At 46.8% G+C, this 1,153,433-nt stretch overlaps 2 protein-coding genes across 8 annotated transcripts; both read right to left on the bottom strand.

The window, feature by feature from the left end:
- Positions 1-37,223: 37,223 nt before the first annotated feature.
- NFIC (nuclear factor I C) lies at positions 37,224-866,533 on the bottom strand. Of its 7 annotated transcripts, none has more exons than XM_069649459.1 (12): positions 866,374-866,533; positions 443,170-443,701; positions 192,168-192,239; positions 184,312-184,386; positions 182,301-182,393; positions 179,207-179,330; positions 175,805-175,929; positions 128,378-128,503; positions 126,489-126,673; positions 105,517-105,717; positions 93,612-93,697; positions 37,224-55,687 (listed from the first exon to the last, which is right to left on the bottom strand). In XM_069649459.1, the coding sequence occupies exons 1-12, from the start codon at positions 866,374-866,376 to the stop codon at positions 55,630-55,632; spliced, it is 1,680 nt and encodes a 559-aa protein (XP_069505560.1). In that variant the 5' UTR covers positions 866,377-866,533; the 3' UTR covers positions 37,224-55,629. The 7 variants fall into 7 exon arrangements, with proteins under 7 accessions (XP_069505560.1, XP_069505559.1, XP_069505561.1 ...); XM_069649458.1 differs by lacking the exon at positions 866,374-866,533 and adding an exon at positions 660,915-661,271; XM_069649460.1 differs by lacking the exon at positions 866,374-866,533 and adding an exon at positions 660,915-661,264 and having other exon boundaries at positions 105,561-105,717.
- Positions 866,534-1,070,427: 203,894 nt separating this feature from the next.
- Positions 1,070,428-1,072,689, bottom strand: LOC138492668 (E3 SUMO-protein ligase KIAA1586-like). The gene has a single exon (XM_069620024.1). The coding sequence runs from the start codon at positions 1,072,687-1,072,689 to the stop codon at positions 1,070,428-1,070,430; it is 2,262 nt and encodes a 753-aa protein (XP_069476125.1).
- Positions 1,072,690-1,153,433: the final 80,744 nt, after the last annotated feature.

Here is a 1,153,433-nt window from a genome sequence, read left to right on the forward strand (position 1 = left end):
ATGTCCTCCTGCACCTCCTCGGCGTTCGGGAAACGCCAGCTCCCGATCTTAAATGGAGCAGATATTCGGGAGAGAGATGTTTGCTCCACATCAATTCCATCCTTGAACTCTCCTGGACAAAACAGTTTGGTGATACTACAGGCCTTCCTGTCGCCCTCCAAAGACGAGACCTATCCCATTCTGGCCTTGGTGGACTGCGGAGCTATGGGAATTTTCATTGATCAAGACTGGGTTGTTAGTCATCATATTCCGTACGAGACACGAAACGCCATGCAGCCGGTGGAAGCAATTGACGGAAGACCCCTCTCTTCAGGACCCATAAGCCTGCAGACTAAAGAGATCCAACTTTCCATAAACCATCATCAAGAGCGGATTACATTCCACATCATTAAGTCAGCCCATCACCCCATGGTTTTGGGTATGCCCTGGTTACAAAAGCACAATCTGTATATCAATTGGACAGCAGGATCATTATTCGTGGGCTCAGAGTTCTGTATGTCCCACTGTCTATCCCTGGATCCCTCCTCGGCAACTCCTAAAGAACCACCAAGAGACCAAGAAACACCACTCATGGTTTCCAATATCATACAAGTTCCAGAGGCCTATCAGGGATATGCTGATGTATTTTCTACTGCCATAGTCCAGGTCTTACCCCCTCACAGGCCTGAAGACTGTGCCATAGATACGGATCCCTCAGCTGTAATTCCTTTCTGCAGAATGTTCATACTTTCCGAACCCGAGAAACAGGCCCTTCGGGAATACCTAGCCACTAATCTTGAAAACGGCACCATAAGACCCTCGAAATCTCCAGCGGGTGCTTCATTGTTCTTCGTTCCCAAGAAGGATACCAAGGAACTCAGACCTTGCCTTGACTATAGAAGCTTAAATCAATGCACCCTCAAGGATCGGTATCCTCTGCCCTTGATCTCGGATATCCTGGAAGCTGAGAGAGGAACCGTAATATTCACCAAATTGGATCTCAGGGGTGCCTACCATTTGATCCGTATCCGGAAAGGAGACGAGTGGAAGACCGCCTTTAGAACACCCTTTGGCCACTACGAGTACCTGGTCATGCCCTTTGGACAAGCCAATGCCCCAGCAGTATTCCAATGTTTTATGGATAGAGTGTTCTCTGATATGTTGTTTCTCTTCGTTATTGTCTATCTGGACGCCATATTGATTTTTTCCAAGGATCCTCTGAAGCATGAAGGACATGTTAAGGCAGTTCTACAAAGACTCCGGGAACATCACCTCTTAGCCAAGCCTGAAAAATGTTTGTTTCACGTTACCTCTGTGCACTATCTGGAATTTATCCTTAGTCCAGCGGGGATTGGCATGGACCCTTCAAAAGTAAGGCCATTCTCGCCTGGCCTACTCCCATGTCCGTGAAACAAATCCAATCCTTCCTAGGACTAGCCAATTTCTACCTGAAGTTCATAGCCACCTTTTCCGAGATTGTACAACCCATAGTGGCTCTGCTAAAGGAGGACACCCCATTTGTCTGGTCAAGATTACAAGAAACAGCATTCCAGCGTTTAAAGACTGAGTTCACACAAGCTCCCATTTTGGCTCAACCTGATACAAGTCGACCCTTTTTAGTGGAAATCGATGCCTCTAATTACGCTATAGGAGCAGTGTTGAAGCAGAAGATGGAGTACGATTTGGAACACCCCGTTGCTTATCTGTCAAGAACCTTAACTCCTAGTGAAACGCACTACTCCGTCCTGGAAAAGGAACTCTTAGCCATTCGCCAAGCCTTCACTGAATGGCGACACCTACTTCTGGGAGCCAGACATCCTGTCCAAGTCCGTACTGATCATCGAAACCTTCAGATTCTACAGTCACTGGAGTGCAGGAACAGTCGTCAGGCACGTTGGGCCTACTTTTTTGCCCAGTATCAGTTCCACATTACCCATGTCCCTGGATCACAGAACCTGATCGCTGATGCCTTGTCTTGCTGTCCTGACTACGTGACCACTGAAGATAAGGCATTTCCTAAAATGTTCTCTCCCACGATCTTCGTAGCCCAAGCAGCTGATCCCCTGGAAGAAGTCCGATCGCAAACTCAATCCTCGGAATTATGGAAGGACATTTCAACACGAAATCTCTGGAAATTAAGAGCCAATAAAGACTACTTATTCAAGGACAATGCACTACTCATTCCTACACGGAAGTTACAGCAAAAAATAATAAACCTTTTGTCATGACACACTCCATTCCGGGCATCGAGGCATCACCAACACCCTCCGTCTTATACAGAGACAGTTCTGGTGGCCTAAAATGAAGTCTGACTTGCAGCAATACATCCAGGCTTGTATAACCTGTGCCCAAAATAAACATAACAAGAGACCGGCGGGTCTTCTTCTGCAGCCCACTCTACCCTCTAATCCATGGGAAATCATCGCTACAGACTTCATAGTGGAGTTACCACCTTCCCGAGGATATACTACCATCATGGTCACCATAGATGTGTTTACCCATATGGCCCATTTTACGCCACTTCAATGTGGTAGGAAACTACCCTCCTCTTCAGAGCTAGCTGGAATATTTCTGGAACACATATTCCGACTACATGGGCGTCCTTCTAAGATCATATCTGACCGGGGTCCCCAATACATTTTACAATTCTAGAAACACCTCTGTCGGGTACTAGGAATCCAACATGCCCTCTCTTCAGGATATCACCCTCAAACCAACAGAGCCACAGAACGTGCAAATCAGACCCTGGAACAATATCTCTGATGTTTTGCCACCAAGGTCCAGGATGACTGGTCTCTCCTGATACCCGTTGCGGAATTCGCTTACAACAACTCCGAACACTCAGCGCTACAGAACAGCACCTTTTATTGTAGCCAGGGGTTCCATCCATCGGTCTTACCCTCGGTTCTTCCTTACCCTACACCAGTACCTACTGTTGACTCCTGGATCGAAACTCTTATTAACATTCACCGGGAGGCTAAAGAACACTTAAAGAAAGCCAGATTACAGACCAAGAGGTATGCGGATTCCAAGAGAAGACCAGGTCCTTCCTATACGGTCGGTGACCGAGTGTGGTTGTCATCAAAACTACTTCCCCGACACCTACGACCAAACAAGCTGGTTCCCCGCTAGTATGGTCCATTTGCAATCAAGGAGATTATCAATCCTGTCTCATACCGAATCAAGCTACCTGACTCCTGGAAAATAATTCATCCAGTTTTTCACACATCCCTATTGAAACCCTACATCCAATCCTCTCGAAAATCCAGTAGACCACCTCCTCTACTGGTTGACAACAAACTGGAATATGAGGTGTCCCCGATTTGTGACTCCAGGTATAAGCGGGGCCATCTTCAATACCTAGTGGAGTGGAAAGGATATCCTCCTAGCGAAAGGACCTGGGAACCTATTTCGAATATCAAGGCTCCTCGGTTGCTCAGAAGATTTCACCTAATACACCCGGGAAAACCTGGAGGGAAAGGCCATCGGAGGAGGCATGCTGTCATGAACTTCAGATCACGCCTCTTTTGGACCTCCTAGTCCTTGTCTCAACGGGGCTTACGCTCCGTACTACTTCCAACATGGCCGTCCAGAGCTGAAGCCCTTGCTCGCTCCATGCGCTGAACGCGGCGTGATCTAGACCACGCCTTCCGCGGCTCCACGTGTCTCAATGCTATTGCAGAGTAGCCCAGACGTGTGTTCGTAGCTCACGGTATTGTTTACTTTGTCCCAGTGCTATTACCCACTCTTGTCCCTTTCCCCCTTCCTGGTTCCGAGCATTTCTAAGCCTTTCCAGTCTCCTGGATTCCTGGACTCCGCGATCCCGGAACTAAACGCAACCTGGAACCAGACGAGACTCAAGCAGCGCTGTTCAAGACCAGGAGCGTTCGCAAGAAAGCAGCGATCGGAGACACCGGCAAACACCAGACCCAGGTGAGAAGGGGGGAACTCCTTGACATTATTCCCATAGAGCTGGAGGAAGTGATAATGAGAGAGGAAAGGGTGAATATTCATGCGACAGGTGACGAAGGAAGACCATGGAGAACAGTAATAGCTCTTGACGAAGGGTATAGACTAATAGACTTGACAGACGAAGAGTTGTTCAGAGATGACAATCCAGATGATGAATTAGTATTTTTATAAGTCTCACATATTGGTTGAAAGTGGATAATAAAATACCACAGAGAATGGCATTGGTAAGAAAGAAACAATCATTTGTCCAGACAGACCTAGAAAACGTGGAAAGCATTTTATGGACCAACAGTTCATATGACGTGGGCCTATTGAGTGGACCAGGAGCAGTTAAAATAAAGCTTAAGCAAGGAGCAATTGTACACGAGCAAAACAGTACTCCATGTACAGAGAGGCAGATTAAGGTATATTTGAAACCATTTTGGCTTTGATACAGCAGGGAATATTGGTATCATCAGATTCCACATGTAACACGGCTGTGTACCCAGTAAAGAAATCAAACATTCTTGCATGCTATTTTTTATATATATACTTTCGATCCTATTAAGCTCTAGTGAGACTAAATGTTGATATTGTTACCTTTTTTGAAAATCCTAAACCGCCCCCATTATTCGCAGGATCATCATTGCAATACTATTACAATTTTTGTTATAAAAAAGTGTGGTTACTATAAAAGGTAGCATGAACTATACATTGATAAAGGAGAATGGGAATCTTCCATTTTGTAAAATCCACCTTGTTAGCAAGAAGACCGCTTAATGTGCAAAGCAAAAAACGGTGCGTGAATTCTTTTGCAATATTTCTTGTAACTACATTTTGTACTACATTTTGTCTTTATTTCCGTATTCTTATCTCATTTCGTCAAATGTTTTATAAGCTAGATGGAGTGTCCAATAATGAGACATCTGTTTTTATTCTTAACAAAAGCATGAGTGACATTTTCCCTGATATTTCCAAATAAATTAACCAGCTTAAGAGGGATGCTGCAGAAAATTATCAGGATATAAATTCAGACCCTGGTAAGTCAGCCCGTTTAAAGAAAATAACTTTTGGTACCAGCACACGAGGAAGGTGGGGAGAGGAACGTCAGATGAGAGCTGCTATGTATGTTCTCTCATCCCTTATGCCATAAGCACAGCGAGTACATTTATAATAAGAGAAATACCTACACAGGATGCAAAGTGCCTCAGCCATTTAGCAGCATGCATGACAATTTGAAGGGAAGTGGGCAACCCTACGATGGATGTCAAAAACAATGTTCCCATATGAAGATGCTAACGTAAAAACACAGAAGAAGATAAAAGACCCGAACTCGAAGAGTGAAATGATCCAGTAGACATTGAATGGCCCAAATAGAGGACAGGTGAAAATTGTTGAACAAAAGATACTAGACTATGCAGACACATGGAAAACACCAGGATTGCCATGATGCTGGGAGAGACCTCAGCTATTGGAATATGGACAAGTAGCCACCAGTACAGGGCAGGAAGAAAGAATGATGGGATGCAGTGTACACTTACTGATGACAGCACCAGTGAAGATGGTGCAAGTGTGAATGACAAATGTCTTAAGGAATAGGCCAAGTATTCAAAGTTATTAACATGGGTCGAAGATGAGGCAGAACCGGTATCCATATTACCCCTGAAGAATGAGATACTGTGCTTCAGAAACTGTGGTCAGACCAAGGTTGGAGAAAATAAAGGATGTAGGCACGTAATCTATGTGCCAGGAATGAAAGGAGGAACTGCCATGCTGATGTACCACTATTGGGCATGTGGATCCAAGGATTAAATGAAGTAGCCTCTAAATTGGTGAGGAATATGTTCAATGGTGCTAATACATGTTCCTGCATTGGTGGTGCGTCACAGTGACCTCCACATAGAAAACTTCCCAAAAAGTAGATGCACATCAAATGAAGAAGAGGTTGCTTAACCTCACCCAACAGAAGAGAGAAAATTACGTTTTGGCAAAATCAATAGAAGCTTATCATGAATTTACAGATGAGCATAAATTGTTCAGTAGGACGACAGTGATATTTACAGCCATATTCATGCCAGGAATTCAAGCTGCAGTAAACACCAAGTGGTAACAAATCATAAAGTGGGAACTGCTACAAACAATGAACACACCAATAAAAGGATTTAATGTGTTTGAAGAAGAAATGAGGGCTATCGGACTCATGGCCCTCCAAAACAGGTAGGTTTTGGATTTAGTTACAGCAATGCAAGGAGGCATTTTCGAAAAAGCTCGGGCCTTCTTGCTGTACATACTCACCTGCCCATGCTGGAGAAAATGGAACATTGACAGAAGCTATAACTCTGTTAGCGACCCTACATACGAAAATGGTGGAAGATGTAGATGAACCCGAAGATGATGATTGTTTTTTCTACCTGTTCTCATGTGTTCCAACCAGGATGGTGAATTCATTCAAGATACTGATAGCAATACTAGTATTAGCACTGCTGGGATTCTGTCTCCTGAGAACAATCATGTGACAATGTAAGAAGACAGTGAATAAAGTTGTTGGAATGAAGATCATGATCAATGTGAATGCTGTGGCTGACGAACACACACAAACCACGAACACCACCGTGAAAACCTGAAAGGAAGCCGTATAGCACCCCCAGGAACAAAGTTGTATTATCCCAAAGACCATTGTAACTACGTGGGATGTTGGGTGTTCTGTTCGCCGACTGGGGAGTGCTGTCATATGACCTGGAGTGTGGATGAACCCATAAAGAATGTAGATGACCTGAGGGGTATGGATTCTGAAGAAACCATAGTGTGAAGAAAAGGTAAAGGAAATTGAGGTGGTCGAGGACTCGACCAGAGGGGGGAATGTAGAGAACAAAGCACTGTGCTTGACACCTGGTATCATCCCAATACCACATTGAAGGTATGAGAGACATTATGCACTTAGACAACTGTATCGAATGTACCCTCAAACTTATGCAGTAGATATGAGCCTGCAGGCACCACTGGAGATAGAAGAAATATAAGTAAAGTGTGGCAGATGTGAAGTGATGCCACTAAAGAGAGAAGATACATGGACGCACTGAACTCGATGTATGGATATCTAAAGAATGAAGATGTGATTAAAGTGACAAAGTAAACATATATGAGACTACAAAGAAAACCATATACACTAAGAAGGTAAGTGACAAGAGATGTAAGAAATGTATATATGCAGAAACACAAGGTAGATGAGAAATATAGAAGTTTGCTAAAGTAGCACATAGAACACAAGTAAAGCAGCTATGCTAAGAAAATGGACGGTTGCATTGTATATTAGTAAGCAAGAAGCCTTGAGAAGGGAAATGAAGGCTGTTAGGCTGACAGGCACTGGAATACAAATTTGTGCAAGAACAAAGAGTATTTGCTTGCCACAAAAGCAAGCATACTGCAGCATGTGCAACTACATCATGGCTTGAAAAGAGTCAAAGAAGATAAGCTATGTACGCAGGACATAGTTCTCTTAGATTAAGTAAAGGAGCAAACATTTGTGAGCGCCAAGTATTGTTCAACTAAAGATGCAGAAAGCATATGCAGAATGGAGCAACCAAGGCTGCAGAGGCCAAGGAGAGTAATAGCACCCAATATAATTGAATCAAATAGCACTAAGTAGAAGTGCAAAATTGTCAAAATCATGGTCTCCTAACACGTGGTTCAGGACTGGAAAACAAGGCCTATTCATAAGGCTACAGACATAGATAGCAAGTACCTTCACTCCCTTTAAAGTTCTGAGGAAGAGATCGGTCAGTAATGTCAACTACAAAGAAGAAGCCTTGGCTTAGGGCCTAACTGATGAGAGATTGTAGGCTAATTAGCTAAGAAAGGCAGTTGTCTGACGTTGTTCCCTTGCATCTGGGTTTTGTTGCTCATGTGCTGCTAATGAGACATATATTCAAGGTTGGTAAGACAGTGCCAACTATTCATGAGGGTCTATATAATTGTGGACCATTCATTGTTGCACGGGCATTTCTGATCCTGGTATTACATTATCTGTATTTTACTTAGAGGTGGTTCAAGGAGTGCCTACCAGATAAGAGATATCCAATGATGATACTAACACTTAAACAAACTATATGTATACGTTTCCTTTAATCAATCCCTCCACCCAGCAGGTTTTTACTGTTAGCCACCTAGGATGACGCCATGTCTGACATATGTCGAGGTATAAAAACATTTGTGTAACTGAAATACATTGAGAGTTTGTGAGCTACAATCTGTTTGTCTATCAGGTTTTCCTACTTTATTGAACAGATAATAAAGTAGTATTTTGCCATATTCTTTGAGTCTGTCCGGTAAATTGGGTATGAGAACATGTATTGTTGTAATCCCATTCAGATCCTGGAATGCTCCAAGTGCTATTGCACATTAGCTTGAAGACCGAATCAAGTATCTGAGTTTTATGAATTACTGCTCCCGATGAAGGAATTGTTTACCTAAAACGCATGGAGCTCTTTTAGTGTATTTTGATTTTCGATTTTTGGACCCATTCATTTGTTATTGGCTAATAAAATAATTGATTGGTAAAGAAACTCAATTGACACAAGTACACATTGATTGTATGCGAAAAGAAGATCTATATGACACTATCATTATTACCTAATACTCATGACTCTCATGAACATTTGACTGACCTTCTTGCCAGTATATGAGGTAGGCTTGGGACGTGAGTGCCCATTTTAAGACACATTACTTTTGGTCAAATATAGCCAGGTTAGCATTGAAAAGGTGCCACTGTTTTGCATGTGACTTGTGATATTTGGATCCCTTCTAAAAGAATCCTAAAACACTTGCGTGAAGCAACTGAGTATAACTGCTATGCATCACTTGAGTACTACGGGTAGGGATAGATTGCCCAGGTTATTGCACAGCTGCAGTATTTTCTGGTGAAACCTGCTGGTACGCCTCTTGCTTGAGGTTACACTGAGGGTTGAACCACAGATTGTTTGGCTTTATCCCTTCCCACAGCATGAGATTGTGTAGATATGATACTCAAGCTGGTCCCTGGCTTCCCTTGGAACACTGTTTTTTGGAAGTGTGTGAAAGTGGCTGGATTTGGTTGCTGTTTTTTTCGGTGTAAAGGATTTCTACATTTTTGTTGTGGGTTAATAGCACACAGAATGGGCTCATCCGGTCATGATGGTGCTGACTGTGGTATTGTAGAGAAGGAGCCAAGTATCCCCACCTCCACCACTTTGCCCATATTGCCTATATATTGGGAACCAGAGTTTGAGACACGTGCGGTACCAGTGAAAATACTGATACCAAGGAGAATGCTGGGGTCAAGGTTCCCATTGAGAAAGCCATACTTGCATACAAGACAGTATGTTGGCCATTTGAATGAAATCCCGGAAGAAGCAGGACCAATGAATGGCAGAGAAGAATGGTGACATCATGCAGAGCTGAACTGATTTACATAGAAGAGATGCAGAGACAAGAGAATGCAGATATTCTATAAGGCATCATGAAAGTGTCAAAGATAAGTGACACCTTGAGATCAAGATAAAGCAACTTATGCTGCAGAAACAACGAAGATATCAAGTTATTTTACAGGTGTACAGATGCAAAGAATCGCAAGCAGATGAAGTATTCTTGAGGCTAGCTTTATAGTGAATAGATTGTGGCATGCGCCAATATATATATATATATATAAGTGAGTAAAGAATGGATGGTTCCACTACGTATTATAGCAGACCAGAGAAAGAAGGTCTTGTTTCCATTGTGTCGCAGTTAAAAAAGCAATTGAATTACAGAGGCAGATCTCAGAAAGGCGCGACTGGATGAGCCAAGAAGCCAAGGTATTATCAGGCTGGGCTGAGCAGACGCTGGATACAAATCATGTGAAAGAACGAAACTATTGTTCAGAAGACATGGACAAAAACAAGGAAGACATCAGAGGGCTATTAAAAAATAGTATTTTAAATACACTAGGGCTCGATTTTTGTGGTCTTCAGTCATGTGGAAGGATGAAGTTGGATGAACACGACGGTCGCACCTAGGCATGAGGGCAGAGCGTGCCTTCACTCCCCTGAATTCTCCAGAGTAAAAGAACACTCCCATGGACAAGATCAAAGCCTTAATTGACAGCAGACCATTGACGTGATCATAGATAAATATGCTAATTGGTGGGAAGCTATGGTTACGATTAGCTCACCAGCACCTGGAAGAATGCTTTTTCATAAAATGCATTTAGAGCTCTTACGCTGAGACGTCCGTTGATGTCCGTTGTACTCCCTGTTTTAGATAATTGATATTAAAACAGTTATACTTTTGCCAACTACCATTCATTTCAATTATTGATGTTTGAGTAACTTCTGCATCCCCATCCATCTCAAGGGTATTGCTACCTCATCTTAAAGGGCTGGAAGCCTCCAGTTCACTTGGTAGCTGAGAGGATGGTTTAAAATCCATCAACCTAGTAGGCTCTGGGATCCCGGAAATATCGCATGAACTCTGCCATTCGGCTGAAACACGTGAAGCTCCCTGTAGATCGTGGATATTAGTGTAAAGCAAGTCTTGCCAGCAAGGTCAGACGGGTCCCTTGTTTTCAGGCAGAAACCCCTCCCGGCATCTACAGGAAGCTGAACAGACAGAAAGTTGAAATGGTTGTTAAAGAGGCGGACAATCCTGAGAGTCGGAAGTTAAAAAAACGAAAGGTGAGTAAAAACTGAGTGAGATGGCAAAAGTGTCAATGGGCAGTGAGTAAAAAAAGTGACAAGGGAAACATGAGTAACAGAGGGAGGTTGGGATAAAGTAATTTGAGAATGATGAACGTTGAATATTAAGTAATTGACTTGAGGGGAGGCCAAGCAATTAAGAGGTATCGCGAGGAGAGGCCACGATAAAAGATAGGCCCAGGTTTCCTGCATTTTAAAGAACGTAATAGAAGAAGTCACACCTAGAGCTCTATAGACGGGTGACGTAGACTATGAAATCGGTTAAAGACAAGTTTAAAAAGGGCAACTTACATCCCAATCGGGGTAATTTTTAGGGGTAGGATGAGTCTTGAAGAGAAGACTGAGATATATGTGACCGGTCGAGTATGTCTGTTTGTCTGTTCGTTTTATGTGTCTGCATATGATGAAAAAAACCATAGAGGAATTGATAAATGTGAAAAGAAAACATGAGATTTGATAATTATTTATTTAGTGGAAATTGAATAGATGGTGTTTAGTGAAAAAGTAGACTAAAGTAATAAACGTGATATAGAGGGTTTGGAGCCTGAGACGATTGGTGCACGCTCATATTGTGTTGTTTTTCTGAAACGTATTTTTTGAAAATGGCAAAGTGTAAAGGTGAGTATTGAAAGTCAAGTGTGATGAGTCAGAATGGAGGATATTACTCCACTTATGCACCTTTGCAAACAGTTGCCGAAACACGCACCCAAGCTTAGACAGTATAGTGCAGAATGGGTTAAAGGGACGGCCGACAAAACTTTCATGCCATGGCAACAAGAGGGATCTTTATCGAAGGCAGTTTTGCAGCATATGACAACTTATTTGCATGCTGCATATATGCGAAAAAAATTAGACAAGCAATTAGTGAGCTCAGACCTCTGGAAAATGTACCAGGAGCAAAGAGAAGAGCCGCCTCCTGAGGATTGGATATTGAATATATGCAAAGACAGGGAGAGGAGCCTTCTGCTTCACCCGCCATGTCTGAAGCAAATGGAGATAGTAAGAAAGATAATGGGTTATACCCATTAAGATAGCTTAAAGCAGCAACAGTGTATAGTAATCTGGCATATGAGTCGCCTGCCCAAAGCAGCAACGAGGGTCCAGAGAAAATACCTGAGAGAGATGCAATCTCTAAGGTCCTGAGGGACAAGGAGAGACGCAATAAGGAGAGAAGTGAACGACCAAGTACATCTTTAGATATAGGACGAGAAATTAAGAGATGGAATGGAGAAAAAGATGAGACTGATGAGTTAGAGCTCATACAGAACGAATGGATGGGTGGTTAGGTTTTGCGCAAACTCGATGGTAAGAGCATCGAGGATGTAAGGCAAAAGGAAGATCGTGACAAACAAGATAAAAAGGACAAAGAAAGAGAGAGGTGATTGAAAGAAGACGGAGCGAAAAGGTAGGATAGACAAAGACGGGAACAGTTGTATCAAGAGGAGTAATTAAGAAAGCAGGAAAGAGCAGAGGAACAGAGAAAGTATGACAATAGACAGAGGGCAATCGAAGAACAAGAAAGAATAGAAACAAAGAGAAAGAGGAGGAACAGAAATTAAGGGATAAAAGAATACAAAGACGAAAAGACGAGGAGATACGAAGGGCAATTGAAAGGAGAGATATGAAACGAACAGAGGAAACATGAGTAAGAGAAGAAGCAAGGAAACAAATCGTTTGATGACGAACTAGAAAGAACGAGGAGACGGAGAGCACGCGATCTAGAATGGGTGGAAGAGGAATTAATAGATCCTAATCAAGTAGTGGCATGGGAAGACATAGAAGAGTTCTTCCCAGCACATGAGCCAATAGCAGGTCAGTCTAGAGCAAATCTAGAGGATGAGTTTGACTTGAGAAGTATTGGGGATGCTATCGATAAAGTCTATCATGATATGGGGACTGAGAAAGTGCTGCAAGGGAAGGGTAAAGATTATTGATTCGTGAGTACACAGTTGTATGATAAAGAGGGAGCCTCATGTAGTTTTGAGCCAAAGGAGCTGTCTTTAGAGACTGACTCTGAATAGAGATGAAGAAGAGAGAAGTCACACATGTTGGGGACAGGTTATGTCAGATGAGGACAGGGAAACCTTCCGTGGGGAGGAGGAAGGCAATGTATGTGGCCCTGAAGGGTGTTTTTCAATGGATAAGGAAGTAAGATGGTCGGATCTAGACCTACCCAAATCTCAGGCGTCAGAATCATTGACGCGGCTAGACCCACCTAAAGGGCAATCCCATGGTGAGAGGGGGGACTCGCCACCTTATGTGAGCAGGTTAAGGTCGCTGCCTGGAAGAAAGCAGAGCTGAACCATTGTCCTTGCTAAGAACAGACAGACGATGGTAGATGAATGTGAGTTTGGGGTTTCACAGTTTCCCTTGTTAGAGAAAGGAGGAACCAGGCCACAGTATATACCTTGGCCACAAAGGGATAAGGATAATTTAAGGTGTAAACTCCCAAGTTTAACTTCTGGCGCTGGGAAATGGGTACATGAATTAGAGAAAATGACAGGAGGAAACACATTAGCTATAGGGGACATTAAGGGTCTCCTGATTGCTATCCTTGGGGAAAGGGCTGATGACGTATGGTCAAGAGCAGGGTATTCTAGTGTTACCATGGTAAACACTGCTCATGATGGAGCACTGTTCAATAATTGTACGGTGGCAGTCTGGAAAACGCTTCGAGTCCTGTATCCGGACACGTCCGACATGGGAGCTATAATGGCAAAAAAGATGCAGGATGGGGAGGATCCTCTTGTTTACATTCAGAATTTCCAAGAGCAGTGGGCTTTGGAGACACGTGAGGCTTGGGGGAAATCTATACCTGTATTTTATCATATATTATGTCAAGGGGTGCCAGAAGCAGTACAAAAGCAGCTCAAGAAATTGGTGTGCATTGAAGCGAAGCTGTGGTCAGAAATACAGTTGACCATTGTGCATTATTGCAGGCTTTTGCAAGAGAAGAATCGAAAGAAAGACGATGCTAGGCAAAGTGAAGAGGCAAAGTTAGTGCAGAAGAAACTGTCAAAGTACGCCATCGAAGGGGTGACGTTGACTAGTGGAGATGGATTGGGTTCACAGCAAGTAGCGAACATGCCACAGGTAAATAACCAAAGGCAGTTCCATCAAAATACTAGTGGATTTGCACCACAAGGAAGGGGAGGCTTTCGAGGTAGAGGCTTCCAAAATAATCAAGGAAACTTCCTGAATAATCAAAGTGTGTTTCAAAACATGCAGAACGATAGCCAATGCATGCAGGAGGGGCAAATTAGGAGACTTCCACCTCCTATATGTTGGACTTGTGGTATGTCAGGGCACTTTGCTTGTACGTGTAGAAGTCAAGGATTTGTGCAGAATGGGCAGTTCTCAAGAGGGGGGGACAGTAAACCCACCTGCATATTCGCAGCAGAATCAGACAGTGCAGCAGACACAAGCGCTGAGAATGCAACAACATTTTCAAACACAGCAGGCAACAATGAAGTTGCCACATGGGCAGTCACAGCAGTCACCCATGCAGATACAGCAGAACACAAGCACAGGTCAGTTAATGACTCCTAGAATAGGGGGTGTCACTGGTGAAGGAGGAAATCCTTTCACAGGTACGGGGATGAGAATGTGTCCACAATAGGACATCTCACTGGGAGACTTGATGTGTTTGATACTATGTGACGCCCAATCATCAAGAGGAACCAAGGGTTGACGTCAATATAGGAGGCAAATCTTTTTCGTTTTTAGTAGACACGAGTGCAACACGCTCATGTATACGAGAGGGAACATTTTCGATGTCTGGAAATGCCATGAATACTGAAGGGTTTACAGGAACTACAAGTAGAGTTCTTTTTACTGAATAATTGCCAGTCTCTATAGGAGAGTGTGACATGTTATATTCAAGGCAGACACCTGTCAATATATTAGGTTGAGATTTAATGACCAAGTTGAACATGACAATTTTGTTCACTGATAAAGGTATAGTGTGTTCAACACCAAGAATGCATTATTTAAACGTGAGTGAATTTATTATTGCATTTTCAGGACAAATAGCTATGCAAGGAGTGCCGTTAGAACCAGACGTTTTTCACTATGGGGTACGCATTCTATTGACATGGCTGCCAGATTTAGTGGGCAGGACTATTAGAATACCTGATGAATTTTTATTCAGGCCAAAGATACCTATGGATGAAGAGGAAGATCAAATCTTTCCTTTAGAATTACAAGCAGCCATAGTGCGAGGAGACATGGCTTTGCTTGATGGGAATGATTATCAAGGCAGACGACGATGCAAATCGATTGCCATTGGGGAAGGTTACCGATTAACTGACATCACTGATGAGGATATATTTGGAGACCATCCATCAGATGACGAAGTAGTATTTGAAATGAGCATTACTTATTGGGTAAGAGCAATTAAACGCAAGGTTCCTCAGAAAATGTTGTTAGTACAGAAACGCCCCAGTATTTCGATGAAGACATGGCGAAAGTGCCAGTTTCATTATGGACAACCAGCGCCTATGATGTAGACCTATTGAAGGGAGCTGGAGAAGTGAATATTAAATTGAAACCAGGAGCAATTTTACCTCAAGCACAACAGTATCCAATGTCTCGAGAGGCAGATGAAGGTATTTTTAAGGTGATATCTGCTATGATGGAACAGGGCATTCTAGTGACGTCAGAGTCACCGTGTAATACCGCAATTTATCCATTTAAAAAAGGGAAAGGGGGGTCATGGCTTTTAATTTAGGATTTACACCCGATTAACCAGATTGTAGAGGCCGAGTTCCCTGTAGTTCCTAATCCTGTGACAATCATATGTAATATCCCTGTTGAGGCACTATATTTTACTGTGATTGACTTGAAGAATGCGTTTTTTCTCAATCCCATTGCATAAAGTTTGTCAAGATCTGATGTCATTTACATTCATACAGACTCGTCTGAAAAGTACTTGTTTATCCCAGGGGTACTGTGAGTCTCCATCGATTTTCAATAGAGTCCTACTGATGGACTTAAGCAATATTGATTTGAAAAGTGGTGTGTTGCAATACGTGGATGACATATTTGTTTGTAGCACCTCAGAGGAAGAATGCAGATGTGATTCAGTTCAGCTGATGATTATTCTTGCAAAGGATATAAAGTAGAGAAGGAGAAATGACAGTATTGTAAAAAGGAAGTACTATACATAGCTCAGTTAATTTTGCATAAAGGTAAGAAAGTTACTCCTGAGAGGGCTGAGGCTATTTTGAAAACAGTAAAGCCACTCACGATAAAGCACATGCAGAGATTTTTGGGACTATGTAACTATATAAGAGCATGGGTCTTTGATTACAGTTCATACATAAGGCCCTTGCCGCAAGCTCTGAAGAAAGCACTGGCAACCTAGGAGAGAATTGTTTGGACTGAGGAAATGGAGGAAGGGTTTGATGAGTTGAAAAAGGCAATTTGCACATTCTTTTTGTTCTCACACAAGAAGGGCACTGTTACGACAGCTGTACTTATGCAGAGAACCACGTTGGGGTACAAGCCCCTTGCATATTATAGTGGGATTTTAGACCCAGTGATGAGGGGTCACTTTCCGTGCGAACAGTTTTAGGCTGCCGCCGTGTTCGCCATTGAGAAGGCTGCTAGCCTAGTAATGGGGTGTTCCGTAACATTATTTGCCTACGAGGTAGTCATATCAAATACGGTGATTAAAATAGTCTCATGTAAAATTGTGACCCTGCCATGTTTGTAGCCGAACCACTGGCAGAGGACAACCATGCGCATGATTGCTTGAATTATGAGGAATTCTATGATGAACTGCCGAGGGTGAATGAAAATGCGTTGGCAGCTAGGGTGATTCTTTTTATTGATGGTTCTTCTAGAATCAATCAAAATGATGGACAAAGATATACAGATGGCGCTGTGGTGAAGCACATGGCAAATGGCAAGTTTGAAGCATTGACAAGTGCACGACTGCCATCTCACTTTTCGGCACAGGCTGCAGAATTGGTGGCGCTGATTATTGCGGTCGAGAGACACGCAGACTAGGAAGTAACAGTGTACAGCGACTCCGCCTATGTGATGTTAACAGTGCATGCAGGGCTAGCACATTGGAAAAGGGGGGGCTACCTCTGAGCGGACAGAACTCCAGTGAAACACGCAGCCTTATTGGACAGACTTATTAGAGCACTGCAACTTGCAGTAGCAATCGCAGTAGTTAAATGTGCAGCGCACACTAAGAGAGCAGATTTTATTTCATGCGGAAACCAAAAAGCAGATGAGGAAGCAAAGCGCGTTGCATGTACAGAAATGATCATGTCATTTGATACGCCTGAAGTTTATGAAAGCATGGCCGTGATGATGAGTGTATATGAATGTTATAATAATTTGTCTAGGACTCAGTTGGCAGAAATTCAAGGGGAAGTGCCTCAAGATGAGAAAGTCTTGTGGGCTCAGAGAGGGTGTTCTTTAAACCCCTCTGAAGCATTGTGGCGACAAGACAGCACTGGTAAACCAGTGATGCCTGTAGCCTTATAAAGGGTGGTCCTGGAACAGATATACTACCCTGAGCATGTCACTAGAGAGAGCATCACTGCAACTATTGCGGAGGATTGGTTCATTCTGAATATAGTAGAGCATGTTGCATTTTATGTTGTAAATTGTATCGTATGTCAAAAGTTTACTGCTGGGCACACATTGCGCACAATTAGAGGAGTTATCCCAAGACCAAATGGACCCTTCCAACATTTGCATATTGATTATGTCAACATGCTGCAAGTATGTAAAGGATACACATATATGATTGTAGTGGTATGTCCTGTTTCAAGGTGGATTGAAGCTGGACCATGTACACACCCAGACTCCACTTGTGTAGCAACATTTTTAGTACGAGAAGTGTTTCCTAATGGGGAATATGTGATGTATTGAGATCAGATAATGGCCCTCATTTTGTGAATTAAGTCTTTGAGCAAATAAACTTGTTACTTAGCATAATGCACAAGTTTTCATCGGCGTATCACCCGCAAGCGAATGGAGTCTGTGAGAGACTCAATGGCTTGCTTAAAGAGAGAATAGCCAAATTAAGACTTACCCTGAAGAAAGGATGGTTGCATTGTCTACCACTGGCATTGTACACGTTGATAAATCAACTAGGTTCAGACCACCATCTTACGCCCCACGAGATAGTGACAGGGAGGCGAATGAGGACACCTCTCACACCTTTGTCTAGAAGTAGAGTGATGCCCAGACAACAGCAGAATTGTTAGGAAAGGAGCTACGTGATTATCTTACATGCATGACTTCAAGTATCGCTGTCATTTCTGATCAGCTCAAGCGGAAGGGCTGAGGGGCAGCTCAAAACACAGAAGGAGAAGCTACAACAACTGGAGTTGAAAATGTAGGCCTTCCCAAACCTTTCCCCGGTGTTGCCGTCCTAATCGCAACTTCACTAGGAGGTCGCACGAGCCTCGTTTTAATGGCCCCTTCATAGTGGAAGACGTGACACTGTCTGCAGTCAAAGTACAAGGCAGACGTGCTTGGATTTTTCTTGGAGACGTGAAAATCTACTCTGGATAACTCTCTTCAGCCCCACCCCCATTGGAAGCAAGCATCGGGGAAGAACCACAGCATGTGCAGACTAGGTCTATGACGAGGAAGAAGGACACAGAAGCTGTTGAATAAAAATAACAAGTACATTAGACTGTGGCCTATTTCAGGACACTCTTTCCAGCCACTTAAAAAGAAGTTAAGGAAAGATATTTGTTCTTAGAGCCACAGGAGTTTGTTGATGTTGGACTGAGACATGTTTAAGTCATGATCACAAAGGAGAGCATGGCAGATTTGGAGTTCCTTTTCGATGACTGGAAAAGGGAACAGTTCCCTGATTCCTTTCTCACTGAATTTCTTTTTGGAGGTGCCCATGGTGGTACCTAATGATAACGTTTCACGGATCGTTCTTGCAATTTTCCGGTTAATTTTGCATGCATATCCTGCAGACTTGTGGGGAGAACTACTAGCGTTCATCTGTTCCTGCAAGATCCTAAGAATGGTCCAATCATGAGGAGATTGCATGCAGCTATCAATGAGAAAATCCTCCAGCTACTGAGTACAGCGAGCAAAATGTAAATGCCCCTTTCAGCGGATAATGCACATAGACTGGTCAGTTTAGTTTTCTATTATTTGATTGAGGAATGTCCGCATCTTGTTGGCAGACAAACTGATTTCTGAACGTTCCTGAGGGATCCAAGGAATAAGGCTGCACTTAATGAAATATTAAGATACATCATCGCGCAGGTGAATCTGTACTCTGAGAGAACACTGAGAACTGAATGAGACTTTCAAGAGAGGAGATCCAAAAGTCTACTGGTTAAGAAACTTTGTTTCATGCTGAAGAAGAATCTTCATGTCTTCTGGTAAAAGGCCAGTTTGTGGCATTCACTGGGAACTTCTGTTCATCATCATATAGCCAGCTGAAGCTGATCGAGGGAACATTTGGAGCTGACTCAGCAGCTTCCAGAAAAAGTGCATGATGTTGCCCCATTAAAGTTTATTTTTTCTTCCTTTAAAAAAAAAAGAGTAAAAATGGGCAGCATCAGTAGTAACATTATCACGGCAGATCATGAGAGACGTCCACGATGTGCAAGAAGCTCTTGTTATAAATGGTTTTATTTGTGTATAATTTACACTTGTATTTTGTTCATAGTGATATTGCTCTCACTCACAGTATGCACTGCTTACTACGTAGATCCAAATGGAACAAGGATTCCTGTGTATCCTCCTGTACAGAAAGAGGGTACAGAAGTGGCATCTACTAAGCAACCAAGAGCCTTTGTAATCATTCCTATCCCAGTAGATGGAGTACAATTGCCTGGGTCTATGACAAATATAACCAGACATCTTTCTTTAGAAAAAAGTGTTGTGGGGACTGTTCTTGAACACCAGAGACAGGCTAGAAAGTAGAGACAAAGGAGAGATTGTTTAGGAGTGAACCTACACAGGTAGTACATGTAAAGACACCCAGTCCACTGACGAATGTTCTATGATTGGTCCAATAAGAAAGAGTTATGCTGACATGTTTCGTGAGATAATTATAGAGGCTCATAAGAAAAGAACAAGACCTAAGAGAAACGCTAGAGAGGATGATCATGAGCTGAATGGTTACCTGGATAGTACAGCACACTTAGAAAATAACATATGGTATCAGCATATGAAAGAAGTGGGAAGAAGGACCTCAAACGAGGAATGCTTTGTATGTGCACTACTACCTTATAGCATGGGGAAGTCTAAGATCTTCATAGCTATTGAAATAGACGTCCAGACAGCACATTGCATATCACAACTAGCATTCTGTCATACAAGAGGCCAATTCATGGGTTGAACAGCCTATCTCAAATGAGCAAATGAATGGACAGATCCAGATGAAGACGACTATGTCCAGGATACAAAAACAAGGCTAAGAGATCATACTAAGAATCACGTAATCAGATACGAAAAACCTGGATTGAAAGGAGCTGGAATCAGATGGGAGGTAAACAAAAGAGTTGTGAGTCCAGGAAAATCTGCAGAAGACATTCGTAAATGGAAGAACAGAGGCCAAATGCAGATCTGGGGATCAGTGTTATCACCAGATGGTTGGGAAGAATGTGTAGTGATCTGCAGAGACTAGGTAATAATCGGTCACTACCAGCCAACTATTGAGAATTTACAAATGCTGTGTAAACCTTTATGGTCGAAACTTGCTAAGTTAATGTCTTTGGTTGAAGACAGAAGAGGACCCTTGTAGATAGTGCCTTTGGAGTGTGCAAACCTGTGCTTCAGAAGCAATGGCACAAGAAAAGTTGGAGAGAATCAGAACTGTAGTCAGATTTTTTAGCCAGAAGGAATGAGCATTGGGACAGCAGTGATCATGCATCATTATTGTGCTTGTGGATCTAGAGCGTATATGAAGCTACCCACAGTCTGGGGAGGAGTATGCTCACTAGTGAATGTTCATGTACCAGCGTTTGTGATACCTAAAAGGGATTTGAACCTTGAGAGTTTCCCGAAAGAAGATGCTCACATGAGGAAGAAGAGATCTGTGGAGCTGATTAATCGAATGAAGGGCGAGAACTACTTCTCAGCTAAATCAATAGAAGCTTTTGACTCCATTCCTTACGAGCACAGACTGTTCAGCCAGACTTCGTCAGTATTCACATTGATCTTCATGCCGAGAATCCAGGTTGGACCAAATACCAAATGGCTGCAGATTACCAGATGGGAATTGCTGCAAACAATTAACGCTACCGTAAAGGAATTCAATGCTATCAGAGAAGAGATGAGAGTCATACGACTGATGACTCTTCAGAATAGATACGTCCTGGACATGATCACAGCTATGGATGGAGGTGTTTGTGCAAAAATCAGAGAATCATGTTGTACGTTCATACCTTCTCATGATGACGAGAATGGGACCTTAGAGACAGAGGCCATAGAGATTCTAACAAAGCTACACGTCCAGATGATAAACAAAGTAGAAGACATTGCTGATGACAGCTGGTTTGGATCACTCTTTTCTTGGGTTCCATAATGGATGGCAGATATGTTCAAGTTCCTTGGAGCCCTGATTGTGTTGGTGTTGCTCGGATTTTGTGTGATCAAGATAATAATCACACAATGCAAGAAGACAGCAAAGAAAGTCATAGGGATGAAAATAATGATTGATGTTGGATCAGGATGGAAGGCCAGAGATTAGACAGAAGACGAAATAAGACTTTGTGAAGGCCAGCATCCATGCACCTGAGGGAATGAAGTTCCTGTATCCGAAGAACTATAAGAAATATGCGGGAAAGTGGATCTATTGCAGTCCAAGTGGACAGTGCATGCTCATGACTTGGAACAAGGATGAGCATGTGAAATCAGCTGGATGTCTGAAAGGAGTCATAAAGATATGGATCCCAAAGAAGCATTTCTTCAGACAAGGACGTCTAGATATGAAGGATGAAGGGAGAGTGGTCGATGAATCGCAGAGAGGGGGGAGTGTAGAGAAGTAGCCAAGTACCCCCACCTCAACCACTTTGCCCATACTGCCTATATGTTGAGAACCAGAGTGTGAGACATGTGCAGTACCAGTGAAAATACTGATACAGAGGCGAATCCTGGAGGCAAGGTTCCCATTGAGAAAGCCATACTTGCATAGGAGACAGTATGATGGCCATTTGAATGAAATCCCAGAAGAAGCAGGACCAATGAATGGCAGAGAGGAATGGTGACGTCACGCAGAGCCGAGCTGACGTACATAGAAGAGATGCAGAGACAAGAGGATGCAGATATTCTATAAGGCATCAAGAAAGTGTCAAAGATAAGTCTCATCTTGGGATCAAGATGAAGAAGCTTATGCTGCAGAAACGATGAAGATATCAAGTTATTTTACATGTGTACAGATGCAAAGAAATGCAAGCAAATTAAGTATTCATAGATTGTGGCATGTGCTATATATATATATATATATATATATATATATATATATATATATATATATATATATATATATATATATTTAGAGAGAGAGAAGTGAGTAAAGAATGGATGGTTCCACTACGTATTATAGCAGAGCTGGACCAGAGAAAGAAGGCCTCATTTCCAGTGTGTTGCAGTTAGAAAAAAGCAATTTAATTACAGAGGCAGATATGAGAAAGGTGAGACTGGATGAGCCAAGTAGCCAAGGTCTTATCAGGCTGGAGTGACTAGACGTTGGATACAAATCGTGTGACAGAACAAAACTCTTGTTCAGAAGACATGGCCAAAAACAAGGAAGACGTCAGAGGTCTATTAAAAATAGTATTTTAAATACACTAGGGCTCGATTCTGTGGTCTTCAGTCACGTGGAAGGATGAAGTTGGTCGAACATGATGGTCACACCTATGCATGAGGGCAGAGCGTGCCTTCACTCCCCTGAATTCTCCAGAGCAAAGGAACACTCCCAAGGACAAGTTCAAAGCCTTAATTGACAGCAGACCGCTGAGGTGATGATAGATGAATATGCTAATTGGTGGGAAGCTATGGTTAAGACTAGCTCACCAGCACCTGGAAGGCCAGCCTGTGTGCTCCTAACATAGGTGGAAAAGTTCTGACAGAGGTTAGAGTGCCAACCAATGGCAGGGGGCCGCGTGATTCAGGGTCCTATAGTTTGTGTAGCCAATGGGAGGTCATGTATTTAGTGACATTCATAGTGACCTGTTAAAGGGGAGGGTTTAGTTGCCCCACCTGATGTTAATAAACCTATCACTTTTCTTCACTCTTATAGACAAGTATGGATCGTATACTTAGAGGTTCCTTTCGATTATTGATGTTTGAGTAACTTCTGCAACCCCATCCATCTGAAGGGTATTGCTACCTCATATTAAAGGGCTGGAAGCCTCCAGTACCATTTGTGTTGTTCTAGATGCCAGGCCATTTTATGTACTTTCTGATCAGTGACAGAAAGGCTGTTTCTCAAAGAGACTGTGCACAGGTGAGGTGTGTGTTTCCTGTGCTGTGATTCTCCTCCTCAGTGTGACAGCTTTCTAGCAGCAGTGCGCATTCCTGCCTAAACTATGATGGTCATAATCTTTATCTTGTCCATCATCCGTGTCATCATCAGCATCATTGTCTGACTTGTCAGTGGACCGAGGCGGTTGAGAGAGAGACCTGGAATTTTCAAATTTCCTGTTATTCATTAAATCATGTGTTATTTTTCCCTAAGCTTCAGTAGATAAGATCTGCCCCCCTCTCCACTTCCTTCCCTGAGATAATGGATGGAACTGAAAGTGCAGTGGCAGATGTTCGTCGTCGTGGTGCAATACCAGTGCATGTACTCCAGAGCGACTTGTGACAGTGGTAAGGAATGTGAATTGGATGATACCTTCAATTGACCAAGTGCAATTCTGTCATCCCCAGTGCACACAGTCAATGCTGCTGCAGATGTGAAAAGATGAAAAGCAGCATGTCCTGTCCTGCCTTTGGCTCATTTGGGTGCTCCAGACATGTTGATCAAATGTGGCGTTTACTCACTGAATGGTATTACCAGCCTCCTGGAATCCCTGCTACTTTCTCCCTCAGAAATCATGCAAGTATGATTTTCGTACAAGCTGCTCTCAGGGTTTCTCTGCTCAGACTCTCAAGTGTCACATGATGGTACGTGTCTCGTTCACATTCTCTCCCTTCAAAAGACGGGCACTGACTGCTGAATCTCTTGCCTGCCTGAAACTCTGCTGTTTTCTCCCTAAAGAAAGACTAGTGTGAGTCTTGCACAAGGAGCCCACAGGGATTCTGGGTTTCTCCTGGTCCTCTTCCTAAGGGTCTCGTTTACTCAATTTAAGAGACTGGTACTGATTGGTATATCTCTTACCTCCATGAATCTCTGCTACTTCCCCCTCAGAAATCATGCAAGTAGGAATCTCACACATGGTGCCCTCTAGAATTCTCTGCTGCTCCTGTTTCTCCCCTCAAGTGACACCCAATGGCAGATGTCTCATTTGCTTACTTTAAGAGACAAACCTTAAGATGCTAGTGTATATCCCGTCGCTCAGATTTTAAGCTACATTCTGGCTCAATAATCTTATGATTGTGAGTCTTTCACAAGCTGACCCAAGGGTTTCCCTCCTATTCCTCCTCCCAAGTGTCACATGATGTAAAGAATTTAGTTCACTCACTTAAAAGACATGAACACTGAGTGAAGTATCTCCTGCCTTCCTGAATCTTGCTTTTTCCCTCCCAAATCACGCATGTGTCTAGCACAAGCTTCCTCTGGTAGTCACGGCTCTTCCTTGCAAGTGATCTCAAATGGCCCATGTCTTGGTTTCTCACTTAAAGCAAAAGAGAAACTGGCTGATGAATGCCAGGCCTCACTGAATGTCAGATACTTTCTCCCTCAAAACTTACATAATCCTGAGTGATGCACCAGATGCCCTCAGAGATTACCTACTCCTCCTAAACCAAGCCTGAAGCACAAGCTGGACATCATTTTTTTTCTTGAGGCATATGTGTCATTTTATTTATTTCTTTTTTTATTGAACATTTGTATGGCGCCTATACAGCAAAAAGTGTTTCCAGGTGCCACAAGACAAAAAAGGTGGAGGGGGGTGAAAGAGGAGAAAACAACAATAACGGCCCCACTAGGCCTTACAACATTCGGATCGTGCAAGTGCAGTAACAAGAAGAGCCGGGGAAGGGCAGATCAGGGCTAAGATCTATATGTGCCCCTCAAAATTGAAATTCATTTGCATTTGTGTCTCCCATGGTCATCCAAGCTGCTCTAACTCTCAGGGATTCCCTCTCCTCAGACTCCCCTGATGACACTTGTGTTGTTCACCCACTTGAAATCACTGAATGTGTCACACAGAGAATACAAAACCTACTCTAAATCTAACTGTATAGAGCTCATTTTGCTCTTGAATGTAATTTGGCGGGAGGAGCGGTTACGTGTAGAAATGCACATAGGTGGCTGCCCGTCATCACATTTTGGTAATTTGCACATAAGAGCGCAAATATGCAGGGCAAAGGGTGGTGTACACGCATTTACGCTGCCTTTTGACCTGCATATTTGCAATCCGCCGTGCAGAGAAAATGCTGCCTAGCATGCTCGATTGGCTGGCAACATTTACAATTACAATTAAATGCTGCCTTCCATGCTGGTAGGCAGCTTTAAATTGTAATTGTAAATGCTGACCGCCATGCTCGCATTCTAGGCAGAGTGTACAATGGATCTCTACGGAGTCTGACTGCTTTATGCTGGTGGATAAAGCCGGCGGGCTCCATAGGGATGCCCAGCATTTGAGTCAGCATGAAAATGCATGCCGGCACAAATGTTGGGCATTTGTATGGCAGAGAGGACGGAGGCGACAGAACTGCAAGTTGCGCAAGTTGCATTTCACCCCTCTTATCCACTATACAAACATACAAATTGACCAAAACATGGCGTGGCATGAATGAAAGTTGGAAAAGCCTTAAAAAACGGCTTTTATAACTTTCCATCACCTTACGCCACGGAGCAAAATGAGTTTATAAGAGTCCCCAGTCACTAAGCATCTCCCACAACCTTTATTACTTCTCAAATACTCCACTCCAGCTTTCTAACTCTACCCTACATTTCCTAAACTTGCCTCTCTGACAGCTGCCGGAGACTGAAAATGAGCCCCAACCATATGCGCCCATTTATAGGCTATATGGTCAAACTAGGTTGCACTCCCAAAAATGTTTATCCGAAATTCAACTTGGTCGGAACCCTCAAAACTCAGGTGGTTTTGAGGTTTGACTAAATACGTTTGTCCAGGCCTAGTTCCTATGGTGTGGTTGTCCTCACTTTCCTCCAGCATGTTCTTCTCCGTAAAACCAAGTTCCCAGTTTTCATTTCACTTTTACTGATGATTAGTCCTGTCCCCTTCAGCTTTGATTGTTTACTTACTTCTGGAGTAAGATCCCTTACTCGATGCTTCTATCCCCAACCCTTGATACTGGTGTGTTGTCATCTTCAGTATTTGGTTCCCTGCAGGGGTTGCTCGGCTAGTCACAGAGTCTTGGGAACCCGAATTCCTTGTTGGTTCCTCCCATGTGATCCTTCCTTTTCCCTCACAGCTTCCTAATAAAGCCAGTGCTTTGGAGATGGAGGGCATACTGTCATGGGGAGGAGTCAGGCCCAGCATGACATTTCGGGGCAACATGATGAGTTTTGCTTGTGTGAACTTTGGGGCCAGCTTGACACTTGTGCTGCCTGGAACCATCATGTCGCCCCGAGGCATCGGTGGCAAGTTACCATTAGGCAAAAATAGAAGAATTGGTGCCTGTTCCATTCTGTGTGCTGAGCGTTGTTCTCATTCTATGATGACTGGGAAGATGAGTGATTGGTTGCATTGCCTGTTGCTGTATGGCAGCAATGTTGAGCTTCCCCCATCCTATCATGTCTGCTCTGGATATATCAGTGGGAGTGAGGGGATGGAGGAGCATTGCAACTCTCCCGTCCCTTGGTAGGATGCTGTGTTTATGCCGAAGGACACCTGAACTCTTCTCCTCGAATTTCAGTTTGACCTCAGTTCTTACCATATGTTTTGTTTGCTGGACACTTATTGCTGTAGATATCTTAGCCTTATCTGTGTGCCAAATAAAATCTTTCTTGTTGGATGCAGGAAGAAGGAAAAACTGGCACGTCAGAATATTGATAAGTTAGAAAGAAGATGTGTTGTGTAGTCATTAGGTATCCAGGTTCCAATTAGGACAAGCAAGTTTAGGTTGTCTGAAATCACAGCGTGAATGTTCGCTGTAGTTTTGTCATTATGGAAAGATTGTTGTTCAACCCTGCCATAGATTTTCACACCGATTTGTTCCTTTAAAGGTTGTCTGGGCCAGTTGCTTTTGCTGGTCTGTGGGTGTGCTGTGCCGTCTCTATGCATGGTTCTTTACTGCATGGTATATTGGCCTATAGCACCCGGCACAGTTCTATACTGCACAGTATATTGGACTATATAGCACTCAACACGGTTCTTTACTACATGTTAATATCTTGGCCTATAGCACCCAGCATGGCTATTTACTGCACAGCATGCTTTTTATTAATCTACCATCAAGCATTTCTTCCCTTGCATAGAGTACGGGTCAGGCATGTGGTTAGCTCTCCTGAGCAAGGGTCAATGCCATGAAAACACTCCTACCAGCAAATATCTCTCTGCCATTGCTTAGGGCACCAGGCAGTCAGAGATATTTTCACCCTCGGGCTGTGTGCCACCCTCCTACCCCAATAAACATACATTGGGCACACAGGATTAGGGAATTTGTCATGCTGTGATATTGTTACCCACTAACCATGGGTAGTCTTCATAGGTCAAACCCGGGGGGGAGGGTGTTGAGAATCCTCCATATTCTGTCTCCAGCTAGATCTTAGAATGCCCAGTGGGCACCCATGGTCCCCAGAGCCCCGAAAGAGGGGTTTCCAATGTGACAGTGGGTGCATGGTGATTTAACTGTGGGTGCAGATTGCTCTTGGTTGTGGTTTGTGTGGCTCTGAACTGCAGTGTTTTCAGTCATTGGTGGTAATGCTTGTTATCTGTAGATCATTTTCTCTCGACAGTGGTGCCCTCTCACTGTGCTTATAGCATCACGGGTTGTTCGCTGTTGAGACTTTGGTTGTTCGAAGGAGACTGGGTGATGGCTACTAGCAGGATGGTCACTGAGCAAGTGAAGGATAAGACGTACACAATGAGATTTGCTTTCAAGTGATTTATTAGGGGAATTACAAATGTGAGGGTGAAATAATATGCTGATGAAAATCGGTTGGGAATGCGAGTGAATATCTCCTTGTAATAGAGAGGGGGAAACATGATTGCCCCAACTGAAGATATGCCAACTGAATCAAGGTGGCCAAATAGGGCAGAAAAGAAAACCGGGGTAGAAAAGTATGCACGGAGATGCAAAGGTTCTTCCATGGCTACCCAAGAGAAGTCTCTTGTATTTTGGGGATCCCGCACCCTGCTTCTCACCTGGACACCACCCGGCATGAGTGTTCATTTGGCTTGGAGGACCCGCACACTTCTTCTCATGGGATGCCACCCGGACAGGAGTCCTTGGGGGTCGCACACACCACATTTTGTTGGGATGCCACCCGGCCCCATTATCACTTAGGTTCCTGGGTGTATTCTCAGGGGATGAGGTAGTCGAGAAAGGATGGGTGGAAAGGGGAGTAGATGCCCAAATTCTCTGCCTTCCAGCCTTCTTCACCCCTATGATTTGATTTGATTCACTTATACCATGTGGATCAGGCAGAATTAACTGCACCTGGCTGCAGATCTCATTAGAGCATCGACCATTACTGCAAGAAGAGGCAAGTTACTTCTTAAGTGCCCCTAGACTTTGTTAAACAAATGGGTTTTCAATGCTTTCTGAAATATGTGCCCCATCTCCCCTCTTTGTGTCTGGGGCCTCTGTTTACTGCTCCTTATTTCCTCCAAACCTTTCGGGACCCTCCTTTCTTACTCCCACTCTTTAATGTTCCTTTTGTCCCATCTTCATCCCTCTGGGGCCCAGCTTGTTCACCCCTTGTGTGCCACCTTCCTGACCTTCCTCCACTTCTTTCATTTCCTCCGTCTTTAACTTCTGTGTTTCCTCCCGAGCTTGCCGGAGCTTGACCTTCCAAGCTTGTGGCTTCTTGGAGTGTATCAGGTATTCTTCTAGCCAGAGAGCTTCTGCAGGTTACACCTCCACCCCTGTAGAATGCCTCAAACACTACTAGTTCCTGATGTTTAGTCACTATAGTGGGATACTGACTACTGACCTCTTGACTCCCTCTCGGCCTTCCTTTTGATCGCCTCTTCGACCTCCTGCCCCCTTAGTGGGTTCTAGTAGGACCACATAAGGCCCTTCCCAACCTCTTCAGATCTCATCTCCTCCTCAACCACTGCAATGCTCATGCTATCAGCCTTTGGTAACTTCTCTTCAACCTCCTCAGTTTGTTTCTTCCGCTCAACCTCCTTAGTTTCCCTCTAGAAACTTATGGTAACTTCGCTCTCTTCAACCTCCTTTGCTCGAATTAACTAGCTCAACAGCTCCCGAGGTTTTTCTTCCATCTGCCTTCCCTCTGGTATTACCTCTCACTCCTCCACTTTTGGTTTTAATTCCCCCTTCTTGTATTATTTATCTTTCTGCTGCTCATAATTTACCTTTCTCACTCCTTACTTTTAATCCCACTCCTCCCTTCCTTCCTTCCACTCAGATCTTACCTACCCCCTCCACTCTTTCTGCCTTACTGGTCTCTCCCCCATTCCCCTGCTCCACCCCTGTCTGCTCCACTCAGCTCTCCAGGCACTGCCTTTCTCCTGCACCAGACTCTATCCTCCAGCTTCAAACGATCATTCCTTCTTCTCCTCCAACCACTTACTGACTGGAGCTGCCTCTTTTAAAGCCAGTCCAGAGTTGACTCGTATTGCAACATGCTGCACCTGGGAAGGTAGGAGTGGTCTGGCTGATGACTGGTTAATTCTACTTCCTTACTATGTCTGACTAGGGGTGGGATTTACTGTAACAGAGTCTACATCAGGTAGAGCAGCCATTTGGAATCCCAGCAGCTGCTCCTGCCTCTGCCTGCCTGCAACTCTCATCCCTGGGTCAGTGAAGTAAGACTTCTTTTAATTTGATAGTTTCTGTGTACTCTGGATTCTGAAATCTTATTTGGGGTGGTCTGGATCTGGGGCTGGGCAAGTACAGGTACAAATATTGTTTTAAGAAGGGGCAGTGTTGTACTTTCTCCCCTCCTATGATCAAGGGCTGTGGGTTCTCCTGCATTATCTTGCTGGGCGGTGTAAGGAAGGCCTGGTATCAAACAGTAAAACAAGCACAAATGATCACAGCCCAAGAGTGTTTATTGAACTTCAATTGGGTTTGAAAAACGCCTATCTAAACCTAAATCTAAAGATTGAAACAAGCTACGACCATCAAATAATAACACAGTCTTAGTTGAGTCTGTCAAAAATAGAAGGGCCTATACTAATAAAGCTATTGCCAATCATTACTTCTAAATACAAATAGTGTGGGACACATTGATATGTAAAAGAAAAGTGTTCAAGAAATAACATGTCAGGATATTCAAGCCGTTGGCTTCCCTCCCCCACCGTTTCAGCATGGGACAAGGCGGCACACTCCAGCTTAGCACACTCTCGGGCTTCTGCAGCACGAGGAAGCAGTTCAAAACTTCAACATCAGGGACCTCTGTGTCAAAGTCTCTTTGCCATTCAAAGCCTCTTATTTCAGAGGGCCTGATGCAACACGACAAACATTAAAGTTCCTTTCTTTCTAGGATTTCACATATACAACTTCTCGGGTGATTTACTGTTCAATCCGGGCCGCGCTCTGCTGTGCTCAGACCCACTTTAACACAAAATCTTCAATTGGTCTCCCCCCGATGGTCTCGGACCAAATATACAACTTCTCTGGTGATTTACACTTCACCCCGGGTCCCCCTCCGCAAGGCTCAGACCCACTTTAACACAAAACATTCAATTGTTCTCCCTCTGCCAGGCTCAGACCAAATTTCTTTATTTCATCAAAAGACTTTATCTACTTTACTACAAACTTTCTTTACTGTATCAAAATCAAAAGACTTTCGATTGTGTGCAGGATTTTGATTGACCCATCACAGGACCATTTTGATTCACAATTCTCTACAACCCTTTCACTTTTCAGCTGGATACCTTACAAAGACCTTCGATTGAGCACCCATGTGGTGCCGGACCACTCTGTCAAACGTATTGTATATTGTTTTTTTTTTAAAGTTCAGTCACTCATCAGCAATTCAACTTTACTCTTCTTGTCATATGTGTTTTAACAATTTTTGTTCCAGCGCTCGCCATACAATGTTGCTGTTTGTAACCTTGGCTTCAACACAGACCAGTCTTGTATCGGTCTCCCCAAGTCACCGGCTGTATTGATTTCACCAACGCTGCTTTGTTCTTGGAGCCAAGGATGGTTCCACGGCGGCTGGTAATTCTCCCCGCCTTGTTTTTGACACAGGAGAGTTCTGGGTATCTGTAACACACAATGCAGGATTCTTCAGCCTGGTTTCCAAGTCTTACGCTTTCTATTCTCGAGGGTTCAGGAAATTAATGGTTCCTTGTCGAAAAGGTCCCTTTTTGTGATCCCCTTCTGTTTTGCTGTTTTTCCTCATTCTGCTGCCATCTCAAAACTGTTGTTTCCTCGTGTGCTTTACCTCACACAAAGTGTGCTCTTGTGCTCTGCATTTTATTTGTATGTGGAAGTGTAATGGAAGTCAGATGTGAGTGATTGTCGATAATTGCCTGATCTCGCCTGGCCATAGTCATGGGACATGGCAGGTGTACGGCTCAGGTGTTAGTCTGTTTTCTCTCATAGCGGGCTGTCCGTGAGAAAGTGTTGTAAAAAAAAGGGGGGTAGGGTTTCTAAATATACTATCTGGTAGGATGGGGTAAAGGTGTTACACGGAAGGGGATACCACGTCTCACAGTACGCCGTCCCACTCCCACCCCCAATAGACCCCTCACCCAGGTGATCCAGCCGCACTGGTCCACCCCCAGGAAATGGAACCAAAAGCGAAGGCCGTGTCCTGGCTACCTGGTTGACAGATCCCTGGGGACTAGTGGGTGAGACACCACCTTGTTTCTCACAGGGGTTTCAAATCATGTATGTTGGCCCGCTCCCTTCCCCCATTCGTGTAACAATGATTATAGTTTCCTGATCCAGCCTGTATTTTCCTTTAGCAAACCCAAGGGAGTATGGGAGAGGTAGACCACCTTTCCCACTCTATGGCAATATCCTGGATGGACTGTTTTGGGGACGTATTTCCTGGGGTTTTATGGCCTTTCTCAGGTAGAGTGGTGGCTATTAGGTGAGCCATGCGACTGGCTCCTCCATTACAGAAAATCCCAGTAAGGGGGAGGGGAGAGTGGTCCATGCCATATAGACCATTGGACCTCTCCACACGTCCTTCGATAGTGGTACATTATCTACATGGGGCGGTTATCAGTAGCAGGCTGGTCTTGATGCTCTCTCAAAAGGCAGGTAGTATTCTTCTCGTTTGCATAGTAACTGTTTAACTTTCACTTCCTGGGGAAGTCATTGGATGTGCCAGATTAATGGTGGGTTGCTGTGAACGTTTTGTGATGCCTTTGCTATTTGACGATGTGTGATAACAGGTGAGTTATTCCATCAGAAGTAAATTTAGTGAAGTACCTGTGTCTTGTTGTACAGCCTCATTGCATAGAACAGTTTTAAATATCAGGCAATGGTAGATGCTGAAGGCAATGAGCATCGGGTGAATGCCACTATCATGAGATTACAGTCCAACTGAAGTAACGGTTAATGGGATGGTGAAGTCTACATTATAATGTGGATGTCCCCACTTAGTATGGTGAAAAATGCTGATGGGGCGTGGAGTACCTTAAAGGTTTAGTAACATGTTACTAAGTTATCAGAGTGGAATAATATATTGGTTACTGCCTTCACTGGTGCCAGTTGTAGCGGCCTGAAATGGGCATCTCACTGTTGTGATGAACCAGGAATGAGACACGGATACAGAGGACTCATAGTGATTGCTATATATATATATTGAAATAATAAAAAGGGTTGAAAAATGCCTGACTGTCCCTGCGCTTTGAGGTATTAACCTACCTCAACTAAAACTAAGGCTCTGTCCAGTGTCAAGATTTCCAAAATGAAATGTCAGGTGTCCGAAATCCTATCCGAGCCCTCACACTATAAAAGTAACTATAAGGTGCTAAGGGTATTGTCTCTGGCCAGTAAGTGCATAAATGTTCAAGTTCAAAAGAAATGGAAAACTCCAACAAAAGGTTCCAAATTAACACGGTTCACAGATACAGGAGATTTTCTTCCACAGCACACTTCCTGGGAAGGACTCCCTTTCCCAGGAGGTTTCCTTCCGCAACAACAGAATCAGTTCACATCATTTTGAATCTTTAGAAATTATGTAACTCAAAGTCGATTCCCAGAACTGCAGGACTCCTGATATACTCCCCTGTCAGGCTCCTTTCGTTCTCAATGTTTACTCCACGGTCTCAACGGTATGAGTCTTTCTTGGAGATTTCTTTATGTTGTTCATTTTCTCTTTAATAATGTTACCTTTACCTGGTATACTCTCCCGCTAGGGCTTTTCCTTGTTTATTTCACTGTCGCAATTGGGAACATGCCTTTGCCTGGTATACTTCCCTGCTTGGTCTTGTATGTATTTCCCCAAGTTTTTCACTTGCACTCTCTTTCAAATGCTTGACTTTGCCTGGTATACCCTCCTGCCAGAACTTACATGCAGCTTTCTTTCTTCTCGCCCATAAAGTAATAAATTGCCCAATATCGGTTTGACATCTCTTGTTTAACATAGTTTGTTTTGCTTTCTGTACTCTCAATTACTTTGTTTACTATTCTTACATACGAGACCAGTGACCGGTCAGTTTCAAAGCCCCTTTAAACTCTTTACAGGCTTCACTTGGCATCTCTTGGTTATCGGCATGGAGCGGCATTCACCCTAATGCAACCCGGTAACTGGTAACCTGTTCTCCTTCCCCAGGCTTACCAGATGCTTTAGTGGTCTATTACGGTTCTCCGTTCTCCTTCCTTTCGGGTTGCCGGCCCAGCATGCGGTCTGTCAGTTGCTGTTCCTTCACTGTGCCTTGCTCACTGGTACACGGCTCCCGCTGCCACTCGCTTTCTGGCAGCAGGCCGCTAGTCATTCACTTTCCCCTCATGCCGGCAGTATTTTCGCTGGCACCGCTCTCCCGGCATGCTAGGCTGCAGTATGCTGACCAGCTTCTCTCCAGCTTGCGGCCTCACCTGTCTCTGGCACTTTTCCTTGTCCTTGTTCTCATTCTCCTTTTCGTTCACTTCTGTCAGCTGTGGTAAATTGGAGCTTCCCGGCAAGGTGGAGCGCCTTCCAGAGACTAGACCATTGCGTTGGCTTCTTGGTCTTAGTCATCTTAATTGCTCCGGTCCTCTTCCTCGTCCCAGGACCCCAGCATATATGATATTGAAAAACAGTTCTGGGCATGTCACTTTGACAGTTATTATCAGTAATGTTTATAGGTGACTGATGGGAGCTAGCACAATAAGCCATAAAGGCATGACACATTGAGGGGATATCCCTACAAGGAAAAGGGGGCATGTGTTTTCATCCAACAATGCCATGCTGTCCCCCTGAGGGTCGCATTCCCTTACCAGATGGGTGGGTATCTCTGATGAATTGTGGATTTGTTTGTTTAGGGTTTAGCTCACAAAGGGTTTTGTATTTTGTGCAGCTGGAATGGAGAAAAAGAAATTATAGTTTGGGCATATATAGAAGCAGCACTCTAGGCTAACAAACAAGTCCATTTTCCAATTCCATTTGTAGATGCCCTGACATCACATGACAAGGAACTTAACTGTGGGCCTCAGTATGAGTCCGGCGTTAGCCATGCCGGTAAAAACGGCAGGGCTGCCGCTAGAGTCATTTTCTTTCCCGGTGCCCGGCAATGGGGACTTACCGGGGCATTACAGCCCCGGCGGTCCTGGTAATTCCCTATTGCCGGGCGCCGTAAAAAATGACTCCCCATTCGAGTCCCATAGGGAGGATGGGAATGGGGTGCTACCGTCAAGGTCTGCAAACAGGTGCCATTCTGCACGCCAGGTCAGACCTGGCGGGCTGAAAGGCACCTGCTCGCAGAACTCTGTGTATGCCGGTCCAGCAACAACAGTGACGTTAGCTTACCGGCACCATTGTTACCGGACCGGCATACTTATAATGTGGCCCGTGTCTTAGAACAGTTGAAACTGGCATAATAATTTCCTGGGGGTAAAAGATCCGTTCACATAAGCCTTGCACCACTCTGCTTTACTCTAAGAAATGAGGCAAATACAACAACAGCAAAAGGTAAGTAACAGATACTCAATTGTCTGAGCCTTGTTGAGACTAGAGACATCAGCAGCGCGTGCTACACAGAAGAACTCTACTCTTGCGTTACTGGATATGAGGAGGGCCTTTATGAAATTTTAAAAAACATCTTCATATTCATGGTACTTATGCAGCACAAAGAAAGTATGTTACAACAAAAACACCAGTTTTTAAAATTAAAATGTTTTCCTTCTCTCAATTAACTCAGCCGACAATCAGACTACCGGCCTCATTACAACCCCGGCAGTAGCCACGCTGGTAAGTTGTCACTTTTTCTAGCGCCTGGCTTCACAAAATAACTGGGGCATTATAGCCCCGGCGGTCCGTGAAGTCAAGCGCCGGAAAATGTTGCTCCCCGTTCCCATCTGAGTCCTCTAGGACTCATGCGAATGGGGAGGACGGAAGCACCGATGCTTCTGTCAAAATCTGCGGGCGGTGCCGTCCCGCCCACCAGATCTGACCTTGCGGGCGGGACGGCAGCCGCCCACAGAACTCGCAGTGTGCCGGTCCATTAACAACGGTGCCCGTCCATTTACCGGCACCGTTGTTACCGGACCAGCACATTCGTAATGAGGCCCTTACATGTTTACTCCCTGAAAAACCCTGTTTCTCATAACTTCCAAAAGTAGGGAGTAAAATACCCTGACCTAAAATGGTGTGCCCTGATTCAAAGTGAAACTGGCACAGTAATTTTCTGGATGTAATGTAAAACTGTCATGACACTTTTCTGGAGGCAATTTGAAACTGGCACCGTTAATTTTCTGAGAGCAATGACACGCCTCTGCCCTGTCAATGCATCAATGGCAGAACCCCAGTTCTCCCGCACGTAGAGTTACGTGCCATTGGCATGCAAGTAGTAGATGAGGTTGTTCATGTTTTTGAGGAAGGATGATTTGTGGTGTGGACAAGGATACGGATAATGAACTTAAAGAAGGAAGTAATGTACAGATTTCAAAAAGGAGTTTTGCTCAAGCAGCATCGGGAGGCAGACATCTCACCAGGTGTTTTTTGAAGAGCATGCATTATTTCAGTTTCATAGATGGATGCTGGGTGGTCGGGTTGTCAAAGAATTTTGAGAGACAGGATGAGCTTGTTGGTGGGCTCCTGCAGTTTACAGTGGGATATTGGCTGTGCTAAGAAGGTTTGTGATCGGTTTGTATTTGCAGATGCGCAATGTTTTGCCTCTGTTATTTCTTTGCTCTTTCAGTTTCAGTAAACCGGACAGATAATTCTTGCTTTTGCATGCTTGTCCAATAGGCACAGTAGATCTATAATGTATGAGTTGGTGGCCATTTACTAAGTGGAGTAGGTGACTACTTACTACATCACAGAGCAGTCGTGCTGAGTTTTTATTGAATTGTGCGTTGTGGAATAATGGTGATCCTGGAGTTAATGGTTCAATGGTCAGGGTGGGCAGGGTTGCTATAGAGGTGATGGCTCACTGGTCAGGGTGGTCAGGATGACTCTGGGGGTGATGGCTCACTGGTCAGGGTAACTCTGCAGGTGAAGGCTCATTGGTCAGGGTGACTCCGGAGGTGATGGCTTATTGGCCAGTCCAGAATAGGGTCTAATAGGATCCTTGTTTTAATGTGAACATTCTTTGGAAAAACATTGTAAATGAATCTATTGAGACACATGGTAGTTTTCAGAGCAGAGTAAGCATCAGCAAAATATAAATCTGCAATCGAGCATCTGTATGCCACGGGGTGCAGCCCTCACTCCCAGAAGACTTGACTGACTTACCTTCTTCACACTCCTTTCGTAAAACCCTTTAAAAAACGATTTTCTTCAAATTAGTTTTGGTACTGACCTGATCAAAACTAATGCTAAGCCTCTATGCTCTTAAATTGTATTGCGTGTTCCCTACGTCTCCGCCCCTTTTCATAACCGATTGACATTGTTCTATATAAAATGCTCTGTTGTCATATAGCCGGAAATCACTATAAATATTGCATGAACAAATTAACATGCCCATTCACAAGGTCTACACGGCTATAAGGGGTTTCTGTAATAACTTTAGTAACGTTATTACAGATTTTTAAGAGGACTGAAAAACAAAATCCCATATGCAAAATGCCTTTTCTAGATCTTTGAATTCGGACTACGCCAATGGCAAAGACAAGCAAATGATGCATCCGCAGCATGTAGCATTAAAAACTCCCGCCTCCCTCCAATACCAAAGAGACTCAGATACATAAGATGGACACAGACACTGCGGCTGAGTTGTAGCATAGCTTGTTTATTTTTTATACATTTTTTTTCATCATTTTTTTTTTTTTTTTTTTTGCATAGGGAAAAAACCCATATTCACTTGCAGTTAAATTGTATGTAGGTAGAGGACTATTGTAATGTCGGCATACATGGTAATAATCAAATATGGTGAAAAACGCACCAGGGGGCATCAAACCCATTGGCCAAATAGGACGGACCAAGCCCCCTATCGGGCGGCTAGCGGCAAGAGGAACAGCGCCAATTAAAACACCCGAAGAGCGGTTATATGACGGATCCCAGCTCTATGCTCCCCCACCGGGTTGATTAATATTGCAAAGTTTGAAGGGGAAGTTATAAATGCACCATTATTGCGGTGCTGGGAGGTTAATGCTGTGGCTTTCGGTCTGGGCTATCTGAAATAGCAGTGTGTGGGCCTTGGGTTCATACGACCTGGTGCGTTCGTGGGTATGTGTGCAGCAAGCAAGCAAGAAACAGAATAATAGTATAATTATTGTAATATTTGTAAAATATAATGGGAAATAAAAAAAATGAAATCCTCAGGAAAACAAAATACAAATGAAAATGTGTTCTCTCTGCTTCCACGTGATCTCTGAGACCGAGCGTCCTTCTCGCTCCCCCACCCCTCCTCCAAGTCTTCAGTAAAATTGAGAGATTCAGAATTTAGAAAAAAACGCAAGCCATGATGATCATCAAAGGAAAAGGAAACGCCTGTGGGTACAAGTGACGGATGGAAGTACAGGATGAGAGATGGGAGGGCTCCTCTGTCCAGGCCATGTTGTCAGGTCCTACTCTCCGTGGAGAGTGCTGGGGTGGAGGGGTGCCACCTGGCTCTCAGTTTCCTGCACTGAAGCAGAAACAGGGTGAGGGATATGGGCTGCAAATCAGGGGCTGGACCCAGAAATGAGTCCACAGGTCATGTTCTGTAGTGTACACCTGGGGCTTGTACCCTGAATTGCGTGATGCCGCGTCCACAGCTGGGGTGAGTGGAGGGAGGTTAAGGGCTGGTGGTAGGTGGTCTAGTAAGGGAACAGGTCTAGGTTTCTTGTCCTGCCCCCATCCATGTCCTTGGAAGGATCACGCTTGACCCAGAGCATTGCTTTGTTTGTGATCCTGAAAATGGAAAACCGAACAGGACAGCAGAACCAGCGATGGGGCGCACTGTGGTCAGGGGATTCCTATCTGCTGGAGTATCCATTTTAGTCTTTGGGCCCTTGCTCATTACATTTCTTCACAGGGGCCTATGGTTGGATCAGGGAAAGAAGATACCAAACAATACTTATTGGTCCTTTTACGCTCAATAGTGCATGAGCACAGTATCATAGTGCATTTTCTTAGAAACAGCAGCATCTGTTGCTTGGCAACATCGTTATACTGAAGGGAAGGTCAGGCTTTCACAGTACAGAGAGAAACTGCTTTCTGAGCATTAACAGCAAACAATAACCCTATTTCTGTCTACATTTAATTGGTGGTTGAATCATTAAAGATCATGGATGTTCTTATTGCGGAATTGCATGAATTCTGGACGGACGGAACAAATCATCCAGCCCTTTCTCGGGGGCAAGTGGTACAACTGGAACCACATACTTGGGGTGGGGATTGCTGCCAAGAAGAGCGGCTCCTCTTTCACCCCTCCAGAAATTGATAATGGCAACAATTGGCAAGATTGTCAGCTGCAAACATGATTAAAAGTGAGCTAAGGAGTTTTTTGCCACAACCCCAATTGAATAGGGGAAACAAGTTGTTTGGAGGCTTTAGGGGGGAGAGTTCTGTATGGTTGCCAACAATTTGGAGTTGAGGCGTTGCTTTCAGCAATTCCTGTTGTAGTGCTGTTTCTATTCTAGTACATGGTTAATTGGATTCCGTAAGGTGTCTATGGGCCCATCTCAATTCCAATGTTTCTTTCAAACACTAGCTTATACAACCGCCTCTGGGGGTGCAATGTCTATAGGTAGAACAGTGGAAGACAGCTCCCGAATGGGAGAAGATGAGAATGGGATAGGCCATTTGTCCTCATCCTGGAAGGATCTGTGGTGTCTGGCCTGGTTCACGTAAAAGGAAACATGAGCCACCAAGGCCCAAAGTGGAAGAGAGATGGATAGGCACGCTCAGTGACTAAGGAATTACAGACAGCATATAGGAAGGCAGACTCTTTTAGGCTGTTCTGCAACAAGATAGACCAGTCACTCGAAGGTCTTAACTGCTAAGTCTCCATTACTTACAGAGCAGCTTTAAACGATCTAAGGATTGTCACCTTATAGGACATAATGTCCTGGGCCTTTTAGCATTCTGGGCATAGTATTCGAGTCCAAGAAAGAAACATGAAATGCAGGAACTTGCATAATCTATTTTACGGCCCAATGTACATTTGTGAACCAAGGTTCATCAGTTGGCTAACATTCAATTTGGGCAAAGTCGCTCTATATGTTATGTTATGTTAAAGGTTCTTGTACCGTGCACTTTCACCACTTGCGCGGTCTATTGGTGCTCTGGCGGATCTGCAATGGGAGGGGGTTAGGAATTTGTTAGTGGGGTTGAGCGGGAGAAGAGTAAGATAGCTTTGATATGCTGTTGGCAGCTTCAGTTCAGAGAAAGCGGTCACTGAGCAATGGTGCATTTTTGCTATCAACAAATATTCTTCAGTGGACCAAAGTTTCTTTAAGGAGCAGCATGCATCTATCAACCACGATCCATCTGTGGCCCAAAGCTAACCTAGCAAACAACTTTAGTCTAAGAACCAACGCAAGTCCCTGAACCAACTACCAAAGAGTCTGTGGACCAATCTTCTTCTATGGAAAATCTTCTGGTGGACCACCGTTTACTTATGGATTAATGCCATTTGCATAGAAATTATGATCAGTAGACCATTGCTCTTCTATAATCCACCCTTCCTCTATGGACAAGCATTTCCCTATGGATCTGGGTTTAGGGGAGACCAACCTTTGTTGGTGGACGATGCAGCTCTAAAAACAGGAACGTCCACCATAACCTAATGCATGGACAAGCATTCACTTGTAAACATCTTATATGGATCAAAGGTATTTGAAAAACACCTGTAGACCAATGTGTGAAATCTGACCTAACATAGAGACATCAAATCTAAATGAAATGATTGTCTGGGCAATGCAAGAACAGGTGACAAAGGAATTCCAGCTGTCTTGACAACAGTGCAATGGAAGAGGTATATCCCCCCCCACCCACGACCTTGACAGTGGTAGGAAAAAGAAGAGCCCATGCATTGGCAGAATGAACTTTAGTTGTTAAGAAAGCAACACAGATGTGGTAGGTGAAAGGATGAACGGTCCAAAGAAAACAAACCCATCACCAAAGTGAAAAATTCAGATGAGGTGGAAAATGGAAAAGCCAGCAGCAAACGATTAGAGGCACTCCTTGTCAAGGTTTATCTATATATATTTTTGGTATTTAATCATGAAGACGCCTGCTGGCTTTTTTTTTCTTTCAATATTGTTGCAATGAATAAAAAATACAGCCTTGGGCTGGTGCATGCTGCCTGCTGAATGCGCCCCAGTGGGAACCAGTCGACTCAATGAAGCAGTTGGTAGGGAATGTGAGGGGGAGGTTCCCCACCGACATTGTAATTTCTTCCTTGAAAGATATCCCCCATACCGCCTCACTGTGCCCCTCATGCAATGTTCTCTTATTCGCTTATTCACACTGGTAGGAGCTGGAGATGGGCAAGATTGGTAGCCAAGTCAGTTCTCACCAGAGCAAATCTCAGCTGAGAGTGATGAGAGCTGCATTGGGGAAGCTTTTCAGATGGCGACTCATAGCTAATTTGAAGTTGGCCGAGGCGAAGGAGGGGGCGTCTATAAACTCCTAGACTGGTGTGCCAGGCCTACAAAGCAATTGCCATTTGTATTCACCCAGAATATAGATGTCCGCGTGTTTTCTTAGTGCAATGTTGGGTGCTCTGCTATGTTGAAGCATAGCCGTGCCAAAGGGATTGTCTAGCCTTGGGGAACTTGACATGCAAGAACTCTCTTCCCCTCCGTCCCCCAAGACGGGTAACATTCCCTCGCGTGAGAGCAGAAGGATATCTCCCCGGTGATTTGTACATCTTGGTGATGTGATGCAACAATGCCTGGACTGGCCAAGAAATTCCATAAATGAAGGAGCGACCCTTATCAATGCCACCTTTCTACAGTAAACACACTGCCATTAGATAGGCCCCTATAGCACCAGGTACATTTATACCATGTGTACATATATACACTTATATACATCTGTATGTATAAATACATCTATATATATACTTGTACATATCATGAGAATGCCTAGAAGTTGCCGAGTAGCATGAAGACATTGTAGTGCATGAAGTTTTCGGTGACGCCAGTTTAGCCCAGGAGACATAGTGGTTTGATAAATTTCTATGGGACATTAATGGAAGGTGAGCCGACATCGATGAGAGTTGTACTGGGCCAGAGCCAAATCATGCCTTTGGGTAGAAATTAAGATGATGGCTCGGATCTAAGCCGCGGTTAGTCGTTATGTGGTCCTCCAGATGTTTTGCCATACAACTCTCATTATCCACAGCCACCATAGCCAAGGAAAAAGGGGTAGCTGAATGAACTGCAACTCAATAGAGCGGCTGGGCTGGCTACAGCCTGGGTGGATCTCTTCACCGATTGCCCATTTCCACGTCTGCCAAGGCTAAACAAGCAAGTGCAACCGAGGACGAGAGTTGCAGAGAGCATGTGTTTATGTTACAATTTCATTGCTGTTTGCGCAAGAACAGGATACCACCAATTCACAATCATTACAAGAGTGCTGGGGTGCTTTTCTCTCTATTTCTCCCTTTCCCTGGATCCATATTATCTTTTCTTTTTTTTAATTCAGAGTCGGACACAGCGCTTTTGGGAGGATTATTTTAGCGGCCACCATCATACACCACGAGACCAGAAATGGTCTCGGAGAAAGAGTCTTCAGTGAGACATTGATCAGAGTTTCTATTGCCTGGGAGTATGTCAATGTATCTGGTGGGAGTTATGTTACAAACATTTGTTGAAATAATTTATCGGCGATCATTTTATTGTCATCGATACAGCATGAGCAGAGTTGAAAATGAATGTACCCCAGTGAATAACATGTACATACATAGTCTCGCTGCCAAAGTGTGGTTGTGTTTTTGGAACATAAAACCTCAATGTAGCATAATGAGCAACATCTCAAAACCTGGAAGAGATAAAACACAAATATCTGGTGGTGTATTGAAATAATGGGGTCGTGTGAATTGCATGGAATTTGCATATTTCTTTCTGGTTGGCTGGGGCAATGAGTACATTGGAAATGTGACGTGCCAACCTCCTGGCCCAGAGCTCAACAGAGGCCTAACTAAAGTTACTGATGTTCTTTCCATTTTATGGTGCAGCATGTCAATGACATCATCAAAGTGCGCCCCATGGTACCGCGCTGGAGACATTGTTAGACACAGGAACGAAGCTGAATGTGGGGGAGTGCAAATGTTTACAGGGCCTGAGGTGGCGGGCTACATCCTTTCAAAGGTGGACAGGACAATAATAGGAGCAGACTTTAACTCTATTGAAAGCAAGCATACATAACCAGGTGGTGCCTGACACGTCAATAGCAATACCAAGCCAAGGACAACAAAGTATCCCTTGTTATCTATCGATAACAATATGCTTTCAATGTCAGTAGGGCCTGACTCAATATCTCCTTGTTGAGATAATTTGGTGGGGGCAGTCTCACTCATGTGTTGACCTTAAAGACTTCCTCTCCACTGGTATTCCATTCCTCATTACCAAGTGCCACCATTCTTCAGGTAAGTGCATCGTTCCAGGAACAGAAACACTGAAAATACTGAAAGCTAGGTACTTCTGGAAAGGGGAGGCTGCAGCGCTCATTAAACATCTCAAATAATTCACACATGGTTGCAAGTGGGATCAGATCCTTTCCAGTCAAAACTAGACCACGACTTGTCAGCAGGCAGAATTGGTGGCGCCCAAACAGTTATGACTCGAGAAAAGACGATGTCGCCGGGAGCACACAGAGGAGGCTAAGGAAAGAATATGAAATACACCTAAGCAGTGAAGGAGACAAGGCAAGAAGATTGGTGGCAACTGTGGATTTTCATGCCTTCACCACAGTTTCCCCGCAACATAGTCAGAAATTCCTGCAAGCAGTCGGAACTTGACAAACTAATCGTGGATCCTTTACTAACACAGCAAGTGTTTTTAAAGTTATGTGTTGTGCATTTATAAAGTGCTAAACCCCACAGGACCAAGCTGGTCATTTGTGAGTTGGGGGATGCTTCCACAGCCCCGTGGAACTTGCGTATCTGCATCCATTTCATCAGTGTTCCACCTACAGGAAATTGTATAGGATCACATGGCTCATGGACCTGATCTTTGCCTTGAAGCCTACAGACTAGAGAACGTATCTTGGGTAGAAACTCTACATTGTGAGAGGGTGCCTGAGGGACCCTGGAGACAGGTCTCTAGGTTTCCTGTCTTGGGAGGATAGTTCAGGGGCAATGTGCTCGCCTTGGAAGCAAGACGACAGAGAGCAACACAGGTTTGATCCCTGGGTCCGCGCTTAGAAACCTCTGGGTATTAAGCACGTTATAAATAACCTATCATATCATATCAAGGCATAAACCCCTCAAGTCACATCTGACCCCAGTACTCCATCATCACACTGACCCAACAGGGAGCCTTGCAGTCCAGCAATGAAAGTGTCAACTCAATGGCTGCTTAGTAACGAAGCTAAGTGAACAGGGATGCAAATGTTCTGTTTTTTTCCCACGAGAGACCAGGCCAGGGACAACCAGTCATCCTAGTGGAAGAGACCACCCCAATGCTCTGTGAGCCAATTGTGTGGGGTCACGCATACTCAGGCAGACCATGTCATGCTTTGATAGCCACGATGAACCAGTGTTCACCCTTAAATGGTAAATGGCAAATATCAATTAACTGTATCAGGGGAAAAATCTATTTCATGGCAATTGCTGTCTATCAAAATGGCTACATGTTTCCCTAAACAGATGCCGAGCTTATTGGAGACTAACGATGTGGGGTTTGCACTGTCTCCAATGAAGGATTCCTTGAACATCCACCTCAAGCCCTTGCTTACTTAAACAAATATATAAAGGGTTGCTATGGCAACATGCTTTCTGTTAGGAGCGATTTTGGGGGGCTTATATCCTCTAAGGATGAATGTCTCACACATGCAGGGTACCAAAAGAGGGAATGGGGGGTGGGGCAGGGGGACTTTCGCTGAGCCATTGCTAGCGGTTTGCACCTTTACATCATTCTTGACACATTATTTAAAATATTTTTAAAACACATTTTCTAGATTTGTTAATTTGCTTAAAATCATCTAGCTACCAGCATTGCATTGCTCCGGCAGAACAAAAACTGTACATTGCATAAAAAATGTTTTTACAGGGAAGGAAGGAAGAGGGAGGCAATGAGAAAGCTCTCCTCAAAATCCATGCGTCCTCCCCTTGCATTTACTGCTCACACTCCTCCCCATCTTGACTAGCATCATAGAAAAATGGGTCATTAACAAGAAAAAGGGGAAAACAATTCATCAGGAACAATGTATGCGTTTAACGCTTTCTCAGTATCCCTACAAAACATCACACATTAGATTAAAAAAAAAATACATTGTTGACACCCAATTGCCTTCATTTCATGAGGTGCATTCGAGCTTCCCTGTATGTCACTTTACTCTGGTGCCAGAGTATGTACTCATGTGCCACCTATGCCTAAGGAGAGACTGCATCCTCGGTTGGGGGTATGCATTTACTTTCCTTTGGGCCCTGCACATACATTTAAATGCCTCTAGGAGATATCCTCTACAGTAGAAGGGGACCATCGCAATCCCTGTCTAGCACATGGATACAAGTCATATCCTTGACAGAGTAACACCTTAAGTCATCATTCTCTTTCATTGGTTGCCAATACTTTTGAAGTATACAAAAATGCAAAAAAGATACAAAAAATAGGATTACAATCCATGAAATATTTGCACAACTGACTGGAACAACTGAACAACCAGTTGCTTCAATAACGTGCTGTACTGAAGGAGTTTGATGGATACAATAAGGGACATATGCGAACTTTAATTTATATGTGTGTGGCTAATGGTGAAATTGTTCAATGATGGGTTCAGATTTGAATGATCAGGAGTCTCCCAAACGAGAAAGAAAAGTGTGTATCGAAGCGTGAGACCACCCCACTGCATCTCCTCACCCAGATGAAAGGGTAGAGCTGGAGAACCGATTTGTGAGGAGTTGGTTTGCACCACACCAAGATACAGGCTCCTTTCTACCATGGGAATTGTCTCCCTTTTGTTATTCGACCTTAAAGAAGTACAGTGTAGAAAAGGATTCCATGCACCCTTTTCCTGCACTACCGCCTTTTACAAAATAAACTTTTTCTTGCCCACTCCTAGCACAGTGTGCTACACGTTTCTATGCAAGATTAACACATCTGCCTAGGGAGGAAGGGAATGGCGATTTTGCCAGAAAGCAGAAAAGGGGCTTTCCTCTGTTGCTCATTTGATCGTTTGTGAAAAAATCATTTGCGGAATTTCAGCAAGAAAAATTGAATTCTACCATATGAATAAGTTCTTCTTGAATCTTGATTTACTGGCCAAGTATTCTTAGGGTGTGTAAAACACTTTAAGCAGAGAACCCATGTTTTGCACCTATTCCTACTTGGCAATGTCTCTGCTTCTCCTTGATGGCCTTCCAAAGCTGATCAGATGGAAGCCCATTTCTTCTTTACAGCACTTGCCCACGGCCGGTCTGAGTGAAATGATTTCCCATTTGCTAACATTCAAGCTGGGAGGGGGGGGGGCAAGGTGCAAAAAAAAAGACTTGGTAAAGCACCAGCATAAACATCAAGAGGAAACATCAGTTCACTTTTACAATTTAAACTTACTCAAAATAGTGGGACTTAGGGACAATCTGAGGATAAGCCAGCCTATAAAAGTGCTGAGGTGGCGCTTGCTTAGACCTTGAAGCTATTCATGGGTTACACTCACTCATTTCAGTGCTTAATGCTCTCAATCTTTCTATGCCTCAAAGTTTCAGCAGGCCAGTGGGCAGTTAAAGGCTGGCCCACAATATGGTTATAGTCCTTGCATTGTGGTCCTTAAACAGTTAACTTTGCATGCATGTTCTAATGCAATACCATAGCATCTTCAGGCGTCATAGCAGAAAGTCCTTAGTTCCTCTCTTGACCTTTGTTCCTCAGTGATGCAAAAGCCAGGTGTTTGATCACCTAGGCATCCCCACAAGCTGAGAAAAACCATGCTCCACTTGGGTCAGCTGATGGAAAGTCTGATATGACAACCCAGCAGGTGCAGTGCACAGACCGGCAATGATCCACCTTCCGATTAGGGACAACACTTTTGCATATATAGCAGCACTTTACCTGCAGCGCAGTGGAAGGCAGGTACAGCACTAGCAAGAAGTGCTATACTGAACGCAAATGCAGGATTTTCTAGCTCCGATATCAATGACAAAGAGTAAACCCGAATTCCCTGTGGACACCACACCACACCACCTCATTTGCAAGGGTGAAGTGCACGAGGATAGAGGTCAAGGGAACCCCGGCTGCTCGGCTTAAGTTTTCAGAAAAGTCTACATTGCAGGTACCATGAAGCAGAAGCTGCCCACGTCAATCAGAAGACACGCCAACTGTGCAAGAATGGGCAACCCCTCGTTATCGTTTTACCAAGTAAACTTCCTACAGACCTATGCAGCAGCGAAGCATTCATCCACTCAGGGGATGCGCGGGCTTGACATGCATTCATCCGAGTGCAGCAGCTCCGATGCAATGGCGAGGGGTGGGTTGCATTTCTCTAGTGTTATCACCAAACCCCAGGTGTAACGGAGGAGGAAGCCAGGTGCAAGCATGAAGCTCATACCCCAAGACCCAGAATTGTGAAATTCTCAGAGCAGTTCTGTGACCTTCGAAGACCACAGGTACCTGAATCCGAAACTATCTGAGAATGACATCACCAGCTCGTCCTCTTCCTGGTTTTAGTAGTGAGGAGAAAAGCCAACAATCATGAGCTTTCCAGTGGTGTTGGCGATGAGCAAAGAGGAGAACGGTGGGCCTGGCACAGTAAGCAGTACACAGTGTTCCTTTGCAGTTTAACACTGGGACATTATATGGTGCAAGAAGGTTTCCATGAATGGTACACATGTCATTGTTGGAAAGGGCAATTACACTGATAATATGCTGAGCAAACCGCCTCGAAGTGACTTCGTCATTTTAGAGAGAAAAGCGTTTCGATGAATGATCCGGGCCGCTTCATGCCATTGGGTGTGGACCTCACAGTCCCTTCAGTGCCACCATTTCCACAGAGACATGAAACTATTGCCAGCAGTGTGAAACCCCCAAAGGAATTAACCATCATCTACAGTCCCATAAACAGCATCACGCAGAGCCATATTCCTTCTGGATTATGTTTTGAAATGCAATCTTACAACCTTTTATGCTAGGTGAATGTCAAACGATCCAAGTGGAGTACATAGACTGCACGTGCCCCGTTTTAATGAAGACATGCCTGTTCAAATACAGCATACGTCAGAGGGCACATTTTCAAAATGGCCACCAACAGGTATCAGAGTAGCAGCTGCCTGAATCCAATATGCGGAATTCTGCTCAGAAGAACTAATGACCCGAGTTCATGGTGCTTGGTTGATGGAGGTGCCATGCTTTCCTGGGGAAGGGGGCGGACATAGTGACTAATCACTGAACTGAAGAAAGCTCAGCTTGTTTCACCTGTATACGTCTGCACAAATGGCGCAGTTTCCCCTTTCAGACGAGAATCCGCACATGCAGTTATTTCTGTGCAGTGGTTAACTTAATATTTACCGTCAGAAGGCAAGGCACATGATGTGGTATCAAATTTCGTGCAAATTCAGATTTTTTTTTTTAGGTTTTTCATTTTATATTTTTTTCTATTTTCTATTTAACGGGAAGGGCTGCTGGATTTGGGGCCGGATATTTAAGAAATTAAAGGAAGAGGGGAACTATTTACATAGCCTGCCATGAATGGGTTTCATTGATTGCTTCAAGTGAGAAAAATACTGGCTCTCCCATTAAGTACTATGCAAGCCTTGCGGCTATTTGCCAATTTGGCATCTGCCTAGTTGCCCGCCCCCCCACCCCCCTTTCATCCCCCTTCAACTTAGTAACTCTAGAGGGTTTCCTCTAGCAAAGACTGGGAACCTGTAGTTTGAAAGTAAAGGGAGGCCCTCTTAGTTTGGTAGGGGTTGCAGATTAAATTAGGAGTGTGTGACACACCTTCTTCCACAGGCATTACTCTGTGGCAGGGGTCTGCACCTTTAGGCTTGCCAGATGTTTGGATTAAAACTCCCATCAGCCCTAGTCAGCAGTCTTAATGGTCGTGGATCAATGGAGTTGAAGTCCAAAACATCCGAGGGCTGCAGGGGAAAAGCAGAACAATGGCCCCCAGCGGACCCAACATGCATCTGAGATACTGCACTTGTGGGATGCGCTTGATAGGTTCACGGACAATCATGGACGGGCCAATCACAAACTGAGCCTGAGAACAAAGAAGTCCTGAACAAAGAGACAAGGGAAATCCTTCTGCACCACTCACAGAGTGGTGCTAGAACTGTATAGTATATGAGATAGCCATTGCTGCGGGTGGTTGACTAATACAGCAGCTATAGCTGCTAAGTGCTATGGGATGTAAGTGCTGCCCCGCTCATGCTGGTTAGCCAAACTACGATTCGTAGATACTGCAACAAGCCATGTGGAGTTATGGTTGCGTCCTACAGATAAGTGCTGTAAACAAGTGCTTTTGGACAGTTCCAGTGAGGTGCGAAGGGTGCTGATATGCCCTTACCGGGGTGGGTCTGTATATGGTAATAATGCCACGTTTTTACATATCTCTTCGTGTTGGATTCCTCTCGCTTCTGTTATAACAGTGTTATTATAAAACAAGTTAAAGGTACTCAAAATATCAACCTTGCACTTTCTGGAATTTGAACCTTTAAAGGTACATTTCCAAGAGACAGTATAAGCAAGTACGTAACTCAAGGTATCTTGAGCTATCTTATGCTACAAACTCTACACTGACCATTGACGGGTTAAGGATGTTTCAGAAATTAATGGAGTTGCCATCACTTTACTGCTGCTCAAGTAAGGTGGCACTGTCGTGCGTGGTGTGGAGTTGAATCCCACTGGATTCTTGTCAATGTACTATAATGCTTTAGGAAAATTAAGTTAGACTTATAAGATTAGGGAAGGAATGACTCAGATCAACTTGATTTAGAGGGTATCCAGTGATTACAACGAATCGCAAAATAACTAATCATATCACAATGAAACGAAAATATCGAATTCCAAAATAACGAATTTGGAAAAAAACGAAGAAAGGGGTTGGGAGTGGGCATAGTGGTTTTGGGGGTGGGGGAAAGTATAAGGAAAACAAAAAGAACTGGCTTGGGGGAGAGGGGCACCAAAAACAACGAAAAGGAATTCATTTTGGAATTCGTTATTTTGGTATTAGTTGTAATGGGATTGGTTATTATGGATTTGATAAAATCACAATGGGAAATGTATCGTGGAATGCACAAGAGGCGACATCTGTACAGTGAACGGTTTACCCTGTAAAGTGAACCAGACAAATGAATGCGGCATCAGAGCTGCATCGGGACCAGAAGGCAAGCCAGGTACCAGGTGCGCTTCTTGCATTGATTGGGGCAGCATGTCCTAGCAGCTCATATCCCAGAAAAACCATGGTCATTCAGTGCCTCCTACATAAAAAACACCAAGACGATCAATGAATATAAAAGCAGGGTGGAGACATGCCGCGTTCTAAGAAGAGACAGAGTGCTCCCTTGTGCTTACTTGGCACCCACAAACATTCTAGCCACCCTGCTTTTGTTTTCCAAGTCTCTAGGGCGTGAATAAACTGTTCTCCAATGACACGGAAAGACGTAAGTCTTTACCTGTTCTATACTAGCCACGCCCTGAGTAGGAACTGCGCTTGCTGGAGCAATACCCGTTCAAGCATGCACATGCTGTGTGGGATGTGGTGCCCGGATGCTGGAGACTGAGGATCAACGGGTAGTCTTTTAGTGTTCTCGTTTTGAGGAACCACGGGTTTGGGGGCAACAGGCTTGTGCTTCAGAGGAAGCTTGTCCTAGTAAACACTTTGTGTTGAACCGAGCTACTCTTTGAAGGATCAATGATCTTTCCTTCACTGGTGGAAGACCTAAACAGTGACCCGTGTTATTGATCACTTAGACATAACTAAAGCAATCTAAGAAGAAACAAACCATCAAACGTGGACGTAGTCTTCTCTAGCTATCCATTGATCTTTTCTAGCTATGCAGTGATGGTCTTAAATTGCAAAGCACTTGTTCATAACATAAGTGAAAGTGGGATCAGGAAATGGGTGAATTGGACATTTGAGGTGGGAATTTCTTTTAGCCATTTGCTCAAACACATCGCTTTACTTGTTTCCAATACCGGGCCCTGGGCACCTCTACCAAGGGCAAGGTGTTTCATATTGTATTGTGTTTAACTGTTGCGTCTACCCATGCAGGTATTTGCCCAGTGTGGGGTCGCCAGTATTAGTGGTGTGTTGAGGCAAGGGCAGAGGGTCAGCCATATTAAAGCACCCTTTTCTTTAAACCCAATGGAGTAATTCCTAAGAGCATGCTTGCTGACGGGGAAACTCCAGTTATTAAGTTTGATAACGTGTCTATCAAGATGGAAGTAGTTAACAGAGGGACCCCTTCACTATACAGTGTCTGTGGTGTCTCAGGCCTTGCTCGTTTACCGTCTGACATATATTTGAGTGGGCTGCATTTGTGCCTTGCAATTGGAGATTAATTCACCAACCCGTGCCATACGCCACAGCTCCAGTGTAGCATGCAATGTTCCCGGTTACACTCACTACATTGGAAACACATCTCCTAATGTCTTCAAGGACACATGGGCAACATCATTCCTGCTTTGCTTGGAGCCTAGCAGCAAACCAGGGAAGTACAATGCAACTAAGCTCCGCAACTACGCGTACTGGAAAGCATCTCTGTAGGAACGGTGTGTGGGATCATTCAGGAAGGTGGTACTCACTGTCCTCTGGTTGGGTCCACAGCTCATCAATGTGAAGGCTAAGAACTCTAGGCGCTATCCGGTTTCAATTCCAAGATGTCAACGCTTTCAGTTCTCGATTGGAGGGTTGCTACCTTCTCCCTCGACATCCTGAAGAGCCATTCACACTCGTAGGTCTGGCACTGTGGCCCGGGAAGAGTGGAGGCTTCGTCTGATGCCCCTGTCCTGGCCGCTCTGATAGAAGTGGGGAGCAGTCTGGTTGTATGGCTATAAATCCACGGCTGTTCGAACAAAAACTGAAACTGCAGTTCCAGATCCCAAAGATACCCGAAAATAGTTAGTAAAAAAGAGGCACAAGTTCAAAAGTTGAGTTTCGCTGAGTATGCCCACAGAACAATGCTACTCCCAATGCTCATGTTCACTGCTTCTTAGCTTATTTATGCCAGCCTTGCCATCTCTGGAAGTACCCAGGTGCGGCCTGGTTAACGTTTGCCGCCGGAGACAAATCTAAGGCTCTTTGATTCAGCCCATACACTTCCCCGAGGAAAAACATGACTGGCCAGCAGGTTACATCCCACTTAGTCCTTAGAGGGCACCAGATGGACAGCACCCAAATCATGCTGGGTGCTCGCTGCCGATTGGCTCTGCATAAAGGTGCACCAATGATAGTTTGCAGTGGCCTGTGGCACCCACTGGCATTCCCGACCTTGCCAGGCCAAAAACTTGTGACAAGTCACCACCATCCTTCCTTGCACCACCAGCTGCCAACCCAGTCATGTGACTTTGCAAACTGGTTCCACTTCTCCTTTTACCATTTACAGAGAAGGCACGCCGTTCTGCCAGGGCACTCCGTGTCAGTGATTTGACAACAGGACCTACTGTGCAGCTGCGCCACCAAGCTCAGTGGGTGCCACTATTGCATGCAGCCATGTAAGGTAATGTGACCATCATGCCTGTACTCTGCCCCAACACACTGGCTCACCACTAAACTTTGGCTCGCTTGGGCAAGGTTATTGCCCGCTTGTGTGCACCAAGGGGGCGACCTGCGTAGAAGGCTTTGCGGGCAAGGCAGAAACACATCATTGGCCCCGCATCTGACCAATACTGCTGGATGAGCAGCAATGCCAGTGGAATCTCCACTATAACCTGCAGCCCCTGCATCTATTTAACAGAAGCACTACTGCATGCAATGTGCGAGGGCACACATTTCCCCAGTGCACGGTGGCTGCGCTTCGCTTTCCCTCCCACCGTGCCAGCAAACAGTGCTGATTAGCTTAGCAATCCCTTGAATATAAAGGTTTTTTTTTTTTTTAAAAAAAAAACATTAGTTACGTCTCTCTCCCTCCCACCCCCCTTTCCCCAAAAAAGTGCATCTCCAACTAAACAATGTGCAACGCAACGCAAGATCCAACTCGCTCATCATGAGGCACTCAAAGGGGGAGGGGAACAGCCTGGTGCTGCCACCTACCCTCAAACAGCTACCACCCCACGAACCCCCCTTACCCCCACCCCCCCATCCAGTACAAGGCACACGCCCAAAGTGACAGGCATTGACTGGTAAATAATAGAACCAGTGTACCAAGTGCCCTCACAGTTTACAGGACAGAACTTTACAACCAAGCCACCCCCAGCAGAGTCCAGTCTCACGTCAATGTTAAGGCATGGAATATACAAATTCGCTAAATAATTTTTAGAAAGCGTCTGGATTTTCAGGACTAACGCATGGGCAGAATAAGAAGTTCAATGTGCAGGATCTTCAACACTTTCTGTCTTGCCAAATCTGCAGCCTCCTCGAGTGTGTGCCATAACTGTGGCTGGTCCCAATCCAGAGGCATCCATCAGTCTATCCATGGACATGCAGCCTACAGCTCTCCCTCTACTCACGATGGCGGCGTCGCTTTTGCCACCTTAATTCTAGCAAAGCCTGTTAGATGTTGCTTCAGTCAGGCGGAAGATCAGGTACAAGAATGGAAGGCACTGCTCTAATTAGGTGCCCTGAGGGATGAGGCCTTGTGTTTACCTGCCAATGCCCTGGGTGTCAGGGGGTGGGAACCACTTGCAGATTGACAGCCCTGCAGGTCAGGTGGGTGGAGCTGCTCATGGGCTCTGTTCCACCACTGTGTCGCCTGCCCGAGGGACCACCCTCCTTGACTCAATGAAATGTGATTTCCAACAGCCATGATGACAACCGGTAACACCATAATGGGCAGACACCGCCGTGGTTGGTGGAAGAGATGGGTGAAGAGTTGAACTTCAAAGGTTTTCAGCTAGTACATTTTGCTTGCCCTGGAAGGAAAGTGGCATGTTGTTCCTTAGACGGGACCTACTGGTGGAATAGTGCCCCAGCTGGAACCCCCTCACACCATACAGGCAGATCAGTTTTATTAGAGGGAACCAAAAATACCCAGTTGATTACTCTAAAACTGCCCATTTTCACCAATCTCTTCAGTCTGGTATGGTTCAGGGATGAGGACATCATCCTGCCAGGTGACCGGCTTCAGCATGGCTTTCCAACCCGACCATCTAATGCATTGCATATTTGAAACCCACCCACTGGGCATGAGAGCCAGAATAAGCTTCCCTCGTAACAAATAGCCTCATCATGCCAAGAGTTCTGGTGTGGCTTGTCGGTTTCCTGCAGCACTGCATCCAAGGCCAGCAGGGAGTCTCCGCACACGGTACGTCTAGAGCCGGGGTCTGCAGCCTGTGGCTCTCCGCGTGTTTTGGACTACACCTCCCATCAGTCTTAGCAAGCAAAGTCAAATATTAGGGACGGTGGGATTTGTAGTCCATTATATGTGGAGAGCCGCAGTTTGCAGACCCCTGGTCTAGAGGCTTGAGAATTGCCACTCTGGTATTTGGCTGACTCTCATAGGATGGTGATGCCCTGCTATTTCCACTATCCTCAGTTTTCTAACCCCATTTTTTGACTTGGAACATTGACGAGGGCATTGGAGGCCAAGCTTCATCCCTCAGATGCAGAGGAAACACGCTGATAGTCTTGCCTCTATGGGGCCACATTTCATCCCACTCAGCACAGGATTTAGTAGAATTATGCATTTACAACACTTTTTGCCAAGAGCAAAAGGCCTGTTCCATACATTATGCTGTCTTCCACTCTCATTAGAACAGGTTTCCAGCCTTCTACAGCCCAATGCAATGCATCAGAAGTGTATTGTTTAGTCATGTTAGGGGGAGAGCTATCCCCATCGCAAGGCACCGGATGCGACACACAGAGTGCCAGGTTTGGAAGGTCAAGCACCACTACACAGCTCTTTCCATCACATATGTTGGTGCTTTTGCTGTACAGAGATAGGGTCTTCTAGTTTAAGACGCGATACTGGGCCACAACATAACTGCTAATTAGTTTGCAGCCTCCTGTTTCCGGACCACATTTATCACATTGCTGTGGGGCCAATCTTGACCAATTACCAATCTGCCCCATTGCCCCATATGCCCACATTCTTACAGTGGAACCTCTGGCATGTCATAGGATGGACCTCAAAGACCTAACTCTCCACCCATACAGCATAGTATGGCTTTGATTGTTAGAAATACAACAACAGAAAACACCTTGGAAGGTCAAATGCATCGCACGTCTTCAGAGGCTGCAGGTGTTGGTAGTGCATCGAGGAAAGCCAGGGGTGCACCCGAAAAGCACAAAGGTTACAACCCATGCCCACACCTCCAAGGAGCCTTTCCCCTGACCGCCTTACAAGTCACACCTGCAGATCAAGGGGCCCAGTGCGTCGAAGATGAGTAGATAATCAATCCATCAGAAATCAATGATGCCGGGAAGATTGAGGGGTTGAGAGATTTGTTCTTTCTACTGGTTAGCGGTGAAAAAGAATAAGGAATCTTTCCAGGCTTCCCATGTACCACCCTAGCAGTATCCTTATGGGGCTTCAACCACTGCAGGAAGCTGGAAGGGAATGCAGCAATGCACCGGAGCACAGGGTGCGGGGGTCAAGCCTTCAATCCCTTGGCAGAGATGGAGGTGTGGCGCGGGCAGGGGTGATCATCCTTGGCGAATCATGCAGAGCTGCAAATGATTTCTCTTTCAAATGTTTATCATAAAAAAAGGTTCCTGTTGATTCCTGCAAGAATCCTCTTCCGTATCTCCGCTCCCACGGCCACGCCTCCCTTCTCCTCGCAGGTTGGTTTGCGTTGTGGTTTTGCGTTTGTCCCATAAATGTACCCTCTCCGTTCATCATCTGAAGCCGCCCTCCCGCCTTTGGCTGGTGGTTGCTGCTTGCTCATCGTTGTCGTTGTGTTTAGTTTTTCCGCTTAGCTTTTCTTCCTCTCAGGCTGCCCAGAAGACAGGAGCAGGGAAACTCTCCGAGCTAACCCAGGTACCAGGACTAGGGGAAACAGAGACACAAGAAGAAAACATTGCTGTTAGCAGGGAAGACTTTGATGGAAAGAAGCAGCATAAAACCAGCCGGTTGTGTTGGGCCTTCCAGCACTGCTGGCTGTCCCTACCAACCCACTCACCCTTGGGTGTGAGCAAGCCATTAATATGGAAATGTAGACGGTAACTTTCAACAATAGGAATACATTCCACCAAGGAGTGTTGTGTGACATTGAGAGATGAGTGAGACGCTTGAGTAGTTTATGATGTCACTTGGAGCGCCATGGGGAAATTAACCCATTGTTGATAGGGGCCATGTACACTTTTATGTTCTGTGCGGCCTCTTCTTTTCATGAACTGTGAGGTACACCCCTTCTTAGTTGAGAGCCAGAACATTATGTAGATATGAATGAATTGGATTGCTCTCAACTCTTTTTTTAATTTTTTTTAGAATTGTAACATTGTAACTCAGCTTGTATTGACCAAAAACATATTCAATTGTCCATAAGACAATAAATCTCTTATTAGAAAAGAAAATGATTTAACTAAATATACAAAGATATTTAATTTTGAGGTAGGTGTAAACTTCTCAAATATATAGACAATTTTATATATAAAAAAATAAAAGGTAAAAGCCCCAAATATCTACATGCAGCACTGTTCGAATCCCATTCATCCCATCAAGCAAGCTAATGTTTTCAATGTCATCAAAAAATACCAAGAAACTAATGGACACAATCAAAATATTTTATATGTAGGATATCTTTTCATCTAATCCAGACGTTTTTATACTTCCTATATTAAAAGCACCAATACTGTGTATACACCATTAAAAAAAAAGATATTTCAACTTCCTCCATTTTTTTTTTATCTGTTTAATGTGCAGGCAGGTTTTTCTCAGGATTGCATCGATAAACAGCTGTTAACTGTGTGTCAATTTGGGTTTGTTAATCAATTATTCCATTTCCCATGTTTTGAATTACACCTTTCCTACAAAATTCCAGACAGGAACAAATTTAGCAGCTCTTCAAAATGGTCTTTTTCTAAGCAATCATATCAGTCACTGTAGTTCAAAGATTAAATATTGATTAATGACATGAATTGCATTAATATGTGGTACCATAAAAAATTTCAATGCCGTCTATGTTTAAACGTTCTAATACCGTAAAAAAGAAAAGGATCTGTGTACTTCCCGGTTGAACGCATTGTTACAAATATTCTGGAAGTTGAGATTTGTTTTATCAGAGATTAGCTCTCTTTAGTTGACATATCAATTCAATATGAATTTTTCCTTAATAGATTTTAAAACAAGACATATCACATGTCTAAATGTATGCATTGATTTCATGTGAAAGTGTACTTACACTCAGAGATGAATTGTTGTAAAACTCAATCGCGCCTCTCTCAACAGTACATTTTGGCGGCCAGTCTAGTGTATTTATTCTTGTGCTCATAGAATTGCCTTTAGTTTTTGTTTTTTTATCCTATCATTTTTGTGAACCCTGTAAAACAACATAGCATGATTTTGAGTTCCCCTCAATCATGCCTGTCTTCCTGTCTATGTATTTGCCTGTGTTTTTCAGTCTATTTGTCTCCTGACACTTTGTTCCAATGTCCATCTTAGGACACGTTTATGCGCCCGTTGGGTTGCCGGTCCCCTCTTCAGCCAGATGTTTTTCAGAAGGCCAGTAGCAGTCTGTCACTCTTGCCATCTCTGCTTGCCCCTGCACAGCGCTCCCTTTCACCTGTTCTCCTCCAGGTCTTCACTCTGGGAGCCTGTGTCATGCATGCCTCTTTGTATGGGTTTTTGAGACCCACACCGCCACAATATGACCGGTGATAGGTCAGTGGGGCTGACCAGAGGGGCAGGGACAGAAGGGATCTACCAGCTGTTCCCCAGAATCAGAGCTGGTAGCTTTATAGTGCTTTTGTGATCTGTCTGGGCTCGACAAGGCACATCAAGGCCCTGATGCTGAGGAAGGCAGGTGAGACATATTGACATGCTTGCCACAGGGCCAGTCCTGCTGCTCCAGCTGCCCCTTGTGTGTGCTCGTCTGCAATCGCTCCCTGCATAAAGACTCTTCTCCTGTGTTTAAGGAGGCATATTCACCGTTTGCAACTGCCTTTTTATACAAGTGCCTGCTTTTCTGTTGGCCTGTGCCGCAGGTGTAAACAACATTTTCAAAGCAACATTCCACACCATGTGGTGGCCACTAGGTGGCGCAGAGTCCAGAAAGTGCTGGGTCTTCCTTCCACTGGGAGTAGGAGGTTCTGGTGCTGCAGAGCGCCATCATGAGTGAGTTCCCTGCATGCTGCACAGCCCTGAAAGTATAGGTGTCCTTATGCAGGGTCTAAGCGGTGCTGGAAATGTGGGGCAAATGTTGCTGATTCACCCAGACCCTCCTGCACACCACTTCCCCTGACTTCTTTCCATCCCTCTATTGCCCCAAACACTGTAGTTGCTTGGGGAAGTGGATTGTAATGAAGGTTTCCAGTTTTTACTGATTTTTAAACATAAATACCAACGGAAATCAATCTGCTTTCTGTCTGTATTCATTTATAAAAATGAGAAAAACAGAAAAACAGGTCTTTGTCCAGTTTTCTATTATGTCAATCATACATCGTAGGCAAAATAGCATTAAAGTTCTTTAAATTGCTGACAGCACATATTTTTAAGGCAGCAGCAGTCACAGGAGCAACCGTTTGTTGTTATGGAAAGAAATGGAGCAAGAATTTCTTTTCAATATGGCTGCATGTGTGCTTTAATAAATGCATTTTTTATTAGAATAAATGCAGAAAAATACTGGTTGCGGTTTATCTTTTTATATGGCAAAAAATAAATGTGGAAAAATACAGAAAAAAAGCCCCAAAAACAAATATTTATAAATAAAGACGGAAATGGCAGAAAAATAAATACCATAAAACCGGAAGCCTTAATTGTAATATAGATCTGGTCATCTTTCTTTTGTAATTGGGGTTTGTATACAGTAATGCATGGATTCATTTTGTGCTGGCGAGTTGCGTTAGGAGAATTATGGGAAAGGCGACCCTGGGCTTGGACAGTCAATTCTATTTTGGAATGAACCTATTCTTTCACAATTAAATGTGTTCCTTGCGGTGCAACCCTGGCTCAGTATTGGCTAGTGAGGTTGCCAGGGGGCGCTAACAGCCATGGTCGGACTGGGGTATAAATAAAAATGTGCACGGGCACCAATGAAAAAGTGGGCCACAGAGGCAAATGGCAATTTGTTCCTTTTGTTACAGCCTGTTTGACTAATACCCAAGGGGGAGGTTGTTTGGGTAAAATGTGCTCCAAAATGTGCATTTTAAAGAATACTTGTTCGGTAACACCGGTCAAAACGACCAAACTACACAGTGAAGTAACTCATGCAATAGGCCCGCTTTGACCAAAAATTGGACCATTTTAACCCAAAAACCTGCCCACACTAGCATGTTGGGTATGCACTTGGACATTGCCCTATTGCCTTGGAGGCCAGTCCGGCCCTGCTAACGGTGAAGTTGCCATTGGGTGCCCACCAGCAGGTAATCACCCGGCAGGTGTGCGCGCATGTCTGGGCGCTCATGACCTACAGCCTATGTTTACCCAGGACGGCTCTTAGGGGTCAGGCTGGCCACACTGCTTGCACTGCTGCATACATTTTGATGTGTTGTTTGGGGTGTTGATGTTAGAGTTTGTTTTGGCTAAAGGCAATCAGGCGTGCTAACAAATACTTTAATTTCACTATTTCTGAAATGTAATGTTTGATTGTTGCATTGTGAGTTAAGCTGCCTTTCATGTATGCAAGGAGCCCGCCCCAGGGCCTGACCCTGCAAGTTCCCTCTCCTTTCTGCGCGTTGCCTCCCAGGCAGAGCCTGCAACAAGTGTTCCTTAAAAATAATCTTCGGCCAGAAAGCATGTTCTGTGTGCTGCGTGCGCGGATTTCTGTGCCTTGCCTCCAAGGGTCGTATGATGTGGGTAAAGAACTCTGCTGTGCTCTGTGTAAATAATCCTCCCCAGTGCAAGGCGCATGCGCCACCGTCTGTAACGACTCTCTTTGTGGAGAGGACCCGCTCCTGCACATGCGTAGCGTAAAGAAGCACCCCCTGGCTATAAGGAGTATGCTCCCTGTTGTACTGCTCAATTGGGCCCTTCACATGCATACTGAACAGCAAACACAGGAGCCATGTTCACTGATGACCTTCCCTTTATTCCTCCTTCTCCTTACTGACTTCCCTCTTCCCTTGCCCCTCCCTTTCCTCCCGCTTCCCGCTCCCTCCCATAGTCTTGAGCTCCCCTCTTAAAGGGGCTGTGTCCTTTTCCACTCGTAACACCTCCCCCTTGCTTAACATGAGACTTCTCGGGTTACATTTGTTCGATGAGTCGTTGGGGTCTCTTTGTGATTCGATGGGGCCTGTTTGGTTGCTCGTGGGTCTCCACTGCACTCTCTCGTTGCGGTGTTTCATGATTCTCCACCCTCTCTTTTTCTTCCATCTCGATCGCCTCCCCTTTCGTTGGTTCATGATCTTCAAAGTATAACTCGTGGAGGAAGGAGTTATTTGGCGTCGTTTTGCCAGGGTTCCTTGCCATAGTTGTCACTTGTTCTTTGTCCCTTGTCACTGCCCTATTCGTCTCTCCTTTGGCTTTGCTTGTCTCTCCGGCATCTTGCTCGGGCACGTGGTCCTTCTTGTGGGTTACTCCGAATTACCTATAGTGAATGCTGATGAGTGCATGCAGTAGTGCTGTCCGGTGGCTGAGACGGCTGTGCCCTATGGCGGGACTCAGTATCATGCGGATGGCATCAGACGGCCTCCTTGGGTTGGGTCGTGACTGACCTTTTGGCTGTATTGTCTGTGCGGTCCTCCATTGGCTGGCATGGTCCTGGGGTTTGTCTAGGGGTTGTTCTTCCACCCCTGTCTGGTACAGTTGCCTTGTACCAACGTTTCCTGTGGCTTCCGCATTCCCCCCCCCGTACGATATCTCGAAGGGTACACGGTGGTTGAGAGACTCATAGTTCTCTCGCAGGACGGGTGAGGTTCGTGTGCCAAGTGCTGGTCTGTCCTCTTTTGGGTGGATCAACCCAGGGTGGAGGGGGTGTGCATGCCCTTGATGTCTAGATGGGCTGGTGTTCACGGTCTCTGTGTTCTTCCTGATGTCTGACCGTGTCATCGGTAAATTCGGGTATCTTTCCTGGGCTGGTGGTGTGGGTTGGTATGCAGCACTTGTGGGTGCTTGTGTTCTGCATTTTGCTGGAAGGTGACCTTCATGGCCACAGCGCCAGCATGTTCGTCCCAAGGCTGAATATGGTTGTCTGTGTGTGTGTTTCCAGCCCCGCCTGTGGCATTGCTCTTTGCTTGGGGTTTGTTGCCGGTGTCTTCTGAGTTTTTGCTGTCTCCAGGGTCGAGTGGGCTTGGACTGTTGCGGTTGCCTTTCCGTGAGGGCCGCGATGGCGTTGCGTTCAACTTGCCTCTCAATGGCGGCTGCCTGTGCGTCAACTCTCTCATATGTTTTTGCCAGATTTAGTATTTTCGCTAGGGGTAGGGGCTTTTTGAGAAGATGTTTTCTGAGCGTTGATGAGGTGCACCCTTCTATGATCCTCAGTCTTATAGCGTCTTCGTCATTGAAGTTGGCAAAATCGCAGTTTGCTATCTTCTGCTGGAGACGTACGACGAACTCCCCAATGGATTTGTATGCATGTTGTCTGTGGTGGTTGAATGCAAAGCATTTGTAGTCTTTGTTGGAGACTACTATGAGCTTGTCGTTGACTGCATCGAGGAGGCGTTGGTACGTGGTTTTGTCTGTAGCTGGAATTGTCTTTATTATGTCCTTTACCTCTTTTCCTACCAGGTTCCTAAATATGCTGAGTTTGTTTGGCAGGTCTTTGTTCCCAATTGCACCTAGAAAGTCTTCAAACTCTTCGACCCACTCTTCCCATCTTGTTCCTTGGTCGTGGTGTGGCTGCACGGCAAATGGGTCGGGTCTTTTCATGGCGGCAGCATGTGATGTGGGGTTGGCATTGGTAATGTGGGTTGTCCCTGTATTCGCCGCTGCCTGTGCTGGGTCCGTCATGATAGTACCTTGGCAGTAAGGTGGGGCGTGGCTACTCTGTTGGTGCTAGTAGTGGTGTTCAAATGGTTATCTTGTGGGCCCTTTCTGTGTCCCCTTGTTTGGTGTCCTCTCGTGGGGTTTCGGTGGCGGGCGTGGCTTTGTTGGGGTGGCACCTCACCTTTGGGTGGTTTGGTGGTGGGGCACCGTTACTCTGATGGCGTTCAGGTGGTTGTGTGTGTGCTCAAATGGGTTGAGCACTTACTGTTCCCCCCAAATTGGTGGGTTTTTTCTGGGCGGTCACGTGACGGGGGTGGCTTGTGTGCTCGCTTCTCGAGGCACTGTGGTCAAATGGCGTGAGGCGGTGGGTTTCGTTTCTTCGGAGTCGGAGCACCGTTTCTTCCGTGTGCGTGTGGCGCTGGTGTGTGGTCACTTATCCCACGCACTACTGTGTGTCCTTTCTTTATAGGTGATTTCCACCTGCTGGTTGCTTAGAATAGGGCCAACCGCGAGTCGCTTCTTTGCCTTTATTACTTTTGTTTGTTTATTTATTTATTTTTAATGTCACTTTAAGGAGATGCAGAATTAATACCACTGGGCCCTACTTGTGGCCTTTATTTCCACTGCTTCGTTTTCTTCTCTGAGTGTCACTTTTCTCAATGTCACTTTGTGGTAGACACAGGGTTAATGCTACTGGGCCCTACGTTTTGGTCGTTATTTTCACTGCTTTGTTTTCCAATGTCACTTTGTGGGAGACACGGGTTAGTGCTTGTTGCAGCCACAAACTTCGTGATTATTCTTTTTTTGAATGTCACTGCGCGGGAGACGCATGGTTTGGTACCTGCAGCAGCCGCGTATTCCTCGCAGCATCTCGCTCTCGTCCTTGGGGCTGCTCCTGGTGGGCGGCTCCGCTTCCTGCTGGGGTCCGCTTCTGCGTCAGCCTCCACCCGGCGTTGTATTCGCTCTGGGCTCTGTTGGGCTGCTGGGCTCTGTTGGGAAGCGCTTGTCGGCACCTCCTCTTGCCGGTCCTCGGCTAGGGTCTTCACTGTTGCTGGGGTGGGCTCCCACGACGTCCACCTCCTCTTCCGTGTGCGTTCCTCCTCCTCTTCTGCGCGGGTTGTCGGGCTTCCCCTGTTGGTCGCTCGTGGCTCGCTGGGCTCTTCCGTGCTCCGGCATGGACTGATGGGCGCTTCACTGCTGGATGCCCCGCCAAGTTCCTTGTCGCTGGGCTAACGGGCCCTCCTCTGGAGCTCCTCACTTGTCCTCTCCTGTTGCGGGCGCACGGGCCCTCCGTCGCCTCCGCTGCTGAGCACATGGGCCCCTCTTCACTGCGGGCACACAGGCCCCTCTTCACATCGGGTGCATGGGCCCCTCTTCACTGCAGGCGCACGGGCCCCTCTTCACTGCGGGCACACGGACCCCGGGATGCTGCTGGGCGCACAGGCCCTCCGCCTCCTCTGCTGCTGGGTGCACAGGCCCTGCTTTACTTTGGGCACATGGGCCCTGCAAAACTGCTGGGCACTCGGTCCCACCTTCACTGTGGGCACACAGGCCCTCGATCACTGCGGGCACACGGGCCCCCGGATGCTGCTGGGCACACGGGCCCTCCAAACTGCTGGGTATGCGGTCCACCGTTACTGCTGCTGCCTGTCACACGTTCTTCTGCCGGGTCGGGTCCGCCGCACACTCCTTTCTGCTGGGCACCTTCATCATGGCACTGCTGGGGCTCGTTTCCCTTCGTCGCCAGTTGTTGTACTGCTCACTTGGGCCCTTCACATGCATACTGAACAGCAAACACAGGAGCCATGTTCACTGATGACCTTCCCTTTATTCCTCCTCTCCTTACTGACTTCCCTCTTCCCCTGCCCCTCCCTTTCCTCCCGCTTCCCGCTCCCTCCCATAGTCTTGAGCTCCCCTCTTAAAGAGGCTGTGTCCTTTTCCACTCGTAACACTCCCGACGGCTCGTTGTTTATTTTTTTTCGACTTAATGTTCGCTGTGTTTTTTTATCCCATGCCGGCCTACATTCCCAAACGCAAAACCCAGAGAATGACGTCACAAATACCCCACACCCTTCTCCAAGACCCTGCCCACCCGACGCAACCACTTGACCTAAAAAAAAGGGGGCAGAGACTGCATGACATGCGGAACACGAAATATAAGACTAAAGTGTAAAGCGCAGTGTTTGTGATGGCAGCAAGAGGTGTTTGTTTCAAAGCAGTCTTTTTCTTTGAAGTGAGTCGAGTGTGTGTGTGTGTGCGCGTGCCACTCTCTCCACGTTAGCGCAGGAGAGCCCCGCCTTCTGATCTGCAGCAGATCCTTCGTTTCTGGCCACACCTCAATGTGATTGTCCGTAATCCCGGAGACTCCACGCTCTTGCCTGGAGACCAGGAGAAGAGCGTAAAAACCCAGAGTCTCTGGGATAAACCCGTAGACTAGGCAGGTATGGTCCATCCCTCTTCCCCCATTAGCTCCAACATTATTTTGAATGTTCCCTGGCCCGGCTCGCCCTAAAGTAATGCAGCGAAAAATGGGCTAAAACCATTGTTTCACCAAATGCAGTAAACAGGCTGCGATGAGGTGTGCAGGTTCAGTCGAGGTATATAACAGATCGACAGAAGATGTTTTTATTTTGAACACAGATCACAATCTCTGTTTAAAACGCACATCTTCTGCCGAATCGAGTAAGCACGTTAATTACGCATGTAAAAACACATTCACAAAAGTGCAGCAAATACATAATAACACATTCCATTCACACATTCTGAAGTCAGCTAATCATAGACAATAGATATGACATTTTAAAAAACATTGTTAAAAAAATGTCACAAAGGAATAAGAGGGATGATTTCTAATGTAAAAGGCCATTTTTAAGAAGGCATTTAAAGATAAAGATCGACACTGAAGAACTGCATTGCATCATTGGACCTCTTGAAACCAACTTGACCCAATGCCTGCCTGCTCTTCACCTTATTCGATCTGATCACAGCTCCAGAACCGCATACCATCATGATCCATTTGAGCTGTCTCAACTGTGTCGATGCCCTGAGTCTTTTGGAAAAACTGACTTGAAATGTTAGTGCTGATTCAACTCACTGAAAAATGCCTAGAAGCAGCCATGCTTGACACTGTTGAGCCCCAAGAACAAGCATTAGCACCTGGGCGGGGGGAGCCAGCCAATTGGATGGCTAGGAACGCAGACTTCAACTTGCAGTACAAGGCCACGTTCCAAGCCGCCTGACGGCAGTCTCCCCTGCAACCATCTTCCCCCCACCCACCGCCCCTTGATTTTTTTTCTCTCCCCCCAATCCTCCTCCTTCCCCTCGCCTCCCGCTGGCTGCCATGGAAAGGGAAGAGGGGCTCCATACGGAGCCCCGCCTTCCATTTCCGTGGTGAGCATCTTGGAAAAGGATTTCCCTTCTTACAATGGGACACTGTGCGCGTCCTGTTGTAGGAAGGAAAAAGCTTTTTTTTAAGCACCCTGGGTTACCGCTTTCGCTTTGCTCGGGCCGATAACTTGAGCTTCCGGGCCATTATCCCCCATTCTAGACCCTGGAACAGGGGATGAACGTGCCACATTAACCATATCAGATGTGGTTATGTCCGCCTTGGCCTACCTTAAAGGTCCCTAGTAACTATTAAGACCCAACTTTCGGCTGCTTTAAGGACGCCTTCAGTAAATTTGACTTTGCTGCTGAAATGACTACCTGTCACCAGAACCAGAGTGCTCGCTTTTCTTTGCAAAGTCAGCATATTCTGTGTCTTCTCTTACAAGGGTGGGTTACGGTGTTTTTGATTGGTGTGTTTGTGTTTTTAACTTAAAGTATGTCATTTATATAGAACTTTGATTGAACATTATTTAATTTTGGTACCACAGTACTGTTGTTGTTCGGACGTCCCCTACTGAAGACGATAGCCTACCATCGGCCCATGTTTCCTTAAAGTGGCGAAGCCTGTGTGCCTGTTTCAACTTTATGATTGGGGGCAGTGTTGGCGGAGTAAGAGACGTACCCACTACTCATCCCGGTTTTTCTGCGTGGCATTTACCTCTGTTACCTCTGCAGGTTTTGCTCCTCTGAGTATCTCATTTAGTGTGCCCACTTAATACTCTATGGCTTGTTTCAATGAGAACGATATTGAACAGCCACACCTTTGAGCAAAGAAGCAAATCAGAGGTCAATAGAGTAGGTATCACCCAGAGACCGAGATATCCTCTTCGATATTTACCCGTTCCTTATGTCTGTAATGAACCACTATCTGCATAAAAAAAAGGAAGGAGTACAAAAGAAAATAAAGTGCCTCAATTAAATTGATACGTTACTGAATTATATAAGTGGTTTATAATGTAGGTGGAACACATGCACGTTTTAAGAAGGAAATAATACGGGGGTCGTTTTGTAAGAGAAAGAGTGCAAATCTAAGGTGTAAAAACACAGAGTAAAGTGTTTACGCCTTATTTTCACAACCATGGGGATATACAATGCATTTGTTGGAGCAGGGCCATGAAACAGATTTAGTATTTTGTTTCGTCAGACCATGCCTTTTTTCCATCTTCAAATGCCCCCTGGTGTTATGCCTGCATGAGATTTTCATGCAGGTGTAAAACAAATGCATTGCTATGGTATTCCCCTATAGTGAGCAGCTGCAAAAAGCAGGCAGAACCCATACGAATCCATTGTCAATGCCGTCTGCAAGGCATTGGAAGTGAGGTAAAAGAGTTGACACAATTTTGCCTGTTCTTATTTACTTTACTTTATATTTGTAATGCACTCCAGGTACCCGCAGACTTGAGGGTGCACATTTAGTTAACATAACATTTTTTTTTATTAAATAACTCTACAGACATTACAGGTTGGTTGATACACGTGCAGACACCCTGGTTCATGGATTATTTGCGCCGAAAAAAAAAACAGGATTTGTGCGCCATTCTGCCTGCAAATCCCTGTTTAACAAATGGGGAATTGCGGGCAGAATGGCGCACAAATCGGTTTTTTTTGGCACAAATAATCCATGAATCAGGTCTCTGCGCTGCTCAGATGCCTAGCATCTACATTAACTATTCCATATTTTTGCATTTCGTTTTTTTTAATTTTGAAAATGGCCTGCATACGTTCCAACACCCTGTTACGTGCTAATGCTAGTGTACGCTACTGCATTTTGCACGGTTTACAAAATGATCCCCAAATGTCTGTTGTTTTTTTCTCTGTCTCTCTTTTTGTTTTTATGCTTTCCTAGAATTGTAATTATGCACTAAAATAAATTGGCCTCAAAAAGATGGACACATTGTAGGAAGCATTTACATGTGAATTAATAGCAATGAAAGTAGTCAAAAAACGTATTGTATGCACGTATTATATTTGTGGCAATTTTATAAGGAGTGGAGTGCAGAGGTAAGCTACTTTTACACTCCATGGGATTTTCAATGCATTTGAAGAATGAGTAGGGGCACCAAACAGTTAGCTTCTTCACCAAGCCTCCCCCCTCCTTCTAATGTCTTGTGGTTTTACACTTTCATGAGATTTTCGTGCAGGTGTAAAACAAATGGCTTCCTATGCACTCCACCTGCATTTAGCACTGGCTACAAGCATGTGGATGCCATAGGAATCCATTGTAAATACTTTCTGTAACGCCTAATTTGCAGGCAGCACTTACATTCTTTTTACAAAACGGAGAGAGAAAAATGAAAAAGTAGGGCCGATTTCTCCTACTTTCATTTTGCATTCAGTTTTGTAAAAGTTGAAAATTGCACGTAGGAGACCCAGCAGCATGCAAGTGCTATTGTTGGTGGTCCCATGCATACATTTGGCGCGCAAAGCCTGGACGTATGTTATGTGCGCAAAATCCTCCCTTACATGCAATGAGTATACAGAGCTGGCAGCGTGTAGCCAAGATGGATCTCGGCGTAGCCAACATCCTCACAAGTACCATACCTGCAGTGCCTCACTACCGAGATATCACGGTAGGGGCACCCGTACCGAAACGCCGCCATGGCACGCCGTGTGGATGCTTCCAATTGCCCACGTGGCACTGCCACTAACCTCCCTGCACCCACATACCATATGCATACCAACTAAACCATGCATACACGGCAATGGAATAATATTCATCTATCTAAAGAAAATATAAAGGGCGCCAGCTGTGATTCTCAGTCACTCAGACACTAGGATAACCCTTCCATCAACCAGAATGCTACACCTCTCTCTCTCTCTCTCTCTCTCTCTCTCTCTCTCTCTCTCTCTCTCTCTCTCTCTCTCTCTCTCTCTCTATATATATATATATACACACACACACACACACACTCACGCGCGCGCGCACACACCCACAAGGAATTGGGGAAAGGTGCATTTGAAAGCAAAGATACCTTTGGATGTAAGCTGCGCTATACCAGGTTCTGTTAACCTAACATAACATAACAAGGCCCTTATAAAAATGCTTTGATTACACGTCGGGCATTGGTTGGGGCAATTCTCGTTATATAAACGTGTCTGTTGCCTTCAGGAAGCATGTCTCCTCGACAGAAATGAAGACCAATGAAAGACTAGAGTACAGTAAACCAGATCAGAATGGGGTTATCTAGCGCTTAAGCCACTGGTGATTGGCGATGGGAGAGGGAATGGTAAACAACCATTTCCTGATGATGCAAGTGTGGCTAAGGTGGTGCCATGCTCCCAGGTGATTGTGCATGATCGTGCATCTGTGGTAAAGCTGATCATCTCGAAACTTCTCGTAGGCCCACCTGGCACCAGGGAAACACGTCACTGCAAGTCGCCATGCCACCTTCTCACACATCGCTAAGGTGGGAAAGCTCCAAAGCGGCAGGCTTGCCACCGAGTGGCATGCCAGCGCGCCAGCTGCCACTGTCTGAGATCAGGTGCCCCTGCACACTGAAGCAGGCCCATTTTTCCCAAGCCCCTCTGCCCCGGTTCCCATCGTGCTGCGCTGTGTCTGCGAGCCATGTACCCACGAGGCGAGGGGCCCATTAGCATAACATCTTTCAGACACAAACACAGGAGCATTGTGTACACAAACAAAGAGAGGTGCCCCAAGCCGGTGACCCCCCCTCGGCATTATTCTGAGAACCAACCGCATAAAGGAGCAGTGCCCGCCCCCTCCTGGCCTCCCCAGCACCAAGTGTTTTCTATCTATGCCTTGTACAGTGCCCACCTTTGTTTACTCCAGGGGAGGGGGCGGGGTTTCCTCCACCGGCCCTGCGTGCTGATTAGGGTATTAACACTAGGATTTGCATAACAATTTGCATTCAGCACTAGGAATGTAGTCTGGGCATAAGGGCCCGCCGCACCCTCTCATCTTCATGTATGATGGCCAACAGCGCACAAAGGCTGGATACCCCACATTGCCAAGTCCTGAAAACCAAGTCTCGCCCATGGAGGGGGCACAGCACACTTAAGACCAACTATCCAGCTGTCCATGTACATGTTTACTTTGATGCAGGGCTTAATACAAAACTGTGTTGCCCTCCTCCCCTCCCCCCTCGCTCTCGTTTCTAAAGGTACCTGTCAGAGGCACAGGGAAATTAAGTGTTTGTCCAAGATCATACGATTCTGGTAAATTGTGGGAGCTGGGATTAATGCCCTATTTCCTCAACAAGCAACAAAACTTAAAATCCAGGTTACACTTTGCTTAACCACCTCTGGGGGTCGGTCTCTCTCTCTCTCTCTCTCTCTCTCTCTCTCTCTCTCTCTCTCTCTCTCTCTCTCTCTCTCTCTCTCTCTCTCTCTCTCTCTCTCTCTCTCTCTCTCTCTCTCTCTCTCTCTCTCTCTCTCTCTCTCTCTCTCTCTCTCTCTCTCTCTCTCTCTCTCTCTCTCTCTCTCTCTCTCTCTCTCTCTCTCTCTCTCTCTCTCTCTCTCTCTCTCTCTCTCTCTCTCTCTCTCTCTCTCTCTCTCTCTCTCTCTCTCTCTCTCTCTCTCTCTCCCTCTCTCTCTCTCTCTCCTTCTCTCCCCTTCTCTCTCTCTCTCTCTCTCTCTCTCTCCTTCTCTCCCCTTCTCTCCCCCCCCCCCCCTCTTGGAATGTCTGCCTGTCTATCAATCGAGTAAAATACATAATCTGTAATTGTGTTGAGAATCTACATGCTCATAACCCAGGAAATGACAGCATTTTCAAACTTGCTTATGAAATAAAAGAACCTGGAGGGATTTCTACAGTTTTAGTATTCTCTCTCTATTGCATTAGACCGTATTCTGACACTGGCCTTACTGCGTCCAATCCCATGACAACGCTATTGGGGATATATGTTCACAGAAGTGATCACCTCTAAAAGGCATTTCGGGCTGGGGTGGATCATGGGACGCCGGATTCGCCGTTCCTGGGCCTCCCCTTGCATGCAGAATAACCCTGAATGCTGGAAATCGGTAGCCCAGTCCTGACTCCATTTTACGTTGCGGGAACAGCATGAAAACTGTGTGTGCGCTCCCATGAATACATACCTGGGCACAGGGGTGCACCTAGACCAAAATGTCAGGTGCCGAGGGTGATTTATACCGCACAACGTTGTCAGTTTCATGGCCTCCAGGTGCTCTAGCAGATTTGAAAAGAGAGGAGGGTTGGTAGGGCTTATTCGCAGTGGTATTCAAACTGTGGGGTGCAAGTTTTTTTTTTTTAAAGAGGAAAAGAAAAGCCAGCGCGGGATGGGACATGCATGTTTTTACATATCCCATCCTATCATGGCCCCCGCCACACATGCCCAGTGTGACGGGGCCAGGCTTAGGGTCAGTGGGAGTGGCTGACCCAGGAAATAGTCAAACTGGGAGCGTGCTCTCTCTCCCGTTCAAGAGAGCACGCTTCCAGGGTGTTTGAATCCAATCACAGGAACAAAATGGGTCTGGGGTTATATGAGGTAAGCATGGGGGCCCTGGGGTTGTTTGTGGAAAGGGTGGGGGGTCTTTTGGGTTGTTTTTGGAGTGGGTGGGGGGCCTGAGGTTATTTTTGCAGAGGGTGCCCTTGGGTTGTTTTTGTACAGGTGTGGGTCATAAGATTATTTTTGGAGTGTGTATGGGATCCCTGGAGTTGTTTTTGGCTCTTCAGGGTGGGGAGCCCTGGGACTATACAAGGTGTGGGGTAGATAAGAGCAGTGTAGGGGGAGCCCTGGGCAGTGGTGGCTCATCCATAATGGACAAGGGGCAGTGACCCAGCACACCCCTTCATCCATTATGTAGCGGTCGAGGAGCCAGCCCAGTGAAACACTGAGCACTCCCTTAGCTGATTTTTCCAGCTATGGAAGCACTCCGGGGCTGGCTGAGCTGTCAAAGGGAAACCTTGTTTCCCTTTGACAGTTCAGTTCCCCAGCTGCACATGCTCAATGAGCCATGCAAGGCTGGGGGTGTTTTGCTTTGCCAGCCTTGCATAGCTCATTGGAAATGTTGGCTGGGGATCTGCATGTCTGTATGTGCTAGGGGGGCCTACTGTGCATCTTCACACATACAGACAGACAGTGCAGGTTGGAGCAGGGCATTTCAGCACCCACGCTCAAGCCTCTGCACGCATGTGCAGGAATCAGGAAGCTCTTGCTTCCCAATTCCTGTACACGATGCAAGGGCTGGAGTGCAGGGGAGGAAACCTCAGGGCGGGGTCGGAAGATGAGTTTATGTTAATTTATTTTTTATTTAAACATGTGCATGGATGCATGTATGCTTGCGCTACGAGTGAGTGTATGATGATGGGTGATTGTGTGAATGATAGAGTGCTTGCTGTGTGAATGTGTGTGTCTTTCTGTTGGTGCGTGGAGCTGATTTTGGTGAGTGGGCGGTGTGGGGGGGGTTTAAAACAAAAGGCATTTAAAAAATACCTTTGTTGCGCAATCCCATACCCACCTGCCAATATCAGCTCTCCTTCTGTGGTGCTGTGGAGCCCAGGGGACAGCGGTGGCATTTTCTTACTGAACATCTAATATAGAAGTCCAGTAAAAAAATACCATGCCTTCCCCCTGGCCCACCATAGCCTTGCATACACACAATCACGTTAATTGTGTGAGTGTGTTAGGCGCTGTGGGGGCCCATGGGACAGGAATGGTATCTTTTTACTGGATATCTATAAGAGATGTCCAGTAAAAAAAAAAAAAACATACCTGCCCTCTGTGCCCGCAGCACCAACTGTTTGCCTTTTTCCCAATTTTGTCTTTAAAGTATCCTCTAAAATGCAACCTTTTAACCCATTATTTTGAAAAATGTCCTAGGGGGAGAGGCCCCCGAAACCCCCTTGATTGGTTCAGGCTTCAGTCTCCTTTGCTACGCTTGGTCGCTATGGCATATCTCGGGGAAATATTTATGCCCCTCCACTTAAAAAATGCACTAGACACCACTGGCTCTGGCACTGTGCTGCAAGCGGGTGGGTGTGGTGGGAGCAGGACGGGGGGAGTCATGGGCTAGTGGTGGGAGCCGGGTGGGGAGAGTTCAGGGACTTTGGTGAGGACTGGGTTAGGAGTGGGATGAGGGAGCCCAGAGACTCTGATGGGAGCAAGTGGGTGAGCCCAGGGACTATATTGGGAATAGAGTGCAGTGATGGTGCGCAATCGTTCATATTAATTTCTACGTACTGTCCATTAAGCATTTGGAGGGGTGGCCTGCCCACATTTTGCCCAGGGGGGCCATTACAATTACTGGCTTAGTGGGATTGAGAGGGGAAAAGCACGAGAGAGCTTTGATGTGCTTTGGGAAGCTTCAGTTCCGAAAAACCGGTCACTGTGTGTTGGTGCGTTTTTAGTTGGCAGACGTTATGTGGTGTTTTGTGCATTTGTGTCTGGGGTGGTTTGTGTGCGATTGGTTTAGTTTCCCATTGGGTGTCGTGGAGTGTATGTAGTTTGCAGTGGCTTTTTTGTTTTTTCTCTGTGGCATGAGGTATGAGTGTGATTTGTTCAGTCTTTGAGGATGAGGATGCATAGTGTCAGAGTTTTAGTAGGGTTAGTGGGGAGTCATCCAAGTAATTTTGTGCAGGGTTATGTTGATCCGGCAAGTTAATATTATTATGTGATGATTTGCAGTAGAATGCTTGATTCCTTTGGGTGGACCAGTTTCAGTTCATCAGGTTTCCATTGTTTTTGGTGTTTCTATTGTGATGTGCTGGCAGTTTTCCTTAGATGATGTTTCCTATTTAGCTTGGGGAGTTAAAGAGTCAAGTGAATGCTTAATGAACTAATCACAGAAAAATGACCTAGCTTGATGACATGTAAGTTCCTGCATGGTTTCACTATCCCCCAAAACGGTGGCAAAGCCTCCCTCACTGGTGTCTGCGACACCACTCCGACCCCACTTAAGACTGAGCACACCGCCAAAATACCTCTCAACTTGCTGAGCCACTGAGGCAGGTGAAATCAGAGGTTTTTATTTTTTAGCAGGTGAAAGTCTATTAAACTCTACGAAGCAGCATGGTGCTTGGAGTGGGTGTGAAATGCTTGTAGAATGCCGGAAAAATTGAGAGGTTTTTACATGCAGCAGCCAATCTCATAAAAGGACTGAGGCAGCAGGAGTTCACCCAAACCCTGAGGGAACTATACAGGCTGCCTTAGATTATATGGGCCCACAGACCTCGTGCCCCAGCAAGAAGCAATGCTCTGGGGCACAAGGCACTGGGACAGCAAGCGTTGAAGCCACAGAGGTGGCACTTGGCACAGTGTGGCATGTGCCAGCGTCCCTGAAACACGGAACATTGTGCTTTTTAAAGTGCAAATCACAGGGCCTCCGTGATTGTGTAATTAGTAATTAGTTGAGTTACTTATTTTAGTGCCTGCCAGGCACTCACTGAAGAAGGATTTGCAGGTACTGTCCCTGCAGAGCTTCATGGCCTGCAGGTAATGTTCCCAGCAGCTTCTCTGATTATTTTAAGCAGCCCACTTGGCATGTCGTTGATTGCGTACTGCCAAGAGGGAAGAGTGAAACAGAAAGGAATAGCTCTTAAGTTGCAACTCACTGAGCTGCACTTGTCCTCCCGTCCCTCCACACTCTCCTCACCTGAACTTCCTGAGTTGTCTGTATCTAGTAGATTCCGCCGACTTAGGTAGTCTCTTCCCTTTTTTGGTAGCACTTGCCTGTCTCGGAGTGAAGCCACAGTGACTGCTGACTGGACAGCCGCCCTGGGATTCCTCTTCCGGGAGCAGGCCGGAAAATAAGGGAAAAACCCACACGGGGGAAAAAACCCTTAGCAGGGAGATCGTAGGCAGGCGAATGTCCAAGGCAGAACTTGCCGGTATGAAGAAGTGCCGAAATCCGCAGGAAGGATGACGAGGAACACACTCCGGTAGCTGAGGAGATAACTGCAGTCGAGTAGAGGAATCCCTACGAGGTAGGGAACCGGCAGCCGTGGCGGAAATGGGACTGCCTAACCACCAGGCCCCGAGAACACAGCCCAGAGAGAAAGAAGAAGAGATAGAGGGAAAAACTGGAGGACCGCTAACGGAGAGGGTAGCGGTAAAGGAGAAAAACAGGACCCGCCGCCGAAGCAGCAACCGAGAGGGGCAAGAGAGAACACCGGAACCGCCGTAAGATCGGCGAGAGAAAAAAGGAAGAGGGAAGAACCACTGCCAGAGGAGAAGGCAGAGAGACAGAAGAAAGGTAGGTAAAGCGATTCGCTAGGAGAGCAAAAAAACAAGCCGGCACCAAGATCCGCAGCAGAGCCGAAGCGGGCAGCGGATAACAGGAGGTACAAAAACAGAGCAAAAGAACCAGGGGAGCTGGAGCGAGAACCAGCGAGGTTGAAACGCAGCGACTGCCGGGAGGAAGGAGAATTTAACTCCCGGCAGCCCTGCGCCCGGCCAATGGGCCTAAACCAGAAACAAAGAAGGGACTGCAATCCCTATCTGCCGGTTCGCAGTCTCCAACGTGGAAGGAGCCGCCAACCGCGGTGGCGATTGCGGATGACATCTCCTCCCGCATTTTCAACCAAAAAAAGACCCCACAAAATAGGTCAAATTGGAAAAGGTCCAATATTTTCGACCAAGTAGACCTCGACGAAATGCAGAAGTATGGTTTTCAAATTCTTTAAGAATTTTAAACAGTTAATTAGATGAGGATTTGGCTTTGTTAATACAGGAGTTATTATTTTTTGCCTTGGCTTCAATGATAATCTCTTTGTAGGCATGGGCAGCATTCCTGTATTTGCTAAGGGTGACAGGATGTTTGCGCCAGTCGTGTTCCAAGGCTCTCTTCACTTTTCTTGACTCAGTGATAGTATCACCAAACGAAGATTTCTTTAAAGTTTCTGTGTTCGTTTGTTTGGTTTTCTCTGGGGCCAAAGTTTTGATGGTGATCTAAATAGCTTTGGAGAGGTGGCATGCCATTTCAGAAGGATTATCAAATGTTGATACTGTGCCTAGCCTAGAGGCAAGAGCAGAAAAAAGTCAGATGGCAAGATGTTTTTCAAATTTCTACATTTTGTCTCCGTCTGTGGGTTGCTCTTTATTTTAAGTGGTGCCTTAGGTGACCCTGATTTAAGGGTACTCAGATGATGATCAGACCAAGGGCATGTCTGAGTATGAGTGTAAATGCGTGGTACATTTTGGGTTAAAATCCAGTCAAGGGTATGGTCATCTTCATGGGTTTGCTTTTTAACCACTTGGGAGAATCCAGTGGCCTCAAGGAACGATAGTAAGGATAGCGCCTTAGTCGTTGGAATCCCTGGGCCATAGGTTGAAATCACTGAGTATAATTATTGGAGAGTTTGCTTTATGAAGTTGCTCAGTAGTGCTAGGAATTGTTCTTCGAACAGAGGTAAGGTCTGTGGAGGTCTGTTCAGGAGGAATATAGTTAGGGAAACATTATGGTTGAATTTCATTTTAAGGATCAAGTATTCACATCCCTCTAAGTAAGTGATGTTTTCCACAGAGGACAGCGGTAGGAGTGGAGGGAGCGGGACTCACAGACATTTGGTGCTCTGAACAAAAGCGTGAGGCTTGTGGGTGACTTACATGACTCACCCATGTCGTAAATTACATTTTTAAGTTGGGTACCTGGTACACATTCAAACTGCTGGTTTAATAACAATGTTTATGTGCAGTCGGGTGGCACCCTTTTGCGACAGTATTTTGGTCAAATAATTCTCTGTTAATGTTGGAAATCTGCTTTCCGCCATTTATAGTGAGCTTGTACAGGCAAGGCAGGTCACAGTGCTTTGGCCAGTTCACAAGGCATCATAAGGCTGTCAGTGGTGGGGGAAGGGGTACAGGCAAGGCAGGTCACAGTGCTATGTAGAGCTCCCATGGTATCAGGATGGCAATGTTGGGGAGGGAGTACCGGCAAGGCAGGTCACAGTGATACAGGTAGTTCACATGGCATCATCAGGCTGGCAGTGGTGGGGGAGGAGGGGCTACAGGCAAGGAAGGTCACAGTTCTATGGACAGTTCACAGGGCATCATCAGGCTGGCAGTGGTGGGGGAGGGGGTACAGGCAAGGAAGGTCACAGTGCTATGGACAGTTCACAGGGCATCATCAGGCTGGCAGTTGTGGTCGAGGGGGTACAGGCAAGGCAGGTCACAGTGCTTTGGGCAGTTCACAGGGCATCATCGGGCTGGCAATGGTGGGGGAGGGGGTACAGGCAAAGCAGGTCACAGTGCTATGTACAGCACCCATGGTATCAGGCTGGCAATGGTGGTGGAGTGTGTACAGGCAAGGCAGATCACAGTGCTTTGGGCAGTTCACAAGGCATCATAAGACTGGAAGTGGTGGGGGTACAGGCAAGGCAGGGCACAGTGCTTTGGGCAGTTCACAGGGCATCATCAGGCCGGCAGTGGTGGGGGAGGGGGTACATGCAATGCAGGTCACAGTGATATGCACAGCTCCCATGGTATCAGGATGGCAATGGTGGGGAGGGGGTACAGGCAAGGCAGGTCACAGTGCTTTGGGCAGTTCACATGGCATCGTCAGACTGGCAGTGGTGGTGGAGGAGGGGGTACAGGCAAGGCAGGTCACAGTGCTATGGACAGTTCACAGGGCATCATCAGGCTGGCAGTTGTGGTCGAGGGGGTAGAGGCAAGGCAGGTCACAGTGCTTTGGGCAGTTCACAGGGCATCATCAGGCTGGCAGTGGTGGGGCAAGGGGTACAGAAAAGGCAGGTCACAGTGCTTTGGGCATTTCGCAGGGCATCATCAGGCTGGCAGTGGTGGGAAAGGGGCTACAGGCAAGGCCGGTCACAGTGCTATGTACAGCTCCCATGGTATCAGGCTGGCAATGGTGGGGGAGGGGGGTACAGGCAAGGCAGGTCACAGTGCTTTGGGCAGTTCACAAGGCATCATAAGGCTGGCAGTGGTGGGGGTACAGGCAAGGCAGGTCACAATGCTTTGGACAGTTCACAGGGCATAATCAGGCTGGCAGTGGTGGGAGACGGGCTACAGGCAAGGCAGGTCACAGTGCTATATACAGCTCCCATGGTATCAGGCTGGCAATGGTGGGTGAGGGGGTACAGGCAAGGCAGGTCACAGTGCTTTGGGCAGTTCACAAGGCATCATAAGGCTGGCAGTGGTGGGGGTACAGGCAAGGCAGGTCACAGTGCTTTGGACAGTTCACAGGGCATCATCAGGCTGGCAGTGGTGGGAGAGGGGCTACAGGCAAGGCAGGTCACAGTGCTATATACAGCTCCCATGGTATCAGGCTGGCAATGGTGGTTGAGGGGGTACAGGCAAGGCAGGTCACAGTGCTTTGGGCAGTTCCGAGGGCATCATCAGGCTGGCAGTGGTGGGGCAGGGGCACGGAAAAGGCAGGTCACAGTGCTTTGGGCAGTTCCCATGGCATCATCAGGTTGGCAGTGGTGGGGGAGGGGGTACCGTCAAGGCAGGTCATAGTGCTTTGGGCAGTTCAAAGGGCATCATCAGGCTGGCAGTGGTGGGGAGGGGGTACAGGGAAGGCACGTCACAGGGCTTTGTACAGCTCCCATGGTATCAGGCTAGCAGTGGTGGGGGAGGGAGGACTGGCAAGGCAGGTCACAGTGCTATGTACAGCTTCTATGGTATCAGGTTGGCAGTGACGGTGGTGGGGATACAGGTACGGCAGGTCACAGGGCTTTGTACAGCTCCCATGGTATCAGGCTGGCAGTGGTGGGGGAGGGGGTACAGGCAAGGCAGGTCACAGTGCTATGTACAGCTCGCGTGGTATCAGACTGGCAATGGTGGGGTAGGGGGTACAGGCAAGGCAGGTCACAGTGCTTTGGGCAGTTCCCATGGCATCATCAGGTTGGTAGTGGTGGGGGAGGGGGTACCGTCAAGGCAGGTCATAGTGCTTTGGGCAGTTCAAAGGGCATCATCAGGCTGGCAGTGGTGGGGACGGGGTACAGGGAAGGCACGTCACAGGGCTTTGTACAGCTCCCATGGTATCAGGCTAGCAGTGGTGGGGGAGGGAGGACTGGCAAAGCAGGTCACAGTGCTATGTACAGCTTCTATGGTATCAGGTTGGCAGTGGCGGTGGTGGGGATACAGGTATGGCAGGTCACAGGGCTTTGTACAGCTCCCATGGTATCAGGCTGGCAGTGGTGGGGGAGGGGGTACAGGCAAGGCAGGCCCCAGTGCTGATGTACAGTCAACATGGTATTAACCTGGCAGTGGTGTGGGAGCGGTACAGGCAGGGCAGGTCACAGTGCTACAGACAGCTCACATGACCGCCGATGGGAAGGCAAGCAGGTGATCTAACTTCATTAAGGGCGCACAGACAAACAGTTGCTGGGCAGCAGGAACAACGTGTTCCTTCTAACAAGGGACGTTCACCTGGCGTGACACCGAATACCTCTGTGACCAGGAAGAAAGCAGCGAACGGCCGATGGATACACATAAATCCATGGGCCATTTCACTGCCTCCCTTCCGTTCCATCCACTGTCTCGAAGTCTCACGTCCCTCTCTCTTTCTTCCTCTCCACCTTTCATTTTCCTACTCTATCTCGTCTTCTTGCACCCATCACTCTCCATGCATCCGGATGCCTGCACCCAATGACCTTTCGCACAGGATGTCTCTCTATTACCATACTGCCTTGCTGGAACAGTGTGGGCCTCGTCCAGTATGTCTCCAGTGACACCAATCTGCCTTTGCTACACTAGGAATGTTTGCAGTGTGAACCAAGCTTCCAGAAGACAAGAGTGCCCTACAGGAGCAGAGTCAAAGGAGGGGGGCCGGCGAGGGGGAGGGGCTTCTGTTTTATAGCCATAATCTTCCATTGCTCCTGGGATGACCTCGCCCCTTTTGCTCTGCTGCTCTCACCCTCATTTTCATTTCCTACCCTTGCTCATCTCATGAAACTCTCGCAACCCCTTTGGTCTATCTCTCTGCCATCGTCTTTATATTTGCGTGGTCACTGCTAGCCACTGGCAGCCCACGATTCTTGTGTAGGACCGTTTTTTTGCCCAGAGTGGGCCAGTATCATGAATTACTACACAAACCTTTACCAGTGTTGCTCAGCAAATATGCTTTCACAGTCACTATTTGCAACATATTTGACCAAAAGGTCCCCCTGTAACTTGCGAGTGCGGGTAGCTTTTTCGTTGGTGCCCAGGCCGATATCATGTCCTAGTCCGACCTTGCTAGCCACGGGTTAGTGGCAGTTCATGGGTGCTGCCCACCTACCCAGGGCTTCCACTACCAGTGGGTACAAAGCAGGGGAGGATGTGCGGAAAGGGAGGCCAGAGGTGGAAGCAGGCGAGGTTAGGCACTGCACAACCCGCAGACGGGACTGGCAGGCTTTGCCGAGGCTGGAGAGGATGGAGGTCTATGCAAGACTAGAGGGGAGGCTGAGCTAAGCAGATACAACCCAAATGTGCTGGAGGAGAGGAGTAAAGAAGGGGGGGGGGAATGGGAGACACCTATCACAGCTTTTGGTCAAATGTGGGGCCCTACAAGATGTCTCAAGCATGGTTTCCCATCCCCCAGTATGGCAACAATTACTGTATTTTTTCACAGACACACACGCACTTTATTTTAGGCAGCCACTTCAATCAGTGATCAATAAAGTCTTGCAGAGAACTTGCTAGTTGCAGCTTCTGTTGAGTGTTAAAGTTTGGTAATTAATACTGTGATGGACAAATATGAATTTCAAAAACGCAGTTGGCTTTCCAGTCAGTCTGTGTTTTCTTCAAAGTAAATTGAATCCCAAAGTGATCAATTTTCTTAACTTTGGAAGACTGGCTAGCCCATGCTGTTTCATTGCTAAATGTACACATGTTCACATTGTTTGCAGCGCAGGCCATTTCATTTCCACAGGCTTGGAAAAGCTCCTGCTTGTAGCCTATAAGAGCCCAGTTAGCTAGGTGCTAACAGCTACCAGGAGCTACGTTTGTCTCCCCAGGTCACTGATGCCAAACACACACACCTATGTGAATTTAACTCTACATTTTGGGACAATCTATAAATAAACCTAAGGACTTGTACGACATTTAAAGCTTAAGGGGTCATAAATAATGGATAGAATGATATTTTTGTATCTTATGTGGAAATTGGATTTGCTAAATGCTTTCACTACAGCCACTCAGAGAAACAGGAGCAGTGAACAGCATACAGCATACCGTTTGTTCTCATACAGACCCATTGCAGGGATTGGTGACACCTCCCCCAAAGGTGTCATTCTGGCACCCACTTCCCTTGCATTAATGCCTAGTTTGATATAATTAGGACTCACATGTCCGCCCTCGTCCCCAATGGCCCCTCACCCCCCATAGCCCACTAATGCTGCACCCTAGGCTGCTGGCTAGAAGCTATTTATTGTTAGGGCGAGCCAATTGTATAAACCAAAAACAGGGACCATTATGCAAAGTCAATACAATAGACATTGAAGAGGGATATTAAAGGCTTGTGCATGAAGTACGTCAGAATAGCTAAGCCCACAACATAATGAGTAGGTCGGATTTTTCTTTCCATGTCAGTAAGATGTGGTGCATCTTTAGCATGTTTTAGATAGTAATAATGTTATTACGCCTATTGCAGGAGTATTTTCAGTAATGTAAACCATGCCTGGGAGATTCAGGCTCTTTGTTGGCATGCTTGACTACACCAATAATGACCAACTCTATTGGGACACTGGGGTTTTGGGTGTACAACAATCACTCCTAGGACTTGTCATTTTATTCACCTCCTATCACCTCCTATCCCATCGTCGTCCTCCACATCATTTTTCCATGCTGGATTTTACCTCTTATTTCACTGCATTTCTTTTTGCCATCTGGCCCCTAGATAGATGATGGCTCCGGGCACATTGTTGTTGGGGATATTTTCAACTACACGGACACCGATGCGGAAATGACCGCATTCGGTTGCCACGACAACCCGTATTCCGATCCTCCTTACCTGATACGCATGTGCAAAGGAAGTTACACTAATCCTACGCACGCGCTCGCCATCATCACCAGTGAACAGCTCTTCCTGGAGGGACGCGGACGCTTCTCTCTACATTCAATTGCGAATGGCGGTTCGCGTTAGAACATAAAGCTGCTAATCCTTAGGTAAGCTGCCTCTCGCCACTTGATTAGTGTCTGAAAACAAGCTTCCACATCACTACAGGTTCATTGAGATATATGTCTGCAACTACAATCAATATATCTTTTAGTATACCATTGCTTGTTTTCTACAGCCAGCAAGACCTGAACTCAATACTCTGTAATGGCCATTTTTGGATCTGTAAACGCGTAGAGGATTCTGCTTTATTTCACCTGCACCTCAACCTATGATGAATAGTACTCACAGGATTCAGTAGGTATGTAATTTCTAGCGCACCAAATATACCGGGTGAATCCGTTAAGGAATGAGTAGGCTTATGATTTTTTTCCACTTTTATTTCTTTTGCACCCAGCGCAACAAACTCCCCTTGGGGTTTCCACTTTGGGAGATTGATTATTTAACATCCTAATATGAAATTGGCATTGTTTTGCCTTCAAATACAAGCATCACAACTAAGGGGCACCTAGAATCTCTACTCTTGCCCCGGGATTACCAACAGGTCAGTCATTGTTTAATTCCAGCTCTTGAACCAGATCTATTTTCGGTCTGGTTAATTAATTGTTTTAAGTACCCCCTTTACTGCATATTTTTTTTTTAGTTTCATCTCTGTTTCTTCTTTTTGTTTCCCCCCCTCCTCTATTTTGCTTTGTTTTTCTCCAGAGAAACAAACCCAGAGGCCCAGATGAAGGCTTTTCACCAAGGAGCCGAAACGCTTGTGGTTCGAGCATAAGAACCTGCTAAAACTATCCACTTAACATCTTAGGGGGCGTCTCCCCCTGGCGTAGACCAGTGGTTTGGTACTCTGTGGAAATTTTTAACCCACTCAAAAGCTGGTTACTTCAATTACCCCCAGCTTCATAATTAACCTAGACTTTTTAAACTAGCCTGCAATATTTGTTTGGCTTTTGTTCTTCCCTGAAGACAAGGTTGACAATTAGATTCCAACTTGGATCAACATAAGGATACTTGCATGTATGATTACTGTGGAAACTATGTAGGTTACTACACTGAAATGTGTGAACACTGTTGTTTTGTCTCAGGGTTTTTGTTCTTGTGTTTTCATATAACTGTGAATATGATGTAATATTTCACAAACAGTACTAACACACCTTTTGATTTATACGATATGATGTGGATTAGTATTGTGCCAAGACATATTGATATTGTGTCTGTCATGTCACGTGGGAGACCGGAGTCTGCCGCTCCCTTTTCCTCCTGGCGAGTCTACCCGCGCGTTCGCGTCTGGGGACTCTCGCCAGAGGAGGAGCGTTGGGTGTTGGGCCCGGCGGCCTACGGCGCATGCGCGGGAGACCTCTGTCGCGGTTCCGCGCATGCGCCGTGGACTGGGCTCGCCTCCTTGGAAGGGCTTGCCTTCCAGGCCTCGTTGTGGGTTCGCCGGTGCCCGGAGACGAAGCGGCTTGCGTTCCAAGCCTCTCGGGCGCCGGCGACCGATAAAAGAGGCCACGAATCGATGCAAGCCGCGTCTCAACGCGGTTTGCTTCGCTTCGCTTTGTTTGTTCCTGTGCTCCTGTACTTACCTGGGTCCAGTCCTGGGCCAGCCTTCCACCTTCCTGAGACCTGCCCTGAGCCTGCCTGTTTACCCTTATCTGGGTCCTGCCCTGGGCCTGCCTGTTTACCCTTACCTGGGTCCTGCCCTGGGCCTGTCTGTTTACCCTTACTTGGGTCCTGCCCTGGCCTGTCTGCTTACCCTACCAGGGTCCTGCCCTGAGCCTGCCTGTTTACCCCTACCTGGGCCCTGTCCTGGGCCAGCCAACTACTTACCTAGGACCTGCCCTGGGCCTGCCAGCTACCCTTACCTGGGTCCTGTCTTGGGCCTGCCTGCTCACTCCTGCCATAATCCCGTCCAGAACATGCCAATCACTTACCTGGGCCCTGCCAAGCAACTCTTCCAGGTCAACTCTGGGTCCGCCTACTCGGCACCTTTTAGGGCCTGACTGCTAGTTATATCTGGTCTCCTTCATTCCTGTCTGCCTGCTCCTGTCGGACCACCAGCATCTGCCAAGATCTTTTCTTTCTGCGTTATTGACCTGTCTTGCCGCGTCGGACATTTTGACTACTACTGCAGTTCTTGAGCCTCCGGAGCATTGTCATCGGACTTCATCTTGCCAGCAATCTTCACCTAAACTTTGGCCTCACCAGTCTGTGCTTGCACAGTCCCACTGTCAGTTATCAGAAGAGTGCCTTCGTGACATTGGGAGTCGGTCCATCCTCCACCCATTTCTAATCGTGGGTGGTGGAGAGGCTGGTTCTTCGTGCCACTTGTTCATCTTTTCACGAGCTCCAGACTGGCGACCTCTGCGAGATCGACCTCCAAGACATCAGGTACGCGGCCCTCTCGGGCTTCCCAACTTGACAGATTGAGACGCCTGCCTTCTGACCTGGAGATGGATGATACGCAAGACATGCAGAATGAGTTACTAGCTCTCAGGGCCGAGATGACCGCCCTGCGCCAGGAGAATCAGACGTTATGCCAGATGATAACCCAAGGAGCGCCTAGTACCTCTCAGGTGGAGGGATCTTTGGCTCACACTACACCTATCAAGTTTGATGGAGACCCGAGACGGGTGGCTGAATTTTGTAATCACTGTCGGATACATTTCCTTTTCAGATCTACTTACTTCAACAATGATAGGGCCAAGATCGGGTATAACCTGGGAAATCTAACTGGAAATGCGTTAGCCTGGGCAACTCCGTTTGTAGTTACAAACAGTCCCATTTTGAACGATTTTGCTGCTTTTGAAAAGGCATTCCTTGAGGTGTTCCAGACACCTAATTTGGCCTCCGCTGCACAGAATCAACTGATGGATTACAAGCAGGGAAGCGCTGACATTATAGCTTACATCAGCCGCTTCCGACTTTTGGCTACCGACTCCCAATGGCCAGAAATTACGCAGAAGACTCTGTTCCGCCGAGGCCTCAGAGAGGAGTACAAGGACGAGTTACTCCATATCCCCGAACCAGAGAGCCTCCAACAGTTGATTGATCAGGTGCTCCGTATTGACCAGAGATTAGCCGAACGAAAGGCTGAGAGACGTCGGCTTGAAAGAAACAGTCCCAGGACGTCCAGTTTACCCGCAGGTTCGTTCGGTCCTACTGAATCTGGATCAGAGCCAATGCAACTGGGAGCCATAAGAGGTCCATTGTCTGAGGAAGAGAAGAAACGGAGGAGGTCTTTACGTTTAAGTCTTTACTGTGGAGCAGCCGGGCATTATCTCGGTACGTGCCCATTGCGCCCGCAGAAGAAGAAGTCGGGAAACTAGGAGACCTGTCGTGTACTGGAAGGGCAACGACAGGTCTCAATCCATCTTCAGACCCTTCAGTTGTTTGTTCGATTCGTCTTCCCATGCAACCAGCAGTGTTGCAGACCTTGAAGATCCAGATTAAGTTGCCTGACAAGAATTTGGAAGTATTAGGCCTGTTGGACAGTGGGGCTTCCGGCAACTACATCGACGAGACATTCGCCTCCAATCACAAGATACCATTAATTTCCAGACACATTCCTTTAACCGTGGAGCTCATTGATGGAACTCCCTTGTCTTCCGGGCCCGTTTGTCAGTTCACAGTAGGTCTAGTCCTCCAGATTGCGGACCATAGTGAAGAACTCGCCTTGGACGTAATAAAGTCCCCATCCTACAAAGTGGTCTTGGGGTTACCTTGGCTGCAATATCATAACCCGGTGATAGACTGGAGAACTCAGACTTTAACCTTTTCATCCACTGTTTGCGCTCAGAAATGCAAACTACCAGCTCCTACCCTGGCCGTTTCAACCTCCCTGGAAACATACGGCAGAGGGGTCAGTCTATGTTCCACGTCTCTGATTCCACAGGAATACATCGACTACGAACAGGTATTCTCTGAGCCTGGCGATATACCTCTTCCTCCACATCGTTCCTTTGACTGTTCCATCGAATTGCTGCCAGACTGTGTCATCCCTCATGGGAAATTGTATGCCCTAACACGAGACGAAAAGCAGGTGCTTCTGGAGTACTTGTCGGAGAGTCTACAAAAAGGATACATAGTGCCGCCTAAATCGCCCGCAGGATTCCCCATGTTTTTTGTAAAGAAGAAGGAAGGCACTTTGAGACCCTGTATTGATTATCGGCAACTGAACGATATGACAGCAAAAGATTGTTATCCATTACCTCTGATCCGCAGCATCCTTGAATCCTTGCATACTGCTCGGGTCTTTTCCAAACTAGACTTACGCGGAGCTTACCACCTGGTACGTATCAAGAGCGGGGACGAGTGGAAGACAGCCTTCAAGACACCATTCGGGCATTTTGAGTATCGAGTCATGCCTTTTGGCCTATGCAATGCCCCTGCTGTTTTCAACGATTTATGGACAACATCTTCGGCGATCTACTTGGCTTATCCGTCTGGGTGTATTTGGATGACATCCTGGTTTTTTCCAAATCATTTGACGAGCACGTAGAACATGTTCGTGAGGTCCTCCGTCGGTTGTCCATTAATAATCTATTCGCCAAGGTGGAGAAATGCAGCTTTCACCAATCCAGCATTGAGTTTTTGGGGTTTGTGATTAATCAGGAAGGAATTGGGATGGATCCCAAGAAAGTGCAAGCCATACAAGAATGGAAACCTCCTTATGATATCAAGTCCCTTCAACGCTTTCTGGGATTCGCTAATTTCTACAGGCGCGTCATCCCTCAATTTTCTCAGATCTCTGCGCCCCTCACCAGGCTAACCAGCTGCAAAATCGCTTTCTCGTGGGATTCCAAGGCTTCTCGGGCTTTCGACATCCTGAAGTCAACCTTTATGGCAGCCCCGATTCTGCGCCATCCACAGGAGGAGCTACCCTACATTGTGGAGGCTGACGCTTCCAGCTTCGCAGTCGGTGCTGTCCTCCTACAGAAAGACCCGACTACGTTGATTGAACATCCAGTGGCCTATTTTTCTCGCAAACTGAATCCCAGCGAAAGAAATTATGCGGTGATCGAAAAGGAACTGTTGGCTATTAAGACCGCATTTGAGGAATGGAGACATTTTCTTCTCGGAGCTCGCTTTTCCGTGGAAGTACGGACAGATCATCGCAATCTGCAATACCTTCGCTCCTTGCAATGTCGAACTCCTCGTCAGGCCAGGTGGGCCTTCTTCTTTTCTCCATTTGAATTTCATGTTACTTACATCCCGGGAACCTCCAATTTGAAAGCAGATGCACTTTCTAGATCCCTAGGGAATGTGGAAGAGGCGTCCTGCCCAGCTCAGCCACTGATTTCCCCTCAACATTTCTTGCTGACTTTGTCTCCTCACCTTGAATCCATCGTGGACGCCACTCGAACTGATCCCGAAAGAGCGACTCTTCTCAGTCGTCGATTTGTGTCTGAACAAGATGGGCTTTTGTTTTTTCGAAAAAGGCTGTATATTCCTAAGGGAGCTATTCGGAATGGCATTTTGCATGGATTCCACGATTCGCCTATAGGAGGACATCGTGGGATAAGAGCCACACGGGAGTTGATATCCCGACAGTTTTGGTGGCCTGGTTGGGCTACCGAAGTCCAGAAGTATATCGAAGCTTGTCCAATTTGTGCCCAGTGCAAAATACCTAGAAAACGTCAGTTGGGATTGCTGGTACCTACTGAAATAGCACCTTACCCATGGCATACCATCGCCACCGACTTCATTGTGGATCTACCTCCTTCAGATGGGTTTACTTGCATAATGGTGGTAGTGGACAGTTTCACTAAGCTAGCCCATTTCATCCCATTTCAGAAGATCCCTACAGCAACCCAGATGGCTTCAGCGTTCCTGCATGAAATCTACCGGTTACATAGTCTACCTGAGAAGATCATTTCAGATCGAGGGACCCAGTTCCTCTCTTTATTCTGGAGCAAGGTGTGTGGTCATCTGGGAATTCATAGGGCTCTAAGCTCGGGCTATCACCCACAGACCAATGGGCTCACCGAAAGGACCAATCAAACTTTGGAAGAGTACCTCCGCTGTTTTGCTAATGCTACTCAGTCCAACTGGAAAGCTGGTTTAGATCTTGCAGAAGTGTCTTACAGCAATACAATTCACGCTTCCATTGGAGTCAGTCCATTCTTCTGCTCTACTGGTCTACATCCTCGATTGATGCCTTTTCATCCGGTTCCTTCCAGTACAGTCCCATCTGCTGATGGCTATGTCACTCACATTCAGAAACAACAGGAACTAGCACGCAAGATCCTGAGAGAAACCAAAGATCGGATGAAGATACAGGCAGACAGGAAGAGGAGTGTAGAACCAGATTTTCAGGAGGGAGACAGGGTGTGGCTATCCTCTAAGAACCTGCCGCTTCACAACCTGCCCGTCAAACTGGCTCCCCGATTTTTTGGGCCCTTCGTTATTACCAAGCGGCTGTCCTCTGTAGCCTTCCGTCTCCGATTACCCCCTTCTTGGCATATACACCCCGTTTTCCATGTGTCCTTGTTGAAACCCTACGTGGTCGATACCTACGACCGCACCTGTCCTCGCCCGGCCTCTGTCCTGGTGCAAGGCGTTCCAGAGTTCGAGGTTCATGAGATTTGTGATGCCCGTTATCGCAGGGGGGTACTCCACTATTTAGTTTATTGGAAAGGGTACCCGGCCTGTGATCGTACCTGGGAACCGCACCGGCACGTGCATGCCCCCCGTCTGGTACGTGAATTCTATAGACGGTTTCCTTGGAAACCTGGGGCCCCGGGTCTTCCTGGGAGGGGGCATAGTGTCATGTCACGTGGGAGACCGGAGTCTGCCGCTCCCTTTTCCTCCTGGCGAGTCTACCCGCACGTTCGCGTCTGGGGACTCGCCAGGGGAGGAGCGTTGGGTGTTGGGCCCGGCGGCCTACGGCGCATGCGCGGGAGACCTCTGTCGCGGTTCCGCGCATGCGCCGTGGACTGGGCTCGCCTCCTTGGAAGGGCTTGCCTTCCAGGCCTCGTTGTGGGTTCGCCGGTGCCCGGAGACGAAGCGGCTTGCGTTCCAAGCCTCTCGGGCACCGGCGACCCATAAAAGAGGCCACGTATCGATGCAAGCCGCGTCTCAACGCGGTTTGCTTCGCTTCGCTTTGTTTGTTCCTGTGCTCCTGTACTTACCTGGGTCCAGTCCTGGGCCAGCCTTCCACCTTCCTGAGACCTGCCCTGAGCCTGCCTGTTTACCCTTATCTGGGTCCTGCCCTGGGCCTGCCTGTTTACCCTTATCTGGGTCCTGCCCTGGGCCTGCCTGTTTACCCTTACCTGGGTCCTGCCCTGGGCCTGTCTGTTTACCCTTACTTGGGTCCCGCCCTGGCCTGTCTGCTTACCCTACCAGGGTCCTGCCCTGAGCCTGCCTGTTTACCCCTACCTGGGCCCTGTCCTGGGCCAGCCAACTACTTACCTAGGACCTGCCCTGGGACTGCCAGCTACCCTTACCTGGGCCCTGTCTTGGGCCTGCCTGCTCACTCCTGCCATAATCCCGTCCAGAACCTGCCAATCACTTACCTGGGTCCTGCCAAGCAACTCTTCTAGGTCAACTCTGGGTCTGCCTACTCGGCACCTTTTAGGGCCTGACTGCTAGTTATATCTGGTCTCCCTCATTCCTGTCTGCCTGCTCCTGTCGGACCACCAGCATCTGCCAAGATCTTTTCTTTCTGCGGTATTGACCTGTCTTGCCGCGTCGGACATTTTGACTACTACTGCAGTTCTTGAGCCTCCGGAGCATTGTCATCGGACTTCATCTTGCCAGCAATCTTCACCTAAACTTTGGCCTCACCAGTCTGTGCTTGCACAGTCCCACTGTCACAGTTATCAGAAGAGTGCCTTCGTGACATTGGGAGTCGGTCCATCCTCCACCCATTTCTAATCGTGGGTGGTGGAGAGGCTGGTTCTTCGTACCACTTGTTCATCTTTTCACCAGCTCCAGACTGGCGACCTCTGCGAGATCGACCTCCAAGACATCAGGTACGCGGCCCTCTCGGGCTTCCCAACTTGACAGTGTCCATTTGTTGAAACATGAATACAATTGGTGTAAATCCAGCCAGAGGACTGCACCTGCTAAATAAAAGCAGTTTTATTCTGAGCATAAATAAGTGGTGTTTCAAGATGTGTGTATGGAATTTAGTTCCAGAGTAAATTAACCCTATTATTGGATACTTAGCTTACTCGTGAAGCACTATACTTCTTAAATGATAACTGATACAGTACAGTAATGACTCTAACTAGGAAGGGAGCATACAATATTTGGCATGTGGTTGGAGCCCCCCATTTCGTTTTCTATCTGGCCTTCAGCAGCAGAAGAAATACTGACCTTTGCACTGCCTCTACTTCACATCCGGCTTTCCCTGAATCCTGGGCGGCACATACCCTTTATCAAGGAAGTGGCCGGAAACGATCAAGCTTCTCTTAAAACTGAGCCCTTTGACTGTTTTAAAGAAGCTTGCCGGACCCCAGTGACAAGTTATGAAAAGTATAACATCAAAATCGGGATGTTTTATGGTGGAAATTACCCTGCAATCACGATCAGAGGAGCAGAGCCCTAGCCTGCAATCCCGATCAGAGAAGCAGGAGCAGCACCCTACCCTTCAATCCTGATCAGAAAAGCAGAAGCAGTGCCCTAGCCTGCAATCCTGATCAGAGAAGCAGGAGCAGAGCCCTAGCATACAATCCCAATCAGAGAAGCAGGATCAGATCCCTAGTCGGCAATCCCGATCAGAGAATCAGGAGCAGCGCCCTAGCCTGCAATCCCGATCAGAGACACAGGAGCAGAGCCCTATCCTGCAATCCTGATTAGAGAAGCAGGAGCAGAGCCCTAGCCTGCAATCCCGATCAGAGAAGCAAGAGCAGAGCCCTATCCTGCAATCCCGATCAGAGAAGCAGGAGCAGAGCCCTAGCCTGCAATCCCGATCAGAGAAGCAGGAGCAGCGCCCTAACCTGCAATCCCGATCAGAGAAGCAGGAGCAGAGTCCTAGCCCCCGATCAGAGAAGCAGGGAGAGTAGTCACAGATCTTCTGAGCTTGCACCATTCAACTGAATAATACAGATCTTCTAACACTGCACCATTGCCATAGATACCCTAATATTACACGTTGTTGATCATTACTGCATATCCCGGTCCAGCATCAAATTGGTAAATACCTTTCTTAATCTTCTGCCTCTATGTCTTAAACCTCACCAGTCACCAATACTTATTCTGATGTTTCACCCTATCGATCATTGGTACACATTTTATTCTCTTGTCATGTCATATTGCTCATTACCACAAAAGCTTTAATCTTAATGTGTACCAATAATTAATATGCTTCTTGATTGTGGACCATATTGACTATTGTCCCCTGGAGTGGACGTAAGAATCCTGAGTGCCAGTCATATGGAAGTCTTTCAAGGCACTATTCGCCTGTGTGGCTTTGGCTCAGGAAGGCTCTATGAATTCCACATGCTGCCCTGTTTGCCTAATACTCTGCCTTCTCCCCACTGCCTCTCCCCACGGATCTGACTCATCTTCAGCCTCGCTTGCAGCTTCTTCTCTTCACCCACATTGCAGACGTCCTCCTCTTGCTCGCGGTGAGATCACTGGTACGGTGCCCCATGTCTAAAGTAAAAACAGACAGTGGGCACTAGGCCGCTTGGTGGCCATTGCCTAGCAGCCATCCCTGAATAGTTTTTGCCAATTTTGTCAAAGCAGTCATACGCTATGGCCCTCCTTATCTGTCACCACTTTTTGCTGAGAATACTGCGCAAAGTTTTGCCCTTTCTGACGGAATCTCTGCGACCTCGGGCGGTGGCCTCTATTGTCTATAGTCTTGGGAGGATAGCTCAGCTGCAACGTGCTCGCCTTGGAAGCAAGAAGACACAGAGTGACAAAGGTTCGATCCCCGGGACCGCGCTTAGAAACCTCTGGGTATTAAGCGTGTTATAAATAACCGACCATATCATATCATACCAGTCGGATCGACTATTGTAATTCTCTTTAACTGGCGCAGCCCCATGGCTTGATCCATCGGCTGCAACTGCTGCAAAATGTGGCAACTAGGGTGCCTACTGCCTCCCCATTTGGAGCACATATAGGTCCAGCGTTCTGCACCTTGCATTGACTCCCTGTGGCACAGAGGGTAAGTTCAAGGCCCTGTGCTCTTTCTAGACAGGGTCCGGAATTCCCGCAAGACACCTTTTAACCTTACATGCCAGGCCGGGCTCTCCGTTCATGTGAGGCCAATTTAGTGGCAATCCCTAAATCCCGCAAACCTTCTCCTACGCAGCGAGTAGACTGTGGAACGGGCTCCCCACATGTCTCAGACGCTTGGATAATCATCTATAATTTAGAAGGGCGCTGAAGACCCTTTTGTTTTAGGGTCATGGTTAGGGCCAGTAGGTCTTCTTTTCCTTGCTCCACGATGCCTTCAGGCGATAATGCGCGTCATAAGATCGCATAACATAACACTTCATTCAGTCCCATAAGTCAGGCTTCCAGGCACATAATTACCCATATTTTCTGCAGGAAAGGGAATTCTGATCATGTACCATACTGATTCATAAGCATTGAGATAGCATAGAGGGTTAAGCCATTTGCTGTACAGATCTGTGTGCAATGACACAGCGTGTTGCCCTTGTATGGTCGATACAGTGCACGCTTTAAGGGATGGGTACTAGTAAGAACCCGTATTCACAATGCTATAGAAATATAATCATGTGATAGCAAGCACATTTCCTATATTTCTCTAATGGTATCTTTGCATTCTCCTCGCAGCCCCTTCTCTTGTAAAATGATATTCCTAAATACAGCCCTGTTTCAGGAGAGGAAACATTATCACCAGGAACAAACAGGGCAGCCGTTGGGCCACAATGGAGCAGCAGCTGTCACAGCCATTTTATCCTCCCTGCCAAACCTGGAGAATGTCCGAATGAGTATATATGGTTTATGGTTACAAACCCTTCAATGTTAGTGCGAGTATTGTGAACAATTAAATGAGCATTAAGCTCAGTGTGCATTATGTACTTGGTGAATTAAACAGACAGCATATGTTTCATAGACATTTATCAAATATAAATATATGGGGTCATTCTTATGTTCCCCAAAATGTTCTTTGATGTTATAAGCAGGCAATCATTGGTGCTATTTGTCCCAGTCACCATTCTCTTAGGGTGTACTCGACTGCCGATCTTGGAGCGATAACCTTCTATCAGAAAATCATTTATATCATTACTTATGTTTTGATAATGTGCTTTGTTCAGTAAGGCAAGTGTAATGTTCTTATTATGACTACAATTTACACTGGACGCTATCAATAGAAACGAACACTAACATTTTTAAAAGGGCAACTATACAATGTTAGTATAATTAACTCTTTTTTTTATAGATTCTTTCGTTGTGAATACAAGCCATTTTGCCTCTCAAAATGTTCTTCCCTCTTAGAAAGGATTGTGCCCACATTTCACTGATTGGCTTCTGGTGTGAGCACAATTAGAGTACGCACAAACACCAATAATTAACAGAACATCGAAAATAATAACCACACTTGTAAACCATGCACCTGCTCACCTGGTCTCTTACAGGATCTGTCAAACCCCCTCCCTCACAGAGACTATGTGCACCCCCTCTCGACTCACCCTGCAGGACAATGCACCCTCAGTGTGATGGCGCCATTTCTGCAGGCCACAAGTGTTGTATGTCTCCATATACCAGGCTTGGGGATGCCGGTGTCTCTGCTACTCTCATTTTACTTTTAACCATAAAAAAACACAGCAACCATCTCCCCTCAAGACAAGTATGCTTTTTCTATGGTCATGCTCCTGTTAGTAACAGCTGGTGAAGCTCTAGAAAACCTGCCCCTGACACAGTGGCTATTGTACACAGAGAGAGATAGAGACAGCGTGAGACAGAGATGACAGAGCGAGACAGAGCGTGATTGAGAGGGACAGAGAGACAGAAATTTGCTCTCATTACTGGTGTGCTGGTCCAGTACAAATTCAGGAACAAAATGCTGGTAGTACTGGCTCTGACATTTTTACCAGCCGGCATGCTCCAAGTTTGCCGGTAAGGGCAGTGAACTACTGGCAGGCCTGACATGCCGGGAGTGCAGACCACTACCAGCACATAATTGATGCAATCACTGGCACAAGTACTACCAGTGCAATCCCATTCCATGGAGTCATATGGGTCTTCATGGAATGGGGATTTACCGCCATTGCCAGCACCCATAACATTCCGGTGACACCGGGATATCGGGGGACAGCAACTGTAAGGTGGGTTTACAGGTAACTCACCGGTAGTACAGGCGGGTTACTGGTAAGCCACGACCCTCAAAGTGCCATTTTGTCAGCACATGGCGCCTTCTCAAGGTGTTGACTAATTGTAGGCACAGTAGGCTTGTGGAAGCAATCTGTTGGATGTGCGTGCTATGTCTGTGGCAGAAATAGTGAAGCATAATGAACACAGGCTCCAGAAATAGTTTAGCCCACCCCTTATTGCATCTGTCTATGCATATCTGAATGTCGAGCTCTAAGACATATTGACTTCCAACCTGTGGCTGATAGATGCTCCCGGGATCCCTTGGTCCAAGGCCCACGAAGGAACGGTTTGCAGGAGGTGTACTGGGGGCAGAATAGGCTGTAGAGAAACGAGGGAGAGAACAGGGTATTAAATACACGAGGAGACAGTACTTGAGGTGTTTTAAATCGCATATCATACATTACAAACACAAACTTTTCGGGAGCAAACCATTGTTGGGGGATTGACAGTCAAAGATGTGCAGGGAGATGACATAGTATGTACAATATCACACACTGCTTCGGAGGGGAACACCTGGCTAAAAGACCATGGTCTTACCCCATGGCAATACCCCAGTTCAGACTCTTACGCTGCCAAAACCCTACCTAACTCCATTTGGCAGTGCTACAGAGAGCATGTCCTACACAAGCAATCAACTCAAGAACATCATTTCTGGGTCAGGAAAGGTGTGGGAAGGAGGGGAGCATAATTGATATGCCGCGTGGGGGACGTGTGACATGTGATTTTAAAGTGTGGGTGTATATATTGAGGGTGGCACACACTTCGTTTTGGCTGTGGCAGAGTGCCTTCGCTAAGTGGCAAGGGGAGGGATGCCAGGATCAGATTGGAGCATAGATTGAGTGAAGAACCATATGCTTAACAGAAATAGGATGTATCTTCAATCAACGCCAATGTCTAAGGCCATGGTCGATTGATGAAGAAGTCTACGGGAAGTGGCGGGTGGGGTAGGGTGTTGATTTTTGGCATCTGACCGGCAGGGTAGGAGTCAGGAAGTTAGTGAAAACAATGGAGGGACCGGGAGATAAGGACTGGGGAGAGAGCTCCCCCCTGGATTAGACGGACATCGCGCCATAAACAGAGCTCAGGATGCGAACATTAAGAGATCTACAGAATTTAAGCAAGTTTTTCTCAAGCCAAATATCCGATGAGATGGAAATCCAGAGAGTCATGCCAAGATCATGGAGGGTTCTGACTCTGAATCACTTGCACCTGGTCAGGCGGTATGGAATAGGTTCAGTTGGCCAATCTCAACACTAAGCGGACAAGTTGTGTTACAAGTCGTTGGCGAGATAGCTCACAGTAGGGCCATGGGGAGTCTTGTGGGCCAGGCACAGAGTCTTGAGCAGCGCTCTTGCCCGCATTGGAAGGCAGTGCCGAGCCCTTGGTCCCGGTGCTATGGGTCAACAATGACGCATGCAGCATTATTGTGTACTTTTAGAGGTTTGTTTGTCGGCAGCCCAGTGTATATGCGGTTACAACAGTCCAGGCGAGAAGGGGTCGATTTAGTAACAGAGTCACCGGAGGCAGAGGGGCTGGTTCTTGAGGAGGTGTGTATGTTGTGAAACCCATTCTTGGTGACTTAATTCATTGGGAAAATGAAAGGGGAATCGTCATCATACATCACACCCAAGATGCCACCTTTGCGCGGTAGGGTGGCAGGTGATGGGCCCACTCGGCCTACCAGAAGGGCCCAGTTGTCTGTCCATTGAGACAGTAGTTCAGTGCATCCAGTGCTGGCCAACAGAGCATGCTCCTCAGCACCCTCCTCCAGCGTCAGATGCATCCAGTGCTGGCCAACAGGGCATACTCCTCAGCACCCTCCTCTAGCGTCAGATGCATCCAGTGCTGGCCAACAGAGCATGCTCCTCAGCACCCTCCTCTAGCGTCAGATGCATCCAGTGCTGGCCAACAGAGCATGCTCCTCAGCACCCTCCTCCAGCGTCAGATGCATCCAGTGCTGGCCAACAGAGCATGCTCCTCAGCACCCTCCTCTAGCGTCAGATGCATCCAGTGCTGGCCAACAGAGCATGCTCCTCAGCACCCTCCTCCAGCGTCAGATGCATCCAGTGCTGGCCAACAGGACATGCTCCTCAGCACCCTCCTCCAGCGTCAGATGCATCCAGTGCTGGCCAACAGAGCCTGCCCCTCAGCACCCAACAGAGCATGCTCCTCAGCACCCTCGTCTAGCCTCAGGTGATAGCCAGTGCTGGCCAACAGAGCATGCTCCTCAGCACCCAAAAGAGCATGCTCCTATGCACCCTCCTCTAGCGTCAGATGCATCCAGTGCTGGCCAACAGCGGATGCTCCTCGGGAACCCTCCTCCAGTGTCAGATGCATCCAGTGCTGGCCAACAGAGCATGCTCCACGGGAACCCTCGTCCAGCATCAGATGCATCCAGCGCTGGCCAACAGAGCATGCTCCTCAGCACCCTCCTCCAGCGTCAGATGCATCCAGTGCTGGCCAACAGAGCATGCTCAGCACCCTCCTCCAGCGTCAGATGCATCCAGTGCTGGCCAACAGAGCATGCTCCACGGGAACCCTCGTCCAGCATCAGATGCATCCAGCGCTGGCCAACAGAGCATGCTCCTCAGCACCCTCCTCCAGCGTCAGATGCATCCAGTGCTGGCCAACAGAGCATGCTCAGCACCCTCCTCCAGCGTCAGATGCATCCAGTGCTGGCCAACAGAGCATGCTCCACGGGAACCCTCGTCCAGCATCAGATACATCCAGCGCTGGCCAACAGAGCATGCTCCTCAGCACCCTCCTCCAGCGTCAGATGCATCCAGTGCTGGCCAACAGAGCATGCTCAGCACCCTCCTCCAGCGTCAGATGCATCCAGTGCTGGCCAACAGAGCCTGCCCCTCAGCACCCAACAGAGCATGCTCCTCAGCACCCTCCTCTAGCGTCAGATGCATCCAGTGCTGGCCAACAGAGCATGCTCCTAAGCACCCTCCTCTAGCGTCAGATGCATCCAGTGCTGGCCATCAGAGCATGCTCCTCAGCACCCTCCTCTAGCGTTAGGTGATAGCCAGTGCTGGCCAACAGAGGATGCTCCTCAGCACCCTCCTCCAGCGTCAGGTAACAGCCACTGCTGGCCAACAGAGCATGCTCCTCAGCACCCTCCTCTAGCGTCAGATGCATCCAGTGCTGGCCAACAGAGCATGCTCCTCGGCACCCTCATCTAGCCTCAGGTGATAGCCAGTGCTGGCCAACAGAGCATGCTCCTCAGCACCCAAAAGAGCATGCTCCTAAGCAGCCTCCTCTAGCGTCAGATGCATCCAGTGCTGGCCAACAGAGCATGCTCCTCAGCACCCTCCTCTTATGTCAGATGCATCCAGTGCTGGCCAACAGAGCATGCTCCTCAGCACCCTCCTCTTGTGTCAGATGCATCCAGTGCTGGCCAACAGAGCATGCTCCTCAGCACCCTCCTCTTGTGTCAGATGCATCCATTGCTGGCCAACACATCATGCTCCTCAGCACCCTCCTCTAGCGTCAGGTGACAGCCACTGGCCATCAGAGCATGCTCCTCAGCACCCAACAGAGCATGCTCCTTAGCACCCTCCTCTAGCCTCAGGTGATCGTCAGTGCTGGTGGCTCCAATCATTCTGGCAAGGGCGGCCATGTAAATATTGAAAAACATTTGTGCTGTGGTGACTGCATTATGTGTGTATGTATATTACCTAGGCACGGAAATTACATGCATTAATATGCAGTGTGCGTGTATATAGGGTGCGTGTGCATATGTGACAGGGGTCTATATGTACTTTTGCATTTTTTTTGTTCATGTGACATTACTTTATATTTGAAAAGTGTATCTATGTGACATGAGTGTTTGACTGGCCTATGTAGCACAGATATACAGCTTCAGTGCACATACATGTGGAATCTGTGTATTTGAGGCATGGGTTTATATGTGCTGGGATTTACATGTGGCGTATGTGTATGTGTGCATGGATGTATCTAAGGCAAGAGTTGGTGAATACGTGGCATGGCTGTGTGCGTGTCGGGGTGCATTTAGGAGGTTTGCGGCTGGTGTATACATGAAGTACATATTTGTGTAAATGAATGTGCTTGAGGGCAGCACAAATGGGGTGTGCTTGGAGAGTGTCATGCTGAGAAAGCATGGGTTTTTGTGCAGTGTGCATATATCCTTGTTAAGTCACGTGTTCGTTCGTCAGTTTGCTAAATGCATGTACTTGAATTGTTTATGGTTTGTTAGCTATGTTTTTATGCTTTAATACTCAGAGAAATCACCAACGAAGTAGTTTCAGAGGAGCTCATGTTCCAATGAGACGCAATGTAAATGGAAGTCGTAAAAGCCTTGAGTAAGGTTTTAACGCCTTCCATTCATGCCACGTCTCATTTTCAGTCATTTGTATGACAGGAGGGGCAGAAGCATGTTGGGCAGGGTTTAATTGTAATTGTGAGCGATGCTTGCAATGGGAGCGTGGTATGCAGCGTTCACAATTGAAAGTAAATGCTGTCTGTGATGCAAGCATGCCAGGTAGCATTTACTCACTTTGCATGGCAGAGTGCAAAATGCATGGCAAAAAGCGACCTATACATGTGTACTCCGCCTTTTGCCATGCACTTTTGCACTTGGCTGTTAAAAGTATGCACATTTGGGGGCGGAGAGCAACCTATGTGTATGTCAACACGTAATGGCTCTCTGCAAATTACAAATTACTCATTTGTATAAAATGAGCTCCTGAGTGTGTAGGCTAGTCCATACAGCAGCATATTGTGCCCCTGCCACTCTCCCCGGGGAAATGAGACCGTAATCTGCTGGAGGACAAATATTAAACAAGGGGGAGATAAGCGGATGGCAAAGCAGGAAATACAAATAATGAGCAAGCATGGGGGCGTGGTTGAATGTGCGGATGTCATTCCTGATAGGTGGGGAGAGGATGGAGGATGAAAAAGGAGTCTATGTTGTAATGTATGGTGATAGTTGGATAGCGTTTCCCAGGCAGATTTGGGGTACTGTGATTTGTTGTAGTGTCGGATGCATGAGATGTTTAAGGATGCGCTTGTGGAATCGAGAAGTTTGGTGGCTTTGTCTTCCTGGCCATATCTAGACTTTGTACCATAGGTCAAATTCCAGAATGCTAATAAGAATAGTGACTCCGGTTCAAGGATGTCGTTTGTACTTATGGGAGGTACCAAGGAGTTATTAATCACACCTTTGGTGGCAATTTTCCTTTACTATTTAAAGGACATTGTGCACGCATCTGCTTTGCCTTAAAATCGTGGAGGAAACGTGAAGCTTCTGAAATAACAGGAATATTTTCCACCAAAATATATATATATATATACATTGTATTGCTTTTTATTTATAATTTATTTGTGCTTAACAACACGCCAGTTTACAACAAATCTTTTTAAAGAGCAGGGGGAAGGGGGACAGGAGCGAGTATTACAGGTAGTGCATTCAAACCATTAAGAAACATACAATAAACACTCAAATCTTATTCGACAAGATAATGTAATTGAACAACAAAGTACTGCTTAATAGGCAAACATAGGGCCTAGGGTGACAGCAAGGATGCAGTTGCTACTAGCATCAGGTGGAGAGGCAGCCCTCTTAAGATACACAGACTAGATATTAAGGCTCTTTTAAATCTTCGTTTTTAAAAACATTTTTATTTTACATTTGTAAAGCCCATGGGCCTCAGTGGGCACAGAGAAGACAAACAAGGGGTCAGGCATCAGCAGGGTCAGTGATCAGGATGGTGAGAGGGGAGGTACCGAGTGCAACCTGGGTTAAGGTTTAACAGGTAGGTTTTAACTTGCTTCTTGCATGGTGCAAGATTGCTAGCCAGGCGTATAAGCCCGGGAAGTGAGTTCCATTGTAGAGGGGCCTGGATGTGAAATGATGTCACCCCCCCACCAAAGCATGCCATCTTGTATCTAGGCTGTACGAGGGGTGGTAGGCAGAGGAACGGAGTGGTCTCCCTGATGTGTGGGTCTTCACTCGATCAATTAGATATGTTGGACATTGGTACTGCATCTAAATGACAGCGTCAGGAGCTTGTGGGTGATCCTATGTTGTACTGGCAGCCAGTGTAATGTCCGCCTGGCGTCGGATACATTAGCGCATTTAGACATACCATGGATCGCCCGAACTGCGCTGTTCTGTGCAACCTGTAACGCTTGTATGTTTGAGCGTGTCGTTCTAGCTAGAAGGCTATTGCAATAGTCAAGTCTGGAGTTTTTTAATGTGGAGGCTGAAAATGCGCAATTCTTGACAGTGAGGAATGGGCGAATGTAGTTTAGTAGCATAGAGATGAGGCCACAAGAGGATTGGATGTAGGAGACATGAAGTCTCATAGTTCACTGTCAAGGACAACCCCTAGTGTCTTGACTTTCTTGGACACCTTAATGATTTTATCCGCAACACAAAGGTTGGCGTAGGCCGGGCCAGTTTATTAAGGCGAGTTCCGGAGTTCTGGATGCTACGATCAGGAGCTCAGTTTCGTTAAAGTTAAAGGCGAGTGAGTTGCTTGCCATCCATGCCTGGACTGCATCGTAGATTTGTTTATGGAAGCTAGATCCTGCTCATATTTCCTGCTCAGCTCAAGGACGACCTGAGTGTCATCAGCATAATTTGTTTACTGTACACCCAGGGCATCCAGTTAGTCAAGCAGGGGCCTGATGTATATGTTGAACAGGGTGGGCGACAGGCAAGAGCCCTGGGGCATGCCACATGTTTGAAGAACAGGGCCGGAACTTTCTTCACAGACTGCTACCCGGGCAGTCCGAGAGCCGAGAAATGATGATATCCAATGGGATACCTTATTGGAGCAGTGTACGATCTCCCCGAGCCTTGTCACCAGTAGATAATTGCCCACCAGGTCGAAGGCTGGGGAGAGATCCAAAAGCTTCAGCAAAGCGGGATGACCTCTGTCCGCTCTGCCAGCCGAGGTGGAATTAAGATCTAGCATCGCGGTTTCCATCCCGTGCTGAGCTCTAAAACCTGATTGGTGGGAGCCTAGAATGTGGTGGTCTTCGATGTGTTTCTGTATGCTAATTTGTCCATGATTTTAAGGACAAATAGAACGTTTGTAATAGGTTGATAGTTGCCGATAAGGCAAGGGTCTGCATTGGCCTTTTTTAGTAGTGGTGTAATCCAACCCTTTTTGAGAGAGGATGGGACCACACCTTCATCGAAGGAAAGATTCTGAGTTTAGTCATCCAGGGGGCCAGTAGTTCCAATGAGTCCTTAAAGACATCTGCCGGACATAAATCGCAGAGGCATGAGGTGGGTTTCAGATTGGGAAGGACGTTGGAGACTTTTGGAGTGGGAAAAATTAAAGGTGGGAATATTGTTAGGTGCGGGGGACGGGTCTCGAGAGACGTTTGTATGAGTATTACATCCCTGTGATGATGTCTGGATGTTGCTAATGGTCTGACTGTGGACTGCGATCTGGCTAATAATTCATTGTGGATTTCCTGGCACCAGGCAGAGTCCTTTATTAGGTCACAATTGGTGGGGAGGGGGTGATCTGAAGGTCTGTCAGGATCTTAAATCGTTTGCTGGTATTAGAGCAAGCATTATTAATCCTGTTGTTAAAATAGGTAGATTTAGAGGTAATGATGGCAGTTTTAAATTTCTTCAGTGCTTGTTCATATTGGGCTGATGTGTTTGGGTAGGTGTTTTTGCGCCAGGCTCTTTCTCGTGCCCTCTTTGTCTGTCAGATGGCAATGATATCGTCAGTGAACAACATATTTTTATGTGTCTTTTTGTGTGTCTCAGGTTTGATTATTCTGCTTTTTTATTGGTGCTAAAACTGAGATTACCTGTTTTATGGATGTGGTAAGATGTTCCACTAAGTGAGAGGACTTGGAGAAATTGGTAAGGGGCTTGAGGCTGGATGATAAGAGAGCAGTGAATTTAACAGGGTTAACATTTTTTATGCTGCGTGAGAGTTTCTTGATTCTGGGTAGTGCATTCATTTTTGCTGGTGGTGCACAGAGATGGACAGTGGTGTGGATCAGAAAATGATCAGAACACACACAAGGCGAGACCTTGAGGCATGACACGAATGGGTTGTAGTTGGGTTCTAATCGGAGGTATTTGGGCAGGTCATTCTAGAGTTTAGGAGTGGTGGCTGCAACATTTCTGCCCCACTGCCCTAACCTGTTGAATTTGGTTTGTGTCAGAAATTGTCACCTGAGGATACTCATTGGAGCATACAGGGTCAGGAAATCTGCACGATATTTAGGACCCTTATTTTGCATGCTGTGGAGTGGCAAAATATGTTCCGTCCGATTTTAAACTCATAGCCAATGCAAGGCTTCTAGCGCTACAGATATGCAATCCCGCGTAGTAATGCCCCGATCTGCACGGTTCTGAATCAGCGTCACTGGGTGGCTTTGCAGTACTGCAGGTTTAAAAGGGTCATGGCTCTTGACAAATCTACCTTTTGGGCAATTCCCAATAATTGCATAATCAGATGCAGAACATTGAGTTTGAAGTGTGCTTTCTTGCAAATCTCATCAATTTGGGGACTGAAGGGCATGTCAGTGTGTAAGGTGAATTCATCGTTTTTAATAGTTTTGGCAGGGTAGTAGTAAGCTCTGATCAAGGGAGTGTGCTTGGGGTAGGGATGACAAAAGTCAAGATTACTGATTTTGCGGACTTAAGACGGAAACTGTTCTCGGTTAGCCATGCACGCATTGAGCGAAGGCAGCTGGTAATGTCTTCATGGTGCCTGTCGTTTCAATCAAGGTCGAATCTGGTATGAGCTTCATCCACATAGAGTTGGAATCTAGGGGAGCACTGGTGAAGGAGGGATGCCAAACAGCCAGTGGGAAAGCATAGACCCCTGTGGCACCCCTAGGCTGTTTAGATCGAGGTCATCTATTTTGGCATGAGCGGAGCGTTTCTTGAGAAACGCAGTCTGCCAGTCAAGAGATGCTCTTTTATGTCCATGATGCAGTATAGAGATTAAAGTAGAATGGCCTACTGTGTCACAGGCCACAGAGATCGGGTAGGATGAGGACTACAGAGCTTAGAGAATCTCTTCACTCATAAAGCTGAAGGTAGTTTGTGTACTCCTGCATGATCCTACAGGGTCTAATCCTGGATGGACTGTTGTGGAGAAGGCTACATTCTGTTTGTTAGCAGTGTGATGATTGTTGCCATGAATGGTACATTTGAGATTGGGCAGTAGCAAGTGGGGCCGCTGGTACCTCGAGATTTGTTTAGGAGGTGGTGATGGTCACTTCTTTGAGGATGTGGGTATTTGGCTCATCTTAAATGAAGCTTTGTAGATATTGGCTATTGAGGTGGCCAAAGCACTGGGGTTACTCTTAATAAGGATCGCAGTGCAAGGTAGACATTGCTCTCCTGATGCCTTCATGCCTTCCCCAATGTTAGGGATTCTGGTGAGTGAGGAGTATTTGTCAAAAGGCATGGAGGGTGTGATCACAGGAGTCATGCTAGGGGCGCAGGGGAGGATTGTCTTTACCCTATCAATGTTTGCTTGGCTATTGTGAATTTTTTCTATGAAAGGCTTGTGCCAATTTCTGGGTGTGTCTTAATGTGCGATGGGTTGATCAGTTGTTTATTTGTTTCTTCTGATGGGCTGCTCAGTGCTGTGTATACTCTAGTCTGAAAGTATTACTTCTTATTTTCAATATTAACTCAGTGCCCCTTTGCATGGATCTTAAAAGCAAGACTGTCTTGCGCCAAGCGAGGCTGTCTCCAACTATTTTCTTTGTTTCTCATTATGCGTTCTGGGTCATTAGCTCATCTTCAAAACCCTTTATTTCTTTTTTGTGAATGTTGAATATTCTTCAGTATATATAATTATATATAATTGGTTATTTATAACGCGCTTAATACCCAAGAGGTTTCCAAGCGTGACCCGGTTTCGAACCTGTGTTGCTCTACATAGCCTTGCTTCCAAGACAGAGCGTTGCCACTGAGCTATCCTAACCGTGCACTACCTGTCTATGACCGGGCCAGGATGTGATGAGTTCTACGTAGTTCCTTGTTCATGGCCTCGAACAGGCAACTATGACTGGTGGCTTTTGGGTTAAAAGTACAATAAAACATCTTCTTTGAGAACATTTTTGGATGGCCCAAAGGCATCTGGAGGAACTCATGAAAGACTGCCCTCGTTGCTAAAACGTGAGTGGGTGCCGGTGTGTGAGCACATGTATGTTGTGCCTATGTGTGAGCATGAGTAGTATTTGAGCATACGTGGTGTGTCTGTGTGTAAAGATATGAGTGCCGTATGATTGAATATGTGTGAGGTTGTTAGTGGAGTGTCTGCGGGCACTTGAGTGGCGTGTTAGAGGATTTGCATGTGGGACATGCAAGGAAGGGTGACCATTACTGCTGGCACCAACATCGATGGGGCCACAGCAAAGGATACCACCACGAATATTTCTGCCCCACGTCTCATCTCACCACTGCAAGTGCTTCCACTGATGAGGACGACGGATGGACTCGTCAATGCAGGTATCACTGCTTGAACCATCATTACTGGAACCACAACCGCAAACACCACCACTGCTGTTACTGCTACTTTAAGGATCACTACTACTGACATCACCTGTGCTGGTATTGTGAGTGTTAGCAGAACCACAGTGGCCCCTAGACTGACGGCTAGTCTAGCAAAATGACCTGTCTACACAAATGAGACACTGCAGAAATCCACAAAACAAATGCCCGTAAAATAATACATCTTTGTTTTCATATGATTGTTACCATTACAGAGGCCCTGGAGCCCAATTTATGAGTAGACATGTGAACAACTAGGCTGTGCTCAGAAATGCATAGGGAAATATGTTATGTGCTTATCTGCAGTGGGGAATATGACGTGCTGATCAGAAAAGGGAAACATGACATGCTAATATGCAGTGGGGATTATGACATGACCTGCTTTGCAGACAAAGCCACGGTAACAAACAACATGCATACCAATGCACAAATTAAATGTCATTCCATTGCATGCCTACCAAACACACACATCCCACATTCTAGTTTGTTCTACAATGGCTACTGTCCAGTGAAATAGTCCCTGGTGGGCGTCTCCCACTGTTAGATATCTTCTCATAAAGGCAGTTGTCCTTCTTTCCTCTATTGCAAATATCCACAAGATGTCACATTTTTGCCAACTGTACCATACCTAAACATAGCACATACTCAACCAGGACCGACTAACCTGTTCATATTAGATATCTTTTGTATCAGAAATTGTCCCATTCCAGGACCGACTAACCTGTTCATATTAGATATCTTTTGTATCAGACATTGTCTCATTCCAGCTATCACCTCAGATATCAAACCCTGTTAAATATCTCTTCAGATATTGCACCTTGTCAGATACCACCACAAGTATCAACTGAGACAATGATCGCTCTAGTTCATATATTTCCTTGTTTCAGATTTTGCCCCAGATATGTACATAGACATGTCTCAATGTCCAGGTACCAACCCAAGTGTGCCCGCTCCTATCCGGTGTAACCCTGCATCAAATACAGACTTGAGTCAGAAGACAGACCTTATGTTTCTTGTGTACGCTTTTGGCACAGATAGCTGCACGTGCTAGATGACACTCCATTTCACATGTCAGAGTGTGTCAAATGTTGCCCCAGATATTGCTTTGTGTCAGATATTGAGCTAAGATAACAATACTTGTTAGATGCACTTTTTCATTAAATATTACTTTTTGTCAGTCATCATCTTTTGAAATATAACATTTTGCATTAGATATACCCTCCTGCATCAGACATATAGGCCAAAGTCATGCAAGATGTCATCCTTTCTCACTTATCATCATCACATGGCAGATATCAACCCAGATATCATTAGGTCAGGTATTACGTTTCATTTTAGTTCACATCACATATTTCCCTAGATATTGCTGGATCATATGCCACACCACACACATACCACCCCTAGATTCACCCAAAGACAGATATGGATTCTGATTTTGCGCTACTTCCAATATTGCACCAGATATTTTCCCCATATATCCCACCCAGAGATCACCCGATTCAGATATTAGCAAAGATATTTCTACGTGCTAGATATTTCCCCAAATATTGCCCCATATATGCCAGATATATCTCCTGGTAGCACCCTCTGTCAGGTATGGTACCCATCCATGCCAGGCACCCACCATGACATGATACTGTGTTTGTATCGGGCTTTCGCTCTGCTTACTGGGTGAAGTGGGAGAGGACGTCCCTCCATCTGATGCTGTGGTGGTTGACTTGGAGTCAGGAGGCATTGCCAGTCGGGTCATGCCTGGGGGTGCCGGTGCCAGCATTTGTGAAGAAATGTAGTGGCTGGGGACTTTGACTTGGCCACTTCCATTCAGCTGAGGGAACAGAACAGACAAAGACCAGGCTCAGCACAGCAGATAAAGCAATAACCTTTACACATCTTATCGCTGGCAGCAACTCAAGCACGTAGTGTGCCAGGTTGGGGCAATCCTAACCCGCCTGTGCAGTCAACCAAACCGCAATTGCAGACACTGAGCAAGAGTGGGCCCATGAGCTCACGCGATGCATACCACCCACCCTTTTAAGCAGTGCTTTAGTTCAGCAGGGTCCACTTGGCCCATTGACACCTATTTGATCTTTTCAACCACAATCTATCAGCTTTTTGGGGGGCGGGAGAAATTATTTTTTTTCTATGCATAGAAGCAGGCAATTCTTAAGGTCTATTTCTAGCAAAGGCGTTCACTCTGCTCCTGCGGCAGCCGATTTTCACAGAACCTACCAGAAAGTCCCCGAAAAGCATATTAATTCAGCTGAAAGCAAGCTTCTTTCTTTGCTATGTCACCAATTGTTTAAGAAGCCATTACCTCTGCAATTAGTGGTTTATTAGTACTCACCCAATCCCAGCACAACCAGGGCTATGCCACAAACCAGGTATGTGTCCTTCCCAGATCCGACTATGAACATCCTAGACCCCTACTTTCTGAGCCAAGTTCCTTACTTGCCATATTTGGACAAAACGTGAAATCCGAAAATCAGTCGACCACCAGAGTTTTCATACACATATAGATTATCTTATTACACACACACAAACGTACCCACACCCGAGTACTAAATATAGATATACCAGAGATACCAAAACATTAATCAAGAGCTACAGGTGCCTAGGCATTTTACCTTTTTACTCCAAATGCAGATGGATAAGACCAACTGAGGATCCTGCATGCAAAACAAGGTTCCCTGGGCATTAAACACCCAGGGTTCTGCCTGAAAGTGGGGGAGCAATCTGGCGCACTGTAATGGGCTCTCTGAGGGACATATGACTTTCTGTCTTCCTTATTCAGTCTCCCCTGGATGTCCAGATCAGGTGTCTGCTGCCAAGGACCAAAAGCAGCAAAGAGCCACTCCCTGATTGGGCCTATTAGGGCTGGAAAGGGCCTAGGATCAGAACCCCTGCTCAAGCGGGCACTTCACCAAGCTCACCCTTTACCTGACTTCTGCTTCCATGCATAGGGATCCTTCCACCCATTGCATATTTTTTCACCGCAGAGCTTCGGTTACCTCACAGGATCAAGAAACATAGCTGTTTTGGCCATGTTAACTGTCTTTTGGTTACCTATAGCCCCAATTGAACCCAATTCAGAACGTTCACCCTCTTCTACTTAGCCACCCCTTTCATTTCCACTCAACCACCTACTCTCACTCTCTCTCTCTCCCTCTCTCTCTCAGGCTGCACCCTTTCTTCATTGTCTTCACTTGTTTATTTCTTCTACCCTTCATCATACACCTTTGCTCTCGTTCCATTCATTTTTCGACTCACTCTTCTCCTTCCCTTCTCTTATAGCCTTCAGCCTCAGCATGTTTTAACTTCTGCATCACTATCCAGCCTCCCAGTTGTCCTCCTTGCCACGTGCACTCGCACCCTTCAAATAAGACAGTCCTGTGCTCCCAGGATCTCCAACCTTATCGATCCCCCTCGCCTTTCCCACAGCATCCTTCTACGTTCTCCCACAATTGGTCTCTGGAATGCACAATTCCTCTGGAACAAGTCTCCCTATATTACTGACCACTTCCACTCTCATCTCCCACTACTTTGACTTCTTCCTATCAGAGAAACTTGAATCTCCCCTCATGACAAATATCCTCACTGACTCTGATACCTTCTCCCATTCTCCCAATGTGGGGTTCCTCATCAAGAAGATCCTCAACACTGCATCTTAACCCTGTCTGACATCAACTCTTAATTCACACTCCTCCTCTGAGTTCTTCAGGACTCCTGTGCCCCTGATCATTCCATTGTTCACTTTAACATCTCTGTCCCTCCACTCCTCATCTACACTTGTCAATGACTAAGAGGAATGCCAGACAGAACTTTCTTGCCCCTCACCATGACAATGTGAGAACTTCTCCTGTCTCTTTCCCCTATTCATGCCACTTCCATTGACTGTGTTTTCACAGACTTTCACAATGCAGTTATGACTCAATTTGACCAACACTATCCTGCTTGCACATTCACACCTTCCCGTCCTTTGCCTTGAATCACCTCTGAAATTTAGACTCTTAAAACAAACATGCGTCATGACCTACAACACTAGTGAAAATTACAGACACCTACCCTACTCCTAGCCTACAGAAATTACCTTGCTACCCGAACCTTTGCACTGGACTCATTCAAATCCTCCTACTTCACAAACCAAATCATCCCCGCAAACTTTAATCTAGACTGCAATGTTTAGTCACAGCTCCCAAGCCCATATCCATCAAATCCTCAATTTCTGCTAAATTCTTTGCTCACTACTTTTCCTCTAACATCTCTAAAATTTGGAACACTCACATAGCCCTCCTCTTTCTCCCTGTTTTACCCCCTATTGAAGAAAAACCTTGCTGATCAAATGTCCCAGCAAACTATAGCCCTGTTTCTCTCCTTCCCCATTATTTAAGTCTTTGAGCATGTGGTGTTCGTCCGGAACACCAAGTACCTTGAGGATAATGGTCTTGAAGATCCACTTCAATCTGGCTCCTGCAGTAAACACTCCAACAAGACTATACTCATGCATGCCTCAAACTTTCTCTCTAATGCTCACTACTCCAAACTCTCTCTTTTATACTCATCCTTTTTTACCTTAATGCCACTTTTGACAGTGTTGACCACTCCTCTCTCCTTCTAACTCTCCAGGACCTTGGATTTCGCAAATCTGTTGTTGTCTGGATTAGCTCCTATCTGGAAGGTTGATCCTTTAAAATCTCTTGGCACTTCAAAAACTCTGACCCCACCACTGAAATCATCAGCGTCGCACAAGGATCAAACCTGGGACCTCTGCTATTCACTCTCTATACCTCTGGCCTAGGGAATGTATCTTATGCTTTGGCTTTCACTATCACCATTTTGCTGATGACACTTAAATATTGTTCTCATTTCTCTCCTTCACCCCAGCCATCTTGGAGTGGATTATGAACTGCCTCACTACAATTCATCACTGGATGGCTCACCGCTGCCTCATACTGAACTCTTCAAAAATTGAACTAATCTTATTCATGGCTTCAAATGCATTCTTACCCTTCTCTCGTGTACCTCCTTCCCACCTGAACTTCTTGCTCCCTATCAAAGGCTCACAATCTTGGGGTCCTCTGATATCGACGTACAACTGCAATAATTCATCACTACCACTGCCTCTGCTGCTTGTATTACACCACGCAACATTGAGAAAATGTACCCTTTTCTTACTAAACAAGAATCTCCACTCTTATGCTCAGAAAACTGGACTACCGCTCAAGCCTACTCCTTGGCCTTCATATCTGCTCTTTCCTCCTTCTAGACAAAGTCCTCAACTTTCCTACCGGCTTTCTTTACAACCTACCCAGATTCCCCCCCCTTCTACCTACTAACAACATGCTGGTTGACTCTCCATGCACAACCACTCTCTTTTTAAGTTGCAACTCCTAGGCTCCGAAGTAATCAATGGTTTTACTCCTTAGTACCTGTCTGATTGTATCTCTGTTTACTCACCATCTCGTTCCCTCCGATACTCCACTCCACTCAACCTCACTGTCCCATACACTTCCTGTGCCTCCTCTCGCTTCTGCTCTTTCTCCCTGCTCAACCCACTTCCTACAACAATCCACTGCCTACAACAATCAAAGCCAGCCATACTGAGGAGCTCTTCAAAGCTCAGCTTAACCTTCACTTACTTGCTATAGAGAGACCTCCCTCTGCCCTCTCACCCATCCTCCCTACCTGACCCCACTCCCGCCTCCAGCCACACTTAACAATGTAATTTTGTATTATTTAAATAGTGTTCCTCCTTAGTTTAAAGCACTTGCCCCCTTAGGTTAATGTTAGCTTTGTAAGTCACCTGTTTTCTTATATATATTTAATGTTATGTTTGTTTTGTCCCTAGTATATGACCGACTTTTTTACACCCTCATAAACGTTTTCTCATCTTTGCACTATCATGCAGGCACCATTCATGGAAATTCCTCTACAATTTGTAAATGTGTTATTATAAGTCATTTGTGTTCAGATTTGTCATCCCTGTTCTTCAAATAAATACAAATAAAAAAAACAAGAAAGATGAATAACTGCTCTTATTCCTAGACAACATAGCAAGGATTGTCTCTAGACACCAGGGTGAGTACCCTCAATATCACAATACCCCTGACCATGCCCTCTGCTCACTCTTGATCTGAGGATCAGGTTTTCTGGTGTAGAGGGTACCGGCTTGTTGAAGGAATACACACACACAGTACCTCTGATGATGCCACTAAGTTGATCAAGCACAAAGGGTTTGATAATGCACCTGTCACAATAAACTGTAATACCAGTCCATCTACCTGGTAGTAGGACTGCCCCTCCACTGCATAAACATTAGAGAGGTGTAGAGGTTGAGAGATGGGGCCTTTGATTCAGACATCTTAGCCGTAAAGGCCCAACGCATCCACCTAGAACCTTCCTTTGACAGGTCTATTTGGGAGAGGGAGGTTTGATACAAATCAGAGATCTTCCATGATGTAGTGTGAGCCGCCCCAATATATTTCCTATATATATTTTTATTTTATTTTATCGTTTAAAGCACAGACCTAGCTCGAGAGCAGCAGAGCGCTGTATAGTGTTAGTAGGCAGCATTTGGGCTGGCATCTTTAGACAGTATAGCACGCCTTGGGAGTTGAGGTCTTTGCATCGGTATGTGCATCCATTGGAATTAGTCTTATGTCAGGTTTTGCTGAAAAAGCCATGTTTTCATGGCCTGGAGAGGAAGCCAATGTAGTTCGCATAAGTCAGGGGTGATTTGGTCAAATATCCATGCACCCATAATAAGACGTCTGCAGCGTGGTGGACGGCTTTTAGGGGAGCCAAGTGAGCAGCATGGGCCCCATAAGGAGGGTATTTCCTCCATCGATGTGGAAGACCACAAAGGCCTGCACTACGGTCCGGAAGTCCTGAAGCGTGTTGAATGGTTTGATTTTACGAAGAGTCGAGATTCATAGGCAGGCTTTTGGGCCCTCTTGGATATGTGTTTCTGGAATGACAGCCTGCTGTCGATTGTAAAGCCTAAGGATTTCCCTGAGTCTGAGAGTTGTGGATCAAATTCCTCTATGTGCATATCATTGAGCAATTGTTAGATGAGTTGTTAGAGCCATTGTTAGAGCGAGTGGACCGATGAGGACAGTCTTGGATGGGTTTAGTTTGAGTTAGGCAGTTCACATGCAGGACTGGATGATGGCTAGGTTTTCGCACAGACGAGTGATGTCCTGTGTGCTATTTACTCTCATGTGCAACAGCGTATCGCCCGCTTATTGGTGGATGGCTCTATTGGGTTCTTTCAGGAGAGTGCCCAGAGGAGAGGCTCCATTTTAAAATTTACAATGATTCGTGAAAGGATGAAACTTGGGGGAGTTGGTTAGAATGTAGGGAGTTCATCTGGATGGCCTGCTGTCTGCCTAAGAGGTAGGACTTAGACCAATTCATGGCAGTGCCAAAGAACTGCATCTTTTCAGTAAGGGGGGGTGCAGTGGCTGACGGTGTCAAATGCAGCTGAAAGGTCAAGAAGGAAGAGGAGGCATGAGTTGCCCTTATCACCTAGCAACAAGCGTCCATCCCTGGTTAGGTGATCGTAGCCATGCATGTATCTTTTCCCAGGAATCCCAATCATTTTTCATAACCCACTTTCCATCATAGAAGCAAAGAAAAGAAATCTCAAATCAGATTGGAGTAAATGTAATGGGAGCGAAAAATTGACTCTTGGATCTGTCACATACATCATAAAATGCTTACGCACACCTTTGTGAAGCTTTCATAGGATACTGCACATCACCACATGATGCGGCAATCACGCTTTAAAAGAACGTGCTTGTAATATCCCAAGACATTCCAAGAACAGTGCTTCATTGCCCACAAATAATTGTACTTTCACTGCAAGCCTGTGCATGCAGGTAAGGCACGGGATTGTAGTTAAAACAAAGTCACAATTGTTGGCAGATCTTCAAGTCTGCAAATTAGCACCATCCATACCAAATTCACCGTAGGCTGTGGAAACAGCCCATCACAAAGGTGATTATGTTTAAAACTTGCCTATACCCATGGTTTGCTTCAGTGCCCAATAGCAACAGCTGAGGAGGGTCATTGTAACTTATATTGCTTTGTGCAAACAGTAGAAAACAGATTATGAAGAATGGAACAGGGAGTCCAGCCTAGGATAGTATTAAGCAAGGGAAGAATTGGGCTGAAACAAGGTCTAGTGGCAATCTGGCAAAAATTGCCTAGCCGGAGTGCTGTTCCGTGAAGGCCCTAGGTCAAAACTCTCCAAGTCGAGAAAGCTCTCTCCCCTGACACGAGGCTTGTGGCATGCAGCAATATAAAAGGAATGGTGGTTGCATGGTCCATAGACCAGGTATTGTTCTACCATTAATAAACGTAATCCCAGATGGTTGCCTTCTAATGCTGAATCTCTGTCTGTTGAATTATACAGTGGATTGTTCCCTGTGTTGTGAGTATCTCTCAAATGATACAATTACCAACATGGAGGTTCATAATTTCATGAGAGGTTAGGGGCCTGTGCTAATCCAGCACTTAGAATTATCATTATAATTGGTTATTTATAACGCGCTTCATGCCCAGAGGTTTCTAAGCTTGGACCCAGGGATAGAACCTGTGTTGCTCCGCTTCGTCTTGCTTCCAAGGCGAGCATGTTGCCAATGAGCTATCCTCCCAAGACTCGGGACTAGTAGTCCTTGTTCAAACCAGGGACCTGATTTTTAGCTTAAGAGCCAACTATCATTAGTTAGCTAAGAAAAATAAAGAAGCATCTGATCAATTATGATCAATTATGAAAAGACCTTAAACAGGCAGTCAGTGACCACGATCATTCAGCTAGTTCAGATAGTTACTCATGGGAACACCAAAGCGCCCTTGCGGTTGCCTATGTTTCTTCCAGAAAATGTCTGGTATTTACATTTTAAAAAGGTCTATAGCAATAATTTGTCAATGACTAATATTGTCCCTAAGGACTTGCCTATTGCTCAGGCTTCCCTCCACCACCTGGTGTTCTGATCGGAAGAAGTTGAACTGGCTCTGAGTTTGGAATCTACAGGCAAGGCTCTGGTACTGGACATACTATCGATTGACCTATTTAAATCAGAACCTTCAGTTAGGATTCCGGTACTCATGGCAATGTATCATTCCACTGCCTCTGCCATCTTGGAGAAATGCTGAAATTATACATACAAGGGCAATCAAAATGACCGAGCCAATTATCGTCCCATATCACTTCTTGGCTGCCTTGGGAAAACATGGCAAAGTTTTGGAAACCAGGCTTAGTCAGGGGGCTTTCGATAACAGTATTTTATCCCACGCCGAGGTGGGATTTCAAAAAGGGATGGGAACCATTGAGCAAACTTTTAGATTGGCTGTGGTCATGCAAAGCTATCTGATGCAAAAGCACGCTTCCCTTTATCTACTGTTTGTGGACCTTCGTGCAACATTTGACAGCGTTAATCGCAATTTATTGTGGCCCTCCCTAGTCAACCAGGGAATCCCCAGGGATCTATTTTATGCTATTAGGTCCTTCTATACTGTTAACGTGGAATCAGTAAGATGGGGACCAGTAGGTCAACTAACCACCCCTTTGTCGGTGTGCATCAAGGCTGTGCCATGGCCCCCCTATTATTTTCCCTTTTCGTAAATGCTATTGCGGTTACCCTGTTCAACTCTTCTGTATACGCTCCAGTGTGAAATTGAGAAAAGCTTAGTATCCTCCTCTTTGCCGATGATGAGGTTCTGCTCTCCACCTCGCCTTTCGGTCTTCAGAAAGCATTTAAAATACTACTTGAACTCTGTAGAATAAAATAATTAATAATAAACGAAACCAAAACTAAGATTATGGTTTGAAACTGGAAAGTGCATCCAGTCGTTAATATTAATCTAAATGGTGTTCAAATAGGTTCAAATAGAGCAGGTGCCACATATTGACTACCTGGGTGGGTGTAAGGGATGCTGGAGTAATCAGCTAGTTAAATCTGACCTAACCTTGAAGCGAAGCTCGGAAGTCACACTGAACTTCACCAACAAATGTTAGGGCAAAGCTATCAAACCTGCTCTTGCAGTATATTAAGCCCAGGCTATACAAGCTGGTCTTTATGGGGATGAACTCAAGGTCTATCAGCTTGGTCATAAGTGAACATATACTTCTCTAGAAGCTTTTGCCATTGCGCCAGGGAACTCTTAACATAGTCCTTAAACTTGAGTGAGGCTTGTTGGGCATTTACTACACTATTAGGATCAAACCCGTACTCCTGTGGCTCAGACTTTGGGCAAAGGCCGCATTATCTGTCTACAGGGGTGCCATAATTTACATTCTATGGGGCAATCATTGTAAAACAGGGCCCTGGTTCATTCATATAAAAACATCTTAAAAGAGATATGGACGGGCCATTTATGAGACAGACGCAAGGCCACTAATGCCTCAAGCATCAACGCTATGAAGAAAGCATACTGGGATTGGCCAATAGTAGACTTACTCGACTGAGCAGACCGGAAAACTTTATCTACCAAATCTATGAGATCCAAGCTATTTTGGGCTTTGAAAGATATCTTCCCTGGATTGTTGTACCTACTGAGAGCACCCTGTATTTATAGTTCAGTTTTGGTTATACTGCCCACTTTGAGTGTCCTGTGCCAATGGAACTCATCTCCATCCCATCTTTGCCCAATGTGCAAATCTTCACCTGAAGATGTGTTTCATCTTTTTTCTGGTGCACTTTTTTGCACGATATTCGCCGCTCTTGGTTAATTCCTCTGTTTAAATCTTTTAATGTTGGGACCCTAATTGAAGCAATTGATTTGTGCAAAGATGCCCACAGAGTGCCCTGCGTTTTTGTAAGGGCATGGAATAGCAGCAGAAATTGCTGTAGAACCTTCTCCTGAATATTATCACTTGTGCACTTTAATGACTTTGCTCTAACTCGCTGTATTACTCTGCTTTTTTATGATTGGCTGAGGTTTTGATGTTTTTTAAATATGTATTTGTTGTACTGTTTTATGGATTCTATGGATTTTTTCCGAAATAACATACAATGATGAATATAAAAGTGACATTCAAGATGCATTGAACAGTCATCCTTTGTTCACTAGGACAGCCCAAACCCAAAGGGTAAAGTGGTCCATATGAGTATAAATGGATCACAGTCTGTAGGGATTTTACTATTTGGGGATTGCTACAGGTGAAATGAGTACCGCCCTGGTGTGCATTACATGCTCAGAAGGAGTGCATGCTTGAATTACTATCACAGACATATTTGTGACATGGCTGCTCATTCTTATGGACCCAAAAGAGACTTTGGTTTTAGCCAGATTCCAAAATGCATGGCACCCCCCATTATTCAACACCTAGCTCCACGCCCATCCCCACTCACATCACTCTGAGAATCCCCTACCCCGTCCCATGTAGGGGGAGATCGGGGGAGTTCCCACAGTAAATGTTGTCAATGGTAACGGGGGATTTTATTGCGGCAGAATTCTTTGAATGGCTGCATTTTTTAATTTGATTATGGACGCAAATATATATGTGTATGTGTGTGTGTGTGTGTGTGGGTGGTGGGGGGTTAATCGTCATAATAAATATAGGGTGAGGTCACGGACTGCGGTGATCTCCCCCTGCATATATATGAGGCCAAATGTAAAAGAAATAAGAAAATAAATTCGATGAGATGACATAGAACCATTGTCAATTTCCTGCATTGTTATCAAGGACTACCACATGGGGAGTGAAATATATTCCAGTGACCTCATCCCTCAGCTGAAGGTTGCAGAAGCAGCTGGGTTCAGGCCCGGCAGGTGTAAAAGAAATACAAGACGTTTTGCAGACCAGAGCAGAATAAGAGAGCATGTAGTTGGCTTAAACCACACTGCTCAATTTAAAGGAAACCAAGGTGTGAACTGACATCCGAAGACGCTAACTCGTGTTCCCCTTCGTCTCAATTACCTTCCTCTTCCTCTTTCAGAAGTTAAGACAATGTGAATATTGAGGATACCACACCGCAAAGAAACAAGTTGTAAAGTCGTAACAACGTGCAATTTCTACTTACAGTGCAAGTCTTAATTGGAAGACTTAGAAACTCCGAAAGAGTTCCGCAATTGGTCATGAATATGATAAGTGAAACAAGCGCATATTTGAATTATTACCTATAAAAAGTAAAGTCATCAACTGAGGCCAGTGCCAATGTTAAGGTTATTGCCAACTGTCCAAAGGAGCTATCTAGCCGACCTCCAATCAAACCTTATCGAACATCAGACCGCTACTTCCCAGGACTCACCTTAGCTATAGTATTAAAGTACGCTACCTAATATTTACAGTGGGTGTTGACAAGAAGCAATGACTTGTTTACCTTTATCCCCCGTAAACTGATTTCTGCCACTAATTCCCCTTCATTTGTTGGCCTGTTATGTTCGTGGTAGTTTCTGCATGTCCAGATAGTTTTGTGTTGTAGAGTATCTGTTTTTTGGATGGGGTTTTCAACGTGTTGTGCATAAGGCTAACATGTGGGTTTCCTTCATCTGGTAAGACTGGTGGATGTATGTGCGTTTCCACGCACGTTTTCCACGTGTTTTCTGCATACCTTGATTGTGAGAGGTCCGTCATGGTATGGCATCAGGGTTTTCCACTTCTATTTTGGAATGTTTTTGTGTCTGTTCCCCGCCAAATGTGTTTGTGCGTTTTTCCCCTTTTTTAGCATGTGGTTGTGTGGAAAAGGATTGTGAAAGTGGGTGCAAGTTGAGGTATTGGTTGGTGTCAGTGTGTGAACGGTGTGTGAGTGAGACTAATAAAGGGAGAGTATGGGGCGAATGAGATTCATTGGGAAAGGGGCTGAGCGTGAAAAGAGAGTGAGTGTGGGAGAATTTATTGTAGAGCTGCAGTGTGGAGGGGAGAGTCGCGGTGCAGAGAGGGAGGAGAGTAATAGGGTGGAGAGTTAAGGGAGTAGTCGTGAAGAAAGGGAAGTAGAAGTGCAGAGCGGAAGAGAGTAAGAGTACAAAGGAGAGCATCGGAGGGATAGAGTTGCAGAGAGAGCGAGGGAGAGAAGGGAGGTGAGTAGAAGGTAGGGGCGGTAGAATATCTGGGCGAAGAGTACAAGAGTGTGCAAGGAAAAGACGAAGTAAGCTCTGAGTGATTTGTAAGACACCTCTTCTTGTAACAATGTAACACTTTATTGTGGGGCCTAGGTTAGGATTCAAATAGATTGTTCCAGGAGTGAGAGAGGGCGTTTGCCATTAGGAGGATAGCTCAGCGGCAACTTGCTCGCCTTGGAAGCAAGACAACACAGAGCAACACAGGTTCGATCCCCGGGTCAGCGGTTAGAAACCTCTGGGTATTAAGCGCGTTATAAATAATCTATCATATCATGGATCTATATGAACATTTTGGGCAGCATTTATTTTTTATTTTACCCCATTTCACCAAATATATGCGATGGGTGATCGCCCGCCCCCCCTCCGGAGCCTGGCCACATACCTCTCCATCTTCTTTTAAATGAACTTAACCCGCCCACCCGTAATGGGATGAGGTATTTTGGCATGATCCCGGTCATCATAACGAGATATCTAGAAGTAGGGGTTACTAATCTCTAGTCACCATCTTGGGGTTTAGTGTTTAGTGGGTTTAGGAGAGAACTGGACGGAGGGACGAGAGGGGGAAGGACGTCCCTTAGCAAGCACTTCTGAACTATTTCAAGAAAAACGCTTCAAAAAGACTTGATGGGTTTGTGAGGTCATCTGTGACAACAGGTGGATACTACGTTGGACTCGTGATCAAGTGGAAGGCTCCGGCCGAGTGTTAGCATACGTAGGGCTGATTATTCTTGGGTTTCTAAAAATGTTTTAGTGATATAAGCAGGAATAGGAGAACAGCAGGGGGTCTTGACAAAGTAATTGATCAACTGTTTGGAATGTTGGTTACAAAAGGATAGCATAGGGGGGAGATCAGCTGAAAGCAACTCAGATACCAGGTGGCACACTAAAAACTTCTGATCAGGAGGAGGCAAAGAGAGGCCCTGACAGCAGTCCCTCTTAGACAGTGTTTCTTCTGCCACCTAAGAAACAGTAAATGAAACCCTGCAAGAAGATAGTAGAAACGGTTCACTCTTCAGTGGCAAAAAAAAAGAAAATCAGCATTTTGAAATCGAACTCGTTTTTCGTTATTTTGGGTTATTTGGGTTTGTTAAAATTTATAGATTCATTAAAATCACATAGATCCTTTGGTGCCTTGGTCCATTAGCAGCGTGGGAAAAGGCAAGGTGCACCCAGACAACAGGGGACCATTAGATGCCCAAAGATCGCGAAGAACAGAAGATGCGCCCCAGAAGATCTGCCCAGGTGGGGCAGAATTTCTCTTCTTCTGCGTGGCGTTCTGCTTGCCATTTTATGGGGCTATTTCGTATTGCAGAACTATTCCTTGTTTCTGAAAAAGACCCCCAAGGGTGAATCTTAAGAAACAGAATAGTGCAAATATGGTTGCTGAGATCAGAAACTGATCAACAGGGGAAAGAGATCCTAGCCACACTAAGCCAGGTCCCAGGACAGCGGATTGGCCCTTTTGAGGTAGTGTCTGAATTCTTAGAGGTGAGACTGCTGTGGATGGAAGGTCCCCCTTTGATAGAACTAGACGGTTAGCTATGCCACTGTTTCTGTTAAACAGGGCGTTTAGTGTGGCTCTGGGGGCCATCGGTCTTGGACAGGAGGGTTTCGCACTATTTTCGCATTGGGGCTGCAACATTGGCAGCAAGCATTGGACTGTGGGATGACAAGGTCAAGAGGATTGGCCGTTGAAAGTCTAACGCTTTTGAGAGGTACATTTTATTTATTTATTTATTTGTTTTCTCATTTGTAGGAGCATGCATAGCCCATGGGCATCTCAGCGCTGGGCACAGACACAATACATTCAGTACCTCAGTTCACGTAGTCTTAATTGGTTGAACAAGTGCGTCTTGAGATTTGTTCAGAAGAGACGATGCAATGGATCACACCAGCGTTAGTGTGAAGGTTGAGGAACACCTCCTTTCGTTGTGTGACTGCCTGCCTCGGGAGGCGTGGGATGTGTCTAACTTTTCCTTGTAATTAATTTGAGAGGATGGAACATTGTGTTGTGTGAATCCCGGGGTATTTCTTTATGAAGACGGCACTGTATGGGATACCGGGTCAGCGTCAATGAAGAGGCGTTGAGGAGTTGACATTTTTGGATTGTGACAGAGGATTGCGATTGCAGCAACTGTTGGGTGCAGCGATTAAAGCTCCTAAGAAGGGAAATCTTCCAGGGGCAAATTTGGTCACTGTGCATTTGGGGGAAACGATTTGACATCTTTGCGACGGCAGCACCTGTGCGAACATTTGATTGGACAGTTGGCATAGGTGATGAGCTTATTTCCAAGATCGATTGTGCCTTGGTTGCACATGATCACAAGAAGGTATTTGGGAAAAGGAATTGAAGCAAGGCCATTTAACTTTCCCACATGGAAGTTGACCAATGAAATATCCCAGTTGATATTGAGTCAAAGGTGTTTACTGAGGGTACCTTGTGGACTGATCCAGGGCCGGCATATGTATTTTGTATTTATTGTGCATTTGTAAGACGCTTATACATCAAGTACATTTTGTTTCAAAGCGCTCACATGGCAACGGGGAGGGAACATGGGAATGAAAGGCAAATATGACAATGAAAGAGGGAGGCAGTCCTACTAGGCCTTGTGAGGTGCATTTGCTTAGGGCTGGAATGGGTGTATTCAATGATATGATGAGGGGTGCAATATCATGGTGGGGGTGGAAGTGCCCCCGACCAGTATTTTGGCATACACTGGCATTGTGTTAAACACACTGGGAAAACGTGCAGGCTGCATTCGGTATTTTGAGTAGGATCTTTTTCCTCCTAATTGTAGGCCAAAGCTGAACAAAACGCAGGTACGTTGTGATGGGGCATTCTCTAAGGTTTGCAGGTTTGGGGAAATAGGTCCGGGCAATGGTTGGTTCACGAGGAGCCATCTTATTTTCCACAGGTGCGTGGAGGGATGCACAGCGACGTGTGCACACCGCCCTAGGCCCATTGTGAACATTTTTCCCAAGGGTCCAGGGCTTGTGGAAAGATTAATTATTAGGTGTGCAGCGCTGTGAAGATTAGAACATTGTGTAAGTAGTTCATTGTAAGCGCTCATGCTTTATTGTTGTAATAAATGTGGCCGAACACCCACAAGGAAGAAGGCAGAGTTGCAATTACCCCCCTTTGGCCTGTACGCGCGATTTCATCGCACCCAGAAAATATCGCTCAGCAGAGCCGTGCTTTTTTACTATCCAGCACTTCCCCCACATATTCTAGGTCTGGAGTTTGTTTATATGAGGTTAGAGGTCCGGAGGTGATCTAGAGGGCTATTTTGTAACCCTTTTCAGTAGCCATGTTGTCTAGAGTGATGTCATCACATGCAACCTCCCTTAGGGCTGGACTCCAGAAGCACAGTCCTCTCTTTTGTGTTAACCTAGTCCTGAGTTTTTTCCCTTTGGAACTCTCCCCAATGGACACACCTGCAAATGATATGAGGGGAGCAGCATTTCTCTAAAATCAAAGGTAACGCGCACTTACTGCCACTGATTTCTAACCCCCATGCATTGTTCTCTGCACAACCTTCCACAACGTACTTGCACAGCAACCTGAACACTGCATACGTCTCTCTGAAGAAACAATGGGAGCGCACCCCTGAGTGGTTCACAGTGAGGCCTTGCAGGCCCACCCTCAAAGTCCCGCATAACCGGCCTGGTACACCCTTCGGACATATGTCACTAGCCACAGTGGACCGCTGACCCATGAACCCCGCTCTCCAGCACCCAAGGGTAATAGTATTGCAGGTGGGCGCCTCACGTCCAGTGAGGCCCACCATCACCGTGTGGCTTTGGACTACCATTGACACGGGCGCCCTAGGCGTGGGGAGTGAATGCTTTGTTGCATGATTACCATGCATGTGCACACTGATGCCAACCGTAATCAGCATTACCCTCTGGAGACCTGCTGTGCAGACTTAGATGAAAGTATCCTGAAAGGACTGGGGTTCCTTTAGCTTGCGAATGCCCCATTTACAGGGGTGGAGTTACAGTCCTGCATAGGATTATTCTCATGGGAAAGGCCAGCATTTCTCCTCCAGCCTCAGCAGCTCCGAAGTATGTCCTGGCCTCTGACACAGCCCTACAAGGAGGTAACCCAGATGAAGGTGCCTCGCTGAGCCATAGGAGCTGAACCAAGAGAACCAGAGGTGAGGGAAAAGACCAGCTCTCGGAGCATATAACACTGTCGATTCAGAGGGACTCTACTGGACATACAGCCGTGCCTGGGTACCCACTTAGAGAACCTACTTTCTTTGTAGGAGGGGGCCACCTTACAGGAATGCCCCATGGGGGTATTCAGGGGATACGAGTGTGGTACAGAGGTATGCCAGCAGATGTACTGTTGGTAGGGATGGCAGGATATTGGTTGTCTACTGCTAAGACAATGGGAGCTGCAGCGTTACCGCTAGGAACTGTGTCAGGTGTAGATCTAATCAAGGTTCATGGGGTTCAAAAGGAATACAGCAGAAATGGCAACAGCAGCCAAATTGTCAGCTGCATCGGTGACAAGGACAGGGGAACTGCTAGCGGAAGAAAGGCCCATCGAGAAGCGGGCTGTACGGGTGTATCTGCTGCGCTTGGTGGCAAAAGGGATAACAAGGATGGGATGACACCAACAAGACAGGGGGTGGCTTGTTGGGTTGACACATATCTACAGAGATGAAAGAAAACACATGGAGAGGGAAAGCTGTTGATTTCTTTGCCTTGTGAGAATGTAACTGGTAAGTCCCAAAAGGAGGCCAATGATGAGGACCAGAAGGCCGAAAGGCACCCCTAGAAAGAACAATAGTGATATGGACTTTGGATTTCTTTGCATTTATCTGTGTAACATAGAGTAGGAATTGTCTCTAAAATTAACTGCATATCAATTTTCTATTCTGTATAATGAGGGGATTTTAGCACCAAAGTTAGAGCCATGTGGGCAAGAGACCGTTCTTGGCCTTCGTGAAGGCTATGACAGTTGGAATATAAATCATACTGGAAAGTTGACATACAAAAAAAAATCACCAGCTTCACAGAAAAATTAAATATATCTCCTTCACTTCCAAGTTACTCTGATCTGTATGTGACTGTGGTTGTTGGTCACCAATACGCATCGGGTAAAGTCCCGTCCCCTCACCATTTGCAGTGAGATGTTGATTACAGCTTCACATGCTGTCAGTACGCCTGACATCACTCTTTTTAAGATTTTATTTAGTTTTTTTTGTGCGCAAATACCCTTGGGCCTCTTGGCGCTACACAGAGAAAGAAACCAGATGATCCAGAAGTTAGTGAAAATTACTATAGCCACTATCCTGGCCTAGTCAATTGCAAGATGTTTAGACATTTACGAAATCTGAGATGAACCTTCATCCTTTCACGGTTCGAGGTAAAGCACTCCAGAGGCGGGGAGCTCTCAGATGGCACAGAGGTATAGGGATGGTGGCTAACTTCATTCAGCGGTCATACTTCACATCAGCCGATGATCGCGGACATGCACAATTTGACTCTTCCTAAGTAAAACGCATACAATTCCAGATACACATACAGTCAACACCCGGGTGCCCTCAACATATGGAACAACGCAAAGCATATGATAAAAGATGAGAAATTGATTGCCACTCAAGAATAGCCGAATTAAAGATGTATTAAATCCTACGATTGGAACTGTGAGGGCTGTTCGTCAAAGTTGGTGAATACTGTGAAGTACAGCGCTAGAATAATATCATTATTAAAATCTGTTCAATGAATGCACTGATGGGAATTGTATCCTGTACTGTAAATGATGCACTCAAAGATTGAGGAGTAAGGAGTCACATGAAGGTTATTATAATTGCAGTATTAAGGAATGTTTTTCTTTTCCTGTTTGTTTAATGAGTTCTTACTTTTGAACACAAAAACGTTGATGGACATATGTATTTATATATTTATGCTTTTTCATTCTTCTCTCTTTTTTTAATATGTTCATTAAGTGCACAAATATATAATTGAAAACTAAAAAAATGCTCAATAAAAAATATATGGTGCAATCAACAGCTGTATGTTTATTGTTTACTTTTTAGGAGCTTATACAATAAGAAAATACTGTTTCTTAGCACCCACAGGGCAAGGCAGGGAGCAGGGAAGGGAAATACATGAATACATTAAAACACAATAAAATAAAAGCAGTGATGGAAAGAGGAGAAAAGGATGCACCTACTAAGCCTTGTGAATATTCAGAACGTGCAAGTGCAGCAAGGAAGATGGCAGGGGTCAGTGCTGTGGTGTCAGAGCTCATGGGTGAGCCACAGATGAAGTGCTTGGAATGTTGAGTGCTACACAGCCTGGAGTCGCAAGGGGTGTAAGTGCGAGCCACCAGGGCAGAGGGTGTAAGCGTAAGTGCCGATATACAGGAAATGGGCCGATTGGGTAAGGGAGGTCAGGGCCCTGAGGATGCATAAGGGCTCAGGATGCCCAATCGTAGCAACTGTGGGATTAGCAGGGGAAAGAAGAAGGGAAGGAGGAGGTAAATAGGAGAGTCCTAAGAAGCTTGCAGAATGTAAGAAGATCCTGCTCAAGGCAAAGAGGGTAGGAGAGTCTGTTCCATAGGAGGGGGCCAGCTGAGCAAAGTGAACGTCCACCTGCTCTCTCTTTAGCAAAACGCTTTACTCACAGAGAGTTAGAGCCAGAGGAGCGTAGTGGTCTAGAGGGGGGGTATTTAGTAAGATAAAGTTGAAGATAGTGTGGTCCCCGGGCACAGACCGTTTGTGGATGATGCAGAGGGATTTGAATTTAATTCAAGCAGCAAACGGGAGCCATTGAAGACTTTTTAGTGCAGGAGAGTTCCAGTCTTTGGGATTAAGGCCAAGGATAAGTCTTGCTGCTCTATTCTGGGTTAGCTTGAGGGGTCACAGAGTGCAAGATGGTAGATTTAGGAGGAGGTTATTGCAATAGTCAAGCCTAGAGAGAACCAAGGCTTGGGTCACATTGAGCCTTCTGTGGGAAAGTGGGAAAAGGGAGAATTCCTTTCAGAAGGAACAGCTGAAAGTGTGATTTCTTGGCAATGTCCTGAGTGTGATGGAGAAAGGAGAGGGAGGAGTCAAAGATGACACCGAAGTTTCTGGCTTCAGAAGAGGGTGCAGGGGGATAGCCCAAAAAAGGAAGGCCAGAGTGAAGGGAAGAAGGAGGGTGCAGGGCTACTGTTCGGAAGGATCTCAGTTTTACATGTGTTGAGGCAGAGATCATTGGCGGTGCACCAGGACTGGATGACAGATAGGCAGTCTGGGAGGATGGAGGGTGCAAGAGGGTGGGCAGAGAGTTTGAAAAAGAGCTGAGTGTCAGCTGCGTTACTCTGGAAATTGGAAGAGAAGGAGATGAGGCGTGTAAGCAAAGAAAGGTAGATGTTAAAGAGCCAGGGGGAGAGGATAGAACCCCGGGGGACACCACAGGTGGAGAGGGAAATAGGAGAGGAGAAGGTGCCCAGGATGACTTGGGAAAAGCAGTCAGTAAGGAAGGATGTCAGCGAGTCCAGTGCCCATTCCGAGATAACAAGGGTATTGTGGAGCCTTTGCACAAGGATGGAATGGTTGACTGTGTCAAAGGCAGAGAAGAGATTGAGAAGGTTAAGGACAGCAGAGGAGTTGGAGTCCAGAGATGCAAGCAGTTCTTCACGGGTGTTCAGAAGAGCTGTTTCTATGCCTCCGGACGCTCGGAATCCAGATTGATGATATGATATGATGTCATGGAGACCAACAAGTTCAGTGTGTGAGTTGAGTTGGGGCAAAACCAACTTCTCCAGCAGTTTCCCCAGGAAGGGGGTTATGGCAGTAGTTGGCAGGGCAGGTAGGATTCGTTTTTTTTTTAGGAGTGGGAATACAAGGGAGGAGGGAAAGGATCCAGTGAGGAATGAGTGATTTCAGAAATCAGTGAGAGCAGGGGTAGTAGAGCCAATGTTATCCTTGATGGTCCTGGATGAGAAGGGGGAAACCTGCTGAGAGGTGGCCTTCATGGAGCAGACAATTCTGGCAACTTTTGCAGGTGTGACAGTGGGGGAAGGAGAAGAAGGAGGAGGATGTAGAAGGGGGGGGCACACCCCACATGCGGATCGATAATGGATACATGCTGCAAAACGCTGCTTCTCAGAAAATATCACCGAACAAGCATGAGGATTAGCACCAATAGACTATTAGGAATGCTTTGATAAGGAACATTAACATCCTCCTGATTCATTTTAGCTACAAAATAAGTACTGGATGATTATAGAAAATACAGACTAGGTTGCCACGGCAAATGGAATTGCCAAAGAGGTGACCATATGATGAGAAACACACCATCACATTCTGCAGTGTGTAGAAGACTGGAGAAGGGTCCAAGAGTGACAAAGCTTAAGATGCATTTTTTTAATGAAATCCTTTGGCTTGACGTTAGTCAATCTGTTGGAGAAAGCTTTAGGTGGCAGAGATCAGAGTGGCAAAGCTTAAGCTTAGTTTTTGAATGGGATCTTTTGGCTTAATGTTAGTCAATCTGTTGGTGAAAGCTTTGGGTGGGAGGTCTTTAAAGGGTAACCAGAATATGGATTGACCCGTACGATCATGATATGTACAAACTGCACATTTTTATGCTTCTTTGAAATGAGTCAGACATTTGGCTGGAAGTCTTGCCGCCTGCAGAGTGGTGGGGGGCCCACAGATCATTGGCTTTAAGGTAGGTGATGATCTGTTTGATGGCCATCTGTGTGAGGGCTTTTGAGTAGTGGGCGAGAATGGACCCTGGGTGAAAGCTGGATGCGTTAAACTCATCAGTCAAGGGCTTCTTCGGGATAGGCGGTGCAGTGCATAGTGCTCTGGTGAAAAGGTGCCAAATGAAATACCCTTTTCAGTGTTTCCTTCACCCTTGAAAGGCGCAGGTGGACAGGTTGGTTCAGTCTGTGATATCCCCTGTGTTTGAAGCCCCAGCACCAGCGTGTCAAACAAAGCCTGAAACAAGGTAGAGCCCTTTTAATGCCTCATCATTCTGTGCCTCTTTCACATTTCCCTTTCCTCTCTAGGCTCTGCAAAGAAAGGAGTGTTACAGGGAAATGCGTCTGCCACAGGTGCCTGAGAAGCATAGAGCAGCCCTCCTGTAAGACTGCAGCCAATGTCCTAGGTAACTGGCCCAATGGGCCCCTGCTGCTCTAGAGCTCCTAGGTTTCCACCCAGTCCTGTTTTTTTCCCTTTGGATTCTGGGACTTCTCATTTTTCTTTCCCATCTGAAAGTTAGGAAAACTACAATTCCCAGAACTCAAGTAAAAACAGAACTGGATGGCCTCATGCATGGCCACAGAAAACTTGAGAGCTCTGCTGCTATACTGTCTGCCTACCCCACTCTTGCTGCTGGCTGCGGCAGGTGGGAGATTAAAGCTGAGAGGTAAAGCACTTCTCATAGAGCAAGTGAGCTGGGTCCATACTGACCCATAGCTGAACAAAGCATTCATAAAGCAGTTAGCATTGAAACACCAAGACCAGTCTGGCACCAGTGCTGGGCTGTGCCTGGTGGAGGGATAGGGACTCAAAGGGAGACACTCACCGGTCCAGGCTGCTGATTGGATGGATCACAGGCCAACGAGACAAGGTCCTTCAGAGGGTCCTGGGGGTTGAGATGAGGGGGGTAGCGGATCGCTGTGTGCTGAAAGTACGTGGAAGCTGCCTGTGGGAGGATGGATGTGGTGGGGAAGTGCAGAGCTGATGAAGGATGTGGACTCCGTGAAAGACCTGTGAACACAATGATCACTATTACGACAAAATGTATGCATCTACTAAGGCATTCAGACGTCACTCTAAACGTGTCTTTGAACAATAAATAAGCTGAACACCAGCCAATGACAGTGGGGCACCTGTGACATCATTGGATGACATAACAATGGAAAGTCCATCACTCACGCTGCACCTCCCAGCTGCATGTTCACTTTAACCCCCAAACTCCACAATTCTAGAATGAGAGCTAGCGACGATCCGTAGGCCCTGATCACCGAGATCTACTATATAGGGCCAACCAATCAGGTTGCTCGGATCTCTGACTGACTCCGACGATCCAAGCCTCCGTTCTGAGCAGCCTGAAGGAACTGGAGTGAGTTGCTTGTGCCTCATGGCCCGATTCTGAGTTTGCGATTAAAGTCATTTAGAAAGCTGACATTCTCCCCTCCAGTTTCCTGCACCAACATTCTGAGGGTGGGAGGAAAGATTGGAGGAGAAGTGTTGTGCTTTTCAGCAGCAAACGCTGCTAAAAACCTTAATTGTGGGGGCAGCGTGTGCACCAGCATCACTGCCAGCATTTCGTAGAAGACTGCCACTTTTCTATTTTATGAAAGTGTCCTTAAACTTTCAGCAGACTAGAAAAGTGGTGCTGCAGTCTGAAAATATCTTAATTAACAAGGGAAATCGTGTGCAGTAGATGTTAACGGCATATTTAACTCCTTTTTTTCTGACATGCAAAAGCAGGGCTCTACCAGGACAATCCCCCCCACAGTCCCTGTCTTGCATTCCTGGTGGTTACCAGGGCTGTTGTCAGGGCGTAAAGGGCGCAATTGTTTCTTTGTTTGGGACAGTGATGCATAGGACCACAACAAAGTGAAGGCATGTGTAGCTAATGTTTTACATGCTGTCAATTTTTGCACACCACAATCAGGCATATGCCCATATGGCTAATCTGCATGGTGGGTCCCAACCACAAAGAACATAGAAATTTCCATATCGGTACACAGTTAACGGGTACTTCTGACCTACATCCATCTACACCAAAGGTTTCTGCATCTGCCTTCCGGCTATCTGACTAACACACCCTGCCTGTCTTTTTTATAAGACCATGTGCAGTGAGGCCAACATTAATGGCAGAAAGGTGCTATATGAGGTCACTTTACGGTACATAGGCCATAGAGTGATTACATTGTGGGACACTTACACTCCACTATCCTACAATATGGAGACCCGCACTGCCTGCTAGGATTTAGGGCCCCATGTGAGTGAGGAGGAAACTGACCTGCTTCTATTCTTCTCATAGGTAAAAGCACCACCGATCACATTGATTGTGCTTAGAAAGGGTGCGCTTTGGGATCCAGGAAACATTCACAAGAGCAAACGCTGGGAATTCCTCCGGGTAGAACACCATTCCATTATTACTCAAAGAGGCCACAAATATGGACATCCGTATGGATTTCATGCCCCTCTCCACATGGGAAGATGCCCGCTACTAAATGCAATTCAGCCTTGTTGGGCCTCGCGAGTGAGGTGTAGCTGTTTGACCTAGGCACAGAAAACTCAGGATCCACACCCGAGCCCCCCTCCCAACATGTCAGGAAGTTCTGATCTCTACCGAACTGCTGGTGTGGATCTAGGCAGGGGACACAGGGGCAAAGGCACCAGGGACACTATGCCAAGGCCACTCCATCCCTATGCGCCACGTCCCGCGGGGGGTCTCACCACTGTGCACTGCTATGACAGGCCGGTGGTGCTGGGTGAAGCTGGAGAGTCGAGGAGAGGAGTCCTGGGGGGACGGGCTGTGAAAAGGGGACTTGTCCATTTCAGTCTTCTTCACAGGGGAGATCCCTAAAATGGGGGCACAAAAAGAGAATATTGTCAGTGTATTCCTCTCCCGCCACACAAATCGTCAATCCTGCCACAGCCCGAAGCAAAAGAAAACAACGCTCAGTGCTGTACAAACGAGAGCATAAATGGCATTTGAAGTCAGATATCGCGAGATAACACAGTGCACACACGTTGCAAGATACAAAGGACTTCTGTGAACACGGCATGAACACACCGAACACACCGAGAGGGCAGGAGAGCATCTCTCTTGCTTAGTTAACATATATATAGAAAAAGTGCCACAGAAACAGCTACCCGCCTACACACGTGCTAGGCGTGTTTAGTTGCAGAGAGTGCTACCTATCATGTCAATTAATTAATAGCGACAGAACCAATAGAGATATACATCTTTTAATTTATGATTACAAAACAGTCAATAAGATTAATGTTAAAAGGAAAAGACAAAAATGCATTTTGTTTGTACAGAACATCACATAAAAAACATATAGTGAAAGTCAATGTTTTCAACCAAAAACAATTTCTTTGAACTTAACACAATCATCGTGTAATGGTGGTGTTGTGGGGTTGATAAGGATGTGAGGTAAACATCTTATTATTTCATGAAACCTCAAGTTAAAATAAACTTGTCCTGACTCTGTCGACACCGAGAAGTGTGTTTCTGGGTCTTAGCAATGTTTGTTGAATAGAAAAAACACTCTGTAGCCAGTTTGAAATTGCTATAAGATGTGTGCTAGACCCGTCTTCACGACTTTGTATGGAAATGCCCGAGATTAGATGTCAAAGGTAGTTCAATGGTTGACGCCCTTCACATATGGCGATCTTTCAGTTACTTGGTTGACCTGTGTGGCCTCAGATGAGGTATAAATGTGGACGAAATTCAATTGTCCAGGCTGTAGATCTTCACAATTATTGAAACTTTCAAAGAAAGCAGAATGTGCTATCATTCGTTTCAGCAAGCCGCGGGTATATTGACACGTGCCTTGTCCGATGGTAGCGAGAAATGCTGCTCGCCCAATCTTAGTGAAAGGTTGATAACTTTCAAACTCCGACGCTTACATTAGTCCTCCGCCACACAGCCCCCTAAAAAAGAGGACTTCAGAGCTCTAATTGCTTTGTTTTCATTGCTTAGTTACCAGCCTGGCTTAGTGATCACTGCAGGGAATTATAAGGAAGGTGGGAACTTTGAGGGAGTGCTCCCTGGGGGATTTTTTGGGGGGTGGTGGTAGATTGCAGTAGGTGCTTCATCATCTATAGTAAAGGAAGCCACATTCAAAGACTCATCTGTTTTATTTACAGAGTAATTATGTGCATGACAAATACATTAAAACTGGGATAAAGAAAATCAAGAAAGAAAGGCCAAACGGAAGAGTTGTTTAAATTTGTGCGGGCCTCAGTGCCTGCATCCCGGACAAAGGTAGGAGTGAGATCTAGACTGCTGGCTCCATACTCGATTAAATGCACATACAAAACAGCGAGGAACCCTCCACTGTGGGCACCACACCAATATGTGGTTCAAAATACGAACCACTACTGTACAAATATTTTTCAAATACAACTTTCATTTTCATTCAATGATTATTCACTCCAATAAATTTGTTATTCTTCTGCAAAATATAGAAGAATATGTACATGAAGCTCGATGGGTTTCGGACAGAAAGTCCTTTTTGAAGAGCACATATCTGTAATACATATAAGAAATCAAATCAGTCAAACGAAATACAGGATAAAAACATACCAATAAATAACAAACACTACATAATACCAGGAAATCAAAAAAGAATAACACAACAGACTTAGCATTAATTCTAAACTGCAGATTATGATACTGCTTGACAATGTAAAAAAAAAACTCCCTGCATAGGTAGTCCACCAAGATAATGGCAATGAGATTACCAGCCCAAAACAACAAAGGAAATAGGGAAAAATAAAAAGGTAAAGGGTAAAAACATAAAACACAAACATGTGAAGAATCACAGACAAAACGGCCAAAAGTCAGACACTTTCTACTCATGTATTACCAATAGTGCTTAATGGTCTCTAAATTGTCAATAGAACACTCACCTACCAATGCACAGATATTTACGCCACAGAAATACTGCATCCTCGTTATAAAAATATATATATAAACCAACATAAGGAAAACAATTCTGCATGGATACATTAAAGCCGACTATGCAAAACATAATACAACCACCCACACAAAAAGAAAATACAAAATATTACTTCCAGCTTACCAAACAAAAGAAGGGCAAATTGGGTACAAACCAACTGCAACCACGAAGTGTACAAATGACCACTTGCAGGTCAAAACTACTGCCAAAAAAAAGAAATAAGAAGAAAATAACAGCCTTAAACCGACATATATTATACTTCAATTTCATCACAAATGCATACAACAAATACTACCCTGGCTCTAATAAAACTGCCTAAACATAACAGCATTGAAAAACAACATTGCCAACCTATAGATCACAGACATAGGGGCTGATTCATGGAATTATTTGCACTGAAAAACGGGGATTTGTGCGCCATTCTACCAGCAAATCCCTGTTTAGGAAATGGGGATTTGCGGGCAGAATGGCGATCAAATCCCTGTTTTTGGCGCAAATAATTCCATGAATCAGCCCCATAGTTGCGGAATGTATTAAGATCTCTGATGTACAAAGACCCACCCACAAAGGTAGTCAAATATATAGACAGTGTAAAAACTAGTAAAAACTAGAAGAATAAATGCTAAGAAAAGGCTACGACTAATAACACAAAAAAGAGACATCATCGAACCACTGACAGTTCGATCCCACTTCTAGTACACTGTTGTAAACTAAGACACTATCAACAAGAAACTCGAATTGAAATCTACCAGCATCAATTAAAACAATAATCAAAATACCTTTATACAAAATAATCCATATGAAAAATACAAAAATCGTATGGATAACGGATGTAAAGAAAAACGACCACTGGCATCGCCTCACTTGCACCACAAAAAGGTGTTGAGAATTTGGCCCATAGCTATCAATAAAGCACCATTTTCGAGGATCCAACAACTCGTAGAAATGGGAGGATTCATTTTGCAAGCATGCAGATTTGACCCTGGACTACATTGTACAAATGAGAAATGTAGACATTGCAAGTAAGGTTGTGTGTTCTGTGTTGTAAATTGGCCTTGCCACCCAGGCAATTTGAGAATCCAATAAAAAAAGGAACATTTGGTTACATGAACATTTCCAAACAAGCCAAAAACATGGTTCATGGTCTGCATGGGATGAGACTATTTGATTGTTTAGGGAAGTTTTTGTAGCGTGTGCCAATATTTTGGAGCTTGTGCCAATATTTGTCTTAGACATTGCTATAGTTAACACTTTATCTAAATTACACCTAGATTTGATCTAAGTTACTTGCACGCGTTTTTTTACCTGAAACTAGCTTGCTCTTTGCTGTATGCTATGCGTGTAGTTTTTATAAACTACATTTCCCTGGTCGCCTAGCGGCTATTTAGCCTCCCTAGAGGCGCATCAGCATCAGCAAACGCATCTTTCAAAGAAATGATAGTCCTTTTAGATATCAAGCAAGCATGGGTTAGGCCCCTTTTGAAGAAGCCCTCGCAAACGCATCTTTCAAAGAAATGACAGTCCTTTTAGATATCAAGCAAGCATGGGTTAGGCCCCTTTTGAAGAAGCCCTCACTGGATTCATCTATAGCAGTCAATTATCGACCAATCACAAACTCCCCTTTCTTTCTGAAGATTCTGGACAAAATTGTGCATGAGCAGATACAGACATTTCTGGTTACTCCTAGCATTCACGGCGATAACCAGTCAGGATTTCGGAGTGCGCATAGCACTGAGTCCACTTTGCAGGACCTTAAGACCAACATCCTGCAAACTACAGAGGTCTTCCATGAGGATGATATGTCAGAAGGTGTTTTGAATTGTGGAGTGCCACAAAGCTCGTGTTTGTCCCCCACCCTTTTTAATATTTTCATGCTCACCCTGTTCGACCAATTGGATGGCGAAGGCACTTGTTATACAAATTACTCTGATGATACTCAGTGTCTTTTTTCATTCACACGTGACTACCTTAAGGACACTGAGGTCATTAACGCAATGTATAATCAAATACAACCCTGGATGCTGCATAATGGTCTAGCCTTAAACAACTCTAAAACAGAGATTACTATTCTGGGCACTGCCACTAAGTTGCCCCATTTGTGCATAGCCTATTCCTTTGTCTGAATTGCTGACAGTCTTCTGTAAACTCTCAAGAAAGTGAAAACCTTGTGAGTTACTTTTGATCAAGAACTCTGAATGAGGGCTCACATCAGCAGCCTGGTGGCAAATTCCTCGTACTACATCAGACTCATGGCACAGATTAGACCCTTTCTTGATGCATCCAGCTGCACCACGTTAGCCAGGGCAATTATCGGAAGCCGCTTGGACTACTGTGCCAGTGTTCTACTGAGAGCAGGGAAAATCAGAAATAAACCGCCTGCAAGTTGTTCAGAACAATGCAGTGAGGGTCGTAGCAGGTCTACGAAAAACTGATCATATGTAGACAGCACGAAGATCGCTGCACTGGCTGCCTATAGAAAAGAGAGTTATGTTTCGCATTCTGTGCATCGCACACTCTTGCTTGTATGGTAAGAGCCCATCGCCTCTGGCAGCACAACTCAAATGGCTGCCGGACAGACGCAGCCTGACATCCAACAACACTGGCTTGCTCGAGATATCAAAGACAAAACTGTCTTAAGTAAAAGAGGGCTGTTTTCCATCCTCGAACCCCCACCTATGGAATGCCCTTCCACCCGACTTGAGGCTATGTTCTAGTCTCTCCAATTTCAAAAATAATCAGAAAACTTTCCTATTTGAATGACTATAAATTCCTGGATAACCCTTTCTCCTGCTTTTGTTACTTCTTGTTGTGTTATTGTTTTGTCTTGTCTTAGCGCTCCTATGCCGCAGGGCTTTTTGTCTTCAGCTCTATAGAAATGTAATAAATAAAATATTATAAATCAGACATTTCTGAATGATGCCAGAGCGGATATTGGTCAAGGCATGACAGCTGGTATCAAACTTAAAGTCATTCGCCTATAACAAGTCTGCGAATCCTGTCCCCACTGGTGAGAGCAAAGTAGATGGACTCTCTGCAGTTTTGGGTCACTAGTTACATGCTGACTAGGAAATTATTTATCGTGAATGTTGGACCTGCCTTATGGGCCGCTTCTAATAATATCTCAGTATTTTTGTCTCTTCCAACACCATGCACGCAAAAGCTTAGATCTAATCTAGTGAACATTTAAAACAGCATGTGTATGAAAGTATCAGCATGTATGTCTCAATATCATTGGCCAATTATTTTTTAGCGGCACAATCAAAAAGGATGAACCATATCATTTTTGTTTACTGTTTCTTTTCCCATAGATTGGAGGCTTCCACGAATAGTATTTTCTGCTAGAGGAAGAGCTCTGCAGCGCATGTAAATCTGAAATATTATCTGTATGATATATAATTACAAAAAAGTAAAAATATGCACGATTTTTTATTTATTTCTTTTTTTTCATTGTTGTTTTTGATAAAAACATCTTCACAACACTTACTAATATGCACGATTTAAAAAATGCTCCTGTTCACGCTGGTGGCACTTCATCCTTGCAAACCAATCAAGTACCCAATATATAAATATATATTTTTGTTATTTGCATTTGGTTTACAATTACAAACCTTAAGCTATTTACATATATTTTATTTTTGTATTTTTTTATTTTTGATTTAATTGTATGACAATTTTTACAAAAAAAAAGAAAATGAATAGTTTGCAGAAAGCCTATCTGCAAACTTCCTTTAAAACAGTTCCTTCTTTTATCTTTAGCTTATTCTTATTCTTTATTCTTTGACTCTAAGTCCCGGCATATAGGGCAGAGAGTAGAGTTGGCCTTCAGAGGGTTTGTATTCCTTTCTTTCCACAGTCGTCTTCACAAAGCTCGTTTCATCTACTAAAGGTTCAGAGATTTAAGAAACAGAGTTACTCCTATCACACAGCGGGTGTTATTCCTGTTGGTCAACAGTGTCCACAGGTTTTCTTCATCAAGAGTTGAATAGTATTTCAGTGGGTCCATAAGAAACCGAACCCTTTCAGTTTCTAGGCTGGAACATTCCATTATCAAATGTTTTGTGCTTTCAATATTGTCCTTTGAATGACAGAAGCGGCAGGTGTTTAATGGCGCTTGTTTGCGGATTGCCAGGATCTCGTTGGTTTTTAGCTGATTTAGTTTGAATCATAGGAACAAACGACTAAGGCTCTTATCTGGAAACCTGTGCAAGTAACCACGCGTGGCGTTGAGCTTCATTGGTGCAGTTGGTAAGTTAGCTGTAAGAGAATACGTGTAGGCCACTTCTTGTGTGTGGATCCAGTCTGCTTCAAACAGTTTTTTCGACACTCTATTTGGATTTTGAATAAGTGTCTCAACAGACAGATCCAGTTCTTCCAAGATCTTCAAATTAGATTGTTCCCATTTTACAAGCTTACAATTATCACCCTCAGAAAGTTCTTTACGTATGAGATCCAACACACGCGCTTCTGGGTTGTTGATTACCTTACGGTATAACATCAAAGTTGCTCTCAATTTTGTTGCCAACAATGACGATATACAGAGTTCCCTTCTTATTAGTGCAATTGGTGTAGATGGGGCTAGGCAAAGGACCCTTTGCCAAAAGAAAACCTTAAAATTTCTCCCATATGGTTTTCGGAGCCGGAGGCATTGCGTCCATGCCATATATTAAGGCAGGGACAACCTTAGATTAAAAAAATCTCAGAATAGGAATAATCGAGAAGCGGCCATGCTTCTTGTCCCCAGCCTTTGCTTGTGCTGTGAGGTTTTTTAGCTTTACCCAGAGTGTTTCTTGCATGGTCTTTTCGTCCCTGTCGTTACTGATTGTAATTCCGAGATATTTGAAGGCCTCGACTATTTCTAGTTTCTTGCCGTCGCAATGCCAGATGAGTTTATGCTTCTTCTTTACGGGCCTGTCCAAGATGAGCACTTTAGTCTTTTCGTTGTTTAAGCAAAGGTTATTTTCAGACATATAAGATACCATGTTGTCCAGCTGGCGTTGGAGGCCTATGGGTGTTAGGTCCATTAGGATGATGTCGTCCGCGTACAATAGGCGATCTATCTTCTCACCACCCATCGATGGCGGAAAATGCCTGACCATATGGATTGAATCTCCATAGTCTGCAATGTAGGAGTTTTACAAGGATGGAGCCAAAGGGCAGCCCTGCTTGACTCCTCGAGCTGTTCCAATTTCATCCGACAGACGGCCATCTGCACTCAGGCGAACTCGAATCGAGGTCCCACGATGCAAAGCCTTTATAGGGCTTAAGATTGAATCAGGACAACCTTTTGATTCCAGTTTCATCCAGAGACGCTGCCTGTCGACCTGGTCAATGGCTTGGACCAGGTCGATAAAGACAACGTAGATTGGAAGGCCACCTTGCAGAACTTTAGCCTTCAGGGCACTCATGTGCAGGATGTTAGTGATTGTTCCAGAATTTCTAATTAAACCATTCTGAAATGGATCCATTGCGTTGGGGGAGCGAGACCAGTTTTGGAAAGCATCTAGGGCGAAGGACGCAAAAACTTTTCCCATTACGTCTAGGAGGGCAATAGGTCTGTACTGATTTGGATCATCAGTTGCACCTCTTTTGAAGATTGGTACGATATTTGCTTTTTGCCATGTCAGTGGTATTGCTCTGGTTTTATTGCAGTTTGCAAAAAGCTCACTCATGATGTTGGCCCACCGCTCAGGATGTTTTTTCAATTCCAAATTGCTGATACCGTCAGGACCAGGTGCCCTCGAGTTGTTTAATTTCTTGAGTTTATTTAAGATGGAGTCTTTATCATCGGGGATGATCCATGGTGTTTCCGCTTTCTGACAGTCCCTCTTGGAAGTTTCGATTGTGCTCACATCCGAAGTGGGTGCAAATAATTTTGAGAAGTGTTCGATCCAACGGGCCTCTCCCACATTATTCTGGATATTATCATTGGTGTTATTTTCTGTTCCCTTGATCAAATTCCCAAATTCCTTGGGTTTACTTCCACAGATGGCAGACAGCATTTGCTGAGAGTCGTTCAGGTATAATTGATGGCGGTAGTTTAGCAGCCAACTTCTGTATTGACGCACTGATTTTAGCCAGTTTTCCTTATTCCCTAGAGAAGGTACCTTTTGTAACAATCTTTTGGGTCTTCTATGCTCCTTCCTTTTCTCTACTAAGTCTTTGCTGTACGAGTGAGAATGATCTTTCTTCAAGGTCGATGTTTTTGCTGGAGCCATAAGAAACCTGGTTAGCAAGGGAGTATAGTCCAAGTCGATCTCTTTTCTTTTTGGATCTGTCGTGGTTTGACTTCGAAAACGTGTATATTGGGCTTCCAATTCCAGCAATCCTTTTTCGGATATCTTGACTCGTTTGCCTTTTTCCGTTGTTTCCAATGGTAAGGGGCACAAACTTGTTTGTGGTCTGGACGCCCAACCTTCTATCACTAAGAGGTTGTGATCGCTAAAGGTTGTTGGTCTAATCATGAAGGAGCGGATCTCTGGCAAGATGTCTCTCGAGACGAATATATGGTCTATCGTCCCTGTTTGTTCACCTCTTTGCCATGACGGGATCGACAGGTTTGCTTTTATGCGCTGCCAATGAAGGTTGTTCATATCCCTGTCAGACATTATTTTATCGAGGAATTTTCCTCTCTCCCGTGCTGGAGATTTTTGGGTTAGTACATTAGAACGATTTCCGATTCCTTCACAGATGGCGTTGAAGTCACCATTTATGATTGTACTGTGGTCAATCCTTTTCTTCTGGGCTTCCTCCCAAATATTCTGGAATTCGTTAATGAATTCTTTGTTCGTTGTTGTCGAAGGGTTCCAATACACATTTACTAAGAGGACCGTGCTCTCCTTTTGATCTAAAAGGGAAGATTTTCTTTTGAGTACCGAAGCCTGAATCCAGTACGGGGTTGTTAGTATTTCGGAGATTTCCAGGCCCGACCATGCTTTGATAGCTGTAATAAGGCCCGCTGAAGGTCGTCCTGTTACTCCTTTCCTGGCACTCGTGAATATAATTTCATAGCCATCTAGCTGGGGTTTGGTGGTTAGCCAGGTCTCCTGTAGGCACAGTACATCGAAAGTTCCCAAGTTAACATCAGTTTCCTTGGTTAGGTGAGCAAAGCCTCTGTTGTTCCAGCAACCGAATTTTAATGGCTTTGGCGATGAAGTTTGCTTCTCCTTTACTTTTTCCTGGCCCGTGTGTAGGTAGGCTTCCTTATCCGTCGCTCGTGGCTAGTGTTTTTTTCTAGAATTGGCATCTGTTTTATGCCAGGTCCATGATTCAGCTTGATTTGACCTTGATGTTCCATAGCGATTTTGGGCTTGATCGTTACGAGAGGGTTGCTGGAACCTTTTACCTCGGGAAAAGATTTGTTCCCGACAAAATTCCAGTTGAAGGTTTGTCTCAGATCTTTTACTTTCTTTCTGGTTAAGGGTACCAGTTCCTGATTTATTTGTGCTTTGAGTGATCTGTACTGGACGGGCGTGATGCATTTTGCTAATGTAGCGGGTACGCTCATGTTTGGTCGTCTGCTGAGTGTCCTTTTGATATCTTGTTACTCTTTCACTTCTTTTTGCTGAGACCCCTTGTTCGTGAGAGCGTTTGGTTTCTGATATTTCGAAACCCATGTACAGAAGATTTTTGGATTCTCTCAATAGATGGCGTTTGATAGTTTCCGAGGTAAGATGTATATAGGAGTAATCAGTTCTCCCTGAAGTACTCGGTTCCACCATCCAAAAATCTTTATTTTCAATATGCTGCAGGCTTGGAATTCGAGTTAGGATTTTGATGATGTTAGTTCTGTTCATAATCAAATCTTCCTGCTTTAAGTTAATGTTTTTCAGCCTTAGCATGTGAGTGCTCACGATTTGTTTAGATTCGTTTTTCCGATCTTGATCTTGTTCTAGTGCACTCTCTTCTTTTTTCTTCGTGTTCACCTCAGAGATGTATTGAAGATATGAATCAGAGGTCTTTTTTCCCTTTTCGTTGTTGAACTTTATAGGCTTTTTCCCGTCTTCTTTGTCGCCCCAGCCTCGAGCATGGACAGGTGTGGACAGGTATTTATTTCTCTTCCATATATTTGTGCTACCTCTACGTCCCCGCTCAGATCTTTTTTCTTCACGGGCGTTTGCCCTTGATTTTGTGGTGTTCATAAGCTCCCCTTTTTGGGATCTTTGAATTTTCTCTGGGGACTTTGATGGTGATTCAGAGAGTTCATAAACTTGCACCTTATGCGGTGGTTCATTTTTAGGAGAGTCAGTGATAACTTTGTTCACCTTTTTCTTTGGTGGTTTCTTTGGGTTATTTTTTCGAACCCTGTCTCATCCACTGTCAAGATGCTCTAATCTGACTGCTCCTCTACAACAAAAACAGGCGCGTTTTCCTTTGTGTATTGGGGTCGTTTTTCTGTCTCACCATTCTTACGGGCGATAACTTTCTTCTCTGGTTTAGCAGAGGGGCCTACTTTCCTGACGGCAGTCTTTAGCTGCTTTGGTCGGAGCTGGGAGACCAGTGAAACCTGTGGCATATTGTTGTCCTTCTTCAGTTTTCTATTAACGATGGATTTTTGCTGAGTAAATATGCCATATGTAAAAATCTTCGGGTTTATGTCTAGGCCTTTATTTGGTCTTTTCACGTTTTCCCCAGTCTTTGTGTAGGAAAAGGGGTTTGGTATTTCTTGATCCACCAGTTCCATATGCACTTGTTGAGTTGCCTCTTGGCAGATAGACAGAAAGGTAAGACTACACTCTCCCTCCTCTAAGATGGCAATAATGGCGTCTAGTGGCTCAACCCCTTGTTTGTGTATAGAGGTGTCAGGAACTCTATCCTGATGAGTAAGTGGTCTCACTGTCTCGTCCTTTGTCACAGACAGAACTGTCTGTTGGGCGTTGATATATTGCGATCGTCGCTTTGGAAGTTCATCAGCAGGTGAGTGGGAATCAGGAAGATGGTGACATGGGCAGGTTTCAACTTGCCTTTTCCAACACATTCTTCTGCCTGCTTCAGAGTCTTGGGACCCCGTAATGTAGCCTTCCAAGTATTGCAGATTTAATTGCATTGTGGCCAGCATGGACACCTGAACATGCAGCGTGTCGTTTATATTCTCATACATCTTTGTGAATGGCGCCATGGCAATCCTGACTGTGGACATTATTGTTGTTAAGTCCACTTTTTGCTGAACAAAATTTAGCGGAGAAGACTGTTGGGTTTTGCTAAGTCTCCGCATGGGAATTGGAACATAGGGCAATGGGGTTGATTTTGCCGCTTTAATCTCGTTTTCTTTCAAAGAGTTGATCTGGCCGCATTCCATTATCTGCGCCAGGGATCTTATCGAAGCCATTTGATTCTCATCTGCCTGTGACCCAGCACTCTTCCCACTTCTTAATTCCACATTTCGTAACTCTGGGGTAAGACAGCATTTTGTGAGTGAAGTTTCGTGCAGGCTTCTACTGGGCTTTTGCTTCGAGCCTTCCTCTTCGGTACTCTCTGTTTCTGTTGTTGGTTCAACAGAGGATGAATCCTGGTTGCTTATTTCAATGGTTCTCCTTGGTGATTCGGTATTTTCAGCCATGTCCGTGTGTTTATTTGAATAGTGCCATCTAAGTGGCGGAGCGACCACTGCCTGTGTCATAGGTAAGATGGTATTCGGAGATTCTGAAGTTATGAAGTCTTCTTCTACAGGGCAGTCCAAATTTAATGGATTTACCTCTGCTTCGTCCAAACTCTCTAGGATTTCTCAGTCTGACAACTCTTGCTGAGGATTTAAACGTAGCTCCATCTTTTTCCTGAAGAAGTCGTTCAGAGCTGCCGCTGTACAAACTTTAGTAGGTCCAAATTTTGGCCCCATTTTTTTGTTTAGGGGAGCCTCGGGTCTTGGTCATTCTACTTCTCACCTTGTTGTGATTGTATCATTGAGGTTTGGTGTTCATCATTGAGGGTAAAGTGTTTTGGCCCTCGTTTTGCACTCCCAATTTTTCTTTTTTTCTTTTTGATAAAGTTTTCATTTGAATGCATGCAACTGTAGGTTTTTCGGGGCTCTTAGTGGAAATACCCAGTTCAGTGGCGAGTACAATTTCCTCAATGCATCCGTCCGTGACAGGATCGAAAACAGCAGGATTTCGGTGCAGAATTTCACAATTCAATATTCCTCCGTTCTTTTCATTAAAGGGAGTTTGTGTTGGTCGCGGCTCATCTGTCAGACTCTCCGGATTTTCCAGTGGAAACACATTGTGTATTTGAGCAGCACAGAGGGTTTTCATTACAGCCCCTGTTGGGCCAATCGTTATGTCCTGTTCGTTACCGTCGTTGTTTGTATGCTGTAATGGCTCGCCATCAGTAGCAGTAGCCATCTGGGAGCACGTTTCTGTGTGGTTTTCGATCTGGCCGATATCTCCCTTTAGGCTGCTGATGTTCGTGGTGCGCACAACCAGAGAGCCACAATCTGTCTGCTTCAATGTGGCCTGGGGACCCTCCCCTGCGAGAGGACCACACGCAGGTCGAGAGGGTGGCACAACCGTCTCAAGGAGAAACAGTCGCCGGGGACTCGACTTGCAGATGGCTACTCCGCATCCCCAAAGGCGGTGTCAGAACTTGCTCCGTTCCCGTCTCGATGGAGAAGTCACGGCAGCTGGGGGTATTCGCCGACAGCCTCGCGTTCTTAGGTTTGGAGTCCATGGCGAGCTCGGATTGATCCATTGAAATGGTGCGTTTCGGCACCCGTTTTGGTGTCCGTAGCTTTTCACCACGCTGCCGGGGGTTCCCTCTTCCCGGGAGAGATTCTTTCAATGGCCGGAGCACCCAGCGATTTGCTTCTGCCTCGACACCGGCGGGCAGGCAGGTAAGGCGGGAAGAGAGGGACGGGGAAAGTGGGATCAAAAGGGGGGAATAACGGGAAGGAAAGTTACGGGAGGGGGGATTTTGACAAAGCGGTAAAGGACGGGGGGAAGGCTGGAGAGGGTAGGGTATCAGAGGCAGGAGGACACTTTAAAGCGCCATCAACTGCCGAAAAAGAAGGGGAAAAAAATGCCGTACCTGCAACCGCTCCCGATGGTGGCAGCGGCAACTCTTCTCTTGATGTTGATGTTGATATTTCGTTCGAAATTTCCAGTGCGGAGGCAGTCCTGTTAGTCTCGTCTATGCGAGGCTGTAAGTCCATGCTGGTAGTTTTACCCTTGGGGGCCGTGGTCAGGCCACGGTCTGCCACAATCTGCGACCTCACTCTGCTGCTCACTCCGCGGGTGGGAGGCCCTTTTATGAATCAGGTGTGCTGAGAAAAGTAGAGAACACTGCAGAAAGACTCCGGTCTGCCACAGTCTGCGACCTCACTCTGCTGCTCACTCCGCATTTATTCTTAGTTGGCTGGCAGGGGAAACAAATCGCCTCTCATTTAGAAATAAGGACTCCATTAGTCTGAAGGTTCCATGTAGTATTGCAGGCCCAATTGGTTCCCACAATAGGAAAATTGTTTCATGATTTTCTAATACAAGGATGAATGTCTCTCTCACTTCTTCACAAACCGGATCATTTGTTGTTTCCGCTTTATGTTTTCCTCTGTAGTTGCTTCCGTCTTACATGGGGACTGCTATATTTCAATAAAATAAAATGAATGATACAAAAATACAAAAATATCCAGTGTTACCATATTTTAAAATACATTTTACAATTTAACTTCGAAGCAAGAAGCATTTTTTGTTTAGCTTATTTAGATTGATCCAATACTTTCTATAGTATTCTTATTTGTTACTTATCCTTTACCATTACAAATGCTTCTTGCAAAAAGTTTAAAAGAGCAAGTGTTAAGGGGATACTCTTCCCCTCTAGCAGCACAGACCACCATTCCTCAATGGTTCTTGTGGTAAATTGTGAACAGTATTTGTCCAGTATTTGTCCAGCCACCTGCTTGTTACTTGTGTCAGGCCTGTACCCAATATAAGGACATCAATAATTCTGTTGTATACTTGCAGCCTCTGTTGGGGTGCCTACACGCCTGACCAGGTGTATGCCAACCATAGGACCCACTGCTTAAGTTGTATTGACCAACCGCATAAGCTGTAATGATAACCATGCTTGTACCTATCTGTAATATGCCATTTACTGATACCATGCCTGTAACTAAGCTCATGCAAGTAACAGCGCCTCAATGCCCCTGGGCTGCTTGCGCGCTATACAAATTTAAATAAATAAAAAATAATAAAAAAAAAAAAAATGCAGCGTGAAACAGCATTAAAATAGACGAGTCCTGCTGAACATCCATTGACCTGTTCAAACCCTGTCACTCAACACGATGGAGGTGTACCCAAAGAATAAACAGACTGCCAAAGCCTAGGAAGCAGGCAAGAAACCAAATGCATACCAGCAAAGGGCTATATTATGAAGCAGGGCGATAGGGAGCGGACATTTTATTGTGCTTGCAAACTACTTGTGCCATGAAGCAGGCTTGGAGCCCTATGGAAGGGGAGAGACAAGGAAGCGAAAGGTCTTAAATTAAACTGATGCCAGTCAAGTGACCGAGTGGCAGGAAACATGTTAGAAAGGACAAATATATAGTGATTAAATCAACGTGTGGTGCTCTGAGAGTCGTTTCCCTTCTGTTTTCCCTGGTTGTTGCTTGTGCCGGGGTGTTGGGTTTTATGCGTTGCCTTGGGTGCCCTCTCATCTAGCTCAGCCCGTTTAATAGTTTCCAGGGACAGCCCCATGTTGATTGTAAAGGGAGGAGGTTTGTAGTGGCCTGATCTGTCTCATTACTTGACTGCATAATGTATAATTGGTTATTTATAACGCGCGGACCCGGGATTCGAACCTGAGTTGCTCTGCAGCACGTTGCCACTGACCTATACTACCCATGAATGTGTGTGTGTGTTCTATAGTCACACTGAAGGACTTTTAGGATACTATATGCCATATTGTACCAGAAGTGATTGTTGGGCAACTGGACTTGGTGCTAAAGACGCTGGCTCCGAAATCCACCCGAACTCCGGTGCAAAGTACATTGATACTAACACCCACTGCAAAAATCCACCGGCACTGAACCTTTCACAAAATCCACCCGAACTCCGGTGCAAAGTACATTGATACTAACACCCACTGCAAAAATCCACGGGCACTGAACCTTTCACATGCATCTTCCCACATGGCACCTCCTGCACCTTCCATACACAAACGAGTGTGTGCATGACCGAACACCGCAACGCTGAGACCATGTGAGAATACGTTGTGAGTAGATGCTGTGAACGCACAAACACCTAGGCAATGCTATACTGCTGGTACCCTTCTGGCATTGTGGCGTATGACTGCAGAACAATAAAACTGGCACCTTTCTGCATTGGTGGCCCGTCGCTAAGCACAAGGATTTCCCACCCCGGCATAACACTGGAACAAGACAACAACTAACAAGTAGAATGACACAAGCCCTTGGCCACAAACGACCAAGGCTGAAGGGTCTTCACCCACTGCCAAGCAAAACAAGAACCCTGGCAGCACGAAGTGGATGGCACAAGGGTTCTCCTCCATTGGCGACCAAGAACACTGACGCATACGTGGGTCAAACAGCACGAGGCCCCCAAAGCATTGTGGGCGCTTTGTTGCTAAGCCTCGTGAACTAGATTGTCAAGCCCTGAAAACAATAAAGTTCAGCTGTAGAAAAAAATGGTTACCAGCATCCATAAGCATAAGTTATGACAATGAAATGCACCAATTTTAAATTCACTTGTTGGAGGAAATGTATTTCGAGACATTCAAATATCTACTTTAGTTTAGAAAGTCCATCTGCAAGAAAAGGATAAGTTAGAAACACACAGCATCAATATTGCGCCATCAGCTTCCCTTTTGGGGGACTGGCATGGGTGGGTGATTGGCACCGATGGGTCTGCCCTATATGTACTTAAGTAGCTTCAGTAAAGGAGGAGCCCCAGATCACTCGGACTCTGCCGCCATCGTTACACACCGGTATGTGCGTAACAATTTAAACTAAATAAATAAAAAAGGAGGAAGGAGCAAAGAGCTGGCGTGTGTTTTTCCATGTGGAGGGCGGGTGGCCGTGGGGGCAGGGATGAGACAGACGTGGGTTTTTATTTTCAGAACACAATAAATTCCAGGGTAGAGTGAAAGCAGCCGCTTGCTAGAAGTCCAGCTCAAAGCACACATTGTTCTGAGGCAAAGGATGAGATGGGGCGGGGGGGGGGGGGGGGGTGGAGGAGTGTAGGAGGCGAGAGGCGAAAGGGAGAACTGGAGAGGATGTCTGGAGAGTTAGAGAGAGACAGAGCGCGAGGGGGGGCGCTAGAAAGAGAGAGAATGGGGAGTATTGGGAACGTAAATATATTGGAGACATGTAAAGGGTTGGCGAGAGTCAAAGAAGGCAAGCATCCCCCCACCCTCCCCCCGCGCCCCGCTGTCTTTCCTCGCGCAGCCTCGATATCTGCATAGCTCGAGGCCACGCCTGGCTTCACACCTTTTGTTAGGATCCTGAGGAGTTTCTTTTTGTTTTGAAGTGGCGGTGCGGGGGGCTGCAATGAACACGCAGTGCAGGTAAGCAGGTGCTTTCCATTCGAAACGCCCAATACCGTTGTTAATTGCAGGCTACGTTTTCACTTTTTCACGAATGTTGTGCCAAGGTGAAACGTAAAGGCAATGATCCCCTTCGTTTTACTTTGTACGTTTCCACTACATGCTGGAAAAGTTACACATTGCACGGAACATCTCTTATGTGCATACGTGCAAACGGAAGCACTCGCCTATGTGCAATGTACTCGTCACATGTTAATGACCCTCACAGAGGGCGTGGCATAGAAGCAGGAGAGAAGCAGGGAGAAAGTGATCGAGGGGGGGGGGGGGGCAAGTGGGAGGCCGAGGGAAACACAACGAGTGGCTGAGGAAGAAGCAAAAGATACGCCGAAGGGGAAAGAGAGGGAGGAACACACGGGGTTCAGGGGCTTGGTCGGGGTAGGAGAAATAGAGACCATTTTGGGTGGAGAAGGAGGCGCAGGGGAAGCGACCGCAAGAGAGGGGCGGAAGGGCAGGGGCATTCCGAAAAGTGTAAGGCCAAAAGAGAGGGGCGGTGAAGCATGGGGGGTGACAGAAAAATCAGAAAGACGGGTGGGCGGAAGTGGTTGCTGGAGAAAGGCAGTCCTGGCGAGAAGCAGTGAGCGGTGGGCTAGTCAAGGAGAGCGGGAGAATGAGAGGTGTGTGGCCAGCAGGCACGAGGGAGCCGTGGGCCTGGCACAGAAGGCACCGATAGAAAGCGTAGGCAAAGTGGAGGGGGGCAGAGATGTGCCAAGCCACACTTCCAAGGCCATGCGAGGTGAGCTCAGGGCCTGGCTCGCTGCCCGGGGATTAAACCGCTGCAGGCCGGCCTGCCTGCTCTGCCTCACTGAGATAACAGGAGCGGTGCCTGGGTACAGTACACATGATTTCCGCAGGACACCAGTGTATGCAAACGCACACAGACACACGCAAACACACATCTATAATGCGCCGCTCTCAGATACACTAATCTTCACTCATATTTAATATCACGACTAGAACACAAAGAGCTTGGCCTTGAGTTACACCTCAGTGGTCCTGCACAACGATCAACCGATTGCTGTAGTTGTTTAGCCATAAGCCTTAACAATGTACATAAAAAACAAAAACAATGGCAACAGCAGCACTATATAAAAGCACAGTCAGTGGGGTGACTTGTACCGCCCCAACATTCTCTCCTGTGTCCTAAATCCACCCATTGACAAAGTCAAACTCTTAAACGCGTGTGAATACACTAAGCATCATACAAACAGGAGAAGAGAATACAACTTTCTATCTAGCAGTCCCCACAACATTTAACATCCACCTGTTAAAGCAGCTCGCATTCCCAATATAGCCCAATATAGGAAAAACATGTGATGGGCGGAAGATTTAGAACGATTCCTAACCATTGGCATAGCTCTGGGTAACTTTGTTAGCTAGCCTGTGTCATTACAGAAGGCACAGGCCATGTGTAAATCAGCAATGGAACTACCATCCATGGGAGCGGCCCACTTGGAACTGCCAGGCCAGGTCCCCTCTGTATGGAAACACAAGCAACCCCAGGTATTTTTCGGCCTTGTTGGGCCTCATCGGCTATGCTAGTTATCCCCTCCCGTACTTAGGTAGACAAACTATAATCCACAAATGTCCTGGGTGGATGGAAGGTGCATAACATAGGCCCTTAATGTCCTTGCCTCCAGATAAAAGGACCCAGTGCCAAGATCACAGGGGTGGGGGAATTCATTACACGAGGCTCATGGTAGGTCTTCCTACAGACCCCTGATCCTCTCATGCCACAATGTCGGGCTACTCCTGCTAATCCTTAGCTTGCTGAAGGAAGGGTAAAGTGGATCACTGTTTCACATGGTCGCATGTCAAAGGTATAGGCACACTCCGCCAGACCTGCACTCCTCTGGCATGCCCCGACAATGCGTTCAGCTGTAGAGTATAATGGACAGGATTAGCATGTGCGCTATTGGCTGCTCCAATCCCCAAACATGTTTATTGGAAAACATGGGGAAAGCATGTTGTTTCCCTCCAGGGCCCGATACTCTTTGCCTAATCCCAGAGCTCTTTTCACTCCAGTGTAGTCTAGTTCGTAGACCCTTTACTTGTTTCAACCACGAGTTCTTCCACCACTGCTACCCCGAAAATCACAGTCTTTTGTGCCTGATACACAGTAGGCTCAGTTGGCCCAAACCCTTAGCTAGAGAAGTACCAATTAACCCTATCTTCTCCGTTATAGCGTTATTAAGGGATCGCATGCGAAGCAACAGCAGTAACTTCAGGAACATATTCACACAATTCCCAGCTGTCAGAGGTTGGACTAGCCAAGAGTTTGCACCCATAGAGAACACCCGCAACAGCTGTGCCCTCAATGATATTCCTCCACTCTCGTGGGTGAGCCTCTCAGCTTTAGAAGCGAGGTGCTATAAACAATATGTGGGTACCCGGAGCCTGACGAGGAAAACCTCACCCCCACATAGTCAAACTCTGATATCACTTGGACATGTGCCTTCCCAGGATTCTCTCATGGGTTAAAGGCCTGTTAGTGCCCCAGGACATCACTTTGGTCTTACTAGTGTGAATCACCAACCTCTTAGCTCCAGGGTCAGCCCCAATGTCCCCAGGGAGTCTCCTAAAACCATTCTGGATATCCCTAGTGCTCATCTTTGGGAAAACGGCGCTAACGGCGGTCAGTTGCTCATCAAAATTATTGTTGGAGAGTTTAAGGAGTGTTGGTGTTGGGTAACTCCGAGGTTTATCAGGAACTTCTCGGTCACTGTGCCTTTGCGTACAAACCTCACCCTACCATGCATCCCTTTGTGTGTAGTCTGGCTTAGAGCTATCTCTCACGGCTCCACACAGAGCCCACTCCAGATATCCCACAAATAGCCCTGCCCACAGCGTCGCACGCATACTTCATATCAACGCAGGCCAGAAATAGATGCCCGCCCTTCAGTTGCACGTACTTCAGGGCTAGTAATGATAACCCCAGGCACTGCTCTGACACCAGGGCGGCCTTGTTGCACCTGTACGATGTTGTTTTCAGGCGCTTTAAGACACCTGTCAACCTCTGTATGAATTTTCTGCATAATTGTTTGCAGGCTGTGTTAATAAGGACAATAATAGCTTGGGGTTTCCTTACAACTTTTCTTAAATATCGAGACCAACTTGGAGGTCTTCCCCAGCCCGAGGAGTGCATTAAATTACATGCAAGGTTGTGAGCCCCAGACTCTCGCAAAGCTTGATATCAGGCCCCAGGCACACTAGCCACACTGCAGCATTATCATTCCTCTGACTAGTAATAATATATATATGTATATATATATTATTACTAGTCAGAGGAATATATATATATATGATACATTACTCACGGTAATCGTATTTCTGATGCTTGTATCTGCTTAGATTTACATGCTGTGCATAGGCCGACATCTAGTTGAAGCTGCGGAGTATTACAGTTTGTTTTTCGAAACTCGAAAATGGGCGTCGACACAGGGAGTGCCAGTAATACTATCCCTAGTGTGACGTCCACTGTACCCAAGATCCCTCACGCGTCTAGGACCCTCGAATTGTATTTTTTCTGACATGAGGTAGCATGAGGAGTAGTGTGAGTACAGATAATCCAAGCAGATAGACAGAAAGGTAAGACTACAAGCAAACATGCGCCTTCTCTCGGAGGGGAGGAAGGGTGGGTCGCATGTGAATCTAAGCAGATACAAGCATCAGAAATACGATTACGGTGAGTAATGTATCCCTTCTGAGGCTTGTGGAATCTGCTTAGATCACATGCTGTGCATAGATTAGCGAGCAGTACCAGAAGCAGGAGGTGGGATGTGAGAAGGGTCATGAGCAAATAAATGTCTTAGAACCGCTTGTCCCACTTGTGTATCTGCCTTGGAATGGGTGTCAATGCAGTCATGCTGAGTAAAAGTGTGAACAGAGCTCCAAGTAGCTGCTTTGCAAATGGTGCAAAGGGGTACATTTGCAATGAAAGCCAGAGTGGCCCCAATGCCTCTAGTAGAGTAGACCCTTGGCGTAAAAGGCAGAGTCTTTTCAGAGAGTGAGTAACACAGCTGGATACAGTTAATAATCCACTTCGAGATGGCACCTTTAGAGACGCGATCCCCCTCTCTGCCTGTAGCTACGGAGACAAACAGTTGATCTGTTTTCCTTAGCGGTCTGGTTTTATTTACATAGTAGAGGACCGCCCTATGTACATCTAGGGTGTGTAGTTTCACTTCAGCCGAGCTTTGCGGGTTCTGGAAGAAAGCCGGAAGCTCGATGGACTGGTTTACATGGAATTTTGATATAAATTTAGGCGAGAACCTAGGGTGTGTGCGTAAAACCAGTTTGTCTTTATGGATAGTAAAGAAGGGATCCTGCACTGACAGAGCCTGAATTTCACTGACCCTTCTTATAGAAGTAATAGCTACTAAGAAGGCCGTTTTATAAATCAGGTGTTTGAGACTGCTTTTATGCATGGGTTTGAAAGGGGGGCCCATGAGCTTGGCTAGCACCACATTAAGGTCCCACCCTGGTGGTGGGTTTGAAATAGGAGGGTGAAGTCACTTTACTCCTTCCATGAAGGCTTTAACTACTGGTACTTTCCACCACGAAACCTTGTTATGGGAAGTGGTGTAAGCCGAGAGGGCTGCCAGGTGTACTTTTAGTGAGTTAAAAGCCAATCCTGCATCTAGCAGGTGGAGCATGTATGTAACAATAGTGGAAGGAGTGCAAACAACTGGGTTGATTTGTCTACTCTGGCACCAGATTACAAACCTTTTCCACTTGTCAAAGTAACAGTGCCTTGTGTTTGATTTCCTAGATTCCTTTAGGATGTCCATACACCTCTGTGGTAAATTGAGGAGTCCAAACTCTATGACCTCAGGAGCCATGCTGCCAGGTTCATTGAGTTGGGTTGCTGGTGCACTGTTTGACCTTGGTGCTGGGACAGTAGGTTGTACCAGGCTGGAAGTTTGATGGGCTTGCACACCGCCATCCTGCGTAGGTGTGGGAACCACGGTTGTCTTGCCCACATGGGAGCAACTAGGACGAGCGTCATCGACTCCCTGTTCATCTTGTTCACCATTTTCCTGATGAGAGGAGTTGGTGGAAAAGCGTACGCAAACATCCCTGACCAGTTCATCCACAGGGCGATCCCCTGGGAGTCTGGTTGGGGGAACCTGGATGCAAATCCTGGGCATTGTCTATTTTCGCTTGTGGCGAATAAGTCTATAGTGGGGAAACACCACTGAGAGAAGAGATCTTCTACGACCTCTCTGTGAAGAACCCATTCGTGTTCCTCTGGGAGGGAGTCTCTGCTCAGAGCATCCGCTAGGGAATTGAGCTCCCCTGGAACATGTTGTGATGATAGGAAGATGTTCCGTCTGAGTGCCCATATCCAGATTTTCTGGGCAAGTCTGGACAGATTTGGCGAGCGAGTCCCTCCTTGCTTGTTCAGGTAGAACATGGCTGTAGTGCTGTCCATCCGGATTTGCACTGGCAGGTTTAGTAGGTGGGGCTCGAACGCCTGAAGCGCTCTGAATACTGCCAGAAGCTCTAGCAGGTTGATGTGGTTCTTGGCCACTGAGTGAGACCAGAGACCCTGAGCTGTGTGGTGGAGATGGTGAGCTCCCCACCCCGTCAGACATGCATCTGTAGTGACTACTGCCTGTACTTCGGGATCGTAAAAGGGTTTCCCCTGTGCAAGTTTTTCTCTTGTCCACCAGTGAAGGCTTTGTACCAGTGTTGGCGAAACGACCACTAGATCGGCCCACTGACCACTTGCCTGAGACTACTGTTTCGCCAACCATTCCTGCATGGGACGCATGCGCAGGCGCGCGGGGGACCAGGTAAATGCATGACGCCATCAAGCCCAGTAAACGCATTGCTTTGCGTACCGTTATTTGTTGACCGGACTGATAATGCGGAATTTGCAGTAGTATATTCCGAATTCTTTCTTCTGGAGGAAAGGTCATCCCCTCCTGGGTATCCAGGATTGCTCCTAGGAATTGTTTTGAGGTGCTTGGCACCAGGCTTGACTTCTTCTCGTTGATTGAGAAGCCTAACTCGTGGAGGAGGTCGATAGTCCTTTGAATGTTTGTCCTGCAAATTCCTGGGGTTTCCCCCGTTATGAGCCAGTCGTCCAGATAAGGGTACACTGGGATTGCCTCCCTGCGTAGGTGTGCAGCCGCCACCGCCAGAACCTTGGTGAATACCCTTGGTGCTGAAGCTATCCCGAAGGGCAGTACCTTGAATTGGTAGTGGCGACTGTCCACCTTGAAGCGCAAGTACTTTCTGTGCGCTGGGAACATGGAAATATGAAAATAAGCATCTTTCATATCCAAGGTTGCCATGTAATCCCCCTTTTTTAGGAGGGGGATTACCTCTTGTAGCGTGGTCATACGAAATTTTTGGGGCTTGACATACTTGTTGGCAGGCCGTAAGTCCAATACTGGGCGCATTGTCAAGTCTTTCTTTGGCACAAGGAAGTAAGTTGAATAAATACCCTTGTTTACCTGGTGTCCCGGGACGAGTTCTATCGCGTCCTTTTGTAGAAGAATGGCGATCTCCTCGAGGAGAATCTTCTGATGTTCTAAGGAGTGTACTCTTTGTCGTGGAGGATGGTTCCGGGGACGCTGCAGTAGCTCTATACAATATCCCGTGGATACTGTTGACAGCACCCATCTGTCTGATGTGATCCCTTCCCAAGCCTGGGTGAAGTTTGAAATGCGTCCCCCTACTGGAGTTGCGTGAGAAGGGACCCTGAACTGAGCGTCACTGCTTTGGTGGAGGCGTACCGCCTCCCTTGCTGGGGCTGCCTCTGCCTTTACCACGACCTCTCCTATTACCTATGCCGTAACCCTGGGTAGCCTGTTGGTTGTTGTTCCACTGTGTACTCTGCCCCTGGGAATAGTTAGATCCTCTCTGGGAATTTTGGCGGCGTGGGCGACGAAAATTACTATTCCCTCTCTGGTTAGGGGGTTTATTGGTTAACTGGCCAAGGGATTTGAGAGTCTGGTATTCGTCCTTGGCATTTTTTAGTGCGTCTTCGAACGCCTTACCAAACAACAGATTGGCTTCCACCGGTTTGTCTAACAATGATGCCTGAGTTTCTGCCTTAAAACCAGACTGCCGTAACCACGCATGTCTCTTGATAACAGTACCTTCTGCTATCAATCTGCCTGCGTTGTCCGCGGCGTCGAAGGTTGCTTTCAAAATGCAACCAGACACGGCTCTACCCTCTGCGGAAATCCGAGCTAATTGGCTTTTTAACGGTTCAGGAGCAGAGGCTATGAGAGCCGCGACTTCTTCCCACTGATGGCAGTTGTAGCTGGCCAACAGGGTGGTGGAGTTAGCAATCCTTGCTTGATAGGCGGACGTTGAGGCTACCTTCCTGCCGAAACCGTATAGTTTTTTGCTCTCCTTGTCGGGAGGAGCTTCTGACGAAGACAAGGGTGTCCCAGCCCTCTTACAAGTAATGGTGACAACTAGGGAGTCTGGCTTCAGATGACCTCTTACATAGAGAGGGTCAGACTGTGCTGCCCTGAAAAGTTTTTCAACCCTGGGATTGACTGCTCTGGTGAGGTTTGGGTTCACCAGGGACGTATCTATTCTACGCTGAATGGATTTAAGGATAGGGATGGTCTGGGCAACAGGCCTCCTTTCTCCCACTAACTCTTCTGCGAAGTCCCTTTCCTCCTGTACACCGTAGGTGTCAATGTGGAAATGTTCTGCTGCGCGAGCGACAACCTCATTTAGGAGGGGTTGGTTATCGACCGGGGAGTCGGTAACCGGGGCTTCGTTCTCTACCGGGGAATCTACTCTGTATGTTTCCGGGTCATCCTCTTCTTCCTCCTGGTCCTCATCATCCCCATAGTAGCCCGTCCCGGTTTGCTCTTCTATCAACCCAAATTCTTGGTCTTCACAAAAGGAAGCCTCTCCTTGATACCGTGAGTATGGTCTTGCATAAGGTTGTACCTCGAAGGGTTCGGACCTCATTGGAGTTTCAAACCGGGCCTTCTTACTCGGGGGGATAGGATCAGTAGAGACTGAGGGTGTGGGCCCTTGTGGATCATACGAGAGGAAATGTTCTGGATTTTTATCATAAAAATCAGACATGACCCTATCTATGTCTTCACTGGACCATTTTTTGGAACTGGGAATGACTCTTTCAGCAAGTCTATGGGATTTATCTTGAGTAGCTTTGCTGGTTGTAGACCTATCAGCAGACCTGGGCTTGTCTGTCTGTTTAGGGGGGGTGGAGAGTTTCACAGGTGTGGAAGAATGTACAGGTAGTTTCTTCTGCTGTTTTCCCCCCTCCCCGTGCATAGAAAAATGTTTTCCCTGTCCCTTAGTGGCTCCGGAGTTTTTCGACGCCAGGCGTTGAGGATCGGGAAAGGTGTCCCTGTCCTTCGAGCGTGGGGCCTCGCTGGGTTAAATTGCAGGCTCCGACTCCTGGAGCGCGGCCTGGGGGTGGAAGTCGTCTTCGTCTTCGGACGATCGAACTTCTGTCAGCCTAGGGAGCGAGGCACTCTGGGCAAGAGTGGATGATTGCCTGGAGTCATGCGGCGATCTTGATCGAGAGCGCCCAGAGGACACCGAATCGGACCGTTCTGTCTGTGCCTCTTTCCGAGAACTCGACGTCGTTGAGTCTCGGTTGGACTTAGTGTGTTTAGTGTGTGTAGTATGTGAAGCGCTTGTGTCGCTGGGGGTCTTCCCCATAGCCGCCCTGCCGGACGACCTTCCGAGGCGGGGATCTGCGCTCGGCTGTCTTTCGACGCCGTAATGCCCTCGCCGTCCGAAAGTACGGCGTCGCTGCCATCGCTGAAGGCGCCCTCCGCTGCCATGGCCACCTGCCTGGCATGGTGGGCCCAACGCTTCGTCGAACGGTCCTTAAGTGTCTTAGGTTTAAACCTACTACACGCTCTGCAGTTCGCTTCGGGGTGGTCCCTCGGCAAGCAGAGATTGCACGTGGCGTGCCTGTCGACCCAAGGGTATTTGCGATTGCACTTGGGGCAGAATTGAAAAGGGGTACCCTCCATACGCACCTTGAGGCAGCGGGCTGTTAAGTGCAGGAAATGTATAAGGTGTACCTATATACCAAGAGTGTAGAGTATGTACCACCCCCCACTCTCCCTACTTGCAGGGCCGAGGCCAGCGGCCTACCAGGCCCGGGCCGAGGCCAGCGGCCTTCCGAGGCCCAAATCCGTCGTGCAGCAGGGCAGGCGACGGTCGATTTCTTCTCCAGCCGGCGTCGAGTGTCGAAGTTCGACGTTGGGGTGGGAAAGGATGTCAATAGATTATTATTTTAAATTCTATCAAAAGTATGGCTAAGGCCAGGGGACTCCGCAAAATGCTTCCGACCAGTATGGCGGAAAAAAACAATCTGAGGATCCTAGACGCGTGAGGGATCTTGGGTACAGTGGACGTCACACTAGGGATAGTATTACTGGCACGCCCTGTGTCGACGCCCATTTTCGAGTTTCGAAAAACAAACTGTAATACTCCGCAGCTTCCACTAGATGTCGGCCTATGCACAGCATGTGATCTAAGCAGATTCCACAAGCCTTAGAAATATATATATATATGTATATATATATATTACATGGACGCGGTAGCGTCCATGTAGTTATGGTTAAGTTGGTGTTTCCATAGGAAGAGCATTTTTTGGGTTGCTTATAGCTTCGCTCCCTCTGGACGAATTCTCACCAAACTTTGCAAAAAAAGTATATGGCCCACTCTGAATTGTTTTGCAAAGTTTGGAGAGGTTTGGTCCAGGGGGGGCAAAGTTATAGGGGGCTCCCAAAACCTTTGTTTTTTCCCATAGACATAATGGGAAAAATCTTTTCGCACGCCTACAGCCCAAACCGATGGACGGATTTACACCAAATTTGCGGCAGGAGTGGGGGCTTGGTCCCGAAAGCGTGCTTTTGCAAATTTGGTGTAAATTCGTCCAGTAGTTTTTTAAAAAATGACCAAAATGTAAGGCAAAAAAATGTGTGATATCTCCGTTCGCTCTGCGGACGGACTTCCCAGTACGTTCCGCGGACAGTGCCCTGATTGGCCGAGCAGCTTGTGTGATGTCCACGGACATGCGACGTGTTCGCTGATTGGACGGCGTGGTGAGTGAAGCGCGTCAGATTTTCTGTGGCGGCCGCCATCTTGCATTCGCGGACGACCGCGGACAGCGCGGTGAAACTTGGATTAAAAATTGTATTTAGTGGAGTGTGTTGGTGTGTAAGAGTGTTTGGGGAGGGTGGGGGAGTATGAGATAGGTTCAATGTTCGTTTTTTTTTATGTGCTAGACACATTTGTTGTGTTTGATTTTTCTGCGGACAACACGGCTGTTCTGAAATGTTCGTAAATAAACAGAATAGATTCGGTGTCAAGTTGAAAGAGTTCTAAGAAGACTCGTGGGGTCCTGGAATGTTCACAGGGGGTGTCCTGAAGACGTTGTCTGTATTGTTCGTTGTCAAGCTGAAAGTGTTCTAAGAACACTTGCGGTGTCCTGAAATGTTCGTACATAAAGAAAATGAGGGTGTTCTAAGGACGTTCTCCGTATTGTGTGCCTGCTTAGCTGTATCCAATGAGGGAATGGCACAGAGAATGAAGTGGAAATGGTAGAAGGGCTGTCTAAGAGTTATGCGGTCCGCGAACAGGGCGTGCTACATCCGGGCTTTTCCAGCAAATCCAGCATGGAAAGAAGACTGTAGGGATCAGCCAATCAGATGTTGAGGATGTAAATTTGTGTTCAAAGAGACCGTGTGTAGTGAAGATGGCAGAAGTGGAGAAAGTCAGGGTGTTGCTGCTTGGAGATATGTTTGTGCATGGTTTACAACAGTATGCTCAATGCAGGCATGTTGCAAAGAATTTTGATGTTAAAGGAGTGGAGGTGGTGTGGAGCACTGTGCCTGATTGCAATGTACAGGGAATTGTACAAGTTTGTGAAGATATGGGCAGGATCAACAGTCCCCATGTGGTAGTTTTGCACTATGGTGCTTTCCATTTGGGCTATGTCAGTGCCCCTACTTTGTTGGCAGATTTGGAACACTTGGTTCAATCAGTAATGAACATCCTTCCAAATGCCAAAGTAATTTTTTCTGGATTAGTACCTAGGGCAACATGGGACAATAGTTCCGTTTTTTTTTCCTCAGCAAAACAATGTTAGGTGTGTAATCAACCGAGGCAAGTGTGCCTTCATGCTTAGAGCTGGTAGGTTTGTTCTTCTGTAATAATGAGAATATTGATTCCAGTAATGCTGTTTATTTTAAAGAAGATGGCATTTCCTTATCTTTTATGGGAAATGCCATTCTGTTTTGGAATGTAAGGGTTGCTTTGGAGAAGGTTATGTGAAGATTTTAGGAGTAAAGTAAGAAAAATAAAAACAAAATACAAAATAGCAGGTGTCTGTCAAGCATCTGCAAAACCCCCCCAAAAAAACGGCTCTTTTCAGAGCCAACCTCAAAGGGGAAATGGGGCACACTATTTAAATTTACATTCACCACGCTCAGATTTTCGATATGTCTGCGGACATGGCGGTATTCCGCGGACATCGAAATCACTAGCTAGGGGCTCAGTATGTTCTATGTTACATGTATATAAAGTCAGGCATATTATGGTTAATTTGTGCTACTAAAACATAAAATTCAGTAAAAAAACGTTGTTAAAGGGACGTTATGGTTAAGTTGCGCTACTAAAAACCTATCAAATTCAGTAAAAAAACTTTGTTAAAGGGACGTTATGCTTCAAAGTAAAACCGAAAACCCCCTGAAATTCGGCAGTTATGGTAAGATAAGCAACCATAACTCGCGCCACCGTGCACTGCTAACACTAACACCCAGGGTATCAAAGATGACATCACAAATGTCATTGATGACATCACTGATGACATCACATGTGCATTTACTTTTCATGAAAACTCTGTAGGAGGGATTCTTATAATGTTGACCAAAAAGTGTCAAGGATCATTTGAATAAATATCATGAGCTAATTAGTGCATTAAGCAATGCATTGATATAAATAGCATTCTATTATGAAGTTTTATCCAGTATACTAAGCAACTCATGCAGAAACTTAGGCAGTGTGTGCAGTATACATGATGAAGGTGCAATATTCATAATCTTGCCATGTAGAATAATGAAATGATAACTGCTTTCTCATTAGAGTTTTGCATACTGTGAAACATGTAATAAGTAGCTAATAAAACCCACTTAATACATAATTACATTATTACAGACAAAACACAAAGAGACAACAACACATACAAATATGAGTATATACAGGGACAGAGAAGTAAGCAGTGACAGTCAGGAGGTGATGTGGGTAGGGCAGCACACACTGCAGATCTTCCTCTGCACACACCCAGAGCGCTGTATTGAATGTAGCTAAATTTTGAGTATAACCACTATATTGAATTTACTGAATGTTTGTGTATAGCCACAGCATTGAATTAGCTGCATTTTTTAGAATAGCCACTGTATTGAATTTTACTGATGTTTTGAATGTAGCCACTGTTCTGAATTTAGCTGAATATTTGAGTATTGCCAGTGTACTGAATTTAGATGAGTTTCTGAGTGTAGCCACTGTATTGAATTAGCTGAATTCTTTAGTATAGCCAATGTATGGAATTAAGCAGAATTGTGTAGTATAGCCACTGTGTTGAATTTAGCTGAATTTCGATGATACTGTCCACTACACTTCTAAAATCTCTTCAATATCCTGAATATTCACCTTCAAACACAGAACAAAACACACTCATACTTCTACCACAACAAACAACTAAAACCACCACAAACTGCACACAGTACACAATATCCAAGAAGAAAAGAAACTAAATCAATTACACACAAATCACCCCATACTCACTCATACATCAAACACCACATAACGCCTACCAACTAAAAACAGACCAGCACAAAGTGACCATTTTTTCCAAACTGAAGCTACCAACAGCACATCAAAGCACTCTTGTGCTTTTCCCTCTCAATCCCACTAAGCCCTCCTAATCTTCCTTCCTTTTCAGATCTGCCAGCGCACCTGGAGACCTTGAAAATGGCAGCAGTGTGCAGTATAAATCACAATAACATTGCATAACTAGTTATCACAGTTGAAGCTTTTGGTAGTTCCATTTTTGAGACCTAGAAGAAGGACCACCTAATGCTCTACTTTGCCCATACAGCACACAGGGTTACATCCACCACAGGGTGATACAGGGCATTGTAATGCTTCTCCCACCTTGCCCTTGGGATGTAAGTAGCCAGTTGAGGGACACAATTCTTCTTCCCTTATATCACCATGGTACAGAAGGCGTAGGCATCTTTCAGACCTTATGGGTTCTTCTCAGACTTGGCATTGGGCCTTCACTTACTTCTCTTGAACTAGGTTTAATACTTCTGATGTTGGACACTCTACGGCCTTTCTGCCACCACTACCCAACCCACAGAGGCGCTTCATATCCCGCCAGCGGCTCATGGTCACTCTCCAAGCACTGTATCTCCTCCATGTCAAGTACCAGGTGCCAGTGCCCTGCTGAAAGAAAAAGAAAATCTATCAAACTACTTTCTGAGATGCCCCCAAACATTAAAATCATGGGGTATCAACATTAATAGGGCCATTCATACTTAAGCCCTATGTTATTCCGAGGCCCCTCATCCTAGCTTCTTTGGGTGAACATGACTTCTGGAAATCGTTGGGATTGCCCTTTCCGAATCATCCACCAACAGACTGGGTTATCGGATTCTCACCCCATTCCTCTATGAAAGGCACCCTTTAAAGCTCAACACCAAAACATGGACCTTTGTGGATGATGATATCTGCAACACCACAAACTCTTGCCATGTCTTCCAGCTTGCCAAAGAATTCAGCAGTGTTCCAGCTCAACATGGTTAAGGTCCTACTGGAGGTCTGTCCACCGATTCACCATTACGGCTACCCATAATATTCCCTACACCAGATGCTTTCTTTCCATCGCACCTTATGACCCTTGGGGTTTCACCTTCCCATCTCTTTAGGGTCAGTCCACCATCCAAGTAGGGTCTCTCGCCTGGACCTCTTCACATAATCTGGCATTGTCCCACGTGGAAGGTAATGTTGCAGATGTTTTTGATGGTATTTGGGTACTTTCACTGATAAATGCATCTAACTTTTGTTATCGGGCAGCTTTCTCTCTCCAAGGTACAGCAGCCCCCACAGTCATATGGTTACTTGGTAATGTAAAATTTCACTATATCCTTACATCCCTCGCAGGCTCAACATGGACTGGATGAGAATTTATCAATTGGTATGTGACATCTGTGAGTGGTCAGAAATACGAGACGGACAAGTGGATAAAGTTTTCTCACAAGTAACCATTTTATTAAATAATAAGGGTGTGATAAACATCTTGCTTTCCCTAACCTCACATGGATTTCCGTACCTATCAAGCTAACACTAAAAGAAAACACTCTAATTTCAAAAGATACATACAACAAAATAATCCATGTATCATATGGCCATACAAACCCAACAAAATAACAGTTATATTCAAACATAAACCTTGTAACCAGGGTCTTCATGGACCCTTCCCCAGGATTAATTCAGGATTTTCCAAACCAATGTTCCAATCAAGAAAGTTATTTCCAATCACCATGTTCTGTTCCAAATACAACACAAAGTTATTTTCACTCTATAATTCTTTCACTTGGCATTTGGATTGCCTTATTGCTATACAAGCTTTATCACTCTTCAAAAATGACTGTCCAAAGATTCCACAAGCTCTTGCTTAATAAACCAAAGAGACTTTGTCCTTACACTTCTAGTCAGTATTCAATATAACTTCTATTTTTCGAAGAACAACCACTTTCATGTGTCTTCTTCATAAACAATGTTTTGTCAGGATGGTCTTACCACAGTTCATCATAATACTTTAGTGGAATTGCCACTTTCTTTCCACCACATCCTTCCACCACAATGCAGTACCTGTCTTCTTTTTGGTCCACTAACCTGCCAGGACTAACCACTAATAGTCCCTTTCCTGGTATACTCCCTGGATAAAACTCCTACCACTACTACAAGTACTCTGTGGTGAGGCTTGCTTCAAACTTTAGACAAGTCATTGACTTTCAACAACATTGGGGTTAACAATTTCTTCCATAAGGTTACAATACACAATACACATTGATACTGTTTGTTCCACTGATTTGTTTGCCACATGTAATGCACAGCGCAGGTTATGTTCCTCTCCCCCTTGAAGATTTATACAAGGAAGGTTTCTCTCCTGCCACCTTTGGGTTTCTTCTCCAACATCAGTTAGCTGCTGGTAATGTCTCTTGTTAAGGATTCCCCCTTTAGGAAAGCTGTATCCCCTTTTATTTAGAATTAGCTTTCTTTGCCTTAGCCAATACTGGATATTATATTCCCATTCAAGTAATCTCCCTCTTTGTAGACTACGGGTGAAACGGTATCCTCTCTTATTTATAATTGCCTTTGTTTGGCTTAGGCAATGCTGGTTGTTATTTTCTCTTTCAGGTAATCTCTCTTTTTGTAGATTGAACTCATCTTCTTCAAATATTGCTCCCTCTTTAATTTGGTAATGTTAATTACAATATTTCTCCACTCGCTTTCTCTCAATATGAGTGTTATGCCAAGAATTCTTTAATTCATTAGTTTGGTATTCAAAAGGGGTGCTGGTAGACATCGGCCTATTGCGGAGCACCCCAGGGTTACGTAATGAAGGCCAACTCACCGGTCTTTCCTTGCACTTCCGTTTGACCCGCCGATGCTTTACCTTCTTCTCTCGTCGGGTCCTGGGCATCTGACAACTCCGGTCACACTCCTGTGGCCCGCGCCTTCGGAAAAGGGAGCCTGTCTTGCTCCTCATATACTCTGTTGAACTCCAACCAATGGACTAGGATGCCGGATCAGGCAAGCTTCTTTTTCCTATGGGACAGCCAATAACGGCATCGCGTCCTGCTGTGCATCCTCTGCACTTCAGAGTCCCAACTTCTACGACTCTCTCAGCACTGCGTCCCGCTGCAAACACAGCAGTGGCTCGTGCGTATTCTTCTTCCTGCTTCTGTTCCCACTGCTTCTGTCTAATGGCCTGACCCTGAAGGGGCATTACATATTTAAAGGTCCAGCACAGGTGTGATTCATTAGAACCACTAGACTGTGCATTGCAGTCCCGCTCAGGTGCGAGTCATTAGAACCACTAGACTGTGCATTGCAGTTCTGCACCTCTGATCCCCTCTTCCTCATCCCAGTACCTAGAGCATTATGGGATAACGTTATATAATTCACTGTTTTAAATGATATATTTAATGTACCTTTAGGGATGGCTTTCAAAGGAATTAATGGTTGGTTCTTAGTTTTATAATTCCAACCTAAGGTGCAAATACAACTATCAAAAGTAGTGGTATTGATTCTCTGATCCTAATGTATATCATTCCCAGGTTGGCCATTAGGGTTTTCACCATTGACAATTTGAGTAACTCTGCAAAGGGAGGCCTTACTATGGCCACAAGCCATTAGGTATTCCAGTATTGGGGAAACATCACTCTCCGAAGAAGATGAATCCTGCGCCTCTCCTAAGTGAGTCATCCTATTCCCTTGGTGGCCTTCTCCTCCCAGGTGATCCACCCGGATAATACCACCCCCAGGTTAGGCTAAGGTAGCGGCTGCCTTCCCCTGGCCACTTGGGAGGAGACTTTAGGCAGGGATTCTGTGAGGACTCTGCAGGATTCATCCCACATCTCTTGTAACAAAACCAGTAAGCCATCTTATTAATTATATCATCCTCAGCCTCCCCTCTTCCCACCATTTGGCATGGAACATTCAGAAAAAAAAAGATCTCCTTCCAATAAAAGTTGCACTTATGCGTCTCAGGAGCCTACCCTCTGCCTCCTTCTATGTATGAAGAAACAAGAGTACCCTGTGAGCAGCAGTGAAGAAGTTGGCATGTTTGGGATATTTAAAATCAGCTCAGGTGGGCTCAAGTTCAGTAATAGTTAATCATAGAGTTTAGCATTTACAACCACATTACAAGTATTCCAATGGGGGCCTGATGATGGAGGAGGTAAGGGGTTGGGCAGTCTAGTAAGGATATGACTTTGCAGGTCAAAGGCTGATCAGCAGGTAAAGGGAACGAGGGTGCTGGTGTAGCGGGCCAATGGACAGTGTGCATGTTCGCTATGGGCAGAGTTTTAGCAGACATCGCTAGCGGGAAAGGTGGTCTGGTGTGGGTGCACTAGGACGGCAAAGGTTGTCTGTTGTGGGTGCACCAGGATGGGTCGTTGCTGTTCCAGTTCAGAAGGCTGCTTCAGAAATAATTGGGGTTGTCGGGACAGGGGAAGAGTGAATACTTCACACATTCCTTTAGGACTGGGGTGGCCACTACAGTGGCAGATTCTGGGATGGGGACGAGCAGGTAAAAAGTACTGGGGATGGAGGTTAGATGCATTAAGGGACTAGGCCAGACCTCATTTAGCCCAACTAAGGGGGAAGCGATGTGACATTGCAATGGATGAGGCGTGTGCTTTGATGGTTGTGTTCAATTGCGTTTTTTTTAATCCATTTCATGCAGACCATAGCTAATTGCCGGGCTGTCTGAAGCATCAGCCATTCCTTCGTGAAGAGGGTGCAAGGTCTGGGGCATAGGAAAGGCATGGAGGGCTTGACGTTATTTTGGATCGGCATGTGAAGGATGCATGTTGGAGGTAACAGTTTAGTGCATCTGGGGTGGAATCGCCTGTGAGAGGGCCTGTTGACGGAGCTTGCATGGGTGCTGAGGATCTGCCCTGGGGCGATTGCTGCATGGTCACATTGGATTACCAGACGTTTCTCAGGCAGGAAGTTTCAGGGAAGGCCGTTAACTCCCTTGGTGACGAAACTAACCAATGGCTCAATTGGCACCCAGCAGCGGGGGTATGAGGGTGGTGGCTCATTGTTTGACAGGGGACACAAAATGTTTCACCGTGATGGACTGCATGCGTACAACAAAGGGACTGAGATGTTTATTGATGGGACTGGAGTCGTTCATGAAGAAGACATTCCCAGGAGCAAGGTGTCAGGGTACTTGTCACGTGCGGCAATGGCGCACACTGGCGGTGTTAGGGGAGACAGACACAACGACACTGGCCTGATTGTAAACTGCAATTGAGTTTTGACATTCTTGTTTGCCCCTAGTGGTGGTCTTGAGGATTGGGGCCATTCAGTGAAGTTGCCAGGCAGGCGCTGGTGGGAGGCCCCTGAATCAGTAAGGGCTGCAGGGGCAGGGGAGTAGGATCAAGACCAGGTTGGTTCAGGGGGTGCTTTGGCATTTCCTGGGATCGCTCCAGGGGCATCACAGGGTATCCATTGGTGAGAGGGGAACCCCCCCACACCTAGCTGATTGTACTTAGGGTTGAAACAATGGGATTTTCAGTTATTTTTAACTGTGTTCTTTGCATAGCACCATCAATTTTGTTAACTAGGAAAACCAACATGATGCATTGTCAATATATTTTTATTTTGTTGCATGCTGTAATGAATGCAGCCAAGTAATTGCCAAAGAAATTGTGTTGCTCCCTTCTAGTGCACACTGCCCCTCGTAGAATAACATCAGCCCCCTGTGTGTTTCCAGCATGTGTTGATGAGTGCAAAACATCTTAATTTATCCCACTGGCTGAAGTGGACACACATGGTGGTCTCGCTAGGGGGCCCTTTCATTGCATTGGACAGGATACATGAACCTTTCGCTCTGTTTCCCCTACAGCATACAGGTATGTGCATAGTATAGTGTATTTGCGGTGCACTAGGAATAACAGAACCTTTGAAGGAACAGCCATTGTGATCGCTATTATGCCACTGCAAAGCCCCAGCTCCAGTTAGACATTACATACACATGTAAAATGCATAGTGTGTAGTGTGAGAATGGAAATGAAGTTTTTAAAAAAATATAAAGTAAGCAAACAAAATTGTACAAGCACATCTAAATGATAGAGTGCCACGTCTCGATTTTAATCTATATACTGTAAACCAGGCAATTTACTAGTTGATAAAAGGGACTCCTCTGCCTAGATAGTTTGATGTCACACTGCTGAGAGCCGTCTTAATATTTGTGTGCCTGTTCGTTATTCCTTGAATGGTCATCATTGAATTCTCTGGAGGCTACGCTAAGGACACTTCATATATATGTCCATTCAGGTAGGGATGGCCACAAATTCACTGGCCTTGAATGCCGAAAAAACGGAACTTCTGATTATGGCATCCGGCAGTAAACTGAAGACAGTCAGTTCCGACTACGATGCTGTTACCATCTTTGACATCACAATTAAAGTCGCAAAGTCAGTGAAAACCTTGGGCATTACATTGGATGCTGAACTTTCCATGAAGCCACATGTCACCCAATTTAAGCCTCACGTAGTTAAACCTCCAAACTCTCGAACCCCATTCGTCCCAACATTTTGTTACAGAACAGGGCACTGCTGGCAACAGTACTCATCAATTCGCGCCTTGATTACGGCAAGAGCCTCCGGGCAGGGACAGCAGCAGGTAACCTGCATACGCTGCAGGTTACACAATTAATGCTGTCAGGGCCATTTTTGGCCTCTCTCGCAGGGATCATGTCTCCACGACCAGACAGGACCTTCATTGGCTTCCAGTGAGATAACGTGTTACTCACAAGATGCTTACCATTACCTAAAAGTGCCGTCATTCAGAAGCCCCCACAGTATCTGTCTGATTATCTGCACAAAGAGCGACTCGTACCTTACGATCTAATGACCCCACAAAGCTCACTCAACCCAGATTTAAACTCTCAGGTGGTCGTGGAATCAGATTTGATGTCCAGGCCCCCCTGGCCTGGAATAAACTTACAACCCATCTGAGGCTGGCTAAATCCATCACCGAGTTTAAGAAGGGAGTCAAGACACACTTGTTCAATCTTGACCCTGACTATCCGAGCGCACTAACTATCTCTGGGGCGCCAAAAGTAACCCCTGCTCGATTATGACTTATCCCGCCCATGGACTGCTGGTTACATTGTGTTGCATGTCTTGCCTTGGTCTTTGTGTGCGCTTTGAGGCCTATGGGTGATTTAGCGCGCCGGAACATTTTAGTCAAATCAAATTGCTAATGATGGGCCAGATGCCAATTGTAGAGCCTACAGCGAGAGAAGCTAGTGTTTCATTTTCAGGAAAAAAGTATCCCTTATCCAAATACACTTTTCAAAACTATCAGTGACCCAGTTATACCCTTGCACCCCAATGGTGTTAAGTATCGAAATACCCCCTCTCATGAGAAGATCGGTGAAGGAAATGGGAGATTTTACTTGCGACAAGCCCTAATGATGATAAAATGTGCCTGTGATTATTAACCATCTTTGAGAGATGTCTGTCGCCAGCTGTCCCGAAGAATCTAATTTGACCAACGAATAACACCTATCAAAGCGCAATAACTCCACTGCCCACTTTCCCGCCCTTGCACACCTGTCTCCAAGACCAGAGTAGCACTAGTTATTTTCTTACAATTCATCCGCTGCATGTGAATGAGAAGCCCGAACATAATGATAGAATCGATGCAACCTACAGTCAATCGATATAAAAGGGAGCCTGAAAAGGGGAGGGGTTCTACTTCAGATCTGAAACCCTCTATATGATGCTCAAAGATCCTGGATCAGATCGGCTTTTACCAGGTAGGCGCCTTCTCCTTTCCCTGCTCAGGACCAGGCTTTCTCCAGCAGTCTAGGGAACCTGGGCTACTCTGCTTTCCCCTTTGAGCATAAGCATGTTGGGAAGGAGGACATGAGCATTTTTCCTGCTCCGTGTCAGGCTTACTCCAGTGAGACATCACGAGCCCTTCTCCGTACTGGGCTTTCAAAGGCAGGTATGGCATATGGGCTTCTTGAATGGCCAGCACCAGGCTTTCAAGGTAGGGTATTGTTGCATCAGATTCTTTGCTGCCCAGTATAGCCCTTCACAGACAGGTATGTGCACGCGGCTTCTTCACCGACCAGTACCAGGGTCTCAAAGGTAGGTGGGACACATGCATGTTCGCTGCCATGGGCACATGGGCTACTTTGTTGCCAGGGCTGGGCTTTCTTCGGCAGGTAATGGGCACATGAGCATACTTGATGCCCAGTATCAGGGTTTTGCAGGCAGGTATTGGCACATGGGCTATTTGCTGCCCAGTAGGGGTATTAAGTAGAAAATGGCATGTAGGCTTCTTTGCTGGGCTTTTATCAGCAGGTATGTCAAATGGGCTTCTTTGTAGTAGTACAAGTACGTAATTTATATAGTGCCTTTATCACAGTAGTATGGCCTTAACGTGCTTGTGGTGGGAACGCCCTAGGGGGGTACGAAGTCCAAAGTATGGGAAAAATGTCAGAAGGTTTAGAATGTGTGTGTGCATTTGGGCAAGATAGGGAGTTAGGTGGGCTGGCCGAGCTCCAGTAAGCAACGCAGGGGATCAGGCATGTGGAAGGGTGCTGAGGTGGTCAGGAGAGTGCAGGAGTGCAAGAGACTCGTTATGTGTCCAGCTAGACTGAATTTTTGTCATAGGTCATTGCTGCATTCTGATGGCAGAGGTGTTGTGCTTTGTGTTTTTAGTCTTATGTATGAGGCCAAAACATTGTGTCCAGCTAGACCTGAATTTTTGTCCTAGGCCATCACTGCATTCTGATGCATGCAGCTGGGTAGCCATGCTTGCGGCAGATGTTCACTGATGTGGTGCGTGAATACGTACCTTGCCTTGAGGCTCAATTGAGCTCTGTCTTTGATGTAGCTGTGTGATTAGATCTTCTGTAATATAAATAGGCTACCCTCATAGATCCTCTAAGAGCAATGGACAGGCTACCATCATACATTTTCTAAGTGCAACAACAGGGCTAAATGCAATGGAAAGGCTATCATAATACATCTTCTAAATGCAATAGACAGGCTACCTAGTAAATTTTCTAAGTGTGATTTCAAGGCTACCCGCATCTATCTCCTATGTGCAATTCATTGCCTTTCCTCTTCAATTTCTAAGCGCAATAGACAGGCTAACATCATGAATATTCTAGGTGCAAAGCCAAGGCTAAGTGCAATAGACAGGTTTTCCTAATACATCTTCTAAGTGCAATAGACATCCTACCCTCAGAAATCTTTAAGTGCAATATCAGGGCTACCCGTATGTATATTCTATGTGCAATATATTGGGTAAGTCCTAAATCTTCTGACTGCAAGAGACAGGCTACAATAATTTATCTTCTAAGTGTAGTAGACAAGCTATTCCTATAAAATGTCTAGTGTAATAGAAAGGCTATCCAAAAAAGTGCAATACAGTGCCCACCCTCCAATTCCATCTAAGTGCAACACATTGCCCACCTCCAACATCCCTCTTAGTGCAACACATTTCCCACCTCCAACATCCCTCTTAGTGCAACACATTGCCCACCCCAAATTCCATCTTGTTGCACAATAAGGGTGTTAACCACTAGGTTCTAGCACATGGGCTTCTTTGCCACCTAGTACCATGCTTTCACTGGCAGGTATATGCACCTGAGCTTCTTCGCCAAGTATCGGAACATGGGTTCTTCGCAGCCCAGTAAGAGTATAAATTGCAAGGTATTGGCATGTGGGCTTTTTTTACTGTCCAGTGCTGGACTTTCACTGCCAGGTATCGGCACAGTGGCTTCTTTATTGGCAAGTACTCTTAAGGGGTACATGAACTTTTCTTTCATTGCCCGGTTTCAGGTTTTGTCCAGCGGGTCAGAAGACATGGGCTTATTCACTGCCAAGTACCAGGCTTTCACCAGCAGGTATGGCACATAGGCGTTTCTGCTGCCCAGGACTAGTCTGTTAACAGCAGGTATGGCCTTCTTCGCTGCCCAGAAGCAGGCTTTCACCTGATGGTATTGTCACATGGTCTTCTTCGCTGCCCACTACCACAACGTTATCAGCAGGTATGGGCTTCTTCCTTGCCCAGTACAAGACTTTCACCAGCTGGCATTGTCAAATGGTCTTCTTCGCTGGCCAGTAGCAGGATTACACCCGCTGGTATGGGCACGTGGTCTTCTTTGCTGCCTAGTACCACACCGTTATCAGCAGGTATGGCTTCTTTGCTGCCCAGTAGCAGGCTTTCACCTGCTGATATGGGCACATAGGCTTTTCTGCTGCCCAGGACCAGTCTATGAACAGCAGGTATGGCTTCCTCGCTGCCCAGTACCACGCCGTTATCCGCAGGTAGGGCCTTCTTCGCTGCCCATTAGCAGGCTTTCACCGCTGGTATGGGCACATGGTCTTCTATGTTGCCCAGTACCACAAGGTTCTCAGCAGGTATGGCTTCTTTGCTGCCCAGTACCACACCGTTATCAGCAGGTATGGCTTCTTCACTGCCCAATAGCAGGCAGTTATGAGCAGGTATGGGCTTCTTCGCTGCCCAATAGTAGGCTTTCACCTGCAGGTATGGGCATACAGGCTTTTCTGCTGCCGAGGATCAGTCTATTAACAGCAAGTATGGCCTTCTTTGCTGCCCAGTACCATGCCGTTATCAGCAGGTGTGGCCTTCTTCACTGCCCAGTAGCAGGCTTTCACACGCTGGTATGGGCACATGGTCTTCTAGGCTGCCCAGTACCACACCGTTATCAGCAGGTATGGCTTCTTCGCTGCCCAGTAGCAGGCCGTTATCATTTTTTTTTTTTTTTTGTTTACCGTCTGCCAGACTGAGCAGGCCGTTATCAGCAGGTATGGCCTTCTTCGCTGCTCAGTAACAGGCTTTCACCCATTGGTATGGGCACATGGTTTTCTTCGCTGCCCAGTATCACAATGTTATCAGCAGGTATGGCTTCTTCGCTGCCCAGTAGCAGGCTTTCACCCGCTGGTATGGGCACATGGTCTTCTAGGCTGCCCAGTATCACACCGTTATCAGCAGGTATGGCTTCTTCGCTGCCCAGTAGCAGGCTTTCACCTTCTGTTATGGGCACATGGTCTTCTAGGCTGCCCAGTATCACACCGTTAGCAGGTATGGCTTCTTCGCTGCCCAGTATCACACTGTTAGCAGGTATGGCTTCTTCGCTGCCCAGTAGCAGGCTTTCATCCGCTGGTATGGGTACATGGTATTCTAGGCTGCCCAGTATCACACCGTTATCAGTAGGTATGGCTTCTTCGCTGCCCAGTATCACATCGTTAGCAGGTATGGCTTCTTCGCTGCCCAGTATCACACCGTTAGCAGGAATGGCTTCTTCGCTGCCCAGTAGCAGGCTTTCACCTGCTGGTATGGGCACATGGTCTTCTAGGCTGCCCAGTATCACACCGTTATCAGCAGGTATGGCTTCTTCGCTGCCCAGTAGTAGGCTTTCACCTTCTGTTATGGGCACATGGTCTTCTTCACTGCTCAGTACCAGGCTGTTATGAGCAGGTATGGACACAATACATTCTTTTTCTTAGTACCTAAATTCTGAGGCCCAAATTACATTCCTATTAGAAGACTGCTAAATCCAAGCTCACGCGCCCTTCAGGGCGAGCCCCTCAGCACCCCCACGTCCCAACTCTTGGAAGGGAGAATTAACTCCTCTGTTTAGACTGGAAGCCTGATTGGGAGGGGGGTTGGCGGTGTTTAAGGGGCGAGCCTAATTTGCAAGACAAAAAGGGGGGGGGGGACTAAAGGGATCTAATGGAGAAAAGAGATTAGAGAGAAATGGGGGGAAATACCCTGCGCACCCCCGCCCCTTCTCGCCCTCTCCTCACTCCTGGATGCCATGAGAGTGCCAGAAAGGGGGACCCACAACTTTAATTAGCTCAAAGAGCCGGCGCCCCTCCCCGTGCCTTTCTGGCCTTAATGAACAGCTAATTGGGGCTGTCTAGACAGGAAGACAAAAAGGGAGGAAAAAGTAAAAAAGAGAGATTTTCTACAAGGCCGTCTGGCAGCTGCAGAGCAGTGCGGAGGGGTGTACGCTTCCCAGCATCGGCGAGCAACCACGCCACCAGGGGCGAGGAAGGGAAGGGGTTAATGGGGCAAGATAGACAAAGAGTTCAGACCACTGGGCGAAAAGAAGTTAATGAGCAAAAAATAGACGCAAACACTGGGCCCTAATGGGGGAGGGAGGGATTAATGGACTGTGAGCTGCAAGTCAAACACTGGACCAGACCTTAGGGGTTGACGGGGCGAGAGATAGAAGGGGACAAGGGGTCAATAAAGAAGTTCAAGGGAGGGAGAGGGTCTGGCAAGTGACCCCTCCCGCCACCAATACGAGACACATGATTTACGGCACGCGACACAGACTCAAAAGTGTAATTGTGGAGGGTCATTGCGAGCTCTCCATTACCCTGCACATTGTTGAAATGTTTACAAAATTAAATGTCAAAAATTGAAAACTAATCTGTACAGAGTGCTCGCGGGGTCGACATCAGATCATTCTTTGAGGACAAAGTGGAAAACGTCAGGACATAGGTCAGAGCATTGCGATAAGTCAAAGCCTATGCGGTCCCACACAGGCGACACCATCCTTCCACACCTCCTTCACACCAAACTACGGGTGAAAGTGGGCTCAGCAGGGAGGCAGAGGCAGTGCCAGCCAAACAGGAGAAAACAACACAGGCACCTTCTTTTTGGCACCCTCCCACCCCAGGAAAGGCCATCTGCGTAAAAGTCCCTATACTTTAAACGGGACTTTTTATTTCTGGGCGCCGGCGCCCTCTGGGAAACCCTGAAGTCTGTGCCCCTGAACACATCCAATTATAAAGGTAACCTTAAAAATACCAAACTGCATAAGCATAACAGGTACATCATAAACGCCTATAAACACTTGTGTACGAGTGCGATACAAATAAAGTATCATATCATAAACATATTTGCAGTGGTTCTTCCTTGTGACAGGCGGTCCAGGTGGAGCCGCTAACTTCGCCCCCATGGGCGTTGTACAGCGGTGAGGTCCCCCCTACACTGTCACGGACCTTCCCGTCATAGCCTATGTTGGAGGGTGATCCCAGGAGGCACCCTTCTCTTGTCCGACACCTTCTGCCTCCTGGCCCCATCCCCCTTATCCGTCCACCTCCCCATCGGACCCTCCTGCCAGGCCAAAAGACATCTCAGTGAGAGTCAGAGCGTGCCCTCGCCACTGCGCCTAACCCACCTCGGGGTCCTCTGGGGAAAATCACTGACCACATGGTCCACCCCCACCTGACTGCCAACCCCCTGCCGCCTCCTAACTAAAAAGGAGAGTGGGATGGAAACTTGAACTGGAGCACAGCAGAGATTCCCAGCCGGCAGAGAAGGAGGTCAGCAGGTCCTTGTGGCGTCGGCCGGGTCACGGTGGAGGAGTGGAAGAGCTGCTGCTCTTCCCCCACTCCCCTGTCCCTTTTTAATGGCGCCTTTAGCACCGTTGCTGAGGCCCCTGTGGTTCCCCCATTGTTGTCACCACACCCTCAGCCAGTTCCCAGCGGCTGCTTACTGCAGCCGCCCATTTCCCCAGTCTTCCTGGCGCCTCCCACCCCTCCCCCCCTGTGGCCCCTCAATGGAGGCTAGGGGACCCGCCTCCATTTGATCAAGCGGGCCTGCAAATTTAAAACCTCATCCATGTTGGCTACTTGTGCCCAGTGGGCTACTAGGATAAGTGCATGGAAACACTGACATAGGCACTCACTACTTTGCACAACTCACCGTTCTTAGCAGAAATAGTCCCTGTTCCACTTGAGAAGGCCTTGGTCGTCCATGTTGTCAAAAAACCTAATGCTGATCAAAATGTCCTGGATAATTTCTGCCTGGTCGCTAACAAGCAGAAATCACGGAAATGGTGGCCACGGACAAAATACAAGAATGCAATGAAACTTGCACAATCCTCCACGATGGGGGTTCAGACCAGCCCGGGGTACAGAACACACAGTACTCAACATTAAAGAAAAGATCCTAAAACCTCCCCATGGCATCTGCCCAGTAGCCGTGATTCTACTAGACCTCTCGGCTGCTTATGATACTGTGGCGCACCAGGCATGAAAATAGCTGGAATAGGGATGGTAGACGCTACTCCCGCCTGGCCGACATCATTCCTCAATGGATCAGTGGCTCCAGGTGTTGATGGGATGACATACGTCTAAACTCCTACCAACAACCAAATAGGGTCCCTGAGGGATTGCCATTGCCGCTCTCACTGCGGTTGTTCAACGCAAACATAAACCTGTTTGTAGAACTCTTTGAGTCCCTGATCCAACTCTCAGTAGTCAACACTCAGATCTTGATCCACCTGAAAGAGGCCAAACGCAAGAAAGCAACATTCCAGGACACTTGCTCCAAATCCAGTCCTGCAGGAGAGGCAACTTCCTAAAACAAAAATCCTGATCTGCAGTCTACCAAAAATCACAAAACTGCTTTTTGACTGACCCTTAAACCTGAGTGCTTCTCCAACATCAGGAGAAACAGTCTGAAACCTGAGGGTCACTTGATTCAGAGCTCACCTTGATGGCCCATATGAATGCAGTGGTCAACAGTGCACACTAATCAACTTTGCAAGCTGTACACACATTTTAAATTCTTTCACATAGTCCTTGCTCTTGTCCTGACCAGGCTTGACTACTGCAAATGGTTCTATGCAGAAGCCCCTAAATGCACCATAAGGGACCTTGCAGTTGTTTCAGAATGGCAAAAGAGTTCTGGCTATACTGCCCCTTTTGTGGTTGGACCAAGCATGATTTTCATATGCTCTTTACTCTTTCTGTAATAGCTTGGCAGGCTAAAGAGTGATGGTCTGGAGATTTACCCAAAGCCATGCCAGAGGTTAAGATTAATTCTACACCTTCCAGACATGTAATGCAATTTGTCATTTGTATAGTGTCTTTATCCCATTGGTATGACCTCAAAGCGCTGTAGGTGATCACCCTTAGGGGAACGTAGTCCAGGGTTTGGGAAAATTGATGAGGAGTTTAGAATGCGTTTGTGCGTTTTGGCCAAAGGAAAGTTGGGGTAGGGGTGGACAGGTCCCTACTAGCTGCCCATATCGAGCTGACAACTGGATGTGAAGATGAGACGAGAGAATGCAAGAGTAGTAGAACTCATTATGTGTTCAGCTATACCAAATTGTGTCATGGGGGATAGCTGCATGCTAATGGCAGAAGTGTTGTGCGATGTGTCATTTGACTATCTTCCAAAAGCATGGAGCGTGATACGTACTTGTGTTCTCTGGCTGACTTTTTGGTTTTGTATGTGTGGTATGGACTCTTTCTAGTGTACTGCTGGAGATTATTAGATTATTCTTACCGCCATTCAGTTATTTCATGGAATCTCTTTGCTGCTCCAGCCTCCGTGAAGTGGTTGACTAGGTCAAGAGTGCAGGGTTTGTCAGGGTGGTAGCGTGAATAGCCATGTCTTGAGGGCCCTTCCGGAAAATGCCAGATGTTCCTCTGTGTGTCAGAGGTTAAGTAGCATTGAATTCCAGATAGTGGAGGCTTAGTCGTGGAAGGAGGATCCTCCTATTCTAGTCGATTTGAAGGTGGGGATCACAAGGAGGAGTGCAGTGCGTGAACGCAGGTTTCTGTTGGGTTGGTAGCAGGTGATTCTCTATTGAAGGTATTCAGGGTCTGTCTTGTGGAGGGTGCAGTGAGCAATGCACATGGCTTTGAAAGCGGCCCGTCATCCAACTGGGAGCCAGTGGAGGATATGGAGGGCCGGGTGATGTGCTCTCTGGGGCCGAGGGCAAGGAGGAGCCTCCCTGCAGAATTCTGCACTCTTTGAAGTTTTCTGGGTTGATAAGCGGGGGCACCCAGGTAGAGGGAATTGGCATAGTCTAGGCAGGAGAGGACAGTGGACAAGATTGCAGTGACTCTGTGGTGGTAGGAGAGGTAGGGGAAGATGCATCAGAGTGTGGAGGTGTAGGTAGAAGATTTAGATACAGTGTTAATGTGGTGTGAGAGTGTCAGGTCAGTGTCCATGGTGCATCCCAGGTTTTTAACTACGGTGGATGCAGCGGGTGGGAGGGGGGCAAATGCTAAGGAAGGAGGACATGCGGGTGGGTGGGGGGAAAAGAGCCCTCTTCCTGCAGAACATGATGTCTGTTTTTCCAGGATTGAGGATGAGGTGGATTCAGTGATATTAAAGAGGATTTGGGTGTTGCCTGCATAGTTGTACTTGATGAGTCTGTGAGAGCGGATACGTGTGGGGAGAGGGCTCATGTAGAGATTGAAGAGAAGAGGTGACAGGCAAGCACCTTGTGGAACTCTGTTGTAGACAGGGCGAGCGGTCGATGTGAAGGGAGAGAGATGGGTGATTTGGAGTCTGTTGGTGAAGAATGAGGAAATACACCTTAGTGATGTGTTCCTTATGCAGAGGGTGTCGAGGGCTGCCTAGAGGTCGAGGAGTAAGAGTGCGGCACAGCCCTCTGTGTCTGCAGTGCTTTTGAGGTCATCCCATATGAAGATTAGGGATTATTTTATTTACATGAATGGGTCTGAAGCCGGACTGAGCGGGGTTGGGAAGGTAGTTCGATTCAGGCAAAATGCTGAGCTCGGAGTGTGTTTGGCTAAGAAACGGGTGTTTAGAAATGAGTCTGTAGTTGGCTGGAAAGAGGGGTTCAAGTGAGGGTTTTTGAAGGAGGATGTTTGACTTGTTATGTTTTGAATGCTGCTGGGTAATTGCCTGATGTGAGGGAGGAGTTGAGGATGGACCTTGCGATGCCGCCTACACAGGTTGAGGTTAAGATTTCTTTTAGGAGGGCTTGGGTCACTCAGGGATCCGGACAGACGGCCTCTGGCCAGTAGCTTAAGGAATTCGGGTTTAGCGATGGGATGTTTAGAGGAGAAGATAGGGTGGGAGGGGGGAGGTTTAAAGGATTCCTGTGGGGGTGTAGGTGGAGGGGGTGGGAGTGCTGCACACCCTCAGACCTGTGAAGAGAAAGTGGCAAAGGACCCTCATTCATCACACAAGGCTTTGCCCGAGAGGAAATATTTGGGAAAGGTTTGTGGGACCTGGCTGCTGGGAGGCGGGGGGAGGGAGGGCAGATGGTGCTGTAGGCAGTGTGTGTTGACTTGCAGGCTGGATTTACCATCACTCTGCCACCGCCTAGGCGAGAACCAGCTCTCAGCACTTTGCATCTGAGACATGCCCCATCAGTAACATACAGGCGTGATGCCCACATAGTGCTAGGGCAGGGGCTGGATCCAAGCCGTGCTTTGTGAGAATGGACCAGTGGAAGAAGAGATGTAGACCCCGAGCTGAAGGGAGAGTCGCCGAATATCCAATACCTGGCGAATGCACTCCCAGGGGCAAGTTATTATAGGTTATTTATAATGCACTTAATACACAGAGGTTTCTAAGCGCGGACCCGGGATCGAACCTGTGTTGCTCAGTGTCGTCTTGCATCCAAGGCAGGCACGTTGCCCCTGAGCTATCCTCCTGAGCTTATATAATGATTGGGAAAGTTGGTAATGCAGCGTCCAGCTCAATCCCTGGTACCTGGAAAAACAGCAGGTAAACAATATGCTATAAGGGAAGGTTTTAGGACCAGAGATAAACGGCAAATTGGTGACAGGGACAGTGATGTGTCTTCGAAGCGTATAGTCACAGGTTATATAGGGGAAGTGGTGAGCCCCCTGCAGAGCTAAAATAACAGGCCATACAAGTATGCTGAGGGGTTGGCAACAGGGGGTATAGCCAAGGCGTACCTGCACACCTGTATCATAAATCACTAGTCATGGAAGGCAATAGTATTCCTTGAGAAGCCTCCTTCCCTCTGGAGGACCCATAAGTGCCTGCTGTGAGGGGCCTCTGTTCCACATACCTCCTTCCATGTCCTCGGTCCAGTTCCGGCTGCTGCTCGTGGGTGAGCTGGGCGAGGCATAGAAATCGCCACCTGGACTGGTGTCAATGTCGTCCTCCATGGAGCCCGATTTGTGTCGTTTACTCCTGAGAGAAGCATACACACAAAGAAATTCAAGAGATTAAAAATGACTTCCAGCAATCACCCAAGACACAAGCATATCTCTCAAACGTTTGTGCCCCAGGGTGGGTGAAAACAGAGTGTAGGGGTGCGCAGGGTGCTTGGTGGGCGATTGGTGATTACAGGGTGGTTGATACAACCCAAAGCTTGTGAGTTGAGAGGTAAGAACAAGGATCGCCCACAACCTAATACCTTTTGGGACAAACCTCAGAACAAACCTACTCCCACAAAACATCACGGCTGGAGTCAGCTAACACCGCCTAGAAGCAAACATGGTATGCAGGGAGTGGTTTACAAATAAATATAAACACTTATCAGAACTACGATGGGGCAACAGAGGCTTTCCTATCACCAGCCAACAACAGTAAAATCACCCTGTAGCAACCAACAGCTTTTGCAAATCATAAACCAACAACAGTAACAGTTGCACCAAGAGCAAAAAAGCACAGAGAGAACAGAGCCATTTAAAATACCTGCAGATAGACATCAAACAACAGAACTCTACACCTCTACATACAACGTACACATCACTGTCTTAGCCAATGCACCCTAGCACAAAGGCACAACTATGAATACAAATGCTTCTATACGTGCTACACAAATCACCTAGAAACAGACCCGCACACAGCCCACACCAAACTGGCAGCAACGCTATCTTGCATGTTCCCTCTCTTCCCATTGGCCTAACCCATCCCCTCTCTTTTAGATCCGGCAGAGAGCCAAGAACCATGCAAACGGCAGCTGTGCATGGTTTAAAATCCAGTAACATAACACAATAAAACATAAGATGCCAACAGTAGCCACAGATACACTTGGGAAACAGCAGCTAGCGCAGTCACAAGCCAACGGGACACTGAATTGTCTGCTATCCGTATTTACACACTAACAGCCAGCAATACACTGAGAAATCAGCAGCAGCCAGGATCCACAAGCCACCAGCCAACAGGCAGAATATGAGCAGCTGCCAGGATCCACACGTCAAGAACCAACAGGCAGAATATCAGCAGCAGCCAGGATCCACAAGCCAAAAATCAACTAGCAGATTATCAGAAGCAGCCAAGATCCACAAGCCAACAACCAACAGGCAGAATATCAGCAGCAGCCAGGATCCACATGCCAACAACCAACAGGCAGGATATCAGCAGCAGCCAGGATCCACAAGCCAACAACCAACAGGCAGAATATCAGCAACAGCCGGGATCCACAAGCCAACAACCAATAGGTAAAATATCAGCAGCAACCAGGATCCACACGCCAACAACCACAGGCAGAATATCAGCAGCAGCCAGGATCCACAAGCCAACAACCAACAGGCAGAATATCAGCAGCAGCCAGGATCCACAAGCAACAGGCAGAATATCAGCAGCAGCCATGATCCACAAGCTACCAACCAACAGGTAGAATATCAACAGCAGCCAGTATCCACAAGCCAACTACAGTCAGAATTTCATTAAAAATAACAACAGCTACCAAAGGGATAATGAACAACACAAAAATGAAGATCCAGGATTCTGCACCCAGTCATATCAATACGTGTTTTAATAAGTTGCCCTTTAGATAACACGTGTTTCAGCCTTCCTTGGCCTTTCTCAAATCAGGGCTATTGTATTTATATAATTCTCCTGTGTCGGGTTCATTTGGTAATTGTTAGCCTTGTTGCTAGTGTTCTAGAATTACTGGTGCAATCCCATGCTCAAAATGTTAAGCTCTGGTCATGCGCGTTGGCTGCCTGCTGTTAGTTTTAAGCTTAGTTCTGACCAGAGCTTAACATTTTGAGCATGGGATTGCACCAGTAATTCGAGAACACGAGCAACAAGGCTAACAATTACCAAATTAACCCGACACAGGAGAATTATATAAATACAATAGCCCTGATTTGAGAAAGGCCAAGGAAGGCTGAAACACGTGTTATCTAAAGGGCAACTCATTAAAACACGTATTGATAGGAATGGGCGCAGAATCCTGGATCTTCATTTTTGTGTTGTTCATAGTTTATGATGGGTTTCCAGTGGCTTACCATCAATCAAGTGAAATGCGACCTTAAATAAACATTAACTCCAGGGGAATCAGGGGTCTCCTACTCCCCTCCAACTACTTGAACACTCTCCACTTACGTGGATTAACAGCACTATTACTATTATTTGCTCCTCAAGTCGCCAAACAGACCAGCTGTACCCATAAGCCTGACATTGTGTATACCTTACCAAAGGGATAAGCCAACAACAGACAGAATTCCAATTACAAAAGCAGGATTCACAAGTGAACAAGAACCAGTTTTGCACTGCAGAAAGCCTCAGCCATCCGGGAACTGCTCGACTTTGCTACCCATTCACAAAAAGTGGCACTTTTAGGAGACTTTGCGGGGTTGTCAAGTAACAAATCCCTCCCTACAGACATCAAACAACAGAACTCTACACCTCTGCAAACAATTTACACACCACAATTTCTGGTGAGCCAGCGGTCTCTGGGTGCAACAAGCCTATTCTGGTCCTACACTAATGATAGATGGAGTGCAGCTTACTGGTGGGGATGTTTGGGGGCATTGCAGTATGTGTGACATTGAGATTGGCAGTGTTTGCAATGTAATATATATTTTATAGTGACTAGAACACAGTTCAGTGTAGTGTAGTTTCCGACAGGACACTGAAAGTATCACAACTGCCTGAAGTGTAGTTTGTCCAATGCAGTTCAGATGGCAGTGTAGTTTGTGGTTGTTAATGTGAAGAGCTGTGAGGATGGCAGTACAGTTTAGGGTGTGTAGTGCATCCGCCTGTGCCATTTGCGATGTGATGTGAATGGGCCTGCAGTGCAGTTTGTGATATGCAGTGTGAGCAGATGTGCTCGATGGCAAATGTAGCTCAGGTGGCAGTCTGCCTGGCTAGTGTTATGCAGTTTAAAGGCGGTAGTTTGGGGTTGATAGTGCGAGTGGCAGTGCGGTTCGGATTATGTGCCGTGGTGGTAGTAACGCTTCGGTTGTCGAGTGAATGGCGTGCAGCACAGTTTAGAACAGTTTGCTTGTGGCAATGAGCTTTGTGATATATGGCGGAAGTACAGGTTGCAATATGTAATGCAGGCGGCATTGTGGTGTGTGATATGCTGTATGGTGGTAGTGCAATTTGGTTTGCCATGTGAATGTGCTTGGAGGACAGTGAGTGGCATGCAGCGTGGGTGTGTAAGGTGACGCTGAGTTTAGCCTGTCGCGTGGCTCGGTGGGCCCTACATTGGGTGACACACTGTACTCACCCGCTGGAGGAGGTGCTGGGTAACGTTCTCCTCATACCCGTGCTGGAAGGGTTGAGATCATAAGCCAGGTGTCCTTGTAACTCACCCAGCGAGAAATTGGGCCCCCCACCGGTGACTACAGGCGCTATGAACAGAGAGAGAGAGGTGTTATAAGGTGACATGGCAGAGACAAGACAAGACACAATCCGTGGGCACAGGAGGGGGCGCGAACCCTAAGAAGGCAAGTGGAAGCTTCCTGCACTGCAGTTTTCTTACACAGAGGGAGCACATTGCCAGTCAACAACGGCTGGAAGTGCTTCTGCCAGTCAGACAAAGTGGGCTCTACCAACCTGCACTAGAGTCAGTAATGGGGCACCAGATGACTGTCACCAGGGTGACCGGCACCGGTCCTGGGCTATCCTTATATAAACCAATATACTCGGGTACTTAACTCCAGTTGTCAACCAAGACTAGAAGCGCTACAATGAATCGGGCATTAGGACTTGTGTGTGGACTCTGGTGACATGGGGACGTCCAGAAAGCACTCTGTGCTAGGGTCAGGCACTACAGTCTCTGCTAGTGTTCGAGAAAGGGCTCCACAAGTGGAGGCGGGTGGGCATAGGGGTTCTTGTACACTGTGCTAGCGCCTGGCAGCCAGGCCTGCACACTCTCTGCTTGTGTCTAGCAAATGGATGGGATTGACGACTCTACACTAGTGTCAGGCATAGAGTGCTCTTTCAGTCCAGGATAGTGTTGTTCAGTCAGAAGGGTCTCTCCCACTGTGAGGTGGTAGGGCCAGCGGTGAGGGCTATCCCAATCTGTGGCTCTCGCCGTCTCTGCTAGTGTCAGGGACGTAGGGTGAAAACCACACAGTCTGTGCTAATGTCAGGCGGGAAGGGTGGCTGCCACAGTCTGTGGTAGCATCAGGCAGGGTAGTTCCCACAGTCTGTGCTATTGTCAGGCAGGGGGGTTCCCACAGTCTGTGCTAGTGTCAGGCAGCAGGGGGGGTCCCACGGACTGTGGTGCTAGAGTCAGGCCAGCAAGGTAACTCCCACAGTGTGTGATATTGTCGGGCAGGCAGGGTGATTCCCACGGTCTCTGCTGCTATTGTCAGGCAGGCAGGGACACTCTCACGGTCTGTGCTGCTAGAGTCAGGCAGGCATGGTGGCTCCAGCAGTCTGTACTGCTAGTGTCAGACATGCAGTGTGGCTCCAGCAGTCTGTGTTGCTAGAGTCAGGCAGGCATGGATGTTCCCGCAGCCTGTGCTGCTAGTCAGGCAGGTGGGTTGGCTCCCACAGACTGTGCTAGTATCAGGTAGGCGTGGGGGCTCCCACAGTCTGTGCTCCTAGAGTCAGGCAGGCAGAGTGGCTCTCACAGTCGGTGCTGCTAGTGTCAGGCAGGCAATGTGGTTCCAACAGTCTGTGCTATTGTCTGGCAGGCAGGGTGGCTCCCACAGTCTGTGCTGCTAGTTGCAGGCAGGCAGGGTGGCTGCCACAGTCTGTGCTGCTAGTGTCATGCAGGCAGGGGGGCTCCTACAGTCTGTGCTGCTACTGTCAGGCAGCAGGGGGGCTCACTCGGTCTGTGCTGCTAGTATCAGGCAGCAGGGGGGCTCCTACAGTCTGTGCTGCTAGAGTCAGGCAGGCAGGGTGGCTCACACAGTCTGTGCTAGTGTCAGGCCGGCAGGGTGGCTCCCACAGACTGGGCTAGTGTCAGGCAGGCATGGTGGCTCCAGCAGTCTGTACTGCTAGTGTCAGACATGCAGTGTGGTTCCAGCAGTCTGTGCTAGTGTCAGGCAGGAACAGTGGCTCCAGCAGTCTGTGTTGCTAGAGTCAGGCAGGCATGGAGGCTCCCGCAGCCTGTGCTGCTAGAGTCAGGCAGGCGGGTTGGCTCCCACAGTCTGTACTGCTAGTGTGAGGCAGGGTGGCTCCCACAGACTGTGCTAGTGTCAGATAGGCGGAGGGGCTCCCACAGTCTGTGCTCCTAGAGTCAGGCAGGCAGGGTGGCTCTCACAGTCGGTGCTGCTTATGTCAGGCAGGCAGGGTGACTCCCACAGTTCGTGCTATTGTCAGGCAGGCAGAGTGGCTCTCACAGTCGGTGCTGCTTATGTCAGGCAGGCGGTGTGGTTCCAACAGTTTGTGCTATTGTCTGGCAGGCAGGGTGGCTCCCACAGTCTGTGCTGCTAGTTTCAGGCAGGTGTGGTAGCTGCCACAGTCTGTGCTGCTAGAGTCAGGAAGGCATGGTGGCTCCCACAGTCAGTGTTGCTAGTGTCAGGCAGGTGTGGTAGCTGCCACAGTCTGTGCTGCTAGAGTCAGGAAGGCATGGTGGCTCCCACAGTCGGTGCTGCTTATGTCAGGCAGGCAGGGAGGCAGGGAGGCTTCCGCAGTCTGTGTGGCTATAGTCAGGCAGGCATAGTGGCTCTCACAGTCTGTGTGGCTAAAAGGCATAGTGGCTCCCACAGTTTGAGTGGCTCCTACAGTCTGTGCTGCTAGTTTCAGGAAGGCAGGGTGGCTGACACAGTCTGTGCTGCTAGTGTCAGGCAGGCAGTGTGGTTTCAACAGTCCGTGCTATTGTCTGGCAGGCAGGGTGGCTCCCACAGTCTGTGCTGCTAGTTTCAGGCAGGCAGGGTGGCTGCCACAGTCTGTGCTGCTAGAGTCAGGAAGGCATGGTGGCTACCACAGGCTGTGTTGCTAGTGTCAGGCAGTGAGGCTTCTGCAGTCTGTGTGGCTATAGTAAGGCAGGCAGGGAGGCTTCCGCAGTCTGTGTGGCTATAGTCAGGCAGGCATAATGGCTCTCACAGTCTGTGCGGCTAAAAGGCATAGTGGCTCCCACAGACTGTGTCGCTCCTACAGTCTGTGCTGCTAGTGTCGTGCAGGCAGGGGGGGCTCCCACAGTCTATGCTGCTAGTGTCATGCAGGCAGGGGGGCTCCCACAGTCTGTGTTGCTAGTGTCAGGCAGGCAGGGGGGGCTCCCACAGTCTGTGCTGCTAGTGTCAGGCAGGCAGGGCGGCTCCCACAGTCTGTGCTGGCCGTCGGGCAGGCAGTATTTGATCCTGTACAGGGAAAGAACGGGTCTCAATATTTGAATGACTTTATCAGCGTTGGGGTCGTTAGCTTACACTTTGCACCTGCGTCAGGCCAGTGATATCCCAGCCAGGAGTTTACTGCCCGCCCTCCCTCCCCCCATCTCGGTATGGACTCCTGCAAGTCTCCTGAATAACGAGAAGAAAGACATAGAGAGAGGAGAGAGAGAGAGAGGGAGATGCAATCAGGCAATGCTCACACAATACACCAACCATAGACCCCCACCCCCAAAGCCAAAGATAGCAGGGAAGGGGCAGTGCTGAGGGGATCAAGGCATCTTGGGAGGAGAGGGGCATGGGCACCACTGGTAAGGGCTCGATAGTTTACTCTAAAAACAGAGGAGGCGCACACAGCTGAGTAAACACCTCCCATGTGCTTTATTCCTCCCTCAATGTACAGTTAGTTTTACGCCTGCATGAGCACGCAATAGACGGATTCCCAGGGAAACTGCCTCCATTAAGCATCTGCTAAAAGCATGCAGATTCCAGAGCAATCCATTGATAAATGTCCTCCGCAAGTGTCATTTGCAGGCGGAATGTTTATGTGTTGCAAAACGGAGCATAAAACGAGAGTAATGGCCATTTGACTTTTTTCATTTTCCACTCCATTTTTGTAAATGTTTAAAATTGCATGCAGGGGACCCAAAACCACACGACAGCTAATCCTGGTACTCCTCTGAATGCAATTAACACTTTTTATAAAATGACCCCAATGTGCATCTCATTGACACATTTGCAATGATGACCTTGTGATGCACACAACATTGCTGTACACATTTCATTGCCACATGTGCAATGCTGGACAATGTGTGTCTCATACCACTTTTGTAATCCTGGACTAGTAACGCACATTGCATTGCTGGACAATGTGCATCTCATAGCACATGTGTATTGATGGACTAGTGATGCACATTGCATTGCTGGACAATGTGCATCTCATAGCACATGTGTATTGATGGACTAGTGATGCACATTGCATTGCTGGACAATGTGCATTTCATTGCCACATTTGCAGTGCTGGATCTGTGATCCACACAGCATTGCTCGACTTGTGGTCCAAATGGCATTGCTGTACAATGTGCATCTTATTACCACATCTGCAGTGCTGGACTTGTGATCCACACAGCCCTGCTGGACAATGTGCATCTCATACCACATTTGCAATGCTGGACTTGTGGTCCAAATGGCATTGCTGGACAATGTGCATCTCATGCCACATTTGCAATGCTGGACTTGAGATGCTCATTACATTACTGTGCAACTATACAGAAACTAAATGGTGAGCAGTGTAAAATGGTCCCACTTCCACTAAAAGACAGCTGGCCCGTGCAGGCTATGTATTGTGACGCCTGGTCCTGGATTCAGAAGGCAGGGGGTGGGGGACAGACTGAGCAGAAAGCAAGGCTTCCGACACAGGGCCTGGAGGTAGAGTTGCGGCTTCTGGAAGTGGGGGCATTTGTGGGACTCTCAGAGATGCTTATGGGGCTTCTGGTAAAGAAAAAGTCCCAGGTCTTGAAATTGGTGTTTAGACGCCCAATAAGAAGACCGAAGGCTGCTCTCTTTACCCCGTGACGCACCAGCATTGCCCCCAGCAACGGTCAGCGCCATTCTCCTGGGGCGCCAACTGGGGTGTGACTGGGAGGTGGAACTGCGGCCCTCCCTCTCATAGTGATGGAGCCCAGGCCTTGATTCATAAGAGAAAGCACGACTGGAGTCTTTGTAGTAACATGTTTACATATCCGTACTGGGCAATTATTCCACAGCAGGGCTTTTAAACATTTAATTTTCAGTGCCATACATGCCAACAGCGACCTAAAACCTTTTCTGGGACAGTATTTGCATTTCACAGCTAGAGCAGAGTATGGGCGCTTTTCGGAAGGAAGCAGGCACCGTGACAGAGAGCACCTTCTTTTATGTTTACCATTAAAAGCACTTCCGGGGGTTAAAGGGTGTGGTCGAGGGCGTGGGAGGAGGGCAAGGAGACGGGAGTTAGGGCATGTGGGTACTAGGAAGGTGCAGATCAGAGATGGGGTCTTCTGATACTCACTCCTGGAAACTTGGATGAGTTCTGTCACGCTGAAGACACCAGAGGTCATGAAGCTCTCCTGGAAGTCTGTCGTGTCTGAAAAGGAAGGAGAGAGGGCGAGACATTGGAGCAAAGGCAGACATGTGACCACAAGGAGATATGCGCACAGATATGTACAGAGAGCCCCTTGGCCTGAAAGGAACTGCATTATGAAATCCCGACCAGCCACCAGGCCCAAATATCACTGGGCGCTCGCTGTGGACACAGAATGAAACCAGGACTAAAGTCTAAATAGCTGCCTTATTAATCAACACTGGCAATTTACTCAGATACACATACTTGTAAAGAAAGCTAATTTTACTTGAACCTAGGCCTAATCAGAGCTGCTTCTGTATAACACACGATTGCACTGCCTGTTACATAACATTTTACGCAGCAGAAGTATCGAAAAATGATTCTGTCCGATTGCCTGAGAGAAACAGGTTGGCAGAAACAAAGTGGGAGAGTGACACTGGGCTTGTCATGCTTTAGCTGAAGGCCCACCATTTTGTAATCAAGGGGTTTACAAACAGAGAAACATGAAAAGACAACTTGAACCTCTCTTGGCTCACCAATGGTAGCAAAGTCCAAACTCGAGGCATGCAGTATGTCAGCGGTGCTGGAGATGGCAGCAATTGATCATCACAATTTCAGTAAAAGCAGTTAAGGACGCAACACGAATGTTTATGAACATTAAAAAAAAACGATTACGAGGTACTAATAAAAGGTTTGGGGTAAAGAGTGGTAAACCTTATAAAAAATATCTTTCCAATTTCAAATTGAATTGAATGGGTGACTTCCAAATAATGAAAAGTGAACCGGAGCGTTTTTTCCAATGATGGTCTATGGCAACCGATTACATTAGTATGATCAAAGCTCTTATAAGTGTCACTATGTATCTGCTGAGTGATGCCTGGTTCAATGGCCAGGCCATTATTATTATTTTGCATTTTTTAAAGCGCTCACACAGCCCGCGGGCATCGAGGCGCTGTTACAGGAATTGTTTTTTTTTTTTGTCTTAGTTGCGAACCACTTAAACACCCAGAGGTTTCTAAGCGCGGACCCAGTGATCGAACCTGTGTTGCTTCATGTCGCCTTGCTTCCAAGGCGAGAACGTTGCCGCTGAGTTATCCTCCCAGAGGTGACTAGGCGATCCGCCTATAGAGTGTTGGGCCAGGGACTACTTTTACGCTTTGCAGTAGCTGATTCTGTAAAGGTGGGTTTCAATACCTCAGATCAGCGGGACACGTGCAGTGGAAAAGAGGCCCAGGCAGGAGAAAGAGCAGTAGCAGAGGCAGCTTTGGTTGCCAGGGGGGCAGATAATAGGGTGCCAGTGTGGGGGCAGGGGGGTGCACTGGGCAGCAGGCCCACCTCCGCCTGACACCCCCTGCTGCCCAGTGTGCCCCCCCAGCCTCTTGCTGGGGGGCACACTGGGCAGCAGGGAGGTCTGGGGGGGCAGCCCCTTCCCACCCCCCCTTCCGTCCCCCTTGCTCTGCCACTGAGAAGGAGCCTGTTGAGGATGGAGCAGGATGTGAGGGGTCTGGATCCACGTGGCGGGTCCTCCTCATCTGTTCTGTTCCTTTGGTGCAGAGATTTAGGGCCTACGTTTTCTTCAGATCACAACTTTGGAACTCTCTCCCACAGAACATCCAAACCATTCAAACCTTCAACAACTTCAGAAGTCATGTTATCATTTGGATTCTTAACAAAACACAAAACAGTAGCTCTTGATACCATTAATAGCTAGATGATCTGCACATCTAGTATACGTGTCACCCATCCTATACTACTGGTATGACCCAATGTATAAGATGTATAATATGTATAATGTTTATGTATATCCTATACTACTGCTATGACCCAATGTATAATATGTTTAATATGTATAATGTTTATGTATATATGTACCACTGTAATTTTACAAACGGTATTAATGGCTTTCAACTGCCTATATTATACCATGTAACCACTTCCACCCTCAAGCGCCCAATTACCTCCGGGTCAGGTGCGCGATATAAATAAAATAAACAAACAAACGACGGTGCCAAGTCAAGGAAGAGGGTTCCAGGAACCAGGTCCAGCTCTGTCTGAGCTGGAGCAGAGGTTCTGGTGCATCTTAAACAGCTACAAGCTCCAGATGAAAATGGCGGCATCTAGAAGGCAGGACATCTCCAAATTCAGCTCAGTGGACTCTTCCAGTAGAGGGGTTCACAGGCAGCCTCCTTCAGAGGATTCTGTCAATGGGCAAGCGAGCACGCCTTGGTGCAGAGCATGAGGGCTCCCAGACATAGAACATTCCTTAAAACTTGCATGCAGCTGGCAAAGGCATTAGTGCAACACTTGCCATGGACCTCAGGGTGAGGTGCCAATGCTCAGATGTTCCTGTGCTTTCATGGCCTAGGGTCTGGAAACTAGATGCTCCTGCGCCACTCTACTCAAGTGCCTACCTCAATAGCCCTTGCCACCCATTCTTACCCTCTCAAATTAAGGGACTTGGGCTCACAGATGTCAAACTCATTTGAAGGGTGTTTTGGAACATGAGCCCCGAAAACAGCAAGGCAGGTCCCAGGTTTCAAACCAATGGGAGATCTTCCCCCTCTGCCTCAAGAGGTGGCGGGAAGAGATCTTCCTCAACCCTATTGAGCAATCACCCCTCCTGCAAGTACACAGCACCTCCTCTTCTTCATCTTGGTGTGGAGAGAGCTTCTCTGAAGATGCTCCAACCTCAGTGTGGCATAGCTTGACACTATGAGGGGAAAGTGAGCTGCTTAACTGGTGTAGGGGTCAAGGCACTCTGTGGTCTGCTTTGTTGGACCATTGCTTATTAGAAGTATCGGCAAACCCTTCCAGGATGTACCCACAACACTGCCATTTACCTGTATGTAGACTAAGGTAACTGCAATAGCATGGTGACGTGACGGCCAGGGCGTCCGCTCTTTCAGTAATACTCTTAACTAGGCAGTCTAAGCAATCCAGGGGTCTCTGCAGTGGTGTGTTATCATTGGGGTACTGGATAGCCTGGAAAAAGGCCCACTCCACAGAGAAGAATGAGCACCCCTCTGCCGCCTGATGCTGGATTTAGTGAGTATGAGGAGCAGGTGGATTTTGTTTACAGGATGAGTGGAGTAGTAGATATTGCTGTAAAATGTCCTCTGCAGAGAGAGAAACATGTTAAACAGTCACAGAAAATAATTGAATGAAGCGAAGCAAAAGGCTTCCTTTTTCTGGACCTGCCTCTGCTGCGATTGGCTTTGGAGAGGCCACAAAAATAGAAGTCTTCCTTCTAAAGCAGTCTCTGCTGCGGCTGTTTGATCGGAGCAGTGCAGAGCCCCAATAACACAGAGTCTCTTGAAGTTGGTTGAGGCGAGGAGGACACAAATCCTCATTTCTAGAGCAGTCTCTTCGGAGGTTGGCTGAGATCTGGAGAACAGGATGTCTTCTTTTTAAAGTGGCACCTGCTGTCAAGCAGAGGGGCCATGTAATCATATCCCCGCAAAAATGTCTCCTGAGAAAAAAGTGGTCGTTTTTTGCAGAGACATTATTACATTGAACATGCGAGGGACCCCTAACCTCCCAACCCCTAAATTATTTTATTTTTTTACAAGGGGAGCAGGGGACATCCCCACAACCCATCATACATAATATCACCATATATAATGTCACCAATGGCTTTTCCCTGTGACATTATAATAATAATAATTTAGCATTTACATAGCGGAACGAACCCTCAGGCATCTGAGCGCTGCTTATTATTACCCACGGTGTGTGGTGCTCAGTTATCGACCTCGGAAGGATGAAAGGCTGAGTTTGGCCCTGCCAGGATTCGAACCTGCGTCAGTGGGCTCTGCACATATGTCAAAGCGAGCGCTCTACTCGCTGTGCTATCGGACTAGGCTGATTATGTGTATGGACATTATGTATGGGAACATTATGACCTGATACCGAGCAGGGAGCAGAGCACCTGCCTTCTAAAGTAGTCTCTCCAGAGGTTGCTTGAGAGAGTCCATGATAGGTGCAGGGGCGGTTGACCGCTAGAGAGGGGAGTGTCTCTCTTCTGAAGAATGCTCTGACGCGGTTGGTTGTGATGAGGAGTGCAGAGTGCATTGGTTCTAGAGCAGCGTCTCAGGCGTTGATTGCGATGAGGAGGTAAGAGTGCACTCCTAAGTGGTCTCTGTTAGGAGTTTGGTTGGGATGAGGAGAGGGGCAGCCTTCCTTGAAAGCAGAATGCGCCGAGGTTGGTTGAGATGAGGAGCGCAGACCGCATTGCTTCTAGAGCAGCATCTCAGAGGTTGGTTGAGATGAGGAGAAAGAGTGACATCCTTCTAAAGCGTTCCCTGTTAGAGATTTGTTAGGATGAGGAGAGAGGGCAGAATTCCTTGGACGCAGTATCCTCTGAGTTATGGATGAGATGAGGAGTGCAGAGATGCTGATCTTGGAAGCAGTATCCTCTGAGTTATGGATGAGATGAGGAGTGCAGAGATGCTGATTTCAAGAGCGTTCTCTTGAGGTTACTTAAGGTTGGCTGGCTACTGTTGGCTAGCCCCTTCTTTTTACAGCGGTCTCTGCTCCGTTTGATTGAGGAAAGGAGAGTAGGGAACTTGATTTCGCTGCCGAGTTTAGTTGAGATGAGGAGAGCCGCAAACCTTCCCTCCGAAGCTGCCTCTGCTGAGGCTGTGTCAGTAATCAGAAGCAGGTGGCTGCTCGCCGCTAAGGCAGATGTTTGGTGACGGCTCAATGTGTGAAGCAGATGTTGGGTATCTATCTGTTCAGCAGTAAGTACCAGTCCCCACTCCCTCGATGTCCTTCTGCTGTCTTTGGGGATTCAATGATTGACATTAGTTGTGCATCTGCTTCAGCACTGAACAGGCACGGGTTCTTTGGCAGCCCCAGCTGTGCTTCCATAGGTGTGGCAGAGTGGTCAGAAACCATTGTCTCGGGAGGATAAAGCAAGACAACACGGAGCAACACAGGTTCGATCCCTGGGTCCGTGCTTAGACACCTCTGGGTATTAAGCGCATTATAAATAACCTATCATATCATTCTCTTAATTTGCTGCAATCTGTTGCTGGATTACCCCCCAAAATAAACTAAAGAGAACACCCAAAGAGATTGAATGAAAAAAAGCGCCTTAGCCAACAGGAAAGTATTTGGTTACTGTGTGAACTGTTGCACTATGTAACCTTTCTGACGCAACGCTCTCAGCTGTTTTCTTATTTCAGGTTTGAGGAGTAGGGACACTTTGCAAACAGTTGCAGGAAGGGCTGAGACGCGATGGCTCATGATATTGAGGGACAGAAAAAGATGGTCAAAGATTTCATTTCTATTTGCCAGATCTTCTAAGCAAAATTCACTAGATATTTGATAAAATATGGCATTTATAACGCGCCTAAACACTAGTGTTCCAAGGCGCGACTTGCACAGGTAACAACAACTGGAAGAAAGATGAACATGGTGGGTTGTGATGCCTTTCCCCATTTTGGAAAGAAAATAAAGCAGGATGGAGAGAAGGAAGAGATAAAATAAACAAAAAAAAGTAAACAAAAAAAGAGAAGGAAAAAGACAAGAGTGAGAAAGAAAGGAACGGATAAATGGAAACAAACTAAAGAAATAAATGAGTAGAGAGACGTAAAGCGATATAGAAAGCAAGAATAAAAGACAAAAGAATGAAAAAAAGGAACAAAAAGAAAAAAGAAAGAATGGGAAGGAGAGGGCTTGATAAAGAAGGAAAGCTGAGAAGAAGGAAGCAAAGAAAGATTTAAACATTCAATAAAGACAAGATAGGATAAAAAAGAAAGAAGGAAGGAGCTAATAAAAGAAAAAAGTAGGGCATGAAGGGAGGAAAGATTAAATGGAGGGAAAGAAAGAAAAATGAAATCAGGATAGAAAGAATGGCATACATACAATGATGGAAAAAGGGAAAGAAACGAAAAAATCTAAATAAGTGATAGATGGATCAAGAAGAAAAGAGATGGAAATAAGTGATGGATGAGTAGAAAGGAAGCAAAAAAAACGTAAGGCTAACAAAAAATAAAAAGATGGGGCTAGAAAGAAACTGAGGAACTCGTTTTTTGGGAGGCGGGGGGGGGGGGGGGAGTTAACATGCTTTTAGAGTCTGCTCATGTTCTCGGGAGTGCCACAGTGACTTTATGACATTGTCCCGTTAATAATGTAAAGTTGCTCTGTGTTTGCTTAATACACTGGGTTATTTTCTCTGGAGTGGTGGGGCCGGTGCACCAGGCTGTATCTACAGAGTTCTCCAAGTTTTCCGTGGACATGCGTGAAAATGCCATCCAGGCCTGTTTTTCTTGGAATTCTGGGTCTTGTAGTTGCCCTTAATTTCAAAGGGGAAAGAAAGTTACATGTCCCAGAATACAAACGGAAAAAACAGGACTGGATGCCCTTCTCAGGTATGGCCAGAGGAAACTTGAGAGTTCTCTACGTACAAAGTGCTTCCACAGCAGCCCTGCAACCGGCAATGCACTGTAATACGTGGAAGGAGTCAGAAGACACCGACTATGCTTAAACGAGCATGCAAGGCGGAGCACAGAGGCTGACTGGCCTCACCATGTAGTCCAGTCCGTTTCTGCCAATATCAGGGTTGGGCATCACCATGTTTTAAAGCAAGCATGCCTTTCAGGTACAGATCACACAAATGATCTACTTAAAAGCGGGGTAGGAAATTGGCTGGAACAAACGGCAACGTTTGCCTTGCAGGAGCGTCCCCGCACCCAAGGCTAGCCCAGGGCACTCGCAGGTAAGGGGCACGGGAATGCAGAAACGCCTCACGTACTGTAAGCCGCTGTCCACATTGGTATGTATCTCTTGCAATTTGCAGATTTTTTTTTTGTTAGGGCGAGTATTGTGACTAATGGAAAGAGTCCAACGTCTGTGAACAGGGTCGCACTGGGACATACAATTTTCTTGGGCACCAATGAAAAAGTGTCCCACAGTTGCATATGGCTATTCATTCCTTTTGTAACAGACTGTTTCAGTAGTGCCCAAGAAGGAGGTTTTTGATACAATGTGATTGAAATTGTAGATTTAAAAAACAATTCTTTAGTCACACTGTCAAAACCAGTAACTTATCAAACTGGCCCACAAGGGCCAAAAAAGTGTCCCACTCTGACACACAAAACTGGCCCACACTAGCATTTTGTGTTTTTGGTTCGGGCATTGCCCTATTGCCCTTTAGACCAGTCGAAGCCTGTCCATCACTCGCTCAAAAGGGTTTCTTGCTGAATCACTATCAGCCATGTTTCAAATTTGAATGAAATTGTGGGAATTCTTATGTACCCATAATGCTCTTTGCTTTTATGCAAATGTCCAGGCTTGGGTTCTATCAAGAGATACTGGGCCTCATTATGAGTTTGGAGGTAGTCATGCTGTTTTTAGCGGCACGGCTACTACCCCCAAACCGGGTACCGGGTCCGGGTCCCAAAAAGAGGGAATTCCCATTCTCGGGACCCAGACCTGGTACATCCCCATTGGAGCGCCCACAGGGATCAATGGGAATGGGGAGGATGCTAACAACGGTCCCATTAATGACAGGCCCGTTGTTAGCATCCTGGTCTGCTTGCAGGTCCCGGAATGAACGATGCCGGTCCCTTACTGGCACCGTTCATTCCGTGGCCACCCTCGTTGTAATGAGGCCCACTGTGTTGAGTGACCTGGCTGGCCTGTGGCCACGCCTCTCACCTCCCTCAAGGAATAGAGGTTTCCCCTGAGTAATGTTTGTCCATTTCTAGCAGTGCAAATAAAGGCGCCCAGAGTGCTTTATAGGTGACACAGGTACCTTCGCCCTTTCTGAACACCTTCTAAGAGATCATGCAATGACTCACCCAACGTGATGGGCTTGGTGTCCTCCTGCTCCGAGCCAATCCCTGTCCTCGGGCTGCTGTCTTGGTCAGAGTCTGCAAGGGAAAGAGATAGTGACAGTTAGATGCGTCAATGTCTGCGCCTCCATGAGTAGCACACAGGAAACCAGCACCCCACCCCACAAAAAAGTGGGGTCTCATTAACATATGCAGTGGCATGTGATGTCACAGGAAGTGAACAGATAAAGTGAAATATGCACATTTCACTCATTTGGCCTTTCCCAATCGGAGAAAGAGCACAGGACAAAAAAAATGTGCTTCTTATAAGAGTAATCATAAACACTTGAATATTTTAGACCCAATATTCCCTGCAGAGTACAATCATGATGATAAATTTCACAGGCTCTGTGATCAGACTTTCATCTGGTCTCCTGGTTGGGTCTTACCCCTGACCATTTTGTTATTATTAATATCTTATTTAATTGAGTGCGACCCTAGCTTTGAGAAGCAACATAGTGCTTTACAGAGGTATACAACAATACAGATACACAACGGAGCGCTTTACAGAGGTATGACCATTTTGTTATTATTAATATCTTATTTATTGAGTGCGACCCTAGCTTTGAGAAGCAACATAGTGCTTTACAGACGTATACAACAATACAGATACACAACGGAGCGCTTTACAGAGGTATACGACAGTACAGATACACAATGGAGCGCTTTACAGAGGTATACAACAATACAGATACACAACAGATCGCTTTACAGAGGTATGCAACAGTACAGATGCACAACAGAGCGATTTTCAGAGGTAATAAAAGAACAGAACATATATACAGCAGGAGGGTGTACTGTGTCTGGCATCTTAAAATAGTGTCCGGACACCGTCCACTCGTGTTTTCCCTCGACTTGTGCACACCAGCTCTAGGTTGGTCAGCCCCATTAAGATACATGATTCACCAACCTATGGGCACCAGTCACTAGGACATCACAAACCTTGGGCATGGCAGTCACTTGGATACATAGCAGACAAGAGGCTATGTGCTTTCCCACTGAAATTATTGGCATACAAGTAAAAGCATTCAATATGCAAATCTGGGATTGGCTGAAGGCATCATGCAGGACCTGGGGCCACTTGGCAGCTATGTTGACTATATAAGCCAAAACTGTTTTGCTAGCGGGTGCTAAAACGACAACTGTGAAAAAAAACCTAAGGCACTAAAGCGGCGTCACCTATGAACCAAAGCAGTATGCTTCACTCTGTGGTGCTATGAGCCCAAACAATGCAGCATAAGGACCCATGCAGACTGTGCCTGTCTTCACAGTGGCGGACATCTCAGCATACCTGCATTTTACACTCACTAGCCAACACTACGATATGTTGAGCAGTATTTGTAAAGCACTGCGTTCTCAGCTTCTATGGCTTTTCGTGGCTGAAGGCGTTCGCAGAGGTGAGTGGTACAAGCAAAACCAAAAATGAATAGACTACATTACAGACCTGCCTACATTTGAAAATCAAAAACACTGATATTTCTGCGGCCCGCAGTGTGCACACAACTCGCAGCATCCCCTTGCCACACCTTAGTTAAAAAGGGGCCACATAAAAAAAAATATCTTTATTTATATACATATGTATATCAGTGAAAAAAATGTGTTGAAAGGACATTATGGTTAAGTTGTACTAATAAAAACCCATGAAATGCAGTGAACACACTTTTGTGAAACGAATGTTACGGTTACAAAGTGAAATTGGAAAACCCAAGAAATGTGCCAGTTATGCTTCGCTATGCAACAACTAGCACCACCGCCATGCACTGCTAAGACTAACACCCAGCACATCAAAGATGACTCACAAATGACATCATCAATGACATCACAGGAATGTCCCCGGAGAAGAGCGTGAAAACCCAGAGGCTCAGGGACAAACTTGGAAGTTACACAGGTCTGTGAGCGCCCAGCTGGAATACATCAAAGAAAAGAAGGGCTAAATGAAAGGAAGAAAACAAAGCAGGAGAAAGGAGAAGGATGGGAGGGGCTAGAGGGGATAGCGCGGATCATAGGCGTTGCTGGGGGGGTTGTGGGGGCTATAGCCCTTGGTCTTTTGGTTGTAGCCCCGGATAGAATGTCAGGAGCTACAACCAAAAGGCTAGCTAGCCCCCAGTCCCGACAGCTTCGACATTAGTGTAGCCCCAGGTTTTTTCCAGACCTAGCAACACCCCTGGCAGGGATGCAAGGAATTTGGCCGCCCCCCTGGGCAAACTGTCAAAAAGTGAACTGTAGCCCAATTAACAGGCGAGTTGCAGTAATTGTTAAATATTCTAATTGTTGTGCAGGCGCCCCCCAGCCAGGCTATACACATCAGTGCATCATACTCAACACAGCAGTGGGAGAAATACATGATTCATTGAATGTGAAGGGCACGTGTGAAAAGTCCTTATTGCCGCCCTAAGACAGTCACACTGTAGGCAAACGCCTAACCTGGCCTAGGGCTTGCACAGACCCTGGGAGGGGAATGTGCATGTGTGGGGAAGCCGCATTCGGATTCATTGCACGTGGTGTTTAAGGCGCCAGCTGCGCCGAGGTTGCTCTTCAGCTGCATTATACGCCGGCGGCCAGTCTGCGAGGTTAGATCGCCTTCGCGGGCCCAGGGACCCATCACTCTCCCAGGAAAGTAATGTTCTCTGCTTTGCGTGAGAAGACCACTAATATCCATTAGCCCCGGCTGGCAGCGAGACCGAGCACGCGGCCTGCCTGGCCCGGGAGCTCCTCTGTGCCATAGAGCTGCCGTCACGCTGGGCGAACAAGGAGCATCTTCCGGTTTCCGGTTTATTTCCTGTTTCTCTGTGAGTTTCCCTCTGCATACGTGTTCCTTTCCTCTTCATTCTATGCTCATATTTATTTTATATCGTGTGCTTTCCTTCTGACGACCCTGCCTGCACGAAGAGCACCCTTGACGAAATAGAATCAACTCCGTTGGACAAACAGCGTAAAATGCCAAACAAAAATGTAACGACTTTCAAACCGAACAAACGTCAAACTCTGTCTTTTATCTGAAATAGTGTGAATGTGTCAAAGGAAACTAGTGCTGGGGACTCGGACTGAAGAGGCAACGCTGAAACAATAGAAAGGGGGATTGGGCCATGTGGCAGGGACCAGGAGACCCTTCCTCCTGCCCCCCCAGGGCAGACTTTATCCCCTCCTCAAGAACCCGTTTCTTGGATGGAGGCGACCCCGAACCCCCCTGGGAAGAGGGGAAGCATTTAGCCAGGGCCAGGGCCATGGCCACTGCAGGGGCTCAGCCAAGCAGGTGTGAAGCAATGCCCACGCTCATATTTTTGTTTGTGGCTTTTGGAGGACCTGGAACGGCTCCTGTCAGGAGAAGCAGGCATCAGGATACCCTCAAGAAGGACAGCACCTCTCAAATAGAACAGCAGTTAGTTCTGTGCACTGCGCAAATTACTCCTATATACATAGCTCTTAGCCTTTTCTGTTGCTAAGGCTGGTGAAAACATCCGATTATTTGGGGGGGTGGGTGAGAACCCATTGAAGTGAATGGGGTATACGGGGCTTGGTGGGTGAGTCAGCTGATTGCAAAGCGGGAGGCACACCCCAAAAGCAGGTGAGTTGAGAGCTATGTATATGGCGTTCTGAGGCGTGGGAATCCAGGTTGCCAACAGAGCCGGCCTTAGGGGCAGCAGCACCCTGGGTGAATTGGCCCCCCCGCGCACCCCTGGTGAACAGGGGGCGGGACCAGGAAATGTATCTTTTTTTTTAACCTCCTCGCTCCGGCGAGGAGGAAATGCTATGAATAGAGTGCATTAGCGCCCTATTGTTCTTAAATGCGCTTCGCTGCCGCGGGCGCATTCAACAACAATGAGGCACCTGCCATGCCCTCTCCCACTACGCCAGCTCGAGGGAGCCCTTGAAAGACTCCCCGCAGCTGGCGTAGTGGGGGGCTAATAGCGCCTTTTGTTGCTGAAAGCACCTGCGGCAGAGGGGTGCATTTGGTGACAATGGGGTGCTGAGCACCCTATTGCCATTGAATTCGCCCGCCTGCCGCGCCTTCTACTGCTATGCCAGCTCGGGGGAGCCCTTGAAAGACTCCCCTGAGCTGGCATGGTGGGGGCTAATGGCGCCCTGCGGGGCGTGGCGCCCCGGGTGGTCGCCCGGCTCGCCCCCCCCAAGGCCAGGGGTCTGGTTGCCTATGTAACAGGGCCAATGCATCGCCTACCCGGGCTGCTTCTATATCCATGCCGCTGGTCCCCCTAACACAAGTGCCCCAATGCTCCCACTCGGCAGGGTCTCTCCTGCCTCGAGGCCGCATGTGCTCCACAGGTCACCTTACCCCTATCTTTTTCCATGCAAGATCGTCAAGCAGATCTATTCAGGGAAGGTGTCAACATGCGTTTGTCAGATGGTATTATATGGTCCCAGCCCGGAAGTGGTGACATTAGGGATCTAAAGTAGAAATAGAAAAAGTTCCTAAGGGAAAGCTTGCTTAAATAAAAGTCTGCCCGGGGCCAGAGCTTCCGCAATTGTATCAGATTGGGACAAGAAGACGCGGCCGGTAAGCAATCGGGACACTTACATCAGACTCACTCTGTATGTTCGTCCAATGCCCCTTATTTCATCCACTGCCCTCGCTTATTTCCCCCAAGACTGTGTCCCATTTGTACCATCCCCTGTTGCAGTCTTCTTTGATTCCCCTCCCCATGCAGTCATCTACTCTTCTTTGTTGGTAAACTTACTTTGTTTTTTCCCCCATTGCTCACTTCCTTCAGCCATCTCTATCTCAGCTTATCATGCCTTCTGCCCTCCCTCTGCTCCTTCTCGCTTCTTCTTGACCTCCCACTCTTTCCTCCTCTCTTTTCCTTCCTTATATCCTCCCAGCAACCACCACACGGCAGGTGTGGAAAGTAAAGTACTGAAGCTCAGATTTTGGTGACCAATTTTATCTTTTCAACGATAAGACATGTGCCACTGACGGGGTAATAATAAGAAATGCAATTTCCAGTGCTACGAAGGTGCTAGGTGATGGTAGAAAGCATAACATCCTCATCGTGGTCCTAGAAAAAGAGGTGATTCAAGCTCCCAGACAGTTCACACAGATAAAATAATATTTTACTACCATCCCTAAGGGAGGGTGGGGGAGAAGACACCTTCCCTCTATCAAGTAACTGGATAAGACAAACCTACTCCCCCACATCCACATTTTTCAGGTAGTGTGAGGAATTCGACTATCCGCATGGCGGGTGTGCGCTCGCCTGTGCTTTTTGATGTTTTTAATTAAATGGAGTGATGGTAGACCAACCTCAGAAATGTGTGGAGCTAATCCGCACACATTTTTCTATGCCCACACCACGCCAAACAAATAGATCTGTGCACTCTGGGTGGACACAGCCTGCAGACACAGTCCACCATGTCATATTTATTTGGAACATGACAGCCAGGAGTACACTATGGGCCTCATCTCAAGTTGAGGGGGTATCTTAGCGTTAATTGCGCTGGGATACCACCCAACACTATTTGCGTTACTACAACTCAGTCTGGCGCAATTAGCGCCGGAACCAGAGTTGCAGGGCGGGGGTAAGTGTCCATTACCATTGGGTTTGGGGTGGCGCTATTAGTGCCGGTGCAATAAGCAGCACACTAATAGCGCCGAAAGCAGGCCAAAAATTGAGATTTTTATCTCCAGAAAAATGCTGGTGGTGGAACTCCCATTTTATGCAGATGAGGTAATAGCGTTTCCGTCGCATTTAAGGGCTACTACCCAACTCATGATGAGGCCCTAGGTTGTTTCCAGGAAGGGGAAGGAGCAAGCATCCTCCTGCCATGCCCAGCCTGATTAACTAACAAAGGCTCCATGGATCTGCCCATCTCTTTTGTTGGGCCATGCAACTGGTGGCAGCAATTAACATACCAATTAGAGGGTATTTCAAACAGGCCCACACGAGGCCTGGCTGCAGAGGTTAACAAAGGAGACAGGAAACCCAACAACCTTTCATATGTAAGTGTCACCCTGAAGCCAGCTCCCTCCCTTGGTATCAATGACAGTGAGCTGTAATTTCTGGGACTGTGTGTTTGCAGTAAGCCACCCGGGTAGTGGGACCCCATACTTAAGGTACGAGAATGTGGCTTGCAAGAGCCAGTGAGCCTAGTCTTGCTGCAGCTTCAAGGGAGACCTGCTGCTTTAATCAGGAACCACAGAGCGATACATCAACTAGAGAGACTCTTTGACCAACAACAATTTGACCAACAAGATAGGGAAATGGGTTGGACTTAGTACCACACATTTTCACTCTTTTACCTTTCCTGTTGAATTGCACTCTGGTTATGACCTCATGCATACAGGAGATTGTTGGTACAGACCCCAGGATTAGTTCATTAAGGTAGGCTTCGCCTACATCAATAACTGTGGCCCGTTTGGCTTTAAAAGAGGGCTGAGCCCCTCTTCTGGCAGAGATCTGAACACTTCACTCGAAATAACAAAGAAGAACTCAACCTAGGACCCTGGCTGAAGGTACAGTCAGCCTTACATCTTACGCCAGTGAAGGATGGCCCAGATTTCCAAAGAGGGAAGCAAGATCCCTCCCCTAAACCTCTCCCAGGGGACAGAGGGAGATAAAGAACTCAGAGGTCCCTCCAGCCGCTCCAGAATCGGCACCCAGCCAGCACAAAGCATGCCCTGCTAGGCTCGGTAGCAAGCTTCCTGGATAGGAAGTGCCAGAGCTCTCGAACCTACAACCAAGGACAAGACAGCTGTGTGTAACATACTCCTCAGCTTTGGCCCTCCACCTTAACGTACGACACAAGCCCACTCAAGAAGCTGGTAGAAGTGCCTCCACGAGCATCTACCGACGTCTGCCTTAAAGGGCATTTTCGAGCCAGTAGAGTTCCACGATCTGCAATGGATGGCAGCATTGACCGTTGTCAAGTCACACTCGCTTAAAGACATCTGAGACGTCCCGACCAGTGTTCTGAACCACTGAACAGCACTGAGACACCGATTCCTGATCCCGAGCGTGTAGGCCAGCCTGGAGCCGTTCGTCCAGATTCACTCATTGAACCGTCTTGCAGCCTGATCCCCACAGCTGACTCCCATTCTTGAACTATGTCAAAGAAGCCTTCTGGTGTATTAGAGGTGTGGGGCTGATTGATGGTTTAGAAACCGATATTCACCCCTGGACCACTGGTACCCCAGAAGGTGATTCATCACAGGTAGTTTCTTCTCAGTGTTTGTTGTTTTGATCTGTTTTCTATTTGAGGAACCTGAGGTCTCGACCCTCAAGGCATAGCTTAGCCTATGGGGGATGATGCATCAGATGCTCTATTGCAGCTGCAGCATGGTCTAACACTGCTCACTCCTCTTCAAGAGACGCTGAAATGGAGGGGCTTCTGCAGCAAGAAGGAAGTCTGTGTGCAGCCTGCGGCACTGTCGGAAAGGCGTTTGTGGATTCAAAAGGTGGTCCAGAGAGCAGAAAAGGTGAAGCTGGTTAGTGACGCAGCAGCATTATGTTAAGAAGCCATATGCATGCTCACCCGCGCCCCAAGTGCAGGTTGGATTCCGTCCCTGTCCTGTGATGACAGAGGGAGATCTGCTTCATTCTCCAGAGCCTGCTACACATCTAGATGGGTCAGAGAGCAGGGAGAGAGCTCACCACCCTGACACCATCAAAGGTGGCATCAATATGCCTCTCATATGTCATCCCATCCTCCCTCTATCAATTTCCCAGATGAGACACGTAAGAGACTGATTGTGGAGATGGTGGCAGAAGCCATTGAGGGAAGTTTGTCTCTGTTACCATTCCCATAGCTTGCTCCACCTGCTCCTGTTTCTCTACCTTAGGACGTTCCCACTGATCGTGCTGCCAGGTGAGCCCAGCAGTGGATCACAAGTTCTTGGACCCAGGTGATCAGGAAGTCTGGGACACCGTGAGGCAATACCACCCAAGGGAAATCATACAGATGGCTACAGCGTGTTTCTTTACTGAACTAGATCTGCTGGATGCCAAGTCTCCTGTGGCCCCAGATGTTCTGAATGCTTACAGCCGCTACATTAACAATGTGGTTTGGGGATTACCGATTCGGCAGAGTGTCCGAAATATCATCCACAAGACATTGTCCAAATATGTAGGCCATGGATGGGGTTAACTCTGAGCTTCAGGAACACTGAAACATTGACTCTCTGTTGCCTTGCACTGCCTCCAAGACCACAGTTTCCTCAGAGGAAGTATCACCTGTGGACCAGGTGGACAAGCAGACACATCCATAGGAATTTTAAGTTCTTTTTGTAAAAACAGAGGCAGCCTCGGCCTACACTGCTCTAGTCGACCTACTGGTGAAGGAACTGAAGTTTGCCTCTGACATTACCCGTGATGCCCTTTGTGCTAGAAGAGGTGTTTGCCCTGGCAGGCAGAACATATTTTGGCTGAGAGGTTAGAACAGGAAGGACTCTGAAAGATCTATTTGAATTCATCTTCCCTTCCCGGGGCAGAATCTATTTGGCCACAGGATGGAAGAATTGGTAAACCAGTCCAGGGAGGACGCAGGTCTTGTTCATCCTATAAAACAAACTTGTTGCCTTCAGAAAGCCTTACAGATATCAGCCCTCTAGACCTACCTGTTGCACATCGAGAGCGTTTCGGGATTGTGGTCAGGCAGCAGTGGCCCCTCCGATTCCAGCCAGCCACCTCTGCCCCTTCAGCCCCTGGGAAAAAGTAATCTATTGCAGTGTTCTCACCTGGAATTCATTAGGGCAGACTTCGATGCACACCTGCTTTGTGCATCTCTTCCTGTCCACAGAGCAGACACACCACTCATCTCCTACCTGGACATGGCTACACAGTTAGGGAAAGATGGCAGCTACAGTATTTGTGGTTGTTTGGGACAGGACTCACCTCAAACCAATGGCAGGGTTCGAAAGTGAGGGGAGCTGGGAGCTATTTAGCTCATGCTTTTAGCATTGTATAGCCTGGTTAGTGTCAAAGCAACAGCTACCAGGAGCTACATTTGGCTCCTAAGGACAACGGGTACCTTCCAAACAGGTAAATGTGGCATTCATTTTGAGTATTTGAGAATGTTAATAAGGAATTAGAAGACATCTAATATTCATTAAAACACAATGGTTCGTACAAAATGGACAAAGAGTTAAAGGAGCATCTCTTGTAGCTCCTGGCTCCCCTGCGGTAGCTCCTGCCTACAGGGTGATGCCCGACACCCAAGAGCTGGCTTTAGTTCCTGCTCGTCAAATCTCAATTTTGAACCCTGCAACGGCAGCACACATTTTGAGTTTTTGGCGTCCAGATTTCCAGGACTTTTCTCTGTCTAGTCCCCTAAACTCGGCCATCAGACCTTCAATGGTTGCTGTCATCCTCCAACCTCCTGAAGGGATTCCCTCTGCATCGCCCTGCCCCTTGGATTATCCCCACCGATGCCAGCTCCAGGCATTGGAGAGCTATGCTGGGTCTAGCCTCGTTGAACTGGATGGAGCTACAGGCATTTCATTGACCCTTTCTGCCCTCAGCTGATGTTCGTTCAATCAGGCAGTTCCGGTCAGGAAGGACATTATGGTGTCCAACTACTATCTTTCTACCAGGGAGGAGTGAGGTGAGCATCCTTGGCCCAGGTGACCTCGAAGATCATGACCTGGGTAGAAGAGCATCTTTTCTTTCCTGGAGGTAGCTTATCTACCAGGAGTATCCACTCCAGAATGGGAGAGCTGACGCCCTGAGTAGGATCTTTTGGTCCCCTGTAAAGGAGCCGACTCTGAGCTAGGACGCCTTCAGATCTCTGTGCAGGAGGTTTGGACATCCCATCTTGAATCTGTGTGCCTCCCACCAGTGCCGTCAACTTTTGAGTTATTGCTCCGGGGCTAAGAATCATGAGGCTTGAGGGTAGGATGTCCTCTGGACCCCTTGACCTCTGGGCCTCCTCTATGCCTTCCTCTTTTTCCCCTTTTGATCAAATTCCTGATTAGAGTCAGGAGGGAGGGGATACCAATCATTCTGGTAACCACCTTGCATGACACAGGAGAGGGTGGGTAACTCTGATCCAGGAGATGGCGTCTCAGCCACCCTGGAGTCTTCTTCTGGTCCCTTGTTTCCTCATGTTTCCCCTTCCTCCTTGCTTGGCTTTGGGAAGCCTACACTTAATGATCTGGTGAATTAGAGGGCCTCCTGAATAATGTCATGTCTCATGGTCTAGATGTTGATGTCCAGGGCTATTGCAAACCTTCCACTCTTGCGCTCCTGGAGAACATGTAAATGGTAGTGGTATAACATAACATTGGCAGTCTTTCAGATCCTGGTGTTCTCAGCTCGACTTTCATCTTCTTTCCTGTCCCTCTATGCTCGTTTGCGAAGACATTGTTAAATTAGGTCTGGCAGTGTCCACCCTCTCCACTCAGGCACATCCATTATGACCTTTTGGGATCTTTGGAAAGCATGGGGGAAGCAGAGGGCTTTGCAGTACATTTAATAAGGACGATGACACTGGCCCGGCCTCATCGTAGACCACATTGTACAGTCTGGGATCTTGCCTTGGCTCTTGCTAGTCTTTCCGTGGCTCCTTTTGAGCCTATAGCTGAGATCTCTATTAATGATTTATGTCTTAACACTGTCTTTTTACTAGTCATTACCTCAGCTAGACACCAGGGTGAGTTGTGTTCTCTTCTTTGTGCCAGTCCTTAACTTCCCTTCATGCTGAAGAGTCTGGTCCTGAGTACTTCTCCAGCGTTTCACAGCACGAAAAGTCATCTCAGCTTTCCACCTCATTGAGGACCTGGTCCTGTCCACCATCTTGGAGAAGACAGTGGATTCAGAGGGCTCCCTGAGGCATTTGGATTTGGGCAGGCTGGTCAGAGCTTACCTAGAGAAGATGGTTCCCTTAAGGACTTGTGACTCTGCCTGGTCACCTTTGGTGCTAGCCATTCAGCAGGAAGCCTCCAGTGCCAAATGTCAGCCACTCGATTAAGCTATGTCTACGTATTACGAAATGGCTGTGGTTTTGCTCCCCGATGTTACTCAGGGCCAATCTACAGGGGGTCGCTAACTCTTGGACTACTTTTCATGGGTTTCGATATTGGACATTTGCAAGGCAGCCATTTGGGCCTCCACGATCACATTTGTTAGACATTACCATCTCTCCCTCTCCCTCTCTCACTGACGAAGCAACCACATTTGGTTTAGCGGGCCTGATAGCGAATCACTAGTTGAGGGTTACATCTATCCAGGGAATAAAGCCGCAGGTGTGCAGAATCAGACTCTGGGGTCTTTATTGTATGCTTAAGCGTGACCAATCTCTGCTTGCCATATGCTCTTTTATTAGGACTGGGACGAGGAAGAGCGACGATGGTGTAATGCTCAGATTACTTACTGGTAATCTTCATTACTCCAAGTCCTACTGTTCCTTGTCCAAGTCCTGCTTCCCACCTACCTACCCTGACGGCTGGACCTGGTCACTGACTTGGTTAATACAGGTGGATGATGGGGAGGAGGTTCCTCTTATCCTGTCACGTGATGGAGGGGAGGAGCTTCCTCTCTTGGGGAAGGTAGTGAAATATAGTTATTTTTTACTGTATGACCTATCTGGGAGGTGGGGCACCTCTGTACGGATTGGGATGAGGAGTGATGAATATTGCTGGTAAGTAATGAGTGAATTACATTTGGAAGGTACTATTGCAGTCCTATTTCTTTTCTTTGCGTGTTGGGGTGGTTGAGGATTTATAAAAGGGAAATTCGTGGATGAAAGTTACAGAACTCAATGTTAAGTAAAATAATGGGCTACCATCTTTCAAATGCAATGGGGCTTGCTGGCATGCATGGAAGTGCTATGCACATGGCTGAAAGCTTGTGTGGATGACATAAAACAGACGAGCACCATATACTTTCCAAAACTCGTCCCATGCAAAACAGAATTCCCACTCAAAGGGTGGGCATGTGAGAGAGGGAAACACACATCTGGCCTGCAAAAAGGACATGAATATGCAGTATGATTTAGTGTATACAGATAAGCAATCGCCCCCCTCTCTGCCGTAGACCCGCAGTCATCGACCTCACACCCTTCATGAAAAAGAACACATCCTAAGCAACTACTGCCACCGACTTGCAAGTTAGTCATCCAAAGAGCTTTGCCTGCCCGTCAGCTAACTCACCTATGGTTATTAGGACTTCAGGGCCTTTCAACCTTTTCAAATGATAGGTTACTCAAGCCTCTGGGGGGCCATCAGCAACGGGCCCGATGTTGCCAGTCAGCAGTCTTGTAACACGGCAAAAGATTCCTTTCTCTGTTCTTGTTCTGGGGCTTCAAATGTGCGCTTTGCAGCACTCGCATTACAAGATGCATTTCCTGGAGCCCTTCCGGCCCTCATACAGAAGTGTTATTACCTCATTGCCTTCTAACACTGGTTCCTCCACATGAGCCACTTGCTGACAAAGAAAGGTTTATAGCTCTTCCGTGGGCATTTAGTGCTTAAGATCCCTGCTAGCTGCCCATCTCTTGAGAATTGGCGGCTATTAACCTTATCTTTGTCGCCATTGTAATGTATGCACCCCAGGAGTGCCATAGACTGTTTTCCCCCTAGGCAGGGGGCCCCCTACCATCATGTTGACATGGGCCCCTACACATCTTTAGCCTGTCCTGCCTGCAGTTTAGGATTATCTAAACCCACTATGCCTCATGTTCACCAAATTGCCGACCCCCAGCTGCCCGTGCCATGACAGACATGGCAGCACGGTTAAACTATCCCTTGGCCGGTATGAGTTCTGTTTTTATTCTTTCCATTCCTGCACCTTCAGTTTTGCTTTTTCCATTATAAATGCCCTTTTAATAGGCACCTATCCAGACTTCAACTGTCTCAGAACTATGCCCTCAGAGCTGCTCGGGGCTTAAGATCGCTTAGATCACATCTCGCAGGCCAGACGTGAAGTTCACTGGTGACCCACCAAAGCGCGCATTGACTTCAAAATCCTATCACTCACCGCTGTATGCATGGATCTGCACCCTCTTACCTCAACCGCCATATTTCCATAAAGTCCGCCTCTCGCCCCACACTATGGACGTCCTCCAATCTCTCTCTCCTTACACCCAGATTCAAAAGTATGCAAGCAGGTGGCACCAGCTTCACAGTCACTGCACCTACCCTCTGGAACTTGGACCTAACCGTCATCAAAAACAAACCCTCGTACCAAATTTTCAGGAATCTTCTAAAACCATGGCTGCTCAACAAATATGACGGATGTTCTACCCTATCGCTTTCATCTGGGTCTTCCATGCAGGCTGTCTTAATCGGCTTGCGTGTGCTTGTACAAGTGCCGTGATACCCTCGGGTTTGGGCGCTACATAAATGTCATAAATCAACAAAAACAAATTCAGGACGGTCTGTAACAGAATGAATTGGTAAAACGAGGACACACTGGACACAGTACTAGGTCCTGGTATAGGGCATCTTGAGAGCTCTGCTGCTATGTTGACATTAAGGCCAGTTTGTTTATTAATGCCTAGCTGTCTGCCCCAAGCGCATATTGTTTGGCGCTGTAATGGTCCATGCCTGCTTTGATCACGACTTGCAATTCAACTAGCCAATACTAGGGGAACCCCTAACATTCAGAGAGGGACCAGACACCTGCAGGCCATGGAAATAAGACACGGATCTGCAGTTGATCTCCAAGGACCTCGCTGCTTCCAGTTTCATTACAGTTTCTGGTGGGCCTTGGATTCTATCCTTTTGGAGCTTCTGGGCTTAAACTAGTTAGTGCACGGACACATGCCTAGAAACACTAGTGTACAGGTGCGTTATAAATGACATCATATCATATCACGGAACGACCATCCCATACACACAGAGAATTATCAAAGGCATCACTGTGCCCCTGGTCGATAAATCCTGGGCCCCCTCCCAGGGAATCATCCACACATTGCAAACATGGTGCCACAGACCCCCCAATCCTTCTCATGCTCTGAACGTGCACTGAGGATTTTCCGGTAGCTCGTGCATCACTGTTCTACACTTCCCCACAGTGCTGGCACTAAGCCGGATTTCCCCGAATCCGAGATCTAGGAAAAACAGCGCTCCCAGGATCTCTGATCCGGAAAAATCCATTTGCACCCTCATATTGGTTTAGTGTGTTCAAACTGCTTAGAGGGCTGAAGCCTGGATTTGAACCCAGGTTGTTATGAGCAGGGGCACTCGAACATCTGACGAGGATGCCTGTGAAATCACTTGTTAGGATTATGCTCTGCAGGAAAGAATTCAATACAGCTTTTCAAGCCTAAAAGGTGTGTCATCTTTTATACATTGCTAGCAACATTATAGGAAACGTTCCTCGTTTTGTCTATTTTCCAGGTGTTTATGATTAATCTTCTGAGAGGCAAATCTATAGGGGGGTTGAGAACACCCCCCCTTTTTCCATTCTCCAACACTGGTGGAATCCCACAGTTAATAATACCCATTTCAGGCTGCGCTTCCACTCCCATCTCCAACACACATGGCTTGAGCACCCCCTCTCGTCCCAGTCCTTACAGATTGATGAGTTATCACCTCACAGAAAGAGAAATACACGTCACGCAAAAGAAATCTCTCTCCTAAGTGGAAACTCCTCATACCCTTTCACTGGGAAGTGAATAAGCAAGTCGCACATTTGTACTCACCTTTAGCTTCTGCCTTTCAAGACAAGTAAGTTGTTACTAACATTCTCTTTTTTGTTTCCATTGAACAAGACCAGGTGGGTCTCCCTGCGGGGCCCTTGACTCATGTTGCAGGCACAGCCAGGGGAGTTGCTAGGTCTGGAAAAGACCCGGGGCTAAGCTGATGTCGGAACTGTTGGGACTGGGGGCTAGCTAGTCTTTTGGCTGTAGCTCCTGAGATTCTATCCGGGGCTACAACCAAAAGATCAGGGGCTATAGCCCCTTTAGCCCCCCCAGCAACGCCCCTGGGCACAGCCCTGGGCTTGCTCCCGCCCCTCCTGCAGAACACCACTCAGACCGAATTGCTGCCACTACCTAGACCCCAGAGAACAGCGGTCGGCAGCAGCAGCGGAGGTACCCGACCCATAATGTGCTTCAGGTGACTACACCAGAGGGGACAGCGCAGCACCACGTGCTGTAATATGTTCACACAGTGATGTCCCCCACACTCTAAGGGATCCAGAAGGTGGTGGCTGAAAGGAGCATGGCCGGCATGCACGCGACTGCTAGAGAGTGCAGCAATCACTGTTACTGTCTAAGCCCTGCTACCGGGGCTATAGATCCCGGTCTAGGAGAGAGCTCTGTGCACACTCGACCAGGATCAATAGGCCCGGTAGTGTGACGTAGACAGTTCATTATATTCATAGATTATCTTTCATTTATGGATTCTGATAGAACACCGTTTGATCACATCTAATTGGACGGACTGTAAGAATATCACGATACAAGTATGGTGGAATAATAAACGTAATATCTATAGAAAACATGTCTTTGATTGAATCTGGAACCGTTAAAGAAGGGTACTTGAGCAAGTTGGGTTATCATCAGCGCCTAGATGCAGTGTCTGCTGCTTGGTTCCGTAAGGATATGCGCGTAATAAATCCTCAATATCATATCAGAATGGGGAAATGCATAGCTAATACACCTACACGTTCTGCCAAATGTGAAACCACGTCTCTTTATAGATTATTTCGTTCATAGTAATTATAATAGATTCATTTTACAACTGAATGATTAAAAAGAAAAAAAAAACTTTTCAAATTGATTACAGGTATCTCACCATATGAATTGGTGTATCCCGTCCGTTATTCTGCCGACAGATTTTTTTCCGAAGTAATTTTATACGCCAGAATTACTATGAAAAAACCTAATCGAAATATATAGAGGGGTAAGAGGTTGAAAGGGGTGGGGTAGAAGTTAGAATATAGGGAAAGGGGGTTTTGAAGGGGTGGACCCCCCAAAAATAAAAAAAAATACAAATTTAATGAGATTTTTTAATTATGGCGTTATAAATTAGTTTAAAAACAAACAGAGAAACGTCGGTAATGAGACACAGAACCAGAATTGAAATGCACTGTGATGTGCTCTATGCACGTATGTATTTGTTTTACTCCTCCCCTTTTTCCTGGCCTACCTTTTGCTTGTTCTGGTTCTGTCATTTCAGTTTAGTTTGAGATTTGATCAGCTTCTTAGACTGACATCTTAATGATTCACTGTTAGAAATGTTAAAGTTTTGAGTCTTAGTAACACCTATACGTGTTACTAAGGTTAGCCGTATAATTAGCTTCATAGGCTCGAGTCTTATGTTTTATCTGTTCTAAGGTCTACATTTTGCTATTCTTGCAAGTAGTTCTGCAATGACTGTTTATCTTTTCTTTTTACAATACATAACGTCTTGGCTATATGTAGATATATGCTTCATTAATGAATTGTATTGTAATTGCCTGGATTTGAATAAAATCAGTAAACAAAAAAAAATATGTGCTTCCTTGTGCCCTTTTGCTCCAGTGCCTGAAATAAAGTCCTTATACAATAAGGTGCATCCTTCAAGTCATGTGAGCTGCAGTACTCACATATGCAAAGTTACCTTTTCTGTTAATCCCCTTAAAAGCTTAGTTTGGTAGGTGAAATGTTATGTTTAGCACCATTGGTGAAAATTGTCATAATGTTTCAAAGCCGCGAATTTCTCATGTTTTGGGTGCAAAATAAGTTTGTTGCCATGTTAGACCAGTTTTTTAAAAAAAATCACAAACATTGGAGTGTAGACACCTGTTATTAGAATTACCACGATATTATTCTGTGCTGGAATAAAGCTGAAACTTTTAACGTCACATAGATCTTTTTCTTTTAAGATTGTAAAAAGCAAAAGTGAGGGGGAAGGAACAGGAATGAGTTTTATATATTAAAGACTGGCATGCAAGGAATGCAGTATTGTGATGTTTTTTTTTTATCTACAGCTATAAATCTACGCAGCAAAACCATTAGCTTGCACGAAGAGCAGCTAGAAACATTGAACTGCTAAAAAAGAGACGGGCCCATTTACATAGTTAAAGCAGTCCTGTCTTTTGTGCATTTCCAAACATGTGACAAACAATGCAGAAATGTGTGCATTTCTTTTAATGGTAAGTCTTGGGGTGCAGCGTTTAAGAAGGCAGGGGAAGCATGTGTTGTAGAGAATTAATTTCACAGGTAATATTGCATTGCTGAAAACATTTTCAAACCCTGGATGCTAAGTCTGAAGGCCTAATGCTTACTGGCTGCAGCGATTCTACTGCCTAGATTGCTTGATCATGTACAGAGCTTGGTCGTGTAAGGTGCTCATTACGAAGACTGAAGTCACCTAAGAAGCAAACAGGCCTTCATAGGGCCGGAGTCCCTTAGACTGCCGCAATCAACGAAGGAGTTAAAAGGGGCCATGAGACTTATAAATTCATGGGTGGCACTTGCGATGGGTATGGGGCCAGGCCGCAAGAAGATAGATCCGCAGCGACCAGTTTGCATCAACCCCAGACTGGGATGTAGGGACTGGCCCGAGTAAGAACAAAGATAGGAATGTAGAGACTACCAGCACAACATATTGAAAGCGAGAGGAGAGACAGCCTTATCATGCTGAAACTAGATCACTGTATGGAAGATATTTGTGTCTAAATCTCGAAAGACACACAATAGGAGTGTGCGTCATCTCCAAACAATGATTCTAAGAACCAAACCTACTAAAAACCTCACCCCTCTTCACACACCTCTCAAACTCTAACAAAACACAACCATGCCTTTTAAACCACAGCAACCTGCACGCACTTCACCACACTGCAACAACAAACACACCACACAGACCCTCACACAACAGCACACGACGGACTCCGACCGGATACCATACCAGAAAGCTCAGCAAACGTTGTTAACCGAACTGAAGCTGCCACACATCACAGCTCCCTTGCTCCTCTCCAAACTTTATCCTACTAACCACCCTAACCTACCCCATTTTCTTTCAGATCCACCAGAGCATCAGGGGACCACTCCAGTGGTGATAGTGTGCGGTACAAATATCCTTTAACATTAACTTAGGAATTAAGTAGCAGTATATTCAAATGAGACAGGGTGAAGGTCAGATGATCGAAAGCTGGTGATGGGTCAGCTTGGTTGATCATGAGTTCAATCCCTCCACGAAAGGCCAGGGAGGATGGGAGCAGGTTGCCACATTGGTGTGAAGGACGGAAGACATGGCTGTGCGAGTCAGTGATCCACATCTTGTTGATGGCCAGGACCAAAATCTGGGAAATATGAGAGTCAAAGTGATCAATTAGGAATGAGGACTTATTCAAAAAACGAGTGGGCACTCCAGAGCCCAAGAGTGAGGGTAGTAGATGGGTTAGGGGGCGAGAGGAAGGTTTGATTGAGCGAGAAACCCAGAGGGGAGGCAAGAGGGATAGGCTAAGCTGGAATAAAAGACTACAAGGGTGTCTTTGGGTGGTGCGTAAAATGGCGATGGGATAGGGGGGGATTCCAGATCCTATCATGCTGGGTCAAGTATGGAAAGAGGGCCAAGAGTAGGGGAGTCAGAGTCAAGCACATAGTGAGGGTCGAGTGTGACTATCATAAGAGCGGTAGGTGTAGAATCGCCGGAAGGGCTCGAGGGATGCTCGACTCCATAATGTGTTAGGTGGGTGAATGCTAGCCCTATTATAGCAGGAGTGTATCAGGACTCGGAGACAGGTAAGTGACTGAAATCAATTGTGATGGCAAAGATCGGAAAGAACATTGGAAACCACCGAGTGCAAGCAACAAGCTGGTAGCTAGCACCAAGAGTAACTAAAAAGGTAAGTGGCAATCAACAATAATTAATGCACAGTGTTGTTGTTTAATTCTATCCTTATCTAAGAGCCAATGGAGACATCTCTATCTGCTTGTCACATGAGAAATACTGTCCATTTTAGGGCATACCCTGGTTTCTGGGTTTGCTTATTTTACACTTTATGGATCTGTTTATTGGTTAGTGCCGTGCACAGACTGCTGTACCAATACATGGCAGCCCACAATACCCCTATAAAAGCCTAGAAATAATGTTCTTATTACAGCCTAGTTGTGACATCACAACTGACTTGCAATAAGAACCTGGCATCACAGCTGCTCTGTAATCAGTTTTTATGCTTCAGATGTGAAAACACAATGTCTGTTGCTTGAGCCAGCTGTCACTGCAGCACTTAATTAAAGCCATGACCCGCTTTTCAAATTCCTTGCTTGTTAAATAGTTTTTCTGTGACACTTTATAGCATTACTTCACAAGGAACTGTTTATGGTAGACTATTGAATGTGTGCACTGCTGGAGTTTAACACGTGTGAACAAGAATATGCAATGTATTACCTATTGTAAAGCACAAGGTTAAAGTGTTTATCAATGCATTTTTATTAAACTCCTTAAACTATTTTTCAGAAAAACATTAGGAGGCTGCATTTTAGCTTTTTTTAAAAAAAATCCAAATCGATTCCCGATTGATTATATAGATCAGCAAATGGAAGATTACTTATATCAAAAATTGAGCAAGAGGAGGGTATTAAAAGAGGATGATAGTATGTGGCCATGTGTTATAAGGTGTAGAATACCCACTACTGTGCATAAAAAGGATATTTCAAGTCACCTTGATGTTCCGTGGGCTTACAAAGGAGCTCTGCCTTTGGACACGTTCCACTATTTGGTGATGGAACTCCTCAGTGACTTGCAGTATCCTTAACACATTTGGTAAAGGGAACTTTATCCCACATATAATCCTCCGACTGTACAGGGTCCATGATTTATATTTTGCTAAGCTTACGCATGAGGGTGCACATTATTACATTATATAATGCACTGTACATTAACTTTGGCAGATGGCCTGAGAGCATGGAACATGCCGAGGGTACATGTGAGTGGACTGTGTCCTCCATTTTAAAAGGGGGTCTCAGCCCTTTAAAGGCAAGAGGAGTGAGGATGGGGAGTGTGCTGTTTGATTGGTAGCCAGTGGAGCGAAGGGGCCCAGCTGAGTCTCACGCTGTGTTTCAATTACTTTGAATATGTTAGTTGAACATCTGCATCTCACAGCCACAACCAAAAACCTCTCACAGTTGGCTGCCCAATATCTGACTGCATTCAAGAAAGCAAAACAATTAAACATAAACTGCTGAAATCTATGCCATGATGATTGCTTGCTAGACATGGAAAGTATTTATTCTGTTCGGTAGCAGATGTAATCTCATTGTGCAGGATAGCAAGCTGCACGAAGGTGCAGGAGACTTCAGATCTCAAGTTGTTCAGCTAGTCCTGGCTGCAAAGCTCTCATCACTTTGAATTCTGGTACTTGTAGTTCTACATTTATAAAAAGCAAATTAACTAACCCAAGAAGCGCAAGCAGCAATTGTCAATATGATTTGATATATTGGAATTTAGCATTTCATCGTCAAGGGTTACTTATTTCACATAACTTCTGTGTGGCAGAAGAAAAAACACATCTGTCAAGTGAATTTATCTGCTGGTAAGAAAGCAGCGAGTTTAGTGTTTGCTGCTGCGATCTGCAGGTCGGAGGTTCGAATCCCGACAAGGTCAAATCAGCCTTTCATCCTTCCGAGGTCAACAAATGAGTACCAACTTCGGTTGGGCGATATGTTCTATGTGAATCGCTTTGGTGATAGCGCTATATAAATAACACATCATTATCATTATCTCAAAAGACCAGTTACACTAGCATTTGTTAAAAGAAACAGACATTGGGGCTCATTAAAATTCCGTCGGTAACCCGACGGTGCTACCGGTGGATTTCTGCCGAGTTCTAACACTGTTTCCGGCACCTGATATCCCGGTGCCACCAGGACATTACAAGTCTCTGCGGCCTGGGATGTCAGGCGCCGGAAAATGTTAGTTCCCATTCCTGGGAATGGGGACTCGGAAGCGCCAGCACCTTCCATGACAACTATGCCTACCGGAGCCATTGTGCCCAGCAGGTCAGACCTGCAGTGCACAACGGCACTGGCAGGCACAGTTGTAGTCTGCCGGTCTGGAAAGGGTGCCGGTACCTTGATACCGGCACCCTTATTTCCAGACCGGCAGACTTGTAATGAGGCCCAATGTCTTCCTGTGACTTCCTATTCTCTGACGTTACTATAGCTATCGGAAAGACGCCTTTCTGTGTGCTAATTAGAGCCTTCACACATTGTTTTTCTGATTATTTCCCGGCACTGATCAATCTGGCCACCAGGTGTCAGACTTTCATCAGTGTCTGACTGCTTCCCCTTCAATGCCTAAAGTGGCTGCCTGAAACAACCTCAGCACCTGAACTCGTGTAGATTCAAACCTGTCTGACCTTTGTTACGATACTCTAAAAGGATAAAAGCTAAAGCTGGCGACAGAGTCAGTACTGGTCCCCCATCTGAACAGTCTCTGTACGTCAAGATGGGAGAAGTAAACCCAGAGACAGCATCTCGTGCGCTGTCCTGCGTACAGCAACCATCAGGGCCTACTATTTCCACACATTCTGCGAGAACGTGGAAGTCTTTGGAAGTAAAACAGGGCAAGAGCAGCTCTGTATCATTCTCAAACACCGGAATTAGCAGGAAGAAAAGAAAAATATCCCTTAGCACGCCCCCAAAGAAACGCGCATGAAGCAATCTGCACTCTTAGAAAAGTAGACACTCTCCCCTAGCACTGCAGTCCTGACCCCACCAGGCACCCCCCAGCACTGCAGCCCTGCCCCCACCAGGCACCCCCTAGCACTGCAGTCCTGCCCCCACCAGGCACTCTTCCCAGACACTCTCCCCTAGCACTGCAGTCCTGACCCCACCAGGCACCCCCTAGCACTGCAGCCCTGCCCCCACCAGGCACTCTTCCCAGACACTCTCCCCTAGCACTGCAGCCCTGACCTCACCAGGCACCCCCTAGCACTGCAGTGCTGCCACCACCAGGCACTCTTCCCAGACACTCTCCCCTAGCACTGCAGCCCTACCCCCACCAGGCACTCTCCCCTAGCACTGCAGTCCTGACCCCACCAGGCACCCCCTAGCACTGCAGCCCTGCCCCACCAGGCACTCTTCCCAGACACTCTCCCCTAGCACTGCAGTCCTGACCCCACCAGGCATCCCCTAGCACTGCAGCCCTACCCCCACCAGGCACTCTTCCCAGACACTCTGCCCTGGCACTGCAGTCCTGGCCCCACCAGGCCTCCCCTAGCACTGCAGTCCTGACCTCACCAGGCACCCCCTAGCACTGCAGCCATACCGCCACCAGACACTCTTCCCAGACACTCTCCCCTAGCAGTGCAGCCCTGACCTCACCAGGCACCCCCTAGCACTGCAGTCCTGCCCCCAACCAGGCACTCTTCCCAGACACTCTCCCCTAGCACTGCAGCCCTGACCTCACCAGGCACCCCCTAGCAGGGCAGCCCTGTCCCCACCAGGCACGCCCCCTAGCACTGCAGCCCTGCCCACACCAGACACCTCCCCTTGCACTGCGACCCCCGCCTCCACCACACACCGCCTCCTAGCGCTGCAGCCCTGCCCACACCAGACACCTCCCCAAGCACTATAGCCCTACCCCCCACCAGGCACCCTCCCCTAGCACTGCAGCTATGTCCTCCCCAGGCAGTATCCCCTAGCACTGCTGCCCTGCCCCTCTAGCACTTCAGCCCCGCCCCACCAGCCCCCCCAGCTCTGCAGCTCTATCCGCACCAGACACCCCCCTAGCACTGCCCACACCAGACACCTCCCCCATTACTGCAGCCCTGCCCCACCATGCAACTCCCCCCTAGAACTGCAGTCCCCACCAGGCACCCCCTAGCACTGCAGCCCTGCCCCACCAGGCACTCTTCCCAGACACACTCCCCTAGCACTACAGCCCTGACCTCACCAGGCACCCCCTAGCACTGCAGCCCTACCCCCACCAGACACTCTCTCCTAGTACTGCAGCTCTGCCCCCACTTGGCACCCTCCCCAGAAACTGTCCCTAGCACTGCAGCCCAGCCCCCATGAGGGTCCCCTAACATTGCAGCCCATCCCCCATCAGGTCTTCATAACACTTTAGCACCTGCCCCCATCAGGCTCCCCGGGCACCTCATCAGGCTCCCCGGGCACTGAGCCCTGCCCCCATCAGTCTCCCCTAGCACTGCAGCCCTCTCCCCATCAGGCTCCCTGGCACTGCAGCCCAGCCCCCACTATGCTCCCTGGGCACCGAAACCAGCCCCCACCAGGGTCCATTCTCACTGCAGCCCTGCCCCCATCAGGCTCCCCTAGCAATGACCTGTCCCCATCAGGCTCCCCTGGCACTGCAGCTCAGACCCCATCGGGCACCCTGGGCACTGCAACCCTGCCCCATCAGTCTCCCCTTGAACTGCAGCCTAGCCCCAGCAGGCTTCCCAGGCACTGCAGCCCTCACCCCATCAGTCTCCCCTGGCACTGCAGCCCGGCTCCCAGTATGCTCCCCGGGCACAGAAACCACCCCCACCAGGGTCCACTCTCACTGCAGCCCTGCCCCCATCAGGTCTTCATAACACTGTAGCACCTGCCCCCATCAGGGTTCCCGGAACTGCAGTCCACTCCCATGAGGCTCCCTTAGCATTGCAGCCCTACCCCAAACAGGCTCTCTTAACACTGCAGTCCATCCCCCATCATGTTCCCTGGGTACTGCAGCCCTGCCCCTATCAGTCTCCCCTAGCACTGCAGCCCTGTCCCCACCAGGCTTCCCTGGCACTGCAGCCCAGCCACCAGTATGCGTCCCAAGCACTAAAACAAGGCCCCACCAGGGTCCCCTCTCACTGCAGCCCTGCCCCCTTCCGGTCTTCATAACACTGTGGCACCTGTCCCCATCAGGGTTCCTGGCACTGCAACCCAGCCCCCATCAGACTCTCCGAGCATTGCAGCCCTGTCCCAATCAGGCTCTCCTAACACTTCAGCCCTGTCCCCATCAGGCTCCCCTAGCAATGCAGCCCAGCCCCCATCGGGCTCCCTGGGCACTGAAACCCTGCCCATCAGGCTCTCCGGACACTGCAGCCCAGTCACAATCAGGGTCTCCTAACACTGCATCCCAGCCCCCATCATGCTCCCCGGACACTGCAGCACTGTGCTCATCAGTCTCCCCGGGCACTGCAGCCCAGCCCCCAAAATGCTCCCCGGGCAATGAAACCAGCCCCCACCAGCGTCCACTCTCACTACAGCCCTGCCGAAGCAGGTCTTCATAACACTGTAGCACCTGCCCCCATCAAGGTTCCCAGCACTGCAGCCCAGCCCCCATCAGGCTCCCTGGACATTGCAGCCCAGCTACCACCAGGTCCTCATAACACTGTAGCACCTGCCCCCAGCAGGCTCCCTGGGCACTGCAGCCCAGACCCCATCAAGTTCCCCGGACACTGCAGCCCCGTCCCCATCGGTCTTCCCTAACACTGCTGCCCTGTCCCCATCAGGCTCCCCTGGCACTGCAGCCCAGCCCCCCCACCAGGCTCCCTGTGCACTTCAGTCCATCCCCCATTAGGCTCCCGGAGAACTGCAGCCCTGCTCTCATCAGGCTCCCCAGGCACTGCAGCCCAGCCCCCTTCAGGCTCCCTGGGCACTGCAGCCCTGCCCCCATCAGTCTCCCCTGTCACTGCAGCCCAGCCCCCACCAGGCTCCCTGTGCACTTCAGCCCATCCCCCATTAGGCTCCCCGGGCACTGCAGCCCAGCCCCCTTCAGGCTCCCTCGGCACTGCAGCCCTGCCCCCATCAGTCTCCCCTAACACTGCAGCCTTGTCCCCATCAGGCTCCCCTGGCACTGCAGCCCAGCCCCCACCAGGCTCCACTCTCACCGTATCTCTGCCCCATCAGGTCTTCATAACATCGCAGCACCTCTCCCATCAGGATCCCCTAGCACTGCAGCCCTGCCCGCATCAGGCTCCCCTGGCACTGCACCCCTGTCCCCATCAGGTTCCCCAGGCACTGCAGCCCTGCCCGCATCAGGCTCCCCTGGCACTGCAGCCCTGTCCCCATCAGGTTCCCCAGGCACTGCAGCTCTGCCCGCATCAGGCTCCCTGGGCACTGCAGCCCTGCCCCATCAGTCTCCCCTAGCACTGCAGCCCTGCCCGCATCAGGTTCCCCGGGCACTGCAGCTCTGCCCGCATTTGGCTTTCCCCCGGCACTGCAGCTCTGCCCGCATCAGGCTCCCCCAGCACTGCAGCCCTGCCCGCATCAGGTTTCCCTGGCACTGCAGCTCTGCCCGCATCAGTCTCCCCTGGCACTGCAGCCCAGCCCCCACCAGGCTCCCTGTGCACTTCAGCCCATCCCCCATTAGGCTCCCCGGGCACTGCAGCCCAGCCCCCTTCAGGCTCCCTCGGCACTGCAGCCCTGCCCCCATCAGTCTCCCCTAACACTGCAGCCTTGTCCCCATCAGGCTCCCCTGGCACTGCAGCCCAGCCCCCACCAGGCTCCACTCTCACCGTATCTCTGCCCCATCAGGTCTTCATAACATCGCAGCACCTCTCCCATCAGGATCCCCTAGCACTGCAGCCCTGCCCGCATCAGGCTCCCCTGGCACTGCACCCCTGTCCCCATCAGGTTCCCCAGGCACTGCAGCCCTGCCCGCATCAGGCTCCTCTGGCACTGCAGCCCTGTCCCCATCAGGTTCCCCAGGCACTGCAGCTCTGCCCGCATCAGGCTCCCTGGGCACTGCAGCCCTGCCCCATCAGTCTCCCCTAGCACTGCAGCCCTGCCCGCATCAGGTTCCCCGGGCACTGCAGCTCTGCCCGCATTTGGCTTTCCCCCGGCACTGCAGCTCTGCCCGCATCAGGCTCCCCCAGCACTGCAGCCTAGCCCCATCAGGCTCCCTGGCACTGCAGCCCTGCCTCCATCAGGCTCCCCTTGCACTGCAGCCCAGCCCCATCAGGCTACCCGGGCACTGCAGCCCAGCCTCCATCAGGCTCCCCTGGCACTGCAGCCCTGCCCGCATCAGGTTTCCCTGGCACTGCAGCCCTGCCCGCATCAGGTTTCTCTGGCACTGCAGCCCTGCCCGCATCAGGTTTCCCTGGCACTGCAGCCTTGCCCCATCAGGTTCCCCGGGCACTGCAGCCCTGCCTGCATCAGGTTTCCCTGGCACTGCAGCCCTGCCCCATCAGGTTCCCCGGGCACTGCAGCTCTGCCACATCAGGTTCCCCGGGCACTGCAGCTCTGCCCACTCTGTTCTTTCTAAATATAGGCACGTTCTTGTTTTCAGTCTTCAGACGCTGAGCTAAGCACTATTGCTTCCCACAGCAGCCTATAGATTAGATTCGCAGATCTGTCCCCCACCACATCGGACATTAGCGATGCCCCCACCACCCCTACCTCCTTCACAATCTCCCCAGCCTGCACTGCGCCACCCGAGGCATACAATGGCAAGGGCCGGAGACTCTGCTTGTGCGCACGCGGTGTCTACATGGAGACCACACAAGCGGCATCTGCGCGCGGTTTAAAAACCTGTAACATTGTTTATGCTTTGCTGTGTATCTTGAATATCTGCGTGCGATGGGATTTTTGTGCCATGGTCTCGTGGTATACGTGGGTGTTGAGATTTGTGAGGGTTTTGTCAAGCATGACAATTCCATTTTTTGGTTCTGGAATTGTTCTTAAGGTGTCCTTTTTGCAGTGCTTTTGAGTTGTAGCTATGCCGAAACTATTGCATTTCAGTGCACCTGGGGATACATGCACACGAGGAGGGACACACACCTTGTAAGTGTTGTTTGGTTACTTACCCACCCATCAGGTTCCCCGGGCCTAAGGCCATTCCCACCCACTTCCTGCCCCTCGTCGCCTAAAGCACATTCTCCTAGGAGCTCTTTCAGCTAACTTTATCAAGCCTTGGCATCAAATGTCTGGTGGAAGTGCAAGCCAGTGTTTTTTCAAAGCAGTCGTTTGAGAGTTAATGGGGGTCATTATGAGTTTGCCAGTATCCCGCTGATAATTCCGGCAGGATACCGGCAAACAGCCCCTACCGTTTCTGCCGCCTGATATCCCGGTATCACCAGGATATTCCACGTTGCGGAAACACCAATAAATCCTCCTTACATGGAGTCCTACAGGATTTTTTGCCGGTAGAGGCCTGATTTACTGCCAGCTCAGGGCAGGAGGTAAATAAGTGACCCCATTGGTAAACTTGTCTTTTGCCGGTCCAGTAAAAAGGCTGGTGCCGGAATTACCGTTTTACCGGCATTTATACCACAGGCAAAACTATAAAGAGGCCCAATGACTTAATTGGAGATGCACACATATTACTGCTATAATAAAAATGTCTTAACCAGGTCCGCACTCAGCCGCTCGATTTATAAGCACTCAACATTTCCTTCACTGAAGCCCTGTTATAAAAAGCATTGGCAAAGCCAAGAGTTTGGGATTGTGTATAAGTATAAGGGATTTGCCAGGCACTGCTTTTATATGCCCAGGTACTCACACCATGTTTTCAGCTGCTACCATAGATGGCCAGTAAATACCACTGCGGCAATGCCTGGCAAAACCATTTCCCATGCCTACACACAAGCTAAAAGGTTTGGCATTGCCAATGCTTGTTTTTTCCTTCTTAGCAAACTGAATATTCCAGTGCGCTTGCACACACCGCCCCAACTCACCTCATGCCCCGTTTCTGTATATGAACTATGGGGAATTTATAGTGCCTGCAGAACGTAGGAAGGGCCAATTAGAATTGTCTTGATGCACCTGGTCTGTGTTAACACCCCTTAGTCCCCATCGCCTATTAGTCATGCATCTCTGTGAGGCACTGGCTTATAATTGCTCCATCCCAACCCACTCCATGATTGCTACCTGTTCACACTCCCCTGGCCACTGCGGCAGTGTCCTGTTCCATCAGCGCAGGGAATGGGCCGGAACGGAGCTCGGCTCCTGCAAAACATGTTTTGCTGCCCTCTACCCAGGCTCAGGGGCTTGCCGGCAACACACACAGTTTAACAGCAGGTTTCAGAAGACTCTGAAGGAATGCAGAGTCTTCTGTAACCAGTCTGCTCGATGAAGACAAAACAGGTTACTCCAAGTTGAAATCTGTCCTGAAGCCGAGTTATCATGTGCACAAGCAACCCAAGTGTCAAAAGACACTTCCAATAGACTTTGCATGGGCCTTTCAACGTGGAAACAGCTAAAGCCTCACATGCTTGGTGTAGCTGTTCAGACTGGTATACATGCCCTGCAATGTAGAGACATGTTTTTTTCTTAGGGAGAGTAAGGGGACCAATTAAAAATACAGACGCTAACTTCCATTACTCTCTCAAAAGGGTTTCTTAATGAATCACAATAAGACATGTTTCAAATGTAACATTCTGGACATACTTACGTTCCCATAATGCTCTTTGCTTTTATGTAAATCACCAGGATTGGGTTCTTTGAAGAGATACTGCATTAGTGACCTGGCCTGGGACCACGCCCCTCGGCCGTGCCCACTGCCCTACATCCCCACCACCCCAAAGGAGGAGAGGGTTCCCCAATACATTATTCTAATTTCCAGCACTGCGTGTCATGAATGTGAAGGATCGGGCAGGCCAGCTACTAGTGCTGTCTCTTGCTGAGTTGGAAACGTCATTTCAAGAGTGACGTGGAATGGATGAGAAACTTTTTTGGGTGCGAGGGCATCTTGTTTATTGACATACGCTGATACTGGACAGCCCCACCTTCCCCCCTCGCATAGCTGTCCCTTGTCATACTTAACACCTCGAGCCAGTCCTGGTGTTTCCCGTTGCATGCTGCTACTTGTAGTTTTGATGTTCCCGTTGCAAGTATGGGCCTACAAACCCCAGCATGCCACAGGAAAGAAAAACAGGACTGACTCGAGGAGTCAGGCATGGCACAGGGCAACTTGGCAGGCACCCCATTGAGTTAAGAGAAATAGTTCCCAACAATTGGACAAGCTTGGAAAAAATATATATAAAGATCATTTTGGGATACATGTGGAGCACAGAAATTCCTTTTCCTGGCAAATATTTTCATCAACCAAAATTAAAGACTTCCTTATCTAAATGATGAACAAAAGTTGCAAATCCGATTGGGCGAGAACAGCAAAACAGCATAAAAAGGCAGAGAATACCTGGCAGCAGGTACCAGAAAGACCAGAGAAAACAGGAGCAAGTCACAATATAAGACACCCGAAAGACCAGAGGCAAAAAGCAGCATGTCACAATATAAGGCACACGAAAGACCAGAGACAAAAAACAGCATTTCACACTATAGGGCACCCAAAAGACCACAGACAAAAAGCAGCATGTCACAAGATAGGGCACCCGAAAGACCAGAGACAAAAAGCAGCATGCCACAATAAAACAGACAAAAAGAAGCAAGTCACATTATAAGTCACACGAAAGAAAGACAAGAGACAAAAAAGCAGCATGTCACAATATAAAGCACCCGAAAGACCAGAGACAACAAGCAGCATGTCACAATATAGGGCACCCGAAAGACCAGAGACAAAAAACAGCATGTCACAATATAGGGCACCCAAAAGACCACAGACAAAAAGCAGCATGTCACAAGATAGGGCACCCGAAAGACCAGAGACAAAAAGCAGCATGCCACAATAAAACAGACAAAAAGAAGCAAGTCACATTATAAGTCACATGAAAGAAAGACAAGAGACAAAAAAGCAGCATGTCACAATATAAAGCACCCGAAAGACCAGAGACAACAAGCAGCATCTCACAATATAGGGCACCCGAAAGACCAGAGACAAAAAACAGCATGTCACAATATAGGGCACCCAAAAGACCACAGACAAAAAGCAGCATGTCACAAGATAGGGCACCCGAAAGACCAGAGACAAAAAGCAGCATGCCACAATAAAACAGACAAAAAGAAGCAAGTCACATTATAAGTCACATGAAAGAAAGACAAGAGACAAAAAAGCAGCATGTCACAATATAAAGCACCCGAAAGACCAGAGACAACAAGCAGCATCTCACAATATAGGGCACCCGAAAGACCAGAGACAAAAAACAGCATGTCACAATATAGGGCACCCAAAAAACCACAGACAAAAAGCAGCATGTCACAATATAGGGCACCCAAAAGACCACAGACAAAAAGCAGCATCTCACAATATAGGGCACCCGAAAGACCAGAGACAAAAAGCCAAACCCTGCATGACTAACTAGACCATAGATAAATGACCTATATAGATATGCCAAGAAAATGTGTATTCCCCTTTAGGCATTTCCCCCTACCATTATTGTATAGTATTGTATCATTTTCCAAACATGTACAATCGTCAATTCCCACTTTCAGCGAACTCTATATCTACGATAATGAAATCATGTCATGTGTGCCTGAGCACTGTAACTAGGCTTTAGACTTTTCAAACTGGGATTTTCTGTTAAACATGCGTAAACACGTGCGCATCCACCCCGGGGTAACATGCACGCGTACATGCTGGGTATTCACGCGTGGGCCTCGGCCCTGCGGCCTCTCGCCACCCATTTGCCAGTGAAGTTGTTGCAATGGATGTCTTAGCTAATGTGTTTAGTTATTGTTTTTCGCACTCACTGTATTCAGTCAGGTGCATGGGGTCCTTCCTCAATTGTTCTCCCCTTGCACACCACCACACCACCTGCAATCCCATTGCCTCCATCCACTGGAGCAAGTTCAACGACACTGAACTCAAAAGGAAAACCACAGATGCTGCTGCTTAGCAACCTGCTTAAAACTGCACACAAAGGTCACACCTCTCCCCAGCTTAAGAGGAGGCAGCGTGAGCGAAGGACAAGCAAAATAAGTGCAAACTGTATTACTGGTTACAGTCAGTTTCACCCACCACTCTCAGCAGGGTGGGCTACGCCATGCTCTACATGATAATGGACATAAAGAGAGGACAACAACATTATTTCAAAAACCCTCCTTCCACCTGGGTCTCCTCTAGCTTATAAGGAGACGCCAGAATGCTAAGGTTAGGTGTTTCAAAAGCAAAAGGCACGCAAGTACGGCGTCGCTGGGTTGGGCAGCCTGGGGAGAAGGAGCGGGCCACCCCGCAGCATGGGAGGGGGTGCGCAGGCCTTATAAATGCCATATTATATCAATCCCGGGAGCAGGCCCCTACGGGGACGAGGTGCGCACTAGGTCTTTACCTCGTCCTGCCAGATTGGCGCCGCCGGGACTGCACCGCCGCCTGGAGCCCTCGAGCCACCTTGGAGTTCTTTTGCATCCTTCCATGTCCTACCCAAGTCAAAATGAAAGGCATTTCTTGGTTCATTGACTAAGTAAGCAAACTTCTTCCAAAAGGCGTTATTTAAGCGTTAACAAAGCCCTTCCAGGCCTGACACATGTAAATTAGCAAAATAAACCGTCAGTGAGCATTTTCTAAGCAGTTCAAATAATGCTTCCAGGAAAAAATGATCTGCTGGTAGAAGAGAACGGCTTATCACTGCTTGTGAACTGTCATTTAAACATTCCAACTACTTAATAGGTTCTATAGAAAGATAAAAATAGCCTTTCCATCTGACTAGGGGGTGCATGCCCCACCCAAACCTTTTGTGATTGGCCCTGCCACCTCAAAAGCCAACTAATGCCAGCTCTTTCTTCCAAGTCGCTTTGCTTTTCTGCGCCTATCCTCTTAATGGTTCCTCATTTTGGCCACAATAGAAAGGAAGGACATCCTCCTTTCTCAGTCTTGGCCTCCCTGATTTCTGGGTTCTTCGCCATCGAAAATCAAATCTGGATCCACAGATCAAAAATCAAACCTAAAACTTCCGGGCCATCAATACCAGAGTGTCTGTGTGCTGCGCCATCCTCCACTCCTTCCCACTGTGTCGGCTCTCCCTCAGTGCCAAGATGCCCGACTCTCTCCTCCCCACTCCGGTGATAGCCTGCTTTATTACTAGGCTCAGCCTGCCAGTATCAGTTATAATACCCTTGGTGCGGTCAGTTGATCCCCCCCTGAATTCCAAAGCGTTGGATTCTGACAGGTCGTAAAAGAAAGCAAGTGTGTGGCTGGTAATGGAAAGCGATCTCACAGGAAGTGAACAGACGTTGAAGTGAAATATGCAAATTTCACTCAATTTGTCTTTCCCAATCAAAGAAAGTGCACGGGACAAATATGCATTTGCCTCCCACAAACACCTGAAAAATAACCCCAGAGAGCATGTGCTATAATGCTGCGCCTAAAAGTATAAACGGTGTACACCTTTCTAGACTAGAAAAGCTGGTCAAATCCTAATGACATATTTCACTGTTTCCACGAACAGACCGTCAGGTGGTCTAACCGTGGGTGGCTTCGGCACTGTTTGAAGGAGGCTGGACACACTAAACTAATTTAAAAGAGAAACCTTTCTTATGCATGTCTATGCAAATAGGACAAACATACTCGTCCTCAGCACTTAAGAGGTTAATCCAACACCCACGCGAGTTGCATATGCTCTCTGAAAAAAGTGGGTGTCTATCATCAACTTGCGTGTCCCTTCAATTTGAGCCCTGGATGCTGGCACCACTGTCCAGTCGAGTTTATGGTCTGTGCATGAGGTATGAAATATACAGTCAGAGTGGGACGACATGGGTGTGATGATGCCTTTAGCCAATCAGGAATTCTGGCATTGTGGCATTATTTCTCATAGGCTATGTGCCTAAATATTAATTGGGCTGGGTTTGGACACAAAATGGGACTAGAACTCTGTAAATAGAGTACTTAAACTATTGATTCTGCTACAGGTATTGGGTGCATTAATATCAGAGACAGAATGAATTGTTTGGGACAATAAAAACATTAGTAAGGTAGGAGACTTGGAACCAGTTTTCTGGTAAGCATTCACTTTTATGAATGTTTACCAAATGCGAAACTCATAGGTTAGAAACAAAGATAATAAGACTTGATGCCACAAGATCGGTTAATACCGGTCTTTCTTCTAACCTAGGTATAATTTGAAGGAAAAACCATACAAGATTGAATATGCATCTCCATCCCATGGAGAGCTTTAGTTTGTCTCGCCAATAGGAAAGGCTGATTGGGCTTTTTATTTAACAGACAGAATTTGGCAATAATAATCGATATGTGTGAAATGAACTGCAAGCACACTCTTGTTTCACTTTATCTTCTAAGACCGGAATGCAGAGCGATAACTCTCTTCATAAGATTGGCAATAGGTTGAAGCTATAACTGGATGGGTGTCTAGCATAATAGGGGTAAGTGAGCCCCATTTTCTCCTTCCTAATATGAGCTACCCACACATGTTAGTTGAAACTCTAATTATCAATATTTAATCATGCTTATCTTCAGAAACTGACTGATGAAAGAAGTTGGTGAGCTGAATCAACCTAACCATTGATATCGCTATAGGCACACATACCACTAGAGCGGTACTCACGCTAGACACATGCAGGGAGTGGAATCACCAAAGCACCATTTAATGGGAAATAAATTGGTCATGTCACTATAGGCACGCAATTGGTGCTGGAAATTAGATCACACAAACACATGACAGTAATGGGGTGAGAACTGACAGGTCACCCATGGTGCGATAGATGGATAATGATCAATGACAATGTAATTGCAATTGCAATTGGTTATTTATAAAGCCCTTAATACCCAGAGATTTCTAACCGTCGACCCAGGGATCGAACCTCTGTTGCTCAGTGTCGTTTTGCTTCCAAGGCGAGCACGTTGCCCCTGAGCTATTCTCCTGAGACAAATGGATATTAAAGTATGGAATGTCAATAAAATGGAATTATGCAACATAACTCATACAGGATTTAAGGGTAACTGATGAGGATGTACCTAGACTCAGGCATGGAGTTTAGGGACTATAAAGTCTAGACCAATATATCACTGTGTAGAATTTGTGTCTATCTGATGGATGTTTTCTGTTCTGCTTTTCTTTTTGTGCCCTCTCATCTGACACCGCATTGTGTGATGGGTAGGTACCAACAATCTTTTTCTTTTTCTTGCAATGGATTCTGTTCAAATGCACCAATAGAATGTTTTGGATACATAATATTGGTGAAAAAGATGTAATTGTGATGCATACCATGCAACTCTTATTGAACATTCTTGAGGACGACCCCAGGTCGAAACACATGTCGGCTGTGATAGATACCACTATTAAAAAATGGACTGCAAAAATTGCACTGCGTTGACTGCCATATCAATTTGAAAGATGTCTAAGGACACTAATGACCGTTGTCATAGCGCTTTACATCAGCATCAAACTTTACATTTCCTGTAAACCTCTGGGAGGGTTCGGGGTACCTCTCAATGCTGATACTGCTGCAAACGGCACACGCATAGTTTAGGAGATTAGCGCATCCTTCCTAGGTTACACCCCAACCATCACGTATCTTCATCCATTATACAAAGGGCTGTTGGCTAAAGAGCCAGGTACGAATCAGAGCCACGGATGATATGGGGCATGCATGTGTAAGCGGTGCACAAGCCATGCAGTCTGTGCAATGTGGGGGAATTTCCTCAAATTTGGAGACTTGATTACCCACTGAAGCTGCTGTTTTTTGCTCTTTTTCAAGAATCACGATGAAAGCTTTGCATAGAAGGCTTAAGGTAGGGTATGGTGCCAAGAGTTAGGGGTCAGCGCTGGCTCCTACACATCCCCATGTTAAAAAAAAAACACAGTTGTGATCACCATGGTTACTTGAGATTTCAGTAAAAGAAGGCACGGGGGTTCCATGTTTGGGTCAGAGGTCGTGGACTAAGCAATTTCACAACATTTCACTTCCTGTCCACTCAGTGAAAATCCTGTCTCTGGACTCAGGATCAGCAGAGCCATTTGGTGCAGAGTCTGCACAATTTGATGAAGAAGTCTGTGGGACTTCGAAAGCTAATGCATTATTCCATTGCTATGCAGTATTTTCAGTTAGTCCAATAAAAAGGTATAAAAACCTCCATTCTGGGTTAAATTTAAAATTGGATTAACACAGCATCACATTTTTTTCTTTGTATCCTTATACGCAACCAGCAAAACCAGTTTTTAAAGGCAAATACTTCAAGAACTGCAAACAAATGCGCTCTTTCCCGTTTTCTACAGATTGCGCCTTTTGCATATCACTGTGTTCCTCTTGCACACCTTCCAAGTTTGCTTTGGCGTCTTTTCAAACCAAGCCGAAGGAAACGTGCAAACTGACACTGAAAAGTTTCTCCGCAAAAGGGGAAGCATTTTAAAGTAACAACTTTCTGACAATTGTGGGTAATGGTCAGGAGGGAAGATTTTGAAGGAAGCACAGTAAGGGGTTGGGCCTGGCAGCCATTTTCTCTCACTCCCTTTTCCAAATCTATTCCCCCTCCTGAGGGCGGCCATTTTGTGATCAGAGTGTTTGCCGAGTTAGGATTACGACACACACTCCAATTGCGCTCTCTGCCCAGAGGACTTGGTGGAGGAGGAAATGGAGAGGGGGCTGGGAGAGGCAGCTCTACTCCAAGAAAGCAATCTCTTCGCAACATTTATGTCTGTCGCTGCAAGATTCACTGTTCTATTTTTATTTTTTTATGCCAGGATCACCTACGACAAAGAGTTAACAGCATACTGTGCCACCCTGCCAACGTACTGTTCTATTCCACTGCTGGCAGACGAGGGTACCGAGTCTGCCAAGCTTCTGTGGAATTGTTGGCAAAAATACAACGCCAGTTAAAAGAAACAAAAAAATTAAAAGGTAACAGTGAAATGTGGGGGGGAAAACAAGTTCGAAATAAAATAACGTTTTTGCAACGTCTGTTTATGAAAACATAGAGAATGCAAGTCCTTTTTTCCCTACTTGCGAAGTTGCGAGCGACAAATTCAGAAAGGAAAACCACGCAGCCAGAGAGAGGGAGAAGTGGACTTATAAATAACTCCCTGTTTACTTTTTCACTGCGTTCTTGGCTGAAGGAGGGTTTGGAAGACTCAGTCCTGGCAGCCATTTCAGGACTGGAGTGGGAGAAGAAAAAACACAGTCCCGCCCACTTGGCAGCCATCTTAGCGAGGGTTGGGATCACTAGGAGAGTGCTGCGTGGCGTAGAGTAATCCTGTGCCAGAGGGCACTGCTGGCAATGGGAAGACCGAGAGCATAGGAGGCGGGGAAGGGCTTTTCTCTTTCAGTGCCCTTGTGCCAGCTTCTTGGCTGGTAACTTTTCTGAATGACACGAGGGACGATTTACATGAGCCAGAAAATTTGCTTCTGACTCAAGATATATACACGTCCCAGCAGCAAAAAAAAGAGTTCATTGCACTTCATGCCAGATTACTCCAGCGTCTGAGTGCTGTAGAAACAGGTGTTAATCACACTCCATTTATCAACCTCGGATGAAGGGTTGAATCGGCCGCGCAGCAGCAAGCGAACTTCCAAAGTGTAGGGTGGCCCCAGGTACCCTAGTCAACCCTGATTCTAATCGTTTAGGGTTTCAGAGACTAAGGGCCCGACTCATGGAATTTATGCACGGTTCAAAGTGACTTTGCACTGCTGAAAAGTGACTTTGCACTGCAGACACAAACCCTGATTCGTGGAACTGTGCAAAGTCTATTTTTGCAGTGCAAAGTCATTTTGTACTGCAAAAATGACCACTTGCTCCGAATATTCCATGAATCGGGCCCCAAGTAGTGACCTAAGTTTGGACCTACTGCTTATGTCGCCTGATAAAGCAAAACAAGAACTATGCATAGATGCCAACCCTCCCGATTTAGGCGGGAGATTGCCGATATTTAGGTGAAAAATATAGCTATTTTTCACGATCTCCTGCCTAAAATAACTGTAGCCCCAATGCATTCCTATGGGGAAATATGCGTCTCCCCATTTCCCTGTGGAAATCTCCCTCGCAGGTGCATCTGAATGGTGGCATGTAGGACTATGAGAGATGGATTGGATATACACAAACCAGGCGATTCGGGGCTACCAATTATATTCAAGAATTCGACTCCATGTTAGACCTTACATGTCCTCCCTTGTTACCTGCAAACATGTCCCATTCAATACTGGCGCACACAATGCTTGACCTCCTACCCGCAAAGGAAATTACGGGTGGTCGGGATTTTAAGGACCTGTAGATTTTGTAACTCAGAGGGAACCATCGAACCAATTTACCGCTTGCTGTTAGAATGTCATACATTAAACCCCTCGTCCCCGAGGAGAACTTTGTTTTAAGTATTTGATATAGGATTTTAGAGTCATTTCTCCTGGTGTAATGTGGCAATACATTCTTACTATAAGATCAAGTGCACGGAGACTTGCGGCACTGCGTTTTTTTTTTAAAAGACTTGCTCCCTGAGGACGCTAGTGGAAGCGGCATTTGGAGGACACTTGAGAAATGGGAATGTGTTTTAGCTGATGTAGTCGGATGCATGACATATTGTTATATGTATAATAAAGTAAGACTAATATTGTGCCTTATGTACACGTATTTTATCTAATGTTTTGGTAATCTGGGGATTTATTAATTTTTGTATATTTGTAAATTTGCTTCTCTGTTATTGTATCTCTAATTTGGTAATGTTTAATTGTGTTTTTTATTCGTAACTGTTTTGTAAAAGTGAAAAGTTCCACGTTGAACTATAACACTAATAATAATTTGTTTTTAAATCATTGCACTGGTTAATGGTGGCACCTGCTACTCGAGCTCCAAGAGGCAATTTGTTTTGATGTGTGCACTATGCAATGATGAATGCAATCCAATCCAACACAACAGGCTTCTCATTCTAAACACGGCCACATTTTCAAGAGTTTTCTTTTAAACAACTTTTGAGAGCAGTCATGCTTTCTCGTTTATATCCAATGGTGATATCTGCAAATAATAGCTTCACCATTCATGAGCCTCTTTATCATGATCAAGTGTCCCTGGGAGGCACCATGGCCTCTTCATCATGAGCAAGTGTCCAAGGGAAGCACCAATCAGGAGCCTCTTCATCATGAGCAAGTGTAGAAAGGACTTCCCCTTCATGAGCCTCTTCTTCATGAGCAGGTGTCCATGGGACGCACCAATCATGAGCCTCTTCATCATGAGCAAGTGTACAAAGGACTCCTCATTCATGAGCCTCTTCTTCATGAGCAAGTGTCCATGGGACGCACCAATAATGAGCCTCTTGATCATGAGCAAGTGTACAAAGGGCTCCCCATTCATGAGCCTCTTCTTCATGAGCAAGCATTCAATGGACTGCCCTTTTATGAGCCACTTCATCATGAGCAAGTGTCCATGGGACTACCCATTCATGAGCCTCTTCTTCATGAGCAAGTGTCCATGGGACTCCCCATTCATGAGCAAGTGTACAAATGACTCCCCATTCACGTGCCTCTTCTTCATCATCATGTGTCCATGGGACGCACCAATCATGAGCCTCTTTATCATGATCAAATGTCCATGGGACTCACCAGTCATGAACCTCTTTAACATGAGCAAGTGTACAAAGGACTCCCCATTCATGAGCCTCTTCTTCATGAGCAAGTGTCCATGGGACTCCTCATTCATGAGCCTCTTCTTCATGATCAAGTGTTCAACGGACTGCCCCTTTATGAGTCACTTCATCATGATCAAGTGTCCATGCGACTCCCCATTTATGAGCCCCTTCATCATGAGCAAGTGTCCATGATATTCCCCATTCATGAGTGTCTTCATCATGGCCAAGTGTCCATGAGATTCCCTCTTCATGATCCTCTTCGTCACAGGCAATTGTCCATGGTACTACCAATCCCCGAGCCTCTTAATAAATGCATACGTGCTGGAAACTTGGAAAGAATAAACCACTAACAGAGATGTCAGCCATCGAAAGGGAGCACATTGCCCTGAGATCTCACCACTGGTAAACAGTCAAACACAGTGTCAATATCCAAGCTCTGCTTCACCCGTAAAGCATACATACAATATATGTTCCAGGGCTATACATTAAGTGGGCCCTGTGGGTCCAGTAGTCGATGTGTGCTCAAGTCAGCCATGAAATAATGTTAAAGATACAGGGCAAGGAACATGCCGCCTAGAGGGCTCCACTGCTGTATAATCCTAGGGAGAAGGACCGTCAGTATCGGGCGGGGGAAGGACTTCCTTCACTATGAAATGTCCCAAGATAATACTTGAGAGGCCACCCCGATGGGCAGAAGAGGGCCCTAATATGAACTACTCAATCTCCAAGCGAACGGCCATGTGCAGTGGAGGGACTCCCCTATGAAATATCCCCTATTTCTCTTCAGTGGAGGGGGCACGCTGGCACGAGGAGAGCTTCTATGGCATGTCCTCCTGATAAACCTCTGTGCAAGAGCCATGTGGACTAGAGATGCCCAATCAATTTCCAGGAGAAGCATGTCGAAAGAAAGGGGACTCTCGTCAATTTCCCAATCACTGTTCCTAATAACCATCAAATTGCCAAGAGGGTCTTCACCATGGAATCCCCCCCCCCCCCCCCCCCGATTTCTCACCAGAAGAAATGCGGTCCTGGCCCAAGGAGCTCTTCGATGGAATGCCCTGCTAAGAAATCTTCTGTCTAAGAGCAATGGAAACTAAAGGGGCCCCGAACAGAACACATTATTACTCTCCAGAGGCAGAACTATATGGACAAGAGGGGCTGTTCCACCAGATGAGCGGCACCCAAAAGAAGAACCGTGAGAGCGAGAGAGACTTTACTATGAAGGAAGGGGCTCAACCTTAGAATGAGCAACTGATCTCCAGGAGATCTAGAACAACAAGAGGGGCTCCAATATGGAGAACCCTCTGAAATGATCGCTGGCATAAAATGGCATATTCCAGGGGGACGGTGCTACTAAATACATTCCCAGTCTCCATGCAAAGAGCTGTGGAAGTAACACGGCTCTGCTAGGAACTGCATAATGACCAATCCCTGGGGGAGTAACCGTGTGGACCAGCACAGCTAAGCTATGAGATGCTCTCCTAAGCGGTGACCAGCTAGAGTAACACCAGCAGTAGACACGGAATAGCTCTATATGCAGAGAGCGAGCTACCCAGTCATACTACGATTTCTGACCGTCAACACCACACCCAACTCACTCACCCAACTCTGGCCAGTTGATCACCCTTCGTTCCAAGATAATAAATGCAATCACTCTCTTCCAGAAAATATTAGATGCTCATATCAGATCCGTGATTGGAACATCCCACCCTTACCTTCATCAATTCACCCTAGAGAATCCTCTCTTTTATTCCATCCTCCCAGAAAACAGAACTATTCTCAACCATTCCCTCTCCTACCAACTCTCTCTAACTCTCAGATTATGTAGGTTTATCACTCACACTTTCCTTACCACTAGCCCACTCCTCACCTGATGATTCTGTGTGGGTCTTTACGGATTCGTCTGATGAGCTTTCCGGCTTTTCCCTCCAGGCTGTCTTTGTCTTGACGATCTTATTCTTCTGTTTGACGAAATAGGAGCAAGCTCCCCAGGAGGCCACTTTGCCTATAAGCAATTAGCACGGCAGCGGGGACTCCGGGGAGCCCACGCCAAACCAGGGAAAAGCCTTGCCGAAAAACCCTGGAAGATTGTGTAGCTGTAGTTGGCAGGAAGTTGTCGGCGTGTATCTGTACTTCAAGAACCAGCATGCACTGGTAAGTGTTCTTAGTGGATAAGGGAATAACGATCCAGTGCAAAACAGCACAAACAGTACAGTACTCCAAAGAACTTGGACAACGAAGTGTTCCCAGCAGAGAGCGTCCGATAGATGAGACGCTGAAGCAGGAGTGAGTACAAGAAGGCAGCGCAGAGCGCGAGTAACAGCGGAGGCAGAAAACAAACAGGTAAGCGGAATAAACGGGAGGAGGAAACCGCGAACAGCGGTAACGGAAAGACACAGGCAGACGAACAGGGAAGGAAGGCATGGGAAACACAGAGAAACAACTGGTGGCAGAGCACAAGCGTGGTGTACTCACGTAGGCAGCAAGAAAGTTGCAACGCACAGGTGTTGTAACGCTCACCTGATTCTCGCAGAGGCGCCGGTCTTGACTGGGCGACTACCGTATCTTCAAAAGTGATGTGAGCACCCGGTTGGCTCTTTGGGCTGGACCTCTGTGCACTGTATGCCTGACTCGAAGAGTAAGATGTCTGCAGATAGAAAATATGGGATTAATGAACTGGGGTTATTGGGGTGTCCCTATCTCTTTCCTTTTCTCCTCTCCTGTAGAACCCCAAAGGTTAACGCTCTCACCTTAGGTAAGTGAACGCCAAGCTCTCCATCTGCCTCGGGGTAGGGTGCTGTAACCAGTTTCTTCACTGGATAGGTAGCGCAGGCCTCTTGACTTCAGAGGACTGCTGTCCGTCGTTTACTTCACGAACGGTGAGTTCCGAGTATTTCAAATGTCTTTAAAAGTCTTTTGTAATGCTGTCTCTAATTTTGCAGGGTTCCGGCGATGGCGGTTGACTGGCTGAAGTGAGTTGAGGATGGACCCGTATGCGGAATAGAAGCGCCTGGAAGCGCGTAAGTAAGCGCTTGTTGCTTGCTTCACGATGCGCACTAACTGTCCTTTTATTTTGCAGGTACCAGTTCGGAGCTGCTGAAGGATGCCGGAATGCCCACTGAGTTCGGCGTGGATGGAGTAATGGCACGTGAGTATTTAACGTTACCCAATATCTTTAAACGCACCTTCTTTTGTCTTACAGATGCGGGATGCAGCGCCGAAGGCCTCCGGAGCGTGCGAAGAGTTGGTAAGCTTTTGTCTTTCAGATGCCGGAATGCAGTGCGATGACCTCCGGAGCGCGAGAAGAGTAGGTAAGCCTTTGTCTTTCAGATGCAGGAATGCTGCGCGAGGCGTTGATGACAGCCGATGGGCCAGGTAAGAGATGCGCTGTCACTGAAGACCGTAGTGCTAACCTGTTCTTTCTTGTCTTTATAGATGTTGCTGAAGACTGGATTCAGGATGGTAAGCCTTTTTCCTTTAGGCCCAGGATCAGATGCAGAAGACACGATGAGCAGAGGATGCAGAATAACGCAAAGCAAGATTCATCCATCGGGTGTGGTTTAAATAGCCTCCTGTAGTGCTTAGGTGTCTCCTTCCACAGCCACGCCTAGGTAAGAAAAGAGTTCCTGCTTTCCAGAAGAGTTCCAGTGTTCTGAACCTAGGGAGTGGCTCCTGCCCCACCCAACAGGAAAAGTAGTCCCAAACAGAAGAGGATCAGGGGTTCAACTGGCAGGTAAGTAAGCAGCATGGTCTGCTGCAGGTAAGTCCACCAAAGCATTATGAGCCCAGCGCTTGCCACTGGCGCCAGGACAGGGTCCAAAAGGTCCAAATTGGGACTGGCTGGCACTCGGAACCTGGGTTATGGGTCTGCTTCCAAGAGAGTTGGGTAAGTCCTGGCCTTTTGGAAGCAGAGATCATGACAGTACCCCCCCCTCAAGGCCCCTCCCAAACCGGCCTTTCCTGGGGGTTTTGGCTTGTCAGGAAATGTTTGATGAAATCTTTTGATTAGACGAGGAGCGTGGACATATTCTGCAGGTTCCCAGGATCTTTCTTGAGGGCCGTAGCCTTTCCAGTCAATTAGGTAAAATAGCTTAGATTTGGAGATCTTGGAGTCCAGGATGCTTTTGACTTCAAACTCGAGTTCTCCATCAACTAGGATAGGTTTTGGGGATTTAGTTAGTCGGGTTTGAGGTTGCACGGGTTTTAAAAGAGAGACGTGGAAGACCGGATGTATCTTCATGTGAGGGGGCAAGTCCAACTTGACCGCTACTGGGTTTACTATGGCAGTGATGGAATAGGGACCAAGGTATCTTGGGTTGAATGTGCGTGGTCCTTTTAGAGGTAGATATTTGGTGGATAACCAGACTTGATCTCCTACTTAATATTGGGAGGCTTCCTTCCGATGTTGATCTGCTCTTTCTTGTATTGTTCCTTAGCCCTTTGAAGGTGAGAAACGGCTTCCTTAAAAGCTTGGGTGATTGTAGAGTGCAGGTAGTCTACTGCTGGTGTTCCAAGATCTTGGGGTGGATCCAACTCTGAGGTTCGAGGGTGACAGCCGTATAAAAGAAAAAACGGGGTTTTCCCAGTTCCTGAGTGGACAGAGTTGTTGTAGGCATATTCGGCTATCCAAAGGATATCTTTCCAAGTTTTTTCAGTTTGTTGCAGCATGCAGCGTAAATACTGTTCCAGAGTTTGATTGGTCCTCTCGGTTTGTCCGTCGGTTTGAGGGTGGTGACTGGTCGATAATCTCACATCAATTTGAGCCGACCGACAACAACTTCGCCAAAAATGAGAAATAAATTGACTACCTCGATCCGAAATTAGCACTGAAGGAAAACCGTGCAGTCGGACGATGTTTTCGAGAAATTCTCGGGCCAGAGTTGTTGCTGTTGGCAAGCCTTTGAGTGGAATGAAATGCGCCATCTTGGAGAATAAGTCCATGATTACCAGGATCGTATTGTATCTGGAGCATGGAGGTAGGTCGGTGATGAAGTCCATAGAAAGCGTATGCCAAGGGCGAGGTGGGATGTCAATAGGGCGTAAGAGGCCGGCTGGTCTTTCCTTTTGACTCTTGTTTTGGGCGCATACTCCACAGGACATTATAAAGTCTCTGATATCTTTTTTCCAAGATGGCCACCAGAAGTAGCGCTTGATCTTTTCTGAGGTTTTGGCCATACCGGGATGTCCTTCCATTAGAGACTCGTGATAACAAGAGATCACCTTTTTCTGTAAATCTGTGCTGGGTAGGTATAATCGTTCTTGGAAATACAATAAGTTGTCCTTTACTGCAAAGTCCTTTCCCTGCAGATGCCAATTCTGTATGTCTGCTGGAGTTACAAGTTGCCTGGCCTTATCCTCAATTTCCTCTATGGATTGTGTGGTTATTACACCCAGAATTCTTTGTTCGGGAATGATAGGTACAGGTTTAGGGTTGGTCAAGTGTTCCTCCACTCCCATCCGAGAAAGGGCATCAGCTTTACCGTTTTTTGTACCAGGTCGATAGGTAATTATGAAGTCAAACTCGGCAAAGAATAGTGCCCAACGGAGTTGTCTAGAGGATTGGGCTTTTGCGGTTTTCAAATATTGCAGGTTTCGGTGATCCGTAATCACAGTAACGGTGTGTCGGGCCCCCAGAAGATAATGCCGCCAAGCCTTAAAGGCAGACTTGATAGCCAGAAGTTCCTTATCAGTAATAGTGTAATTGATCTCAGGAGGCCAGAATTTGCGAGACCAGAATGCCACGGGATGTAACTGATTGGTTACTGGGTCCTTCTGTGATAGAACTGCCCCCATGGCAAGGCTCGAAGCATCAGTTTCAACGATGTATGGGAGTTCGGGGCGAGGATGTTTTAGAATTGGTGCAGATATAAATTTTGTCTTCAAATTCTGGAAAGCTTGTTCCGCCTCGGTAGACCATTCAAAACGTTTGTTTTTCTTTAACAAGGCGGTGATGGGCTGGACTATTCGAGAGAATTCAGTGATAAACCTGCGGTAAAAGTTGGCGAAGCCTAACATGCTTTGAACCCCTTTTACGGAAGATGGTGATGGCCATTTGAGAATTGCATCGACCTTCCTTGAATCCATACGCACTCCGCTAGGTGATAATATGAATCCCAAGAATTCAACTTCAGTCACGTTGAAAACACATTTTTCCAACTTAGCGAAAAGTCTGTGTTGACACAACCTCTAGAGGACCATTTTCACGTGTTTCCGATGTTCAGATTCCGATGAAGAATAAACGAGGATGTCGTCAATGTAAACGACAACACATACATCTATGAGTTCTCTGAGGACATCGTTCATAAAATATTGAAAGGCGGACGGGGCATTGCAAAGTCCGAAGGGCATGACCTGATATTCAAATAGCCCATACTTGGTGCGGAAGGCCGTCTTCCATTCATCGCCCTCTTTTACTCGTACCAAGTGGTAGGCTCCTCTAAGATCCAGCTTTGTATATATGCATGCTCTTCTGACTTGGTCCAGGAGTTCAGGGATTAAAGGTAACGGATATCTATTCTTAACGGTGATCTGGTTCAGGGCGCGGTAATCTATACAAGTTCTAAGGTCCCCTTCTTTTTTTGGAACGAAGAACAAAGCTGAAGAAGCAGGGGACTTAGAAGGACGAATAAACCCATTCGCTAGGTATTGATCCAGGTATTGTCGGAGGTGAAGGTTCTCAGGCTCGGTGAGGGCATAAATTCTGCTACACGGAGGAGTAGATCCAGGTATCAGGTCTATCTGGCAGTCATAGGACCTATGAGGAGGTAGAGAGTTAGCCTGATCCTTCCGGAAAACATCTTTGAATTCTAGGTATTCGGGAGGTAACTGGGGAGTCTCCGAAGAAATTGCTGCTAGAGCAACACCAGGTGGAGGGTGACAAGTAGAGACACATTCTGGGAACTGAACCGTTCTTGCTCGCCAATCGATCCGAGGATTGTGTTTCTCTAACCAAGGTATCCCTAGAATAATCTGGAACTGAGGGGCCTTGATCACATCGAACATGATCTTCTCATGGTGTCCATCTTGACTTACTAGCGTCACTTCTTGGGTGGTATGCGTTACTGGTCTGGAGGCTATCTCCGTACCATCCACCGTAGTAATGACGTCCTTTACAGCCTTGGGACAAAGAGTTAGATTCATCCTCAAAACCATTTCATGATCCACATAATTGCCGATGGCACCGCTGTCGACGTAAGCTTCAATCGCATGTAATCGATCCGGACGATCAGGGCTAATGAGGACCATAGGTATCACGAAATGCGAGGTCACGGAACTGGTTTTAACGCTCGGCAAGAGGACCTCTATTCTTGTCGGGCGAGGTCGTTTCCCTGTTCAGATTTTGTGACCTTGGTAACTGCAGCTCCTACCGCCTTCTTGGCTGGTTTCACCGGACAGTCTCGAAGAAAGTGCCCTGAGTTTCCGCAATAGAGGCATAATTGCAACTGTTTTCTCCTTTCCCGCTCCTTTTGTGTTAGTGGTCCTTTCAGGCCCCCTATTTGCATGGGTTCCCCGGAGTCTACTCCTTTGGAAGGAGTTGGTGGTTTGGAAAATACTCGAGCATCAAACTTGGAACGATCGGCCTTCCTGTTCTGCAGTCTGTGATCTATTTGAACGACTAAGTCTATATAGTCCGAACAGTCTTGTGGGGGATTCACTACTTGGGCTAAAACGTCTTTGAGCTCTCCACGTAGACCTCTATAAAACAGCGTAATCCTTTTGTCCTCAGGCCATTGAGTTTCCACTATTAGTCTGTTGAAAGATGCAATATAAGCCAAAAGGTCTTGATTACCCTGTCGCAACGAAAGAAGCTCATTGTCCAAGGCCTGCCCCTGTGAATGTCTTGCGAACAGTTTTTCCATACTAAGCTGAAAGGCTTGAAAATCATGGAGAACAGGATCATCTTGATTAACTAGAGGGATCGACCAGTCTGCCGCATTGCCACTAAGGTACGAAAGCACAAAAGCTACTTTAGCTTGATCAGTTGGAAAGGCTGCTGGCCGGCATAAAAAATGCAACCGGCACTGATTGATAAATACTGCAAACCTCTTTGGGTCACCAGAAAATCGTTCGGGCGGAGCCAGAGGTACATTCCCAGGTAGGTTGATCTGCACTGGATTCATAGGGTATGTTGAAGGAAGATTTGCCCCTGATGCGGGTAACGGGGTCTGTCCGGCTTGTGACTGTAGCAATTGTCTAGCAAGATCGTCTGTTCGCTCCTTGGAAATAATTAGTTCCCTTCTTAGAGCATTCGTTTCCTGACGAGCTGCATGCACTTCTGCCCTTAGTTCCCCAAGTAACCGGGCTAGATGGTCGGTATCCGAGGTTTCCATAGCGCCTGGGCGAGAGTTTTGCGGTTGGCTTTGCGTTCTGTAACGCTCACCTGATTCTCGCAGAGGCGCCGGTCTTGACTGGGCGACTACCGTATCTTCAAAAGTGATGTGAGCACCCGGTTGGCTCTTTGGGCTGGACCTCTGTGCACTGTATGCCTGACTCGAAGAGTAAGATGTCTGCAGATAGAAAATATGGGATTAATGAACTGGGGTTATTGGGGTGTCCCTATCTCTTTCCTTTTCTCCTCTCCTGTAGAACCCCAAAGGTTAACGCTCTCACCTTAGGTAAGTGAACGCCAAGCTCTCCATCTGCCTCGGGGTAGGGTGCTGTAACCAGTTTCTTCACTGGATAGGTAGCGCAGGCCTCTTGACTTCAGAGGACTGCTGTCCGTCGTTTACTTCACGAACGGTGAGTTCCGAGTATTTCAAATGTCTTTAAAAGTCTTTTGTAATGCTGTCTCTTATTTTGCAGGGTTCCGGCGATGGCGGTTGACTGGCTAAAATGAGTTGAGGATGGACCCGTATGCGGAATAGAAGCGCCTGGAAGCGCGTAAGTAAGCGCTTGTTGCTTGCTTCACGATGCGCACTAACTGTCCTTTTATTTTGCAGGTACCAGTTCGGAGCTGCTGAAGGATGCCGGAATGCCCACTGAGTTCGGCGTGGATGGAGTAATGGCACGTGAGTATTTAACGTTACCCAATATCTTTAAACGCACCTTCTTTTGTTTTACAGATGCGGGATGCAGCGCCGAAGGCCTCCGGAGCGTGCGAAGAGTTGGTAAGCTTTTGTCTTTCAGATGCCGGAATGCAGTGCGATGACCTCCGGAGCGCGTGAAGAGTAGGTAAGCCTTTGTCTTTCAGATGCAGGAATGCTGCGCGAGGCGTTGATGACAGCCGATGGACCAGGTAAGAGATGCGCTGTCACTGAAGACCATAGTGCTAACCTGTTCTTTCTTGTCTTTATAGATGTTGCTGAAGACTGGATTCAGGATGGTAAGCCTTTTTCCTTTAGGCCCAGGATCAGATGCAGAAGACACGATGAGCGTTCTGCTGCAGAGGATGCAGAATAACGCAAAGCAAGATTCATCCATCGGGTGTGGTTTAAATAGCCTCCTGTAGTGCTTAGGTGTCTCCTTCCACAGCCATGCCTAGGTAAGAAAAGAGTTCCTGCTTTCCAGAAGATTTCCAGTGTTCTGAACCTAGGGAGTGGCTCCTGCCCCACCCAACAGGAAAAGTAGTCCCAAACAGAAGAGGATCAGGGGTTCAACTGGCAGGTAAGTAAGCAGCATGGTCTGCTGCAGGTAAGTCCACCCAAGCATTATGAGCCCGGCGCTTGCAGCGCTGGGACTGGGCATATTTATGAGCCTGGCGCCACTGGCGCCAGGACAGGGTCCAAAAGGTCCCAATTGGGACTGGCTGGCACTCGGAACCTGGGTTATGGGTCTGCTTCCAAGAGAGTTGGGTAAGTCCTGGCCTTTTGGAAGCAGAGATCATGACAGGTGTTCTCCATTTTCAGGTACTTGTAGGCAGTACAACAGAAAGACTACACCGCACCTTGCAGTGACTCGGAGTCTAGTCCTTCTTCCATAGCGCCCATCTGCTCCATACTTTCCATGGGCAATATATGACAGTATGACCCCTTCTCAGCGATCCCCCTCCCGGTTTACCCGGGTGTAGCCGATGAAACCTTCGGATAAGTTGGGCTACAGAGATGTGACTGACCGGTTCCCATGAACTCTCTGACCTTGGGTATCCTTTCCATAATACCAGATACTGTAAGGTGCCTTTCTTGTACCTTGAATCCAATAATCCGGATACTTCATACTCCTTCGATGTTTCAATGGGTAGGTTACCGGTTCCTCTCTTCCTTCTTTTTCGAGGATCTTCCACATATTCCTTTAGTAAAGAGGTGTGAAACACTGGGTGTATCCTTTGGAGCTTTGCAGGAAGAGCCAATCGAAAGGCAACTGGATTGATTTTGGCAGTAATCTTGTAAGGTCCGATAAAACGGGGAGAAAACTTTCCTTGATGTACCCATCTGGGCAAAAACTTGGTGGATAACCATACCTTGGTACCAATGTCCCATTGTGGATTGGGTCTTCGCTTGAGATCAGCCCACTTCTTGTTCTCTAGACGGGAGGTTTCAAGATTAGATCTGGTTCTTTTGTGAAGGGTCTGAAGGGTGTCCAAAAGATGGTCCACAGAGGGAATGTTAGTAGACACCGGACCAAACAGAGGAATGTGTCTAGGATGAAAACCGTAGGTACAGAAAAAGGGACTCATGCCTGTCGAGGAATGTCTTGTATTATTATAAGAGAATTCTGCCATGGGAAGTAGGTGAAACCAATCGTTTTGCTCCTGATTACAGAAGAACCTAATGTATTGTTCCAATGTTGCATTAAGACGTTCAGTTTGCCCATTGCTCTCAGGGTGGAATCCTGATGACAGTGATCTTTTTATACCCAAGGCCTTGCACAAGGCAGTCCAAAACTTCGAGGTGAATTGTGAGCCTCTATCCGAGACTATGGATTGCGGAAGACCATGTAACCTAACCACGTCTTTCAGAAACACCTCCGCAGTGATACTTGCTGTCGGTAGACCTTTCAATGGTGAAAAATGTGCTATTTTACTGAATGAATCCACAGTGACCATTATGGCCGTATGTCCATTGGAAACTGGTAGGTCTACAATAAAGTCTGTGGAAATGTGTTGCCACGGCCCATCTGGTAGAACGTCCTGTTGAAGTAAGCCCAATGGCTTACAGTAAGCATGTTTATTCTGAGCACATTTGGACACGTAGCCACATATTCTTTGATGTCTTTTTTCATGGTAGGCCACCAAAACTTTCTAGACACCAGTTCCATGGTGGCAAGTTGACCTTTGTGTCCCGCTGATGAACCTTTTCCCTGCTAGAAGAATTTCTGGACCTTGATATCCTCCACAGTCATTCCCTTGACTGCGGGAAAGGGCATCTGCTAATGAGTTATCCTTTCCTGGTAAATAGGTGATTACAAAATCAAATTGAGAAAAAAAATAAGCCCATCTGGCATGTCTGGAATTTCGGCATTCCATTTTCTGTAACACCTTTAAATTCTGGTGATCTGTACGAACTTGGAAAGGACAAACAGCTCCTTGTAATAAGTGCCTCCACTCCTCACAGGCCTATCTTATGGCCAGAAGTTCTCTTTCCAGCACTGAGTAATTTCGTTCACTGGGACTAAGAGTTCTGGAATAATAAGCTATAGGGTGTTCCAACCCATCCTCTTTCTTTTGTAACAAAGCAGCTCCAATCGCTCCTCCTGAAGCATCGGTCTCCACAATAAATGGTAAGGATTGATCCGGTTGTCTCAGGATAGGAGCTGTCACAAATGCTTCCTTAAACCTTTGGAATGCCTGATCCGTCTTCTGGTCCCAGAGAAACTTGACTCCTTTTTTAAGGAGATTTGTAATAGGAAGGATGATGTCCGAAAAGTTTGGTATAAACTTACGATAAAATTTTGCGAGTCCCAAAAACCTTTGTATATCCTTAACTGAATTGGGTCTGGACCACTGTGTTATTGCCTGAGTTTTGGCTGGATCCATTTGTACCCGATCTTCAGAGAGGATGAATCCTAAGTAGGGTACCGTAGTAACTTCAAAAACACATTTTTCAGGTTTGGCCAATAGACTATTGTGTCTTAACCTGTGGAGAACTTCTTTGACGTGTTGATGATGTTCAGTAAGAGTGTTTGAGAATATGAGAATGTCGTCCAAATAAACCACAACTGAGGAATACAACATATCTGCGAATATCTTGTCCATGAAGCGTTGAAACTGGGATGGTGCATTTACCAAACCAAAGGGCATAACCCTGTACTCGTAGTGTCCCAGGCGAGTCCTGAAAGCTGTCTTCCATTCGTCCCCTTCACGAATACGAAGTAGGTGATAAGCCCCTCGAAGATCTAATTTGGTAAAGAGGTGTGCTCCTTGGACTGCCTCAATAATGTCTTTCATTAAGGGCATAGGATACCTGTCTCGTATTGTCAGACTGTTCAAACCTGGTAATCAATGCAGGGTCTTAGTTCCGTGGTTCCTTTTTTTGAGATAAAAAAAAGAGATGCCCCTGCTGACGATGAGGATTCCCGTATGAGGCCATTTTGTAGGTTGGTTGACAAGTATTCCCTCAATGCCTCCTTTTCAGGTAGAGATAAAGGGAACATCCTTCCAAAGGGTACTTCAGCCTCCGGAATTAGTTCGATTTTGCAGTCTTCTTTCCGATGAGGAGGAAGATTCCTCGGTTGGGTGTCTAAGAACACGTCCTCATATTCCAGGTACTGGATGGGAATTGTATTAACACTGAGGACGGTATTTTGTATTGTTGGAAGCACACAGGACAAAGCGGGTTCATTAGTCAAACACTGTTGAGAGCAATACGTGGATCTGAACTCTATTGTGTTAAGTTGGCAGTCAATTGCCTGGTTGTGTTTTCTGAGCCAGGTATGCCTAATATGACTGGAAAATGAGCCGCTCGAATGAGATCGAAAGATAGGTACTCAGAATGATTTGACACTCTGACCCGTAATTCCTGTGTTTCCTGACAAATGGGTCCGGATGTCAAAGGTGTGCCATCCACGCCTTCTACTGGAATCGGTTTAATCTTAGGGCGTCGAGGCAGGTGGTGTTCCTTAGCCCACTTATCATCTACAAAGTTGCCCGCAGCTCCACAGTCCAGCATAGCTAAACATTCAATGGGTTTGGTAGAGTGCCAGTCTAACGTAATCTTAACCACCATCAGTGTGTTATTGCTGATCAAAGCTGGCTGAGCATTAGCACAGGGATGCATCGATGTTTCCCCTTCCTTATCCCTGTTCAAGGTTGGGGTCTTTCGTTTCCCTGCTTTCTGGGAGGGACTTCTGGGCAATCTTGCAGCAAATGTGTGTTGGACCCACAATACATGCAAAGTCCAAGATCCTTGCGTCTCTTCCGTTCGTTGGCTGTAAGTGGTGCTCTAGCAGTTCCTATCTGCATTGGTTCTTCGTGTTGAACCCTTTCAGGGACTGAGGGTAGGCTAGAGAAAGGTACTAAAGATCGGGGCTTCTTCTTCTCAGCTTTCCTTTCCGACATGCGGAATTCTATCTGTAATACCAATGACACGAGTTCCTGAAATGAAGCAGGTCTGGCTACTCTGGCCAGTTTGTCCTTTATGTCTTCATGCAGACCCCGACGGAAAATAGCCTGCTGCACCGTTTCCGGCCAACCTGCTTCACTTGCCACCTTCTGAAAACAGGTAACATATGTCTATATGTCGGAGTTTCCTTGGCGTATGTCTAACAGGTTTTCAAAGGTGGAGAATAAGACTTCAGGTCTCTCGAATCTTTCTTTGAAACGTGTTACAAAGGCACCATAGTTATTTAAAGTTGGGTCTGAGTTTGTCACTAGTGGGGTAGCCCAGGCTAGGGCATTACCAGCTAAGTTCGAAATTAGAAAACCCACTTTTGTTCGATCCAACTCATATGTCTTGGGCCGAAAAGTATAGTGTATTGTGCAGGCATCCAGAACTCCTTTAATTTCCTGGGGTTTCCCTCAAATTTACCGCAAGGTAGGGATAAAGGAGGTAGTTCTCCTCTGGAATCTTCTCTCTGTTGCCTCAATGCAGCATTATCAGTTTTTAGGGTTTGTACTTCAACCCTCAGAGCTTGTATGGCGTTAACCATCTTCTGGTACTGTTCAAGACTAGCCATCTTCTCTTGGCGTTGCAATCTCTCAGATTCTGTAGGTTTATCACTCACACTTTCCCACTCCTCACCTGATGATTCTGTGTGGGTCTTTACGGATTCGTCTGATGAGCTTTCCGGCTTTTCCCTCCAGGCTGTCTTTGTCTTGACGATCTTATTCTTCTGTTTGACGAAATAGGAGCGAGCTCCCCCGGAGGCCACTTTGCCTATAAGCAATTAGCCCGGCAGCGGGGACTCCGGGGAGCCCACCCCAAACCAGGGAAAAGCCTTGCCGAAAAACCTTGGAAGATTGTGTAGCTGTAGTTGGCAGGAAGTTGTCGGCGTGTATCCGTACTTCAAGAACCAGCATGCACTGGTAAGTGTTCTTAGTGGATAAGGGAATAACGATCCAGTGAGGAACAGCACAAACAGTACAGTACTCCAAAGAACTTGGACAACAAAGTGTTCCCAGCAGAGAGCGTCCGATGGCAGATGAGACGCTGAAGCAGGAGTGAGTACAAGAAGGCAGCGCAGAGCGCGAGTAACAGCGGAGGCAGAAAACAAACAGGTAAGCGGAATAAACGGGAGGAGGAAACCGCGAACAGCGGTAACGGAAAGACACGGGCAGACGAACAGATAAGGAAGGCATGGGAAACACAGAGAAACAACTGGTGGCAGAGCACAAGCGTGGTGTACTCACGTAGGCAGCAAGAAAGTTGCAACGCATAGGTGTTCTCCATTTTCAGGTACTTGTAGGCAGTACAACAGAACGACTAGACCGCACCTTGCAGTGACTCGGAGTCTAGTCCTTCTTCCATAGCGCCCATCTGCTCCATACTTTCCATGGGCGATATATGACACTAACGCAGCCAAACTGGTACCCAGAAATGAAGGCTGGCACTCCATCTTGCAGAATGCAAGGGCACAATACACTGGGTCCAATCAACACTTTGGGCGCCTCTTCTGGCTTCTCTGCACACCTACCCATGTCACAAAGTGCGTTCGAGTGATTCAATTTCCGCAGATGTGTTATATATGCGTAGTCATTCACTTGTTTATCTATTTTTGTATTCTTCACCACTGCGATGCAACCTTTGAACCCTGTGAAGAATCGTTATCTAAGCCAATCTTGACTTGTGTACATATGTCTTGTGTGTGCAGGGCTTTAAGTGTGTTGGGGCTAGCTGGGGCTCAATCCCAGCAGGGTCCAAACAGTATACCGGAGCCAGGGCTCAATTACCCTTTCCCCCCCATGTTAAATCACTGAAAAGATTGCCTGAAAATAGTGCTATTCCCCAGTAGATGTCATTAGAATCACGTAATCCATGTACAGACCTTTGAAGATGGCGTATTTGGTTTTGAATACTCTGAAGGGAAAATATTTAACAGAGTGAAATATAATCAAAGATTGTCAGGCAATAATGAATTTCATTAGAGAACACTGAAGGGGTGGAACCCGTATTCAAATATTTTGATTCAATTTCATTTTTATATTTGAGTATTTTTATTGCAGTCGATTTTTTTGACTACTGCTTGATTAATTATAAAATACAGCTTGCTCAACTTCATGCCAAAAGTGAAAACGTGACCATGTATTTTAGGCCACTCCTTTTAGTAACATAGCCCACATGCCTTTTAAATTGCTCCAAAGATTGTTTTGGGACTCGTTAGAGCCACCCTCGAGTTCCTATCGCACTTAAATCCCTTCCTTTGTGTCACTACCAAACACCCTCGGAAGCAGCTTTTCTTCCTCCAGTAACAATAGAAATGCAATAGATAAGCATCTGCCGGGGCTGCTTGGCGAATGTGGTTCATTTGTTTGCTTTCGAAAAGATGCTTTTGTATAGTCTGTAAAATATCCCCATAAGGCACCGCCCTTCATCCTTCCAAGGCCATTACATGGTGTACCATCAAATGGGGTAATAATACAATCTATCATTCTAGCGCTTAGACATGGGTGGAATCAGGAATGAGCGCTATGTAAGTGGTGTTTCTCCCCTCTGGATTATTGTTCCACATTCTCCTTGGTCTTGGTCCACTCCCCAGCTGTGCCCTTTTAAATCCACTCTTGCTTCTTGATGGGTGTCACTGTCTCTAGGTCCCTCTCATTTTCTCTGCATAGTTTTCAGGTGTGTATAGGATCTCCCAGTACCTTTCCTCACTGGGGAACCCTTCGCACTGCCACTCCTCGAGAGTGGGTGCTCACCCAGCGCTTCATCTCCATTCTGCTCCTTTTGTGGGTTCACTGTAGGCTTTCAGATGTTCTGCTCCAGCCCCCACTTATTTCAGCTTCCTTTATTTAGGGACCATTGTTTTTCGTATGCACCCCCTAAACCCCCCTTCTTTCTCCTGGTTGGGGTGCATCGCATCTGATTTTTTTTCTCCATTTTTTTTATTTGTGTTTTTAATATCTTCCACTAGCCACAGAGATTGTTTCACAGAAAAGTGAAAAAGAACAACAGGGCAGTGCATTCAATCACTCCGTGTACCATAGAGAGCATGATGCATTCCTTCTTGGGAACAAACACATAGGAAAATTAACTAACTTTCCCATTTTGCTCATCTTTTTCTTAACATTTACCTGTATTTTTCATTTTGCACTCGGTTTCTAAAAAAGCTCTATAAATGCATTATGGTTAAATGAAACAGGATAGTATCACTCCACATAACATCCCAGAAAGCCTGTCCCCTTGCTGGATGTGAGGATGTCTGTAATGTTTTAAGTGTATCCAGAAAGCAAATACTCCCGCTTTGCCTGCAAAATCTCTGGAAATTAATGTATATGTATAGGGGTCTGCACTCTGCAGATGCTTTAGCCAACAACTCCCATCAACCCTAGTCTACACAGTCAATGGTGAAGGATCATGGGGGTTGTAGGAGCAAATACCTGGACAGACACAGGTGGTAGACTGGTAGACAGCTGTAAAATTGATCACCCAAAGAAACCCACAATCTCTGGGCAAATGAAATAGTAGTCTTTCCTCCACAGCTATGTACAGAAACGTGCATCCCAGGCCGGCGTTCTTACCCAAAGCACTTCATGAAGCACATGCAACGCCCCCTTTCGTGAGACCACCGACCTTCCCAGCAGATCTGCACCCATGGCTTAAGTGGTTGTGTAGAGGTCTTCACGAGAACGCCCCCCACTAAAAAAAATGTCTTTGCACCGCTTAAGCTAATGCATACTTGATGGCGAGTGTGGTAGTGCATCTAGACATTAGACTCGCACCCTCTATCTTGCATTTTCGAACAAATCTAAAGACCCATCTCTTCAATCAGGCAGGGGCAAAGGTCCATGATGCCATAGGCAAATTGGCAACTGGGTGCCCCCTTTCCTTACAATGTATCTACATGTGGTGCTTTTGGGGGTAGCATGGCAACCACGAGTCCCCTTCTGCGAGTAGCAGAATTGTCTTCTTGTATTTAAGAGACAGCTCGTCCACCCCGGACAATACCCTATTGCTGTGTTCGCTCTCCTACGGATCCCAAGGTTCACTTGCATCCTGCCCCCTCCCTCCCTACACCCCTGCTTCCGAGGAACATCTTCAGTTACACAATCGAAACAAATGCATGTACACATCTGGGGGGCGGGGGGGGTGGTTAGGGGGTGCAATTCTGCCAATTTCTGGTCCCCGTGCTCCAACTACCTAATAGGGCAACGACGAAGATGCCAGCCTGGCAGGTGGTGTGGGCCCCTTTTCTGGGTCTGCCAGTTTTACACAATAGTAGTGGACAATGTGCTTAAATGTGCACAGAATGCCACAAATAGTTACCAAAACTAGCACCCCAAATACTACCCAAAGTTTAAGTTATAAAAAAAATAAGGAATTTGTGAACTTGGCCCATTTCTTTTTTTCTGCCGGGACTGTTTTTTTTCCCCCAGTCCAGCCCTGTTGGTGCCCCGCAGTAAGTTTTGAAGGGGACAGGAAAGGGTTACACAGCCACAATCGTTTAATAACCTTCTTCAGAAAAGAGGGGTGGGGTGACATAAAAGTGTGCCCCCTGATCAGTGTGAAACAGGAGGGCGTTGCAGCTGCAAGTCTGGAAGTGTAAGCATGCAGTCGAGTCTGAAGGAAGCACTGGGAGAATTAAAATGGACGCCTAGGCCAGGCAGCATGACAACAGCACCAGCAGACAATGACCACTAGGCTTTGAAATGAGGGTCCTCTGATATTAGAATGCTGGCCAAATGTCAGCAACCCTGGGAATGCATTGGGCTGGAGTATATTCTAATTTGTATTTCTGAAAATGGTTGGAGCCTTCAAATGACGGCCACTCGAGTGCTCCGAATAAACAGTGCAGGAAGTGGGACTCACGCCTGCCCCCAGGCCTGGGCTACAGTCCGGCAGCCACCCGGCCGTGTGCAGCGGGGACCTCGCGCATTCTGGCTCCGAGACAGGCCCGATCTGCTCCAACAGCCGAGCCTGCCAAGGGACAGCACCGAGGAGCCCTTCCTACCTTCCCAGCCAAGGCACGCGGCCTGGAGGCGGCTGCACTCCTCCCCTGCGGTCTGCAGGATATCCCAAAGAAAGAGTGCACGAGTGGCGAAGGCCACAGAGGCGTGGGAGCAGAGGGAGCCGGCCAAGAAGACACCGGCGTCGGCCATGTGCGAGCAAGGGAGGCGGATGAGCTGCGGCTGTCTTGTCCTTGCAAGTCAAAAAACTCTACCTAGAATTTAAAGTAGTAGAATTCGAGCACCCAACAATTTGAAGGCTAGGTGGCTTGGCCTGTGAGACTCTACACGGGAAAGCTTGCCTGCAGACAGGGAAGCCTGGCACAAAATCAGTCACGTGTCTGGCCTAAGAGATGCCACGGGGGTCTCTGTGCTATGTAGAGCCTGGCACCTCTGCTGGACGAGCCTCACCATTACAGTGCCTAAGGTTTTTACGATCATACGAGTATGACCCGGCAGTGTGGCGTTGCTCCTCGTGCGCGCAGGAGGTTTTGGTGTGGCTCGCCCGTTTTCCCGCCATCACGTGAGGTGACTTCGCAGCAACGTTTCGGAAAGATTTGCAGCATGTTGGCTCCGCGGTGTACAATGATTAATGATTAACAGGACTCGGCCACGGCTGCGGGAACATTGTGTTTTCTTCTGCCTGCTCCACAGTGGCCGTGACGCGGAGAGGCCGCGTTGAGCGTTTCCAGACTGGGCCCTCTCGCGCACCGTAGCTGCAGCAGGGTCTCCTGACTCACAGTTAAAACACGTCAGGATTTATTTCACAGACCGCTCTCCCGCTACTTTACGGATCCCGCCCCGGGAACACCGTGACCTCACAACGCTCAACGAGACCTCACACCAGCACGCCGCAGGCTGCCGCACAGCACACATTAGCACGGGGCGGCCTAGAACGCTTTCCACGGGCTGGCAGAGGCCTCACAGTTAGCAAAGGCTGACGCAGACCACAATATTGCCACCGGTTGTGCAAAGTCGCTCTTACAAAGTGGCACAGAACGTGTGTGTTTATCGAAGATTTCGGCGCATGCCACACTTGCTGGTTAACATCTCACATTAATCTCAAGCTAGTGCTGACCACCATTTTACCATAGGCTGATGATGGCCTCACACTTGCCGGTACCACAACCACAACCACAGGCAGAGAACCCTCCTCTAGCAGAGGTGTAAACCTCACTTTCAGCACAATCTGTTATGTTATGAATTAAATCCGTTTCAAGAAAATGAGATTGGATTGGTCTTTTCCGATAGAAGTAATGATATGGGAATGTAAAAATAAAGTGCTACTACACGATTGGTGTCCTTCATGCCAACATTATCCACTCCATACGGCAGATGTCATCCAGTTCTAGTTTTAACTCTGCACTCTGGGACTTGTAGTCTATAATTTTCCTACTATACCTCCAGGACTATGCGACCCAGAAGGCTAAATTAAAACCAGCACTGGACTAGCGTGCCAGAATGGAATGGTTAATGTAAGCATGTATGCCGATGTGCACATTTAACATATTTAGAATATAAGGGATCCTCAGTGGAGTACATGAGGGCGCCGCCCCCAATTTATGAGAGTACAGAGATATACTGTGTGCTCCACTGATACGAATAAGAGAAGGCAAGGCATGCTATAAGGGAGGACTAGATCAGAAACGAGAGACGGACGTCGTGGCACGCAGAGAATTGAAAGAATGTGTAGATTGTGTAAAGATTCAAATGAAGTGGAAACAATAACGCATTTGCTTATATAGTCCCGCTACAGTCCTCGAGGGCCAGACCCATGCCGGGTTTTCAGATGTCCCTCATTAATATTCATGAGGAAAAATGTGCATCATTGTATGCACATTTTTCTCATGAATATTAATGAGGGTATCCTGAAAACCCGGCATGGATCTAGCCCTGGAGGACCGTAGAGGGAAAATATAAGCAAATGCGTTATTGTTTCCACTTCATTTGAATCGCCACACAATCTACACATTCTTTCAATTCTCTGCTTGCCACGACGTCCATCTCTCGATTCTGATCTAGAAAACACATTTTGGGGACGTTTGTCTATAGTCCTGATTTTATTAAGACAGCGATTTTCTGGACTAGAACTATAAAAGGTAAACACAGATAGATACATTCTTAATGTATCGCATTTATGGGAGAGGGGCCGGGGTTTACTATTGATGTAATTGTATATTAATTATATAGATAGTGCGGATGTTGATTATAAACCATGATGCGCACTTTAGTGAATACATACAATAGAAAATAAATGCTCTGTTCAGTTTGTGTTTGAGGGTGGCGTGCATGCCCGCTGCTGCCTGTGGGGATATTGCCCACTAGCCTGCGTGCCCACCAACAGGTAGGTTATGCAGCCTGTGCCATCTGCTCAGCACCAGCCACTGGCAAAGTCTCGAATGTGGAGAAGGAGAGCTACAATTCAGAAGGATCGGGGTCAGATAAGGGGGTGAGTGCACGGGCTAACACAGACAAGTCCATGGGCAGAACATGTTAACATCCGCTCTGTAGAACAAGACTGTGTGCCGGCTTAGGATGGGATGAGGGTTTGCCTGTATTTAAGTAATGGCGACGGAAGGTGCGAACAGTGGCAAAACAGCGTGACACAGCCAGTCGTTAAGTGATGCTGTGCACAAGAGATGTGCGTGAGTCAGGTGATATTGCATCTGCCTCTGCCTGTGCAACTGGACGAATCTGTGAGCTTCTGTGCACAAGAGATATGCACAAAGCCAGTTGATATTGCATCTTACTATCTATCCCTGTGCAGCTGGTTGCAGCTGTGTGATCCTGTGCACAAGAGATGTGTGTGAGGCCAGTTGATATTGCATCTTACTATTTATCCCTGTGCAGCTGGTTGCAGCTGTGTGATCCTGTGCACACGAGATGTGTGTGAGGCCAGTTGATATTGCATCTCACTCTCCCAGTGCCGCTGGATGAATCTGTGGGTTCCTGTGCACAAGAGAAGTGCATGCGGTCAGTTGATTTAGCATCTTACTCTCCCAGTGCAGCTGGATGCAGCTGCGAGCTCCTCTGCATAAGAGATGTGTGTGAGGCCAGTTGATATTGTATCTCACTATTCCTGTGCATCTGGATTCATCTATGGGCCCCGGTGCACCAGAGATGTGTGCAAGGCCAGTTGATATTGCATCTTACTATCCCTGTGCAGCTGCTTGCAGCTGTGTGACCCTGTGTACACGAGATGTGTGTGAGGCCAGTTGATATTGCATCTTACTCTCCCAGTGCCGCTGGATGAAGCTGTAGGCTCCTGTGCACAAGAGAAGTGCATGCGGCCATTTGATTTAGCATCTTACTATCCCAGTGCAGCTGGATGCAGCTACGAGCTCCTGTGCATAAGAGATGTGTGTGAGGCCAGTTGATATTGCATCTTAATATCCCTGTGCAGCTGGTTGCAGCTGTGTGATCCTGTGCACACGAGATGTGTGTGAGGCCAGTTGATATTGCATCTTACTATCCCTGTGCTTGTGAATGCATCTGTGGGCTCCTCTGTGCAAGAGATGTGTGTGAGGCCACTTGATATTTCATCTTAATATCCCTGTGCAGCTGGTTGCAGCTGTGTGACCCTGTGCACACGAGATGTGTGTGAGGCCAGTTGATATTGCATCTTACTCTCCCAGTGCCGCTGGATGAATCTGTGGGCTTCTGTGCACAAGAGAAGTGCACGCAGCCAGTTGATTTTGCATCTTACTACCCCAGTGCAGCTGGATGCAGCTGCAAGCTCCTCTGCATAAGAGATGTGTGTGAGGCCAGTTGCTATTGTATCTCACTATCCCTGTGCATCTGGATTTATCTATGGGCTCCGGTGCACCAAAGATGTCTGTGAGGCCAGTCGATATTGCATCTTACTATTCCTGTGCAACTGGTTGCAGCTATGTGATCCTGTGCACACGAGATGTGTGTGAGACCAGCTGATATTGCATCTTACTCTCCAAGTGCACCTTGATGCATCTGTCGGCTCCTGTGCACAAGAGATGTGTGTGAGGCCAGTTGATATTGCATCTTACTATCTCTGTGCAGCTGGTTGCAGCTGTGTGATCCTGTGCACACGAGATGTGTGTGAGGCCAGCTGATATTGCATCTTACTCTCCTAGTGCACCTTGATGCATCTGTCGGCTCCTGTGCACAAGAGATGTGTGTGAGGCCAGTTGATATTGCATCTTACTCTCCCAGTGCACCTTGATGCAGCTGTCGGCACCTGTGCACAAGAGATGTGTGTGAGGCCCGTTGATATTGCATCTTACTATCCCTGTGCAGCTGGTTGCAGCTGTGTGATCCTGTGCACACGAGATGTGTGTGAGACCAGCTGATATTACATCTTACTCTCCCAGTGCACCTTGATGCAGCTGTCGGCACCTGTGCACAAGAGATGTGTGTGAGGCCCGTTGATATTGCATCTTACTATCCCTGTGCAGCTGGTTGCAGCTGTGTGATCCTGTGCACACGAGATGTGCGTGAGGCCAGTTGATATTGCATCTTACTCTCCCAGTGCACCTTGATGCAGCTGTCGGCTCCTGTGCACAAGAGATGTGTGTGAGGCCAGTTGATATTGCATCTTACTATCCCTGTGCAGCTGGTTGCAGCTGTGTGACCCTGTGCACATGAGATGTGTGTGAGGCCAGTTGATATTGCATCTTACTACCCCTGTGCATCTGAATGCAACCGTTGGCTCTCATAGGTAGGACAACCTTTACATTCTTGAACATATTTATGTATTACAATGTTCTTACAGTGCGAACACAGCACAAATGCATCTGAGCGCTTGACAGTAAGCACATATATAAAATCAATGAATTACAAAACTCCAAACTGAAACATGCAAATATTAAAAATCAAACTAATTAAAAATGAAAAAAGGGCGGGTAACAATAGATCATAGAATCAATTACCAAACACTCAAGATCTTATTGCATAGCACTATGTGATTGCAACCACAGCCAACATCACACGATTTACTATGCGCCACATCATAGTCTAGCAAATCATAAAGCATAACAGGGCATATCGCGTTCTGAAACACTTGTGTACGAGCGCGATAGAAATAAAATATCAATAGCATATCCTAGTACAACACGATGTAGTCTAGTAAAACAACATAGCATACTGTGGCACAGTGTACTGCCATACGGCAGCATAATGAGACCCTGCCACACAGCTCACCACTGTTGCCAAACATAATATATCTAAGCACAGCCGAGCATCATAGTATAGCCTTGCATAAAATGAGCATGTAACATCGCTTACCAGTGAGGACACTATACCAAATCGATCACAAGATGGGCAACACGGCATAGGCTTTTCTCTGTTACAGAAGTTATGTTATGCTAGGGGGATGTAAACCGCACATTGCTGCCATTTCCATGGTCACCAGGTGCTCTGGCAGATCTGAAAATAAGAAAGGGGTCTTTTTGTTAGTGGGAGGGTGCACAAGTGCTTTTGCTCTGGTGTGGGTAGTTTCAGTTCAGAAAACACAGTCACTGTGTGTGGATTTGCTTCTAGGTGGTCTGGGTCGGTGGGCATGGCAGGCTTTTGCATCCATATTCGAGGCCGTGTGTGCCCGTGGCGTAAGGATGCAGTGCCTGTGTTCAGATTGTGTGGCTTATTGGAGGAGATGTGGAGTTGTGTTTGGTGTCAGTGGGTGGGGGGTGTAATAGGTGTTGCGTGTGGTGTGTTTGCAGGAGGATGGATGGTTTTAGTATGCATAAGCGGTGGAAAACGAATGCGATCCTCATGGCATTGGGTGAAGTCGCAGTCGGCCAGGTAGGTTTTTGGGTAACTGCGTGCTGTGGTTGTCTCTCTTTGACAATGGCCTATGGCTTGCGAGTTGGTGCTTTCCTAAAGGTCAGGTGTTCCTACATTTTGAAAATTCCCTTGAGGAGAAAGTTCCAGTGTTTCCTTGATTCACTGTAACTCATTCTCAAGTAAGATTTGGTGTCAAGGCGTATGTTATCGCTAGAATTTAGCATCTTGTTTGGTCTGTAGATGAAGATTTATTTTGCAGGAATTTGGCTCCTTGGATGTGAAGTGGTCTGTGAACAATGCAGGGTGTTTTGAAATCGATCCTTTGCTTGACTGGTAGCCAGGGTAGTGATCTTAGTGCTGGTGTGATGTAATCACTCTTGCTGAGTTTTAGAAGGAGTTTTGCTGCTGAGTTCTGGATTCGTTGTAATTGTATATGGATCTGTGCGTGTCACACGAGAGTTACTGCAAGGCAGAGAGTAAGTTACAGATGTGCTGTATACAGAGGACTTTGTGGTCACAGAGTCAAACTAGACTGGCACTTAATATGCTGTAACAGCTTTGTGTGCGCTGTACGGATGCTACTGCACAGCTGCAAGTGTGTGCTACGAGAATGTTACAGGAGACTAAGTTATAGGCATGTAACTACAAACAGGTGTGTGTGTTTTGGACAATCCCCAGGTGTATGTGTGAAAGTGATGATTTAAAAAAAATGTATTTCGTTTTTGTATTGCCAAAGATTTTACCGGGCGGCCGCTTCAATACACTTGTGCCCCTCGTTGGCAGGATCATGGAGGAAGTGTGGGCTCATGTTGCTTGGTCACCATATTTGCCTGATTGGCCAATGGATTATATCATCTGGAGTTTGAAGGAAAGGACACGCTGGATGTTCTTAGATTGATGGGGCCCACTCCCTCTGCCAAAATGTAGGCTGTCCGAGTCTCGACTATGGGGTGAAAGCTCATTACAGGGTAGATAGCTCACGAGTAAAGCGCTGGTCCCTGCCATGAAGGCCAGCCTAAACTTTGCATGCTTGAACCCAAGGCAGGGAAGACTTAGCCTATCATCCTTTTAAGATCAATAAATAATATTCCATAAAAACAGGATGTAACAAATGCTGTTATGGTGCTTAGAAGTGAGAGGAATCTGGCATGAAGCACTACATGAGAACACAGTATTATTATTGTAGGACAGTTACAATTCCATGCAGAAGGAGGAATTGTGGGAAATCCGTATGTATAGTCTTGAGCCAGCCTAGTGAAAAAAGAGGCTGTGATGGACTTGGCAATTCCCAGGAGAGAGTATATACTGCCTTACTCACTCCACAGGCCACGTGTGACCAGGTTCTATGGGTAGGAAAGGTGGGTGGAAATAGCAGCACTCTACAATGAGGGTGGGTCTCCTGCGAGCAATGCTGAGCAGCAGGGTGCATGGGAGTTCTTGAGGCCTGTTGCATGCCTCATGGGAGCCCCATAGTGGTGTGGGAGGGGTGCCCCCCTCTTGGGCTAGTCTTGGTTTTTATGGGAGTTATCTTCAGACAGCGACCTTGTTCACCTCTCTCTACCCAGGCGGCAGCCCCCTCTGTTAAAAGAGGGCAGTTGTGTGATCTTGGGACACCCAGGGGTGTAGAATCGGCTTACTATAGCGAGATAATAGGAGTTGCCCTGTTCAGATGAACTTCTGAAAAGCAAGGGAATGGCACTTTGCAAAAACATTTTTGGATGTAGCGTTGGGGGCTGTGCAGGACAGCTCCTTAGCGACACACAGAGTTACAAGTGTGTGGGTGGACTGCAGGGCACTGCTTGCGTGTCTCCTTTCTCCCGCTCCCCCATCCCACCCCTGCGAAAGACCAAGGACGGAGAACGATCGGCCATTTTCCTAGGGGTGTGTACAAAGCAAATCTTTCCACAGTGGGCACCTAGTAAATTAACTATGAATAAAATAAATACTCCAGGCATTTCAGGGAAGGAGGGGGCTGCACTTGGAGCTGGTAGGTTAACAGACGTGCCCACATGGAAGAACCACCGCAGTTGCATCCATTACCTTTCCCACTCCCACGCATGGCGAGGCACCGCCCGGTAGACTGCATACCGTCCACTTATTGTGAACACATCTTGTTCCCATCTATAAAGTGGCCATCACACAGTTAAACAGCGAACATAGTAAGCACACTTTACAAACAATGTGAGAGAGGCATTTTATCCCAGTCATTACAAGCACACTGCAAAATAGTGTGAGATAGGCCTATGATCACACTCGTGGCAAGCACACCTTACAAAATAGTGTGAGATAGGCCTATGATCACACTCGTGGCAAGCACACCTTACAAAATAGTGTGAGATGGGCACATTATCCCACTACACTTTACAAAATAGTGCGAGATGGGCACATTATCCCACTACACTTTACAAAATAGTGCAAGATTGTCACACTATCTCTGTCATTACAAGTACACTGCAACATAGTGTGAGATGGGCCTATTATCACACTCCTAGTAAGCACACTTTACAAAATAGTGCGAGATGGGCACATCATCCCATTTGTGGCAAAACCATTTTACAAAATTGTGCGAAATGGGCACATTATCCTACATGTGGCAAACACACATTTACAAATTAGTTTGAGATGGTTACATTATCCCAGAGCTTTAAGTGGGGGTAAGAAATCGAGGGGTGGGGGCATTTGGGGGGCATGGCTTGCAGGATGGGCGTGGCCTAAAAAGTACATAAAACATAGTAAGGTGCGCAAACAAATATAGAAATGCATGTCAGCATTTATATATTTATGTGAGTACCTTACTATGGGTTGTGTACTATGCAAGCTATCTTTTAGAAATATGTTACATATTTCTATGTTTATAAAAGATGGCTTGAAAAGTACAGTACACAAACCATAGTAAGGTACGCACATACACATATAAATGCTTACATTTATATATTTGTTTGCGTGCATTACTATGGTTAGTCTACTTCAAGGTGGCTTGAAAAGTACACAAACCATAGTAAGGTACGCACACAAATATATAACTTTTATATATTTGTGTGCCTACCTTATGGTTTGCATACTTTTCAAGCCATCTTTCTTAAACATTTCTATGTTTATAAAAGCTGGCTTGAAAAGTACACACTTCAATCAATCTTTTGAAAAGCTTTGACAACCAGTCATCTTTGTCCGTTGGCAAAGCTTTCTAAAAGATGGCTTAAAGTACATTACTTTTCAAGCCATCTTTTATAAATCTAGAAATATGTCATGCAGTCCCCATGTACGCCAAGGTTTAAAGATGACTCGATGACCTGGTGAGTGGTTGGGGAAACAAAAGGACAGTAACTTCCTCTGGTGATCCCTCACGCAAGGGGTCACAAGAGGAAGTTGTAGTGACTGACAGAAATGCTAACCAGCCATGGCTGTGGCTGGCTGGCACTTCTGTCAACTTGCCTGACCTGAAAATGGCGATCACATCTCCCATTGCGGCTGTGGAGAGATCATGTGTGCCGCTAATGTTGTGTTAATGTTGTGGTGGGACAGGGGGGGGCAGCACAGCCTCCCTTTTTGGAGATTGCCGGTGTCCAGCCTACTTAAAGACTTGTGTATGAGCGCGATATAAATAAAATATAATTTCATTTCATAGTACAGCATTATCCCACTCCTGGCAAGCACACTTTCCCACTCGCTGCATGCAGCCAGGCCACTGCCTCAGTACTGGTGGGCAAAAATCGAGGGGGGCGAGAGGGGCCGCTGGGATGCTCTGGAGGGGAGAATGAAGGGGATCCATCATTGTGCAGGCCTTGCCCTGACCCTGCACAATACACCCCACTCTTAAGAACCTGCTGCGGAATATTCATGAGAACAACAGATCAATGCCTCTGAAGAGGCAGAGCTAGGAGGCCGCACTCCCGGCGGGGCCTCTGAGGCAGCCAGCTCTGATCAATACTCATCGATCGGGCGCGATCCGGCCGCCACTACAGGCTCTGATTAACATTGAGAACAGACACTTCCCTCCTCTGACGTGTCCCCGCTGAATGTGCCAGGAAGAGTTCCTACTTACAGACCTCGCCCGTTGACTCCAGCGTTGGCGGACAGCCAGGCCGACCCTGCCAACATCAGCCCCATCCTCAATCCTGAGGGTGAAAAACAGCGGCATGGGATTCATCTGCCCTCCTACCCCCAAATCCCAATGTCTACAGCTGGGCGTACACGTCTGGCACCTCTTTCCCCCTTCCTGAACTAACATGGATCTTTGTAGCACGAAAGTATTTGCCCGGCTATGTCAGCCACTCATCCCTGGGAGAGCCATCACATGTCCAGAAGGACGTTCTGTCAGGAGAGATGATTGGCCAGGAGGCTAATTGAGGACACGTGGTGTTAGCGGTCTTCTTCAGCACACCTTCCTTTGCAGAGGTAATGTAGGTTTGCCAGCGAGAAGGCTGGCCTGGGACCTGGCTACCCATTGGCTTAAATTGGAAGTCCCGGGCGGGAGCTTGACTGAGCTTAACCAAGTGGGTCTCCCTCTACCTTACCCCAGGTGCTTTATCTCAAAAGAGAAAGGGGGTCTTTGATTGGGGGATGCTTTGGAAGATGCTCTAGGCCAGGCATTTTGTTGAATCGCCAAAAGAGCGCAAGAAAGGGGTCATAACTCTGTTGCAGAGTTTGCTAGTCTTGCTTTGGGCTAGCTGGCAGATCGGCCTAGTCACCCTCTGCTGTAGGCAAGTGTTTCTCCCTCTTAGTCCATATGGAAGATCAGAGTCTACCAGCACCTACTCCCCAGTAAACAGACTAGGAGCCAGTCTGCAGCCTGCACAGGCCTTTTGCCTGTCCCAGGTTCTCACACAAGGTCAGGCCAGCATGACTATCCAAGAAGGCGTACATGCTCTGACTAAATCTGGGTCGTAAAACCTTTGGCTCTCCAGGTGTTTGGACTACAACTCCCATCAGCCCCGGCCAGCATAGTCAAAGGTTGGGGATAACGCGAGTCATAGTCCAAAACATCGGACGATCCTGATGTTGCAGACTCATGGCCTAAGCAGAACAAAGAGCTCAATGGAATCACATGGCATTCTGCAAATCACTGGGTACTGGAGTAGTAGATTATGGTAAAAGCAGAGCTACGCGTTACTTGTGAGGAAATGTCTTCACAAACATCTCCACCAGAAGGATATGTATTTTAGACTCAATAAAGAACATAAGAGTAAAGACAAGTTCTTAGAAGAAAAGAAATGCATGGCGTATAATACAAGAACTATAATATAATACTAATACAGATGTCCCCATTTATTTTTAAGGTTCTTCTTCCTGCTTATAAGCAACAGAAGAATTTATTATTGTCCTTCCAATCCATGGTACGCAAAGTATCGACTTTGGAGGGAGAACAGTGCAGTCTGTCCAGTCAGGATTTGAACCTATGACCATATGGTGCGCACAGACGTCGGAGCCAAACGCCTAATTGCTGAGCTATTCCACCAGCCAACTACCAGCTAATGTAAGAACTGGGGATAGACTCCAGCAGTTACGGTTTCTTGCCCGGCATCTCCAGGAGAACGTAGACGCGTTTCCTCAACAGCAACAAACAAACCGGCCTGATTCTGGATCCCTGGCATCTGGGCAGCCTTGCTGCCCACAGGTTACAGTCCACACAGCTCCTGAGGCGAACCCTGGCTTCTGTGCTTGCTGCCCATGGGTCACAGTCCACACAGCTCCTGAGGCAAATCCTGGCGTCTGTGCTTGCTGCCCACAGGTCACAGTCCACACAGCTCCTGAGGCGAACCCTGGCGTCTGTGCTTGCTGCCCACAGGTCACAGTCCACACAGCTCCTGAGGCGAACCCTGGCGTCTGTGCTTGCTGCCCACAGGTCACAATCCACACACCTCCTGAGGCGAACCCTGGCATCTTTGCTTGCTACCCACGGGTCACAGTCCACACAGCTCCTGAGGCGAACCCTGGCTTCTGTGCTTGCTGCCCACGGGTCACAGTCCACACAGCTCCTGAGGCGAACCCTGGCGTCTGTGCTTGCTGCCCACAGGTCACAGTCCACACAGCTCCTGAGGCAAACCCTGGCTTCTGTGCTTGCTGCCCACGGGTCACAGTCCACACAGCTCCTGAGGCGAATCCTGGCATCTATGCTTGCTGCCCACAGGTCACAGTCCACACAGCTCCTGAGGCGAACCCTGGCATCTGTGCTTGCTGCCCACGGGTCACAGTCCACACTCCTCGTGAGGCAAACCCTGGCATCTTTGCTTGCTACCCACAGGTCACAGTCCACACAGCTCCTGAGGCGAACCCTGGCTTCTGTGCTTGCTGCCCACGGGTCACAGTCCACACAGCTCCTGAGGCAAACCCTGGCGTCTGTGCTTGCTGCCCACAGGTCACAGTCCACACAGCTCCTGAGGCGAACCCTGGTATCTGTGCTTGCTGCCAACAGGTCACAGTCCACACAGCTCCTGAGGCAAATCCTGGCTTCTGTGCTTGCTGCCCACAGGTCACAGTCCACACAGCTCCTGAGGCGAACCCCGGCGTCTGTGATTGCTGCACATAGGTCACAGTCCACACAGCTCCTGAGGCGAACCCCGGCGTCTTTGCTTGCTGCCCACAGGTCACAGTCTACACAGCTCCTGAGGCGAACCCCGGCGTCTGTGCTTGCTGCCCACAGGTCACAGTCCACACACCTCCTGAGGCGAACCCTGGCGTCTGTGCTTGCTGCCCACAGGTCACAGTCCACACAGCTCCGGAGGCGAACCCTGGCATCTGTGCTTGCTGCCCACAGGTCACAGTCCACACAGCTCCTGAGGCGAATCCTGGCGTCTGTGCTTGCTGCCCACGGGTCAGTCCACACAGCTCCTAAAGCAAACCCTGGCGTCTGTGCTTGCTGCCCACGGGTCACAGTCCACACAGCTCCTGAGGCGAAGCCACAATGCTGGCTTCTTCCCAGTGGCACCTATGCCTTGGCACCGACCAATGTTCTGCTGGGCAGGCCTAGTCATCATGGTTGGCCATCGTCTTGCCAATGTTGGTCACCTATTGAAGCATCTGTGCCACATGCAGCATCCCTTTAATATCCTGCATCACCATTCCTCAGAGGCACTAGGTTTTAAGGATCTAGGCATTTCTAGAACTCTCCATTTGGGTTTAGGATAATTTTTAGGTTTCATCTCGATGTCTTTCTTTTCTTTGGGTGTCAGCTGTCTGGACATTGGTTTTTGTATCCAAGGCCACTGTTGATTTAATTGTCCCTTCGCATCATCCAAGAAAAGGGTGTTGGCCAGGGGCCCCAGAGCTCCAAATTAAGATTGTATAAGCAGGAGCTAAAAGCAGCTCTTGGGTATCACGCATTAACTAGTGACCATGAGCTACCACTGGAGAATGAGGATCTAGTACACAGTATGCCACAAATCTAACTTCTCACAACATGCAAAGTTATCATTTTGTCCATTATTTCTTCCCCTTAAGGCTTTAAATGCCACAGAGACATGTCCTAATGTTTATTTATAGATTGTCCCAAACAAACAGTTAATGTCACATAGGTATGTTTGTTGGCAAAATTATCTCCTGGTAGATGTTGCTTTACAGCTAACCAGTCTCTTCTAGGGTATGGCCCCCACGTCCCCTCAATTTCAAACCCTGGGCTCACTATGAAAGATAAATGCAGTCTACCTCTAGAATTGCGTGTTCCCTCTTCATGCTTGACCGAATCAACTTGATTTTGTGCAGTCTTTGGCCTTCTGCTTCCATGGGCTTAAACCAATCATTTGCTGGAGATTGAGGAAGACCTCAATAATGCCTTACCAAAAAAAGAAAAAGAAGCAGACGAAAGATGGGGAATGGAGGGGCTCTTGCACCAAGACTGGAATTGCTCGATGCTCAGAGTTCACCTAAGGTCTGGTGGGGGTGGGCTCCACATCTCTGGTGAATCACTGGAGAACACATGTCAACAGAGGAATGGACCCTAGGACTCAGCAGAAGATCGCCAGGTTAGTTCCTGCTACTCATGGGACGGGGCAGCCTATCTGCAGGCGAAGTTCCGGTTTCATGTACCCCGCCGTTCCCTTTGCTCGGCCGAGAGATTTCTGGTGGAGGTTCCTAGTTTCAGATTGTCCCGAGTCAGTGGTTGGGCCTTCTCTCTGGCAGGTGCCCTCCTGTGGAATACCCTCCCTCCGGCCCTTCGGTGGATGGATGATTATCTGGCCTTTAGGAGATCACTGAAGACCTATCTGTTTTAGCTTTGCGTTTACTTTTTTGGCAGCGCCTTGATGCCTTCAGGCGACTGCGCGCTTTATACGTTTGGTATAAATAAATAAAATCAATCCTCTGAGACACACATTTAGTTTACACATAGTGCGATGTTGAACCCACTGAGGTTGGAAGGCCATCAAATTCAAATTCAGCCAGAGATGCCCTGGCACTGGTCACCATAACAGGTTGCTCTCCTTGAGAGGCTCCGCTTAGGGTTCAAGCAGCAGTGTTATGCCCTAGTTCAAGTCTCCCAGTCAAGCACCAGGAAAGAGCTGCACACCGGTCATTCCCATGGTCAAGGAAAGGCCTAGTGATAAATATCAATTCACTAGTGAACGCAGGCTTCGCTGTGAATATTCAGGATGGAGGCTCGCCTCTTGCATCTCTGAGGCAGACCAACGGGGCGCAGACCTATACAGACTGGCAAAACATAGATACTAAAAGGGTGATATCTAGCAGAGTTTGCCTTCTTCAGCAACATAGAAGAAAGACTAGCCATCTGTATACTAGACATGTAATAGCAGATAGCCTTTCTACTATGCTTATAGCGCAAGAAGTTCTGCATCACCTATGGGAGTTCAGCACCCCTCCTCCCCAAGCCTGGCAGAGCTATCCATTTTTTTAGTATTGCTGGAGCATCATACTCCCCTTTTAGTACCCACAGTTCAGATCTCACACCCTGAGAGCCCGGGGTTGCACAGAAATATAGAGCGGGTTCACGAGCATCAGCTGGTTAAGGCATTGGGTCCGAAGGGCACTGCATCCCCTGACATGAGTTTCTGAAGCTTTCACTGCTGCTCTTTTCTTGCTCCTCACACCTCTGCACGCTACTCTCACAGAACCTATTACTCCTCCTCCCTAGCCTTTTAATATACGTCTTCCTCGCCTCCTTTTGTACTCCCGCTCTCTCCCTTCCAGGGCCAGACATGTTAAATACCATTGATGGTGATGGACCGTTTAAGGGCAGTTACTGGCAGTGGACAGCCTGCACCCATGCATGTTAATGGCCCTGTGCATAGCGCACATCTACCTCTTCCGTGGCCTCATAGCACTAACCATTGTATGTGTGCACTGGCAGCTTCAACATTTTAAAGAAGTTCATCTGAAAGTCCCCCAAATGAGCGGTGTGGCCTACAACCTTAGGAGCGTACGGGGAAGCTTGGGGCAGGACTTTGGGGTGAATGAACTACATGTGTGACATGTCCCAGGTCTTAAAGGCATATAGTTGTAAAAACACAATAGCTATATAGTTTTCCACGCACGAGGGGTTCAGCCACCACACCACATGAAGCGCAAGCTGGAAATTCAGCAAATATTTAATGAACCCCATCTTACACATTCTGCAGGCCAGCCCTTTCCCCCTCTATGGACTCCACTCTTCCTGTGTATGTGGGGAGGGGGGGCTGGCAGGATGAGGCAGGCCCAAGCCCCGACCCATGGTCAACCCTTTGAACTCCCCGATGCCCCTGCACCCCGAAACGTGCTGCCCCGCGTGCATGCTTGGCCTATTGCACACGTCACATGGGCATTTGGGGGCAGCAGAGGCGTTGCTAGGGGGTGGCTAAGGGGGGTATAGCCCCTGGTCTTTTGGTTGTAGCCCCTGATAGAATCTCAGGAGCTACAGCCAAAAGGCTAGCTAGCCCCCAGTCCTGACAGTTCCGACATGATCGTAGCCCCAGGTCTTTTCCAGACCTAGCAACACCCCTGGGGGGCAGCCTTAGGTTACAAACCTCCTCCTAGTGATCTTAGAATAAGAAATATTTTAGGAAAGGACAAGGCAGAAAGTGAAATCTAGGGAAGTTGCACAAACAATTGTAACACATACTGGGCCCCCTTTCTTATTGGAATTATTTTAAGATGTAAACAGAGCTAGGAAGTCCCTCTGTGATTTGAAAGGCAGTCTATCACAGCCAGGTGTTGTGCGACTGAGGTCACAATTAAAAGGGGGCCCTGAATGCTTCAGTCAAGGATTATGTTGAGGGAAGGGAATCAAGCTTGCAGCCAAGACTTGTCAAATGCTTATCTCAAAGGATTCGTCGGGGACTATGCAAGAATGCACAGTGAGCCTGTTCGGGTAAACTGCACTGCCCTATGCCAGATCTACTCATTAAGTGATGGATGTCAAAGGCCAGTCCCTGCCCGATAGGACTGGCCTATCAGGAAATGTTGACTCCAGACCCAGATCTGCCAATACATCTCCCCTGAGGTCTGCAGCCCGCCCGCCCAGGCTGCTCCAGGCACGCAGGTGTGCCAGTGCACCTCACTGCAGCGCCTCCCCGCACTGCACAGCACTGGAGGGCGATGCTGAGAAGTTTGAAATTCACATAAAAGTTGAGTAACAAACAACGAAGAGAACTCAAAGCTCTAGAAGAGGGCATTTCCGATTTCTAAGAGCTGCCAGTGAACTATATGGAGGAGCAATGATACCACAAGGTTATGGGTGAGGTGGTTCCTTCACAGCCACTGTGTGGCCAGTTCCCGCCCTGTGCACATACGCCCCGCAGCCCTTCCATATCTCCCTAAGGTTGCATGCACGCTGCAGAGACGCTTCGGTCCTGCTTCATCATTTGGCCCTGGCACAGGGATCTCCGTTGGACTCTTGCGGAGGTCAGTATCGGGTAAGGGGGCCAGGGTTACTGGTAGCTCGAGATCGCAGTGTTGGATCGGCCCCCTACCCTCCATCTTTCACTGCCACCAGGTTGCAGCTAGGCCCCCCCAGTGTAGGCCAGGGAAAGGTGCACTCAGCGTCCCGGGGCACTTCAAGGAATCCACTATCCACCTTGTATTGTTCCTGCTCCGCATGTCATCGACTGGCACATGAGACTTCCTTTTCTCTGGACCACCAGCCTCCCATTCTCCCATTACTTATAGCCCTCCATCCCCCCCTAGAGTAATGCCGGACGTTTCCAGGGCCCCCACCCCCGTCCTCATCTATCAGTTGCAAGATCCGTGTTTGTTGTACACCGTGTACTGTGCGTCTATCTGAGTGGGAGAGAGTGCGAGGGGGGAGGGGCAGTGGAATGTTGCATCAGAACCAATAACATAACATCAGGGCACTAACGCTTACCATTTTAAAAATATATATCTTGAGCGTCGGAGATGAGGTCACTTAAGTAGAAAAGCATCCATATTGCCCGTGGGAAGCCTCACGGCATCAATGCCTGATGTTGCCACTAAAAGGCTCTACATAGAAGCACCTGCGTTATTATTTTTAACGTTCTTTCTGAGGACTACTAGTATTCCCTAGACTTCGCATGCTCTGGACCTCTAAAGGTTCCCGCAGGCAAAGACCAAGAATCATAGATTGTAGGAGCATCGAGAGGTGCACTGGCCGATACCGCCACCAAAGGCTGTTAGGAGGGGCGGGGGGGAGGCAGTCACATGTCAGGCAGGGGCTGACTTGTAAATAACTGTGCCCTGTCTGTGTTATGGCAGGAGCCAGTCTGGCCCAGCATCCCCTGATGTCCCTGTGGCACTGTCACGCCTGGGTACATCGCCTCGCATCCATAGCCAGACAGTGCATTGCACCCACCTTCCGCGCTGATATTCCTATGAATGGAAGGGCCCACAGGGGGGGCCCTGGATGCTCTTGTGCTGTTTCGGGGTACGCCCAGCGGCAGGACCAATGCTGCAAATTGTACCTTCACGTAGTTTAAAAAGACCTGGCGTCTTCACTAAGATACATTGTAGCAATGTGAGGAATTCGATCATCCGCAAGGTGGGAGTGCGCTCGCCTGGGTTTTTTGAAATTTTTAAAGAAATTGAATGATGGTAGATGAACCTCCGGAAAATGTGTGGGGCTAATCTGCACACATTTTCCTATGTTCACCGCACGACATACACATAGACACATGTACTGTGGGTGGATACAGCCTACAGGCTCCGTCGGCCCCTCATATTTTGTTGGACTATGACAGCCAGGATTACACCATGTCCTCTCAGAAGGGATGGGCAAAACAATCCCCCTGCAATGGCCAGCCTAATTAACTAACAAAGGCTCCATGGAGCCACCCTGTCCTTTTTTTATCTCTGCAGCTGGTGGCAGCTTCTGTATTGGCCGAAAATGTCGAAAAGAAAATGAGGAATGTGAAAAAAATGAGCATTCGGCATGGAAAAAAACATAATGCCATTATATCAAACATGGGTTTCCCCCGCTCCCCATTATCATTATAATGGGATTCGGGTGCTGCACGGGATGCAGGGGTGACCCCTACATCCTAAGGAAGGAGTGCGTAGAGGAACAATAATGTTTTTCTTTTACAAAGTAAAGCACCCTGCAATGGCAGTCACTACCCATTTTAGGGGTAGGAGACATACGTCCCAGGGGGAAACGCGAAATGAGGATCGGTCGGGATAAGTGGCAACAACAAAGGTACGTCGGAAGTGGGGTCGCAGGTAGGGGGAAAGAGGGATTCAATCATTTTCTTATGCAAAGTTTTCCACTTCACACAATTGTGCCGTGTTGTTTTATGCTACGGTTCTGCCACGTATATTCACAGCTTCACATACTGACAAGAGTTTAATTCAAAGAGGCCCACATGGGGCCTGGCTGCAGAGGCTAACAAAAAAGACAGGAAACCCCAACAACCTTTGATATGTATTGTGTCAACCTGAAGCCAGCTCCAGCCCTTAGTATCAATGGACAGTGAAATATCATGTCTGGGACTGCCTGTTGCAGTATTCATCCCCGCAGCGGGACCCCATTCAGAAGGTAGGGGCAGTGCTCCAGATAAGATTTTGAGGTGGGAGTATTTTACTCTCTATTTTTAAACTTTGAGAGTAAATGTGATTTTAAGAGAGTAAAAATGACTTTTCTCCTTCTCAAGAGAGCAAAATGTATGTGACATCCAGCCGATGTGTGCAAAAATCATTACTATGCGGCAACTTTCTGCATTGTGACAGAATACACCTTTCATTATTTCTGGCCATTTGAGCTCTCCTGTATATATTTAAATGTTGAAATCACTAAAACCTAGCCAATTATGTAGTAAAGCCTACATGAATTTGAATTGTTTGTTTTGAGATTCGATAGCAGAATTGTCTTTTGATGTTTAATGAAAGTCCTAATTTCCAGGGGATATTACTACCTAATGGTATGCCAGTGTATGATACAACAGTGCAGAGAGGCAAGGAGTCCATGCTAAATTCTATATCTAATCTAGTGGTCAAATGGTTATTTATATAGCTCTTTTGGCAAAGCGCTGTACATAACACATATATATCACAATAACCACCAAACCAAAGTCGATACTCTTTTATCGACCTCGAAAGGATGAAAGGCTGAGTTGGACTTGCCAGGATTCGAACTCGCAACCCACAGATCACACAGAAATTGCAGCAACGAGTATTCAAACGGCTGAGCTATCTTATTGGCTAGCAACCTTCAGAGGTTGGTTAATGGAGTATCGACTGAGGTATAATGATCACAGTACCTAGATATATGACAAACCATTTATGAAGCGCTACATAAAGTTAAATACCCATCTGGATTATCACAGGGACAGGTTTTGCTGAGTTTCTAGTTCAATTACTAATGTAACTTTCATTTGTTTGTTTTTGAACAGCGCTTGCACTTCCTGGAGAGTCAGGTTTTGGATGTCTTATTTGTAGTCTTGAAGATTTGAGAGGCTAGAACACCTGTGATCAGTTTAATGACAATTACTCACCCTTGAGCAAAGACTCTGATGCCACTGACCATTTATAGTAATGTACCCAATTGACTGCAAGGTTGAATGGATGTAAACTAGACTCTGCATAGTCATCATTTTACTCACTGTTTTTATAATTAGACTGTAAATTAAATTAGAAGTGTACAAATGATCCGCCTCTGCACGATTATGCACACAGCACTGGAACTCTGAAAAATACAACTGTGCAATACTGGTTTGCTTTCACTGGAAAAAAAGCATAACTTGTTAAAAAAACAAAAGAATTCTCAATTGCAAATTAGTTTTCCATCTTATTAATTATACAATCCTAAAATTCTAGGAAAACATGCACAGTGCTTCTGAAGCTGAATGGAAACAAACCATTCCTTTTATTAGTGTGCAGTTTATTTGTTGAAAGGCTTCAGAGAAATACATTCTATTTCAGAGGTGGCTTGAAATTAGTTCCATATAGATCAAAATCACAAGAAGCCTTCTGGTTCTGTCAAGTAACCTGACCTTTGCACTACCCTCTGCTCTAAACCTGTGTGTAAATGTACCCAGGAAAAAAATAAAGCTTGTGTATTTACAAGATTTTCATGCGTAAAATGGCCTTGTACTCGCCTTATCTGGAGCCATGGGTAGGGGTATGTGAATTGATGGAGACAGAATGTCTGGTCCCGCTGCAGCTTCAAGGGAGACCTGATGCTTTAATCAGGAGAGATTCATTAACTATAGAGACCCTTTGATCGACAACAGACAGGAAGATGGGTGGGACTTAGTATTACATGTTTTCACCCCTTTTACCTTTTCTGTTGCAAAGCACTCTGGTTATGACCTCATGCTTACAGGAGATTGTTGGTGGGGACTCTTGTTTGGTTCATTAAGGTAGGCTTGGCCTACACCAATTACAGTGGGCCAATTAGCTTTAAAAGAGGGCTGAGCCCCTCTTTTGGGAAGATCATCTGAAGACTTTGCAAGGAGCAGCAAGAATAACTCACATTGGACCCTGGCTGAAGATACAGCCTGCCTTCCATAGTCTGCCAGTGAAGGAAGGCCAGGACCTCCACAAGGAATAAGATCCTTCCCCAAAACATCTCCCAGGAAACAGATGGAGATATTGAATTCAGAGGACACTGAACTGAACTGAACAATTGAATATGCCCCTGAAGAAGAGATGTTTTTCTCGAAACGCATTGGGCCCCTTGCAAAATAAAAACTACACTTGAAGAAAAACTGTTTTCTAAAGAAGAATTATTATCCAAAATCAAGTTTTGATGTTTACTATCTATGACCATAATCTGTTGGTTTGAACAAAAAAGACTACATACCTAGAGTATGCTCATAAGCAAACCTTAACTTTTTGGCTCACCTATTGAGCTTGTTAAAGTGTGCAGGGGACGGGGGTTCCTTCATTTAGGAACTTATTTTGTTCTACTTTTGTCTCACAACCCATATGCTAGGGTTGACCTTTATCTCCCCTGCACCTTAAGTTTATTAAAAGCAATCTGTTGCTACTGAAACATAATTAGAACTTTTTGAACCTCTTAAAATAGGAGTGCACGGTGGACACAATTGTGGATTCACGATAAATTACTTTGCCGACTACCCTCCTGTCAGTATCCAGAGTGAATCCCTTTTCCTTCTTTGAAACTGTTTGTCCTCTAAATTCCGTTACAGGGTGGGTTGTATTTTGTAGTGTGCTAGAACTGTCTGTTGTGCTAATAATAAAGTAGATATTTTTATACACCCTTGACTGGACAGTCCCTTTTATCAGTTGGTAATAATTGTATATGTGTTGCAACTAACCAACAATCCATTGCTTGTGTTTCCAATCTGTTTGGGTCCTTTCTGATGTACTAGAGGTGTGGGACTGATTTATGGTTTAGTAACCAATGTCCATCCCTGGACCACTGGTGCTCCGGAAGTTGATTCGTCACAAGCAATCCCCCCCCCACCCTGCTCAAGGGGGGTGTACAGGGCCGGTGACTGCTCGCCAGCCCATGCCTAGGTAGGCCTGAGCAAAGACAGTGCTTGCAAACACCCTGTATGTCTGAGTGGTGGTGATTGCTATTCGCACCCCAGGGTTTTCATCTGGGGTCCGGATAGTGTATTTTTTATTTATTTCTTTACGGGAGATATGCTCTCCGCATATTGTGGAAGCCCAATTCCCCGTAAAAAAAAACCAAGATGGCTACCGCCATAGTAAAAGGGACTTAGTCCTTTTTGTATTCCCATGCCCACTGCGAGCAGGAGGAGCGCTCGGACCAGAGCCCAGAGCTCTGGCCCAGTAGGTAAGAGGGGAGGGATGGAGAGGGGTGGGGAAAGAGTCTGGGATGTCTTTTGGGGTTTGGGGAGGGTGGGGATGTGAGGAGGCATCAGGGAGAGGCTCCCTGTTGCCTTCTCACAATCAAGATGGTGCCACCCGACGAAGGATCTCAGGTGGCTGGAAAATGCGGGCGGTACACAGTGTGTTCTGGCCCACTTTTGTAGTCACCCTGGGTGCAGTTAGGACAAGAGGCCCCCCTTCTACAACATTGGAACAGGAGTTAGGAAGGGTGTAGACTGCAGCTAGTGAGAAGTTCAGTGTCTTCATCGCTGTACCTCCAGCCTGGCAGTAAGCACGCCATTATTTCAGAACCTAGATCCAAATATTGTGCCAATTAATACATCTGACCCACAGAAGCTGATGCTGTTTCAGCTTTGGTCTACGCACAGGGCCCTGTCAAGGTGCTTTTATTCAGACCTTCTATGTCGGGATCGAGAAAAATACAAATTGAACTAAAGCACCTCTGCTATTCTCGGACTCGCCCCAGGCACACCAGTCAATGGGCCTCCAGCCTGGCACGTGCCCCCCCTCCTATCCAAGGACCGGGACCCGCGCAGAGTGTGGAGGCAGCATGGCAGCAGCGCAAGACCCGAGAGCCTCCCCCGCCAGGCCACACATACAACAGGTAGCATCGGAAATGGGAGCTTCTCCCCGCGTGCCACAGGTACAGCACCGGAGGTTGCCGTGCAAGCTTTCCTCGCCCACAGGTGCAGCAGCGGAAGTGCTCCCCCGCACACACAGACCGCAACATTGCGTGCTTTTTTCACAAATAAATACAGCAGAGGAGCCAACAGCCATGGTTGTCTCTTTGTCTCTTTCTTTGATCAGTCCCCCCCCACACACCCTATTGGTAATTTGGGATGCACTAGTACCTTTTGTGAAAGGTTATCTCTACTACTCACAGTCTCAGATCCGATCCGTCTGACATGTTCTCTCTTACATCTTCCCCAAGTTATTGCCTGAGGAGAAGCTGGGGTAAATGGGCCGGGTAAGGGCATTATCCCATGTGATAATGACCTACAACAATGCCCATACAGCTATTAGCAATTCGTGGTAAAATCAAACAGTGCATTCAGTGCCAGCTGTCACTGAGCTACTGAAATCAGAACCTTAGGGCTGAGGTCAATAACGGATTGTCTGCATTCTGACTGGCTTAGAGCAGGTGAATAATAGCCTCCATGTGCGAATAGGTGCTATCGTTTCCCAAGCGAATGCTCCTGGATGTAGTTACCTAGACTGGGACGAAGGGCTTTGCGGGCCATAGCTGCATCGAACCCATGACTGCAGGCTGGCTGTGCGCTGATCGCTCACACATGCGCACACGGATGCGCAGAGGGGCATACCTGTCCATTTCCACCTCTGGCCTCATCTCACATTTTACTCAATGCCTGCCTTTCACCTACACTTCTCACTTAGTGTCACTGCCATCGCTGGCATTCTTAGTTACACGTCAGCTCTTGCTTCTCTCACCCCCCTCTGTATTTGTGCTGTTCTGTGTCCTTTCTTCGCTCTGCTGCACTCATTCGTGTTCTCAATTCCATCTTCCCTTTCCTGTCATCTGCGTCCATTTATTGCTTCGCTCCCCTATTGCTCTTTCCGTATCTACCTGTATCTGTCGCTCAGTCTTCCTTTAACTCTTAATACTTCACATGTCTGCTTTGCCTCTGTCTTTTTCATTCTCTTTCAAGTTTTTTGCTTTCGCTTTCTTTTCCCATTCTTTCTCCTTCTTTCCTTTCTCCTAGACTTGTTTCTCTTTTCTTCGTGCTACCATATCCCGTCCGCCTATTTCTACACCTCCTCAGCCACTACCTGCGACCTTACCAGGCTTGTGTTATTTACTGTATGGCACAATGCTCCATGTGTTGTGTGGCACGGATGCACACATTATGGGGTAGATTTGCCCCTCCACTGCCCTGTGCATCGTTATTGGGACAGGTGGCTGAGGAGTAGTTGATGCAGTGCAGGTCAGCAGCCCCTCTATACCCTTGCTACAGCACCACGTGTATCCCACTGCTCATGATAACCATGGCGAAAGTAGCGGAGGGAAGCATAGCTCTACCTTTAGCGTGAACACCTACAGTGTGCGGGGCTGCCGGTTCGAACCCCCACTCATGGAGCAACACAATTTGGTGTGCGTTTACGGAAATAGACACTAAAGCGTAGAGTCCAAGCAACATCTTTCAGAGAGATATAAGGAGCACAATATAAAGCAGAACATAAGAATTAAGTATCCATTCAGCAGAGAATTAATGGAAATAGGTTTGAGATGCCCCTGGACATAGAAAACAGACTCAATATCCTAACACCTGCATGTGTATGTTCGCCAAGTGAACACGGTAACATCAGGATAAGGCAGTGTGGTGAATCCCTCCTAGTTATAGTGGAAGGAAGGACTCTGGACAAGTCTGCAGCATTAAGACCTCCATCCATCCCCGAAGAAGTGCACATATGTGGATATATGCCTTCTATAAGTACCTCCTATGGACCTCCTTGCTGGCATGCACCAAGACCTCCACCCACCGCAGAAGAGATGGATGTATATGTGTGCCTCCTATGGACCTCCTTGCTGGCAGTAAGCAACTAGAATCCAGGCTTTCAGGAGGAAGCATGGTAACACACCGGGAGAACAACGTATTGATTTGTTTACTTTACTCATGGCTTATTTTCTTTTACTTGTCCCGATTCTTCATATTTTTCTTGCGCCTTTCCTTCATAATAATTTATCACAGCGCATACTGTAAATCGTTGAACATGGATAACAATATTGGTCTGAATACCGTCTGAAAAGGAAGTTACAGATTGTAATTTTTGTTTAAAAGCTCTAGGAAAATCTATATGTATCATGACAGTTTCTCATTATAGTGACATCAAACGCCAAAGTATAGTTCAGCCATTTTGTGGAAATGTAAGACTTCCAGGTGGTCTGCAACTGAGCGTGTTCTTGGGTATATCTTTGGGTTCATTTTAGTAATCCTTTTTTTTAGTATCTGGCGGACTCTAATTTCAAGTGCCAGAGGGTCCACCTTTACATAGTGATCAGTTTCTGAAATGTCTCAGTGAACTTGGACCTCGATTCCCAGAATGCACTCTGCCCGTTAATTGGTTTCTATGGATGCTTTAAGAACACTCTTCCCTGGTCCATATGCCCTGCTTCTTTCCCTTCGTTCACTTTCTTTGTGTGATCTTGGAACCTGTTCTCCGGGATCCAGAAGTCACTGTTTCTACACGGATGCACCTTCGCAATATGCTGTAAGGACGTTATCTCCAGGCTTTCAGTTTCCATGAAATCCACACTGTTTTTACCATCAACAGCACCAGAGGCCTCTCCACAACAAGTGTTCATTTCTGTGAGTGTGTCTCTCTCTTTGGTACCAGCAGACATCAGAGAGCCTCTCGCCAGCTTGTGTTCCATGTCCTGGCACCTCTCCATCCTCCGCTCCTGTCTTGCCTCGCTGTCTCTCAGCATAGAGTACAACAACCGCCCTGCGCTTCTGGTGGCTACTCTCTGCCCCGTGGCCTTCGCCCATCTGGGCATATGGCTTGCCTTCTCCTGCCACTGCTAATGGGTTCTGGCTCCGAAATTTGCCCTTTTTGGTCGACTCTCCTGGATTGTCCACAGCTTAGCCTCTTGCTCTCACACCACTCCATCAGAATACATGATCTGCCCATCCACCTTCTCCTCTCTGAGCTCGGCTTGTTTTCTCTGGCCTATACGTTTGTGGACCATACCACATAGACCTGGGCATGGAGGAAAGGCTTGATTCTGGATGTGTTTTTACAATTCTGGAATAATTTACACACTGCATTTGTTAATACTTTGTTCAAACTTTCCGAGTTGTTGGTTTTCTTTGTTGGCTTACGTTTCCTTTCCTTTTCCTGTTATTTTAGTATTTTCTTCTTTTCGTGTATTTAGTTTTGCTTCCTACTAGGTTTCCTCTGTTAGTGTATTTCTACTTTTGAGTTATTTCTTATCTTGTATTTTTCATGCTTGTTTCTTTTGACTTTTTTGAGTTTGTTTTTGCTTGTTTGCTTGTTTTTGCTTGTTTGCTGTTTTCTGCATTTTAAATTGTTTATTTGGTTATGCAAAAGGGCTCCTGGCAAGGCCCTGATTTAACTAGTTGGGTATATACTTATACAATCTCACAATAATCAGGGTGAGAGATTACACACACTTTGGTAGCTAGATACCTGCACAATTAAGAAAAACCTTTCATTTTTAGTTTTTTCTGAGGGTCAAAGGGGTTTTTGCCCCCAAGATTTTTAATGCACATTCATTTGTCATAGCAAAAAAGAATCAGAGACTCATATCATGTGTTCATATCAGTTTTGTGTTGTTTTTTAATCTGCTTGCTCTGTTTTATGACATATTGCTGTTATGTATTTTTACTGCATATAACCCGGATTCCTTTTATATTCCCCAGCATGTAAGACTGCACCTCTTTATACTACACCTGTGCCCTTATCACTTGCTGTCTACTTTGGCAGTGTCCGTTTCCTTCCACTTTTCATTTTGCTTCTGGCATTTTTCATGCATTAGCTTCTGTTTCTTTTTCTAGTGCAGGATTTTCCATCTTCTTTCCCCATCTGGTCGTTTCGTTCACCTCCTACTTTTTGGGAACATTGGGTTTGATTTATTTTTCCTCAATTGATTTCTTTCCTGCCACATTCCTGTGTTTTTTGTTTACTTGTAACATTTTGTGTCTGCTAGATTGTGTTTGCTTGTACCTTTCTGAATGCTAGATGGTTTGTTTCTAGGTGGCATGCATGCTGCTTTTTGTTCCTTTTTACTGTACATGTGGTGATTTCAGTCTGCTTTCCCCCACTTAAGCATTTCTTTACTATAACGTTTCCTGGATCCTAGATGTGTTCTCCTAGTTATTTAATGCATGATGTTTTTTTTCTCCTATGTGTTACTTTCGGTTTCCTTTTACTGCTTGTTCGTGTTTTTACGCTCACTCTTCCTACACAATGTTTTTTTACTTTATGCTTTTCTGTGGTGACCGTTTCCTTCTGCTTTTCCTCTTTTTGTTTCCATTCCCTGGGGTTGTTTCCCTTCACTCCCCTGTTTGTCTGTATATGATTTTGCTTTCATTGTGGTTTTAGTTATACTTTTCCTACCTGCTAGTTTTGGTTTCCTCCTACTTTTCTTGCCTGCTCACAAATAGTCTTCACCTCTATTGCCTTCAGATGATTTATGGTCGGCGGCTTCTGCCTGCTGGTTTTTCTTTATAAAAGCTTTTCCTGTGTGATAGTTTCCTTCCTTCTACTTTCCTGTATTTTCCTTTGTGTTTTCTTTTTCTGTATATTAGTTTCCTCCCCTCAACTTTTCCCATCATATAAAACGCTTTCCAGGGATTCCCTGCATGCCAGTTTTAGTTTTTTCAAGATTTGTTTCTGTCTCGTTCTACTTTTCCCGTAAGTAGTCGTCTCCTTCTGCGCGATCAGCGCACTCTGAAAACGTGTGTGGATCTTGATGTTTGAATGCATGCAATACTATTTCAATATCTTGATACCACGCCAATAAAAAGTGTACCCCTGAATTTGGTAATAGTATTAACTGGGATTAACAGTACAGCTGAGGTGGCAAGTGTGGTCTAAAACCAGCTGTTATCATTTCCTGCTTAGTTTCTGTACTGTTGCATTCATACCCTGTTCCAAGGCCTGGAACGAGGGATAAATGCCCGGCAGCACAAGTCATCGGCCCGAGTGAAGCGAGAGTGGGTAATGAGGGCTCAGGCCGTTATCCCCCATTCCAGGGCAGGAACAGGGGATGAAGGCCATTAGCACCCGGGTTAGCAAAACGGTAACCCGGGGTGCTAAATTAAAAGCGTTTTCCTTTCTACAAAGGGACGCACGCAGTGTCCCGCTGTCAGAAGGAAAATCCTTTTCCAAGATAGCCCCCCATGGAAAGGGAAGGTGGGCCTCCATACGTAGCCCATCTTCCCTGTCCATGGCGGCCGTGGGAAGCTGAGAGGAAGGTGCGGCTGCCGAAATAAGGTATGCAGGGGGGGAGAGGGGTTTAGTAAAGAAAAAGAAAAAACAGGGACAGAGGGTGGGGGAAGATGGCAGCGGTGGGGCTGGCCATCAGGCGGCTTGGACCGCAGGCTTACACCAGCAGTTCAAGCCTTGGTTCATAGCTACCTAATTGGCTTGCTCCCCCGCCCAGTGTGCTAAAATACTTTCTTGTTCCATCTCCTTTTCTCCAGGGCCATTTTAAGCACTTTTGGGGCATGGGGCGTGGACAACTTTGGGGCCCCTCTCCACCAAACTAAAAGAATTAACAAACACAAAATATCTGGTTGAGCTCTCTCATCCCGATCACAACCCATAGCTTGATATGTTGCATCGCAGCGATCAAAATAAGGATACAGAACTCACTTTCAGTCCCCTTATCAGCTTCGTTCTTGCTGTGATCAGAATGATAAACAAGTAGCATTTCAAGGCAAGATTAGCAGTCCATGATGAGGTTGTGTTCTAGCATAGGGACAGGAAACCTTTCATCAATAGTAGGAAGGTACACTGGCCATAGTATAAATGCAGGATCAAGATTGAATGGAAAAGGTGCACATAATCCAGAATAGACAGATGACTCAGATCAGCTGCCTCACAGAAGGCAAATGCGCTCAAGCATGGATACAGGAAACCAATTGTAAGCAAGGAGAAAGCTCCACATATCATAGCATAGACAGTGGATGACGATTAGAAGCTACCAGGAAGGTGTCTGTATCCAGTCAGACAAGATTAGAAGAGGGACATGGTTTTCAAGAAGTGTTGTCTTTGCAGATCAAAGTAACAAGTTGTGGCGGTGTGCAATATAACAATGCTCACTATTATTATAGAGCATAGGTCTGCAACTTTTTGGCTCTCCAGATGTGTTGGACTACACGTGGCATCAGCCCTAGACATCTGGAGAGACGCAGGTTGCAGACCGCTGTTATAGAGGAAGTAACACTGTAGCCAGTGAAACCATGAGTGAGGCTTTTTTGAAGATCGTACCCTTAGAATGAAATCTCTCTGAAGGGGTGACAATTTTGAAGGGATAGGCAATAAAAGATTACATGAGATGCCCCGGATCACACATTGGTTAACAGATGAAGCTGGGATTTGCACCAAATCAGCAAAGTCTGCACTTCACAACTTTCTCTTCAAGTTCTTACCATAAGCAAGGTGCAATTATTTGTTAAGGTTTGACTTTCATTAACTCTACAGTAATCTCATTTTATAGAACTGGCTTGGAAAGTACAGAAACATAACTCAACTTGACAATAAAAAAAAGAAAAGGTATAGAATCATATTATACAAAATGGGAAGGAGTATAGCTTCATTGTCTCCATCATCAAGGGAAGTATATAAGTAGCAGCATTCTAATTGATGTGATCTTAAAAGATTTCCTCTGGATTTTTCTTTTGTATTTTAAAGTTTAAATACACCCACAACACAGGCTTGTGGTTTTGTTATTTAAAAGCCTGAAGAAAAACCATTGAATTGTACAATAAAGCAAACGATTTTTTGTGTCAAATAAACAGAGTTTAAAATACACTGCCAGGGGCCTGTGATATCTGGTTTGCTCTCTTATGTCTAGAACTGTTCCCTTACAAATGGCCAACATAAAATAAAATATCAGGTAATGGGCTAAACAATGCTACTAGCATCTGAGAAGGCCAACTCTTTCACAAGAGACGGTGCAGTAATGTTAGTGATTTGAGATGATTTGTACAGGATCACTGTATCGTCTGCTGGCAGAGCCAGGATATCTGCATGAATGCTTTGGTTCCACAGTCTTACATTTGGATACCTAATTACCTCTCCGGGGTAACACTCTATGCTCATCATTGGAGGTGGCTGACTAGGTTCTACAACTCCCTATCTGAACAAACCAATTTATAGACCTTCAGCATACTGATGGTAGGTTTGTTTCTAACAGCTATTTGGTGCAGGTATGGTGAAAATAGCAGCTTTTACGCTGCACAACAAACAGCCTCATTCCGAGTTTGGTAGTAATTTGGTGGTATATCAGCCAATTTACCATCAAAGTCTTTTACTCTTACAGCCACTTAGTCCCGTGGGTTTACCATGGGATTACAAGTGGTGGCAGGGCAATGTTAGTCCCCATGTTTGGAGTCCATAGGACTGCATGGGGTTTTTGGAGGAATTACCATGCGCGGTTTATTCCGCCACAGTAATTTTGCAGACTTTTGGAGGAAAAGTGGGGGATTCACCTCCAGCTCTTTGCTGCGGGTGTATCATCCAAACTCAGTATTCGGCAGTGCAGTAATAATGGTGGTAATTCCATTACCACCCGAGAAGTGGCAGCAATTGAATTTGCAGCACTTTTTGTGCTGCACCGCTGACCTGGTAATGGGGCCCATAGCCTTTGCAGCACTCAAATGTATCATTTCAACTTTGGCTATTGGACATGATCAATATTATCCCCACGGGAAGGTGAGACTGCTACAGGAGTTGGGCAGTAGTGAGCATGCACACTATGTATGCCACAGTGAACGCAGCAAACATTGCAGGATGAACTGATCAGAGCGCAATGTGCTTGTCTACAAGGGGCAGGCAATAGGTTCAAAGCCTCAGCAGCTTGCCATCAAATATCCTGACTAGGGTTTGGTGAAACTGACGGCTTTTGATCAGGCAGCCTTCTGGGGTCCCCTCCAAGGTGGGCACCCGTGGAAATTGCCCCTTTTACTCTCCCATAAAGACGTCTCTGCCTTCCCCTACACTTTCTTAGCTCTGATGGGCCCTGCTTGATGTCTTCTACGCTAGAATTCGTCTGTACAGCGCTACGTTGCTTCTGAAAGCTTGGCCCGCGCTCATTAAATACCATAACTTAGTGAGTGGCCTGTAGTGAATAGCATAAGGCGTGGGGGAAATGCGAGTTAAAAGTCAAGTTTCCAGATCGTCATCGCCCACTGATCAGGAGCGCCTGCTAACTGCGGCAGTTCACACGTGAGTGCTGGAATTCACCGCCAGGCCTGCCAGGGCGAGGAGAGAGTTCGCTTGGATACTAGTAGCCTACGAGGAGGACGAAGACGAGGGAGGCAGGCCCGGAGACTGCGGGAATGTAATGGGAGAAGTCGCGAGGAAATCCTCGGCTTGCGAGCCCACCCCAATAAATCCCCCCCCCCAACACACACCTCTCTCTTGGATAGAGAAGGCAGCTGGTTGGCGAGAAAAGACGAGCAGGGGGGGAGGGTGCAAGGTGCCTGTGCCTCCAAAAGGGAGGGGGCTGGGGGCACTGTCCTCGCATGACCCCCGGGTAGCCACTTGGCTGGCATCGTACAAGGGCAGCATTGGTAGGTTGTGCCATGTGGCAAACACAAACATGCTCCCAAAGTCATCAGCAAGTGCACCTGGGAAGACAAGGGGCTCTTTCTGCAGCCGGAGCCCATGTGACCTGCATGACTGCATGGGGCTGGACGGGGGCCAAGAGGGGGGAGGAGGGAGGGGCAGGCGGGAGCATGTGCAGGAGGGGGGAGCCGAGTGAGGGAGAGGCTGCAGGAGAGGGCGAAAGAGAGAGAGAGAGAGAGAGAGAGAGAGAGCCAGAGAGAGAGGGATGAGGGCGTACACAGAGAGGAAACCGAGTCAGGGAGAGGCTGCAGGAGAAGGAGGAAGAGAGAGACAGACTGGGGGCAGAGCGAGAGCGAGACAGAGAGGAGAGAAAGAGAGGGAGCCAGAGAGAGAGAGATGGGGGTGTATACAGAGAGGAAACCGAATCAGGGAGAGGCTGCAGGAGAAGGAGGAAGAGAGAGGGAGAGAGACGTGGGAGACGGGAGAGAGTGAGAGACAGAGAGGGAGAGCGAGAGAGAGAGATGGGGGTAAATGAAGAGAGGAAACAGAGTGAGTGAGAGGCTTAGACGGGGAGGAGAGAGAGAGGGAAGGCGATATAGAGAGAGAGATGGGGGTGAACGAAGAGAGGAAACCGAGTGAGAGAGAGGCTTCAGGAGACAGGGGAGAGTGAACGTGAGAGAGAGGGGGAGTGAGAGAGAGAGTCGGCGAGCGAGAGCGAGATCAGGGTTTACGAAGAGAGGGAACGGGTGAGTGGGAGGGGCCGATAGAGAGGGAAGGGAAGGGATGGAGAAAGGTGAAAAGAGAGAAACAGAGGGAGGTTGTACGAAAAGTGCACACTGAGTGACTGCAGGGGAAGAGGAGTGAGAGAAGAGAGCGAGAGAGAGGCTGCAAAAGACAGAAGGAGGAACACAAAGAGAAACAAAGTGTGAATGAGGAGAGGAAAACGAATGAGGGGAGTGTAGAAGGAGATGGGAGAGGGGAAGAGAACGGGAGGGGTGGCGGGAGCACAGCACCATATGTATGTAGTGTGCCTTCCACGGGCAGTATGAGAGTAAAAGGTGAGAAGCAGACGACACGGCGAAGAGCTGCAGCGAAACGAGTGAATGGGGAGAAGGGAGAACAGGGCTGCGATTAGAAGCGAGACTCTGGACGGATGGAGGGCGGGGCGGTGCCGCGTGCACAACCCCAAGGACCCAAGCCCTTTACATCCAAATACAGCTCCGCTGTGCTTCTAAACGTAGCTCCGAGGTCCAGAATGGCAAGGTGATGGATCGGGTGCATTATATTAAAAACAATGCAAGCGGTTTCTTAAAAGTGCGGTTGAGCGGTCTAATTGGACAGCGGGGAACACATGCACAATGCACGTGTGCTAGCTCCTCTGCTGGGCCCAGTCTTCGAAAAGGTGTCACCGTGAATGCATTTATGTCAACATGGCGCTTTGCATGTCACCTGCTCACGCGCAGTGCCACCGCCCGGGCTCCCACTAAAGGCACATCTGATCATTTGGCAACACAAATGGCCGGGGGAGGTGACTGAAAGAAGAGAGCGGGAAAACTTACAAAAATGCGACAGCGCCCGGTGAGTTTGGCAGTTGAGAGGCAGGCAGGGAGTGGAGGGGGAAGAACATGGGGGGGAGCGGCAGAGTTATGCATAGCTCCCAACCTTTTGTGTCAACAAGGCGAGTGAAAACGCCAGATTTTCTTTTTGGCGGGTGAGAGCACATAGAAGTGAATGGGCGTATGAGGGACTTGGCGGGTGATTCAGCTGCTTGCAAGGCAGGAGAGTTGAGAGCTATGGTGATGTAAAGGTTAGGTCCACTTACCCAATGTGGGAAATGGAGAACCTTAATGAGTGAAGGGGGGGGTGATGACGAGGGGAGTTCAGGTGGATTCGTTGCGGGAAAACATGGACTCATTGAGTCTGCCTGGTTGCTTTTTGGGCCACATTAGGCAAAAAAAGTGGCGGTAATGGAATTACCAGCACTTTTCCCGCTCTGCCATAGTACGAGTTTGACCCTGGAGTGGGGGATTTACCTGAAGCATCGCGATGCAGATCGATACTCCCACTTTCTGCAGAATAATCAGCAAAATCAGCAGAATTACCACAGCAGTAATTCTGCCGAAATCTCCAAATTAATGGGGACTGACACCGCCACCACCAGTTGCAATCTGGCGGTAAATCGGAGGGACTAACTGGTGGTAACAGTAATTCCTTTGGGCGGTATTCCAGCAGATTTACCATCAGAATACCACCCAACTTGTAATTGTTCTATCAAGTAAAGATGAAAGAGGCAATAAAAGAACGCTACATCAATGAATATAATAACATGGGGAGATTTATGGGAGTTCCAGGTACCCTAGGCCGGTCTGACTGGCCCAACACTGCAGTCCCAGGGACCCCTGCCCTTGCTTTCCCTCTCTCACTCTGGCCTTCCACTTTGGGGGGGTCTGCTTTAATGCCAGTAAGACGGAGATCTGTCTCTTTGGGACCCCTGCCCTTGCTTTCCCTCTCTCACTCTGGCCGCCTGCCTTGGGCCCTCTTCCTTTGCCCTCATGTGAGGCAAAAAAACCTTGGTGTCCTCTTCGACTCCACTCTCTCTTTCTCTAGTCACATCTCGGACGTCGCCGAGTAGTCCCACTACCAGCTGCACCTCCTCAAAGGGACCCTTCCCTTTCTCACTTTCCCCCAGAAGCTCACTGTCTCCAGAGCCCTGGTTCTCTCTAGGCTGGACTACTGCAACAGCCTCTTTCTCAATCTGCTTTCCTCTACTCTCCGCCCTCTGCAACTAATCCGGAACAGGACTGCGAGGCTTATCCTTGGCCTCAAGCCGAGGGACTGTATCTCTTCAGTCCTGAAATCTCCTCACTGGCTCCCGGTGGCTGCAAGGATCAAGTTCAAGACATTTTGCATTGTCCACAAGACTTTCTTGCACCGGAGCCCGCACTACATCCAACGTTCTCTTCCAAAATACCTTTCTCTCGAGCCCTTCTCTCAGCTACCTCCAACTCTCTAAGGGTTAGATATTTCTCCAGGCAGAGAGTGGGTGGAAGATCTCTCGCTTCTGCAGGTGTGTCCCTCTGGAATGGCCTCCCTGCCCCTCTCAAACTTGAGCTGGACCACCTGAAGATCCGGAAGCAGTGCAAAACTTTCCTCTTCTCGTCTGCTTTCTCTCTCCCCCTCCCCTGCTGACCTACCCGTCTGCTGCACTGACTGGCTGTTTGGCTACCCTCTGAGTCTCACTTGATACTAGACTCTTTTTTAATCAGTCACCCTTACACTGCCTCCGGGCCTAGCACGCACACAGGGGCTGTAACTGTAACCCTACAGCTCCTTGTTCTCCTTCCCCTACAAAGAGCTGCGCTGCCCTGGCTGCAACTTACTCAGAGCATTGCTGCCCTGATTTCCCCTCCCCTCTCCCTTGCACTTCCTCCTTCCCTTTCGCCTTGCACTTCTCATTCTCGCACTTGCACGATCCGAATGACACAAGGCCTAGTAAGATCGTTTGTTTTGTCCTCCCTCTGTCTTCCCTACCTTGTCTTGCCTAGAAAAACTTGCGTACAGGCACGTTATAAATGACATATCATATCATATCATGCCGGCCTTTATCAGTGCAGACCCGGATCACACTCAGAGTTCTCACTGCACAGGCCTGCATGAAGGGGCTGAAAGAAGGTATGGGCACCCTGTTAGAGAGGGGACATCTGAGAGGCATGTTCCCATAGCACCTGTGCCGCATCCTTCCAGTGATCCATAGCACAAACTCTCCTGAATACACGTGACATTGAGAAGCCTGTAAAATCAGACCCTCCAGGATACTACGGCAGGAAATGTAAAATGTTGCGGCATTTGTGCAAATGTTGCGGCAGGAAATTGCATTTCTTGCAGCATTTCTGCGGCACATTTTTTGACTGGAGGGCGTGAGATTGGCACATTGCAGGAAAGAGGCAGAGTGCAAATCAAAATGTTACATTTCCTGCCACATTATCCGGGAGAGTCTGGAATATGGTGCTGGTAATCACCTCCATTAGCTAAGTGAAACGGCCTTCGCAGCCATATGACATATTTTGGGGTGACCCTTCTCCAGTGGTGGTGGGTGCAGGCCCTGGGGAGCCTTAGCACCGAAGCGGAGGTGGAGTGCTGAGTAACTGGGGGATACAGTCGGGGGCTATTGGCAGTGGGGAATATTCCAGGGCAGCCACAATACAAATGTCACGGTTCTGACGTATTCTCTTCACCCTTAGAGCTGTAATCCTAGGTGCCCCTCCACATTTTCAGGGATAAATGGCCGAGTCGGCCATGCTGGGATTTAATCCTCTCACTGCAGGTCGCATACCTCTGAAGCAACTGCTCAACCCACTGAGCTATCCTATATAGCGAGCCCCAATCTAAACAGCGAGGGCACAATAGGAGGCCCCCTGGTAGTGAAAACGCCCGAGAATGAGAGGGGTTTATGGGCATTAGCACATGGGTGATATCATTCATTCATTCTTAAATGTGAGGTGTGGCAGGGATTGGCTCTATGTCCAATCCTGCTCACTGCACCTTTCACCCACATCCAGGCTTCCACCTTTGATATGTGGTCTCCCATAACTAACATCAGGACGTTTGCAGCGACTGTATCGTCCCTGAAACTGGTCCAACATTGGAGGTGCCAAAATTGCCCTTGCCTGAAACGATAAAAAAAATATGTAGATCTTGCTCGTGAGTTTGTGGCATCCCGTAACCTCCTCTTTGAGGAGCCTGACTCACTGAGGCCTCTGCTACACCCATGCATATGGCATGTAATCTTAAGGCCCTGTATGCCATGATATGATAGGTTATTTATAAAGCGCTTAATAGCCAGAGGTTTCTAAGCACGGACCCGGGGATCGAACCTGTGTTGCTCTGTGTCATCTTGCTTCCAAGGTGAGCGCGTTGCCCCTGAGCTATCCTTTCGAGACTTGCACTATTGCATGATCTTGCACTCAACTAACATGTAAAGTTGATATTAAAATCATTTCTCCGACCACCTCCACCTTTTACGCAGTGGTAGAAGTGTACCGAAAAAAGTAGTGGAACTGCTGTCTCGGCAGGGCAGAGAGTAGGCAGAAGCCTAGTGCAACTTGTGGTATGGTGTTGCGGCCAGGCATTGCATTAGTCCAAGTGACCAGTAATTATGGCCCTTTTACAACTTTACACTAGCACAAGGACATGAATGGACAAATCCTCTGTATGGAACGGTGAATATGGTCTTTAAAAGTAGAGGAATGCTAAACAGAAAAAAATAAAAGTAGTAGAGCACCGGTCCTGACCGTTCCCGCTCACTTCGATCACTGCTTTTATGAGGGAATCTCTGAAGTCCTGCCACTAACCCAGCAAATGTCCCTAATTCTTGCAGCCGTGATGTCAAGGTTTGATTCTGTAACAGCAAAACACTATCCAAACTCCAGAGTACAGGACCACACGGCAAGATGCATACGTGGAGGCCTCCCACTTGCTCTGCAGGCACCCCACTGGCTGACGAAAAGCGAGTGCAGCCATTTTAGATATGCGTCTGGTACATTATTATTCGCACATTTGTATCCCTCTATACTTGGCCATACCATTTAAACTATGCAAGCCTCTCCTCCTCAACTCTTCCTCACACAACGCCCAGGGATTCCAGCTTCTCTCAATATGCCAAAATTGCCATGTCAAGATACACATGCTTCAGAGGAAGAATTGTCCAACTCCAGGGTTCTACCTCCTCTTCTAGGATGCGAATCAGACGTCCTGAAATAAAGCAAACCTCTAAAAAAAAGTGGCCACTCTTGCATCCTCAGTTCCAGTTGTGGATCATTCCATCCTGTCAGCAGCCTATGACTGTGCCCAGCTCGCCCGCTCAGCCCTGGGCTGTGCCCATGGACCTCTCAATCAAATGCAGACCCATCTTGGAGATCTTAAGTGATATCTCATCTCAGCTTTGCGACCTATCACGTTGACAAACTACTCAATAAACTGTACTTGGACTGAGAGATTCCTTGCTGAAGTGTCTACTATGAAAGTCTCCACGCGCGGCCACGCACCCTCACATTGGATACAGCATCAGTATTTAGTGAGGTCAGTGGGGAGTTGTTTGTACTGTAGGGTTGCTCTGGCTGGCCCATAGGGAATGAAGAAGTAGAAACTCCGGGCAGTTGGGATAGGTATGCCGGAACAGTGGTGTCTACTGCCGTTGGTGAGCTCTACGGAGGGTGGGTGCAATGGGGGTGGGGGTGGAGAGTCCTTGCCAGTGGGGGAGTCAGGCTCCACTAATATATTGAGCACTGACGAGGGAAGCTTGAAGCAAATTCAGGTCATTGTGGCAGCACTCAAGGAGAATATAAATATTATGATGGAGGATTCCAAACTGCTGAGAAAGATGGGCGGGAACGGCGCAGGGGTGGGTGGGTGGTAGAACGAGATGGGCTTAGCCGTTCATTAATTTCAGGTGGGGGGATATGATAAGACTACATATTTTTAGGGTACAAGAGGGTCCCTTATGGGACAAGTGATCAATATTGTGCTTCGATATTTGTCTAAGTTCTGCAGTTTGTGTGAAAGCAGAAATTAAGGGGGGCACAGCTGAACAAATGGACTACTGCCAAGGCATCAACAACGCTGCCACAACCACAGAGGTGAGTGGGATGGAGGGCAAGAAAAACATGAAAAGGGGAGGCTAAAGTGTACGGCAAGTGGTGGGGGGCATGGAAAGTGAGAGCAAGAAACATGTGTAAGGAGTACCAGGGGTAATCCGTTAAGAAGCAAGGGGAGATGTAAAGTAGGGGACTGAGGTAGAAGTGAACAGGAAGAGGTGGGAGACGAAGCGGGAAACACAAAAACAAGAGAATTTGGCCGCGGAATTAAGGGGTGGGAATGGAGTATGATGGGGGGGCAGGCGAGGGAGAGGAGGCCCACAAGGGGCTGCTCACAATGCCCCCTAGTATCTCGTAGCACTCCATTAGGCCAATGAGTGAGTGTGTGTGGTGGTCCAGAGCGCAATGTGGGGAGAAATGGCCGCCATCACTGGCGAGGCCTGGACATAGTTTAGGAAAGACGAATGAGCAAAGTCGCTAAAGTCGGGGAAGCACAATCGTTTTAGGAGGAACGGGTATAAAATTGGGTCCTGGTAACAACGCGCACCAGGTGTGAAAATCAGTTAAAAATTACGAAATGCAATCCAAATAAGTGGTTTGACCATGCAAAACCCCCTCTCTAAACTGAACAAGTGGTGCAGGGATAGTGGTTGGCGGGCATTTGCAAAGGCCAGCGGGTGCTAACAAGTTCTGCGTGGTTTCTGTTGGATCCAGCTATGGCATGTGGGGTTTGGATACTGGACACCATATGCCTACTGGAAAATCCAAACCAATGCAAGCACTCAAGATGTCAATGCACTTTTCTCCATCGCAGTTTAATTGAAGTCCCTCCAAGGCCCACATGCCAGTCACTCGGTCTTGGAACTGGTCAACTAGCAGTGACACCATCTTGTTTGTTTGTTTGTTTGTTTATTTATTTATGTATTGTGCATTTGTAAGATATAATTTATTAGGACTGATTTTCTATACTCTGGCCTGGCGGACAGATGCATAGAAGACCAACCTATATTGTAACAGGGACAACTCTGGGAGCTGTAGCCAAACCAGTTCAAGGTAGGAGTGACGAGTGGTCTAGGCTAAGTCTCAAGAGGTGGTGCGCTTGTAAAGGGTCCACAGTGAGTACAAACAGGACCCACAAGTAATATCCTTCCACTGTCTAAATGATGTCTTGTGGATCACAAGTGCGGGAGACAAAATTAAGGAGCAAACCTCTGATCTCAAGAATTGTCTATCTTTGGAGACAGCTCAAAGTTTAAAGGGACAAAATGCCTTTATATTACGCTATTAGTCTGAGCTATCCTTTGAAACCATCAACATTTGAAACAGATGGGCGTTCACAGCGAGGCCGGTATTTTAACCCTAGTGAATAGCAACATCCCCTCAAGTTTTCAGGACTGACAAATAAATAAATAATCGCTCCTCAAGTAAATCATACGTTAACGCTTGCTGATACTACAAGAAGGCAATTCTTGGCAGCCGCCTAAAGTGACACCAGCAAGGGAGGGCGCCGTTTTGGCCTTAAAAATATAAAATCTGACTTCATTTTAAGGGACGCTGCAGTGGTGCAAAAGTGACACTTGGCTCGAGTCAGCGTAAACCCTTGCACCGGTCCTAAATACGCACTAGCTACTAGGTGGGTAGTTTAATTTCTATCGGGCAGAAATTCTAAAATCCATTGGGGGGGAAAAATTCTCACGCGAAACGCCCATCAATTGTGATAGTACCAGGGTGGCGGCACTATACAAAGTCATTGAAGCTTGGATGGAAAGAAACTGGATGTGTTTAAATGGAAGCAAAACAGAGATGATGATCTTTGGCTCTCACAAAGCCCAAGCCAGGCTAGGCCCAGAATATACGTCCTTTCATATCAAGGACTCCCCTATCCTTGTGGCAGGGAAAGTGAAAACACTGATGCTATTCTTAGAAGCTTCCATGGGCGCCGAAGCGCAGGTTATGTACTTAAACAAAAATTGCCTGTACTACCCACGGCTCCTTAAAGCCATCGGTCCCTACCTGAGTGCAGACAAATTGTGCAACCATTGCTATGGCCACAATATTATCTCGGCTCGATTATGGCAACACACTACTGCTAGGCATCAATAAAGGATGCTTAAAGAAGTGCCAAATCATTCAAAAGAACACAGTCAGAATAATAAAAAGGAAATCGAGAAGAGAACACATTACTGCAGACAGAGTGGCTCTCTATTGGTTGACCGTAGAGGACAGGATACATGTTAAGTCCATGACTGTAGTCCACAGATGCCTGTTTGGGCAGGCCCTGACCTATCTTAAAGAATGGGTCACTCAGCATGTGCCCAGGCGATCACTAAGATAAGAGGTACTGGGTCTGATTACATGCCCGCCCCACAAACGGTCTAACGGCCTTGGTAGAGCTTTCCCGTTGATGGCAGCACAAAACTGGAATAGCCTACCAACACAGATTAGAGAAATTATATAACATTCAGAAAAACTCTGAAAACACACTTATTTAAGTGAAGACACTGACCCAGTTATCTCTCCCTGGCCCTTAGACAGGCCTTACTGTCTTGTTTTATATGTTTGTCCCCTGTCTCTATGTGTGCACCCCGATGCCTGTGGGCTTACGGCGCAATACAAAAAAATAAATAAATAAACTGTGATAAGTTATTGGTAAGCATGAGTGTAGGACTCAGGAGAGTACAGCTTGGATTAGAGCAGAGTTTTATTGTGATAGCAATATTGAGATGCAACTAAGCATGGTACTAGATGTAGTTATATGGCGAGTGGTTGCATGATGGACTTTGGAGCTGCTCATGCGGGCCCGAGTGGTGAATGGCGTACAGTGATCCATTACAATTTTTGTTTTCATTCACGCCATATAAAACTGTATAAAAAAAACAAAACTGGTGTCAGTTGACTCTCGGTTGGCATTGCTCGCATTTGATTACAATATACAACTTTTCTTCTGTGGCGCGCTTGAAATATTAATTGTATGCAATACATTCAAATCAAAAATGAAGGCCAGTGGCATGCAAAGATCCAAGGCTGCCCTCACTATTCTTAGAGAGGCACAGCTCCACCCTACTGATGAGGTCCAACCAGACCGAAACACGTGTCTGGGGTTGCTGTTGGTACACTTGTTCAGAGGAGAATTGCCTAGCATTTCGGTGCTGGACTGCGCCAGGGCAGGACAAAGACTAATATGTTTTGGATATTTCTCCTCTGTGAAAGATAGTGAGCTAAAGACTCTGGGTAAGTCCCTCGTAACCAGTACTAATGTCTGGCAGAGGCACTCCTAGGACCCCCCTTGTTATATGCATGGATGCCCGTCAAACAGGGAATGCTGCCACTGAAACCTCTAAAATCCTTGAGGCCAACTCTCTGTGGCTGCCAATGTGCAGTGCTGCCTGTACACAGGGGTTACTTTTCAGGGTTGCCTGTTCTCAGGGGCTGGACATGTGCATGACTGCTTATTCTGTTGCTGACAACATGCAGAGTTGCAGGCCTGCCAGCTTGAAAGGCCAGGCAATGCAGCTGCTATTGTCAGGGGTCTACGTGCATGCGTGCAGTGTTCAGGGTTCTTCGTGCACGCTTGCAATGTTAATGTTTGAGTGTTCAGGGTTCTCCATCCATGCGTGCAGTGTTCATGGTTCTCTGTGCATGCTTGCAGTGTTCAGGGTTCTTTGTGCACGCTTGCAGTGTTCAGGGCTCTGCATTCTTCGTGCATGCTTGAAGTGCTCAGGATTCTCTGTGCAGGTTTGCAGTGTAAATGCGTGCAGTGTTCAGGTTACTCTGTACATGCTTGCAGTGTTTAGGGCTCCCCGTTCTTCATTCACGCTTGCAGTGCTCAGGGTTCTCTGTGCATGCTTCCAATGTTTAGGGCTCTTCGTGCATGCTTGCAGTGTTAATGCGTGCAGTGTTCAGGGTTCTTCATACATGCTTGCAGTGTTCCAGGTTCTCTGTGCATGCTTGCAGTGTTCAGGGTTCTTTGTGCACACTAGTAGTGTTCAGGGCTCTCTGTTCTTTGTGCAGGCTTGCAATGCTCAGGGCTCTCGGTGCACGCTTGCAGTGTTAATGCGTGCAATGTACAGGGTACTCCGTACATGCTTGCAGTGTTTAGGGCTCCCCATTCTTCGTGCACACGTGCATTGTTCATGGTTCTCCATACATGCTTGCAGTGTTCCGGGTTCTCTGTGTATGCTTGCAGTGTTCAGGGTTCTTTGTGCATGCTTGCAGTGTTCAGGGCTCTCCGTTCTTCGTGCAGGCTTACAGTGCTCAGGGTTCTCTGTGCACGCTTGCATTGTTAATGTGTGCAGTGTTTAGGGTACTCCATACATGCTTGCAGTGTTTAGGGCTCCCCATTCTTAGTGCACGCTTGCAGTGCTCAGGGTTCTCTGTGCATGCTTCCAGTATTCCGGGTTCTTCGTTCATGCTTGTAGTGTTCAGGGTTCTCTGTGCATGCTTCCAGTGTTCACTGTTCAGGGTTCTTCGTTCATGCTTGTAGTGTTCAGGGTTCTCTGTGCATGCTTCCATTGTTCAGGGTTCTCCGTGCATGCTTCCAGTGTTCAGGGTTCTCCATGCATGCTTCCGGTCTTCAGAGTTCTTCGTTCATGTTTGTAGTGTTCAGGGTTCTCTGTGCATGCTTCCAGTGTTCAGGGTTCTCCGTGCATGCTTCCGGTGTTCAGGATTCTCTGTGCATGCTTCCGGTGTTCAGGGTTCTTCGTTCATTCTTGTAGTGTTCAGGGTTCTCCGTGCATGCTTCCAGTGTTCAGGGATCTCCGTGCATGCTTGTTGTGTTCAGGGTTCTCCGTGCATGCTTGCAGTGTTCAGGGTTCTCCGTGCATGCTTGCAGTGTTCAGGGTTCTCTGTGCATGCTTGCAGTGTTCAGGGTTCTCCGTGCATGCTTGCAGTGTTCAGGGTTCTCCGTGCATGCTTGTAGTGTTCAGGGTTCTCTGTGCATGCTTCCGGTGTTCAGGGTTCTCCGTGCATGCTTCCAGTATCCAGGGTTCTCCGTGCATGCTTCCTGTGTTCAGGGTTCTTCGTTCATGCTTGCAGTGTTCAGAGTTTTTCGTGCACGGCTTGCAGTGTTCAGGGCTGTTAGTGCATAGCGCAAACTTTGCACAGACAAAACGAGCGGTGGCACAAGCATGAGAGGGGGGCACAGAAGGGACAAGGGACAGTAGAAAGGGCTGGAGAGAGGGAGCTAGGACAGAGAGTAGGCGGGGCAAAGGGCAGGTGGAGGGACACGTGGCATAGGGGGCCCGGGCAGCCAAGGCGGAGCCAAAGGATGGAGACGGTGCCAGTGGTTGACTGGCATACAGGGAACTAAGGAGACATCCCGGCGGGCATCTGCCCCTGGCCTCCGCTGAGTAAGTATCTTGGTTTTCTGATCATCAAGCCCTCTCTCCCTCCCGCACTGCCCCCTTCCTTGCAAACCCCCAATCCCCCCCTCCTCCTCCTCCTCCTCCATTTCCATCTGAAGTTAATATTTGGTAACACAATTCCTCACTCTCACAAAATTCTGCTCACCAGTTTTTGCTATGTTTAACTACATTGAAATCCTTACACAGGGACCCACACACACATATATATATATATATATATATATATATATATATATATATATAAGTAAAAGTAAAAGCAAAAATGATAAATGAAGAATTTTAGGATTATATGTTTTCTATTTTAGAATTAATAACTTCTTGACTAATGTGCAATTCTGAAAGGGACATTGGTTGTAACCCTGGCAGATTTACAAAAGAGTTAACCCACTCGGGTTATACTTGCCAGAAATAAACCTCTTGTTAACATGGTTTAGGCTATAACACATCCATTATACAAGGCAAATTTGCCACTTACAAAATGGCCGCCATGTTTTTCTCTCCATTCACTGAAGCTATATATATAGCCGGTACTAGAAAGCGACAAAGGACAAATGGCACAAAGAACCATAGAGACTGGTTAATTGTTTGTAAACCTATATTAACACAGTTGGTTGTGGGTTTCACTTGTAAGTGAACAAGCTGCGAGTAGGCGGCGAAACGCGTTGTACCGTGCACTTTTTAATCTGGCAGATGCCGAATAAAACTGGATAATGAACTTAACCCTACACTGCATTGGTTTTTGATTCGAGGAAGCAACTGACACCAGCGTTTTGTTTGTTGCCGCGAGTGCCATCCCTCCCTGGGAGAACTGGAAATTCTTTTTCCCGGCTTTGCAAATAGACGTCGCACCCTGAGGCAGGTGCTGGATGTGCACCGCTCCCAATTTTGATGCGAAGGGAGTATCGAGTCTCTTCGCAGACTTCCTTTATAACGCTCCAGACCCGGACGTCGCACAGCTGAATGCGGGATAGAGTGGGTGCAGCTGTTTGAGGTCGTCTGCAGCAGCAGATGTTCCCGCGTATATCGGAGGATAGACGCGAATCCTGAAACTGCGGTAAGACTTTCTCTTCTGGCTCCCCGTCCATCCCTGTATTCACGTCCGTATATGTGTCTGCAAGAGATTTACACTTCCAAGCAATGTGTATTTGGCAATACATAATAAACGCGTGAATTCAACAAATTCATTCCTCTTGGTAAACCCAACTAACAATTGGACTTGTACTCACCAAAGCAGTTTATTCCAGTATATTACTGCAAATTATGGCATCACATTCAGACAGAGAAAAGGCACGTCGTGAACAGGCCCAGACTTTATTTTGTGAGACCTTACAAGTTAATGCACCAGTTTCCAACACAGCTGAGAACAGCATTGTGGATAAAAATGAAATTAGCCTACTTAAAACATTGGACAAATTGGAGAAAAAAGAAGTAAGTAAATGGTGGGAGGAACATTCCCTCCAAAATTACTTGGATGTTGGCAGAATCCCATGTGGTCTTAGAATTCTAATCTCACCATCTTTTGAGGATCAAGATCCGGAAATGCTCAGAGAGTGGGGGGACTCTACGAATGGATGTTCAGGACAATTCCTGAATATCTTGATAAAATATGCACGTAAAGATAGAGAAAAAACCCTATCTCAAATGGAAGAAATTAATGAACAGCTATCCCAGTTACCAGTGAGTGAAGAGGGCAAAAAATTGAGAGGCAATATGGAATCGAATCTCAAGACTTTTGAAGAAGAAATCAAACAACGCAAACAAAGAAAATTTCTTCGAGACAAAGACGATTATGAAAAGGGTAGAGTGTATACCTTTGCCCGGAGATTCGACCATTTAAGGAAAAATCTATCAAGTAAAAATAATCGCAGCAATGAAAGTATAGCCCCTTCATCTAGCGAGATAGCTACAACATCCGAATCTGAAACCTCCATCAGTGAAAACGAAAAGGAGAATATTCCAAAAAAACCCAATTTTTAGAGGAGATGAGAATGCTAGGACTAGACGGACACAGCAACTCAAAGAAATTTCCAGGCAAAGGTCAGGGAAAATCGCTAGGACGAGGTGGAAAAGGAAAACAAGGAGGGGACAAAGAAACAAGCAGCGCCGGGCCAGATGGGAATTCAAGAACACGCTCTGGTCAGAAAAAACAGAAATGAAGAACAGTACTAATACTGATAACAGTATCATAAATCTGTCGAGTTATTCCCTTAATATGGATCAAATTAAAGTTTTACAGTATGGATTTAACTTCTGTCCAACTTCTTCATACGACTATGCTGAAACTAGGATTGATTTTTATAAATACATGCGGAAAATCAGATTAAAGAAATTCTTTATTTTGAATCCTCCGAAAAGCAAGCCTAAACAAGTCCTTCAAGGAAAAACAGCTATTTGTATAGAGGATCTTGATGCTTTACTTGATTTGGCAGAATTGGAATCAACAAACGATAACGAAGAGGCCTTATCAGAAATCTCATTAGAAATGTTGAATATAGAGACAGACTGGCCCATGAAAAGCAAATTGAAGGTTAAATCACGTTTTAATCCACTATTTCAACCTGACGGTAAACTAGAAGCTTTTCAAGATTTGGTGATTCACGATCTTCAAAAAGCACGATTCAAAACAACTAAAGCTAAAACCAATTTTTCCGCCAAAGAAAGACAAACCCTGAAAGAAATACAAGAAATCAGCAGTATCGTTTAAAGCCTCTGATAAAGGTACTAATATTGTTATACAAAACAGAGTGGATTATATCAGAGAAGCTGAAAGACAATTATTAGATACCAGTTGTTATGAAAAATTTGAAGGAAATCCGACAGAAAGAATAAAACTTAAGGTGGAGTGTCTTCTAAAGAAATGGTCCGATTTGGGCCTTCTGGATGAAGACGATTGCAGATTCCTGTATAATAAATTCCCCAGCATTCCAACCATCTACTTTCTCCCCAAGATCCACAAACATCCTACCAATCCTCCAGGCCGTCCCATTGTTACCCTGAATGGAGCTTCATTAGAAAACCTCTCTAAATATGTGGATCAGACTCTTCTTCCCCTCGTATTCACTTTACCGTCATATTTACGAGACACAAAAGACTTCCTCAGTAAGATCGAAGGAATAGCATGGGAAGAAAATTACATGTTTGCCACATTAGATGTTGTCTCATTATGCACTTCTATACAGCATGAGAACGGTAAAATGGCTTGTAAATATTTTTTAAACACAAGATCTCTCAACTATCTTTCACATGGTGAAATGATAGTTGAAATCATAGAGATGTGCCTCACCAACAACGTCTTTTTGTTTAATAATGAATTTTACAACCAAATCAGAGGAACTGCTATGGGTACGAGCTTTGCACCATCCTATGCAAATTTAACCATGGGATGGTGGGAGAAGTTTATAGTATGGACTGAACGTAACATCAAATACACAAATCAAGTGGTCCTGTGGCTTAGGTTTATTGATGATCTCTTCATCCTTTGGAACGGAGATAAGAGCGATTGGCTGGAATTCGTCAAAATATTGAATACGAATAACATCAATTTGAAATTTACAGAAACCCATAGTCGAGACCAGTTGGTCTTTTTGGATGTGTTAGTGAAATCGAATCAGAAGGAAGTTTTAACTGAATTGCATCGGAAACCGACAAGTTCCAATATGCCTCTTTTCGCAACCAGCAACCATCCGGTGTCTTTAAAGTGGAGTATTCCCTATGGTGAATTCGTCAGAATACGACGCAATTGCAGCACAATAGAAAAATTTGATCAGGAGTGTCGATTCATTGCTGCAAATTTCGCCAAACAGCGGTATCCAAAATCAGTTTTGGAGAGAGCCTATTTGAAAGCTCGTAATTTTAACAGAAATACCTTGCTCTCTTCCAATCGTACTCCTGAGAAAGACAAACAGGATGACGAAACGAGGCTAATTTTGACGTTTGGAACTCACGCCAATATGATTCGTCAAATCTTTCATCGACATTGGCATATTTTGCAATCTGATGAAGTACTTTCTACCATCCTTAAAGATCGTATTAATATCACTTTCAGAAAATCTCCATCAATCAAAGACTCATTAGTCAGCAGTTTCTTGCCCCCTGTGGAGAAAATATCGAACAGTTCTTGGCTAAATGCAAATCCAACAGGATTTTACAAATGCACTAAATGCAAAGCCTGCAAGTATGCCCTAAACAGAACAAACTACACGCATCCAGTTACGAGACCAGTAATTGAATTGCAAAATTACATCACATGTAATACGGAGTTTGTGGTCTATGGACTCTTATGCCCATGTAACCTTTGGCACATTGGAAGCACTATCTGCAAATTGAAGCTGAGAATTTTACAACACATGCGAGCCATAAAAAACTCAGACCCCTCCTATCCTATGGCTGTCCATTTCAAAGATGTTCATCAGGGCAAACTGGACTGTCTAAGTTTCCTTGGCTTACATCATATAAAAGCCACCCCACGGGGAGGCAATAGAGAACTTGATCTGCGGAAAAAAGAAACCAAATATATTCTAGACTTTGAATCCAAAAAACCCAAAGGACACAATCTAGATGAAGAGTTATATACCTACTTGGGAACCTAGATCCACAGGACCGATATAGCTTATTTTTAGGTGTATTGACAAGTGCTAAGCTCTCCATTTGAAGTCTGTTCGTCAACAAAAACATCTTTTTAAATTTGTGTTGTGTTATATTGTTAAATTTTATTCACCTAGATGGTTCTTATTGCCAGTTCTTCAATTTATGGTTGTCCAGTCAAAAGGTTGAATTGAGAGGTTAACTTTTAAACATAGCTATTTCCCCTACATTGCATAATTGTTCTAAATCCTATTGTACTATAATGGTGCACATATTTTTATTGATTTTATCGCTTTTGTACTGAGTGGTTTATTTTAAATATTTATGTTTGCAGACTTAATAACAGAAATTGGTTTTAGCCATATTTGGCACTTTATGCATTAGCACTTTACCTTTGTTGCTTTATATAGCAATAGATGCACTTTAGCACATGACACTTTTGAGCACTTAGCACTTTACTACTCTGCTTATATTCAATCAGCTGCAAACATTTATATCGAATCATAGCCTGTCAATCGAATTTTTCAGGCATGTGCACTGTGCAAGTAAAAGTAAAAGCAAAAATGAACAATGAAGAATTTTAGGATTATATGTTTTCTATTTTAGAATTAATAACTTCTTGACTAATGTGCAATTCTGAAAGGGACATTGGTTGTAACCCTGGCAGATTTACAAAAGAGTTAACCCACTCGGGTTATACTTGCCAGAAATAAACCTCTTGTTAACATGGTTTAGGCTATAACACATCCATTATACAAGGCAAATTTGCCACTTACAAAATGGCCGCCATGTTTTTCTCTCCATTCACTGAAGCTATATATATATAGCCGGTACTAGAAAGCGACAAAGGACAAATGGCACAAAGAACCATAGAGACTGGTTAATTGTTTGCAAACCTATATTAACACAGTTGGTTGTGGGTTCACTTGTACGTGAACAAGCTGCGAGTAGGCGGCGAAACGCGTTGTACCGTGCACTTTTTAATCTGGCAGATGCCGAATAAAACTGGATAATGAACTTAACCCTACACTGCATTGGTTTTTGATTCGAGGAAGCAACTGACACCAGCGTTTTGTGTGTTGCCGCGAGTGCCATCCCTCCCTGGGAGAACCAGAAATTCTTTTTCCCGGCTTTGCAAATAGCAAATATATATATACACACACACACACATTTTAAAATGCACCATTTGGGCCCATAGACCACCCCTGCCCACTCCCCCACTTTAGTCAGACGGGTTGGACTTACCTGCGATATTCGCGTACTCCGTGTAATATGAGGCCACTTTGACAAACATCCAGGGCTCCTTTTGGTTGCCTGACACCCCCCCACCCCCCCTCGCCCCTGGATAGTGGGGAGGAAGAAGGTGAATAGACAGGGGGTGAAAAGAGAGAAGTGACAGAGGATCACGGCAGGGAGGGGTGGTGAGGTAGAGGGAATAGCGAGGTATAGAGGGGTGAGGGGCCAGGTGAGAGGGCCACACTAGAGAACGAGCGGAGGGGGGGGCGGGTTAGAGAGAGGAGGAGAGGGGGCCAAACCAGAAAAAGTGAGATGGCCAGGCTAGAGAAAGAGTGTGGGAGGGCCAGACTAGAGAAAGAGGGAGAGAGGCCCGGGCTAGGGAAAGGAGAGAGGGCCAAACTAGAGAAAGAGGCAGAGAGGGCCAAACTAGAGAATGAGGAAGAGTGCAAGGCTAGGGAAAGAAGAAGAAGGGGCTAAACCAGAGAAAGTGAGATGGCCAGGCTAGAGAAAGAGTGTGGGAGGGCCAGACTAGAGAAAGAGGGAGAGAGGCCTGGGCTAGGGAAAGGAGAGAGGGCCAGACTAGAGAAAGAGGGAGAGAGGCCCGGCTAGGGAAAGGAGAGAGGGCCAGACTAGAGAAAGAGGGAGAGAGGGTCAAACTAGAGAATGAACAAGAGTGCAAGGCTAGGGAAAGAATAAGAGGGGGCTAAACCAGAGAAAGTGAGATGGCCAGGCTAGAGAAAGAGCTAGAGAAAGTGTGGGAGGGCCAGACTACAGAAAGAAGGAGAGAGGGCAAGGCTTGAGGGAGGCTCACGACTAGAGAAAAAGGGAGAGAGGGATAGGCTAGAGGAAAAGAGAGAGAGGGATAGGCTAGAGGAATTAAATAGGCTGGGAGGGAAAGGCTAGATAGAGGAGTCTGGCAGAGCAGGGGGCGTCTAGATGAGACATGAGGGTGCAAGTAGACTGGATGATTCAGACGAGAGAGAGCGCGCGCAACGGTGAGTGCAGAAAGGAGGGGCCTTCTGGGCAGACTGGCCTTGACAATGGCACGTGCCTGTGCTTGGCGATATGGTACACGATTCGAAAATGGACTCCTGCCTCGTGCAACCTGGGGGCTGGTAGCATGCCAGTAAGTCCAGAGTAAAGCGGCCGAGCCTCGAGGGGAACCGCAGGATTTCCCTGCAGGCCGGGTCGCCTCCAGTCCCGTGCAGTGCCCATCTGCTCGGTGCAGATGCTGCTGGCAGGCCGGCCCTGGGCACAGACGCAGCATTGTCTGCAGCCCGGGGACGTTTGTTTGCAGAATCACTGTGGGAACGCTGCCTACGAGACCGACCGACACACACACACACACACACACCCCCCCCCCCCGCTGTGGAAATAAGAGCTGTGGGGGGGTTGGTGGAATGATAGCGTGGACAGAGAAGGGCTGAAGGAGGCACTGCAAACTAAACCCCTCCCCCATAAATGTGTAATGTAGACAAAAAAAAGCCTAGGCTCAGAAACAGTTACGTCCCAAATCACTTCCAGCTGGATCGCATTTTGCGGAAGTTGTATAAAAGGTATTTTTCATACTATATTTTGCCCGCCCAAGTTGGTGCAAGGATGATTGCCTTCTCTTCAACCCTTCACCGGGGCTCAAGTCGAGGCTACATGCGGATGGACGGCGTCCATTCACTTTTTTCAGAGCAGGGACGTCATTTCAACAAAATGCCAGGGGTAGCGAAAGTGACATCACACGACCCCTGACCTCTGATGACATCACAGGAAGTGATGCCATTTGACCCCACCCGAAGTGACATCATAGGAAGCAAACCAGCAAGTGGCATCACATAGCATTCTTTCTAAGTACACTTCGAAAAATATGGTTACAATATCACTGTAAAGTGATATACATCTATACGAGAATGTATCACCATATGTATCATTAATATCAGTGCGTATAGGCCCATATTACCAAATTACTGTGAATGCAAGCAGGCGTCCAAGGCCAAATGATAATGATGTGTTATTATATAGCACTTAAGCTTAAGCGCTTCATGTAGAACAAATATACATACAATATCACCCCATCTGTGTTGGTACTAATTTATCAACCTCAGCAGGATGAAAGGCTGAGTGACCTTGCCGGGAGTCGAACCTACAACCTGCAGATCACATACACATTGCAGCAGTGAGCGCTCAACCCAATGAGCTATCTTACCAGCTATAGCTATCAGAAAACTCCAAAAACAAAGAGCCACATGCTGCTGGCCACAGCCCAGGAGACTCAGTTTAACTTGGGGGGGAAAACATTTTTTTTTTTTTTTTTAGGGGTAGCAAGGGAAACCACAGCGGTAGCAAGGGAGACCTCAAACCCTAAATGACGTCCCTGACCTTTAGGTATTTTAGACACCGTAGGTATAGGGTGAACAGATTTTCTAAATAAAAAACAAAACAGGATGAGCGATAACCATAGAAGTAGGGCTACAGTCTAAGTGGACAAACACAAAAGAAGGACTAAAACACATATGGGACTTTAATAAAGCTGTAGTCTTACTTCTATGTTGGTGGCCTAAAGTATGGGTGTTTGGGGGTTGATGCAGGCACAATTTTATTATTGGAGGAGAGAGGGCAGGGAGGAAAGGTGAGGAAATGGGTGCGTGAAAAGCAGGCAGGGAGAGCGGTGCCCAGCCGGATATCAGGATTTGTTACTCGTTTCCCACCAAAAACGGGGTCAGTAGCCACCCGTTGCTCAAAACTTAAAAAACCCTCAGGATGCCGGGCCCGAGGGGCAAATACTCAGACAGTCCTGGCAAAACCAGAACGTCTGGTCACCCTACAGAGGTAAAACAAAATACGTTGCACTGTGTATTTCGAATTTGTACAATTTACTCTGCATTTGCAACGAGTCACTGGTAGGCGCCTGGCTATTCTTCCAACCGTGGGCGCCTGGTTCACAGGTCAGACACTTCACCTCTACCCCATGTGCCTCGAGGAAGGAGGTTAACCGACCGAAGGTGTAATGTCACATATTGGAACTGCGCGCTCCAGGGACAACATTGGCACCAATTCTATCAGGGCTGCCTGGTGGGCACTGCATGGGTCAGGTGGCGAGAGGGTGGGGCCAGCTGCTGAAATGTGCATGCCCATTGCTGTTTAGAGCAGACCCACATGCCCAGGCCACGAGCAAGCACCAAACTCCACCAGTTTGCAGCCACAGCGAGAAGGCGGGGTGCTCTTTACCCTGGCGAGTTGGGGGCTACCGGGCTCCTCTCACCTCACAGACAAGCCTCTGTTCTTCTCACAGCGTAGCACTTCGTCTCCACAGTCCCACAACCATGCCGGATCTGGCAGTGGGCCTTGGATAGTGCCTGGATACTCTAACCAACACTTCTGGGCACTGAGCTGACTTTAAACCTCAGCGGTATAGGGCTTCTAGTATTACGAGCAACCAGCCATGTAAGGGGCGGCAAATGCTGGAGTGGTGGCTGCTAAATCAGCAGCTTGGTACAGGCGTAGAGTCATGGTGGTGCGAGGGCATAGACAGAGCTGGAGACCAGGGAAGAAGATTAGGATCTTTTGAAAGGGAGGACGCCTCCTCTTTTGTGTGTTTAAAGAATATTTTTTAAAAGTCTGCTTCTTGCACACCCATGTGATGAAATGCCACTGGCAGGATTCAAGCCCAGGTCGTAGGGATGGGAGTCAAGAGACTTAGCCACAAGACCACAGGGCTCCTCCACAAAGGACTACTGAAATGCGGCATGCTGACAGCCCGCAATGCAGGCCATGTTTTGTTGTAGAGTCTTAGCTTTAGAAGGTGCGTACTTCCTATAATTGGCCCGCAGTCTTCTTAGAAAATATGTTCTCATGTCAACTACTTATTTGGCCTATGCACTTTCCTCAATTGTGAAAGACAAGTTCAATGAAATGTGCATATTTAGTTTTAGGATCTGTTCTCTTCATGTGACGTCACTTCCCAATGCGTGTGTCAGAGTCCCCCCCCCACTCGGTCTGTGTCGAGCCACCCAAAGGTAAGCAGTGGGCAGGACAGTCTGCAATCTTTCCTGAGCCCCAATGCTACTCGGCCAGGCACGCATTCCAAAGGCCTTAGGAGTCTGAGACACCACTTCAGAAGAAAGAACCAGCATGATTCCTCCAGCCTTCCATATCACTGCACCCCCTTAAGAAAGTTTGTATGTGTGTGGTGGGAGGCTGCACTGAAGGTGCTCCCTCTATACTGAAAATGTGGTGGGGTAGGCCCCCCTAAAGTCTGGATCCTATGCCCTGGTGAATGAGGGTGTCAGGAGAAGGGAGGGTTGGGCTGCAAGAAGAGAGCAGAGAGGGCAGGGCTGGGGAAAGCAGGACTGGAAGAAGGGTGTGGCGGGAGGACTGTTAGGGTAAAGAGGAGGCAGAGGAGGGGGCTGAGGGTGGAGCGCAAGGTAATGGTACTGGAAGGAGTTCTACAGAGGAGGTCTGGAAGGAAGATGCAGGAATAGAAAGGCCAAGAGCAGGAAGCAAGGAACAGAGGGCTTGCAGCAAGAAGCAGAGGGCGCTGGGAGTGGAGGACTGGAAGAAGGACTGCTGGGGTACAGAGAAGGCAGAGGAGAGGCGAAAGGGTGGAGCGCAAGGCACATAGGACGTCGGTGGTAGAAGAGGTCATTTCATACACACCTGTTCATCCTGGCGGCTCCTACAACCTTGAGTGCTTTAACTGACATGTGACCGTCTGTAAAGCCCCCCTCCTACCCTCAACGTGCATGTATATTTATTGGAAAAATACAATATTGTTTTTGTTGTTTTTTTAAATTATTATTATTTTTATTTTACTTGATATAGCTCCTTTGTCCAAAGCGCTTTACATGAGAAAAGGTCATCGGTACATAAAATCAGTAATGCAAATCAATGTTCAAATACTGCCAGTGTCAATCAATCAGGGGGCTGAAGCAAGTGCATTTTTAACGAAGAACGGAACAGAGAATAAGAAGTAATGGAACGAAGAGAAAGGTGAAGCTTGTTCCAGTGTAGAGGAGTGAGGAGTGGACAAGGACGAAAGCGGGATTGAGCACAGGGAGGACGGGGAACATTCATTTTGAAAAGAACAGCGAGAATTGTGTTCTCGCTTTTGCACTTATGCCCAAGATATTTACTAACACACAGTTAACATCAAGGCACGTTTGTGGCCCTGCCGTGCCAGTTTGGAGGCATTCCTACTGAGGGTCGTATCAATGAAATGTCAACTTGCACACAGAAGAAGGGTCTTCAGCAAAAGTGGTGCTGGTTGATGATACGAAATGAAAAGAGTGAAACGTTTAAGAGATTTCGCAAGAGGTGTTGCCTAGTGAATGGTCATTTGTGGGAGGATGTGTGTGGGTGCATGAGAATAATGTGGAGCAGAAGAGTTCTCTCAGTGGGACGCTCGGGGTTGTAATTGGTTATTTATAACGCGCTTAATACACAGAGGTTTCTAAGCGTGTGCATCGTCTTGCTTCCAACGGCGAGCACGTTGCCCCTTAGCTATCCTCCAGAGACTAATTGTAGCCCTTCTTCTACAGCATTTTGTGTGGCTGCTTGCTAGTGGTGGACCCTTTGCTTGTTTTTCCAGGTTGATGGGAAAACTATTGCAGCTTCCCACTCCCAAGTGTGCAGTGGGTGAAAGGCATTTGTATGTGTGTATGTGTGTGTGTGTGTGTGTGTATGCAGGTGTAGTCTGGTAGGAGTAGTGATCTTTTGTGCAAGTAATCTGAGACTAAGGCCTTCACGCTCGCTGGATCCTGTGGGCATAGTTTCCATCATGGTATCTTTATGCTCTTGGGAGCAGACCTATACTGTAACATGCGGTTGCCCTGTGATGTGTGGTGGTGTGAAATGTTTACGTTTCAGAAGATGGCCATTGCAGAGTGTTTGGGGAAGATTTAAGGAAAGGTAGTTTGGACTGGCTTGGTATAATATGGTCTGAGGGCTGTTGGATATCCCTTGGGGAGGATCATAGGGGATGCCCCTGCATAGAGACCCGCCACATCCGAGCATGGTTAGGTACTCTGCGCATAGTCTCTTGATTACAGTCTGTGGCAAGGGATTTGCCTGACTGTGCACTGAGGTAGAAGTGGCAGTGGAAGACCAATCAGAGGTTGACCTAAAATGAAACAGAAATAAGGGAGTGACACTGAAACAGGTAGCCGAGGATGACACTGAAGCAGGAATCAGGAATTGATATGGTCGAATTCATGGGGGCGGGTGACAGACTGAAATATACAAAAATTGCAACAATGCAGGGAAGATGGAAGAGAACAGTAAACTGAAAAAGGGAGACTATAAGAGTACCTGTAGGTTTACGCTTGTATGTTTTATATAGCACAAAAGAAAAACCCTGGAGAATCTGCAACTTGGAGGCACAACAGGGAGGAGGGAGACATTAACACCACAAACAAGATGATGAAATAGAATGCACCTTATGTATTCATTAGTGATTGGTAAGGCAGTGTCATAGCGTAAAGTCACTACAGGAAAGTGCCAAACAAACTCAGACAGATAGGTGCAGCTGGATGGGTTTGCTGGTATATGTGTACACCTATATTTAATATGGTTATGTTTATTGTACAAAAAGCAACGGTTGTAAGGCCCATAATTCACAGGTATGGTGTCATACCCATGATTTTTTTCCATAATTCATGTGACTAATGGATTTCGGCCAAAGGGAAGCCTACAATTTCACAGTGGTCAATTAGACCCCTTGATCTCCAAGCGGGTCAATCAATGTAAAATATCAAAACAAAGCATGCGATTACTTTTCCAGGCCAATAACTGTCCGTTGCTGCCAATGTGGGATGACCATGGTAGGGAACAGCTGTGAACCAATGTAATCGACTCCTTTGTTTAATCAGCAGCTCGCTTCACAAGAAATGTAAACACACACCTGGTACGGAAAACACAACCGGGGAGTTTCATTGTTAGCTGCACAATGCAGACTCGTGCTTTGAAAACCCAGTGCCACAAATAATGTTAAAATATATAAATTGGAAATAGAAAAAAAATATTCAACAAAACCAGATTTACTGAAAAACATAATTGTAGCATAATCTATTTTTTTTCATAGTCTACCAAATGTGTAGTTTTGAACTTTCTGGTCTCAATAAATATTTTCTGGTTCTAAAAAACACACTGCTATCACGTCAAACTAAACCAATCCAATTCATGTACTACAAGAAGTCAACACCAAGGTCTTGCGAACAACTGACAGCCTTGCTCCACCGGCACTTTGTATACAAATGCTAGTTCCATTCAGACGGGGAAAATGCTTGTATTTTGATAATAATTATAATTTGTTTTTTATAACATGCTTAATAACGAAGAGGTTTCTAAGCGCGGACTCGGGATTTGAACCCGAGTTGCTCTGGGCCATCTTGCTTCCAAGACGAGCGCGCGCTGCCGTGTCGTAAGCAATTTTAATGGTGGGGTTGCCTTAAAAAGCAACGATAAAGGCATTGGCATCCTGCATAACCTAGTCAGTGAAATTGAGCATGTTTCGGTCTTGCACGCTTTGTTTAATGTCCATAACGACCTCCCGCTTGAAGAATATGAAGAACTAGCTGGTGGGTGGTTGGATCATGACTTTGAGAGTTGTGTGAGGTCCAGGTATTGCCCTCGCATGCAAATGAGACTGTTCATGTGAAAAGAATATCACGGAATCATAAGCGCTCTATCAAACAGTTGATATGCAGTATTTCCTTCATCAGGGTCTGTCCATCCTTTTGGCAAAGTGTGGCAGGCGGATCAGGGATAAAGAGGAATGCCGCTTTTGTCCTCATTAACAAGTCAGAACTTTCAACTCATATATCTGAGCTGCCTTGCAACTCTGGCGGCCCCTGCAACCAGGCGGGGAGTGCTACTCATGCCAGCACTTGCACTTTGGCAGAAGATGTATGACAAAACTGAGTTGAGGTTAGGAACACTAAAGTCAATATTCTTTTCCGGGGTCTAAATCCCTCCTGTGCCTCTGGCCCTATTGGTTATACCGACGTCATTGCTGATCAATTGCATTAAAACCTGTGCTCACGTAATCTAGTGCAACCAGAGTGCTGCTCTGTTGGTTCCACTACTAAAAGATCCACCATACAACCCAAGAAATTACCGAATCATCGTCCGAACCAATCTAGGGAAAAAGATATTGCCAACAATGAATGAGATCAGGATTTTTGTCGAAACAAGAAAATCTGATCCTGTGGAGCAAACTAGAGTTCAGAAATGTTTGCTGCAACGTGAAAGCCTGTTGCACCCTGAAATAGCTACGGATTGAATACGATGAAGATTGAAATCAGAGGATCTGCTGTTGTTTAATTTATTACAGCGCTGCTTTTATTTATTTATTTATGTATTTATAGAGCGCTATGGCGATCAGCAAATCACTGCCACTGGTCAAAAAAATAGCTTGGTGGGGGAATGCCTGACAAGGTGTGGCATGGCACTTTCAGATGTGAGTGTAGGTCAGACGGAACTCTAGACCGGTCACTCGTTTTTTTGTGTTCCAATTTCTAATTATTTTCATAACCTGAGACACGTGCAATAATAAAAGTGCATTTACATTCTTCACAAACGAGGAGAACATAAACACGTCATCAAATTGTTTATCAATCAACAGTAATCTTAATCTCCTGGATCCTCTCTACAAGGGCGCTCCTGTGCGTTCAAGGCAACAACCATTTGACATGTTCACTTTGTCTTAAATGATAAAAACTAAAAGAAGAGAAAAAGAAAGCAAAAAAAGAATTACCCTCGAATTTCCGCAACCTCTTCAACCCCAATGTGTCTCCCACCAAGGACCTGGGAGCTTGAAACCCTATCACGCCTTTACAAAAAACAATTCAATGCATAAACATTTTCCAGATAGACAAGACCTTGACCTCGACCTCGACTCAGCCCAACCATCACTTTCTGGATAGGCACCTTCCTACTCTCTTCAACTTCCCACCCTCGCCTTCCACCCCTCCCTTATCCCCGTCCCCGCACCCCAAGGGTTATCCCACAGCCTGGTTCCCCCTTGCAAATCTTTCAAAGGGGCTCACCATCTACACTTAGCTACCTGAACTCTCGCTCTGCCATTAAACACTCCTCTGACATCTGTCGCCTCCTTGAAGACCTTGATGTCCTCACCCTTACTGAGACATGGTTCAAGGCTAGCTCCGTCAATGCTTTATACACTCTTCTTCCTGAGGGCTACAAGACCATATCCAACCCCAGACCCTCTCAATTTGGTGGTGGAGTGGCACTGATCTTCCCTGAGTGGATCCCTGCCTCCATCCCCACTCAATCCTACATTTCCTTTGAAAGTCTTGTCTGAATGGGCCAATCTTGCCTGCTCTCTTCTTACCTCCTCCCCCAATCCTTTTCTTCCTCAGGGATTTGAATATCCATCTTGATTCCCCTGATGCGGCCACCCCTCTCTTCCGTTACCTATGTAACTCTCTCTCCCTCTCTATCCTTCCTTCTGGTCCTACCCACTCTGCAGGGCACACCTTGGATGCTCTCATCTCGACTTGAATCCCTCTTTCCAACCCCCTCAGTACTCCTCTATCCTGGTCTGTCCACTCTCTCCTCTCCTCTTTCCTTGACCTTCGCTGTCCCCAATCTCTCTCCCTCGCACTGCCAGTCTCCTCCTTCGTCATGCAACTGAGGAAGCATGTGTCAGTCACTGCCTAGGTTTCCTCTTTCATTCCTCCCCCTTCCCCTTCTTTGGACTCTCCCCCTAACTCTGTCCTAGTTAACCTCCATCTCTCCATCACTAACACCCTAGACATCCTTGCCCCTACCATGAGGATTCGCATGAAGCCTGCCACCAAATGCAACTTGTGGTATGACTGACTTAGCCGATTTGAAATGCAAGTGCAAAGCGGCAGAGCGGAAGTGTCAGACATCTAGCTCATCCCCAGACAAACTGGTCTGCCGCCTACTCCAAAGGCAATACCATCTCTCCATCTGCTCCAAAAAAAAGCTCATGTCCAAGCTCACATCTCTGGAGCCACTTACAACACGACTGAACTCTTTCAAATCTGCAAGGAACTTGCCAATCCTACTGCAGTCTCCTCTTCTCCTCCCCCCTTCCAGGCCTTAAGATCCACATTGGCCTCCCACTTTTCCTCCAAAACTTTTAACATCCTGTCCGATCTGTCATCTGATCCCTCTTCTCACCCCCCTCCTTCTTCCACATCCTCAGACTCACCTATTCCCCCATACTCTTCTCCCTCTCTCCCATTGCACCAGATGAGATCTCTAGAGTCGTCCGCTCTATGAAAGTCCCCTCTAAAAAGGTGCTACCATACCCCTCCAGAACCATCAAGGACAACATCCGCATTCTCGCCCCTGCCTTAGCTGACCTCTGCAACCACTCTTTTGCCATAGGCTCTCTCCCTCAACTTCTAAAGCACTCCATTGTGCACCCCTCTTGAAAAAGCTGTCTGCTGACCCCTCTTACCTGGCTAACTATCGGCCTATCTCTATCACCCCTTTCTTGGGCAAACTCATGGAGAAGTTGGTCCTCTACACTGAACTGGCCGGCTGCCTCCATGACCACAAGTCCAGTTTCAGGGCAACCAGAGGCACCGAAACCACTCTCCTGAATACTCAAGAAGACCTACTCTCTAATCTGGACTCTAACTCTCCATCTGTGCTGATCCTCCTCGATCTCTCCTCTGCCTTTGACACTGTCAACCGCTATATCCTCATAAGCCGTTTCTGTAACTAGGCATCACAGACAGGCAATGGCATGGCTTAGACCCTCCAAAGTTCAAATTGGTCCTTTTCTGGCCTCCACAAGGCTCTCGACGTGTGGCGTCCCTGAGGGCTCTACCCTGCACCATAGCTCCTTAACATCTATCTGGCCCCTTTGGCCCACCTGATCTCCACCTAGTCCCCTCACTTTCAGTGTTACGCAGATGACACAACTCTCTTTCCAGCTGACTTCCCCTACCCCTGCCTCCTCCTGTTCCTGCCTCATACCTGACTGCTTGACTGCTATTCAGGCGTGGTGCTCTGACAATGATCTCTGTCTCAATGCCAGCAAGACTGAGATCCTCCTCATTGGGACTCCTGCTCCCAGCTTCCCCCTCACTCTCTGGCCAGACTCCTTTGGTACCCTCCCCTCACCCACTTGTGAGGCAAAAAACCTTGGGATCATCTTTGACTCCTTTCTCTCCTTCTCTCCACACATCACGGACCTTGCCAAGAAGTCCAATTTTCAACTCTATCTCCTCAGGGGCATTCTACCCTTCATCACCTTCCACCAGAAGCTCAATGTCTCCAGAGCATTGGTTCCCTCTAAGCTTGACTACTGCAACAGCCTCTTCCTCAACCTTCCTCTTTCCTCCCTTTGCCCCCTCCAACTAATCCAAAATAGGGCTGCAAGACTTATCATTGGCCTCAAGCCCAGGGGCCGCATCTCTCCAGCCCTAACGTCACTACACTCGCTCACAGTGACTGCAAGGATCAAATTCCCTCTGTATCATTCACAAGGCTGTCTGGGGCCTGGGGCCTCTCTCCATCCAGCTTTCCATCCCTAAATACTGCCCAGCCAGAACACGTCTGTCCTCTGGCTCCAACTCTCTGCAGGTCAAACGTTTCTCCAAGCAGATAGTTAGATGTAGATCCCTCTCCTCAGCTGGTACCTCCCTCTGGAACAGCCTCCCTCTCCCCATCAGACTTGAGCCGGATCTTCTTAAGTTCTGGAAACTGCTCTAGACCTTCCTTTTCTCCTCTGCCTTCCAGCTCCCCCTCTCTTGCTAAGCTCTCTACCTGCCGCTACGACTGGGGCCTGGTCACTTCTGAGTAATACAGGGACCATAACCCCCCCCCACCAGTCCCTCCCAGCATTCTTTGCATGCATTTGCCCTTGGCCCCCTTTCCCGGACCATCCCTACCCAGTCTACCTACCCACTGCACTTTGCATCCCCTGCCCTACGCTCTTTCCCCTGGCACTTGCCGCCTTGGCCTGTACAGCACTTGCGCCCCCTTGTGCCCCCACTATTGCACTTCTCCTTAACCCCTACCCTCTTGCACTTATATCCTGAAGCACAATAGGATTGTCACATGGCCAATATAACCATCTCTTTGTTTTTCCTGTTCTGTTTTTCGTATGATATCCCATGCCGCCCCTCCACCGCTTCTTGTCTTGTGGTGCCTGGAAACATTTGTGTATAGGTGCCATACAAATGCCCAATGAATAAATAAATAAATAAGAAGGAGGGCCCCTCCAACTCCACAGTCCTCTCCTAGGATCAACCCCATTTCATGAGTCTGCGGGCATAGCACCTCCAAAATTCACACATGTTTTATACTAATGGGAACTGAAGCCAGGCCCTATTTTGTACAATGTCTATATATTGTGGCCTTAACAGGTACATTGCTTCTCTCCTAAAGTAAACACCAGACATAGCCAGATAGTAACCGGACTGATGATACAGCCATTTCTAAAGCAACCGAGGTCAGACTCTAGTGTTCTCCAGTTGTCCTAATTAAACAGAGCATGGCAAATGATTTAACTATTCAAATTGGCAAATAAAAAAGAATGGCAAAGAGGCAATATCGGGCACACGCTTTTAATTGGTTGCCAGAAAGGGTTAAACTGGATGAGGTGTATGTCCTATGATACTGAGGTATATGGTCTTGATCTTGATCAGCCAATAATAATTTAGTGCAGTGTGGACCAGGGGTGCATGTTAGTGACCGTCAGACATTTGAGGGGAAAGTGGAAGCTTTATATTTGGATACACTTCTGCGCACCTATAATGTGAAAATTGCTCATTTGCTGCTATATTGGTGCGGAAACCTGGTGCTGCAGTGAGAACTCTGGAAAACTATTGACATTGAGGGACTTTTCACCCACCAGTCTCGTGCATGGGTCCGCAACCTTTGGCTCTCCAGAAGTTTATGACTACAACTGCCATCATCCCTACCCATCATAGTCAATAGCCAGATATCATGAGAATTGTAGTCCGAAACATCTGCAGAACCAAAGGTTGAAGAACCCTGGTCTAGTGAGATTGCCATTGGGTCACACTTTATTATGTGCCAACATTACGGCTGCCAGGTCAAGACTGCTATTCTCTAAGCGGCATGCAAGGAGGTAACCACTGTCAGGTGTTCTCCATATGGAAATATCTGCTGACGATAATCAGCGACCCTCTCATCTGTTTAATACCTGGAGAGGGGTCATTGTTGGTCCTAAATTTGAAGACTCACCCACATGAACTTTCAGAGTCTAAAACACAATTTACATTGTTCTTAAAAACTACACAGAACATGTGGTGGTCCAATAAAGACATACTTTAAAATTAAGAATTCATCTTGCCTGCCTGGTGTGTGGGAACATAGCGTTATCTAGTGGAATTAACTTACCACAGGACACGTCAATCTTCAACCGATTTGCTTTGAGTAATAACGCTTTAATATTGTTGTGATAAACTGGGATGAATCCCCCAGAAGCTGAGGGTCTGCTGCTTCTATTGCACGGCCTTAGGAACATTGTGACAAGCTTGGTCACCTGAGGAGGTTGCAAAACGAAGACCGGTCAGGCCCTTCAATTTCTCTAACACAGTTTCGCCCGCTGGGAAAGCTGGTCTTTACTAATGGCGGATCTAGCGAAGTCTAAATGCCTGCTGTGAATTTAATCAGACTGTTTTTGATCAACATTGAAAGCAGTTTGTAGCAAGACCTTTGGTCATAGAATTGTGCTAAGCTGAGCTCAGAAGCAATTGGTGCATTTTTGATGGATGTTTATTTTAACTGTACTGAAGAGTAGCTTTTTGGACAAATGTTCTTATAATCTTTTAACTGGTTTTAAAATGTGTATGTTTCTATTATTTTTGTTAACCTTTAAAAATGCTTTTATTAAAGTTGACTTGACTTGAATGACAAGCTAATAATGACTTCCCATACATGCATGCATTCAATGGCGTAGTATGTATATTGCACGGCCTCCGGTAGCGGTCGTGAAGTTATGGTTAAGTTGCTCAACTCATAGGAAGAGCACTCTTTTTGGGCGGTTTATAACTTCGCTCCCACTGGACGAATCCTTAACAAACTTTTCAAAATAAGTATATGGCCGCTGTGAATTTTATTATTAAGTTTGGTGAGGTGTTGTCAAGTAGGGGGGAGGCAAAGTTATGGAGTTGTCCCCCATTTTTATTTCCATAGATGCAATGGGAAAAAAAATTTGATCACGCCTACAGCCTAAACTGATGGATGGATTTTCACCATATATGCGGCAGGAGAGACGGCTTAATCCCAAAAGTGTGCTTTTGTAAATTTGGTGTATATCCATCCAGTAGTTTTCTTTAAAATGGGCTAAAAGCAGGTAAAAAAAGAATAGTGATATCTGGGTTTGGTCTGTGGTCCCACTTCCCTGTTCGATCCGTGGACTGATTGGATGGTGAAAAGCGTGAAGTGCGTCAGATTTTTGGAAATGCCTGCCATGATGGGTTCACAGACAGCGGCCGGTGTCCGCGGACATCGTGGTAAAACATATTTAAAAACACAACATTGCACTTGTCAAACTTATCAAACAATCCCTGGGGAGCTGAGGGGTGATGAGGATGTGATGGGATATGGCTGTAAGAAGCCAAACAAAAAGATGTTTTTTAACCCGAAGTCCGGCAACAATCCAGATGTTCCGGGCGGTGCAGGGGCAGTCCTGTGATGTTGCGAACACTTCAGATGTTCAGGGACACCTATGCCTATTTCTGCAATATAGAGTTGGTGAAAAGCAGTTTTTGGATGGCTTATGACTTTGGTGCCACTCAATAAAACTGCAACTTCTAGACCTGATTCTGAATGGTTTTGCAAAGTTTGGTGGGATTCTGTCAAGAGGGGGCAAAATTAGAGGGGGGTTTCAACATTTTTAAATGGCTTATAACGTTGTTGCCATTTGGCGAATGTGGACACAAGTTTCCAAAAAGATTATAGACCCATCCTTGAATGTTTGTGTAAAGTCTGTCCCGCTGTAGGAAGAAAAATCCTTTATTTTAGCACCCCGGGTACTGCTTCGGAAACCCAGGGTGCTAATGGTCTTCATGCCCCATTGCAGGGGCTGGAACAGGGGTTAACGGTCCACAGCCCTCATTATCTGCCCTTGCTTCGCTTGAGCCAATAACTTGGGCTGCCAGGCCATTATCCCTCAATCCACTTGCAGGAACGGGGGATGAACACCACATTATTTCCATTACCATAACACAAAATGCTAATGGAAATGTTGGAATATCTTATTGAGTCTGTGTACTTTACTGAGAAATGTAAAGTGGGTGGAGTCTATAAGATTTTTTTGTTCTATTTTTTAACTGTGAAAGGTGGTTCCTAAAGGAACCTTCCTTTTGTTGTTGTTTGATGTATTTTTTTTTTGCAGTAGAGGTTTGAACGTACGGTGGGGAGAGAAATGAGGGATGAGGCACCAAACACTAATACAGAGGGTTCAGGTGGGGGGGGGGGAAGATGTTGCGGGTGTGTTAATTTCTATGTTAAGGGCAGTGTTTCTCATGCTCCTTGCTTACACCTTCCAAATCACTTCAAAATTGCTTCCCACTGCAGAGTGGTGTGTTGCAGTACATGCAGAGGACTGTTGTATTTCGAAAGATATGGATCAACAACCTCTTTTGTTGCTTGCAAGGTAGCTGCTGGGATTTTGTGTCCCACAGAAGTAGGCTGTGTGGTTACAGCATTGGGTGAGGACAATGAGGTGGAGGAAGACAGCCTACAACCTGCTAAGAAAGGAACAATCTTTCTGAGAGCATTGCGGTGGTTGGATTTGGTGTGGTGGTGCATGGAGGTGGTCCCGTAGGAGTACTGTCCAGGTAGTCCACGACTGAGTGCATTTCACTTTGGTAGATTTAGCCATTGGTACATTCCCAACAGTGGTAAAGATCTGCCACACTCATGATTCTCTCTGGGTGCTAGAGGTAGGCACTTTCTCTACCTCATGTTCTTGGTCGTCTTCATTGTCTTTGGAAGTACTGCGCTTTTTTTGTTGTGTAGATCCTCCAGCTGGTGGTGGTGGTGGCTCTTAGGGAGGAGGGATGGCAATAGCTGATGCCATTTTTAAGATAAATAGCAGTTTTGCTAATATTCTTCCAGGTATGTGCTTTGTACTGGATTGTTAATGGATAATGAGTAAGTTTAGGTGTAGGAGCTGTACAAGGGTACATTTTGAGCTTCAAAGTTCCTAGATCGGTAGAAAATGTAGCTCTGAACTGTCCTCGAAGCACGGACCCGATCGCGAAGTATGGACGCGTTCGCAGACATGTCATCATGCCGCGCGTGAGTGTATGGTCACGTGGTACTGTCCGGAGGGTCAGCGATCAGTGGATAAAGTTTCAGAAAGTGTATAGAAGTTTTAAAAATTATTCTAGAAGGTGATAAATGGCAGAATTTTAAGGTGAAACTTTGTAAATTGGACAGAAATGTTGCTATATTGGGGTAAGTATGATATTAGTAAGTTGGAGGAAAATAGCATGCACTGTTAAAAACCCATGAAATTCAATGAAAAAACTTTATTAAAAGGGACGTTATGTTGAAGTTGCACTGATAAAAACCTATGAAATTCAATGAAAAAACGTTGTTAAAGGGAAGTTATGGTTACAAGTAAAACTGGAAGGAAAACCTCAGAAAATCAGCAGTTATGGTAAGCTAAGCAACCAAATCTCGCGCCACCACCATGCACTGCTAAGACTAACACCCAGGATATCAAAGATTACATCACAAACTACCACTGAGAATCAGGGAGCACAGGGTGGGGGAAACCAGTGAGAGGAGCGAGAGACAGGCGCATGCTCTGTAGCGGACAGACGCAGAAGCCGCCATTGCTGCATATTATTCCTAGTCTGCTGCGACATTCAATGCAATGTTCAGCATGAGCCCAGCCGGCCCTCCTACACAGCGGCACAGTGGCGTGTCCAGGGAGTGGCCAGGGGTGGTATGTGCTACCCCTGGAATCTGATTGGCCATCCCAGGTGCTACCCCATTATCCTAAACTATGATCATTATGTGTGTGTATGTGCTCATACTTCATGCCATCCGTGCATAAGTCAGTGTCCCGCTTGGGTCACCCCAGTCAAAAATGCCTGGACACGCCACTGCAACGGCGGGCACTGTATGCACATGTTTACAACTGTTTAATAGATTTGGTGTAGTAATGTTATGAAACTTTTTTACTGGCATGCCAATAAAGTTCTCTGAAGGGTGACAGATGACAGAGAAAGGCTGTGAAGGGGACAGAGGGAGACAGAGAGAGAGAAAGAGAGACAGGGACTGAGAGGGATTGAGAGACTTTCAGAAGGCAATTGCTTGACGAGAACCCTGGAAGAGTGCCTTTGTTTTCTTACCCAGGCCTATAAGTGGGGATTCCTAGAGCCTGGGAGACCAGATGGAGAGGCTCGGACTGGCATACAGGGCACTAGGGCAAAGCCAGAACCGAAAACTCGAAATGCTAGTGTGGCCTTGTTTTTTTTACCAAAGTGGGCCACTTTTTTTGCCCCTGTGAGCCAGTCTGATAAGTAGTTTTGACCAGTATTATTGATTAAATATTCTTTAAAATGCACACTTTGCATCACATTTGATCAAAACCTCCCCCTTGGGCACTACTCAAACAGTAGGTCACAAATGGAACAAATTTCCATTCGCAACTGTGGGCCACTTTTTCATTGGTGCCCGAAACAATTTTATGCCCCATTCTGACCCTGCGCGATGCACGGCAGCATTTACCTACTGTGGGAGAGCCAATCAGACAGACGGACTCTGGGCCCTTCAAAGGCCGGTTGGGGTGGGAGTCAGTCATAAGTCAGGTTCAAATCTAAGACCAACCCCTTTCTCAACTGAGGCCGCACAGACACTCCCCACTATGATGAAGGTCTTGCCATGCGCTCTGTGGGGCAGAATGTGTATGTCATTTAAGATCGGAGCCAACCAGACCAATGCCAGGCAGAAAGTTACTGCAGCTGTTAAATTACCACACCCTTGACAGACGAATACAGTGGCATTAAGACCTTCCAACCCTGGCAGTGTGGGCTGCTTGAATACAGATGCATGTGCTCGGCCAGCGGGGCCTTTCGCCACCATGGATATATGTAGCACAATACCCCTCCAAGAGGTGGAACAAAATGCAGGCCGCCAACAGACTGCCACGTGGTGGAAGGGTCATGTGCCTGAAGTCCACCATACTAGTGTTCACTCTCGATTGATAAATACAATATTTGAACACTTTCTGGGGGATACAGAAATATTAGACTGTTGGGACAGAAGACGTATACTAGCCATTCCCTCCTGGCGCGGGGGAGCCAGCCAATCAGCTCCCTCCAACCCAGGCTAGATCCACCAGTAGTTGCCCGTGCTCGTAGGGTGCTGCTGGCTGATCCACGCGATCTAGGCTCGCCTGACAGCTCTGTGGCTGCATGCCTTCACTCGGACCTTCCCAAGGATGCAGTCTCACAGCCTCCATTCTCCCCGTCTCCCTCCATGCCCACTGCAGCCAGTGCTCACCCACCCCTCCAGATGCCACAATGCCACCTCCATCCCAGTGGAGTAACTTTGCTGAAAATGTTGTGGGGGTGGGGACATGACATCGAAAGGAAAGGGGCTTCTGCCAAATGAGGGGGACAACATGTTGAGACATGAAAGGTGGGGAGGACAAACATCCTTGTTCCCCCTAAAATTACACCTATGCTCCCTCCTTCCCCAAACCACCAGCGGGAAGTGACTTGCTTGTGTACCACAATCACATATCCATGGTGGACATCTTAGATTAGATGGAAACTTGGGTGCATGCCCAAAATGAATGTTTTTTCAACTTTACATATGGGCACCACAAGCAACAAGCAGGGTTGCGAAACGCGTTAAGCCCCAGGTCCGTGGGCAGGGTTGCGTGGCAACGTCTCTTAGGCCTTCGATTTGCTTGGCCTACGAAGGCTTGGGCTGACTGGCCATTACCGGGAAAGCCTGCCCCTCAACGCAGGCCATAGTACTATATTGTGGGCCTCTGCCACTCCATTGTCTGCCACGGAACCACCAAGATTCCAGTGTTTGAATCAGGGATATAAAGAAGCCTGTGCCAATATGTCTACCATAGCAAAATGGGGGTAGATCTACAGTTAGAGCTATGAGGAGAGTGACAATTACAACTCCCAAAAGATGAAGAGGGTTCTGCATAGCATCATAGACCAGCAACCTTGATTACTAGATTACATCGCCAAGCTTCCCGGACTCTTTCAGTTGTTGAACAAAGATTGTGCCCGCTTTGTCAGGCATTTTACTTATTTATTTATTTGTATATTTCTAATGCGCTCTAAACCCATGGCCGTCAAGGCACTGGTTGCAAGATTAACTGACAGGAGCTAGGCAGTTGAAGCAGGCAGAGGTTTCAGAGCTCCTCGGAGACAGTGGGGGTCATTACGAGTATGGCGGTAAGGGGTTTACGGCACCGATAAGGATGTCGGTGCCGTTAGGCCCTTACCGACGCATTCCGAGGTAAAACCAGCCATCCTTAGTGGGACCCGCTAAGGGACCAGGGAGCTAATAATGGGCCTCTAATTTACGTGCCCGTTATTAGCTCCCTCCCCATTTCCATTGAGCCCTATGGGGGCACGAATGGGAATGGGGATGGGGGTTTTGAATGAGGACTTACCGGATCCTCCAAGGTTGGAATGACCCGGTAAGTCCCGATTCAGAGAACCCGGACACGACTTTGGAGGCAGCCATGGTGCTAACAGCACCATGGCCACCTCCAAACTCGTAATGACCCCCAGTGTCTTGAGATGTTTGCGAAAGGTCCAGTACGATTGCTCAGACCTCAGTGGCAGGGAGTTTCAGTGCTTTGTGGCGATGACCGGGAAACTTGCCCGGCCTGCTCTCGTGAGTCTGAATCTTGTGATAAGAGGGGGAGCGTAAGAGGAGCGAATCGCTCTCGACGATTGAACTTTTTTTGAATTTTTGTGAAAGGTAAACGGTGCAGAGTTAGATAGGTATGTGTGGGTGATAATGTTTTGAAGGTGATGAGGGCCAATGGACGTTTCTTCTTCTTTTGAAGCCAGCATCTGAGGTGCAACACAAGGAAAGCAACCAAACGTCTGCAGTTTGCCAAATACCTTTATTCGAACCCCTATTGCCTTCTGCTTTCATTGGGGTGTACGTTTCCTTTTCGTAGCACATGTAGGTGTGTTTTTAAACTAAAAGTCCAGAGGGCACCATCAACCAGAACACCTGTTTAAGAAGCTCAACCAATTATGACTTTGTGTCTCCTGGTCAGGGGGGCCAGATGACTTCATGTCATCAAGACACCACCGTCACTGTCTTTTCCACGTAACAAACCAATGAATTCTGGGAGCTATAATTTGGGTGTATGTCATTGGAACACACCCCGTACCTATGACTGGTAAAAGGGAAAGTAATCTTTTTTTTATTCTTTTTTTTAAAAATTGTTTTAGCTGAAATATTTCAACTTTACAATATTTTATAAAGAATGAAAAGAAAAACATTTTAAAACACAAACAAAATACATTAATAACAGTTAATACAAGAAATACATACTGAAACATCTTACAATGTGCTCTATCAAAACAACGTATAATATCGTTCATCTAAAATAACCACATCTCTAATTAGAAATACTTCAAATTAATTTAAAAAAAACAAATCACACGAACCACCTAGCTCGTTTCTACTTATAGGAGCCTTTTCCATGGTGCCGTCATAGCTACACTTATAAGCTTCACTCTTTGTATTTAGATCTCAAATTCACCATTAATATGTAAGGTGGCTCGTCTGGCCAACTTACACATGAGGGGACCACCTATTGGTAGGGCGATGCCATCGGGGATAGCGCGGCTGCACCCACTCAGAGGTGTTGGAGAGAGAATTCGTTTGAAGGCCGGAAGTCTCTCACAGCAGCAGCAGAAGCAGCAGAAGCAGCAGAAGCAGTAGCAGCAGCAACAGCAGAAACAGCAGCAGAAGCAGCAGAAGCAGCCCGCCTGTCGTGCATTCAGTAACTGTTGCAAAGGCACCACTTAGCTGTCAAAGGTTTAACGCCGCAGAAAGAGCTCTTGCAAAGCCATAAAGACTTTTGTAAAATGCAACCACAAGAAAACACATCATTACCGTCTCTTCCAGAACGGCTTCTGAGTTTCTAATCTAAAAAAAACCCAAAACATTTTAGTGGTTTTGCCACAGAGTACATGGCAGCAGAGAATCCGCCAGCGTTTGGGAAACAATCCTCTTCCTCACAGGCGGAGCAAAACAACCCTTAACAACACACAGCACGTAATAATAACCAGATGGCAGAGATAAATCTGCGGCAATGCGTGAAGTATCGATTTCAGACAAGAGACGTTCGATTAAGGATGTGAGTCATCTACTAATCGAGGTCCTTTCCCCCCTCATTTGCGGGCAGAATTGGGGTTCAAAATAGAGACCCCCCTCTGTACATGTTGCCTATGCAAGTACGCGCTTAAAAGCGACTCAGAACTGGACCACCGGGTTGGGTGGGGAAGGAAGGTATGGCAGTCCATGCCAGCAACTAGAATTTAGATGGTGGCTGCCTAGGGACAATCAAGGAAATCAAATACCAATTTGCAGGTGCGTTTCTTGTTCACCACTCTCCAGGCGTGCCTCAGCATTGGCGGACAGTGGTGACAGGTGCATGCATACAAACTCTGTACTATAACAGTCCCAAAGGCTGGAGACGAGCTTTGCCCAACAAGAAGGGCAGGATATACTGGCCTTTCGTCTCATGATTCTTGACCTATTAAAAATGTGGGCATCACATCTGTTATGTGTTTGATGGTGAAACACTAGGGCTTAGGAAGGCCAGCCTCAGGCAGAGGCGGGTCTAACTGGAAGCGGAATGTGGTATTGGATAATATGTCTTGGAGCCCCTCCAGGGACCCCGCTTAACGGCATTATCGGCATGTGTAGACTGCTGGGCCGCTATTGATCCAGTTGAAGATGCAATCTGTGAAGGACCTTATTGGTTATGGAGATTCCAATAGGACTGTTAGTGTTGCAGTTGGGGCACCAACCATGACTGAAAAATGCAAGCGTTTGCTCTCTTTCCTCTAGGACCGATATCGTTAGGGCAAATGGTACCTTTTAGCAATCCTGTGATTCAGTTTTCTTTGTGAGTAAATTTGTACCATGATTGATTAAAGATGGGAACTTTCCCCTACCAGGATTGTGAATCCTGAAGTATTTGGCCTTACGGTAATGATGCCCTCTCTATCGATCACACAGTGATTCGATGACTACATTTTCTGGGTTAATGATTCTGTTATGCAGAGAAATAACAACTAATGTGCATATAATGCATGTGTAAATCTCTTACCTTTGGTTAAGCTCCATAACTGGTCTGAAATGTGTATATGACACTATGGGGTAAATCGTCCCATCAATATCTCGGAGGCATATGATGCTAAAATCGTTTGTACAGATAGAGGATCGCCATATGTGTTTAAAGGTTTGATACACACCAGGCTTAGCTTAATGCTCATAAGTCTTGGGAATCTTCTACTCTTCTTGGATTAAAATCTATTTTGAAAAATAGCAGTCCGATGGTTTGTCTGGTTAAGTATTACAGCTGCTACCCACTTTCCTTTTGGCCTGTGGCCGTTTGAACTTGTCTTTGCGGCTATGCAGCATTGAACCAGGCTTTTCAGCATCGAACCGGGAGTCTGTGTGCTTTCGGCGCGTGCCCACTGTCGAGTCGGGGAGCATGGGGGTGGGCTCTAAGATGCAGTGCCGTTCGTCAACGACAACGACTTTTTGGTCGAAGACTCTGGGGAATGTAGATAATGTTGGGTCAGCAGCTCTAGAAGATTTGGTGGCCTTGGGTGCAGAGTAGTGAAGACTTCGAGCATGCAGGCTAAGCTAGCTCGCAGTAACAGCTTTGAGCTCAACGAAGCTGGTGACCAGGTGGCCGTGGTGAGTTGGGTGATACTAGAAGATTTGGGGTTTATCAGATGTGGGGACAGCACAGCTTTGGCGCCAGCATCATCAAGCAAATCACAGTGATGCAGAGGCGGTCGAGCATCGAGGGCGAAGATGACTCCAGCAAATTCCTCTCAGCAGCTTGGATGGAGTCACATTTATTTATTTATTTATTTATTTATTGGTAGCGCCCAGACCCGGAGGTATCACAGCGCTCATTAAATGGTTAAGAAAACATTATGTTACAGGTACCAAATCAGATGGTGGTTACATAGTGCCACTGGGGGTCGCGTAACTAGAACTGGCAACTAGCAAACATGCCCAAACCAGTGGCTAAGCAGTTTGGAGACGCAGGGAGATCAAGGGGTCCCTTTTCTTGGTTCTGTGGTTGCTGAGAGACCCAGTGCAGGGACTCAATGCCAAATGAGAGCTTTCATCTGCTCTTCCCCACCAGGGAGGGTGTTATAGAACACTGTCTGTATTTTGTCCCCTCCAGGGAGCAGGGCTCTGGGTTACAGTATCTCAGTTGCAGTAGCCCTTGTACAGAGAGCTGGTCATCCCACGTAGGGCCCTGTGATGTTAGGGACAAGAGAGTGTCCCTTGCTTGGACGTATCTGTCTTCACCTCTATTGCAGAGGACTTTGGAATAGATACTATATCCAACAGGTGAATCCTTCATGATTTGAAATTCAAACAAGGATCAAGTAAGGGAAGGCCCTCACCCCTTATACAAGCAAAATGCACCAGCGGATTGGTCAAGAACAAGTCTGTTGTCAAGGGTCCAATCCAGGATGCTGTAACAAGTGTCCTTTGCTCTCCAATGTCATACCCAAATGCCATACCTGCAGGAAGAGGGGAGGTGGCATGAAATTGAGGGAGCACGAAAAGAATGCAAGTTGGTGGTACCCCTTCTTTTTTTACTCTAAGCTACCCCTTTCCTCTGTCTGTCCACTTCGAAAGTATCCCAGAAGTCAGCACCCTCAAATGAGAAGGCAATTGTCCTGCCTGGACTGTCTTTGAAGCACTGGTCCCCAGGGGTTCTCCGGGGAGTGTTCCTGTTTCCTGGAGGAAGGTGTCAACCATTCCTGTGTGAACCAAAAGAGAAGCTTCCTGGGCAGGGTGCCAAATGGTTGTTGTGGGCACATATAGGCCAGACGGCTAATACACACCACCCCTCTCATGAATGAGTCTCCTTAACTAGCGGACACTAATATGACACCCAAATGCTTGTAGCTTTATAATTGAGAGAATCGAGTAGGCGCCCCGCCATAACCAGGCATAAAAATCATACTAGTACAAAGTGACCGCTTTTCCCGAAATGGAACTACCAACAGCACATCAAAGTTCTCTTGCACTTGTCCCTCTCACCCCCACTAACCTTCCCAACCCCCTTCCTTTTCAGATCCATCAGAGCACCTGGAGACCATGAAAATTGTCAGCAGTGCGCGGTACAAGTCCCAATAACAGAACATGTGACAGCTCCTGATGGATTTCAGCTGTGGAAGCTTCTATAATGCAAGCACCCAGAGGCCTGAAACCTTTGGATCTCCAACTCCCAGTGGCCCCAACCAGCATAGTCAACGGTGGGGGATCATGGAAGTGGTGTAATCCAAAACATCTGGAGAGACAAGGTTGGATACCCCTGAAATAACCCTAGGGTGAACGCTGATGAATATTGCTTCTTAAAGTCAGCAACACCAGCTGTTGGTTTGCTTCCGTTGAAATGTCAGTGATGTCAGTACCCCATGTCTGATGTTAATGGATGGAGCATATGGAGGCTGCTGTGAAGTCATAACTCCATGACAGTTGCGTATGAATTGTGCCTGTTGAGGCCTATGTGTTGTCATTGACTTGTAGCAGCTCAGGATTGATAATTCCAGCTAAAGACGTTGTGATGCCATAACCCGTGACAGCTGCTGATGGCTTATGACTAAGGCACCTCAGTGTTGTCAAACTGTGACAACTATTGTAACATTGCCTGATTTATGAGCAGAAATCAGAGTAAAAAAATGTGTGTCCCTCAATGTGTGTTATTTCAGTGTCAATTTATTATGGGGTCATTTCTTTTCTGGGGTAACCTCATGTGGCAAGAGAGGGTGTCAGCTGATGAGTGTTGCTAAACACATGCTTGGGTGTTGTTTGAACTATCTGTTTATGTTCGGCACTTCTCCTTTCGCCAACAGGAAGTCAATGGAATAAACACTAGTAGGCCTCATTGCGAGCCATCTGTGAACATGTGGAGAAGCAAAACCCTCACTAACTGAGGCACTGTGTTCTGCAGTACACCATTTATCAGTTACTCATCGTTCTGGCCTACCAGGAAGGTCAACAGCGATGTGTGCTGCTCAAAACTGTTCCTAAGCTCTGAGGGGAAGAACGGGTAAGGCTCAATTATGTTTTTCAGCTTTGAGGGGAAGAATTAGTGCTGCTCAATGATGTGCCTGAGCTCTGGAAAAATGGTGACTGCATAATTATTAGCATGAGCGTCGAGGAGAAGGTTTGGGCTCTGAGAATAATGGTTGCTGCTCCATGAGGTGTCTAAGCTCTGAGAATAATGGTTGCTGCTCCATGATGTGCCTAAGCTCTGAGAATAAAGGTTGCTTCTCCATGATGTGCCTGAGTTCAGAGGGGGAGAACGAGTGCTGCTCAATGATGTGCCTAAACTCTGAGAATAATGGTTGATGCTCAATGATGTGCCTACGCTCCTATGATAATGGTTGCTGCTCCATGATGTGTCTGAGCTCAGGGCGGGGGAGAATGTTTGCTGCTCAATGCGGTGCCTAAGCTCTGAGAATAATGGCTGCTGCTCAATGATGTGTCTAAGCTCTGAGAAGAATGGCTGCTGCTCAATGATGTGCCTAAGCTCTGAGAACAATGGTTCCTGCTCCATGATGTGTCTGAGCTCGGAGGGGGAGAATGAGTGCTGCTCAATGATGTGCCTAAACTCTGAGAATAATGGTTGCTTCTCCATGATGTGTCTAAGCTCTGAGAATAATGGTTGCTGCTCAATGATGTGCCTAAGCTCTGAGAACAATGGTTCCTGCTCCATGATGTGTCTGAGCTCGGAGGGGGGGAATGATTGCTGCTCAATGATGTGCCTAAGATCTGAGAATAATGGTTGCTGCTCAATGATGTGTCTAAACTCTGAGAATAATGGTTGCTGTTCCATGATGTGTCTGGGCTCGGAGGGGGAGAATGATTGCTGCTCAATGATGTGCCTAAGCTCTGAGAATAATGGTTGATATTCCATGATGTGTCTGGGCTCGGAGGGGGAGAATGAGTGCTGCTCAATGATGTGCCTAAACCTGAGAATAATGGTTGCTTCTCCATGATGTTTCTAAGCTCTGAGAATAATGGTTGCTGCTCAATGATGTGTCTAAACTCTGAGAATAATGGTTGCTGTTCCATGATGTGTCTGGGCTGGGAGGGGGAGAATGATTGCTGCTCAATGATGTGCCTAAGCTCTGAGAATAATGGTTGATATTCCATGATGTGTCTGGGCTCGGAGGGGGAGAATGAGTGCTGCTCAATGATGTGCCTAAGATCTGAGAATAATGGTTGCTTCTCCATGATGTGTCTAAGCTCTGAGAATAATGGTTGCTGCTCAATGATGTGTCTAAACTCTGAGAATAATGGTTGCTGTTCCATGATGTGTCTGGGCTCGGAGGGGGAGAATGATTGCTGCTCAATGATGTGCCTAAGCTCTGAGAATAATGGTTGATATTCCATGATGTGTCTGGGCTCGGAGGGGGAGAATGAGTGCTGCTCAATGATGTGCCTAAGATCTGAGAATAATGGTTGATGCTCAAAGATGTGCCTGGCTTCTGAGGGGACTTATGGGTATTGCTTGATGGTGTGCCTGTGCACTGAGTTGAGTGATGAGTGGTCCCCAGTGGTGTGCACAAGCTTTGTTGGGCAGGATTCTTACTGCACCCTGTAAATTGTGAAAACAAGGGTTTTTCAAGCATCGGGGCGTGCCTTTCTGAGGAGGGTGGGAGACGATACTTTGTGGCATAAATTGCTACGCAAGTCTGGTTCTCAAAGATAGCTGCCAGCACCAAGCTTTCATCCAATCAGCTCTTGCAAGGCAGAGTACGCTTTTATGAACATAAAGAACAAACAAAATGTTCTTCTAAAAAGCCAACCCGGTCCAATGACTTTCAATGAAACGCTAATGGGTAAAAGCCAGTCAAAATGTTTTGTCTGGCCAAAGGTTAATTGGACCCGCAGGCCTGTCGTCATTACTGATCGTCTCACTTTTTTTGAGTTGGGGAAGAAATATATCATTTCAAAAGCTGCATGGCAGAGATACTTATTGCCATTATTAATACGTTTGACTTCATGTATGACGATGTGAAGCAGAAAGGCTAGGCCGGAGGGGTCATGACAGCCCACCGTAACACGGCAGGAGACGGATCTACTTCTGGGTGGACGGGGCAACCTTTTTCAGAGAGATCCGTCAATCCACCCAATTAGGGTTGGCAACCCGTACCAATCCTACTAGGAGGGATTTCTTCCTGCACAATACATTTAAAAGGGACACTGTGTCTTTAAAAGTATGGCCGACGTGGTGAGAAGTGCTGTTATGTTCAGAAGACAAATAACATTATATCACATTATAAACCTTGTCTCATACTTTTGTAGGTGATAATACACGTAAGCACAGCCTGAAATATTACAAAAATGTAAACATATATATTTATTCACCGAATAATCATATCACTATTAAAAACACACACCTTTAAAGTGACAAGTGCGTAAAAAATCCATCGCCACACGGATAACACGCGTTTGTTGTTGTATCTACATCAGTGTAGCGATTTTTCTCAGCTAATAGTCTGTATCCGATGTATAAGAGAGATTACATCTGTGTAGTCTCACATCAAGCCCCCAGGTCTGTACTCCCTTTTAGTTTCTTTGAATATGCTATTAAATCAACACTGACCTGTGTCAATTTCAGGGGGGACTACGGTCCAATCCCGTGTGCTTGGTAAGCCTGCGTCTAGGGCCGGCCCCAAGAGTGCAGCAGCTGACCCTGCTGAAAGCCTGGTCTTGGGAGTGAAGCGTGGGCGGGCTTCTACCTGCCGAAAAACCTTTCCTCCTGTCCTCCCTCCGTCCCAAATGAAGCGACTGGCAGGGTGGGAGAGTGTTCCCCAGTTACGTGTGATAAGACCAGCAATGGCACCATTTAAACGCAAAAGCCTGCACAGCTCCCGTTGGCTACTTAAGTGTGTGCCATTTCTGAGCCTTCGCAAAATACACTCCACTTTTCAAACCACCTACTTAGTTCCAATAGTGTATACTCGTTGGCACGAACAAAACGTTTCTTTAATGGAACTTCACATTTCTATAGTGACAATCTGCCCTTCTGTGCCAAACATTGACTACAATCAGATCATCATATCACACCGATTGCTCCAAGTGGTGCCTGGATGTCTTAAAAGCATAGTTACACAAATCAGGAGATTTTTAAGGGTTGCAATATGTCCCCCATCTTGACTGGAAAGAATAGAGCTATAATTATAGTCTTTTCTTGTATGCTTTGATAAAGACCTGTATGTGTTTCTGTTTGGTTTCCTATGTGGACATTTTAATACTAATAGGGAAATATCCGGTGCTGAGAATTAACAGTGAGTATATTAGATACACTTCACATGTTGTGGTACCCCACCATGGAAGACACGCTCAAGCTAAACGCTTCCTATAAGGACCTCGTTCCTGGATGCCTAGGTTTCTGAAATCCGGATACTACTTCCGAGTGTTCATGTTCCTATCGATGCTATTGCTTCGATGTTTAATAGTAGAACATGGGAATTCACACTGTGCATGGATGTGCAGTTAGGCAATGCATTCATAGTGGCGTAGAATGTGCACACTCATGTAGCGGCTCCTCATCAGGGCATTTTAATCTTTAAACTGCTGCCCTGCAAGTACTTTTCAATTCTTAATTGAGAGACCCATGGTTTCTGGTGTCCTACTGCCTGCTGGACTCGGACCATATCTGGAGGCGGCCTTACACGGCGCAACTAATCACACCATATGCATTATAAGTCCCTTTCACCGCAATAAGGAGGTGGCGAACTGAGAATATGATATGATATGATAGGTTATTAATAACGCAGTTAATACCCAGAGGTTTCTAAGCGCGGACCCGGGATCGAACCTGTGTTGCTCTGTGTCGTCTTGCTTCCAAGGCGAGCACGTTTCCGCTGAGCTATCCTCCTGTGGATGGATGCCGAAGCATCGAGGATACTCAGAATCAAGAACGTGCTGTAAATAAAGGATGCTAGTTTGTGTTATGCTATTACGATTTTGCACGGCACCGGATCACTGCGCAAGTAGTTTCAAAGCGCTGATCCTTGTCTGCAGCGTAATGTGCTCCCACCTAAGGAAATCAGATCCCAGTCTGCTGTGAAAGCGGGCACGATCAGTAGTAAGAGGGAGAAAAAGTGGAAAAGGCGGTGGCAGACGTAGAGAGGGAGTGAAGCCAGGGGAAATGCTAGTATTGAGAAGCAAGTTACTCCCTACTAACTCCTAGAGAGTTGTGGACAGACAATTATGTGTAGGCTTAATATTCATTGGGATTCAAAGGCAGCTTTAGAAAACTGACAGGCTAGCGATTGAGTTGTGCAGGGTTGAGTGTGTGCAACAGAGGCGTAGACAGGGTAGAGCCTGAGCGGGCAAGGCCCGCTGAAATGTGTGTATGCACACACAGCAGTGCTTTGTGGGCATTTACAGGTGTTAATTCCACTGCAGTGGTCCCAAGTACATTAGATTCAGGCCCCACTTGTTAGACAATTCTAGCTACACCTCTTGTGTGCAGGGCTCAAGAGTGTACTCGAGAAACCCTGGAAGATCTAGAGGCTTCAAATCCATGAGGTGTCTACTTGTGGTACGGCAGGTAAGTTCCCGAACGGCAATTCTGTGCAGCCAAGCTGGCTCCAGAATATGGCCTAGAACACAGTTAGGATGTGTGAGGAATGAATGTTGTTATAAACAAAAAGGCAATACATTTGTTGTTACTAACTTGATTCAGAAATAATACATTCCAAGGCACATCAAAAAAGAGAAACACACAAACAAATACATCATTCTACAAGCATCCAAATCACATAATATATACACATGACAATATACAAAGATTTGAAAGATTGAAAGCATCAAGCCTAAAAAATAAAAGCAAAATCATTGTATGTAGCTAAATCATTGACCTGCCAATTGAAGGTACTTCCTTTTGACATTTTGGTATATAATGCAGAGCACATACAAAAAATTGGGGAGAGTCCTATTAAACACGGTGGAATAGGACACAAACCTGAACAAAAACAACAAGCTCCACCGTGTTGGAAGTGTAAGTTCAATTATTAATTAACTTAAAATGTTGTGTGCATCTTTTATGCTATCACAGTGACTCTGATTTATGCCAACTTAAATTCTGAAAGCAATCATATTGGTTGTATCATAAACTGTGTAAATGTATTCGATTTCAAAAAGATAATAGAATTGTAATTAACTTTGTAACAACAGAAACCTTGTTTTACATAAGAGAACACATATTTGAAAAAACACACAAAAAGAACACATGTTAAAACAATTGGCAAATTCACAAAGAGAAATGGAAAAAAGATTGTTGAAAACATAAAAGATAAGGAATTGTATGAAAATAACGATTTTTATGAGAGATCGTTGAGAATTAAATCAATCATTTCTAAACTTTGAATTTTTGAATGAGCTTATTGGTCACATAGCAGGTCTACCTACGTGCTGGTATCCGGATGGACATCCACAACCAATTTCGGCAATAATGCAGAGCCAACAGGCGTACTAGGTGAGACCCCCCAGTTTAAGAAAACACCAATGCATTGATGGAATTTCAAATCCAATGCGGTATTATGTAATATCAAATTAATGTTTTCCTAATTTGCGATACAGTGGTCAAACCAACAAAGGGAGGCTCTCAATTTCCTCAAGGGTTTCGCAATAAGTGCATTTACTTGAAGAGTTGGGGGGCATTTGGAAGTAGAAGAGGCAAGAGAGAGGATGCTCACCCTGAACTTGAGAACGAGGGTTTCCTTTCTTGGCTCGATCAACCATGAAAGATAAGATTCACACTCCCAGTTTGATTTGATAGGCACGTAGTTCAGGGTGACACCCCTCCTCCTTGGGGACAATGCCCTCACCCACAGCCCATTCTTCATACTTTGTTTGGACTGAGTCACACTCAAATGCCCCAGCAGGCAACAAGGGTCCCAAAAAGGATTTCAATTTAAGTTGTTAAGATACACTTTGATATGAGTTAGCCATTTTGAAGCCAAACTATAATAGGGTAGGGCGTAACATTACATGTCACCCTAATTCTGCACCGTATAAAAATCCTGAACATACTTGCGCCTTACAGCTCTCTATGGTTGGCACTACTGCTTTGCCCCCAAACTGATGGGCAAGTTTAATAATGTATTTCAATTTTTATAACGCGCCACACACCCGTAGGCCTCCGAGCGCACAAAAAAATAAGGACGGACAACAAACAAATAGTGATCTCAGGGATCAGCAGGGGAGAGTCAAAAAGGTACAGGCTGAGTTCAGTCAGGGTTCTGATTGAAAAGAAGCATTTTTATTTCCTTTTAAAAAGAGCCAGGCTTTCAGTCATGCGTATATGTCCTGGAAGTGCCAGTGTTGCCCCAGTACGTTGTATGAATAATATCCGCTTTCGTTCTAATTGTTGCTTGCATGTACTGATTTCTGCTAGTCTTAAAACAAGACGAATGCCGTGTCTTTAATAAGTTCAGTTTCCTTGTTTGCACCTTACTCGCGCATTTTTCCCTGCAATCGTTTCTGTAAACATTTTTTATACAAATATCTTGTGTGTCTGGGGGTAGGAGATTGGGGGTGGGTGGCTGTCACGGTGAGGTGATCGGGGTGGGTGGCTATCGGGTGAGGTGATCGGGGTGGCTTAGAAAGGGAGGTTGTGGGGAACCCCACATTTAAAAACAAAAACGACAGGAGAGAAAAATGCACAAGTAATGTACAACCGAGAAAAGTGACCTAGCTAAGAACACACACAACCAACCAACATGATCGGAATGACTGACCTGCTTAATTGGTACACCATTGAATTCAACTTTAATAAAGTAACATGTGACTATCCCTGGCCACTAGTTGTAAAGGCAGACAATGTTAGTGTGTTCCTTGTTCTTCTCGGTTGTCTTATGAGGCATTGACCAAATGTCAGTGGGATTTGGAAAGAGATGTGCAGGATCTGGGGTGCCTGTGTCTTATAATCCAGTGACATGAATGCACAATAGTGACATTTAAGGGAACTCACTCTTAGGATATCTAATGATAACCCGTTTCCTTATTTGCTGATTTTGTACTAGCCAGGGAATGCTCTTCCAGAGCTGGGTGGCAAAGAAAACGTTTTCTTTAAATAAAGTGTCCAGAACAATTCACTCTGTTGGTCCAATTCGGTAAAATTGGCAGGCAATGCAGCAGAGTGCCGTGCAGATTAGCTAGCTGTTGTGTTGGCAGATGTGAGAATCAGACACCATGATATTGTGCACAATGAAATAGGCTCTGCATTCAGGAAGTGTGGTTTCAGTCTAAAATGTAGACCCTAGCCATGGGGATATAGCAACTTCCTGCAGAGATTGAGGCCTCTGTGTACTTTAGAGGGGCGATAGGTAGCCGAAACATGCCGTGTTTGGCTGCGTGAAGGACTCGAGATGGGCTCCAGCTGCTCAGTAAAACTGTGGTGGCTTTTTGGAATTATTCCACGGGCAAATTCCTGAATATACTTTGGGACCGGCTAATCGGGAGGCCAGATATTGCCCGGTCTAGGATAGATTGTGTGAAAGCTGAATGTAGGGTAGGGCTGGTTCATATATATCTGTGGACACATTCGAACATAGGCCGCACTCAAAAAGAGAGGGAATCCTTTGATACTCTGAGAATATAATGTCTGAGGCTGCTGACGTTGCACAGCTCAGGGTTCCTGTGCAGGGAGCTGCGTGCGTTACATGACTCCTAACATAAGGCTATGCCCTGCTTTGAGGCTTGTACAGCACTTTATGCCACCTGACAGGGCTGAGCAGCAAGGAGGCGAATATTTTAGGGTGCAAGCCAACAACATGAACACCAGAGCGCCTGTGAATCGACCCAGAGGGGCCTCTTAGCCAGTCAAAGTGTAGCGAATGGGCATGAAACAGAAGTGAAATGCCCTAAAACAGGCTCACCGGCAAGAGAAAGGGTGATTGGCTGCTTGTACACCTCATAGCTTTTTAATAACAACAATTGAGAGATACTGAAGTTTCTGTGCATTTCTTAAGTCACACTGACCAAAACAAAGAATGATTACATGAATCGAAACAAGGAGCTGGGTTCTTTGAAAATTGACTTCATATGAACACACACAGGGTTTGAAATTGAGATTCAGAGAACAGGAGCTAAAACCAGCTCCTCGGTGTTGGGCATCACCCTGTAGGCAGGAGCTACCGCAGGGTAACCAGGAGCTACCAGAGATGCTCCTTTAACTTTGTGTCCATTTTGTAGGAACTATTGTGTTTAAATGTGTATTAGATGTATTCTAATTCATCTTCATTAACATTCTCAAGTGCTCAAAGTTAATGTCACGTTTACATGTTTGGAAGGCACCAGTTGGCACGCTGAGCCAAAAGTAGTTCCTGGTAGCTGTTGCTTTCAAACTAACTAGGCTCTCCTAGGTTGGAAGCAGGAGCTAAATAGCTCCCTGCTCCCCTCAATTTCGAACTATGCACATAGTGAAAAACTTGTATGGCAGCAGTTTAAAAATCAAATCGCCTTGATGCCAGCTCTAAATTGTGTATCGATAATATTATGAATAAATACCTTGACTGCTCATGTATCAAGAGTAAGATTTCCATTTCGCGAAGCAATATCTTCAATGTTAACATATATAGGAATGTAAAAACTCAGGGTACATCTAATGCTAAATTAGCAGTGTGTATTTAGGAACAGCAGAACTTACAAAGTGTTTGGTATGTGATTTCTGTACTTCTCAATTTAGCAATTGAAAGCCAAGCAATGCATATGTCTACCAACAAGTGCTGATACAACAACGTGTGGTCAAGTGCCAGAATCGTGGACAGGGTTCAAACCCTGGCTTCAATATTTAGCTAAAGTGTGTAATCCTGGGCAACTATATCTCCCTGTCTCCTGAAGGTTCATCATTTTTATATTTTACACTATTAAAGAGCTCTCACTCAAGGTAAAAAAAACAGTAGTGTGTAACATGTGATCAGTGCCGCCTCTTCCACATATTGTGATCAATGTAAAGCCTTTGATAAGTTGTAATGGATGCTGTGCTAAGGGAAGATCAACGGCATTCCTTTCATAAGGTGTGATGCAAGCTGTGCCATTCCATAAGGTGGGATCAATGGCATTCTTTCCATAAGGTGTGATGCAAGCTGTGCCATTCCATAAGGGGAGATCAATGGCATTCCTTCCATTAGGTGTGATGGAAGCTGTGCTATTCCATAAAGTGGGATCAATAGCATTCCTTCCATAAGGTGTGGTGGAAGCTGTTCCATTCCATAAGGGGGGGGGGGTCAATGGCATTCCTTCCATAAGGTGTGGTGGGCGCTGTGCCATTCCATAAGGGGAGATCAATGGCATTCCTTTCATAAGGTGTGATGGAAGCTGTGCCATTCCATAAGGTGGGATCAATAGCATTCTTTCCATAAGCTGTGGTGGAAGCTGTGCCATTCCATAAGGTGGGATCAATAGCTTTCCTTCCATAAGGTGTGGTGGAAGCTGTGACATTCCATAAGGGGAGATCAATGGCATTCCTTCCATAAGGTGTGATGAAAGCTGTGCCATTCCATAAGGTGGGATCAATAGCATTCCTTCCATAAGGTGTGGTGGAAGCTGTTCCATTCCATAAGGGGGGGAGGGGGTCAATAGCATTCCTTCCATAAGGTGTGGTGGGCGCTGTGCCATTCCATAAGGTGGGATCAATGGCATTCCATAAGGTGTGATGGATGATGTGCTATTCCATAAGGGGAGATCAATGGCATTCCATACGGTGTGGTGGAAGCTGTGCCATTCCATAAGGTGTGGTGGAAGCTGTGCATTCCATAAGGGGAGATCAACGGCATTCCTTCTATAAGGGGTGGTGGAAGCTGTCCCATTCCATAAGGAATGGTGGAAGATGTTCCATTGCATAAATTGGGTTCAATGGCATTCCATAAGGTGTGATGGATGATGTGCTATTCCATAAGGGGAGATCAATGGCATTCCATACGGTGTGGTGGAAGCTGTGCCATTCCATAAGGTATGGTGGAAGCTGTGCCATTGCATAAATTGGGATCAATGGCACTCGATACGGTGTGATGGATGCTGTGCATTCCATAAGGTGAGATCAATGGCATGCCTTCCATACGGTGTGATGGAAGCTGTGCCTTCCTTAATTTGTGAATGGTGCTTTGACTTCCTCAAGGTATGATCTGAGACAAGCTTTCTATGCAGCATGAGCAATACAGTGTGTGCTTAGCACTGAGCCTTCAATAAGATCTGACCAGCGCTTTCCATTCCACGAGGTGTGATTAATGCTTTGCCTTCCATAAGATGTGGCCTACGTTGTGTCCTAAGAAGTGGTTGATGCTGTGCCGTCCCTTAGCTGGGATTGTTGCTGTGGACTCCTTAAGGGAAGATCCGAGTTGTGCTTTATATACCATGTGATCAATACTGTGCCTTCTGAAAAGTGTGCTTGGCACTGAGCCTTCCACATGATCATCGCTGTACATTTCGAGAGGAGTGATTGATGCTTCGACGTCCATAAAGTTCGATCAGTGCAGCGTTCTTCTCAAGGTACAATCAATAGACCTTCTCCTCAAAGTAAAGCGTGATCGATGGAGCGCCTTCTGTAAAGTGTCTAAGGCATCACGCCTTCTGCAAGGTGTGATTGGAGCCAGACCTTCCATAGGATGTTACTGCTGAGTCAGGTGTGATGGCGGTGTGTCTTCCTGAAGGTATGATCCGTTGTGCCTTCCCTAATGTGTGCCTTCGGGAAGGCGTTATCTATGTTGTCTCTTCATCACAGTATGATTTGCCAGTGCGTGTGTAAGGTGTGATGGGTGCCGTGCCTGCTTCCGTAAAATCGAACCAGCGCCCCACATCTCTGCGTTGTATATCATGGTAACGTGAAGTATGGCCGAAGTAGATTTCATCGAGGGAGAATTGGCCGAATTTGTATTGCCACCGCAAATGCATGTGGGGGAGGTCGGGTTAGGGGAATAATAAAGGTAGCAAGTGATTGGAGAGGGTTGCGGGGGTCTCCCCCCACATACTTTGCGGTAAAATGTCCTTAAAGAAAAGAAAAATCGACCAATTCTCCCTCGATCAAAGAAATTCAAAGAAATCACACAGACCCGTATATCATATATTACTAGATAGAAAGAGAAAACATGAATCTACGGGCGGCAACGAGATTAGAAGACGGTGCTCCACGACAGGCTGGCGGGATGCTGGCACATGTGCTCCTAATTGCAGTGCAGCGCCCACCAGCTGCCTAGACCTCCCCCTGCAGGAGGACCACTTAATAAATGCTAATGGCTCGGGAGTTGGCATCACTGCGTCGCTTGCGCCCCACTCCGCCAGCCTTCGCTCACACCCAGCCCTGTGCCCTTTCCCTGGTGGCATCTTTTAGAGTGCCAATAATAGCAGCAGCTGTCCCAGCTGGCACAGGGATGCCCAGGTCCGTCCTCTCTCCGCAGCCAGAGATTCCCGGGTCTCTGTGGGAGATCACGCCTCGCTAAGCCTGGCACATCGTGTTCAGAAGACAGGGGGGTGACTCAACGCTGCATCTGAGGAGATTAACCCAATCCAGGCCATGCTAGCTCCTCGGAGACCGCAGGCCCGCGCCGCGCCATTCCTGCCTGATGCCAGGCCCTTATATAGCTGTGCCCGGCTCCTCACGTCCAAGCTTACCCAAATAAGGGTTACACCCATCCTCTGTTCCAAAAGGATCAGTGCCTGCTTTTATGGAATTATACAGTGCTTCATGCAGAATTCCTCCGGCTTCTAGGCGTTTTAATAATATCTGTTATTATAACCCAGTTTAATGGTACCCAATTTCTTAACCCTAGTATAGCAAAGTGCTGGGTGCGCCTTCTGAATTGTGAAGTGAAGGCTGGCCCTGTGTCAGAAGCAAGTGCTTAACTCGTGGGCTATCCTCTGGGTAATCCCATCCCTGCCTGCTTTCCAGTGTGGTGCTGTGTGGTAGACGCTAACTATGGTTGGAAGTCTCTGACCCCCAACTCCTGGACCCATGTTGCAAAGCAGGAAAACAGCCTATGCTTTCGGATCTGCTTGCTGTAATGGGGTGGCAAGTATGGATTGCCACCAGTGGCAGGAACCACATTTTGGTGGACCTCAGTCACAAACAAGGATTGCGACCAAGGACGACCAAAGATAGTCCCTGTCACTGGTTGCAATACGTGTCCATACATTGTAAATAAAGATGGCGGCCTGTGGCGACAACCATTGCTGTTGACCCACTGCAATAAACACAGAAAGCAGGATGGCAGCCGTGGCTGGAAGCATGTTTGGTGAATCTGTGCAGTAAAGGGATTGTGTCTCGTGGGCGGTGATGTATGTTTTGTGACCATGGGGAAATCGGTCTACTGAAAGAAGAACTAGGGACATCAGGGTGTGGATGGTGGGTGATGAGAGCTATGAGGGTGATGAAGGAAGGGTAGGGCATCAGTGAGTAGGAAGTTGGGGTATCAGGGTGCTGAAAAAGGCACAGCATTGGCATACTGACTTGGCGCAGGCCCAGCATGGTGCTGAATAGAACGGGCTTCATGTCGCTTATGCCAGCTCTAGAGGGGGTTGGCAGGAATCCTGCTATGACTGGAGTATGCGAATATCCGAGTGCAGGGGGGAGTTAAGTATGGGGTCAGAGAGCAACACAGTGCTTGCTTAAACTGGGTGGCTGGAGTCCCGGTGCAAAAAATCTGTGATGGACACAAAGGTGCTTAAATAGGGCTTGTTATGGGTGAAAGCTGCTAGTTGACATGTGCCATGAGTGTGAGCGGTATTAGCATAATTGACCTAAAAACATTTGATCTAAAATATTTGATCGAATTTGTTTGACCTTTTTTTTGGTCAAACTTAATTAAATATATATATGGGGGTGGGTAAGGGTATAGATTAGGATGGGAGGGTCGGGGGGATGTGGAGGATCTCCTCCCGCATTTTAGACTGAAAAAAAAGGTTAGGTAAATTCCATCAAATGCGATTAGGTCAAATGTTTTAGGTCAAATAGACCCAAACAGTGTCAACATGTGTATGTCTGTGGGTGGCGTCCAATGGCCCCCTTTTGCATATATCAACTGCAGGGACTCCGGACGCCTATGAGCAACTCATGGCCACATTTGAATGATTTAACACCGAGGATCAGCAGATCCTGAGCCAGATCCCGATAAGCTGTTGTATTTATCTACATACCTCAGACTTGGTCCTGAGATTCTAGCCAAAATAAGCATTTCCATAAAATTAATCAGCCAAAAAACCTTCCCCGACACTTATCGGGCATACCATGGAATAGCCTGTGGGCAAAAGACAAAACCTTTGCTCAAGACTTGTGTTCTTGAACATTTCAAGTCCATTCGGATCTTTGGGGTTCCAATATGGCAGCATTTCCAAGAATGTTCAGGAGCAGGCAATCCTAAATCTGGGATTTCCACTTCGGTCAGGATTGCAGAGTCGTGAATGAATCATCACTATACCTCGAACCCGCAAATCAGTACTAGAAACCTCATTTCTGTGGAATTTCTCAAAAGATGCTGAGAAGAGTTTCACCAAAGAGGGCACCGGCTCAGAGTAGTCTATGATTGCTGGGGGGGAACTTGTCCCAGTTCTGTGCCGCGCTCTTTTGACTTCTCCCTTCCCGATCCACTACTGCAGAAACTTGTAGAACCACTCGTTTTTGGGACCCATCTGCGTTCTTCATTAACATGACAAAAAATTCAAAGTTACCCCAAAGAAATGCTTTGGAAAGTTTGATCAAGAGGTGCAAAACATTTAAGCTTTCAAAATCCATCTCTTTGAGTGGTACTTTGACTGGGGATCTTACCAAAGGCGACGCTGCTGATTGGGGCAGGATGGAGGTCGAAACCGAGAAAGCTAGAGAAGAAACAGAGAAAGCTAGAGGTAAAGACAGAGAAAGCTAGAGGTAGAAAAAGAAAGCTAGAGGTAGACAGCGAGAGACAGTGAGGAAGAAGACAAACCTCTAGCAGTTGATTTTATGTATTGAAGCATTCACGTTACTAGCTATAAAACGGTAAAGTCTGCAAGCGGAAATGCCAAAGTTAAGCCGTAAACACTGATTTCAAGTAAATTGATTTCCTAATACAAAATGCATGCTTCTGCAATTTCAATCTCAAATCGTGCTGCACTGCTGCTTCACAAGACGCTCCTTAACTGTGCGATGGCTGTAAGCTGCCTTATAATAAAACAAAATATTGTGGTTTAGTTATTCCCCTAAGCAAATACCGGGTGACAGTGGGAGCCCCAACTCACGTGACAGGGATGCTGATGCCTCATTGGATGATTCCACCTTCAAGATACGCTGGTCGAGGAACTAAGCAAAATTTTAACCAATCTGACCCACCTTCAAAAGGACCATCCAAGACTCAAATGGCCTTGTGCAGTGCACGACTACCATGGTCAAAGAGGGGAGCTCTGCACAGAATTACCCGATACTCCAAGCCACCAGGCACCAATGTCTAGACCTAGCCTTTCATTTCAACCTTCAATGCATTCTGGAAGTTGAAGTTCTGGTTAACTACCATTGAACCATTTGAACTTGTGAAATTGATGCCCATGATATCTGCAAAAAACAGAAAAATGTTGTCCTAGGGGGTCATTACGAGGTTGGAGGCAATGGAAAAACGATGCCGGTAAGGGATTACCGGCACCGCATACCGCTCCGGCCTATTACGAGTCAGCAACCCGGTATCAGTGCCACCACTGATACCGTGCACCCCGTACCGGCATGCGCGTGGGCACGAGGCCCTTCGGCCCGGCAATACCAGGATGGCGCAAACAGGAGGAGATCACAAGTTATGCGGACATGCAAATACCAGCATCATGAAGGCGGAAATAAGGGATACCGGGATGCAGCCATTACCGGCATCGCGGACCACCCACAAACAGCACTGTGCAGTGTACCCAACTGCCACAGGCGCACACAATCAGCACAGGTGGAGGCAATGGAGTCTGGCTCAGCACAACAGGAGCACACCCACACCCCACACCCCTTTCCACACCAAAATGATTCCACTTGCAGTAGCGATATTGGGGCTGGAGGACATGCTTGCATTGCTACACCAGCAACAACAACAACAACAGGCACCACAGAGGAGATGCAGGATGAGAAGGAGGGTGAGACAGGCCCAGCAACCCCCACCAGTGCAGCCAGTGGTACCACGCAGGCAGCCTCCAATCCCTCGCATCAGAGCCAGTCCTCTTCCTGAGCGAGAGAACCATGAGAGTCTTCTCTCCGTCGGCAGCTGCAGACCCGACCCCTATCCTGTGTGGTGTTCCTCAAGGCTCTTGCGTCTCGCCAACTCTCTACAATATCTTCACCAAACCCTTGTTTGATGATCTGGACCATCTGGGTATTTCCTACACTAATTACGCAGATGATACTCAGATTCTCCTCCCGCTTTCTGGGGATCACAGTAAGCACATGGGGTTGGTGAACAAAGTATATTTTACCATCCAAGCATGGATGGCCACTCATGTCCTATGCTTGAACGATGATAAGACGGAATTGATAATTCTGGGTTCATAGGCTAACATTAAAAATCTAGGCCAGGAATTTTCTTCATTCAATAATGACGGAAACTCCATCCAAGGAGGTAAAAAACCCTTGGCTTCTACCTGGACTCCACACTGTCTTTTGATAAATAGGTAAAAACCCTGACCTCTTCCACGGCCTACACTTGCAAGCTACTCAGAGCTGGCAAGCCATTCCTTTCTGATGATAGATGCTTGATCCTGGCCAGAGCCTTAATACTCTCTAGAATTGATTATTGTAATGCTCTATACAGTGTTGCTAATTAAACTACCACCCAAAAGCTCCAAACGTTACAAAATAATGCCTTAAGAGCGGCCTTGGGCATAAACAAAATAACCCATATTTCCCCCCTTGGACACCAACACAAATGGCTACCCACGGCCAACAAAACACAGCTAAAGACGCTATCATTGACTCATAAAGCTCTCAATAACGCTGCCCCCAGTTACCTTACAAACTCCAGAGAATAATTTCTCTTAGACCAACTAGAGCTGGTAATGTCAACTGCCTGATCATACCTAAATACAAGCTCACCACTATTGATGGTATTAGTTTCTCAGTAAAGGCTGCTAAATCTTTGAATTCACTGGCACAAGACTTGAGAGCTGACCAACCTTACCTAAATTTCAGATTTTTGTTTTATAAAACACATTATCTCTACTGACCCCTAGCCTCCTACCATTTAGGATATGGCCGTAGCTGGAGTAACCTTTTCCTACTCACCCTATATTCTTCATTCAATGTTGTGTTATCACTTAAAGCTCATACGTAATCAAGCTTACTTGTGAGCTTTAGTGATATACGAGGGCATCACTCTGTAATTTGTATTTTTGTACATTGTTTATTTTTGTAACTATATAGGTCATTCTATATCTGTATAGATTTCATATTTTGTATATTTTGTAATAATGTAAGCTCTGTATCTGGTGTGCATTTTGTAACTATGTTAGCCTTGCATCTTCATACTGCTGCGCCCTTTTACCTAGGGGTAAGGTGTGCATAACAAGTGAATAAACAAACAAACAAACAAACCTAACCCCTGAGCAGATCCACACCCTGTACCGTCTGGACCGGGACACCATCACCACCATTGTGGACATGATACACAATGACATTGTCAGCCTGATTCAAATACGCACCGCCATCCCACCTCTAATGAAGGTAGTGTCTGTGCTCCACTTCCTGGCCACAGGCACCTACCAGCACACAGAGGGGCACATGCATAGCATTTCACAACCCTTGTTTTCTTGCATGCTGAACCAAGGGCTGGATGCCCTCCTGAAGCACTCAAGGAACTACATATCCCTACCACGGATTGCCCAGGAGATCTTTCACACGAAAGTTGGCTCCCATGCACTGGCAGGCATGCCAAATTGTATTGGTGCACTTGACTGCACCTATTTTGAATTGGTGGTCCCGCTTGCCACAGAGGTGCTGTACCGCAATCGTAAGATATATCACTCCATCAATGTACAGATGGTACGTGTCTCCAGCAAGATCATCACACATTGTTGTGACCGATTCCCCGGATCAACTCACGACTCAATGGTCCTGCGCAACTCCACGCTACCACGCTGCATGAAGGGACATGCAGGACAATGTGCCTGGCTGCTTGGTAAGTTGCATGACAGACACATGGCAGTGTAATGGGGGGAGAGATGCACACACCACCATGGCGTCATTGTTGTGGTGACAGCACAATGTCCACATCACAAAACACTGTGCCCCAAAGCATCCCAAACTGAACATGACAACTAATCCCCATATTAATGATGGAAGCTGCACACCAATTACACCATTCCTAGCTTTCAACCACCCCACATCCCACAACACATCCACAACCCATCATCAGACCTCACCCTCCGTAACACAATCCAGCAACATGCTGTGAGTATGCACAATGTAAATGTCCGCAGCAATTCACTACACAGGACGAGCATCCACGAGAGTGCACAAATCAAAACCACCAAGGGAATACACTGCTTGTCACAGGGCCACCACCATAGTAGCGCTGCATGTCACCATGGGAATAATAAGCGCTGAATGATAAATAATGCTGAGACTACTGCCAAGGCTGCCAGTAATAAAATCATACTGATCACTACACATCACATATTTAAAACAAACACAGCAGAATGTGTCCACAGTGCATGAGCAACATCAAGGGAGTGTGCACCGTGTATCATCTTGAAGACGCAATCCACACCATAAGACCATGGCACAGCACACTTTGTGGCAAGGTAAAATGCGTGCATACAACCGTGGACATGTGCATGTGAACAACACATATCTGCAGGCATGAGTGGTAAGTACAGGTGTCCATCAGGTGATGTTGGCTATCCCTTGAAGCTGTGGCTCCTGCCCCCTGTACGGAACCCACAGAACAGGCATGACTGAAGGCACGGTTTCGCTACTTCAGCAGGTCGGGTGGGGCACTCCTGTACAGGCATGAGAAGGTGGCCAAGATCAACATTGCATTTGCCATGCTGCACAACATGTGCATCCGACGGAGCGTGCCTCTGCCCCCTGACATTTAACAGCAACCACCAGGTAGGGATGAAGATGAGGAAGATAATAGGGTTGCACATCATGCAGGTGGCGATGCACAGGAGGGACGTGCTGTGCGCCAGTCTGTGATAGACCAATATTACTAAGACACATGGATGCAGAGGATTTCAGGGAGGTGGGACTCAGAGGACTGGGTGTGGGGGTACATGGTCACTGTGCACTGTAAACCAATAAAGCACACATACATAATAACCAATGTCCAGTCATGTGTTTTTTCGGTACACAACAGGTGTATTCAACAAGAAGTATGTACATAGTGCTCTGACCCTTCACCTCACACACCCTCTCCCCCTCCCCGTCCCCCCCAACTCTCCCACACACCCTCTCCCCCCACAACTCCCTCACACACACTCTCCGTCCTCCCACTCCCCCACACACCCTCTCCCCCTACCCCTCCCACCACAACTCCCCCACAAATGGTGTGCCATCGAATGCTGCAGGTGTCTGCATCAATTGCCATATTCAGGCTGCCTCTGCTACTTTTGTACACTTCTCGCCTCTGGTGGTGGCATGTCTGAGTGCCGCAGGGTGCAAGAGCTCGAAGAGGAGCCGTGCCCACTTGCTACAGTCTCAGGGCAGGACGCTGTGCATCCAAGGCATGCGCAATTCGGCTGAGGACCTGCCTCACTGCAGACAACTCCTTGCAGAAGCGGGTTGTGCTCACCTCAATGACCACTTTCATGGCCGCTGTGCTGTCCCTGCCCTCCTGCCTTGTCAGGGCACCATCAGATACGAACTGTCTGACTAGCCCTGTCAGCTCCTCCTGGCGCTGCTCCATCAGTGGCATTTGTTGCTCCCCATCCCAGACACCAGTGGAGGTGGATGCTGCATGTGGCAAGGGTCCCAATTCATGTGGGTCCTCTGTGGGGCTCCAGCTCCCTGGCCCTGGCTCCCCTCCATACTGCTCCCGTGTGCTGCCATTGGAGGTGCTGATTGGGGTGATCTGGGGTGATGGCGGGGGGCTGGGTGTGCCAGGTTGTTCTGATGACACATCCTCCACAGGGACACACACCTGGACTTGGCTCTGTACCTCGTCGTCACTCTGGGCTTTCGTGGCAGCTGCCTCCCCAACAGAGCTGTTGGCAGCAGCCAGGGCCCCATCAGCCACTGGCTCCTGTGCAGTGGATACAGCTGTTGTGGGCACTGTTGCTGTGGCAGTGGCCCTTAGCTGCCCCAGTGACTTTGCATCCTGTGGTGCCTTCGCCTTCTGTGACAGATGTGCCTTACCTGGTCCTTTTGACATAGAAGGCCTGTTGCTATCTTACCTGCCCCTGGCCTTCTTTCTGGGAGTCGTTGCCTGTGCCGCAGAGTCCGGGGCCTCGCTGTCAGGATCTGAGCTTGTGGGGGACCGAGAGAGGGACAGCATCAGTGATGGTTCTACATGCATCATGCATACATTGGTATTGTTGCTGTTCTACACATTTGAGGGGATTCGGTATTGGAGTTGTGACATTCAGATTGCTTGCTATATGGGGGGGATCATACAGGCATATGTCTGGTTCAGACATGTATGAGGTGGTGTATGCTGTGTGACATGCCTTTCTGTTGTGGAATGCGTGCAGTGTGACACATGCCATTTCCATGTTTGTCGGGTGTGTCTCTGGTATGGTATTGGCATGCTGCATGCATGTGGATGTGTCAGTGCTGAGGACGGCATCTAGGCAGGGATGTGTCCATGTGTGTAATGGGTCATGCATTGCCTCACAGCACGGTCACATTGGTGGACTATCATCATACTTTGCATTACAGTGTTTTCTTAGGACACTCACCTGCATCTGCCGATAACGTGGCTCCATGTTCCATTTCGCCCACACCTTCTATCGACTCCATGCCGATTGTGCTGGTGCAGGTTTCTTCCCAGCGGCTGAGTTTTATTGAAGAGTTAGAGCCAGTACCAGTAGCCAGGCCCTGGCTCCAGTTGGCCGACTAGATATTGCGCACTCTGAGGTGCAGGTCGTCCCAACGTTTTCAGATGTCCTTTACTGTGCAGGGGGTGTTGCCAACCGCACTCACTTTCTGGGCTATTAGCTTCCAAATCTCTTTTTTCTTTAGCTGTGCTGCTCTTTTCAGGTCATTTGCAAAGACCACCTCTGCATTTTCAGCCAGAGTGCCAGCAAGCATTGTCAGTTCATCCTCCGAGAACCGCTCCTTCCGCTGCCGGGATACCCCTTTCTTAACTGCCTTTGGCATGATGCTGATGGTGTAGAAAATGTTGTGGTGTCGGATTGAGGCTCCAGGTCCTGTGTATCGAGGATGGTAATGGATAGTGTTTTTCAAGATGGCCGCCGTGCCGCCTCCCGTTCCGGCACAATGACGTTACTTCTGGTTCCGGTATTAGCGCTGCCCGCTATTAGCGGTGGCCGTTGATGCCAGGCCCGTTATTTAGAGGTGGACGGCAGCGGAAGGGCTGTCTGCGCTTTCCATGATGCCGCTAAGGGGGATTTTTGGAGTTTTGCGGCAAGCCGGTACTGTCGATACCAGCATGCCGCTACGGTCATGCACGCATACTCGTAATTGGCAGTTTTTAGCGGCGTCATTGCTACACGGAGACAGTATTACCTCCATGCCGGTAAAAACTGCTTTTTACTGCGAATTTCGTAATGACCCCCCTAGTCTCATGGAGTCTGCTGGTAGCCCAAATCTTCGTGGCCCCATGTAGACGCCTGGGCTTACAGGAGCTTCCAGTCCCGTAATCGGAGCGACTGTCTGATACGGGTTCCTGTTCGTCACTGCAATAGTTATTTTCCAACTGGGGTCTCCACAAGTGGAGTCTATGCCAGGAAAACGTCTGGCTTTCATGAAATAACAGCTCATGGGCACATTTCTTGTGGAATGATCAGCTGATCAGCGGCTATTGGTGGAGCTGCCAAGTGGCACAATATGAAGTGTGGGATCTTCAAGCAGCCCGGGGCATTAAGCCGCATTAAGCCACATAGTTATGTATGTAGGCCAATATTTACAATGTGGAAGACACGACAACAAGTCTCAGAATGCAAAGTGCTATTGCGTGCAAGGGCAGGACTACATAAAGGGGTCACACCTGGCATCGGACCCCTCAGCCGCTGACATCAAGGTGTCACTGGTGTTCTGTGGTGCAGCCCAGGGTGTACTATGTTGAGCTCTTAGATATAGGGTGACCAGATTTTCAAAATAAAAAACCGGGACAGGCCACTGATATAGAATTAGGACAGTTTCAATGAAAATAAACACAAAAGACGGACTAAAATACAAACTGTGCGCTAATGAAACTATAGTCCTACGTCTATGTCGGTGGTCTGTCCTGGCACATGTTGGAGCCACAGAGCGCTGATTGGAGGAGAGAGGACAGGGACGAAGGGGTAAGGCATGGAAATCGGTTGAAAAGCGAGTGGTGAGCGCGGCAGCCGGCCCAATACCGGTATTTTTTCCATCGGTCTAGCTAACAACCGGCACTGTATGCACCCGACCTCCAAATTCCAGGACAGGGTTTTTAAACTAAAAAAAGTGTTGGGACACCGGGATGGATGGGTAAATACCGGACGGTTCTGGCAAAACAGGGACATCTGGTCACCCTACTCAGACCTTACCCTAAAAGGCCTTGTTGTGCCTTTTGGCAAGGCTCCTTCCACGGCACATTCTCTGATGACCTGCTACCGACTCCAATCACTGGCACAGGCCCCTCCTATGCCCTGTCCTGATACACCATGGCATCTTCAAGGGGCCCAAAGGCTCAGGGAATCGTGCAGTAGCCGAGCTGTACAAACACACCATTCATTCCTTAGGGGTTACCTGGAAAAATGAGAAGCGCATAAGAAAAAAAAATCAAGCCGTGCCACCAAACTCCCGCCTGGCAGGCGGCCAAAGACACATTAGAGAGGCTGCGCTGGCTATCAGTCTGTCAAAGGATACTCTGTAGGCCCCGGCCTGTACTGCAAAAACCTTATCATAAGGCCGCCCCCCCCCTATGTATGCAATGTACTCACCAAATTCAACTTGCCTGAGAGGCCGGCAGGGCTGAGTCACAGTAAGTCACATTCCCATTCAACAACATGTGAAGCGATTGTGTTTAACATCGCCTGTCTGGACCCTTACCTCCATCTCCCTCACCCCACACTCCCCACATGTACCCTATAAGTAGGGCGAGCAGATGACACGCCATGTCACTGACACCTCATTTTCAGTCATGGGTTTTCCTGTTACAAAACATTGGTATTCGGGGATTATACTTTTAACTAACTTTAATCAAGACTACAAATCCCAGGATGCATTCGATTAATACATGAAAACCCAGCACTGGAACAATGGTGTACCTGTGTCATGGAGATCTCTTCTCCACGTGTAGGCCTGTTCACCAGCCAAATGGACAAACACAAGGAGGGAGAAACTCACCAGGGAAGGGCATATGCACCGAGCAGGCCACCTCTCCTCCTGCTTCTCAAGCCTCTTTACTCTACACCCTCAGGGCTTGAAAGTGGCAAAGAACGCTATTCAAGCAGCACAGCATCACACCAGAATGGGCAGACTTCTTCCCCATAGTGCCGACCCTCGAGCTCCCCTCACAGCCCCTGCTCCCCTTCTCTATCCACCTGTAGCTCCTTGGGGCCGCGTGGCAGCGTGTAAAGCCCTATACAGGACGCCAATATAGCATTCGATCATCTCCGTTGGGTTGGGAAGACTGTGCTGTGCTTTCAGGGCCATGGCCCCTTGAGCAGACAGGATTTAAGGACGTCCAATCAATGGACATAAGTCGGCACATGTGAAATGTTGCTGTCATTTGGATGGCCACAGCAAGCAATCACAAGATACACGAGTTCAAGACGTGCCTCAGGCGTGTCTTGTTAGACATAGATGAGGTAGGGGAGGTAACTCAGTGAGTTAAGAGCTCTCCTCTGACATGGGCCATGCCTGCACTCCATAGTGTGGAATGCCAGCAGGGCCGACTCACTCCTTCATCCTTCCGAGGTCCATACATTAGAGTACCATACCATTGGGCAATAATTACACCGTTAAGGTAGCGCTTAGAAATGGGAGGCAATGGTATGAAGCAATATATAACATTTGTTCTTATTATTGTTTTTAAATAATGCATTAATTAAAAAAATTAAGACAGTAAATAGCTCTCAAATCATCACTATTCAAAACACCAAAACATTGATGACATCCTCTTAAAATAATAGCAATGTATGTGGTATCTCCCCAGAAAGGGGAGGCAGCCCCCCCATGACCAAAATATATGGCGATCAAGGGCAAATAAAACCTGTGACTTAATCCCAGAGGTTGTACATTGTACTACAGAAAAGCGGCAAACTTGTTTCCTCTAACCCGTTTTTCTGGTAACCTGCCCGCTTTAGTTTACCACCTCCCCACTCCTTCTCTTCCTCTCCCGGTCACCCCACTCCCATATCTCTGAAATGGGAGCTCTCTGCATGATCCCCTAGTTTACCACTGTGTGGAATGCGACCATCCGCATGGTGGGTGTGCGCTCACCTGGGCTTTTTTTTGCAATTTTAAAAGAAATTAAATGATGGTAGATAAACCTCTGGAAAATGTTTAGCGCTAATCCGCACACATTTTCCTATGCTCGCTGCACGACATACACAAACCTGTGTACTCTGGGTTGACACAGCTTACTGGCGCTGTCCCCCATGTCATATTTAGCTGTGATATGAAAGCCAAGAGTACATAAAGGCATCTCAGAAAGGGGAGGGCAAAACCTTCCTCCTTCCATTGCCAGACTAATTAACTAACAAAGGCTCCATGGATCCACCCTGTTCTTTTGTTAGCTCTGCTGGTGGCAGTTTCGCATACTAGTCAGAGTTAATTCAAACAGGCCCATGTGGGGCCTGGCTGCAGGACTAACAAAGGAGACAGGAAAACCCAAGTCAGCTACCGCCTCTTAGTAGCAAGGGCAGTGAACAGTCATGTCTGGGACAACTGTTTACAGTAAGCAGCCCCCGCAGGGGGACCTCATTCAGAAGGTACGCAAATGTGGTTTGCAGAAGTGAGAAAGTCTGGTCTCGCCGCGGTAGACCTGCTGCTTTAATCAGGAACCAATGGGAGCTCAGTTAACCAGAGAGACACTGTTTATCCACAACAGGCAGGAAGATGGGTGGGACTTAGTATTGCATGTTTTCACCCCTTTACCTTTTCTGTTGCAAAGCACTCTGGTTATGACCTCAGGCATACAGGAGATTGTTGGTGGGGACCCAGGATTGGTTAATTAAGGTAGGCTTAGCCTACACCAATCACTATGGGCCATTTGGCTTTAAAAGAGGGTTGCGCCCCTCTTTTGGGCAGATCATCTAAAGCCTTCACAAGGAGTAGCAAGAGGAACTCAGCATTGGATCCTGACTGAAGGAACAGTCTGCCTTAAATCTTCTGCCAGTGAAGGAAGGCTAGGACCTCCAAGAGGGAAGCAAGATCCCTCCCCTTAACATCTCCCAAGGAACAGAGGGAGATACTGAATCCAGAAGTCCCTCAGCAGCTCCAGAACCAGTACCCAGAGAGCACACAGTGTGCCCTGCTAGGCTCTGCAGCAAGTTACCTAGGTGGGAAGTTCCAGAGTGTCTCTGAACCAAACTAAGGACAAGTCTGCTGCCTGCAACACTCTCCTCAGGTTTGGGCTGTCCGCCTTAAAGGACGACACAAGCCCGTTGAAGACGCAAGGAGGAGTGCATCGACAAGCATCTACCGATGTCAGCCTGAAAGGAAATTTTGAGCCAGTAGAGCCCCTCGAGCTGCAACTGACTGCACCGTTGACTGTTGTTACACTGCACTCGCTAAAGCCATCCGAGACGCCTCGACCAGTGATTTAGATCCACTAAACAGCACTGAGAGGATTCCTGACTCTGAGCCACCATGTAGGCCATCCTGCTCCCGTCCATCCAGCGTTGCTCGCCGAACTCCCTGCCGCCTGATACCCGCAGCTGTCTCCCGTCTTGAACTCTGTTGCAGAAGCTGCAAAGCACCCTTTGACCGACTCTACACTGTCGAGCACCAATAACTTCTGCAAGCACAAGGTAAGGTACATTGTGGTTCTGTCCCCTGGTCCTTCTCCGAAGGCATGTAGTGACATTTTGAGACCCATTGCTCCCTTTGTGTTCAAATCAAGTATCCTTGAACTATTGCGATTAGTTACTATACTGACTACCCTCCTGTCTGTATCCAGAGTGCATCCCTTTTGCTTCTTTGAAACGGTCTGTCCTCTGCACACCTTTACAGAGTGGGTTGTATTTTGTAGTGTGTTAGAATGGTCTGTTGTGATAATAATAAAGAAGATGTGTTTATACAAACTTGACTGGACAGTCCCTTTTATCATTGGGTAATAATTGTATTTTCACTGTGTTGCAACTAACCAAAGATCCACGTCCTTGCAGAGATAAGCCTGCTGTTCCTTCCACGTTACCAAAATTGGACAGGGAGGTTTATAATTTGCTTATGTTTCCAATCTGTTCAGATCCCTTCTGGTGTACTAGAGGTGTGGGACTAATTGATGGTTTAGAAACCGATATTCATCCCTGGACCGCTGGTGCCCCAGTGATTCGTCACACCCACCATCACATTCCCCATCTACCCCAATGTTTCTTGTTCCCCTCGTCTATACCAATTTCGGCTCTCAATGCCCAACTCTCCATGTACACTCTCTGCCGCTAAATGGCTGCCGCTGCCACCTTCTTTCCCGGCCACAGTAATCCCCCCCCGTGACAGTGCATATTGTCACGAAGGACACCTATGATATCTGCAACTCCATGTCACAAGGGAGGAGTAGGCCGAATATGGCAATTGACTCTTTTACCACTGCTAGTCCATTGTCGAACAAGCAGAGGTCAGACAGAAGACTATAAATGGACCCAGCATCCCCGGGACTTAAAAGGTTTGCACCTTCGGCCCAGAACCAGAATGCCTCTGAACCCATGACAGGAGACCACATTGTGTATTAAGGTGATATTGAAGAAATTGCCCTAAGAACATCACAATGAGAAAGAAAAAAACACCTGTGAGCTGTGTGAGTACACACCCTTGGCCTAACAAAGAAAAACACTGAGACATGTAGTTACCAAGACCTTCCACTCAGCAGAAGACATGAAGACTCTGGCAACACCACGGTAGGATGGAAGGAAAACTGTGGGGTGTGAAGAGTTGGTGCAGCGTTTCTGTGAGGGTGTAGGAACCAATCAGGAACAGCCCCATCAGTATGTCAACAGGGTTCAAAACAGAGAGCTGGGAGCTATTTAGCTCCTGCTTCTCCCCTGGGAGAGCCTGGTTAGCGTGGCACCAACAGCTACCAGGAGCTTCTTTTGGCTCCCCAGGTCAACTGGTGCCGAACAAACACACCTATGTGAATTGAACTCTGTACATTTGGGACAACCTATAAATAAGCATTAAGGCACATCTACATGACATCTAAAGAATAAGGGGTGATGAAATAGAAGCAAAAGGTTACGTGTGCATCGTATGTGGAAGCTAGATTTGCGGAACATTATGTACTATCTCCTTGTTCCCCAGTGGTAGCTCCTGCTCACTGATTAATTCCGGATACCCAAGAGCTGCTTTAGCTCCTGCTTATCCAATCTTTATTTTGAGCCCTGTATCAACCAGCAGTACCAAGTTCCTGTGCGCCTACGTTGCTGGAAGTAGATGGAGATCTCAGACCCCACATCCTCAATACCCCATCCCTGCGGCGACATCAGGTGGGATTGGTATGGGAAAAGGACTGCAGGGTAAAGATGTGAGGCAGGCATTGGGAATTGCAGAACACGTATAGGGCTGGTTCAAGGAGTCATGCTGCCTCAGGCAACCTGCTGTTATTTCCGCCCCCGCCATTACATTGGGCTGCATTTAGGCCAATAAGGTGCCAGTGTGGTCCCCAGACTCTCCCTACTCCCCTTGCTGGTGGTTTCCTAGCCAGTTGCTTAGAATTTAATTATTGTAGAGTCAGGCTTGCCAAAATCACCCAAATGCACACTTCCACTCTGGGGACCAATATGAAATTGTAGAAGCCATTGACGTGAAGGGCCAGTTAACCCTCTGTGTAGGAGGTACATTTCATGTTCACACTGAATGCCTAAATATGTATTTTCTCTAGCACCACTAAACTGTATTCAATAGCCTCCTCAGAGCGCTGAAAGGCCTTCCTTCTGACCTGGAAATGGTATGTCTTCCCTCTGAGCTGGAAATGGTATGTAACTGAAGGCAGATGCTATGTTGGGGGATTCACTCATATGTTGTGATGTTGTCATCCCAGAAAGCATTTCTTTCTCTAGTATCCATCCCCAACTCAATATCATCAGGGGCAAGGGTGTTGCTAAGTCTGGAAAGGTTCCGGGGCTACGCTAATGACGAGACTGTCAAGTCTTGGGGCTAGCTAGACATTTGGTTGTAGCCCCTGAGCTTCCATCCGGGGATACAACCAAAAGACCCGGGGCTATAACCAGGGGTTTTGCTAGGTCTGGAAAAGATCCAGGGCTACGCTAATGTCGGAACTGTCGGGACTCTGGGCTAGCTAGCCTTTTGGTTGTAGCCCCAGAGATTCTATTCGGGGCTACAACCAAAAGACTTGGGGCTATAGCTCCCTAAGCCCTCCCCCTAGCAATGCCTCTGGCTATAACTCCCCCACACACACCCCTTAGCGACGCCTCTGATCAGGAGTAAAGGAAGATGGGAAAAGAGCCTTTGGAAACTGGACCGGGATCCTTCCCCTCGACTGAGGGTCCCACTCCGCTGGTCGCCCTCCTTCAATCTGCAGATGACACTACCCATCCCCTGATCAGACAATCAGGGGGACTACCCAGTATGAGCCCCGAACTTCCAGGCCAACAAGAGGCCTGAGTACTCTGAAGTGACCGCAAGGTGACCTGTGGTGCTCTACAAGGAAGCTTAGCAAATAGAAGCAGAAAAGAGAACCTCGCAATGGTCCTTTGCACGCATCACCACCCTCCCTGCAGACCCTTATTATAGTGTTTGACACCAGCACCGAGACATAGGGGTAAAGTGTTGCTCGCCTTCAGCTGGTTCCTTGAAGCACAATTTGCGTTCCTTTTTTTTTAAACAACTTTTTTATTGAGTTTAACAGGTATATTAAAGGTCAAAGCAAAGCATTCTACGTTAGAACATTGACACCGGTATCCCCTGTTCTGAGACATCTCTATGCGCCCCCCCGCCCACCACCCCATCCCTTCCCACTCACGTTTATCATCTCCTGCACCCAAGGGTGTTGCTATGTCTGGAAAAGATCAGGGGCTGAGCTAATGTCGGGACTGGCGAGCTTCAGGGCTAGCTATAGCCTTTTGGTTGTAGTCCCTGAGCTTTTATACAGGGCTACAACCAAAAGACCCAGGGCTATAGCCCCCTTAGCCCCACCCCCCCTACCCCCATCAACGTCTCGGCTTGTACCTTCTGCCTCACCCTCATTTTCCCCAGATTTGTTCGTATTTCTGTGGACCTCCCCAATGTTTGTACACAACTTGGCCCCATCTTTTAATAACATCTATCCCTGTTTTCCACGCTCCAGCTGTTGCGTTGTCCGGACTCACACAGTGTGCATCCTTGATGACATCACAGGAAAAGGCATGGGTACACATGCAAGCAATGCCCCGATTAGCCAACCAGAAAACGAAATTGCAAACTACATGAAACCAGGGAGGTCATTTAGGGGTCGCCAAAGGTCGCAACTGCGACCTCTGAGGTCTCACTTGCGACCTCTAAAAAAAAAAGAGTACATTTTTTGGTTTTTTTTGTAATTCATTCTCCTGGGCTGTGGCCAGAACCATGTGGCTCTTTACTTCTGGAGTGGCTGGCTTTCTTGTTCAGGCCCCTTACAACAAAGAAGACAAATAAGAACAGGAGTGCCACAAGTCTAACACTTTCAGCAGTGACCCTCAATAAGAAAGAATAGGAATACCAAATAATTTGTCTTTCTGGAATTATATACAATAATTGCTAGACTCATTAAACGTTTATTTCAGGCACACTTCAGGGGCTGAGTCACTAATTTGGTCTGTTGTTAAATGCCTCAAACCAGCCTTTCATCCTTCTGAGGTCGATAAATGAGTACCAACACAGGTTGGGTGATATGGGGTGTATATTTTTTCTATATAAAGCGCTTAAGCATAAGTGCTATATAATAACACATCATTATCATTTGGTCATGGACGTCTGCTTGCATTCACAGTAATTTGGTAATATGGGTCTATACACTGATCTTAACGATACATAGGGCGAGCCATTCTTGTATGAAATGTGCATCACATTATATTGTTATCGTAATTACATTTTTCGTAGTGTACAATGCTATGTGATGGCACTTCCTGTTTTGTCAACGGGTTAAAAGTTGTGTTGTATCGCTTTCCGCGATATGACTTTGGATGGGGTCAAATGACATCACTTCCTGTGATGTCATCAGGGGGTCAAGGGTTGTGTGATGTCACTTCCGCTACCCCTGGCATTTTGGTGAAATGACGCCCTTGCATGAAACTTGGGGCCTAATTCATAGAAGCATGTTATAATGGCAAAACCCCACTGGAAAACGCTCTGTGAATCAGGGTGTGTATGGGGACGCGTGCACCTATCCTTAAAACAAGTTGCAAATGTGCATTCTCTCGTATTCCACTACATTTGTACAACTGGTTCAGTGCACATTGTAACTAACAAGTGCACTGTCAAATGAAAAAAAACTTTTTTTCCACAATAAAAATATTCGTTAATTAAAACTATTGTAAACAGTTAAAGGGGTGAAGATTGTGTATCAATTCAGGTCTGCAACCAGTGGCGGAAAAGGAAAAGGGCACTCTGGGAACATCCATCCTCCTTTGTGGGTGTCAGGAGGGGGTAATGTATGTGGGGCTGAGAGGCAGAACCCCAGCAGTGGTCGAGCAGTGCCCTATCTCTTCAAGTTACCCAATCCTGGTGATTTGCATAAAAGCAAACATCATTTTGGCACCATCAAAATGACCACATCAGAATGACCACATCATTTTATATTTAGGGTTCAGAACGGAATGGCGTTCCGCCAATACAAGCTTTCTGGTAGCACAGCTCCGTTTTGTTCCGGCCCATTTCCTACCCTTTGTGCAACTTTTTGGACCAATGGCATCACGCTTCCCCGACCACTGCAATGTAATGTTTGTATTGTGTATATACCGGAAAGGGTCCGGCCACAGCTTTTGCCCTCCGGGAAATGTCTGGGATTGGATAAAATAACAGTAATAAACGGGACAAGCCCCAAAGAAGAAGATAAGAGCAGAGTCGGACCAGGCCATAACACTGTCTCAGGCACCAATGAAAAAGTGGCCCACGGTTGCAAATGGCCATTAATTCCTTTTGTGACACTGTTTGAAGGGGGAGTTTTTTGATAACATGTGATGCAAATTGTGCATTTTAGAGAATATTTATTCAGCAACACTGGTCAAAACTACTAGCCGCAGAGTTCCTTAACTCATCAAACTGGCCCAAATTTGCAAAAAAGTGGCCCATTTTGACCAGAAAAACTGGCCCACACCAGCATTTTGTGTTTCTGGTTCGGCCATGGGCCTATTGCCTTGTAGGCCAGTCCGAGCCTGGATAAGAGGCATGCAGCACAGTGGCAAGGGGCGCCATAGGAGCCACGGCTGCAAGCTCAGCTGACCCCTGATTGCGCCCGCAGACTCTCGCTGATTACTGCTTGAGTAGACTGGGCGCCTGCAGGTGGAGCCTGTCCATAGCACAGGGTGGCGGCGGCTAATGAGAAGCAATAGGCCGCAATCGCATCACGAGGCGAATGGGGGGGGAGGGGTCATTATTTCGCTGGTCATCACAGGCTCTTCCATTGCCCAGGGGAAACCGTGGGTGTGTAAAATCCCTTGTACAGGATGCGATGCCAAAAATCAGCACTGGACCATTGCTTGCCAACTCACAGAGCCACTCGAGTTCCGGGAGGATTTAGGATGTCAGCAAAGCAGGAGGTGATGGGGCACGAACCCCTTGTGGAGGGGGGTGGGAGGGGTGCTTTTCCCTAAATCCAAGTGCTTAACTGGGGAGGTGGCACCAGGGTCAGAGCTGGGTCACCAGGTCGTTGCCGCCTTAATCAGCAGGGCCGAGTCGGGGATCTATTTCAAGTGTCTCAGCCTGCATCAGTGCCCCTTCAAGCTCACGCCTCTCCCCAGCCCCCCTGACTGAGAGATGGAGTGCCATGTCTATGTATGACTGTGCCCGGGCAGCACCCTCGCCAGAAGGCCCATCAGCCGGCTATGAGAGCAGAACTCGGCGCAGTGTACGTGCCCCCTGGCAGGTGAGCGCTGCCATCTGCCATGCCAGCTGCCACTTCCCTCGCACCGCCATTGTGGTAGTGAATGGGTGCGGGCACGGTGCCAGGCTGGCAACTGCGGGCCCTATTAGATGGCATGGTTTCAGGCAGAGCGCTCAATGCTGGGAGCAGAACAGCGCTTCCTGTGGGGTGAGGAGGGTGCTGTGACAGGTGTAAGCCAGACAGAGCCCCTCATCTTTATTTAATCAGTTACCCAATGATGTGTGAAGCTATTTCCCTGCCTCGCCCTGTCCCCCTGTCTGTCCAACCCAGAGGCTTCCGCCTCCTCCTGCTGTCTTGTACGCCGACTCTCACTCCTCTTCTTCTCCTTCCCCTCCCCCATTGATCCATCCTCTTCTTGCCTCTTCCTCCCCACATCCTCCTCCCAGCTTTCCTGTGTTGCACACTCACTCTCTCTCTCTCTCTCTCAGTCAATTCTCTCGTCCTTTCTATCACACCTTCCTCCACTCCCCTTTCTCTACAGGGAGTCGTCCTCTCTGCGCCTCCATCTTTGATCAGGATTTCCCTGGGGGCACCAATACATACACACGCATCTACGCGGCCCCGCCTCTCTCCATTCTTCTCCAAATGGCCATATGTTTGCCAGGCAATGGATCTTGGGGCAAAAGGGTGCCCCTTGTCTCCCTTGCTGGGCAAGGGCAATAAGCAGGCTTTCAGAGTCTATGGTGACCCACATTGCCAGCAGTACAAGCTCCAGAGGTCCAGTCCTACTGAAGAGCCACAGGCATGCCAAGTCAGGGTTTGCCATGTGCACACCATGGGTGCCACTCAAAGTAGCAGAAGGGGCGATTTACAAGATTAGTGATGTTACATTACATGGGGGCTCTACAGAGATGGTTCTGCGACACCCGTTTTTACGACGGGTGTTTTGCCGCAGGTTTTTTTCCCCAAAAACCTCATCGACATTTTTTTTAATGATTTTTTGAGGAGTTCCCCCCAACGCCCTTTCATTTAACTTTTTTTTTTTAACTCCCAACACTCTATTTGCCCTTTCCCACCCACCCCCCTACCCACAAAAAATTGAATTAAGTTTTTCATGAAAAACCCCATGGCAAAACATCCGTCGTAAAAACGGGTGTCGATGAAAGGACACGTTACCCCCAGGATAACGCAAGCAACACATATCAACTAGTGGATACCGTTAGGGCCATACGAAGCCTACCGGGTTATACAGCAAAGGCAGTATTGGACCCCTGAAAAACACAGCGTAGACAAGGCCTACCGGGGGGCAGGGAAAGGAAATGCTGCAACACCAGAGACACAAAGCTAGGACAAGACACGGCCTAATGGGAGACAGTATAAATTCAAGCAGGCAGGAAAAGACTGGGAACCACTGTGCTTGTACACGTAGTAGTCACATACAAACTAATCAAGCAAATCCAATTAAGTGGTTGGTAGTGATACAGCCGGGGGTGGTTGTGTTGTGAGACCCCTGCCCAGGGACTCCAACAGTTAAGGAACCAAACAAATGATACAAACAAACTGGGCATGTTCACCAACAGTTTTTATGTAAGTCAGATCAGTAAGTTGGTTGCAGCCGACAACCGGTTGCGCGACAATACTTGGAGGCTGAAAAGCACTCACCAGACTGATATTCCGCAATTGCAGGGGTCTATAACTTCTTTAGCATTAAGATATGCAACTACACACTTGCAAGAATCTTGAGTTTTTATAGTATTTACCCAACACGAGTGGGAGTGACAGGACGTTTAAGCCTGAGAAGAAGAGCTGTGCGCGAAATACGTGTCGGCTGAAACCAACGTACTGATCTCACTTACATAGGTGAACATGCGCAGTGTGTTTGTATCATTTGTTTAGTTCCCTAATGGGAGACAGCCCAAGGACAATACCCAACTACCTGGGGGACACAACTGGGACAAGACCTACCAGAGACAACCCAAGGGCAATGCCGGGCCACCTGAGAGACACAGCTAGGGCAAGACAGGGCCTACCAGAGACAACCCAAGGGCAATGCCGGGCCACCTGAGAGACACAGCTAGAGCAACACAGGACCTACCAGTGGACAGCCCAAAGGCAATGCCGGGCTGCCTGAAAGACACAAAGCTAGGGCAAAACAAAGCCTACTGCGAGACAGCTCAAGGGCAATGCCGGGCCACCTGGGAGACGAAGCTTGAACAAGTCCTACTAGGAGGCAGTGCAAGGCAATGCCTCAACACCAGAGCCACAAAGTAGGACAAGACAAGGCCTAATGGGTAACAGCCCAAGCACAATACCCAACCACCTGAGACACACTGCTGGGACAAGGCCTACCAGAGACACCCCAAGGGCAATTCTGGACCACCTGAGAGACACAGCTAGGCAGTGCTCATGATAAGATTTAGAAGCAGGAGTATTTTAATCCTTATTTTTTAAAGGTGGGAGTAAATTGATTTTTTAGGGAGTAAAAATGCAAGTCCAACTCCAAATGAGAGTATTTTATAAGGAGTAAAAATATGTTTTAACTGAAAAACAAATGTTTTTGTAATATTAATTTCCATGCACGTAGTTATTGATGCACATTAAAAGATGCATGTTTACTTCTTACAATCAGGCAGTTCAAAAAGTAGTTTCTTCCTGTGGTACTAAATGCAATACTGGGTCAAACATATCCCTGTGAGGGTGAAAGCAGGGGCACAAGATTCTACATGTCCTTTTCCTACTTTTTGTTGCGAGTGTTTCTACACCCTATTTTTTTTTTTGGGAGTATTTGTCAATTTTTAGGGAGTAAAAGTGGCCGATACACCCCTTATCTGTAGGGCTGCAGCTAGGGCAAGACAGTGCCTACCAGGAGACAGCCCAAAGACAGTACCCAACCACCTGGGAGACAAAGCTGGGATATAGAGCAAAGGCAGTACTGGACCCCTGAAAGACACAGCTAAGGCAAGGCCTACCGGCAGGCAGGGCGAGTGAATGCCGCAACACTAGAGACACAAAGCTAGGGCAAGACAAGGCCTAACGGGAGACAGCCCAAGGACAATACCCAACCGTCTTAGAGATACATCTGCGATAAGGCCTACCAGAGACAACCCAAGGGCAATTCTGGGCCAGCTAAGAGACACAAAGCTAGGACAAGACAGGGCCTACCAGAAACAACCCAAGGGCAATGCTGGGCCACCTGAGAGACACAGCTAGGGCAAGACAGGGCCTACCAGAGACAACCCAAGGGCAATGCAGGGCCACCTGAGAGACACAGCTAGGGCAAGACAGGGCCTACCAGAGACAACCCAAGGGCAATGCTGGGCCAGCTGAGAGACACAAAGCTAGGACAAGACAAAGCCTTCCCGGGTGACAGCCCAAGGGCAATGCCGCACCACCTGAAAGACAATGCCTACAGGAGATAGGGCAAGGTAATCATACAGAGGCATGAGCAGAATACAGGGCACACCCCTCTGCTAGGAATTTGCCTTCCCGTGGCATAAGGCGAAATGCAGAGTGTAAATGAAGTCACATGTAAAACTGGCATTCAGATCGAGGCAGAATGATCGAGGGCCAGTGCTCAGAGGGCACACTGCTCGCTGCCGCTGTCAGTGTGACACTGAGGCATGAATTCCACCATGCTTTTGCTTAGTATTTCTGAAGGTTTATAGACCCTCACAGCACTCTGGAGCATCCGCATTGCAGCAGTGGCTTGCTACATAAAACCCACAATAACACCTCCCCAATCTCCGTGGCTTTAATGCCATTGGCCCATTGAGGATAAAAGCTCAAGTCATTTTGCAAGGATTTAAATCTTGACTCACATATTACACAGCTATTTCTGCAGGGGTCATATGAACTAACTGAGCTATCTTAAGTGTGCCAAATATTCTCGTCTCCAACTGCGGGCCATGCCCAGGAGGATGATGTCACGCCCTGGTGCTGAAAGTGCGCCGTTTATACCGCCGAGGGAGGCTGCCTTCTGATCCCTGATTGGCTCCCAGGGGAGTGGAGACGTCGTTTCATTGGCCCGACTAAGGATGGCACAGTTTCTCACTCTGCTGTGGTCCCCTAGCAGGGTGAAGAAGCCGAGAGGGTGGCAAACGGGTTGTAACATGATGCTGGAGAAAATCCCCCTCAGGCCGAAGAGTATGGGGAGGTTGATTAGCAACTGAAACCTGCAGAGTGCATGGGCACAAAGTGAATGTGAGAGATTGACTAATTGCAAAGCGAAGGTTTGGGGGCGCGGGGGTTCCGTACAAAGAGAATGGGTATGGGAGATGAGTACCTGCAAATTGAATGCACAGGAGGAGTATTTGCAATCCGACAAGAGGCAGCTTGGGGTGAGGATCTGCAACCTGCAGAAAGGGCATATCTAAGGGACGAGTAACTTCAATCTGAAGAGTATGGGGATAGGTAACTGCAAACCAAAGATAGTGAATGTGTAGGAGTAAGTGCACCCGAAAAGAGTAAGAGAAAGCATGTGCAGCGGGAGTAAGTGCACCCGAAAAGAGTAAGAGAAAGCATGTGCAGCGGGAGTAAGTGCACCCGAAAAGAGTAAGAGAAAGCATGTGCAGCGGGAGTAAGTGCAGCCTGAAAAGTGTAAGAGAAAGCATGTGCAGCGGGAGTAAGTGCAGCCTGAAAAGAGTAAGAGAAAGCATGTGCAGCTGGAGTAAGTGCAGCCTGAAAAGAGTAAGAGAAAGCATGTGCAGCAGGAGTAAGTGCACCCGAAAAGAGTAAGAGAAAGCATGTGCAGCGGGAGTAAGTGCACCCGAAAAGAGTAAGAGAAAGCATGTGCAGCGGGAGTAAGTGGAGCCTGAAAAGTGTAAGAGAAAGCATGTGCAGCGGGAGTAAGTGCAGCCTGAAAAGAGTAAGAGAAAACATGTGCAGCTGGAGTAAGTGCAGCCTGAAAAGAGTAAGAGAAAGCATGTGCAGCACGAGTAAGTGCAGCCTGAAAAGAGTAAGAGAAAGCATGTGCACCGGGAGTAAGTGCACCCAAAAAGAGTAAGAGAAAGCATGTGCAGCACGAGTAAGTGCAACCTGAAAAGAGTAAGAGAAAGCATGTGCAGCAGGAGTAAGTGCAGCCTGAAAAGAGTAAGAGAAAGCATGTGCAGCGGGAGTAAGTGCACCCGAAAAGAGTAAGAGAAAGCATGTGCAGCAGGAGTAAGTGCAGCCTGAAAAGAGTAAGAGAAAGCATGTGCAGCGGGAGTAAGTGCAACCTGAAAAGAGTAAGAGAAAGCAGTGCAGCAGGAGTAAGTGCAGCCTGAAAAGAGAAAGCAGTGCAGCAGGAGTAAGTGCAGCCTGAAAAGAGTAAGAGAAAGCATGTGCAGCGGTAGTAAGTGCAGCCTGAAAAGAGTAAGAGAAAGCATGTGCAGCTGGAGTAAGTGCAGCCTGAAAAGAGTAAGAGAAAGAATGTGCAGCAGGAGTAAGTGCACCCGAAAAGAGTAAGAGAAAGCATGTGCAGCACGAGTAAGTGCAGCCTGAAAAGAGTAAGAGAAAGCATGTGCAGCGGGAGTAAGTGCACCCAAAAAGAGTAAGAGAAAGCATGTGCAGCACGAGTAAGTGCAACCTGAAAAGAGTAAGAGAAAGCATGTGCAGCGGGAGTAAGTGCAACCTGAAAAGAGTAAGAGAAAGCATGTGCAGCGGGAGTAAGTGCAGCCTGAAAAGAGTAAGAGAAAGCATGTGCAGCGGGAGTAAGTGCAGCTCGAAAAGAGTAAGAGAAAGCATGTGCAGCAGGAGTAAGTGCAGCCTGAAAAGAGTACGAGAAAGCATGTGCAGCGGGAGTAAGTGCAACCTGAAAAGAGTAAGAGAAAGCAGTGCAGCAGGAGTAAGTGCAGCCTGAAAAGAGTAAGAGAAAGCAGTGCAGCAGGAGTAAGTGCAGCCTGAAAAGAGTAAGAGAAAGCATGTGCAGCGGGAGTAAGTGCAACCTGAAAAGAGTAAGAGAAAGCAGTGCAGCAGGACTAAGTGCAACCTGAAAAGAGTAAGAGAAAGCATGTGCAGCAGGAGTAAGTGCAGCCTGAAAAGAGTAAGAGAAAGCAGCGCAGCAGGAGTAAGTGCAACCTGAAAAGAGTAAGAGAAAGCAGCGCAGCAGGAGTAAGTGCAGCCTGAAAAGAGTAAGAGAAAGCAGTGCAGCAGGAGTAAGTGCAGCCTGAAAAGAGTAAGAGAAAGCATGTGCAGCGGGAGTAAGTGCAACCTGAAAAGAGTAAGAGAAAGCAGTGCAGCAGGACTAAGTGCAACCTGAAAAGAGTAAGAGAAAGCACGTGCAGCTGGAGTAAGTGCAGCCTGAAAAGAGTAAGAGAAAGCATGTGCAGCTGGAGTAAGTGCAGCCTGAAAAGAGTAAGAGAAAGCATGTGCAGCAGGAGTAAGTGCAACCTGAAAAGAGTACGAGAAAGCAGCGCAGCAGGAGTAAGTGCAACCTGAAAAGAGTAAGAGAAAGCAAGTGCAGCGGGAGTAAGTGCAGCCTGAAAAGAGTAAGAGAAAGCATGTGCAGCGGGAGTAAGTGCAGCCTGAAAAGAGTAAGAGAAAGCATGTGCAGCAGGAGTAAGTGCAACCTGAAAAGAGTACGAGAAAGCAGCGCAGCAGGAGTAAGTGCAACCTGAAAAGAGTAAGAGAAAGCATGTGCAGCGGGAGTAAGTGCAGCCTGAAAAGAGTAAGAGAAAGCATGTGCAGCGGGAGTAAGTGCAGCCTGAAAAGAGTAAGAGAAAGCACGAGCAGCGGGAGTAAGTGCAACCTGAAAAGAGTAAGAGAAAGCAGTGCAGCAGGAGTAAGTGCAGCCTGAAACGAATGAGCATGGGGGATGAGTAACTGCAATTTGAAGAGTATGGTGGAAAGGTGGCTTGAAAAGTACACAATTCAAGCCATCTTTTATAAAGCTTTGTCGACGGACAAAGAAGCCTCGGACTTTGTCCATAGTCAAAGCTTTATAAAAGATGGATTGAATTGTGTACTTTTCAAGCCATCTTTTATAAACATAGGAGGCTTGAAAAGTACGCAAACCATAAGGTAGGCACACAAATATATAACTGTTATATATGTGTGTGTGTACCTTACTATGGTTTGAGTACTTTTTACGGCCATGCCCCCAAATGAGCCGCCCGTTCCCCCTCGATTTCTTACGCCACTAAATCCCTGGATGTTATTGCAACCTACAGAGGTGTAGGGCAAAAAGAAACAGTGGGTGCTACAGACTACCACACCCTGGGATAGTCTTCTTATATAGAGAGAAGCCTCCTATTTACATTCACAAAATAAGCGGCACTTTCCACGAGGATTGGTACTTCTATCGCCCCACCGGGCAGGGGTGGACTGGCCTTTAGGGAACTCTGGAGATTTCCCGGTGGGCCTCTGCACCCTGGGCCTCTTTTCTGTGGTATTTCCACTTTTTATCATAGGAAAAGCATTGGGCTTGCTGAAAATGTGTCATATAGGGCCACTTTGAACTTTATTTCCAGGGCCTCTTTTGGTCCCCAGTAATTATTTTCAGGGCCTCTTTTAGTTCCCAGTCCAGCCCTGCCACCGGGTCACGGGGACCACTGGGTGAACTTTGCATAGCTGCGCTTAGTAAAACCTATAACAAATGCAAATTAGAAACGCGCGGGCTGAGAAGGGAATTCTGGCAACCGGGCCCTCTGCATAATGCAGAAGCGGCCGTGCAAAGCCACTGCATTCGCAGGCCGGGGTTTATCAATGATGTTTTCTTCCGGTTCCCAAATCAGCCAACCCGCTTCTGTTCCAGACGCACATGCGCGGGTAGGCTGCCGGTCCCGGAAGGAGTGATGCCTCTAGGTTGCTAGGGCTGTGCGTCAGTGCTACGCCGACACGGCTTCTGTACCCGCTTGGGTAGCGCGGTTTAGGAGATCCCAAGTTCAACAAGCCCTTTACCAATGAAGCGAAGAGACCTAACACCCATTTACCAATTAACCGAATATTGTGTTGATGTGGCAGGGCCTATGCCGCCTTTCTAGTTGATCCGAGCCAGCACAGAGTGGGTTAAAATCCCGCTGGCAGCGCTGCCCGCACAGCCTGCCCGCATTTGGGAGAGCGCCAGGCCTGGCAGTGGTGTTCTGCCAGTGACAGAAGGCCTTCCCTGGAATAGGAGGCTGGGCACATGGCACCCAGCAGATTGGTGCCATCTGCTCGAACACTTCGGAGGCACGGGCCCGGCACCACCAAGACACCTGGTAGCCAGGCTGCCTCGGAGTGGCAGTGCCCCGGGCCATGAGAACCGTGCACAGGGGCTTTCGCGTGTGACTGGGGAGCACAGGGGCGCCCACGGGCACCAAGGCATGCCAATGTGCTGCGATGACTGGCTGGAGGAGTCAGGTGGTGCTACAGGAACTTAAGATGTCGGGGGACGTGCATTTACTTCTCTATTAGCCTCAGAACTAGTGATCTCATGTTTAATGTATTCCAAGTTTTGCGACAATTAAATGCGGCATGTCTGAGGCCTCCAGATGCCTTGTATTTGAATGTCATTATCAGCTCCCTCCTCTGCTAACAACTGTGGTGGGAGGGGGTGGCAGTGCCGGCAGAGGGAATGCAAAGCAAGCCAATGAAATCACATTTTATTGGAAAGATTAAAGATCCAGGAATTGGCAGAGCTGAATTGTACATACTATATATATATGTCTCATATCACCGCGTGCCCGAGCAGCATGCAAATGTCAGCGGTATGTGTGGAATAAATCCCAGTAACGTGACATTACGTCATGCATATGGATTCCGTGTACATGTCCTATATAGTCATGTAGGGTTCAGTTGCGCGTCTCCGGGTCTTTTGGGGGGAATGTACTGCAGAGGGTGAAGGGTTAGAAAGGTAACCCAGTTTTAGACCCACCAAGGGCTTTGCAACCCTCCTCGTTAATGACGAATCAAAAGAAACGTGATGGTTTCTTGGACTCTTCCACTTTATAACAGTGAATGCAAAATCTGTTCCTACAATACCAAAAACGTTTACTGGTCAAGGGGGACATTATGGGAGCGGCAAGGAGTGTAGGAAATTGCAGGCTTCTGGATTTAAACAAGAACCTCTACATGTCATCTCCAAATGCTAATATTACGTATGCTTAAATTGTTGCCAAACTTTGCAAACTGTAACCCGTGCTCTCCTCGTACTGCTTCTGCCGATTGTAATCAATTACTCATGTAACCAAGAATCTAGTAAGCCCATCTGTAATAAAGTATCCTTTTAAACTACACGTGATGCCTCAGGGTTTGGCCGTATAACAAATAAAATTAAAATAAATAAATAAATAAATAAATGTTTGTACAGAAGGGGGTGATTTGCAGTTGTGAGTATTTTCTTTTGTTTTTAATGTTACTAAAGCAGTTCTGGAAAGGGGCAAAATGTACTATGGGAACTCCCCCTGCCACCTACATCTAAACCCCACCCACTCAGGGTGGGGCGGGGAGGGATTAGACTGATCTGAGCGGGCCTGAGGGGCAGAGACACACCACAGGCAGCAGCGCATCTACGCAAGGATCTGCAGTAAACACATATGTGGGGTACCTGCAGCAGGGCAGAGTCCTGGCAATTTGCATAAAAACCAAAGAGCATTTTGGGAATAAAAGAATAACCACATAATTTAATATTTGAAATATGTCCGTGTTAGCGATTGAAGCATGAAATCCCTCTGAGCAAGTAGCGCAAACAGAGCTCTTTGCTCTTTTCGCTTGGCACAATACCCACCCTAACAGAACAATGTCTGTGAGACACAAGACACACACACACTCATGTGGACAGTGCTTACGTATGTGAGCCATGGGCTGTTTGATACGAGGCACGTGAATTAATCGCGCAATCCCGCTGCTGACTGTGGGCTTCCTGAAGCGCTACTCCAGTGTGACTTGAGGAGGGTCTTGGGACTCAGTGCTCCTAGGAATGTCACTTTAGGAAGACACATTTTTTTAGAGCTCAGTTCTGTCTTTTTCCGGTGCAATGCTTCCTCTGAATTTAACGATTTTTAATAGAACAAACGAGACCCCAGCGAATCAGAGCTGGGCGTGACAGTTACAAATGAAGGTATACTGGCAACGGAAAATAAAATCAATGAGGAAAGCATGCCCTGGGTCCCTCTTATGCAGGGGCCTTGCTCCTCTAGGAAGCCTTCTCTTAGTTTATTTCTCATATCTGGAAAAGCCCCAACCAAGTTCCCCGGGAGGACAGGCGCACCCGACGACAAGAAAGATCTTCATCCATATTGTGAGAATTAGGCAATAATTTCCTGCGATGGGGTGGCACAGCCTGCCAGCTTCAGGTGGCCTGAGTGCAGCGAGGCCACCCAAACTCAGAATTCAGGCAGCGAAGCAGCGAGCAATGCCATGTTCCGAGCTTCATGATGGGCTGGGGTGCTCAGCCATATATAAGCCATACCTAATTGTTACCTAAACAATACTTGTAGATCTAAAGTAGGGCTGTACCGAATAGCATATTTAGTATTCGGCCGGATACCGAATAGTTTGTCAACTATTCGGCCGGAGCCGAATAGTGAGCCGAATAGTTTTTTTTTTTTAGGCCCCCCTATGCAATACAATCTCGGGCCACCGGCTTTGGCCCGGTGGCCCGACAAACACAACATTATTGCGGTGAGGCCGCGGGGGTTCCCTGTGGCCCCGCGGCCTCACCGTGCTCAAGGGGTGAGGCACATTTCACAGCGAGGCCGCCGGGGTCGGCAAAGTGCCCCGGCGGCCTCATGAGTCTGGGGGGGCCGCTCCTGTAGGAGCGGCCCCCCAATGCAAAATAAACATCGGGCCACCGGCTTTGCACCGGTGGCCCGACAAACAAAACATTATTGCGGTGAGGCCGTGGGGGTTCCCTGAAGCCCCGCGGCCTCACCGTGGTGAGGGGGATGGGGGGCACCGAGGCCGCCGGGGTCGGCAAAGTGCCCCGGCGGCCTCATGAGTCTGGGGGGGCCGCTCTTGTAGGAGCGGCCCCCCAATGCAAAATAAACGTCGGGCCACCGGCTTTGCACCGGTGGCCCGACAAACAGAACATTATTGCGGTGAGGCCGTGGGGGTTCCCTGAGGCCCCGCGGCCTCACCGTGGTGAGGGGGATGGGGGGCACCGAGGCCGCCGGGGTCGGCAAAGTGCCCCGGCGGCCTCATGAGTCTGGGGGGGCCGCTCCTGTAGGAGCGGCCCCCCAATGCAAAATAAACGTCGGGCCACCGGCTTTGCACCGGTGGCCCGACAAACAAAACATTATTGCGGTGAGGCCACGGGGGTTCCCTGAAGCCCCGCGGCCTCACCGTGGTGAGGGGGATGGGGGGCACCGAGGCCGCCGGGGTCGGCAAAGTGCCCCGGCGGCCTCATGAGTCTGGGGGGGCCGCTCTTGTAGGAGCGGCCCCCCAATGCAAAATAAACGTCGGGCCACCGGCTTTGCACCGGTGGCCCGACAAACAGAACATTATTGCGGTGAGGCCGCGGGGGTTCCCTGAGGCCCCGCGGCCTCACCGTGGTGAGGGGGATGGGGGGCACCGAGGCCGCCGGGGTCGGCAAAGTGCCCCGGCGGCCTCATGAGTCTGGGCGGGCCGCTCCTGTAGGAGCGGCCCCCCAATGCAAAATAAACGTCGGGCCACCGGCTTTGCACCGGTGGCCCGACAAACAAAACATTATTGCGGTGAGGCCGCGGGGGTTCCCTGAAGCCCCGCGGCCTCACCGTGGTGAGGGGGATGGGGGGCACCGAGGCCGCCGGGGTCGGCAAAGTGCCCCGGCGGCCTCATGAGTCTGGGGGGGCCGCTCCTGTAGGAGCGGCCCCCCAATGCAAAATAAACGTCGGGCCACCGGCTTTGCACCGGTGGCCCGACAAACAGAACATTATTGCGGTGAGGCCGCGGGGGTTCCCTGAGGCCCCGCGGCCTCACCGTGATGAGGGGGTATGGGGGGGGGCGTCACTTACCTGGTGATTGGGTCCGGGTGCTGGCATAGGAAGTGAGGGACGGGAAGAACTGTTCCCTTCCCTCGCTTCCTATTTCAACACGTTAGGCTGGTTCCTCTGTGGTCAGACTGCAGAAGCCAATAGGCAAACAGCTTGTTTGGCTTCTGCAGCCTGAACACTGTCAAACATTCTATGATTGGCTGTCATCTCCCAAACAGGGAGAGGGCAGCTAATCATAGAAAGTGGACTTCGGCTTCGAGTCCCTAAACAGAAACTATTCTGCCGAAGCCGGATAGCTGTATTTCAGCCGAACTTCGGCAGAATAGGGACTCGAAGCCGAAGTTCGGTACAGCCCTAATCTAAAGGCCCATTTCGCCCCTCCCTTTTCATTCACTGCTGACCGATGGCAGAAGAGCTCAAGTCTATATATAGCAGGTGTCAGTGCCACCTGTAACTCAGCAGATGTTTTGCACTTCGACTCATGATGCCTCACTATTGACGTTGCTGGCTAGGGCTGATGGTAGTTGTAGTCCAAAACCTCTGGCGAGCCAAAGATTGCATATCCTGGAGGATCATAGAGGTAGGCAAGGAGTAAGGCTGTCTTCCAAATTTTGGCCTTCTTCTCGAGCAAGTGAGATTTAAGGCAGATGATTACGTTTCCCCGTTTTCTGTTTTTACCGATTTTTACACATAAATACCATAAAACTGAGAGACCTTACGTATAATTGCCACTTCCGGAATCCATTCTGAACGGCTGCCACGCATGCCCTGCTAAAAGAACATTTTTTGAAAGACCACCTGTCCCTGGCAGGGATAGGCCTTGGATGCGTAGCAGGCGGTGGCAATTGCAGCCCACGGCGTGTTTGCCATCGCAGTCAATGCCGTCCGTGGGCACCCATCAGGTTAGCTTTCCTCACTGTTCCCGCTGCTTTCAACTGCACGCTGGTGGCACGGGTTGGAGACCTATTTAATGGTTTGTGCCACAGAGTTAAAATAAAAACAAAACTCGCCAATGTAGGCCACAACAGTGACTGTAAAATGTGTTGGTTTGGTAATATAACATATTCATATTATTCTGTATTTTTGATTGGGATGCCGGTGGTGAAATATAGTTTTTAGGCATTAATGAGGTGCCAGCTGGGAAAAAATGTCATCATGGCATTAAGCATGGCCGGTCTACCAATTAATTCAGATGGGCATATATATTTGGTTCGGCAAGTTAAACGGAAGTACTTCCCTGGTGTATGCCGAGCCGACCTCTAATGCAGTACCTTTTGAGGAGCACGTCTGCGGGTTCTGACGGGGTCTGGCCTGAGAACCAAAAGAGGTCCTGGAAATATTGGCCCCATAGTACACACCTTCAGCAAGCCCCATTTTTTCCCTATGAGAAAATATGGAAATAAAATAGCCTACCACACAATAGAGGCCCATGCTACCCAGGCCTACCAGGGAAATCTCGAGAGTTCCCTATAGGCCAGTCCAACACTGGTTCTCTCCTGTTTTCTAATGTGAGAACATGCAAATAAACAGAATGTAGTAAATATGGACTTTCATGTTCAATTGAAAAGGTGCTTTCTGAGCTCAGTGTGCCAATCGTGTGCCAGGAGAGAGTCAGTAGTGAGACAGTGAAGCCTATTCATCCAGGGTCTCTGCCCGCCCCCCGCCCCTCCGGAACCATGCCTCTGTGAATAGGTACACTTGTCATTAGTCTCTGGAAAAAGTCCACCCAATGGTTGCGGTGCTTAAGAGAGTGTCACTAGCAGACGCAATGCATGCATTGCTTAAGAGAGTGTCACTAGCAGACCCAGTGTATGCAGTGCTTAAGAGAGTGTCACTAGCAGACCCAGTGTATGCAGTGCTTAAGAGAGTGTCACTAGCAGACCCAGTGCATGCAGTGCTTAAGAGAGTGTCACTAGCAGACGCAATGCATGCAGTGCTTAAGAGAGTGTTACTAGCAGACCCAGTGCATGCAGTGCTTAAGAGAGTGTCACTAGCAGACGCAATGCATGCAGTGCTTAAGAGAGTGTTACTAGAAGACGCAATGCATGCAGTGCTTAAGAGAGTGTCACAGGCAGACCCAGTGCATGCAGTGCTTAAGAGAGTGTCACTAGAAGACGCAATGCATGCAGTGCTTAAGAGAGTGTCACAGGCAGACCCTGTGCATGCAGTGCTTAAGAGAGTGTCACTAGCAGCCGCAATGCATGCAGTGCCTAAGACAGTGTCACAGACAGACCCAGTGCATGCAGTGCTTGAGAGTGTCACTAGCAGACGCAATGCATGCAGTGCTTAAGAGGGTGACACTAGCAGACACAATGCATGCAGTGCTTAAGAGAGTGTCACAGGCAGACCCAGTGCATGCAGTGCTTAAGAGAGTGTCACTAGAAGACACAATGAATGCAGTGCTTAAGAGTGTGTCACAGGCAGACCCAGTGCATGCAGTGCTTAAGAGAGTGTTACTAGCAGACCCAATGCATGCAGTGCTTAAGAGAGTGTCACAGGCAGACCCAGTGCATGCAGTGCTGAAGAGAGTGTCACTAGCAGACGCAATGCATGCAGTGCTTAAGAGAGTGTCACAGGCAGACCCAGTGCATGCAGTGCTTAAGAGAGTGTCACAGGCAGACCCAGTGCATGCAGTGCTTAAGAGAGTGTCACTAGCAGCCGCAATGCATGCAGTGCTTAAGAGAGTGTCACTAGCAGCCGCAATGCACTGGCACTGAACGCTTCTTAAAGGGACAGTGCTGACACTTCAGAAGGGCCGACCTTTATAAATGCCCACAACAGGCTAGGGGCACTCAGGCCCCAGAGCTCTCTCCACATGTGCCAGGCTTGGTTATTCTGTACACATGGCGAAAATCAAGGCCTCTTTCTCAAATCACCATCTCTTTGGGTTTGTCACAATAGACCATACAAGGTGCTTGACGTTGACAAAGGTGGACTCCTACGACTCCAGTTCAGTTATTACATTAGTGTTCATACTACATTGTTCTTCATGGAGTGGGTGAGGGGTGCACTCTGGCTCCTACCACATACTGCCTCAAGAGTCCAGTAATGCATTCCTCCAATTGCGCTTTCATGCCTCAGCAATCAACAGGGAGGCAAGTCAGGCCAGGTGCGCATGGTTGAATCCTATTCTCTAGGTGCAAGGAATTCTGGTCAGTGTAGTTTGTCATAGCCAAGCACCAGGCCTGCCCATTACTCAATGCTTTGACATCCGTTGGAGGGGTTGGGGTTACACTCAATTGCCCTTCACAGGATAAGTAGGATTCATAAAGGTTCTAATTTTTGCTAAATTGCCAGATGTGCATGTGGTGTTTCGCCTTCTCTAATTGCACAGCAGGCTGAAAGACAATGAGATGGAAGGATGGCTACAGTGTTGCCAAGTGGCCGTGTGTGGTATGGCTATGCCCAAACGTGGGTGTTGAACTTGCAGTTACTGAAGCCTAGGAACTTCACTGATGACCTCCAACTAGGCTGAAACATATCTGGGGTTGCCAGTGGGGGAAGTGCACCCACCTTTTAGCTTTCCTGCTCCTCATCTCCAAGACCTCCCTGTCCAAGGATCCCGCACCATTCGGAATCAAATGTTATGGAGCTGCCACGACAATAGGTTAGGAGTTCAGCTGGGGGATGGTGGGGACCTCATTTTGGCCTGTGGCTCTATGGTAGGGATTTGAGGCTTGTGGGAGGCACTGATGCAGGCTTCTGGGAGAAATGACGGATTTGGGCCTATGTCCCATTGCCTGATGAATGCCAGACAAACACTGTTCGTTGACCTGATGAGCAGAAGCCCTAGCGGGCTTGCCTGGCACAGCACTTAAGCAAGTCAGAGTGAGGTTTGTGAGTGTTCTCAGACTGCCACTCAGCATACTAAGGAAGGTGAAACTAGGGCATGGGATTTTAAGATCTCTTGCCGCTCTTCCTCTGAACCAACATGGCAGGCCTCCATGGCCCTTAGTTTTCCACGGATGTTAATAAGTAGAGTCTCCAGGCAGCCCAACCCTCATCTACCAAGGCCCAGATCCTTGTTACGCAGAGAGTACAATGTATTTCATTGTGCGAGAGTGCAAAGGAAGGAGAGAGAGATTCACACAACGAGTAAGAAAGATGGAGGCAGCGAGCGAGAGCATGGGAGAGAGTGCAGAGAGAGAGAGTGGGAAATGGAGAGAGAGAGAGGGTTTGACAGTGGCAAAATTAGAAATGGAAAAGGAAGCTGTCGACAGAGGTCAGTTGTCGGGGTCTGGGGAGGAGTTCATATTCTTAAGCCTTTTTCAGGCTTGATGCGGCGACCCCTTATTTTCTCTTTATGCACATCTCCTCTTGCTTCTATTGACAATATCTTCGGCCATTATTGCCACTTGCACGCTAATGACTCCCAGATTTTGGCTCCTTCTCCTCTTTCTCTGACTCGCTCCGCACTACTCAAACTGCGTGTCTGCTGGCCCTCCAATCATGGCTGCCTTCTCACTTTCTCCATCTTGCTGCTTCCAAAAAGGATTCTTTTCCCCCTGCTTTGACTGTTTCCACCTCTCCCTTCTCCATCTCCTTTTCGCCCTCCAGCTTTCAACATGATAATATTCGCAAAGTTTGTGCATTTCTCTCCTTTCAAACCACAAATCTTCTCTCTGCACTGGTCTTTTCTGGCCTTTCTATTACCCAGCTCTGCTAATTGGCCTTTGAGCCTATCAACTTGCTCACTTGCGTTCCAGGTTTAACTCTGCTTGCTATGCGCACTGTTTTCATATCTCTGTTCACCCTCTGTTTCTCCTTCTTTCCGGTATAATCCCGTCTTCTTCTTCTTTGTTAGTTTGTCTGTAAATGCATTCATGGTTTGGCTCCACTCTCTCTTTCGCCCTTTGTCTGTTTCTATGGCCCCGCTCGCACTTTGCATTCTCAACCTCTCATCTCTTGTCAATTCCTAAGCTTCTCTGGGCACACACATTTTCATACTTTCACTATTTCCATCAAAACACTGGTAATTTTGACCTCTTCGAATTAGATCTGTGCATTCTCTTTCCATATTCAGATCTTCTCTCAAAGATTACTTTCTCTCTTTATGTGTATAATGAAAATTATTTCATTATTGGCAGCATTTGCATACATTTGTACAACATGTTTACAGTGCTTTGGTGAAAGTGATTTAAAAATCGATAAATACAAATACTTCCAATACTTTGCTATGCCTTGTATATGCTTGTTGTGTAATGTTATCACTTGCTATGTGTAGCTTCTTGATTGTTAGTTGTCAGCAGCTACACATAAAGAGAGCAGGTGAGCTTTGAGAGTGAGCTTTGGCCACCATAGAAATGAATAAGGGGCTCCACCTGAAGTCCCGCGCTTTATTTCCATGGTAGCCATCTTGGGTGAGTATTTGCTTGTTTGAATGTACGGCTTGCGCTTTCACTGTTATACCGTTTTAAACATCTAGGGTGCTAATAGGAATAATACGCCCCCTTGCAGGCTTCACAGGCTGGTAACTGCACCAGGGCCCAGTGTTAAATCCCTCGGTTTGCTCTGGCCCATATCTTGCGCCCCGGGCCATTACTAGCATGCAGAGGTGTTGGTAGGTCTGGAAAAGATCCGGGGATATGCTACTGTTAGGACTGTTGGGACTCAGGGCTAGCTAGCTGTTTGGTTGTAGCCCCTGAGCTTCTATCTGGGGTTACAACCAAATGACCCAGGGCTACAGCCCCATGCCGCCTAAACCCCAGCAACGCCTCTGCCAGCATATGAGGCCTGCATGGAGTTTGGATTGCTAAAATGTTCCTTGGAAAGATTAGACTAAAAAGTAAAGACAGGAGCATCAGGCTGGTCAATAGAGGTTTGGTCTGACCCTGGTTGGACCAAGAACGGATTTAATATACTTACCCATCGGCCAATCCCTTGCTATACAAGTGGCAACACTGGAAACAAAATTCAGGAGAAATGGCCCTACTTTTCATCAAGTGCATATAGCAAGAATGGCATCAACGCCCATTTTTCTTGCAAACCTCTTCCCCTATAGGCCCGACTGGCGGTCTGTCGGGATTGCTACATGTGCTTTTGTCACATAGATGGGGAGAGGCAGGAAGAGGTTGGATGTGGCTGGTGAAGATGCAAGAGGGGACGACGGGGGTGAGGGGGGATGTGGGGTTCCTATGGACAGGGCACAGGGACAGGGAGGAGGGGGCATGCACTCGGCAGAGAATGGGCCGACCTTAGTGGAAGATCGTGGGTGTCGCCCACAAAAGAGAAGGGTGGAAGTGTGGGGGGGATAGGAGGGGGCGCTTCAGGCATATTTCCTCACAAGAGAAGGGCCATGAAGTGGAGACGCTGCCTAAATGAAGACTCTATACATGCGGAAAGTATGAGCGCAGATGTTCATTGTCAAGGAGGAGCCCACAGGATTGGCAACACAGGTGTATCCAGTGGGCATATCCATCATGGATCTTTTTCTGTAGCCGGACTGCAGATGTGTGGCTTATAGAATTGTAATGTTTATGTTTATTGAGTTTATATAGCGCTTTACGCCAAAGCGCTTTACAGAATAACAAGAGGTACAGTAATGAATGAAGCATAATAAACAAACATGAAACAAACCAGTGATGCAGTATTTAGAACAATTTACACAGAGGATGGGGGGATGGGGAGGGGAAGGGGGAGGACCCTGGGTGACCTCCAACACACTAAGGTGGTAAATGTATCTAAATTGGGGTCATCGGAGGGTGGGAGGAGGGGGTGGGCAAGGGAAGGGGGGGCAGGCGTGTGAGGGGGAGAGGTAGGGAAGGAGAGTCAGGGGGGGAGTGGAGAAGAGGGCTTTGAGGGAGGAGAGGAAAGACGGGTAGGTAGGGGTGGAGCGGATAGAGAGAGGTAGGAAGTTCCAGTGGAGGGGGGCCAGGAGTTGGAAGGAGCGGAATCGCGAGGAGGCACAAGGGGCTGGGGGTACGGCGAGAAGGTGGAGATCAGCTGAGCAGAGAGAGCGGGAGGGAGAGTAAAATGAGAGGAGGGAGGCAAGGTAGGGGGGGGCGAGGTCATGGACAGATTTGTAGACAAGGCAGAGGAATTGGAATTTCAATTGTGAGAGGAAGGGGAGCCAGCCGAGTTGGGAGAGTGAGGTAGAGATAGAGTCTCGAGGGCCAAGAAGACAGAGTACGGATAGAGGAGTGGTAGATGGATTTTAGGGAAGTCAGGTGAGAGACAGGGAGTCCAAAGAGAAGAGAGGAGCAGTAGAAGAGATGGGAGAAAATAAGGGAGGAGATTAGGAGTTTAGAAGCATGGAAGATGAGGGAGGAGCGGATCTTACGGATGTTGAAGAGGTGGTGCCGACAAGCACGAGAGGTTAGAGAGATGTGGTTAGAGAAGGAGAGAGCGGAGTCAATATGGAGGCCATGGTTGCGAGCGTGGGTCGAGATGGGAAGATTGACTGTGACAACTTGTGTTCAAACAGCAAAATAGATCTCCAAATATCCAAGCGGCGCCAACACAATGTGCTAGTTTCAAGTCTCTCTTTCCCAGTAGGTGCCTTGCGCATTGTGCATGAAAGAAAATCAAACTGCACCTCACTGATGAGGACCACCAATGCTAAGACAACTCTGGGGCTGCACTCATTCCCACCTAGAGGCTGGAGTAGCCTACCAATTCGGGCTGTACGGTTCTCACTGGTGGCAGGACCAAGGCTGATTTGCATATGCTAGTGATCTACAATTAACCTCTGTGAACCGACGTCCCCTTTAGCTCCTTCACCTGTGCCAGCAGCACTCTTTGGGTGCTGGAAACATGCATAGATTATGGAGCTGTGCATCGGAGCCAGCCACACACAGCAGTGTGCTTGGATCGCGAGGATTACTGAGACTGGAAAGACCCAGTGTTGTACCCTGCGCCTATCAGTGGCCTGCAAACTCGTGATAGTCAGTAGATCACTAGTCAAAAGCATTTCACTACTTTGCTGGCCACAGGTGGGGGGTCAGGTGCACATCACGCTCCTGAAAAGTACCCTAAAGGGCGGGGGTGGGAGTAACCGCCACCCCACCCAATTGCTCTGCGTCTGGCAAGGAGACAATACACACACTCGGGCCTGTGGCAGAGGGTTGTGTTATTGGACATGTGAACACTTTCTCTGGTATGCTTATTACTGGAAGTTGGCACATACTCCTTTGTTGATGCCACAGGCAACCTCCACGCACTAAGCCCTCTGTCAATGTGTGTGTGTTTGTCCCTCGATTACTCTTTCTGCGCTGTCCCTTGGGTTTTTGAATTCTCAGCCCAAGCCTCACTCATGGCTTTTGTGGCAAGAACATGCTGTTTTTACCTGTGTATCAATCTAGTGTTTCAGATCATTCTGGCCCTTGTGCAGGGATCCGATGCAGCTCCCCAAACCCTATCATCTTAAGTCTCCCCTCCTGCATCCATGACATGGGGATCCCTTTTCTGGGAGCATTCTGCCCCAACCGTCAAGTAGCTTCGCTCCAGTAACTTCTGCTTCAAATTGAACAGCCGCCATCTTTAGGATGTCTGTTAACTGAAAAACAAAGCACTTTTGGTGGACAAGTTCAAAAATGTATGCACGTTTTGAACGTAAGATAGCTGAGCAAGTTAAGCGCGTGCATCTGACATCTCAAAATCTCTGCATTATTAGCGACCAAGCTCAGGCCCCTTGACAGTTTTTCAGACTCCAGTAATTTGGTGACACATCTTACGGCCACCATCAACTCTACCATTGAAACCCTTGCACCATTCAAAGTTAAATAAAAATCAAGTGAGACTAACAAGAACACCTGCAACAATGATATCATTATCAATCAAAGACGTACCGAAAGGTCTCTTGAAAGAGAGTGGCTGAAGAACCCCTGTCCCAACTCTCTCTCAATACAAAAAGGCGGTGAATGAATTTAAATCAGCTATCATGGTAGCCAAGTCAGTGCACCTTAACACCCGAATTGCGAATGCTCGATCGAGCTCTAGCAAGCTGTTCAAGATCCTCTCTGAATACAAGGATACACCTAATGTCAACTTGGCTTTTTACAAAGGCTCAGCTTGGTGTCAATCCATTCGTAACAAATTATTTTGCTAAAATACTGGGCCATAGGCAGACTATTAAGGAGCTTCAAAATTGCTCTAGTGTCCACAGAGTGCACTCGGCCCCGGTGTCTCCCTCTCAGGATGTCACGTACCCTCAGGCTAAAAATACCACCTTGTTGGTACTCTCGATCCAGCAGGTGCAAAAAACTATCGACCGATTACTTATGTGCCATTTCTCCTGCAGATCATGGATAGGGTAGCCTATGTACAGCTGAAGGATCATATTGAAGAACATGGTTTCCTTAGGGAACACCAGTCAGGATTTAGGACACAGCATTAGACAGAAACCACTATGCTGGACCTTAAATCCACCCTGGCCAGCATAGTGGATCGGGGTCATAATGCCCTGCTGATGCTGTTGGTTATTTCTGCTGCCTTTCATCTGGTTGATCACTGCTTGCTGGTCACCAGACAAGGTGGCAGGCTCAGTGTTCAGATCTAGCAGCTCATTGGATCTTGTGCTTTCTCAGCCCACGCACTGTTAGAGTGGCAGTCAGAGAGGAAAGTTCATCACCCACCATGCAGACTTGCAGTGTCCCACAGGGGTCATGTATTGCTCCTACACTCTTTAATGTCTACATCAGGCCTCTCCTCAGTCTCTTGGACCATCTGGGTGTGCAGTATACCAACTATGCAGATGACACCCAGGTCGTCCTTGCGCCCTGGGGATTATGCTAAGGACTCTAATGCTATCAACGAAGTGTACGCTGCTCCACAGATGTGGGTGGCTGATAACTCACTAGCCTTAAACACAGACAAAACTGAGCTGCTGATCGTGGCTTCAGGTCCCGGCCTGAAATAACTCGACCCAGCCTACGGCCTTTTCAGCATTGCTGGCAATCCCATCAGTGTCTCTAAGAGTATGAAGACGCTCGGCGTCATTTTTAGTTGATGAACTCACTATGACGACTCATGTCTCACACACAAGCACCTCATGCGGTTAGACAACAAAACTTCTCAGTCATATTCACACCTTTATTTCGGCAAGTAATTGCTCTCTTCCAGCCACTGCGTTGGTGAACTCAAAGCTAGACTACTCCAACAGTCTGCTGGCAGGCACCACGCAAGCTAATCTACATTCGCTCCAGGTATCTCAAAACTGTGCTGTTCGCGTGATTCATGGACTGACCAGACGGAATCATGTTTCCGATGCCAGAAGAGAACTTTACTGGCTCTCCATGTGACACTGTATCACCCATAAGATTTCGACTATGTCCTATAAATGTTGGAGCAATACCAGCCCAAAAAATCTCAAAGACCAGGTCAAGGTGAACAAATTGGTAGGCCAGTTGCGATCACAGAAAAATCCTAAACTGTTTCAACCCAGATTCAGGCTCGTCAGCTTTGGCAGCACTACTTTTGATGTCCAGGTCCCACTGGCATGGACTGCTCTACCAGGTCCCATAAGATCAGCAGGCACTGGCAGCGTCTTTAATAAATTGGTCAAGTGCCACCTTTTCAATCTGAAACCTGGTTGAACTGGTATTTTATTTTAGGAGTCTCCCCCCTCCCCCGCATTGACCGTTGTACGTCATGGCTCCTCTCTTTTTGTGTTTCTTTTTGTGCACCCTGAGGGCCATGGGCATGTGGCGCCCTACAATAATTAAATAATAATAATAATAATCTCTGTGCAACCCGATGCCACAGGTTCGAATCCCAGTATGGCCAACTCAGCCCTTCATCTTTCTGAGATTGCTAAGTTTGGTATCATTAAATAGGCTAATAATGACACCTATTGGGGCACCCCTTTGAAGCGGGAGGAATATAGCATGAAGTGCTTTATAATACATGGCATCCTGCAATACTTGCATAAAAGCCTTTCATAATGTTCTTATTACGGACTGGTTGTGACATCACTGATGACCTGGAAAATTGCACGATATCACCATTGCTCTGTAATCAGCTGAGTTCTGTTGTTACAATGCTTGCTTGTTGAGCAAGCACGGAGCAGTATTCCAGGTGTCACTGCAGCACTTAGTTAAAGCCAAGACAACAAGCTTTTCAAATTCCTTTCTGTTTACATAGCTTTCTCTGACACTTATAACATAACTGACAGGGATGAATGTAGGTCTGCTCCTAGCTTGTGTAGTGGCATGTGCCAAAGCACATGGGACTAAGAGAGACGATGTACCATTGAGCTGAGGGGTCGCTGATTACCCACAATTGGTCTCTTAGTGCAGCAGTAGGATGTGAGGGAGCAGCGTCTTGTTTTCCCGTGCTAAAAATTATAGTCGTATATTTTAAACCCTCTAATTTAGAAGTCAGCAACCTGTGGCTCTACGGACGTTTTGCACTGCAACTCCCATGATCCCTCAGCATTGACTATGTTGGCGAGGGCTGACAGCAGTTGTAGTCTGAAACATCTGGAGCGTTAAAGATTGCAGGTGTCGGCTCTAATGGGTCAAAGCAGTTTTCATCACCCGATTTCTGCTATTTTTATCTGGAGCACACGTGACAAAAAAACCAAAAGGTGGTACATATGCATCTTTCCTTGTATGGGCCAGGATAACGTGAAAGGGCAGCCCCAACAACCTGGGCTGAACCTCCCCGCTTGAGTCTCCTATTGGCCCAATCAATTTGAGGTTAAGGTTGCCCCAGAAAGGCTCAGATTTCCTCAGGTGGGGACTGCTCAACCTCAATTGCTGGTATCATTTAGGCTCTGGGGGCGTGATGCAGGGACAGAGGTGTGATTCAGTCAATGTTTGAGATAAGATTCCAGATTCTTTCTGAGCATCATGGTGTTGTTATTTGTAGACTCTTCAGGGGGTACCTCAATCTCGGGAGGATAGCGCAGGGGCAACGTGCTCGCCTTGGAAGCAAGTTGACGCAAAGCAACACAGGTTTGATCCCCGGGTATGCGCTTAGAAACCTCTGGGCATTTAGCGCATTATAAATAACCCATTAGCATTACCAATCTTGAAATCTTCCAGGTGTCGCGGTGCTGTAGGAGAGGGACCAGCTTTAAAAACATGCAAGTACCCTGCAAAGCTAGCACGCGGCTTATCTTCTGGAAGCCTTCATCTTCCCTTCTCCATCATCGATTGCTACCTCAAGCATTCCATTCCGGTGACTGCCATGGAGCCCAAAGCTACCAACCCAGAAATAGTCCACACATGCGCCCCCTATAGACGGACAAAGGCAGCCATACACGAGCCTGCTTTATGGGAGCTCGTGGTCCTGGTCTTGGCCTGTGGGATCCCTCCCCTCTCCTTGCCAAAGAAACGTTAGTTATGTTCTCTTGTCCTGTGGGAGCTCTAGCACCCCCTCACCTGTATTAACGTGTCAATAACTAAGGTGCCTAGCACCCCACTATGTATGGGAGTGATGCACATGGGTATTAGGTTACAGAAACTTCAACCCGTATGACATTTCATACACTGTTACCAATGCTTCTTCCCGCTGTCTGACTTTCTTTGATGTGTGTTGATTATGGCAGCGTGGCGTAGTACCGTAACCTCCTCCCCATCGCCTGTAGCGTCTTTTTGTTTCAATGCCAGTGGTACACGGTGGCAGAAGTGTAGGGTGACCATACGTCCCGGTTTTTCCGGGACAGTCTGGGGAAATCACCCTCGGTCCTTTTAGAAACCCCTTCTGGGGTTTGCATGGTTGGATGCCTACGGTAATTTAAATTGTAATTATTTTAAACAAGACTTTCAGAATGTTGATGTTGGAGGATTGGCTCAAACCCCCAACCTTTCAGGCACAAGTCACAACACTTACTGACTGTGCCACAGAGACTGGCTTGGAAATAATGGTACAGCAAGCCATGTAATATCAATTAGAGCAAACGCTTGTTTTGAATTAACATGCCAAGATTCACAGACAAAACTGCACAAATGAGATCATATACAGTTTATAGAAAGGAGAAGTGCTGGAAATATGATTGTGTGGTGGTTGTGGAGGCGTGTTGGGGGAGGGGCGGTAATTGGTGGGCTGCGATGGGGTAGTCCCTCTTTTATGTTGTTGGTCGCCCCGGTTTTTTCGTTTTGGAAATCTGGTCACCCTACAGAAGTGGTATTGATATTGTGTGGGTTGCCAGCTACCAGCGCTTTGGTGTAAAGCGCTATATAAAAATCAAATGAATTCAAATTCAAAATACAAACCTGGTACAGTTAGCGAACCATGCCAGATGGGGCTGGGCACTTTTGTAGGTCTGGTGAAAAATGAAGTTCAGCGTGGAATGAAATCAACACTAGCAGTACTGGTGGTGACCAGGAGAGAAAGGTCAGCAAAATGTGCCGTGGAGCTATTCACCGTTTCCCACAGTTCTCCTATTGGCTGCACTGTCTCCAAGGAGGCTGACCTCTGATGTGTTTGGAGTGTGATCCCATTGAAGTCAATAGATGAGCATTTCTTTGGATGGTGATTAAGTTCAGCTGGGAGTGTGATACCATTGAAGTCAATAGATGAGCATTTCTTTGGATGGTGATGAAGTTCAGCTGGGAGTGTGAGCCCACCAAAACCCGTGGGAGTTCGTCCATTTGATATGGGGTAAATATTAGCCAAGACGGGCGACCATGACACAGTCCAAACGGGGTGATTTTGCAGCTTAATCGTACAGGAAGAGACAAAGCTGTTTCCTGTGCACGCGGCCAACTGTATGAGTAGAGAACACTTTCTTCAAAACAGACAGTTCCTCCGTGAAAATGCACATACTTTCAAGCGTCCAACTTTAGTGTATGCTTTCTCTGTTAACAACCCCCTCCCCTGCCCCAAGCACGAAGCGCCCAGACCTGAAAGAGTGGACGGCTGCCCGGAGCTTTCAGAGAGTTTGGCTGCTCGCATTTACTGGGGGCGGTGATGTGTACAGCAGGAATCCCACAAAGGCCGGAAACAGGAAATAACAGAGCGGGTCACGTGACACCCGAACAGACTAACCGCTAGCTTCACTGACACAAACTGGTCACGTCAAAAGGAAAGGGACTCTTTCAGCAGAAACACACTAGTGCGAAAGAGGCAGCCGCTGCATAGACCTAGAGGCTGGAAGGTGCAGAGTCATGTCAGCGAGGGAGGCAGGGACGCACTACTTATTTCAAGCGAAGAGAGACCACTGCACAAACATTTACAACTGGGAAGTGGGGCTCTTCCACTCCAGACTGAAACCGCATTCGATCATATAGAGCCCCATCCCTCCCCCTGCACCCATTTTCCTGCGCCTGAGAGTCCAGTCCCCCAGTCGGATGCCTGGCTGTGGGCATCTCTGGCCTGGAATAGAGTCGGAGCTACTGGGCAATGCCTTACGGCACTGCCTACCATTGCACTCTGCCAAATTAGGTTGATTTAATTGGGTTCTCCGCACTCAAAGGCTGCACCTTGGTCTGATTTAACCATTGCAATCCCAGGACGACAGGTTCCAGAATGAACATTTGAAACGAGGACTGGACTAGCCAAGCTACCGGCAGAGTTAATGATGGTCGGCCTCGCTCCGCCCCACTCTGTACAGCGCGTGTAGTACTCGCTCCTGGTTGCCTAGTGGTAGCTCCTGCCTAGTGGGTGACGCCTTACACCCAGTGTTGAGGGCCTGGATCACCAGGCCCCCACCGGATCTGCACTCATGCAGGGGTGAGAACCAGAGGGGCACCCTCCATTGTCCAGATCACCAGACCAGCCAAGCTGCTCTTTGCGTACCGCAGGGAGCACCCTGCGGCCTACTGGGCTCTGGGGCACCGGCGCCACAGGTGCATCAGACCCAGCCCTGGGGGCACCCAAGTCAGGGCAACACAATCGCCACGCTCACACGGAAGCATCCCTCAGTGTAGAAGGCGATGCCCAGCAGGGGCACCGTCTTCAGGCCGGGCCACGTGGTGGGCCCACGGCCCGCTGCGCTGCACCAGCATGGTGCAAGTAGACACAGGAGTCTGGATTGCATTGACTGACGAGCCGGAAACGGCCCGTCTCCTTTATTAAGTTGGTCACGTGGCTACTGCCACGTGACCCAGTGCAACATCCTGGGAGCTACCATGCTCCCAGGAGGGGTGCTATGCAACACCCAGGAACTGGTTTTATCTCCTGCTCATCGAATCTTAATTTCAAACCCTGCACCTTTGGGATGAACTACCCCAACATTCCAAACCAAAGGGTTACGTCGCAAGAGCCCCTCCGCGTGCTGGGGGTCATGGCTCTCTGGCCAGTTGGGCAGTAAGCCAAATCCAGAGGCGGGGTGAAAGATCTCCTGCCGAGAAAAGGGCAGGAGTAGACCAATCCAGGCGGTGCAGGGTCTTTCAAATGAAAGGGGCCTTGAGCCTTAGTGGGGCCCCCAGCAACTGCCCCCATATTGCCAGTCAGCAGTCTAATAGCACAGCAATATATTCCTTTAAATACCACGTACGTTCTGGGCCTTACAGTGTGCGTTTTGCAGCGCTCACCTCACAACCTGCGCTGGCTGGAGCCTGTCTGGCCATCACTTCCATAGGGGAAAATAGAAGTGTTATCACCTCATTGCAATTCAGTGTTTCAGCTCCCTGCTGGCTCGCTGGCTTGTGATAATTGGGAGCTATTAACCATATCTTGATCTCCATTTTAATATATGCCCCCCCCTCCCATGGGTGCCTCAAGACTGCTTTCCGCTATAAGCAAGGGGGTGGGGCTCACCCATAATGTTGGAACGGGCTGCCACACATCTTTGCCAGGCCTGCCTGAGAAGCACTCTTCCCCAGCTCTGCCAGATGTGTGGGACTACTGGTCTACAATGAAAATGCCTTTCTTATCCATACCAGACCCATTTTCCGAACTCCTTTATTGCACGGCTACTCCTCCTCTTTTCCGTTTGATAGGTGTACCATATTCAGAATTAAAACGGCAGAGCTTTTATTATTTTCTGTGTTATAACAGCCACGAGCATTCTATCCCCCCCCCCCCCACCTCCAAAAAAAAGAAAATACACGAAGAAAAGGAAACGCCATTCGGACTCAAGTAGAACTCGTCATTGCCCATCACGGCTTCCGTAGCTACGCTCCAGGCATTACGGCAGACTGCGGGTCACCCTGGGACACTCGCCCATTTCGAGGTGGCAGAGGGCCCGGGCGTGTCATCATTAATAACTTTTTGCGCCACAGACTTTACCAACTCAGATAACAGGTGCTATAATTATCAAACGGAGTAGCGCTCATTTGAGTCTACTGGGGCCGGATCGGAGCAGGGTGGGAGGAGGGGGGCACTGGCCCCACTGCAGCGTGGAGGCCCCCGCGCTCTCTCACAGGGAGGCTACCGGAGAGGACTGTGCCGCTGCCGCACTCGGGGTTCCGAAACTGTGGGCGGCCCTGGTCCTCTGCGGTGCTGTCCCCGTGCTCCACGCCTGCACGGTGGCGCGTCGTGCGGCCCGGCCTCTCCGCAATGCAACGATCTGGGCGAGGAGAGCTAGAACATCAGATACGCTGGCCCGGGGCCAGTCTGGGCCGGGGGAACACCGCCGGCCGCCAGCGTCTGCCTCCCCATCGATCGGCGCTCCGGTGCTGCCAGCCAGCCAGCCACCCCCAGCAGCCCTGTCCTACCAGCCAAGCCAGGGAGCTTCAGCCAGAGGGCGAGCCAACGGCATAGTGTATAGCGCAGCAGGGGAAGTCAGCATGGCTGGGCCACACACCAGTGTAGTTCCTAGACAATATAGCGCGCAGGGCGAAGCACTAGAATGCACCCCCCACCTTTCAAGGCCTTGCTCCCAAACCAGAAACGCCACACTCCAAACATCCTGCAGCATCAATAAACAGGTGCAATAATCTAAAACACTCTACACACTGGAATTCATGTTCTTCATCTCGTCTTCATGTTAATTGTCCGTTTGATGGGCACTCTGCGAGATTTGCTGCCGCAGAAGCATCAACTACTAATGCTGCATCCTTTTTCTGACCATAGGTTTCTCTCAGCTCTCCCCATTTCTTTTTTTACCCTCCCCCCTCTTGCCCTCTTCACTATGTGTTTCACTTCTCCAGCCATCATCACCTCCTTTCGCCCCCTTGACTGGAGGTAGGACGGCCTCCATCTCCACACAGCTTTGCATCTTGGCAGCCTTTTCAGGGTCTCCTCCTGTACTTTGTTTCATGATGCTAGTTTTCTTTCTGATTTTCTCTTTCAAATGTTCCCTTCCTTAGCTTGTGCGTCACTTTTTTCTTTTTATGCATCCTCTTTTGACCCCTCCTGATGTTTTTGCTCACTCTTTCCTTTCTGCTTCTCTTTTTTTCACCCTTTATTTCCCATTTTCCAGGTGAGCGAGCGATTTGAGGTCCTGCTTCCCCCATTTTGCCCAAAGTGCTCCATTTTCCCTTCATGTCCCTCGTGGTTTAAGCAGCAGCGTCCCAGTTCCCCCTTCCAGGTCCCGCCTACCAAGCCCTACCTCTGGCCCTTATTGGCCCATTCGTCCCGTGAGGATAGCTCAGCGGCAAGGTGCTCGCCTTGGAAGCAAGACGACACGAAGCAACACAGGTTTGATCCCCTGGTCTGCGCTTAGAAACCTCTGAGTATTTAAGCACATTATAAATATGCAACTAAGACAACAACAAAAACATCTGCAACAGTTCCTTTAATACCCTGGGCTGTGTGAGCGCTTTAAAAATGCAAATAAAATAAATTAATCTGCTCCATTGTGTGTTTAAGGGCCTAACCCTGTGCACACTCGCTCCCTGGGCCAATTCCATCTTGGCGACCAGGTGAGCGAGCAATTTGAGGTCCTGCTGCCCCCATTTGGCCCAAAGTGCTCCATTTTCCCTGCGTGTCCCTGGTGGTTTCAGCAGCAGCACTGTCCCAGTTCCCCCTTCCAGGTCCCGCCTCCCAAGCCCGCCCCTTGGCCCTTATTGGTCCATCTGCCCCATTGTGTGTTTCAGGGCCTAACCCTGTGCACTCTCGCTCCCTGGGCCAATTCCATTTTAGCGACCAGGTGAGCGAGCGTTTTGAGGTCCTGCTGCCCCATTTGGCCCAAAGTGCTCCATTTTCCCTGCGTGCCCCTTGTGGTTTCAGAAGTGGCATCCCAGTTCCCCCTTCCAGGTCCCACCTCCCCCTGGCCCTTATTGGTCCAACCCTCCTTATCTTGTACAGACCTGGACAGCCCACTGCCCGGTAGCTCCTGCGGCTAAGGGCCCAGAGGCAAAGAGCGGCTCCTACATTGGCGGCTCTAGAAAGTGTGAGCAGGTGTCCGCAGGAGACGCCAGGGGAAGCTAGTGGACAGCCATCAACCAGCACCAACCACCAAAGTGAGTGTGGCATGGCTGGGGAGTAGAGCAATTACTCTACTCCAAAAAAACCTGCCACTCTACATTACCCTACCTCTGAACTGTAAATGTTAGCAGGTGCCACACTTGGCTAGAATTACGAGGGCTAGCATGCGCCACACCTGAATGTAATCGTGAACATAAGCTTGCGACACATCTAGATAGGATCGTGAACATTAGCCTGCATCACATCTGGATAGAATCGTGAATGTTAGCATGTGCCACACTTAGAACTGTAAATGTCAGCATGCGCCACACTTAGATGTAGTCGTGAACATTAGCCTGCGTCACATCTAGATAGGATCGTAAACATTTTATTAGCCTGTGTCGCATCTAGATAGGATCATGAATGTCAGCATGTGCCACACTTAGATCGAATTGCATACGTCAGCATGTGCCACACTTAGATGTAATCGTGAACATTAGCCTGCATCGCATTTAGATTGGACCATAAACATTAGCCTGCGTCACATCTAGATAGGATCGTGAATGTCAGCATATGCCACACTTAGATGGAATTGCATATGTCAGCATGTGCCACCCTTAGATGTAATCGTGAACATTAGCCTGCATCGCATCTAGATTGGACCGTGAACATTAGCCTGCGTCGCATCTAGATAGGATCGTGAATGTCAGCATATGCCACACTTAGATGGAATTGTAAATGTCAGCATGTGCCACACTTAGATGTAATCGTGAACATTAGCCTGCATCGCATCTAGATAGGATCGTGAACATTAGCCTGCATCACATCTACATAGAAATGTGAAGGTTAGCACACTTAGATGGAATTGTGAATTATAGCATTTGCCACACTTAGATGGAATAATGAACATTGGCCTAAGTCACATCTAGATAGGATTATCAAGGTTAGCAAATGCCACACTCAGATGAAATAGGGAATGTTGGCAAGTGCCACACTAAGAAAAGACAGTGAAGAATAGCCTGCATCACAATGAGATAGGATTGTGAATGTCGGCCAGTACCACATCTAGATAGAATAACAATTGTTAGCCGGTGCCTCACCAAGACTGCATCAGGAATACTATCAAATCCCAATTCCGATAGAATTGTGAACACTAGCTTGCTTCACACATAGAAAGTATTTCGAATGTACACCAGTGCCACATTTGGATACAGCTGTTAAATTTGGTGGGCGTCAGATATAGAAAGGATTGTGAATATGAGCCAGTACCGATCTAGATAAAAATACAGAAATATTCATGCGCCACATCTAGTAAGAATGTGGAAATCTAGCACATCACTTCTAAACAGCAATGCCAATAACCAACCCACTAACAATTTCACCCCTCTGCATATACCTATCAAACTCTAAACAAACACAACCACAACCCTATACCACAACAAACCGCACAAACTTCACTACACCGCAACAGCCAAACAAACCGCATATAGACTTGCACAACAGCACACGATGTCTGCGGACCGGAAAACACCCCAAGCCCAGCGAACGGTGTTAACCGTGTTGAGGCTGGCAACTGCACGTCACTGCTCCCTTGCACTTTTCCTGCTTACTCCCACTAACTCACCCCGCTTCCCTTTTCAGAGCCGCCAGAGCGCCTGTGGACCACTCCGGTGGTGATAGTGCACGGTACAATATCCTTTAACATTAACATTTCCTTCTTTTCGTAACGTCTCTTTCCACTTTCATTCATCCTTTCTTTCCACATCCTCGTCATCCCCCTTTCACTCCATTTATTTCTTTATTATGTTTTATTGCTAACATCCTCCTTTCTTTCTCACCCTCATTCTGTTGCCAGCTGCATCCTCTTACCCCTTTCCTTATTTCACCTTCTATTACTTGTTTTTCTCATAATACAAGCCATTATTTGGTCTCTCTCACTGTCTCCTAAGATCTCCGTAAGCTCACCACTCTTCCTGAGGAGTCAGGACAGTCTCTCTGGGTTTCCCCATCTCATTGGCAGAGGGCAGCACCGGCTCAAGGTGCACTCAGAGGGTGAGGCAGCACAAGGGCACCCCCCCCCCACGGCGCAGCAGATAGGGGACACATTGCCCCCAGCTCAGTGTCATGTAAACAGCGCCTATTAAAGAATCAAAGCGTGATTCTTGATTCTTTAATAGGCACAGTTTACATGACACTGAGCTGGAGGCAAGGCTCCCTTAAACACACTTTACATTAACAGCAGGGGGCTCCGCTCAATAACAGCAGGGGGCTGCGTTCAATGGAACTGGGCCCTCTGCTGTTCTGCATTTGTGGTGGGTGGGTGGGGGCTGAGGGGCACACAAATCTCACATAGGGCGCTGGCAGACGTGGGGCCGGCACTGGCAGAGGGGCATGGGAGCACTGTGGCGAGCTCAGTGTTAGAGATGTTCAGTGTAAGCAGATGGAAATTAATGGGGGTGCTAAGCCCTCCCAAGACATTGACCTGCTAAAGCCTTAGCTGCAGAAGGTGCAGCTGGCAGCATGAGGACGGCAGGATTTTGTCCCCCGCCATCCTAGGTCAAAGGGACAAATGTATCTCCTGTCACTGCAGTCCCCCATTTACCATTATGAGCCCTGGGCCTTCACCGGCTTTGCCTGCTCTTAGAGAGGGCCTTGCACATCCACTTTGCAAAGAATGAGGCCCAAGGCCATGTACAGAACCTCACGGCAGACACTGAGGCCAGACTAGCTGAACAGCCACTGTGCGGTCCCTATGCAGACACCGAACCCCTCAACAACCACTATGCCAACAGACACGCAATAGTGCATCTGCACAAAGCCTCACAACAGACAATGACCACACAGCTTGACAACAGACACTGGGCCTGGATGCCTGCTACAGCCTCACAGCACAGGGAAGCCCGAATTCCTGGCCTGCGCTTCACAGCAGACAACGAGGCCTGAATCACAGAACCGAGTTTTACAGGAGACTCTGTGGCCCGCACAGACGCTGAGCTGAACCCCTACCGAGGGGCTCAGAGCAGACACCGATGCCTGAATCAATCGGGAGGCCCAATGTAGACAGACGCCTGAAATCCCAGACCAGAATCCCTGAAGAGCGCCTAGGGTGACAACAAGACCTGAGTCCCAGCCCAGCTCATACACTGACAGGAGTACCACCTACACTGGCACTAACCCTCAGCCTCGGCACGGACACGCAGGCCTAACTCCCAGCACAGGCTCAGCGAGCAATGAGGGCTGCTGATTGGCCAGCTAGTACAATCACCAGACGATGGTGCACGGATTTAAAGGCAGTGGGCCTCAGCAGGTGCTGGGGCCTGAACCCCGGGCCACAGTCCAACAAGGACAGCTGCCCATGCGCAACAGTCACTCTGGCCACATGAGCGGAGGGTGCATTTTCCAAAACCATCACGTGTTCTTTAGAGGTCAGAAGTAGTGCTGTGTGCTGTCCAAATAGTTCATCCAGTCCGTGTCTCCTTTTCGATCTTTCTGCATAGCCACTTCCCCAGTGCTTTCCCCATGGGGCACGAGTACCAGAATGCACTATGACGGCACTGCACAAGCTATTGACACCACAGCGCACATGGAACATCACTATATCAGGTTCCACGGCTGGAAAGTTTCCCAGTTCCATGCAGAATCTTTCAGCCAGCCCTGTTTGCTTTTGCAGTGCATGCTGGGACTTGTAGGCCCACCCTTGCAATGGGAAAACAAAGATTACATTTTCCGGCATGCAAATGGAAGCAAAAACCAGCACTGTCTCGAGGTGTCACGCATGGAACCAGGAAACTTGTCAGTGAGGCGGTTCTCTATGTTTGGTCCTGTCCCTCAGTGACCTCATCCGTGTGCGCTCCTCCTTCCTTACCTCACTCCCGCCCTTTGCAGCCCTTAATCCCTGGCCTGATGAGCCTGCAGATGGCCATCCTGCTGGGTATTAACTGATCATGTCCTTGAGCTCGGCTCCGGAAGGGCCTTTCTCTCGCCCTCCACTGACCATCTCAGCTGGAGCCATAAAGCAGCGCCTTGCACCGGAGTCAGAGCAGCAAAATCGATGCCTGCGTCCAGCGCTTATTTATGGCGCGGCTTGTACATCACTATAGCCACAAGGTGGCCAGAGGGTGGGTAATGTGGACGGAAAGGGGGCGCCCCAGGAAAGCAGCAGCACCACCTTTAACTTTCAAGGAAGAGGGACCAAGGAAACAACCCCCGACTTCTCAGGAAACAAGTCCCCATCCAGCATGTGGGCCTCATCAAAAATGCCTGAAAAATGGCCGCCAATACTGGCACCAGCATTGTTACTGGACTGCAGAAACCCACATTTGCCGGTGGGGGCTATGAACTACCGGCAGGCCTGACCGATTTCTTTTGGCCGATTTTGTGCGGCATTTCATATTCGAAATGCCAACCCCCGCCCCTTTGAAAATGGGGATTTCACCTCCGAACCCCCTTCAACCTCTGCCCCACCTCAACCCTGTCTTACACTCACCCACACCTTTTCCCTAGCGGCAGGCCTCACATAAAAATTCACACAAACACACACACGCAGACACACTCCTTCAAACTGTACCTTTTCATACACACACGCATGAAAACACACACTTACCTGAAACCCGTCTTCCCCTGCCCATCTCGGTCAGCCTGTCAGCCTCTGCACACACTTGACAGGGGCGCGACAGTTAAGATTTAGAAAGACCTCTCTGAGCATTCGATCTTTTTCATTTTTGCGAAAATGAAAAATTCTTTTTTACTTACTACCTTCTAAACAGGGCCTGGGTGCTGCAACCACATTGGGACAGTTTACCCACTCAAGCGGGTTTTGGGGTCTGCACATTTCAATCAACAGATTATGGGGTCATGATCCTCTAAGGCATCTTTTAACCCCCGCTTTTATCAGAAGTATCGTGCCAGCGAAATCCGAGCTCTGGCTTCCCAGTGAGGTACTTGGCCTTCCAAACTTGGCAGTAGACAGCTCCTGATTTTGAAGTCAGATGGATGTGGGTTCATGATCCCCCTGCTGGACCCCTGATGTCTCACTTTTTTATAAAGCGCTTTCAATGTCAGCCACATAGCTTCTCAAGATCATCTGCTAGGCCTTTGGGATCTCATGATTTGGTCTCATGAATACAAATGGAAGACGATGGCTCATAATATCATGTTAAACTTCTGTAGTCTCATATTTTTATCAGGAATCGTGATTTCCTGAAACATCTCCTGCTTATGAAACATCTAATACCAAATGATATTGTCAAAGATCGTATGATTTTTAAATCAAGTGCTCCGCTATAAACTGAAACTACTTTCATATCATCGCACTAAAAGAGCCCCCTTTCAACTCACCCTGCTCTCATGTGACTAGAAGTCCTCCAGTAGAAACCCAACCTGCCAACATCACACCCCACCCCCCACGAGAGCTCGTTTTAAAACCCAACCTTCTATCATGTCACCTCAAAAAGTGATCTATAAACCCAATCAATCAATATGACACCTCAAAAGCTCCTGCAAAAACCTTACCTATCATTGTGTCACATCAAGAGCTCCTATTGAAGCCCACTATCATTTCCTTCAAGAGCTGCTCTTTAAACTCAACCTAATACCCGGTGACATGAATAGCTCCTTTTCAAACCCAACCTATCAACATGTTGCATCCAACTCCTCTTTCAATCCAACCTATTATTGTGACACCTTAAGAGCTTCTCTTTAAACACAAACTACTATCATGCCATATCAAGAGATCATATACAAACCCAACCTATCATCTTATCACCTCAAGAGCACCCGCTTGAAACCCAACCAAGCAAAATTTCACAATGGGTCCTCACCCTTCCATGATGTCACTTCACATCACTTCTTTAAAGTCAACCTACCTTCATTTCACCTCAAGACATACTCTTATTGAAAAATTGTTCGCGGAGGAATTGACCATGGTCATTTTTGCCACAAATTCATTTTTACCGTGGCCAAACAAACCAAACCCATGTCCCCCCAATTCACCAGTACATCCACAACCCCCTGCTCCACCAGTCTTCCCTACTTTCCTTTTCACCGCTGCCACCTCTCCTGTACCCTGCAGTGTCAGTTTCGTCTCTCTAACGCGGGTCAGATTCGATCCCACAGGGGCCCCTTTTCTTTTTCCTTTTTTTGTTCAGTCCCCCGCTTCAAATATTGAGGAAGCGGGGGACACCCATGCAACACCCGCTCTCCGTGTTCAGTATTTTGAAAAATCGATCGAATGGTACTGACTGAAATCGGTCAAATGTACCATTCAATCGTTTTTTTACGATCAACTTAGCTAATTCCACTAATACAACCTACCTTCTTGTCACATTAAGAGTTACTCTTTAATCCCTTAATTTCACATGTAGTCCAAGTTAATGCAACCTATCATTATAATTTCTCTTTTATAATGTACTTAATAACAGGGACCCGTTTCTAAGCGCGAGCACGGGATGCAAACCTGTGTTGCTGTGTGTTGTCTTGCTTCCAAGACAAACACGTTGCCCCTGAGCTACCCTCCCGGCCTTCATCTCATCCCTGTGGCTCTCGAAATAAACCCATGTTTATTTCACGTTGCATGAGAGGATTCCTATTGCCAACTTTCTCTATTCTCACAAGGACATTTCCACCAAAAGGTCATGTCAATGTGGATGCTCTTGCCTTCGTTAACCGCTTTTTCTGACTGCCTATCCTCCACACATCTCCATAGTAACTATGCCGAGTTCTTCTTTGCAGGGGTCCTTATGACCCATGCTGACTGCCTGACCTATTTGGCTGTTGGATATGGAGCTGCAACCTTTCCAGGTCGGTACCCCTACTCAACTCTCAGATACACAATTACTTCAACCCTTCAACCCTCCCCACATCACCCTACCGGAGACTCCGTGTTTTGCTCCTCACTGTTTCCTCCCCTGGTTGCTTGTAGATCCGTAGCTGCTAATTGCCCGGCCAACCCTGTTGTTAACTCTCTCGGCTCCCTTTTTCTCTGCTTCCCTCGCTGTGCTCTCCTTCTTATGATTGTAAAGTTCTCTGTTGCTTCCTGAAGCTAGGCCTGCGCTCAATAAATACCATAATACTATTAAAACCCACATTTATAGAATGAGGAGATCTCAGTTGGCACAATGGACCCATACCTGACACCACCAGACAAGATTCACACAGATGCACACACATCACCTCAACAAACCTGGACTGGACGGAGATGGGGAGGGACTATAGGGTTCTGCCCCCCACCCCCCAAACAAGGTCACCCTCCCTTCCAAACCTTCCACACAACTTAGGTTCCGACCACAGCTCAGGATTCGGCGAGGACATGAAAATAGCATCAGTCCCATGAAATTGTGTAAAGTACTTTACACACACCCCCTGTAGCACAGCATAGGAGTGTTCCTGAGCCTGTTCCTCTGGCATCATGGGATAATCTGTGGTCATTAGTTTTAAATGCCCATCTGCAAGACTAAATGATTCCGGGATGTCACTCCACCTGTGTGCCTACACTTTAAATATGAGCGACATCATGTAAACATGTAGAAAAATCGTGCTGATGTGATATGTGTCCCAATCACACCCTGGTTTCTGTAATCTGACGTCAGCAGGACCTCACATACTGTATTGTTCTAGGCGCAGCGCCTACTCTACAAGAGGCTCCTGCTGCTACAGCACATGGATTTTTACCTCTCGACTCCTTGGCCTAGGGTTGTGCTGTATCAAGGGCATACAAAATTATGAGACGGGAAAGGTCCACAGAGATGAGGAATATCTGTGAACTCCAAGTCCGGGGTCTACCTTTATTCCCCAACAAACAGTCGACTCTATCCCTAACCTCAAATCAAACCAGTGCCGCAGAGTAGCACTGTTCAGCAGTGGGTAGCGCGGTGGAATGGTCACGCCAACCTCTAAGATGGTGGAGCAGTACAATATGACACTGTAGCGATACCCTTGGGTCTATACGCTTTGTGCAGCCCATTTATAATGAAGGCAATAAGCGCTAGCTGGATCAGTCCGCTCTGTCGGGTATTTCGAATATCACCTATAAACTGAGTACTTCTAGGAGGGAGAAGACATTTGGGGCAGGGGACGCAGCTTGTGGGTGTTTGGTTATTTACCCACCCGTTGACAGCCTATATGGCCACGCTGATCCATATGGCCCTTCCCATCTACTACCTGGCCCTCCCCACCCAAAGCACATCCTCCTGGGATCTCTTTGAGCTAGTCAAGCAGTAACATCAACCTTGGGCCTGCCAGTGTTATTCGTGAGCGGTCTGCTGAGAGTTAATGGCTTAATTACAGCTGTAAATGGAGTACTGGTGTAATAAAAATCTCTTAACCAATTGTGCCATCAGCCATTGTACTGAAATCCTGTTAAAAACTAGCGTTGACAAAGAAAACAGTTTTGGCGTGTGTAATGTCTAAACGGATTTGTAATATACGTTTTTAAAGCTTTCCAGAAACTTAGGTGGTTACTATTCTCCCACAGTCGCACAGGAAGAGCACAGGTATTAGACATTTGCCAGTCACTGCTACCACATGCCCGGATAATCACACCCTTTCCCAGCTGGTGCCATCTTATAGCCAGGCAGTAGCTTTATGGCAGTGCCTGGCAAATGCCTATTATGTGCCCACATACAAAATAAAAAAATAAAAAACACAAACTGTTGACTTTTCTAATGTGTGTTTCTCTTTACTGCTACTGTATCGCTCTGACAACCTCCCAGCACCAGCCCCAACCCCTTTATGTGCTGATTGCTGGGGGGGGTGCCCCTGGTCACCAGTGTATGCCTTTAAACACTTTCCTTTAATGGAGATACACTTTGGCTCCCATTTTGTGTCTGTTTCTGTTCTTTACGTGTCGCTCTGCGTAATCCCCTCTGTTTCCTTTCGGTCCCTCTCACGTTTTCAAGATTTCCTATTACCCCCTTTCCCCCCACCTCTATTCCTACCTGTCTTCTTCAAACAGAAACCATGGCTTAATCTGCAACAACTTGGCCCTGCCACCCCCTTCTACCTCCCCACTGTTCACTGAGCTTAGTGTAATGTATCCCCAAGTTAAATAAAGAGGCCCTTTTGGTTTCTCTGCACACTGTGGATGGCACACGACACATCGAGTTCACATCTACACTCCCATTTGGCTCTGGTCACTCATTCCTAAAATCAGAGTTTGCCACCCTGAAACCGGTCTGACCCTACATCCAGCTACAGTTCCTGAGGTTTCCTATAGCACAACGCATAAAATAGGGAGCCTCTGACTGAGATCCAAAATCTGGGAAAAGTTCCCGCTCTTTGGACCCGAGGGCTTAAGCTGGCAAGATTGAACAGAACACGTGTTGCTGAAGTTGGGAATTCCCAGCATTTCACAACGCCAGAAGTGACTAAGACTCTGTGGGCCTGGTTTAGAAGTCCATGTAAAAACACAAATGTGTTTTTCCAAGTTGGAACAACACATTTCTTAAATGCATCATATTCTTACAGGGAAAGAAAGTGGTGCAGGGACATAAAAGCCTCTTTTGCATGAGCCTGATTTACGGCTTGACAACAGCCCTAGCAACCACCAGGAATGCATGGCAGCCACATTGAGGGGAAATTCTCCTCCCAGCAGCACTGGTTTAGCATGTCAATAAAAGGAGTTCAAATATGACACCTCTGAGGTGCCCTTAAATTCCCCTGCACACTTATTCCCTTTATAAACACAGCGTTTCTAGACTGCAGCACCACTTTTCTGGTTTAATGAAAGTTTAAGAAAATGTTCTTAAATTAGAAAAGTGGTAGTCTTTAAAGAAATGCCGACAATGGCACTGGAGCAAATTTTTCCCCGAAGACGTGTGATTTTAGCAGCTTTTGCTGCTGGAAAGTACAACATCTCCCCCTCCAATACTTCCACCCACTTCAGAATGGTGGTGCTGGAAACTGGAGGTGACAGTGTTGTATCTTTTTATGATGAGCTTAGAATCGGCCCCTCTTTATCGCTTAAAAGAAGTGGACCGAGTGAGATCTAAAATGGTGCCAGAACTCATGCGTGCCCCGTCATAGCAATGGATCCCTGGCTGGCCGTGGCGCATTGCACGCAGCCAGCAGCCTATCCTGTGGCTCTCTGATGCTGTAGAATGCGACCGCTGGCTCGCCATAAGAACAATCTCGCTCTTCTCCGTTTTGCTTGTCCTGAACAGTATCTACGGGTATTTGTGAGGTTTTGCGCAGACCCTCAAACCGGCCGAAGCAATGATCACCGCAACGGCGGTCCGCACACACAGCGATGTGGACGGGCTGTATGCCCATAGAAACAACCTGACATCTCGCTCCTTTTTTACAGACAAGATACTTGCCGCTCCTCACTCCATCTCTTCTATGAGTCTGTGGGGTTTTATGCGGCTTCTCTGTGGTCTACCGAAGTTGCGCGGTGTCCACTCTGTCTGTTCATGTGGCATCAGATGGTCTTCACTTTCCGAGGCCTCATTATCTCCTTGGTAGGGGGCATCCCGACTTCTGTCATCATCACTGTCTCCTGCTCTGACCTCTGCGTTCTCAGTGTGATCTATCCAGGCTTGAAGTACGATATATTCCGAGTCACGGAGGATTGATCCGCTCTTTGGGCCGTGATCATCGTCCCTCTTCTCTGTGTGACGGTCAGCGGTTCTTTTGCGAATTTGGCGTCCTCCTTCCTTTGTTTCGGTTGTCGTATCCACACCTGGTCCCCAGGTTCAATGTTTGACTCCTGTGCTTTCCTTTTATGATCCGCTGTCTCCTTCATCTTGGTCTTTGCTGTGTCATCTTTGTCTCCGTCCTCCTGTTCTAGTGGCGTTGCCTCTGCCGAGTGGGTGTCTTCCGGCAGTCGCGTTTGAATTGGTTTTCAGAACATCAGGTCAGCTGGGCATATACCCGTCATGCTGTGAGGTGTGTGTTGATAGTCCCTGAGGAACTGATAGAGTGCTTGTTCGAAAGGCTTGTTGAGTATGGCCGCTATTTGTAATGTTCGTTTGATGTTGGCCATGAATCTCTCAACCATGCCATTCACCTGTGGCCATCTGGGTGCTATTCTTCGGTGCTGGAACCCCATATATTTCGAAAAGTTCTCAAAGTCCCTACTCATTAATGGTGCTCCATTGTCAGACTTTATAATCCGGGGTATTCCATATGTGGACAACATGCGGTCCAGTGCTGGGATGACGCTGGAGGCTGCGGTGCTGTCAACGATTTGTGCTTCCGGAAATCTAGAGTGTTCATCTATCAACACCAAAACGTATGTGCCATCTCTCAGGGGTCGAAAGAAGTCCACTGCCAGTTCCTCCCACACGTGTCCCAGTAGTGGTGACATGTGAAGTGGGTTTGGGTTTGGGGGTGGTGCTACTTGTGCGCACGTCGGTCATTGGCCTACCATCTCTTCCACCATCGCGTCCAACCTGGGAAACCACGCCTTTTGTCTTAGTAGCCGCTTGGTAGCGACCACCCCCCGGTGGCTTTCATGTGCTACTTGGATCGTTCCGGTACGTAGTGATTTCAGGAGGAGGACCTTGCATCCTTTTAGTACTACATGTTCGTCGACTATTGAGAGGTCATCTCGGACTTGGTCTATGTATTTGATGTCTTCTTGAACATCCTCCGGTTCTTGTCTCGCTTGTTGACGCATGTGCGCTCTTCTATCTTCTTGAATGCAGTGGCGTATGATTCGTAGTGCCGGGTCCTGCTCCGATTTTGCGATTATGTCTGCCCACCCCACGGGCAAGGGTTGCAGGTGATGGACGACATAGTTGAGGTATTCATCTGCGATGGATGGTTGAGGGCTGGCGGGGCCAGTTGGGGGCGAGATAAGTAATCTGCCGTGTTGTCTTTACCCGGGCGGTGCTTGATGGCAAATTTGTAGTCCTGCAGACGCAGACCCCATCTGGCTATCCTCGGTGGCATTCTTGATTTTGGGTCCCCGTATATCGTGAGTAGGGCTTGATGATCCATTATGATGGTGAACTCCTTACCGTATACGAACAGGTGGAAGTACTTGCATGCCCATACCACCGCCAGACTTTCCTTTTCCGCTTGGGAGTACGCTTGTTCTATGGGGGTTAGGCTTCTGCTGGCGTATGCCACTATGTAAACGTTTGTGGGCTCATGGGGGTCGATTTGCGTTAGTATGGTGCCCAGGCCAACAGGGCTGGCGTCAACGACTACTTCCGTGTGTCGTTTGGCATCAAAGTAGGCCATGTCCTCCGCTTTTGTGATGGCATCACGTATTGCCTCAAATGCCCTCTGACAGTCTGTGGACCATGTGTAGGGTTGATCTTTGGGCGTTAGTAGGCGCAGGGGGTTGCTAATTGTTGCATAGTCCTTCAGGTATCTGGAGCAGTAACTGGCCAGCCCTAGGAAGGACCGGAGCTCTGTCGTGATCGTTGGAGGTGCGGCTGAGTTGAGCGCTGCCACCTTGTCCGGGTCCGGCCGCATTCCCTTGCTGGAGAAGATGTGGCCGAAGAATCGTAATCAACCTTTCCCGAATTTGCATTTGGCTTTATTTAGTGTTAACCCAGCCGCTTGCAGCGCTTCGCACACTCTGTGAAGAGCAGTGTCATGCTCTTCCTTAGTCTTTCCAAAGACCAGAACATCGTCTGAGTAGTTCAGGCAGTTTGGCAGGTGCCTGATGACTGTGTGTATTTCTTCTTGAAAAAGTTTGGCTGCAGACGATATCCCGAAGCTGAGCTTCTTATATAAGAATAGGCCCAGGTGTGTGACGAATGTCGTGATGTACCTGGATTCGGGTGCAATCTCAATTTGATGATAGCCTTTTGTGAGGTCCAATTTGGAGAAAACCTGCGCGCCATGGAGGGGGTGGATCATGTCAGTGATCCGGGGCGCCTGATGTCTCTCCCTTTCGATTGCCGCATTGGCTCTCCTCATGTCTATGCACAGGCGTTTTGATCCGCCGGGTGACTTTTTGGGGACGGGGACAATAGGGGATACCCATGGGGTGGGCCCCGAGACTGGTCCGATGACGTTGAGTTTGATGAGCTTGTCTAGTTCTTCCTCGACCTGGCGTTGTATGTTGAGCGACTGGTGGTATGTCCGGGTTTATGTGCAACTGTACCTTCCTGTGTTTCAGTTTTCCCAGTCCTTTGAATAGATTCGGAAACGTTTGTTCTATCGCATCGGGTCTGGTGAAGTATTTGTGGGCCATGAGTTGGTATAGTATGTGAACCAGACCCATCTCGACGGCCATCTTAAAGCTGAGGATGCACCCGCTGTTGGCTTCTATCTTCAGAATGTGTAGGGGAATCTTTGCAGCGTGTGATTTGTGCACGCACCATGCAGAGATTATCCCTTTGCAAGGTAGTGGAGTGGTGGCTCCATATGGGTATATGTCCACTGTTGCCCTCCGGATTTTTGGTGGGCTGATGAGTGAGTTGTATGCTTGTTCGCTTATGATGTTAACTGTCGCCCCTGTATCAATGAGGAAGTCAAGCGGGGTGTTGTTGACTTGTAGTGTGAGCGTGGGACTGTGTTGGGTGGCCGTGGCATTATTGAGCGCCCACACATATCCTTTTTTTCATTGATCATCCTCTGATGACTGGGATTTGCTGCCTGACGGGGATCGCATTTCGATGTATCGGACGAATCTCCTCCTTTGAGACCGTCTGGAGCCATCTGTTGGCTTCCTGTTTTCCCTTGCATACAAGCTCCTCCTGGTTCTGTCCTCTCTCCGTGACCCCATTTGTTCTTCGTCTCCTCTCCCGGCGGGTGGGCTGAGTTGTGAGCCTCTCCTTCTTTCCTGTTGTCTCGGTCTGCTGGGCCCAGGTCCCGGCGCGTTCTTGCAAACGGCTCTGTAGTGGTCCATTCCGCCGCAGGCGGCGCAATTCTGTCCAACTGCAGGGCAATCGCCCATGTGTGGATATTCGTACCCGCATCGGTAGCAGGTGGCGTCTGTGTGTTTTCCACCTTGTGAGGGGGCAGCATATAGTTTGTTGATTGTGTCAGAGTTGGGTGTCGGATGTTGAATGGTGACCTTGCCTAGACTGTCCAGCTGCGACTCGACTGCAGCTTCCATTCTGGCTAGAGTGAGGATTTCCTCGAGGGACCTTTGCTTTTGGAGCAATTGTTTCCTGAATGGTTGTGATATGCAACCGGCTATGACCTGGGATCTCAGTGCTTCCTCATTGGAGTATTTGTGGAATTCACAGTATTTCAGCTTGATGCGTAGGCGCATCACAAAATTGTCCAGTGACTCCCCTTTTTCTTGTCTAGTGGTATGGAATACATGGCGCTCATAGTCAATGTTTGTGTTGGGAGTGAAGTATTCCGATCATTTCCCATGAAGTTCTCCGTAAGTAACAGTGTCTACATTCATCAGTTCGCCTGCTATGTCTCTGACAGCTGGGCCTACTGTCATGAATAAGGTGTTTTTTAGCCGTGCGTCATCAGTTAGGCCAATTGCTCCCATATAAAATTTGAAGTCCCTTAACCATATGACCCGTCTGGGTCCCAGATTAGAGGTGTCTCTGACATCAAATGGACCAGGTATGGGCATGTTTTGAGGTGTGGTACCTGATCCTTGTGCCTGTTGAGGATCATCCGCTATAGCTCCAGATCTGCCTGATGAGGATGCTGCTAGGCTTGTTGGAGCCGACATGTCAGTGGTGGCTTGTTCACGTCAGCATGGCGTGTGTGCTCTGGTCAGGGCCCGCCGTTCCTGCAGGGCCTTGTGGCGTTGCTATGTTGCAGCGTTGCTGCCTGTGCTGCTTCCACGTGGGGCACGTGCTTTGTAGGAGCCGCAAGTACTCTGCGGCTGATGTGGATGCGCCTCTTCACGCGTAGGCTCACCATGGCGGGCCATGGAGTGCCTCCCTGACCCCTTTGAGGTTAGTTTTCCAGTCTCCGTATCCCTGTGTCGCCTACCGCGGCATGTGGAGGGTGGAGAGGGAGGAGGGTGGGGGCGGGGTTGACACCCGCGCCGAATTGTGAGCCTGTTGGGCCTGCCTTGTGCGTTTCTGCACACACCCGACGTGGTGTGAAGGGAGGGCCTGCATCCGCTTTGCTCGCGGTGCTGGATGGGCCTTCCTGTCGTGGCGGGTCTGCTCTCAAAAGAGGAGCGCCGACGCGCCACTCCGCTCGACCGCGGTCCTCTGCGTGCCTTGAGGAGTGGAGGTGCGCCGACGCGCTACAACGGCTCAACTGCGGGCCTTCCACTGGAACGGGCGGGTGTCGTACACCCCTCGTCGCCAATTGTGAGGTTTTGCACGGACCCTCAAACCGGCCGAAGCAATGATCACGCGGGAGCCTGGTCAGCGTATAACCTTTCTTTATTTTACCACAGCAGTAACTGCCGAACAACCCCTCAACCCCTACCCTCGCCCAACGTCACTTCCCTTTTGCTGGGAAGTAGGACCGCAACGGCGGTCCGCCCACACAACGATGTGGACGGGCTTTATGCCCTTAGAAACAACCTGACAGTATTACTCCTAGGTAAAGAGCCAAGTTTTCAAATGTTTGCTGAATGCCCAATTGAATTGCTCATGTCTCAGGGTCAGTGGTAGTGCGTTCCACTGTTTTTCTGCAATGGTTAACAATGTACATGTCAAAGTGGTCTCAGTAGGAGAATGAGGGTGAGTTGGACTAAGATGAGTAGGATGAGGAGGGCCCCCTCGATGAACAGGGTCACAGTGATTATTATTATTATGAACAGATTCAGGAGTCACCAGATAGAACCCTCGCTGTTACCCTAAGGCTGCTAGCTAACTCCCTAGACTACACAATTAGTCCCGTCGTCTCAGATGGCTGGAAGACCGTATAGGTCCTACAGGAACCACTGAGGCACGCAGCAAGTAGACAGGCCTCTGCGGTATATGCAAGCAATATGCCTCCTCACTGGGGGAGATCTGAACAGTATTACGGCTCATGTGAGGGACTGTTATTGTTACCTCAAGGAGAGCCTTCATTCAACGTACTTCTATAGCCTATAATGGATTGAGGGAGACTCTTCGCCCCTTGGCCAAGTCCACATTGGGCTTTATGGATGGTGCCAGGCATCTTCTGCTTATCCCGGGACAAAGGTTTGAAGGGGGCTTCGCACCTACAAGTCAGGCAGGAAATGCACTGCCTATTCTGGTCTTGGACCATGAAGCAGACAAGGATTATGCTTTGGACGAAAAGGAGTGTCGCAATCCAAAATGCTGGAATACCGTGTAGGGGATCAGGCCGACCAGGTTGTATAAAAGTGAGGGCCTCAGAGATGTTCAACTGTGAAAGCATCCACCACCCATGGTTCTCGAAGTGGGCTCCCTCGCCAAGAAAGGCGGGTTACATGAGCCTGCACATGGGCTGAGCAGGGGGCGCTACCCAGGGGAAGAGTGAACACACAGCACTCTACATTTTTGGATGCTAAAACCGGCCAAAGCAGGTTAATACAAAAAATGTGATATTCCTTAAAAACACAATCCTCAATAACACAATCATTAATAACAATCATTACGCATTTGTTAACACTTCTATCAGCAAGTGGTCCGGGCCGACCATGGCTCCCCCATCCCAAAGGGGCAGCGCCTGGTGATGGGGCACTATCTCCTTCCTGCCATGCCCTACTCGGGAGGTGTTACTGGGAGGCAGTCCCCTAGTTCCATGGGCCCAGCTGACCCCCAGTACAACCCCCCTCATCCCCTGCTGGGTGCCTTCGGTAGCCGTGCCCCATTCCAGCTCCGGAGACCGCTGAAGAGGGGCCGCAGTGTCTCCATGGTCCTCCCCCACCGGCAAAATACTCTTCCCCCTTCTCCAACCTAGAACAGGGCGGGTGGGATGGGAAAACAAAATCCTTTTTTGCAGGTGAAGGCTCGGGCAGGGCAGTGCGAGCAAGGCGGCGACAATCCCATTGAGGCGAGGTACAGAACTGTGCTCTCCTTGCCCACAGGGTCTGCTTTTAAGCCCAAAGATTGGAGCCGTTGCACTCCCCCCAACCAGCCAGAGCCCGCGAACCCGCCCCAGGCCTCCCACTGGCGGCACCAGTTCCAGCTGGCATCCGTCGGCCACTTCGGCCTGGCCGCCCCCCGCCCGAACTGGCAACCCCACAATGGTGGGATTTTTCCTTTGTCAGAGGAACGATTCAGGGGATGTGTGCTTCTCACTTTGGACCCTCACATTTTTATTTAAGGTGCTCACAGACCATAGGAAGGGGCTAGACCATTCTTGTCAAGACAAGCTATTGTTTCGGATGGGTCCAGTGGCAGAAATCATGCACTTGGCAGAAAGGGCAGTAGACACCGGAATTCCAGTTGACCCTCATACCCTAGTGGGTTGGGCCCAATGGGCTGTTTACTTCCTGAGCAATGACAACTGCGAAATTTCCACAGAGCAACGATGAGACATAATAATTAAGGGCAATTCCAAATTGGGAGGTCTGGTCAGCTCCGAAGAGGGTCCAGAGGCTTCCTGCCTCCTCATCAAATAGTTAATCTGTATGGTCTTACCCACCCAGGGTTTTTGCAGGGGCTGGACGTGGTAGGGGTCGAGCGTACGGCCACTTCAACAAAAACTATGCAAAACCCCAGGGCTGAGGCCAGTCAAACAACTGGGAGTCACATACTCAAATCTCCATCCCCAGCAGGTGTGGTGGTGGTGGTTGTGGCCCCAGGTGGAGGAATTTTAATCAATCAGAAATCAGCACAAGTGAGCGGTCCTACTATGCATTCACAGGTGGTGTGTCTGGGTTGTACGGCAGACTTTGTGAACAACTGGTGGCTAATATCCGTCCATGCTCGGTATTACAGACCATACGCAGTTTCCACTAAGACCTCTTGGATACACCTAAGCAGGTTAAATCTTCCATTCATTTCTTGCAAGAGGAGAAAATATTTGAGCGCAGGGTGGGGATTGATCTCGCTTTCAAGAGGGACGTTGTGAGCACTCCCCACAAGAGGAGAAAGCATTTGAGGGCAGGGAGGGGCCTCCCTCTCTCAAGACGACCACTGTGTGGACTGCTCCCCTTCACAGGGCTTACTGAGCAAACTATCCTTCATTGACAGGGAAGGGGAACCCTCTCATGAGAGAGGTCACTTGCTGGGTGGTCTATTACCACTTCAAGATGGATGGTATTCACCTCCTCAGTGGCATTTTGCTGATGGATGATGGGATTGCATGACTTGACATGAACAAATCCTACCTCATCTTGGCCTTTTTCCACCCGACGTGGCAGTTCCTCCAGTTCAGATGGGACGACAAGGTGTGGGAATGTATGTACTGCACCTTCTGACCATCCACAGCCCTGCGTAGTTTCATGAAACTCTTGCAGCTGGTAGCAGCCACTCTCTGGCCTCTGGGTTGCATTTGATCGCCTACCTAGAAAACATGATTCTCATGTCATGCCTTCACTCCCACATGAAGCCTAGGATTATCAATAAACTGGGAACAGCTGGACCTTGTTCTCTTGTGTGCTGAAATTGCTCAGTTTCCCTGTGGATTCCGCGTCCACCACTTTGCAGGTTCTGAGCAGAAAAGTACAAGACATAAAATGGCAATTGCACACTGACATCAGGAAGAGATCGGTGTCCCAAAGTGTACTAGCTGGTGTAGCGGGCATGTTGGCTTCATCAATCCTGCCCATTATTCTTGCCCCCTTTTGCATAGACGCCAAACATAAAGCATCAAGAACCTTGTGCTGCTGGACAGGTATCATCTTATGGAATTGCACTGGTTGCTGAACCACGGAGGCGTGGAAGGGGTGTATTGTTTTTGATTTATCTCCGGTTTTAGTTGATCGAGTCGAATGGCAGCAGGTCCGGCTGTACCGATCATTGTGGCGAGATCGGCAAGGGAGGCAAATGGTCTCTGGATAAACAAGACTTCAGCATCAGCTGTAACTCTTGGTAGGGATGTTCGTGATCCTGACCGAGAGGAAGGTTGGACACTTGCATCCTCATCACGATGGACAACATGCCCGTGGTGCACTATCTCAACTACCTGGGATGGGCGGGCGAGTTTAGGGTTGTTGGCCAACATGGTGAAAGGCATTTGGTATTATCGCTTGCAGCAACAGCTATCATTTACTGCAGAATACCTACCACATCTCTCCAATGTGGTGATGGACAGGAACTCCCAGAACCTCTTGAACCCAAGTGATCACAGATTATATCCAGAGGTATTGAATGTCAAACAGGGCACCTGTGGACCTTTAGAGATGGACGTCTTCACTTTGCCTCCCAACACACAATGACCCTGCCTCTTCCGTTGGAGACCGTACGCCTTAATGCTCACCTCATATGCCCTCCTGGACCTCTAGCGTGTGGGACAGATTATGCCTTGCCTTCCTTTGCCCGGATTCCTCAGGTTCATGGGAAGGTAAGGTGGGAGGGCCTTGCAATGATTCAGGTGAACCCTCTTTGAAAGAAGCAGGTATGGCTTCAGTTTTTTCTGGAACTTTCTTTGGCTTCTCTAATCCCAGAAACAGGATCTCCTATCAAATCCTGCAGGAGAAAGACATCCAACGATGATAGATGGGACAATAGTACTGGTTGCCTGGAGGATTTTGGGGCCTGTTGGGCCTCCCGAAGCCTTTTGCGATCGACTAGGTCCACAGCAGGGACGTCTGGGCTTCTTCCAGAGCAAGGATCTCTGAGGCAACATGGACAGTCTGGCCTGTTTGGTTTCTGGAAGGAAGTATTAAACCCACTTCAGCTCCTGTGATGACAGTAGCCAACTCCAAACCCTGTTGCAGTTGCAGATATTTACCAGTTGGGGCAGCAGCGACATTCTTTCTCGTAAGACTTTATCAGCCAGGCTAGCTCTGCTCTTACGACGGAATTCTTGTAAGAGGGTGTTGGACAACAGGCTGTAGACTTTACTAGTGGGGTCTTCTTGCCCAAAGCAGTTAGGTTTCCAATCTCAGGACATACTAAAACTAATCTGAATTTTGTGTCTTATCGGGTCTTCCCAAAGAAACCTGGTTTGTGTGCTGGGCAGCATCTTAGTCCGTATGCACAGATCATGGAACATGACAGGACCCAGTTGCTCTCGACTCCGAGGAAACCATTCAGCCTGGTATCATCCCCCACCAGTACTGTTGCGAAGGGTCAGATGGCTAATGACAAAAGCTAGCATTGACACCTATTTGCTAGGAGCTCACTCGGCCAGAGGATCTAGAGCCTCTGAGGGTTTCGGTCTGGGTTCTTGACTAGAGGAGATCCTGGAAGCGACTGATTGGTCAGAGGTGACTAGAGGAGATCCTGGAAGCGACTGATTGGTCAGAGGACTTGGTGTTCAAAATTTTCCATGTTAAGCTGATATGGGAGGTAGCTTTGTTGGCAGTAAGTAAGCTTTAAGCAAGTAAATAATACTTTCCTCCGGGTTCTGCCATAGAATAGGAATTCTACGTGTTAGTGCAAGGGTGCCCTCGCTCTATTAAGGTAATGGCGGTGAGTATTACTCTCCCAGAATGAGAAAATGTGTGCACAGCTTGTGGTTGACAATGATATTTGAAAGGTGTTTGTGTGGGCACACATTTGTGCTCCACCCTCCCCTGATTTTATTTATTTTTTGCAGAATCTGAGCGGAGGGCACAGCGATGAAAGTTCCGGTTGCGCAGCTGTGCTGGAGGGACAGACTGTTTTTCTGTGGTGATGTCTGTTCAACGTGGGCCTCAAACCTTTTTGCCACAATTGTGGGTTTCCTGTATCTTAACTGGTTGCTTATCCCCGGGTGGTTTTCTGGGTCTGCGGATCTGTAGTGGGTTTTGTCTGGGTTTATTAGTACCAAAGAAAGAGGATGAACCAAGAACAGGATGTAAGGTCATGGGGATGGCCTGATGGAGGTTGACCAGTTTATACCATGTTTTCTTAAAATGGCCACTTCAGAAATACCCAGGGACTGTTGGAATGGGTTTTGCTGCTGAAGAGGTTCAAGTCAAGAAAGCTAAGCGTAATGCTCCCCCTTTAGAATTAGAACTTCCTTTTACAAACAAGTATTGGGAATTTCAATGACCCGTTCTTCAACAAAGCGTTCAAGGTTGGAGATGAATATTTCATATAGAACATTTTGATAGTTAAGTCTGGAAACTGGGTTCAGTGATGATAGTCATTAAGTATCCTTAGTGGCAAGGAAGATTCCACTAACACCAGCGCTTCCTTCCCACACCCTTGCCACATATGACAAACAGTTGATGCCCATTATGGAGACCAGTACCCTGCTAGCCTTCGGAACGTTGACTGATGTTTAATCCAATGTTAGAGGAATCTTATGTGTGTTACTTCCAAAACCAAACAGGAAAAAGTTCATCTCACTTGACTATATCCATCCTGAATAACACGATGACATCTCTCCATGATGCATTTCAGACCCATGCCCTCCTTCAAATGGTTGTAGAAACCCGCCTTTCAATATTTAAGCTGTTACACTGAGCTGAGAAAGGGTCATTATCGTGGGATAATGCCTGCCTCGAAATTATTGTCAGAGGCAAAGCCCCCAAAGGTGGATTGAAAGGCACTATACTAAGCAATAATGACCTCTCTGGCGCTCTTTAAGGCCATTAATTAGCATGTTGTGTTAGCATAGAATAGTGTGCCAATTCTGGCTGTTTGACTGCTGCTGAAGTCAGAATGTATATAACAATGGCAACACGATTATTGACTGGACTTTGAGCATTCCAATAGGAAATCAATAATGACTTCCTTGTACTAATAACATACTTGGCGCTCAAACATTGAATTATAGTAGCTGCAAACAAATTTGACAACAATGAAAATGCAACTTTTCAACTTTTTCTAACCTCCTTTGAGGGGAAGTTCGCCTCACAGTTTATATGAAGCGTGTGCGGTTGGAGTTCAAAATCAGTATTGTAGAAAGAGACAAACTAAGGCAGTCGCTAGGTTAGTGAAGTGAGAGGTTGAAAATGGCAATACAACAGGGTGGGTGATTTTTTGCAACCCCCCCCCCATTTTTTGGATGCAGGCACGAGATAACCATTTTTAAAATGTTTATATTTTATTTTTCATTTTTAAAGCACTCACACAGCCCACGGGCATCGAGGCGCTGTTACAAGAATTGTTTGTGTTTTAGTTGCCTAATTGTTTTTTTTGTCTAAATTGCATATTTATAATTAAATACCCAGAGGTTTCTAAGCGCGGACCCGGGGATCAGATCAAACCTCTGTTGCTTTGTGTCGTCCTGCTTGCAAGACTAGCACGTTGCGGGACATGGATGCGGCTGCAACAGATTGGGCCATCTTTTTGTGACTACTAGTGCAGAGAGAATACCAGTGACCACCTTGCATGGCATACACACGCGCAACATTTGTCAGGGAACACCATTGAGAAGAAAATGGCTGAGTTGACTGTAGGCAAGGGCTGACACAGTGCTGTAAGTGGGAAGTGGTTAAATCAGGGTTGGGGTTTTATAACAAGGGTGTGTGTTCTAAGTGCTGGCCATGGCCTATAGTGGGCACTGTCTCATCCAAACAATACACCGTCAGACCTCACACACATGTATTGTAGGTCACTCAGCATGGTCTTAGGTTGCCTTGTTTGTCTACATACTTGTCTCTAGGGGTTGCAAATGAATCACTCTCTCACTTAGTACATAAACAATGTAATCAGTGAGTCAATCACCCTTAATAAATTCTTCTTTTATAACACGAATAATACCGGAGATCAGTCTCTAAGCGCAGAACTGGGATTCAAACCTGTGTTGCTCTGCATTGTCTTGTGTGCAAGACAAGCGCGTTTCCACTGAGCTATCCTCCCTTAGTTTGTAAAGAAATCACCTATGAGAAAGGGGTGGGGGAGAAATGGCATCAATGTGGGTTCCAGGTTCCTTTACACAAAATCAAAGAATCAAAGATGGGAATGTGTGTGTGTGTGTGTTTATATATATATATATGTATATATATATATATATATACAAAAAGAAGTGGATTGGAAGCCAATCCGAGTCGCATCGGCACTCCGGCAGTGTTTCCAGCAAAACGTTGTATTTCTCCAATTGATCCACAAACAGTCTTTGTGTATTGTGCAATTAAAGTGTCCTTTATTAATTAAAACTGCATAGACAAGGAGGACAAAGCAGTCTTGAATGCACAATATATATATATATATATATATATATTTGGACAGTCTCCACATACTAGTTTAAAGCTTGGGCTGCTCTACTAGAGGACATTGCCTAATTTCCCTCTATGATGAGCAAAAAAGAATCGCAGGGGCTGCTTATAAGTGGGAAGTCCCGGGGTGTCCACTTAAAGCCTTGAGATTACAAGGACTTGCTATCATTGAGCGTGCAACACATGCGCCATCTTGTAGTAGGGCGGAGAGAGGCGGGCGTGATTCCATAGCACCTGCAAGTTCACCTAACTCGTTCGTATGTTTATTTAGATTGATTGTACATTCATAAAATATTGCATCAAATACAATAAAACACAGTCGAATACCAGATCTGGATTGTCTTATGGATTTGGCAGCACAGCAATTCGCCCATGCTTAATGCAGTGTACGTCAGTATTCTGCTCCCTGATAACTATTCACGTCAGCAGCGTTATATATTCGGATTTAGAGATAAACGTCACTCCGCAACTTCGCGGCTAGGTTGGGGACGTTGGTGACGGCTGGCAACAACATCCATTCCAAGGTGACTTGGGGTCGAAAGGTGGCTAGACTGGTCACTACCTGGCATTCGCCTCTTCCGTTCTAGACTCCCACTAGTACTGCCCACCCAGGGATCGGGGCATAGCATAAACTCAGAAAGTTATTATCACTCTGTCTAGTATTTCTTATAAAGCCCTTTGCGATATTTAGCAGTCAGGGCTAGCCTGGCTAAATACTTAAGTCCTTAAACTTAGGTTGCCTTCTGGCACATGAGGTTCCCTACCGTTAACAAGCAAAAAAAGCATTGACATTTTAACAGCAACAAGGACTCAAAGTCACATAACTCTATTTGACTCATACACAAGCCACCCTTTCAAAGATGGCGCCATTTCACACACCATATGGCTGGCGAGAAGAGTCAACAGGAAGTTGCCTTTATCCAAGGTTGCAACAAGATGGTTTTATGTTAGTTAGCGCTAGCCAGAGGCAACAAACTAGCAGACCCAATGCCAAGTAACCAAGCAGACATTGGCGGCTGATGCCTGCGTCGCCATTTTAATTAAGGATACACCTTAAACTAGCAGTATTTTCCAAGATACAGCATGCTTATATGTGCAGTCCTTTTCAGCAGGGTGATAAGTAGGTGCGTTGGTGTAGGTACTAAGGAGTACGTCTCTGTATTAGGGACTGGGGCTAAGGTCCCCATTAAGCAGTAAAGATTGGGTTCTAGAACCTGAACGCTCCTGTGCTGAGTTCTGTGCAGTCATAGTTCTGTCTCTGGTGTTTCTTTGCAAGGTCACAGGGAGGAAGGGGCAAAGCCAAATGCTCCTTGTTAAAATTTCATGCAAAAAGGTCCTGGTTACCTTGCAGTGAGTTTAGATACATTCGACCCTTGTCAATAAAAGGATCTCATGCAGGTTGATGTAGTTTTTTGTTGTCCCAAATGTGGACATGTGGTAAAGGAAAGGTGGTCAGCCGACACATGTTTCAACCTCAACAGGTCTTTATCAAGGCAATTGTAGTATGTCTGGGGGAGTTTGTCCCATGTTGTTCAGGCTGCCGGTTGGCAACGTTTCTGCTCAATCTTGCATAATCCCTAAGGCTGTTGCCGCTTGAAGTGTGGGTCGCTTCTTCTATAGGTCAACAGCTCGGCAAGGCTCTGGGTTAAATTAACAATAAAAAACCATATGTGAAGACACAGCAACCTCCATGAGATCCTTTTATTGACAAGGGTCAGATATATCTAAACATACTGCAAGGTAACCAGGACATTTTTGTCCCCATTAAGCAGTTTCTTGTACGACGTAGAGAATTCGGCAACTAACACAGGATTTTACCAGATTATCCCCATTTTCTAAGTATTGGGTACAATTTTTATTTTTTTTAATAACCCCCATATTTTCACGGCATCTGCCAAACCCATGGGTTCCTATGTTTAAGTGAGTGGGGTGTGTGTGTGTATACATACATGTGTACGAGTGAATTAGTTGGGGTAAGTGCGCGAGTTGACGTGAATGTGTGTATATTGTGAGTGTACAAATCTGTGATTAAGTGCATGGGTTTTGGAGGACTGAATGATTGTGGCTAGCAGAGAGTGTGTACCAATGGGAGTTTGTGAGTGGGTGAAGGGGTTGGCAGGGGAGTATATGGATGATAGAAGGTGTGGAAAGGCAAACTGAACCGTTGCGGGGAGTGCATAAGCGCAGGAAGAACATAAGCTGCCAGTGTGCAAGAGCAGTATGTGAGTGGAGGACTGTAAACATGGAGTAGGAGACTTGAGTAGCAACAAAGAGGAGCTGGTATATGCCAACATTATCGATTCCATTCAGGAGACACAAGTCCAGTCCTGGTTTTAAAGTTTAATTCTGGGGCTTGTAGTCGTCTGTTTGTGATTGGGAATGGAGGCCCCAGAATGCAAAGTTAAAACCAGGACTGGAAAAGTACTTCACGAATGGCATGGATAATGTTGGCATGCATGAAAATGGCAATGCATGAAAACTAAGCTCTTCAACTAGACTGTACTTGAAGGTGTTCCCCTGTAACCATGGAACATTCCTACTGCATTATTGTTGTGAACCTCTGTAACGCCTTCTGATTTGCTTTGATGTAATATGCATCCAAGCGAATATTCTGTAACAGCGCCACGATGACTTGGGGCCGCTGCGCGCTTTATAAATTTAAATAAATAATAAATAAATAAATAATGTGTGAGTGAACTGGTGTGCATGTGGGGATGTGGGGAGGTGTTTGAGGTAGGTAGCATGCCAGTAGGCAGGGGTTCGGTGTGAGATAGCTAGGGTGTGAGAGTCCACGTAAGTGGCAAGTGTGAGAGTTCAATAGCATGTGGCTGTGGTTTGGGTGGCAGTAGTCTTTAAGTAGCCAGATTAAACCCTAGTTGTGCGCTCATTTCTTCCTCTGGTTTTGACAAAACACTGGCCCTGACTTTGTAGCGCTGCACCATTTTTCGGTTACAACTAAACATGTAGAGATGCCTGTGTCACGTGATGCTTCATAGATTCGGGAGAAACCAATGGAGGGCCCTGGGATGGGGGGGGAGGCAATCTGTGAGAGAAGGCAGTAGTCCTAGTTGGTGTTCACAGCCCGAGCGCAGGAGAGGCTTGGGTTATGGGGCAGAGAAGATGTGGTCTGACTACATCTGAGGCGTAGTGAAGGAGAAAAAAGGGGGGGTTACAGAGGGCATGACAGAGGCATGCCTTGGGTGAAAGCCCCTTTGATGCGGGTGGCACAAGGGACGCGGGGGAGGGGATTTAGAGGGTGGAGTGTCCCTGGAAGGGGGGTGATGAAGGAGGGTGGGTGGACGTGGAGATGAAGGTGGTATGGGGGACCCCCTACTAGAGAAGGAAAGGAGAGGGAAGGCACAGGGCAGCCATTGTGGTGAGTATGGTGAAGCGGGTTACATGGACAGGACCGCACTTAGTAGAAGAGGTGCGAGTGTAGAGAATAGAGATGGTGGCGTGCTTGTGGTTCCCACGGATAGACAGACGCGGATAACTATAGAGTTCTGTCCAAAGAGTGGAAGTGGCTCTTCTTCAGGACTTGGAAATGGCAGCATATCAGGGATCAGTCTATAGTCAATTCAGAGATCTGGGACGGAGCCCGATCTGAGAATCCAGTTTCTCTGCATTCTCTGCCTGTTCCTGCCACTCTCAAGGTTCCTGTGCTTTGTAAACATGATTCTATTGCTTGGCCTGGGGAGACTTCCCCGGGGGAATAAGTGCATTTTAAACCTTTTTGGAAGCAAACGTGCAACAATGTTACTGGCCAGTGAGCACAATTAGGCAGTGCCTCAAATTCAAGTGACTAAAAGAGCCTGGGCGGGCCTTCATTCAAGTGCAGAAGCATGAATGCCCAGGCAGCCTGCTGCACCTCTGTGCGGGCTCACATGCAGCTCAATGCAAAGTTTCTGGGAACAGTTACATAAAGGGGGGGCAGAATGGATCTGGATGATTTACAGAGTGCTAGACGACCCTTTATCACAGCACTTACCAAATGACCACCTGATGGACGAGAGCATGAAAGTAGAAGCTTGAAGCGTGCATATAGAAGCACTTGTCGCACTGGCACCTGCAGACCTCAGATGCAGCTGGCTCTGAAAGTGCTCATGCACCTAAAGCCACTGTCTAGCGACGGATGTAAATATATGCTTAGCTAAGTTTCCACTCCACTGTTGTTTGACTAGCTCGCAGGGCCTCGTGGCATTTTCCATGTCAGGCTGCGCGTGCTGTGCTCCACGCCTGGTGTCTGCACTCATTACAAGAATGTGTTTCAATATGGCGGCATTTGTGACTTGCTCGTGTACTTTACAGCACGTGTGCCTGTTGGTCTGGCCTTTGAGCTTCAGCTCTCTAGATACCCTACCATGTCCATGCATAGCCTAGGAGGAGTTTTCCCGTCACAAGGGCACTTTTCAAAAGCACCCACACTATGAAGGGTGAAGAGGCGTCCTACCCAGTGCAGAGGAAGGCTGCCATCCTCAAAGTGCTCCAGGAAGAGGGTCCCAGGTACCTTCTGTCACTGGCCTCTCAGTAGCCCCCCGTCCGGTGCATAAGTAAGATGGAGCCAATCCAGGCAAGGAGTGAGAGCAGCGAATCATGGAGGCCAAACCCTGGAATGCTCCTCCACAGCCATTCAGGGCACAAGCAGACTTCCAATGGTTCTGGCAAGAGCCTATAGCAATCCTTTTTAAACTAAGCTTTCCATCAGTGAATTCTGATCACCCCCCCACCCTCCAGCCCAGAAGATAGATTCCCCAATAACTCTATACGATTGGGGCATGGATTGGCTATCGATTATGCCAGAATCCCAAATAGATTCAGGAAATGCACCAATGCTAATTATCTTACCCTGCACAAGATCACACAGCACGTCAACAGAGGAGAGGTGGCGCCTACACTGGAATAGCACTCAGACACATTTCAAGGGCTAATGCCTCCATGACAAGCACGTGACACACACATGCCAACATGACCATTCCATTTAGGAGCTGGTAGTCTATTCCTGCTTTTTTTCTATGCATTCTGGGGCTTCTGGATCCCACCCCTTATAAATCAATGCCGGACTACATCTTTCTGAATGGCAATAAAATCAATGAACTGTTCTACCATTTCCTGAATGGAATGGGACATGTTGGCATTTTTGCGAATACCCGGGTTCCCAAAAGGCGTCCCTCCAGGGTAAATATGCGTTCGCTGCATTATGGGAGAGCGGTCCTCTCTAGCCTCCCACGAATTGGGCCACGCGGAGGATGGCACGTATACGAACAGATCAAAAGCATCGCTCACTGCAGGGAGGAGTGGCGGGAGTGAACCCTGGCACGGCCTCCCACCAGGTACCCTTGCTGTGCCTCCCCTCTCTCACTCCTCCTCCTCCTCCTCCTCCCCCATCACACTTCCACAGGACACCGTGTACCAGCAAATATCCTCCAGAGCCCAGGCCTTAAAGAGAGGCAGCTCCGGCGGCTGCTGGGAAATTTGTGCTGACACCGGAAAAAAGAGAGAGAAAAAAAAACACTCTTCGAAAATGCTCTGAGCTCAGCGAGAAGGGGAGGCTCTGCAGACATGTTCCAGACTGATAAAGTGGGGTGAAAACGGAGCCTGAATGCTAACGAGGGCTGTCCCAAAGTACGTCTCTAGCTAGTCTCCAACAAAGCGGCCTGCTGCAGAGTCCAGACACGGCCTGCCCTCCCCACAACAAACAGCAACCCTGGCCTGGCTCAAACGCCAAGCACAGCACTAATAAACCGGCCCTGCTTCAGACTACGAGACATACAGCATTACAACAAACAGCCCAGTCTCCAATAACAAACCTGCCCCGAGCTGAGACTCCAGGCATAGTCCTCTAGCAAACTGGGCTCAAACTCCGCGCGCGGAGCCCTACGAAGCCCGGCCTGCAACAGAGTCCTGGTGCAACACTAACAAAGAAGCCCACTTCAGACTCCAGCAAACCGGGCACGGCAGACGCCAGGATGCACCATTACACAGCTCTACGAAACCAGGCCGGCCCCAGACTCAGAACTGACAACCCGGAAGTAGCTCAGACTCCAAGTACAGTGACAACAAACCAGCCTGCTTCAAACTAGACACTGCACTGTCTTGAACAACAAAACCAAGCCGCCAGCAAAACTGCTCGGGGGTCAGGCTCAAAGCACAACCCTAATGAACAAGCCACTCTCGGCCCAATCAGCAACCCTCCAGCAAATAAGGCATGCCACCAGCCCCATGCACAGCTGTCCTAAGAAAGAGGCTTGCCCAATACTCCGGGCATACCAATAATGAGAGCCCCCATCTTAGACTGGACACATTCCTAGACAACCAACTCTGCTTCAAGAAACAAGCCCTACTCCTCAACCTATTTTGTCCCCAGAGTGGGTGAAAACCAATGATTTTATTTTTGGTGTGTGAGAACCCTTTGAAATGTATGGGCGAGTAGGGTGTTTTACAGGTGAATGGAATGATTCCACGGCAGGTGACAACCTCCAATAGAGTGTGAGTAGAGAGGACTGAACAAAGAGAGAGGTCCAGAAAACCCGACTTGATCAATTACTACACGCAGAGGCTTCTTCAATCTCAAGGAACGGCTTTCCTCAATGTGACGGATCAACTTCTGGGCCACCAGTGGCCCAGGGATGAATATCAGGTTCTAAATCCACACCTCTAGTACACCAGAAGGGATCTGAACGATTGGAAACACAAGTAAATTATAAGTAAATTATAAACCTTGTTCAATTTTGGTAACGTAGACGGAATGACAGGCTTATCTCTGCTAGGTCGGGGATGGTGGCTTAGTTGCAACACAGTGAAAATACAATTATTACCCAATGATTTAAGGTTGTATACAAATATACACTTCATTATTATTACAACAGACAGTTCTAGCACACTACAAAATACAACCCACTCTGTAAAGGATCACAGATGACAGACAGTTTTACAAAGGAAAGGGGTGCACTCTGGGTACTGACAGGAGGGTTGTCGGTAAAGAAATCAGTAATAAATGTTCAAGGTTATATGGTTTCAGCACCAAGGGAGCAAGGGGTCGTAAATGTCACTAGGGGCCTTCGGAGAAGGACCAGGAAGACAGAAGCACAATGTACCTGGTGCTTCAGATGATCTTGATCTTGATGCTCGACAGCGTTGTGTCGGTTCCAGGATGCTTTGCAGCTCCTGTGACAGACAGGAGAAAGCTGCATGTATCTGGTGGCAGGCAGTTCAGCAAGCAAAGCTGGACGGATGCCTGGAGTCTGGCCTACATGGCGGCTCAGGGTCAAGAATCGTCTCTGTGCTGGTTGCCAGATCTGGAACGCTGGTCGAGGCGTCTCAGATGGCTTTAGTGACTGCAGCGTGACAACAGTCAGTGGTGCAGCCGGTCGTGGATCGAAGGCTCGACTGCCTCGAAAATGTCCTTAAAAGATGGATGCTGGTTGATGCTTGTTGTGGCACTCTCTTAGCTTCTTCGCACGGCTTGTGTCATCCTTTAAGGCGGACGGCACTAAGCTGAGGAGAGTGTTTGCAGGCAACGGCCTGGTCCTTTATTGAGAGACTCTATGCACTTCCCACGTAGGAAGCTTGCTGGCAGAACCTAGCAGGGCATTCTCTGTGCTGGCCAGGTAATGGTTCTGGAGATGCTGGATGGGTCCTCTGAGTCCGGTATTTCCCTCTGTTCCCTGCGAGATGTTTAAGGGAGGGATCTTGCTTCCCTCTTGGAAATCCTGGCCTTCCTTCAATGGTGGCAGCTGTAAGGCAGACTGTACCTTCAGCCAGGGTTCGAATGAGTCCTTCTTACTCCTTTCAAAGTCGTCAGACCATCTGCTAAGTGAGGGGCTCATCCCTCTTTTAAAGCCAAATGGGTACCAGTGATGGGTCCAGGCTAAGCCTACCTTAATGAACCAATCCTGGGTCCCCACCAACAATCTTCTGTTATGCGCGAGGTCATAACCAGAATGCTTTGGAACAGGAAAGGTAAGGGGTGACAACATTTACTACTAAGTCCCACCCATCTTCCTGTTTGTTGTGGATCAAAGTGTCTCTCTGGTTAATTGAGCTCTCTGTGACTACTGATCAAAGCAGAGGTCTCCCTTGGAGTTTGTGGTGAGAACAGACTTTCTGTCTCCATCAAATCACATATTTCTTCCCTCTGAAGGGGGTTACCTGAAGGGGTTGCTTAGTGTAAATAGTTGTCCCAGACATGACATTCACTACCCTTCATACTGAGAGGTGGGAGCTAGCTTCAAGCTGACACATTGCATATCAAAAAGGTGTTGTGGTTTCCTGCCCTTTGTTAGTTCTGTGAACAGGCCTCTTTGTAGACCTTTGTCAATTAACTCTCATCAGTATGTGCTGCCACCACACATAACTTAATAGGCAGGGTGGATCCCTAGAGCCTTAGGCAGGCCATGGCCCGAGGAACGTGTTGTGTTGCCTTCCCCCTTCTTGAGATATTTTGATTTACCCGTGGCTGTCACATTCCAGCTGAACATGACAGGAGGACTGCGCCAGTAGGCTGTGTCCCCAAGAGTACCCTTAACTATGTGTTTATTGCGCGGTGAGCATTGGGAAATGTGTGTGGGTTAGCCCCACACATTTCCCGGAGGTTTATCTACCAACATTCCCCATCTTTAACAAAATATCAAAACAGCCCAGGCGAGTGCACACTCCCTGTGGGGATGGTCAAATTCCTCACACTCAAACAACATGTAGAGTCCTATGATACAGGGCGGGCTGCCTGCCCCAAGCTCCTGACTCGAAGCACAACTCCAACAAGCAAGCCTGTTTCAAACTCCAGGCTCTCGAGCAAATCAGGCTTGCCTCAAATTTGATGCACAGTCCTAAGAGACTGCGCCTGCCCGAGACTTGATGCATTACTCCAACAAAATGAACCTACCTGCCTATGCCTGCAAACATAGCCCCCTACAAACCAGCCTTCATTCGACTCCATCAACAGACTTCGAGCAAGCCATGCTTGTGTCAAACTCCATGGACATACCCCATTTAACTGGGCCGCACTCAGACCCGAGGAACAGCACTAACAAGCAGGAAGTGCCTCATCCTGAGTTCTCTAACAATCACGAGCAATCCCAGACAGCAAACAGCATGTATCAGACGCCAGCCAGCAGAGTCAAACCAGTCCTGCTAAAGCAAGCCTTCCCCAATGTACAATGCCCCTCCCTCAAAACTACAGTCCTACAGCATTCAGCCTGCTTTGGGCTGCTCAGCCACTGCCAGTGCCACTTCTTTACTGACTGCACTTTTGTAGAGCACAGTGAATGACTGATGAGTTGAGATCAGAGTGGAGTAGAGTAAAGAATGGAGGCCAGGTGGAGCTCATTTATATAGACCGTTCCCATTCTGAGACCTCACACTGCACTTGCAGGGTCAACATCCTTTCGTAAGTCCTCAATTTTTGCAGGATGGCCCATTGAGGGCTAAGCAGGAGTCTGCATTGCACCTGTAAGTAGACTAATGTCTCATACCAATATAGGAGAAGTGGGTTCCATGTGTTCACACGGCCCATTTGTTCTGTACTGCTGATTTGTCACTGTTTTTTTCATCCAGTCTAGCTGCAAATGTGCAGGTGGGCACTGCAGCATTGATCCCCACCCCAATAAAAATCATATCCTATTTCCCAAAAGTACCATCTTTTTTTCACGTATAAATGTATACATGATGAATGTCATGCCAATGAATATGTGTACAGTTATGTTATGTTATGTTACTTTGCATTTATATAGCGCCTTATATACCATTGGTATGGTCTGAAGGTGCTGGTAGGTTGAACGCCCTTGGGAACGCAAGAAAACACTTTGCACAGTTTCCATGAATGGGGGTTGTGTCGGCAGTCAAAGTCACTTTGAACCGTGCAAAAAAATTCCATGAATCGGGCCCTTACCCACAAGAGCACACCTCTTAATGTGACGCTCTAAAATGCTTCGTATCAGCATTCTGCTTTACAGGACATGTTTTATTACGGATGCTTACATATAAGAGCTACACACCCTTTATACCTCGCCAGCAATGTTACAGGAAAACCTTTTCTCTTGGAAAACCGGTATTTGTCCTGTGCACTTTACTCAATTGGGAAACTCAGACTGATTGTCTCTCCCCTGATCAGTGGGGGTCTGACTGTCATGCGTGAGCTATCTTTTGGGCAGTTCTCTTACCCGCCATTCTCCTTGTCCGTCAATAGGTGTCAATGGAGAGCACACCCGCAAAAGGAAAGTCTTCTTGTTCACCAGCATTTTGATTTCAACAGGGCTCAAGTTTAGGGTACATGTGGGTGGACGGAGTTCCCCAACATTTTTCAGAAGTCCCTCCACCTTTTTCAGAGGGCACCTTTATATGCAAATTTCTGGTGACACCACATTCCATTGGTATGTAAATGAGTCCCCCACTTTTTTTTAGGACTTGACCCCCTGTTTAAAGGATTGAACGCTATGGAGATATGTCATCCTCCAACCCCCTTAATGGGATGTAGGGGCAGTGCCAGCAGAGCTGCAGGACACTTCACACTTCTCACAGGGCCGATTGGCGTGGAGTCGCTCCTGTTGGAAGCTAAAGTAAAGGTGCCAAGAGGGCTGACTAGGGGGATTTAAAAGAGGAGGCTTTGCGGCCGGTCCCCTGACCCTGTTCTGGGGTGACCCTTTCCTTGCTGATCGTCCGTCATGCGAATCGAGTTCAGAAATGGGGTGTGGCGGGAGAGGTAGAGGGTGGTTTCGACTGCTCCCCGCGGCTCATCACGGCGAAGACCCTGTGAAACCAGCCCTACTGTGACAAGTCTACACAGACCATGAAGAATCCTAACCTACGACTACATCCTCAACCAGAGTAGATGGAGTAATGAGACGCAAGCCTCGGTGTCCAGAAATCACAGCGGATGGATAGAATCTTACAGCAAGAAGAAGAACGCCGAGCTAGAGGGTTTGGCGATGAACCCAAGAAAACACTAAAGGCAGCTTGGTCAATAATGGTAGTTGCAGGGTGTGTCGTGGTCCCCGCGGGCACAGTCCCAAGCTCCCGTCACATGCCTCTGCCTGGGTTTCTCGTCAGATGATGCTCGCAGGTATTGGAGTGGGTGACTAGATCTTCGGGTACTTTAAATGGGGGTTGCCCCGCTTGTTGGGGGTGGAGGGGCAGAGACCATGCCAAACCATTGGTGGGACATGGTTCTTGCCATCTACAACAGAAACTCCCCACCCCTCACTAGTTGTAAATATTAACAGCGTGGCAGTGGTTCCAAAGCTATGTGTTTGGAACCACTGCCACGCTGTTAATATTTGCCATTATTTAATAACACTGCATTCACAGCAAACTGAGAAATGTTCCATCCAGGTGCCTATTTGCTAGGGTGACCAGATTTTTTTTTTAAACCCAGACGCACTATTGAAATAGAAGTAGGACTAAAGTAAATGCACATATAACTTTAGTCCTACTTCTTTGTCGCTGGCCCGTTGCGGGAGGTGGGGAGGGGCTGTGCTAACATGCACACTCCTCTCATTGGAGGAGAGCGCCGGGGAGGGGAAGGGGGAGGAAATGGGGATGTGAAAAGCATTTCACGCCCCCATTCGCGCAGGAAGAGGTGCGCCTGGACTCCATTTCGAGATTCCGAAATCGCGTCCCGGCAAAAAAAGTCACCATGACCAAAACCCCGGACGGGGTTTATAAAATTAAAAAACTCCCAGGACCCCGGGAGGTCCGGTGATTTCCCAGGACTGTCCCGGGAAAACCCGGACGTCTGGTCACCCTACTATTTGCTGCAATTAGTCGGCACTTCTTTCAATTATTTTTAATTAAACATGTTATGGTTCATGCAAACCTTTCATGGAAACAATCCCTCCCTCCATTTAAAACACAAAATCAAACACATTATTATACAACATCCCTTCATCCCGCTTTCCTTCCAGATCCCTCCCTTTTGTTCTTAGTTAGTATCAAAAACAAGAGCTTAGCCTTACCCTTCTGTCTCGTTTAAGATCTAGCACTTCTGATATCCCACTGGGGTCCGAATTAATCTAACCGTGGTCTTATCTTAACACAGCGCACACACGTTGCACCAGGGTACGAGCATTGCTGTGTGCGCACATCATTACTATATTAAAAAAAAAAAGAAAAAACTGCTCCCAAGTGCCGCCGTGCAAAGGGCCATCGGTTCCGCCTTCACATGAGCACTACTCTCTGTGCATGCCCCTCCAGGCTGGAACACAGCGCCTGAGTACATCTTGCACACGCTGCAATGCTACAAAGCATGTGAACAGGCAATAGGTTCCAGAATGTTCACCAGTACCAACAGTGTCGGATTGGCCCGTCGGCCGATCGGCCCGTGGCCGATACGAAATCCTTAGAGGCTGGCGAGGGGCCGGGTTTCAAGCCCATGCCTGGGCCGGTCTTGCGCTGGCTCAGGGCTGCCTGCAGTGCTGATCTGCTCTGCATGATCAGGGCCTGCGGGCAGCAAGTCGGCGCGAGACTGACACCATGGCGCTGCTGCTAGGTGATTGTGAAGGAAGTGTTACTTTTTTACAAAACACTGGTAGTGGGTCGGGCTGGCCTCAGCCTGGCCTGCTACCAGTGTTTTGTAAAAAAGTAACAGATTCCTGCAACTGCTCGTCCTTGAAGGACCTGGGGCAGCAGCAGACAGTCTGATGGAGGAGCCTGGAGGCCGCCTGCAGGGCTGGGCTTGGCCAGAGGCAGGATAAGTTGCTTTCAACTTTGCAGGAAGCAAGTAACACATTTGTTGCACGCCACTTTGCAAAGTTGAAAGCAACTAATATTGGCCATGGCCAATGAAAATGCAGCGAGACTCCGTGCCGCCACCACCCCTCACTCCCAGCCCAGGTCAGGATTGGAGCTGTAGCCTGCAGGAAGCTGCGCACAAATGAGGACCTTACCAGTGCCATGGGCGAGGTCGAGGCCCCTGTCTCCACACCACAGCAAGAGTCCCTCGACTTGTCTCCAGCAGTGCAGCAGAGGCCAGCCCAGGAGGGCACACAGGCACTCGGGCACGGGCGACCCCCCCGATCCTCCCTGCCCACACAGTCACCACCCCACAGCGTCAGCGGAGATGGAGAGACACCCCTGGCTGAGCTGAGGAGGTAAGAGTCACCGGCCATAAATGTGGTTATGGGCGGTAAAATAGCTCAGCGGGTTGAGCGCTCACTGCTGCAATCTGAGCGTGATCTGCAGGTCGCAGGTTTGAATCCCGTCAAGGCCAACTCAGCCTTTCATCCTTCCGAGGTCGATAAATGAGTACCAGTTTTGGTTGGTTGATATTGTATGTAAGTATGTAAAGCGCTTTGGATTAAGGCGCTATATAAATAACACATCATTATCATTAATGCCCCCCCACCTGTCTCATTTTGTATCTCTTAGCTCCACACCCTGATAACCAAAGCTCCATTCTTTGTTGCCCTTCCATTTTCTCCCACTGCCTCCCCTTCACCCTTTTTGATCACTACTCTTACAACTCTCTCTCCACCAGTGCCCACCACAGCATCATTAGATCCCAGGAGCAGCAAGCTATGCTGTTGGGGTGAAAGAGGAACATTCCTGCCATGCATGTGGGGCAAAAACATGAGATAGCGACCCGCAGGGCATGCTCCTACTCACTGCTTGCCATGATTGGGCGTTGCTGTGGAGAGTTGTGACTGGCAGCTAGGAGCAAGGAAAGACTACTATGGTTGGCCTCTAAATCTGGTTAATGGACAATGCAGATGAAATCGGATGTTTTTGTTTTTGATGATTTAGGCACATTGAAGTCTATGGAGGGGTCTTGGGTTTGACGTGAGGGTGTACATTGTCCAGGGCTGGTGACACCCACCCAAAGAGAGGGAATGGAGGTATGCACCACAGGGCATCGCAACTCTGCTTGATAAGTAGAGCGACAGACTGTGGCATGTTTTCCACACTGCACTCTGCATGATTGTGGAGACGGGCACTTCCTTTTTTTTATGCTCAGACTCAAGCCCCATGTATCTGCAGTGCTGGATGGCAGTAGCTGCCGGTCTACGAGGTGGCTCATAAACTTCGCAGACCCCTCCAATTGATGATGGCCTGCAATGGAAAAACATCTAGCGTGGTCTACATCATACACACGAGGGAATGCTTGGGATAATTAGCAGTGGACTGGGGGTGGGGCCATTTACATCTCAAAGCAAATGTTCCATGTTGCTTTGGCACACCTTTGCTTGCTCAAGCTGACTGTTTAGTAGTTTATTAAAAAAATACTCTTATCACAAATTTCGCCATACTTGGAAAGCACCTGTGTGTGAACTCATTTCCAGAAAATGTTTTGGGTCATTGGCTGTCAGGCTGTCCCATAAAAGGGCAAAGCTGACAGGACCACTGCGGTCACATACATTCATGTTTGTTGTTTGACGGGGTGGATTTGCACCACGCAGGCACAAAGGGGGCCAGTGTGTTGCTGTTGGGTGGAGGGAGGGGGCTACCTACGCTCTAGTCTGAGTGTAACATTAGGAGACACTCCTGGATTTTCCTTACTGGGGGTTGTTGTGTTCAAAGCCTAAGGTGCCCTTCATTGTTATTTTTTGCAACACCCTGGCAGCTCTGCCTTCTTTGGTGTTCGTTCGCTTGCCAGGGTGGACGGTCAGTGGGTTTCTGTGTGTGTCATCCATAAAAAGTGTGATTTATTACAAAGGCTCCTGAGTCCTCTCCCTTTCTCCTCCCTGTTGCTTCCACAGACAAGCTCCAGTTTCCTGATTTTTACATCCACTTAACACTAACACGAGACGCAGAGAGGAGTTGCTGAATGCATCATTGAGGGCACACATGTGTCCAACAGATGAGCTCTTCATGTATGTCGTTTGTGAACTATAAATAGTAAACACACTCCAGTATAATTGGGCCCAAGCAAGAAACATACCTTTTGAAAAAGAGCTCACATTTTTGCAAAAAACAGGCATTTTACATAATATTTTAAATTAGTGAATGTAATGATAACTGACGGCATACAGTATACATCATACGGACTACATGAGGGCCTGCTGCAGTGTTACGGATTGCTGCCCAACTGCCACTGCTAAAATGTGCCGATTTTTCAGAAATCATGCCATGGTAGCTATTAACTAACCAAAAAAAAAGTTCCATCCCAGTCAGTGTGGGGGATGGGAATGGAAGTAGCACATCGTACTATTTAGAATAATGCACAGTCAGATTTGTAATGCAGTATCACCGCAAACCATATTCCCCGCAATAGTCTATGAGGGGAATACCTGATGCTTGGTAATCAAGCAGTCAGTAACAAGAAAGCACTGCCTCTTTAGCTGTAGTCCCGTGAAGCCAGGATGCCTGAGTTCATACTCCAGCTTACATGTCAGTGTGATTGAACCTATGCAAAACACTTTGCTTCCATTGCCCCATTACTGAAAGAATAAAAAAAAAAAGGTGCAACGGATGCACCTTCTTTAAATGCTGCCTGCCTCTTGGAAATGTGGAAATCCTTGCGCCTAAAAGCTTGTGCTCAGTGTAGAAATATTTGACCATGCACATCAAGTGGCCATTGACTAGTCTTCATTGTGCCACAATGAATGCTGTGTTGTAATGTGTCTATCTTTCCTATCTGCGTAGCATGCTGTTCAGGATGTTTCTTTGCATGTATGAGGTAACGAGTGCTCAGAGTATGAAATGTCCTGTGAGGGTGCTGCTTTCCCTATTTTGCCAACCTCTGATCTGAAGCCCGAAAAGTAGATGCACGCAGTCTTGAAATGCGGCCAAATTTGCACAGACTTGCAGATGAACTTAACTGGTCTGCTGTTAAATCTCAGTTACCAGTTTAATGGTATCCACTACATAACAATTGCTCAGTTTACTATTGCTGATTTGATAGCTCAGTGGGTTGAGCGCTTGCTTCTGCGATGTGTGTGTGTGATCTGCAGGTTGCAGGTTCGAATCCCAGCAAGGCCATCTCAGACTTTCATCCTTCTGAGGTTGATAAATGAGTACCAACACAGGTTGGGGGATATTGTATACATATTTGTTCTATAAAAAAGAGCTTAAGAGTAGATGCTATACAATAACATATTATCATTTGGCCTTGGACGTCTGCTTGCATTGATGATGGTTTGAGGGTCACTTTTCTTGATTCAAGGGGTGGGCCACTTTTTGAGGTGACCTTGAAGGCTGGGCCACTTTTTTGAGGCGAGGGAGGGCCACTTTTTTTTGGGTGTCCGGGCCTATTTCTTGTTCCAGTCCGACCCTGAGTACCAAAAGGGGCCGGGGCGGTAGCACCAGAATCAACGAGCTGTGAAAGGAGTGGGAATACAGTAAAGTTAACAAGAAGCAGACTTCGCTCAAGCAGGACAGCCAACACCTCCGCGGCTCCGCCACAATAGCTGAGGCTTTAAAATGAGTATATATGAAGCGTGGTTTGCAGTCTTCTTACTGTTAGTGTTCTCACAAATTAAATGAGCAATGTGCATTATGTGCTCAGAGGGGTCGCAGGTTTAGAGCACTGTCACCGACATATTTGTCAAATATAAACATTTGTGGTCATTCCTATATTCCCAAAATGGTCTTTGTACTTATGCAAAGCAGCCAAGATACTATAATCGTGCTATTTGCACCCTCCACTACCGTTGTATGGTGATTATGGGTTCTCCAACTCTGGTCCTCGAGGGCCGGAATCCTGACAGGTTTTCAGGATAGGCGTCATTAATATTCACGAGGACAAATGTGCATACATTTAGAATCATTGTATACAAATGTATCTCATGAATATTAATGAGGGGTATCCTGAAAACCCGGCATGGAGCAGACCCTCGAGGCCTGGAGCTGTACAACCGAATTCCCTGGATTTGTCATGGAGGATGAATGTATTTTCCCCCCAAGCATATTCCCTGCCCCACATCAAAGAAGTGACTTCAAGGTAAAACACGTTAGTGATAAGTTAACATCTTTGCAATTGTACCTTTTAATGGAGCCCCCTCTTTAGCCAGCAAAAGTGCATTTAAAGTAACACAGCCTTTAGTTTGAGCAGACTGGTGCCTCCCTAGGGAATATGGGCATACTGTTAGATACACCATGGCTTAATTCCATGGCAAAACCCAAGATAAAGCGAGGGTGGGGGGGGTAGCTGCAGTTTATCACACGAAATGTTTATTGGCCTCTGCAAAGCAGAACAAAGATGGGCAGCTAGCAGGGGTGCAGACAGAAATGTATTTAAAGAACAAGCCAGAGACAGCTTTATTTACAGTATGGAGAATTGATGCAAACAAGACCATATGAGACAATGTTGAGTGAACCAAAACACGTGTTTGTAGGATATCGTGCTGCATCGTTTGGATGAGAGATGGTGCTTGCCTAAGCCGCTTGCCCTTCTTTTAGGCCATGCTCTTCGGCCATATAATCTTTTAAGACATACCTCACACCCTTAGATTTTGAATCCTACTTAAATCACTAAATACTAATGTGGACCCCCAACAGCGTATACAGAGGGGACACACATGTCGCTAGGAGGCCTCAGATAAGCTGTCACTGGTGTTTTCTGCACAGGTTTTAAGTCTGACGTGCGTTTCCAGGTATTCAAGCACCTGATTTGTTTTATTTATTTATTTATTTATTGTGCATTTGTAAGGCGCTTATACATCAAGTACATTGTGTTTCAAAGCGACCACAGGGCAACAGGGAGGGGGCATGGGAAGGAAAATCAAATATGACAATGAAAGATAGAGGCGGACCTACTAGGCCATGTGAGCATTCAGAATGTGCAAGTGCAGAGAGAGAGAAGGGAATAAGGGAGTGGGGGGGGGCAAAGTGCTAGGTCTACCAGGAGGGAAGTGCTTGGAAGTGAGCCACTGTAAGTGCCTAGGTGAGTGTGGTCAGCTGCCAATAAATAAGTTAGTGCAGGCCTGTGGTGAATAGGCCAGTGGGTGCCAAGGCAAGTGCTGGGAGCGGGCAGAGGATGAAGGCGATTGGATGTGGGAGGCCAGGATCCAAGAGGACACATAAGGGCCCTGGCCACCAATCTAAGCCACTGTGAGGTTTAGCAGAGGTGGGAGGAAGGGAAGGAGGAGGTGAAAAGGAAAGTCTTGAGGAACTTCTGGAATTTGAGGAGATCCGGCTCAAGCCGTAGAGGAAGGGGGAGGCTGTTCCATAGGAGGGAGCCAGCTGAGGAAATAGATTGTCCACCAGTTCACTGTTTAGCGAAGTGCTTGACACACAGAGAGTTGGTGCCGGAGGAACGTAAAGATCTGGAGGGAGAGTATTTAGTGAAAGCAAGTTGTAGATAGCCTTATGGATGATGCAGAGGTATTTGGATTTGACCCTTGCAGCAACCGGAGCCAATGTAGAGTTTTTAGGGCTGGAGAGATGTGCTCCCTGGGCTTGAGGCCAAGGATAAGTCTTGCAGCCCTATTCTGGATTAGCTAGAAGGGTCATAGAGAAGAAGAAGGAAGATTAAGAAAAAGGCTACTTCAGTCGTCTAGCCTAGAGAGAACCAGAGCTCTGGAGACATTGAGCTTCTGCGGGAAAGTGAGGAAAGGAAGAATTCCTTTGAGGGAGTGGAGTTGGAAGTGGGACTTCTTGGCAAGGTCCTGAATGTGAGGGAGGAAGGAAAGTGAGGAGTCGAAGATGACTCCAAGGTTTTCGGCTTCATATCAAGGAGAAGTGAAAGAGCCCATAGAAGATGGCCAGAGTGATGGAGGTTCCAATAGGAAGGATCTCGGACTTGCTGGTGTTGAGGCAGAGATCAGTGTAAGTACACCAAGACTGAATGGCAGATAGGCTGTCAGAGATGATGGAGGAAGTAAGGAGAGGGTCAGAGGGAAGATTGAAGATGAGTTTTGCGTCATCTGCGTAACACTGGAAGTTAGGGGAGAAGGTGGAAATGAGGTGTGCAAGCATAGAAAGATTGGTGTTAAGAAGCCAGGAAGAAAGGTTGGAAAGGTGGAGATAGAGGTGGGGGAGGAGAAAGAGCCCAGAATAACCTGGGATTGACGGTCATTGAGGAAGGAGGTCAGCCAGTCCAGTGCCCGCTCTGAGATACCAAGAGTATTGTGGAGCCATTTTATGAGGATGGATTGGTTGACCATATCAAATGCTGAGGAGAGATCAAGTAGAATGAGAACAGAGGAAAGTTAGAGTCAAGAGCTGCGAGACGTTCCTCGCGGGTGTCCAAAAGAGCGCTTTCCGTGCTTCTGGATGCTCGGAATCCTGACTGATGGTCGTGGAAGCAAACAACAAGTTCTGTGTGGTGGGTCAGTTGGGGGAAGACCAGCTTCTCTAGGAGTTTCCCAAGGAAGGGGGTGGTAGATATGGGGCCATAGTTGGCTGGAGGGGGCGGCCAAGGGAGTGCTTGAGGGAGGAGGGGAAAGATCCGGTAACAAAAGAGTTGTTGCAGAAATCAGCAAGTTCATAGGCAAGAGAGCCAATATTGTCCTTAATGGTTCTGGAGGAGCAGGGGGAGACCTGTTCGGAGGAGACCTTCTTGGATCTGACAACTCTGCTGACCTCATCAGGTGTGATAGGAGAGAAGGTGGAGAGAAAGGCAGAGGAGGTTAGGAGGTCATAGGATGCAGGAGGATGTGTGAAGGGGGGACGCAAGGGTGCTCAGGATGTCCTGAGTGTTTGCTGTGAAGTGTGTGGCCTGTGCATTGCAGAGAGCCTGGGAGGGATGGGGTGAGGAGGAGACTGAGGAAGGGTTGGCTAGTTCCCTGCAGATTTTAAAGAGTTCATCTATGTTATTAGATGCACCAGAGATGGGAGCCCGGATGATGGCCCTCTTCTTGGAGCGGGTGGAGAGTCTGTATTGCCTTTGGAGTAGGCGACAGGCCCATTTGTCAGAGGGTGAGCCCGATAATGATAATGTCAAGGGTATTAGTAATGGCAAGAAGACGGTTACTGAGAGCAGAGTCCGACGTGGAGTCTGTAGTGGGGAGAGAGGGGAGATACAGGTAGATGCAAAGGCAGCAGCTGACACTCATTGCAACGGACGGATCTTTGTGAATGAGGTTGGCAGGGCTGGCGGAGGTGCGGTCAGAGGGCTGAGAGGACCCAGGTGAGAGGAGAGGAGGGAGTGGTCTGACCAGGAGAGTGGGGTGATCAGTGGGGAGGAGAGTGAAAGATCAGTGTGGATGAAGGCATCAAGAGTGTGTCCAGCCGAGTGGGTAGGTCCAGAAGGGAGAATGGAGAGCGAGGAGCAGAGATCACAGAAGAGAGTGGATGCTGTGATTGAAGAGTCAAGGTGGATCTTGAAATCTCCCACAAGAATGAGACTAGAGGTGGTAGTGAGAAGAGAGGAGGAGAAACCAGCACATACAGAGAGGAACAGGGTGAGAGAACCAAGTGGCCTGTGGATAGAGGCAAAGGTCAGGGAGGAGGTGGGAGAGATGACCAGCTTGCAAACCAGTTTCTTTAAAGAAGAGTAACGCTGGGTGGGTATGAGGGAGGAAGGGACCCACTCAGGGAAGATTAGAGCAACCCCACCTCCAGCACGGTTAGGACAGGGCTTGGAGATGCTCTTATAGCCATCAGGGAGAAGGGAGTTAGAAGCAGTTGCTGGCATTGAACCATGTCTCGTAAGAGCAAGGATATTGAGGTCAATGTCTTCAAGGTCGAGGCAGATGTCGGCAGAGTGTTTGATGGCAGAACGAGCATTTAGCATGGCTAGATGCAAGAGGTTTCCACCTTTGAATGTTTTCCGAGGACGGGTACAGGGTTGTGGTACACCAGTCAGAGGGGGGGGGGACAGAGAGAGTGGAAAAAGGAGTAGCAGGTGTGGGAAGGAGGTTAATGAGGGATGGCAGATGCCGATCAAAGGGCAGGAGGTTGGGTTGAGGACAGTGAACCAAGGTAGTGCCAGGGTGATAGACATTGATGATACACCTGGATGATGCAAAGCCCGCCAAGAGGACTGCCCATTTAGTGCCACCATTAATGGGGAGGATGTGAGAGGAGAGGTGAAATGAGGAGTCCATAGATCTGGAGAGGGGACAGAAAAGAGGATATCAGTGAAGATCTGTCCGGAAGTTCACAATAAGGGAGTCATATAACATCTTGTTAGGAACCAGCACATTTGTGAGCAGTGCCAACCTCTTGAGATTGCCTTTCCGAAGTAAGTGCAGAGAAAAAAAAGGATTTCCAAATAAATCGATGAGGAAGTTGCCGTACCATATTAACCTGTTACTGGGCTGCAATGAGTCATTTAATTCCCTTCCAAATAGTGACACAGGCAATGTATATCGCACTCACCAAACTCAATGTAACATTAGTTTGTAGAAGGTGCGCTAACCCGCTAAGCTACACCTGCCTATCAGCAGTTTCTCTGACCGATAGAGCCCAGGATCACAATGAAAATGTCTGTAGGGGTCCATGCTTCCTTCCTGGTGTCTATTTATTCCCCATCTTTTAGATCCTCAAATTGTGTCTGAGAAAGGGCCCTGCAGAGGCTCCCTAAAGTCCCCTGCTAACCCTAGCCCACCAGGCCGCTATAAGCCAAGGCTTTTTTTTCTAAAGCCTGAAGCTCTCACATATAAGCAAGAGCTTCGGGCTTTACAAAAAAAGCCTTGTACGTGCGAGCTTTAGGCTTTAGAAGAAAAGTCTTTCATTCTGTCGCTGACACCCCCGCCAGACACCCCTTTCATTAGAAATGCAGGGATCATCACCCTTGCACACCAGGTGAGAGGGTGATGATCGATGCAAAGAGGTGCCTGGCAGGGGGTCTGCGCCACAATTAAGAGGCAACACTTACCTGACTTGAATGCTGCTTGTTAGACCACTGCTCTTTTGCAAAATCGAGCCGGGCTGTTATGGGGCGTGATCTAATAGGCGGCATTCAGGTAAGGTGCAGCCTCTTAATTGTGGTGCCAGCCCCCTGCCAGGCCACACCCCCTTTTGGGGCCCCCCAAAGATCCCCAGCTCGATTTTGCAAACCACTTAACGCACTGGGGCAACGTCCGCAGTGATACGCGCCACCACGGCCTTCTGGCCTGACGCCGAATGTCTGTGTTTATACCAAGGGATGGTGTTTGATAATATGGAGAGTCCTTGCTGTTTTTCCAAGCCCCAGACAACGACTAAAAGTGAAAGCACCAGCCCCCTCATTGCTTGTGTAACCTTTAGGGCAGGGGGGCCTACTACAAACGTTTTGGACTGCAACTCCCAACATCGCTACCTGACATAGTTAATGCTGAGGAGCCAGGGGAATCATAGTCCAAATAACTGGAGATCCATAGATTTCAGACCCCATATCGTAGGGCGCGGCCTATCCCAAGGGATGGTCCCTGCGGCCTTAGGGCTGGTCTAGACCTAGGTGACAGTTTTCCACACAGTGATGGCCCCTTGTGCCCTTTGCAATGACCTGGCAGCCGGACCAGGTGATGGTATACCAGGCGTTCCACCCAAGCCCCTAGTACTGGTCTGAACCCGTGATCGTTTTTGAGGAGTCTGGCATGACTTCCCGAGTGGGGTCGTGGGGGAGAGGGGAGGTGAGGGGTCGCATGGCTTGTACTGAAGACATCAGCGTATGAACTGAACTACAGATGACCAGTAAAGCAAACAGGGCGGGCATAAAAACACCAGCAGGAACAAATAGGCAGACAAAAAACCTGCATCAATACAATTGCCGCATATGCACGAGGAAGCAGCGGCGATCTGAACCCGGGTGTTGTCCTGAGCTTTCTGGCCAAGGGCCCGGGGTCCTTAGAGCAGCTGATGAACACAGCCGTAAAAACCACACCGCACAGATCTTAAGCGAAGGGATTGGGAGGCTTAGGAAAGAAAGACTCGAGGAAAAGTCCCCTTCACCAGAGCAGCTCCAGACTCCAGTGAGAGCAGCGGTCGCCCCGCCCCGCCCCTCCAGCAGGACTGTTCTCTCTCTCTCTCTCTCTCTCTCTCTCTCTCTCTCTCTCTCCCTGACAGGCCCTGCAGCGCTTATCAGCAGAGCGTTTCCAGGGCCTGTGGCTGATGGGAGCTGCCTCTCCGAGGCCCAGACAACGAGGTCACGGTCGGGAGGCTCAAGGTCAGGGGGCCTGGGCGGGAAGCCTCCCCCGTGCAGTGTTAGACCAGTGAGACTGGGCTAGCAAACCTGCGTCCCCCTGACCCCACCCCGCTCCCACCGCCACTGAGAACCAGGTCCTGAGTGAGAAACAACCCAGACAACATGTAAGAGGAAATCAGGCCATATCCCGCGTCACTCTTCCCTGCCCTTGCCATCAGAGTGCATCTCACTCACTCACTAAGGGGCTCTGCGCCGCCATGTGTCGAAATGTGCATGTATTTCCTTCAGGAAAATTACAGGAAAAACAAATGCATACAAAACTTTTTGAGATTGATTTACAGAGCGGAGGAGCAGTGTGCTTAACAATGGGTGTGAGGATGTGGATATAAGAGCAGACGATGCAGGGGAGGCATGAGCCAGGGACAAGGACAGTAGTGCATGATATAGGAACGGGATAGTGGAAGACGCCTTAGCATGAAGCGGCGAGGGATATGTGCGGTGGGGTTGTCATAGAGAGTTAGGGGGAAAGGGGAACAGGGAGATGTGGGGTGTAAAGTGGTAAGGAGTGAGGATGATAGTAGGGAGCCAGGGGGAGAGTAGGGAGTGGGATGGGATGATAGGTAGGGTGTGGCGAGTTTGTATATAGTTTTGAAGATGATGAGAATGAGTGTATACTTTGCCCTCTGTCTCATAGGTTAGGGACGACGGGCTGGGGAGGTGGAGGTGAAGCAGGACAAGACGAAAAGTAAATGGAGAGCACAATGGAGGACTTTATCAAAAGAGGAAAAAGTACAGTTGGGAAGGCCATAGAGTAGACTGACACAGTAGTCACAACGAGAGAGTACTAAAGAGGAGATTGGGTGCTTAGCGGCGTTGAAGGGAAGATGTCTTATTTCTTGTCTGATGTTGAGGAAAATAAGTCTGGAGATTAAGTCTCGCCATCCCAGAAAAGGTAACCCCCACTTAGAGTCTTTAAATCATATCCTTATATACTCCAGGGATATAGCTCCCCCCCCCCCACCTGCCACCGACATACCCCCCAGCCAGGGAGAAACACATTGTCCTCTCTCTTCATACCTTTAGCTGTAATCCTCTTATTGCTTACCTAAGTCTACTTTTCTATGCTACTCGGTCTCTTATTGGGCTTGATCACATCAAGTGTCCATGTGCGTCTGAGAGCAGGGCTTCAGCCCAATGCTTGCAGGTTCAGGAGAAGCGCATCATAGATGGAGTGGGCAGGGTAGGGGACTGGGATGGGATGACATAACAAGCTGCAGGCAAGCTATGTATGTTATGCCACCTACACAGAGCATGCTCTGGTTTCACAAACACCATTGGGTACTCCAGGCTTTTAGCCATCAGCATTCTACAGTGAAGAGTGGGCCAAGCCCTAGCCACCTCCTGGGCCAGGGTAGCTTTGCCTATACTTCCAGAGTTTCTAGCTGGAGTCTAGGCGGCCCTGGTCATTGCTCCAAGGATGCCCTACTGGTCTAGGCTTGACAGGGCTTCGGTCAAATTTGGGAGTAGCCTGTATCCAGGACTTTTAACTCTTGCTTGTTGCACGCTAGGATTTCTGGGGCAGAAAATGACAGAGGTTCTCAGAATGTGTATCCATTCTGCAATTGTCCCACTTCCTTATTCAATAGCCTTTCACTCAGTGTCCATTTCCTTTCTCCCGTAAATGTGACCCATTGTAATCACTCAGCTGTTTCAGTTTGTTGATGGGGGATAATGGGAGCAGGCTCTTGTTCCATATCCAGGCCCACATGAAAGGAAGATTAAGTGCCCACTCAGCCAAAATGAGATTCCATCACCAACTGGATGAGATGGACCAGACCCCTATAGTGGTTTTTGTAAGCAGCCTTGGTTTTCCGATGGCGTTCTATGACTAGTCCTGCACACTGAAGAGGCCATCATATGAACGTGATATACAGTGGCAATGCTGACATCTACAGTGGTGGAGCTAGCATATTTTAGCACAGCTTCTTTAAAGTGGTGTACAGTGACAATATTGTCACGTATTGTGGGTGCAACATCAAAGTGTTTTAAACTATGAATGTTGGCATGTATTGTGAGTGAGCAGCATCATTAGAGTGATATACAGTGGCATTGCTGTCATATACTGTGGGCACAGAATCATGCTTGTGATGTACAATGGCAAATCTAGAATATGTTGTGGGAGCAGCTTAATGTACGTGATTTTCAGTGGATATCATGGCACATATTGTGGACACGGGCATCATGAAAGTGTTGTAAAATGATCTTGTGTACTATTGCGGAGTGTATTTACTTTTATTTATTTGTAATTCTTCAAGCGGCACACGCCCATGGGCCTCAGAGCGCAAACCAAAACAAAGGGACCGATAGATCAGAGGGGAAAAAGTCATGCATAAGGAAAGAAAAAAGAAACTAATCAGCAGGGTTAAAGAGAAGTGTTTTGATTTTGATGGCCTTTTTAAAGGCCGGGAGTGAGGGAGAAGATTTACAAGCCTGAGAGAGAAGATTCCATTCCTGGGGCGCAGAGACCTCCAAGCAGGTGCTTCTAAACATTTTTAGACGAAAGCGAGGTTGAAATAGAGAGTAAGCGTTATGAGAGCGCAAGGCTCTGATGGGTTGGGTACGAGAGATTCTTCTTTCCAAGTAGACAGGAGCTGCATCATTCTGGCATTTGTAGATCACAGAGAGAAACTTGTGTCTAATTCTCTGTCTAACTGGAAGCCAGTGTCACTTTTTTCTAAAAGTGGATGCATGGTCATTCTTGGTTAAACCATATATAGCCGTAACGGCCCCATTTTGTGTCGTTTGCAGGCGGGCAAGATTAGATTGCGAGGTGCCGATAAATAAACTATTACAATAATCAGGTCTCAAGTTGATTAGAGCCGTAGCCAAGAGGGACCTATTTCTGGTGCAGAGATGTGGCTTCATTTGGTAGAACTTGATGACGTATCCACAAGATGAGCGCACACTTGAGACGTTTTGTTTCCTGGAAAGTTCAGAATCCAAAATTACGCCAAGAGTTTTAACGGATTTCTACTGACACCCTGCCCAAACCCAAAAGCTGAGCGACTCATCATTTAGCCTACCCCCCATATGCATGTGTGCATATCGTGCAAGGTCTGGTAAGATGGCTTTCATGGCTCCGGCTGGTTTTCTTAAGTCATGCCAGCAAAAAAGTACTTCATCCCCTCACCTCGCCATTAGGGATACTGGCACCGCTCCCATGCACGCAGAGCATGGCCAGAGGCGCGTTCAGGGGAAGAGACGTTCACACTTTGCTCCGTCATTCTGCACATCGATTAAAAGGTACAAGACGGGCCTGTTCATGTATAAACTTCGTGTATGGCCAAAAACAGCCCTCTCCTCGGGAGGCCTCGTGTGTCCCATTCACAGTCATGGTCTGGTCAGCAGATACTGGTTTTAAAGGTCGACATGAGCCGAGTTCAACCCTTATGGTTGAGCTGTGTCTAGGGACAGACCACATTAGAGGAAAGCAAGGCCTCTGATGTGTTCCCTACATCCCTGCTGAAGAAATGGGTGCAGAGACCTGTCCCCGTATTCCACAGTTCCCCTGCAGCTGCTTTTTAGCTCCATGGCCACCTAACCATCACCAGCCCCAAACTTAGGAAAGTCACAATAATCGAGTTTTTACACGCCTTAAACCGCCTAGGCATTGCCCATGTGCCCACCGCGTCTTGATGTGGGGACTGGCGAGCGCCCAGCATGGATGCGATGGAAGCAGTAACTTTGCGATTTATGATGGGGGAATCTATTATCTCAAGGCCCAGAAGGCAAAGTGAAAACCAGAACTGGAGCAGCAGGCCCAGAATGGGATGAGCCAAGATTTCCTCAGTGCACTTCTAGCACACACTGGGAGGAGGCAGATGACCTTCTCCATGGCCCAATCTGCAAAGACTCTGCAGCATTGTAGACTGTTTGCAGTGAGTGTAGTGCAGCTAATACTGGGGTGTCCTGGCAAACAAAACACCGGAATAACTCAAGCCAAAGTTATTACACAAAGGATACGTCCTGGAATCCGTGTGGATATTTTCACACCCGCACCTTATAGCTAATCCTAACGGAGATGAGCCTCCCAGAAGGCCCACGCCTCGAACAACCCCTCCATTGGTAATAATAACTGACTAGTAAGCCAGTCCGGCCCTGAGAGCCATTTCATGTTTTCAGGCTAACCACTATGTACAGTCAATACAATTGAGTTACATGGGTGTCTGGATTCTGTCCCCCCCCCAACATATTTCAACACAACACGGGCAGAATCTGTTTTGTTAAAACAATTTAAACCTATAGCTTGAGTCCTTAGCTCTGGCTAAATGTCCCTACTGTGGAAAGGAATCTGTTCCCGGTTGTATCCAGGGAACAGCCAAAGGGGGACTTTCCCTATCCTGGTTCACTACTTTCCTACAATTTCTAAAAAGAAGTGCACGCCCTTGGGAGTCAACACATATATTTATGTTGCTAACACTTGGTGTGACTTATATTAAAAATCACAACGATCGTTGGTCCAGAATTCCTTGGTCCCATTCCTGCTGCGTACTGTAAAAACAATGGATGATCTTAACCAAGCTCATTATTAATTCCTTATGAGGCAGGTGGCTCAGGTCACCCCCCCCAAGCCTATACTTGTCAACCGGTTTCAGCAGGGGAATATAGTTTGCCGCTTTCTTCAGGACTATAGATTATGCTTATTTTGGGCACTCTACTCATTAATACATGGACAGTAATGGCAATTCTCTGTCCTTCGATTTTTTTGTCTGGATCCGGCGTGTTCCATTTTTAGATGGGACATCTCATCTGCATATCAGCTCCCGCTATCCGTTGTCTACTGTGGTAGAGCATCGGGTTGGTATTTCTGTTGTTCTTCCCAGGAGTTCTGGTCTTGTCACCTTGACTGTGTCAGTGCGCGGTATTCACGTCTTTTTCTTGTTTATTTTTTTTCACAGATCTTGTATGTCGGGGCTGTAATGCCTAGGACTTCATGTTCACACCACTCTCCAGTCCAGTTTTGTTTACTTTTTCTGTTGACCACTATGTACATAAGAGCCAAAACCCAAGGCAACCAGGCGCATGGAGGGGGTATAGTAAAGTCAACATGTGGTTTTATTTCATCATAACGTAAGAATGTTCCGATTGTGCAGTTTGTAAAGAACATCAGGGCTGAAGTAGCCTACATACATGTAGGTACACTTCTTAGGGGCCTTTAGCGTGTGGGCCCCCACCTAGGCATGTGCAGCAGGTAGTGCTGCATAACCTATCTTGCATGACTCTAGAGCCAGCACAGGGGGTTTCTTTGTTCATTGCCCACCTTCCTGTCCTTCACTGTGTACAAAGCTTCTGTTTATCATGGGGAGCGGGGGAGGTGACTTAAGCGCATGTCTTAGACTGGCACTAGTCTCCACCCAGGCATTCCAACCCACCCCTTCAATCTTCTGGGGTTCAAGCAGTGACTTCTATTAAATTGAATAATAGCACCTTTTATAGCAGTGCTCAGAGCGCGAGAAATCTGTCATGAAGCGCTATATAAAATGTGCTACTATTTAGATTCACTGTATTTGGATAGATCTTGTGTCGCTACCCTGAAAATGGAGTGGATTTGGCTCGCGTGTAGCGGCGCATTATAAATGACATATCATATGATCATATGATATTGTATCTTGAGGGTCGGTCTGGGAAACCCCGAACCTGATTCCTCAGGTAGAGGCGAGCGGTGCTAAGTATGCCTCTATTCTGAGCCCGCCTCCATCGTTCTGTGCTCCACATCACGCAACGCCCCCGCAAACTCAGGCAGCGGTAGCCTTCTCCTCGTGTAACCTTTGCACGGCGGCTGCTCCAGCCTCTGGTATCTCTTGACTAAAATGCTGCTGTTTTAGCACCGACCAATATCTTGGGGGACCTAGCCAACACCCCCTCCAATCATGTGGCATTTATGTTTGCTGTGGTTTCTTCACAAATGAAAAAGTAGCTGTGGTTGGATCCCTGGTGATAATGGCGCTGGATCTGACTGTTGTCATCAAAACATGACTGACTAATGAGATAAGCGCAGGGATCTGACGTTTCCTACAAGCTCCAACCTTCTTTACAAATACACCAACACAAGACCCCCAGATGTGTCCTTTCTTATTAGTTGACACTTTCCCTAGATCACATATGAATCCTGGTGTTTTCAATAGTGCCGCTACCACGGGGGATCCAGTACTTATCATCATTAAGAAGACCCACATGGTTATGTTCAAGTTGTGCCGTTGGAAGGATGGAGGCCTGAGACGGTCAGGAGGAGACGCGCGTCTTGCTTGTAGAGCTGTCCGCATCAGATGCGAGGCACCCTCCATCATTTCTGTTCAGGGGGTGCTTTGCGCCTGAAACCAACACGAGTAGGGGCTTCACATTGGGGCAAAGACATGTCTGTGTGTTTGCATCCGTGGAAATAGACTGGTGCCTGTCCGCCAGTTCTTGCTCGTTTTTCAGGGAGCAAGCGATAAAGCCTATACAACTTTAAAAGGTTAAGAGTAATTGGAAAAAGGGAGACCGGTTGCAGGCACTTGCCCACATTTTATTTTTAGGACAAAAAACATGCAAACATGCGGATACTTTTAAACAAATGCATCAAGATAAACGCATTGAATCAGCAAAACGTAATTAGACTTTGCTTAGGCTAGTCTCCCCCACCCATGCCTCTGCTGCCTCCAGGCGCTTTGACACTTCCTGACATGCTCTGGTCAGCCCAAGGTCACCAGTGTGGGAGTGGGGATAGTCTTAGAATTCAACCAGTTTTGTATTATGGGGGTGTTCCCCTTATGTCCCCCCTCACCACCCCACTGCCTAACTTCACTTTCCTCCTACCCATACATACACATTTACATAAACATACCCATGAAATAACTGGCTGTTCTTTTCCCCCTCTCCTCCTTTCTTTCTCGTTCTTCATTTGCTTCTTACCCCTTTTTTGTCCCATGTATTTGTATATTTGTTATTCCGGGACAGCTCCCTCTCATCTATCTATGGCGGTCTCTTCACAGCATAACTAACAATGCAAATATATACTACTGTAAACAATACCATGCAGAAACCCATCCAGGTGCTATTCCCTGACTGTGCCTGGTCTATGCAAGCCTGCAGATCAAGCTCTTTGCTCATCTGCACCTGTGTCCAGACCATACACATCTCCTACCTGTCCAAGCCCTGTGCCGACATCTGCCTGCTCCTGCCCTATGCAAACCTGCAGCCTAGGCGCTGTACCGAACCACGCACTTGCCTGTTCTATACCAACCCGCAGTGTATTCCCTGTGCTTCCTTCTGCCTGTTTCTGTTTCAACCCAAGCCATCTGCTAATCTGTGCATGGTCTTTGCAAACTGAGTTACAACCCAAGCCATGTGTACCTGTTCAATACAAACATGCTAAGCCCTGTGTGTACTGCTGCGTGCATCTGGTCTGTTCAAACTAGCACCTTAAGCGATGTGCTAATCTCTGTCTGTGTTTGGTCCATACAAGCCTGGTTGACAGCTCAGGGGCAACATGCCCAACTTCGGAACAAGATGATGCAGTGCTACAAAGGTTTCATTCCCCGTTTCTTTGCTTAGGAGAAGGGGGAGACCAGCTTTAAATACAATACTTATCACCAAAAATCCAATAATACTGTGTCTAGCCTGTACAAACCTGAAGCCTAAACTGTGTGTTAATCTGTGCCTGGTTTTTGTAAACCTGAGAACTAAGCTCTGTGTAAATCTGGGCCTGGTCTGGACAACCCTGCAACCTAAACCCAGTGCTAAACTCTGCCTTTGTCTGGTCATTGACAACCCACAACACAAGCCACATGATCATTCATCTGTGTCAGTTTCTGAACTATACAAACCTGAAACTGTGCCTGTTTCAGCTGTGGCTGTTTCGGGTCTGAACAAATATGCAACCCCAAATCCTGTGTCAATCTCTTCCTGTTTAGGGTCTATTAAAGCCTGCAACCACCACCCTATCTGGCAGTCTGTGCCTGTGTCCGATCTGGCAAAACCTGCAAGCCAACCTCCCTGTGTTTATCGTTGTCTGTTATTGGTCTTGCATAGTTACCATTCAAGGCCCGTGCTAACCTCAGTCTAATTTTCCCTAATCCATATGAGGACCGGATATCATGACACCACCCACAAGGTGGAAAAGCACTTAGACGTGGTTGCCTGGCAACATGTATCCTCCACAAAACACTAAATAAATAAACCATTCTCCATTCCAAGGACTCAGTTATGAGACGCATTGGTGGCAATCCTGGGATATCCAAAAATTTTAAAAAAATGGAATTTGAATTCAAATTCCAAATCACATTATCCAAAATGTTCTGAATTGTATGAATATGTGTGTGTTCCCAACGAATGACTACCATTCCCCAAATGCAGAGTCAATCTTTTCATAAACTAGATGGCAACTGGAATGTTTCTATAAAAATAAAGAATAAAGTAACATAGGCATCGCTCTCTCTTTTAATTTAGGGTGGGGATGGCATCTCTGCTCTTACTAGCTTTTGACTCTATACATTCATCTCTTCCTTCACATATGCACTGCAATATAAACCAGGAACTTGTTTTCATGTTCACATATCAATGATACTCATTGTGCATGTTGCAAAAGAAAAGTTCATTCTGGGTGAAATGTATTATGCATGCGAGATAACCGCTTGGCATGTCCCTAATCACCCAAAAGTCTATCTTCCAGATTCCTTCCCATCACAGCAGGGCTGAGATACCTCTAGCCCTGCAGCCCTTGACTCCGCAAGAGATGGCAAGGAGGAACCAGAAGCGCCGCCTAAAAGAAGGCACCTCGCCCGACGCTTCCAAGAAATGCCTGTGCTCTTTCCCCTGCTTCTTACACATAACAATGGAATCCTGAATCGTTTGATCGAGGTCCACGGATCACACGCGCTGGCACAACACAGGTAGTAATGTACAGAACGTTCCAATCTGAAAACTGTGCGACAAGCTCCCTATTTCCCAGTTTGTGGAAGAACCGGTTCCCCTTGCTTCAGACTGTGTGGAAGAGTCAACTTGAGGATGGAAAACAAATATTAAATAAGGGGGAGGGGTACTATTATGGGCACAATCAGACACTTCTCATCTGCCCACTAATCAAGGAATCTGCCAGTCACTGTGAACATCACATTATTTCAACAGGCCCCTCCCACTTACCCATGCACTAGACAATTGTCGCGCGGCACTGGGTGACATTAACCAATAGTGGCACAGATCAGCTTGCCTCAGCTCAAAGCGACCCAGGATATCCTTGCATGCAGGACAACGTCAGTGACATCATTTAATTTTGACAGGTTTGGCGAACTCAGCACAAGGTAGGGCATTACCTTGATGTCACATTTTCTGGAGAACCAATGAAGCGCAGTCATGGTGTGATCCTGAGAATGCACAGTGAAGGAGGTGACTCAGGTCACACGGTGAAGGGGTAATGACAGAGTATACGTTTACCACATGGCCTAGGAGTGGTCTAACATGTCCTGGTGCAGGAAAAAGATTGTTCGGAATGCTCAAGAGGGTGGAGAGCGAGAAGACATGGCTCTAGGGCCGGGAGAGTCTGAGGTCAATTGTTAGTGCAGTGGTTTTAGGGTCATATCATGAAATATTAACCGTCCATTATATCACATGAGACATGATCAACATTAGGGTGATGCAGTCGCATGGACTCGGATTATAAAGAGGTGACTAAGCCGCCACACAGACTGCAATGTGAAAGGACCCAAGGCTAATTTTGTAGGGTCGACAACTGGAGTCTAACATGAGATGGTCAAGGGGTGCAGTCTGGGGTCCAAGAGAATGGATGGTGTCTGGCTTATGTCAAAGGTGTGTACTGTGGCATGATTTTTACGTTATGGGGTGTCTATTCATATATGACACAATTGGGATCAAATGGCAGTAATGTTTCAAAAAAATGTAGATTCTGGATTGGAATTATCCAGCTCTTGATTCTGATATCATGTAACCTCTGAGCTGGCTAATAGTGCAAGGCCATAGTGGAGGGACCCAGGGCGTGACTCATAAATCATGTAACCTCTGAGCTGGCTAATAGTGCAAGGCCATAGTGGAGGGACACAGGGCGTGACTCATACATCATGTAACCTCTGAGCTGGCTAATAGTGCAAGGCCATAGTGGAGGGACACAGGGCGTGACTCATACATCATGTAACCTCTGAGCTGTCTAAGAGTGCAAGGCCATAGTGGAGGGATCCAGGGCGTGACTCATACATCATGTAACCTCTGAGCTGGCTAATAGTGCAAGGCCAAAGCGGAGGGACCCAGGGCGTGACTCATACATCATGTAACCTCTGAGCTGGCTATGAGTGCAAGGCCAAAGCGGAGGGACCCAGGGCGTGGCTCATACATCATGTAACCTCTGAGCTGGCTAATAGTGCAAGGCCATAGCGGAGGGACCCAGGGCGTGACTCATACATCATGTAACCTCTGAGCTGGCTAATAGTGCAAGGCCATAGCGGAGGGACCCAGGGCGTGACTCATACATCATGTAACCTCTGAGCTGGCTAATAGTGCAAGGCCATAGCGGAGGGACCCAGGGCGTGACTCATACATCATGTAACCTCTGAGCTGGCTAAGAGTGCAAAGCCATAGCGGAGGAATCCAGGGCGTGACTCATACATCATGTAACCTCTGAGCTGGCTAAGAGTGCAAGGCCATAGCGGAGGGACCCAGGGCGTGACTCATACATCATGTAACCTCTGAGCTGGCTAAGAGTGCAAGGCCATAGCGGAGGGACCCAGGGCGTGACTCATACATCATGTAACCTCTGAGCTGGCTAAGAGTGCAAGGCCATAGCGGAGGGACCCAGGGCGTGACTCATACATCATGTAACCTCTGAGCTGGCTAAGAGTGCAAGGCCATAGCGGAGGGACCCAGGGCGTGACTCATACATCATGTAACCTCTGAGCTGGCTAAGAGTGCAAGGCCATAGCGGAGGGCCCAGGGCGTGACTCATACATCATGTAACCTCTGAGCTGGCTAATAGTGCAAGGCCATAGCGGAGGGACACAGGGCGTGACTCATACATCATGTAGCCTCTGAGCTGGCTAATAGTGCAAGGCCATAGCGGAGGGACCCAGGGCGTGACTCATACATCATGTAGCCTCTGAGCTGGCTAATAGTGCAAGGCCATAGCGGAGCGACACAGGGCGTGACTCATACATCATGTAACCTCTGAGCTGGCTAAGAGTGCAAGGCCATAGTGGAGGGACCCAGGGCGTGACTCATACATCATGTAACCTCTGAGCTGGCTAAGAGTGCAAGGCCATAGCGGAGGGACCCAGGGCGCGACTCATACATCATGTAACCTCTGAGCTGGCTAAGAGTGCAAGGCCATAGCGGAGGGACCCAGGGCGCGACTCATACATCATGTAACCTCTGAGCTGGCTAAGAGTGCAAGGCCATAGCGGAGGGACCCAGGGCGTGACTCATACATCATGTAACCTCTGAGCTGGCTAAGAGTGCAAGGCCATAGCGGAGGGACCCAGGGCGTGACTCATACATCATGTAACCTCTGAGCTGGCTAAGAGTGCAAGGCCATAGCGGAGGGACCCAGGGCGTGACTCATACATCATGTAACCTCTGAGCTGGCTAAGAGTGCAAGGCCATAGCGGAGGGACCCAGGGCGTGACTCATACATCATGTAACCTCTGATCTGGCTAAGAGTGCAAGGCCATAGCGACATGAGCTGGCTAAGAGTGCAAGGCCATAGCGGAGGGACCCAGGGCACGACTCATACATCATGTAACCTCTGAGCTGGCTAAGAGTGCAAGGCTATAGCGGAGGGACCCAGGGCGTGACTTCTTAATCATGTAACCTCTGATCTGGCTAAGCGTGCGGGGCCATAGTGGAGGGACCCAGGGCGTGACTCCTAAATCATGTAACCTCTGAGCTGGCTAAGAGTGCAAGGCCATAGCGGAGGGACCCAGGGCGTGACTCCTTAATTATGTAACCTCTGAGCTGGCTAAGAGGGCAAGGCCATAGCGGAGGGACCCAGGGCGTGACTCCTTAATTATGTAACCTCTGAGCTGGCTAAGAGTGCAAGGCCATAGCGGAGGGACCCAGGGCGTGACTCCTTAATCATGTAACCTCTGATCTGGCTAAGAGTGCAAGGCCATAGCGGAGGGACCCAGGGCGTGACTCATAAATCATGTAACCTCTGAGCTGGCTAAGAGGGCAAGGCCATAGCGGAGGGACCCAGGGCGTGACTCATACATCATGTAACCTCTGAGCTGGCTAAGAGTGCAAGGCCATAGCGGAGGGACCCAGGGCGTGACTCCTTAATCATGTAACCTCTGAGCTGGCTAAGAGTGCAAGGCCATAGTGGAGGGATCCAGGGCACGACTCATGAATCATGTAACCTCTGAGCTGGCTAATAGTGCAAGGCCATAGTGGAGGGACCCAGGGCACGACTCATACATCATGTAACCTCTGAGCTGGCTAAGAGTGCAAGGCCATAGTAGAGGGACCCAGGGCACGACTCATACATCATGTAACCTCTGAGCTGGCTAATAGTGCAAGGCCATAGTGGAGGGACCCAGGGCGTGACTCATACATCATGTAGCCTCTGAGCTGGCTAAGAGTGCGGGGCCAAAGATAATAGACAAACGACCCAGCAAATAAAAGACAGCATACAGAATGAGATGAAAAGGCTACAGACCCACCACTTACCTCGCTCACGAACAAAGTAGGCCAAGTAAAGGTCGAGTTCCTTCACAGACACGCTGATGTGATGGGGCTGGACGCAGAGGATGGGGTTAGTGCATAGCTGGGCCTTCAGCAGCCGCTCCCCGTCCGTGCTCTCCAAGGGGATGCCTTTAAAGAGAATAACCATGACCAGATCCAAGCGCCAGACCTTGTCTGCCTGCCGCAAGCAGTCAATGCGACGCATCTTCCCCTTCTGGTCGGGGTTCGAAAGGACACAACACGAGGCCTTCTTTCCTGTGATGGACAGCACAAAGTCCTCCCGGAACTCGGGCCTGATGTCCTTGCGGAGTTTGGCCAGCAGACGTGAGGCCCATTTCTGCTTGACCTCTGGTTTCTCATTGAGCAGTTCATCCTTGACGGCCCTCTCCTCGTCCTTGGTCATCCTCTTCTCGTGCTTCTTGAAGTACTTGCGCTTCCGAGCTTGAAGGTTGAACCACGTGTAGGCGAAGGCGCGCACGTGCGGGAGGAGAGCCTCGATGAAGGGATGAAACTCGTCCTGTGGGGAAGAGAGAAGGAGAATCCTGTGAGGCAAGGAGTGCGCAGCAATTTGAAACAAGCAATACCATGGATTACCAGAATTACAGCCCAGGACTACCAGATGCACGTCCTTGACAATGTCCACAGTCCATACTCAAGCCAACAAGCCGCGTACAACTTCCCTAGGCAAGATAGCAGCTGTAGATTCGCTACCAGTTTCTGCTTTTTTAAGGAAGCCTCCCTGACTGAGGTCACCCCAAAGATGGACCCCAAACTTACTGTATTTATAAACAAAGGGGTGCCTGATCAAAAAACCTTAGTCCTTCAGGCTAGTAACAATAATAAATCAGAGAAAGGGACCAGTGGGATAGGGAATAGTTTATATCAAGCATTTATCTTTTCATAAATAACAATAAATGTAACTCATTCAATTCAAATTCAGTTTATTATCATAGAAACACATAAAATCTGAGTTCTAAAAATTAACACTGTACTTTATCACAATTCAACTCACACACAATCATTCACTCCTACCATCCATTCAGAATCTAAAAACATGTACCAATCATACGTGGTGTGTTGATTGGTTCATGTTTTAAGATTCTGAATGGATGGTAGGAGTGAATGGTTGTGTGTGAGTTGAATTGTGATAAAGTGCAGTGTTGATTTTTAGAATTGAGATTTTATGTGTTTCTATGATAATAAACTAATTTTGAATTCAATGAGTTACATTTATGGGTATTTATGAAAAGATAAATGCTTGATATAAACCATTCCCTATCCCACTGGTCCCTTTCTCTGATTTACCCAAACTTACTGTGCCCAGTTGCTGAAGCCGCAGGTCCCTGATGTAGGTCAATAAGGCCGAAACACATCTGGGGTTGCTTGTGTGCTAGCAGCCCGGGTCGGAATGCTCTTTGGCGGAGGGCCTAGATGGATTTGCATGTGGTTGGTCCCCTTCTGCCAGTGCAGACGCAAGCTAAAAATCAATGGCATGAAATGCTTCCCTGGGGGTTCACAGTGGTAAAGAAGTGTGAGCGCAAGCATCTCCAGTCACCACTTTTTTGTGTTTATAAGGGAGCCCCAAGACCAGCCATCACATCATAGCCTGTTAGGTAAACAGCACACTTACACAACCAATGCACTTTTGGCCATGAACGAGGGTCATATAGAGTGAGGGAGAGAGAGGACTGTGTGGGGAAAGCAGCGGGCTAAAGGTCCAGGAGTGTCAGGGAGTGAATATGTCAACATAAAAAATGAGGTATGAGACTCCAGTAATGTAAATAGTGCTGGCTACACCATGCCATAACCTGGGGCACTCTAAAGGTTTAGGGCTACGACCCCCATGATCCTTAACTATTGGCTTTACTGGCTAGGGCTGATGGGAGTTGTAGTCCAAAGCATCTGTAGAGCCAAACGTTGCAGATCCCTGCAAGACGTGCGTCTCAGATCTAGCGAGTGTCGTAGACAGGAGGCAGGGTTTTACTCTTCCCTGCCACGCACATACCCATTCCACACTCACGCTGTTGCGGCTGTCTGAGTGGGGTGGGGTGACAGCGACACCCTTCACTCAGAATCGAACACACGAGAAGAGTTGTATTCCGATGTCCACGACCCCTAGCTGCCCAGGGAGATGGCTTTCCCTACAGGGAGATATGGGGCCTCATTACGACCCTGGCGGAATGGGTTTAACGGCACCAGTAAAGGTGCCGGCGCCGTTAAACCCATTCCGCCTCATTATGAGGTTCCTTCGTGGGACCTGCTCTGGACATCTGGTCAGACCAGATGTCCTTTGCGGGTCCCGCGAGGGGACCAGCATGCTAACAACGGGCCCGTCATTAACGGGCTCGTTGTTAGCATCATCCCCATTCCCATTCAGCCCTATGGGGGATCGAATGGGGATGGTCCATGTCCGGGTTCCCTGAATGGGGAAATACCGAGCCCTCCTAGGTCGGAATGGCCCGGTAATTCCCCATTCAGGGAACCTGGACCCGAGCTTGTATGGCTGCCTCCAAACTCCCAGCCTGTAGAGAAATCTCCTGAACCTTCTCCAGGGTCACAGTGAGGGCTCGGAGTAGGGTCTGCAATGGGTGGTTCCTTACTCCATAGGTACATTCGAAAAATGCTCCCCTCCACACCACCCGAGGAAGCTGCACACAATGACACCCAAGCTACTCACGAACCAAAACACTCCAGACCTATAGGGCACCCTTGCACGATCCCTACCCATCGCTGCCACCTGGCCCTCTACTGAAAGGATTATATAGCGCACATGCAGTCCCGCCCTTTCCATGGTAAGCAAAGGTAGTGCTTTAAGTCGAATAAGACATCGAGAGGGGCCTAACTATCCACAAAATGTATTTTTGGAGGTGCGACCTGAGAAGTGTCTGGCGCGTGTAATAACAGCAAGTAACTGAGGGACCATTACTCAAGATGTGACCTATGTAAACACAGTAGGGGGCCTGCAGGGTGGGGTCCTTACCGTGTGAAGTGTGCTCAAGAGAATTAAGCAGCAGTAAAAATAACGACTACAATAAAACTCATTTCAATAAAAACAGTGACAACCGATCAAAACAGGTCAATGCAAGTTCCAGTCCCTGTAGGAGAGCGCAGGGTTGAAGCGCCTGCTACTGAGATATGCCTGGGATATCCGCCCATCTCGCCGCAATCGACTGACCGCATTTTCTGGTGGTACATTTTAACGCTGCAAATGTGTGAGCACGGGGGTAAAGAGGTGGGAGATCTAGAACAAAGAGTATGAGGGCTGCCCTCCCAAAGAGATACTGAACTAAAATGTAGTGAAATGTGACAGGCAGCAGATGGTGTAGGTCCATGCTTGTAGCGCATCTAACCATATAATAAAAGGCCAGATGTATGTTTGTCTCTAAATTTATTTTATGTTTGTCTGATGCAGTAGCTTTGCCTGTTGTCACCGCTAGAGGGAGCTGTTGCCTTAGGATATATAGTGGTCCTACTGTGCTAATGTAAACCTGCACTTTGGCCTGTGTACACAGGCTTATCTACTAGTTGGTCATAACTTCCCAGATGGGTAAGATAGCCAGAAGGGTTACTTTGCCTTCTGCAAGATATGCCTCCACCAAAACAGAGGTACAACCATCTCACCCGCTCTACTCCACACTTCACCCCGCAAAACTGAAACACATAGGGGGTCATTCCGAGTTTGAAGGCAGCCATGGTGCTATTAGCACCATGGCTGCCTCCAAACTCGGGTCCGGGTCCACGGTGTTGGAATGGGGACTTACCGGGACATTCCGACCTATGTGGACCTGGTAAGTCCCCATTTCGAAAACCATTCCCTATTCCCATTTGAGCCCCCATGGGGCTCAATGGGAATGGGGAAGGAGCTAATAATGGGCCCGCTAATAGCGCCATGGTCCTTAAACGGCTCCCGCTAAGGGCGGCTGGTAAAACCAGCCGGCCCTGGTGGGACCCGCTAAGGGACCTCGTAATAGGGCGGTAGGGAGTTAACGGCACCGACATCCTTACCGGTGCCGTTAACCCCCTACCGCCAGGGTCGGAATGACCCCCATACTCTCCAATTTAAAGCACAGCAACAAAAACTGGAAAAGACTAATATTTAGGTGGAATATGCTTTCAAAAAAACCAAAAGGTTTCCCTTTAGTGGCTCTCTGCTGCGATTAGTTTAGTTTCAGAGTCCAATTGTTTTGTAATTCAAGGGGTGAATCTCTTTGTGGTCAGGGGACGGGCATACATCTTCCAGTGGTTATGGGCCCTGGCCAGGGTCGGACTGGGCCATAAAATTGTCTCGGGCACCAACGAACAAGTGGCCCACAGTTGCAAATAGGAATTCATTCCTTTTGTGACGCTGTCTGAATACTACCCAAGGGGGAGGTGTTTGATCAAATGTGATGCAAATTTTACATTTTAAATCATATTTATTCAGCAACAGTGGTCAAAACTATTAGCTGTATAGTGAAGTAACTCATCAAACTGGCCCATAATGGTCAAAAAAGTACCCCACTTTGACCCAAGTAAACTGGCCCACACACGCATTTTTGGTTCGCCATGGGCCTATTGTCCCGTAAGCCAGCCCATGCCTGGCCCTGGCCCACTTAAAGCACTGAGAAAGGGTCTAAAAGCCACAATGCTCAATGCAGCGCCGGCTAAAGAAAGAAAAGAGGCCTGGACAAGGAGGAGCATCCTAACTTGGTGCCAGGTGACTGCTATGGCAAAGGACCACCCGCTCATACCTTTAAGGGCTGGGGCACCACATTGTCCACGTAATGACACCCCCTCCACCGGAGCGCAGCTTTCCTGGTGCCATGTGCTAATATACATGTATTTATTTCTTGTATAACATCGCGTCCTGTTTTTGTCTTTGAATTCTGAGATGCAATCCTGTGCTTCACATGGAACGTGTCTATAGACCTGCAGGTCTGAAGTGTCAGGGGTTCCAAGCTGTAGAGCTGCCCCAGGTTAAGCTTGAGCAGTAGCACACCCAGTCCTACTCTGCATCGTTGTGTTCTGGGAATGCCTGTCACTGGACAAAGTCAGACCTATGGGTGCTTGTGCTAAACGGGAGGGGCAATAGGACGGGCAGTGCCCTTTCGGCAAGGGATTGGCAACAGATGGTCCTGCTGCCTTGACAACCCTCGGCATGGCAATGAGATATGGACGACTACTTTTTCTGTCACACATATTTGTGATATGAGCATATGTCATGCATTACACGGCTGTGGTAGCGGCACTATAGAAAAGGTCAAATGGCATCTTACCTCGAAAGACGGAAACAACGTTTTTAGCTGAAACATTTGATCGCGGTAAAGAAAGTTGACAAAAATGGACAAGCAAATGACCTGGCCCCATCTGACCACTCATAGAAAAAAAGATGCGGAAAAAAATGTTTTCTGACTTGGGTTTTCCATAAAAAATCAAAAAACACAATTTTGGGACGCTTATCTTCAAACTGACCACTTTGATCGTTGAGGTTTTTGGTAAACACAAAGACCTTACTGTGCAGTCAAGGTACACCCCACAAAAGACATCAAACATCGGACCACCCAGCCAAGAAATATTCACTTTCCAAGAAAATATGATTTCAATGTTCTGTAAACATATGCAGTAGGTCTGCAGAGACACCAAAGAGGAGAATGAATTGACAAACATTACCATAGACATATGAAGACATTTTGCAGATGAAGCAGAACAAAAGCCAAACACATGCATGTATGCACCTATGTGGATCAGGTATGCCCGCACTAACAAACACCGTCAGCAGCAAGAACCGTAGGGAAGAAACATATGCACCCACAATACCTCCAGAATTCTACGGACGATCAACGAATTAAAAGAATATGGGCCTCATCATGAGTTGGGCGGTATCCCGGCGCTAATTGGGCCGGGATACCGCCCAACGTAATTGGCGTAACCACAACTCGGTCCAATGCAATTTGCACCGGATCTCGAGTTGCGGGATGGGTGGCGTAAATATCTCCGGCACAAATACCGCCAGCGGTAATAGCACCAAAAATGCCCATACCGCTGGCACATATATCTCAAGCGCAGAGCTGCAGGTGAATGCGTCATGGGAACGAGCCATACTCGGGATTGGGTGGAGCAGTGAATGCAGCAGTAATTTCGTTGCCACCACATTTTCCCGCTCCACCCAATTCCTGATGAGGCCCCAAGACTAAAAAACACAGCTTACGCGAGGAATAAAATAGTAAAAACACTTTAAAAGGGAGGAACCAGTAGAAAAACACTTTTCAAAATAGTTAAGGTTACTACCTATAAAAAGGAAAAATCTCACAGCGTTACAATTTCACCAAATACCTTACCTTAAACTACACAACGATGTCACAACACTCACTCTAAATATTAGGTAGCTCACATTCATGAGATGGTGAAATTGAGTCTTGTGAAGCAGCTGTGTCGTGTGAGTTAAGGTTACATTTGTAGTCTGTTGGATTTTGCTTGCTCTTGCGCTTAGTTTATGAAACCTTTGGACTGAGGGTTGGGGCAGTGTTTGTAGGCTTTATATTTTCTTATGATTGGACCAAGTCTTTGCACCTTTGTGCTGCCCTTCCCAACATCTATAGACGTTATTTTTTGTATATGTGGTAACACTGATTTTTAAAAAACGTGATTTGTTCATTTATATATATTTCATAGTACATCTGAAATATATTACAGACATTTCTAATTGCTCTTCACGTATATATCACAGAAAAGAAAGGAAAGAGAGGGTGAGGGGCAGGGGAGTTGCTAGGTCTGGAAAAGACCCGGGGCTAAGCTGATGTCGGAACTGTTGGGACTGGGGGCTAGCTAGTGTTTTGGCTGTAGCTCCTGAGATTCTATCCGGGGCTACAACCAAATGATCAGGGGCTACAGCCCCCTTAGCCCCGCCCTAGCAACGCCCCTGGTGAGGGGGCCAGAAGGGGAATCAGTTGTGTGATAGTGGAAATTAAGGAGCACACATAGTCAGGCACTAGGGACAGAGGTCACAGGTGTGCAATTTACTCAGAGCCTGAAGAAAGACCACCCTGTTCCCTAGCCCTTTCTCAAAGGGATACAAATGCCTCTGTCATATGACATATGATATATATGTCTATATAGTTTGGCACTTCATATGTATATTCAGTGAAGAAACTTTCGTAAAGGAATGTTAAGGTTAAGTTGTTATAATGAAAACCTATGAAATTAATTGAAAACAATTGGTTAAAGGGACGTTATGGTTGCAAGGTAAAATTGAAAAAACGAAGAAATTTGTCAGTTACGGTAAACTGCGCAAGTGTAACTCAGGCCACCGCCATAAACTACTCACACTAACACCCAGGGCATCAAAGATGACATCACCAATGCACGCGAATATTGTGTGGCTCTCTGATTGGTCCAGAGGCGTCCATGGACGTGTAACCAAGAAATGAGTCTGTGGACCAGACGGAGATATCACAATTTTTTTTAATGCTTTTAGGTTATTTAAAAAAAATCTTCTGTATGGATTAACACCAAATTTGCAAAAGCATGCTTTCGGGACCAGGTCGTCACTCCTTGCGCAAGATTGGTGCAAATCTGTCCAGCAGTCTGGGCTGTAGCTGTGAGCAAATGTGTTTCCATTCATGTGTACCCTGATTAAAAAGGTTTGGGACTCTCCTTTAAATTCCCCCCATGACGAAATTGCACATAACGTTGCAAAATATTTTAGACTTGGCTGTATACTTGTTTTGCAAAGTTTCGTGAGGATTCGTCGTATGGCGTAAAAGATATAAGCCACCCAAAAACTGTTCATCCTATGCAATGAGCAACTTAACCATAACTAAAGGGTCTCTACCGCAGACCCTGTAATATATATTAAAAAAAAATTAAAATAAAAAAAAGAAATCGGAAAGTCCATTTCAGCCAAGTCCCACATTCCACAACGCCACCTAGTAGCCATTGCTGGAAGTTGACCTCTGGTTCTGAGCCACAAAAGCAAATTAGCTCAAATGCAAACCCTTTTCTCCAGGAAATTGTCTTTGTCTAAGAGGGCAGTGCAACTTTATACACAGCTTAAACAAGCCAAGACAGACATTTGCAAGGCTGTCAGGACAACTACATAATTGGTTGCACCCTTACTAGGGATAATCAGTACACTTGTTTCATTGTGCGGTCAGCGGACAGGCCTCCGATTGGCCCTGAGGACAACGTGAGGTCCGTGGACATCGGACGCGCCCGCTGATTGGATGGTGAAAAGCGTGAAGTGCGTCAGATAATATGCTGTACAGTGTTGTGTACCTGTGCAACACTAATCAATAGATTTTAGGTGTGTGGGCTGGCAGGGAAACGTGCTAATACCATATGCGCTCTGCAAACTTGCATCTTGCATATTTTACTGGGTAACCACAGCCCATTTCTATGATGGCTTGTAGAGCGCACCACACCCTCGGTGCAAAAGGTTCAGACCCTTTGCCTGCGCCACATTTACCGCTCACAAAAACAGGGTTGTTTACGAACCCAAAACTACAGGGAAAAAACAAGACTGTGCTAAAAAAGGAAGGGTACCTACTGGATCAAGTCCTAAAATAAAAAGTGGGGGGACTCATGAAGATACCAATTGAATGCCGCACACCAGACATTAGCATATCAAGGTTCCCTCTGAAAAAGGTGGGGGACTCCGTCCACCCGTGTGTACCCTCCACTTGAGCCCCAAGTCTTATAAAGTATTAAATAAGCAGGTGATGATAGCATCAGGGGGATCGGGTCCACCTGTGGCTAGCAAAGGGCTGTGAGTGGAGATGTTTTTTGGTCAAAGGGCTACGTTGAACAGTTCTTGGTCAACTTTGAGAGCAGTAATTGGCCACGTGGTGGCATTGAACAGTTCGAGTAATGCTTGGGGAACCGGGCACTTAGGGTTTATATGGAGCAAACAAAAAAAGGCGATCAGGCCGATTATAGGTGATTGTCCAACTCCCCAAACCAGACCAACTGTGTGCTTCCCGGAGACTCAGAATAGTGCCTGGGATCTCATGTGTGCGACCCAACCCGCTGGACGCCGCACTGAAACCGGTTCTTTTCTCGCTCGTGTTGGAGCTTAGAATGTGGATTTCTGACAGCTCTGCCTTTCTCGGGCCAGCATACGTACACCGCGCCACCCGCAGGGGGAAAGATTTAGGTCACAGATTAAAAATTCTAATAAACAGAAAAAGCCAGGCCCCAAAAGGACCTCTCCCCGACAAGGCAATGGGAAGCTATTAATATACACGTGTACTAGCCATTAATAGGAGGATTGGCTTCAAGGGCAGACCAATCCCACACAATCCCTTCCAGAAGCCTTCAGATAATCAGGCAATAGAAGCATGATTGCCCTGCTCAAATGAGTGAGGCCAATGCTTACTCTGAGCTATGAAAGCATTCGTAGCTGGGGGCGGAGTCCTGACCAATCAGGTTGCTCAGACCGTGGGCAATAATGGCAAGTATTGTGCCACAGTTCTGAGCAGCCCGGCTAGCTTCGTGCACTTCCCGTCGCTATTGTTATTTTAATTTCCCAGATTGCCTGTTTCAGCCCAACCTTGTTCAGCCCCTTGCCTGTGCGGCTCTTTTCTCTGCTATGGTGCTTCCACAATAGAAACAGGAGGAGGTCTCTTCATTTCAAAGCAGCGCCCTTTCTTTTTCACTTGACCGCCATGTTGAAGAAGATTTTCCACTGTGGGAAACATGTTTGCACCCCGAGCACCCAGTGTGGCCAATAAGAGGCTACTAATCTTAACGCCTTTGGGTGTGGGTCTTTATTAGCTAGCAAAACTCCCTTCCTTTGGGACTCTCGGGTCGCTAACCCCAACTTGAGTGACTTTATTTGCAGGAATAGCTCACAGTTGTGAACAAGACAAAAAGCCCACTGGCTCCCGGTCAAAGAGTGCATCCTGTTCAAGACTCTCACTATCACCGATAGATGCCTAGCCCAATCTGCCCCCATCTATCTATCAGAACGAATACACCAAGTGCAGACACCCAGACCTAAACGGGACATGTACACACACCAACTCTCAATTCCTACATTCAACAGAACCAAAGCCGGCGGGTCGAGTTTCGAAGCACTTGCACCAAAATCTTGGAACACACTGCCACCTAACAGAGATCGGAAACCTCCCTCATGGCCTTTAGAAAGGTACTGAAAACAACTTTGTTCAAGTAAACATGCACCTGTCCCACTGTTCCCCTGTAACCTTGGAACACGAGCAATGTCTGTAATCAATCTTGTTCTGTATCCTCAATATTGTACCTATGTCAAGTGAGCTTTCTGTAACAGCGCTGCGATGCCCGAGGGCAGTTGTGCCCTTTAAAAATGCAAATAAATAAAACATATTTTATAGATTCCATGCATTGTTCTTTCAGCCACACAAGCTTTGGTGTTACATCTTCCGGTACATGCTGGCGGTTGTATCAGCAGTAGTGACTCTGTGGCCCCTTCAAACATGGCCGCCAGATTTGTACATCCGACATCAGTGCCAGTGATATTATGCATAGTGTTCAGACTCTCTATTCCTTTTACGTTCAGAAGACACTTGTCCTTTCCAACGCTTCGGCTCCCCCTCAAGCAGACGTGCCAGTTTTTCCTGTGATCCCTTTCTCCTGCTCTAGTTTTATTGGCCTCTTCCTTCCCCCCAGTTTCGCCCACTTCTACCTGGATGTTTCTGCTTCCTTCTTCAGCTGGGGTTTTCTACTCTCTTCCATGGTCCTCCGTCCATTTGGCGTCACCAGCTCCTGTCGACATCCAGCTGCCCAGACCTGGATATTCTGCTCAAGATTCCTGGAGACTTTTTCTGCACAAGCTTTTTTTTCCTGTGAGAGCTGCCTTTCCGGGAGGCCACATTGCCAGGGGCCAGTTTTAGATCTTGCCTCCAGACAGAGTGGTTTCCTTACCTCACCTCTCTGCCACGTCAAAGGCACGTATAGGTAACACCATTAGCTGAGATATATTGTCCTACATAGACGTCCAGAAAATCTATGGGAGAGAACTTGTTTTCCTACATAAGACCCAAGCCACTCCCAAATCTCTAGAAAACTTTAAAAGTTCAGCATAATTCGTAAGGTCTATTTCAGACAAGAATTTCAAGGAGAGCCATTCTCCATATGGTCACACGTGCTCTGGTGGAATGCGGGAGCCAACACAAACTTTCTAGGTGGGCCTAAAAAAAGGTGGCAAGATTGGTAGTGCATGCTGGGGGTGGGGAGACCTCCTGAAATGCCACCACACTCAGCAGCATGTAGGCCCACACCTATTGTGTGTCCCAGGCATGGGAAGAATGGAACCTGTGAGGGCCTGACCTGTAAACCTGTGGAACAATGCAATGGGTGCCAGAAGATCGGAGGGTTGTAGACCTTCGGTAAGCTGGTTTTGGCCAACGGCATGGGGTAAATCTGAGCAGAGCACCTGCTGCCATTAGTTCCAAGCATTTGGTAAAATTGCCCGCGATGTGAGCAGGTGATCAGCAATAGTCAGTTGTGAGTTTTTTTAAAGAAAAGTTTTCGTGAATAACGCCTTTAATGTTTGGTTATTTTGTAAGGAAAATCTGGGTTGAATGTGTTTTTTTCTAATGGCTTGGGACGTTGAGGCGTGTTTCTCTCCTGCCATTGTTTCCCTTGTTATCTATCTCTGAACCTTTAAAGTCAACATTGTCCTTATGGAGGAGGTGTGGGCATTTACTCCTGTACACCTCCTGGTTTCTTCCACCGTGTTTTTCTGTTGTAAGAAATATATTTAGAAGGTTTTTTCAGGGCAGTGTTTTTCAGGAGGTGTTTTCAGGGTTTGGGCGAAAAGATTGTCTCTAAAATGCCGAACGCACATTTACAGCACATTCGGCATAGTACATAAGATCTAAGACCATTATACCGAACAAGGGTGCGGGGGTTCCATGGGTGTCCGCAGCACCTCCAGTTCAGTATTATTGGCTGCAGGGGTTGCAGCAGTGTCCCCCGCCTACACTATAGGCAGTGTGGGGGACAAACGGCCAAAATCCCAAAAGACCGAATATGAAATGTGGGCAAGTGGGATCCGTGATTTTGTCATTCAATCTTTTGGGATATGTTATCATAACTAACATCCGTGTTTTCACATGTTATCATGGAAGAATGAAAACTGAAATGCAACAACCCAATCCCCGTTCCATGGACCTTCATAGCCCCCACCTGCCAGAGATAATAGACTGCCAGCTGTGGAGTGCTGTCCGCCTCTTAGATTAACGACAGGCAAACTTTACCTCTGCCATGGGGGAACTCAAGCTTGGGAAGACCAGTGGGCGAAATGTATGTAAAGAAGTAGTGGAACTATGTTCCACGCTTGCCTGCGCCCGCTCCCCACAAACCCCATCGCACTAGCAATCCAAACTCCCAAACACACCTGCTTTTTAAGGGAATGTTCAGTGCAGTGCACTGTAAAAGCAGGTTTCAACTTCTTCCTACACTTTTATTTTAAAACTAAACTATTCCGGAACGGTTAATTTTAAAAATAAAAGTATAGGAACAGTAAAACTTTCAAAAAAGAAGTAGAGGAGCACCGCTCCCAACCACTCCCGCCCAATTCGACCACTGGGGAAGACACCGCAGCGAGTGCGAGCAAGCATTCAATACGCACACGCCGCGGAGTGAATCGCCTTTCGGCACTGCTGCTCAATGGGTTCCTTCGCAGACTGGATTGGATCGAGTTATTGGTGCCAAAATCCTGGCGACAAGGGTCTCTTTCCCATGTCCCCCATGTTCTAAGACCACATCCATGGGAAGCATTTTCCAGGGCTTGAGTCCAAAGTGGGGGGGGGGGGGCTCACTCACACATTGGGAAGTGACGTCACTGGAAGAGGACATATCCTATATGTCTTCTACAAATAGAGGCCAACAAGATGGCTGCCTTGTGCAGCAACTGAAGGAGGCCCAGGTGTTTGGCTGGGGGGCAGCATATAACAATGGCATAATCTATTCTCTGCCTCTCCGTCTAACTGGGATGGCGACACAAGGCAGGGCCTGACGGATTCGGATCCGCGCCCTTCTGAAAATTGCCAAGTCCACCCGATAGCGGAGGACGCAGGACCGCCATCTGATCTGCTTTTGAAAAGATGAAGTGCTAGAAAAACCTTCAGCTTTCACGCCGCCATCTCGTGACAGTTACCCGTCATGAATCGCATCCGTGTCCTTCCTGCTGCACCGCCGTTCATATTGCGCGGTGGCCATCGGGGCGGAGCGGTGCAGAAAACTGCACGCAGGTCCACGGATGACGAATTGGCAAATGTCAAGCGCGTCTGCTTATTTATAGGTGGTTCACTACGGCCACAGATCAATCGCGCTCGCCTTATTTTTATTTATTTATTTTATTTATTTGTTTATACCGCGCCGACAGCCCGCAGGCATCAGGGCGCCACAAAAACGCAGTGAGACAAACAATTAAGACAGGACGGTAAAACGGACGGCTATTCGACCCTTCTGAGATTGCGGCAGGCAAAGCCGCTACAGCTGGTGCAGCAGCCTACTGAGCTTCCCTTGGCAAGCTGACTGAATAATTCGTGGCCGATCAAAGCCAGATGTGCCGACCCAAAAATACCCAGCGCCACCGAATCCGGTGAGTGTGTGCCGCACGGGAAGCCGGCTGGAAAATACATCTAAAAAAAAAAAGATCAAAAGACGAAGAGAGGAGAGGAGGAAAAAGGGAAATCATGTTATTTTTCTGGGATCGACTTGAAAATGGCTTCTTTTTCAAGCCGCGAGTCTCCAGAAACCCAATAGCGTGCCTCGCCGCCAGACCTCCCTGACATTTCAGTCTTCCGCGCGGCATTAAATATGGTTCACATTACAAATAATTGGGAATTGCATCAGTAAAGCGCGCTGGCTGGTGCCGTGCTGGTGTCGGAGCGGTTGGGAAAATGTTTTTCATTTGGCGTGCTCTGCAGGTTGGAGCCGCGCCCAGCGAGAAGCCTTAAAGTCCCAGAACCACCTCTGAGGCCACTCTTGCCAGCCCCCTCGCGCAGTGCCCCCATCTGCACTTAGGTCTTAAAGTCACAGCTGTACTTTCCAAATGTGCTTACTGCTAGTAGCTGCTGCTCCTGGGCTGAGCTACACTGTATGGTTCTCCTGTCTGCCTGCCGAAGGGTGGCAGACACATGTATGTACACATGATCTTGGAAGCGGTCCCTACGGGACCCATAAGCAGTTTGTGGCCATGCCCTCTGTCCACTGACAGGTGTCATACATTGTGAACATGGCGGTAAAATAGCACGATGGGTTCAGTCCGTGCTGCTAGAATATTTCTATATTTTGTCACTTTGACTGCTTACCTAGCTAATAAAGTGCAGAGGACACTTCCAAGTGCTATTTGGAAAAGAGGGTGTGATTAAAAATAAAAGCATGGGCGTTGAGTGGCGAGGAAACCAGTGGGGGTTTACGGAGGTGCAAGGCAGATGCGACAGTGAAGGAGGTTGTGTTTCATTCTATTTGTTCTATTTTGGTTATGGTCAATGCATGGGGGAGGGGCGAGGGAGAGGGGAGAAGACATCTTGAACACTGAGATGAACCAATTGTTTTCTTGTCGAAAGTGTAACGAAATAATGGTGATTTGATGTGTTACAAAAATGACAATAACATTTGATTTTAAAGAAAAATAAAGCAAAAGCGTTAGTGGGACAGGAAAAGGAAGCAGTGCCAGGCTGTAGTAAGTACATTGCTTTGAGGGCGCCTCACAGTGCCTTGAAGCTACATCAGAGCGCTATAGAGAAAGAAAAGAGGAGGTAAATAGTGAAATGGCAGTAAGAGAAGAGGAAAGTGTGGGGTGGGGATAATGCATGCCGATGCCGATGACGTGACCGCAGAGGGGCTTCACGTCAGCTGTTGTAACTGCCTGGGCGACAGGGGCCATTTGGACTGGAGAATAGGCTGGCAGTGAACGGAGGAGGGCACTAGACACTATCCAAGGGCATTGGACTCACCAACCCAACTCCTCACTTCACCCCTCTCTATGAGCACTGCTCCACGGCAGGTCCAATGAGATCCTGGGCCCAGAGGTAGGTTGTCAAGGTTACACGCGCCCAGCATCCCTGTGACAAAAGTGATCACGGAGCCGGACCCTCCTTACACTGCTAGGCCCTATATATGATCCCGCTAAAGTAATTAGGGGAAAATGAAGTGCTGGGATGGCTGGTCATGAGTTGAAAACATACAAGGGCAATATATTGTTCGTGTTTCTTTCATGCATGTTGTATTTTTTCACTGAATAAATAAATAATAATAAAAAAAAACATACAAGGGCACCTAGACCATGTTTATCACACCAAGACATGTGTCTCTAGGAACAAATACTCTCTGTGAACCTCCCTTGTCTACGCCACCAGGCGTGCCATATTATGCAACGTGTTAAGCACCTGCGGCCGTGATCTATAGGCGTTGAGCAGAGCGCAGGTCCGGCCCGGCCCTTTATCCTTCAGAAGATGTCACATAGAGACCCATGCAGTAGTTGATGATAACACCTGCTATGTACGTGGCAAGAGACTGGTCGTTTTTTTTTTAAAGGGCAGTCGAAGAGCCAAGAGCATGCAGTGATTTACCCAGAGTGCCTCAGCACTTCCAGGGGTCCATAAGTAACCCCCGGCGATAAGAGGATGGGGACTTGAGAACCGGAGACGATTCTAGTTTCAGAGGACAGCAGGTTGTGCTGCCAGTCATGACTGAGGTGCACTGGCAGAGCGGTCTACACGGTGGCCACGTCCCTGCGCGAGGGACAAACGCAAGACAAGATCGATGTACTTTGGCAGAGCTGCACACGGGTTTGCCGATTAGACACGGATCCGGCTGATTAGGACGGAGGTACCTTGGCAGAGCTTCATGGGGTGTGCCAGGGTTGCAGCAGCATGACAATTACCTGCGTGCGGTGCACAGGCCTAGAAGAGCATGATGTCACGATTGAGGTGCATAGTCAGGGTGTCATGCCCCTGAGCTGGCGAGCCGGAGGGGGCGCTGCCGTCTGATGAGGAGTGGGTTGCCTTAGAAGAGTCATGTGGGTAGTGCCATGTTGGAATGGCAAGGCGTGCTCCCGGACACTCCCGACTGAGGTGCATTGGTGGAGCTATGCCTACATCACGGGAGGATAGCACAGCAGCAACGTGCTCGCCTTGGAAGCGAGACGACAGGGAGCAACACAGGTTCGATCTCAGGGTCCGCACTTAGAAACCTCTGGGCATTAAGCGTGTTATAAATAACCAATCTTATCATATCATATCATGCGACCCCTGTGATTGAACATAATCAGCACTATTGCCCCAGAAGAGCTCCAGGGAAGAATGCCATATCAGGATATACAGTGGGGGCTGCGGTTAACCATAGCTATGATATTATGTAGAACTGAAGGCCACTGGCGCAACCAAGCGCCTAGTAGGTGCGCTATATTGGGGTATTTGAGCAACAGGTGTGCTTTGAGCTGATTCCTGGAAGTTGTATATTCGGCAATTTCTGGCGGCTTTTCAGGGATCCCGCTCCAGGAGGCGGGTTCCTGTAAAATCTCGTAGAATATTCAGGGACGCTATACCAAGGGGACGCTCTTGGGGGTGCATGCATCTGCTCGCGCCGGGTATCGCTTCCAGAAAATGAGAAATGGAAGCCAGCCAGCAAAGCGAGGAGGCAAGGACAGGGCGCCTAGGAGGCCACGTCCAGAAGGTCTCATAAAGTGGAACTCACAGACACCTGCCACTTGCTGCGCACACACGTCTCCGAGCAGACATCCCAGGATGCACTGCGGCCCAGCCTGCTGCAAAATGGGAACCGGACTGCCCCGCCCTGAAGCCATCTGGAGCTATGCGGTCATCGGAGGTGAAGGACAAGTTCTTCATTCACTCGGCTGCCCGCTCCCCCACCCTCTCTCCTCCTCCGCCATCGCCGCAGAACCGTTCCAACAAACACACCAAGCATGGACCGGCAGCAAAAAGGGCGCTAATTCATAGCAGCTGGGCAAGAGCAGGCCATGTGTCTCCAATCAGCGGAGCGGGGTCGGAGGAGAAGAGAGACGGGAGCCCTGGCTGAAAGCAACAGAGGCCGCGCCGACCCGAAGCAATCTCTCCACTAGCCCGGCTAACTCTGCGGCCCCTCCTTTCCGACAGGTAACCCCAAGGGGCTCAAGACCTCCAGAGCAGCCCACGACAGAGGTCTTCAGGCTTCTATGCCAGTCTCCCTAAAATGCAAGGACTGCATGCAGTGGACGAACCTAGATACTCTTCGTCTGGGGCGTTCCTGCTACAGCAAGTCAATCGAAGAAACACTTTCCCTTCAGGCTTCTAACATCCAAGCACTAGAAAATAGCGCCACGCAACAGGTATTCCATGTATGAAGGCCATGTCTGGTTGGTCTTCCTCCATGGCCTGCCTGGTTCTTGGAGTCAAACCAGTGGGTGCAAAGCAATTTATACCAGTCCTCGCTAAAAAGCAATCCTTGGACCAAAACAGTGGACGAACAACACAGACCCACGAAGCTCCATCACAAGCTCCTTTCGAGAAGGCCATGCCGAGCTCATCTACCTCCACGGCCTGCCTGATTCTGGGAGTCAAACCAATGGGTGCCTCCATGGCCTGCCTGATTCTGGGAGTCAAACCAATGGGTGCAAAGCAATCTATACCAGTCCTCCCTAAAACGCAATCACTGGACCAAAACAGTGGGCCACAACACAGACCCACGATGCTCCATCACAAGCACCTTTCAATAATGGCCTTTCCAAGTTGGTCTTCTTCCATGGCCTGCCTAATTCTGGGAGTCAAACCAATGGGTGCAAAGCAATCTATACCAGTCCTCCCTAAAACGCAATCACTGGACCAAAACAGTGGGCAGAACACAGATCCAAGATGCTCCATCACAAGCTCCCTTCGAGAAGGCCTTTCCAAGCTGGTCTTCCTCCATGGCCTGCCTAATTCTGGGAGTCAAACCAATGGGTGTCTCCATGGCCTGCCTGATTCTGGGAGTCAAACCAATGGGTGCAAAGCAATCTATACCAGTCCTCCCTAAAACGCAATCACTGGACCAAAACAGTGGGCCGCAACACAGACCCACGATGCTCCATCACAAGCACCTTTCAATAATGGCCTTTCCAAGTTGGCCTTCTTCCATGGCCTGCCTAATTCTGGGAGTCAAACCAATGGCTGCAAAGCAATCTATACCAGTCCTCCCTAAAACGCAATCACTGGACCAAAACAGTGGGCAGAACACAGACCCACGATGCTCCATCACAAGCACCTTTCAATAATGGCCTTTCCAAGTTGGTCTTCTTCCATGGCCTGCCTAATTCTGGGAGTCAAACCAATGGCTGCAAAGCAATCTATACCAGTCCTCCCTAAAACGCAATCCTTGGACCAAAACAGTGGGCCACAACACAGACCCACAATGCCCCATCACAAGCTCCATGAAAGAAGGCCTTCCCGAGGTAGTCTTCCACCATGGCCTGCCTCATTCTGGGAGTCAAACCAACGGGTGCAAAGCACTTCCTATCAGTGCAGTGAGCGCTACAGAGAAGCATTGCATCAGCTACTTTTAGTTCATAAAACAGGCTAGTACTCCTAACATAAAATATGAAACAGACACCAAATGTTGCCCTCTGACCCCACCTCATCCCACACAAATGCCCAGAAATGTATGGATCAGTAGCGCAGGCTCACAAAAAGAGCTTCAATATTAATTCTTACCAATCTGAAGAGGAACTTTAAGATACAACTGCATCTTTTAATTTGCAAAGAAGTATGGATTACAAAAAGATATCATTTTTACAGTTAAAATATATATTATTTATGTATTTATTTGGAATTGGTTTAAATTAAAACCTTACACAAATCTATACATTTCAATTATTACAAAATACAACAATTATAGTGATTAAAAAACAAGCATACAACACCTTTAAAACCCTTTTCCTTCAGAGCGATCATTAATACACATATAATCATGGCCAAGAAAACAGGATGCATCTCAACATGTCGTAGCTCATTATGATGCATTCTCTTCTCAACACAAATATGTAAAATGTCATATAATACTTTTTAAAATCCAATTAATGCAAGTGACAGAGATATGTTATCAGCTTGCACACATCTAATCCATAAGCGCTCTCCTGCATGTATGAAGTTAAAATCTGAAAACCTACCAAAACAAGCCTGTTTTATGGCTGTGGTACGGGGACAGAACAAAACAAGATGCTTAATTGTTTCCTAGACTACGTCTGATGTGTAAAGTCTACATGTTCTCTCCTCTTTCGCCATATCCAATCTTGGACCCATACACACTCCAAGCTCGGAACTTGATTTAGTTTAATTCTCATGTAAATCTTTCTTGCTATAGTACAGGGGAACACAGTTAAATACTTGGATATATTATTTAATTCCCTAAAGAATTTGGAATACTCCAATTATAGAGAGTAGGAGCTTCACTGATTTACAGTGAGTCTCCAGTCTGTCGTGCAAAGTTTTCTTTTGACCAAAGTAGGAAGGTTAATTCGTTCGCATTAATTTGAATCAAGCTCCAGCGGGAGGTTTTGTTGCGTCCTGGCAAAGTCACCTAGTGGTGGAACAGATCGGGGTATTGAGCATTTCTTTCAAACACAGACAGTGTTTACATATAATGTTTGTTTCTAACAATATCAAAGCCATTTTATGTCGTATCGCGCAATTGGGTACTGATTGTGCTAGTCCCAAGATTTTTCCCAAATGGTTTCTTTGAAGGAATTAAGAAATACACCCATATCAAACAGGGTGATTGATGTCTAGGCCATAGACTAAGGTCGGGAACCTTTTTGAACGGTATGATTTGATTGTTGGAAGCAAAGAAGATTTACGCAGGCTCCCGTCTACGCGTTTGAGGTGGGCTGGCAGTGGCTTTATCCTGGCTTTCAGTGCTTGAATAATTGAGTTACGAGAAAGGGAGTTGTAAATATTGAATCCTAAATAGAGGAGTTCAACAACCCTTTCCAGTTTAATATTACCAACAGAACAGTTCATAATCTTTGGAGCTCTTTTGTTGGAATACATTTGAATCTTAGATTCGTTACCATTCACTCGTAAGTTATTAAGATCGGCATAGCATGTAAAAGCCTCAATTTTCAATTGTCTACACTTTTTTTAGCAGGCCTTCTATATTTTTTCTCACCTCAATAAATCAACCTAATTGGGATGGTGAGTTACCGTTTAAGACCCAAAAAAATAATTTGACTCCCAACTTCAAAATAACAAGGAGTAAAACACGCCATCTTCAAAGTGTGAATTAATAAACTGAGGGATAGATTACCTTGAACGTATCATAGCGGCCTGGACTAGGGAAGTTGGCAGCGCCAAAGTGGTGTCTAGTAGTGGGGTGGTACTGGTGCACTATGCAATTGTCTCAGCTGGTTGGGGGATAAGCAAGTGATCACTGATCTAGGAGTGCCGGGGGCCCAGCGGGCACCATGGAATCAGAGGTATTATTAAGCCATAGACTAGAGCAACTGACAGTAAGGCCTCGGCTTGTCGGGGGTGGTGGGTGGAGAATGCATGCCACCACATCGAGGTAGAATCGTGAAATACGGCTGGAATGGTGTAGGCGTGAAAGAGGCGCCTGATAAGATAACATGTACTTGATGCAGGGCGTCCTCCACTGCAAGCAATGGACAGATAGCAGCATCCTGGATACTATAGTACTCTTGGATAAAATACATGCATCTGCGGAGGAACTCATTCCTGGCCCGCGACTTGTTAAAAAAACGTTACTGGCAACAAGACTGGATAGACACAATAGAGGGAAAAAATAAATATGAAGTCCATTCTCAATTAAGCTATGATAATAAAAAGCTAAATGAGTTGCCACATTATTTCAAAAAATTCCTCCAGATGCTATAGAGGACTGTGTATGCGATTACAACTTATGGCCCGACTCACAGAGCGTTTTCCAATGGGATTGCGGCATTCTAAAAGGCTTCTGGGAATCAGGCCCGTAATCTATTTCCCACGTCAGAAATCTGTGGCACAAGACATACGTGGCCACTCCACCCTAGAAAACGTGGGTTTGGTGGTTCCATTGAAGAAACCGTAATTTTGAGACCTCTTTTTATGGAATGTCCGAATGGAACTGCAATTCGAAAAAAGTAATCCCAGAAACGTGTTTTATAATGGTAATTCTATGAGATCGGAGCAGTTTTGGTTCGGAATACGTAACGGAAACAATTGCTTGATATTGCAGCCATTTAGTACATCCAGGATTTACTTGACAGATATGTAGCCATGACTAATGGGAACATGGACGGGGTTAATGGATGAAGGGAGTAACCCATGATTGTGCTAAAATCTATGTAATGAATTGTTGTGATTGTATTTTAAAAACATTTAATATGGATTTCCCTTCATGGGAAAGTATGAAAATTGTGCCTGTGATTTTTATTGTGATGTGTTATTAAATCATTTTGTAAAGGTGTTTATTACACCAAATACAAAACAAAAAGATAGCAAGCACCAGCACGTGTGAGCTGAGGGGCGGCTCAGGGCTTAGGGACACTTGACCTCTGAAACATGGAATTTACATAAAGTTGCATAGACCTTTCCATTCAAATTATAGACCTTAATTACATAATGCTATAAACTCAGATAATCTGAGTGCGGAGGTCTCTAGTTATTTTTATTGGTGTTGTAGATCGCACCTAAGCAGGACCCCTCCAGCTTCAAAGAGCATGGCACTGTCTTGCTCCCAAGGCCAGCGCTTTGCCCCCGAGCTATCCTCCTGGACTCATGTTCCTACAGCAGGGAGTCAAACCATTTGCCCCTTGGCCCTGTATCAAATAGATTCAACGCTCACTGTAGCAGGACACCATTGTCGACCCATGCATGGTCTTCGTGGCTCCGTAATACCAATTAGCGGAGGAAAAAAATAAATCTCTGCTAATGGATTTTTATGGTTTATTTTAAATCATTGCCGGAATCCCCGCTTAGCTGCATAGCCCAATTATGATCCATTCAATAGAGTGCGATGATTCAAATGGATAATGCAGCCGATCCCTCAGATTTAGTTCAAGTAAATGGTAGCGGTGGATAGCTCAGTTAGGTAAGTGCTTGCCTCTGACATGTTGCAATCTTGCACTTTGCACATCTGAATCCCTTGGCAGGGCCGACCCAGCACTTCATTCTTCTAAGGTCCATGAAACGAGAACCACTGAATTGGGAAATAACATCTATGATTACAGTGCTTAGGAATCCTACATGAAGCTCTATATAAAATGGTGATATTAATATTATTAGCACTCAGGAGGTGACCTCATGGTATTGACTGGCTTACGAGCCCCGTCTGAGCAGTGGTAGGCTGCCATCTTCCCTCCTGGCACGAAAATCATTACTTGTCCCACGCCCCTTCCCTGCACCCCTCACTACTTCCATCTCCTACCACCCGATTCTCCGCACCATCCACTCCCAGGACCCACTTACCTGCACCAGCCTCGCTTCAGCCCCCTCGGTACCACTCCTGCAGTCCCGCCCCTTCCCCACTTCGGTAATGGCCTTCATGGAAAGCGAGAATGGACAAGATGTAGTTTGTGTCTCCCTGCGTCAATGGCAGTCATTTTCTTGTGTAGTTTTTTAAAGTTGAGAAATGGCAAGCACGTCTTTTCTCAAATTAAAACAAAAGTTATTAGCACCCAAGAAGTCATGCAGGAGTGCTAATAGCTATAACCCCCTGTGCAGAGGTAATGGGCCATGGCGTGAGTTACAAAAAGAAGCACGCCCTAAACTGCACATATAAGGCAGTTTAAAACACCTGTAACACTTTAGGGACCTGTTCACTTCTTCCACACAACTCTCGATCTCCCACTCTTTTATTCTCCCCTCTGCCTCCCTTCTCCAGTGTGCAAAGCCTCTCTCAGGTGTTAACTGACATATATAACATGATACATCACAATGTTTCATACTAAATAATAAAAGGCATCACTGGGCATCTATACAATCTGCCCAATTGTGATTGATATCTGCTTAAATAGAGGTCATCAAGAAAAGCAATATGTTCAACTAAGACACGTGTGTAGCAAATCCTACTGACGTGCACTTAATCTGCACCTTTACCTTTCCTTTCATATCCTCTGCCCTGCTGACCCTTGACTGCCAGTGTGTTTTAAGTTTGCAACGAAATCATGTCAAAGATTACAGACAGAATTGGGGTAATATCAAGGTATCTGTGCGCCTTTGTACATTCTAATGTAAATAAAGAGTAAGCTTCAGCCCTAGTTGAGATGGGTGTTAACCCACACCTATTATATGAAAATAGTACACAGTAATTCTCAACACAAACGACTGCGGCTTAGCATTGGTATATGTATCTTAATTTGTTGAATGCAAAAAATTTGCAGACTGTTTCACCTGTCATAACATACGTCAGATGGTAGGTGCCATCACCTCAGATACTCAAACATATTACAGAACTAACATGCCCGAGAAAACTACAGTCGACACGTGTTTCGACCCCCCAAGTCTTTCTCAAGACTAACATTCTATTCAAGGCCCTAGAATTCGCTACGATTAGCCTGTCGTTTATCAGGCATATTAGTTCAGTCACTGTCACTGAACTGAGTTCAAGGAGTTTTACTGCTTGTCCTGCTACTCAATAGTAATTATGGCTCTTCAATTCTGTGAACTATATTTCAGTCACTACCCTTGTTAGGGTGTAGTATTTCCTCATCAGCATGCTTACATGGGAGCAAAATACACACAGGGGTACTTCCACAGCCTGGACACAGTCTGATGATGCTCTTCTGCAAACAGGGGTGGCTGCATAAAAGATATTGCAGCCGGGATTTTGGGTGGTGGATCAGCCTTAGGCACCCGTTGTTGAGTAGGTCATGACATCTTCATTCAAGCTATATCTCATGTATTTTCAGAAAATCTCCACAGCTTACACCAGCTCATGACGTTCCTCATGAGCCTGTGTCCATTGGCATTTTGTAAGGAGTATTTGTGGCTCATGACGTGTCCACTGAAGGTCTATCTCATGGTAATTCCAGAAAGTAGCGTTTCAGAATATTGCGACTGCTTTCATTAGCTCCTGACCCCCCCACCCCCATGAGCCTGTAGTCATTGATATTTTTATAGAGTGCTGTGGCTCAGTACATATGTACTCAAGTTATATCTCTCATGGTATTTCCAGAAAGTACAGGTTTTCTTCATATCGCCATTGCTTTTATTAGCTCATGCCATCTTCATCCAATCTGTATCCAATGGTATTTTTATAAAGGATTGCTGCTCAGGACATCTTCATCCCAGTGAGAAGCCAACGAGAATCTGATTGAACCTATATGTCTTAGTATTTCCATTGAGTGACGGGGTGAGAACATTTTAGCAAGATTGTGGGAGCCTCTTGCCTTAGAACTAACAGGGATCAGATAACTATCTATGTTCTATGCAATTTATTCCGCTCTATGGAATTTATTCCGCTCAAGAGGCTCTCCAACCACGTTTTATCTCACTGACTCTTCACAGAGTAGAAATATCAATTTCCATATCAGTCTGGTCCCAACCACAAGGGCACCCGAGCACCGAAATGCTAGGAAAGTCTCCTCTCAACAAGAGTACCATCAGCAACCCCAGACACGTGTTTCGGCCTAGTCGGGCCTCATCAGTGAGGTGGAGCTGTGCCCATCTAAAGCACAGTGAGCAAGGGGCTAAGAACATGCCCATGCAGTTAAGTATCTCAGGACAACTTCATTTAGCCGGAACCTCTTGGTATTTCCATTTAGTAGTAGTTTGTGACATTTTATTCATGTTATCTGCGTACAGTTTTATGGATGGGGACATATTGATGGTAAACCTAATAGCTCATGGTCTTTCTGTAGAATGTGCTGGTTCAGCATACAAAGTTCATTATTATTGAGGCAATATTCACAAGCAGGACCGCTACGAGAACTGCAGGGGCCTGGCCTGTGAAGTGAGCTGGGTGGGCCCTGCCTATGGATGGACTTAGATTTGAAGGAACCTGGTTGTGAGGTGAGCACTCAGAGCCCTGAGAATTGGAGAGGCCTGGTATGTGAGATGAACTGCTAGAAGGACATTGAGAATGCAGGGGCATGGACTGTGAGGTAAGCTGGGAGAGCCCTGCCTGCGGATGGACTCAGATTTAAAGGAACTGGGCGCCCCGCCTGCGAGGTACGCTCTGAAATGTAGTACCTGGTCTGTGAGGTGAGCTCTGAGAGCCATGCTTGTGAAGTGGCCTCTGAGAAGTGCAGGGGTCGGCTCAGAGAGGTATGTCCTCTCAGACCCAGAGGAGCATGGTCTGTGAGGAGAGCTTTGAGAGCAAGAGGGACCTTGTCTGTGCGGTGAGTTCCGAGAGATGGAGGAGCATGGACTGTGGGGGACAGACCATTCGGTTTTACCGGCTCTACGCGATTTAGAGCCACGCCTGTCAGGTGAGCTCTGTCTTTAAAGCGAGTAATGCAGTTGGAAATGCAGATGGACCACCTTTAGCAGAGAATGACCATAAGGGGAGACAGGAAGCCAGGAGCACGGGGAGAGAGCAGGAAAGGGAGGTGGGAGGGGAAAGGGGGAAGTTAGGAATGAGAGAGAATAAATATAAGGTTAACGATACTGGCTCCATCTTTCTGTGGCATGACTGAGAGACCCAGTGTGTGACAGAGTACATCCCTGCAAGCGGCCCCAAACACAAGAAAACATCTGGCAACGAGCAGGATGAGGGGATGGACCCGTGTCCACCAGCAGCAGTAATACCAGACAGCGCACTGAAGAGACGGCACTCCGCCATCCATGCCAATACGGCAATCCGCTGTCCCTCTGAACAATTCCACGTAGCAGCAAGAGACCGGTCATCCGGTCATGGCAGTTTTCTGCTCCCACAGACGTACACCCTGTCACGGCAGTCTGCCACTCCTCCACAGGTCTGCCCCACCAAGGGGATCTGCTGCTTCGATTGACTGAAGACATTGGGTCTGCCACCCACTGCCAACAGGACAGAGCGGCTGCTGAGACGGCACTCCGCCGACCGACGCTCCTGCTCCAACCTAAATAGAGAATCCTGATACCTGGTTTCCGGAAGATATCCCACACCAGCCTGCAACGCCTCATGAAGGCTGCAGACATCTAGCTCAACACTGGTGCTGCACGGCTCCACCATGGCCCAGAGGCCCTCCGACCGACATACAGGATCCTGATACATGGCTCCCGTAGCATATCCCATGACAGCCTGCAACGCCTTGTGAAGGCTGCAGACATCCAGCTGAGTGCTGGTGCTCCGTGACTCCACCACGCCCAAGAGGCCCACCGGCAGCCTGCCCAGCACACTGACGAGGGCCCCACGAGACATCGCCAGCCAGAGTACGGCGCGTCGCTCCACATCCAGGGCACATCCAGGCCTCCTCCACCTCCATCAAAAAGCGACATGTGGCCAAGGTGAAAGGACCTACTGTAAAAAGGTCTACGCATGTGGAGCTGCACGCCCAGGCCTCCATCCAGGTCCCATCCACCTTTGTCTGAAAGGGGCCCACTGCCCAGAAGAAATGACTCATTGCAAAGGGGCGGGGGGACCTAGGGGCAGAGAACCCAGAGAGTGAGGAAGAGCCACCAGGAGGCCATACACGCCCAAGAGACTCTGTATGCAAGGTTCTGAGAAGTGGAAAGAGGACACACACTAGCACCGGAGCAACGTAATCTTAACCCGGGCTTCACACGTAAAGCAGACCACCCGGGGCAACGGAAGGTAAAGGCGTGATCTAGGGATATACAAACATGTTAGAAGAACAGGTAATCCAAGCAATGGCCCAAGCACCTGCTACGGCCAGAGCAGCATTCCTCACAAGACCACAACCCTTCGTACTACAGCCACAACAGGGCAGAGGCCCCAGTTGGGAAGAATGGCTGGAAGAATTCTCCGATTTCATAAAAGGCGATAGGGGGTGAAAAATATGAAGCAATCATAGACATCCTAACCAACCTTGTTGGAATACTTAAGACAATTCCACCACAAGAGAGAACGGCATATGATCTGGCCATGGTCGTCCTAGACAAGAGACTGATCGCACAACCGAACAAGGACTTTGAAAGGTATGAATTCAATCAATGCCAGCAACTGCCTCACAAAACGACAGGCGACTTTGTCATCAGACTCCAAAAGAATATCACCCACTGTGATTTTCTCCAACAATGAAGCAATACGATTGAGAATAATGGAGGGCTGCACATCACCGATATTTCGAAAGTACCTCCTCAAAAAATGTATCCTGCTGGAGGAAATATTAGAACTAGCACGCATCTATGAAAGGGTGGACGTGCAAGCTGCAAAGATTGAAAACCCGGAGGAAGATGGAAGAATCGCTGCCATTAACGCAGATCGCACTACCTTGCTCCGTGCCCACTAACACACAGACCAGGCACATTGTCAACCCACAGCTCAACAGAGACTGAATGTGGGGAGAATGAAGGTGCTTCCGGTGCAGCCTGTAATTTCCACACCGGGGACCATGCCTGACAACGGGTCACCAGTGTGCCAGATGTGGGAGAGGAAACCACTTTGAGTCAGTGTGCAGGTACTTTTCCCACCAAGAGGCACACCGCCCCTGCAAAGCAGAATGACTAGAGCAATGGATGAAGTGCACCTGTGGGAACACGTAGAGCAGGCAGAGCCACCGGACGGGTACTTAAGAGTGGACACACGACTACTTAGAGAACGAATGGGAAATGTGGGTGTGTGGAACTAGAAGTTGGTGGACAAAGGTGATAGCCCTTCGACAAAATGGAGCATGAATCCCCCTGGACTAGCTGAAGAGAAGCGAGAGAAGTTTAATGTTAAGTTGGGGGTGACATTGCAGTTGGAAATTCAGAAGGGCCACCATCAGCAGAGAACGATCTTAAGGGGAGGCAGGAAGTCAGGAGCACTGGGAGAGAGCAGGAAAGGGAGGGGGAAGGAGATAGGGGACAGTCGTGGATGAGAGAGAATAAAGAGAAGGTGAACGATATTGTGGGTCTGTCTTTCTGTGGCATGAACGAGAGAGCCAGTGTGTGACCGAGTAGATCCCTGCAAGCGGCCCTAAAAACAAGACAAAACAGCATACTTGCCAACCCTACCGATTTAGGCGGTAGGATAACGGTTTTTAAGCAGTCCTACCGCCTAGTGATTTATTGGCACCAAATACTGATTTTTTTTACATTTTTTTTTTGCCCACGCCAGCTCGGGGGAGTCTTTCAAGTGCTCCCCCGAGCTGGCGTAGCAGGAGAAGGCGCAGCATGCAGGCTTTTGATGTAAAAGGCACCCACGGCGGTGGGCTAAAGGTGCCCCTCCGCCATGGGTGCCTTTGAGAAAAGGCGCCATTGGCCCCCCACCATGCCTGCTCGGGGGAGTCTTTCACGGACTTCCCCGAGCCAGGCGTAGCGGCAGAAGGCACTGCATGCAGGCTTTTGATGTATAAGTCTCTCACGGCAGTGGGCTAAATGCGCCCCTCTGCCGTGGGTGCCTTTGACAAAAGGCGCCATTAGCCCCCCACCACGCCAGCTCGGGGTAGTCTTTCAAGGGCTTCCCCGAGCTGGCGTAGCAGGAGAAGGCGCAGCATGCAGGCTTTTGATGGAAAAGGCGCCCACGGCGGTGGGCTAAGGGCGCCCCTCTGCCGCGGGTGTCTTTCACAAAAGGCGCCATCCGCCCCCCACCACACCAACTCAGGGGAGTCTTTCAAGGGCTCCTCTGAGCTAGCGTGGTGGCAGAAGGCGTGGCAGGCGCCTCATTGTCATTGAATGCACCCGCGGCGGCGGGCTCATTCAATGACAATGGGCTGCTGAGGCGCCCTATTCCTATCATTACCTCCTCGCCTGACTATTTTTGCAACTTTAAGATTCCTACAGATTTTTGGTCACAGAATGTTGGCATGTATGCAACAGTGAGCGCCTTGAGAGTTGAAGTGCAATGCTTGTGAGTGCTGTGAGTGCTGTGAGTTCCCCGAGAGCTGTACAAGTCTTGCCTTTGTGGTCAGCATTTGAGAGCTGGGCGAGCCATGCTCGTAGGGTGAACCAGATGAGCCCAGCGTGTGAGGTGAGCCCCGAGAGCTGGAGAAATCCTCTGTTCCGGTTTGAGAGCTGGTGCTGCCATTCGCGTGACTTTGCTCTTTGGGAGATACAGATCAGCTCAGCGTGCATGCATGGCTGACTGAGAGCAAGCACCCACTCAGTCTATGACGTGAGGCCTGGGTGGGGGGCTGTGCAACCTGTGAATGAGCTCTCTGGGGAGGGGGCTGCCTGAGAGGGGGGCATCTCTTTCTGAGTGCCCTGCAAATAAAAGAGTTCTCCAAACCCTAGCCTGGAAGGTCGGCCTGCTTGCCGAGCAGCCCCGCAGCATACAGTGAAACATTCGAAAACACGTAGGAGGAAGAGTTTACTTCAGGAGACTTGTATTCAAGAAGAGTACATTTTAATCAGGAGAAAGTTAAAGATGTTGTCAAATATGTGAGCCTTTCAGGCTCACAAATTGTGAGTCTCTCTGCAAAATAGGCAGAGTTGGTCTGCCTAGTAGAGGGGCCTGTAAGCTGATGGCAGGACCACAACTCAACTCGCACATGTTGTCTCTGCTGTCTGGGGCTGATGGGAGTTGTAGTCCAAACATCTGGAAAATGAAAGGCAGCAGACCCCTGGCCTAAGAGGTCAGAGTAGCTCTCGAGGAATTTTACAAGTTAGGTTAGTTCTGTGAGAGTTCTGCTCTGTGTGTGATCTCCCAGAGCAGCAAGGGCTGAGGGGCAGGTGTCTGCTCTCTCTCTCTCTGAGAAGCCTAGTGCCACCGTCCGCAGCCCAGGCATGGTTCTTAGGCCATCTGTGCTCTCCCCGACCTCCTCCCCTCTCCGCCAGTCACATTCCCCAGCATGCGGAGTTAATCTGTCTTAAAGGGGCCTCGCCAACGGAGGAAACAATTATCGAGCCATAAATAAAGATGTTATGAGGCCCCACAAATTAGTGGGGGGCTGGGGAATTAGCTGTCTGTAGCGTCTTTCAGGGAGCGAGAAGTGATATGGCGAGCAGCTGCTCCGTGGGCCTGCGCACGACGGCAAGCACTGCTTCTGTGCGCAAGGCTCGGCCATCTGTAACTGCTGGCCTCCACGCATCCCAACCCAAGCGTGGCCCACTGCGGTGCCCGGCCCTTGGTAACTGAGTGCAGCAGTGCAGTGGGAACTTAAGGCCTAGGCTGCTGCAACTGCTTCAAGCAGACGGTATGCAGGCAGGGCCCTCAGCTCGACTAGAAAGTTCTGCGACTGTCCCCCGCCTGACACTCCAAATGGCCCTTGGCTGAACGTCGGAAGCCTCTAAAAATTGATTGCAGAAGTAGGTCTGACTTTTTTATAGGGGTATCATATACACACACACACTATATATAGATACATTACAGGGCCTGCGGTAGCGGCCCTATAGTTATGGTTAAGTTACTCAACTCAGAGGAAGAGCACTTTTTGGGCGTCTTCTAACCCCCCCCCTCCCCCTGGACGAATCCTCACCAAACTTTGCAGAAAAAAGTTCATGGCCCCCTCAGAATGATTTTGAAATGTTTGGTGTGGTTTCGTCCAGGGAGGAGGTGAGGGGGGGGCAAAGATGTAAGGGGGGGCACATTTGTGGAAATCCTCATAGACGGAAAACATTTTTTTGTTTGCGCGTACAGCCCAAAACGCTGGATAGATTTTCACCAAATTTGTGCCAGAAGCTGCTTGGTCTCAAAAGCGTGCTTTTGTACATTTGGTGTAAATCCGTCCAGTATTTTCTTTTACATTGCCAAAAGTAGATAAAAACAATTACCAATATCTGGGTCTGGTCCGCGGTCTCACTTCCCTAATAGGGGTCCACGGACGCATCAGGACCAAACGGGGGCCGGTGTGACATCCGCGGACATCAAACATGCCCGTTGATTGGTTAATGAAAAGCGTGAGGTGCGTCAGATATTTTGAAATGGTCGCCATGTTAGATCCGCGGACAGCGATGCCGACCACAGACAAAGCAGTGAGCAAAAAGTTTGGAAAACACATTTGGGGTTATTTGGTGGCCGAAAGAGGGACTGGAAAGGGTGGGGGAGTGAAATAAAGTTGACATGGAGCTGTTTATATAGGTGAAAAAAGGGTGTGCAGGTGCCTCACAGTCCACAGTAAATTTTAGAGTCCGCAGACATCATTTGGATGGGAGAGTCTTGTTATTTGAAGGTGTTTGCATTTTACGTACTTGTTATATGGTTTATTTATATTGTGGTGGTTGTGGCCACTGGCAACACACACTATTCTGTGTTGCCAGTGGCCACAACCACCACAATATAATTAGTTTATATTATAGGTAATATAGGGGGAGTATACCGTATTTTTAATATGGTGCCATTTTATAATTGAAGTATATGTGGTATTTATGACCATAGTACAATTGAGGATAGTGCTCCGCAACCTTGCTCCACCTTTGACACGGTCAACCAGTCTATCCTCATTAAACGGCTACATGATACCTTTGGGATCACAGACTGGGAACTGGACTGGCCGACTTGTTTCCCTCACTAACAGCCCTTCCCAGCTGCAACCAGGCCGTTTCTCCTCCACCACCTCACTGTCTACTTGCAGTGTCCCCTGGGGTTGTATCCCATTGCTGTGGCTCTTCAATATGTATCTCATCGCACTGGCTCACCTGATCTCCTTCTTCTATCCTCATTTCCAGTGTTCTGCTGATGACACAGATCTTTGCTTGAAACTTCCTTCTACTACTTTCTCCTCCCCATCGTTCATCCCCGATGGGCTAACTGTCATCGAGGTATTGTGTGTGGCTAACAATCTATCTCAATGACAGTAAAATGGAGATCCTTCTTATTGGGACACCTGTGTCCGGTGTCCCTCCTACTGTCTGGACACCCTCCTGGGGCCCTCTACCGTTACCAGCCTGTGAGGCCAATAACCTTGGGGTCATCTTTGACTCCTCTCTCTCCTTCACTCCTTAAATATTGGACATTGTCAAGAAGGCCCACTTTCAGCTTCACCTCCTTACATGCATTCTACCTTTCCTCACCCTCTCCCGAAAGGTCAACATCTCTAGAGCCCTGGCCTTGTTTAGGCTGGACTACTGCAACAGTCTTTTTTATCAACTTCCCCCTTTGTTCTCTACGCCCCCTTCAGCTAATCCAGACTAGGGCTGGAAGACTTATCCTTGGACTGAAGCCCAAGGATCGGATCTCTGAAGCCCTAAAATCTCTACATTGGCTCCTGGTGGCTGAAGGTTGAAAATGAGGATCCTCCTTATTATCGACAAGGCTTTCTGGGGCTTGGGACCACGCTATCTCCAACTTTCTCTCTCTAAATACTCCTCTGCTAGAGCCCTCTGCTCCTCTAACTCCAATTCTCTGCTTGTCAAATGTTTCTGCAAACAGAGAGCGGGAGGCAGTAGTCTCTCCTCGACTGGTGCCTCTCTTTGGAATACATTTCCTGCCCCTCACAGAGTTGAGCCGGAATTCCTTTAGTTCCGGAAACTTCTGAAAACTCAGCTTTTCTCTTCCTCCTTCCTCTTCCCCTCTATTCATTCCTTGTAACCTCATAGCACTGCCACTGAGACTGGTGGCCTAGTCCCTCGTAAACCTCACAGGTTCCAGGCCCTATATGTAGTCGACACCTGCCCCCCCCCCCTTCAGCACTGCCCTTGCGGGTCTACCGCCTGGTGGCTGTGCACTCCACCCTTGCGACTCCTCCGCCCCAGCAGTTAGCCAGTGGCCTTCCACCTTGGAATCCCTTGGCACCTCCGTCCTGGGCTCCCATCAGCACTTTCCCATATTTACTCCCGCTTCCATTCATGCACGTCTGTTACTACAGAATGCATATGTGCATTTATAGCAGCACTTATATGTAGAGTCTTTGGAAGTAATTAGTCTATGGATGTGTGACTGTTCGAAAGCAGGCCATGAGGGAGTAGTTCAAACATAAAAGTAAAAAATGGTAGAAGGGCTGCCCTGTGTGATGGTGTTCATGTGCCATCCAAATCTTTCAATGATGCATATGCTGGAAACGGGACTGCAGAGACCGCGGATAGCCATGAAGGTTAATGGATTATGGTGCATATTGTATGCTAGAGAAAAAAAAATGGGACTGAAAATTGTTTCTACCCTTTTATTTTTTTCTCTAGTATACAATTGTCCATTATTTCCATTAGCATAGTACAGAATGCTAATGGAAATATAGGAGAATCTTAATGAGTGTAACTACTGTACTGAAAAATGTAAAGTAGATGGAGTCTAAAAGATTATTTTTTTTGTTTTATTTTTTAAACCTTTTTCGGTGTCTTTTGATTTTGTATTTTTTTTCTTTTTCTTTCTTTTTTTGCAGGAGAAGTCAGGAAGTAAAGTGGGGAGAGAAATGAGTGAAGTAGCACCAAGCACTGATATGGAGGTGTAGGTCGACAGGGGAAGATTTTGGCAGTGTTTCTCATGCTCCTTGATTACAGCCTCGAAAGTACTTTCAAACCGTTCCCCTCAGCACAGTGGTGTGTTGCAGTATATACAGAGTACTGTTGTCTTGGAAAGATATGGATCAACAGCCTCTTTTATGACTTGCAAGGTAGCTGGTGGGATCTTGTGCCACACAGTTGTAGCCTGTATAGTGGCAGTATTGGCTGAGAAAGCGGAGGTAGGGAAAGACGGTGTCCTATTTCTTGAGAAAGGAACGATCTGTCTCAGAGCATCCCGGAGATTGGATATGGTGTGGTGGCACATGGAGGTGGTCCTGTAGGAGTACTGCCCAGGTCGCCTGCAACTGAGTACTCAGTGCATTTTACCTTGGTAGCTCTAGCCTTCGGTACACTCCAAACAGTGGACAAGAACCGCCCACCCATGATTCTTTCTGGGTGCCCGAGGTAGGAATTTCTTATATCTCATCTTCCTGGTCCTTTGGATTGTTTTCTGCATGATTGAGCTTTTTCCGTTGTCCAGGCCCTACAGCTGGTGGTGGTGGCTCCAAGGGAGGCAGGATGGCTTGGCTGATGCTATTTTTGATGTTAACTGACAGTTGTGCTAATATTCTTATAAGCATGTGCTATATCCTTGATTGTAGATGGAAAACCAGTAAGGATAGGTCTATGAGCTGTGCAAGGGTAGATTTTCTGCTTGAAATGTCTTAGATTGGCTGAAAATGCAGTTTTCGAACTGTTCACAAAGGACGGACCGTTCGCGGTGCGTGGACCCATTCACAAAGCACGGACTTGTTCGCGAACACGTCATCATGCCGTGTGCATGAATGGCACACTACGCTGTTCGGGAAGTCCACGGTGACGTCAGACGTTTGTGAACATCGACGAACAAAGACACGGTGTAAAAAGTTGTAGAAGGTTGATAGAAATGTTTAGAATGTTAATAGCAGGTGGGGAATAGCTCCCATTTTGCTTAAGGCTTTCTAGATTGGATGCAAATTCTGATATATTGGGGTTATGATATTAGGAAGTTGTAGCCTATTAGGGTGCACTGGCAAAAAACCTATGAAACTCAGTGAAAAAAGTTTGTTAAAGGGACGTTTTGGTCAAGTTGCACTAATAAAAACCTATACAATTCAGTGAACAAACGTCATGGTTACAAGTAAAACCGAAACCCCCCAGAAATTGGCCAGTTATGGTAAGCTAAGCAACCATAACTCACACCACCACCTATAGTTTATGGACCTCCTTACAACAGGTTGCATGCTCCCTGTCCCTTTGAAGTAGCAGGATGATTAAGAAATGTTAATGTAGAGTAAGGCATAGTGGCCCCAACATTGTGGCTAACATTCAGAGAAATGTGCTTGGTATGGTGTTTAATTTATACCTAGAGTGTTCTTCCCATGAGAAAATTAGTCTAAGGTACATTGGCAGGAAGGAGTTGTCAAGTTAATGGTTCCCTTCCCATGTGATGTGATATATAGCATGTTGTATTAATGATATTACATCCGAGAGTGGTCAAATAATAAAACCATCATCTCGAATACTTGCTTCCCACAGATACCTATAATAAAACCATCATCTCGAATACTTGCTTCCCACAGATACCTATAATAAAACCATCATCTCGAATACTTGCTTCCCACAGATACCTATAATAAAACCATCATCTCGAATACTTGCTTCCCACAGATACCTATTTGGGGTTTTTTGCCTAGAGGAAAGAAGAAAGGGTTTGGAACAGTTGACCATCCCCTGATGAAGTTGAAAAGACAAGATTAGTGTGCACATTACAAATTGGTGTGGTACTCACCCCTGACGAATTTCCTATTTAACTGTATAAAAATATAAGGAAAGAAACATGTTGGGTGTATCATGAATGTTGAATGAGAGGAGTGAATGAGTGACTGATGCACGAAGTGTGAGAAGGTAAAGACCTTGTGTAAAACACCATGATTAGAGATGGAGTGACACAATAGATCTTTGATGAGAACCTTTTCCATGTACGAAATATTAACCAAGGAATTTAAGTACCAGACAAATTGTTCTTGATGTGCTGCACGACATTTGTATAAATCATAGTGTTTTTTTTTTAATTTTGTTGAATTATAAGATATGTGAAATGTGATATATCGTTTCTTTTACTGTGTTTTATAAAATATGAAATAAATTGATATTTTTTTATAAAAATAAGGAAGGTGTATGTTGTAATTTAATAGAAATAGAGACATACTAGTGTGGCAAACACGATTGGGTGTGGGGAAGCAAGTGACCCTTTGAACAAATGATATTGTTAGTTTTACTATTTCGAAAGGGCTGCTCTAAAATGGTCCATCTAAAGATTACCTCTAGTCTCTCTGAGGTGTCTGAGGAACTGTGTGGTAACCCCATCGCTTACAGCTTAAACGCTTAGGGACATTGTGAAAGCAGAAGATCCAATTTCTCTCTCCAGCGACACTCCGTGTGCCCAGTTACATTCACTGCTGATATATTCTTTGAATGTTCTCAGGGCCTGTATGAGAACTACACGAACCCAAAGAAAATATGGTAAAATACCTTTGCTTCCAAATCTGTTAAGGTTATCTCTAGATGGGATTCAATTTGGGGTGGACTGGCCCATAGACAACTACAGAGATTTCCCTGTAGGCCTCTGCACCCTGATCCCCTTTTGTGTGGTATTTCCAAATTTTCTCATAGGGAAAGCATTGGGCTTGATGAAAATGTTTAATACGGGGCCACTTTGAACATTATTTCCACGGCCTCTTTTCGTTCCCAGTAATTATGTCCAGGGCCTCTTTTGGTTCCCTGTCCACCCCTGGCTTCAATCAGAGAACTATGTAGCTGTAGTTCAGGGTAAGACTGATAAACAATCTTTGCAAACGTGGACATATCTTCCAATTAAAGGGCTCCATTACCAGCAATGTAAGATCACATGATCACCCTTCCTTCTTCCAGCCTTTTACAATGTTTGGGAGAAGAAAGGCCTCCCAATGGAGAATAGGAATATTCCCAAAGCTATAGCAAGATGGAAGATAATGGAACAACTATAGACCTATTTCAGACTTAAACTTAGATATCACTGTATTGACTAATATATGGATTTTGAAACTGGTGAGATACGGTCATTGGAAAACATCAGATGGGCGTCCACAGAAGTCAATATTAATGCAATAATACAAGAGAGTTGTCAGATCCCACTCAGTGCACCAAGACTCCATTTAATCTGGTGACGGAGGTAAAGCCTAAACTTCAATGCCTAAAAGTGCCAGATTCACCAGAGGCAGAACTAGCACCCACTGTAAATCTACCAAATCCCCAATGAAGCCTTTGGACGCCAGAAATGGGGGAAATCGGCTGGACCAGTGGCAGTAACAGTAAAGAGTTTGCCAGTACTTCTAGAGACATACTGTAGAAATACCACCAACAACAGAATGAGGCTGATAGCCCTCTGATGTGTCCATTACACATTTTAGAGGAAGGGCAAAGAGTACCAGCAGAAAGTGGCACCCCCCACTCTGTAACACCAAGGAATGTCTGACTGTCCAACGCGCAAACTCTCCTACTACTGGCCCGCGGCTGTGGAACGCTTAACCCAACCTTCCAAGCACCCCCTCACCACTGGCTCGCTAGAAGACTCCTGAAAATGGAGCTGTTCCAAGAATGCTTTGACTCGTGACTGTAACCCAAGTGACGCGGTGAAGGAGTTACACCAGTTATCGCACTAATTACATCCACTCAGAACCCGTCCACAGACTTTCTATATGATATGAGGGGTACACGATATGATATTCTATTTGTATCATGCTCATACACAAGTGTTTCAGAGCGCGACAAGGCACGCGAGGGTGCCATGCCAGGGTCACAATTAGCTCGCCCATTTGCACTGGGCAGCCCATTTGAACTGGCACAATTATGAAAAAAAACAGAATCGCATAAAATACAAAGTTTTCCCACTATTTCCAGTTCTGCCATCATGCATCGTGAAGTAATGAAACCAATGCCTGTCAGAACAATATTTTAATTATAATTTAATGTTAGGACAGAAATTCTCAGAACAAATATGTATGCCCAGTACAGATGTGCGTTATCAAATGCACCCATTTTACATGAAGGGATAAAAAATGATTACCTACTGGACCAATGAGGAACATTTGCATGCATGGTTCAAGATAAACTCTCTGCACTGGATGCCACCCTCCTTCTCCTGCGGTCGAAGCCTGAGCAATGGACCCCTGCATTATTGTTCTGAAGTGTCATAATTCAAGAATGGACTGATATCAACCACGCTTTGGAAGAGGGAGAGAGCAGCGTGCCTTCTCTCCGCCCTAGTCTTCTTCCTGCTTTTGTATTTCAGTTTTGGGATTACTGCCTAAGGGCACATTCTGTTCTTCTTAGTGATCTTCCCTGCCCACCCCACCTACCCACAGAGCGTAACCCCCGCTAGAGGCTCGGAGTATTCTAATGGAGACTTCGATTGAGAGGCCTGCACACACATCAGCCTGTGCGGTCCTCTCCTCAGAATTCACGAGGGGATGAGATGTTGCAGGTCCCCTCAATGAGCTACAAGGAAGGGGCACTGGGGCAAACCCTCGAAGGGGAACCCCCAGTCTGGGAGTTGTGCAGTTGCACACTTCCTTACCTAAAACCTTAGTCTGGTATCAGGAGACACAGTGCATACATTCAAGATCTCTTGCAATGTGTACGTGGCTCTGCATATATACATACCAGAATCTAGCTGGCCTGCCACCTAGTGCAGCAAACACCACACTGCAGTCTCATCTTTAAATGCCTGGGGATGACACAACCACCAGGCAATACATGTTTACACCGCCTGGGGAGCTACCACTTTTTGAGCCAGACAGGTCTCACTTCAATGCTTGCTTAAATGCATTGTCGCAGAGAAAACTGCGCAGTTGTCACAAATGAAAAACGACTTGTGCTTCAGCCGGTGAGTGTGTTGTTTTGCTGTGACGAATTACCTTCCAGGGCACCAGTGGTCCAGGGATGAATATCGGTTTCTTAAACCATCTATCAGCCCCACACCTCTAGTTCACCAGAAGGGATCGGAACAGATTGGAAACACAAGCAAATTATAAACCTCCTCGTCCAATTTTGGTAACGTGGATGGAAGGGTATGCTCTGCAATGTCGTGGATCATTGGTTAGTTGCAACAAAGTGAAAATACAATTATTACCCAATTATAAAAGGGACTGTCGAGTCAAGGTTGTATAAAAATATCTACATTATTATCACAACCGACATTTCTAGCGAACTACACAACACAACCACCCTGTAAAGGAATGCAGAGGACAGACAGTTTCAAGAAGGAAAAGGGATGCACTCTGGATACTGACAGGAGGGTATTCGGTGAAGTAATTAATCGCAATAATTCAAGGATACTTGGTGTCAACACAAAGGGAGCAATGGGTTGTAAAGGGGACAGAACCACAACGTACCTTGTGCTTGTAGAGGTTCTTGATGCTTGACAGTGTAGAGTCGGTTTCAGGGTCCCTTGCAGCTTCTGCAACAGGTTTCAAGATGAGAGACAGCTGCAGGTATCAGGTGGCAGGCAGTTTGGCGAGCGAGACTTGAGGAACGGCTGCAGGCTGGCCTACACGGCGGCTCAGGGTCAGGAATCTTTGTCTCAGTGCCGATTGGCGGGTCTGAAGCACAGGTCGAGGCGTCTCAGACGGCATTAGCGATTGCAGCATAACAACAGTCAGCGGTGCAGGCGGTTGCTGCTCAAGGGGCTCAATTGGCTCCAAAATGTCCTTTACGGTGGATGCCGGTTGATGCCTGTCGGTGCACTCCTCCTAGCTTCTTCACTGGGCTCGTGTCATCCTTTAAGGCAGACAGCCCAAAGCTGATGACTGTTGCAGGCACCGGCCTTGTCCTGGTTTTGGTTCAGAGACTCTCTGGCACTTTCCACCTAGGAAGCTTGCTTGCAGAGCCTAGCAGGGCATGCTGTGTGTTGGATGGGTACGGTTCTGGAGCTGCTGGAGGGACCTCTGGATTCAGTATCTCGCTCTGTTCCCTGGGAGATGTTTAGGGGAGGGATCTTGCTTCCCTCATTGGAAATCCTGGCCTTCCTTCACTGGCAGAAGCTGTAAGGCTGACTGTAACTTCAGCCAGGGTCCAAATGAGTTATTCTTGTTACTCCTTGCAAAGTCTTCAGATGATCTGCCCAAACGACGGGCTCGGCCCTCTTTTAAAGCCAAATGGGCCACATTGATTGGTGTAGGCCAAGCCTACCTTAATGAACCAATCCTGGGTCACCACAAGCAATCTCAGACAAAGATTTAAAATCCTTACGCAGTCTATTGTAGTGCTCTGCCAGGGTGCGATATCTACACAATGCATGCATTATGTAACAGCCACATGCTTTCCTCAATCCTCAAAAGGGCCAACCCTCTGCCCAATGGCTTAAAACTACCACTGTGCGCTTGACAAGGGAGCAGTACCAATAAAATAATTTGTGTCATGATTGCCTAATCTCTTTAATTAAGCATTTCTAGTACTAGAGCCTAAGTGTAGTTCTGACTAATATGTTTCCTCATCTACCTTGGTTCCAATTGTAAGATTTGCAGGGCATTTCTTGATAACCGAAAATGGACAAATGGCAAATAAAATCCCTTTCTGTTGGCTGTTCTGTTCTGCCATCAGTTATCGTGGATTTATTACAGGCAACCGTAGTTTATTTGAAGCTCTCATCAAGCAGTGTGTAGTATTCTGCATTGCAGGTTACTAGTGTTCTGTATGTCTGAATGTTGGAATGTTGGTGTGCCTGATTGGAATGTGGAGTGTTGGGCTCTGGGGGTGTTCCACAGAGTGACAGTCCGTGCTGGTCTGAATGCCAGTGTTTTCACACTTGGTCCTTATTTACTTGTAACTGGCATAATAAAGGCACTTATCATACTCACGTGTCCAGGCATAGTACTTCAGAACCGGGAAGAACCCCACAACACAATGTTTAAGTTGATGCATCTGCTCGACTGTGTTTTCAGAAATAGTTTTTCTTTGTTTTTCTTTTGTCAAGTTGATCTGGTTCGCACTTTGGTGCAGTTAGGTGCTGTGTAGTGTTGGGGCAGTAAGGTGCTGCGAGTTCAGCTGCGTCAGGGTTATTCTGTGGACAGGTACTTTCCTGTGAGTAGTTTTAGGTTGCAGTTGTTGGCTGCAGATGCAGTCATGCATTTCTTTGGTGGGTTGCAACTGGTTTTGGTGCATTCGTTTTGCAGGTCGGGTACTGTTCTTTCCTGTATGTTTTGGGTGTTACCTTGTTGGTAAGGTGTGTTTGGTTGCCTCATTCTGCATATGAGGCAGTTGACCATTTGTATGGCATTGTAGTTGGTGTGTTGGTTAGGGTGTCTAGGTGACATGGTTTGTTTTGCTTTTTTGGCTGGATTACATTGCTTGTTGTTGTGTCTGTGGGGTTACATCCTGATCTCAAGTTAGGTGCGCCTGTTCAGGGTTGCTTGATCTGTTTTCCCCTATGGGGTATTTTTCGCCAGTCTCAGTAGTCGGTGTATTGGGTACAGTCCTAGTTGGTGGATGAGGGATCTTTGCATGGTGTTTTGTCTGACGGGGTGACGGTTGTTGCTTAACAATGAGCACTTTGGTAGGGCCTGGGTGTGGCAGACCTAGGACTTCGGGGTGGCAATCCAGAGTAAAAGGAGTGCTGTTTTTTGGTGATCTTGGTGTGTTGTGTTGTTTTTTGCTCGGAGGAGAGCAAATCTGTGCCTGGAGGTGGCAGACCTAGGACCCTGGGTTGGCAGCCCGGGGTGGAAGGTGATTTGGGTTTAGGTGGTTGTCTTCCTGTCAGATTGGTGTGGTGGTTTTTGGTTGGTCCTTTGCTCATTTTGGTGGCCTCTGTTAACAGCCACTGTTGGCGTGTGTCAAGGGGTGTCAGTAGGGTTGTTGGTTAGTGTCTTGGGAGTTGGTTTTGACCATAGGACTTTCTGTCCACCTTTGGGTGTGCATGTCGCTGTGTGGATGTGGAGTAAGGTGGTTTTGGTGGTATGTTTCAGGTTATTTTGTTCACTAGCCTTGTTAAATTTCCTGGAGAGGTGTCTGGTTTCTTTGGGTTACGGTGTGCATGGTTTCGGTCCAGTGGAAGTACTTTTTCAGGGTCAGGTGTTCCTAGTATGTTGGTTCCAAGGGCGTATGGGGCAGGACGTGTAGTATTCTGCTTTGCAGGTTACTAGAGTTCTGTATGTCTGAGTGTTGGACTATTGGTGTGCATGCTTGGAAGAGTTAGTCTTGGAGTTGGCTTGGTACTGGATGCCAGTGGTTTCACGCTTGATACTTACTTATTTGTGCCTGGCACAATAAAGGCACTTATCATACCCACGTGTCCAGGCATAGTACTTCAGAACCGGGAAGAACCCTACAACACAGTGTTTAAGCCGATGCATCTGCTCCAACAGTGTTTTTCAGAAATGGTTGTACCCTCAAAGTCACACATTTCCTTATTGAACTATTGCCTGTTATTATTTCGTTGAACATTGTTATACTTCTTTCCTCCCATTCTCTCCAGCTGCTGGTTTGGGTGCCCATTGCAATCTTTATTTGTATCCCATGTAATGCCATCTAATTGGATGTAAGGGTGTGTTCCTATTTCCCAGTGTATCGTATCCCAAAGGAATATGTTATCTCCAATTTAGGATGCGTTGTATGACTTAAAGTTGTGAGTTTAGTTTCCTGTATCACATGATGGAGGAGGATTGTCGTTAGCTTAGACCCATTTGGAAATAACTGAGAGAATGGGCATCTACGCTAAAAGTTAGAAGGTTTCTACCTCTCCGCAGACCAATTCTATCTCACCTGGAATTGACATATAGTTTTGTCTTCCCAGATCTGGGTATTATCCCCACCAAATAGTTCATTGTCGTTTAGAGTTTTGGACACAAATCTCTGATCTAGTTCTAGCCTCAAGGATAGCATTGGCCACTCCCATCTACAAATAAGTTCCCTTCTCCAGGTTGACTGTAATGTATTACATACCATAAAATCAGGCAGTTCTCATCTCACGCCTCTGGATGTTTGTAGCGTCCAACCAAGCCTCGATAACATGCACATACTTGATGCTTGATCCCACAAAGACAGAATGTGTCCTACTCGGTCAACCATCTAATCGGATAGCATTCAAGGGGAGCTAAACGACAGACATCTTGACGGCTTCACACCTTACCTAGCCCACGTCTGCCAAATCACAGATCACTAAAGACAACACTCTCTCCTTCTGACAACATATCAACAACAAGCATTGACAGTGGCCTCAGTTTTTGTGTAGGCATGGGAAAGATACTTGCCAGGCACTGCTACAGTGCTATTAACTGGCCATTGATGGTTGCAGGTGCAAAATGGTGCGAGAACCTGGGCATCTAATATCAGTGCCTGGCAAATGCCTAAAATTTATACATAAGTCAATGCTTGCTTGATTTTAACAGGAATGAAGTGAAGGACACACATAGTGCTTATAAAGTGTGGCTGAAGGCACACCTGGTTAAGATATTTTTATTACACCAGTAACAGAAACACAGCTCCAGTTAAGTCAATAACTCTCAGAAAACTGCTTTGGAGAAACACTTGAAGACACTTTGAGCGCAAAGGTTGATGGTAAGGCTTAATTAAAGCGAGCTCAAGAGTTTCCAGGAGAAGGTGTGAATGCCCATAGGGATTAGCATGGTCATGGGCACCTAATGGGGGACAAATACCCAAACAAACCTACAAGCTGGGTGTCCCTCCTCATATGCCATTTGTCCCTACCTGTACTCCACTGCAGTGGTTTCAGCTTATAGGTGGCGCACACGCCATCTGATGGACAAACTAAAAGGCCCAATCTGCCAGGTGAAACCTAAACATGCTCCTGAAGATAAAATCCTTCCTTTCACCCAAGGACTCCCGAACCACAGTCCAGGCCCTCCTAATCTCTCACATCGATGAGCGGAAACCCTCATCACCAGCGTTCCGGCAATGCACCTGGTTCCAATTAAGGCCACCCAACACATGAAGTATGACTCAAAGGGAAACAAGAAATTCAACTACATTTCTCCCATCTAAATGGTGCTGCACTGGCTTCCCATCGGAGCCAGAATACCCTTTAAGACTGCCTGCATTACACCTATAAGCTCAAACACCTGCCTACCCAGCGGCAAAGCGCAGGTGGATGGCGCTCTGCCAGGAGCCAGGCTACCACCAGGCTTCAGACAAATCTGTCATGCGAGGAAAAAAAAAGGAAACTGGATTTCCAGTGCTTCATCCCTACCTAAGGGAACACCATCCTGGTGGCATCGCAGACCACCCCAATGTTCTTGCAGTTCAGGAAGGAACTCAAAACCTTACTCTTCAGCAAGTACCTAGATGCCACCAAAGCTCTTTGCGCTCCTACATCATATCTCACCCAGCTGGCTGGAACATCCAATGACATACTGTAACCCCCCTCAATGCCTCATATGTTATCCCCAACATCATGTGCAGCGCTTTGTGGCTACCCAGCTAGGTTCACGCTACATACGACCCCAAAGAATTCAAATAGTTTCCAGATGTTGCCCTTTGCATCACTTCTACTCCTACCACAATCTCTCTTCCATCCCCACCCTATCCTTTCCCAAGCAACCCTACATACACACGTCAGTGGTACTCACTCCATCAACCTCGAGGGAGAGGGTGGCCATTCCCAACCAGGTTATACACATTGCAGCAGACGAGGTCATCAACAATTGTGCTATCTGACCGGCTAGCTTGTCCAGTGTCATTATTGTCCCGCTCCTGGTCCGCCATTTTGCGTCACAATCTCAGGCAGAGGGAATCCCACCGACATTTTGCTGGCTGCCTACTGAAAGGACTGGAATCCCCCCCCAGCCGCTCTGCCGGTGTGAGGAGGGACTAGGCCTGGTGCCCCAGTAGAGCTGAACACTCCACCAGGCTGCTAAATCAGCGGCCTGCCGCCCAGGTACTTAGTGCTCAGCCGGCTGGCAGCCCCGAAGATTAATAACGGCTCTTTCTGCCTCTCTCTTAGCTATAATAGCAGCCACTGCAATGCACGCAGGGAAAGGGTGACGGGGCTTCCTGCTACCGGTGCCATAGATCAGTCTAGGGCACCATGTTCCCGGGCAGCTACGGGCCGCGAGTACTCTCGAAGCCAAGCTGGGAGTTATGCGCCTTGGGGGAGATGCAGTGCAGAGAATGTGAGTGCACGCACATCCGCCAGGATGAGGCTATGAAACGGACAACAGCGATTTACCGATATGATAGCGATGGGAAACGCAGGCAAGGGCAAACCCAATGTACTGTACCAATATGTCACAGATGAGAAATGGCATCATGGGAAAATAACTCAATATACCCCAATGAAAACATATGCTGACATGGCCCAACCAATGTAGGACTACCCCAGGGACAAGAATCACACGCAACTGATGAACAATAGAAACGGTGGCATTTCCCCAAACGTAACATACAGACACATCAATGATGAATGCTGATATGGACCAAAGCAATGTATGAATATCACAATGACAAAGATCACGGACATGGACAGACGCAACTCATGATGATGAGGAACAGTGACATGGACAAACGCAACTGGCAAGAGACATCAATGATGAGGCATGCTGACATGACGAACACAATTTACTGTACGAATATGTCACATATAAGAATTGCCATCATGGACAAATAACTTACTATAGGTCAAGGAAAACATTTGCTAACATGGCCCAACCGATGTACGACTGCCCCAATCACAACAATCACCGACCTGAACAGACGCTAGTTATGATGACGAGCAACAGTGGCATTGACAAACGCAGCATACAAGCACGTCAATGATAAATGCCAACATGGACCAAGGCAACGCACGACTACCCCAAACACAGGAATCAACAAAATGGAGAGACGCAACTTATTATCAGGAACAGGGACATGAACAAATGAAACGTACAGACACGTCAATGATGACGAATGCTAACATGGGTCAAGCAATGTAGGACGGCCCCAATGATAAGAATCATACTCAGCTGATGATGATTAGAAACGGTGGCATTGACAAACGCACCATAGACACATCAATGATGAATGCCTACATGGCCCAACCAACGTATGACTTCGCCAATGACAAAAATCATACTCAACTGATGATAAACAGAAACACGTAACATACAAACATCAATGATGAATGCTGACATGGCCCGAAGCAATGCACGACTAACATAATGACAAAGATCATCGACATGGACAGACGCAACTTATGTGGACGAGAAACAGAGATATTGACAAAAGCAGCATACAAACACGTCAATGATGAATGCCAACATGGACCACGGCACCGTACGACTACCCCAATGTCAAGAATCATGGACATGGAGAAACGCGACTCATGCCGAGGAACAGGGACATGGACAACGGCAACTTACAGACACGTCAATGATGAGGGATGCTAACATGGACAAAGGCACCCGCGACTACCCCAAACGCAAGAATCACCGAAATGGACAGAAGCAATTTATGATGATGATGATTGACAGTGATATGGACAAATGTAACTGACGGAGACATCACCGAATAGGAACGCTGACATGACAAATACAGCTTACTGTACGAATATGACACCAATGAGAAATGCCGTCATGGGCAAATGACTTACTATAGGTCAATCATCTTGGAGCAAGGCAACGTGCGGCTATCCAAATGACAAGGATCAACGACAAGGATGGACACTACTTATAATAACTATTTGCAGTGCCATGGACAAACGCTTTTTACAGACATGCAAATGATAAGGTATGCTGACATGAACAAACATTACTTAAATCACGGATATGTCACTGACGGGAAATGCCATCATGGGCAAACACAATTCATATATACATCAAAGAAGACAAATGCTGACATGGACCAAGCGCAACGCTCAACTACACCAATGACGGGACACACTGACATGGACAGATGCAACATACGGACATGTCAATGAAGAGCGAGGCCAAAATGAACAGACGTCACTAACAGAAACGACCAGGACGATAAACAGAATTTAAGGAGGTACACTCTAAAACATTTCATGTGCAGAGAAATGTTTAATGTTGCTCAATGTACCAAAAGTACAATAAGAAATGCAGATATGAGCAAATGAAACTTGTAGATCATAATGATAAGAAGCCTTAATGAGTTCAATATACAGATATGCTAATGAAGGCAAACTCACATGGACAGGCACAAGTAATGGCTGTGCAAGCCATCATTGACAAACACAACTCACGGCTATGGCGATTATGGGAAACGTTCACCAGGACAAACACAACCTACAGGTAAGCTAATGATGACATGGACAAATACAACTTGCTGATGTGCCAAAAATGAGAAATGCAGATACGGTGTGTGAGGAGTTCGACCATCCGCACGGTGGGCATGTGCTCACCTGGGCTTTTTTGAAAGGTTATATGAAATGTAATGATGATAGTTCAACCTCTGGAAAATGTGTGTGACTAATCCGCACACATTTTCCAATGCTCAGCGAATGACATACACATAGACCTGTGTATTCTGGTGGAAACAGACTACAGGTGCAGTCCTCCCCGTCATATTTAGTTGGGACCTGACAGGTGGAGTACACAAAGCATCTCAGAAGGGGGAGGGCCAAAACCTTCCTCTTGCCATGGGCAGCCTAATTAACAATCAAAGGCTCCATGGATCCGCCCTGTCTGTTTGTTTACCCCCTGCAGATGGGGGCAGCAATTATCATAATTAGCCCACTAATAGAGTATACTTCAAACGGTGGCTGCAGAGGCTAAAACAAAGGAGACAGGAAACCCCAACACACCTTTCATATGCACTGTATGAACCCGAAGCCAGCCCCCGCCCTAAAGTATCAATGACAGTGAGCTGTCATGGCTGCTATATGTGTTTAAATTAGGCAACCCCCATAGGGGGATCCCATTCAGAGGGTGGGAGTATGCGATTTGATGGAGCCAGAAAGTCTGTTCTTGCCACAGCTTCAAGGGAGACCTGCAGCTTCAATCAGGAACCACCGAGACCTCAATTAACCAGAGACACTGTGATCTACAACAGACAGGAAGATGGGTGGGACTTAGAATTACATTTTTTCACCCCTTTACCTTTTCTATTGCAAAGCAAAATGGTTATGACCTCATGCATGCAGAAGATTGTTGGTGGGGACCCAGGATGGGTTCATTAAGTTAGGCTCAGCCTACCCCAATCACTGTGGCCCATGTGGCTTTAAAAGAGCGCTGAGCCCTTCTTTTTGGCAATTCATCTGAATATTATGCAAGGAGTAACAAGAAGAACTCATTTGGAACCTGGCTGATGGTACAGTCTGCCCTACAGTTTCCACCAGGGAAGGAAGACCAGGATTTCCAAAGCGGGAAGCAAGATCCCTCCTAAACATCTCCCAGGGAACAGAGGGAGATACTGAATCCAGAGGACCCTCCAGCAGCTCCCGAACTGGTAACCATCCAGCACACAGTGTGCCCTGCAGGGCTCTGCAAGGAAGCTTCTTAGGTGAGAAGTGTCAGAGAGTCGCTGAAACAAATCAAGGACAAGACCGTTGCCTGCAACACTCTCCTCGGCTTTGGGCCGTCCGCCTTAAAGGATGACATAAGCCCAGTGAAGAAGCTAGGAGGAGTGCATCGATGAGCATCAACCAGCGTCTGCCTTAAAGGACCTTTCTGAGCCAGTCAAGCCCCTCGAGCTGTAACCGACTGCATCACAGACTGTTGTCACGCCACAGTCGCTAACATTGTCCGAGACGCCTCGACCAGTGCTTCAGACCTGCAACCAGCACCAATACAATGATTCCTGACTCGAGCCATCATATAGGCCAGCCTGCAGTCGTCCGTCCAGAATCGCTCGCTGAACTGCCTGCCGCCTGATACCTGCAGCTGCCTCCCGCCTTGAACTCTGTCTGAGGAGCTGCAAAGTGCCCTGAAACCGACTAGACCCTGTCGAGCACCAAGAATTTCTGCAAGCACAAGGTACATGGTGGTTCTATCACCCTGGACCTTCTCTGAAGGCCCCCAGTGACATTTTTTACGACCCATTGCTCCCTTTTGTTTTGAAACCAAGTACCCTTGAACTATTGCGATTAATTACTTTACCGACTACTCTCTTGTCAGTATCCAGAATGCATCCCTTTTCCTTCTATGAAACTATCCTCTGCATTTCTTTACGGTGTGGGGTGTATTTGTAGTGTGCTAGAACTGTCTGCTGAATAATAATAAAGTAGATATTTTCATACAACCTTGACTGGACTGTTCCTTTTATCATTGGGTAATAATTGTATTGTCTCTGTGTTGAAACTAACCAACGAAGCCTGCCGTTCCATCCACATTACCGAAATTGGACAAGTAGGTTTATAATTTGCTTGCGTTTCCAATCTGTCCGGATCCCTTCTGGTGTACTAGCGGTGTGGGGATGATTGAGGGTTTAGAAACCTATATTAATCCCTGGACCACTAGTGCCCCGGGAGTTGTATCGTCATAACGGGCAAACAGGATTTATGGATATGCCAATGAAGATAAACACCAGAGACAAAATTATTAACAGATAAGCCAATGATAAGAAATACCAACATGGTCCAATGCATATTATGGATATGCCAACAATGGCAAGTGCCATCCTATGGACAACTGCAATTTACAATCTTCTAACAGTGTGCTATGCCACCGACAAATACAAACAACAACTAGAAGATATGCCCCCTTTCCAGGACACACGCGCTTATGGATGCATCAGTCATGAGAAGCGCCCCTGGTATGGACACATGCAACCTATGGAACTACCATCAAAGAGACGCTAGACAGATATACTTCAGTAACATTGAAAATTCAACTTACAAATACAACAATAAAATAGTAGACCACCGAAATGGACAAATTAAGTTTCAAAATACGCCACTGATGTGGATGAACACTGCTACGCATACAGCAATGGTGATTCACAGCAAAGAAATTGACAACAATCGATCACAGACGCGGACAAGCAAAACGTACATGTACATCAATGGGAAACACCACTATCAAGGGCCTTTGAACTATAGCAGGGGTGTGCAACATTTGGCTCTCCAGATATTTTGCACTGCGATTTACACAATCCCTCACCGTTGACTCTGCGGGCTAAGGCCGATTGGAGTTTTAGTCCATTAAACGTGTAGAGGCAAAGGTTGCAGACGCCCGACCTACGTATACCGTACATTGATGAGGAAGGCAAACACGCTGAACCAATGCAACTTAGGGACATGGCACATGCGGGGGCAGATCCAACTTTCTGATTCCCTCATAGTAAGCAATGCCACGGACATGGACAAGTGCAGCTCACTGGTACTCAGTGACACAGATTCATGCAACTAACGGATACTCCAGTGTTTAGACATGGCACAAGATGGGCCAAAACAACTCATCGATATGCCAACGAGGAAAACTGTCCCGAACCTGCGCAAAAACAACGTGCGGAACGGACACTGACGTGTACGCATGCAGCCTACAGATACTCCCCTGCTGAGAAAGGCCACTCACACCGTGCTGGTAAGCCAAGAGAAGGACGCCACCAACATGGCATGTTTGAGCGGAACATGCCCAACCTTGCTGCGAACCCTTAACAATGACACGTGTGCTCTGTACATATACCCCTAACCAAACTCAACATGGATACACTAAGGATCAATGCTGGCACATGGATAACTGCAACTGATCAATTCTCCCAAACTGAAAACTGTTACTTTTGGTTATGCTAGCACTGAGATTCTCCACCTCCATGGCGAAATGCAGCCTACACATATGCCAGTGATCTTTAGGTATGTAAACAATATATACTCTACTAGTAAGAAATAGCACCGACATGGGCAAAAACTACTTGCAGTTCCGCCAACGAAGAGGAACCACACTGACTTGGAGTAAGCAATGATAAATATGCCAATGATATGAAATGCCACGGCATGGACGTAGGCAGCTCTGGGGTACTCCAAGAATTAGGGACCACACTGACATGGGTGAGCGCATTCATGGATATGCCAACGATCGGAAATGCCATGGCATGGACGTAGGCAGCTCTGGGGTACTCCAAGAATTAGGGACCACACTGACATGGGTGAGCGCATTCATGGATATGCCAACGATCGGAAATGCCATGGCATAGACGTCGGCAGCTCTGGGGTACTCCAAGAATTAGGGACCACACTGACATGGGTGAGCGCATTCATGGATATGCCAACGATCGGAAATGCCATGGCATAGACGTCGGCAGCTCTGGGGTACTCCAAGAATTAGGGACCACACTGACATGGGTGAGCGCATTCATGGATATGCCAACGATCGGAAATGCCATGGCATAGACGTCGGCAGCTCTGGGGTACTCCAAGAATTAGGGACCACACTGACATGGGTGAGCGCATTCATGGATATGCCAACGATCGGAAATGCCATGGCATGGACGTCGGCAGCTCTGGGGTACTCCAAGAATTAGGGACCACACTGACATGGGTGAGCGCATTCATGGATATGCCAACGATCGGAAATGCCATGGCATGGACGTCGGCAGCTCTGGGGTACTCCAAGAATTAGGGACCACACTGACATGGGTGAGCGCATTCATGGATATGCCAACGATCGGAAATGCCATGGCATGGACGTCGGCAGCTCTGGGGTACTCCAAGAATTAGGGACCACACTGACATGGGTGAGCGCATTCATGGATATGCCAACGATCGGAAATGCCATGGCATAGACGTAGGCAGCTCTGGGCTACTCCAAGAATTAGGGACCACACTGACATGGGTGAGCGCATTCATGGATATGCCAACGATCGGAAATGCCATGGCATAGACGTAGGCAGCTCTGGGGTACTCCAAGAATTAGGGACCACACTGACATGGGTGAACGCATTCATAGATATGCCAACGATCGAAATGCCACGGCATAGACGTAGGCAGCTCTGCAAGAATTAGGGACCACACTGACATGGGTGAACACTCATGGATATGCCAATGATATGAAATGCCATGGCATAGACGTAGGCAGCTCTGGGGTACTCCAAGAATTAGGGACCACACTGACATGGGTGAACACTCATGGATATGCCAATGATATGAAATGCCATGGCATAGACGTAGGCAGCTCTGGGGTACTCCACGAATTAGGGACCACACTGACATGGGTGAACGTAATCATGGATATGCCAACGATCGAAATGCCACGGCATAGACGTAAGCAGCTATGCAAGAATTAGGGACCACACTGACATGGGTGAACACTCATGGATATGCCAATGATCGGAAATGCCATGGCATAGACGTAGGCAGCTCTGGGGTACTCCAAGAATTAGGGACCACACTGACTCGGTGAACGCATTCATGGATATGCCAATAATGGGAACGGCCACCGAAATGGAAAACCCTTGTTTTCTTATGCACTACAGTTTTTCTGAACACGTGACTGACTCTACCTGCTTTTCCATGCAATGTATTAAGAGCTAATCTGCTTATATGGCCTTCTACTGGAGCTCCACGGTAACACACCTGTTGAGAAACGCCCCCTACATAGAAAACAAGCCAGCAAGATAGCTCAGAGAGTTAAGCACCCACGCCCAGATGTTTGTGGCCAGACTGCAGGTTTGAATCTGACTCATTGTCTCATACTTCTGATTTTGATAAATTGACTCGCATTTAACCGGGTGAAACTAACAAAGTTCAGGTCTACACTGCAAATCCGGAGCAAAGTGCAATTTACGGATACACGATCACAGACTTGACAACACTGCTTCTCTGACACAGGGTCGGACTCGGGGCATAACATTGTCTCTGGCACCTACGAAAAAGTTGCCCACAGTTGCAAAAGGCAATTTATTCCTTTTGTGACACTGTCTGAATAGTGCCAAAGGGGAAGTTTTTGGATCTAATGGAATGTAAATTATGCAATTTAAAGAATGTTTATTCAGCAACAATGATCAAAACGACTAGCTGCAGAGTGAAGTAACTCATCAAACTGGCCCCCATTGGCCAAATAAGTGCTCCACTATGACAAAAAAACTGGTCCGCACTGACATTTTGCGCTTTTGGTTCGGGCATTGCCCTATTGCCCTATAGGCCAGGCTATTGCCCTATAGGCCAGGCCGAGCCTGCTCCCAAAGGAATTCACAGCAATTATGGGTCAAGCAGAAGAGTCTCTCCTCCACACCTAGGGCATTGCGTTGCGCCTCGTTCCACCTGACTCGGTAGATGCAGCCTGCCCGTCTCCTCCCCGCTACCCTGTACAGCTGTGCCCCTCCGTATCCTACCCCCACTGTACATTTGTTCAGTTATTACCTCTTTAAAGCATTCCGTTATGCATGTATACCGGTGAATACCTCTGGAAAGCGTACCGTTGTGTGGCTGTATTGGCGTATTCCTCTGTAAAGCGCTCTGTTGCTTCTCGAAGCTCGGTCCGCGCTGAATAAATACCATAATAATTAATGATAACAATATTAATAAGAGGCTATAGCGAAAACGGGACATTTCCCTGGCAAGTCGCTGCCTACGAGAGGGCCACGTGCCAGCCTCTCCCTGGCATGATTGGACACGTGACTGACTGTTCCAAGTCGTACTTGCCTCTCAGAGGCCCAGGTCTGCTGGGAAATTACCCCAATCCCCCGCAGGCTGGCCCCGGTGCCAGGATTTCAGGCGCCATATAATGGGATGGAACACGCTATAGAAAAATACACGGTGCCCCCCCCAAGAGCACGATTTATAGCTTTCAACCCCGAGCAAGAAAGAGGACGACCTTCTCCTCTGGAAGCTCGAGTATTTACTCAGAGCCAGTGTTCCACGCAGGCAACATGACAGGCAAGGCGCCCAAAACAACATCGCTGGGCCCATGGAAGGCGGCTTCTGCACAATGTGCAATTTGCGGGCGGAGCCTACCAACCAATCTGCGCTCGTCTGTTAACCCCAGATGACCTCCAAACCCAAGCGGGATGTTAGGTAGTTCGTCGGGTTAAGTCGCTGCTGCAGGTGTGCACCCGTTCTTGCCCAATCCTTCCCTCTTTTGACAGCACGGCGTGCGATCTGCAGAAGTTGATGAAAGGAGTACCATTCGGGTGGGATAATGGGAACGCTGCTCTTTACAGAACATCTACCCCGCAAACCTGCGGCTCTGGGTAGTCCATTTATTGCTACAATGCTGCTGATTTGGATTGCATGTGTCTTTGGACAGCGTTCTCTCAGTGTGATGGGCTTCCAAACCTCTGCACGCTGCTTTTGATTATGTTGTATAGGGCAGTGCTGGTCATTGGGCCGGCTCTCGGCGGATCCGAGATCCGGCACCAGATATGGAGCCGGATCTCGGGATCCGGCCAGAGTCCGCCACCCATGCCATGAACTGCGCTGGAATACTTAACAAAAAAAGGAAAAAAAAGCGCCCGCGACGGCAGCATTGCCTTTTACAGCGGCTTTGGCACTGATGTGTAATGCACAATGCTCACTACATGTACAACTGATTCCTTTCAGTGCCAAAGCCGCGGTAAAACGCAATGCTGCCGCCGTGGGCGCTCTTTAAAAAAAGTATTCCAGCATTGCTGTATGTCTACTACGAGCCCCAGCCCCTCTAGACCACCCCCTCCCTCCAAACGCCCCCCCACACCCCCACCCCCACCACACTTTTTCTATTTCCACCACAGGTATAGGGCCCAGGATATGTGTTGTGTCTTTTCGGTTTGAGCTGCAGAAACTGCCGGCTGGTTGTGCTTTTTCGGGGCATTGTGTGGGGGTTGTCAAACTAGAAGTATGCTGGCATTATGCACACTGAGAAACACACTGGGGTTGTGCAACCGGGCACATACTACATTTGTGCAACCGAGAATTATATCTGGATTGTTAAATTGGGAGTATATTGAAAAGTCCTAAACTGGACATTTACTATTCGGATTGTATTACCACGAATGCAGTGTTATTTTGCAAACTAGGAGCATAGTATAGTATAATCGTGTAACGGTATAGTGGTGGTATACTGGAATTGTGCATAGTGGGACACTGAACAACATGGGGAAATAGTGGGGGTTATTGTACGAGTTACAACATATTGGCATATCGCTGATGGGGAATATATTGGGTCAGTCAACTTGGAGTTTACTGGGATTTTACACATTGTTATATACTGGGATTGTCCAGGCTGGATTTATGCTGGCGTTTTGCAAAGTACGTGTATACTGGACTTGCATAATGCTAAAGTGGAGTCATACTGGGATTCTGTGAACTGGGGCACTACGCACACTGGGCATATTCAGAGATTGTGTAGCTGGGAGTAGACTTCGAGTATGCACTCTGAGGGCACATTCGGAATTGATATACTGTTAAGGGCAAACTAGATGTTTACTGCGCTTCTGCAAACTGGGAGTGAACTGGGACTGTGCAAACTGGGAGTGGACCTAGAAAGTCAAACTGTGCATATAGTGGGGAACATGCTGAGAATGTGCCCACTCGAACTGGCAAACTTCCATTATAAATCTGCTCGTATACGCACCTTGGGCAGAATAGGAATATACCAGGGTTTTGCAAACAGGAAGAATACCGGAACTACGTTACATTATATTGAGTTTCTGCAAACTAAATAGGAAAACGGGGGATCCCACACTTTGTTCAACAACAAGCTGTTCAAATTGCATTTTGGCACATTTCTTGAACTTTTTATTACAGCAAAAAAAGATAGATGGTGGGTTTGTGTTAGGTTTGTAGAAAAGAGGTTGGGGGGAAAGTGAGGAGTACAGTACCACATTTGGTAAAAGAAAGTAGCAAAATGGGATTAGACCATTAAAGTTGAACAAACTTGATGGAACCAAACATGGAATATACTGGAATTGTATGCATTAGAAAACTATTGTGATTTTTGTTTTAATATATATTGTGCCTAATGCCAGGGTTCAGCCTCTAAGCGCAGGACTGGATATCGAACTGTGCTGCTCTCCATTGTCTTACTTGCAAGACAAGCGCGTTGCCCCTGAGCTACCCTCCTAGCTTGTGCATTGGTGGAATATGCTGTTATTATGCAAGACGCAGCATAGCAGCAGGCAGTTAACTTGGGACTATACCTGGGCTGTTAAAGTGGGAGATTAATAAACGTGTGAAATTGATAATATGCTAAAATTGTGTATATTGGGAGTAAATATCCCTTGACTCCAACTCCCCTGCTGTCCTCATCCTCCTTGATCTCTCCTGTGCATTTGACACAGTCAAAAAAAGGCTCCATGAAACCCTTGGTATCCCGGAGCAGGCGCTGGACTGGCTGACCTCCTTCCTAACTAACCTTTCCTCCAAAACAATTTCTTTCACCCTGGCTCTTTAACATATACCTTTCTCTGCTGGCACGCCTCATTTCCTCCTTCTCACCCAACATCCAGTGCTACGCTGATGAGACACAACTCTTTTTCAAACTTCCTACTGACGCCCTTGCACCTTCCTTCATCCCCGACTGCCTCCCTACCATCCGGGCCTGCTGCACTGCTAATGACCTCTGTGTCAATGCCAGCCAAACAGAGTCTCCCCACTGGGTCCCCTGCACCCTACTTCTTCCCTTCACTCCGGCCTTCCTCCATAGCCTCCCCCTTGTGCCCCTCCTCTGAAGCCAGGATTCTCAGAGTCATCTTCGATTCCTCCCTTTCCTTCATCCCTCATTTCAGGACATTGTCAAGAAATCCCATTTTCATCTGTTCCTTCCCAAAGAAACTCTACCCTTCCTCACCTTGCCCCAGAGACTCAATGTTACCCGTGTTCTGGTTCTCTCCAGGCTAGACTATTGTAATAGTCTCCTCCTTAATCTTCCTTCCTTCACTCTGCAACCCCTCCAGCTAACTCAGAATAGGACAGTGAGACTTATCCTTGGCCTGAAGCCCAGGGACTGCATCTCTCCTGCCCTACAAAGCCTTCCCTAGCTCCCGGTCTCAGAACAGATTAAATTCAAATCTTTCTGTATCATCCACAGGCCTATCTGGGGCCGGGGACCACTCTATCTTCAACGTTTCCTGACTAAATACTGCACTTCTAGACTCCTGCGTTCATCTGGCACCAACTCTGTGCGTGTGAAGCGGTTTGCTAAACAGAGAGATGGTGGTCGATCCCTTTCCTCGGCAGGCTCCCTCCTGTGGAATAGCCTCCATCTTCCTCTGCGTCTTGAGCAGCAATTGCTAAGGTTCCGAAAAAAGCCTCAAGACCTTTCTCGTTACCTCTTCCTTCTCCTCCCTCTCCTGTGCTAATGATACCGTAGCATGACTGGTGTGCAGGGCCCTTATGTATCCTCAGTGCCTTGACCCCCCACATCTCTCATCCCAGGCGCTGTCTATTTACTGCACCTACTTAGGCTCACCCTCCTCACTGGTTGCACTTACATTTTTCTCTTATTAGCAATTCACCCCAAGCACTTCTCAATGAGCACCACAGCACCTTTCCCTTCTCCCCTCCCTGTGCACTTGCACCTTCTGTGCACTCACAAGGCACAGTAGGTTGGTCTCCCCTCCCTGTTATCTTCATTATTGTTCTACTAATTCCATTATTTATTTTGTTGTAATTCATTGTCTGCCTTCCCCTTTCCACACCCTGTTGCCCTGTGGGCACTTTGAAACAGTTGTTGCTAATTGTATAAGCTCCCAACAAATGATCAATAAATAAATAAGTAAATAAACATGGGTTCTCAAACTACTAGGATTCTACACACTTTGCCTTTGCTTGGATTGTCAAACTCGTTGCATACCAGGTTGTTCAGACTGGATATATACTATGATCTTTGCAAACTCTGTGATTGTCTAACAGTAAACTGGGCCTATACAGTGTTTCTGCAAACTAGACGCAACACTGGGAATGTCTATTGGAATTTCATGACCTGGGAACACTGTAACATTATGCAACCATCTGAAGATGACAGTCGTGCATCGGATGATATTGTATTCCTGGGATTGTCACATTTGGGATAATCTCGGTTTGTGCAAATCGGCAGCACACTGGGGTGCTCAACCTGGAGTCTAGTGGGGTTGCAAGATTCTGAAACTGGGAAAATGCCGGACAAACTGGCAACACATACTAAGACGCTGAAACATAGTATGGAGTGAAATTGTGAAAACAGAGACTATCCTGGGATATGCAGACTGGTGACCTGATTTACCAAAGCATATTTAAATCGGGAAAGTCCCACTGGCAAAAGAGTTCTAAATCAGGCCCTGGGAGTACACTGAGCTTTGCAAACTGGTAGTATGCTAGCACTGTGCAAACTGGGAATATACCAGGACTTTGCCTAATGTGCGTTTGCTGTAATGATTTAACAGTGAACTGTGGGTATGATGAAAGGGTGCTAACTGGGTGTCTAATGGAACTGTGGACACTAAATGCTGGGATGTTTCCACACTGGGGTGCAGTGCACCATAGGAAAATACAGGTACACGAAAGATATTCAGTGTATTTGCAAACTGGACAAATACCAGGATTGCAAAACTAAGTTGTGTTGACATTGTGCACACTTGGATTGCACTGGGGTTCTCCAACAGGGGACATTCTCAAACTGTGCAACTGGAATTCTATCGGGATGGCTAACTGGGAACATACTGAGATTATCAAACTGGCAGTATAAAGAGAGTTTCCTACTGGCAATGTACTGGGATTATGCAAACTTGGCATACAATGGGGTCATCATCCTGGTAGTTTGACAGCAATGGCAATGGTGCATACACTGGAAGTGTGAACATAAGAATATACTGGGTTTGGACCAACTGGAATATATCGTGCTACTACCTCTGAATATACCAGCATTGTGCACAGTTGGAGCATCAAACTTAAAAAGAATGAACTTTTAAAAACTGGTAATACACTGGAATTCCCAAAATGGGACTGTAATAGGCCTATAAAAATGGACTACACTTTAAATATGAAACAGAATTATACTGGAGTTTAACTGGGAGCATAATGGGCTCCTCAAACTGGAATTGCCAATCTGGGATATACTTGGACTGTGCAAACTGGGAGTATATACTGGGGATGGCAGACATGTTTTCATCTGGGACTACTTCCACATATGGTGTAAACTGCTGGCTTTGAGGCCAGCACAAGCCCCGGAAGGACATTGATCTTATCGCTGGTGCACAAAAAGGACCTGCATAAGTGTTGGAGCTGAACACTGACTGCGCTGATGTTAGGTGCCCTGCAAATACTGGTGCAAGTCTCCTCGCTGCACCAGGGATAAGAAGAGCAGCTCTAGTTGGTCGTTTTACTGTGGCTATAAATAGCAATACACGTGCAATGGCCCCATTTCTGCTGTCTCAGCGCTGGTATCAAAACAGGCACGAGTGTCAGAATACACCCCTGTATCACGCAGGGGGTGAGTCCTTGGGGACTTTCCTCAACGCCCCAGGGTCCTTTCAGCACCGCTCCACACAATGCACCACGGGCACGTGGCATGGCCCAGCAGGGACTGCTGGGCAATGTAGTTCTTCTGCTGCATCCGTCTGCGAGCCGCCGGCGAAATCTCCAAGGACGCGCCCACCTGTGGGATGGTTCCATGTGATAATGTCCCCGCAAAAATGCCACCATGCAAAAAATGTGCTGAAAAATTGCTGTTTTATGCAGGGACATGGGGGGACACCCTCCCGCAACCCCTGTTCCTCCTGTCCCTATATATATGGTCACCTATATAATGTCACCACAAACTTTCCCAGCAACATTATGTATGGCGACCATATATATATATATACATATATATATAGACATTATTACCTCTGATACCCTGTGGGATACAGGAGCGGTTCTTGACAACGACTACCAGGTGTGTGCTTGTTTTATCACCCGTTCTTTCTTCGGTGCCTATCTGTTCAGCGTGTGCACATCCTACCCTTGTACCAGTGCAAACCCCAGCCAAATGCAGCCATTTAACTAGCGGCACAAACACTGCTGATCCCAACTGTTCCTATACCAATACCCGTGCAAATTGGGCAAAATGCTATGCCCATGTGCCATGAAGAAGTGTACAGAGGTGAGTTCTGTCTGTATCAGAGACCCCATTCTGTCTGATGTTGGCTTACAGTTGGCTTGGTGGTCTGGGCCTTTCAGTCCAGTCTATTCTAGCCTGACTTGCCAGCCAATAGCAGACACTCTGGGGAGTGCAGTCTTAAGTGCAGGCTATAGCTTTCATAACCATCCAAGACCTGTCCCCATGGGGAACCCTAGCCACCCTTTTTCCAGCAATTTCGACACAAGTTCAGACCTAATGGGGAAGAGAAGTAAAGTTCAACCAATTATGAGTTCACTGATCATAATAGACATCAGCCATGATGTGATAACAGGAAATAACGCAAACTGCAAACAATGTGATTCATGACATAATGTAAACAAGCACTGATGTGCTAAGATGCTTTCATTAGAAACCAACAATGATGTGCCAACTGGGCATAAAAGAAACTAGCAATGATCTGATAAGCGCGCATAGTTAGATGACAACGACTCGCCGGGCCTGGCCATGCCCCAGTTAAGAGCCTGAGCAAATCGTCATTTGTGCTCATGCCAAAGTGGCCATAATGCTATCAGCTCGGACGCACCACAGTCATTATCACAATTGGCACAGAAGGGTGCAAAATACAAGTGCTATGGGGAGAATATGCGAAATAAGAGAAAAATATACTTTACGCTGTGTTTTCATCTCCCTTGATGAACCAGTGGAGTTTTAGTCCGTTTTGGTGTTAATTATAGCAATGTAATAAAGACGGAAAATAGACTTGAAGAATCTTGGTGTGGTGTGGGAGAAGAAAAATCTAACATAAGGTTTCTTTATTTAAAACAGTCAGGGTGGCGGCCTCTGCAGCCAGCATGGAACCATGGTACCCGAGCCTACAATCTTCAATACAGACCACATTTCTAGCTTGCTGATTGGCTGGCACCACCTCCTGTTAGGCTGCTAATGTCATTTGATCACTGGACAAAATGTAACCTGGTAAAGTGTTTAACTGGATATAATTAAGGCTGCTAACCATGTGCTGAGTGTGAAAACTGGAAATTGGCAATGATGTGTTAGCTGGGTTCAAATATGTATATGAAAAGGTGCTTTGGCATAGCTCTCGTGGAAGCTTTCCGACTAACAGAGCGCTATTTTTAACAATTAATATAGGGGCGCGACCGTATCTGCAGACTCACTGTGCATGGAACTGTGTATGCATGACTGCCAGTGTACAAACTGACAGTACACTCAGAGTCTCAGACTGACAATACACCACAATGTGTGCACATCCTAAAGACTGTGCGTATAGGCCTGCCGGCTCCTAGTGCACTGCAGGTGAAGGCGACTTCATGACCGTCGGCCTGTGAGTGCTGGACTGCTTCTACAGACGTGTGTGCTTATGGCATGGGTGGGAAGGCACGCAGTGGACTGAGGCGCGTGTGCACGTGATTGGAACTACAGTCTCACATGCACAGACCTGTGCCTATAGAATGAAATGACTGAGCTGTGAGCATAAAACGGAGCCCATGCATTTAGCGTGCACGGAGCTACAGAATCTCAGTGCGTCAAGTTTAGCGCGCGATTAGGCCTGGAGACAGTGTGCGCTGCGTGCCCTGATGTGGCCCTACACAAAGCTGCAATGACTGCACTGTTCCTATGGACTCACACTGGGCCTGATTCATGGATTTTTTGCATGGTGCAAAGTGACTTTTCACTAGTGCAAATTGACTTTGCAGTGCCAACAAACAATTTGATTTACAGAACAGTGCAAAGTGTCTTTCTGCTGTGCAAAGATACTTTGCATGACAAAAAGACACTTTGCACTGTTCCATGACACTTTGCATTGTTCCATGAATCAGGCTGGAGCAGTGAAAAGTGCATTTTTGCAGTGCAAAGTGGCTTTGCATGGCAAAAAGACACTTTGCCCAAACAGCCTGATTCATGAAACAGTGCAAAGTCACGTTGCACTGTTCCATAAATCACGGTGTCTGTTGGCAGTGCAAATTCACTTTGCACCATTGAAAAGTCACTTTGCACCGTGCAAACAATGCCATGAATCAGGCCCTGTGTTTCTAGGTGTGTGCGCGTGACCAAACCGCGCCTACAGACACACAGCGGACTACGCCGAGAGCTCCAGCAACCCACCCACAGCTATGCTTGTGCACGGCCAAGGGCTGCTCTGGTCTCACTCCTCCACCAGAGGCACCCCAGTAGGTGCAGTGTGGAGGCGCGTTAGCACCGGGTGCTTTCTTGTTTGTGTAGTCGGTGTAGTGAACATGGGCTCTTGTAGATCCCTCACCCCAAGAAGTATTCATTACTATATGTCGTCTCACAGCCACTACATAGCGCTGAGTAAACAGCTCAGATTCTGGACATGTTGGGAGGTCAAGGATCCTATTCTTTTAGAGAGGGAGTGCCCCCCTGGCCTACCTTTAGAAATCTCTTTTTACCACTCGCTTCATTAAAGGGATTTGTGTAATGCAAGGAGACTAAAATTAGGGCGTTTGAAACCAAATTATCTATTGTTCTCCGCCATTTAGACTGCTGAGGCATGATATAGCCTGCGGCATTGTTTGCCCCATGAGCCAATCGCATGGCTCTAGTGGGGCCTTTGAAAAGATTGCCCCATGCCTGCTGCATAAAGCATCTTCACTCACTGAACCAATGCACTACGGCGGCTGGGAAAGTAACCGCGGTGCTTGTCCAATCAATTGGCCCGGCGCTACCAGTGGCCAATCAGAAAACATCCACCTTTTTTCCAATCAAGCCACTTCCTCTTGCACTCGACGGCCTGGTTTCTAGGCAAATGCCATAAAAATGGGGATGCGCACTAACAGACCTGGGCCATGTCCTATCGAATGCTTTCGGCCACTTCCCAATTCCCTACTTGGACCACTGATCCTCAGAACTCCTCTTCGGGCACCACACTAACCTGTAAACATGCTTTATCCAGGTGTAAATGGGCGGTTAGTTTGCTTTGTCTGTGTGTGGGCGCGTGTGCGCACGCGTGCCTAATAGTGGGTTAGGGTGCCTCTGCGCTCAGCTGCCACATTGCATAGCAGAGGGGTTCATGTTCACTCTAGGCTTCCACCCACCCACTGTAGTCCCCTTCACTGGTGAATAGTATCATTTCCTCATGGAGTTACCACACATTCTCACTAACAGGGATAGAAATGCCAAGAACACAGGAGATCTGCTAGGCCCGCCCACTGCCACAACACCGCAACATAGTAGTGTATGCCTGCACATCAGGCCCAGTGCAGCGAACTGTAATGTCCTCTCATCCTGCGTGAGTAGTACAGGTGGTGGAGTCATAATTCTTAGGTAGGTCCATCTGGCGCAGTTCTTAGGGCCAAACGGGAGCCGAGCTTGCAAGATGCGATACTCGGCTTCCTATCTCCGCACACCTGAACATAAAACACATACTTTCTATCCTTGCTCCACAAAATCTTCCTCAGCAGGCGTCCTGCCTCCCCGCCACACACCACTACATCACATGACTCCTCTGGCATTCTGTCTCCTCACCATACCCCCGACCCCTTCAGAACAAGATCCTTATTGGGTGCCCTGTCTCCCCACCACACTCCACACAGAGCACAAGTCCCCTACCTGGTGTCTTGCATCAACACCCACTCCTCCACAACACAAGCACCCTACTTGGCATCCTACCTCACCACCCCACTCCGCACAGCACAGGATCCCTACCAGGCACTCTGTCTTCCCACCCCAATACTCCGGATCACATGTCTCCTGCAAAGCTTCCTGCACCACCACTTCAATCCCACCACGCCACAAGGCCCCTACTTTGCATCCTGCCTCCCCACCCCACGTGCTTCAGAGCACAGGTCTCCTAATAAGAGCACTGCCTCCCACCACACTCTCTCTTAGCACAAGTTGCCTAGCTAATGTCCTGTCTCCCCACCCATCTCCACAGTATAAGACCCCTACCAGTCTCCCAGAGGCCTGCGTGCTGCCCCTCACCTCCACTCCCCAGCAGACGCTCCCTACCAGGCACCCCGCCTCCCCACCTTGGGTCCTACAGAGCACAAGTCCCTTACAGAGCTCTCTGGCTCCCTAACCCCAACCCCCCTAGAACAGAAAATACCTGGCGTCTGGTCTCACTACCCTGTTCCCCAAGAGCATGACACCCCTATCTGCTGGTCAGAGAAAAGCACCAAAAAAACTAAATATCTTTCCTGGCTGCGTGCATGTCTGCATTGTGACCCTCCCCATGGTTGTACATTTACATGTGTTCTAGTTCTCTTTCTAGGGGAACTTGGGTTTGTTTGCTCTAGGTAAACCCAAACTCCCTTAGAGAGAGACCCAAAACACATGTAAAAGCGTAACTAACTCATAATCACAACCAGGAAAGTTCTTCTTAGAAAAAAAAGTTTCTCCTGAATGTAGGGTAAGAAGGCAAGCTTTGGGTCCATGGTTTGGGTGGACAGTGGCTCACAGCTTGAGTCCGCCACGGTGTCATAGCTGGCACAAGCCCTGCCCGGCTTGCCCACCTCTTGTTCCACCCTCTCCCCAGTGATCTTCAGTCTATACATAGAGCCGCGGGGAGCCCTCCCAGCCACACACAACATCCACCAATATGCTGATGACACACAGATATACCTCAGGATCGACTACCTGAAGGACATCCACAGGGTCAAACCCTGCCTCTCGCTGATGCAGTCTTGGATGTTCAGTGCATACATGAAGCTCAACCCCTCCAAGACCAAACTGCTACTCCTCACCAACAACACTGAACACCCTCACATACATACTGGCTATCAACCTTAAACCCTGAGGGCTTCACACCGAGCTCACCTCCTGTGCCAAGTCCCTCGGGTTCCGGATCGACAAACAATTTTCCTTCAAGACACACATTACTAAGAAAACTTAACACAGCTTGGTATCAGCTCTCCCTTCTGCAGAAAGTCAAGGCCTTCCTCCCTCCGGTCTGCTTTAGATTCACCATCGAAGCGCTGGTCCTATCCCACCTGGGTGGGGGCAATGCCCTGCTTGAAGGATTCCTCTCCTCCTCCCTTGTGCCTCTGAGAAGTGTCCTACACGCAGCTGTACACCTCATCAAGGGCCTAGGTGGGTATGACCACATCACCCCAGACATCATCGCCCTCCACTGGCTATCACTGCACGCACAGATCACCTTCAAGACTTGCTGCATCATCTATAAGGTAGTCACCCAGCTACCTTGCGGAGAAACTCAGCATCTCCCGCGGACAGCGCACCACCAGAAGTCAGGACACGTGCAGACTTGAAATCCGCCACGGCACAAAGGAAAGGACCAGAAAACAAGCTGTGTCTGCCTACGCCGCAAGACTATGGAACCTCATCCCCGTCAGCATCAAACTCACCCCCACACTCCTACAATTTAGGAAAGAACTCAAGACCCACCTCTTCAAGGAGTCTCTCCTCCTCCACACCTAGGCTATCATGTAACCCCCACACTACCTAACCCGCTAGACAATGCCCGCCCCCCCGTCACCCTGTACAGCCGCACCCCTCCTCTGTGCCCCTCTGTATCCTACCCCCCCCCCACTGCTGTAAATCTGTTCTGCTGTTACCGCTGGAAAGTGCTCCGTTATGCATCTGTAATGCTGTATACATACCTCTGTAAAGCACCCCGTTGCTTCTCAAAGCTAGGTCCGCGCTCAATGAATACTGTACCAATAATAATCTGCATCACGCCAAATTCCCTCCATTTCCCAGCGCTGTAATAACAGGCGTTGTTCTCCAAATCAGTGGTACGTAAATAATTGCCTTTATCAGGATTACGGACTGATTTGGCAGCTTTGCCGGCGTTCACCTCTAGTACGTAACTTGCGGAGCGATCTTCCCGGCTAGACAGAGCGCGAGAGTTTCCAAGTATTTTGACAAACAAGACACCATCACTTACATTTTGCCACGCTCTATTCAACAGACTTAATTTTAAAAAAAATCTGTGTGCAGGGAAAGGCCATTGTCAAAACTGGGAACATAACCCAGTGGGTTGTGCACATGCTGCAGAGATCTGCAAGAGTAAACCTAGCATGCAGGTTTGACCCCTCACGTGGTTTGCTCAGCCTTTCCTTCTTTTAAGGTTGATAAAAGGAAAATAGTTGAGTCATGATACATCTGTTCATACTGTGGAAGAGCGATGATTAAAAACACACTCTTATTAACACAATAGTCCCTTTAACTTTTGGTGCGACAAAATAATGATGGCTGTAAAGCGTGCTTTCTACGCCCAAAGAAACTAAGCCAACATGAGCAAAGATTATCTGGGGGCTGTTGTGTTCCCATGAAGAAGAGTGGGCCCGGCCTAGCAAATCAGGCGCAGTGCTCCCACTGGTGGCATGGCCAAGACTGAGGTGCATAAGACTGGCACCCTTATGAAATGATACAGAGAGTTATGGCGTGCATGGCTGACGAATCAGTGCCAGGGGTTATGATTAATTCAAAACCTTCTATCCATCACTTTTTAGTGTTACACATAATGAAAGACAGGTTTGTGCACAGTGCAGTACTGTCGTTTTGTGCTCAAGTCACCCATTGTGAGGGAACAAATAGCCAAAGAGCGGGGTACATATCTTTTTTCTGCAATAAAGTTGCGTAACACAAATAAGCCTACAAAAGTGGCATAACAGTCACGTGCAATGTTACTATGTAAAAAGTCGCGCATCTCAGATAGGACTAGGAGGGGGGCCGGGCATCCTAAAGTTTGGAAACATGTGTATTATGTGCTTTGTAACGAACATCACAGCATCTGTGCATCACTTATTTAAGGTAAACATACACACAGAAAAGCAGACATTCAAACAGGGAAATGGAATAAAAAGGAGCGGGAGAAAGCACCGAGTGAAAGCATAGACGTGTCCTTTCTGATCTCCTCCAGCCATGAAGTGGCGAAGACTCACCGTTTGAAGCCCTTTCCCTTGGGGTCAGGAGCCGAGTTGCTCATTGGCCTGGTTGATACACATGGGTGGTGTTAGCCCTTCAGCCCCAGCCCGATGGCTCCTTTGGAGAGCGAAGTGAGGCTCTTCCCCTTCTCCTCTGCACCACCACCTCTGCCTGCATCAGAAGAATAGGCCGCAACCTCACGCGTCCGCCCTGCTTTACCAAGATATATGTTCTAGCTCCCAGAAAGCTAGGTTACTACCATCACCCCTTCCCCAGCGACTGCCGCCACTCACGTTCTCCATTGTGCCCCTCAGACTTGGTGCGAGCGTCCGATACCCGCCTCATCTCTCCCTCCAGATACCCTCCTATACCCGCCTCATCTCTCCCTCCAGATACCCTCCTATACCCGCCTCATCTCTCCCTCCAGATACCCTCCTATACCCGCCTCATCTCACCCTCCAGATACCCTCCTATACCCGCCTCATCTCTCCCTCCAGATACCCTCCTATACCCGCCTCATCTCTCCCTCCAGATACCCTCCTATACCCGACTCATCTCTCCCTCCAAATACCCTCCTATACCCGCCTCATCTCTCCCTCCAGATACCCTCCGATACCCGACTCATCTCTCTCTCCAGATACCCTCCTATACCCGCCTCATCTCTCCCTCCAGATACCCTCCTATACCCGCCTCATCTCTCCTTCCAGATACCCTCCTATACCCGCCTCATCTCTCCCTCCAGATACCCTCCTATACCCCGCCTCATCTCTCCCTCCAGATATCCCTAGACCATGCACCACAAGTCCCCATACAACTTCCCCAGTGCCGTGTTCCTTTCGATCAACTTGAAGCCCCTGCATGCTCCCCACCCCCACCCCAAAACACGAACCCAACTTCGCCTCACCACCACCAAGTCCCCTGCAAGACCTAAAGTTTCAGGGCATGTCTTCCTGACATCCTTTCCTCTGATATCTGCCATTGCACCCAACGCAAAGTGCCCCCATCGCAACTGTCCCCTGCTCTCTGTGATTGGCATGTGCAGCGATTGTGCTCCTGATTTCTGTGTGAGTGCTCGGCTAGAAAGCCTGGAGGATGCCCGCTGCTTCTCAAGGAACACTGCCGGCTTGTGTGAAAGACATGGCAGACACATCCCTGCCCCTGTGCAGAACTGTCCTATCACTTGAACACCATGGCAAGCGCTAGCTTGTGCCCTCTGCGGGTGGCAAAAGCAAGACTGATGATCAAATGGGAACCGAAGCAAAGTCATGAGAAGTTCCGAGGCCCTCGGCTGATGACAGCATCAGGGAACCCAGGGATTTCATTGCAGACTATTCACTGCATGAAGAGACTCAGAACAACCTTTCAGGGAAATGTGTGCTCACATACTGACTTCATCCTACCAACATCAATGCGGAAACTCCACGAACAGACAATTACAAACTCGAGCAACAAATAACCTCAAAACAAAATCTCACCCAGAGAATCCATTGTAATCTAATAAATGCAAGGTCAATGTCCAAACACTCAATGGAAATATACAACCTCCTGTCAGAAGGAGGCATAGACATCCTATTTGTAACCGAAACATGGCTAGACGACAACTACAAGATCACCCTCAACAACTGCCTGCCTGAAGACTTCAAATGAATCCAAACAAACAGAAAATCCAAAAGAGGAGGTAGGGGGGATTAGCGATCATCCACAAGGAACAACTGGCCATCAAAATGGAAGAAACATCGATAAATGTGAGTCCTTACGACTTTCAGTAAACCCCAAAACCAACCTAAAACGATATACAGACCACCAACATACGATGTGACTTTCGTAGACGCCTTCACGGAAGCAAACACTACCCTAGCCATCAAGTATAATCATCTGATCATCCTTGGAGATTTCAACATCTGGTTCGACAAAGAATCCACAACCACACAAAAATCCTTAACCGCCCAACTAGCAGCCATGAACCTACAACAACTAGTCAAAGGAGCAACCCACTCAGCAGGGCACACACTTGAAGCAATCTTCGCCAACAAGGATCTCATCACCACGGCACCCCCAATTCAAATACTTTGGAGCGACCACCTCATTATCCCGTTCATAATCACAACGGCCACTCCGACAAAAAAGCAACAAGAAAAGCAACCCATCATGATGAAAAGAAATTGGAGAACCATAAAAAACTCCAACCTAACCGAGCTCCTAGAACTCAGCAAACCACAACCATCAACCATGGAAGAAGCTGACCTAGACAAAAAAGTTGCCCTACTTCATACCTGGATCGCAACAACCCTTGATGACATCGCCAAAGAAAAGCGCTTCACCCCATCATGCAAGAAAACTACAGCAAAATGGTTCACCCCACTACTCAAAGCCACGAAAAGAAAAAACCAAAAACTAGAATCTGAATGGAGTAACAACAAAAACACTGCAAACAAATTGAAATTTCTACAACAGATCCGCGCATATAAAAAGGAAATACAAAAAGCGAAGAGGAAACATTACGACAACCGAATATTCATAGCACCAAACGCTCAAAAAGAACTATTCAAAATCATAAATGAAATAAAAAACCCACTGGCCTGCAACAACACGCCAATCCCATCGACGAAACTTTGCGAGGACCTCGGAGACCACTTAAAAAACAAAATAACCTCCATCCAACACACCATACAAAACAGATCAAGCGTTCACAGCTCAAACCCCACCGACACAGACGAGGAACACGCAAACAAGCTACGAAACGTCCCAGAAATATCAGTTGAGGCTTTCGTCAAACTGGTAAACCAAAGCAACAAATCGGGCTCTCCTGAAGACCCTTTCCCCCCGGACATATACAAAACAATTCTCAAACAAGGAACCCCCATGGAATACCACAGGAACCTCCTCAACCTCTCAATCTCAACAGGTAAAGTACTGCAGGCCTTCAAATCGGCATACATCAAGCCGCTACTCAAAGACACAACAGAAAACGTGGAGGACTTATCTAACTACAGACCCATCTCCAACATACCCTACATAGCCAAACTGCTAGAAACTTATGTCTACCAAACAACCCAATAATTCATAGAAGAGCATTGCCTACTAGACCAGGCACAAGTTGGCTTCAGACCTATGAGAAGAACAGAATCGGCTCTCCTCTCAATATGGGATGACCTAAAAACACACGCAGACTCAGACAACAGCACCACCCTGATTCTCCTTGATCTGTCTGCAGCCTTCGACACTGTCAACCACGCCATCCTCATAAAGAGATTAGAAGGACTAGGGATAACAGACACTGCCCTACTATAGATCAAATCCTTCCTAACAAACAGAACAGAAACAATATGGATGAAACCTTGTAAATCCAAACCCAGAGTCTCCACGTGCAGAGTACCACAAGGATCATCCTTCTCCCCGCTTCTATTCAACATCTACATGTAGCTATTAATCAAACTCATCAAAAAACACGGCCTCACATGCTACAACTACGCCGACGATACTCAAATAATCTTCAACATACAAGACACCCGAGAAGAAAACACCACACTAGAGAATTGCCTTTGTGACATATTCAACCGGATGAACCTCAACCATCTCAAAATCAACCCAGGCAAAACAGAGATAATGATTGTTTCAAAAAAGGGAGGAGACATCAACTACATCCCCTGGCCAAGAGAGCTCTGCACCACGCCAGAACCATCATCAACTGTAAAAAACCTAGGGGTCTTGATGGATAACAAACTCACTCTGGAGCCACAAGTAAACTCGGTAATCAAGAAATGTTTCTTCCTCCTGCGAGCAGCAAAAAGGATCCTACCGTTCCTGTCATTCGCCAACAAAACACTTACCATCATCTCTCTGATCATATCCAGACTAGACTATGCCAACAGCCTATACCTGGGCATGCCCGAAAGTCTTCTAAAAAAACTGCAATGCATAGAAAATGCAGCAGCCAGACTCCTCCTCAAGCTACCCAGAAGAGAACACATCACACCCGCGCTAAAAATACTACACTGGCTACCACTGAAACAACGAATAAAGTTCAAGGCCATGTGCATCACGCACAGAGCAATACACAAACAAGGCGCAAAATTCCTAAGCGACAAACTACGCCTACACCAACCGACAAGAACACTAAGATCAAGAACCGACATACGCCTGGAACCAAAACCCTACAACAGAAAAAAACTTGGAGGATCGTCTTTCTCTCACCAGGCACCCAAAACCTCGAATGACCTAGCTAAGAATATACGGAATACAACAAACCACCTAGCATTCAGGAAACTCCTCAAATCATGGCTCTTCAAAACGTAACCACAAGGGAGACGCACTAGAATGCCCAGACATTAAAACAATGACGAAAATAACTCCAACCTCGACCGCACTCAAATTGGACAAACACTCAAACCAAAGAACCAACCATTCGACAGAGCATAAGACATCATGGAAAATAGCCACAAAGGAAGGCTGCAGAGACTGACCACACACCTAGACCCAGACGAAAGCCCCAAGTGACACTCCCACTCGTACGTACCGACGAACATATCCAGACCGGCAGACGCATCTAGATAGACGTTGGCCTGCGTTGCATCTGGATAGGATCGATTGAAGGATAACATGCCCACGCCTATGAAAAACGTGAATGCTAACATGTGCCACACCTAGTGTTGTGAACACCAGCCTGCGTGGCGCTCAGATGGAGTTGTGAATGTTAGCATGCCCACACCTCGACGGGTCTCTAGACACTAGCCTACAACACATCTGGATGGGGGTGTGAGGGTTGCTATGACCACACCTGAATGGAGTCCTAAACATTGGCCTGCGCCGCGTCTAGATGGGAATGTGATGGCCAACAGGTGCCACACTCAGACAGAACTATGAATGTTAGCATGGTAAAGGTCAGGTAACCCACTAACCAATATAAGCTCAAATTCTGCATACTTATCTCACTCAAAATAATCACACAACCATCTCTCGCACAACAAGCCGCACGCACCTCACAACACTGCAACAACACATAAGCCGGAACAACAGCACACGCGGACTGACTCTGATCCGATACCCTCACCAAAGCTCAGCACCCGGTGTATACTGAGTTGAAGCTGCCAACAGAACACCACTCCTCTCACTATCCGACTCCCTCCTTCACCTTACTAACCCATCCCACCTTTATCGTTTACAGATCCGCCTGAGCGCCTGGGGACCAATTCCGTTGGTCACGGTGCACGGTACAAATACCTTTAACATTTAACATTTAACATACACAGCCAAAGATAAGCCTTAATGCATATTTCTCTATAATATTCAGTCCTTTATATCAAAACGCTAATCGCCAGAATAGTAATGTGGCTCAAAAGATTATACACCCAATTTCCATTAAGAGAAAGCAGACATAGGGCCCGATTCATGGAATATTACAGAGAAATATGTGATAAAGTTGGTACGACATTCATTTATCCACAGTGTTTTTGCTGAATTATTTTTTTTTGAAAAAACTCATTAAAAATATAGGGGTTGTGGCTAAGGGTATATAAGGGGTTGGGGGGTCGGGAATACTGTACAATTAATAGGAAAGGGGGCGGGGGGTTTGAGGGGATCCCCAAAAATAAAAATACACATTTTTGATGAGTATTTTTTCAAAACATTTTTGGGGCAAAAAACCAGTCGAAAAAAACACTGTTGATGAATAAACATAGAACCATTAAGGCTATTCTTTGGCCATATATGCGAGCACACAGCTCTCTGAAAGGATGTTGTGAGCCCCTTCGTGCAGCAGTTTGTTGCCCACGGTGTCTTGGGCTGATCTGTAACGCTCCTATTGGTACTTACTGCAATTGGCATACCCTCTGAATAAGGCAGTGGTGACCCACCTCTTCATTTTTCTTCAGAATATTCACTGCCTACATTTTCATTGCAATTAATTGCACCCACTATATTTGAATGATAAAAAGTACAGGTAATAAATGTGGGGAGGTGGATTTTTTTTCTAGGGGTGGGGGATGCGCATTGCATTAAAAGAAATCTGCAAAAGTGGCGGCAGAAACATAAACCCCCTAGACATACAAGTTCTGGAGGCCACTATGCGAAAAAGAAGCACCGGTGCCAGGAAGGGACTGCGAGTCCAAAAGACACTCTAGACTCTGCCCCCTGATTTTATTTGCTTGGCAAAGCCCAAAATAGAGTGCGGCTGTGACTGCACCCTGCATCTAAAGTAGATGAGCAGGGAGCACACCCTTCCACCGCGCCGAGGCTACCTACCATGTGGCATATGCCTTTGAGCAGCTAATGGTGCTCAGTGGGAGGCAGCAGCTAACGTGATAGTGGGGGAGCAGGGTAAGGGGGACAGAAAGGCCTGCCACCAGACAAGCCAAGGATTCAGGGGCACACTGAATCCCAATGCTGGAAGTAAAGGGGGTCAAGAGGGAGTCCCCCCTGATCCGATGGGAATAATGTGGCAGGGACACACTAAACACATCCCTACTTTTTCTAAAGATGAAGCACCCCCCCATGTCAAGTGGAGCAGCAGTGCAGGACTGCGGTGCAGCATAAACATTTAACATGGAGCCTTATAACTGGTAGGGATTAGTTGTTTTGCTTACCATCTCACTTGCTGTGCTGTGAAGGCTTCCATGGAAACTCCCCTCTGCCTAAAGTGAACAAACGTTAACCTGCCGCCGCAAACCCCTGACTCCCCTCTTTAGCCGGATCCACGGACGCTGGGAAGTAGGACTGAACGCTCGTCAAGTGTTTGATTAAAGAGACACGTGATACCGTCTAACTTTAGGCCGTGGAACTCTGCTTCCGAGGGAGAACCGTGGGTTCCTCCGGAGTAAGCACTGCCTCCGGAGTAAGCACTGCTTTGGTGCTTACAGTACGCGCAGAGATCGTGGCATGGGCATCTCAGCCAGCGGCCAATCCCGGTGCCATGATTTCATTCGGAGCAGCCACGGATTCCCATTGAGAAGTTTACACCACAGATCTCCTTGCCGAAGCCAACACAACGGTTCCGCCACACAGCAGTAGGTAGCCCTTTTCTAGTGAGGCACCTGTAGTGGAACGTCCCCGACACTGCCCTGGAAATTGCTATGTCAACTAGCACGCAGCATCTGAGCCGGTGTACAACATACTCTCCCGGCAGGTGTTTTTAGCCCAACCAGCTCCTCATTTTGGGGGTTATTGGCTCATGAGGCCTCCTCTTTGTCTGTTGGAATGAATGGCTCTTTCCCTATGGCACCAGGGTGAGCTCTTCCCTCCCCCTTTTTTGTTACCTTCTTGTGGTCTTCTAAGGATGGCGAAGCGCAAGATCCCAGATGCACACCGGACACTATATCCCCATGCTGGAGAGTGAGCATTGCGGCACTGTGAAATCCCGGTCTATTGGACAGCAGTGCTGCTGAATTCTTTCAGCATCCTACGTCAGGCCCCCGGCCGCCCTACACAAACCATGACTTACATCAGAGGTCTGCAACCTGTGGCGCTCCAGATGTTTGAGACTACAACTCCCACGATCCCTTGCCATTCAGATGGGAGTTGTATTCCCAAACATCTGCAGAGCCAAAGGTTGAAAACCCCTGACTTAGCTTAACAATGCATCCCTCCTCCTCCTCCTATTGTTGGCTTTGGTACAAGACACCATAACCCCTGATTTGATTCCTAGCTACTGTATAGGTGTCACTCCTTTCAAAGACCTTACCAATTTCACACACTTTTAAACCATTTAATACATGAACGCCAGTTACAAAGAGCAAAGTACATTTTTCAGCACCTCTTTTTTAGTCGCATGGTATTTGTTAACATATTGTATTTCAGATATAAGCACATTACATACACCAAATACGGTTAGTTGTTAGCCTGATTGGCTTTGCGGCACATTAGCGAGCAGTAGCACATCATGCTCCTTAACATCAAGGGTGGAGCTGCTGGGTTTTAGGTAACAAACGTATAGAGCCAATTTCTAGCGCACTGGGGTTTCCAGATCACTAGAGTCCTTTTGGCGTCTTACATTGAGAAGAAGCCTTTAGATACTTGCTGTATAAAAACGTGATAAGCGATGTGAGGGTACCAATGTCACTCGGAGATCACCAAAACATTCCAGAAGAAGAGAAGGAGAAATGCCAGTATTGACTGTCAATGAGAAGGGTTTAGGCCACTCGCCAAAGAGAAGTGTTCATGCCACTGGCCAAAGAGGAGCGTTCAGGCTACTGGTCGATGAGAACCTTGGAAGCCACTGGCCAATGAGAAGGCGTGAAAGGTTGCCGGTTGGCACAAAGCATGAAAACAACTGGTCAAAGAGAAGGAGAAACGACAATGTTGACTGTCAATTAGAAGGGTTTAGGCCACTGGCCAAAGAGAAGTGTGGAGGCTACTAGTCGATGGGAGCCTTGAAGGCCACTAGTCAATGAGAACCTTGGAGGCCACTGGTTGATGAGAAGTTGTGAGGCCATCAGATGAAGAGTATACAATCTGCTAACTGCTAGAATGCGTTGAAGTCACTGTCTGGTGGGCTCAGTTTACCTGTAAATATGGATCCTCCCCTAAATGGGCTGAACCAAGATCAAGCCATGCCTTGAGATCCTTGGTTCTCATCTACTGCAATCAGGAATTCCACTAGTGTAGCCCCATTGAAGAATGATTGGGCCTGTGGGAAAGTAGACAGTAGATCAATGGGCACCTTGAGTAGTGGCAGAGTGTTCCTCTCTCCAGTTGACTGCCTAACAGCCAGCTACCATACAGTCTGTTTGCTTCCTTCCCAGACTTTGCATCACGCAGTTAAGAATATGAATGATCTCACGACACGTCCATGACAAGTTCAAGGGCCATGTTCGTAAGCTAGTTATGCACTATTTTACAAAAACGTTGAAGTGGTCCTGATAATGTAAGTGTAATGTAAGAGTGATGTGATGTTTCATTGACAGTTATTTTCTACGAGCAGTGCTGGAAATGGATATTCTTACTGTGGGATCCCATCATCAACATGGGAGAGTAGGATAAAGGTGGGGTCTTCGTTCTCACCCCCTTTCCCACTGCCTCCCCCACATAAACATTGTCCTCTCAGGCAGGGGTGCTGAGTACGTGGGTGCTCCGGGCCCGAGACCAGTTGTGTAACAGTCCCTATACGTTGCAAGGGGACTTTTTTGCCGCCAGCCCTTGACCATCTCCGTGGAAACCAAAAGTCAACGTCCCAGCTTTCAGGAGTTACTTATAAACACCTGAACATTAACCCAATGGAGGAGCGTTTCCTATAATGTTGTAAATTAACTATAAAAGGAACACTACTTTTAAACGTAAAAATCTGTACCTACTTAAATATTCCTGATTTTCTGCAGAGTGCATGCTTAGCAAGCAATTTCATCGAGTTCCTGATCAGATGCACAAGTGGCATTTGGGTAACGTGTCACCCCCTCCTCCCCCTCCCCCCACACCTCCCACCCCAATCCTAGCAATCTGGGCTCGTACAGCAGCTAGCAGGGCACCGTTGATAGCAGTCCAAGTGCACTAAAACAAATGAATGGTTCAAATTGTTTCCCCTGGATCCAGGGAGACATTTTTGCAAGAACCCCGATCCGGGAAAATCCAGCCCAATGCCAGCACTGTCTATGCGCTTGTGTAAGATGTGTCGCAGTTAAGTCGAAAGGGCACGGTCAGAGTGTGAGCTGTAATTCAGAGACCACTTGACTATGGCGAGAGCAGGACAGGCCCTTCTGAACAGAGGCTGTTCCAAAATTGGAAGAGCTGCCCAACGCCTGCCAGCCCTGCAAGCAGAGTGCTGCCAAGTTCTTTTCCGATTCTACCGAAGCTCTGCATCTTCATTCTGCCTGGGAGAATTGGCACCTCCCATCAAATCCCCGCTTGTGGTTTCCACTCCCAATGCAGAGTATGCCGAACATTTCAGTAACAAGGGCAAGGGCCATGTTGGGTTGCAGGCGGCGGGTGCTGGTGCCATCACATGAGCCTTGGGGGTCAAGACGAGGCAGGCAGCCCTGTTGCCATTACAGTCATGCCTGGCATTTTGGCACCTCCGTGGCAGCCTCGCTCACAGCTTGGAGAGCAAACACGCGAACACTGTTTGAAAGGGCCTGGGGCCGGCGGAATGCCGAGCTGGCCCACGGAGAGGGTACGCAGGTTCCCAGCCTGAAACAGAATCCACTGGGAGCTCTTTGAGAAATGGCGGCAGAGTTGCACCGGGCTTGGACCCCACCACTCGCAGCCATCAGCAGAGCTGCCATGCCCTCTCACACCGGAGACAGCTGCCGAGGACCAGCTGGCCCACAGGACCGTGTGCAGAGTGGCTGCTGAAAGGTTGGCGCTCTAACAGATCTGTCATTTCAGCATCCAAGCCTGGGGGTCCGCGTGCCGCCCCCGTCCCATGGAGGAACGGAACAAGAGACGCACTGACAGACGGGCCGAAACACGACGAAAGACACCAGCAGCTTAGCCAGGGCTGGCACTACAGCGCGCAAACCAGAAGGGGGCGCAATCATGACAAACACATACACACTATCACAACCGAGAGCAACACATGCTTGATATATGGCAACCATGGGTAGGCCGCTCAGTGAAATATAACTGACGAAACAAAGACACACACACGGGCGCAAAGAAACCTACATTTCGGGGATGTGGGGGGGGGGGTGCTACTGGTGATGGGAGCGGCCACTTCAGGAACGAGGACCCGCCCTCTCTGTTTTACCCTAAGGGTTGTCTAGGGTGGGGCCCAAGTGTCGAATGGTACATTTTAAAGAGCAACATGCCAGTGAGAATGACCAAGTGGTTGAATTTACAGATAGACATTTAGTTGCTTTGATAATTTTTATATCTGTGGTCTGTTATGTCCTCACCCCGGATGGTCGGGTGAGGGACCCGCACTCACTCCTGCATGCACGCACGCACACTCAGCCCACATGCAAGGACGATGCGGGACGCGTTGTTGCTTGGTCCGCGTCCCGGCGGGAAATGCCGCACGGGCGCCGTTTATTCGCCTGCACATGCGCGGCCAGGAACGAGGCTCGCGCATGCGCTGCACACCACGGGGACGTCACATCCCTTCTTTTTTTTGTAACAACAAACAGCAGTGTAGTACGAACAAATTGTACTCTCGTGATCAACGTAATAGTAATACAAACATTGCACCCACCAAGTGTAGGCTTCGAGACTACCTCGGTCAGTCTCCCGAGTCCATAACATAGTCTTTGAAATGAGCCGGAAGTCTCCTTCCCCCTCGAACTGGATATCTTGGCATAACCGTGGGCACGAGACAGTCAGCGCCACGGGTAGGGTCCGGATCTCTCGACGGCTCGCTCTCCTGGATCTGCGGGCTTGATTCCCGCATTGAGAACTCCCCTGATGTCCGAGCTTCAGGCACGACGTCCACTTTCTTGAAGAACGATCGATTGCGGGTGACGGTGCCGCGTTCACTGGCTGCAGTCACCATAGTGCCTTTCACATGGGTCACCTTCCAGGGGCGTGGTTCAAATGGCAAGGACAGTTTCCCTTCCGGGTGCCGATTCTTGACGAGCACGGAGTCTCCGACCTGTACCTCCTTTTCTTGCAGCCCTCTCCGTTCGCTCTCCTTCTCATTGCGTTCAGCCCGTTCCTCTCGGACTCTATCGTCGTCTATGACTCCGGGTCTTCGATTATCCACTTCCGCTATCATCCCTCTCGGGCAGGGCCCGAAGAGTGCCTCGGCTGGGGCAACCCCGGTGGACTGGTGAGGGGTTGTGTGGTACACTCGAAGGAACTCCACAATTCTATTTTTGAGTGGTTCCCCCTTTCTGGCTGAGATTGGCATCACCTTATTGAGCGTATGCATCATTCTTTCGGCCTCATCATTTGCACGCGGCCATAGCGGGGACACTCTCCGATGTTTAATCCCCCTCTCACTCAGGTACAGGGCAAATTGGCGGCCGGTAAAAGGTGGTCCGTTGTCTGAGCACACGATGTCGGGAAACCCATGCGTTGCGAACATTCTGTCCAACGCCGCCGTGGTGTACTCGGTAGCCGTCGACTCGACCACCTCCACCTCCGGGTACCTCGACCATTGATCCACTGCCACCAGAAAATACATTCCCCGGCCCGTCGCGCCAAAGTCCATGTGTACCGTACTCCACGGCTTTGTGCTGCGCTCCATCGAGCTGATTGGTGGTGCTTTGTCCCCTGGCGTGGCAGCTTGGCAGACCAGACATCTCTTAACAAAGCGCTCCACCCTTTCTTCCAGGCCTGGGAACCATACTTTTGGCCTTAACCTTGCCTTTGTCTTCACAACACCCTGGTGACCAATGTGCACCAGCTCCAGTATCCTCAGCCTAAGCTCTCGCGGGATGACGATCTGTCGGTCCCTGAGTAACAGCCCATCATCGGAGATCGATAACTCATCTCTCACCCTCCAGAGTGCCTGTAGGTCTTTCTGGGCCTCCTCCTTGCGTCGCGAGTTATTGCACAGGACTTCCCTCCAGTCTCCACTTCTCACCGCAGCCTTGATGTCGAAGACCTCATCTTTGCATGACTCTGTGGCGATCACCAGTCTCGACAGTGCCTTGGGGAGCGCACCTTCCACTATCTGGCAGAGTAGACTGTTGCATTCCATTTCACTGCCGTCTCCTTCTGCACTTGCTTTGTTGGGATGTCTTGACAAATAGTCTGCGGGATTATTGGTCCCGGGTCGTTATACCAGCTTCACCCCGTACTCCATTAAGGCCAGCATCCATCTCTCAATGCGGGGTGGGGGTTTTGAGGATGCACCCGCGAGTATTGGCAGCAGCAGCTTGTGGTCGGTGACCACCACTACAGGTTTGCCCAATATATACAAGCGAAAATGGCGACAGCCCCATAGGATGGCCAGGGCTTCCCTTTCTATCTGGGAGTATCTCATCTCTGTGCTGGATAGTGCTTTGCTTGCGTAGGCAATCGGTATCATATCTGCACGCTCATCGGGTTGTAACAGCACTGCTCCGACACCGACTGGGCTCGCATCCACCACCACCTCTGACTCCACCGCTGGGTTGAAATATGCCATGGTGTCCCCATCCGACAAGGCATTCTTTAGGGCCTTGAATGCCTCTTGTTCTCGTGACTCCCATTTCCACACTGCCTCATTTTTTGTTAGTGCCCTGAGAGGTTCCGCCATCGACGCCAGTCCCTTTATAAAACGCCCACAGTACGTCACCATCCCTAAGAAGCTCCTTACTTCCGTAGGGGATTGTGGTGCCGCTGCTTCCCGAATGTCTCTGACTTTTTCCGGGTCCGGTGATATTCCTGCGGCCTGGAAGATGAATCCGAAAAATCCAATCCGGTCCTTGAAGAACTTGCACTTTTGGCGGTGTAACGTGAGCCCCAGGTCTTTCAATCGCTTTAGAGTACTTTCTAGACGTTTTAGGTGCTCTGCTTCTGAGTTTGCAAATACCAAAATATCATCACTCATGTTTAGGACATCTGTCAGCCCCGCGAATGCTCCTCTAATTGTGTTCTGGAACACTTCAACCGCAGATGATATCCCGAAACTCAAACGTTTGAATTGGTATAGGCCCTCGTGTGTTGTGAAAGTTGTAATGAATCTTGAGTCGGGGTGGAGCTCCAGTTGGTGATATCCCGCTCGTAGATCCAGCTTGGAGAACACACGTGCCCCTTGAAGCTCACCTACGATGTCGTCGAGGGTTAGTGTCAGATGTCTCTCCCTCTTAATTGCCGCATTGGGGAGGCGCATGTCTATGCAGATCCTCACTGCTCCCGTCTGCTTAGGTTTGGGGGCAACTACTATCGGTGCAACCTAGGGTGTGGGCCCTTCCACCCTCTCAATGATATCCATGCTAACAAGCGACCGCAGCTCTTCTACTTTTTCCCTGAGATGGAACGGAATTCGTCTGTGTTTCAGAGCGGTCGGTCTGATGGTGTCGTCGATGTGCAGCCTTATCAGGGACGCCTTCAGTTTCCCTACTCCTTCAAAAATGCCAGCATATTTGTCCAGCAGGCACTCAATGTCTATTTGATGCACTTCCAGTGCGAAATGCACCAATCCAAGAGCCTCAGATGCTGCGCAGCTGAGTAATGAATGAAGACTCACGTCCGTGACAAAAAAGCGTGCTTTGATTGCTTTGTCACCCTTGGTGACCGGCGTGCCGAACACACCCTTGATGGGTAACGGGGTGTCGCCTCCAAACGTGAATATTTTCGCCGGAGCTGTCTAGCGCGGGAGGTCCCGGATGTTTTTGGTATTGTTCTTCGGCCAATACACATAGAGAGGCCCCAGTGTCAATTAGAACCTGTCGGCACACCTTGTATGTCCACCATGCATTTGGGTTGCCTCTTCTTCCTGGTTCCTGACGCTAGGTTGGATATGAAGAACACTTCTTCATCCTCCTCCTCCTCCTCCTCAGCTAGCTGCAGCCTTTGTATTTCCTGTTCGAGAGCGGCAATGCTTTGTAATCTTCTGGATCCGCCTCCGCGACTTCTTGCTGGGCCTCTCTGTACAGATATGGGGGCTGGGGCATGGCACATACGGGCATAGTGCCCTGGTTTATCGCACCGGCCACACGATCTTGATTTGGCTGGGCATTCCTCTGAATGTGGCAGGTCATAACCGCAGTATTGACATATTGACTCCGATCCTGGAGGATTGCGAGTTTCTAGCTTTTTCTGGCCCCACTTTTCTTTTGTGTCCCCACGTCTGCTAATGGCATACGCCTCGTCCGCCATACCTTTGCGCCTCTCGACTCCGCCAGTTCAAACGTCCTGCCACTGTCCAGAATTTGTGCCAGTGTCCATCCCGGTTCTTGAAATACTTGTCTCCTTAGCTTGCTCGAGCTACAGCCCTGTATTACCTGGTTCCGTATCATAGACTCATCATTGTCCCAGCGGCATGCCGTGGCCATCATTCTCAACCTGGCACAAAACTGATCAAGAGGTTCTTCATCTTTCTGCTTCTCCCCACAGAACAGGAATCTCTCATAGTCCATATTCGACTGAGGTATGAAGTGGTTTTCCAAAGCCGTCTTGATCGTAGCATATCTGACCACCTGCAGATTGCATGCCTCAAAAGTGCGAATGACGTCCAGCGCTGCCGAATACAGCAAAGTTGCCCTTTTCGCAGCATCATCAGTGATGCCGGTCGCTGCAAAGTACATTTCAAGTCTTTTAATCCAGAGCAACCATCTTGGCCCCAATTTGGATGGGGGTCCCAACACGTCAAACTCCTGCATCGGTAACAGAGACCCTTGTTGTGGCCCCATTGTGCCACGTGCAGTCTCCGCTTCCCCATCACTGTCTGCCATTGTTGCAGGTCGCACAGGCACCTCTTGGTGTCACAGAGGCCGCAAACCTGATATGTGGGACCCCAACGACGTGTCTTGGCCACTCCTTTCTGTGTCAAAGTAGAGGGTCGTCCCCAGGTGGGTGGGAACGACCAGGGTTCCAAAAATTTCCGCGTGGCAGAAGCGTAACAGCGCACGAGCACCTGTGCAGGACGCTACTGCTGCTTAATCGTGGCGTTCGTGCCGGGTCCGTGTCATGCCATGATACGCAGCACCGCTGATCCGACGTTTGTTGTACGTCGGGGCGATCGTGGCGCTCCTCCTCGTCGCCAGTTGTTATGTCCTCACCCCGGATGGTCGGGTGAGGGATCCGCACTCACTCTTGCATGCACGCACGCACATTCAGCCCACATGCAAGGACGACGCGGGACGCGCTGTTGCTTGGTCCGCATCCCGGCGGATCTGCCGCACGGGCTCCGTTTATTCGCCTGCGCATGCGCGGCCGAGAACGAGGCTCACGCATGCGCTGCACACTACGGGGACGTCACATGGTCTAGTCCCTGTCCTCTGTTTTTAAGTCCTTTCTTACTGCTTCCTGTTAGTAGTCCACAGCCATCCTGTACTGCAAGCACCTGGTAAGGAGTTTGCAGCCTGCGTGGTGTTCTTTTGGAGAGATGTATGTGTGTTTTTAATGTGATTTCCAACTTGTGTTCTGTGCTGGATTGCTTTGAGGGGGCATGGCCTTTGTAGTCTAGTCCTTTGTTTCTGTCCTTTTCCTCCTCCCTCCCACACTCCATTTCTTAAGCACAGCTACCAGCAGGCCCAGCTGATGATGTTTGGGGGCCCATTTCAGCATGATGGTTATACCCCCCCTTTTGCTTAGTACAGAAAGAAGTCTGAGACACCCGGGAGTAGAGGGGGGAGGGTGGGAGAGGGATGGAGCATACATTTTAATTGAGATAAAGATAAAGTTAAAAGCCACCAATTATCACGAGATGGCGAGCCAACAGGGAGCTGAAGCATTGAATATCCACTGAATAGCTCTGAATCCTTCTTTATAAGCAAGTGGCTGGCATGGGGGAATCAATGTTGAAAGGCAGCAAGGTGATAAGACTTCTGTTTTCACCAATGGGAGTGAAGGCCGGACATGCTTCAGCAAACACAGCTTGTAATGCGAGCACTGCAATGCACCCACTGTAAACCCCAGAACGTAAGTAATACAAGAAGGACTATATTGCCATGTTGTTCAACTGGTGAACAGCAATATGGGGGCAGTTGGTGGGGCCCCCTGCGACTCTAAATCCCTTTAATTTGAAAGGGTTGAAAGTCCCTGACACCATCCCTGGCTCCCAGGGCAGCCTTACTCATGCAGTCGGCTAAAGGCCAATGTAAAGGGTACCTCCCTACTGCACCTCCATTGCCTTTTTGCCTGTTTGCCCTAGACACCACAACCACGCCTCTAAGGCTGCCTTCAACTTCCACCTGTATCTATGAACCCAAGAAACCAGCAAGGACACACAGGTACGTATCACACTCCTGGCTTATGGAAGATAGCCGAAGTCATGGCCACCCACACGCTCGCATCTGCAATCATACACTCCTTTAAGACACATCACACAACACTTCTGCGATGAGAATGCAGTTATCCCCCATGACAAAAATGTGGTCTAGCTGGACACATAATGAGTCTCCTGCACTTGCATACTCTTCAGGCTACCTCACAGCACCCATCCACATGCCAGGCCAACATGGTAGCTAGCAGGGACTTGTCCACCCTTGCCTACCTTCATATTGGCTAAAATTCACACATGCATTCTAAACTCCTCTGGCAATTATCCCATGCCTTGGACTTTTCTCCCCCGAGGGCATTCACCTACAGCGCTTTGAGGCCATACCAATGGGAAAAAGGAGCTATACAAATGGAAATGACATTATATTACATTACATCTAAAACATAGGTATCCGATAAGGCATCACCCTTTAAGCAAAAGTAACCACCAGGGGACCAGGTGGTAGTGAAGTGTGCCACAAATCTAAGTTACATTAGATATGTCACATGAGATATCAGCCATACATTTCTGTTCATTATACCATTATAAAAACATTTTCATTCTGGCTGTTCCCATACATTTCCATTCTGACTGCACCAGAATTTGCCAATATTCCCATATATGAACATGATCATGTTTGCTTTGCGCATAATGCCAATAATGATACTATAAGAAAACATGTCCATGCAGGCTCTGCGTATATATGGCAGTATTCCCATGTACGTACATACCTCTGGTGGCTTTGCCATTAAAAATGCCATATAACATTAAAAAAAAACATGTCCAAAGTGGCTGCACAATGTGGGCCAACACTTTTCATTCTTACTTTACAAGAGATGCCCAGTAAAAAATGTCAAGCGACAGAAGTAAATAACTAGACTAGCTGCACCAAAATGCCATTCTAGCCGCATAAAACATGTCATGCTTAATTTATCATGGATGCCCACTAAAGTGGCAGGTTTAGCGAATCCCCCTTCGCCACCTGTCCCTCTCCCTCCCACCCCCACTTCCCTCACTCTACCCACCAAAATCAGCTCCTCTGCCCAGCATTACACATAAGTGTACACACACACACACACACACACACCATTCACTCACTCATTTAAACATACAATTCATTTGCACCCCATTCACTGTACACTTGCGCATTCACACACAATCAGCCCCCAATACACCATACACATTCATTCACACACACACATTGCATAATACATATACACACTCCTTGCACACATGCATACATATATAATGAGCACAGATGCAACACCCTTAACCACCTCCCCCGGATGTGAAAGAACACATAATTGTTATATTTTTGCTCACATCCGTGGGTAGGGGGCTGATGTGCGCATTTGATTATTCTACGACAGTGAGGCGATGAAAGCGCTGCTTGAAACTAGCAGCTTTAAAGGTTTGCTGCATTTGTGCAAATACATTTATTTTTGCACAAGCACAGTAAAACATCAACGCAGCCAGTTTCAGGAAAGGTTTCCCTCACCTCTCTGCCTAACAAGAAGCAAGTGCACACATCAGTCCCCTCCTCTCAGATGTGAAAGAACACATTACATTGTTATATGCTGGCTCGCATCCGTGGAGAGCGGGCTGATGTGGGCCTTTGATTTTTGTAAGGCAAAGAGTGGCGATGGAAGCCTTTCTTGAAACTAGCAGCTCTAAAGTTTTGCTGCGTTTGTGCAAATACATTTTTCTGCACTAATACAGCAAAACATTAATGCCGTCAGTTTGAGAAAAGGCTTCCTTCCCCTCTCTGCGTAACAAAAAGCAAGTGAGGAAGTCTCACCCTTTAACTCACATTTCGGGGGGGGGGAGTGGGTCTGAAGCATGATCAGCCCAATGGCGTTGCACGCCTGAACAAACAGACCATGTAAGATATAAACCACCCAGAGAAACTGACACACATCACACACAGTGGCACACTAAACTCCAGAGTGACCATACACAAAACAAGGAATCAATTTCTTGCCCGAGGAATAGGGTGACTAGGTTTTCAAAATTAAAACCGGGACGACCACAAATATAAAAGGACTACCTTTGCAGACCATCCAGCCCCCCACATTCCCTGTGCGCATGCAATATTTCCAGGACTGAACTGCTATCCTGCATATAAACTGTGTTTATTATAAACATGTGATTAACAAATGAGCTTTTGTTCTGATTAATATTACAAGCTTTCCTATGTATTCAGTTTCGTAATCAGTCTTTGCGGCGCAATTAGGTAATGCATGCAATGGGCATCTGAGAGCTTGGGGGTTCAAGCCCACCCTGGAATGCCAGAGGGACACAATATAAAATACTTTAAGTATTCCGATGTTGGCATGGTTTAAAATAGTTGCCCACTATCAATATTTAATCATTTAATGCTGCAGCTGTTAATGGTCACCTTGCCTTTCACCAAAACCGGGATAGAGTTTTTAAATTAAAAACACCCTCAGGTTGGGGGGGGGGTCTGACTCTGTTACTGTCCCCGGAAATCTGGGACGTCTGGTCACCCTACTGAGGAACGCCGTCCTAGAAAACAATGGCCAGTACTCATTCAGAAAGATGGAGATACGAGGACGATAAGCTCATACACATAAGTGCTACTTAGAGTCCTGTAGATTCTTTGACCCTATTTCTACATGCAGGAATTACTGAGCAAGTTTATTGTACAATCGTCCAGGGAGCAGTTAGGTGACTATTGAGCCAAACAAACCCAAGTCTCACTGAACCACGTAAGTTGACACATTATATACAATTTTGCAACAGTTAAAAGACTCCCATATATTTTATTACACTCCACCTCCCACAAGTGATTGGGCAAAACCGCCTCAAAGAAATTCCATCTTTCCCCAAATCCTACATTCTCACTGGTAGCCGTTTAACTACAATCTTCAGATTGTATTCATAGCACACCCCTTCTTGGGATTCGCCCGTGGTAAGTCATGACATCATCAAACAGTTAAACATTTGTGTGCAAACATAATTCATTACTAGTAACAACTGGCCTGAGCCCTTTAACTTTGTGATTGCACATGGTTCACAAGGAAAGGCAATATGAGGAAAGATGAATAAACAGGTCTCTTTGAACTAACAATAGCTATCTCATCTTCTCCGACTCACTGGATCCATTAGAACATTCTAATCTAAATAACTGTCATTTCATCACACATGGCACATCTCGAGAATAGAATTGAATCTCCAGGGTTCTGATTACTTTAGCTTCAAGCATTGCTTCACCCCACGTTTATTGCTGGTGAAAAACAAATAGCTGAAACCCTCTGTCAAGCTCCCATGAATTTAAGAGATTACATCTGCTTTCAGCAATACTATCTGGCCATGAAAACTATGGCCGGCTCCTTTAGCTGAGCTGAACATCGCTAAGGTCGTAGTTACTTATTTACCCATCCTCTGGCCTCTGAAACTCTGCAGAACCAGTTTCTCAAAGTCAATCCCTGACTGCTGTCTTTTAATCTGTTCATAAAAAAGCCCACTACATGTATATTCATAAATCCCCTTTACATGTTTTCTTAGTGTGCATGCATGTTTAATAAATACTATCTTTCCTTTATAGTGGGTTCTTCAGGACAGGCCCCCTTTCTCGCATGCACATTATGAAACTCCTCATTGTCTGCTTCTGGGCACTCCATAGCACATTTGGCCTCATTACGAGGTGGGCGGTAAGGGATTACCGGCACCGGTAAGGGCACCGGTGCCAGTAATCCCTTACCGCCCTACTACGAGTTCCCTTTGCGGGTCCTCCCTTAACGCCTGGTTTTACCAGGCATTAAGGACGGGACCCGCAAAGGGACTTTGGAGCTAATAACGGTACCACAATTTGCGGTACCGTTATTAGCGCCTTCCCCATTCCCATTGAGCCCTATGGGGGCTCAAATGGGAATGGGGAAGGGCCCTGGTGAATGGGGAATTACCGCCCCCACCAACCTTGGAATGGGGCGGTAATAGCTCCATTCCCCAGTGCGGAGTCAGTAAGAATTTGGAGGCAGCCATGGCGCTAATAGCGCCATGGTAACCTCCAAGCTCGTAATGAGGCCCATTATGTCTGAATCGTATTTATATTTCATTTTGTGGTTATCTTTCTACGCAAGTGCAATCTAATATGTAATCAACTTTAACCAAAAAGTAACATTAATGTATCATATCCCATTCACTATTAAATACACTGGATACATATGAAATGACAACATTGAATCCCGTTCGCCGCAGCCCCAGTAACAATTATGGCACGCGCAAAATAAACCCCTCTTGATTTTGGGGATCTTTCCGGACCACCCCAGCAATACAGGTAGGGACGTCAAGGATGCATATTTGTTTTAAGACATCTATTTACATTGCTGTATGGTACAGTAGCAGATCATACGACTACTGCCCCATGACCAATTATACGCAGAGGGGTCCATAACAGCACTTCTGTGCAAGAACATGACACAGGAGGGGAGAATATGAGCATCTAAGTGGCCAACTTTTTGAACTCATTTGAGGGTCCCCTTGCAAAGTTGTGTCCCTTAAAATGAAGGCAAGGGCCGGTGTACCCCTTCACTTAAAAGGACAAAAGTGTTTTCTACTACTATGAGGGCTTACAAATTTGATGTGTTTTTGGATGCGTGCGTCATCATAATAATACAGTATTTAGTGTATGCAGCATTACCCGGGAATACCACAAGAGGCATATACCACATGAGTTATATTTGTCATTTAGTAAAAACATGTGACATTTGAAATACCATGTCGTGAAACTGAGACCCAGCTTAGTCTCCATCGCCAGGCTACTTGACTCCTGGTTATATCGTCCTTGTAGTTACCCCCTCAGGCTGCTCCCCTTCCTACTGCATCTCCAGTCTCAGATGTCCCACTCCATTTCTAGGAGTGCACTGCCACTGAAAACTGGAACCCTGTTTGACCCTTTGGGAATTTGAATGTCTCCACCATGCCCCGCCACTTCGTTTCTCTCACGTTCATATGCCTAGTTTTCTCTGCTCTCCTAATGGCACAATTGGATCCAGTCCCCCTTTTGGTCATGTGTTTCTGAGCTGCCACAAAATGGACGTTATCCTTCAAGAGATTTGATCCCCAGATTCATCCTCGGGAGGCTTCCCCAGTGCTGGGCACAGGTACAACACATACTTCTTTTCAGTTTTGGTCTAATGGAGGTACAGCCACCAATGGCCGATGTGTTGAGCACCTAGTAGGTGGCTGAGTAGATCAGCTGTTCTAGAGAACGCATTCCCAACATTCCATGCTGTATGAATCCTTCAGCATGCAAAGGAGAGTGTTGCAAAATGAGTCACTCAGTTCCGAATGCTGTGGCGGGCATGCTCCCAGAGGATCAGGGTGAAGTCGGTAAAGGGTGGATGTGGGTGGAGGGTGTACTAACCTCCTACTTCAGCCTCACAATGCCAAGTCAATGATGTGAGCGTTTTTATACTGCATCAAATCACCACTGTAGTAGGGTAGTAATACCAGAGCACCTAGGATTGTCCGCAAAGTGACATATTGTGGCCCCGCCAGGGATATCCTGATCATAGTCTGCACAAGGAAATGCGTGCCATTCCTGTTAGATGGCCCATAGTTGTAAATGCAGGAAAAGAAGGATCTGTCCTAAAGTGGCATGATAATCAGGTTGTGTTTCCAAGGCAGATTTGAAGAGTTGGAACCCAGTAGACAATGTAATGATAATGATGTGTTATTTATAAAATCGCCTTAATCCAAAGCACTTTACAGAGCACATATTTACATACAATATCACCCAACCGAAACTCATTTATCAACCTCGGAAGGATGAAAGGCTGAGTTGGCCTTGCTGGGATTCGAACCGGCAACCTGCAGATCACGCGCAGATCGCAGCAGCAAGCACTCAACCCGCTGAGCTATCTTACCAGCGTTCTATGAGGCAACAGCCTAACCGGTAAGTTCTTACCGGCAATGTATGAGAGCAACAGCTAGTAAATGGTGTCCGCCTGGCAAACCCCCGCACAGTTAACCACTTTACTGTTTCACCAATGACTGTATCTATTATTGCTGTTTACTGCACAATATTCTTTATAAGGAAAAAGGATATACAGTTGATCATGATATTGGGATGGCAAAATAAACAAATAATGTCACTGTCATTGTTGCAGAATCAAAGCGGTTAACTGTATTTGTGAGGTTGAAATGGAGTGCACCAGTCCGCAATGGTGTGCGTCCCATCAAGCATACTTATGAGTTTATACACAGACTGCTAATGGTGGTCTTTGCACCGACCAGAATGTTTGCAATACGCAGAGAGCGGCTGTTAAAGAAGGTGTATATTTGCCCATGAAATTCCTATACAAAAGTCACAACTATTGTTTGTCTGCGTTCTGTTCGTCCTGGTCTCTGCACATCTGAGCATGCCTCTTACTCTCTCAATGACAAGTCATATGGTTTAGTCAAATTCAGAGCTTGTTCAAGTCTTAATCGCCAATTAATTCAGGTCACGATACAGAGAGCACACATCCAAAAAGTTTAATATAAATGTAGAAAAATAGAAACAATGTATCAAACTATGGGCCTCATTACGAGATCGGTGGCAGTTCAGAAGTAAATCTGCAGAATTACCAACAAAATCAATTACTGCTACTGCCACTCAGTGCCGTGGATTTACCATTGGATTACGAGTGGAGCGAGATGGTGTAAATCTCCATTTTTGGAGTCCATAGCCTTCCATGGAGATTTTGGTGGAGTTACTGCGAACAGTAATTCTTCCACTGTTATTCTGCCAGTTTTTAACTTAAAGTGGAAGTTTTACCTCCAGAATGATGCCACTGTAAATCCATCCACTTTAAGGCGAAACACGGAATTCAGCAGCACTGTAGAGATGGTAGTAATTCAGTTAACTCCAAAAAAGTGGTGGTATAGGAATTACTGCCACTTTTTCACAACACTGCAGAACTCATGTTGAGGCCCCGTAGATTAGTGATATTTAACCAGGATAAATTACAATTATATAAAGACATTAAAAACAGAATGATATTACGAAACACCCCCCAATTTAGATATTAATACATTATAATTATAATTCAGGCTTTCATCGATTACTAATAAATGTACATAAATCAGGTCTCTGCTATTTATTTTTTTATTAATAATGTGGTTTAGTCAGTGATGCGACTTTTCACATAAGTACATACTAATAGAAAACCGTTGGAAAGAAAGAAACCGATAATAAAACAATTCTAATAGTAATAATATTTACACAACTAATCCTCAGGCCGTCAACATGTACGTTTGTTGTACCATTGTCTTTTTCATGGCCACATAACTTTTATGAGATGCAAACAATCTTTAGCATAGTCCAAGCAGTGCACAAATCAATAAATGCAATAGAATTCAACAGACTTCTATCATGAGAAAAGATTCATGGCCTGAGGATAGTCTGCCCCAAAAGTCCTCTGTGTTCAACCACTCTACATTATGAACAAAGCGCCTCAAATACAGTAATCTCACCTCCTGCAATGCAGGCCATTTCATCATAATATGCCTTGGAGTCTGTTTCTGGGGCCCTCCACAGAGCGAGAAGGCAGCCTCTAGTTTTTGGCCCGTGTTTCGTGCGTCCAAAATCTCCCCAGTTTGTACCAGATTTAGGCGAAATCCCAGGAATGCTGATCTCCATCTATGGAAGCGCCTGAGTTATAATGGTAGGGATCCTTTTGGTTTATTTATCAAGGATTAAAAACAATTTGGCTATGGAATGACTGCGCATTAGATCTATTGTGCTCGCCTAATCAGTTCTCATAATGGTGAGTTTTACCCCTTTTGGGTTAGGAATTAGATCCTCCACCGTACAGAAGCACTGTTGTAAGATTTTAACAGCTGTGCCCTCCAACTTGTGTAACATGGGACAATTTCCCCCTTCCAGACGATAGTACAAGTTTTAATACAGGGATTATTTTTTGGGGGGGGGGCAGTGTTAATCTCAGTAATGACACCAATTTCCAGTCTAGACTGGCACGCACTGAATTTAAGCCAAACTCATATTGCAAGCTGCCCATGGGTAAGGACTGCGATAGAAATAGTACTTTCTTCCACAGCCTACCTTCTATTCGGGTCCAGTCGATATTCCAAACTTGCGGATCCACATCAATCCCATACATAACCGTTGGAATAATCTTGCCCTTGTAAAAATGTATTTGAGGGGTAATGGAAAATCTACAGTATCTACCAAGTGTTTTTTTCATTTGGTGAGCAAATTGGTCCATTCTTCCATCTATGGCGGACTCCAATAGGGCTATATTTGGATACGATTTTATTTTGAAACCTAAGTATGTTACGTCCCTGATCACAGGAATGATCAGGCCATTTAGAGTCCAATTAAAATCTGCTGTTCTTTTTCTTGGGGGGTACTAAAGCAGATTATATTCGATTTTGCAGGGTTAATCAATAGGTCATTTTTTACTGAGTACTCCCTCCAATGCATTCAACAGCTGTTGCAGGCCTATCGTAGTACAGTCCATTAGGAAAATATCATCCGTATAGGCAATCCAGCTAACTGTTCCATATCTTCTTTCTTCCCACGGCTTGATGGTGGAGAGCCTCATCTAGATCGGCCAAATAGGGGGCTAATATGCGCCCCTGTCTCACTTCTATGTTTGTAGTGACAGGACTGGACAGGTGACCCTGTCCGTCCAGTCTTACTTGAACCTGGATGTTCTCATGGAGTTTTACTACTATTGCCAACAGGTTATATGGAATTCCCCAGTGTCTTAACTTCTGCCATAAAATCTCTCTATTAATGATGTTGAAAGCCTTAGATAAGTCTACCAAGGCTCCACAGAGGGGGGTCTACCATTGGTCCAGGTCTTTGCACGCATTATATTTATTATCAACCCATTTGGAGACGTTGACAGGCCTTTTCTAAAACCGATTTGTTGCTTGTGAAAAATTCCCCTATTTTTGGCCCACATTTCCAGTTCTCTCAAAACTGCACCTGCAAATACCTTGCTATCTGCTTCTAGGAGGGCGATCGGGTGATAGTTGACTGCATCAGACCGTTCACCCTTCTTGTAGATTGGAATTATGATAGCAATCCTCCAGGACATAGGATATTGTTCATTTCTGATGACACTATTAAACAGGGCACACAGTATTGTGGACCACAGGGAAATATCTGATTTTAGGATGACGTTAGTCTGGCCATTGGGGTCTGCCAGTCTGGGGGATGAGGTACGATATCAAACACCTCCCCCCCTCCAACTCCTCCCTTGAAGGTCTCTTGTAAGGATATAAAAAGTGTTTTCTCCAGGTACATTCAGATACTGTAGTGCTTTGGAGTTGGCATTGATTGCCTTGGTCTTGATTCACTAGTGACCAAAATTACGCAAGTTTCTTGCCACTTAGACATCGAGCATGAGTTCTCCATCTCTATGGGCTCGTAGGTCTCTGCTATTATTCACATGAATACATAAAATACAAATGACACATAAAAATACATAAGAACCTGCAAAAAGGCTGAAAAATATCCTGAAACATAGCTACTAATGCCGATGAACCATTTTATATTAGGTTAAAGAACCAGACCCTATTGTTTCAACAGTATATACCAGTTTCATTCCGGTGTACTGTTTTAAGGAGAAGCTTTACAAACTGTATTTTCTATTTATTTTACAAGTGCCGCCTGCGCCACACAGAATGAAACAATAACTTAACACAGTTGATTTGATCCTGAGCAACAGGTGTCAGAAAAGTGTATCCAGATACCAGCTTAGAAATTCCTTAAAGGGAAGGCAGAGGTTTTTGCCGTGGGATTATTCACCAAATTTGATTTGACCAAATTCTTCCAACAAATTTTGCCCCAAATATATGTGGAGGGTGGGTTTAGCGTAATAACTAATGTGGGGGCGTTATAGTGGTTTCCCCATTTATATCTTTACAGTAAAATCTACAAAAAAATTAAAAGAATTAAAAAAAAGAAAATCGATGAAATTGAATTTGATGGATTCTTTTCGAGCAAATCACAAAGAACACTATATTAAAATTACTGCGTGTTTCGGTTCCAGTAAAAAGTCAAAATCAAACTCTTCAAGATATTTCAAAAGTGTATTTTGATTTCCAAAATATTTATGGATGGACATCATGTGGATTCTTATTTCAAGAGTGTGTGTGTGTGTGTGCACATGTATTTCTTACTTTATTACCTTAAATGTATGTTTTTGTTAATATAAAAACTTATTGAATGTCTTATTTTCACTTTTCTCAATATTTCTTTGTACACCTTTATGGAATACGGCCAGTAACACTGGAAAATCGAATCCGTAACTAGTGGCCTATGTTGTGTTGAAAGACTTTCTTGAATGGAGCTTTAGAGGGATCTACAGTCAAGCTGATAGAAAATTAGCGGAGTCTCTGGCGAGTTGTGGGAAGTAGCACGTGAGTGCGGAGATGGGGGAGAGTTGTGGGCTGAGAAGAAGCAGTAGGTGTGCTGGACCAACCAGCAGGTGAAATGGATGCTGTGAATCCAGAGAAGCATGTGCCGGTGGTACCTGGCGAATGGGACATGAGGCATCTGAGAGGTGGACGATGAATGCTTTCGCTATTGGTTGAGTGATTCGCACGTGAGTTGTGGATATCCAGTGATAATGTTGCAGTGAAAATGGCTGTCAGGTGGTGATATTCCCCTAAAAAATGCACCCTCCAAACAATCAAACACTTCCCCAAACATTCTAGCGTTGGAGGTAATAATATATCATTATACCCTTTCTAGAATATTCAGGGAATTAATTTTAGGGGTGAGGAAAACAAAGTCACCTCTTTGGCAACTTTGTCACAGCGACATCATCACATGGAACCAAGTTGGGGTAGGGCGACCTGAGCAGTGGTAGGATAATGAAGCAAGCGAGTGGTGGCCTGGGAGAGAAATCAGTGGCAGTTGGGAGAAGACCGAGGCGACTGGTAAGTAGGGTTATGGAGCACTTGACTAAAGGATCACTGATACAGTTGCTGACTAGTGGAACATTTGTAACGATTGGTGAGGAGTGGCTAGTAGATGCCACACCTACATGTGGGGTGGAAGGCTAACTGAAGCAGCCGTTCAGTGGTGGGCTAGAATAGGCAGCACGAGATTGGTGGTCTGAGAGGGCTAGCAGGCGTCGGATAGTGGGATGATGCAGAAAGTCAGAGGTGGTCGAGGACTGCGCTTTGGTTGATGCAGCCTGCAAGTGGTGGTTGAAAGATGAATATTGCGTTTGAGAGGCGTTTGGGTGATGCAACGTTAAGCAAATAGTGGTTGCGTGATGCAGCATTAGGTGCAGACTGTCCTGTAGAACAATATAGTGATGCCTGGATTGCTGGCCAACTTGGCTAGTGTGGCCGAGTTATGTGGGATGAAGTGGGTCCGTTTCAGGAGCTGGTGCACTGCATAGTTCATAGTTTTGACCAAGATCCTAGAGAATCTATATGCACTACTTGCCACACATTTACAAAAGAATGTCCTCCAAGTTAATACCCAAACAGGTTGTGTTGAAAAGTAACAAATAGCAATTTGCAATGGTGGGCGCTTTTTTATTGGTGCCTGGGCCTACTTCGAGTCCCAGCCCAACACTTTCATACGTGTGAGGAGCTAAGAGCAGCAATACAGAAGAGGTAATTGGATAAAGGGGCAGGTGAGTGGCGGGAGGATGAAGCAACAGGTGAGTGAGTGTTGGGTAGCAAGAATGCTACAGGTGAGTGCTGCGTGAGTGATGCAGCAGGTGATTGGTGGAAGGTTGAGCAGCAAGAAGCAGGTGAGTGGTGCATGAGTGATGCAGCAGGTGAGTGGTGAGTGGTGTGTGAGTGATGGAACAGGTCACTGGTGAAAGGGTGAACCAACTGGTGAGTGTTGGGCAGTAAGAAGCAGGTGAGTGGTGCCTGAGTGATACAGCAGGCGGTGGGTGTGGGATTGATGCAGCAGGTGAGTGAAGGCTAGACTAAGCAGTAGATCAGCAGATACTCTGTTCCTTTGCCCTGTTTGTAGTTCTCGTGTCAGTAACTGTTGGGGATACCACAGAGCTATGGCACCACCTCACATGCAGGAGCTGCTGTGATACAGGGGGAGGGGCAAACAGAAGGAAGGCCACTTGCCCCAGCAGAGTTAAAACAAGTCCACAGAAAGGCCGTAGGAAACGCCTCAAGCATCACTGCTGTGAAGACAAAATAGCCCAAACTGCCCAATGACATGTGGGCACTCTGTATTGGGCTAGTGAACCTGAATCAACCCGCATGTGTTTCAAGCATGCATCACCACAAGGAATGGAAGCCAATGAAAACAAATGACCGTGATGGAAAGGAGGGAAATAAAAGGACCAAAGAGCTAGAAAAATAGCACATAAACCTAAACCTAGTGAAGTGACAAGAGATCATAATTATACTGACACAGGGTGAAAGATGTATTAAAACGGTGCAAGTGTACCAAACAAGATGTCCACTCAGATTGGAAGACCCATAAGAAATCAAATGAAATGGATGGTACAGGCGGTAGTGTTACCGCGCAAAGTGGCAGTCAAGATAAATCCGTAAAATCCTAATAATGGACAAGTCAAATATCAAAGCTGGGTTGCTGATTAAACAATAGTAAATACACAATGGAGAAAGCAATGTAAATGGAGGTCAAGGTTAGTTTCACATACCAATTGTATGGCTGTGACCACTACACAGCAATGAGGAACAAGATCGTCATCCCAATGACAAGAAAAAAAATGTGCATGCCACAATGGCCAAAACACATATATCGCCTTGAATCAATAAAAAGAAGGCACACGTGCAGATTCTTAATCTACAAAGGATGAACTACTCTGAAATAAATCTAGGAAACACAATACTCACTCGGTAAATCGAGCAACGTAGAATAGAACAAGAGGATCCTAATGCGTACCGCGTACAGCATGATCCAGTGTATAAAGACTTCCGCATACGTCACGAAAGTGACGTCGGTAGTGTAAGGAACGTGTAGCGTCGCGTTTGTGACGTCACACATAAACAAATGCGAATCCGTGATAAACAACGTTAGCGGTGGAGTTCTAAATGCACAGAGCACTGTAGGAGGTGAGTAGGATAATAGAATGAGGCCTAAAGGCTGTTGAAGAGTGAATGAGAAATTCGGAAAGAAAAGGCTCAAATTGACTAAACCACAGTGGGCTTGTGTACACATGTCATGTCAACTGGAGCACAAAATCACTAATACCACCGAGACACAAACATTACCTGGAAAACCAGCAGGGTCAACTAAAAGCAGTGGACCCAGAGGGGTACACTCATGAGACATAGTCGGGCTGTAATTCATAAAGCAAGGTCAGAATGCGCGGGGCACGCAGATACGAAGATAGTACTAATAATCACTAAATAAAAAGGTATTAATGGAGAAATGGCATCTCTGCACAAGTAAAATAACTATAAAATTGGCAGTTCAGGAAGATGCATAAATGATCCCAACGGGTATTTAAGTAATATTAATAGGAGCCAATAAAGAAGTAGAGCACATGACAACTATAGAATCACGCACAAGGCCCCAATTCAAGAGGCCACCATAGAGAAATATAATGACATGACCAAACAAAGTGGTGAAACAAGTTACAAGTATACTCTAATAACAATGGACTTATATAAATAACGGCCACCAAAATAAAGTACAACAAATAACTGGGATGAGGTGTAGTGGATGTTGGTGCTTGAACACAACATACCGGGGACCTCGGTGCAGTCCAACCAGGTCCCAAAAACAACGCAATGAAAATTGAAAAGACAAACACTGGAAAGTGGTTGATACGGAGAAAGAAACCACTAATGCAAACAAATTATTCAAACAGATATTACAAGAATACATGCATCTCATGGTCAGAATTTAGACCTCTTGTGGTACAGCGTAGGAAACAAATAAGTTTAGCTTCCATTTGTCCGAGTTGGAGATTGCCTCCCCTTTTCCCCCGATGCACTTTCATTAGTCCAATGAAACGTAGATCAGAAATGTGATCCAACTGATGGTCTAATTGCCAATGTATGGCTAAGGGAGATTTTGGCTCACACATCTTGAGACTGGCTATGTGTTCCCTGATACGAACTCTGACCTGGCGAATGGTACTACCCACGTAGATTTTACCACAGATACAGATAATTGCATACACGACGTAGGTAGTCTTACAGTTGATGAAATCGCGTATAACCACTTCTGAGCCAAATTTATCAGAGAAAACTTTTCATTTAGAATGTGCCCATGGACACTGATTACAATTTCCACATTTGTGAAAACCCACCGGTTGCTGCAGCCATGCAGATTTAGTAATTTTATTATCAAGAAAAGATGGACTCACCATTGATTTAATCGCTGGTGCTCTAGTAAACGTGAATTTAGCCTTTGGTGTCAAATAAGGTTCAAGATCAGGGTCCAGTCTCAAGATGTGCCAGTGCTTTTCAACCAATTTAGATAGAAATTAAGAATCATTAGTAAATTGGGTAACAAGTGAAATATACTGTGGGGATTCTTTGGACTTAGTAACATTAGCCAAGAGGTCAGATTGCATCAAATTTGCAGACTTAGCGTGTGCTTTATCGATGACAGAGCTTTTGTACTCCCGCTTTAGAAAACGCTGATTGAGTAAATTGCATTCCTTATCATAATCCTTAGGGTGGCTACAATTACGTCTGGCCCTATGGAATTCGCCCATTGGTATATTATCAATGGTAGCACGTCGATGGTTTCTCTGTGCTGCCAAAATGGAATTAACTTCTGTCAGTTTCCGTAAGTAGTAGTATACAGGCGTTTACCTTCGCTGAAGATATATAAATGCAAAAAGTCAATTTGTTTCGAGTCACACTTGCCAATAAGGCTAATCCCAAAATTGTTAGTGTTGGCATGGGTTAAGAATTCCAAAAAGGAGTCCTTACTACCTCTCCAGATCAAAAAAATGTCATCAATAAAGAACCGCCACATGATAATGTTGGACACAAATTGTGGTTGATTGAGTATATGGGTTTCTTCGTAGTATGCCATGAAGAGATTGGCCAGAGAAGGTGCAAACTTGGCACCCATGGCAACTCATTTCATTTGAAGGAAGAACTGGTTATTGAAAATGCACACATTGTTCGCTAGTACAAACTGTAAAAAATCCTTAAGCATGAGTACATGATCCAAATATGAAGCAGAGGTATTTCGAAAAACATAGTCAATCATCTGCAATGCTAATTGATGGTTAATATTGGTGTATAGAGCGACAACATCAATCGTGACTAACAAATAATCATTTTCCCATATTATGGTTTGCAGACCCTGACGTATATGTGTGCTGTCTCTGATAAACAATTTCATTTGTACCACAAATGGTTTTAGTGCTTCATCCAAATATTTTGATAGGCCTTCCGTAACCCAATTAATACCACTCATAATAGGCCGTACCTCAGGTAATGAGTCAAAGGGTTTATGAATCTTTGGAAGAAAGTACAAGGTAGGTAAAATAGGATCAGTATTTAGAAAATAGTGTTTTTCCTCATCAGTAAGGTATCCCTTAGTTTACCAGATATCAATGAACTCAATCAGATCCTGTACTACACGCTTGGTGGGATTGGACTTTAAGATCTGATAGCAGTCAGGGGTATTAATGTGTTTTAAACCCATGGTGATGTAATCATCTGTGTTGAGGATGAAAATAGTGCCCCCCTTGTCTGCCTCCTTGATAACAATATCATTATATTCAGCTAGGTTTTGGAGAGCTTTATTTTGATTGATAGTAAGGTTACATCTTCTGTTGGGTTTCGACCGCCTATCTAAATACATGTGAATGTCTTGAGTTAGTGCTCGATGGAAAGTCTCAATAACATTGTCAGAAGTAAATTGAGGAGTAAATTTGGACTTGGCTTTCAGTTCATTCAATTCTAGGGGTAGTGGATTAATATCCAAATCTTTAAATACATAAGATGGTTGTGTACTGGCCTCTTGGTCAAGTGAAACTAAGGTCTCAATCGTATTCAAGTCCCAAATAGTGAAAGTGCTGGAGGGATCCAGTGTAGGCTTAGGAGTAAACATGGTAACCTGAGTGGCAAAGAATTTCTTTAATTTGAGTTTCCTCAAAAATTTAAATAAGTCTATCTGAAAATTAACAAAATTCGTACCAATGCTGGGTGAAAAAGATAAGCCTTTATTTAGAGCGGACTTTTCATAAGGAGTAAGAACCAGTTTAGAAAGGTTTATCACCAAATCAGAATCTTCTATTGTCCCAAATGTTTTTTTGAGCGTGTCAAGATCCCTGGTCAGGTACTGTCTTTGTACGAACTTCCGCTTCCGCTTGCCTTGCCCCCCCTCCTGCACCTTGTGTGGTTGGCGGAGTTGGAGTATACACAATGGGAGTTTTGGTGAAACGTACCTGTTTGGTATTGGCAAATCTTACGTTGCCTTTTTTGTAATGTTTGATTTTGCAAAAAAAAAAAATCCTTTTAAATTAGGAATTTCATCTGGTTGTATCTCATTCTCATCAGGTTCACCTGGGTCTGTTTCAGAGTCAGGGTCAGAACTAGCGGGAGTGGTATTGGTTGAGGTCGGTTTGGTATTGGTGCTAATATTGTCATATTTTGGTTGAAATGTATAGACTCTGTCTTGTCGGTAGTCCTTATCGTCTCAGAAAAACTTTGCATTTTCTCAAAGTTATTCTGCTTAGTTTCTTCTGCATTAGACATACTACTAATTTCTTCTTTGATGGTTTGAATATGGGTAAGTACCCTTTTATGTTCTCTGGTGGCATGTAAAATGACTAATTCAAGCACGAAACACATGCTTGAATTAATCAGTCACATTTCAAGACATTACTAGCATGTGATCTTTTTTGCTGACTTGTATTTGTAAATTGCATATATGCCATAGTCAGTGCATCAACAATGTGCCAGTGTGACTTACAATTTAACCCCTGATATGATGAGTGTGGTGGGAAGCTATGGGCGGTGGCAACAGTGGCGCGGAGCAGCCTGCCCCAATGTGTCGCAGGAATGCTAGGAACTATTTGGGCCCTGGCACTTATTTGTTTTGCAAATTAAGCATTGATCTAAACCCCCTGGGCTCATGTCAGGTGAGGCTAAAATCCCCGACCCAGTGACATGGGCCCTCTGGGTGCCCCAACCCCCAGCCTCTACAGCTCCCAAAAATAGCCAGAAGCATTCCAGGTGCTCCCATTGCCTGAAAGGACCCTGTGCCCTGGGCCTCTGCAGGGGAAAAAGCACTCTCTCAGTTTGGACCGACTCCTTAGCAAGCATGCTGGTACCAGACGTCCTGACCCTTGAGAAGGCCCTGCCTCCTGCCCCTGCCCCGTAAGCATGCTGGCCCAGGGCAGCCTAGGCCCCTGTGCCCACCACTTGACCACAGCCACGCCAGTCCCATGATCACAGCCTGCCTCATGCTGACCACCATTTCAACTACCATTGGCATAGGCCCCCACACAATCTGCTGTTGCAACTGCTTCCTGCTGCCCACTTACAACCTTCTTCACCACTTTCTTTGAAACCTTTCCATTCTTTACCAAGAAAAGCCTGCGTAGGAGGCGCATTCTTGTGTCTGGGCCTTGAAGTCGTGCTTGTCCCTGACACTTCCTCCCATAACGTGCTGCACCTGAGCCTTGAGCCCCTTGGGAGTTCTCTACTTGGGATAGGATATCTCCCATTCCCCGCACCTGCACTACTGCAAGCACCACACCGATCAATTGGCTAGATGCCGCCATCTTGGCTCCTCAGGCACAAAGACCCACAGGCCTGGTTGTTTACAGAACTGCAGACAAGTACTTCACACAAATACAAACACTTTCCCCACAGGCAAAGCCTAGCTTAACAGACTTACCTATTTCTTACTTACCTATATCTTACATAGATTTATCGCTCTGCATGACCACCCGCCATCAACAAGGACCACTCTCGCCCAACCTGTCGCCTCGAAACTGCCAGCTCTCTCCCCAGACTGACCCCACAAAGTACCTTATCAGCATTCCCAGTCCAGGCTTACAATTCCTCACCATTTCACCTGAACTGGGAAAGCAAGGGTGACGGGGAGAAAATGGTAGCATGGCTGGCAGGGGCAAAGGCAGAGAACTTTTTGCACAGACTGTGCCCTGCAAGGGTGTGGCTCTTCGGGGCGAGGGTCGTGGCTGCGACACAATGGAGGGGGTAGGTGATGCCCTCACTACCCCGACAAGCCCCTTTTATGCAGCTTTTTCCCCCAATGCGGAACCACTGACAACCCCCTCCCTCAGAACATCACTAATCCTCTTCCCTGGCATGCCGCCTTCCCTGGTGCCGCTCACTCCTGGGTGACCAACATCCCCCAACGGTTTCAGAAGGGAAGGGCATTTCACTGTGGAATGGGGGCGCAAAGGGCTCCCCCCTTCCTTCCAGCAGACCCCACCCGCCCTACCAATCTGGCCGCCCCAGCTTGATGTACCGTGTGGACGAGTCCATACACAGATAAGGCACAGGACTAGGGCACCAATAGCACATCGCGTTAAAAACACACACTCTCTCTCTCTCTCTCTGTCTCTCATGTCATATCTTAAATACACAATGACACATAGCAGCAGCGACACATGTGCTAGCAATGACACGGAGCTTCTGAAATACCCATTGACACTTGGCAGAGGCGTCCGGTACTGGCGCAAGTTTAGACACATGGCCTCGTGCCCTCCTTTGACCATACCCTGCCCCCACTCTAGACCCCGCGCACCCCCGCGTTTATGACCGTGACTGCCCCAGTCAGGCCCTATCAGTTTGCTGATAAAAATAACTGAAGGCCTTTCAAGGGAAGCCAGGGCAGTCTGGGAACAATTCCGAGGGGATGGCACTCGGGCCCCAGCCTTCCTGTCACTGGATCAGGGGGTGAAAAGTTCACAGCTCCCTCCTCTCCTTCAGCCCAGGCAGCAGGAAGGAAGACTCCGGGATGCAGACTGTGAAGGAGTGGGCAGAGGAAGACGGCAGAGACTTTGAGAAGGAGGGGCGGCAGCCTCATTCCATGAACCCATGCCCACTAGGGCCGTGGGCCAAGGAGGGAACAGCGACGTGTTCCCCAACCCCTGGATAGCTCGACCAGAGGCGGCGGGGTACGCTCGGGGAAGGGGAGGAGAGAGAGAGAGTGATCGAGAGAGATCGGGAGAGAGAGAGGGAGAATCACCTTCTACACACGTGGGGTGGTGGGAGGTGGCTCCCTGAAGAGGAAAGAGCAGCCACTCATGTTTCCCAACTCAGGGCAAATGTTGAGACTCCGAATATGTACCCAGGTGCCCCAATCCAGGGGAACTGGAAGGGACCCATGCCGGCAACCCCGGGGAACTGAAAGACAGTCACCGCCAAGGACTCTGTGCACGATGGGCCTGCCACGATACAGTGGGAAGAAAGGCAGAACACCCGCCCATGTGCCCCCAAAGTGAGCTTCTGGGATATCGGCCCATGGGCCCTAGCCCTGGGGAAGTGGGAGGAGGACAATGGCTACCGATGACCCCCCCTTCCACCTTCAAGGGCGCACTAGTCTACAGGGAACTCAGGAGATGTCCCGGCAGGCCTCTGCACCCTCGGCCTCTTTTATGTGGCAACTTTCTTTTTATTTCCAAATGTTCTCATAGGAAAAGGGTTGGGCTTGCTGAAAATGTGTTATAGGGGAGCACTTTGAAAATGATTCCCAGGGTCTCTTTTGGTTCCAAGTCCACCCCTTTCCACCTTCCTTGCACAGGAGAGAGGAACAGTATGACACCTGTGGGCCCCACACTATATATCCAAATCCCAAGTCCTGCGTTTATTTATTGAGGTTACACAGTGACAGTAAGAGATGCTTGCAGGAGTCAGAAACAATGGAAGAGAGTGTGAATGTGGGCTAAGACCTATGACGTTTCTTGTGGTATTTGGTATGAACTTTGAAGCACAAAGATTATCAAAGGCTCCTGGAAAAAAGGGCCAGGTGCATATAGTTAAATGATGCCTTACAGAAAGGGTGAGATAAACCATGAGATATTCAACCATATACCACGGCCAAAAGAAACGGAAAGGTGGACATGTCTTGGACTTTGTACTGATAGGTCTTTTACTAGCTCCCACAGTGGCTGAAGACGAGCCATGGAATATCTACCCATTGCACCTTGACCTTGACCAAGATCGCCATATTCATAACTCTTGTACATGGTCCAGCGGAGGAGTGAAGCAGGCCTCAGAATATCTTATCACATCACCTGGGCCATGGTCAAGGGTGAGGGGTGTGGGGCATAGCAGAGGGGTGCAGACAAGCCTTGGAATAGCTATGACCCCTGTACAGGGTGCAGCAGAGTGGAGTAGAAAGGCCTCAGAATATCTGCCCATATCACCTGGGCTAGGATCAAAGGTGAAGGGAGTGGGGCATAGCAGAGGGGTGAAGACAAGCCTCACCATATCTATAACTCCTGTATAAGATCCAGCAGATGGGTGTAGAAAGCCCTCGGAATATCTTTCCGTATCACCTGGGCCATGATCAAAGGTGAAGGAAGTGGGGCAGAGAAGAGTTGAAGATTATCCTCCCATATCTACCAATTTCTCCTGTACACGGTCCAACAGAGGGATGAAGACAAGACTCCTCAGAATATCTAGTATATCACCTGGAGCTGATCAAACAGCGAGGAGCTGGGGGCCTTCCAGATAGGGTGAAGGCAAACCTAGAAATTCATACAACTCTTACTATTTAACCAATGACGTTGGATATAGCTTTTGCAATGTCTTCTATATCACCTGACCCAGTATCTATGGTGTGGTAAATACATGCATTGAATATCTAACCATAACCAGTGGACAGTGGTGCCAGTTGAACTATCTACTCACAATCTTTCTCCAAATAACAATAGTGGTGAATACAAGCCTTCCAATAACTATCCATATCCCATTACCTGAGATTAATTGGGGTGAACACGAGTGATGGAATATCTTCCCACATTCTGCGTCCCCTGAACAAACGAAGAGGAAAGCGCAATGCTTGGAATATCTACCCAAATATGCTGGCCCACGATCATTTGAAAGCTGGATATGCTGTGGGCTGAGCCCGATAGAGAACTATCTGCCCGCATACCCTGGCACAGAATCAGTGAGTGGTAAAGATAATCTCTGGAATGTCAATTCAATTTCCTTATTTCGTGACAAAAGAAGAGATTAATATGAGCCTTGAAATGCCCACTTGTCCCCCTTAATTACGGAACTAAGAGGGAAGGAAGACATCCCTTTTACCATGGAATATTCATTCATTACCACTCTCCAAGCACCAGCAGGGACGTAAAGAGATGTGCAATATCCATGTGTAGCAGAGGGGTAAGTCTGGGAATACTTGTTCAATCCATTTCACTGACCAAGGACCAAAAGGGAGGCAAAGGCAATCCTTGGAATGCCATCCATATTCCTGGCATGCACCTATTAATACCTCCCTGTTAAAGAAGACCAGAATGACGAGTGCATCACCTTTTGGACTATCGGTCATGGACTGCGGGCATCACCTTAACAAATTTGAGGATAGGTTTGGAATGAAGTTAAAGGCACATTCATTAACTCGAGTCCATTTACAAAGGGCAAATCGACATATGTTGGAATATTGGCCAATGTCCATTGCCTAAAGTCTACCTGGAAGGAAAAACCGCTTGAAAATAGAGTGTGTCAACCATGGGATTATCGGCCTGTGGACGTTGATCCACAACAACCCACAAAGGAGAGAAATCCTTTGGGTGATATATCTGCATCCCCTGGTCTAAGACCAATGGAAAGACCATCCTGTAGAAAATCTTGCATATGCCTGTCCCTATAGGACTCCATGGGAATGGGGAAGTGGAAACACCGGCACCATGCTGTAATGGTGCCAGTGTTTCCACGTCCGCCTGCAGGAGGGTGGTGTTAAACCCACCAGGTCAGACCTGGTGGGAGTGACACCTCCCACCTGCAGGACTCTTAATCAGCCGGTCCATAAAAAACGGTGGTGGCGGATTTACCACCACCGTTCTTTCTGGACCGGCTGACTTGTAATGAGACCTATTTCTATCACTCAAATGCCTGCATGGATGAAAAATTGTTTCTTAATCAATTCATTCCTACCCTAGGAAACGTGCCTAAGGATGAGCTCCCAAAACAGACTTGGATATCTGCATAACTGCCTGAACAGCAGCAACACTTGCAGCTCAGATGGGACGCGCTCTGCTAGGAGCCAGACCATTGTCTGACATGAAACTAAACAGGCACGCAAAGAGACAACCAGGAAACGGGCCTACTCTTGCTACACCCCAGCCTACTAGCAAGCCATCCCGGTCGCAATCAGGGCAACTCCAACACTGACGTTGTTCAGCACCCTATATAGGGGTCACTTAGGACCAGCTACTCCAAGGTACTTGCCACCTCTGTAGTATTGTACACCCAAGCGACTATTGCCCAAAAACCTCCCCTTCCACCAACCTCTCTTAACTCTAAATGAGTTCTTCAGTGCTCCGTTGCTTTTAACTAGGTCCAAGCTTTACAAACCCAAATACAAATTACTTTGAGGAACAAGATTACTGACATGTCTCAATCCTGTGGCATATTTTCCCTTTTCCCATCTCTTGGTGTAGAGGCCATTTTCTGTGAATTCCCAGAACAATTCAAAGCTACCTTTTCCATGAGCCATCTGGATAAGGATCGGCCTAATATCCATGAAGGTTAGGATCATGTCCTAATATTCACAACCTCCACACCTGGAAAGTGTCCTAAGGAAGTTGAAATGCATTGTGTGTGTGTGTGTGTTGTTATAAGTAATGAAAAGTAAAGCATAAGACAACCTTCTATGGTGGATGAATAGGCCCTCAATGTATTGAGTATAGTAACAGGTGCTGTTTACAGTGCCATGAAAGTCAAATTGGCAGGAGCAAGTTATGTACAAAAAGTTATTATTGCGAGACGCAAATCTTGAATTCTTTTCTACAGTCCAGCAGCTTTTGGGTGAGTAGGCGAGACCCCCGCCCCCCCAAAAGATGCCGCCATGCAGCCCAGTAATACAGACAAGGCTAAGGAACCACAAGCACCAGGAGTCCCCAGATGGGAGGGCCATGGGCTGTTCTGAGGTTCTTTCAGTCCGTCATTGATATCGAAAATGATTATGTTTCGAGTAGGGCACCACCCTAGCTGCCTGCGCTTGGCTGATCCGGCAGCGTGTTCCTTCTGGTCTAGGGATTCAGGAACCAAGCATACATCTGCTCCAGGCCCTTGGGAATCCTCACGTTCGGGTAACTTACTCTGATTCCTCGTTACGCCTAGACCTATTTTGCAGCATTCACGTTGGTGGGGCCTGCGCACGATCCATCCTGTGCAATGTGTGCGCAATTGCTGCATGTGGTTTGACTCAGCACAGAGATCAGCACTGTGCGCTTCCAACCAGGGCCCTACTACTCTTCTCAGTCTCCTCTGAGTCAGCAAGGCACCCTGAGGTCTGAAAAAGATCGAGACAGACCAGGGATTTTCACATTAAAGCGTTTCTGGGAACTAGCCCACAGAAGTGCAGATGGCGGTGGGTGTGCGTGGGCAGTATTATGATAAGAAGACATGGCAGACAGACGTTTGCATCTGTGTGTTTATCTGTCCATGTTTGGTTGGGTGTGTCTGTGTAGGTCTGGTTTTCTGTCTGCCTATGTGTGTGTGTGGGGGGTGGGGGGGAGAGAGAGAGAGAGAGAGAGAGAGAGAAAAAGAGAGAAAGAAAGAGAGAGAGATTTTACATTTTCTTGTATGTCTGTGCACTGTACACTAATTGCTGCGTATGGTGGTTGTGTGTCAGGCTGGCGCTCTCTGTTCATCAATGTGTGTGTGCTTTGGTCTGTGTGTTTATGTGTACATATTGACAGGTATGTTTGTTTATTATGCCAGTGTGTGCGCTGTCTGCATGTTTCTGAATAGGTGTAAGGGTGTTTGTAGTAGTTTGCATGTGTAAGGATGCCCGAGTGCTTTGGTTTATGGATGTCATTGAATGATCCTATACTGTTATGTGTGCCTCTATATCTGTGATTGCGCATGTCAGCATGTGCCATACAGATATGGGGCAGCTGTGTAGAGAAACAGCCGAATGCCTCTGCAGGAAGTCCCGCCCTCCTCCCACCTATACGCTGGAAGCCTGGAATTGTGTCATGCTTGACACTAGCAGTTGTGACAATTCTGCGGCGAATCTTTGAAAGAAGGTATCCACTAAGAAAACCCTATCATATGTATTCCCAAAGAGATGACAATCTCATGGAGGAAGGCCCTGAAGAAATTTGAAAAGAGCAAGAAAAAGAGCTGGTGACAACACAAGAAACGATCGTGACGCACGGAGAAGACTGGCTGAAGAAAAAAAGTGTATGGACCTTATAGAAACTGATGACAAAGTAAAGAAGTGAGTAAACTTTCATGTGCGAAAAGAAGATTGCATGTGTGAAGAGCACTGCAGAAAAGGCAAATCATTCAATAACTGTACAGATGCAGTAACGCAAGTAGACTAAGTGATCATAGAAGATGGCTACACGTAGTGAATAGACTGCAGGCAGAGCGCCCTTTACAAAGAAGCTGGACATCAGTGTCACAGCTTTAGTAAGTTCAAACCCATGGAGAGAAGGGCCAAGGACTGTGTCACAGCAAGGAATTAGGCAACATTGTGGATGGGTCTGGAAGCACTGTCTGGCCTGGTGTCAAAGCTGAAGCAGCCAAGACTGGTTATCTATTCTTGAAGGCGGTGAATGTGAAATGCTGAATCATCCCTTGTTAAGGTGCAAAGAAAAAACACCATGAGTGCCAAGTTTTCTTCATTTAAGACAATTAAATGCTGCAAGATGGGCCCAATTGCAGTCTCCTGTTACATGAGCCAAGGATGAAAATAGAATTGGGCATGCAGTTCCAGAACTATGATAGCATGTGCTCACACTCCCTTATATTCTCAGAAGCAAGGATACTTTGCAAGGCTAAGTTCAAAGACAATCTTCATGGCAGAAGGCATGGGTGATGAGAGATGATGGGCTAATTGGGTGGGGAGGTACAGTCAAGTCCACCTCCTGACACCTGTGGTATGAGTTACATGCTGCTAGTGAGCCGAATGGTCCAGACTGGCACGATGATGTACCTTATATCTAATAATTGTTGAAGATGACTTGCACTAGGGGTGGGCATACGTTGTCCATCTGATAGTAGATGTTCAATCACAACCCAACACCTTATAGAAAGTATACTTAGATGTTCCCCTTGAACGTATCACAACTCCCGGTAGGTTTCTCTTATTTGCCATGTAGTGTGATGTCACGTATGACGAATTGTTACTATATAAATATAATTTTGTATGAAAATGCTGTGCGACATCCGTTGAGGTCTGTGTAACCACCTGTTTTAGACAATTGATATTAAAACAAGACAAACCTACCATCTTCCTGAGTTGCTTCCATTATTTGATGTAAGAGTTACTGTGCTTCCCATCCACTGCATCATATGCTACCCAAAGGATCTTCTGTTCAGCTGTTTCTGCATCCAAACCCCTCTTGGATTTACATGTGTACTTTTCGTACATATTATAATAAGAGTCAGTCTCTGCATGTGCATGCATGTATATACGTGTGTATCTGGGTCAGTGTGTTTGCATCTGCATGTGTGTATCAGAGGTGTAGACAGAGTAGGGCCTGAGCTCGCAAGGCCCACCCAGAATTTGTAAATGCCCACTCAGCAGTGCTGTTTGGGCCTTTACAGATGTTAATGTCACTGCAGTGGGCCCAACTACAGTAGTTTTAGGCCCCACTTGTTAAACAATCCTGGCTATGCACTTGGTGTGTATCCATTCCTCTGTCTGTATTAATTAATCTTTTATAACACACTTAAGCGCAGAACCAGGATTCAAACCTCTGTTGCTCTGTGTTGTCCTGCTTCCAAGACAAACACATTGCCCATGAGCTATCCGCCCGGTACAAGAGTGCCTGGGTGTGTATGCTTCCATATGTGTAAAGATTGGTCGCATACTATATTGGCCTTGTTATGTAAGAGGAAGGGCTAGGGAGGGGGCTGTTTATGGGAAGAGACGTGTGAGGACAGGAAGTCCTCAGTTAGTATGATTAAAGTTGAAGCCAGTCATCCTGTGTGGGCCTACTTATCACCTTTATTGCAGAGAACTCATGCACCCTGGATCAGGAGGAGAGCTACAGGCTGTCTAGTGTGCTGACATTGGTGACGAAAGGGACCAAGGTCAGCAGGGGCTGGCGCGATCGTGTGGTGGGGAGCCCGCATTCAGTTAGAGGATAGGGCCCCGACTATTGCAGTAAAGATGCCGTCCAGTACAGCTGTAGGCAAGACACGAGCCTGGCACCATGAGGACTACATCTGAGGGCACAGGCCCATACTATGTACAACCTGAGCTCCACAGTGCCCATTGTGCTGATTTCCCCGGAGAATTAATGAACTGGGGAAGGGAGCCAAGCAGTCTCGGGAGGATAGCTCATGGGCAACCCGCTCGTCTTGGAAGCAAAACGATGCAGAGCATCACAGGTGCGATCCCTGGGTCCGTGATTAGAAACCTCTGGGTGTCAAGCGCGTTATAATGAACCCATTACAATTACCTGTCCTCACGAGTTCAGGGTCAGCAGAAGGGACCCCACCCATAAGAGGGAAGACCTCATCATCAGGAAATACAGTCCTGAAGATGCGGCAAGACTTCATTATCAGGAATTACAGACCTGAAGACGCGGCAAGACTTTATTATCTGCAACAAGTCAGAGGACGTGCCAGCGACAGTGTCTGCACGTTGATCGGATATCTTTCAAATGGTGCAAGGAGAGTCCATACTCTGGCAACTGCCTACTGCTTTTGGTCTTATGGATAGAAGTAATTTGGGCCAGCAGTGGATTTGCTGGGCCAAGGACTTTAAAGTAAACATTGGCACCAAGGGCCTTTTGGACGATGAGAGAAAGAAAAACATGTTAACATTGGCAGTGCGAGTGCCATATAAGACATTCTCTATGAATTGATGGTTGAAGAGAAGGCCACATTCAGGGAGATACAAGAAGTGTTCTCAACATACTTTGCTCCGCATATCAATGTCGATGTGGACTATGAGAGGCACATATTTCATACGACGAGGCAGGAGAGAGGTGAAACTGGACACATTTGTTAAGCGTCTCTGCATCTGCATAAAACACTGCATTTAATTGCTATTCCAATGAAGAGGCACTATGCTCCCAGCTCATAGTGGGATGCAAATCTCTGGATTTCAGGAAGAAACTACTGCAGAAGCAAAGGTCCTTGGATGAGATTCTGGCTATGGGCTGGATGCACATAGCCATCTCGCAACAGGTAATCAACATGGGCAGAGAAAATATGTCCCACGCGCCCACAGACCATGAATCCGTCAGGAAATTGACGCCACAGGAGAGTTCCAAGAACACCAACAAAACATGTTTACAGTACGGATACAAATTTCCCCATGAAGGCACAAGCCCAGCACTGGGACAAAAATGTGCAGCATGTGGGGGATGACCATTTCTGAGCTGTGTGTTGCAATGCCCCTATCTTGACACCACAAGGTGCATCCCTGAGAAGCGGGCGAAGATATCCAAAATATTGCTCAGATGACAAGAAGCCGATCCACAAATACAGGAAGTCAAGCTGAAGGCAACGGCGACAGGTACCAGACACGGAGACCATACAAGTCCCCAGACAGGAGAGGGTCATCCACGACACAGCGGAATGCATGAAACGTAGAAGTGAGAGCCCAGATGGGGAGTGACCCATCCTCCTCTTAGACACTGGGAAAACAAGGTCGCAAAAGAGGACAGCCCCACGCTTGTTTTACAGGTCAACAACACACTGACTGAATTCCTCATTGATACCGGCGCAACAGTAAACGTGATGAGTGAAGAAACTTACAACCATCTTCCCCATCTGCTGAAACTGAAATCGTCATCAGTGGATATCTATCTGCATGGGTCAAACACACAATTGCCCAGCAAAGGCATGTTCACAACGGTATATTCCCACAAATCCCACACACAATGCATACAGCTTCACGTGCTGTCCACCGAAGCCAACAGTGGGTTTATATTAAGTTTCAAGATTGCAGTTGACATGGGATTTGTAAATAATCTGTATCACCTGATGGCCCACAAATACATGGCTCCAAATGACGACGTAGTGAAGGCTTTCCCGCACCTCTTCAAAGGCCTGGGCAAGCTACGAAATTGCAAGGTGCGGCTACACATTGACCCCCAGTCAAACCCATTGCCCAGCACTACTGAGGGATATCAATTAACATCCAGTAGCAGGTGGAGGAAGAAATGTGTTGGCTGCTAGACTTAAACATTGAAGCGGCAATCGGGCCCCTGCGCGGGTGTCACCATTAGGGCCAGTTCCGAAAACGTTGGCAGAGGAGTCCGTTACGCTATGTGCAGGCATGCGCCGGCCAAACAAAGCCATACAACGGGAATATTACCAGGCCCCAGGTTACAGATATGATCCATCTCCTCAAAGGGGTGAAGATATTCTCCAAGCTGGACCGCCACAAAGGCTACCACCAGCTGGAGCTCGCCCCGGAGTCACGCTACATCACTACTTTTGCGACTCACATGGGGTTATACTGCTACAAGAGGCTACATTTTGATATATCGTCCGCAGCAGAGATATTCCAGGAGGAAATCCATCAGGTCATCACGCACATACCCAACTGCCTCAATTACAGCAATGACATTCTAATATTTGGCAAGTAAATGAGTGAATCTAGAGGAGCAGATGGACAAGTTATCCCTATCTCCCACCCCCTCACCTCCGTCATATGTGGGACATCATGTATCCTCCCAATACCGCATTGAATCTATGAGAGATGATATGCACTCAGACAAATGTATCGAATTTACCTTCACATTAAGAGGGTGGCAGGATGTCTGCACACATCATTGGACATCATAGAGCTATAAGTGAAATCTGACAAGAGCAGAGTGACGTCATAGAAAAGAGATACTGAGACTCACTGAACAGACATGCAAATACTCAAAGAATAAAGATGTAACTGAAGTAACAAGAGAAACATGTAAGCGAATATGAAGAAATCTTATATGCAAAGAAGATAAAGTAACCTGCTGATAAATAAATGTATATATGCAGAAGCGCAAGGTAAATTAGACATATTGAACTTGCTGTAGAGGAAAGCATAACATGGCTAGAGTGGCCATGATTGAAAGATATACATCAGACTTGTATTAGAACCATTCAAGCTACCTCTGAGACAGACCAGGGCTGCAGAGTTAGGAGACGCTGGAAAAACAGCTTCATGTGAGGAACAAAGAGGAGTCTATTGGCCTGGAATCAAAGATGCTATTTCAAGGATTAATCGCAAGACACAAGGGGGGTCAAAAGGATAAGCCGTGTATGTTAGACATATTTCTCTTAGATTAGGCGAAGGAGAAAACATCTGCAAGAGCCAAATATTAGACAATTAAAGAAGCAGAAAGTCTATGTGAGATGGAGTGAGGAAGTATCCAGAGGCCGAGAAGTGTAATGACAACCAGCACAATTGAATCAAATAGTACTAAATAGAAGGTCGAGATGGACAAATTTGTGGTCTCCTCACACATGATTCAGAAAACAAGGGCTATTCATAAAGATGAAATGAAGATAATAGTGTGCCAGCACTTCCGTAAACAGAAAGCAGGCTTCAAGGTCGACAAAAAAGAAGAAGCCTTGGCTTGGGGCCTGACCGATGAGACGATGGACTAATTGGGAAAGTGGGGAGTAGTCTGATGTTGCTTGCAGCCCCTGAGTTTCGTTTTGTTTACGTGCTGCTAACGAACCAAAAGTCCAATTTTGGGAAAGCATGCCAACCAGAGGGTCTATTTAGCAACATGCTATACAATGCTGCAGAGACCAACCCGCTGCCATTTATTCTGCTATAATCAGTATTAATATTTAGAGGTAGTTCGAGGGATGCTCACCAGATATGGGGAAGTCAATTAAGATAATAACACTTATGTATACTATAGGTACATATGTTACCCTAACCATACCCTCCCTTCAATAGGTTTTAGTTTGCCACGTAGGGTGACATAATTTATGACGTACATCGAGGTATAAAACCTTTGTATAATCACATTTGGGTGTGAGTGCATGCCTGTCATTCACCAGATTGCCGTACTTTATTTTATGCTGACAAGAAATTAGTACTTTTCCATATTCTTTGAGTCTGTCTGGTTATTTGGGTCAGAGATCATTATTGGTAATTGTATCTAGCACATGAGATGCTTCAAGGTGCTAGAGCACATTTTGGTAGCATAGGATGGCTCTGGTCTAATCGACCAGATCTAGACTCTCAGACTCCACAGGGGGTGGGGCCGTGGTGTAGAGGGGAAAGACAAATAGAACCAGAGGACCCCATGGGTGGAGTGGCTGTGGGAGATCCAGAATAGTTCCAGAAGAGTTCTCTGTAGGTGAGAGCTTCTGAAAGTCAAACCAAAAGGAATGAAAGTGTGAAATTAATCAGAACCACTGAAATTGATCTAAGCAACTTTCCTTACCACACATTTTAAGTTTGGCTGCACCAATACAGCAGCCATATGCAAATGAGCTGTACTCCAGTTCTGCAAGGCTGGGAAGATTCAGTTACAACTTTACCCTGCATTGACGGGGCACTGACTGCTGAAAAATGCTCCCTTAGGCCATAGACATATTTACAACAAGGCTGACTAGGCCCAGGATTGCCAAAGGAGCATAAGTTTAATATAAAGCCAATTGTGTTTCTTCTAGTCTAGCTGATCCACAACACTGTGGGCCTCATTACAAGTATTGAGGAATGGGTTAACGGGTGCCACCATTTCGCAATATTACAAGGTTCCCTCGCGGGACTCAATGTGGACTTCTGTCCTTTCCCGGTTCCAGAGGGGACCAGGGAGCTAACAACGGGCTGGTCATAATCACATGGCTCAAATGGGAATGGGGAAGGTCCGGGCCCAGGTTCCCTGTAGGAGGAATTACCATTACCGGGCCCTCAATTCCCCCCTTCAGGGAACCTGGACCCAATGGATGAGGCCCTGTGTAATTTTGAGCTGTTAGCAGTCATTCCAATCTGACAGGTAAAGTTTTTGATGACCAAACTTGTATATATGCTTGATATTTGCAGAAGCTTTATTGTTAGGGTGACTTGTTTCAAAAAGGAAAATAAAAAAGGACACTTGTACCAAATCCAGGGTGCTCTAGGTATTTAGTGATTCAATCATACAACTCACACAGCCAGATATGACAGAAATACAACTCTTTTGTCATTCTTATCTTCCCAAAATGCTCTTTAATATGCAAAACAGCCAAACCCTCATTGGTTTTATTGGTGCCACTTCATGTTATGTTTGCTAATCGATACACACATACACTGTGTTAAGCAATCACTTTTAGATTTAAATACACAACATGCATTTTTTAAACCACTGTAAAATGATGGATTTTCTCTTCAGAAAAGTAAAGGTTAAAAATGATGCATCATTTTACAATATTAAACGCATGCCTATGCTTAAGTCAAGCACAGGGTTCCCACAGGTGGCACTAACATGATGTTCAGAAGCAAGCACTAATTTCCCTCCCCGGCCACACATTTCAGAGGACTGTGGCCGCCCAAAAGGTAAAAGCATGAAATAGATCATAGAGAAGTTAAAATGGTGAAAAGTAAATCTGACTGTGAAAGTGCATCAAGAAACCTGTGAAAGGATACGCAATGCCATAGAATGGTGAAAACAAAAACTGTGTGCCAAAGGTACAAACTTTTTCACAGCTGTAAAGGTGTCCTGTAAATATATCCATTCAGCCATATTTACAGAAGCTGCTCAGTGCTAAGCAGGCAAATGTCATCCCTGCTGGGTTTACTATCTGTCTTTAACTTTCTGCTGCACGTTTAGTACAACCAGGAGAACCAACTGCAAAGTATGTCACACAATGCATAATTGTGATGCTTATAAGTGTAATATCTTAAAGGTTTGAGTTGAAACCAATAAATAAATACTCTTTACATTAATTATATTTTATATACAATGTAGGGCTTTTACTGTGAAACACTACTTCAAACAACAGCAGGATATCCATATCTATACCCACACATCTCAAAATGTTCCTATGTATTGTACAGTTCAACCAACTCTACAGGGTTAACGAACATTTTATTATATTGCCTTAAACGCAAGCTGGCAAGACCCATTGCCTAAACCGCACCCACAAAGCCAATATTCTGCTATGCCAGATCCATTGCTCAATGTACTCTTGGAGTGTTGGGTATGTTAAACAATTGCACAAACAACGATTTCAACAATATGTGCCACTTCATTTGTTATAAAAGGTGCCTGCATTTTACAGCTACGAGGAATGTTGTTGCCCCCCACACATGAATGTTCAGGGTCACCCTTATCCATTAGTCCACTGTGAGAATGCACAGCCAAAGATTCCAGGAACCTTCTCCAACTGTCTTTACTGTGTTGTTAATTCCCATGTGAGTTTACACATTTCACTTGTGATTTTGCCATATGTTAATTGTGTTCCAGCCCAAGGGATTGGAGGGACATCAACTGCAGCAGGTAACTTGCCTTTTTTCCATGTTGCCCCCTGCTAACACCAGAGCTGTAACCACGAGAAGGGGTAAAGTTATTTTTATTCAACATTTTTATAAGCTTTATTTATTTGTTTTGAATTTGTTGCAGAACAGAGAACCCCTAGGTATCTAGGCACTAGTTACATTAGGTGAAAGAATACATACAAAAAGTACAATGGGGGAGGGAAAAGAGGAGACAGGTATCTAAATGACTTAGGGCCTCATTACGACCCAGGCGGACTTCGCGGTGCTAAATGCACCGCGAAGCATGGCGGAAAGCCGCCGATAGCGCCATGGGGGTTGGCGGATTTACCGCCCCATTCCGACCTCGGCGGAGCGGTAAATCCCCAATCCCCATTCTGCCCTTCCCCATTCCCATTTTTGCCCCATAGGGTATAATGGGAGTGGGGAAGGAGTTAATTACGCCACCGTAAAATACGGTGGCGTAATTAACAACGAGGTCCCGTAGCGCCATGGTTTTCTCCGGCTGGTAAAACCAGGCGGAGAAAACCTCCATGGCGCTACGGGAACTCGTAGTATGGCGGAGAGGTACGCCATGCACTACGCTGGCGTAATACCCTCTCCGCCAGGGTCCTAATGAGGCCCTTAGTGTCTTAGCTCAGGGAGCCAGCTTTTTAAGTTCTTTTTCAAAATAAAGGTCCAGTAGGAAGGTTCCTTTCTCAGGGCAATGGGGAGATTGTTCCCAAACTTTGCAGCAATGACAGGAAAGCTTGATCCTCCTGCGGTCTTACGAGTTAAGGTAATCACTCTGAGGAAGTGACTGTTCATGGATCTTGGTGGGCGAGGTGGGGTGTATTTCTCCACACAGTGTGATAGGTAGTCTGGGGCAGTGTTGGTGGTGCACCTGTGTGCGATGGAGAGGGTCTTAAATTTAATCTGTTCACGGATCGGGAGCCAGTGGCCATCTTTCCTGGCTTCTGTAACTTGGTCATGCTTGGACAAGCCTAAGGTGGCCCAGATAGCATTTTATTGGATAGTTTGTAGCATGCACAAGTTAAATTCAGAAGTACCTGCAAAGAGGGCATTGCAATAGTCCAATTTGGCTACGGCGATGGATCTAGCTATGGTGAGGCGGTTGGTTGTGGTGAGGAAGGGCTTGCTGACATTGAGAAGTTCGACGGTATAGGCAGCAGAGGAAGCAATGGCGTTGACCTGGTCTGAGAGGTGAAGGGTAGCGTCTAGGGAGATACCCAGGGTCTTGGCTGTATTTGTAGTTTGGATCGAATTGCCGTCAAAGTCAAATGCTTTGTAAGCTGGATCCATATTTCGGAGAGTGCTGTGCGAGCCTGCAACGAGGATCTCAGTGTTGTTGTCATTTAGACATAACTGCTGGCTTGCCATCCAGTTCTGGACAATGTCATAGACTGAGCTGATGGCTGCAACCTCAAGGTGGTAAGTACCCGAGAGAGTGAGGAGGATTTGGGTGTTGTTGATATCATTTGTGTAGGATATGCTGAGGGCATCCAGGTGATCAAAAAGGGGTTCAGTGTAAATATCAAACAAGGTGGGGGAGATGCAAGACTCTTGTGGGACTTTGCAAGTTACTGGTGTTGGTGGGGCAACATGGTCATCCATAAAGACACGGGAGGATCTGTCTGCCAAAAAGGATCTGATGCCATCTGCTGGTTCTGTGGAGAAGTTTGCTCTTGTGGTGAGGTGGTTGCAGTGACTGATGGTCAAGGAGGTTGCACGCTGCCAAGTCCAGCATGAAGAGCATGAAGAGTTTGCCTGTGTCTTTGATGTGCCTGTACCACTTGCATATATTTCATATGTAAACTTTACACTTTGACAAGAGCGGATGTAGACATTTAGTTATATTGATTGCATTCATTTTACAGACCAGTCTGGGTACTTCTGATAGAGTGACAGCAGGCAGTTTGTGAGTGAAACCAGATATTAGCATTGAAAACAAAATTCCTCATTCCAACCTTCTCTCACTTGTGTCCAGTTGGCAGGCAGCTTATGTTCTTATCACTTCCTCTAAAAGATTGTTTGCGGACTTAACCGAAAGTAGACAACAATTAGCCGTAACAATTACTTCTAGTGCCCTCAACTGTAGAACACACTGCCTTCTCCAAATCCTGGGCTGCAGAGATCTGAAAACACCCTTTCTACTAAAATAACATAGAATATGACAGGCTTGAATTAATGGAGAGGAAGCCATTACTTTCTAATCCCTTAAACCTTAAAAACAGCTGTATAATGTGATAAAGCCAAAATGGGGTACAAAATGGGAGTGAAGGGGGTATAATTTGGACACCGCAGAGTTTTTTGGCAGGGCGGAATCTGGTGAAGCTGCAGAGTCGGGAAGGGGTAGGAAAGAGTTGGGGGGGGCATGCACTTATTTGGGCCCAGGGCAGTAAAATGCCCAAATAGACCACTGCAATTGGCCACTTTACCTCTGGGCATATGCGGTCCACAAACCATATATTCTCAATACCCAAGACACCCCAGAGACTACTGCGAGTTCAGCGAGTCCTTTGGTTTTCTGTGGACTTTTAAAGGGAACATGCAAACATTTATATTCCGAACTCACGCAAATATGAAACGACCCTCAAAAAGCCCTATGTTGGCCCAGACTGTTTTGGGGAGCAACAGCAAGGCAGGCACCATATTTTTAGAAAAATTCGCCCCGGCTACTGAACAGCAGGAGAGAAATGCAAGGAGGGTAAGAGCGGCGCGAGCCAGTCATGGTTAATTCCCTCCTCCCCTCGAAGTGAGGGAAACAGACATTTTTAGGATAAAAAAAAAAGTCTCCAATCCAGCTGTCAGGCTCAAATCTGCAAGGCCAGCGTATGAGAAACCCCAGGGACCGAGGGAAAGGGGGCTTCGGGGAAGAAAAACAGAGGGTGGAGCAAAACCTCCACCGCAGAGGGAAACAGGGAACATATGGGGAGGCTCAAGAGAAAGCAAACATGACACGGCTGGGAGGATCCAGGGCCCGGGCAAGGGGCAGCGCAGGGGCAAGCAGGGACAGCCCTGGGGCAGCACACTGGGCCAGAGGTGCACCGCCGTTGCATCCAGTGCACCAGTGCATTTGCTGCGACGCTCGGGAGTATTTATCTGAACTGCACCGCTGAAGCAAAACGGAACCGGGCCGTGCCGGGATGGGGCAAAAACCAGTGGCCGTTCCCCAAGCCATGGGCAGTTTGAAATGCCATCCCCGACCCTGGAATGTTGGGCCTGGTTTACAAAAATGTCTTAAGATGGGAAAGGCCCATTGAAAACGTGTTTGTAAATCCGGACCATTGTGTGTAAACAGAGAATAAGAACGTGTTTTATTCTTCAATATCCTTGGATTTGTTTATAAAAGCCCGATTCACAGAAGCGTTTTATAATGGTGCAATCCCATCGAAAAACAAGCTCTGTGAATCACGTCCACAGACTCCTGCAAATGTTTCCCCTGTCAATAAACCACAAAAATGTACCAGTGGGCCCAGTGCTTGGTCATTGACCGGACCTGCATAGTTTAAATAATCCTTTTAAGTCTGTAGGATATACTACATAGCAGTGAAATGGTAAACACACCGAGGCAGTATTTACACATTTGCATCAACAGAATATTTTTCCACCACCGCAGATAGACTTGCTGCACCGTCTAAAAGTAGTGACAGAAGCTCCCAAGTGAATGGGCTCCGGGCGGGGGTGGACTGGCCTCTAGGGAACTCTGGAGATTTCCCAGTAGGCCTCTGCGCCAAGGGCCTCTTTTGGTTTCCACATCTCAGTAAAAAAGCTGCTACTCTTTGCGGATTAGGATTCACTTTTTCTTGGTGAATCTGGAAATTAATCAAGAAAGGGCGGGCATTTTGGAGAGGACGAGTCTAGCAAGACAGGCAGTGAGGGGAGAGAGGCAGCAGAAGAGAATGCCAGATCCTGGGAAGCCATTGACAAGCCAGGGCGGGCAGCAAGAGACAAAGAAGAGGGCTGGAATGACCGACCGAGCGAGTACGAGGATTCCAATTAAGACCTGGTACTCAAGACGAAGGATGAATCGGGCACGTCAGGGTTAATTGACAATGATTGACATAGTTATGTATCTTAGTTGGCTTGTTCTTCAGCATCACAGGATGGAGAGAGCTGAGGTTTCTGTGACTTTGTTCAAGACAGTTCAGCGGCTCAGGACCCAACACAGTGCACAGGCTCCATCGGAACCCAAACCTCTCATCACCTGTCTTCCATTCCTCAGGCTGCACTACCTGCTCAGCTCCAAGTCACTCCCTTCCCTGGTTGCATCAGGCATGAAATGCCCTATAGTTCTATCCATAATGGGATTGGACCCTAATTTTAGTCACTACGAATGATTGGAAGTGGTACCCTGCCTCTCCAATGCATTGGACTATTTCCACCTCCCCTCTTTTCCATAGCAGTATCCCACCCGTAACATTGCCCCCATCAGTGTGACCATCCTCCCAGTAGTGTAGCAAAGCAGTGATGTGGCAGCACTAAGATCCTATAGCGCACAGTGTCTCCAGGCTCTTGTGGAGAACGAGCACAATGCTGGAGAACTATTGCACTGACAATAGACTTCTGGCGGAAGCTAACACTGCTGAGGTCCTCTATCCCTTGCTAGAGCAATGCCGAGGAAATCCCAAACCACCAAGACCCTACATGACTAGCCACGCACTGCTGAGGTCGTGTGACAGGATATATAACTGGCAATGCATTTATGGTGGAAGGCACCACTCTTGAGGTCCTGTATCCCTTGCTAGAGCACTGCTGAGGAAATCCCAAACCACCAAGACCCTACACGACAAGCAACACACTGCTGGGGTCCAGTGACAGGATATATAACTGGCAATGCATTTCCGGTGGAAGGTACCACTGCTGAGGTCCTGTATCTCTTCCTAGAGCACTGCTTAGGAAATCCCAAACCACGCAGACCATACACGGCAAGCCAAGCTCTGCTAGCATCCTATCACAGGATATATAACAGGCAATGCATTTCCGGTGGAAGATACCACTGCTGAGGTCCTGTATCTCTTCCTAGAGCACTGCTGAGGAAATCCCCAACCACCCAGACCCTACACAGCAAGCCAAGCTCTGCTAGCGTCCTATCACAGGATATATAACTGGCAATGCATTTCTGGAGGAAGCCAACACTGCTGAGGTCCTGTATCCCTTATTAGAGCACTGCGGAGGAAATCCCAAACCACCAAGACCCCCACATGACAGGCAAAGCACTGCTGGGGTCCTATAACAGTATATATAACTAGCAATACATTTCTGGTGGAAGCTAACACTGCTGAGGTCCTGTGTCCCTTGGTAGAGCACTGCTGAGGAAATCCCAAACCACAAAGACCCTACATGACATGCCAAGCACTGCTGGGGTCCTATCACAGGATATATAACTGGCAATGCTTTTCTGGTTGGTGGAAGCTAACACTTCTGAGGTCCTGTATCCCTTGCAAGAGCACTGCTGAGGAAATCCCAAACCATCAAAACCCTACATGAATAGCCAAGCCTTGCAGGGGCCCTATGACAGTATATATAATATAAATGGCAATGCATTTCTGGTGGAAGATAACACTGCAGAGGTCCTATATCATTTGCTAAAGCACTGCTGAGCAAATCCCAAACAACCAAAACCCTACATGACTAGCCAAGCACTGCTGGGGCTCTATGATAGTATATATAATATAACTGGCAATGCATTTCTGGTGGAAGCTAACACTGTTGAGGTCCTGTATCACTTGGTAGAGCACTGCTGAGGAAATCCCAAGCCACCAAGAGCCTACACGACAAACAAAGCACTGCTGGGGTCCTATGACAGTATATATAGTATAACTGCCAAGGAATTTCTGGTGGAAGCTAACACTGCTAAGGTCCTGTATCCCTTGCTAGAGTACGGCTGGGGAAATCCCAAACCACCAAGACCCTACATGACTAGCCAAGCACTGCAGGGGTCAAATGACAGTATATTTAATATAACTGGCAATGCATTTCTGGTGGAAGCTAACACTGCTGATTTCCTGAATCCCTTGCTAGAGTACTGTTGAGCAAATCCCAAACCACCAAGACCCTACATGACAAGCAAGGCACTGCTGGGTTCCTGTCACAGGATATATAACTGAGAATGCATTTCTGGTGGAAGCCAACACTGCTGAGTTCATGTAGCACCGGCAGGACATTGCTTGGGAAAGCTCACACTGCTATTGCCTATAGCACTAATTTGGAGTCTTGGGGAAAGGGCACAGAGCTCAAATCATATAGCACTGACTGGCTTTTTCTGAATGAAGCTTCCATTTCCAGACACCTCTAGAACTGAGCACTGGCAGTGTACTACAGCAGGACGTTCCCACTGCTGGGTGTTTGGTGAAATAGCCCTTAAATGCCATAACTGAAGGCCGGAGGCAGTGTGGGGACATGCCCCTCAGTAAAAGGCCGGCTTTGTGTTAACATGGAAATCAGGCCCTGTAATGTCAAAACGAAAAAGAGTGAATTTAGGCATCAACGCTTGGAGATGCCTGAAAATGTTTCTTGACTCACATGAGGTAAAGATCTAAGAAAGCATTTGTAAAATGTGTGCAAAGACTGAGCCTATATTGGCATACACAACAGTGTCCAGCATGTAAATAAAAGTGCCAAGATTGTGTGCAACCCTGCTCAACAGAAAAAAGCTTTCACTGTGACAGAAAGAATTATCTATAAAAATCTGTTTTTCCCTTTCAATTAAAGATATGCTCCTTAAGAATGTGTGCAAAAGGTCTAACAAATGAACTAGAGTTCTGTTCATAAGGAGCCCATCACAGAAGAATCCTTTAAGTTACAAGAATCTACAATGAAAAGTGGAACTGCAACAGAATGGAAGGTTTCACGCTGGAAGTGACAAAGGACATTTCAAACTGGGCTTTCAAAAATCAACACTTGAAGCATTCAAATGTACAGCAAAAGTCTTGTAATATATACTATGTTGCCCTTCTGTAATCACTGTTTTCAGGAAATTACTTTTGCAAGGGTGTACTTGTTCAGATTGTGTGAATTTGCTAATCTTGGCTTAAATGTAAAAATGCTGTTCAGCAGTGGGAGGAAAAGACAAGTCTTAAGTTTCAATTTCCCCCAAGTGTGAAACTAACTCTTCCAAGCTCCTTGTCAGGGGGATGAGATGAGGAATCCTCCTGCCCTCCAGGTTTTATGACTAAAACCACTTAAGGTCACCATAAAACTGGCCTTAGCTGGCAACTAGCCCTTTGAAGCTCTTGGAATGTGATCTGATCTCAACACAAGACCCCTCTTGACGTCACAACCACCCATGGCAAAGGTGGGGGCTAGATTTAAGGAGGGAGCTGATTTCCCATTGTGTAAATTGGAAGACATACTTTTCATCATATAATATCCATAACATTCATCCCAAAATATTCATGTTAGGATTTCTGGACAGCTGTCAGAAAACTGCATCTAGTGAGACCAAAATGATTTTGGTGACACCAACATAACAAACATTTTTTTTAAAAAATTGATTGTGACCTCTGCATAAATGTGGCAACCATAAAAATATTCCACCCACCGAATGCCAGATTTTTCAGTGATATAGTTGGGCGCAACTGAGAAAATACTGTAGCTTTGCACCAATATGTCGAACAGTCATCAAACAAAGTTTATGCGATTCACTGAAAATTATAGTATCCAAAAATGCTGCCATATGTGGCATAACATGATGAGAAAGGGCATTTGTAAAAATGTGAGATTTCCATGTGCAAAATCCAGATCCAACCCCCTGTCCCAGTTAGATGATGGATGGGGTATCCTCCCTTGGCTTCCCAGAAAATGCCAATTTTCTCTGGACCTATTGGCCCACCAATGGGAGGGCATCCTTGACCAATGCCCTATTAACTGTGCGAGAAAGAGACACATCAGTGATGTTATTTGCCTTATAAATAGGTCACACCGCCTCCAATGAGGACTCTCCCTAAAAAATCTTGAGGTGTGCAGCTGCCAAAATCTGGAACCATCCTTTCAGAATTTGGCCTAATCTTGGAGTAAAGCCAGGAGCTGGAGTAGGTCCTTTTTGGAGGACAGAGAGAAGCCTTGACTGACCCTTCATTGTCCCTGCAGTGAAGCCCTGAAGGCCCCTGGATATCCATAAAGCCCTTTTCTTGTAAGTATAGACCTCCCCAGGAATAGATTCAATACGCCCTATCTATTTTAGCATTGCCATAGAGATTTCCCCCATGGAAAAATCCCCAATTTTCTGTGTTTGTGTAATGAAGTAATTTTCCCAGTGAAAAATATTTCATTTGTCTGTGCATTATAGTAATTGTTCCCATTGGCAATTCTGTGTTTGCTTGTGCATTTAAGTCAGTTTCCCATTGAACAAAATCATCTCTTATTTGCCTGTTGATTGTCGTCCTTTTCCACTTGAAAGTCCTTTGTGTGTCTGTGTAGTTAATTCTATTTCCTGTTGAAGCATCCTTTGCATGTCTGTGCATTTCAGTCACTTTCCCAGGAAAGAATCTTCAGTTGCTGGTGGAGATCCCTAGTATATTTAATTCCCACATTTTATTTCATGGGATAGGGCAGTTGGAATTCGAATTCAACTCTCCCTTCCCATGTATTGTGAGTCATATAGTCATAAAGTGCTTTCCCAAAGAATTAAATTCATTATTAGCCAAAAACAAAGTTGTCTGGCCGTTTAAAAGGTGTTTTGCAAATCAAATTCTTATTTGCATCGGTCATTTTAAACCCAAACCAATTCTGTTATTGTGAGTAATCCCTTTGCCCAAAGTCTGCCTGTTAAGTGCCTCTGTCCTTTTGATTGAAAATCGTTTTTCCTATGTGAGTTCCCCATTGCTTAAAACGTGCCTGTCATTTGCAGCTTTAGCGAAAACCAGTGCCATTTGCATTTTCTTTTCACATAACTTTTTAAAAACCATTTTCCCTACTCTATTCTTCTTCCCCTACTAAATGGTGAGAACGGATTTCAAATTGCCTTTCCCTTTCCATTTACTAGAGCTTGCCTATCATTCCCAGCCTTAGAAAAACCAGTGTCATTTGCTTTTTTGTTTTTCTGGAGGTTTCGCTTAAGCTGTTTAAAACCGCTTTTCCTAGTCTATCCCTCTCCCCCTACTGAATTTCATAACGGATTTACAATTGTATTCCCTTTTGTTTTTTTCATGTGTTGCATGTACATAAACCAAGTTTCCAATGGTGTGCTAGCTAGCCTGTTCTGAAGCCCTATTTATTTCTAGTCTAAGCTGCCCGATGAACCTTTGTGTGCTACCCCATAGCAATTGTCCTAGTAAAGTGAAAACCCATTTTACCTGGTGCATAAAACTGTTACCACAATTTGGTGGCTATTGTAACTTTTCATTCAATTTTTCCAATAAATTACAAATTAATAAATATTAATTGATATCCAACCGGCCTGGTTCCTGGCCTACTGTAACTCAGGGTGCATGTGGAGGTTTGAATATAAAAAGAAGTTTTATTGTGCGCCATACTCCTTGCAGGGGAAAGAGATCCCTGACAGGCTTGGGCTGCATAATAATATATCGTGACATGGGGTCATGTTATACTATGAACCCTACTCCTCTAACTTTGCACTGATGGGGTCGTATAGCACTGGCAAAGTTCTGGTGGAAGTCCACGCTGCTAGAGTCCTATACCACTGCCAGGGGCCGGCACAGCTGGAGAAAGCGCACATTGGTAGGGCCCTGCAGCTACGTGAGGACTGCTAGAGGAGGCTCACAACGCTAGAGCCATACAATAAATAGAAGGCACTATTATGGTCGAATAGCCCTACAATGGCACTACAAGAAAATCCCATTGAGCTGGGACCGTGTAACCCTTACAGGGACTGTTCAAGGAAGTTCTCACTACCAGACGTCTATATTTGGCAGGGCACTGCCGGCGGAGGCTCCCACAGCAACAGCCCGGCCGATAGCACTGACGGTCGATAAAGGTCACACTGCTAGATGCCATTAGCACTGACAGGGCCCTCTAGTGCTATGATATCACAGGCAGTTTTCTTCTGAAGGGAGCTCACACTGCTGCGGTCCTGGAAGCGCATACTGCTGGGCCCTGTATCCCCAACAAGGCACTGCTGCGGGAAGCTCACATTGCTACGATCCTACCGCATGGACAGGGCCCTGCGGGAGTCTGACAGCAGTGGTATGGATGTAAAGTGATTTTCCAAGAATCACATTGTTTGGCTAAGTCAGGAAGTTGGGATTTGAGCTCAGGTTTCCTGGTTTCACAATGTGCATTTCAGGCAGTTGACTACATCTTCCCATTGCCAGTTTTAGACCTACGTCACCTTTTTTCTGTATAGCAACCCAAGTGACTCCTCTGCACAAAACCACATTGTAAATCAACCTGTGACCATATAAGAAATTCTTTATAGAAAAGTATTCTGCAAAATAAGTAGCATTCGCTCCAAAAAGGCAAAAGAGCACGACAGAGAATTCATTACTGAAAAATGATTGCAAGGCAATCCAGCAAAGTGCAAAAATGGAAAGGAATGTATGCCGTTCTCTACAATAGAATGCAAAATGCACGGAGGACAAAAACTGTGAATCTGTTAAAATAAGAATATTCCACTGATTTAACATGAATAACTATTTGAGTAGCTGAGAAACCAGTCGGAAAAATATATCATTTGCATATCATTTAGCGATTGTTTAGTGTGGTGAGTACGGTATTGCAACAGCATGCACTTTAAGACAACAAATAGCTTGGTGGGTTACGGCCCCTGTTGCAGAGACGTGTGTGTGGTCGATGAGACAGCTTTGAATCTCGGAAGGACTGGCCTTGTGTTTCAACCTTCCGTGGTAAATAAAATGATTACGGTTATGTCTATTAATAATGACACTGTTCATGAAATGCAGAGACAACAAAGCCTTCGGGCACGTTTTTAACGCGAGTACAGTTTGGCACTATACACCTGCAAAAGGCTTCCTGTTCCCAAGCTGTCATCTACTGCAAGCAATTGCCCATGTGAATGGGAAAGCAAAGAAGGTCAGGCTTGGATCCAGTGAGTGATAAACTATTGCCTTAGCCAGAAGCTTTCAGGGTGTAAAAGAATGAGATTTCTAAACTAGCGACCCGGGCCAGTGGTATCTCTGGGGCTGTCTAGTAACCCAAGAGGAGTCTGCATGCAGAGGACATGCTGGGTAACATGTTAAGGTACATACAACTAGCAATCGTCAACTAGTGGCACCTTTTGTCCTTCCTTTGCACTCATCTCTCGGATCCATGCCGAGTCGCAGCTCCAGTGTTGTCCCAGTCCAGGTGACCCATCTGCGCGCCCTGCAATAGCTCACATCATTCTGGTTTCTTGTACAATATTGCACTTTCATTTCGAGTTGTAAAACGCAGGGCTACACATGGAGGATTTGCAGGATGATGTGGGTGCCGAGGCCTGGACTGGTGGATTATCTAACAACTACGATGGGACAGCTTGGACAATCTACTGGGAGTCGACTTAACTCCAGCAAGGCTTAGGTATCAGTAAGCGGTCCCATGACCTGCCCCACACCTCTATCCAGCCCTGGCTTTTCTGCCTGCAGCAGTTTCCATTCTGGGACTTGCAACTTTGCTGTTCCCATAGGTTTGGCCCTCACATCCCCAAATGCAATGGGCTATAGTTTAAAAAGCAAGAACCGGCCACTTGTCATCTATTTTCCTTCCACTGTCTACTTACTTACAGTCTCGGGAGGATAGCTCAGCTCAGCTCAGCTCTTGGAAGCAAGAAGACAAGAGCAACACAGGTTCGATCCCCGAGTCCGCGCTTAGAAACCTCTGGGTATTAAGCGTGTTATAAATAACCTCTCATTTTATATCATACTGTGCATGGTTGGTGTGAAGCAGCGAAATATTTATTTTTTATTTGCATTTTTAAAGCGCTCACACATCCGTGAGGCATCGAGGCGCTCTTGCAGGAATAGATCTCTTAGTTGCGTATTTATAACGCGCTTAATACCCGGGGTTTCTAAGCGCGGACCCGGGGATTGAACCTGCTGAGCTATCCTCGCAGGACGATATTCTCTCACATCATGTCCTGTCTTATTCATTTCTTTGCATTATTGCACCCATACTTTATGCTTATGCCATTACAAAGACAGAACTATCGGTACCAGAATGTAAAGGAAATCTGGGCTGCTCAAACGTGGCCTAGAGCAAGCTGAGATGCCTTATATTTGCAGGTCGAGGTGCAGAGCATACATTTGGCAACACAAGAGATGCAACTGGGCTCCACTGCAGAAGTGAGTGCTGCGTGCGGTGCTTTATGTATCCGAAGCAAGGTAGACCGCACGCCGATGGTGATGAAGCAAGGGTTTATTTAGATATACAATTATAAGTAGTGAGTAATCAAAGCCTCCAGCTTCACTGCCCTCCTCACACTCCCTTCTCCCTTCTCCAACTGAGCTCCCCTGCATTCTCATTGTATACTCTTCCATTTTGGAACCTGGAACATGGCTCAAATATATACATGTTTACTTGCTTCATTCCAAGAATAAAAGTTGCCGTGTAAATAACATTAGTACCTGGCAAGGGGAGCCGATTTATGAATTTCCCGGGAGGGGGGGGGGGGGAATGGGGTTCGGGGACCCAAATACAGGAAGTGACATCTCTGGCAGTTATATGACCGCAAATTTGCATGTAGTCGCCAACTTGGCGCGTGGGGGTGGGGGCGCGCGCAGAACAGTGGAAACATTGGCTAGCATGTACTGCATATACTAAAGTCAAGTAAGAAGGAGATTTAAGCCTTCGAGCTGCATTCCAGTAAGCCATCACTGCCCCTACTGCACCCCTCTATAATCAACCAGGTTGTAGTAGCCCTCCCTCAAAAGGCAGAGCAACACAACTACGATGGGAGAATGAAATGCTTGCTAAACAGAAGGTACAGCTGCAAGGTGGAGTACCACCACCACCAAAAAAAGTTCCCAATTCAAGCGCTAGCTGTCCGATCTTCATGGGCTCAGCGGAACTCATCAACCATATAAAGTGATACAAAAATAAGAGGCAGATCATTTTTGTAATCCAAATTGCTAAGAACACAAAAAGAACAGTCCTTCTACACCATGTGGGTGCATGAGTTCTGCATGTATGCAGTCTCTTGGAGCATTTGAAAGCAGAACGCTCCTCTCTTGGTTCAGTCCATCCCTCCCATGTTGCTTTCATCCTCCCTCTTGTGCACCCTCTTACCCTTAACCTCAGAGCTATGAGACTGCTCTAGCACTGTGTGAGTGCTGCACAACCAACATAACCAGCCTAACATGATTTAAACACACTCTTGATAAACTTTCTACCATCAAGGTGCCTATTTCTTATTTTTTTTAACTTGGCCACTCCATTCACGTGCCTCCTGTTACCAACATCATTCACCTTTATACACAGTCTGTCCTGGACTCTGCCACTCATGGCTCAGGCTTCGCAGTCACAGAATTAACATTCTGTAGTTTGACCTGGGGTACAAAGTGTAGAGGTGCCTAGGCAAATGATCCCAAAACTACCAGGATAAACCAAGCACAATCTCGAGCCCCTCGGGAATCCAACATTACATTGGCCCTCATTACGACCCTTGCGGAATTCGGAAAACGATGGTGGAAATGCAATACCGCCATCGAATAGCGCTCGGTGCGACTATGACCCGTCACCGCAAAGTACGATGCCATTAGCGACACCGTAGTGAACGCCAACGCTAACTGCACCAAGTACGCGCGCGCGCGCCATGCCAAACCGTAAATACCACCATGGCGCAACGGTACGCGAATTCCGACCCTAGCGGACATGTACCTAACGCCATCAAGCACGGCGGAAAGTACCATTCCGCCATGGCGAGAAGTACGGCATCGCGAATCAACCGTAAACGGCCCCACTGAGTGCCTGTACACCGCTCCCTGCCCACAAAGTACAACTCCCCGTAGGTGCAATGAAGTCACAATGCAACCAGTGAAATGTACAAGTCACCCATGCATGCCAACGAACAAAAGAATCACAAGAGGGGCCAATGGGAGCTGCAGGGCACAGATGGCACGAATACAGAAGCCATCCCAATGGACATGACCACAGTCCCCCACCAAGAAACGCACGCAAACACAGGCACCTGTGACCAGCAATATTCCGAAAATCACATCATTCCACCAGTCCACCTGGCTGACCGGCATCTGTTACACAAAACCCAATCCCCCGCCCCTGAGCATGACAACATTCAAACAGTCATATTGGCAGCCCCCATCCCTGACCTCACGGGCTTCGTAGGCAAACGCGCCCAGCACAGTACCACGCAACTAAACTCCGAAGCTGGAACCCAATGCAGATCTCCTCACAATACATCGCTCCCCAAATAGGAATATGCCACATCACTTGCAAAGAAGAACGCTACACGGGCCAAATCAGAATAGAAATTTAATGCACAACAAAATCACCAAGCCCATACAGCCATCAGGCCATGAACTCCAAAATACATTTCACCATTGTGGGCTGCATCCGCAAGAAATGACCAGCCACTACTTGTGTGACGCCCTGTTCCATCATGGTACACAGAGCCACATTCACGTACGAAAAGGCAACATGGAAGCGCACAGAACCGCAGGGCCGTTCTAATGGGGAGGCACTAGTCCAGCTGAAAGGCCGAAATGTTGCTCCGAGCCACCAGTACTGCGTAAGGGCATGTGGCCCATTGGCGATCGTCCCATAAGATCGTAATGCTGCTCCACTGATTAACACGAAGCAGCAGGTGTCGGGAGTAAAATCCATCTGCAGGAGTGGCATACAGATGGCAGTGGCAAAAGGGGAGGAGATACCTGTCAACCAAAAGAAAAGAAAAATAATAGAATGGCCATCAGAACTACATTCGAACAACTCACTTCAATGATCACACTAAATCCACAGCCATATGCATGCTAGCCCACTCCAAAGGATCATCACCACCCAAAAACCACTTGCGACTCATAACTATCTATATCGAGGTGTAAACACCATCACAAACGAGTGTACCTGTGCATGCGTCTGTCAAAACAGAATCCATCAGATGGGATTGGTAACGTGCATGGACACAAGTGTCTGAGGGCGCGTCGAGACAGGGAGGGCTCAACAAGGCCAGATAGACGATGGTCCCACTATGGCAGCCCTGCATCACATAGCGCAGGGGAGGCGGATAGATTCCAAGAAGCCCTGTACATGGCAAACTCTGTATCAAATCACCTGCCCATGCATCCATTCATCATTCCCTCATCCCGGGATTAAAACGCCTGAATATTTACTCACATAACATTAGAAATATCCATTGAGTCTGTGCGTTATGCAGCCTGCAAAATCCACAGTGCCCCAGCCCGTAATTCCAGTGTAGTGAAGTAACATGTATTTGGGAACGTCCGGCCTCATCGCCCACGTCGCTATTGCGCATCCCAAACTATTCATATCAATCATTGCATCCTCGCCATGGCCCCTGTCTCAAGGACATTGAACAATAGTACGTTATATTTGCAGTCAGACCTGTGGGCATTTCCTCGCCGCTAGCTGAAAACCGAAAGCGCCGACCTTCGAATTCCTCATTTGCAACATCACGTCGAAGAGGCATCTGTGGCCGTTTGAAATCACTAATTATTCCATCGAGTGCGGCTGTGTGTGAAAATGGCAACTGCCTTCACCCACAAATGGGACGCCCCGCCCGTCGTTGCAACTCGGTACAGTGATGCATGAGGGCCCACCGTTACTCGAGTACTACGTTCCACTGACCCTTCACAAGTCTGTTCGCGACTGCACAGATAGTATGTGAAACAATGGGACCACAGCAGAATGAACATATCAACCAATCTTACACGGCCATCGGGTACAAATACATGATTGCAATAGCAAGATGCCATTCCCCGAATTGCAGCGTTGTGCGCGGGACGTGCTCGGCCAAAGGGGAGAGCAGTTTGCACAGGTGGAATTAATCACCACAGGTGGAGGCCATACAGCCTGAAAACACATAAATTGCACAGCCAGTCTCCTCCCACAACCACACCGAAATGCTACCGGCAGGACTCGCGATGTTGGCCCTGGGGGACCTGATAGCACTGCAAGTACTCCAACTCCAAGAAGAAGACGAACACCAACTACAACCGGCCGCACGGAGGAGACGCAGGAGGAGGAGGAGGCCAAGGCAGGGCCAGCAAGGGCCGCCAGCACAGCCACTACCACCACGCAGGCAGCCCGCAATCCCACGCCTCCGAGCACATCCGTTCAACCTCACTGATGAGCAGATCCACACCCTCTACCGTCTGGACCGGGACACCATAGCCGCCATTGTGGACATGACACAGGCTGACCTTGTCAGCATGATAGATAGCCCAACCGCCATCCCACCCCTACTGAAGGTGGTGTCTGTACTCCACTTCCTGGCCACAGGCACCTACCAGCACACAGTCGGACAGTTGCATGGCATTTCTCAGCCACTGTTCTCACGGACACTATTGCAAGTGCTCGATGCCCTCCTGCAGCACGCAGACGACTACATCTCTCTACCACGCTCGGAGCAGGAAATTACCAACACAAAAGTGGGATTCCATGCACTTGCCGGCATACCGGGTTGCATTGGTGCCATCGACTGCACCCATGTGGAATTGGTCGTCCCACATGCCATGGAGGCCCAGTACCGCAACCGAAAACAATTTCATTCTCTGAATGTACAAATGGTGTGTGACTCCAACAGGATCATTACACATTGTTGTGCCCGATTCCCTGGATCAACCCATGATTCTATGGTCTTGAGGAACTCTACAATACCACGCTACATGGAGCGACACGCAGGGAACAGATCCTGGCTACTCGGTGAGTCTCATTACATGCATGATAATGTGGGGTATGTGATTCGGCAATGACCTGGCAGGAAGGGGGGGGGGGTTGTGCGTACGTAGCAATGGCATTCCACATCATACGTTTCTCGTCCACATACAGGTGATGCTGGATATCCACTGAAGAGATGGCTCCTCACACCAGTCCGGAACCCACGGGACCAGCATGAGGAGGACTACAACCATGCCCACTCACGTACCCGTGTAGTCATTGAACAGGCATTCGGCCTACTGAAGGGTCGTTTCCGCTGCCTCAGCAGGTCTGGCGGGGCACTCCTGTACCGCCATGAGAAGGTTGCAAAGATGGTGATGGCATGTGTCATGCTCCACAACATGTGCGTACGTAGAAATGTGCCCATGCCCCCTGACGCAGAACTGCAAGCACCTGATGATGGACATGATGAGGGTGGGGATGTGGCAGCACCTCATGGAGTCTGCGAGGCACCGGAGGGCCGTGACATTCGTCAGCATCTCATTGATGTATGCTTCTAGCACTCACGCCTGGTGGCTGATACATGGACACGGGACTCGTGGCACTGTGTGTGTCTGGGACATGCACAATATGGACTGTACGCCTATGATGGCCTAGTACACAAAGATCAATGTCCACGCATCTCATTGGTTGATCGTGCACTGTTTATGGCATATGTGATATCATGTTGTACACCCTATCGACCCGCCACCCAAGTGAGCCCAACACACCCCCTCCACCCTCCTACCTCCCCCCCGAACACCAGTGTCCAAAGATGCTCATTGTCAGTGGGCAGTCGCTATTGCAAGCCCCCTCTGCGGGTATCAGGGGCACCCCTGCCTGTGGAGCGCAGGTTCCTCCCAGATCTACGTTGGGGGCTGCCCTGGACGGAACTTGCAACGGATGATGTCTCTGCCTGCTCACGTCCATGCATGTCCCTAAGGGTTTGCGAGAGCTCAGTGAGCACACGGCGCACTGCGGCAAGTTCGGCACATACGTCCTTGGACGTCGCTTGCAGTTCCCCCCTCAGGCTCTCGGTGCATCTCTCCATTTGGACTCCCAGGCTCTCGGTGCTACTCTCCATTTGTGCCCTTAGTGTCTCTGTACCTCTCTCCATTTCTGCCCTAAGTGTCTCAGTTGATGTTTCTATGTCTGCCTTAGTGCCCCCACATTCATCGGCATGGTCCTTGAGGAGCGTGGCCAGTTGCTGCTGTTGCACGATTAACTGGTCGAGGGACTGTTGCCTCTGCTGGGCCATGGCCATTTGCGGGGGTGTCACAGAGGGGCTGTTGTCCTCATGTTGCCTTGCCACAGGGCTTGTGGGGGATGGCCAGTCGTCGTCTTGTGGGTGCCCCTGCGTGGTATCCTCATGTTGTACGGGATGGGACAGACAGGGGGATTGGGACAGGTCATGGATGGATCTGACTTCGACATCCCCGTCTTCTGTGTCGGAGCATGCTGCCATCAATGGGGTGTCACCTATGGTGCTGCTGCCACCAGAGGCAGTGCCTTCTGTGGCATCCGTTGGGGGGACCTGTGGTGGTGGTGTTGTGGGCATGCTGGCTGCTGGGGTGCCTGTTGATGTTCCCTCCTCTGTGCTGCCACCTGATTTGTGCTGCTGCCGTGTCTTGATGCGTGCAGCTGAGGTGGAGGGTCTTTGGCCGTTGGTCTTGGCCCTCTTTGCAGGTGTGCTGGTAGGGGTGTCCTGAGGCTCGTCGTTTGGATCGGACCCTGTGGTGGAGTAAAGGAGGGCGAGGGTTATTGATGGGTCTGTGGGAATTGGAATGGCATTGTATCACATGCATTGGGGTGGTACCTGAGGGTGATTTGGGTCGGGGCCTTGGAGGTGCTTTCATTTGTGTGTGGAGTGAGGGTGCAGTTGTTTGGCAGCCTGCAGTTAGGGTGTGCCTGCTGCACGTGTAGTGCGTGTTTTAGGGGTTTTTAATTATTTATGTATTTATTGTGGGTTTTAACGTGCGCTATCAGGCCGATGTGTGTGGACGTTCTCCTGGACATGTGTTTCTGTTGCACTATGTGGACGCATGGTACTTCACATGGATGGACTTTGTGGATTTGGCATTGTTTTATTTGGCCCACCTACCTGAATCTTCGGATGTCTGCACTCCTTTCTCCATCCCTCCGACTCCCTCTATGCTCTCCATTCCGATGGTGGAGGCACAGATTTCTTCCCAGGGGGTCAACTTGATGGGTGATTCAGGACCTCCCCCGGTGGCTGTGGCAATGTTGCGGTTGGCAGAGAGTATGCTGCGGACGCGTATCCGCAGGTCGTCCCATCGCTTGCGGCATTGCTGTGGGGTGCAGGGTGCGGTCCCCACCGCACTTACCCGCTGTGCCACCAGAGCCCATATGGCCTTCTTGTTTGCAAGTGCCGTCCTGGTCATTTGCGTGGAGAAGACGACGGCAGCATTCTCCTGGAGGGTCTCTGTTAGCACGGTGAGTTCCTCACGGGAGAAGTGGACCTGCCGCTTGCGGTCGCACGCTTTCTTCGCTACTTTTCCCATTTTTCTTGGTTTCGCTAGGGTGGATGACGGGTTGGGGTGTGTTTCAGGGTAGTGATTTTAGTGGTTGTGTGGTTTTGGTGGTTTTATAGGTGTACGGCGGGATGTTTCCCGTTCCGGGCCCATGTTTTAACTTCCGTTTCCGTATATTTCCGGTCACCGTACTTTCCGGTAGGCGCACACTGCGGTGTCCGCTGTGATGGGTGGCGGTATTGCACCTAGGGCGCCGTACGGCGGCGGTGTGGGCCGTTTTGGGGTCATTTCCGCCATCGCGGACTTTGCACTTCCGCCATGCCGTGGTGCTCGTGCCCGATGGGTCGGAATGGGCCGCACTTTGCTCCTTCGTGCAATGGCGGAAACGCTATTTACGCTGTGGCGGTCCGGTCAGTCACTTTCCGCCAGGGTCGTAATGAGGGCCATTGTGTACTAATTATCACAACACTGCCGGATATATCCTTCGCCTCCCTCTTGAAGAACCATGGTCCACCTAACAGGACTGACATGCACCCCGGGGTTGCACCCATGACATTCCCGCCCACCCTCTTAACCATGGCCCACCTAACATTCCTGACATGCAGCATTGATTGTTATTCCAGTACTGGAATCTCGCATGGCTCTTCCAATGCACCTCATTCCTGACATGCATCATTGTTTTTTGTTCCAGTGCTCCTCAAACTTAACCTGCAGCATCTCCTCTGATGTTATGTTGTGTTACTGGGATTTATACCACACACTACTGTCATTTGCATGGTCTGAAAGCGCTGTGGCTGATCTGAAAGGGCGCAGAGGGGAGATTTTACAGTGAACCTTCGATGGTGCTTGATTTCAGTACTGCAATCTCTTGAGAGCTTGTCCAGTGCACCCAAATCGTGACCTGCTGAAGCGCCTTTTATTTCATAGCTGGAATTTTACAAAGCTCTTACCGTGCACATCACTCTTTTCTTCGAATATCATCTGTTTTTGGTTTGGGCTGTTAGGTGTGTGCTTACACCACCTATAAAATGAAACTATTGCATTAGAGTACAGATAGGGAGAAATTGCATATGAGGAGGGGCACAAAGCTGATAGGTGTTATTTGGTTATTTGCCCACCCATTGACGAGCCATGGTCATGCTAATCCTATGACCATTCCCTCTCAGTACCTGCCCCTCACTGCCCCAAATACCTCCTCATAATAACTCTTTAAGCTTGCTTTATTCAAGCCTTACTATCAAAGTTTGCACTTGAAGTGCCTGCCAATGTTTTTTCAAAGCAGTCTTGTGAGAGTTAACAACTAAATTGGAGCTTTAAACGTGCTGCTACTGCAGCTCTAAACCTGCGACTGGTATAATACAAATATCGTAACCAGGTCTGCCTCCAGCCACTTGATTTGGAAGCACTACGTCCTTCACTGAAGTCCTGTTAAAAAACAGCATTGGCAAAGTTATAGTATTAGTTATGTATATGCATTAGGCATGTGGCAGGCACTGCTATTAGGTGCCCAGATACTCGCACCATTTTGCAATTGCTACCATCAATGGGCAGTTAAAAGCATACGGCAGTGCTTTTCCCATGCTTACACAAAAGCCCAAACTGTTGGCATTGGCAATGCTTGTTTAATTACTGTAATCTCACAGAGCACTCCCAGTCTTGACCTGCAGCGTGGCCTGTTACTTCAGCATCACCTTTATGTAAGCACTAGAGACTTGCACTACTGTGCGTTCCCGCTGCCTTGCTCCTCACACTCCATGAAGTCTGGTAATAATGTGGGGATTTATATAGCTCCTCGTGGCAGATGCCTCCAGTTCCAAGCACTGTCATAATTAGTGTCACTTTTATTAACCACGCTCTGTCGTATCTTGATCTTAAGTGCCCCTATGCCCTCCCCTCCAGGACCATACACAAATATGAGTCCTAGACGGGTGGGCTTAATCGGACATTCTCGCGCTTTTACCTGGGCCAGAGTGAAGTGATGCAGTATCGATGGAAAGGGCCATCGATACTGCATCACTTCTCTCCAGCCCGGGGGTGGGGGCTCATCCCCAGCTTGATTTTGCCAGGGGGGCCCAGGCCCCAGAGCCCCCCGTTACTGGGCGCCCCTGCTGGCAAGGGACAATGAGCTTGCAGCATGCAAGCTCATTGGCCCTGGCCGAGTCTTTATCAGCCCCACAATGACTTACCTGCTCCTGATGCGTGCCACTTCCTGTGAAGTTCCTTCGTTTTCTCCGACTAGCCACCAAAAGGAGAAGGGGCTACATAGTCCCTTCGCTGTTTGCCATGGTGGCCATTTTCATTGTTTATTTTTTTCCTATCTTTTTCATGGCTGCCATGGAAAGGAAGAAGGGTCTACTTGTAGTCTCTTTGCTCCGTTCCCTGGAAGCCATGTTCTTTGTTTACTTTTTAAAATATCTTTTTCATGGCCGCCATGAAAAGGGAGCAGGGACTACGTGTTGTCCCTTCTCTCCGATCCATGGCAGCCTTTTTCTTTTTTCCCCTCCGAGGTGAGAAACAGTTTTCACGACGTTTCCCAACTCGAGAAAAAATACTATTAGTGCCCCCATACATCGTGCAATGCAGTGCTATATAACAGTAGCTCTTCATTCTAGTACTTGTAGTTTTAATTCTCCATTACACATGCGGGGCTGCATGTGATAGAATACAAAGAAATGAGCCATGGGTGGATGTGCTACTCACAAGCGAAATATGACAGTCTGACATCTCTGTAAACTCTTCCTAGGATTGTTTTAACAATAAAGACTTACCTGCGCTTATCAAGGCTCAAGAAAGGCACGCAGATTCGTGTTACGCATGGTATGAATCCTAAGTGTGGTTTGGCATACAAATGCGAAGGGTTTTATTATGGTTGTCAAATTAGCAGACAACTGTTTATTTTATGGAATTGTTTAAAATACTTTACCTTTTACAAACGAATCAATAAACGTGGGGGATTTGGTTTTTAAATCCCGTCGGCCCATCCCAGTATTAACAACACAAACATGATTTTCACATGTTCACATAAAACTGTCACTGAAGATGAACTGGCCTTCATGGCCCATTTCTCTTTCTTTCCTGGCTGCTGGGCTGCTGTTCCAAAAAAGGTACAAACGACCAGGAGCAAAACAGGCAAACCTGAAATGTAATTGAGAACAGAGCAGCTTTGATGGGAGGACCGCCAGGCATGACTGCTCTGGAACCTACGCGACGACCCTCTTGAGCCAACTCCAGGATAAATGTTGGAGGGTGGAACACTCCACACACCACCTTCACGCGAAGGCCCTTGCTACACGTTACCAATGCACTGCTCTAAAGAAATAGGTGTATTAAAAGAGTAACTGCTTTCCCAGTTAGAGGCCCTGCTGGGGGTGCCAATGGACTCTGAGAATGCATCACTGGAAGGTAAATTGAGGAATGGAAAAGTTGGGGACAAAAGGGTATATTTAAAATCTGTTGGAAATGCATGCCCCAGTTAGCTCTCCCCGTGTCTGTGATGGCTAAGCTTACAGTCTACAGAGGGTGACATGTTAATCAGGGACACCAGTGGGACAAACAGGCAGAAACAACAACATGGCAGCCAGTACAACAAACCAATGAAATCCTTGAAAGCACAAATGCACTCGGGTAAGCCGGGCATGCCAGCGAAAGCTTGCAGGCGGTACTGGGGCATCATTGGAAAGCCAACTGCCCGCAGGGAATTCATCGGGGAAGTGTCAGATGACAGCACCAGACAAAATGGAGCATCACTGGGGAAGACAGAAAAGGACAAGCCCACAATCAGTGTATTCAGTGTAGCCCACAATCAGGAGACTCAGTGGAGTCGGCTAGCACAGGGCACCTGGGCATCACTGGGAAGGCAGCACAAGACAGGACAAACCCACAATCAGGGGACTCAGTGGAGTCGGCCAGCACAGGGCACTGGGGCATTACTGGGAAGGCAGCACAAGACAGGACAACCCCGCAATCAGAGGACTCAGTGGAGTCGGCTAGCACAGGGCACTGGGGCATCACTGGGGAAGGCAGCACAGGACAGGACAACCCCGCAATCAGGGGACTCAGTAGAGTCGGCCAGCACGGGGGCACTGGGGCATCACTGGGGAAGGCAGCACAGGACAACCCCGCAATCAGGGGACTCAGTGGAGTCGGCTAGCACAGGGCACTGGCACAGGGGCACAGGGTGCTGAAACACTTGTGTATAGGCGCGTTATAAATGCCATATCATATCATATCACTGGCAGAGTGTCAGTACAGTGGCAAACCTTCAAGCAAGGACGTCATCGGCAGAGTCAGCAGCGGTTATCACGGAACGCAGGGCATTGCTGGGAAAGCCAGGAGAGTTCACCACAGCAGCGGCTGTGCTGCATTTCCAGATGAGTGGGGAGGATAGCTCAGGGGAAACATGCTCGACGTGGAAGCAAAACGACATGGAGCACCACAGGTTCGAGCCCCGGGTCCGCGCCTAGAAACCTCTGGGTATTAAGTGCGTTATAAATAACCCATCATATCATGAGAAAATCAACGAAAGTTTGCCCTTTTCAGATTTGTAAATCATCATTTTGGGGATTTATGGTGTTCTAGCAAATATTTAAATGCAGTTGAGTTCAGCTTTGTGGGAGGCAGAAACTGCATATTTTGAAACATCCTCTGGATTTGGCTTTTAAGTGGAATTAATATCTTTTCTTTACAAAACCAAAAGGGTTCTGTGGCAAGTGTATATGGAAGGCCTCGATGCAGTACTGGAGTAGTCTACCTACAAGGCTCTTAAGAATGAGTCAGACAGAGAACTCAACGCCTGGAAAGTGACCATACCGTTTCAAAGTGCTGAAGGAGGGAGGGAACAATTTTTTTTAAAAAACAGTCGCTCCAAGCCCTTGAAATTCCGAAATGATACTTGTCTGTACAGGCAGAGTAAGTGCATATAATACAATGAACAGTGGCGGTAACAGCAAATAGGTCTGATGACGATTCTACAGTTCTTCCAAGTGCATTAAGGCGCCAACATGCAGGCAGTGAAGACAGGGGGGGTGTCTGATTTGGATGTCATTCTGTCTGATGGGCATGCAAGTGCAACTAGGTGAGGTTGAGAGGTCAGGAGGTGAAGGGTCATTGTGCTTGAGGGAGGAAGCATGACAGTCATGCCCAAATGGATGAACCTGCAACAGAGCGTTTGGGTGTATTTGATAATATTGATCTGACAATACTGTTTCACTTTAATCTCAGTAAAAAACATTGACGGTTAATAATCACCTGCATAAAGTTCAGATATCGTTTTTGCCAATATTCCCCCACATAAAAAAAGTAAAGCTGTCTATACAAAAATGTCTTATGCGATTCTCATAAGTAGCTTGTAAAAACTTATAAGAAACTGGTAGGATTTTGGGAACAATAATAAGAACATTATGTATGGGAAAAAGTACAGTTAGCATAGGTTATAAAGATATTGCAACTCGCCAAGGAGTTCCATGATTAAATAGAAAAACAAGGCCCAGGGACACGCTTCTTTATAAGGTCACGGAACTCCAAGCGGTCTTGCGATTTCCTTTTAACCTATGGTAGGGTATATGGGATGCCTGAGGTAAAATTGTCTCTTGCTCTACATTGGCAATTGGAACACCAATTATCTATTTATTATATATTAATAAACAAACCGAAAGAATCGGCGAGCGGGTGACAAAACCCCAATGCTACTTATGAGAGAGAAAAAATAGTGTAAGTGAATAGTGTATAAATCATAAACAATAGTGAGGGGCCTGAAGGAAATTATTTCCAAGTATTTACCTTAAAGAAATGCTGTAATCAGACAAGCAGCATTGATGTTAATAGCTGTGGGTCAAATAATATATATTCCTATGTTACAATGCAGACATGCTGCAGCCAATAAACAATGCTTAAGATAAATCCATATTAGGATGGGAAAGCAACATGGTTACACATATGCAATAAGTTATATGCTGGCTTCTGCCTACCCCAAGAGTCTGTACACTGGATAGACATGTGTAATGTAATGAATGGTCTCAATTAGAGTAGCAAAGTGACTTGATTACTGGTTTATAATGAATTCTTGCCTATGCCCACTCTAATTAAAATTGAAATATGATAAAGAATAACATATAAATATCAAACACAATGAAACATCTTGTGGTCAACAAGTTGTACCATAAACTACTGAGCACTAATAATCTGCTTCAATGCCAGCTTAAAGGAATATATGCATTTCATGATCTGTGTTCAGGCCCCTTACAGTACATCTGAGAAAACAAATAAGTTTGGACTCCATTCGTCTCAGTTGGAGTTGAATATCACCCCCTCTTTTGCCGCTAGTAGCTTTCATGAGGCCCACAAATCTCAAGTTAGCTTTATCAGATAATTGGTGTTCCAATTGCCAATGCAGAGCTAGAGGCAATTTTACCTCAGGCATGTGAAGAGGTAGGCTTTGATCTGAGAGTGATCTGAGAGTGATGTTATCATATTTAGGTTGAAAGGTATATACCCTGTGCAATCGATAATCTTTATCGTCCCGTAATTTGTTTCTGAATTTACGTAACTTGATTTCATCTTGATATTCGATTAGGATATCATGCATTTTTTCAATTGTTTTTTGCTTGGTTTCTTCAGCATTAGACATATTCCTAATTTCTTCCTTTTAAGAGACCAATTTGTGTAATCAGCCGTTTATACTCACGGGTGGCATGTAAGATCAAAAGTTCAAGCATATTCTTAGAGCTTTGATTCAAATTATTCACCCACTGCTCCGCCAGATCGGCATCATTATCAAAATTAGGAAACGTTAAAATACGCAGACCCCTGGGGATGATGTTATTCTCCAGATAATTTGTTAGGGAAGCTTGCTCCCAGTATTTATTCATCTCCCTTTTCGACAGTCTTTCTAATTTAATGAATTTCTGTTTGAGAGTCTCTACAGTTTCATAACTACTCTTAAGTGCATTTGAAGGGCTCCCTCTTGGTGAGAATAGGGCAGCCCTATCCTCATCTCGATTACACAAATAATCAGCCATTTGATGATAGTGGATTTCAGTCAAGCACAGCAGCTATCGATTACAAATAGAGGGATAAACAGTTGTTGTGGATTCGGTATATGCGCTGTGCATCATATATACCACCTTCAATTTGACTTCATGATATTCCAGCTTTTGCAAACTCATTTAGGTTCTGGCTCATTTTGTTTCAGGTATAGAAAGTGTACTTAGCCTTTGAAGGCCGGCGCTAACAGCAAGTCTCCATATTTTCTGTTACTACTTGATCTTGGTCACGCACTTAGCGTCCTTAACTCAACACGCACTGTGGAAATCTTCATATTATTTATTTTCAGGTATGCTTTACAGCATGCATTGCTGGCCTTCATATGGGTATTAGATATATACCAATACAATGCTTTATTGTCTTATGTTAGATCTTATAAGATTCTGTAAAATCAGTATTAGAAAATCAATAAGAAATGTGTGTATGGGTGGGTAGAGGGCAGCCACGAAATCCTGGCCTGGAGCTCTGCTCTGTCTTTCAGTAGGGGGTGGGGGGCATTTTCAATTATTTTCTGCTTCCGTCTGTCATTAACTCGCGACCTTCCAAAAGACCTCCTTGGCCCCTCCTATTTCTGCCCAGCAGAGTTTGTCCACACCAGTAACCCCACCAACGAAGGGTGAGGAATAAAAAGAGGGCACATGAACCACCAGCAGAAAGGGTCTAGTGGCGAAGGAGAATGGCGATCCCAGAGGAAAGAGACAGGGGGCAGTGATACAGCAGGCTTAGCCAGGAGAGGGTACACAGAAAGGTTCCCTTTTCAGGGTCGAGGCGGCTGAACCGTCAGCTATAACACCAGCCAGTTCTCAATCCTGGAGTTCTGATGTTAACATAAAGGGGAACTCCGGCCTCATGAAAGCACACTGTTCACTTGTTGAGCCTGTGGCTGGGGCGAATGGATGGGCTTTCATGGTTCCCCTTTTATAAATACTGAACTATGAGCTAATCTCCCATCCCTACATATCCCACAGCACTCCTGGGCACTCTCCAGCTGACCCTGCTTTCCCATCCTGTATATATTCAATGACAATAAAGTTGCAATTTAACCCCGTAAGTGCTCTATTTGCATGGGAATGTCTAGATCTCTAGATCTGCATGGGAATGTCTAGAGCTCTAGATCTGCATGGGAATATCTAGAGTTCTAGATCTGCATGGGAATGTCTAGAGCTCTAGATCTGCATGGGAATGTCTAGATCTCTAGATCTGCATGGGAATGTCTAGAGCTCTAGATCTGCATGGGAATGTCTAGCGCTCTAGATCTAGACATTCTCTCTCTCTCTCTCTCTCTCTCTCTATTGGCTATCTCGTCCCTCTTGTCCATGGCAAAACATATTTTTGAAAAGTGTTAAGGCTCTTTCCTATAATAAGGGAAAGTCTAGGACTCATTTTAACTCTAGACTCTAGACTGGTCTACCTAATATTTAAAGCAAGTGTTGTGAAGAAGTTGTGTAATGAGTTAAAGTTGAATTCGTAGGCCCTCATTACAAGTCAGGCGTTAAGGGTTTAACGGCGCTGTCGGCGCCGTTAACCCTTAACGCCTGATTCACACTTTAACGCCTGCTTTTTGCAGGCGTTAAAGTCCAAGGCGCTAAGCGACCTTGGTGCTAATTACGGCCCCGTAATTTACGGTGCCGTAATTAGTGCCTTCCCCATCCCCATTATGCCTATGGGGCAAAAATGGGAATGGGGAAGGGCAAATGGTGAATGGGGAATTACCGCCCCACTCACCTTGGAATGGGGCGGTAATTCCGCCATCCACCATGGCGGAATCCGGCATGGACCATGGTCCACCGCCTGACTTGTAATGAGGGCCGTAGAGTGATGGACTTTGTTTATACTGAGTGTTTGTAGTAGCCTTAGTGTTGGCATGTCAAAGGTTTTAAGTCTTTACTATTGTATTGGAGTGTTCGTAGTAACTTTAACTTTAACATTCACAACCTTTATAGACTTTACTTTTTGTACATCTAGTAACCTTAACTTGTATGTGCGTGTGCGTGTGTGTGTGTATATATAGGGGCAGGGTGCACGGGGTGGTGTGTATGTGCCAGTGTAGTTTATGTGAATGGGTTCATTAGTCTGTTAATATTTTTGTGTCCCAATGTTGGTGCAGAGAGCGTGGGTGTGTGTGTGTGTGTTTGCTAGTGCTGATTATATCTATGTTCGCGTGTATGTTTTTTCTGTGCATTTATAATGCTCTGTGAATTTCTCAATGCTGTCTGTTTTCCAAAGTGGAATGTGTGCTTATGTGTGAATATGTGAGCGTTGCTCAGTGTGCATGGGTGTATGCTTTTCTCAATGCTGTGTGTGCGTTTGTGTGAGGAGTGTGGGTACACATCCTTTATTCTTATCCGAGGGAATGTCTGGAGGTATTCGGAATGCCATGTTCCTGGGCAAACATTATGCATATTCATGCGTCTGTCCAAAGTCGTTGTGTCTCTTTTGTTTGTGGGATTGTGTATCTGTGATCCCTATCCGTGGGCATGTCCGGAGGCATCCATGTGCTAGTTAAGTGTTTCTGTTTGCGCATGCGTCATCCATATTGGTGGTCGTGTCTGCAGGGCTTATCCATATGCCGGGCATGTTCACTGAATGGATTATGGTTGCATGTTAGTGCATGTACTGCCTGTATCTGCTGCCGCTTTCTGTGGTATATGGGTTTGTCGCTGTGAACAATATCCTTGGGAATGTCCAAAGATATGCAAGTTATGTGCCCGTGTCCACATATTTTTGTGCCATGTGGAGTTTGTTGAATGCACATGCTTGATCACACAAACTAGTGGAAGCTCCCACAGTGCGTATAAACATTGCAGTCCATTTTCAGTTTTGGCCATCGCTGAGTCACGCATGAATACAAAAACAATACGAATATGGCAGCCATATTGTAATATCCAATAGTTAGCACTGTGGGAGCTTCCAAGAGTTTGTGTGATCAAGCACCAGAACGGTGCAAAATGTGCCGCTTGGGCAGCTTCACTTTACTTTCCAGAATTATACGCAATAAAATTCTGTGATAATTTATTACAGCATCCTGCGATTTGTACAGCATGGATTCCATGGAGTGTGGTTCAGGTCCGTATAAGTCCCTTTTCTCCCCCTTTTTTTGATTTAGATATTGTGGTGGCATACCACTTACGACCGGCACCTACTGTTCTATAAAAGCGTGCGGATATGGGCTTCAACATGCCCAAGTTTACGATGCAGTGAGTAGATTACAGACATACCTTCCTCGTGCAGAGAACACCTCTCCTCCAACTTTCTCTCCTTTGGGCGCTGCACCCGATAGAAGTCAGTTGAGTCCCACTATAAATTCAGTCCAATTGCACACCTCCTCAAAACATTCCTTCTTATGCCCTCCTGAGCAACTTATCTATCGCGCACCCTCATCCTAACTATCTACACGACTTTCCTTCTCCCTACGACTACCAACTACTGAATGTTCCATCATACGCCTCTTTTGCCTCTGTGGCAAGCAAAAGCCCGTTGACGCTATAAACAACGGCAGGAGGTGCTATACAAATGCAAGATAACAACGTTATCCAATTTCCACCGCTCTTTCCTGTGACATGATTTTGTTTTTGACTTAATCTTTTAAGGAATCCAGCGGGATTCCTATCGTAAGAAAAAAAAGTGTATGACTCAAAACTAGCTCTCCATCACTTATCAAAGAGGGCACCTAACTATTTGGTCCTCTTTCCCCCTATCCATCCCTACCTACCCTGATGCAAAACTATCCTCTTCCCTTCCATCCTCCAAATATCGTTTTTGAGCCCTTTTCTTTTTCGGCTCCCTATGGGATTAATGCTAGAACCACATGCATAGACCAAAAAAAAAGTACATTTTCATTTCTGCAAAGCCTCAGTGTTGCACTGCAGCATAGGACATATATAACGTTCTTTGATACCACCTTTTCCGTCATTTTTTTTAAAAAACTACTAGACAGATTTACACCAAACCAAAAAAGGAATATCTGCCAAATTTGTTTTTTATTTGGTGCAAATCTGTCCTGTGGTTTTTGGGTGCACATGTTCAATGGAAGCACTCTTTTCTCTATGGGAAAATTAAAGGGAGTAGGATGAAAACAACTTCTTGATCTTTGCTTGATAACTTTTGAACCATTTGAGAATCCACCCCAAAGGGTCAATTTTGGCGTGGAGATTAGACATTTTTGGAGGTTTTCAGCCAGATCCATCCAGCGAGTCAAGTCAAAAGTTTTTAGCAAAAGAATTTTGGGAAAAGTCAATGCAAATTGCTTTTTATCTTCGCCTCTCTATCATATGTACATGATGGACATTTGCATAAAGGTCCTCAAACATTTGACAAATTCACGAACATCAATTTCCCCTAACCTTTTGGATGTTCTCAAACTTTTGGGATGTTCACAAACATTAGCTCACGGCAGCGTGGTCTCGTAGACCACGCTGTCGTGAGCTGGCAGCGTGGTCTACTAGATGGCAGCATGGGTCACCAATTGATAGTGCTGATCAAAGCAGAAATGGACATGGGGTGGGATCTGCTTGACCAGTGCATGTTACACCAGAGCCAGTTTTTCGAACGCCATGAAACTGCACATTTGCGTTTTAAACGTGGAGTTTTCATACAGGCATTCCCGTCGTTTTTTTTAACCATGTGTTGGTTGTTGTAGGGTGAGGTGGTGGGGGTTTAGCTGGCAGGGTTAGGGGGAATCGCATAAAAAAAGAAATGACAAAAAGGACTGCAGCGAAAACTGCCCGTTTAAAATGCAAAACTGCAGTTTCACAGTGGCAAAAAATGAGGAACCTTTGTTTATATGTCCAACCATCTCTCTATTCTCTGTTTTGTTCCCTTTCTACTCACGTTACTTCATCTGCATCTTTCTGTACCTCTTTTCTGCCTGCCCCCTGTCCTCTCTTTCTAACTCTGCTACTCTTTTCTTTTTCTCTCTGTCCTGTCCATTTTCTTGACTGAAAGGTCTCTCTTACCACTATCGTTCTCCATTTTCTCCGTTTCACTCTTTCAATCTCTTGTGTCCTCTAGCACCTTTCCTGTCAGCCCTTTCACTTTTTCCAGTTCACTCTCACTACTCACTCTTTCCACTGTCACTTTCTCAGTCTCAACATCTCTCTCTCTCTCTCTATATATTACTTTTCGTTTCTTCCCTCTTTTTTACTTCCTGCTCCGTTTTCAATTCTTCTTTTGTGTTTCTCTTTCATGGCTGCTATTCTCTTTCCCCCGCATGGTTCTCCACTCCCATCATTTGCACTCTTCTTCTTTTTTCTCTCCTCTCTGATTCTTCCCCTTCCTCTCAACCTGCTTCTCAGTCTTCTATATCTCTCCTTCACTCCCTGTTCATTTCACCTCTTAAATTGTCTCTCTACTGGTTCTATGCCTGTAGCTTTTGCTCCTTCTCTCTTAGCCTAAGACATCCACTACATTTCAATGTGAGTCCATAGCTCGACAAAGGCCTTGGTTTTGAAAAAATCCCACACTTTAGAGAGAAAAATCAAGGCTCTGTGTCAGCCATGTTCATTACAATAGACTTTCGAAAAGAAGCTGCGATAGTATATCAGAAAACCATCATCAGAACTTTAACAGGTGCAAGACTATGTTGATGGCTATGGGGTCTGCTTTTGATGCCTATGGTAGAATTAAAAAATAGGAGAAACTGTGTTTTTTGGGATATTTTATAAAATACTACTTTTTGTTATAAATATAAAAATGTATACCTTATTTCTAATCAAATACATAATCAATGCAGTGAAAGGAAAAGGCTGCACAGGTGTACCGCCGAATAAGATAAGAGGTTATGGTATTGCCGGGGTTAGGATAAAAATCTGTCCCTACCACATGGGGGCAGGGGTTTAAGATGACTTAGAGCCTATTTCACTGAATCATTTTATAATGGCGCAATCCCATAGGAAAACGCTCTGTGAATCAGGCCCTTAAGACGTAAACACATGCTTAATACATTCTCCCTCTGCGCAGTTGGCTCTGACTGTTCAACACTTCTGATTCACAGGATTGAAATCTAGATCTGACCTCCTTCCTCATGGACTGTCCCTCCCAGGTTACCCTGGGCACATTCTACTCTCCCACCTCTATCTCCTTCTGTGGCTTTTCCCCAGGGTTCCAACCTTTCTCCCTGGCTCTTTAACATATATCTTGCTCTGCTTGCACACCTAATTTCCACTTTCTCTCCTTACGTCCAGTGTTTTGCAGATGACACAAACTTCTTCAAACTTCCCTCTGACCCTCTCCTTACTTCCTCCATCATTCCTAACTGCCTATCTGCCATCCAGTCTTAGTGTGCCTCCAATGATGTGTGCCTCAATGCCAGTAAGACTGAGATCCTTCCCATTGGGACTCCTGCCCCCTCTTTCTTCCCTTCACTCTGGCCACCCTCTTTGGGCTCTTCCCCTTCTCCTTCATCTGAAGCCAGGTACCTTGGAGTCATCTTCGACTCATCTCTTTCCTTCCTCCCTCACACCCAGGACCTTGCCAAGAAGGCCCACTTTCAACTCCACCTCCTCAAAGGAATCCTTTCTTTCCTCACTTCCCCCCAGACGTTCAATGTCCCTAGAGCTCTGGTACTCTCTAGGCTGGACTACTGCAACAGCCTCTTCCTTAATCTACCCTCTTCCTCGCTACGTTACCTCCAGTTTATCCAAAAAGGGGCTGCAAGACTTATCCTTGGCCTCAAGCCCAGGGGCCGCATCTCGCCAGCCCTAATGCCTCTCCATTGGCTCCTGGTTGCTGCAGGGATCAAATTCAAATCCATCTGCATCATCCATGAGGGTGTCTGGGGCCTCGGGCCACGCTATCTACAACTGGATCTCACCAAGTACTCTCCCTCCAGATCTCTACGCTCCTCCGGCGTCAACTCTGTGCTTGTCAAGCGCTTCGCTAAACAGCGAGCTGGTGGACAACTCTTTCCTCAGCGGGCTCTCTTATGGAATAGACTCCCCCTTCCTCTTCAGCCGGATCTCCTCAAATTCCAGAAGCTGCTCAAGACTTTCCTTTTCACCTCCTCCTTCCCCCTCTCCCTCCCTTGCTAAACCACACAGGCGCTGAGATTGTTGTCCAAGGCCCTTATGTGTCCTTCTAGGTCCTGGCCTCCCGCAGCCCCCCAATCGCCTTCAGCCTCCGCTCACTCACAGCACTTGCTGTTGGGTGCCCACTGGCTCTGCAGTCTCATAGGTCTGCACTTATTGTATTGTCAGTCGACCACTCCACACCAAGTGATCTCTGCCAGGTACGTAACAGCTGCTTGCAACTTTCTCCCTAGCACTTTCCTCCGTGGACCTCCTAGCACTTACCCCCTCCCTCGTCCCTTCTCTCTCTCTGCACTCGTACATTCTGAATGTTGACAAGGCCTAGTAGGACCGCCTCTTTCTTTCTCTTTGTTGTTATTATATTTGCCTTTCGTTCCCATGTACCCTCCCCATTACCTTGTGGGCGCTTTGAAGCACAATTTACTTGATGTATAAGTGCCTTATAAATGCACAATAAAAACATAAATACATTCTGCAGCCTCTGCTCTGCTTGCACCCAACTTTAATAAGTGACCCCTTCTTGTGAGCAACGCTACAAGCCAACAACCCTCTTTTAAGAGGGGTATGCTCAATAATTTTGTATGCAATTTTAATTCTTCACTGTGCCTCTCTTAAATATCAACTCTACCAATTCATGCCAATACATGAGTGGGCCCTTTTTCACATTAGCTCTCATACGTGTGCATCAAAGTGCTATTGCAGCAATGCAGACCCATTTTAGTACTGAAATGCACTCAACCTTGTACATAGTTAAATATGATAATAATAATAATAATAATAATAATAATAATGTAAACTGGTCTTAATTTGCACACTTCTGCTATTTTAATTTGATTCGCTATGCATCTGTTATGACAATAATACAATATTTTTTAGTTTTGACTATTAGATGGTGCTTAATCACCACCCAAAGGCAGAACCATTTGCATTGGAGTTCAAATAAGAATGAGATGGGAAGTGAAGAGGGCATATGGCCTCTGCATGTTTAGGTATTTATCCACTTATTGACTGCCCATGGCCATACTTGCAAACATGGCCCATTCCAATCTGTAGGTGCTTATCCAGTCCTGGGTTTTGTCTTTGCATTCTGGGACTTGCAGTTCCACTTTACCCATTATAAAACTTGGACTACACGTCCCAGAATGCAAAGGAAAAACCAGAACTGGATAAGCACCTACAGATTGGAACGGGTCATGTTGGAAAGTATACATGGCCATGTAAGCCCTATAGCCATTCCCACTCACTAGCTCTTCGACCCTCCTGGGATCTCTTTCATCTAGCTTTAACACACAGTAACATCAAACGCTGTGCTGTATAGGATCTCCCAGAGTTATTTCTAAGCAGATTTCTGTGAACTAATGGCTTAATTGCAGCTGCAAATGAGTTCCTGGTGCAATAAAACCTCTTAACCAAGTATGCCTGGGAGGAATTCGACCATCCGCATGGGGAGAGTGATAAATGAAAATTAATGATGGGAGATTAGCCTCCAAAATGTGTGTGGCCATTCCACGCCCATTGTATCTGCTCACTGCACAAAGCGCATAATCACGTGTACTCCGGGAAGACACAGCCTACAGGCGCCATCTTCCCCTGTCATATTCAGCTGGAATGTGACAGCCACGGGTACATCAAAGCATCTCAAGAAGAGGGAAGGCACACCTTCCTCCAGCCATGGGCAGCCTAATTTAAATATCAAAGGCTCCATGGATCTGCTTTCCCTTTGTCTAATCCGGCTGGTGGCAGTGCATACTAATGAGATAATTGAGGCAAGTCTGCTGAGGGGGCTTGGTTGCCAGACAGACAACAGGAAATGCGGGGCTAACACCCCTTTGGTATGCAATGTGTCGCCTTGAAGCTAGTTACCACCCCCCTCTTTGTCTGGGTCCACTATTTACCATAGGCAAACCCCTGCAGAGCTGACCTCTTTCGGTATGTGATTTGGGGGAGACAAGAAGCATGTTCTCACCACGTACTTCAAGGGAGAACTGCGCTTTAATCAAGAGTCACAGAGGGCTCAGTTAACCAGAGAGATACTTTGATCTACAACAGACAGGAAGATGGGTGGAACTTAGGTTTATGTTGTCACCCCTCACCTTTTCCTGTTGCAGAGCACTCTGGTCCTGACCTCATGCATAACAGAAGATTGTTGGTAGGGACTCAGGATTGGTTCATTAAGGTAGGCTTAGCCTGCACCAATCACTGGGACCCATTTGGCTTTAAAAGAGGGCTGAACCCCTCACTTGCCAGATCATCTAACCACTTCGAAAGGAGTAAGAAGAAGGACTCATTTGGACCCGAGCTGAAGGTAAAGTCTACCTTACATCTTCTGCCAGTGAAGGAAGACCAGAAGTTCCAAGAGGGAAGCAATATCCCTCCCCTAAACATCTCCCAGGGAACAGACGGAGATACTGGACTCAGAGGGCCCGTCCAGCAGCTCCAGAATCGGAACCCAACCAGCACACAGCATGCCCTGCTAGGATCTGCATGCAGGCTTCCTATGTGGGAAGTTCCGGAGAGTCTACCTTCCTGTCAGTATCCAGAGTGCATCCCTTTCCTTCATGAAAATCTATGTCCTCTGTGTTCCTTTACAGGGTGGTCTTATTTGTTGTGTGCTAGAACTGTCTGTTGTAATAATAATAAAGTATATATATTTATACAGCCTTGACTGGACAGTCCCTTTTATCATTGGGTAATTGTATTTTTGCTGTGTTTCAACTAAACAACGATCCACGACCTTGTGGAGATAAGCCTGCCATTCCGTCCACGTTACACAATTTGGACAAGGAGGTCTTATAATTCACTTGTATTACAATTTGTTTGTATCCCTTCTGATGTACTAGAGGTGTGGGGTTGATTTATGGTTTAAAAAACGATATTCATCCCTGGACCACTGGTGCCCCGGAATTCGATTTGTCACAGTGCCTTCGCCACTCGATTTATAAACAATAAGTATAGCCTCACTTCTGTTCCTTGTTCTGAAGCTCTATTAAAAAACAAACCTTGGCAAAGCCAACAGTTTTGGCTAGTGTATAGCTTTTAGATAAGCATTTGCCAGGCACTGACATCATATGCCAAGATTCTCACTCCATTTACCAGCAGTTCTCATGTCAACCGAGCACCATTGTATAGGGCAACGCTTGGTAAATGCCTACCCATGCCTAAACAAAGCTAAAACTGTTGGTGTTGTAATGCTTCATAGCTCTGTAACAATAAGTGTATTTACTCTACAACGTAAGGGTACTCAATATATCAAGGACTGCGTTGGCCCTGCCGAGATTCGAACCTCTGTCGGCAAGTTCTTCAAGTCACTGAGCTGTTCTACTGGCTACAACAAAAGAGTTAGGAAAGTAGAAAGAAAATACAGGAATGGGTTAAACATTTTCCTAGTTGCCTCAATCTATGTTGTCATACGTATGACCATGAAAGCACTAAACCAAAAAATATCTAATTTAAACCCATTATAATTATGTACTGAAAAATAAGCTAGTCACTGTTTCCTTTTAAGAGCAGTCATAGACAGAGCACCCCCTTATAATTTTCTAAGAACTTCTAGGCAAGAAAGTTAGGACCCACCAATGCCATGTACCTCCAAGAACACATGCGGCATGTGTTAACTGACATGCACTGCAACCACCACCTCTGAATGTATTCCACAGGGAGTTAACACTACAAAAGCCAGCCATGTGACAATGATGGCGTCTTGTTCCTCCTCCCACCCTTTCTGGATGGCGGGGCATTCTCGAGGCTTCTCTCGTGAGCAGACCTCTACTAGCGTCTCATTCGCCCATGTTTTGGTGATCACAGCTGAAATCTAGTTATTTTCAGGAAATTATGAGGAATTACTTCAAGGCTGGCTAGGACTAGCCTATAGGGCAATAGGGGAATGCCTGAACCAAAAACACAAAATGCTAGTGCGGGCCAGGTTTTTTGCTCAAAGTCGGCCACTTTTTTTTCCCAATGTGGGCCAGTTTGAGGAGCTATTTCACTATCCGGCTAGTAGTTTTGACCATTGCTGCGGAATAAATAGTCTTTAAATTGCACAAGTTACATCACATTTTATCAACCCCCCCTGTGTGCTGTTCAAACGTCAGTCACAAAAGGAATGAATTTCATTTTAAAATCTGTAAATCCACTATTTTGTGCTGCATTTTAGTGCCTTGCCTCAAAATCGCATTTATGTGTGCTTAAATACCTGTGTGATTGGTACAAACGTTGTCCCTTGCTGTGCTTTTGTGGCACCAGCCTAAGGTTTTGTGTAACCCTCAACTGGCCTCCCGCGGCTGCCAGGCCGCCTGGTGAGTTCACTCGTGCATTGTGCAGCCTCTCCCTCTGTCCCTCTGTCCTCCACCTCTATGGCACTCTCCATCCTCCCCATCTATTCTAACTTTTACTCTGTCACCTATCCCTCCTCTCTCACAAAGTCTGGAAGAAAAAAGTTTTAAAAATATCTCTTGTCCTCTAATCCTGGCCTAGCTATTGCTGACACCTACATCAGTGCTAATTCCAGACACACTATCACTGATATCCTATTATCTGTTCCTTCTCCAAACCTATGGACTCCCCTTCTGATCTCTACCCTCCCCCCTTTTTACTCTTCACCCATTAATGATGCCACTAGATGGGAAGTTCGTGTGGTTCACTTTTCATCCTCTAAGTGCATCATCATTAATGTCTATCACAATGGCACTGTCATGGCCCAGGGTTCTCAACCCAATCTTTTCCTCTTTCACCGGCGTCTGCCAGCCCTCATCAATTGCCTATCTTTTCCTGCTACTCCTCCTTCATCTCTCTCTGCAACCACTTCACCACCTCCAACGGGTGTATCACCCCCTGTATCTCTCCTCTGAAGACTTTCAAAAGGTGGTAACTAGCTTCACTTAGCCACTCTGAATGCTCGCTCTGCTGTCAAACACTCTTCTGACATCTGCCTCCTTCTTGAAAACTTTGATCTTGACATCCTCGCTATTACCGAGACGTAGTTCAAAACCAGCTCTGTCACTGCTTTTGACACCCTCAACCCCGATGGCTACAAGATCCGATCCAAATCTCAGCCCAACCGATCTGGAGGTGGAGTAGCCCTTATATTCCCTGAGTGGATCCCTCTCCCTCTCTCATACCCACCCAGCCCTAGTCCTCTTTGAAAGCCTTGTCTGCAAGCTTAGTGTCTCTCCTACTCTCTCTCGGAATGAGCTGACTTTACCTCCCATCTTCTGACTTCTACCTCTAAACTTCTCCTCCTTGGAGACTTCAGCATTCAACTTAACGCCACTATCCCTGCCTCCACACTCTCCAGTGACCTCTGCACCTCTCTCTCCCTCGCTATTCTCCCGTCTGGCCCTAACCACTCTGCCGGACATACTCTTGATGCCTTCATCCCTGTTGATCTTCCAATCTCCAAACCTCTTACTACCCCTCTCTCCTGGTCTGAGCCCTCCCTCCTCTCTTCCCAGTTGGGACCTCTCGGCCTCCTGACCGAGACTCCCCCAGCACTGGCAGTCTTTTCACAGTCATCCAACCGATGAAATGAGTGTCAGCTGCTCCTCCACCTTCATACCTCTTAGTGCCTCTCCCACTGACTCTGTCTTTGCCAATCTTTATCTTGCTTTCACTAACAATCTTGACATTCTTGCCCCTCTCATGAGGATCTGCCTGAAACCTGCCTCCAAACAAAACAGTTGGTACAACTCCGATCTAGCTGCTCGTCAACGCAAGTGCAGAGTGGCTGTATGGAAATGGCACACCTCAGGCTCATCCTCTGACAAACTGGCATGACGCCTGCTCCAAAAGGCAATACCGTCTCTCTATCCGCAGCAAGAAGAGGGCCCACATCCAGGCCCGTAAATATGGAGCCAGAAACAACACGGATGAACTCTTCAAAATCTGCAAGGAACTAGCCAATCCATCCGTAATCTCTAACGTGTCTCTTCCATCTTAGGCCCTCTGTACGGCACTGGCCAACCATGTCACCTCTAAAACTCAGGACATTCTGACCTCTCTCTCTTCTCTCCACTCCTCTCCCTGTCCGCTGCCTTCTGGGCTTCTCCTCTACCCCCACCCACTCTCTCCTCCTTTTCACCTTTCACTTCGGATGAGGTCTCTAGAGTAGTCTGTTCTATGAAGGTCTCATCCAAACAGGTGTCTCCCTGTTCTTCCAGAACCATCAAGGACAACATCTCCTCTTTCGCACCGTCTCTTACTGACTACTGCAACCACTCTTTAGCCTCTAGCTCTTTCCCTTATCCTCTCAAGCACTCCCTTGTGCACCTGCTCCTAAAAAAGCCTCAGACGACGCCTCGTGTTTGCCCAACTACTGCCTATCTCTACTACACCCTTCCTTGGGAAACTCCAGGAGAGGTTGGTCTTCTCCCAACTGACCTAACACACTGAGCTCACTGGTTGTTTACATGACCATCAATCTGGATTCCAAGCATCCAGAGGCATGGAAACTGCTCTCCTGAACAACTGTGAAGAATTGCTCATAAATATTGACTCTAACCCTCCTGCTGTTCGCATTCTTCTTGACCTCTCTTAAGCTTTGACACAGTCAATCACTCTATCCTGATAAAGTGACTCCATGATACCCTTGGAATCTCAGACCAGGCACAGGATTGACTGAACTCCTTCCTCACTGACCGCCCCCTCCCAGGTGCTCCTGGGTTCCTTCACATCCACCACCACTCTCTCTATATGTGGTGTTACCCAGGGCTCTATCCTCTCACCTTGGCTTTTCAATGTCTACCCTGCACCTCTTGCTCACCTGATCTCCTGGCCATCTGCCCAATCACCTCCAGCATCTCCCCCCCACCTGCACTGTTCTCTGGGCCCACACCTGCCTGCTGCGTGGTTGTCCCAGCCATGCACTTACCTATTGCCTCCCAACAGACACCTTTGGAACTTCCCCCATTCGAGGACCCTATATCACCTACAGCCCGCCCCCTTACCCCTTTCTTTTTCACTGCACTTGTACGTTATGAATGACACAAAGCCTAGTAGGACCGCTTTTTGTTTTATTATTTATTCATTGCCATTTCCATAGTGGTTTTTTCCTTTGCTCCCTTCCCTATTGTCTTGCGGCACTTTGAAGCACTGTTTTTGTTGTACAGGCGCCTTATAAATATCCAATAAAGAAAGAAAGAAAGAAATTGCTATATGCTACTGCGGTCCACTTTTTCAATGGTGCCCAGACAATTTCATGCCCCAGTCTGACCTTGCTTGAAGGTCAAATGACAGTGGGGCTCTTTAACCAAAGGTTCTACTGAGCGTCGTGTACAAAAGCTCGGCAAAACGCATACAAGTGTGTTTATATTTGCCAACAAGCCCCAGTGCATTTAGGGACTTCTTTTCCCGGGATTATAAAGGAAAATAAAAAAATAAAAAACTACAAAACTGCAGAAAGCAAAGTGAAAAATACAACATGAAGATCTGATGGGTGAACATCTCCCAAAGGATATTGTGCATATTGGCCTGCATGCATCTGCTTCCCCAGAGAGACTGAGGGACCCATTCCTGGGTCAGGTCCCAATAGACTGTAGGTTGGGGGGGTCTAGAAAGAGGGGGGAGTTGGGGGGTATTTGGAAGGTGGGGTGCAGTTAGGCTCCACCATGCCAGTAACAGCCAGGCTCTAATAGTATTGAAGAAGTACATGGAGTCCTCCCCTGCTGCACAAAGAGCAGTGCCAACAGACCCTGAAACCCCAGTGCATAAAACTGCCATGCTCACACTGTACTGCAGGGGGCGCTAGTTCCGCAGTAACATGTCTGGTCTCCTTACACTCTAGGGACCTACGGTCTCCTGCACTTAAGCATGTTACCAGCCATGGAGCCAGGAAGCTATCCCCAGCTGGTTAGTGAAAGGGTCTACTGGGGGCACTGGCAAAGACAGCAGCAGGCCTAGGAGGGCTGAACCCCCCCACCCCCAAACTGACACATGTCAAGGCAAAAGGCAACTCTATGCCAAACATTCAGCTCAGGGCCAGCTGGGAAAGGGGTGTTACACCAAGAACCTGGCCAACGTCTCACCTGTGAGAGCAAAGTGTTGAAGTTATTTTAAGCAATCAGTACCAGGCAGCAGAGTGTAGAGGACAGCAGCCCGCGCTGCCCATTTCAATATGTCCCCCACGTGCAAGCAAAAGACTAGACTGCTCAGCTCAGCTTTCAGATGGCGCACACCTGCGAGTGATTAGCATCTCTGGGTGAAACCAAATATCCTCTGAATTGGGGGAAAAGATTCATCTAATGGGTCAAAGGAAAGCCGGATGGAGACTCCGCCCCCTGGCGTCAGAGGGAGGGGGTTGACAGCGCCTCCTGCAGCCATCTCTGTGTAACCTGCAGGCAACACATCCATTGCCTGGTGAGATGCTGAGGGGGGTTTGCTTGCTGTGCTGGCACCTGTAGCCACCGCACATCATCTCCAGAAGGTCCTCTGCTAATTGACAGCACAAGTAACGTATCACGGCTGACCCCTACACTTCACTTTTCCTCCAACTTTGTTCAAGACAGTTGGGGCGGAGACATCTTATGCGTGAGGGTTACCAAGGCCCGGGTGGTCAAGGCAAAGGCACGACTGATAGTAGGCACGTGGAGGGGGGCACTGGTTGATCACTCATTGACCCACTTAAACCGGCTTTTTAAAGAGATCTTGTCCCCTTCCCCCACACACATGTTGAGGGTTGTAGCGCTACTGCTTCGGCCAGGGGTGAACTGGCCTATAGAGAACTCTGGAGATTTTCATGTAGGCCTCAGCACCCTGGCCCTCTTTGATGTGGTAACCTATTTTATTTACACATTTTCTCATAGAAAAAAGCTTGGGCTTGCAGAAAATGTGTAATATGGGGCCACTTTGAAAATGATTTCCAGGCCTCTTTTGGTTCTCAGTCCACCGCAGGCATCGGCTTTAGGCTTCCGAGCCCTGGTGCTGTACTACGGTGGGGAGGGAGGCAGTGAAAAAGCTTATTATCATTACAAAACTAACGATTGCGAGTGGTAGTCAGTATTTCATGCTTTCGAGGTTCATAACATTCTTTTGACTAAGTTTAACATCTTAAAACCTCAACTTAACAGACTGGTCAGGCAAGCAGTTAGCAAAGCGATGATAATAAACAGCAGGAAAAGAGGTGGGTCTATGGAGGGGCATCATTCAGGAATGCGTGGGGCGGGGGCGCATTGATAACAAGCCCCCAGACCAAAAAAGAGATACAGAAGGATTTCAAAATATTCTGGCCTCAAGTAGTAGTAGGGTAGGCAAAGCTATCACTTACATCTTCTGCAATTTAATATGAAATAGCATAAGGAGACACATAGCACAGCACAGGACAGTGAAACACACGGGAACATGGCAGAGTGTGACAGAACATAGCATAATATAACATAGCATAGCAGAACAAGGCACAATGTGACACACTGCACAATGCAATGCAATGCAGGGGAACAAGGCATAGTGTAACAGAGCATAGCATAATATAACACAGCAGAACAAGGCATAACAGGCCACACGGCATAATAAAGTGCAACACAGGAGAACAAGGCATAGTGTAACAGAGCATAGCATAATATAACATCACAGAACAAGGCATAATGGAACACACAGCATAATACAGTGCAACAAGGCACAGTGTAACAGAGCATTGCATAAAATAACATAGCAGAACAAGGCATACTGGGACACACAGCATAATACAGTCCAACACGGGGGAACAAGGCATAGTGTAACAGAGCATAGCATAATATAACATAGCAGAATAAGGAATAATGGGACACACAACATAATACAGTGCAACACAGGGGAACAAGGCACAGTGTAACAGAGTATAGCATAATATAACATAGCAGAGCAGGGCATAATGGACACACAGCATAATACAGTGCGACACAGGGGAACAAGGCATAGTGTGGCAGAGCATAGCATAACAGCAGAACAAGGAATAATGTGAAACACAGCATAATACAGTGCAACACAGAGGAACAAGGCAGATTGTTACAGAACATCACAAAATATTACACAGTCTTACATAAAATAACAAGGAATAGTGTCACACAGTGTAACAGAGTGGCAAGGGACAATGCAACACAAAGCAAATCAGTACATATTATGTAACATCAGTCAACCAGGTATACCATCGCATAACATAACAGTATTTATATTTCCAACACATATTAGCAAAGGCACCATGCTCATGTTTGCAGATCGGGGGATATTTTCCAGACCTAGCAACATGAATATTCCGTGCCAGATAACAGGCTGTGTGTATGCTAGAGAACTGGGGAACGCAGCCTAAGGCTCAGAAGTGTTGCTATCTAGGCTCTTTGCTCTGTCCTCCAACTCTATAGCACCCAGATAATCCACTTTACATGCACCACTGGGGTTCGATTAGTTCTGTCTAATCAAGCCTTTAATACCCATTACTATCACTACAGAGTGGATGCACCGCTCATCTGTAGCACTGCCACCAGGGCAGATGAGGTCCGATTCCTGTACAGTCAAGTGGCATGTGTGTTTGAGGAAGACTCGCGCCAGCTGAAACGGCACACTGGGGGAAGCCCCCTCGTATGAGCCCCAAAACAAGCAAGACAAGTAAAGTGCATGCTGAGAGATGGCTGACCATTTGCGAATCCTGGGGGGCGGGAGGGTCGGACACGTCCTGGCCTAATGTCTGTGGTTCTTACCTCCTTATGGACTTTACTTTTCAATCTCAGCCGGCTAATATTGTCAAACGCGTGCGGCACGCCTGCAAAAATGAGGGCTTTGCTAACATTTGTGAACCTTACAAGTCCCAAAGCCATCGCAAGCAGCCTTCTTGGTGCTGCCGGCAGGCCTGGTGTCGGATTTGCTAAAGAGTAGGGCTTGATCTGCAAACTGCGGCTCTGCAGATGTTTTGGACAACAACTCTCCAGAACCTTCACCATAGAATATGCTGCCCGGGGCTGATGGGAGCTGAAGTTCAAAACATCTGGAGAGCCATAGGTTGCAGCCCCCTGGATCAGCGCGTCAAGCAACACTCCTGTGAGTTAAACAGAGCCAGGGACTTGGGTGGTCGGATGTGATGTAGGCATTGTAGAAGAGTGGAGTGATCCAGGGATTAAGTAAACCTCAGATGAAGTCAGTGTAGACAAGTTATGAAGGGAGAATCCGCAGAAGTGCATGAGACCAGCGCTCAAGGAGTGAAGAGTCTCCATTGAAGTGAACTAGAGCAATGATACTATCATTACAAGGTTTTTAGACAGCGCTTCCTGCCCGATTCTTCCTGCATCTAAGAGCTATAACCATAGCCGTTATTACTGCCTAATCTAATGGCACTCTATGTATTGACTTTGGAAGCGTGAAGGGCTGGACCAGCATTGCTGGGATTCAAACTTGCAAAGTGGAGGCTTGTATCATGTCAGAGGCAGGCGCATAACGATTTAGCTATCCACAAGGACTTTATACAAAAATTCATTGCGACTTCGTTTAAGTGTGCAAGAGGAATCCTATAGTACAGGAGACAATGCTATTGTCAAGCAGAGAAGTGCGTGAGAACTGAGTACCTGTTTTCTTGACTGTGGTTCTAGTTGGGACCGCCAGGCTGCATCCAGTGAATTGACGAGCATGTGACTCGGGGAACCAGCCTCTCCACCACCCTAATGACAGAGGGTGGTGAATGGACCAACTCCCAGCGTCACGGAAGAAACTCTCCTGATTAATGTGACGAAGGGACTGTGCAAGCACAGGCAGGAGAGGCCACAGTCTGATGGAAGGTTACTGGATACTGGTGAAGTCCAAAAGAGTCTTTTCCAGAAGTACGTGATCCAGTGAAGAAGCAAGATAGTCCGGGATACTTCTCAAATGAATACAAGGAAAGGCCCCCAATCCACGGGAAGACAAGTTCCAGCAGATTCACGTAGCTGGTCAGGGATGACGGATCTGCTCGAGGTACAGTAGATCCAAAGGATGAGGCACCAGGCAGGACCAAACAGGAAGAGGGAACCAGATCGGGAGGGGAGACCACCAAGAGTAGGGATCCCTAAGGTATGTCCCAAAACAGTGAACGAGGGCCCCAGGAAGCAAGAGGAGAAGCTGGCCCAGAAAGACCCAGGGAGAAGCCCAGGAAGAAAGCGGGAGTCCCCAGGGAAAAGCAGGGAAAACTGAAAACCGGACCCAGGGAGGCTCAAAGACAGACAGGAGCAAGGAGGGCCCAGGCAGGTAGTAGGAGACTGGGACCAGGCAGGCAGGGAACCCACAAGGCAGGGAGAACAAAGAGCAGGTTGGAGCAAGGCAAGGCCAGGCACAGGGAAGCAGGAACCACAAGTGGCTGGAGCGAGCAACACGACCGAAGCAACCGCGTTGAGACACGAATTGCAACTGCTTGCGGCTCCTCTTATGGGCCGCCGGCACTCGCGAGGCCTGAAACGCAAGCCGTTTCGTTTCCGAGCGCCGGCGGACCCAGAATGAGGCTTGGAAGGCAAGCCCTTCCCAGAGCGGAGGCCCAATCTACGGCGCATGCGCGGAACCGAGACAGTGGTTTCCCGCGCATGCGCCGCAGCCCTCTAGCACCGGCCCCAGCACCTCTCCCCCCGGCGAACGCCCAAGCCCGAAAGCGCGGGTAGATCCGCCAGGAGATGGGAGAGGGAGCGGGTGCAACGGACCCCGGTCTCCCAAAAAGTGGCGTGACAGCTATAAGGATTCAGTGAGACTCTGTCACAGGTTACGAGGCCAGTGATACACCAGACTGCACGGAACTACTTTGCATTACAATTGACTCCATTAAGCTATGTTGTACCAATGGTTATGGATTAGGGGTGTTGCTAGGTCTGGAAAAGATCAGGGGCTAAGCTAATGTTGGGACTGGCGGGACTCAGGGCTAGGTAGCATTTTGGTTGTAGCATCTGAGCTTCTATCCGGGGTTACAACCAAAAGACCCGGGGCTATAGCCCCCTCACCCCCCTGAAACCCTCTAGCACAGGGAAACTCTGCTGAATTATCTGAAACCAGTGAAATATGTATTAAGAGAAACTCCATTGAAGCCTGCGGGTTGAGCTCACCTCTATTTAAGTGCATGAAAGCAGCATGGTGGGGGGGTCACCTTATTACTCTGTGTGCGGTGTAGGAATAGGTCAGACTCTACTTCTCTGCTCAACAAAACAAATCTTTGGGGGCTTTGGGGTGGCTGCTGCTATGGTATGTTACTGGGATATATACTAAGCACGACCGCCATCTGCATGGCCTCCTGGAGCACTGGGGGATCTTAGCAAAGAGGGGGGTGGGTTAGGTGAATCGGAAGAGAGGGACAATGCAAGATATCTTTGCTGCAGTGTTGATGGATAAGGTTCTGCGGTACCCGGTAACTGTGTGCCGATCTTATTCTAAGTGTTCTGTGTGAGGGTATAGAGTAGTGGTGAGCAAGCCACAGCCACAGATGGTCCGTCCCATGACCCCCACCACTGACAATGCTGGCAAGGGCTGATGTGAGCTGCTGGTCAAAACATCCAGAGGGCACCCATCACCCAACTACAGCATAGAGGCCTTTCTGTCCAGACAGAGTAGGGTGACCAGACGTCCGGGTTTTCCCGGGACGGTCCGGGGAAAATCACCCTCCATCCCGGAGTCCCGGTAGTTTTTTCATTTTAGAAACCCCGTCCGGGGTTTGTATGGTTGGGTGACTACGATAATTAAAATCGTAATTATTTTATTCAACACTTTTAGAATTTTGAAGTTGGAGGACAAGTCACAACACTTACTGACTGTGCCACAGAGACTGGCTTGGAAATGATTGTACAGCAAGCCATGTAATATCAATTCGAGCAAACGCTTGTTTTGAAGCAACATGCCAAGATTCACAGACAAAACTGCATAAATGAGATCATATACAATTTGTAGAAAGGAGAAGTGCTGGGAATATGATTGGGTGGTGGTTATGGGGGCGTGTTGGGGGAGGGGCGGTAATTGGTGGGCTGCGATGGGGTCGTCCCTCTTTTATTTTGTTGGTCGTCCCGATTTTCCGTTTTTGAAATCTGGTCACCCTAAAACAGAGGCATTGCCTATGGGGTTTGTGGGGGGCTATAGCCCCGGATAGAAGCTGAGGGGATACAACCAAAAGGCTAGCTAGCCCCGAGCCCCGACAGTCCCAACATTAGCGTAGCCCCGGATCTTTTCCAGAGCTAGCCACAGCTCAGTGTCTAGATGAGAGGCTTGTGTGCCTGTGGTGAAAGGATCATTGGTAGTATGCACGTTGGCTGTGGATGTGTTGACTTCTGAAGGGATACACAGACCCCATTGGATAGCAGCCAAGTCAGTGGTGCAGTGGTGTGGAGTGTACACAGTTTTCATTGAAGAGCTGGGGAGCAATGCTGTGGCGGAGATTACGTCGTTTTCATCAAAGTACTTGGGGGCAGTGATGCGGGGATTAGGATAGATTTCTTTAAAATCAAAGAAGCGGTGGTGTGGGGATTAACTCGTTTTCACAGAAGTACTTGTGTAGAGTACTGTGGATTTAAAATCAGATTATACTGAAGTACTTGGCTGTTGTGATGTGGGGATTAAACTGGATTTTGTTAAGGCGGTTGGGAGCCGCGGTGCGGTGTTCGAGTGCGAAGTATGGCCCCCAGGCAGTGGGCCTGTGTTTAGGAGTGACGAGGGAAGGCGTGAGATGCCACGGGCATGCACGGAAGTGAGTTGGAGGCAATGGGGTTTACATTTGTATTCGTGTGCCCCCTCTACTGAAAGAAATGAGGATACAAGGCTGTGCATGCCTGAAAATAGCACACATCACAAGTTCCCACTGATCCCTACTGGGCAGAGAGGTGTAAAGTGACCCCTTTCTCCTATTGCAAACAACACCTAGGACATAAGTCACCTCTAGGGCACTTTGCTGGGTGCAGTCACTGGAGGACATCCATTCTCCATATACAAGTCAGGAGGTGGCATCAGTAGACTGCCATCATCAGCACTTCTATGGGGAGTAAGCCATCCAGGTTTTCAATCTCTTACTGAACTCAACGCTAGGGGGCGCTGCCAGAATAATTTCCATAAAGCTACGCCACAATCAGCCATTTCCATCCAGGCTAAAATGGGAGGCAGACCCTGGGACACTCATTGGAACTGAAGTGCGAGATAACAGTGTTTGAGATGAACTAATGTAGAGCACAAGTATAAAGAAAGAATAAAAACAATAGAATACAAAATGTTACTTTAAATAATTCTCAAAAAAATATTCTTTTATGGCTCCCCACGGGTATCTTCTTTTCGGTGATGTCATAAGAGTGGTAATAGGATTATTATAGCTACAAAAGGAACATTTTTGGGCATTCCCATTATGTAATAATGAGTATAGGGTGATAGGTTGACATTGAGACACAAGTCTATGTTGAATTTGATAGGTCAATAGTTTAAAATACAGACTTATGTTTAACTATCTATGGTGACGTTTAAATTTGACTTTTTATAACCCTCTATATTTCCTCCCTCCCACCCCCGAATATTTCAAAGACCAATGAGTGTAGGGTTTGATTTTCATTTCGTGGTAGTTGGCGGTGCTCGGCCATACATGCACTTCTGTAGAAGACTGACCACCTTGACATGCATCTTTGAGACCACTGGCAGCCCACGAAAACTCCATTCGGTCCAAGCCTGGGTGCCATTCTGGAGGCCATTTTGTGATTTCTGTTGTGACGTGAAATGGTTCCTCCAGTAGAATGAGATGAGCCTACCAATCTTTCTCTCTCAGTGCTGGGGATGAACGGAAGTATATTTTTGCCAGCTTGAAGTTGGAAGGTACTGTAAAGGTTCTCACCTTTCTGTTGGCTTGTTGAACAAGAGGTTCTCCGGGTTCCATGCTCCTGAGGTTAGCGGGATGAAGATTCCATTGATTGGATGAAAGGGCTAATGGGGCCGGGAAGGGTGGCCTTAGGGTTAGCATTGTCGAGGTTTCAAGGGGGCGCTCTGAGCAATCTAGGCCTCAATGTGTTGGCACTGGCATTAGCATAGATGGGCCTTTCTGTGAGTTTGAGGAACATGTAGGTGTCAAACACATATGAGAGAGCAAGAGAGCACGGGTCTCCTTTATGCATCCCAAATAGGCGAGGTCAGGTAAGTAACTGTACATTTACAAGTTGGAAATAAACTAAGAGAGCTGGTTTGTGGCTTGGAGGGCTCTTGTTTCTGAACTAAGGAAGGTGAGATGTTTCAGGGGGTGGTGTGGAAAGCTGAGAGGTCTAGGAATATCAACCCAGTCAATCTTCCTTTGTCAGTGCAGCCTAATCGGTCATATTTATATTTGTTGCTATATATAGCGCTGCATAATGGAAAGTCCAGTTTCAGAGCGCTTGGTAATCGGTGCTACAAACTACCATCATTATTAACCATACAATTTGGACTCAATTCAATTCATGACCTCAAGGATGACGGCGTGAGTCGACTTAGAAGAGTATCGGAGTGGCAGCTCCTCCTCATTGGAGACGCACAATGTGAAGTGCTATCTGCTCCTCCTATTACTATATGCAAGAGTGTCAGTATACTGAATTAATCCCTCCTACACTATTGGCAAAAGTATAATAAAATGGTGCCTGCAGAGGTCCCATAAAATTCTCCAAGCTGGCCCCCACAGCATCTCCCATGCGGCAAACAATCGCCTTGCCTTTCACGCAGAGTCTTTACTTTACGAAGGCCTGTTTTAATACTAGGGTGCCGCAGACACCTCCATCAGTGTCGAATGAAGTTGGGGAGACACTGACTAATCAACTTCCCGGGGGCACTAGTGGTCCAAGGATGAATATCGGTTTGTAAACCATCAATCAACCCCACACCTCTAGTACAACAGAAGGGATCCGAACAGATTGGAATACAAGTACATTATAAGACCTCCTTGTCCAGTTTTGGTAACGTGGATGGAAGGGCAGGCTTATCTCCACAATGTCGTGGATCGTTGGTTAGTCGCAACACAGAAAAAATACAAATATTACCCAATGATAAAAGGGACTGTCCTGTCAAGGTTGTATACAAATATCTACTTTATTATTACTACAACAGACAGTTCTAACACGCTACAATTACATCCCACACTGGAAAGGAACACAGAGGACAGAAATACTGACAGGAGGGTAGTTGGTAAAGTAATCTGTTTTATAGTTCAAGCTTATTTGGTTTCAGCACCAATGGGGCAAAGGGTTGTAACTGTCTATAGGGGCCTTCAGAGAAGGACCAGGGGGGCAGAACCACAATGTACCTGGTGCTGAAGAAGTTCTTGGTGCTCGAACGCATCGAGGTGGTTCCAGGGTGCTTTGCAGCCCGTGAGACAGAGTTAGTGGTGGGAGACAGCTGCGGGTACCAGGCGGCAGGTAGTTCGGCAAGCAAGTCTGGATGGATTTCTGCAGGCTGTCCAGCGCGGCGGCTTGGGGCCAAGAATCTTTGTCTCTGTGCTGGTTGGCAGGTCTGGAATGCTGGTCAAGGCGTCTTCGATGGTTCTGGTGACTGGCGTGACAACATTCAGCGGTGCAGGCGGATGCGGTTCGAGCACTCGGCTGTCTTGACAATGTTCTTAAAAGATGAACATTGGATGATGCTTGTGTGGCACCCCTCTTAGCTTCTTTGCAGGTCTAGTGTTATTTCAAGGCCGACGGCCCAAAGCTCAAGAGAGTGATAGCAGGCAACGGCCTTGTCCTTTGTCGAGAGACTCTCTGGCACTTCCCACTAGGAATCTTGCTGTCAAAACCTATCAGGGTATGCTGTGTGCTGGCTGGGTACCGGTTCTGGAGCTGCTGGGCGGGTCCTCTGAGTCTGGTATCTCCCTCTGTTCCCTGGGAAACGTTTAGGGGCGAGATCTTGCTTCCCTCTTGGAACTACTGGCCTTCCTTCACTGGCGGAAGATGTAAGGTAGACTGTAACTTCAGCTTGGGTCCAAATTAGTCCTTCTTCTTACTCCTTGCAAAGTCTTCAGATGATCTGATCAGTGATCTTTTAAAGCCAAATGGGCCCCAGCGATTGGTGTAGGCTAAGCCCACCATAATTAACTAATCCTGGATCCCCACCAACCAACAATCTTCATTTATGCTTCAGGTCAGAATCAGGGCGCTTGGCAACAGACAGGGGAAGGATGACAACATATACTTCTAAGTCCCACCCATCTTCTTGTCTGCTGTACATCAAAGTGTCTCCCTAATTAACTGAGCCCTATGTGGTGCGTGATCACAACATGACCCTCCTTTGAAGTAGGGGGGCTATAGGCAGACTTTAATCTCCTACAATTCACATACTTCCATGCTCTGAAAGGAGTGGTTCCAGACAGGACATTCGCTGCTCTTTCATACCAAGGAGGGGTGTTAGTACCAAGTTGACACATTGCATTACAAAGAGGTGTCTGGAGTTTGGTCTCCATTGTCACTCCCTGCACCCAGGCCCCTAAGGCCTGCTAATTAACATTCTTCAGTATTCGCCGCAACCAATAAGGTTTCACAATGGAGATGTAAATCCATGGGGCCTTGAAATTGTAATCCGGCTCCCCATGGCCAAAGGTTTTTGATGTACCCACAGCTGTCAGGTGTCAGCTACACATGACTGGGGAGGGTGGCACTGGTAAGCTGTGTCCTCCCAGAGTACATGACTATTTTTCTGCTGATGTGGTGAGCATGGAAAATGTGTGCGGGAATGGCCCCATCAGTCATTCTTTTTAAAACAAACAAAAAAGCCCCAGCGAGTGCACTTTTCCCATGCGGGTGGTCGAATTCCTCACAGACACCCTGTTCACTGATCAGCTACAGCTTCTGTTAAGTGTTAAAGATTGGTAATTAGCACTGAGTTGGGGGCACAATCTTCAAGGCTCAAGTAGGGGTTCTATTCTTTTTAAAATTTGGAATGCTGTCTAGACCATGACATTTGCTTGTTAAATGCACAAAAACATGTGGCAATAAAAACAACTTTCACTCCATACATAGCAACAAGTTGCACGCCTGCTTCAAACAACAAACAAAAGAATGTTGTTTTATCACACTGCCTTTTCTGGACACAGTCAAAAGATGGCATTGGGCTGCTTTTTTCTGGAGGTGAAACTCCCATTTAGAGCCGTGTTTTCTGCGGTATTACTGCCAGCTGTATTAGCGTGCAGTATTTGTGCCAAAAATGCTCCATTTGGTCCATTGTCCCCTGTTGGGAATGGTGAACGCCCAACCTGTGATCGTGATACTGCGCTAATAGCACTGGACCTGTCAAAAGAGAAATCATATTGTGCCTCCTATTGCAATAAATATATTAATATTGGCCCACACCAAACTGCCCGAAAATCGCTTGCAAAAGAATCCGTGTTGCAAGGTCCTGACCTTAAATCAATGTAAGCCGCCATTTTAGGTCAAACCGCCATTTTAGGATTCGCTTTGTAATAGTCACCCTGTGAGTTAAAATGGTGGACAATGTCATTCCAGAATACAACATGGCCATCTTGACCTCTGTACATAGCTAATATATAACTTGCCTGCAGGCCACTTGTTGAGGTCGTGAACTGAGACCTTGTCCTTCGTTGACCTGTGTGTAGAAGGATTACTCGTGCAATGAAACTAATACACGAGCATATGTTGAAACAATGTATTCAAATACAGAACGTAGAACATCTGTTTAACTACATTGTATTAATGTCCGAGAAGGCCTGCATGGAAAATCTTAGAATACACAGTTTTATTGCATAAGCTTGTTGATACATGTATTAAAGGCAAACCATTTATATGCGGTTGTTCGAGACTTGGCACGAACCCTAGATTGGTGATGTATTAAGTGGAATATTAACCCGAAGTGGGGCTGGACATCGTGCCCCCCATAAAAAGTGAATGCATTCTAATGTACAAGGTCTCTCACTGAACACACTGAACCACGCTGGAGTTCGTTGTGTTGTACTGAGGGCCGATAGCTATCTGACCTTGCTCTGTTTTTGTAACTGGATTCAGTATAAAATAAAGTACTTTGTATGTTCCTTTGTAAACCGTATTTGGTGTATTTCCTTTTGGGGTACTCGGCCTCGATATTTTGATTTTGTTTTTACAGTTGGCGCCCAAATAGGGACACTCAAGATTGATGCCGGATTGTTGAAGGTTGACGCACGCTATCGGACCGGGATCGGACGGTGTGACATAAGGGGCCCCACTGAACAAGACGCGACACCTCAGCAGCGCTGCACGACCCGATCCTTGGACGATAAGCGTGTGGTCCGAGACAGCATCTTGACGAGGGTCCACTTATCGAGGCGGGCAGATTTGTCGAAATCACCATACACAAGGTAAGATTAGTTATGTAAGATTCTTTGAAATCCGATCGGACCTCCTCAGGTTTGGTCAGGTGAGTCGTGACCCGATTCTTAATTTAATCCTGACAATTTGAATTTTGGTGCATTGTATCTGCAGACACAATTATTGACCAGGTAATACCTGAAATTGAGGTATGCCTGGGAAATTGTCTACCTGCTTTAGGGCATTATTGCGCAGTGATAGACAATCTTTGGAATTTAGCCGTCCTGCACCACAGGAGGGGTCGCCGGCATGTACTATGTACTGTAAGCATGGCATTGGAAGTATAGTATTTATTGACATTTGGCACAGACAAACCAGACATGCCTCCGAACTTCAGTGGCCAATCAATGGTAGTTTTGAAATCCCTCGTATTGAGTATTTAGAGTCAATTCTATTACAGAAAAAGGCTAGACTTGCAGCATTTGATGTTTTGCAGAATTGGAAAAAAGAAGCATTGCAGCAACTTAAAAGTAGAGAAAAACATGCGCGCCGTCATAAAACGAATGCTGAAAAAGCGTTGTTATATGATCAGGACAAACAGTCTGAGGCGACTAAAAATATGGATAGGGCTTTCTCACTCGGTATTCAGAAAATCTATCCTTCTAAAGATCTTCATATTTCTGATGAGTTTATTGACAAATTATTAAATGAACGAAGGCCTGGTGCTTCTGCGCCACCTCCGTATGTTCCTCTTCCTGCTGCTTTACCTCTTCCTCCTGTTATTCCTGCTCCACCTGTTGTTGTTGTTCCTGTTGTTCTTGCTCCACCTAATGTGCCCCTTCCTCCAGCTCCCCCATCTCTTTTTATCGCACCAGTTATAGTACCTCCATCAAATTTACCTGCTCCCTCTCTTCCAAGTGGTCCTGAGCCGCTTGTAATCGATCGAGGTGCAGGGTCAAAGGTTGTCACTCGCAATACTGTACCGCTGAAGAAGAAATGTGAGTTAATTGCATGGGCTAAGCATTGTATGGAGAAGGATGATAAAGCTAGCGTTTTTGCCACACTTTGTAATATGGATAATTTTCCTGAGAAAAATGTTTTTATTGAAGGTTTAGGGATTCAGTTATGTATAATGTGGGGAAGATTAAATAATGCGGATCTTCCGCAAGGGTTAAGGGATCTAAATACTCTAGCGCTTTCTAGAGACACTGTGGAGAAGGTAAATGAGCATGTCGAGAGGTTATTTGGGTATAGAAAGGAGTTAGAAAAGTTACAGAATGAGGATGATGAGGAGGAAAATATGTATGTACAGAAACGGTTCCTTCCGTGTCGTAAATCGATATCTGAGGAAATGCGAATTTGTAAGAAAGACGCGATTAGATGGATTTCAGACATATCGATAACTCCTGTTGAAGTATATGACACGTATAGTCGATATACGCTAGAAATGCAGAGTAAAGTGATACAGGTAATGGTAGAGTACCTGCAGGATGAGTGTGTAAAAAGGAAGATTAGTTGTCCCACAGAGTTATTGAGTATTTACAAGAGAGCTTTTTCACTTGACACTTTTTCGACTGCTTTAGCGCTCGATTTAGCTCTGTTGCTTAGTAAGCGTTCGGAGTCACCTACCTCTCAGTTGCTTATGAGAGAGGTTCCTCCGACATTTGTCCCGAAGGTTGAGATTGCGGCTGATCCTTCACATAATATAGTCGCTGTGAACATTCCTGCACATTATGTATCACAGTTTGTTCACGTCCCGTTTTCGCGGCAGGAAGTGAACACCATTAGACAGTTTATTCCTGACATCAGGAAAAATCCGACAGGGTTCTATAAAGAGATGGAGTCCGTTTTGCAGTCCTCAGTTTTCACCCCAGGCGACACTGATTTGTTGTTTCCTGTACTCCTGCCCGTAGATTTGTGGAAACAGGTTAGAACTATAGACGACGTACCTGGGTTGGGAGATACGTGGGCTAACATAACTAGGATTGACGGAGAAAGGCCAGCTGGAGAGAGACCGCCTCAGGTGATACTAACTTTGCCTGACAGAATCGTTGCTAAATTAAAAACCATAATTCCCGAAAAGGGAATTATTTGGGACAAGCTTACGGCCTGTGTCCAAGGAAAGTCTGAGAGTGCTACCGAATTTTTTAATTGGTTCGAACAGGTATATTCGGATTTCAGTGGACAAGACCTAGGCACAGAGTCTGGGAAAAGGTTGTTCGTGGACAAATTTGTGCGTGGATTGTTGCCTGACATCCAGTCGCAAATTATGTCTTCTGAGAGCGGTTGGCAGGCGAAATCACAATCAGAAGTACTGCACATGGCTCAGTACTACGAGAACCGTGTCAATAATGAAAAAGATAGGGTTGAAAAATGAAAAGGAGATTTGAAAACTAAAGTGCTATTGCAGCAAATTGTTAGAGGCCCCAGAGGGGGTAGTTCTCATGTTAGAGGTCAGGATGTCCCGCAGGGGAATGTGCCCTTGGGTCCTGTGAATATTAACCAGTGCGCTTATTGTCGTCGAGAGGGTCATTGGGGAGCACAATGCCCTGTCCTTCAACAAAGGACAAATAATACATTTGGTAATATGGGTAGGCGATCCAGAGGTCGCCCGGGTGTAGGGGGCCCTGGTAGAGGTCTGTTTACACAGGACCCTCAGCAACCTTTCTCGCAGGACAATCAGACTCCGAGTGTGGACACCAGGAACATATTTGATCATCCTTCCGCTGCATATTTATCTGAAGAGCTTCCTTTTGATGATATTCTGTTTCATTAGGATTGCCCGAAGCAGGGTTTGGAACCTACACTTATTCCCATCAATCAGAAAGGTCCCTACGTTGAAATGGTGGTGGGAAATAGGAAACATCAGTTTTTGATAGACACTGGAGCACAGAAGTGTTCCATTGAGCATTCAAGGGTTCCAAACATTCCACTGTCAGGGCAAACCAATGTTTCTGTAGGGTTTTCTGGTACACCAGTTGTTTGTCCGGTTTCTTTGCTGGTACCTATTTCTTTGGGTCCCTTTACAGACCATTGTCAATTTCTGTTGACTTCGGATTGCAGAGAGAACTTGCTGGGGTTGAATCCGTTAAAAGAATTAAATGCGGTGATTTATTGTTCTTCTGATGGGGTACGCTTGACGATTTCTCCACAGCAATTTTCTGCCTCGCAATTCTTGACTAGACCTTTGCCTCCAGAATTCATTAATGCACCAGAGAGCTTGTGGGCTGTCGACGACCATGATGTCGGTGTTTTACAGATTGAACCTGATAGTTTTGAAATATGGAACTGAGCTGCCACGCATTCCTCAGTATAAGATTTCAGTTGAGGGCGAGCGAGCTTTGTAATGCATTGTTTCCGATTTTGTGCATCGCGGGGTGATTGAAGAAATTTCAGGGAGTTTGTGTAACAGTCCAATTTTACCCGTGTACAAGAAAGGCGATAATGCAATTCCATTCCCTTTCATAATTGATTTACGTGCCATTAATAAAGTTGTGGCACCACAATTTCCAATTGTGCCTGATGTAACGACAATTCTAACCATGATTCCAGCTACAGCTACTTACTTTAGTGTTATGGACCTAAAGAGTGCTTTCTTTAGTATTCCTATACACAAGGATAGTAGATATGTGTTCGCGTTCACCTTAGGGGGACGCTCGCTCACATTTACTTGTGCACCTCAAGGGTACACAGAGAGTCCTAGCATTTATAGTAGGGCTTTGAAAGAACAACTTGATACCCTTGAATTGCCCTCTACCTGTACTTTGCTTCAGTACGTTGATGATTTGCTTCTAGCTGCTGACTCTGAGAGTGCCTGTACGGAGGGCACTGTGTTATTACTTATCCATCTAGCTAAGCATGGTCACAAAGCTTAGCTTAAAAAATTTCAATATTGTTGTCAGGAGGTCGCCTATTTAGGCTATCTCCTGTCAAAGGAGGGAAGAAGATTGACACCTGAAAGAATAAAACACATTTCTGGCATGTCTGTCCCAAATACACAGAAGGAAGTTAGAGCCTTGATAGGTATGGCTTCTTACTGTAGGTTGTGGATCCCACATTTTTCACTAGTGATCAAACCGATGTTGGCTTTGACAAAGAAGGGCATTTCTTCGCCATTGCCATGGAACGCGGTACACCAGCAATCGTTTGACTTGCTTAAGACTGCATTATGTTCTGCACCAGTTTTGGGCACACCAAACTATGAAAAGGCCTTTGTGTTGTTTGTGCATAAATGTGATGGATTTGCTTTGGCTGTATTAACGCAGGAACATGGAGGGAAGAATAGGCAGTGCGGTTACTTTTCTTCCGCCCTTGATCCTGTAGCATGCGCTTTGCCAAGATGTTTGCGAGCTGACGCTGCTGCTGCTACATCTGTAAAACAGAGTGAGGGAATGGTCCTAGGCCATGATCTAACCCTGATGGTGCCTCAGTCTGTAGATGTTCTACTGAACCGAATTGAAACGCAACACCTCACTTCTGCACGGTTGACAAGATATGAATTGATCTAGCTTGCTCCTCACATTCAAATTAAGAGGTGTTGTGTTCTTAATCCGGCTGAACTCCTACCTTTCCCGCAAGATACTACTTGCGCGATGAAGTGCCACATGATTGTTTGTATACGACCGAACAAGAGACAAAGGGTAGAATTGATTTGAAAGATACTCCCTTGGATAATCCGCAAGGAGAGCCGTTTTGTGACGGCTCCTGCTTCAAACTTCCGGATGGTACATCCACAGCTGCTTATGCGATCACTACATTGAGCACGGTTGTGGAAACGAAGAGAATCACGCATAATTCTACGCAGGCCGCAGAGATTATAGCATTGACCCGAGCTTGTGAACTTTCCGAAGGGCTTGCAGTAAATATATATACTGATAGTCCGTATGCCTTTGGGGTGGTTCACAACTTTTGGGGGACTTTGGTCAGAGAGAGGGTTCCTGACTTCGCACGGCAACAAAATTCAACATGGCTCCCTAATAGTACAACTACTCTCAGCACTTGCGCTCCCTACTCGGTTAGCAGTTGTGAAATGTGCAGCACATCGAAAGATTAGATGATATAGGGAAAGGGAATGCTTTCGCTGATCAGATAGCTAGGCAAACTGCTACTGATCTCCTTACAGAGATGTATGTCTCAAGGGAGTCTGTAGATGCTTATGCAATGGATGATGGTGTTGGGTCTGTATGGAAACTTGATGATGACAGGTGTTGGGTGGACATAGAAGAAGGGAAATGGCTACTCCCTGACGCGTATGTCATGATGATAGTCATCATGGCCCATGGTTCTACGCATGTATGTGCCCAGAAGATGACAAAAATGTTAGAGAAAGTTTGGGTAAATGACAAAATTTCAAAAATTGCCCAGCGCTACGTCCGGGAGTGCATGATTTGCCTGCAACACAATGTGGCAAAGGGGAGAGTAACTCCAAGGGGTAGTTTTGGTCCACCCTCTGTCACCTTTGAAGTGATCCACTTTGATTTTATTGAAATGGAACAATGCAATAATAACAAATATGTACTGGTTGTTATCTGTGCTTTTAGTAAATGGGTTGAGGCTTTCCCTGTTAAAGATGATACAGCTATGACTACTGCAAAAATCATGTTAAAGTAATACTTCCCGCGGTTCGGTTTGCCAAGAGTTATCTGGTCGGACAATGGTCCACATTTTGTCGCTGCTGTAATTCTGCAGATATGTACGGCATTACGAATTGACAAACGGTTCCATTCGGCCAGACATGCTCAGAGCGCCGGACTAGTAGAAGGACACAAGCTCGCTAAGACGTGTGCCGGCACCAAACTAAAATGGCCGGACGCCTTACTGATCGTGTTGTTATCTATGTGCACAACCCCTCAAACTAAGACTGGGCTCTCTCCATTTGAGGTGGTAATAGGGAGACTTGCCAATATTTGGAACCTTCCTAAATGTAACTCATTAAGAAATGTTGAAAATGTATTACTTTCAGATTATTGTAGCCACTTGACTAAAAACCTGTATTTGATTTATCACCAGGTACGAGAAGCTTTACCTGTGCGATATGAGGGCCCGGGCCACAGCATACGGCCTGGAAGTTGGGTGCTCATCAAATCTTTCGAGCGCTGCTCTTGCCTCGCGCCTCGCTGGCGTGGGCCATTCCAAGTCCTGTTGGTCACCCAGACAGCGGTGCGGGTCGCTGGGAGAAAGAACTGGATCCACGCGTCCCACATCAAGAAACTTCCTCACCCTGTGCCACACGTTACAGAAGAAACAGAACCCCTCGCTGACACTGCAACCAACGATCCCAAAGCAGTAGGTAGCACTGAGAGTGTGTCGGAGAATCTCTCTAAGCCCGTGAGGCTTGGGGAAGCTGCCATTTTGTCTCCACCCTCTCCACAAATTTTGCATCCGGAAACTGCTATTTCGAATTCGGCACCTTCACTTGCTTCCGACACGTTGCTTCCAGCAGGAAGTGACAACATATTGTTTCCGGATCAATCAGTACCGGGAAAAGTAAGGTACAATCTACGACCAAGAAAATAGACTTACGGCATGGTTTTGCTGTGCATCTGATAAGACTTACGGCACGTTTTGCTGTGCATCCGATAGACTTACGGCACGGTTCGGCTGTGCATTTGAAGAAGAAAAAGGATCATCGAGGGCTTGTTTTTGCCCAAATTTGAGAAAGGGGATTCTGTTGGCTTGGGTTGTGTAAGGACTAAGAAGTCGCTCGACCGGGAGGTCGCCAGCAACGAACTTTGGAGTATCCGTTTGAAGACTACAATGCCTGCTATCGCTCATATGGGACTTGTAAATAAGGGGGTGACCAACCGGGACGATGGACAAAATGCCTGGGCCCCGAAAATGTATTGCTGTATTTTTATAATAATATTTGGGTTTTTAATAGTCGCTGCCTTAGGATTGTGGTACCTCGAGGAAACTCACTCTTTAGAACTTTTGTTACCTACTGAAAGTGCACCTATTGTTCCTACTCCCTTTGTACATTTGCATACTCTATCCCCTAGGGATTCTCAGCACAGACAAAGGTACCACAATAACATTTTACTGCTTATCATGAATGCTACGCATGCCATTTTTAATAAATCTAACTGTTGGGTCTGCTCACATTTACTGCAACACGGGGATAAGGGGCTAGGTTGGTATATTCATCCTTTACCTTTGACAACTGCTTGCTATGCTTCTCTTAGAGCACTGTTCTTTGGCCGATGGAATGATAGCATCTCAGGGAACTTTGATGGCACCAATTTGAATAGTTTTGAGAAACATGTTTTGACTCCCCTGGGATGCTCGCTTTTCGCAAATAGTGGTAAACCGAATGTTGCTTCTATTAGGCCTTCTGATAAACTGTCTCGTCCTTTCCAATCTTTGATTTCCTTTAAGATGGCTCCAATAGGCAATAAGGATGCCTAGCCTCCTTCTTACACTGTTAACCATAGCCCCGATTCAGTCTCTTTTTGCATACAGAGGAATGGAACTCAGTCAATGGGAAATTTTCTAGGTTGTGCCAACGTTGCAAATTTGACTGGGGAAAACAGACCTTTGTATGTAGGCGAACCCGTCTACTTTGCCTCGGGTAATAAAGCATTCCCATGGTTGCCCAGGGATTGGCAGGGAACCTGTTATTTAGGGATACTGTTACCTGGGGTGTTTATAGCTAGTACAAGAGAAGTTTTGAAGGCTTGTCCACGGCGGGACGAGAATGGTGACACCCCATCACAAATCTTGGGAGATATAGCTAAATCAGTTGTGCCATTTTGGGGGCAGATAGCGAATTCAGAAGATATCAGAAAACTAGCGAGAGTACTGGAGAGAACCATCAACCGGACCACGGACATACTCTATAATATGACGTTAGAACAGAAGGCGATAGGATTAGTAGTACTTCAAAACCGAATGGCATTAGATGTCATTCTGGCTGAGCGTGGTGGAGTGTGTAAATTAGTGGGGTCCGCTTGCTGTGTTTTCGTACCAGATTCCTCCCCAACTATCTTCAAGGCAATACAGAATCTGCACATCCTTAGTTCCGAAGTGCATGTTCCCGAGGGAAACTGGGATCTAAATGCTTGGTTCTGGGACTTCTTGCGATCTTGGGGTTGGAAGGTACTTTCGGTCTTGCTAATTATTTTGGGAATCCTGTTGTTTCTTTGTTGCTGTATTCAGTGTCTACCTGGTATGTGTTCGATGCTAGGGGGATGTTGCGCACAAGTGATATGTTCGATAGGACATAAAGTGTATGCCCCGGATAAAGCTTCCAAAGAATATGTGTTGAAAGATATTTTAGCGAATGACCTAATGGCAATAGATATTTCCGATAGTGATTCAGGGTGCATGGACGATGATGCATGGAGTTACTTGCCAGGAGATCCAAAGCAGTTTTTTAACACTTGGCATAGGCCAAAAGGAGGGTTTGTCAAAAGAGAAATCATATTGTGCGTCCTATTGCAATACATATATTAATATTGGCCTACGCCAAGCTGCCCGAAAATCGCTTGCGAAAGAATCCGTGTTGCAAGGTCCTGACCTTAAATCAATGGAAGCCGCCATTTTAGGTCAAACCGCCATTTTAGGATTCGCTTTGTAAAAGTCACCCTGTGAGTCAAAATGGTGGATGATGTCATTCCAGAATACAACATGGCCGTCTTGACCTCTGTACATAGCTAATATGTAACTTGCCTGCAGGCCACTTGTTGAGGTCGTGAACTGAGACCGTGTCCTTCGTTGACCTGTGTGTAGAAGGATTACTCGTGCAATGAAACTAATCCACGAGCATATGTTGAAACAATGTATTCAAATACTGAACGTAGACATCTGTTTAACTACATTGTATTAATGTTCGAGAAGGCCTGCATGGAAAATCTTAGAATACACAGTTATTGCATAGGCTTGTTGATACATGTATTAAAGGCAAACCAGTTATATGCGGTTGTTCGAGACTTGGCACGAACCCTAGATTGGTGATTTATTAAGTGGAATATTAACCCGAAGTGGGGCTGGACATCGTGCCCCCCAAGTGTATAAAAAGCGAATGCATTCTAATGTACAAGGTCTCTCACTGAACACACTGAACCTCGCTGGAGTTTGTTGTGTTGTACTGAGGGCCGATAGCTATCTGACTTTGCTCTGTTTTTGTAACTGGATTCAGTATAAAATAAAGTACTTTGTATGTTCCTTTGTAACCCGTGTTCGGTGTATTTCCTTTTGAGGTACTCAGCGTCGATATTTTGATTTTGTTTTCACAGAACGGCTGGCACTAATGCAATTACAGTTGGGCAGTATTACACCCGGGATACCGCCCAACTCGTGATGAGGCCCACTATGTTAAGAAAAGTGGGCAGTGGTTTGTCTGCACGGCAGGCTTTAGTGGACCTTTGAATTGTAATACTCAGCAGTTCTGTTATATTAATTTGCATGCCTATTACAGTTGTGTGACAATATAAGGGTACAGTAAGGTGTCCCTGGCATATGTTGTGGTACATGGGAATGTGGCACGTTAGTAAACAAGAGAAGTTATTGAAAACGTTGAGCTGCTGTTTGTGAACACACCTATGGGACCTTGTGCGATCACTCAGAACACTTTAAAGTTTTTAACTATGACCTCCACCACCCCAAAAAAAAGTGTTGGTTTGGTCTGACCCTTGCATGGGAGGGATTTTTTCATTCCAGGACCTTAAGGAAAACAAAAGCAGGATGGAGACACTCATGTTCAGAGAGAACTCACACCTGAGTTACTGTTTAGCAGGTATTTTCTCAACCATTGACAGATTCAGGCTTGGTTGTTTTGGAAGAGAGTCTATGGTGGAGATATTGAGAGGCTCAAAAGCTATAAACTGGTCAGAAGAGTTGGACCATTTCAACTACTTGACTTAAAAACAAAAAATAAAATATACACACACTTACAATAAACATGGTTAAAATGCGAATCCTCATACGCTTCTTTCCTTTCAGCTTTAACTTTGGCATGACGTCATGCATGCTACATATATGCAAAGACTCAATCTGTTATCCAAAACACAATCACATGTGCGGTCTTCTTTGGAGTGAGGCTTCAATATACATTCCCAGAGCGAAGGCACATTGAAGACTATTTGCCTTTAAAAGAAACAGTGTAAGAGGTGGAAGTGTATCAATCTTATTGTATTTGTGGGGATTCTTGGCGTGTTAGACCAGGTTTCTCTAGGCTTCCAGTTCAGGTGAACTTTTCTTTTCATTTTCACCTTCTTTTCTCTTTCGCCCCCACCCACCCCCGGCACTCCCCATTTCTCCATTTATCCACTTCCTCTGCTCTTCCTCTAGTTCTTCCCCATCTGCATTCCACAGTCCTGGAATGTATGACCGCAGTGTACTTACTACACTGTATGGCACTTAGAAACGGTGGTCCCTAATATGCTACCTTTTCTGGATTTAAAAGTTTAAAAAAATGCACAGGGCTGTTTACAGCAATTTCAAGTTGTCCCATATCAGTTGAGAAATAATCAGCCAGCTTTGGCTGTTTGGGTCCTTTCATATTGCATTCTGGTACTTGTACTCCTGTATTTATAACGTAAACAAACTACAAATAGCCTACAAGAATGACAAATGACTTGTATTTAAAAGGAGCTAGGAAGGTAGAATTCTCTTTCATTGTCATTTGCTGCTCTCTTGTGATACTATGTTAAGAAAAGTGGCCTGGGTCTGTCGGCATGACCATTATGCCTATTTTTTGGGTTAAACAAAATGTTGATTCTGTAGGTGAGTGCTGTGTTTTGCTTTTCTTAAAAGTTCAGTAAAGCATATGTTTAAAAAAAGAAACACCGTGGCCTCTGCTCTAGACCATATAGCAGCCACAATTAGGAATGGTCTCCAGTTTCTTCTATGCAGATCCACTACAACTGAACTCGCTATTTCCTCTTCTAGTTACCCACTTATTTCCTCTTCTAGTTATCCACGTATTTCCTCTTCTAGTTATCCACGTATTTCCTCTTCTAGTTATCCACGTATTTCCTATTGTAGTTACCCACTTATTTCCTCTTCTAGTTACCCACGTATTTCCTCTTCTAGTTATCCACGTATTTCCTCTTCTAGTTATCCACGTATTTCCTATTGTAGTTACCCACTTATTTCCTCTTCTAGTTTCCCAAGTATTTCCTATTGTAGTTATCCACGTATTTCCTCTTCTAGTTATCCACTTATTTCCTCTTCTAGTTACCCACTTATTTCCTCTTCTAGTTACCTACTTATTTCCTCTTCTAGTTACCCACTTATTTCCTCTTCTAGTTACCTACTTATTTCCTCTTCTAGTTACCCACTTATTTCCTCTTCTAGTTACCTACTTATTTCCTATTGTAGTTATCCACGTATTTCCTCTTCTAGTTACCCACTTATTCCTCATCTAGTTACCCACTAACTAGAAGTGAACTTAATCGGTCTTGGTGGAAGGACTTCGCTCGGGTATTTAGAGTCACCTCCTTGTGATATCATCTTACCATATACAACAAAGGACGTAAGTTTACTAATAGACATTTTACCTGCCTTTATGCCACATTCCTTGACAATATTTTGCAAAGCTTCATTCTCCCATTTAGAATTTGCCCTCATTGTGTCTTAGAATCCCCACTTCCCTAAAACGCGACGTATCCTCTACTCAATGGGAAATGTATAATCTGTGTCACAGCACAGTCCACGCTTGAGATGGTGGCCTCTCTCCTAGATGTATGACTAATAAGAATGCTGGAAGGGGCAGCCAGTGACCTTACTGAGGTTTGGTATAGGGCTTTCTTCACCATGCACACAAAGGGGTGCATTGCTGAGCTCCCAATACCTGCCTTAAACATTTCCTCAGAACTTGCTCCAATAGCTCCGTGTTGGCAATCCCCCATACAGCAGAATGGGAAAGACCATAGCTTGCTAGGCCTTGATACAAGCAGGTAAAGCCCCCCACCCCATAGTTTTAATAAAATAGTGCCACCCCCCCTTGCTGCAGAAGTGGCTGAACAGCTCTAAGAAATTGAGTTTTAAGGACCAGGAGTCAGCAAATGTAAGCACTAAGAACATACAAGATTTAACGCAGTAAATCTGTTCTCCTTCAAAGTGCCAAGAGGCCTTTGTTTTTGATTGGCTGAAATAGGCAATCTTGGCCTTGCTCGAGTTGATGGCCAGGTACCTTTTCGGGAAGTAATTGTATATGCCTGCTAAAGTCCACTATGGGCTTGTTGGAGTTTACGCAAGTATAGTAGAATCATCTGCATACGTGACGGAATTAAAGATCCTTCCACCCATTTCTGAGGCGGTGTGTGGCGGTGGAATAATTGCTTGTTTTCAAATGTAAAATTGAGAAATTACAGCTTTTTGAAATTTCCCTTGAATTTGCTCTTTTTAATGGATGTGTATGGCTGAATAAATTAAGTCGTGACAATTATGCAGACGGCGTAAAGGGCACAGTCTCAAGTCCACATTTTTGTCATATGTACAGGTTTGAATGATCTATGAGAATTTTGATTAGGTGATTTTTGTGATAAAATCACGACTCAATAAAGCCAATTGTGATATATTTGAAAGAGTGACACATTTCATATTTATAAGATTGTTTAATACGCATGAATAATTTTAAGGTTCATTAACAATTGGATTAAATAAACCTGTAACATGAATAATGTTCATATTTGAGACACAAATTTGATATGAATATGCACATTTTATATTTCGGCTGATATGTTCTTAATCATTTTGTCTGCAGTTTTTTATTGTAGTAATGATGACGTATTATCTACTAGTGTGGTTTTAGTCCAACCTGGCATCATTTCAATAAAATACAAACAGGTTGTTTTCAAAGCCAAAAAAATAAAGCAAGGATGGATGAGGATAAAGGACAGCCCTGGTGAGCCTGCTTGTTAGATAGACGTCACGCGTCATTTTCTTTGTAGATCCAGACCTTTGTGATGATTAATTAATGAATTCAGATTGCATTGACCTTAAGAGGTCAATACAAACATTCATCACCTGAATGGGGTTCAGATCCATTTTCGTGAGATCCTTAGTTTGAAATCTTGGACAAACAAATCAGGAAGGCTTACGGACAGGGTGTGCTAGCTGCGGTGATGGGGAGCATTATTGATGTTTCAGGTAAGTGATTGGGGAGGGTACGAGAGCAGAGACATGCTCACTGTGCTCTTAAAGGCTCCCACCCATAGGAGGCACTAATGCGCTGCCCGCCCCATGCCCCCCTTTAAGTTATGGGAAACTCTGGGCCTCATTTCATAACATTTAATTTTTTGCCTGCCATTATGCAAATCTAGTCTTTACATTGCAAAGAATCTAATAATGTTTAGATTCTTTGCAAATTCAAGGACTGGTGGTGTTCCCACTTACCATTTGGTCTTTCGCTGGGCTGCACATGGGCCAGAGCAAGAGTGCCCTGAATGTTCTTATGTGCAGCCCCATGAAAGACATTGTAGCTACCTTGTCGGAAGCGGCGTCAGCCCTAGGCAGGCGTGCGGCTTGACGTGGAGCTAGGTCCTTTCCTCTAGGCTCCTGCTCCTGCTCACTTGCGGGCTCTACGGCGGGCTCCACGGCATTCCTGGTACCTGCGGTATTTGCGGCTGTGCGCGGCTGTACCCGCAGCTGCACACGCGGCTATACCTGCGGGTGTACCCGCGGCTGCACCTGCGGTTGTACCCGCGGCCGTGCCGACGGCGGCAGCGGCAGCTGAAGCCCTAAGGTCCGAATTAAACCCGGCATAATCTGCTGATCTGCTGGAGTTAGAGGAGTAAACAGGCAAGGATAGCCTATACCCTGCAGCCTCTAATTCCTAAATGGTACGTTTTTCTTATATATTTTAGTAGGATGGCTGCGCCCAAGAAAATGGGCATTAAGCCATTAACAAGTACAGGTGTGGGGGAGTCAGGGGGCCCGGGAAGCCCCATGACCTGTTCCCCAGTGGATAATAGTGATCAAGCACTTGAGGTCTTGGCGCCTGGTAAATGCAGAAGACCAAGAGCGCAGCACAACCAGAACAAACCTTTGGCCACTAAAATGCCCCCTTCTAAGATATCTATCCCCCCCCTGTAAGGCATTAGTGTCAGCACAGATTGCCGATAAATCCTCTGTGAAGGCAGGCCACCCAGGACATGTTCTGGACAATAATCCAGGACATGTGTTACTGGGCGGCCTGCTCAGCTCTATGGATGAGAGGGAGTCAATGCTAGTTGTAAATGTCCCACTAGCTATTAGTTCTGAGACACTTCCTATTCTACCATCTCCTGTTACTGAAGGGAGGGATGCATCACAATTTGAGCATATTGTATCCCCCGAATGGCCTGAGCTCATGGCTAACATTGCTAAAGAGCTTATCCTATGTAAGGAACCTTTTGAGCTTAGTCTCCTAGTGGACGCCTTAAATGATTTGGTAGCGGTTTCTCGGCTCTCAAAGGTAAATGCCTCCTCTCAGACCCAGGAGCCTCTTAGCGAGAACTCTCTGGATCCGGTGTTGAGGGTTAACATCGCCTGTCAAACTCCCATATTAAAGAAAATGATTGACCAAGCTACGCAAACGGTTTTAATCATCAAACCCCTTTTGGGATACTCTGAGCCTCTGGAAAGAGTAAAAGCTTCTAACATAGACCCTATACAGGAAATTGATCCATCTCCACCTTTACAAAAGTCAAGTGGGGACCCCAAAGCAGCTAATCAGCCCTTACCTATGAACTCTAAATGGAAAAGGATACTATCACGCAATCTCCAAATAAAAAAAGCACAAATGCCACGGCTAAAACATTCAAACTCTCCTGACTTCATTATGGATGAGAGAAATGTTATCATTACCAATATTCAGAAATCAACTGGAATTGAGTCCAAAGAAGCACTGCGATATAAGACTCTTGCATGGCTGCGCCAGAGAACAGGTCCGGGGGCAGTTAGACTGGACGATTTATTGATCATCAAAAGGCTGGACCTGAGTGAATGGTGCACCTCTCCCAATAGTGACTGTATCTTAGTTGGATGTGGGAAGAGCTTGTTACCGGTGTATCTCAGACGCTGCAAATACCTGCCCAAAGGGCCTTCTAACTGCAATTTAATTCTGTGATTTTTGCTCGCAAAGTCAATCATCTGTATGATCATATGGTCTATCATTCCTATGTTCTGCTCTTTTGTTATCTTTGTATATGTTGTATTCTGTTTGTCTTTTGTTATGTCTGCGCCCTCAAGCCTTTGGGTCCGTAGGTGCGCAATATAAATTTATTAAACATAAACATAAACATTATGGAGACATCACCTGATGCCACAGCCTTTATTTTCCTGCATGGCCATTGGAAATACAGCATGTGCAGGAAAACAAATGCCTCTTCACTAACCCCACTTCATGCCTGGAAAGTAGGATAAAGCCAACATGATAAGTGTTCTTATATGGCCTTTACTGGAGCAGGCAGTTTGGACATATGTGCTTACAGTGGCATTATGCCATAGTAAGAAAATATACGCAGACTGCCTTTGGAATGGCATTTTTTCCTGCACACCATGGGTTAAGTAAACATGATTATGTGGATAGACTGGCCTACATTGGTTCGGCCAGGTTGGACATATGTTCTGACTATTGCACGGTGCCATAGTAAGAAAATATGTCAAGGCTGGTGTTGGCATGGCATATTTTACAGGGCATCAAGGATAAAGCAAACATGATAAAGTTTAACTATGGGGCAAGACTGGCCTATATTGGTGCATCCAGCATGGACAGGTCTTCTTACTGTGACATGGCTTCACCCTTGATGGCCAGTAAAAAATGCCAACATGATAAGTGTTCTTATATGGCATGTCATATTGCCCGACATTGGTGCAGCCAGTCTGGAAATATTTTCTTACTACAGGAAAATGTCATAGTAAAACAAAATGCCCAGTCTGGTTTCGGCATGGCATTTTTACTGGCCATCAAGAGTAAAGCAAACATGACATGTGTTATTTGGTTAGACTAGCTCACATTTGTACAGCCAGTATGGACACATTTTCTTACTGTGGCATGACATTTTTTTACTGGGCATCAAAGGTAAAGCCAGCATGATGAGTGTAGATATATAGCTACACTGGCCGACAATGGGGCAGCCAGACTGGAAATGTTTGCTTACTGTGGCATGCGTTTTCACTGGCAAAGCCAACACGAGTATCTTCTTATGTGGGGATACTGGCATATATTAACAGATGAAGCATGGACATGCTTCATTATAGTATTATCGTATCATTACTGGCATTAAGAACAAATTAAGCACGAGTATGTTCTTTTATGGTAATACTGGCGTATATTGGTGTAGACAGAATGTGCATGTATGTACACAGATCGAAATATTTTTATACTGGCATATACTGTGGGAAAAGACATTATGAAAATGCATTGGAAATTAATCAGTGCATTGTTGGTGACTTGCATCTATTCCTTGTTTTTCATGAGTTACCCCAAAACAGCAATTGCAAACTGTGTGGCCTTTTACCAAATTGTCCCTAGGAATTGTGTTGTAAAATGCACCATTTTAAAACATTATTTTAAAAATGTTCTTTGGGGAAGAACCACCCCTGAGCTCCCTTGATCGGTTTAGGGCTCCCTCACTACACTTGGTTGCTCCCACATTCATGGGAAGCATTTACAGCTCTCCAATTAAATAAATTCACCGGCCCCCACTGACTGTCACATAAGAAACTGATCTCCCATACATTGCCCCTAAGAAGGTACCAGTTTTATCAAAGCATTCCTTGGTTGAGACTGTATTTGCTACAAGACAGAGTGGTTCACCGAGCTTCCAGTCTCGGACAGGTGTTTGAGTTTGATGGCAGCATGGGGCTTACTTGCATGGAAGAAATATTTGTGCGGTTGTGTTTGTGGTGGTTTTGTATGGCCTGTTTGCAGGTAACTTTGTCCTTTCTGCCATTGGTGAGTTTCTAGACCCCCGCATGTTTATTTAGAAGCAGGGAGGTTGCCTGAGACGTGCTAATTTTTAAGGGTGCAGTGATATGGTTACAATGGTGCTCACCCTGTATTTGAAATTGCAAATTAATGCACGCTGGTAATTGTGGCGGAAGGGAGAGCACGGTGATTGCATTCTGTGGTAGAAGATATTAGGAAAGGGGGCTGTGAGTGTGTATTTGGCCCTTGTCAGTTTAAGTTCAGTGTTGGTTTTTTGGGGTGGCGCGTCTACTGGTGAAATGAGTGTGCCTATGCTGTGATCAATCCAGAATCCGCCTTACACTGGAAGACGAGCAGATCTAGAGCCGTATTCCAAAAACTTTGCATCAGTGCAAGTGAAAGCAGCAGAGCAAAAATTGTCCTAGTGCAAAAAAAACAGGATTTCAATGCATTTTTCCACCAGGGGAAATGCTGCACTGATGTTTGGGACACGTGAAGTGGTGACATTTTTGCCCTGGTGCTTATTTCACAAGCACCGGTGCAAAATGGCTAATGTAGTCCTCAATATCTTTCCTAAAAATGAGGGTGACGGGCATGGATAAGCTCAGCCACCAGACGCTTAACATTACACAAACACATCTCTTGGAGGGGGTATTTTTCCTCTAGCTTCGAGGGTCGGCAAAGGCAGATCAGGCCGGGACACATGAACCAGTGAGAAATCCGCCCAAACCGAGCAACACTGACATAATGTGGCGGGCACATTCTGGCAGGGGCATGTCCAGGAAATGGCCTGTGGTGGCACGTGCTACCCCTGGAATCTGATTGGCCACCCCTGGTGCCACCCCATTATCCTAAACTTTGTTCATTATATGTGTGTGCGCTCGTACTTCATGCCATCCTGGCATAAATCAGTGCCACGCTTGGCCACCCCAGTCAAAAGAGACCAGGAACGCCACTGCATTCCGACACACCCAGCAGACCAGGAGATGTGACTGGACCTCTCTGCTAAACGTGCACCACAAACAGAAACTAAGTCATGCACAAATACAGCGTCTCTCACACACATTCATGCGCTCACATCAATCTTTGCATAGATGCCAAGCCAAACAAAAACATGCAACGGCATGCCCACATATGCCCAACAAATACCAGAGTTGCACAGTTAACCACACACACCCAAGCACCCAGTACAGCACGTTGGTATTCATTTATTAATTTAGCTTTTAGTGCTGTGCCCCAATCAAGGGGTTTTGATGCCTCTGAGAGGACCAATCACACTATTACGAGGGGCTCCTGACCATAGTTGCCAACATGACCCATTCCTATCTAATTGTAATGGGTTATTTATAACGCATGCGGACCCGGGAATCAAACCTGTGTTGCTCAGAGTCATTTTGCTGCCAAGGCGAGCGCGTTGCCCCCGAGCTATCCTCCCGAGACAAGGTGTATACCTGTAGATGCTTACCCAGTCCTGTTAGTGGAGCTGTAGGTGCTTATCCAGTGCTGTGTTTTAATTTGCACTCTGGGACTTGCAGTCTAAGTTTTATAATGGGAAAAGTGGTAGCACAATTCCCAGAAAGCAAAGAAAAAAACAGGACTGGATAAGCACCTACACAGATTTGAATGGGTCATGTGGGCAACTATGCTCCTGACGTGTGTGCACTAGGTCCCTGACTCTAGATCATTTTCCTCGCCAGAAAGGGCTTAGGCAGTACAGTGCAGTGACACGGTGCCGTGACAGGGTGCTGTGATATAACAAATGTTATTACATTTCCAAAAACATACATTAAAGACCTCAAAGACTTCACATGCAAAATAGACTTGATCCCAATGTTTCCAAAGCCAAGCGTGGCCAAATGGATGTGGCCACCCCAATGGTTATGCCAAGTTCCAGACTCAGCCGAGCTCTGGTCTGGCACATTTCAGCTGTTGCTGGCAAGTACATACATGAAAAGAGTTCATACATTGCAAAAGTGCAAGTGCTTCATGGCGCAAACAATCGACCTTGCAGACAAATCTGTACACATACAGCAAATGATTTCACATTGACAAACCCATTACTACAGATATCAACACACTATACTTATTAAAAACGTGTCTTTAAGGTGATTATTGTCAAATACACATGGCACTTAAGCCTCAACAATTATGTATATTAATGTCACTTATTTCATCCGCAGTTTATCTAAACCTGTTATGGCTAGACGTCCTCAGCAGGGTCCATGTCCAATACATAGACTGCCAGACACACATATGCAAGCCAGGCACACTTATACACAATCAGCACATGCATAATCAACCTGTCATGGCTGGACATCCTCACCAGGGTCTATTTCCAATATATAGACTGCCAGACACACATATGCACACGCAGGCACATGTATAATCTCACACACAGGGCAGCGCATGTGGCCTGTGTCTTCACACAGTACCAGAACTATGCACGCAAACGTCCTCATCCTTCGCACTCATTGAGCACCTCGTTTCCCAGGCCGACACGAGGAATTTAGCAGCCATATTTGAGGTTAACCGAGAGCGGTTTCTCCTCCGGCCGGCCTTGCCCAATCCCCGCGAGGGTTCGGGCCCCGGCACCCGGGATATTAGTTTCCCCGCGTGCTGCTGCTGATGCGCGGGTAATGCTATTAGCGCGGCCTGCACCACGCGATGGTGCGCGGTAAAAGCATTACGGCAGACATGCAAGGCAGGTAATCGGGTTTGCAGCATGCGCAGGGCGGCTGCGGGCCCCGCTCTCGTGTCACTCGAGGACACGGCTGGAGTGCAGGTCGCATCGGCTGGGGTCTCGCAAGAGGTACCAGGCCAGTCTGGGCTACCCGAATGCACCGGGTAAGGGGCGACATTTTGGTAAATGGGGTCCGTTTCTTAGCGTGGGAGAGGGGGGTATGGTAGGGTGCGTGGAGAATGTGGCCTTCTGTATGTTAAGATTATCTCTCACAATACAAACGTGTGGACATTTTTCCTGTCGTTGCTGTGGGGGATGGGATGAATACCCCCACACACCAGCATCCTTTTCAATTTCAAGGAACCAGCCTGCACATTTTTGGGGGGCTGGATGACAGTTTTGAAAGCTGGAAGAGAGGGGGGCAATTAACCCCGTTGCGCTGTCGACCTCGCCTAAACTCCCCGACCCTCCTGAAATGAGCACCAGCCTTTTGGCATCACCCCAATTTACCTGTGGGGCAGTCCGCCTCTTTCAGATATTCCAGGCTGTAATGTGGACATGGTGTATAGGACCTTCAGTGCCTGCTCGCCGAGGCGTACTAGACCAGGGATACAGGGAAAACGATACGCCACGGATTTCTGGATCAATGGCATAGGAACCAGAGAGTCTATTAAAGTGAATATAGGCAGTGCCGGGAGTGGGAGGGAAACTCAGGCCAGTTCTGATGGTGGAATTAGTTGCCCAGACCTGGCTGCCCTGCCATGCCCCTGATGGCCCGCCTCATGGCCCTCCATAAAAGTCCTCCCGGGCTGCATATTGGAGGTGAAGAGTGGAGAAAGAAAAGAGGAGGGGGGAGGGAGTCCCAGGCTGCTCTGTTGGGCAGCCCGGGTGCAAGAAAGCCCTGGGCCACCAAGCGGAGTAGCATGGGTGAAGGCCAGTGGCCCGCTCCATGTATCACATTGCTGAGGGGGTAGGCCCTGAAGCCCCAACAAGGGCAGTGTCCCCTTGTCAACAGGGCCGCCACGTGAAGACAAGATGTCAGTCGCGGGCTGCGGCGTGGATGTGGGCCTTCTCTCATGGTAACGGGTTGCTCCGAAGACTGTGCCAATGAGGCAGGTGCGGCATTGAGCCTGGGTGGGTCCCCCGGGCAATGGGTCTGCCCCAAAGATTGCACAAGGCTGCAGGGTGTGGTGGTGACAACGAATGGACCCCGAAGATAGGTGGGGGCTGCCCAGGAACTTTTTAAAGACAGTGGGCTGCGCAGATAGTGCGGGTGGCCCCATGTGGTGGACGGGCCACCCTGAAGAACGAAGAGGGGCCAGGCCCCAGTTGTCAGCAGAGGCCTCAACCAGCCAGTCACTAACCAGCCATGCCCCAGCTAGCGTTAAAACCAGCACAGAGACAGCCCTGCAAGCAGCCTGCCCACAGACAGCACCACCACCAGAGACAGACCTTAGGGTAATGTGAAGGGGTGACTGACTGCAGCAGTCACCCCTTTTGTGGCATAATGTGTATATGTAGTATATATGTTGTATGTTAATGTATATATATATGTGTAATTATATCTATATGAAATTACTGTTATGTAGGGTAATTGTTAAATAGGGGGACGTGTAGCATTTGGGGTAAGGATTAGGAAGTATGGGAAATAGATTTAAAACTTAAGTAGTGGTAAGACGTTAAAAATATATATGGCCATTAATTTAAAATGGCGGTAGAGGAGAGGTACCCTGGCGTGAAGTAGTGGGATAGTGTGGTGGCCTGCCTGAGGCCACCTAGTGAGATGGGACCACCCGCAGAGCCCATCCGCTGGCCTCACACTCCATGTACGTGGTACCTGAGTGTAGTTATGGGGTCGGTTGCATCAAACTCACCCTAAGGGTCACTGAGACCCCTCAGAGGAAGGACGAGCTGACGTAGCAGGTCCCCATTTAGTTGGAGCTCACGCCAGGGGAATCCTAGGGATAATTAAAGGGAAAGGTATTAGAGGTTAAGTGGTTTTATAAAGAGGGATCCCCGTTGGGTTCCTTATAAAATTCACTCTGGTGTCTGTGTCTATTAGTGATCTAAGATTTTAATTGGGCAGGTGCAGCGCCCCTCCCAACCCAGCAGGCCTGGCGGCGGTTCTTTTTCCATGGGAACAGGCCCTGATGCAGGGAAGGGAGAGTATGCCCTTGCACGGACCAGAGCCGGGAAACAGGGGCTGCAACATAGGGTGGCGGCACACCCTCCTACCCATGGGAGAGGCAGTGCCCTTAGGCAGGGGCACTGGGCCAGCTGGGAGCAGCTGTGGCTTTCATCTGGGCTGAGCATCAGGAGGCCATTCTTCTGCCAGAGGCAGAAGTACGTTCTGGCTGTGGGGCATTGTGGGTGGAAGGCAACAGCTGGGAGGTCTCTAAAGGAGAGGGGTGCTACTGCATCTGCCTCTTTTGCTGCTGCTGTTCCGCCACCTTCCATTTTTTCCACTCTAGGGTGAGAGTAGAAGGATGCCCGGAAGGAGGACTTTGGGGAGTGGCTATTCTTATTAAAGAGGGAAAGGGGAGTTGCAAGGGTTATTGCGGTCTCACCAGGTTAAGTTCTCAATGGAACCGCTCTAATTGGGCAGAGCAGTAAACAGTGCCGTGATTGCCTTCCCCATGCGTCTGTGATTTTGGTCCACTTGCAGACATGGTCAGCTGGACCCTGGGTAATGTGCCTCGGGCACCAATGAAAAAGTGGCTCATAGTTGCAAATGGCAATGTATTCCTTTTTGTGACAGACTGTTTGAGTCGTACCCATGGGGGAGCATTTTGATAAATGTGATAGAAATTGTGCATTTTAAAGACTATTTATTCAGTAACACTGGTCAAAACTACTAGCCGCATAGTGAAGCAACTAATCAAACTGGCCCACATGAACCAAAAAACGGCCCCAATTTGACGGGAAAAAAAGGCCCCACACTAGCATTTTGCGTTTTTGGTTCGGGCATTGACTTATTGACTTATAGTCCAGTCCGAGCTGGTAACAGGACTGGGGAAACCCAGGCTAGCCCCCCACATTTGGAGCCTACATACCCTGTGGCTTATTATTGTTTGGATTCGCTACTCATTGTCTGGGGGGCGGGGAGGTAGGTGGGATCAAAAGGCAGCACCAGAGGTTGTAAATATTAGGTGTTGTGTAGTGGTTTTGAGTGATATTTGTTTGAAATACGTTATTTTTCATTTTTGAATAAAGCTGCGGCCGAAAGGCCAGCCTAATGAAGCTGTGTGTCACGTGTCTTCTTAGTCAGCGCCTCCCGGGCCTATGAGCAACCACAGAGAAAAAGGCTTATAGACACAGCAATTCACACTCACTGTCAGACACACTACCTTCGACTGCTACCCTCAAGTACACTCCCTACAGGAGGCACTCTACCCCAGCAGCACACTCACCGTCAGACACACTACCTTCGACTGCCACCCTCATGTACACTCCCTACCCCAGGCACTACTCTACCCCCAGCAGCACACTCACAGTCAGACACACTACCTTCGACTGCCACCCTCAGGTACACTACTTCTCAACACAATAGCAATGCAAAGTTACTGAGTCTTACATAGACAACAATGCCCAAGCTCACTGGCACATACACACACACACACACACACCACCCCCATGCTTGCAAACAGAGCAATGTGCAGCCATTTCCGGATATGTATTCTACCTCTTACACATGCAAGTGTCTGGTCTGGCGTTCACTATGTGGACCCCCAGACCATATACCTGGTATGTATATATGCAGTAAGCACGAGCCCTGACACTGCAGCACGTGCTTTTGATTGTTAAGTGCTGTCAGGATTTCAGTGCCAACCCTGCTTTACATTGTTTTAGTACCGGTGCCTTTTATAACTAGACCAGTCATTACAGAGGCTCCTTGCAGCTGAGGAGGCTTTATAAAGGGCTTCCACTACAAGAGGGCCCCTCCCGCGTCCTCTTCATCCCATGAAAGTAAGGACTCAGCCCCTCCCACTGTCTTGTTAATGTGTGGCCATTTGGGGTGAGGCCACTGAAAGCCTTCCCGACCTAGTAACAGTGTGTAGAGGTGGGGCCTTAATCGGTTAAAACTGCTCGAGGTGGGTGGGTAGGGGCATGCCATCAACATCTCCATCTAAAAGATCCCACAATGTCTTCACCATCCCCTTCCTGACCACAGCCTCATGCATGATGCTACTCCGAGCAACCACAAGAGGGCAGCCTGTGAAAAGCATGCCAGTCTAAGTAGACAACAGCCACAGAACAGAGGATATTTATTTATTTAGTCTGTGTATGCATTGATTTCCACAGGAGAAGGGGTACTTCCAACTATGCTGAGTTTCCTTTCCTGTGTAGCTTCTGTGCGTGTGGAATCCCAGAGATGTGGCCCAGGCATCCACTGCAGGGCGAATCCCTGGAGGTTGGCGGATCCGGTCTGGTCTTGATGGGGTGGTGGGAGGGGTGGGTTTGGGGTTGTTGGTGAGGAGAAGGGATTGGAGTTGACTTTGAGGTAGGCGGTATGGCGCTGGGTCTGGGTGGGGGCTGACTCTTCCTTACGGGTCATTATTGATCTGCGTGCCCGTGCCTGGTGCATATATGCATGTAGATAACAAACTCATTTTTTTATAAAGTGCTACAAGCCCACCGGTATCTAAGCACTACAATAACTGTTGACCACAGCTTGTTAATCAATGTATCGACCTCAGAATGATGAAAGGCTGAGTTGGCCCTGCCGGGATTCAAACCTGCATTAGCAGGCTGCGCACAGATGTCAGAATGAGCGCTCAGCTCGCTGTGCTATCTGACCAGCTAGATAGGTTTCTTGTATGCACTTGAAAGCGGCATAAAAGTGCTCCAGGGAAATAAGAGAACGGTGGGGAGTGGAATAGGAGTCAGGAAGTAGAGATGAAGTGGGTGTGTTTGGGTTGCGTGTAGGAAGAGGCGGGGTCTGACGGTATGTCAGGGCCTGGTCCGGGACCACAATGAGAAGAGGACTTGAACAGGGAGGGCCAAGGGATGCAGCTCTCTCCCTCTTCTCCAACAGTGCCTGCAGAACGCCCAACCAGGTCCCTTGAGATCCCAGAGCTACAGTGAGCTAAGGGGAGGGATAACTGCCAGATACACATCCCTTCATTTCTCCAGGTAGTGGCTTCTGGGAGGACAACCACATCAGGAGGCGGTGGGGGGGGGGGAGGGGCACCCTCTCAGGGATGCTAAGGGAGAAAAAGTGGTACTGAAAAACTCGTACATGGCAATACTACCTAGACTCCATATGCCAAAGACTGGCACTAGGCTGCTTGGGTCTCTACAGCAGACGCGCTCCACAGACTCTGAGGGCTGAGGACCATGATGGCGCGAAGGAACATTTCACGCAGGAAGTAGAGAAAGAGTTGTAGATCCTGGCGCTGATCACTGCAGGGCAGGATGGCACAGTATGTAATGGGTGACGAGGTGATGTCTGCCTTTAACGGGCAATCATTGTGTGAGAGCATCATACCTCGTCTTCCAAGCAGGCTAATACCTCATTTCTGTCTTGCCTCGTGGACCTCTAACTCATCCTGCGTCTCCTACCTACTTGGTTTGAGAGCTATTCCTGAGACCAGATCACAGTGGGCTTGTGTCTTATTGTGTAGAACCCCGGAGGAGAGAAGAGTGCGCCTACCCAGGTGACATAAGGGAAGCAGAGGTCGGCTTTCCCAGGGAAGGCTGGGGAGACATGATTCAGACCTGGCCTGGCTGATACGTTTTATAGCAGAGGTGTATGCAGTACTTAATTTGTGGGGGTGTTTGCCAAGGCTCAGCCCTGGCAGTTATTTCTGAGCCCCAGCACTTATTGTCTGAGACTCCCATTGATTATGAAGTCACATAGCCAGACCATCCATCAACCCCAATGAGCAGGCGGGAGCTGTAGTGTAACCCAAAATGTGTCGACACTGTGGGCAGCAGCTGTGGGTGGTGGCAGCAAAGGTAGGGGGAACTGCCCGTGCGCAGTTTCACATGCGTGCTCGAAATTATTTGGACCCTGGCACTTATTTTCTTACAAATTAAGCACTCGGCGTAAGCCGTAATAAATTAGCCAGCTAAGAATGAGAGGCGGGGGGCAAACATACATCTGAAAGGGTAAGAGGAGGTGAAGGACGGAGGCTTGGGCTCTGGGGAGGGAGACAGACAATACCCACAACCTGATCCACATGTCAGGGTGCGAGGTGGGGTAGGGGTATGGCTAGTATGGCCAATGCTGACGTGGTGAGTGTTAGGTGTGACCCTCCCATGTGTATTGCCCCTTTAAGGGGATGTGTCCCTCCCACGTGTGTTGCCCCTTTAAGATGGGCCATGACTGTGTCATGGCCCAAGATGAATAAAGGGAGCCCCTGCAGGCACGTGAGACAGAACGGCTGCAGACTCCACAAGAGGTTGGTCTGAGCCCGTGTCTCATTAACAAGGTAGGCCGCAGGCCTGCAGGCCCTGTTGCCATGGGATCCTCGTGCCAGGACGGTGGCAGAGGTCTGCATGGTCAGGAGCCTGGCAGGCTGTGCCCCCACCCCGATGGCGCTGATGTCCCATAGTGCCAAGGGGCCTGCCGGATGTCTATGGCAGGCCCCAAACCCTCACAGGCACTGGCACTGGGCCTGTGTTGTGCTGCGAGGAAACAGCACCCAGGGGCGCCTGCCGGATGGCCATGGCAGGCGACCCCCAACAATGGCGACGGGGAAGTCGCTCTTTCATGAGGAAATGGAAGAGTGTCGATGACGAGTACACACAGTGCAATTTCTGCGGCTCTCGTGGACTCCAGTAAACGTGGGGAGCGAGAAGTGCAGTGTCCGACCCCCACCGCTTGCCAGGATTGGCCTGCGCCCACCTTATGTGTTGCGGTGAAGGCCTGGGCCACCCGGCGGTGAGGCGGCATCCTGCCACGAAAGAAAGGAGGAGGGGGACCTGTGCCGGCGATCACCCCCGGCCGCGGCCCTCCGAGGAGGGTGCTTGTGCGACCGGGGTGTGAGTACCCCTCCCTGTGATTGCCGCCAGAAAGCAAGACCTGGTGGTGGCAGTCCCGCGTCGGCGAAGGAGGCGACATTGCTTTGTTTTATTGTTGTCTGTTTTCTCTTTTCTCTGGTCCCCGTCAAGAAGGGAGAGAGAGAAAAGGGGAAAGGAGGAGGAGCCCTGCCCGCGATCTTCCCGGCCGTGGCCCTCTGAGGAGGGTGCTCATCCTGTCGGGGTGGGGGTCGCCCACAGTCCCTTTTGGCCCTCTGCTGCAAGGAACGAAAGATGTTTTTACCTAATGCTCCGGTGCGGAGCGGAAAGGCCACAAGGAGGTGGGTGCCCCTGCAAGCCAGGCACACCACCATCCTGACCGAGGCCGCCGCTCGAGCCCCCACGAAGATTCTGGGCCCCGCGGCGGTGAAACGAAGCTCCGACATTGGAGCTGCAAGGACGGAGTGCCTGATGTGGCAGGGCTGCAGCCCCTGTGCCTGGACGATGGTGGCACACGCCCGCAGTAAGGAGGGCTGTGCATGCTCCCGCTGGGGGTGCCGACTTTCCCATTCCCGGGTGTGTCTGCCCCGAGGGGAGAGAGGCAGCCGGCAGTGCTGCTGCTCCATTTTCTCTGCACCACGGTGTGGAGAAGCGAGGTGCAGAGATTCCCCCATATGCGCCTGGATGCTGCCACCCGAGAGAGAGTGGAGGGTGTCATTCCCCACTGATTCACCCCCAAGAAGGAGAGGCCCGCCGGCATGGGGAAACAAAAGGGGAGGGCCCAGTCACTCTCCCATGATAAAAGAATAAAGCGGCCCCAGGCGGCCCCTGGAGCACGACTTTGATCCCCGGCCCTACGGCAATGGAAGGAAGCTCAGGGACCCCTAGTATCAAATACATATAAAACGGAAACGTCCTGCTCTCCTTGTGCGTGGATACACACTGACATTCACACTCCCTGCATCTGCAGTTTTCACCACGATGAACCCCGAACAATTATGTTAACATGAAGGAGGTGCAGTCTTCATTTAAAGCCTTATATGTGGGATGTCTTCCAGGGTAGTTGTTTAACTCCTACCAATACAGGGTGTAGTTTTGTCTTCTTTGCGCGCTGGTGGGCAGGACTCCCAACCAAAGCCACGTAAAATCCAATACGTGTTGAAGAATAAATACGGCTTTGTTATTTTCTTTGTTCTACACCATACATTGAGTATGGTCCACATCATTGAACATCACCAACCTTCTAACTTTTTAAGCTTTGTGGCACGTCACCGTGGTGTGGGCAGTCATACCGTGCGAACATTCTGTGCCCCTCCACAGTAGGTAAAGGCTGCACATATCGGTTTAAAAAGTACATTTGGAATTTCTGAAATTGGAGTGCAGCAACAATGCCTGAAGGCAGGTAGAGTGATGCAAAATCCTCCCTGGGGAAGAGGATGACGTCAATTGGCCAGGGACGTTTGTCGACCAAGGCGAAGCATCCATCCCCGTGCCCTTTCATTGTTTCGGGCCCGGCTATGAAGTGGACATCAAAAAGACAGTGCAGTGGGATGCTACAGTCTGGAGCCTGAGAGGATGAAAGCAACCCGGGGAGAGCACCAGACCGCTTGGGGTGACTGCGGCTGCGCCCCCGCAGGGTCGGAGCGACATGTATATGTGCGCGTACTCCCCGCCGGAGCAAATCAAGATAACAGCTGATGGCCCTGCGAGAGCAAGGGCCACTCAAGAAGCGACAACAGTGTGCTCTACCTACCAGCATGGCGAAAGGGCCCTCAGCATGATCCGGGACAGATGGTGAGGGCCAAGAGGTGTTTCCACCTGGAGCAGCAACTAGACAGGGCTGCCATGATCCTCGGCCGACAGGTGGTGAACTCGAAGCACAGTGTCCAGTCCAGAGAGGCATTGAGGAGAGCCCTAGCCCTACTCTGGGCCCTGCAGCGGTGACCTCAAGAAAGTGCGCCATTCTGGAGTACTGCTGCAGTGCTCTGGTGAGAGCAGATCGACCACCTGCCAGAGCCCAGCACGATTCTAAGCACCGGCGGTGACTGTTACTATGGTCGAGCACCCAAACAAGGAAGGGCGATGGTGGCATCTCTGCCTGTGTCTGTTGTGGTGGCAGACTCCCAGCGAGGTCCTAGGATGCCTGGTGGTAATGGAGACATCAACGGTAGACGAGAAGGGCTCCAGCAGCCAGTCCCAAGGCGCAACTCGTGGGGAGTGCACAGGACACCAAGCGGAGCTACGGCACCAGCACCCGCAGGGACCACAACACCTCGACAATAGGACTTTCACCCTCTTGTTCATCGAGGCTCCACTCTGAGAAACCGGGTATCGCGGTACACCTACTATGCCGGTCCCACCACACACCTGTGACGCCAATCCAGCCCAGCGGTGGCAGCCGTGCAAGAACTGGTACACCGTTACAACAATCAGAAGGGAAGGCCAACCAGCACAGAAGTGACTTATCTCCCGGAACAGCGCCATCGAATCACGAGCTCATCATGAGTGCTTGTGCGCCCTCCTGTACTCCTGGAGGAAAGAGATGAGCCAGATCGGGAGAACATCACAGGCAAGGGGGGTGAGTGATGTCCTGTCACCCGTACCCTATAAACAGCACATGGAGCAGCCTGGATGCCCTACGACCGGCATATCGCTGCTCTGATCTGAACATCAAGGGACTATGCCGATGTGGCCCCTGGTACCAGCCAGGTGCGGCTTTGCCGGCTGTGAACTGTACCATCAATGGACCTGGACTCCGGAGATGACTCCTGAACGGACGCTGATGGAAGATGAACTGGTCTCCTGATCTCCTGCAATTGCTTAAAGAGGACTGAGTAATCCTGTGTGTTTTGATGCTGTGAACCTGCATAGTAACTACATGCTTTAAGTGGTCTCAGTAGAGAATAATACGGTGGGGCTGTGATCCCGCAGTCGCGAGGTGTGCATGGAGTGCCAGCCGCCAACCATGGTGTTGTTTGTGTAGTTGCCATCCCGAACCCCAGGTTAATAAAGGGGTTTTGCAAACGCTGTTGGAACTACCTATGTTCCTCCGGCAGCTCACCGGCCACGACTGGCACCTATTGAGTGTGTGTAGAAATGGGTTAGTAGATGTTGTGTTTGTAACTGTGGAGTTAGCCATGCATGCGTTAGTGGCATATCCTATTAGTGGCCTACCCCACAAGTCCTAAGTGATAAGTAGTTTGCTGTTCTGTAACGGGTGGGATGCATGTGTGTTTCAGCAACGTTTGTTCTTTATAAAAAAGGAGGAGTGTTAGGTGTGACCCTCCCATGTGTATTGCCCCTTTAAGGGGATGTGTCCCTCCCACGTGTGTTGCCCCTTCAAGATGGGCCATGACTGCATCATGGCCCAAGATGAATAAAGGGAGCCCCTGCAGGCACGTGAGACAGAACGGCTGCAGACTCCACAAGAGGTTGGTCTGAGTCGTGTCTCATTAACAAGGTAGGCCGCAGGCTTGCAGGCCCTGTTGCCATGGGATCCTCGTGCCAGGACGGTGGCAGAGGTCCGCATGGTCAGGAGCCTGGCAGGCTGTGCCCCCACCCCGATGGCGCTGATGTCCCATAGTGCCAAGGGGCCTGCCGGATGTCTATGGCAGGCCCCAAACCCCCACAGGCACTGGGCCTGTGTTGTGCTGCGAGGAAACAGCACCCAGGGGCGCCTGCCGGATGGCCATGGCAGGCGGCCCCCAACAGTGAGTGCATGATGGCATGATTCTTACAACACAACTACTGACGGGAATGTCAAACTGTGCCTAAGGCATTGATTATCCCACTAAACCAGACCACTGGACAGAGTTGGCCACAGGGAGAGAGTGGTCTCTAACACGACTCTTGACCACAGGCCAATCCCATAAAAGGGCCATTTTCCAGCCCAGTCCTGATTTTGTTTCAGCCTCTGCTGTTGCCGAGTGAGCGCCTGCACTTCCACGTCTCCGTTTCAAGCACGGCCGGCAGCTAGGCGCCCTGCAGACTGCGCCTGCGCTCTTCTCTCGGCGGCACGGAGCTCCGACAGGAAGGAAAAGGTTGCACACCGCGCGTCTAAAACAACAAGGCCACGTGACTGGAAGCCTGCACCACCAACAGAAAGGCCCGATCCCACGTATAATGAATTGCATAGTAAAAGAGCTACTGTGCAAGCGTTGGCAATACGTGGACCTCCGTGAGTCAGGTCAATAAAGCAGCCCTGCACTGACCTGACTTTCAGTCAGCCACACTTCGTGGCATGCCTTCTGCGTGAGTATCACTAAGTGTGGCTGGCCGGTGGGGCCGTTGGGGGGATATTTCACCAGCTAACAGACTGCATTGTGGCAAATGTGTTCTTTTTGGCAAAAATGAGTTGTTGGCCACGTTCGTGGGGGTTGGACCGTCTGAGTTCTTCACAGTCAGCCAGGGAGCAGGAGAGTTGTTTGACTTTTGGAAAGTGAAAGAGTTTGTAGTTGTTTGATCAAGATCGGAGGCAAGGGTCAGTCAATCAGTTTCAAGGAGATTTAGGGAAGTTGGATCAATTTCAAAAACAGCTGTGGTAGTAGTGGTATAGGTTAGCGAAGGTCAAAGTGGGCGGGAACTAATTCGTACGACGTTGCCTAATTAATGTGGTAAATCAGTGACGGTTCCCTTACTTTATTTAACCCCGAGCACCGTCCTGGATAGCGGTGTTGGACACCTTTATTTATGTATTTAGTAACGTCCTCCCTTCTGGGGAGTTGAACCTGGGTTGTGTGGGTAATACTCCAGTGGCACGCCATGCTGAGCTACCTTGTAGGAGTTAAGTTGCTGTAGGTCCTTTGTATAGATTACCTGGGACATAATGCTCATTGTCAAGCAGTCACAAATCCCCTTTCTCTGCACTGATATGTGCCTTCTGCAATTGATCACAGTTTTCTGCTGCCCCCTTGTCTGTACAGCTAATGGGCAGGGGGGTGATGTGTGCCTTCTGCAATTGATCACAGTTTTCTGCTGCCCCCTTGTCTGTACAGCTAATGGGCAGGGGGTGATGTGTGCCTTCTGCAATTGATCACGGGTTTCTGCTGCCACCGTGTCTGCACAGGTAATGGGCAGGGGGGTGATGTGTACCTTCTGCAATTGATCACAGGTTTCTGCTGCCACCGTGTCTGCACAGGTAATGGGCAGGGGGGTGATGTGGGCCTTCTGCAATTGATCACGGGTTTCTGCTGCCACCGTGTCTGCACAGGTAATGGGCAGGGGGGTGATGTGTGCCTTCTGCAATTGATCACGGGTTACTGCTGCCACCGTGTCTGTACAGGTAATGGGCAGGGGGGTGCGGCTATACCCCTAGGCGTGTCGCTTCAGAGGTGGGAATTGCTGGTGATTGGAAGGGGGAGGCTGCTTAAAGCTGCATGCTGTGCTGTGGGGAACAATGACCAACTAATGGTGGTTATTTAAATGCTGCATTTTCTTTCGCAGTGTTCTGGTCTGTCTTAATAGTGCTGTTGTAAACACAGCATTGTGGAGTGCAGTGGAGAAAAGGAAGGTATGGGGGAGTTTGTGTCTGGGGTCTCCGGGGAGTGAGGATGCTCGGGCAAGTGGTGCAGGAGTAGAAACATAGTTCCACTACTTACATTGTTGTTTACACTTTGACCACTGGGGGTTAGCGAGTAGCTTATACCCCTTTTGGAAGATATGGTGGGTGATGTATCATTGACACAGAGGTGCACTGCTCCTGCACGTGTTGGGGCGCTTTGGTCTTTTGTATATAACTGAACACAATGTGAAGCTACTAATGTCCATATCAGGACCCCTGGTCTCATCTAGTTCAGAAGACGTGCATGTAGGTACATCTCCTACAAAGATATTTGGGGGGCAGGCACAATCCTTATATCACGATTTAGGGTTGCTGCATTCCTTCCAGTTTGGATTTTTAGGGAGGCTCTGGGATCCTGTGCACATGTGCCCACTTTAATGAGATTTAGGTGCCATTACATCAATGCCCATTATCAATGTACCCCCATGAGGGAGCCAAGGGCGCGACTGCTCTGCTCGGCTTTAAGATGGCACAGAACTTTGAAGATTAGCATCCCTTTGTGACCTCATCCTTGGAACCGGGGTGAAAGATGGACCACATGGGCCACTGGAAGGCATGATAGATATTCAGCCTCCTCATCTCAGAGGAAGGTGCGAGGTTAAGGTTAGCGTTGTGGGTTAATGCACCTACTGCAGCTATGTGTAACCCGCAGACAGTACATTCAGCCGCCGGTGAGATACGGATACGTGTTTGGTTGCCGTGCAGGACCTGTAGTCACATCCTATCCCCTCTAGAAGGCGCCCTGTTTGATTCTCAGCACAAGCAACTTATCAACACTGAGCCCCTAGGCTTCATTTGACCTCTCCTTTTTTTTGGACAGGTGGAGCAGAGACACGGCTTACGAATGAGGGTTACCAAGGCCAGAGTGCACAAAGCACTGCATGCAGGCACTTGGAGGGACATTGGATGTTGGGTGCCCCACTTGCGACCGGCTTTTTAAAGGGTCCACCAGCCTCCAACACATTGATGCTGGCTCCACCCTTGTCAATTTCAGAGAGTGGTAGCTACAGGTGCATCAGTCTCAGGGTGATTGTATATCATTTTATCCATTTCAGAACATGTTGCACTAGTTGTATCCATAGATTGTGGGGTTCATGTGCACTTTAGAGGACTGGGGAGTGTTACGTCCATGTGAAAGTTTGAGTTTTTATTCAGTCGACTTACCAGCCCCTATGTGTATTTGAAGGAATGAGGTGGTTCTTGCATCTATGTTCAGGGAGATTTGAGGTTGTATCCGTTGTAAAGGGTTTCATGGCAGTTGTGTACATTTCAGGCTATCCGGGCCACTGCATTGGTCTAGACAAGTGTAGCCAGGGTATGCATTTTGGAGAGATGTGTGGACCCGGGACCTCTTTCACAGAGACTTAGTTGTAGCTGTGCCCTTTTCCGCGAGAATTTGGGGTAGATATCTCAATGCCAGCTAAGCTTTCGTGTGTCCATGTAAAAGCAGTTTAGGGGTGACTGTGCCCGTTTCGGAGTGATTTGGGCAACTGTTTACATGTGAGAAAGAGGGGTGGGTCCGAAGGGCATTTGTGGGTCTTTGCGTGGGTTTCTTGGAGATCAGGGGGTGCAGAGGGCGGAGCTTGAGGGCTGGTTTCCATTTGAGAGACACTTGTTACAGTCGTGGCTATATGGAAAGGTTTAGTGGCAGCTGCCTCTGCTTTCGGAGACCTGTAATTAATTGTACCCACCAAAGACAAGTAACATAGTGCAGGGCAGCTTTCACACAGGGGCACTGCCATGACATAATTTCATAAAGGAGAGTGGGGGGCCGGAGGGTGCAGTTGCCATTGCAGGAGATTTAGTGGAAGTTGTGCAGTCTAGGGCAGCTGGCACCATTGTGTGCATTGCTGGTACATTTCCCAGCCGGGCCCACTCCTGGTGATTCCGGGAAGCTCCTGGGGTAGCTCCCGGGGCAGCTCCACCAGTAGGAAAAGATTTGGAAGTTACCTTGTAGGTTTTGTGAGATTTGCGGGATGGCTGTTGCTTGTTTTGAGGAGATGTGGGTACGCGCTGCTTTTCTCTGGGCGGCATTTACACTGCGTTCGGGGGCATGGGAGGGGGATCTGGGGCTTGTCATGACAATACCAGGTGTTCCTTCAGCCACACCAAGCACATGCTCTGCCCCACTCACGTGACTAGGGTGAACAGATTTTCAAGACGAAAAACCTGGACGGCCAACAACATAAAAGAAGGACTACCCCCTCACAGGGAATGGCCATGGACACAAAATATCGTGGCAAAAAGGCTGTGGTTTTGCCGTCGCAATCCATGTAAAGGATGCAGGGACACCCCCGCAACCCCCAGCCCCATTATACCATTTAAAGGGAGATGGGGACAATCCTGCAACCCTCGCTCCCCTTAAATGGTATAAAGGGGTATACCTTTATCGGGTCAAACCACGTCATTTTTACCGCTCATGTGGTATTTTTACAGCGCTTTTATCACTGCATACCCCTCAGAGCCTGCCCGACAACCCTGCAACCCACCCCACTCAAACCACCCTCACCTCTAATAAGAATAATTAATAAGAATAATAATAATAAACCTCAGGCCACCCCACAGTATTTCCAACACTGTTCCTCCGCATACATTGCATGGTTTTGACTTGATGTTAGTTTATTACCAAAAAGAGCCTTTGCTCGGATGCTTATTACAGGCCTTGTAGTGCATTAAATCACCAACTGGTCTCTTTGGCACAATCAGTTAATGCACGTGCCTGGGACCTGTAATGTTAGGGAGTTGAGAACAACCAACTGGGACAACATATCGAGGCCATTATAATATTCATGTTCTTTTTAATTGTTGCAGACCCTTCATTCCAGCAAAACCGGTACAGGTTTTTTTTTTAAATATATATATATATATAAACTATCGAGAGGGGGGACAGGGGCTCAGTTGCGGCACTGTCCTGGCAAAACGGGGACACCTGGTCACACGTCACTTGGCGTAATCGGAAATAATAAGCCCCTCGCCAGGGACACCAGCTCCATGATGTAACCGACTTCCACCAACACCTGGCCAAGCTCCAAGGAGAACACCACCGCCTACAATGACCAACAAGGCCACACCAAACACAAACCGCACACAAACGCCATCACCCTCGCCGCTGGCATTATGCCCATCACTGCCGCAGAACGGGCGAGCTGGTAGGGTCCGGCTGGGGCAGAGGCTGTAGCGCGCAGGGGCCCAGGCAATTCGCGCGCAGTAGGTTTCACTCGCTCAATCGAGCCAGTGCCGTGGAAGGGAATGAAAGACAGAGAGTAACTGACAGAATGTAAGTGCGCAACGCCAGGGGGCGCTCCACTATTGTTGCTACGCACATCTTGCATCTCACTCACTCAAATGAACTACAACAAAAATACCGGGTTTTTTTAATTTTAAAAAAGTGTATTTTTAGCTTAAAATACCTCCTCATTGAGAATCGGAATGCGTTTTTGCTATCTAAAAATTGTCAAGCCCGGCTTCCCAGAGTGGGGAGTACACTACTCTGACTTAAAAATCTGGCATGAAGCCCTGGTCACGTTTCCGTCCAGTCTTCTTAAACTAAAGCAGAATTTCGCAGATAAACCGTGCTGAAAGGGAGCAAATATCCATGAGACGAAAAAGAGCATCCAGTCAACAGTTAAAATCAGCTCAGCCTGCACCTGGTCTCCAATGGACTCTAGAACCAGTCCATGTTGGGCCACAGCTCTAGCTGGCCAGTGACCACCGCCATCTTCCTTCACTGGGGAATTGGATTTTGTAACGGCCCAAACGTAGTGCTATTACCCTCGTGTAAATCACTCTCCTCTCCTAGTCTGGAAACCAGGGTAGAGTATCTCCTGCTTGCAGTCATATTAGGAAGTTACGCTGGCTGATGCACTGTGGGTAATACCGCGGTCACCCTCCCAGAACTCGAAGGGCTGCTAAACCTTTACCGTGAGGTGCCTGTAGGTGGCAGCAGAAGTTCATAATCTTAAAGTTCACCTGATCCACGCAGGTGCTCCTGCCACCTATCGGGGTTCCACGTCAAATCCTACACACCAATGACCAACACACATCGCAACCCCGAAAACAACAGAACGCAGTTGCGCTCATTTTTATTTTGGAGTAAAGTAAAAAAACATGTGTAAAATAAACGTAGAAACATTTTACGCAATTAATTTTACTCCACTCCACATTTTTCTTCATTTGTATGTTGAAGAGGGGGCCATGAATGCAATATCCATGTACGCCACTCCATCCTCTCCGCCATATGAATGTGACAGCATGTATGCCAGCATGACATATTCATGCTGACGTAAATGCTGGAAATTCCTATGGAATCCGGCTTCTTTTTTCACTAGCGAAAAGCCAACAGATTCCATATGAATCCATAGTAACTGCTGCCTGCCTTGTGTAAATGGTGGGCAGCCTTTACGCAATCTGCCCTGCAGTGTGCAAAAGGGAGCCATACCGACAATTTGCCAGCATTGTACTCCTCTCTTTTGCACTTTAGCGTGCAAATGACAAAAATTGTCCGGAAGGAACAAGTTTGCACCTAAGACCAGGTCCCCTGAGGGCAGTTTACAAAACGAGCTCCAGACTGGTAAGGGAAGCATGGAAGATATGGTAGTGCAAGGAAAAGTTACTGAATGTCAGTTTAGATAGATTTAGTGCCACCTATAAGCAGAAACGATTGCATTCTAGTACAGATACAGAGAAATGTCATATGAGATGGGACAAAGCCTGTAGGTGTTGTTTGGATATTTGCCCACCCATTGACTGCCCATGGCCCTGCTAATCCCTATGGCCATTCCTACCCAGTTCCTGCCCAAAACATCTCCTCATGGGAACTTTTTGACCTTGCGTTAATCAAGCCTAACCATCAAACTTTGCCCTTTGTACTGTAAATACTATGCACAACTGTAACCATAAGCAATATAACTAATCATCTAACCAACATACTCCTGTAACCAGTGCTAGCCAACCCGCTAAGTGCGCTTAACAAATGTTAAATAAATAAAGTGCCTGCCAGTGTTTTTTCAAGGCAGTCGTCTAAGAGTTAATGATTTAGGGCCTGATTCATAGATTTTTTTGCATGGTTCAAAGTGACTTTGCACTGCTGAAAAGCCACATTGCACTGCCGACGAAAACCCAGATTCATGGAACTGTGCAAAGTGTATCTTTGCAGTGCAAAGTCAGTGCAAAGTCATTTTGTACTGCAGAAATAACCACTTCTCCTTACTTTGGACTGCAAAATTAGACTTTGCACAGTTCCATGAATCAGGGTTTGTGTTGGCAGTTCAAAGGCACTTTTCAGCAGTGCAAAGTCACTTTGAACCGTGCAAAGAGTTTCATGAATCGGGCCCTTAATTGGAGTTATAAACACGCTGCAGCTGTAATACAAAAATGTTAACCACTGATGCCTTCAGCAACTTCATTTAATAATAAAATAATAATAATAATAATTTATTAGCACCATGCAGTCCCTCACTGAAGTCCTGTTTCAAACAAGCATTGGCAAAGCCAACAGTTTTGCCTTGTATATAGGTATTAGGCAGGCACTGATATTAGATGTCCACACTTGCACCATTTTCACCTGCTGCTATCAATAGCCAGTTAAAGCCATTATGGCGGTGCCTGGCAAGTGCCTTTCTCATGCCTACACCAAAGCCCAAACAGTTGGCATTGCCAATGCTTGTTAGTATTGGTGGAAAATAGACTGCCTTTAAAAAACAAGGCCTGGCCTGTGCCTTGCCCACATGCACGTGCCCTGGATATCACTTCCCGTGATGTCACTTCCCATGACATCAGCTGAGCCAAAGGATGCACCATTAGGTTAGCCCCCTCCCCTCTAGTTTTAAAAGTTGGCACCCCTGCATACATCCTAATGTTACCTAACCCGACTGATGTTGGAGAGGCCCCCGCCCCTACAAGAAGGGCAGCAGGAGGCACCTCCTCTACCGCCGCCCCAGGAGCAAGGGTGTGTGTCTGGGCAGCTGGGCTTGCGGAATACCCCTCTGTCAGTCCGGGGAGCTGGGGTTCTGCTCATGTGGTTATCCCATGGGGATGGGTAGAGTAGAGTGAGCAACCTTTACCCCCCGGGGTGGGTAGAATCCAAGAGCTGGTAGCTCCCTATCCTGGAGAGCGTAGCTGTGTAGCCCGGCTTCCGGCGTAAGCTGCTGGAGTCAAGTTCGCGTGGGCCCTACTGGCAGCACCGTCAGCCCAAGACCTTTGACCTCGAGGGGCGTACGTCGCGCGTGCCAAGGAGGGCAACCCTTTCCTGACGTTCACAGCCTGGGGAGATGGACGCCGGGGGCCGACGGTCGAGTAGTTCGGTGGGCGAGGGTTGATCAGTGAGAGGCAGAGGTTTTCATCCGCGCACTAGTTGGGTCCCTGGAAACACGGTCTTGCAGAGATGTAAACAACCAGTCGACCTTTTCAACCCGGCGGCGGTGATGGCAGCTGTTTGCTTCACCATTCAACGATGTTTGATCCTATTCAAGTGACACCTTTTTAACGCCGTATCACCTCCCCCACCCCCAACACACACCACTCCGCGCCATCTCGCTCCGCCCCCACCGCCCGTGCATTCTGGAGTGGACGTCGGTGCTCGCTGATGTTTGGGCTCTCTGTCCAAGGCCGAGTAGGCCCCAACAGTAGCATCACGCAGTGCTTTAACCCACAGCGCTACCCGCTCAAGCACTGCTCGCCACAGCTGGTGGTATCGGGCCCTGGATGCCGTTTGATAAGCACGGCGATTTCCAAGACACCTTTTTTTAAAGCAATTAGTGCTAACTTAGGTATGTGCCCGGCACTGTTCCACCTACAACAAACGACGCATTTCATTTTTCCCCAGCAGAAATCCCAAGGTGAGCGCGGAGCTGCCGGTGCCAGGGTCATGTGAAGCGGGGGAAGGGTCCATGCGGTGGGAGGGGACGGGTCAAGTTCAAGGCAGCTCTTTTCAGGAACTTTCCCTAAAGCCTTCTAAGAAGGCTGCCAGATGCATGCCTCCAGACTCCTGCAAAAGTATGCGCATGCCCCTACGCGCACGCGCGCGCGCGCGCGCGCACGGATACACGCATCACACTGATGTGCATAGTGTCGCACGCCCGCGCCTGCGCGCGCCTTTGCCAATTTAACGGATACCACAAATAAAGAAACACACCACCACACGCATAGAAAGAAACCGATAAAGACGCACAACAAGAGGCACTCACATATTTATGGAGATGCGTGCAGATACAGAAAGGTGTGCACACATGCTGGTATGCATGTAGATTCATATACATACACACACGCAAAAATGCACACATACATGCAGACAAACAGATACAGGTACAAATACGCAAAAGCACGCATAACGCGACAAACACACCCCCCACACACACGTACAAATACAGACATACGTAAATACTGACACAATTAGAAAAAGAGTGACACAGACATATATATATGTATAGGTGGGTCTACATACACAGAAGCACACACGGACTGCACACGCCCCATAGGTGCTCGCATGTGGGTTGAGTTGGGTGCTGCTGCGGTTGTCAAGAAGTGCGATTCTTGGCCAGAGACTGAAGTTCAATTGAAGCCTATTCGTTTCTCTCTGGGCCCGATTCATAGAAAAAAAAAACAAAGTCTGCGTAAACTGATTATAAAAGACTAGCGCCGGGAGCCTATTTGTGGATTTCAAAGCGCAATGTGACCTGCAGCACAAAGAAAAATGAGCTGCGCCCAGAATGCCCACAACACGCCCCCACGCAAGCAAAACTAGCGCTAACAACCTTTCAAAACTTTCTGTGAATTGACCCTGCACTTTTAAGGAAAGACATGCCCTCGTTATAGCCGGTTTTGTTAAATTTGGTAGCCCTCTAAAAGCATTCCTCTGCCCTCCAAAAACAGGCTTAGTGCCCTCCAATAATGGAAAACTTCCTGCCCTCTTCAAAATCCTACACAAAAGACCGCCCACAGGTAAAGAATCATAGACCATATTTTAAACATATGCAAAAGCATCTCGCAAAAAACAAAAACAAAAAAGTAAACAAACTTTATATTAAAAAATGAAAGGGAATCTTTTAATTCACGGCCTTCCCCAGGAAAGAGAAGGTTACAATCAGGGGCCAGATTACAGAAACTTTGCACCGGCGCAAGTGCAACGTTTGCCTGTTATTAGCACTGGGGCAAAGTTTGCCCTATTTTTAAAAACACTGGGACACATTAAAAAACCATTGCACCTCCGACAAGTGTAGTTTGGCATATTAAAATCACCAGCGTTAAAATTGCCCTAGTGCTAAAAAGATATATTTTTGATGCATTTTTGCATCAGGGCAAACTTTGCCCCAGGGCTAATACCATTCCGTGTTAGCCCTATGGCAAATTTTGCCCTGGTGAAAAAAGGGTGTGAAAATGCATCTTTTTAGCACCAGGGCAATTTTAGCCCTGGTGCTTTTAAGATGTCAATCTGCACGTGTCGATTTGCAATGGTTTTTTAAAGTGTCCCAGTGTTTTTAAAAATGAGGCAAACTTTGCCCTAGTGCTAATACTGTGCAAACTTTGCTCTTGCACCGGTGCAAAGTTTCTGTAATCTGGGCCCTGGACTTTTAAAGACAAAAGTGGGGGTGTGGGCGGAGGCAGCCCGTGGTGGCCTGGTGGGGGCCGGCCGGATGGGGGAAGTTCTCTCATGCTGGGAGAAGCTCTTCAATGATTCTGCTTTCGGTTGGGTTTCATATCGCATGCATTTATTTTTCTTGGAGGTGGGAGGGGCCAGATATGAAAGCACAAATATTTTCTGAATCAGCGTGGGTGGCTGTGAATGCACCATGGCTGTGCCAACTCGCCTTTATTACCTCTTTTTTAGTTAATCGCGGTAAGCAGTGTGTGTGTGTGTGTGTGTGTGAGAGAGAGAGAGAGAGAGACAGAGAGAGAGGGAGAGAGAGAGAGAGAGAGAGAGAGGGAAAGGGCGGACAAGCGAAACGCTGGGCCCGCCAAAATCCGTAACACGAGGCTCTCTCCAACGGAGCGGCCATGTTGGCCAAGTTTTTGACTTAACCCAATCATTGAACCTAACTCCAGGGAGCGGTGAGAGCGCTTTGCAACAGAATCGCAGAGAGGTTGTGGTAAAGTAATATAAAACAAAAACACACACACACACACCACCATCACCCACCCACAAACTAAAACCTAAGACCTCGCTTTCTTTGGCGGACAAAGATTTGGCACAGCACTGTAATTAAAAAAAAGAGAGAGAGAGAGAGAGAGAGAGAGAGAGAGAGAGAGAGAGAAAATCGCACAGGCCTGGCAAAGGCTTGCAGTCGCCGGACCGCAGTAGGCCTGGCACAATCACACACTGACGTCGTGTGGGCCCAGAATCAAGGGGCGGAGGGGAAAACCACACTTCATCAGATCCTTGGCTGCCCTATTAAAACATTCAAAACAAAAACAGATTCCCAAACCCAAGTGTGGCGCGCTGGGCCTTGCGTGGCCTTCCAAAGAGTTAACCACGGGCAGTGCCAGTCTGGGTGGAGCAGGGCCTCGCTCAGCAGAACGAAAGGAATGCCAACGACACGGAAAACCGTAGAGGCAGAGGCTGGGAAGCCAAACACAAAAGGTTCTTTCTTATAATGGCATTTCCCTTTACAAAGGTTTGTTTGCGGCCTATGCATCCAGCCCTGGCAAATGGAACCGGTGGCACGGTCCAGCTTCTCTTCAGAGGAGAAGTGAACAAAAATAAATGATGTATATATCATTTAGGCATTCCTGCATTTGTGATGAGAGATGGAATTTTTTGCAAACGTTGATGAGATGTGGTTAATTTATGGCAAAAGTATGGGCAAATGTTTCATCATCTTTATTGAGCAGAGTTAGATCACCTTCAACACGGATTCCAACACAATATCGAGTGCCACCCGTTAATAAGTAGATGCCAGTGCGTGTCCAGGGAGTGGCCTGGGGTGGCACGTGCTACCCGTGGAATCTGATTGGCCACCCCATTACCCTAAACTATGATCATTATGTGTGTGCGCTCGTACTTCATACCACCCCTGCCTAGGCCAATGCCCCACTTGGGCCCCCCCGAGTCAAAAGAGTCTGGACACAGCAGCTACATAGGCACTAGCCTCTGTATTTCCTTGGTGACAGTGGATAGCACAGGGACGTCATTTGGGGGTCGCCAGAGGTCGCAACTGAGACCTCTGAGGTCTCCCTTGCGACCTCTGTGGTCCCCCTTGCGACCTCTAGAAAAAAAAAAGAAATAAAAAAGATTGGGTTTTTTTAACTTTTTTTTTTGTAATGCAAGCTCCTGGGCTGTGGCCAGCACCATGTTGCTCTTTAGTTTTGGAGTGGCTGGCTTTCTTGTTAAAGCCCCTTAAAAAAAGAAGAAAAGGAGTGACACAAGTCTAACACTTTCGGCACTGACCCCAAATAAGAAAGATTAGGAAAACCAAATAATGTGTCTTTCTGGAATTCTATACAATAATTGATACTCATTAAAGGTTTATTTCAGGCACACTTCAAGGGGTGAGTCACTGATTTAGTCTGTTCTTAAACACCTCAAATCAGCCTTTCATCCTTCTGAGGTCGATACATGAGTACCAACACAGGTTGGGTGATATTGGGTGTATATTTTTTCTATATAAAGCGCTAAAGCGTAAGTGCTATATAATAACACATCATTATCATTTGGTCATGGATGTCTGCTTGCATTCACAGTAATTTGGTAATACGGGCCTATACACACTGATCCTAACGATACATATGGCTATCCATTCTTGTATGAAATGTACATCACATTATAGCGATATCGTAACCATATTTTTTGTAGTGTACAATGCTATGCGATAGCACTTCCTGTTTTGTCAACGGGTGAAAGGTTGCGTTCCATCGCATTCCGTGATATCACTTCGGGGTGCGATCAAATGACATCACTTCCTGTGATGTCACCAGGGGTCAAGGGTCGTCTGATGTCACTTCTGCTACCCGTGGCATTTTGGTGAAATGACGTCCCTGAGATAGCACCAGACGCAGCCAAAAGATGCTTCAGGGCACTAGCAGTGCATCGAAGAGTAAGAGGGGCAGCGTGGGACAAAGTGTGGCCTACACAACATTCACAGCAGGTGATAGGCCACATTCATGGATGATGGGAGAGCACACACAAAGGCAAAGGACCCGCCACCGCCCATGGCCGATCCAAACACACAAAATGCTGGTGTGGGTCCGTTTTTTCGGCCAAAGTGGACCACCTTTTTGGCCAATTTGATGAGTTACCTCACTATGCGGCTAGTAGTTTTAACCAGTGTTGCTGAATAAAAATTCTTTAAAAGGGCACATTTTGCATCACACTTTATAAAAAAAAACTCCCCCTTGGGAACTACTCCAACAGGGTCCCAAAAGGAATGAATAGCCATTTGCAACTGTGGGACACTTTTTCATTGGTGCCCGAGACAATTGTATGGCACAGTCCGACCCTGGCTTCAGGGGGTGTGGTGAGGGCAACTCCAGCAAGTAGTTTGGGAAAGACTATATTTATATAATATGCAACACACAAACGCACACACAAACACAAACACACAGAGCATGTATTCCGTGCAAATGAAATTGATACACCCACAGGCCCACAGATCTTTTGAGTCTAACACTGTGAAAAGAAAACAAATTCACAGATAGCCTCAGCCCCCCACTTCCCCGCGGCCCCTCTAAATACACGCAGACGCGCGCAAGAAAAGACGCCCCTGGACTGGAGAAGGCTGTGTCCAGTGGGGCGCAAGCGAGGCCCCCGCCACCCACAGCATACGCACTCCTGTTTACCTCGCTAAGGGCCTGATTTACAAAACGTTTCACGGTGGCATTGCGCCATGTACAACGCTTTTGTAAATCAGACCAAACATGTTCGCGTTTTTAAACGGGGTGCCTATTGCTCACCTTAGAGTGAAATCCCATCCCCCCACCAACCCCATCTCAAACAATACGGACGACAAAGGGGGACCCCGAACCTGCCCGTCTGTGCCATTCGCACAGCCAGTGCGAACACACTACAGATTTTCTCTGTGCAAAAGCTGCTAATGTTTGCCAAGAATGTTGTCAAACTTTGCGAGGCGCGCCTGAAACTGTGCCCACTTATTGTGAAGACTCCATATGGCGCTGTGAAATATACAGTATAATATCCCCGCTCTGGGCACTCCATTCGAGCTAAAAAAAAAAAAAAAAGGCGCGCAATACACAAACTGCGCAGCGAGGAGCGCTACAGTCCTCAAACTGAAAAGGGCAGTTGTTTTTTCTTTATGTAAAGTCGTCACTTCTATAGACACCCCCATCAACAGGCGGGGTCGGCCTGGGACACAACATTGTCTCGAGCACTCGAGCACCAATAGAAAAGTGGCCCACAGTTGCAAATGGCAATTTGTTCCTTTTGTGACAGACTTTTTCAGGAGTACCAAAGGGGGTGGTTTTTGATAAATGTGACGCACATTGTACATTTTAAAAAATATGTATTCTGTAGCAATGGCCCAAACTACTAACTACTTGGCGAAGTAAATTCAAACTGGCAAGACTGCCCAAAAATGAGGCCCATTTTCACCCAAAAAACAAGCCGACGCTAGCATTTTGTGTGTTTGGTTCGGGCACTGGCCTATTGCCCTATAGGCCAGTCCAAGCCTGTCAATAGGACACACTTGAGGCATCGCAGGGAAATCGTTCTGTCTGCAGCAATCGCAACCATGGCAGGGATGGTGCGTGTGTGCGTGTGTGGCGTGCACACAGAAGCATCCCTTACGTGCACACAAAGCCAGCCACGCGCCTGTGGATCGGTTGCATAAAGCGCCAACATCATGCCTTGCAGGAGCTTCTCAGCGCCTGGAGATAGGGAGTGCAACTAGGGCACGTCTGGGCCTGACCCAAGCCGTACAGAGTGAATCCTAGAAACAGAAAAGGCTTCCGTGTTCCGGGATTTCATATAGCGCCTATTGCTGGCGTTCGGCGCGTTTATACACGATGCCAGTTGTGAGCGAAAGAGGCAGTGGGTCACATAGACAGGGATATGGTTTATCCACACAGCCAGAGTGGCATTGCCCCGTTGTTGTCTTCTATTCGCATAATGCCTGGCACCCTGCCCACACACCACTGCATATGATCATAGAATGCCCCCAACATACAACGCCACATTGGGAACACTTTATTGTAAAATACTACCCTCCAGCGAACCCACGCAACACCTCATCAACTGCCTACACCGCCCCCCCCCCAAAAAAAGGCCACCGCAAGGCAAACTGCAGTGGTGAGAGGGGGTGCCCGCCACAGACACACAGCCACTGGGAGATTCCACGGAGACGGGGTGATATGGGCATGATTTGAGATATTCCCAATTCCAGAGTGCCCTGGCCAACGGTAGAGGGTTGAGAGGGGGGGGCGGGGGGGGGGGCGCAACCTTACTGAAATGGAGTCCTTGTGCGGTCGGGGGTATTGCATCGCCCACCTCACCTGTCCCCAGAGCGAGGATCATTTCGATAAACACACTGCACGTTAAGTTAAACAAATATATATATAACATTCCAAGTAAAAGCACACACACAGGCCTCGACGCTCGACGGTGGCACTCGCCCATCTGGGCTGGCAGCCACGACTAGGCCGACGGACTATCTCGCCCACACCACACACAAACACCCGTGGGCACCTGGCAGAGACACGCATCCCTCGTGTGAACTCCAGGGTAGGAGGGGGCATCTTTCTAAACACCCCTCCACCATTCACACCAAACACACAAACACGCACTCACATGCTGCCCGCTGGAGCGCCATTTGCAGGCCCCATTGAAAAGAAACTACCTTTATTCATAATGTCCCGCGGGCCAAGATCGGATGCCAGCCATGCACGTTGCACTCCGCATGCCAGGGGCACGGGTTGGCAGGAAAATTTCACGAGCATATGGAAAACAGCCTCGACAGACCCGGGATGCCCACAGACAACAGAGGCAAAATAGCAGCGCCATTCTCCCCGCAGGACAGCAGTGCCAGCCTCACTGCTTGGGCCCAGGAATGTTGGGAGAGAAACCGCACATACTCCATTAAAGACCACGAATCGCCATATAGTGAAAATGTGTTGGCAGTGCCAGGCTCCCCGCGGAATGCACAGGTGGGCTGGATGAGAAATACCACATCGTATATGGAACACGGCACCTGTAAACAAACGACGCGCCATGTATTTTCGAAAACCACTGCAACGCGAAAAGAGTACTGTGGCAGTGCCAGCCTTGTTGCACTGCGTATAGTCGGCGTGCGGGGCGGGAAGCAGGCATATAAGAAGGGAAACACGATTCCTCAAAACATGAATTAGGCACTCAATAAAAACACCACTGACCCCCTAAAAAATGGATCTAAAATTATTTTAAAAGTATGTTGGGAGTGCCAGGCTCCAGCGATGCGGCACAGAGCGTTGAAGGGGAAAGGCCCCATGATTGCAAGGGCCACAGACACACAAACAAAAAATGCGCAAAAGAAAAATAATGCCAGAAAAAAGCACATACACCAACGTATCTTGGCACTGCCAACCTCGCCAGTCTCCTCATTAGAGGACCAGGAACGAGCAAATGTGTCCAGTAAATGTAACATTTATGTTATGTTACGGAAATGCGCTTAAATTATCATAAAATAAGAATGCCCGTCTTCAAATGCGCTCCCGCGAAAAGTGGGCCGCAAACACAACTATGCCCGGGCAATGCCACCATCTCGGCATAGCCAGCGTAATTGAGATAGACCTATAACAGACCTGTTCAGATAAAAAAGGGTTTTTTTAAAAAAAAAATGGATTGCAGATTGCCCCCCTACTCCAGCAGCACCCCAAAAAAAGTCCCTACACCCATCAGACGAGACCTGCCCCTTCCGACATGGCGCCTAACACGAGAGCCCATGTGTTCATTCCAAACACACACGTGCAGACGAGGGACGCTTTCAAGATGAGTGCCACACTAGCGCACCACACCGTGCGCAGCCCTCGCCACAGAATGCGCACCTAACAGCAGAACTCGCATTACACGCACCCGCAATATGCGCATAGAGACCACAAACGCGCGCTGGCACCCCCACGTGGCCCGGCTCCCCCTGCCCAGCCAAAGGAGGTGACACGAACCATACCGGCGTGCCCCCCTACCCGCCGTAAAAGGAGGCGATTCCCCTCCCCACTAACACACACAGAGGTGCCCTGGCAGTGCCAACCTTAATCCCTGGGCGGACTACCGGGCAGCGAGTGCCAGCCTTATGAGAAGTAGCATTTTCTCAACAAGAAAACGCATCCCGCCTCACCAGCTCCCCGCGGCGTGCTCATATACACAGCCCAAAACTACACTGGCAGTGCCAGCTCTGCCCTCTTCTGCATATCCCGGAGAAGGTGCGATATTTACAAATCACCATATTTACAAACAATGTCTTCGAAATAGCGCCCCACTTCTTCCCGAGCACCCCAAACGCTTTCACAAATGCACGCCATAATGCGCGCCCTGGCACTGCCAACCCCAATCTCTTCTACACAAACGTGGGCAAGGGAAACACCTTTATGTCAGGGAAACATGCGTAAAATAACCCAATGTCTTCATCGCCAGCACACTGGGAAATGCACAGGGCGACACAGCACGTGGCATGCAGTGCCATCCACGATCTCTTCTTCACAGCCCGGGGCGGCGTGGTATACCCATGCCAGACAGACACAAAGAGAAATAAAGGTACCCCACAGAAAACACCAGGGCTCCTCTCCCCCCAACAGTACAATCGAGTGCATGCACAGCAAAGCAACCTGGCAGTGCCAACCTGCCTCTGCTAAGTAGTCCAGGATAGGTGCAATGTAATAGATCGACGAAGAACTAACATTCTATAAAAAAATAACGCCTCTTGCCCCGACAGCACCCCCAAAAAGTGCCACGGGCAAAATGTGCACTGGCACTGCCAAACTCTTTCTTTCTTCTGCAGAGTCAAGAAGAGTGGCTACAAGTCCATATTATCATTATGTTTTTACCTTAAAATAATATATCTTCAATTCAAGAGCCAAGGGGCACCCCCCTCCCCATCCCCTCTGCAGCCCCCCCCAAAGAAAAGTCCCTGGCGCTTCCAACATCTGTCTGGTGACGCGGGGCAAGACAACCACCGCAGGAAGGAACATGCAGAAAAAGTCTTGCTTTTTAATCACTAGCCCGTCACCAGCACCTGGTACAGTGCACCCGCAGGTCTCCCCAAAAGTGCCCTGGCACTGCCAACCTCTCCCCTTTTCAGAGCATGGGGAATGCGTGCTATGCCCATATGAGACAGCCCGGGCAGAACACCATTATCATTTTCATAAAATAATGTCCCTCCCTCCTACTAAGTGCTCAGCCCCCAAAAGTGCCTTGGCACTGCCGCCCTCTCTCTTCTGCAGAGAGCAGGGACGGCGAGGTGCCGTCATAGCGGACAGACTGGGACCGCATTAAATATCATTTCCCAAAAGTAACCCCCCTCCCTCACCGGCCCCCCACCCACTCGCCAGCAGCCGAGACAGAGCGCGCACACACACACGCACACCCCAAAAGTACCCTGGCAGTGCCAACCTCTCTCCTGCATAGCCAGGGGCGGGGGAGGGGAGGAAAGCCCGCCCTTTTCTCTGCCCCAAAAAGTATTTGCATGCTTCTGGAAAATGCCCAAAGTCTTCAGCTTTTGGGGTGATGCCCAGCGGTGCCCGGGGAATGCCCATCGGGGCCTTACCTGGGTGAGGCACAAGGGAGAGGAGTACATCATGGTGTGCAGAAGCGGCAGCTGCCCAGCCTGGAAAGTTACTGAGTCATTTGACGGCAGCAGTGGGGGCCCGGGCTCTGCCGCCCGGAGTCCGACTGGGGGGTCCCAGGGAGCGGGGGCCACGGGGACCGCCTGCCCATCCAGTGGGGGCGCCTCGGTTCTATGTGCCCAGGCAGCGGGGGCAGCAAGCAGGGCAGAGCGGGCCACCGGGGGGGACCTGCTCCATTTGGGAAATGGGCAGAGATCGAGAAAGAATGAAAAAAATGAGAAAAGGGAGGGAGGGAGCGGTGGGTGGGGAGGGCGCAGGCTGACGTGGGAGGACGGCCCGGCCCGGAGACGGCCCCTTTAAAGCGGCAGGGAGCCCCGGGAGGGCCGGGGTCAGGGCAGGACACGGGGTGGGGGCAGCTCCTGCCGCAGGGGGAGGCGCTCACTGACAGCGGGAGGTGGGGCCCTGGGTGGGAGGGGCCTAGGGACACGAGCAGAGCCGAGGAAACAGGATGAAGGAGGAGAGCCTGGGGACAGGAGGAGCGCAGAAAGGGGTTTGATGGCGAATGGGAGGAACTGAGGGAGCAGGAGAGGCAGTGGGGAGCGGGATCGGGAACAGAATGGAGGAGGAGCAAGCGGCGGGGGCAAAAGGGGGCGTGAAAGGCAGCCAGAACGGCTGGGGATGAGACGGGAGTCCGAAAATTAGAGTGCCTAGGGAACAGGCAGGCGGGAACGGGGCAGTTGAAGACTAGGGATCAGGAAGGACTGGCACAGTGGGAGACTAGGGTGCAGAAGTGAGGCATCAGTGTGGGTTAGCAGGGATAGGAGAGACCGGGGCAGTGGGGGACTACTGAACTGTAGTGTCTGGTGCAGCGGGAGGCCAGGAAACAGGACGAAGGAGATCACATTTAAGTGACGGCTTGGCCAGAAGGGTTGGATGTGGAGAAACAAGGCTCAGGGTAAAAGAAAGGGCTAAGAAAACAAGCACGGGCAAAGCCAACCGTTTCGATTTTTATCTTGTGTAGGTATGAGATATGCATATTTATGGTGTTAGTATTCGGGAATATTATGTCAGTGTCTACCAACTGCCGGTCTGAACCTATTCAAGAGCCAAACTCTTGTCTTTTGCAACGCATGCTTTTGACAAGAATTCAGTGGAAGGAACAGATTTGAGGTCACACATAGTGCTTATAAATCGAGTGGCTCAAATGTCACTTGGTTAAGACATGTTTATTACTCCTGGAGCTGGGTTACAGCTGTATTTCCGACATTACCTTTCAGAAAGCTGCTTAGAAATAACATTGGAACAGTGGTCGAAGTAGGCGGGAGCGGGTGGGAGCAGTGCTCCTCTACTTTAAAAAAAATGTTATACTCTTCCTATACTTTTATGAAAAAAATAAACCATTCCCGGGAATAAAAGTGTAGGAAGAAGTTGAAACTTGCACTTCAGCGCACTACACTGAACATTCCCTTAAACAGCAAGTGTGTTTGTTTGGGGGTTTGGATTGCGCATGGGAAGGGGCGTGGCGATGGGGTTTGTGGTGAGCGGGGGCAGGTTCCACTACTTCTTTTCGTACACCTCAACCCCTATATGAGAATCTTATTAAAAGCACATAACTATCTCAAAAATATCCCAGTTGGGTGTGGTTTGGGTGCACTAGGGAGGGCAGATAGTGTGTGGGTGTGGCAACAGGGGCTAGTATGATCATAGGTGGACCATGATTGGGTAAAAATCCAAACAATACCCAAAGGCCGTTTGTTCCCCCTCTGACCCCATTTCTTTCCCAACGTCACCCCTCAGGCCAATAGTTTTGGCTTATAGGCAGCGCTTGCAGTGCCACCTAATTGCCAAACAAAAAGGAGTGTCTGTGTGACCAGGAGCGTGTTGTGGAGAAGATTCAGGATATGCATGGAGACAGGAGATGGGAACAGGACAGAATGGTGATGATGTGGACAGGAAGAGGGCCTGTGAATAGGATGGGCTTGGTCAAATAGGATTAGGCATGAATGAACCAGGGGTCCAGGAGAGACTGAAGGGAAAGGATGATTTAAACGGAATAGGGGGGATAAGGCCAGGTGGGTGTGATGAATCAACTTCCGGGGCACAAGGGATGGGTATAGGTTTCTAAACCATACATCAACCCCACACCTCTAGTACATCAGAACGGATCCAAACAGATTAGACTACAAGTAAATTATAAGAACTCCTTGTCCAATTTTGGTAACGTGGACAGAACGACAGGCTTATATCTGCAAGGTCGTGGATCATTGGTTAGTTGCAACACAGCGAAAATACAATTATTACCCAACGATAAAAGGGACTGTCCAGTCGAGGTTGTATACAAATATCTACTTTATTATTACTACAACACACAGTTAAAGCACACTACAATTAAAACCCCTGCTGTAAATGAACACAGAGGACAGACAGTTTCACAAAGGAAAGGGATGCAATCTGGATACTAACAGGAGGGTAGTTGATAAAGTAATCAGTCTTATAGTTCAAGAGTATTTGGTTTCAACACCAAAGGGGCAACAAGTCGTAACTGCCCTTAGGGGCCGTCAGGGAAGGACCAGGGTGGCCAAATCACTATGTGCCTCGTGCTGAAGAAGTTCTTGGTGCTCGACAGCGTTGAGGCAGTTCCAAGGCGCTTCACAGCCCGTGAGACAGAGTTAGTGGCGGGAGATAGCTGTGGGTACCAGGCGGCAGGCAGTTTGGAAAACAATGTTGGACGGACGTCTGCAGGCTGTCCGGCACTGTGGCTCAGGGCCAAGAATTGTTGTCTCTGTGCTGGTTGGCGGATCGAGGTGTCTCAGACGGCTCTGGTGACTGCGACATGAAGATAGTCAGCAGTGCAGCCGAATGCGGTTCAAGGACTCAACTGTCTCAAAATTGTCCTTAAAAGATGGACGCTGGATGATGCTTGTGTGGCACTCCTCTTAGCTTCTTCGCAGGGCTTGTGTCCTTTCAAGGCGGACGGCCCAAAGCTCAGGAGGGTGTTAGCAGGCAACGGCCTTGTCCTTTGTCCAGAGACTCTCTGGCATTTCCGACCTAGGAAGCTTGTTGGCAGAATCTAGCAGGGCACGCTGTGTGCTGGCTCGGTACCGGTTCTGGAGCTGCTGGACGGGTCCTCTGAGTCCGGTATCTCCCTCTGTTCCCAGGGAGATGTTTAGGGGTGGGATCTTGCTTCCCTCTCAGAACCCCTGGCCTTCCTTCACTGGCTGAAGATGGAAGGTAGACTGTACCTTCATCTCGGGTCCAAATGAGTCCTTCTTCTTACTCCTTGCAAAGTCTTCAGATAATCTGCCAAGTGAGGGGCTCAGCCCTCTTTTAAAGCCAAATGGGACCCAGCGATTGGTGTAGTCTAAGCCTACATTAATGAACCAATCCTGGTTCCCCATCTTCAGTGATGCTTCAGGTCAGAACCAGGGAACTTGGCAGCTGACAGGGGAAGGATGACAACACATACTTCTAAGTCCCACCCATCTTCCTGACTGCTGTACATCAAAGTGTCTCCCTACTTAAGTGAGCCCTATGCAGTGCTTGATCACATCAAGGGCCGCCTTTGAAGTAGGGGGCTGACGGCAGACCTTCGTCTACTCCAATTCACATACTTCTCTGCACTGAAAATAGTGGTTCCAGACAGGACATTCAGTTCCCTTTCATACCAAGGAGGCATGTTAGTACTAAGTTGACACATTGCATTACAAAGAGGTGTCTGACGTTTGGTCTCCACTGTCACTCCAGCACCCTGGCCTTCCCTGAGGCCTGCTAATAAACATTCTTCAGTATTTGCCGCCACCAGCAAGGTTTCACAATGGAGATGCAAATCCAGGGGGCCTTGAAATTCTAATCAGGCTGCCCATGGCTAAAGGCTTTTGATGTACCCACAGCTGTTGGTTGTCAGCTACACATGACATCGGAGGGGGGCGCTGGTAAGCCGTGTCCTTCCAGAGTGCATGACTATTTTTCTGCTTTGCAGTGAGCATGGAAAATGAGCGCGAGAATGGCCTCATCATTCATTCTTTTTAAAACAAACAAAAAAGCCCTGGGAAGCACACTTTTCCCGTGTGGATGGTCGAATTCCTCACAGTGGGCTTCCCATAACCTGCGGGTTTCCTACCACCCGAAATATGCACCTTCTGCAGGACGAATCCTGCCACATTATGTCTCTTCCTAATGGAGCGTACTCCAACCTCATATTCGACTCACATGCTAGAGGAAGGTCACACAAGCACTGAACACCACCGTGTTCCTCGCTGCTTATTGATCTTAGACATTCCTGAAAAGCATTCCATACCCCTCCCATTTCTATGCACCTCCTAACTATAGCACTCTGAAGCCACCGCCTGGCACATTTTTGCCCTGACACTGGCCCTCAGGCACTTGCCCCTCTGTGGAACCTCTAGCATTTGCCCCCGTATCCCTTCTCTCCCTCTGCAGTTGCACGTTCCGAATGTTCACAAGGCCTAGTAGGGCTAGTAGGGCCACCTCTGCCTTTTGCTCATCGTTATTTTTTCGTTTGTCTTGTTTTGTTAACTTGTTACCATCCCTTTGCCCTGTGGGCACGTTGAAACATAATTATCCTGATGTATAAGCTCCTTACAAATGCACAATAAATAAATAAATACAATAAATAAGAGGGAAAGGGGCCCAAGGAAAGAAAGGGGTGAGTTAAGGGGGGCATGGACCAAATGTGAGGGGCATGGGAAGAGGGAATTAGGTGGGAAAAAGTGTGAGGGTCTTAGAGGAAAGAGAGAGGCATGATGGAAAGGGGGATTCACCAGACTTTATAGATGAGCTCTTCCCAATCGTCAAGAACCCCAATGGTGGTTGGTGCACAAAATGTACTGCAGCTCACCAGCAAACCTCCATTAGCAACTCAATCACTAACAACCATACCTGCTGGAAGGAATGAGGCTACGACTCTGATGTGACCTCTAACCTTGCAAAACATTGGTACAATGGGGACCACAAACCGTTACTATCCAGTCAAACTGTTTATATGTGCACAATGTAGGCCCTGCCTCTCTCACATCAATGAGACATCTATCATGGCTCAAGTGATCCCCTGATTTCTCTGCAAACCTATATCCAGGTGCTATGAACCCCCAATTAAAAACATAAGCATCAGTGCTTGCTCAAAAGCCCAGCCAAGATGGCTACTTTCCTCTGAGCTCCACTTTCTTCTTCTGTTATAAATCAAATAGGTGTAGCTTTTAGGTGGTTCTGCTGCAGTAATATTTCTGCATCTCACTTTATGTTTGTGTTAATCGACAAGTGCAGTTTGGCTATGTTAGATGGAGTCTCGCTCTACTGCCATGTCTAATGGATTTTAACAATTGAGGCAGCATGTGTAAAACATGCAGCGGCAGTGTACTTGTATTTATTTGAAGAACAGGGATGTCAATTTTAATCAGAAAAGATTGACAATATCACATTTACATAAGGCGGGGGCATTCCCCAGAAGGGTGACTGTACAATAGCACAAAGATGAGAACAACTGGTGAGCCAGTTAATGAGGGTGTGGATAAAGTGGGACATATACCATGGAGAAAACAAAATATATTCACCAAACTTTAAAACTCATGGCTCATTGTTCCTATCCTGTGACACCACCCCTGCAGTGGGAACAATATAGTGAATGTCATGTATAACTTGTGGCAAGCAGAGAAGCCTTTTTTAACCATACTCTCAAAGCTAGTTTTGAACACCTGTACTGGGCACACTCATCCCCATTTCACATGCATGGCCTTGAGTCCTTTCCCTGCCGCCAGCAACTCCCCACTCTCTCTATTCTTCTGCCCTCACACCTTTCTTCCTTAAATCCAATCCCGGACCCTCTCCCCTAGCTGGATTTTCCTACAATTTCTTTTACTCTGTGTTGGGTTTAATCAAAGGCCCCCGACCAATAGAACTGAAGGGCTCACTGGAAAAATTACCTGCCAGCATTCAAAAACCTTCAAGCTGAAAATGGGCCTATTTAGGCAGACTATGCGGGTGTCTTTCTGCAGTTGAACCCCAGAGAAATCTGAAGAAAAAAATGTAATCCAAGTGCAGATTGGAAAGGAACATCACATTGCTGGCTAAGATATAAATGCAGCATTTTCACTGAAACTGCCATCCATCAAAAGGTGGTGCATTGTGACAACTCAGACCAACTTTTTCAGCATAAAAACAAACATCAGATTATTAAAAATGTATTTTATTAATGACTGAAAGAAACAGCCCGTAACTTTCAGCATATTTAAAAGCCAATGCAGTGTGTAAAGAAGAAATCCAATGATGCAAAAGCAAAATGAACCATTATCAGTTACATACAAGGTATTTCAAAGAATCGGAGCTGGTGTTAGGAAATGCAATATGTGAGTTAATTTGAGCCAAGGACAATCAGTGGGTCTGTGGGCAGAATTTGCAAATGGCATCCCCCACTGCAAGCCTGGGTTTTGCATCCCAGCTCTTTACAGCTGCAATCAAGTGTGGCCTGCTCTTAAAAGTGTTGAAAACACAATTTCCCCAGACCTGCTGTCTCTGAAGGCTCATTCTGTGCAGAGCAAACGGCCTAGTCAGTGCATGACTGGAACATGGGAAGGGGCCAAAAATCAAGGAAAGCTGAACTCTTAAAAAAAAGAAAATAGAAGGTTTTCAGATCAAAATTGGAGTCCATGTCAGATAACAGGACAGGATGCCAGATGTCAGCAGAGCCTTGTGACAGCAGAGAACCGGCCTAGCTCATTATCTGCAGTGGGAGAGCTCTGTGTAGCCGATGCATCCCAAGTATTTATGACCTGTAGCCTACCAACTTCAAACAACAAAGAGGCTAACAAAAACACCTTCCACGAAGCTCTGCTCACATGCTGGCCAAGAATGGAAAATGGCCTAGAGACAAGAGAGCTCCAATTTGCATACACAGGAAGATGTACCCATGCACTTGCGCGCCGCTCTTAATGTCACTGGGCCTAGTAAGATCGTTGTTTTTGTTCTCCCCTGTTCCTCTCCCTTTGCATGGTCACGCTCTGAAACACTTGTGTATGAACGTGATATAAATGAAATATTATTTCATTTAATTTAATTTCATTTAGTTGAAAAGGACTATTAAACATATGCATTTTTCCCAGCAACCACAAGTCTCACTGCATACATTTAAGTGTCATTGTTTAGATAAGTTCAAGGCAATTCTGTTGAAATCAAATTCATCCAGTTCCGATTTAGGGAATTGTAATGGCAAGCTAAAATGTGTTCCTGTCTGCTCTGAAAATGTCCCGAATTTAAGAGTTGGCAGACTGGTGGAGGATAAAATTAGACATTTGAAGAGTAAATTCCATGTTCATAACTATTATGCTTTTTGGATAAAAGACTGAAAATTGACACACGCCCTTGCAGTATGGTGCAGATCCGGCTGTCATTTTATTGAATTCCCCATGATTAGCTGAAAGCAGAATATATATACCTCATGGCAGTTACTAATTGGTAAATAATGAAGTTTTGCCACATAAGTACTTTTTTCCAAAAAGTTGACATGAAAAAAATGGGATTTCAAATGGGAGGTGATATATTTCTGTTCTAGGCTCCTAAACCAATCCTTAGAAAGAGGCTGGACTTGGGGGAGAGAGAATGGTAACTGTCTAATCCTAGTTGTTAGAATTCTTGCAAGGCACTGCCCAATATTGAAATCTTGATGGTGTCATCACTGGTATATAAAGTGGATGCACTACGAGAGGAGGGGAGAACTGCTAAAAATTACCAACTGACAGCTGCAATGAAACACCAAAGGAGATTTGTTGAAATTGCTGGGAAGGCTTAAAAGCTGACTGGGCCCTATGGTGAAGAACTGGGGGTCATCCTCGAGAGTGGGGCTGAGTAGATCCTTAGCCGATTTGACTGAATATTAATTTAATTATATCCCATTTAGCAAAACACTCCGGGTTAATTTTTTGTTAACATTCAAAATAAACAAAGCTCATTCCCAGTGTAGGCTGAAAACAATAGTCTGTAATTTAATTGGTTAATCCTATTACCTCTGTAAGAAAGGGGGTGTCTTTGTCCCTAAACTAGAACAACCCCTAACTGCCAACCAACCCAACACAGGCTTTTAAGTGGAGGGGGGTCTGAAATCCAAAATTCCTAAATCATCCCAATTTTTCAGTTCAACTTCCCCAACACAGGCCTTTAGGTGGAGGGGGTAGGAGGGAGTCTGAAATCCAAAATTCCTAAATCACCCCACTTTTTCTGTCCATCTTCGCCAAAACAGACCTTAAAGTGGAGGGGGGTCTGAAATCCAGAATTCCTAAATCATTCCAATTGTTCTGTCCAGTTTCCCCAACACAGTCCATTAAGTGGAGCGGGGTCTGAAATCCAAATTTCCTAAATCATTCCGATCTTTCTCTCCAACTTCCCCAAAACAGACCAAAGTAACGGGAGGTCTGAAAAACACATTTCCAAGTCACCAGGTGTTTATTTTAAAGCAAACGTGTGGGTGAAATAATAATTGCCATATGCATTTGTACAAATCTGTAAACCAAACTGCTAGCTTTTTAAGCACACAGGAAAATCGAAATTGCACAGCACTGAAAATGTACATTGACCAGTGTTGATTATTTCTTGAATTGAAATCGGGATAAAGAAAAGTATTGTGATTTGTGATTGTCCCAACCAACCTGTGTGATTTATTTATGTAAAAAGAAGTTTAATTGTCTGACACAAAGAAGGTGGCATGTGTAGTTTAGTGTGGTCTCTATTTCATATACCTCATATAAATATAACATTGGTGGCACAGGGGGAGGAATACAAAGAGCATGTGATGAATCAGAAATAGGGCTGAACAAAGAATTGACATTAAACAGTTTGTTGTGTGACACCTTGATTGGGGCGGGAAGGAACATGTTGCGCTTGTGAAATTCATGTGAGTTGGTTGCAAACGATGAATGGAGGGTGGTGAAAGTCATACTTCTACGTGGAACCACAGGGAACAAAACACACATACACACACACACACTTTATCAATATATATATATATATATATATATATATATATATATATATATATATATATACTTTTATTATTTAAAGCATGGACCTAGCTTGAGAGCAGTTTAGCGCTGTACAGGGTGTGGTGTGATGACTCCTTTGGAGTCATCACTGATTTCCGGCAAGGAGCTCCTCCCATGTGGCCAGGGGACGGCAGCCGCTGCCTGATCCTGACCCTGGAGGTGGTACTATGGGGAGGATAACATGGGAGGAGATGGCTGTCGAGGGAAACTGGTGTCCTCAACAGGAGGGATGCAATATTCTTCCCCTTCTAGAGAGGAGGACCTCATAATTCCTAAGTTATTTTTGGCTTGTTGTCATAATACAAATCCCTCCTGTTTAAAACCCATAAACACCTTCCTGCAAATCACTCTTGGCAAAATATCATTCATACCTCATATACACATAACTCACCCCTAACATCTCCTGTCTATAATGGTTTTCTAAAGAAAAGACCTAAACAATATCACTCTACACATTCTAGAAATTCAATGGACTCTAACTCACATAAAGCCTAAAGTACTGAGACGAGGAAGAGGAAGAAGGAGTTAATGCTGATTTAAAGAAACACAAAGTTGAACATGCAGGCTTGTTGTTTCAGTAAAGCACGAGTGTGCACGACATTTAAAAATGGTGTCCACACTCAAGAAGGGAGCAGAGCCGGAGAAAAAAGCAAAGCCAGAGAAGAAGGCAGAAGGACATAGTACAGGAAAGAACTGTGCTGGAGAAGGCATGCACTTCCATACAGCCGCTGTCCTCTACACATGTTACAAACCGGCAGGGTGCGAGGCCAGGAGAGATGTAGCGGGCACCGTGGGAGTACCATGGGAGTACCGGCAGAAGCAGCATAGCTACCGGAGACACGGTCGTGCTGAGAAGCAGCAGTCTTGGCAGCATGTGAGCGCGGAGCTGCCGGGAGTGCAGGAGGAAGGTCTGCAGTGTGAGGGAAGCTGCCCCAGAGAAGAAGCTTCATCACAGCAACGTGCCACGTGTTAGGAACTCCGCAAGACACCAGTGAGTCTGCCCAGAGCCATTGTGGACAACGGGGCATACTGAAAGGCATGTGAGCAAATAAGAGTATTTGAATACCTACCAAGTAAAGTACAAAGACAGAACTTGAACACGTCCCCATGTATGAGATGTCAATGTGGGGAAAGTTGGAGCAAATGTTACCCAAAGCAAATTAATACTAATGAACATATTAAAAGACAGAACTTGACCAAGCCCCAATGTATGAGAAGTCAATGTAAGAAAGTTGGAACAAGTAGTACCTCAAGCCAATGAAGTATTAGCACAGCAAAGTAACAAAACTGTGCTATACCAAAGAACAGTGAAACTGAGAAGTCCCGGTAAAAGGAGCACATCAGGCAGTGAACATTTGGGGAACGATACTTGTCAAAGAAGTATATCAGTTGATCTGCAAGACCCCTGAAAGGGATTCCTGGCAGGGGACTATACCAGGCAATCCACCCAAAATATATGGAAGTATAAGACATTGTGAGAAGTTAACTGGCAGAGAGTATTTCAGGGGATGTGTAGAACCTACTAAAAGATTCCTGGCAGGGGAGTATACCAGTAGATCCACTAAAGTCATAGAAAGAAACTCATTTACTTTACAAAACACATAGTAGAAAAGTATATCAAAGACTCTAGGAGAGTACATGGAAAAGGTCTTGATGGATGGATATACCAGGCATTTGAAGTTGGGAAGTTGAACAAATGCCTTTTCATGCTGAGGCCAAAATACCTGGCACAGCGGTGTTCCTAGAGACTTTAAGAGCTCACAGGTGTATTCCTGATGGAGGAGCACATCAGGCGATCCACCAAGATACCAAAGAGTTTAAGGGGAACCTTATATGAAACATCTCATCTGAATAAGATCCTTTTTGCGAACTCAGTGCAAAGTAATCTAGGAAGAGCTAAATGGTATGTGACATATTATTTGAACTGGAACTTTCTGAACCTGGTATAAAGAACCAAAGGAATTGTTATTGGAAAGAGACACTTTTGCCATCCTTAAGGAATTGTTGTTTGAAAGAGAGACTTTTGCCATCTTTAAGGAATTGTTATTTTAAAGAGACATTTTTGCCATCCTTAATGAATTGTTGTTTGAAAGAGACACTTTTGCCATCCTTAAGGAATTGGTATGTGAAAGAGACACCTTTTGCCATCCTTAGGAAAGTGTTGTTTGGAAAAGGCACTTTTGCCATCCTACCTAAATAATCCAGGGGAAGGGAATCACCCCCTGGATCCGAGAATTTCTCCTTGGAAAATACTGTTTCTGTTGGAGTCATCGACTTGCTTTAATCGTGAACACTTTATGCCAAACCTAAGTCAGAGACATTACCTTGAACCCATAGTTGTTTGTTTCTAGTGGAAGGAACAGATTAGTATGTTTTGGACACAAGGACAGTGTATATGTGTTGATGACGAGACACAGACTGATCCCTAGTTTTAGTTTCCTAGGTAGAGAAACTCTCTTTAAGGAGGCCTTTATCCAACCCTTTTATTGTAAATATTTCTGATAATGAAAATACTACAACTTTTTGTCTGCTTCCTCACAGTAGGTAGCCAGTGTTTGGACTGGCGTTTTCTATCATTTATGCAGTACTGTGAATTGTGGTCTGCGTAGTTTATGTGTCAGTCTGTTCATCCACCGGGATTAGCTCTTTGTCAGGTACTGTTGAAGATACTACATTTTGAGAGGTTTGTGGAGTTGGAGAATTGTGGGGTTGTTCCGACCTGATAAGGGATCGAGTTCCAGAGGGTGGAAGAGAAGGATTGTTTGCGGGTCCTCTCTTTGCGGGTGAGTTGTGATTTGAGAATCGAAGATCAGGGAGGGCAACATGCGCTCTGATTGAGAGTTAATAAGTGGCCAAAATATCCTATCACACAGTTCTATAGTATCAAAGTTGTGGTTTATTCCACATATCAGTACAGCAGTACAGCCAACATGTGTTTCCACCTTCTGGTCATTTTCAAGGCTTTTCACAATTGTGTTACAGTAATGTTTGAAGAAATTATGATAGAACATGGACCACAGATGTTCCCATGGTCACACAATATTGATGTCCATAGTCCATGTATAAACATATGTTCATTGGTAAATTAAACAAAAAGGGAACCCAGGTGAGGGGATGGAAGCCCCCTGTCAGGAGGGCATTTACAACAGCGATGTGCGAGACCACAAGGACATGCACTATGGCTGAATGAAGGATTCGATTTTACAAAGGTTAGATATTTGGAGCCTGTCCACTTGTGCCTTCGCGGCTAGGCGTTTCTTGAGGACAGCCTGCTGTTGATGGTGAAGCTTAAGGATTTTACTGAAACAGAAATTTGAAGAGCAAATACTTCTAGGCACATATAACTGACCCATTGTTGTATGAGTTGTTGTTTAGCACGGGACCAATGAGGAAAAATTCAGTCTTGAAGGTGTTAAGTTTAAAGTTGTCAGTTGACATCCAGGACTGGATGATGGCTAGGCGTTTGCAGAGATGTCTGATGGCCTGTGTGCTTTTTATTCTAATGTATATCAGAGTTTCATCTGCATATTTTGCGGATGTCTATATTGGGATGTTGAGGATGTTCCTCAGAAGATCCATGTTAACGGTGAAGTGGATCAGTCAGAATATGGAGTCTTTGTAAACTCCGAATGGGAGTCTGTTAGAACGCAACATGTTAATCTGGATGGCCTGGTGTCTGCATGAGAGGTAAGAGATAAACCAATTTAGGACAGTGTCAGAGAATCCCATCCTGTCTACGAGGAGCGAGAGTAGGATGCAGTGGTTGACTATGTGGAAAGCAGCTATGAGGTCAAGGAAGATGAGGAGGCATGAGTCACCCTTATTTGGGATTTGTAGGTCATCGTCCACCACCTGGATGGTGGTGGCTGCCTCCATGCTGCACTTTGGGCAGAACCCCAACTGATAGTCATGTAAGAGATGTACTTGTTTGATTTCATCATGTATTTGTGTAGCGACTACTTTTAACAAGATGGGCTACTAGTTGGCCAGGACGTTTAGGTCTAAGGTACGTTTTCTTCAAACAAGGTTGTATGAGACCAGTCTTGAGGGTGTCCAGGAATTACGTCTCAGTGAGGGAGGCAGTAATGATGCTAAGGAGGTCATTGAGTGCCAGGCCCATCCATTGTTTAGCGATTGACGCCAGGATGATATTGTCAGATTAGGAATTAGGTTTGAGGGAGGTGAGCGTTCTTAGGGGATGTGGGGAGACAGAGGAGATAATTTGGTCCAGAGGGCTAGTGTTTGTCCTGGGGTGCAGAGGGAGATAACGCTGGAGGAGGTTGATGATCTGTTGGATTTTGGAATTTTCTTCAGTGGACAAATGTTGATTTTGTCACTTTTTACCTGAGTTGCTGGCACCTCAGAATCGGTTGAATGCTTGGTGCAACACTTATCTACTTCAAAGAGGGCTTTTCTGCTGTTAGAGGTTCACACAGTGTTGGTGGAGTAGTAAGCAGCCTTGGTCTACTAACCCTATGGTTGGCACAGAGAGGTTTAAGGTTGGTGAGAGCTACAGTGTTGTGTTTTTTGTGCCACCCTTTCTCTAGGGATCTAATTGAGCATTTACTGGAGGCGAACAGCACACTTCAAGTGTGGTTGTCAGCATGACACTTTGGGGACATTAAGACCTCTAAGACATTATTAGTCTGTGTTAATTTGATAGAGTAGAGTAAGGTGGAGATGTCATCAATGACGAATCACCTAGAGTGGTGTTCTGTAGATGATCTACAAGGTGTTGGATTCCTTGTGTGATAAAGGGAACTGACAGGTGAGTGTATCAAAAAAGCTTGTTCTGGGAGATCTGATGATGGAGCATGGGCAACTGCTCCTTCTCATGCCTGCCCTGGCTGGTTTGCAATTTGGATGCAGTAGCCGGGAAGTAGAAGGACATCAAAAGTATGGGGGGAGGATGAGGTAAACCATGTTACGGGGGTGAAGAGAGTGTCAAGGATGTTTTACGAGATGAGGTTAGTGATCTTGGCAACGTGAGTGACTGATGAACAAACGTTGATCAGCATGAGGGAGAGGGCGAACGTGGGTGATGGGGGAAAAGACGGTATTGATGAGGTTCACTAGGGTAGCTTGCCACAGCTACCCCGGGTGCTTAGCCATGTAAATCCTAGCATGACTGGGGATGGGCTATGGATGGAGGAGATACATGGTGATGCCTTTTGCAAGTTGTTGTGTAGCCACTACTTTATGGGTGATAAGCAATAAAGCCGGATATTTTGTGCTGGTTATAAGAATAAGGTAATCAAGGTTTCCAAAATTGCAAAAAAAGTTAGAATTGTCAATTTATGTTAGTTAGCCGACACATGTTTCAACCCTCACAGGTCTTTCTGAAGGCAAAGATTTTTGAGGATTCCCAAGATTTGGTGGGTATGCTGCACAATGCGGGTGGCTGAATCCTAATTAGAACTTTAGAGATGCAACTGTCTTGTGCTCATCAATGTTGGCGATGTTAGCTCAGAAGTCAATTGACCTGTGGTTCAGATGCAAGAGGAGCCCTTGGGGGCGTCTAATATCAGCGCCTTTCAGCTTGTGCATGAATTAGGTAGAAAAGCCTTTTGGCTTAGACGATGTCCTGTAGAGACTGGCTATACACGTGATGGCTGACAAACATAAATTGAACATTAAAATTTTATTTTGCAGTTTTGGAAACCTTGATGACCTTATTCTGATAACCAGCGCACGATATCTGGGGTTATCTCTTATCAGTTATTTCACAAGGTTTGGTCAATGCCTCCTCCTGCTGCTGGTTCATTTGAGTCAATTGCAATTGACATATGATACAGTAAATAAGCAGTCCCTAAGTGTTGCATGAGTTGATTTAGTCTCTAGTGCCCAAACAACCAATTTACATGTACTTCATATGTTAAATGCGGATAGCAGTCTGGCACTTGAACAGCCAGAAAGAGGTGAGGTCCTTGTCTGTCTTTTAGCCTTTGCTGAGGATGCCCATGGAGGACTGGTGAATTAGCTGGTGGGTGGAGAAGATGATTGGCAGAGCCTAGCCACTGACCAGCAGCCTCCTCAATGCTGTCTGCCTGGAGCTGGCCTGGAGCCCTTATGTAGCTGCCAGGAAGAGGAAAGGTGGGAAACTGGTGGTAAGCAGGGCAACTGAGTGGCAGGGTCCGCTGACATGACCAGCGATCTCCCCAACGATCTCTGCCTGAGCTGATCTGGAGTCCTTATGTAGCTGCTCAGAAAGCAGAAAAATGGTGATGCGTGGGGGAACTGTGTGGCAGCGCCTGGACACATGAACAGCAGCTTGCTCAATGCTCTCTGCGTGGAGCTGGCCTGGAGTCCTTATGTAGCCACCGCGAAGGCAGGAAGCTGGCAGTGGATGGAGCAGATGAGTGGCAGGGCCCGGTCAGGACACCAGCAGTCATCTCAATGCTGCCTGATTGGAGATGGCCTGGAGTCCTTATGTAGCCAAAGGCAGCACACCTGTGGTGGGCTGGGTAACTGAGTGGCATGGCCTAGCCATGGCACTAACAGACTCCTCAATGCTGTCTTCCTGGAGCTGGCCTAGAGTCCTTATGTAGCTGATGGGAAGGCAGGACACTGCTAGAGCGCTAGTCATCTGAGTGGGAGAGGGAGCTGATTGCAGAAGCCTTTCCCAAGACAGAACCAGATTGCCTGAGATCAATTTTGGAGCAGTGGGTCTAGCTGTGAGGAAGAGCATACCTGATAGAGTTGTCTGGAGCTGTTGATATCCCTACCTATCCATTTCGTTTGAAAAGACAAACCAAAAATGAGTACAGTAACCTCTGTGTATTTACATACATGTCATAAGAAATTATTAACACCCTGCTAGGAGTGTAAAGATTTTTTGGGGAACCCTAATTACAATAAATTGCCAAATGGAGATGGGGTTTGTGAACTTATATTTTAAATAGAATTCCCAAGAAGCTATAATTGTGCAGGGCATTTGAGGCACTGACCATAGCCGATTATTAATGAATTCCCCAAATGTTCACATACGCAACTTATATGTGGATTTGTCAGCATGGTGTACACAGTGACCCAGATATTCAGGGACTGATAGACTTCTTGACATGTAGAATACAGAGTTTACAAAAAGGGAAACACCTTGTTCTACCCCTCAAAGTGGAATGGGAAGGGAGCTATTCCCCCCTTCATTTCCATGAAAATAATGTCAATTTAAATAGCCATATACTTTTTCCAAATAACATTGTGTTTAAAAGAAAGGATTCTGTCTTAAATTGTCTCCTCATGCCAAGTAAGGTTAACGTTCTGATTCCTTTTACCATTTCAACTTTATAATCTCATATTTGTTTGAAGCTTTAAAACACCAGGATATTTAGCTATCCAAAATAAAAGCTTCTATCCTGAACCCAAACCTTAAGAATAAGTAGCCAAGTTAACCACATCAAACATTATTTTATCTATTGTCAAGCTTGAAACCAATTGTGTCTATCATTTTAGAGTTGAATTAGCTCTAGAATAGGAACTTCATATGTGAACTGCATCATTTTAAACTTTATTCAAAGAGTGTTTTTTTGTTTTCTGAACTCGATGTCTGATGACAATATGTATGTTTATATTGGAGATGACTTTAATCTTTTGTCTAGAATAGTTATTCAGATTTGCTTTTCTGCATATGGATATTTGTGTATATTGTGAATGTAAACAATAATGGGATAATATCAGCCTTGTCGTGTTTCTTTTCTGTAAACATGCTGACTGGATTTATATGGAATTTTGTGGATGACTCCCAGAGCACTGAAAGTTAGGGCACCACCTTTAATTTCTTGATTTATTATTTTGAATTAAACAGAATGTTCAGATACAAAATAGCCTGTTCCTTGTCCTGGATTTTGGGGCGGGATGTTTGCGTGTATGTGGGTAGGGAAGGGAGGAGGATAAACAGGGACATTTCTCTGCAAAATGAAAGTTTATAAATCAGATATATTTCATTGATCATCACAGAAAATGGGTGCTTTGAGGAAGTACAATGTCAATGATCTCAACATATAGATGCATTGTGTAACAGAGGTTGTCCCCAAGATCACAGATATGTGTGAAGTTGCATTTTTGTGTTGAAGTGGATGGTCCATGCTGGATAATTTCACATTGTATACAGGTTGCTTTCTCAAAAAAAGACAAAAATACTGGATAAGTGAATTGTGCTGTATGTTTTTGGTCTGATAAAATATTGACATTTTGAAAATGAGAGATATAAAAGTGTAAAATATAAATCAGGTAGATGGTTTAATTGATTATAGGTCACTAACAAGTAGTTGTTGGTTGTGACGTGTGATCAAATATCCAGTCTGAATATGCCAAAGCAGTAAGTGGTTGATTAAAAAATCATCCCAGAATCATGCATTGTCTAGATATGTTCTGCATGGCCAATGGGTGACACAGGATCTAGAGTCATGGAAAGACAAAAAAGAGGAAAGAGTGGCTAAAGAAATAATAAACATTTGAGAATAAAAGAGGCCCGTAGGCCAGTTATTTCAGAAGATGCATATGACTTTCACTAACAAAGGAAAGAGTCATATGCTTGTGAAACCGTCAGCGAATCGCTTTTGCCCCTGAAGTTCATGACGGACCGACTAGCTGAAAGGGAAACTTACATGAACACAATCACCGACACTGCTCGAAGACATCAGCAAAATTAACACTCATTCAACAGGTAAATGATAAGTGAGAGCAGGAAATAAAACTGTTGAAAGAGGTCCTGGATAACAACCAGGTGTCTAACAAAAACAGCATGCTCTCTTTGAGGCAATAAAAGACAAACTGAATGCGTGCAGAGAAGCCAAACAATGCTAAGAAAGAGAAGTTATGAATATTAATGACATTCATAGTCAGTGTTTACAGACAGACGACAAACTAAAAAGTAAATTAAATTATCACAACACTTACATAATTGCCTTATTATATGCCATTGCCACCATAAAAATGCAACTCAAAGACAGTAAGGAAAAATAAGAACATAATCCAGCAGCAGAGAACCCACTTGGCTCAAGAGTAGAACACCACTATCTAAGAAATTATGGGGTATTTTAAGGTTTAAGGCAGACCCCCTACAATGAAATTGCTTTTAGCAGTTACCAAGAAACAATGGCAGCGCTGTGTTTACTGAGCACCTATTCCCTGGCATCACAAAACGGCATTTAGCAGCTACCGAAATAATGACTGCACTTTGTTTCTTCATTCAAAGAAAAGAAAGTATATGAAGAATGGCTCTGCACTGCAATTGTCCTCCTTTCATTTTAAAACATCCTACAGCTGTGCCCTTTATGGAAACCTACCCTGGCACTTGTGGGGCAGGCCTTGTCAACACTGCAAACAAAAAGGGGCCTGCATGGCCTCAGTCCCTGAATGACAAGAAGGTATGGGCTGCTTTGAAAAATGACATGCATTCGGAATGACTTTGCCCTGGTGACATTTTTGTTTTAAAAACAGCACAAAATATGTTTTATGCAACCTAGCCTTGCCTGTGTCTTGTATCTGAATGCAATGAAATCAGATAAACCCTGTAGAACAGCATTGTGTTCATTTGGTCAAGTCTGTGAAAAGCAGGAGTTACATTTCCGTTCTCACAGCAAACCTTTTACTAATGCAGTTCAAACCCTTCAAGAAAAGCTCTCTCCCTCCTTTCGTTGATGTCGGTTTCAGAGAACCCTTGTGTTGGACAGATTTCTGTGTATTAGAAATTGACTAGAGCTATAAATAATGTTCAGAATATAGATGCGAGAAAGAATCGTATTTGTAAAAGTGACCTCCAAGAAGAAATAACCCATGTGTAAAAGGATGCCTTTGCCAAACAAGAAAATGCCTTTCAAAAAGTGAAATGTTGAACTAAGGCCCTGTGCTTGCAAAGAAATGTGATGGGGGTTTGTTCTAAATATATACATGATATTTATTTCCAAAAGACTGGCTTTCTGGTTAAAGAAAAAAATAAAAAAAATGAAAATAAAAGTACTTTGAGGCCAGCAGAACAGGTTTGGCAGGCCATGGCTTCAAAGGGCCCTGCCTCCCCTGGGAACAGAATCACCTTCCCCAAGTGGACCAGCCCCCTGGAAACTATGAATGGGCCAAGGCGGAGAATCTAGCACCCTCGTCAGACGAAGCGGCAGTGCTCTAGGTGTGAAATCTTGGTGACACCTCCCCTCAACTCAAACAGAAGCACTTCAAAGGCGAATCCATGGCAACACAGGGCTAAGCTGACCAGAGCCTGACATTTGGCCTCATCACGAGTTGGGCGGTAACGCCAGCGCTATTAGCGCCGGCGCTAATAGCCCTACCGCCAAACCCTCTGCCGCTATTAGCGCCGGATCACGGGTTTGGCGGAAGGGTTATTTCCCATTCTCCATTGGGCCCATTCGGGAATTCCTCATTCCCCATTGGGCCCAATGGGGAAAATCCACGCTATTACCACCGGCGGATTTCCCGCCGGCGGTAATAGTGCCGAAAATCAGCAATTTTGCCGCAGATTTCCCCCCAGCTCAGAGCTGGGGGGAAATCCGCCAAAGCCATGATCTGCTGGAACCTTAAATGCGGCGGTAATAGCGCTACCGCCGCATTTAAGGGTTACCGCCAGACTCGTGATGAGCCCTATTGGCTGGGGGTTGGAAGGAATGCCCATATTTGGAAAACAAAGCCAGCCCTTCTGATTCAGAGACTGTTCAGATTATATCATTTATTTCAGTAATCAAAAGACATATTAATTTGAAATTATGACCGTTTAAATGTCATGTTTGCGCCATTAAAAAAAGACTTTGTAGGTGTTCCTAGCATGTTGGGGACACAAATGCTTGGAAAATGTAATTTCTGGGAAAAGCATACATTCTACAGGTTTGAAAATTAATGAAAACATGCCCTGTCATAATATGTATACATATATAAATTTGTAGATTTTTAGGGGAAATGGGTCCCACCAAAAATTGCAAAAGATTATTAGAAGGACTAAACAAGATCGTACAAACGTGGGGGTTGGAATGGCAGGTCCTGTCTAAAATATAGAATCTGCCTATGTGATTTTTAAAAGCGTAACAATTGTAAAAAGGTGAATTTTTGTGTCATGACTGATTTTGACAAAAGTAACTTGGTGAGACAAAAGTACACCATAAAAAACCCACCCTAAAAATGGAGTCACCTCCTTCAGTCCAATCTGCTTCCAGGGAGGAGGCGACATTACAGCTTGACCTAACCGATTTAGAGGTATGTCTAGCTTAGTTCAGCCCACATAGTAAAAATACTCTGATGTCACCCGGCCTATAAAGGGGAAGACATTCAACGCTCAGGACAGACAGATTCCAGAAAGACATGCATTCAAGAAAATCCAGCATTCATAAATCAACATCCAGAGAGCCAGATATTCCACAGTCACTCTGCAAGATTCCAGAAGTCAGGCCAGAGCTAGCTGACCCTATCCAGGCAGAGCCACTGATCCAGAATTAAAACCCTACTAAAATCCCTATAATTCAGGGAGGAAGGGGGAAAGGCTGTGGTACCCTTTTTGGGATTATCCTGTGACCAGATTGGCTTTGCCCCGCTACCTGCTTGCCCAGCTGATGCACCTCACTGTCTACCATGACCAGACTAGACCCAGCTGTCCCATTCTAGGAGAGCCTGCCACTGCGCAGAGACCAGATATTGCCTCGCTGTCCAGAAACCCGGTTGCTGTCCAAGCTACCCCATTTAAGTGCTTGTTGTGAGCATTTCCCTTCCCCAATAACCACAAACTGCATCCCTTACTTTTTTACCTTGTATTAGGTCCAATCCCTAAGAAATCATATAAGTATCCTAGCAACTTCTTCAAATTGTCAGAATCCTCTGTGTATCCTCTCCTATAATTTCCATGTGTTAGCGCCATTCTCTCTAATAAGTCCTTAGTACTATTTGGAATAAATTAATTAATTCCCACATAAAGAAACATGCGGCGTGAGGGGGTTAAAACTGCAGCTTAACCCTTTTCACTGGCAGAGTTTCTCTTTTTGATAATCTAGTCACAAAAATATAGTTTTAGTAGAACTGGTAATTTTCCTTTTGAATTTAGATTTTCCCCGTGAACTGCTTTCATGTAAAAAAAAAATGTTTCCTTCCTCTTTAAGTAGCCCATTCTGTCACCCATTCAGAGTTACCCTTTCACTTTCATATGCTACCTGTGAGGTGTCTTTGTACCTTAGCCTCAACACTGCATTCCGATTTTGCCTGTTTAGCCCAAATTCCAAAGTCAAATGCAAGTTCTCCACGTGTGATTTTGCTGCACTGTGTTTTCCTTCCAAAGTTGATTCTCTGAACTGTATGCCTGTTGCTAGTACATTACCTTATAGTTTGCTAGTTTTCTGACTTCTTTGATACTGCTATACTCACTTTTACCTTATTCATTCAACCGCACATGTAAAACAACTATTTAGTAATTCCGAGTGCTATTTTGCTCAATTTCAAGGGTTTTCAATTCGATTTTGCCTCCCATTCAGGGGTGGAAGGTCAGATTTTAATTCTGTTTGTTGCCTACTAAAGCCGACTCTGTGCTACTCCTTTTTACCCACACAACATTCAGTTAACAGGGGTTGGAGGATGTGTTGCAGGGGGAAATATTAACAGTGGTGCTATCAGAAAATACCACCCGAAAAGTAATCTTGCCTTTATTCAATTGTACATTGTATATCTTATGTAACAAGGTCAAACTAACAGGGTAATTCATAGAATTTCGCAGAAAAGTGTCGCAAGCGGCTGGCGCAGAGTGTCCGCGTGCGATTGTCTGCGCCAGGCACGGGCGCTAAAACCGATTTACGCGCACAGCGTATTCATGGATTTTAGGCTCCCAAACCAGCCGTGGCGTAGAGTATCGCAGCGACCCTGCAGCAGCGCCAGTAACGACCCCAAGAACGCCCTCGCGCAAGGAAAAGCCATCAAAATCGCAAAATCATCGCAAAGGGCTGCGCTAACCCTGGACCAGTTTACAGGGCTGCCAAACAAGGAACGCAAAGCGGGTAACGTGCATATCAGGGGTACGCGTGAAGTCATACACGCGATTAGCCAGGGTACGTGTATTACAGGGGTACGTGGGAAGTTTAACACGCGATTGGCCAGGGTACGTGTATTACAGGGGTACGCGTGAAGTTTTACACGCGATTAGCCAGGGCACGTGTATCACAGGGGTACGCGGGAATTATCACACGCGATTTGGCTGGGTACGTGTATTACAGGGGTACACGGGAAGTTTTACACGCGATTCGGGTGGGTACGTGTATTACAGGGGTGCGCGGGAATTCTCACATGCGATTTGGCCAGGTACGTGTATTACAGGGGTGCGCGGGAATTATCACACGCAATTTTGCTTGGTACGTGTATTACAGGGGTGTGTGGGAAGTTACACACGCGATTAGGCTGGGTGGGTCCTCACAGGTGTTCCCTGTACACCCTCCACGGCCCCTGCAGGCAGCCCACAAAACAGGGGACTACCCAGCACACCTGCTCATGTCCCCCTGCACCCCCACCACCCAACAGTGCAGGGGCAGCCTCCACCAGGCCCCCACTCATGTCTCCCACCACCCCCACCCCCCAGCCAACAGGGGCACCCTCCACCAGGCCCCCACCCATGTATCCCACCACCCCCACCCCCCAGCCACCAGGGGCACCCTCCACCAGGCCCCCACCCATGTCTCCCACCACCCCCACCCCCCAGCAGTGCAGGGGCAGCCTCCACCAGGCCCCCACTCATGCCCCCTATCACCCCCACGCCCCCCTGCCACCAGGGGCAGCCTCCACCAGGCCCCCACTCATGTCTCCCACCACCCCCACCCCCCAGCCACCAGGGGCAGCCTCCACCAGGCCCCCACTCATGTCTCCCACCACCCCCACCCCCCAGCAATGCAGGGGCAGCCTCCACCAGGCCCCCACTCATGTCTCCCACCACCCCCACCCCCCAGCAGTGCAGGGGCACCCTCCACCAGGCCCCCACTCATGTCTCCCACCACCCCCACCCCCCAGCAGTGCAGGGGCAGCCTCCACCAGGCCCCCACTCATGTCCCCTATCACCCCCACCCCCCCGCCACCAGGGGCAGCCTCCACCAGGCCCCCACCCATGTCTCCCACCACCCCCACCCCCCAGCCACCAGGGGCACCCTCCACCAGGCCCCCACCCATGTCTCCCACCACTCCCACCCCCCAGCCACCAGGGGCACCCTCCACCAGGCCCCCACCCATGTCTCCCACCACCCCCACCCCCCAGCAGTGCAGGGGCACCCTCCACCAGGCCCCCACTCATGTCTACCACCATCCCCACCCCCCAGCCACCAGGGGCAGCCTCCACCAGGCCCTCACTCATGTCTCCCACCACCCCCAACCCCCAGCCACCAGGGGCACCCTCCACCAGGCCCCCACTCATGTCTCCCACCACCCCCACCCCCCAGCAGTGCAGGGGGACCCTCCACCAGGCTCCTACCCATGTCTCCCACCACCCCTACCCCCCAGCCACCAGGGGCACCCTCTACCAGGCCCCCACCCATGTCTCCCACCACCCCCACCCCCAGCAGTGCAGGGGCACCCTCCACCAGGCCCCCACTCATGTCTCCCACCACCCCCAGCCACCAGGGGCAGCCTCCACCAGGCCCCCACTCATGTCTCCCACCACCCCCACCCCCCAGCAGTGCAGGGGCAGCCTCCACCAGACACCCACTCATGTCTACCACCACCCCCACCCCCAGCCACCAGGGGCACCCTCCACCAGGCCCCCACTCATGTCTCCCACCACCCCCACCCGCCAGCAGTGCAGGGGCAGCCTCCACCAGGCCCCCACTCATGTCCCCTATCACCCCCACCCCCCGCCACCAGGGGCAGCCTCCACCAGGCCCCCACTCATGTCTACCACCACCCCACCCCCCAGCCACAAGGGGCACCCTCCACCAGGCCCCCACTCATGTCTCCCACCACCCCCACCCCCCAGCAGTGCAGGGGCACCCTCCACCAGGCCCCCACCCATGTCTCCCACCACCCCCACCCCCCAGCAGTGCAGGGGCACCCTCCACCAGGCTCCCACCTATGTCTCCCACCACCCCCACCCCCCAGCCACCAGGGGCACCCTCCACCAGGCCCCCACCCATGTCTCCCACCACCCCCACCCCCAGCAGTGCAGGGGCACCCTCCACCAGGCCCCCACTCATGTCTCACACCACCCCCACCCCCCAGCCACCAGGGGCAGCCTCCACCAGGCCCCCACTCATGCTCCCACCACCCCCACCCCCCAGCAGTGCAGGGGCAGCCTCCACCAGGCCCCCACTTATGTCTACCACCACCCCCACCCCCCAGCCACCAGGGGCACCCTCCACCAGGCCCCCACTCATGTCTCCCACCACCCCCACCCCCCAGCAGTGCAGGGGCAGCCTCCACCAGGCCCCCACTCATGTCCCCTATCACCCCCACTCCCCCGCCACCAGGGGCAGCCTCCACCAGGCCCCCACTCATGTCTCCCACCACCCCCAACCCCCAGCAGTGCAGGGGCACCCTCCACCAGGCCCCCACTCATGTCTCCCACCACCCCCACCCCCCAGCAGTGCAGGGGCAGCCTCCACCAGGCCCCCACTCATGTCCCCTATCACCCCCACCCCCCCGCCACCAGGGGCAGCCTCCACCAGGCCCCCACTTATGTCTCCCACCACCCCCACCCCCCAGCAGTGCAGGGGCAGCCTCCACCAGGCCCCCACTCATGTCTACCACCACCCCCAACCCCTGCCACCAGGGGCACCCTCCACCAGGCCCCCACTCATGTCCCCCTGCCCACAGGCCCTGACAATCCTCAAGCATGTGCCTCATGGGCAGCCACCACAGCCCAAAGACACAACCAAGTATTACATGTGCCCATGATACTACTCCAATGGAAACAATGTAAATGAACACGTGTCTCACACACACACAATGGTTGCAAGGGAACCTGAAAACCCATATCATGACATACATGAAAACAATGAGATGAAACCACACATTGAAGAATGAAAAAATCAAAATAATGTATTAAAAACAACAGCAATGGCTATCAAAATCAACAAAAATACACAAGTAAAATAATTAAAAAATTAAGCAGGCTTTCTCTTTTCAAAATTAAATCAAATGACAATACGAAAAAATATCTTCCAAAGTTCAAGTCCATGAAAAGTAAATGTAGGTAAAAAAGAAATAGAAAACCATTGCTCCATGGCAAAAAATATTCATAGTTAAAAAAATATCCTAATCCAAAGTCCAACTATGTACAAAGTATTCAGGGTCCATCATCCCAAGAGAAGAAATGAAACCTACCAAAAAACCTATCTAAAATGGAACTATATACAAAAGATGGAGCAGTATCCGTCGACTCCAAAGAAAAATAAACTGCAAAGGAAACCTATCACTAAATAACTATATACAATGGCGGCGGGCCAGTCCAGCGGCTCACTTAGTGGTGTTCCAGGCCAGGGCATCATCGAACTCCTTGTCTATGTCCCGGAGGCGGTCCTGTTCCATGGCCCCGAGGGTCCGCAGGGACGCCGACATGTTCACCTCCAACTCCCTGCGGATTGCCTCGAGGCACTCGGCCCGCCTCAGGGCCCTCCGCATGGAGTTCTCCGCCCTGACCATCGTGAGCCGCGCCTCTTCTGCCTGCCGCCGCTCCGCATCTATGGCGTGGCCCAACCGCTGCCACACGGAAGACACTTCCCGTCCAGGGTCCTCCTGCCCTCCGGCCGATGCCTGCCCCTCCGATGTTGAAGGCCCCGAGCTATTGTGGCTCCCACCTACAGCCTCCTGCTGCTGCAGCTGCTGCTGTCCATGTGCCCTGTCCGATGGTGCCTGCACATCCTCCTCCAGCTGGGGTGCAGTCGTTGACGTGGCCACCCCTGCTGGACGTCCGACTCCCGACTGTGGCAGGGATCTGTTGTCCACCAGCCTGGCCGCACGGTCGGAGGCAGCTCCACAGGGCACCCAGGTGACACATGGGTGGGAAGATGGCATGGAGGACGACTGGGGCATAGGGGGTTCTGTGGAGAAGGGGGTCGGAACAAGGTCCAGGAAACGGAGGAATCCAGCCCTGGTGAGCTGTCCCAGTGGGTCAACGCAGTTAACGAGCCATGCGAGAAGACGTGCAGACTCATCATGAAAAGACTGCAGGTCAGCTCGCATGGCCCGTTGACACAATGCCACCCCACCCTGGACAGGCACAACCTGGTGCAGGATAGCTACATCCGCAGGGAGTGGAAGGCCAGGTGTCGTAAGCCAATCCTCTCCCTGAGAACGGGTCTGGAGGTAGGCATCCCCGCTGGTGCAAGATGATGCAGTGACAGGAGCAGGGACAGGATTGCACACAGGCACCTCTGCGGCGGCCTGTGCTGCCTCCTGTCCCTGATCCTGCACTGCACCACTAGCACCAGTGGAATCCCCACCTCCAGACCCCGCCACTGTCGCTTGCACGGCCTCCTCCTCCACCAAACCCTCCACCAACCTGGATGACTCCGTGCCATCTTCCCCCGTTGGGCCCTGTGGAGTCCCAGCTGCCCCTTCTGCTGCCGAGGAGTCCAACTCCAACCTCCGCCTCTTGGACCTCCCCTCGGCAGCTGCGGCCTGGGACGCGGCACCGGACTCCTCACTCCCCGACGAGATCACAACCTGGGAGGGGATCCGGGCCTTGCGTCTCCGGCTGGTGGTGCGACCCCTGCCGCTGTGCTCCACAGCACCTTCTCCGCCCTCTTCATCAGTTGACGCTGCAGACAGGGAGAAAGAAAACACAGGCATCAGGGCACTGTAAAATGGACTCATACACACATGACAGTTATACATGAGTGGCATTGGTAAACCTCAGACATGGCATCACAATCCCCAACACACATGTCATTTCAACGTGCACAAATGAGCCATACCACAGCCATAATGCAACAGCCAGCACCATCCATTCACATACAACAGCATGAGCAGCCAAAGGTCTTCCACACATCACATGCAACATAGGGAGTACACTACACATGCACACACAACACCAAACTTGCATGCATGTGTACACCTCCGCCAACTGTCGCAGTGTTTTGATCGACATCCATGTCACACCTGACAATCATTCCTCCACATCCTGTGCCATGCAAGCCCACACACACAAGCACCATCCATGTGTCACACATGAGACCCCTCGCATGTGTCACCCTCACGGCCCTGTACACCCCCCTACTTGGCCACATAAAAATACATGTTCAACCTGCACACTCCTGGCACACCACCACACGCACAGCTTACAATCAGTATGCATGTACACTTACCGCTCGAATCCAGACGGGTCTGCTTCTCAAGGACCTGGATGTGGAAAGCTGGGGATATGTGTTCCAGGACCCTCATCTGATCTTCCGACAAGTGGCCCCGGCGCCCCTTAGCATCCGCTGCCTTCAGGAGGCGCCGGGCCTTGTTGAGGGTCCTGGACCTGACGTCCTCCCAGCGCTTCCTGACACGTTCGTAGTCGCGGACTGCCACCTCCTCCGCGTTGATGGCAGTCACGATGTCCATCCAGATCCGAGTCCGTCCTTCCTTGTTGGCGCGCAACCTTCCGAAGAGGGCATCATACTGCCCCAGGACATGCTCCACCAGGACACCAACTTCGGTGGCAGTGAAGCTGGTGCCCCTCTGCCTCCTTGGCCGGGGGTTGCCACTGGTGCCAGATGTTGCAGTGCCTGACATGGCAACCCCAAAGGCAGGAGTGGGTGGGCAACTGGGTCCTGGGGCTGGGCTGTGGGGCGATGGAAAATCAGTCGGGAGTCTTCGGTTCCAGCAGAGGTGGTCACAGCAACAGCACCCCTGGCTGATGTGCAGGCAGCAAATGGCAGGGCACGTGGACAGCAGGCAGTCAGGCAGCAGCAGATGGCAGGTGGGAGCGTGCTCAGGGCTCTGGGGGGCAGTAATTTGGCCTTCTGGGCAGGAGCGTGGTCTTCCGTGTGTGAACGCGTGGCCAGCTTGATACGGAGTGATTTGGCACGTGAAAATCCAACACGCCTGCGTGTAATTCGAGGAAAGGCCCTTAGCGCGTAAATGCGTCGCCAGCGTATGCGCGTCTATGAAGTCACGTGCACGTTGAATTGGGCACATGTTGGAAAATGTTGCGTGTGAAAAAAATGAAAGACACGTCCGAGTTTCAAAGCGTGTAATTGGTGGGAATGGGCCTAGCGCGTACACGCGGCAGTGACAAAGCGTGTAATTGGTGAAAATGGACCTACACGCAGAAGTGACAAAGCGTGTAATTGGTGGAAATGGCCCTACACGCAGAAGTGACAAAGCGTGTAATTGGTGGAAATGGCCCTACCGCGTACACGCCGCGTAAGTGACGCTGGACGTGTGGGCCTGCATAAAAGGTACGTGTAGAACACCATTTCCTTGTACGTGCCTTTCGTGGAGAGCTGGTGGGTGAATTCTGTACTTCTTGTCGTTTCACACGCGAATTACTTCACAGCGTTTCAAGTTCGTACTCCCTGTTACCTCTGACAGCTTTTTCTCTTTTTTCTCTTTTACTGGTTTACCTGGGCCTGTTACCTCAATCAGTGTTCCCTTCTACTGCTGTCCTGTCTCCTCAGACAGCGTACAAATCTTCTTTTGGCGGGGGTGTTGCCAACCAAACGCGCTCCTTTTTCACGCTCTTTTACCTGGCAGACGGTGAGTCACGCACGTATCTAACATCTGTGCTTGCCCCGTGTGTAGCCTACCCCTTCAGAGGTCATTCTAGGCTGCGTGTGACATGCATACGTTCATTCTTGTGTTACTGGGTGCCACAGCGTAGTGCAGGTTTTTCTTTCTGCACACGTGGTCTAGGAGGGGTTGCGTGCACGTCATCTCCCTTTTTTGGGCCTCCTGTGCGTAGCGTGACCCGTCATCTTTCCCCAGGGGTTACATTCAGCCTTGCTAGAGCACTAGGGTACAATTACCATCTGGTACCCAACCCCTTTGACCCCCAATTGCCCAGGACAATAGTTTACAGCCACTCCCATACGCACATTAACATCAGTGCCATGGCTGGGAGGCGAGGATTCCGTAAGGGTGGCAAAGGTGGAAGAGCCACAAGTGGTGGCCGTGGTGGATCCGGTAGGGGACGTGGCCGTTACTTACAGGGTGAGCCTGTCCCCCCATGTGTGGAGGACCAGTCAAGGGCACCCATAATCCCCCCCCCTCCCGTTGAGGCTGATGTGGCTGACACCATCCATGCTCAGCCCTTGTTGGACCAGGCCATTGTGGCACCAGACCTGGCTGACTCCATGGCTGACTTCCAGGTCAGCAGGCCTATGACACGTGCGCTGGTGCACGTTGATGTCATCATGCCACGTGGATCTGGGGCAGCAAGGTCATCTGCTGCCCCAAGTAGGCAGGGCGGAGAGGCTGCAGGGGCAGCTGCGGCTCCATCCACCCCAGCTCTCACACACCCAGCCAGGACAGTGTCGGTCCTAGTCCATCCTGCTGACATTCCCCCTGACACCATTACACTTGAGCCAATGCCTGCACCAACTCCCATGCTGAGTGTGCAATCCCACACTCCTGATACAGAGTCCACCAGGGCTCCTGCCCCTAGTGTCCTTAGCGGCGCAGGACACTCAGGATCACCACCACCTTCCAAGCGGAAGAGGAAGAGTGCTTGTCCGGCACAAGCTGATGCCCCAGACACGGCTACACAGTCCGGCCCGTCGAGGAAGCCCAGCTTCAAGGATGACGAACTGAATGCACTTGTCTAGTATGTGTCCGGACATGATAACAAGATGGTCATTGTTGCAGGATCCAAGACCACACCTGCACAACGCCAGGCACACTGGCAGACCGTTGCGGACATCGTAAGTGCCCCTGGAATTGTGAGGCGCACAGCCAATGATTGCTATAAGCGCTGGAATGACCTAAAGCGCAGGGCAAAGAATAAGCTGGCCTCAAGTCATGCCGCAACTCTAGTGACTGGAGGTGGGTCTCCAGTAGTGGACATGGAACTCACTCCACATGAGTCAGTCGCTGGGACCTACGTCACGGAGGAACAGATCCAAGGTGTGGGAGATCTGCCTGATTACGAGGCATTGTCCGGTGAGTGCACATGCATGTGTGTGTCATCCATGTGCATGGTGTGTGTGTGAGGGCTTCTGTTTGTGTGCCAGGTGAGAGTGTGTGCGCCTGAGTCGTATGGGTCAGCCATGTGCTTCATGCAATACATCCTGCGCAGCTGCATTTGGCCATAGCAGTATCCCTTCTGCCAACAGTAGACATCTAGCCCAACAGCACGCCAGTTGCCCTTGAAGTGTCACCTTGCCACAACATTGTTGCTTATTTTTCTCTGTTCATTCAGGCAGATTGTTTGCATTCCACCACTTTTACTAGCCATTTCTCAGTCCTCTAGTCACATGTCTGACATGGCTATGGTAAAGTGGAGTGACTTTGTTACCTGGATATCATTTGTTCACACATGTCCCTGTGCAATTGGACCATTTTGGACTGGAAGCTCCCGGTGAAAAATCTGACCTGTTTGAATTAGAAAAGCTATTACATGCGGGAACTGGACTGAATGAATAGGTGCTGCCCTCCTCTCCATCTTCACTCAATAGCAATGGTACATGCCATCTGTGTGATGGCATGTGTGTTTCACCTGGCAATCACAGGCCAATGTGTGATGGCACTGCCAGGCAGCATGCAGAAAATGTGTTCATCTTCCATCTTGGTGTCATCAGTGTGTGCCATTTGCCTGCCCTTCATATGCAGTGAGGGTGCATGCATGGGAGGGTTTTAGTCATGTGTGACATGTGTCAATCAAGTACTGGTTCTCTTGCTTCTCAGCCCTCATTGTGTGCCATGGTGCTAATGCCGGTTTCCATTTCTTTGTTTTTATGTCTTTGCAGGGGAAGACGCACCTGATACTGCTGGGGTTGTGGAGATGGTGCAGACCCAGGACGGGTCCGAGGGCCGACCAACCACCAGTGAGGGACGTGGTGTGGTGGTGGGTGAGAACCCACAAGTGCTGCATGTCGTGCTCTCAAGGGGTGTCTCTGGCTGCACCTCCCCCGAGCTGTACTCAGGTGTTGATTCGGATGATGAGACCTACGTGCTGTCGCAGGTGAGTGTTCCAGGGAGGGATTCTGTTCTGTCCCACCCACCTGTACCAGGGTCAGAACCCTCAATGGGGATGTCAGTGTTGGCAGCTACGCCTTTGGTGGTTACGGATGCAGGGTCACACTCCGCGACATCTGATCCTGTTCCTGGGCCAGCAGATCAGAGGGGGAATGCAGTCCTGCAGCCTCAGGCAGTGCCGGCACAGCAAGGCGCAGTTCGCCTTGCCCCAGACAGGTGTGGTGCCCGCCGACGTGGTGGCCGTACGCCACCTGGCAATACTGCATGGGAGCAATCCATTTACGGTATGGCAACCCAACAGGCAGCATCATCCGAGATGATGGCTCAGGCCATGGATAGGGTGGCCACTTCCATTGTCCCCCCTGAAAGGCTGATGGAGCGACTACAGCAGGCAACCGACTCCATCTGCCAGTCACACAGGGAGGACATGTTGGCGTCCAACAGGGACAGGCGGGCGGCACTGGCAACTCTGCAGGAGGCCATCTCCATAGAGTCCCAGGGCCACGGGGAAGCCCTGAGGCAGGAGCTCCTTCACCTCAGGACGACTCTTGTTGAGCTTGAGGCTTCAACATACCAAAGGACAGAACAGCAGCTGGAGTGTCTCACCCGTACGCTCTCAGCTGAGATGCAGGCAATGAGGGCGGAGGTCCGGGCATCCCGTGAGTTGTTGCATGGGGACCTCCGCACACTCATCCTCCAGAACGAGACCTACCACACTCGCATGCTGGCAGCCATGGAGGAGCAGACTAGGGCCTTGCGTGGGCTGCCTCCCATAGTGCAACCACCCCCGGATGCAGCTGCACAGGGTGATAATAGCGACAGCAGTGATACTCCCACAATAGGGTAGCCGTGTGGGCCATGAGCCCATGGAGGTGTTTTTTTTTTCCCAGGATCCACACAGGTGGGTTTTGGTGTGCACCCTGTCCTCGGACCTCCTGGGTGGCCTCCCCAACCCCCCCGGGCCCATCAATGGCCATTTTGGATTTTTTTTATTTTAATTTTAATTTTTATTTTTATTTTTATTTTTCCCAATTTTTTTGGGACAATTTTTTGCCTTCCGTGGTTCCTGTGGGCATACGCTGCATTGTGGCTGGGCACATGCAGGCTTGTCATGTATTTGGTTTAGATGCTTGGGTTTGAGTCACACACACCCCTCCTGCTTCCCGTTTCCATGGGCTTGCAAAGGGTGTGCCCAAGTGTCATTGACGTACATGGTGACATTGGACTCCCACTACATGTGTGGGTAGTCTAGTCAATACTGTGTATACATTCCTAGTGGATATTGCTGTTGTGTTGTACACTGCATGTTGCATTGATGTGTAACTCATCATCTGTGTCTACCTCCCAATTTGCAGGTCCCTTCCTCATGTCTACACAAGGCCCTCTAGTTTGGAGATGGGGTCCATGTTGGCAGCAGTGCACCTACAACTCTACATGGCGCCAACACTGTACAGTTGGAAGTGGTGGGAGTGCAGGCATTTCCAGGTGGTGAGACTACTAATGTATTACATTTGTGATGTCATGTTAATGGTAGTACCTGCTCAAGTTTGTTGTTGGTCCTGCATTACTGTGAGCATTTCAGGTGTTGCAAGTTTCAATTAGGGACACTGTACATTGTGACACTTGTGTCATGTTGTGGGGATTACTTTGTTTACCTGCAAATAGCATGACATGGCACGGTGTGTCGTGTGGCGGTGCTGGGGATGGGTTGGCTGACATGGCACTGTCCTCTTGTTGCATTTTGCAAGTGGGTATTCATTTTAGCTGCTTGAATGTGTTTCTTCACAAAACTGCCTTGGTGGTGTCTGTGTGGGTAGGGATGCACACATTGTAACACTTCCACGTGAACAATCTCAGGCTGATATGGTTTTCACGGTTGATTCTCCAGACATTCAGGATCAGTGTCAGGTTGAGTCATCATTGATTGTCAGATGGAATGTGCCAGGGCAGTGTGCACTCCACAGGGGTGTGATTTCTATGTGAAGTAATTAGCCACTAGCTGTGTACGGGCTGCCTCCCCCGTGCCCTTTCCCCTCCCATGCGCAGCGGCTGTGCATGTGGTTGGGGATGTGGTGCCACCACCATGTCCACGGCCAGGCCCCGGCGTGTTGCAACGTTGTGCAGGACACATGTTGCCACTATGATCCTGCACACTACTGGGGGAGCGTATAACAGCTGCCCGCCAGAACGGTCAAGGGAGCGAAAGCGTGACTTTAGCACTCCAAATGTGCGCTCCACTATGCCCCGGGTTGTAATGTGGGCTGTGTTATATCTTACCTCGGGTGGCGTGGTGGGGTTCCGAATTGGCGTCATCATGTGGGGGCTGAGAGGGTAGGCACTGTCCCCTGTGGAGGTGGTGATTGGTATCATTGGTGGGATTGTGACCTTGCTCAGTATCTGACATGCATGCATGTGCAGTGGCATTCATACTCACCAAGCAGCCATGTATCGCCATGCCGCCCAGCTTCTAGGTCCCGGCTTAGGGTGGACATTCGGTAAATGAAGCTGTCGTGTGTGGACCCGGGATAGTTGGCATATACTGAGGTGATGATTCCCTTGGCATTACATACTACCTGCACGTTGATGGAATGCCAGTGCTTGCGGTTCCTATAGATGTGCTCTGATGCCCTGGGGGGACGTAGAGCCACATGGGTGCAGTCGATGGCACCTAGCACTTTGGGGAATCGTGCCACACCGTAAAAATCCAGGGCGGCAGCATGCCTTTCTGCAGGTGTTCTGGTCAGGTATATGTGCCTGCGGACTGATGGGCGTGCAGTGATGATGTTCAAGACCTGGTGTAGGCAGCGTGACTGGGTGGCCTGTGATACCCCACCCACTATGGGACTTGTCCGCTGAAATGATCCAGTGGCTAAGAAGTGCAGTACATTGAGGACCTTATCCAGGGGGCTGAGTGCTTGGGAGCACAGGGTGGGTGACGTGAGGTCATCCTCCCACTCACTCACCAGGTCCAGTATTATGTGTGGTGGAAACCTGTACCTCCCATACACCTGGTCATCAGGCATCCCGAAAAGGCTGGTTCTGGGTGTGAATATTCTGGCCCTGACTATCCTCCTCCTCCTCCTTTGGTAGCCCACGGCCACTGCTGCTAGGAACGGTATGTTCATCCTGGGTCTGAGCTTGTTATTTTCTTAGCGCGCAAATTTATGCGTTGCGCGTGTTGTAGGCGAGCGTGTGACCCGCGCACCCCTGAAATCCAGTACCTAGTCCAATAGCGTGTGGAAATTCCCGCGCACCCCGGGATACAGGTGCGCTGACGTACTTGCGTGTGTAAGTGCCCGCGCACCCCTGAAATACACGTACATAGGCCAATTGCATGTACGCGCACTTTTGTCCAATTACACGCAATGACACTCTGACATGCTGTCCAATTACACGCGATGACACTCTGACGTGCAGTCTTTCTACGTGTGCTCCGTCATCACGTGCTGTGTGGGAAACACCCATGCGTGTCACGTCACAGACGCGCTTACGCGCTGGGGGCCTTTGGTCCAATAGAATTGCCTTTCCTCGAATTTCACGCTGACGTGCATGATTTTCACGTGCCAAATCACTCCGTATCAAGCTGGCCACGCGAAAACACACGGAAGACCACGCTCCTGCCCAGAAGGCCGAATTACTGCCCCCCAGTGCCCCGAGCAGCCTCCCACGTGCCATCTGCTGCTGCCTGCCTGCCTGGCTGCTGTCACCGTGCCCTGCCATTTGGTGCCTGCACATCAGCCATCTGCAGGGGTCCAGTTGCTGTGTCCACCCCTGCTGGAAATGAAGACTCCCGACTGGGATTACATCGCTCCACAGCCCAGCCCCAGGACCCAGTTGCCCACCCACACCTGCCTCTGGGGTTGCCATGTCGGGCACTTCCACATCTGGCACCAGTGGCAACCCCAGGCCAGAGGGGCAGAGGGGCACCAGCTTCTCTGCCACCGAAGTTGGTGTCCTGGTGGAGCATGTCCTGGGGCAGTATGATGCCCTCTTTGGATCGTCCCGTGCCAGCAAGGAAGGACGGGAGAGGATCTGGGCCGACTGTGTGGTTGCCATCAACGCGGAGGGGGTGGCAACCCGCAACGTCCAGAAGATCAAGAAGCGCTGGGAGGACTTGAGGTCCAGGACCCTTGTGAAGGCCCGGCGCCTCGTGGAGGGGGGCCGGGGTTGCATGAGTTCCATCCAGATGAGGGTCCTGGAACGCGTACGCCCAGCGCTCCATGCCCAGATCTTTGAGAGGGAGACCCGTCTGGAGTTGAGCGGTAAGTGTCCAAGCATAGCTGTGTGAGACAGGGCATGTTGCGGTGTGTTGGTTCTCTGATACTTGCCTGTATGTGTGACATAGGCCATGTATGCATGTATGTGTGCAGGGACATCATGGTAATGCATGTGCGACCAGTGATGTGTGAACCACATGGTTGTTGCATGTGTTTAAATGCCACATGGGGAGCCCTATGCAGATTTTAAACATGAGAGCATGCCAGTCTCTGTTCCTGGACATGGGTGGGGGTGAGGGATGGGTGCTGATGCCAGGTACATATATGGTGGCCATGTCTGTATGCCTGACCTGCGTGTCTGTGACTTGTGCATGCCATGGAGGCATGACACATTTGTGTGACAATGCACAGATTCACTGATGCAGCCTAGTTACCCTTGTATCCGCTGTGTTTGGGGTGTATGGGGCCAGATGGATGTGACTGAGGTGAAGTGTGTGCATGTGATAGGCATGACCCATGATGCATGTGAGTTCCATATCATTGTATGTTTCAAGAGTCCATTGGACATGTATGGAAATGTCCATGGCATGCACCATGCCTGTTACTGTGTGTGTTTTGCCTGGACTGACCCATGTATTGTGGAGGGACATGATGGAAGTGTACTTTGACAGTGGTACTCATCTGCTATTGCTTCCTGTCTAGGGGACCATTGTACAGTACCCTGATGCTTGTGTTCTTTGTCTCCCTCTACGCAGCGGCTAGTGAAGAAGAGGGCGGAGACGGCGCTGTGGAGCAAGGCGGCGGGGATGCCCCCACTGCTGCAGCGGAAGGGGTGGGTGAGCCCCCACAGGGGCCTGCTACGGTGGAAGACGGTGAGGAGCCATCCAGGTTGGTGGTTTCCACAGAGGAGGAGGAGGCCGCCACAGGGGCACAGATGGGGCCTGGTGGGGGCATCCCTGCTGGTGCAAGTGGTGCAGTCCAGGGCCAGGGGCAGGAGGCAGCACAGGTCACGGTGGAGGTGCCTGTGCATGTCGCTGTCCCTGACCCTGTGAGTGCACCACCATGCACCAGCAGGGATGCCCCGTCCCAGGCCCGTCCGCAGGTAGAGGGGATGTCCATGTCACCTGACTCCCCTCCATTTGCGGACGAGGGGACCCGTGTCCGTATGGAGAAGGTCCTGATTGGGGTTGCGATGCGCGCGGGTGCAATTCGTGATGACGTGCGTGCTTCCCGGGAGGAGCACGCACATCATCACGAAGAGCACCGTGCCGACGTGGCCCAATTGGGATCTTCCATGTTCGGGGGTTTCCTGCATGTGTCGGCCAATCTGGCGGCCCTCTCCTCCTCTGTGGAGGCTATACGCTGGTCGTTCTCCTTGCCGTCTTCCGGCCCAGATGCCACCAGGGCCCCCTGTGGACCTGCCCTGACCTATGCAGCCAGCTCGGTGGGGATCCCATCCCTGCCACAGTCGGGAGTCGGAGGTCAAGCAGGGGTGGACACCACAGCAACTGTACCCCAGCAGATGGAGGATGTGCCGGCATCATCAGGCAGGGCACGTGCACAACGACGTCGGTGGATTCCATCAGCCTGGATGCCGTCATGCTGGCAGAGGCAGTTGCGTCGGAGGCAGCAGCAGAGTCAACGTGGGAGGCATCATGGCTCGGGGCCATCAACATCAGAGGGGCAGGCATCGGCCGGAGGGCAGGAGGACCCAGGAAAGGAAGTGTCTTCCGTGTGGCTGCGGTTGGGCCAGCAGATAGGTGCGGAGCGGCGGCGGGCGGAAGAGGAGCGGCTCACGATGGTCAGGGCGGAGAACTCCATGCGGAGGGCCCTGAGGCGGGCCGAGTGCCTCGAGGCAATCCGCAGGGGGTTGGAGGAGCAGATGGCGTTGTCCCTGCGGACCCTCGGGGCCATGGAACAGGACCGCCTCCGGGACATAGACGAGGAGTTTGATGATGCCCTGGCCCGGAACACTACGGAGTGAGCCGCTGGACTTGCCCGCCGCTTTTGTATATAGTTCTTTAGTTTTAGGTTTCATTTGTTTATTCTTATGATTTGGAGTCGACGGACACAGCTCCATTTTTTGTATATAGTTGCATTTTTGTTAGTGTTTTTTGTAGGTTTCCTTTGTTCAGTTGGGCTCATGGACCCTTGGATATTTTGTACATAGTTCTTCATTGGATTGTTTTATTTTTTAATTTTTTATTTCTTCTCCATGGAGCAATGGTGTTTGGATTTATTTTTTTTCTGTCGGAATGATTTCATTTTTAATGTGACTTTGAAGTACATTTTTTTTGGATTTGGTGTTTTTAATTTTTTTCATTGGCATTGTAGTTTGTTTCATTTCATTTGCATTCAGATTTTTTAAATACAATTTTGTTTTCATACTTCACTGTGTGGTATCATCTCATTGGTTTCATGCATGTCATGTTGCGTGTTTTACAATTAATTTGCAACCATTGTGTGTGACAGACATGGGTTCATTTGCTTTATGTACGTTGGGGGTGTAACATGTAATTTCCATTTCCATGTGGGTGAATGGGTTACTTGGTAGGGCCTTTTGGCTGTGGAGGCTGACCATTACACACATGGTTGGTGATTGTGAGGATCTGGGTGCAGGGAGACATGAGTGGGGGCCTGGTAGGAGGGGGCCCCTGGATGCTGGGGGGTGGGGGTGGTGGGAGACATGGGTGGGGGCCTGGTGGAGGGTGCCCCTGGATGCCGGGGGGTGGGGGTGGTGGGAGACATGGGTGGGGATCTGGTGGAGGCTGCCCCTGCACTTCTGGGGGGTAAGGGTTATAGGGGACATGGGTGGGGGCCTGGTGGAGGGTGCCCCTGCACTGCTGGAGGGTGGGGGTGGTGGGAGACATGAGTGGGGGCCTGGTGGAGGCTGCCCCTGGTGGCTGGGGGGTGGGGGTGGTGGGAGACATGGGTGGGGGCCTGGTGAAGGGTGCCCCTGGATGCTGGGGGGTGGGGGTGGTGGGAGACATGGGTGGGGGCCTGGTGGAGGCTGCCCCTGCACTGCTGGGGGTGGGGGTGATAGGGGACATGTGTGGGGGCCTGGTGGCGGCTGCCCCTGCACTGCTGGGGGGTGGGGGTGGTGGGAGACATGAGTGGGGGCCTGGTGGAGGGCGCCCCTGGTGGCTGGGGGGTGGGGGTGATAGGGGACATGAGTGGGGGCCTGGTGGAGGGTGCCCCTGGATGCTGGGGGGTGGGGGTGGTGGGAGGCATGGGTGGGGGCCTGGTGGAGGCTGCCCCTGCACTGCTGGGGGGTGGGGGTGATAGGGGACATGGGTGGGGGCCTGGTGGAGGGTGCCCCTGGTGGCTGGGGGGTGGGGGTGATAGGGGACATGAGTGGGGGCCTGGTGGAGGGTGCCCCTGGATGCTGGGGGGTGGGGGTGGTGGGAGACATGGGTGGGGGCCTGGTGGATGGTGCCCCTGGTGGCTGGGGGGTGGGGGTGATAGGGGACATGAGTGGGGGCCTGGTGGAGGGTGCCCCTGGATGCTGGGGGGTGGGGGTGGTGGAAGACATGAGTGGGGGGCTGGTGGAGGGTGCCCCTGGATGCTGGGGGGTGGGGGTGGTGGGAGACATGGGTGGGGGCCTGGTGGAGGCTGCCCCTGCACTGCTGGGGGGTGGGGGTGATAGGGGACATGACTGGGGGCCTGGTGGAGGCTGCCCCTGCACTGCTGGGGGGTGGGGTGGTGGGAGACATGAGTGGGGGCCTGGTGGAGGGTGTCCCTGGTGGCTGGGGGGTGGGGGTGATAGGGGACATGAGTGGGGACCTGGTGGAGGGTGCCCCTGGATGCTGGGGGGTGGGGGTGGTGGGAGACATGAGTGGGGGGCTGGTGGAGGGTGCCCCTGGATGCTGGGGGGTGGGGGTGATGGGAGACATGGGTGGGGGCCTGGTGGAGGCTGCCCCTGCACTGCTGGGGGGTGGGGGTGATAGGGGACATGACTGGGGGCCTGGTGGAGGCTGCCCCTGCACTGCTGGGGGGTGGGGTGGTGGGAGATATGAGTGGGGGCCTGGTGGAGGGTGTCCCTGGTGGCTGGGGGGTGGGGGTGATAGGGGACATGAGTGGGGGCCTGGTGGAGGGTGTCCCTGGATGCTGGGGGGTGGGGGTGGTGGTCGACATGGGTGGGGGCCTGGTGGAGGCTGCCCCTGCACTGCTGGGGGGTGGGGGTGATAGGGGCATGGGTGGGGGCCTGGTGGAGGGTGCCCCTGGTGGCTGGGGGGTGGGGGTGATAGGGGACATGAGTGGGGGCCTGGTGGAGGGTGCCCCTGGATGCTGGGGGGTGGGGGTGGTGGGAGACATGGGTGGGGGCCTGGTGGAGGGTGCCCCTGGTGGCTGGGGGGTGGGGGTGATAGGGGACATGAGTGGGGGCCTGGTGGAGGGTGCCCATGGATGCTGGGGGGTGGGGGTGGTGGAAGACATGGGTGGGGCCTGGTGGAGGCTGCCCCTGCACTGCTGGGGGGTGGGGGTGACAGGGGACATGGGTGGGGGCCTGGTGGAGGGTGCCCCTGGTGGCTGGGGGGTGGGGGTGGTGGGAGACATGAGTGGGGGCCTGGTGGAGGCTGCCCCTGGTGGCAGGGGGGTGGGGGTGGTGGGAGACATGAGTGGGGGCCTGGTGGAGCGTGCCCCTGCACTGCTGGGGGGTGGGGGTGATAGGGGACATGGGTGGGGGCCTGGTGGAGGTTGCCCCTGCACTGCTGGGGGGTGGGGGTGATAGGGGACATGAGTGGGGGCCTGGTGGAGGGTGCCCCTGGTGGCTGGGGGTGATAGGGGACATGAGTGGGGGCCTGGTGGAGGGTGCCCCTGGATGCTGGGGGGTGGGGGTGGTGGGAGACATGGGTGGGGGCCTGGTGGAGGCTGCCCCTGAACTGCTGGGGGGTGGGGGTGATAGGGGACATGGGTGGGGGCCTGGTAGAGGGTGCCCCTGGTGGCTGGGGGGTGGGGGTGGTGGGAGACATGAGTGGGGGCCTGGTGGAGGCTGCCCCTGGTGGCTGGGGGGTGGGGATGGTGGGAGACATGAGTGGGGGCCTGGTGGAGGGTGCCCCTGCACTGCTGGGGGATGGGGGTGCTGGGTGACATGAGCAGGTGTGCAGGGTAGTCCCCTGTGGTGTGTGCTGCCTGCAGGGGCCGTGGAGGGTGTACAGGGAATACCTGGGAGCACACAGCCAAATCGCGTGTAGAATTTCCCGCGTACCCCTGTCATACACGTGCCCAGCCAAATCGTGTGTGGAACTTCCCGCGCACCCCTGAAATCCACGTACCCGGCCAAATCGCGTGTGGAACTTCCCGCGCACCCCTGAAATCCACGTACACGGCCAAATCGCGTGTGGAACTTCCCGCGCACCCCTGCAATCCACGTACCCTGACAAATCGCGTGTGGAACTTCCCGCGCACCCCTGAAATCCACGTACCCTGACAAATCGCGTGTGGAACTTCCCGCGCACCCCTGAAATACACGTACCCGGCCAAATCGCATGTGGAACTTCACGCGCACCCCTGAAATACACGTACACGGCCAAATCGCGTGTGGAACTTCCCGCGCACCCCTGAAATCCACGTACCCTGACAAATCGCCTGTGGAACTTCCCGCGCACCCCTGAAATCCACGTACCCGGCCAAATCGCGTGTGGAACTTCCCGCGCACCCCTGAAATCCACGTACACGGCCAAATCGCGTGTGGAACTTCCTGCGCACCCCTGCAATGCACGTACCCTGACAAATCGCGTGTGGAACTTCCCGCGCACCCCTGAAATCCACGTACCCTGACAAATCGCGTGTGGAACATCCCGCGCACCCCTGAAATACACGTACCCGGCCAAATCGCGTGTGGAACTTCACATGCACCCCTGAAATACACGTACACGGCCAAATCGCGTGTGGAACTTCCCGCGCACCCCTGAAATCCACGTACCCTGACAAATCGCGTGTGGAACTTCCCGCGCACCCCTGAAATCCACGTACCCGGCCAAATCGCGTGTGGAACTTCCCGCGCACCCCTGAAATCCACATACACGGCCAAATCCCGTGTGGAACTTCCCGCGCACCCCTGCAATCCACGTACCCTGACAAATCGCGTGTGGAATTTCCCGCGCACCCCTGAAATCCACGTACCCAGACAAATCGCGTGTGAGACTTCCCGCGCACCCCGGTATACACGCACGTATTTTTTGTCAGCGGGTGTCCGTGTTTGTGGGTACCCCTTTGCACGTCATTTGTCCTGGAGGGCCACAGTATAGGACATTCATCATGGCTGTATATAGGTGCTATTTGTTGGCGCACCTTTTGGCGCACATTTCTTACAGGCGCAGAGACGCTACCGCCTGCTTTCTTGTGGCGGTCGTGTTTGTGCCTGTGCGCTGGTTTGAGCGTGCGCTTTTTTGCCCTATTCAATTCCATGAATACGTGTTGTAGGCGAGCGTGTGGGCTTTCCGCGCACTTGTACCCTGTTCCCCATTCCGAGTGTTACGCCCCGTGTTCCGCCTACTTTTGTTGCGTGCGCCGCGCTATTTGCGATTTTCGCTGTGGCCTGTGCGATTTTCGCTGTGACCTGGTGCACGCAGTTAGATGGCCTGTGCGCCAACATGCGCCGCGCACTTTTTTATCGCACATCCGATGGTTTTCTCGCGCACGGCCTTCCATGAATCGATGTGCGCTGCTTTTCGTGCGATTTTCGCACTTGCACTGCGATTTTCGCTATTCCACTGCGATTCGCACGTTTTTGGCCACTTGCGCCGCGCTAATTATTCCATGAATCGGCCTCAAGGTGTATTCTATCAATTTACAGTGTAATTATCACCACCCTGGTGACCACTGCCCTATATTAAATTTGTGTGATTTTCATTGGAATTTAAAAATAAATAAATATTGTATTATTACACACCAGCCTCGTTCATGGTCCATTCTGACCCGGGGTATTTGTAAAGGGGGGTGTGAGACGGGTTGGGTGCCTTCTCAAACTGAATTCGTAATAAATAAAATAAAAGTGTTTTAATTGTGCACTGCATCCCCGCCCAGTAGAAAGAGTCCTGCTGCCTGATTCATAGAATTATTTGCGTGAAAAACGCAGATTTGTGCGCCTTTCTTCCCGAAAATCCCCATACATCAAACAGGGATTTTCGGGCAGAAAGGCGCGCAAATCTGCGTTTTTCACGCAAATAATTCCATGAATCAGGCTCCTTGTCTGGAGTGTACCGTGCCTTTGAAATCCTTAGCAAAATACAATTGACACACACAGGAACAATGCGTTTAGAGTAATGTGTCTTAACAAGAGGAAGTCAGAAGAAAAAAGAGATTGTGAATTTGAGAGAGAAGTCAGAACAAGTAATGAAGGCTCTTGATTGTGCAGTGCTGCAAATAGAAAAAATTAAGAAAGAGTCAGCTAGCTGGAAGCCGATAAACCAACAGACAGTGAAAGAAATACGTGCTTTTCAGCAAGAAAAAGATGCTTACAGGAGTTACACAACTCAAAGGAATTATTGGCCTACAGATCTAAAATGTTTCAATGTAGTCAGGCCAGTCTGACTGAATCTAGCGAACAACTAGAACAGTGTAAACAACAAATTATAATAGAAATAATAATAATGTTCAATTAGGACAAGAAATTCAAGACAAGAAATTGAGTTATGAGTCAGTGGCTAAAGTTCACAGACAAGTAAGTTTCATGGAAGAAGAAAGTCTTGCTCCGATTCCAGAGAATACTTCCCTACTGTTGAGATCTTCCCTGAGAAATACTAGTGGATCTGGTAACCTAGTCATAGCCAAGAAACAGGTGGTGCCAGACACATAATTTCTCTGTCTCAAACACCCCCAAAGAGACAAGAAGAGCTGAGGTCCCCAAATACAGATGAATACCTAGACCTTCAGGGGAGAGGAGGAGTAAGTAAGTGACTCACGTAGTATGTAAGGAGTAGACAGGCGAATAAATGTGAGTAGGCCAAAACAGTAAATAATCAAAGAAATGTATGAAAATGAGTTCAGAGAACAGTAACTATAACATATGATTCAAGAGTGAGACCATTTAGCGAATCTACATCACTGTAAGAAACAAGGAGTGCAACACAAAAGGGCGTTCTTAAAACCCCTTTCTTCACCAGAGACTATGAGGGAAACCAAGAGCCGTTAGGTAGATGACGAAACACTGATTTAAAGCAACAACAATAGAAACACCCTATTATCCAACCTTTCATAGACGATTCATGGCCCATAACCCAGAAGAGTAATGGAGAAAAGTGAGAAGAGAGGATCACCTGTACCATAAACATAGGAAAACTCCGACTGTGATTATGATAGGGAGAGTAAATATGTAAGCTGTGTGAGAAACCAGAGGCTCTCTCACCCGCTAGTCCCTGGGGATATTTCCCTCAGGTGTCCAGAGCATGGCCATCACCTTTGGATCCAGACCCTGGGTGTGGACCAGTGCGGGAGGATCACCTGGGTGAGGGGTCTTCAGGGAGTGAGGGTGAGGAAGCTGATGGTGAGACATGGTATTCCTCCCTTTTTTGTTTATCTAACCCATCCTATTTTTAAGGATTCTCAGAGGTCCCAACTACCGCCCCCCCTTTTACACAAACACTGGGCCGAGATACAGGGTGACTGAGAGTAACAAGACTAACTCTCATACATCGTACTGGACATGTGACCGTGAATCGGGTCAGGCAAAGCCATGCACTTGACTTTAAGAGTATACACCTCATAACAATTAGCTCTACTCACACAGATAAAAGGCAGCACCTAAAGACACACTCTGAGCAAGGCAGAACACGAGTACGAGCAGAACTTCTGGGGCAAACACAAACCTACTGGAGCAGATCGGCAGACCAAGGGACGAGAGCAGCGGGTCGAAAACCTCAAGAGTTCCCTACTGGAGGTCGTTGCCTCTGACAGGCCACGTAAGACACGCGGAGAAGGCCAGATCTCACATCAGAAGGCTGCATTGTGTTTCAAGGACGCCAGTGACATTCCTGGGTGAACAGCAGAGTTCGGGAGGCAAGGCCAAGCCTGTGGTACTAAACTCGACTTGTCAATTGGAAATCGTAAAAACCAAGAAAGAAACACACACAGCCAAGGAGATGGCAAAACGACCTGAGAGACCGGTGTGTGTTAAAGACATTTGAAGTGGAAACATTATATCGCAAGTGAAGGCTGCACGCAAAGAAAGGCAGACCTGTGAATGAACTTTGAAGGAAGGGCAGCTGCAAAATCAGCGACACGGAATAACAGAGTGGTCTGGAGAAAGGAAGTAGCCCACTCGAAAGTCTCAGTGAAAGCTGCACTGTTTGTAACGATAAAGTGAATGAACTGCAAAAGCGAAGTAAGCAAAATTAACTCGTAGAGAAGAGGAGAGTGAATGTTGAAGCTTGAACCTTTAGTCGAGGTGGGCCTGCGGTGGTCTGTAAAGAAAGCCACACACATTCGAAAGTCTTTGACATCCAAAAGAGGTCTGAGCCAGGCTCAGGGAGACCTGAAGTATAATAAGCATGGGGAAGGGACCCCCTTTTAAAGTCTTGCTGAACTTTGTTCTGAAGAGGTCTAAGTCTGAAAAGGGGGGACTTATGTGAACTTTGTGGTGAACGGTCTGAGCCCGACAGAGAGGGACACATGTGAACTGTGTTTTGAAGAGGTCTGAGCCCGACAGGGGTAAGCCTACGAGAACATTTTGTGGAAACATTATTTGGAGGTCTGAAGAGAGAGACTTTAATGTGGAAGGCAAGGCAGGCTGTTTCATCCTGCCTACAGGGACCGCCTTGCTCCATGTGGTCTAACGTGGGGAGGAGAGCTGGTTCAGCTACATTTATTCTTTTAAACACTGATTTTTCCTTTACATACATTTCTTCTTTATACACTTTTTGTACAAGAGATAGGACAGGCATTAGGTTTTGTTAGCATAGGCCATTTTGATTTGACGGACTCCACTAGGACTGTTTTGTTTATTGTTTGATGGTCGAGACTACTCCCATCTCAGTTATAATGCAAAGTAGGAGTTTTTCTCATCCTCAAACCTGTGATACCATGCCTCTCCTACAGCTGCTAGAGGATTTAAAGTAGTGGCTCTGTGCTCCCGTGCAAAACTTGTCATCAACATTTCTAGTATCCACCAACACAAGACACACCCTTTGCCCTGATATCAGACCTCTATTTGCGGCCTCGGGCTGATTTATTTCTTTTTTCCCACCATCGACAGGCCTAAAGAGAAATGATCCACAAATCTCCACACTTGCGAGGGTGCAGTGCCAGAATGAAAGCAGGCTGCCCAAGAGGAAGGTTTCGGCGAAGCCATGAGCATGGGGACCTTGGAGGATGAGTTAGTGGCCGTCTGCATTTCTACAGGCTTCATGCACGCGGCATTGGCAGTGAAATGGTTTGGATGCTGGCCTCCAAATGAGGAGCAGTCTTGATAGCTGGGTTCAAAACACCGCCACCCCAACAACTTTTTGAATTGGCCTGGTGTTTTTATTGATATGATATGAGATTTTATTTATATTTTATTTATATCACGCTCATACACAGGTGTACTTTTGTTTACCTGTTGACAAATGTAACAAAAGCAAATACTATAGACATGCTTGGAGTGAAATTGCCTCACGGCTTTTTGGCTGAAGGGTAGTGCTGCAGTTAAATCCCACAGGTTCGGCACCTCTTCACAAACAGTCCTACTTTTACATTTTTCTTTATACCCTCTTTCTACTGCCAAAATGTCACTAACCTCAATGCAAGTGAATGGGCCCATTCAGTTCTCTTAGTTACCCTCTCAAAATAGCAAACAAAACATTTGTGCACATTTTGCTATAATTGGAGGTGACTGTGTGAGCCCGATGACACTCTGATAAAGGAAGATTAAGGAAAAAGCTGCGCAAAACATGACCCACCGGAAATCACTGGTGTCTTCTCACGACTGGATCAAAGGAATGTACATAGACTTTCATTGTTATTGGTGAGCATGAGCACTTGGTTGGAAATTGCAGACTGTGATGTGAGTCATTCTTTACAGTTGCTTGAGCTAAGGAGAGTGGGGGGGACAGGTTGTGCTGTATTTATATCAAGTGTTTCCACAGTACAGAGATTGGTGTACTGTACGTGGCCAGCATGATCCATTCAACTCGAGCCTGTTGGCACTTACCCAGTGCCAGGATTTAATTTCATTCTAGGACTTGGAGTCCTGGTTTTATAATAGGAAACATTGGAACCTGGGTGGTGGGGCTGTAACATGAGGGGGTAAAAGCAACTGTACATTGTGTGCAGTCTGTGGACATTGTAGTAATAGTGTGTTCCTATTACGCTCTAGGCAGTCACCTACACTCCATAACATTAACAAGAAGTAGCAGGTGCTGCTTGCAAAAGAGTGGATTGAGAAAGGCGATGGCTTTAATGCTATGCTGATCACAGACAAGATACCCGTCGCGCTCGAGGGGTTCAACCAGATGGAATTTCGGATTAAAGAACACCTGTCAAGTCAAACAAAGGCGGGACACCAAGTGAAAGTCGTTGTCGGAGACGGGCATCTCTAAGAATGCCCAGGCCCCATTTCTGACTATGAGCAAACAATGTACATGACCTTTTTCCATGGAGCATATTGGTCGCTGGTCCCACATTGACCAGTACCTCCAAAAATGAAAAAAAATACAGGACAATGATGTTATGTTAAAGGTTCTTATACCGTGCACAGTTGCCACCAGTGTGGTTTCTTGGCGCCCTGGCAGATCTGTAAAGCAAGGGGGGAGGAGGGTAAATTAGTAGGATTGAGCGGGAGAAAGAGCAAGAGAGCTGTGATGTGCTGTTGGCAGCTTCAGTTCGGTTGCCACTGTTCGCTGAGCGTAGGTGTGTTTTTTGGTTGGGAGCCTCCATATGCTGTTAGGCGAAGCTATGTGTGGTTTGTTCCGTTGTTGTGGTGTAGTGAAGTGCGTGCGGTTTGTTGTGCTGTAGAAGGATGGCTGTGTTTAGTTCAGAGTTTGAGAGGTGTATGCAGAAGGGTGATATTTTAGTAAGGTTGGTTAGTGGCAGTGCCCTTTACTAGCCCCCTCTGTTCTGACTAACTGTAGTCCATATCCCTTCCCTGGTCGTACATTCTGGTGTACTGCAATAACCGTGCCTAAGGTTTATGCAGAAGTGTGAATTTTTAGTAGGGTTATTTAGTGGCAGTACCTTTACTACCCCCCAGTGTTTGGACTAATTGCTGCCCATATCCCTACCCCCTTTAGTACATTTTGTTGGTGTGAAGCAATTACCACCCCCACAGTATCCTCTGGGGGAGTGCAGGGGTGTCACTGTGCCCTCCGTTCCATCTGTTCCGAGATCGGGATACCTCTCTCTCCCCTATTTCCATCCTAGGTCCTCTATCAGTGGTCCAGTAAAGTGGGGCCCACCCCTCTCCCCGTTTCCCCTTTAACCTCTAGAGGGAAGGGTACACCCTAGGTCTAAGCTTAATTTAAATAAATGATCCCAAATAGTTCTCTGACGCAGGTTGTATAGAGAGCCAAGGTATTGTGGGGCTCCAGACGCTGCCTAAGTCCTCAGACTTCGATCCAGTGGTTCACCTCAAGGGATATTTAATGTAAAGTGGACTATAAACCCATGAAGAAGGCATCACCGACTGATGGCATCGACAAGTTTTGGTATCTAGTATTTATACAAAATATTTGCTGCCCATCTTAAAAAGGTGCTTCCAATCGTCATCAAAAGGAATGGGGAAATGGAGAATATGTCATGTTTGTGTATTTTATGTGCATATTTTAATTGCAACTTTGATTAAGTTAAACACACATGTGATCCTGAATCATTCTCAGTTTGGACATTGTTTCTTGGGTTTGCTCCTAGCTCAGCACTCAGACGGCAGCGGGAGGTGTGGGCGGGCACCAGGAGGCAGGGAGACTGGGAGACTGGTGTAAAGGTGATTTAATGTTAGCTTTAAAGGTGTTTAATATGCCAATATTCGATATTCACACAGTGATTATCTATTGCAGCTTGATATCATGAAGTCTCGTAATTGTAAGTTACACACATGAATGTCAGCCTTAAAAAGATTCTACATTTGATAGTCAATATAAGAGATGGTGGTCACACACAATTCAAAGCCAACTGGTACATTCCTTCCCAAAAAACAGGAGGGAACAAATACAAACAAAACTAAAAGCTTTCACCAGCATTCCTCACTTATTCACTTAGTTCCCACACCTGTGTGCAAAAGGGCATATGGACTCAACACATATTTTGCATTCCTACAGCAATGTAAACCCAATAATTGTTGTTGGCCTTGTGGGTTAATGGCGGCTCATCGAGAAGTGGAGACTGTTTCTGTGTACAGTAAAACCTGTGTTCAAAACCTGGGAACCAGTTGATTTAGTGTAACTCAGTTCTTAGAACGTTTGTCCAGTTGATGAGGTGCACACCAGGTTCAAACCTGTCTCCAAGTCTATCAATGTTACAGTGGTGTACTTTCTTGATTGCGCAATCAACGTTTCACACATTATGCAACAAAATAAATACAAAGGTGGACGGTGACAAGCGGCAAGTGGGGTGAGGGGAGGAGTGATTTGGGGTGGGAGAAAATGGCAGTGGTAGCGGAGGTTGGTGGGAGGAGGCAGGAGGACAGATGGCTGGGGGAGACTCCTGCCTGGGGATGTCCCCGAAGAGGGGAGATGACGGTAGAGACATTAAGGTGGTTTCCATCTTTCAGCATTACACAGTTTGGTTCTAGTAAAACACATCCATGCCCAGCTGTATTCAGGATGTACACCATCAAAGGAGGACCCTTCCACCCTGAAAGGCATTGTGTGCCAAGTAAAATCTGAGAAAGAGCAGAGAAATGTGTTTACTTTTGCAACAAATGAGCACAGGCAAAACTCTTCACAAGAAACTCTCTCTCTCTCCCTTTGCTCATGTCAGTTTCAAAGAACCATTTTCTTGAACAGATCCCTTTTCAGAAATCACATTTGTAAATGACCAGGGAAAGTAAAATGAACCCATATTGCACTGCTCTGCAAAACAGTATATTGACATTGTCCAAGCTAAATGGAAATAATACTGTAACATGCCCAGAAACAAAACTGTATATGTTGGAAAGAAAAGTGGCCAAAATATAGTTAAATTGTACTGTGTGAAGTTTATTCTTCCCCACAAAAAGAACTTCAACATCCTGGCTAGACCCAGAAATTGCTGTCAAACCGGGTTTTTGCAAGGCAGGCACTTCTAGTGTACCAGCCACATGGAAAAGGAAGTTCCTTTACAACATGAAAGTCCCAGAGGTGTGGGAAGTGGCGACTTTGTCATACTGATCGGCATTGCTGCAGCATGGGACAATGGACAGCCCTGTCACTAAAGTGTGAATTCGATTGACACCTCTCCTCAGCTTCAACTGCCTAGGATCAAAGGGGAGTCATAGCAACCTGAGTAACTTCCTTCAGTCCAATCTGCTTACAGGGAGGAGGCGACATTTACATCCTGACGTATCCGATCTTAGAGGTATGTCCAGCTTAGTTCTGCTCACATAGTAAAAATCCTCTGATGCTAAGCTGTCTATATAAGGAAGAGACATTCAAAATTCAGGACATTCAAAAATCAGAGATTCAAAAATCCAACCTGCAAAATCCAGACATCCAGGCATTCAACACTCACCCTGCAAGATTCCAGATTCCAGAGCCAGGCAGAACCTCCTATCCAGGCCGAACCTCCCATCCAGGCAGAACCACCTATCCAGAATTAAACCCTACAAAAATCCCAATAACTCAGGGAGAAAGGGGGAAAGGCTGCTGAACCCTTTTGGGATTATTCAGTGACCAGAACTGCTTTGCCCAGCTGATGCACCCCGCTGTTCACTGAGACCAGACCCCGGTTGCCTTGCTGTGTCCCTAGACGAGAGCTGCCACTGAGCAGTGACAAGACCCCTGTCCCGCTGGCCAGAGACCCGGATGGCTGTCCAAGCTATCCCATTCAAGTGCTTTTTGTGAGTATCACCCTTCCTCAGCAAACACAAAGCTGCTTCCATTGCTTTGTTACCTTGTAAAGGCTTGAAATATGTCCAATTCCATAGAAATCCTATAAATACCCTAGTCAATTCTTAAATTGTTAGAATTCTCTGTGTATCCTGTCCTTAGGAACATCTGTGTTAATCTCCATGTGTTAGCGCAATTTTTTCCAAATCATTTCAGTCCGTTGTATAAGTCCTTAGTACTATTTGGAATACATTTATTAACTCCCATATAAAGAGGCACACGGTGTGACTGGGTTAACATTGCAAAGTAACCTTCTCGCGGGCAGTGTCCTTCTTTAATAATCTAGCCACTAACAAAGTAGTCTCGGTAGAACCTGCCCTTTTCCTCTTAAAACCGATTTTGCCCGTGTAACTGCTTTCATTATAACATCTGAGTTTTCCCTTCCGTTTAAGAATCCCATACTGTCCCCATCAAGAGTCACCCTTTCACTTTAGTATCATACCTGCTATGTGCCTTTGTCCTTCATCAGCAAAACCGATTTTCGATTCTGCCTGTTTAGCTCATTTCTGAAGTTGTTTTCCTATTTTACACCCGTGACAACGAAGCAATTGCAATTTTGCTACGTGTAATTCTTGCTGCACTGTTTTTCCTTGCAAAGACGATTTTCTAACCTGTATGACCGTTGTTTAGTACACTGCCTTGTAGCTCGTAGGTTTTCTTGCCTCTATAGTACAGCCACACCAATTGTTGTCTTATTCATTCAACCGCACATGTAAAATAACTATTCTGTAATTCTGAGTGCCATTTTGCTCATTTTTCAAGGAAGCTCAATCTGATTTTGGCCTCCCATTCCGGGGTGGTAGGTCAGATTTTCATGCCGATAGTTGCCTAGTATAGCTGACTCCTTGCTACTCCTCTCCACCCACATAAAACCTGGTTAACAGGGTTTGAGGGAGTGTTCCAGGGGGAATGCCTAACTGTGGTGCCATTTAAAAGCACTACTCAAAACGTAATCTTGCTTTCATTCAATTGTGCTTTGTTTATCTTATGTTAGAAGGTTAAACTAAGTGTATCCTATCATTTTACTGTGTCATTATCATCACACTGGTGATTGTTGCCCTATATTGAATGTGTTTGATTTTATCCAAAATTAAAAATAAATAAATATTTAATCATTACACACCGGCCTAGTTCATGGTCTATTGCGACACAGGGTGTATGTTAAAGGGGGCGTGAGACGGGTTGGCTGCCTTCTCAAAAATTGAATCGAAATGTAATAAACTTAAAGGCGTTTTAATTGTGCGCTGCATCCCTGGCCAGTAGAAAGAGTCCTGGTCTGGAATGTGCCGCATCTTTAAAATCCTTAACAGGTGGGGGGATGTGGATCAGGAGAGATTCATTTTGGGTGGGGATCAGGAGAGATCCATTTTGGAACTCCCATTGGGCAAAGGACAGAGCACAAAGGAAGTTGCAATATGGATACATTTCGTCTGGCCGCGACACATGCAATCGGTACACCAGATTGGTACTTAACTGCACAATGCGCGCTGTTAGAGAGAATGATAGGCGCCTGGCCCCTATGTGCTTGAAAGGATTGCCTGTGTCACACAGTGTATTCATAGCCAGGGCCAGTGCATGAAGGGGCGGGTGCTTCAATAGCCCCTTTAATGGCCATGATCCACCGAATGGTGAGAATGTATATGCGGTTTCACTGTCTTTTTGGCATTCCATTTTTCAGTCAGAAATCTCTTAACTCACTCCTTTTGCTAGTTGATTAAGTAACAGAACTTCTGTATTGCTTATTTATTGGCACTGTACATATTACATATTCATATACACATTTAGGTTTCACCATAAAAATACCCCCTGATCTCGATCACGTTTTCAAACCAGTGGGGTTGTATTCACATTGACACATAATCATTCTAACCATTCCAAGAGTCCTAGGTGCTGTTTGTGCAGCCACCATCACCTCGTGATCTAAAGCCCACCAGATCCCATGGAGAGCATTATTTTCATTGCAACCAGGTCACAAGGGAGCACTTTTGAAAGGACGCTGGCACCTCCACACCAGATTGATGCTCCAAAGATCCATAAAGGTCTGCACTGGGTGCCCTTCACACCAACATACTTAAATTCTATGTTTCAACACTCGATACGCAAACCAAATAAGCCACTCACATAGACAATTGGACATTCCCCCCAACAGTCAACAAACTGGAGAACTCTTCACCTCTCCAACCAAATCCTTTAGCAATGGTTGCAATCAAACAAATCCTTTAGACTCCTTGGCGGACATCTGTTCCATTCCCTTAAAAATATTTTTGGGCCACTTTTGAGTTATTTTGGCAAATTTCTTGGCGATCAGTGTAGAAGGACGAGCCTAAAGGACGTTCCATTGGTACACGTTGCCACTGGCTTGCAAAAAAGTCGTTCATCAAATGCTGATGTCAAATTACGTTTAGTGTCATACTTGCACACTATCACACCATGGGGATAATCAAACTTGGACGGGGATCGAAGGTTCCATGGAACAGCAGTCACAATGATTAGTACATCACACCACAGCCACACTCACCGCTGGCATCAGAACATTTGATCACATCCTCCTTAAGCTAAAGGAGCCATATTAGCCACTAGCCTAATAAAATATCAATATTTCTAATACCAGCCATCTTTGAGACAGCCTGCATTACATACAAGGCTGTGTCAACTCAAGGGCCACCTTACCTAGCTACAAAATGTGTCACCTTGGGAGGCCTGCGCAATTACAAAAGCGGACACATTGCTAGACAAGAAACAAAATATGCATAACCAGCAGATATTTTGGAGCACCACGCCACCAGTTATCCGCAAAACCCCATCGCTCTTGCGGTTTAGGAAAGAACCGAACACCTTGCTGACAAGGAATTGCTGAAATAGCATGGTGTACCACAGCGCACCGGAGAGTCCCGCCCACGCCCACCTGGTGGCTTCCCGGACCACTGACCCTCCTTGTGTAGAGGTCTTCCTTTTTTAACACTGCTCTATCACTTTGTAGCAGGGTTTGTGCTCTATACATAACTTTCATTCATACATGCAACGTAAGGCATCTACTCTGTGCCATGCTAACTCACCGTAGAGTTAATGTGAAGACACTGCTCACTGCAGGTACATTGTTATGGTCGATCCAGCAGGAGGGGTTTCAGGTGCCTTCTGTGCCTCTCCTGGAGATTTTGGGAGCTTTTGAGGGCTTGTGTGTGTGTGAGCCAGTGCTTGTAGTGAACTTCAAGAGTTGTGTAATGATTTCTCTTTGGTAAATGTCATTGATATGTGGTCCATTCTGTTGGATATTTTAAAAGTCATTGACCAAGATTTTATCCTTCATACTTGGCACCGATTTAAGCCAAAGAAGACATTCCTCAAGAATTTGGGGAACTTGGGAAATAGTGTACTTTTCTTCGTTCCAGTGCCAAATATCCTTATGGATGTTTGAGGGGTTGAAAGATGTCAATTAAATTCAGTCTCCTAAAGAACTGCCTTGATCACTTTGCGCTGATTAGCAGTGCAGTTGCAATCTTAACTACAGCTGTTGTACTCTGTAGTACATAGGAAGTCTGGCTAGTCCTAGACTGAAACTTCACCCACCTCCGTGCCGCCGAGTATTCAGATGCCATGAAATGTGTGTCGCATCTGAGTTGGCAGCAGTACTACTGGTCTTCCGGATGCCTGCCTCGGATGCTTGAACTGACGCCTGTCCAACCTCGGGGAGATTCCGGCCTCATAAAGGGATGGAGCCTGCCGTGCCACAGCTTTTCCAAGACACAAGCCTAGCATGTACTTTCATATGCTCCATCCTTACTGGACTTTGAGAAGCATCACGGTGGGCAGTTGACTGACTCTGCCTCACTCTGCCTCTCTCTGACGTCGGCTCAAAACATGACTGAATATACACCTTGCATTGGTCCAGTGCATAAATCACTTTGACCTGACACTACATGCCTCTTGAGAAACACCCACCGGTTATCTAACTGACTTTCATAGGTGACACTGGCATGTGAGTAGCTCTGCTCCAAAACTGCATTTCCTTTATAGTATATACTGGTATGTGGTGGACTATAGAACAAGCAACCAATGGGGTGTGTCAGAGACTTACCAACCTTTCAGCTGGCAGACCATCAGGCCATCACTCCCATGTCATAGCGTGTTCTAGGCTAGCTATCCATAGTGCATGGATCTCTGGCACTTTGCATGTTGAGACATGTTTGGCATCCACAACATATTCAATCAACTATACATTGCTCTGCTTTGCATTCAAATTAGCCTTTTGTGCGGGGTTACACTTTGTTGCGCACGGCTTCTATATAAAGCCACAAACAACTAAATAGTGTTGGATTTTGAAATTGGCAATCCAATGCTGTGACGTCAATGCCACCACTGATCTACTATATGTATGTACATCCGTGCTAAGTCTTACACTTGACAAAAAAACAATAAAAATTCACACATCCTAATAATGGTAAATGTTCCTTTGCAAAATAGAAGGCTTGTTGAGTGAAACTAGCGCGCATATTTTACCACACACAGGGCAGCACGGGAGCCCGGTGAGCAGGGCCATTGGTAGGATTGTAAAAGATCTGGGGCAGGAGCCCATGCCATTGAAAGTTTAGACGTCACATAACTTTATCATATGAATGCATGCGCTGCGTCGCACTGCGAGCGCTAATATTGCATACTATACTGCTGATTCTCATTTGGAAGTACTACTCATTTGGAAGTACTGCTAACATGTAGCTATGCTGCCTCTCTAAAGTGTGAACATTCATCAAATAGTGCTGGGCAATACTTTATGAGGTTATATAGGTCAAAGCAAAGCCTTTGGATAGGATAGCCAAAGACTTGCTTGCCACATTAGCCATACAGTCGGCTGGTTGGTGGTTGTTGGGCTGACAAATTGACAGTAGGTAGCTAGTGGGCTTAACAAATGGTGGGACATAATTAATTTAAATATACAATGTAGTGAGCGAGCGCTGCGAGTGAGCCTGAACTTGATCAGGAGGGCATGGAGGGGGAACCACCGTGAGACATTTTTCGAAAAAACCCTTTTAAAATCACACTCATTTCAGCACAATTTTTCTAAAATAAATAGAAAGTACATATGTTTCTTGGGGCAACATACTATGGGATGGGACATTTTATTTTAATGGTTGGTCAGCAATACTCAACAAAGAGTGCACCACTGCATGCATGTGACATGCTCTTATATCATGGCAGATGCTCAACGTACCTCAACATACCCTAATAAACAACATAAGGAGCCAGTAAAATGACTCTGTTATATATCGGGCTGACTATGTTATGTATGGGGATATCAAGCCAAACCCAAAGGAAGTCAAGGTCAAACTCCATGAAGAAACTCACTGGGTTTGGGACCAATCAAGTTCTGAAGCACCAGTGGTCCAAGGATGAATATCAGTTTCTAAACCATCAATCAACCCCACACTTCTAGTACACCTAGAGGGGATACGAACAGATTGGAAGACAGGTAAATTATAAGAACCCCTTGTCCAATTTTGGTAATGTGGATGGAACTGCAGGCTTATCTCCGCAAGGTCATGGGTCGTTGGTTAGTTGCAACACAGCGAAAATACAATTATTACCCAATGATAAAAGGGACTGTGCCGTCAAGGTTGTATAAAAATATCGACTTTATTATTACTACAACACACAGTTCTAGCACACTACAAAATACAACCCACCTTGTAAAGGAACACAGAGGACAGACAGTTTCTCAAAGGAAGGGATGCACTCTGGATACTGATGGGGGTAGTTGGTAAAGTAATCAGTCTTACTGTTCAAGGTTATTCGGTTACAGCACCAAGGGGGCAAATGAACGTAACTGTCCCTGGAGGACTTTGGAGAAGGACCAGGGGGGCAGAACCACAATGTACCTGGTGCTGAAGAAGTTCTTGGTGCTTGACAGTCTCAAGTCAGTTCCAGGGCACTTTTTAGCCCTTGAGACAGAGTTAGTGGCGGGAAACAGTTGCGGGTACCAGGCTGCAGGCAGTTCGGCAAGCAAGGCTGGACGGATGCCTGCAGGCTATCTGGCGAAGGAGCTCAAGGCAAAGAATCGCTGTCTTTGTGCTGGTTGGCAGATCTGGAAAACTGGTTGAGGCGGCTCGGACAGCTCTGGTGAGTGCAGCATGACAACAGTCAGCAGTGCAGCCGGATGCGTTTCGAGCAATCGACTGTCTCAAAAATGTCCTTAAAAGATGGACGCCGGATGATGCTTGTGTGGCACTCCTCCCAGCTTCTTAGCAGGGCTCGAGTCCTTTCAAGGCAGATGGCCCAAAGTGCAAGAGAGTGGTTGCAGGCAACAGCCTTGTCCTTTGTCCAGAGACTCTCCGGCACTTCCCACCTAGGAAGCTTGCTTGCAGAACCTAGCAGGGCACGCTGTGTGCTGGCTGGATACCAGTTCTAGAGCTGCTTGACGGTTCCTCTGAGTCCGGTATCTCCCTCTGTTTCCTGGGAAATGTTTAGGTGAGGGATCTTGCTTCCCTCTTGGAATACCTGGCCTTCCTTCACTGGAAGAAGATGTAAGGTAGACTGTACCGTCAGCCCATGTCTAGATTAGTCCTTCTTCTTACTCCTTTCGATGTCGTCAGATGATCTGCTAAGTGAGGGGCTCAGCCGTCTTTTAATGTCAAATGGGCCCCAGTGATTGGTGCAGGCTAAGCCTACCTTAATGATCCAATCCTGGGTCCCCACCAACAATCTTCTGTCATGCATGAGGTCAGGACCAGAGTGCTCTGCAACAGGACAGACAAGGGATGACAACATATACCTAAGTCCCACCCATATTCCTGTCTGTTGTAGATCAAAGTGTCTCTCTGGTTAACTGAGCCCTCTGTGACTCTTGATCAAAGCACAGGTTTCCCTTGAAGTATGTGTTGGGAGCAGACTTCCAGTCTCTCCCAAATCACATCCTTCATCCCTCTGAAAGGGGTCTGCTCTGTAGGGACACCTGCTGTATCTGCTGGACCCAGACAGGCCATTCACTGACTTTCAGACAGAGAAGTGGGAACTAACTTCAAGTTAAAACATTCCATACAAAAGGGTTGTTAGTCCCCATCAGCAGGTTTTCTTCAATTACCTTGTTAGTATGCACTACCACCAGACGAATTAGACAAAAAGAATGCAGATCTATGGAGCCTTTGATAATTTAATTAGGCTGCTCGTGGCTGGAGGAAGGCGTGCCTTCCCCCTTCTTGGAAAGCTTTGATCTGCCCGGGGCTTTTACATCCCAGCTGAATATGACAGCGGAAGATGGCGCCTGTAGGCTGTGTCTTCCCAGAGTACATGTGACTATGTGTTTTGTGGCCGAAGCAAATGAAATGTGCGGGAAATGGCCTTGCAGAGGTTGGTCTCCCATCATTCATTTTCATTATTAAAAAATCCAAAAATGCCCAGGCGAGCACACTCTCCCTGTGCGGGTGGTCGAAATTCTTCACAGGGTTCCACAGCTTCCATTCAAAATTGCACACTTCACCTCCGTGACCAGCAGAACACATGAACAGACCATTCATCTCATTAGAAGGTGCCATCAGATTGTACATTTCAAACAGTACAGTACCCAAGAATGCACAGTTCCAACAATCAACAATGGACCATAAATTCCCGCAGCTCCTCCTGCTTCCAGCTCCAACGTCCAAGTCTAGGCCATATCTGCATATACATCCCCTTTTTCCTGAATCAGAAGGTGTTTTCTGGAATCATTTGGCTGTTACACCAAAAGCATGACCAGTAGTTCCACCTTTGATGGGACCAAGACATTTGTTTCCCCAACATGGGGAAGCCATTCCACAGCCACACCAACGTTGTCTAGAACACATTCAACCCCATCCTGGTGGGAAGTCCCCATCAGACTTCTACCCACGTCATCACTTGCAGCTTGGGCACCATACCATAAGGAGCTCAAACTGATATGAAATTCTTCCAAGCAGTACCCATTCAAATCAGAATCATGGCCAGGGCAGAGTGCGCGCCCCACAACCACAGAGGTAACTCCACAGGTGGGGGGATGGGTATCACTCGTAATGGAAGTAATCCGACAAGGTACGGTCACCCTCTGTTCCCCTGCTGCCCCACTATGCTGTCCAAATTGTACTCAGCACTCTGGCACCCTGAGGCCATGCCAGTACTCTATTCAATCAGGGGAAGACACAGCAATCACGGATGGAGAGTTGGCAATCTTTACCACAGTGCTGCCAGAGCCTGTATTTTCTTTGCTAATTAATCGGGGCCACTTACATCACACTGACTCCCTAATAATCCTCAGGAAAGAGTGGGTTAGCATTGCTGTGGACCAAGGCCTCTCTGCTGGCTTTTCATTGGAGCCAAGATCCTGTTCATTGGAGGCGAGGGAACCCCTGTGGTGCCAGACAAACTTCCTAGAGTGGAAGAGCGGAACTAAGGACTCACCTTTTCCTGGAGACCCTAAATTGGCCCTCCCAGCAACCCAGAAGTCTAGACCTAAGATATCTTCGAGCCAGTTTGACTTTGCATGACTCACTTCAAGCCACTTCACGACCCGTTGTGCTGCTTTGACAACTATGCTCTTAGAACCGCTTACCTGCTTTTTGAGTCATCCAGATGCCTGCTCGACCTATTGCAGCATACCACCTCAACTCAACCCGATTGTCAGCTAGACTCTGTGGAAGCAACTGACTCGAATGTCGACTCGAACTGCTGAAAGCCATTGACTCACCATCCAAAAGGCCAACTTGAATCAGCAGAAGCATAATCTCGCCACCATCTCAAACCGTTGGAAGCCATTGACTTGATGCCTTGAACGCTGACTCGATCTAACAAGAGCCCATGCCTCTAACCAACACTATTTGAATTCACCATTGGGAATACAGGACTCAACTGTCTCAACAAGGACTAGACTGCAGCAAAGCACCTAGAAACTGTTCTCAATGTTGAGCCCCAAGACAATAAACAAAAGGTATTTAAAGAGGCTCTGCCCCCTGGCCAACCTTAAGGACAATAGTGACTTATTTGAATTCCTCCCTTCTTGTCTTATATAGGCATATTCTTTAACCATGACATTGCTGCTCAAGTCTGCATTCTCCGGTTTTCCTTTACAGGGGTGGGTTTTTAGTGATTTTAATCAGTTGAGTGCATGGATCATTTTATTAAAGTCCCTATTTCTATATAAAGTTTATTAGGCATCTTTTTATATTGGTGCGACCATATTATTGTTGTTTGTGTTGCAATTGTATCAGCTCACTATCTGTTCACACCGCTTGTGAAGATATAGCCTGCCCTCGGCCTGCGTTACCAACAAAGGCAAAGAAGGAATATCTCTTGGTCGATGCCTCTTTCATCTTTAAGATTTGGATCACTTCTGATTTAGTAGTCGTGTGGTGCTGTTCTGCTACAGAGTAGTAGTCATTTCACCACAGTGGCTGCTGCATTTGGTATTCTGAGGAGGCCATATTTATGGTGATGCCAAACATGCAGCACTTACAGAATACCTCATGTCCTTTGTATAGAAAAAGAATATAAAAGACGGTTTTCCATCCCGTTTTGGGAGATGGGAATGCATATTGGACTGCACTGAGCTTCAGAAGGGTTAGTAAAGACCCTTCTGTGCAATGCATGGCACTTCATTGATCATGCAACTGAAGGGATGTTCCACTGTTGGGAGAAAACGCTTTTAAAGAGACCCGCATTCATTACAGCACATTTTTCCCTCCACATTTTGCACACTAACATACATCTAGGGTATTTACAGGTAGTATCCCAATCTATTATTATGCAGTAAATACCGCATTATATTATTATAATAGTTATTTTTTATAACGCGCTTAATACAGAAGAGGTTTCTAAGCATGGCCCCGGGATTCGAACGCCAGATTCGAACTTGTGTTGTTCCTTCCAAGACAAGCTCATTGCCACTGAACTATACTCCATGCATCTTTTTAACTTCAATACCATATACAGGACGTTTCACATGCGATATCCTCTTATGATATGGCAGTAAAATCATATGCTGGTGAGATAGCTCTGTGGGTTGAGCGCTCGCTGCTGTGATCTGTAAAGTCTCTTTTCCAATCCAGGGATCAGGTGATGCAACCCACATGTCAGTGTAAAATTGACAAAGCACAGGTAAATCAGGTGAGGGTATCTTGAAACTGCAGGGAACAGCAGGTTTTGGTCTGCGGTGGACGTGAAGAACATCATTGGCTTTGCTGAATAGATTTGAAAGACAATCAAGTCGATCCTGATGAAAAACGATGACAGTCTGTAGTCCGTTGGACACTGACAGCACCAGAACTGCTTCAGACCCCCCGTCCCGCAACAATGGTCCATGTGTTCCAGAAGCAGAGATGTGGAAGGGGGCCCTCTCAGAAGAGCGAGTCAGAGAAACGCAATGTCCATATTCACAAACACAAAGCCCGGAAAGAAGGTTAACGAGACGCAATGAGCCGGCAACAATCTGACGCGAGACACAGAAAGAAATCCATTGATGTGCACCCACCTCCCCTGCAGGAGTGGCCACACGAGAAGGTAGGGGTGCCACCAGCCAGGGGGTACACCTGACCATTAGAACCTCAGGAGCCTGGGCGGAAGCACCTAGGGAGGTACTGTTTTGGAACTGTGGTACAAAAGAAGCACTGTATGTTAGAAAACTGAGGAACAAGGTACCTAGCAGATTGAAAGATTGTTTTTCTAAAGAAGCATGTCATATTGGGAAACGGTGCCACAAGTCCCATGACAAAATGAGACATCCCCTGTCTGAGGAAACACTGCAAGCAGGGAATCTGAGACATGCATCCTATAGTGAATTGAGAGAGTGTGTGGCTAAAGACACGCTGCATGTTGGGGAAGTGAGTCGCAAGTCAGAAGGCACATTGAGAGATCGTTTTTGAAAAGAAACAACGCATTTTGAGAAAGTGAGTCACAAGGCACAAAGCAAGCAGTGGCGTAACACAAAATGTGGTGGCCCCCCTGCGAGCAATGCTGAGGGGCTCGCCAACTCAGTAACAAATCACAGGTCACGCCACACTCTGGGCCAGCATAGAGTTTCACGCTTGAACAATACGCACGAACGTGTTGCTGAAGGGGTATGCCGCACACTGCACTAGGAGAAAGATATAAATATGTGTTTTAATGCAATATACAGCACACTTACTGAGAAAAAACTGGCTAAAAAGCCAGAGCGTTTACAATTGTTGTGTAGGGTAACACCATTCCAATACATGCAATTCACCAACACTGCACAGGAACATGAATGTTTGGCTATTAAAAATGCCATGCCACATTGAAAACATGTCCCACTGCCTGTACAGTGTAGACCAGTGTAGACACGTAATAACATTACAGCAAAGCATGCCAGGCCACATTTAGACATACCTAGACTGGCTGCACCATAATGCCAGTCGAAGCAATAACACTCATCAAGAAGGGAACACACATTCAAGCCTGCGTCTCTCTGAGGCAAACTCTTTAAAATCTGCAAGGAACTGGTCAATCCTGTTGCGGTCTTTACCTCTCCTGTTCCCTCCCAGACCCTCTGTATGGCTCTGTTCTCTCACTTCTCAGCTAAAAGTCAGGACATCCTGTCCTCCATCTCCTCTTCCTCTCCTTCTTCCTCTCTCAGCCCCCCTTTGGCCATCTCTACCTCTCTTCCTGCTCTCTCCTCTTTCTCTTTCTCTTTGACAACAACTGACAAGGTTTCTAGACAAGTACGATCTATGAATGTGTCATCCAAACAGGTGCTCCTCTGCTCCTCCAGAACCATCAAGGACCACATTGACACCCTCGCTCCAGCCGTGGCCGATTTCTGTAATAAATCTTTTGCCACTGGAACGTTCCCCTCTCCATTTAAGCACTCCCTTGTGCACCAACTCCTCAAAAGCCGTCTGCCGATCCAAACTATCACCCAAACTCCACCCCTTTCATGGGCAAACTGTTGCAAAAGCTGGCCATCTCCCAGCTTACTCTCCACACTGAATCTGTTGGTTGTCTCCATGAGCATCAGTCTGGCTTCAGAGCTGCCAGATGCACAGAAACTGCTCTCCTGAACACCAGTATAGATCTGCTCTCTAACCTTGATTCCAGCATTCCTTCTGTCCTCATCCTCCTTGATCTTTCCTCTGCTTTTGACATGGTCAGCCACACCATCCTGATCAATCAACTCCATGAGAACCTAGGCATCACAGATCAGGCCCTTGATTGGCTGACCTCCTTCCTCTTGGACTGCTCCTCTCAGGTCCAACATGGTCCTTTTCTTTCTGCCACATCTCTCTATAACCCTTGCGTTCCCCAGGGCTCCATCCTTTCACCCTGGTATTTCAGCCTCTACTTGGCCCCTTTGGCCCACCTGATTTCTACCTTCTCCTCTTACTTCAAGGATCATGCGTCTCTCCCACCCTGTATAACATCTACACGAAGACCCTGTTCGACAATCTCAATGGTCTGGGTATCACCTACACTAACTATGCAGATGATACCCAGATCCTCATACCATTGACGGGAAATTACGACAAGGATTTGGCCTTGGTGAACAGGGTGTACCTCGTCATTCAGGCATCGATGGCCTCACATGGGCTATGCCTGAATTACGACAAGACGGAGCTCATCATCCTTGGTACTACCCACAACATCAATAAGCTAGGCCACAACTACTCCTGCTTCTTGATTGATGGAAACACCATCGAGTAGCGAAGGAAGTAAAAATGCTAGGCTTCTACTTAGATGCCACCCTCTCCTTCAAAAAACAGGTAAGCGCCCTGGCCTCTTCCACCTCCTACACGTGTACATTAATTAGAGCAGCCAAACCTTTCCTCTCCCCTAAAAGTGGCACCACCCTTGCCAGAGCCCTTATTCTATCTAAGTTAGATTATTGCAACGCCGTATACCTAGGAGCCAATGAATATATAACGGACAAAATCCAGATCTCATAAAATAACGCGCTCAGAGCAGCACTGAGCTACCCTAAAAAAGAGCACATATCCAATCTAAGAAGAGCTCACATGGCTCTCAACCAAAGACAAAATTGCTCTAAAAGTTGCATGTATCACTCACAAATGCCTCAATAATGCCGCGCCGCGTTACCTCATAGATAAACTCTCCAGACACGCCCCTAATTGACACACCTGATCAGCCAATTCCAATACCCTCACAGTGCCCAGATACAACCGCTCTAAAACCGGAGGCACCAGCTTCCAATTACAAGCCGCACAACATTGGAACTCACTCCCCTTCTCCATAAGAGCTCCCCAACCCTACCCACTCTTCAGGCGTAAATATATCCAATGGATCAAGGAAAATTACATCTAACTCCTCTCACCTCCCTACCTCCCAGCCAACTTCTGAACATTTTACATTTCCTGTACATATGACCAGTACCACTGTACATATTTTACATATTTCCATTTACTGCTTATATCTCCCGCCTCACTTGTATGTATAATACTTGCTGTACATTAAGCTCGCCTATTTTATTTACAGTATTGTATTTACTGTATTTTCTGTATTGTATATGAACATACAGCAATGTAACCAAGCTGAGAATATTCTTTTTGCCTTTTGCGCCCTGATACCCCCGGGTCCTGTACGCAATACAAATATTAAACTAAACTAAACTAAACTAAACTAAACTAAACTAAACTAAACATTCAGTGTTATGTGGATGACACTCCACTTTCCTTCAGGCTCCCCTCAGATTCCTCTCCTCTCTCGCTCATTCCAAACTCTATGATTCATGATTGGTGTGCCTCAAGTGATCTCTGCCTTAATGCCAGTAATTTGGAGATCCTTCTCAGTGGGACCCCTGCCCCTGCTTTCCCTCTCCCACTCTGGCCGCCCACCTTGGGCCCTCTTCCTTCGCCTTCCTGCGAGGCAAAAAACATTGGTGTCATCTTTGACTCCACTCTCTCTTTCTCTCCTCACATCTCGGACGTCGCCAAGAAGTCCCACTACCAGCTGCTCCTCCCCAAAGGGACTCTTCCCTGTCTCACTTTCCCCATGAAGCTCACTGTCTGCAGAGCACTGGTTCTCTCTAGGCTGTACTACTGCAACAGCCTCTTTCTCAATCTGCCTTCCTCTGCTCTCCGCCCTCTGCAACTAATCCGGAACAGGACTGCAAGACTTATCCTTGGCCTCAAACCCAGGGACTGTATCTCTTCAGTCCTGAAATCTCCCCACTGGCTCCCGGTGGCTGCAAGGATCAAGTTCAAGACACTTTGCATTGTCCACAAGGCTTTCTGCATCCAACGCTCTCTTCCAAAATACCTTCCTTCTCGAGTCCTTCGCTCAGCTACCTCCAACTCTCTAAGGAATAGACGCATCTCCAGGCAGAGAGTGGGGGTAGATCTCTCTCCTCCGCAAGTGCCTCCCTCTGGAATGGCCGCCCTGCCCCTCTCAAACTTGAGCCGGCCCACCTGAAGTTCCGGAAGCTGCTCAAAAGGTTAATCTTCTCCTCTGCTTTCTCTCTCTCCCTCCCCTGCTGGTCTACCTGATTTATCTGTCTGCTGTACCGACTGGTTGCTTGGCTGAGCCTAACTGAGTCCAGACTCTTTCTTGATCAGTTACCCTTGTACTGCTTCTGGGCCTACCACGCACTTAAGGGCTATAACCGTAAGCCTACAGTCCCTTGTTCTCCTTGCACTAGCCAGAGCCGCGCCACACTGGCTGCACTTACTTAGAGCATTGCTGCCCTGTTTTTCCCTCCCCTCTCCCTTACACTCCCCTCTCTCTCCCTTTCCTCTTGTACCTCTCAGTCTCACACTTGCACGTTCTGAATGACACAAAGCATAGTAAGATTGTTTGTCTTGTCCTCCCTCTATCTTCCCTCCCTTGTCTTGTCGTGTCTAGAAACACTTGTGTATATGCGTGTTATAAATGGCTTATATCATATAATTTTATCACAGATTCCCAGTAAGAAACAGCTAGACTGGCAGGACCTAAATGCCAGTCCAGCCAGGTAATTACACTTAGCAGGACTGCTTTATCAGAAATGCCCAGTTAAACAAAAAGTCATACCAAACTGAGGAATGACTAGACTGGCTGCACCAAAATGCCTCTTTAGCCACTAATACCACATATCATGCCTGCTTAGCCTGGACATGGACAACTATTATGATTTGTCGCACAATCCCACCCCCCCACACACATCCCCGCTCCCTCCCACCCCTACCCCAACCTCCACAATCAGTTCCTTGGCCCAGAATTACCTCCATGTCCCTCTTCCTTGTCCCAGAGCTTACGTATGAGGCTCCTTGCCTCATAGGTAAGTGCTGGGATGAGGAAGAGTGGGACTTGGAGTAATGAAGATTACAGGTAGCTAAGTCAGGCATGACCTCCATGTACCTCTACCTCATCCCAGTACAGATTGCCTCATACACAAGTACTGCCTCATACACAATGTAGTGGGATGAGGAAGAATAGGGCTAGGATTAATGAAGATTACTAATAAGTAATCAAGGCATTAAACACAAGTATTGGTGCAACACCATTGAGTTGACTGGGATTCAGCACTCCTCCCCCCTGAAAGTTTGGGCTGTGTTGACTAGACCTGAATGACCTTTAGAGCTGTTTCCGGACAGAACAGGACACAGATGTTAAACTGCACCAGTTTAACATCTGTGTCCTTGTTAACAAGAGCCCAGCATTTACTAACATAAAGCATTTCACTGTTAGTACCTGCATTCAAATGTCAAATGTTCTAGGCAATTAAAATAGTGATGTGGGTTTAGTGCTTGCATGCCAGGGGAGTGATTGAAAGGGTAGAGAGGGAACAGGAGACCACTCATTCTCAGAGAAGTCCATAAGTGGGTGCTTTCAACCTTAAAGGAGAGAGTTAACTGCTTGTAAAATCGAAGCTCCACTAGAATAGTCTCATTAAAATGTGTAAAGAAATTAGATGCCCCCACACAATAAGTTTACCCTCCCCCACCGCCCGTGAAGTTAGCGCCTCTCCCAACATTTGAAGGGTTACCCCCCGAAATGTAGATTTTGTTGTGCCCCTGAATGCAAGCACACACACCATTCACCATACACACACACGCTCACCCAGCCATCCATACATATAAGTGTGCGCTCTTTCACCATACAGGCACACCCAAGCAGCCATCCATATATTTAAGTGTGAACCCTTTCACCATACAGACACACCCAGGCAGCCACCCATACATTTAAGTGTGCACCCTTCCACCATACACTCACAGAGGCAGCCACCCGTACATTTAAGTGTGTCCCCTTTCACTATACACTCACAGAGGCAGCCACCCGTACATTTAAGTGTACCCCCTTTCACTATACACTCACACAGGCAGCCACTTATACATTTAAGTGTGCACCCTTTCACCATACACTCAGTCACTCACTCGTCATGGGGTTGAGGGGAGGGAAAGTTTTTTTGTAGTCACTCTGCCTTCATAAAGACACAGAGTGAATTCAAAAGGAAAACAAAATATTTGTTTTTTGAAAAAAACATTTTTAATTTTGTTTTCTTCAAGTGGGGCCCCCTCCCAGGACATGTGCTGCCGGCCCGAAACCTGTGGGGGCCCCATTACGCCAGTGATAGAAAGGAGAAAGAAATTCTTATCACGGAGTTGTTGCTTTTTGGAAAAGGGATTCCAAATCCCCCCACAACTTAGTGAGAGACTTATGTACACATATTTTATAAGGGAAAGTGAATCCTAAGGAAGTGAAATACTTTCTTTACATTGACTGGTGAAAACTCATCAACAACCACCAAGTTCTGTTCCGAGCAATGCTTTTCTGTTTGCCTTAATAAGTAATGAATAATGCTTAACTTGCAGGAAAGGGACCACCATGGAATTGAGTGTGTCATCAAGTCTGTCACACTATACCAATGGGTGGGTTCATAAAGTCTCCCAAATCCAACATTGGAATCTGGCTGGTATTGGCAAGAGGGAAACCTTCTAATCTATCCTCCATCTTGGGTCTGGGTAAGAGAGGCAAGAGGCAAACCTTTCAAACTGGCTTCCCTTTTGGGCTTCAGGGACTGAATATTCAGATTGCCAAATCATTCAAGGAAAGAATGTTTAAGAGAGCAGGTGAGCAAGGCATATTTCAGAGCATTAGGGTATGCTATGCATTCAGGGGTTAAGTCCTAAAAAAAGGTGGGGGGACTCATTAACATACCAATGTATTGTGATGTCACCAGAAATTAGCATATCAAGGTGTAATATGCACATGTCATTCAATTGCATTTGCATAACCATACAAGTTTCACAGGACGAATGGCATTTGCCTTTCGTAAAATCAACGCACACAAAAAACGAAGGGAGGATATTCTAATAGTGTTTTGAAAACGTTAAAAGCTGTGCATGTTTTAAACTCCAAGAAGCAATGGCAATGTTTTCCCTGAAACATGCAGTCCCAAAATGTGACATTTCACCTTTAGTTGTGTGTTGCATTTCGTCAGGTTATGTGGTGCAGTGGTGAAGGGCCTGGCCTGCGAAGTTCGAGTCCGAAGGTCAGTGTAAAAAAGACAGTCAATGTTTCTCATTTTACACACTCCTCTAAAACACCCTCTGAAAACGGTGGGCGGACTCCATCCACCTGCATGTACACTCGACTTGTGCCCTGCCATGATATCTGCGAGTGCTAAGGACTGCCCCAGATGCATTCATAATTATTATTTTATGTGCTTATGTGTTTTGTATTGAATAATGAATCCCAGTCCAGTCAAAGAGGAAACAATATTTTCAAGCTATTTGCACCATTTTATGGACATATATTACTGAATGTTATATATTTATTGATCAATCCAAAATATGTAAAGAAAGTTTATGAAGCTTTTATTGATGCTTTCTACAAGCTTCTGTGCAAGCTTCAATTGTGGACGCTGGTTATCAGGGGTGTTGCTAGATTTGAAAAAGATACGGGGCTATGCTGATTTTGGGACTGTCGGGACTGGGGGCTAGCTTGTAACCCCTGAGCTTCTATCCGGGGCTACAACCAAAAGACCCAGGGCTATAGCCCCCTCGTCCCCCCTAGCAACGCCTCTGCTGGTTGTGCTATGTTGAAGCTCAAGGCACTCTGTTTGGTGTTTCCACCGGCTACAGCTATGACAAACAACACATATTATAAGCCGCGGTGTCAATGAACGATGAAACTAGACCAAACGTGGGCATACGTTGCCAGCACAGATGTGTTGCGTTCAAAGCTTTACACTCTGAACATCTTCATTACTTAAGAGATGAGCTATATCTGCCTCAGGCTGAAAGTTTAGAGTCAGCTCACATGCTGATGTTAAACCGCCCCAAAATGCAATACATCTACTATAGGAGGCAGTTTGTTTGAGGTCCCGGCTGCTGAGATCTGGGATGAAATCCCAATTACCATAAGGACTGCATCAAATCTGTTGACCTTTCTTTTAGATGATTATTTCCCCCTTGCCTTCCCACCCTCTCTCCTCTTCTTCATTGATAAGTATCGCTTATTTTAAATATCAACATCATCATTAGTTGGTTCTTTCGTCTCAGGGCCAAGAAACCTGCATGGTTAAATGCTTCTTTATAAAGAAATGAAAAAATTAGAACTTCCCAGACCATTGTCATGTATTAAAACAATGCACACACTTTTTTTTGCATTGGGTTTGTTGGGAAGCAGGGGCAAAAAGTCCCAGGCCCCTCAGTGATTCTAGACCGAGGCAATTGTAGAAGGAGATGCCGTGGGGAAGTTCGGAGAATGGAAGGGGATGGGGGATCACCTATACAAGCTGGATTGTAGTGGAATTATAGTGGATTTCGTCATTAGTGCCACTGTGTAATGAAACTCAATTTTAGAAGTTAGACGCCATCTTGAAATTGAGGCCTAGTGCCATGGCTATGCTAGTATGCTTACATTCAGTCCTAAGGGTTAGAAGGGTGTGACACACACACACAACACACACACACACTCACTTCTGTATTGTGGGTTATCAGTAGTGCATGGAACCCAGAAGGAATGTTCCCTGCAAGGCTAAGAGAGAGCCAGGTCGAACCTTTGAAGAAGTTATCTCATGAAAACTGGGACGACGTCTTTACGCTTTCGACAGTCCAGATCTTTAAGTTATAGCGTCCCGAGACCCCCAAGCCCAAGAGCCCACATTCTAGTACACTGACTATAAAACCGTGAAGTGACCCATTAATTAGGAAGATCAGAGACCAGGGGTGGGCTGCCCCCACCATCAGTTCATGTGATTTGCACTGCAAGGTGCCAGGGGGGAAGGTAACACATTTATGCTGCGGTGGGAATGTTATGGAGGCACTGGCGTGTCTGGGAAAGGAGCAGGGGTTCACGTAGTCCTGAGAAGATTATCATGACCTCGAAAGTTGCCGCTTAGCTCTTGTCCTGGTACCAGGTGCACTGCAGGTCTATGAACGAATGAATTGTGTAACCCAATTGCCAATTACTCTCTTTGTATTGGATGATGCAAGAAGAAGATCCCCCACGTGGACAGACGATGCTGGGACCAAAGCACTGGCATCCCATATGGAGCAGGCTATATGTGTATAGGGTCACACCAACCAGCTATCTGGATTTGTAACCTATACAATCTATGTAATATACGTCATTTATGAAGATATGTACCTTTAAAACCTATTGGGGGTCATTCCGAGTCCGGCGTTAAGGGAAAAACGAGGCCGGTAAAGGAATAACGACTTCCTTTACCGGTACGGTCCATTCTGACCTGCCACACCGTTATTTACGTCACCGTAAACTACGATTGCGTAAATAGCGGACCAGTGTCGCGTGCCCGACACACCATCGCGTAAATAACGGGAAGGCGTAAACCATCTCCGATTCCAATCATCGCGAACACGGAAATAACGACCTCCACAAGGGCGCAAAGTACCTTACCGCCATGGCGTTAATACCGGCATCGCGGGGAAGGGGTTAACAACCCTGATCAGTGCTTGGAAGAGGAACAGGTGCACCCAATCAGCACAGGTGGAGGCAATAGAGTCTGGCACAGCACAAAAGGAGCACACCCACACACCACACCCCCACCCACACCAAGATGATACCAATTGTAGCAGCATTCCTGGAGCTGGAGGCCCTGCTTGCAAGGCAGCAACTACGACAACAGCAACAACAGCAACCACAGCAACCACCACAGAGGATACACAGGAGGAGAAGGAGGGTGAGACAGGGCCAGCATGCCCTACCGGTGCAGCCACCATTACCACGCCGGCAGCCCCCAATTCCCCGCATCAGAGCCACCCCCTTCAACCTCAGACCAGAGCAGATCCACACCCTGTACCGGCTTGACTGGGACACCATAACCACCATAGTGGCCCTGATACATACCGACATAGTGAGCCTCATAGAAATCAGCACTGCCATCCCCCCTCTACTAAAGGTAGTGTCCGTGCTCCACTTCCTTGCCACAGGCACCTACCAGCATACAGTGGGGCACATGCATGGCATTTCACAGCCAATATTTTCCCGGATACTCAACCAAGTGCTGGATGCCCTCCTCAAGCACAGAAGGGACTACATATGCCTCCCCCGGACTCCACAGGAGATATATGATACCAAAGCTGCCTTACATGCACTTGCAGGCATGCCAAATTGCATAGGTGCCCTCGACTGCACCCACGTAGAATTGGTGGTTCCCTATGCCATGGAGGTGCCGTATCGCAACCGCAAGCAATACCACTCCATCAACGTCCAGATGGTGTGCAATGCCAGTAAGGCCATCACACAATGCAATGCTCGGTACCCCGGATCAACTCATGACTCCTTGGTCCTGCGGAACTCAACACTACCACGCTACATGGGCCGACATTCCGGACAACGTACCTGGCTGCTTGGTGAGTAACCATGATGGGCCATGGCAGTGCATTGGGTCTCTGAGTGGGTTGTCAGCATACCCCATTGCGAAAGGGGGTGGGGGAGATGCATACCCCACCCGGGAGGGAAAGGGGGGGGTGCATACACCACCCGGGAGGGAAAGGGGGGGGATGCATACACCACCCGGGAGGGAAAGGGGGGGGATGCATACTCCACCCGGGAGGGAATGACAACGCTATTGTAAGTTGTGCACCACACAGAACACTGTGCCCCATGACAAGTGGCACGCCACATTACCACCTAACCACACAGTAGTGAATACGAGCCAACACATAATGGTACCTGACAAACAGTTACCCTGGCCTAAGACCACGACACATGCACCACACATCGGTGGACCTAACACACCGTAAGGCCATCGTGCACCATGCAGTGCAATAGCACCATGTCGCAGACTCCTGCATCTCAACACAAAGGACAGTCATCCATGGGAGTGCATAGAGGTTAGTCTGACAGGGATCCTACTGCGTGTGACTGGTTCGGCACCTCCATAGGATAGCTGCCAATCACCATGATAGGGATCAGTGCTGAATGAAGGCTATGCTACCAACTACTACCAACACACCCTTACAGCAGGTCTCATGCAAGTCATCAATCAATGCAGTCCAACACTGCTGCATGCATAAACGATGCACATGCAACAAGACATGAGTGCGCACCATGACCCATCAGGGAGAAGCTACCCCCTCCATCATTCCATTGGCCAGCACACATGGCCGGACCAGTAATGGGTTGATTGTATCCAGGGACATGTGTGCATGGCCAGTCATCACCCGCTGCAATGTAAGACTGGCACAGTTCTCCACCATGAATGTACCAACACTTACCTTCATTCCACTCTCATGCAGGTGATGCTGGCTACCCTTTGAAACCGTGGCTCATGACCCCGGTCCGCAACCCCCAAAACAGGCACGAGGAGGACTATAATAGATCTCATACCCGTACACAGGTGGTCATAGAGCAGGCCTTCGGCCTTCTGAAGGCACGATTCCATTGCCTCAGCCGGTCAGGTGGGGCCCTCATCTACAGCCACGAGAAGGTGTCCAAGATCACCATGGCATGTGTAATGCTGCACAACATGTGCATCCGTCGGAACGTGCCACTGCCCCCTGACGTGGGACTGCTACCACCAGAGGAGGAGGAGGAGGAGGAGGTGGAGGAAGGAATGGCAGAACAGCAACATGGTGCCGATGCACGGGAGGGACGTACCGTGCGACAAGCATTGATCGAGCAATATTTCTGAATCACAAGTCAGCTAAGGGGGTGAGGATGACAGGGCATTGGGCACTGGGTGTGGGGATACATGTACTACATGCACTGTGAGACATTAAAAGACTCATGCACAATAATGAATGTCCACTCTGTATTGTAGGATAGACCAAACTGTGTATTGTATCATGATGTCCAAACGTGTACAACAGATCCTTCACCCTCACCCCCTCCCCCTCCCCCCCAACTCCCACACACACCCTCAACCCCCTCCCCCTCCCCCCCAACTCCCACACACACCCTCAACCCCCTCCCCCTCAACTCCCACACACACCCTCAACCCCCTCCCCCTCCCACCCAACTCCCACACACACCCTCAACCCCCCCCCAACAACCCCACAATGTTCCCATCAGTGCAGCATTGTCCACATGTGTGTGGCTGCACGGTCAATGGGCACTGCCAGAGCCTGGGCCATCCCTTCCATTCCGGCGCATCGTGCGCAGTGACCTACGGACCGGGCTGGTCTGCGTGGAGGAGCTCTGGGAGGGTGGCTCCTCCTGCTGGGGCTGTGGTCTGGGGGGTGCTGCCTCCAGGGCATCAGCAATCCTGCCAAGCATCTCACAGATGCGGTTTGTGCTGCTACTGATGACCTCGCCCAGGGCCTGAAGGTCATTATGTAGCACCGACCCTGATTCCCGGTTGTCCCGGAGGAACTCCTCTATCATGCCCGTGAGGTGCTGGCAGCGCACTGTTTCTGCAGCCGATGTGGGCGATGTGGTTGGCAGGCTCCGTGTTGTCGTGCCTGCAGGACTTACAGGACTTCCTGCAGGGGAAGTGGGCACATGACAGACAGGTGTATCTGCTTCGCCTGTGAGCCCTGGGCCGTCACTCGACCCAGGGTCGCTATGGGCAACCTGGCTGTACGAGGGAGTGTCTGGGCTCTGTACATAGCCATTGGGCTCCTCCACGATGTTGATGGTGTTTGGTGATGTGCTGCCTGGCACATCGAGGATGCACATGGCAGCATTCTCCCCTGACGCACTTGATTCCTCATGGTGCAACGTGGGGCATGTGTCCCGCAGAACTGCAGGCATGTCCAGGGCCGCGGATGTGGGTTGTGTACCCTCCATGGGGGTTGCTGGGACAGGTGGTGTAGCATGTGCCTTCTTCCTTGCTGCAGGTGTGTGCTGTCCCCTGCCTGTGGCCCGGGAGGTACTTGCCCGGGGGCCTTCCTGGTCCTCACTTTCATGACCGGTGCCTGTGGGGGGCAAGAGAGAGACAGCATGAGCAATGATCTGGGTGTCAGAATTACTTCCAGACAATGGTATTACGATGGGATAGCAGCGTTTTGGTGACATTTGGGTGCTGAGTGGGACTGTGAGCTTTGCTTGGATGGTAAAAGCATACTGTCGGCAGGGTCACTCATGTTGGCGGTGTACTGTGGTGACTGACATTGACCGGCTTTTTGTGTGGCATGCCCAATATGGGTGTCAGCCTTGCACCTGACATCATCCTGGGTCCCAGTTGTTACGGCTTCATTGGGGGGGGGGGAAAAGGGGGGTGACTGCTTGACCTGCCCTTGGCGATGACTTGCATTAGGGATGCATGTACTGTTTACACTCATGGCACTCACCTGCGTCAGCTGATGAAGGATCACCGCAATCCATATCGCCAACGCCTTCGATGGCTTCTGTGCCCATCATCTCTGCACATGTTTCCTCCCAGGGCATCATTTTTATGGGTGAGCCTGGGCCTCCTCCTGTCTCTAGGGCCAGATTGCGGTTTGCTGAGAGGATGGCCCGCACCCTCAGACGGAGGTCATCCCAGCGTTTGCGGCAATGCGTCGTGCTGCGGGGGGTGTTACCGACAGCGCTCACCCTCTGCGAGACCAGCTCCCATATCTCCTTCTTCCTGAGGATGGTGGGCCTGCGCATGTCGCTGCTGAAAACAGTCTCTGCATGTTCATGCAGAGTATCAACAAGTACCTGGAGTTCGTCCTGGGAGAATTTCTCCTTCCTGATGCGCGCAGCACCCTTTTTTAAGGCTTTTGGCATGATGCTTGTCTCAGGAGTCTAATTTGCCTAGCACGATATGCCCACGAGTCCTGTATGTCGAGGATTGCAATGGATTGTGATTTTAAAGATGGCCGCCATGATGCTTCCCGTTCCTGTTCGATGACGTAATTTCCGTTTGCGGTATTTAACGGTGCCCGTAATTTACGGTCATCGTTAATTACGGGCACCGCTATTTACGCACTAGTTGGAGGGCGATGGTGTTAGTTACGTCTCGGTTGTTGTCGGTAAGGGGTTTGACGCGCCCTTTACCGGTATGGCGCTAGGGGGTTTACCGGCATGGCGGAAAGCTCGTGCCCGCGAGGTCGGAATATGGTGCTATTTACGCCCTGCTACCAACGCGGATACGGTATTTCCGCCATGCCGGTAAAGTCAGTGATTTACCGCGAACCGCGGAATGAGGCCCATTGTCATGCTGTCTTTGACAGAACGCTTTGTGGCAGCAGAGTTATTTGCTGGCACCTACCTGTTTTTGTGTATGAATAGACTTTGTTCTCCTTGCAAGAGGTGTGCTGGGCTATTTTCCCTAGTGGGTTGTATTTTTTCTGGTGTGAGGGTTGAGGGATTACGGGACAAATTTGGAGACCCGACATGATCCCAGGTTTTTCACAGAGACGGAGGAATCCAAGTGCACATCTGGAGGGTCGCACCCACCTGCAGTGACCAGTCCCAACGTGCAACCCGTAGTGTTGTACAGGATCTGTTTTGACTGAAATCCTGTCTGCTCTTTGGAGTGGGCACAGCTCCTAGGATTGTGCAGGCCGTTAATGGGACTCAGTGACGGAGGAGCTCGGGTGAACATGCTGATGTAAGTACAACTCTTGCGGGTGAAAACAACAGGGACAGTCGCTGAGAGGGAAGTTGGGGGAACGGGGAAAAGGTTTGTGTGGGGTTGTGTGTCTTGAAGAGGAGGACACAAGGGTGTATGGTGGAATGGTGTGTGACTGAGTTGAGAAGTGTGTAAAGTCCACATGGCAGTTATATATCCTTTTTTATTATTATTATAGATATGTAAGAAGAGAAGCGGGAGAAGTAGGATCCTTTCCAAAGGTCGGGAAGAAGATGGTGCCATATTTTGAAATAAGAAAAGAGAATACATAAGTCAGGGCTCCGTATAATTAGAGAACTTGAATTCCTGTGGCCAGTATATTTCGGGTGGGGAATAAGGCGAAGTAGTGTTTGTTATTTTAGTTCATTGTTTTAGCTGGTTGTTTTAGTGTGTAAATGTTTTATTGTGTAGTGATCAGGGCCAAGGGAGGGCCCATGGAAGAAGTAGTGTGGGTATTGTGTGTGGGGAGAGTGTGTGTGTGCGTAGAGTGTTCGAAAGAGAAGGGAATGTGGGTAGAGGTTGACAGGGGAGTGGCAGTGAAGGACTGGTAGGAACGTGTAAGACAAACTATATTTTGTATTTGGAGTGACATTTTTGCATATAAAGTGTTTCATCATGGGGGTAATCACATTGTTAGAGCACATGTGTATTGCATTGCCGTTGTAGAAGGATAACATTGAGAAATATCATAAGCAGTGGGTGGCGGAGACACAGGGTGGAATGTTCCACCCCGTGGCTAGAGCAGGGTACAAACAAAAGAGGGATAATGGAACACATGTACACGTTCCTGGCTGCAACAGACCAACCCTGAGTATAGTTAAGGCAGCAGTACCCGAGAAAAAACAGTCACCTCCTCCCCCAAGGGCCTTCAGGGGACATTGTACTTTACTATGTGGTAGCATTATCTCGCAAGGTATGCAAATAGCCAACACTATCTCTCCATCATCAACTCGATCCTCAAACAATTCTGTATCTGTTACTTCTTTTAGGGGTACTGTTGGCTCAATACATAATAGGGTGTTATCCAAACCTTCCTTCCACAGGATATATCAATCCAACGTACAGGCTTTTGTCTGCCAGATCACCACCCATCCATGTTATCGCCCCCAAGGATGTGCATACTGAGAAGTGGAAGGGTGATGAACGGGGAGTGCAGACTTCGGGACAGTGACGTTGGATGAAGATACAAACTGAGAATTGCGGGAGGACGAGTTGGACACGGTTGATGAATTAGAAGATGAAGAGGAGGTGCCAGTGCTTACCCCAAAGGTAGACAGCTTGCAGGGTCTGCAGTTGAGGCACAGATTTGGGCAGGCAGCAGTGGCAAGGAAAAAGGCAAGTAACGGCAGAAGGGCAAGGAGGGGAGTGGGAATGCAGTTGCCATTATTACATTAAGGTCCCGAAAGGGTGCAGTATGTACCTTGGGCCCAGATGGACAACAACAACTTGATTAAAGCACTCCCACCCTTCACTGCAGGTGCTGGGAAATAGATATACGCTTTTGAAAAACATGCACCCGGGATCCCCTTAGCGGTGGAAGATATAAAATGGTTGCTTGTAGCAATTGTGTGAGATCAGGCAGGGCGTGTTTCGGTTAAGACTGGATACTCAGGAGTTAATATAGACAATGATGTACATGATGGGTGCACTTCAATGACATCAAAGTGCAGATGGGGGCTGCACTTCGGTGGGCACATCCCGATACACCGGATTTGTAGTCCATGATGAAGTGTACAATGGGGGATGATGAAGACCCAGTTTCATACATTTTGAAAGTACAGGAGATGTGGAGGGCAGAGACCGAGGAACAGTGGCATCAATCAGTTCTGCTTTTCTATTTTGTTACCAAAAGGGGATTGCCAAAGGAAGTACAGAAAGCTGTTGAGAAGATTGTGGATATAGAAGCAACATGGTGGGCCAAAATTCAGACTAATTATACATCACTGTAAGTGGATCAAAGAAAGAGAAAAGGAAAAGGCTGAGGAAGCAAAACTGGTACAGAAATAATTGGCTAACATAGCAGTTGAAGGAGCAGTAGAGGCAGTTACCCAAACGGACTCAGCGGAGCAGGCAGCAGCACTAACGGATGCAAGAATAGCAGCGTTTTGGCCAGGCGTAGGACACTGGAATGGTAGATCTCAGTTGCAGTACCCTGAGTGGTACCAAGGAGGTCAGCAGGGTGGAAGAGGGGGGTTTCAAGGAGGAAGGGGGGCAGAGATGGATTTGGAGGGATGGGGCCAAGTGGTGGAGTGGAACCAGTTCATTATTGGGGATGCAGAAAAATTGTCATTTAGAGAGGGAGTGCAGAAGTAGGATGGGAACAGGAAACAATCCATACACTACCGCAGGCCCAATCCCACAGTTGCAACACTTCCTCATGCTCCTGATGCCCATGTCAATACCATATGAAATACACCAAGCGTATACACAGCTGCCACCATGACCCCTTCAGACACATCTGCCTGCCCCGCCTGGTGCACCAACAAAAGCAGCCCCACCAAGCCCCTTGCATACCCTACGAGATCATGGTGCAATTTTGTAAAGTACAATGTCCCCTGATGGCTCTTGTAACAGCGCTCCCTTTCACTGAAAATGAGCTAGAACAAGTTCCTGAGAGTGGCACCCATTCGAATCACACTCAAGCAAGGTGCAGTGTTGCCCCGGGTGAAAAAATATCCACTGTCCAAAGAAGCAGAGGAGGGAATAAGAGATACCATTTCTGAACTTCTAAATCAAGGGATTATTGCGCCATCCAATTCTCCATGCAACACAGCCATATAGCCGATAAAGAAGGCGAAGGGGTTAAGCTGGAGAATGATCCAAGATCTCTGCCCCTTGAAAGACATGGTACAGGCCGAATTTCCAGTAGCTCCTAATCCTGCGACCATTTTGTGTAGCATCCCAAAACAAGCAATACATTTTACTGTTGTTGACTTGAAAATGCCTTTTTTTCCATAGCCCTGCACCCAGACTCTCAATACCTCACAGCGATTACGCATGCCAGAAAGCGGTACGAGCACACAAGACTGCCACAGGGGTACTGTGAATGCCCTAGTATCTTTAACAGAATACTACATGTAGATTTAAGAAACATACAGCTAGCCAGCACTACCATCAATATGTGGATGACTTGCTAGTATGTAGTGACAATGAACAAAAATGCCTTTTTAGCTGTTAGCATATAAAGTGTACACTGTAGACAAAGCCAAGATACAATACTGCCTCCAGGAAGTTCTTTACTTGGGACAATTAATATCTATCCATGGAAAGAAAATAATACCAGAACACGCTGCATCAGTGCACAGTTCTCCCCAGCAGAAAACTGTCAAAGAAATGCAGAAGGGTCTTGGACTGTGTAATTACTGCAGGCCATAGATCATATATTACACTGCATACACTAGGCCCTTGTTGCAAGGCCTTAAAGAAGCACAAAAGACAGACAATAAGATAACATGGACAGACATGCTTATGAACTTTAACAAACTGAAAGAGGTAATTTCCACTACCGCAGTGTGTTCCATAACATTGTATATGGAGCATGCAGTAGTTGCCATTCTTGAACAATCTAAATCCACTTTGACCACACAGCAAGCATTCACATTTGAAGTTATTCTATCCAGCCTAAACATCCACATAGTGCGATGCAAGACAGTAATCCCGCTCCTTTCCTGACAGAACTGCGTACGGATGTAGACATCGCTAGACATGACAGCGTAAAATTTGAAGGTAAGAAGGAGGACATACCAAAAGCAAAAGACAGCCCGCTCGAGGGGGGAAGGGCTTTTTGTTGACAGGTCAGACACTATTGACCAGGAGATAGGCTTGAGACATAATGGTGCAGCAGTTATTTGTGTAGTAGACAGTAAGTACAAGGTGGTGGTACAAAAAAGGCTGCCCATGCACTACTCAGCTCAAACAGCGGAGCTCATAGAGCTTCTTGAAGCGCTTCTAGCATCCTAGGGCGACTGATCTGATTCAGCCTATGTCACCACAACGGTGCATTCAAGGCTTGCTCTGTGGAAAAGGAGAGGGTTTAGAAGGGCCGATGGTGCCCCAGTCCAGCATGCAGCATTCTTGGATAAACTGATCAAAGTATTTTCCCAGCCCTCCATGATGGCGATGGTCAAATGCACCACCTATACCAATGACACAGACAAAGTTTCACTTGATAACGCCACCACGGACATAGGCTAAACAGGTCACCTATCTCTCAGTACTCATTATCTCTGAGTATCCAGTAACTGCACAGGGATGATGCAAGTTGCCAGCACCATACACTTCACTCCCAATAGCACACATTATTGACCTACAAGGTCGAACCCCACAGGAGGAGAAGGCGTTATGACAGAAAAGAGGGTGTGCACAATCCCCTACCGATTTATTATGGCGGAAAGACAGTACAGGTAAAGTTGTTATGCCGCACAAACTGTTGCTGGTTGCCTTCAACCAGCTGCACCATCCATCTCATTTATCAAAGCAGCATATTGCTGCAGATATACAGGGGGCCTGGTTTGTTCCCAATCTCCAGGAAGTACTCATTTAAATGTGTGATAAATTGCACCACATGCCAAACCTACAGTACTGCACACACCCAGAGAACAATACAAGGTTCATTACCCCACCCTACTAGGCCATTTCAGGAGCTCCATGTTGATTACGCAGACGTCGGAGAGTGGTGCAATGGGTGTAGGCATTTGATTGTTGTGGTATGTCTCTTTTCCAGGTGGGTTGATGCAGGTCCTTGTGCACATCCAGATGCTAAATGCACTGCCACATTTTTAGTGAGAGGTGATTCTTCATTGGGGTGTTTGCGATGTGCTGCGATCAGACAATGGCACCCATTTCTTCAACAACTCTTTAAAGAAGTGACCACATTGCTAGGCATCAAGCATCGGATGTGTACAATTTACCACCCCCAGGTCAACAGGGTTGCAGAGAGGATCAATTGATTGCTAAAAGGCTAAACTGTCTAAGTTATGTCACCCTACAGAGAGACTGGGTGCACTGTCCCCCACTTGCTTTATTCAGTTTGTGCATGCAGCCCTGCAAGGATAATCATTTATCACCCCATGTGGTGGTAACAGGCAGGTCTCTGATGCTCACAGTGAAGCCTCTGTTTTGGGTGAAACATTTTAGGACTATGTGACTGTTTTCACTAGATCAATTACATTTATCTCTCAACATATAGCGCCACAGCGGTCTGAAGAACCAATCAGCACTGCATCTACTTCAATGACTACACAACCTCGTCAATTGTCACTGGGTGATCAGGTGTTCGTATGGAACTTTGTGCACAGGTCGAGTGAACCTAGATACAATGGGCCTTTTACCGATGTCTATGCCACTCCTTTTGCGGTGAAGGTGCAGCTGCGATATTGGGTACCTATTTCTGATGTTCGAAGGGCTCCTGATTCCGTACTCCTCTCTAACGAGCATGAAGGTAATACATACATAGTGCAAATTAAGAGTGAACTTATATTTGCAGATCAATTTTCCACCTGTATATATGTTTCTGAATTATACATACAATTTCATAAAGTGTTTATTTTTAACTGAAGGATAGTTTGAGTAATGTTTTAGTATATTTTTACCCTTTTGTGTAAACTGTTTTTTAAAATGTTGTTTTATGTACTTATTTGTGTCCCTTTTCCTTTTTATCTCAGAATGCCAGTGAAATTGTTTATTGATTCCCCTGTTTCTAATGTACAATATGAAGTGAAAACAAAGATCTCATATTGCCATGCTTTTGTCCATGTATATGTGTGTAATCTGTTTCACACTAAAAGTATTCTGTATTTTTATGTTTGGGTTAGCATTATATCTAGTATGTAATGTTATATGGTTAGAACATATAAAAGGGGGGATACCCAAGGGAGGCGTACAAGCAGTGGATGTACATATCAGAATGGGGAAAATAACATAATATTGGGAATCCATACTAATACACCACTAAATGGGAATGTGACGACACAGAAAATGAACATAAATGTATTATCAGATGCAGTCATATGTGTCATATGCAAGACTATTAAAATGTTTTAAAATACAATCTGAGAAAAAATACAATGAGTATAGAGGTTTAGGTTTTGATATGATAGAGGACGTGCACCATCCAGAGATGAGTAACAGTTGGTATGCGGACATGAGCTCATTGGGGACAGAGGGTAAATGGGAGTTATTATATTTTCTCCTTAATACCACACACCTCTCCTTCTGCCACAAAACAATGGACTTGTGGAATCCATACTTAATGCACGGTCTAATGGGGAAAAGCATCTAGCATCCACAAAAATATATCTGACATCTCATTTCTATGCATTGCTCTCAACGAAAATGACACCTTCACTCCATACACCTGTGCCCTGCTTCCTCTAAACTATTGTAGGATCACATGGAACAGAGAATCAGAGTAGGGTAGAGATGCTGCCTTCATAAACTCCAAAACAATCATACGCAAGGAAATCCAAGGGCCAATGCATGGTACATTTGAAGACATTCTCATTACATGCACCTCAAGCCACAACTAATCAATTATTTGTGCTTGTGCCTTAATATAGCACACCCAAAACAAATGTCATCTCATTCCCTAGGAGAGCATTTGCCTTTGTAAACATATCTTTTCTCTACTGATAAAAAGCTGGAATGTATGGACAAATGATTGCTCAAATATCTTAAAACCCATGGATCACCCAGATCGATAAGAAACCCTCCAACCCAGAGAGCTGTAGTGACACTCTCTTAAGTTTCATAATTTATTAGCATGATATGAATGGGTTCAAGCCGCTCTCCTTGTCGTACCACAGAGTGGACAACTATTTAATGGAAGATGAGTTGTAGCCAAACAGTAAGCCTATTACTATAAGAGTCTGATCATTCCTAGGAAGGAATTGAAAGAAGATTTGTCCAGACTGCTTCATAGAGATACCAATGGTCATTGAAGATCCACCGATGCACAACCCCTAGGAACTCTTTATTCACACTAGGAGCAAAGCCACCCTAGGCACTCTGGTCCGCTTTGGCACTTGATACATACCCCAGGGCAACGTGCTTGCCTTGGAAGCAAGAAGACACAGAGCAACACAGGTTTGATCCCCGGGTCCGCACTTAGAAACCTCTTGGTATTAAGCACGTTATAAATAACCTATCATATCACAACAAACCTGCCACGTAATAAAAGTGAAGGCTGCCAGCAAATCAAACTGGTAGAAATTTAGCACTTAAATGGTCTAAGACTCTGCTCCCTAATGACCCGACTGAAGGCTGAATTCCTTCTAGTAGCTACCTGCTAGCTTCCACAAGAGCAAAGTCGAAATGTCTCCAATCTCACATAACCAAGGCCGAGAACACCTCCAAGCTAAATAACTGTTCTCTACCCATAATTAATTAGTATCACATTTGCTATCATGTATTCAATTCACACCCTCCACAGAACTATGTGAAAACCAATTTTCTTTCATCCATCAGCAGTAAAGTTGACTATTTGCCAGCAAAATCACCATCGCTGGCATTTCCTCTAACTTATTGTCCCTTGTGACTCACAATTTCAGGATGCAGACATTAAAAAAAAGTTATATATCATTGTAAAACTCAAATACATATCAATAAAAATATATCTACACCAATTTCCATCATTCATTCACACACTCATAAATACATCCGTGACAACTCTCTGCTTGCTTTTGTAACAAAAACTTTTGTTACACCACAGTTCACCCAGTACGTTCACAACATATTTAGACTCTATCCCTAATACAGGTGTCAATATCTTTTTGTTACAATTCGAAACTGTTTTCTTGGTCGACATGTGTTTCGGTCTTTTCACTGGGCACTACAACTTTGGCCCTTCACTTCTTCAGACCTTCATCAGGACGTGAAACAAGGTTCTCATTAGGTCTTGCTTTTCATAGACTGGAGTAAGCCACATCATATGTACAAAAACATACAATAAAACACTTTGAAACCTATCTTGGTCCATTGCCACCCTCATTCATTTTAAAACACTATAATTGTGAGAACCAACAACTCAAAAAATTGTCACATGCACCTCACTCACCTCCGTCTACAGACTTCGAAGATGTAGGAGGGGCAAAGGAATCAATCCCTCACTGGTACCCAGAAACTGACTGTTTAGACTGGACTTGTGAGATATTTAAATTGGGAATTACCAATTCCTTCACTGGTAATAATCATCCTACATAAAATCCTCATATATTCTAAACATAATGTAGGGATTTACCTTCCAACAGGAGGCGGTGTGCATATCCCCTGGATGTTCTATTGATGAGTAATATACCACCGGTCATACACCAGATATGTTCCTTCCGATACCTATGGTCAAGAATCAAAAATCACAAATCACAAACAGCCATCAAATGCACCGGCACTGTATGAATAAAACCCTTTCTCTTGATCATCCACCGGTATTGCCTACACTTACCAATCTATGGGCAGATGGTAAAGACAATCTCCCTCGGAGAAATCAAGGACAATCCCTTCTGCTCAATGGAGGGATCCCATGTTATTTATTTTTGTGTACACTGCAACCAAAAACAGACCATGTGTTCAGTTTGCTCTAAATGGCATCAAATTAGGTACCATCCAATTCCACTTGTCACAGTATGTTCCAAATCCAAACAAATATGGGATCCCTCCATTGAGAAGAAGGGATTGTCCAATTGGTTCCTATACTACCAGCTCTCATTCAGTGTAACAGTATTCAGAATGAGGTGCCTGGGAGAGTCCTGTTGGGGAATGACTTAAAAGCTCTAGGAGTAGTGTCTAGTACACCCAGGCCTCCCATCGAGAGGAAACAGAACCAAATCAAATTGGCTAGAGAGGCAACCTTAAGAGACCACTCTGAGCCTGTGAGAACCTCTACAGAGACCCCCACTGTAAGCCTTTGTGTTAGTAAGTTGACCTTTAACCAAGGCAAATCTAAGGCCAGAATAGTAGGGAAATGGGAGCCCCAACCAAGCTCCATCATTGGCCATCCAGTTGTGAAGTCTCTGACCCCACCCCTGCTTCTGAGGAAAAGGTGGATAGACCAATTAGAACCCTCTCTAGACCTGTGAGAACTGGTAATTCTCAAAGCTGGTGGAAAACCAGGAAAAATAGGTCTAAGGCTAAAAACTTTAATACTGTTGGAACTTCTACTGAAGACTCCAGTATAAATCCTAGTGTTAGGAGGGAAACTTCTAAAACAGGTAAGGCCAGATCTCAGAGGAAGTGGAAGCATGTACCTTGCTTGACCATAGCCCCTCCAACCAAGATACCTGAGACCCAACCTGCTCTTGTGAGAGAGGTGATGAGAAACCATGGTGGCCCCTCTAGATCTAAGGGATTCCTTTCTAAGGACCCCTTGAAAATGCCTATTGTATGTTCAGAGCTTGTTACAACTTCCGAGGGACTGTTAGATCAGATCCCCTATGCCTTAAATAAGAACAATGTACCAAACAAGGTTTGTAGGTCATATAGCTTGCAAATGAAAACACCTGATAAAAAATGTCATAGCAAGGTTTACAAAAGGTTGCTGGTGAACTCAGCAGGCCATTTAACCAACTTGCAAGAGAAGATCCATCCTGGTGGGGATTAGATCCTCCTGTCCCTTAGTCTGGGAGGGGGGGCGAGTGTTAGGGAGAATTCTCATCAATGTGCTAATTCCCTCTACCAAAGAGCCGTCCAGCTCCTTTGCTAAACTTTGGGACTTTGAACTTGTCATTTTCAATGTGTTCTCTGTGTTTATTATTTTGGTTATGGAGCCTAACCAACTCCATAGGCATCATTTAGTTCATTTGCATTACACAGCACCTTCAGTGCAGTGACACAGGGATGTCTTTGAGACTTCCCAAAGGTTTAAATACCTTCTCTTGGATAAACTAATGTTTCCCAGAGAATGTAAAGTGAAACAGACTTTACTAGTCTTTCCAAATTCATAGACCCAGCACATACCACACATCAATGGAGTGCTGGAGGGGTTACATAGTATCCCCTGTGTCTAAGTACTCATGTAGCAGTCAAATGCTACCCTTTCCTATTGAAAAGGCTGGTGGCAGTGGTTTTACAATGAACTACCATGATTTTTCCTGACCGCGTACACCGGTAGCTAAAAATCATGGGAGCCATGTTTTTCAAGATGGCGCCTTAAGCCCCTTTGTTAAAACAGGTCCAGGTCTTCTTTTTTTGCTGTTATTTGGAAAGGTCATTCCAGAGTTTGTCTCTGTGCGCCAAACCAGGTTTGGTCCCTTTGTTCGTTTGCCTTAGACGGGCTTCAGTACTGAAGACCGCCTCTGGCGTCTGAGTGTCTGGGGTGGGCAGGAAGTGAGGGGGGTTCCCGAAACTCTGTGCTTAGTCTCCTAGGAGACCCAAATGCACTCTGGCGTGTTTGGCTGGCTGACTGTCTGAAAAGGACAGCCACCCTGCTGGTTGAGTGACTGCTAGGCTGGAATGAATGGGAGAAATCTGTTTAAAAGGCGAGTCTCCTGGACTGGAAGGCAGAGTCGACCACTGGAATGAAAGAACCGAAGACGAGCTGGAAGAGAGCAGCTGCTGCAACTCCTGGACCGTTGGTTTGCCTGGTGAAGCCGGGCTGCAGGTCTGAATTCCCAAAGCTCCATTCGACAGAGAATCTCCTTCAAGGACGGCTTCTTCTCTTGAGTTGGTGGGACCAATCAACTCGTAAGACACCTGGATACCTTTCTCACTCTTGGGAGTATGGCTGACGTTTCCTGTCTCCCGTATGGTTGATGAGAACATGAGTGTGGTTATACGGGATTGTAAATTGGATTTAGAAAGGTGGTCGTTGCTTCATCTTTCACTGTGGGGTAAAGCCAATGCCCTGAAAATGAATTTGACTCCCAGGATTAACTTTGTGTCTAGCATGCTTCCTTTGAAAATTAAGAGTAGTTATTGGAAAGATCTAGACCGTCTTGTTCAGGAATTTTTATGGGACAGAAAACCGCCTAGACTTAGTCTGTGGAAATTACAGCTTCCGATTCATTTAGGTGGTTTAGGGGTTCCGAATTTTAAGCCCTACCATTTGGCCTTTTCTGCACATTCTTTTGTTCCTTTTTTGAATGGTGAATTGGACAGCTGGGCGGTGGCAGAGTCGAATGCCTATGGGCCGCTGGGCCCGGAAGCCCTGTTGACAACTAATACAAAGATTCTGGGAGGTAGTATGTTGACTACATCCTTTTTGCATAACTCTTGGATTGAAGTCTTGTCATTGCTAGGTAGGGACGCGTTTAAGTGTAAGAATGCCTCTATCTGGCTGAATCCTAGGATTAGGGATAATTCTAAGACGGTTTTTTGGCCTGAATGGTTCCTAATGGATATTAAACGGTTCTATGATTTGGGGAATGATGATCGGTGGTTGACAGCTGCTGAGCTGAGAGAGAGATGGAGTTTTGAGGATTTGTCAGACTCGGCTTATAGACGCCTCAAGAGGTCTGTGGGTGATGTGGACTGGTCTGACTCTTTGGACATGAATATTTTTCTGACAGATTCTAACGGACAGGAAGGTGGTTTAGCCAGTAGGTTATACACGCTTTTTGTGTCACATTTTCGGAGCAATGACAATCTAAGGGGAGTGTGGAGTGAGAGAATTGGGTCTGATATTGATCTTGAAGCCTGGCAGAATATGTGTGGAAATATCTCTTTGTGTTCGCTGAATCTGAGTGAAAGGTCTCGACAAATTAAGATTCTGAATCGTGTGTATTAGTGTCCGGAAACATTGCATAAAAGGGGCATGACTGACAATGCTGATTGTTGGGGTTGTGTTCAGGAAGTTGGATCATTGGAACACATGCTATGGAGCTGTGTGCGGTTTAGGAATTTTTGGATTGAAATTTGTGATGTGTGTGATAGAATTTTGGGTGAAGGGTTTGTCCTGGATTTTAAGACAATGATCCTGGGGGATGATTCAGGGGTGGCTGATGTCAGCTCCGCCCTTAAGAAATGGTTTTTTAGAGCAACCATTGTTGCGAAAAGGTTGATTCTTCGAGGATGGAAAGGTCGGATCCCTCCATCATTTGAGGAATGGGTCCAGGGAATGCACTGTCTGTCTAGAACAGAAAAATTGATCTACAAATTGAAATGTAAGTTGTCTTTATATGAGAAGATCTGGAATGTGTTCAATGACTTCTTTTGATTTTGATGTTTTTCATTATCCTTCTGTACTATGATTCTGTTTTGGTATGTACTTGTAAATAGATTTTTTTAAAAAAAAAAGAATTGAATATTCCAAGGAAAATTAAGAAACCAAGGGTAAATAAGAACATTTTTCATTTTTAAAAAAAAAAAAGTATTAACCAGGGAGAGTGACTCCATCTTGTTTTCTTTCTTCGATGATCCTGTGCAGTGCAGGAGTCCCCCGACGTCCTCCCTCTTGTCCCCACGACTCAGGAACAGTGAGATCTGCAGGAACTGCCAGGAAACGACGACTTCAGCAGCATTTGTTTCTTCATAATAAGGTACTGTACCCATTCGATTGAGAAAACCTCTCTCTCAGGGTGAAAGTTCGTGAAACTTTCCCCACTTTCAGGCCTAATCTGCTTGTGACCCGACATATGATTCCATTTTGCCAAAACTACTTCTAAGAACTTTTGCAAAGACTTTACCGTTTGATACCAGAACTGCTCTTTCCTATCCAGAACACTAGCCCATTGACTTTGGCCTGGCCTGTTGACTTGAATTGAACTATTCTGGTGAATTGAAACTATTTGCACTGTCTACCAAGTATATGTGATCTATTCTGCTAACTTATGCCTTTTCACTCCTTTTGAAAGATACTGAGTGCCATTTTGCTCTCGCTTCAGGGGAGCCTAACTATTGGTTTAGTACTGAAGTATATCTGTGTATACTATTAAGTTGCCTAACACTAGTGAATGTTTTAAAAATGATTGTGTAAACAAATGAATAAGGGTTTTACCAAGAAACCGTGAGTATAAGTGTCTACTTGAACCACTGTGATTGTAAGTCCTCTGTGTAATATCTTGTACTGCTCTTGAGATAAGCCTGACTGCTATGCCCTGCTACCACTAAACTGTGTAATACAGACTTATACTAAAGGTTGGTTTTGCTTACACCTGTAGCCCTAATTGTATGTGGTGGTCCCAGAGGGAACTGCATGCAATTCTGTCTAACAACATGAAATCCAAACACACCAAATGTCAGAACCAGGACACAGCGGCAATTTAAAAAATCCAGAAAACATGCAAGAAATCAGAATACCGGGAATTTAGTAAATTAATAACCATAAAACACCACTCACCAGGAATGCTGAGAAGTGGCAGTGCTGCGGTACACAGTTCAATTTGTCTCTGTGGCCCAGTTCCCGTGCATCTATCGACACGTCGTTGATGACTTATTACATTATCGTAAGGATGTCATCGACGTAACATGTGACTTTCAAACAGTGCGGTATCGCCGGGAAATGTATTTACCTTGCGGCAAATAATGTCCAATCCTCCACAGCAGACACCAGACAAGATACGTCGAGCAACCCCATCATGCTGCCTCACGGCACCTGACACACACACAATGCCAATGAAACATTTGAGACATGAACGTCAGGGAATGCAGCAGACAGTACTATATTCAAGCAGTACTACTGCTGGTAAGCGCTGTTTTCCACCACCATATCATTTCCACGCTCTGACCTCTCCTCACCACTTGCCTTAACTATAACTAACCCAAAATGTAAACTTACAGTACTCATTCTCGTCCTTCAGACCTGATGCCTCTTCCATTAACACTGCCTTCTCCAGCTTCCACTGCCTAATGTACACACAAATATATATATTTGACTAATTTCCCTCTCACGTCCCACTGCTAACTTTCACCCTTAAGTCTCTGCATCCCCAACTATGGGTCGCCCCATTCATACACTGTCTCACCATGTGTTGGCTTCTGTGCAAATAGAGCTGTGCCTACTAGCCTACTAGAAACTCTACCTCTCTTCTCTGAACTCTCACAAGTCCTTTCTTGATAGTGCAAAATCATAATTCTACATCACCCTCATTGACTCTCACTTCAACGATCCTCATTGGCTACAGGGCACCCTAAACTCACTCCTCACTTCCCCTAAACCAATGACTATCAACTCCACTCTCACAGCTAATGACCTAGCAGAATACTTCATTGGAAAAATGTCCAAATTTAGAGACTCTTTCCTGACCTTCCTCACACTCCCATCTCCCATATTGTACACTCTGCCTACTCTACCTTCATATTCTGCCTATATCTCCCACTTCAGTCACACTAATACTGAAGAAGTAATATCTCAACTGATAAAGGCTAAGCCCTCCTGTGCCCCATCCGACCCTCTTGCACCTCAGCTAGTCAGGCATATAGCCTCTTTAGTGGCCTCTCATCTCGCAGAACTCTTCAACCTGTTCGTTGACTGTGCTTGCTTTCTCTCTATTTTCAAAACAGCTAGGGTCATCCCTCCCCTACAAAAGCAAGGGATGACCCGAACCTACTGGCTAACTATCACCCTGTGTCTCTCCTTCTGTACTACTCTAAGGTGTTCTTAAACATCCACAGCATTTGAGAACCCCTACAAGCAGGTTTGCACTCCTGTCACTCCAGGGAAAAGGCTCTCATGAATGTCTTCCACTTCATCATCTCTGCTAAGTACTCCAGCCTATCCTGTATTATAATTACCCTGACCTGTCTTCTGACCTTTGACACTGTTGATCGCTCTGATCTCCTTAATACTCCCTCTTTTCTTGAGATTCACGATCAAGCCCTTGCCTGGATTGAATCCTACCTGGCACCTCCCCGATTCTCTGTCTGCTGGAACAACAACACCTCTAAACTCACTCTTCTAACTGTTGGTGTCCCACAAAGCTCTGTATAGGGTCCTCTCCTCTTTGCACACCACACCTTTGCTCTTGGGGCACTAATCTCCACCTTCGGGTTCTTGTAACAAACTCTTCATGAATGACACCCAAATCTCCTCTTTTTCTGAACTCTCCTCTGATCTCTCTATCAAAATTCCAAACGGGCTCTCTGCCATTCAATATTGAATGACTTTGCACTCTCTGATGTTAGACTCTACCAAAACAGAGGTGCTCTTCTTTCCTGACAAATATTCCCCCTCATCTCTTCCTCTGCATATCCAGTTCCCACCTGACACTCTCCCCTGCTCTTCTTCAGCTGGAAACCTCTGCATCATCTATAACTCTTCTCACACCTTCTCTACTTTCATCTTCAAAAATGAAATGGCGGTCCGCCTCAATCTCCTAATTATTAGGAAAATCAGGAACCTCATTCCTTTCAACACCACCAAGCATCTCTTAGCTCATGTCTTCTTTAACTTGACTATTGTGCTAGCATCCTCTTAGGTCTCCCCAACTATGATTTCTGTCCTCTTGTCAGAATCAAACTTTGCTACAAGGACTTTCTTTGAACTCCCTCACTTCAACCCTACTTCCTCATACAGTCACCAGGCTCGATGGCTGATGATGCAAAACAGGGCCAGATTTAAATTTCTTCTCCTGGTTCACTGATGTAACCACAGTAAGGCACCACTGTATCTATTCTCTTCTTTCTGCATTCTCGACTACTCTTGTGACAGCACACGCTCCTTGCGCTCCCTCTTGCTACCGCTCTTCCTCTCTTCTTGCTCCACTTGCACGGAATTCTCTTCCACCGGAAATCTGAGAACCTGTCCACGCCGATTTGTACAAAACCAAACTAAAAGCCTACCTCCTTGCCTCCGAGTTAGCCTCTTAACCTTGCTCTCATCTACCTTCTAGCTAAAACAAATTCCTCACCTCTAACCTGCCCCTGTCCCTCGCTTTCTCTACCTCCCATCTAACACTTCCTCCATCATGGTCAAATCTCTAACACAGCTGGCCACACCAACTACCTGGACTTAAATATTTCAAATGTTGATTGTCTTAATCTATGTAGGTCCACCCGTATATTCGCCCCGTGACTGTTCCATTTACTCCTCTCTACAACCAGGTCACAATTTCACTCAAGCTCACCCCTTTTTAAGAAGCTCCCTGCTTCCTGTGAAATCTGATTTCTTATCTATTCCACCTTCTTTTGTGATCAGAAGAGCATTGCTACTACCTGTATATAAATAAATAAACAAGTAAATAAAATAAACATTAAAGGGCTCATTTTCAGGCCACAGAAAATGGTAGAGATGTGGGATAACATACACAAGCCCTTGTGTTATTCTGCCTCAGGGCAATTTATATTTGGATTCCCCGCCGAGAGTGAGAAATCTGCTCAGTGTGTTTCCCAGCACAGTGCAGGGCATTTGCATGAGCCTCCTCAGCACCACACTTGTGATGTTTTGCTGTGTTAAAAGGTAAGGAGGAATCTGCAGGCATCCACAGAAATGTAGCCGCCATTATACGAAAAACAATGATTCATAGGGCCTCATTCCGAGTCCGGCGGTAATGGAAAAACGATGGCGGTAAAGTAATACCGGCATCCTTTTCCGCCGTGGACTATTCCGACCCATCACACCGTAATTACCGCCGCCGTAAAGTACGACGGCGTAAATAGCGGACCAGTGTCGCGCGCCCGAGACACCACGTCGGAAATAACGCTAAGGCGTTAACCAGTGCTGATCCCAAGTAAAGCAGACACGGTAAAAACGGGCTCCACAAGGGCGCAAAGTACCTTAACGCCATGGCGTAATTACCGGCATCGCAGAGAAGGTGTTAACAACCCTGAACAGTGCCAGAAAGAGGAACAGGTGCACCCAATCAGCACAGGTGGAGTCCATAGAGTCAGGCACAGCACAAAAGGAGCACACCCACACACCACACCCCCTCCCACACCAAGAAGATACCAATTCTCGCAGCATTCATGGAGCTGGAGGCCCTGCTTGCAAGGCAGCAACTACGACAACATCAACAACAGCAACCACAGCAACCACAGCCCCCACCACAGAGGATACACAGGAGGAGAAGGAGGCAGAGACAGGCCCAGCATGCCCTACCGGTGCAGCCACCATTACCACGCCGTCAGCCCCCAATTCCACGCATCAGACCCACCCCCTTCAACCTCACACCAGAGCAGATACACACCCTGTACCGGCTTGACCGGGACACCATAACCACCATAGTGGCCCTGATACATAACGACATAGTGAGCCTAATAGAAATCAGCACTGCCATCCCCCCTCTACTAAAGGTAGTGTCTGTGCTCCACTTCCTTGCCACAGGGACCTACCAGCATACAGTGGGGCACATGCATGGCATTTCACAGCCCATATTTTCCCGGATACTCAACCAAGTGCGCGATGCCCTCCTCAAGCACAGAAGGGACTACATATGCCTCCCCCGGACTCCCCAGGAGACATATGATACCAAAGCTGCCTTCCATGCACTTGCAGGCATGCCAAATTGCATAGGTGCCATCGACTGCACCCACGTAGAATTGGTGGTTCCCCATGCCATGGAGGTGCCGTATCGCAACCGCAAGCAATATCACTCCATCAACGTCCAGATGGTGTGTAATGCCAGTAAAGCCATCACACAATGCAATGCCCGATACCCCGGATCAACTCATGACTCCTTGGTCCTGCGGAACTCTACACTACCACGCTACATGGAGCGACATGCTGAACGACGTACCTGGATGCTTGGTGAGTAACCGGAATGGGCCATGGCAGTCCATTGGGGCTGTGAGTAGGCTGTCAGCATACACCACCCGGGTGGTAAAGGGGGGGGTAGAGAGATGCAAATAGTTGGGACAGTCAACGCCATTGTACGATGTAATGGGGTGACTGTATCCTGGGACATGTGTGCATGGCCAGTGAACACCTGCTGCAATGTCAGATTAGCACAGTTCTCCACCATGATTGTTCGAACACTTACCTTCATTCCACTCTCATGCAGGTGATGCTGGCTACCCATTGAAGCTGTGGCTCATGACCCCGGTCCGCAACCCACAAAACAGGCACGAGGAGGACTACAATAGATCTCATACCCGTACACGGGTGGTGATAGAGCAGACCTTCGGCCTTTTGAAGGCACGATTTCGTTGCCTCAGCCGGTCAGGTGGGGCCCTCATCTACAGCCACGAGAAGGTGGCCAAGATCACCATGGCATGTGCAATGCTGCACAACATGTGCATCCATCGGAACGTGCCACTGCCCCCTGACGTGGGTCTGCTACCACCAGATGAGGAGGAGGAGGAGGAGGAGGAAGGAATGGCAGGACAGCATCACGGGGCCGATGCACAGGAGGGACGTCACGTGCGACAAGCATTGATTGACCAATATTTCTGAGTCACAAGTCAGCTGAGGGGGTGAGGATGACAGGACATTGGGCACTGGGTGTGGGGATACATGTACTACATGCACTGTGAGACATTAAAAGACACATGCACAATGATCAATGTCCACTCTGTTTTCCAGGATAGACCAAACTGTGTATTGTATAATCATGTGAAAACGTGTACAAATAATCCTCCACCCTCACCCCCCTCCCCCCCAACTCCCACGCACACCCTCACCCCCCTCCCCCCCAACTCCCACGCACACCCTCACCCCCCTCACCCTCCCCCCACAACAGCCCCACAATGGTCCCATCAATACTACATAGGCCACATGTGTGTGGCTTCATAGTCAATGGGCACTCCCCGAGCCTGGGGTATCATTTTCGCATTGTGCGTTGTGACCTGCGGACCGGGCTGGTCTGCGTGGAGGAGCACTGGGAGGGTGGTTCCTCCTGCTGGGGCTGAGGTCTGGGGGTTGCTGCCTCCAGGGCATCAGCAATCCTGCCGAGCACCTCACAGAGCCGATTTGTGGATGTAGTGATGACCTCGCCCAGAGCCTGCAGGTCATTGTGATGCACCAACCCTGATTCCCGGTTGTCCCGGAGAAACTCCTCTATCATGGCCGTGAGGTTCTGGGAGTGCACAGCTTCTGCGGCCGATGTGGGAGATGTGGTTGGCAGGCTTAGTATTGGGCCTGCAGGCCTCTCAGGTGTTGCGGCAGGGGAAGTGGGCTGATGTGAGACAGGTGTTACCCATTCGCCTGTGAGACCTGGGCCATCACTCGACCCGGAGTCGCTGTGTGCAACCTGGCTGTAAGATGGTGACTCAGGGCTGTAGACATTGGTCTCCTCCACGTTGACCACGGAATAGGATGTGGGGCTGTCTGGCACACTAAGGAGGCACATGGCAGCATTCTCCCCTGACATGCTGGATTCCTCAGGGTGCAGCGTGGGGCATGTTTCCGGCGGAACTGCAGCCATGTCCAGGTGCGCGGGTGGGGGTTGTGTACCCTCCATGGGGGTTGCTGGAGCAGGTGGTGTAGTATGGGCCTTATGTCTGCCAGCAGGTATGCGCTGTACCCTGCCCCTGTCCCGGGAGGTACTTGGCCGGGAGCCTTCCTGCTCCTCACTTTCATGACCGCTACCTGTGGGGGGCAAGAGAGAGACAGCATGAGCAATGATCTGGGGGTCATCATGACTTCAAGCCTATGGTAACACATTGGGAGAGAAGCGTCTTGGTGATCTTTTGGTCGGTGAGTGAACTTGGCTTGGATGGTAAAAGCATACTGTTGGCGGGGTCATTCATGTTGGCGGAGTACTGTGGTGAGTGACATTGACCAGCTTTCTGGGTGGCATGGCCAATATGGGTGTCAGCCTTGCACCTGACATCATCCTGGGTCCCACTTGTTACGACATGGTTGCAGGGGGGGGGGGGTCTACGAAGCAAACATGATGTGACTCTTTGGCCGGCCCTTTGCGGTGAATTACATTAGGGATGCATGTACTGTTTGGACTCATGACACTCACCTGCATCAGCGGATGAGGGATCACCGCAATCCATTTCGCCAACACCTTCGATGGCTTCTGTGCCCATCATCTCCGCACATGTTTCCTCCCAGGGCATCATTTTAATGGGTGAGCCTGGGCCTCCTCCTGTCTCCAGGGCCTGCTGACGGTTTGCTGACAGGATGGCCCGCACCCTGAGACGGAGGTCATCCCAGCGTTTGCGGCAATGCGTTGTGCTGCGGGGGGTGTTCCCAACGGCGCTCACCCTCTGTGCGACCAACTCCCATATCTCCTTCTTTCTGAGGATGGTGGGCCTACGCATGTCGCTGCAGAATACGATATCTGCATGTTCATGCAGAGTGTCGACCAGGACCTGTAACTCATCCTGGGTGAATTTTTCTTTTCGGATGCGCGCAGCGCCCTTTTTCAGAACTTTAGGCATGATGCTGTTCTCTGTAGTATATTTGGTCGATCTGAGTCCTGTATGGAGTCCTGTATGTCCTGTATGGAGAGGATTGCAATGGATTGTGATTTTAAATATGGCCGCCGTGATGCTTCCCGTTCCTGTGCGATGACGTTATTTCCGTTTCCGGTATTTAACGGTGGCCGTAATTTACGGTTAGCGTAAATTACGGTCTCCGCTAATTACGGATTCCATCGAAGGCGATGGTGTTAAATACGTCTAGGTTTATGGCGGTAAGGGGTTTGACGGGACCTTTTGCGCTATGCCGCAAGGGAGTTTACCGCCATGGCGGAATACTCGTGCACGCGAAGTCGGAATATGGTGGAAATAGCGCCTTCCAACCACATCGTACATGGTATTTACGCCATGGCGGTAATTAGTGTTACTTACCGCCTTACTCGGAATGAGGCCCATAGTTAAAGTAAAAGTCATCTTGATAATAACGTAATTTTTCTATGTGAATTCTGCAGTTTACATGTCCTTTCTTTTCCACAATCTTAAATAACTCTGAGCGACATTGCGTCACTGCTGTTCCCTTCATCTCACGTCCCTTCTGTTCATCTCCAAGTCCATGGACAACACTCCTATGTCGAAATATTCTACGTTTCAATAACAATATTTCATGTGCATTACTAATGAAAGTAGTAGGTAACAGCGAAGCCAACCTATTGTCACACCCCCACTTCTGATTTTCTGTATCGCTGATAAATAAAGCATGCGCGTACGACCAATCCCAACTAACGCTGGCTACCCACACTCTGTACTATGCTGCTCTCAAACTAGGACCTTTCTTTCAACAATAAAATGAATAAATAAAGACCATATCACTCAAAATACAGAACACACGTCCATAACCTATAACAGCCAAGGAATCAGCAACAAACTTGAGACAGATGTTCTGGGTGAAAAAGGTAGATCCTTTGATTAACACAAAGTCAAAGCAGGGCAGAGAGGGTGGCTCAGGGGCCGCAAAAGCAGGTCAACACAGGTTTGAATCCCAGTTCTGCGCTTAGAGTTTAGTCTTGGTATTTTGTGCATTATAAAAGATTAATTAATGGATGGAAGGAGAAGCAAAGCCTAACAGAACTGCCAGCCTTACAGATAAGGTATGTATATGTTTACTCCCTAAAAATAGGCACATACTCGCCAAAAATAAAAATAGGGTGTAAAAATGCTCCCTAAAAAAAATAGGAGACACATAGGACCATGTGCTCCCGCTTTCATCCACACAGTTCCATGGATATGTTGGGACAAGTAGTTCACATAGTTCCATAGAAAGAAACTGCTATTATTATTGCCTGATTGGAAGAAGTAAACATTCATCTTTTTAATGGGCCTCATTACGACCCTGGCGGATGGACCATGGTGCTAAAAGCACCATGGTCCATGCCGGTAACTCTCCGACTCCGCCATGGTGGAATGGGGAATTACCACCCCATTCCGAGGTTGGCGGAGTGGTAATTCCCCCTTCTGCCATGGCCCTTCCCCATTCCCATTTTTGCCCCATAGGGCATAACGGGAATGCGGAAGGCGCTAAGTACGGTGCCGCAAATTGCGGCACCGTACTTAGCACCAAGGTCCCTTTGCGGCATGGTTTTTAACGCCTGCAAAAAGCAGGCGTTAAAATCACCATCCCGCAAAGGGACCTTGTAATCAGGCGTTAAGGGTTGGCGCCGTTTACAGCGCCGTAAAACCCTTAACGCCTGACTCGTAATGAGGATGAATGTGTATGAATAACTCGGTGCGAAGGAAAAACTATTACAAAAACATTTCCATTTTTCGAGTTAAAACATTTTTAGTCGCTAATAAAATACTCCCATGGGAATTGGACTTACATTTTTACTCCCTAAAAAATAATTTTACTCCAAACTTTACAAAAGAGGGAGTAAAATACTCCCACTTCAAAATCTTATCTGGAGCACTGGGAACTCCCCCTGTGGGATAAACACAATGGGAACATATCTAAGCAAACAGTGGTCACGTCAAAGGGAAACACAATATTGTGAGATTCTATTATTTTCACATGTTGGCCAGGTTGGCCTTCCCTTGTACAGCTCATACAATATCTGATTCGATTAAGTGTTCCAGAACACTAGTTTCTTGGCTTTTGGACCCCTCCCCTCCTAAGTTCTTCGATGACAGGTGCAGGTGCCTTGTCGGGGTGTAGACAGGCATTATCACAGCTACCAGCTGCATTCGCACGGGTCTATAAGAGGGTCTGGCGGAGGTTTGATGCCAAACAACATCTGGCTTTCAATTCCAGGGGTTTGGATGGTTACCCTTCTTCTCTCGCAGTCACCCTGCTGGTTTCCTTCTCCATTTTCCTCCTTACTTTCTCTGAGTGACTGTGCTTTCCTTGCTTATACTCTTCTTTCCTTCCTCTAGTTGTTTTCCTTCCCCTTCTTCCTCTTTCCTCTCCGCTGTCCTCTAGTTGATTTCCCTCTGTCGCCTCCTCCTTCGTTCAACTCCAACTTACCCTCCTGCCATTCCCTCCTCTCGCCACACTCGCTCCCCTCAGCATCCTTCTCATTTCTCCATACTTGCTCCCTGACTCCCAACCTCCTATACTAGTCTATCAACATGCTCCCATTTTATACTATGACATCTTCTTAATTTATGGAACTAATGGGCAAATGGGGTACAGCAGGGCACCGCTAACGAAAGGGCCATGGCTTGTTTTGTTGCCAGAGTCAGGTGAGCTGACTTTTGACTTTCCCGGTGGTTGCCGGGTGCCAGATGTTTAGAATGTTCCATTGAAGGTATAGGGACTTTTATTGCAGATGGCTTTTTCCGGGGGGTGTCCGGGCCATGGAGCACCCACGTACTTGGTGCCCCTGGCCAGAGTGAGTACCTGTCTTCTCCTCAGGTAAAGCGATTTGCTAGGCAATGAATGTCGTTCAGTCTTCAGCGCCATGTGATGGCATTACAAACAGGCTGTCCCGTCATTGTGTCATTCTGACTCTGCTGTGGCACCTTCCATGCATGTCTATTCTGACTATCAATCTTTGAGAATTCCTCTGGACCCATTGCTCATGCTGAATTCCTCCCATCAGGTGATTGTCCTCCTCTACGGCTCGCCTCATGAATGCTATTACTGTTTCAGATTGCTAGTGGCATTCTAGCCCATGGTCCGAGCTTGCAGACCTAGCAAACCAGATATGATGGGGAAGGTGATTGCCTAGGGTCCTGGTCTCTTGCTAAAAGTGGGGCTTTACATAAGAGGCTAAGGAGATGGAGGAAGCTCTGAGGATCCCCATCTATTGCCTCTTAGCTAGTCTTGCACTTCCTGCAATTGTATACCTCCCCAGAGCCCTCCTGTGACTCTGACACAAACCATACCCATCAACAACGTCTAAACAAGATTTTGAAGTGGAAGTATTATACTCCATATTTATTTGTGGGGTTCTATTCTATTCTATTCTATTCTATTCTATTCTAAAGAATTGTTATATAGCGCCAACACGCCTGTAGGCCTCACAGCACTCACTTGACCGAGACAACACGAAACACAAAAAACAAGGTATGAGGTAGTGACGAGAAACAGAGGAGAGAGGGAGAATCATAAACTCCTCCTCCATCAAACAGATGTGTCTTCAGGGCTTCCTTGAATTTGGCAATGGACGGTAACTGTTTTAGAGATTGCGGACGTTCATTCCAGACCCTCGGTGCCCAAGCATTAAAGCTCAGGCCTCCAAAATTCTTTAGGGAGAATCTAGGCTGCATCAACAGATCCTTCTTATTTGAGCATAAGATGCGCCTGTGCGGCAGCCTCACGATTCGTGAGCTGAGGTAGCCAGGGGCATCACCAGTTTAACATTTGTAGAACAGACAAGAGGTTCCGTGTGTTAATATCCCCGCAAAACTATCGCCATACAAAAGTATTGCCATATTTATGCGGCAATATTAAGGCATGGAACCTGCAGGGGACACACCCGCAAACCCTGCATTATTTTTAAAGGATCTGGGGACACCCCCGCAAACCCTGCTCCCAAAAACCCTCAAAATGATCCTTCAAAAATATCACCTATGGCCGTCCCGGACGACCATATTTACGGTGATATTTTTGGTGGGAATAATAAGTAGTGATACCAGACAGGATGCTTAAAAGTAAATCCTCTGTTGAACAGAGAGCGAATGTAGCTTCGTGCGGGCAGCAGTGACATGATATCTACGCGTTAGGCCACATTCACCTCAGACTGCATCATTTTGAAGAGTCTGCAGTCTCTTCACATTTGCCTGTGAAGAACCAACCAGTAGCCCATTACAGTAATCAAACCTGGAACTTATTGTAGCTTTTGCTATCAAAGCCCTGTTATCTTCAAAGAGATACGGGCGTATCTGCCAGAGTAGCTACATTATATAAGCACAGCAGGAGCTCAAATAAGACACGTGTTAACAAAAATTTAGGTTGCGATCAAAGATGACTCCTAGGGGTTTCACATGGTTGGAGACCTGTATTTTAGTGCCACCCATTACGAAGGCCTCAAACTGGGTATCAGGTTTTTTCAACTTCGCAGCACAAGTATCAAGATCTCTGTTTTCGTATTGTTAAGAGCAAGACAGTTCTCTACCATCCAAGCTTTAACAGCATCGAACACCTTGCTGACTTTCAGAAAGTCTACTTCATAGGATCCAGAGAGCTCCAGAATGATCTGAATATCATCTGCGTAATTAGCTAACTTAACTCCCAGACCATCGAGGAGGTCAAATAAAGGTTTGGAATAGATGTTATAGAACACAGGTGAAACACAGGAGCCCTCTGGCACTCCACAAGTAGAGATTGTTGTGACTGAGAGTCCCCCCCTAAGCACCCTGGCCTTCCTTGGCGCAAGAAAAGATCTGTACCAGTTCACTGCTAACTTAGAGCAGTTAACGCCCTTACCGAGCCTGTCTGCCATCATATCATGATTTACTAAAACGAAGGCGGCAGACAGATCTAGCAGAGGTAGCATAGCCAGGCGACCCTGATCCGCAATTTCTGCCATACAGGATTTGACGTCCACCAGGGCAGTTTCTGTCCCATACTTCCTCCTAAAGTCTGACTGACCATTAGCCAGAATTCTCTTCTCTTCTACATAGGCATCGCACTGTGCATAGGCGATTGTATCTATAACTTTTAATAGAAAAGGAACATTAGTTATAGGTCGATAGTTGGCAGGCGCATTTGGGTCATGACCCTCTTTTTTTAGTAGGGGGAGATCCAGCCCTTTCTGATATAATCAGGGACCAACCCTTCCTGAAAGGAGCAGTTTATGAAGGACGTAACAGATGGTGCAATGGTAGTAAAATAATCCTTAAAATATGAGGTTGGAAGAATGTTACCCTTACAACATGTAGGTTTCATTTGGGCCACAATTATTGATACTTCTTGGACGGTGACCTGCTGAAAAACAAACGCATCAACCACCCTATATACCTCAGCGCTAGTAGTCTCAAGGACCGCATCTATGGCCTGAGAGATAATGGTATTGGCCGGTGTGCACACCTGGTATTGACGAAGCCATCATGGAGTTGGGAGTAAAATGTTTTAGAGAGTAAAAAATGTATTCTCATTATCATGAATGTTTTAGACATTTAAACTTAGAAATCTGTTTTTAATTCATGCTTTTTGTATCTGGTAAGTCAAGTAAATTAAAAGATTATTTTTAACATTAAAGTTTCTCTTCAGAGCAATCAGTAATAATAAAAGGGCACATTCCAGTGGCTCTGCTCTGCTGGTAACACTGAATCGAACATATTTGCGGGACTGCACGAGTGGAAGTATGTTGAATGGTGGTGCGCATGAGGATAAAACACCCAGACTTCCATGACAGTGCTTGAGAACTCAACCCCAACTGACAATGCCACCCACAATGGCGACACAAACCATCCACTCTTGCCCCACCAGCCAATCCCAATGGCAAATTTAACCAAACCCACAAGCAACCTCAACACAGACACTCATCATACACCCAAATGGATATACATACAAAACCAGAAATACAATGAGACGCGACTTTGACAACGACGCCCCCGATGTTCGTTCCATCATGCTCTCAACCCCACCATTTCGAAAAAATGCATTGCGTATTGTCTAGTATGTCTACGTTAGAATAAAAATATTGAACAGATGACAAAACGTGTGAATGTTACTATAAAGCACATGGGAACCCTAAAGACATGCGAATGATGAAACATGGCACTCCACACAAAAAAGTTCTGTTTAAAAACAGAACGTCCTTTTTGTCCTAATTGTCCATCCATTCTGTACATTTCCTGGTTTTCCACGCAAATGTCAATTGTCAATTGCACCACAAGTGGTGGTGGGCATATAGCCTTACGAAATCTGGTACTCCATGCTATACGCTAAACTAAACTCCTCAGACGTTGCCGCTATTTAATTGTGACATTTGGTAATACACTCAAGAAGTTGTTTTTAATTGTTTTATTCAATTTTATTGGACATCTGTATGGCACATATTGAAAGTTGTTCAAGGTGCCACAAGGCAAAAAAAGGGGGGGTGGGCAGACGAGGGAACACACACACAAAAACAACATTAACGGTTCTACTAGGTCTTGTGGCATTGGTACCGTGCCAGTGCAGTGAACAATAAGTGCAAGGGGAATGGAGGGGGTCATGGAGGTGGGCTGGGATAAGGGGGGAGTGAAGGAGTGTGTCCCTGGGGCAGGGCAAGTGCAAGGGGGAGCCCAAAGGAGGGGAACTGCCTGGGGTAACCAGGGGTAAGGGTCAGCTAGTGTGAGGGGGGATGGATCAGATTAGGCTAGTCAGGGAAAGGTGCCCGGGCTTAGGGGTGCTGGGGTGGACTGGTCGAGGAGGGCCTGATCCCTGTAAGAACTCATAAGGGTTGGTGTTACCTAAACCAAGTAAGGTTCCCAACTTTTTTCCTCGGGGAATCAGAACTCAAAGGGAACTAATTCATAAGAGAAAACATAAAGGTGAGTCTGATTACCCCTCTTTCCGTTGCTCCAATGTTTTGAAGTGACCAACACTTATACATTAAACAAAAACCATTTGTTCTTATTACTAAGTGGCATCATGAACCCAGCACAGAGACAGTACTTACAGAAAAATAAATTCAGTTTTTATTAACACACATTGTATACGGGTAAAAGGGCAACAATTGCCACCAATATAACATTTACACAGTTAAACAATTCATCATTTGTAAAAAAAAAAAAAAACTTATTTTGATATAGAACTACAAAGTGCATAGTGCACTAATGGCACCAAGGGGTGTAAGCAACACAAAGTGTGTATGTTTTTTAAACCACTTTGTTTGTGTGAAAATCCCACAATTAATTCACAAGGGTATTTTGGATAGCTGTCCAAAATACTCTTGTGAATTAAATGTGGGAGCAACGGAAAGAGGGGTAATCAGAACTCATAAGGGGACAGACACCAGTCGCTGGGAAGGGGGACAGTAGCATTGGAGGAGGAGAGCAAAGGAGAAGGAGAAAAGGAAAGTCTTAAGAAGCCTCCGGAACTTAAGGAGATCCGGCTCAAGTCTCAGAGGAGTGGAGAGGCTGTTCCAGAGGGAAGCTCCAGCCGAAGAAAAAGATCTACCCCCCCACTCTCTGCTTGGTAAAATATTTGATCTGCAGAGAGTTGGAGCTGGAGGACCAAAGGACTCTAGCATGGTGGTATTTAGGGATAAAATGTTGGATGTAGAGAGGTCCCAGGCCACAGAAAGTCTTGTGGATGCTGCAGAGGGTCTTGAATTTGGACCAGGAGCCAGAGGAGAGATTTTAGGGCTGGAAAGACCGAGTCCCTGGGCTTGGGGCAAGGATACATCTTGCAGCCCTATTATGGATAAGTTGAAGAGGGCGAAGGAAGGAAAGAGACAGGATGAGGAAGATGCTGTTGCAGTAGTCCAGCCTAGAGAGAACCATAGCTCTGGAGACATTGAGCTTCTGGGGAAAGGTGAGGAAAGGGAGAATGCCTCTGAGGAGGTGGAGCTTAAAGTTGGACTTTTTGGCAAGATCCTTGATGTGAGGTAAGAAGATGAGAGAAGAGTCGAAAATTACCCCAAAATGTCTTGCCTCACAGGAGTGTGAAGGGAGGGGACCCAAGGAGAGTGGCCAGAGAGTGGGAGGGAAACAGGAAGCAGAAGTCCCAATGAGGAGGATCTCAGTCTTACTGGCATTAAGGCACAGATCATGCGTAGAGCACCATGCCTGTAAAGCAATCAGGCAGTCAGGTATGAGAGAGGAAGAGGAGGAGGTAGAGGAGGGAAGGTTAAAGGAGAGCTGTGTGTCATCCACATAACACTGGAAATGAGGAGAGAAGGTGGAGGTCAGGTGGGCAAGGGGGGTGTTAGGAAAGATTTCATATTGTATGTAATTTTCCCTCCATGTGGCAACCCCCAAACTTTTTGCTGCTGTTTTACACCCTGATCTAGACTTTGCCAGAGAAGCGCAGCCTTCCGCCACACTCCTCTGGGCTTTCGCTCAATTCTTATGGGGAAACTGACATGCCCTTAAGACAATCAGTATGGGGAGACTTTGTTTCCCTTAGTCCTTTTCTCATGTTGCAGCTTTTGTGCAACATAACCCAAGAGGGCACTGTAACCTATGTTACCGCACTCTAGGGATAGTGGGTGCAGTCGAACTGTAGTGGATTCTACCTTGGTAGACTCAGAGGAGGTTGCCAGAGCTACTCTGATGCCCACTAAGTTGGCTGACGGCCCACCTCTCATGTTCCCAGTAATACCTGTAAATCTTACTATCAATGGTACAGCAGTCAGGATTCCAGTGAGCATTCAGAGGTGTGTCCCAGGAAAGGTCTTGTTGGGAAATGATCTCAGAGCTTTAGGGCTTGTGGGAGATACTGCTGACAGACCCTGCACAAGGTCTCAAACAAGGGCAGCAGTGGCCAAGACCAATGCTCTGCCCCAGCCAAAGGGGAAACCCAAGGCTAAAGGAGTCAAGACACCAAGAAGAGGGAAAGAAAATATTCCCCCTAACTCGCCTACCACTGCGGTGGAGGTAGTTGGTCAATCACCTGGACCTGACGAGGAGGTGGTGATGCCTGAAGTATTTGACCCCAATGACCATCCTGAACTAAACGATTTGTTAGTAGAAGGTGGTCCTGACAGGGAAGAATTCAATAAAGTCCAATGTGAGTGCCCATCTCTGGAAGGCCTAAGGAGACAGGCCTGCTCCCAGCTTGAGGGTGAACCTCCTGGGAAGCATCGGATTTATTGGGAAGGCGGACTCCTGTATAGTGATCCCACAGCATCTACAGAAGGAGACCATAGGAGGTTGGTGGTTCCCCTTGCTGTAAGATCCTTCCTCCTGCAGCTGACGTATGAAGTGCCCCTTGCTGGTCCCCTTGGTATTAAGAGGATCAAGCAAAGGTTATCCATGCACTTCTACTGGCCCAAGATGGGGGTACAAGTAGAAAGTCACTGCAGGAGTTGTGCCTCCTGCCAGTTATCTGGTAAGAGTGGTTCAACAATCCAAGCTCCATTGGTAACACTCCCAGTTGTGGGAGTACCATTCGAGAGGGTAGGGATCAACATTGTTGGTCCCTTTGACCCCCAAACATCCTCAGGCAATAGGTGTATCCTGGTATTTGTTGACCATGCCACCAGATATCCTGAGGCCATCCCATTGAAAACTGTGACTGCCAAGTCAGTCGCAAAAGCTTTACTCGGCATCTTTACTAGGGTTGGCTTCCCTAAAGAAGTTGTGTCTGACAGAGGCAGCAACGTTATGTCGAAGTATATGCAGGCTATGTGGAAGGAATGTGGGGCCACCTACAAGTTTTCTTCCGCATACCACCCCCAGACCAATGGCCTGGTGGAACGGTTTAACAGGACCTTAAAAAGTATGATTGGGGCTCTGGAACAACCTCAAAGAAGAAAATGGGATCTTCTTTTACCATGCTTACTGTTTGCCTACAGAGAGGTACCACAGGAGAGTGTTGGCTTCAGCCCCTTCGAACTTCTGTTTGGTCACCCTGCACGGGGACCCTTAGCCATAGTCAAGGAGGGATGGGAGATGCACACTCCCCCTATTACTACCAACGTAGTAGACTATGTGTTAGGGCTCAGAAAAAGGATGGTACTCCTGATGGGTCTGGCTAGTGATACGTTGAAGGCAGGACAAGCCCTGGTGAAACATTGGTATGACCAGAAAGCTTCCCTCATCAACTTCACACCTGGTCAGCAAGTCCTGATCATGAATCCCATAAGGCCTAGAGCTTTACAGGATAAATGGTCAGGCCCTTACACAGTGGTGGAGACCCTGGGTGAGGTCAACTATTTAGTGGACCTTGGAAGGCCTAGGCAGGCTCCAAAAGTGTTCCACGTAAATAGGCTGAAGGCTTTCATCCCAAGAGTTGGAATCGCAGCACTGCTATTGACTTCCGATGTTGAGGAAGAGGAGTCTGGACCTCTCCCTGACCTGTTTGAAAGCAGTCCTTCAGATAGCTCATTTGAAGGTGTCCAAGTGGCCCCTCACCTGACTTCTGATCGGCAGGCTGAGGTGAAAAGTTTGCTTAGGAAATTTTCCCCCCTGTTTTCACAGTCCCCTGGTTTGACACCTTGGTGCAAACATAAAATAGACACAGGAGACAGTGTACCTACCAAAAGTAGGGGATACAGGATGTCAGACAAAGTACGGTCTTACATTAAGACGGAGGTCAACAAAATGTTAGATCTTGGGGTGATTGAACCCTCTAGTAGTCCTTGGTCCAGCCCTGTGGCTTTGGTTCCAAAAGCAGGTACTTCTGAATTGAGGTTCTGCATGGATTACAGGGCTCTGAATGCTGTCACCAAGACAGATGCCCACCCCTTGCCTCAAACAGATGAGCTGGTGGATACCTTGGGTGCCTCCAAGTACCTCAGCACGTTTGACCTCACTGCAGGCCATTGGCAAATAGCCCTCGCAGAACATGTCAAGGAGAAGACAGCATTATCAACTCCGGAAGGTCTTTACCAGTTCAGGGTAATGCCTTTTGGGTTGAAGAATGCACCTGCCACTTTCCAGAGGCTTGTGAATCATGTGTTGAATGGGTTGGATGAATTCTTTCTCGCATATCTGGATGATATAGCAGTTTTCAGTGCCACCTGGGAAGACCATGTGAAACACCTTGGGATTGTGTTACAGGCTCTTCAGAAAGCCCACTTGACCATAAAGGCCAGTAAATGCCAGATTGGACAAGGCTCAGTGGTTTACCTTGGACATGAAGTGGGGATACAGCCTCTACCCAATAAAGTACAAGCAGTACAAGACTGGCCTACCCCCCACTACACAGACCCAAGTGAGAGCCTTCTTAGAACTCACGGGGTATTACAGAAATTTCATGGCAGACTATGGCACCATAGCTGCCCCTCTGACTGCTCTCACCACTCCGAAGAAGCCCAAGAAAGTAAATTGGACTGAAGAGTGTGAGAAGGCCTTCAATGGCTTAAAAGATTCCTTGTGCCAGGCCCCTGTACTCAGGGCCCCTGATTACCAAATACCTTTTATTGTGCAGACAGATGCCTCTGACACTGGGATAGGCGCTGTACTATCACAAGTAGATTAGAAGAGTAAGGAACACCCTATTGGTTTCATTAGTCGCCAGCTTAAGGACAGAGCGCTCAGATGGTCCACAGTAGAGAAAGAATGTTTCTCTGTTGTGTGGGCCCTACGGAAGCTGAGGCCCTACCTCTATGGGACCCACTTCACTGTGCAAACTGACCATAAGCCCTTAATGGCTGATGAACATGAAGGGAGAGAATCCACAGTTGCTTAGGCGGTCCATAAGTCTACAAGGCTTCGACTTCACTATTGAGCATAGGCCAGGTGTCCAACATAGCAATGCTGATGGGTTGTCCAGAATGTTTAACCGACCTGAACAAGAAACTCATCCAGGGTTGGATTAGTTCCCCCTGTCCTTAGTCTGGGAGGGGCGAGTGTTAGGAAAGATTTCATATTGTATGTAATTTTCCCTTCATGTGGCAACCCCCAAACTTTTTGCTGCTGTTTTACACACTGATCTAGACTTTGCCAGAGAAGCGCAGCCTTCCGCCGCACTCCTCTGGGCTTTTGCTCAATTCTTATGGGGAAACTGACATGTCCTTAAGACAGTCGGTACAGGGAGACTTTGTTTTCCTTAGTCCTTTTCTCATGTTGCAGCTTTTGTGCAACATAACCCAAGTGGGCACTGTAACCTATGTTACCGCACTCTTGGGTCTCTAGTCATTCCAAAGGCCCTAGAAACCTCTCGCTGGACTTATTATGAACTGTGCAAGTGTGTCACGGACAGCTATAGTTTCTTTTGTGTTTTGAACCCTTTTTTGCCATGTTATCCGCGCTTACCGCGTTTGGCACGAGTAAGTGGCCTGGCTCCAAGATGCCCATGCCACGAGGTTCTGTGTCCTGTCCGCTGACCGTCTTGCCCCTTCACCTTCCCCCAGGTCACGCTGACCCGTGGCCATCCTTATTTGGTCATGCACTTTCCCGCGAAACACAACGCTTTTGCGGGCTTCTGCATGCCTTGTGTGTGCCTCCAGGATGTGGGCTGGGATGTCTGTTCCCAATACACATCCTGGGTGCCAGAGAGTCTGGAGTGTCCTGAATGTCTGGGACCGCCGTGGTCTGTGATAGGTCCACGTATGGTGTGAGTGTTTGTGAGCAGATCTCCCGTTGGGTCCTCTCCGTTTAGGCGCGAAGGGAACTTTGGATAAGAGGAGGCTGAAAACACCACTACCATGTCGATTTCCTGAGTTCACACCGAACAAGGGATAAGGAGCCAAGTATCCTGCAACAAGAAGTTGAGTCGAGGAATCGCTGGTGACCCGCTGAAGGTTTGGCACGCTGAACCGCTGTCGTCCTACGAGACCCCTCTGCATCTGATCGTCCTAGAAGGTCTGCGAAGGCGCTTCAACCCATTGGAATAGTGGGATCAACTATTCCCGGCACCTTCATCAAACCCTGCAAGTAAGCCTCTTCGGAAGTGTCCCTGGGCCAACCAGTGGGCTGACCAGTTTACGCAGGACGCTTTGCTCTGTCACCACCGCCGTTTCGGGGAAGCCCTCGAAACTTGGTCTACTGCTTGCTCTGCATCCACGGCACCCTCCACCGAATTTCGTACACTTGGCATTCCCAATTCTGAAGTGAGACGAGTGCGCCCGGACCAGAGTAAACGCGGTTGCCGTGTTGCCCTGCTGCGGTAACAACCTGTGCACGTTCCCTGCATTTGGGACACCCTTGACCCTGCATCCTGCTACACAGAATCTACACGGTGTCGAGACATCCTGATCATCGCAGCTGAACCTGCCAGCAACGTGAACTGAACTGGAGAAGTCTGGTACTGCCTGCGTCGGGGACCGGTGAGTAGTCAATACCGGTGGCTCCTTGCGCAGGAGCCCATTTCTTTTCTACCGCTGTTGCGAAATAGCCACTCTATCTCGCACTCTCACCCTGCCTCTGCCCACAAGTGGAGGCCTTGCTTGAGTAGTGGGGACTTGTTCTGCATCGCTCCATTCACCTTCCTGAACTGCCTGATATCCTGGAAGAGGCCCTCTTTTGTCCATTGGCACCAGCGCGTGCAGGTACTTTTGAGCATAAGGCTCCTCTCTTCGTAGCGCTCAGACTTCCTCCTAGTTAGGTGTATTTCAGATGTCGAACTGGGCCTAATGATTACTTGCACTGCCTGTTTTCCTCCCCATCTAGGTGGTCTACACATTACGTGCTCCTAACTCCTTAGACCCCTCGGTCTTGTATATATATTGTATTGATTGTGATGTGTTGGTTTACTGTAGTATTATTGTGATTCTTTGCTATGGTCGATGTTACAAAGGCCTTGTAATAAATGTGTCTATATTTTTAATATAACACCGTTCTGAAGTAATTTGTAAGTGTCCTTGCTTTGTGTGCTCATTGAGGTCTTTCCATCACCCTCACCCCTCTTGAGACTTAGGGCCTGATCACGACTTTGGCAGTAACGCCGGTGGTATTACCGCCAGCGGTATTAGCCCTACCGCCGAACTCCCCGGCACTAATAGCGCCGGATCACGAGTTTGGCGGTAATGTAATTCCCCATTCCCCATTGAGCCCATTCGGGAATGTCCCATTCCCCAATGGGCTCAATGGGGAAAATGTGCGCTCTTACCGCCGGCTGATTTCCAGCTGGCGGTAATAGCACAAAATTATCGGCGGATTTCCCCCCAGCCAAGAGCTGGGGCAAAATCCGCCAAAGTCCTGATTTGGCGGACCCTTAAATCCGGCGGTAATAGCGTGACCGCCGGATTTAAGGGTTACCGCCAAAGTCGTGATGAGGCCCTTAGTCTTCACCGCCGCCATCGCTACCTTGATTAGTCTGGCTTGTCCAGAGGTTACCCTGTTCCAAGAAACTAGGCTGGCCTTCTGAACCTCGGTCCCTCCAGGTCAAAGTTCAGAAATCCATCTTAACAGGGGGGAAGTTAGATATTGAAGAGCCACAGCGATGGCATAGAGTTCTGAGGGACGCCACCGGGCCCAGTCCATCATGTTAAGATTGTCATGGAGATGATTTATGAAGATGGTATGGTTGACCATGTCAAAGGCAGAGGGGAAATCAAGAAGGATCAGAACAGAGGGAGAGTGGGAATCTAGATTTGATAGCAGGTCATAACGGGTGTTCAGCAGAGCAATTTCCATGCCTATGGATGCTCTGAATCTGGACTGGTGGTTGTGGAGACAGACAGCCGATTCGGTGTGGTGTGTCAGCTGGGGATGACCAACATCTCCAGGAGGTTGCCCAGGAAAGGGTTGATGGAGATAGGGTGAAAGTTAGCCAGGCAGGAAGGGTCTGCAGATGGCTTTTTCAGAGGAGGGTGCACAAGGGAGGGCTTAAGGGTTTGTGGGAAAGAGCCAGTGGCAAAGGAATAGTTACAGAGGTCAGCCAAGGCAGGGACAAGAGAGGAGATGTTGGGCCTAATTACGAGTTTGGCAGTAAATGCTGGTGGAACCGGCAGGTTGCCACCGAACTGGTAACACTGGTAACACTGTTCCGCTGCCTGATATCCCAGTGCCAGTCCCCATTCCTGTGGAGTCCGATAGGCATATTTGTAGTCTGCTAGTTCGGAAAGGGGTGCCAGTATGCTGCTACTAGCACTCTTATTTCCAGACCGCCAGGCTTGGTATGAGGCCCGTTGTCCTTAAAAGTTCTGGAAGCGCAGGGGAGCACCTGTTTGAATGAGACTTTCATAGAGTGGACAACTTTAGAGCCCTCATCCGGTGCAATGGGAGAGAAGGAGAATAGAATGGGGGAGGGATGGAGACGGGCAAAGGGAGGCAGGATTGGAGATGGGGTTGGGAGAGGAGAAGAAGAGAGTGCAGACAAAATGTTCTGCATTTTAGTGGAAACGTGGGAGACCAGTTTGTCAGAGGATATACTCAAGACCTGCCACTTCCGCTCAGCAACTCTGCACTTGCGTTTCAGAGAGGCCAGGTTGGAATCATACCAAGAGATGCACTTGGAGGCAGGCTGCATGCAGAACCTTGTGACAGGGGCAAGGATGTCCAGAGTGTTAGAGATGGAGAGATGGAGGTTAGCAAGTACTGAGTCGGTACGAGCGTCAATACCAAGGGCAGTAGGGTGAAAGAAGATGGAAGTGAATGAAACGACCGACACAGGCTTCAGCAGTCGAATGACTGAGAAGGAGATTGGCGATGCAGGTAGAGACATTGCCGGTGGGGACAAGGAGCTCCAGGTGGGAGGAGAGCAGAAAGTGATCGGACCAGCAGAGAGAAGTAGTTAGAAGGTTGGAGAGAGGGATGTCTGTGGAGATGAGCCCATCCAAGATGTGTCTGGCAGAGTGGGTCGGACTAGAATGGAGAATTGTGAGGGGAAAAGTGTAATACCGCTCACAGAAGAGTACACTGGCTGGAACCGGAGAGTCCAGGGAAGAGAAGTTTGGGGGGTAGGTCAAGAGAGAGGTCAGCCCATTTACAGAGGAAAAGAGGAGCAGGTCTAGGGGGCGGGCTATAGATAGTGGTAAGAATGAGGGAGAGAGTGGGAGAGACACCCAGCCTACAGATGAGGGATTCAAAGGAGGAGTAGGGTTGAGTGGGAATGATGGTGGCGAAGACCCAGTCAGGAAAATGCAAGGCTACTCCGCCCCCCAAACCAGGTGGGCCTGGGATTGGAGAGGATCTTGTAGCCATTGGGGAAATTAGTGTCAAAAGCAGTTACAGAGCTGGCCTTGAGCCATGTCACAGTGAGAGCCAGGACGTCTAGGTCAAGGTCTTCAAGGAGGTGACCGATGTTGGAGGAGTGTTTGACAGCAGAGCGTGAGTTGAGAGTAGCTAAGTGAAGCTGAATGTCCCGCTTGAAGATCTTCTGTGGGGGGTTGCAGGGCCAGGGTACATTTCTCAGAGGGGGTGCAGAGGCCAGAGGGAAGGCGAGGGAAGAGTGTCAGGAGAGAGGGGGAAGTTACTGAGAGCCAAGAGACGCCTAACAAGAAGGAGGAGATTGGGCTAGGAGCCCTGGGCAATGATAGTGCCATTCTGATAGACATTAGCGATACACCTGGAGGATGAGAAGTGTGCCAAGAGTACTTCCTATTTGGTGCCAGCATTAATGGGTGAGGAAGAGAAAGGGGAATGGGCAGACACCATATGGGGAGTCCATAGGTCAGGGGAAGGAGGGACAAAGAGGATGTCAGTGATAGTCTGCCTGGAGGATGGATTGACATAGGTGTCTGCCTGGGTTGGAGGCCAGGAGATGCTTCTTAAACCTTTTCCTTCCAGTCTTTGAAAGAGAGGGAGGATAGGTTATAAAATAGCAGTTCAAATAGATATGGGAGATGAAGAGCACCAGGATGGGGCTGGGGGAGACAACGGGCTGTAGCGGTGCATAAAGGAACTCACCAGGCGGCCTAGCAGCCGAGCAGACAAAAGGTATTTTAACAGAAATTCAAGAAGGGCAGCAATTTTTGAAAATACTCAGATATAAGTTCCAGAGGGCAAGAGAAATGCAACAATTCACATGGTGAACAAATGAGTTAAAAACACATCTAGATTCGAAAGTCAAATAGATATGGATAATGGCAGCATTCGAGCAGGGCAATGGTTTTGCATACCGATATGATGTTTCAAGATGAAACAGGGAATGCAGCAATTCACAGTGGGTAGAGATGAGTTAAAACACACCTAGATTCGAAAATCAAACACACAAGGATTTTAACAGGGCAAGGTTATGAGTAGACAATATGGTGTATCCAGAAAAAGCAGGGAACTGTAACAACCTTAGTACGGTTAACAGAAAAGAAACTAATTGCAACAGCCTGCCAAATGGATGAGCAGCATTGACTTTACTGAATAATCGATAGTGAGCAAATATTAGCCCATAGACAGAGTTGGCAAATAGAAAGATGCACCCAACATGCATGTGGTGGAACAGGGTGACTCTTTAGTGGAGAAGCAAAAATACAATAGAGTACAGAAAATAACAGGAACAGTGTGGCACAGTTAGAGGAGTACTGGCTTCCATGTCAACGTTCAGATGAGGTTGGATAGATTTCTACAGAGAGCTGATCAGATCCTGAGGTAGAGTCAAGTAACAGAGTGTGAAAAACCAAAGACCAGCAAAGAGGCCACAGTAATTATGAGAGTGGCCTGGAAAAACTTGTGTAGAGGCCACAGTGTTGGGGGGGAGTGAACAAGTGGGTCAGGGGTATGGTGGGTCACAGCAGGCTATGGGAATCCATAATATGGGAAGGGGAATGATCACAAGATGCATGCAGGGCCACAGGGGGTATAAAGAGGATGCAGCAAGGCAAAGAGTTTGCAGGCTTAACCATGGGTTTTGGGTGATGGACGTGATGGCAGTGGTTGGCAGGGGGGCCTCCCTGCCCTTTCAGGCCCGGACAGGGCCAGACAGGGTAGTCATTGGCCTTGAGAAGGGGGCCAGCTAAGTAGAAAAAGGATAGGCTATCCAATCAGGCGGGATCCTCGGCACCCACAAAGAGGGTTATGTGCTGCAAGAAAAAGGCGACAGCCATATTGAAAATGCCATGAGGCTGCGAAAGTGAATAGGAGCACCAATGCCTCAAAATCAAACAAGTTTTGGAGACACCAGAGCGCATCAGGAGCCCCAGTGGGCTGAGCACGCATTAGTAGAAACGCAGATTCTTCAGATTTATAATGTAAAAATGATGGCATTGGATTGTCAAATAATATAGAATTTCCTCCCAGTAATTGAGTGCAGCCTCCGGGACGCAGCATAAGGTCAGAAGTGGTGGATTAGTTATGCTGCCAGCTCTGGAGCACTCAGCAGACAGTGAACAGAGATAGTTGGTTCCAATGAAAACATTCACCTCAACACCTCTGTTCGTAAGGTTTTTGCACATGACTCTCTATCCTAAAATACATATACAACAATATAAAACATTTCCGATATTACCCCTTCAATCTAAAAATAAACAAACAAAAATACATGACCAAAAAATCCTTGGACACTGTCATACAATACAAACACATTCATCACACCTAATCATCCATACACATGCTAAATTGCTTGTATACAACCAAAAATGTAAGTGTTCGTCTGTATAAAAACAATATGCAAGTTACTGGATTACGACCTACAATCTTCACCATGCAGTATTGCATGCATTTAGACAATCCAAGTATTCAATGAAACAACAACCAAAATGATCATGGTGGATTGAGATTTACAGTCAGCAGCGAACAAAATCACACCAGGTTGGGATGTCAACCTACAATGTAATTGGTGCTCCCTATTAAAACATTAAAGACACACAATGATTCTGAGGTCAATGTACAAAGTACACAAATAAAAATCCCACCAAAGTTGAATATTAAAATACCACCTACACTAAAAATAAATCACACTGGCACAAACGAACAAGTGCACAATCCACAATGAAATAAACAAAACAGTGATTCTTCCATCTCTAGAAAAACCAGACCAAATGTATATAAATCTGAAACATCATAGAATGCAACCACATTAACAAACACCCCTTTGCAGCAAACTGGTACACAAAAGCACATGGTAAGGTCTAACATTAGAAAAGCTGTATGTAGGCCTATGGAAAGAAAAATCAAGCCGTAGAGGTATTCAGTCATGCAGCACGGGTACGAAATAATGTCGGCAGAACAATCAGGAAAATTCATATAAAAATTAATAATGTTGAATCATACATACTAGAACAATAGCAATAAAATATAGGAGAACAACTGATACACATCTCTTCCAAGTAATGGTAGTTTGTGGAAGATACAGAAAGTGAAATCATACAATGTGTTTCAATGTAAGAATGATCAAATCCATGAACACATTGACTGACACACATACAAAGATAATGACAAAGATGAAATCACACAAGGAAAACTAAATAATAGAAGAAAACAAAATCAAAGACCCTATAGATGTGTTTCCAAGTATAGATCCAAGCTACAAGCAGCAACATATGGGGTTACAAGGCCATCAGGTTCCAAGCTGTTCTCTTGGACGTTTAGACAGTACCTTTTATTCCATTGGATTGTATGCTCCTTAAAACACACTTGTGTGTGACATGTTAGAGAAAATGAGCATTGTTAAAAACAGGTGAAATATTAAACATGTTAAAAAATATTGTACATGCAAATGTAGGTCGAATTAAAAGAACTACTCATGACGTACAAGTCCATTTTTCCATGTTGGGGAAGTAGAACCTTACACACTCAACAAATAGCTACTACCACTAAAGATCGAATTCATTGCCAAATATAACTCCACTAATGAGCACTACCCATTGCATTTGTGAAGACAATCACTGTACAAAAAACAAGTACAATTGATATATGTAAATTAACAAAAAAAACAAGTGACCCTACTTACACCATGTGGCTCATAGTTTATGTATTCCTTTAAGATGGAATACACGGTGATGAACATTTAAAAATATTGCTTTACTGTTCCACCAAGTAGGACCGAATCAACAACTTACACAGGCTAGCAAGTGATATAAAACAAGAGCCCCTCTCACAGGATCTATCAAATATTAATTCATAAGAATCTTTATTAATACAACTACGACTATTAAAACCAATCAAAACATTGGCATATACAAAGCAAACAAATAAAACTAAAGTGACATAGACATAGAGCCTCATCTGAACATATACATTCAGATGAAGCAGCACGTAACCAAATAGATGTGCAGTTTAATTAAATAGACACACAATCATATTAAAATGTTTTTTTGGGAGAATATAATTCATCCTCTGCTTTCATGTGGGCTTATGGGGGCTCCAAAGAAATATACCAAATGTAACATGCAGAAGGAACATTGTTGAGCATCTGGGATAAAACATCTGGATGAAAGAGGTCTTCCAACAGTATTTCTTACTAGTCATGGTGGCAGATTAGATGACAGGCAGATACAAATATCAGCCCCTCACTATCATGCAACTAACATGGAATCGAAACATCTGCCTTGTGGACTAAATCATAAATACATTTCCCACCTATTACATGAAAGTGAGTTAGCAATATTATGTAATGGAGTAGCACACACATTAAATAAATACAGGCAAATATTACAGACATAGGACAGCATGAACATTAGTACAACCGATTGAAGTGAAAGATGAACTAGGAAGCAGTTTAACTGCCATATTAGCAAATATGCGCGGCACTCAAGTGTTTTGCATGCTATTCAGAACTTGATTTATATGTTACGCAACTTAAGTCTATCATTCTTCTATATACGACTCAGTTGTGTAGAATATGCATGAGAAGAACATATCAAATTCACAGCTTATCAGACTTAGTTACCATGAACTCAAATTAACTTTGATCCATGGATCCAGTAAATGTATTGTGAGACTGCCACCATCGGTTCTTCCCAATGTCACATATAATCCTAAACTCTACATGCTCTGCCTTGGGTCATGCTAAACACTTCTTTTGGTCAAAGGAATATCAATCAAATAGTGCACCACACAGCCACATAGTCCTGTTGACTGAAAGGGCATCCCAATTTGGGAAGGATAGTGTAGAACAAGTTACTCAATACCTAAAATATATATCACCTGCCAAATGCCAAATGAAACACACAATATAGACTTAAAGAATACAGTTAGTCCCCTTCAAACACACATATATTCCTCCTTCTGTAAAAGAACATAAAAAAACATCCAACATTTCTATAAACTATGACATTTGGCATCCTAAGAAAATAATATATTGATACCACTATAAAGAATCATGAACCAGCAATGTGACACCATGTAAAATGGAAAACAACAAAACAATCATATAAATTAAAATTTAACTGTGAGCCACTGTATTTTAATGACTTGTCTCATATAATTTTAAGTTTGTGGAAAGCAAACAGATATCTAATTTGTAGCCAGAATGTACATGCCAGAGAGTCTATACTTACCCTCCTCTGTTTCCATACAAATCGTAAGCCAATCATTTCTGCTTGAAAGAATTCTCTCTAGATACCCGCACAAAAGCCAATTTACCTTGGTCTCAAAGCCCCTCCCTTTAATTTCCCCCTAAAAAAACTCTCCTCTATTTTGCAACATTTTCTCCTTAGGATTGTCCTTCTCTTTTTTCAGGGAGTGACTTGAAAGGGTTTGCACACAAACCTGGCACCCCAGTCTTATTTAAACTCTACTTGAGATCCCACTAATAGTTGATGCAGCAGGATCACTCATAAAACCAGTATTCTGCTCTGAGATGGTCCTCTGGTATTAAAGGAGGTAAACGGTAAACCCTTTCTAAAAAAGCAAGCTGAGATTAGACAATCCTCAATAACTTTTGAGCTACATCAAAGTGTAGCTCTTGGCTACGCCAGTAGACAAGGCCAACTACAAAAAGTTAACTTGATTGACTTATTTATTTTATTTTATTGCATTATACAGTCAACAAAAAGTCAACTTTTAATACAAACAAATAAACAAAATCCAAATTTTAAAACTTGCATAATAGTTAGATTTGCATGTCCAATGTGAGGAAGAATGACCAAATATACAATAAGACAAAAAAAAGAATAACAAGAATACCAAAAAAAGTTAAGAGCACCACTTGGGACGCATCTATTTTTTCACTTATTTAATGTAAAATATTTAAAAATGCTTTTGATTTTCGACCAGAATTTCATATAAAAGTAAATGCAGGCATTGCAGTTACCACTCATAAAAGATTACATTTTTCCCTGTACAAAACCAATAGCAGCAACATATTTTTGCCATAAAAGAGTCAAGGAAGCACATTCCATCAAAAGGTGTTTAACATTTTGCATACATGGCTCACCACAGCGTCTACAAAAATCTTTCTTTCGAAGGTATATTATGCCATGCTCCCGTGACCTCCAAAGTGATGGTTGTGTCACTTTTTACTTTAAGATATTCCCACACAGAGTATTTACCAAGAAAATCCTTGATATATTCAGGACTAGTCATGCAATCAAGTAAATAATGCACAAATAACCTGGAAGGTTTTTTTTAGGCAATTTTAACAACAATTTGCTCACCACTATTTGGGAATATTATTTCTTGTACCCTGGATTTAGAAAACGTTAATGGTTGCAAGCAGAACATTATGGGGGAACCACCGAGCCCAGTAATTGAACTTGCAGTGTCTTTTAATAATGAATCCTTTCTTGTTTAAAAGTGAGCGTGAAGTTACCACCTGCCACGAGTAACCCTGGACAGATGTCCTGGTAGCATTAGCTAGGTTACAATACAAGAGAAAACAATGAAGCAGAAATGTAGCTCTGATACACATGATGCTAAACTCTAAGTAAATGTATTCCACAGGCGTGTGCATCGAGAGTCAAAACATCTTCCTCAGAGTTATACGCTCTAGTCGTTCAATATCTGGGATAAGATTGCTGGAATTTCTGCTCTATATAATAATATCAGGAGAATTTTAGCCCGGTAGAGAGCTATAATAATATCAATAGAATAGCCGCCACAATGACGAGCCATCATATTAATATTAATAGCTCCTGGTGTCCCTGCCAATTCTAGTATCCACCAGGCTACCCCAAAACCGATAAACATGAACCTACTCCAAGTCGGTTGGCTGAGTTTCCATACATAACCTCCATGAGGGCATGCACACCTAGGCCTGCACACCATGATTTTTGTTTTCCCAATGTTGATTTTGAGGGATTTTAGACCGGCGTACTCAGTTTGTTAAGAGAGCTCTGTTGCCCCTTAGGGGTGCCATCCAATAAGGTGACGTCGACTGCATATCCTAACTATTGCAGCTTCACATCAACCATTTGGGGGCGGGTAGAATCTGGATTTTCCAAGCCAGCTCACAAGTCTGCCAGGTATAGGTTAAACACAGTGGGTGCAAGGATACAACCTTGCTTAAGCCCCAAAGAAGGGTTAATCCAAGTAGTGGAAGTTTCATGTTGATCCATACAAACTCTCACCCATGTATCACTGTGTAGAGTGACCATTATATTTAAAAGGCCTAGTGGAATATTCCATGCTCTAAGTTTACCCCCGAGTCTATTTCTCACCACTCTGTCAAACGCTGCGCTGTAGTCTATTTATGCTACTTACACCGTTTGTTTACGAATAGTCCAAGCTTGCTGGATAGCAGTAACTAAAGCTAGGACATTATCAGAGGTGTTAGACACTCGCCCAAACCACGTTTCATTCAAGGGGATAATGTTATTGTCATTAATCCAGGAGTTTAGTTCAGTTAATAAGACTCACACAAAGATCTTCACTAGGGCTTGGAGCAGACAGTAATTTTCAGGGCTTGCTCGACACCCCTTTTTGTAACTAGGAATAATAATACTCTCTTTCAAAGCTGAGGGCAATTTGCTAGTCTAGCTGATGAAACTAAATAGCCAATGGAGTGGTTTAGTGATTACTGCTATTAATAATATTCCAAAAGCCCTTGATATCATTGGTATGAGAGCATACATTTTGCGTGTTCTTTCATAAAATTATGTTGTCTACACCACCTCGGATAACCAATACAAATTTCTTTCACAGCTGCCATGTGTTTAGTCAGTGAAAGAGAACTAGCAGTAACCTTACAGAATTCTACTATTGCTAAGCGTTTTATCACCCAGGTCATTATGAGCAGTACAATGGAAACCAATACTCATCCTAGCCATAGTTCCCATATCCGTCAGTATGCAGGATATTACTTCATTACTGCAGGACTTGTAGCGGTTAATAAAGCATGTCTCACTATCAAGGTTATAAGGCACCCAATCCTCCACTTGACAGACAGAAATAAAACGTGCAAGACAGTCCGAGACTTGATAGTTAGCTGTCTCTATATTATTGGTGGACCAGCTAACATGATTTAGTTGAGTATTAACTGCGAGAGTACCAAGATCCTTCTGCCTCTCTACTGGTCTACAAAAGTCTATAAGGGAAGTGAGTCCTGATCACTCACCTGACATGACAAGATGCTCATATCCACAATCAAAAATCTGTAAGTGGCCAGGACAAAAATCGATTGAGCTCGCACAATTCCTAGAAACTATTTTGCTCTGTCCAGGGGTGTCACCAGGGTAGTCACCATTTATCATGGTGAAACTCAGGGAGTACAACAAAGTCGCCCACCTTGGAGCCTTGTTGTAATGTGATCTACTGAGGAAAATATTTTGTTAGACAGAAGGCAAGCAGGCTTTACATCCAGTCATAGCACTGAACCAAAGTTACTGTTGATTTGAGACAATCTTTAAATCATTGCTGGTCAGGATAGCACTCAGCCCAGAATTCCCTGGACCTCTGCGTGGAGATTGATCTAGGTGACCACATCATCAGGAAATTTCACTTATCATACCAAGGCATTCGTTATCTAGCTATGCAGTGGGACATACCATTCCTGAAAGATGTCTCTCAGAGTAAATACATTAAGCCTCTCCAGTCAACTTCAATTAACCTTCTCTGAGGTCCTCTAAGGCTCTTCGCTGTCCTCTCTTCGTTTCAACAACTATCTCTCAACCCTCCCCACCTCCATAAACTCTCTAGACCGCTCCTGTCAAAATTATAGTCCAGACACCCAGCTAATTCTAAATATTTCCAACAAGACAGTAGCCTTAATCTACATCTCTGATTGCTTTCAGGCTAATGACAGCCGGATGGTGGGCAACCGCATTCTCTAAAATCCTGAAATACTTATGTCGTAATGTGTATTACGTGTTGGGAATGAGGTGCACGTGAGTGTTAGGAAAGATTTCATAATTGTAGGTAATTTTCCTTCCATGTGGCAACCCCTAAACTTTTTGCTGTTGTTTTCACCTTGTTCTTGACTTTGCCAGAGAAGTGCAGCCTTCTGCCGCACTCCTCTGGGCTTTCGCTCCTTTTCTTATGGGGAAACTGACATGCCCTTAAGACAGTCAGTACCGGGGAACGCTGTTTCCCGTAGTTTCTTTTATCATGTTGCGGCTTTAGTGCAACATGACACAAGAGGGCACTGTAAGCTAAGTTACAGCTCTCTTGGGTCTCTAGCCTTCTACAGGCCCTAGATACTCTTTTAGGATGGTATTTGATCGGTGCAAGTCATTCAGGGACTGGAATGGTGGCAGCGATCGTTTTGTTTATTTTGAGCTCCTTTTGGCGTTCTGAGCACGTTTTTCGCACTGAACCCAAAATGGTGGCATGGCTCCCAAAATGGCCAGTCCACGAGGCTCCTTTGTCCTGTCCACTGACCGTCTTGCTCCCTTCACCTTCCCCAGGTCGGGCGACCCGGGGCCTTCCTTATTTGGGCATGTACTTTCCCGCGAAACGTGGTTGCTTTCGCGGGCTTCTACATGTCGTTTGTGTGCCTCCAGGGTGTGGGCTGGGATGTCTGGTCCCAATACACATCCTGGGTGCCAGAGAGTCTAGGGTGGTGTGAATGCCTGGGACCACCGTGGTCCGTGATTGGTCCACGTATGGTATGTGTGTTGATGAGCGGATCTCCCATTGGCTCCCCTCCGTTTTGGCGCGAAGGGAACCGTGGATAAGAGGGAGCTGGAAACACCACTACCATGTCGATCTCCTGAGTTCTCACGAACGAAGGAATACAGGAGCCAAGTATCCTGCAACCACGAGGCTGGACCGAGGAATCGCTGGTGACCCGCTGAAGGAATCCTCCTTTGCACTGCTGTCGTCCTGTGAAACCCTTTCCTCCTTTGATCGAACCAGAAGGCCTGTACTGGTGCTTCGACCTTTGGAATAGCAGGAACAGCTATTCCCGGCGACTTCATCATCTCCTGCCAAGTAAGCCTTCGGAAGTGTCTCTGGGCCATCCAGTTGACTGACCAGCTTACAAGGGAGTCCTGCTCTGTAACTGCCGCCAGGTTGTGTTGTATCTCGAGTCCTTGTCCCTCTTCCACGCTTCGTACGCTTGGCGTCCCCAGGTCTGAAGGGAGGAGTGTACATTTGGCTCAGATACACACGGCCGCTCCGTTGTCCTGCTGTGGCAACAAACTGTGCAGGTTTTGCCGATTGGGACGTCTTTTTGCTCTACACGACGACGAGGCATTTCCCGACTCTTCTGAACCTGCCAGCTGCTGAAACGAACGTGGAGAAGCCTGGGTCTGCTTGCTTCGGGGACCGGTGAGTAGTTTAGCTAGGATCTGGTCACCCTCCTGCAGTATCCCATTGCTTTTCCCTGCTGTGTAAAAACAGCACCCTTTTTGACGTACTCGCGCTCTGCTTCTGCCCGCTGTGGAGGCTGCGCTTGAGTTGCGGAACCTGTTCTCCTTCTGTGTGCACTATACTGAACTGCCTGACTTCCTCCGAAGAGCTTCCCCTTTTGCCCGTTGGCACCGGCGTGGCAGGTACTTTGAGCACAAGGCTCCACTCTTCGCAGGGCTCGGACTTCCATCTAGTTAGGTGCCTCTGAAGGCGAACTGAGTCTAAAGCGTTATCGCACTGCCTGTTTTCCTTCCCTGGCAGGTGGACTACACATTTCCTGCTTATAATGCTTAAGACTGTCGTATTTGTATATATATTGTGTTGATATGGTATGTGTTGGTTTAATATTGTGATATTGTGATTTTCTCGCTACGGTCATTGTTTTAAAGGCCTTAAAATAAATGTGTATCTATTTTTGATATAACAACTGTTTGGAGTAGTTTGTAAGCGCTCTTGCTTTGGGTGCTCATTGCGGGCTTTCAGTCACCCTCACCCCTCTTGAGACCTAGTCTTGACCGCCGCGATCGCTACCTTGATTGGTCTGGCTCGTCCAGAGGTTACCCTGTTCCAAGTAATTAGGTTGGCCTTCTGAACTTCTGCGCCACCAGGACAGAGTTCAGAAATCTGTCTTAACAAATTGGTGTACAGCGGTGGGATACGACTGAAGGTATCCAGTGTTGCGCTCAAACTAAGGCATTTCAGGTTATTCCAACCAGTACACGTAGTGAATTGTTGTAGTATAACTTTAAAAAGGCCATAGTCCTATCAAACAGTATGGAAACAAATACCTTGTTAACTTTAAATGCTTCCAAATCAGAAACGCTGAAAAAGATGTGTGCGGAGAGAGGTGTTTCCTCTCAAGGCACAAAATTGGAAATGATCCAGAGAATCGTGGCGTGGCAAGTAGCGCAGCTTGACGCTATAACTTCCGAGGACAGTGCAGAAGGTGGTGGGGCATCTCTCACTGGCAGAACCGACGGTTCTGCCGCTGCACTGATCCATCGCGACCACGAGGACAGGGAGGATGTAATGTCTAATGTTTCCTCTGCCAGTGTTGATGGGGAGGCTATGCTTGAATTCAAGAAGCAAGAGCTGCGGTTTAGGCAGCAGGAGCTTGAATTCAGCATAGCCAAACTAAAAATCGAACAGGCAGAAAAACAGAAAGACAGGGATCACCAGTTGGAACTGGCCAAGCTTCAGGTTGCAAATGGGTCCAAGGGTCCTGGACATGGGTCTGGGGCTTCCTCTCATCCACGGTTTCCAAAAGATCTGCTCAGTGTGTATGAAGAAAGGAATGACATTATGGACTGGCTGAATGCGTTTGAGTATGCATGCGAGGTTCAAAAAGTTGACAGTGCTGATAAGATTGCGTGGTTGCTCAGTAGACTGCCCCATTCTGGCTGTAGTGCCATTATGGAAATGTCGAAGGCTGAGCGGGCTGATTTCGCAATGTTAAAGCAAACTCTCATTTTAAAGTTTGGGAAGACTCCGGCCCAATATTTAAAGCGTTTTCGAGAGTATAAGAAAAAGGAAGGTGGTACTTGGGTATCTTATGTCGCTGAATCTTTGAAAAACTTAACTGGCTGGGTTGAAGGTTATAAGGTTTCTACCTTCGAAGGCATGATAAATCTTGTCATGCTGGAACATATTTTTGCTTCTTTTTCCCCGGAGCTTAAGCAGCATTTGGCCGATTCGAAGGAGATAGATCCTAAGAAGCTGGCCATTGCAGCAGACTTATGGGTGTCACATCGAGTGTCCCATAAGGACAAAACTCATCCTGGTAAGCAGGAGGAAGGGAAAAAGTCCAAAGATATGGAGGGTGGGGAATCCGCTAAATCTTCTTCCCATAATGGCCACAAAAAGAAAAACAAGGGTAAGACACAAGAGAACTCACAGGGTAGTGGAGGTCAGCCTCCGAAACAGAACTCTGGTTACAATAAGCCTCCCTACGTAAACAGACCCACTGGGGCTTGTTTTTCTTGTGGAGCAACTGACCATGTGAAGGGGGATCCCCGGTGTAAGGTTAGACCTTTGGGGGTCCGCTCCGCTAATCTGGCCTTCTCCTCCTACGAGGAAGAAGAGATTACAGGAGCATCCTTCTCCTCAGACTCATTTCCCAGCGGAATAGAGGCTGAGGTAGTTTTAGTGTCCCTGGGTTCCTGGGAGCCTAAAGTCGCAGAGGCTTATGCTAGGATTCCGGATAATACCAAGCACTACTTTAAAGACAGTGTGCTGATCAATGGAGTGGATACTCCAGCTCTTAGGGATAGTGGGTGCAGTCGCACTGTAGTGGATTCTACCTTGGTAGACTCAGAGGAAGTTGCCAGAGATACTCTGATGCCCACTAAGTTGGCTGACAGCCCCCTCCGTATGTTTCCCGTGATCCCTGTAAATCTTACTTTAAATGGTACAGCAGTCAGGATTCCAGTGAGCATTCAGAGAAACGTCCCGGGAAAGGTCTTGTTGGGTAATGATCTCAGAGCTTTAGGGCTCGTAGGAGACACTGCCGAAAGACCCTACACACGGTCTCAAGCACGGGCAGCATTGGCCAAGTCCAATACGCCGCCCCAGCCGAAGGGGAAACCCAAGGCGAAAGGAGTCTACAAGTCAAAACGAGGGAAAGAGAATATTCCCCCGAGCTCGCCTACCACTGCGGTGGAGGAAGTTGGTCAATCGTCCGGGCCTGACGAGGAAGTGGCGATGCCTGAAGTATTCAACCCCAACGATCTTCCTGAACTAAAAGACTTGTTAGTTGAAGGAGGTCCTGATAGGGACGAATTCAGTAAAGGCCAACGTGAGTGCCCATCTCTGGAAGGCCTAAGGAGACAGGCCTGCTCCCAGCTTGAGGGTGAACCTCCTGGGAAGCATAGGATTTATTGGGAAGGTGGACTCCTGTATAGTGAGCCCACAAAGTCTACAGAAGGAGACCATAGGAGGTTGGTGGTTCCCCTTGCTGTTAGGCCCTTCCTCCTGCAGTTGGCGCATGAAGTTCCCCTTGCTGGTCACCTTGGTATGAAGAGGACCAAGCAAAGGTTATCCATGCACTTCTACTGGCCCAAGATGGGGGTGCAAGTAGAAAGTCACTGCAGGAGTTGTGCCTCCTGCCAGTTGGCTGGTAAGGTTGGCGCGACAATCCAAGCTCCGTTGGTACCGCTCCCAGTTGTGGGGGTACCATTTGAAAGGGTAGGGATCGACATGGTTGGTCCCCTTGACCCGCAAACATCCTTGGGCAATAGGTTTGTCCTGGTGCTGGTCGACCATGCAACCAGGTATCCTGAGGCCATCCCATTGACAACTGTAACTGCCAAGTCAGTTGCAGAAGCTTTACTCGGCATATTTACTAGGGTTGGCTTCCCTAAAGAAGTTGTGTCGGATCATGGCAGCAACTTTATGTCGAAGTATAGGCAGGCTATGTGGAAAGAATGTGGGGTCACCTACAGGTTCTCTTCTGCATACCGCCCCCAGACCGATGGTCTGGGGGGGCGTTTTAACAGGACGTTAAAGAGCATGATTGGGGCTCTGGAGGAGCCTCAGAGAAGAAAATGGGATCTTCTTGTTTCATGCTTGCTGTTTGTCTACCGAGAGGTACCACAGGAGGGTGTTGGCTTCAGCCCCTTCGAGCTTCTGTTCGGTCATCCCGTACGGGGACCCTTAGCCATCGTCAAAGAGGGATGGGAGATGCCCACTCCACCTGTTACTACCAATGTAGTTGATTATGTGCTAGGGCTCAGAAAACGGATGGTACTTCTGATGGGCTTGGCTAGTGATAAATTGAAGGCAGGGCAAGCGCTGGTGAAACATTGGTACGACCAGAAAGCTTCCCTCATCAACTTTACACTTGGTCAGCAAGTCCTGATCCTGAATCTCATAAGGCCTCGAGCTTTACAGGACAAATGGTCAGGCCCTTACCCAGTGTTGGAGCCCCTGGGTGAGGTTAACTATTCAGTGGACCTTGGAAGGCCTGGACAGGCTCCAAAAGTGTTTCACGGGAATAGGCTGAAGGCTTTCGTCCCAAGCGGCGAAATCGCAGCACTGCTATTGGCTTCAGACGTTAAGGAAGAGGAGTCTGAACCTCTCCCCGACCTGTTCCAAAGCAGTCCTTCAGAAAGCTCTTTTGAGGGTGTCCGAGTGGCCCCTCACCAAAATGGACAAGGCTCAGTGGTTTACCTTGGACATGAAGTAGGTGGAGGGAGGAGACAGCCTCTACTCAGTCAGGTACAAGCAGTACAAGACTGGCCTACCCCCACTACGCAAACCCAAGTGAGAGCCTTTTTAGGACTCACGGGGTATTACCGCAATTTTGTGGCAGACTATGGCACCATAGCTGCTCCTCTGACTGCCCTCACAACTCCGAAGAAACCCAAGAAGGTAACTTGGACCGACGAGTGTGAGAAGGCCTTCAATGGCTTAAAAGACTCCTTGTGCCAGGCCCCTGTGCTCAGGGCCCCTGATTATCAAAGACCTTTTATCGTGCAGACAGATGCCTCTGACACTGGGATAGGAGCTGTACTATCACAAGTAGATGAGAAGGGTAAGGAACACCCTATCGGTTTTATTAGTCGCCAGCTTAAGGACAGAGAGCTCAGATGGTCCACGGTAGAGAAAGAATGTTTCTCTGTTGTGTGGGCCCTAAGGAAGCTGAGGCCTTACCTCTATGGGACCCACTTCACTGTGCAGACTGACCATAAGCCGTTAAAGTGGCTAATGAACATGAAGGGGGAGAATCCAAAGTTGCTTAGGTGGTCCATAAGTCTACAAGGCTTCGACTTCACTATTGAGCATAGGCCAGGTGTCCAACATAGCAATGCTGATGGGTTGTCCAGAATGTTTAACCGACCTGAACAAGAGGCTCATCCAGGGGTGGATTAGTTCCCCCTGTCCATAGTCTGGGAGGGGCGAGTGTTAGGAAAGATTTCATAATTGTAGGTAATTTTCCTTCCATGTGGCAACCCCTAAACTTTTTGCTGTTGTTTTCACCTTGTTCTTGACTTTGCCAGAGAAGTGCAGCCTTCTGCCACACTCCTCTGGGCTTTCGCTCCTTTTCTTACGGGGAAACTGACATGCCCTTAAGACAGTCAGTACCGGGGAACGCTGTTTCCCGTAGTTTCTTTTATCATGTTGCGGCTTTAGTGCAACATGACACAAGAGGGCACTGTAAGCTAAGTTACAGCTCTCTTGGGTCTCTAGCCTTCTACAGGCCCTAGATACTCTTTTAGGATGGTATTTGATCGGTGCAAGTCATTCAGGGACTGGAATGGTGGCAGCGATCGTTTTGTTTATTTTGAGCTCCTTTTGGCGTTCTGAGCACGTTTTTCACACTGAACCCAAAATGGTGGCCTGGCTCCCAAAATGGCCAGTCCACGAGGCTCCTTTGTCCTGTCCACTGACCGTCTTGCTCCCTTCACCTTCCCCAGGTCGGGCGACCCGGGGCCTTCCTTATTTGGGCATGTACTTTCCCGCGAAACTTGGTTGCTTTCGCGGGCTTCTACATGTCGTTTGTGTGCCTCCAGGGTGTGGGCTGGGATGTCTGGTCCCAATACACATCCTGGGTGCCAGAGAGTCTAGGGTGGTGTGAATGCCTGGGACCACCGTGGTCCGTGATTGGTCCACGTATGGTATGTGTGTTGATGAGCGGATCTCCCATTGGCTCCCCTCCGTTTTGGCGCGAAGGGAACCGTGGATAAGAGGGAGCTGGAAACACCACTACCATGTCGATCTCCTGAGTTCTCACGAACGAAGGAATACAGGAGCCAAGTATCCTGCAACCACGAGGCTGGACCGAGGAATCGCTGGTGACCCACTGAAGAAATCCTCCTTTGCACTGCTGTCGTCCTGTGAAACCCTTTCCTCCTTTGATCGAACCAGAAGGCCTGTACTGGTGCTTCGACCTTTGGAATAGCAGGAACAGCTATTCCCGGCGACTTCATCATCTCCTGCCAAGTAAGCCTTCGGAAGTGTCTCTGGGCCATCCAGTTGACTGACCAGCTTACAAGGGAGTCCTGCTCTGTAACTGCCGCCAGGTTGTGTTGTATCTCGAGTCCTTGTCCCTCTCCCACGCTTCGTACGCTTGGCGTCCCCAGGTCTGAAGGGAGGAGTGTACATTTGGCTCAGATACACACGGCCGCTCCGTTGTCCTGCTGTGGCAACAAACTGTGCAGGTTTTGCCGATTGGGGCGTCTTTTTGCTCTACACGACGACGAGGCATTTCCCGACTCTTCTGAACCTGCCAGCTGCTGAAACGAACGTGGAGAAGCCTGGGTCTGCTTGCTTCGGGGACCGGTGAGTAGTTTAGCTAGGATCTGGTCACCCTCCTGCAGTATCCCATTGCTTTTCCCTGCTGTGTAAAAACAGCACCCTTTTTGCCGTACTCGCGCTCTGCTTCTGCCCGCTGTGGAGGCTGCGCTTGAGTTGCGGAACCTGTTCTCCTTCTGTGTGCACTATACTGAACTGCCTGACTTCCTCCGAAGAGCTTCCCCTTTTGCCCGTTGGCACCGGCGTGGCAGGTACTTTGAGCACAAGGCTCCACTCTTCGCAGGGCTCGGACTTCCATCTAGTTAGGTGCCTCTGAAGGCGAACTGAGTCTAAAGCGTTATCGCACTGCCTGTTTTCCTTCCCTGGCAGGTGGACTACACATTTCGTGCTTATAATGCTTAAGACTGTCGTATTTGTATATATATTGTGTTGATATGGTATGTGTTGGTTTAATATTGTGATATTGTGATTTTCTCGCTACGGTCATTGTTTTAAAGGCCTTAAAATAAATGTGTATCTATTTTTGATATAACAACTGTTTGGAGTAGTTTGTAAGCGCTCTTGCTTTGGGTGCTCATTGCGGGCTTTAAGTCACCCTCACCCCTCTTGAGACCTAGTCTTGACCGCTGCGATCGCTACCTTGATTGGTCTGGCTCGTCCAGAGGTTACCTTGTTCCAAGTAATTAGGTTGGCCTTCTGAACTTCTGCGCCACCAGGACAGAGTTCAGAAATCCGTCTTAACAGTGAGCATGTTGCTGGATGTGTCGTAATGAATATTACGTGTTGGGAATGAGGTGCAAGTGAACGTGTTGCTGAGCATGGCTTAGAATGTGCAGTGTATGAGATCAGCGCTACGTTCTACATTTGGCGGTTGGGGATAACTATTGCGTCGGGTGGGATGTGCCGGTGTCGCTCGCTTACTTACCATCTAACGTGATTAATGATGGCGCTGTAACAAGTAATAAACTTCGTACATTACCTACGTGTTGGACCTATGTAACTTGATTTACATCACTGGCGACGAGGAGGGTGCTGCTGCTGCGGAGGGGGCAGTTTGCGGAGCGAGACATCGCCCTCCAGTGCTGACATCCCACCCGGCGAGGCACCCACAGCGGGAGACGGACTGCCCGTGAGGCTGGTGGTCCGGACCGGCGCCCCTCACTTCGTGGTTATTTCCACGTGGTCTTGTTCCTACTGCGTCTGGTGTTTCGGTAGTGGGGGCGGTGAGTGTGGGCCGTCCGAAGTCTCCGGCGTCCGCGCTGGGTGTCCGGTAAAGCGGAGCACAGGTAAAGCGGCCCTAACTCACTGTCTTTTAGCTGGTATTCCAAATACCAGCCTCACCCTTGGCTCAAGTAAAGCATCTTGGAATCTTAACCAGTGCTGGAAATGTCAAATAAATACTCTGGCATTTCAGGAGGAGAGACAGGGGGTGATGGTGGAACGGCATGGGGTTGTGTCATGGCATGCAAGTGAATGGCTTATAAAACATGTCAAACACTACGTTTTGGAGAAATTGTTTGAAATTTACCCAAGTAACATAACAAATCAACCCGACACTACTGCTGAGCAAAAATAGTATTATTCTAGCTTTAGTACCCTCATTCTAAACAGAAACCTCTAGTTTCCCAGATTAATGTAAGCCTAAAAAATAGGAATGTTACCTTTGGATCTGAAGAGAAGCTCAGAGTAGTCATTATGTCAGGCAACAAGCCGCTTTATGCATCCCTCCCAATTTTAATCGCCCTCCTTTCACACCTCTTGATTTTTTGGCCTCTCCTAGTCATTCACTTGCTGCTGTGCATGCAGCCATCTAACCTTACCTGCACTTTAATGTGCTTAAGTTCAAAACCAGACAAACAAAAAGAAGACAAGCCTAAGCAGGTCAGGTGTGTGCTCAGAATCTTCCCGAGCACTGGGAATAGCTTGTCACTGTGGGTGTAGTGTATTACGGTGGTTGGGCAACACCATGGGCTTTTTGTTTCCACAGATTCGGAATCTGGATTCTGAATCAGTGGAAATACTGCACAATTCCAGCACTTATGTTGATCGATGCAGGCCTGTCCACGGGGCCACACGTTACTTGTGTGTCTAAACAAACATGCCAGCATCTCAAAGCTATCAGAATAATCCTCCCATTTTTACTGTCACTCAGAATTACCCTATGATAATTTTACTGGATGCCCCTGGTTACTTAATTGCAAGAGTCCAGTGAGTTAGAAACCTTGCTACCAGCATTCTCCCTAGACTAGGATCAGGGAACATATCTCTCATGCCTTTCTCTGTTTACACGACTCCCTGCTGGTCACAGAATCCCTCTGCATGCAACAGATCACAAATTGCTGCAAGCGAAATTGACAAGACACAAATGTTCCCAGGTCCTGTGCTCCTCTTCTCAACTTGCAAATGTGGGTCCCCTCTCCTAGAAAAGAGACTTGGAGGCGTTTCCTCCTCGTTTGCAGCTCCATGCTTTTGGACCACTCTCCCGAATGACATCAGGAATGTTCCGATTTATGGAGGCATTAAAAAAGCCATCAAAAGGTAACTCTTCCCCTATTGCCTTTGAATCAGTCTAACGTTTCCTACGTTTTTAAGTTGTGCAAGCCCGTTGAAGAAGGAAGCTGACACAAGGGTGCATTGTCCTAGACTTTTACTTATTGAAGAAGAACCCTCACTTCTCCTGCCTCGAAGAGGGGTATTCCTGCCTTAAACTAATACTAAGGGATCTGTCGGAATGCCCTTCCAAATGAAAGCCCACCGTCCTGTGTCACAGCCTAATTCTATCCCTTACACTACAACTAAAATTAATAAAATCCAGGAGAAAGTTCCTTCTCCAGTAGAATGACTCCCTTCTCCTGGCATACGGGTGGCATTCTCAAAATGTTCTCTTTCACAAAGGTGCCAGCGGGGAATGTCTCCTTCTCCCTGGCTTTGTAGCAATCTATCAGAAGGTTCCTTCCCCAGGAGAATGACTCCCTTCTCCTGGTACACGGGTGGTGTTCCACAATGCCCCCTTGTAAACAGATACCAACGGGAACGACTCCCTTCCCCTGGCCTGTAGTTCCAGCACTTTGTACAGTCAACTTTCTGGACCAGGCGAATGGCTCCCTTCTCCTGGTACTGGTCTGCACTCAATATAGATCACAACGGAGGCCAGGGGGTATTACTCCCTTCCCCTGGCGTCTCTTCAGTGTACTTGAAAGTGTTCTGTTTTCTCACAAGGAAGATGACACCCCTCTCCTAGTGTTTGAGAGTTCTTTTTCAACTTGGGTTTTATCCTGGCACTCTTTCACTATATCAGCAAAGCCACAAGTCCTTCTCTGGGCTTCTTTGGACTGATCTTTGCCACTGTAATGAGGAAGATTTCCTCGGATGCCTGTTTCAGTGTTGGTAGGGTCCCAGACCTTTCTGTTATCGTCAGTGGGCTTATCCCCGCCACTGCTGTGAGGATGGTTTCCTCTAATGCCTGTTTTTTCTTATAGCGGGGTCCCAGACCCTTCTCTGATAATGGTACGAGGAAGATTTCCTTGGATGCACTCTTCACCTTGCTGTGGGTCTCAGACCCCTGATGGCACTCTGCCCTGGTATGAAGTAGAGACCTTTCTACTTCCCTCATGTCCCTACCGGTCCGCCTGTGCTTTCCGTTACCTTCTGGGACTTGCTTGCATGACGCCGGTGTCTCCAGGGACTGGGATCGGTCTTCTTCCCGCTTGTTGGAGCTGTCTGCTTCGTTGCTGCTTCTGCAGTGACTCTGCATGATGTGGCTCCTAGCAGTCTCAGCAGAGTTAGAAAACTACGCAGTCCACCTCCTCCTGGATGTCGTGCCACTGCCTCACCTGCTTCCCACTGGGCTTGGTCCTTGCCAACACAGCACTGCCTCAGACTCCCTCAGTCACTCGCCGGCAGCCTCTGCAGAGCCCACTCTTTGGGTTTAGTGTGGTCTTTGAAACTCCTGGGTTCACCAACGAGGAGGGAAGACGAAGTCACTTAGTCCTTTTTCTCTTTCCACTTTATAGGTCTTACTCTGCCCCAATGTAACATCAACACCCATTGTCAAACTTTACTTGGTTTTCCTCATGCCTCCCTTGAGCCACCTCGTCTCACTACTAGCACAGTAAGTATTCCTCATGTTTTCGGTGCTCTTCTTCATCCTAGTATTTTCTGTCTTGGCTGTACCACGCGAACTGCAGAAATACATTGGTTTACTCTCAATATAATGGTTTTAAATGGAGGGGTGGTTAAGGAATGTGGGTGTGTGATATTGTTCAACAGGTTGTACCCAAGGTGGTCGTCCTTATCACCAGATGGTAAGTCCCTCCCCATGAGATCCTCCTGCATTAAACCACCCCTAGGGGCCTATTGGGTAGTGGGCGCACCTCCCTAGCCTTATAGGAAAGGGCTCCCCTTGGGGAGAATTGTTATGTTATGTTGTGTTAAGGGTATTTTTATAGCGCACGGTCACCAATGCAATTGGTCCCCAGGCGCTCAGGCGTATCTGTAAACGAGAAGGCGGGTTGGGTTAGTAAGGTGAAGAGTAAGTAGGATAGTGAGAGAAGTGGTGTCCTGTTGGTGGCTTCAGTTCGGTATACACTGTATGCTGAGCGTTGGTGCGAGCATCGGATCGAAGTCAGGCCTCGTGTGCTGTTGGTGCAGTTTCTGTGTTGTTTGTTTGTTGTTGCAGTGTGGTGAAGTGTGTGCGTCTTGTTGTGCGAGAGGTGGTTGTGTAGGTTTCTGTGTGAGTTAGGTATGTAGAAATTGAGTTTTTTTTGGTTAGTGGATTATATGTCTCGAGGCTGACCTTCACAGTTTGGCCAAGTGCCTAGAGTTAAGAATCCTGTGTGGTGGGGCATAGTCCCAGGTCTCACAACAAACTACGCTTCACCATACAACAGTCAAAGATGGAGGTCACACCCAGAGTAGAGAGTCCCGCAAAGTGGGGCAAAGGCCCGGTTCCACAGCAAGTGGATTTCTGCATATGATCGGCAGAGATGGAGGCTACATCTGGATTCGGCTACACCAGGCTGATATTCACAGGGCCTTGCTAACATTCACAGTTCCATCCAGGCGCGGCACTTGCCAACCTCCACAGTCTTATCCAGAAGCAATGCCGTCTAATGTTCACAATTCTATCTAAGTCTGGCACATGCTAATAATCACAGTTCTAAGTGTGGAACTTGCTAACATTCACAATTCCATCTAAGTGTGGGACTTGCTAACATTCACAATTCCATCTAAGTGTGGCATCTGCTGACATTCACAATTCCATCTAAAGTACGGTACTTGCTAACCTTCATAGTCCTATCTAGAAGCAACACAGTCTAATGTTGGCAATTCCACCTAAATGTGGCACTTGCTAATATTCACAATTCCATCTAAGTACGGTACTTGCTAACCTTCACAGTCCTATCTAGAAGCGACACAGTCTAATGTTCACAAATCTATCTAAGAGTGGCACATGCTAATAATCACAGTTCTAAGTATGGCACTTGCTAACATTCAAAATTCCATCTAAGTACAGTACTTGCTAACCTTCACAGTCCTATCTAGAAGCGACACAATCTAATGTTCACAATTCTATCTAAAGGTGGCACATGCTAATAATCACAGTTCTATGTATGGCACTTGCTAACATTCAAAATTCCATCTAAGTAAGGTACTTGCTAACATTCACAATTCCATATAAGTGTGGGACTTGCTAACATTCACAATATCTACGTGTGGCACTTGCTAATATTCAGAATTCCATCCAAGTACGGTGCTTTCTAACCTTCAAAGTCCTATCCAGAAGCGACGCAGTCTAATGTTCATAATTCTATCAAAGTGTGGCACTTGCTAAGATTCACAATTCCATCTAAATACGGTACTTGCTAACCTTCACAGTCCTATCTAGAAGCGACACAATCTAATGTTCACAATTCTATCTAAAAGTGGCACATGCTAATAATCACAGTTCTAAGTGTGGCACTTGCTAACATTCACAATTCCAACTAAGTGTGGCACTTGCTGACATTCACAAATCCATCTAAAGTACAGTACTTGCTAACCTTCACAGTCCTATCTAGAAGCGACACAGTCTAATGTTCACAATTCTATCTAAAAGTGGCACATGCTAATAATCACAGTTCTGAGTGTGGCACTTGCTAACATTCACAATTCCAACTAAGTGTGGCACTTGCTGACATTCACAAGTCCATCTAAAGTACAGTACTTGCTAACCTTCACAGTCCTATCTAGAAGCGACACAGTCTAATGTTGGCAGTTCCACCTAAGTGTGGCACTTGCTAACATTCACAATTCCATCTAAGTACGGTACTTGCTAACCTTCACAGTCCTATCTAGAAGCGACACAATCTAATGTTCACAATTCTATCTAAAAAAGTGGCACATGCTAATAATCACAGTTCCAAGTGTGGCACTTGCTAACATTCACAATTCCAACTAAGTCTGGCACTTGCTGACATTCACAAGTCCATCTAAAGTACAGTACTTGCTAACCTTCACAGTCCTATCTAGAAGCGACACAGTCTAATGTTCACAATTCTATCTAAAAGTGGCACATGCTAATAATCACAGTTCTGAGTGTGGCACTTGCTAACATTCACAATTCCAACTAAGTGTGGCACTTGCTGACATTCACAGGTCCATCTAAATTAAAGTACTTGCTAACCTTCACAGTCCTATCTAGAAGCGACACAGTCTAATGTTGGCAGTTCCACCTAAGTGTGGCGCTTGCTAACATTCACAATTCCATCTAAGTACGGTGCTTGCTAACCTTCACAGTCCTATCTAGACGTGACACAGTCTAATGTTCACAATTCTATCTAAAAGTGGCACATGCTAATAATCACAGTTCTAAGTGTGGCACTTGCTAACATTCACAATTCCATCTAAGTACGGTACTTTCTAACCTTCACAGTCCTATCTAGAAGCGACACAGTCTAATGTTCACAATTCTATCTAAAAGTGGCACATGCTAATAATCACAGTTCTAAGTGTGGCACTTGCTAACATTCACAATTCCATCTAAGTACAGTACTTGCTAACCTGCACAGTCCTATCTAGAAGCGACACAGTCTAATGTTGGCAGTTCCACCTAAGTGTGGCACTTGCTAACATTCACAATTCCATCTAAGTACGGTACTTGCTACCCTTCACAGTCCTATCTAGAAGTGACACAGTCTAATGTTCACAATTCTATCTAAAAGTGGCACATGCTAATAATCACAGTTCTGAGTGTGGCACTTGCTAACATTCACAATTCCAACTAAGTGTGGCACTTGCTGACATTCACAAGTCCATCTAAATTACAGTACTTGCTAACCTTCACAGTCCTATCTAGAAGCGACACAGTCTAATGTTGGCAGTTCCACCTAAGTGTGGCACTTGCTAACATTCACAATTCCATCTAAGTACGGTACTTGCTAACCTTCACAGTCCTATCTAGAAGCGACACAGTCTAATGTTGGCAGTTCCACCTAAGTGTGGCACTTGCTGACATTCACAAGTCCATCTAAAGTACAGTACTTGCTAACCTTCACAGTCCTATCTAGAAGCGACACAGTCTAATGTTGGCAGTTCCACCTAAGTGTGGCACTTGCTAACATTCACAATTCCATCTACGTACGGTACTTGCTAACCTTCACAGTCCTATCTAGAAGCGACACAGTCTAATGTTCACAATTCAATCTAAAAGTGGCACATGCTAATAATCACAGTTCTAAGTGTGGCACTTGCTAACATTCACAATTCCATCTAAGTATGGTACTTGCTAACCTTCACAGTCCTATCTAGAAGTGACACAGTCTAATGTTCACAATTCTATCTAAAAGTGGCACATGCTAATAATCACAGGTCTAAGTGTGGCACTTGCTAACATTCACAATTCCATCTAAGTACAGTACTTGCTAACCTTCGCAGTCCTATCTAGAAGCGACACAGTCTAATGTTGGCAGTTCCACCTAAGTGTGGCACTTGCTAACATTCACAATTCCATCTAAGTACGGTACTTGCTAACCTTCACAGTCCTATCTAGAAGTGACACAGTCTAATGTTCACAATTCTATCTAAAAGTGGCACATGCTAATAATCACAGTTCTAAGTGTGGCACTTACTAACATTCACAATTCCATCTAAGTATGGTACTTGCTAACCTTCACAGTCCTATCTAGAAGCGACACAATCTAATGTTCACAATTCTATCTAAAAGTGGCACATGCTAATAATCACAGTTCTGAGTGTGGCACTTGCTAACATTCACAATTCCATCTAAGTAAGGTATTTGCTAACCTAGAAGCGACACAGTCTAATGTTCATAATTCTATCTAAGTGTGGCACATGCTAATACTCACAGTTCTGAGTGTGGCACTTGCTAACATTCACAATTCCATCTAAGTGTGGTACTTGCTAACCTAGAAGCGACACAGTCTAATGTTCACAATTCTATCTAAGTGTGGCACATGCTAATACTCACAGTTCTGAGTGTGGCACTTGCTAACATTCACAATTCCATCTAAGTACGGTACTTGCTAACCTTCACAGTCCTATCTAGAAGCGACACAGTCTAATGTTCACAATTCTATCTAAAAGTGGCACATGCTAATAATCACAGTTCTAAGTGTGGCACTTGCTAACATTCACAATTCCATCTAAGTACAGTACTTGCTAACCTGCACAGTCCTATCTAGAAGCGACACAGTCTAATGTTGGCAGTTCCACCTAAGTGTGGCACTTGCTAACATTCACAATTCCATCTAAGTACGGTACTTGCTAACCTTCACAGTCCTATCTAGAAGCGACACAGTCTAATGTTCACAATTCTATCTAAAAGTGGCACATGCTAATAATCACAGTTCTAACTGTGGCACTTACTAACATTCACAATTCCATCTAAGTATCGTACTTGCTAACCTTCACAGTCCTATCTAGAAGCGACACAATCTAATGTTCACAATTCTATCTAAAAGTGGCACATGCTAATACTCACAGTTCTGAGTATGGCACTTGCTAACATTCACAATTCCATCTAAGTGTGGTACTTGCTAACCTAGAAGCGACACAGTCTAATGTTCACAATTCTAAGTGCGGCACATGCTAATACTCACAGTTCTAACTGGCGAATTGTCACAGTTGGTACTAATCATGAATTGGAATTTACCCTGATGTCCTCTCCCTTTATGCGTAGGCTTTAAACCTTTAAGGGGCCTCTTAATTTCTAAATTGATTGGTGGAGACATCATGCTCAGGCCCAGAGACTATGAATCATCACATTCTTTTGCATTTCATGTCCCACTGAAACATTCTCTGCATTATTTTCAATGACACAGCTCACACTTTTATTTAATTATAGATTAAATACAATTTCTTACATATCATGACTTTGGAATGTGTTATCTTTCACTCTATAATTTGTTTTGGATTTCCCATCATGTACTAAAGTTTTCATTGTATGACGCTTTAGCTGGACCATACTCCTTGATATCGTTTGAACCCTAGCATCACTGTTGACCTTTTAATGAATACTCTGAGCTTATGTTTCACTCTATGACTCTTCTGATGCACTGCACTCATTCACTTTGGCTGCGTTTCCTTCACTATATACGTGTGTTTCAATTTGGTTAAAAGGCTCCTTGGTTCCCAGGGCTCAGCAGTCCTCACCGACTTCATGTACTGTACACCGTTCATTGTCTACATTTTGTGAAAGGTTTCCATTTTTTATCCCACTTAATTGCTCTTTGTGACGTTATGCTCTGAACTCTTTGATGCCTGCTGAAGCTTCTATGATCTCCACATGACCCCTTGTCTTATTTTCCCAGTGCCACAAATGATGTCCTAGAACTGCATGCATTTCTGCATGAAGTTGTCTCCTCCTTCGCAAGTGGTCTTAAGAATGTAGCCATGCCAATAGTGCTTGTTTTCTTTACATGCTTCATTCTCATGTTTAGATTCAGAGGATGAAGTAGGGGCTCCAGTATCTAGTCCCATGTACAGCTTTCCCGCCCATATTCCAATGCCCTCGTGATTTCCTTGAGTGTCTGTTGATCTAGTGTAGCCATCTTTCATACAACCTCAATTTCAGCTAAGTTTAGACCCAGCACTAGTTCCGCCCTTTCCTTGAGAGGGACTTTAGTTATCCGACAACTAATGCAGTACGTTTTGGTGTAATTTGTCTGACAATTTTCATGTTAATAGTCCTACTGATGATAGCATCAAATCCTGTTTCTTCTTTGAGATTCGTCTTTGAGTCCCATAATGTTATAAGGGGTACTGCTGTACGACAGGATTGTTGCCTGGTGTTATACATCGGCGTACGTGATCATATTAGGAATTCCATGGTTTGCATTCTCTTTTACACCACCGTTCCGCTCTGTACCACATGGCAGTGAAAACCATAGCACACAATAAGATGAGCACTTTCACTCTGACAGAATTTAGTTCCAATCTCTCATGGCAATGTTAAGGACCTTTCAGTTCGCACAACATCGTCCCATTCATTAAGCTGAGGTCATGCTCTCGAGGCTAGGGCATACAGGGCTTGAAATTCTCTCTCTTTCACCACTGAATTCAGTCTGCAATAAAATTCATTGCTGATTACTATATACAGAAATAGGCCCCTCTCACTAGGGACAGACTTCTCCACAGTGTCTATCCCACACTTTACCCAGATTGTAAGGATATTTGGCGTGTTACAGCACAGAGTACAGCAATACTGCACAGGTAGCATTTTATTTTGATGCAGCACCACCACATGGGTGTGGTGCATTGCTATATGTGTTGCCAGAGTAACATGGACATATAAGTAAAGACAGGCTATTCAGTCAAAAACGATTTTTACATATAAGATGCAAATCTATTTTTACAGTTAAAAGCACACATGTGCACCTTCAAAATGCACACTAATTTTCACCTGAAATGCCTATGTTGCAAGAGACACATTTGAAAATTAATAACTAACCTTATTAATAACTAACCTGACTAATAAAACTTCATTTAACATAACCCACTAATAAAAATGTGTCTCCACTGCAGAATTAGGCCTACTCTGAAAGTGAACTTTTAAACGCACATTCATTTTTTTTTCTCTGCTGCTCTGTCCACATAACTACAGGAAGCAAAGAGCTCGAAGGAACAGGAAATCAGTTTGTTACAATTCCCATTGTAGAAGCGAGCCATTGTGTAGTGAGGGAGGAGATGACATGATTGATTTTGATTGACCCAATATGAACACAGAGAGTGATTATTGCTAAAGGTATTTTGGCGGTAAGAAAATACCGCAAAGCCCCAAATATCCACAAAATACCCAACAGATCATCCAACAGCAAACTCATCCTTCAACATGTGGGCAACAGGTTTGGCATTCAGAGGTATGAGCACCCACCATAGTCCTCCCACATTGTGTGTCGTCTTTATTCATCTAGACTACGCTTGGAGCTGAAGGCTCCAGATCTATTCTCTGGTGCCTGTCATGAGACACTGGATAGGTTTCCTGGCGTATAAGGCTCCAAACTTGATTGACTGATAGTTTATTTGTATAGCGCCTATACACACATGTGTTTCAAATTGCTTCAAGGCAAGGGAGTGAGCAAGGGAAAATACAATTACATTCTTACAAGGCCTTGAGACAATAGGAATGTAACAAATTACTATCGCACTAGGCATGGTGACATTTCAGATAGTGTAAGACCTATGACAAAGATAAGGAGGGGGCGGGGGTAGGAGATGAGACAGACAAGCAACTATCGTAGTAGGCCTGATGACATTTCTGATAGAGCCAGGGAGTTGATAAGAGCTGCGGGCGGGGGGGATTAGGGAGGATGAGAGGAACAAAACAAGTGACTATTGTACTAGGCCTGATGACATTCCAGGTAGGGCTGGAAGGGCGGGGGGGAACAAAAAAGCTACTACCATACTAGGTCAGATGACATTTCGGATAGAGTAAGGGCTATGACAAAGATAAGTAGGGGGGGTAGGAGATGAGACAGACAAGCAACTATCTTACTAGGCCTGACAAAATTTCTGATAGAGCCAGAGAGTTGGCAATGGGTTCAGGGGCAGGGGGGAGGTGTGAGGAGGAGAGGAACAAAACAAGCGAATATCGTACCAGGCCTGAAGACATTTCAGGTAGTGCTGGAGTGGGAGGAGGGGGAACAAACAAGCTACTATCGTACTAGGTCAGATGACATTTCAGATAGAGTAAGTGCAAAGAGTATGGTAAGGGGAAGGAGAAAGGGGAGGGAGAAAATATAGGGAAAGGAAGAGAAAACTGAGAAACGGTGAGTGTGGTGGAAGAGAAGAAGAGGCAGGCAGGAGGGGGAGTGAAGTAAAAAAGACAGGCAAACAGACATCACAAGCAAGAGCAGAAGGGGTCTTGCGCATATGGCACAGCAAATTTGCATAAAACACAGCCAGATGTGAAACTAAGCTAGATGCATAAACACAGCCAGATTTGATAACCAAGTTAATTACAAAATCACAGCCAGATTTGAAACCAAGTTAATTACGAAAACACAGCCAGATTTGAAACCAAGTTCATTACAAAAACACAGCCAGATTTGAAACCAAGTTAATTACAAAAACACAACCAGATTTGGAACCAAGTTAATTACAAAGACACAGCCAGATTTGAAACCAAGTTAATTACAAAAACACAGCCACATTTGAATAGCAACCAGAATCAGAAGCTAGCAATGGGTGCAAAATCGCAGTGCAATCAGAAGTGCAAACATGGGAGACAAGCAGAAAAGTAAACTGAAAGTCAAAAGAGGGTAGAAGCGTGTCCAGAAGGAGGGAATAAACTCATAGTAATGGAGGTGTGTTCATTAGTAACGTGAGGTTGCAGCATCATGGAGGTCCAAGTGCAGGGGTGTCAAGACAATACCTCAAGCAGCGTTCTGGTAGCGGACAGGGAGCAGACAGGGGCCTTTGTTGTGGGTCTTAGTTGTTGCCGCCTGCTCCTGCCTCCCAGTTGCTGTGATTGGCCTTTAGGACCAGGGCAACCAATGGGAGTAGGGAGTGCAGGCAGGCCAAGGTGTATACAACAACACCCAAAAGTGGTGCGACCATGTTGTAGAGGGCCAGAACAATGAGGCTGGAAAGGTAGAAAGTTAGGAAAGTACAAAGATAAAGCCAGGAAATGGGTTCAACACCAGAAGAGCAGGGTAATTCAATCCCCACTCAGCAGTAGGCAAAGAGCACAATTTAAAATATTCAGATTGAGTAGGTCGACGCAACCTGCGCTTTGGAGCGTGAAATTGGGCTTACCCAGTGTAGTACAGCCTCGAACAGGTGATTTGAGCAGGATGAGGGATGGTAAATCAGGGACGGTAGGCTCTGTCCAAGGCAGCTTGTTGATGGTACAGATGAAATGAAGAAGTGGAGTTGAGTACGGATTACTTGAATACATCTTAAGCCCATCTCACAACCATGCACAGACTTTCTCTAGTACATCCCAAATATGACTAGAAATTGCCATGTTGGAAAAATGCCCTTTATCAAAGGTTGGCTATTCTTCCCTTCTTTCTGATCAGCATTCAACTCTTTCCACTATCAATGAATATAAATGCAGGCCTCCTGCCAGAATCACTTGTCTCCCTCTTCAGCCACACTTTACCTTTACAACTGTTTGTTTTAACATACTCCTTGATCTAGCCTCCCCATTTAAACCCTTGACCACTGTCCCCATGAACTATCATTTCGGTTACCTCTATAGGAGGGCAAAATATGCCATACATAGTGGTGATGATTGGAATTGTACACTAACTGAGTAACATAAGATCACCTCAAACATGAATACCACATACAATAATTGCAATATCCATGGGAAGAACTTTCGTTAGAAAGGACACTTTCAGCCTGAGTTTAGGAGTTAAAACACTACCCAATCATAAATATTGCACTAGTGTGAGCATATATGCAAAGGTGATTATATAAAATGGATCAGAAAATAGGTGGTGAGTCCTAAAATCTTACCATGAAATAGAAATGTTAGCCCACAATGGCCCAAACAGTGAAGACATAGTAACAAAATAATATGATCGATGATCACTTTTCAGGTTGATCAAATGAGCTGGAAGATTCATGTTTATCCAAAATATTACAAGACTTCATACATAGAGAAAATGCTGCTCAAAATAGAGCAATGGTTCACTAGTCTGAAATGCTAAACATAGTCTCACCAATAATCTAAAATGAACATTCAATACAACTGATAACATGGAACCCTGTTATTACCGTCTCATACAACTATTATTATTGTTGCCTGAAAAGATTAACTATTAGGTGTATACAACCATGAAGAAGAATTCTCTAATGAAAAAAGGCATCATTAAAGATGCTCAATGATGAACTTGAGGTAGGAAAATCACTTAAAACTGGGATAGCAAAAACTCTTTCAACTCCCTCCAACAAATCCCATGTTCAATGAACTGGCTTTTCTATGGGGACGTGCCACACAATAATAAATTAGTATAAACCTACACTTTGATATATTAGCATGACGTTGGTACATACAAATGATACTAAATAAATGTCATGTAGAGCTGCATGATATTAGCCTGTGTAGTAAGTAATGATACTTAATAAAAGTCAAATAAATCTTAATCAACATTAGCCTGTGTAGTAAGCACTGAAATAGATCCGGCTGTTTATAACATATACACATTTACACTATATTGATTTTTAATGTTAACCTCAGAATATAAGAACAAAATAGAGGTCGCTCAAAAGTGTCTGAAATATGAATATACAAATTTACTAATAATTGGCATAGTAATCCTATTCCCCTTTGTCATCATTGGTTTTATATTGTTACGATTTAAGGAACGATTAAAAGTGATGAACGTGACATTTTTGGAAGCAAATATATCATTTAATTTTGAGAACTACTCCGATTTACACCAGTAAATGGACAGCAAGTATTTCCAATGATTTCTACAAAAATAAGTGGTAAGACCTTGGGTAGGATTATCGGTGTAAATGTGGGGAATCACACTGAATACTTTGAGGAAACTCAAAACATGAATCAGACCAAAATGAACAATACTGAACCAAACAAAAAGAAAATAGAATAATAAAACCCTTGTCAAATAATTGAGTATTTAGAAATCCCTATAATGACAATTGTGTGGCATCGTAAATATGCACCAACATATGTGAACAAAGAAAACACCTATATGCCAGATATACACCCTGGCTAACTGTAAAGAATTCAAAACCAAAACGATCAATCAATAACCTATATAAATGCATCCAAAGTAATTGACTAAGTCCAAAGACATGGATTACCTAGTATAAGGAATGACGAAGATTAAAAAGATGAACGGATTTGGAGCATACAGTATCAGAACATGTGCCAATAAAAATTACATTTAGAACATGGATTGCTTATTGGTGTCAGGGGCTACATTGCATGTTTTCTAAACATTTCAGCAACCAATTCATAGAAGTAATGAAGGTTAAACCAGACAACAGTGTATTTATACATCTAAATGAGTAACTGTATATTTGCAGTTGCTCAAGGAAATAAACATATCAAGAAAACAGTTTCTTATTATATCACTATATGCAGTAACTATGTGGCATTGGCCACAATATGTACATATACAATTGTATATGCTTGACATGAGCATCTCCAAATTGCACTCATTCCTTGTGGAAAATATTACAATACATTACAGTCAGTATATGCACCACATATCCCACAAGTGTTGTTTTAAAAGTAATATCAAAGACTTAAAAAAGTATTTAAAAAACTAAACAAAAAACACACAGATCAACAGAAAAACACAACAAAACAAAGCACAATAAAAGCAACTTACAATGAAACAGCCCAAAAAATAAACTAGTCAATGGAGTACTCCCAGAACAGAGTCCACTAAACTTTGTTAACAAAACCGGAGTACCATGCTTAGCAAATGTAACTCTACAGTTAATCCTACATATCAGCCCCTTGGCAGAACACATTGCCACTTGAAACAATGTCACTCTTACTAAATCTACACTTTTTCACACAAATAAACCAAACTCAGCCAGTTCATACACATGTATTCCACTACTCACTGCTATTAGCAATTGTTTACTGCAGCCAACATTCTTGAACTAAGCCGAGCCAATTGTTGTGCATATTCAGTACATAATAAATTCCATCATCTAACATTCATCAAGGAATAGGTGCAAATTGCACATATTGTAAAGAATGCCCTTTTAGCAATGTAATAACATCAATAATATATAAACCAGGTGGCCCCCAAGGGAATGTACAATTACAATTAAACCCTGCCCGACATGCGCATGGCAAGCAGTGCTCACAATTAAAAATGAATGCTGCCTGGCATTCACACATCTCAGGTAGCATTTACTCATTTTGCACGGCAGAGTGCAGTAGTGCAGGACAAAAGGTAGCCTACACATGTGTACACATCCTTATGGCCCACACATTTGCACTCAGCTGTGCAAATTACGAACATTTGGCGGCGGGGAGCAGCCGCCTATGTTTATGTTTACATGCACCGGCTCCCCACCATCAAATTACGATTTATTTTAACATAAGCTCAACAGTTGTTTAACTTGCAGTAATTGTTAAGCAATTTCTAGTTAAGCAATTGTTAAGATTATTTATTTAGGGGCTTTTGAATCAATTATTTTGTTGTGTTGTTAGATATTTGCTTTGAGGTAATTTAATCCATATTTTTGTGGATTTAGTTTGCGTATTTGACATCAATCCGTGATGATTTCAACAGGTAATGATAGAATGTTTTCCATCATGTCATTTTTCATTATGCCATATGTTTTGTTCTGTTTGTTAATAGAACATTTTGTAATCTCTTATGTATTCTTGTAGATAGGGACGGCTTTAGCATTTGCACGTTATTATGTTTTTTTTAATATGTACATTTTGAAATGTGAATTGTACTATTTGTTTTACACTATATTTGGGGAGGTAGCGTGAGTTCTGAAATTAATGACAGCATCTGGATTGTGGATGTGCATTATTTTCAACCTTGAAACATGAATTTAAATGGGGTGGGTGACTTTTATTTGTAGCTAGCTGGGGTACCCGGCCTTGCCCGTGTCCTGATCGAGTGGTTTCTCATGTGCCTTGGAGGATGTTGCTCTTGTCCTCTTGTTGGCAAGTCTTGCTTCAGTTTGCTCTAGTGTCTGATGTGCCCTGGAGGATGTTTCTCGTGTCATCATGTCAGCAAGCCTTGCTTCAGTTTGCTCTGGCATCTCATTTGCTCTGGAGAAAGTTGTTCTTTTCCTCTGGTCGGCCAGTCGTGCTGCTGTTTGTTATTGTGTTTCAGAAGCTCTTGATATTGATTTTCCCTTTGCATCAAATGGAGCTTTTCCAAGAGATGTTCATTTCTTGTGCGGCATGTTTCAGTCACTCAGTGGCTTCAGCACATTTGAGAACATGTCCAAGAAAGATTGATTGATTGTGCTCTCTTCTCGTGAATAAACTTAAGTAAACTGAAACCTTGGCATTTCCCATATTTGGAGTGGCGAGATAAAACAAAATTTAACTCTTTTTTGATTACCTTTAAAAATGCTTTAATAAACACTTTCAAACTGTATACAGTAGTAATACATTTCAAAGGAATAACTGGCACATCAAACATTTTGCTTCAGACACTTTTCCAAATTGTGCCTCCTTCTAATATCTACTGTAGTGGAACGGGGTGAGAATCAGTAAATGAAGATGTCTACGGGGTGAATTCTTTGCATCCAAACGTAGACTAAAATCTTACCCCAGACAGAAATCCATGCAAAATTTGGTAGCAGTGGGTTCAACAGTGTGTATTTGTATAGCCGGACAAACAAACACACATCACAGAAAATGTTTGCATATAATATTTTTGCATCCAAACATAGACTACGATCTTGCCCCAGACAAAACAGGAATCCATGAAAAATGTGGTAGACATGGGATGAACAGTGTGGATTTGTATAGCTAAACAACCATACACACACACACACACACACACACACACACACACACATACCTACATTCTGTTTTATATATAAAGATTTGAAATAGCCTTAAGTGAAACATTATTCCCTTTCCTGGGTTTGGTAATAGGTGATTCTACTTTGTTGACTTGCACTGAGTTTGACATTCATGTGAACTCCTTTGCTGGCTTATTAGTTGATCCTTCTTTATTTCAGCATGTCTTTTAATAGACAGGTATGGTTTTGTCAGTAAGTACACACATTAAATATTCAGGGTTTGGATAGATCATTGTTTTAATTCATGTCTTTTATATTAGCAGGCGTAGTATACTGCATACATTTTTGTATAGCTCTGATTAAATTTGCAATTTGCGTTTTTGTTCAGTCTTCCTTTGCGCTCTCCCTTTGTAATTTTGATATTAAAACATTACCTATAGAGTCTCCTTTGTTAACTGGAATTTATAACGAAGATTACAGTGGATTCAGAGTAGGACCTTTAATGTATGGTGGCCCTTCTACATTTGAGACATCTGTCCATTTGACATTGTTACTGACCTAGTTGCAAGAGCAGTGCAGAGACTGAAACTGTAAATTGTTAATGTTAAACTCTTTCTTCATAATGACCATGGGCCTCATTACGAGTAGTGCAGAATGGGTTTAACGGCGCCGGTAATGGTGCCGGCGCTATTAAACCCACTCCCCACTATTAGGAGGTCCCCTCACGGGACCCACTCTGGACGTCTGGTTTTTCCAGACGTCCATAGAGGGTTCCTCGAGGGAATCAGGGCACTAACAACGGGCCCGTAATTGACGGGCTCGTTGTTAGCTCCCTCCCCATTCCCATTGAGTCCTATGGGGGCTAGAATGGGAATGGGAAAGGTCCGGGACTGGGTTCCCTGAAGGAGGAATTACCGGGCCCTCCGAACTCGGAATGGCCCAGTAATTCCTCATTCAGGGAACCCGGACACGATTTTGGAGGCAGCCATGGCGCTAATAGCACCATGGCTACCTCCAAAGTCGTAATGAGGCTCCATGGGTTGAATAAATACACAGGTCTTTATAACAGGGAGTATATTTTTCCTCATATACTATTGTCACTTTGCTTGTTTGCAGTAACTATATATAGTTACTAAACAAGATTGTCCTATCAGCAGATTTAGTCACTCCCAAGGCGTGCCTACTAGGTAGCTTCCCAAGACCCAAGCAGAAGAGACACGTTAGTAAATTGCGACATTTAGCATACATTTTAACGAAAAATAGGATTGCAATGGGGGCGAAGGCGCGTAGAGGCCCAGCAACAAATGTGTGGTTAAGAGACCTCCAGAAATGGGCACTGGCAGAGACGGCTGTATGGCAAGAGGCATCCCAAAAAGGCCAGGAGGAACAAAACATGAATCTGATGACTTGGAAACACAGATACATTCCCCATCACAAATAGCGACATGAGATCTTGGTGAGGAGTTCGAGCAGATTAACATGGATCATGGGAAGATATAACAGGTGGAATAGGCTGAGTGTCGGTGGGAGTTGGGAATGTCGGACAGATGAATAATGTGATGTATCATTGGATAATGTTTATCGAGTCTGTATGTTATGGTGTGTAGAAATTTATAAAACTTGTTTTAAAAAAAAACTATGTATAGTTACTATTTATAGGACCCATATTTCATTTTGTTCCTTTACTTATGCCATTGAATTTTGTATTGTCATTGTGTTTTGCTGTGTATTTACTTTTACTTTAGCCACATCAATTGTAGTATTCTACTTTAGGCATCATATGCTGATGCTTTGATTCTCTTTGAAGACTTGGAATTGTGCCTTGGTTGGTCAAGGCTCATCAACACAGGGTGGGACACTATCTGTCTCAGTTGATGTGTCGGTCTCGTGTTTAGAGGAGTATGAGATGTGAGATGCTTTCTTTTATGTGTCTTTTTTGGCCTACTACACTGGTGGTGGTAGTGTGAGTTTGGGGGACATAAAGTGGTTAGTGCAGTAGTGCGTGATGTTGACTCCTCCATCATGTGTGTAGTGAAAATTTATTGTTTTCGGCACATATGGATGAGCATAAAGGGTGATCCCAGCCTACGTTTATTTCCATTGCTTCTGGGTCAGATATACAGAGGACATGACTGCTGCTGTTGTTTTAACATCTTTGCTATGGTGGACCAAAAAAATATTCCCACATTCAATAGTGTAGTTTCCCTTTAGGTACAGACTAAAGGACACTTGTAGGCTTCTATTTCTATCAGGTGTCCAGCTTCTTGTTTTCTCTCAGAGACGTCATTTCACCAAAATGCCAGGGGTAGCGGAAATTACATCAAATGGCCCTTAGCCTCTGATGACATCACAGGAAGTGATAGCATTTGACCCCACCCCTAAGTGACATCATGGGAAGTGATGGAACACAACCTTTCACCCCTTGACAAAACAGCAAGTGGCATCACCTAGCATTGTTCTAAGTACACTACGAAATATATGGTTACGATGTCACTGTAAATTGATATACATTTCATACAAGAATGGATCATCATATGTATCATTAATATCAGCGCGTATAGGCCCATATAACCAAATGACTGTGAATGCAAGCAGACGTCCAAGGCCAAACGATAATGGTGTGTTATTACATAGATTAAGTGCTTCATATAGAACAAATATACATACAATATCACCCAACCTGTGTTGGTATCAACCTCAGAAGTATGAAAGGCTGAGATGACGTTGCCGGGACTCGAACATGCAATCTGCAGATCACACAAACATTGCAGTAGTAAGCGTTCAACCCAATGAGCTATTTTACCAGCTACAGCTATCAGAATACCAGCTACTCCAGAAACAGAGTAACATGCTGCTCGCCGCAGCCCAGAAGACGCAATTTCATAAAAAAACGTTTAAAATGTGTATTTTTTAGGGTAGCCAGGGAGACAACAGCTGTAGCAAGGGAGACGTCAGGGGTCTCAGCTGTGACCCCTGGCGATCCCTAAATGACATCCCTGGTGTAACTGTAATGAAAGAGTTGCACATATTGTTGATTGTGTTTACCCAATATTTGTAAACAGGCACCTAACTGGATACTTTTCAGCAGTGTGCGTTGTGGGTTTACAAGCAGGCTAACATTCGCAAGGTGCTATGCTCAGTGACCAGCTGAAACTTGGCCTATCAAGGGCAGAGCCCATCGAGGAATGGCAAGGCATTTAGCAGGCGTTCATCAGAGCAGGGGCCAGAATCCCTGCTCATTTCACCCAGAGGTCTACCCTATTGTCTGGCACAAGCCCAAAACTCTTCTCACACAGTCCAAAACTAAAGTCTCTTCCCCACTACCAACAGCCACAAATCACCACTTTGTGACACGGGACCAGGCAAAAAAAAGGGGACATTTTAATGTCAGATTTGGGAGTCTTACGTGTGTATGTTTGTGAGTGTGTGTGTGTTTGTGTGTGTATAAGTACTATATTGGTATGAAAAGCAACTTACGTGTTGCTAGTAGCACCTGTGGCTCTCAGGGTGTAGCACTGGGCTGCCAATCAATAACCTGAAAGTGGAATGTGTTTGAGCGCAGATGTGGCTATATACTTTTTTGTTTTGCAAGTATGTCTGTGTTATTGGGAATTGTGTTGCTCATATTGTATGAAACATGTTGCAGTTCGTTATATGCCTTACTAGCAGACTGTCCTATGTAATTATGTATGCTGTGCTGTAAAACCTTCCTTCACACGTGCGAGCAGGTCGGCGTGTGTGCGTGTGTCAACTTGTGTTGTATAGTTTATAGTTCCGTTTGCTGTGATTTATGGTGTCTTCCTGTATGTTTCTATAGAGATTTTCTACATAAATGTTATTAGTGTTTTTTTGTAGGCTAGCAATATGCCCCGCATATTGTGCATTGTGCGGCATATTATTCATTTATTCAGATTTTTCTGCCTCGTATCATGGATTATGCTGCCTAATACATATTATGTAATGTGGTTTCTTTATGTCCTTTTGAATCCTAGGGACTTGTGCCATGTTTGAGGGTGAGGAGGGTGGTAGATATGCGTTTGTGTGTGTGTGGCTTGGGTGGTGTGGATGATTTTGTGCATTATCTGGTATATACCTTAATTAGTTTGATCCCACTAACCTCACTGAACATGCATTCAGTGTTTGGGTGTGCTGGTTTTAGACCTTTGTGTGTGTTAGGTGATACATGTTTTATTTCATTTTGACCTCTGCAGGATATTTCAGCGCATTTTTTGACCTAAAAAGTGAATATATCCTTAGTGAAAAACCTTAGTTAATACAGAGTTAAGATGATCCGATTTATCCTAACAAAACTCATAAGATTTTAATTCTGAGTCCCCCCGTTGGTGTCCCCCACAATGGGAGTTTTTATGCTGTGATGTCATGTGAAGTGCTCATGGGCTGAGTAACTGGGGGACCCTGAGTTAAGGTGATCATCACTTTCCCCGCCCCATGAATTGCATGGGTTTTGTTGAGTTTCATTGGATAATTTGAACTCTAAAGATTTATCACTGAATTGCAAGGGTTTTGTTATGCCATATCTTCTCCGGGCCTGATTGGCCATGGCCGCATGGCCATTATCCTTACAGCTACAATTATTTAAGCAATAAATCCCCCAGGGTTAGGTAATACCCAGGCCAGCTATAAGACAAATAGAAGCAAGGGCTTTAACATTAGCCTGGGCAGAACCTGCAGGGGTAAAGTCCCCGGCCAGAGGAGTTTGAGTTTATTGCTCTTAGCATGTTGTACCGGGATGCTAATAGTATTTTTTTCAAGTTGAGAAACAGCTGGTTCAATTTGAAAAACAACTACAAACCAAGCTGTCCACCATGTACAAGTAGTCCCTTCTCCCTTTTCATGGTGGCCATTGTTGAGACATAGATGCACCGGGATGCACCTGGAACACCGAGTATTCCTGGCACTGGTGAGGGACAAAGGAGCATTAGGCAAGTAGAGTGGGTGAGGGATGTGGAAATAGGGCTGTGGTGCACTTATCTGAATTTCCAGTGGGGAAGATGGCGGCAACCCGCTTCCAAGGCGGCTCGGAGCAGGGGATTTACCTTGTGGTAAGGCCCCTGTTCTGAGGCTCCCTATTGGCTGGGAGGCTACCCCCGCCAGGATGCTAATATAAAATACTGAGGCCCACTGTCCATCCCCTGCCTAGTAAGTAACCATGTCCCTTTAGCAGTGTCCAATGCCACATTGCAACAATAAGGCAAAAAGTGTGGCCCATACCCCACTGCCTATTTAGCCAGTGGTGCCAGTACTCCCACTGAGGCCCATTGTGCTTCACTCAGCCGTGGCCCATATCCTCTTCCTAGTAACCTGCCAGTTCTCAACGGCCCTGGCCTTTGGTTGTAGTCACTGACCACATTGTAAAAATTAGCTAAAGGTATTAGGTGCGAGTGGGCACAGCCGATGGCCAGTAGCCATGTCCTTTGGCTATGTCCCCTCTCCCTATTGCATCAAATAGGCTAAAAGACCATGGCCAGTGTGCCAGGCCTACAGCATATGCCCTCTCAATTAAATTATCAGATGCCACTGGCTATAGTTTAGCATTCCTTTTGAAAAGAGGTTTTGAGCCCCTCCTATAGTTCCCATGGTAACTAGAACAAAATTACCATCAAATTATCGCGAAACCGGTTTCCATCGACGAAAAAAAGACGGCTGTTTAAAGTGGGAATGGTACAATGCTTGACAATTTAAAGGTTTTCCCCACCCCCACAGCAACTATCTATGTGCCCTCCTAATGTTTTCTTGCCCGCCACCTGTTTTAAATCCTCATATTACCCCATTTCATTCACCAGTTCGTGTCACACATTTTGTTTCCACCCGAGTGCATCTTTCGATATTTCAGTGGTAATCCCAGGTAAGACAAAAAAAGTATGGAACAAACGGGCTCCCTATGCTCCTATGCCACTCCTAAATCTTCCACTACACATGTAGTCCCCTTTTCCCCAACCCACCTCTACCCTATATGAAACCGTTCCTTTCCTTCCCCTAAGTATAATTTTGAGCACTTTTCTTTTTGGGCTTCCCGCAGGATTACTGGGGGGAATCGCTTGCAACGAGGAAAGCAAAATGGCGTGTTTCCTTTTATGAAAATTCTGAAGCTGCAATGCACAACGGGAGATATAGAACTGTTTTTTGGCACGGGGCAACCCCATCTCCATTTAATTATGTAGAAACTACTGCACGGTTTTACACCAAACCAACAAAAGGTACATCTACATCGCTTTGTGCCCAGGTTGTTTCCTATTTGGAGCAAATCCATTCAGCGGATTTCAGACTAGATGGGTTCAATGCAAGCACCTTTTTCTCTACAAGAAAATGTTTAGTTATAGGCAGAAAACAGCTTTTTTTATTTCCTAAAATCTTAAACTGTTTAATACATTTTATTTAAAAGCTTCATCCAAATCCATCCTGCAACTTTAAAATTATTAGCAGTAGAATTATGGGAAAGGTCCATTAAAAAAGGCCTAATCTTAACTGGCTTAAATATAATATGCATATTACGGGGTGCTATTATTATTATTATTTATTTCTTATAAAGTGCAACTTGCGCAGGGGCCTCAGTGCGCTAAACATATATAACAACAAACAGAACAGGTAACAAACGAAACAAAAAAGACAAGAAAAATGATAATACCAGCATTACTAAACTATAGTTTAACCCATTTGAAGGATCAGCATGAAACATTCTGAAGAAGTTGGTCATCCAAGTAGCAAATAATTTGACAGTTTGGTGCCACTCCATTAATGTATTAAAAGTTATTGGGCACCAAAAATGTTTTTAGAATTTTTGATTTTTTTATTAGCACTAGGGCAGGGGAGCCAGCCAATTAGGTTAATTGGATCGTGGACTGAATCTACAGATAAAAGCTTGCATTCCAGGCAACCAGATGGCTGCTCCTCTGCCCCGCCATCTTCCCTCTTCCCGCACCCTCCCATTCCCTCGGTCACCATTCGCAACCTTACCCACCCCTTTACCCCACATACCTTATTGTTTTTGGCAGCAGCTCAATCGGTGCTCCATCCTCCCGTGCCCCCATTGAAATGGAAGAAGGGCTCTGCTTGGAACCCAGTCTTCCAGCTCTGTTGCGCCATCTTGCTTAAGTATTTTGTATGAATGAACAGGACGCTGCTTGGCAATAACATCTGGCCCGACGGGCCTGTTCGGGTGGTAACGTCACCGGAGCCCATCATTAAGGTCCTCATGTGTTACCACCCGATCCAGCCTGCCGGATCATGGGTTATTGCTAAAGTAAGGTTAAATACACAATTTATGCACAGCCCAAAACACTGAACAGATTTTCGTCAATTTTATTTATTTAGGTGGGAGAAAGTGTGGGAAGTGCTTTTTTTGGTTTTGAGTAAATCTGTGCAGTCATTTTGTTTTAATTAAATCTGGAAGAGGGTACCCCATTTCACCAAAATGTTTTATATATCTCCGATTATGTTTTTAAGGATCTGAGGCTTTTCAGAACTGACAAGCCACCATTTTACTTTGAGAGGTTTTTACAAATTGTTGCACGATTTGTAAAGTAAACCATATTCCTAATGATATAAGAAGGGGCCCGCGCATTTTTCCCCGAGGAACTGAGTAGAACCTAGTAAGGCGTGCTTCTCTTGTATGGCCTAGAAAATATTTTTTCCAGTCTTTCCTAAACTTCACTAGGATTTTCCCAAACTTTGGGAGGTTTTATAAACGCTTAAAACAAAACACATTTTCCAGAATCGAAAAGCAAATGTATACACTTTGAAACAACAAACAGCATAATTGTGTATGGGGGGAGGGAGCAAATGTTTTAAGTGAATTTAGCATCTAATCTTCAGCATGAAACATACCTAAGGAAATACAGCAGATTGTGTGGTACATTTGTAAGAACATTAGTAAGGGTTTATGTAGTGGTGGCCAGTATTTTTTGGGGGTAAAAAAGAAATGACCAGATGTTTATCTAAGCGAGGTGTAATAATTGTGCTTTAGGGAATAGATTGATCATGTATGCTTTGATTTGAATGGATGGCCTTTTTTTCTCATTACAGCCACAAGAAACAGCAGGGTTTCTCAAGGACACCTTGAGGTGCACGCAGAGGCATATCCTGGCTGTGGCCTGAGGGGCAATGCCTGACCTCAATTGCCCTGGGCCAAACCTGTCACATAAAATAAATGGGCGTGGATGAGTGTGGAGTGGGAAGCTGCTGTTCTTGGGTTAAAAGGGCCACGGATCACTGCACTGATAAGTGAGCACACATAACATCCTGGCAGAGTCCTCCACCTTGTTGCCATATTCGAAAATGTCAGTGGCCATGCACAGTATTTTAATAAAAATAAATAACACAATATGTGATATTGTGTAGTGCACTGCTGGGGCATTTAATTTTCTGTCTGGCGGTTGTTGATCAATTAAAGTCTGAATTGACCAAATATTTCTGCAGTGTATGCTGCGCTCACTGTAGTAGGCAGTTTGTAGGTTCACCACAGCACAACTTAGGTCAGGTTTTCCCCTTTCTTTGCGGAATATATTGATCATGTGCAATAACAACATTTGAAATGCATGTTGTTGAGTGCCATGATGGTTCCAAAGATAGCTCAGTCTGTTAAGCACTCAATGTAGAGGTCTGTGCCCACATGCAAGATCATAGTTCCATATCCCAGCAAGGCAGCCTTTACCTTTTATCTGTCACAGGATAACATACTGGAGTATATAAACTGTCATGATATTAGCACCTGCCTTACCATTTCAACAATGTACCTGCACCAGAAAAGGCTGGTTATATTAATGAACACAGCATTAGTGTGGTGCAGAATTAGAGCTTTGTGTCTACAAACAGGGTCTGTAAAGTCTGCGTAGAGCCATCCTTCCCCACAATAAAGATCATAATGTGTTAAAAGAGGCGACACATTACAGAAAGTGGAGCCAAAGTACCAAGGCCCATATCCAGATGTGTCACCAGGCTTATGATCCTGGACAGAGCATCCTATCTCAGTGTATTGTACTGTGGTCTTCAGTGGAAGAGGATGCCTTTTCACATTCTGATGGCATTGTTTAGCCCTCTGTCTGCTCTTTGTTTTTGTGTAGGCCATTTGAGTGAAAAGACAAGCTTAATCGACACAAAACTGTTTGATTCTTTCTAAAATGTTAAAGGTTCTTCTTCATATAATAAATGGCAATCTGCAAGTATGTGCAAACAATGGCCTTTAGCAGGCAAACCTATCCCTAATTTGCTTTCACTGGATGTTTTTAAATCTTTAAAATACAGTAGACAACATAGTTGAGAAGTTTTAGGCTCACATCACAAAGTATTCTGATGCTTGAAGTGCTTCCATTTATGATGGAGAAAATCAAACAACAAGTATTCTCCTTTTGTGTAGCATGTTCCTAATGGATTTTATTTTTTAAATGGCATGCTCACCTATGAGGTGATTTGTGTACTTTTTAGGGCCGGGCTACGCAGCAGAGATTTATTTTTAGTTCATGAAACTTTAACATTCACAAATAATTGCACAAAATGTGGTCAAATGCTAACATTTCAGAGTGGGACAAAGGGTGCGATCCTATGCAATTCATAAAATCTCATAGTGGGTGACCAGTCAAATATTTCAAAATTGTCAACTGGTAAAAGTAGTTTAGTTCTCAGGGTACACTCATCAAGAAGTCCACTCACACTTTAAATGGCTGAAGTGTTTCTTCATATACAATAATAGTAACCATTGGTATATTGCACGCCGCAATTTGTTTCTTGGCAGACTCATGGCAAAAGCACTGAAAAAATCATGTCCTCCACTAATCGCAGTCTTTGTTTGGGTACATTCTGTTTCCTACTAACCTCTGATCTGCATCCTCCCTTTATGGTGTGGTATGCATGCATTAGTTGTTGGTTTCTCATTCATCCATGCTTCAAGGGTTGTACGTTCTGATGCTAACCTCAGTTCTATGCCAAGATCAGAGGCGAGCATTATGCTTCACCTTCTTTTAATACCACTCTTCAGCAGTTTCAACAAGATAACTGAAAATGAACTCCAACTACTCATTTTCTTTTCCATTTCTTTTGTTTCTCCTTTCTTAACTACATTTCCCTCTCATCTCACTCCTTCTGTAGTTCCTGGCATTTCCTGTCTCTGTCTAAATGTCACTTCCTGTCCTCTGCTCCACCTCTTCTTTCCCTTTTCTTCAGCACGATAAGTGCATTCTTTCTGTAGAGAGACATAGCGTTTACATAACGTAAGTGAAGTGTTTATGGGGTGTTAGATTTACAGTGAGGGACAGACATCTATGACACAAAGCGTGCAGCGCTTAATTACATTGCGCGACAGCATAGATTGAGGACAGTGCAAGGATTTGAGGCAGCGGCCATAATAGAGGTAGCGTGGCTTGGGCGTGTATAGCGAGATTCCCGCGTTGAGTAGATCGGGACCCATGCAACACTATTGGCACGTCTGGGTTCCCATTCTTCACCCGCGAACTGGTGACAGGCTCCGGAGGAGCGCGGAGGCCCCCTCCATTGCGGGGGTGGACCCAGGCGCAGCCTCAGCATCACAGAAGTGACGTGACTTCACTGTTGTAAGCATGTTTCCCACAGCAGACTCGGGCCACAGCGCTGTACGAAAATTGTTCGAGTAGACCGACCCGGTAACTCACAGTTCCAGCTGGCAGAGGTGCCCGCTGAGAGACGTAGAGCATATCGTTCTGTGCAAATGGCAGTTACAGCCCAGCACGTGAATTCTAAACCAATACTAACAGGTTACCGAAGTATACCACCAGCGAAGTAAGCGATAACGGTACTGAGAAGTGCATAAGGTGCTAGTCACAACAAACAAACAAACAAAAAAGCGGAAATATATGTAATCAAATGAATAACATACCTACAATTAGACCGCATTGATACCAACGAAGCAGTGAATGTGCAATTCAACCTGCTAGTTCAGGTATTGGCACAGAGCACTCAGACATTTTAAAGAATGTCGGAGTACGAATGGAGCGAGGAAGAGTAGACGCAAGACTTACAGTTGAGCTTGAAAAAGATGTTGGGAAGGTCATTGGTGGATACAGTGGCTCAAAGGGTAAAGCCCTTGCAAGACGGATTGGCTACCTTAGAATCCCTCCTAACTAAAAAACAAACAAGCACCAAAATGAATGAGAGCACACCCACCAGGGAGGGGGGAGAAGGAGGGTCCTTGGGGGAGTAACAAGACCTGCAAGAGGAAATACTCTAGTACTCCCCCGGGTCAGAACTCAGAGGCAACTGATGCTTTTGAGAAGCTGAGAAATGCCTTCTTGCAGCAGTTAGCAGTGCCAGACCTTGTGAACCCCTCCCCAAGGGAGGACAATATGGGTGATGCAGGCATAGACTCAGAGGAAGAGTCACCAGAAACCGCAGCTTCATCATAAGATGAGGATGACAAGCCTGTGAAAGAATGGCCAGAGCCCACCAGTGGCAAGGGAGCCCAAAAAGAAAAGCAGCTAGAATGTGAAGAAGGGGTAATAGAGGACATGTTCAATATGGACAATATCAGAAACCCCAGGTCCTCGGGCTGGCAGCCATCACCTAGAGTTACTAAGTATGTGGGCAAAGAATTAAGAAGGTGCTGGACAAAGAAACAAGACAGCGCATGAGGGCAGAGTGTCCACGCCCAGACCTGCCAGGTAAAGTAGCAGGGGTGCCCAAACTAGATCCCAAGATGCTAGCATTTGTCAACAAAACGGCGAAAGACCAACGCAAAGGCATGGACAGGCCTTGGAGAAGCTGTCAAGAAAAAAAAAACTGGATCTCACAGGCCTTTAGCTCTGGCAGAGCGAGCCAGAAATACAGGTGAAGAGGGAGACATAGACACTTTAGCAAATTGGGCACAGAGAGAAGTCTGTCTGCTAGGTAACGCAAACTGAGAAAAGAAGATGACTTTTATTAAAAATAGATGCAGGTACAAGGTCTCCTCTTCGGAGAGACTTTTGTTAAGGAAATGGGAGGTTCATAGGGACCCACAACTCCCTACGGAAGGCACAAGCCTCCATTAGGAACATTTTCCCAGGTAGAGTTTTTGCCGGGACCGGTTGCTCTAGCGGTTGAGCGGCCAGTCGCTTCCAGTCAGCAAGTAAACTTCAGAACAACAGAGGCCATTACTGGGAGAACAAACAGCAGGACTCCTTCTTCCTTTCCAGAGGGAGATTTCCCAGTGGACACAGGAGCAGGGGTGCAGGAAGAGCACAAAGCTCTAACAAATGTGAGACCCTTTACTAACCCACCAGTAGGGGGAGGACATTGCAGTTCTAGCAGAACTGGAGCATGCTTTCCAGTGATGCTTGGGTGTTGCAAACATTCAGGGGATTACAGCTAGAACGTACGCAGGATCCGAGGCAAGAGTGAGTGCCACACCCTATTCATATGGCACAGACAGAGCGAGAGAGCCTTCACAATGCATTAAGGCAACTCAAGCAGAAAGAGGCTTTTGAGCCATGCATGGTGACTCTGAGGTTCGTGAGCAATATGTTTCTGGTTCAAAGAAAAGAGAAAGTGAGACCAGTCAAAAACTTGAAGGAATTAAACGGCTGGGTGCTATACAGACATTTCAAAATGGAAGGTATTGACCAGCTGAGGGACATTTTGAGAGAAGGGGACTGTTAAAAAGGATAGACTTGAATGACGTGTACTTCACGGTACCTGTGCAAGCCAAATATCGCCCATTTCTAGCGTTCAGTTGGGCCGGGTGATTTTGGCAGTTCAAGACGATGCCTTTTCTCACCAGCTCATGAGACTCGTAGCCAGGGATCTCATTTAGGGGTCGCCAGACCTCTGAGGTCTCCCTTTTTTTATGTGATGCAAGCTCCTGGGCTGTGGCCAGCACCATGTGGCTCTTTACTTCTGGAGTGGCTGACTCTTGTTCAGGCCCCTTTAAACAAAGAAGAAAAATAAGAACAGGATTGCCACAAGTCTAACACTTTCAGCACTGACCCTAAATAAGAAAGAATAGGAATACCAAATTATGTGTCTTTCTGGAATTATATACAATAATTGCTAGACTCATTAAAGGGTTATTTCAGGCACACTTCAGGGGCTGAGTCACTGATTTAGTCTGTTCTTAAACGCCTCAACTCAGCCTTTCATCCTTCCGCAGTTGATAAATGTGTACCAACACAAGTTGGGTGATATTGGGTGTATATTTTTCTATATGAAGCGCTTAAGCGTAAATGCTATATAATAACACATCATTATCATTTGGTCATGGACATCTGATTGCATTCACAGTAATTAGGTAATATGGGCCTATACACACTGATCTTAACAATGCATATGGCGATCCATTCTTACATCACATTATATTGATAACGTGACCATAATGACATTGCTTGAAAACAACTGAAAGTATGAAAAATTCATATTGTGTATTTCAAGACATACGAGAACCATTCTGTAACTGTAGCATTTGTGTAGGTCAAGACCGATGTAATATACCCTATCAGTGTGTCATGTTCTTTAGGTTGAACGTAGACAAGGCATTTCCCATCATCAACGAATGCTGCTGGACTGTCTTTCAAAATGTAGCAGTATATCTAAGTGACCTACAATTTTACATATTAGGAATATAACAACTATTAGTAAAGTAATCCCTGTACCTTTGATCTACCACCAGTTACGTATCCTTGTTTCCACCAGTTTGATGTGCACAAGTCACATCATATAAGCATTACGTTTTGATACGATTGGGGCTTTAACTTAGCTTGATCAGGTGAGTAAAACAGAATCTAATAGCAAGTAGTAGTAGTAGTAGTAGGCTGTCAGTTATATAGCGCCTTTATGCCATTAGTATGGACTCATCACGCTTGTGGTGGGAACGCCCTCGGGGGAACGAAAGCCAGTGCATGGGAAAATTGTCTGAAGGATTAGAATGCGTGTATGCATTTGTCCAGGATAGGGAGTTAGGTGGGCTGGCCGAGCTCCAGTAAGCTACCCATGAAGGTCAGGCTTGTGGATAGGTGCTGAGCCGGTCAGGAGAGTGCGCAGAAGGGTGCGCAAGTACAAGAGACTCGTTATGTGTCCAGCTGGACCGAATGGTTTTCGTAGGTCATCTCTGCATTCTGATAGCAGAGGTGTTGTGCTTTGTGTTTTATTCTGGTGTATAGAGGCGTGTCATTTTGTCGGAGGTCGTCACTGCATTTTAATGCATGCGGGTGGGTAGCCATGCCTGAAGCAGATATCCACCAAAGGGATGTGTGAATACGTACCTTGAAGCTCAGATGGAGCTTTGTCTTTGATTTAGCTGTGTGATCAGACAGTCTGAATAATAGACAGGTTACCCTTATAAAGTCTTCTAAGTGCAATAGACAGGCTAGCCTCAGGAATCTTGTGAATGCAATATTAAGGCTACCCACATATATCCTCTTTGTGAAATTAATTGGCTATCTAAGCGCAATAGACAAGCTAACATCATGAATCTTCTGGGTGCAATACCAAGGCAAACCGCAATGGAACGGAAATTCTTATACATCTACTAAGCGCAACGACAGGCTATCCTAGCTCATCTTCAAGCGCCATAGAAAGGCTATCCTAATACATCTCCTAAGTGCATGTCTGTGCCCCTCATTTTAATTTCACTCCCTGTGTTGCTACAAATTCACAGTAAAAGTGTTTGCAACCTGTGATGTTTTGGTCGTCCTTGCTTTTAAAGACTGTAGTGAGGACTTTTCAACATGTGACTGTTTCCATGTACACTATCATGGGTCATATGCTGAAGATCAAAGTGACCACTTTACACACATGTTCACCTCCTAACTTAGTAGACAATGCTTAGATGCTAAAGGCGTCGATTTCAGGACAATGAGGAAAACATCATATAAATCTACAAACATATATGTGTTCATAAGTGCTCACTGCTTAATGTCAAACGGGAGTGTCAGAGTGTAAGGTTTGAAACTGAAGTATTCTGGAGAATCTAGTGGTGGGTGTGAAGTTAGGATAAATCATGGGCTTCTCTGGATAAACGTCATTTCTTTTACAGGGTACTGTGGTGTTTTCTTATTTATAAATACTGCTTCTCTTTCCCTTTCAGGTGCTATTTCCACTACCGGAGATTCCACAAGGGATGTCATGTGATTGCATCAATGATGTCATCTGTGATGTGATGAGTGGGGTCACGAAGCGTGGCAACAAAGGCTGGAAGCTAAGGTGCTGCAGATTTCAACAACTACGGACTTTCTGGGGTTTTGATACATTAAACCTGAACCTTAACGACATTTTCACTAAAGTTTCTTCAACGAATTTCAAGGGTGTTGTTGCTTTGCACTGTTTAAACTTAACGGTCTCTTAATTAAAGCTGCATTTAGAGTGTGTTTGTGTGTGTGTGTGTGAGCACAGGGGGTAAGGTGGGGATCATGGAACTGAGAGCAACAATGGAGCAGATTTGAGCATGAGAGTGACTTTGAGGAATAGTTTTACAAAGGTAGCGGGCGCCCCTCTCTCGCAAGAACAGACATGATAACCTGTTCAGTGGTTATTAGCCACTTGAGAGTTCGCAGCCACTGCTTTTACTCACTGTGCCTTTCACAGATGGGAAATATCCATTTGCATATCAGTCTTTGTCCTGCCCAGGGGCAGTCCAGCACCGAAATACAATGGCAATTCCAATCTGAACGAGAGTACCACCAGCAACCCCATACACGTGTTTCACCCTTGTTGGGGATCATCAGTGAGGTGAAGCTGATGCCTCTCTAAGCACAGTGAGAGGGAGACCACGTCTGGTTGCCCCCAGGAGACCTAGGGTTACCAATCCCAGGTTCCTTAAAAAATAGTTTTACAAAGGTAGCGGGCGCCCCTCTCTCGCAAGAACAGACATGATAACCTGTTCAGTGGTTATTAGCCACTTGAGAGTTCGCAGCCACTGCTTTTACTCACTGTGCCTTTCACAGATGGGAAATATCCATTTGCATATCAGTCTTTGTCCTGCCCAGGGGCAGTCCAGCACCGAAATACAATGGCAATTCCAATCTGAACGAGAGTACCACCAGCAACCCCATACACGTGTTTCACCCTTGTTGGGGATCATCAGTGAGGTGAAGCTGATGCCTCACTTTGAGGAATAGCTTGAGCCTGAGAGTGACTCTGAGAAATCGCTTGAGCATGAGAGTGGATTTGGGGAATAGCTTGAGCATGAGAGTGGTTTTGGTGAAAAGCTTGAGAATGAGAGTGACTATGGGGAATAGCTTGAGCGTGAGAGTGGGCCTCATTAGGCCCCTGGCGGTGACGATATAAACGGTGCTGGTAAGGCACCGACACCGTTCATACCGTCACGCCGCATTACGAGTTCTGCTTGCGGGTTCCTGACAGCCTGCCAGGTCTGACCTGGCAGGCTGTGTGGCACCCGCGAGATATCTCGTAATGCCGCTGGCACCGTTATCAACGGTGCCGGTGCATCCATGCTCCCCACCCCTATTCTGCCCTATGGGGCAAAATGGGGATCGGGAGCCCAGCAATACCGCCACCCGCGAATGAGCAATTCCCGGCCCATTCATCTCGTAACTCGTAATGGGACGGTTATTGCCCAATCACGGGAGGTGGTGCCGGTAGCGAGCATGGCGGTAGCCGTGCCTGCCATACAGGCACGGCTACCGCCATGCTCGTAATTAGGCCCAGTGACTTTGGGCAATAGCTTGAGTGTGAGAGTGACTTGGAGGAATAGCGTGAGCGTCAGAGTGACTTTGGGGAATAGCTTGAGCACTGAGAGTGGCATTGGGGCAGAACTTGATTCCTAAGAAGGGGCAGAACCTGATCCCTATGAATGGGCAGAACTGAGGCAGAGAGAGCAGCAGTGGATGAGTTGGTAAAGACAGAGTGCCTCTCCACAGACCCTCTAAGGTCAGGAATCAACTCTATAAGCACTCTGAGGCCAGGGTGTCTCTCCTTTTTGGCTATGCTGAGGGTGAGCTGCCTCTCCATAGATGTTCTGAGTGCAGTGACCCTCTCTGTGCACCCTCTGGGGATCTCTGAGGTCAGGGCTCCTCCCTTCTCCATACATCATCTAATGGTCATAGTGCCTCTCTAAAGATATTAGAGGGATGGGTGCCACTCCATAGACCCTCTGAGGGCAGAGCCCTTCTCTGTACACCCTGGAGAGGCCATTTAAGAGGCATATCCTTCGCCATAGACCCTCTACGGACAAAATTCCTTGCTGTAATACTCACATGGCAGGGTGTCTCACCATAGATCTTCTGAGGGCAGGCCCATCTCTTTAGACCCTCAAGGCAGGCCCGTCTCTGTAGACCCTTTGAGGGCTGAGTGCCTCTCCTTTGGCCATGCTGAGTGTGAGCTGCCTCTTCACAGATGCTCTGAGGGCCGGGTGTCTTTCTTTAGATCCCGAGGGCAAGGTCACTCTCCATAGACTCTTCCTGTGTCCCTCTGTGGGTAGGGTCCCATCTCCCTTTCTTTATGTTATCCTCGGAGGGCGGGGTGCCTCTCAATAGGGCTTCTCTGTGTAGTCCCTATAAGGGCAACCTCCTTCCATGCACCAGGTGAGCTGCCTCTCCTCTGACACTCTGTGGGCAGGGTGTCTTTCTTTAGACACTCTGAAGGCAGGGACTATCCCCATAGACCCTCCCAGGATCCTCCCAAGGGCAGGTTGCCTGCTCCATAGACTGTCTGGGGGCAGACTCCCTTTCTGTAACCTCGGAATGCAGGGTGCCTCTCCATGGATCCTCAAAATGCAAGGTGTCTTTCCATGGACCCTCTGAGAGCAGGGTCACTAGCCATAGAGCCTCCGAGGGCAGGCTCCCTTCTCCATAGATCCTCTAACAGTCATGATGCCTATATGTAGGCCTTGGGGAGAAGGGCGCCTGTTCATACACTGTCTGATGGCAGAGTCCCTTTCTGTTACCCCGAATGGCAGAGCTAAGGGACCCTCCCAGGGCTAGGGCACACCTCCATAGACCCTCTGAGATGCGGGTGTCTGTCCTTAGACCCTCTGAGGCCACCGAGCCTCTACTTTGACCATGTGGAGGGCAGCCTGCCTTTCTATAGACCCTCTCAAAGTTGGGTGCCTTTTTTAGACCCTCTGAGGGTAAGGTCACACTTCATGGGCCCTCTGAGGGCAGGCTCTCTTCTCCATAGATCCTCTAAAGATCACAGTGCCTGGCTATAGGCCTTGGAAAGAATGGTGCCTCTCCATAGACACTCTAGGGCAGAGTCCATCCAGACCCACTGGGGGCTCATCAAATACAGGGTCCCTTGACCATAGGCCCTCTAAAGGCAGACTTCCTTTCTGTAATCCTCAGCGGAGAGATTGTCTCTCCATAGACCCTATGGAGGCAGGACCCCTCACTGTATACCTTTGAGGGCATGGTCCCCCACCATTGCCCTGGGAGGGCCTTGTTCCTCTTCGTAGATTCTTAGCGTGCAGGGTCCTTCGCAGTAGACCCTTGAAGGACAGAGACCCTCTCCATAGACCCTTTGAGGGCAGGGTCCCACTCCATAGACCCTCGTAGGGCAGGGTCCCTCTACATAGATAGTCATTAGGCAGGGACCTCTTTGTATATCCTCGTAGGACAGGGTCCCCATCTATAGACACGTTGAGTGCAGAGTCCCCTTCTGTAACCCTCGGAAGTCAGGTTGCCTCTCCATAGAAACACGTAGGGCAGGTCCTTCCTTACAACCCTTCAAAGGCAGGGTGTCTCTTCATAAAGCCTCGGAGGGACAGCCCGTTTTATGATAGGCCAGTGATGGGCAAACATGCTGCCCTTCAGATGTTTTAGCCTACATCTCCCTTCGCCCCTAGCAGCATAGTTAACAGTGAGGGATCATGCAGGATGACCAGATGTTCCAGTTTTTCCGGGACTTTTCCTGTATTTGCACCTCCCTCCTGGGGTCCCGAGACTTTTTAAGTTTAAAAACCCTGTCCAATCCCGGTTTTTGGCCGGTATCATGATTTTTGGCAAAACCCAGGATGGTAGCCACATGACCCCCTAATCCCTGATGGGTTGTTTTAAATTTAAAATCGCCTCCGGACCCCTGGTGCTGCAAAATGACACGGTACAGGCCATCCACATAGAAGTAGGACTACAGTTTCACTGCTGAAGCTGTAGTCCTACTTCTATGTCAGTGGCCTGCAGACATGCCAACCCTCCCAATTTGGTGGGAGACTCCCGATTTTGAAATGAAAAATATTGCTATTTTTCATGTTCTCCCATCTAAATTAATTCTAACCCCAATGCATTCCTATGGGGAATTTCATTTCTCCCGAATTCGCTCGTGAAATCTCCCCCCCCAGGTACCTCAGAATGTTGGCATGATGATTGGGCCTGTCACCGTTTTTTTTATATTTGAAAATCTGGTCACCCTAGCATCATGGGAGTTGTAGGTGAAATCCTCTGCCAGTAGTGGGCCCCAGGTTGCCCACTGCTGACATATGCCCTCGAGGGGCAGAGCGCCTCTCCTTGTGCACAGGAGGACTCGGCAGGTGACAATAGGAAGCCGCGTCCGGCCCGCGTCCATTGCGATAAAGAACACATGACTTGGGGCCGCAGCAGTTAAACGGCCTGCTGTTAAAATAGAACACATTAAAAGGCGCATTTATATTCACTCGGAAACTCTGCAATAAACCGCACGATTCCACTCCAGAAAGCACTAGTGGAAAGCACTGCACAGCTCCGGCGTTTATTAAACTCAGCTTAATTATGTAGAGTGGGAGGGCGGAGGGAATCCCCGCCACTCACACCGGCGCGGCTCTTAGCAGCGCCTGAACGCTGCTGCGTTTATGCACCGCACAGATGATATCATCCTTGTCCTCGCAGTGACCTTAACATGGGGGCCGAGGAGACAAGAAAGCTGCCATCGCGTTGCTGTGATTTCTTTCCTCTGGACCAGTAACACGACATCTAACAGCTGTCTGCGGCTGGGCTGCGCTTCAAAAAAATGTAGGCCACAGCGCTTTAAGTGGCATAAGAAATCGAGGGGGGAAGAGGGCTCGAATGAGTCCTGGTGCAATATTTGTGGGCGGGGCCTAAAAATGGTATTGGGCAGCCTCACAGCCCAAGTAGCTAAAAAAGCTTTAAAAGAGGAGTGGCCTGTGTAATTAAATGAATGACCTAGTGGAGCCCAGGGACATAATTCAGGGATCGCCTGGGGTTGCAACTGCGACCCCTGAGGTCTCCCATGCTACCCCTATGGTAGCATGGGAGACCTCAGGGACCGCAGAGTCTCCAAAAGAAATTTTAAAAAACATGTTTATTTTAAAAAGAAAAAAAAATATGCAACCTCCCGGGCTGTGGCCAGCGCCATGTGGCTCTTTGCTTCTGGAGTTGCTGGCTTTCTTGTTCAGCACTCTTAAAAAAATAAAAACAGGGGGTCCACAAGTGTAACACTTTGAGCAGTGATCCTAAATAAGAAAGAATAAGAATAACAATTTGTCTTTCTGGAATTCTATACACTAATTGCTAAACTCATTAAAGGTTTATTTCAGGCACACTTCAGGGGGTGAGTCACTGATCTAGTCTGTTCTTTAACACCTCAACTCAGCCTTTCATTCTTCTGAAGTCGATAAATGAGTAACAACACATGTTGGGTGATATAGTATCTATATGTGTTCTATATAGAGCACTTAAGCATAAGTGCTATATAATAACACATCATTATAATTTGGCCATGGACGTCTGCTTGCATTCACAGTAATTTGCTAATATGGGCCTATACACACTGATATTAATGATACATATGACGATCCATTCTTGTATGAAATGTATATCACATTATAATGATATTGTAACCATATTTTCCGTAGTGCACTTAGGATCAATGCTATGTGATGCAACTTCCTGTTTTGCCAAGGGGTGAAATGTTGTGTTCCATCGCTTCCAGTGATAACACTTCGGAGGGGTAAGGGGAGTCAAATGATATCACTTCCTGTGATGTCATTAGAGGTCAGGGGTCGTTCTCCTACCGCTGGCATTTTGATGAATGATCTGCCCAGCAGGTCTGCCCAGCACAGATTCTTGGTAAATGGGTCTAGGGGACAAGTTCATTCTTGGTGACTCTTTCATGTCCAACAATACAATACAATTCTTCAGGGACAGTGCTTGTGTGAGTTGCCAACGGTGAGCAGCCACATGCATTTTAAAGCCAAGCCCCACCACAGCTCCCATGAGTTAGGCTAAAGACGTCAAATGAAAGCTGCCTACTTGTTTGCCAAACCAAAAAGTGACTTTTTGCAAGGCTGCACTTTGAATCCACATAACGTAGAACGTGTCTCCTGCCTGTTCCAAACAGTGAAATAACCGTAAGTGATGCGATAACCAACTCGCAGCAGAATATTGCCCCAGTGTCACGTGGAGCTCTGCACGTGGGGTGCTCCAGTTACACTGGCAGCTCTGTATTCAGAACTGAAAGGCAGAATGAAGAGTAACCGCATGCAGAAAAAACACACAGCAAAGGATGCGCCACTCAACCATGATCTGGAGGATAGCTGGAATGCTTCCTGAGCTCTCTAGGCGCTAGAGTACCTTACAAAACTGAGCGCACCAACAACTCAAACCGCGGCACACACCAGCAGTTGTCCCTGTACATGCTACAGACACTCAACTTGTCCAATAGTGGAAGTCCACCCAGTCCAGATTAAATCATTCTGGACTTGATATGATAGGTTATTTATAACAAGCTTAATACCCAGAGATTTATAAGCACGAACCCGGGGATCGAACCTGTGTTGCCCCGTGTCATCGTACATTCAAGGTGAGCACGTTGCCCCTGAGCTATCGTCCTGAGACTTATAGTGGAAAGAAAGAAACAAACTGTCCAAGAACAATCATGCAATCTGTCAAACAGGGCAGGAAACATATCTCTCTCTGCTCCAAAAGCACCAGGCAGCAGATTAAGTATTGTCGAGAAATGAACTAGACGCCTGAGAATGCGAACTGCTGTTGACTGAAAGCCAGGGCTGGATGGAAGTGTCAGACATGTCATGGGACCACTTAGCCACACTCAAAGCGTTGATGGAATGCCGCCCCCTCCTTCTGCATCTCATACCTCGCAACCTACTGAGACTCGCAATGCAGCTGAAATAATTCGTTCTTGTTTATGGCGGATGACAGCCCATGGAATATGGGCCCGGCCGTGAGTGTGAATGGAGTCCAGAGTGGTTGATAACCACAAAACACAGGTGAGTCGAGCGGTATGACGTACATCCGGCTGTCCCAACATCAAACATTAAGATACTCCATCAGCCCTGCCTTCCAGGTCGGCTTCACTCTGCACATTTGCTACTCAGCAAGATCAGCATTGCTATTAGGAAAACTAGACTTGTCTATTGCGCAAGGAAGTGAAATGGTAAGCGGTCAAAAAAGATGTTTGACATGTAACAAACAGCCTGTCTCAATGTCAAGAATTAGATTCTCTACCAGTCCTTCCCCCGGGACTGCTTTGCCGTGTCTACCTGTTAATTGTGGATCATTAAAGGTCACTATCGTGTAAGGAACCAAAATGGCGTCGGCTCAACTAAAAAAAAAACAGACTTGCAGAAAATCCCATATCTAACATTGGGCAATACAGATGCTCGCGTTGTGCACGTTTTTCAGAAATTAGGGCAAATGAGGGAATGAAGTTAAAGGACAAAAGTGTCCATTAACTTGTCAGCATTACTGGCATTTAAAATGCTATTACTCAGAAGTTAATTTATATGTAGACTACAATTAGGAGGCTAAATAATTAACGTTATACCACTTCCCCACATTGATAGTGGGAAATGTCATCATAATTACTCCCCTAGAGTTCCCGGCTAATATATGCCCCTGGCAGTGCAAAGCAGTAGACTGGGAGCTGTCCTTTGTTTCCTCAAGAGCAAAGGGGATTGGATCTAGTAAATGGCAGTGTGCAGCATGTAAGCCTTTCGAAGGGATAGAGTGGTAGAATGTGTGCACATTATGAACAGTCCCACAGTGTTTATTCTGTGCATGCCACTAATAGGTGCTATGATCACATGATATATTTTTTTTTTTAAAATTCAAAATTTATTGATTTTATACAAATTCAACAATCACTTACATACAGAATTTGTCAGTAAGATATTAGAAAAAGCATGTAAGGTGAATACCGTCCTCGTATGGCATGTGCAATAATTCCTGGGAATCGAACAGTATAGCAAATAAGATCTGTAAAACCCAATCTCGCTCCTCCCCTCCCCCCTCCCCCTCTCTAATATCTCCAAGTACGGGATTGAAAAACAACATTAAACAATGAGACAACACCAGAAAGCTTCGAGTACAAATATGATATCTGACCAGGACACATAACATGGCCCAAGGAACCGCCACAACGAGAATCATCGTTCATTATCAGTATTGACACAGATCGCAACAATATTCTGCACACATTGTCTTTACAAGGCATGTTTGGCTCTGAACTCAGACCAGGCACTTTCGACATCAGTAAGATCTCCGCGTAAGGCGGCAGTCAAGCATTCCATTCTATAGAGAGTTTGGGCAACCCCAAGCCACTCGGTTTTACTAGGGAGCTTGGGCCTCTTCCATACCATAGTGAGACAAGCTCGTGCAGCCATCAATAGACCGTGTACCATCCTAGGTGCCTTTACAACTTTGTCCCCTGCTTCGATCAGACCAAACAGGATAAACATTGGCTGCTGCACCCTTCCTTCATTGTCCAGGTCCCTGATCCAGCTAAGAACCTCCGACCAGTAAGTCTGAACCATTGCACACCCCCACCACATGTGCCAATAATCAGCCCGCATCCCACAACCCCTCCAACAGTATGGGCTAACCCCCTGATACATCTTGGCGAGCCTGATCGGGTCATACTGCCATCTGTACAATAACTTTATAGCATGCAGTTTATACTGGCAGGATATAGAGGATTTCGCAGTGCGTCTGCAGATTTGTAGCCACAGTTTTTGCGAGATTTGTCTGCCCATATCTGCTTCCCATCTGCTCTTAAGCACCAAGGAGGGGGAAATATCGGCCTCGATCAGAGCCGAGTACATAGCACTTATCAGGCCACTGGAGCCCGTACATCGGTCAAGGATCGTTTCAAATGGGGTAAGATCCCTCTGAAATTGGTCCTTCCAGATCACACGATATTTTAATTGTTTATTGACCTCAGAATCATGGAACACCATAGCCTTCCTACCTAGACGCGTATCTGTGCCTTAGAGATCTCAAACAAACACCTCTGCATCGGGACTGCAACCCACTTAGCTATGTTGCCACGATACGCTCATTAGGACCATTGCCAGACTTGAGACTAGATGGGTGTGAGGAATTCAACCATCTGCACGGTGAGTGAGCGCTCGTCTGGGCTTTTGTGAAATTTTCAATGAAATGTAATGATGGTAGATCATCCTTCGTAAATTGTGTGGAGCTAATTTGCACACATTTTCCTATGCTCACCGCACAATATATGCATAGACCAGTGTTCTCTGGGTGGACACAGCCTACAGGCGCAGTCCCCACTGTCATATTTTTTTGTGATCTGACAGGTGGAGCATACAATGCATCTCCAGAAGGGGGAGGACCAAACCTTCCCCGGCTATGTCCAGCCTAATTCACTGACAAAGGTTCCATGGATCCACCATGTCCTTTTGTTGAGCCCTGCAGCTGGTGGCAGCGATTCACATAATTAACATTCAAATAGAATGTACTTCAAACAGGCCCACATGGGGCCTGGCTGCAGAGGCTAACAAAGGAGACAGGCAGCCCCAACACCCTTTCATATGCACTGTGTCAACCTGAAGCCAGCTCCTGCCCTCAGTATCGATTGAGGGTAAAATGTCATCTGGGACTGCGTGTATTACAGTAGTCATCCCCGATGGCGGAACTGATTTAGAAGGTGCGAGAATGTGGTTAGTGGGAGCCAGAAAGTCTAGTCGCCCCGCATCTTCAAGGGCGACCTGTCGATTTAATCAAGAACCACAGAGAGCTCCAATAACCAGAGGGACCCTTTGATCCACAACAGACAGGAAGATTGGTGGGACTTAGCATTACATGTTTTCACCCCTTTACCTTTTCTGTTGCAAAATACTCTGGTTAGGACCTCACCCACACAGGAGATTGGTGGTGGGCACACAGGATTGGTTCATTAAGGTAGGCTTAGCCTACACCAATCCCTGTGGTCCATTTGGCTTTACAAGAGGTCTGAGCCCGTATTTTGAAAATGATCTGAAGGATTGACCAGAAGCAGAAGGAAGAACTCATCATTGGTCCCTAACTGAAGTTACAGACTGCCTTACATCTTCTGTCAGTGAAGGAAAGCCAGGACCCCCAAGAGGGAAACAAGATCCCTCCCCTTAACATGCTCCAGGGAACAGAGGGAGATACTGAATCCAGAGGACCCTCTAACAGCTCCAGAACCTGGACCCAGCCAGCACACAGTGTGCCCTGCTAGGCTCTGCAGCAATATTTCGAGGTGGAAAGTGCCAGAGAGTGTCAGAACCAAAACAAGGAAAAGCCAGCTGCCTGCAACACTGACCTCATCCTTGGGCCGTCCGCCTTGAAGAACAACACAAGCCCAGTGAAGAAGATAGGAGGAGTGCATCGGAAAGCATCTACCAACGTCCAACTTTAAGGACATTTTGAGCGAGTTCAGCCCCTTGAGCTGCAACCTACTGCCTCGCTGACTGTTGTTAGGCCACAGTCGTTAATGCTGTCCAAGACGCCTCGACCAGTGCTTCAGACCCGCTGGCCAGCATTGAGACAATGATTCCTGACCCAGAGCTACCATGTAGGCCAGCCTGCAGCTGCCTGTCAAGCTTCATTCGCCAAGCTACCTGCCACCTGATACCCGCAGCTGTCTCCCATCTTGAACCCTGTCGTAGAAGCTGCAAAGTGCCCTGCAACTTACTTGAGTCTGTCGAGCAACAGGAACTCCTACAGCACAAGGTACATTGTGGTTCTGTCCCCCTGGTCCTTCTCAGGTCCCTAGTTATTTGTTACGACCCATTGCTCCCTTTGTGTTGAAACCAAGTATCCTTGAACTATTGCGATTAATTACTATACCGAATACCCTCCTGTCAGTTTCCCGAGTGCATCCCTTTCCCTTCTTTGAAACTGTCGGTCCTCTGCATTCCTTTACAGGGTGGGTTGTATTTTGTAGTGTGTTAGAACGGTCGGTGGTGATAATAATAAAGTAGATATGTTCATACAACCTTGACTGGACAGTCCCTTTTATCATTGGGAAATAAATGTATTTTTGCTGTGTTGCAACTAACCAATGATCCACGACCTTTCCGAGGATAAGCCTGCCGTTCCGTCAACATTACCAAAATTGGACAAGGAGGTTTATCATTTGCTTGTGTTTCCAATCTGTTCGGATCACTTCTGGTGAATTAGAGGTGTGGGGATGATGGTTTAGAAACCGATATTCATCTCTGGACCACTGCTGCCACGGAAGTTGATTCGTCACAATGGACACATAAGTAGAAAACTAGGCAACAGTCATTCTCTTGCTTCGGTCCCATCCTATGGAATTCCATCACAGTAGCAGTGCTGACTGCTCCCTCAATCCTCCTGTTCAGGAAAGAGCTGGAATTCTGTCTATTTCAGTCACCCCTCGACGCTACCTAGACTCTGAGTCTTCAGACCAGTCATCGTGTGACTACATGTACCTCAACACAGTGCTACTGTGTTAACTGTACTTGTACACATACAATACTGCATTACTATCTGCCCATCCATTATTGTGCCTGTAATTGCTATCCAAATCCTGATGTACAGGGTTTGCGAGCTGTGTATGCTATATAAATATAATATAAATAATATAAATATTGAGAAATCAAACATCATGAAATGACAACACTCCAAAATATCCTTGCTGCGAAACTTCATCTGGACAGCAGGAGGCAAACAAATGGAGATTGTACCTCAGTATAAGTATTTAGCCCAATCAGTAAATTATGTCAAATCAGAGGCCCCAAATAAAGCTGACCTAAGATATAAAATGCAAGCTCTTACATATCAAGCTAAATTAATCCAGAAAAAATACGGTACATTTTCGTACATGCCAGTGATAACATTTTACAAAGGCAAAGTTGTACCGGCAATAACATACGGTGGGCAGACAAAGCTTCCAGAAAGTCAGCCAGACTGGAATATCCTGGAGGAGGCTTTCTGGAAAAAACTTGCTTCCCATTCCCAAATCTTTTCTGATTCAAATTCTGCGTTTTGAATTAGGCCTAACGCCATTGAAGGCCATTGTGGAATGGAACGCCCTGGCGCTATACAGCAAATGTTTAATGAAAGATCGATATCCAGCATCGATACTACCAGCTTTAGATATTAATATGGGGGGACAATAAACCACTTAAGGCATGGAAACAAGCATGCTTAGAGACAATGAGTAGGGCAGATATAGATCCAGATTTGTTGATAACAAACTTTGTTAAAGCCAAATTAAAACTGTGGTACAAATATTGGGCAGGTACCTGGCAAGAGTGTATTATATACAAGCTATTGATGCCGGGTCTATTTAGGGAAAAAAACTAAATACAACACCTCTGTACCTGAGGAATGTTCCTGATCAACACCATAGAGCCCATGAGACTACATTTTGACCTTTGGCCAACAAAAGCTCGCATGGCATTGATATCGAAAGAGAAACTAAACTCCTCTTGCCGTTTTTGTAACAGCTCTAAACATAATGAAACCTTAAGACAGATGGAATGTGGGACTCTAAATGCATTAAGGTACAATTCTTTTTTCAAATTCTTTGGTGAATATCGTACACTATCCCCACAATAAATGTGGGACATGATCTTTAATGCTGAGCACATATCTTTATACCTAGCAACAATGAGATACTTAAAGAGCCTAAACATACAGGAGTAATATGAAAAGCCTTACGTTACAATACCTAATTGATGAAATAATTGAAACATATCATGGGAAATTGTAATTATATTTTGAATATTATTCATTTTACTTGGAGGCTACATGAATGAAGATTTTATGTTATATGTTAAATGATTAACATTGCTAACCCATTGCTAAGAGTGTTGATGGTGGTGCTCATTAGTGCATTTTTAATGATAAATGGAAATTAAGATGCAAATACATGTACGATATAAGTAATATAAATGAATCTTAGTCATGCATGTTACGATACTACTACTACTGTATGTATTTGAACACAACAAACAAATCATTTTGCGGACAAACGTTTTCTGTTGTGTGATTTTGCATTGTCAGAGGGAATCACACCTTTTTGTTGTCGGGTTGATTTTCCATGTGATTTGATGCTTTGTAAGGCAGCTTTATTGAATACATATTACTCGAGTAACTTTGGAAAGAGAACTATGCAGAACGCATGGAGCGTGAATGTAAAACTAAAGATGGATTGGGAGGAAATACAGGAGGTTATTACAGGTATGGTGACATTTTCCCACAAAAATACTGCTATATTTCTTTACTGCTGCTGCCACTCGAATTGAGTGTAAATTCACCTGATTATTTATATATATATGATAGGTTATTTATAAAGCGCTTAATACCCAGAGGTTTCTAAGCACGGACCCGGGAATCAAACCTGTGTTGCTCCATGTCATCTTGCTTCCAAAGCAAGCACGTTGCCCCTGAGCTATCCTCCCGAGATTGAGTGGTGGTAACGTGGTGTTGGTTCCCCTTTTTAGAATCCCATAGGACTCCAATCGGGACTTCGAGGAATTACTGCACGTGGCAATTACTCCAATAAAGTGGAAAAAATACGTCCACCGCCAACCTCGCAGTATGACAGTGTGTTATAGGGGGCAGTAATTCTATTAATCTGCTACCTGGACTAACGGACGAGAAAAGCTGGCCCAAAATCCAAGCTTTTCCACTTGACCAAAGAATGTGATTATGGACAAATCACTTTACATCACTGTTCCTTAGTTTCGTTATCTGACAAATTGTCATTGCCTTGAAGTGATTCTTTTAGGAATGCACAACACCGAGCCTAAATCATGCATTGCTTAAAAGACTGCAGTGTTGCACTATATACAATAATCACATTGACCATATGTATAGGGCATTCTACAGGCCGAAGTGCTTCCTGTGTCACTCATAGATACATGCATATTGAGGTACGGTTCTGTTAAGTGAAACACATGATTTTACAATGCTAGCCGTGTGGGTGTAGGATGGTAGGGTGGGGGTTTGAGAGCACAAATAAGAATCTTATGAACGAGACATGACTGAGATACCCCTGCACATATACAGCAGTCCCGGCACTATATTGCTAGAGTTTCTATACATTGTACACCATAAAGTGCTGGTAGCCACCTCACCAGGGCCCCCTTCATAGCTGGCTACACAGCATAACTGGGTGGGAAAGACTCATACCCCCCCATATTATTAACTAAGCTACACCCCTAGCTGTTACCTTTGCTTGATGCTCAATATCACAGACCTGCCCAATCAAACTAACTGGATCTAGAATATGTGTGCCAGCAGCTCAGTGCCTATGGAGAGGAGGGCCAGGGCTATCAATGGCATGTCCCCTTACACTGAGCAATGCAACACATGACATATGACACAGTCTCCTGGCACATCCCTTTCTCGCGGCAGACGCCACATTATTCCATGTGCATTCTTTTTTGGGGTACAATTATAGGCACTATACATACATTTACATAGTACACATTGGGAGGCATGTGGTCAGAGAGAACACCACAGCTTACATGAGGTGTGTATGGCACCAATCGGAGAAGTCCCCTCTGATTAATCCCTCCTACCTCTAGTGAAATAACTCATCAGCCTATGAGAGAATCGGGGCTATGTATAAACTTGAGGCCCGAACTTCCACCTTAACTCCACCCAGAGGCGAGAGGGCACTATAGCCCCAGGTCTTTTGGGTCTAGCCCCGGATAGAAGCTCAGGGGCTACAACCAAAAGGCTAGCTACCCCGAGTCCCGGCAGTCCCGACATTATTGTTATTGTTATTGTTATTTTCACATTTATATAGTGCCTTATATAGCATAGGTATGGTCTGAACGCGCTGGTAGGTTGAACGCCCTTGGGAACCAAAGTTCAGGTCAGTAGAGAGAGTAGAGAGATTCAAGGTGCGTGTGAGCACTGGGTATGTGTGCAGCTGGTGCGGTATTCGTGTAATAGCTTCTTCTTAGCGGTAGGTGTGGTGGTTGAGAGATCAGGAGTATGTGTTCGGCCTGGCAGGATTTATCCAGACCGAGGTGTGGCTGCGTTAGGCCTGAGGAGAACACCTGGCTGGGGGGTGTGTAACCAGCAGTTTTTTACTTAGAGTGATGTGTAGTATGCAGCGGATGTTGGTATGAGAACAGTTATACCGAATTGTGTCATAGTATCTCTGTGTTCTAGTTGAGTGGTGGTGTAGAGGGGAGAGTAAGCGTGGTGGCGTGATATGATGGGTTGTATGCTCTTTCAAGGGGTTCTCTGCATTCTAAACCATACTATTTACTATATATGTCACGCAATTTAATGTGCTCCAGTCCGTTCCATGCACTCCTGTCCACTCCATGCATCCCAATCTGCTCCACACACTCCGGTTCACTCGACGCACTCAAGCGCTCCAGTCGGCGTAGCCCTGGATCTTTTCCAGACCTATCAACACGTCTCCACCGACGTGACAGGCCCTATGAATTAGGCCACAGTGTGATGTGTAGCAGGTGAAAAACACCCACATTGACACAGAAATGTATATAGCAATGATTCCAAGATGTCCCCAATGGCCAAACGTATACCTGCAAATGTTGACTTAAAAGGGAATCCTTTCACCCCAGCAAAGTCTTGTGAGGTACAGCAAATTCCACATATGCACACTTATTTTGTAATCACAATCTCCTGCAATCGCAGTTTCTGCACGGATTGAAGACCAATGCTTCCCTCGCTGCGCTTGTGTCCTCCTCCCTCCTAAACAACTTTGGAGCTCATGAACCCTGCAGCTTTTCGAGCAGAGAGCAGGCTTCTAGTACTTCTGACTTAGGGGGTCATTACAATTTGGGCGGTAAGGGATACCGGGCACCGGTAGGGAGACCGGTGCCGGTAATCCCTTACTGTCCTATTCCAAGGTCCCTTGGCGGGGACCGTAAGGAACGTGTGGTCTGACCACACGTCCCTTACGGGTCTTGCTAAAGGACCAGGGCGCTAATAACGGGCTTGCAAGTCGCAAGCCTGTTATTAGCGCTCTTCCCATTCCCATTGAGCCCTATGGGGGCTCAAGTGGGAATGGGGAAGGGTTTGTTCAATGGGGACTTACCGGTCCCGCCAGGGTCGGACTGCACCGGTAAGTCCCCATTGAACAACACCGGTGCCGGACCCGTTATTGGAGGTAGCCATGGCGCAAATAGCGCCATGACTAGCTCCAATCTCGGAATGAGGCCCTTAGTCCTTGAAGCACGCATTCAAGGTTCACCTTGGTGAGCGACCCCTTCCTATGCTAGGAGCTTGGGCTGGAGTGTATAGAGAGAAGAATCCCGGAGGAGTCTCTACCACTGGCCTCAAAGAATCCCTCGCTTCTCTTCACACAACCACGGCAATCTGGTGTCCAGTGATAATGTCGTCAGGAGGCCATGTTCTTTTAAACTACTATCAATGAACTACTCCAGTTAGATTAGTAAATAACACCAGCCCTAGAATATGTTGGGAAGGACGGCCATAGGAAACTGGCAGGGTTACAGGCCTTCTGGAAGAGGCACAGAGCCCGCACATAAATACCCACAATGCCCTCAGTATCAACCATCTATCCTGCCTTTAGAACAGGGCACATGTTGGTGTTCTTGTGATTTAACCTTGTCAGTTCAGTCACTAGGGCTTCCCATCTCTCCATGCTAAACCTATCCCCACCAGATATACTTCTGTATCCACTTCCCTCCCTTTTGGTCATTTTAGGGAGATGCCACGTTTTTATAGGAATCAATTAACGCTCCATCTTTGAGCACACTGAGTGCAATCACCCTGTTTAAGCATATGTCTGAACTTTCCAGCATGTTTCAATGTCTCAACGTAATCAGAAGCAGCAGAGCAGGATGGAAGCATAACATCACTGTATAAAATATCAAAATAAAAACAAGTTTCCCAAGTCCTTGTGTGCCAGTTAATAGATTCCATTGTGGGCAGAACACAGTTCACTAATTAGCAACGGGGTAACAAATTGATCAAAGTTCTATGGAGGTGTCATGGCCTGATCGTGGTGGGTTGGCTGAAGTTCCTGTGTAATGTTTGCTGGTCACCACATGCTCAGGCAGTAATGTATCGGAGTGGTCACTCTGGGGGTGGATGCAGAATGTTGAGAATTTGGGGAGACATGACATTTGCAGGCTAGAGAAGGAAGATGCTGGGGCAGAGAAGCTGAAGCCCCAGGTGCGATTGCCCACATTTTAGAGTGCCTAGACTTGCTCGCCTCCTCAGGGAACTAGGCTATTAGAGGACACTCTGGCATTGCATACCTCGCCGCATTTGACAAATCTGTTCTATGGGCTGGTTCCCATTCAGGAGGCTCTACAACCACGTTTTAGCTCACTGCAGCTTTCACAAAGCAAAAATATCCATTTGCAAATCAACCTGGTCCCGCTCACACAGACAGCTCTGGACTGAAAGGCTAGACAACTCTTCTGAACAAGAGTACCAGCAGCAATCCCAGGCACATGGACCCCACATTTGTGTACATTTTGAAACACTTGGGATTTAACCCTGAGTTACTGAGGGTAATCCAGACATGGAGCCCTTGCTCACTGTGCCTTGAGAGACACAGCTTCACCCCACTGATTCCCAAGAAGTCAGAAAAACCTCTCTGAGGTTGCCGAGGGTCCTGTCTGAGGTTGCTGACGGTCCTGTCTGAGGATGCTGAAGGTCCTGTCTGAGGTTGCTGAGGATGCTGTCTAAGGTTGCATAGGGTTCTGTCTGAGGTTGCAGAGTGTCCTGCCTGACGTTGCAGAGGGTCCTGCCTGAGGTTGCAGAGGGTCCTGTAGGAGGTTGTGGAGGGTCCTGCCTGAGGTTGCAGAGGGTCCTGTCTGAGGTTGCTGAGTGTCCTGTCTGAGGATGCTGAGGATTCTGTCTGAGGATGCAGAGGGTCCTGCCTGAGGGTTCTGAGGGTCCTGTCTAAGGTTGCAGAGGGTCCTGCCTGAGGTTGCTGAGGGTCCTGCCTGAGGTTGCTGAGGGTCCTGTCAGAGGATGCTGAGCGTCCTGTCTGAGGTTGCTGAGGATCCTGTCTGAGAATGCGGAGGGTCCTGTCTGAGGTTGCTGAGGGTCCTGTCTGAGGTTGCCGAGGGTCCTGTCTGAGGTTGCTGAGGATCCTGTCTGAGGTTGTGGAGGGTCCTGCCTGAAGTTGCAGGGGGTCCAGCCTGAGTTTGCGGAGGGTCCAGCCTGAGTTTGCGGAGGGTCCTGCTTGAGGTTGCAGAGGGTCCTGTCTGAGGTTGCGGAGGGTCCTGTCTGAGGTTGCTGAGGGTCCTGTCTGAGGATGCTAAGGGTCCTGCCTGAAGTTGCTGAGGGTCCTGCCTGAGGTTGCTGAGGGTCCTGCCTGAGGTTGCTGAGGGTCCTGTCTGAGGATGATGAGCGTCCTGTCTGAGGATGCTGAGGGTCCTTTCTGAGGTTGCTGACGATCCTGTCTGAGGATGCTGAGGGTCCTGTCTAAGGTTGCAGAGGGTCCTGCCTGAGGATGCTGAGGGTCCTGTCTGAGGTTGTTGAGGTCTGAGGTTGAGAGGGTCCTGTCTGAGGTTGCTGAGGTTCCTGTATGAGGTTGTTGAGGGTATTCATCCTAGCACATCAGTGCTGGCCTGCGTGGCACACAGTGCCATACTATCCATGTCTAGAGCAATGATTACTTCATGAGAATATAATGGACTACTTCTTTCTTACGGAGATAAAAGCAGCAAGAGATTCCAGTGCAAGCAGGAAGAAAGGAGAGGGTGTTAAACTGTGCCTCGCACCCCGTTGTAACTCAACTCATTCGGAAAATCAGCCATTTTTCCATATCCTAGTCACTGGGTGGTAATATAAAAATGTATCATATCAAGCAGTTAGTTGCCAGAACATAGAGCAGGAAGGGCCACTTAATTAAAACCAGCGTCTACACGGGGTGTATGCGTAGGAGACCCTGGGGAATATTTCTGCTTTCACTTCCTTACTCGTGAGCCAGTGATGGCCCAAGAAATGATGTCAAAGGATTTACCATCACCGATCACCATTCATTGCATATAGTGGTGTTTCCAAGGTGTCCGATCAGACTTTCACTTAGTGCACCTAGGCCACCAAATAGGATATTTGAGGGTCTTGTGCCACCACAATCCACCACGTTCATATGTCAAAGTAAGTATTGCAGTTCCCTTACTCCATCCCCACTAATACAGCTAAGGAACCCTGATCTCCTAGTGAGGAACATCTTTTTGAACAATCTGACAGAGTCTTCAGAGAACAAATATAAAACTGTTGGAATAATAATCCAAATATGCCCATTTCCTCTGTGGTGGTGCAGTCCAGATAGAGGTAGCCCGTGCACGCTCTTCATTGAATAGGCTCGACCCTTGTGGGTGGGCCCCTGCAGTGAGCGAGTCTCTTCTGAGTCCCCACCCGGACTCTGCTCGCCCGGGTGGGGGCTCGGTGATCATAGCACACTTCATTTACGCTCCCCAGCAGAGGAGGACATGGCGGTCGGGATCTCTGTGCGACGACCAACCATTCACTGGCATGACCTGGGATTGATATTAGTTCTCTTGTTCAGAGGAGAATTGCCTAGCATTTCATTGCTGGACTGAACATGTGGCTGATACAGACATATATGGAAAGGGATATTTCTCCTCTGTGAAAGATACAGTGAACTAAAACGTGGTTGTAGAGCTTTCTGGAACAGGTTATTTGCTTGTGTTTGTTCTCAGTTGAGGGGTTCCCACACTTTGTTGTATACGCTGGTCATCTAAACTGTTGCAAAGGTGGTTAGCTCCCCTTTGTTTGTGTACAGGCACGTAGGTCCCCTCTCCTGGTGTGCTGGTGATTGCACCCTCTCTCTTAGTGGTGGACTTACAGACCCTCTTCTTCTGTACAGATGCTTGGATCAACTCTGTATAGAGGCTTAGACCTCCTCCCTTGGTGCACAGGTGGTTGGATCCCCTCTCCTGGTGCACAGGCATTACAGTCCCCTCTCCTGGTATTCAGGCACTTGGATCCATTCTTCTGTTGGAGAACTGGTTGGAGTCCATCACCTGGAATAAACACTGTTATGTCTCTTGTCCTGGGGTACAGACACTTAGATGCATAGTTGGGTGAACAGATAACAACACATGAAAAATACCCTACAGTAAAACAAAAAAATCTAATATAATGTTCACTTGGAAAATGAAGAATGCAGCTTGAACATGCTGTTATTTTAGACAAATAAATACCACCTCAATGAAGTGATTAGAACCACTTCAAAGGTTATAAATAATAGTGGGTAGATTTTGCCATTTGAAAAGTATTAGGAACACAAAGCACAGGCAGCCTCGAGGTTCGAAATTAAGATTCGATGAGCTGGAGCTAAAACCTGCTTGTGGGTGTGAGCGATAACTCAGTGGGCAGGAGCTACTGCTAGTTTACCAGGAGCGAGCAGCCAGGCAACCGCAAAGCTAACTTCTGCACGAAATGCACACTTTAACTTTGTGTCCATTATGTATGATTGATTATGTTTAAATGTGCCCCAAAGTTTCTTTATTGGCCTTCTGAAATGCTCAAAGTTAATGTCACATATGCATGTTGCATGTTTGAAAGGCACCATTTGTCCAGGGGAGCTAAGGGTAGCTCCTAGTAGTTGTTTTCAAGCTAACCAGGCTCTCCTAGGCTGGAAGAAGGAGCTAAATAGCTCCCAGCTCCCCTCAATTTCGAACCCTACAGACTGGATAAAGACATTAATTTTTGTAGCCTTACAAAAGAAAATTCCCGCTCCAGAAACAAAGCTTACCTCCTCTAATGAGTCTGTTATTACTGTGAAACACAAAAAGTACAATTTAAAAGCACACACAATGTAGATTAGAAAAGAGTGGTAGTATCCATTTGTTAGCGTGGACATAAGATGAGAACCTGTGGAGTTCCCTGAATGTTCATATTGTTAGACTATGAGCTGTTTAACACAGTTTTTGGGGAAAGGGGTACGGATGTGTTACTAAGGGTATTTTACCTTTCCCAAAGCCTAGAATGATTGTTTATTTAATTGAGCAGAGATGACTAATTTTGTATTTTTACATTCTTTGGTATTATTAACTACATTACCTTTAATGTAAAAGGTGATCTGACCCTTTTTAGTTTCACTAAGAGGTATTTGTCATGGGATATTTTAACATAGAAAGTACAGGCGCTTAGATACCTCTCCTGGTGTAGGCCGGGTGGTGCATGGCTATGCTATTGGAAGAAAGGGATTAACACATGCATGCAAATGTGAAACTGGGTAATTGCCAGGAAATTATCCTAATTCGCAACTCAAAGTGTAACAAAAATTGGTCAAATCAACATACATTTTACATGACCGATCACTTGGGATATATGCGCTTTTTAGGCAAAAGTTGTATTTTATGTCAATCTTAATGTTAAAGGATATTTGTACCGCACACTATCACCACCGGGGTGGTCCCCTGACACTCTTGCGGCTCTGAAAAAAAGGGAGGGGTAGGTGGGCAGTTAGTGGGATGAGCTTGAGAAGTGCAAGAGAGCAGTGATGTGCTGTTGGCGGCCTCAGCCCGGAATTCTGTTGGCTGGGCTTGGGGTGTTATACTGTCGGAAGACGTTGTGTGCTGTTTTGCGGGTCTATCTGTGCTTTGTTTTGTTGTTGCAATGTAGTGAAGTTTGTGTGGATTGTTGTGCTGTAGGTTTGTGGTTGTGTTTGGTTAGAATTTGAGAGGTGTATGCAGAGGGTGAAATTGTTAGTGGGTTGGTTAATTGGCATTGCTGTCTTGACGTGAGGTGCTACATTTCTGTATTTCTAATTAAGTGGGGTGTGTGAGCGTTTCTGTGTCTACGTCCGGATCAGGGGCTGTACAGCACTCATGGTCCCTTTCCCATATGGCATCCATTCATATGCATAACCCTGCTGACATGCGCCGGGGAGGAGCATGACACCTGAGGACCGAGTACCTGTATGATAAAAAGACAGAAGAAGGACCACCAGGGGACGCAGAGATGCACTGACGCATCTCCACTCGTCTCCTCCGCAGGGCGCAGTAAATGGGACCTGAGCCCCCTCAGACACCCCAGGAGTGAGGCGCCGACCCCCAGCGCGGCTTCCTGACAATGTGGGGCACATTAGCACCCCAACTCCGATCTTCCGACGTGGAGCCGTCGTCAAGTTTGGAGCCTGCAGAGACCGGAGGGAGAGAGAGCCCTGCCTCCCTCACCGCTCCGGCTCCATACGAAACTACAGAGAGCCGTGGCTCGTGTGAGGCCTGGAGTTTTCACTGGATGGCCTGGGAGGGCGGACCCCCGCCCCAAATCTACAGGCAGCTGTCGTCGCACCCCACTGGACTCGGGCGGGGACTCACTGCACCCCGGACTGCTCTCGGGCTGCATCTTGAGCTCGACAGCTGACACCCCTCCCGCAAGCATAGACGGGCTGCGGAGCTGAGGAAGACAGGAAGAGCCAGCGAGGGATAACGCACCGGAGCTCCTGATCGCCCTCATAGGGTTCTCGGCCCCCGCTCCACCTACGGGGCCGGCCCTCACCCGGGGGCCACCGGGAGCGGCGGCCAGTGACTCGAACAAGCGGGTGCCCCCCCAAGGGGTGCCCCCTCCAATCCTCCTATCCCTCCCACATCGGGCCCTCTCAGGATTGTACTGCTTTTTGGCAGATGTGCCACAGGAGCAGCAGGGCCCTCGTGGGGGGAGAGAGTGTCTCAGCGCTTTGACCAACATTGAGGGCGCAGAGGGCCTGCCTCTGGACTTGTGCTTAAAGACTTTGCCCTGCGCCTCGACAGTGGACGCCCCCCCAGAACTTGATCGGGTTGAGGGGACTGGACCCGACGCCGGGATAGGGCGTGCTTGGCCCCTACCAACCGAGGACCAGAGGATTGGCCCACACAGCCCCCCGTCTGCATAGTGAGTACAAGTACGCGGCCAAAAACTGGGTGTGGTGCTCCTGGGGGCCAAAGCAGTGCTCGGGGCCCACCCCTGTTAGGTGGGGTGTTGAGAGTTATTCTTTGGGTAGGAGAGGCCAGGGAGCGAGGAAGGGGTCCGGACCGGAGACCAGGGGCAGGACCTGGTATAGAGCTGGGCCACTCCCGACCCCCACGAAGCTGAGAGGATTGGAGACCGGGAAACGTAAACCCTGCCCGAGGCCTGTGCATGGCACATTTCTAGTGGCCGGAACGTGCTGGTGGAGGGACCCCAACGATAGGATGTCCTCGAGTGGTGTGGGCCACCCAAGGAGATTTACCACTGTACTGGACCCCCTGTTGTCCACCCTCCAGAGTTGATCCGTGGCCTGGCAGCAGTGCCCACATTGCCTGGGTTCCCAGTGGTGGGCCTTGCAAGGCAGAGATGGACCAGGGGTGCCTATGAACTGGAGGGAGTCCTTGCAGAGATTCAGGCGCTCGCCCCCTGGCTCCCCAACTCTCACTGAGATGGCGGCCCTGACGCATCAGGAATTAACGGATACCAGCACGGTCACCAAAGGCATGGCTGCCCTCCTGGAGGAGATCAGGGGATTCACAGCAGATATTGCGGTATGGCTGGACTCCTTGGATAAAAAAGTTGATAACATAGATGACAGGGTACAAGCGCTGGAAAACAACACGGCCTCAAATGAAATTTTTGAGACTCAATTTGACATGCGCTTGGCGGAGCTCGAGAGAAGGGAAGAGAAATGTTCCCTAAAACTTGACGATTTGGAGAACAGGGAACATTGCTGCAACCTGCGTTTCTTAGGCTTCCCGGAGCGTGAAGGTGAAACGCAAACAGACATTATAAAAGCTGTTGACGCGGTGGTGGGATCACTCTTCGAAGGGGCTAATACAAATGAACCAACTATCGATAGGGCCCATAGAGCAGGTGCAACCAACAGAGGACCCAGGTCAATTCTTGTACCTATTCCACTACTTTGCGGAGAAAAGCAAAATTCTCGAACTAGCTCGCAAGAAAGGCCCAGTGGAGTGAGAGGGGGCCCAGATCTCGGTGTATCTGGATCTGTCTGCCTTCACCCTGGCAAGACGTCGGCTCTGCTCCCAGCTGACGAAAATGCTTCAGACCAAGGGGGTCCGGTATAGGTGGGGATACCCATTCTCATTTTCCTTTGAGCTTGAAGGCTACAAGTATGCTCTGGTCACGGAGGACGATATTGGCAGGGTGTCGTGGGAACTCTTGGATGATCCAAATATGGAGTTGGGTGAGCAAGAACGCGAGAGAGCCCCAGCAGGCCCCAGAGGGTCAAAGGCGCCACGGGAAGGGCGTAAGGTCCGAGGCCACAGGAAGTTTAGAAGAGTGGCACCAGCATCCCCAGAACAGCCTAACAATTGAAGAGCCTATGGGAGCTCTACGATCAAGCTTGTACTTGATTCTGTGAGTGGGGGTGTGACGTAATTGTTCATAGACTGTTTGGGGTAAGGGGTGGGGGGGCTCGAGTTGTTGTTTTTGAAGAGATAAAGAGCGCGGAGGGGAGAGACAATGGTGGCCTGGCTTAGCGACAAGATGAAGCCGCTAATCAACCAGGCATTCAGGGGGGATGAGGGGGTGAAAAATGGGGGTTTGTTCAATGGGGTTCTAGTTGGGACACGCCAAGTTTTCTGGACTATCTTGCAACTTTAGAATTGTCTCAGGGCATTAGCAGGGTGCGGAAGCACTGCGGGAGCAATGACATTTGGTGCTCCATGGAGGGAGCAATGAGCTTCTACCATCGCTTTAATGGATGATCCGCTCCAATTTTTGACAGTGGGGTCGTTAAATGTACGAGGGCTTAACTCGCCTACAAAAAGGTCATTGGTGGTGAGAGAATATCCAAGGCTTCGGCTTCATTTTCTATTTCTACAAGAAACACACTGGGTTCGGGGCAAGGAACCAAAGCTAAGGGCTAAAAACATCGACCAGGTGTACGAAGCGTCCTTCCAGGCGAAAAAACGCAGAGTTGCCCTACTGGTCTCTCCCGGGGCCCATTTCATGTTCAAGGCTCAGAAGGACGATATATTATGGTCAAGGGGGAGGTGCGGGGCCGGTTGTTTACCCTGGTTTGCATATATGCTCCGAACGAGGCGCAAGATGGCTTCTGGGAGGGTATGAAAGAGAAAATGATGTTTTTTTCCGAGGGCACTCTACTGGTGGGTGGGGATTTTAACATGGTTCTCTGCCCCGAGAGGGATAGGAAGTCAGCCAATCCATGTCCTAACTTGCGACTACATAAAAAACTGGCAGAAGCTTTCCAAGAAGTTAATGGGGAATTGGGCTTGAGTGATATGCACTCCACTAAGCAGGGCCGAGATCCCAACTTCACCTTTTATTCAAAGCCTCATGCTACATTCTCCCGTATTGATTATATTCTGGTCGACTTCTCGCTTCGGGGAGAGGTCACGGGCTCGGGAGTGGAGATTGTCCCTTGGACGGACCACGACATGGTCAAGATAAGAATGGGTATTCCCCCTGCTCCTGCATCCGGGTCCCAGTGGAGGTGCAACGACCTCCTTCTGCACGACAAGGAAGTACGCCAATCCCTTTTAGTAGCCATAAAAGATTACTTGTCAATGACAATGGGGAGGTCGGCATCATGGGAGTTTGGGAGGCATTCAAGGCAACCACTAGGGGCATCCTTATTGAGATAGGATCGAGAAAAAAGAGGGAGAGGGGCCATGAGGAGAAACTACTGAGGGAAAAGATAGATGGCATTCAACCAGGGGGGAAACTGAAAACACAGATGTTCCCTGGAAAATGGGAGGAGCTACAAAGGCTGCGCTCTAAGCTGGCAGACCTCCTGGTGGTACAAACGGAAAGGAAGCTGTCTTTCCTAAAACAGAAATATACGGAAAATGGGAAAAAGGCGCATAAGATATTGGCTTGGAAGCTTTGCGAGCTCAGAAATAGTAGGAGGGTGAATTCCATTCGCACCCCAGAAGGGGTATCGACCGTGAGAGACAGTAAGATAGCTGAACAATTCAGGCGATACTATGAACGTCTGTATTGCTCGGAATAGGTAGGGGACGGAAACGAGATTGACAGCTTCCTAGACTCCCTCCCGATTCCGGGCCTTCTTCCCGATAAGGCAGATTCACTAGAACTCCCCATATCCCCCCAAGAGATAATAGACACCATATCCTCTTTGAAGAGCGGTACAGCCCTGGGGGATGATGGGTATACAGTTAAGTTTTACAAGACCTAACGCTGGCCCCGTTTAAGGCCAAAATGTTCAACTCAGCATTGGAACAGGGCTCCCTCCCACCCACAATGATGTCCGCTCTGATTGTAGTACTCCCCAAAGAGGGGAAGGACCCCTTCCAGTGCCAATCATACCGCCCTATATCCCTCCTCAACACCGATGTTAAGATCTTGGCCAAACTCTTAGCAAACAGACTGGCGAAACTCCTCCCCTTCCTAGTGCATGGAGATCAGGTGGGCTTTATCCCGGGACGTCAGGGATCAGACAACATACGGAAGACCCTGGATCTCATGCATGAGGCTTCAAGGCAGGGGGTGGAGGGCTACCTTCTCTCGTTAGATTCAGAAAAGGCATTAGACCGTGTCGAGTGGCCTTATATGGGTAAAGTTCTTTGAGAGATGGGTCTGGGGGATAATTTCTGTGGATGAGTCTCAGCACTATATAACGGCCCCTCAGCGAGAGTGTTGGTCAATGGCGGAACCTCAGAGCCTCTGGCCCTTTCTAGGGGCACCCGACAGGGATGTCCCCTGTCACCTCTTCTATATGCTTTGGCAATGGAGCCCCTGGCTATAGCGATCAGAGCTGACCAAGAAATTACAAGGATAAGGTGTGGCGACTGCGACTTTAAACTCTCGCTGTTCGCAGATGATATCCTGGGTTACCTGACCAACCTCCAGGACTCCTTACCCCGATTATTCGGTCTTATAAGCTATTATGGCACTTTTTCGGGGCTCAAGGTAAACACGTCCAAATCTAGCATTATGCCCATGGGTCCCGGGGACAATGATATCCGGTGTAACTCCGAAATACTGGGAGTAAGAATAGAGCGGGTAGCCACCAGGTATCTGGGCACCACCATTCCCAGGTATCTGTCACAACTCTATCAGTGCAACTTTCCGGGGATCTTGGCTAAGATCAGTAGCGACTTCAAACGATGGGCACCCCTTACACTCTCTTGGTTTGGGCATATGGTTACGGTAAAAATGAACATCCTGCCCCGCCTACTTTATCTCTTAGCAGCCCTCCCTGTGGTGATCACTGATGCCTTCTTTGATGTACTGCAGTCCCGAGTCCTCCAGTTCATTTGGAACGGTAAAAGAACAAGAGTCAAATTTTCTACCCTGACTCTTCCAAAGTCTAATGGTCGATTCGGTCTCCCGGACTTTAGGCTATACTATAAAGCAGCCCAGCTCCGGGTAATGTTAGAGCACACGAGGAATGACATGGGGACGTATTGGACTTATATTGAGGACGTCCACACTCACCCGAAAAAAGTCAGGGACTTATTATGGGCCCCCTCTAAAGCCCTCCCCTCCCACCTCAAAACACACCCCACCTTAGTGGCCCTCTAGGCATCCTGGAAACCGAACAAGGACAATAAACTGCTGTCATCCTGGCCATCCCCTTTAACATCGCTGTTGCCCCCCCCCCCATCAACCTAGGCACCAAGGGCTTTCGAGATACCCAATCATGGTCACATAGGGGCTTGGAGAGGGTTGCTCAACTCTCTCGCGAGGCGGGCTTCATAGAATACGACCAACTGACCGAGGCACTGGGTGACAAACCCCCTCAATCTTTGAATACCTACGCTTGAAGGGAATACTGACCCATCCTCGGTGGGCCGACAACTTTAAACGCCCCCCTCACTCCTTTTGGAAATGTCCTAGCCAAAAGCGCATCCCGGAAGGGCTCCCTATCTTAGTTCTATAGTACGTTGATCACGGCGAACCTGGAGGGTAGACAACCCTTCAAACAAATATGGGAAGAAAGGCTGGGCATGACGCTGGACGACCACACATGAAGGGCAATTTTTAAACGTATTTTCACGGGATCACTGTATACCGCTGCCATGGAACACAGCTTCAAAATACTCCACTCATGGCATCGCCCTCCAGCAACCCTGTCCAAAATGTTTAAAGAGGTATCCCCTTTTTGCCCTAGGGTATGTAAGCAACGAGGCACTTGGTTTCACATGTGGTGGGGATGTTCGGTCATTCAGGTGTACTGGTCGGAATTGCTCAGCTGGATTAAGGATATAGAGGGGTACTGCCCATCTCTACTCCCACTGGAAATCCTCCTGGGTACTCCTATGCGGGAGACAGAACAGAATGCATTTCCGAGGGTTATTGGGGCTATGTTGAGAGCAGGGAGGCTAGCACTAGCCCAAAAGTGGAAAAGTGCTCTAGCTCCATCCAAGGAAGAATGGCTCTGCAAACTTAGGTCGATCTTCACTTATGAAAAACTCACAGCGATAACAAATGATACCATGTCGGAATTTGTACAGGAATGGACCGCAGTTCTTCTTGACGATGACTGCATCTCCATGCGTCTGTAAAGTACAACCTATAACGCCACCATTTCACAAACCTCACCACCATCTCCAGGGACCTAGCTCGGCTCCCAACCTGCTGAGAATCAGTCTGACCCCACTATGTCAAATTGTATGACTAATAACTAAATGGTATTCGAATGTTCTCTCCGCAGCTTCTATAACCCGCAAAACCTCAAAACTTGGTATGTTGAAAAGTTGGGGGGGTGGTGTGGGAGGGGATACTGCGCGCCTCCAAACCCAAAGGGGAAGAAGGTTTCCCCAGTGAAAAAGGCTCAGTCTCCCGTCCCCTGGAAGGGACACCCATGCAGCCTGGAGGAAAAGGGACGGGACGTAAGAGTAGGTCCTCTCTTGTGGAAGACGCATTGCCCTCAGCTCCAAAAGATTGATATGTAGTTTGGACTCCGATGGAGACGAACGACCGCCGACTGTCAGATCATTGGTGTGTGTTCCCCACCCCGTGAGTGAGGCGTCTGTAACTACTGTTATCTCAGGCCATGGTTGCCATGACCTGAGAAAACAGACTTATGGAAGTCTGTTATAACAAGTCGGAGATAACAACTTATGGAAGAGAACACATTAAGTACCTCACATTTAATAGTAAAGAGACAGAAAAACGATCTTTACACTTTTTGCTTTAGTAACTTTGTAAGGATCACTTGCTTTTTTAAAAAGCACTAAACAACACTTGCTAAATGTATATAGGTTTACAAAGGAGCAAGGCCAATACAGACACACCCTAGGATATGTAGACAAATATAATTCCTAAACAAAGGATATATAAATTGTGTTACAGACAGAAACTTACGAAAAAAACAACGCAGACACAACCAATACTGGAAACGCACAGGACACTACGCCCCATCACCAACATTTGTAAGATATGGACATTTTTAATTAATGCTTTTGAGTATTTGAAGAAGCAAGTGCTTTTCACTGTGTTTTTCCCCCATTTCAAATATGTGTTTAAATCAGCATTCACTTCAAACATGCCAAGCCATGCCACAACATACGAGGCATGTACCTGAAATCTGTGCTCTGCATGTCATAGTTCCATTAAATTGAATGTTCGGGGAAGGGGGCGAGGTCAAATAGCAAAGGTACTTCACTTCTCTTTTATACTATGTTACCTACCATGTTTTCTCTTCAATGCACCAAACAAATGCAGCCTCCTTACCTAGCATCCTACATCCAGGGATGTCCACTGGCACAAGGCTGGGTGACTCAGAACCCCATGAGGCACAGTCTGCATTTCCTTGTAAAACTTGAACTTATTCCTCCACTCCATCGCCCATTTCTCCCCCCCCCCCCAAGGGATGAGGGGCTCCTTTGCAATAAATGGACTACATGCCAAGATGTGTTCTAAATACAAAAGTGCTCATTTATAGAGATGTTACAATGACTTACTCCTGACTTTATAGGAGTTGGGGTCACTCATAGTAACTTCTTGTGAATTGAGTATCCCTCTCCAGTTTTAAACCAAGGGTAAATTAGAGTAACTTGTTTGCGAATCTCCTCTAAATTGTCAACTTGGCACATCAAGGCTAGATTTCCAATCTTACTACTCCACACAACCAAACAAGGAGGGCCTTGACAAATGATTATTATCTCCTTTGCCTCAGAGTATTCAGGAACCTGCTAAATGTAAAATTAGAGTTGGCAACAGAGATAATAAGTGCGCTCCAAAGGTACATTTTGAGTTTATAGTTATGTTCAATTCAAAAGAGATTTCTTACAAAGCACTCCTTTTCAAAGCAATATTTATTTTTGAGACAGCTGAAGATTCTTGCTGTTGCTCTGTATTTCATTCATACAGAATATATGTTATTTGTTGCATTCAGTTTCTCCTTTTCAAAGCAATATATGTTCTGTATCCAGTACTGTTAATTCTGACGGTTGTTCTTTGTCCAGACTAGTTTTTTTTGTTGTTTCTATTAGGGCGGTATAGAATTTATTCAACTTTATTTGTCTACTGAATTTAAATAGATCAAGATTCATCTGTAAGTAATCACTTTGATTTGTGGGATTGAAAGATGGTCCTTTATTCAATGCTGTAGTTAAATCTGATGACAATTCTAAGCCTGTTAGGTTAAGGACTAAGTTTTGTGATTCATCTCGCTCTGATGAGGTGTGAGTTATGGTCTCTTCCGTTGTGGGTTCTGGGATCTTGTTTGAACCCCTGTGTTTGTGTTTTCTCCTGTTTGATCTCTTCTTCCCCCTTCTGCCCCTCTTTGTTGGCCACTATTTGTGTTTCCAAATTGTAGCTGTTGGTTTCTTAATTGTTGGGTACTTTTGTAAAGTGGATAGGATCGTGCCTGTCTGTGTTTTTGATATTCTTCTAAAAAAGAATATGGTGCCGTGCTGTCTGATGTCTTAGTACCTTCTTGTTGTATTTCTATTTGATCTTCATTATCGCTTTCCTGTTCTGATGCTCCTGAGGTGGATTCAAGCTGTATTGGTTGCTTGTCAGATATTTTCTTGATGATTTTTTAGGAATATTTTGTCTTGTTTTGAATTTGTTTTGAAATGTGTAGACCCTTTTTAAATTTGTAGTCCAATTCATCGCGTTGAAATGTTTGTTGTTTTTTAATTTTAATTTCGCTCTCAAATTTAAGCAAATAGTCATCCAGAATTTGATAATTTTTGAAACTTGCTTCCGGTAGATTCATCTTTTCTATTGTGTCTTTGATTGCATCAATTTCCTGTAAAAGTTTGGCACAGGCTTTTTTTGTATTCAGAATAATTTTATGAATCATTTCTTGAGATGTCGTTGGTAATAGCTCTTCCCATTCTTTCAAATCATCTACATCTTCCTCAAATGCAGGAAAGATGCAGATACGCAATCCTCGAGGAATTCTTCCTACTTTTAGATATTTGTCTAGGGTGGCCATCTCCCACCAACGTGAGAGCTCTTTCTTTGATAAGTTTTCTAACTATTCAAATGCTTTTTTAAGAGATTTGATATTTCTGTTCCCATTTTCTGTACTTGGGTTTTGTTGGCCCAAGAAAAGTTCATCCGCTTCTTGTTCCCTTTTTCTGAACCGTAAATCCATTATAGATGGGTACCTGTTTGTGTATAGTCCAAAATTCAGGGCTCAGCCATTATTGTTGTTATTTCCTAAGTATAAGTTGAGACCAGTCTGAACAATTATGGCGAGTTTCCTGTTGTGGTTAGTATATATTCAAGATTGTTTGCAGCACCTTCTCTCTGTATCACTGCGACTGACCAGTGTCGAGAAATAAAATTAGAGTTAGCAACAGAGATAATAAGTGCGCTTCAAAGGTACATTTTGAGTTTATAGTCATGTTCAATTCAAAAGAAATTTCTTACAAAGCACTCCTTTTCAAAGCAATATTTATTTTTGAGACAGCTGAAGATTCTTGCTGTTGCTCTGTATTTCATTCATACAGAATACATGTTATTTCCTGCATTCAGTTTCTCCTTTTCAAAGCAATATATGTTCTGTATCCAGTACTGTTAATTCTGACGGTTGTTTTTTTGTCCAGACTAGGTTTTATTGTTGTTTCTATTAGGGTGGCATAGAATTTCTTCAACTTTAATAGTCTACTGAATTTAAATAGATTAAGAAATTACAAAACCTAGTCCTTAACCTAACGGGCTTAGAATTGCCATCAGATTTAACTACAGCATTGAATAAAGGACTATCTTTCAGTCCCACAAATCAAAGTGATTACTTCCAGATGAATCTTAATCTATTTAAATAACATGTATTCATGTAGACAAGGAGGAACCACTGGAGTCAAGCTCTAATGGTATAAGGCCTATGAAACAAAGTGATAAGATACGTTGCATACCGGAACTAAGAGTAGCAGTTCCTAGTGTGCATTGAGAAGGACACATAGTACAGTAGAGCTTATATGCTGGATCTCGGAGAACTCACTCCGGAGGACCTTGACTCAAGCGTATATCATTGAGCTCTAGGGCTAAAGTTGCACACTCGGACCCGAGTCAGAATTCCAAGAGCACCTTTCAAACATCAGAGAAAGTGAATCAACAACGAACAGTTGCACTCTGGAACTAAGAGTAGGAATTCCTAGTGTGCATTGAGAAGGACACGTTGTAAAGTAGAGTTTATATGCTGGATCTTGGAGAACTTGCTCCTGAGGACCTTGTCTCAAGCGTATATTACTGAATGCCAGGGCTAAAGCTGCACACTGGGACCTGAGATAGAATACCAAGAGCACCTTTCAAACATCTGAGAAAGTGAATCAACAACAAACTTTTGCACGTTGGAACCTTGAGGTTAAAGTTCCTAATTACCATTGAGAAAGTGAAACCACAAAGAACTGTTGCATGCTGGAACTTGTGGTCAGGGTTCCTAAGGGCCACTGAAAAGTGTACAGTCAGAGTAGAGTTGTAAACATCCTGACAGCAACCACTTTTTATAATCCACTTTCTAGTCTGCGTTCATCATTATCAAATCCCACAAGGTGTCAAAAGGTGGGATCCAAATGGATCTGACCCAGAAGTCCAAACAATGGATAAGCCCATACCAAGCCTATCCCCCTAATCAATGTTCAGAAACCGTGTGAGCAATAGATCTGTAAATTGCCTCCAAGTAGGGCATTCCAAGCACAGTGCAGGTGCTTAATTCAGAGAGGCAGCGCAGCCAAGTCCTGATCTGTCCCATATGTTATGGGAATATTAGACTCTGATCCAAACAAGCACAGAAGAACTTCACTGATGCTGGTGCCAGGCTATTATGTAAGTCTATGTGAAAATGGCCATGCCACGAAGTCATTTGTTCTGTCCTATGGCCATTTTGTCCCTTTGCCTACCCCCAGGTCGAGAGACCCAGGTATTCCTTATTTGGGCATGCAGCCTCCTGCAAAAACTGCATCTTCAAGTGTGCTAGTGGCCAGGAAGAGGGTTGGGACTGTCTGGTCCCAATCCACACTACTGGTGCCAGTATGTCTGGTAGCCATGAATGACTGGAACCACTGTGGGCCACGATTGGCCCACGTCTGGTGTGCATGCACAAGAGAAGATCTTTAATTGGCTATCTGAGATTTGAGCGCAAACTGAATCTTGGACAAGAGAAGGAGCTCTGCATCCATTCCATTTCTATCTACTGAGGTTCACACCAAACCTCATAAGGAGCCAAGTATCCTCAACAAGAAAGCAGACTCGAGGAACCGCCGGTGACGTGCTTGGAAGGTTTGGCACTTTGACACTGCTGTTGTCACGTGGGACCCCTGTTTTTCTATCGAACCAAGAAGGCTTGCAAGTGCGCTTGGCTCCTTTGGAGTAGTGGGAACTACTCTGGGCTTCTTCTATTTACTCCTGCAAAGTGCCTCTTTGGAAGTTTTCCTGGGCCATCCAGTGAACTGACCAGCTTGAACCCAGAGTATCACACAGGAACTCTGCCATTCCGAGTTGAGACTCTGGTAATCGCTAGCTTGTGGTCCTGGGCCCTTTCTCGCCAATACTTTACAAGAGTGCACCACGCAGCGAGTATTTGCGGTTCTTGTGTCACCCTGCTGTGCTGACCATCTCTGAAATCACCTGCAGTCCTTGCCTACCGTGTCCTGAGACGTTACTACTGGAACTATCCTTCTCCTTTTTTCGAGAGCTGAGTAAAGGTTACTGTCCCACTACAGACATTCGTCCCGTGCCGCAGCCGCTCAGAGCCGGAGCGTCCTGAAACTGTGGGATTAACACCATTGTGTGAAGTGGGCTAGATTGATGAAGTTTGATCCGGACGGTTTCGAGGCTTGGTGAGTACTTGCATAACTTACCAGTGGTCCCCTAGCATAGCCATCCCTTTTTACACATGAGAATCCCTTAAAAGATCCTCAATTTGGCTGGGAAAGCCTGCGCTCCTCAGCTATTCTGAACACCAAAAGTTTCTCTATCTGCAAGGGCAGACCCTTCTCTAGGAATAGGAACTTATTCTTCATTGCCTCAAGCCCCTTCCTGAGCAGCTACAGCCCCCTGAAGAGAACCTGCTTTTTCGTTTACGCACGACGGTGCGTTGTTAACTAGGCACCTCACTTCATAGGGATGGACTACATAAGTTAGGGATTGTTGATGAAGGACTTTCTAAAACTGATATATGTGTTGATCTAACCCCCTTCTGTTACAGGTTGTGGTTATTTTCTCCCCCCCCCCCATCATCATCCTCTGGCTAATCGCATTTAGTATAAATGTTACATAGTGAATGAGCATGTGTGGTAATTGTTTTCCTGAAAACTGTCGTTTAATTGTGTTTGGTTATAAAGGCCTATAATAAATGTATTTTCGATATACATCTGTCTAAGGGTAATCTGTGGAGTTTTACTGTGTGTGCTCATTGTGGGCTTCCGATCACTCTCACCCCTCCTTGGACTTGGTCTTGACCGCCTGCCAAGCTACCATAGATTGGTCCGATTTGTCCAGAAGATTCCCCTGTTCCACTAAACTAGGGTGGCTTCCTAAACTTCTACCCACCAGATCAGAGTTTAGAAATACATCTTAACAGTCACCCACAGACAAACCAGGTCCTAATAAATACATGAGATCCGCAAATAGCTCTGAAGGGTAGGAGTCCCCTATCCCACCTGCCTCCACAACGGCCCACCTTTCAAAAAATGCTTTTGGACAGAGCAGTACCTATACAGACAACATGGAGAATGTTAAGGTATTCTCCACGGGGAAGCAAGGACATCCTTCCTGTGCGGACCCAGATCCCAAAGGCGATGGCCAGTCTTTCTGACAGCATTGGTTCCAAAACTGTTTCACTATATGGTATTCGATATGGACCTTGTTCATCTCACTGTAGGACACTTGGGAGTAGCCAAGGCCAAATATTAAATCTCTTATACTGGCCTGGGATAGACAGTATGAGAAGTAAATAGTAGCAGGCCTGCGAGATATGCAAAATACCAGCAACAAGTATATCCTGAGGTTGCTTTACAAACCTGCCTGTCATCAACAGCCAATTTGAATGAATATCTATGCATGTCATTGGATCGCTTAAACCATAAAAAAGTGGGTTAAATTATATGTTGGTCATACTGGCATACGCAATTTACTACACAGGAGGATTTCCATTACACTGCAATACCACTCAAAACACCACCGAAGGTTGTACTCCCTTACTTCACCAAGGTCAGAATTCCACTTGAAATGTGAATGAGCTAAGGCATACATGGAATATAATGCACCATGGGAGCAATGAAAGAATTTTAAATAATCAAAACCCTACAAACATCCATATTTCATCACCAAACGGATGGTCTTATCGAATGGTTAAAAAAAAGTACGAATTTCTTAGGGATGGTTGCCGGCCAAGAAGGACGTACTTTGGAGCTCTCATCTGCCATAACATTTCTATAATCTCAGAAATACATGGGGTTAATAAAATAACCCAGCATAAAAAATATACAAAATTCTCAAAGGAAACAGAATTCCTGGCATGTCAAAAACACATGGCTATGTAGCTTCAAGGTATGAGATGAGGTAATTTTACTATTGCACATAAGCACCATGGGAGTGGGTGCTGTCCAATCAGGATGCTCAGAACATGGGCTGTATTCTCTAGTACAATCCTGCATTCCGAGTAACATTGGTGGCCAAAGCCCCTTTGCTTTCCCACTCCCACTTCACCACTTAGCACCCGTGTAGCTTCCCACATGGGATCTAATGGAGTTTTTTTTTAAAGAAAAAGAAAATAAACGTACTGTTCATACGCAGCCCAGTACCATTCAGTGAAGCTGTCAGCTGAGGCCGGTTTTCTGGTGAATGCGCCAACATGGAAAACGGACTTGTTGACAGCAGCACTGCGAGGCGCGGGCCGCGTAAGAAAGGTATGTATTTTTTAAAGACATCTTTACCAACCGTGTAGGGATCTACACAGAGTTGATGGTGATATAACCTTTAGTGGTCTGCTGACCCTTTCGCTATTAACACTGTCATACTCATTAAGGGACCCTCACTGCGCTCTGCCCCTTAACTTGGGCGACGGGCCAGTACCCACAGGGTCGGCTAGCCGCTTAGGGCCATACCACCTCAACAATATAGCCAGGGCCCCAAGTTACAAGCGCAAGCAAAGTGACGAGCCAACAGCAAGCCATTCAAAAAAAAATATGTCACCCCTAGTGTGCGTATAGATCACAGTGGGCCCTGTCATAGAAATGGAAGATGGGTTTTGCGCTGAGCTTGTCTTCCATTTTCGTGACTTGCTGGAGGCGGAGTCCAAGAATAATGTGGAGCGGAGGTCAGCACAGAAGGTAAGTGCAGGTTGGGTGGGCAGAGGATTTAGGAGGGAGCAGGAGGTGGGGGAGCCCGTCAGGGCACCACTACATGGTGAAGCAACTGGTACTCAGGGAGAAAGGTGCTGGCCACAGGATGGAATGTGTTCTATGATCATAGGATGTAGCCTACATCCCTTGACATCTGATTGGCTGGTGCTTGACCCCAGGGTGCTAACATAGAAATAACAACCTCAGGGGTGGGCTGGATAGGCTGTTAACAGCTCATGGACCAAGACGCAAAGGCATTTAGGTCTGCCCAGATGCTGTTACCGGCCAATCCAGCCCGCTGCCATAAGCATTATTGCTATTAACACCTTGGGGGCTAAGTCCTGAGGTGAAAATAGTGTTTTCTTAAAAATGAAAATGTACGTGCAGTGTGTGCGGGTCGCAAGAAAAACTATCAATGTGTTGGTGAACTAAATTATCAAGCACTCCAGCTTGACTGAGAAACGGAAAGCCAATTATATCATGTGATATTACGCCTAGGGAAGAAGAAACGGCTGAGTGCATAATTCACCAATGGGAAAGACCAGGAGGACATGCGAATGCCTCAGAAGGAAGGCGAACTGTTCTAGAGAATTTGATAGAGACCCAAGAAAAAGATTGGTAGAATTTCCCTAAAGATGTTCAATTGTCCAGGAATCCAGGGTGAGTCAATATCATCATTCCACTAAAGACCACAGCTTCTACTCAGTGGCGGTGGGTGCATAATGTGTATTATAGGGCGGTGGTTGCCACCCTATAGTTAAGGTGAGTCGGACTCCAATAGGAAACCCCAAAAAATGAATTGTTAATAACTTTTGACTCGTGTGACGGATTTGTTTGGATTCCTGAATCAAACTAGGTATGCTCTCTTTGCCCCCCTCTCCCTACCCCCAAATCTGCAAATTTCCTTACTCACCCCGTCACCAACTGCACATTTTAGGGAATGATTTGTTAAAACATTAAAAAGTAATTAAGAATACAGTGAGCACCGAGGGAAGAGGGCAGGAGTCCTTATCCCCCCCTTCCAGGTGCATCTAGGAGCTGCAGATGAGAGCAGCACCATCACACGTTCCCACCGTGTGCACCGCGCCACCAGCAGTCCATAAGGGTGAGGAATTGCAATACAGCACACCAGCTCCCCTTGAGCTTGTTAAATTTAACTCCATTGTGCTTCCATAGTCAAACTACGAGCTTGCTGAAGCGCTCGATCTGCCTGACCCCCGCCGTATAATCTTCCGCCTGACCAAGAAATGTCAGGCGAATCGTGGCCCTAGGGAGGCTATGGCTTCGTGGCCTAGTTGCTAGGTAACGAAAGCTCTTCTTCTACAAACAACATCTGCGGCAGGCGGAAACGCCGGCCTACCTGCGAAGACATAGACCAAGACCCTGTTTGCCTCGGGGAGGCAAGCAGCTTTTCCATCTCTATTTGTTCCAGAACTCCTGACCAGACAGCTTACTACAGCTGATGCATTCTCCTTGTACACACCTTCTCGAATTAACATCGCACGTTCGACCTGCGGATATACCGTCACAAAATTTGATAAGTACTGACCCACGGCCTGGCCACATCCACTTGCCTGCCTCACTCATAATGCGATTGGCAACCTCATTGTGGCCATATTCTAGATGCCCTAACCTACGGCCAATAAGGCACACTTGCTTCCTGCAACATGTATCTTTTTGCTGGGCATGGCGTGCTATAGATCCTATTGATATATCAGGTCCCTGGCAGCTACCTCTCTACCTTTGTTCAACTCCCCCTGCCTCGCATCCAGGCTATCTAAAGCAGGATATTGCATTGATAAAAAATAATATATTGATTGTCTAATTAACCCGGCCTAGCCTATCTGAACCTCTGCCTTATCATTGAGTACTGCATTAGCAGTTCACCAAATATTGCACTCTATCTATCGTGTATCACAGTGACTTACCTAGTACTAATTTAATGCATTTAGCCTATTTGATTGCCAGCCATGCTACTGTGTGCTGTACTAGCCCTCTAACATAAATTGCCTCCATTGTATCGTGTACTACATTAGCCTAGTTATCACTAACTATCTGGGCCTAGCCCACTTGATTTTTTAATCTTACTACTGTGTATTACATTTGCTTTTTGCCAAATATTGCCCTTAATTCATAGTGTATTACATCAACCTTTATGTAAGTGTTTAATGCATCTAGACCATTTGATCTTGAGCTATCCTGTCGAGCACGTCACCAGCCTGCCACCTTATACTGTATTCAGCTCACCCAAGCTCTAATCATATCCCAGAGCATAATATTGACACCATGCACTATTTCCAGAACGCTTAGTCATAAGGCAGTGTACTTAGTCCGAGCATAACACCCAGGCTACCTGATACTAACCTACTCACATCTCGCATTAACTCTAATACAGTTCTAGGATAACTGCACCCATTTCCCTCTCCCACTCCTTTGGCAATTTAAGAACATCTCTGCTACACCCAAAGGAGTACATCTCCTCCCTTGCTGTTAGCACGCAGCATTCGCTCTCCGTCCTACTTCTATGTATGATCTGCATTCTCAATATCGCTCTCGCCTCACCAATCTCAGATAACTTGCCCTTCAAGCCTCGTAAGCACTGCCCTTGGACCCATTGCCCCACCATGTCTGTTACCTACAGCACCTCAAATGCACCAGATCTGATCTCCCTCAGAAACACCAGATCTCAAACTACATCAGGTCTCGTTCCCCAACACAAATCATAGAGGCTCACCCAAACTTCTATCATCGACACATCACCTCCCCCTCTTACTCCAACTAAAACATCTGATGCTCCCCTAAAAGGCACCACTATCAAGGGAGCCCTTATCAACGCAAGGTCACTAATTTCCCATGCATTAGACATTGCTGACTTGATTATATCCAATGGTTTAGACCTATTGGCTATCACAGAGACATGGCTCTGATGCTAGCAGTCCCAGATGATTATACCACCTTCAGGACCGATCAAACCTCTAAGAAAGGAGGAGGGGTAGCTATCATTGCTAAAAACTCCCTAGCCACCAGAGAATGCCCTAATACCCTGTTTACATCTGGTGAACTCCTCTCAGTGAAACTCCCACTTTCAGCAGAACAGACGATTCTCATCCACATTATATATAGACCTCCTGGCCAACTTACATCCTTTGAGAATGACATTACCAGCCTCCTCACACTAAATACAAAATCTAACTCACAAATACTACTCCTAGGTGATTTAAATGTAGGCTTATACAATAACTTAGACTCCAACGCTCTAGCTATCCAAAATACTCTCCAAGAACTGGGTTTCTCATTAAGGATTTCCGACCCAACTCACTGCAAAGGCAGAACTCTAGATTGGGTAGCGGACTTCAACTGCGACACCAAAATATCATCCAACACTCCTTGTGCTTGGTCTGACCACGTCATATCCTTCACAATCCTATATTCCAAATGTATATCCTCAAAGGATACCCAAGCTCCACCTGCGTGAACCAGAAGCAACTGCCTAATCTCTCTAGAAACCATACTCCCTTTGATCCAACCTATCATTCAGCAACAGCTGCCTTCGGATCTAGATCCAGCCGCCATGGTAGAACTATATAATCAGAACCTACCGGCCACCATAGACCAATTAGCACCTCTCAAACTTAGGAAAGCCAAACCTGCAGCACATCTCAACAAATGGTTTACTCCTGAATTGAAAACACTACGCAAAACAAAATGAAACACAGAAGCGGCATGGAAAAAAATACACCACTAAATAAGGACAAATTTATAAGCGCCTCCACCATTTATAAAACAGCTATCCTAGAAACTAAAAGGGAAAGCTATAACAATAGAATTTTTAACGCCAAATCCAATACTAAGGAGCTTTTCTCAATCCTTAAAGAACTAGAATCTCCTATTGGCCCACCTGACTCTTGCAAAAAAGATGCGCTCTGGAGAACCAACATCCAAAAGGCTCTTCTCAATAAAATGACACACCCCAAACCAAAATTGAAGCAAAAAGGGCCAGCCTTGCGCTTCCTACCAAAACGAATAGCCCCATTTTTCTGCATTCTAAGCAAAGGTCCCAATCTGACTCACCTACCACCTCAAATACAACCTTCAAATATATTCCTGTCACCCATCTTGAGGTCGAAACTATCATCAGAAGCCTGAAGCCTTCCAGGTGTCAAGGCTATATACGCAGCCTCCATCATAAAAGAAGGTGCAAAAGAATTTGCACCTTTTATTACATCCTTTATTAACGCTTCCTTTGCCTCATGTACCGTCCCAAAAAATCTCAGACGCTTGGGTCATGCCGCTCATCAAAAAGCCAAATCTTGACCCAAATATCCCAACTAACTTCAGACCAATCACCACAGTGCCCTTTCTTCTAAAAATCTTAGACAAGGCTGCCTATATCCAAATCCAAACTCACCTTGAAGCCAACAACCTCTTGGGCCTCAGACAACCGAGCTTCAGACCAAGACATGGGACAGAAACAGCCCTCTTGGACCTGAAAATCCAAATGAATGAGGCTAGGGACAACGGTAAACCGGCACTTCCCTTACTTTTGGACTTATCGGCAGCATTCGACCTAGTCGACCATAACATCCTAACTAACCATCTAACTTTGGCTGCCTCATTTTCTAGACAAGCGGCAGCCTGTGTCAACTCCTTCCTGGCAGACAGATCCACGATGGTCTTCTCCCCTTCTGCCTCAGCCATACCCTCACCCATCACCTCAAGAGTCCCTCAAGGCTCTTGTGTATCACCCACCCTCTATAACATATACACAAAGCTACTGTTTGACCATCTTGATGAGCTAGGCATAATATACACGAACTATGTAGACTATACGCAGATTCTCATCACTCTATCTGGCAACTACCAATCTGACACTACTCTTCTCAACTAAATTTACAGCAAAATACAGGGATGGATGGCCAACCATGGCCTTTGTCTCAACAACGACAAAAAAAGAGATCCTCCTCATCGGTTCTAATCTAAGACTCAGCAAACTAGGCCCCAAATACTCCTCATTCTCTATTGATGGCAATCTTATGAATGTAGACTCTGCCTTAAACCTCCAAAGACAAATCAATGCTACTACCTCATCCGCGGCTTACACCTCTAAATTAATTAATGCCTGTCGACCTTTTCTTAACTCCAATAGCTGTCTCACTTTGGCCAGAGCCCTCATAATGTCCAAACTGGACTACTGCAATACTCTCCATTTGGGCACTAGTTAAAAGAATCTTCACAGACTTCAAGTATTACAAAACAATGCTCTCAGGGCTGCACTCAACATTCTGCGCTCCAGCCACATGACACAAACTAGACAAAACGCCATTTGGCTTCCGATCCAAGCCAGGATCACCTTCCGAACACTCATGATTATCCACAAATGCCTCAATAACTCAGCGCCCAAATATCTAATGAATATATTCTCCAGGAGAGAATCCACGAGGCCTACCAGATCTACTTACTCACACTGCCTAAACATTCCTTCTTTTAAACTAAACAAAGCCGGAGGCTCCAGCTTCAGTATGTTAGCACCCAAAACTTGGAAGAAACTCCCACTTACTCTAAAAACTGACACTGTGTTCCTCTTCTTTCGGAACAAAATAAAATGTTGGTTACTCCTGCAACCAAACTAAACAACCAATAATATCCAAACTGACCTATTGTGATGTATAGACCTTTGCCTCTCACTCAACTATGCCCAGAGCCTTGGTAGATCCCACTCTTAGGCTACTGGCTATACTTAGCTAGTAGCAGTCCTACTAGCTCCTACCATGTTCCTAACAAGATTGTATATTCTGTAAATGTCTGATACTGTGTATATAATCGTATATTTTTTTGACTTGTATATTCCACTGTATAATTCAATGTACCCTGTATTCTTTACTGCATATTTTTTACTGTATACAACTACGTAACATGTACCTCAAGTAAAGCACCCACGCGCCGCGTCTGCAGTGGGAGAGCCTGGACTACCTGAAGGTGAGTGCTGTTGCGGGACCCCAGTGGGGGCCGAGCTCTGTCTTCCGACAGCGGCTCTCGGGCCTCTCTCGGCATAGCCCGGCTCCTCTTGCAGGGCGCGCAGACACGCCTCTCGCTACCTCCTCCTTTTTATTTTCTCTGGTGACTGGTGCTAGCGCGGGGCTGGAGACCTGGTAGCCAGATGTTATGGGGCCGGGAGGACGGCCCCCTCGTGTTGATGGTGCCTTGCGATGCAGGGCAGCCTAGCAGGGCCATGGTGCAGCTGGCAGCGTCGGGCTGCAAGAAGACACAGATACCAGGGTTGGTGTCTTTACCACTGCAGAGGGGGAAACCGATCGGCCCTTTTATTGACTCCGTCACTAGCACATGTGGCAATCCACATGTGACCCAGCATGCACCTTGTGTTGTCGTGCTGAGGTCACAACAACCCTGTCCTCAGAAAAATTGCCTTAACACTCAGAGCTCTCACAGACACTCCAATAGATTAAGCGACCTAGGTCGAGAACTCTCGAAAAGAGCTCAACAGACTGAGCTCTCTCTGAGGGACCCCCCTGTCAAAGCACCTCGCACAGTGCTCTGTAAACAAAGAACCCTCTGCTGACAAAACTCCCCAACTTTCATGCACGTACACCGGGGTACACAAACCTTTGCCTCACAGAAGGATCTGACAAGCTGAGCTGCCACCAACACACGTTGGTAGCAGGGGTGTTTGCTAGGTCTGGAAAAGATCCGCGGCTACACACAGAAGTGTTTTATAATGGAGCAATCCCATAGGAAAACGTTCTGTGAATCTGGCCCACAGAGTTTCCGCTGACAGAGCAACAGCGACCAGATCCCCACTGGCTATACATCCCCCAAGCCCCTTTCTCATAAACAACGCTTTATAAAATACACCTGCCTCCTAGAATAAAAATGCCCAGGGACTCATCTAACGTCCCCCCCGACCCCCGCATAACTCGGACACGAACCCTTCAATAGAACCACTGCCTCACAAATTCCCCGGTCGCACCGTCCATCCTACTATTCGCCTGCGTCACCTGAGAGTCACACAACCCTACCGCCGGTTTTGCATCAACTAGCACTAGAAGCCCCTCCGCATCCCCTCTCCCCTGGCCTATACTCTCGGTTAGCTCCCCATCCTCGTAGCTCATTTTACAGGGCGTCCGCCCCAAGTCATTAACCCCACGATAGTCTGCTGGTGGCAGCACCGTCCGTTCCCTACGCAGATAGCCGTGTACGCCCGTTTCCTGTACAACCCACCGCCCCCAGCCATTGCGCAGATATTCTGGAAATGTCGCCCCTCCCCCGGATACACGAGTAGCCATCCAGCAGCAAGCATCCCGCCCCCTCCCCAGTTTTCCGTGTAGACCCCTCCCTCCAGACACATTGCCCTTCGAACCCTTACCATGCTGCTGCAACTGAGCTGCGATGCGGCTGCAGGGGGCCATCAGGCCCGCCGGGCACCGAGAACAGCCGCCTGCGGAGCCATTGGGGGACTGCGGAGTGCGGCCTCGCTCCCCCCGCCCTGCAGGAGGGAGCTTCCTGTGCCCCCTGACTCCTGGCTCTTCTTCCTCTGCACGCTGAACAGCTTCCTTCCCATCTTTCACCCAGGGAGGGGGGCTGGCTGTCAGTACTTGTCTGAAGGGGTGATAATAGACCAGGTGGACACACGGACGTCACGTGTGGAAAGTGACGGAAAATATCCGTGTGTGTGGGAGTGTGCTGTAGGGTTGTGCGCGTGACACAGGGCATTCGTAGTTCAGATTTGCGTGTGTGGGTCAGTGCCTGGCTATCTCAGTATTTAAACCACCCTAGTTATTGATACCGTTGCAGAAACTATAGTATGGGGCATGGCCTCGGTAGAAGGGGCAGAACCCTGGCACGTGGGTGACATAGCTCGGGCTCTTACGGATAAGAGGTATAATAGTTTAGAGGTGGGTACCCAGCATTGTAGAGCAGAGCATCACTATAATATGTGTTATCTCTAGACAGCAAAAGAAATCTTGGGCATCGTGGTGCAGAAACATGGCATCTGGGCATGCCATGGGCAGTCCAAGCATAACATGGGTAGCAGTGGTAAAACCTGGACGCAATGGTGGTGTAGTTTAGGCCCCGGTTGTGTCGGGGGTCTGAGATTTGAGGGGGCAGAACTTGGTGTACGAAAGGCTCGAACAGATCCGTGGCCTCTGAGAACAGCAGCAGTGGAGCGTCACGGTCTGTAGAGTAGCCACAAAGGGCCTTGTGTTCAGGCACCTGCGTGGTATCACAGCAGGAGTTCCCTCTGGGAATCTCAGATTTGCACCTCCTACCTTACACCTGGTCCACACAGCCTAAAACCAGATACAATTTAGAGATGTCTCCAGGATCCCTGAGAATGAATCAGATGGAGAAGATCTGAGATGCTTACAGACTTCTAATGATTTTCTGAGAATCAGGATCTGAGCAGTGATCGAAGTGAGCATGAACGGTCAGGAGCGGTGTTCCACTACTTTTTATTCTTTTCTGTTTACCATTCCCCTAATTTTTACGACCTTATTCACCCTTCTATACAGAGGATTTGTCCTTTTGTGTCCCTGTGCAAGTGTAAAGTTGTAATAGGAGCCTTAGTTACTAGTCACTTAGACTATTACAGTGGCCCGGCTGCAACACCATGTCACGTGTTGCCCTATGCTTCCGCCTACCCTCTCCCCTGCCGAGAGACAGCAGTTCCAGTACTTTGTTTGGTACACTTTACCACTGGATCTAAGTGAACAGTGCATCTGGTATGAGTTAGCGAGGCAGCCAGCAATCGCCCTGTAGAATGCCCCTGGACTCAGGCAATGGTAAACACGCCAGGCTTTTGTCTTCTTGCTGTTGTTTGAAAGCTGCTTGTTTCGAGTTACTGTCTGAACACGACGTGCCTCTGTGCTTGTGTCTGCAGGACCCAGCCGCATTCTGTTTCAAGCACTGTCTTTCCCTGCATTGGGAATAGGCCTCAGAGAGAGGCAGAAAGTTTTGTTCGCTTGAAGATAGCCAGAGCTCGGTAGGAAGCCACATCCCCTGGCCAGTTTGAAAATGTTAAAACCAAGTGATGGATGGAAGGTTTTTGGATAAATCATAACCTCTGGCATTGCCCCGGGCACCTTCAATATCATTTCTTGTCCGATCTGCCCCATTGCAGAATGGGACCAACTACCTGCAAATTAGTCTTACCCTGCCACCAATGGGAGAAGGCCAGCCAGTACTGCTAGACTACGCCCCCTCAGCACAAAATTCAAGCAACCCAGGCATGTTTAAGCCTTTTTGGGCTTCATCAGTGAAGCACAGCTTGACTCCCTGTGGCACAGTAAGCAAAGGACCCGCATATGGTCATAATCTCCCTCACTCGGGGAAACAAACTAAAAACAAAAAGTGGTGAATGAAAGGGGGTGGAAGGTGGGGTGCCCGGGCTCTGGAGCACCAGCGTACTCATCACCCCTGTAGCTCGGTGAGCAAATCTCTCAACAACACCTGTCCATGGACTAATCCCAATGGATGCACATACCGACGCACAGACCTCAGCTCACAGTACTGTGCTACTGTTAAAAGATGTCAGCCCAAATGCTGGCTACTCATGCTCTGTACAGAGATCCTCTGCTTTTGAGCTAGGTCAGAGCTTTAAACAATAAAATAAAATAAAAATAATGGTTTGGCTGCTCAGGTCTAAAATGAACCTGCAGGTCACAGTACGAACAATGCCAGGGCCAGCTTTTGCTTTCCTCCTTGTGAGGTTGCTCCATTTTGTTATATTGTCTAGCAATGACATGCTATTTAGAGAAGAGTGAAATTACAGAAATGGTGAAGTAATAACTTTGCCAATTCGCCCAATGACACCTGTAGGACTATTAAAGCACAAATGCTAGTCTGGAGACTGGTGTATTGTGCCCCCACCGTGGGTAGCAGAGGAAGCTGGGTTAGGGTGGGGGAGTAAAGGTAGTGGATAGGGGAAGGGGAAGAGGGAAAATATAAGACACACATAGATTCAAAGAGAGTGGAGGCAGGGTGTAGGTAAAGGGATGATCCATCCGGCATGGATCACATATCTGGAGTGCAGAATAATGTGAGGGTACATTCAAAGATGCCTTTAACAGCCACATGTATTTACTTGAAGGAAGTTTTAAGAAATATACATACATAGTAATCATTGGTATCGTCTGGTTGAGTGATGCACTTGTAATGTGCTCAAGTGAACCCCTTTCAAGAGGGGAGGCTTTTTGTTTTCAGGAATTGCATTTAATGTCTCCCACCAAACCAACTCCAGAAGAGTGATACTGGGACTTGCACGCCTAGAGGCCAAGAGCAGCAAAATCAAGAATAGACTGTGTGATTGGTGAATGTGACCAGCCGTGAACCGAAAAATAGAGGAAAGAAGAGGGGCATATGGTTGGTGTTCATCCTTCTGTATACAATGAAAGCCTGTGTCCTACATTGTATGAAATGTTAACACCTGGCACCCTATTCCATGAAACGGGTTCTAGTGGGGTTGGCACCCTATTACATGAAATGGGTTCTAGTGGGGCTTGATTAGATAAGATTTGGAAGTAGGATTATTTCACTCCCTATTTTTTAAAGTAGGGAGTAAAATGATCTTTATGGGAGTGAACATGCAAGTCCAATTCCCAATGGGAGTATGTTATAAATGAGTAAAATTACGGTTTTAACTTGAAAGAGGAAATGTTCTTGTAATCATTATTTCTTTGCATCGAATCACTTATGCACATTAAAAGATGCGGGTTTACTTCTTCTGAGCAGGCAGTAATAATAGTTTCTTCCTGTCGGCCAAACACATCAATTCAGCTCTGTGGCTGAGAGCAGGGGCACACAGTTCTGCGTGTCTTTCCTGTTTATTTTGGGAGTATTTGTACTCCCTATATTTTTGTTTGTTGAGTATTTGCTTATTTGTAGGGAATAAAAGTGGTCGACACACCCCTTGTCTGTAGGGCTGAGTAAGGGTATAGCCGACTTTCATCCAGTGCTGATCTAGTAATGACTAAGAATACCGAATTGAATGAAGGTCAAGATGGAAAAGGGCAATGCAGACACCTAGCATAACACCACCTCAATTCTTCCTAGCAGAGGAAAATAGTGTGACTGTCCCCAAGTGCAGTAGGTTGTATAACCTGTTTGTAACTGTAATGTAAGGCTATAGCCTTTGTAAATGTAACTGTCTGGTAACATTGCCCAGTTCCCCCCAACCCTATGACAAAGGCTCAAAGGCAGTAGAGGGGGGCCTTACAATCTCATAGACAATGTTATCACATTACGGGGTGATCATCTCTTTGCCAACATGTTAGAAAAAATCCTGATCTAGATTGATTTAAATATGCTTCCTGAGGCGTGTCCTAAAGATACATGTCTTGTATGTCCTCAGATCAAGCCAAGCTGTCGCCTGTTACAGATGTTGAGGAGCCCGTTCTCTCCGTTGGTGAAGAGGCAGATGCTTCCGGAGGCCCCGCGCCGGAGTCCAGAGCTGGAGGACCACCTCACGTGCCCAATCTAAGGCTCCCCAGTAACGATGTGACCCAAAGGTCGTCCTATACCTTGGGGTATGACACACTGCTCCCTCGTGTACAGCATATGACCCTGTAATCCCATAAAAAGTAAGGCACCGTCTAGAAATAGGGGGCGCTGGTAGACACACTGTTCTATGCCTTGGAAGAGAAAGTCACACTTTCACTTTTCACTGGGAATTGATTCCACAATGTGAGAGGTAGACAACCCAACATTGGAGCAGGACACAGATTTTACTCCGTCACCTAACCCGGGTCCTAAATCCTAGTTCACACTCACTGTTTAATGGGTTATTATAATTACTCTCAGAAACAAGCCTGGTGTTGTACCTTCTACACATTATGGATGGAAACATCAATTGTATGTTCATGGCTGCAGTGAGCAGCAGCTTCTTCTGGTGTGTGGGACCCCGTTGCTGAATGGAGTGGATTCCATGGACCATTTCAGAAGGAATATTATTATTAGGGTGTTTATTGAGCACAGACCTAGCTTTTGGAAGTAATATAACCCGCTACAAGTCATTGGGGGAAGGACCCAGTGAGGGGAGCGTAGATGCAAGGGAGAGAATCTAACATTGGGGGAGGAGGCTGGTGGACAGGCAATTTGGCAGCAAAGGATCAACAAGTAACTAAGGGAGAAAACAGGTGGGAGCAGACCTCTGGTTAGGTGGAGAGTGTGATGATTGTGGTGCTGGAGCGACATATCGGGAATCGGGGTGGTGCAAAGTTTAAACTTGGACATTCACTGATGAAGGTGACTCAGAACATGTGTGGAAAGAAGAGGATTTTTGTCCATGCCATTGAATGAAAGTAATGCCCCTACGTAAGGTTAATAAGCTTAGAATCCATTTATACACAACACGCTTCTTCTCAGCTGAAAAGGTTCTGAATTCCAAGCAATACGTTTTGCTGGAGTCCCCTCGTAGGTGGATTGTTTTAGAGAAGGCTACAAGTTTGATGGACCTTTCCAGACCTCGCTTAAAGGGACCATTTGTAATTGGGACCAGCTCAGCGCAAACATTGACTATCTGATGCCTATCAACCATGCCTGAGTTCACTGAGGGACTATTAGGTACGACACATCATTCTGTGTCAATACAGGTACCCTTCTCTCTTCATCACCAGTGCAATGCTGTGCTTTTATCATTTTGTGTTTGGTTTCAGATAGCAGGTTATCGTCTATTTCTCTCTTTGCAGGGGGCACCCTAGAACAGTTGGCTCATCAGTGCGTTATTCAAGTGGGGGGTGGCGATTGGTTTGCCAAAGTTTTCATCATTGTATGTATGTATGTATGTGTGCGTGTAACCGTTTACACATCTGGATTGATTGAGCCTCTAGTACTAACCAGAGGGGACAGATCATGGACCTCTTAAATTGGAATTTGACCTCATCCATGCCCGATGTGGCTAGGGCTCTAAGTTTGTTTGTTTGTTTGTTTGTTTATTTATTAATTTGTTAAGCGCACCAGACTCGTGAGTAAAAGGGCGCAGCAAAATGGAAATGCAAGACTTAGTTTCGTATCCACAGGTTACAATATTTACATGATAGCAAAATATACAGTTTTTTACCTGAATACAGGATATATATAATGTACAAAATAGGACGAAGAAAAAAATAGCCAATGAAATTAAATAAATGAGCAGTAGGCACTGTACAAAGGATGAGTGTGCCACGTGGGGCCCTTTGTAAGATACTGGGCTCCCGAGTGGATCACAATGCACAAGGTCTTTAGAGATTAATGCAAAACTCAAAAGTAATATGGTAGCTGTTACTGCAGGATGACCAAGTCTCTGTGGGAGTGGGCAAGTCCTCTGAGGGTAATGGGAGACTAAGGATCCGTAACAGTGATATGTTTTATTACATTTTTCCTGAAATGTAAGTAGGGTTGGTCTGCTCTCAGCTCCTGAGGCAATGAGTTCCAACTTTTAGCTGCCTTAACAGTAAAGCTATTACCCCCAATGGTAGTAAGCTTATATTTGGGAATAGTCAGGCAATTAGTATTCCCAGTTCTGGTAGGTCTGGGAGAAGTTCTTCTCTGGAGTTTATCTATGAGGTAGCTGGGGGCTGCGTTGTTAAGGGCTTTATGTGTCAAGGAGAGCGTTTTTAGTAGTATTTTGTTAGATGTAGATAACCATTTATGTTGACGTCTCAAGGAGGAGATGTGAGTTTTCTTATTTATGCCTAGTGCTGCTCTTAGGGCATTATTCTGTAGTGTTTGGAGCTTTTGAATGGTAGATTTATTGGCACCACTATAGAGGGCATTGCAGTAGTCGATTCTGGAGAGTATTAGAGCTCTAGCCAGTATCAGACAACTATTGTCAGAGAAGAACGGTTTACCAGCTCTGAGTAATTTGCAGGTGTAAGCCGTGGCAGAGGTAAGGGATTTGACCTGTTTATCAAAGGACAGTGTGGAGTCCAAATAGAATCCAAGGGTTTGTACTTCCTTGGAAACCTTAATGGTGTTATTATAAATATTGAATGATGAGAATTCTTGGCTTAGTTTTTTGATATTAGCCTGCGAACCCAGAATTATAAGTTCAGTCTTATCATCGTTCAAGCACAGGCCATGAATGGCCATCCATGCTTGGATGATAAGGTAAACCTTGTTCACTAAACCCATGTCCGTACCGTAATCCCCGGAAAGTGGGCGGAGAATCTGAGTATCATCTGCATAGTTAGTGTAGGTGATAGCCAGCTGGTCCAGATCGTCGAACAGTGGCTTAGTGAAGATGTTGTAAAGGGTGGGCGAGATGCAGGACCCTTGGGGAACACCGCATAGGATGGGTGTAGGGTCGGCAGCTGCTGAAGGGGAGAAGACTCTCCTGGTTCTCTCGCTCAGGAAGGACTCAATCCATTTGATGGCGCCCGTGGAGAAGTGGGCTGCAGAGTCAAGGTGCCGGCATAAGACCTTGTGGTTGACCAGATCAAATACGGCAGAGAGGTCAAGTAGGAGCAAGAGTACTGTCCTTCCTTTGTCTCTCAGCTCGTCTATTTGGGACTTTAGGTCGATTAGGGCTGTCTCTGTTCTGTCTAGTGGACGGAAACCAGATTGTCTGTTGCCTAGAAGTTTATGCAATTCCAAGTGTTTTTGAATTTGAATGTAAGCGGCTTTATCCAATATTTTCAGTAGAAATGGGACTGTGGTAATGGGCTGGTAGTTAGTGGGAATAAGCGGATCTAGTGACTGTTTCTTGAGGAGGGATAACACCCAAGATTGTTTGAGGTTAGCAGGTATGGTACCTGTAGCAAATGAGGCATTTATCAGTTTAGTTATGAATGGGGAGAGTTCTCTGGCAGCATCTTTTATTAGCTGTGCTGGGCAAATATCGCCTTTACAGTTCGAGGGCTTCAAAGATAGGATAATTTTTTCTACCTCTAGGGTAGACATTTTAGCAAAATGGAAGGTAGTATTGTGTGCCGATGGTGACTCGTTAGGGGAGAGGGTGTTAGGCGGGTGCTGTAATTTCAGAGCTTCTTTTTTTTGTTGAATTTTATTCTGGAGTGTGTCAATTTTATTCGCTAGGGCATGTTGGATGTTTGTACACCAGGATTTGTCCTTAGTGCAGACATCAGGAATAACAATTGGGGACTCTAATTCTTTGAGTATGCAAAAGAGTTCTTTCATACTTGAATTTGAGTTAGCAATACGCTCGTCGTATGAATTGCGTTTTGCTAGGCAGATTTCCTTCTTGTAGTGTGAGGATAGTGAGGTTAATTTGGCTTTGTTCTCGCTAGAGGGGCAAAGTCTCCAATTAGTTTCACTTTTATTCTTTAATGTGCGGAGGTCTTTAAGTTGTGGAGTGAACCATTTGTTTAAGTGGGCTATTGGTTAGCTAGGCCTAAGTTTGATAGGGGCAATTTTATCCAGTGTGGTGAGCATAATGTTGTTGAATTCCTGAACTAGGCTACTAGGGTCAAGATTTTCAGGCAGTGCGTTAAATGTGGGCAGAATGGCAGGGATAACTTTCTCTACCGTGATACTTTTTTTACTTCTGGTTGAGCATGGTGGCGCTAGTGGCTGAGCCAGTGGGGTAGGTCTTAAAGTGGATAGGTGAAAGGAGATCAGAGAATGGTCTGTCCATGCAAATGGCAGGATGGATGAGATAGTGGCTGAGCAGTTAAGGTCTGCTATCCAGTCCAATATTCTCCCTTTAAGGTGGGTGGGTTTATTGACTTTTTGGGTGAGGCCTAGTGCTTTGATCGTATTGGCTATTTCAGTCGCGTTTTTATCCATTTGGTCATTAAAGCCTAGGTTAAAGTCACCTAATAGGAGTAGTTGCGTGGTGGGTTTAAGGTTATTCATAATTATATTCTGCAGGTCTTCCTCAAAGGTACCAAGAGGGCCAGGTGGTCTATATATAAGGCGTATAGTAAGGGATTGCGAGTTATTTATCTGAATTTTGGCAGTGATGTTTTCACATTATTGTGATAGCTGGGTAGGGACTAGTCTGAGGCCGAGAGCAGTTTTAAAGATAATAGCAATACCGCCACCTCGGGCATTATCTTGGTCTTGTCTGACTATGGTGTAGCCATCAGGGATAGCTAGCATAAGGGCAGGTTCTGCTGCATTATGGAGCCAAGTTTCCGTAATTGCGAGGAAATCCAGGTTCCCTTCATTGATTAAGTCGGCAATATCGTTGGCGTGTGCGACTAGTGATCTTGCATTGAGAAGCGCTCCTTTGAGAGGGGGGGCCTCAGGTGTTTTGTTGACTCGGGTAAATTTGTTGGAGATATTGCAGACTTTAGTCTTATAGTTATTGAGCCGAAGGGTATTCGCGTTCGAGATGGACATTGGAGGAGGCAACTTAAGTGGCTAGGCGGTCGTAGGTTAGGTTTGTAATTAGTTTTAAGGTTGGTGGCCGGAAGGGCTCTTCTCAGTGGTTCATATAATTTGGCTAGTCTGGCACAAAGTCTGTTATTTCTGTTGGACATGGCACATGGTAAAGAGGCGTAGGGTATTGTCTCTCGGGCCTTGTAGTGTATGGAGAGATTTGGTTGCACAGTATTTGAAGGGGTTAGTAGGCTAAGGTCTAAAGTAGGTACTGGTGACTGACCAATGTATTCTTGGCTACTAGAGTCCACCTGTATGGCAACAGCCATGGTACAGAGCAGTATTGCTAAATTTAGCATCCTTCCAATTCCAGTATCAGGATGGTATAGTATCAGAGGTGGTGGATTCCGTTACCACTAAATGGAGCAGATAGGTGGGTAGAACTGGAAGTGTCTAGCGTGATATGGTCAGCAACATTAGGCGAAGCATAGCATGAGGCACGTTAATGTTAGCTAGCGAGCATAAGGTACAGCACAGTCAAAATGTGGTCTACTGGTGACCATAAGGCACAACACAGTTAAAAAGTGGTCTACTAGTGACCATAAGGCACAACACAGTTAAATGTGGTCTACTAGTGACCATTAGGCACAACACAGTTAAATGTGGTCTACTAGTGACCATAAAGTGCCCCAGTGAAACTCTGAAAAGGAGATTGACAGATATTTTTTATAAAGCAATCTTGTACGTTTCTATCGCATTTTGCAGCCACCGATGTGGCAGCATCATTTTCTATTTGGTCCGTGATTGCAGACAGCACGGTACATTGCAAAGAAGAGTATTTGTGGCTTTGTTTGACTTGTGCCAATGGCATCCTTCACCCATGGGCTATGACATTTCACAGCACAAATGCTTTTCCCCAGCTATAATGTTTTTTTTTACTATGCCAGCCATCCAGATTTTTGTACACCCAATCTAAATTGGCTTGGTGCCCTTCTTGAAAGTAGTGACTTTTTTGTACATAGTGTTGCGCTGGGACTCTCTTGAAAACGCTCTGGAACACCTAAAAAAAAACTCTTTGTACAGCAACCCCCTTTGTAACCGATTGCACTACAGTGTTTACCACACTGCCACGCCTCCCGCCCTGCATGCAATTCCGTTGTTGATCTGTGGAAGGTGCTTTCTTTATTTACCTTTTTTCCTTTCCCAGTTAATTTTCATTTATTATGGTGTTCACACAAACGCCACAGAAGGAAAAGCAGGAAAGGTCCGGTAAAGAAGGGGCAGCACCTGCCTGGATACTATAGGGGATGTGCCGGGAGACGGAATTATTGGGTGGTCCTCGCCTACATAGGTGCCAGTCATTGTAATGCTCCCGTAAGGACGCTCCCACGCCCTTCCAAGTATCTTCCCTCTGTACAGTAGCGTGTTGCAGTACATGCACAATACAATGCCCTTTGCCGGGTAAGGGTCTGTAGCGTGACATATGGTTTGCAAAGGTTGTTTTACAACTCTGCTGCCCTACAGGAGAGCCCCTCTCGTTGCCCCCGGCAGATGTGCAAAATGCTGTACATGAAAGTACCCTAAGTAATTGCTGGAAGGGCAGTAGCCTGTCCACTGGTCACTTGTGCTTTTATTTCATTTGTCGTCACATGCAGTAGAAACACTTTATGCTACGCTATTAGTGTTAGGGGTAGCATTCACAGATATACATATATTGTGGAATACAAGAATGTTTACAAAGACGGGAAACACAGCTTCATTACGTGCAGCAGGAAGTCATTTACTCTGTGCGACCCATGCAGCTACAGCGCTTTTCTAACCACCACTAAGGTTGTTTGCGCTCCGCATATTTTGCTGTTTCCTTACTTGCCTTTACATGCACTAGTATGTGCGTGAGGAAGGTGCAGCAGCTTTGCCATTTTGCAGACTTAATACAAACTCTCCCACCTTCAGTTACATGTTTTCTTCAAATGTACGACCGGCAGGCGACCTCTTGATAGTTTCCGTCACACCACTGAGTGCAGAAACAAAGTATTTGTTTCACGGGTCATAAAAGGCAAGCAGCAGATAAATGAAAGTAATGCGACATTTAACACGGCCACGTGACGATGCAGGCTGCTGTTCCTTGTTTAACATTGGCTGTTATACAGTTCGGAGTACTGTAGCCACACATTGGTAGGTTTGCAGAGCCACCCGCGAAGTCAGCAGCAGTACTTTAAATGCGGTAGCCTACTGCATGAATTAGTACGGCTGACGACAGGGGCGGTGTTACCAGCATACAGTGGATGACCTATGCATGGGTCTAGGTGTAGAACGGAAACACGTGCGCTTCCACAACTACTTAAAAGTGCATTCAAAGATGGGGCCATACGGCCACTAATGGAGTCCTACGGATACTTGCAGTGTGAGTGCACATACGCCAACCAGGTGCAGTGTCCCTAGGAAATGTCCATATTGCTCACTTGTAGTCATCTCGGCCAGTACTGTGTGTGGCACAGATTTATCATGCCCTGTTAACACAAAAAGAGAGCCTACTGCCACACTACACAACATTTACTATGTACATCTATATTTGGTACAATACGCCAACACTATTCGGAAAAGTAAGGGGTAGCGCAAATGGATACATATACCAGACAATTTGCTCTTTCCACACGTTTATCATGAAAGCAGCCAAGGAATTCGTAACAAACCATTGTTAACAGGACGTTATAGTTATGTAGCCGTACCAAATACCTATCTTCTTTACAGAAAACCTTATGCTAAAGCAACGTTCTGCTTACAGTGCCCTACTAAAAACCTATGAAATTAACTAACAAAAACATTGTTAAAGGGATGTTATGGTTAAGTGGCACTAGCAAAAACCTATGAAATTCAATGGGAAAACGTTGTTACAGGGACATTATGGTTATTGGTAAAACTGAAAAAAAACCAAAATTCGACAGTTATGGTAAGCTAAGCAACCATAACTCTTGCCACCGTGTGCACTGCAAGGACTAACATCCATGACATCAAAGATGCCATCACAAATCTCTTTCATGACATCACATCTGTGGCTCCCTCTTTTTTTGTTCACTACCATAAGTGGGTGACGTTGCTGTTCTACTAGGTGCACCTTAGCCATTTTTAGGATGTTACCTCTAAGTTATAGCCCCAGCCAGATCCCTGGATATTGTCACGCTACTTCCCCAACCACCTTTCCACTCTCATACCACCTCCCCAAGACAGTTCAGTTAATACTAGCGGACCGTTTTGCTAAACAACCTACCTAGTGCTGCAAGCAAGCACAAAGCATTGCTGTAAACATGAAAACAATGTTAGTTAAAAAAAGGAAAGCCTCTAAAAAGGGGAAGATTGCCAAAAAGCCACTTCCTCCTGAAAATGATTAGGCAACTAGAGCCCCTGGTAATAGTGCCTCAGGCTGCGCGTCAAGGTTAACCACGGCTGCATGAGTAATTATCAATCTGTGTCAATTGTACAACTTGTAATTATGACGTAATGTGGTATTGGTGTGCACGCTAAAATGGCCCCAGCACTAGGGCCCCTTCCGTAATAAAACAGTATGGGAACAGTGTCACACTCAAAAGTAGGATCTAACCCACATATAAAATTCAGTTCAAACTCCAAATACCCAATCAAGTCTATTTTACTGTAAATGTATCACTAAACCAAAGATGCAGATAACCAATTTAACAACAAGTAACGTTCTTAACACATTGTCGTTAAATAATTTAGGGTCCATTCAGGAAGGCGTTTTAAAATAAATTCTAACGTCATGCAACCCAAATCTCTAAATTATTACAGGGATTTCTCAATGCATTTCCCCTCTCTGCCTCTACATCATTTGCAGAATGTTCTCCTTGCTTTTCAGGAAAGATCACAGCCCTGTTACAGGCATCCTATTGGGAATGGCCTTGCCTCCTAAGCACCTGTTCGATACTTTATGGGGCCTACTTAAGGAGGGAAAAACCCTAAGTCCCTACAATATTGTAGTTAATGTATATATTAGTATTGAGAGCCTATTAATGCAAGATATTTAATTTCTCAAAAAGCTGTCAAATGTCATTCATAAAGAGGCCTAACCTTATCCAAACCCGGATCTAGCTCATTCCAAAACTGCATGTAAGGTGCCGTACATAAGCCTAACTGCATGATCTTTCTTAATTATCTCTAAAAATGGGGACAGGGAAAACTCTTATTGTGTCTTAAATCTCTAAGGATGAGGGGAAAGGGGAATAGGGAGCAGCCTCCAGCTTCCCAAGACCATCCCTATTCTCACCGGGCTGCAACATTAGTGTGAATCTCCCTAGAAAGTTGAGACCCACTCTACACTACGACAATGGGCCTCATTATGACTTGCCGGTCCGGTAACAACGGTGCCAGTAAGCTACCGGCACTGTTGTTATCATACCGGCATACTCCGAGTTCTGTGAGCAGGTGCCTTTCTGCCCTCCAGGTCTGACCAGGTCAAGCAATTATTACAATGCGACCTATCAGTTACTTTTGTTGTATCTGATCTTACAGTTGCAGTGGTAAACTCGGGTCATCTACAGAGATCTTGAGTTCTCATCACTGCCAGCGGCTATCTTGAGTCAGGTGACATCACTTCCTGTGCCCATCTTCAATCGTCCCACAGTACAGCTGAAGGCCACAAAAGACTCCTCTGGGAACACCAATCAAGAAGAAATTGCCTCATCCCAGCAACACCAGGGACAAAATCGGAGACCAAACACTGATAGACTAGGCAATCATGGAACGAGAGCGTGTCATCACTTCTGGTTTGTGGCTTTACTTTCATCCTGTAATATCCCTCAGGACAGCCTTATTGGATCAGTGACATCGCTTCCTGTGGCCATGTTGAGTCGGCCCACACTCCAGTTGAAGCCCACAACAAGCTCGTCTGGGAACACCAATCAAAAAGAAATTGCTGCATCCCAGCAACAGCAGAGACAATATCAGGACATCTGTCTGAAAGGTGAAGACCAGCCGTTGATCAGCCTTTTGGCCTCTTTGCATATGAGCCTTTCCTTTTGAATTTCTCCCTGATGCACCTGTGAGTACTCCATGCTTGTTAATTACTGTGCTGTGTCTCCATATTGCAGTACTCATCTCCAAGGCATTCGCTCTGGCTGCTCTTCCTACTCACCTCTCAATACGCTTCCTCCATTCATGCTACAACTTCTTCCTTTCTAATCCCTACCTTAGAACTCACATCCCAAACCTCCCACTCCTCCATTTCTCTTGCAGCTAATATTTACAACAAACAAAGCCGATGAGCTAAACATACCTCACCTAACACCTATCCAGCTCTTCTCTAAGACTCAACTTCTCTACTCTTACTTGCCGCATTAACCGAACATTGCACTCTGGAAGGCTCAGTCTCTATGAAACAAAACTCCTTTATCACTGACTACTTTCAAACCAGCTCCCCCCCCAAATCACACAGCAAGGGCATTTTATTAGACAAAGACAGGGCCTTTTGACATCTAGAGGCACTAACATTACCAACTATCTATTTCCTCCACAAGATACAAAAACCATTTGATCATTTACCAGAATATGACCCTTATTTAGGGTTATAGGTTGGATCACAGAAGGGGCAGATAAGCATATTGATCAATACTTACAGAACATGGTTCTTGATTTGCAATCATGCACCCTGGGATTCGACACATATAATAGACCTTTTGAATCAAATAACGTAGCAGGAGAATTTTTATTTTGCAACCTTTGATGTAAAGGCGCTGTACATGTCCATTGACCACGGCCTGCCATGAAATCACTTGATTATCATTTTGCCTCACTATCTGCACTATCCGATCTACATTTAGAGGTCCTATGCAAACCTGTTTATGCAACATTTTGAAACGGAATACGCATGGCAACATGCAGCATTCACCAACAACAAAAACATAGCGTACTGGGGGATTTGAATTGATGACATTCTCATTATCTGGGACGGAGACAAATCATCCGTTCTAGAATATGTCAATTTCAATTTTCCCAACACCAATCAATACAATATCCAATTGACTATGAACGAAAGTACTGCAAAATTAAGCCTTTTGGACCTGGAACTTTATGTGGAAAACAAAAACTGTCCACACAACTCTATATATTAAACCAACATCTGGAAACGGTATCCTCCATGCAAACAGCAACCATCCACATCCTATCATAAGCAACATCCCATCCCAAGAATAAAAAGGAATTGCACTGACAACGAAGAATTTCTTAAACATGCAGACGACATGATGGACAAATTCAGACAAAGCGGCTATGACAAAAAACATCCGAAGAAAGCCTTTTATAAAGCTTAATTAAAGTCAGGAAATGATCTTCTTACAAACAAGACCAAAGGTACTTCCCTCGGTCAGCAACGAAAGTTAAGAATGATCACAACCTACAGTTCTGAAACACATACAAGGAAAATCCTCATAAAATACTGGTATATACTCAAACTGGATCAATAAATTAGTAAATACCTGGACAATAAACCGCCTGTGACATTTGGAAGAGCACAGACAATCACAAATATCATCAGTCCTTCCTATTTGACCCCAAAACACAGCCCAACCACAACACACGCGATGTGGAAGTACCAAACAACACAGGGAAATGATAAATGTGGCACTTGTAAAATATGCCCACAAATGCAAAATGGAAAAAACAACATACAGTTACCCAACGGTATCAGCAAGAGGATTTCACAATTTATAAATTGTAACTCCAAATTTGTGATTTATGACATACAATGTCTATGTGACAAACTATATATAAGGAGCACAATACACCCCTTCAAAACAAGAATCATGAAACATCAGAGAGCCATTAAAAACCAAGTCCTCAAATACCCAGTGGCTTACCTTTTCACATTGAACATACCGAAGATACTGCAGATCAGATACAGTTTTACGGTATAGAAAAGGTCCATTTGCCTCCAAGAGCTGGCATCAAGGAGCTCATACCCCCTCCCCAACCAACTCCCCAGCACTCATACCCCATTCCCCCACAGTGCAAATGGGTCCACGTGCCCGGCCCTCAAGCCAACAGTGCATTGATCATCTAACATGGCTATTGACACTTCCCACGTGCACCGCCTTCAAGTGAGCGGCGTTGCAAATGACGCAGAAGACCTACGCCTGGGTGACCCTTGTAGGTATCCCTCTGTGGGGGTAGTTGAGGTGGATGGCACCGATGCAGCCAACTAGCGCTGCTGACGGAGAAGATTGGTCCCCTCACGCATCTGTTCTGTATGTGCAGATTGCCCCTCACACAATTCGCGGACTCGCTGGCCAAACCCTGTGAGGGCCGCAGTACATGCCTCCACAACCTTATGTGTGGGTGCCTTGTGAAGAGCCCTGGACTTGGCCGCCCCCTAATTGCACTGCTGATGGCCTTGATGTGGCGGCTGTGTTCACTGGTCATGCCCACGATCCTCTTCTGGCATGCCTCTATCACATCCAGGTGTGCCATGACAGCATTGGCGGGACCTGTTCCTGTGTCCCGTGCGGGGCTGTTGTGCTGGGCAGGCCTGTGTGGTGTTTTAGGGCTGCTGTGCCGGGCAGGTCTGTTCATTGTTGTATGGCTGCTGTGCCAGGTAGGGCTGTGCGGTGTTGTAGAGTGCTGAGCCGGGTAGGACTGCGCAGTGTTGTAGGACTGCTCTACCGGGCACGGCTACTCTGTGTTGTGGGGCGGCTGTCGCTGGAGATGCTGGGCTATCTGCTGGGGCTGCCATGGATGGAGGGGCTTCCAGCAGATATGAGGGTGTGTCCTTATCCACCACTGGTGTATGTGCACGGTGGCGGCATGCATGGATATGTGGACAGTGGCTGTGAGTCTCCAAATTGTGCTCAGCGGTACCTCTGGGTGTGACCATTTTCTGCACAGGACTGTGTATCGGTGTCAAGACAGATACAGCATGCTGCTCTTCACTGGATGACGTCCCCTCCTCTGGGGTGGTTGCACTGGTGGCAACTTCCACATACTGTGAACCCCCAGTGGCTTGGGATGGGCTTGGTGAGGCGGCCCTGTTGGCTTGGGTGCACCGAGGGGGTGAGGCCCTGGTCGTTTATGTGCGCCAAGGTGGAGTGACATTGCTGTGGTGGCATGGGGTGGGTCCTCCGCCTTTGGATGTCCTGCCAGGCCCTTTGCCGGGTGGTGGTGCTGGTGGAGGCGTATCTGGACACACGTTGGGATGGGCCTGCTTCTTCGTCATTTACGTTGACTTTGGATGATGCCTGAGTGACTGTAGGGAACATAGGGTATGGCATGAGGACGGAGCACCTCAGATTATTCACATGCATTTCAGTGCTTACAGGGCAGGGGTTTTACAGGACAGTTTCACTCATGAGTGGGGGCTGGTACTACACATGGCCACCTGACAATGCTGTGCCCCCGCCGTGGATGTGTGTAGCATGGTGCTTGCATGAGTTCATTGGTTGCCCTACTCACGACTCTGGATCACAGGGGTCACCTAGGTGCACTGGTACAAGGGTGCTGTTGTGGGTGGCTGTGGTCGCTTCCATGCATTGTACTCACTCACAGTGCCTGGCTGTCGGGCATTTACACTGGGGAAGGAGTGGTGGCCTATTCACAATACAATTTGCAAGGATGGGGTAAGGCCTGCCTCAGCTCCTCCCACTCCCTCAATGGATTCCATGTCGATGAAAGTGGTGCACTGCTCCTCCCATGGTGTCAGCTGCAGTGGTGGTAGAGCTCCCCTGGTCGCCATGCTCTCCTGTGCTGTGCCAGGAGGCCTTGGCCACAGACCTGCATCTCATTAAACAGCTTGCAGAAGTCCTCACCATCCCTGGGGACACGCCCCGCCACAGTGACCTTCTCGCTGATGTCTGCCTAGATGCGGTTACGCCACTGTGACCCCCCTCTTTTTCTGTTGGGGACCATAGAGTTCATCCTGGTGGGAAATCCCCTCCTCCATCAGTATTGTGAGTTCAGAGTCCGAGAACTTGGACTTGCACAGTCTTTCCAGGGCAGACTTGCAGCTCACACGCCTCTGGGACATTTTCTGCAACTTGTTGGTGTGGATGGCTTGCATGGGCTCCGATTTTAGGTGGATTGTGATTTCCAAAATGGCCACTGCATTGTTTCCCGTTCCGGCGGTGATGTATTTCCTGCAGCGTTTTTAGCATGCGCTAGTAGTGTGCGCTAAAAGCGCTAGCCACCGGCGCTAATGCAATGTTCGCTGAGTTTTTGGGTTTCCAGCCAATATTACCGCCGAACAGTATTTGCGTTAACGTCCGAGCCGTGTGCATGTGCCGCCCGACTCGTGACGGGGTGTTGTTTGTAGGGGTGGACTGAAATTTGGTTTCAAGTAACTATTCGTCCGAATTCCAGCTGAAAATGTGATATTTGGCATTGGCCGAATATTTTATTATTTTTCACTCGAAGCCAAATAGATTCCCCTACAAAATACATGCTTTGAATGGTGCCTGGAAACAGTCATGTTACTCCTTTAAAAGGATCATTAAACAAATGCTGCTGTCACTTTATTTGATTGCCTGCAGACAGAACAGGGGTGTGAAAGTGCAAACAAAGTCTTAACTCTTCATGTACTGGGAAGACAGACTTTAATATGGTGGTCTGCTGGGGAGGGGAGAGCTGAAGCAACACTTTCAATATTTTTATGTGCAATGAGATGTCTCTGCTCTCCCTGTACTTTTAAAGTTGAAAACCTTTGAGCTGGAACAATAATTTACAAAGCTGCCATTGGAAAATGGTATTTAGTTTAGGGGCTTATTGATTTGCTGATGACCTGTGTGAGTAATCTGAAAGTTACAGGTTCCAATCCACCAATTCCCATCCAAGTAATACAATTAAGTGAATTAATATAACTGCTGTGGAGATCCAGGACATTCCAAACACTGAGTAAAATAGTTTCAGGGGTTGTGTGCCTGCAACAACAAACTGTATTCAGCCTAAAGGGCTAAAGCTATGAAGCAAGTAAGATAGCGTAGTGGAAAATGTGCCTGCAGCATAGATGTGCATGTAATAATGCTAATAATAATGAAACATGGGTTACAATTCCTGCCCTTCAACTGTCTCATGTTGTCAAAATGAGTCCCTTTAAATTGTGTAAAGGTGACAGATATTACTAAAGAATGTGGCTATCCAAGGGATTGGAAGATTTACAAACAAATCTGTGTAACTAAAATTCCCCTGTCTGTGGCAGCAGAAATGTTCCTCCCAACATTAGAGTTAAAAAAGAGGGATATGTGTGTAATAATGATGAGGAGATACAAGTTTACAATTTAGAAACATTAGACCAAATGTATGTACAAGTGAAACAAATAAAAAAAATAAGCATGCACCAATTAAAAATCTGAAAATCAGCACTTTCCCTTCCCAATAGGGACTGCCAAGAACCATGGAGGAATCAGCATTCCCTACATATATTTAGCTCATGTTTTTTACCATGCCCGAAAACACCACCCGAAAAACAAAGAAAAATACTAACTATAAATGAAAACACATTTTTCAAATGCCTCATTCCCACTCACTGCCACAGGTAGATAGCATGGCTTCAACATCCCAAAGATTTGTATTCAGTCGCACTACAGCAGTCATCAGGGTGCTAATTTATGTAATCACTCCTTTTGTGTTTCAGTGCCTTGCTGGATGCAGAAGGCTAACGGCAAGAAGGACCCAAAAGAAACATTTTAAAGTGCAAGTAGACACATCCCAGTCCCCCTCACAGTGATTGCATACATGCATACTATACTTTTGGGCCAATCTTAGTTACTTGGGTCCTGCCAACAAGCGACACCCATGAATGCACAAAAATACAAACTGTGCTGTTATTGAACAATATATTTTCTAATAATGTATTTCTTTCATGGTTTACACAAATATCTTCCTTAGACAGCAAAGAATAGAAATGCAATAAATTACACATTTTAAAGTGTGTTTTTCAATTACAAAGTGTTTTTCTTGTCTACATAAGTTTATTTATTAAAAAGGCAGCTATTCAGCTCCGTATTCGGCTCCGGACAAATACTTGTTCAACTATTCGTTATTCGGCCGAATACTTAAATCTACTATTTGGTACACCCCTAGTTGTTTGCACCACAACTCACGGCGGATACCGCCAAACTCGTGATGATGCCCTATGTATTTTTCACTCATAGAAAAATATCTCTTCTTTCCCTTTTTCCTTTTATTTTAATTAAAATTTCACTTTAGCACAACTGAATAAAGAATATAAATCCTCCTGATGATCCAATGATATATAAGTGGGGAAACACGTGTTGAGGTTTTCTAGATGTTTCGACTACAAATACGAGAAGGTTTAAGCTTTTAGAGAAATGAAATGAAGTAAAAAAGAAACTGTTGCCTTTATGATTAAGTCGATTACAAATCAAGGACCACATGAGAATTAAACCAAATTCAAATCACCCTCAAGTTTGTAAGTGTCTATTTTTCAAATTTTATGTTGGAGCAACTTGGATGACCCCTTTAAAGTGAATACGTTTGTAATTAATATTGGGCAGTCACAATAACGGTACATTTACCCTGCTGACAACAATGTCTAATACTTAGACTATAAATTTGGACTCGCCAATCACACTGATCATTGACTGCAATCCCCTATACATACTATGACAAACAATGTGTTTGTGTTTGATTAAACATTCTACCAACAAATAAAAGGAGTGGCCATGGGAACCACTTATGCTACAGAACTTGCTAACATTTTTATGGCCGAGTATGAGCAAACACATGCTTTGAAACATGATAAGACTGTCAAAAGATGTTCACAAATGGCATTTATATATTGATAACATGTTTGATATATGGGATGGAACCCCTGCTGAATTTGACTAATATACAGTATATCTTAATGCTAGCACTTTTGGTCTTGAACTGGTTGGAAACATAAGTAATGCGGAAATAGCATTCCTAAATATGACTATTTACATTAAGGACAGCAAGATACATACACACACATACCGCAAATCGACTGAGGTGAATTCCACCTGGTTGGCAATAAGCTGTCATCAGAAACATCTCATTAAGAATATCTCAGTTGCGGATGCAATTGCAGTAAAATAGAAATCTCGAAGGCAGAGACTACAACAGTAATCAACAGATTCAAACAGACAGGCTACACTAGTAAAGATTTGAAAGAAGATTCACGTAAAGCCTATAGTACACCAAGAGAGGAATTGTTCAGAAAGACGGGTAGCAAACAGGTCTATAAGATCTTATGAAAGCACTGGCACCTCCTTCTTCTGGATGATTGTCCCAAATCATATATTGCAGACAAACCAAATGTGAGCACCCACAGTATGGAATAGACTGTGCCCCAGCTTTATGACACCTAATAGACATGCCTAATAGGCTAACATCAGCCCAACCCATCACAGGTTTCTACAAATGCGCCCCTGCACAATGTGCCCTTATGCACTGAACAATACTCACAATTTGTGCATCCTTAATTTACCACAAATTCATGTGAAACATTTATTGAATTGTCACAAAAAATATGTGTATGTAACAGATACTGTGCAGCAAATACAATCAGAGAGCTACAAAGACATATTAGGGAGCACCTCCATATGCTTAATAGTCTAGACATGAGATTTCCACTGACCCAGCATTGGAATGAGCAACATCAAACGTCAAACAAGGAGGAAGTGAGTTTTTTCGCAATCAATCATGTAACATCGTCCATCAGAGGAGGCGACAGAGAAAAAACCCTGAGAAAGAAGGAAGCACTGTATATCGCCAATTAAGATGCACTACTCGTTGTCTCAATAGTGATACCGAATTTGAAGTGTTTCTTTAAGTATTATCTCTGCCAGTCCACCTTCATTCTAATCATGTTGACTATGCAAAGGAGCGCTACTATGTGACAGGGCGCTTGTTAACAGAATGCATAAAACCATGTGTGGGCAGTCCAATACTAACTCAATAAGTACAAACATGAGCAATGTGTAATAAGTAATATTGTTCATCTCTCTGAGAGTGCATTTGAGTGGCAGTCATTGATTATGTATGGTTACATTGTATAGAATGACAATGAATGTTTTTTAGCATGTATGGCTAATCAGCCAGCATTTTAATAACAATGGGCCTCATTATAAGTCCTGCAGTAACTCTTAAAAGTGGCAGTAATGGAATTAACGCCATCAATATCGCTCCGCCGGATCAAGAGCCTGCGCAAATACCGCCGAATGTAAAAGCCGCCAGTGCAATTCCAGCCGGCACTGTTGCAGCCGGCGCTATTACAGCCAGAGCTATTACAGCTGGCAACACGAAGTGCAAACACAGCCGCATCACAAATCCATGCTCGGCGGTATAAGCACCGAAAACCGTCACTAATACCGTCAAAAACACGGTGCCATTACCTCCAGCCTCCAGCTGGAGGTAAATGAACACAGGTGCCTGAAATTAAGCCACAGGTGATCCCAATCCACTCCCGAGGGCTACAAAAGGCACACCCCTAACCCAAACACTGTTCCCAACACCATGCTGCCACTATCCACTCTGAGTTGGGACATGCAGCTGCTCATGCTATGCCTGGAAGTAGAGATGCAGGACAGGGCACAGGGAGTACAGGGTGGGAGAAAAGGAGGGGGAAGGAGGACGAGGAGGAGGAGAAGGAAGAGAAAAGCCCCAGCAAGGTGTGCACGCATTCCCAGGGTCATGCCCTCACTGTGGACCCTAACTGACACCCACTTGGTGACCCTGTACCACCTCAACAGGGAGACCATTACTGATCTGCTCAGTACAATAAATGAGGACATAGGGAGCAGGATAAATATTTGTACAGCTGTGCCCCCACTGCTTAAGCTAGTGTCAGTATCACAATTCCCGGGTATTGGCACCTTCCAGCACTCTGTGGCTATGATGCATGGAATGGCACAGCCCACATTCTGTGCAGTACTTGCCCAGTTGCTGGATACCCTTGTGCGTCATGTGCAACACCACATCACACTGCCCACCACCCCAGCCCAGGTCAATTTCATGAAGGCAAATGTATATGCCGTAGCCCAATTGCCCAATGTTATTGTGGCCCTGGACTGCAACTGTGTTGCATTGGTGGCACCCTAGCCCCACAAAGCAGTGTACCAAAAGTGCAAGCACTACCACTCCCTCATTGTGCAGGTGACCTACGACCCCAACCACATCATCCCCACTGCTGTGCCCACTACCCCGGTTCCACCCACAACTCCATAGTCCTAAGGAACAGCACACTGCCAAGATACATGGAGAGGCACAGAGGACAACGGACCTGGATAGTGGGTGAGTAAAACTGCCAGCACTGATGCACTATGAAGCACCTGAGCAAATTGGGGATGAAAAATGACAGAAAGCATGACATGACAAGGAAATTCAAAACTAGTACCGGGCCAGCTCCTGCACCAACGACAGAGTACAGCCCAAGGAGCATGCACATGTTGAACACACCTGGATGGACATGCTGATGAACACATACAACAACAAATCATTCCACACACATAACTACAGGTACCACTAGGTCACATGTATAATCCAAAGCAATGACAAAGTGCCACATTGCATCACACAACAGCTTCACTGTCAGTGCCACACCCATGTACCCATGAACACCCACCCTGCAATGCTGACCCACTGCCCCCAGAAGCTTAGGGAAGGCTCATAGGCAACCCAGCATGCAACATGCAGGAGAGCAATACAAAGCCACAAGACACCCACCAGAAATGCGTCACCGACAGGCACATCACAAAACATCTGCTGCAATGTAACAGGGTACATCTGATGCCAAAACAAAGCATGATACCAGTGACACACCATGCACAGACATTTGTAGGGGCACATGCCATGGGATGAAGCCCTATATGTATGCACTGGATGACCATTGCCATGATACTGTGTAAGTCCACCCCCAAACATTTCTCATTGACTAATGTCTGTGCCTCTGCCATGCAGGTGACTCCGGATACCCACAGCTGGCTTGGTTAATGACCCATGTGTGTGATCCATGAACACCGCACAACATAGCCTGCAACCACGCACACAGCAGGACATGTATGTGCATTGAACGCACCTTTAGACTCCTGAAGGCACGTTTTCACTGCATAGATCATACAGGCCGAGCCAATATGTAGGCTCTAACGAAAGTAGGGAAAATAGTGCTTGTGTGTGCCATGCTACAAAATATCTGCATAAGGAGGAATGTGCCCCTACCCCCTCATGTGGACATGCCACTCCCAGATGATGATGATGAAGTTTCTGAGGCAGGGTCCACAGCAGGTAACATCAGGGATGATGTGAGGGATGGGAGACTGGCTCACCAGGCACTGTTTGACAATTTCTTCTAAGTCATTTCCCCGGCACAAGCCATGCACCACTGTGTGCCTGTGACTTTTAAACAAACTCCACAATGACACAATCGTGAATGTCCTCGCATTGATGTAGTTCAACTGTTTTATTCTAATTATGTGCCCCGACTATCCGCCACCCTCCTCCCACAACCAACTCCCCAGCACACTATCCCTCCACCCTCCTCCCACCACCAGCTCCCCACCACACTATCCCTCCGCCACCATCCCACCGCCAGCTCTCCAGCACACTATCCCCCACCCTCCTCCCACCAATAACTCCCCAGCATGGCCACTCAGGGCAATAAGTGTCTACATGTCGTCTACAACCGTGGCCTCTTTACCCCCGTGCCAGGCCCCAGTGATCTTGGTCAGAGATGTCGCTGGGACAGTGTGCCCTGCTGAGAATCTTCTGTGGGAGCTGTAGAAGTCGAAGAGATGGAGCCTGGCCCCTGGAGTCTGTTGGCGCGGCAATTCATTGCTCTGGCAGATGGTCTCAGTGAGTGCCGAGACACCTTCAGCCATCTCCCTGGCCCTCTGCCCGTATACAGTTAGGGCGGCCGTACTGGCAGCTGCCACCACTCAGCTCCTCATGATGTTCGGCACAATCCTGCGGGTGGCCCCTTGTAGGTAGTCACAAATTGCCTGCAGGTGTACAGAGTGTGTGCACCCTCTTGCCTCCATCTCCCTTTGTCTGCGCTCCATCTCGTCTAGCCTCTGCAGCACCGTGCTGCTTGGTGGTGAGGGTGTATAGGAGAGGGGCTGTGCAGTGGCCGTGGGCTGTATTCAGGGGAGCCATAAGATGGTGTGTCAACATTCGGCTCTGGTGTATGAGCACGCTGGCAGCGGGGAGGACCCTCTGGGGTCTGTTGACGCTGGCGGCGTGGAAGGCTCTCCCGGGATTTTGACACTGGCAGTGGGGAGGGTTTTTCCGGATTTGTGGATGGTCTGTAGGCAGTCCACAGTCACCCTGCCAGCCGGTGTGGCCTTGGTGTTTGACCCTCCCGCTGCAGGAGTGGGTGCAGTGTGTATTGCGCTGGTTCTGGTGGGCTGTGGAATGGATGTTGACTTGCCCCTGCTGTGTTGAGGTGTCTCATGGCAGGACATCCACCTCAGTGTAGCCTGACTGGGCCTTTGCAGGGTGGTGGTGGTGGTGGTTGCAGATCTTGAGGGACTGGATTCACCACTCCCAGATGGGCCTGCAACCTCCTCTGTTGCCTCTGGTGATGCGTGAGTACCTGTAGGGGACATAGGAAATGTTTTCAGGTATGGACCCCCCGCATGTGTTGGCATGCAAGACACATTTGCTATAGTACAGAGTGGGGCCCCATACATTTGAGCAAATGGGCATGGTTTTTCAGGGGAGATTGCATGTGGGCCCAGCTTCATGGGGATATTTGTAGCAATTAGTTTTTTACACATCGCCAGTTTGTCTTTGGCGTGTGTGTGGGGAGGGCAGGTGTCCATGCTGGGGCAGCTGATGTATGGCATGCATGCTTGTGGTTCTTCATGCCGCCACATCCCCTCCCCGGGTGGAACTCAGATGGTGGGCGGGGGGGCTTACTCCATGGCCCGGGCATGGCTTTATGGGGCACTGCTGTGCAGCGATTGGCAAGTTGAGCACATGTCGGTGTAGGGGGATGTGTACTGCCCTGTGGCTTGTCTGCCATGCCAACATGAGGCAGGCCAACTGGACCCACAGAATTCTGCTGGTGTGACTGCTGCACGGTGTTGTGGTCACTCACGCTCCACAATCCCGCTGGCACAGGCAGGGGTGTGGTGTGCATGGCATTTGGATAGGTAACTTACTACTCCTTCTCGCTGCTGTGACACACAGGGGTGCCCTTAGTGCCCTGCCCCACGGCTGCTGTGGACGGTGTCTAATGTGCCACTCCGTCACTGCATCCTGGTGGTATTCCCAGCTTCTGGGTCTGCTGACATGTGTCCCTGTCCACTGGGGCTTCTTATGCTGGGCTGTCATTTGTGAATGCACCTGTGTTGTGGGGGGTTGACTCACCTCCTGGTTGCTGGCACCCACCTCCGCACTGCCGACTCCCTCTATTCCTTCCATGTCTAGCACCGTGCTGCACTTTTCCTTCCAGGCAGTAGGACCAGTACCTCCACAGTGCCTCCTCCAGCTCCTCCAGCCACTAGGTGTTGCGACAGCAGTCCCTGCATTCTGACCCTCAGGTCGTTCCACCGCTTGCGGCAGTCCTCTCTGTCATGGGGTACACTTGCCACTGCAGTAACCTTCTGGCTGATGGCATGTCAGGTGGCTGTCCTGCGCTGTCCTGTGGTCTTACACTGTTGACTGCCATATAGTTCATCACAGTGGGCAATGACTTCATCTGTGAGGACCACCAGCTCACCATCACTGAATGATTTTCTACCACTTTGCCTTTGATCCTCTCCTGAGACATTTTGGCTTCTTTCCAGGACCGGATGACTGCAGGAAGTGGAGATATTTGATAGATTGTTTTTTTCAAAATGGCCGCCACAATGCTTCCGGCGATTACACAATTTCCGCACTAGGGTTGCAGCGGTAGTGCTTTTAGCGATGGGATTTCGGCAGTAACACTTATTTCAGTGCAGTTTCCACAAGGCGCTAATAGCATTACCACCAGAGTTGGACATGCGTCGTTCACACCAGGTTGTGATGTTGTGTTAATACTGCTGCATGACCCAGCATTATTGCTCTTTCAGCTCGATGGAAATTACAACGGATTACCGGCAGACTTGTAATGAGGCCCAATGTTGCTATATATTCAATTGAATTAATTTTGGGATTATATAATGTTTTTGCCTATCATTACTGATTAGGCATTATTACATACCTCTCTACACCTGCTTGTATATTACACATAACAAACCATATTGGCTGGATTGAGTCTCAACATCGTTAGAATAGACAATGCATGTACCAATATGATTGGTGGATAATAACCAGTTTATGTGCATACAATGCACTACCCCTGTCCTATAATAATTTCAGGATCCTTTTTTCTATTTTTAGCAAATAATTCTGGCCAAGATGGCACACAAAATGATCGGCAGGCAGCAATCACCAGTGCAGGGATTTTCCCATAATACTCTTATTACCGATAATTAATGTTGCATATATTTTATTTTCTTTGGGAATAACCGGCCAATATTATAAATAGTAATTCTGCAGATTTTTTAAATAACGGTAACCCTTGTGTACAGGTGCGTTATAAATGCCACATCATGTCATCATGTCATATCATAACCGTTTATAGTACTTTGTATTGATACGTCCAGTAATTTGTTCATCTCAAAGATGACACGTAATGACTGGCAATGAACGGGATGGAGGTTTGTTTACATTAGGACCATTAGTTATTGTTTCCCACTTTGTTAGGGTAATATTTTTCATGGAAAGAATGTGCTAAAATGATTATTTTGCACTGGAAAATGAGGGGAATAGAATCTTTTTTGCTCGCAGAATCTACATTAATCTGTATCCATAACAATAAGATGACGTGAAACGCGCAAGCATAATGACGTCACCATAAGTATATTAAATGGTGTGAAATCAAGATGGTGTCTCCCGCGCCAAACAGACCACTGGCAGAACACCTAGGCTGAGGAAACTCTGGTCTCTGTAAGTATTCCCGGGATAAAAGACAGCTCATAAGGCAATAATGGTTAGGCAGATTTAAAACCATAAAATCTTAATCCCTTTTTATTTTTAGAAACTATTACATCTACCAATGGATTAAACCTAAAATGGTACATAATATCGTGCATGGAGACCACCCCACCATTAAAGTAAGTGATATTTGATGCTTACTCGCATGCGTGATAATCTATTATTGCCACAGAAACTCTGCACTTTAACTTCCCCATTATTATCTCCTCTTCTCCTTTTTTCCTGCAATTGTAGTGTCACTGAGGGCTCTACATAAAACATACATTCACAATTGCACATGGAAAGCAGCCCTACTTTTTAAGTAGCATTTCTGGTCCGACAAGTTGTTACTTTTAGCCTTTTGAGGCAGACTAGTCTGTTCTCACTTCAACGGCCTTTGAATATGTTATGTATGCCAGTCTCTGTCACATTATATATAAAATCTGAACTTCAGTCTTTTCGTAAGGACCATTCTCTCCACTCTATCCATAACCTACCTACCCACACCGGGGGCAACTCTTTGGACCTCTTATTCATCTCCACCTCTCTCTCTCTCTCTCTCTCTCAGCCACTACTACTACTGTCACACCCTCCGTATCTGATCACTCCACTGTTTTCACTACCATCTCCTTTCCACCCTCTGGCCTCTGCTCACCACTTGCCTAAGCTATTACTAAAAGGAAATGTAAACCTTCTGCAATTCCTCCCTTTCTCTCAGACCTACAGTTCTCGCTCTCCTCCTTCACACCTGATGCCTCTTCCACTAACACTGCCTTCTCCAGCTTCCAATCACTACTATATGACTCATTCTCCTCTCACTTCCCACTGCTAACTTTCACCCCTAAGTCTCAGCATCCTCAACCATAGGTCACACCATTAATACACTCTCTCTGCACAAACATATGTCGGCTGCTGCGCAAATGGAGGGGTACTCACTTGCATGTGGACCTGAAACTTTACCTCTCTCCCCTGACTCTCTAAAGTCCCCTCTTGATAGAGCAAAAACAGATTTCTACTGCAAACCCATTGACTCTTACTCCAAACATATTCGCCGGTTACAGAGCACCCTAAACTCACTCTTCACTTCTCCTAAACCTATGACTATCAACTCCACTTTCTCAGTTCATGACCAGGCTGAATACCTTGTTGCAAAAATGTCCAAAATGAAAGGCTCTCTTCTGACCTTTCCCACACTCGCTCCACAATCTGCATACTCTAGCATCATCCTCTACCTCTATCTCCCACTTTAGTCACACTAATACTGAAGATGTTGGGTGGGTCGGAAGAAGGAGTTGGACACGCGGAAGACATGATTCAATACCTTGTTTCCTTATCACTATAGAGAATACCCTACCTATCTAAGGAAACTCAAGGTGCTCGTCAGTTGTCAGAAAGGCCACAGTAAAAATGCCCTCCATCCAAACTGACTCTATCTGACCATATAACTATAGTTAACTAACATAAATATGCCAAGAGAATGTCTTATCTCCGCCTGGTCTTTTCTTTAACTTCCACTAGGCTTTTTATTTACAGTCTTTCTCTGTGGGAGATATAGCTCTTGGCATAATCTCCTTGAATTGTCTTTGAGGTCAATTCTTGTAGTTCTTCAAGAATAGACTTGGGTTTCGTGTTTTCTGTGGTGATATATTTACAATAACTCCCCTTCAGGTACTTTCTCAAACTCTTGTCATCACTTGTAGACTCTTTCCTCTCTTTAAATTCAGGCTTTCCTCAGGTGGATTTATCTTGACCCCTTTTTAGGCTTTCTTATCATTTTCACTTCTCTGTCGTACAATGTCTCTTCTTTTATCTTGTTCATTCAAGATATTTATATCCTGTTCTCATTACATATTGTTATGTTAGACCTGCTGCAGTCTTCAATTCTGAGGTTATAGGATTTCTTCCCTTCCTCCCAGGAAACTTGTTTCCGGTCTCTGCTTCTTCCTCACTTGGGTTGCTTAGACCCCTCTGTTACAGACTTCTCACTTCTCCTCTTAACTGGTTTCTCTCTTGGTATCTTGACTGAGGACTGGGACTAGTTCCTCTCTTCATATAATAACCTTCTTCCCTGACCGGGTTATTCGTTCCTTCTTTACAACTCCAATTATACTGTCTTAGTCTGATTTTCTGGTCCTTAAGACCTCAACAAGTGTATTTGGATCTATAATGATACTCCGGTGGCATCCAACATTTCTGGCTTCCCCCAGTCCCTCTCTCTCTGCGGGGGATGGTGGTGGGACTTGTCTCTCGCTCGGGTGTCCTTTCTCATTCTTCTCGCTTGGTGGATTCCCATCCTCGGTTCCTCATTGGGTTATTGCTCTGCACTCGTGCTTGCGGTTGGGAGCTTTGCTCGCTTCCCATACCAGTGATCTTGGCATCTTTCTTCTGGTGTCCTGCTCACCACACTGCACTTGTGGTTATGCCACTACCAGATAGCTTGTTCCTCTTTCCTTCCTCACAATGCCTTTCTCGCATCGGTGCATTGCAGGTCTCCGGCATCTCGTTTTGGTGTTCTCTGCTTCACTGAAAGTTGCAGGCTCTGTGACTTGGCTCAGCTCCACCTCCACAAGGCTAATTATGTCAGGGGGCTTCCCCTGCGTACCATGCTCTCTTCCTTCTCTCCTATTGTCCCAGTTAAATGTACATGTCTTGTTATGGAGACATCTTCCTTTTTTGTTTTTACCATAAGAATTTCTTTTTGCATTGCTGCTGTAATGAAAGATGCTTGGGAGATCGGGTAAATCGACATGAAGTTCCTTTTATTATGTTACATCAGTAAGAAGCAAGAACCATGTACAGATCTCCAGGAGACCCACTGGCTCCCACCACCCTAGGCGCACATCTATCAACTGCCTGGCTGGAGCCACCTTCCAAGTATAAACATTCTACCACTCACTCAACGTTTTCCCATGAGGTCACATACACACCATGCATCTAGAGAGATACAATATAACAATTGCCTTCAGCCAACAGTAAAGATGCCACATTAGTCACTCAAGAAGGTAGTCACTCCCATCTCATTGCTTGCGTCACCTCCCTTCTTGTCTCAATTGTTCTCTGTTGATGGCAGTTCTTTCCCTTTGAGGCTTCAGTAAAATATTTGTAGTGGGGGGTGGTCCTCCATCAGCTCTAACTCGAGTTTTGTGTGGGCTGCGTGAGGTCCCCAAAATATCCATCCATGCACTGTCAATAGCTGCAAGGCCCAATCTTATTTTTGTATGTCTGGCAGCCCCCGCCCCATTTCCCAAACTGACCATGCTAGGGTTTTGAGAGCTATTCTTGGGTCACTACTCTTTAGAATTAAGGGATCTTCCTCGCAAGAAAGGGAAGAATATCGCTTCTCTCCTGCTGGTGTCACCACTCTCCCCTGACAGCCATCTCCTTCTATGTGATCCACCCTCAGAATACCACCCCAGGGTCAGGATCAGGTATGGCTGCCTTCCCCCGGCCATATGGGAGGAGAATTTAGGCTGGGATCAGTGATGACTCTGCAGGATTCAACACAGTTATCATGTTTATCTGGACTGCCCTTTTCTAGTTCCTTCTCTTGGGTTCCTGGTGTGGCTTTTGTGGTGAATTAATCCATCTTGGCCTGGAGGCTCATCTTTTTATTTGTATCCCTTTCTTTGGACATTCTAAAGTGGTAGATGGTCCTTGCTCTGCTTGCCTTGCTGTCTCTGTTCAGAGACTGCATTTCGATAGGCTTTCGTGCCTTTTTCTGGCCCCATAATGTACCTTGTCTCTCGTACTCTCCAGGCACTTCCACCCACTTAATTTCTTTTAATTGCCAGTTCCAATTTTCCTGCATTTGGTTATATGCCTGTTTGTAGGTGTTCTCAGGTTATGACAATCTCTATTACTCTTCTTTTATTTATTTAATGAAAATTACCGAGGAAAACAATGCTTTTGTGCCACAAAAATGTTTACACAACTTTTGAACATTGATTTACAGAATGGAAGACCAGTGTCCTTAACAACGGTTGAGAGGATGTGGATATATGACCAGGTGATACAGGGCAGGAAGAAACATGCACCAGGGACAATCACAGTAAAGCAAGGGATAGGAACGGGATTGTGGAGGAAGTTTTACATTTTAGGATGAAGGGGTGAGTGATAAGTGGAGTGAGGGTTGTCGTAGAGAGGTAGGGGGAGAGGAGAACAGGGAGATGTGGTGTCATAGAATGCTATGCAAGTCGTTCTTCAGAAAGGAGAACTAGGAGATTGGATTTAAACAGAGATAGTGTGGGAATACGGAGAGGGACATGAAGAGCATTCCAGATTAAGGGAGCAGGGAGAGGAAGAGAAAGGAATTGAGAGGGAGCACCAGGGTAACGAGAAGTGCAAGGAGGTGAGCTGAGGATGATCGTAGTGAGAGAGGGGGAGAGTAGGGAGTAAAATGGGGCGATAGGAAGGGTGGGGGCAAGTCTGAGTGTAGTTTTGAAGATGATGAGAATTACTTTATTCTTTGCCCTGTGTCTCATAGTTAGCCAGCCTAACTAACGGTGGGCTGGGGAGGTGAAGGTGTAGAGGGTAAAGTTGTAGAGTGTAGGGACAGAAAAATTGAGAACTTTGACAACTGGTGAAAAGGCATAGTTGGGGAGACCATGGAGTAGGCTGGCACAGCAGTCAGATTGAGAGTACTAAAGAGATTAGGTACTTAGCAGAGTTGAAGGGAAGAAGATACCTTATTTTTCTGATGTTGAGGAGATTAAGTCTGCAGCAGTTGTCACAGCACAGTGCTTCAATTGATCTGGGACAGTGGGATTCCAACATGGTGACCGTTTCTAGCATTAGTGGTCTAGTGTTTTCATCCCAACATGGTATGTCTGTGTGGGATGTTTCAACCCACTAGTCCAGGCCCTGCAACATTACTGTGCATTACTTGCAGCAGAAACATCAGAAGTGCACAGTAAAAATCTGAAAAATAGGCCACCATCCACTTTTGTCTTTGTCATTGGTAACACAGGAGACCACTGCCAAAACCCAACATTTGGCTGCCCACAGAGCAAAATCATTGCAAAAGAAACACAGAGCTGTTTTCCCTGGCTGTCAAATTTGCAAATATCGTGAGAAACTGCCCTGGCAGGAAGACAAGCCATGTGACTCTCTGACTCAGCCAAGCTTTGGAGGCGGGCCAGACTGAAAATGTGGATTTGACATTGGATTAAATATATGTTTAAGGAAAATACTTCTAAAATATTGTACCAAACTGACAAAAATATGAAACTTATAGGTTGTTAAAATGAAAAATTCGCTCACAGTTTAAAACTAATTTGGAATCTGTGCGATGTCCTGAGACTGAACCCCAGAAATTATTCATATTGTGGCTATTGTGGTTGTGCTAGGAACATGAAAAATTACAGAAGTATGACCAGATGGTATGTGCATGTATATGTAAAAAATTGTACAGATCCGAAAATGTGTAACCAACCAAAAGCGCGAAAAAACTGTTATTTGTGAACCGAAGCTCATAGGAACATGGGACTTGAACAGAGACGTGCCTTAATTAATCGGTGATGTGTATATGTAATATGAACACGTTGTGCATATGGAAAATATGTTTTCTGGGAAAAAAAGATTTTCTAAGTAAAAGCAAAGGGGAGGTTCTTCTCTAGGTTGTAAATGGCAGCATCACTCTGACACATGATGAAACACTGTTCCTTTCTCAAATCAGGGGACAGGGAATTCTCTGACCTATCAGATCCTTAGAGGGTTGGGCATAGACAATCAGCCTCCCCACTCACTTTGGAAATGGATAAATAGGGACTGTTGAGGACCCAGAAAAATACACACACTTTCCACTCATCAACTGATTTCTTGGCGAAGCACCCTGCAGGAAGATCCAGGCTCCAGACATAGATCCAGAAACCAGACTCTAGAACTTTGAAGCAGAAGGGCCCAATCCCAAAAGCTGAACTCAGCTGGCCTTCAGAATCTTAAGCAACCTGATTTTAACCCCTAAACTTCCAAAGGGCACCAGAAAATCCAACAGCCTGGCTGAGCTGTTTTGCTGTTCTAGCTAAGAACCCCATGCTAGAACCAAGATCCAGACCCACAGAGCAGAGCTGTAACCTAGAACCCGTCCGATCCAGTCCTAGAGGCAGCGCAGAGCAGAGTGCCTTGCTGAGAGCAGAGTCCAGGTGGCCTGAATCCTGTCTGGTGGCGAGTGAAGTCCCAACCTTTGACCAGATCTTTGACGGGCCCATTCCATTTCAAAGCCGTAGTTGTAAGTATTTCATGTAGAACCGTCCATAACCAACCTCTTAGTTTAATGTAATCCTATTCAATCCATCTCAACCTATCCAGAACTGCATTACAGATAGTAGCGATAATCATCTGTGCGCTGATATTTTCTGAAGAAAGTCAAGTGTCCTGGCACACAACAATCAGAGTGGAAGGTGCACTGTTCTGGTGGTTGTCCCGTTGGGTATCTTGCACTTTCATAGCCCTTTAGTATAAGTCCATCTTGGTTTCTAATCTTTAAAGCGCATCTGTCATTTTTGAAATCTTGACCTTGTTTCTGAAAAATCTACCTTGATTAAAACCTCTGTAACTTTTGACCCCTACGTCCTAGAAACAAAATCTAAATGTCATTTTGAAGCTAACATCCTCAGCTTTCAAACAAACCGGACTTTCCTTATAGTTCTTCCGCAATAGCGTTTCCCGCACACAGAAAAATTGCCACCATTTCGCATTTGGCTCAATTTCACCCCATGTAAAATAGCTATTTCTTGCTTTCAAATTCTGAATTTTGTTTTCCATCTGCTAATCATTCTATAATCATTGCTAGTGTTGACTTGAACCTATCCCAAGCCACTCTCACTAGTTCTGAATCTCATTTAGCGAATTAAAATAATTGTTAGCTTTTTTCCATTCAATTCATATTACATTTAAAAGCAATTGACCTGTTTAAAATCATACCTGTTCTCTCTAAGATTGCTGGGGGAATTGGGATTGAACTGCATTGTGATTGTTATTCCTGATACCTGTGTGCCCTCATTCCATTTCTTCATATTGCATCCTGGGGGGAGTGAGTAATAACAGGGGGAAAGAGTGATTGCATTAGCTTTGGTTAAATTCATATCAAGTTTATTTCTGTGTTGCATTCTTTCATATCACTGCATTTCCTTGAACCGCACCAAGTATTCTCTTCTACATTATTCTTCCTCTTCCTACTCCTAATTGATTAAAGAGGTTGTTGATATTGTAATATTACCCATTGCTGATCATTGTTCATCTTCATAAGTGTGATATTCAGATATTATTCATATTCATAAAAGTATAATCTATATATTGTTCAGTTCTTCAAATAAATCTTTTAATTTGCAAAAAAACCTACTTCTTGGCTCAGTGAGCTAGGGGGGATTCAAAGAGAAGGGCGTTATCTAAGGGTACATCATCCAGAATTAAACGAACTTTTGACATAAAAATATATAAATAAGGGTTTCCATTAGGCATCCCATACTAGGCATTGACTTAGTTGGAGTGCTGGATTGAAATCACTTACAGATTGGGGACTTGTGGCCGGGATTTCTGGATTAGAACTACCACTTATGCAGCTTAACACAGTGTGCTAACTAATAGGATACATAAATCCTGTTGGGCTAACATGCTGTGTTACACTGTAAAAAGCACCCCTCAAAAGCGAACGCTCTAAGGAAACAGTCTTTTTTGCAAACATAAAATAATAAACTTCTGTAAATCAGGAAGGAAATCAATTTCCAGAATGGCGACATTGGTAGACATCAAGATAGCTAGAGAGCACCTTTTATATAGGTTATTTGTGAGAGGTGAGTGGACTGAGCAGGACCAGAATGTGTGGTTGCAGGCAATCACACAACAGATCACTGCAACTGGGTTAGATATCTGGAGAGATCAGGGTCCCTTACATGTGGCCCTGAGTGAACTATATATGGCGCCTAAGGCCAAGGATGAGCAAAATAAGATTGCCAGGATAGCGGCATATTTATATTAAATGGGAGCCATACAGGACAAACATGCTGAAGGCCAAGATTTGGCAAGTAGGCAACTGATGGCGTTATAAAAGGCCCAATCTGATCTGGACTCTTCTGAGCAGAGGTGTTATGCCTGCGTCACGGGCGCACTCATTAGCAACCATCATAGACTAATTGTTATTCATTCATCTTCATACTACTCTTTGAACAACCCCTATTCACACTTTGGTCCTTAATTCCCATTTGCGCAACATTGGTACTTTCCTATTTAATTGAACTAACTACATGTACCATAATGCACCTTGCTACAGCTATCAATTCCTGGCCATTCCCATTCGTCAGTATTGGAACCACAATCCCCAGAAGCCCTAGCGATCAGTGCTGCTTCCACCATCTCAGGACCAGAGAGGGAGGAGGCAGATTATCTTCAGGTGTGCTGCTCCAGGTGCTGCCAATTAGTCTGCCTCAGTACAGGGCAGGGCTGTATTTAAGCAGCTGCCTGCAGGAGCTCAGTCTCTTGCATCAAGAGTCCTCCCAGCCCCTTTTTGCCGTGTGACTCGAATTAGTATGCTGTTCCTGCTGCTGCATTTTCCCGCTTTGTTCCAGTGCTCTTACGGGGCTGCCTGCCTTGCAGCCTGCTACACTCTGCTGCCTACAGCCCTAGCTTTCTGGACCCTCTGCCTCACAGCCCTGCTCCTCTGGGCTCCCTGCCTTGCAGCCTGCTACACCCTGCTGCTACAGCCCTAGCCTTCTGGGCTCCCTGCCTCACAGCCCTGCTCCTCTGGGCTCCCTGCCTTGCAGCCTATTACACTCCGCTGCCTTCAGCCCTAGCCTTCTGGGCTCTCTGCCTCACAGCCCTGGTCCTCTGGGCTCCCTGCCTTGCAGCCTGTTACACTCCGCTGCCTACAGCCATAGCCTTCCGGGCTCCCTGCCTCGCTGCCCTGCTCCTCTGGGCTTCCTGCCTTGCAGCCAGCCTGCAATCCTCTCTGCCTACAGCCCGGGTCCTCTGGGCTCCCTGCCTTGCAGCCTGTTACTCTCTTCTGCTTTCAGCCCTGACCCTCTGGTCTCCCTGCCTCGAAGCCCTGTTCCTTTGGGTTCGCTCCTTGCTGCCCTACTCCTCTGGGCTCTCTGTCTGCCGCCTACTACAGCTCTCAGTCCTGTTCCTCTGGACTCTGTGCCTTGCAGCCTATTACAGTCCTCTGCAATCCACTACAATTCTTCTGCACCTTGTGCCATCCGGTACTGCAGCTCTGCTTCCTTGTTTGCAGCCCCCCTATTTCCTGGCTGCTGCTCCCTTGCTCTCTTCCTTGTTTGCAACCCCTTGTTCTTGATGCCTGTCCTTCTCTTCCTTGAGTCCTCTGTCCTCCCCTTTAGTTTACCCATTTCTATTGTACTGTTTTTCCCTTCATTCCCTTCTGCTAGACTTCCTTTTCAATGGTTATTTCTGTTCTTGTCTCTCGTGTCTTAGGTTGATCCTTTGTGCAGAGCTTGACTGTTGGTTTCCGGCAGGCAACCTCTGCCCCTTCCCTTGTCGCGTGTTACAGACACTCACAGCTGTTGTTCCCAGCCATGAACAGACAGAGTGGGCCCCTGTAATAGTAATCTGTGCAGAAGACTGGAGTTTCCAAAGGTCCGTGGAACACTCTTTTCCATTTCTGCATACACCCCAAGAGGGAATCCAGTTTGTTTGTATCTTTGTATTTCCTGCCCCTTTCTGTTCACAACTACAGTTGCCTACTTTTCTTTCTTGTTTATTTCATGCTGTGTGTGTACCTATCTGTCACCTTACATCAGCACAGCCACCCAAACCCTACCTGGGAGCCCTGTGCCACTCTTGATAGAGTGCCATCCTTGACAAGAGGCTGCAGAGGAGCCAGGAGTCAGAAAATGAAAGCAGTCAGTATATAGTTAAAATCAAAGAGGACATGGGGATCCTGCAACAGGAAATGGTAGACCAGGATACCAGAATTCTGGCCTTGCAGAAGGAGTACCAAGAAAGTTTGGACTCCTTACTGCAGAGCCAGAAAAAGCTGGAGCAACAACTGGACTTCAACAGGGCATGCGCAGAGCAGGTAGTAAGCCTGCAAAACCACCTAGATAGAGAGAAGGCAGAGAGCAACAAATTAATTCTGAAAGACCTGGACACCCAGGCAGAGTTTGATGAAGAGCGGCAGAAAGCTGGTGCCCTTCAAAGACAAAGGGACGACCTGGCTGCACAGAGGCAGGCTCTTGCTCAGGAAAGGGACACCTTAGGCCAGGAAGTCTGTTACTTAAAAGGGAAACTGGAAGAAAATCACTTGGCTCTCCAGGGACTGGGTGACCTCCAAAAAGAGCATGATAGATTGTTAGAGCACACCAGGAGGGTGGAAGATGCTCTGGCAAGGAAGGAGCAGGCCAGTATGGACAGGACACAGGAGGTAACCCCCCTGCAGCAAAGACTGGCCCAGTCCTCAAAGACAAACCAGGAAGCACAGAGAGAAAATGAGGCTCTCTGTGAGAACAATGATAGGCTCCTCAGACAGATAGCCATGCAAGAGAGACTGATAGAGACTAGTAAGGCCTTGATTGAGGAACAGAAAGCTCAGGTTCTTGCATGGCAACAGGGAGCAGGGGCTGATAGAGATGAGGTTCTCTGGGAAAGGGAAACACCTGAGCATAACCTCAGGAGCCCTAGTACCAGAGGCCTTCATCTCTCCCAGTCCCTGGAATCTGCCACCCCTGTGTCCACTGGCGCCATGAGCCCAGGGCCACGGGGATGGCAGATTACTATCCAGTCAGAAGTATGGGGCTTATAGGCCAGTACCTCCCAGGAATGGATGGGCGGGCACCTGGGTATGGGTACCCAAGTACTGTGAAGTTTAGTGGGGAACTCCAGGAGAGTAGGCCCACTAAGGGCATCCTAAAAACCTCTACCCAGCTAGGACAGTGGGGGGGTACCCATCAAATCCTGGGAGCAAGGAGGAATCAGAAGACTCCTCTGAGCGCCCCAGGACACAGGAGACTAGGTCCCCACATTCTGCCAGCCATTCCCAGGCTCGCAGAATCCAGGAGAACCTGGAAGACCTGACGGGCACCTCTGGGAGCAGTGTCTCTGAGTCAGAGGATGAATGGACCAGGGTTACCCGAACTAAGAAGGCCAATAAGGAAAAAAGGGCCTTGCTTAAGGACCCCTTAAAACAAATCAAGGCAATAAGGAGCGTCATTACGCCTTATCATAAGAGCGCTTAGTATTCTGCTTGGGAGCACTTAGAGCTCTTTGAGAAGATGATGGAAACTTTCCATTTGAAAGACAGTAGTAGCTGCATTCAGTACGTGAAATGGACATTCTCACCAGAATACTTGAGTTTCTTTGCGGGACTGGAGGACCAAAATCATTCAAGATGGTCCACCTATAGGGAGGCCATCTTGAAGCATTTTTCTGTACACAGAAATCCCCAAGAGGCTCGCAAGGCAGCCTACAACTAGCAATGTGGGGAGGATCAGGCCCCACAAGAATCTGTCCAGGAGTTAACGCGTGCCTTTGCGCAGACCACCAGAAGGGTGCGCATGGACAGCAGAGAATTTGTTAATACTTTTTCCATGCTCTACCAAAATACATCATGATCCACCTAGTGAAAGATTTTCATGAGAAAAGATCACTAGACTGGGCCATTGAACAGGCCACCCAGATCTATGAGGTGCAAAGGCCCATAGACAACAAGAATACTCAAAAAAGCCCCAAAACAACTAACCCCCCTGCTGCTGCTAAGGTGGCATAGGTAAAGGTTGCCCCCATTTTAGATTTGGAGATAGGGGGCCTAAAAACTTGCCTGCACAACAGAATAATCCCAAGCCCAGAAGGCCCTCGGGCCAGTCACAGACAGGGAGCCAAGGAGGTAGTCCCACAAATGGGATCCCGCACTCCCCTGACTATGTAAGTCCCCGCTACAAGGGGAACAGACCCATCCTAGGTTATGTGTGGACTCCTCCAGCCCAAGGGGGGATCCAACCAGGCACCTAACCCAGGGAACTTCCCTCCTAACTTCCCCCAGGAGGGCAGAAACTTCCCAAATCCTGGACAGAACTTCTTCCCCAGGTATCCACAAAACCTTCAACCCCAAAATCATCCATCCTTCTTTCCCCAATTCCCTGAGTCCAGACCACCTAATCCGGGAGAGGGGAGGCCAAGGGTGGAGGGGTACCCAAATCTTCCCAACCCGGGGTACTACCAGAGAAGGGATAGCTACCCTTCCCGGGATCAGCCCAGGGGAGAAATGAGAACTCCGTATCAGCCTGAGCAGGTTTCACAGCTAGAGCGCCAGGTCCAAAACATGGCACAGGATCTGGGTCACATGTGGAGGGCTCAACAAACCCCTCAGATGGGCATGCCGGCACAGAATGCCTCCAACTCTGGACCTGGTGCTCCAGAACAATGACGAGGGCAGCATCTAACAATCCACCGGTTCCCAGGGAGGAGGCACAAGGGGAAGGGGGGTGTAAAGCCTTGGAGGAAGCTTCCTTCCCCACTTGTAAAAAGCGCCTGGAAACCCAGAACCGGAATAAAAATCTCCTGCCCTGAAAGCCTGCCACCCAAGGAGCAGAGAGGGGGTAGGAGAAACAAAGGATCCAAACAGACCCATTTTGTGGAGGAGATACATATCTTCCAATTTGAAGGAGAGGGGTCCTCAGAGGATGTTGGGAAAAGGATCTTCTCCTTCAGAGATGGGGTAAGTCCTCCCAAGGAAAAATGGGTACCAAAGGATTCAAATCCAGACTGGGTAGATGTGGGGACTGAGCTAGCGCCGCCCATCATCCAATCCCAGACCAACAGAATAAAAATCCCCTGGTTCAAACCCATCCTGGTGACTGCCTCCAAAAAGGGGGGGGGCAAGAACCAGAACCAGGGGAAGTCAAAACTCTTTCCATATCTAGTTGCTTCCTTTTCTTTGCAGATTCCCAAGACTTCCCACAGAATTCTGGCCAAATCTCTTCTCTCTCAATGTCCAGAACTAAATGACTAGCCCACCAGTTGTCCAAAAATTTGCATTAGCTGTGCCCCCTTGCAGAGAAGGAGGGAAGATACTATGCCCCGGTACAAATACAGGTGCAGGGTACAATTGTGGCACTGGTGGATACTGGATCCCAAGCAACCCTTCTGTCCAAAAAGGCCTTTGATGAACTGAATTTAGAGAGGGGGAGAGATACCAAATTCCTCTCACCTCTCTTCCTGGACAACTTCAGACCTTTGACGGGAAGGAAATTCCCGTCGAGGGAACTGCGGATTTGGACATTAAAATTCGGCGACACAAGGTGAAGCACCCAGTCATAGTTGTGACTCCAGCGGGCACCCCTTGTTTACTAGGGAATGACCTCCTGAGAAGGTTGTCACCCCTAATAGACTGTGTAAACAAGGTCCTCTGGACCCAGACTAGCCGACCAATAAAGTTAAAACAAAGTGTCAACCATGTTAGTTTACACGGCACACGCCACATGGTTCAACAAAAATCTGACCAAGTATTATTTCACTTCCAGAACAACCAAATTCCATACGTGACATTAATAGCAGTAGGACAACAGACTGGTGATGAGGGGTCCTCTCTATTTCTGAAAATCAACCTTCCTTCCAGTCTAAGGTGGCATTTCACACTGGAAGGAAACACTCTGAAATTCTTTACCAATCCACAATCAGACATTTCCACTCCTATAGTCCAGAAAGATGAAAAATCAGCTCAGAGCCTGGCTGATATTCAGCAAATTGGAGAGCAGTTGTTCATCCCTGTTCAGTGAAATGAAGGGAAGGACTCTGTACTTGCCTGAGTGTGTGTGAACAACGGTAAGAGCTTCATCAGCGAAGCCATGTTCCGCCAACTCCCAAAAGATCCAGCCATTCCCACATTCAAACTGATAGACAAATGGGAAATGGATCTGGAAACCCCCAATTCCAAACATCTCCTGCCAAGCAGGTGTATGCTCAAAATCTCCATAGGCAACAAGAGCATAGTTCATAATTGTTGGGTCATGGAAGACGTCACTGCCGACTTTTACTTAGGCAGTGACATTCTCAATCGCTTTGCCATTAGTTTGGACCTAATAAACTTCAAAGCTTGGTCCCGTTTAGCGGACAATCCCATGGGATTTGATGATCTAGAGAAAGCATTTAGGTCAGCTCAACTGCTGCCTTATGCAGTTGAAATTCAGATTGGAGAGGAAGTCACCATCCCAGAAAGGACCCGACAATTCTCCCTGGAAGTGAAAGTTAAAAGAGGACAGAAATTGAAAAACCCTGATGCTTATATTCATCTAAATGCTTCTCTCTAACAGCAAGGGTTGGGGGTAAACCCAACACCATTAGTCAACATAGAACATGACACCATTCCAATAGAGGTGGATAACAGCGACTTAAAGAGTATCACTCTAGCCGCAGGCACCGTTATTGGAATGGCGGTTGATGACCGACATTTTTCCATTGATTTAGGAAATTAACTGTTAGGACCAATCCCCAAGGATGGTTTTGACAGTGATGACAACACAACACCAGACAGGATCTTCACCCGGCATGGAGGGAACATCCTCCAGGTGTACACTTCCTGCCCTTATGGTAAGAAAGATGTGACTTGTGACTTCAGGAGGGATGAGGTGATTTTCCAGGTCCACGAGGGCTGCCTCTCCCACCTGAAGCCACCAGTCCAAATCAGCACTCTGACTAGGGACTTCTCCACCCAGCTGGAGGATGCCGCTGAGATAGCAAAACCAGACGTCTTTCCAGGCTTCAGGCAGATGGTTGAAGAGAGAGTCAACCTAGCTGATGCCTGTGAGACTCTGGAGCAGAAGCAAAGTTGAAACAAGTTTTCTTGGATTTTCAGGATCTCTTTGTGGTGGACTCATATGATTGTGGTCGCACCGACATCCACACAACAACAATTCCCATGGGCCCTGGCATGACTCCAGTGTTTGTGAAGCAATATCGCTTGCCTCTCGCATCAATGGAGTCCCTTACCGAAATAATTAAGAACCTTGAGTTCCGTGGGATAATCCGTCCAGTCCACAGCACCTTGAATAATCCGGTGCTGGGGATATTGAAGCCCAACGGCAAGTGGAGACTCTGTGCCGACCTTAGGGAGCTCAACAAACGGGTCCATACTTCCCGATGGCCTCTTCCCTACATTGACCAAGGGCTGGCCCAGATCCAGGGGTCACAGGTATTCACTGCAATAGACCTGACCAATGGATACTGGACTGTACCTGTCAGTAGGGAGGACCAATACAAACTGGCTTATACCTTTGGGAGCCAGCAGTACACATGGACCCGGACTCCCTTCGGATAAGCCAACTCCAGGCAATTAATTCAACATTTTTCTACATAAGGCCATGCCCGACCTGGGTGAGAGGGGTAACCTGGCTTATGTAGATGATGTACTCATCAAAAGGTCAACTGTGGAGGCACACATAGCGAAGATCCGTTATGTTCTGACACTGTTGCGGGCCGCTGGAGCAAAACATTCCTTTCAAAAGGCACAGTGGTGTAGAACCCGTGTCAATTTCTTGGGGCATGAGATTACTCCTCAGGGTCTCTGTCCCCAGGAAAAGAAAGTGGAAGCACTCCAGAAATCGAAAGACCCCACAACTCTGCGGGAACTAAGGAGCCTCCTTGGACTGACTAATTACAGTAGAAAGTTCATTGAGGGCTACGCAGGGATCACAAGACCCCTGATTCATCTTTTGAAGGGGGGGGTCAAGTGGGAATGGGGTCCAGAACAAGCAGAGGCAGTAAGACAACTCAAAAGAAGCCTCTCACAAGCGCCTTGCCTAGCTTACCCTGTCAGAAACAAGGAGTTCTTCTTGGAGACAGGGTTCTCAAATACATGTTTGACTGCAGTATATTACCAAAAGCATGACAAGGTTAATAAAGTAATCTCCTATGCGAGTAAAACTTTATCCTCTGTGGAGGAAAAATTCAACGATTTTGAAAAGGCACTCCTGGCAACGGTGTGGGCATTGAAGAATTACCGTCCGTTTATCCAGGGGGAACGCATCATAGTGGAGACTCCACACCAGCCTCTGCAATATCTCCAAAGTGACAGAATCCGGGCCGGAAATGTGAGTAATTCCCGAATTACTTCCTGGATTCTGTCAATGCAAGGCTTTCCTGTGGAGGTCAGATATGGCCAAAACAAGAATAGTCCCCTCGCGCAAGGTCTGGCTGACTTGCATGATTGTGTCAGAGAAAACTGTCTCGAGGACGAGAGTCTAAAAATCAAGGACAACACGGAGGCATACCTCAATTCCCCACACAAAGTCTTTGAAGAAGACAAGTGTGAGGGAATGCCCACTGTCTATGTGGATGGATGCTCTTACCATGTTGACAACAACGGGTAAAAAGAACTTGTGGCCGGCGTAGGGAATGCATAGGTAAATGAGACCCCAGAACCCTCCGCTCGGTACAAGATTGGTCCCTGAAGTAGTCAAGTGGCAGAGTTGATGGCTGTGCATCAAGCCATCCTCACTGCTGTCCAACATCAACTCCACGAACTGGTCATAATCACTGATTCAGATTATGTACGGAACGGGTTCCTGGAGCACCTGGTTAATTGGAAAACCAGAGGCATGTTATGTGCTAATAACAAACCCTTGAAACATGGGAAGTTAATTCAAAATATTGATGATCTGGTCACCTCGAATGGGATGACCATCTACTGGAAAAAGATCAAGGGTCATTCCAAAGTAGAGGGACCAGACAAAACTGGAGATGACTTAGCTGATCAGCTGGCCAAAACCGGGGCCATCCAAGGGGATCTAATTGAGATCGAGTCCCTGTTGGGGGAAATCCAGGTCACTGCTATCACTAGGTCCCAGACAAATGCTCACAATGATCTTTCAACTGCACAATGGAGTAAGGAGACCCCAGATGCTGATTTGATTACGGCTCAGAAGGGGGATCCAATAATTGGTAAGTTTTATCAACACATTGAGGACCCTGAGAACTTTCTCCTGACGTATACCGATTACATTGGGAAGGAGGACCTCAGAGTGTTGATGAAATGTCCAAAAATGTTCCGAATCCAAGACGTTTTGTTGGTAAGGAGATCCCTAGCTGGCCATGATCAGTGGATGGTCCCTACTTCATTCTGAAGCCTGATGTTAAGTCACGCCCATGATGCGGCCACATAGGGGGTTTCATACAACACTTGAAATCTTAAGAGAGGTTGCATACTGGCCACACATGAGGCATGACCTCGACCAATACTTGAAGGGGTGTCTTGTGTGTGCACAATTTCAGCCGACATCCCTCACACACCATGCGCCTCTCCAAAAGAGGGGGATGACACTGCCATGGTCAGATTTGCAAGTAGATTCATTGTGCTCGTGATTCGCTCCTCTAGGGGGAACAAGTACATGTTGACCGTGACATGCTTGTTTACTAAATGGGTGGAATGTCTCCCGGTCCCAAACTGAAAGGCAGAAACAGCAGCTGCCCTGATGATCAATCACATCTTTTCGCGTTTTGAACTACCCTAAAGGATTGGGTCAGACAGAGGTAGCCATTTCACCAGCAAAGTAATGACAAAGATGTGGGTGATACTTGGGGTCAAAAGGAAGCTACACATTGCTTACCGGCCAGCCTCTAGTGGTGCAGTAGAAAGATATAATAGAACAATTGTGAGCATATTAAAAAAGTTTGTGGCAGATTCTGGGCCAAGTTGGGATATTCGATTACCTCTTGTCCTAATGGCCATCTACTCCTTCATCTGCAACTAAAATGTCACCGTTTGAGCTAATGACTGGACGCAGGATGGTGCTTCCCCAGCATCTGCTCTACAGGACCCAAGAGCAGACATTGATCAATGCCTCCACAACTCATGAGTATGTTGAAAATCTAAGAAAACACCTTCAACATGCTTTTGCCTATGCTCAGCGAAATCTAGAAAGATCTGCAGACAGCATGAAGACTCACTATGACTTAAAGACAACCAGAAAGGAATACAACGTAGGAGACCGGGTCTACTTATACAATTTCCAAAGGACCCAGGCCAAACAGCAAACATTTCTGCCTACCTGGAGTGGTCCTTTTGAAATTGTAGACAAGATCTCATCAGTCTCCTACAAAATCTGCATCCCCAAAGGCAGTTTGGCAGAGGGGGAAGAAAAGTGGGTCCATATTAATCAGCTAAAGTGTTGCCATCCTAGGCACACTCTGCAGCAACTGGAGGAGTCTTCTGCAACCCCAGAAGGGGCCACTCCAGATCCATAAAATTCCAACTCTAAAATATTCCACATATAGCCTATAAAATACAATTATAAAAATGTCTCCTGATTTATAAAATGTATATGTCCGCCCACTACATTAATAGTGGTGGGGAAATGTCTACAAATATGTTTTTGCTTTGTCATCATAGGAGATAACCTATAGTTGATGGAAGACCATGGAGACTAACCAAGGACGACTACCCGGGGACCGGAGCAAAGATCCGAGGGGCCCAGAGTATCGCTCAATACTCCCATCAGGACTGGCGAGGAGAACCGATCGATCCACCCCTGATGGAGGAAAAGATGATGAACTTTGCCATTGGTGGAATCAGAAGAGATGAGGCTGACACCCCAGTCTTGTGAATTTCCATTGATGGACGATCAACGCCAATCGCAAGAGGGGGGCTTGTGGGATGTTTCAACCCACTAGTCCAGGCCCTGCAACATTACTGTGCATTGTGAACAAAACAGGTGAATACATAGTGCGTGTGAGAGCATAAAATGGACGGGTGCCTAGAACGAACGAGTGCCTAGAGGGAACGAGTGCCCAGAGTGCAACTGACCTGTTACTAGAGAGGACGAGTTGCGTAGAGATACTGAATGTGTAGAGTGGATGGATAGAGTGAAGTGGAGCGCGTGGGGCTGTCAAGAGTGCATGCATGGAGTAGACAAGAGTGCATGCGTGGGGCAGACTAGAACGTGCAGGGCGGACTTGAGCGCGCTGGGCGGACTGGAACGCACAGAGCGGACTGGAACACATGAGTGCGTCGAGCGAACCAGAGTGTGTGGAGGAGATTGGGATGCATGGAGTAGATAGGAGTGCATGGAACGGACTGGAGCGCATAGAACTGTGTGACGTACATAGTATGGTCTGGAATGCAGAGAACGTTTTGAAAGAGCATAAAACACATCATATCACACCACCACGCTTACTCTCCCCTCTACACCACCACTCAACTAGAACACAGAGATACTATGACACCATTCGGTATAACTGTTCCCATACTAACATCTGCCACATACTCCACAGCATTCTAAGTAAAACACTGCTGATTACACACCCCCCAGCCAGGCGTTCTCCTCAGGCCTAACGCAGCCACACTTGGTCTGGATAAATCCTGCCAGAACAAACACATACTCCTGATCTCTCAACCACCACACCTACCGCTAAGAAGCAGCTATTACACGAATACCGCACCAGCTGCACACATAGCCGGTGTTCACACGCACCTTTCACTCTCTCTACTCTCTCTACTGATCTGAACTTCGGTTCCCAAGGGCGTTCAACCTACCAGCGCCTTCAGACCATACCAATGGTATATAAGGCGCTATATAAATGCAAAATAACATAACATAACATTACTTGCAGCAGAAACATCAGAATGGCTGCCGGAAAGCATGCTGCGCGCTAAAAATCACAAGAAAGTGCGCAGTAAAAATCTGAAAAATAGGCCGCCATCCACTTTTTTCTATGTCAGTGGTAACACAGGAGACCACTGCCAAAACCCATCATTTGGCTGCCCAAAGAGCAAAATCATTGCAAAAGAAACACAGAGCTGTTTTAAAAATCCGTTTTCCCTGGCTTTAAAATTTGCAAAAACCATGAGAAACTGCCCTGGCAGGAAGACAAGCCATGTGACTCTCTGACTCAGCCAAGCTTTGGAGGCGGGCCAGACTGAAAATGTGGATTTGACATTGGATTAAATATATGTTTAAAGAAAATACTTCTAAAATATTGTACCGAACTGACAAAAATATGAAACGTATAAGTTGTTAAAATGAAAAATTCACTCACAGTTTAAAACTAATTTGGAATCTGTGCGATGTTCTGAGACTGAACCCTGGAAATTATTCATATTGTGGCTATTGTGATTGTGCTAGGAACATGAAAAATTACAGAAGTATGTATGACCAGATGGTATGTGCATGTATATGTAAAAAATTGTACAGATCCGAAAATGTGTAACCAACCAAAAGTGCGAAAAAACTTATTTGTGAACCAAAGCTCCTAGGAACATGTGACTTGAACAGAGACGTGCCTTAATCAGTTGTGCATATGGGAAATATGTTTTTTGGGAAAAATAGATTTTCTAAGTAAAAGCAAAGGGGAAGTTCTTCCCTAGGTTGCAAATGGCAGCATCACTCTGACACATGATGACACACTGTTCCTTTCTCAAATCAGGGGACAGGGAATTCTCTGACCTATCAGATCCTTAGAGGGTTGGGCATAGATAATCAGCCTCCCCACCCACTTTGGAAATGGATACATAGGGACTGTTGAGGACCCATAAACACACACATTTTCCACTCATCAACAGATTTCTTGGCAAAGCTCCCTGCAGGAAAATCCAGGCTCCAGACATAGATCCAGAAACCAGACTCTAGAACTTTGAAGCAGAAGGGCCCAATCCCAAAAGCTGAACTCTTCTCAGCTGGCCTTCAGAATCTTAAGCAACCTGATTTTAACCCCTAAACTTCCAAGGGGCACCACAAAATCCAACAGCTTGGCTGAGCTGTTTTTCTGTTCTAGCTAAGAACCCCGTGCTAGAACCAAGATCCAGACCCTCAGAGCAGAGCTGCAACCCAGAACCCGTCCGATCCAGTCCAAGAAGCTGCGCAGACCAGAGTGCCTTGCTGAGAGCAGAGTCCAGGTGCCCTGAATCCTGTCCGGTGGCGAGTGAAGTCCAAACTTTTGAGCAGATATTTGACGGGCCCATTCCATTTCAAAGCCATAGTTGTAAGTATTTAGTGTAGAACCGTCCATAACCAACCTCTTAGTTTAATGTAATCCTATTCAATCCATCTCAACCTATCCAGAACTGCATTACAGAATCTTGAGTCCATCCTGAACTCTTCTCATTATACAGTCTGTGAAAATTGTAGCGATAATCATCTGTGCGCTGATATTTTCTGAAGAAAGTGAAGTGCCAGGACACTTCACTTTCTTCCGAAAATATCAGCACAACAATAAGAGTGGAAGGCGCCCTGTTCTGGTGGTTGCCGGTTGGGTATCTTGCACTTTAATAGCCCCTAAGTGTAAGTCCATCTTGGTTTCTAATCTTTAAAGCGCATCTGTCATTTTTAAAATCTTGATTTTGTTTCTGAAAATCTACCTTGATTAAAACCTCTGTAACTTTTGAACCGTACGTCCTAGAAACGAACGTCCTAGCGTTTACCGCACACAGAAAAATTGCCACGATTTCGCATTTGGCTCAATTTCACCCCATGTAAAATAGCTATTTCTTGCTTTCAACTTCTGAATTTCGTTTTCCATCTAATAATTTTTTTGCATTTTTTCCATTCAATTCATATTACATTTAAAAGCAATTGACCTGTTTAAAATCATACCTGTTCTCTCTAAGCTTGCTGGGGAAAAGTGATTGTTATTCCTGATACCTGTGTGCCCTCATTCCATCTCTTCATATTGCATGCTGGGGGGAGTGAGTAATAACAGGGGGAAAGAGTGAATGCATTATCTTTGGTTAAATTCATATCAAGTTTATTTCTGTGTTCCATTCTTTCATATCACTGCATTTCCTTTAACCGCACCAAGTATTCATTATACATTATTCTTCCTCTTCCTACTCCTAATTGATTAAAGAGATTGTTGATATTGTAATATTCCCCATTGCTGATCATTGTTCATCTTCATAAATGTGATATTCAGATATTATTCATATTCATAAAAGTATAATCTATATATTGTTCAGTTCTTCAAATAAATCTTTTAATTTGCTAAACAAACCTACTTCTTGGCTCAGTGAGGTCGGGGGGATTCAAAGAGAGGGGCGTTATATAAGGGTACATCATCCAGATTTTAACAAACTTTTGACATAAAAATATATAAATAAGGGTTTCCATTAGGCATCCCATACTAGGCATTGACTTAGTTGGAGTGCTGGGTGATCGTAGGGAGAGAGGGGGAGAGTAGGGAGTGAGATGGGCAATAGGTAGGGTGGGGGCAAGTCTGTGTATAGTTTTGAAGATGATGAGAATTACTTTATTCTTATAACTATTGAAGAATTAAGCAGTATTCACTTATTAAGATCTCTGCAGGAACCAGGAGACTATCCGATGCATCAAACCATTCAAGAGCTAAAAATACAACCAACCAGTTTTTCTATGAAAGAACTGAAACCTAAATCTAAGTTCACACCACAACTATCACCGGACAACATGGTGGACGCATTTTATAAAGCTGTAACACAAGACCTATACCATCTAAGAACTAGATTGTCAACACAAAACAAGAACATTGCCAAAACCCTTACAACAAACGAAATCCTGGATGTACGAAGGCTACAATCTAACACGAAAATAGTTATCAAGGAGGCAGACAAGGGTGGCAACATCATAGTAATGAATAGAGATGATTACATCAAAATGGCTATGAATCACCTGGAAAATCCACAATGCTATGAGAGACTAACAACCAATCCAACATCGGAAATAATACAAGATTTGACAAGCAATATAAATGCCTGGCACCAGCAAGGAGTAATAACAGAAGAAGAGAAAGCACATTTACGAGTGACCCAACCGACAATTCCAACCATTTACTTTCTCCCGAAAGTTCACAAAAAATATAACACTATCCCGGAAGGAAGGCCCATAGTAAGCGGATTAGGATGGGCGACGGAACCAATAGCGCAATACATTGACAATGTAATAAGACCCGAAGTAATCAAAATCAAGGCATATCTAAAAGATACAACAGCAGCTATAAAAATCCTAGAAGAAATTCACTGGCAGGACACTTACCTGTTAGCAACATGGGACGTTAAGGCTTTATATACATCCATTGAGTACAAATTGGCCCTGGAGGCGATTGATTACACCTTTAAAAACAAATCTGCGTCATATTTCAATTTTACATGCATGTTCAAAGAAATGCTCATGGCAACCTTAGAGAACAATATTTTTATTTTTGATAATCAATTCTTTCGCCAAATACGGGGGGTGGCAATGGGGGTTAAATACGCCCCGGCCCTTGCTAACATTGTGATGGGCATGATTGAGGATTCTTTCATATACCAACTACCAGATTTTCAGACCAAAATAATCAAATGGCTCAGGTACATTGACGACGTACTGATTATTTGGAATGGAACAACAGAAGAACTGGATTCCTTACTATATCAAGTGAATGATAATGAATTCGGGTTGGAGTTCATTGGTGAAACTAGCAAATCTGAAATTAATTTCTTGGATTTAACCATCTATGTATCCAACAAACAACTATATACCAAAACATTCAGAAAAGAAACAGAAGTCAATTCCACACTTCATGCGACCAGTTGTCATCATAAACCAGTGATTCATAATATTCCGAATGGAGAGTTTTTCAGAGCAAGACGTAATTGTACAGAATTAACGAACTTTGAGAGGGAGTGCCACCTGTTGTCAGACAGATTCAAAGTCAGGGGATATTCCCATAAGTCAATCCAAACTGCTAGGAAGAAGGCAAGAAGTATGACTAGACAATCAACGCTATCCCAAGATGACAAAGGTACACAACCAGACCGCATCATACATTTCATCACAGCATATTGTGTTAACAATAAGGAAATCAGGAGAGTTTTGAAAAGAAATTGGTACCTACTCAAATTGGACCCACATATAGGGCAATATATACAAGATCATCCTACAATAATATACAGGAAAGCGAAAACTTTGAAGAATATATTGAGTCCATCCATGCTGCCCGAACAAGAGAAAGAAGAAAGGAAACCACAAACATGGTTATGTCAACCGCGAACAGGTTTTAGAATTTGTAGGAGGGATTGAACCCTAGAACTACGTTGAATTAATCCGATCATACATCTATTTCCCGGGAAAGGGGGATTTCGACTTAAGCATATAAGGCCCGGATTTGAAAAAGGCGCATGAGCCGAAACACGTGTCATCCATTAAAGGGCGAATAAGAAAACAAATAAATCAAGAGTTATTTGTACAAAGAAATTTTGGCTCTGGAAATTTATTTGACTGTCATAAGAATGTGGCGCAAAGGAGTGTAGGCACAAACCAACTACTGTTTACTTTATTCTTTGCCCTGTGTCTCATAGATAGCCAGCCTAACTAACGGTGGGCTGGGGAGGTGGAGGTGTAGAGAGGAAAGTTGTAGAGTGTAGGGACAACAACATTGAGAACTTTGACAACAGGTCAAAAGGCATAGTTGGGGAGACCATGGAGTAGGCTGGCCCAGCAGTCAGATTGAGAGTACTAAAGAGATTAGGTGCTTAGCAGAGTTGAAGGGAAGAAGATGCCTTATTTTTCTGATGTTGAGGAGATTAAGTCTGCAGCAGTTGTCACAGCACAGTGCTTCAATTGGGCTGGGACAGTGGGATTCCAACATGGTGACCGTTTCTAGCATTAGTGGTCTAGTGTTTTCATTCCAACATGGTATGTATGGCATGTGGGCCTGGCTGATCGCAACAATGTCATTGGTTGAAGCTTCTACAGACACAGAGACTGACGTGTCGCTACATCTATTGCTTGGCACTTTTTGTGAGTAATCGCTCCTAGTTCCCTATTGTGTGGTGTGAATGCCCGATGAATGCTTACTAGTAACTCTTTATTCTGTCACCTCCTATGGCCTTCTTTAGAGCTACCAGTTTTCTGCGACCATCCTTCCCTTTCTCCTGCTTCCCGACCCTTCTTCTCTACTCTGAGATCTCAACCGCTCTGCTGCCCGAGGTTCTAAAACACTGCGCTTGGATTCTGCTTGCATACCATCAGAAGCTGCAGTGATGCAAATCTTCCAGACTACTATATGGATCCAGTCCAGGCTTTTTTTCCCCAAATGGTTTCCCTGCAGCCTTGTGTACACTGTGACAATTTGTCTTTTCAGTGTGCAAAAAGTTGCAGAGGGAGTCTTTATTTTCACCCAACTGAATTAACGCCAACCATCAGGTTAGTATGGTGAAAGTGCACAGCTATTACAGCAATGGAAGATTTCTATAAGAAGAAGCTGTGAGATGGGCCGAAGACAACACCAAGGTTGTGTGCAGATGTAGAGAACAAAAGGTAGTCAGGAGAGAATAGAAGAAGGGGTACAGGAAGAGCTATCCTGTTTGGATCGGAAGTAGAGAGCTTTAGTCTTAGTGGAGTTGAGCATGAGCGAGTGAGATGCCATCCAGTATTTGATGGCAGTGAGACAGACATTTCTGACCATCAGATAAGGAGGGAAAGGAGAAGAATATCTGATTGTCATCAGCAAAGAGTTGATAGGAGACGCCATAGAAGATAAAGGTGCCAGGCGCAGAGGTGTAGAGAGTGAAGAGAAGTGCCCAGGTCTGGCCCTTGGGGAACACCAACAGTAAGTGGGGTGTGTGGTGAGGTAAGGCTGTTCCAGGGCACCTGGAAGTGTATGGGGGTGAGATATGAAGCAAACCAAGTGAAAACCTCATCCACAATACCTATGAGAGATAGTGTTGAGAGAAGCTCAGAATGGTTGATGGTATTAAAGACCTCAGAGAGGTTGAGAAGAATGAGAATAGATGAACGGTTAGCATGATAAGCGGAGTCGATGTAGTTGCTGACATTGAGGAGAGCTGACTCAGTGAGTGCAGAGGTTGGAAGTCAGATTGAAGAGGATTCTGGAGGTTGTGTGTGCCAAGGAACTCAGTGAGTCGGTTGAATACTATTTTCTGTGGGATTTTAGAATAGTGAGGTAGAAGAGAGACGGGTTGACAGTTGGCAGGACAGGTAGGATCTAGGCAGGCTTTTAAAAATAGGAAGGACAGTAACTGACTTGGAGGATGATGGAAAAGTGGCACTGTCAAGAGAGGAATTGAAGAGGGAAGTAAGATATGGAGTAACACTGGGAGCTATGAGTTTCACTATGTGCGGGGATAGAGGGTCAATGGGGGCACATGAAGGTTTAACCCTGAGGAGAAGTTAAAGAATCTCATCACAGTTAATGGGGAAAAGGAAGACATTGTCACAGAAGAGGAAGCTAGAGGTGGTGGAGAATATGATTACGTGGGGGATAGAAGGTAATTTGCGAGGGTATTTTTACTGTTGGATATTCTTTAAGCACAGTAGAGAGCTAGATCATTAGCTGAATGTGTAGAGGACGTGGGGGAGGATTTAGGAGGTGAGATAATTGAGCTGAGAGAATTTTGGGAGGGCCCTAGGCACCTTCTTGAGACCTGTTATTGTGTGCCCTCTCACGTCTCGCTGTTAACCATCTCTCGTTTCTTTATCCATGGGTTTCCCTAGCTCTGTTCCCACGGTGTCAGTGTGTGGCTCGGGGTGAATCCTTCCCTCCACGGAATGATCAGGGAGCCCCAACCTCCCTGCTTGCCCCCTTCCTCATGTGCTGTCGGGATGGCTACCTCTCACCTCGATCTTGCCTCTGAGCCTGCACGCACTTCGACATTCAGTTCCAGCTTATGAGGGGATATTATTACATTTAGTTGCTGAATCAGCACCTCACCAACTACCTGCTTCACCAGAAAGCTCTTGGGGGATCGAGGGGGGAAAGGGACAGTCTCGCTCTAGTCTATGTCCGCTTATCGATTGTCCCCTGCAAGTGTAGTTAACTGTTTCTCACCCCATTCTCCTCTCTGTCGCTATTCCTCCGCCATCTTGGTTTTTACAGGTGCAGGCTCCGTCTGCCGCGGCACTTCAATCCAAAGCCGGGCGAACAGTTTCTCCTCTGATCGCTTCCCTGATGTCTGCAGTGCTGATGTTGGTCTTTTTTATCCGTTGTTGAAGCAGCGTGAACTCCATGTCGCCACACAACAACATCCCCCCGACCAACCCCGTCCCCCGGTGCCACTCCTTTTGGTGAAATATCAGAGGGGAGGGAAACTCCCGTCAATGAGGAATGTCCTCGCCGAACATATTTCAGACAAGGAAAGTCTTTAGGCCTTTCCAGAGTTTAAGGGGGCCTGTATCAGCTCAGCGATCCGATAGGTCTTGGGAATGGTGAATTGTACCTCCAAATGTTTTTTTAAAATCTTGTAAGGAGCATGACATGATGACATGAAAAGTTACATGGATAGTTGCTAGGCTTCTTAATTGCGAGCAATGTACTGGGTTGAGGGGTTTCAGGTATGTATTGACCATGCAGGGGGTGAACAACTTGTGACACTTACAATTCAGCTATATGCAACAATATCGCTATTTGAATGCAACAATGATGATTTTATCTGTGGTAATTCCACGCCCTAGTGTTGTGTTGTACAGTTGACACTACTGATACTGCATTGGGAAGTGCATAATTATACAGGAAACACTAACACTGTTCCATTAGTTCTGTTATACCAACCTTGCATGTTGGCTTTAAGTTAAAAAGCAATTGAATATTTGTATGACATCCTGTGCAAGGCAGTCACACTGCGGCTCTTTTACACTGACACTATGTTAATCAAGATATTGACAATTTTCTATCAGTATACAATATAGGTGTACTAATGAACACGTGTCTTGATCACTACAGCCTTAACGCTATACGAGTACAATAATGAGCCTGTCAGTCATAGAACAGCATTATTGACACACATGCAGCACAAATAATGTTCCCGTGTCTCCATCAATGTACTGTTATATTACAATACCGTACCAATAATGAGCCTGTGACATGAATAATGTAGCATTCATTCTTGGGGGGGGGTGGGTGTGGGAGGGCTGGGGGAGGTATCGCCCTGGGTCGTTTGGTTGTAGCCCCGGATAGAAGCTCAGGGGATATAACCAAAAGGCTAGCCCCGAGTCCTGACCCAGAACATGAAGCTGTGAGAGACCAGGTTCTCTGTTAGCCCCAGCCTCCAAGCATGTTTGATTCCATCTTCATAGAGGGCGTGAGGCATGGCAGGCCTCAAGGAGCCCTAACACGTAGGCCCCCATCCTCCAGCCACAGCTGCTTTTTAGGGGGCACACGTTCTCGCTGTAGTGTGCCAATTTAACCACACATGTGCACATGCGCTACACACGAGTGGTAACGTTGCACGAGGCAAGGCATGATGCTTCAGAGTTGATGGGAGCCTGCAACATGTGGAAATTGTGACTGAATCGTCCCCTCCACCACAAGTCAGGTGCAATTGCCCCATTCTCACGGAGGGAGGTGTAAATAGCGTCTGCCTCGTGGACAGGGTATAGCGCATATAAGGAAGGTTTGGGGGAAAACTGCATGTACACAGCACAACATGGGCACAGCAACACAATGGGCCTTGTTAGGGAGAATTCTCATTTTATGGCTAATTTCCCTCACCTAGTGAGTCCCCCAGCAGCTTTGCTGGATTTCCGGAGTTATTTGTTTCCACTTGGTAAGAGTGTGAGCTTTTCCCCACTCTTGTCCATGTTTTGCCATGTGTATTTCATCTGTTTTTGTGATTGTGGACTCTGGAGTACACCACTTCAGTAGCCCCCTCCTTTTGTGTGTTACACAGCAACTTCAGTGCAGTGACACAGGATTGTCTTTTAGACTTCCCATCGACTCCATTTTCTGAGGCTGACTACTGTCCCCCAGAAAAGGGTACAGTTGCCATTAACTTTACCTCGTCATTTAACCACAGATCCAGTATACCCCATTTTACATGGAGTACTGGAAAGGGTTACTCCGTATCCCTTTTTATCTGTACCTCCTAGAGCCTTGTTTTGCTCTTTTAACATTTAGACTTGGCTGGTGGCAGTGGTATCTACCCTAACTTTTCTACCGCGATTATACTATATAAACGTGGTAATGTTTTAGGCTATTATATTAGCCTCGAACATAAACCCGCTTGACCAAATGTTCTTTCTTTTGGCTCTGGTCGGGTTTATTCGCCATTTCTTTTTGTTATAGTCCTTCTTGTGTTTTACTTTGTGCGGAAAACTAGGTTTGCCTTCTGTGTTCACCGTCTTTTGGCGAGCTTCTATGAAGAAGCCCTCCTCTGGGCGCCTGGGTGTTTAAATGGGCTGAATGTGAGGGAGGGGTGTAGTCACCCCGTGCACAGGGTATCCTAGGAAACCCAAGTCACACTTTGGCATGATTGGCCAAGGTGGTTGTCCTGGCTGGACAACCATCTTGCTGCGTGATTGACAGCCAGGCTGTGTGAATGGGAGATTTTCGCATAAAAGGCAGGTCTCTTGGGCTAGAAGTCAGAGTCGCCACTGGAACTACAAGGAACCAAAGAGAAGCGGAGAAGAAGTCGGCTGCTGCCACTAGCCCGCCCCGGTGAAGCCCTGCTGCAGTCCTGAGCTATCTACCCTTCGACGACCAGAGAAGATCCAGTCCGGAGTCTTCTTCCCTTGAGCCTGGTGGGGATAACCAGCTCATCTTCCACAGCCAGACGATCCTCTTCGTGGTCGAAATCTCTGCACCCTGCTGTTGTGGTCCGGATAGCCATCTGAAGAGCCTCTCCTGTTTTAAAGGAGCGCACCTTTTATTCACTGTCCCTGCTGCTGGCTTCATCCTTGTGTGGTGCAGACCCCTCCAGACGTCCTCCTTCTTGCCGAAGCTCCAGGAACCGTGGGTCTGCAGGCAACCAACAGGAACAACTGCCATGGAACCAGCTTCTTCACCGAATAAGGTACTGTGTTCTGCTTGAGTAACTAGGGTGAATCTCTTTTCTCCTCTTCCAAGGCTTGCCCTTATCTTTTCTCCTTCTTATAACTTTTGCCTCTTCCAAAGACAATATCTAAGTACTCCTGGCAATGTTGAATCTTGAAATGTCTGACTGTGTGATCCTCGACAACAGCAACCCGGTTCCACTTTACACTGGCTCAGGCCTATTGGCTTTTGAATTTCTGTCAGCAAGTGTTCTCTGATTCTGTCTGCCTTGACAAAAGTATTGCATATGATTTTTGCCCCCAACTCTCTCTGGTTAGCCCAGGTGCTAAGTGTGTTTTGCCCCGGTAACGTTTCTTACTGCGGATACGTGTTTCTTTAATACGACCGAGCTGTCAAAAAATGATCGCATATGTGTTCCCAGTAAAGTGTTTTGTTTCACAACACCGGTCCGGCAAAACATAAGGTACTTACCTTGAGCTAATCTGTGTCAAGAGAATTGGTTGTTTGTAGTGTATTTTTCGTGTGGTTTTGAGTGCATAGAAGTGTTTTACAGATGGTTTAAAAATAAATGTACTTCTATTTTTTACCTGAAACCATGAGTCAGTGTTTGCTTGAGTCACAGTATTTGTGGTCCCCTTGTGTAATCTCTGCTACTGCTCATATACTCTTGAGATAAGCCTGGCTGCTCTGCTACTGCTACCACTTTATCATTGTAGTACAGGCTTGTACCAAAGGTGAACTTGTATTACCACTTGTAGTCTTAATTGTGTGTAGTGGTCCCTAAGGGCACTGCACAGGATTCTGCCTAACACTGGTGTACAGCGGTGAGGATTTGGAAGTAGAGTGATTACACTTGGAGAGCTGCTATTGCTTGGGTTCAACTAACCACAAGGCTAAACAATACTAATTCTATTTAACTGCTAAATCATGTCAAATATGGAAAGCTACACTGAAGAGGGTCTCTTAAACTATAATGCTGAGGTTCTGAGAACCATGTGTAGGGAGAGGAGTCTCTCTGGTAAAGGAAAAAAATCTGAACTGGTTGCAAAGTTAATGGGAAAACAAAGTCTGGACAGTGGGTCAGAAGGGCCTACCCCTCCAGCAAATGTGGATACTGATGTTTCTGATTCTGAGAGTGTTACTTTAGAAGAAGTAGATGAGTCCTTGTTAGGAAACCCTACAACTCCTTTGCCTGCTCAGAAAGCTCAACCTCTGTCCACAGGGACCCCCACAGGTCCTACACTTACTCCTGAGTTTATTGCACTTGAGAAAATGAGACTTGAATTGGAAGTGAAACGTATTGATGTACAAACTGCTATGAAACATCAAGAGTTAAGGCTCAGAGAAATGGAGCTGAACCATGAACTAGAAATGAAGAAACTGTCTCTAGAAAATGCTTATTCTCCCCGAGTCTTCTAGGCCTTCCAGCCCTAAGAGACCCCGTATGCCAAAGGATATTGGTATGTATGAGACTAAACCTGATGTTTTGGATTGGTTAGCAATGTTTGAGTACAATCATGGGATTCAAGGTATCTCAGGGAATCAGCTGATTCCCTGGCTTTCCTCTAGGCTTCCCCCGTTGCAAGTGATGCTGTAATGGAGTTGGGGGAGGAGGATAAGCAGAATTACGAGTGTGTGAAGCTAGCAATAATAGCTAGATTTGGGAAGACCCCTTCCCAGTATCTTAAGAGGTTTAGAACCCTCAAAAAGCATGATGGTATCCCTTGGGCTACCTGGGTGTGTGAATGTTTGAAAAACTTAGATGGTTGGATTAAGGGTTACAAAGTGAACACTTATGAATGGTTGAGGAATCTTGTAATGTTGGAGTCTATTTTTGATGTCTGCTCTCCTGAGCTTAGACAGCACTTGTCTGATTCAAAGGAGATAGAACCTAAGAAGCTAGCTGAGGCTGCTGACTTATGGGTTGCCAACGGGGCTACGCACAAGGATTCTGAGGCTACTCAGAAAAAGGATGAGGGGAAGCAGTCCAAGAAAGACAACAAAGAAAATTCCAATAATTCCAATCCAAAAGAGGGCCACAAACATAACACGGGTAAGCCACAAGGAAAGCCGAATCAGGCTAGTGTACCATCTGGTCCCAAACCAGATGGAGGTCAGAACAAACGCCCATTCCAGAAAGCATTTGGAAAATTCTTTGTTTGTGGGTTAACTGATCATGTGAAAGGAGATCCCAGATGTATGGGTAAACCTTCAGGGATCCACACTGTCTCCTTAGCCTTCTCCCAGGTGGATGAAGTACCTATAGCCAGTGGAAACTTTCAGTTGCTAGCTGATGAGACCATGAGAGTCTCAGCTAGTGTTTCTTTAGTGTCCTTGGGTCTTTGGGAACAACAGAACCTAGATGTCTATAACTCAATCCAAGATAATACTAAAGAGTATTACAAAGATAGTGTTCTTGTAAATGGTCAGGAGACCCCTGCCATCAGAGACACTGGAGCCAGCATAACTGTGGTTGATGAATGTTTTTTCAAGGTGGAGGATGTTGCTAAGGCACCCAAACACCTAACCAAGTTAGCTGGAGGCTATGTGCAAATGGTTCCTCAGTTACCAGCTCTCATCCAGTGTAATGACATGACTGTCAGGATACCTGTAAGTGTGCAGAATAACATACCTGGGAGGGTCCTGCTGGGTAATGACCTTAAAACTCTTGGAGTTGTGTCTAGTACCCCCAGGCCCCCCAGCAGAAGGAAGCAGGAGCTCACTAGGTCTGCAAGGGAGAGAACCTTGAGAGGCTCTCCTGGGGACATGATAGAAGAAACTATCACCCCAAGTCCACAGGACTTACTTACTGCTATTGCAGGTCAGAAAGAGACAAAGGGGAAACCCAAGTCTGCCAGCAAGAAACCAGCAAGCACTCCTGTGCCCAGAAGGACATTTCCAAGACTGTCCAAAGTCACATCAGTGACTCCTCCACCAGCTGAGGTTGAGTGTGAGGTTCAACTCTGTATGGTTCAACTAGATACTGAGGAATCAGATCTAGGAGAAGATCTTACCCTAGTTGGAGATCTTGACCCTGTTGACCATCCTGAGCTGCAGTCTTTACTGGCAGAAGGTGGACCCAACAGGGCAGACTTCAGCAGAGGACAAAGAGAGTGTCCTACTCTTGAAGGTCTTCGCCTACAAGCAGCTTCTCAGCTCGATGGGAAAGAGCCTGGAAAGTATAGGTAGCACTGAGAAGATTGCCTCTTCTACAGTGAACCAACTGAGGCTACCCCTGGAGACTGCAAAAGACTTTTAGTACCTCTAGTGAACCGACTCCAGTTCCTGCAGTTAGCCCACGAGATACCTTTGGCTGGTCACTTAAGTTTTAAGAAGACCAAGGAATGGCTCTCTCTTTACTGCTATTGGCCTAAGATGGGGTCAGAAGTAGACAAATTCTGCAGGAGCTGCCACACTTGCCAAACCTCTGGCAAGAGTGGAACCAAGAATGTGGCACCCTCGGTGCCTCTCCCAGTGGTGGGAGTTCCTTTTGAGGGGGTGTGGTTTGACATTGTTGGTCCTCTTGACCCTCCCACATCTTCAGGCAACAGGTTTATCCTGGTTGTAGTGGATCATGCCACTAGGTTTCCTGAAGCCATACCTATGAGGACTGTTACGGCTCCGGCTGTGGCTAAGGCCCTACTTGGTATTTTTACCAGAGTAGGTTTTCCTAAGGAGGTTATATCTGACAGGGGATCAAATGTTATGTCCCACTACATGCAAGCCATGTGGAAAACCTGTGGAGTCACCTACACGTTCTCAACTGCCTACCATCCCCAAACCAATGGATTGGTGTAGAGGTTTAACAGAACTATGAAGAGCATGATAGGTGCTTTAGAAGAACCCCTTAGACGAAAGTGGGACCTTCTAATGCCATGCCTTCTCTTTGCATATAGAGAAGTCCCTCAGGAGGGAGTAGGATTCAGTCCCTTCGAACTTCTCTATGGCCATCCAGTCAGAGGTCCATTGGCCCTGATTAAGGAGGGGTTGAAGAGTTCTCCTTCCCCCAAGCCAGTCAGAGTGACTGACTATGTGATAGGTCTCCGGAGGAGAATGTCGCACATGATGGCAGAAGCAAGTGATAACTTGAGGGCTGGTCAAGCTCTGGTCAAGCATTGGCATGACCAGAAGGCTAACATGGTTGAGTTTACACAAGACCAGCTTGTTCTTGTTATGGTCCCAACAAGGCAGAGGGCCTTGCAGGACAAATGGATAGGACCCTTCAAAGTTGTGGGTAAACTTGGAGAGGTGAACTATCTGGTGGATTTAGGCAATCCTAAGGAGACTCCCAGAGTCTTTCACACCAACCGTTTGAAGGCTTATGTCTCTAGACCTGACATAGGAGCTTTGCTTCTAGCTTCAGCTCAGGAGGAGGAGGAGAGTGAACCGTAGCCTGACCTCCTCAGAGGCTTACCTTTAGATGAGCAAGTGGAAGGAGTTAATCTCTCTTCCAGTCTCACATCTGGCCAGCAGGTTGAGTGCAAGTTACTGTTGAATCAGTTTGCCTCCCTTTTCTCACTTTCACCAGGCTTGACCCCTTGGGGCCAGCATGATATACTCACTGGTGACTGCCTGTCAAAAGCAGGGGGTACAGAATGTCAGACAATGTAAGAACCCATATAAGGAATGAGGTCAACAAGATGCTTGATCTCGTGGTTATAGAGCCCTCTACTAGCCCATGGTCTAGCCCAGTTGTGCTTGTACTAAAGGCAGGATCCAAGGAGTTGAGATTCTGCGTGGACTATAGAGCTCTAAATGCAGTCACAAAGACTGATGCCCATCCTTTGCCTAGGACAGATGAGCTGGTGGACAAACTTGGTGCAGCGAAGTACCTCAGCACATTTGACCTAACGTCAGGCTATTGGCAAATAGCCCTGACAGACCATGCCAAGGAGAAAACTGCATTCTGCACCCCAGCTGGCCTCTACCAATTCAAGGTAATGCATTTTGGACTAAAGAATGCGCCTGCTACATTTCGGAGGATGGTCAATCAAGTTCTGAATGGGATGGAGGACTTCTGCATGGCATACTTGGATGACATTGCAGTGTTCAGCCCTACATGGAAAGAACATGTTGAACACCTAGGATATGTATTACAGGCTCTGGAACAGGCCCATCTGACCGTAAATGTAAGCAAATGTCAAATTGGTCAGAGTACAGTGGTCTACCTTGGACATGAGGTAGGAGGAGATTAAATAAGGCCATTGCCTAGAAAAGTACAAGCTGTACAGAACTGGGCCACCCCTACTACTCAAAACCAAGTGAGAGCCTTCTCATGTCTCACTGGGTATTACAGGAACTTCATAGAGAACTATGGGACCATAGCTTCTGAATTGAATGTCATCTCCTCTCCCAAATTTCCTAAAAATGTCAAGTGGAATGAGGAGTGAAATCAAGCTTTTGAAGGTCTAAAGAAAGCCCTTTGTCAAGCTCCAGTCCTAAGAGCCCCTGACTACCACCAACCTTTCATTGTACACACTGATGCTTCTAATGTAGGTATAGGTGCAGTCCTTAGTCAAATGGATGAGAAAGGTAGGGAACACCCCATTTGTTTTCTCAGCAGGAAGTTAAAGGATCCTGAGACAAGGTGGGCAACAGTAGAACGAGAATGTTTTGCTATTGTGTGGTCACTGAAGAGGTTTATACCACACTTGTATGGATCTACCTTCACTATTCAGACTGACCACCAACCCTTAAGATGGCTGATGCAAATGAAAGGGGAAAACCCAAAGTTACTCAGATGGTCAATCTGCCTGCAAGGATTTGATTCCTCCATTGAGCACAGAGCAGGAAGTCACCACCAAAATGCTGATGGTCTCTCTAGCATGTTTTTAACCGACTAGAGGTATGAGATCCATCCAGGAGTGGATTAAATCCTCCTGTCCCTTAGTCTGGGGGGTGAGGGATGGCGAGTGTTAGGGAGAATTCTCATTTTATGGCTAATTTCCCTCACTTAGTGAGTCCCCCAGCAGCCTTGCTAGATTTCTGGAGTTATTTTTTTTCACTTGGTAAGAGTGTGAGCTTTTCCCCACTCTTGTCCATGTCTTGCCATGTGTATTTCATCTGTTTTTGTGATTGTGGACTCTGGAGTACACCACTTCAGTAGCACCCTTCTTTTGTGTGTTACACAGCACCATCAGTGCAGTGACACAGGGTTGTCTTTTAGACTTCCCATCGACTCCATTTTCTGAGGCTGACTACTGTCCCCCAGAAAAGGGTAAAGTTGCCATTAACTTTGCCTAGTCATTTAACCACAGATCCAGTACACCCCATCTTACATGGAGTACTGGAAAGGGTTACTCCGTATCCCTTTTTATCTGTACCTCCTAGAGCCTTGTTTGGCTCTTTTAACATTTAGACTTGGCTGGTGGCAGTGGTATCTACCCTAACTTTTCTACCGCAATTATACTATATAAACGTGGTAATGTTTTAGGCTATTATATTAGCCTTGAACATAAACACGCTTGACCAAATGTTCTTTCTTTTGGCTCTGGTCGGGTTTATTCGCCATTTCTTTTTGATAAAGTCCTTCTTGTGTTTTACTTTGCGCGGCGAACCAGGTTTGCCTTCTTTGTTCACCACCTTTTGTCGGGTTTCTACGAAGAAGCCCTCCCCTGGGCGCCTGGGTGTCTAGGTGGGCTGAATGTGAGGGAGGAGTGTAGTGACCCCCTGCACAGGGTATCCTAGGAAACCCAAGTCACACTTTGGCATGATTGGCTAAGGTGGTTGACCGGGCTGGACAACCCCCCTCCTGCGTGATTGACAGCCAGGCTGTGTGAATGGAGGATTTTCGCATAAAAGGCAGGTCTCTTGGGCTAGAAGTCAGAATCGCCACTGGAACTACAAGGAACCGAAGAGAAGCGTAGAAGAAGTTGGCTGCTGCAACTATCCTGTCCCGGTGAAGCCCTGCTGCAGTCCTTTGCTATCTACCATTCGACGACCAGAGAAGATCCAGTCCGGAGTCTTCTTCCCTTGAGCCTGGTGGGGATAACCAGCTCATCTTCCACAGCCAGAGGATCATCTTCGTGGTCAAAATCGCTGCACCCTGCTGTTGTGGTCCGCATAGCCACCTGAAGAGCCTCTCCTGTTTTAAAGGAGCGCACCTTTCATTCAACGTCGCTGCTGCTGGCTTCATCCCTGTGTGGTGCAGACCCCTCCAGACGTCCTCCTTCTTGCTGAAGCTCCAGGAACCGTGGGTCTGCAGGAAACCAACAGGAACAACTGCCGTGGCACCAGCTTCTTCACCGAATAAGGTACTGTGTTCTGCTTGAGGAATGAGGGTGAACCCCTTTTCTCCTCTTCCAAGGGTTGCCCTTATCTTTTCTCCTTCTTATAACTTTTGCCTCCTCCAAAGACAATGGGCCTCATTACGACCGGAGCGTTAACCATGGCACTATTAGCGACATGGTTGACGCCAGTACCTTACCGATTCCGCCATGGTGAATGGCGGAATTACCACCCCATTCCAAGGTTGGCATGGTGGTAATTCCCCATTCACCATTGGCCCTTCCCCATTCCCATTTTTGCCCCCATAGGGCTCAATGGAAATGGGGAAGGCAGTAATTACGGTACCGAAAATTGCGGTACCGTAATTACCTCCAAGGTCCCTTTGCGGGTCGAGTCCTTAACGGCTGGTAAAACCAGCCGTTAAGGGAGGACCTGCAAAGGGATCTCGGAATTGGGCGGTAAGGGATTACCGGCACCAGTGCCCTTGCCAGTACTGGTAACCCCTTACCGCCTGGGTCGTAATGAGTCCCAATATCTAAGTACTCCTGGCAACGTTGAATCTTGAACTGTCTGACTGTGTGACCCTCGACAACAGGAACTCGGTTCCACTGGACACTGGCTCCAGCCAATTGGCTTTTGAATTTCTGTCAGCAAGTGTTCTCTGATTCTCTCTGCCTTGACAAAAGTATTGCATATGATTTTTGCCCCAACTCGCTCTGGTTAGCCCAGGTGCTAAGTGTGTTTTGCCCCGGTAACGTTTCTTACTGCAGATACGCGTTTCTTTAATACGACCGAGCTGTCAAAAAGTGATCGCATATGTGTTTAAGGGAACGTCTTTTGTTTCACAACACCGGTCCGCCAAAACATAAGGTACTTACCTTGAGCTAATCTGTGTCAAGAGAATTGGTTGTTTGTAGTGTATTTTTCGTGTGGTTTTGAGTGCATAGAAGTGTTGTGTTTTACAGATTGTTTAAAAATAAATGTACTTCTATTTTTTACCTGAAACCTTGAGTCAGTGTTTGCTTGAGTCACAGTAATTGGGGTCCCTTTGTGTAATCTCTGCTACTTCTCATATACTCTTGAGATAAGCCTGGCTGCTCCGCTACTGCTACCACTTTAACATAGTACAGGCTTTTACCAAAGGTGAACTTGTATTACCACTTGTAGTCTTAATTGTGTGTAGTGGTCCCTAAGGGCACTGCACAGGATTCTGCCTAACAGTCCTGATTTACACAAGCGTTTTACAATGGCACCATACCATTGACATTTTCTTTGTAAATCAGCCCCAAAATGTGCTAAGTGCCAGGATTATTTACCAAGCTTTGGAAGGCCTTCAGAAACAGCCCAACCCCTGATTGTAGTATCTGGTGCTGTCCTATTTCTGGGAACACTCCCTATTCACCAACGGGATGGTGGTTGTGGTGCAAGTGCTGATAGGCAGCACTAACTCCTAAATGGTGCCTTGAATGTGAGGCCTGACGTTCACCACAAAGCCTCTAGCACATGTGCCGCTTCGGGTTGGGCAGTAATGAAAGAAACATGGGTGAAATTTCACATGATAATGATTTGTTATGTATGTATCGCTGCTTTCACCAAAGTTCTCCACATAGAACATGTTTACATACAATTTCACCCAACCGAAGGAGGTCCTCATTTATCAACCTAGGAAGGATGACAGGCTGGGTTGGCATGCCTGGAATTCGAACGCGTGACCTGCCGAACACACACAGATCACAACAGTGAGCGCTCAACCCACAGAGATATCTTACCATTTTACTGCCAACCTTTAAGAGGATATTGCATGTGAAACGTACTGTATATGGTGTTCAAGTAAAAAACATGCATGCAGTATTTACAACTTGGTTATAGATTGGGATACTACCCACAAATACCCTAGATTTATGCCATTACACTAAAGTTGGAGGCAAAAATGTGCTGTAATGAATGTGGGTGTCTTTAAAAGCATTTCCCCCCAACAATGGAACATACCTTTACTTGCATAATCCATAAAGTCTTTACTAACCCTTCTGAACTTTTGTTCACTGTGCACTAAAAGCTCAGTGCAGTCTGATATGCATTCCCATCCCCAAAACGGGATGGTAAAATGTCTTTTATATTCTTTTTCTAAAAAAAGGATGTTCTGTATGTTTTGCATGACCATAAATATGGACTCCTCAGATTGGCAAATGCAGCAGCCACTGTGATGAAATGACTATTACTCTTTAGCAGAACAGCACCACGCTACTACTAAATCAGAAGTGATCCAAATCATAAAGATGAAATAGGCAGAGCCCAACAGGTATTCCTCCTTTGCCAGTTTTGGTAATGCGGGCTGAGGGCAGGCTATGGGCCAAATTCATGGAATTCATGGAACTGTGCAAAGTGCATTTTTGCAGTGCAAAGTCTGTGCAAAGTCATTTTGTACTGCAAAAATGATTATGCACTGACTTTGCACTGCACGCATACACTTTGCACAGTTCCATGAATCAGGGTTTGTGTCGGCAGTGCAAAGTCACTTTTCAGCAGTACAAAGTCACTTTGAACCGTGCAAAAAATGTCATGAATCGGGCCCTATATAAGCGTTGTGAACAGATAGTGAGCTGATACAATTGCAACAGAAACGACAATAGTATGGTCGTACCAATATAAAAATAAGAGGTCCAATAAATGTTCTCTAAAAATAGCGACTTTAATAAAACAATCCATGCACACAACTAATTAAAATACCTAAAGACCCACCCATGTAAAGGAAAAACAGAGAATGCAGACCTTGAGAAGAAAGGGCATGCTGGGTTGATAAGCATGGTGTGCAGAAAAGGATTTGAGCAGCAATGTCAATGTTAAAGGATATGCATATGTAAGACAAGAAGGGAGGCATACAAGTAAGTCGCTATGATCTTTTAAGGTTGGCCAGGGGGCAGAGCCTCTTTAAATACCTTTTGTATATTGTCTTGGGGTTCAACATTGAGAACGGCTTCTAGGTGCTTTGCTGCAGTTTAGTCCTTGTTCAGACAGTCGAGTCGCGCATTTATAATGGTGAGTTGAAAATATTGTCAGTTAGAGGCATGGGCTCCCGTTAGATGAGTCAGTGTTCAAGACGTTCAAGTCAATGGCTTCCATAGGTTTGGGATGGTGGCGAAATGAGGCTTCTGTTGACTTGAGCTGGCCTTTTGGATGGTGAGTCAGTGGCTTTCAGCAGGTCAAGTCGACATTTGAGTCAGTTGCTTCCACAGAGTCGAGGTGACAATCAGGTTGAGTTGACATCGCCTGCTGCAATGGTTCGAGCAGGCGTCTGGCTGGCTCAAGGAGCAGGTAAGCGTTCTAAGAGCACAGTGGTCAAACCAGCACAATGGGCTCCTGAAGTGGTAAGAAGTGAGTCGTGCAAAGTCGAACTGGCTCGAAGATGTCTCAAGTCAATACGATAGGGTTCCAGCTGCTTCTAGACTTCTGGATTGCGGGAAGGGCCAGTCCAGGGACAAGTGAGCCTTTTGTTCCACTCTTCCACTCCAGGATGTTTGTCTGGCACCCACAGGGGTTCCTTCACCTCCAGTGTGCAGGATCTTGGTTCCAGTGCAAAGGCAGCAGAGAGACGTCCCTAAGGATGGTTAGGGGGTCAGTGAGATGTAAGTGGCCCCATGAATGTGCCCAGTTATTTGGAAAGAAACAGGCTCTGGCAGTGCTGTACTAAAGATTGCTAACTCCCCATCCATGATTGTTGTGACTTCCCCTGATTGAATAGAGTACTGGCATGGCCTCAAGGTGGCCTTGTGCTGGGTGAAATTTGGACAGTGTTGTGGGCAGCAGGGTAAGAGTGGGACACCTTACCTTGTCGGATTACTTCCATTACGAGTAATACTTTTCCCCCCCACCTGTGGAGTTACCTCCCTGGTTGTGGGGTGAGCACTTAGTCCATGCCATGATTCTGGCTTGAATGGGTACTGCTTGGAAGAATTTCCTTTCAATGTGAGCTCCTCATGCTGTGGTGCCCAAGATGCAAGTGATGACTATGTAGAAGTCTGATGGGGACTTCCCCACGTGATGGGGTTGAATGTGTTCTAAACAACGTTGGCGCAGCTGTGGAATGACTTCCCCATGTTAAGGAAACAAATGTCTGGAACTCCTGATCAGGCTTTGGGTGTTACAGCCAAATGATTTCCGAAAACACTTTTTATTCAGGGAAATGTGTATGTACTGCTATGGTAGCAGATATGACCTGCACATGAACATTACCAGATCTGGAAGTGGGTGGAGCTGCGGGAGCCTGTGGTCCATTGTTATTTGTTGGGCCTTTGGATTCTGGGGATAATGAGCCTTTAGCCCAGAAAGGTACTGTACTATTGAAATGTTTAATCTGACGGCATCTTCTAATGGACTGCATGGTCTATTCATGTGTTCTGCTGGTCACGGTGGTGAAGTGTGCAGTTCTGAATTGAAGCTGTGGAACACGTTGAGTGCCTTCATGGAGTTTGACCTTGACCTCCTTTGGGTTTGGCTCAACATCCTGATATATAACATATTCAGCCGTATATATATCATAGTCCTTTTAACTGGCTCCTTATGTTCTTAATTAGGGTATGTTGAGGACTGTTATAAGAGCATGGAACAGGCATGCAGTGGTACACTATTTGATGGGTATTGCTGACCATGGCCTCATATATGGTAAAGGAGTAGTTTAGCACAGGTATCTTAAGGGTTTAGCATAGATTTAACCACTAAAAATAAAGTTCCCATCCCATAGTATGTTGCCCCAAGAAAACGTATGTTCTTTTCTGGTTATTCATGGAATTTTCTGGTTATTTTGGAAAAAGCGTGCTGTACTATGTGTGATTTTGGCAGGTATTTTTCAAAAATCCTCACATGGGGGGTGGGAGGCGGGGTGGCGGGTGCATTCTCTCCCTGTACTTCTCTGGTCAAGTTCAGACATTCTCGCTGCGCTCTCTCGCTGCACTGTATAATTCAATTAATTATGTCCCTTCAATTTTTAAGCCCACAAGCTACCCCCTGTCAGTTTGTTACCCCAACAACCAGCAGCAAGCGACTGTACGGCTAAAGTAGCAAACATGTAGCTCTCCAGCTGCTGCTTAAATACAATTTCTCAATCCACAGCAAGTCTTTGGTTGTCCTCTGCAAAGGCTTTTCTTTCACTTAAATAACCTCATAAAGTATTGCCAAGCACTATTGGATGAATGTTCACACTTTGGTGTGGCAGTATAGCTACATGTTAGCAGTACTTCCAAATGAGTGAATTTTCAAAATACTCAAAGACAAGTATGCGTGTGGAACACATGTTGTGGCAAAAGAATAGGATGTAATGTGTCATCACAAGCAAATGATCAAGGTGTAACATCCGTACCGGGCAACCTGCATTAGCAAAATATTGTATAATAGTGGACAGGCTTTATAGCTTGTAGCTGCCCTTTGTAGTTGTACTTCCAAATGAGTATGAACAATATATTACGCAATATTAATGCTCGAAAGCGCGACGCAGCGCATGCGTTCATATGATATAGTTATGTGACGTCTAAACTTGCCATGGCATGGGCTCTAGCCCCGGATGTTTTACAAACCTAGCAACGCCCCTGAATGAGACAATGACACAAAGAAGGAGTCAATAGTTCAGTAATAGGGCTGCCAGTTTCAGCATTTATGCTACATCACCATTACAAAAAAGTGTCAGTGTCTCAAACGATGAAACGTTATTGCGAAAGTACTCATACAATAATGAACCTATCACCCAAGCAGTGCAGCATTAAGGCTACAATACTAGTAGAATAGTGGGCCGATTGCTCAAGCAGTGCATCATTAAAAGTACAATAATAGTGCAATACTACCTTTGTAACTTGAAGCATAAATGCTACAATACTAGTTCAATGAACCTGTGCTCAGGGCTCAATCAATGCATCATTAATGCGGCAATGCATCAATAACCCCACAGTAACAGTGTAAAACAGAGCTTTTGATGGCAGTATTAGTACAATACTGGTAGAGTAATACGGTTGTGACTCAAAGCTTCAATGTCACTACAATAACTTGCTAGTGGCTCGGCTAACGCCACATTAAAGACCCAGTCCTAGCAGAACAATGAGCCGGTGAATAGCAGCGTTATAGCCGCGACACTTTAATGCTGTCGGGAAAATAGTGCGCCCGTGACTCGCACAGTGGTGTGGCAGTTCCAGGACCGTTTTGCTCTCATGCAGCATCGAACCCGCACCTGCTTGCAGAGACTCTTGACGAGTGCAGTATTAATGCTACAACACCAGTCTATTAATACGGAACAGAGGCAAGACGCAGACTGTTTGGTTTTGGTTTTTAATGTAACTATTTAACCAAAAGAGACAGAGACACAGACGCTCTCCTCTGTTTATTTATTTATCGACATTAATGCAGCGTTTTCACAGATTGTGGTGAATTTGCAAAGTAGGAAAGCATTAAGTGCATAACGATTGCTCTTTCTCTGGCGGTTCATTTGAGCACAGGCTGTGCTGTCTGAACAATGGAAGCGGTGGCGGTATCTGGAGGTGGGGGTTGGGGGGGGGGAGCTTCCTCTTAAAGCCGCTGCTCGTCGTCTGCACACAACGTCCTCTGGAATAATCTAGTTTGCGATCAAAGGAAACACCAGTGGGAGCGAATGCAGTTTATGGACGTTCCAGTACAGGGGCCCTATTGGGAGTATCTGAACAACGCACCTTGCTGGTTTCTCTCCCACTTTTCATTGGTCCAGCAAGGCACACGTACAGTCCGTTTTCAGTTCCACTCCTTCGGACAGAAGCACCTTTATAGCATACACACTGTTATGGCCCTGTGGTCACTCGTATCTGCCTGCCCATTGGGGCACCAGTGGATTTAGCAAACGCGCGGTCACATTTCGGGCTTGTGATCGGTAGGTTGCACAACTGAGTAGGCAGTTGGTGCATTGACCCATTGAGCTGTCCTAGTAGCTATTATCTATCAGCGGTGTTTCCCATTTTGCCAATATCTTTGCATTAACACTTTAGAGAGGTTTCAGACCATACCATATCACGCAAGTACCCAAGTTTTCAAAGGGCACACTTTGAAAGAACTTTCACACTTTTGAAAGAACTTTGTTTATTTGGTGTGGCAAAAATATTACGAGTTATGAGTAAGGTTTGTAAGCTATCACTACTGCAAACAGCCGTTGTAGCCATCCTCTTAAGAAAAAGTGCCTAGATGCCCCTGGGCTTGGTGCGCTATACAAATGACCAAATAAATAAATAAGTAGATTACAAACGCATGCAGAAAGCTCCCTCACTGGCAATCCCGTATGCCAGGCTGCCTGGCAATGGAAACTTCTGCACCTAGAGACCAACAAAGATTGCTGAGCCATTTTAGCAGCCCATTTCCCTGCCTACTCCTAGCACCAATCATACCTTTTTCTAAACCTCGACACATAGTTGTTTGGTGCAATCGCTGTTGTGGGCCTGTACCCATTTAGCTTTATTGATTTTGTTCTAGCACCCTTGGGTTGGTTCACCTTTTAAGTCCAATAGTTTGGGGCTATGCCAGCCCATTTTATTTTGGAAGACAGTGCCCCTTTTGCGAGAGACTGGGGGCGGTATTGGGAGTAAGTGCATTGTTGACACCTTTCCACAGGTTGGTCTTAAAGCCAAAGTGTAGGAGAGGAGTACAGCTTTCTGGAAATGAGAGAGCTTTGGTAGCAGTGTAACACAGTTGGACATGCTGTGGATTCCAACTCAAGAATGACTCAGCCCTTCATTCAGCTGAAGTCAGGCTGTTAAGGGCCATTACATGTGGTATCAATGGCACTTAATGCTACAGTGCTTAGCAACAGCTGAAGGCTCAAAACTCGTGCACGTTTTACTATTACTGTAAATAATGTAAAGGACACATATTATAGCATGATGCACATTGTATTATGTGTCTTACTGAAACGCAGGTAGAATTCCTCCAAATGTTTGTAATGTTCTTTTTTATGTCCCGAAAACATAATTTTTTGGGGTCATATTTGAAATGTAGCACACATACATTTTCATTCACATACTGACTACAAGAATAGAACTTTTAAAGTAATTTAAGAAAGCAAGCATTCTCTATGGCCTATTTTTCACAGGAGCACATGCGCTATTGTGTGATTTAACATCTTTTTCGCAACCTATGCTAAAGTGAAAATTGTTGACTTTGCCCATGCCTGTTTTGCATTCCACTGCTGTATGCAATTTCCATGTCATTTTGTCTGAGAAAGGAGCATTTTGCCACTGACAAAATAATTAAGTACATTTTAGAAAATAATGATGGAGAAAAATCAAACAGCCAGAATGCAAATGGGACCCTAATTACCCTGGAGCTCATGTTGCTCCTGTGCGTAATTTGACGGTGGGGACCTGCAATGTTTGTACTCAGGCGTAACCAGGTCCCCGCCACCAGATTTTCATCATTTGCAACGCAGAGTACAAAAGTGCAGGGCAAAAAGTGGTGCACACTATTGTATGCCACCTTTTATCCTTAACTTTTGCACTCCGCCATTTGATGTGAGTAAATGCAGCCTGGCATGCTCACATGCCATGCAGCCTTTGCTTTTAAATGTGAGTGCCAATTGACGCTCACACTTACAATTAAACCTGCCGGACATGATCGCATGTTGGGCAGAGTTTAATTTCAATTGTGAACACTGCTCACCATGCCCTTCAGTAATATACCTAATGACATCAGAGGGGTATGTCTACTGTCATGTCACTTTTGTAGCACTGTCCAATCACATACATTGACCAATTAAATTGCGGAAATGATACACACCTCAAACAGGTGGGGTTTTGAGTCTATAACAAATTCAACACACACTCACTGGGGACACGCGGACAGACTTGCTCGCTCACACACTGTCCGATGGAAAGAAAGAATAAGAGTTGATAACAAGAAGAAGGAGACAGAATAGATTGCTCTACTTTCTGACCCATTTTGGATAATTGCGACATGACTGTAAGTGATGCCTAGTGGGAGTTAAAGGCCCAGGCCTTCTTCAGAGGGAGAGGCAGCAGACAGGCTGTGGGGGAAAGATGATCCCATCATGCTGACTGATACCTACCTGTTCCTAAAAGGGGAGAATTGAACAAGTCTATAAGAGAGTGCCCACCTGTCTGTGATAAAGGCAAAAGAAATTTATATATGAGTGTGATCTAGAGGAGAAACGATCCTGAGAGGAGTGATACTGGAAAGGGAATTAGATTTAATCTTGGCCCTGTTATTTGTCAGTCCTGAGGGGTGGGAACATATAAACTGATTGTGTATCCCGAGAAGTTAGGGAACATTTTAGAGGTGTATGCGCTTCTGGAAAAGTGTATGTTTCGTAGACTAGGTCCATGGTGTGCATACAGTGAAATCCCCTAACTCTTTCTCTGCATGGAGTAATTATCGGGGAGGTAAATGGAATTCTCACTGTGTGCATTCGTGCATACCTAGAAAAATAATCTAATTGAAGTAATTCCTGGGAATATCATCAAACAGAATATTGTTGTTAATGTGAAATTGTCCCAGATAAAAGGGAAAGGGTGATTCATCACTACTTATTCTCATGTTTTTAAGTAGTTACGCATTGAAAGGCATGCTTATCAGAGTAAATAGAAACATCACTGAAGGGAATATAGCCTAGATACATGTTGAACATACATTTTCCTTTCTACAAGCCATTTACATACCTGAAGGTCCAGTAGTTTGTTGCAATTGAGTTTTATAGACTGCTGCTGAAATTCTGGCATGTCTATGGAGTAAGGAGGTGGTATTTTGATTAAAGGGGAAGTAGAGAGAATTAGATAGGCATGTGTGCTTTCAACCAATTTGTTGTTTTGTAGAATTGAAAGATTCCTCCTGGACATGCATTCAATCCATGGTCCATGCGCACAGGGTGAATTAAATGTACAGACATTTAAGGCGATGTGTATGTTACAAAAGTCTCTATATGTATAACTGTAGTTTGGAAAACTGAAGTGACTAGCAGGTTGATTGTTTTTCATCATGGCATTCGAATTTAATGGACGTACAATTTATATATCTTTTAATTGATTCAATTTTTTCTATTTGGTTAATAAATATACCTTCTGTGCAACCCGGTGCGTTTCTTGTTCAGAATAGGGAGGGAAGCTGTAAGGAATAATTTGTATTAAAATGAGAGTCCCAGGCTCATAAAGAGAAACAAGACAAGGAATAAACCAAATAGAACCACACGTCTCTCATCCATTGGACATAACCACAAATGCACAAGTCACCCCCACAATCACGATGGGAAACAGAACAAACGTTATGAAAAGAGAAAAGTCTCTATACCTTACACCGTACCTTGCAACTGACAACCCATCAGTAGAACTCAACGCCAACAATGTTGCTAGACAAACCAAAAACATACCGGGACCATGCAGAAAAAGAACAGAAACAGCAAAAAAAGGAAGAAGAATGAAATTGACGCCCTTACTCCATATATCACCAAAACACGACAACACCTCCATCAAATACAACAAAATTTAGAAGAGGAACCGGGAGAAATAAGCAACCTAATAATTAATCTAGCAAACCTATTCAACGACAAATCAGATCGCACTGAACCACTATCACATCCTGAGAGCAACATTGAGGCAGACCAACCTGATAGCCAAGAGACAAAGCTGATATTAAAAACGAAACTAAACCATGCCGAAAGGATCACTGCAACCTAATCAACGCAAGATCGATGTCAAAACATGCCACAGAGATCTACGACCTACTGTGTGGCAGCGGTATCAACATCCTTTTCATCACAGAAACATGGCTAGACAACAATTACAAAACCCCACTAGACAGGTGCCTTTCAGACAACTTCAAGTGCTTACAGGTAAACAGGAAAGAATAAACAGGAGGAATACTTGCAATAGCATACAAGGAGCATCTGAAAACTGTTATATAGTGACTGTCTGTGTTAGTCTGCCATATGTGAGTGTGTGATGTCACATGGAATGTTGTTGGGTGAATGATGGAATGCTGATCTGAGGGTTCCATACTGAGGCAGGCAGTTAGAGCTCTCCTGCATGGGTGATGGGGCCAGTGCTGATTATACTCCATACTCCTGTATTTACTTTCATGTAACTGTAACTTAAGTACCTTGAATAAACCTAAGATATAACCCAAGTTAAGCCTGCAAGTCACTTCATAACATTGGCGACGAGTTGGTCTTTAGGGAAGAATCTGCGCACAAGAAGAAGGAGCTGAAGATGAAGGAGCCTGGTGCAGGGGGGTGCAGTAGAGAGGAGGACATAGCGGAGATAAGCACTGCCCCCACAAGACAAGTAAGACCCATCACCCAGGGCATAAAGGGGTAGCATGAAGCCCCATTACCTGACCATGAGGGAGAGCTGGGTGCAAGGGGGGCTAAAGAATGAAGCAGAGCCATTAAGGGAAGCTCAGGAAGGGAGTTGCTTTCCTTAAGGTGAAGCCTGCAGTCAAAGAGAACTGGCAAAATAAAGGGCCCCTGAAGTGAGAAGTCAGTTGGAGAAGGAAGCGAGAAGTCAGTTGGTTATGATGGGGACAGTGATCCCACATGTGAGACTTCCTAGGTAAAAGGAATCCCATGGGCACAACAGAGTGAAGATGAAGTGTGGTTAAGGGCAGCTGTCCCGAGAAAAGTGTGCGCCAGTCCCTGCATTCATCTCATCTTAAGAGCAAGCGGACTCTGCATGTGGGCCGCCCAATACCAGGACAGGGAAGGAGCAGTGGGAAACCCACAGCACTAGGGTGCGAAGTTCCGTTTAATGTAGGCGGGGAAAAGTCATGAGCATTCCAGAAGTGACCCCTTCGCACAGAAATGTTTAAATAACTCTTTGCTGCATATTGCGCGCTCTGCACATGGTGTAGAAATTGATAGGTGCGAAATGTAACAGTCACCAGTCTCACTGTGTACGTGTGGCGGTTGGGAACGGAGAGCTCCATTAGATGCCGGTTTCTGTATAGCAATGATGACGTCATTGAAGGACCTGGTGTGTTGACGATCCGAAGGGACGCAAGCGTAGCGTTCGTATGAAGAACTGTTAGGAGTTGATCTCTAAGAGATGATGATGCGAGACGCAGCCCATTCGGCATGAGTTCAGAAGAAAGCACCTGGAGTTGCGTTGCAACGTGATAAGGAAGTGAATCCTGCGCGATATCTCTTTACTGCGGAATGGAACGGTGGATGTCTGCTTTTTCGGTGATGAAGTTACATGATATGTGGCAGATAACGGAGGCTGGCATAATGATACAATCTTTTCTCGTTACAAAACTTTTTACAAGTTTTGTAACGGGAGGTCCGTCTACGATCGGCTGTCATGAAGTCTAATCCAGCAAAGAGGAGTGGAGTGCAATTGCTCTCCACTAACTTTTGATGTTCGTGTAGTTGAAAGGAACTTCTATTGCAGTCGGCACGTATGAGTATAGAAGTTGGAGTTAACGAAGGACAGAGACATGAAAGGGATATTTGATCCCAGGCAGCAAGCGGTTCTGTAAAGGAGCATTGGGTATTGATGCTTTGTCAATCACAGTGAAGAAATGAAGTAGTACAATCGAAGTTGCATAACGCATTTGAGGAGAAGATGCATTGTATCCTTTACTGTGAAGTTGTGTGTAAGATTCTGTGAATTAGCTATAACATGTTAGAGGATTTGCAGGTTAAGGGTGCAGATCACCCATGGACTTTTAGAAAATTAGTGTTTTTGTCAAAACACGGTGTAATGCATAGCTCAGAGCATGATTTGCTAAAAGAAAGATTTCAGGTGATTAAAGTATGGCTGCGTTGCCGTGAAGGAAGTGCTTGTGGAGGAATGGGCTAGCATACATTTTTGAGGATTTGCAGGCGTAGGTTGCTACAAGAAATATGGACTTTTAGGAGCATAGTATTTGTCTTAGGGTCAAAAGATGACCATGGACTTCTAGGACAAAAGTGTTGATTAACTTAATTATGCCACAGTCATAACATTGCATGGTGAAATGCAAAATGTATTGGCCTGTTTCAGTTAAAGTGGAAGTTTGATGGATGTGCAAGGACGGGGATGAAGACGGTATGGGTCACGCCGTCACTGCAGAGGTATCGCTTCTGATGTGAATGGCATGGTGTTGGTGATGAGAGGTAGCGACTGTGGTGTATGTGTCACGAGTGATATTAGCGAGATGTAGCACCTCAGAGATGAGTGGCATTGTGGTAGTAGAGAGAGGTAGCGCCTCTGATGTGTATGTATCACGATTAGTGTTAGCTAGAGGTAGCGCCTCTGATGTGAGTGACACTGTGATAGTACTTGGAGGTAGCGCCTCTGATATGTGGGTCACGTTTGAGAGAGGTAGCGCTTCTGACATAGTACTTAGAGGTAGCGCCTCTGATATTCGGGTCACATTTGAGAGAGGTAGCGCTTCTGACGACTGTGGCTAAATGGGTATTTTAGGGAGGTAGCGCCTCCGGTTTGTGTGACACAATAGGTTTTTGAGTGAGGTAGTGCCTCTGATGTGAGTGTCACCAGGGTATTTGAGGGAGGTAGCGCCTCCGGTTCATGGAATGCTGTGTTGTGCGAGAGGTAGCGCCTCTGCCAGTTTGAAGTATGGGAGGTATCTGTGTGGGTGAGTGCCACGTTCGGATTCATACCACGATTGTTGTAGGGAGGTTGCGCCTTCCAAAGTGAGATTTTCATATATGTAGTTGTGCTAAAGCCTGTGTCTCATCCAAATTGTGGGGTGTGGCATGGCAGTTTCTATCAATACTGCATTGGGTTGTCAGTGGTCATTTGCCGGGTACGCAGATGGATTTGGGATGTCTGGCCAGTGTCTCAGATTTATCTGCAGTATTTGAATGTATTGGATAAGTAGGTCATACCCATCAGGCTGAGTATTTGTGGTGTTTGAATGGATGGGTAGTGTTGTGTCACGTTGTGAGTGTTTCTGTTTTCGGTTTGGAATTAGATGCGTGGTTTGAGACGGGTTCAGCAAAGTGTCATGTTTTGACTGTTTTGCGGATGTGTGTGTATCTGATAAAGGAAGGAGATGTGTTATGTTGTGACCTTCTGTGTATGTGGGTCGGCTAAAGGAAGGAGATGTGTTATATAGTGACTGTCTGTGTTAGTCTGCCATATGTGAGTGTGTGATGTCACATGGAATGTTGTTGGGTGAGTGATGGAATGCTGATCTGAGGGTTCCATACTGAGGCAGGCAGTTAGAGCTCCCCTGCCTGGGTGATGGGGCCAGTGCTGATTATACTCCATACTCCTGTATTTACTTTCATGTAACTGTAACTTAAGTACCTTGAATAAACCTAAGATATAACCCAAGTTAAGCCTGCAAGTCACTTCGTAACTAAAATCGACACCTTCAAAGAAGCCATCACCGAACCTAGCCATCGAACATGAACACATGATAATCCTCTGTGACTTTAAAATCTGGTTTGAAGAAGAAAATGCAAACTCGCAAAAATCGCTAGTCGAGCAACTCAAGACGATGAAACAACATATGTTAGTTAAAGGAGCAACACATACAGCGGGACACACGCTCGATTCAATCTTCGCCAACGAAAACATTATCAGCACTGCACCTCCAACACAGATACTCTGGAGTTACCACCTTATCATCCCATTTCTGATCATGCAACCTACTAAAGCAGCCAACGAACTCAAAAAACCTCCAACTGTCACGAAAAGAAACTGGAAAACCATCAAAGGTAGCAACTTGATAGAACAACTTGAACTCAGAAAACCATCAACAACTAACCTGGATAAAGTCGACATTGATGGAAAAAAGACCTATTTCCTAAATGGTCCAGCGAAACAATCAACAACATCTCTCAGGAAAATCCCTTTCCCATCACGAAAGAGAGCAAAAACAAATTGGTTTACTCCCCTCCTCGGCGCAATGAAAAGAAACAAGAAGAAGCTGGAACTAGAAAGGAGAAAAAAATAGGACCAGACAAAAAGATCACAATATCAATGACAAATCTAATCATACAGAAAGGAAATTCAAAAGGCCAAAAAGAAATACTACCACAACCGAATCACCAAAGCCAGCAACACCCAAAAGGAACTATTCAACATCATAAAAGAAATGAAGAACGCACTTGGTTGCAACAACACTTTGGTACCCTCACTGAAACTATGCAACAACCTTGCAGACCACTTCAAAAATAAAATTAGCAGCATCCACTGAATCATACAAAGCAGACCAGTGAACCAAAACACTGAACCCACACCCCCAACCGTGGATCGTCAGTAAAAACTCCAAATCTTCCCCCAAATACCAGTAGAGACATTTGTCAAGTTGGTAAGAAACAGCAACAAAGCAGGCTCCCCCATGGACCCCTTCCCTCCAGATATCTACAAGACAATCCTCGCACAGGGCACACCTCTGGAATGCTACAGAAACCTCTTTAACCTATCAATCGTAACAGGGAAAGTAACGCGATCATTCAAATCGGCGTACATCAAACGACTCCTTAAGGACACGGCAGGCAACGTGGAAGACCTCTGTAACTACAGACCTATCTTATACATTCCCTACCCAGCAAAACCTTTTGAAGCCTACATCTACAGACTAACATAGGAACACACAGAAAAACACCAGCTGCTAGACCAGGCGCATGTCGACTTTAGGCCTAAGAGAGGGATAGAGATGGCACTCCCCTCAATCTGGGATAATGTAAAGACAAACTCAGACTCTGACACAAACTCGGCTCTGATACTACTGGACCTCTCTGCAGTGTTCGACACAGTCATCCATGACATCCACATCAATATACTAGAAAAAATAGGAATCACCAATTTAGCCCTACTCTGGGTTAATAATTCCTAACCAATTGAATGGAAACCGTCTGGATTAAACCTTTTAAATCCACTCCAAGGAAAACAAACTGTGGAGTACCGCAAGGATCATCCCTATCCCCACTCCTCTTCAATATCTACCTAACCTCATTAATCAAGCTCATACAAAGACCCAGCTTTACATGCTACAACTATGCAGACGACACACAAATCGTCTACAAAATCAAAGATGCACAAGAAGAAAACTCAATGCTGGAAGACTGTCTACAAGAAATCTATGAATGGATGAACAGAAATAGCCTCAAACTCAACCCAGGCAAAACAGCAATAATGGCTATACCCAAAAACCAGGAAAACAACCACTGCATCCCATTGCCCACAGAGCTAGGAACAGCACAGACACCATCAAAAACAGTCAAAAATCTTGGAGTCCTAATGGTCAGTGAACTATCACTAGAACCACAAGTAAATGCAATAATCAAGAAATGCTTTTCCCACACAGTAAAAAGGATCCTACCATTCCTCTCCTTCACTCATAAAACACTTAATATCATCTCCCTCATCATGTCCAGAATAGACTATGCCAAAAGCTTATACCTCGGAATACCGGAATGCCTGCTAATGAAACTGCAGCGTATTCAAAATGCAGTTGCCAGACTTCTCCTCAGACTACTAAAAAGGGAACACGGTTTGGGTATGTTTGACCATGTGCAAATTACCTGTGGCAATTTGACCGCAAAACAATTGCATGCAAGAACGAATTGAAACGCATATGTGTTTTATTTTTGGGTCTTTTTGTCCCCTGCCTCCAATTGTAAGGAAGCGGGGGACATCCCTGCACCTCCAAAATTGCTAAATACCAACCCTGGATAGAGGGGGGACACCCCCGCAACCCCTGCTCTCCAGGGTTGCTATTTACAAATATATGTGGTCAAATTGTCCTGAAGGCCAAATCACTCATATCAAATTTGACCAAATTGGTTGTTAGGTCATTTATTTTCAGTCAAATAGGCTAATACCGGGAACCCAACACCCCAGTGCTAAAAATGCCACATTGGCTGCCAATCAAACAACAAATCACATTGAAAACAATGTGCATAATGCCCAGAGCAATCCATGGCCAAGGAGCGGAATCCCTAAAAAAGAAACAAATGATTTGCGGACCGATAAGACCTCTCATATCAATTATCAACATTCACCTGGAACCAAAACCTTGCACAAAAATAAAACTTGGGGGTCATCATTCTCCCACCTGGCAGCAAAAACTTGGAACACCCTTCCAAAAGAAATACGCACTATGAAGGATCACCTAAAATTCAGAAAACTCCATACAACCTGGCTATTCACCTCAGAATCAGACAAAAACGACTAGGAATGACAAAGGCCCCACTGGAAACAGAACACACTGCAGCAAGCATGGAAGGAAGAAGCCAGGGATAGACCCCGAAAAGACGCCCACTCTAGACATCACCCCAGGGGCTCGTACTATAGTTGCTGAGGAAGGAGCATTACACAATTAACTGACAACCCAGATGGCCCTAAAGCGCCTTCCTTGGGGGGTAGGGTCCCCGCCCAAGGGAAGGGGGAGGCAAGGGTAGGCACACCCATGGCAACCTAAGAGCAAACCCTTCAGCCAAACCAACCTCCACGCAGGGGAGGAGGGAGGCCTTCACCAGCTCATGACCATAGACCGCTAGACAGTTAGAGAGGAAAGCCACCACCATGCAATGAACCCGGCGAATGAACTGCTACAAACGCCCAGCACGGGCAGAGGCACTGAACACGCAGTCCAAACTAATGAATTAAGAAAAGCCTCACTAACCCAACCCTAAAACCTCACGTTCCACATACACCTCTTAAACTCTAAACAAACACAACCCCGTCTCTGCACAGCAATCTGCATGCACTTCACTACACTGCAACAACAAAGCAAACCACACACTGTCCCGCACAACAGCACATGGGAATCTACTGAGCCATAAATAGCAACCCAAGCTTAGTGAATGGTGCAAACCGAACTGAAGCTGTCAACAGGAGATCACATCTCTCGCTTTACCTCTTCCCACTATACCCTACTAGCCCACCTAACACTCCTTTCTTTTCAGATCGGCCAGAGTGCCAGGGGACAACTCCGGTGGTGATAGTGCACAGTATATATAATCTTTAACATTAGCATTACAATTTCCATCCATTGCATGTACATGAAACATAACAAAACATAACAATATCCCACCAAGAGAACAAATAAACACGAAGATCATAATAAAACCAGCAGAAAAGGATTGCAATTATTTGGACCACGATATCTAGAAATACAAAAAGGAATCATACAGACAACCTCTCAACACTGAGTATTACCAGGAAATGAGCAATGACCCCACCATGAACTACAGCAAACTCTGGAACAAATCATCAAGTCCATGCCAATTGGTATTGAGGAAAATGTCCAACTTCTCATACAAAACGTTTCCGACTCATGGGATGTTCTATAAACTCCCAAAGATCCACAAACCAGGACGTCCGAGCCATCCAATCATCTCTTGGGTCAATACATTAACCAAAACCAAATCTGGATACACTTGGGCCTTCATTCATGGAATTATTTGAGTGTAACACAGGGATTTGGAGGCCATTCTGCCTGCAAATACCCATTCGTCAAACAGGGATTTGTGGGCAGAATGGCATGCAAATCCGCGTTTTACACGCACATAATTCCATGAATCAGGGCCTTAGTACCCTAAAACCACTGGTGATGGACAAAAATACTGTACACAGGACATAGCACATTTTCTGCGTAAGATTCAAAAGGTAGAATGTGCTCCACTGGATGCACTCCTGGCCATGATGGACGTCACCTCACTTTATTCCAACATTCCACATGAAGATGGGATAGCGGCATGTCAGAGATTACTGCAAAACATTACACGCAAGACAGACACTCTAGTCACAGATCTCTTGAGGTTCACACGTACACACAACAATTTCTGCTTCAATGGAAGTTATTTTATACACAAGACCAGAACAGCCCTGGGCACAAACATGGCAACTCAATATGCAAACCCTTTCATGGCACACATCAGGCAGCATTTTCTTTTACAAAACCAATCCCCGAAACCACAACATACATGCAGTACAATGCTGACATTTTGTGGGTTTGGTCAAAGGCAAAGATTGTCTTAATCAGTTTCATAACTCCACAAATGGAGTCCACCACTGCATTAAGTTCACCATGAAAATCTTCAAGGAGAGCACACACCTCCTGGATGAACGTTGAAAGGAATGGACACCTAGAAACAGTTGTATACAGGAAATCAATCCAGAGGAACGACAATACCTTTGAAATACCTGCAAAGGACAAGTTTCCATCTAAGCCACACAAACCAATCTGTTATCTAGAGCCGGTCCATCTAACAGCAACATATCTGCTCCAGGAGGAAGTCAAGGGACAACAAACATGCCGCACTATGTGCAGCCTTCTTGCCAAAGGATCACTCTGTCAGAAACATTGACTGGGGATTTCATAGAGCACTGAGAATACCCAGAAATTACATTCTCCAATGAAGAAACAGTGAAACTATGAAACAAATACCCCTGGCTGTCACGTGTCATTGAGTACTAGCATGACTGAATAGAATTATTACGGAGTCCAATCTATACCTAAGAGGGATGAGGAGTTGTGGGACATTTTTAAAGAACCCCTTTGAGTTGCCATCAAGTACATGAAAAACAATGAGAATTGTCCTCAGCGGATGTACATGCCTACCAGGTCCAGAACAAACAAAAAAGAAAGGGGACATCCCAAATAAGCTTTAATGATAAGAAATAGAACGCCCCCATGAAATGTTAAAAGGTGCTAAATCTGCCAACCCGTCTGCAACAGATCAGCCTGAACAACCCCACAGAACCAAAAAGTACTGATACAAGGACTATACAACTGCACAGTGTCCAACGTTGTATACCTCATCCATTTCAACAAATGCCTACAAGGAAAGTATGGAGGTGTGGCTTGCCAGGGCATATGTGAAAGAATAAACATGCATAGATGCACCACCTTGAACTGCGTCAGTTGGTGAACACTTCACACGGCACTAGTACGCATTGCAGGACCTGTCAGTCATGGTATGGAATGGTGGCCTCTCGATTATCACACAAAGGAAAATGTGGGAGCACTTGAAGATGTAAAATGTACAAAATGGTGGTCAGACCATAGATATAGGATTTATGACACACTATTGCCAACTTTGAGCCTGGGGATATCAAGGCAACTACATTGACAGTACCAAAGTACAAACTGCCACTACCACTTCTCATGTACAGCTGCTGGATACAAGGTTTCATAACCTAGAATGAGTGAGGACACAGGCGGCAGCAAAAATCTTAACTTTGGATGTCTGAGCTCAAATGATTGATACCCATTACCAAAAAAGTGACATGCTCAGCTAACAGTGGACACTTTTTTTTTAAAAGTGGTAATGTATTTTTGTATTTGCCACTATGTATGTGAAGGCGCCTGGTCCCAACATGATACAAAACAAAACCAAATAAAAGGACCCCAGTAGGGAATGAGACCAGGAGATAGATTGCAAGTCGAACAAAGTTTATATCAATAAAGATGTGCACACAGAGAACTCTGCTGCCCTGAGAGCGCTCTGCCAGACAATGCATGGGAAGCACATTATGAACCAAAAAATCGTCATGGGTGACGTAATAGCATACAGTACAATATTACACTTTAGATTGGTTGGCCCACACAGCTCAGTATGGGCTGTAGGTGATGTCAGGCACCAATTGGTTGCTGTGGCTGGGACAGTCAGTTGGCACGTGGGTCAGCTGGACTCATCTTCACAGGGTGAAGGTCAGGCTTAGTTCACAATGTGTCACAATCCTAACTAATCTAAGCTACACAATGGCCATTGACATGCAAAGAATAATGTTAGACATGAAATCATTACTTAGATGAAGGAGGCTATAAAATGTGGACCAATATATGTACATTCTAACCCATGCTTTTATGAGGGAAAGGGTACATTTGGCCCTCCTCCCAGGTGCCTTATCTACAGTGCCTGATCTGTAATGTAATTACGATTCAAACAAAATGGATGGATGGATGTTAGTCTAAAAGAGGATATACGATCACACAGGATTAGCTATAGGATGGGCAATTTAGGGTGGTCTTGGGTAAGGGTCTTCCAACAGTTACGTTCAAAGAGAGAGAGTTAGGAATGCAGGCAAAGGGTCTGTAAGCTGTAACTTGCAAAGGTGGGGGTTGAGGTGGCACAGGCAGGTTTGTGGAGTCAGATGGGCCCGCAGGCCAGGCCTTGCTCCAGTCACACACAGGGCAATGAGGAAGAAAGAAGGATACTGAGTATTTGCAACAATACATGGTCAAGTGCTTCTGTAAGAAATGGGTCTGTGCGGAGCTGCCAGGAGGAGGAGGGGGAGGCTGGCTCTCTTTGCATGGTGCTGGACACTGGACAGAGGGAGAGATGGCTTTTGAGAAATCATGACAGGGCCTAGAAAAAGATGGCGTTTTAGCGTGGCACAAAATGGAGTCTGTACGTCTCACCAAATGGCTTTGTCTACCGTTTTTTTGTGATTAAGTTAAGGCCAAATTATTAGGACCTACAAACAAATGTGGGGACGTCTCCCTCCATTTGGGTAAACATGAGATCCATTTCATGTGGGAATGTCAGGGGGGTCTCAGAAGACCTTTCCTCCCTTACATTTGCCAGCCAGTAAGGCACCTTTGAACATGAAGCCCACCAGGGTACGATTGGACATTGCACCATGTAAGCTTTGGGAAGATTTCTTCATTTGTTCCTTCATATGCAGACCAGAAGGCAAACATAACACTGATTGACCTACTGTACGTCCCTAGCACAGCATTGAGGCCACAAAAACATGCACTTGCACCTGACAATCTTTTAGTTTCAAAGCACTGATGTGGTGTGCTATTCTTAGGCCAGTTGGACATTCAAATCACTGCATGCAAATGTTTAGAAGTGGATGCCAGGAAGATGCAGACAAGCATTGCCCTCGGAATAAATGGAGGTTGGTTAAAGGACGTCAAGGGGAGGAAGAATAGCTCAAGGGCAAAGTGTTTGTCTTGGAAGCAAGTCAATGTGGTGCAACACAGGTTCGAATCCTGATCCCGTGCTTAGAAACCACTCGTGCAGGTTACATATATACAATTAAAAAAAAAAGTAAAAGCTCACATGTGAACACATTTTACAAGTGTAGGGAAGGTGTGAAACAGCACAATCTTCTTTTTTAATTGTGTGTCTTTAAATCTTACATTTTGGAATTTCTTTGTAGTACCATCTTTGTTTTTTTTATATTGAGCCCAACTTATTAGACTCGTTATGCTTACGTATTTGGACACATTACACGTCGCATGCAAAACATTGGCTGAATAATGCGCTCGTGCTTAAATGGTTATTACCCAGCACTGGAGTCAAGTGTCTATTTCTTATCACAAATGTATTGCCCTGTAGATAAAAGGGCCATCCATGGACTGAATTCCGTGCATACCTTTTCCTGCAGCCTGTTGAGATTGCCAGCTAAAGATCATGCCTCTCTGAGTAAAAGAGAGGTCTCGCTCTGTGTGTTTGTGTTGCTCATTTCTTCATGATTCCAGCGCCTGATGAAGAAATCCGCCAGACTTTGAAAGCTTGTGCATCTTACCACCCACTTGTTTATAGGCGGGTCATAAATGCCATATCATATCATAAATGCCATATCATATCATATCGTATATCACCCCAGCATAATATTTTCAGTTAGTCCAACTAATCAAAGATATCAAAACTGCGATTTTGCTTGATTATAGTAAGTATGTAATAGAAAGACTTCCATGCAAGAGATAGCGATAACCACCACATTCGGGGGCAGAGGAAGCCGGGTACGACCCCCCAGCTCAGGACTAAAGCAAACCTGAGTGAAGCAAGGGCCCCTGAAAAGGATCATGGCTGTGACCGGACCTTTCCACCCTTGATCTCAGGGGTTATCACTATCACCACTCTGGGGCTTTCGCCAAGTTACTAATAGTTATTTGTGTTTTTGAGGGCAGAAACTCACATGCACCCAATTCCCTAAAAAAACAAACTACCAACAAACACAGCCACAACTGGAAACAGTAAAGGGATTCCGTCTCTTTACTATTTCCATGATTGTGATTCGCCAGATGGCCACGATCTGGTGGGAGGCATGGCGAGTAGGGTGTTGTTTATAGGACCGGGGTGAGGGACATCAGTGTGGGCGGGGCAGGCCGAGGGCTCCAAGATGGCGGCCAGAAGAGAGGCACAGGAGGCCAGCAAGGAATGCGGGTGGACACTTCACCTTCTGTCTAGATTCCAGACCACCTGATCAGTCAGCCCCTTTCCCCTGGATGCTAATATTGTATCAGATCAAAGCGGCAAGTGGATGGCACAGCCATTTTGAAGAGAGAAGCACAAATCATTCAGTGCCCCTTTTGGTCCCTGGTAGAATGGCTGAATTTAGTATCACTGCGTTCCATTGACAATATTTCAGTGAGAAAAATAGGTGGACATGTTAAGAATGTCTAGTTGGTTTGCTGATGTTTCCAACAAAACGTTTAGCTTACTATAAATAGAAATATATTTGCAAGCTAGTCACTAAATTACACTTCCTTCTCTCGCTCTTTAAAAAAGATACCAAAACGGTATTTCTGTAATCAAACCAATGTATCCATAATACATTTACCATTAATTAAAGTAGCAAAGTAAATGTACCTATGTAGGGTGAAAAGAAATGTGTATATATTTCCATTTTCCCCAAATTCCTGTTTTCTTCTGCGAACAAAGTTTTCTTTTGGATGATTTTATGTGCGTTTTACATCGCTACCTTTCACCCCAACAACATCACAGGAAGTGATGTTGCATGGCCTTTGGCCATGATGGCATGACAAGACGTGACAATCACACATTTGAAAATAAACCACAACAGTGTAGCACATAAGTAGACAAAAGGCTGTTAAGTGGGCAACAATACATTGTCTGGGGTGCTTCCTCGATATGCCACGAGTGCAGGTGAATGGCGTAGGCCGCACCAAGCAGAGTGACTGGAGATTAGGGGCACTGTCTTCATATGCCCATTCAGCTTGTTTGGCCAATTACCACCTGTTATGGCAGGTCAAGCCTAACATGTCGGACATAGACATCCTGTGCTAAAGACTGCCCCTCATCCCCAAGCCCTGCCATGATATGCCACCTGCAGCCTCACCTACCCAGGTAGTGCGGTACTCTGTCATGCTACGTCTCATATACCAGGTACACTCATGACATGTTAATGTTAATGTTAAAGGACATTTGTACCGCGCACTATCACCACCGGAGTGGTCCCCTGGCGCTCTGGTAGCTCTGAAAGAGGAGGGGAGGCTGAGTTAGTGGGAGGAAGCAGGAAAAGTGCAAGAGAGCAGTGATGTGCTGTTGGCGGCCTCAGCCCGGTGGGTCCGTTGGCTGGGCCTGGGGCGTTTGCGGCCAGTAGTCATCGTGTACTGTTGTGCAAGACTATGTGTGTTTTTGTTTTGTTGTTGCAATGTAGTGTAGTTTGTGCGGTTTGTTGTGCTGTAGGTTTTGGTTGTGTTTGGTTCGGAGTTTGAGAGGTGTATGCAGAAAGGGAAATTGTTAGTAGGGTTGGTTAATTTGCGTCTCTATCCTCAATTGAGGTGCTCGGCTTGCTTAGTCTCCCCTGATGCGGCTCTGTTCTGATCTGGGTCCGACTGGAATACAAGGTTTCTTACACCTCTGGCCCCCACCTCTAACATGTTCTCTCATAGCTCTCCTTATCCTCCCTTCATACTCCTCTGGCCGGTGCACCTGCCTATGTCAGCCTCTTAGGTAGTATGGTGATTGCCAATATCTTGACAATTCCGCGCTACTGTGGTACCTGGTGGTAACTCAGGGGCGGGCGAAAGTGTTGGTGGGATTGCTTGGGATAGTTGATCCAGTCTCTGTGCGTGCTGCCTGTGTTCCAATCTATCCTGTGTCACCCGTCCAGGTGCCGTGGGAGCTAACCTCTCGGGTCGGGGATGTCCGAGTCCTTTCCGGCTTAGTCGTCCTTTTTTCGGTTTTGGTTTCAAGGTTTAGTCTGTGGTGTTGAAGAGCCAGGTTTTTAGTGATTTCCTGAATTTTAGGTGATCTTCAGTGTTTCTTATTTCTTTTGGGATGTTGTTCCAGGTTTTTGCGGCTAAGTGGTAGAAGGAGGTGCCTCCAAGTTATTTCTTAAAGTATGGTTTGAGTTTCAGGTGGATTTCGATGCTTGATCGGAGGGGTCTCGTTGGCTTGTAGACTTATTTTCTTTTGTAGGAATTCTGCTCCTTGTCCACTGATTGCCCTGTGCGTTATGCACATTGTTTTGAAGGTGATGCGTTGTTTTACTGGGAGCCAGTGTAGTGTTTTTAGGGCTGGAGTGATGGATAGTTTGAGGAGTAGCCTTGCTGCTGCATTTTGGATCCGTTGCAGTTTCTTTAGGAGGTATTCTGGTATTCCGAGGTAGAGGCTGTTTGCATAGTCGATTTTTGACATGAATAGGGTGACGATAGTGAGTGTTTTATGCGCGAAGGAGAGGAAAGGTAGAATTCTTCTTGCCGTGTGGAGGAGAAAAAAGCATTTCTTCACTGTTGCATTTATTTGTGGTTCCAGGGTTAGGGTGTTGTCCATTAGGACTCCCAGATTTTTTACTACCTTCGATGGTGTTGGTGTGTTTCCCATTTCCGTAGGCCGTGGGATGGTGGTTTCGTTCTCTTGTTCTTTGGATACGATCATGATTTCTCTATTTCCTGGGTTGATTTTCAGACATTCAATTAGGGTTGAGTGGTCGACATCGGTGTCTTTGATTTTGTAGATGATCTGAGTGTCGTCTGCGTAGTTGTAACATGTAATGTTGTATTTTTTGAAGATTCTGATGACCTGAGTCTGATAGATGTTGAAATATAGTGGAAATAGTGAGGATCCTTGTGGCACTCCACAGTCGTTAACTCGTGGAGTGGATTTGAAAGGTTTGATCCATACGGTTTCTGTCCTGTCTGCTAGGAATGATTTGGTCCAGTGTAGTGCTGTGTCTGTTATGCCTATGTCTTCTAGTCTTTTGGTCAGGGTGTTGTGGCTAACTGTGTCAAAGGCTGCGGAGAGGTCGAGCAGAATAAGGGCTGAGGTAGTGTTTGAGTCTGAGTTAATTTTGAGGTCGTCCCAGAGGGATAGTAGTGCTGTTTCCGTTCCTCTCGCTGGTCTGAAACCGATTTAACCTTGGTCCAGGAGGTGGTGTTTTTCTACGTGTTCTTGGGTTAGTTTATATACGTAGGTTTCTAGAAGTTTTGCTGGGTAGGGGATGTTAGAGATCGGCCTGTAGTTGGAAAGGTCATCTACATCACCCCTTGTGTTTTTCAAGAGTGGCTTGATGTATGCTGATTTGAAGATCTTCGGTACGGTCCCTGTTGATAGTGATAGATTTAGAAGGCTTCTGTAGTGTTCTGCTGGCGATCCTTGCCCGAGGATTGATTTGTAGATGTCTGGGGGATAGGGGTCCATGGGTGATCCCGCTTTCTTGCTTCGTTTTACCAGCATTGCGAATGCCTCTGCTGATATTTCAGGAAAGATTTGGAGTTTGTGCTGTGGTTCTGTGTTAGGTTTGTTGGGTTGTATGTTGTGGTTGGTTGGTCGCTTTTGTATGGTTTGTCGGATGTCACTGATTTTTTTTTTGAAGTGGTCCGCCAGGTCGTTGCATAGTTTTTCTGATGGGGTTAGGGCGTTATTGCAGCCTGGTGGGTTTCTCATTTCTTCAATGATGCTAAACATTTCTTTTTGTGTGTTGGTGGCATTGTTGATTCTGTCATCGTAATGTCTTCTCTTTGCCTTTTGAATTTCATTCTTGTATGCACGGATTTGTTTCTGGTACAGTGTTTTTTTCCCTGGGTTGTTTTCTTTCCTCCATTCCAATTCCATCTTTTTTTTTTCCTTTTTCATGGCGTTTAATAGCGGTGTGAACCATTTTGCCATTGCTCTTTTTTTTGATGGGGTGAACGGTTTTTCTGGGGCGATCTTGTCTATTGTATCTGCGATCCATTTGTGCATTATCTCTGCTTTCCCGTCTAGGTCAGCTAGCTCCAGTTCTGTAGTTGAGGGTTTCGTTAATTCCAGTTGTTCAAATAGGTTGTTTTCTTTGATGTGTTACCAGTTTCTTTTGGTGGTGGTTGTGAGTTTCGGATGTTGGATGTAGGCTTGGGTAGGCAGAGTGATCACGAATGGGATGATGAGGTGGTCGCTCCAGAGTATTTGTAATGGAGGTGCCGTGGTGATGAGTTTTTCTTTGGCGAAAATTGCATATAGGGTGTGTCCTGCCGAGTGCGTTGCTCCTTTGACTAGTTGTCGTAGTGTCATGGTGTTGAGTTGTTCAATTAGTGAGTTTTGGGAGTTGGCGTGGCTGTCTTCAAACCAGATGTTGAAGTCCCCCAGGATGATTAGGTGTTCGTGGTTGATGGCTAAGTTGGTAACGGCTTCTATGAAGTTATCGACGAATGTTGCATCATATGCCGGCGGTCTGTATACCAGGATGAATGTGATGCTGGTTTTTGGGCTCGCTGTTAGGTGTATTACCATGGTTTCACAGTTGAGGATGTTGAGTGGTTTGTCAGTATTTATTTTCAGGTGTTCTTTGAATGCTATAGCAATGCCTCCTCCTTTTTTGTTTTTGTGTTTATTTGTAGGCATTTCAAGTCGGTCGGAAGGCAGCCTTGAAGTGTGATTTTGTAATTTTCGTCCAGCCATGTTTCTTTGATGAACAGGATGTCAATGCCGTTGTCGTCGAGTAGGTCAAAGATCTCTGTTGAGTGTATTGACATGGATCTTGCGTTTATTAGATTGCAGTGAAGTTTGGAGGTGTTGTTTGGTTTGGGCTTTGTCGAGGTCGTCTTCTGCTCGGTGATGAGGTTTCCTTCCTGGTCGGTCACTTGTTGGGCTGCAGGATTCGGGGTGTTAGCGTCTTCAAAGAGTTCTTCTAGGTTTTGTCTTGGGTTTTTTGTGTTTTCATCGGGCTCGTCTTCCGGGAGTTGTGGTTGTTGATCGGAAGTTCCTATTGCTTTGGTGATGTAGGGGGTTATTGAGTCGGTCGTCTGTTTGTTGTTTGTGTTGTTCATCCTTCTTCTACTTGCTTGTGTTAGGTTATTTGATGTTGCTGCTTCTAATGTTGGGTTGGATTGCTGGGGTGGCCAGTTGTCTGCGAGGTATGGGGTTAGGTAGAGGGATTTTTCTCTTCTCTCGGAGTTGCTTCGGTTTGTGTTCCAGTCTGTTGGGGTCCAGTCTATGGTTGTTGTTCTAAGTTGCTGTTCTGGAGTGTTTGTTCTTTCAACTCTTCGTCTTTTCCTTGGGATGGGTCGTTTGCGCGGCATTGTAAGATTGAGAGTTGTTTAGTCTTTGTTTGGTGACGTCTAGTTGGCCCTGCTCTGGATTTTGTTGTCTTGTGGTGTAGTGGCGGGTGAGGGGGTGTCCGCTACTAGTTTGGGCTCCGTCTGTAGGTGGTGTTCCGGGTGAAGCTGGCGAGTCGTGCAGTTGCTGTCCTGGGGCAAGGGGGTGGTAAGGGTTATTAAGTTGGGTGTTATCAGTGACTCTCTTTACTGTCTTTCTCCCTGAGCGCGGTTCACTGTGGTGGGCAGGCTGTGTGGGTTGGGAGGGTATTGCTGGTTGGAGGTTGGCTTGGATGGGCGCAGCTTGGACTTTTGCCTTGTGATGCGAGGGGCCCTAGTCAGAGTGACCCACCGCTGTAATTCACTATTGGCTTCTGTCTCACTTGAGAGTTAGCTAAATTTGCGAGTGAGCTAGATTTGAGAGTGAACTAAATTTGAGATACCTGTATAGTGGGAGAGAGGCTCATCAAATTTGAGCCCCCTGTGCAGAGGGAGAGAGGCCTATCAATGCAGGTTTGGAGATCAGATAGTGTAGCTTGGGCACAGGGCCCTGCTAAGTTTGAGACACCTGTACAGTGGGAGAGAGGCCTATCAATGCAGTTTGGAGATCAGACAATGCAATTTGGTCACAGAGATCCTGCTAAGTTTGAGACAACTGTATAGTGGGAGAGAGGCCTATCAATGCAGTTTGGAGATCAGACAATGCATTTTGGCGCAGAGGCCCCGCTAAGTTTGAGACACCTATATAGTGGGAGAGAGGCCTATCAATGCAGTTTGGAGATCAAACAATGGAATTTGGGCACAGAGGCCCTGCTGAGTTTGAGACCCCTGTATAGTGGGAGAGAGGCCTATCAATGCAGTTTGGAGATCAGACAATGCAATTGGCGCAGAGGCCCCGCTAGGTTTGAGACACCTGTATAGTGGGAGAGAGGCCTATCAATGCAGTCGGCGATCACACAATGCAAGATACATCCTCACATTGCCAAGCTTTGCCATCCTGTGCCACGTGCATCTCCAATCATCCATGCAAACCATCTTCTGCCGCTCAAAGGATGAGGCGCCAGATAGAATAATCAAATGTAATGTACAGCCTCATATACCCAGGTTCTTCCTTCATATGCCAATTGTGGCATTATTGGCAGATGCACATTCTTGTGACAGGGATAGAGGTAGGTGGATTTTATTTGGTGTTCAGTGTGATGGAGTGGAGTTGGGCAACAATACAGATATGTTACCTGGCTATATTGCCAAGATACCTCTGCTGGTGAACATGACTGCTGCAAATACATCATATGTTATGCTATAGGAAAAATGGTGCAAAGTGAATGACTTCTAGGCAATCTAATTTGAGGTAAAGTGATTTGCCCAGGATCACCAATTTGGTCAAGTTGGGAAGCAGCAAGAGCTCTGGTTTCTGAATCTCCAGTTTAGCCGGAAGACCAGATTTCCCCCCCCTCCCATCAACGATTGTATACCAACATACCCGAATGTATCCACTGAGCAGAACCAGTGGTCTGTAGCTGATCAAGATGACTTTCAAAGCACTAGGACACACACTAAATCCAGCTGACAATACAAAAGTAATCTTCATGAAACGAGTTGGCTGAAAGCAGGATAATGCATGCTCTACGTCTCTTTATAACGCTTTCTAATGTCATGTTTCCATTTAGCAGTGCAGTAAATAACACATTTCTCTGTTACGATCTGAATCTCACTCAACTATACAAGGAGAGGATAGTTTCTAAAAGTCACAAAAGTACTCAGTGTTAAGTGCTTTGCACACTTTGCAATTGACACACTAAGAAATAATGGGAGACACTAAGGCAAACTTCAAACATTGGAATCTCTCTCACACGCATGCGCGCACGCACGCACACACACTAACAGCTCTGTCCTCAGTATTTATACTGCAGATACGTGTTTGGTGTCAATGTGGGGAAAATCGTGTTCTTTAGGCCACTAGGTGCAGCTACCACTCCATGAGTGATTGATATCCGTATGCCAGGTGTTGCAAGAAGCTCGTAACTTGTAATGAAATAAATGACTTTCTGACACTGCCAGGCTATTATGCAAGTCTATGCAAAAAGGGCGAGCATGCTCGTCCTTGGCACTTAAGGTGGGCGACTGGCCACCGCATTAGCTATGTGAAGTGGGCTTGCAGAAGAAGTGCTGAGGCACCCAGTAGATTGCCAGGGGATAGCAAACGCTCACCGTGGAATCCCTTAGTTCACAGTGAGTGAAGGGCTGCGCCGATCTGCCCCCACCATGTGAATATACGCTGCATTCACGCGCTGCAGCATGTTGGTCTATCTTGACCCAGAGCACGTGATATTTATGGATGCCTAAATAGGCACTGTGGGTGTAGCCCAGAGGGGATATGAACAATGTTAGACTAATATTATAAATAGGGTTTCCTGTTTTAGGGGTTCTTTTTTTTTTACTTCCGGGGTCTTTTTCCAGTGTTTTCAAAAAAATTCATGATCTGTGTTTATCAGTGTTTTGCCGTGTGCCCCCTTCATAAAATCGCGGATAACTGTTTTTTTTACAGTGTAAACACACACATTTTTTGTTTATTGTTTCACTGCATGTGTAAGTAGGGTAATAGCTCTCATGACCGGCTGCAAGAATAACATATGCCCAGGTATTAGAGGTTAACCTCGCAAACCACTCTAATGCAACCATCACATAAAGATGATCATCAATCACAGACTGGTGCTGACCTGTTTTGACACTGGTATTTTTATGTTTAAAAGATGGTAGGCTTTGAGAATTTGCAATTTTTTTAGGCAATGCGAGTGAGATTAAATTTTTTGCCAAGGATCACACACTTTGATTAAGCAGCGTGCTAGAAGCCCCTTGTTTTATGGCTGGTCTCTTGGTGACTGTTGTGATGCATCGTAGGACCCTAACTAACCGCATTTAAGCAGCAGTGAAAAGGGAAAAAATGACTGGTTGCAAGAATAACCTATGCCCAGGTACATTTAGCCCCATAGCGAAAATCAAAAGCGGCCACCCTTTATATACACACAGTAAGTGAGTATATCTTAAAGGGAAATATACAAATGTAGTTCAATTGACCTTGAGCATTGGACTTTAATAAGAAAAAAAAAATAAAGAACACCAGAAAAATAACCTGAGTGAGGAAATGTTCCTATAAATATGCTGGCAAAGTATAAAAGGTTCTCACCTTTTAAACCCAGCAATCTGTATTGAAATATTCCCTTGAAAACAAAATCCCATTGCGAGACAAGTGCTTGTGGTCTTATGGGTAAGTATCTGCACTGTGAATATGAAAACCTGGGTAAAATCCTGGTAGTCAAATACTTGAGCAAGCTTGCCAACCTCAAAATAACCCAAGGGGTTGCTCCCGCCCTCTGAAAAAATGTTACACTGTCCACCCACATGTATGCTTTAATTGTGCCCTGAAAAGCAGCCACAATCAGGGAAAAATAACTGCACCAGTCTCCAGGATTGCAACCTTTCTTGCCACATGCTGGGCCGAAATGCATGACTCATTTGCCCTCTCATCAGTTCCCCGCCTCACCCCCATGTCTGGCTTTCAACAATACTCTGCTTTATAAAACTATGTTAGGCAAAAAGTGTACAATTGTGGCATTATTCCCGCCAACGTGACTGGGAGACTACAAATACCAGAATGCAATTCAGCAAAAGGCCAAAAGAAATGCCTTTAGGGTTTAAAGGCTTATAAAAAATGTAATGCGTGAAAGGGTTACCTGTTTGTGTTTCAGTGTTTGACAAATGCAGGATTCATCCATGATGTGATGAAAATATTACATTCTACGAAAAATAAACAGTTTTTGGTGTTAAATATGAACATCTGAAAATAATGTAGTTAGTTTAATGTTCTGTGTGATATTGGCCCGGAGGAGGGTGTAGATTTGCACTAACTTGTGCTTTCTGTGCTTTCTGTGTGCTTTCAGAATTAAATGTCCATTTACAGTCTTCACACAGAAATGTTACGAGCGTCTTGTACAAAACATTGGTCCCTTAATGAGCCATCATTCATAAATTGCTCCTAATTTAAAAACTCTCCTTGAAGAAAGACAGTGCTAAGCAGCAATTAAGGGGCCTGCAACTTCTGATGTGCCGCTAGGTGTGGGAGCTCTAGATAGCCACAGGAGGTTGCGAGTTGACCGTAAAACTATGGCCTCATGTGAGCCTCATACGGTATGCAGTAATAAAATTGTGGCAAAAACGTTGCCTTTACAAAAAATTGCGGCAAAAATGCTGTGGTTTGACCCGGTAAAGGTGTACCCCATTATACCATTTAAGGGGAGCGGAGTTTAAATGGTATAATGGGTCCGGGGGTTGCGGGGGTGTCCCCTGCATCCTTTACATGGATTGCAGCGGCAAAACCATTGCCTTTTTGCTGCGATTTCTTGTATAAACGGCCATTTTTACCGCAATTTTAACACATGGAACCCCTCATACATGGGAGCCGCACATGGCTTTCCTGTTAAAGCCATCAGGCAGCTGGCACTTTTTAGCACTCCTCCAGACAGATACACATAAACAGAGTCTGTGAGCACAAACAAAGACACTTAAAAATCCATGTTAAACCATTTCTTGTAAATACAAATATTTGTGAGTGGTCAGGGGCTATTTTGAGGAATTTTAGCCAATTTTAAGATGTGAATCAAAAACCTCAAAAAAGGCTCAAATTTGCTTACAATTCCACAAAATAGTTATGACCACTGATATACATTTTTTTTTTTTTTTACAAAGAAAATGATACAATATTGACTGCAGTGCTGGTGAATAAGTTCAGGGGGCAGGAGAGGAAGAAATGGGAGAAAGCAAACAGGCCTACATGGGGGTGGGGGTAGGGTCCTTTTCCTATCGTCTGCCAAGCCCCACTCTCCAGCTACCCCTTTATCCCGCAAATGTACTCTCATCCTTACTCACACTAAGGCACCACTGGGATAGGGGAAACAGTGTTTATCAGTTTAAATCTAGGAGGCACTTTTTCTTCAAGGGGTGTTTTTCCAGTGTTTATCGGATTTCAATGAAAACAGGAAAGCCTAATTATAAATGCCTGGAATTTACAAGGGAATGTATGAGGAATTCGACCATCAGCATGGTGGGCGTGCCCTCGCTTGTTTTTTGTGTGACATTTTTAAATAAATGGATGATGGTAGACCGACCTCAGGAAAATGTGTGGGGCTAATCCACACACATTTTCCTATGCTCTCACCACAACAAAAGCATAGACCTGTGTACCCCGGGCTGGACACCGCCTACAGGTACCGTCCGCCCTGTCAAATTTAGTTGGACTGTGACAGCAGAGGAGGGCACAATGTCATCATAAGGAAGGATGTAGGACCAACGTCCCCATGCCATAGTCAGCCTGATTAACTGACAAGGGATTTTTGGAACCACCCTGCTCTTTGTTAGGCCTTGCAGCCTGTGGCAGTGATTACTATACCAAAAGAGGGTACGTCAAACAGACCCCCATGGGGCCTGTCTGTAAAGGATAACAAAGGAGACCGGAAACCCACAACCTATCATATGTAACTGTGTCAACCTTAACCCAGCTCATGCCCTCAGTATCAATGACAGTGAACTGGCAGGTCTGGGTATTTTGTTGCAATCAGCCATCCCCACTAGGGGGACCCCATTCAAAAGATACCAGAATGTGGTTTGCGGAAGCCAGAGAGTCTGGTCTCTCAGTATGTTCAAATGAGACCTGTGGCTTTAATCAGGGACCATACATGGAGATCCATTAACCAGAGAGATGCTTTGATCACAGCAGACAGGAAGATGGGTGGGCCCTGGTATTGCAAAGGAGTGAGCCCAGAGCTCTTTCTGTTGAGAGGAGGTTCGCGCTATATTAGTTCTGGGACACCCCTTGTTCCTGTTTCACCCCTTTACCGTTTCCTGTTGCAAAGCAGTCTGGTTATGACTTCACGCATATCAGAAAATTGTTGGTAGGGACCCCAGGATTGGTTCACTAAGGTAGGCTTAGCCTACACCCATCACTGCAGCCAACTTGGCTTTAAAGAGGGCTGGAGCCCCTCTTTAGGCAAATCATCTTCAGACTTCAGAAGAAGCAGCAGGAATAACTCATCCGTGGACCCTGGCTGCAGGTACAGTCTGCCTTACAGCTTCAGCCGGTGAAAGATAGAAGCAAGATACATCCCCTTAACTTTTCCCAGGGAACAGAGGGAGTAAAGAACTCAGAAAACCCTCCGGCTACTTCAGAAAAGGTATACAATCAGCACACAGTGTGCCCTGCTAGGCTCTGCAGCACACTCCGTGGACAGGGAGTGCCAGAAGACCTTTGAACCTCAAAACCAAGGACAAGGCAGCTGCCTGCAATACTGTCCTAAGCTTACGGCTATCCACTTTAAAGGATGACAAAAGCCCATTGAAGAAGCTGGTAAAAGTGCAACACCAAGCATCTACTGCTTTCTGCCTTAAAGGAAATTTTGAGCCAGTCAAGTTCCTCAATCCACAATCAACTGCAACGCTGACCGCTATCAAGCCTCAGGCTACCACCGCCAAACGGCAGTTGCTGAAAGAAACCCGAAACACCTAAACCGATGCTTCAGAACTGCCGTCCAGCAATGAGACAATGATTCCCGAAACCGAGTCACTGTGAAGGCCAGTCTGCAGCCGTTCATTAAGCTTCGCTCGTCGGATCGTCTTGCCGCCTGATACCCGCCGCTGACTCTGCCATATTGAACTCTGTTGCAGAAGCCTGACAAGCAGCCTGAAGCCGCGTGGACACTGTCGAACTCCAAGAACAACTACAGCAGAAGGTACGTTGTGCTTCTGTCCCCTGCTCCTTCCCAGAAGGTCCTTAGGGACATTTTAAAACCCTTTCCCCCTTTTTGCTGAAGCCAAGAAGCCTGTAAAATACTATTGCGGCTATTAACTATGCCAACTACCCTCCTTCGAGTATCCAGAGTGTGTCTCTTTTCCTTCTTAAGAACTGTCTTTTCTCTGCAATCCTTTATAGGATGGGTTCTATTAGTAGTGTTATTAGATTGTCTGTTTTGATAATAATGAAGTCAATATTATAATACAAACTTGACTGGACACTCCTTTCATCATTGGGTAATAATTGTATTTTCACTGTGTTGCAAATAACCAACAATCCACAACCTTTAGAGATGTGAATCCTGCCGCTCTGTCCACATTACCAAAATTGGACAAGGAGGTTTATCATTTTAATTGTATGCTTACAAATCCAATCTGTTCAGATCCATTCTGGTGTATTAGAGGTGTGTGTCTGATTGATGGTTTAGAAACAGATATTCACCACTGGGCCACGGTACCCCAGAATTTGATTCATCACATTGGTGGCAGGCGGTTAGGTCTAGTTGGAGCCTTGCGCACAGCTTAGTCGCACAGCGATAAAAGTACTGTTGCAGGCAATGTTTAGAACACTGGCAGGTATATTTTAGTATTCACGGATCTTGTCATAGAGACTGTGAAAGGCAAGATCAAAGGTGTCCTGTGCATCCTATGTCAAGAGAAGAAACATCCCAACAGCACCAGGATTAATAAACCTTAGCTGCTGATCAACCTCTAAGCTTGGGTAGAAGCTAGGGCGGCTGGTGAAGAGACCCCATGGGATGAGCTAGGCCTTGTGTACCTGCATGGAGAAGACCTTCCACAAAGGGTGGTGGAAGCTGGTGAGGAAGACAACCTGAGTAGTATTTCTCACCAACTACCCCTCAGGGAGGCAAGTTTGGTTTCTCAACATACCAGAGTGTCAGCCAGGTCAGGGACTAGTGCAGCATCCCGCCAGTCCCAGGCCTGGGCATAGCCTCTAAGTGGCCCAGTAATTGTTCCGTCTGTAAACTATGTAGCGGCTAGAAAGCTATTGTTGGAGGGGAGGAAAAAAACAGCAGGACATGGTCACCATAGAGCAGGACAAGGTAACCATAGAGCTGCGCAAGCTGGCAGTCGATGAGAAGAAGGCGGCCAACAGATCCACCTCTAGTGAGGGCAGCACTAGTGGTTAAAAACAAGGTTCCCGGGACAAGCCCAGGCACCACATCCCCAAATATTTAGTGCAGGCTTATGAAGCTGGAAGGACATTTATTGTTGGTTTGAAGTAATAAAACTTGCTTTTCAGCTACAGGAGGTGGACGAGATACTGTGGGGTTCAGCTCTGGCGAGTTGCTTACTGACGCAGAGAACTGATGCAGTTCTTCAGGTAACTCCTGAAGAAAGGAACATTTATGAGAGCATGAAGGCGGCTTGTCTCAGGAAGTTCTGTAAAACCCCAGAACGGTATCTTAAGTGCTTGAGAGAGCTCGGAAAAAAAGGTGGGCAGGCATTTGAAGCGTTCACATACTTGTCATGAAATATCTGAGCAGGTGGGTGTCTGGTAACAAAGTTGACACATTTAAAGGGCTGTACAATTCGATTGCATGGGAGCATGTATTGATGTGGTTGATCTATACCAGCATCCTATGGACAAGACTATTACAGACCCTAGGGCGCTTGCAAAAGCTGCAGACGGGTTTGTCAGTTCTCAAGTTCAGAAAAATGCTAAGGTGAGCACAACCAAACCAGAAGAGAAATCCTTGGACAAAAAAGTTAACAAGGATGGGAAGGACAATGGTCCAACCCACCTGTCTTCTAAGTCAGGTCCCCAAAAGTAAGGGAAACCCCACAACTCTAGTGCAGCCTTTCACCCAGAAAAGCAGAGCGTAGGCCGCACTAACACTGGGACACCTGCGTTCTCACAACCCAAAGATTGTTTTGTGTGTAAGGAGCTGGGCTATAGGAAAGGGGATCCTGCTTGCAAGGCCTTACCCAAGCAAGCCATAGTGAATGTTAAACTCATGAAGAAGGCCATCATTAGTGTGAGCTGTAAGGACAAAAGCAGTGCACCAATTTCAATGTGCACCAATTTCAACGCTGCAACTGATTTGAACAGAGACAGTGTGCACCAGTTTCAACTGTGGTAGTTTGGCACTAATTTCAATAGTGGCACTAATTTCAACAATGCCACCAGTCTCAAATGATGCTAACATTGCAGCACATGCTGTGTGTATGTTTACTAACACTGATGTGTAGCATTGAGTGTAAACTAAAGGGGGGTTAAGTTAGGGTATTCAACCCTTAAAATAATAACAATGCAGTGTGTGCATGAACAGCTTTGCTTGCAAGGGTTAGACTGAGAAAAAGCAGAAAAACAAACACATAAAGGGATGAACAGCCTGCTTTGCACAGTGTGGTAAAACGTGAGGGCCTTGCAAATAAATGTCCATTGTTCGTGCCGAGCAAATGCATGAAGAAAGGATGACATGATACATTTTCTTCTGAGTGCAGGAAGGGACGGGTGGAGGGATGGTCAAAGGGTCAGGTACAGTTTGCCAAAGGGGTGAGATGGGTTCTGGAAGGTTCTGGAAGATTCCTGAAGTTTCTGTCACATGTTTAGTGGCACGAGGGACGCGGAGAAAGAGGTGACATGGCCAGAGCTGTGGATGGTAATGTACAGGATCCATAGGTCATGTGCTGGGTTTGAGAGAAAGGCTTATAAGAAACTGCGAGATTGGAGGCAGGGCTTTTTGCCTGTTGCTGATTCCATGAGGGCCTGTTTCAGATTCCACAATTCTTTTGGGCTGGTGAATTTTTCATGGGCCACTTTTGGTTCAGGCTTTCTGTGTAAGTCTGTGGCCTGGGTTTTGAGGGAGCCTGCTCTGACCGTCGCATTGCTGAGATTTTTCAACGAATAGGGTTTAGATATCACAAGCTTTGATTACAAAAAAGACAAACTGGGGCTGCCTTCTTTTGAATTTTGGAAGGCTTTTTTTGAGTGGGAGAGCCGGGCTTTGTTTTTTGAAAATCATGGCATTTTGCCAAGCATGGCTGGAGTTGCATCGAAGGCTGCGAGCAGACTTGATATCTGAGTGCCTGACTCTGTGGCAGGATTCCAAGGCAGTGCTTCAAAGAGGTCTGAATGGTGGGCACTGTCGAGTGGATGCTGCTGTGACCGAGCTCCAGTCAGGCCAGAGGAGCTGGGGTCGAAACGGGTGTCAAGTAAAGTTGAAGTGAGCATCAATAGGGATCACCAGAGGATTGGAATTGGAATTTCTTGCAAGGGAATATTGATTTGGCATGGTCAGACTGACCAAAAATGCCATTTCCTTTTTTTTCATGGTACCTGAAGAACAAGGAAGCTGCCTGGAATGAAACTGATTATGGGAATAATTCTGCTATGCAAGGAAAACCATTATCTCTAACCGTAGACCAACCTGCATTTGGCTAAAAGGGCAAGGGGTAGATAGGAGGTGGTTCCTAAAATGCACCTGCTTTCATAACCAACTGAAGTGCAGACCAAGGCTTGTCCCAATTTCATCGCTAATCTACTAATAGTATACAAGGGGGTACTAAAAAAGGAAGTTGACCATGATACATACATTATCAATGAATACTAATTAGCATTTAGAACCCAAAGAAAACTGTCAGTGTGAAATTGCATATTCTGTTTTCTGATTATAACAAAGGGCATGGTTACATTTATGTTTTGCTGATGGATTTTTAAATATGTTATGTATGTAAATGTATATCATTTTTTTGACAGATTTTAAAGTGTGCAAATAAAGTTATGGAAGTGTAAGTCTTTGTGGTAGTCTGTACTTGTGCAGCCTGGTCACTTTATTATATACAATGTGACAATTTAGTGTGTGCCTAGTGCGGTATAAGGACTTCTGAGGAATAGTCAAGGAGCTCCTAATAAAAGTGTAGTAACAAAGAGGTGGTAATAAACATTTCTTACATCTCCTCCTAGATGAAGACTTCCCACTAGGCCAAGGAGTGGCTGAATGTGGACTGGTTGCACTGAGTGGGAACGGTACCGAATCTCCAGTAGAGGTCCCAGTTCCCAAAAATACTCAACTGTTCTTAGAACATGTGTATATCAATGGACACAAAGCACCTGCGGGCACAGACACTGCAGCTAGTATCACTGCTGTCACCCGGCAGTGGTTACAGCCAGGCCCGTATATAGCTGGGCCTGATTGTAAAGCTAATGGGCCTCATTATGACATCGACGGCAGCCATGCCTGTACTGCTGCCGGTGTCATTTTTTTCCCGCCGCCCGCGAATGGCCAATTACTGGGTCATTACAGCCCTGCCGGACCCGGTAATTGCCCATTTGCGGGCCCCGGGAAAAAGATGCTCCCCATTCCCATTCGGCCCCATAGGGCAGGCAGAAAGGCACCCGCCAGCACAACTTGTAGTTTGCTTTTCCGGGAACTACGGTACCAGCAAGCTTACCGGTACCGTAGTTCCTGGACCAACAAACTTATAATGAGACCCAATGTGTATGACAGACAGAGTAACTGCCCCTTGGAGATAGTAGAGTTCAGTTGGCAGGGCGAAACTACTCAGTGCCGTGTAGCAGTAAAAATCTAACTCCCTGCCCCATGTCTGTTGGGCAATGATCTTCCTGACCGTAAGTTAGTCACAGCAGTTACCAGAATGAAGGGCAAAGAGGCTGCCAGATTGAACACTCTGAGAGCCTTAGAACCTGGAGTGCTTCCAGAGGGCTTGTGGGAGGGATTGGTAGCTCCTGGACCAGTTCCACAGACTGCCGGGTCACCTAGTACTGTGGCAGAGGGGCCAGTAGCCATTGAGAACCCTACTTTGGTAGCAGAGGACTCAGTGACTTCAGCGTTGCCTGATGCAGCATGGGAACCTGAGGTGGAGGACCAGGTAGTTTCAGACCTGCAGGTCCTGCTCACGCTGGATGAGTTTACATCAGCTGGGGGCCTAGATCAGACTGACTTCTTTAAAGCCTGATGAAGCAGGTGGATGAGCAAGCTAGGGAGAGGCCCCTGGACTGTTCAAAGTGTACTGGAAGGGTGGACTCCTGTATAGTGAACCAAATTCCTTTAGAGCGTCACTTGGGAGTGACTAAGACATCAGAACGGTTGTCTGAGCATTTTTTATTAGCCACAGTTGGGTGTGAAATTTAAGGAATTTGTCCGGTCCTGCCTCAGGTGGTGCCACGAAGGTCCCTTTAATTCCACTGCCCATGGTTGGGCTGCCTTTTGAGAGAATAGGCATCGATATTGTGGGTCCTTTGGAACCCCAAACTAGCTCAGGGACAGATACATCTTGGTGGTGGTAGACCACGCCACTAGGGCCCCTGAAGCTGCCCCTATGAGGAGCATCAATGCCGCCTGTGGTTGCAAAGGCCCTGATTGGGATATTCTCCCATGCTGGTTACCCCAAAGCAGCCATTTACAACAGGGGATCCAAATGCATATCAGCATATCTGAAGTCTATGTGGGAAGAATATGGAGTCACCTTCTGGTTCTCTGGAAGTCCTCCTTCCATCCACAAACCAAGACCCTGAAAGGCATGATAGGTGGCTTGAACAGCACCTGAGGAGAAAATGGGATATTCTCCTGCCATGCCTACTGTTCGCCTACAGGGAGGCGCCACAGAAGGAAGGAGGCTTTAGCCCATTTGAGCTTCTGTGTGGACAGCTTGTACGAGGTCCCCTGAGTCTAGTGAGAGAGGGATGGGAGGGCAACCCCTCATCCCCCCACTCGAGATGATGTGGACTATGTACTTGGCCTTTAGTCTACAATGACAAAGTACATGGAACAGTCTGCGAAAAATCAAAAGGCCAATCAGGAGCTGATGAAGCACCGGCATGACCAGAATTCCACAGTGACATTTCATTCTACAGGCCAGTGGATGTGGATTATGGAACCTCTCAAACCGAGTGCCCTTCAGGACAAGTGAACTGGGTCTTACTGTGTGCTTGAAAAGGTCAGTGATGTGAATTATCTCATTGATGTAAAAGGACTTAAACAGATGTGCCGGGTCTTTCACGTCAACCAGCAAAAACTCTATTATAACCAGGATGTCTTAGTCATGGCATTAGTGACAGATGGAGAGACTGAGGAGGAGACAGATCCCCTCCCAGACCTCCTGCACACATAAGCCACAGATGGGACAGTTGAGGTGTCAACCTTGCAACTGACCTGTCAGTAGAGCCACTGACAGACTGTCACCATTTACTGAGACAGTTGGCCGATCTGTCTTGACTGAGCCCAGGTCCCGTAGATTGGTGCACCCATGATATGGACACTGGAGGGAGTAAGCTAGTGAAAAGCAAATTTCACCGGATGTCTCATAAGGTAAGGGACACCATCAAAGAGGAAGTTTCCAAGATGTGTGCCCGAGGAGTGATAGAGCCATTGCACATTCCCCGGGCTAGCCCAGTGGTACTGGTCCCTGAGACGACCAGTGGTGGGAAGACTGAAGTCTGCTTTTGTGTGGACCATGGGGCTAAATTCTGTCACAAAGACAGATGCTCACCTCATTCTTCGGTTCGGACAGATGAGCTCATCGACAAACTCGGCACTGCCAAGTACATGCACATCTTTGACCTCGCAGCAGTGTACTGGCAGACAGAGCGAGAGGTCAGCATTTTCAACCCCAGAAGGACATTATCAGTTCAGTATTCTCCCCTTTGGATTGAAGAATGCCCCTGTCACTTTTCAGAGGATCGTAAACCAGGTTTTTGCTGGCCTGGAAACCCTCAGTGTCCTCAGTGTCGCCAATTTATACAACATTGCTGTGGTCAGCTACCCCTTGGAGGACCACTTATCCCACCTGAAACAAATGCTTCAGACCCTGCAGATTGCAGGTCTGACTATAAAAGGCCAGTAAGTGCCAGATAGCGCAGGGCACAGTGGCTTACAAAGACTACCTGGTTGGTGGAGTTAAGAAACAACCTCTTCAAGCCAAAGTACAGTCAGTGAAGGATTGGGACATCCCTAAAACACAGACACAGCAAAGAGCCTTCCTAGATCTTACTGGGTACTAACGGTCATTCATCAAGGGGTATGGGACCATTGCCATGCCCAGAATGTTGTGACTTTGAAAAAAATGCCAAGATTGGTAACTTAGAGCCCCACCTGTCAATCCTCCTTTCAGGATTATGAAGGCTGGATTGTGCAGGCCCCAGTTCTGAAAGTGCTAGACTACGGTCAGGAATTCATTATCCAGAGAGACATCTGTGACTTTGGGATTGGTGCCGTTTTAGCACAGCTGCACTCCCAAGGGGTAGAGCAGCCTGTTGTCTTCATTAGCAGGCGGTTAACCAAAAGGAAATGGAAGTGCCATCATTGAAAAAGAAGCTTACATGATCGTTTGGGCAGTGAAAAAGCTGAAACCCTACATCTTTGGGTGTCACTTCATGGTCCAAACAGACCACTGACCTCTTACATGGTCAATGGCCATGCAAGGGGAGAACCCTAAGCTTTTGTTCTGGGCTACATCCCTACAGTGATTAGATATGGACATCAAGCACAAGGCAGGCCAGTATTTAAATGGAGTTGTCCTATGCCAGTACGTTCGCCTAGATGATGAACCAGAACCTCAGTAAGGTGGTGGGTCACATGTTGAGGCTGGGGGGCATGTGAGGAATTCGAATATCCACATGGTGGGTGTGTGTTCGCTTGTTTTTAAAAAAAAGTTTAAATAAATGGATTATGGTAGACCGACTTCAGGAAAATGTGTGGGGCTAATCTACGCACATTTTCCTATGGTCACACCACAACAAAAGCATACAACAGTGTACTCCGGGCTGGACATCGCCTACAGGTACCGTCCGCTCCTGTCATATTTAGCTGGAATGTGACAGCAGAGGAGGGCACAATGTCATCATGAGGAAGAGGTAGGACCAATGTCCCCATGCCATGGTCAGCCTGATTAACTGACAAAGGGGCTATGGAACCACCCTGCTCTTTTGTTAGGCCCTGCAGCCTGTGGCAGTGATTAACATACCCATAGAGGGTACTTCAGACAGGCCCCCATGGGGGACAAGGCAGCTGCCTGCAACACTCTCCCAAGCTAACGGCTGTTCGCCTTAAAGGATGACAAAAACTCATTGAAGAAGCTGGGAGTTCATCGATCTGCAACCGACTGCAACACTGACCGCTGTCAAGCCTCGGGCTACCACCGTCAAGCCGCAGTCACTGAAATAAACCTGAGACACCTCAACCAGTGCTTCAGAACTGCCTCTCAGCATTGAGACAATGATTCCTGAAACCGAGTGGCTGTGAAGACCAGCCTGCAGCCATCGCAGAGGCCTACAAAGCACCCTGAAGCCGCCTCAAACCTGTCGAGCACCAAGACCAACTACAGCAAAAGGTACATTGTGGTTCTGTCCCCCTAGTCCTTCCGAGAAGGCCCCAAACGACATTTTAAGACCCCACCCGTTTTTGCTGAAGCCAAGAAGCCTTTAAAAAACTATTGTAGTTATTAACCATACCAACAATCGATCGTCCTGCCAGTATCCAGAGTGCATCCCTTTTCTTTCTTACAAATTGTCTATTCTCTGCATTCCTTTACAGGGTAGGTTGTAGTAGTAGTAGTGTTATTAGATTGGCTGTTGTGATAATGATAAAATAGATATTTTTATACAACCTTGACTGGACACTCCTTTTATCATTGGGTAATAATTGTATTTTCGTTTTGTTGTAAATAACCAATGATCCACGACCTTTAGAGGCGATAAGCCTGCCGTTCTGTCCACGTTACACACATTGGACAAGGAGGTTTAAAATTGTAATTGTATGCTTGTTTAATCCAATCTGTTTGGTTCCATTCTGGTGTATTAGAGGGGTAGGGCTGATTGATGGTTTATAAACCGATATTCACCCCTGGACCACTGGTACCCCGGAATTTTATTTGTTATAGAATGTTAGACATGGGAAGGTGCGTTTTAACATTTGCAGATAAAAATTGCTTTTCTTAATATCAGAGGCAACTTGCAGAGCAATGGCCCAATACCACTATAGACGGGTTTTGGGTGTCACCAAATTTTCAGTGGCCAGGTATCTGAAGAGGCTCCAACTAACATAATGTCTATTTTGTTGGGGTTCACTTACAGGTAGTTCTGTCACTTCCAGGATTCGAACTCCTGCATGCAGCTTGATGAGGTGTGGATAGGACTGTGCCCATTAATTGGGAGCTTAAAGGTCAATGGATGGTCACCTGCCTAATTGTGTACCTAGATCCCAAAAAGGGATGGATGGAAGGTTTTGAATTAATCTGAACTACTGGCACGGTTCTGGGCAACCTTCCACACCACCGATCGATTTTTAGCCCGTCTGTACCATTGCAAAAGGGGTCCAGCCATATGCAAATCAGTCAGATATTGCCACCAATGGAACCAGCCCAGTCCGAACTGCTAGGCCAGGGCCCCACTGTACAGAAATACAAGCAACCCCAGACATGTAATTGTGTAACTAGACCACAAAGCTACGTGTTGGATCAATCAGCAGGGTGAAGTATACATTAATCAGAGATATACTAAATATCAGGGGTGTGTGCAGTTGCACCTATCGTCATTGCCTTGTTTTGAAACTCAAATTGTGTCTCAAACAATTGGCATGTGCCGTTCATTGATGTATTATCATACTTTAATGAAGTTGACCTAAGTAGATTGCCAATTGGAGGGTCGAAGCACGTCTTGGGAATTGGCAATCTACTTAGGTCAACTTCATTAAAGTATGATAATACATCAACGAACGGCTCATGGCAATTTTATGAGTCATAGTTTGAGTTTCAACTAAAAGCAATGGCGATAGGGATCATGTGCACCAAGCACGGAACTTCTTCACATGATCATTCACTGTCTCAGTCATCACAGCAGCATGATACCTTCAGGGTAAACCAGGTTCATAATCCCACTGGATTGTTTTGATGGTATAACCTCGGAAGAGGATATACCAGGTACATCCCTAGTGTATTGGCTCCAGTTCCTAGATGTTCCCATCCTGACCAACACATTTCTCGATTTGGTCCTAAGAGCAGGTAACAGCAGGTTAATAGGGGATCAACCTGCCAAAAGCACTTTTCAAAGAGGCCCTCCTTCATCTCACATTCATTACATACTTGTAAATTTGGCAAGTTGGATATATGTCAAAGATTTTGAGGTGATCGGTAGATCGGAAAGCGATCATAATATGGTGATCCCCTATAGTTTGCTGGCTGTTGATGATAATTCTAACTGACAGTCCTGATGAGGGGTAACACAATACATTGTACCATTACCAAGAAAGAGGAAAAAGTGGAACCATTTTAACGCTGAATTATATCTGCCTCTCATTTTCAATAGATAAGCTCTGTTTTTTCAACATTTTTCACTATCCCTCCACGTAACAGTGTGGATATTGATCGGTTTTATAATTCTTTAAAAGAAATTGTATTGCCTTATATGACTGTGGATAGTAAAACCAAGAAACTAAACACCAATGCAGTTTCCCATGGTATGATGAAGAATGTAGGTTTATCACAAGCCATTTAAACTATACATTAAATTCTACTTATGACAGAAATCCATCAACAATTGCGCGGCTGAGACGGAAATACGCTTCCATGATTAATAGTAAGAAAAGGGCATATGAAACAAGGGGCTGGCAAGCTCTTCTTTTAGCAGCAAAACAAAAGGATATGAAAACCTTTTAGAATATAGTTAACCATGGGTTGGGGAGCCGTGATCAGAGAGTAGAAATGTACCATATTACTCCAGGGACCTGGGTGGCTAACGTTAGAAAATGATATTGCCCTGCACGGGTGCAGCCCGCTTTGCATGTAAACTACTAGGGGCAGAAACACTAGAATTAGGGCTAGCCCTTCTGTTTACAGAAAGGAGGCCGTAGCTGCAATTCTTGCACAACAATCGGGGAAGGTCCAGAGCAGGATTAAGATCCCAGTGGATTTTATTTTTTAACTGAACCTAGGATCTGGATCTCCTTTCTTACGTATTTGTATGGGAACTACCTACTCGCCTGCCTGATTCAACTTCTGTATGGTATCTGCTGCTTTCACACCATGTTGGGCACGTTCTTGGGCATGTACATCCCCCAGGACGGGCATTTTCCACTTTCCATATAGGTTTTCATTCTTGACGTGGGCCATAGATGTCTCGTTGTGGTACACATGGCAAACCAGAGCATCTGTGACATAGTTAATGACATGATCATGAGGACACAGGCTGTTCGCATCACAACCAGACATGGATCCTGGAAATGGTGGGTTTTAACCCAATACCTGTCCACTCCTTGGGATGTCCCTCTGTCTTCAGGAACAAGAAGGCAAAAAGAAGGGGTGCCTGTATGGGGTTTCCTATAGCACGCCACCATTTCTATATAAACTCGGCTTTATCAAACGGAGTGAACGTGGAAAACCCACTAAAGTAATTCTCCAATTCTTTGGATTTTTGCTAGGATGAAACTCTATGCAATCATGAAGGCCTACAAAGTCAGATTAAGAGAGTCCTATAGAAAATGTAATAAAAGTACCTGCCTTTTCTCTGGGCAAGTTGCACATGCATTTGCATACTGCATGGAATATTCCCGGTAGATTCTAATGTTGTGTCAGGTGCACACATTTAAAAATGTTAAGTTTGATTCTGTCAAACTATTTTCATCTTTTTTTCATTTCTTTTAAAGGACGAGATCTCCACTGTACCCTTGTCCCTTACACCCTTTACAACGCCACACCCTACATATATATATATGTATATATATATATATATATATATATATATATGTTTTACAGCTTCAATCAATTTGCCATGACGAAACAAAAACCTTTTAAATGTGTGTAGATGAAACCACTACAGACCGCTCGCTTGTTTATTGAGATTTCCAATGATTTAGAGCACATGTATATGTGCATACGTGTACATCGACATGAGATAACCACAGGTGGGCCCAACGAGGCCAGCATCTATTTTCTTTCTCCGGCTCTGTCTTTGCCTTCAGTCGTCGCCCTAGTGTCGGTGCTAGGTTTTTCTGGTCTCCTGCTTCATGCATGTACCACTGTACCGAAGGACTGGAGGCATGGCACGAAACAACAATGACTCATGCGCCAACCTTGAGTGTGGGGAGAGGCAGAACGTAGCCGTTGGTAGGATGATATTCACTATCATTGATAAGAGGGGCTGGCATGGAGCTTGAGGGTGCCTTGTCCTCATTTCACATTGCAGGACCACTGTGAGGGCAAGATAGCATGGGTTGAACCATTATAGCACTATCTTCCTGGCGCACTGCCCCCTCTGCCGCCTTCCAAGCAAAGCGTTGAAGCCACACAGAGATAGCATGGGCCATCTCAGGGTGTGGTATAGCAAGAGGTGAGTCTGGGTCATGGAGCCCATCCAATAACTTTATCCAGAGTGGCACAGCCAGAGCCTGCATACATTTTTAAAGCGATGTTCGTTAGTGCATTGCGTATAATAGGACAACACACTAGCAGCACCTCTAGGTCAGACTTAACAAGGGTAATAGGACAGCACCAGCACTTATCTGTAGGGTTGTTATGTCATATTAAGCAACATCTGGCATCTGCACGCCCTCTTGGTGCTCTGGTTCCCACGAGAAGCATGGGCACTGGGGATTAATGGGATAGCACGTGGAGAACAAAGGTGCTTTGACTAAAGTGGCGATGTGGGAACTTTTGCATGTTGGTCAGTGTATAGTTTGAAGATCAGGAAGGAGATGCAGGCGTTGGGTGGGCATGGGAAGTTGGATGGCATGAAGCTGGTTGTGAAAGCTTGTGTAAAGCCTATGTAACGTACTGTAGTGTGGAGGAGCAAGTGGACGCATTCTCCCTAGTCAACGCCCCCTCAACCCCACCCTATTGGAGTGACAAACGAGGAACCACAGCTGGGAACCCATGCACAGGTTTATGCAACATGTCCATACCACATCGATTGTAGGAAAAACGAAAAGCACTCAGGCAGCCATTCAGAAGATACCCTCACGTTGAAACAGTGGAGGAAACCTACAAAGAAGGACATCCCTTGCCGAGTTGTCGAAAAAGCAGCCATGAATAAAATGGTGCGTGACATGGATGTACGTTAAACAAAGTCTAACAACTGCACAAGAATGTCTGAAAGAAGATATATGAACCTATGTTGAAACAATATCAAAATACTTAAGGATAACAGTGTAATTGGAATACTAAGAGAAACATTTACTCCATTAAGCAGTATTTACGAGTACAAAGAAGAATGAAGTGACTCTCTGGTCAATAGCTGTAAATACGCTGAAACGCAAGGTAGAAAGAATACATTGAAGCTTGCTTGTGAGAGGCACATATTCAACGTTTAGGACTACCATCAGAACAAGATGGAGGACGGCTCATGTCAATCAACTCAACTACCTCAAAAATAAGAGCCCAGAATCTTAAAAATGGAGAAACGATGGAGAAGCTGTTTTCATTGCGAAATAGGGGAGTGCATTGACTTTGAATCAAGGACACTATTTCGAGAGATGAAGGCAAAGCATGAAGGGAGTCTATGAGCAGACCATGTGCAAGGACATATTTCCCAAAGATTAGTAGGAATAAAAACATTTTCTGATGCCAAATATTGGACAATTAAAAAGGCATAAAGTCAATGTGGGACGGAGTAAGCAAGTCTCTAAAGGTCAGAAGGAGAACTACACCCACCATAATTGAAGCAAATGATGTTAAATGCACTGTTGAAATGAACACATTCATGGTCTTGTAACATGTGAGGAAGAGCTCGCAAACACGGCTATTCATTAGGCCCGGAGCTAAGATAGCAGTGTATCTACACTCCCTCGAATGTCCCGAGACAGTGTAGACCTGCAAGGTCAACCTCCAAACAGCAGACACTGGCATGAGGCCTACCGATGAGAGAGGTTGGCCAAATAAGGGAAACAAAGGAAGAGCTGACGTATCTTCAACCAACTGGGGTTCGTTTCTATGTACGTGCTGCTAACAAACCAAATGTCCAAGGTTGGATTTGGGTTGCCAACTAATTAGAATAGCCTGCCATGCACTTTTTCATACAATGTTGCAAAATATGAGTCCACTGCCACATTTTCTGCTATGACGATTACCCTGCACCATGTGATTAGAAGTACCCCAGGGTGTGTCTCACAGAAAAGAGACTACCAATGCGGGACTAACACGCACATTTTTCTATATGTAGAGGTGATCCCCTAATCCAATCCCATCCCTGGATAGGTTTTTGAAGTTTGCCACGTAGGATGATGTCATAGATGATGCATCTAGTATTATAAAAGCTAGAACTAAATGAAAAAAACAGTGTGATCTTGCAGGAGTCGAATCGATGAGTGTTTATTCGCCCTGCTTTACTTCTTGAGATTAAAGCAGTATTTTACCTTCTGCATTGAGTCTGTCTGATTATTGGGTCTCAAGTATCTTCTTGGTAATTCAAGGTGCTAAAGCACAGTAGCGTAAAGTGTTCTTATATAGCACCCTTCGGCCTTTTTTGTTGGCCTTGCAGCACATGGTTCTGTAAGGGGGTGGATGCCATAAGTGGGATAGCAGGAGGCATAGATGCAAAACTTGTGTATTTGATGCGTGCAGGTCGGAGGTACATGGTTCCGGAGTGCTTATATGCTCTCAATGGGTGTGGTGGAACCAATTAGGAGTATGTAATCTGAATGGCGGAACCCAAGATCTGATACAATGCTTTGGGTCTGGTTAGCCGCTGATGTGAGTTTAGTGGGGTATGGCTTCAAGAGTAAAGTTCAGTCACACCTATGGGTGAGAGTTATTTGTTCATCACAGAATAAAGTCGCAAACACTGCAGAACATCACAGACATAGCAGGAAATTGCAAGCAGTATGCAACTAGGCAAACTTTACATACTGTTGCAAACATCATATGGCTTTAGAAAGCATTGCACACTGAAAGTAAAGGCCCATTTGCATATGAAGCCAGACCGTCCCTTTGTCTCTCTTGCACTTTCTCTCTCTCTCTCGTACATACATTCGACACATTTTGCATCAATGATCATACACTGGCAGGGAAATGGAGGATGTCTGCCAGGGCGTGCCCTTCAGTCATCGGCACTGCCAACGGTGGGTTTAAGTGGCCCCTTGTTAAAGTTGTCCTTCGGACCCCAAATCCTTTGATGCAGCAATTACTCTTTAAACACAGATTTGAAAAAGCAATGTGCTGAAATGTGTCACCCGCTTTCCCCTCCCTATGCTTACCCTGATATCAGGTGAAAGGGGTCCTGCAGATTGAAAAGGGGGGTTTGGGGAAGGGAGGGCATGCCCTGTAAAGTTTGGCGAATGGAAAATGGGTCATGAGAGGAAGCGCATCTTCAGTGACCTTTTTGCATGAAAAGTTACAAATCATTGTGAAGCATGCTAAGGATTCTGCCATGAAGCACAACATGCTAATGAGTGTGCCAAAACACAGTCTATAATTGATTGATTCATTTGCGAAAAGTGTACAAAACTGTTTCATGAACAAAATAGAGATTTGCTTTTTTGTGGCACTGAACATTTTATTCACATAATTCAGCGGTATGTAACCTTTGGCTCTCCAGATGTGTTGGACTACAACTCCCAACAGCCCTAGCCAGCATAGAGAATGGTGAGGGATCATGGGTGTTGAAGGTGAAAACATCTGGAGTGTCACAGGTTCAAGACACCTGACATAATGTACATTTTAATGTTTTATTTATACAGCGCGTATACACACGTGAAGTGCTTCGTTGCGCTTCTAGGCGGGAAGGGAGCAAGGGAATACTGTAGTCATTCTTAGGCCTTGAATTTTCCGAATGATCTAACAGAAAAATAACTAGCAAACTAGGCATGACAGCATTTCTCCTACTGCAAGTGCATGAGGTGTTTCAGGTGCAACCAAGCTAGGGAGGGGAGACAAAGGTGGATAGAAAAACGAACTTGCTAGGCCTAGTACAGATAGGTCATGAGTTTGAGGGGGGGCAGGGGGCACAGGTGCGCCCAGTCAGCAGGGCCCTGGGTTAAGTGCAGAGAGTTTTCCCCTCTGGGTTAAGTGTAGAGAGGTTCCCCACTCTTGGAACGTATGCCGAAAGTGCAGTCGTGCTGAGCATTGTGCAGAAGCCCGGAGGCAAGTGCAAGGACTTGCGCGGGTTCCTGGGACCTGTGGGGCTCTGGAGGTGCACCAGGCGACAAGTCAGCAAAAACTAAACAGAAGTTAGGGAGTGACAGAGTAGGGAAGCAAGAGAGAAAGGAAAGGAGGTTAGCAGGGGAGACAGAGAGAGAAAGAGGAAGATAAGAGGAAGGTCTTGAGGAGATTCCGAAACTTAAGGAGCTCCGGTTCAAGATGGAGAGAGGCAAGGAGGCTGTTCCAGAGGGAGGTGCCTGCAGAAGATAAAGATCTACCCCCAAATCTCTATTTGGAAAAACGGCTCACCCTCAAAAAGTTGGAGGAGGACGAATGGAGGGCTCTAGAGGGAGAGTATTTAGGAAGAGAGCATTGTAGATAGGTCGGGCCCCGGCCCTAGAAAGCCTTGTGGACTATGCAGAGGGTTTTGAACTTGATCCTTGCAGCCATGGGGAACCAGTGAAGGGATTTCAGCACTGGAGAGATGCGGTCCCTGGGCTTCAGGCCAGGGATAAGTCTCACGGTTTTGTTCTAGATGAGTTGTAGCGGATGGAGAGTAGAAGCAGGAAGATTGTGAAAGAGGCTGTTGCCTAGAGAGAACCAGGGCTCTGGAGTCGATGAGCCTTTGGGGGAAAAAAGGTAGAATACCTCTGAGGAGGTGCAGCTGGTAGTGGGACTTTTTGGAGATGTCCGAGATGTGAGAAGAGAAGGAGAGAGTGGAGTCGAAGATGACCCCCATATTTTTTGCTTCACTGGCCGGTTGGGGTGCAGGTCCAAGGGAGGGCCCGGCCAGAGTGAAAGTGGGAAAGCGGGAGCAGGGTCCCCAATGAGGATGATCTGTGTCTTACTGGCATTGAGGCAAAGATCGTTAGCAGCACACCAAGACTGAACTGCAGAAAGACAGTCGGGAATGAGCGAGGAGGAAGAAGAACATAACACTGTAAGTTAGAGGTGAAGAAAGAGATCCTGTGGGCCAGAGGGGCCATGTAGACAATGAAGAACCAGTGGGATAGGATAGATCCCTGGGGGACACCACAAGTAGAGAGAGTGATAGAGGAGAGAAGGTACCCAAGTTTCTACGTGGGACTGATAGTCAGAGAGAAAGGAGGCAAGCCAAGCCAGGGCCTGATCTGTGATGCCCAGGCTATCATGGAGATGGGAGATCAGGATGTTGTGGTTTACCATATCGAAGGCCGAAGAGAGGTTGAGAACAATGAGGACAGAAGGAGAGTTAGAGTCAAGATTTGAGAGCATGTCTTCACGGGTGTTCATAAGAGCAGTTTCCGTTCCTCTGGACGCTCTAAAGCCAGACTGATGGTTATGGAGACAACCCACAGATTCCGTGTGGTGGATAAGCTGAGAGATAGCCATGATAACATGATGTTGTATTGCTATTTCAAACAATGATAAATGTAACCCTGTGCAGAGTTTACAGATATCTCGGGTTGTCCCTTTTCACTTAGGACTGGCACATCTGGCTCTGCTTGCTTTCTTTGTATTTTACCACTTGTAGCATTGCATTTATAATTGAAAAGCAAAACTACAAGAACCAGAATGCAAAGGTCCAAAAATTACAGGAGAGGGCACTGGCTCCTCTCACTCTTCGCTCTTTTGCATTATCAAACTCCTGCACATGCAATCATTTTAATTACAATCTGCAACACGACCTGCACGACCACAGATAGCACAAGCTGTTCGAGGTCACATAGGATCAACCTATCTGGTCAAGATTTTCTTTGCATTCTGGTACTTATAGTTTTACAGGTATAATGTCATATGCATGAAGAGTAGCTACAATAATGTATAAGAACACGGGTGCCCCTATAACCAAGTGAAATTAAGCAATCATCTGATAAACTCATGCCAATTTATCAATATGAGGCCATAACTTCCTACCATACCTTGGTGTCCTCCACAAGGCTGACAAGCACTTTGAAGGTGGCATCCAAATGAATAAATAAAACATGTAAAGTGACACTCAGTCCATTAGAATGGGACATCATGCCCTCAGCACACCTTCACATGCAAGCTGGCAAGCGAATCCTACACCACTGTATAACCCAACATCATTCTGCTTCCGTCAATTGCAGCACCAGTAAAGAAAGGTAAAAAGGGCTGAATCGTGCAAATAAATGCAAAGAGGATTATCCCAGTCCAGACCATTGATCCAAGAGGAGCCAGCATTCAAAGTCCTCCTTTAACCAGCTTTCCTGACATAGGACCTGGCAGTTCCGTGCATAGGATGTGAGTAGAAGGGACCTTGCCTATCTTCTGCTCATTGTGTCAAGACACCCACACCCCACACGGACACCCAGATTTTATGAAATGTTTCAACACCTGGCCACCCTTTAGCCAAAGACATATGCACGGCATATGTAAGCTTAAGGTGTTGGGAAAGTAGAACAGCAGCTTGCTCTCTTCTGAAATCTAACCTGAGAAAAACCAATCCCTCGCAAAACAAACCCTTGCTTGGGTGACAGCCATCTGCACCAAGGAGTCATGGAAATGATGAATGTTGCGCAAAACAGACCTACATAAATAAACCTTGCTCTTCACTGCATAGTCAATTGTTTAAAAACACACACGGCTGTGTGAAACTATTCTCCTACAAAGTATTGTGACAAATCCCAGGATGTTGTCACTCCTCCTCTAGGAGGAGCCCCTTCCCATGAGGCCAGGGAGGTGAGGCCACTACCCAATAGTCCCCCTGGGAGTGGTTCTCAGTGGGTGGAGGTCAAGGGAAGGGAAGCCCTCTCTGGGATTAGTGGTGACCTGGGGAGAACATGGTATCCCCATAGCCCACCTAACCCTAACACAACTTCCTACCCTCTTCCATGAACACTTTCACTTTGTGTTTTTGTCATACCACAAATATAGGAAGTACTGGGACGAGGAAGAGTGTGGACTCTTTAATGAGCATGTATCCCTTAGGTCATGAGATGAGTGAGATACCAATTGATTCATTGGAATATCTAAAGATCAGTACTGGGATGAGGAAGCCATGCATTAACAGAGCCAGCACTCATGCGAACATGAATGAACAGTCTAGTTGTTCTCGAGAACTGATTGGACAAACGCCACTTAAAACTAGAGCGGGAAATCAGGAAGGAGAGTGGGGTGCTGGATGTCCGGTGACATTCTGTTCTAGACTACTCTTAAGGACAGAGGCGTAGACAGGGTAGGGTCTGCGCAGGCAAGGCCCACCCTACATCTGTAAATGCTCATTCAGCAGCACTTTGTGGGCATTTACAGATGTTAATGTCACTGCAGTGGGCCCAATTAAATTCGCTTCAGGCCCCACTTGTTAGACAATCCTGGTTACGCCCCTGCTTAAGGATATATTCTTGTGTACTGGAACAGAGGCACTTACTCTACCCCGGACTGTCCTGGTACTTAACTGTGTTGGAAGAACGCACTATGACATTTTAGCGATGATCTGTTCTTTAATTTGGTCTGGAAGCTGTGAGGGGGAGCAGCTGCTGCACTATCTGCTCCACTATCATCCGAAAGAAGATCCATCCATACCCCATCAGAGCCAGCAGGAGGGCAGGCTGCACGGTCCGTTGCTTCGGGTTGCATGGTCCGTTGCTTCATGTTGTGAGTGGTGTCACTGCTTGTGGCTGGAAGGAGGAACGGTGCGAGGTCCAACGGGTCCTAGTGGCAGAGGTTAAGTCAGGAGAAGTAAGGGACCAACTAAGGAGCAAACCCTCCCGTTCTAGTGTCCGGGTCTCCAGCACTGGAGGTGATGCCTGTGTGCCGGGCGGCGCAGCCACGTGTCGGGATCAGACTCGTTGTCATGATACAGCCTGTGTGCCGAGCGGCGCAGGCACAGTGACAGGAGTGGAGTGGAGGTCGGGAGACTCCATGGTGTGGGCAGCTATTGGTCATGGTAGAGACCTGAAGCTCTGTTTGTTGCGATGTCCAAAGCAGTTCTGGTGACGTTGTTTTATGGGAATCAATGGCCGGCCGTGTTGTGGCAGGACCAATGGCCAATTGCTTTTGTGTGTCAGGATCATGTGATCTTCGCTGGAGATCGGGGTGGAGTTAAGTACAGCGGGATAGGAGGGCAGACGTGGGACATCGTCCTTGCTGACGAGACAATGTTGATGGGGGACACGCTTAATGACGGTGCAGAAGTGATGTACGGAAAGATTGTGAGGGGCATCTCATCTCGGGAAGATGCTTGTTTGTCCTGTGATTGGCTGTGGAGGACAAGGAAAAAAGGGGCAGTGGTTAGAGTCGAAAGAACAGGAAACCGATATGGACTTTGGGTAGGTGTTTGTTTTGAGGCCGGTTTCTTTTTTTTTTCTTCTTTTTTTAAAACTTTATTTAATGTCAAAGAAATCTTACATTAGGATAATAATCAGAATATCAATAAAACACAACAATTTAGTATAATTAAGCTCATGTAAAATAGAACAAGATGACTATAATATAACTGATAATAATCTGATTATCCAACAACATGTAGACATTATATCAGTATAAGTATATACATTATATACAAATACACAAGACACTAGACATGACAGACAACAATCCCCCCAACCAATCCCCCACCCCATTCAAAATTTGATGTATAGTTAAAACCTGCTCTGTTACAATATCAAGCATAAAACTCATTGAATTCACTCCATTGTTCTTTATAAGATTCCTCTCTATGTAATGTACCAAATGTAATCTTTTCAATTGAGGCCGGGTTCTAATTGTGCTGTTCGTGTTTTGTGGGTGGTCTCATTTTAGAGGTGGGCTATTATATTTTCTCCAGGGGTGGAGAAGGTTAAGTTAGGTTTTGAGTCTTGTCACAAAGTTTGGTGTGTGTCTGTGTGTGTATGTTGTGTTGTGTTGTTGCCTCAGGTTAGGGATGAGCTAGGTACGGGGGATCTGCTGTTTTATGGTGGTTGGAATTTCTCTTTTGGGCGGTTTGGACATGTTGGGCCTGTTTCACCTCAACATTTCGGGACTGAAGTTGTACAACATTTTTTGCGGTTTAGATACGGGGCATGGTGTGACATTGTATTTTCCATTTAAACTAGTATGTACTTTTACTTGCCCTCAGAGTTTCGGACGTATGGGTGCGGGGATGCTCTTTACGGGACATTTTTCACGCGACGTTCTTTGGACATGAGGGAGACCGGTTGGATTTGGGGAAGTTGTGTTATTCCTCATCTGTGGTTGGTTAAAGGGGACCTTGCGTTAATACTCCTTTGTTTTGCTGTGGTGTTTTGTTATGTCAGGTGTACAGGTGCAGTTAACTCTGCATGGGTGGGAGCGCAGTGAGGTGCTGTTGTCCCATCTTTCTATAAGATGCAGTGCAGTGCTGCATAGGATTCATGGTGGGGTGTTTGTTCCATCTGGTATAAGGTGCAGCTAGGTTTGGGGTATGTGTGAGTGAAGTGAGTTGTTGCTGTACCAGGTGCTGCAAAGACTCTCAGTGGGGTGTTTCCTCCACCAGGTTTTAGGTGCAGTGAGGTGCAGCAGGGATTATAAGGTGCAGTGAGGTGCTGAAGGGATTCATGGTGAGGTGTTCACCACCTGGTCTAAGGAACAGTGAGGTTCTGCAAGGTGTAGTGTGGTGTGGTGGTACAATTTGTTGTTGTTTGATCATCGATGGTGGTGCTGTTATTCTCCAGGTGTGTGTGTGTGCTGCATGTGGCTGAGTTACTTCGGATGCAATGACGCAGGATTTTATGATGAATCCGTTTTGGGTTTCTTTTAGGCGTTACATGCGTGGAAATTTTGACGCTTTTGGTTGGTTTGCCATTGGTGTTTGGATTAGTTGTGGTGGTTTGTGCAGTACTAAAGGTGGGTTTTTATTGGGCAGCATTTTTCAGTTGCAGGGGAGTGTTCATTGTTTATTTAGTGCTGTGGGTTGAAGGTGTGTTAAATTTGGTGCGGTCTGTGTGATTGAACTGACACTTTTCATGTGCAGAGAGTTTCGTTTTCAGTTGAGGTTTAGTTTGTTGGTTTATATCTAGCTGGCAGAAGCTTTTGGCTTTCGGTGGAGGGTAAACATCTTGTGTTGTCGATTATTCTTTCCCAGGTTAATTGGGAGTTTGCCTGTTTTGGGTTTATTTTGCTTGTTCGGCTTGTTTGGAGTCATGTATCTTAATCTTCACAGGTTCTTGGGTGTTCACATGGTTTTAGAGCGCGAGTTTGGGTTTTCTGATGTCTAGTGTTGGTTGTTCCTGTTGTTTGTGTCCGATTGGATTTCGGTTGGTTTCGTTGTTTAGATTTGCTCACAGTTAGAGCGCTCAGGCGTGGCAGGTCTGAAGCCTCGAGAGTGGCATTCTCCAGTGGAAGGTTGTTTAGTTTCCTTGGTGGTCAGGTGTGCAGGGTTTCTTTTTGCTTAGGGGAGAGCAAAGTCTATGCTCAGGCGTGACACGGTCTGAGGCTCTGGGTGGCAGCCCAGGGCAAAAGGATGTTTTTTTTAATGCAAGTTATTATCCTGTTGGTCAGTGGTGGCAGTTTTGGTCTTTGTCCTTTTGGTCATTTCGGCAGTCGCCATTTGCTGTCATTGCGGCTTTTTGTCCAGAGTGATCAGGAGGGTTGGCGGTTACTGTGTTGGTTGTTGGTCCGCACGTGTGGTGGTGATGCTGGTGGAGCATTGCAGGTTACTAGGGTTGTGTTCTTCATAGGGGATTGGGGTCTCCTGGTTTCATTTAGTGGCCACAGATGGTTCTGGGAGAAATGTGTGAGGTGTGAGCCATTTACATTTTTGGGTATGTACGGAGGGAGAGATGTGGTATTCTGCTGGTCAGAATGTATAGTGCAACTATGGAATGTATTGCATGGGTGGAATGTTAAGGATTCCTAGGGCTGAGTGATCCATTTATTGACAGTTGGAAAGGAGCTGGCAGGGGTGCTGGATGTCCAGTGATAGTCTGTGCTATACTACACTTAAGGTTATATTCTTGTGTACTGGAATAAAGGCACTTACCTTACTCCGGACTGCCTGGTGCTTATTTGTAGGAAGAACCCACTATGACACAAGCCATCTCCATAGTCACAGCACCGGGCAATATAGTGAACCAGGTCTACAATACCAAGAGAGAATAATCCTGCGGTTCTGGGACCTGCACCCTTTTATGAAGATCAAGTCAAATCATCTTCATAGTCACAGTCCTTGGCAGGAGAGTAAACCAGGTCTAACACTCAAAGGCAAGAGAAATACACGGGTCTGGGAACCACACCTAAAGGTCTGGGAACTCATGTAAATTGGGAACTATGAAGTGCAAAGCAACCCAGACGAAGGGGATGCCCCACCCCCCTGATAATACTGAACTGTGAATTGTGAAAAGCTGAGAATTGTTAAAGGCTGAGAAGGGCTTGGCAGGAATGGAGTCATTCCGCCCAGCTCTTGTGAATTGGAACTCTGTCTTAGAACGGCACTGAGCCTTGGAATAAGGAGTTATTCTCACAGGCAAAATGTTCTCTATGTTGAAAACTGTGGCTCATTGTCCAGAAGAAGAGAGACACTCTTCTGGAGTAGGATGATCCAGAACCCTTTTCTTTTTAGTTACAAGTGTGAGGGAAAGAGGTAGGCATTTTGACGGATTCCTTAGTTTCCTTTTTAGAGGCAGGGAAACCCCTCTTAGAGTTATGGAGCGTATAGGTTTCTTCTTCCTTTTTGGTTGAATGAAAGTATTTGCCAGTCACCATGCCACCATTGTGTCAGACACATACTTATGCACCCTTACAGTATGCAGTACCGTACTCCTATTAAACACAAACCTGCTTCTCTCCCACACAAAAGTGTGTAGCAGCACTGTTATGACACACATGAACTGTGCATTTACACTACTACAGCACGTTTGCTCCTGTGTAGTTTGACACAACACTGCACACATAGACCTCTGTGCATGTAGCCATTCTACAACACCCAATATGGCTATGCTTTAACAACACACACAGATGTGAAGTGACATTCATATAACTCACCCTGCCCATGTACTGTTACACCTCTATATCATATGCACTCATCTCCACTTGCTTTCAGCAATCTCTTACAAACGGTTTATAGTGATTTTTTCGAATGCCATCATGTCGAAAACATTTAGCCTAAAAAAAATATTTCGAAAATTCGGCTAGATGTTTTCGACATAATTGTATTTCGAAAAAATGTTTTCGAAAAAATGACCGGATACCCTTACAAACATCCTGTGCATTAAAATAGGTAATCTCTGTTTAACTCTACTCTCTGCAAGGAATGCACTGGCCAGCGTGCATGTCTCAAATGCATAGAACATACATGCACCATGAAGAGTACGCCAAGAGACCCCTTGGGGTGAATTTTGACCTTAACAAAATGAGGTTAACTAGCTAACATATCCGGCATCACTAGCCACGTACACAACTTGCAGGATTATAGCATTGTGAGCTTCCTCCAGCACTGCCCTGCCGGTGCTAAAGAAACCTAGCAGTGTTTAAGTGTTCTCCAGACGTAATCTCCCACTGCTAAACGACCACACCAGTGCCTTGCAGGTTTGTTGAGTGTCAGCAGGGAGCGTTTCCTCTACTAGCATCCTTTGAAGGGCTATAGGACTCTTGCAGTGTGACCTTGCTTCAGAAGCACACTGCCAGAGCAAAGTAACTCTAGCAGTGTGAGCTCTCTCCAGCTTCACAGCTTCCTCGAGGGGGGTGGTGCTCTATCTGGCCTATACGACTCCTCCACAAGAACATTCTGTGCTATGGGATCTTAGCGGTGCAATGTCAGACCCATTGGATTCTACTGGGAGGATGTTCATGCTGATGGGGCCTGTATGACTGATGGGGCACTGCTTGAGGAGGAAGCAAGGAGAGGGAAGGAGAGGGAAGGAGAGGGAAGGTGACCATGTAGTGCAATGTTGGACGAGGAAAGAAGAGAGGAAGCGTGTTCCTTCCAGATCATTTTGTTGCAAAAAATTGAAGGTAAAATGGGGGTGAGCCCTCCATATGATGGCAGGGTCGGATTGGCCGAAATCGTCCCTGAGGTGTGAGGGTCGGTTTCTGGGCATGTCTGGGCCGGTTTGGAAGAAACCGAAAAAATAATTACAAAAATGTATTAATTATTTTTCAAATTATTATAAAAAAAAATTCTAAAAGCCTTTCATCCTTCTTAGGTCGATAAATGAGTACCAAAACAGGTTGGGTGATATTGTATGCATATTTGTTCTATAAAAAAGAGCTTAAGCGTAAGTGCTATACAATAACATTATCACTTGGCCTTGGACGTCTCTTTGGATTCACAGTAATTTAATGTACTTAGGGACAATGCTATTTGATGCCACTTCCTGTTTTGTCAAGGGGTGAAAGATCGTGTTTCTTCGCTTCTCAGGATGTCACTTTAGGGTGATGTCATCAGAGGTCAAGGGCCGTGAGGTGAGGGATGGGCCACTTTTTTGAGGCGAGGGGTGGGCCACTTCTTTTTGGGTGACCGGGCCTATTTCTTGTACCAGTCAGACCCTGTATGATGGTCACTTGCACTTGCAATGAGGAACCCACTTCAGCAAAATGCACCCATCGAAGAGAGGGATCTTTGGTCTGACCAAGGGGGTGTAGGATGTTGAAGAAGACAAGAGTAGCGATGAATGGGCAAGTCAGAGGTTAGCAGTGTGGGCTTTGTTGATCGCTCTGTACCATCTTTATGGTGCAAAGTTCGAGAAACCTCTATCTTCAATAAATAAAATAAGGCTAGTGGCCTTTAAACCAAGACAGCAGCATCTATAATTTCTGTAAGGTTACAGGCACAGAGACCCGGGCAACCGAAAGAGAGAGGGTCCAACCCAGTTAAGCTGTCAAACTCCTGAGATGCTAAAGAACAAGTCCTCCATCCTCAAGGAACTGGAATGACTACCCTTCATAACATTCTATATGTCCCTGTTTGTCTTGTGGGTACGTGTGGTTCTGCTGTTGCCTTTTGGAATATATATGCACATAATTGCTATGAATGAAACTTTGTGGAAATATGTATATATTCTTGAATTGATCCTTAATGGATATCAATATGTTGATGAGCGCTATAATCAGACATGATGTCCGAAATGCATTGGCCATATATTCGCATTTGATAAACAAAAAGATTTTTTGGATTTCTGAAAAAATAAAATATTATTTTGAGCAAGTTGAAGAAGAAGTGTGTTAATGAATCACCAAAAAGGATTGTATGAATAAAACCAACCCCGATTGGGTAAAAGCATTGGTCTTTTTTCTCACTAGCCTTCATGTACGTATCGTATTCAATATGATATAAGTCATTTATAACACACTTGTACACAAGTGTTTCTAGGTGCAAGAAACCCCACATCACCTACAAAGCCGTCAGAACTAGAACACCAATTTTCCTGGTTGGGAAACTCATTCATGTTCAGCGGCCGGCACTTCGCTGGAAGCCATGGCATTGCCAGATTGGAATCTAAAGTAAAGGACACACCCCCACCCTGGAAGGGACTGGGGAAACAGATTTAAGGCAAGAAGGAAGCCCCTCCAGGAACTGATTTTAGACAGAAATAAATTCCCACAATTTTTTTGGTTCTCATATTAAAGGGCGCTGGACAAGTTTCACTTAGTGTGAAAAACAATGGAGAGATCCCAAATGCCGCTCAATGCGGCGTCCTGCCTTGATTTGGGAAAAACAAGGCTAATCAGTACATAGAAAGACAGGGCACTGGTTATTTGTCAATGGCTAATTACTCATCAAACACTACATATGTTTAGAAAAAATTGTGAAGTTTAACATAATATTGTGAAAATGAAGAACCATTATACATATAAAATACATCATCAGACACTCTAAAATGGTACACATATGTAACAAAACACAGAACTTATAACAATTTCTAAAAGATAGAGATATCAATCATATCAATCTATATTCAAACCTGTGCTATGATTCCTTGTCAAAATAGGGGTTGTGATCCTGTGGATCACTCGAATTTTCTTACTCAACCTTATGCTTAATTTAGATTGGACACCCCCTAAGTGGGATATTAAATACTACCATACAATTTAGTATTCTTAGTACTTAGTCCTGTTAGTGTAGTCAAAGTCAGAAAGCATAATAACATTCATGGAATAATCAAGGAATCTCATTGCTTTTTGCCTTGCAACCGTTTATTATTATTTAAAAAATATATATATTTATATGTTTATCACGCGCCGCAGCTCAGAGTCATCATTGCAAAACTTAATTTCTTTACTTTTTTGTTTTTTAAAAGACGAGTATGTAAAGTTGAAAAACAATTTTTGAACACATCAACATACTTAACACAATACTATGGAAAAAGAAACATGTTAATAACACACCCAATAGTTAAATGTATGTAAGCCAGGCAGAGGAAAGGAATATTAGGTCCTACAACATGCAAATAAGCACATCTTCCTAACTGTCTAGCTAAAGACACAAGTGCACAAAGGAAGCTACATCGACACCATCAGGAGCTCAGGGCCAGATTGGAATAAACAAAATGCATGAACGAAAAAAAAAAGGGGACAAACCTTTTCTTGGTATATACACTGTTTCTGCAATAAGTTAGCAGAGGAGATAAGAGCGCCCACTCCATCCTACACTTCAGACCACACTCTGATCACTCCACTCAACCCTACTACTCCACCACTGGATACCCCCACATCTCCTCCTCTTCCTACCCAAGGCAGTTTCTCTGCTATCTCCACACACTACCCATAACCCCCTTGGTGCACCCCCCCTATTGACAGTGTTCTGATGCTTTCTAGCTAGATTTGCTCTTTACAAATCATGAATATCTATCTAAGTCATTTGCAAATAGCTTTGAAATGTACAAGTAATCCATTGTCTCAAGCTCCATATTTGACCTCAGAACATCTCGTTTCCACTTGGCCTATTGTGACTGAGCAATATAATTGCCACAGAAAATAAGACAGCTAGAGGAGTTGTGCCATAGTGAACGCACACACCTTGTAAACAGTGAACACATAAAGCATTACAGGATTCATTGCTCAGAGCAGATGTTACTTGGCAACAGCAGTAAGGCAGTAGGGTTCGAGGCTCAGCAGCAGGCCCTCAAATATCCTAATGTGTGGTTTGTGAACAAGATGAATTGTCTTCTTTAGAGAAGGCAGCCCTGTAGGCCTCCCAAGGCGGGGCCCGGGACATGTGAATCATTTGCCCCCCATAAAGACGTCTCTGGGTACCCTGGTATTCCTAAGGAGGCCTTGCTTCTTGGTACTCTGGAGGCCCTCAGAGCTGGATGCACTGTCACATTCAGAGAGTCTTAACTAAGTGCACTGACGCTGCCAGGGAGCCATCACAGAAGACACATTGGCAGAGCTAGGAAGATCTCATCACTAGATGCTACCAGCAAGAACTTGCAGCTGGTTACTCTAGTAGTGTCAGGGAGCAATCTGGCACCGCCAGGAAGGTCTCATCACTAGATGCTACCAGCGAGAACTTGCAGCTGGCTACTCTGGTAGTGTCAGGGAGCAATCTGGCACCGCCAGGAAGGTCTCATCACTAGATGCTACCAGCAAGAACTTGCAGCTGGTTACTCTAGTAGTGTCAGTGAGCAATCTGGCACCGCCAGGAAGATGTCATCACTAGACGTTACCAGCGAGAACTTGCAGCTGGCTACTCTGGTAGTGTCAGGGAGCAATCTGGCAGTGCCAGGGAGATCTCATCACTAGATGCTACCAGCAAGAACTTGCAGCTGGTTACTCTAGTAGTGTCAGGGAGCAATCTGGCACCACCAGGAAGATGTCATCACTGATGCTAGCAGCGAGAACTTGGAGCTGGCTACTCTGGTAGTGTCAGGCGCAATCTGGCACCACCAGGAAGATGTCATCACTAGATGTTACCAGCGAGAACTTGCAGCTGGCTACTCTGGTAGTGTCAGGGAGCAATCTGGCACCGCCAGGAAGATCTCATCACTAGATGCTACCAGCGAGAACTTGCAGCTGGCTACTCTGGTAGTGTCAGGGAGCAATCTGGCACCGCCAGGAAGATGTCATCACTAGATGCTACTAGTGAGACAAGCTACACAGTGCATTGACTCAACAAAGTGACGCATATTGGCCAGCACGCCGGACATTGTCCTATTGCCCTACAGGCAAGTCTGAACCTGGCTGAGTGCAACATCACATCCAAAGGTTGAATACTGCAGCACAAGTTACTCTAATTTACACACTGATAAATAGCACCTCAGAGGGTCCAAATACCACTTTAGGTGATTTTCTGCAACTAAACCAAGTGTTTGTTTTCAGCATGGCAAGTGGCTAGCTCATGCCTTAGCTTCATAAACTGTAGGCAAATCCACCGACTATCATTCTTGAATGAGATACACGAGTTGTGGTGAGTGGGGTGTGTGAGAGAACGCCATTGGCTATCTATCTATCTATCTATCTATCTATCTATCTATCTATCTATCTATCTATCTATCTATCTATCTATCTATCTATCTATCAAGCGTCAAAGGACAAACGTGAAACGAGACAGAATACAATACAAAAAGCTGATTTCCATCCTGAATAAACAACCTGTTCTTAAGGAGTTTCCTAAAAGTGGAGTGGTTTTCCTCCTTCCTTAATGATTCAGGGAGCTCATTCCAAGCCTGAGCTACCCGGACAGGGAAAGAACGACCGTTCCCCCAGACTCCTTTAAACCGGTTAACCCTAAGGGTGCAGGCCTCTGTTGAAGGTAGGCTCCTACTGCGGCTATACATTTCTCATTTCTCCTTTAGATATCAAGGTGCAGATCCAAAAAGACATTTATGTCCCAGTGTCACCATCTTAAAGAGAATTCTGGCTGCCACAGGGAGCCAGTGAAGCTTTCTATGGTCCACAGTTAGCGAGTCTCTGTGCCCAATATTGTAGATTATGCGTACTGCTTAATTTTGAAGTTTCTGCAATGTACAGATGCAAAACTTGTTAGCTCCCCATAACAAGGAGTTGCAATAATCGAGTCACGGTAAGATAATGGCTCGCACCAACTTTGCATGATTTTCCCCCATGATCATAGGACAGATCGATCTCAGGACTCTGAGATAACAGTTAGAGTTCCTGACTCCAGTCCCCAGCATCCGCAAAACCGGCAAGAATAACTGCATCCTCGCTGTACCGGACACATGAGCCACAGCATCCCTGCAGTAACTTGCTGGTGCTCTGAACTCTGGGTATGACTGATTGGTCTGCCTTAGGTAAATGAACACACCAAATGGGCTCACTGTCTGGAAGACCCTGCAGAAGAGGTGCTCAAACCTTCCTTCTTAAAACTTAAGTTCATCATTGAGGCGTCGACGTCCACTGAAACACACAATAGCCTCAGAATAGCAGGACCTCTACAGCAACAGTTACAGGGTGAATTAGACGGCACCTCCACTCGATAACAGGCCTACGGCCCCAGCTCGCTAAGGTAACAGGATTTGGAAGTGGAGAAAAGACACATCCTATATGAAGATTAGTGGATCGAGGCAATGAGTTTGAGCAACTGTGGAAACTTTCCAAAATTAACAACTCAACCTCGACAAACGGAAACCATACTCTGCGGTCATACCTTCTGCATAACAGACCTACCCGAAACATCAGAAACTGGTGAAATGACGGGCTTTGTCCCACAACCGATCAAGACCATGCTTAATGATCTGGCCCTGCCTCCCTTTCTATGTGGGCTGAGCCCACAGCACCACTGTGGGACCACTCAGGTACGGGTCACCTCTATGGCCAGTTCTCTTGCTAAAAGGGGAGAGTACAGGCACAACACAAACCAAGGAGGTCATCCAACACAACTCCTCTATTAAATCTTCTTTCGTGGGCGCAGGCAGTATGTAATGTATGGAGTGTTGTTAGATGCGTGGTGGTGGGAAAATGGGTGTTGGGGGCGTGTGGAGGAGATGGCACGTGTTGTCACTGATAGGACCGACACAAGGAAGCTGGAGATCTAGCTGAAGAAAGTCAGGGGATATGAGTGGTGATAACTTGCAGAGGAGTACAAGGGTGCCTAGAACACTAATGTGCACAGAGGATTGGTGATCTGATGTTACTATGGGGTAGTGCCGCCATCACTTGGTGTTGGTTGCGGGTAGAAGGATGCTGGTAGATCGATGCAGCAGGTGATGAGGAACTTACCTACGCAAGCACTCGGAGAAATTGGTAAGATAATGCATCGCAGGGCACCTGTGATTCTAGGACACCTAATGAAATAGGCGAAGCATGCGTTTCTGAGCAGAACCTCCTGAGCCCATCAACTTCAGGTATCTGCAGAACAGGATATTTCGAAGACATGAACCAATAGTTCATGTTTATTAAACATCAAGACAACAGATAAGGTTTCATTCCTCGTTTTACCCCAGAAGGTGTAAGTAAAGATGCATGCTAAATACAGATTTTCCCCAAATTTTAAGGCAGCAGAGCATTGCCCTATTTAGCATCTTAAGGAACACTCTGTCCAGTGAAGCGAGACTCACTTAAAGATGTCCGAACTAAAGGATGCCCTCCACCTCTGCACATTTTTATGAACAGTGGCAGAGGCAGCGGGTGTGGGGGGCGGGGTATAATAGTGTGCCAGACGGAGGCTGGGTGATGCACTGGGCACCAGGGTGGAGCCAGCGGGGTTATCTTGTTACATTCAAAGACTTCATCAATTCTGGCTTCCTTCCTTACCACTGCTTGCTCAGAGTTGCCCACTCGACCTTCTCCAGCTTGTCCTAAAACAGCTTCACTGCCTTTCTTCTGTCACTGTGTAATACCTTGTGAGATTTCTCTCCCTTCGTGAGTTACTGCCCATTTTAGGATCCAGAAACAGCCCCTTTTCTTGCGATTTCTTCTGTGTGCTGGAAACACCTTTTCTCTGCCCTATCCTCTAGAATTGTCTGCCATTGTCATAGGGCAGAATCTAGTTCAAGATGGCTGCCGGGAGGTTCATTCTGTCAGGCATGTGGAGCTCAGCTCTCCAAAGCGATCGCACGTTCACACCTCAGCTTGCATGCGAATGGTCACTGGCAAGAGAGGCTGACACTAATGCCTTCAAAGCACAATCAACCACCCCCTGATGATAGTCTTAGTGTGTCGAGCACTCTCCCCTAGCAGACATTCCGCCCACCCCAGTTCTGCAGTGCACCAAAGCCTCCTACTCATGGAGCTGGTGTCTGCAGAACAATGGCAGACTTCCTCTGTAACACTCACACCCCCTTTTACTCGCTACAGCCACATTCTTATCAGGCTTCGCCAGATCATGTGCATAAGGGAATTGCAGAGACTATGAAAACCTTGAACATTGTGGTGAATCACGAGGCTCTATCCATATCATTGGGAGCAGAATTGCTGCTGCTGCTTTGGCGTCGCCTCTGCTGTGTCTTAGTGTGACAAATCAACTTCCGGGGTACCAGTGGTCCAGGGATGAATATGGGTTTCCAAACCATCAATCAACCCCACACCTCTAGTACAGCAGAAGGGATCTGAACAGTTTGGAATACAAGTGAATTTTAAGACCTCCTTGTCCAATTTTGGTAACGTGGACGGAACGGCAGCCTTATCTCTGCACGGCTGTGGATAGTTGGTTAGTTGCAACACAGCGAAAATACAATTATTACCCAATGATAAAAGGGACTGTCCAGTCAAGGTTGTATCCAAATATCTACTTTATTATTATTTTATTTATTTATGTATTTGTAATTGTAGAGCGCACTACAGCCCACAGGCATGGAAGCACTATGAGGAAGAGTAAGAAGGCTTGATTCACGGTTACAAGAATGCGGCCCAACCAGAATGTTACTTAGTACAGAATGTTTCGTTACATAATACATTTGATGGACGTTACTTTGTTGCAGACACAAAGATACATAACGGTGGAATAAGGCCCTTTCAAACAAAGAACCTCCTTTTGATGGCTTTCCGGAAGGCTGCATGGGAGTCAATCATCCTAATCTGGGACGGGAGGGTGTTCCAGAAGGTGGCGGCCATAGTTGGGAAGCTGGTACCACCTGCATGCACCCTGCATCTGAGGGGAACAGTGATTTGATTGGAGTAGGCCACTCTAGAAGGTCTAGATGGCGTGTGTCTGATGATCCTTTGTGCTAGGTAGGGGGGAGCCACGCCATGGAGACATTTGTTTGTAAGGGCAAGGGTTTTGAAGACAATCCTTTCCTTGACGGGGAGCCAGTGTACTTGCCTTCTGATCCCTGAGATATGGTCTCTGTGTGAGATGCCCGTAGCGGCCCTCAGGGCATTGTTCTGAGCTAATTGAAGTTTGGCAAGATTCTTGTGGGAGGTCCCAACAAAAAGGGCATTACAGTAATCCAACCTCGACCCAATGATTGCCCTAGCAATGGTAAGGCAGTTCTGTTGGGAGAGGAAGGGTCTGGCTGCGTTGAGCAATTTGGAGTGATACGCTGCAGAGGATGCAATAGCATTAACCTGCCTGTACATGGTAATGTTTGGTTCGAGATACACGCCCAATGTCTTGATGACTTATTACTACAACAGACAGTTCTAGCACACTACAATTACAACCCACGCTGTAAAGGAACATAGAGGGCAGACAGTTTCACAAAGGAAAGGGATGCACTCTAGATACAGACAGGAGGGTAGTTGGTAAAGTAATCAGTCTTACTGTTCAAGGTTATTTGCTTTCAACAACAAAGGGGCAAATGGTCCTAACTGTTTCTAGGAGCCTTCAGAGAAGGACCAGCAGGGCAGAACCACAATGTACCTGGTGCTGAAGGCGTTTTTGGTGCTCGACAACATTGAGGCAGTTCCAGGGCGCTTTGCAGCCTGTGAGACAGAGTTAGTGGTGGGAGACAGCTGCGGTTAGCAGGCGGCAGGCAGTTCGGCAAGCGAGGCTGGATGGATGTCTGCAGGCTGTCCGGCGCGATGGCTCAGGACCAAGAATCATTGTCTCTGTACTGGTTGGTGGATCTGGAATGCTGTTTGAGGTGTCTCGGATGGCTCTGGTGACTGCAGTTTGACAACAGTCAGTGATGCAGCCGGATGCGGTCGAGGACTCGACTGTCTCGAAATTGTCTTTAAAAAGATGGACACTGGATCATGCGTGTGTGGCACTCCTCCTAGCTTCTTCACAGGGCTCTTGTCCTTTCAAGATGGACGGCCCAAAGCTCAGGAGGGTGTTAGCAGGCAACAGCCTTGTCCTTTGTCCAGAGACTCTCTGCCACTTCCCACCTAGGAAGCTTGCTGTCAGAAACTAGCAGGGCATGCTGTGTGCTGGCTAGGGACCAGTTCTGGAGCTGCTGGATGGGTTTTCTTAGTCCGATACCTCCCTCTGTTCCCTGGGGGATGTTTAGGGGAGGGATCTTGCTTCCATATCGGAACTCCTTGCCTTCCTTTACTGGTGGAAGATGTAAGGTAGACTGTACCTTCAGCTCGAGTCCAAATGAGTCCTTCTTCTTACTCCTTGCAAAGTCTTCAGATCATCTACTAAGTAAGGGGTTCTGCCCTCTTTTAAAGCTAAATGGGCCCCAGTGATTGGTGCAGGTTAAGCCTACCTTAATCAACCAATCCTGGATCCCCACCAACAATCTTCTGTTATGCATGAGGTCAGGACCAGAGTGCTCTGTAGCAGAACAGACAAGGGGGTGACAAATATATATGTAAGTCCCACCTATCTTCCTGTCTGTTGCAGATCAAAGTGTCTCTCTGGTTAACTAATTCCTCTGTGACTTTTGATTAAAGCGCAGGTTTTCCCTTGAAGTATGTTCTGGGAGCAGACTTCCTGTCTCTCCAAAACCAGAAACTTCTCCCTTCTGAAAGTGGTCAACTCTGCAGGGGTTTGCCTACGTTTAATAGTGGACCCAGACATGCATTTCACTGCCTTTCATACAGAGGGGTGAGTACTAGCTTCAAGTTGACACATTGCACACCAAAAGGGTTTTAGTCCTACCTTCCTGTTATCTCTCCGGCAAACAAGCCCACTTGGCAGGCTTGCCTCAATTATCTCTCATTAGTATGCACTGCGACCAGCCGGAGAACAAAGGAATGCAGATCCATGGAGCCTTTGATATTTTAATTAAGTTGCTCATGGCTGGAGGAAGGTGTTGTGATGCTGGAAATGCATTGAAGGGACAGGGCATCCATGTCCTTGTCCTGTAGTCCTTTTATCATGTGTGTTCTGTGTTATTTTCTGCACAGGAGTCCATGTGCAGCTCTTCCGCTTTTTTGGTTTGGTGTACAGACCCTTGGGATACCCTTATGGCACCCATGGGTGGGGGTACAACCGTGTTCCCCTAGTGTATGTTTTTGGGCAATTGTGTGTGGCCCGCAGAGCAGGGTATGGGCTGATGGCAGCTCCATGTGGAATTTGACAGGTTCTCTGACTATCCTTTGGCGAACCCAGGCCCTGCCATTGGAATCAGTTGATTCCTGATAGGAGACAAGATGGCCCCGGTGGCATCTTGCTTTCTATTGCCTGTTACCTTGTTTTCCCAAAGTCCTAGGAAGCCCTGACTCTGTCCCATCCCCTGACTGGCTGTTGTGTGAAAGTTCTAGTTATGGTACTGTGGGGGAAGTCCAGGCCAGACTGGCTGGAGCCTTCACAATGACTGTATGTTGTGGGTACGCCCTTGGGCTGGGACGTGGGTGAATGGAGTGTGTGACCAATATAATATACATTTCATGTTATGGGTGTCTGGTGTGTGACAAAATGACCTAGACAGCCCTCCCCGAAACTAGCATGAATGCAGTGTGGAGTGCTGAATGGCTGGGTGCTTGTCTGGATGGAGAAGAATGGCCTGAATGCACTGTGAGCCTGATTGGCTGCCTGCCTGCATGAATGCCCCGCTGAATGATTGGCTGCTGAGCTTGGCCCAGCAGTGTGAATGAGAGACAGAACAGTATATTTGGGGAGCTCTCACTTACTGGAATTGTTCAGAAACTGAAGTCAAAACTTGATGCTAACCTTCAAATCCAGCTGGAAGAAGAAGACTTTGCTGCTGCTTTCCTTCCATGCAATCCGAAAGCTGTTGTGTCTCCAAGAACTGATCCAAGAGAGGACCTGGCTAGGAGACATCCTCCTGGGCTACGAGGGAACATCGTGCATCAGCTAACCTTCACCAAGGATCCCTGGAAGTCAGTCATCGAAAGGCTGCTGACAGGAGACCGCCGAGGAATCTGAAGTGAAGCTCCAGGATGTCTAGGCCGTCGATGACCAACACGGTTGACTGAGGTTCGGAGGACCACTGTAACCTCGTCGACCGGAGCCGTAACGCTCCATTGCCTGAAACGTTTGAATCAAGGACTCCCCTGCTCATCACTATCGACCGCTTTGTCCCGCCGTAGAAAGTCAAGGTCACTGACGAACGGAGGAGAAACCACCGGTGGGTTTCCCGCCACCCTAAGTCCTCAAAGACGCCTACGAAGATACGAAAGCCAGCCGTGGTCGATTCCTGATCACCTACGCCAACCGCTGATGATCCGACGCCCTTGCTGGGCCTACATTCTTCATTTATCTGCTTTGCAGTAATGAACTATCGTTGTTGAGGTGCACTGCATGCCTCATCTTCGCAGGACGTCCACGACCGGTCGTCAACGAGCACCGCAAGGACTGAAGTTGCTACCTCAACAACATTGACAAACCCTTTCTTCGAGGAATCTCAACAATCCGTGGCTCCTGCCTTGAAGGGAGTTCACTCAAGAAGGATCCGTCGATGGCCCGTCGTCGAACTCTGCTAAACCAGGTACATTGGGGTAGTAGAACATTTTTAGAAGGAACCAAGACTATATTAAACAATAAATGGACTAAGCTTGCCAATATACTTTATTTACAGGTGCCCGGGGGGGAGGTCCTCACACAGAACTGTGCCTAGTGGTAGGGGCCCAGTATTCTGCCAATTGTTTAACCAACTTGTTTTCCTCCCAAGTCTATTGTTGATACCGTTTGCTATTGATTTGTGTGCCATTTGAAACTGTCAGCAGTTGGTGCATTTGAATGGAATCAAGAGTAATTATGGTACCACATGGAGACTGTATATATTTAACATTATAGTATTGCCTGAGCACAGAGTGTGTTATTGTGTGTGTATATAACTTGAACTTTATTTATATAAAGAACTGTGTTATCACTAACATAGTGTGTGGACATTCCATTGTGGGTGCTTGGGGACTACATTGTACTTAAGAATCAGCCTGCATCATCTTCTGAGAGCTTAAGCCTTGATTGCTCGTCCATTGCTACCCTATAGATAATCTTGGCTGGGGTGCTCTGTGCTTCTTTTCTGCCATATAGAGGGCAGGAGTACAGAAACCCCCCCTCCAGTCTTTACAGGTGTGCCCTCCCCTTCTTGGAATGTTTTGATGTACCCATGTCTGTCACATTCCATGTGAACATGACAGGGGAAGACCAAGCCTGTAGGCTGTGTCTTCCCACAGTACATGTGACTATGTGTTTGGTGCAGGAAGCAGATGAAATGGGTGCGGAATGGCTGCACTCATTTCTCTGAGGGTGGTCTCCCATCATTCATTTTCATATATCAAAAAATCACAAAAACCCAGTTGAGCGCACTCTGCCTGTGCGGATGGTCGAATTCCTCACACTTACACCGAGGCCTGCCAAGGTGAATTGTGAAGTGCAGCCTGTTTCCGGATGGTCAATCCATGTTTCCGTCATCCCAGTCTTTTCCATCCCCCAATGTGTAATCATTTTGTATGTAGCCCTTGCATGTTCGTCACTGAGTTAAAGACTTGTCGCTGTAATATGTGTTCATTCGGCGGTTCTGATCCCTGCGGTGCTGACTCAGTCCTTCATCTTCGAGGTTGCTAAATTGAATACCATTACATCGGGTGGCAGCACCTGAGATTTACAGCCCTGCAACATTACTAAAACTGCAATTTCAAATGCTATTTCACCAAGCCTGGATTTGAGCCGGATTGTCCATGATCCAGGATCCAGCAAAAAATGTCTTCTCTGATTTTGGATCCGTAAAAACGCAGACTGCTAAAGTCAGGATTCTAACTCAGATTGCAAGGCCCAAGGGCAAGGTGCTTACCCACAAGACCACATGCATTTCGGATCATGACGTAGAACTACACTATTTCAGGTTACTTGGCCAGCAACTGGGTTATTTTGCTGGTGTTCATGATTACTTTTCTCAGAGGCAAATGCTTACTTGCCCTGTGCACTTTCATCGAGTGGGAAAGACTAAATTATTGAAATGTGCACATTTCCCTTTAACATCTGTTCACTTCCTGTGACATCGCTTGCCACTGCATATGTTAATGAGTCCCTCCACGTTTTTACATGGACTTGGGCCCGGCAGTATGTAAAGGTATAATGCGTGTGTGCACACGTGTGGTGTTTATGTGTAGCTGTTGGAAGGGGGGAGGAGCAGTGCGAGATGGGGTCAGGTCCTGGGGCAAGGGCAACTTATTTGGTCATGGGCACCAGCATTAGAAGTTACGTTAACACGACCTAACATAACAGTACATCATTTCCATGTCCAGCACTGGATACCACGAGCAAGTCATTACTTTAATACAAGGCACTACCTTGGGTCCAAGTTACATGCACCTGGATGCTGAGGTATTCATCACTAGCACTAGGCTGTGTTTGCACCCAGGAGGGGCACAGAGAAGAAGGGTATTCTCTCTTAGGCCCATCCTTTTCTTTGGTGGTTATTAACAATATGCTTTTAAGTGCCAGTGGTCTATAATTATAACGCGGCGCTTCCCTGCAGGATCATAAAAGCATTAATGGAATAGCACTAACACTTCTCTGCAGGACTTTAAATAGCACAGGGCTAGCCTGTCTGCAGAGGGGGGTGATGCTTTCTACTGGGGCAGAACAGCAGCTGTGGGCCTTTACTAGGGCTGAGAAGCATCTGCACACAGGATGCCGTTACTAGGGCACAGCAGCTCCTGTAGGCAGGTCTGTGATACCTTTCCTGTTATCAGCCCGTTACTGCGCAGGCCATCATTTCATGTCTTTATTGTGAATCTGGTTGAGACCAGTCAACCTTACACAAACCTTTAAGAGAACAGAAAAGCAATCACAATAGACCGTTCCGTGGATAAATATCACATTGAAATCAGTCTAAAAACATCCCTAAGGACAGAGAAAACATTTAGAAAAAAAAGAAGAAAAGCAAAAAAACCAAACGGTGAATACTTAATCGAAAATGCCTAGCAACCTTGTACCGCAGATATGTCATATCAGATTATACAGCGTATCGCAATCACGCATTTAATTTCAATATAAATCATCAAAGCGTACATCCGTGCAATTATAGAATGGGCAATTGTGCAAAGTAGCAAAAATACAATAGAGCAAGAAAACAACAGTGGCCAATGCCCACCCGAATTTTTAAATGTTAGCCACTCCCCTCCATGAAGTACACCATGCACAGACCATCCCTGCGAAGCCAAAATATTGACTTTTTTAAGCCGCATTTCACAGCGTATATATGTAGGGGCATGGGGTAAGGTGCTAATAAATGCCGGGGGATTATGGGGGAGCTGTGGGGTGTCTTCCCCCGCAAATATATGCGGTGAAAGGGTTAAAAGAAAGCAAAATCGATTTTTGTACATAGATCTATTTTCCTGGGGCAGAGGTGTAACTGTATGCAGGACTGTATTGCCTTTATTAGGGCAGTAATGCAGCACCTGTATGCACCACAGAATGCAATGCCATCGGTAGGAGTGACTGTAATAAGGCAGAGAGACACCTGCATGCAGCACCTGCATGTACCACATCACGCCACCTGTGGGAGGGACTGTAATGGCTGCAATAAAGCAGAGAAGCACCTGCATGCATCACCTGTATGCACCACCGAATGCCATCTGTAGGAGGGACTGTAATGGCTGCAAAAAGGAAGGTGCTGCACCTGCATGCAGCACCTGTATGCACCACAGACGTTCATCTGCAGGAGGGACTGTGATGGCTGTAAAAAGGCAGATAAGCACCTGCATGCATCACCTGTATGCACCACCGAATGCCATCTGTAGGAGGGACTGTAATGGCTGCAAAAAGACAGGTGCTGCACCTGCATGCAATGCCTGTATGTACCACATCACGCCACCTGTGGGAGGGACTGTAATGGCTGCAATAAAGCAGAGAAGCACCTGCATGCATCACCTGTATGCACCACCGAATGCCATCTGTAGGGGGGACTGTAATGGCTGCAAAAAGGCAGGTGCTGCACCTGCATGCAGCACCTGTATGCACCACAGAAGTTCATCTGTAGGAGGGACTGTGATGGCTGTAAAAAGGCAGATAAGCACCTGCATGCATCACCTGTATGCACCACCGAATACCATCTGTAGGAGGGACTGTAATGGCTGCAAAAAGACAGGTGCTGCACCTGCATGCAATGCCTGTATTTACCACATCACGCCACCTGTGGGAGGGACTGTAATGGCTGCAATAAAGCAGAGAAGCACCTGCATGCATCACCTGTATGCACCACCGAATGCCATCTGTAGGGGGGACTGTAATGGCTGCAAAAAGGCAGGTGCTGCACCTGCATGCAGCACCTGTATGCACCACAGAAGTTCATCTGTAGGAGGGACTGTGATGGCTGTAAAAAGGCAGATAAGCACCTGCATGCATCACCTGTATGCACCACAGAATGCCATCTGTAGGAGGGACTGTAATGGCTGCAAAAATACAGGTGCTGCACCTGCATGCTATGCCTGTATGCATCACAGAAGGTAATCTGTAGGAGGGACTGTAGAGGCTGTAAGAAGGCAGAGAAGCACCTGCATGCAGCATATGCATGCACCACAGGTCATCTGTAGGAGTCAATGTAATGGCTGTAGTGACGCAGAGAAGCACCTGCATGTAGCACCTGTATGCACCACAGAATGCAATGTCATTTGTAGGAGTGACTGTAATGGCTGTAATAAGGCACTGCAGCACCTGCATGCAGCACTTGTATGCACAACAGAATGCCATCTGTAGGAGGGACTGTAATGGCTGTAATAAGCCAGCGAAGCACCTGCATGCAGCACCTATATGCACCACAGAAGGTCATCTGTAGGAGTCACTGTAATGGCTGTAATAGGCCAGAGAAGCACCTCTATGCAGCACCTTTATGCACCACAGAATGACATCTGTAAGAGGGACTGTAATGGCTGTAGTGACGCAGAGAAGCACCTGCATGTAGCACCTGTATGCACCACAGAATGCAATGTCATCTGTAGGAGTGACTGTAATGGCTGTAATAAGGCAGTGCAGCACCTGCATGCAGCACCTATATGCACCACAGAAGGTCATCTGTAGGAGTCACTGTAATGGCTGTAATAGGCCACAGAAGCACCTCTATGCAGCACCTTTATGCACCACAGAATGACATCTGTAAGAGGGACTGTAATTGCTGTAATGAGGCAGAGAAGCACCTACATGCTGCAGCTATATGCACCACAGAATGCCATCTGTAGGAGGGACTGTAATGACTGTAGTAAGGCAGAGATGCACCTACATGCAGCAGCTATATGCACCACAGACCTGTAGGTGGGACTGTAATAAGGCAGAGAAGCACCTGCATGCAGCACCTGTATGCACCACAGTATGTCATCTGCAAGAGTGACTGTAATGGTTGTAATAAGACGGAGAAGCACCTGCATGCAGCACCTGTATGCACCACCGTATGCCATCCGTATGCTGCCTTAATCCCTCTTTGCACTGAATCGTCTCGTCTACTGTTTTTGTTTTCTATCGTCTGTCCGTGTCTTCACTGTGCGCCCCGATGCCTGCGAGCAGTTCGGCGCAATGCAAACAAACAAATAAAATAAATAAATAAAATCCATAGGAGTGACTGTAATGGCTGTTCTATGGCAGAGAAACAAATGCATGCAGCACTGTCATGCCTTCACCAATGCAGATCCGAATCTGCATACTGGTCTGTGATGCATTTATTTGTCATGAGAAGCACTTACATACAGGACAGTTATGCATTTACTAAAGCAAATACAAAGTGATGGGTGGAAGGTTTTCTATCATTTGATGTATTAGGTTTTTATTATACAGCACCAGTTCACCATCTTTAGTAGTGGCGAAGTGCATAAACAGCTATGGTTGCTCTTGGCCACCTTACATACTACTCTAAGAGGTCCAGAAAGCAAATAAGGCAAATTCTAATCAGTCTTGGTCCTGCCACCAATGGGAGTGGTACAGTTAGAGAGAATTGTTAGGCACCCTCCTCTGCAGGGAAAACAAGCAATACCAGACAGGGTTCAGCTTGATTCATCAATGTCAGGGCATGTCACCTGCCACTCAGGGAGAGAAACTAAACCAAATAGCGAAACGAGTAGGTTTTCCAGTTAATCATAACCAGTGCCTTTGCTCTGGGGAACTTTTCTCACAATGATTTTAGTCTAGTTCGTGCCATTACAGAAGGGGAATAGCATATGCAAATCAGTTTCCCAGGAATCAGCGGACAGGAGAGGCCTTCCCCTGCTGTTTCCGTTCCATATGCTGTCCTTCTCATTCATCAGTGCACAGCTGGAGAAGTGCCCGCCCCGGAGGAGAGCTGCAGCAGTATTGCATGGTGACCTGGACCTCCCCACCCCGTCCCCCCCGCCACCGAGCAATGGACCATGGTCAATACTAATAAGGCGTCCATTCATCACTAGCCAATCACGTCACGCGACTGACAGAAACTAATCCCGCAGAGTGCCCGCTAACCGCATTAGGCTCAGCATCTGGAACCTCCTCGGCACCCCTCCCCAATGCCCCCACCTCTCCCTGGCAGATACGCACCCAGACATGTGCCACCATAGTTGTGTGACCGCTTAAGTGCATTGAAGAATGCACGCAAATGCATGGGTCCAGTCACATGCACAGAAACATTTGTGCACACGTATGCTTACATCTTTCAGTGGTTTATAAGGCACCATGTGCCGGAGCTTGCTTCACTTATTATGTGAGCTAAAACACGTGTGCCCAAGCATGCTCGGGTACAACGTCTTGCATGCTCGCATCTGTGCAACCAGGCACGTCTTCCTATGCTTGCAGGCCCATGCATGTGTGATCCAGCATGCGTGTCTGTGCAAATGTATGTAGTTAAGTATGACTGCCTACGTTGTCTTGCTAATGCCTGCGTGCGCAGCCACACACCATGCAGACACGGGGCCACCCTCACATAACTTTAATGGCTGAAATGCACACATGCATAAGAGCAACTCGCAATTTCCCCAAATTTGGGATCAGGTCTCTCCGAGGGCAGTCAACCAACAGCACGCTGGGACTAGAATTAGGGTGAAAGGCGCTATCGAACTGACAAAATGAATGATTGTAGCAGAGTCCACCTAGCAATACCCCTGTGCCCATGCTTGTGTAAGCTGGCGTATCTGCCCAGGAAGGTGTGCCCAAGCTTCCATGGCCGGATATGGCTACCTACCCGAGCTTCTGCGCCCAAGCTTTCCTGCTCGAGTGTGGCGTCTCCTGCTGATTCTGGAATTGTGGATTTGTTGGTGCTGGAAAGCTGTTATAAGTTCCTGTGAATTAAAAATGCAAGACTTATTAAATGGAGTGTCTGCATCATCACTAACACACGTGTCCATGAGCATGGGTGCCCAAGCATGTCTGACTAAGCGTGCCCAATAGGTGTGCCCAGTTTGTGTACCCTGGACTGTGCTGAAATGCTAATATGCAGGGGTGCTGGAATGTTAATATTCAGGGGTGCTGGAATGTTAATATGCAGGGGTTTTGGAATGTTAATATTGAGGGGTGCTGGAATGTTAATATCCAGGTATGTCTGCTCTAGCTTGTGTGCCCAGAGCTTGGTGTTGCATATTTGGAAGGGACATATATGTGGCCAGCTTGCATGCCCAAAGTTGTGTGTTGAAGCTTGGGTAGTCACATATGTGTGCCCATTTATGTGTGACCCCAGCCCAACGCTCCGACGCGTGAGGCCATCGTCAGGTGTGCCCCAGAGCAGGGCCATGCGGCCGTATGCACTCTAGAGCCAGGAGTGCAGCAGAGATTCTGACCCAGTCTGTGTTGTGTTCATCTATTGCAGTTTTTTAGTTTTGGCTGTGGACAGTAGCAGGGGCAGCTTCTGGTGCGGGGGGTTAGGAGGGGGTGGATAATAGGGCACCAGCGGGAGACTGGGGGCACACTGGGCATGCACTAGGCACCAGGGGGGAGCCAGGGGAGGCGGCTGCCTCCCTTCCCCCACCCTGCCTCCGCCACTGGCTGTGCATGCAGGGTTCATAAATGCATTGGACCGGTCTGTAGCCCCCGCAGCAGCGTGGGCATTATACCCACATTGCCCAGATTACTAAGGTACCTTCTTGGGCTGGTGATGAGGTGGTGCTGACTCCAGAGTCCTCACCCATTACGGTGATCTTAGGCTCCAGGTCAACGCGCCAGCATATTTCCAGTCCTGGGCATTCCCCTTCTCGAGGGAGGTAGCGCTGGACTTTCCCTGTAACCAGGGAGGTAATGCTGGACGTTCCCTGTAACCAGGTAGTGCTGGACGTTCCCTTTATCCAGGGATGTAGAGCTGGACTTTCCCTTTATCCAGGAAGGCAGTGCTGAACTTTCCCTTTAACCAGGGAGCCAGTGCTGGACTTTCCCTTTACCCAGGGAGGTAGTGCTGGACGTTCCCTATATCCAGGGAGGTAGAGCTGGACTTTCCCGTTATCCAGGGAGATAGTGCTGGACTGTCCCTGTAACCAGGGAGGTAGTGCTGGACGATCCCTGTATCCAGGGATGTAGAGCGGGACTTTCCATTTATCCAGGGAGGTAGTGCCGGACTTTCCCTTTATCCAGGGAGGTAGTGCCAGACTTTCCCTTTATTCAGGGAGGTAGTGCTGAACTTTTCCCTTTATCCAGGGAGTTAGTGCTGGACGTTCCTTTTAATCAGGGATGTAGAGCAGGACTTTCCGTTTATCCAGGGAGGTAGTGCTGGACTTTCTCTTTATCCAGGGAGGTAGTGCCAGCCTTTCCCTTTATCCAGGGCGGTAGTGCTGAACTGTCCCCTTGTATCCAAGGAGGTACTGCTGGAATTTACCTTTATCCAGGGACGTAGTGCTGAACTGAACTTTCCCTTTATCAGGGAGGTAGTGCTGGACTTTCCCTTTATCCAGGGAGGCAGTGCTGCGTTCCCTTTATCCAGGGATGCAGAGCTGGACTTTCCATTTATCCAGGGAGGTAGTGCCGGACTTTCCCTTTATCCAGGGAGGTAGTGCCAGACTTTCCCTTTATCCAGGGAGGTAGTGCTGAACTTTCCCTTTATCCAAGGAGGTAGTGCTGGACTTTTCCCTTTATCCAGGGAGTTAGTGCTGGACGTTCCCTTTATCCAGGGATGTAGAGCAGGACTTTCCGTTTATCCAGGGAGGTAGTGCTGAACTTTCCCTTTATCCAGGGAGGTAGTGCTGGACTTTTCCCTTTATCCAGGGAGGTAGTGCTGAACTTTCCCTTTATCCAAGGAGGTAGAGCTGGACTTTTCCCTTTATCCAGGGAGTTAGTGCTGGACGTTCCCTTTAACCAGGGATGTAGAGCAGGACTTTCCGTTTATCCAGGGAGGTAGTGCTGGACTTTCTCTTTATCCAGGGAGGTAGTGCCAGACTTTCCCTTTATCCAGGGCGGTAGTGCTGAACTGTCCCCTTGTATCGAAGGAGGTACTGCTGGAATTTACCTTTATCCAGGGACGTAGTGCTGAGCTGAACTTTCCCTTTATCAGGGAGGTAGTGCTGGACTTTCCCTTTATCCAGGGAGGTAGTGCTGGACTGTCCCTTTATCCAGGGAGGCAGTGCTGCGTTCCCTTTATCCAGGGATGCAGAGCTGGACTTTCCCTTTATCCAGGGAGGTTGTGCTGGCATTTCCCTTTATCCAGGGATGTAGAACTGGGCCTTCCCTTTATCCAGGGAGGCGGTGCTGGACTTTCCCTTTATCCAGGGAGGTGGTGCTGGCATTTCCCTTTATCCAGGGAGGTAGAACTGGGCCTTCCCTTTATCCAGGGAGGCAGTGCTGTACTTTCCCTTTATGCAGGGAGGTAGTGCTGGACTGGATTCTTGGGATACAGGGATTTTTCCAGGAAGGCAGCTGGGGATGGGTGCTGGTTTGGGAGTTTCCTTATGCCAGTGACCTCAGTTGAAGCAATCCCTCAAGAAAATCCGCCTCACACTTCACGTTTGAACACGCCTTCCATTCCAGGGTGCCGCTAATAAGTTGGGGGTAATGCGTGGGAGGGGTCAGAGACACATGTGCAGGATCAGTCGCCTCCAATGAGGAACCTTGACCCACAGGACCTAACGATGAAGAGTGTATCAATGAGTTATCCAACAATAAACAGAGGTACGCGACAAGGGAGGCAATGTTACCCAATGCAATTAGCCAACACTATGTGCAACATTCAGCTCGTCAATTAAGAGCCGCTCGAGTAAAATAACACTGGCATGCAGCTTAACACAGCCAACTCAGTCCTCACCACTCAGAGCAGCTTATGTGCACTGGTCACAAGTCCCATCCTTGATAGCTCGTATTCCCCCCTCTCTGCCACACATTCTTCTCATTGTAAGGAAGTGAGTTTAGTCTGTGGAGTCCAGTGGAGGAACTGTTATGTATACAATGCCTAGCAGATAGTATGCACAGTGGCGTCATTTCACAAAAATGCCAGGGGTAGCGGAAGTCACATCAAATGACCATTGACCTCTGATGACATCACAGGAAGTGATATAGCACATACGCTTAAACGCTTCATGTAGATCAAATATACATACAATATCACCCAACCTGTGTTGGTACTCATTTATCAATTGCAGCTGGAAGAAAGGCTGAGTTGGCCTTGCTGGGAGTTGAACCTGCAGATCACACACACATTGCAGCAGCGAGCACTCTACCCACTGAGCTATCATACTGATTATAGCTACCAGAAAATCAGCCACTCCAGAAACAAAGAGCCCCAATTAAAAAAATATTATTTATTTCTTCTTTTTTTATGGGCAGCAAGGGAGACCACAGGGGTAGCAAGTCGAGTTAAATTCTTCCCGTGCCCCAGGTCCTAATGGGCTGGCTAATGTTGTGAACAAAAGCAATCCCCATTTCTGGGCTGGTGTACTTAAAATCCTATTTGAGAAAATTCTGGCAGAGGGGCGCATCCCCGCGACCTGGCAGGCGGCCATACTGATACCAGTGTTTAAGAAAGGGAACAGAACCGATCCTGGTAATTATCAGTTACTGTCCATGCTGGACTGCACGGGTAAAATGTTCGCCGCACTCCTTCGAAAGGAACTGCAGAAATGGGCAGAGGATAAGGGAATCCTGGACCGCTTTCAAAGCGGTTTTAGAACTGGTTATTCTACATCTCGTAACCTGTTCATTATGAACTCTATTAGAAGCAAGGCACTTATGTATTCCAGCTCCCCGCTGTATGCTCTGTATGTAGACTTCAGGGCTGCTTTTAATTCGGTTAACCGATCTATCCTATGGAGGAAATTAAGAAGTTTAGCATGCCCTGAGTCTCTCCTATACTATCTAGAGCTATTGCACACTAATACATCGGTGCAACTCAGGCTTGACAACTGTGGGTCTGTGACTAACTCCATTCAACAGCTGAGAGGGGTTAAACAGGGTTGTGTAACGACCCCTACTCTGTACAACCTTTTTGTTTCAGATGTTCCTTAATGTCTTCAGGGAATTAACAACTGCCCTCCGAAAGTAGGTACCTGTCACTGTACGTAACTGGCATATGCCGATGACCTGGTGATCCTCGATCACACTTTCGGTGGGATCTTTAGATCGGCGCAACAACTAACCTGATATTATACACCGCAGATAGGGTGTCTAGACCTCGCATGATGATGGGCATTATCGAGATCAACTATACCCACTCATATAAATATCTAGGTGTTGATTTCGATTATAAGGGTAACTACGCCACCTGTATCCAGGGGCGTAAAACTAAGGCCCCACAGCTCACAGCATTAATCCACAAATTTACATGTGATCAGGGTGGATATTCCATCTGAGCGGCTCGCCAATTGTATTTACAATGTCTGGTACCCATGGTGACATACGGCCTAGATCCTTTGATCAATATGAATCTGGGATGGTTACAACTGGTAGAGGGTACGTTTTGGAGGAACATTCTTGGCCTTCCTCAATGTATCCCAATGTCTGTGATCAGGCTCGAGTTAGGAATCACCTCTCTCAAAGCTGTGGTGTTAAAAAAGAGAGTAGAACTCTATGTCAGAATTATCAATAAGCCGACTAACAAACTTCTCATGGCTATCAAAGACGCTTTATGTGCTGGTAGACAACACGAATTAGAAAAGCAAATGAACAACCTGTTTTCAAGAAATCAGCTGGTCTCCAGAGTGGGGACAAGAGAATGAGCTATTGTTCCATAGTATGCAGAAACGCTTATATCTCTGAGACTGGCAGAATAATTTTTCTCATCTAGATAGACTGAAAAGTTACAAATTCATTTCACATGTATTGTTCACCTTTAAAAAGCCATAGCCATATTTAAATCTTTGTCCTTCAGTTTTGCTAAGGCGTTTTATTCTGCTACTGCTTATTAATCTTCTACCTACCCTGGCCTCAAGAGGCCCCAAAATGGGTCTAGAGGAATCAGAAAGGTATTGCAGAATATGTGCTTTGCGAGCAGAGCCCAAACCTCCTCGACATGTGCTAACCCAATGTCGGGCGATTAATGGAACCCCTGTAAAAAATCTAGGGAAGTTTGTCCATAATCTGTAATATCTGGAGCAGGCTGAATTCTGGCATCAATGTGTTAACTCACTCAACCCTAGGTTGCATGTTGCACTCTTCCAGGTTTGGCGAGAAGCCTCCACTTGTATGAATGGCTGCATTAGGACCGGCTCTGTAACCAAGTGCTTCCTTTAAAAATCTGCTACGAAAGTCTGATGTGATCACTCAAATTGCATTAAAATTGGTATTCATCTCCATACTCATACACTAACCTAAGAAGTCTAAGAATCTGTATGAGTTTTATGTGATATCATTTGGTATTAGGTTGTGTTTTACAGTTATTAGTGTTTTTTAAAATCTCATTTATTTTATGTAATAGGAAGCTTGGTTGGATTTAGTTTATGATGTAGTATAATTTTAATTTATCTAATTTGATTTTGTATATGTATTGTTTGTATTTTGTTTTGTGAATATGTGTAAAGTGTTTTACTTTGTATAAAACTGTATCACATTAATATTAAATTAAATCAAATTAAATAAAAAAAATATTATTTTTTTCTTCTTTTTTTTGGGCAGCAAGGGAGACCACAGGGTTAGCAAGGGAGACATCAGGGGGCCCCAGTTGCGACCCCTAGTGATCCCTAAATGATGTCCCCGGATGTACATGTGACTTCAACTAGTATTGCTAAATACAGAACAGAAGATAGCACTCGCAGCCCCAAATGGAAGGTACTGCAAGCCAACTGTATGCATCAATCTCAGGCATGGACAAATGGGCCAGTCAGTGCTAAGAGATGTTTGAATATTCTGCTTTACTCTGGGAATTATTTGAGTTATATGGTACTTCATATAGGCCTTATCAATGACAAATCAAACAGCAGGTTGCAGAGTATTAATCATGCAGGCTATCACCCAGTTACTGAGGCAGCATTCAATTTTAGATAGAACATGCCAATGAAGGATCCAAATTAGCCACTATCGTACATAATCAAGTGGTTTTCCAAGCATGCATTCATTTTTACAGTTATGACCCAACACTCAATTTTGGCTGCTTCTCAATAGAGCACTCTTGAAATCTAACTGGATGTCTTTGGGTTTGGAAGTTGAGGGTAACATTCATCCATGTCACGCCCCTAATCCACTTCCCCACAGTAAACATAGAGATATCTAATTCTTCATTGTCATCCTCCCATGTCATGTCCCTAATCCACTTCCCCACAGCGTCAGGGGATATACTGATCCAATTTGTCAGGATGCTTCTTTTAGCTAACAAGTACTACCGATTGAAAAGTCTTTTCTTGCTTTCAGGTGTGTTGCATATGAGACTGAACAAGCAGGAGGTGGAGGTGGAGTGGCCGTCATCTTCAAAACCTCACTTAAATTCGGAGAATGTAAAACAGAAACGCTACTAGGCTATGAACTCCTAATGTTAAAACTAGCCACCAACCCGAAAACCACTATGAACTTTCTCCTAGTGTATAGAACTCCAAGTATCATGAATAACCCGGACACCGAATTGCCCCTGCACATCTCCCGTTGATCAAACCTAACACTAAATTTATCCTACTAGGTGACATCAACCTGGGATACAATGACCAAATAGACCCCAAAGCCATAGCTTTCAACAATGCATTCCTAGAAATGCAATTTAAACAAATTGTTAATGCCCCAACCCCTATTAAAGGACGAATCCTTGATTGTATCTTAACATTAAATACCAAGGTCCACCTAAAAGACATCATGGAATGATCTTGGACTGATCACTCCCTCATCACATTTGACATCACAACTACGAATGACCCATTGCCTCCCACCCCACCCACGCTACCTACCTTAATGAGAAACTCTAAGATACTGACCTCAGAAAACCTAATGCCACTGCTAAACAAATTATTAAGTACTAAACCTCCTCACATGCGCAACCCAGAAGTCATCACTCTACATTACCACAATTGCTGAACGTCAGCAATTGATGAAATAGCCCCCCCTCAGAGCTAAACGGCCTTAACTTAAGCCTAGTAATACCTGTTTCAATGATGAACTCATTGAATTTAGGAGAAAAAAAAGAGCGCTAGAACCCTTGACTAGAAAAAACCCCACCACTGAACTCAAAAAAGAACTCCAAATAGTTGCTAAAACCTACAAAACTGAAGTGTACACACAGAAAGCTAATTCACTCAATACACGTATCATGAATGCTTCCTCCAATAGCAAGGAACTATTTGCCATTATTAAGGAACTAGAAACACCTATCCATCCACCTAGTACAGTCGTAGTAAACAAAGCTTGGTGCTCAACTATTCAAGACGCCCTAGCCTCCAAAATCAGCACATTGCAAAATAAAATTGAAAACCAAAAATACAAACCTTTAGGTCCCCTCGCTGAGATCACCACACCATCACCCATAGCCAACACACCAGACATCCACTTTACACCAGTGACTATAGATCAAGTACAAAAAACGTTAGCCACACTTAAACCCTCTAACTGTAAAGGGGATAACTTCCCTGCTAAACTAATGAAGGACTTTGCGCCAGCTTTAGCACCCATTATTACGTATTTCATAAATGACTCATTCACTACTAACACCATCCCACCCAGCATTAAGGAAGCATGGGACACCCCCTCCTCAAAAAAACATTATTAGATGCCACCATCCCCACTAATTATAGACTCATCCCCACAGTACCCTTCCTTCTGAAAATTATAGATAAAATTGCTTATACCCAAGTCCAAGCCCACCTTGAAGATAACCAACTACTAGGTGATAGACAATCAGGTTTCCGCCCTGGTCACAGTACCAAAACAGCGCTACTAGACCTAAAAAACCAAATGGATACAGTCAGGGAATCAGGAAACCTGTGCATTCTGCTCCTGCTTGATCTGTCAGCGGCGTTTGACTTAGTAGACCACAACAAATTATGCCACACCATTGCAAATAACTTTAATTTCTCTAAGGAAGCGACTTCTTGGATCAAATCTTTTCTCTCAGACCGCACCTCAAGAGCTGCTATGGGAGATACAGCAGCTGACCCCGTTTCAGTGCCTCTGGGAGTCCACCAAGGATCCTGTCTCTCTCCCATGCTATACAACGCCTATACCAAATTACTCTTTGCAGCACTAGACGCAATGGGAGTAATTTACACAAATTTGCTGATGACACACAAATACTTATTCCTATCTCAGGCAACTTAGAACAGGACACCATCTGTGTGAATAAAATTTACGCCATCATCCAAAACTGGATTGCTGTAAATAGTTTATGCCTAAATGGAGAAAAAAACGGAGATCCTCATAGTAGGCTCTCCAGCCCGCCTAGCCAAGCTTCATCCACTTTACATTTCTATAGTCATCGACAAAACGCTCATCCCAATCTCCAATCAAGTAAAACCCCTAGGAGTCTATTTGGACTCAAGTCTCACCATGTGCAAGCACATTAGCACCCTTGCCTCAACCACAGCATACACCACCAAACTTATCTCACTAAGCCGCCCATTCCTCATGCAGCAAAACTGCATCACACTAGCAAGAGCCCCTATTTTAACCAAATTAGACTACTGTAACATACTCCTCATAGGCACCTCGAAAAAAAACATCAACAAAATGCAGTTACTCCAGAACAAAGCAATAAGATCAGCCCTAAGCATAAGCAAAAGGGATCATATATCGCACCACAGGAAAGAGGCACATTGGCTACCCATCCAAGCCAGGATACTCCACAAAACACTCACAGTCACTCACAAATGTGTCACAGGCAATGCTATAATTGATTTCAATCCGCCACTTCACCTAAGTCAACGCCTAGCGTGTAATGCACAACTGAAATCCGTATTTATTTGTGTCTAAAAGTTATTTTATTCTGAACTATGTACCAATCACATCACGTCCCTCTCCTGGAACCCCCCGGTCACACTGAACCAGGAATCATGCTGGTTTGCAAAGTTAAAATATTTATTTATGCTGTTACAATTCAATCACACTATGTTTTAATGGGTATACGATAATCACCAATGGGGTGATGTAACACTAACACTCTCTTTTAATCACAATGAGTAATAATGAGCAAAAAAACAAATTCAGCACAGAAAGAATACTTTTGTGTGTGTGTTCAAATCAAATAGCAGTGTGATTACTATTTCCCCCTGCAGACCCCTCAACCCCCCAATAGGCAATGTAAAGAGATAGGAGGAGAGAGCAGGTATTCAGGAATGGCAGAATTCAAACAAAATAACAATCCCAATTCCCCCCAGCAAACACAAGAGAAAAACGGAATTGATTGGCAAGCTGTCAAAATGTTTTTTAAAGTTATCTAGAAAAGGAATTGGTTACAACACTAAATATGGGCTAAGTTGCTGAAATTGTTTAAATTCTTCTGGGAGCCGCTTTGGTTAGTTGCACATAAACACTAGCAATGGTTAGATACTAAGAAGCAATGTGAAATCTTAAAATTGAGTTCGGAAGCAATCAAAAGCTGTTTTACACGTGTCAGAATTTCCCTAAATGAAAATTTGCGGCAAACTTTTCCGTGCACGGTAATCGTGATTATGGGAGAACCATATGGATTTGGAATACGGTTTTAGGTTCTATGGAAAGCTGAGGATGCTAGCCACAAGCAGAGGTTGTTTCTAGTATTAAAACGGAGGAAGTTATGGACGTTTTAATGGAGGTCGTTTTTTTCAGATAGGCGCAAGAATGGGAAAACAGGAATGCACTTTTAAAAGACAAAAAGGTTTTCTTATACTAGATTATGACTATAGAAAAAGAGAATGCCACACATGAATCTCCACAGTCCTGGCCAGGGACCCTTCATATGGTGTATACTCACTTTCTTTCTGGGATTCAATTTATTTATTCACAACACTAATGATTTATGATTTTAGAAAATAGATGAGAGAAATTTAGCGCAAGAAAAGTTCTGACAATTCAAAAGTACTCCTAACAATATCAGGTTCTCAAGACAAGATAGGAAGGGTTAAGATAGAGATTACTATGGACAGTACATATGCTATTGATACAGTCCTATTCTATAGATACTCACTAGATATGTTTCAAATGGAACCGTCAGGATTCTGGTCTGTCAAGATTTCTGGTCAGGGAAGGGAACCTGGTTCTGGGATAGACAGCTGGGCACACCATACTGGACTGGGTCTGTTCACAGCATGGCACAGGACTGGATCGGGTCTGCAATGGCTCTGGTCACAGCTCTCTGGTCACAGCACAGCACAACTGGATTGGATCTTTTGGTTCTGATGATAATTCTTTTAGCAGGCAGCAGTACAGCACAGCCTGGCTGTTTGTTTGATGGTCCCCTTTAGTGGTGGGATTCTAGTTCTGGAATTTAAGGCCTAGCTGAAAATGGTTCAGCTAATGGAATGGGCCTTTCTGCTTTGCCAAGGTCCTGGAGTCTGGAGCAAGGAAGATGGATGGTTCTCTAGCAGGGTGCTCCGCCAGCAATCGGTTAGTGGGTGAATCTGTCTGTCTTTTCCAGTCCTGAGCTGTCTCTATTTATGCTTATGATAAAGGGGTGTGTGTGCTAGTTTATCCTAAGCGTGCCCCTTTGCCAGGGATTGGTCAGGGTCTCCTCGCTTCCTTGATAGGAGGAGAAAAACGGTGTGTCATCTTTATGGTTTGGGTTTACAAGGCCTAGAGTCCACCCCTAGCCTCTTGAACACAAAATCTACTTTTGACACAATACATATTTACACATATGCATCCTCTATAACAACCACATATATAGATCACATATTTATTGTAGCAGAAACTCCACAAAATCCTGTCGCTGTAGGATCTTGTGTCTGCTTTCCACCAAATTTCGCCCTTTTTATCAGGAACACAATGTCCAGTTTATCAGAAAATTTGTACAAATGTGCGCGTTGAAGATAGGCATAAGTGTATGAAGTTTCATGCTTCTATCAAAAATACATTTTGTGTAATATCACATTTTCCGCTGTTTCTTCCTAGAACATGTCACAGAGTTCTGGCGCCTTTTAAAATGTGCCGCCAATATTTACATTAACAATGCTGTTGTTTTTGTGTTTGTAACAATTTTACACAGTAAGTTATCAGGCTTTTTAAAATGTGTCTTTTGTTCTTGTTAAGCAACAAAGGGTTGTTTGTCTCTGCCTCCTTCTGTCTCTCTGCAATTCAGAAGCAGTCTCCTCCCATTTCCTCCTGGGCCCAGGCCATTTACGATCCTTCACACTTGGCATTCCATTGAGCTGGAGGAAGTCCATTGTCTCCTTCTGGCTCCCCAGCAATTGGCACCTCCCTGTGAGTTTCAGGTGGGAGGAAGTGTCCTCCTTCTGGGAAGAAACCTGCCTTTCAAGTTCTTGCAGCTCAGCCAGGCTTAAAATTAAGAGGAAGATTCATGGAATTAATGTGCGCTGAAATTTTCAGCGCAAGCGTGCGAAAACGTGCGATTCGCAGTGCCAGTGCGAAAAATCGCAGCGAAACCCGCGCACTGCGATTCATGGAAGTCCGTGCGCATGTAAATCCCAGGATGTGCGCCAAAATTCTGCATGGCGCACGCTGGCGCACACGTCTCCAAACAGCGTGCGCTACGCGCACAGAGAAATCGCACATAGCGCGGCGCACACAACAAAAGTAGGAGGAACAGGGGGTGTGACATGCGGAATGGGGAACAACTCGTGAACATGTGGACGTCACGGGGGAAGTACAGGAGGCAAGTGCGCGGAACGCCCACACGCACGTTCAAAACACGCATTCATGGAATCGAACAGGGCTAACGCCTGCGCCAAAAAAGACGCGCTAATCAGGAAACACGTACGCCAGAAGGAAGCAGGCGTACATGGACCCGCGCAGCATAAAAGTGCGCGCAAACAACAAACAAGCACAGACGCCAGGATGAATATACCGTTCCTAGCAGAAGTGGTCCTCGGATACCGCAGGAGGAGGAGGAGGATAGTCGGACCCAGAATTTTTACACAGCCTTTTTGGGATGCCTGATCACCATGTGTATGGGAGGTACAGGTTTCCATCTCACATAATACTCGACCTGGTCAGTGAGTGGGAGGATGACCTCACATCACCCACCCTGTGCTCCCAAGCACTCAGCCCCCTGCATAAGGTCCTCAATGTACTGCACTTCTTGGCCACTGGATCATTTCAGCGGACAACTGCTATAGTGGGGGGGTGTCACAGGCCACGCAGTCACACTGCCTACACCAGGTCTTGGCCATCATGACTGCACGCCCATCAGTCCGCAGGCACATATACCTGCCCAGAACACCTGCAGAAAGGCAGGTGTCGTCCAGGATTTTTACGGGGTGGCACACTTCCCCAAAGTGCTAGGTGCCATTGACTCTACCCATGTGGCTCTACGTCCTCCCAGGGCATCTGAGCACATCTATAGAAACCGCAAGCACTGGCATTCCATCAACGTCCAGGTAGTATGTGATGCCAAGGGAATCATCACCTCAGTATATGCCAACTATCAAGGGTCCACCCACGACAGTTTTATTTACAGAATGTCAACCCTAAACCGAGACTTAGAAGCTGGTCGGCATGGCGATACATGGCTGCTCAGTGAGTATAAATGCCACAGCACATGCATGCATGTCAGATACTGAGCAATGTCACAACCCCACTAATGATACCCATCACCACCTCCCCAGGGGACAGTGCCTACCCTCTGAGCACCCACATGATGACGCCAATTCAGAACCCCACCACGCCACCCGAGGTAAGATACAACACAGCCCACATTGCAACCCGTGGCATAGTGGAGCGCACATTCGGAGTGCTCAAGTCATGCTTTTGCTCCCTTGACCGTTCTGGCGGTCATCTGTTATACGCTCCCCCAGTAGTGTGCAGGATCATAGTGGCAGCATGTGTCCTGCAAAACGTTGCAACGCGCCGGGGCCTGCCCGTGGACATGGTGGTGCCCCCACATCCCCAACCACATGCACGCCCACTGTGCATGGGAGGGGAAAGGGCACGGGATGAGGCAGCCCGTACGCAGCTGGTGGCTAATTACTTCACCTAAATCACACCCCTGTGGAGTGCACACAGCCCTGGCACATACCATCTGACAATCAATGATGATGACATAAGGGACAGTCAACTGTCACAACCATACCAGCCTGAGATTGGTCACCTGGAAGTGTTACATTGTGTGCATCCCTAACTACACAAACAACACCAATGCTGTGGCATCAAAAGACACACTTTTATGCTGCTAAAATCATTACCCCCTTGCAAAATACAACATGACAACAGTGCCATGTCACCCAACCCCTCCCCAGAACCGCCACCCAACACACCAGGGCATGTCATGCTATGTGAGAGCAAACAAAGCAATCCCCAAAACATGACACAAGTGTCAAAGTACAGTGTCCCTAATGGAAACTGCCCACCCACAATATGCTCCCAGTAATGTAGAACTAACAACACACATGACCAAATACTTACCAACAATACAATGCAGCTACACAACCTCAAACATAGCATAACCATGACAGTACTAAGTTAAAGTAGTGGTAGTCTTACAACCTGATCATGCCAGCACATCGGCCACTTCCCACTGTACAGTGCTGCTGCCACGCAAATGTCTAAGTGCACTGCTTACAACATGAACTCCATCTCCAAAGAAGACGGCCTTGTGAAGACATGAAAAATTAACCTGCAAATTAGGAGAAAGACATGGATGCACAAGCACATAGCAATACACCATGCAGTGTACAATACAACAACAATATCCACTAGGAATGTATACACAGTATTCACTACAGACTGCCCACACAGCTCATGGGAGTCCTACGTCACCGTGTAAGTCACGGTCACTTGGGCACACCCTTTGCAAGCCCATGGAAATGGGAAGCAAGAGGGGTGTGTGTCTCACAAACACAAGCATATAACCCAAACTCAGGACAAGCCTGCATGTGCCCAGCTGGAATACAGTGGATGCCCACGGGAGCCACACAAGGCAACACACTGTAAAAAAAATCAAAAATCAAAAATCTAAAATCAAAAATGGCCATGTTGGGGCTGGGGGGGGGAAGGCCACCCAGGAGGTCCGAGGACAGGGTGCGCACCAACACCCACATGTGTGGATGTTGGGAAAAAAAAACACCTCCATGGGCTCATGGCCTGCACGGCTATGCCATTGTGGGAGAACTGCTGCTGTCGCTCTCATCACCCTCTGCTGCTGCCACAGGAGGTGGTGGTGCTATGGGAGGCAGCCCACACAAAGCCCTGGTATGGTCCTCCATGGCAGCAAGCATGCCGGTGTGGAAGGTCTCGTTCTGGAGGATTATAGTGCGGAGATCCCCATGCAGCACCTGACATGATGCCCGGATCTCCTCCCGAGTTGCCTGCATCTCAGCTGAGAGCGAACGTGTGAGCTGCTCTAGCTGCTGTTCTGTCCTCAAGTTAGTGGAAGCCTCAAGGGCAACAAGAGTCTCCCTGAGGTGATGGAGTTCTACCCTCAGGGCTTCCATGTGGCCCTGGGACTCTATTGAGATCGATTGGCATAGAGTCTCCAGTGCCGCCCGTCTGTCCCTGTTGGACGCCAACATGTCCTCCCTGTGTGATTGGCAAATGGAGTCTGTTGCCTGCTGTAGTTGCTCCATCTGCCTTTCAGGGGGGACAATGGAAGTGGCCACCCTCTCCATTGCTTGAGCCATCATCTCAACTGATGCTGCCTGTTGGGTTGCCATACCGTACATGGATTGTTCCATTGCGATATTGCCTGGTGGCGTACGGCCACCGCGTCGGCGGGCACCACACCTGTTTGGGGCAAGGCGATCTGCGCCTTGCTGTGCCGGCACTGCCTGTGGCTGCAGGACTGCATTCCCCCTCTGGTCTGCTGGCCCAGGAACAGGATCAGATGTTGTGGAGTGTGACCCTGCATCTGTAACCGCCAAAGGTGGACTTACCAACACTGACATCCCCATATAGGGTTCTACCCCTGGTGCAGGTGGGTTGGACAGAACAGAATCCCTGCCAGAAACACTTACCTGCGACGGCACATAGGTCTCATCATCCGAATCAGCACCTGAATAGAGGTCTGGGGAGGTGCACCCAGAGGCACCCCTCGGCAGAATGGTCTGCAGCAAGATTGGGTTCTCACCCACCACCAAACCACGTCCGCCACTGGTGCCCGGTCGTGCCTGAGATTCCTCCTCGGTCTGCACCATCTCCTCAACCTCAACAGCATCAAGTGCGTCATCCCCTGCAAAAACATGAAAGACAAAAAATGGAAACAGGCATTAGCACCATAGCACACAAATAGGCCTGACAAGCTACAGAACCAGAACATGATTTACACATGTCCCACATGACTATAACCCTCCCATGCATGCACTGTCACTGAGTTGGAAGGGGAGGCAAAAGTCAGACACTGATGACACCAAGATGAAAGAGCAACACATTTGCTGCATGCTGGGTAGCACTGCCATCACACATTGGCCTGTGATTGGCATGTCCAATACACATACATTACACATGCCATCACACAGATGGCATGTACCATAGCCATGGTACATTCCACAAGTACATCCACATGTCAGTGAATGAATACTGTCAGCCATCCATGTGAGATGGACATGATGAGATGAAAAATGCTACATAGTGTGACAAAATAGGCATGTGCCACAGACTGCAACATATGCAGTGCACGAAAATACAGTGTTTGCAGGCCGATGTACACATCAATGGTTGTGCACTTCAACATGACAGGTTGCACATGTGTTTATGTGTTTATGTAGGGCCATGTAGGGATGTGTATGAACATGGGCGTGAGGCTGCCACATGTGAGTCCTCTCAGTTGTGAGACACATTGATGGTGTATGTGTTGGTAAGCATGCTGGGCAAATGCAGGTGTGGGAGCACACATGTTTGAATTTCTGTGTATGTACATTGGCATGGTAGTGGCATGGATGGTGGTTCATAATGCATGTATCTGCACTGCGTACATGTGCATGTATGTGTATCTGACAAGTGTGCAACTGTGATGCAACATGGATGCACGTGACACTGATATGTAGAAGGATGAATGGCAGATGTGACATGTATGGCGATCTCATCACTGCAACTGTTGGAAGAGATGTAGACATGCATGTAAGTGTGGTGGCGTGTGTGCATGTCTAGTGCACTCCTTGAGTTTCATGTGATGTCAGGCTCACCTTTGGCTGTTCATGCTGTTGTATGTGTATTGATGTTGCTGCCTGGTGCAATGTTGCTGTTGAAATGTTCATGTGTGTGAGTCAAAATGACATGTGTGTCGTGGAGTGTGATGCCGTGTCTGTAGTTAAACAATGCCACTCATGTGCAATTGTCATTTGTGTATCAGTCCATTGTACAGTGCCCAGATGGCTATGTTTTATCTCTCCCTGTCTGCAGCGTCAACTGAAGAAGTGGGCGGAGAGGGTGCTGTGGAGCACAGCGGCAGGGATCATCCCACCAGCCGGAGACGCAAGGCCCGGCTCCCCTCCCAGGTTGTCATCTTGTCGGGGAGTGAGGAGTCCGGTGCCACGCCCCAGGCCGCAGCTGCCGAGGGAAGGTCCAAGAGGCGGAGGTCGGAGTTGGACTCCTCGGCAGCAGAAGGGGCAGCTGAGACCCCACAGGGTCCGACGGAGGAAGGTGGCACGGAGTCATCCAGGTTGGTGGGGGGTTTGGTGGAGGAGGAGGCCGTGCAAGGGACAGACACGGGGTCTGGAGGTGGGGATTCCACTGGTGTTAGTGGTGCAGTGCAGGGGCAGGGACAGGAGGCAGCACAGGCCACCGCGGAGGTGCCTGTGTGTAATCCTGTCCCCGATCCTGTGACTGCATCATCCCGCACCAGCAGGGATGGCCACGTCCAGACCCGTTTTCAGGGAGAGGATCCACTTACAACAACTGGCCTTCCTCTCCCTGCGGACGTGGCTATCCGGGACTGGGTTGATCCTGTCCTGAGTGGGATGGCGTTGCGTCAACGGGGCATGCAAGGTGACCTGCAGTGTTTTCGTGAGGACACTGCACGTCATCTCGAATGGCTCGTTGACCGCGTCGACCTACTGGGACAGCTCACCAGGGCCGGATTCCTCAGTTTGCTGGACCTTGTTCCGACCCCCTCCTCACCTGAACCCCATATGCGCCAATCGTCCTCCATGCCATCTTCCCACCCATGTATCACCTGGGTACCCTGTGGAGCTGCCTCTGACCCTGCGGCCAGGCTGGTGGAGGACACATCCCTGCCACAGTTGGGAGTCGGATGTCCAGCAGGGGTGGCCACATTAACAACTGCACCCCAGCCGGAGGAGGATGTGCAGGCAGCAAGAGCCAGGGCACAGGCAGAGGCACAGCAGCAGCAGCAACAAGGTGGGATCCATGATGGCTCGGGGCCTTCAACATCGGAGGGGCAGACATCGGCCAGAGGGCAGGAGGACCGAGGACTGGAAGTGTCTTCCGCGTGGCAGCGGTTAGGCCATGCTATAGATGCGGAGCGGCAGCGGGCAGAAGAGGCATGGCTCACAATGGTCAGGGCAGAGAACTCCCTGCGGAGGGCTCTGAGGCGGGCCGAGTGCCTTGAGGCAATTCGCAGGGACCTGAAGGTCCAGATGTCATCGTCCCTGCGAACCCTCTGGGCCATGGAAGAGGACCGCCTCCGGGACATCGAGCAGGAGTTCGATGATGCCCTGGCCGGGACATCCAAAAGTGAGCCATCGGACTAGCCCGCTGCCCTTGTAAATAGTTTTTAGAGTTAGGTATCCTTTTCATTTTCCTTTTATTTGTGGTCAATGGACAATGCCACCCAAATTTGTATATAGTTATATTTTTAGGTAGTTAGGTAGGTATGTTTCATTTGTTTGGTTGGGATCATGGACCCTTTACATCCTAGGACAATGGATTGTATATGTTTCATCATGTATTCCTTTTTTTTTGCATTATGGACATGGAGCAATGGATTTATTTTTTCTGGACAATGGATTGTAAATAGTTGGACTATGGATTGATTTCTCTTATTTTTCTTATTATGAACATGAAGCAATGGAGATTTTTTTTTTAATTTACTTTGGATTAGCGTTGTTGGAGGGTGACTTTGGACTGTTTTTCTTTCAAATTTTTTTGGATTGGTTATCATTTTCATTCAATCATCTTTTTCACATGCTTTTCATTTCATGTTCCATATTTTGGTATGCTTTCATTTCTTTTTTTGTTTCATGTACATAATACATTTTTCATTTTTTCATTCCATGTGTGGGATTCACTCATTGGGTTGATGCATGTGAAAATGTGGGTTTACACAAGCAATGCCAACCAGTGTATGTGTGTGACGGACATGTGTTGATGTACATAGTTGACTTATGGTTTGTGTCATGAGATCAGCATTTCACGGCTGGGGGGTGGGGGTGCAGGGGGACATGACTGGGGCATGAGTGGAGGCTTGCTGGCAGGTGCCCTGCACTGCTGGGGGGTGGGGGTGCAGGGGGACATGAGTGGGGGCCTGCTGGCAGGTGCCCTGCACTGCTGGGGGATGGGGGTGCAGGGGGACATGAGTGGGACATGAGTGGGGGCCTGCTGGCAGGTGCCCTGCCCTGCTGGGGGGTGGGGGTGCAGGGGGACATGAGTGGGACATGAGTGGGGGCCTGCTGGCAGGTGCCCCACACTGCTGGGGGGTGGGGGTGCAAGGGGACATGAGTTGGTGATCAGTAGTGCAAGGTGACATGTGGCTTGGCTGGGGGGCATGCCCATGGTGGATGGGCTGCCTGCGGGACATGACCAGGGGTGCAGGGTAGTCCCCTGTGGTGTGGGCTGCCTGCAGGGGCCGTGGAGGGTGTAGAGGGAACACCTGGGAGGACCCACACTGGCAATTCACATGTAGGACTCCCCGGCACCCCCGTAATCCACGTACCCTGCTGGAATCGCGGGTGAAACTTCCTGCAAACCCCAGTTATCCACGTACCCCGCTCGCACAGGGCCCTTTCGCATGTGAAACTTCACGCGAACCCCAGGCATATTGGCCTTGTGCGAGTGGGATACGTGTATAACTGTGGTTCGCGGGAAGTTCACCCGCAATTTCAGCAGGGTACGTGTATAACTGGGTTTCGCGGGAAGTTTCACCCGCGATTTCAACAGGGTACGTGTATTACGGGGGTTCGCAGGAAGTTTCACCCGTGATTTCAGCAGGGTACGTGTATAACTGGGGTTCGCGGGAATTTTCACCCGTCGATTTCAGCAGGGTACGTGTATTACGGGGGTTCGCAGGAAGTCTCACACGCGACTTCAACAGGGTATGTGTATTTCGGGGGGGCAGGGAGTCCTACACGTGAATTGGCAGTGTGGGTCCTCCTAGGTGTTCCCTCTGCACCCTCCACGGCCCCTGCAGGCAGCCCACACCACAAGGGACTACCCTGAACCCCTGGTCATGTCCTGCAGGCAACCCATCCATCATGGGCATGCCCCCAGCCAAGCCACATGTCACCTTGCACTACTGATCACCAACTCATGTCCCCTTGCACCCTCACACCCTAGCAGTACGGGTCACCTGCCAGCAGGCCCCCAATCATGTCCGACTCATGTCCCCCTGCACCCCCACCCCCCAGCAGTGCAGGGCACCTGCCAGCAGGCCCCCACTCATGTCCCACTTATGTCCCCCTGCACCCCCACCGGCCAGCAGTGCAGGGCACCTGCCAGCAGGCCCCCACTCATGTCCCACTCATGTCCCCCTGCACCCCCATCCCCCAGCAGTGCAGGGCACCTGCCAGCAGGCCCCCACTCATGTCCCACTCATGTCCCCCTGCACCCCCGCCCCCAGCAGTGAAATGCTGATCTCATGACACAAACCATAAGTCAACTATGTACATCAACACATGTCCGTCACACACATACACTGGTTGGCATTGCTTGTGTAAACCCACATTTTCACATGCATCAGCCCAATGAGCGAATCCCACACATGTAACGAAAAAATGAAAATGTATTATGAACATGAAATAAAAAAGAAATGAAAGCATACCAAAATATGGAACATGAAATGAAAAGCATGTGAAAAAGATGATTGAATGAAAATGATAACCAATCTAAACAAATTTGAAAGAAAAACAGTCCAAAGTCACCCTCCAACAACGCTAATCCAAAGTAAATTAAAAAAGAATCTCCATTGCTTCATGTTCATAATATAAAATATAAGAGAAATCAATCCATAGTCCAACTATTTACAATCCATTGTCCAGAAAAAATATATCCATTACTCCATGTCCATAATGGAAAAAATAAATAAAAAGGAATACATGATGAAACTGTATACAATCCATTGTCCAAGGATGTAAAGGGTCCATGATCCCAACCAAACAAATGAAACGTACCAACCTAACTACCTAAAAATATAACTATATACAAATTTGGGTGGCATTGTCCATTGACCACAAATAAAAGGAAAACGAAAAGGAAATCTAACTCTAAAAACTATTTACAAGGGCAGCGGGCTAGTCCGACGGCTCACTTTTGGATGTCCCGGGCCAGGGCATCATCGAACTCCTGCTCAATATCCGGGAGGCGGTCCTCTTCCATGGCCCCGAGGGTTCGCAGGGACGACGACATGTTCTCCTCCAACTCCCTGCGAATTGCCTCGAGGCACTCGGCCCGCCTCAGGGCCCTCCGCATGGAGTTCTCCGCCCTGACCATCGTGAGCCGTGCCTCTTCTGCCCGCTGCCGCTCCGCATCTATAGCATGGCCTAACCTCTGCCACACGGAGGACACTTCCAGTCCTGGGTCCTCCTGCCCTCTGGCCGATGCCTGCCCCTCCGATGTTGATGGCCCCGAGCCATCATTGCTCCCACCTAGAGCCGGCTCCTGCTGCTGCTGTCCATGTGCCGTGTCTGATGTTGCCTGCACATCCTCCATCAGCTGGTCTCCAGTTGTGGTGTCCACCCCTCCTGGGCCGCCGACTCCCGACTGTGGCAGGGATGTGAGCTCCACCAAGCTGGCTGTGTTGGTCGGGCCAGGTCCACAGGGACCATGGTGGAATCTGGGCCGGAAGACAGTGTGGAGAACAACTGGCGCATAGTCTCCACAGAGGAGGAGAGGTCCGCCAGAGTGCGCAACACATGTATGAACCCACCAACCAGGACAGAGCACATACGTTCGTGGGACCCCTCGTCCGCAGGTAGTGGAGAGGCAGATGACATGGCACTCTCCCCTACCTGCGGACGGGCCTGGGACGGGGCCTTCCTGCTGGTGCATGGTGGTGCAGTCACAGGGTCAAGGACAGGGACAAGCACAGGCCCCTCCGCGGTGACCTGTACTGCCTCCTGACCCTGGCCCTGGACTGCACCACTTGCACCAGTGGTACTACCCCCACCAGGCCCCATGTGCGGCTCAGTAGCGGGCTCCTCCTCCTCTGTGGAGACCACCAACCTGGATGTCTCCACACCATCTTCCGCCATTGGAAGCCCCTGTGGGAGCTCACCTGGCCCTTCTTCCACAGCCGTTGTGGCAGATGCAGCACCAGCCCCCTCGGTCCCGGATGATGGTAATTCCTGGGAGGGTGGCTGGGCCTTGCGTTGCCGCCCAGTGGAGGCATCCCCGCCGCTTGGCTCCAGAGCGCCGTCTCTGCCCTCTTCTTCACTTGACGCTGCGTAGAGGGAGACATAGAACACAAACATCAGGGTACAGTACAGAATACCCTAGACAGGAAGCAATAACACATGAGTGGCACTGTCAAATGTCACTTCCATCCTGTCATTCCACAACACATGGGTGAATGCACACAACACACATGCAGAAACAGTCCCGGCGCCTGCAATCAACATCAACATCCATGTAGAAGGGCCCCTGTAAACCAAGATGTTGCCTTCAAAGTCACAGGCATCCATGGCGTTTCAAAGTCACACACACACTTCTCAGGCACACACACACACATGTGCACCATACATGGCCATGACATAAGCACCCATTCCTCACCCCCCCTTCATGTCCAGGAACAGAGACAGCCATGCTTTCATGTGTGCATTCCGCATAGAGTTCCCCATGTTGCATTACAACACATGCACCAACCATGTGGTTCACACATAACTGGCCTATGGACATACCTGGCCTATGTCACACATACAGGCAAGCATCAGACTACCAGCACACTTCAACATGCCATGTCTCACACAGCAATGCTTGGCCACTTACCGCTCAACTCCAGACGGGTCTGCCTCCGAAGGATCTGGGCGTGGAGTGCTGGGCCTACGCGTTTTAGGACCCTCATCTGGATGTTGCTCATGCGTGCCCGGCCCCCCTCCGTGAGGCGCCGGGCCTTGTGGAGGGTCCTGGACCTGAAGTCCTCCCAGCGCTTCTTGACGTGCTTGATGTCGCGGGTTGCCACCCCCTCCACGTTTATGGCAACCACTACGTCGTCCCAGATCCTCTCCCATCCTTCCTTGTTGGCGCGTGATGTTCCGAAGAGGGCATCATAATGCCACAGGACATGCTCCACCAGGACACCAACTTCAGTGGCAGTGAAGCTGGTGGCCCTCTGCCTCTCTGGCTGGGGGTTGCCAGTGGTGCCAGATGGAGATGTGCCCGACATGGCAACCCCAGAGGCAGGAGTGGGTGGGCAACTGGGTCCTGGGGCTGGGCTGTGGAGCGATGGTATCCCAGTCGGGAGTCTTTTGTTCCAGCAGGGGTGGACACAGCAACTGGACCCCTGCAGATGGCTGATGTGCAGGCACCAAATAGCAGGGCACGTGGGCAGCAGACAGTCAGGCATCAGCAGATGGCAGGTGGGAGCATGCTCAGGGCTCTGGGGGGCAGGAAAATGGCCTTCAGGGCAGGAGTGTGGTCTTCCGTGTGTGTATGCGTGGCCAGCTTGATACGGAGTGATTTGGCACGTGAAAAATGTGCACGTCCGCGTGTAATTCGAGGAAAGGCCCTTAGCGCGTAAGCAGGTCAGCACACATACGCAATTTCATTGGACCAAAGGCCCTTAGCGCATAAGGGCATCTGTGATGTATCGCGCACGGGCGTTGCCCTTTCGCATGTAAAACTTCACGCGAACCCCAGGAATACACGTACCCCACTCGCACAGGCCCTTTCGCGTGTGAAACTTCCCGCGAACCCCAATTATACACATTCCCCGCTTGGCGTTTGCTGTTTGGCAGCCCTGTAAACTGGTCCAGGGTTAGCGCAGCCCTTTGAGCTGGATTGGGGATTTTGATGGCTTTTCCTTGCGCTAGGGGCGTTCTTGGGGGCGTAAGTGGCGCTGCTGCAGGGTCGCTGCGTCACTCTGCGCCACGGCTGGTTTTGGAGGCTAAAATCCATGAATGTGCGGAAATCACTTTTAGCGCACGTGGCTGGCGCAGATATTCGCACGCGCACACTGTGCGCCAGCCGCGTGCACCACTTTTGTGCGAAATTCTATGAATTACCCTGTAAATGTCAATTCTGTTTCATTTTTCTTGGTTTAAAAACAACTTGTGATTTCAAAACAGGCAGCTAGAACACTTATTTCAGATTCTAAACCATGGGATTAACAATTACAATTTATGTTACTCTCAGTAACAGGCCATTTACATTGCAAACATTGGTTTCAGCTTATACATTTTTAAGGTTAATCAGGCAGGCTTCTTTTGCTGTCATTCAGGCGGCCGAGGGTACTGCGCCCAGATTTTGACAGATTCCACAGGCAGGCAACTTTTGCTGTGGATGTTTTTATGACAAATTCAGCTTTGCAGGACATTGTAAGTGCACAATGATTTCTTGAACTAAATGAATTGTAGCACCCAGCATGAATTTTGGGTGTTTGAGGGTGTTTTGTACTGACATTCTGCAGTTTCAGCAACCAAGAAAAAGGGATTTAAAAGATTTTGGTTTTCTTTCAGCAAAGCACTGCTTTTCCCTATGTGCTCCATTTTTACTTGTTGTGAAGCCCAGTGACATGTTTCAGGAGTGAGATCTCTGTTCCACCACTGACAACATGCATGGCAGATTGGGCCGCCATCTTTTTGTGTTGCAAATCGTGATTTTCAGCGGTTTTGGCGCGCACAAGGGTTTTGCGGCCATTTAGGATTTCTGGCACCATCAGAACACAGGGATGCCGCATGGCAGAGCAAAAGTGGGTCAATACATCCCACAATGCCCCAATCTACCTCAACAACTGTCTAACCGCAAAGCCACAGCCAGATGCCTTAGATCCAAGGCAAACTTACAGTTACACACCCCACGCTTTAACAACCCAAGAACTGGCAGCTCTAGCTTCACTGTGGCAGCCCCTAGAATTTGGAATTCACTCCCTGCCAACATCAGTAACGAACCCACACTGAATAAATTGAAGAAACTCCTCAAAACGTGGCTCTTTAATAAATACTAAGCACCTTGGTCACTATCGTAACGCTACCTTGCACGACTGATGTAAATATTTTATATAACTCTTGTAACCACTGTATATAACTCTTGGAACCACTGTATATGTAACAACCAAAATTAAGTATTTGTAGTATTTTTTACATGCAACCAGCAAGTCAAGCTCTCCCTGTAACTACGCCGTGATACCCTTGGGTTCGGGCGTACAACAAATGCAATAAATAAAATAAATAAAAAATCCTTTAGACAGTGGTCGAAGTGTACGAAATGAAGTAGTGGAACTATGTTCTGACTGGCCTGTACACTCTCCCCACAAACCCCATCACCACGCCCCCTGCCACACACAATACAAACCCCCAAACACATGCACCTGCTGTTTAAGGGACCGTTCGGTGTAGTGCACTGAAAGGGCAAGTATCAACTTCTTCCTACACTTTTGTTTTAAAACAAAACCATTCCGGAATGGTTTCTTTTTAAAATAAAAGTACAGGGACAGTAAAACGTAATTAAAAAAAGGAGGGGAGCACCGCTCCCGACCGCTCCCGCTCACTTCGACCACTGCCTTTAGATAAGGAGAAAGGGTAACCTCAGTAATTGCTTAATGCCTGTCACACACCAGCAACCAAAATCCGTTTAACCTTGGCCAAAATCATAACATATGTATATAATCAGCCACTTTGGTAGGACACTGACCATTTCATTTTTGTTCAAATTCTTTAAATTTAGCCAGCGTCTAGTGCAGCCTATTCAACATTGTAAATTGGATCAATTTAAATCGAGAATTAAATGAGATGTGATTAGTTAAACTGCACATTTTGGGCCATTCATCTTATGATAGTTCTGCGTGCGCCCAGGCCTTGAGCCCATTTGTCTCTTAGTTTAGTTGATGATATGTGATCATGTGATCTTCTATTAATATATGTATGTTGTCAGGATTCCGCGGCAGCCATTTGAGCATGCTATATAAGCCACAATTGGGTTTTCTGCTTTCTCGGATGCGCAAGCTCACCATTTCTTTTGGAACGCAACTCTCATATGATAATATTGTAGTATATCTGTAACTGTGCGTACACAATCTCTACTCCAATCATGAATGTTTATGAATGCTCCATTTATAAACATTTCCCGAGCATATTATTCGCCAGCTTGCTTCAGTGTGTGCGTATAGCCTCATCCATTGTGGGAGGGATGTCCGCAATATGCCAGAAAGGCATGCATTCATGATAAGGTGCAAGTATATTAGTTTTGGTTAAAAGTTTTTATCATGCCACTAAGGCGGTCTTGACCAGATCAAACGGGCATATATATAGTAGAGGTTGAAGGTCTATCTTTCCAGCTACAGCCCTTTCGAACTTAAGATGTGGCGGTAGCTACTCTATGCCAAACCAGTAGGAGGCAAAATGCGCTTGCACCACAATCCAGTAAAGTTCAAAGTCAGGTGCTTTGAAGCCTCCTGTGTCTTATAGTTTGGCCAGGTCTTCCCATTTTTGTATGGATGGCTCCTGTATGCCATACAAATAGGGGTGTAGTTTTGTGCAGATTGAAGTAAAAATATTGCCCTGGCCATATCAGAATATTTTGGAAGAGATCCATTAATTTGGGCAATATGACCATTTTCATGAATGCAATTTTTCCTGCCATTGACATTGGAATATGTTGCTGTTTGCGTAATTTAGCTTCAGGTCGTATTACATATTTACTATCATTTTTATGCAATAATTCCTGTTTGGAGTAGGATATATGGATCCCTAAATATCTAACATGATCGAGGACCATTTCAGATTACCACCGCATTTAACTACGAATGTTTTTGGAGTTAGGGGAAATATTTCAGATTTGGTTCAATCCACAGTGAATCCAGAATAGGCACACAATGTGCCATTATGGGATCAAGATTACGCTTCAGGTTTCTAACAAAAAGCAAGATATCATCAGCATAAAGTGAAATGATATCAGGGAGGGGGGCCTTGATGCGTATGATATGATATGATATGATCGTTTATTTATATAGCGCCTATACACAATGTGTTTCAAAGCGCTTCAAGGCAAGGGAGGGAACAAAGGAAAATACAACCACATTCTTACAGGCCATGAACAGTAAGGATGTGAAATTAACTATCGTACTCAGCCTGACGACATTTCAGATAGTGCAAGAGCTAAGACATAGATAAGGAAGGGAGGGGGAGAGTGGGAAGGAAATGGAAACAGACAGGTGACTACCGTACTAGGCCTGATGACATTTCTGGTAGAGCCGGAGAAAAATAAAAGGTGAGGTAGAGGGGTGCAGAAAGGGAGGGGAGGAACAAAAAAAGCGACTATCATACTAGGCCTGACGACATTTCAGATAGTGCTGGATGCGTGGTGGGGAGGAAAAAAACAGTAATGGGAGGGTGGAGGAAACAGACGAGGTTGCTACCATATTAGGTCCAGGGACAATTCTGATAGAGTAAGTGCATAGAAGAAAGTAAGGGGAGGAGATAGGAAAAGGGAGAAGGGAAAGGAAAGGAGGAGAGAAAAGAGAGTAAGCAGTCAAAAAGAATGGAGAAGCAAGAGTGGAGAGCGAATACAATTGCAGAAGTCATTAGTAACACATAATGTTGCAAGCCAGGATACAAGATGAAGATGGGAACAGCATGATTCAGGGCCACCATGAGTACAAGATGCAAAGGAAGTCCAGCATGAGAGTTGAGAAAGATTGACGCACCGTGAATGAATGAAGTCCATAAAAGTCAAATCCAGCATTGGCTACAAGACAGTGATGGTGAAGGAAGGCACCAGGTGGTCGGGGCTTGCTAAGTGGTGAAAAAGAGCAGCAGGCAGGAAGGTACCAGGTGGGCGGGGCTTAGGCCAGGTGACCTAGATCCCCTTGCACCTGCTCCCCATCTGCAAAGGAAAAGAAGCTGGAGGGCTCCTTAAGTAGGGAAACAGAGCGGCAAGCAGGAAGGCACCAGGTGGGCGTTACTTGCTAAGTGGTGAAAAAGAGCGGGAAGCAGGAAGGCACCAGGTGGGCGGGGCTTGCTAAGTGGTGAAAAAGAGCGGCAAGCAGGAAGGCAGCAATTGGGTGGGGCTTGCTAAGTGGTGAAAAAGAGCGGCAGACAGGAAGGCACCAGGTGGCCGGGGCTTAGGCCAGGTGACATAGATCCACTTGCACCTGCTCCCCATCTGCAAAGGAAAAGAAGCTGGAGGGCTCCTTAAGTAGGGAAACAGAGCGGCAAGCAGGAAGGCACCAAGTGGGCATGGCTTGCTAAGTGGTGAAAAAGAGCGTGAAGCAGGAAGGCACCAGGTGGTCGGGGCTTGTTAAGTGGTGAAAAAGAGCAGCAGGCAGGAAGGTACCAGGTGGGCGGGGCTTAGGCCAGGTGACCTAGATCCCCTTGCACCTGCTCCCCATCTGCAAAGGAAAAGAAGCTGGAGGGCTCCTTAAGTAGGGAAACAGAGCGGCAAGCAGGAAGGCACCAGGTGGGCGTTACTTGCTAAGTGGTGAAAAAGAGCGGGAAGCAGGAAGGCACCAGGTGGGTGGGGCTTGCTAAGTGGTGAAAAAGAGCGGCAAGCAGGAAGGCACCAATTGGGCGGGGCTTGCTAAGTGGTGAAAAAGAGCGGCAGACAGGAAGGCACCAGGTGGGCGGGGCTTAGGCCAGGTGACATAGATCCACTTGCACCTGCTCCCCATCTGCAAAGGAAAAGAAGCTGGAGGGCTCCTTAAGTAGGGAAACAGAGCGGCAAGCAGGAAGGCACCAAGTGGCGTGGCTTGCTAAGTGATGAAAAAGAGCAGGAAGCAGGAAGGCACCAGGTGGGCGGGGCTTGCTAAGTGGTGAAAAAGTGCGGCAAGCAGGAAGGCACCAGGTGGGTGGGCTTTCTAAGCGGTGAAAAAGAGCGGCAGGCAGGAAGGCACCAGGTGGGCGGGGCTTGCTAAGTGGTGAAAAAGAGCGGGAAGCAGGAAGGCACCAGGTGGGCGGGGCTTGCTAAGTGGTGAAAAAGAGCGGCAGACAGGAAGGCACCAGGTGGGCGGGGCTTAGGCCAGGGGACCTAGATCCACTTGCACCTGCTCCCCATCTGCCTCGCTGATTGAGGTGACTTATAATTCAATCTGCAAGAGGCGCTATCAACAATGAAAACAAAAGAGGTGCGAGTGGGCACCGATGTTGCGTGTCCCTTCCGAATGAAATGGGTTCAGAGAGCAGCCTATTGGTTCAACTCTGCATATTGTGTATGTGTGTAATAGTGTTACATATTTTATATATTCTGAGCCAAATACACATTTAAAAAGGACATTGAACAGGAATTTCCAGGATACCATGTCAAATACCTTTTCGTCATATAAGGAGACCACATAAGCTGCAGGGTCGATCTATGACATGATATGGAGCACTCTGCAGACATTCAATGCTGTAGAGTGACCATGTATGAGCGCTTCTTGGTCCAGGTGGATTATGTGGTCCAGGAATGGTAACAGTCTATTAGCAATCGTTTAAGCAAATATTTTGCTTTCAGCATTAATGAGGAACAGGTGGCAGTACAGGCCAAATTTTCAGTTGGCTTGTCAGGTTTAAGGAGAAGTATAATCACTGCCTCTCTCAGGGTATCAGGCAAAATTCCTGCACTCAGGGATTTGTTCCAGACTGCTAATAAATAAGGGGCTAACATAGTACTAAATTATTTATAACATTCTGAGCTGAGGCTGTCATGGTCAGGGGCTTTCTCACGTGGGAGGCTTTCTATCACTTTCAGAATTTACTCTACAGAAGAGGGTTGCTTTAGTTGTGTTCTTGTATCGGATCATAAAATGGGCATACAAATTTTATCAAGAAATCCATACATTTTGTCTACACTTTTAATATCCTGTGAACGATATGTTATGCTATTGTGATTTATACCAGGCACCATTGCCATTTTCATTGTCTCCAGTCACTCTGGCAGATCTGAAAAGGAAGGAGGGTTGGGGGGCTTAGTTAGTGGGCTTAAGAGGGAAAAGAAAAAGAGAGCTTTGATTGGCTGTTGGTAGCTTCAGTTCAGAAACAACAGTTACAGTGTACTAGTTTGTTTTTAGTTGGTAGATGTTATGTGGTGTTTGGTGCATGAATGTTTATGGGGTAATTTGTGTGTGATTGGTCTAGTTCACCTTTGGGTGTTGGGGAGTGTGTGTAGTTTGTGGTGGTTTTAGGTTTTTTCTCTGCGGACGAGGTATGAGTATGATTTGTTCAGTGTTTGAGGATGAGGATGCAGAGTGTTAGAGAGGTTTTAGTAAGGTTAGTGGGGAGTCATCTTAGTCCTTTTGTGCGAGGATATGTTGATCCGTCGAGTTATATTGGTTTGTGGTGATTTGCAGTAAAATGCTTTATTTCTTTGGTTGGCCCTGTTTTGGTTCATCGGGTTTCAGTTGTTTTTGGTGTGTCTATTGTGATGTGCTGGCAGTTTGCATTTGATGAGGTCTCCTAGTAGTATTATAATAGAATTGTTGGTTGCAAAAAATTAAGCAGTGGAGTTAAGCAGAATATGTGAACTAGGTATGATGATGAGTGATGAGTTCAATTGTGTTCAATTGTGTTCAATTGTGAATTGCAAGTGGTGCATGCTGAGGAATGGGGCATGTATTAAGATACTGCGTGAGTGTATGAGATTAAGTGTTATTGACATAGGCAGGATGTCATTCATGCACATTTTTTGTGATGATTTCAAGTTTTATAAGATGCTGTATTATGTTTGAATGGGCAGCCAGTGTCTGATCGCCACTGTTGTCTAATATATCATAGTGCATGCCTAGAAATATCACAGAACATTTTACAGTTTAACTGTATGCATGTCAGCGGTGTATATGTATGTGCACAAATGTAAAATAAATACATACATGCACTGAAAGTGTATTTGAAGTGTACACAGGATAAAAGTTGTTGAATTCTTCGAATAGCCAGACCAATTATTGAAAATGAGAACCCTGAGGTTGAGTGAGATAGTAGTTAGGACTATTGAGAACATTCTTCATGAAGTGGAATTGGGTCAGGAGTTAAGGTAGCACAGTTGGTGTCCCTATCCAGATGTTAAAATGTAGGGGTAGGACATAATGAAGTCTGGAAATAAGGAAATAAGGGAGCACAGTTATCTGGATTCAAGGTAGCACAGTTATCGTACCTCTCCTGCATGCAAGCTGATATTGAAGAGTAGTACACTTTCCATTTTGGATGTTAGAGTTTATTGAAGTCTTGATATAGGGAAAATAGATAGCACATTTTGTATACCTGTCCAGCGGATATGGTACAGTAGTCTACCTTCGACAGTTGAAAATTAGAGTGGAATCTAGAATTGTAGACATGTTTATGTATCTGTCCATATTAGTTATCTCATGTCGTTGGAACGATGTGGAGATTTTCAAGTATATTAAGTTGGTTTTGGAAGTAAGGTTAATGAAACATGTTATGTGTACTGTCTGTGAGTATGGGTGGAGATGACACAAGAACAAGTTTAATATGATAATTACAATTTTAATTTTCAAAATACTTTACAAGTGGATAAGAGGCGTAGGTATCCTGTTATTCATGTGTTTATCTGTAGTTGACCCAATGCTTCCTTGTGTTTAAGTTTGTTTCGTGTGATCTTTGTGCTGTTAGTATCGTCACTGTTATTTCTAACTTTTCTGTGTTTTCTTTGGAGAAGTGGTTATAAAGTGTTTCTTCACATGTAATGAGGTTTGTCTTCAGATGTGAGCAATGTGTTCATACATGATACAGATAGAGTCGTTTATTTGACTCTTGGGTTAAGAGTGAGTTTCTGCTTAAGTGTGAGATGTGTAAAGGATTTCAATCAGGCGACACACACCTTAGTCTCGGCCTAGTATGCAGCGCACAATTGAAATGCTTATGTTTTTATGTTAGATTCAATATTGAGATGGTACAGTGAAGCACAGTGAAATATCGTGGGCATGGCAGGGCCTTTCTTTTTAATCACAGTGGTTTCAAAATTAACAGATGGAATTAGCGTCAAAGCAGCATTTTGAAAGGGTGAAAAGGTTTCATTTTGAAGGGGAATTTTGGGTTTTCCGCCAAGCAGTGCTGCCTGTTCATTTGATTCCATATATGTTTCAGAACACACTGGCATATTTTTTTCAGTGTGTCCCCTTGTTCCTTCTTGCCTGAAGTGTGCTAAGCAAGATGGTGCAGACTTTTTTTTGTTGCTGCCAAAACGCAGTCTTGAGGTCCTGGTGCGCACAGGAGCCAGCGCAGCCAGGTTGCTGTTTCTTGCGCAAATGCAGCTTAGTGTTGTGGGGCAATGCCGTTGAGTGGGTCAATATATCCCACAGATGCTTAAGATTAGGCGGTGGCAGATCCCTACATAATGTGCAAGGTTACCTTGAATGTTATGTAACTCAGGGAATGTTTAATGCTCTCTTGTGAGCTCTTGTGCTCGGGCGTGGCATGCCTGTGATCCTGGGTGGCAGAACAGGATATAAGGGTGTTATAGTATTTTTGGGCAAGTTAGTATCTGTCTAGAATCTCAGAGGCATAGTAATTATGGCCGAGGGTAGAGGTTCCCTTTTATATGTTTTAATGCGGAGGAGGTATTGTGATCTGCATACCTTATGACCGAGCATACTTCGTTAACCCCAAACATAAAACATGGCTCTAACGGAGAGCACAGAATGGGAGATGTGGTTATTGCTAATTTTCTGCTTTCATACAGTTCACATATCTTACATACACATACGTTATCAAAATGGTGTCTGTATCATGTCATCGTAATATTAAATGTGGTCTATCCTGAATGATTTATGCGATCATATCGCAGCTAAATCCAAGCCTTCAGTTGCTGTTACAGCATCAGCAGGAGTTGTATATTTGCTTAGTTTACTTGAGGATGCTGGGATATTTGCTTCTATTAAGTGTTTTGCCTTTTCAGGTATCGTAAAGAAGAAGGTCTTTTCTTCGAGTTGCAATCGCAATTTTGCTAGAAAAAGCGTGGCATAAGAGAAGGATATTTTGTGCAATAATTTTTTCACTTCAACAGAGGTTTTCCTCTCGGCTTGAACAGCGGGCAAAAATCTGTGCACAAATGTACTTCGGCAGCTCCAAAGCAGAGTTTGCATTTTTTTAGGGCTAATCATGATATCTTGTCCATGTCGCTATACTTTGGTTTGCGCACTATTCTGAGTCGCGGCCCGCTCCCGGTTTAGTTTTGATCGGAGCATTCAACAATTAAGAGGCAAGACAAAGTTGAGCTAGCAAGGATTTCCACCAGGAGGCCCTCTACAAATTCTTCCATTTGGCCTTAACTGGCATTCTCAGGAATGCAAACAATGCGTATATTGTTCCCCCTTGCAGGCGATTCAAGTTCCTCACATTTTTTCATGGAATATTTTGGAACTTGGTCGTGAGCAATTTGAGGTTATTTATTTCATATTTGTCAATATTCATTCTGTTCCCTCTTTCATTGATTCTCGCACTTTCTTCATCAAGTCTGGATTGCAGTGAGCCTATGCTGACTGTAATATTGTTATGTTATGTTTTGTTTATGTTTTGTTATTTTGCATTTATATAGCGTCTTATATACCATTGGTATGGTCTGAAGGCGCTGGTAGGTTGAACGCCCTTGTTCAGATCAGTAGAGGGAGTAGGGAGAGTCAAAGGTGCGTGTGAGCACCAGGTATGTGTGCAGCTTGAGCTTGTAGGTGTGGTGGTTGCGGGGTCAGGAATATGTGTTCATTCTGGCAGGGTTTATCCAGACCGGATGTGACTGCATTAGGCCTGAGGAGTACGCCTGGCTGGGGGTGTGAAACCAGCAGTGTTTACATAGAGTGATGTGGAGTATGTGGTGGTTGTTGGTATGAGAACAGTTATACTGAATGGTGTTATAGTATCTCTGTGTTCTAGTTGAGTGGTGGTGTAAATGAGAGAGTAAGCATGTGGTGGGTTATGTGGTCATTTGAACGTTTTCAGCATTCCAAACTATCCTATGTACTTCACAACATCCGTTCCATGCACCCTATCCATTCTATGCACCCAGTCTGTTCCCTACATTCCGGTCCGCTCCACGCCCTCATGCATTCCAGTTCGCCCTGCGCATTCTAGTCCGTCCCGCGCGCACAAGTCTGGACCCCACAAGCTCTACATCATCCTCCGTTCTACGCAACTTGTCTGCTCTACGCAGCACGTCCATTTGTTCCGGGCACTCCTTTGCTCCTGGTACGGAACTCCTTCGCTCCAGATACTACGCACCCGTCCCATCTACGCACCCGTCCCATCTACGCACCCGTCCCAACTATGCGCCCGTTTCCTCTGCGCGCATGTCCCCTCTGTACGCACGTCCCCTCTGCGCGCCCGTCTCCTCTGCGCGCCCCCCCTCTGTGCACTCTTCACTCTTCTCCTCTGCGCACTCTTCTCCTCTACGCACTCTACTCCTCTACGCACTCTACTCATCTACGCACTCTACTCATCTACGCACTATACTCACGTACGCATTCTTCTCATGTACGCACTTGTCCCCTCTAAGCACACTTCTCATCTGCGCACTCATTCCCCCTACGCACTCGTCCCCTCTACGCACTCGTCCCCTCTAGGCACTCGACCCTCTAGTCACTCCCGGCGCACATCCGCTCTCACACTCATCCATCCTCAGCCGCTCTCCGCCCTCATCCGCTCTCCGCCCTCATCCGCTCTCCACCCTCATCCGCTCTCCGCACTCATCCGCTCTCCGCACTCATCCGCTCTCCGCACTCATCCGCTCCCCGCATGAGCCCCCACAGCCCAATTAGTGTTTACAGGTGTGAACCCAGGCTGCATGTTGTGAAATTGGGTCTTGTGTGGGTTAAGGTTCGGTTCCTTCAGTATGATTAACAGCCAACGACCTGCTTTTAAGGGTTTGCTTGGTGAAGGCCTCCATATTACTTTGTTTTTTGTTGCTTCCACTACCCTTCGTCAATGTGTGCACTTTAAGAGCCCTGCTCCTGAGTTGGATTCCGAAGTTTGCAAGAATAGGCAGGTTGCACCTGATGCGCACCTTCCAGCACCTCAATTAGTTCCACCTGTTGGGCAGTTAGGCTGGCGGCCCAGCAGCCCTCCTTCCTCACGGGCACGTATAAGGATGGCGGCCCATTCTTGGTGAAAACATCATGCTTTCACCAATGTCGCCACTCACCCAGTCCTCGGGCAACTTCAAGTCGATCAGTTTTGGCGAGCATTTAAGCTTTTGCCCAGCTGCAGTGAACGAGGTATACAGGCGCAATAGACCACACCACGGTCATGTTCCAAGTGCAGGTGATTCAGAAGGTGGTATGGTGTACCTCAGACAAGACTGCCGGGAAATCGCAGTCCTGGATCATAGGGAAGCTCAATAGGTAATGGTTAGGAGATTGGTGGATCTCACATACTGATGATTTCACTGATGATTTCGGAAGGGAGCAGCAGTCCTTTCAGTCCATTCAGAGTTTTGTTGGACAGGCACCAAGGAGTTGTATATGTGAGGTGGCGGGAGCTCCAACAGAAGGCAACCATCTTCACGGCTGCATAGAAGCGCCCTATCACTGTAGATTTGATATGATGTGGTATTTATAACGTGCCTGTACACAGGTGTTTCTAGGTGCAACAAGACAAGTTGGTGGCAACAAAGGGAGGACAAAATAATAATCTTACTAGGCCTTATGGTCTTCAGATCATGCAAGTGCAGGGAAGGGGAGAAGTGCCAAGGGGGAGGGGAATGGGGAGGTGCAGTTAGCTCACAAGTACAGCAAGCAGGTGGCTCATAAGTGCAGAGAGAAGGCATTGCAGGGTTGCAGATACAGACCCTTGAGTGCTGGGTAGCCCAGAGGCAGTACAAGGGCAACTAGAGATGCAGGAGCCTGGGCCCCTAGTTCAGAGGGGGACCAGGTGACCAGTGTGCAGAGCAGTCATGTGTATCAGCAGGGGAGAGGAAGAGAGAAAGCGGAAGTGAAAAGGAAGGTCTTGAGTTGCTTCCGAAACCAGAGGTGGTTCTGCTCAAGTTTGAGAGAGGCAGGTAGGCTGTTCCAGAGGGAGGCCCCAGCCGAGGAGATAGATCTTACACCAACTTTCTGCTTGGAGAAGCGTCTAACCCTCAGAGAGTTGGAGGTGGGTAAATGGAGAGCTCAAGAAGGAAGATGTTTTGGAAGAGAAAATTGGAGATAGAGTGGTCCAAGGCTTATAAAGCCTTGTGGATGATGCAGAGGGTCTTGAAGTTGATCTTTGCAGCCACAGGGAGCCAGTGAAGAGATTTCAGAGCTGGAGAGTCACGAACCCTGGGCCTGGGGCCAAGGACAAGTTTTGGCGTCCTGATCTGGAAAAGTTGTAAAGATACAAGAGTAGAGGCAGCAAGATTTAGGAAGAAACTGTTGTATTAGTCCAGCCTAGAGAGGACCAGAGTTCTGGAGACAGTGAGCTTCTGGGGGAAAGTGAGAAAAGGAAGAAAACTATATTACGTGATATATTTGCAACTAAATGTGCTGCAAAGTGAACTATTTTGTCCCATTTGCTTCAAATTCTGTTCTGGGGAAAAAGTCCCTCCCTTGCAGTCCTTTAAGGTGGAGGGGTTTCCTCCCTATGCTGAGCAGCTGCAGCCTTTCTTGAGGAAATCATTCAGCCAAACACTATGAGCCCGATTCATGGAATAGTGCGCAGAGATTCTGCAATGCCCGTGCGCCGAGAATGACTCTGCATGAGCCAGCGCACAGAGGTTTATATGCGCGCTCTGCGTATTCAAGGAATTGTTTGCGCAAAGTAACTGTATATGAAAGTTGCAGCTGGAACTCCCCTACACAAAGCAAAAACAGCCAGTAACAGCTACCTCTGTGTGATTCCGGGTGCAAATACGTACACCCTTAAAACAGTACATGGGGTGCCCCGCAAGCAGCAGGCCTGCATCTCGGGGACCCTGCCCGCGTAGCCTGTAACTGTTATTGGCACCACGACAACATGCATACGATCAATCGCAACTCGGTTAAACTCGAAAAATCTGTGTGCAAACCCCTGTTAACCGTTCCTGCACCCTGGTACACTGCGTCCATGCATAAGTTAGATTGGAACCCCGGCTGCATACACACACCCTTGAATCCGACACTCGATTTTACCTCTGCACAGTGAATCCAATGCTCAGGTGTCTGTACCCCTGCCTTCGGGTGGTGGAGAGAATGAGGGTTTTGCATGGCCATTGCCGAGAGGTTGCGTGGTTTGATCCATGGATGTGTATCATTCTGCGCAATAGTGGGAATGCGATGGACTGCCTGCGGGCCGTCCCTCTCAACACCCACATTTTCCCTTGTTTGTCCGCCTTTTACGAGTTCCGCCTTCTGCCCTGCCTTCTGCGCAAGCCATGTCCATGCTCTGCGTCATGTCTCGTGCAAAGCACTCGGCTGCTCGCAGAGACGTGTTGAGCATGCGCAAAGTCCCCCGCAAAGAATATAAAAGTGCCATGCAGTCGAATCCATGAATCTGAAAACAGGATTTTGCACGCGGTTTGGCTTGCATAGTCCCTATTTACTGCACAAATAATTTGGGCCCTATGTGTTATTGGTCTTTGAAACTGCCTCACATACAGTCTGTTGGATTCAAAACATTTTAGAACATACCTTCTGTGACAAAATGACTACTGTTCTGCTGGAGTAAAGAAATGAGTAGTCTCTAAAACGCATACTCACCCCCACACTACTACTAAGCCGACAGCGATATCATTCATAAAGGTGACACAGGCACAGACCAAGACACACACACAAACAAACAGGCAAAGCTTCTTTTGGTAACGTGTGCCAAGGACACGTTATACTCTTCTGGAGGGATGCAAACTGCTAACAGTATCAACCCAAACAGTATTAGTACAATGAATACAAAATAAAAGAATGCTGATGTTCTAGAAAATAGGAACATTTTACTAAAACAATGCGTGTATTAATAGCTTTATTCGTCATGAAAACCTTTAGTATAAATTCAGTTTTGACAATTTATACAAGAGAAAAAAATACAATAAATTAGATACACAAATGTTAAACGTAATACAATAAAAAGCATGTATCGAACTATCAATTTAACAGAGCAAGTCCTAAAACACCAGTCAAAAAAGTATTATGTCATCACCCAATATCGCTTTTATGAGGAGAGCAGCCTCTTTATTAAAAACACTTCCATGTGTCTCTGCCTTAATAGCCAGGCTCAAAGCACAAAGCACATAACGTGCAGATGGAAGAACAAGTTTCCTGTCAAATGAGCACATTAAAAGTTGCATAGCTACCTTTGTGTCACGCACACCCAACGTGGTAAATAATGATTTCAGGTACACTCTCCTTAAATCTATAGTAAAAGGGCATATTAGCATGACATATGTTAATATTTCATTGGTAGAAACACAAAGTGGGCATAGCCCAGATCTCGTTATTGACCATGTGTGAGTGTACCATGATATTTGCAATATCTCCAGCTCATTCGTACGTACAGAGAATGCTCATAGGGGGCTGAATTTCATCAAGGAAGCTCAGTGAGTTTCTCTTCATTTTACTGCGTGGAAACTCTGGAGCATTCTTCAAGGAGGCCCATTGCTCTTCCAGCCTTTCCATAGCTTTCCCCCTTGCCTTTGCTTTAAGCTCCATTTTGACATCATTATTACAATTCAGTGGATTATCTCAGAGGTCTCTCTAGTCCTACGTACATAATAGATGCTATATGTGGGCCAGCCAGCCACAACTCTTTGCCTCTTCCAAAAGTAAAACAAATTTCAAAGCCTCCCGGTAAGTTGTCAGGCCTGGTACAGACCATAGTCCGACCCAGTAAAGTACTGGCTTGAGGGCAATCTGGTCGGCTATGGAAAAACACGCTAGCACCAGGGATGTTGGGGCACTTGTAGGTAGCAGCAGTAACGTTTTCAAGAAAGCATTCTCAGTACTTGACAGCGGGATTGATTTGGAATAGCTCCACAGCTATGCCCCATAGAGGGCCACTGGTATGGCTTGCTTATTGTATAATTGCAGTGCCAGGGAAATGTCCCCACTACCATGACTAGAGAAAAAAGAATATATTCCGCTGCTATACTTCCCCAGTAGGTTGATCAGACCAGCCACCTAATGTGTGGAACCTGAATTCCAGATAATCGAAAAATGTGACTTGTTCCAACTTCATGCCATCTGCCTTTATATTCAAAGGAATGTTCTTCATGTGGGGAGGCTTGAAGATAACGACTTTAGTTTTGGCAGCATTTAGTTCCAGACCAAGCTCGCTACACTTGCTCTCAAAAATTGCTAATGATGTCTCCAGATGTGGACAGGATGAACGCATCATCAGCATAGAAAAGGGTAGGCCATTTCCTGTTCCAATTCTTGGGGAGTGTAGGGGATCCTTTTCTAGTGCATCTTTTGGGTCTTGTACATAAAGTAAGAAGAGGAGGGGCACCAGAACACATCCCTGATGCACCCCTCTGTTCACTACAAACAGTTTTGATTGCCCCCTGCCTCAGCTTTTGAATATAATACTTTAATAGAATCCACCAATTGCTTGGGTGCATTACGTTCCCTTAATACCTGCCAAAGGGTAGTTCTTGAGACATTGTCAAAGGCTGATTTTAGATCGAGAAAGATAGCGTAAAGCTTGCTTTTGGACGAATTACATATTTTTGGATCAATAAGAATAAAAGGAAGCAGTGGTCCATGGAGCCTCTGCAAGCTCAGAAGCCTGTTTGCGCTACTGTAATAACCCCTGCTTCGTTCATCCAAGTTTGGAGTCTGGTCAGTATTATTCTTCCAAATATTTTGCCGACACAGTCTAATAGAGATATCGGGCGGTAGTTCTCTGGGAGTCCCCTCCCCCTTTCTTGTATATGGGGACTATGGATGCCTCTCTCCAAGTCTTAGGGATTTCTCTCACACCAATGACAGCATTAAAAAGCTTAAGCAGGATTGCGGCCCAGATTAAAATTTAATCTTTGTAGAAGTCCACAGGGATCAGGTCAGGGCCATCCACTTTTCCCAGCTTTCGTGAGTTCAGGGAATTTTTTACCTCGTTGATCGTAGTCGACCAGAGCACTGGTTGGATTAGGTAATTCTCTTTTTGCCCAGGCTCCGTCCCTGCTAGTGGGTCCGGGTTTGCATACAGTCTAGAGAAATAAGTCTGCCACTCTTCTGTGGAGATGTGCCATTGTAGAGCCTGGTCGGGATTTTGCTCCCTTGATGTTACAAGTCTCCAGAATGCCGCACTAGCTCCCTGCTCCAGTGCCATATGCAGGATAGCCCACCTTGTCTTGGCTGACTCTGCTTTTTTTGTTAATATTAGGGCCTTATATTTTTGCCCTGAGGTCCCATAGGCAGCGCTTATCCAGGGCTGTACCGGCTCTTTTGCATGACACAATGGCTTTCTTTGTCTTTCTACAGTCCTCATCGTACCAAACATTTGGCGCTGTGGTCTTCTGTTTCAGTCAACCTGCTCCATACGTTAGAAAGGGAGCAAGTTTCTTGCTCATTAGTTCGAATTCTGCGATGATTATTTTGTTAGAAGACCGCTGTTTTGGATATTTCCGTGGTTGTCTCTGATGGAGTCATACACCTCTGGCTTTAGATCTCTTTTTTTATGCAAGTAGCCCAATTTGTAGTTTCCTTACAATATCAAATCCAGTCAGAGCTTGGCTTCTGTACCGGTCTGGCTTTGACAGTGGGCTTGATGCCTTTGCTCAAAAATGCAGCATGAGGGGACAGTGATCGCTCTCACTTCTTTCTAATATTTCAAAGCTCCTGACTTTAGACAAGCTAGTGCCTCTAATGAAAATATAGTCAATCCGCGATGAGCCATTATTACAATTGAATAGTCCTTTCAGCTGGTTGGTCGCCCGGTGTTCTGCAATTAAAGGCACATAGGTTCAGATTTGCAACAGTGCAAGCTGTTTTCAGCGCCCATCTATTGATACTTTTTGGCAAAGCGGTCTTGAGAATTGGAATAGACCAAGCTACTTCGGATCTATGTGATCACTACGACCCCCAGAATTCCGACGGCCAAAAATGCTGACTTTTTCTTTTTCTTCCAACCCCCTTTAGACCACATACATATGCGGGGGAGACACCTGCAGCCCCCATACTACTATTATAGCCCATACCCCCCCACATATATATGTGGTGTAAGGGGGGTCAGAAAGAAAAACAAATTATGATTTCGGGAGTCGGCATTCTGAGGGCAACATTTTGATGTATTTCCGCTACTTCTTGATCAATCTGGAAGTTCATGTCTCCTGCAACTATACTAAATTCTCCCCTGAGGTTCAAGGGGAAGCTTAATTCGATCAGCCTCTGGGGTTTTGACATGACCCCTGTAAAAGTCTAGTTTAGGCCAGTTATAGAAGTTAACTGGCAGGAATCGGCCTGCCTCTTTTGTTGACACAGAGAGGACCTGCAGATCCATTGAGTGGGTCTCCACATTGGTCATCTTTCACCCCACGTGTATATCAATCCAAATCTTAAGGTCCCCCGATGGCCTACCCATCTTACCCCCAGTCACTGGGATAGTGTAGTTCATGTCCCCTCGGAGATTCACAGGGCTAAGTGACCAAGTCTCCTGCAACAGCAGTACCTTATGTTTTCTGGCAAAGTTACACCAATCTCGGTCAGATATAACTCTATTGAGCCCTGCTATATTCCAGGAGATAATCTTCGTTGTGTGTATGGTTGTTTCAATGCCACCTTCCTGGCTTGGTCAGGCAGCCTGTTCTAGGTTGTTCAGAACACAGAGCCACGGCCGTGGTCCACCACTTCAAAAGTACTCCCTCTCTCATTATCGGCGAGACATACCGACCTAAAACAATGCATGTAACCAACTTATTAGAAAGCACTAAAGACTCTAAGAGAAACAGAGAGAATGATACCTTTTGATTTCAAAGGGGCACTTTGGGTTCAGAAGGAGAGATGTCCAGGCAAAAGGATCTAAGTAGCAATGTTACTGGTCAAGAATATCTATTTAAAAGACAATAAGGGGGCTTAAAAGTCACTATAGTCCTTTTAAGCGGACGAGGGAACAGGGCTTCTTCAAATACATTTTTATCTCTTTTATTTGGGGTCTGAACAGTGTCAAGATGGGCTTCTAGGCACTTTGTTGCAATGAGGCTCATAGCAAGACCGTCAAATCATGTGATCCCAATTTTGTGTCAACGTCAAGTCAATTTGATGTGCAGGCTCTCATTGCATCAAATCAGCATTTGACAACAGTCGAGTGAATGGCTTGCAACCCTTCCATTTGGCGGTCGAGTCGGCTACCAGACAATGGGGGTCATTATGAGTACAGCGGTAAGGGGTTAACGGCACAGGTAAGTATGCCGGTGCCGTTAACCCCTTACCGCGGCATTCCGAGGTCCCTTAGCAGGTCCCACTAAGGCCGGCTGGTTAAACCAGACGTCCTTAGCGGGAGCCGCTAAGGGACCAGGGAGCTAACAACGGGCCCGTAATTTACAGGCCTATTATTAATTCCCTCCACATTCCCATTGAGCCCTGTGGGGGCACGAATGGGAATGGGGAAGGGTTTTTTGAATGGGGACTTACCGGGTCCTCCAAGGTTGGAATGACCTGGTAAGTCCCCATTCAGAAAACCCGGACCCGGACACGACTTTGGAGGCAGCCATGCTGCTAATAGCACCATGGCTGCCTCCAAACTCGTAATGACCCCCCATTGCTTTTGCACAGTTATGTAGGTGTTAAAGACAGCGAGTTAGAGGCTTCCAATAGGTTGAGTCAGCTCTAGAGTCAGTTGCTTCCTCAAAGTCAAGCTAGCAATTAGGTTGGACAGTGCAGTCTGTGGAAATGGGTCAAGCCGGAGACTGAAAGGCTTGAAGGCAGGTAAGCGGTTCTAAGATGCGAAGAGTGCCAAAAGCAGCACTGCGGTTCTGTAATGGCTTGAAGCACATCGGAAGCAGCCAACCAGCTCAAAGGAGTCTTGAGGTGATGAAACAGGGTTCCAGCTGCTTCTGGACTTCTGGGGTTCTGGGAACCCCAATCCAGCGTCTCCCGAGACAGGGTGAGTCCTTAGTTCTGCACTTCCAGTCCAGGGAGTTCTAGCACCTGCCAGGGCTCCTTTACCTCAAGTGCACAGGTCTGGATCAAGTGCACATGCAGCAGAGAAGCCTTGGTTCATGGCAGAGTCACCTACACAGTTCTCTGGGGATGGTTAGGGAGCAGAGCCTGCTTATGCCTTGGGTGCCACCTGTCTTCAACTCTTTGGCAGAGGAAAAGGTTGTATTCACAACAGAGTGCCAGTAAATCCTTCTTCTCTCTATTAAAGTCCAAAGATTAATCAATCAAGGAGAGGATTTCTACATGTAAAAGGGCATTGGTTGAAAGCAAGCCTGATGAAAGGGATCCAATGCAGGCTGTTGTAACATGCCCCCTTTGCCCATTGATATGAAACCCAGAGTACCTTGTCTGCAGGAAATGGGAAGGACAGGAAGTTGCAGTGATCCCTTGCATAATCCCAGATGCTGCAACCCGTCTCTCAGCCTGCTTCTCTCCTCTGGCTGCTCTAAATCTTATCTTTTCTATGTATGACTGCTCCAAAAGAGGATTCAAAGTTTTGCCACCTGGGATTTATAATAACAAATTCAGTTACAGAAGGACATTTAAATAACAAAAAAACTAAGGAGCTTTTACCATGCATTGCGGCATTCTCACTATTGTCTATTATTAAGGCATACAAACAGAAGATACTCCCTATGATTCCTTATGTTATCTAAATGAGGAATAACTGGATAGATTAATGATTACAATGACTTGAATGGATCTCAAAGGACACTCTTGGTATGTCTCAGTCGGTTCCGATTCAAGGGATTGCAACGAAAAAAGCTTTAATACTTTAGCCTGATTGGGGAGACTGGCCTTGCTGGTTGAAATCTGGACTGGTGTTAAAGAGGAACATATGATATTCAAAAAAATCCTCAAAATAGATGTTAAAAAGAAATTTATGACATGAACATAGAACTCAGAATGTATGTCTCTAAGAACTAACAAGAGCGTATTTCTTTGAAATCATTTATTCTCTGCGTTCACATGCACAAGCAAGTTGCAACATGATTTCGCATTTGAAGGCCATATATCATGCTGCTACATTACTATGAAAAAACAACATGGAAGAGGAGAAGTTGAAATTCACAGGTTCTCCCATGCAGGACAAAACTACAAAAGCAAAACCACAAGAAGTATTATCCCTTTGAAAATGGTTTACAGGTGGGATGAGAATGTTTGATACTGTGACGATTAAAAATAGAGATTTGAAATAGGAGGCTGCTGCTTCATCACACGGTTATGTATGAGTGCCTAACAGAATGGCTGGCCTTATATGGTATCTGAACGTCAGTAACGTTTAGACTGAGGGACTCATCACGAGATGGGTTGTAGCCCTTAAATGCGGTAGTAACGGTATTAGCGCCGCATTTAAGGGCTGGCCCTATCACGTGTTGGGCGCTAAATGGGCTGTTTTACCTCCAGCCTTTCCTTGAAGGTGAAAATCCCCTGTTTTCGTCTGTATTACCGCCGGCTGTATAAGCCTGCATAATTAGTGCTGAAAATGCCCCATTGAATCCAATGGACCCAATGCGGAATCCAGCGGTAATATCGCCGGACTGATCGGTGCTAGGGCTATTAGAGTCCGGCTGTATTAAAGCTGGGATACAGCCCACCTCGTGATGAGGCCCTGACACATGAACTTTCAACATCGGGATGCTGTTGTTCTAATGATACATTGCAAAACTCACAGCATGTTCTTGATGTAGCAAATGCATGGCTTGAGTTCCTCAGTCGACTATAACACAGTTCTCCAGCTTGAGACAGCTTTAGCTAATGAAGGTTTACGCCACATGGAATATAATGGACCAGCATGGGTAAAACTAAACCTTGTGAAAGGAGGATTTATGTACTGTGCTGAAAATAATTTGGACTTCATTCAGGACATGTCTGATGGCACGGGAAACCTTCATGCAACTGTGATGACTTGTTATCAAGAATGTCATGATAAAGTTGAATCATACTCTATGACATTGTGCAATACAAGAATGCTGAGTCATTTATTACAGAAACGTCCCTGCTTCATGACTGATGCTTCCTAAAGCCAAAGAGTACAGTGTTTAAGGAATCTGAAGTTAAAAGAAGAGCCAGTCCTTTGAAAACCTTTCAGGAAGTATGTTTGGCATAGTATCTATGTAAAAGTGGAAGTGTAGTGTATTCCACTACTCTGAATGTTGAGAGCACAGAATCTACAAGCAGGACAGATGATGAAAACTCACAAAATGAATGAAGAAACATACATTCTTATCCCAAGTGTATTCCAAACTGGACTGTTTTCAATGCAAAATTGAAAGCAGTAAAATTAACTTACACTATTGCAAGAAGCAAATAAGTTGCATTTGTGGTCTGCCAATCACACTTGCTACCCCCAAGAGATTGTTCTATTCAGGTGGCTTTCTTGACATATCTGTCAAATATAACAAAACATATCAGATCACAAATGTGTGGTGACATTACATTTGAGTCTCTACCATCCTGTGCTGCAAATAATAGCATCTCAACAGTTTCTTTGTGATCAATTTGTCTTACAGCCAAGTGAATTTCATATGCACATGGCATCACTTGATGCTAATGGCCCTTTTCCAGATGGAAACAGTATTCCTGAAATGTGGGCTGTCTGGTTCAGTGAGGGCACTGTACAACAAATCATCACTGGTAAATATGTTTGATGTACCAGAGAAGCATACAAACACATACGTGTTGCACTACATTCCTGCTACCGGGAAGCGCGCTTCATGAAGCATTTATGTACAGAAATCCTTAATAAAGTAGAGCAATTACAAACCAAATGCATCAGTGCTGTAGTCTGCTTTGTTATCTGTATTGCAGGTAATAGGGTCTCTTAGATGTAGTGAAAGGAATGCACACATTCCAAAGTAGAAACAACCTGTTCATATTTCCTTGCATTAAACTTTCATAATTTCTGTAGGATGATGGAATAGTATGTTGCAGAAATTGGTGTTTTGAAAGAGTCGGAGCCTTCAAAATGGGAGGAGTTTGAAAAAGTAAATTGGGTTTCTATTAAAACTACTATGTAATTCTGTGCTCTTGGCACTTTAACATCAAACCAGAGCTTTGACGCTTACTAGAGGCTTATGAGGCATAGCACAGCAGCCAATGCACATCCACGCTATTTTCTAACAGTGCCAACACATGACAATATCTCTGAACAGGCCATGAGCATGACAGGGATACCAGAGCAAACCCCATCACACACAAAAATAATATGGCTCTTAACACACAGTAAACAGCGAGGATGTTGCCATGAACAAATGTATTATTGAACTTAAACAGATTGGAAATCTAATTTCATAAGTGTAACTAAGACAGTTTTTATTGAGAGTATTACAAAGGATGTTGCTCAGCTCTGTGCAGTTGGTTTTAGAATGTCTAGTGAGCTCAAAACACAGTCACTCATCTCTGAAAGTAGCACCATGAATTTAAAGGATCCTATCAAGAAAATAAATATGTCTCCAAACGGCAAGAAGACAATACAAATGAAGGTGTCTGGTACTGTTACAGACTTATGAGCAGACAGACCACTATTTGTTATAACCAGGTCAGCATGTTAAGTGGATTAAATTAATGCATTAGGGCTCTATGAATTCTCTGCTGTACCACAATCACTTGTTAATGATGATGGAGTTATGCCTCTCGGCTAGCAAACCAATTGCTTGAAATTTGGAAGTTGATCCCACCACCAGCACCACATAGTAGCCGTGCAAACAGCACAGAAATAATTGCAGCAACAGGTTTTACCAATAATCCACACAAAATCCAACATTACAATTGTCGATGGCATGGCAGAGATGCAAGCCTTTGATCAGTGAGAAGGCATTCAGACATGCAAACATCTGGGTGAAGCATTCATCAAAACAAATAAAAAAGAGTACTGGGATTATAATAAGCTACATGATCAGCTGGGGTCCTGGCCAAGCATGACACTGACACCAGTGTAGGAGCAGGAAACATCTTTACTGGGTTCCAACTCTGGGTACAGGGTACAGGAACACGTTTAGGCCACATCAGGTAAATTACTCGGACAGACATCCACCGGCATCCTCTCTCAGTCAACCCATCCTCTCCACTGACATTCACAGAACCATTCAGAACATAACATTCTCACACAGAGCATTCCATGTCAGTCACTCACAGCATTCTATGCATAAAGGGCAGGCTGCAGGGAAAGACAGGGCATAAAACTACACTTACAACGTTATTTTTAAATGGGTTACGGTGCACAATGAAGGTGTAAAAGCAAGGTGCAATGCTTTTACGTCTTCATTTGGAGCTCCAACTTATGTTAGTCCATTTTTTATTTTCGGCTATTAGGTGTCGCTATTGCATTCGAGCACTGATTCAAGTAAAGATATGGAGGAATGGCATATGAAGAGGGACAGAGAGGAATCGCATTTGGATTCGCAGCATGTTGCACCAGCTGCCATCCATGGGCGGTTAATACCACTCCGGCAGTGCCTGGCAAGTGCATTTGCAATGCATACAAATAAGCCCAAACTGTTGGCATTGCCAATGCTTTTTAAGGTGTAAGAGGAGGCACACATCAGTGTTTGCACCTCTGCTTTGCATTCCTCCTCCATCTTGGAAGAGTTCTGTTTATGGCTTAAAGGATAATTCCGGGACTTTTTTTTATTGTCTCTACGGTTCTGCCATGTGTTTTTAAGCATAAATCGGTAGATCGTAGAAAACTTTCCTATGGACCTTACCCGACTTTTCGTCCATTAATGCACTCGAAATCAGCCGCCATTTTGTGATAATCCTATCATTTCCCCCCATCGACCTGGCTCACCTGCGTTTGCGGCACTAAATCAAATCCCCCGCCCCTAAGCCTGACATCAGCAGACGCGTACCGCCCATTTCCCAACGCCAAAGCACGTTTCGTGTCAACAATCGCTGCGCCTCAGCTAATGAAGTGTCGCCATGGAAATGGCAGGACGCCTCTTTCCTCAATAAGTATAAACACACCGTTTCACAACACACAGCAGCAGATTTTCGATTCCATTACTCTCTCTGTGTTACTTTGAGTATTCTGTGACTCGTTTCTGTGCTCTGGTCAGCTACCTTCGCCGCTTCTAGGCCTTGTGAACACCTGTACCATCTCTGTAAATTATTTTACTTTCTTTACCACACAATGGCTACAATAATGCCGTATATGTACGAGCCCGAGTACACCGAGGAGGAACTACTGGAAAGGCAAGCACGCGAAAACGATGGGGATTCGGACGGCAGTTGGGAGGACCAGTCAACGGATGAAGAGCCTGGACCATGTCGCATGGACGGCGTCTCCACCTGGTGCACGTGCAATCGGTGCGAGCTAATGCCAACTGAGGAGGAGAACTGCTGCTGCCGTGAAAATTCCGGGTGCTTGGCCTACATTTCGGAAGGCGAGCCAAGTCCGCAATGCATCACCGAGCTGCCAGAGTTCAGGGAAGCCTGCCTCTCACGGACCGTGTTGAGGATGATGATGGTGCTTATGCACGAACTTCGCGGCACTGTTCGTCCGCGTAATCCGAGTAACAAGTAAGTATACTCTGGTTGTGATGTCAGTGATGCCACTACTATTTCATGGTCGTCTCCCACATATAAAATTACATCTACTTATCATTCGAACGCATGTAAATTGGTTCCATATTGTGCATTTTCTGGATAGAATTTTTTTCAAAGCAGAATTACATTTTTTACCTGAATCGACATTGATAAGAAAGTTTTGTCATTTTAATACAGTTTGCATCTTTCTTTTTCACAGGTGGTACAGGCTGGTGGCCTATCGTTGCTTCACTTGGTGGCTTCACGGGAGGCTCGGACACCGCGTTCGGAGAGTAATACCTGCCTGTGCGGTACTTGCCATTAGACAACATTTCCCCAGCGACAGTGGACAATACCGCGGATTTTCCCTAGATGTGCTGCAACCGGAACTTTACAATGTGTAATGTTTATTATTTATGTTCAATTGAAATTAAGATCTAAAATAAAACCCAACATATATTTTAACAATGGTTGTTTTGATTTTTTAAATGAATCTAGTGTGTCTCCATTGAATAGTCTTCCTGTGCCTTGTCTTGTCACACCACATGTCTCCGGCCAGCATCCTCCCTCACGCTGGCCGCCCACCTTCAATCCACATAACCGTTGAACCCATATGCAGCAGACATACATATGTTATTTTGCGGGTTGGCATCAAGCCTCCCGGCCTTGCCTCCTCCCCCAAAAATACTTACCACACCACTTTGTTCAAGCGTTGGCAATAAAAGGCTGTTGGATTTTATTGATACAAAACATGGTTATAGGTAAACAATCAATATGGTTGATCATAATAAATCATCCTTTTGGGCACCGGGTACAGAGATGACCCCCTCTGGCCCGTGCCGCCTTGCCACCACAGGCCAGCCTGCTGCTGACTAACTGCCTAGGCATCCAGGGTCTCCAGGGTGAACTGCACCCATATATTCTCCTGGGAGGGTGAGGTATTTATGAACTCACCCCCCTGCCTTCCATGTACTAGATCCTGCAGCCTGCCTCTTACATGCAGTTAGATGGCCTCTCCTTGGTGAGGCCCTGCGGCAAACGAGTCTTGTCTGCACGACCACTGCCCCAATCCACCCCCCGCCCTATCAAAGGCAGTTCGCACCGGGGTACTTGCGCTGGCAAGTGGAGCTGTCAGGGAGCGATAAAGGCCAAGAGGTGCCAAAGACCATGTACACTTCAAAGTGGTCTATAGAGCATGGGTTGTTGTTCCCATGTCTACCTCCAGACCCCGTGTCTCCTGCCAAGCATCCCCCCTCACGCTGGACGCCCCCCTGCAAACCGCATAATGCCACGACATATTCATGTCATTCATTCACAAACACACCCCTGTTTCAAATTCTTTATAACCCACTTCATATTTCTAATGAGAACTTCTTTGCGCTTTGCTAGTCAACCCGTGAAGGTGCTGGTTATCTGCTCTTCGTCTCTGTGAACTTCCGTGACCACTTCGAGCAAACTCGTCAGTTTGTAACCTGTGAACTGCTCCCTGTTCTACGACAAGAAACTACTCTGATCCCTGCATCTGTTTGTTCGTCAAGGTAAGGCCATGTACCATAATCATTTTGCGTCCAATTTTTTAATTTATATCTATTTGCTAGTAGTCATCAAATTGCATCCATGTTTTCTTTTCGTTCAAGACAGTACATGCAAGGAACTAGTCACATGTTCTGAGTTTAGTCAAATTATTTTTCTATTTTTTTAAAGTTATTCAAATACTTATCCGCATGTGAATAACGTGTATAGTTCCAAGAACCAAAACGAACCTTGCATTGAACCTTTTATGTGTCATTTAATTTTTTAACACAATGGTATTCATAGAGAATTGTTGATCTTTACTTTTCAGAACTTTCCACAATGCCTGCCTGTTCCATTGGCGGTTGCCCTTCGAAGACCCATAAAAAATCTGAAGCTACTATAATGCATGTTTTCCCTAAGACAATAGATCAGATAAGAGAATGGGTCCGATATTGCGGATATCCACCGTCTGAGCTTGAAAGTAGAGTCCTAGAAGTCTTTGCGGACAAGAGGGGTGATCGATACCGCATCTGCAGCAGGCACTTTAGCTCAGACATGTACTCCACATCATTGCTAATAAAGAAGAACAAACCGCGAGCGAAGCGAAAATTGCTCTCAATCGCTATTCCCACTCTATTCGTCCACATCCCTCCACTGGTGAGTCAAGTTTACGGATTTAGATCTCGGCCTTGCGGTAGTGTGTAGCATTAGCTAACAATAATTTCCCCATTTATGTATCCACTCAATATGAAGGCGGAAGATTCTCCATCCGTGTCGTTATTGCAGTCATCAGCCACTTCAAGCGCCTATCGGGTAATCTTACTTAGCTATTCTGCCACTGACTTGTTTTAGGCATGTAAATCAATAGTTTTAATTTATCGTGTAATTATTTTACCTAATGGTACACCCTAGTACTCGTCCTCTAGTCTTTGTTTTCAGTTATAATTATTGTTATCCAAAATAATGCAAGTACTGTTTTTCAGGGAGATGCTGAGGAGTCCAACGCATTGATGACAACCGTTGATGTCACTCAGATGCTCGAGGTACGTTTCCGGACAGTTCCATCGATGGAGATCATCAGATCTTGCATTCTTGTAGCGTGATTGTTACACACAATGTTTCTTTCGTTTTTAGCCATTGATATGTCCTTCTGTCGTCGCCCTCCTATGTGTCTTCTTTTTTCAATATTGTGTTCATTACTAATGAAAGTCCTATGTTTCAGGGAGTCGATGGAGCGTCAGTGCGTGATGGATGTGCTTATCATGAAAATATAGTCGTTGCAGCGCAAGAGGAAGTGGAGACATGCACACACGAGTCGGAGCAACAGCGTCCTGATGTTGAAGTTCGGGGAAAGAAAGTTTCAAAGAAAAGAAAGCAAAAGAAGGTTAGTGTCCTGGTCACTATATTATGTTGTTTTTCACTGTTAATAGTTCAATACTGTAAGTTGTGTTTAAACTGAACATCCCTTTTCCAATCTGTCCTCTAGTTGCGAGTGGGTGTACGAACTAGATCTGCACAGACAGTGAAGCGAACGAGAGATGTTGCTTGTCAAACCTTTTGGCAGGGACTTGAGACTGGAGATGCATCGTGCCAATGGGAAGAATATGAAGTGATTGACAACGGAGCTATACCACCACCAGCCATTGATAGTGAATGTCCTCCTGGTAGTTCGAATGCAGTCGGAGATGAATTCACAGAATCCACACCCGCAAAAACTAAGACCGCGAGAAAGTTGAAGAAATTGTTTTATTCACCCATCGCCGGAGAAGGAACAGATGTTGCAATGGAAGAGAATGAAGTGGACGACAATGAAACACCATCAATATCACTGAACATAGCGGAAGACGATATCAGAGATTCTACCTTTCATGTGAGTGACATGTCCTCAACGTTACAGGCCGAACCAGCTGGGGTGCAGAGTGACAGTATAAGGAAAGAGGCCAAATTCATTGTATTCGATAGTTGTTTGATTGATATTATTATTAGGATGAAATGTGGGCATTCGGTTGGTGGGGAAGTATGTGGGGAGCCATTGATTAATGTGACTCGTGCAATTCGAGGCACTAACCTTAAAATACATGCCACCTGTACAAAATATCATCCTTTCTCATGGTCTGCACAACCCATGCTGGGGCAACTGCCAGCAGGCAATCTACTTTGTGCAGCGGCCGCACTTTTTAGTGGTTCAAGTTTTAAAAAGTTAGAGTATTTCTTTCAGTTTGTGGGAATCCATTTCATTGCGAAAACTCAGTTCTACAAATACCAAATCGATTATCTATTTCCAGCCATTAGCGAAGCTTGGAGAATGGAAAAAATGTCTATTGATAGTACATTCGCGGGCAAACGGTTCAGGCTAGCCGGTGATGGACAGTGCGACAGCCCAGGATTTTCAGCCAAGTACTGCACCTACCACTTTCAGGACATGGAAAGTAAGAAAATTGTGAGTTCGGTGGTCGTGCAGGTGTCACAAAGTACATCCTCAGTGGCCATGGAGAAAGTTGGCTTTGTAGCATCATTGCAAGAACTACAATCGCGGGGAATGGTGATCGACCTGATAGCCACGGACAGACACGTTTCAATTGCCAAGACAATGAGAGAAGAGTACAAAAATATAAATCACCAATTTGACGTATGGCATCTTGCAAAAACAATCAATAAAAAAATGTCGGCTGCAGGTAAAAAAAAAGATATGCAAGGTATTTCACAGTGGTCCAAGTCAATCAGCAACCATCTTTGGTGGAGCTCAAAAACATGTAGAGGGTCGATGGAAATTCTACTGGAAAAATGGTGGTCAGTAATGCTACACTTTCCACAATTGTGAACATGGCCATTTGTCCACAGAGGAGGCACGGAAGAAGAAGTGGTTGATTCCTTCATCACCCACTCACAAAGCCATTGAAAAGATTTTATTTGATAAAACTATAACAAGAGATTTGAGGGGACTCACGGAATTCTGCCACACAGGAGATTTGGAGGTGTTCCACAATATGTGCCTAAAGTACAGGCCAAAACGATTGCATTTTGGCATGGAGGGCATGATAAATCAGACTCTTCTAGCGGTCTTGGCACATAACCATAATGTTGGCCGTCAACAAAGTAGGACGACCGGAACTTTACGGACGCTTCGCTACAATAAGGCCTTCACTAAAAGAAGTAAACAATGGGTGATCAAACCAGTGTTTCAGGATATGCAATATGAGTTTATTGAGAGACTTATTGTTGATGTCCTAGATAGGCAAATACATGGAGTTGTGAACGAACCTGTGCAGGGGACAACTGCATTGCCACCCAACATTGCCTCTGTTCCATGTCCACCTAAAGCAGAGCTCATTGAGAAATACACATCACGGTTTAAATGATTGTAATCCCATTGAATATGTGTATCTATGTAATGTGTAAATAAAAGTGATTGCTCAGTGTACATGCAATGTGTCTCTCCACCGTTGCCCCTCCCTTCACCGTGCAGTTGTGCGAACCACCCGGGTGTCACCTGTGACTTTGCTCTGGAGTCTCCTCATGTCGCAGGCCCATTGAATATGTGTAGCTATGTATTGTGTAAATAAAGGTGATTGCTCAGTGTACATGCAATGTGTCTATCCAACCTTGTTCATTTGCGCATTAAATTAAACCAAACAGTAATATAAATCATTTTTCAAAAAATATAGAATGTCTCCATATTTATGGTTCTCTGGGGCTGCAAATGCACGCAGACAAAATGCAAAGATGGAGTGTAAATTTCAAGTCCTGTGAGATGGCCTTACACTGAATGTAGCTAACTAGGAATGTGTGCTCGTTCAAAGTGAAGGTCAGCTGCTTTGATTTTTTGCTCGGGTGCCGGAATGGCCCACGACTCAGTATAAGGTTCTATTGTCATTTGACCTTGACAGGCCGAGACCATCCCGAAAGACTTCTTTTTGGGGGTGTGGTGCAATAACGTAAACGATAATGAATATAATTTCAGAAACGAAAGCCATTTAATGTTCGTTCATTAGAAGAAATAACGTCGGCATAGAAGGAGTGGTATTTCGGGGCTGCCCTATGCACAGACACAATGGAAAATGCAAATATAATGTAAGTAACTCTTTAGATGAGTTTATACCGCAATTTAATTACTATACAGTAGCTTTAAAGACGGGTTAAGTTGTACTTGTTCGTTCTATGTGGCATATTGTTTTGTACCGCGCACTATCTTGAGGAGAACCATCTCCTTTTACGGAAGCACCTCAAAACCTTCCTCTTTGCTTCTGCTTTCTCTCTCCCTCTCCCCTGCTACAACTGGTCCACTGTCTGCGACCTCGGTCCTGGGCCCTTCCACTCTCCACCTGCACTGCCTCCCTGTCAACCCCTGCACTGGGGGACTGTCTCAGTATCCTACAGCCCCCCCTTCCCAGCACTTGTCTGCACTTACCTTGCACTCGCCACCAGCTGGCCCTATGTATTTATTATTTTATGCTACTTACCTTGTACTCCACTTCCACCCTCCCCTTCCCCTTGCACTTTTACCTTCTCCCTACCCCTGCACTTGCGCGATCTGAATGACACCTGGCCTAGTAGGATCGTTGTCTATCTTCTCCTTGTCCCCCCCCCTCCCTGCCTCGCCACGCCTTGAAACACTTGTGTATAGGCGCTTTGCAAATGCCATATTATATCATATCAGTGACGAAGTGGTCCACTGGCGCTCAGGCGGCTCTGAAAAAGGCGGAGGAGAGGGGGTGGGTTACTGGAAATGACGTATAATACCCAGTTGCACTGTCCTAGCTATGAAATAATTTCCCGACCTAATATATAAAATGAATAATTTTAATAAAGATCTGATGGTGAGACTAATTTCATTTTTTATGTTTTTAAAACAGGTACATCCTTCATTATTGTATGTGTCACGAGTACCAGACACCGGCGGATGGCTTTTACAACCGCCAGTTGCTTCTCCGCGTGAACAACGTTACCACCCTGACCATTTTATGGGACGATCGCCAAGTACAAGTATGCCCTTACGCGGTACTAATGGCTAGATGCAACATACATTCCGTTGTGGTGGCCTAGTGCCTCGTTGTTGGAACAGCCATGCGATTATCAGTGCGACCGAAGAGCTTATTTTATCGTAAACCAACACCCTGTGTACTGCACACGAACATCGCTTGCCTCAAGACGAACTATTTTGGATCTAGAGCAAAGAAAAATGCAAATCGCAGAATATTCTCTAAACATTTGATGTCAAATAAATGTACTTTACCAAATTTACAATCTTGCGGTTTGATTTAAAAGTACAGTTTCATATTCCGAATTGTGGCGCGCTGTGTTGTGAGCTGATCTGTGTTGGTTTCCGGGTTCTGTGTGGAGTCGCGTAGAAGACGCCAGGGCGCGTTTGCCTACACAGCACAGTCACGTCACGGATAGAGGCGGTGAATATGAATGTTTTGATAAAGTCTGTTTCAGGGGCGGGGGATATGATTTAGTGGCGCAAACACAGGTGAGCCAGGTCGATGGGGGGAAATGATAGGATTATCACAAAATGGCGGCTGATTTCGAGTGCGTTAATGGACGAAAAGTCGGGTAAGGTCCATAGGAAAGTTTTCTACGATCTACCGATTTATGCTTAAAAACACACGGCCGAACCGTAGGGACAATAAAAAAAAAGTCCCGGAACTTGCCTTTAATGAGGTTTTAATGCTGATGTAAAACTAATGGATTTCTATGGAAACCACTGCGAATTAGCACCTTCTCCAAGAGCAGGCAGATTTCATAGGATTCCATTAGCAAATGCCATCTGCAAAGCCTAAATAACAGGTGCCAGGTACTTTTTTTACTAGACAGAGAGTAAAAGTAAAGTTTAAAGACAATGTTGCCTGCTTTTACTCTTTACTTTTACATTCGCCTTGCAAAGGTTTCAAATTGCCTGCAGAGGGCCCATTAGCACGTAAGTCCTAACATTGACAGTTCCTTGCATGCAATTTGCATTTAATTTAAAATGAGCACATGAATGTTTGACATATACAAAATCATGGATAGTGCAAACATAGCTAATTATACTATGAAGAAGTTACTTTCACACATTAGCATCTTGGTAGGATGGCCAATCAGGATGTTCAGAACGAGGGCTGTACTGTCTGGTATAAGCCTGCGTTCCGAGTACCCTAGGTGCTGCTAGCCAGCACCCCCTTCTACCCTCCTCCCGCCTCTTATCACCTGTGTAGTTTCCTACTCAGTTGGTAAGAGTATTTTTTTTAAAAATAACTTACCTTTGCTGTGCAGCGCCGGGCCACGCAGTGCTTTCCCGAGTCCGTTTTCAGTGTTGATGACGTCACAGTCATAGGAACCGGTGCACAGGGCTGGGCCATGCAGCAAAGGTAAGCTTCTTCTTTTTTATATAGAAGACACACTATTAGCACCTGCGTAGGGAACCGGTGGCAATATGGGTCTCGCCGGGGGGCTGATCCTGTCGTTAACGGCAATGCTGCCAATGTTAATAGTCCTCAGAAAGATTAGCTGCAAAACTATATATATTTACACAGGAAACATGTTTTTATTCTGGCTATAAGAAGGTGTCCAAAACTACTCTCTTAGTATAATCGTATGCCTACTTCAAAGCATATTATTTCAATTGCAGAGATATTCCTATCACTAGGCTCCTTGAAGGCCGGCATTCTAACATTGTTTTACCGGATATCATTCACTGCAGCGACTGTAGACACCATTTTGATCTTTTGGAACTTCATTTACGAGGAACACACCAAAGCATTCCTGAACATGTACTGGGTAACTGGAAGGCATTGGTTTGCAATGTCTAGGAGCCCAGAACAAGTAAAAGTAAGCATGCAGATTTACACTGGGTGGTGTTCGCTAAGAAACAGACACGCTGGTAAAAGCTATTGCCTCCAAGAAGTTCTTTCATAGCTGCAATGGAGAGAGTCAACTACCAGGGCATGATCTGGAACCAAGACAACCATTGACGCCCAGCAATTCCCTCTCTCATTGGACATGAACAGAACATTGAGGATGGAGCATTATTTTCCGTTCTCCTTGAAATGCCAAGTGCTCCAGATTCCATACTAAGAACAGAGGCAGAATGACATATAAATGTTTAGCACGCAACCTACCTTATAAAGACACATGGGACTGTGAAGGAAATGGTGAGCTGTACGATGATAATTCTCACACCTGAGCAGACTCTGACAGCCAAGATGATTCCAGCAAACATGATGCTGATCCCAATTAGTGACCTATTAAGGGACGCTAAGTAATTAGGCTGTCTCAAGGCTAGTCATTTCAGCAGTTCAGTCCAAGTATATAGTCATATTTCACAAGTTAATATGAAGCACTGATTGCCGAAATTTCATATTGATGGGTTTTATTTCCTGTGGAACATCCAATTAAAAGTACAAATGAGCTTTCATAATTGGAATCTAAAACGGGTTGAGACACCATTGTCTTAAATGCTCTTTAATTCTGAACATGTCTTTCAAATGAGACTGTGGACATTAAAATCTTTCCACAAATAATAGAGCTAGTAAAGATTCGACACGTTTCATTGGAGGATATCTTGATGGCATCATCATTCCTGCATATTAAGTGACAGAGTGAATCCGTGAAAATCATCCATGTGTTGGTGCTTTCTGATTACACAAGACCAGTCTCGCCTTTTCTTTGCTAAAGCTGCCACAAACTCCCAAAGTAACAGCCATGCAACCATATTTATGTAATCATAGCTCTGCTGTCTGAGACCTTAATCTGGGAGGTCTCTGCACACGTTTCTGACCACACAGACTGTGTAATCGGAGGGATAGACATGCCACCTGAGAGCTGAGCCTATGCGGTCTTTGGAACAACTCGGATAACTCTACCATCTGTGGTTTGGGCCTTCAAGATATACAGGTTTAAAGATCGCAACTGTCAACCCTGTAAGATCCACTTAAAATGAAAGGAAGGTCTGATTTCTTAGAACTGAGATTGCAAGAGCTGTGTAACCTGAGGGGTAGCACAGCTGCGTTACTCCAAAGCCTGTACAATCGGATCTGCGTGATTTTTCCGTCACGGAAAAGTCTCGATGGAAAAGTTTGCATAAGAAATGTACGAACCACAAAAGGTTCGTACATTTCCCATGTCAACATACATTAAAAACCCCTACAAACCCACACCGCTACCCACACCCACAACACACCCACAGCACACCCCCATCCACACCCCCAACACACCCCTACACACACCCCCAAAACCCCCCACCCTGCTTACCTTTGAAGACGTGCTGTGTCCCTGCGGCGCCAGTTCCCTTTCACTTCCATGATCAGGAACCGGCGCCGCAGGGTCCTTTTCTTTCTTTTTTTGGGCAGCTGCAGGGGCTTTCCCGCAGTCTCCGTTTTTTTTCTTAATTTGGCGGGGTGCTAGGGTGGTGTCCCCCGCATCCCTCGCTCACTGTAGTGAGCGGGGTGTTGCTGCGGACACATCTCCAGCCCCAAGTCTGGCCCCACCGAAACACCTAAACACATACCACGAAAAGTTCTAACTTTAAGTAGTTAGAACTTTTCGTGGTGTATGTTTTAGGTCTTTTGGTGGGGTCGGACTTTTAGATTCGGAAATTTCGTACAATACCATACAGCCAATGGAATCAGAGGGAGAAATGTCTGAGCCCATTGGGTCAGTGCAACATGAGGGATATATCTGCTGCTAGATCATGTACGGCCTATCTGAGCTGAGAGTTATTTTGGAGCTTGTACATTATGTGATACCTGAGGTGTAGCACAGCTGCCTTAATCTAGAGTCTATACAATCAATGCAATCAGAGGGATAAATGTCAGAGCCCATTGGATCAGTGCAACATGAGGGATATATCTGCTGCTAGATCATGTACGGCCTACCTGAGCTGAGAGTTATTTTGGAGCTTGTATATTATGTGATACCTGAGGGGTAGCACAGCTGCCTTAATCTAGAGTCTATACAATCAATGCAATCAGAGGGAGAAATGTCTCAGCCCATTTGGTCAGTGCAACTTGAGGGATATATCTGCTACTAGATCATGTACGGCCTATCTGAGCTGAGAGTTATTTTGGAGCTTGTACATTATGTGATACCTGAGGGGTAGCACAGCTGCCTTAATCTAGAGTCTATACAATCAATGCAATCAGAGGGAGAAATGTCTGAGCCAATGGATCAGTGCAACATGAGGGATATATCTGCTGCTAGATCATGTACGGCCTATCTGAGCTGAGAGTTATTTTGGAGCTTGTACATTATGTGATACCTGAGGGGTAGCACAGCTGCCTTAATCTAGAGTCTATACAATCAATGCAATCAGAGGGAGAAATGTCTGAGCCAATGGGTCAGTGCAACATGAGGGATATATCTGCTGCTAGATCATGTACGGCCTATCTGAGCTGAGAGTTATTTTGGAGCTTGTACATTATGTGATACCTGAGGGGTAGCACAGCTGCCGTAATCTAGAGTCTATACAATCAATGCAATCAGAGGGAGAAATGTCTGAGCCCATTGGATTAGTGCAACATGAGGGATATATCTGCTGCTAGATCATGTACGGCCTATCTGAGCTGAGAGTTATTTTGGAGCTTGTACATTATGTGATACCTGAGGGGTAGCACAGCTGCCTTAATCTAGAGTCTATACAATCAATGCAATCAGAGGGAGAAATGTCTGAGCCAATGGGTCAGTGCAACATGAGGAATATATCTGCTGCTAGATCATGTACGGCCTATCTGAGCTGAGAGTTATTTTGGAGCTTGTACATTATGTGATACCTGAGGGGTAGCACAGCTGCCTTAATCTAGAGTCTATACAATCGATGCAATCAGAGGGAGAAATGTCTGAGCCAATGGGTCAGTGCAACATGAGGGATATATCTGCTGCTAGATCATGTACGGCCTGTCTGAGCTGAGAGTTATTTTGGAGCTTGTACATTATGTGATACCTGAGGGGTTTTAAAGTCCTCTGCGGTATTAACCGCTAACTTTAGTGTAATAGATGTCATCATGCTACCATCTAGGCGCCTGTGCCTGCAAGACATCAGTCATGTATAGTTTGTGTGTAAATACCTTGATTAATTCTTAGGCAACCATCTCTTCCTGGGGTAAGCTGTAACTAAGCAGGGTTAGTGAGAGTTGGGTAATGGTTTGCATTTTGGAATGTTTTGGGGCTAATTGTATTCAAAAAATGAAATTCAAGATAATGTGCACACATTTTGAATAGCATTTAAGCTTTTCCTACAGTGTCACTTCCTGTCATGCGTGATGCCACTCTCAATATGCAGCCTTTGTACATAGGATGACACGGGTGGGTGTAAGAAGTTCTAAGATATCACATGTTTTGATGTCATCCAACATTCCATTTCCTGATTAGTTTCACTTATTTATTTAGGTCTTGGCCCTTGACGGTGGGCGTTTCCCCACTTAGTTGTTTTTCATGTTTGCTTAATATAATGTTTTTAGAATAAATGTAATTTTTGCACTTTGTTTTAGGAAGTCTCTATGGTCTGCCATTTTGCAATCCCGCAAGTCATTTTGTAGGAGAACAACAACAAAAAAGCAAGTTCAACTTTTGTTTGGATTTCCAGTACACTAGTTCAGGGGTCTATGGATGAAACCTTTACTCATGTGTTTATGTAGTTTCATAAAGCGTGAACCAGACCCCGAGCAGCGTCATGTACAGGCCTATTGGAAAGATTGCAGAACAGATGCATGCTGGGTTAATAATATATGTTTGTCTTTCGATTGGTGTGAGTTCTGTGCCCATGACAAAAGCGGGAGTTGTTGAAGGTCAAGCCAATGGAAAGGTCCGGGAAGAGGAGGCTGTGGAACAGACGGGGTTTAGGCGGAGTGTGGAGTGGTCCACAGTGCTTTAAGTGGGGTAAGAAACTGAGGGGGGGCCCTCATTTGGGGGCATGGCCTAAGACATGATGGGCGTGGCCCAATTGGTGGGCGGGGCCTAAATGCAACATGGTAAAACTGGTCGGGCCTACATTACGAAGTACATATTGTGTAGCAGACTGCTTGCTACATGGCTTAAAGTATAACAAATCAAAGCTCAAGGTGATTATTTATTGGACCCTTAACTGGGCCGTTGACAAAAGGATAGGTGTTGAGGTACATTAACAGGTGCATTCAAATGTGTAGACAATTAATTGACAATTTCCCAACTGGTCGGGCCAACATTACTAAGTACATATTGTGTAGCAGACTGCTTGCTACGTGGCTTAAAGTATAACAAATCAAAGCTCAAGTTGATTATGTATTGGACCCTTAACTGGGCCATTGACAAAAGGATAGGTGTTGAAGTACATTAACAGGTGCATTCAAATGTGTAAACAATTAATTGACGATTTCCCAGAACCCCACATAATAATCTTCAAGGGAGTCCTTCTTTGCATGAGCTTGCTCGCAGTGTGTTTCCTCAGCTGTTCGTCTCCCTTTTGCCAGCCAGCTTTTTACAAAGGACAATGGCTTAAATGCTTTTACTGGAGGGCCATTAAGTTTCAGCCATAAACATGAGGAAATAGTGGCCACATGGAGGGATGCTCGGCTTGGCGAAGCAATTAAATTCATGGCGCTGAAGCCCCTTTCGCAATCTGCATTACTTGCGGGCAACGTTTCCATGCAAGCAACCAAAGCCCTAAATGCTTCAGGGCACCTTTTGCCACCAAAGTCCTTAAAATCCTTGAAGCCATGGATGGTGTCTCTGATTGGGAGTTGAAATTTCGTACACAGTCTCTGAATCTCATTTTCACCATAAAGTACAATGTCTTCATCATTCGGTAAATTCTTTGCATCCAAGACACTGAAACTGGCTACAAGTTCTTTATCCAAGTCTGGAGCACACATTTTGGCAAGGTTAACTGAAAGGCTTTGATAAAATTGCCTTTCATTCAGAGACACAGTGTTTGCCCTTCCATGGGAAATATGAACGCCCTTGAAGTGTCCACAATCAACTGCACTCTGACCAGTAGAAGCAAACTCCCCCGGAGATTCTTTCATCGCAAAGAATCTCCGTACTTGCCCCACCAAGAGTCTGTGTGCATCCACATTTGTGATATCCCGGCTCTGAAGAGCCAGAGACAAGTCTTTCAGTTCTTGAAGGGCATCGCACATAAGCCCTAAATCTTTCACAAAAGAGTTGGAGGTAAGCTTCTTAAGCAGATCGTCATATTTGCTTCTGTCCCTTGTGGGTCTTGAGAGATCCTTAGCAGCTTCTCCGAAATGCTTACACAAAGCAGGGAAGCAGTTCCAAACAGCTTGAACCGTCCTATAACTTGATGCAACCCATCGTGTGTCCAGCATCTTCCCTATCTTCTGCAGCTGCAAACCCAGATCACTGGCAGCCATTTGTAGCTGTCTTGTGTTTTTTGGTGACATGCTGTATGTGGCATATAAAGAGTCCATGAACATTTTAAAATCATTGGCCCCACCAACATCATCAATAGTGTCTCCAACGGCCAGTTCAAGGCGGTGAGCTAGACAATGCCACGATAACATTATTGCGAGCGGAATTCCCAAATCTTGTGTTATCACCCCCCCTTTGCTACCTAACTTTACAGCTGCACCATCCGAACAAATAGCAATCCAGATTTCATGCAACAGGGTCTTTGTGATGCCAACATTCTCAAAATACCCCAGCAGAGATTCCTTTATGGCCAAGGCATTTGTCTCTTGGATATCCACTAGACCAAAGAAAATGGTGACTGGTTTACAATGAGCCCCGAAAAGACCCCGCAGATAAATAATCAAAGTTGATTTGTTGCTGACAGTGGAGCTCTCGTCCACAAACACAGAAATCTTTGGCTTGTGTTCTCTGATATAAGACACTAACATCTTTTGCATTTCTCTTGCAATATGTCTCACTATCTCTGTTGCAGTAACATTACTGCGCAACACACAACCCATTTCAACACCATTCACCTCCTGGAGGTCCACCAAATCAGGGTGATCTGTGAATGGCCGATTCTTTTTGGTCAAGTAGAAAACAGTGTGAAACACTCTGCATGTGCTTTCCAAATGTTTGCCACTGCTTTGCTGCATGACTTCTGTCAAGTGGTTATTTTTTCGCGCTGTTATTATGTCTTGTGATGCCTTATGAGCACCACTTGACTTGTGCTCCATAATCTTCTTTCGGAGCTGCTTCTGCCTAGCATGTTTGCCAAAACCTGAAGGACCCACCTTTCCATCGGCCCATTCCATGCTTATGCGCAAACCTTGCCCACAGGAGTGCACGGATAAGCCACCTGTTGCTTTCACGTCCCTACACACAGAGCATCCAATGTGGCCTGAAGCCAGAAAAATCCATTCATATTCCCCCTTAAAATACCACCATTGCTGCACGCTCCAGCAATCAGGGGTTAGAAGAGGCTCTTCTGGCACAGGCTGCAGTGTAGCGGGAGATGCACTGGAGCTACTGGCCTCCTTAGCGCAAGAATCCTGGCATATTTCTGGTGCCTCACTTCTCGAATTGACTGGGCTAGCTTCCTCATCCCCACTCAGAATGGTGGCAGCCTCCTCCACCTTACATCTTTTCGCTGATGGCAAGTAGTCAAACAATGAAGTCTGCACAGACTTGCGCTTGGGAAGTACCGCAGACATTGTTAATGGCCGCTCAAAATCTTGGGTGTATCACTAGCAGATCTGTTTCTAACCTGTGCACGGCCGAAACTCTCGGCTTCCTATCTATAAAAAAAGAAAATGTGGTTTACTGCTCTGAACCTAGTTTATATATAAATTACTACATCTTATTGCAGTGACAAAGGCAGTATTCTAATTTGGGTGGTAAATAAACCTAACAACCACTAATAAATGGATTCAAAGCCTTCCTGTAGCATAAGATGTGATATCCGACACCTTGCCATTCCTAACCTGAGATCCATCCTGTAACATGAGATGTGATATCTCAATGCTTCTAATACCAAACCTGAGACCCTTCCTATAACATGAGATGTGATATCCAACTCCTTCCCATTCCAAACATGAGACCCTTCCCATAGCCTGAGATGTGAAATCTCAATCCTTCCTATTCCAATAATGAGACCCTTCCTATAGGATGGGATGTGATATCTTACAACACAAGAGGGTGAGTTCAGTTGACAGAGGTATGTAGTGTCCCCAACCTCGCATCTTACTTCTGGGAATCGATGTGATGATGCAAAGCTCCTGAACGCACCCAGTAGCCAGGTGGCGCACACTGCAGCATCCAAGAGACAGATTTAGCGTAGAGCGTAGTGTGGTGAAAGGCCATGGCTACTGTCGGCTGCCTAACCCTTTACTGTTTTCCCTTGGACCTCTCTGCAGTTAATCATATACTTTTAGTTCTTACACTTTCCACACAATTTTACACTATAACCTATAGTTCTCACTTTGTTCACGAGTATCCTGTTGACCTTTTATCAACCTTGATGCTTGCAATATAGTCTCCCATACTGTATCATCTGTTTTGGACTCTTTGTACTCCCAATTTTGTGTATATATCATGCAATGTCTGTAACATGAAGCTTAAAGTAACCTTGTAACCTTTGCGCCCAGTTACCCGAGGGTTTGGTGCGCCTTATAAATGAGGAAGCAAACACACTCACTTTCAGTGAGTTTACTTCTCACTTCCCAATACATGGTTGATTTGTGGAGCAAGCATACACAAATAAGGATTCAAAGCAAAGAGGGAGCTCCACAACTTGGCAGATACTATGAAGGGGAAGCACTTGGAATTGTCTTCAATGGCACAGGGGCATTATGTAGTGAGGTGGTACACCAGGCGCTGCCGCCAGGTGCTGACATCACATGCCATGTAATGAAGGAGCACACCCTAGGGTAGAACCATATATGCCCGAACATTCTGGCCGTGGAGACCGTTCGAAGCGGTTGGTTAAATGTGCCATAATATGAGAATGCAATGCTGAGCTCTGTATAACCAATACATCACAAGTGAACACAAATCTGAATTTGTAAGAAGTTTATTTAAATACATTAGAAGTAAGAACCCTACAAATGGCGATGAGAGACGGGACGTAAAGAAATCCGCATAAGAAGGTCCATGGAGAGACAGAAGCAGAGCCCTAATGGAAAAACACTTGACAAAGAAAATGACGACACCAGGGAAAAGCCGAGAATTCCAAGAGCTGAGATTCGCCAAGAGGGAAGACTCTCTCCTTGGAAAGAAAGCAGCTGTGTGTAATCATGAAGACAAGAGCAGGAGGCAGGGCTGTCACAAAGTGTGGCGAGGCCGGGGCAAAATGTTTGGTGAGGCCCCCTAATGATTTTTTGTACTGGGCCACCAGAGGCGCCGCCGCAAACAGGAGATGCAATAACTCTCCCCTGGTGTGTGTGGAGGATCCCAAATATGGTTCTTTATTATGACAGCAAATCAACTACAGCGAAGTTATGTTTCTCTACTGAAGACAAGTTCACTCCAGACTAACATTTTTATGCATAAATATGTATAGGATGGCATGACGGCGGGTGGTGTGACGCCAGCTTTAGGGAGGACTGCCCTGCCCCTTTGTGCATTATTAAAACACACATCATACACAGTGACAGGTAGATGATGTTCAGTGGTGGCTGATTAATTTTTGAACTGAAGAATGTCCATGGAGACTGCAATCAATCTATTTTATTTATTTATTCAGCATATGTAAAGCGCGCCAAACCCAAAGGCATCTGGGCCAGTATTACCATATAAGGACTCACAGCCACTAAAAAAAAAGAAACATGCCACGGAATGTATATCCAGACTAGATGTGCACCATAAGTGTTATTACTGGCTAGACTGCCCAATATTCAATGCAGGCCAGTCTAGCCACCTGATAACACTTATGTTTTCTTTACCTAGGCATGGCTGAAGATGATTACTTAGAGCGGAAAACAGTCTAAGGCACCCGTTTGGTACATACATTATAATGCAGACAAAGAAATACAGCTAGGTGTTAATAGCCGCTGATTATCACAAGACGGCCAGCCAGCAGGGAACTGAAACACAATGCCCACTGAAAATCTTTAAATCCTCCTTTGTCAGCAAGTGGTTGATGTGGAGGAACCAGTGTCAAAAGGCAACTTATAAGGCAAGCATTTCAAAGCACTAATTTCAAGCCCCATTGAAGGCCCTGCATAAGTCTTGGTACAGAAAGGTGCAGCGTTGCAAGTTATGGTATTGGCACTAGGGCTAACATTCAGACTTTCAATGCATTTTCGCATCAGGGCAATTAATTGCCCATGGAAAACGCCATGCCTTATTATCAATAGGACAAATATGGCCCTGGGGGGCCACAATGCATTAAAAGAACACTTTTATTGTACTGGGGCGGATTTTGCCGTAGCGCATAACTGCACTTGCACCAGTGTAAGTTTAATGAATCCCACTGTGCCTGTCTAGATTTCTAAGTTAAGCACGTACGTGTAGCGTAAATGAGGTGCAACAACTTGCATTTTTGACACTCAGTGCAAACAATATATTACAGGCGTTGAAAGGCAAAAACGAAGGGTAAGGCTCATGATTGCCATGAGCATTTCCGCTCTAGGCATGGCCATGCAAGCCGGGGTATGAAAAGACCCGTTTCTGAATCGTGCTTTCTGCTTGGCCTGGCCTCCACCAGGGCAGACCATATCCAGTAGAAGGAGCCGCAGATGTAGGGTATCCCATGCAACATCATTTTATGAATAAGGGATGCACTCAGGATGGAATATGCTTCCCACTCCGCTCGCACACCACATTCATGTGTATGTTTTAGTGTGAACAACAGGGCATGTGCCAAAGTATTGTCCGCCCCGCTCCCCCACCATTTATTCATTAACTTATTATTTATCTTGTTTCTCTCCTATGCTCCGCACTTTCCACTTTCTCCCCCCTCCCATGTACTGTCCCCATTTTTCCCTTCCCCATGCACTTGGCGTTCTCAATGTCACTGGGCCTAGTAAGATCGTTTGTTTTTGTTTTCTTCCCTGTTTGTTCCCCTTCCCTTTGCCTGGTCACGCTCTGAAACACCTGTGTATGAGCACGACATAAATAAAATAAATCCTATATCATATCATGTATCCATGCTGTGTTTAACTTTTTTTTTTTAATCTTTTTTTTTTGTTTATCTCTGCCATCCAGACGGCCTCGAGGGCCCGAGGCCTGGGGCAGTTTGCCCCCCCACCTCCCTTTGTGACGGCCCTGGCAGGAGGTATAGTAAATGAAGGAACTATGATGGGAACACAGGCTGTTCCCTCGCATGTATTTTCTTTAGTTTCTTTTCCGCATTCCAAATGTTTGAAAACGGGAAAGAAACTAAAGAAAATGCAGAAAGTGCATGCGAGGGAACAGAAAAGTAAAACATGTAAAGGGGAACATTGATTTGAAAGATAAATAACGTTTATTTTTAAACGTAACAGAATTGTCTGTTGCAGTTTCAGCTTTCCAAGGCGAACACGTACACATTGAAGTGCGAAGTTCGCCTTGACCAGCTGAAACTGCAAAAGCAAGGAAGATTAAAGCAGGCAGACAGTGGCAGACTTACTTTACCAGTGCCAAGAAGAAGCAAGCAGGTAAGGAAACCGACGGACGGTCCAGTCCACCACTCCCAAACACATCTAATGGCGCACTTTCACTCCTCGTGAGTGAGCCTGAGGAAGTCACGTCACCGAGGCTCAAGAGGAGTGAAAGTGTGCCATTTCCAACGACATTCCAGGCAGCTGTGACTGGCAGAAGTGTCAGCCAGTCACAGCGTCGCTCAAGCTGTGACTGGCTGGCAAGTCTGTCAGTCACAGCTTTGCCTGCAGTGTTGCCTGACTCTGCTGTGCGGCCGCCGGCGCCTTACTTCTTGATGGGCGACCGGCGCCGACCGGCGGGCTCATCTCCCGTCGTGCGTCTGTGGCGGGAGATGCACCCGCCGTAGCTTGGTGGCATCGAGGGGCCCAGGCAGGGCCCCGGCTCAGTCTCACTTTTTGGAGACTGCCGGGGCCCGGCCCCGGCAGGCCCCGGCCCACTTAAAGCCCTGGTGGTCCATGAAGAATTAGCTTCAGAAGGGTTGCGTGGGGGTCAGGCCTAAGATGGGAGAGGTCAGTGAGTTAGCTGCGTCCGCCGTGCCTTTGTGGCAGAGTGCATTCTTACCTGCTATCAAAGATTCTTTAGTATGAGACTAGAGTGGGTAGAGAGAGAGTTATTTGGATCTAGGCCTGACGCAAGTGCTGAATGCCTTCCTGGTTGTCTCCAGTGGTGGAAATGGAAAAAATGTGGTGGGGGATCACACAAGTGCGGGTGGGGGAGGAGTTGGGGGAAGATGGGGCGTGGTCTAGAGGGGGCGGGGTTGGTAGTGGCCATCCGATCAGATAAATACTTTAAAAAAAAAGTGCCCACAAAGGCAACATTACCACCGGCCTGGGCTTTAAGTGGGACGGGGCCGGGGCTCTGAAATTTCAATCTGAGGCGGGGCCCTGTGGGGCCCACTAATCTCCCCTGCCAGCTCCGGCCACTACAAGAAAAGGACTTTTTTTCCGAAGCCCGAAGCTCTCGCTCGTGTGCGAAAGCTTCAGGCTCCAGAAAAAAATGCCTTTCAGCCATAATGGTGGCGCCGCACCTGCGAGGCATACCTTTAAGCAGGAGATGCCCGTGGGCCGGTGCCACCATTGTGGAGAGAAACGTGAGGCCGCTGGAAGCTGAGGCCGTTTTCCTGAAGACTGAAACTCTGTGAGTTTCAGTCTTCAGGAAAACGGCCTCAGCTTCCAGCAGCCTCAACCCTTCAGCCTTAATGGCGACGCTGCCCCTCCCCAGCTGCCGAGGGGAAGCGCCACCATTAAGGCTGAATAGGCGAGGCGCTGTCCCCTGCCAGGTAACCCAATAGAAAATAAATGCAGAGATCAACACCCTCTCCCCTGGGGAGAGGGTGTTGATCACTACAAAAGGCTGCCTGGCAGGGGTGCCAGTAGCCCATTGAGCCGGGGCTCTTCAGGGGGGCGTGGCCTAATGGGCCAGCAGGACGCCTGCAGTTATGCCAGGCCCCCTTGATGAGCCCTGGCTCATTTTGTTGTGCCAAAAAAAAAACGCCTGCGAGGGCAGCATTGCCTTTTACGCAGCTCTGGCGTGTAAAGCACAATGCTCGCTACATGTACAACCGATTCCTTTCAGTTGTACATGTAGTGAGCATTGTGCATTACACATCAGTGCCAAAGCCGTGGTAAACGGCAATGCTGCCGTCGCGGACACTTTTTTTTTTCTTCTTTCTTTTTTCCAGCGCGGTTCATGGGCTTGGGCGGCTGACTCTGGCCGGATCCCGAGATCCGGCTACACATCTGGTGCCGGATCTCGGATCCGGCGAGAGCCGGCCCAATGACCAGAACTGGTTGTCTCTGGTACATCTACAGTACTGGGAAGTGCAATGGCTTTACTGATTCACTTATGCCGGCTGCACACTAACCCTGACTCTCGTCAGCATAAGTGGTGCAGAGGTAGACGCGATTCATGAGTAGTAGACGTATTCACGTCATCGTGTGTTCAGCTGTGATGGTATAATCCAGAAGCTTGTGTTCAGCATGGGTGAAATGTATATAATAGAAAGTCGCATTAGGTAGCGTTCTTCTGCCATTTTGGTTGGCCTCTCTGCAAGTGAGTCTGTAAGAAAAGAGGAGAGGGGGTGTAGGGGGTTTGTGGGAAGGATAGAATCCAAGCAAGCACGGTCGGTGGAGTGCACAGGGGAAGCGTCTGAGACTAATCACACACCTACTGCGGCAGGAACAACTGGGAAAGCTGCAGGTGGATGAGGCAGCAGTTCGGGGGAGGCTGGGGGCAAGTATGCACACCACAGGGAGCCATGATGGGATGAGATGGCCACCATGACAGTGACATCTAATCCCAAAATGGCGGATATCACATTTAATGCCTCTGTCCATGGAGCGATAGGGCGGGCAAAAAATGGACACAATTCAACACACAGGGTTATTGGAAGGCCCGTTGACTAGCCCCTAATCACATAGGTTCAGCGCCAATATGAGGTGATTAAACCCACTCCAACCCTCATCTCAATTCCTTAATGAGATCAGGTGTAAAAGGAGCCATCAGGCGATGCAAAGTGAGCGAGTTTGGAGGATGGTTGGTTGTGAGGAGGTGTGTGTGGGAAGTGAAGAGTGGAGGAAACAGCAGCGAAAGGATGGAGGTGGAGGAGGTCACGAGCAGCAGGTAAAAGGAGGAAGAAGCAATATCAGGAAGTGGATAGAGTTGAAGAAGGGCAACAGCAGAGAGATGGAGGGAGGAGGCAACACCAGGTAGAAGAGAAGGGGACGCAGAGGAGGAGAAAGCAAAGAAGGATGTGGATAGACAAAGCTTAAGGATTATGTGGTAACCAGAGGTAGGGAGAGGGTGAAGACGAAGAAGGGCTAGCAGGAGGAGGGCAGTGCCAGATTGGCCCAGGAGAGAACACCAACATTGGCCAAGCCAATAGAGCCAACAGCTGAAAGGATCTGAGAGGCACAAGGCAAGTGCGGCCTAAGCTGGGGGTAGTAAGGAACATAGACTAAATTAGTGTAAGTCTTGTTAACCTGGGCCCAGATGTTGGTAGGGACAAATTCCTCCAGACCCTGAGGGAAGTTAGAGAAATAAGAGAGACATAGGGCAGTCAGGAAGCATAATCCAGAGTCTGGTGGGAATGGCCGGATTTCTTCCCGGTACCCCATAGATTTGTAGGCTGCAGTCATTCCTTTGCACAACATTCAGCGAAGGTGGTTTACAGGTTCCAGGATTCAGAGAACCCTCGTGGTCCGAACCCTCAAACTACACTAAAACGAGACAAGTGACACTGCATATGGACCACGTGGTGAAAGCCAAGAAAATGGCCTGGCCCAAATGTAGAGGGATGACCAGGGGTGTTGCTAGGTCTGGAAAAGATCTGGGGCTGAGCTAATGTCGGGACTGTCAGGACTAGGGACTAGCTAGCCTTTTGGTTGCAGCCCCTGAGCTTCTATACGGGGAAATAACCAAAAGACATGGGGCTATATTTGTGATGTAATCTTTGATGTTTTGGGTATTAGTCTTAGCAGTGCACAGTGGTGGTGCAAGTTGTGGTTGCTTACCTTACCATAACTGGTGAATTTCTGGGGGTTTTCGGTTTTACTATAACGTCCCTTTAACAACATTTTTTCACTGAATTTCATAGATTTTTATTTGTGCAACTTAACCATAACATCCCTTTAACAAAGTATTTTCTGTGCATTTCATAGGGTTTTATTAGGGAAAATGTTTCATAATGTTAGATCACTGTATATAAGTTATTCATTATTCCTCTTTTAACATATATGAAAGAACTGTAAATGTCCTTTAACAAACATATTTTTTGCAATGCAGACAGATGTGTGTCGTTATCAGCAGCGCATGCTGGGGATGCAAGTCATGGTTGAACTGGCATGAAGCTCGACCATGACCCCAGCCCCACCAAATCACCCGCGTTATCCACTGCACTTACCCTGCATCCTAGTTCAGTGTCCACTATACCCTCATAATGTGACCGATGGCCAGTGATCATGACTTGCAGCCATGCCCACTCTCCACAATCTATGGGGCATGGGCTTCGGCCATGCTGCATTCCTGAGTAGGCAAATCAGAGTATACATTTATCCTTGCTGAGGGCCAGGCCCACTGCCCAGGCAGCAAAGTTATATCACTATTTTTTGTACTTACTTTTTAACACTTTCAAAAAAGAAAAACACAGGACAGATTTTCAAAAGCATGCTTTGAGGTCCTTGCTGATGCTCCTCACAAATGTTTGCTGCAATCCTGTCCAGCATTTCGGGCTGTAGCCTTGAGCAGAAACCTATCCTGATTTCAAAACACTTTATCACATAGACTGTCCCTGCTGGCCATGCCCACTTTTACCCCATTGCCGGTCCCTCGTGATCATGGCCAGTAGCCAGATTTGCCGGTCCCTCATGATCATGGCCAGTAGCCAGATTGTCCAGGTCAGGGCCTTTGGGCATGACTCAGACAATCTGGCCACTGCCCATGGCCACAGGCTATACCTCAGTCACTAAAGGTATATTACTATTTTTTGTACCTACATTGCGGCACTTTTCAAAAAATAAAACATGGACACATTTGCAAAACCATACTTTCAGGTCCTTGCCAGTGTTGCTTGTACATGTTTGCTGCAAATCCGTCCAGCACTTTGAGCTGCAGCAGCAAGCAGACTTTTTTCCCCATTTACACCTAGAGCTTCGGTCATGCTGCATGTCCCAATAAGTAAATCAGAGTAGGCATTCGTCCTTGCAGAGGGCAAAGGCCACTGACCATGCACAAAAGTTATATCACTATTTTTTGCACTTACATTTGGAAAAATAAAACACAGATTTGCAAAAGCATGCGTTAAGGTCCTTGCTTATGCTCCGTGCGCAGGTTTGTTGTAATCCAATCCAGCACTTCAGGCTGTAGCCGCTAGCAGAATATTTTTTCCCATTCAAACCTAGGGCATCGGACATGCTGCATGCTCCAATAAGCAAATCAGAGTACACGATTATAAAGTAATTGCAGGGCAGTAGAATGGGTAGATCACGCCGCTTGATCTACTACTTTAATGAGATTACCCTGCTGCTGGTGATGGCGTTCTTTTGTGAAGGTGCCCTTCCTTCTTCAAGTGTTAGTTTTCGAATAGGAGAGTGAGTCCTGTTCACCTGAGTGCTGGATTATACAATAAGTAACTGTTGTCGTAATAAAGCAGTCTTGAAAACCATTGTTAGTGCTATATGTATTGTTAGAAGTCAGCTGATATGTGTTTCGACCCTCTAGGGCAAGGGTGCACAACATAGGCCTGGAGCCAGATGCGGTCCTTCACATCATGATCGCAGCCCTCCATGCCAGGAAAGGAGAAGACGGTGCAGACATTTTGTGGTCATTTCCTCTGCTAGAGAGAAATGAAGCAACACAGAAATGGCACAGAAGAAAATCACCAAACCTATTGTTTCATCAATGTAGGCATTGATTAAATTATACCATGAAAAAGAAATTAAGCCTTGAATTTTGGACAGAGAATGCAACGTGTTTGCCAAATGGACTTAAGTTGCAGAGGTTTTTTCAAACATTTTAAAAATCCTCCTAAAGCACACAACACTTGCATTTCAAAGAGACAACATTTAAAACTGTTTTTCTTCCTATTATAGTATTTTGTTTTTGGTATTGTAGTTATGATAAACATTACAGTTCACATTGAACATGGTATTGGATAAGTGAAACTGCGTCATTTACTTTCTTTAAAAAGCCACCCAAAATTAAACACAACCTGTTAGTCCAGTACATTTTAGCAGTCATTTTGTCAGCATCCTTGTTTTGTTAATCACAGGCCTGAAGCACTTTCCTCTAGCACACATGCATGTTTTCAATATGTTCCTATGAAACATTGCAGGATGGTCTCTGGAAATTAAGAAATAGAGCAATGAAGTCAATAAATGCATTTCCAAATGCACGTTTCCTCTTGAAAAATGTTCTGGCGTAGAAAACCTGCAGGACCCCCTTAGGCAGTTCGGCCCACCACTGAAATCTTGCAAATTATGTCCGGCCCTCCAGCAACGCCAGTTGTGCACCAGTCTAGGGTCTTTCTCAAGGCATGTGGATTGTGGGCCAGCCGTTGCTGCAAGGTTGTGGAAACAAGTCTGGGATACAATCCTAATAGTTTGTCTGAGTATGGTCGCAAATAAGGGTGGTTGATGATTTGGAGGGGTGGCCTGGTTAGCACGTGGGCACCTCGTTCAGTGTGCTCTTTTATTATCTGCTGATTAGCATTGTGTTGGCGCCCTTTGGGGTTTGCAGTTTATGCAGCAGTAGTCACAGCGATCTGCTGATAAAATCCTGTACAGCACTTTGGACTGTAGCCACAGGCAGATTTTTTTTTCCCATTCAAACCTATCCCGATTTCGAAAGATTTTACCACATAGCTGGTCCGTGGTGGCCATGCCCACTTTAACCCCATTGCTGGTCCCTCGTGGTCATGGTCAGTAACCTTTGGCCATGACTCAGACAATCTGGCCACTGGACATGGCCACAGGCTTTACCTAAGTCACCAAAGGTCTATCACAATTTTGTGTACCCTCCTTATGACACTTTTCACAAAATAAAACACAAACATATTTGCAAAACTATGCTTTCAGGTCCTGTGCCAATGCTCATAGCACGAGTTTGCTGCAAATCCATCCATGTTTTATTTTTTGTAATTAGACAAGGGTCAAAATCGGTGTACATAAAACAGTCATATAACTTAGCTCCCACTAGACAACATCCATTCAAGCTTTGTACAAACATTCAAGGTTGGATCTATATTCGATATGAAATCATTTGTGCACATTCCTCAAAAGGCAACAAAGTTACAAGCCATCTAAAAATGTTGAGACCCCCCTATAATTTGACCCCCTCTTGACAAGATCCCACCAAACCTTCAACCACATTCACATCTGGGACAAAAATCTTTTTGCAAACTTTGGTGCAGATTCATCAAACGGCACCAAATTTATAAGCCTTTCAAATATATTGGGACCCCCTCTAGTTTTGCTCCCTCTTGGGGAAAAAGCACCAAACTTTGCTGCAGAATCATTCAGGGTCAGGTCCTACAGGATATTGCAAGATTCCATGCAGCTTCATTGAGTGGCGCCAAAGTTAAAAGCTATCCAAAAACTGCTTTTCACCAACCCTGTAAAGCAGAATGCATGGATGTCCCTGAACATCTCAGATGTTTGGAACATCACAGGGCTGTCTTCCCCGAACATCCGGACTGTTCGCGGACTGCGGAGATGGAAAAAAACATGTGTTGTTTGGCTTTTCACACGTCATCTCCCCAGAGATTTTTTCATTAGTTTGACAAGTGAAATGTTGTGTTTTTTTTTTACCGTGATGTCCATGGACAACGGCGGCTGTCCGTGGATACAATATGGCAACCGTTTCCAAAAATATGGCACACGTCACATTTTTAATTGACCATCAGTGGGCACGTACGAAGTCTGCGGACACCACACCGCTCTCTGATTGGTCCAGGAGGGTGTCCGCGAACCGAATAGAGAAGTAGGTCCGGAGACCGGACCCAGATATCACTAATTTGTTTTATCTACTTTTTGGCTGTTTTTTAAAAAAATACTGGTCAGATTTAAACCAAATTTACAAAAGCACACTTTCAAGAGCAAGCCGTTGCTTCTGGTGGAAATTTGCTGAAAATCAGTCAAGCTGCCTCGGCTGTAGGCGTGAGCAAAATTTATTATCAATTGCGTCTATGAGGATTCCCACAAATTGTGGGACCCCCTATAACTTTGCCCCCACTGGACGAATCCTAACTTTGCAAAACAAGTATATGGCCGCCTCGGAATGATTCTGCAAAGTTTGCTGCTGTTTCGTCCAGGGCAGGGCAAAGTTATAGGTGGTCCCACAATATGTATATTCACATACTTTTTTTCACTGAAAAAACTTGAATTAAAGTGTATTTAAATTGCCCAAATGTATCACCCAAAAAACCCTAAAATTAATCACATTTGGGAAGTCATGACCGTCTTAACTCGGCATGTTCCTGTTGCAAAGCCCATGAGCACATACATATTATAATAGAAGGGTTCACAATGACATACAAAATGGCATTATGGGGAACATCAACGGGAACATGCTGAGTTAAGCCAGTCACGACTTCAAAATTCAGTGAATTTCAGGGGTTTTTGTTGCAATAAATTTGAGCAACTTAGCTATACTTAAACAAAGGTTTTTTCAGTGAATTTCAAGGGTTTAATTATACCATCTGCCCCCTGCATGCCCCCCCCCAGACTGGATATTTTGGGAAACATCTGTTAAAAATAAAGAAAGTTATTACGTAATTTTTCCCAGACCTCGCAGAGAAAACCCCTGGACAGAATTGGACCAGGTCCGAAACAACTTGGGCACAAAGTGTTGACATGCGATCCGGTCTAGGGTCACTGCTTTCAGTAGTGTTTATGTCTGGCCCCTGGGTATCTCTATGGGTTTCTCTATCACCCGGTCTCCCTATATCAAACACTTGGTGATCTTCCTTCTGCTTCTTAGTTCCTCCTGTCAGTCGGCGATTATTGCGCTTCCTCTCCCTTTCATTCTTTACAACTTTTGCCCCCTAAATTATGGAATCGTCTTCCTTTTGGTATCTGCTCTTTCACGAATATAAACAAGCTTTCTATTTTGATACAAATGAGGATGTGTATCCTGAAGTTTTCTGAGTCACTGATGCCACGCCGGATATGGTCTAGTCCATTGTTTTTTTTTTTATTGTTTTTTTTTTATGTCTCTCACTATCTTGGCTGTTACAAACATGTAATCTAGCCTTGTGTGCAAATCATGTGGTGCTGCGAAGTGTGAATACTGCCTATCCATGGGATGCAGCCTTCTCCACACATCCTCTAGGCCTAGGTCTTTCAGTACGGTACCCATCGCTTTGGCCGCCGGTGCCGTTTTCCCTGCCCTGTCCTTGGACCTATCCATTCTGGGATTCATGGTGCAATTAAAGTCCCCACCCCCACACTACCGTACCCCCTGCCAGGGGGCCAAGTTTACTGTAGAGGGTCCTAAAGTAAGCCGCTGTGTTGTTATTGGAGGCGTACAAAGTTATGATATGCACTTCCCTGTTTTCCAGGAGACCCGTCACCATCACCATTCTACCCTCCGGGTCCACCGTAGAGTCAAGCACCCGAAACGGCACATGTGGCGCCACCCAAGTAATAACCACTCTAGCGTACGGCGAGTACGCCGCACCCTCAACATTGCCCTTCCATTTTCTCCTGACCACCTCCAGCCTTTCCCTAGTAAGGTGAGTCTCCTGCAGCAGGGCTATGTCTACACGCATCCTCTTTAAGTACAGCATCACTTTATTACGTTTCAGGTAGCTGTTAAGGCCCAGTACATTCCAGGTCACTCTCCCTTCTATTCACAAACAATACCCCCCTCCACCCCCCAACTTCACACCAGTGCACACAACTCCCCCCCTCCCCCTCCCTACCAACCCCCGACAATAGCCCAGCTCCATCCCTGGATCTCAGGCCTACCCACGTCTGGACTTGTTTTGTATCCGAGGACAAGGACCCCGCGGGGCGTCACCTATCTAACAGTGACCTAACTAAGTGTACTACTATTGGGTTCAGAGGGTGCTTCCTAGGAGCTCCCAGTCATCTATTTAGGAGAAGTGCATTCAACGGCACCCGCCACCAGATACCATGACTTCCTCCCCACAAGCACAATATCGTTCTATATTCCAGTCCCAATGTCATAACTATGGCCTCACGGGTGCCTCAGCAACGTGCTACTTATCTCCAGCCGCTTCTGTCTGGACATCCGGTTCCTGAGGTCGACCCTGCATATCCAGCCACTCCGGCGTTTCAAAGAAGAGGGATCTATTCTTATAAAACACCTTTAACCTAGCGGGGTAGAGCAACATGTGGCGATGGCCTGCTCTCTAAGCCTCCTTTTCACCGATCCAAAGTTCATTCGACTACGCTGTACAAGCAGAGTATAGTCCGGATACGCCGGTATTTTCGCTGACCCCCTTTTTATCGTACCTCCTTTCCGGAAAAATTCGAGAATCTTTTCGCGGTCACGATAGTTCAAGATCTTTGCGATCAACGGCCGTGGGGGGGCTCCTGGGGCCGGTCTCCTGGTCAAGGCCCTATGCGCCCTTTCAACCGTGAACCCCTGGGTCAGCTCCCCGCCTGTAATCTCCTGCAAGAGCATGGTTTCAACGTATTCCGTGGGGTTCGGTCCTTCCATTCCTTCCGGAACACCCACTATGCGAATGTTGTTGCGCCTGGCGCGCCCCTCTGCCTGCTCTGATCTGTCCTCCAGATTGCCCACTCGTTGCACGAGGGCATGAAGCTCCTTAGCATGTGCATTGCACGCCTCCGTGGTCGGAGCCAACTCTTTCTCCAGTTCCCCAGTGCGCTCCGCGATCGTTCGCACGTCCTGTCGCAACAGGTTCACCTCTTCTTGGACCGCTCCGATCTTAAGGTCTAGGCCCTCCTGCAGCTCTTTCATGGCCAGGCCTGACTTCATTTTCCAAGCCACCTTCAAGTCGGCAATTGCTGCCAGCACCTCCTGGATAGTACCCGGTGGGTCCGTCGCCGCCGCAGGGGCCTCTTTGCTCTTGCCCCCTTCCGCGCCCGGGGGCGACCTGACATAGGCCTCCATCGTGGGCTGCTTAATCCGGGGTCGCACCACCTTGGAAGACATCCTGCTGCGTCGGTTGGGCACACGCGCCCAGCTGTGTCTCCGGCGCTGCGGAGCGCCTTGCGGGGTCTGCTCGCCGGCCCCTCCTCAGCAAGGCTCTGCTGAACTCGGGTTCGCTCTGCTGGCACGCCACAATCCAGGGCCTCCTCAGTGGGGGCCCGCACTGATGTTCTTGCCACCAGCCAGAGACGCATGCGACGCGTCCCTCTAGTTGGGCTCGCCCCGCTCCGGCAGGCTCTGTCTTCCTCAGCTCCACGGACCATTTATGGCCCTTTGTCCACAAGCGGCCATCTTGGGTGCTGCCCTTCCACTGCGCGACCGCCACCTTCTTCGAAGTCCAGTTCTGTGGATATGCAGTCTCGCTGGTGGGGAGGGCACTCACCATGAGTCCCCCACTTTCATGTACCCTTGGATGCACCATGGACTCGAAAGTCCGCCGAAAACCATCACTTCTTCCAAGGATCAAAATCGGATCATCGGGAGCTCCTCCAAGGAACGTCCCCTCACGTAGCCATCAAGCCACGCCCCGTCTATTCCATTGTTATTGTAATTTTCAATGGTTGTGAACTGCTGTGCAGCGCTTTGGACAAAGGCGCTGTGTAAGACTGTACCAATTATTAAATAAAATATGATAAATAACTACTGAGAAATCTGGACCTTTTCATATAAATACCTTTACTTGGGCATTTGCTTCTTTAAATTTGAACTCTATTTGTCTGTGATTTTTTTGATGCAGACGGTGTCCAGCACCTGGGAGTGCCGCTTTGAGCTTGGCCTGCAAAACCTTATGGTGAGCCGTGAGACATAATTAAACATGGAATGTGTCCTGAGGCCTGACTGGTGATTTCTGAATGGTGTATGCCGGGAAGAATGGTATCAATAATAGCATGTTTAGGGGAGCGGGGGTGGGTTCAGGCAACGATTGTGTGTGTATGTGTGTGTGTGTGTGTGTGTGTGTGTTATGTGTTTGTGATAGAGCAATTACTAATAGTGTGTGAGAATGGTAGGGGCAACAATTAGTGATGTACTAAAGTGTGGAGTATATGATAGTAGTATGAGTGATAGTGTGTGAGAGGGTGAAGCGATATGTGTGTTATTGAGTGTATGAGAGAGAGCAGGCTACTAGGGTTTCAAGGAAAGCATGGAGCAGGGAGTTAAAATGCTGGCTCTGTGCCTCAAATGCAGCCGATTCACCTAGGGTCACAGGTTCGCATCCCGGCAGGTGCACGTGGCCTTTCATCCTTTTGAGGTTGATAAATCGAGTACCATTGAATTGGTTATCAATAAATATCCGTTCTCTGTCTATTGGGGCCGGGTCCCCCATTAAGGGTGAACGTGTGCTCAACAAATGCACGTGTTTTGTGTGAGAGAGTGGCAGGAGTGAGTGATAGTATGTTAGTGGTCCATGCTCAAGGGGGTTAAGTGGGTGAGAGGGAGGCATAAGGGAGTACTGGGTGCTGGGAGGCGAGCAGTGAGCGAGAGAGGAGGGGGCATGTGCGGAAGATGGAGTAAGTGTTCGTTTTACAAAGGAAGCTTAAAGACTGGCCTGATGGTAGACTACACTCACTGCCAAACCCCGCCGTCTCTGTTCAGGTATTTTCCTGAAAGTCACGCCACAAACCATGTACACTCAGTAGAGAACCGATTCTACTTTGTGTTGTCCTGTGGCAAAGAAACTGATAAGTCCCGTGCTGACTCCAAGAGTGGCCTGCACCAGGGGCTTCCGGGAGAGTCACTTCAGTGGCACCAGCTCTCTGGGATTTTTCAGGGGACCTCTGCTGGCTGCCTGTGCCACAAGCATCCCAGTTGATAGCGTGCAATCATCTACAGAGCACCCACGGGACTCCCAACTACTTATTGTCACGAAAACATCTGATAATTACTAGACAGAACTCATTAGCCAGTGACGCCCACCGCAAGCGATTCCCAAGGCAGTCCTTGAGAGGTCCATGGAATGCTGCTTGACCATATAACATGCTAGGTCAGGTGGATGGACCAACACGGAGAGCGCGCTGGGAGCAACATCAATTGTGTCCATACACTGAAACACACAGCATTATCACTGAAACGCTCGGCCTCTCAATAGATGGTAAACAATGGCATTGCAATGCTACATGCAGGGTAGAGGTGAATGAGGAGTAGACGCCTGCCCCTCTCAGGGTCAACAGAAGAGGAGCAGGGGGTTTGAAGTTTACTCGCAGGAGACTTTCATGTGTGGGACTCAGGGATGAGGAAAGGTGGACTCAGCGCCAGACTCAGTGGCAGCAGCGCCCCAGACAGTGGAAGGAATGTTCATGCGAAAGCATCCACACCCTATTTTAAATAAAACAGCCACCTCAATTGGGTGCCGGTGCGAAAGCATCAGCACACTTTTGTTATTAAATGTGCCCCACTCCAGCGCTGGAAAGCCTGGTGCCAGCACAAGAGCGGGGAGCAATTAATTTCAATAGGGCACCTGCCGCGCCTTCTCTCCCCACGCCAGCTCGGGGGGGGCCCTTGAGAGCTCGCATGTCGGTGGTCTAATGGCACCCAAGGCAGTCGCCCGGGCGGCCGTGCCCTAAGGCTGGCCGTGTGTGGACTGTGTTCTATCGGGATAGGGGCACATGCAATTCAAGAACCTCCCATGAAGCTTGCCGCCGTGATTTCTTTGTGACACGGGCACTTTCCAGCACACAGTGATGATGGCTCGTGGCATGTCCCACAGAAGTTGATAAATGCCATGTTGGAGTGCATCACCCAGCACGCAAGACTGAGAATGGAATGAAGGTAGGCTGCTATGCCATCACAGGATTCTCCAGCGCAGTAGGAGGCCTGGACAGAGCTCTCGCAGCATAGGTGCCTCTTGGGGCAGGGGAAGAATCTATTGAAATAGGGATGGAGAAGATGCCTTGTAAGGCCGCCCTGATCACCACACATTGTCACACGTGTTTTCCGAGGTTGCCACATGACTCCCTGTTACTGCAAAATGGCAGTCAACCTAACTTCACAGAAGTACTGCACATTCAATGTTCAAGGCTAATGCATGACACAGACACGTTCCCAAAACCACACATTGCTTGCCCCCTCCACCTCCACTCAGTGAGGTCCCCCAGCTCTGACTTACAATTGCTCTCTGTGACAGCGTGTTGGGTGACATCAGGCAGGATGCAACCTATCAACCAAGTCAGCGAGAGCTGGGTCTGCTTGAGATGGGTCTTGCCGATGTCCCTGCTCGGCAGGGCCGGTCTTACACCAGATTCCACCCAAGACGGGAAGCATCATTGGCGCCCCCCACAACGCCAAAAATGTCAACCAAAAAAATGGCATGTTACAAATGTTGTAAATATTGTTGTAGGGATAATGACAGTAAGAGTCAGAGGGCTTCTGCTCTCTGTCTATGCACAAACAGTTACAACACAAAATAGACAGTAGCTGTTTTATTCTAAAATATTTATACCTAGGTCTAAGTCCCTACGGATACATTACTTGCCCTATGTGTGAATAACTCGTACCCCCCTAGTGTAGCATACCCATGCCTAGTTGGCGATGGTGTGCCGCCGACAAAGGGGTATGTGAATTCTTGCTCTCAACTTTCTCACTACTTTCCTAAACTTCGGTACTGGGTGCACAAGTCTTGGAGGTCGGTGTCTTCGTTTATTGGTACCGCCTCCAATCTATGTGTCTTATATTTAAAAACTATATATATGTTTTTACCCAGCCGGGTCAGAACACCAGCTAGACAGAACTGTTTCTTTCAACAAGTAAAACAACTTCACATTATTCTGAACATAAAGAATGATGAAATCTAATTTTTCAAGCCCATTCCTCAAGTTAGTGTAGAGGCTTGGAGTTGTGGTCATGAACCTAACAACTCTATAAAATAGTCAACCGGTTTCAGCGGTTCTTATGACTAGCCGCCTTCTTCAGGACAGAGAATTCTGCATTCTCATTTGCACCATGATTTCTTCACATGTATCCACATCTTCAAGGATTTTTGGGAGGTGCTTCGGATTACCCACGGGCATTTAGCTTGTGTCCCGATCCCTGTAGGGTTACAAGAAGGACAGGGGGAAATTATAAATGCGGGGAATGGGATGTAGGAACAGTCTCTTAGATTGAAAGAATATTACCTTTAATTTCACTTTCTATTGCTAGGTCTTGGCACTATGTTCTTAGTGTCTTCCTGCGTTGGTGACCTAAAAGAAAGGTAACTTGGTATGTCTTATACTTCACCAGATATTGTGTAGATCTATTTTTGGCATATAAGTTACTTTTAATTCTGAAAAAATACCTGTCAGGTAGGGGTCCCACGACTCAGGCTCTGAGGCAAATGTGGCTGGGTACTGGATGTCTACAGTCTCCAGTCTTATCCGTACGTTCCTAGTGGTTATCCCTATAAAGTTAAACCACAGGAAAATGTAATATCTATTGTACTGGAGGATCACACTGTAAATAGCAGAGGAGATGGAATGTAACTACAGTCACTTGTGTGTGTTATGGTCTCCCAGTATGATTAGTGGTATCAATGCCCAGCCAATCTACAACACCAGTGCCTGCCCGATGATAATCACCAGTTTTCCCGAATAGCTAGCGTGCGTGTGATGCCTTTAGCTGGACATAACAATGAAGGTGAAAAATTAATGCACGCCATTTTATACCATGTGCATTTTCTATTCATGCCGCTCATTAAGCGGTGCCAACATCACTCGAGCAATGCTCGGATAGTGCCCAATTCAATCAATCTGGTTTGTAAGTTATTCGAATCATAGGGTCTTAATAATAACTTCTGATCACGATTCCGAATTTGATCAATCCAGAATCTCTTACCTCTGAATTGCGGGGTACTTTCTCTCATAAGCAGGCTGTTCGTAAATCGGCCGCGTTCGCGTCCGCCATCTTTATCATTTCGTAAACAGACGGTGGCCGTATTTGGTCACGTGCGAGAGCAAAACTACTACAATCCCCCAAGGCTGATGGGAAATGTAGTTGCGAGGCACGTGACCAAATACGGCCACTGTCTGTTTACGAAATAATTAAGATGGCGGATGCGAACGCGGCTGATTTACGAACAGCCTGCTTATGAGAGAAAGTACCCCGCAATTCAGAGGTAAGAGATTCTGGATTGATCACATTCAGAATCGTGATAAGAAGTTATCATTAAGACCCTATGATTCGAATAACTTACAAACCGGATTGATTGAATTGGGCACTATCGGAGCAGTGATATTGGCACCATAACGCACACGAGTGACTGGAGTTACATTCCATCTCCGCTGCTATTTACAGTGTGATCCTCCAGTACAATAGATATTACATTTTCCTGTGGTTTAACTTTATAGGGATAACCACTAGGAACGTACGGATAAGACTGGAGACTGTAGACATCCAGTACCCAGCCACATTTGCCTCAGAGCCCGAGTCGTGGGACCCCTACCTGACCAGTATTTTTTCAGAATTAAAAGTAACTTATATGCCAAAAATAGATCTACACAATATCTGGTGAAGTATAAGACATACTAAGTTACCTTTCTTTTAAGTCACCAACGCAGGAAGACACTAAGAACATAGTGGCACCCGCCAAGACCTAACAATAGAAAGTGAAATTAAAGGTAATATTCTTTCAATCTAAGAGACTGTTCCTACATCCCTTGACCTTCCCCACATTTATAATTTCCCCCTGTCCTTCTTGTAACACTACAGGGATCGGGACACAAGCTAAATGCCCATGGGTAATCCGAAGCACCTCCCAAAAATCCTTGAAGATGTGGATACATTTGAAGAAATCATGGTGCCAATGAGAATGCAAAATTCTTTGTCCTGAAGAAGGCGGCTAGTCATAAGAACCGCTGAAACCGGTTGACTATTTTATAGAGATGTTAGGTTCATGACCACAACTCCAAGACCCTACACTAACTTGAGGAATGGGCTTGAAAAATTAGATTTAATCATTTTTTATGTTCAGAATAATGTGAAGTTATTTTACTTGTTGAAAGAAACAGTTCTGTCTAGCTGGTGTTCTGACCCGGCTGGGTCAGAACATATATATAGTTTTTAAATATAAGACACATAGATTGGAGGCGGTACCAATAAACAAAGACACCGACCTCCAAGACTTGTGCACCCACTACCTAAGTTTTGGAAAGTAGTGAGAGAGTTGAGGGCAAGAATTCACATACCCCTTGTAGGCGGCACACCATCACCAACTAGGCATGGGTATGCTACACTAGGGGGGTACGAGTTATTCACACATAAGGTAAATATTGTTGTAACATGTTACAAATGTTACTCTGTCATCAATCACTTTGTAAATACAGCGTTTACAAGCAGAGTAACAGGGCGATGGCAGGGGATGGGACGGGTGTTTTGAATACTGCGTGTGACTATTTCCCACCGGCACCAGGGTGCTTGAACAAGCACGGATTGGTCAGCGGATCGCTACCATATCCCATGAACTCCTGAGAGCTCGTCCCCATGGCGGGCCGGGGAGGAGGGCTTGCCTTGTCTTGTGACATGACCTGCTGTTGGCTGTGCACCACTGGAGGTGATGCTGTCTCACCCATCTGATCAAAGCCCTCCCTCCCCAGGCATCACCAGGTGTCACTCCCACATACATGCATCACCGCATGCATAGAAGATCACAACACAACCCAGATATTATAGGGACATGGATGAAGAATAGGTCTTGTGTCTGTGCCGGTGCAAATTTTCAATTGGTCAAAAAAGTGCCCCACTTTGACCCAAAAACTGGCCTACACAACTCAAGCATTTTGTGTTTTCTGGCTCAGCCATGGGCCTATTGCCCCCCTAATGCCCTTATCCAGTCCGAGCTGAGCTCTACCACAAAGCCCCACATGCACTCTGCTCAAAAGCCATGAGGTGCACCTTACCAGTTATGAAGGCGGCGGTGCATACTCGTCTTCCCGACCCGGGTCCCGCACCAACACCGCATATTCATTCGACAAGTTAAGGCATCCTGGGGGTTAAACAACCGCATTGGCCTTAAGCATCTGATGACAAGGATTCGTTAAAAGAAATCCTAGTGCTGGAAAATGGCTGCCCTGGTAACATGGAGTCACTCATTCCTTGTATATATTTTCGTTGTATTTTCTTGGGATTTGTAGTGCTACTGTTGTGCATGCTCCTGAAACTCTTTTTAGGAAGTATCCGAAAAGGGCCCACAGAGGTTGCTATTTCCGGACCTCTTTATTAAACATGGCTAGGCAAATAGCAGATGACGGAATGACTTACATAAATCAAATATAAATGCATACACACAGCTGTCCTTCCGCATGAAAGACTGGAATTTTCATCTCACAGCTGGTCACCGTCAGCAAACATAGCGGAAACAAGCTGTGCGGTCTCGGTCCGCACCCAACCTCAGTCCACTGCTCGCCCCTCCGACAGCCTGGGTCATGCCGCCGGCACCTCCCTACCTTACCTGCAGCTCGCTCCTGGCTGGTACTCGTCCTTCCTCTGACCACCCGTGACCACATGCTCTCTGGCCCTTCACCAGCAGCTGTAGGGGCAGATCAGAGCCTGACCCTGTGCTAGGAATGGCAGAGAGCCTGGGCACAGCGCGGGCGGGTGTGTGACCCCAGGACTGTTATTATGCCATCTTGGTTGGTTGGCACCTGCAGTGCACAACACAAGGGTCAGACTACTGTGCTTGGCCTCGGGCTATGGGCACCTGCCTATGTCCTGGCTGGGACTCGATTCCTAACAATTGTGTGCACGCCAACTGACACAGGGTCACTCACAGGCTGCCCAATTAATCAACCCCCTGTGTCACGTGCACCCAGGCCCGATACCTGCCTGGCTGTGAAAGCAACAAATGTTGCTATTTAACTGAGGCTGCTTAGCAATACACTGCACATTATAAGAATCAACATGGCTGCCTGGCTGGCCTTGCTGGCTTTGCAGGAGCACCGCGAGCCCCTGCACGAGATAATGCAGAGACTGGCTGCTGTGGTCTCTTCTTGCAAGTGCATGTTTGCCGCTACTCAGTCAGTGGGCCAGTGTCCACTGGCCGCCGCCCGGGTTGCAGTGTCACTCAGTGACTTAAACGTACGTTACAACTGCAATTAAAAACAATGAAAGATCATTTTTTCACACTAACCCGCGCGTGGCACCCCATAGAGCGCGCGGCCCCTCCTAGAGGCCGGCATGTCACTGACATCAGGCAGCCACCTCATCTGCCTGATACAAAGACCGACCCTGCTGCTCGCATAGGGAGATGTTGCCGCAGTAGAATTCGTTGCAGTAGATTTAGTCTACATTTTCGTCGGAATTTGCAGCAAAAATATGTGGGGGGTGAGTTTAGGAGAATAATAAATGCAGGGGGGTGAAGGTGTGAGGACCCCCTCCATATATTTGTGGCAAAATCATCCTGTAAAAAAAACAATAATTGACGAAATCTACATGGATGAAAAAGATTCGACCAGATCACATAGAACCGCCTCTGCTCACTTGATGCGCTTTGGTCACATCACACCATGCCATTTCAATCTGCCAGCAGAGCCATGCATCTGCCTACTTCACAGACAGTACTATCACTTCCCTCTCATTGATAATTAAGGTTCTGCTTTACCATCTTTACTATTTGCTCCTGTCAAAAATCAAGCAAGCGGGGGTGTGCAACAATGCAAACATCGGGCTGCGGAATCTTGTGGAGCATGTTTCGGCTTCCTAAGGGCCAATTCAGGTGCCTTCATCTCACTGGCGATGCCCAAGGGTGCACGGAGACGTTGGAGAATTTGGTCATGTATAGTCAATCAGAAGGGGAGCAAAGTGTACCAGAACCACCACAGATGGATGAGGAAGAAGGGGTGGGGGCGGGTTAAACAGAAATCCCTTTTCCAAGCACCTTTGTGAGAGCAGCACCATATGGGACACTCATGCGCATATTAATCGTTAAAGGTAAGAATTAGAATGCCCAAATAAACTTCAAAGCACCAATTATGCCCCCTGTAAAACCCAACAGATCCATATTCCTTAGCAGGATGGCCTGGTCCAACCTCTTGCTAAGGCAACACACTTCCATGCTGGTTAATTCACACTGCCTCTTATCCATAACTTTCTCAGGGTGTCATTTCGCTGGTGGGATGGCTAGGCCAACTGCCCTAGCTGACCTGCACCACACTCTTGGCCTGGATTCTTGCACAGTGCTTGTTGGGGAGGAGGAGTCCTGGCTGTTCTCCAAGCATGTGCACTGTTCCATCTTGTTCATGGCCCCCAACCCCCATGTGCTTGCATCTGCTTTTGCTGCTCTTAGTGGTTATGTTGAGGTATGTTTTTGGGATTTGTACTGTGCAACCCCTGCCATTTACATGGTCTTCAATTTGAAAGAGGGGGGATGGGTTAAGTTAGTGCAAGAGAGAGGGGACATGCAGGATTTGCTGTTGCGTTGATGTGTGGAGTCCGGTAGTACCTTAAACGCTGTGTGTGGATCTGTTTCTAAGCATACTATGCAAAGAGCATGGAGGCATGTGTGTCCAGAGGGAAGACTTGCAAGGAATATGGTATGTAAGCTGGTTGTAGATGTGTAATGTAGTGATGTTTGATGTCTTTTGGTAGGGTTACTCAGTTATCATGTGTGAGCAGCTTAGTCTGTATGTGTCTAGTGTGCTTGAGCATGGAGGTTGACAAGGTTAGTGCGGGGAGGTTAGTGGAGGACCTGGTGGGTAGTTTGGAGCATCATTCTGGTGTGTCCATGTCAAGATCTCAATAGTGGTGCCTTACAGGTAAAATAACTGTGTGTACATGCCCTGGGACACCACAGTGTGGGTTGGTATCTCTGGCAGTGGATAGTGTGCAGCAGAGATTCCTTTGAGAGGGGGGAACACAGGGAGGAGTGGAAGACAAAGGGAGCATGCATCAGACGGCGCGAGTGAGTGGGTGAGAAAAGTTACTAATGGGAGTTCAAAGTATGTATTCCAGAGGAAGCAGAGTCTTGGTAGGGTGCCAAGCATACTACAAGGCCAATTTGTGAGATCTAGGAGACAGTCCAATGAATTACATTGGGCATCGGGCGAGGATCAGATCACAGTGGGGGCAGACCCCAGGGACCACATTTACAGTGGGAACATAGATAATTACATACTTGTGGGTATTGCAAGCAAAAGCACTTTTGACTAGGTTATATAGAGGGCAGAGGCCATCTCACTTCCGGAATCAACTCATGCCATTGTTTGCTGATGATGTTGAATCACCAAAAGGCATTTTGCCACATTGGCATACACTAAACTAGTGACCTGGTTGCTTAATATATCATCCTGATCCTGGAGCAGTTGTGGTGATTCACAGTCTCCCTGTACTGTGTCTAATCTGCCCGGTATATTTTTGTTCTGGGGCTAGCTTACTGCCCAGTGGTTCGCCTTCAGCCACCATCTCCTGGAGGAGATGCACCTCCCATGTCATCACGCACCGCACCAGGTCTTAGCAGATGCGCGGGTGGGGGAAATAGTAAGTGAGCCCAGTTGGGGCTTCCTATTCCACATCTTTAATCAGCGGCATCTCACAAATGGTAGGCGGACTGCGACATGAGCCCAGGAACTGGACCTCTTCTACTGATGACTTCAAGGTCTCTTTTGCATAGTGGTCAGCATCACCTGTGCTACAAACAGATACATGGGTACAGGAATGTTGTGATATTGCTAATGTGGCACACTCAAAGTGTGTCTGAATGACTGCCCTTGACTGTCACACCACTTTTTCTTGTATGACATTTATTATTTTGTACTTCTAGGTACTTGCACTTACACGTTCTCAATGTCACTGGGCCTAGTAAGATCGTTGTTTTGTTCTCTCCTGTTCCCCTCCCTTGCCTTGTTGCGCTCTGAAACACCTGTGTATGAGCGCGATATAAATAAAATATCATATCATACCGTTATCATAGGTATGAGGAGCATGCCAATTTTTCATACTACTACCATTCAGGTGTATTGCTTTGTGAGGCACATAGCCAGGACAGCAATAATGGTGTCACTTTGACATGCAGAACTATGGTCATCATTCCTTTGCAGATCTCATTATGAAATATGTATTCATTTGTGTGTTTGTGATAGCGCCACATGTGACGCTGTGTGAAGACCTCATTACATTTGACCTTGCATAGTCTTCATGTATGTCTGCCTATCTTCGGTGCTTGCAGTCCTGGCTCCTGCTTCATCATTCATTCCCTATGGATGAGGCCTTCCCTTCAAATGGTGCCACATCACACAGGTCTGTGGGGTAGGTTAAGGAGTGAGGTGATGTCTTCTATCTTGGACAGTTGTACCCTGTGGGCCAACAAGGGCCCAGCTAGTAAGGGCTATATGCTTGTCCCCTTAGGGCCAAAACCTAGAAATGAAGACGCCGACACCAGGGAGACTAAAGTATTTTATTAAATGTAGTGTGTGGTTTCTTTCTGTGTGTGTGCCCACCTTGGGGTTGGATGAAATGTTCAAGAAGGAAATAGAAAGGAGAACAAAGGGCAAGAACTCAGCTGCCAAAGAATGGGCTGGCCAAGGGAGAAAATAATCCAAAGAGGGATTAAAAAAGAAGACAGTTGCTGGGACGTGAGGAGAAGAAAAGGAGAGAAGGAAAATGAAACGGAGAAAGGAGAGGTAAAGAAAACTTCCTGTAGGGGCTGCCACCCACAGAAAGTGTAGCGCCGGTTACAGCATGGGGAGTCCCCCCCCAGTGAGAAAACAGAGAAAACAGTGAGGCTGTGCTGAGTAGCAGGAGGGTGGCAGCCCATTGCGGGGTCAGACCACAGGCCTGCCATTGGGCTGGAAGGAATGTTCAAGAAAGAAAAAGAAAGGAGAACAAAGGGTGAGAACTTCCCTGCCAAAGAATGGACTGGTCAGGGGAGAAAGGAATCCAAGGAGGAATAAAAAAAGAAAAGACAGTTGTGAAGACAGTTGCTGGAAAGTGAGTAGAGGAAAAGGAGAGAAGGGAAAAGAAACAAAAACAGAGAATTGACAGGGGAACAAAATAAGACCATAGGGTGCCGTGGCTCGAGCTGCCCCATAGCCCACAGAAAGTGTTGTGCTGAGTAAAGAGCCCAACAAGTGAGCCATGGTACCGGGCAGGTTTTGACCCATCCGGGGGGCTGACCGGACAGGCCCAGGAAGATCAAAGGGCCCAGGCAGCGTGTGTGGGGCTGTCCGATCTGACGATAAACTGCCGAGTCTGGGCCACATGAGGGGGGGCAGCCCAAACCAAGTAGCCCGGCTGTGCCCCAAGTTGGCACGTCTCGTGGCCGGTGAGGTGGGCCCTTTCTGGTCCTCCCTCCTGGGCCGTGCATGCCAGCCGGGTGGGAGGTGAAGAGCGGGAAGACCGCTCCACCCTGGAGGATGGAGCAGTGAAGATGAAGTCCCCGGCTCCACTAGAGGGTAGCTCGGTTGCTCGGCTGAAGAGCGGGACACTGCAAGATCCGGGCTGCCTCATCGGGGCAGCCCGGTTGAAGAGAAGTCCTGAACTTCTGGGCCGAGGCAGCCTGGGAGAAGCTTTGGCGGGAAACCCTCTGCATCTCTGCGACACAAAGCAGAGGAGGCGGGTTGGGAAGAGGAGATGTCTGCGGGTACAGCAGTGACAAATGGCGTCATCCCCTTTGCCATGTGAACACTGCCTCCCAAGTCAAAGTGGACACCACTTGAACTAAATATAGCACTGCAGGGCTCAGTGGTGAAGCGGGTGATATCCACGGCAACAGGACAGCCCAGGAAAATGTGATGTTGCTGCGGTGGTGAGTTCGGGCGCCCCCCCCCAGCCTATGGGGCCCATCCTGAAGATCAACAAACGCCAGGGTCAGGTCGCAGCTGTGACGCGGGTGAGACCCCATTAGGGGCCACCCAAGGAAATCGATAAGGTGCAGATCACATGCTGTGAAACGAATGGCCCCATGTGGTGGGGGGACACCCAGAAGAACTGGGACAAGCCCCAGCCATCCACCAGAGACGGCTGTCTGAGGTACTGAAAGGGGGTGTCTGTCTGCAGCAGTGACTCCCATTGTGGTATAATGTTTTATATGTTTGATATGTTTTATGTCAGTGTGTATATGTATGTGTATATTTTATATGCATAATGAGATTTAAATAGGGTATTGATTATGTAGGGAGTAGGGCCATTAACAGGAATGTTAAGTAGGCTACAAATTAAGTAGGTGCCAGATATTATTGTTAATTGTAAGGGAGTAGAGGGGAGGTACCATGGTCTGAGGTAGCGGAAGGAAGAAGCAGTCTGCCTGATGCTGCTTAGGGAGGTGGGATCACCCACGGAAGCCATCCTCTGGCCTCACACTTCGGTGGGTGGTACCAGGAATTAGGTGGGGGTATGTTGTATCATTCCTACCCTATGGGTCGTGGTGAACCCTCCAAGGAAGTGTAGGCTGATGGAGCAGACCCCCATTTAGAGGAAACTCACATCAGGGGTATTTTAGGAAGGGAAGAATTCCCATAAAAGTGAATAAGTGTTTTTTTAAATAAAGAGGGGTCCCTCTTGGGATCTCTATAAAATCCACTCTGGTGTCTGTGCCCGGATAACAAGGTAAGAACTCAGGATGGAGCTCAACTCCAGTTAACAGCAATTGTATTTTACAGGTGGAGCGCTGCTCCCTATCCAGCTGGTTTAGGGGTAGGGGTGGTGGCTCCCATGGGGGCTGTCCCTGACTTGGAGCAAGGAGGGTGCTGTCCCTGGCCCAGGTTGGGACTGCAAATCAGGGGCTACAGAGTTCCTTTGTGTCTTCTGATTTCAGGACCTTCACACGCTTCTTCAATTCATTCCACCAGTTTTTATAATCATCTCTGCTACATAAGACCATGGCTACACAGTTCATCCTGCTCTTCATGTGCTCCCACACCTGTGCCTTTTTCCTTTCTGTGGTTTTGCTGAAGAGCTGCCAAAGAGATCTCCTCTTTCACAATCTCTTCTACCAAGAACTGCAGTCATCAACCCGGACTTTACAAACACATTATCCAGCCTCCTACCCTAATACGGGCACTGCCCTCCTGGGTCATGGTGTGGCCTTTGACATTGGAGGAATCACATGTTGTACATGGATTTATTTTAAACTTATTATCATATATACTCAAAGTGAACAGTCATAGCGTCTCTCCATGATGTCAACACAGACAAATTTGAAAGTTATATTTCACTGCGGTGAAGTCACCTACCAACACACTTTCCCTATACTGTTGCCAAAACAAAGGCTTGCCAGGTCCCTTGTGGTGAGTTTGAGGAAGGAATCGGACAAAGCGGTTGTTAGATTCAACATCTTTATTAATAAAAAGTAAAGAAAATAGCCTACCTTTCCCTATTGCTACAGAGCTATCCCTACCTAAACTAAGGGAAACTTGGGTGTGCGTCATCAGGATGAATGTTCAAAGAAAGTCTGTTCTCTGTCCAAATACCTACCCTAGACCTACCACTAGTTTATCCAAAAAGAGTTGAGCTTCAAACGGAAAATGAGGAACCAGGAGAATGACTTCCTTCTCCTGGTGAATTGGATCAGTCTTTCGTTCTTATTTCACAAGCTGTTGGTCTAGTTTCTGATTTACCAATGAAGCGCTTGGTCAGGAGAATGACTCCCTTATCCTGAACCACATCTTAGTTGTTATGGTTGTTTTGGTGAATTGTCTAATAATTGTCCTTATATGTCCCTTAACTTCATCCCAAGGACTTCTGAAGATTGGTCACACTGTTCCGGAAATCCTTGCTTGTCCTTGGAAGTCTTGATGACTCCCTCCAGACCGTTCTTGTTCTTTGGTCTCCTCTTTACTACTTAGTAATTACTTACTGTGACAAGGGAGATTCCTCCCGAACCCCTCTTGAATGTGAGACTCCTCACTGTCACAATGGTGTCAAGGGAGATGATTCTTCGTTTTTTGGATATCCCTACTGAGATGAGGGAGATGACTCCTGAGCTTCTCTTGCTTTTGACTCCTGGTTCTTTGGTTATCACCACTGGGGCGGGGAGACGACACCCGAGTGATTCTCCATTTCTGGTATGATTTCTATATCCACTGTGCTGAGGGAGATTACTCCTGAGTGATTCTTCACTTGTGGTATGGTTTGTATATTCACAGAGCCAAGGGAGATTACTCCAGAGTGATTCTTCACTACTTCTGGTATGGTTTGTTTATTCACTGTGTTGAGGGAGATTATTCCTGAGTGATTCTTCACTTCTGGTCTGGTTTTTAAATTCCCTGTGCCGAGGGAGATTACTCTTGAGTGATTATTCACTTCTGATATGGTTTTTAGAGGCCCCCGGGACCCACCCGCTCTCCCATTGCTCCTGTTAACTTGCTCGTGCTGGGGACACATCACTGGTTTTTCCCTGGGTCGTGGACTGCTGGCCTTCTGAACGACACGTCGGGCATCGCTTCTCTTCAGCTTCTTGTTCCCATACGCAGCTCAGCCTAGGTCTACAGATGACGATTTCAGTGCTGTTCATGGACCACACATTCCACCTCCCGGAGGTCATGCCATGGTCTTATCTTCTCCAACCGTTGCGGGAGTCTGTTCCCCACCTGCTCACAGATCGGCTCGTCAACTCCTTCTTGTTATCCTCTTTTTCGAGGACCAGCATCTCTTCCGGATTTGTAGCTCTCCAGGTTTCAGCTTCCCGTGCCGTGCTGGCTTCACACCTGCTGCTCTCCTCTTCTGAGAGTCCATTCTCTATGTTTATGACCAATAGCTGGGCCCTCCCCAGAACAAGATCCGAACTGTTCTTTGCTGTTGGTAACTTGATCATTCTGCTTCTTTGGGGCCAACTCCTCTCAGTACTTTGAACAGTTGGTAAGATGATCTTTACGTCTCCTTGAGGCCACCCCTTTTCAGTCATTTTTATCAGTTTGTGAGATGCTCTTCATGCCTCCTTGAGGCCACCTCTTCTCAGTACTTATAACAGAAGATATGCCATCTTCTTGCTCCTCCTCGTCTCAGTGGTGTCAAGATTCAAGGAGGGAAGGAGGGTGGGAATGTTACCATAACGCATAGCAGTACCTTCTAGGGCCTTTGAAAGTGAAATGGCTTCTAGGGTTAGAGGGTTAGGGAATTCCTTCTCAGAATGGGAGTCCCTATCCCCATAAGGGGAGTCTCTTCCTGTGAGGTCTTCTGCTGTTTCCCACCCCTAGAAGTTTTATCGGGTAGCGGTCTCCCCTTCCTAGCTTTGTAGGTAAGGGCTGCCCTATGGGGATAAGTGACGAGAACCTGTGAATCGTCACATCCTCCTCGTGCTGCTCCTTCAGACTCCTGACATCACCCTGGACCATGCTGAAACAGGAACTGATGACCCACTTAGAGGAAACGAGTTTACCTTGTCTCTAAGAGGGTTGAAAAGGTTGAAAGATAGACAACCATATACAACACAAAATTGTACATGGGCGAATATCAACCAAGAGGAAATATTCCACTTTGGGGTTCACAGTCACATCATAGACATCTCGAGGTTCACTCTCATAATTTATCAGATGTAAATCTGAACCCCTACTTGGGATATATATATACAGCGACCAGAATTCAAAGTAATATGTCAAGTAACCTGCCTATTACCGCAAGCTGCAACAATACTGCTCTTTTAGGCAATTAAAGGCTGTGACATCTGGGTGATTACACAACCTCCCATTTAACACCCCCTCCCTCACAAATACTATACACAGATTTTTCTACCTCTGTTTGACGTTGTGTGGCAGTGAGGGGCAGGGCAGTTAGGTCAAGAGGCACACAACTTGTTAAACATGTTACCAGCGAGATAGCTAAGTGTGTTGAATGCTCCTTGTGAAACATTGCTAAGTGCAGGGCACAGAATCTAATCTTGCCAAGGATCAAAGAATTTAATTCCCCCAACAAACCTTCTTTCCATGCAGTCACTGATGCCGAGTTTCCATTTGATAAGAAGAAGAGACTCTGGGAGTCATTCCTAGTTTGGTGGTATCCTGCTGGTAATTCCGGCGGGATGCTACCAAACAGTATTACCGTTTCTGCCACCTGATTTCCCAGTGTCATCGGGATATTACAAGCGGTGGAAATACCGGTAATTCACCGTTCCACAGAGTCCCTACCAGTGAGGGAAATACTGTCTGTTCAATGCCGGCTGGAGGTAAATCATGTAAGCCCATGGGCAAACTGGAAATGTGCCGGTAAACGTTATTATCAGCACTCTTTTCCCAAACCGGCAAACTTATAATGAGCCCCACGGTAGGTTACAATCTATGAAGGGGGCAGGACCGGAGAACGTTTAATTGCAGACTGTGATGGCCCACCAGAAATGACAGAGGTCTTTCACTGTGCCTCAGAGACCTGGAGAAAGACTGGCAAACCCGAAATCTCAGGGCCAATCCCAGAGTTAAGGCAGCTCCAGCGTGAGGGTGAAAGATTGAAAATGCAAATAGCTCCTATTGCTACAAGAAGACCGAGCAGAGACAGAGGGGGCTACGGGAATCGAACTGGAACGGGACGGCGCTCAGGGGGAAGAGGGACAGGGGGATAGGGGATTGGGGCGGGCTATGGGGGGGTGGGGAGAAGGCAGGAGAGGGAAAGGTTGTGGGGGTTGTTTAGTTGTTGTATGAAAAAGTTAATTAAGAAATATATTTTTTAAAAGAAGACCACATGAATGAAAATATGGAAAGATAAACAGATGAAAGGGAGTGTGGAGAAGTCATGGGATGGAAAAGAACAGCAACACTTTACAAAGGAGCAGGGAGGCAATACATGTGGCTTCAAAGAAAGGACGAGTACAATGGAGAGTAAGGCACAGAAGCAGCAGAAGAGGTGTGCATGGCAAGTGGACCCGTGATGCCCCAAGAGTGCCCCCTCAGCATGTATGATCATAAGTCCATACGGGTCCTTTTCTCCACATGGAACCTTTCACGTCTTTTGAATCTTTTATACTGACACCTCGAAAAGACTTCTAGCTGCTAGAAAAGCATGAGCCGGTTATGGAGGGTATTTATTTTAATTTTAATGTAATTTTTTTAAAAAAATGTGTATTGGTTTTTTTATACCTGAGTTTGGTTTCTAACCGAGGATCCGGAACTCAAACCTCTGTTGCTCTCTGTTGTCTTGCTTCCAGTACCAGCACGTTGCCCCTGTGCTATTCTCCCTTCACTCCGTTTATTTACTGCTGAGCTTCTGTCAGTAGCTTGTAATGTGCCTTAGGTGGAGTAGCAGAGGGGTTCCCTGCAGAACCCCTTCTCTTCATCCAGTTCCAGGATCAGACTACCCTGAAGATTGGAAGAAATCCACAACCAGGGCCAGACCGAGTATCACAGGCATCTGTTGACACCAGGCTGCAAGGAGCACTTAAGGCTGTTTGCGGTATCAGGTCATAATGTCGCCATACATATAGTCGCCTGGAAACGGCGTAGGCGACATTATATATGGGGACAATATATGAGGTAAATGGGAGCAGGGTTTGCGGGGGTATCCCCTGCTCCCGTTAAAAAAAAAAAACCTGCATGTTCCTAATGATAATGTTGCTGCAAAAGAACAGCGCCATTTTTGCATGGCAACATTTTTGCGGGGATATTATCACATGGAACCCTTTTGCCCTGTCACTTTTAGAAGCTGGTGACCCTTTTGGGCTGTATCGGGACTCCAGCTCCTGCACTACCATTTAGTCTTGCTTGACACCCAGAGGGGATGAGGGGGGTCCTGTGTAGCAATCCATGGGCAATGTAGAGCATCCCCCAAGACAGACCAGTGCACCTAGAGGAATACGCAACATGCTGTGACATGCCCACTGCACCCTGTCCATCTGTGCTCCTCCTCTAAGGATATGATGGGCATGGAGTGCTCCCCACATTCGGCCAGCACCTCAACGGTTCATAGTCACTGTTTCGACAGTCAAAGTTTCGAATGCCAAACGTTCTGACACAAAAGTGTCGAAAAAAAAAGTTTCTAATGTTTTTTTTATGGGGGTTCCCCCCAACGCCCCGTTTTTTTTAAACACTTATTTTACAATACGAATTTAAAATAAACCCTTTAATATTAAAAAAAATACATTCATAACTTTTTTTTCCACCACTTTTGTGTCAGAACTTTTGGCATTCGAAACCATTGTTTCGAATCTTTGACTGGACACCCGCCTCAACCAAGTAGAGTCTACAGTGACCTCACTTGATCATCCAAACTTTTCACCTCCAGCAACTGGTAAGGTTCAGAAGACCAACCAGGGGGATGAGCGGTGACCCCATTCAAGGAACCGCTTCCAGGTTATTGACACTCTGTTAGGAACACCCCTAGAAGTCTTTGGAAACACTGGAAGATTCACCATCATCGGCGCACCCAGTGGAATCCAAGATGGCGCCTGTTGGATCACGTTTCCACTACCTAACAGTACAGGTCTAGTTCTCGCACTCAGTTTCCACGTGACCACTCCTACTTATACACAGGAATTCTAACACACTCTGCGTTGCTACTCGCTCCCGTGTATGCATTGCTTCCTAACCCTTGGTTCTGTGCTCTCCAGCACTCCTTTCCCTCGCATTTTCATTTTCCTTCTTCAGTTCAGCTCTGCCGACCCTGGCATTGCGGCGCCTTTTTCCCCGCTCGGCTTTTGCCGTATTAGCTGCTCGCAGCGCCTGTCCTCAGCTCGGCGTCTACCAAACTTTGGCAGTTCGCTGCTTCCTTTTCCACACGGCTTGCCGTGTTAGCTGCTGCTAGCCCTTCTCGGCATCTTCTTCTCCGCTCCGGCGCCTGCCACTCCTGTGCTCGCAGCTTCTGTTGCACTTACCTCTCTCTGCTTCTTTCCGCCGTCGGCCTCTCCCTCCCGCGGCTCCTCTCCTCCTGCTGTCACTTTGTTTCTTTCTCCTCTCTTACCTCAGGAGTCTCGTCTCTCGAGTGACAGTTCGCTTCTCCTAGTACTGTTGGGGTTTTCCCCAGCTCCTTACCTTGGATTATTCGTATTCCGCATCCAGTCTTCAATTGAACAACAAGCTCACTATTCTACTTCTTCATTGATCCTGCGGACTACCATTCTACACAATCGGAACCTGTCTGATTCTGGGTTTTCTTCCCCACGAGGGTTTCCCAGGAGGGTGGCCCCCTAGGTGCACAGAGTACTACTCACGGTCTCTGGACTCCTGGGGGGACGTCTCTCTCTTCTCTACAAACATCCGGATAAGAACCGAAGATTCGTGAGTACCATTCCTGGCATAAATAGAAGGCGAGGTGTTGAAAGAGATTGTAAGAGATAGCAACGCCATGGAGCAGCAGATACAGCAGCTCGTAGCAGCTGTACAAAATCTCAATACCGAAATGCAAACCTTGCGCAATGAAAACACCATGCTTCGCCAAGTAGTACATTCAAGAATCGAACTGCCTCCAGGACCCCTCCCAATGGGGAAATATGACGGCAGTCCCAAGAAGCTAAAAGAATTTATTGACTCTTGTACGGTACAATTTACATTAAAACCGGCCTTCTTTCCAAACGACCGATCCAAGGTCAGATTCATGATATCCAACCTATCAGGGAGTGCTCTGGCATGGGCCACACCCCTGGTGACTACTAATAATCAAATCTTAGACTCCCTAGTCGGGTTCTCCAATAGCCTACAGGCCATGTTTGGACGCAGAGAATTAGTGGTCTCTGCACAAGAAAACCTCTTAGACCTGAAACAAGGAACAATGGAGATTCTGTCGTACATCACACAGTTCAAGCAACTGGCACATGAAACGGCCTGGGCAGATGAGGCCCTCATTACTATTTTTAGGAGAAATGTAAACGAAGACTTGAAGGACGAACTGTCTCGGGTGCCTCGCCCGCATAACCTCGCAGAGATGATAACACTCGTTCTACAGATGGATTATCGTATCCAAGAAAGGTACTTAGAAAGGAAGAAAGGAAAAGCCAAAGGACCTTCTCCAACTGTACGAAGCGAATTTGCCAAGATCTCACGAACCCATGAGGAAGAACCTATGCAAATAGGAATCACCAGAGGTCCTCTTACCTCAGAAGAGAGAAACAGAAGACGCTCTTTGGGTCTCTGTATGTACTGTGGTTCGGACAAGCATGTTTTGAAGGACTGTAATCTAGTCCCTCCCCGCCGCTCGGGAAACGCCTTCACCCGTTCATAAAGGGAACCATGAACGGGCATGGAACTCCGAGTTCCCTCAACGGAGTGGCTAATTCAACTCAAATGGTGGTTTTACCGGTAACCCTCCGATTCAATGACGTTTCCATCGAAAACGTTCCAGCTCTTGTAGATTGCGGGGCAGCGGGTCTTTTTATGGATACCGATTGGGCTTACAAGAACAAGATACCCCATATGGCTAAGGAATTACCTGTCCCAGTCGAAGGAGTAGATGGAGAATCCTTATCCTCTGGACCCATACGAGCCAATACCTCCGTCCTCACTATGAGGATAGCTTCCCATGAAGAGGAGGTGATCTTTGACCTCATTAAGGCAGCTCACTACCCGGTAATCCTGGGAATACCTTGGTTGGCCAAACACAATCCCTATATCAATTGGAAAGCTGGAACCATGTTTCTGGGATCAGAATACTGTATCTCCACATGTCAACACAACGGTGCAACTGGTATACACGCCTCCAATGCTCCTGTAATCTCTCAGAACTCTAACGCAGTGGTGCTAAATCTGAAATTGTTACCGGAATGTTACCACGAGTACCGTAATGTATTCTCTAACGAGGAATTCAAGGAACTGCCTCCGCACAGGAGAGACGATTGCAGTATAGATCTCCTGCCAGACGCGCAGATCCCATTTGGAAGGATGTACACCCTATCTAATCCCGAAAAGGAAGCCCTGAAGGAATATCTTCAGACAAATCTACGCAACAGACTTATCACTGAATCAAAGAGTCCAGCTGGAGCGTCCTTGTTTTTCATACCGAAAAAAGACTGCAAGGAGCTGAGACCCTGCATCGATTATAGGGGGTTAAATAGGGTCACCTACAAAGATCGATATCCCTTGCCTTTGATTCAAGACATTTTAGAAGCGGTAAGGGGTGCCTCCATTTTCACCAAACTGGACCTAAGAGGCGCTTATCATTTGATTCGGATCAAAAGCGGAGACGAATGGAAGACGGCATTCCGCACCCCTTTTGGGCATTACGAATATCACGTTATGCCTTTCGGCCTGGCCAATGCTCCATCAGTTTTCCAAAGATTTGTTGACCACTTGTTCTCGGATTTATTACTTCATTCACTGATCGTATATCTTGACGATATATTGATCTTTTCTACCAATATACAAGAGCACATTTCTCATGTTTCAGAGGTACTACGTCGCCTTCAAGACAATCACCTTTTCGCCAAATTAGAGAAATGCTCGTTTCATCAAGAAAAGATTCCTTATTTGGGCTTTATTCTTTCCAAAGAAGGGGCTTCCATGGACCCCCACAAGGTACAAGCCATTTTGCATTGGAAGGCTCCACAAGGAGTCAAAGAAATCCAAAGGTTTGTTGGCTTTGCGAATTTCTACAGGAAATTTATACCCAACTTCTCCAAAGTCATCAAACCATTGACAACGCTTCTACAGAAAGGAAGGAAATACGTTTGGTCTACGGAGACACAACAAGCCTTCGACGAACTTAAGTCTGCCTTTTCATCCGCTCCCATCCTTAGACTGCCGGACCAAACCAAACCATTCCTCCTAGAGACTGATGCTTCTCATTCGGCTATAGGAGCGGTCTTGAAACAGACTTCTCTTAGCGGCAAAGAGCATCCCATTGCCTATATGTCGAAGACCTTGACTTCCTCGGAACAAAACTACACGGTTCTGGAAAAGGAATTGCTCGCCATTAAAAAGGCATGCCAAGAATGGAGACATCTTCTGGTAGGAGCAAGACATCCCATCACTATCAGAACCGACCACAGGAACCTTAAAGTCCTTCAGAATTTCGAGTGCCAAAACAGCCGACAAGCCCGATGGGCCTATTTTTTCTCTTCTTTTGACTTTCATATCACCCACATTCCAGGCACCTGTAACCAAATGGCTGATGCCTTGTCTCGCAGTACACAAACAGTAGACGGTACAGTTAAGGAGAAGATATTTCCGCAAACCACTTTTGTTTTTGTAGTCTCTTCATTTCTCCAAGATGTCCGCAGTCAAATAAAAGACATAAAAGATAGTGATATCCAAAATTACCAGCTTCAGGAAGAACATGGTCTATACTACTATGGCACTAGTCTGTTTGTGCCTACAGAAGACCTAAGACAGCAGGTATTACACATGTGCCACGATCACAAAGTAGCAGGTCACAGAGGAATAGCCAACACTCAGGAACTGATCAGCCGTCATTTTTGGTGGCCCACCTTAACTGCAGACGTCAAAGACTACGTTTCTTCTTGTGTCATCTGTCTCCAAGAAAAGACACCAAGGAGACTCCCAGTAGGAAAACTGGTCAAACCCACTCTACCCGACCAACCTTGGGAAAAAATTTCTACAGATTTTATTGTAGAACTACCACCTTCAAATAATAATACCACTATAATGGTAACTGTGGATTCCATGACTAAAATGGCACACTTTATTCCCATGAAAAAACTCCCAACAGCAGCTCAGATGGCCTCCTGTTTTTTGCAGACAATATTCCGATTGCATGGACTCCCCAAAAACATCATCTCCGATAGGGGACCACAATATATATCGTCATTCTGGAAAGATCTATGCCAATCGCTAGGAATACAACGAGATCTGACCTCTGGATACCATCCACAATCTAACGGTCAGACAGAGAGGCTGAACCAGTCTTTAGAACAATACCTTAGATGCTTTATTTCGGCTACCCAAGACAACTGGGACGACTTCCTTCCCTATGCGGAGATAGCATACAATAATTCTCAACACTCTGCTACCAAAATGTCTCCTTTCTACTGCACATACGGATATCATCCTGTAATAATCCCTACCACTCCTCCCAGAATTACCAACTCTCCTGCAATAGAAGAATTGGTAGCCAACATTCAGTCTGGACATGCCCTGGCCCGTAGAGCTCTCAAGGAAACACAAGAAAGGACTAAAAAACAAGCAGACAAGCAAAGGTCCCAAGAACCCACTTACCATCAAGGGGATTTGGTATGGTTGTCCTCTCGATACCTCCCAAAAAGATTGATACCTACTAAACTATCCCCCAAGTATTTTGGTCCATTTACTATTTCCGGAGCAGTAGGGAAAGTGGCATATCGCCTTCAGTTACCTCCTTCTTGGTCTAGAATACATAATGTTTTCCACGTCTCTCAGCTAAAGGCCAATGTTTCAGACAGGTTCCAAAGGCAAGATAGAAACAAACCTTTGCCTATTGACTCCTACGAAGGACAAGAATATGAAGTATCGGCCATAGCGGACTCCAGATACCATCGGGGAATTCTTCAATATCTCCTAGATTGGAAAGGTTATGGACCGTCCGACAGGACGTGGGAACCAGCTTCTGCAGTTCATGCACCTGCATTGGTGCGCCGATTCCACAGGTCTCAACCGTGGAAACCTGGACCTTCCACCCCACGGGAAGGGCATACTGTTAGGAACACCCCTAGAAGTCTTTGGAAACACTGGAAGATTCACCATCATCGGCGCACCCAGTGGAATCCAAGATGGCGCCTGTTGGATCACGTTTCCACTACCTAACAGTACAGGTCTAGTTCTCGCACTCAGTTTCCACGTGACCACTCCTACTTATACACAGGAATTCTAACACACTCTGCGTTGCTACTCGCTCCCGTGTATGCATTGCTTCCTAACCCTTGGTTCTGTGCTCTCCAGCACTCCTTTCCCTCGCATTTTCATTTTCCTTCTTCAGTTCAGCTCTGCCGACCCTGGCATTGCGGCGCCTTTTTCCCCGCTCGGCTTTTGCCGTATTAACTGCTCGCAGCACCTGTCCTCAGCTCGGCGTCTACCAAACTTTGGCAGTTCGCTGCTTCCTTTTCCACACGGCTTGCCGTGTTAGCTGCTGCTAGCCCTTCTCGGCATCTTCTTCTCCGCTCCGGCGCCTGCCACTCCTGTGCCCGCAGCTTCTGTTGCACTTACCTCTCTCTGCTTCTTTCCGCCGTCGGCCTCTCCCTCCCTCGGCTCCTCTCCTCCTGCTGTCACTTTGTTTCTTTCTCCTCTCTTACCTCAGGAGTCTCGTCTCTCGAGTGACAGTTCGCTTCTCCTAGTACTGTTGGGGTTTTCCCCAGCTCCTTACCTTGGATTATTCGTATTCCGCATCCAGTCTTCAATTGAACAACAAGCTCACTATTCTACTTCATCATTGATCCTGCGGACTACCATTCTACACAATCGGAACCTGTCTGATTCTGGGTTTTCTTCCCCACGAGGGTTTCCCAGGAGGGTGGCCCCCTAGGTGCACAGAGTACTACTCACGGTCTCTGGACTCCTGGGGGGACGTCTCTCTCTTCTCTACAAACATCCGGATAAGAACCGAAGATTCGTGAGTACCATTCCTGGCATAAATAGAAGGCGAGGTGTTGAAAGAGATTGTAAGACACTCTGTTCCAGCTACACATAGGGAGTAGCCTAAGTGTCTATCCGTGATCATTGTCCACCAGATCAATGATATTCATCTGCGACTCTTGGAGTGGCGGCGTGGCACATGTAGCTTTGCTGGTCCAGTGTGGAACTTTCTGGAGAAGGATTGCCTGCTAAGCCTGCTTGTCCCAAGATCCTGGCTAAGGTGCGTAACATAAGTAGTGACCATGGTCCTGTGAAGATTACTGTGTCACCCATAAACTTCAATGGGACAGGAAGGGTAAAGTGTCTCTTTTCAGTGCCAGGCGTTGTGATAGGGAGAATGTTGACATAGAGGGATGTCAGAAGCATAGAAATAGCCTTTTAAAATCTTTGCTCTTTCTAAGTGTGAATTGTTGCATATACTCCAGCAAACCTTGCACTGCTTGTGTATGCTTGTGGTCGTCCTAAAAGGCCTCGAATATGAGACAAATGCCAATTACTTAACTTAAAAAGGCACCATTTGATTTACTTTTTAAAACACCACTAAAACGTGACATTTCTAGTTTTAGAGATGCTGCTACCGCTTGCACAATTCTCACTGCCAACTTCATCATGGTCACATCATCTTCTCATGATGGTGAATGACAAATTCTCACCAGTAGTTCCTTTGCATCATCTTTGTTGTGAAGGCGTGTGGAACTGATAGATTCAGACAGTGAGTCGGCACTATTCCTTCAGAATCAGAAAGAAACCCCCCAGGGCCACTGCCAGAAATTCTAAATGCATGTGATGAAGTGCAGGGCACAAGTAACAAGCAATGACGAAGTCAATAGGAATGACTTGTATGTACTGAAAAGGGTTTTCCTGCTGAGCATGCTAAGGGCCTGATTCATGGAAGTGTTTTATAATGGTGCATTTGTTGCAAGTGTGGCATGTGTTCAACGAAGAGAGGTTGCACACTTATTCTATCCAGCAAAGTGTTCCTGGTGTCACAATGTTTACCAATATTTAGTTGATTTCTAAGCACTTTCAACTTAAAAGAATGTACTGACTGGGTTAAGAGGGAAAGCCGATCATCTTGTGTACGAGCGCGATACAAATAAAATATCAATATCAATATCTGACAAAGATCACACAATGTAGTCAAGTGGTGAAGCTGGAAACTTACACACCAAATGACACCTGGTCATTTAGGTCCAGGGTGGGCCTGGACTTTCCCAAACCAAGGTAATATCCAGCACGTGCAGGGTTTTTTTTTTTATCATGCATTATTGCCATCATATGGCCTGTTTCCAGCCTTCTTTAGTTTTGCAAGGTAGGGTAACAGGAGAACTAAGCGAGAATGATTTTCAATGGATGCCACTATTTTAACCATTGGAGACGCCAGCGGACATGGACTTTCCAATGAATGCACACTTTGGGCTGATAGTTGAAGTCAGCCATTAAGGTGCACAGGCCAATGATCTGTAGGTTAAACACGTGTTCATTTAGCAGCATATTAAGCTATTCTGCTGGGACATGTGACCTACACTTGAGTTCGGCAGCAAGTGCCTTGTAGGACTCTTCTATTTTAGATATATTAGAGACTGTGCTGTATACTCACCATGAAGTGATAGATGGAGAGGTTTGAATTAATGATAACCACTGGGAAATCCACTGGGTACCTCTCAACGCCATTGCTGTTTGCGATATTACAAAAGGTGACCAACCCAAGCAAATCACTCCTGATTCACCCCGCAAATGAGCCAGTCCACACCATACCCCCCCTGCACATGAAAACAGCAGCCTCTGGCTGGCTCCAGTGAGGAAGCAAACCCAGGCATGTTTGCCAGGGGTACAACACATGTGAGGTCCTTGCTCTTCATGTCTAGAGAATAAAGCGGCAACTAACCGATGCCTGCAGAGAAGGCAAGGCCATGTCTTAGTATGTGTGCGCCAGTGCAGAGGCGGCATGGCCATCTCAGACGCCTGACAGTGCGCACAGGACGGGTAGGGCCTCCAGCTCAGAGGGGCCTGTTGAGTTTCCTGCACATATGCCCCCTTCTAGGGGCCCACCCCGTTCTGCCTCTACAGGCGCCATGTTCCCATCTCAGTCTGCAGGCATCCCCCACACTTTTAGAATCCACGCTTGCCCGTGTCTCAAACCAGAGAGGAGTAGAAATAAATAATTCATTTTCTTCTGCTGCCCTTGGTTCCCCTCACTGAAGGCACTCTGTCATTGACTGACACAGACTGTGTGATGTCCTCACTATTAATCCCGACCTGCAGTGGACCAATCAGACACACTGTAGGCTTTGTTATTGTGCCTGCCGGCAGAGTCTTGGTGAAATTGCTATGCATGAGGTTTGCAAGAGAGCAGCGTCTCTCTGGCTGGATCTCAAGCTGCTCTGCTTTGACTCCAGGAAAGGTCTGACATGATTCGGAAGTGGGACAGATTGCTGTGGCAGCACTGGCCGAGTCATACCTTTGAAAAATCCAGCACAACACAATGTGTGTGTTGAGACTTTGCCTGTTGGCCCGCTGCCCAATCTTTTCACTTGGTCGGTGGTATTATTGGTGTATCAGCCATTTCATTTGCCCATGTCTCCCACCGATTCACAGAGCGTTTTCCAATGGGATTGTGCCATTATAAAATGCTTCTATGAATCAGGCCCACAACGTGCAGTAATGTGCGAAAACAAAAAAGTGAATACACCTTTCACCCATAAGCACTGAGGCAGTGCGGCAAAGCACCCACTGAAGCCAGTCCGGCAATGGCAGGCAGTTTGGCAGCTTAATGCTGGGGAGATACTCCCAAGGAGAAAGCCCCCCTCCCCAAAACCAACCTCTGTGTTTACCGCAGACTTCAGCGCTCATGCAAGTGGCAGGCACAGCTGCACTGCGCATGCCTGCCCAGCCCCGGTGCTTTATGGAAGCATAGAAATCGGACTTGTAAATACCTAGGGTGGCCAGACGTTGCGGTTTTCCCGGGACTGCCCCAGTATTTGGTGCTCTGTCCCCCTTTCTCGAGATTATGTTCCCATTGAAAACCGCATTGGTCCCGGTTTTTTGTAGTAGGTCTTCATAGCTGTCAGGCAGGAACGCAGTGAAGAAAACATGCCGCATTTTACAACTTAAGCTAGTGTTACTTTGTGATGAATTAATTATAATATGTGTTTCTTTGAACAGTAACACTTAAACCCCCTTCTCATCCAAACGCTGCTGAATTTTAGTGCCTTGACAGCCACTTTCAAGAGTTAGTCCTACTTTTATGTTAGTTGCCCTGTCCCGGTTTTTTCACTTTTTAAATCTGGTCACCCTACAAGAACCTGCTACCTACATATGTTTCACACTGGAAAAACGAAGGGTATCAACTTACAAAAGCTACTTGCCAACCTTCAAACCAAGCCTTGCGCCTTAAATATTACTGTTCTGCCCTAAAATAATGCTGATCTGGACAATGCTTCCTTATTAAGGAAGGTGCCACAGAAGCATGAACTGAATGCTATTAGGCCACTACCCAAGCCCTTCAGCTGAACCCCCTCCTTAACCCCCCCCCAGTACTTGGAGAATGGAGGGAAGATCCCCTTCTTACAGCGAGGGATTGTGAACAAGGAGCAATACTCCTGTACTAGCTTCCAATCAAATGCAAAGCTACATTCAAAACACTTTGCCCAGGGGTGGACTGGGAACCAAAAGTGGCCCTGGAAATAATGTTCAAAGTGGCCCCAAGTTACACATTTTCAGCAAGCCCAACCCTTTTCCAATGGGAAAATTGAAAATACCACACAAAAGAGGCCCACAATCTCCAGAGTCCCCTATAGGCCAGGCCACCCATGACTTTGCCTACTCCAAAAGTCCTTTATTTCTGTATGTTGGTTACCCACACCTCTAGGGTGGGGGAGAGGAGCAGCATAGCACCCAGTGGAGAATAGAGAGACTGTCCATTGATTTGTCTCAGCATTTGAGTTAGCGGCTGGCTGGCTACGCTCTGCAACAGGCCACAACATTTGCACTCACTGCTAGTCATTAGCAAGTGGTACTTGACTGCTGGGAGTAAGAAATGTTGTGCTATGTGCATACGGCAAATTGAGGGGACGAGTGATGTTTTGGCTAGTAGGGTGCAGCTTGACATTTTTTGTCATACGCTGCAACAGAGAGAGAAAATACAGAAGGCGGTAACAAAGGTATGTGTGTGTGAAGGCCTTTTGGTCTTAAGAGTTAAAGAGGTAGAAAATTGAGTAAGTGTGTGTGTGTGAGACAGAGAGAGAGAGAATGTTGCACGAGTTTTGATAGAAAGGGAGAATTGGTGTGCTTGTGAAGGACAGAGGAGTAGCGATTAGGTGAACGTGTCCCACACGTACCTGCCTCTAGGCCAGGGAAGTCTTGTGAGAGGGGAGGTGGCATCCCAACCAGTCATGCAATGGGCCTCATCGCTCAGAAATAACTGCGGGTACCACCACACTAGCCTTGTGTGGTGACAACATCAACGCGGGCCGTGAGAGCATTGAAGGCTCTGCCGCACACAAGAAACCTTTGGTCAGTGGTGCATGGCAGGAACACAGCATTTCCCCAACCTCCACCCTGAGAACGAGCTATGAGTCAGCTGCATTCTTTTCCAATGGGGTATCCAGGCAGGGGTTAGACCGCCGGCACCAGCTGATTCAGTTCAGTTCATTTTTGGCCACCTAATGTCTTTTAAGACAAGACGAACTTTAAAAACAAAACAGACCTCTCATATCTTTTTTGTATGGTACCTCCAATACCGGAATGTAGGGCAGGTTTCTGGCACAGTTGAACGCCAGGGTGAACTTGTGGTGGGCTTCTGGGTCTCTCGGCATGATCCAGCGACCAAATGGGGGCCTGGTCGAATCTCTGGTCGATTCATCAGTTTTAATCAGGTTTGTTCAGCAAATCAGAGCCGGTAATCTCCTGAAGGAAGGTCAACTCCCTATAAAAGGCAAAGCTCACTTCCTGTTCTATTGTGGGTTTTGCTAGTCTGTGAGGGAAGGAGTACGACAAGCAGGCTCACACTTGGAGGGTGTTTAGAGGGTGCTTGAAGTGATTGGTGCTTGAGGATTTTGAGGCAATATGGTTTTGTTTTTGTCTAGTTTGCTGGTCTTTGGGGCGTTTTTTAAATGTCTGTGTCCCTTCATTTTAGTGTTTGTTCAGTGCTTTGTTGGTATGTTGTTGGTTGTAGGTTTTCTCTTAATAAAAATGAAGAAACACATTGCCCTTTCCTCTTGCCCCTTTTCCGTTTAGTTCCTTTGATAAAACTTTTTAAAAAACAAATAAGTTCCTGTTTATGATCCTATCCCCAAAAATACAAAAAATATGATTACCCTTTGTGTTTTTTGCTATTCTTATCTCCCGACTTACTGTTGGGGTAGTGGTGTCTGTTTGTCGTTTTCTGTTGGGTAGTGCTGTTGGTCTAGTGGGAAGTTGGCTTGCTCTCTGCGTGCTCTTTGTTCTCGTGGTGGTGTTTTCACCGTTTTGGGTTCTCTGGGTGTTTTTTTGGTTCCCGGCTGTTCTCACAGTTTATTGGCCAGGTCCCTCAGCTTATAGGCTAGTTCTCTGATGGTGTGCCTGTGGCTCTGGCAGTGGAAGAAGGTGAGAGAGAGGGAGAACCTGCATTTCTCCTCTCAGGAGTATTCCCCCATGGCAGATGAGATGGGTGGAACCTTGTGGTGGTCGCTGGCGGAGGTTTACGGGCGTTTGCCTGCTGAATCACTGGTTCTCTGCATCAGTGGGGGATTATGAGGCATTGGGCGAGGCCTCAGTAGAGTAGGAGAGCAGGCAGGGCCATACTCATTGGAGAGGGCCCTGAGCTCATTTACAAGGAAGGCAGCGACTCTGGTGGAGCTCCCCAGTGGAGGCAGGGCCTCTGGTGGAGCTTCCCAGTGGGGCAGAGCCTCTGGCAGATTCCCCATGGAGGCAGGGCCTCTGGTGGAGAGTCCCAGTGGAGGCAGGGCCTCTGGTGGAGCTTCCCAGCGAGGCAGGGCCTCTGGTGGAGCTTCCCAGTGAAGGCAGGGCCTCTGGTGGAGCTTCCCAGTGAAGGCAGGGCCTATGGTGGAGCTTCCCAGTGAAGGCAGGGCCTCTGGCAGATTCCCCATGGAGGCAGGGCATCTGGTGGAGCTTCCCAGTGGAGGCAGGGCCTCTGGCAGATTCCCCATGGAGGCAGGGCATCTGGTGGAGCTTCCCGGTGGCGGCAGGGCCTCTGGTGGAGCTTCCCAGTGGAGGCAGGGCCTCTGGCAGATTCCCCATGGAGGCAGGGCCTCTGGTGGAGCTTCCCAGTGAGGAAGGGAATCCGGTGCAGCTTCCTAGGGAGGCAGTGCCTCTGGCAGATTCCCCATGGAGGCAGGGCATCTGGTGGAGCTTCCCAGTGAGGCAGGGCCTCTGGCAGATTCCCCATGCAGGCAGGGCATCTGGTGGAGCTTCCCAGTGGCGGCAGGGCCTCTGGTGGAGCTTCCCAGTGGAGGCAGGGCCTCTGGCAGATTCCCCATGGAGGCAGGGCATCTGGTGGAGCTTCCCAGTGGAGGCAGGGCCTCTGGCAGATTCCCCATGGAGGCAGGGCATCTGGTGGAGCTTCCCATTGGCGGCAGGGCCTCTGGTGGAGCTTCCCAGTGGAGGCAGGGCCTCTGGCAGATTCCCCATGGAGGCAGGGCCTCTGGTGGAGCTTCCCATTGAGGCAGGGAATCCGGTGCAGCTTCCTAGGGAGGCAGGGCCTCTGGCAGATTCCCCATGGAGGCAGGGCATCTGGCGGAGCTTCCCAGTGGAGGCAGGGCCTCTGGTGGAGCTTCCCAGTGGGGCAGGGCCTCTGGCAGATTCCCCATGGAGCCAGGGCCTCTGGCGGCGCTTCCCAGTGAGGCACAGCCTCTGGTGGAGCTTCCCAGTGAGGGAGGGCCTCCAGTGCAGCTTCCCAGGGAGGCAGTGCCTCTGGTGTATTCCCCACCGAGGCAGGGTTGGTGCAGGAGCAGAAGGTCATGTTCCTCATGTGCTAGAAGGCGGCATACTGGAGTAGGATTATGGGACGGCTCTTGCCCCGGTGTCTGCCATTGAGAAAGAAGTGGTTTTCAGACGCCCAGGCCGAGAGTGTCAAAGAGAAGGGGTGGTCTGTCAGGAGGAGCCTCAGGGGAAGGACCATCCCGCTGAGGGACTACCGTAGGTTGTGACCCCACCTGAGGGTGAAGAGGGAGTAGAGGACGGATGAGGATGTGGTGGAGAATGAGCATTTCTCTACACCCACCACTGCAGAGGGGATAGGGCAAACACAGGTGGAGTGCCAGGGAGCAATAACAGTCTAACAATCCCTGATAAAGCACGTGCCCATGAGGTGAAGGACATGTGCAAAGGTAATTGCGCTTCTCGGCCCTGTTTCATGAAAGCCCAAATGCAAATTACAAGGCCTTAGCCACTGTGCCTCAATGCCCACATGTCAGCTCCCCTGTGACTTTGCCCTGAAACCCTTACAAGCACAACGTCGCCTGGTGCAGAATTGCATTCACCTTGTTTCCCCCTTGCAGTGGTCTGTAGTCTAGTGTAGTCTGTAGTCTAGTGTAGTCTGTAGTCTAGCAGGGGAAGGAAAATCCCCACAGTGTACAGTGACTACCCTGCAGTCAACGCTCTGACCAATGGGCCACATGTCTATGTAGAAGTGAATGTTTTATTCCACCCACTGCATTAGTACCCGCCCCATTGTAGCATGTGTAAAGTAATGCATGCATTTCACAGCACAACCCACCGGTCAGTGGCCAGCAAGCATCATTAAACATTGCCTCTCTGCTCACCAAAGAAACAAGTAGTTCTTTGACAATGAGTACAACCCTTTCAATAAGGAAAGGGAGCCGAGATTCAAAATAGTGTGTACTTATAAAACTTAGCTATTAAAAAAAAAAAGATGTCTTTTTACTAAAATTGTAAATTGTCTTTTTTTAACTTTTAAAATATTAATTTGATTTATCACTTTTGATAAATGTACTGTAGTCATTATAGGAATTTTAAGATGGACAGTATGGTCATTCCCATCACAATCTTTCAGGATACCCCTATGAGAAAGGGCATGGGGACAAATAGCACTGATAAGGGACACTGTCTGCTTGACGTGCAACCAAAGAGCATTTCTGCGACATAACAATGACCGTGTGTATGATCGGGATATAAATAAAATATAATTTTAACAATTACCTCAGATCTTTATATTTGGCAAATATGTCGGTTATAAAATGATTACATGGTTGAATCACTAAGTAAATAAACCACACTTTCATATTACAAAACACTCAACCTAACATTAAAGTGTTTGTAACCAAACCATGAACCATATATACCCATTCTGAGAGCCACAGGATTTGGGCGTGAGGGTAAATTGGTGGCACTAACTGTTGGTAGTTGCCTGCATTTCTTAAGATCGTTTTGCTTGTGTTTCTAACAAGTGTCATAGCTCCCACTGTCCAAATGCTCCTCCTTCTGTTTCAGAACACAACCTTGAACGGGGGTGCCGCCTCCCCTATGCATCATGGCTGCTGCTCGCCTATTTTCTGATGGCTGTCATCTTGGACTGGTTCTTTAATGGTGTGAGGGTGGTGAGGGCACTAATGTGGCTTAATTTCCCTTGACTTCCGTCAATCACTATCCCCTTGCTTGGAATATTAACTTGGATTGTGGGCAATTAAGTCCCTTTAGTGCCCTCACCAACTGGTACTAACATTAAAATCGTTAAGCAGGTCTGGGAAAGGTGATGTTGGACTTCTTCTCAGCACGTGACAAGTTCCTGCTGCCAGTGAACAAATTGGTTGTCCCTCCAAGGTGGCCACCATCTTGCTGGTAGGTGAAACCCCAAAGGTTTGACCTCCTAAGATAAAAATGATGGGTTGGTGAATTTCCCAAGTGCATATGATTTTGTGGGTTTTATGATGAGAGGTACAGGCCAGGCGGTTGGGCCTTCCTGACTCCATCCATAAAGTGTGTGTAAGACATGGGGAGACAGTTCTTTAAGTGGGACAAGGGTTTGAGGGGGGGCTCAGACAAGGGGGTGTGGCCTAAGTCGTGGGGAGAAGGGGTAGAGAGACAGAGCGGGGATAGTGGGAGATAAGCAAAAGTGGGCGTCTGATCAGGTGATTAAGAAACAAAGGGAGAGTGTGCGCCAAACGTATTGCAGAACCCTACCTTTTCATTCTTTGTGAGAGGTACCAACACCTCAGGCAGCTCTTTAACTCAACATAGCCGTATGGTTAAAGGGCTGCCTGCGAGGTCAGGCCTCTTAGTTTTTTGTAATCAGACATTCTGACCTCGCAGGGAGCCCTTTAACCATGCTGCTCTTTTGCGCTAAAGGGCTGCCTTATATGCTTGGTGTTTCTAGGGCTAGTCGGGAGGTAGCAGCAATTTTTGAAGACTTCCAGGCTCCACCCCGCCCACTTAAAGCCCTTGGAGAGATTATCTGCGTGTGGCAAAAACATAGAAAGGCTGTGACCTTGTGGTGGAGAAGCATAGCCATCAGGAGCAGAGGGACAATCCGTTCGAGAGAAACAGTGTTTGTGTGCATGTGTTGGAAGGCGGTGCAGTGAGTGATGCTTACAACTGTGTAGAGGTTTGTGTTAACGGGTCCCAGTGTTTTAAGTGTGCCTGGGCTAACTGGGGCACACCAGGCTCCTAGAAGCTAGTCTTTTTTTCTAAAGCCTGAAGCTCTCACGTGCAAGTGAGAGCTTCAGGCTTTAGAAAAATAGCCTCACCTTTTCATGGTGTCAATGTGCCCACTCCCTGCCAGACATCCCTTTAATTAGAGATGCAGGGTTCATCACGCTCGCACCCCAAGTGGGAGGGTTATGATTCCCGCATCCCTAGTGAAAAGGATGCCTGGCAGGGGGTCATTGCCACAAATAAAAGAGGCAACAATTACCTTACCTGACTGCAGGCTGTTAGGCCACGGCACCAGCCTTTTGCAAAATCGAATCGGGGTGCTTACGGGGGCGTGGCGTAACAGACAGCATTCAGGTGGGATAAGCGTTGGCCCTGCCAGGCCACCCTCGCTAAGAACCCCAGCTCAAATTTGAAGGCCACTTAAAGCGTTGACGAGGCCCAGTGATTCCATCTGAGAGCGGGCACTGAAATATTGCATTTAAATTATTGAAGTCCTGGCCTTGACTGGGCTCGGCTCTACTCGGTAATTTGCCCGCTTCTGCAGAGAGTTGGTATTGACTCTAAACCAGACCCCCGTGACGTCGGCAAACGTCCTCTGGAGCGTTACAGAGGCTGGCAGACAGGGAGAGCGCGGCAGCGCTTACCATGGACACTGGAGCGGTCGGTCTCTAACTACCGACAGTAGCTTCAATTATTGATGGAGACTAGAGCATCTATAGGAATGCTCTACCGCGGCGCCACGTTTACGGCCACTCTGCTGTGCTGCATTTCATCCGAGCCTCTGAAATGCAGGGCTGCAACCGGAAAAAATGAGGACTAAGAAACCCTCATTTATAATCTGGTTTCCTCGTAGGCCAGTACCGAAATCAAACACGGAGCCATGCTTAACCTTTCATGTGGGCTGGTTCGGGAAGCGCCTGGTCATCTGACAATTCATCATATATCAGTACTGTTAGAGATCACGAATTAACGGAAAGAAGCTCACTTGTTTTTACTGTTGCCTCAAACAACCGGGAATGGTGGGGGGTTTGGCATCCACCCACCTGTGCCTTCTATGTTGGGCACTGTGGTACTTGTAGTCATGCATTTTTATTATACAAAAATGCAATTTTAAATGTGCTTAACTGTTTTGTCAGCATTACAATCGTTTGTGGGATTTTCAGCCATTCTGCTACTAACCATGCATATTGCTTTGTCCGGCATTCAAGGACATTACACGACCAGAGAGTGACCGCCAGCGTCGGATTCATGGATGGATACTCGGACTAAATCAGAGAGCAGTGGCGATCCGGAGTAACGTCTGGTGTTGTAGCTCGGCTCAGGCTCTCACCCAAGTGCTAGTAGCACTTCCGTGAGAGCCTGAGCCAAGCGTCGATACAGGGCCACCTGACCCGCGTCAGCCTACTTCAAGTAGGTTCATGGCTCAGGCTCTCCCCTGAGCCGAGCATCGATGTGGGACCCGGTGGTCACCTGGGCTGGTGCGCCTCGGCCTATCCTAGGGTAGGCGTCGTTAACTAGGCCCTGCATGCATTCCCCAAGGCAGGGCTCCCGGACGGTTCTGGAGCACTGTCCTGTTCTGGGGAATGAAGGCCTACACTACACACAACAAGAAGTAAATAGTAATAGCGGCGGGGCAGGCAGCAACAGCCTCGGGTCAAGCTGGTGCACATGGTGTGCACTGGCCTTGGTCTGCTGGTTTTCTCTCTGGGGAGCTTTCAGCAGTCCATGGCACGCGCAGTGTGAAGAACTGCTCTGGCATGCAGAACACACCCGTGCGCCCATGACCCCACTCACACACTCAAATGCCATTGGCTAGCAAACAGCCAATGGCATTCATTAATAATTGTTGCTATGCCTCAGCCTGCTACTGCTCGTGCGCTGTTTGCGCACAGATCAATACTGGCGGGACCACCTCTCTAGCGCCCCGCCAGCATCTTAAATTCGATGGTGCTTACGTAGATTGCGTAGAGCTACGAGCTCCACGCATTTTTACTGCACAAAATAGCGTAAAAAGGGACACGCCCCTGTGCTGGAAACCAACATTGCCGAGATCACAAAGCGGGCCCGGCGCATAATTATTTATTTAAACAAAATACCTTCTTCAGGCTTCTTGTACTAGTCCTATATTGCAGCACGCTACCACGACGGCAATGTGCATCATTCATGCAGAACAGATTCAGAACTTCTGAATCTGTTCTGCATGTAGCTGAAGGGCCCTGGTTTGGGGAGGCAGTGCCCTCCCCGCCCCATTAAAGCGGCCGCCACTGGTTGTTTCTCGTTTCCGATGGTGATAGTGCGTGGTACAAATATCCTTTAACATTAACATTAACATTTAATACTTTAACCATGCAAAAAGGACTACTTTAACCATGCAAAAAGGACCAGATAGGCTATGATAGGGTGATCGGATGTCCCGGAACTGTCCCAGTATTTTCCTCTTGGTCCCAGCGCTGTAAAAGTTTTTTAAGTTTTAAAACCCTTTCCTGGGATTTGAGGTACAGGTGGCTAGTTACAGTCCCGGTTTTTGCCGGAAACCAATGAACAAATCCTGAAATCGGGCCTGATGGTGCTCTCTCTGCTCGCTTTTCACACACCCATGTCCTCCGTCCTCCAATGAGAGTCAGAATAGGTCACCTACATACAAGTAGGACTACATTTGCATTGTAGTCCTATTTGTGTTTTAGTCCATCTTTTGTGTTTATGTCCTCTAGCACTGTAGTCCTGCTTCTGTGTCTATCACCAATCTCGTTTTTTTATTTTGAAAATCTGGTCACCCTAGGATAAGAGATAGACAAGATAACTGAGGTCTCACATAATCCGGTATCCTAGTACTTGATTCAACAGTATCCAGTCAAACCACTGATTCCCTGTTCTACAAAAGAATGCCATCAGTCTCTAGATTTCTGATCCAAACCTACTATAAGCAGTCTCGCCATAAAAATAGAGTGGCCCACTGTGTCGAAAGCAGCCAAGAGTCCGAACAGAATAAGGATGCCAGATACATCCTCCTCAATCAGATCATCAAGAGAGCTTTCCTAACTCCAAGTAGGGCAGTTTCAGTATCCCTATTTGGTCTGAAACCCAACTCCTTGTTGTTCCCAAACTGCGGACTATACTGAGCTGCTCCAGCCCACCGTAGCAGGTAGAAACCTGTGTTATTTTCCTGCCCTCGAGTTAAGGGCTGTAAGGGAAGCTGATGGCACTTAACAAGGGGGAAGTGATGATAACACACATTCCTGCTCAGAAAAGGTGGGTTGTAATCACATTAGAATGGTGGACAGACACCCAAAATGACAAATAAGAGAAAAAAACAGAAGAGCATGACATCCTTGTGCAGTGCAAAATTCCTGAGACCCGGAGAGTTCGTGCAGGCGGTACCAGTTTCCCTACCATGGCTGCATCGCACTGGAACTCTTAACCCACTCACATTAGGATGATTGACTCTCACATAGCCTTCAGCAAAGCAATCAAGACTAGCTTATTTGTATGACTCTGCACCCTGTACTTGCCCCCATACAGCTTACATCTCGCCTATGTGGCCGGGTGTTAGCACCAGGGGGTATGAAACCTTCATGAAATCGTATTATAGGCTAATGATGTAATTACCTATGTATGAATTCTATTCAACCACCTGTAATTGTGTAATTGTAACTAAGAAACTATACTGTTGGGCCGCCTTTGACGTAACCGTGAACCAAGCCTACTTACATTCTCCTGTAATAGTGCCTCAATGCCTTTGGGCTTTAGTGCACTCTACAAATCCAAAAAATTAAATAGCTACGTACTGTGGCATGAGGGAGGTCTATTGCATGCTGGGGCACAGGGAAAGCAGCAACACAAATGCAGGAGTGGTTGGTGACCGGAGAAGGGTGGTGAGCGCAGGAGTGAGAGGTGAGCAAATAGGAAGAGAACCAGAACAAGTTTGGAGACAGTAAGGTGGACATTGGGAGGGGGAGGAGCAGAAGCACTGGAAAGAACCACTAGGGAGTAAAGAAGGTTTGCTAGGTACTGCAGTGTAGAGGAGCAGCTGAATGCTTTGCATGAAGTCCCGCCCCCATTCTTCTATATGTTGGAAACCGGTCATCGCGACATGCATGACACCAGTGTTGGTGCCAATTCCACGGAGAATCTTCGAGAAAAGTTATCCATTGAGAAGAGCCTTTATGATGTATCCTCATAGAGATGACAATCTCTTTAAGGAGATCCCCGAAGGAATATGAAGATAAGAGAAAAGGAGGTTGGTGACGTGACAAGAAATGAGCATGACGCACTGTGAAGAATGATTCAAGAACATGCATATAACTTATAGAATCTGATGACGAAGTAAAGAATCAAGTAAACTTCCATATGCGGAATGAAGATTGCATGTGTAAAGATCACTGCAGAAATACAAGCCATTTTATAATTGTACAGATGCAGCAACGCAAGTAGACTAAGTAATCATAAAGGCTGGCTATAGTGAATAGACTGCAGGCAGTGTCGCCGTTATATAGTATCTGGACATCAATGTCATATATTTAGTAAGCTTTGACGCGTGAAGAAAGAAGGATAGGAAAGCTGTGTCGCTGTAAGAAAGTAGCTGAAGATCGAGGAAATGCCTGAAATAGCTGTCTGGCCTGGTGTCAAAGAATGGAGTGGCCAAGAACTGCTTATCTATCCTTGAAGAGCAGTGAACGTGAGAAGCTGAATCAGCCCTTGTTTAGGTGCAAGAAAGAACACCATGAGTGTCAAGTATATAATTCAAGACAATTAAATGCTGCAAAAACAGGCCGAAATACGGTCTCCAGTCACGTGAACCAAGGGTAGAAACAGGAGTTGGGCGTTCAATCCTGAACTGCGATAAGAGTGTGCCTATATTCCCTTTTATTCTCAGGAGCAATTATACTTTGCAAGGACAAGATCAAAGACAATCTGAATGGCAGACGCCATGAGCAATGAGAGATGTTGGGCTAACTGTGTGGGGAGACACGGTCAAGTCCTCCCACTGGCACCTGGGGTACAGTTTATATGCAGCTAGTGAGCCTGAAGGTTCCAAAAGGGTAGAGGCATGCCAACCAACTGTAGAGGGCCATATAACAAAGGGCATTATGGTTTGATAGCCAATGATGTACCGTGTATCTAGTAACTGGTGGAGGTGACTTACACTAGCGGTGGGCATACATTGTCCACCTGACTGTAGAGACCCAATCACAACCCAATCCCTTAAAGAAAGTATACTTAGATGGTCCTCTTAAGCAAATCACAACCCCCGTCGGTTTTCTTAGTTTGCCACGTAGTATGATGTCACGTATGACAAGGTTTTGGGATAAAAGTACAGTTTTTTTATGAAATGCGTTGAGATAATGCTGTGTGATGTCTGTTGATGTCCATTGTAACTCCCTGTTTTAGACAATTGAAAATAAAACAGTTGGGAGAGACATTTTGCCAAATTCCTGTGTCAGTCTTATCATTTGGTGTAGAGTTGTTCTGCATCCTAACCTGAGTATGACCTGTTACTGATTTAAAGGGCCCCCTAAGGGTTCACGTGGTAGCATTGTCGGATGGTTTTTTATAGAAGACCCATTGACCTGTTGATGCCAGAGCTTCGGACGATCGGACATCCTGCGACCATCTAGCCCGCAAGATCGCAGGGTTTTCTGTGGAGAGTGGGCGAATAGAAAACTTGCAAGTAAAATCAAGATGGTGGGCAGGGTCCCTCTTTGACAAAATCCCTACCTGGTTTCCACAGGTGCTTTGCGGATGGAAGGCGAAAGTGGTTGATCGGAGGAGGATACGATACCGATGGTTTTGAGACGAACAAACGAATGGTGAGTAGACAAAGGGGAATGGCAAATTAAGGGGATGTGGTTGTGATAATTTAAAAAGTAACTTTTAAGAGAGATAGAGAGGTAAGAAGGCCCGAGAGTCCTAACCCAAGAGGTTTTAGAAGAGGATGTCTCACACTCCAGTCAGAGTAAACTCGGCCACGTGCATGACATGTCTGCATAAGGTGACAATCTAAACTCTGTAAATCGGGGTATTAACAGGGGCAGAGAGTAAGGGTGATTACTAGGTTTTTATGTAAAGAGTCAACTTGTCTGTTTATGTATTTGTGTTGAATTAAGGTGTCGGGGAGCAACACAAACTGTTGTATGAGAACTGAGCTGAGGTTACAATGTTATATTATGTATCTAGGGAAGTGGTTGGTACCAATCCAGAGGTGAACACAGAAAATTGGAGAGATAAAGGTTTTGAGCTGCAATTGTTAGAGCACGCTCATATTTATTGTTTTAAGAATCAACACGCGCCAAAGGTATTTTGTAAACATTGGTAAGTATTGACAGTCAATTGAGACTCGTCACAATGGGAGACAATTCTCCTCTGAGGCATTTATGTAAGACATTACCAAAGCACATGCCCAAGCTCAAACAGTATAGTGCAGAATGGGTAAAAGGCACGGCAGATAAGATGTTCATGCCATGGCCACAAGAGGGAACACTGTCAAAAGCAGTATTGCAACACATGACCACATACTTGCACGCTGCGTACACAGGAAAGAAATTAGAGAAGAGGTTAGCTATTATAGAGCTCTGGAAAATGGACCAGGAAGAGAGAGAGGATCTGTCCCCTGAAGAGTGGATGCTTAATCAGTGTAAGGAGGAAGGTGTTGAACCCTTAGCTCCCCTTACCTCACCGGAAGTAAACAGCGATGGTACGGAAGACATGGGATTGTATCCTTTAAAGGTACTGAAAGCGGAGATGGGTTATAGAAATCCAATGTAAGAACTGCCCACTTATAGCAGTGACGACAGTCCAGAGGAGAGTAAGAGAAAACAGGAGATCTTTAAGATCTTGCAGGACAAAGGGGAGAAAAGTGAGCGATGGAATATATCGACAGAGATAGAACAAGAGATTAGTAGATGGAAAGGAGAGAAGGATAAATCTGACGAGGTAATGCTCATACAGAATGAATGGATGGGAGGACAGATATTGCTCAAGCTAGATCGGAAAAGCATCAAGGAATTAAGACAAAGAGAAGATCGGGACGAACAGGATTGGAAAGATAGGGAGCGAGAAAAGAGATTAAAGGAAGATGAGCATAAACGAAAGAGCAGACAGTGGCAAGAACAGATGTATCAGGAGGAGCAACAAAAGAAAGGAGAAAGGGCAGAGGAGCAAAGAAAACATGACAACAGGGAGAGAGCAATAGAAGAACAGGATAGGCAAGAAAGGAAAAGAGAAGAGGACGAATCGCAGAGATCAAAGGATAAAAGAATACAAAGATGAAGAGAAAAGGAAGAAAGGAGAGCAAGAGCCAGGAGAGAGGAGACAAGACAGGAAGAGGAGAGAGTTAGATGGGAGAGAAAAGAACTAGATGAAGAACTGGAATGAAAGAAAAAACAGCGGTAGCACAATATGAACCTCATTCAAAAGGAGTTGATGGAGCCAAGTCCAGCAATACAATGGGGCAGTACAGAGGAGTTCCTCTCGTCACAGGGGGCAACTTTAGGGCCATCTAGGGTAGCCTTAGAAGAGAACTTTGATATAGGAATATCAGACAGGATCCATAAGCTTATCAGGAATTAAGGAAAGGTAGCAAATCGGTTAGCCGAGGGAAGGGAGATCAAACCCTAGTCTTCCAGCCACAAAGCGAAGAAGAAAATCCATTCAGTCTTGAGCATAGGGCCTTATGCTTAAGTAGACTGACCTTAGACAAGGGTGAAGGGGATGAGAGTCACACTAGTTGAGGACTAGATATGTCAGATGACGAAAGAGAATTCTTCCGTGGGGAGGAGGTGAATGTGCCCCTGAGGGAAGCCTGCAGGCGGACAAGGAAGTAAGATGGTCTGATCTAGAGCAACCAAAGGATAGAACACCAGATCCCATAGAATACCCAGAGCGTCCCAAAGGACGATCGTATAGTGAGAAGAAAGAATCACCCCCATATGTGAGCAGGTTAAAATTATTGCCAAGGAGGAAGCAGTCAGGAACCATTGTCCCTACTATGGATAGGCAGACGATGGGAGCCTATGGGGGTATTGGTTTGCACAGTTTCCCTTAATGGAAAAAGGGGGAGCAAGACCACAGTATGTTCCATGGCTGCAGATGGATACGGATAATTCAAGATGCAAGCTCCCGAGTTTGACATCAGGTGCAGGAAAATGGATTTATGATTTGGAAAAAAATGACAGGAGGAAACACGCTAGCCATAGGGGACATTAAGGGTCTCTTAGCAGTCATTCTTGGGGAAAGAGATGATGACATATGGAAGAGAACATGCTAATCGAGTGTAATAGCACAAAACACAGTGCACAATGGAGCACCATTTAATAATTGTAGAGCAGATGTCTGGCGGGCTCTCAGGGTAAAGTATGCTGAAACGTCAGACATGGGTACAATCATGATATGTAAAATGAAAGAAGATGAAGATCCTCTAGTTTACATTCAGGATATTCAAGAGCACTTTACTCTTGAAACAAGGGAACCATGGGAAAAAACAGTGGCATTATTTTACCACATTGTATGTCAAGGGTTGTCCGAGCAGTTACAGAGGCAAATGAAAAAGCAAGTGGGAATGGAAGCAAAGCCATGGGCAGAAATACAGTTGACAATAGCACATCACTGTCGGCTGTTGCAGGGGAAAAATAAGAAGAGGGAAGAGGCTACGAAAATTGAGGAAGCTAATCTAGTTCAGAAGAAATTGTCAAAATATGCCATAGAATGGGAGGTATTAACAAGCGGAGAAGGACTAGGAGTACAGCAAGCAGCAGGTACACTGTAGGTGAATAATCAGCACCTTATTGACCAAGGAGGGAATGGGTTTGTACCACGAGGTAGAGGCATGCAATACAGAGGAAGGGGTAGATTCCAAAACAACTAAGGTGGGTTTCAAAATGCACAGAGTGAGAATCAGAATGCACAAGGAGGGTTCAACCAAGGGGGACTAGTTACATGGGCTCCTCCTGTATGTTGGACTTGTGGGTTGACAGGGCATTACATGCATATGCGGGAGCCAAGGGTATGTACAGAATGGTCAATTGGTCAATTCTCAAGAGGGTGGACAGCTTATCCTCCAGCATATAGCTCACAGGTTAGGGAAGTGTTCGCCTAAGATCAGACAATGTATCAGACACAGGCGCCGCAAATGCAACGGGCCCAGCAACCACAGCAACCACAAATGAATCCACTGCAAGGGCAGCCATAGCACGCCCCTATGCAAATACAGTAGAATGCAAACATGGAACAGTTATTGACACCTAGAATAGGGGGTGTCACTGTGGTGGGAGTAAATCCTTTCATGGATACAGGGGTATGCATGTATCCACAATAGGACAGCTCACAGGGTGATTTGATGTGTTCAGTATTATCAGTATCACCAGACCACCAAGAGGAACCAAGGGTTGATGTGACTATAGGAGGCACATTTTTCATTTTTAGTAGACACTGAGGCAACTCGTTCATGTATATGAGAGGGAAAATATCCAATGTTGGGTACTGCCATGAATGCTCAAGGGTTCTCTGGAGCTACGAGTCGGGTTCCTTTTACTGATGAATTACAAGTCTCTATAGGAGAGTGTGACATGTCCGTTCCATTGTTGTATTCCCGACAGATGCCAGTTTACATTTTAGGAAGAGATTTGATGACAAAACTAAACATGATGATTTCTTTCACTGACAAAGGGATAGTGTGTTCCACTCCTGGAATACATGACATGAATGCAGGAGAATTCATATTGGCATTCACAGGGCAAATGGCTCTGCAAGGCATTCCAATAGAGCCAGAGGTTTTTCATTATAGAGTGAGCATTCTGTTGACATGGCTACCTGGCTTAGTGGGAACAACTATGAGAATACCTGATGAATTTTTGTTTAGACCACAGATACCCATGGATGAAGAGCGGGGACAGACCATCCCAATAGAATTAGATGCAGCCAGAGAACGAGGGGAAATGGCAAGGCTCGAAGTAACGCATGATGAGGGTAGACCATAGAGAACAGTGATTGCTATTGAAGAAGGGTGCAGGTTGATTGACATCACTGATGATATGTTTAGAGATGACCCAACAGATGATGAATGTGTTCTTTATGAGCATCACATATTGGATTAGAGTAGAGAAAAGGGAGAGCCCACTGCGAATGGCGATAATGCGGCAGCGTCCAGCATTTTTTTGACAAATTCTTGGAGAAAGTGCCAAGCGCCTTATGGACTACAGGCCCTTATGATGAATGAAGTTGAAACCAGGAGCAATTTTACCTCGAGCAAGACAGTGCCCCATGTCTCGAGAGGCTGGGGGCATTGATGGAACAAGGTATTCTGGTACCGTCAGAATCATCGTGCTACACCGCAGTGTACCCTGTGAAATAAAATCAAAGGGAGGGTCATGGAGATTGATACAGGACATGAGACTGATTAACCAGATGGTAGATGCAGAGTTTCCTTTAGTTCCTAACCCAGCGACGATACTGTGCAGTATCTCAGTAGAAGCACAATATTTCACAGTGATCGATTTAAACATTTGTTTTTCTCAATCCCGTTGCACAAAGACTCACAAGACTTAACTTCATTTACATACCATCAGGCTCTTCTGAAACACACTAAGCTGCCCCAAGAACACTGTGGATCCCCATTGATCTTTAATAGGGTCCTACAAATGGACCTAGGAAATATTGATTTGAAGAGTGCTGTGATACAATATGTAGATGACATTTTAATTTCTAGCACCACAGAAGATGAGTGCAGACAGGACTCGATTCAGTTGATGACTATCCTAGCAAACAAGGAATACAAGGTAGACAAAGTGAAGCTACAATCTTGTCAAGAAGAGGTGTTATACATAGGCCAGGTGAATTTACATGAGTGATGTGAGTGACACCTGAAAGAGCTGAGGCTATTTTGAAAACTTCAAAACCGCACACTGTAAACAGATGCAACCATTTTTGGGATTAAGTAATTATGTAAGAGCCTAGGGTGTTTGACTAAAGTTCATATATAAAACCGCTTTTGCAGGTTTTAAAGAAAGTACAAGCAAAGAAGAAGAAAAAAGAATGGATTGAGGAAACGGATGAAGGTTTTAAAGAACTGAAGAAAGCAATTTATACAGCTTCTGTTTTAGGAATTCACTATTATGCTGAGTTCTTATTTTCTCACACAAATGGGACAGTTATGACTGCATTGCTTACACAGAGGACCACATTGGGGTATAAGCCTCTAGCGTTTTATATTGGGATTCTAGACCCAGTTATGAAGGGACACTTTCCTTGCAAACAGTCATTTAAAGCCTCCCCGTTCACAACTGAGAAATCTGAAAGCATTGTAATGGGCTGCCCTATGATGCTTTTTATCGAACATGCTTTGTTTGCCATATTGGAGAAACCCAAAGGTACACTGACATCCAAGGGAGCTTCCGCTTACGAAGGGATAATTTCAAACCCAGCGATTAAAATTGTCAGATGTGAAATAACCCTGTCACCTTTGTAGCTGTGGCAGTGGCAGAGGGTGAACATGTGCATGACTGCATAAATTATTTGGAGTTTTATGATGATATACCACACGTAAAGGACAATGCGTTGTCAGGAGGGGAAGTTCTCTTTATTGATGGTTCTTCGAAAATTGATGAAATGAGTGGAGAAAGGCATTCTGGCGCAATTGTAGTGAGGCACAGAGAAAATGGCGAGTTTGAAGTTGTAGCAAGTGCAAGAATACCCTCTCACTTGTCAGTGCAAGCGGCAGAATTGGTAGAATTCATTGTCACGCTCGGGAATCATGAAGGGCAGGAAGTGACATGTACAGTGACTCCACCTATGCGATGTCAACTGCACATGCAGGGCTAGCACATTGGAAAAGGAGGGGTTACCTCCAAGCGGATGGCACGACAGTGCAGCACGCATCCTTATTGGACAGGCTTATTAAGGCACTAAAACTCCCAGTAGCCATAGGGATAGTTAAATGCGCAGTGCATAGTAAGCAAACTGACTTTATTTCTTGCGGGAATGAAGCCGTAGATGCAGAAGCCAAAGGGGTTGCGTATTCACCAGATATTTCAAGTTTTGATACTTCAGACGTCAAAGTAAAAGTAGTCACGATTATGGTAGTGAAAGATGGATTTAATCATTTACCGAGAACAGAAGTAATAGAGATTCAAGGAAGTGCACCACAGGAATAGCAGGAATTGTGGAAGCAAAGGGGTGTTCTTTATCTCCCACAGAAGCATTATGGTGACAGGACAGCACTGGAAAGCCGGTGATGCCAGTAGCATTGTCAAAAGTAGCGCTTGAACAGCTGCACTAGCCTGCGTATAAAACTAGAGAATATCTTGCTGCAACAATTGCGGATGAATGGTTTGTTTTCCACATTTCTTAGAACACATTGCATTTTATGTAGTAAACTGCATCCTATGTCAAAAGTCTATAGCTGGGCATACACTGCACACACTGTAAATGATTAGGGGAATAATTCCTTGATCGAGTTGCCCTTTTCAGCATTTAGATAGTTGATATGCTGCAAGTGTTAGTGGATACAGATATCTGATAGTGGTGTTGTGTCCCTTCACTATGTGGATTGAAGCAGGTCCATGTACACACCCGATGCCACTTGCACAGCAAAGTTTTTAGTACGTGAAGTCTTTCCGAGATGGGGAGTGTGTGAAGTGCTGAGATACGATAATGGGCCACATTTTGTCAATGAAGTGTTTGAATAGATAGAATTATTGTTGAGTATTAAGCACAGGTTTTCTTCTGCTTATCACCCTCAAGCAAACAGAATATATGAGAGACTCAATGGCCTCCTTAAAGAAAGGATTGCCAAGCTCAAGATGGCACTGAAAAAGGGATAGCTATATCGCCTGCCCCTAGCTTTATATGCCCTAAGGAATCAGCCTGGTTTGACATCACTTTACACCCCATAAACTAGTGACAGGAAGGCGAATGAGAATGCCTTTAACTCCTCCACTGAGGAGTAGAAGTGATGCCCAGAGTACAGCAAAATAGTTAGAAAATGAGTTACATGATTATTTAACATGTATTACCGCTAGTATCTCTCTCATCTCAGATCAACTCGCCAGGGGGATTGGTCTCAGAACATAGATGAAAACCATTCAGCATCTGGATCTTCTGAACTTTTATCAGTACCAAGATGCTTTGCTGGTGATACCGTGCTTATTAAAAAGTTCACTAGTAAGTGGCACGAGCCAAGGTTTGATGGCCCCTTTGTTGTAGAAAATGTTACTCCCTCAGCAGTAAAGGTCCAAGGCAGATGAGAGTGTATTCACCTGAGCAATGTCAAGCTATACACCCGTAAAAGCGCAGCATCCCCTTGCCATTGATCCAGAAGCAAGACAAGAAGAATTTCAGCGTGTGCATCTCGATCGGTGACGAAGAAGAAGGACGATAAGGCTACAAACTGATTGATAAATGCAGATTTGCATTTGAACTGTGGCTCCCCTTGGACACTCCTAATAGATATTATAGCAGGCGTGCAACTCTTTTGCTTGAGCCACAGGGATCTTTTAAAATGAACTTTAGAGAAATGCTGCTATATCATGATTATGCCTAAATGACAACATTTGGTTAAGAATTAGAAACGTGAAAAGTACCCCAATTTTTTTTTCCAATTTTTTTTTTTATTGAACATTATACATAGGGCAGATTTACAAATAGCAATATTGCACAAAATTTCCACCATAAGAACATCTGTAATAACCCATCCCCTCCCCCCCTTTCCCATCCCCCGCATGTAGACTACCGAGTACAACTGAAGGTTGGGGGTAAACGCAAGCAAACATCAGGGATCACATATTGAAGATAGTTTGATATCATGGGTTCAAAGAATACCAACAGATCGAGTGGCAGTGATCAAATTTTGAGCCCAACACTGTATTGGGGCTTTAAGGCAGGAAATGATCAGAGTCTCAGTGCACCACAGTCCTCGTGCAAGAGCACCATTGTCCAGTGCAATAAAAAGGATTCCATTGTGTCGTGGGCTAGCGCTGATAATTTCTCATATGTGAAGATTGCCCACAGTTTAGTTAGCCACTCGGTCCTGGATGGCACCAAGTTGTTTTTCCATTTTTGGGCCAGTGCAAGTCTTCCAGCCCTCAGCATGCCCTGGACCACCTTAGGAAAGGCACACAAATCCGATTCGGGAGAGGGGATGCCAAAGAGAAGCTCAAGGGGATGTAAAGCTAGGCAGATGCCCATTATGTCCTTGATCAAACTTAGAAACTCAGACCAGTAAATCTGTACAGATGGGAACTCCCACCACAAGTGGTACCAGGTTCCCCGTTGGCCACACTCCCTTGGGCAAAGGGGGGAAATTCCAGGTAACATTTTGGACAACCTATCCGGGGAGTGATGCCATGCATGACAAACCTTAAAGTTATGTTCCATAGCCGAAGTATACAAAGTACCAGAAAAGAGAACCCCAAAGAGTTTAGCCCATGTTGAATCTCATGATGCAAGATGATCAAAACCCCATACATCCTAGACAGAGATCCCTTCCTCGAGGGAGATTCTACAATTACCTTCTCGAGGGGCTTAAGTGGGCGGGTGAGGTCCTCATTCCATTGGGAGCTGGTAAGAATGCCTTTAACACGAAGGTAATCCAAGATTGACATCAAGCTTTCCCCCATAGCCCCTGCTAGACTGTCATAATCAATGAAGACATTCTGGTGGAAGAATTGGGCGGCCCGTTCAAGACCCATGTCTGACCACTTTTGTGTATCACGCAAGCCTTTCTTACTAAGGTCCAGGGGAGGCCATATAGAAGACAGAGGGGAGGGACAGGAAGAAAGGGCCAGGTTCTCTTTGTTACGTTTCCAAAGTGTTCATAGGACAGATATTGTTGGGTGTGTTTTTACGTGCTTGGGATGTCTTTGTTTGGGGACCATAAAAGGTCTCTGACTTTCCTATGTTGTGTGTGCGTATCCTCAATATATGTCCAATAGGTGCACATATCATCTCTCATATGCTCCAGCATTACCCTCAGCGAGGCCGCCTTGTGATATTGGCGGAAATCCAGGAGGCCAAAACCCCCACGGGACCTCGGAAGGGTCAAGGTTGCATTTTTAACCCTTGGCCTCTTGCCATTCCATATGAATCTTTGGATCAGGGAGTGTAGGGTCCTGAAGTATACATCAAGAATCATAACCGGGAGGGACATGAAAAGGTAGAGAAGACAGGGAAGGACGTTCATTTTAATAGACACATAGGGCCAAACCATGAGAGGGTCAAGGGAGCCCATCTGGTAAGGTTGGTAAGGTCTGTTTTTATCTTGGAGAGGATAGGGGGAAACTTCAATTCAAATAGAGTTCTCAAGTCCCTCGGAAGGAGGATTCCCAGGTACAGAGTGGCTGTATGTTCAATTCTCATACCCCATGCTGTTTTCCTCCCCTCAATGTCTCCATCGCCCTCCCCCATTGGCATTATACACAATTTGGTTGGGTTTATCTTCAGCCCTGAGAAGACTCCAAAGATGTGGATCAGGCCTAGGAGGTTAGGGATTGACACTTTTAAATTAGTTAAATAGACCCGGATATCGTCAGCAAAGAGCGAGAGCTTAAAATCGAGATCCCCACATTGGATCCCCGAAATCCCTTGGTGTTGTCTCATAGCTATAGCCAGAGGCTTCATAGCAAGTGCATATAGAAGGGGAGAGATAGGGCAGCCCTACCTGCTCCCCCTGAAGAGGAGGAGGGAGGCTGAAACTGTGCCTTTAACAGACACTCTTGCTGAGGGGCCATTGTAAAGAGAAGCGATCCAGCCAGCCACAGAATCTTTCTCCCAGGTCCATTTTTTGCAATACCTTACTCATGTATGACCATTTGACACAGCCAAAGGCCATTTCTGAGTCTAATGAGAGGAGGATGGCTTCAACGTTCTTACCCAAGGCTTCAGGCATAAGGTCTAGGGTCTTTCTGATATATCTGCCCCTTGTCTGCCCGGAATGAATCCAACCTGATCTGCGTGGACCAGTGACAGGATTTGTTGAGCCAATCTATTCACGGGGAGCTTCGCCAAGAACTTCACATCTGTGTTGAGTAAAGAAATAGTACGGTAAGATTGGCATTGAGTTGGGTCTTTCCCCTCTTTTGGTATTACCACTATGAGGGCCGATAAGATGGTTTGGGGGAGGGCTTCAGAGTCCAGGGTTGCATTAAATAATTTCGCCAAGAAAGGGGTGAGAGTGGAATGGAAGGTTTTATAAAAGGAAACTGTGAAGCCATCATCGCCCGGAGTGGTTCCACCTTTCATTGTGCCTATAGTGTCCACAACCTCCTGTGGCGTTATGGGGTTTTCAAGTGGGTTTGCTTTTTCGGGGGGATTCGGGGGATTGGGAGAGACTCCAAGAACTTGTCTGCAGCTGACACGTCACCAGCGTATTCCGAAGTGGGTAGGTGTTCCTAGTATAGGTGGAATTGCTCTGCTATCCCAGAGTCATCTAAGTATTTCTCAAACCCAGGCAGTTGCTCCGAATGAACTCTTCTACGGTTTCTGAGTTCCCACAATTTCCAAGCGAGGATACGGTTTGCCTTTTCCCCCTTTTCCCTATATCTTTGCTTTAGAAAGGCAAATTTTCTCTTGGTTTGACCAACTAATAGAGCAGCCAGTTTTGCCTTTAACTGTTGGAGTTCTGCCCATTTACCTGGGAACATCTGGGACCTGAGTTTGCCCCCCAATCGGATAGCCTCTATTTTATCCCTAAGGAGCCTCTCTTCCTTACCTCACTCTCGCTTCCTTCTTGCCCCCATACCGATGAGAACCCCTCTAATTGTGGCCTTGAAGGCGTCCCAGACCCCACCTCACCGTTATCATTGATTGCAAAGTAGTCTTTTATGGCAGCAAGCAGCCCTGAGACAGTTCCTTGTCACGCAGCAAGAGATAGTTGCACGACCACCTTCAGCCCTCAAGTGGTTTCGGAGGCATCCCTAGTTGGACCCTAACTAGGTCATGGTCTAACCACAGAATCAGTTCCACTGAGAAGCCAGAAATTCTCTCTCAAAGTGAGTTGTCAACCAGAAAATAATCGATTCTGGAGAACGTTGAGTGCGGGCTAGAGACAAATGTAAAAATGGGATCACGGCCCTGACGTGTCGAGTGGCATTCCGAGAGCCCCAATTCCTCATTTGTGTCGTGAAAGGAGGTGGCCATCCTCCTCTGTGCCTGCATGTCTGTGTAAGGGCGATCGGTTTTCCTATCCTGTTCGAAGTCCCCGCCCACCAGGAGGACCCCCTCCGTGCCTGCCATGATCTTTGTTTTAACCCCTGCTCAGAAATGGTCCTGCGCTTGGTTCGGTCATAGATCGATACCAAAGTAATCTTGGTCCCCCTGAAACCCCCCTTAACCATCACAAAGTGCCCCTCGGGGTCCTTTTTCTGGGCTTTCAGTGTGAATGGGCCTTAGGAGACACAACTATTGCTACTCCCCTTTTCTTGGCCTGGCACGAAGCATTGAAGAATTCCTGTATGGTCTTGGCCCTGAGAGACATTTCCCTACCCCTTCCCAGTGTGTTTCTTGCAGGAATAAAAAGTGTAACTTCAATCTGTTAAATTCTTTCACCGCCAGGGACCTTTTCTGTGGGGAATTCAATCCCTGGACATTTAGTGAACCCAGTATCAATGATTGATTTGTATCATTAACACAAAAAGTTGGGCAACACACAACTGTGTAAAAGCTGCTAGCAACCACCTGAAAACCCAAGAGTAGGTCCAGATCGTAGAACCAAACCCTAAAAAAAGGTTTTATTTATTTTACTTATTTTACTGTGGGGTGGACTCAAATCTATTCAAAGAAGAATAGAACAAGATTGTGGTTGAAGACAGGAGGATAGAGCAAAACAAGGGTGCTATCCCTGCCTAAAGTGCGCTCTTGACTAGGTTGCGGTGTTACAACGCCTGTCTATTAGTGACAGAATAAGAGTAAAATTGCCACTTCTATAGTATGTAATACATTAAACCTTGAGAGTCACAGCCCACTCTCTTCTCGATTGGCTTAAATCGGAAGAGACTACCAATAAAACTGCTTTAGAGTTGTTTCCATGGGCTGAAAATATTTTACTAGGGAGAGACAGGAGAAGTGCAGAGAAAGACAATAATGGGATAAACACTTATCTAGATCGTACAGCACACTTGGGTAATAAAATGTGGTATCAGCACATGAAAAAGGTGGGAGAGAAAACGTCTAAGGACAGCTGCTATGTCTGCGCTCTCATACGTTATGAAAACTGGATGAACCTTTATCTCTAGAGAAATTTCAGAACACGATGCCGGATGTTCATCTTGCAGCATGTACAGCCAGAGGACAGTTTCAAGGAAGGTCGGCCGCTTTGCGATGGGGAGCAAAATAGTTGTTTCCATTTCATGATTATTATATCAAGACTACACAGATGGAAAAGAAACCTGCATGGAAAAGCAAAATGCTCAAGTATCCGGCGGCAGGACAAGAATATGTAGTCATTAAAGAAATGGAGAAACTGAACTGTCATGATAAAACAGAGATACCTTGGATGCCTGGATGCTGGGAACGATCTCAGCTACTAGTCTATGGACGAGTGAAGACAAAGCAGTGATGGAATAAGGGCTGATGTCCTGCACAACTCACTTACTGAAGAATGAATTTATACTAGAAGTATAGAAAGTGGATAAGGAATGTTCAAAGTCGTGGACCAAGTATGCCAAACTATTAACATGGGTCGAAGATGAATCAGGTCCAATATTTGTGATTCCATTAACAAATGCAATGTTATGCTTTAGAAGAGAAGGAAAGAATCATGTGGGAAATAACAGAGGCTGCAAGACTACAACTGACGTTACTAAAATGGGAGCAGGAACAGCAGTCCTGATGGACCACTATTGAGCTTGTGGGTCCAGAGTTTAGATGAAGCTGCCCAAAGCAAAGATTGGGGAGGAACGTGTTCCTTAGTACTCATTCATGTTCCAGCATTAGAGATTCCGAAGAGTGGCCTGAACATTGGAGAGTTTCCATAAGCAGATGCCCACTTGGAGGAAAAGATGACTTGAATTCCTCAATCGAACAAAGAGGGAGAACTATTTCTCAGCTAAATAAATAGAAGCTTTTGATGCTATTTCATATGAGCACAGGTTTTTCAGCCAGACTTCAGTGATATTCATGACTACTTTTATGCCACGGGTCCAGAGAATGACTAATGCGAAGTGGTTACAGATCACTCACTGGGAGCTCCTGCAAATGATCAACCCTACCATAAATGGATTTAATGCTATCAAGGAAGAATTGAGGGCCATAAAATGGATGACCCTCCAGAACAGATATGTACTTAATATGATCACAGCAATGGATGGAGGAGTTTGCGCCAAAATCGGAGAATCATATTTCACGTTCATACCTTCTCATGATGACGAGAAGGGGACCTTGACAGAGGCTATAACATTGCTGACAAACCTACACAACAAAATGGAAGATGAGACAAAAGATATTGCAGATGACAGTTGGTTTGCATCTATCTTCTCATGGGTTCCACAATGGATGGTGAATATCTTCAAGTTCCTGGGAGCAGTGTTAGTAATGGTGATGTTTGGATTCTGTGTGCTAAGGATAATAATTTCACAGTGCAAGAAGACAGCAAAGAAGGCAGTTGGAATGAAGATCATAATCGATGTCGAATCAGGGTTTGGACCCACGGAATTGACAGATGAAGAGATCAGAAAATATATAGAGGCCAGCATGGTAGCACCTGAAGGAACCAAGTTCTTGCATCCAAGAAATCACAAGAAGTATGTGGGAAGATAGGTTTACTGTAATCTGAATGGACAATGCAGCTACATGATCTGGAGTGTTAATGAACATGTTAAATCAGTAGGATCCTTGAAGGGAGTAGTGAGGATCTGGACTACAAAGAAGCACTTCTTCAAGAGAGGATACCAAGATGTGAAGACTGATGAAGGAGTGGTCGATGAATCAACCAGAGGGGGAAGTGTAGAGGAGCAGCTGAATGCCTCTGCAGGAAGTCCCACCCCCATTCTTCCTTTATGTTGGAAACCGGAAATTGCGACATGCATGACACCAGTGATGGTGCCAACTACACAGAGAGCCTTTGAGACAAGGTATCCATTGAGAAGACCCAATATGATGTATCCCTGTAGAAATGACAATCTCTTGGAGGAAATCCCCGAAGGAACATGAAGATAAGAGAAAAGGAGGCTGGTGACGTCACAAGAAATGAGCGTGAAGCACTGAGAAGAATGGTCGAAGAAGAAGATGCATAGACCTTAGAATCTGATGATGAAGTAAAGAATCGAGGAAACTTCCATATGCAGAATGAAGATTGCACGTGTAAAGAACACTGCAGAAAATACAAGCAGTTTTATAATGGTACAGATGCAGCAACGCAAGTAGACTAAGTGATCATAAAGGCTGGCTATACATAGTGAATAGACTGCAGGCGATGCCGCCATTATATTGAATCTGGATATCGGTGTCACATGTTTAGTAAGCTTAGACCGGTGAAGAAAAAGGGATCGGAAAGCAATGTCCCACCAAGAAAGCAGCTGAAGATCGAGGAAAGGCCTTAAATTGCTGTCTGGCCTGGTGTCAAAGGATGGAGTGGCCAAGAACTGGTTATCTATCCCTGAAGAACGGTGAACGTAAGAAAGCTGAATCAGCCCTTGTTAAGGTGCAAGAAAGAACACCATGAGTGCCAAGTTTATAATTCAAGACAATTAAATGCTGCAAAACAGGCCGAAATATGGTCTCCATTCACGTGAACCAAGGATGGAAATAGGAGTTGGCCGTACAGACCTGAACTACGATAAGAGTGTGCCTATTCTCCCTTTTATTCTCAGAAGCAATGATACTTTGCAAGGACAAGTTCAAAGACAATCTGAATGGCAGACGGCATGAGCGATGAGAGACGTTGGGCTAACTGTGTGGGGAGACACGGCCAAGTCCACCCACTGGCACCTGGGGAAACAGCTTACATGCTGTTAGTGAGCATAAATTGTCCACCTGGCTGTAGCGACCCAATCACATCCCGATCCCTTAAAGAAAGTATATTTAGATGTTCCCCTTAAGCAAATCACAAATAGTTTTTCTTAGTTTTCCACGTAGTATGATGTCACAAATGACACATTGTTGCTATAAAATAACAGTTTTTTCTGAAATGCATTGGGATATTGCTGTGCGATGTCTGTTGATGACTGTTGTAACTCCCTGTTTTAGACAATTGAAAATAAAACAGTTAAGAGAGACTTTTTGCCAACTTCCTGAGTCAGTCTTATTATTTGGTGTAAGAGTTATCTGCATCCCATCCTGAGTATGACGTGTTACTGATTTAAAGGGGCTCCCTAAAGGTTCAGTAAGGCACATGGTGAGGGGAGACATGGGTGGTCAGAGGCAGTAGTAGAGCAGGAGGAGGGGCATCCATCCCAGAGGGATCCTGTAAGGTAACAAAGGAGCTGATCACAGTCAAGGGAAGGCACAGAGGATGAAGGAGGAAATAAATCTCAAAGAGGTGGGAGGGGGCAAGGTGATAGCTGAGCCGAGAATGTGGGTAGCAGAACCCTGACAGGGTCCATGCAAATACAGGATGAAGACAAGCAACACAGGAGCAGGAGTGACATCACAGAAAGGAGGCTATCGCATTAGCTGTGAGACAGGAACCCACCTAGTATCATAGAATAAGGCCAGCTCTCGCCTCAGCCAACCATCCAATATTACAGTTGTTTGTAAAGCCCTCCGAATGCCCTTTGAACATTCAAAGGGTTATAATAGTTAACATGAAAAGCCCATGTACCTGTTCTTTTTAAGTACAAGTCTTACATGCATCATGAACATTCTTTTCCACCGTTTTACATCAAAACCGGATACCTGTGATATTCCAGATGCGGAAGCATAGAATGAGTAGGCAGCTGACACAGGATGATGACTGCTTAGGCCTCCCTAATGTTTTATAGGGCTCTCTTGCTTGAACCTTTAAACATCCTGGATGCCAACAGGGATGTTTAACATATGTACCCATGATTAAAAGAAGGAGTCTCTCAGCTTGGGGATGACTCAGACCTCAGACTGCAATGACTTTAATTTGTGTCTAAACAATTTTACGTCTGCAAAACAGGGGGGTTCTAGGAGTCTCTCTACCAGCTTCAGTCGTGGGGGAGTCCAACCAGATTTTCTTGCTCACTATCCCTTTCACAGAAGGGAAATATCCACAACATATCAGTCTTTGCCCTGCCCAAGAGAAGTCCGGAATCGAAATGCTAGGCATTTCTCTTCTGAACAAGAGTACCAAAAGCAACACCAGACACTTGTTTCGGCCAGGCTGGGCCTCATCAGTGAGGTGGAGCTGTGCATCTATAAGAGCAGTGAGCAAGGGGGTCCACGCCTGGATTACCCTAGTAACTTAGAGTGAGACCCAAAATTACTTTCTAATATGCAAAACAGGGGGGTTCTGGGAGTCTCTCTACTGGCCTCACTTGCTGGGAAGTCTTAACCAGTTTTTTTAGCTCACTATCCCTTTCACAGAAGAGAAATATCCACAACATATCAGTCTTTGTCCTGCCCAAGTGCAGTCCAGCAGCGACATTCTAGGCAATTTTCTTCTGAACAAGAGTACCAAAAGCAACCCCAGACATGTTTTTTGGCCTGGCTGGGCCTCATCAGTGAGGTGGATCTGTACCTCTCTAAGAACAGTGAACAAGGTGTCCACGTATGGATTGCCCTAGTAATTTAGGGTGAGACCCTAAGTTACTTTTTAATATGCAAAACAGGGGGGTTCTGGGTGTCTCTCTACCGGCCTCAGCCGCGGGGGAGTCTCAACCAGAATGTATGTATACGTTGAAGTTTCTATTCATGCGGGTGTGGATGCAGGTAGCCATAGGAGTGCACTGTTGTGCCTCCTATACACTGCTGTGGACGTCTCACGTAGGACGATCACAGAGACAAGGGGACATTGGTAAGTGTGTCTTAGATCACCTTTATTTGGTTCTAGTTCCTGCATCCACTCGAAGGTACATAGTTGGGATCTTCTGACCCACTGATACTACCACCCAGGCTGGTTAACTCTTCTAGCTCTAACTTTCACTCATGGAACTCTCTAAACAGGAGAGCCTATAACATTCCAACAGTGACATAACAATGACCTCACATCCTGGCTACTACCCACTACACACATTCCCCCTTAAGGATATTACAAAAGATAAGGCGGAAAGACATATTGATACTAAATACAAGAAACATATTTCTCACAGAAATGATGTGACTAGAATCACAACCTTGCATCTTCCTAACAATACATTAAACATCCTCAACCTGCTTCAACACACATAGGAAACAAATACCAGTACCTTAACTGAACACTTCCTGTATGGGACAGAATTAATCCTCATCCTCCTTTTAACCCACCTAGAGAAATAACAGGATAAACTACACACTACACTCTCTTCCTGCTACACAATTAAGAACACCAACAGTGGCAACTATCAACACAAAATGACCATAATACAGACAACACATTCCAAAGATGAAGAAAGGAAATAAATGAATAAATAAATACATATACACATGAATAAATAAATACATTTGTAATCGTCGGCCTTACAATGTGCAACTAGAAAACTATGTATAACAACATAGAGAGACACTAAGAAAGTCGAAAAAACCAAGCAATTGTAAAGATACCAGTGGGGGGTATCTGTACTTCCGCTCTCTATATGGTAGAGGAGAGGCACAGCGGACCCCAGCCAAGATTCTCTATAAGGTAGCAATGGACGAGCAATCAAGGCCTAGCTTCTCAGGAGGTGATGCAGCCTGGTTCTTAAGTACAGTGTAGTCACCGAACCCCCATAAAGGAATGTCCACACACTGTATTACTGAAAACACAGTCTTTATATAATTAATATTCAAAGGTATGTACACGATCACAATAACGCACTTTGTACTCGGAAATCAACAATGATAAATATCTACAATTCTAAAGTGGTACCACCAATATTATCAGATCTCATTAAAGTGCATCAACTATACTGTTAGAATGTCACACAGATCAATAACCAGGAAACCAGCAATAGAGATAGGAAGAAAGCAAGATGGTTGAAACAATAGGCAGAGTACTGGCCTCTAGCCTTAAGCACAGTTCTGTGTGGAGATCCCCCCCACCTGGGCAACCTGTAAAATAAAGATATATAGCACAAGCCCAGTCCATATATTGTTCAACAGTCTTATTTCCTCCTATAATGTTATACCGCCCCAATGTACCTGGTGGAGTAGAGTTCTTTGAAGACGTGCCAAAGGATCCTTCTTGAGTGATTCCCTTTAAAGCAGGAGCCACGGATCGTCGAGAGGCGTCGAAGATGGCGAACTTGTCGTTGACAGCGGCGATGAGAAGTTCGAGGGTGCCGAGACCACGGCGTCGATCAGATGGTGCTCGTCAGCGACGTCCTGCGTGGATGAGGTGTGCGGGTCACCTCGGCGATGGATTGTTCAGGACCGCAAAGAGTTTCAGAAGAACTGTGGCCCAACAAGGGCGTTGAGTCGTCAAAGTCTTTGTGGCCTTCGGGTGGCGGGAAACCCACCGGCGGATTCTCCTCGGTGCGTTGGTCGTCCTCGACTTTCTCCAGCGGGACAAAGCGGTCGGCGTTGCGGACAAGGGAGTCCTTGTATTCAAATGTTTTTAGGCAAAGGAGTGGGTGGCTCCGGTCGTCGGCGGCACGGCGTCAAGTGGTCCCCACGGCTGGGCAGCACAACTTCGACGGGCCTCCAGCGGTTACACAAACCTGGGAACTCTGGTCGACGCCAATAGACTTTGACAGCGGCGAAGTCCGGGTGCTTTGCTTCGTTCTCCTCGGCAGTCCCATCTCGGGTCGGCAGCCTTTCGAGGATCTGACTTCCAGGGAGCTTCAGCGAAGGTTAGCGGTGCTCGATGGTCCCTCGGAGCATGGGAAGAGGGCGCCTTACCAGGTCCTCTCTCGGATCAGTCTTCGACGAATTCAGCAGCTTTCAGATCAGGTCGGAGCATATGCAACAGCAAGTCTTCTTCTTCCAGCTGGGCGTCGAGGATCAGCAGTTCCAGTTACTTAAGTGTAGACACAGCTTCTGAATGCTTCTGAACAATTTCCAGTGGTGAGAGGTCCCCACATATACTCTCCTGTCTCTCATCCACACTGCTGGGTCACACGCAGCAGCCAATCATACAGAAGGGCATTCATGCAGTCAATCAGCCAATCCAGCAAACAGTGCATTCAGGCCATCCTCCTCCCTCTCAGACACTCACAACAAGGAATGTGGATTGGGACAAGTACCAAGCCATTCAACACTACGCAGTGCATTCAGGCCAGTTTCGGGCAGGGCTGTCTCAGTCTTTGTCTCTCATACCAGAGACCAGACAGCCACAACAAGAAGTGCATATTGGTCACGCACTCCATTCACCCAGGTCCCACCCACAGGGCGTACCCACAACATACAGTCACTGGGAGGGCTCCAGCCAGTCTGGACTGGACTTCACAACAACACCATATATGGATCTTCCACCCAACAGCCAGTCAGCGGGAACGGACAGAGTCAGGGCTTCCCAGGGCTTTGGGAAAACAAGGTAACCGGCAATAGAAAGCAAGAGGCCACAGGGGCCATCTTGTTTTCTATCAGGAATCAACTGACTCCAGTGGCAGGGACTGGCTATCCTAAAATGGAGGATACTCAGAGCACCTGTCAAATTTAGCATGGAGCTGCCACCAGCCCATACCCTGCTCTGCGGGCCACCCACAGGTGCCCAAAAACATACACTAGGGGCACAGGGTTGTACCCCCACCCATGGGTGCAGTAAGGGTATCCCATGGGTCTGTTTACCAAACCAAAAGAGAGAGAGCTGCACCGCCAGGAGTCCCACATGAACTCCTGCGCGGAAAACACAACAGAACACATGATAAAAAGGCAGTAAAGGACAAGGATACGGAGGCCCTGTCCCTCCGATGCATTTCCAGCATCATAGTCACCCCCCCAGACTGAGGTGGAGGGTGCCTAATCTCCCACGGGATAGACACCCTCATCCAGGCGGTCAACATACCTTCTGGAAAGGCCATCTGCATTATCGTGACTCTTCCCTGGTCTGTGCTCTATGGTGAAGTCTAGCCCTTGCAGGCTAATGGACCACCTGAGCAGTTTCGGGTTTTCACCCTTCATCTGCATAAGCCACTTCAGGGGCTTATGATCTGTTTGGACCTTGAAGGTAGAGCCTGTAAGGTAGGGCCTAAAATGCCTAAACCTCCAAACTATACTGAAACATTCCTTCTCAACAGTAGCCCACCTAAGTTCTCTACCCTTGAGTTGTCTACTGATGAAGATGATAGGATGTTCCCTCCCTTTGTCATCTAACTGGGACAAGACAGCTCCAATTTCGGTGTCACAGGCATCCGTTTGGACGATAAAGGGTCGGCTGTAGTCAGGCGCACACAACACAGGTGCCCTACACAGACTTTCTTTCAAGCCATCAAAGGCCCACTGACAGTCTTCCGTCTAATTAACCTTCCTAGGTTGTTTGGGTGAAGTCAGAGCTGTCAGTGGTGCAGCTATGGTTCCATAGTCCGCCATGAAATTGCGATAATACCCAGTGAGGCCCAAAAAGGCTCTCGCCTGGGTTTGAGTAGTGGGAGTCTCCCAGTCCTGTACATCCTGTACCTTACTGGGGAGAGGTTGGATTTGACCCTCTCCTACCTCATGACCAAGATATGTGACTTTCCCCTGAGCTATCTGGCACTTGGTGGCCTTGATAGTGAGGTTAGCCCTTTTCAAGGGCTGCAACACCTTATCCAGATGTGTCAAATGCTCTTCCCAGGTGGAACTGTAGACAGCAATGTCGTCTAAGTAAGCCACACAAAAGGCTTCCAGCCCACTGAGCGCATGGTTGACCAATCTCTGGAAGGTGGCAGGGGCATTCTTCAACCCAAAAGGCATGACCCTAAACTGGTAGAGTCCCTCTGGTGTTGAGAACGCCATCTTTTCCTTGGCATGGTCCGTCAGAGCTATTTACCAATAGCCTGAGGTGAGGTCAAAGGTGCTCACAAATTTGGCAGCGCCTGTGGTGTCCACAAGCTCATCAGCCCAGGGCAATGGGTGCGCGTCAATTTTGGTGACGGCATTGACTCCTCTGTAGTCCACACAGAACCTCCAATCCTTGGTACCTGCCTGGGAACTTGCCTTGGGGACAAGGACCACGGGACTGGACCAGGGACTGGTTGAGGGTTCAATAACACCCAGATCCAACATCTTGGCAACCTCAGCCTGGATGTGGTTCTTAACAGTATCTGACATACGGTAGCTCCTGCTTTTGACAGGCATACTGTCACCAGTATCAATCTCGTGCTTACAACACGGTGTAAGGCCTGGCGTCAGTGAAAACAGAGAGGCATACTGCTGGAGCAAAGTCCTGCAGGCCTTCTGCTGCTCTGTTGTCAAATCTGGAGAGAGATGCACTACCTCCACTGAGCCATCCTGAGGGTTGCTATACAGCAAATCAGGAAGGGGCTCACTCTCATCCTCTTCTTGCTCTGAAGCTAGCAAGAGACATGAGACTTCTGCTCGCCTGTGGAAAGGCTTGAGCCTATTAACATGGAATAACTGAGGGGCTACCCCTGGGATTCCCATGTCAACCAGATAATTGACCTCGCCCATCTTGGAGATTATCCTGAAGGGTCCACTCCATTTATCTGCCAATGCCCGAGGCTTGGTAGGCTCCATCACAAGGACCTCTTGTCCCGGAGTCTAATCCACTTGCGATGCTTTAAGGTCATGCCAGTACTTGTTCAATTCCTGGCTGGCCTTGAGATTCGCTGTTGCCTGACCCATCATCTGTGTCATCCTCCATCTGAGGCCTAACACATAGTCCCCCACTTGCTTGGTGGGACCGAGAGGGGTGGCTTCCAAACCTTCTCGGATCAAGGCAAGGGGCCCCCTCACGGGATGTCCAAGGAGTAACTCAAAGGGGCTGAAACCAACACCCTTTTGAGGTACCTCTCTGTAAGCAAACAGCAGGCATGGCTGGAGGATATCCCATTTCCTCCTTAGGGGCTCTTCCAAAGCACCTATCATGCCCTTGGGAGTTTTATTAAATCTCTCAACCAGACCATTGGTCTGGGGATGGTAAGAGGTGGAGAACTTATAGGTTACCCCGCACTCTTTCCACATGGTTTTCATGTAACTAGACATGAAGTTGGATCCTCTGTCAGAGACAACCTACTTAGGGAATCCAACATGGGTGAAAATGCCCAGGAGAGCCCTGGCAACCACCTTGGCAGTTACAGTCCGAAGGGGTATAGCCTCAGGGTACCTGGTGGCATGATCTACCAAGACCAGGATGAACCGATGTCCACCTGAAGTGGGAGGGTCCAGGGGATCGACAATGTCAATGCCCGCCCTCTCAAATGGTGTGCCAACCACTGGCAATGACTGCAGTGGGGCAATGACACTGCCTCCAGTCTTGCCAGACAAATGACAATTTGGGCAGGTCCTGCAGTGAGACTCCACTTCTACTTCCATCCGAGGCCAGTAGATATGGGCAGAGAGCCTCTACTTAGTCTTCTTGGTACCAAGATGACCAGCTAAGGGCACCTCATGCGCCAACTGCAGCAGGAAGGGCCTGTAAACCTGGGGTACCACCAACCTCTTGAGGGCCCCAGGTTCAGGCTTAGTGGGCTCACTAACAAGGAGCTCACCCTCCCAATAAATCCGGAATGCCCTAGGCCCTTCTCCTTGTGCCTGGGACAGGGCCTGTTTCCTCAGACCCTCGAGAGAGTGGCACTCTCTCTGTCCCTTACAGAAGTCTGCCCGTGAGGGTCCCCCTTCAGCTAACAAGCATTGAAGATCGGGATGATCCTCTGGGTTGAGAACCCCTCCCACAGGAGAGTCTTCTGGATCTTCTGGTTTACCACTGGACCCAGCCCGTCCGGAGCATGGATCCCAATGGGTGCTGTAGGAACAGCAGGAAGAGAAGGAGCTTCTTCCACAGAGGTGGGCTTCTTGTTCTTCCTTTGTCTTGCCTTAGGCTTCGCCTTTGGCTCGGGCATCGTGACTCACAGCCAGACCCTGTGTCACCTGTGACCTAGTGACAGCAGCAGCAATCATGGGAAGACCATCCGAGATCAACCCCAACTCTACTAGATCATTACCTAACAGAATGTTAGCAGGGGCATTGTCCTGAACCAGGACAGGAAGCTTTGCTGTCTTGTCTCCAATTATGAGTGTGACTAAGGCTACAGGCGATAATTTGGGAGGCCCACCAGCTAACCTGGTGGTTCTCAGAGGGGCTCCTACATAGTCCTCTGGATTGGCCAGGGTCCTGTCCACCACTGTCATGCTTTCCCCAGTGTTTCTCAAACCAGTAGAAGGCTGGCCATTCAGGAGGACACTTCTCAAAAATCTACGGGTGTTCTGTGGGATAGTCGCCAGTACTTCCGCGTACTGGTCCCAGGCCCCAAGGGACACTAAGGAAATCTCTACAGGAGCACCAAATGTGATCCCTGTGGAGGAGGGGAGGACAGTGGCCTCCACCTCAGACATGGGGTAAGGGTAGGTCAGGCTGACAGCCTGTACCCCAAGTGCCTTACCTTTACACTTGGAGTCACCCCTCTTGTGATCCAGAGCCCCATAATCCCAACACGTGCCGGGAGTGCAGGGTACGATACCGGAACCACTGGGAGCCTGTTTTGCAGCAGGTGGACCAGTACTCTTATTCCCACCCACAGATGACTTATCCCCACTAGGTTTTTGGGTCTTAGGAGAGGAGGGTTTAGGTTTACCCGACTGTGACTGCTTTTGGGACTCCTCAGCTTTCTGAGAGGCCCCTTTTCTTTGTTCTTGTCCTTCCCACTGTTCCCACTGGAGTCCTTAGGGGACACCCGGTGGGAGACCCACTTGTCAGCTAGCCTAGCCAGCTTAAAGGGATCCAAAATGTTCTGGTCAGCAACATACTGATGCAGCTCCGGTGAACAGGCTTCAGAAAAATGCTCAATAAACAACAGGTGGGACAATTCAACAAAAGTTTTCACCTTGTAACCATCAATCCACCCCATCAAGTTCATGTGCGCAGCACTCACCCTGTCAACCCAAGACACATTCTCTCTTTTCTTAAATTCCCTGACCCTTTTAAGGTATTGGGTAGGTGTCTTGCCAAACTTGGCAATCAAAGCAGATGTCATACACTCATACTGACCCCTTTCTTCCACACTCAGCTTCAGAATACAGGCATACCCAGTTTGAGGCACTCTGCTTAACAAACACTTAGCCCAATCTCTTTTGTCAACATCATGAAGTGCACAAGCCATTTCAAACGCTTCAATCCATTGGAGGATATCAGAACCCTCCACAAACACACCAACCAAATCTTTCATAAACTTGGTGGCTGGGGACGTGCCACCCTCCACTGGTTTAGCTGAAGTCTCCACTCTAGCTTTCTCTAGCTGGCTTATTTGGTGCTCAGTGTCCCTATCTTTGAGTATCACTTGCTGTGCCAACTCCTCTTTCTTCAACTCAGCTTCTGTTGCCAACTGTTTGTATTGAAAGGCTAACTGTTCCCGTTGTAGCTCCAATTTTAAAAGTTCAATCTTCAGGGCTTCCCCCTGAAGAGCAGTGCTGGGGTTCGGAACAGAGCCAGCATGAATGGTGGCATTCCCAGAAACAGATTCAGTAGAACCCCAGGGGTAGAGTCCTCATTGGTTGCATTTCCCCCTTCATCAAGAGTTTCACCATCAGTCTGGTAGTCCACCAGGGCAGCTATCAGCTCAGCCCTAGACTTATCCACAAAGTCTAACTCCTTGGCTTCACAAGCACTCTGGAGAGCCTCTAAGCTCATCCTAGTCAATTTACCATTTGCAATAGACTCCATTGCTTGTAATGCAGTTATTTTGTACACAACTAAACCTTAATTTAATAAAGTGCAGATATTTTGTAAGTGCCACGGTTATACACGGATTCTTAAAACCATAAACATCACACCGCTGCCACCAGTGTAAAGATATTGGTGGGGGGTGTCTGTACTTCCGCTCTCTATATGGTAGAGGAGAGTCACAGTGGACCCCAGCCAAGATTCTCTATAAGGTAGCAATGGACGAGCAATCAAGGCCTAGCTTCTCAGGAGGTGATGCAGGCTGGTTCTTAAGTACAGGGCAGTCCCCGAACCCCCACAAAGGAATGTCCACACACTGTATTACTGAAAACACAGTCTTTATATAATTAATATTCAAAGGTATGTACACGATCAC

Source organism: Ambystoma mexicanum, chromosome 1p (assembly GCF_040938575.1).
Source record: "Ambystoma mexicanum isolate Mex_15411 chromosome 1p, UKY_AmexF1_1, whole genome shotgun sequence".
NCBI classification, from domain to species: domain Eukaryota; kingdom Metazoa; phylum Chordata; class Amphibia; order Caudata; family Ambystomatidae; genus Ambystoma; species Ambystoma mexicanum.

Excerpts from the sequence above, each read along its gene's own strand:
- LOC138492668 (XM_069620024.1), bottom strand. The coding sequence starts at position 1,072,689 with ATGTCTGCGGTACTTCCCAAGCGCAAGTCTGTGCAGACTTCATTGTTT.
- NFIC (XM_069649458.1), bottom strand. The coding sequence starts at position 660,947 with ATGATGTACTCCTCTCCCTTGTGCCTCACCCAG. Across the intron at positions 175,930-179,206 it reads CCCAGCACCTCCTCCAGCGG|GAGTAAACGACACAAATCGG; the intron begins GTGAGTACAGTG and ends TGCTTCTCTCAG. Across the intron at positions 105,718-126,488 it reads CCAATCAGCAGCCTGGACCG|CTGAATGGAAGTGGCCAAGT; the intron begins GTGAGTGTCTCC and ends CTGTTCCCTCAG.